General features: G+C 39.8%; 3 protein-coding genes and 2 pseudogenes across 13 annotated transcripts; 4 read left to right on the forward strand and 1 right to left on the reverse strand.

Annotated features, from left to right (window-relative positions):
- The first annotated feature begins 354 nt into the window (after positions 1–354).
- RHOBTB1 (Rho related BTB domain containing 1) lies at positions 355–142,298 on the forward strand. Of its 7 annotated transcripts, none has more exons than XM_068547485.1 (12): positions 355–469; positions 22,825–22,926; positions 75,249–75,299; positions 103,857–104,058; positions 104,569–104,672; positions 121,117–121,302; positions 123,878–124,857; positions 126,565–126,683; positions 133,543–133,693; positions 136,840–136,928; positions 139,601–139,706; positions 140,249–142,298. In XM_068547485.1, the coding sequence occupies exons 4-12, from the start codon at positions 103,867–103,869 to the stop codon at positions 140,416–140,418; spliced, it is 2,097 nt and encodes a 698-aa protein (XP_068403586.1). In that variant the 5' UTR covers positions 355–469; positions 22,825–22,926; positions 75,249–75,299; positions 103,857–103,866; the 3' UTR covers positions 140,419–142,298. The 7 variants fall into 7 exon arrangements, 6 of the variants coding, with proteins under 6 accessions (XP_068403586.1, XP_068403588.1, XP_068403585.1 ...); XR_011074464.1 differs by lacking the exons at positions 355–469; positions 22,825–22,926 and adding an exon at positions 72,923–73,167 and having other exon boundaries at positions 140,249–141,415; positions 141,857–142,298; XM_068547484.1 differs by lacking the exons at positions 355–469; positions 22,825–22,926 and adding an exon at positions 72,366–72,448.
- A 53,612-nt stretch (positions 142,299–195,910) lies between these two features.
- On the forward strand, positions 195,911–204,844 carry LOC137767657 (ferritin light chain pseudogene; annotated as a pseudogene).
- A 6,737-nt stretch (positions 204,845–211,581) lies between these two features.
- Positions 211,582–228,257, reverse strand: CDK1 (cyclin dependent kinase 1). 2 transcript variants are annotated; one of them, XM_068547489.1, is made up of 8 exons: positions 228,158–228,257; positions 226,018–226,079; positions 223,519–223,675; positions 222,591–222,714; positions 220,388–220,558; positions 219,039–219,202; positions 218,787–218,928; positions 211,582–216,045 (listed from the first exon to the last, which is right to left on the reverse strand). In XM_068547489.1, the coding sequence occupies exons 2-8, from the start codon at positions 226,052–226,054 to the stop codon at positions 215,947–215,949; spliced, it is 894 nt and encodes a 297-aa protein (XP_068403590.1). In that variant the 5' UTR covers positions 226,055–226,079; positions 228,158–228,257; the 3' UTR covers positions 211,582–215,946. The 2 variants fall into 2 exon arrangements, with proteins under 2 accessions (XP_068403590.1, XP_068403591.1); XM_068547490.1 differs by having other exon boundaries at positions 228,144–228,257.
- Positions 228,258–267,017: 38,760 nt separating this feature from the next.
- ANK3 (ankyrin 3) lies at positions 267,018–953,383 on the forward strand. Of its 4 annotated transcripts, XM_068547493.1 has the most exons (45): positions 267,018–267,113; positions 388,278–388,316; positions 718,646–718,747; positions 719,224–719,322; positions 719,531–719,629; positions 727,117–727,215; positions 732,318–732,503; positions 734,378–734,476; positions 762,367–762,465; positions 782,226–782,324; positions 787,339–787,536; positions 789,391–789,489; positions 792,018–792,116; positions 794,763–794,861; positions 797,883–798,080; positions 799,514–799,612; positions 799,900–799,998; positions 806,007–806,204; positions 810,719–810,817; positions 818,112–818,210; positions 818,298–818,396; positions 818,948–819,043; positions 823,137–823,209; positions 823,371–823,433; positions 837,060–837,113; positions 844,425–844,548; positions 849,683–849,785; positions 868,969–869,075; positions 874,033–874,257; positions 876,958–877,112; positions 891,667–891,878; positions 893,452–893,659; positions 894,717–894,813; positions 895,423–895,651; positions 896,275–896,400; positions 897,170–897,292; positions 898,835–898,916; positions 911,581–911,655; positions 915,128–915,259; positions 916,171–916,314; positions 919,003–919,311; positions 919,591–919,681; positions 922,147–922,525; positions 934,537–934,627; positions 953,193–953,383. In XM_068547493.1, the coding sequence occupies exons 1-44, from the start codon at positions 267,057–267,059 to the stop codon at positions 934,603–934,605; spliced, it is 5,640 nt and encodes a 1,879-aa protein (XP_068403594.1). In that variant the 5' UTR covers positions 267,018–267,056; the 3' UTR covers positions 934,606–934,627; positions 953,193–953,383. The 4 variants fall into 4 exon arrangements, with proteins under 4 accessions (XP_068403594.1, XP_068403595.1, XP_068403593.1 ...); XM_068547494.1 differs by lacking the exon at positions 837,060–837,113; XM_068547492.1 differs by lacking the exons at positions 267,018–267,113; positions 388,278–388,316; positions 837,060–837,113; positions 919,003–919,311 and adding exons at positions 610,032–610,145; positions 897,731–897,757; positions 903,149–910,951.
- LOC137767578 (SWI/SNF-related matrix-associated actin-dependent regulator of chromatin subfamily D member 2-like) lies at positions 736,387–737,672 on the forward strand (annotated as a pseudogene).
- Positions 953,384–1,057,436: the final 104,053 nt, after the last annotated feature.

The following is a 1,057,436-nucleotide window of genomic DNA, read 5'->3' on the forward strand; positions in this document are numbered from 1 at the left end:
CCTGCACCCCTGAAAGGGAGGTGACCTGGTTACCTTACACTGACCTCCTGACAGCTGCCCGCTGCACCGAGAGCGCACGGGGCCGCACAGGGTGCTTGCTTCCAGAATACTGTGGGTGCTTTCTGCACCTGCCTACCAACTGTCCCCCAACACACACACACTCGCGCAGGCGGGGGCCTGAGGGATTAGAGGGATAGAGTCACGTCAGTCACAAGAGATTAGAATCTGGGCTGGACGTGTCCACGCCGGGGTCTTCAGAAAGTAAGCACAGCATCTGCGGCTCCTGGTGTCCGGCCCTCAGGTGACGCGAGATTGATTTTTCTTGGTTCCTTAGCTCTGAAAGCCCCCGGCTGTAAAACGTTTGGGTCCAGAAGGAAACTTTGATCCAGAGAGGCTTTCCTTGCCCCGCTCTCTAACACCTTCTGGTGTCTGGAAGAGGGGTAGACTGGAGGATTCTGAAGAGTTCGAGGTGGGTGTTGAAGGAAGCTTAGTTTTTAAAACGTGTGAGTTTTCAAAAGAAGAAAACACAGACTCTCTTAGTTTGAAATAGGTTTTATTTTTCAATATACGTGTATGCGTTTTCACAGTAACTGGTGCTATCGTTAGATAGTGAGCCCAGAGGGTATGGATGGCATCATTAGATTTGAAAACTAAGTTCACTGTATAGTTTTAGAAAAATTAACTGCTTCCTTATGTGCCTTTTTATGGGCTGTATTACTGGGATGCATCTTTGTTGGGAATCCTGTCGTATCACCTTGGTGTCTTGTGAGGTTTCCTCTGGTGCTGGCCACCTGACCCGCGACAGAGCCCAATATATTCCCTTTTATATTTCAGGGTACAAGCCCATTTCCCAGGCCTCTAGCCTTGGTCTCTAGTGAGAAAAAAAGGGATCAGAAATGTGCTCTTGGCAAGTTTGGGAGCACGGAGGAACGGCGCAGATTTTTTTTTTTTCCTCATTAAAGTTTTCACGTATTGGCAATTTAGAACCCAAAGCATTGTTTACCACCTATCAGATGCACAGGGAAGTGTAAGGATTAACTAATAAAAGACCTGCAAAATGCTTCCTGAATATAAAATTCCATAAATACGCTAAATAGTAATAATCCACCCATTGTTAAATTTATGTAGCGGCTTCTGCCATGCATACAAGATGATTTAGAATGCATGTTTCCTGTCAATTAAACAATGAGTCTGGAATAAAATAATGAGCTCAATTCTCATCTTATGAAACTTTGAAATAAAATGTCTCCCATAAGGCACCATTGGCAGGGAATCATAAAGAAAGCAGCATTTCAAAAAGCTATATATATGGAATGGCATTTACCTTATGGCTAGGGGAAAAGGGACCCAGTGAACTTTGAAACTGAGAAATATTCAGCCCTGGTTCAAGTGTGCCTGAACCATAACTATTCCCTTACGTTTTGGATAAGTCAACAGGGAGGGCAAGCAGGTTTTGTGGGATGGCCTTATAGCTGTCCGCTAAAATCCATGAAATACGCCTCTTGGTATTTGAAGGCTGAAGTTCAATCTGTGGTTTTGTTCATAAACAAAGAAGAAAAGCTTCATAGTTGCCTGGATAAATTATTCATTCTTCCAATGTCATGGGCTTGGTTTTTAAGCATCCTTAACACCAGCAATCATTTTAATATTCTGCAGATAATTGAATTAGTTTGTTCCCAGTGGATTGAGTGACATATTAACATAACATTGTTCTCTTTGCATGTATTTAATAATGAAGTGTATCATTCTTCTGTTTACCAGTCTCCTAGAGTAAAACCTGTTTCTTATATGCTAATTTTAAGTATAAATATTGCTATGGATGGTCTTTTCGGTCTTACAAAGACAACTCTAGATTCCCCACTAGCAGATTAAGGGGTGAGCGAAACCATGAAGCTGAGGATGCTTTTCCTTGATACCTTCCCACTTCCAGTGGCCTCTTCTTCTCATTTCCTTTACTCAGCCTCTCAGACGGATAGCTGCTAAACAGACACCAGCCCAGTATTCCAGAACTTCCCCTCTGCCACCTCTCTTCCTTTATCTGCTCCACCTATTTTCCAACAGCTGGCTATGAGTGAAAGCGCACTAGGTGAAAAATCAAGAGAGTCTGCATTTATCAGGCGGCTGTGATATACCTACCAGGCACTGTGCGACATTATCTCATTAAATCCCGTTAGTGATCTGAGGCAGTAGATGTCATCTGTGTTTCACACAAGAGGAAACTGAAGCTCAGGACCAAGGCACCTAGGCACTTCCTGATGCACTGTGATCCCTAAGAGAGGTTCGCCTTCTGGACTGAAGCATGCAAGAGTTCTCCCATTAACTAACTCGCCCCTTGATAAGTCCCTTAAACTCTCTGGGCCTCTGAGTCCCTTACTGTAGTCTTGGATTAAATTATCTCTCAGAGACGGGAGGGACTGTTCCAGGATTTTGGCTGCCAAGCACATAAGCTGCTCCTCCAAGGGGACTCCTGACTATGCTCTCCCCTGCCCTGCCCTTTCCTCCAACCCCTTTCCCTCGTTTATCTTTTTTCTTCCTTTAGGTCCAAGAAAATATCATCTACCCCACAAGGCTTTTCCCCGTCATTGCTCAGCCTTCTGTTATTCTCTATCTCATCCTTCGTGATCCTTCAGACCACTGATTACAAACAGTGGTTATTTTATTTATGTGTCAGTTTACATGTGGTGGTTGTTTTATTTTGTTTGTTTGTTTATTTTTGGCTGCGTTGGGTCTTCATTGCTGCATGCGGGCTTTCTCTAGTTGCGGCGAGCGGGGGCTACTCTTCATTGCGGTTGTTTTTATCTTACCACCCCCATCACTCCCCGACGAGATCATAAGCAGCATGAGGCCAAGAGCTCTTTTTGTCTGTTTTCATTATTTTATTTTCGGGGTCTAGCACTGTGACACATGGCTGGTGATCAATAAGTATATGTATATTGAATGAATAACTGTCTCTTAGAAAGGACATGTGCTGATGGCCAATATACTGTCCCTTCCTTGGATAACCTAAATGAGCTATCATCTATCTTATGCTGCTAGAGTAAGTCCAAATTATGAATGGGGACCCAAGGATAGTGATGGAGACAGCGGGGCTACCCTTGGACACCAGGACAAATGGACGGAGGCACATGGTCCAACCCCCATATTCTACAGCAGAGAAAACAACCTCAGGATGATAACAGACACTTGAGATTAGAAGACACTTCAGGAACCATCCAATGGTCTAAACCATTGTTTTGTTGACAAGGAGACGAAAGCTTAGAAAAACACAGAACCGAAAGTATAGAACCTATGCCTTCCAACTTCCAGACCAGCACTCTTTTCACCAAGAATCAAAAATCTCGGGGACCGCCCAGTCAGCAGGGGTAGGGAGTGGTGCACAATGCTGCTTTCTTTCAGAAATTCCAAAGATCCTTAGGTTTCCCAGACCAATCCTGGGTAGCAGCATTGGTACACAGCAGAGCACCTTACTTCATATAATCTTATTTTTAAATTTTGTATGGCCTCTATAAACTTCAGTGACTCATTTACTATTTTAATGATCCATCAGGTAGCCTTTTAATACCTATCATTACTTTACCAAGTCAAACACTTGGGAGCTCCGAATGGGAAATCTACAGTGCTGAGCATTTAACAATAGTGTGATAGATTCCAGATACATTTAAAAGATGATTGATATTTTGAACTCGAAATAATGATGGCTTGTTTTTAAGGACAAAAATAACTTTTCACCTCTAACGTAGAGAGCAATCCTTGCTAGAGTATTACATCCCATAAAAAAACAGTCCTTAAACTTTACAGGTCATAAAAATCATCCAAAAGGCTTTTTAAAAACCCAGATAGCTTGGAGCCATTCTGAATTAATAGGTCTGAGATTGGACCCAGACAGCTGCATTTTTAACAGATACCTTCCGTGATTTCTCAGTCGAATGGGCAGAAGATCTCACTTTGAGGTCCAATAATAATTTGGGTATGTTTTGAACTTTCCCAGATTCCTTCTAAGAGGACTTTTTAAACAAAAAATCGATGTGTTTGAATCCAGCAAGTAGAAGAGACGATCAAAATTAGTTTATTAGGTATTATGGACATCCATTTCCTTATAGTAAAAGCCATATATGTATCATGATTTAGCTACTAGGTTTGATATTGGCCCCAAATCAAGAATGTTCCCAAAAATGCTGAATTGGGCGATTGGGATTGACCTGTATACACTGATGTGTATAAAACTGATGACTAATAAGAACCTGCAGTATAAAAAAACAAATAAACAAAAAAACAACTAATACTAAACTTTCTTTGGGTTATTTGTATGGAAATATATTAATATAAATGTTTCAGACATTACATGAAATTTCTAAAAATCTTAAAAAAAAAAAAAAAGAATGTTCCAAAATGTTTCTGTTGGACCACAAAAATGAATCAGTAATTAGCAATAAAAGTTGAGGGTTAAGTTTGGTGGAGAAGTAATGAAGCCCCATGCCCTCTAGATGATTATATTCCATACAGTTGAGAAATAAGATTAATATCCACGAAACATTCAAGGACAGCGTTGCAGATCGGGTACAGGAGGCTCGGTTAAATTTGAATTTAAAACACACAACAAGTTATGTTTTAGTATAGGCATATCCCATATAATATTTTTATTTGCTAAATCTGGCCACCTTGCTCGAGAAACATTAGCATTTAATGTCATTAGTTTCCAGAACTGTGTGACTGTGTGTGCCTGTGTGTGTGGTGGTTAAGCTTTAAAAAACTGACAAAAGCTCTGGACATGCTCCTGAGAAAAATGTCCAATGGCACTTTCCAACAGAACTCTCATACGATTCCATGGAGTCCAGGCTGCCAAAGCTCTTGAGGACACCAGGGTCACCAGTCAGCAGAGGCCAGCTGTTCAAGTATTTACTCTGGGCTGGGGAGGCCTGGAAGATGGCTTGGATCAGTGGAATTTGAACAGGGCCTTTAAGAGCAGTAGAATTTAAGCTGGATTGTGGGCTTAAGGGGCTTCTGAAGCTTTAAGAGGAAGCAGGTTCCCATAGGGTTTGAGGGTATTTAGAGAAATTAGCTTGGACAGGTTAAAAAAAAAAAAGTCCAGATCATGGACAGCCTTGGATTCTAAAGGGTTTAGGCAGCCTATGTTGGGAAATAGAGTGACCTCATCCGTGGGTCAATTAGGGGAGAAAACATGATCAAACAAAGGGAGATGGTGTGGGGAGACTGCAGGGACCCTGGGCTCCGGGATCAACGGGCTTGGTATAAGCTCCTCCGTTAACAAGCTGGGAGGCCTTCAACATGTGGGCAACTTCTGTGAGCCGCCATCTCTTGAGCTGGGAATTGGGAATAATAATAAAGGCTACTAACAGGGCTGTTGTGAGGATAAAGTGAAGTTGTAGAGTGACTGGCACAGTGCATGATACTGCGTAAATATTCAATCAACGGTACTTGGAACTATGATACGCTACTGCAGCCACTCCTCCTCTTGTTATTGAAGTAGGATTAGCCTCTGAGCAGCCTGCAAGAACGGTTCCGGGAGAGTGAAAGACGAGGAAAATGACTGCTTGATCTAGATTTGAACAAAGCTTTAAAATGTCCCTTTTCCAAGTTGAAATTTCATTATCAAAAATCAGTGAGGGCAGAAACAAGTTAGTAAAATCATGTTTGTACTTTTGACTGAGAATTTTTTTTACCATTTTTTTTAAATCGAAGTATAGTTACTTTACAATGTTGTGTCAGTTTCAGGGGTATAGCAAAGTGATTCAGATATTTTATGTATATATATATATATATATATATATATATTTTTTTTTTTTTTTAAATATTCTTTTCCATCATAGGTTATTACAAGATATTGAATATAGTTCCCTGTGCTATACAGTAGGTCCTTGTCTATCTATTTTATATACAGTAGTGTGTAAATGTTAATCCCAAACTCCTAATTTATCTCCTCTCCTCCCCGCTATCCCTTTTGGTAACCATAAATTCGTTTTCTATTTGACTGAGAATTTTAAAATAAATACATTCAAACTCTTCATTACTTCTCCTAAGGGAGGGTGTATTACAGATAACCCAAATAATTTACTCTGATCCAAAGTCAAATAACCTTTTTTTTTTTTTAAACCTGTTACTCTTAATAGCAGCTTTTGCTGTCTTACTTGTTTTGTTTTGGCTAGTATTTAAATTAATTTGCACACAGTGAGCTCAGACTAATCATTCAGAATGTTGTTCCCCAAAGCCTTTTAAGCAGCAAGGCAGATGAGTTTATCAGATAGAACTCACAAAACCACCTCCCTTCACAGAGCTAACTGGTAACGGTGGAGGTGGTATCGTTGGAGGCTCTGGAGTCAGGCTTCTTAGGTACCAAACCCTGCTGGCTCCTCCCACTAGCTCTGTGACGAGGCAGGTCATTTTGCTTCTTTAAACCTCAGTTTCTCCCTATCTGTACACCAGAAGTAGTCACAGCCTTTACCTCGAAGGCGATGAGCATGGTGGTCTCACACAGTACCTGGCACACTTTAACTGTCACAGAGAACTCTGTGACCTCAGTCTTGTCTTCATCTCACCAGTACATTATTTCTTTAACATATTTATAAACAGTTTAATTCAGGAAAACAGCTAATAATGTGGGAGATACTTACAATCTTCAGTCACATCTTAATTTATTGATTTACACAGCCAGGGCTGTGTAGGGCATTTTCCAAGCCACAGAGTATGGTGTCCTTATTTCAAAGAATTTTTAACCCCAATTTTCATTACGTGTTCCTTTCTCCTCCTCATCCATCTTCAACTTTTATAGCATGATTGGTGGCTTGCTAAAGAGCTTTGGGTTTCAAGCTGTACATGAAAGCATCTGGGCCCTAGAATTTACTTGGCTCATAAACCTGTTACGGAACAATACAAGATCGGTTTAAGGTACATGATGGTTACATGTACAGCAGTTATATTTTATTTGGCCTGTGCTGAACACCTTGAGGGCATCTCCCACAGTGCCTTCAAGATGGTAGACTCAACTATTTATCGAGTGAATTTCATGTATAATAAAATACATGGCACTCTTTTTCTGAAAATACCTTTCCCTCACATTAGGAAATCTAACTTTTTAAAAAAAAGAAAACGAAAACAAGGAAAAGATATCTAACCTTCACACAGATCATTAGTCTGATATTTCTAGACTGAAGCACTAAACATGAATTTGAAAAGTGAATTTGGAGAACGACCATTCCTATTTTCTAGAAGAGAGATGGATTATAACAAGCCTGTATCTCCATGAGGGTCTTTGCATTAGCTGGCCTCTCTCTGGAATGCTCTTCCCTCCAATCTTGCTCGGCTCAGCTAAGGTTACACCTCCTCAGAGAGGTCTTCCCTGACCATCCAATCTCATTCATTTTCTATTACATTACTTTGTTTTATTCATTACAGTACATTACCATCCACTTATTTCACATTGTTTTTTCATTGCCTTCCCTCATCCCCACTGGACCAGGAGTACCCTGAGGTCAGAGGTCAAGTCTATATGTTTCGGCTGTTTTCCGAGTAACTATTACAGTGCTAGGTGCTTAGTAGGTAGTCAGTAAATATTTTGTCACTTAGTTGAGTGTCAGAAGACCAAGATCTGGTCTTCCAGGGTTATTCCACTGCAAAGGAGTAATTTTTAATCTTTTGGGCCTAATTCACCTTTCAGAATTGGATTAAAATGAAACTCCTCCATAATAAAAATTTATATGCACAAACTTTTGCATATAATTTGAGAGTCCATGGACCTCAGGCCAGGAATACCAGCTCTAAAAGTGTATGTATAAATATTGAGAAAACTTAACTGAAATATTGAGCTAAATATCACAAAAAATTTTAATTACTATGAACACCAGTGTCCTAATGTTCATTTATGGTAATGAATTATGTGTTGCCTTGGGAAAATTCTGCAACCCTCCAAAGGGGAAAAAAAAAGCTGTCTATAAATGTTGTATATTTTATTTATATACTGGAAAGGAGTTAAAGCTTATAGAGAAAGGCTAATAAAAATACATACTGTAGAGCAATACAAAATATATTTCAAATAGGTAGGAAAAAAATGAGTCACAGGAAGAAAAAATAAGGCTAGAAATGTAAGATAGGGCCAGGAGAGACAGTCATACTCAAAACTTTTTTTTTTCCCCCCCCTAGGGTGAAATGTGACAAGAGGTGCACTAGAGTCATAGGAATGGGGCTGTTCTCCCTTATCTGCTACCAAGACTGGCTGATTCAGGACAGTCCTCGCTATTTTCTTGCCTCAGTCTCCTAATCGATCCAATTCAGGGCTGGGTTTAATGGCTCTGTTGTCAATCTTTTTCTTTTTTTTTTTAATTTTTTAATTTAATTTTATTTATTTTTTTATACAGCAGGTTCTTATTAGTCATCCATTTTATACACATCAGTGTATACATGTCAATCCCAATGTCCCAACTCATCACACCACCACCACCCCCCCCCCCACCACTTCCCCCCTTGGTGTCCATACGTTTGTTCTCTGCATGTGTGTCTCAATTTCTGCCCTGCAAACCAGTTCATCTGTACCACCTTTATAGGTTCCACATACATGTGTTAATATATGATATTTGTTTTTCTCTTTCTGACTTACTTCACTCTGTATGACAGTCTCTACATCTATCCACGTCTCAACAAATGACCCAATTTCGTTCCTTTTCATGGCTGAGTAATATTCCACTCTATATATGTACCACATCTTCTTTATCCATTCGTCTGTCGATGGGCATTTAGGTTGCTTCCATGACCTGGCTATTGTAAATAGTGCTGTAATGAACATTGGGGTGCATGTGTCTTTTTGAATTATGGTTTTCTCTGGGTATATGCCCAGTAGTGGGATTGCTGGATCATACAGTAATTCTATTTTTAGTTTTTTAAGGAACCTCCATACTGTTCTCCATAGTGGCTGCATCAATTTACATTCCCACCAACAGTGCAAGAGGGTTCCCTTTTCTCCACACCCTCTCCAGCATTTGTTGTTTGTAGATTTTCTGATGATGCCCATTCTAACCATACTCAAAACTTATGCCATGAAATTCAATACTCTTGCTAGAAGACAGTAACAAATTTTATTCTCAGTGTTTTAGCAGCCAATGCAAAGGAGAAAAAAGTAATCAGTTATGCCTTGCAGAGGGTCATATTTTATATATACATATATATGATTATATGTATATGTATTTAACAGCACACTGCTGCTTGAAAGAAGGAAGCTTGAGTGCAGGAATAAGGAATAGAGATTACGTTTCCAGTGTTTGTTTTTGGTAAGTGCCCTCATACCTGAGCCTGAAATAACCTATAGTAAAATGTTCAAAAAGAACGAGCACTGTGAATGTTTATAATCAAGATTTGATGGCTCTCTGTAATTTTTGTGAGCAGCAGGTCTGGCAGAAAGAGGCTTTGTTTGGCCAGTAAGACCCTCCTAGAACTCAAGGGTGGACGGATGGGGGGAACAGACAAGGGAGACAAAGGTTTTTCTCCATTTTCTTACACCCCCATCAGTCCTGCAGCATTCCACCCCTCCTGCTGGTGCACACAAGTTAAATACAACAACTGGAGCTTTCATGCTCCCCTTTAAGGGGTGTGCACCTAGGACGCTAACGTAAGTTCTTCCAGCTAACCTTAGTTTCCTTGAATAGCAGTCCATCTGGGACTTCTATGCCTTCTCTTCGAGAGAGCAAATACAATAACTAGCTCCTCAGAACATTATGTGGATTTGTGGCATTCTCTGAGGGGCTATAAATGGATCACACTGACAGCTTTATTTGTCATTCTTAAATGGAATGTGTTTTTCCCCCTTTGTGTTAAATCGAAATCAGATGGCATTTCTTATTTCAATGTGGAATGTTTTTACTCTCATAATTGCAAAAGTACATTCACAACTGATACTGTTCTAACTGACAAAATTTGTGTTTCATTATTGGTGGGGGGGTCCTGTATTTGGAATGTAACTGAGGGAAGACAACTTAGGCAACATTTTCGTTTTGCCTATTTATTGAGATCCTGATACAGTTGATAGAATTCTGTCACCATATGGAAGCAGAGACAATTATAGTGCATGTAATACATGGATTTTAGAAGCAAGGATATAAAAAGGTATGCCCAGCAGAATAGCCACTATCCAGAGACATCAACGTTTTTGAAATCTCGTCTCTCCTTTGCCTCCCCAGCTCGTCTCTGGTCCTATTCTTCTCTTCTCTTCCTGCCCTTACAATGGCTCTGGTTCAATATATGCAGTGACAAAAATGGCAGGAGTAGGGTTAGAAAGTACTACCTTCATATCTTAGTATATTTTTATGTGCTAAAACCACTTGCTTTTCAGCCCAGATAAAATTTTCCCTTAAAAAATCCGTATCATTCCCATCCACCCATTGCTGAATCTGGGTGCGAAAGGAAGCCCTCCTACTTTGATTTCTTAAATCCATCAAAAGCCTTCGGTGCTCTTGTTACTAATCTCAATACTGTGTTTATCTTTAGAATTTTTAAACACTGGGCTATGGGTACATTTTTCTTGCTGAATTTATATCGGGGTTTATTTTCATGTTCATTTCATACAGTCATGTTTTCAATAAAGCTGCCTTTAGTGAGTACCTACTATGTGCCAGACACTGTTAGGATGCAATGAATTGCATCAGGTATTCTCTGCCCTCATTTGGCCTACAGGCTGGTGGGGAAGACAAACAGTAAAAGAATCACCCAAGTAGGTTTGAAATTGCAGCTGTTCTAAATGCTACAAAGGAGAGACACAAGATTCTAGAAAATGAGATCTATATGATGTACAGATAAGGAGTATAGGCAGAAGGCATGATGTATGGGACAGCCAAAATGTAAGGAAAGCAGAAGAGAGCAGGGGCAACGTGAGAGACAAGGAAAGCCAAGTGGCCGAAGGACAGGGAACAAGATAAACAACGTGAATCTGAGGACGTAATCAGGAGCCGTCACCATGAAAGGCTTCTGAGCCATAGCAAAGCCCATCCCTTTAACCTAGCACCAATAAAAAGGTTGGTTTGGGGGGGGCGTTTTTGAGAGGGAGGATTATAGTCAGTCACATCATCAATTGTGTATTTCAAAAAAGTATTTCTGGCTACAATGCAGAGTATTGGTTGGCCGGGGGCAAAAGTTATGTAGACCAACTGAACGTTTTGAGCAGAGAGATACTGGTAGCTTGACTTAGGGGAGGAAGGATGAATTCTAAGGGGTCAGTGGATTCCAGAGACGTGCAGGAGGTGAAATGGACAGGTCGCCTTCTGCAATATTTATGCAGAGCCCACAAGGAAGTGTCAGGGAACACTGGCAGAAGAGCAAGTCTGTGAAGACAAGTTTGTAAGTTCAGTGTTGGACATGCTGTGTTTCAGACGGCTTGCAGTCATCATAGGGCAGAGCAAGCAGACATGAGATTACGGCTGTGGAGCTAGTCAGAAAGCTCTGGGATCCGAACCAGAGATAGAAACTTGTGATTCAACTTCACATTCACTGGTCTGGATATGATCGACAGGATCCACAGATGGAGATGACGCCACAGAAAGGGTATAAAGTTAGTCATGGGAGAGAATGCTACCACCAAAGCCTTGAGGAATTCAAATCCATTGTGGCCATGTAGTGAAGGAAGAGCCTGTTGAGGGTGAGAGGGGGAGCACCAAGAGAAAGAAGGAAACCCAGGAGACTGCTGGCTCGTGGAGCAAGGAAACAAGGATTTCCTTTTGAGAATGTGGGAGTGGTCAGTTGCCTTCAATGTGGAAAACTGACAAAGGAGACATTTGTTTTGAATTAAAATAATGAGAAATTGGAGCTTCATTCAAGACGGCGGAGTAGAAGGACATGCTCTCATTCCCTCTTGCGAGAACACCGGAATCACACCTAGCTGCTAAACAATCATCGACAGGAAGACACTGAACTCACCAAAAAAGATATCCCACATGCAAAGACAAAAGAGAAGCTGCAATGAGATGGTAGGAGGGGCGCTATCACAATAAAATCATATCCCATAACTGCTAGGTGGGTGACTCACAAACTGGAGAACACTTATACCACAGAAGCCCACCCACTGGAGTGAAGTTTCTGAGCCCCACGTCAGGTTCCCAACCTGGGGGTCTGGCAACGGGAGGAGGAATTCCTAGAGAATCAGACTTTGAAGGCTAGCGGAATTTGATTGCAGGACTTCACCAGGCCTGGGGGAAACAGAGACTCCACTCTTAGAGGACACACACAAAGTAGTGTGCGCATGGGGAGCCAGGGGAAGGAGCAGTGACCCCAGAGGAGACTGAACCAGACCTACCTGCTAGTGTTGGAGGGTCTCCTGCAGAGGCGGGGGGCAGCTGTGGCTCACCAAGGGACAAGGACACTGGCAGCAGAAGTTCTGGGAAGTACTCCTTGGCATGAGCCCTCCCAGAGTCCACCATTAGCCCCACCAAAGAGCCCAGGTAGGCTCCAGTGTTGGGTTGCCTCAGGCCAAACAACCAACAGGGAGGGAACCCAGCCCCACCCATCTGCAGTCAAGTGGATTAAAGTTCTACTGAGCTGTGCCCACCAGAGCAACAGCAAGCTCTACCCACCACCAGTCCCTCCCATCAGGAAACTTCCACAAACCTCTTAGATAGACTCATCCACCAGAGGGCAGACAGCAGAGGCAAGAAGAACTAGAATCCAGCAGCCTGTGGAACAAAAACCACATTCACAGAAAGATAAAAAAGAAGAAAAGGCAGAGGGCTATGTACCAGATGAAGGAACAAGATAAAACCCCAGAAAAACATCTAAATGAAATGGAGATAGGCAATCTTCCAGAAAAAGAATTCAGAATAATGACAGGGAAGATGATCCAGGACCTCGGAAAAAGAATGGAGGCAAAGACTGAGAAGATGCAAGAAACGTTTAACAAAGATCTAGAAGAATTAAAGAACAAACAAACAGAGATGAACAATACAATAACTGAAATGAAAACTACACTAGAAGGAATCAATAGCAGAATAACTGAGGCAGAAGAACGGATAAGTGACCTGGAAGACAGAATGGTGGAATTCACTGCTGCACAACAGAATAAAGAAAAAAGAATGAAAAGAAATGAAGACAGCCTAAGAGACCTCTGGGACAACATTAAACGCAACAACATTCGCATTATAGGCGTCCTAGAAGGAGAAGAGAGAGAGAAAGGACCCAAGAAAATATTTGAAGAGATTATAGTCTAAAACTTCCCTAACATGGGAAAGGAAATAGCCACCCAAGTCCAGGAAGTGCAGAGAGTCCCATACAGGATAAACCCAAGGAGAAACACGCTGAGACACACAGTAATCAAATTGGCAAAAATTACAGACAAAGAAAAATTATGGAAAGCAGCAAGGGAAAAACGACAAATAACATACAATGGAACCCCCAGGTTAACAGCTGATTTCTCAGCAGAAACTCTACAAGCCAGAAGGGAGTGGCATGATATACTTAAAGTGATGAAAGGGAAGAACCTACAACCAAGATTACTCTACCCAGAAAGGATCTCATTCAGATTCGATGCAGAAATCAAAACCTTTACAGACAAGCAAAAGCTAAGAGAATTCAGCACCACCAAACCAGCTCTACAACAAATGCTAAAGGAACTTCTCTAAGTGGGAAACACAAAAGAAAAGGGCCTACAAAAACAAACCCAAAACAATTAAGAAAATGGTCATAGGAACATACATATCGATAATTACCTTAAACGTGAATGGATTAAATGCTCCAACCAAAACACACAGGCTTGCTGAATGGATACAAAAACAAGACCCATATATATGCTGTCTACAAGAGAACCACTTCAGACCTAGGGACACATACAGACTGAAAGTGAGGGGATGGAAAAAGATATTCCATGCAAATGGAAATCAAAACAAAGCTGGAGTAGCTATACTCATATCAGATAAAATAGACTTTAAAATAAAGAATGTTACAAGAGACAAGGAAGGACACTACGTAACAATCAAGGGATCAATCCAAGAAGAAAATCTAACAATTATAAATATATATGCACCCAACATAGGAGCACCTCAATACATAAGGCAACGGCTAACAGCTCTAAAAGAGGAAATCGACAGTAACACAATAATAGTGGGGACTTGAACACCTCACTTACACCAATGGACAGATCATCCAAACAGAAAATTAATAAGGAAACACAAGCTTTAAATGACACAATAGACCAGATAGAATTGATATTTATAGGACATTCCATCCAAAAACAGCAGATTACACTTTCTTCTCAAGTGCGCACAGAACATTCTCCAGGATAGATCACATCTTGGATCACAAATCAAGCCTCAGTAAATTTAAGAAAATTGAAATCATATCAAGCATCTTTTCTGACCACAACACTATGAGATTAGAAATCAATTACAGGGAAAAAATGTAAAAAACACAAACACATGGAGGCTAAACAATACGTTACTAAATAACCAAGCGATCACGGAAGAAATCAAAGAGGAAATCAAAAAATACATAGAGACAAATGACAATGAAAACACGATGATCCCAAACCTATGGGATGCAGCAAAAGCAGTTCTAAGAGGGAAGTTTATAGCTATACGAGCCTACCTCAAGAAACAAGAAAAATCTCAAGTAAACAATCTAACGTTACACCTAAAACAACTAGAGAAAGAAGAACAAACAAAACCCAAAGTTAGCAGAAGGAAAGAAATCGCAAAGATCAGAGCAGAAATAAATGAAATAGAAACAAAGAAAACAACAACAAAGATCAATAAAACTAAAAGCAGGTTCTTTGAGAAGATAAACAAAATTGATAAACCATTAGCCAGACTCATCAAGAAAAAGAGGGAGAGGACTCAAATCACTAAAATTAGAAATGAAAAAGGAGAAGTTACAACAGACACCACAGAAATACAAAACATCCTAAGAGGCTACTACAAGCATCTCTATGCCAATAAAATGGACAACCTGGAAGAAATGGACAAATTCTTAGACAGGTATAACCTTCCAAGACTGAACCAGGAAGAAATAGAAAATATGAACAGACCAATCACAAGGAATGAAATTGAAACTGTGATTAAAAATCTTCCAACAAACAGACGTCCAGGACCAGATGGCTCCACAGGTGAATACTATCAAACATTTAGAGAAGAGCTAACACCCATCCTTCTCAAACTCTTCCAAAAAATTGCAGAGGAAGGAACACTCCCAAACTCATTCTATGAGGACACCATCACCCTGATACCAAAACCATACAAAGATATTACAAAAAAAGAGAATTACAGACCAATATCACTGATGAAGATAGATGCAAAAATCCTCAACAAAATACTAGCAAACAGAATCCAACAACACATTAAAAGGATCATACACCATGATCAGGTGGGGTTTATCCCAGGGATGCAAGGATTCTTCAGTATACGCAAATCAATCAATGTGATACACCATGTTAAACTGAAGATAAAAACCATATGATCATCTCAATAGATGCAGAAAAAGCTTTTGACAAAATTTAACACCGATTTATGATAAAAACCCTCCAGAAAGTGGGCACAGAGAGAACCTACTTCAACATAATAAAGGCCATATATGACAAACCCACAGCAAACATCATTCTCAATGGTGAAAAACTGAAAGCCTTTCCTCTAAGATGAGTAACAAGACAAGGTTGCCCACTCTCGCCACTGTTATTCAACATAGCTTTGGAAGTCCTAGCCACGGCAATCAGAGAAGAAAAAGAAATAAAAGGAACACAAATTGGAAAAGAAGTAAAACTGTCACTGTTTGCAGATGACATGACACTATACATAGAGAATCCTAAAGATGCCACCAGAAAACTACTAGAGCTAATCAATGAACTTGGTAAAGTTGCAGGATACAAAATTAATGCACAGAAATCTCTTGCATTCCTATACACTAATGATGAAAAATCTGAAACAGAAATTAAGGAAACACTCCCATTTATCATTGCAACAAAAAGAATAAAATACCTAGGAATAAACCTACCTCAGGAGACAAAAGACCTGTATGCAGAAAACTATAAGACACTGATGAAAGAAATTAAAGATGATACCAACAGATGGAGAGATATACCATGTTCTTGGATTGGAAGAATCAAGATTGTGAAAACGACTATACTACCCAAAGCAATCTACAGATTCAATGCAATCCCTATCAAATTACCAGTGGCAATTTTTACAGAACTAGAACAAAGAATCTTAAAATTTGTATGGAGACACAAAAGACCCCGAATAGCCAAAGCAGTCTTGAGGGAAAAAAACGGAGCTGGAGGAATCAGGCTCCCTGACTTCAGACTATACTACAAAGCTACAGTAATCAAAACAATATGGTACTGGCACAAAAACAGAAATATAGATCAAAAGAACAGGATAGAAAGCCCAGAGATAAACCCACACACCTATGGTCAACTAATCTATGACAAAGGAGGCAAAGATATACAATGGAGAAAAGACAGTCTCTTCAATAAGTGGTGCTGGGAAAACTGGACAGCTACATGGAAAAGAATGAAATTAGAACACTCCCTAACACCATACACAAAAATAAACTCAAAATGGATTCAAGACCTAAATGTAAGACCGGACACCATAAAACTCTCAGAGGAAAACATAGGAAGAAGACTCTTTGACTTAAATCACAGCAAGATCTTTTCTGATCCACCTCCTAGGGTAATGGAAATAAAAACAAAAATAAACAACTGGGACCTAATGAAACTTAAAAGCTTTTGCAAAGCAAAGGAAACTACAAACAAGACGAAAAGACAACTGTTAGAATGGGAAAAAATATTTGCAAACGAATCAATGGACAAAGGATTAATCTCCAAAATATATAAACAGCTCATGCAGCTCAATATTAAAAAAACAAACAACCCAATCAAAAAATGGGCAGAAGACCTAAATAGACATTTCTCCAAAGAAAACATACAGATGGCCAAGAGGCACATGAAAAGCTGGACAACATCACTAATTATTAGAGAAATGCAAATCAAAACTACAATGAGCTATCACCTCACACCAATTAGAATGGGCATCATCAGAAAATCTAGAAACAACAAATGCTGGAGAGGGTGTGGAGAAAAGGGAACCCTCTTGGACTGTTGGTGGGAATGTAAATTGATACAGCCACTATGGAGAACAGTATGGAGGTTCCTTAAAGAACTAAAAATAGAATTACCATATGACCCAGGAATCCCACTACTGGGCATATACCCAGAGAAAACCATAATTCAAAAAGACACATGCGGGCTTCTCTGGTGGCGCGGTGGTTGAGAATCTGCCTGCCAATGCAGGGCACACGGGTTCGAGCCCTGGTCTGGGAAGATCCCACATGCCGCAGAGCAACTGGGCCCGTGAGCCACAATTACTGAGCCTGCACGTCTGGAGCCTGTGCTTCGCAACAAGAGAGGCCACGATAATGAGAGGCCCGTGCACCGCGATGAAGAGTGGCCCCCACTTGCTGCAACTAGAGAAAGCCCTCGCACAGAAATGAAGACCCAACACAGCCATAAATAAATAAATAAATAAATAAAATTAAAAAAAAAAAAAAAAGACACATGCACCCCAATGTTCAATGCAGCACTATTTACAATAGCCAGGTCATGCAAGCAACCTAAATGCCCATCAACAGACAAATGGATAAAGAAGAGGTGGTACATATATACAATGGAATATTACTCAGCCATAAAAAGGAACGAAATTGGGTCATTTGTAGAGACATGGATGGACCTAGAGACTGTCATACAGATCGAATTAAATCAGAAAGAGAAAAACAAATATCGTATATTAACGCATATATGTGGAACCTAGAAAATGGTACAGATGAACCAGTTTGCAGAGCAGAAAGTGAGACACAGAAGTAGAGAAAAAACGTATGGACACCAACGGGGGAAAGCGGTAGGGAGTAGGGGTGGTGGTGGGATGAATTGGGAGATTGCGATTGACATGTATACACTGATGTGTATAAAATGGATGACTAAAAAGAAGAAAATAAAAAATAAAGAGAAATTACTAAATGATATGTCTGGGAAACAGACCTGTAACTGGTTCTGAATGTGGTCATGCGTGTTTGAGACTATTTCACATGTTCATATTTTACACATATGTTAAGAAGATGCTCGGGAGCAGGTGTGATAGGGAGGAAAGCCATTCTGACATGTTGGCAACCACGAGAGCGAGTGGAACTGGGTGGAATCTGTGCACAGAACAGTCTGAGGTTCTGGGGATGTGAAGCAGAGAGAAAATCTGACCCTGACACCAGGGAATTCTATGAGCTGCCTGTTCACCCGCCCGATGGTGCTCTTGTGAGCAGGGTAAATAAACCGAATGTTCATGAAGCAGTGTTGACTCACCTCACCCACTTGCTAGCATTGCTGTGGTGGGAGAGGAGGCCATGGGCTGAGACACTGCAGAGTACATTCTCCACAACTTCTGTGGCATGAGCTGCAGCCTCAACTTCCCTCCCTGCCCCTGGGCAACACCAACGTGTGAGCCCACCCAGAGGGAAAGGAGTGGAAGGCTGTATCTCAGCACAGTGAGCACCGTGGTAAGGCAGAGGTCAGACTGAAGTGGTGTGAGCTGCAGACGGAAGGTAAGGAAAGAAAGACGAGCATCGGAAATTATTTACAGCAGTGCGGCTATAAAGGGGAAGAGAGAGATTGGAGGCCAACTGGAGAGAGATGAGTGGATGAGTCACCACTTATTCATTCAAGAAATAGGAAACTATCTTATATTCGTCGGGCAACAGGACAGGGACCAGGAAGACATTTTCTATCCCTAATGGGAGATCGGATGTAAACAATTACTTGATTTTTATAAATTGATCAAACACATTTGTTAAAATAATGAAGAGAGAAAAGTAACACTTCTACCTCTATTTGGGTTTTTTTTTTTCTAAAATGGTGTCCGTAACCCTATGTTCAGAGCTTTTCATGGTGCCATTTGACTTTAAAAAATCATCTTATCGCCTATTATTTATATGGTACCCACAATATTCAAGCATAAAGTATTACACCAGGGCAGTTAGAAATGTGAATAAAGCAGGGTTTCCCTAGCTAGATTATAAGCTTTCTGAGAGCTCTTCACGATGCTGTATTTACAGCTATCAAAAATAAAGCCACAACTGCCACTTTTAAAAGAATGAAATTAGAACACTCCCTAACACCATACACAAAAATAAACTTGAAATGGATTAAAGACCTAAGTGTAAGTCCAGACACTATAAAACTCTTAGAGGAAAACACAGGCAGAACACTCTATGACATAAATCACAGCAAGATCCTTTTTGACCCACCTCCTAGGGAAATGGAAATAAAAACAAAAATAAACAAATGGAACCTAATGAAACTTAAAAGCTTTTGCACAGCAAAGGAAACCATAAAACAAGATGAAAAGATAATCCTCAGAATGGGAAAAGATATTTGCAAACGAAGCAACTGACAAAGGATTAATCTCCAAAATTTACAAGCAGCTCATGCAGCTCAATGCCAAAAAAACAAACAACCCAATCCAAAAATGGGCAGAAGACCTAAATAGACATTTCTCCAAAGAAGATATACAGATTGCCAACAAACACATGAAAGGATGCTCAACATCACTAATTAGAGAAATGTAAATCAAAACTATAATAAGGTATCACCTCACACAGGTCAGAATGGCCATCATCAAAAAATCTACAAACAGTAAATGCTGGAGAAGGTGTGGAGAAAGGGAACCCTCTTGCACTGTTGGTGGGAATGTAAATTGATACAGCCACTATGGAGGTTCCTTAAAAAACTAAAAATAGAACTACCATACAACCCAGCAATCGCACTACTGGGCATATACCCTGAGAAAACCATAATTCAAAAAGAGTCATGTACCACAATGTTCATTGCAGCTCTATTTACAATAGCCTGGACATGGAATCAACCTAAGTTGTCCATCGACAGATGAATGGATAAAGAATATGTGGCACATATATACAATGGAATATTAGCCATAAAAAGAAACGAAATTGAGTTATTTGTAGTGAGGTGGATGGACCTAGAGTCTGTCATACAGAGTGAAGTAAGTCAGAAAGAGAAAAACAAATACCCTATGCTAACACATATATATCTAAAAATCTAAAAAAAAAAAAAAAATGGTTCTGAAGAACCTAGGGGCAGGACAGGAATAAAGACGCAGACGTAGAGAATGGACATGAGGACATAGGGAGGCAGAAGGGTAAGCTGGGACAAAGTGAGAGAGTGGCATGGACATATATACACTACCAAATGTAAAACAGATAGCTAGTAGGAAGCAGCCGCATAGCACAGGGAGATCAGCTCGGTGCTCTGTGACCACCTAGAGGGGTGGGATAGGGGAGGGTGGGAGGGAGAAGCAAGAGGGAGGAGATATGGGGATATAGGTATACGTATAGATGATTCACTTTGTTATACAACAGAAACTAACACACCATTGTAAAGCAATTATACTCCAATAAAGATGTTAAAAAAATAATAATAATCTAATGGAAGATGAAGACCCTCCGTGAAGTGATAGGGAAAGAGAAAATAGGACTTCACATGATGGTGACTGTTGAGGATTTAAATTGACATGTCCATATTAAATTACTACTAAGCATAAGGTAATATAAATTTCCTTAGCAGTGAAAAGACCAAAACCAATTTCGATTTGAAAAAATAATTCAGATGACAGAAATATAGAATTGTATAATACAATCTGATACTTAATAAACATTGTAATTGCTCTATAAAATAAATAAATAAATAAAGCCAGAGCACTATAAATGTGATTCTTGTAGTGAGGGTACAGTTAAGGATCCTTGGATTTGTAGAGGAGGGTACAATGGATTCTACACAAGAATTCAGGAAGATCCCTGAAAGAGGTGGTATTTGAACTGGTTGTTAAGAGAGGAGCATTTCATAAGCAGAAAGCTAGTAACCAAAGTCATGGAGGCAGGAAACAGCTTTTGGGGAGGGGGGCACAGAGAGGGGAAATGGCTTAGTAGGACTAGAAAGGTTCTGTGAAAAGTGGTAAATGTATTGATCTCAGCTATCGGCAAGTTCTGCTGAGAAGGTTTAGACTTGATCCTACAGGGACTGGAGAGCTGTTTGAAGTTTTCAAGCAAGTGGGGAAGCATGAGGTTTAGGAAGAAAACTAGGATCCATCCTAGTTCACAGAAATCTGCGAAATGATGGCGACTGGAAGCAGGGGTACATGAGATTGGAGCCCACCGCCTGGATGGGAGATGGTGGAGGCTGGGTGAGTTTTTGATCACCAACGGCCTTGGACATGTAAAAGGGAAGTGAAGTTTGTGCGCCAAGTGGCCATAGTCAGGCGGGTATGTTTTGCGTGGAGGTGCGGTGATGACACCAAGGGTTCAAGCCACAGAGGGTGACAATGCCACTGACGTTAGGCACAAAAATGAAGAGCAAATTCAGGAGACGATGGGGATGAGAATTCAGCCTGGAGAAGCACCAAAAAAGACAATTTAAGGTGGGAGTGTGAATGAAATTGCTGCCAAGTGGAGAGCCTTCAGGAAGGTCCACATTTAAGGGGAAGAAGAAGAAGAGCCAAAAGAGGAAAATTAAGAGGTGTTTCCTGTAAGATTGGAAGTGAGGTTTCAAGGAAGTCAGGAAAACATGTGGATTTCAAGGAAGAGCTCCATGCTGTGGTTTGTTTCGTTTACAGTATAATCATGCGGTTGTATCTTTTCCCTTTCTCATCCTTTCCCTTTGGAATGGCCTCACAAAATGGGCTGTGCGGAGGTCAGTACTGTATCACGTCTGCGTTCATTATCTTTGCAGCTCTACCACCTGTTCATTCATGAACAGCGACTGGCCTAGAGTCATGAGCAATCAGTGACTTCCTTCAGAAACTATCCTCACTGCTGACAACATGACTTAAGGAGCTCCTTGTGTGTTTGTTAGGAAGGCACAGCAAGGGAGGAGAGCTGGATGATTTGTTAACTGGCAGTGAGGTGGGCTTACATTTAGGATTTCCCTAATTCAAGCTTCAGGTTTGTCTCTAGGAGTAATACAATTTTCATAGCAGTAATAACTACCTCCAAGCAAAAGTACTCTTTTGCCCTTCCATTTTCATGGTAGGTAGTCAGCTCTACTCTTGTCAAATGGGATAGCTCATTTTATCTCAGTGTCCCTGTATCACGTTTTACATGTAAGAATTTTCTATGAATTTCGTATCAAGAGGATAAAATACTTGGCTTCTTTGGGGGAAGTGATGTATTTTCTCCCTTCTAATAATAGGAGATTAAAAAGAAATTATGTTTTCCTTTTTCCTAAATTACCAAGAAATTCAAATCCAAATTGTAACTTCAATCATCTCAAGTGTTGACCAACGTAGGTAGTATATACACTTCTTCCTTTTTTACTCTCAACCCTATTTTCTTATTTTTATTCATATTTCTTCATTTTTCTTTTTGAAAGCCACCTCAAATCCTTGTGATAGAGTCAGAGCAGAAATAAGTGAAACCGTTTTACTGTTAACTAAATGTCCTTCTACACATTGTCTCATCTGCTCATCAGAGTGGCCCATCGAATAGCTGGCATGAGTACTCCCACAAGAGAGACGAAGGAACTGAGCCTGGGTGGAGTTAAGGACCTTCACTTCACCCAGACAAATACCAAATGGGATGTGGACGGCCCCCGGTCTCCTTTCTTTAATGGCGGTAGTCATTTCAGCCTTTCTTGCTCAAACTTTTGTGGGCACCGAGTTGATCTGTAAATAGCAAATGGTTGGCTGGGATAGCCCTCGTTCAGACGGGAAACAAGCACTGACGTAACAAACTATTATTCCTTGTAAAGTTTTCTTCTTGATGATAAAACATTCCATGCTTGTATCTCCTACCCAGGTTTTATAACTACCCAGAAGCACATGAAAAAGGCCTCTTTCAGCAAGTATTCTTGATTAAGTCATGAAAATGGAATTGAAGCTCATTCTTCCCCATCATGTGGTAAGTAACTACTACTATGGGTAGTTCTAATCCTCGTACAATATTCAAAAAGAAATGGAAATACTTCTTGTGGGAACATGGCATAACTTCCAGTATCTAGATCTGTCTTCAGAATGTTTCATAAAAGAGGGGAATTTCAATTTTTTAGTTCAGTTGTGGTTTTTATCAGTGCTACATATGTTTTACATGGTTTAGAATTTTAGTCATTTTGATCTACTCATATGTAGACCTACGTACGAGTTTTGATCATTAAATTAACATAATTCTTCTATTCACTTTATAAACACTTCTGAGATTCCTTAGCGAGTGGCATCTGTGCAGAAAACTGACATGTGGACGCTGAAAAGTCATGGCCACACGTAAGAAAGATTTCCAAATGCCAGATTGCTGTGCAGTGGCACTTCTCTTCATCCCAGATGCCCTAGCTTGGAGCATCCACCCCTTTGGGCCTGGACACTGACTGTCTTTAATTGGAAAAACTTATTATCACTTTGCAAGTGATTAGAACTGAGTCATCTGAAGCGAGCGAAATTGGCTTTTGAGGAAAGGGCTATATTATTGAGTTCTCACCAGTGCATTGTGCCTAAAGGACTTAAAATGATTTGAAACAGGTTCACTCTCCTCTGTCCACACTCAGAAAATCATTTATTTTCACTCTTCGTTGTATTTTATTTTTCTTTATAGGTTCTAATGCATATTGAAAAGAAAAATTCTCTCTATATGTAGAGATGTGAATATTGCAAAATTACATTTTATTCTAATGAATTAGGGATGTGGGCATATTTGAATTTGTGGGAAGGATGATTTATAGATAACTGTTAAACAAATGTGGCTTTATTACTTTAAACTACATATAGCAACTTCAACAAAACATTATAAAACAGAAATCCTTAAGGAGACCTGTTATAATAAATCATATGAACATTTTGTTATTAGCATATAGATTGGGTGTATGTAGGAGCTTGTAAAGTGCCTGAGGTTCACTGAAAATAGCTTATTCTGTGTCTAAAAGTGTACATAAGACTGGAAATAAATGTTTAAAACACCATATGTTATCTACCTATAAATAAAATGTTTGCAAAAGAAAGGTAAACGTCAGCCCAGCTCATGATCAAATTATCAAAAGATTTTAAATTTACTGAAGTCCTAAATTAATGAGATACTACCATGTGTGCATAAATAATCTAAAGAATAAAATTTGCTGATCCTTCTCTCATATGGGTATTTGTGCTAATGAATCAGGATCCTATTTACACGATTAGTCCCCAAAGTAATTGCTTATTTGAAGAAGTTCTGTCTTATGGGCTTTCAGTTAATTAAATCCATTTGCATTTTATGCACACATTTTAAATTCTCAAGTCCCGTTTTCCATAAGCCAGATTCAAATATGTTCATGTGATAATACCTCTCATTAAGGCATTAGTCTTTCATTTTTAAAGGAACTTTCAGAATAGCCATATGCATAAAATGTTTATTAATGAAATCCAATCAATATTTTAGAGAAGTCAACCAATTAAATGTTTTCTTACTTTAAATTTTCCTATTTGTAATGGTGATTGCCATGCTGAATATACCTTCAATTTCTAATTTTTCGGTTAGTTTCATTTATTCAGTTTTTTTTTTCCTGCTTTCGTTCTGCATGGCAGTTTTTAACTTCTAATAATGCCATGGGATTATAAGCATCCCTTTCCTAAAGAGTAGCTTTTTCAAAGTATGTGCATATTAACTGACTGATCTTGCCAACCCAACTGGGAGATCACTAAAGTATGGAGAAAAACTTTTCTAATACTGAAGAACAAAGTATAGTCATTCACAAAGTTAGGTACGTTTTAAAAGGCATAGTTTGCTTAAGATTTTCAGATATTTGAGAAGTTGGGAATTAAAGTACACAAGTGATAAAAAAAAAATTGTAAATGCCTTCATTAGATCCAAACTATAGTAATCTCGCGGTGCTACCCTAGCTTGGAACCTTGAAAAAGCTACTGAAGTTAGGAGAGGAGAAGCAGAAGAAGGACAGGCGAGATGAAGGGAGGGACCAGGAAGAGCCACAGGACGCACACAGTGGACCCAGGGTCTAAAATTAAAGAACGTGGCAAGGTCAGATGCTGGGAAAGGCACAAAGGGGCACAATATGGAAAGCAGATTTGAAATCCCGGTTTTATTTGTTTGTTTGTTTTTGGCCACGCCTCACGGTTTGTGGGATCTTAGTTCCCCAAAGAGGGGTCAAACCCATGTCCTCACAATCCCTCAGCAGTGAAAGCGCAGAGTCCTAACCGCTGGACTGCCAGGGAATTCCTAAAATCCTGGTGTTAAATCTTGCCTCAGTGACCTATTTCTAGGTGCTTATTAGATGTTTATCTAGTTTACTGTTTATCTAGGTTTATTAATTCCTCTTTGCAAAGAAGACGTAAAATGCAGAATCTGGATATAGGTTCCAATTCCAGCCTAAGATTATATCTGAATAAAAAAATGGGTAGAAATATTGTCGAAAAAAGGAAGAAAGAAATGATATCCTACAATCAGAATATGACAGTTATTTTGTCCTGTTTAGCAGTATTGGTCAATAATGTAATTTTGTTGTCATCTTAACATGGGATTATACTATAGGTATTAAAAGGAAAATAATTTTTGATACCCTGAAAAACTTATACACTTTACAATAAAATAAACAAATTTCATTCAATTAAATCTTACTGATTCATTTAAGCAATGATCTATGTTAAGTTTAATACCAATAGTCTCCTCAGAAGATAACATTTCCTTTGTAGCTGGAACTGCCCTAAGGAAGGACTTCTTCTCATTTAGAGAAAGTAGGAATAAAGCACTTGTATTACCATTTGTATAGATTTTTAGCACTGAATAAAATATTAGTGTTTAGTGTAATATTGATTCTCAATGTAATACTCCTCCATAATGGCATGCGAATTGGTTAGAATTAAATCAGACAGATTCAAAAACCCTGAGAACAGACCATCTAACACTTGTAATTTTTTTTCATTAGTTTTCAGAATTCCAATTAAAATGGAATTAATCTGTCAAATAAAAGACCATGATACAATAGAAATTCTGTGTACTATGTCTTGTGCACCCTCTCTTCCTTCCCACTGCTCCACCCCATGATGAAATATAAGAGTGAAGAGGGTGGGAAAGAGGGCACTCCTTCACGTATGAGTTTCAACCATGGAATAACAGCGTTCAAGAGGCAGGTGATCTATGTGCATTCCATCTCTGTAATTTACTAACTGTGAGACCTCAGGCATTTACTTCACCCTCCTGGAGCCACAGTTTCCTCAACAGTAATATTACTAATCTAATAATGCTGACCTCCCTCGAGTTGTTGAGGAAGTAAAACAGAGGTTCTCTCTCAACTGGGAGCGATTTTGCCCTCCCAGGAGACGTTTGGCAATGTCTGGAGATAGTTTGGGCTGTGACAACTGGAGGGGGTGGGTGCGCCACTGGCAGCTGGGGAGTAGAGGCCAGGGATGTTTCAGTTCTTCTTAAGATGCACAGGACAACCCTCCCCACTCCAAAAAGTCATCCAGCCCAAAAGGTCGGTAGTACCAAGACTGAGAAAGCCCGGAGCAAAGTGAAGTGGTGTACGCAATGAGCACAGTGTGTGACACACAACAGGCCCACAGTAAATGTTAGTATAGCTACATTGTTATTGTTGTCATTATTTATTTGAGAAGGAACTCCAAGTAACCTGCCTGGTATCAGGACTGAATAAGCAATTCGGGAAGCCCATCCCAGCACAGTCAGTCGTGCCTGTCAGCTACGTCATCTACTTGGGGTGGCCAATTTTTAGGGACAGACTGACCCACTTAATACTTGACTAGTGTAGCAGGCTCATAAATAGGATCATACCAAAGTTCAAGGGCTATCATTTAATTTTTACCTTCTTAGAAATTCGAAGGAAATAGGAAAGACAAATAATAACTTACAGTAACAGGTGACTTTTACTTTTTAACTTCTGCTGTTAGGAATGGTTCAGGAGTCTCCTGACGATCATTTACTTTATAAAATAAACTGATGTGTGGACAAATGGCTAGGAAATATGGTCTTCTGATTAATATAAGATCCTGATTAACTGTTTATATGGTACATGAACATTATCAATTTCAAAACCAGTTGAATGCAACCATATAGCTTTAGCTTTGAGGGCGGGGGAACTCTTGCTTAATGCAAGATTATTTAGGTCAAAAAGACTTGAGTTTGAATTTCAGCTTTATAACCATCAAGCTGTGTGACTTTGAATAATTTGCCTAACTTCTCTGAGCTCAGTTTCCTCATCTGTTTAATAGGCATAAAACTACCTCATAGTATTGTTGAGGGAATTAAATAAGACATCCAGCATTTGACATATATTAGCAGTGAATAAATGGTAGCAGTTATTATTTTCATTATTATTATTTCTTCTGGGAACCTTGCATTGCTTTGCATGGCCATCAGTTCTCATTCTAAAGAATGATAACTATGATATATAGGTACTTTTTTTAATTAACAGAGGAAGCTCAAATTATTTCCATTACCTCAATAAACAAAATCTTAGACTTGCTTCAATAAAACTGATTTAAGATGAAAAAAGAAAACATACATATTATACATGGAATTTTCCAGTGAGAATATTTTTAAGGAAACAGTGGATTTCCTAAATTAAAGAACAAATGATGTGCACATCTTTCTCTCATATTTTAATACAGTTGATAATCTACTTTTTAATTAGCCACCTAATTATAATTCAATAGAAATTTCCCTAGGTGAATGTAGTAACCTACTTCAGAGAGAGAAGTGGTGATGTGAGTAGGTGATCCTACTGTGAATTTTGACACTTTTTCAGGTCCAATTTGTTCCAAACCCAAACCACCCAGGAGAAATGGGGAGAGCTCTGCTGCATAACCTAATAATTCAGACTGCCAGGAAGGGTGACTATAAGCTGAATTCACCTTTCGTCAGTATTTTCATTTCTCCATTTCTCTGTTCCCTGAAGGAGACTCAACTATTTTTCTTCTTCCCATCATTCGTATGTTTTAAATTTGAAAATAAAAACACAATTAATCCAAATTATGGCTTCCTTCATTTTTCTTGCTGGTTTGCATTCTCCTTAACTCTTCAAGTTTCCACAGCTTCCAACTGAAAGGTCTTGATTTCTTTTGTTTTTTTCTTTTTTTGGGTTTCCAGGACCAAAAGGTACTTGAGGAGACAATTTCAACATCATAACCGGCATCTGTTTGATTCCACAACCCAGACCCTGTGTTAAGGAAGGATATTTTTTTTTAATCTATTCCTTAGCAATAGATATTCAAAGTTCCCAAGCCTTAAAATTTTATCATTGGTTATTCATCAACTTAGTTTAAAATGTTTTCAGACTTAACATTTGGTGCTGAGGAAATGGATTGCTTTATTGAACTCTCTCTTCCAACCAGTTTTAGCTTTGTGTAGTTACAACTTCAGGGTCTTTGCATATAACTCTGAACTATTGTCTCCCAATTCCTGGCTCATATTCATTAAATTTATGCAGAGAGGAGAGCTGAACTTTTCATTTTAATTATCTCCTTGCTTCCACCCTTGCACCCTACCGTCTATTTTCTTTTCTTTTCTTTTCTTTCTTAATTTTTATTTTATATTGGAGCGGAGCTGATTAACAGTGTTGTGTTAGTTTCAGGTGTACTGCAAAGTGATTGAGTTATACATATACATGTATCTATTCTTTTTCAAATTCTTTTCCCATTTAGGTTATTACAGAATATTGAGCAGCGTTCCCTGTGCTATACAGTAGGCCCTTGTTGGTTATCTATTTTTTAAGTATAGCAGTCTGTACATGCCAATCCCAAACTCCCAATCTGTCAATAAAGTATAAGTCAGGTCATTTTGTTCCCTGACTCAAAACTCTCCAGTGGTTCCCTGTTACAATCAGAGTAAAAGCTAGAGCCTAACAATGGTCCTCAGGCCATCTATGTTTCAGCCCACCCTGACCACTCTCTCCTCCTGCCCCCATCCCCACACTTACTCCACTCTAATCACTACAGCTCGATACAGTTCTGCCAGCACAGCAGGCATGTTCCTGCCTCAGGGCCCTTGCACATGCTATGTCCCATGTGGGACACTCTTCCCAGGGAATCCACATGAACTGCTCTCTTATCTCCTTCAAGTCTTCCCTCAAATGTCAACTTCTCAGTAAGATCTTCACTGACCACCCTTCTAAAAATGCAACCCCTTCCCACCAATCCCTGTTTTCCTCCCCTGATGTGTTTCTCACCATGATAATTGCCACCATCTGATAAATTATATAACTGACTCATTTATTGCTCATTTATTTATTGTCTGTCTCCCTCCACTAGAATGTAAGCTCTATGCGGGCAGTGATTTTGGTTAGTTTTGGCTGGTATCAGGCACTTGATATTAGTTAACTTGAACCGAAGTAGAACTGTTGCCTTACTGACCTTATTTTGTTTCCCTCAAAGCCTTAATTTTGCCTCCCTGGTTTTTTATTCTGGTGCTCTGCCCTTATGATAGTTCCTTTAGGAAAACTTCAATGCCCCTAACCCCGAGTTGGATTTAGGAAATGGAAGAAACGGTTTCACTGTGTTTCCTTTTGATCTCTGATAAGCTTCAACTGGGATAAGTATGCATTTTAGCCATGTTACTTTTCCTATTAGACAAGGAGACTGTTATCAGCAAAAGGGTAAATTGACTGGGATAGATTAGATTCCTAATCAGAACAGTCCTGGGTGAATCCTGATGCAAAAAAGAGATACTGATGAAAATGCCAAGTGCTAAAAATAGTTAAATGAAAGAAGATGTGAGGGTTATTTTCCTTTGGACCTAGGTAGACTTTTTCTAGCACACACATTCCTAGCATAAATATTAGAGCCTTAAACCTGATTCGAGCAAATACATACCTCCTGATGACAAGAAAGCCATAAATATAGTTCATGACCAAAGATTAGTCGCTGTGTATCATTGCCGATGACACACGATACATAGGGGAGATTTGGCAATATTTCAGATTTCTCCAGTCAGCCATTTGTCATTTCATAGTGGAAGATGAGGAGGTATTTCTGTATTAACGGCCGCTATAAAAAGGAGGTGAGTGAAGAAATGCCTGATGTGTTTTATCATTGAGAGTCAAAGTGACACTTGACAATGTTAAAAATGTGCTGAATGGATTACAGGTTTTGTACAAACAAGCTGCTCTTCTAAATAATAAGATTCCATTAAAAAAGAAGAAGAAAAGGTAGAAGAGTGAGGGAAATATGTTTTATATTGCTTAGTTCTCCCTTGTGCCCTTGAACGACATTTCTGAACTTGAGCTGAGAAACAGGAGCTTGATTTATCTCTCAAGCCTGTAACGTTTTGAGCAGCATGATATCCTTGAAACCCTGCTGCTTCAGGCCACGCTGCTGAAGCACAGAACGTTTGCATCTCAGATGAGTTCGATGCAATAAGCAGAGACCCGACGTACCCCCCCGCTAATTTAATATTGCTTCCCGATTTCAGTCCATAATTTAGAATAAACCAAGCCACAGAGCATGTTCATCACTTCCACCTGATTGAAAAATTCACACCGATGTCCCCTTCGTAACTGCTATGTCTATGCAAGTGAAAGACCTAAGACCCTTCGGGAAAGAACTTTAAAAATGGGATTGGGGATGTGAACAGCCAAGAACTTTGTCTCAGAAATGTTGGGACTGAAAAGTTTCTAACATAACCAGTAACTTCTGCAATGCTCTGCAGAATTCCAAAGACACCAATAAAAATTAAATAAAAAGCCTCAGCTTGGTTATGTGTATACTTCGATAGGCAAAGAGATATATTTAAGGCAGAGGGTGTTGAATCTGAATTAGTACAAATATTATTAATTTAATGTTCATACTGTATTTTATGGTTTATAGACTGCTTAGCAATAATTTCATATATTTTCCCTCACAGCACCACTGTAAAATATATCAGCAGTTTTTTTCCCCCATTTTATAGATGAGGCAACCTTTAATAAGTGATCTATTTCTTTCCTGTGCATACTGGTTAACTGGTAAATGATTAATTTATGTCTACATGAACTTCACCGTGCAGAGTATTTATTTTAGTGTGAGTTGGTATATATTTTACCCTCCAAGCATTACAGTATCCAGTTATATACGCATGTTTTAAAGGCAGTAAAGCAGCCACCAGTAGTTAAGCAACATTAAGTCAGAGACTTTAAATCCACAGTAAATTCTGCATTAGGGAATTTAAATCAACCATCCCCCTTTCTCCCCTCTCTGGTCCGTGTGGGTCATAAATGCTCCTTCTACAAAATGACCACGTGGCACCTGTCCAGTGACAGCGAAAAGATATGCTGAGATTTTCAGAGTTTAAAATCTTAACTGTAAAATAAAGAACCTAAAGGCTTATAACTACACCTGGCAAGAGTGGAAGAGCAAGCAGATCTGATCAGTGACTTCTGCCCACGGAATAACTGTGACTGTGTGCCTTCTATCTGGCTCTCTTCCTTCTGCCTTCTTTATTTTTCTGCCTTCATTTCTTCCTTTCCTCCTCTTTATCAATTTTTTCCATCAGTGCGATGACGGTTGTGGCTGCTTGTACGGAGAAGAAACTCATCACACCTAAGTGATATATTAAAGGTTTAATAGAAAGGGAAACATCTCTGGCAACACTATCGTTTGCATTATTTCTCCGTAATGCACTCTACTATGCTATCCCTGTAACTGCCCCCTCAACGTGTGCAGCACTTACAGTCCAAGGTTCTCAAAAAGCTTCCTAAGCACTGACTCAGCTAGACCCCTCTACTATCATTTCGCCGTGCTTATCTTATAATTTAGAGGACAAAGCACCACAAAGTTCAGTCATTTGATCGTAAGTCAAAAATTAATTAATTAGAAATGTGCTTTCTTCTCATGATAATTTATAGTATGTAATTCTCTCTCACTTATTGATCTCAGGACTCTCATATTTAGCCAATAAAGCTAAGAGTCTAAAAAATTCCTTGCAGAGGGTCCCTGCCCTAATTTCACATGCAAAAGTTTCTGATAAAGTGTAACTACTGGCATGTTAGCTGTCAAAGGCAGATGGATGATTCACAACACATTGTGTGTGCTGGGTATTTAAACTCTTCCCAGAAATTGTCTCTTTCAAAATTAAAATGTATTTTTTTTTATAAATTTATTTATTTTATTTATTTGTTTTTGGCTGTGCTCGGTCTTCGCTGCTGTGTGTGGGCTTTCTCTAGTTGCGGCGAGCGGGGGCTACTCTTTGTTGCAGTGCATGGGCTTCTCATTGCGGTGGCTTCTCACTGCGGAGCACGGGCTCTAGGCGCACGGGCTTCAGTAGTTGCGGCACGCAGGCTCAGTAGTTGTGGCGCACGGGCTTAGCTGCTCCGTGGCATGTGGGATCTTCCCGGACCAGGGCTCGAACCCGTGTCCCCTGCATTGGCAGGCAGATTCTCAACCACTGCTCCACCACGGAAGCCCCTAAAATGTATTTTTGAAACTAAGAGAGCACCTGAAGATTCAGGAAGTGCTATGATATTAATTTTATGCAAGTATTTTTATTATTAAAAATGTACCTACTGAAATATAAACTCCATTACATCAGATCTACCAGTAAGACAATGTATTATGAAGTAATATTTTTTAATTTGTGTCATTCGTTATGGAATCTATTGTACAGTACCTATTTAATCAAGGCATAGAAGTTTTGAAAATGAATTTTTTTAAAAAAAACAGGAGCATTACTACAGAGGAATGTCATTGAAATATAATCCCCATGCTACTTGCTTAGAGATCAGTTACAAAAGGAATCAGCACCTCAGTGTGCAGGTTTCTAACTCAGACTTAGATATAGTTGACCTTTAAATGGACACTGTGGATTACTTTCATATAATGAAGACAGAGACAGAAATTAGGAGGGTTTAGCCATCTTACTCTGCTATAAAAATGGAAAAAATACACACATAATTAAAAGAAACATTTCAAAATATGGGAGCAATATACGGAGTATACAAATTTCAACCTTCTAAAAATCCCTCCAACTGATAAAATACCCAAATGAAATGCCATTATACCTTCCCTCATATACTGCAGTTCCAATACCTAATACCACAAGGCTTTTTCCAGTCCAAGACTTTTTATTTTTTATTTATTTATTTATTTATTTATTTATTTATTTATTTATTTTTGGCTGCGTTGGGTCTTCGTTGCTGTGCGCGGGCTTTCTCTAGTTGCGGTGAGTGGAGGCTACTCTTTGTTGCAGTGCGTGGGCTTCTCATTGCGGTGGCTTCTCTTGTTGTGGAGCACGGGCTCTGGGCACACAGGCTTCAGTAGTTGTGGCACGTGGGCTCAGTACTTGTGGCTCGTGGGCTCTAGAGCTCAGGCTCAGTAGTTGTGGCGCACGGGCTTAGCTGCTCCGCGGCATGTGGGATCTTCCCTGACCAGGGCTCGAACCCGTGTCCCCTGCATTGGCAGGCGGATTCTGACCCACTGTGCCACCAGGGAAGCCTCCAAGACTTTTTCGACAGCAGTTATTCTTCCCATTTACATTTATTTGACCCATATTGCCGCTTCTAAATTGGACGTATCATTTTCCTTTGAGAACTGCATGTCCTTACACAGCCTTGCAGGAGAACCGTGAATTTACGCCACTTTCTGGTTCAACAATGGACTAAATGGGCAGAGAGCCAGGGAAGACTCCCTTACGCTTGCTCATCTCCACCACTCCTCACAGAACATGAGACACGAATGTGCGCCCCATTATTGTCAATGTTGAACTGGGCTGGATTCCCAGGTTCTCAGTCTTGTAACCCCAGGACCCACTATTATGGTATTTCTGTTTTCACTGATTGTCATCCTTTTATATAATTCTGTTAGCTTCTGTGAAAAAGAACCATTTCGAGGAAGGATTCTTATATGGAAAAACTGAAAAATAATGTTCATGCTGAGTAAAAACACTGTGTTCCTTTTCAAAAAGAGAACTTACCAAGTATTCATGATTTTTCGGAAGTGCTTTTGGAGAAGTTGCTGAAACTTAATCTTGGTTCCAGATAAAGTCAGCCCAGCATTTATACACTTATTACCTAGCATTTCCATGCAAACTAATAAATGGTATTTCAGCCTAAAATTTCAGCTTTAGTGTACACTGAACTTAAAAACTCTTACAAGGAAACATTCTTGTCCATCAGAAGTTGGTACTGAAAAAGGAAATTCAAAGCAGCAAATATGGGCAGGGCCTTTCCAGCACCAATAGGGCAAGAAGATCCCGGCCCAAGAACATGGGTCTCTAGACCATGTGGCAAATGTATCCCTAGAGAGAGAAAAATTCATTAGGTTTCCATGGCTTTGAATCACCAGCCATTTACACCTTCCAACTTATTCCCCTGGTTCTGAACTCAGATTCACTTGGTAACCAGTTCATTGATTATAATTCTTCTTCACATATATTTATATCTACATCTATATCTGTACCTACAGGGAGAAAATACAGCAGTCAATATAACTCATTAGCTTGATAGATATATTTCTTACTGTAAAGTAATATATTGACATTCTGCTGTAAAAAGCTTTTTAATTAATGTGAGTATTGTCAATGACCTCATTTTAAAGTCATGTAACTCTTGGCCACACATACAGAGGTAGAAGTTCCACTTCTGGAACTTGAGGCTAGAGGGAGACAGACACTTCTCATCTCATATATTTGCTTATAAAATACAGCCACTCCCATACATACTATCACAATGCCTTCCCCACCCCACAGGAAAGGGAACTAATGCTTGTAAGAAATGACAGCGAGTCTAACGCTGTCCTTAGAGAAATAAAGTTCCTCGTGCAGGTTCACCCAGCCAGTAGGTAATAGAGGTGAGAATAAAACTCGGGTCTGGGACTTCCCTGGTGGTGCAGTGGTTAAGAATCCGCCTGCCAATGTAGGGGACACGGGTTCGAGCCCTGGTCTGAAAAGATGCCGCGGGGCAACTAAGCCCATGCGCCACAACTACTGAGCCTGCACTCTAGAGCCTGTGAGCCACAACTACTGAGCCTGTGTGCCACAACTACTGAAGCCCACACTCCTAGGGCCCGTGCTCCACAAGAGAAGCCACCGCAATGAGAAGCACGCGCATCGCAACGAAGAGTAGCCCCCGCTCGCCGCAACTAGAGAAAGCCCGCGCACAGCAATGAAGACCCAACACAGCCAAAAAAAAAACAAAAAAAAAAAAACAACTCGGGTCTGACAGATGTCCTTTCAACTAAACTTATGTCTTTACTTACCTTCTACTACTAGCAACAAGTTCCCTGTCTGCTGGAGAATGAACACTGGTCCTATGGGCTATTTCTTCTAAACAACTCTAAACCCAGATCCCACCCAAGAAGTGGGTGTTCTGTAAGTCAGGGGTCCCCAGCCCCCGGGCCATGGACCGGTACTGGCCTGTTAGGAACCAGGCCGCACAGCAGGAAGTGAGCAGTGGGTGAGCGAGCGAAGCTTCATCTGTATTCACAGCCTCTCCCCATCGCTCGCATTACCACCTGAGCTCCGCCTCCTGTCAGATCAGCGGCGGCATTAGAATCTCATAGGAGCGCGAACCCTACCGTGAACTGCGCATGCGAGGGATCTAGGTTGCGCGCTCCTTATGAGAATCTAATGCCTGATGATCTGAGGTGGAGCTGAGGCGGTGACACTAGCACTGGGGAGCGGCTGCAAATACAGATTATCATTAGCAGAGAGGTTTGACTGCACAGAGACCGTAATAAATCAATTGCTTGAAGACTCATATCAACACCCTATCAGTGAGTGGCAAGAGGCAATTAAGCAGCATCTGGTGGCAGGCTTTATAGTGGCAAGTGAGATGATGTACTTCAATTGTACAGCTGCATCTGGTGGCAGGCTTTAAGTCAGAATCTGACACTTATTTTAGTCTGCCCATTATTTTATTTACCACTTCCGTCTGCGCCTTTTCCCTGCAATGAGCATTGTCTCAGCCACAGTTATGGTGAGCCAACAAGCTAACCCTAGCCAAAACGAATAAAAAGCAAACGTCGCTGGGGAGCTTCTTTGTAAAGGGGGAAAGACCCAATGATGAGACAGCAGAAGACTCTAGGACTGCCAACAAAAAGAAAGCTGCATTTAAAAGAAAATACCAAGTTTCCTACTTAAATTACGGGTTCACTGCAACAGGTGATTCACATTCTCCAAGCCTGCTTTATATAATATGTGGTGACCGGCTACCCAAGGAAGCCATGAAACCTTCAAAACTGCTTCTCCACATGGAGACCAAGCACCCTGCGTTAAACGACAAGCCTTTGGAGTTTTTCAAAAGAAAAAAATGTGAACACAAAGAACAGAAGCAATTATTGAAGGCCACCACTTCATCAAATGTGTCTGCACTGAGAGCATCATTCTTAGTGGCTAACCGCATTGCTAAAGCTGAGAAGCCCTTTACTATTTGTGAATAGTTGATCCTGCCTGCTGCTAAGGACACTTGTCATGAACTTTCAGGAGAGGCTGCAGTTCAAAAGGCGGCACGTGTTCATCTTTCGGCTAGCACCATAACTAGACAAATTGATGCAACAGCAGCAGAGGATATTGAGACACAATTGTTAGAGAGGATTAATGAGTCACCGTGGTACGCAATCCAGGTTGATGAGTCTACCGATGTTGACAACAAGGCAACAATGCTTCATTTTGTGTGATGTATTTTTCAGAAGGATGTGCACAAGGATATGTTATGTGCACTTTTGTTGCCAACCAACACCACAGCTGTAGAACTATTCAAGTCTTTGAATGATTACATATCAGGAAAACCGAACTGGTCATTTTGTGTAGGTATATGCACCGAGAGAGCGGCTGCCGTGACTGGAGGGCTTTCTGGTTTCATTACTTGGGTCAAAGAGGTCGCTTCTGAATGTGAGTCTACGCACTGTGTCATCCATAGAGAAATGCTGGCTAGCCGAAAAATGTCGCCTGAACTTAACGTTTTGGAGGATGTGATTAAAATTATCAACCACGTTATAAAGTACACGCCCTTAACTCACGTCTGTTCGCGCAGCTCTGTGAGGAGACGGACGCAGAGCACACATGTCCTCTCTTATACACAAGAGTGAGATGGCTTTCTAAAGGTAGATCACTGGCCAGTGTTTTTGAGTTACGAGAGCTGCTCCAGAGATTTCTTTTAGAAAAACAGTCACCACTGGCAGCACATTTCAGTGACACAGAATGGGTCACAAAACTTGCTTATACTTGTGTGACATATTCAACCTGCTCAGTGAACTCAATCTGTCACTTCAGGGGAGAACGACAACTGTGTTCAAGTCCGCAGATAAAGTCGCTGAATTCAAAGCCAAACTGGAACTATGAGGGTGATGAGTGAATGTTGGGATTTTTGACACGTTTGAAACATTAGCAGAGATTTTGAAAGAGACTGAGCCAGGTCCTTCTTTCTCCCAGCTGGTACATGATCACCTATCTCAACTTTCAAAAGAGTCTGAGCATTACTTCCCAACCACAAAAGACCCCTGAACTGGGAAGGAATGGATCCGCGACCCATTTGTGAATAAGCCAGGTGAATCGACTTTGTCCGTGCTAGACGAAGATCAACTGCTTGAGATCGCAAATGACGGTGGCCTTAAAAGTTTGTCTGAGACAACTTCAGATCTCTACACGTTCTGGATTAAAGTCAAGGCAGGATTTCCTGAGATGGCCACAAAAGCACTGAAAAGCCTGCTTCCACTTCCAACATCCTATCTCCGTGAAGCAGGGTTTTCTGCAGTGACAGCGACCAAAACGAGATTACAGAGTAGACTGGACATAATAAGCAACACACGTCGGGTGTCACTGTCTCCCGTCACCGCCAGGCGAGACCATCTAGTTGCAGGAGAACAAGCTCAGGGCTCCCACTGATTCTGCATTAGGGTGAGTTGTATAATTATTTCATTATATATTACAATGTAATAATAACAAAGTGTACAATAAATGCAATTCACTTGAATCATCCAGAAACCATCCCCCCACCCCAGTCCATGGAAAAATTGTCTTCCACACAACCAGTCCCTGGCGCCAAAAAGCTTGGGGACCACTGCTGTAAGTGGTACTCTTATCTCCGTGGACGTTTGGAGAAACCCTGTCTGATCATTCACCTGTATGTATATTTTGGAATCTGATTTTTTTTTTAATTTATTTATTTATTTATTTTTGGCTGCGTTGGGTCTTCATTGGTGTGCGCAGGCTTTCTCTAGTTGCGGCGAGCGGGGGGGCTACTCTTCTTTGCGGTGAGCGGGCTTCTCGTTGCAGTGGCTTCTCTTGTTGCAGAGCACAGGCTCTAGGTGCGCGGGCTTCAGTAGTTGTGACACATGGGCTCAGTAGTTGTGGTGCACGGGCTTAGTTGCTCCGTGGCATGTGGGATATTCCCAGACCAGGGATCGAACCTGTGTCCCCTGCATTGGCAGGTGGATTCTTAACCACTGTGCCACCAGGGAAGTCCCTGGAATCTGATTTTAAACTGAACACTATGAACACAACGACATGTGTTCGTAGTGAACTTAAGAATTTATTGTACACTCCTTATCAGGGAATTGGAAAAGCAAAGAGAAACAATAGTTATTATACCAAGCAGTTTCATAGCTGTCTTTCACTGTCTATTCATATCTCATTATTTGGTCTGGCTATAGAATTAGTTATGAGCCCAATTCCAGTGATCACATTTTGTTAATTGATCACATTTGTTTGCTTCCAAGTATACATCTATATTATTTACCTAAAACTAATCCAAAAAAAAGGTCTTAAATCTGTTTAATTGGAGCTGGTAGGAGTGAGGGTACTACTAACTAATTATAAGCTTAGTGATGCACAGATAAAATATTCTGGATTTTGACCATGCATGTTAGGTATTAGGAGTCTTATAGTCAGCCCTCTGTATCCGCAGGTTCCGAATCCACAGACCCTGCATCCCCAGATGATTCAATCAACCGCATATCGAAAATATTCAGGAAAAAAGAATTCCAGAAAGTTCCAAAAAACAAAACTGGTATTTGCCATGCCAGCAACTATTTTCATAACATCTACATTGTACTTACAACTATTTACACAGCATTTACACTGTATTACGTATTATAAGTAATCTAGAGATGATTTAAAGTACACAGGAGGATGGGCAGAGGTTATATGCAAGTACTATACCATTTTATATAAAGCACTTGAGCATTCCTGGATTTTGGTATCTGTGGGGTCCTGGAATCAATCCCCTTGCTAATACTGAGGGGCGACTGTATTTCATGTTATGGAGATAGACGTAAAATTTTGGAGATTATTTTTTCATCTTAGAAAATAATAGGTATCAAATGCCATTTATTAAATCATTCTGATTTAATTTAATGAGGTCATCTTTCCATCTTCCAATAATTTTGCCTAAACTAGTTCAAATATTAGAAAATTTTCTTTAAAAAAAAGATCATCACCAAAGACTGAAATTGTATAACCTAAACAGGAACTCATTTCAGTGTTTACCATACCTCCCCCCCACTTTGAATAAATTCTTCCTAATATGTAACTCACTTCTCTCCCAAAATGTCCTCTGCAAGCAATGTAATACTAAATCATCTTCCTTCATCTGGATTTTTCATCCTTTTAATGCTTGGCTTGAATCTGTATTCTTTTCGCATTCTCCCAGGCCTCGGGTTTCCTCCAGGCCAGTATTTCTATTAAGAAATTAGTTTCCTCTGTGTTACTGACAGCATCATTTCAGTTGCCAGGGTTGTTTCTTTTGAATAGAAGACCCAAAGGGTGCTGCCCTCCTCACTGTATTTATAGTTCCAGTGTTTCTATGATACAACCCCCAAATAATTCTTTCAGTATTCCTTCAGAAATGAGGCACTCATTAAATACAAAAACAAACAAAGAGGGCTATCTTCAAAAAGAGGTCTAAGCTTCAAGAAGAGGGTGAACACTTTTCTTTCCTGGATGCTATTTTGAATGGAGACAGGAAGATGAACCAAATGACCTCTTGATGATCCCCCAGCCCTAGGATTTCGTGATAATCTTACCTTCCAGCACCTCATTTTCTCCAAACACTAAAATCTGCCCTAAGATATGAGAGTGTTTAACTGATGAAAACCTTTTAATGGAGGAAAGATTCTGCCTGTTTTCTTGGAAGTAACTTCTTTAACAATTGCTCACATTTATATTCAAGGCAGCCCATCTCTAATCATTAAATCCAAAGAAAGTCATAAAAGAAAAATTAGCAGACATACTATGTAACGATATGCAATTTATTTCTTGACTTTTCCCTTTGTTGCTCTTCATTAGAAACATTTACTCCTACAGGTGTGGTTAAAGGATTCATGGACTCTACTCTGTTAAACCTAAAAATCGTCCTTGCTTTCTACACCACGATGACTGTTAAACAGGAGAGCTTTGTGAACACCAGTGGACATTTTACTTCCAAGGCTGCCTTCTGAGCAGGGTTTCCATAGAGCAGGTTACATCTGACAAGGCTGTTTGGGGAAGATGAACAGCAGTTAGATTAAGCAATCCTTGAGGCTGCCGTTCAATCCACTGGTTTTGCGCACTAAGCCAGTGATGGTACTTGGAAGCACAATTAGGTTACTAGTTCTCATTACTTTGTAATCAGCTATTTGCGAACCAGCAGAAAACTTTAAAAATAATTCCTATAGGGGCTTCCCTGGTGGCGCAGTGGTTGAGAATCCGCCTGCCGATGCAGGGGACACAGGTTCGAGCCCTGGTCTGGGAAGATCCCACGTGCCGCGGAGCGACTGGGCCCGTGAGCCACAGCTACTGAGCCTGCGCGTCTGGAGCCCGTGCTCCGCAACAAGAGAGGCCGCGACGGTGAGAGGCCCGTGCACCGCGATGAAGAGTGGCCCCCGCTCGCCGCAACTGGAGAAGGCCCTCGCACGGAAACGAAGACCCAACACAGCCAAAAATTAATTAATTAACTAATCAATTTAAAAAATATAGTAATTCCTACAAATGAAAAGTGAAAAACAGATCTCTTACATATCAGATGGATGACCTGCTTGACTCTAGATTCAGGTGCTACTGATATTATTTATTACATTATTACTACTAATAGTGAGGACGGTAGGACTGCTCCAGAAAAACTCTCTACGCTGAGCTACTCTCTGGCGCGGCTTTACAGATTTTTATTGACTTGTGACAACAGTTCTTTGAAGTTTTGCCAAAATAAAAGTGGTGAGTTACTCATATACTCTGGGATCTTTTTTCAGATACTGACTTTGTGTGCCCATGAATAGTTTTACAATGAGTTGTTCAGCGTTCGGCTCATTATTTTTTGTTGTTGTTTGGTCCAACTGCAGTTTGGATGATATAGAATGAACAGAGAAAACCACAGCATGAATCTTGAACTGTAAAAGCCCTATTTGCATTGTGACACAAATATAAATGTAAGGCAAGCAGAAAAAAACACTAAGTAAGCTCTTTTCTGAGCTTAGTATTGTTAGAAAATATTTAACTCTTATGTTGTTTGGCATGTCCTGTCGGTGCAAAAAAGAATTATGGTAGGGTCAAAAATGATTATGAACTTTTACGGTAAACTATTTTTATGAAAATTTTACCAGTTTCTCAGGTAAATGTGCAGCACTGAATTTAATTACCAAGATCCATGAAATATAAAATTAATATTCAATACAGGTCTGAATTGTATTAATCAGCATATATTTTATATAAGACAGTAAAAGAAAAAGATATATGTTATCATTAATATTCCTGTCCCTTGAATAAACACACGTCTTGTGGATGGAATCGGGGGTTTATACACTTAAAGAAGGTAGCATTTAGTTGTGTCTACCACTCACATCACCTAAGCCCCACTGTATCTGAAACTGGGAAGCATTTTCTATGCAATGAGCCTGACTGAACCAACAAAACCTATTTTTTTTAATTACAGCACTGAGAGAAAGGTTGATATTAATTATAATAGGCAAAGGATCACTGATCACAATGACATTCTTCTAAATGACAGACCACCATCCATAGCCTTGAATGAGCCCTCTGCCAGACAACACCTGAGACCACACTGAAATGCAGTTTCCAGGTGATGGTTTTACCCAGTTGGCCTTATACGTATCAATCAAGCAGCTGCCTCAGTTTGCCAGTTCTCTCCTTGCTGACATCAGAACTGAGATGGTTAAAAAATGTTTGAAGGCCTGTAGCCTGCTCTCTAGGCTTTCATCTTGGGATGGCAGGAGGGATTATAAGGTCTCTATTATTCCATTTCCACAACTCCTAAGACTGCAGCTTAAAAGTGACCCAAAAAGCTACATCCGTGTCACTGTGTAATAAATGGTTAGTTGTTTACTAACTAAAGAACTAACAACTCTCAAGGTTGAGGGGGACCTTAAAGGTCATGAATGACTATCCTATACTCTTCTGATGACTGAAGTGATGTTCAAACACCACTGACTATAGGAATCTCTTGGCCTCCCAACTTCAGACTGTTCTAGTGGACAGAAAGTCCTTAAATCAAACTATGATGTGTCTCTCTGTAAATTCCCCTTACTGGTCCTAGATGTAACCTTTAGCACTAATGAAATGTTTACTTCCCCTTTGATATCATGACAAGCTCCTTTCCAATACCTCCTCATTCTCTTGGGTTTCCTTCCTTCAAAGTCCTTGTCACTTTCCTCTGCACGTGCTCCAATTTTTTGAAACATTTTGCAGAGGTGGAGTATAATCTGACCTGCACAGGATGAAACACACTTAGCAATAGCTTTATCCTAAGCACTGTCTTTCTGTAAACACGGAACTGCTTTTGTGGCAACTATATCCAAGTGACACTTTAAATTCCTAAGTGCTACTCAAATATCTAAGCCAAGTCACCCCATCCTGTATCTGCGTACTTGGCTTTTTGTCTTTCTGTTCTGGTCCCCTATAACGGACTTCACATTTATTTCCATTAATGTCACCTCATCAAATTTGTTCCATCCTACCAACTTCAATTTTTTTTTTTCCACTTGGAATGAGGAGTATATTCTAATTCTGTCATCTCACTAAGTGAAATCTTAACGTGTGTCATTGGCAAATCTGACTAGCATACTTTCTATTTACTATAATACCTGGTTTTTTAAAGTGTTGACAATACTGAGACCAGGGGCCTCACCATCTGACTGTCCTCCCAGACAGACACTGATCATTTCACTGTTATCCTCTGCGTGGGGCTTATTCAACAAGTTGCCAACACCCTTGACTTCTCGCTCCTACCTCCTCCTCTTAGCCACAAGGATGCTGTGTGCCGCCTTGGCACACATCCTGTAGAAATCCAGGGGCACTGAATTACCCCCACTGGTTAGTCCAGTCACCCCTTCAGAGAAGGAAAGGATGCTTATCTACATGATCTCTTCCTTGGTAAAGCTTTGGGAGCGCAGCTGGGGGCCTCACCACACTGACTGCAGGCTCAGTGATACGTAGGTTTTGAGAAACCGCCGCTCTCCCCCTTTCGAAAATCAGGTCCCCGTGTGCTGGTCCTTCGCTGTGTCTACCTCTCCTGCTTCCCACAGTTCCTCAAGGATGGTCAGCAGTGGTTCAGCAGGTTTCACTTGCAGCACGGACCTCAGCTCACACAATGTCCCTAGAACCTACCACCGTGTCTAGAACTTCAGAGGCGTCCTGCTCTTTTTAAGAATCTAAGCACTCAAGATTTGGTATTTTGACCTAAATGGGAAGGAAATCCAAAAAAGAGGGGATATATGTATATGCATAGCTGATTTATTTTGCTGTACAGCAGAAACTAACACAACATTGTAAAGCGAAAATTAATTTTAAAAAATTCTGGAATTTTGGTTGTTAGATTCATGCTTTAAAACTCTGCAATAACTGTATATATAACTGTCTGAAGATAAAATTCATTTTACACTACATTAGAATTTTGAATTGGACAAAGCAACACTCCCACACCTGACCACGTGCCACACCTACTGAATGCCCTTCTGAGTTCTCTTCTTGTGCTTGTAAATGGCATTTCCCAGGTTTCCAGAAAGATGATTTCTGGAAATTCATCTGGAAACATTTGGGGCACTAGTTTTCCTGCTGGGGCTAAGATGGAGCCAAATTTGAATTGTTTGCTGGGAGGGAGAGCAAAGGGCGGGGGCATTAAAGGACACAAGAGGAAGGTGAAGTCGGGGTCTGGAGGAGGAGAAAGGGATGGAGGTTTCCAGTTTGGTCCCTTGAAGCCTCACCCTTCTGTGCCCCACACAGCTGGAGTCCCTCTGTTCTCTCTTTTTTTTTCCTCTAGGGACAAATTCTCTTAGGACCTGGCCCCTCTTCTACTAGTACAATCTAACCTGCACCTCTCCCTTCATCAACCCCTTAAGGGAAATTTAAGCCAGAAGGAAGAGAGAATTTCAGGAGAAACTGCTTCTAAAAACAAGTAGATGATGATGACCAAACCTCAGATTTCAGTAAAGCCCTGGCCATTGAGATTATGCAAAAGAATTATAGGAATGCTAACATCATCTCTTTGCCCCAAGATTGCAATCATTTCTAAGGGATGGAAAAAAAAAAAATGGGACAAAGTTCCCACCAAGCAGAATCCTTGAAAGCATCTAGAAGTAGGCATCCTCTTACATTCTCTTTCTTCATCTTCTCTTCCCTCTTAGCAACAGTAGTCTATCATTTCCATTCCAAAGACACAAAGAAAAGAGAAATCTTACAAATCTGTTCTCTTTCTCATCTACCCATGTTACCATCCCCTCTAAGCTGCAGGTCCATCTTTTATGGGAACAACGTGTTCCTTGAACTTAACGAGCAGACAAAGAAAAACATGTGTATCCTGAGGGTTTTTTGTTTTTTAAACTGGTCTCAGATCATTTGGGGGTTTTCCTTTATATCTGCTATTCCCTTGTCTGCACAACTCTTCACCTGGCTTTTCCCAAGGCCGATTCATACCATTCAAGCCTCCCATCAAGAGTCACTCCCTAAGGAGTTCCCTGGTGTTCTAGCGGCTAAGACTCCACGCTCCTACTGCAGGGTACCCGGGTTCGATCCTGGTCAGGGAACTAAATCCCGCATGCCGCAACTAAGATCCCACATGCCACAACTAAGACCCGGCGCGTTCAAATAAAAAAATAAATATTAAAAAAAAAAAAGTCACTCCCTTCTCAGAGGACTGACTTCCTTAACCAGCACGTCTGAAACTACGACACCACGTTGGCTCCCTCTCCTCTTACCTTGCTTCATTTTTCTTAAAAGCACGATTGCTGCCTAGAATTAAAGACATGCTCTATTTGTTTGCTGTCTTTCTCCCCTACTAGAATGTCAGCCCTCTAAGAACAAGGATGTGACCTTCTTCATACCAGAGTCCCAGTGCCTGAAACACTGCTGCTACATGGAAGTTTCTCAGTAAACATGTGCTTAATGAATGAAGCAATAAATGGATTATTTAAAGCAGAGATGCAGAGACACTGGAAAGGTCATATAAAAACCACCACAGCAGAATGATGTGCAGCTACATGGCAGAAATTGTTTGTTTTAAAGTAACTTTTGTTTTATTTGTTTAGATGATAATATAATCAGAATTGCTCTGACCATCTGAAAACCACTTCATAGACAAGTTAAAAATGTGAAGAGGTAAAATTTTAAAGAAATTACTCATAATCCTACTACCGAAAAAAATGACGTTAAGAGCTTTAGGGTATGTTTAGAGTTTTTGCAAGCTCCTCAATCTTTTCAAGGCATTTTTCCTTTTGAAATTTATATGCTATAGAATTCTTCTAATCTGTTCCCTGAACTTTTAAAAATCTGTTCTCATAAATTTACCATACTTCTCTGATATTTTTCAGAACTTCTTTCCCCATCACAGTTTTTAAAACTCTATTTTTATCGTTCTTTAAGATTCCTGTTACTTCCACCTGCTCAACCAGCTCTCCCTTATGAGTCAGAATTTGATTTTTTTGAACTATCAGTTCCTCCATACATTTCCTCTAATTTTTGGACAATGAAATTGCCAAGAAGGTAGGTCAATGACCTATCTGATGTCCTGAGTTTAGCTGAAAATGAATTCCAGGATAGCTGGTTAGAGACCACCATCGATACCATATGTCATAAAATACTTGTCTCATTTAGTCTTCAGACTTTATTCTACCATTAAGGATATACCATAAGAATGAAGGCAATGGAAAAATGCTCAAAAGAGACTTCCTAAGAAATCTATATTCATTCATTCAACACTTAATTACTGGGGACCTGTTTGAAGCCCTTGAGATACCAAAATGAAAGCAAAGAATATACTACTTGGGAAAAGCACACCAATAATTCTTCTACAAATATTTATTGAACACCTACTATGTGCCAGGCACTATGCTAGGCATATAAGCAGGGAGGAATCATAATATCAATGATCAGACACACCTGGATTTAAATCTCAATTACATTCTAGCTTATAACTTGCTGAATAATTTACTTTATCTAGAAACTAAGAATAACAACACATACTTAAAGGACTACTGTTAGGCTTGAGAAGTTAAATCATCCAAGGTACTGGTGATATAAAGATGAGCAAAATAAATTCCCTTTTCTCAAGATGCTTGAAGTCTAGTAGATAATATACATAAAAACTAAGCATTTCGATAATACTTATTGAATAAAATCAAATCTAATACAGGACAAAATGTGATACTATAATACTAATTACCTTTTCTACTGAATGGTAAGTTTCTTTGCACACCTAGAACCCCTAATATAGTATCTTTTGAGTAATGGAATACTCAACAAATGTTAAACGGATGAACAAGTAGATATTTTATAAGTGACTCTTCCACAATATCACCCTAAAGTCATGAAATTTTCTCTTAAGGCAGAATATTTACTTTCAGAAACCTCACTTTAGTATTAATTATTTAAATTCTCCTTTAAGATTTAGAAATGAAGCAGATTAATTTCTGCCTCTACAGTAGGATTACAGTAGATACTGTCCCTAATTTTTCAAGTTTTATATAAAGAAGGGTGAAGGCCCCGAGGGTATTTTAAGTTGTATCTCCCATGTAAAAATCACAAGTTGATTTCTGCTCTTCACTTCAAATTCTTTTGTCTAGAAATAAGTAACAATTTGGCAACTGCGGAAATGTTTGCATATTTTCCTCGGTACAAAATGACTTTATAACGAAAGACTGAAGGAGCCGGGGTTTCTGGTTTTTGGAGCACTGAAAGCTAAAAGTATAAACAGTGACTAACACGTTAGTCATAACAAGCAGCTGTTCCTTAACAGGACAAGAAATAACATGTTTAAAATTCTGCAGGAAAGTCAGGATAGAATGAAGAACTTTTTATCAGCTGAGAGTGACTCTAAATTAGGTGACCCTAGAAAAGCATGTGATGTAAAGATTTCTTAGGATGATACAGCCATCCTTGAAGTAATTTTAATTAGCTTTTCATTATGCTTTCCTTAATAAAAGTTAGGGAGACAAGATGACTTCCCAAGGTCTTAAATTTCTAGTAGAAGCATGAGAGACTTTGCTTATTTTCCATGTGCCCCCTAGAGGGCAGCGGTGGCCCAAAACACAGGAGAGGATTTTCTGTCAGTCTCATCCTCTGGTGACAACCTCCACTCCAGTCCCTTTAGCATCTCTCACTGGTCTGCCTTCTGCAAGCAAGCTGGCAGTGCTATATTTATTTCTGAGTGCCTAACTAGTAAAATCATTAAATACTAGAAAAGAACGTTGCATGGAGTATATTTTTACAGAGACTGGAAGGAAAGAACATTATATGATGATCGTTATTTTACGTTTGTGTATATCACTTCACACACACACATACCCTAGTTGGTCCTTTTTATGCATGTTCATGCATTCTGGAGTAGAGAATGGTGTTAAACATTTGGGGGGAAAAATAAGATGGGTCAAGACAAAGAAATCAAAGTTTTTTTCCTTTAGTTGGCTTGAAACAATCCATAGTTATTACTGAATGCCTATTCATTCATTCATTCACTCAGGAGTTACCTACGTGTAAGAACCATCATATTAGATGCTACACTTGGTAACTGTGAAATAAAGCAACTACAGCAGAGAGCTTATAAATAAGAAAGCGATGCTAAATCACATGATACAGAGAAAGATGACACAGGAGTGTACCCGACTAGCAGCAATGTGCCATAAAAATCTTCGCTCCTCTAACACACGGTGCGGATTTCTTTTGGAGGCCCAGGGGTCTGAAATCCTTGCCCAGTCCAACAGAGCACAAAACTTTCTATTTAAAAGGTGATGACGAAACACAGGAAGCTTCCTAAATGGGAAGGGAGAGCCTGAGTGTGCGCTTTTCTAATGCTGAGGTTTTCTTTTTTAGTTAATATTGCTTGTTTAAATATTTTATTCTGCTCATAGATATTTTTATGCAAAGGGTGCAACTTTCAAAAGAGACTTTTTGCAAGGTTGCCCTAAAAGCCTCTTATCATGCTTGTGGAATTTATCTTCCGGGATCTTTTTTATTGTATTCGGATTATTTGCTGATTAAACTTCTTTATTCACTTTCATTTTATGAAATTGGGAGCAAGATGCAAACCTCAAGTCTGTGAAGAAAAAGATTAACGATGTCAGAATTATAATTCAGTCAATATTTGCTGAGCCATTTGGGTTTTTTGTATGAGCAGAGGGTAATGAAAACGGTCTACCTGTACGCCAATGAGTGGCTCTGAGGACATTCCTGCCATAACTTTGGGTCAAACCAAATGACATGGTTTGTGTGATTGCTTGTTTATGCAGACTGCTTTGGCTGGAAGTTACACATATTTGCAATACTTCCTGGGGGACTTCTGCCATCACATCTGAATCCATGGTGTGCACTACAATCGAAGACTTTGAGACATTAGAAAATGGACTTCCAGTCCTAACGATACGGCAGATGGTCTAACTAACCATTTATGATGGTCCAACTCTAGGTTAGGAATGACATATTTGTTTAAGTACATTGAAACCTGTGGATAGCTTAAGTGATATTGCTTTGAAGAGGGCAAGTAGCAGAATCATAGCGTTGTCAGTTATGTACAGGTTATGTTTAGGAATCCAGGACCAAGGACCAACCCAGCAAGGGGACAAAATTGTTACAACTGGACAAGAAACCATAGCATTTTTAAAATTATTTCTATTTGGCCAAAACTGACTAAGCCAAATTTTATTTCCAGGGCTGCAGTAAATAACCTTAAATCTTTATCAAAGGACGGGTGAGTGTCTAAGTACTTGTCAAGTGTAAAACTTCTTTAGAAGAAAACAGAAAATGAGGACTGTGTGAGAAAGACTTAAACATTTACTTTAGACATTTTATGAGGGGAAAAAAAAAACACTATATAATTTGCTTCTTCCTGAAGATGTGGAAATTTCCCCTAAAAGGTAAAAAAAAAATTGTTTGTAGGAAGAGTAGGTATAAGAGCTAATTTGCCCTCCTGACTTTATTTTGCATTTGTAGTTTGAGATGAGCCTATAAAACGGCTACTCTTAGACATCAATCATTTCTCTCTCCACTACCATCTCTGAGTGCTATATTTAAAAGGAAAATAGAACCATTGTGTGTATTTTGATGTATTATCTGTTGTAGAAAAGTGTCTCTTTTCCTGTTCAGAAGGGTTATATTGGAGGTCAGAGATAGCCAGATGATTTTAATGTCGCTTTCAACAAAAACTACAGATCACTAACTGCAAATAATTCATCGGCAGACATTTTCTACCATGTGGCTCATTTTGAAAGTTTCTGCTCATGACAGTCCTACCACTGGATCTCAGGTGCAGAAAAATGACCAGTTCCTTTAAAAATATTATAAACAATCACTACATTTAATAGCACTGCAATAACATATTAATAGAATAACCTATCTTACTTTTATAGCTTTTTTTTTTAAAGCTTAAATTTATAGCTTTATTAAAAGCACTTCCACATATGGCAACTCATGTAAACTTCACGCTGATCCTAGGTGGGTGTAGTTAAATCCATTCCAGAAATTTCTAAGAAGTAGAGAACTTAGGGGACTTTCCCAAGGTCGCACAGCTAGGAAATGGCTGAGCTCATTCTCGGGTAAGGTCTCCCCACTTTGAGTCTAGATCTAAGTGACATTCTAGTGAGTCTGTATTTACAATCATTGCATTCATTTTATCATACAAGGCAGCCTACTTATAGCTGATGTAACGTAGTGCTATTATCATGTGGCAGGCAGCAGACTCAAAGCACAGGTCTCCTTTATAGAGAGAAGGAAGCAGAGCCCCAGCAAGTCTAAACGCATCCAGAATCACACAGCTAGTGAGCCGTGGAGCCAGGGACACCCAGGTAAGTCCAACTCCAAAGCCACACTGTCTGCCAGAAAAGCACTTTCTTTCCAGGGCGGCTATCATTCTAGACCGGGCTTTCACACTCCCCTAGTTGTTCTATTCTAAAACTGTCCGCGGTTCTGTGCTGACTTCTGCCTCGATGTTGTACATTTTCATTGAATCCGAGGTTTTCAACATGTTCCAAATGATGTTGGTGTGGGCCCTCTGTTTAAAGTGTAACTTGCAAGGCATGGCACCTCCCAAACATCAACAGAGGGCCAACTGAAGTAATCCCGGAAGCCTAGCCCTCTAAAAGTGACAGCCACCCCTCCCGTTCCTGTGGTTAGCTGACGGGTTAGAAGAAAAGGAGGGTCTGAGTAAAGCACACTTGACTCTGTTCTGAGTACAGAACAGAGTTAGTGACTCTCCCCTACCCACAAACCCAACCCCAAGTCACGAAAGATAAGGAAGAGCTGTAGAAAGAAGTTTGAAAAAGACTCCACAAGCCTGCTCTCACCACTTTGGCCGTGATGGGGACAGCATCTTCCTGAAGCAGTAATAACAAGTTCAAGGGTATTAGAGGTGGTAAGCAATACAGCAGGCCAGTGGGGGGACGGGGGGTAGCTAAGCTTCCAGCACTGCCCGGAAGGCCACAGAAAATGCAGTCCCACTGTAGTCATTACAAGTGCTTCATGACTTGGGCTGTGATTGCCCGTAAATAAGAACGTGTCGGATGGATGGTGGGGACATGGTCCAAAAGGAATATCATTTAAAACTCTCTCATGAATATTTCCAGTTTAAATATTTGGTCCAACTGAATAGTTCAAACTCTCAGATACTATGAATATGACTTTCGGAAAAAGCAGTCATTTATTTGATACAACGTGCTATGTTGCAAACACAGATCATTAAATTTCCCATTCTCTAAGGGGGTACTTTGTTCCTGTGGGCAGCTTATTTACAACTGGCAAAACCACATGCCTGACTGTGGACGTCAGACTCTTGTTGGATTACTTAGATAAACATACTATTTGATTAAATTCACCAGCGTAATCAATAGGGGTTCTGGCTGTCTCATTAATTACATTCTATGGAAATTCTATGGATGCATCATTTAGTTAGATTTTTCACTTAGTACTTATCAGAGTATAGGAAATGTCATCATAGTTTCTTTGCACATAGTAATGAAATCACTGGTACATTACCAAGATTAAATCATGAAAGAATATCTGCCCTTCTGTTCTCCTTCCTGCTAAAATTATTCAAGCTTCTTACAGCAGCACCACCTGTGATAGGCGGGACATGCAGACTTTCAAAGCTTTCCACAACACTTACCAATCTCCATGTCAGAAAAAATTAGTATTTCCAGTCTACTATTTATCATTATGGCATTTTAGACCCTAATAGCTAATTCTTAAGAACATTAATAACACCTACCTTTATTTAGTGTCCAATATGTGCAGTGAATGTGTTACATGCTCCACTTACATGATCTTACTTAATCTTCAGAGGAACACATTGAGGTTTCTGTCCACTATACAGATGTAGAAACTGAGGCACCAGTCACATAGATGGTAAAGGACAGAGCCAGGACTGAAATCCAGATGTGACTCATACCATCTAATCCAACCCACTTATTTCACAGATCCAGCAACAAGCCCGGGAGGTAACCTGTCTTTCCAAAGGGCACACAGCTGGAGAGTGGCATACAAAACTAGGATTCAGGCTTCCATCTGTTGCCTTTATTGCCATGAGCCATCACTAAAGACCTGAGCTACTCAACTTTTAATTTTGTTTCATTTCTATTTCAGCACAGAGCAGCCAGGCTCAGAGACATGTCAGCAATATCCATTAGCACTGCTGCCTGTGATGTGTAGAGCAATCACATTTTTAATGGACTCTGTCTGAGTCCTTCCTTGCCTGCATAGCTCTTAAAGAGGTCTGGAGTTAATTTATTGCTCACTTGGAGTCAGCACTTGGCATAGTTCCTCCAATGGTAGAGTTGGATTTCTGTGGATTTTGCTTTCTCCCATACCCCTGGAAACTTTTCCCAGAGAACGTCACACTGTAGCTCCCTGTTCAAGGACCAAGAACTGTGACTGCTTCATAAAGAGCCTTCTACTCTGAACAGCACAGATGTGGCCATGGCTTTTCCTTGCATTAAATAACTCGGATGGAAATTTTTATCATGAATGAGCGTTGAATTTTATCAATTGTTTTATCTGCATCTATTGAGATCATGTGGTTTTCTATTCTACTAATGTGGTGATTTACATTATTGATTTCCTTAATAGTAAACCAACCTTGCATTCTTGATCACTTGGTCTTGATGTATCATCCTTTGTTCAGTTGCTGGATTTTCTAATATTTTGTTCGGGACATATGGCTCTATGCTCCTGACATCCTTGTCAGGGTTTCTCGTATTACGCTGGCCTCACCTTGGTCCGAGTGGTGGTCACATAGGTATTTGCATACATTAAAAGTCACTGAACTTAAGATGTTAGACATTTTACTGTGTGTAAATTGCACTTCATTTAAGTACAATTTAAAAAAATCGTTCACATGGCTTTACCTTGTCCTCAAGCCAAACTGATGGGAATGGCCTTCAAGGCTTCTGTCTGCTTGGACAGCTGGGTAACCACTGTTCCTGTATCTTACACTGTGGCCACGGAAGACTTTGCTTAGTTACTCTAACCATCACATTATTTCACGCTCTCAGAACTTTGCTACTGCTCTTCCTTTGGCACAGAATGACTCCCCCATACCACTCTTTCTCCACCTGGGAGAATTCCTTTCATCTTTCAAGGCTTAACACAAATGCCGTTCCTTCTAGGACATTTCCTGGAAGATGCTGACACCACCCCCCACCCCCCAGCCCAGCCACTGGCAGATGAGTCGATCCCTTCTCCGTGCTGCCATTGCACTAGGCACACAGCGTTCTAGCACACAAAACAGACACTGTGTGTGAATGTTTCTGTCTCCTCTGTTAGGCTAAATGATTTTCTGAGTCTCCTTCTCCTCTTTGGGTATCTGGGGCCCAACAGCACGCAACAGGAGGACTTGGAAACACTGAAAGAATGAATGCTTCCTCCAATACAAAGCTGGGGGAAGGGAAAGAGTATAATATGGTAAAGTTGTTACTACTTTATAAAACCAATAAACAAACAGATGAATGTCTCCTCCAAAACAATTTTGGGAGGAGGGGAAAAGATCTGGTATAATTATGTCTATGTACTGTTGCATTAAAAATTAACTCAAGGGACTTCCCTGGCGGTCCAGTGGTTAAGACTCTGTGCTTCCGCTGCAGGGGGCCCAGGGTTGAATCCCTGATCAGGGAGCTAAGGTCCCACATGCCGTGCAGCGCAGCCAAAAAAAAAAAAAAATTAACTCAAAACTTGGAGGCTTAACACAACAACTATTTCACTTATTTGCTCCCCATTCTGCAGCTTAGGTGGGGCTCTGCAGGGGTACCTGCTCCACATGGCATCGTTTTGGGGTGCCTCAGCTGGGGCTGGAGGAGCCACTTCCAACACAGCTTCATTCAGCTGGCTGGCAAGGTGGTGCTGGTTGTCAGCTGGGAGCTCAGCTGAGGTTGTCTTCTAGGGCCTGCCTATTTATGGATACATGGGGCCTCTCCACGTGGCTAGGCTAGGCTTTTTAAGAACGGCAGTCCCAGCGCAGTCCAACTTCTTACATTGTAAGTAGTTTCCTACAAAGTCTGCAAGCAGAAGCTGCCAGGCCTTCTTAAGGCTTAGGCCCAGAAGTTCAACCACACTCTACCGGCTAATGCAGATCCCAGGGCCAGCCTTCCACGAGGGACCTCCCCCAGGCAGAAATATTGAGAGGCGGGGTCCACTGGGGACCACCAAAGTAACATGCTACCACAGTGAGGACATCACCATATAAACTGTAAAAATGAAGTCATTTTTACTTCAAACTCCTACTCTTTCCTCTCCGTTGATGGTTGATATTTTGTGAGATGTTTTTGAAAAAAAATTTAGAAGTTCATATCTACACAATCGTTTAATTCCAAGTTTTGCCTTATAGCTCCAGTTATGCTTACTCATCAGATAAAAAGAAAAAATTTAGCTCCTCCAACCTGTGCAATATCAAGGTCCCAAACCCTTTAAAAACTAAAACCTTTTGGGTTTCCTTTGCAAGAGACCAGCTCAGAAATGTTGATTTCTAAAGGAAATGAGAGTTTAGCAATTTTATACTGGACAAATCTTCAGAAAGTTTACAATCACATTAGTGTTCTTTACAGCACACTGTGCTCAAAATTCAGTGTTTTCAGGCTTCGACTGTATGCTTATAAAAATGGTATCAAGTTCCCTGTGATTTCCTCATTTAGAGGTGCTTGACTTTCCCACCTCCCTAAATTTGGCATTAGCCTTCTTGTGCCCTGTACTCAGTCTTTTAACCACATGTTCTGAGGACCCAATTACTGACTTTGTAATCCGATTAACGGTGGGGTCTGTGTCTGTCCTGGCAGAGAAAATACACTCACAAGTGATGTCTGCTCCCAGTAAGTCCTTCCACTTTGCAGAGGTACTGTATAGTGGTTATGAATTTGGGTTTGATCTAGACTTAGAATTTTAATCCTTGAACTGCCCTTTCTAGGGATATGATCTTGCACAAATGACTTAGCTCTCTATACCTCAGCTTTCCCATCTGTACAGTGGAGAGACTAGTACCTCAGAGGGCTGCCATGAGGATTACATGATTTGATAAAGCTTGCCAAGCACTGAATAGAGTGTGTCAGGCACGGAGAAAACATTCAGTACGTGTTGTTGTTGTTATTATTATTACCAGTGGCCAAACTGTTGAGAATACTCTTTCAGTTTTTCAGAAATAGATTACTAAGTTTGTGGTTATCCTAAAACCTTGGGTTCCACCCCCTTACTTATTCTGTGGCCTTGCTCTTTAGCATTCTCATTATCAACTAGCATTTGATTCAGGATGGTTTTGAGGATGGGAGAAGGAGGGAAGGTGAACTGACTTCTAAGGCTTAGTGGCGGTTACACCACGGCACCAAATTGTTTGGGAACAGTTGTAGTCACTCCGAAGAGGATTACCAGCCTATTAACAGATGAGGTCCACATGACAGTATTTCAGTGTGTTCACCGATAAAAATTAATGGCTAAAAATGGTTATGAATTTAATAACATGTTTAAACAAAAAATACCTCATCTACCATGATAGTACATACTAATTTTCAAAGTAGTGACATTCTTTTTTAAAACAACAAACAAGCTTGGTGTACACATGGCTTTTTGTTTCCTTTGCAATCAAACGCTGGACCCTTTTGAGTATCTATCATTAACAGGTTATAGATGACAAATTTAGACTGAGAATGCTTTCCAGTACTGGGTCTGCTGCTACCATGCTACCTTAACTACTTACAGTATTTTATAATCAGCATTGCTGATTATATACTGAACTGGCATTTTAAATGAATATATTTGTGCTGTGTAATGATGGCTGGCAGTTATCTGTGGTTTGGAGTAACCCAGGACAGTTACTCCTTGAATAACTGACCACAATGACCCACATGTCCGCCCAATCAGGGAGGACCCTCCGTGCTGTTTGGAACGACTGATCCGTGCGGTACCCTGCTGTGGTATTATTAACGTTGATGTTCACAAAGTGTGTTTGAGGAACACTGTGGATTGTTGATAGGTATTCTAAGACCACAAAGAAGGGATCCTGGTCAAATAAGCACGGGCAGCTCAACACAGACTATTTCGCACTGAGAAATGCACAATTAACTTTCACCTATAAATGCCCTGAGAAGTCTTGTAGTAAGAAAAATAACTTTGCTTAAGAGGAGGATAAAATGTAAAGTATTTCTCCAACTGACTTTACCGTTTGTAAAGAAGGACTTTTCCCCTTCATTAACAGAGTTTCACCCAGCGCTGGTCCAACAGAATTAACTTTGGGAAATGCTACTTGACTATTTTATCTCCTTCTGTTGTTTATTAGTAAATTCACTACTAGATAATTCCAAAAATTCTTCGGTCTACTTTCCTTCAATTCAGTTTTGCTCCCCTCTCCTCACCCTTTCTGACCCACTAAATTGCCAGATTTAGCAAATGAAAATACAGGATCCCCAGTTAGATCTGAATTTCAGAAAAACAATGAATAACTTTTTTAATGTATGTCCCAAACACTGCATGGGACAGCTGAATGTAATTGGGGGTCCTGTATTTTATCTAGCAACCCTGACCCCAAGCCGAATGAGAGCCATCAGTAATTAATGAAACTGTCAGCTTAATTTAGTAACAAGTACATAGAAAGAATTCATTCAATGTTTGTTGAATATGTTTTTTGAGTCTTTCATAATAACAAAAGTGTGAAGCACTTTTTGAGATCACTAAGTCTTTGGTCTCTTTATCATAATTTCAACATGAAAAGTGTATTCACTCTGGACTGCCATGAACTCTGGTACTCCAGTCTGAACACTTTCATTTTAGAGATGAGGAAACTGGGCCCTGAGAGAAGTGACTTAACTTGCCCAAGGAAATTCTCCCACAAGGAGTTGATAACGGCCAGTCTTGAGTTCTCGTTACCTAACTCTCCAGCCAATGGTCTGAACCCCCAACCGGGCTGTCTTCATTGTTGTACACTGTATTTGGTAGAGCCAGAAAATACCAATTAAAAAAAAAAGGTGACGAACGGGTTAACAGATGTTCTGAATAATAGAGTTAGCTAAGTTTACCATTTTAATTGATAAAATCACAATAAAATTGAATACATTAAAATACATTTAAAGCTTAAATTATACAGAACATAACTTAAATTTTTATCACGCTTAAGGCACATGAGTATGTCCCAGTATCCCAGTCCCCCATTTTTGTATAGTATGCAAGAGTACAAATTTAAAGAGAATTCCAGGTATCTTTCGGGTGCCTAAGTGTTTCTATTCGTAAACTATTGTTCAGGATATGTACACTTTTTTCCCATCCATTCGCCACCTCAAACGTGTTACTGGGAAGAAACATCAAGCCCAGCAATAATCAAACAGTATGAAAGTCATGCTTATAAGAACAACAGTTGTGATGGGTTCCTTTCCATAGAAAGCGGAAGAACTATTTACACGCACAGATGGTATATCATCTTTACTATTAAAAAGAGATATTATTTGGACTGAGGTATCGAAAACATGCTGCACCATGCCCAACACATAGTGGATGCTACCTAAATATTAACTAGTATAATTACAGATTAAAAAGTCAGGTGGGGGCTTCCCTGGGGTCGCAGTGGTTAAGAATCCTCCTGCCAATGCAGGGGATACGAGTTCGAGCCCTGGTCCAGGAAGATCCCACATGCCGCGGAGCAGCTAAGCCCATGCACCACAACTACTGAGCCTGTGCTCTAGAGCCCACAAGCCACAACTACTGAGCCCACGTACCACAACTACTGAAGCCTGTGCGCCTAGAGCCCGTGCTCTGCAACAAGAGAAGCTACTGCAATGAGAAGCCTGTGCACCGCAACAAAGAGTAGCTCCCGCCCGCTGCAGCTAGAGAAAGCCCGCGTGCAGCAACAAAGATCCAACACAGCCATAAATAAATTAATTAATTAAATTTTTTTAAAAAGTCAGGTGGCCATGGATTCAACTAGAGTTTATCATACTAAGTGAAGTAAGTCAGAAAGAGAAAGACAAGTACCATATGATATCACTCATATGTGAAATCTAAAATATGACACAAATGAACCTATCTATGAAACAGAAGTAGAATCAGGGACATAGAGAATAGACATAGACTGGGGGTTGCCAAGGGGGAGAGGGGTGGGGGAGGGATGGATTGGGAGTTTGAGATTAGCAGATGCTAACTATTATATATAGGATGGATAAACAACAAGGTCCAACTGTATAGCACAGGGAACTATATTCATTATCCTGTGATAAACCATAACGGAAAAGAATATGAAAAAGAATATATATATATGTATAACTGATTTACTTGCTGTACAGCAATAATTAATACAACACTGTAATTTAACTGTACTTCAATAAAAATAAATTAAAATAATTATCAATATCTCAAAAAGAAAGTCAGGTAGTGATCATGGTATTTATTACTATTATTCATGCACACTAGTACCTTACCTGTTTATTATACTTTACTCTTTGCAGAATATTTTCATGATCTCAAAGTGCCCTTTCATGGATGATCAATGTAATGTTGGCAGTGGTTACAGTGGAGCAAATAAAGCCATAAAGGATAGTTTTCCATTAAAACTGCAGCTCTGTCTTAAGTCACATAGGTGGCCTTGTATATATGAGTAACTAGAAGAAATTATAACTAAGGAAACTTGTGAAGGTCTTATCATTCACCTTTATTATAAACCATTTACTTTGGGCTTTCTCGCCCACAGAGACACGACACTTTCACCAAAACTCCAGGCTCCTCTAAAGTTGATCTGTGATGGGAAGTGAGATTTTGTCCCTGGCCCCAGGTGTTATCGGCTTATGTTTACAAGCTAAAGGACTAGACTCCTGCAATGTTGATCACGACGTGTTTAACTGCTTATATCACTCACATGTGATTCAGTTAACTACTTGTTCATAAAGCGGGAAGTTTACCAAGTAGTAAATCAGAGGTCCTGTGAAATATTAAGATAAATATAATATTTACAGAGCTAAGGAGCGATTGCAGTTGTGTGCACGAGACATGGTCTTGACTCCAGAGCAAGGAGTCAGGTCCTCAGCGCTTTTAGACAAGGAACCATGATGAAAGCAGAAGTGATGACAATTTAGAAAAAGCCTCACAATTCAGCTTTTTTCTAGGGACTGACTGGTAGGCCTCCTTCCAGGTCATTGGTGTTTCTAAAAAAATCTGTATTCCTTTTAAGGTGGTATCTATACATAAATTAGTGTACTATGCACTCAATTACTTCAGAATATTTACTTCCATGTGGCCAGAAGATCAGGGTTAGAATTCTGGGTTAGACAGAATTCAGGTTCCTCGTCTGCTAACACACAGCAAGTCACTTACCCTCTAGTAAACTTCATTTCCCCATCTCTCGAATTTTGAGATAATAATGCTCAAGGTTGTCATGAAGATTAAGTGACATGTATATTAGAGATGCTTGGTAAGCAGAAAAATGTGATATGAATATAGGTGGAATTAGTTTTCTGAAATAAGCTGTGTGTGTGTGTGTGTAGTCCATTTATTTTTCTAGTTTCTGCATGTAGTTTAGCTCACTTCTAGGGAAATGCAGCAACTACAAGTCCCTGGCAGAGAAAAACCTCAAATCTCAAAAACTAAAACTTCTACCTTATGGATAGAATTTGGCATAGGCTATTCTGTATAAATTCTGTATAACACAGTCAGCATTTGGGGCTGAGTTGTGGGAATGATATAGTTCCTATAAGACTGATCTTTGCTACTCCCAAATCCAAGGATACCCTGTGCTGTACAAGAGTTTTAAATGGCTTCAGGATGAGTCATTTTACACTTACCAGTGTGTATAAAGCTTCACATTTTACAAGACATTTTCCACAAACATTATTTCATTTAGTCTTAACAACTTTTTAGAAAGTTATTATTCTCATCTTCATCTTACATATGGAAATTTGAAATGCAATGGATGAAGGAACCAGCACAGAATTACATGACTAGTTAGTGGGATGGCCAAAACACAATTCCATTTTCCTACTCTTTCCACTACTCTTTGCTCCCTTTAATGTGTTTCCGTTTGGGGTTTTTCATTTGTTTTGTTGTTTTTTGTTTTTTAACTTATGTCATGAAGAGAAATACAGTTTTGTATTTTTTGTATGAAACAGCTGGTCGGGCAAGATAGCCTTAAACATGCTATGACACATAAATCTTGTCATTTATTTGTAATTAGGTAAAGTTGAAGCCTACTCTAACACCTTTTGTAATATTAGGAACATAGCTTATTTTGAACAAATGTCCCTTTCAAATGCAGATTTTTTTCCCAGTACAGAACCCCATTTTTACTTTTTTTTAAAAAGCAAAGATAATGTGCATTAGACTACTGTGTTTTTCTTCTTTCTAGAGGTGTGACATACCGGGGTTACGATTAGCAACGCCATACTAAACAAACCCAGACAGAGGCCCATAAAAGCTGTTTGCTACCTCCTCTTACACATGCTGAACTAGACCAGTGGAACACCACCTTGGTAAGAGAGATTCTGACAGGGAGATGAATGTAGTTAGAATTGCCCAGCCCGCAAAACCACATATTTACCAAACTTGCCCCACCGTAACAGAAAACCTAATGAAGGGATCCATGCAGAAAGGATTTTATGCAAACCTGCACAAATACATTTAACATGCTATAATCAAAGGATACCTTTTTGTCTATTTCCAACACATGGCCTATATCCACTGGTGCCCAGTAATACAGGAACTCGAATGTAAAAAGCATTTTCACCTTCATAGAACTGACACCTAAAAAGCACACTATATTTAACGCTTCTATCTTTAAATGGGTAACCAAGGAAATGCCAAGACTGGATCCACCAGATTACCCTGAGTGTTCTCCTATAAAAATACATATATTTTTTCAATCATACTTTCAAAAAAAAATAGCTTCTCCTAGAAGCCGCATCAAGGACTAGTTAATTTACACTTGTAGCTTTTAGGTAAAGGATAATCTCCTTCAGTTGATTCCCACAGGCAAGACTAGCTCGGATTTCCCCAGAAAATAGGAACTTCAGAGACCACAAGGGCTGGTTTGAGTAACACCTGAGATAAATTTCTCAAGTAGTCAAAACCCCACACAGCTGGGCTCCTGGGGCTAAAGGGTCTTCACTCTACCCAAGTGAAAGCGATTTGGGCAAAGCCTGCCTGTGGTATTTGGGACAGAAAGGGTTCGTGATGGTACGTAATTCCATGTGGCTATAATGACACGAGAGCTGGCGAGGGGGCCCCAGACGCAATGCTCGACGGGCCCCAGAGCAGTCCGACATCTGGGCGAAGCACCTACCCCGGCAGAAGTACTTAAAGATCCTGAATACAAGAAAGAGTTTCAGGAGACACAGAGGGCCCCGGCGGATCAGGTCATTTTCTTTTAGATCCCGCAATACTTTGCATTAATCTAGAGCCCCGAACAGGGGCTGTCTTACCTTCTTCCTGCCACCGTTCGCTGGAGCCGCAGACAGCCCCTCCTGCCAGCTAGGTCCAGACAGACGCCACTGCCTGCAGGTGGGAGCCAGAGCCCCGGTCCTCCCGGGCAGCCAGCGTGCAAGACGATTTGTACGGGACGAGGAGGTCGCCCCTCAGGCAATGCTTAAGTCCGGTGCCCACGGGCCTCACTCTGTTCTCTGGTCCAGAAGCATTTCTTCAAAAGCCAGAAAACCCAAAAACATGAGACAGCATGCCACTCACTAGGTTTCCAGCCACCATCTCTTTAGAGTACCGCAAAGCTGTTGGCTGTTCCACATTAACACCAGGAATCTGCTCCAATAGCTGTTTTTCAACATCGTTCTACCAAACACGTCTCTCCTTAAAACACGGGCACGTCTTCAAACGCCGGTAGTGCTTGTCCGTGAAATTTCTCCGTAACACCTGGAACTCGCCACCCAGGATAACGTCCTCTCAACAGCCAAGTACAGCGTCCTACCGGGCATGCAAGGAGAAGGAGACAGACGAAGCAAGGCCGGCCGCACTCAGGCTTCTGCTGCAGGCGTAGCTGCGTCGAGCACGCCCACACGTCGCCGGAAGAGGCGTCTGCGGCTGCGCGGAGACCAGACTTCCGCTACTTGCGCTGCGGCCACGTGCGGGCCGGGCTTTGCATATTGGTTACCGACAGCTGAAAACCAAGTTCATTAAATAATCCTGAAAGACCCTCTCTATAGGAGTTTTATGTAAACACTTGAGAATACTTAATGTAAATACCTGAGAATATTCTCTATAAAACGGATGGCAATAGAAGTGTTGAACGATAGTGACTGAACTGAAAACGGAGTTATCTTAAGGTAGCATTTAATTTGCAATTTGCAAATTCTGTGATCCCAGAATATTTTTTATGTTTATTTTTTATTTTTTTTTCTTATTAGTCATCCATTTTATACACATCAGTGTATATGTATACATATACAATCCCAATCTTCCAATTCATCACACCATCACCGCCACCCCCTGCCGCTTTCCCCCATATGTTTTTTCTCTACTTCTGTGTCACCATTTCTTCTAGGCAAACCAGTTCATCTGTACCATTTTCTAGGTTCCACATATATGTGTTAATCTACGATATTTGTTTTTCTCTTTCTGACTTACTTCACTCTGTATGACAGTCTCTAGATCCAACCACGTCTCTACGAATGACCTAATTTCTTTCCTTTTTATGGCTGAGTAATATTCCATGTATATATGTACCACCTCTTCTTTATCCATTCATCTGTCGATGAGCATTTAGGCTGCTTCCATGACCTGGCTATTGGAAATAGTGCTGCAATGAACATTGGGGTGCATGTGTCTTTTTGAATTACGGTTTTCTCTGGGTATATGCCCAGTAGTGGGATTGCTGGGTCATATGGTAATTCTATTTTTAGTTCTTTAAGGAACCTCCATACTGTTCTCCATAGTGGCTGTATCAATTTACATCACCACCAACAGTGCAAGAGGGTTCCCTTTTCTCCACACCCTCTCCAGCATTTGTTGTTTGTAGATTTTCTGATGATGCCCATTCTAACTGGTGTGAGGTGATACCTCATTGTAGTTTTGATTTGCATTTCTCTGATAATTAGTGATGTTGAGCAGCTTTTCATGTGCTTCTTGGCCATCTGTATGTCTTCTTTGGAGGAATGTCGATTTCGGTCTTCTGCCCATTTTTGGATTGGGTTGTTTGTTTTTTTGATATTGAGCTGCATGAGCTGTTTATATATTTTGGAGACTAATCCTTTGATGATTCATTTGCAAATATTTTCTCCCATTCTAGGGTTGTCTTTGCATCTTCTTTATGGTTTCCTTTGCTGTGCAAAAGCTTTGAAGTTTCATTAGGTCCCATTTGTTTATTTTTGTTTTTATTTCCATTACTCTAGAAGGTGGATCAAAAAATATCTTGCCGTGGTTTATGTCAAAGAGAGTTCTTCCTATGTTTTCCTCTAAGAGTTTTATAGTGCCCGGTCTTACATTTAGGTCTCTAATCCATTTTGAGTTTATTTTTGTGTATGGTGTTAGGGAGTATTCTAATTTCATTCTTTTACATGTAGCTGTCCAGTTTTCCCAGCACCACTTATTGAAGACACTGTCTTTTCTCCATTGTATATCCTTGCATCCTTTGTCATGGATTAGTTGACCATAGGGGCGTGGGTTTATCTCTGGGCTTTCTATCCTGTTCCATTGATCTATATTTCTGTTTTGGTGCCAGTACCATATTGTCTTGATTACTGTAGCTTTGTAGTATAGTCTGAAGTCAGGGAGTCTGATTCCTCCAGCTCCGTTTTTTTCCCTCAAGACTGCTTTGGCTATTCGGGGTCTTTTGTGTCTCCATACAAATTTTAAGACTTTTTGTTCTAGTTCTGTAAAAAATGCCATTGGTAATTTGATAGGGATTGCATTGAATCTGTAGATTGCTTTGGGTAGTATCATTTTCACAATATTGATTCTTCCAATCCAAGAACATGGTATATCTCTCCATCTGTTGGTATCATCTTTAACTTCTTTCATCAGTGTCTTATAGTTTTCTGCATACAGGTCTTCTGTCTCCCTAGGTAGGTTTATTCCTAGGTATTTTATTCTTTTTGTTGCAATGGTAAATGGGAGTGTTTCCATAATTTCTCTTTCAGATTTTTCATCACTAGTGTAGAGGAATGCAAGGGATTTCAGTACATTAATTTTGTATCCTGCAACATTACCAAATTCATTGATTAGCTCTAGTAGTTTTCTGGTGGCATCTTTAGGATTCTCTATGTATAGTATCATGTCATCTGCAAACAGTGACAGTTTTACTTCTTCTTTTCCAATTTGTATTCCTTTTATTTCTTTTTCTTCTCTGATTGCCATGGCTAGGACTTCCAAAACTATGTTGAATAAGAGTGGTGAGAGTGGACATCCTTGTCTTGTTCCTGATCTTAGAGGAAATGCTTTCACTTTTTCACCATTGAGAATGATGTTTGCTGTGGGTTTGTTGTATATGGCCTTTATTATGTTGAAGTACGTTCCCTCTATTCCCACTTTCTGGAGAGGTTTTATCATAAATGGGTGTTGGATTTTGTCAAAAGCTTTCTCTGTATCTATTGAGATGATCATATGGTTTTTCTCCTTCAATTTGTTAATATGGTGGATCACATTGATTGATTTGTGTATATTGAAGAATCCTGCATCTCTGGGATAAATCCCATTTGATCATGGTGTATGATCCTTTTAATGTTTTGTTGGATTCTGTTTGCTAGTATTTTGTTGAGGATTTTTGCATCTATATTCATCAGTGATACTGGTCTGTAATTTTCTTTTTTTGTAGTATCTTTGTCTGGTTTTGGTATCAGGGTGATGGTGGCCTCATAGAATGAGTTTGGGAGTGTTCCTTCCTCTGCAATTTTTTGGAAGAGTTTGAGAAGGATGGGTGTTAGCTCTTCTCTAAATGTTTGATAGAATTCACCTGTGAAGCCATCTGGTCCTGGACTTTTGTTTGTTGGAAGATTTTTAATCACAGTTTCAATTTCATTCCTTGTGATTGGTCTGTTCATATTTTCTATTTCTTCCTGGTTCAGTCTTGGAAGGTTATACCTTTCTAAGAATTTGTCCATTTCTTCCAGGTTGTCCATTTTATTGGCATAGTGTTGCTTGTAGTAGCCTCTTAGGATGCTTTGTGTTTCTGTGGTGTCTATTGTAACTTCTCCTTTTTCATTTCTAATTTTATTGATTTGAGTCCTCTCCCACTTTTTCTTGATGAGTCTGGCTAATGGTTTATCAATTTTGTTTATCTTCTCAAAGAACCTGCTTTTAGTTTTATTGATCTTTGCTGTTGTTTTCTTTGTTTCTATTTCATTTAGTTCTGCTCTGATCTTTATGATTTCTTTCCTTCTGCTAACTTTGGGTTTTGTTTGTTCTTCTTTCTCTAGTTGTTTTAGGTGTAACGTTAGATTGTTTACTTGAGATTTCTCTTGTTTCTTGAGGTAGGCTCATATAGCTATAAACTTCCCTCTTAGAACTGCTTTTGCTGCATCCCATAGGTTTTGGATCATCGTGTTTTCATTGTCATTTGTCTCTAGGTGTTTTTTTATTTCCTCTGATTTCTTTAGTGATCTCTTAGTTATTTAGTAACGTATTGTTTAGCCTCCATGTGTTTGTGTATTTTACGTTTTGTTCCCTGTAATTGATTTCTAATCTCATAGTGTTGTGGTCAGAAGAGATGCTTGATATGATTTCAATTTTCTTAAATTTACTGAGGCTTGATTTGTGACCCAAGATGTGATCTATCCTGGAGAATGTTCCGTGCGCACTTGAGAAGAAAGTGTAATCTGCTGTTTTTGGATGGAATGTCCTATAAATATCAATTAAATCTATCTGGTCTATTGTGTCATTTAAAGCTTGTGTTTCCTTATTAATTTTCTGTTTGGATGATCTGTCCATTGGTGTAAGTGAGGTGTTCAAGTCCCCACTATTATTGTGTTACTGTCGATTTCCTCTTTTAGAGCTGTTAGCCGTTGCCTTATGTATTGAGGTGCTCCTATGTTGGGTGCATATATATTTATAATTGTTATATCTTCTTCTTGGATTGATCCCTGGATCATTATGTAGTGTCCTTCCTTGTCTCTTGTAACATTCTTTATTTTAAAGTCTATTTTATCTGATATGAGTATTGCTACTCCAGCTTTCTTTTGATTTCCATTTGCATGGAATATCTTTTACCATCCCCTCACTTTCAGTCTGTATATGTCCCTAGGTCTGAAGTGGTTCTCTTGTAGACAGCATATATATGGGTCTTGCTTTTGTATCCATTCAGCAAGCCTCTGTCTTTTGGTTGGAGCATTTAATCCATTCACATTTAAGGTAATTATCGATATGTATGTTCCTATTACCATTTTCTTAATTGTTTTCGGTTTGTTTTTTTAGGTCCTTTTCTTCTCTTGTGTTTTCCCACTTAGAGAAGTTCCTTTAGCATTTGTTGTAGAGCTGGTTTGGTGGTATTGAATTCTCTTAGCTTTTGCTTGTCTGTAAAGGTTTTGATTTCTGCATCGAATCTGAATGAGATCCTTTCTGGGTAGAGTAATCTTGGTTGTAGGTTCTTCCCTTTCATCACTTTAAGTATATCATACCACTCCCTTCTGGCTTGTAGAGTTTCTGCTGAGAAATCAGCTCTTAACCTTATGGGAGTTCCCTTGTATGTTATTTGTCGTTTTTCCCTTGCTGCTTTCCATAATTTTTCTTTGTCTGTAATTTTTGCCAATTTGATTACTGTGTGTCTCGGCGTGTTTCTCCTTGGGTTTATCCTGTATGGGACTCTCTGCACGTCCTGGACTTGGGTGGCTATTTCCTTTCCCATGTTAGGGAAGTTTTTTATTATAATCTCTTCAAATATTTTCTTGGGTCCTTTCTCTCTCTCTTCTCCTTCTGGGACGCCTATAATGCGAATGTTGTTGCATTTAATGTTGTCCCAGAGGTCTCTTAGGCTGTCTTCATTTCTTTTCATTCTTTTTTCTTTATTCTGTTCCGCAGCAGTGAATTCCACCATTCTGTCTTCCAGGTCACTTATCCGTTCTTCTGCCTCAGTTATTCTGCTATTGATTCCTTCTAGCATATTTTCATTTCAGTTACTGTATTGTTCATCTCTGTTTGTTTGTTCTTTAATTCTTCTAAATCTTTGTTAAACATTTCTTGCATCTTCTCCATCTTTGCCTCCATTCTTTTTCTGAGGTCCTAGATCATCTTCACTATCATTATTCTGAATTCTTTTTCTGGAAGATTGCCTATCTCCACTTCATTTAGTTGTTTTTCTGGGGTTTTATCTTGTTCCTTCATCAGGTACATAGCCCTCCACCTTTTCATCTTGTCTATCTTTCTGTAAATGTGTTTTTTGTTCCACAGGCTGCAGGATTGTAGTTCTTCTTGCTGCTGTCCAGGATATATTTTTGAAGGAAAAAAAAAAATCTCAAAACTCAGTAGTTAAAAAAATCCAATTACAAAGTAGGCCAAAGAGATGAACAGATATTTCAGCAAAAAGAGACATGGGACATGAGATGTTCAACATCATTAGTCATTAGGGAACTCCAGATTAAAACCACAATGACTTGTCCCTACAAAGCTACTGAACAATTGAAAACAAATTTTTTTTAATACTGATAATACCAAATTCTGGTGAGAACTTGGAGAAACTAGATTTCTCATACATTACTGGGAATGTAAAATGGTACAGCCACTCTGGAACATAGTTTGACAGTTTCTTAGCATATGACCCAGCAATGGCATTCTTGGGCATTCATCCCAAAGAAATAAAAAACTTAAGTTCACACAAATACCTACAATACAATGTTTACAGAAGTATTATTCTTTTTTTTCATTTTATTACTGCAATAAATTTATTTAAATATGAAACATGACATCTCTACTCAGAATAGAAAACCAGCATCACTATAACACATAGACAGTAACTCTTATATTTTATATGTATGTACTTACATGTACAATTTTTTTTCACACACACACACTGTATTTTATTTTTACAAGAGATAAATAGACTGACATCAAGCATTGTAAATGGATGACCACAACAAAAGCAACAATGATTGCATTTACCAAACACGAAACACACTCATACTATGTCATAATATTGACATTCAGTCCAGTAATCCTCCACTGTAACAGCTCCTTTACTTTGCAATGAAAATTGATTTGTATATTCTTTGCCTCTGAGTCCTTGTGGGATTTTTTTTTTTTTAATTCAAACAGAAAGTCACAAAAATTATAATCAACCTCATCAGTTCACTCAGTCCCATGTAATTAATATTTTTTTATCTTGATCTTTTGTTAGCACTTTTATGAGTTCATCAGTTTTTCATTAGAGTTCTGAAAATGCTTATTCATTCAGTTCAGCAGTACAGTTACCAGAAACCTGTACTTGTCAGTCTTTTCCATGAATTCCTTGAAGATGAAACCCTTTTATAGGAACATATTTGCAAAAGCATCAGAGTACACCCAGAACTGTCTGTAAATGATAAAACACTTAAAAATGACCACGGTTAAAGATTTGATGAAAGTTCATAATAATGCAATTGACAAGGAAATTTAGTTATTTCTGAGATATACATTTTAAAGTAATAACTAGAATTATGACTTATAACATTATACCAGAACATATAAGATTTTTAGAAATTTCATGTAATGTCTGAAACATTTATATTAACATATTTCCATACAAATAACCCAATGAAAGTTTAGTATTAGTTGTTTTGTTTGTTTTTTTATACTGCAGGTTCTTATTAGTCATCAATTTTATACACATCAGTGTATACATGTCAATCCCAATCGCCCAATTCAGCACACCACCATCCCCACCCCACCGCAGTTTTCCCCCCTTGGTGTCCATATGTCTGTTCTCTACATCTGTGTCTCAACTTCTCCCCTGCAAACCGGCTCATCTGTACCATTTTTCTAGGTTCCACATACATGCATTAATATACGATATTTATTTTTCTCTTTCTGACTTACTTCACTCTATATGACAGTCTCTAGGTCCGTCCACGTCTCAACAAATGACTCAATTTCGTTCCTTTTTATGGCTGAGTAATATTCCATTGTATATATGTACCACGAAGAAGTATTATTCTTAATGGCAAAATACTGGAAGCCACTCAAAAGTCCCTCAATGGGAAAACGGATGAACAAATTCTGGTATATCCATCCAATAGAAATTTACTTATCAATAAAAAGAAATGAACTACTGATATATGCAACACCCTGGATAAACCTCAAGAGCATTCTGACTAGTAAAAAAAATTTTTCATTCAATCTCAAAACATTACATACTATATGCTCTTACTAACATAAGCCTCAAAATGTCAAAATTCTAGAGATGGAGAAAAGATTAATGGTTGGTGGGGGGATGGAAATACCAAGATTTAGCATGAAGGAGTTCTTTTATGATGATGAAACTGTTCTGTATCTTGATTGTGAGAATTTTTTTTTAATCCTGTGACTTCGGTAAATAATTACCATAAAAGGTAGTCAAAAGTTTTTACCCCACTTTTGTGCAGTACAATCCTGAGTGTTTAAATACACAGTGTTGGTTTAATTAAGCTTAAGTACCAAATTTTTCTTTTATTTTTGGCTGCGTTGGGTCTTTGTTGCTGCGCTTGGGCTTTCTCTAGTTGCGGCGAGCGGGGCTACTCTTCATTGCAGTGTGCAGGCTTCTCATTGCGGTGGCTTCTCTTGTTGTGGAGCACGGGCTCTAGACGCATGGCTTCAGTAGTTGCAGCACACGGGCTCAGTAGTTGTGGTGCACAGGCTTCAGTAGTTGCAGCACGTAGGCTCAGTAGTTGTGGCTCTTGGGCTCTAGAGCGCAGGCTCTGTAGTTGTGGCGCACGGGCTTAGTTGCTCCGTGGCGTGGGGGATCTTCCCGGACCAGGGATCGAACCCGTGTCCCCTGCAGTGGCAGGCAGATTATTAACGGCTGCACCACCAGGGAAGTCCCACCAGTTTTTATATTTATTAAAAGTGAATGGTATTGATTTTATTAGCAAGCCACAATTTTAGTATACACATGTGGATTATTTTGTGGTAATAACAAGAACAGGGCAATAACAAGATTCATGACAGTGCTTCAGAGGATTATTTGCTATTGTTCTTTTCCTTTCCTGTTTGCAAAGTATAGTCTGTACTCATTTTGTCCAACTTTTCTAGAATCCTGAGTTTCATGTGTAAAATTTGGGGGCTACATAGCACCATTGTGGCAACCTCTTTCTCAGATCACTGCCCTGGTTAGGAAGGACTTCCTAAAACCATGACCTTTCCTCTGCCACACCTGAATTATTGTTTACACCAATTTATTTTCCTGGACATTCTTCCGGTCATTTTCCCTCAGATGCAGGCCATCCAACTGGGTGATTCCATAATGATTGTTAATTCTTTGCCCCCTGGAGAAGAAGCATCCTTTGGAAGGCCTATCTGAGCCTTGGTGCCCCCTAGGAGTGGAGGGCAACGTCTGAACAGTTGCCTACCAACTGGGGTCTTTGTATAGGTGTCCTTCTGGTCCTACGACCTACCTGCTGCTTAAACAAGGCATTTAATTCCTTTTAATTTAAAACTGAGGAAAGAAATTGAGAAGAGGCAGGATGTCAGAAAGCCAATTAGCGGTAAAATAAGGCCTTAGCACAGGCTGACCCAGGTGCAAATGCAACTGTCAAACTCTCAGGAAACTGCCTCTGTGTGCCTCAGTTTTCTCATCTATAAAATGGTTATGTGAACAATGGCATCTACCTCATCCGCTGTTGTGAGGCTTAATTGAGACAATGTGTTTGAAATCTCCTAGCCTAACCCATTGCCTGCCACATGTGAAGGCCATAATACACGTTGATTCCTATTTCTTTTGAAGTTTTACACTATTTCTTAGCCCCTCAGGGCAGTTTGAAGAGAAATGGCTTGCAAGAAAGAGAACTGATTGCTAGGAGTGAACAGGGTTAATTAACTTTTCCCAAGAAAGAAATGTGTTCCTGAAAAAAAATGTATAATATATTGATTAAACCTTTCAAAATGGAGTCACTTTTAAATAGACTAAGCAAAGTCTGTTTTGTGCCAAGCAAATGATCACCCCCTCATGTATCTGTGTTGAAGTTCTCAGAGTAGATGCCCGTACTTGACTTTTCATTATCCTCTCCTCTGGGTATCAAAGATTAGGGACTAATCATTCCATTCCCAACAGACAGTTCAGTGAGGATGGCTTAAACAAAGCAGGTTGCCCTTAATAACTTTCCTTGTAAAAACACTGAATTTCACTATATTCTTGGGTCTCTGGGAAATTCAGAGAGCACCAGGCAAGACTTGGTCTCCAAAGGGAATATAAACTAGTGAGGAAGAGTAGGAATATCCAATGTAGTAAAACTCATCTGGGGAGCCTAGGAAGGGAGAGCATCTGGGAATCTGAAGATGGTTTCTTGGAAGAAACTGAGGGACAGAAGGGTATGTTTCCATGTATAATTTTTTCTAATGTTCTGTTTCTTGAGGGGTAACACAAAGAGACAGCCTTTGCAATAGAATGTGGGTCCCTCTTTCCCAGCCCTGCAAACCTTCAGGAACCCATTAGCTGAGAACTCCTTGAGGACTAAGGACACATTGTTGCCATCTTTGTATCCCCAGCCCTTAGTACACAGCCTCCTCGGTGAAGGTTTATTAAATGAACAAGCCCCTTAAGGTAGCTGAACACATCAATACCTTTATCTCCTAATTGCCTCTTTATAATAAGCTGGGAATAAGGAGGTTTAAAACAGTAATTTTAATAGGCTGACTGAAAGCACGTTGAGGGCCGGCACCAGGTTGGTTGTGTTCGCTGTCACCTCCTTAGAGCTTGACAGGGTACCTGACACACTGTATGTAGACACTAAATAAGTACCTTTTACGTGCGTGCATGAAAACTGCCCCTGGTCCTGTCCTCAAAGCTCAAAGTCGGGGCTTCCCTGGTGGCGCAGTGGTTGAGAATCTGCCTGCCGATGCAGGGGACACGGGTTCGAGCCCTGGTCTGGGAAGATCCCACATGCCGCGGAGCAACTAGGCCCGTGAGCCACAACGACTGAGCCTGCGCGTCTGGAGCCCGTGCTCCGCAACAAGAGAGGCCGCGACAGTGAGAGGCCCGCGCACCGCGATGAAGAGTGGCCCCCGCTTGCCGCAACTGGAGAAAGCCCTCGCACAGAAACGAAGACCCAACACAGCCAAAAATAAATAAATAAATAAATAATAATTTAAAAAAAAAAAAAAAGCTCAAAGTCGGCCTGGAAGAGTAAGAAAGAGTTCACGAGGAAGGGTGGACTGTCGTGGGCATCCAAGAATTCTGACAACCCACGAGCGGCCAGAAGTCAATTTCACTTCCTCACTCAGCCATTTGTAGGCGGTTGTAAATCGCCTACTTACTCGGGTCGGGGGGATGCGGGGGCAGCCCGTGTGACCTTACCGCCCCCTGCGGGGACCCCCACGAGCCAAGTCACAGAGGAAGCTAACCCAGAGCGGGGAGCCGGCCAACACGTGCAGCGCCCAGGGGAGGAGGAGGCTGGGCTAACGCAGCCCTTAGTCAGCAGCTGGGCTCGGTTTTGAAACAAAAGCCCATGTCCTCCCTCGGAGTCCGCGGCCGGTCAGCTCCTGGGGGGAAGAAAACCATGCTGCCCAGCCGGTTAGTGGCCCAACTTACTTTTCCGGAGCCTGGGACAAAGGGCCAGCAGTTGTAAGGGAATGGGTGGAGTGCTGGGGACAGAGGATAGGGTGGGGTGGAGTGGCGCGGGGGCCTGCCCCTCCCCGCCCGGCCGCTAGCGAGCGGGGCTGGGGTCCGCCAGGCACTGCGCACGCCAGCCCCCGGGCAGTCTGCCTCCGAGCCCGGGGACCCCGGGTCCGCGTCAAGCGGAGGCACCTTTGCAACCCGCGCCCCAGCGCACAGACACACCAGGCCCAGGTTTCATGAATGAAATCCAACCGTGTGGCTATAAATAGCCGCGAAGGCTGCTAACGTCACGGAGCGAGCGGCGGCCGCCAAGGCGGCGGAGCGGGGTGCCGAGCGCTCTATTCCTTCCGGCCGGCCAGCCAGCCTGAGAGCCGGGTGGGGGCGGGAGGAAAAGGGGAGGGCTGGGGGGCGGCGGCGGAAAGGGGCGAGCCCCTCCGGCCCGGCACCGGGAAGAGCGGCCGCGGCGCCGGGCGAGCCCGGGAGGCGAGGCAGTGCCATGCTGCCTTTGTGCAAAGTTGGGCGGCGGGCGGCGCGCCGCGCGCAGGGGCCCCGCACACCCGCGACCGCGCGCAGCCGTGGCTGCTGCTGAGTGGCGGGGGCCAGCGCCCCCCTCGCCCCCCCCGCTCCCCCAGCCCTTGAAGGCGGAGAGAGCTGGCGTCTCGCTCGGCTTCAGGGTAGGTTCTGTGTCGTGAGTGCGCTATGCTGTGAAACTTCTTCTCCGAGCGGCCGCCGCGGAGCCCCGCTCCACCCGCCCCGGCCCCGGCGGGTGGCCTGTGGGAGCCCCGGGCCGCGCGCCACGCGGCGGGCAGCGTCCCGAGCGAGAGTCGTGGCACCGAGCTGCTCTGGGAGCCGCCCTCGCCTCTCTCGCGAGGCCGGGAGCCCCGCCATCAGAGGCAAGCAGAAGAGATTCCTAGGAGCGCCCGTCCAGCCGCACCCCTAACTTGGGGCTGAGAAAATGCACAACAGGCACCCTTAGCAGGCGGGCTGCGCCGGGACGGCGCGGGGGCGGGGGGCCGCGCAGACCAGAGGCTCTTTTCCTTGGAAGGACGGTGGTGGGGAGGGGGATACCCGAGCCCCTTGGGCGCTTGCACGCCCCCCGACCGGTCAGCCCGGAGTTCGGCGCTCCCCACCACCAGCCGGTCGGTGTCCACGGAGTCTGTTGTGAGTTGCTGTGACAACAGTAGGAGCTGCCATGAGGGGCTGGCAAAACACCTTACCTTGTCCCTGCGCGCTCAGCTTTCGGGGAGAAAAACGGGGGGTGGGGATGTGCAGACAGGGAATCCAACCCCTACGACAGAAGACGAAGTGGAAGGAAGGCCCAACTGTGTAAAAATGGACCACCCGATCCTACTGTTCGCTCTGCCGTTTCTACCCTCAGCAGTATCAAACATCTCAACTGAGGTGCACTGTCAATATTTAGACTTGGACAAGCCAGAAAGTTAGAGGGGAGCGCCAGGCGCAGGGTTCTGACTTGGTTTTGCACGTCAGCACACGAGCTGTGCCTTTCGAGCTGGCTGCACACGTTTGCTGGGGTTGGGGGCGGGGAAAGGCACGAAGATCGGTATATACACAAAGGCACCCAGACCTAGGAAGACCTAGGAAGTTAAGACCAGAGGAGTCGCCTTGACTTTGAACTTCCCCCAACCCGTGCTGTTCGCGCAGCTCTGTTGAACCCCAGCCAGACGCTCAGCTTGAGGTTTCACTAGTTTGGGGCTCCCCACCACCAACCGGGGCAGTGCTGCATGTTCTACACCGTACTGTGGGTCCTCTCTAAGCTGCAGAAGTATGTTATCAGTAGTTTTCATCTCTGTATAACTGTGCTCTCACTATCAGCAGATATAAATAGCCAATAGGCTGTGTGTGTTTGATTTCAGCAAACGCTAGGCTTTTCTAAACATACAGATAAGTTTGTTTAAAAACACTCTTCAGAAATTTGGAATTATATTTCATTTCCGGTAACTTTGTAGATGCCCAAGAGGGTCACTGATTGCTAGAAAAGAAACACAAGCTCTTTTCAATGTAAATAATGTCTACACACCGCTCCGCAGGTGAAGTGGGCAGCAAATTATTATTCAACTGAGTTTCCTCTGAGATGCCTGGATTGTATTTGGACGTATTCGTGGGAAGGGGATTTAACTTGTTCATCCCAGCGTGGAAGACTTGGAAAACTCAGTCGGAAGCAATGAAATCATAGTACTCTTAGCTTGCCCCGTTGATTGTTGTTTTGAGAGGAGCGTAAATTTAAGTACATAGGGGTTATGTGTGATCAAAGAGGTGGAAATAGAAACATAGGTAGCTCGAGGTCACTGGCACAACAGCGTAACTTATTAACTATACAAATGTAATCAAATAGGAAAAACCAGAACCATTTGGACTTTCACTTATGATAATATGGTCAAAAAAATGCTATTTTGGAGGAATAGCATGTCCACTTCGTTGATTTCCGTATTGTTAAATGCCTGTAAGGTTTTCCTTGTTCCTATTCCTGAGTTTGTGGTTAAGTGCTTTTCTCTGTATCATCCCCAAAGGCTCAGAAACAGACTTTCAGAAATGCTGCAAAAAGTTAACCTAGCTATTTCAGGATGTATATGACCCCAAGAAACGCCATTTTAACACTGACACTTGGCAAAAGTAAAGCAGATTCTGCCCTTTGGGGGGGAAAAAAGGAAAACAATGTATGTTAAAAATGTCAGTGGCTCCCCATGTGCTCCTAGCAAGCAGCAGGATTTATAAAGTATTTCTCTCTTTTGTGTAGGTAAGTCCAGCTGTGAGCGGGGTGTTCTGTTCTTCACTTCCAGCAAGCCAGGTCAGTGTTCTTTGAGCAAACCCATGACCATAAATTGCTGACATCCTGTGTCTAATTCTGAGCATGCATTTCAGAACAAGTTTCTTAGTCATTTGTCTTAAAACGGTTTGTCTTTGTCATGTTTTTATTGACTCAATTATGAATATCACAATTTCAGTGATTATTAAAATTATTCTAGTTACCCTGTGAGCAAAATGGTACTAAAATGGGCCTTGAATCAGTCTTATATAAAGTCTTTATAAGACTTTTCATTTTCACTTTGGGGGGAATCCAAGTGGTGCCAAAATAGCTGAAGATACTGGGGATTTGGGTGCTTGATAACTAAGATTTTACATCTATGCTAATCTTAGCGCTCTAAAGCTGAAAGAAAATTGATACAATAATACCTGACATTTTTGAGCATGAACCAAAGTTCAGGTAACGTGCCGCATTCTTTATACTATGTTCTCAATCTGCATCAAAAAAAACCCTGTTAGGTGTAACTGCTCCCTTGGTCACCAAAGGACAGGTGAGGAATTGAAAGTTCAGAGAGGTTAGGTAATAGGTTCAATTCCTGCTTCGCTAGTAAATGGAAGAAATAATATTTTTTTTCAAGTGCTGTCTTACTCCAAAACCTAAATTCTCTAATTGGAAAAATCTTATCTCCAGTAGAGAAACTGGGACCACGAAAGGTTAAGCGACTTGCCTAAGATAACTTGGTAATTACAGCTTATGTAGTAACATTCAGTGGCACAGCTGTTACAAAAGAATAAATTCCATTCTCTTAAGTATTGTAAAACAGCAAAATATTAAGTATTCATATGTACTTTCTGGCATGGCCCTGTCAAAAATTTAAGAAAGTTTTTTACCATGGGGTCTCTGGTTTTAAGGATCTCACAAACAGATTTAAAAGACAAGATATTAAACATTCATGTAGTAAAAGTGAGAAAATAAATCAAGATCATACATGCCAGAAGTTTGAACTGAGGGTCAATGGTACATTTACGAGAAGTTCAGCATTTTCCACCCTGTGGGACTACTTTGCAATTCCATGTATGCATGGAAAAAAATTTCCAAGCACATTTTTGTCAGGATAGATAATAAAAGGGTGAGAGATTGAAGAAAGACAGAATGTAGAATTTCAAACCAAGAGGGAGACATGCATTCATTTAGAACTGCTAAATTACAGTATCTCAAACTCAAGGTGTTATTGCTTCAAAAGCATTGAAACAAAATTGTGAGCTGTCTGAATCTTCACAGCATCAACGAGAAGGCATTACAATTTGGCATACTGGATTCCTTCTGAAACCTCAGTTTGTCTGATATGTGCCACGTAGATAGATTTGGATACCTAATAGTTAAATACCAACTAAAGTCCTGAAAATGGCCAGTATTTAAAGATTAAGCAGGACATTTTCAGTTTTTGCCGGGGTTGACAACCGTCTCCTTCCCCCCTTTCATACTCCCCTCCTACTTTTTGTAGAATAATTTGTAACAGTTGTTAATCCTTCTCAGAGAGTATTATATAAAGGGATAATAAAAAATAAAATGGGGAATAAATTACTAGAGAAAGCTTTACTATATCATCTTTTTTAATGTACTGAAAAACCCCAACTCAAGCTAATAACCCTAAAAGCTTAATTAGTTAAGGGATACTTTTAAGCATGTAAGGGGTTGTTATAAGCTGTCCTATTACACCTTTGTCCTGTAAAAGTTGTTATATAGTGTATCATTACAAAATAGATCATAAGAGCACTGTTAGACTGGGAAGATCCCATTACAGGTTAAGGCCTCATTATCAACTGATATTTGCTTAGCTATGACAATGGTATGTCGTAAATTATCCATATAACAACTATAAACCTATAATTACTTAAAGAGTAAAATTATACTCTGAATCATATAATGTTAGCACCAAAAGAAGCTTCAGAATGAGCATGGTATCTCTAGTAGTAAGTTAATTAGCAATCATTTGTTTGCTTTTTTGAACTTCAGAGGCTTTGGTTAATACGCTTGACTTATCTTAAAACATGCCTGGAAATATTTGACACTTTACTATGTTTTTTTGCTCAGGAAATTTACCTGTAGAAAACAGGAATTTTTTCTTTAACCTTTCTATTGGTCTTCCTTTTAGAAAACAGGCAGTTCAACCTCATTATGTGAAGGCTAGGGTTCAAAGAGTACAGGCGATTTGAATCCGGTTCTTGTGTTCATCTTCTTTTGTTCACCCAGTCTTCCCACCAACCTGGCAACACCAAAACAAAATTTGGACAGGGAAGGAAAAATAAGTCACAAAAATTGTGGTGCATGTAGAAAGGGGGAGGGGGTGGGAGAGTGTTTGAGTGCTGGGGGAGGGGATGGGGAAAGGGAGAGCTTTGGCAGGAAGGGCAAGAAGCAGTCACTCAAACGGATGGGATGTGTATGGATTGATTATTGATATGTCAGCATCAAAATTGTTTGTTTTTTTTGGTGGGGCTTATAAACAAAGTAAGGTCACCTCCTCCTAGAATCTTTTGTTCTTTGTGCGCATTGGGCAGAAACTGGGAAATAGGCAAAATAAAAAAAGCCACTAAAATGAAATGTGGGTCTGACAGGCACTCTTTCCAGATGTCCCAGGACACTCCTGTCTTCAGACACTCCCTCCAGCTGTCCTGTCAAATACATCAACATTTCTCTTATAAGGTTTTATCCGCTAAAGGTGAATTAGAAGATTTTACAAAGAAAGAAAGAGATAGATGCCAGTAGGTCCAGAAGAAGCATGATTACATTTCTCCACTCTGCACCTGAGTTTGTTATTGCATAGACACAGATTAATGGCAAGTTCCCAGTGCTAATGAGGTACAGTCTCAGTCTCCATCCCTCCGTGGAGAAATTTCCTTTGAATTGTTACCCAGTGGTAGTCCAGACCCCTAATGACCACTGGAATAACAATAACCAGTACTTAGTATGCTCCTACTAGATGCCAGACACTTGACTGCATTACAGCTAATATTCATTATTAATTCCAATTTTACAGAAGCCTAAGGGAAACTCAGATATGTTAAGTCAGAGAACTAATTGGAGGTAGGGCTTGGATTTGTACCCAGATCTGTCTAAGAACTTGAATATATATTTGTTTTAAATATATCCTGGGGGGAAAAAACACTTTAAAAACATTAAATTCCAGGTTATTCTTGCAGATGGTAGAGTACAGGAGTTAAGTAATTATTCTTGTAGGGTTTTTTGAATTTTGTTTTTTTTGTTGTTGTTTTTTTTTTGTTTTATATTTGGTAACTTGAACCACACAGCAGTCTTGTCTGGACAGACTTGTTAACTCTTCAGGTCATTTCTAATATATTTTGATGGAAGTCACAGTTGTTAAGCAGTTGAGTCAAGGAGGGTTGAATCATGGACCCGGAAAGGTTCTTAAGGATACTTAATCCAACCTCATGTAGGTGAAAGAAATCTGCCACCCAGAGAAGCAATGTAACTCACCACTCTTACAGTTTATAAGTGGCACAGCTGGAACTGAATCCAGGTTTCCAATGCCCAGCCCAGGGCTCAATTCTATTACATAACACTGCCTGAAACGTGCCAAGTCTTCTGAAGCCTCCAACTTAGCCCAAATTACAGCTATCAAGTTTGAAACACATCTGAAATCTAATATACATCCAGAAATGGGTGATAAGAGGATTCCAGCAATGTAAAGATAAGGTGGGTACTAGGAGAAGCCTCACTTATCTTCACTGACACCAATATAGACCAGTCTTGCCTTGTATTCTAAACATAACAGCTCCATACTCTTGATCCCTTCCAAGCTGTCTTTGTTGAGATACCTGTTTTCATCAAGTATGGAGCTTTTTAATTTTGTCTGTGGAGTTCTGGCTTTTTATTAACTATGTGATGTGGGTGACATACTTCTTTGAACCTTATTTTGCTCGTCTGTAAAATGCTAACAGTATCACCTCTGTCAGAGGATTATGCGGATGCTATGAAATCACACATGTAAAACAGATAGTAGGTGCTCATTAAGGGTGAGTTCTCTTCCTAGCCTTGCTAAAGTATCTTAAGGGAAGATGTTATAACACATAAGGGCATTCATGTCATTTTGCTGCTAAATGTTCTTCAGTCATTTGAAGTCTGATATTGCAAGGGATGATTATAGTGACCTTTTTTCTTGGGTGAAAATGGGCCCAGTTGTGTCTCAGTACCAGTGGCGTGGGCACACCTGGGTACAATTACATTTGTCTTCTTCATGCTCTAGGGTTGCCAGGGTTTACTTGAATTATTTTATTGCTTCGGTTTCTGCCTCAGACTAATACCAAGCTCCTCTTGAAGATTTGTGGCTCTCATTTCCTTCCAGACACTGTTTTAAGTATCTAACGTGTTTTCCACATAGACCTTTGCATCTCAAAGCATCCGCTATGTTTTCAGCCAAATAACTAAGAAATATTTCCAGAGAATAGTTTTGCCAGTAAAATATTTTTGCTTTCAATTTCAAAACATGTGAGAGTTTCCTCCCATCATTTCAATTAACTCTAGTATTGAATCTTTCCTGTGCATTGGCCCTGTCTTTTCTCTTTGCCCTGGGTTGCTGACTGCTTTATTGATTGGGAAAAACATAAGCACTACAATTTCCCCCTTTCACCCGCAGCACTTGATAGCTACCCTGACCTAAATTACATCTCTGGGAAGTGTTTCATCACACTCCTCTCTCCAGCTGCCACGCTTTGTCATGTGGCACTTGCTGCCCTGCTTTGGGTTTTAGGAACCAAGCCTTTGGCAATGTGTCCTATTCATCCTATACATGCAGGAAAGCTACTGATACGATTATTTTCTTACTTGTACTTTTCCCCCCTTTTTGACATTAATAATCCAAGTGGCCTAGAATAGCCTTTATTTTCCTAGTGGCTCAGTTTTCCTTTTCAGTATTTGACAAATGTGACAAATGGCAAGATGTATGTCCTTTTCTTCAGGCTTAGGTGTAGCAATTAGTTGTTTTCCCCAGTGCTATGGCTCAGCTGGTGCGAGATGCTTACAGATCACCACCTGCTAGACTGTTACTAGTCTCAAATCGGTTATATAAGTTTCAGTTCATACTAAGAAGTTTATTTTTAAAGCAGTGCTTCTCAAACTTTAATGTACATACACATCACCTGGGCATCTCGATAAAAAGCAGATTGTGATTCAGAAGTTCTAGGATGAGACCTGAGATGATGTGTTTCCCAGGGACTCCTCACTGATGCCGGTGCCACTGGTCTGAGGACCACATTTTGAGTAGTGAAATATACTATACTCTCTAAAGTATAGTCATTACTCTATCTTATGCTGAAACTCATGCCTTGGAGGCTGTAAGGCTCCCATCTTATTTTGTTTGCTTCTTTCTTAAATTATAATAGAGAGTCATGGAATCTTATGAAAGTCATGAAAGGGATATGCTGGTAAATCAACCAGCACTCTGGGGAAAAAAGGAATGCATTTATGTGCATACATAAGTTGATTATAAATTTTACTGACAAAGGATGTGTGTAGCATACAATTTATAAATAAAAACAAAATAAAGAATACTCTTTGTTGTGAACTCCATCTAGCTAATTGGGTCTCACAAAACACTTGTTGGTTTTTGAGAACTCACCTATGGTACAACTGATGAGTGTAATTCCCATATAAACGTTGGCTGATATTTTCCCTTATGTTAATGAGTAAGATAAAAGTGAAATAACAAAGACATATGTCAGAATTGTACGCATTCAGCAAAGATATGAATGACTTCTTTGCTGAACCAGATAATAGCTTTTAAATACTATAAAGATATTTCCTGAAATGTACTATTCATAATGTAACAGCTAAACATATTACACACTTTTAAGCTTAATCTGCATTATTAACACTTTAAAATCATTTTCTTAAGTCAAGACAATCAACAGAACAATAAAGCAAGCCCTGATGTGAAGCGGTTGCCAATTTCACTGGTATAAATACTCCCATCATGGCCAATTTGAAGCCACCATTGTGACTGAGCTGGAGTTGGAAAGAGAGGGTACAGTAGCACACCGTTATCTAGCATTTCCACCATACAGATAAAATTTGCATAAATAACCTCAAAATATAGATAACAATAAAATAAATACAAAGGGTGAGTTCTGAGTATTTAGTACCTTTGTTTTTAGTATACTTTATTTAATTGAAACTTTATCTACTTTAATTTTCAATACTGACCCTATTTTAACAGGCTTGCAAAAGTCCTGAAAACTTAACAGTTGGTTCGTGGGCTAGTAGAGGCTGGCTCCGGCACACCACTGGATATGGACCGTCTGGTCCCAGTGATTCTCAACCTTTGCTATACACTGGAATACCCCCCAGGAATTTATAACCTACGGTTTTAGTAAATTCATGTTAGAGCCCAGGAATCTGAATTTTTAAAACATTTTTATTGAACTGTATCTTATTTAAAGAAAAATACACAAATCATAAGTATATAACTTAAAGAATTATCACAAACTGACCACACACCTTCACCTAATCTAACCAACACCTAAATATAGAAACAGAACATCACCAGCACCCAGAATCCCTTCTTAAGCCCCTATTCAATCACTACCCAATCGAGGCAACCACTGCCTTGACTTCTAATACCAGGAATTAGTTTTGCCTGGTTGTGAACTTTTATATAAATGCAATCTCTTTTGTGTCTGGCCTCTTCCCCTCAATATTATGTTTGGAAGATTCATTATAATGTATGCAGCAGTAGTTCATCCACTGTTTTTTAAAGAAACTCTTCAATTTTATCTTTTTTAAAATTTTTATTTTATTTATTTATTTGGCTGCACCAGGTCTTAGTTGCGGCACGTGGGATCTTTGTTGCGGCATGCGGGCTCTTAGTTGCGGCATGCATGTGGGATCTAGTTCCCCGTCCAGGGATCGAACCCGGGCCCCTGCATTGGAAACGTGGAGTCTTACCCACTGGACCGGCAGGGAAGTCCCAGTTCATCCATTTTTAGTGCTGTATAATATTACATTGTGTGAACAGGCCTCAATTTATTATTTCTATATCCATCATACTGTCGATGGTTTGTTTCCAGTTGTTGGCTATTACGAATAGTGCTACCAAGGACATTCTTGTGCAGGCAGCAGTATTTGAAACAAAACAAATTCCCCCAGTGATTCGAATGAGCAGCTGATTTCTTGACTGCCTTCTCTATAATTTCCCCTCCTGTCTTTTATTTCTCATATGATGTGACCAAAGCTATTGCTTCTTTCGTGTGAATGTACTTTTAACACCTTAAGCCACGAAGCTGTGTGCTTCCATTCATTACAGCATGTTCTCCTGGCTCTTTTCAATTTAGGTTCACCAACACCCCCTTTCATCAAGACATCTGCTCTTGTGCACTCTAAATAGGGATGAGATTTGGCCTCACATCAATAGCATGGAGGAATATTAGACATGGTGGAGATGGAGCCAAGGCTAAATTTGGCAGCCGATTGTTAAGGCTCCTGGAAAGAGGCTTCAAGGAAGGGAAATTGTTTCCCTTTGTGTGTATCAAACAAAAATCAACAGCAAACCTTTGGAATATTTCCGATTCTAAATTTTTAAAAAATTGATTTGTTTGAAGTAGACCAGGGACTCTCTTCTGACACGAGAACTGACATCTCTCAAAGTCTCATGACTTGATCTGGAAAGAGTACAGAAGGCGGTGTTCCCGTGGGCTTGTTCTACACCTAGTGTGCAGCCGGTGTAGCCTTGCTGCATTGTTCTAGGCTGAGTGGCTGTGTAATTTGTGTCTTTGGGCCTATTGAGATATTAGTTCCTTTGATAGAAGTCAAGGGAGCTGAATGACCAGGAGCTCCAAGATGATGTTGTTGATGGAGTAGGATGGGTGCTCAGAATGGAAAGAAAGGCGCCAACAGCAGCAAGGCTGTTTCCTGCCATATGAAAGGCACGTCACTTACAGCTTTCATGATATGCAGAGAAAAAGTGAAGAATAGACACTAATTCCACATAATGAAGAAAGAATGTATTCCCACACACATAAATATCAGAGTCCCTGGTTTTCCTACCTCCCCACCCTCACTTTTTTGTAAAATGTCTTTGTTATAAAATAACACATGTTCATTATAGAAAAGATGGAATATGTATGTAGGTAAGAAAAAAAGAAAAATTAAATCAGTTATAATCCCAGTTGGCATTAATATTTTAATGTATCTCTATCCCAAATATTTTTGTGTATATTTAGGTACATAAATTTTTTTAGGTATGTGATTTTTAAGGAATGGTGTTACTCATGAACCTCTAACGAAAACAATAAATGTACTCCTATAACATATTTTTAACTGCTGTATACTCTCCCATTATATGGACACTTTTTAAAAATCCCTCCCCTGTGGTTGGATTTCTAAAATTGTTTCCAATATTTTGTTTCCACAGTAATATGATGAACACTCCTTTAATGGAATCTTTTTGTAATCCTCAATATTTTTTTAGGAGTAAAGTCTTATAATTGGATGAAAGTTATGGACACTTTAAAGTCTTTTGAGTGCCAGTGGCACTCCAAAATAATGATACCATCTTCCACTCCCACAAACAGTGCCTCATCCTGCTTTTAAATAATGTACAATCTTTCATGTAATAATTCCTACCTAGAGTTGGAGGGTATAAGAACATGGCCTGAAAATACTAGCTAGAATCCACACATTGCTGGCAGCCAATAACCTCGAATAAAATAAGAGATTTTTAAGGTTTTTGTCCACCAGCATTTTTGCGTTTATGGTCTAACGTTGCTAAGAAATCCTGGGGGGGCAGGTGGGGGGGGGGAATGGTTTTCTTCATTTGCCTGAATGAGAGCATAAGCTAATCCTAACCGACATGTTACAATCTCATAAATGATTAAATGCAATTGTTTGATTGTCATCATATCTGAAGGTTTCACAGCAGGGGGTCTTTCTGGTGCTACAGACGCTAACCCAAGTGACATCTTTAGAGGATACTTGGAATGAACAATTTATGACAGAGGACTATAGAGACTTCTCTATACAAGGACGGATTTTTAAGGGCATCTAGTCTGCAGACTTGATATGAGCTTTCTCAAACGAGCGCTTTGACATCTCTTTAAAGACTTGACCAATATTTTAATTATCAATTCTTGACAAAGCTTCCTGATCCAGCCCTTAGCTAAGGCTCACCCACATGAGGACTACAGGCCCTCCAAAAACAATGTGTAGTGTCCTTTGTTGCTTTATATATATTTTAGACTTTAAAAAAGGATATTGAAGTATAACATGCATAGAGAAATGTGTCTAGATCACAAGTGTACAGTTTGATGAATTTTTGCAAACGGAACATACGTCTGTAACCAACACCTAGATCAAGAACCCCACTTCTGGTCACCACCCCACTGCATCCTCAGTATGTCTGAACCGCTTCAAATTTTATGTCCTGGGTAAGTCACTCATTTACAGAATTTGATTTTTGACTGAACCCTTCCGTAATATGAGCTAGCTGCAGTCAGCTTTGATCGAACTATCTCCCTTATAACTGAGAATATGTAGAATCTGCCTTTCCAAGTAAAGATTATAACATTAAATTCATGCACTGAGTGTGCAACAATATTTATGTGTTTGTGATTTGCAGGTATACAAATACACAACAGGCATACAAACGAATTTGGAACTTTTTTTCTTAATGAATACAAAGCTGATTGTACTACATTTATCAAACTTAAAAAAATCTTAACTACAATTGATTGCCACAGAATAGTTCATGGGCTAAGTTCCCAACAATTTCTTAAAATTGCTCATTTTCGTTACCATAAGTATTCCCTTTAAACACTCAAAATTTAAAAGCCAAGAATTTTTCATCTCTTTGAGATAGAATCGTATATTAAGTATCCTGGTTGTCCACAGCTGTCTCTTTTGGCTCAATTGCTATGTCTGATATTCAGCAAGATATCATTTAGGTTCCTATGTTCTTTTTAGTTGAGAGGTTGAGTCAGAAAAAAACAGGTTTAATAGGCTCACTATGGTTTTTAAATACATGGTTTTGAAAAACAATTTAGGTATCATCAAAACTCATTTTTTATTATTACTGGAGTGTACCAGTGTACTCTTAGTAGAATTAACAATCAAGGGTTATGCTTATGTACTCATTACTTTTTTAGAAATAGTTTTCCCATTATAGAAGTAATACATCTAAGAATATTATTCAGCCAATAAAAAGGAATGAAATACTAATACATGCTACAACATGGATGAACTTGAAAACATTATGCTAAGTAGAAGAAGACAGACACAAAAGGCCATCTCATGTATGGTTCCATGTGTAAGAAATGTCCAGAGTAGGAAAATCCATAGCAACAGAAAGTAAAGTAATGGTTTCCAGAGCTGGAGGGAGGAGGGAATGAGAATGTCTGCTAATGGGCACAAGGTTTCTTTTAGGGATGATGAAAATGTTCTAGAATTAGATAGTGGGAATAGGTGTACAACTTGGTGAATATAATTTTTTAAAAAAACCCCTGAATTGCACACTTTAAAAGGGTGAGTTTTATGGCATGTGAATTTTATCTCAGTTTACCAAAAAGAGGTAATATATTTTCACTGTAGAGAATTTGGAAACTACAGGAAAGTAGAAAACTGGCAACAAGTTACAGCCCCATGATCCGGCTACAATCACTGGCATCTGTTTAGTGTACTTCCTTCCAATTTATTTTCCATGTATTGTTGCAGGAGGGGGAGACTGGTATCGTTGCCCTTTAGATGGCAAGGGCACAATTTATTAAATTTTAAGTATTCACTTATCAAAACCCACCCATCTCTTCCCCTCCAAACAAAGGGCGGGTCCCCAAGGAATATCCATTCGTTGGCTGAGGGGAATGCACGTGAGAGAGGCAGAGAGCAACGGCCAGCCCCGTGAGAGGGGATGAAGCAACACCTGATGGGAAAAGCTCTAGGGTCCCGAGAGGCAAAAAGACAGGTTTGAGCAGTTGCCATGGAGGCAGAACTCTTCAGGGAAACATCCCAAAGAGACTTTTTAGAAGTTGCGCTGCAAGGTGCCTGATACATTATGTGAACCACATCTCTCTATTCTTCAATACCTGTATTGTTTTCAAGGCTTTCTAAAAGTCACATTTTTGTCCCTCTTAGATGTGTCACAGTGGTAAGGTGGTACTTAGAGGGAGAGAACAAGGAGGCTTGATTTTATTCGAGTTACACGTATTCATTTTATGTAGTTTTCGTCAACTATGTTTCAGATGACTCTCCTGCACTTTCCCCTCCGTAGTGATACATTAGCACTTCTCTCAGTTACGGCAAACTCAATGTAAACATAATTTTAAATAATGATAATCTTAACAGATCAGACTTACTGAATGTTCTCTTGATGGCTGGCATAGTGATTAAAATATTTTACAAGCATTATCTAATTTCATCTTCACAACAACCGTTGAGGGAAGTCATTATCCCCAGTTTACAGATAAGCAAATAGAGGCTTAGAAAGATTAAGTAATTTGCCCAAGATCACATACCAAGTACCTTAAATAATTATCCCCCGACTTATCATAGACAGGTGATTTGCAATTTTTCCTTATTCTTAATAAAGATGTGATAAATATATTTGCTTTTAAAACATTTTCCATTTATAAAGTTATTTCCTTAGATGGGTATTTTTCAAATTTCCAAGTGGTTGAGTTTCTTGGTTGCTGTCATAAAACCTTTCCTCTTAACTTTTTCATTTATTTCTTTGTGGCTAGAGAATTTGGTTGCTATAACTTATGTTCTGAAGGATATTTGTCTTTATGATCAGTCCATATATAGGCAACTTTTATAAATGTGCCAAGAACACTTGAAAAGAAAGCACTCTCTTATAGATTTTTTTTAAAATGTGGGTTATCTATTAACTTAATCCCACTTTTTATGCTATTCAAGCCATCCGTTTGTTGTATTTCATTTTTGCTTTCTTCATCTGATGGCGATTCTGATTATTCATCTCGTGTCAGTTATTTGCATTAACTTCTCTTTTATAAAATTTGTCTTCCTTTTTATTACATGCCTTTTAATCTATGAAGGGTCATTATTACTGCTATGCTTCTACTATGAATTGCCCTTTTTTACCTTCTAATTATCTTTTACAGATAATTTTTCTATATAAATTTGAAACCAAAGGCTAAGTAACTGTAGGCTGGTCTTATATTCTCAACTGGTTTTGGTTTCCACAGTTCTTTGAAACTGAAATGCCCATTTTTCTCATTTTTAATGATCTCTGGGTGTTTTGGCAAGTATCTTTTTTTTTTTTTAAAGGTTTTTTTTTTTTTAATTATTAGCACCTTTAATTATTATTTATTTTATTTTATTTTATTTTGGCTGTGTTGGGTCTTCGTTTCTGTGCGAGGGCTTCCTCCAGTTGTGGCAAGCGGGGGCCACTCTTCACTGCGGTGCGCGGGCCTCTCACCATCGCGGCCTCCCCTGCTGCGGAGCACAGGCTCCAGACGCGCAGGCCCAGCAGTTGTGGCTCACGGGGCCAGTTGCTCCGCGACACGTGGGATCCTCCCAGACCAGGGCTCGAACCCGTGTCCCCTGCATTAGCAGGCAGATTCCCAACCACTGCACCACCAGGGAAGCCCTGGCAAGTATCTTTGAGCAGTTTAATTCCTTAAAGACATTTGAGTTTCTGCCCCCTGAGTCTTTTTTTTTTTTTTTTTAAGTAATGCAGATGACTTTTTTTTTTTTGGTCTGCGTTGGGTCTTAGTTGCGGTACGCGGGATCTTTCATTGCAGCGTGCAGTCTTCTCTCTAGTTGTGGCATGTGGGTTTTCTCTCTCTAGTTGAGGCACGCGGGCTCAGTAGTTGTGGCGCGTGGGCTTAGTTGTCCCGCGGCATGTGGCATGTGGGATCTTAGTTCCCCGACCAGGGATCGAACCCACGTCCCCTGCATCGGAAGGCGGATTCTTTACCACTAGACCACCAGGGAAGTCCCACCCCCTGAGTCTTTAATATCCAAAAATAACTTTATGTTGCCTGACAATATTGCCTGACAATATTGGTTGTCACACCAATATTAATTTGACCTGATTCACAAATTTATTACATCCTTTTTCTTTGAAAGCTCTGTGGTTTCTTTTGCATTAAAATAATGTATTGGTGAAGTATATGGTCATCTGTATTACTATTTCTTGATAGAAATGTTTTCGCCATTAGTTTTAGAAGATGTTTTGCTAAGATACTTACAGGATTATTATACAACTATTTTTTGCTGAAAAATGTATAGCTTTGGAGTCTTCTTATCTTCTTCTCCTTCTTTTTCTCCCCACTACATCCTCCTTTTAGTACTGGGAAAAATTTGTTCTATGAAATCACATTTTGCAACCTTATTTCTTCAAGAGCCCTACTATCTATGGGATTGCTTTTCAACAGTTAGCCTCTTACCTGATATCTTCCATTACATCATTTTCAGATGGCCTGCCTTCTATATTTAGAGTTTCTCATGTTTGGCCTCTACCTCACGAATTCATTTTACTAAATTTTCAAGGCTGCTATTGACTGTTGCCAGTATGGTTTTGAATTTGGCTGACTCATATTCCATTTATACATGGCCTTTACTTACCATGTTCTGTTGCCTACTTACAGCCTCATCTGCTGTTAGTATACCTGCATTATCTTCTTTTGCGTGATCAAGTATATGGATAGGATTTTTTTTCTTATGTTTCTTAGAGCATATCTACTTCAGTAGAAGAATTTTCTCTATGTCTTTAGCTAATTGCTTGTACTTTTCTTTTTTTAATTAATTTTAATTGGAGTATAGTTGATTTACAATGTTGTGTTAGTTTCTGCTGAATAGAAAAGTGAATCAGTTATCCACATACATATATTGACTCTTTTTTTTTTTTTTTTTGGCTGCATTGGGTCTTCTTTGCTGTGCGCAGCCTTTCTCTATTTGCAGTGCCTGGGCTTCTCATTGCAGTGGCTTCTCTTGTTGTGGAGCACAGGTTCTAGGCGCACGGGCTTCAGTTGTTGCAGCATGTGGGCTCAGTAGCTGTGGCTCGCGGGCTCTAGAGCGCAGGCTCAGAAGTTGTGGCACACGGGCTTAGTTGCTCCGCAGCATGTGGGATCTTCCCGGACCAGGGATCGAACCCGTGTCCCCTGCGTTGGCAGGCAGATTCTTAACCACTGCGCCACCAGGGAAGCCCCTCCACTCTTTTTTAGATTCTTTTCCCATATAGGTCCTTACGGAGTACTGAGTAGAGTTCCCTGTGCTATACAGTACGTTCTTATTAGTTATCTATTTTGTATATAGTAGTGTGTATATGTCAATCCCAATCCCCCAATTTGTCCTTCCCCCCACTTTCCCCTTTGGTAACCATAAGTTTATTTTCTACATCTGTGACTCTATTTCTGTTTCTGTAAATAGGTTCATTTGTACCATTTTTTTAGATTCCACATATAAGCAATATCATATGATATTTGTCTTTCTCTGTTTGACTTACTTCATTCAGTATGAGAATCTCTAGGTCCATCCGTGTTGCTAGAAATGTCATTATTTCATTCTTTTCTATGGCTGAGTAGTATTCTGTTGTGTATATGTACCACATCTTCTTTATCTATTCCTCCATTGATGGACATTTAGGTTGCTTCCATGTCCTGGCTATTGTAAATAGTGCTGCAGTGAACATTGGGGTGCATGTATTTTTTTGTGTCCGGGCTTTTAATAGACCATATGTTGAATGGTCACTGTTTAGTCCATCCATATAAAAAAGGATTTATGCTGGCCAAGGATTGAAGTATATTTACATTCCAAATGCTTGGAATCACCTTAGGCTTTCAGGGACCAAGGCAGGGCTCTGTAGAGATCCAGGAACCCACCCGGTCCCCAGCGGACAAGCAAAGCTACTCAGTTTGGGTTGAGAGAACTTAGGAGGGTGAGATAAGGACTAACGTGAGGAGTGTCACCACGGAGGATATACCGACGTCCAGCCTTGTACCCCCTCAGCCCACTCCCTCTGGCGTCAACATCACAAGCTCAGTCACTTCTGTTTGCAGTGTCAAAGCTGAAACAGCCTGGTGGAGCAGGCCGAAGGAAGCAAAAACCAGTCTCCCCCATGCGCGGTGCTGTCTGCCCGGCCCAGCCTCAGGAAGGGGCAATGACGGCAGCCTGCCGGTTTCATAATGGCTCTGCAGAGGCTCCACAATCTCCTCTTTCCACCCTGTCCCGGTGGGTCCAGCTCGCATCACTCCAGATCACAGGCATCTGTGGCAAAGAGCCTCCTGCTTCCCTCCAGGCCAACTCTTTTCCCTGTGGAAAAGAGTGACCTTCTCATTTGGCTCCATGGAAGTGAATCGGGCGGAGATCTTTTCAGTTTCTGGTGAATGGATACTTCTTATTCTTAGTTTCTGGTACTGTTTTGGAGTCCGCTATCTGTACAGAATGAGGTTAATTTTAGTGAGACATGGGTAGAGGGGGGATCCAAGGCATCTGTGCTTTCATGGCTAACTTGCCTTAAGTCCAGCTAATTGCCTTTTGTGATGTGGTTCTTTTAGGCATAGACTGAACTCTGTCTTCCAGACTCACGTTCATATCAGTTATGAATCTTTCTCCCTATGTAGTGGATACACATGCCTCCCTTTTCCTCTTCTTTTTCAGCCAAGCAGTGAATAGAGTTGGGAATCCCTTGCATTAGGATGTCAAAGTCTAAAAGTGGATGAGAACTTTATACGTCCCTTATACATAAATATTATCAAGATTCATAAATTGGCTATAGGCACTAGAGCACAGTGAAAGACCACAATCCTTTATTTTTCTAAATCAGATCCAGCCCGAAGCCACTCTTATCTGCCTATATCGGGGCTCCTCCCTGCCCCCTGCCTTCCCGTTTGGTGGAGGGGCCTGGACCTTGGTCCGTGGTGGTTCCCATGGTTACTGATGCTCTTCCTGCTGGGGGAGCCATGGCTGGTGCACTGCCATCTGTCAGAGACAGCTCTCACGATGGGCCACACAGATGTCCCTCAACGTGTTCCTCTGCAGGCTTGGCAACATGCCGCAGCTTTCGAGGCCATGGGCTTAATGATCAGTCACCAGAGACAGCCAAGTGCCAGGTCTCTGCCAGCCCCAGGTGGAAGGTTTCCTAAGGAAGGTGGAATGACTGTGCTTGTGTATGCAACTGAACAGATATTTACGGCAAGCCACATACGGCCAAGGCACCATGAAAAGATCTGAGGATTTAAAGGTGAATAACAGTCTCTGTTGTCAAAAGTGCATAATCTTGATGAGGTGGAAATGAGATACATATAAGCCTAACTGTGAATATTACAAAACAAGAATTTGATAAATACCCTAGGAGACAGGATAAAGGGAGAACGTGCTAAGTGCATCTCGTTCCAAAATGAACTTGAATCTGTCTGCTTTGCTCCATCTCTGCTGATCACCCTGGTCCCAGCCGCCACCCTTTTCCTCCTGGAGAACTTAGGAGCTTCCTAGCTGGACCTGGGCCACCGCTCAGAATCCCCCCCACATGCTCTCCACACGGCAGTCTCGGTGAAACCAATGATCCTTTAAAAAAAACAAATCAGAACCTGTTACTTCTCTGCTGAAAATGCCTCAGTGGCTTCTCACTTCATTGCGAATAACATCCAAACTCCTGACCGTGGCCTAAAAGGCCGTGTATGACCTGGCCCCTGCCTGCCTTGCAGCCCTCTCTTGCCCCAGTTCCCTACACTTGAGCTTTTCCCACCTGCTTCATTCCCATCTCGTGACGGGGCCAGCACCACCCCTGGCCTGTCTGCTGCTGTCTACCCGTAGGCCTGGCACTCACTAAGTGCAGCCTCTATTTCTGTTAACTATGACAGCCCGAGTCCTAAGAACTATTTCAGCGGATGGACCAGGGGCACGAGAAAGGGCATTTGAGTAGAAATAATGGCATAATCAACATCAAAGGCGAGGTTACATGGCATGTTTGTAGGCATGTAGCACACACTTTACTTATGGTGGTTTTGAAACCTACCCTGGAATTTGTATGCACCTTTTAAGCTGTTTGCGATTTGTTGTTTATTTTTTCACTGAGACAGCATTTATTAGGGGCAGTGGATAGATAGAAGAAGAAGTCTATTTCTAATCCTGGCCCACCTTCCCCACTGACACTGAGTTTTAAAAAATGAAGGAACGTGATCTGGTGTAGGTCTTTACAGGGCTCTGCTGAGAATGAGTGAATGTTTCTAAATGTGTCTCTGTATTATCTGTATTCCTGGACTTCTCTGCAGTGCTCTTTCTGTTACTTAATCTCTTTTTTGTTTTGATCACAACTTTCAATTGAAAAAATATTGTTGCTTTGAATGATGAAAGGCAGTTTTATCCTGGAGATATATTTCGGTGAAGTTTTGATTTAGGAAAGCCCAGCCCAGCCCAGCCCTGACTGTCTCTTTTCCCAGGTCTGGACCCATTCTCCATTCCAGCTGAGATGTTTATATAATGCATAAGGCAGCTCCTGCCTGACTAGGAGTGGTGATTAAGAGCTCAGGATAATGAAATCTGCACAGTTGAAACTTGGCTGTTGGCTATAGTTATTATGCAACTCTTAACATTTCCCTTTTGTTCCTGCCAATAATATAAAATTCTCAGTTTTTCTTTCAAAGTTAACTCTTCAGAGACGCTGAAATTTGTTCCACTAGTATTTTTAATGACCAAGTTAAATTATTTCTTAAAGTTCAGAGTATATGCTTTTCTAAAGGACAAGAAAGTTTAGTGGCTGTGCAATAGCCCTGTTCAAACCGTTAATAACAGCTGAATGGAGCTTAAAGTACAAAGGCCCCTCTATGGACCTTAGATTTCTGTCTTTAAGCAGACTGCTCACCCGGTCTTGACTGCAGTAGCAAATATAACAAAAGATACGGAAAAAGTGACAGTAAGAGGCGGCATATTCCGAGAGTGGTGTGATGCGGAGGAACTAGGAGATGCTTAGTGAGGCATCTTAGACAAGTGATAAATCTTCCCTTGCTCACCCTCTCTAATATCTGAATTTCTAGTGTTAGAAGAGATTTGCACCCTTACCTGAATTCAAATAGTGGCCCTATCCTAATGTGCACCTGCCTGGAACAAGCAGGAACATCTAGAGTTTTATAAACCACGGTGCCTCTGAATTATTCAGTTATGGAGACAAGACTCTGATGGTCACCTAGCTGTCGTGTGATTGAGGAAGCGAACGTGCCTGAGACGTCCTGAGAACCTGTTTCTTAAGAGAAGAACAGGACAGCACAAAGGCCATCATCTCAAGGACGGAAGGTGGGTGTGGGGGACCACCACAGGAAGGAAAATGCTTTGAAAAGGAGCCTAGGGCAGCTAGGGTCATGTTAGACTCCATCACTGTTTTGCCCATGGTTTGCCCACGAGTATATTAGGGACCCATGACAGAGCTTTATAAAAGAGGGGCATTGTATGCTCATATATTCCAAGCACTTCCGTATATAGTAGTACCCCAGAAACAGCTAATGATTCATTCAGTGCACAAGACGGGCACTTTGAAGTTACAGCCACAGGGAAAAGAATTAAAAGGTCACAGACCACCATTCAGTGATTTGCTAATATAAGAAAAAATGAGTGTGAGAGAGAGGAAGAGAAAGAGAGTATTTATGTTTTCGATTGCTTCTCCTAAAACCGTTTATTGGTACAGAGGAGCAAGTAATTTAGTCTGTGGGGAGGTGGGGCAATTAGGAAAGCTTTTTAGACGAGGTATTATCTGAATAACATTTTAGGGAATGAATAGAATTCACCAGGCGGATGAAGAATTGTGGAGGTACACACAGCGTTTAGAATTTTTTTTTTATTGGCCACGCCGTGCAGCACGTGGGATCTTAGCTCCCCGACCAGGGATGGAACGCGCGCCCCCTGCATGGGGACTGCGGAGTCTTAATCCCTGGACCGCCAGGGAAGTCCCCAATGTTTAGAATTTGAAAGCCATTTTGTGTGGCTAAAGCAAGCTGTGTTAGTTTCCTGCTGCTGCTGTAACAAGTTACCCAAAGTTAAATGTCTTAAACCAACAGATTTATTATCTTATAGTTCTGGAGGTCAGAAGTCTGAAACGGGTCTCACTGGGGTAAAAATCAAGGTGTTGGCAGGCTGTGTTCCTGCTGGAGGCCCCAGGGGAGAATCTGCTTTCCTACCTGTCCCAGCTCCCAGAGGTTACCTGCATTTCTTGGTTTAGGGCCCTTCCCTCTATCTTCAAAGTCGTGTCCTTTATTTCTCTCCGACTCTGACCTTCTGCCTCCTTCTTCCACATGTAAAGGACTCTTGTGATTACACTGGGCCTACTCAGATAATCTGGGATAATCTCTTTATAGTAAAGTCAGCTGGCTAGCAACCTCAATCCCATTTGCTACCTAATTCCCGCATGCCATGTAACAGAACATATGCACAGGTCCCAGAGATTAGAACATGGACATCTTTGAGGGACCATTATTTTGCCTACTGCACGATGCAGTACAAGAAGTTGAGGGTGACAGTGTAGATAAGAGTTGGCATGATTCATCAACCCTAGGTAGAAAGGATCATCCAAGAGGGGCCTATAATCTGATATGGAAATGTATATATTTTTTAATGGAGGAGTCGAGGTTCTGGAGATTTTCCTAAAGAATAATGTGTATGTTTCAGTTAGCTATCGCTGTGTAACAAACCACCCCGAAACTTGGTGGCTTAAAGCAACAGTTTATTATTTCTTATGATTCTGTAGGTTGGCTAGGTGATTCCTCAGCTGGTTTCAGCCGGTTCACTCATAAAACAACTTTCAGCTGGAGGGTTGACCGCCCTAGAAGATTCAAGATGGCCTCACATTATGTGGCATTTGGTGATGGCCATCGGCCGGACTGCCTCGGTTTTCCTCACTGAATCCTCATCTTCTGCTGGGTGGGCCTCAGATGATGGCCTTGACGTCGCTCCAGTAGCATGAAGGTGGAGCTGCAGGGCCTGTGGAGGCCTTCATTCCGGAACTCACATAGCGTCACATTCACCACATTCTTTTGGGTTGGGCCAGGAAGTCACTCACATTCAAGAGGAAGGGAAATAGATTCCATCTCCTGATGGGAGTTGCTGCCGTGGCCATATTTCACCCAGCACAGGCTGTAAAGATAGGATTTTTTGCTCTTAGAGTAGGATTTTGAAATTGGAGATTTCAGAGGTAAAATGTTTCTGAAGGACAGCAATATCCAGCACACGGCCAAAAGGTACGAATGGCTCCAGGACAGTGTGGTGAATGTCACTGGCACTGAAGAGGCGAAAAAGCTCTGAGGCTTGGGTGTGGGGTGCATCATCCTGTGGACGCAGCAAGAAGACTGAGTTGGTGGTGGATGTGGAGGAGTGACGTGAAGTCCAGTAGATGGCAGTAATAATGGCGGGGGCAGATATGGGATAACCAAGCCGATGGGGTAACCTGAGAGCTAGAAGATCAGGACCACGCTGTTCTAAGCCAGCCTTGTGGAGGGCGCTGGTACCCAGAGTGGTGGCCTCCCTGCACCACCTCACCAAGTCCTTCACTTCCCAACCTCCCCAATATCTTGTTCACTTACCAGTTTTTTTTTCTTTAATTGAAGTATAGCTGATTTACACTGCTGTGTTAGTTTCAGGTATACAGCACAGTGATTCAGTTATGCATACATATATGTTCTTTTTCAGATTCTCTTCCATTATAGGTTATTACAAGATACTGAATATAGTTCCCTGTGCTATACACTAGGACCTTGTTGTTTCTTTTATATACAGTAGTGTGTATCTGTTAATCCCAAACTCCTAATTTATCCCTCCCCCTCCCTTTCTCCTTTGGTAACCATAAGTTTGTTTTCTATGTCTGTGAGTCTGTTTCTGTTTCGTAAATAAGTTCATTTGTAACATTTTTTTAGATTCTGCATATAAATGATATCATATGAAATTTGTCTTTCTCTGACTTCACTTAGTAAGATAATCTCTAGGTCCATCCATGTTGCTGCAAATGGCATTATTTCATTCATTTTTTATGGCTTAGTAATATTCCATTGTATATATATATACCACATCTTCTTTATCCATTCCTCTGTTAGTAGACACTTAGGTTGCTCCCATGTCTTGGCTATTGTAAATAGTGCTGCTATGAACACTGGGATGCATGTATCTTTTCAAATTACAGTTTTCATCTTTTCGAGATATATGCCCAGAATAGGGATTGCTGGATCATATGGTAACTCTCTTTTTAGTTTTTTAAGGAACCTCCATACTGCTCTCCCTAGTGGCTGCACCAATTTACATTCCCACCAACAGTGTAGGAGGGTTCCCTTTTCTTCACACCTTCTCCAGCATTTATTGTTTGTAGACTTTTTGATGATGGCCACTCTGACCAGTGTGAGGTGATACCTCATTATAGTTTTGATTTGCATTTTTCTAATAATTAGTGATGTTGAGCATCTTTTCATGTGCCTGTTGGCCATCTGTATGTCTTCTTTAGAGAAATGTCTGTTTAGGTCTTCTGCCCATTTTTTGATTGGGTTGTTTGTTTTTTTTGATATTGAGTTGTATGAGCTGTTTGTATATTTTGGAAATTAGTCCCTTGTCAGTTGCATCGTTTGCAAATATTTTCTCCCATTCCGTAGGTTGTCTTTCTGTTTTGTTTATGGTTTCCATTGCTGTGCAAAAGCTTTTAAGTTAGTTTAGGTCCCTTTTGTTTATTTTTGCTTTTATTTCTTTTGCCTTGGGAAACTGACCTAAGAAAACATTGCTACGATTTATGTCAGAGAATGTTTTGCCTATGTTCTCTTCTAGGAGTTTTATGGTGTCATGTCTTATATTTAAGTCTTTAAGCCGTTTTGAGTTTATTTTTGTGTACCATGTGAGGGAGTGTTCTAACTTCATTGATTTACATGCGGCTCTCCAGCTTTCCCAACACCACTTGTCAAAGAGACTGTCTTTTCTCCATTGTATATTCTTGCCTGCGTTGTCATAGATTAACTGAGCATAAGTGTGTGGGTTTATTTTTGGGCTCTCTATTCTGTTCCATTGATCCATATGTCTGGTTTTGTGCCAATACCATGCTGCTTTGATTCTGAACTCTGAGAAGGTTATGCCTCCAGCTTCGTTCTTTTTCCTCAGGATTGTTTTGGCAATTCTGGGTCTTTTGTGACTCCATATAAATTTTAGGATTATTTGTTCTATTTCTGTGAAAAATTTGATATGGATTGCATTATATTTGTAGACTGCTTTGGGTAGTATGGCCATTTTAACAATATTAATTCTGCCAACTACCATATGACCCAGCAATCCCACTACTGGGCGTATACTCTGAGAAAACCATAATTCAAAAGGACACATGTACCCCAGTGTTCACTGCAGCACTATTTACAAGAGCCAGGACATGGAAACTACCTAAATGTCCAACAACAGTTGAATGGCTAAAGAAGGTGTGATACATATACACAATGGAATATTACTCATCTGTAAAAGGGAACAAAATTGGGTCATTTGTAGAGCTGTGGATGGACCCAGAGTCTGTCATACAGAATGAAGTAAGCCAGAAAGAGAAAAACAAATATCGTATATTAACACGTACATGTGAAATCTAGAAAAATGGTACAGGTGAACCTATTTGCAGGGTAGGAATAGAGACGTAGATGTACAGAACGGACATGTGGACACAAGGAGGGAAGGCGAGGGTGGGATGAGTTGGGAGATTAGGATTGACATATATACACTACCATGCGTAAAATAGCTAGTGGGAACATGCTATAAAGCACAGGAAGCTCAGCTTGGTGCTCCGTGATGAACTAGATGGGTGGGATGGGAGGTGGGGAAGGAGGTGCAAGAGGGAGGGGATATAGCTATGTATATAGCTGATTCATTTCATTGTACCGAAGAAACTAACATCACATTGTAAAGCAATTATACTCCAATAAAAAAATGAAGCTAAAAAAATATATATATATTAATTCTTCCAATCCAAGAGCATGGAATATCTTTCCATTTCTTTCAGTCATCTTCAATTTCTTTTATCAATGTTTTATAGTTCTCAGTATATAAGTCTTTCACCTCCTTGGTCAGGTTTATTCCTAGGTATCTTTTTTTTGGACATGATTTTAAAAGGGATTTTTTTTTTTTTTTTTTTTTTACTTTCTGATATTTCATTGTTAGTGTAAAGAAATGCAACAGATTTCTGTATGTTAATCTTGTATCCTGCTGCCTTGCTGAATTCGTTTAGCAGTTCTCATAGTTTTTGTGTGGAGTCTTTAGGGTTTTCATATAGAATACCATGTTATCTGCATGTAAAGACAATTTTACATCTTCCCTTCCAATTTGGACACATTTCTTTTTTTTTTTTTTTCTCTGATTGCTGTAGCTTGGACTTCCAATACTATGTTAAATAAAAGTGGTGAGACTGGGCATCCTTGTCTTGTTGCAGATTTTAGTGGGAAGGTTTTCAGCTTTTCACTGTTGAGTATTATGTTGACTGTGGGTTTGTCATAAATAGCTTTTATTATGTTGAGATATGTTCCCTCTATACACACTTTGCTGAGAGTTTTTATCATGAATGGATGTAGAATTTTATCAGATGCTTTTTCTGCATCTGTTGAGATGGTCATGTGGTTTTTGTCTTTTCTGTTGTTGATATGCCATATCACATGGATTTTACGTATGTTGAACCAGCCTTGTGACCCTAGGATGAATCCAGCTTGATCATGGTGTATGATCCTTTTTATGTGTGGTTGGGTTCAATTTGCTAATATTTTGTTGATGATTTTTGCATCTATATTCATCAAGGATATTGGCCTATAATTTTTTTGGTAGTGTCTTTGGTTTTGGTATCAGGGCGATGGTGGCTTCATAGAATGACTTTGGGAGTGTTCCCTCCTCTTCAGTTTTTTGGAAGAGTTTGAGAAGGATTGGTATAAGTTCTCCTTTATATGTTTGGTAGAATTCTTCAGTGAAGCCATCCCATCCTGGACTTTTGTTTGCAAGGAATTTTTTCTTTTATTACAGACTCTATTTCATTTTTAGTGGTTGGTCTGTTCAGATTATTTACATCTTCTTGATTCAGTTTTGGTGAGCTGTATGTTTCTATAAACTTGTCAGTTTCTTCTAGGTTCTCCAATTTGTTGGCATAGTATTCTCTTATGGTTTTTTTTTTAATTTCTGCAGTATCAGATATTATTTCCCTTCTTTCATTTCTTATTTTTATCACTTACTTGTTTTTAAATAAACTTCTGACTTCCAGAGAGTGTACAAGTAGATTTTTCAGGTAGCATTTTAACTATCAGCATCCATGTCCTGAAGATTCAGTGAAAGTAAGAAATAAAGTTCAAGTCGGTTTTGAGTGAGACGATTACAGAGCTGCCACAGTATCAGGTTACCAGTATCAGTTCTGCCTAGCTATTCTTTCCCTTTTATACCTTCCTTGTCTCCTCAGATATGGATCTAAAGGCAAAAGGGTATCTTCATAGATCAGCAGGATTTATGGTGGTGAAATTTATTAACAGTGTTAAAGGAATATTTATTACTCTCTTTCCGGGTAAATAAAAATCAGAAACCAGAGTCATTATCCAGATGGTCGTAAGCGCTCATTCAACCATAAGAGTGCTAGATATGGATAAATTTGAGCCCATAACAAGCAAAGGAGGATACAATTGCATATCTTTATAATTAGACTATAATATAATGTTTATTTGTTTATGTGTAACAGATGAATAATTGGTTTACAGTACAAGGATAGCATGAGTTTACATCCTTGGCTGTGACTTCATACTCTTAAAGTACTTTTTAGACTACCACTAAGTAAATTTCTACCCAAAAGGAAAGATTTGGAGCCTCGCATTTTGGTAACCCAGCAGACTCTTCCTGGAAGTGCCCCATGAAGAGTGCATGATCCAGGCTATGAGAATTTAATTCTGCCTGCCTTTCACTTCCCTTATATGCTGTCCCCTTTGCACAAAGTTCAGCACCTTTGGCAGTCACTTCCGTTTTGCGCAGATTGCTAGAGATTAGAGGACCAACGGATGTTATTCTCACCTTTGATACAGAAATTCTTTTCAAGACTGTGCATGAGATGTGTCTATAAATAAGTAAAGTGATGATATTTTTGTAATCATGGCCTTAATATAAAACCAGAAGGGCTTTTATCCCCCTCAAAGTCATCTTCTGTAAAAGCTACACAGCTATTCCACCTGAGCTGCCACTATTCAAATTATGTGGGGGACTCCTCTTTGGGGGGATGCTATCAGAGTAAGTTTGCAAGCCAACAAGAAAACCAATGTTACGGTTTTTGTGTCATGTCTGAATTTTTACTAAATCCAAACATTCTCCCAAATTTTATGGATTGGTTCTCTTTGACTTTTATCTATCTAAAAAATAAAATAAAATTCACTCAAAAGTATAAAGTTTGAATGTCACTTAGGACATTCAAAATAATAGACCTCAGGTTCCAGAGTTGTGAGACTCCAAACGGAACCTGTTTTTTCCTGATATAGGCTACCCCGTGGTAATATCACCAGAATCTTGTCAAAGACTGTTGTGAAGTGCTACCACTTTTGTTCTAGAATCTAGACGTGCCCCATAAAAATATTTTTAACCTACCTTTCCAACTCTATTATCCTTCAGTTAACTGTGAGCTCCTCTCTCCCCCTCCCCACCCAGAACTTTCTCTGCCTTCTTTGCATCAGGTCAGCTGTGCTCCATCTTGTATTTATGTGCTTCAATTTTCAATGAATTACCCTTTAATTGCTCTACTAAAATGTATCCTTTTTATAGATCTTTGTGATTATTAAGTTTATGATTTTTGCATCTAATCCTGGTCTTCCACCTGACTCAATTTTGTTGTCTTCTAAAAGTATTCATTTCAGCATGATGATTATAATTTTGAAGCCATCGGTGTGTCAGGTACGGCACTGGGGACTGAAAACATCAGTTCACCTAATCCTGACCACATCAGGAGATGGGTACGAATATTGCCACTTAACAGATGAGGAAGCTAGGGCTCAGACAGTGCAGCTGGCTTGCCTAAAGCCAAATAAATGACGAGAAAGCAGGGAGACCAGGATTCAAACTCTCATCCATCCAAGGCAGGGTTTCCCAACCTCGCGCTATGGTATTTGGGGCCAGATAATTCTTTGTTGTGGGAGCTGCCCTGTACATTGTAGTATGTTTAGCAGCATGTCTGGACTCTGCCTACCTGAAGCCAGTAGCCCTTCCCCACACCCCACTGTGACAACCGAAAATGCCTCCAGACGTTGCCAAATGCCTCCAGACATTGCCAAATGTTCTAGAATTGAAGAACCACCGATCTAATGCCAAAGTAATGCTTTTGCCACATTATACTATTAAATCGAGAACTAATACAATCATAGAATTTTAAGGCTGGATTTTAAAGAGGTTGATTTTTGGAATCACCACACCTGGCTAATCACCAGAATTGGAGATATTTAAAGACTCTTTTCCCACCCAAGACCTTCAAAATCAGCATTTACCAGGTGGGGGACAGGTATCTATTTTAAGCCTCGTCACGGGTGTAGGATCAGAACTTAACCTCACCACACATCTGTTCCTTGAATCACTCCACTCCATTCCTGCCAGATAGTTCTCCAGCCTCGGGTTTAACACCTCCTGTGATGGTGTTATCCATGTTCAGATGGTCCTAACTGTGCAAAAGCATTCACCTTTAACATTCTTCTTCTGTCTCTCCCTCTATACCCTTAATCTCATGTTATCTAAATTATCATTTTTCTTAAGTCAATTGAATTAAACATGTATTGAGGGACTTCCCTGGTGGCACAGTGGTTAACAATCCGCCTGCCAATGCAGGGGACAAGGGTTCGATCCCTGGTCCGGGAAGATCCCACATGCCGCGGAGCAACTAAGCCCGTGCGCCACAACTACTGAGCCTGCGCTCTAGAACCCGCGAGCCACAACTACTGAGCCCGCATGCCACAGCTACTGAAGCCCGCGTGCCTAGAGCCCGTGCTCCGCAACAAGAGAAGCCACCGCAATGAGAAGCCTGCGCACCGCAAGGAAGAGTAGCCCCCCTTCGCTGCAACTAGAGAAAGCCTGCGTGCAGCAACAAAGACCCAACGCAGCCAAAAATAAATAAATAAATTTATTAAAAAAAGAATTTTTTTAAACATGTTTTGATTCCCAATTATGTATTAGGCCCTACTCTGAGCTTTTTTTTTTTTTTTTTAACCATGTCTGTTAAGACCATTATGGACTCTTTTTAAGAAAATGACCATCCAGCAGTTTTCTCAGTATAACAATAGACTTCCTCAGAAGAGCAATCATAATACATTAAAATCTTAGAATCTTGCATGGTTGGCCACCCATCCAGCTGCTACCGCCCATCCAGCTGCTACCGGGAAGCAGTCCGCTCTGCAACTTGTGGGGTTCCTGTTTTGGGGAAGCAGAGCTGCCAGCAGCTTTCCTCTGCCTCTTCACCCCTCACCCAGTAACCCTCTTTTAACCTTTTTTGATGGTTTCAGGAAGATTCCAAAGTAGCTCCTCATTCTGGTAAAATCATTCTCTACCACATGCTCCAGATTTCTTCTCTGCAAACACAGAGAGGAAGGGAATTTTTTTCAAAATCTTTCTTTATAGTGCTCCTCTTAAGAATATCTTTTAATGAATTTGATTAATAAAAATTAATGAATGAATATAAGTATAAATTAATTTTAATAATGTATCAAGGGACTTCCCTGTTGGTGCAGTGGTTAAGAATCCGCCTGCCAATGCAGGGGACACAGGTTCAATCCCTGGTCCGGGAAGATCCCACATGCCATGGAGCAGCTAAGCCTGTCCGCCACAACTACTGAGCCTGCGCTCTAGAGCCTGTGAGCCACAACTACCGAGCCTCTGCTCTAGAGCCCGTGCACCACAACTACTGAGCCCACACGCCTAGAGCCTGTGCTCCGCAACAAGAGAAGCCACTGCAATGAGAAGCCTGCGCACCGCAACGAAAAGCAACCCCACTCGCCACAACTAGAGAAAGCCAGCGCACAGCAACGAAGACCCAACTCAGCCAAAATAAATAATTAAAATAATAATAATAATGATGTATCCAATTTCACACTTACAGTTCACTCTTCTTTAAAGTCAACTAGTCCCTTTCTGCTCACACTTTGGATTCTCCCCTAAGTCACCAGGATAGTTTAGAACCTATAGGAAATTGCTTTTTAGTGAGATCTTGGATCACTGGAAGATTGTAACGGACACTCATATTGCAAAGGCTGCTTATGCCCGAATGTGTAAGGTTAAACCTGCAGGTGCCCCGTCTCTTTAGCGGGTCAACATGAGTAGCTAGTGAGCTAGAAATGTGTGCCAGCAGCCCCGACTTGCCTGGACGGAGCTCCAGTAGGCAGGTTGTGTTTAGAGAAAACCAAGGAGAAAATAACATGTTAACCGGAATCAACCGTTTGGGGTCAAAATAACAATCCGGTGTTTTTGTACTTGTGTGAGATATAAAAAGAAAAGTTGAGTTTCAGTTTGGCTTAGTAGGAACTTCCACACTTCTGGCTTCTGCCTGGGTACCTCCAAAGAAGTGCCTGGACCAAGGGAAAACCGCCTGGCCCCCTCCCATCTGTGACTGCTCTGGAAAGCACCAGTGTCTTGAATGCGGTGTCTGCTCTCTTCTTCTAGAGTGTTATAAATGGACACTGACATGGACTACGAAAGACCCAACGTGGAAACCATCAAGTGCGTGGTCGTGGGAGACAACGCCGTGGGGAAGACGCGCTTGATCTGCGCCAGGGCGTGTAATACGACGCTGACGCAGTACCAGCTGCTGGCCACTCACGTACCCACGGTGTGGGCCATTGACCAGTACCGGGTCTGCCAGGAGGTAAGACAGACGGCGTTTCTTTAGAATCCTAAGGGTACGTCATTGCTGTTGCCAGTCTGATTTTTATTTGTTTATTTTTTTGGACTTCTATTTACTTGATTTCTTTTTTTTATTGAAGTCTAGTTGCTTTACAAGGTTGTTTCTGCTGTACAGCAGAGTGATTCAGGTATACCTATGTATACATTCTTTTGTATTCTTTTCCATTACGGTTTACCCCAGGCTATTGAATACAGCCAGTCTGATTTTTAAAAAGCGGGGGAAGGGGTTAACTTGGATGTTCGAGACAAAACTCACCTGTTCAGTGTCACAAGAGAAAACAAAAGCAGAAGGCCGACTTGGAGTATGGCTATGGTATCCTGAGAGAGGGCTTTTGAGGCACGTGGTTCCAGGAACAGAATTAGGACTTAGCTAAGTCCTGTTAGATAGAAGGAGAAGACTCAATGCACGTGCGTCTTGGGGGCTCTGAGGGGGAGCCTCTGACTGACGGCCTGGGTTCTCTCTCTCCTGCAGGTCTTGGAGCGTTCCCGGGATGTCGTTGATGAAGTGAGCGTTTCTCTCAGGCTTTGGGATACTTTTGGCGATCATCACAAAGACAGGCGTTTTGCCTATGGCAGGTAAACCAAGACTAGTGCAGTTCAGTTCAACTTCAGTACAATTTCCTTTCCTAAACCCATCTCTGCTTCGTAAATCAACAAAAACCACATAATATGGCCTTGAGATGTGTTGGGTTCTGCACTGTGTCTAAGAAAAGACAAGACAAAAAAAAACCCAAAAAGAACAACCCAAAACAGCACTGTTTCCTGATGTCAAGAAAAGCGCTCTGCGTGGCCACTTGGTTCCTCCCAGGAAGTACTTTATTTAAAACAACCAGTGCTAGTTAAACTGGACGTTTGCTGGACGCGGATTCTGTTGTGCTCTCCAACCTTGGGCTGCTTTCATTGTTGTCTTCCTGAATGATACTTAATTTACCTTCTCTTAGAATGTTTTAAGTTTTTTTAGCACTTGGCCACCCCACTTCTGAAGGTCTCTTTGATCTTTTTGTGACCATACTGCAGTCTGAAGTTACTTGCTTTGGGCTTTGTTGTCTGAAAAGTCTATTATTTTTGTTTGAAGGTCATTTTTAAAAAAGAAAGAAAAATATCTCTGAAGTCCTTCACAAAGGCACATTTCCAAAATGAACTGAAGCATTAATGTCTGCTTTTCATTTAAAAAAAAAAAGGAGGAGGAGGAAAAATCCAGTAAAGGGAAGATAAATCTAGGACATTAATATGAGTGGGAACAAGGTCAAAGTATCGTAAAATATTTAGCAACTTCTCTTTGTCACCATAACTCCAAAGGAGTCTCTGGGACTCCAGCTGTCTTAAAGTCCCTCTCAGTGAATCTGTTATAACTATCAAAATCCAGATAAGGAGGAGATTTCCTTACTCCTTAATAGTAAATGAAGACATTTCCTTTTAAGTTTAGAATTTAGGTCTCTGTTAACATCAAACATCATGCTACCTCACAGGATTGGATTAGATACTCCAAACGAGTTACTCCTTTGTATTGAGATAAGCTTTTCTGAAAGGACCTCTCTTTTCTTCAAGCCAGTAGCCCTCTTAAGCCTCTGAACCTCTATTGGCATTTATCCAAGTGGTCTAAAATACTGAATAAACTGCTGAAAGGGTTTGCCCTAGTCCTGAGAAGTCCTTCACACACTGAAAGAATCTGCAATTTAGGCCAGTTTGTTCAAGGGGGTCTCAGAAAGAGGCATGTAGAAGTAAAACTGTGATTTTAATGTCCCCTTGAACAACGAGAACTGTTGAACTTAATATCCAGCATTACAGATATGTTTCTTCTTGAGTTTCCTGGTTTTTTGGGTTTTTTTTTTTTCCCTTTCCATGATGTTCTTGATTCTTATCTTAGTTGCCATTTGGGTTTTTTTCTGTTGTCTCATTATTACACACGCACGAAAATAATAATCAGTGAACCTGCTTGTAAGTACCATGCAGTCAGATTTTGTAATACCTGTGGTTTTAAGGAAGCATAATAAAATGATGCCTGGAAGCAAAGTAAGCACAACACAATAGATTTCAAAGGACTGTTTGTACCCCAACTTCTAAAAAGGTGTGGTGAATAAAGATGAGCTTACTGAGATATTGGGTTTAGCTTCTACATGCTGTCTCAACAGCTCAGTGGTTTATTGCCACTTGAAATTTATGTACTTGGGATGATGAATTTTAACTTGGCTCCACCATGTGAAACTTGTTTTGTGGTAGTAGAAAGGCTACTTCATTGTCATGTGAGGTTCCTGCTTAGGGTTGATTTAATGGCACAATGACCTTCATAGATCTGATACTGACAGGCATCTACACTGGGCCTCATCCAGCTTCTTGATGTATGTCATGCCTGTGCTTGGTCCCTCCCAACAGAAATAAGCTGGTCTCTCATGTGACTCTATCAGTTCAAAGTGCAGTGTTCTGTTCCCTTGTCTGTAGTGTTTGGCTCTGTCAACTGTAGCCATCCCCCACCCCTTTGGTGGAAACAGGACGCGCTTTCCAAGCCAAGTCTGACTCCCTGAGCAACAAAGAGGGGCTCAGGAAGCCCTCCTGTGTTTCTGACCGAGCTCTCTGTGGGCCTCACTTTATGTGCATGTCTGGCCTTGCATTTCCTCTGTCTTTTCTGATTCTCTGCAGCCTCCAGGCTTCCTGCCACAGACCCCACCACTGGTAAAGAACAAAAACCAGGGCTGTTCTGTCTCGGATTCCAGCCTCTGTCTATAAATGCTAAATATGTCAGACCGCATTGCTATAGCACCAAAAAGTTACATTGTATGGAAAAGTCTGGTAGTAGTAGAAGTTTCTTTTACTCAGAATAGGGCTCCAACCACTGGATCTCATTGCTATGCGAGAGCTGTTTAATTTCTGTGTAACTTCCATTTTTAGCTCCCTATCATTCGTTACGGAGAAAAATCATAATTACAGTTTCTGACAGTCAGTTTGGTTTACAAACCTGTTTTTTCACTGATTTTTTTACTATACTTGGTATGAATTACAAGTCAGCGAGATGTGATATATTCCTGAGACTTGGAAATGTATTTGGAACCTTTTTAAAATAATTCATTTGATTCTTATGGTGACAGTGAGAGAAACCAGATTCATACCAAGATGCCTTAGACCTCACCTTCAGTTTCCTCGGCTTCTTAGCACCAAGCTAGTTAACAAGTTACCCCCTCAAACCTTCTTTGGCATAGGCACGTTCTAGTTTGCAGAATGGGCCAGGGTGGTGTCAGTCTGCTGACTTGAATTTGCAATTTTCCTCATGTGGTATAACTACAACCAGAATGTCAAAGCTCTTGTTATAATTTAAAGGTAATTATTCAACCCATTTTTTTAGCCAACTAGATGAATAGCTCCAATTCATCAAAGCCCTACAGTGTGTCAATCAAAAATATTAGGTGCTTTGCCAACACTAGTTTAGTTAATCCTTCCAGGAACCCTAGGAGGCAGAGATTATCTCCATGCCGCAGTTGAGTAGAGAGTTGAGTTCTTTTACTACCATAACCTGCCCGATAGTGAGTTTCAAAAATAGATTCAAACCCAGCTCTGCCTGACTCCTGGCTCCCACTCCTTCCATTGTGACAAGCTACCTTGACCTCCTATTAAACAGAATGCAACTGAAACCACCACCCCACATTGATGAGCTGGGTATCCATTTGCTCTTCCATATTTGTGTGGTGGCTTAGAATGAGACGAGATCTCAAAGAGTCATCTGGTCAACCCCTTTTCTCCAGGAAGGGAGATCATCCATCCGAGACAAAGTAGTGATAGGAGTCCTTCTGTTCGATGGACATGAAAGGTAGCAGAGTAGCATTAGCATCCTAACACTTACCTAACACATTTGAAATACTTCAAACCCTCTTTTGTCTGGAGCAAATGACTCCAACTTTTAGTAGCCTTTCTTCTTCCTACCACCTACTTTCTATCCATTTTCGCATGAACTTTTGAAGCTCTTTTCTGGATCTTTTAAAATGTCAAGAACAAAACTGTACATAGTAGCCGTGACTGAGATCCGCTGCTCTTTTCTGGCAAGAAAAACAAAATAGCTTCTTTTTAAAGGGATATCACTCAAGAGTTTTCCCCTAGAACTATTAAAAGAAGGAAGTGTATACACTTAGGTACCTGGCTCTGAACATGTAGGCAAGTAGGATGGGCTCTGCCTTCAACAGAATACCTGGGCCCCTCTGCCGCCATCCTACAGTCACACCACACATAAATAATTACCCATTTTATTGTTCACTTTCCTTGAAAAGCTTCACCATTGCTGTGTCTCGGGGTCACGTAACCTTCAAACACATAAAGCCTATGGGGCTGGAGGTGGTGATAAGAGCAGCTACAATTTAATCAGGGCTCCCCATGAGCCAGGCCTGTGCTCACGGCTCTACATATCTTGTCGCCACATCATTCTTGTGGTGACCCTGTAAACTAGGCTCATTTCACAGTTGAGCAAGCATGCACAGAAAGGGGCCAAGGTCAGATGGCTAGGAGAGAGTGGTACTGAACTTTTCCTGGTAGTTCTTTCTGGCTCCAAAGCCTGCTTCTTCCCTTCCCCCCAGGCTTTTGTGGCTGATGATGATGATTGATGGCCAACTTACTTTACATTTATTCTCAGTCCAGTCTAATTCTTACACTATTCTGTGTGGACATGGAAGACCAGCGTTCACCATCTATCACCAGCTCTAACTAATATTCCATTGTTCCTCTTAAGTTCTTTAATACGTAGCAAATGACTTAATTCTCTATATGCATCCGTGAGTGACTAAACATGAGTCCTTTCATTTCCAGTAAAAATGTTACAACCAAGCGAACATCCATGAGTGAGTAAACATGAGTCCTTTCATTTCCAGTAAAAATGTTACAACCAAGCGAACTTTCTGAGAGTGAGTGGGATGCTTGGGTACTCTCTATGGCATGTTTTCTCCCCCCAGTTTTACGTAAGCATGCAGAATCACTGTATTTCCCCTTACACCAAAGAGTTTCTAGGCATATTTTCAGTACAGTTGGAACTCTTATTATATAGATTACTCTTACACACTGATTTTTCTCAAGTGTTTTTACGTCCAACGAGAAGTACACTACATGTTTTAAATGATAACATCAATCAGAGCCATGGTTTCTGTGTATCTGTTTAGATAAGACAGCTCTAGTTTCACGTTGAAGGCACATGTAATCAGATACAGCATGAATACATCTCATCTTGAATGCTTGGTTGAGGCCCTTTAAAAAATTCAGGACTGTGGGTGACCAGTGTTTATGTCTTTGTCTGGGATTGGCTGAACTTGTGGTTAATGGCATGGGAAAAAAAGCAAGAAACAACTAATGTGCCTCGATAAAGTATTTTGAAGTAGTTCTCGTCCGTGGCACTTTCTAAACGCTTGGCCAGAACTAACATTCTGATGATGATTTTGGGATGGCAAACAGCCTATCAGACAGAGAAACATATCAGGTGGAAGTGGACCAGGGCCAGGATGAGGGTGAGGCAAGTAAGGCACTCACCTTGGGTGTAAAATGTAAATAATAATAATTTTTAAAAGATAGGATCACTGTTAACTGATCTTTTCTTTCTGTCTCAGGCTCAGCATGGCAAATGTTACTGGCCCTGACCTTATTTAAAATTTTGGTATTTTGCTCATCATGGATTTTTTTTTTTTTTTTTTTACCTTAATTTTGATTTTTGAAAAACTAGTGTTCATCTGGATTACTGAGGTTTTGGGCACCTCTTTAAATTTTGCACCTGAGGCCAGTGCTGCACGCAAGTCCTGGCCCTGAAGGTGGACTTTATAAATGGATAACAAAGCAGCAAAGGGAGGAAAGTTCCCAATGCGGGTACTTTATGGAAAAGTCAGCCAAACCACACTTCTAAATGTGTGGTCCAGAGGGATCTAGGAAAATTACTGCAGCTTGTTTCCTAAAGATATTTAGTCCTGCTGTGGCATAAAGGACTAAGACTTGCCCAAGTTATAGAAAACAGTAGAAAGACATTAGAAGAGCAGCTGGTTGGACCAAGGGGCACGAATAGTTGTTCCCTAAGAGGTTCGACTAAAACTGCTAGTTCTCATACTTGATTATGCCGAAGCTGCTGGTTATCTGACGTCAGAGATCTGGGGAGAGGTGAATCAGCATGTTTTAGCCAGTACCTAGATGATCAGAAAGCAGCTAGTCCTCAGGCCACGCTTTGGTAAACACTGTCACGGAAACATCACAGTACTCTTTACTGAACCTCAGCCAAACGGGAAGAATCTCATGAAGACTGGAGAGAGCTTCTGAGTAAGGGAAACCAGGGAACAAAGAGCACGTATTGTGTGTGAATCCCTTGCTGTAAAATTCTAGAAAATGCAGTGTAATCTATACTGACAGAAAGGAGAACACTCACTGCCTGGGAAAGAGGATGGGAGGGAAGGAGGAATTACCAAGGGACACAAGGACACTTTCAGGATGATGGAAATATTTGTTTTATCGATTGGGATGACAGTATGGAGAGTGTATACCTATGTCAAAGCTAATCACATTGAGCACTTTAAGTATACAAAGTTTAGTGTATTTCAATTGTAGCTCAATAATTTTTTAAATAAAATATTTTTATGGGCAGTCTAAGTAGTCTATGATACGTGAGGAAATTTTCATGGCTGACAATATATGTTTTGATTATTTATAGAACTTAAACTTAGTTCTCATTGAAAATATCAATAAAAATCATTTGTATGAACTTAGGGGCGAAAAAAATAAGACGAGATCCTTAATAGCTGAACATGGGAAATGAAATGGTTCTGGCATCTCAAAGCTAATGATGGGACACTATCAAATTGTCCCCAAATCATGCTGGATCCCTTTTCCCAGAGACAGAGAGCCCTCAGCTGTGTGGATCATAATTCACCCAAGTGACCTGTGTCTTTGGCTGTGGTTCTGTTTGTATCTTTTTCTGAGAAGATACATCTGAGCAGGTACTTTGGCTGTGGTTCTGTTTGTATCTTTTTCTGAGAAGATACATCTGAGCAGGTACCCTGTGATAACTGAATAAAGGACACCACATTCCTGAAAGTTTTCCATTTCTCCATCAAATAGTAACAATTTTGTCTTTCGTAGTTGGTTCTTTCTGAAACTAGAGAATGGTGCGAGGCCAAGAGAAAAAGGAGGGAGGCATAGTAAGCCACACCACCCCAAACCTCCCCCTTTTTTGCCAAATTTTTGAATTTATAAATTGGGGCGGGGTTGGGGGGGAAATGCCTTGTTTGAATGAGTATTCTTAAACAGAATTACATGTATTAACACTAATGTTTTTCCAACTATAGTTTGTTTCTCCTCTGGGTATCATTTCCAAGATCTTTACAAGAATCATTTAAAAAAATAATTATATACTTATGGTAATCCATTTACCCATAGATGAGGGCATTAAGTAAAACAGTTGAAAGTGGATTATTACTGCTTTGTGCTAATCCAAAACAGAAATATGTTAGACTAAATGCATACAAGTAATTAAAAATTTTTAATGTACTGGAAATTTATGGATTCTGTACTAAAGTACTCAAGCATAGGATTGCAGTGATGCCAGATCACCTGGCACAGAGAAAATATGCCTGTGCCGTGCTCTGTGTCACCCTCAGACTACTGTCCTCCGCTGTCCTTCCTGCTCTGAACTGGTACATCTTGTATTGTAACCAGAAGACACAATATCAGGAGAGCTGGGATTCCTGTGCCCAACCCAGCCCTGTTCCCGGGATGAAATTGTCCTTGGGAAGCAGCAGTGCCCAATGAGACGGGAACAGGGCTTGGTTGATGACTGGGGTCAGTCATGTTCCAGGACCCGGAAGGATGCTGGCTGCTGCCCAAACACTGGTCACATGACTGGGAAAGACGGTCCATTATGGTTGAGCCCAGAAAAGCATTTGTGGACCCAAAAGATGCCGCAGACATATGAATAATGAGGCCACTGAGATGGGTAAGGAGAATAAGGAACATATATACTGTTCAATAAATTAACATCGTGTGTTCTGCCTTCTTTTTACCTTTTTGCTGTTACTACTTAATAACTGCAAGCTTGGCAAGTTGGGTCAAATACAGCTAAGTTTGTTGACTTTTCATCCTTGGACAAAGAGAAAACATCAGTTTGTGATGTTTCTATACTGGAATCATCTGATGAAGAAATATATATTTCAGCCCGTACAGTTTTCCCTTATAAATTATTAGGTGGTAAGAAGAAAGAGACGGCTGGGTAATTCTGCAGTGTCCTCAGAGGATAATTCTATTACCATCTTTCAGCAATTGCATATCAATGAGCTAGTCAGCCAAAAGGGAAAGATCTCTTGATGAGAATGTCCTGCCATTCTTATTAGCTGCAATATACAAGATATGTCTTTGGTGACTTTTGAACCCATAATCGTATTTGTCTGACAATAATTGGTACCATATGGTTTACAGACCACTTTCACAGATATTTTCTTAGTGAATCTTAACAATAATCGTATCAATAACTTTCAATTTTGACCATTTATTAGATTTCCAAAATTATTCCACTACTTTGTTCTCTCCCCAGAACTCCTCTGCCTCCCAGCCTAGAAAATATAGTTAGAAGGACAAAGTACTGAATTACCAAAAGATAAAACAAATAAGCAAAAATCTCTTTTAAACTTATCACCTTGGTTATCTTTCTATTTTAGCATTTTTTGGGTGGGGCGGGAGAGTTGGCGTGTTTTTTTAAAAAACAAGATGGTCTGTGAAATAGAGGGTGTTATCTTAAGCCTTAATTCTGTGAAACTAACCCAGAATTAATCCTGAAAGTAACCTGCCCATTTCTTTATATTTCCTTTGCTTCTGGATACAATCTAATTCCTAGAAGAGATCATTAATCCATTTTTATTCTGGCATTATGAAAGTATCCAATTAGATGGATAAATAGATTTTTAAGATAAATTCAAATAATTTAAAGATATATATTTAGTGGATAATCTCTGCTATATACCAGAGATATTATATAGCTATCTTTCAGCCATAATTGTCTGAAGAAATGTAATAGCTCACCTATCATTTTTTCATTAAAACTTTAAGCATATCCCCTAACTGACTTATTTTAGGCCTAAATTTATTTCTTTTCGATTTTGAGTCTGCAGACATATTTGCATCTACATCCTGCAATATCTATAGGGCCATTTTATTTGATAAACAGTCATTGAGGGCCTCTTTTGTTACAAACACTGTGTTGTGCACAATGGGAGAGAAACTAGTAGGAACAGAACTAAATCCCTAAAAATGAAACTCAAGAGTAATGGGGAAAGACAGCAACATAAAGAGTTACAATTCAGTGTTAAAATGCTGAGCTAAAGATGTCAGTGCCAGGAACAGGGAAGAAAGAATTGCTCTGAGCAAAAATTCCAGCATCATTCTTGACTCCTTTTGGTCATATCTGACACCTGCTCCATCAGCAGACCCCGGTGGCTCTAGCTTTCACGTGTATAAAGAATGCAGCCACTTCTCACCACCTGCACCACTCCCAGGCCGAAGTCACCACCATATCCCTCTGGATTATTATTTTTTAACTGGCCTCTCCTTCTGTCTTATCCCTCCTGACAACCCACGCCCCACCACCATTTAGTCAGTTCTCATGATGGCAGTGGGGTGATCCTGTTAACACATAAATTAAATCATTCTGCTCAAAAACCCCTAATCGTCTACCAGTTGACTCTGAGTAAGAGCCAGACACCCATTAGGCCCTCCGTACCTCAGCCCAGCATTGCCTCTCTGAGCTCAGCTCCTGCTGTTTTCCCCCTCGCCCTCAGGAAAACACCCCAGGAATGCTCCTGCCTCAGGACCTTTGCACTAGCCGTTCCCTCTTCCACAGTGTTCTGCCCGCCGATATCAACATGTCAGCTCCTTCACTTCCTTCGGGTCTCTCCTGAAATGTCACCTTCTCAGTACGGCCCTCCACGGCCACCTCATTTCAGCAGCAGCTTCTGCTCCCCAACATTTCTGTCCCCCTTCCCCACTATATTTCCTCCTTAGCGCTTGTCACCACCTAGCATACTAAACAGTTTACCTATTTTTCTTGCTTATTGTCTCTGTTCTCCAGTTGAATATAAGCATGACGAGGGTAAGCACAATGAGGAGGGTGATTTGTGTCTTTAACTTGTTAAAGTCACAAATGTCTGGAAGAGCGCCTGGCACATAGTAGGTTATCAGTTAATATTTCTGGGAGAAATGATTGAATGATTGCTTATTGATACCGGATAAGTGACTTGGCAAGTCCTTGGACCTTTATTGATTCACAGAGGATTGGGGAGAGGCCTGGGTAAAAGTGGTGGGATGATCTTGCTGGTTCACACCGTTTCGTTTCAGAAGAGTCAGGGAGGTTAATCCCGGAGCCCTCCCAGCTGGCCGTCTAGCTGACATGTGGGCATTGTTACACGTGCAGCTAGGCTTGCTCTTAGGAGAAAACAGTGCAGGAAGGCAGTTCCTCAGTCATGTAGCTTCAGGGCAAGCCGAAGAGAAGTGAGGATGAGGTGGAGTTTAGGCAGAGAATTTATTACCACAATTTCACTTTCTCCTGTTAAGGAAGCCTTCTCTGTATCAGTGTTTCCTGCTTTCATTGATCAGGAGTTAAATGAGATTGTTTAAGCTATTTCTTTTAATTAATTACTTGTGCTTCACCCAATTTCACATGCACTCAGCTTTTTCTTTTTCTTTTTTTTTTTTTTTTTTAGATTTTTTTTTAAAGGAATTCCTTTATTTTTTTTTTTATTATTTATTTATTTTTAGCTGTGTTGGGTCTTCGTTTCTATGCAAGGGCTTTCTCTAGTTGCGGCAAGCGGGGGCCACTCTTCATCACGGTGCGCGGGCCTCTCTCTATCGCGGCCTCTGTTGTTGCGGAGCACAGGCTCCAGACGCGCAGAGCTCAGTAGTTGTGGCTCACGGGCCTAGTTGCTCCGCGGCATGTGGGATCTTCCTAGAGCAGGGCTCGAACCCGCGTGCCCTGCATTGGCAAGCTGACGCTCAACCACTGCGCCACCAGGGAAGCCCCACTCAGCTTTTTCTGATGATTGTGTGAGGTTTAAGAATACAGTCTCTGACTTATAATAGTCCTATTTACAATTTTTCTACTTTACGATGGTGCAAAAGTGATACACATTCGGTAGCAAACATACTTTGAATTTTGATCTTTTCCCAGGCTAGCGATATGTGGTACTATACGCTCTCATGCTGCTGCGCATTGGCAGGGAGCCATGCTCCCAGTCAGCCATGCAGTCACCAGGGTAAACAACTGATACGTTTACAACCACTCTGTACCCAGACAGCCATTCTGCACATTCAGTACAGTATTCAATACGTTACATGAGATATGTAATACTTTATTACAAAATAGGCTTGTTGTTAGATGTTGCCCAGCTGTATGCTAATGTAAGTGTTCTGAGCACATTTAGGGTAGGCGAGACTAAGCTATGATGTTTGGCAAGTTAAGTATATCAAATGCATTTTTTATTTATGATATTTTCAGTGTAGATGGGTTTATCGGGACATAACCCCATTATAAGTCAGAGAAGATTTGTACACTAAAGGGAGCATAGATAGAAAAATGGGATATCAAGTTAAAAAAATAGCTGGCTTCCATCAGATGGTAACCCACAGCCTTCTATATGGTCAGGCCATCGCCTTCTGTGATATTTGCACTATGATGGCAGAACCAACCGTCTTTAAGACTTGAGTATTATCTATTTTAGGATTTGGTGGCATTGGTGGGATGTTGAGATGGCTTCCCTGTACTTGAGAGTGTGCATCGCTTGGTCCCATTTTTGGAGGGTGGGGGAAGACTGGTTTAAAATGTTGCTTCCTACTAAACATGCAGTTATGGGCTTGGAAGAAACAGTTACGCATGCTAATCACTCCCAAATCTGGATATATTTCAGGGTGTTTTCACAGTTTTCCCCACATAACATCTGTACTTAAGAAGCCTCACTGCTATTGGTAAAGTATTGACTTGATTTCTCTGCTCACATCCAGGGCACTGCATGGTACTGCCCTGCTCTCCCTAGACCCCCTGCCAGGCACTCCCCTACAGGCGTCTCCATCTTCCATGAGTATGAGCTTACACAGCCATTCATCTCGAGGTGGTTATGTTCACCATCACTGACAACTCCCTCCGCATCTCATACACACCGGGCTGCTCCCCTACTAAAATTTTCCAAAGCCACGTGTTACACATTCCTTTTCTCTGCCATGCTCCCAGCTGTTTTGTGCTGTTTTGATCTGTCTGTTTGCACAGTGCTGTCAGATTATATGCATGAAAGGTGTATTGCTGACATGAATGGTTTTGAAAACGTTTCTGTAGAGGCTACCTCGGTTATCAGTGGGGAGAAGGAGGTCAGGGACTCCTATTTGAATCTTTGCCAGAAGAGGACTTGTGTACATTGACAAAGAAACCCATTGAAATGTGATCATGATCTCTACCAATATATAAAGGATATGGTAGTCTCTACTAAAGAAATAATAATAGGCAGTAGTGACATAGAAAGGCTTAAAAGTATATGTTAAAAAGGAGATACTTCCAAGCAAGACTCAGGTAAATAGAATTGGTAGCTTACTCTTGGTTACCAAGTATTCATCAGCAAGAGACCCAACCAAAGTTGGCACACTGGAGAAGGGCCCTTGGATGTCCTGCTCACAGCTATCTGGAGGACTGGATGGGATCCACTATCCTTCATATTGCCCACATTGGCCTGGTCTTACTTAGATAAGGGATAACTTAGCAATTATTTTTTTCACCTAAGCAGATAAGAAAACCCAGGGCCCATGGCTCCTTAGCTGGACAATGATGGCAAAGTAGAAAAGGGAAGACAAACTAAAAACGACGGAAAGCATTTTTGTGATAGGAAAGAACATAGAAAATTTATTGCTAACAGCAAATTTTTGATATTGATTATCTACCCTTTTCAGTCACTTCTGCAAAGGATAAACTTAGCTTCTGTTTGCTTCCCTGATCTTTTCCCACCAAGTTTGCTAATTTGACTGTAGATATTATAAAGACAGGCCATGAAAACGTGTGGCATTTAATGTTTAAAGTCTAGCTTGAAAAAGAAAAAAAAAATGTATATATACACATATTATTACCTTAAAAGGAAAATCCGCCATGTATTTAATTTCAATCTATTTTTTAAAGACTTCACATAAAAAAACTTCACTCTACGCCCGTAGCCGTATATAATAAAGAGTGTAATGAATAAAGTACACTTTTTAAAAAGTCTATCCCGGGCCAAGATATGTGGGTATGATGCACTATTTTCAGATTTTGTTTTCTTTAATCCTCCAACAAAGATTGGTCCCAACTTTGCATGCACGCCTTATGTTATCCAAATATCTCTGCCAATCTTTCACATGCTATCTTTGGCCAGTGTTCTCCTTGAAAGATAGCTGAAAAAATATGCTTTTCTGTTTGTTTAATATCTGAAGAAGAACTGCTACAACTGAGGTTGGCTTTATCAGCTCAAGAATTTTGGGGATGACCAGGTCTCTCTCTGGTCCCACCCTCCTCCATGAAACTAGAGATCTGCAATTGTTTCAACACATAGATTTACTTTGGATTGTTTTTCACTTGTCTAATCAAAACATTATTTCACGGGCATTATTTGATGTGTCAGTACCCTAGTGAAACTTTTATATTGATATTTTCCCCTTAGAAACAATAAATCACATTTTTCTCCAAAAAATAAACATTCATAGGCAGCAACATTCTAAAATCCTGTGTAATCCTGGCTTTCTTTAATAATGCCACTTAGCCCAGTCCAAAAAAAAAAAAAAAAAATCCAAACCTTTCCTACCCTTCTCAATATTCAAGTCCTGGAGTTTCGAGTTTTGTCTCCTATGTGCTTTGCCTCTGCATTCTCGAATTCTCGTGCTTTCTACTCCAAATAGCTGTAGGACTCCATTTAAATCCCATCAGATTCTTTTTACAGCTGAAATAGGAGCCCTGAGGTCATTTCTAGGCCAACCCCGCTGCCTAATCTGTGAGAATGTCCTCATCACACCTCCCCCTCCCAATTATTTTTAAACTCAACTCTTCAAAGTAAAAAAGTGTAACAGAGCCCATAGAAGCAGAAATGCTAGAACTTGCCTTTTTCTTTTTATCTTTCACAGGAATGGCATTTTTAAACACCAGCTTGTGTCAGACATTGAGCAGTCTCTCCCCAGGAATGAATGTTTTGATGAAAAGTTATTTAGTATCTCTAGCTCCTTGGAATTCTGCCTAAAGCTGGAGATATTCTTAGCTGCAGGTCTTGTGCCTTCTTTGACCAGATAGAAAAATGGCTCAAAATCTAGAGGGAATAAATGGCATTCTCAAAATAGCTACTTGCTTATATAGGTGTTTATATCGTAGAGGATCCTGAGGTGTTGAGAATTAGGAATTAGAAAAGAACGCTGGGATGAGAAGGAATATGTCAAAGCAGCGTCTTTCTATAGCTCTATCCCTACAGCCATTGATTCTCAGGCTTTTGCTTAAAACCAGGTTTAGAACACTACACTCGTATGGCAGGCCTCTGTACATAATGTTTCTTAACTTGAATTTGTATTTAAATCAACAAGGGTTAAAGACATTTAAGCAGGTTGGTAGATAAAATATGATCTAATTTTTAAACTACTTTTAATGTAAAATCATGGGGACAGATTCTCATAGCATCTAAACGTGCATTTCAAAAAAAGGAAAAAGAATCACTTTATTCCAAGGATGCAAATAGAATTTTGACTCAAGTTATTTTCGCTTCAGAGGTAACGTTGCTCTCAGTACAGCCTCTTCTCTTTTTAACTATCATCCTTTTGAGGCAAAATATTTACAGAGCATTGAATTATTTTTCTAGCTTTCCAACAGCATTTCATGCACTGAGATATTGATGTGACATAGTTAGAAGTTGGGCCCTCGGGACCTGTATTGTGCAATGGCATTGTGCTGCTATCATCAGGAGATGCCATTTTTTCCAGCCCCCAAGGTCCTGTCTGTACTTGTTTACAGGTCATCTGGATAGAAACTAGTATAGGTTCAGTGGCATGAGTGTTATCACGGTAACCTTGGCAACAGAGCCAGCTCTGATTTCAAAACCTCACATGCTGTATCATAAAATTAGATAACAGAATTGACATTTTGCTACATGTCTGTCATAGAAATTAAACTCTGAGAATGATTTTCTTTATAGCCATGTGCCTTAATATGGAAATAGAAGGCACCAATTAGAAAAAATTTTATACATGTATCAATATGTACTGTTCCACATTTAGGTGGTGGATACATTTTCTCAATTCTTTCCCTATGATTTTAAACCTGAGATACTGCCATATTATTCTCACTGTGCAGAATTCTTGGCAGCTTTATTTTATGATCAGGCTGAAGCTTACAGCAGAGCTGCATCAGACATCCTATATAAATAGGATTATGAATAATAGAAAACTCAGCTCCTAAAAAATGTAAAATTCAAAGCGTTCTTGACTTTACTGGATACCATTATTTATGCTGATTAGAAGTAAGACCGTGCACAGAATATTCTGCTAACTAAATCAGAATCCCAAAGACAAGACATGCTTCCCTTTCATTTATATAGTTATGCATATTTTTACACACATTATATTTTCCAGTACCCAAGAATCTTTTATAAGATCTTTATTTCAAGGGCATTTTAAACATGCAGATTAATACACTCATCTGCTTTGAGTCCTAAGGTCCTCTTTTATAATTTGTAAATATTTTAATGTCAGGACTTCCCCCTCTATTTGTTGTGGTCTGGTGCAGTTTTTCTTGGATATAAATTTAAAGACTCAACTTGTGAATTACATTTAATGTAAGCACCCTGCAGTTTGCTGCATTGCAAATGATTATTTTTAGAAATTTTATGGTTGCCTGGATATATTTGTTTGTCCTCATTGATATGTAGGGAGAGAAGCTCATTAATGATTTAAAAAGATGGTGTTTTGATTCATCGATTTGATTCTTCTCATTATATAAACAATAAAGGCAATAAATTAACATCTAATAAAATTGTAAGTTTATTTCTGTATGTAGCTGCAAAACAGTCTTGAATCCTTGGTTATAACTTTTTCTATTCTTTATATTCTTCTGCCTCCATGTTTTCAAAGTCATCATTCTGCATATTTGAACCTAGAAAGATGGTTTATAATTCTTATTAAAGATACCTTTTAGCAGCTATCTGTCAAACACCATAATTGACAACTGTTTTGTAAAACAGTTCTTTGGCTCCTAGAATGATAAGTTATTATATAAAACATGGAAGATCCTTATGTCACAATTGACTATTAAACAATTTTCCTTTTTTCCATATACCTGCTCTGTGTCATATATCACATTTGAGAAATCTGCTTCCAACATTTTCTCATCCATCTTGTTGGCCGTCTGACTAACTCTGGCTCGTTTTATATTAAATACTACCTTCTTGCCTTATACCTAGCAAAAAGTCGAAATTCCTGCAAATTCAGGACTTTTTCTTTTCAGAAAAAGATAAGTGGTTGTGCTCTCTCCATGTGTGCTTAAGGGAGAAGAAGGGCAGAAATCCTTCTGTGTATTTGCCGACCCTGTACAGCAAATACCTGTTACATTTTTTTGTAATGTTTAAACTGTTTGCTTTATCTCATTGAGTCATCATCACCTTTCTGTTTACAGTGGTAAATGGTATTATTTTCTTTTATCTTGAAACTATTTCTTGTGATGAACAGAAATAGTTCAGCATGTGGTGGTTCCAGACCTGAGTCTAGTTTGGGTAACCATCTGTACTGTAAAATAACATCGTTGGAAACCTTTCAATGCATAGGCCTGCAGTGCAACATGGAAATGCACTCAGGCTGTGTGGGGGCTGGAATGTGGAGGCTTACGGGGCTGTTTGCATGACACCAAGATGTATTTTAATATCTGGTTTGTTTTTTTTTTTTTAACTGTGACATGATATGGCATTAGATGGATGGGGGAGGGGAGGAACCATAATGATAAAAGAGAAAATGAAAGTTAAAAGGCAATACAGCTTCTTTTGTGATTTCCTTTTAGGTCCGATGTTGTGGTCCTCTGTTTTTCGATCGCTAATCCCAATTCCCTAAATCATGTGAAAACCATGTGGTATCAAGAAATCAAGCACTTTTGCCCTCGCACACCTGTTGTTCTAGTTGGCTGCCAGCTAGATCTCCGCTATGCTGATCTTGAGGCTGTTAATAGAGCCAGACGCCCTTTAGCAAGGTAAGCCGAGGGACTCAAGTGTTTCACTGTGCCGGCCAAATTAAAATTTAGAGGTAGCAGATGTCTCTGTAGCCTTGGGTTCTGTTCTTCAGTGGCTCTGGGGCCCCATCAATCAGCCATAGGCTTTAGGTTTGCTTGTTAATCATGAGGAGGGGGTGTGTGCCCCTGACCCCTCTCGTGCTCACCATCACCTCTTAGGCAGGAACCCGTTTTTGTAAAATGGTTGACCAGCGATTGAAGTGAATTCTCTAATTATGATACGGAGTGTATAAAAGTGCTTTGAACTTTGTAAAATATTAAACAAAATGTTAGCTACTCATAATGATGTCTTTCTGGAAATTATATTATAGTAAAGTTAACTGACATTCAGAGCCATCAGCCATAATTCTTGCCCCCAGGAACATCAGGTTCATGCACACACATATATCCAGGTGTTTTTAATCTTCTCATTTTCCTCCATCCAACCTCTGAGAGTATTTCATTCCCAAGTTGGCAGTGTCCAGTTTTTAAAAATTATATAGACCTGTGGTTGCAAAACTGCAACACTGCTTTTTAAATGGCTCTAGTGGTGATATGTTTAGAGCGTCACACGTTTAAAATACAACTTGAAGGAGAATTTGTTTCAGTCTGTATAAAATGTGGATACCAATCTTGGTGGCGGGGACGTGGAATAAGACTTTTTCAAAAAGCTGCGCTCCTTCAACATTCTCTTTTAAAAAATAATTTTATATGTTTTATGCTTAACTCCATTTTTTGCTGGTGAGCATAGCTTTTCCCAAAATGTTGACATTAATACCTTCCTTCCAGGTAGGTACTTGCCTTAATAGGGTTGTTAGAAAATTTTATACAGATACAAGTTTTTATGCTCTCACAGCAAAAGCAAATGGTACTTTGTTGAGATAATTTCTGATGTTCTAGGTATGTCTTGGATGAATGTTCTGAAAACAATTCATGTTCCTTCTATTCTTAAATGCGTGGACTTGGAATTGAATATCATAAGCCGCGTAGAGGGAAAGAGGACTCCTGGCAAATGAGAGATTAGCCCCTGGCCTCGGAACTTTCTGTTTCAAAGGTTAGGATAGTCGGGCCTCACACCGTGGATGTGCGGAGGCCTGGAGGAGAGTTACAGAGCTCCAGGGGACCGTCCTTTCCATAGACAGTTCTGAGATCTCATGAAGGAAGTGGTACCTGAGCTAAGCCTTAAAGAGATTCATCAGTTAGTGATGAAGTTAACCCTTCTTCCTTTCTGCACTTCCCTTCCGCCTTTACAACAAGCTGCAGTTTTCCCTCTTTTCCATCTAGGTCCTCAAATCCAAATTCTACCCAGTATTCTTATTGCCCTAAGGCCGGTGCCTGTCACACACATCACCCTTGGTCTTGTAAGCCAAATATTTATTTAGGAAGATCCTCTCCTAAGAGTGTGTCTCAGAATCAAGGATGTGTGTGTGAAGAGTATAACGACAGATCCCATCTTGCCTACATTCTGGAATCCATCTGTGTCTTGACCACGGTTATGCCGTAATCACAGCACTATTCTGCCAGGACTGCTTCGAAACATTTGGCTTCCTGGGGTTTGATTAGACTGTAAACGGGCCTTGTGTGCCAGTCTAAAGGGTGTAGACTTTATTCCATGGGCTCTGTGGAACCAGAGGAAATTTTTTTAAAAGAACTGCGCCTAAGTCGTACTTGTATTGTGTGAGGAATTTTCGTGCAGCAGTGAGGACGGAGAGCGAAAATGTGGAGAAGCTGAAGATGGATGAGTTAAGAGGCTTATGTACTAGTCCAGGCAAAAGATGATGAGGGCCTGACTGAAGAGTGTGGAAGGAAAGGGAAGCGGTGAGATGTGAAAGAAGGCTCACAAACCTAATAGAGGAGACTTAATGAGCTGTTGGACATGGACCATTTAGGCTAGAACCAGGGAGTTCTAGACTCTCATTGCTTAGGAAAGGTCTCTCAGCAACTTGCAAATGTGACCTTAGGCAAACCCTTTAAACTCTCTGCCTCAGTTTCTAGAAAATGTAGAACAAATATAACACCCATAGAGTTACTGTGAGGCTCAAGTGAGAAAATGAATATGGATTGATTTTTAAGGTATAAAGCAAAACGTAAGCATAAGGGGATAATGATGAAAATGATGCTGATGATGGTGGCAATGATGATAATAGCTAACATTTATCAGGCACTTACTGTGGAACAGGTACTATGCTGGGCAAATATCTCATTTAAACCTTCCAATCGTCCTTTAAGATGCAAGTACTCACTGTTATTCTTCCTATTTTAGAGATGGGAAAACCAAGGCTTAAAGAGGTTAAGTAACTTGCCCAGGATCACATGGCTAGCAAATGGCTGATACTTGAGTTATTGTTGTTACTACCAGAAGCATTTTTTTTTTCCTACCGCCATGAGTCCTTTATATTTGCAAGTCTTAAGGTTGGTAGATTTTTTTCAAGAGTCTGGTTAAAAGCCTGAATAGGATTTTAAATGTATAATCCATTTAGGTGCTTAGATAGGCCCTGGTTACTATTTTCTTTCCTGAAATAAGACTGATTCTAATTTTTAAAATATTCTACTTCAGGCCCATAAAGAGAGGGGATATTTTGCCCCCAGAAAAAGGCCGAGAGGTTGCAAAGGAACTGGGCATACCCTACTACGAAACAAGCGTATTTGACCAGTTTGGAATCAAGGATGTGTTTGACAATGCAATCCGAGCCGCCCTCATTTCCCGCCGGCACCTGCAGTTCTGGAAATCCCACCTAAAGAAAGTCCAGAAACCTTTACTTCAGGCACCATTCCTACCTCCAAAAGCCCCTCCACCGGTCATCAAAGTTCCAGAATGTCCCTCCACAGGGACGAACGAAGCTGCCTGTTTACTGGACAGTCCTCTGTGTGCCGACGTCCTGTTCATCCTCCAGGACCGGGAGCGGGTCTTTGCACACCGAATTTACCTCGCTACCTCCTCTTCCAAATTTTATGATCTCTTTTTAATGGAATGTGAAGAAACCCCCCACTGGAGCGAAGGAGCTTGTGAGCAAGAGAAGCAGAGCAGGGATTTCCAGGGGCGGCCCCTGAGTCTTGACCCGGACGAGGAAAGGGAGGAGGGCACCCCGAGGACATCTCAGGCCGGTCAGTGGGCGTCCTCAAGCCAGAACCTGTCCCAACAGGAGACCCCGGGGCTGGAAGCCGAGGGCTCAGCGGCGGAGACACCGACGCTGTCGGGCTGGAGTAAGGGCTTCGTTGGCATGCACAAGGAAATGCAGGTCAACCCCGTTTCAAAGCGGGTGGGCCCCATGACTGTGGTCAGGATGGACCCCTCTGTCCAGCCAGGCCCTTTCCGGACCCTACTCCAGTTTCTCTATACAGGGCAACTGGATGAAAAGGAAAAGGATCTGGTGGGCCTGGCTCAGATTGCGGAGGTCCTAGAGATGTTTGATTTGCGGATGATGGTGGAAAACATCATGAACAAGGAAGCCTTCATGAACCAGGAGATCACGAAAGCGTTTCACGTCCGGAAAGCCAATCGCATAAAAGAGTGTCTCAGCAAGGGGACCTTCTCAGGTGAGTGGGTCCAATGGCAAAGTCATCGATACCTCTGCTTGCCTTTTATCAAACATTAGCCAAACCCGAGGAGGGGAAGGGTAACCGTCGCTAGCATACCTGAGTACTCTTCCCCTACGTACCTGAGTTACATGTAGTTTACTTATTTCATTCTCACAGACTTGAGGGTTAAATGTGATGAGCTCCGTTTTGCAGATGGGGAAACTGAGGGATAGAGAGGTGAGGTAACTGGCCCATGGTTATACAGGTAGTAAATGATTGAGCCAGGATTTGAATGCAAGCTGCCCCCTAAAGCCCCATGCTGTCACAGTGCTTCTCAAGGGTAGGTCGAGCTACCCCTGAGCCTCAGCCAGTCATTTTGATGCTCATAATTGCCCTTCGGCATTCCTTCCCTGATCAAGTCTGTTTTGACCCTGCAGCACATACCCATGACAAAAATCAGTGACCTTTGTTCCCGAGGCCACTGAAATCCTTGAGGCCATTTCGGTGACCCTCTGCATTCCCATCTGGAAAGCCTCATCTGTCTCTAATCCCTCTCCTTTCACTTCTCACCCTCCTTTACCCTGCTCATCTGTGTCCTTCTTGCCCCTTCGTTGTCTTTGATAACTCTGCCGAGGGCTGCCCACAGCGCCCTTATGTAATTGCTTAAGCACCCTGGTGGCCTGTATCCAAGATGGATGACTGGCCCATGCTTGTCCTACCTTACAGGCTTGTGCTATTTTTGTTCTGTAATTGTCCTTTCTGTGTATGTTTCATTGTAAAAATTTGACTTCCTGACTTCTATTTATAGGGATACGTCTATTTTTCTCTTTATCTTTCATAATGCCTGTCATAGTAATACACATGTAATAGGTGGTAGCTGAATCTGCTCATTAATTTTGAAGCTTTGAGTAATATTTACTCCAAACATTGACCATCATGGTACAGAAGCAGTCTTGAAAGTTAATGAAATGTTACAAACCCCACAGTAAAGTAAACAATAGACCTTAAGTGAAAGTGATGAAATCTCCCTTTCCTTACTACAGAGGTATATTAACCAAATACAGTGTGGGAGCTTTAATTGGATTCTGTATAAAAAAAAAAAAACAAACTATAAAATACAATTGGGGGTGATTAGAAAAATTTGAATATGAACTAGATAATGGATGATATTAGAGAATTATTCCTAATTTTCTTAAGAATAATAATGGTATGGTTATCTAGGAGAATGTTCTTATTTTTAGAAAATTCTTTATTAATAAAGTAGTTAGGGGTGAAGTATCATGCTGTTAAAAAAATGTCTACATAAATATAAAATATATATATAAATATATGTAGAGCTAAGGCAAACATGACAAAATATTAAGCATGTGAAAAGCAAGTTGTCGTTGTACCATTCTTTCCACTGTTCTCTATGTTTGAAATTTTTCATAATAAGGATGAAAAAATATTCCTCTCCTTTACGCTACTTTATGGTTCAGAGAATTTGTGTTGTGACCCTGTGTGTAATTTTAACTGCTTACCCCTTAATCCTCGGAGGACGCGGTGAGAATTGGCTGTGCCCAAGGCGGGGGGTCGGGGGGTGCCGGGGAGGATGGGGAGGGGTGGACACAACAGCAGTGATTGAAGGTATGGAGGAGAGAAGACGAGAGGTGTAGGCTGAGGCGCGTGGGTGGAAGTCTCTCGGGGAGGTTGCCTCACGCTTGTACTTCCTCCATCCTTGGGCAGATGTGACATTTAAGTTGGACGATGGAGCCATCAGTGCCCACAAACCGCTGCTGATCTGCAGCTGCAAGTGGATGGCTGCCATGTTCGGGGGGTCGTTCGTCGAAAGCGCCAACAGTGAGGTAGGTGCCTTCCGAAAAGCCCAAGCGGCATCTTCATGAATGTGCGTGTGTATTTATATTAGAAAGTGTTTAACTGGCCAGAGGACTTCGATTCTTTAACTGCTAACTTGGAATAGGTTTGTTTGTTTGTTTTGTAATTTTTCTTTTTTTTTTGGCCACACTGCCGGGCACGCAGAACTTCCCTGACCAGAGATCAAACGTGGTCCCCTGCGGTGGAAGAGTGGAGTCCTAACCACTGGACCGCCAGGGAAATCCGAAATAGTTTTTTAGGCAGTGCTTCAGTGTCAGGTCCCCATCTTCTTAATTCTGCAGTTATGAGGAGCTGTTGTCTGTCGTTCACTTGCTCTGTGTGAGCCCCTATGTGCTCCTGTATCCTTCCATCCTCACGGCTCTCCTTCTGCCTGAAAACACGCTCAGCTATATTTTTTAACAAATGTCACCATGCAAGGTACTCTCAAAATCACATCCAAGCTGGGCAGACTCTCTTCCAGAAGGTGGAGACTGAAAAGTGTCTTTAGTCACTTAGGTCCTGGGCTCAGCTCTGCTAGTAACAGACGGGGGAATCTTAAAAAGCCACCTCCTTGTGCCTCGGTCTCCTTATCCGCAAGACGGGGGATGCACTAGGTCACGCTCGAGGTGCCTAGAGCTGCAACTCTCCCTGAGGCTCTGCCCTGATCTGTCTCAACTCTAGGGTTTGTCAACTCTAGGGGAACTAGTAATGGAGCAAAGAGTGACTCCTCTGAAAGGCCTCTTGGAGTGCTTGTTACATCTAGTAGAAGCCACTGGGTAACCTGTCAAACGCTGGCCCTGTCTCCAAAAGAGGGATATGCTTACAGCAGAGCACGCAGTATCTTGGAGACCCTGTATCTCCACCTTTTTACAAACTGTTGGAAAAGACAGAAAAATTCCCTTCAGGCGTTTCTAACTTTAGTCTAGAGGTAGGCATTTTTTTTGTCGAGTTTTACAGGTATTTCTTAACCATCTTTTTTAAGAAAAAAAAAAACATGGGGACACAAGCTTATTGTCCTAAGAGGCTTGTTATGCTTATCTCAGCATCCCTCCAAACTTTTAACAGAAATAACAGAAAACAATAGCTAACTTTTCCAAGGGGGGGGGGCCCTCACACCAGAAATCCGAGCACTCCCTTTGTGACCCAGATGCCTGCATTTGCATCCCCAAGTAGGGAAACAGAATCCTAGAATCACAAGCCAGGATAGCCAGCTGTCACTAGGCCACCCTCCTGCTTCCAGAAAAAACTACAGCTGCTCCTAAACCGACCCCCAGCCAAAGACTGTCTGCTGTTGGGGGAAAAGATGTTAGAGTTATCCTGATGACCTCTTCTGGTGTCTGCCAGCCTTTGTAAACCAGGAGGTCCTTACCTGTAGCTAAAAGAAGTCTTTCCTGGGCCATCAAAGGTGTTTGCGAGCATCGTTACTGAGACGACAACAGCTGGTAGAGGCCGCCCAGCGAAGAAAGGGCTGTGAGGCTCAGATCCCCAACTCCCCTACGTAAAAAGCTGAGTGGCCTCGGGCAAGTGACCACCTTGCTGAGCTCCAGCTTCCCCATCTGGAAAACACGATCGTAACCCGTAATGTGGTTGTGAGGTGTGAGAGTTGGTACTTGCAGAGTATCTCGTAAGCGCTAAATGCAAAATGACCTCAGTCCTATTTGGATGCCGGTAGCATTGATGATATTCCTTCCCTCTCACTTCCAAGAAAATTGGGGGAAGCCACCAATTCATAAAACCTCATCCAGGGTCTTCCCTGGTGGCGCAGTGGTTGAGAATCTGCCTGCCAACGCAGGGGACACGGGTTCGAGCCCTGGTCTGGGAGGATCCCACGTGCCGCGGAGCAGCTGGGCCCGTGAGCCACAACTACTGAGCCTGCGCGTCTGGAGCCTGTGCTCCGCAACAAGGGAGGCCGCGATAGTGAGAGGCCCGCGCACCGCGATGAAGACTGGCCCCCGCTTGCCGCAACTAGAGAAACCCCTCTCACAGAAACGAAGACCCAGCACAGCCATAAATAAATTAATTAATTAATTAAAAAAAAAAAAAAAAAAACACCTCATCCAACTGGCACGTCGCCGACTTAGTAATCTCCTGAGATAAAGAGTCCAGAGGCTCGCTTCCCTTCTCTCTCCTGCTCGCTGAAGTGTGTGCCGAGGGTGCCGCAGACAGCCTGCTTTCACACAGCGGACAGAAGTTGATCGAGGTCAGGAGCCCACTGTCCCACAAAGGGACACTGTCGGAGCTGACCTCACAAATGCTAATCCCCTTTATCCCTTCCCAGAATGGACTGTAATTGTCTCCAGATTAAAATGTGCGGGAGAGGTGACCAAAACAAAAACTTGGCAGCGACGTGAACCGCACGTGTACGCGGCGTCACAGCCTCTCGCAGGGACCGCACCTGTTTAGCTTCACCCTGCCCCCCACCCCCTAAGGACTAGGTCACTCACCATTGAGAACTGCAGCTGAGCCTGATAGGGAAGTAGAGATTCAACCCAGCTCAAGACACAAAGGCCATGGAACCAAGCAACCGAAGGTCTGTGCCGGGGCACCTCGTATACAAAGAATGGCATGAGCTGTGGATACGTCCAGCCTTTCCTGCCCTTTCTCCTGATTTCCAGGGTAGACTGTAATTTACGTAGTTATGAACTCTAGTCTCAGCTTGACCTTGGGCAAGAGGCTGACCCTCTTTAGACTTATGTCTTCATCTCTAAAATGGGGACCACAAGAGAACCTTTTTCAAAGGGCAGGTAAGGCATGAGGATACGCATGTAAAGCATCAGATTTGGTGCCTAGAACATGCAAAGGCTCAAGGAGTGTCAGTGACTATTATCCTGGAGGATTCTTGTCAAACTGTTGCCATGAGGAGCTCAAGATCTTTGCCCCCCAAAAGCCTTCAGGTAACGAGCCCCCAGTTCCCTTCCTAAACTAGCAAAGTGTAGTAGAGATGGTTATGGGGGTAAGAATAGGCTTTTGGTTAAAGGCTCAATAAATGCTTAATGGTTAATGTAGGCACGTATTCACATGGGCCTTTTCTTTCTAGGCCACCTTTTAACTCTTTGTCTTCTGAAAATCCGACATCCTCCACAAAATCCAGCCTCTTTTTTTTTTTTTTTTGCATTAATGGAATTCACATGCATATCCAGAAAGGAATAAAATATGCCCACTGATGTTCCTTTAACTTTTTTTGTCATTTAATATTTAAGAAGACACTGTATTTTACTTCTGTTTTTCTCATTACTTTTAATGTAGCAGTAAGCATAATTTTCTCCCCAGAGGTACTCAGCAAGTGGTTCATTAAAAATGCATGCCCGGCTTGTAGGAAGCAATGCTCTGGATCTAGAATACTTTCTCATTCTCTATGAGACCATCTCTAATTATAAGCCTGATAGTCTGAGCTGATCTTCGCAATTAAAATTTTAAACCAACTAAACTGGAATATGGGTCACTGTTTAGGGTAGCATTATATTCTTATATTTTTTAAAGCTACATTCAGCAGGTAGGGCACAACATTTTTAATTCCATTTCTTTTATTTCTATTATTTTTTAAAGTTCTATACAAACGGTCGCTCTGTTGCTATTCAGTTCATTATAAATGTTGAAATCACAGAAACAGCCTTTTAAAGAGAATCAGCAGTGAGGGGGAAAAAATGCGTGTTCTGAAAGTGTTTTAGTTTTTTCTCATTTGCTGGTTACTTCTGAGGGTCCCTAACATTATTTGCCAAAAAGAGCCATTGCTTTAAATAAAAAATGTTAGTGTTATATTAAGCAAGAAGGAAACAGTAGGTCATGGGTGATTACAAATGTTAGAATGCTCCGAAGACAGTGGAAGCGTTGGGCCAGGGCTGCTTGCTGGAATCCACTGTCATCTCCGGCTGCCAGAAACAATTTCTTTTCATTTAGGATGTCCATTTTGCCATTACTTAGAACACACTCTTAGCAAAAATTGCTAAAGTCACCTGGGTATCTTCAAAATCCATAATCTCAGTGAAGAAAAGCTTTAGTTGTCATCTATTCCAAACCTCTCCCATGTCACGGATGAGGAGACTGAGGCTTAGAGAGGGTGAATGATTTGTCAAAGGTCACACAACATTTTAGCAACACGTCTCTGGGTCTGCCCCAGCCTCTTGCCCTGTCCTCCAAGCCATTATTTTCAGAAACAGCAGACATCCCCATCCCTGAGAGAACAGGTGCTCGTAGGAAGCTCTGGGACTTTTTTATATTTATAATCACTAACACTTTAGAGCACTTAGCACTTTGTAAAATGTATATAGTTTTACTATCACGATGGCCCAAATTTTAAAGTTTCACAAGTTAATTAACCTTCAGTTATCTAAAAAGTGTACTAATCCAAGCACCATTCTAGAGAAGTGAAATTTTGCCATATGTCATTTGCCATATTTGCCATAAATAAATTCATGTCTGTATAAGATAAACGCATGTGTACATAAACATATATACACACAAATATAACCAGTGTTAGATTCACTGGAATAGCAATTACAATACAATAGCTTCTTTATTTTAAAATGATATCAGTAATGGTTTCTACTTGCCAGGTTTTATTTATTGTAGAGGTTGTGCTAGAAACTTGAAATGATCACACTTGTCAAGTCATTGATGGTAGTAACCCATGCAGCTTATTAATAGAATCATAATTGTTTTCGCTCTGTCTCAGAGGGGAGGGGGTAATTTTCTTAATATTTCTAGGAATTTTTCTGGGCCCTCCCTTTGATACACTTAGGGAAACTCTAACTGTCTGAAAGGATATTCCCTCTCTGAAGTGGCTGGTGTCTATGCAGGAAAATTATATAGATGGTTGCTATAACTTAAACAGTTCTGCAGCCACACCACTAGAAGACTGCAATGGCCCCGAGGCCCTTGTAGATTGTGGAGGCATTTTATGTGTGTGTGTGGGTGTGTGTGTGTGTGTGTATATATATATGTATATATATATATACACACACACACACACACACAAATATATGGAGAGAGATTAGATATATAGTATAGATGTAATCATATATAATATACAGATATAATCATATGTAATTCATAAATATAATCATATATAGATATATATTTTTCTATGCTGTATAGAGAGGTTTATTAAGTACCAGAATTAAGAAGTCTATGACTCGGGGCTTCCCTGGTGGCGCAGTGGTTGAGAATCTGCCTGCCAATGCAGGGGACACGGGTTCGAGCCCTGGTCTGGGAAGATCCCACATGCCGCGGAGCAACTGGGCCCGTGAGCCACAACTACTGAGCCTGCGCTCTAGAGCCTGTGCTCCGCAACACGAGAGGCCGCGATAGTGAGAGGCCTGTGCACCACGATGAAGAGTGGCCCCCGCTTGCCGCAACTAGAGAAAGCCCTCGCACAGAAACGAAGACCCAACACAGCCAAAAATAAATATTAAAAAAATAAATAAATAAATAAATAAATAAATAGCACAATACAACGGATACAGTCAGCCCTTTGTATCCACGTGTTTCATATCCATCGATTTAACCAACTGCAGATGGCTGACTGTATAAGGTAGAAAAAGAAAAAAAAAAAGTCTATGACTGTTCATCCTTTTGAACTTAGAAATCTAATTCTAAAAAACTGTTAGTGAAATAAGGTGCTGTCATGTAGCTTTCTTCCTTACCATGAAGGGTTTCCAGTCCTGCCCAGCAGTTCTGAACATAGACTTTAGAATCATATTTCCTGGACTCAAATATCAGCCCCAACCTCCTAGCTCTGTGACCCTGGACACCGGACTTAACCTCCCTGAACCTCCATTCCTTTATCTGTAAGATGGCAAAAATAATAGTCTCTTCCTCCTAGGGAGGATATAAGGATCAAAATAGATAGTGCATGTGGGAAGCTTATTAGCACAGTACTTTGTGCATAGGAGGCCTTCTCTTAGGTTAATTCTTATCATCATACCAAATAGCAAGCCCTAGTGGCACCATTCCGTGTTATGCCAGGGTACATCTCGTAGAGTTCGAAACCTAAAGTGAAGAATACCTGCTATAACGTGTATATCCCTGTTGATCCAGGCCCAGCCATTCAGAACTCTACTTCCCAGGCAGTCCCTGGCTCCCCAGCAAACTCTAGCATGTAGGAATATGGGCAACAACTACGGGTACTCAGGAGGGAGATTCGGGGGATCCTCCAGGGAACAATTCCCCACACCCAGCCATTCCCCTAGATGTCCCAAGCACAGGTTTCTCTGGATTCCCTGCATCTGCTGATACCTGATACTGTTCCAGTAGTTCTATATCTATGCCATAGGAAAAATACAGTGTGTGTGTCATGCTAACATATACCTTTTAATTTTTTTTTATTGACGTATAGTTGATTCCATGCTAGCATTTAGTGAAAGAAGGCTGGAATCAAGCCAGTCACTGTGGCAACTAGGGGGGCTGCTCGTCCTCCGTTTTGACATCGTAGAGGGCTGGGCTCTGTCACGTGTCAGCAACAGTGCAGTCTGCAGCTCCCCGCCCCCCACACCTGTCATGTTGCTAGGAGATCTCTTTCCCCACAACAGAGTATTATAAGGTACTTGCCAAGGAGGGCCTATAATGTCATCATACATTTACAGCCCATTTGTCTGATTTATAAGCCCAAACAGCCATTTAAAACTTCCAAATCAGGCTTTGTCAGGCAGCCCCACTCTTTTGTCATCTACAAATCAAACGGTTATGTTTAAAGCCATAAATAGTAAATGACTTCTCTGCACAGCCTCAAAGCAAGGTGTCCCAGACTCACTAACAGTGAATCACACAGTGGGGATATTTACAAGCAGTAGAGCCTGAAAATGTGCCCACTGCATTCTTCAGCAGAACTTACCTTTTCAAATAACATTTCAGGTATATCTCCCGAACATAAACAAGATGTCAATGCAGGCAGTACTGGATTATCTTTATACCAAGCAGTTGTCACCTAACTTGGACCTGGACCCACTGGAACTAATTGCCTTGGCAAACAGATTTTGCCTGCCACACTTGGTTGCACTTGCAGGTAAGGCTGATGACTCAGGGCCATGTGGTGTCTGACTGTCATATTTATCAAAATCGCATTTAAGTAAAAATAAGATTTCCAGGGAATAAAAATTAATTTTTTATCACCCAATATAGGACTGTCTGGTACAGGGTGATATGAACTGATCAAATGTATCAGACAGCCCAATTCAATTCAGCAACTATTTTTTAAGCACCTACTTTGTAGTAGGTCCTGCTGATGCACGTTTAAAGCTGAGTAATGCATGGCCCCTGCGCCCAAGGCCCATGCTCTATGCCCTCTGCCTCATTTGTGGGTGGACCACAGAATAGGAAATAAAGCTGTTGTGTCCATTTATCCCCATAATGTGTGTTCAGACACAGTGTCTAAGAACGAGGCAGGGGGCTTCCCTGGTGGCACAGTGGTTAAGAATCCGCCTGCCAATGCAGGGGACACGGGTTCGATCCCTGGTCCGGGAAGATCCCACATGCCGCAGAGCAACTAAGCCTGAGTGCCGCAACTACTGAGCCTGCGTGCTGCAACTACTGAAGCCCACACGCCTAGAGCCCGTGCTCCACAACAAGAGAAGCCACCACAGTGAGAAACCCGTGCACTGCAACGAAGAGTAGCCCCTGCTCGCCGCAACTAGAGAAAGCCCACACACAGCAACGAAGACCCAACGCAGCCACGAAAAAAAAGAAAAGAAAAGAAAGAAAGAGGCAGTAGGAGGCAGTGGTTAAGAACATAGGCTACAGATCCAGATTGCCTGGGTTCAAATCCTGGCTCCACTATTTACTGGCTGATTTCCTACTTGATTTAACTGCTCTGTGTCTCAGCTTTCTCTCTCTTTAAAATGGGGATCATAATATTCTACTACAGAATTATGAAGATTAAATGAGTTAAGAGATTATATATATATAAAGAGAGAGGGAGTCCTTAGGAACAGTGTCTGGCACCTAGTAAGCGTTATGTAAGTGGTTTTCTTAAAGCTATTTTAGAAAATGTTCTGACATTGTCAAGATCATTTTGGGAAAAAGAGAAAAAGGGAGACTTGGTTTAACTTCACAGAATCTTATGTATCATTTCTAGATTTGCTCAGTTGGTAAGCCAAAGCAGGTCAAAATAAGATATACGCTTTCGAATAATTTTTTTCTTGAATTTAAACCTTGTGCTTCATTCACCAAAGGTGTCAATTAGCAATAAGGGTGTTTATGGCTACATTTAGTTGACTCCTATTAACCATGAAAGCAGAATAGTGCCTGCTTTGCTCACTGGCTTATCCACTGCACGCAGAAAAGTGCCTGAGCATATGTGGTTCTCAGTAAAGATCTGTTGCAACATTAAATGAAAGTGAATGTATGAACAAACCAACCAGTCATATCTGCCCTTGACTTTCTGCCAGTGTCTTTAGAGAAAAGATTTATTTCTCTGTATTCCAGGTTTCTACTACACTCAACCAACTGGAGATCCAAGTTTTCTCCTTACCTCCCTTCTTCACCAGTTGGATAACAAGAGATGGTTGAAGTATTGCTATTCATTTTTTTAAACGGTTTTTAACCAATATACCTGAAGTCATAGATTCAAATGAGTATTGCTGCTTTTTAAATACTAACTCTAGGAGGCTGCAATGGGCAATTCTTTTTTTCAGAAGTAAGAGTCCCAAGCCATTTGACTCTCCAGTTTTTATAAGTATTTGTCCTTTGAAAATAAATTGAATTTTTTTAAATAGTCAAAAGTAATTCGGAGGCAAATCTGTTGAACAAGGTTTGCGATCAATCTTGAAGTAGTGCCATTTTTGCTTAAATATTAAGTGTGGTGATGCAAACATGGGACTGATTTCTCCATGAAAGAAACTGACCCAAAGAAACCTTCTTGTGTGAACTATAGACTTCTATGTATGTTTACTTTTCTTATTAAATGCTGTTATTAACCGTTATGATTATTTAGTGAATAGCTTCCTAAGGTGATTCCTTTAATCCTTTATATAGTGTTTGGTGTGTAGTATAGAGCGTTTAGACCAGAGTGTTTAAAAATCAGTTTCTGGGGTGAAAATGCCTTGCAAGGCAAAGTGTTAAATGAATATCAAGAAATATTGCAGTTCCCTAAAATTTATAACCCAGTGACTCCTCTGCGAGATTTAGTTCCAAATAGTTCTTTGTTTGTCAGTCGAGCTGAGGAAGCTTGTGTCAAGAAACCATCCCAATCTTGATACCCTGTGGACCAGATGGGGGCGTACTGACTAACAAGCAAGTATGTATCGATAGAACCAGAGCAGAAAGTAAGCATGATTTGGACCATATACTAGAAGAACAGATGCAGTGCTAGAGATGAAAAAAGAATACATCAGCCTCAAGAAGCCAGAAATGCTGGGCCAAGACTGTACCCACACGTCAGTGCCAGAGGCGGGCAACAGCCTAACAGAGGCAAGAGACAGCTCAGTCTCAGAACCACAGTTTGAATTCATCTTAGAAGCCTGGAACACAGCTTCGAAGCAGAAATGACTCTCCCATCTAGACTTGTCTGACTTCTGGCTGAAGTCCCCCCCCAGCCTTTGGAATCTGAGAGGTTGAACATGTCCCTTGTCTGCTGCTGACGAGACACACGTACACATTCACAATTTTAATTCCCCATTTGGACTCATTCCGGTTACTCAGTCTCTCCACGGTCAGAGAGTACTGAGAATTGGAGGGATGTGAACGGGGAAACTGTCAAGCAGGAAGATATGACGGAGTCTAGAGGATTCTAGGCAGGTACTGGCCTGTCCAGAGCAGCACGCTCCAATAGAACTGTCTGCAGTGATGGAAACTTTCTGTGTCCGCATTGGCCGATACACATGAAATGCGGCTTGCGTGGCTGAGGACCTGAGTTTTTTACTTTGCTTACTTTTAATTATTAATTGAAGTTTAATAGTCTCAGGTGGCCAGTAGTTACCATATTGGACAGAGAAGGTCTGGAGGACTCTGGCTATTTCAGAAGGCTAACAAGTATCCCTGGAGCCGCTGGTGCCCTGGCTGGAGACCAGGGCTCCCCGTACCGAAAGGCCACACATCAGAGCGGGCTCTAGATTCAGTTCACGTGGAGCTGTGAGCCAGACTTCCTCCCCTCTTGGCTGGTCCCGGACCACAGCTTCCAGGCACTAACTTTCTCCTGCCCCCTCTCCTCCCCAGAGCAGCACGCTGTTCAGGAGCTGACCAAGGCCGCCACGAGTGGCGTGGGCATTGATGCGGAAGTGCTCTCTTATTTGGAACTGGCCCAGGTTTGTAGCAATTTGCCTTTCACCTTTTCAGTGTGTTCAACCAGTTCGTGTAACGCTGATGAAACATTCCACTGTTGCATCTGTCTAAATAAAGATGTCACCACCGAGTCACAGAGGCCCCCCACTGTGTGCAACGAGAAGATCTGAGAGTTTTACGTTTCATGCACCGTTCACCCTGCTGGGCTTTGTTTGAAAAAAAAACAACAAGGACCCCACCCACACACCAGCCCCCTTGTGCCCCCCCCACTCCCCCTGCCCTGAGGCACCAGCTTCACATGTGGGAGAACAACTCAGGGCATGGGAGGAGAAGGCATTCTCTCTCCTTTTTTGAATTCTCAAACACGGATTGGCCGAGATCAGACAGTTTCTAGAATTTCGTGAAGCCCAGTGATGGATGCCTCACGTCTCACTGCAGCTCTCCTGGGTTTTTTTTTTTACATCAGTACTTGTTACTATTGACGCTGTGATTCCATAATCCCCATACACACTTGCCCTCTTCCTCTATAGAGGGTCTGAGATCCAGCCTCGCCTTTGTCACTACATAACTTACTTAAGGCACAAAGCTAAGCTCTGCCTCAGTTTCCTCATCTGTAGGAAATAAGGATGGTAATTCACACCCTGTCAACCTTACAGATTATTTTGAGAATCAGGTGGGAGAGAATGTTCCAGAAAGAGCACCGAAGAGAGGAAGCCCTCTCATAATACAAGGCACGTATGCAGAGTTATCTAGTCCCTGGCCTAGACTTACGGGCAATGAGTTTACACTCTGAAGGAACTAAGAATAAACTCTTTCGTTTTTTTCTGTGGCCTATTAGGTTTGGCTTTCTCCATTCCCTTTCTCAGGGCAGTGGTTTACTGAGTCTTAGGTCAGGCAGTTTCAATCGAGATTTCTCAGAAGGGAAAACGGTGGATCAGGACTTCACAGCAACCTGGTCATTCTCACTTAACATGCAGCAAGGATTTGTTATTTTCTCCCCCTGGACCAGGCACCACCCTAGACAAGAGGGCATGGAGATACAAACATGGTAGATTCTCTCTGCCCTTGGGGCCATCCTAGGCCACTGAGGGAAACAGACACAAGCACAAATTATTAGAATCCAATGTGAAAAACAACCTCATAGAGGTTACAGTTAAAACTGAGAACAGACATCAGTCACAAGTAAAATCAGCAAGCCCCCATCAACACTGACTGTCCAAATTTGGAATTTGGGGGTGTTTTGAAACAGGCCTGGAGGACAGCTTATGACTTGTGCCCTCTCCAGTAAGTATTCCTCCTCGAGAACAATCAAATGACCCAGAACTTCATATAGGGCCAGCCCACTTGAGGTAGTGATTTACAGTTGTGTCTGTCTGTTTGCTTTGTGTTCCCACCCCGTGCCCTCCCCCGACCCCGCCCACACATACACCCTGCAAAGAAATAATATGATTCCTGCTAAGCTCTGACAAGCCTTGGCAGGAAGAGTTTGGGACAGAGTCTCCCACATCTTAGCTCATTTGTTAGACCCTAACCCGAGGGGTAAGTACTTAACAGTCAGCCTGGGGACAGGAGGGACCCTGATCGGTTGCACTTTCCAGTTTCCGGGGTGTAAATACCCCTACCTGGCCAACGTTAACGACTTGAAGTCACCGAGCTCAGAGTACAGAAGGGGCGCCCCCAGGGACACTCCTGAGCAGGTACAAGCCAAGCCCAGTACAGCACTGCTCTGCTCTGACTTTCAGAAGGAAATCCATTATCAAGAGACGTGGGAAGCACCTGCTATAATTGTCTGTCATGTTGGGCTTGTGATCTGCAGAGAGTTTCTTGAGTTAGTTTCCGAGGACGTTGGCTTTTCTCTTGGCCTCTGTTCAGGGCATTGACGGGGGCCCTGGAGGAAGTGCACTGTAGGTTTCAGGGGTTCACCTGCTGAGAGAAACTTCAGGAGCAACAGACAACAGAATGGATGTCTGAAAGGGGCCTGGACAGAAAGAGTGAGGGATGGGGGCATCTGCCAAACTTGGGGAGGGAACGGGAAGTAGACTGTGGATTTTTGAGCATCGGGTGTTTTGCAGTCACAGCTTCCTCAGCTGCCACCGTCCTGAGCATCTGCTCAGAAAGGAGAGGGTGGATCGAGTGTCTGGATCCCTCCCTCCCCGCCCGCACTGCCTGCTCTCCTTATGTAACCAAAGGACAGGTACAGGACAGTCACCCACGCTGCAGTGCTCCTGCACTGGTCTTTCATGCTCCTCTTTCAGATCTCTGGCCCCAGCCAGCTGAGCTTTGACATGCAACACGGAGGATTCTGTTGCCGAGGCTTCCTTAAACAGAGACGACATCGCTGCTTTCTGCTGTGGGCTGGTGCCTTCCAGAGGCCACGGCCACTTATCATTAGAGGGCAGGTGGAAGGGGAGAGGAGGAGGGCAAGGCGTACTTTAGACTCCTGACCTGATACAGTGATCATTTTTAGCGCACATATCCCAGTGGGGGTGGGGGGGAGGGTAGGAGTGTGCCAAACGCTTACACGTGGCTGGCGTCGGAACCATGGCCAAAGTCAAAACCCTGTAGTCAGAACAAGAGGTTTCCGAATTAGTCCTCTGGGCCCTTTATTTCTTTGACCCGTACCGTGGCTTTTTATTTCTTTGTAGCCCCACTTTAGAAAACAGAGTCTGACCCCCTTTTGGTCACTTCCCTGCAGTTTCACAATGCCCACCAGCTGGCCGCCTGGTGTTTGCACCACATCTGCACCAACTACAACAGCGTTTGTTCCAAGTTCCGCAAGGAAATCAAATCGAAATCTGCAGGTGAGGCCGTGCGGTCCCCATCTGTCCATTTCTCATCACCTGTGACTGAAGGGTTCACCTTCACTGCCCTCGACAAGGAACACGGGCAGCCCCCAGCTCACGGAGAATTCCTTGTACGGTGGTCACAGATTCATGTGACGTGACCCAAGGAATTGGAGGTTGGAAATTGTCTCTGGAGAACTTCACGGCCGGGGGCGGGATCTGGGCGGAGGGGGGCATCAGGATGCCCTGCTGTGGAGCGGGCAGAGATTGTTGGCTCGCCCTTGTCCGGGGAGGTAGGCTTGGGAGCGAGCTTACGCTCTGCAATGAAGGGATCCTGGGTTCAGGCTCTCTGTGTCCAGCTGTGTGATTTTAGGCAAGTGATTCTACCTCTCAAAACTTTGGTGTCACAGCCTGCCGCTGGCCCTACTCATAGTCTCTGCCCATTGGGTTGTTAAGATGAGCACACGATAGTCCTATATGAGAAGCCTAAGCACAGAACCTAGCACACAGAAGCCATAAATGAAGAGCAGGTATCATCATCTGCATTTTTCCTTCCCCAGACAACCAGGAATACTTTGAGCGGCACCGCTGGCCCCCCGTGTGGTACCTGAAGGAAGAAGACCACTACCAGCGAGTGAAAAGGGAAAGAGAGAAGGAAGATATTGCACTAAATAAACATCACTCGAGACGAAAGTGGTGCTTCTGGAATTCATCTCCAGCGGTCGCCTGAGGCAGAAGAGAAAAAAAAAAAAAATCAGAAATCTGACACACCACTTTTAAAAGCACTACTGTAAAATTGGTCTTACTATTAGAGATAAGGTGTAGTTCAGGCGTCAGGCACTCATCTTCCTCCACCTTCATGCATTTATCTTTGTTGGGATCAAAGCACAAGCTCACCATCCATGAGCCTGGACAAAAAGGGAAGTTGACGCTCACTGCATTCCTTAAACTTGTATATTTTTTGTTAGAAGGCTTAATAAACTTTAGTCCGTTATCTCATTTCTTTTTATACAAAGGAAAACAAATCCAGCTTTCAGGTTTCGAATTCCAGATTGGAAAATATTTTTATATGGTCTCTTGTAAATGAAAATACTGTGTATTACTTTATTTTACAGGCCACACATTAACCATGAAGTCGCCCTGTGATTCTCTTTGCCCATGTGACCACCAAGCATTATTACTTAGAGGGTTATCCTTTTGTCGTGAAGTAAAGGGTTGGAATGAAATTCCCCAAAGTGCAAGTTAGGGAGTGTCTCATCTTTGTTCTGCCGAATAGCATCGGTATAATTACAAAGTCAACTCCAAGAACGTGTAATATTTACAATATTTGCCATGTAAGTGCTAGTAATTATATGGTTATATGTGCCATGTAAAATATAGTGATATCACATCTTCTGTTGTGTAAAACATCTAGATTTAAGAGGATAATCTTTATAATCATTAGAAGGGCTTAATAAATCCCAGCATTATCCAGGGCAAACTCTCTGGTGGACCTGAATACAGAAGGTACCGTAAGAGCATTGGTGTTCGGATTGCTGTATTAGGATGTACATCTCTCAGTGTTCCTTGATCTTGCCATGTTTCTGCATGCAGATTCTCCGCTGACTTGAATCGAGATGGGCAAGGGAAAGGGTCCCCGGACTCTTTCCCAACGTCTGCAGGCTTGTCACACCTCCCCACTGGAAACAGGCTTCCTCAGGTCTCTCACCTGCGGCCAACTTCACTTTGTAAGACCCATATTTTTAACTCTTCCCAGGGAAAATTCACGTTGCTGCAGAAGTAGACCAAGGCAGACCACCCACCCCTGCTGAAATTCAGCGGGGCCTGTGAAGGCATGAAGCTGGAGGCTGGGTCGTCTAGGGTCACTGCATTCTCCAACGCAGACGGGAATTCTACTCCAAGAGTCTAGGAAATGGTGCTATTGTGAGTTAGTGCTGACCCTTTGTCATTCTGAGTTTTCAGTGTTAAAATAGAAAGTATTGAGCAGGGGAGTTTTGAGAGGCCGTCAGTCACTGCTTCTCTGTAAATTAAAATGTTACAGCACTCACGCAGAGCATTTTAAGGCCACACTTCCATACCTGTCATGGGATGTTGTATGGTGGAGGCTGGGGCTTTTTCTATCAGGAAGTCAATTTACTGATGCTAAAAGCTGTTGATTTTTTTTCTAGCTTTCTGAAGTTGGAAAAGAGACAGTTGAATCCAAACTCCAATGTTGACAGCCAAATATATTTGAAAATCTATCCAGATTACAGATGGACATTTATTACTGGCAGTGGATACACACCACATTTGAAAGCTGGGAGAGGCCCAGCAATAAAGAGGCTCCTTTACCACCCTCTCATGACAAAGGAGGGGGCAGTAGAGTAGGGAAGGATGGCATGATTGTAAATGCATCTACTTTAGTTTTGGGTCAGTAGGTTGTAAGTCATTAATGGAAGGAGAAAGGAGACAGAATGAGAGGAAGAATCGGCATATATCCCATCATAAAATGGTAGAAGTTGAGTTTTCAATGAGTAGTCAGAATTGAATTTATACAACCAAAGCTCCCATGTGATTGTAATCTTGCCAAAATGTAATGGACATATAAATGAACCTGGGTATAAGCAATAATATCCACTAGTGTTTGTTATCAGCTGCTGTAACCAAGTGGCTGGTTCATTTGGTTGACGCTGATTATGGCCTTTTAACCATGGTGGTTTGTTTTGTGTTTTTTATTTCACGAAAAGCCAGTAAAATCGTTTAGCTATAAAATGCTTCCAGTTTTTCTTTAAGGACTACCGTCATTATCATGTGTGTAATTTTCATTGCTTTTTGAAAAAACTATCAAAACTTTAAAGGTGCTGGGTCATGGGGGCTGTGTGTCCTCTAGGAACCAGGCAGCTTGAATGACCGTCGTCTTTGTCTTCAGTATTGCCAGCAGAGTGCAATGCCATGATGTAAATGAGGGGTCTGGATCTTTGCTCTTGGCTAATATGGTTATGTCATTAGATGTGGTACAGTTCTGGAAAAAACAAAGATGATGTCTTTACCCTAGTGGACTTCTTATAATCAGATTTTGGGGGATTCTACCAGCAATTAAGTCAAAGTTTGCATTGGTGGACTCATGAAGATCAGTCTTTTCTTCAGAAGCAGATCTGAGAAAAGCCTTTGGAAAAATCTGTTAAAAATTTCTGGACTTCTAGGTAGTGTAATATTTGCCCAAGCTCAGAAGGAAGAAGGGTCTCCAATGAGGTCACAAAGGGGGATTTTCTGAGTGGCAAATTCCCTATGACTCCATGGAAAGGAGTTGACAACTGTAAAAAATAACCACAGGAAAAAGACAGTCAGTTTCCAATACATTTACACACCTTTTGAAGGTGGGTGGTCCAGATCAGACACCTTTTACATAACGCATACCAGTGGGGTCTTACATATAGAAAGTCTTGGTCTGAATCTCTCCTATGGCAATGCCTGGCAAACCATCAAGGATTTCAACAACCCTATATCAGCGTTATAGGAACCACAAATTCTACTGGTTTAGAGGTAACTCAAGTATTTTCATTATAGACATTCAAAAGCAGGAATTCTATGCTTCTAAGATTTTTTTTCACACTTGCTTCCATTGTATGGTATATCAGTTGTCAAAATTCAGTTTTTCATCACTGTGACGTTGGCTAAGTAGAATAAATTCTACTAGTGAGAGGAAAAAACAAAGTGAATTCTGAATTTGGAAACTTAACGAGTGCAGCATTTCTGAAATGAATGCTTTTCTGCAAGCTAAAGATTTACCAGACTTTTTCTTATGGAAATATATGTGGTATTTCTTTTTTTTTTTTTTTTTTTTTAAAGATTTATTTATTGATTGATTACTATGTTGGGTCTTCGTTTCTGTGCGAGGGCTTTCTCTAGTTGCGGCAAGCGGGGGCCACTCTTCATCGCGGTGCGCGGGCCTCTCGCTATCGCGGCCTCTCTTGTTGCGGAGCACGGGCTCCAGACGCGCAGGCTCAGTAGCTGTGGCTCACGGGCCTAGCCGCTCCGCGGCATGTGGGATCTTCCCAGACCAGGACTCGAACCCGTGTCCCCTCCATTGGCAGGCAGACTCTGAACCACTGCGCCACCAGGGAAGCCCTGTGGTATTTCTTTAATTGAATGCCCTAATTGGATGCCAGTGGGCAAATAGCAATAATTCCTCTTTTCTAGAAGAATGTGACTATTGCATAAAAGATGTAGAGTTCAAAGTTAGCCAGGGAGAATGTGTTTGTGTTCTGTGTGTGTGTGTATGTGTGTAAGTAATCAAGAAACAACACAAGGAAGAAAAAAAAAAAAAGGCTAAACACAATTTTAAAAAATAAAGAGGGGGCCTTCCCTGGTGGCGCAGTGGTTGAGAATCTGCCTGCCAATGCAGGGGACACGGGTTCGAGCCCTGGTCTGGGAAGATCCCACATGCTGCGGAGCAACTGGGCCCGTGAGCCACAACTACTGAGCCTGCGCGTCTGGAGCCTGTGCTCCGCAACAAGAGAGGCCACGATGGTGAGAGGCCCGCGCACCGCGATGAAGAGTGGCCCCCGCCTGCCGCAACTAGAGAAAGCCCTCGCACAGAAACGAAGACCCAACACAGCCATAAAGAAAAATTTTAAAAATTAAAAAAATAATAAATAAAGAAGGAGAAGGGGCACTGACCAGAGCCACTGAAGTTGAATTAAGCACTGTGAGCCTTGGATGCACCTCTTTTCTTCCAAAGTGCTAATTTATGAGATTATTCCATATCTCATGACTTAATTTTCAGATGAAGACTCTGCTCTCTTAAATTTCCAATCAGGAGGCAGGTGATGTATGCACCATTGAAAGGCACTGGCGTGGCAACACTGCTGACCTCCTGTCAAAGGAGAAGCCATGCTCTTCCCTTTGGCTGCATTTGAAAATCTCACCCTGTGCTGCTAGTGCCTTTAAGTTGGGTATTTTTACTTAAGCCATTTAGATGCGGGATTTTTCACTGGTTCATGTGCAGGTGCCTCATCAGTTAGACATTTACAGACTATAGTCTACAAAATATGGAAATAATTTGGGAGCAGATAACTCTTGGGTGGAAACAAGTCAATCACACAGTTGCACATCCACAGACGTGAAAGTGTTAGAAACAACAGTAGGAGACATGAAGTGACTTGCCAGCAACTCCCTCCTGTTGCTCACCAGTTCTCCAGGAACAGAACATGTTAGTGACACGCATTTCCAGAATGTAGATGAAATGGGTGATTCCCAAATGTGGCCCCATGGAAGGAGTACTTAAATTCTTTGAGTCTGAATACATTCTCAATCCCAAAGACAAGAATGGTTAGATGTAGCAGGCAATCAGTAAGAAAAGAACTTGATTCATATCTCTCTGCTTGGATGCCAACCAAAGTTTGGGCTTTTTTTTGTTTGTTTCCTCCCAATCTGATAAAAAATAAACATCCTTTTGATTTGATGATTCATGGTAGTCCCAACTGGAGGGATAATACCCATGGAATGTTAAGTTTAACTGGTGTGGGAAAAGATACACAACCTCTCCAAGCTTTAGTCGTCTTAAAAAAAAATGGAAACAACTTTTCACTGAGTTTTTAGTGCAGATAAAGTGAGATGATTTACGTAAAGCACTTGGAACAGTGCCTGACACATAGTTATCACTCAGTAAATAAACCTGTGCACTCAGCATGTGAAATACCCAGGCAAGAAATCCAGGAGAGAGGACAACTCTGAACATTACAAAATGGAACAGTATTGTCTTTTCCTGCATTTCTCTGAAGCCGTGTGCCAGCCTTGCTGCTTAGTGCTTCATGACAGTGATTAAAGAGTTAGAAAATAAGAGCTATGGAAAGAGAAAAGGCAAGTGGTAGGAGGATGGAGGAGAGTACAGCTCTTTCCAAGAAGACACTGCCCCTCACTGTTCCTCCCTTCTCTCCATGGAATAAGGGCTGGACCACCCTAAAGTGAAACTTGGCTGAGCCAAGTTTGAGATGACATCTCAAAAGCCCCTTGAATACTAAGATTACTGATTTTCTGCCTTTAAAAAAACCCCCAGAGATAAAGAACCTTTCCCCCCCAAACCATCAAACAGCTCGGTGTTTTTAAGCACAAGCCACCTGTTCTCCTTGCTTGCCCCTGCAATAAACCTTTCCAAAAAAATAAATAAATCCCTAGAGAGCTTGTGCATATGCATTGAAGGTTGCCTTCTAATTTTATTTCACATATGATGTCTAAAGAAAAAGTAACCTACCAGTACAAATTCTACAGCTTTTTCAAAGAGTCTCTTGAATTCTGTGAATCATACCAACATGAATATAAAACTTAGTTTTCCATTCTAGGTGGTGAACCACAGAGCAACACTACCTAATTCATGAGATGGAGGGTGTTCAGACCACTGTGATTTCTCCCCCAGCCTCACGCCCATTGGGATGCTGGGACCTCATGACCACCACCAATATATGTTTCAATTTATGTATTGGAGAGAATTCTTTAAAAGTAAGTAGTCATAGTAAATGGCCAAACATTTGAAATTTCCAACTCTTAGAGAAATGGGCTTACCAATCTTTTAAAAAATAATAATAATAAGGTGGACTCTCTCCCCAGCAAATTCTGTACTGCTGGTACCCTTGCACCCATTCTGCTGACATTTGCATAGGTAGCCAGGGTGGTGAGGCCTTGGGAGGCTAAGATGCACTTTCACATGCTCTTCCAGTCTTATTCCAATATTTCCTCACAGTGCCCAACCCGATGGATTGATGTTCCAAGTTTGGCACCAATCTATCAGAGTCCAGGACACAGATATGAGAACCATGATAATAATATTTAACAGTTTTTAGTACATATTGTGGCCAAACAATAAGTGCTTTACAAGCAATTACCTCATTTAATTCTCACAACACTGTCTTATGGGGAAGGTAATGGGTTCCCCAGAAGCCAACCCTGAGACAGAGAGTCACAGGCGAGTGATTTATTTAGGAAGTGCCCTTAGGTGAGACCAACATGGGAGGGGGAAGGAAGCAGGAAGGTAAGAAGCCAAGCAGGGGCACAGTTTCAGACAATTCCACTCTCAGCCTGGTCTTAAGGTGTGCCCTGCAGTATAAACTACACCTCGGAGTTGGCTTTCCTATTCTTGCACAGATAGTCAAAGGCTAAGTGCTCTGGGCAGGGGAGGGGGTTAGTGTAAACTTCTGAGCATTTTAGGCCTGTGTTGGCGAGTTGAAAAAAGTGGCTCCAACCATACAGAAGAATAAATTCAAAATGGCTTAAAGACTTAAACATAAGATATGACATCACGGGCTTCCCTGGTGGCGCAGTGGTTGAGAATCTGCCTGCTAATGCAGGGAACATGGGTTCGAGCCCTGGTCTGGGAAGATCCCACATGCCGCGGAGCAACTAGGCCCGTGAGCCACAACTACTGAGCCTGCGCGTCTGGAGCCTGTGCTCCGCAACGAGAGAGGCCGCGATAGTGAGAGGCCCGCGCACCGCGATGAAGACTGGCCCCCACTTGCCGCAACTAGAGAAAGCCCTCGCACAGAAAGACCCAACACAGCCAAAAATAAATAAATAAATAAAAATAAACAAACGTGGGGTTAAAAAAACATAAATAAATAAAATACAACTTCTAAAAAAAAAAAAAGATATGACATCATAAAACTCCTAGAAGAGAACATAGGCAAAATATTCTCTGACATAAATCGTACCAAGGTTTTCTTAGATCAGTCTCCCAAGGCAATAGAAATAAAAACAAAAATAAACAAATGGGACCTAATCAAACTTACAAGCTTTTGCACAGCAAAGGAAACCATAAACAAAACGAAAAGACAACCCAAAGAATGGGAGAAAATATTTGCAAATGATGCAAACAACAAGGGCTTAATTTCCAAATTTACAAACAGCTCATACAACTCAACAACAAAAAACAAACAACCCTATCCAAAAATGGGCAGAAGACCTAAATAGACATTACGCCAAAGAAGACATACAGATGGCCAACAGGCACATGAAAAGATGCTCAACATCACTAATTATTAGAGAAATGCAAATCAAAACTACAATGAGGTATCGCCTCGCACCAGCCAGAATGGCCATCATTTAAAAGTCTACAAAAAACAAATGCTGGGGAGAGTGTGGAGAAAAGGGAACCCTCCTACACTGTTGGTGGGAATGTAAGTTGGTGCAGCCACTGTGGAAAACAGTATGGAGGTTCCTCAGAAAACAAAAAGTAGAATTACATATGATCCAGCAATCCCACTCCTGGGCATATATCCGGACAAAACTGTAATTCAAAAAGATACATGCACCCCAAAGACGCAGACCTACTAGAGAATGGAGTTGAGGACATGGGGAGGGGAAAGGGTAAGCTGGGACGAAGTGAGAGAGTGGCATGGACATATATACACTACCAAATGTAAAATAGATAGCTGGTGGGAAGCAGCCGCACAGCACAGGGAGATCAGCTCGGTGCTTTGTGACCACCTAGAGGGGTGGGATAGGGAGGGTGGGAGGGAGACGCAAGAGGGAGGAGATATGGGGATATATGTATATGTATAGCTGATTCACTTTGTTATACAGCAGAAACTAACACACCATTGTAAAGCAATTATACTCCAATAAAAATGTTTAAAAAAATAACTACATAAAAAAAAAATTAGTGGGAAAGTAGCATGCTTGCACCACATAGAGTGAGACTGGTATTCAGTTACCTCTGTTGCGCCAGTTTGTGTTGCAGTTTACCAACTCAGTATAGCCGTGCATTTAAAATTCCTTTTTAGGACTTGTGGATTTTATTTTTATTAAGAATATAGATATAAAGTCCTGTAGCTTACAGCTAGGCCCTGAAATATCTCTTTAGGATCTGTTAGGAATAAGATTGATATTGTATTGTGTGTAACCTGCACAATGTGGAAAGCTGATATACCTGTGCAAAATCTTTGCCTCTGTGCTGTCAGTGTGATGTGCTTTCTGCATGGTTATATACTACTAGTGATTTTATCAAAACTTCTAAAATTTAAATTATAGGGTAAAGGATCTGTAAGAGGCTGCATAAATGTTAGTTGGCATGTAAAGACAATTGTAGAAGTTGAAGACATGATTGCTATGTTTCAATGTTTATTCCCACTCAACACATTGCCTTCTAAGCTTTCTTTTTTCTTCAAAGCATGATCTTAAAGATATGTTTAAGTTAATGGATGTAATGCAGGGTTCCTACACTGTACTGGCGCATGTTGGTGGCCCTCTGTGCCCTAGATGTATGCACACAGGGTGCAAGTAAAAAGCTACAGAGTGAAAAAAAAAAAAAAAAAGATACATGCATCCCAATGTTCCCAGCAGCACTATTCACAATAAGCAAGGTATGGAAGCAACCTAAAGTGTCCATCAGCAGAGGAATGGATAAAGATGTGGTACATATATACAACAGAATATTCCTCAGCCAACAGAAAGAGTGAAATAATGCCATTTGCAGCAACATGGACGCAACTAGAGATTATCGTTAAGTGAAGTAAGTCAGAAAGAGAAAGACAAATATCATATGATATCATTTATATGTGGAATCTAAAATATGACACAAATGAACTTATCTATGAAACAGAAACAGAATCACGGACATAGAGAACAGACTGGTGGTTGCCAAGGGGGAGGGGGTTGGGGGAGGGATGGAGTGGGAGATTGGGGTGAGCAGATGCAAGCTATTATGTATATATAAACAACAAGGTCCTACTGTCTAGCCGATGGAACTATATTCAACATATATAACTGAATCACTTTGCTGTACAGCAGAAATTAACACAACATTGGAAATCAACTATACTTCAATTTTTTAAAATGAGTTATAAAACAGAAAAAGAAAAAGAAAATGGCTCCAGTAGCATGTAGGAAATCCTCTGAGGTGAGTCATGGGTGTAGGCTGTTAAAGGTAAGCAGAAGAACACAAAAGCCGGGGAGGGACACCCAGAAATGTGAAAAGGACTTAACGGTGTCAGGTTACTCTGGCCACTAACCTCTATCTTGAAATTCTGAAAAACAACCTGGACTATTTGATGGGGCACACTGATGGAAGTCTTGTGTGCTGACAAAACATTGCATCCTCTTTTGCTTCCTGTCAAAAAGCTTCAGAAATCAACTTGAAGAGCATCAGAAGAGAAATTCATCTTGGATTAACTTTTCAAAATTACCGAATCTCAAACATAATCACCCTTCCCCAAAATGTACCCAAGACCTTATTGGAAACGGCATCATTGAATTTCCCCTAGATTGTGCAAAACAAATTTAATAACGATTTAGTTGAACCTCAACAAATTTCTGCCACACAGCATTTTCTAGATTTACAGCAATTTCGGAAAAAAGCCCAGGATGGCAATTCTGATTCTCCCTCAACACACCCACCATCTCCCTACACACACCAGAATCAGTCCAGAGGAAATGATCAAAGTCTAAAGATTTTAAGTCTTTTAATATTTTTATTTCAATACCAACTGCTTGATTTCCACGGCATTCACTTCCTGATTTTTACTGAGCTAACCATAGGACCTAAAGTCAAGTTGCTGCTCAGAGCCTACACAGTGGATTCTAGACCTAACTCCTCATTTTAGGAAGTTAACAGAGTATTCCTCCAACTGCCCAAACGCTAAGCAATGCTGCCAGCTGCAGCCATAGGGCAATGCCTCCCCTTGGATCATTTTTCTGTTTATTCAGACAATTCTGTGGGAAGAGAACGGTTTTATCGCTCCATATATCTTCTTGCAACTTGCTGAGGGAGGCTGGGAGGAGTAAATATCTGAGCTCTTCCCAATGGGGTATCTTTTTGTTTTCAGAGTTGGGGTTGTTTCTGATTGATGGATATATTGGTAATAAGGGTGAATGATGTCTCTGTGTGTGATGATCATCTTTGTTGAAACTAACTCTTTCCAAAAATGGTGTTCACAAACGTATGTATGGATACAAGGGGGAAAGAGGTTCGTGGGATGAATTGGGAGATTGGGATTGACACATATACACTATTGATACTATGTATAAAATAGATAACTATTGAGAACCTACTGTATAGCACAGGGAACTCAACTCAATGCTCTGTGGTGACCTAAATGTTTAAGGAAATCCAAGAAAGAGGGGATATATGTATATGAGGATGTATCCCAAAAAGAGGGCATATATGTATAAGAGGGGATATATTCCTGATTCACTTTGCTGTACAGTAGAAACTAACACAACATTGTAAAGAAACTATACTCCCATAAAAACCATAAAAAACAAGAAAACAAAACACAAAAAATAAACACAACGAAAATGGCATTCATCTCTCATTTTCAACAGGGACGTTCTTCTCGACGTATGTATGCCCTAAAACAGAAATGATTGCCTTCATAACCAGTTAGGATATATCTCCCTTATCTTAAAAACACTTGGTATGAGTGAGGCCCTCAGATGACAGCCATGAAAACATGCTTCTATTGAGAGCATATTGGACCCAAAATCCACCCAGCAAGTTAGGGCCTTCCAGGTTCAAGATCATTCCATATCTCATTTCTCCTAAGACAGACCCCACCCATTCCCAGCAAAGTCTGTTAACAGGGACCCTTGGATCCTCAAGTCTGAAGCCATGCATTATAGCTATCACGTTCCCATCCCACCCTCTCCCTCGCCCCAAGCCTGACCCTGCTTCTAGGCCTGATCCTGTAGAAATCCCATTTGACCAACATCATACCACATCCAAATAGATGACGCAAATAAAGGTCTGGATGCTTGTGGCAGGATAGGTGAAAAAGGTCCACTTTCCAAATCCTACAGAGGTTCATACTGAACACCTTTATAACCCAAAATCTCTGACATCAGAACTGACTTTCTCATCTACCATATTTTGCCAAGAGGTAGCTTCATTTCATTCAGTCTTAGAAATGTCTTCTACTGGTGTGGTGCAAATCATCCACGCCTTATCTTGGGAAGCCTCATGATTATATGTTGATTTAGTCCTCCTTCTACTTTGCCAAAGGGTTGATCTGAAGCTTATCACAAATCAATTCAATTCACCTAGGACTTTCTGAACTTCTACTATGTACCAAAAATAGTATGAGACTCAGTCTATGACCCGGGTGAGCACATAAAATCTGGTTGGACACACCCAAATAATAACAACAATAAGAATAAACATGCCAAAATTATACTCAGTAATGCATGATTATGTTGTGAGTTCCTCTGAAGCATGATCTAGGCTCCAGGGCAAAGAGTGTTGGGATAGCTTAACATATCATGTGTCTGACATGACTGGGAGAATGAGCTGGTAGTATAATTGTCAAGTTTTATTCATTCTACAAATATTTATTGCACAGATACCTGCCTAATACGTGCAGCCACTTTTCTAAGTACCAATGCCCCTATCATTATGGAGTTTACATTCCATTGTGGGAGGCATGCAATGAAAGCAAACCAATATGTATTTTTATCAGATAATTGCTATGCAGGAAAAAGGAAGAGGATAGAAAATAATCAAGAAGACCATTTCAGACAAAGGTGGTGAGGGAAGTCCTCTCCAAGGAGGTATTACTGGAGAAGAGACCCAAATTAAATGAGTCAGAAATTCAGAGATGCCATAGCAGGGCCAGCTTTTCTCTAATTCCCAATGTTTGGGCCTTAGCCAAGAATTGGAGGTCAGGGGTTACTAAATGGCTAGGGGTTGGAATCATCTACAAGTGTCTACACTCACATATATGGTGGTTAATGCTGGTTCTTGGAGGAGACCTCAGTGGGGCTGTTGACTACAACACCTCTATAGGGTCTCTCCATCTGGTTTCTCTGTACGGGCTTGTTTGGGCTTTCTTATAGAATGGCAGCTGGGTTCTAAGAATGAGTGTACCCAGAGAAAGAAGTAGAAATACATGGCATATTTTTGATCCAGTGTCAGGACTCACATGGTGTCACTTCTATGATACTCTATTGCTTGAGGCAGTCAAAAAGGTCCACCAAGTTCAAGGGGAAAGGACACAGACTTTACCACTCAATGGGAGGAGTGGTAACTTGTAAGAAGAACATGTGGAATGGGAGATATTGTTGCTGTCTTCTGCCCCGATAACTTAGAGTTCACTGGTTTTCCAGAGCTGGCTTTTGATTGGAGGAGAGAGAAAAAGGAGATGGAGAGACATGAAGAATACCCTATGCCCAAAGGGAGAAAAGGAGAGCCCGAGGTGGAGTCAGGGCTCAGAGCAAGGAAGAAAAGCTCTGCCACTGCTTGCTTTATTATCTGACATCTTCTTTTGCTTGAAAAGCTACTGCCTGGACCATTCTCTGTACTTCCTTGCCTGATTCCTGCATTAACCCACGTTCACTTAACTGACAGGAACTCCACCCACTTCACCCAAGCTTCTGGTCATCAAGATGGTTACCTCCCCCAAAACAGAGTTGCCATATGATCCAGCAATCCCACTCCTGGGCATATACCCAGAGAAAACTAGAAAAGATACATGCACCCCTGTGTTCACAGCAACACTATTTACAATAGCCAAGACATGGAGACAACCGAAATATCCATCAACAGAGGAGTGGATAAAGAAGATGTGGTATATATGTGTGTGTGTGTGTGTGTGTGTGTGTGTGTGTGTGTGTGTGTGTGTGTGTGTGTGTGTGTGTGTGTGTGTGTGTGTATATAATGGAATATTACTCAGCCATCAAAAAGAATGAAATAATGCCATGTGCAGCAACATGGATGGACCTAGAGATTATCATACTAAGTGAAGTAAGTCAGAAAGAGGAAGACAAATACCATATGATATCACTTATATGTGGAATCTAAAATACGATACAAATCAATGTATCTATGAAACAAAAACAGACTGAGACATAGAGAACAGACTTGTGGTTGCCAAGGGGGAGGAGAGGTGGGGGAGGGAAGGATTGGGAGTTTGGGATTAGCAGAGGCAAACTATTATATACAGGATGGATAAACAACAAGGTCACACTGTATAGCACATGGAATTATATTCAATACTCTGTGGCAAACCATAATGGAAAAGAATATAAAAAAGAATATAGATATATACATCTGTGTATAACTAACTCACTTTGCTGTGCAGAAGAAATGAACACAACATTGTAAATCAACTATACTTCAACAAAATTAAAAAAAAAAAAAAAGATGGTTACCTCCCCAAGAGGGGCAGCTACTGTATTTCAGCAGCTTCAACTGTCTGAAAATTATTCACCTGGAGGCCCAGCTATTTTCCTATTGGATCTCCCACGAAAGACACAACCTCTTTAAAGGCTATGTCCTCTCATTATCCTCACACAAACTCTTCAGAGAGGGTCTGACCTTCTTGAGCTAACGGCCTTTTGTTCACTAAAAGTTCAAAGAACAAATATTTCTTCACAAACAACAATAGCAGCAACAATATGCTTTTCAGTGGAGGAACCAGACAGCCCAAAAGTCAATTCAGACTACTGAGGGGACGGTGCCAGGATATCTGTGTTTTGAAAGCATTCCGGGTGATTCTAATGTGCATGGAGGTTGAGTAGCTCTGTCCATCTGATGTGTCCTGACTCCCTTCCTGACCCTGCTTCCCCTGCCTACCGTGCTTCAGCCAAACAGGGCTGCTTCTTCTTTTTTTTAAATTAAATTTTATTGGAGTGTAGTTGATTTACAATGTTGTGCTACTTATACATGTATATATATCCACTCTTTTTAAAACTCTTTTCCCATGTAGGTCATTACAGAATATTGAGTAGAGTTCCCTGTGCTATACAGCAGGTTCTTATTAGTTGCCTATTTTATCTATAGTCAAACACATCTTTTCTTTCTTTTTTTTTTTGGCGGGGGGCAGGCTATCCTGATCTTACCCTGACCAGGGATCGAACCCAGGTCCCCTGCAGTTGAAGCGTGGAGTCTTAACCACTGGATTACCAGGGAAGTCCCAAACAGGTCTTCTTGACGAGCTTTTACTAGGCTGTGTCCTTGTCCTGTGATTTTTTTTTTTTAATTTTATTTATTTATTTATTTTTATTTATTTATGGCTGTGTTGGGTCTTCATTTCTGTGCGAGGCCTTTCTCTAGTTGCAGCAAGCGGGGGCCACTCTTCATCGCGGTGCACGGGCCTCTCACTATCGCGGCCTCTCTTGTTGCGGAGCACAGGCTCCAGACGCGCAGGCTCAGTAGTTGTGGCTCACGGGCCTAGTTGTTCCGCGGCATGTGGGATCTTCCCGGACCAGGGCTCGAACCCGCGTCCCCTGCATCGGCAGGCAGATTCTCAACCACTGCACCACCAGGGAAGCCCCTGTCCTGTGATCTTTGTACATGCTGTTCCCTCAGCCATCAGATGCTCTTTCCCCAGTTATCTGCTCGACTCACTCCTCAATTCAAGCACCTGCGCCAGAACCATAAAGCTTCAAGAAGCACCCCCTCTTGCTCCTTGGATGTCCCACCATATAAACCTCACTGAGTTTCCATCCATTTGTATAACCATCTTCAAGGAGGCCCAAGAGGCTCATGTGATAACTAGAAGAAACCATCTCAGCTTAGGGTTGAAGAGAATTCAGCCTGGAAGTTCTGTAATTACACACATCACGGCTCGCTTGTCGATTTTACCGTCAGTGCAATGAAGCAGCAACCCTGTCTCCCACACGCCTGAGAAGAGCGCTGATGATTTCTAGGTAAACTCGTGGTTCTACCTTCAAACCAGCCCTCTGGCCTGGCTGCAACCCCAGCTGCTCTCCGGCTTCCCCCTCCCTCCGGGTCTAAGGAGGCTGAACGCAGGTGCAGAAGGAGTGGAGGGTGAAGAAATGACCAGCAGGGAGACCAGCTAGGAAGCCCTGGTATAGCAATGAGGGCCAGAGGACAGGCATGTTGGGGAGGAAAAAGTCCCCCTTCCCCCAGGGTACCCTTTCCAAAAACAGACATCCTGTTTCTTTCTATCAAAATCACCAACTCATTATGTATTCTTGGGCATCTGGCACTCTAAAGCTCCAGCTGTTCTGCCCTTGGCTTTCACAAAGTTCAACAGGAACTGATATTCAGACCATGCAAGGTGGATGGACACATGGCAGATTATGTCTAAGACAGGTGTCGGAAACGGTATTCATCCAATAGGTTTCCTGGTGCCACCCAACTGCCAGACTTGCAAATACCTCGAGCCCAAGCTCTTCGTAAGAGTCTAATTGTTATTTTCATCACCACAGGCACAACCATCTTAGACGGGAACCCTCAGCCTCCTGTCCGTGGTTCGGCAGAGTTTTCACAGCCCTCTCCATGGTGGAGGATTCCTGGAGCAAAAGTCCCAGAGCATCTCTGTACCCCTGTGGCTCCTCCCCACAGAGCGCAGAGGATGGGATGTCTCAGTCCGTCTCCCTTGCCTCCAGGAAGTGCAGAAAGGGAAAGGACCCTTTCTATTCCCTGCCCCAACGGAGAGAACATCTGGGTCCTCAGGACTTCAAGAGGCTGCCTGGGGACCGCCATTCTCTCAAGGACCTTCCTTTCTCTGCCAGCAACGGATGCTGTGAGCAGGCTCCCCCCCTGCTGAAGCCCACTGGGTAAGAGTGCCCGGAGCCCCCTGTGCCACCCAGCGCTCCCCACAGACAGGGACGAAGGCTTGGGCTTGAGAAGCAGCAGGAAGCCCTCGCTTGGTCTCCAGTCCAACTTCACCAGGAAACCCTGAAATTCAGGATTATTGCATACTTGACACCATGTAGCTAACAATGATCGCCTTCCGGGTGCTTATATCTTTCCTCTAGTGGTTAGAACCTGCAGATAGGAAGAGATGACTAAATGGCCCCCCAGGCACACAACTACCTTTTCTTCTTTCCACTCATTAAGAGTCCACACTGTCCTCACAACAATTTATAGTGCTCTGCAATACATCTTCCTATTTGTTTTACAGATGGGAAACCAGACCCAGAGAGGCGGGATAATTCACCAAGTTTCCGCACTTAGTACCAGAGCAGGGATTTTAACTCGCTTCAGTACCTCATTTGCACACTTCGTTTGTTTGTTTACTTATTTACTTTTTTAATCAGAGTTAGACAAATTTATTCTAAAGTTCTTAGAGACAGATAACAATAGCCACGCGCTATAGGCTGAATATTTGTGTCCCACACCCAAATTCATATGTTGAAACCTGCCCTCCAGTGTGATGGTACTAGGAAGTAGGGCATTTGGGAGGTGATTAGGTCATGAGGGTAGAGCACTCGTGAGTGAGATTAGTGCCCTTGTAAAAGGGACCTCAGAGAGTTCCCTCCCTCCTTCTGCCATGCAAGGACACAGAGAAAAGACAGCCATCTATGAACCAGGTAGTGGGCTCTCACCAGACACAGAATCTGCTGGTGCCTTATTCTTGGACTTCCCAGCCTGCAGAACTGTGAGAAATAAATGTCTGTTGTTTATAAGTCACCCAGTCTATGATTTTTGTTCTAGCAGCCCAAACGACTAAAACACCATAAAAGCTCTAAAAACAAGGAGAAAAAAATAGGAGACGGACAGCCCTATTTGATATGAAAATGTCTAAGGAGGCTTTACCATGAACACAGTTAATGCCAGCACAAGAACAGACATAAAAATAGAATACAATAGAAAGTCTAGAAATAAACACCTGCAGAGTATATTTAGCCTATGATTAAAGTTGTACTTCACAGGACTGGGGAAGATATGGAATTTTTAATACATGGTGTTGGGACACCTGGATAGCCATTTGCAAAGAAAAAATGAAACACATCCATACTTCCACATCATTTTTAACTTTAGAGATCTCAATGTAAAAATAAAACAAATGTAACTAGAGCGAACTAATACAAAACTGTGGGTGAATTTCCTGAGAGTGGGATGACATTTATGAGTCTGATTCAAATCTTTAGGAAATAAAAGAAACAACCGATAGTGTCAACTATATAAAATCAAAATCCTATCCTGAGAGCCAGAGAATGTAAGTGACGTCGCCCAGGCCACAGGGCGTTAGTGTAAGCTCCTGAGGGTAAGGCCAGGTTCTCTGACCTCACTCTTGGGTACTTCCATATGCTGTCCCCCGTGACTTTCTCCTACTGCCCATAACCCTCCTGTTCTCTTCTTGAGGCCACGTCTGCAAACTGTCTCTCACACCTACAAAGCCCTCTTATCACTATGTGCACAGAACCCAGCGTTAGGTTCCAGGAGCCTTTGAATGAAATGTGCATCTCCTTTCCACCTCACTAGTTGGCTAAAGTTTTAACCTCTGATGGGATTCTGAAGTCATCCAAAGTTCACCAGAGTTGTAATCTGCAGCTATAGGTAACAGATGAGCCCCGAGTCTGGCAGACATGGGCTCTGCAGTTGCATCTTTGTTCTCTGGAGAGGTAGGAGGCCAGCTGGACACAGTATTTCTCCGGTAACCCCTGTTTAGGAGACACTTCATTGGGAGAGGTAACAGTGACACAGAAAACCTATTCCCTTCCCTCAAGTGTCTTGGCAGTAATTTTGGAAATTAGGAGGATGGAAGGGACCGGTGAGGTCATGTAAACCAAATGCTAGCTAGTCTTTAAGGAGGCCATCAGTGTGAACCCAGTAGGCAATCCTAGTAATCAATGCTGGTGTGTACAGCACAGAATGCGCTAGAGTTCAGAGAAGGACTAGATCAGAGGCAGAGGGAATGAGGTTCCACATGCAGAGACAGATGGCTAGTGAGAGTCTTACACAGGTTTCATTCATGATTTATCCCCAGCCCTAGCCATAAGCCCTCAGCCTTCTTCCTGTAAACAGCCTTGCTGTTCTAACCCATCTTGCTCATAGCAGGCTCTGTAGCCTGGGTTGTCACTTTGGGTGAGGACTCTGAAACGTTTCAGACCTCCCCTCACCCCGGTCTCTTCCCACTACAGCCCCCTTAGTTCTTTTGCCCTTTCTATCTTCTTTGCCTGTGTCTGATATCATTCTCTCTTAGGCCAGGCTGAGAAGAAAGCTCCTCTGCTCTCTGGAGAAACGCAGTATCCAACCTTGGCAGCAGGCATGCAAGGTGCCGAGGAAGACTTAGGAAGAAAGGATGAGGTAGGAGGGCAGGGTTAGCAGAGCCCAAGGGAAAGTCCAGCCACAGCCCAGTGGCACTGGGTGATGGTCACTGGGAACACATGGTTCATACAGATGACCAAGAAGCACATGAAAAGATGCTCAACATCTCTAATTATTAGAGAAATGCAAATCAAAACTACAATGAGGTTATCACCTTACACTGGTCAGAATGGCCATCATCAAAAAGTCTACAAATAATAAATGCTGGAGAGGGTGTGGAGAAAAGGGAACCCTCCTACACTGTTGGTAGGAATGTAAATTGGTGCAGTCACTATGGAAAACAGCATGGAGGTTCCGTTAAAAAACTAAAAATAGAGTTGCCATATGATCCTGCAATCCCACTCCTGGGCATATATCCAGAAAACTATAATTTGAAAAGATACATGTACCCCTATGTTCATAGCAGCAGTATTTACAATAGCCAAGACATGGAAGCAACCTAAAGTGTCCATCAATAGAGGAACGGATAATGAAGATGTGGCACATATACACAATGGAATATTACTCAGCCATCAAAAAGAAGGAAATAATGCCATTTGTGGCAACATGGATGGACCTAGAGATTATCATACTAAGTGAAGTAAGCCAGACAGAGAAAGACAAATATCATACGATATCACTTATATGTGAAATATAGAAAAATAATACAAATGAACGGACTTAAAACAGAAACAAACTCACAGATATAGAAGATAAACATGATTACTAAAGGGGAAAGGTTCAGGGAGGGATAAACTAGGAGTTTGGGATTAGCAGATACAAACTACTATATATAAAACAGATAAACAACAAAGTCCTACTGTATAGAACAGGGAACTACTATATTCAATACCTGTAATAAACCATAACAGAAAAGAATATGAAAAACTCTCTCTATATATATATATATTATATATATGCATATATAATATATATAATATATATAACACTGAATCAATTTGCTGTACAGCAGAAACTAACACAACATTGTAAAGCAACTATACTCCAATTAAACAAATATAACACATGGTTCAGAGCTACTTAGGCACCTCACTCTGCTACTTAGTTGCTGTCTTGGATTGTGGTGTGGCTTTCTGAACCTGCTCTGCTACAGGCAGAAGGAAGATACAGTCTTATCCCTTGGATTCACTGCTTCACTTCTTAGGACATCATTCCCATTGAGAAGCAGATTTGATGGCTCTGACTCTTCTGGAAGGGCTATTAAAGGCTATGCTCCCTAACTAAACTTCCCAAAGCAAAGATGCATGGTGACTTCCAAACCTGTCTCATCAAGAGAATCACCCAGGGAACTTTAGATAATTACATTTTTCCAGGCTCCGTACCTTATCTACCAAATCAGAATCTCTGGAGAAAGGAGCAGCACAGGATTCTACTTTTTTTAAGGCCTGCCATTAAATTCTGATGATCGGCCATTTTGCAGAAGCAGCTAAATTTAAACTGAGATTGAAGGGTGATGATCTAGAGACCCCATGAGGGAAATATTAGCACACGTAGGAAGGTCTCTCCTGAAATGGTGTGTGTTCCGATTGTGCCCAGAGCCAGGAAAACACTGTGCCGTGGGGATGAGAAAGAAGTAAAGAGGGCATGCCACCCCCCAGCCTGCCCCAGAACTTCAGACTGGTCCCCCGTGGAAAAGGGTGCCACTTGCAGAAACCCAGTGGCTGCTCTCACAATGCATTCTGTTCACAAGAAGCAGGGGCTCTGAATGACAAAGAGAAACAATGAAAACTTCCTTCCAGGGGTGTGCTGGGGCTGACCTGCACCTGTTAATGTCTCAGGAATTCCGCAAGCCAGCTGACAACAAGTTGGTAGCTTGCAATCAGCCATGGTGGAAGTATTTATACCACAGAAAGTGAAAAATACTATAAATCAGAAACCTTCTTTCTTTCTGGAGAACCCGTGACTAAACATTTACTAGCACCCTCCTGCCTTCTTCCCGTTCTTTGGGACTACAGTGCATTTGGTACATAAAGCATTTGGCAATCAGCTGCATAGACGGAGTCGTGATGGGCATGAGAGGCCCTCCTCTAGCAACTCACAGGCAGATGACATCAACAAGCAGGATGATTCAAAAGAGCACAGGAAAGGCATATACCCAGAGAAAGCCATAATTCGAAAGGATGCATGCACCCCAGTGTTCATTGTAGCACTATATACAACAGCCAGGACATGGAAGCAACCTAAATGTTCACTGACACAGGAATGGATAAAGAAGATGTGGTACATCAGAAAGAGAAAAACAAATACCGTATGCTAACACGTATATATGGAATCTAAAAAAAAAAAAAAAGGTTCTGAAGAACCTAGGGGCAGGACAGGAATAAAGACGCAGACGTAGAGAATGGACTTGAGGACACGGGGAGGGGGAAGGGTAAGCTGGGACGAAGTGAAAGAGTGGCATGGACATATATACACTACCAAATGTAAAACAGATAGCTAGTGGGAAGCAGCCGCATAGCACAGGGAGATCAGCTTGGTGTTTTGTGACCACCTAGAGGGGTGGGATAGGGAGGGTGGGAGGGAGACGCAAGAGGGAGGAGATATGGGGATATATGTATACGTATAGCTGACTCACTTTGTTATGCAGCAGCAACTAACACAACAATGTAAAGCAATTATACACCAATAAAGATGTTAAAAAAAAAAAGATGTGTTACATATACACAATGGAATATTACTCAGCCATCAAAAGGAACGAAATAGTGCCATTTGCAGAGATGTGGATGGACCTAGAGACTGTCATACAGAGTGAAGTCAGAAAGAGAAAAACAAATATCACTTATAGTATACAGTATAGTATCACTTATATGTGGAATCTAGAAAAATGGTACAGATGAACTTATTGGCAAAGCAGAAACAGAGTCACAGATGCAGAGAACAACCTTATGGTTACCAAGGGGGGAAGGGGGGCGTGGGACAAATTGGGAGATTGGGATTGACATATATACACTAGTATGTATAAAATAGATAACTAATGAGAACCTATTGTTTAGCACAGGGAACTCTACTCAATGCTCTGTGGTGACCTAAATGGAAAGGAAATCTAAAAAAAGAGGAGATATATATATATATACATATAGCTGATTCACTTTTTTGTACAGCAGAAACTAACACAACATAGGAAAGCAACTATACTCCAATAAAAATTTTTAAAAATTTTTAAAAATGAAAAGGAAGAAATAAATTAAAATAAATAAAAATTGCCTTGGAAAGTTAAAAAAAAAAAAAACCATAGGAGAACTGATTTGAGCATATACAAAACACCTGGGGACTCCAGCAATAACCCGGAAGGCTTCTGCAGGTGGAACACACTTTTCAAGTGTGGACTTAGAGGCTATTGTCGCCTTCTTTAAACCCACAAGTGAGGGACTTGGAGGTTACAGTAGAAACTCCTTCTCCAGACTTCCTAACAGATCTGTGTGTGGCCTCTCCTTAAACAATCCTGAACACAGACCCCACTGCTCTCTGTATTGGTCCATTCCATCTATGGGCAGCTCTAGTTGCTAGAAAGCTCTTTCCCACACGAAGCCGAAGTTTGCTCCTCTGTCATTTCCCCCATGAACCCATTTGGTCACTGGCATCTCCCAGAGCTGCTTCCAGGAGAAGCCATACAGAGAGGCTCCCCAGTTTCTACGGAGGGAGCAGGCCCCCTGCCCGTACAAGAGCGCCTTCATCACACTCACTCCTGGGGCTCCTCCCCTTGCCCATCATCCCATAGGGGAGGGGCTTTGCCCAAGTTTGTTTGCACTCTTGAATGTTCTGTCTCCAACAAAACAGCACTCTCGCCAAACCATGTTTCTCTCTCCTGCCGTTTAGTGTGATTTCCATTATTCATGAACTCTTCCAGTAGTCTTAATGCCAAAAGCTTTGCTGCCAGAGGGGCCGAATTGCTTTTGTGGAGTGGTTTGCACACGATATATAAGATCTTCTCATTTATTTATGTGCAAGGAGCCTACCCTGGGCTGAGCATCAAGCTGGGTCAGGCAGTGCAGGGCACTGGGTTTCTGGGCCACATTGCCTTGGAAACCACGGGGCTTTGAGATGAAGCCTAAGGGGGGGGGGGGCGGCATCCATAGCAAATGGAGACCTCTTCCCTAAGGGGCTCCCCCAGCCCTCCCCCGCACTGGGTAATGAGACTCCAAAGGCTACTGCCAAATTCCACTCTGGCCAGCTCCCAGCTGCAGAAATAGTCAAGCAGTATTAGTAAACATGGATTCCAGGGAGGGCGTTTAGCCTTCTGAATGAGCGTGCCACGCTGGGCTCTATTTACTCTGAAAGAAATCATGGCGCGATGGGAAGAGGATGGGCTTTGCAATCAGACACACTGGAGTTCAAACACCAGCCCTGCCGCCAGAGAACGGACCCATCTCTCCCAGTCTCTGTTTCCTCATTTGTAAACCGGGTCAGTATGCAAATTAAATGCTAAAAACCACAGGAGCACCTATAGCAGGGCTTGGCCTATAGAAATGCCCAACAATGGTAGTGCCCTCTGATTACCAAGAGCTTCTTACCAACCTCATCTGAGCACTGACATGGGTTTTCTTCACTTACTTAGCAAAGTAAACTGCTGCTGAATCTTTTTAGCCCTTGTGGTAGGTAAAATAATGTTTCTCTCCCCAAAATATCCATGTTCCAGTCCCTGGAACCTATGAATGCTACCTAACACGGCAAAGGAGATTTTACAGACGTGATTAAGTTAAGGATTGTGAGATGAAGAGGACGTTATCCTGGATGATCCAGGTGAGCCCAGTGTAATCACCAGGGTCCTTATAGGGGAAAGTCGAAGGTAGGGAAGTGAGAGAGAAGGACAGGTTAAAACCGAAGCAAAGGGAGAGATGCAAGGGAGGTTTGCAGATGCTAGGCTGCTGGCTTTGAGGCTTGAAGAAGGGGGTCATGAACCAAGGAAGCCTCTAGAAAATGGAAAAGGCAAAGAAATGAATTCTCTCCTAGAGCCTGCTGAAGGCACTTTGCTGTGCGGATACCTTGATTTGGGCCTGGTGAAACTCATTTCAGACTTCTGACCTCCAGAATTGTAACATAGTAAATTCGTGTTGTCTTAAACCACTAAATCGTGGTAATCCATTAGTTACCGCAGCAATGGGAAAGGAATACAGCCCCTAATCCCTCTCCACCCTGGAAGACCTGCCAATCCCCTCCTCACATCGTGGAGCAGCCCTGGAATCCTACAGCTTGGCTCTGGCCCTACCCCAGCCGTGCCTGGATGAAGGAGAGAAGAAGTCAAGTCTGACTTGGGACAGAACGACCCCAACAATAGGTAACATTAATTGGTTGCTTCTAAGTACGTGACAAGTATTAATTCATTTAATCCTCACCACACATCTATAAGGCAGGTACTTTATATCCCCCTCTTACAGACGGGAAGCTGAGGCACAGAGATGTTAAGTGATATATCCAACGCCCAGACCACTGGTAAGGGACAGGATGCAGATTTGAACTCAAGAAGTCTTTCTTCAGAGTCCAAGCTCTAAACCACTTCTCTGCGCAGCCAAAGTCCCCACCCCCGAGAGGGACGAGCTGGAAGCACCATCTCAGGTTCTCCCCTTCCAGAGATTCACCCCATCGGCATGACCTGAGATTGAAAACAGCATTTTTCCCCTCCCTCTAGAGGTTGAAGAGTGGTTGGAGAGAGGATGGAAGCCAGTCTACCAACCCCATTTCTGAAATGCAATCACAGGCAGAATCCAGAAAGCTTTCCACGGTGCTTAGAAAAGACTGGTCCAGATAGAGTGCCCCCTCTCACACAAATCTCCCCCCTCCCACACTAGGCTCTGCCTTATGCTGAGCCCCAGAAAAAGGCTCCAGTCACCTCCCAGCTGGCCTGGCCAGTATGGGGGCTCCATGGGACAGGGCACCCGTTGCCCTCCGGGTGGTCCTGACACGGGGATCAGGTGAGAGAAGAGTGCAACGGCGTGACTGATGGGTTCTTAGAGAGTTAATATCTGAAGTGTGTTCAGAACGTTGCCTAGCCCACAGTACGGCTATGCGAGCATTTGTTTACTGTACTGAGTTTCTTTTCCTGGACAGAAGGGTGCCAAGGGGCATGTCATGTAAGGCAGTGCTTCTCAAGCTTTCATGTGCACCCACATCACCTGGGGAGCTTCTTAACAATGCAGACTCTGATTTAGAAGGTCTGAGATGGAGTCAAAGATTCTGTGTTTCTAACAAGGTAATGCAGATCCAGCTGGGCCGTGGATCGGACTTTGAGTATGGACGGTGGAAAGCACAGATAACATTACCAAGAAGCCAACCTCATTATGAGAAGAGGCCCTGAGGGTCCAGTGTGTACCCTGACCGCAGCTCTAAGTCTGGCCTTTCAAACCTTTCTCCCTGTCTGGGCAAGTGGCTCTGGGAGGGAGGCGTCCCTCAGTCTGGCCAGGATGGTGGCAGCGGGCCATTTCCACTGAAGACCTGGCCATGTCTCAAGCACAAAGGAGGCACTTAGCCAGGAGGTCAAGGAAGGAATTGACCAGTAAAAGCTTAAACCCTCAAAGCTTCCCCATCCCCTACAAGGCAAACACTAAGCTCCCTAAGATTCACACCCGTGTCAACAAGACTCAAAACCCTGACCTCCTTTTCACCACATAGCTTCCCAAATATGACTGGCTGTGACCAGATGGCCTCCCACTTGATGAAACAATGTCTCCTGTCACTCGGAAGTCCCAACAGCTTGCAAGCTCAGACAGTGAGGTGAACTGCACCCCTCTGGGCCGCTCAGAGCTCGTGGTTTGCCCCCTCTGCCTTCCAAGCCCTCACTTCTCAAAGTGTGGTCCGTGGACCGACAGCATAGGTACCACCTGGGAGCTTGTTAGATATGCAGACCCTCGGACCCCACCCAGAGTGACTGGATCAGAAGTCACGTTTTAACCAGATCCCTGGGGAGGGATTTGTATGCCTGTGAAAGTCAGAGCGGCACTGGCCTAAGCCACTTCCATTTCTGCGTCTGCCTCATGGTTCACGCTCAGCCCCAATCTCAACTTCCCTCTCCCGAGCAGGTCAGCCTGACCCGCGAGCCACGTATAAATTTAGCCTCGTCTCCCGCTCTCCTCGGTTACCTCTCCTTTCAGAAGCTCCCAGTCCCCTCCTCATCTTCCTCTATCAGGGCCAATTCTGAAAACCTGCCGCCTTCTTTAGTCCCAGAATGTGTCAATAGCCCTCATTTGAGAACCCTTGCAATGATTTTTCTTCTTTCTAAATAAGAAATTATTTGCCTGCAGGTTTTAAGCTGTGGCCAGTCAAGCCGCTCTGCACAGGCACATGGCTGTGCTATGTTTGCCACTCTGGCCTCTGAGGCCATCTGTGCGCCTGCAGAAGGAGTCAGCCCCGGCGGGACAGAGGGAAGGCCACCACTTGGGGCCAGTTCTGTGTAGACTTCTCGTCCTAATGGCACCTTGGACTGCAACAGGGAAAACGGCAAAACTGCAAGCAGCTGCCATGCCTCATGTGGCACCAGCCAGGCTGACCCCGGTCGTCCCGGGGCGGGTGGGGTTATTCCAGGGAGTCGCTTTTAGAAATGAAACAGCAGAGGGTTCTTTGAAGGCGCTCAAGGCCTGAGGATAAATTTCGAATTTACCCTTGGTGTAATGAATGATCCTGTTCCCCTTTTTATTCGCCGTGAAAACAGCCTTCACAACTCTTCATGAAGGCTTCTTAGATTGTGTTTTATTTTTTTAACCCAGGCCATCAATTTCTCGCAGAACATAAAAATACATGTAGAAAATTGGTAATATAAATGCAGACACTTTTATCAAAGAAAATAAAAACTAGTTCACCAAGCAGAGATGATCACAGATCATATGTGGGTCTGTTTCCTTCCTACCTCAGTCCTGTATGTCTAATATATACACACAATTATGTTTTATGCCCTTACATACATATGCACCAAGATATAGAACATCCTTTATAAAATGGGAATGATGCCATAGAGTTTTATACACTGCTCTTTAACTGAACATAAGTATGTACTATCTCATGTCATTAAACTTTCTTTGAAAACATAATTGTTCACATCGTGAAGTTCTGTCATGTGGTTCTGGTCATAATGTATCTATCCACGCCTCTAATGTTGACTATTTCTTTTATTTTGGTTTTTTGGCTATTTTTAATTTTTGATACCTTTACCACGTGGTTTAATAAAAAGTGACTTAAATCTTTCATTTATTTACCAAACGTTTATTGAGCACCTACTCAATGCCAGGTGCCCTGCCAAATGGTAAGGATGTAAAAATGAAGTACTGAGGGACTCACAGTCTTGCAAAGAGACAGGCAGATAAGCAAATGCACAGACTGTAGTAATACCTGTAATAAAGGGAAGTACAGGGTAGGAAATGAAACTCCTGGTCACAGACAGCAGGATTCCCCAGAGAGTCCTTAGTGTGGAGGATAATTTCAGAGAGTACTGAGTAATGCATCCCCTCCAAGATAAAAATCACTGTCACTTACGTATATGTCCTGTCTTCTGCCACCTCTGTGTTTATGGTGGCAGTATATTTTCATGACCTTTTCCATTTCTCTCTCATTTTCAACATCAGCACAAAGCTTCTCAAATCTCTAGAGGCACCAAGAGTCCTCTGCAGTTCCCCGTCCCACGTAACCACATTTTTTCCAATAGAAACCAGTGCCAGGATGACAAGGATAGGATCTATCACCCTGGAGAGCAAGATCCACAAAGGCTAGGTGGGTGGCCCGAGTTCCTGCCACAAGGGCAGGTTCAGAGTAGGACTCCAGATCCAGCTGCCAGCACATTCTAACCATCCGTTATGGGTTGAATTGTGTCCCTCCCAAAAGATGTTGAGGTCCTAACCCCAGTACCAGTGAATGTGATCTGATTTGGCAATGGGGTGTTTGCAGATGATCGAGTTAAGATGAGGTCATTAGAGTGAGACAATCCAATATAACTGGTGTCCTTCTAGAAGGAGGAAATTTGGACAGAGACAGACACATACAGAAAGAATGCCATGTGAAGATGAGAACAGAGATGGGGAGCATGCATCTACAAGTCAAGGAACACCAAAGATTGCCAGCAAACCACCAGAAGCTAGGAGAGAGGGATGGTACGTATTCTCTCTCAGAGCCTTCAGAACAAACCAAACCTGCCAACACCCCGATTTCAGACTTCTAGCCTCCAGAAAATAAATTTTTTTAAGCCACTCCATTTGTAGCGCTTTGTTACATACAGCAGCCTTAGCAAACTGATGTCATCACATGACCCCAAGTTGATATCAATCAACTGGACAATTCATATAACGCTGAACCTCTTAGCTAGACTAATTCTAAAGTGCACTCAGTTTTGCGAATCACGGATTTTAGAATCAAGCATACTGTACATCATATCTTTAATAAGGAAACACATAGCAAGAAAGAAGGCGAGGTAATAGCAGTCCCAAATTCTTAATGAGAATCACAGTTTGCCATCACAGTTTGAAGATGGACATGTGCAGAAAGGAAACTCTAGGTAAAACTTTGCTCCAAATCCCAAAGTTCTTGTCTAATGAGCCACATTCATTACATGTGAGGTACTAGAACTTTTGTCCCTCCAGCCTGAGTCCTAAAAGCTCTGTGAAGGTAGGGACCCTTGCTTCTTATAATATCCTCGGTGCCTAGTAGGTTTGACCCTCAACATTTGCTCAAGAAGTATAATTTTGAATAAATGAATGAACAGCCTCTTTATTTCTTTTTAAACTCACAAGCTATTCTTAGCCATTTTAGATCACTAGTATCCAGATTCGGTTGTGTACCCCTAATACATGTGTATTCATTATAAACATATGCAACACTATATGATCAAATACACAGAAACAGAAACATCCAAAAGATAAAATGAAAAAAATAAACATAATTAGAGGTTCTATTAAACTCTCCTAAAGCTCTAGTGGACGTTCTTATGCACCCCAAAGCATACTCAACCACCACCAGCGCTGCAGATTTTACCACTTAATGACAAGAAGAGCAAGAAAACGGAGATCCAAGGCAACTGAAGGCTTCTCCCTCAGACCCAGATAAGCAACCCCTGCTCCGACACCCCCTTCCTACTCATTTGGCTTTGGTAGGAAGGGGCAGAGTCAAAGGAGGGAAATGCCTCTGGTTGAAGAGTAGAAGGTCATAGGTACCTCTCCAGATCACACCCACGAAAAACGTAAATAGTATGATCAAGTGATTTGTTAAAAAGATTTAGCATAGGACCTCCCAGAGCTGTTAATATGCTAACACGCTTCGGAAAGCCCCAGGAGGCTGGAGCCTGGTTCCCCTGGAAGAGATTGAGAACCCTACAAACTGGGAATATGGGGTTATATGATTCAGTTTGTCTAAACTATTCAGAAAAAGCGTTTTTCTTTTTGCCTACCATCCCTCTGAGTGCTTTCTCCCAACATTTTTGATCATGGAACTCTTTTCTTCAGTGACTCCTTATTAACATTTTGAGAGAAATTAGTTTGAGACTGAGGTAACCAGAGAAATCAGTTATCTAAAAGTATTAAACTTCATTAGAAACATTCAATTTTTAATTCAAATATAACTAAGCTTTTTTTCACTTAAGTTGGGAGTAAATTACTGTCTTCTAACAAATTCTCAGAAACTTAATAAATTTGTCATCAATTGAATTTAGGTTCACATCTTTAAGCCCTAAATACATAATGGACATAAATAAATAAATAAATGCAAGCAAAAACATTTAGCTCTGCTCACAATGAAAGAAACACACATTAAAAGATGGCTATTATTAAATTAGAAAGAAGAAAGAGAAAGACAAAATGCTAGTGAGTATAATGAATGTGCTGGTTTGATACACTGTAGCGTTTTATTTCAATGGAACAGCCCTTTTGAAAAGTAATTTAACAATAAATATTCAGAGCCAGGAAAATGTCCTATACCATTTTACCCATTAATCCCTTTTCTTAGAGATAATTGAAAGTCTGGAACCAGTACAAGAGATGAAGGAGGGGCACTTTATACATTCACTGCATTTTTTTAATGGAAAAAAAACCTAAATGTTTCATCCTACAGAAAACAGTGAATTTTGGCATATCTCCTAGAAGGAATATCATGTAACCACTGAAATTTTAAATTAAAATGTGGAATATGTAGCAACATAAGAAAAAACTTATTTTACAATAAGGAAAAAACGAACAGGATACAAAATTGCATAACAATACGAAAACCATATGTCCACAAAAGATTATAAAAAGATGAGTTCTTGTAGCAGGCTGGTAAGATCACAAGCGAATTTTTTTGTTGTTATTTTTCTAAAACTTTGTAATGTTATTGCATTACTTTTACCTTTTAAAAATATTTTTAAGAACATAAAATCAATTTGCTGCTATATACATTTTTAAACCCAAATGAATTTCTCATACAGTACAAAGCACATTTTTCAAACATTCTCCCACTCATCTGTAGACGCATTAAAATTCTACTAAATTTTCAATGATACAAATTATCTTTCAACTTGAAAGGTGTGTGAAGGCCCTTAGATAAATAGAACCATTTCTGGTGCCCAACATGATTATTTTAAGTAATTTTACAAAATCTATTCCGTTCTTGCTGCACCTGGTAATTAAGTTCAAACATCCTGAAGAAGGCAGCCTCATCTCCCCGAGGCCCAGAAAGAATTTCAATTGCCATTTAAAGCTTCCAATTAGTTCACAACATAAAATTACAATTCACTTTTGATATTTTTTCCCCCTGGGTTTTTTTCTTTTACCGTTTTTGTAACCCATATTGTAATTATGCCTGCTCAATCTGACGCAAAACAGCCTCTCTTTTCATGCTAGGCTTATAAAAGACAACCTGGCTAGTTCGTCACTGTCCTGGTTAAACATACCTTTTCCTGGGAATTCCCTGGCGGTCCAGTCGTTAGGACTCCGAGCTTTCACTGCCGAAGGCGCGGCTTCGATCCCTGGTCCGGGAACTAAGATCCCGCAAGCCACCGCCAAAAAAACAAAATCAAAAACACCCGTTCCTGTAGACAAAGGTTCACTCCAAGCTTCTGGGAAAGGCTCTCCCAGAGACTGAAGACCTCCAGACTGAGGCCTCACCCACGCCCCTTGTCAGCTGACCTTTGAAACGCCATCACTCTCAGGTGGTGGGATTTGCAGGTGTTATCTCTAATAACCCTGTTCCATTTCTCTAACCTGGTTTCCAGAATGGCCCCCATTGTAATTCAGGAGCTGAAGATAACAATTGAATGTTACCTTCCCACCAATCAACTGGGAAGTAAGTAGCCATGCCAGTTACTGGCAGGGTAATTTACTGAGATACTTATTTCTGTTTGGTTTTCCGGTGACCTTCCCTCTTCCTATTTTAAGCAGACATCCGGACCCTTCACAACTCCTTGCCTCAGGATTGTCCCCTCTCCTCCCCCCCCACCCCCACCACCGCTCCAGCTCCACCCAGAGATCTGAGGTTAGCTGAAGTCAGTTTTTTTGTTTGTTTTATTTATTTATTTATTTATTTATTTATTTACTTACTTACTTACTTACTTATGGCTGTGTTGGGTCTTCGTTTCTGTGAGAGGGGTTTCTCTAGTTGCGGCAAGCGGGGGCCACTCTTCATCGCGGTGCGCGGGTCTCTCACTATCGCGGCCTCTCTTATTGCGGAGCACAGGCTCCAGACGCGCAGGCTCAGTAGTCGTGGCTCACGGGCCCAGTTGCTCCGCGGCATGTGGGATCTCCCCAGACCAGGGCTCGAACCCGTGTCCCCTGCATTGGCAGGCAGATTCTCAACCTCTGCACCACCAGGGAAGCCCTGAAGTCAGTTTTTTTGAAATACTTAACTCATTAGAGAGATTATACAAAGAGTCCTTGAGAGAGACAGGAGAAAATAGATTTTGAGAGCAGTGAGAGTGAGGGGAAAGATGGCCTGCTGTCACTCACAGCTCTCCTCACCTCCATCTCCCACCCACCCCTCTCAATCCTGGAGAGGAGAAGTGTATCTGGGAGACTAAGCCCGGGGAATAGTGCGAAGCAATAGAATGGTGGGCAGTTCTTCCCCGAGGCAAGAGGCGCCCCTGTCCTGGGCCCCGTGGTTTAGAGGATTCCATTTAATCACAAACACACACACACATAACTATGTTTATATTCATGAAAGAACGTGCTAAAAATCCGCTCTTGTGCATAACAACTTTTAGGTCCCAGGGAAATACTTCTCCCCATCTCTTGTTCTATTTCCTCAAACCAACTGCATTTGAATGCCATGAAATTCTGTACGTTGTCCCACTGACAATGTCAGAGATGGGGACTGCTTGGAAATGTAGGGGGGATTTGAAAGAAGGAATACTTTAGGTAAGAGAAAAGACAAATGAATTCATTTGTCAAATCCTTTCAATTGGCATGAATGCAGTAAGTCTAGCAAATGAAATATTAATTCCCAGGAGTGCCAAGGATTCTTTTTTCTTCCGCTTCTTCATGTCCCAATTTATCGTTACAGAGCAAGTCAACAATTAGAGCGGTGTTTGCAATATCTGCACATGGTAGCTGAGAAACATTTCACAGTATTAAAGAAATCATATTAAAGTATTTTACACATGGGTCTAGATTATTACACACACAAGTGGATCCTGATTTAATTCAGTGGCAACTAGAAGAACAATGAACACTAGAATCGTGAGTGGTGTTTTTTAAATTTAATAAGATTAAATTAAAATTTCAAAATTAATTTAAAACTTAAGCTATATTATATATCTTTGATTTATTATTTTTAATATTAATTAACTATAATATGTATTTTTATTTTATTTTAATAGATAATGTTAAAATATTAAAAGCTAAATAACTTTGAAAACATACAAATATTGTTATTTTTAAAAAATTTACATTTACCTTAATTCTATATTTTTTGATGAAAATATGTTCAAATTTCATTTTTTAATTTATTCAATCATTACTGTCAGCAGAATATAAGTTATGTGAAAACCTTGATAATAAAATAGTGATTTTTGCTGATATAAATAAAAGGAAAATAAAGCTATGGAATAAGTACATAATTTGTGGTGTATGTGTGTGTGTGTTTGTGTATGTTTATTTTATTACTTATCTGATCATCACCAGCCCACTAACAGAATGCCCCATTATGCTCAGTAAAAATTTAATTCCTTTGTCATTGGGTATTTGACAGTGTTCAATCATATAAAACCCACTGTTTTATGCATTTTGATTCTGTCATAATGAAAGTGTATTTGTCATAGTAGAAGGACAGAATATCTCATTAACCACCTTGGTACCTTGATTTATAACTTCATCATTTTTAGATGTATGGCATGACCTTGATCTGTGCCCTTGCCACAGCAGCTCTGCTGTCAGTGGAGGCTCTGCTTCCCAACCCACTGGCTTCCAACACAAGCCAGAGCTGAGTCTCTTTGGTTCTGACTGGGTCATGTGACCCTGAACCCCTGAACCATTCTCTCCAACCAATTAAATGCACTGTAGCATAGGCCAGCCTTGAAAGACCTGCCCTTGTAGAGTCTGGAATGGACCCAGCTCCACTTGAATGTCATAAAGTGAGTGTGATAAAGAAGGGTGGTTCCCAGAGGCAGATCAAGTTTTGTGAGTTATAACATTTTTTCAACTGGGGGGCGGGGGGAGCTTTCTAAGAAAAAGACAGAAATTACAAACTCAAAACTTCAAAATTAGATATTGAAAGAAAATATTTCAAAGAAGAAAAAACAAACCCCAAATCCCCCAAAACAAAAGAATGTCACCATTATCACAAAATACTCCCTAGAATATTTCTATTAACTGTTGGGTTTTTTCCTACAGTTTTTGGCTGAATACTCTTCAGTCACTTCTTCATACAACAATCACTTCAAAATATCATTTTTTAAAGGAGAATAGAAAGATAATTCAGTCCTTCTTCTGCTATGGTTGAATAACATTTTTTTAAATCACCGATAACTTTAAAATGTACTTTCAACTTCGTATTGTATTGGTAATTTTCTGTGTATTTTATGCCAAATTATTATTACATTATTATCATTGCCAAATTTGGGACTTTTTTCACATTTCTCCTATGAAGGAGCTGGATGATTTCAAGATATTTCAATTTTTCTTCACAAAATTTGACTCATCTTAAATACTCTTCAAATTGACGACACTCATTAACCAGTTTGCTGACCCCTTGTCATATCAGATCAGTCACCGCAGTGGGCAGTAGTGAGTATTCCTGGAAGTCAGGAGTCACATTAGGATGCCAGCAAACACTGAACTATAATCGAGTGACTATGAACCACATAAATTTATCCATTGAAACACAAACTCAACTTCCCCTTAACTGGATGCCAGCAAACACTGAACTATAATCGAGTGACTATGAACCACATAAATTTATCCATTGAGACACAAACTCAACTTCCCCTTAACTGGACTCAAAAATATGCCTTCAGCCCTTCTAATACTTTAAACACAAGGGGAAGTGTGAATGAGGAAGGTCAGGATGGAAAGATATAGTCGTGCCAATGAGAAGCTTGGAGGCTTAGGCTTCGGGAGCTTCACTGTATACCCACCTCTGGTGGTTCCCCAAGGAAAATTCTGAAGCTATTTCCTGAAGAAGGGGGAATGGATTCTGGCAGGCCAAAATAGTAGCTGTTCATTACAGTCATGTTGGCTTTTATTCCTTCCACCACTAAGTCCATTTTTTTTCCCATGAATAAATACACCTTCTACAAAAGATTTTTGCTGCCCTCAATTAAAATGACACTTTGTTTTTTGCTTTTGCTTTTCTCTCCCTAGAATATCCTGTACCCCGTCTTTATTTGACCTAGTCATTCCCATCTTACAAGGCCCAGCCCAAGGGCTGTCTTTTTTTACCTCTGATCTCCCTATCCCAGAAGTGTTCTATGGTCAAACAGATTTGGGAGAAGTTGCATGACTTCTCTCTTTCTCTCTCTCTCTTTTTTTTTTTATTTCTCACAATTGAATTTTATTATTTTCTTTTTCTAAAAACTTGAAGTATAGTTGATTTACAATGTTGTGTTAGTTTCAGGTGTACAGCAAAGTGATTCAGATATGTATATATATATATTCTTTTTCAGATTCTTTTCCCTTATAGCTTATTACAAAGTATTGAGTATAGTTCCCTGTGCTGTATAGTAGGTCCTTGTTGGTTATCTATTTTATATATAGTAGTATGTATATGTTAATCCCAAAATCCTAATTTATCTCTCTTCCCTCCCATCCCCTTTGGTAACCAAGGGGGGATTGGTTACCAAGGGGACATTGTTTTCTATGTCCCTGAGTCTATTTCTGTTTTGTAAATAAGTTCATTTGTATCATTTTTTTCAGATTCCACATATAAGTGATATCATATGGCATTTGCCTTTCTCTGACTTACTTCACTTAGTATGATAATCTCCAGGTCCATCCATGTTGCTGCAAATGGCATTATTTTCTTCTTTTTTGTGGCTGAGTAATATTCCATTGTATGTATGTACCACATCTTCTTTATTCCTCTTTCAATATGCCTGTGAGCACTTTGGGGCTTGAGAAGTTCTGCTCGACAAGAATAATCATTACTGAGAGCTTACTCTATACCAGGCTGTTCTAATTGCTGTACATGTCTTATCTTATTTAACCCTCACTACTTACTCTACAGAATACATTGATTTTACTGATGAGGAAACTCTAGGGTTAAATAATTTGACCAAAATTGCACTATAGATAAGAGAAAGATCCTGGTTTTCAGTTCAGACACTCTTAGCCATTTTACTATACTGCTCATTTACTTTTGTTTAAGCCAGGGCTTCCTAACAAATTTAATCAACAGGCCCCCTTTCTGCACAACCCTTATTAATTCACCCATAAAAATAGGCTACACCCCATGCACTTCAGTTGCACCACTCCTGGGCCCTATCCCCTCTGCCTCCTAGCAGAGACATTTGTGTATCTTTATCTCCTCCAGTAGGTCGTGAACACCTCTAAAGGGACCTTCATTTTAGTTATTTTATCCCCCAAGTCTCTCACAGTATCTGACACACAGTAGGTATTCAATAAATATTTGTGGACTTAATACATATTGATAGCATTTAAAATTTTCCCAACCTGTATTTAATTTCAAAAAGAAGAAAGTAAATCCAATAAATTAAATGCTAGAAAACGGAAACTGAAGATTTTATACAACTTTTCCAAATCCTTTCATATTGCTCCACTTCTGCTGTTTACCAAGTGAATAAGGAAATTAAAAAGCAGCGGCAGGCTGTTTAAATAGTCAGACAAATTCAATTTGGAATCAACACAAAGATATATTATTTCTGAAGGCCCTTAACTGAAAAGGAATGGAAAATATATTAAATAAAACTCAGAATCAATCGTAGCCTGATATCTGCAGCTTTGAAAGAGGAAATGCACAACAGCATTCTTAATAATGTCTAATAATTCTCATAGCATAGGGACACAAAAAATATTCATTCTGAATGACAACATCTCAATTCAGGTTCTTGTCCTTCAACCTGGAATAAACAAGGAGTACCCTCTGAATGTCCTATTTTTAAGAGCGACAAATGCAGAAAGGATTTTAATTTCAGAAGATTCAAGTTCCAATCATGAGTCATCTTCTCCATTTCAATCACAATTCTGGTACACTTTTTATTGGCTAAAATGAATATTTCTTACTGCAGGGGAAAAAGAATAGAATCTAAGCAAATTGGCACACTCACTGTCGAAAACTTAATCCAAACACGTTTTGCTACCAACATAAATAAGCCTCACCCAATTTTGCAGTGTCTTTCAAGACAACAAAATGGCTTATCTTAAAACTCCCTTAACCATATTATGAATATATCGCATATCACAAATCCATATTACATTATTTTGATTCCAATAAGCCAGTCCAAATATTTAATGTAGACAGTTCTGAAGAGCGAAATTCTCTGCAGGTAGCAACATGTTGACCAGAGCTGCCTGCCAGGTACGATCCCAGCTGTGAAACCAAATCCGACCCTCCACGTGACCTCCAGAATGTTCTTGCCCCTGCCTTGCTTTTAGCCATTCAGTGGCTCTCCAGTACCTTCAGAAGAAAGGGTAGACCAGCAAGACCCTCCAAGACCTGAATTCTTCTTTGCTCTTTAGCCTTATTTATCACCACTGTCCCCATACAGAACCACTTCAAGTTTCCTGCACCTGCCTTTTTATTCCATACCTCCGTGGGTTTGCTCAAAATGCAAAATACCTCCCAATTCTCACCCTCCTTCCTCCCTCCTCTGACCCTTCCTGCCTCTTCAACCTAAAACCCTACCTTTCAAAACAATACGTAGCCATGCAATTCCACTCCCAGGTATGCACACATGAATGTTCATAGCAGCTTTATTCATAATAGCGAAAAAGTGAAAACAACCCAATTGTCCATCAACTGATAAATAGATAAACGAAATGGGGTATATCCATACAATGGAATATTATTTGGTACTAAAAAGGAATGAAGTAGTAACACATGCTGTGACATGGATGAATCTTGAAAACATTATGCTAAGTGAAAGAAACCAGATACAAAGGACCACATATTGTATGATTCCATTTACGCTAAATGTCCAGAATAGGCAAATCTATAGAGACAGAAAGTATATTAGTGGCTGCCTAGGGATGGAGGGGTTGGGGGAAATGGAAAGTGATTGCTAATGCACACAGAGTTACTTTGGTGGGGGGGTAACGAAAATGTTCTAAAATTGATGGTGGTGATGGTTGCACAACTCTATGAACATACTAAAAGCCACTGAATTGTGTTCTTCAAATGAGTGAATTATATGGTATATGAATTATCTATCAATAGCTGTTATTAAAACAATGCTCAGGGGCTTCCCTGCTGGTGCAGTGGTTGGGAATCCACCCGCCAATGCAGGGGACACGGGTTCGATCCCTGGTCCGGGAAGATCCCACATGCCGCGGAGCAACTAAGCCTGTGCGCCACAACTACTGAGCCTGCGCTCTAGAGCCCGCGAGCCACAACTACTGAGCCCGCATGCTGCAACTACTGAAGCCCGCGCGCCTAGAGCCCATGCTCCACAACAAGAGAAGCCACCACAATGAGAAACCTGTGCACCGCAATGAAGAGTAGCCCCTGCTCGTCGCAACTAGAGAAAGCCCGTGCACAGCAATGAAGACCCAACACAGCCAAAAGAAAAAAAAAAGGGTACATACATATGAACACTAAGACCTTACTAATTTTGATTATCCAATGAAGACTGGAATGGTCCAGTCTGAAACTGACCTATGAATTTTCTCTGAGGGTATATCTTGCCAAGCAAAATAACAGCATAAACAAAACTTGTAGGAGTTTGTTTAACCTACTTAGCAGGAAAGAAAAAAAATTAAGGGCTTTATTTCTTATAGGCAAACTATACTGATTAAAATGAATCTCCAGTTATTTAAAATACTTCCAATAAGACCCCCTGAAGCATTTTATCGGTACCTGGTGCTGACTTCAGTGACAAGGTACTGAACTCTGAGTCAACCTTTCACTAGTTCACTGGTGGTGCAGAAAATTAACCCACTTTTATATACAGAGTTATATTAATCACACACATATACTGAAGTACAATTAATCGTGTACATACTGTACATACATATAAGCTAAATCTTTAATCTGCTAATAATATAATAATGCTTTTGATAAGTATATCTAATTCTAAAATATTCATACTCAGAAAATTAGAAAAAATATTAAATTTTTCATAATCCCAACCACCCAAAGGCTAACATTTAACATTTTAGTATTTTTCCTTATCGTCTTCTTTCTATGCATATTTTTGCATAATTTTAATCATAAAGTAAATCACGTTTGCACATTGCTTCCCACTTAAAATTATAACTTAAATTTTTTAATGGCTGCTTAATACTGCATTTTGCGTATGCACCCTAATTTATATAACTTGTTCCCTATTATTGGACATTTAAGTTATATCCTATTTTTCAGATTTATGAATAATACTGCAATTATCTTTCAGTTAACAACATTTTTCATAGTTCAACTTATGTCCTCAGAATAAATTCCCCAAAATAGAATTACATTGTTAGCATCTTCATCTGTATTTACCAAAGTTCCACGAAGGTTGGATTGATTTCTCTTCCTACCAGCTGTGGAGGTTCACCAATCCATCCTCAGTCAAGGTTTTTTTCTTCTGGATTGTTCGCATTTGTGATGTGTAGGGCTGGCTGCAGACAATCTGTAGGAGTCAGAGAAGTGTAAAATAGATAGCTAGTGGGAACCTGGGGTATAGCACGGGGAGCTCAGCTCGGTGCTCTGTGATGACCTAGATAGGTGGGATTGGTGGGGGGGTGGGAAGGAGGTCCAAGAGGGAGGGGATATATGTATATGTATAGCTGATTCATTTCGTTGTACAGCAGAAACTAACACAACATTGTAAAGCAATTATACTCCAATAAAAAAAAAATGTCCTTGGTGCCACACCATTTGCTTTTCACTCCTGTTCATGCAGCCACCTCGATCCACCTCTGTCTTGCCTTCCCGTGTCCCTTTCCCCTTCAGCGCTATAGTCCCTCTGCCTCACCACATGAATCCCTACTGGGCCTGTGTGCTCTAGTGAGGAGTTAATTGTTGGAGACACATTTTGGAAGAAATAGATAAAAGGGAAGGTATGCTCATCTTAGAGAGGACTTGCATCTGCAGTATTCCTGGGAGCTACAAGGCTGATGGAAGGCCTGAGGGGTAGCAGGGAACTTCCGCGGGCCCTTGAATCTCACTATGTATTGATAGAAGCCTGCTGGTCTGTTTTGAAGGAATTGTTTTGGAGGAAAAAAAAAAAAAGAACTGCTTTCATTTCAATGACCTTTATTTATTTGTCCTGGTTGTAAAAGTAATATATGCTCCCTATTAAAAATCTGGAAAATACTATCTCCAAAAGAATTAAGAAAGAAACCAAATCACCGGGATTGCATCACCAGCTCAGGGCGTTTACTTGGAAGCCTCTGTACCCTCAGCTGGAGCTCCCGTGGCATCTGTAGCCCACGGGAGAAGCTGGGTCCTGCCTGGTCCTTTATGATCAGCTCCCAGAAATTTGTACGCAACCAGGTTACCAGAGTTGGCACTAGAAAAGGCAGTTTTATCTCGTGTAAGCTCAGAGGGCTTTTGGAAGCCCAGACTTGTAGTTCCACCCCCTCATCACTTAGAGGGTACCACGCTTCCTGTCTGTGTTTTGAATCCAGTGGCATTTCCTGGAATTCAACTGGCTTCCTCTCTCTCTTCGTCTCTCTCTAAAAATATCTTGACTGAGGATGGATTGGTGAACCTCCACAGCTGGTAGGAAGAGAAATCAATCCAACCTTCATGGAAGTGAACAGTTTAGAAACCTAGGCTCTCCAGAATGGGAGCTCAGTTATTAGCATAAATATCTTTATACTGCTTCCCATGAGTGTAATTATCAAGTACCTTCTGTATTGCTTCTGGTTTGTAGTACTTCGTGTCAGACATTTGACTCAGGTCAAGTTTCTGACCTTTTCCTTTCTTCTTTTTTTTAAAAATTTTTATTGGACTATAGTTGATTTACAATGTTGTATTAGTTTCTGCTGTACAGCAAAGTGAATCAGTTATACATATACATATATCCACTCTTTTATAGATTCTTTTCCCATATAGGTCATTACAGAGTATTGAGAAGAGTTCCCTGTGCTATACACTAGGTCCTTTTAGTTATCTATTTTATATACAATAGTGTGTATATGTCAGTCCTAATCTCTCTGACTTTTTCTTATATAACTTAGTTTTCCTTGGACTCAAACAGCTTTCAAACTAATTTGTCCTTGGGACACAGTACGGTGCAGTGGTTGTGTGAGTGTGAGTGTGAGTCTTATGACAGCACGCTGTGTGAGCACTGCAATGGTGAAATAGGCACTTTGGTACATAGCTGGTGGGGATGGTAAAGGATCCAGGTCTCTTGGAAGGTAATTTGGCACTAGGTATCAAAATTACAAGTGCATATAGCCTTCAATTCAGTAATCCCATTTCTGGGAATGTATCCCACAGATAGACCTGCACACATAGGAAATGAATGTGAGCTTGATCCTTATTGTAGCATTTATATTATTATTATGTTATTTACTATAATTATATATTATAGTATAATGGTATAATTGTATATTACAATATAATAATATAAGTATATATTATACTCTATATTCTATTGATATTATTGATATTTATTGTAGCATTTATATTATTATTATTTTGTTATAATCATACATGATAATGGTATATTATATTATGGTATGTTATATATAAGTGTATATTATTCTATTCTATATTATTATTATTACTATAGCAAAAGATTTAGAAACAACCAAAATATCCATCAGTAAAAGATGGATGGTTAAATAATTACAGAACATCAGCATAATGGAATACTATATAGATGTTTAAAAATTGAGAAAGTGGGAGTTCCCTGGTGGTCTAGTGGTTGGGATACGGCGCTTTCACTGCCATGACCTGGGCTCAGTCCCTGGTCGAGGAACTGAGATCTTGCAAGCTGCATGGCACGGCCAAAAAAAACCAAAAACAAACAAACAAAAAAGTATGAAAGCCCTCTATGTACTGATATGGTAGATATTTAATGCTATATACAGAAGATACATAATTCATATTATATGAAAGTGAATAGATTTTTTATAATATGTGATCTATACTATATATTCATGATGTATAATACCAGATATATGTGAGTACCATATATATATATATATATGTATATATACTGAGAAAGGCAGTTTGGAGAGAGGTTAAGAGCACAGACTCTGCAGCCAGACTACCTAAGTCAGAAGCCTGCCCCACCTCTTCCCATCTGTGTGATCTTGGGCAAGTCACTTAACCTCTCTGTGTCTTGATATAACATCTATAAAATGGAGATAATAATAGCACTTATCTCATAGGGTTGATGAGAGTATTAAGTGAGTTAATATGCATCAAATGCTTAGAACTGGGTCTGCCACACAGCAGAGAAGAACCATATAAGGGTTAGTTACTTTTATAGTCCATGAAGTGAAAAGAGCAAAGTTTGGAGGTGTATAATATGCTACGTTTTGTGTAAGAAATGGGAGAAAATAAGAACCCTTATTTGCATTTGCTTTTCTTTGCACAGAACAGCATTAGAAAAATACTTACAGGAGGAGGGGGTGTGGTGCCAGACATAGATAGGAGAAACTTTTTAAGTGCATATCTTTGAATGTCCATTCAACTTTTTGAGCCACATGGATTTAATGCCTTTTCAAAAATATATATATATTGTTAGTTTTTTTGAAAAAGAAGTATGAACCTCAAATTTATGAGAGTCTGACTCTACCACTCACTAGCTCCAAAGCCTGGCACAAAATTACAAAATTTATGACTTCTCCGAGGCTGACATTTCTTTCTGCATAAAAATCATATCCACCAGTAATTGAGATGCACCAGTAACATGTCTGGTGCAGGGCGGGCCCATGGCACGTGCTCAGGAAGGGTTAAAGGCCCCTGATTCCGCTTGCTCTTCGCTTCACTTTCCTCCAGGTGCCCCCAAAGACACTGATTCTCCTCCTCCAGCTGCTGGCGTTCCAGAATCTGAGACCAGATTACCTGGGGATGGAAGAGGAAGGCCAGACTCTGGGATGAAATCAGAGCAGGGTTCAAATCCCAGCTAAGTGGATTATTACCAACAGCATGGACGTGAGCAAGTGGCCTCGGTTTCCTCATTTGTAAAATGAAGACAACGACAATGTCTCCATCTTGTAGGGTGATTGTGAGAACTAAACATGATGTCTGTGAAGCGTCCAGCTTAGCACAGAGGAGGCGCTGTGTCCGTGGAAGTGACTGTGACGCGGAGGGCAGGACGGGCTGGGAGAGACGGGGAATGGCGTTTATTCCCGGCTCCTGCTTTTCCAGGGTTGTCAGTGCCTTAACTGCTGAAGGCCGGGTACTAAGCCTTGCCCTCTTCAGCCTCCTGGGGGAGAGAGAGCGTCTGGGTTAAGAGGACACGTTATCATTCTCAATATGCAAACGAGGCAGATGAGGCCCCAGCTCTCAAAGCATCTACACTCCTGTGGACCATAAACAAGCAAGCACAGAGAATTAGCATCATGTTTGTGGGCTGCTGCCTGAGTGAGATAGCTATGAAGGTAAATTGGAGAGCTCCAGTCGTTGGTTTAGGGTTTGACTATGCTTTTTTCAGATGGAAGATGTCCTAGTCTCCAGTTTTTTGAAAGATTGAGGACTTCAGACATGATATTCATCTAAGGAGAAGGAGGGGAGACGTCAAAATAGGAGGCAGTTTAAATCCTGTTTCCACCATTCACCTGGGCCTGTTCTCTCAGTTGATGGAGTAGCATTTGGGCTGGAAGGTAGCTAATTCTCCAGGTCCTGACACCAGGATCCCGCGGCTCGATTTGGCATCAACCATAGTATCTATGTGATGTCATTGCATAATATGATTTTTATGTCTTTGCAGACTTTATTGTTTTACTTTTCCTCTTGCTGAGAGCCATGTGCAGCTGTAAGTGTCATGGAGTCAGGTTTTTACTATCCTGAACGTGAAAGGCCACATTTTTGGCAAGATGTGGATAAGCAAAACCCCATGTGTGTCTATAAAACTAAATAGTAATTCCAAAGTATCTCTTAGTATGAGCCCGGGATGTTACCCAGGTTTTAAAATATATAATTTAAAATCCATGATCCTCTTGAGAAAAAATTCAGGAAAGTAAAATAAATCTTCTCTTTTATATACACATGCCTCAGGGAAAACAGAATTTTATGTAAATAGCTGCAGGTGGTGACGTAACAGTATTACAATAGCCCCTATAAATTTTTGGAGTTTTCCAAGTGTGCTCTGAACAAAGGCTCTGAGTCTTTGCAAATTCTGTTCCTTCTCCCTGCCCTTCCTCCCTACTTGTACCTAATTCCCCTGAAAATTTTCAAATTTTCTTTGTTACAACCGAGACAACCCTTTTTCTGGGAAGAGATCTTCCTGTGCTCTCCCCAAAAGTGGGTTAGTTGCCCCTCCTCTGCGCTCCCTCAGCAACCTGAGTCTTTAGCAAATGATTTAAATAATCTTTACCACACTGTTTAAATAAAGTTCTTTTTTTGCCCTTGACTTCATAGGCACAGAATTGGTTGAAAAATAATCCTTGGTTTGTAATGCATTATCATTGCTGGCCTATGCTTGGCCCTGTTTTATAGTAAGTGTTTTATTTTCTCTCTGTATTTATTTGTGACCATATTGCCCAGTAGAAATACAATGGAAGACACATATGTAGTTTTAAATTTTCTAGTAGACCCATTTAAAAAAGTATAAAGTAACGTATGGAATTAATTTTAACAATATATTTTATTTAACCCAATATAGCCAAAAGATTATTACTTCAATAAATAATCAATATAAACATTATTAATGAGATATTTACATTCATTTTTTTCCATATGAAGCCTTCAAAATCTGGTACATATTTTACATTTAGAGCATATATTAATTGGGTCTAGTCACATTTCAGATGATCAGTAGTCTCATGTGGGGGCTTCCCTGGTGGCGCAGTGGTTGGGAATCTGCCTGCTAATGCAGGGGACACGGGTTCGAGCCCCGGTCTGGGAAGATCCCACATGCCGCGGAGCAACTGAGCCCGTGAGCCACAACTACTGAGCCTGCGCGTCTGGAGCCTGTGCTCCGCAACAGGAGAGGCCGCGATAGTGAGAGGTCCGCGCACCGCGATGAAGAGTGGCCCCCGCTCGCCGCAACTGGAGAAAGCCCTCGCACAGAAACGAAGACCCAACACAGCCAAAAATAAAAAATATATATATAAAAAAAATAAAATTAAAATTAAATAAAATATACCTTTAAAAAAAAATAGTCTTATGTGGCCAGTGGCTACCATACTCAACAGCACAGATTTATAATATAGCCAAACTCCATGCACACATGACCAAAAACAAGAACTAAAATACTACCAATAACTTATGTCTACCTATAGATGCTTCCCTCTTCCTGCTTCTTGCCATCTGCTCTGTTGGCCCAACTAGAGGTCAAGTTCATGGAGGACAGAAGATGTATATTACATAGATGTTTATGTTTCATTATCTTCTCAAAGTGTGGTCCCTAGACGCTGGGAGTCCCTGAGACACTTTTATTTCAAAGTGTTTTTTATAATAATATTAAGCTGTCGTTTGCCTTTTTCATAGGCTGACATTTGCACAAATCACGAAAGCAATGGTGTGTAAAACCGCGGGCACCTTACCACAAATCAAGGTAGTAGCCCCATACAGTACTGGTAGTCATTGTAATCATCAATGCCACGCACTTTTGGTTTTTTTAAAAAAGAAAGTTGCACTTAAAAAGTCCTTGATTAAGCATTAAAATGTATTAATTTTATTAAATCTTGACCCTTGAATGCTCATCTTTTTAATATTCTGCGTGATAAATGGGGACACACATAAAGCACTTCTGCTGCACATCGACGTGCAAGTGTTGTCCCAGAAAAGCATTTGTGCCATTGTTTGAGCTGTGAGCTGAGCTAGTGGCTTTTTTCCTGTAACACTGTTTTTATTTGAAAGAACAACTGACAGACAAACCATGATTATTCAGAGTTGGGAATTTAGTGGACATTTTCTCAAAATAAACAAAGTAAACCTGTCACTTCAAAGAAAACAACTCACAATATTTATTGACAATAATAAAAATTTGATCTTTCAAGTGAAGACTCAAATTTTGGAAAATTTATATCTACCACTGTGAATTTCACAGCTTCTCAACGTCTAAACACTTTTCCGGAGAAGTTGGTGGTGATATTAACAAATGTGAAAAATGTTTTGGTTGTTATGTAAAGAAGTGGCAACATTTGGAAGATATGTATAGCTCAGGGAGCCAATATTTTCCAAATGACCAGTGTATAATGTTAACAAAATCACGCATGGGTAAAAGATCCACTCAAAGTGCAGGATAAAACAGTGGATTTTAACGTAAGAGAGAACAAAATGTTCATTGATGTGGTTTCAGATTTTATACTGCAACTAACCTTTAGGAAGTTATACTTATTGAGTTTTGGTATAGTATCGAAGATTATCCACAATCATTTGAAAACGCTACCAAGATATCCCTCCCTTTCCCAAATGTGTACGTATTTTTTTTCTTTTCCTTCATATACTTTAAGCAAAAAACATATTGCAACAGATTGAATCCATATTGCAAGCAGATATGAGGATTCAGCTGCTCTCTATTAAGCCAGAAATGAAAGAGGTTTGCAAAAATGTAAAACAATGACATTCTATTCACTTTTGTTTGGGAAAATATAGTTATTTTTCATAAAACATATATTATTCATGTTTCTATGTAACAAGTTCAGTATTGTTATTTTTTATTTTTTTTTTAATAAGTTTATTTATTTATTTATGGCTGCACTGGGTCTTCGTTGCTGCCCGTGGGCTTTCTCTAGTTGCAGAGAGCGGGGGCTACTCTTCGTTGGAGTGTGCGGGCTTCTCATTGCGGTGGCTTCTCTTGTTACGGAGCACGGGCTCTAGGCACGTGGGCTCAGTAGTTGTGGCTCGCGGGCTCTAGAGTACAGGCTAGGTAGTTGTGGCACACGGGCTTAGTTGTTCTGCGGCATGTGGGATCCTCCCGGACCAGGGCTCAAACCCGTGTCCCCTGCATTGGCAGGTGGATTCTTAAGCACTGTGCCACCAGGGAAGCCCTGTTATTTTTAAATAAATTAATAAGTTAAAAATTTTTAATTTCTGTTTTAATTTCTAATACAGTAAGTACTGATAAATATAACTAAAATAAACAAAAGCTCTGAGACCCTCAATAATTTTTAAGAGAGTAAAGTATTTCTGAGATGAGACCAGAAGTTTAAGAACCACTAGTCCAGCACATTTCCTATTTTATTCTATCCTATTCTATTCTATTCCATTCTATTCTAATTTTGCTTACACATTGTATTTTGCTTACATATTATATTTTACTTGTATATTATATTTTGCTTACATATTATTTGTATTAATATATATTTTATAGCTTTCATAATATTTTACTATTATCTTAAAAAGTGATCAAAGTCAACATCACCAGTGATGGGACAAATCAACATCATGTGCTTCCCATATAATGTACTGAGATAGACACAACATCTTTTCTATGGTATTCCTAACAAAATTGTACATCCTGAATCTAATTGTAAAATAACTTCAGATAAACCCAAACACTGACATCTACCAAATATTTTACTTGTACTTTTAAAAAATGTCAATATATGAAAAAAATACAGGACTTCCCTGGCGGCACAGTGGTTAAGAATCCGCCTGGCACACTGCAACGAAGAGTAGCCCCCGCTCGCTGCAACTAGAGAAAGCCCGCGTGCAGCAACGAAGACCTAACACAGCCAGAAATAAATAAAAGTAAATAAATTAAAAAAAATAAAAAATTAAAATTAAAAAAAAAATACAAACAGGGACTTCCCTGGTGGCCCAGTGGTAAAGAATTCGCCTTCCAACGCAGGGGATGAGGGCTCGATCCCTGGTCAAGAAACTAAGATCCCACATGCCACGGGGCAACTAAGCCCGCGTGCCACAACTACTGAGCTCGCGTGCCTCAACGAGAGAGCCTGTGTGCCGCAAACTACAGAACCCACGCGCTCCGGAACCCACGCGCCACAACTAGAGAGAAGCCTGCGTGCCACAATGAACAGCCAGTGTGCCACAACAAAAGATCCCACTTGCCTCAGCGAAGATCCCGAGTGTTGCAACTAAGACCCGATGCAGTCAAAAAATAAAGAAAATAAAAATAAATACTAAAAAAGAAGGTAATTAGACAATATTATTTTTTTAAATACAAATAAAAACAAAGCAAAACCAAGAAATGGTTTCAGTTTAAACTAGCCTAAAAAGATATGACAATGGAATGCCACCTATCATCTGGGGGTTTCTTTTACTATAAAAATAATATTGGGCTTCCCTGGTGGCACAGTGGTTAAGAATCTGCCTGCCAATGCAGGGGACATGGGTTCGAGCCCTGTTCCGGGAAGATCCCACATGCTTCAGAGCAACTAAGCCCGTGCGCCACAACTACTGAGCCTGCGCTCTAGAGCCCGCGAGCCACAACTACTGAGCCCTCATGCCACAACTACTGAAGTCTGCATGCCTAGAGCCCATGCTCTGCAACAAAAGAAGCCACTGCAATGAGAAGCCCGCACACCCCAACGAAGAGCAGCCCCCCGCTCGCCACAACTAGAGAAAGCCCGCGTGCAGCAATGAAGACCCAATGCAGCCATAAATAAATGATAATAAATATTAAAAAATAATATTAATGGCAATTGGAAAAACTTGAATAAAGTCTGTAGATTAGAAAATAATAGTCAATGTTAATTTCTTGATCTGGATCATTGTACAGCGGTTATGTCAGAGAATGTTCTTGTTTTTAGGAAATACACCGTGAATAGGGGAGAGGTAACATTTCTGTTATTGACTCGGATGTGTCAGAAAACAATATGAGAGAGAGGGGGTCAGAGAGAAAAGAGCGAACGTGGTAAAATAATATTTGGAATTTTGGAAAAGGAAGTTCAGAAATTCCTTGCATTATTAGTGCAATTTTTCTGTTAGTCCGAAATTATGTCAAAATAAGGAGTTAAAAGGGAGAAAGTTTACTCAACAAATACACGAGTGAATCTTTTTCTAGATACTCCACTGTTTTCAGCTTCTGGATTTAGATGTAAGAAGGATTAAACGGAGGAAAACGAAAAGTCTCTTACAGACATAGAGAACAGACTTGTGGGTTGCCAAGGGGGAGGGGAGGTGGGGGAGGAATGGACTGGGAGTTTGAGATTAGCAGATGCAAACTATTACATATAGGATGGATAAACAACAAGGTCCTACTGTATAGCACAGGGAACTATCGATATATTCACTATCCTGTGATAAGCCATAATGGAAAATAAAATGAAAATGAATATGTATGAGTCACTTTGCTGTATAGCAGAAATTAACACAACATTGCAAATCAATTATACTTCAATAAATTTTTTTTAAAAACAAAAAACAAAACCAAAAAGTCTCTTAAGGTTATTATTATATCCTTACATCGCTTTAACAATATGTGCTACAAGTGCCTCCAAAATTTACCTCCCCCTGTCATTTTTCTTAAAAGGGCCTTTAAACCCCAGAAATTGAGGCTTTCATTACATGCACTGCAAATTATTTTGTTCCTACTTTGATGTGGCAGGAAAGAGGATCGTTTGCCAGTCTCTAAGGCAACATGAAGAGGAAAGAGTAATTAGAGAATTACTCTGGGAAGAATTTAGAAAGGCGCCTGCATCCCGTCTTAGCTTTGGCCATCAGGAATTAGGACAGCCGGCAGGGAAAGCTTAACCTCAGCCGCTCTCAGTTCCAGGAGGCTCTGGACCGCAGGGCCAGTGGGTGGGACGCCGGATCCGTGAATCTTCGTTCCACTCCTCTGGTCTGAAAAGTGCATCGCCTGTGGCTTCACCGCTTTGAGGGTGAAAAAGGAGCCTGGGGCATCTAGGATTGGCTGAAAACGTGTGTGGTTAGGAGTCTAGCCCTGCGGATAATTAGAAGCAGATCCCGGAGTGAGGGAAGGTTTTGTTTTGTTTTTGTTTTTTTCTTTTTAAAACAACACGCCCTCCGTCTTTTCTTAACAATTCAATTCTGCATAGGTCGCCTCGCCCGCCTCCCTCTACCGGCCCCGAGGAGGATCGTCACAGCCGGAGGAGCCATTGTTTTGACCGTGGCTTCCTTGTTCTGACAAGGGTCGTGAGCATTGGCTTCTTGTTTTAAGAGCCAGAGCCTTATTAGTTAAATTAGTTACTCCACCCTGGGCTAAGGACGTTTAAATTTAGAGAGGTTAACGAAATCTCCCGAGGGCACAGCAAATTATAGGGCTAACCCAGGACAGGCACACTAGTCAACAGACCCCGGTCCTGAGCCCTTCCTAGGAAAACTTGAAGAGGGACCCACTGGCACACACGGAGAATCCCCAAAGCCATACTTAGAAGAAAATACAAAGCCCTTATCTTCTTATCACTCAGGGCCTGCAAGCCCTGCACACCCCGCCCAACTTCCCTTCTAACCTTCTCCCAAGCTCTATGGGCTTCCACCACCTGCTTTATTTTTACGGTATAGCCAGCAGTACTCTGGCATTAGACTGTGCATCCGTGTATCTGTTCATCGTCTGTCTTCCACTATACAATATAAGCTCCACGAAGGCTGCTTTTTCTTTCTTGCTCTCTCCTCAACACCGATCGCCTGATAACGTGTATTAGATTCCCATGACTGACCTAACAAATCGCCACAAACCTGGTGGCTTAAAACAAAGGAAAATTATTCTTTTACATTTCTGGAGGCGAGAAGTCTGAAATCAGTTTCACTGAGCCAGGATCAAGGTGTTAGCAAAGGCCACACTCCCTCCAGGGGCTGTAGGGGAGAATCGGTTCTTTGCTTCTTGCCGTTTCTGGTGGCTGCTGGCAATTCTTAGCTTGCGGCTGTATCACTCCAGTCTTCAAGGCCACCTTCAAATCTCTCTGCCTTTCTCATAAGGATACTTGCGATGGTGTTCACGGCCCACCCAGATAATCCAGGCTAGTCTCTTTGCAAATCAGGAAATTGAGTTTCCTGAAGATTAAGTGACTGCCCATGGTCAGACGGGTAGGAGTCTCGTAGACACAGGTTTGAATCCAGGCAGTCTGACTCCAGGGCCCCTCCACTACCCTGTACAGGAGTCTGATGGGCACTTGCGCCTTTATGGTTCTTGCTTTATAGATGAGCCCAACTATCTATCCTTTACTAAGTCCATTTCTAGACACCACAGGGATACAAGGAGGTCAAGGATCCCGCCTTATCCCGCAGGATGTAGCCATTTATGTGGAAAGAAAAGGCATAAAGTTGGATAGTGGTTACCCTTGTGTGGTAAAGTGACTAAAAGAGCATGAAGGGGCTTCTGGGAGCCTGTAATGTCATTTCTTGACCTAGTGCTGGTTACAGTAGCGTGTGAAACAATTTGGAAAAATTCATCACTATACACTTGTGATTTATGCGCTTTTCTTTGTGTATATTTTGAAAAAGGCATAAAATTAAGGCATAAAGTCAGGATTCTGGGAAATGCAGGGGCTTCGAGAGAGGCCATAAGGCAGTCTCTCCCACAGCACTGGATGTCTAGGCCATTCCCTAGCTTTCTGACTAACTGCCTGACTAATAAAGGGCTGTGAAGTAGGAGGTGAGGGAGTGGAATTTTTTCCAGGGGCTTTCCTATCAAAATTCCCAAGGTCAGCCCACCTCAGACTCAAGTTTGGCTGTAAAGCAGAGTTAAACAGACATTTTAAGTAACATTTAAAATGTTGCCAATAAGGATTAACTCCCCCCCAAAGAAATCTACTGTCACGTAAATTTGGAAAATCCTAGGCTAAACAAATTTTGATCCCTTTCTTTGCTGCAGGACTTGTCAGAGCCTTTAATATATTAACATGACCTCTAAGTCTCCAAAAGGGAGATATATGTTGCATTTTTTTCCCCAAACTTATTTTACTATGGAATACTTTGTTTTCTTAACATTTTCAGGATTAATGTTCTAAGGAACAAATCTTGGGAAGTGCTATTGTAGAATCCTAATTTATAGATCCAATTCACCCAAAAATAATGGAGACCGAAAGTCATCTTTCAAAGCATTCCTTGAGGCCTTTCTAGGTTACTCACACTGTCCCTCAACAAGCCCTAAGAGCTGGTTCAAATGACTAAATAAAATATCCCATAACCTAAATGTCTGGATAAATGATGGGGCCGGGGGGGCACAGAGGACAACTGGGGAGCAGGGGAAGGTTAGGGTGCAAGTAGAAAAAATTACAATGACTTGAGTTCCAGATTATCCTGAAAAGTCGTTAGGAGTGGTCTGGTTGAACAAAATGTTTATTTACTATGAGGATGCAGGGCTTTCTCCCACAGCCAAAGAGTGGACTCTGGGACTCAAGGACAAGTTGGAACCGGACACCTGGATGCCACCAAGGCTCCCTCTCTGTCCTAAGTGCCCCCTTCATCCTTCAGTCTCTCAGTAGACCTATGTTTTTGCTTCTTGGCTGGCAAGATGGAAAAGATCACCCAAAAGATGGTTGTTCCATCTTTTGGAACAAGGATCCATCCTGTGTACAGCTGCTTTGTAAAAGCACTTTCTCACCTTCTATGTACGTAAAGAAATATGATTTTTTTTTGTTTTGATGACTTGGGAACTTTCAGTTCTTCAGAATCATGATCCAGAACAGTGGCTCTCCTCCCCTGACCTGTAGATGTGTCCTGTGGAAGGGACGCTGCAGACCGCACTAGCCATTTCTGAAAATCATTTCACCCAAGTGACATGAGAGGAGCTTGCATTTTTTAAAGAATGATTTGTTTCTTTCCCCTAAAATCTGAGTCCATGGAGGGAAATTTGGTTAATTAACAATATTTGTTTTGGGAAACTGGTTGTTTAAAGCTTCACTGGGCAAGATTTCAGTTGTTTTCTGCTATTACAGCCTCCATATTTAATGCCGTCGTTTTGGAAATGGATTGACTTCAGAAGTATTTTTCTCTTGCTTTGGAGATTTTGCACATTGGCCCAAATGGGTTTTTAATTTCCATTTTAATTTATACAGTATAAATATGATGTTGGACTTCTTTGGAGTTAACAGTTTCACTGTGCAGATGTTTCTTGAAAGCCTTTTCAATTCATAGTGTTGGTTAAAAAACGGAATTTTTTTTTTTTATTAGCCTGGCTGCCTGCCAGGGGTAGGTGGGGAAACTGTTCCATTTTGCATAAAACTGTAAGATTTTCTTTCCTTGTTCTTTCCCCACCCCCAGCCAGCTACATGATTATTAGGATTAAAGATGCCATAGTGACATCTTGTGGTCAGCTGCCAGAGACACAGCAAACAGTAGTCATGGTGAGATGACAGAAGTGATCTGTTCATTCTCCCACAAGTATTTCTTGATTTACTTTATTTGCTTTTTATTTACCAGTTGGCTCAAATCACTCTAGATTTCCAGGTTGTTTTGCTTTACGGAAAATATTGAACTTTACCCCCATAGGAAGGATAAACATGCTGTGTTCTGGAAGGGGAAAGAAGGACATAACTCTTACTTCTGGCTTTTTGTTGGACCCCCTCATGAAAACAATGTTGCACAAGTTACTCAGTAATAACTCTGAAAAATACCCAAATCTTTTCCCTAAAAGGGGACAGGAAAGAGTGATTCTAAATAAGCTCTCATTCTTTATTCTAATTCTCAGCTTTCAGAAACTAACAGGCAGTTTGTTTACTTCACTCATTCAGTATTTAGATGAAAAGGTATAAATAATAACCCTCCAATCTTTATTTCCTCTCCCTAACTAGTGTCAATGGAGATAAAAACCTGCTTGCATAATTCTTGACTTTTAAAAGAAAAATGTAGCAAATATCATGCAGAAATTAAAAAATATATGCTTACCTGAAATTTTGTAAAACGTAGAAGCTATGATGTAATGTTAAAAGAGCAAAACACCAAGTTATATATCAGTTGAGGTCCTATATACATATCAGTGTGAAGATCAACATGGGTGTAGAAGTCTACACAAGTGTGGATGTAAATGTCAATATCAAGGTCCATGTGGAGGAGGGCATAGATGCAGAAACAAGCCCAGAAAAAAACATATATACTAACAAACATTTTCTGTTTCATAGCATTATAACTAATATTTACTTTCTTATGCTGTTCTCGATTACCTATTTTTTTCTTGACTGAACATATATTAAAATCATAATCAGGAAAAATACTTGGCACTCTTTTTTTAAGGATCAATGTTCTGTTTGTTTATATGTAAAATATCTCCATTTCAGGATGACACAGAAACATGAAAAAAATTCCTGCAAAGTGAGACGCATAGCAATGCACTGAGATGAGGGAACCGGAGTGAATCATAGACCAAGATCAAAGTCACTCAGGGAGAGCTAAAATGCTTGGCATTCCAGAAACCTAAAGGTCTGTCCTGTCTCTTAGGTGCCTTCCCTGTGGAGCTGAGGATACGGGGTCTCTCTGGTGTATGGGGCCACTCTCTGCAGGAGAGGTGTGCCAAGGCCTCCAGAGAAACTGTGAAATAGTTCAAGTTTGTCTTTGGTGCAAAATGTGCATCTCTTTTTTTCAGTACCTGATGTATACCAGGTGCTTTGCTAGAATCTTGACATATATTAGTACTAAGATTGACAATTCTCCAAGGTATCTATAAAAGTGAGAAAAGTGAGAGTTGGAGAAATTAAGTGCCCTGAATCACACAGCTGGTCGCACTGGGATTTGAACTCAGTCTCAATGGGCTCTAAAGCCCCTGCTCTTTTCACTACACCTGCCTCTCACCGCCCTTTTCAGCAGATGAAATACTTTACACACACTTTTAGTGTCTCAGATCTCCAGAATCATAAAAGCAAATTCCTTTAGAAGCCATTGAAATATATCCTGAGAAGAGCCCCTGGCAGGTGCCCCTTAAATTCCACTGTTATGGTGAACACCTTTATCCACATGCTCCTCATGTTTCCATAGGAGAACAGGTTTTCTTCTCCACTCCCCCCAAAAAAGAGTGGTAAATCCTTCTGGTGGCCTCTCTTCCTCATCACTCACTCGACCCCCTAGGGAGAGTAGTGTGATATCTCAGTGGTGATACTTGTGAGAGTCTAACATCCTTTGGATCACATGAGCCAAAGGGCAGGACCCCTGACTGTAAAGGTAACACATACAGCCATCAGTCCCCTCTTCGTTAACCAATGTGTTATACAAAACCAATAAAATATTAACTTTTCACATTAAATAAGTTAATTCTAAAGTTTAGTTGGAAAAATAAACAGGCAGAAGTAGTCGAGAAAATTCTGAAAAAGAATAATTACCAGATTTTTTCCAAACCAGAAATCAAAGCATATTATAAAGCTATAGTGATTAAAAATGTATAGTGCTGATACATGAATAGACCAAGAGATCAATGAAAGAGAATAAAAAGTCCATAAATACACCTAAGAGCACGTGGAAATTTAGTATGTGATAAATTTAATATAGCTTAAAGAACAGTATCTCAAATCCATGGAGAAAAGATACGTTATTCAATTAAAGGCTTTAGGACAACTGGACGGCCATCTAAAATAAAGTTGGATCCCATACCTCACAACTTCACCAGGAAAAATTCCGAGTTGTACAAAAATTTAAATGTAAAAAAGAATAGCATATGACAAGTGACATAAGAACCATGGGAGAATTATTTAATAATCTCAGAGTGCAGAATATCTTTGCATTTATGACACATACGAAACACAGAAGTCACAACATTCTGCAGAAAAAATCAAAGACAAATGACAAAACTGGAAGGAAAAAATATTTGTAATAGACACCATGCTAATTTTTCTAAATATATAAAGAATTCCTAAAAATCAACAAGGAACAAACCAATGGCCCAATTAAAAACTAGGCAAATGATTTGCAGCAACATGGATGGACCTAGGGATTATCATACTAAGTGATGTAAGTCAGAAAGAGAAAGACAAATATATCACTTATATGTGAAATCTAAAAAAATGATACAAATGAACTGATTTACAAAACAGAAATCGACTCACAGACATAGAAAACAAACGTAAAGTTACCAAAGGGGAAAGTGGGGAGGGATAAATTAGGACTTTGGGATTAACAGATACACACTACTATATACAAAATAGATAAACAACAAGGACCTACTGTATATTCAATATCTTATAGTAACCTATAATGGAAAAGAATCTGAAAAAGAATGTGTATATATATATATATATATATATACACACACACACACACGTATGTATAACTGGATCAGTTTGCTGTACACCAGAAACTAACGCAACATTGTAAATCAACTATACGTCAATATAAGTAAATACATAAATAAATTTTAAAATAGGCAAATGATATGAACCAACTCTTCCCAGCACAGAAAAGACAGAAGGTTCTTAAAACATCTGAAAAGGGGTTCAACGTCACTCACAGTTGGAGACATGTACTTTACAACTATCAGGGAAGGTCGTTTTGCACCCGGCCCGTTGGCAGACATGAGACTTTGGTAGGAGACTGTGCTGGTGAGGCTGTGAGGAAAGAGGCCTGTTCCTACACTGCTGGCAGAAGTGGAAATTAGAACAGCCCCTGTGAAGGGCAGTCTGTGAATGCCCATATCCTTTGACACAGCCATTCCGCTCCCAGGAATTTATAGAACAAAAGATGCTCCCGTATGCAAAATGACTTAGGTACACAGTCATTCGTTGCAGCAATGTTTAAACAGCAAAAAGCTGAAAACATCAACCGAATATTGGTTAAGTAAGTTATAATACACCCACCTAAAAGGCTACCATGCAGCTATAAAAGAAGAAAAGGATGACATTCTTTATGGGTGGATATAGATCATCTCCATGAGATATTCTTAAGGTAAAATTCAGGGCTTAAAAGTGCACAGACTGTGCTATCCTCTTGTGTTACAAATCAAAAAGGAATGCACTGAATACACATGTCTGCTGATGTTTACATCATCTCTCACGTGAAGAAGTGCTAACCGTGTTTAGTTAAATAGCCAGAAAGAATGACCTCTGAACGTGTCTCGACTCACTCAACACGCTGAGACCTTCGTGATGCTCAGGGCTATGCTCTCCGCCCGAAGGTCAGGGACGACTAATAGCAGAGGCGTGAACGGTACCCTCAGGGAGGCCCGAGCACTCCCTACCGTGTCCTCCCCAGAATGGGGGGGGGGGGGGTCTTTTCAAACCACGTGGACACTTTTTTCGTAATTAATTGATACAAATCTGACATTCTCGTCAACAACATATTTACATTCGTTTTAAGATAAAAATAATGATTTATTTTTCCCCAAGGAAGATACACCATATGGGGTGCATGTGTAGGTCTCAGAATACTCACAGATACATGGTGGCCCTCACCCAGTTTCGGCAGCAAGAGAGAATCGCTTGGGATCCATGCTCAGATCTTTACCCAACTTTTTATGCTTGACCTTTCCTCCCGAATTCCAAATAATAACAAAAATAACTGAGATTTGTTGCACGCCAGGCATTTTGATTCAGTGCTCACGGCCGTCCTAGGATGTGAAGATTATTATTATCCTCATTTTAAAAACACGGAAGCTGGACTTCCCTGGTAGAGCAGTGGTTAAGAATCTGCCTGCCAATGCAGGGGACACGGGTTTGAGCCCTGGTCCGAGAAGATCCCACATGCTGCAGAGCAACTAAGCAGCTAAGCCCGTGCGCCACAACTACTGAGCCTGCGCTCTAGAGCCCACAAACCACAACTACTGAGCCCGCATGCCACAACTACTGAAGCCCGTGCACCTAGAGCCTGTGCTCCGCAACAAGAGAAGCCACCACGATGAGAAGCCCGTTGCACCGCAACGAAGAGTAGCCCCCACTCGCCACAACTAGAGAAAGCCCACAGGCAGCAGCAGAGACCCAACGCAGGCAAAAATAAAAAATTAAAATTGAAAAGTAAATAATTAAATAAAAAATAAAAACGCGGGAGCTGAGGCTCAGAGGGTTAAATGCTTGCCCAGCATCACACAAGCTAAGAAGGAGAAAGGCTGAAGTTCCACCACAGATGGACTGGATGCGAAAGTTATTTCTCTTTATCTGTATCAAGCAACTTTCAATTCTCTCTGCACTGTTCTTTTTTTTTTTTTTTAAATTTATTTTTGGCTGTGTTGGGTCTTCGTTGCAGTGCGTGGGCTTCTCAATGTGGTGGCTTCTCTTGTTGCGGAGCATGGGCTCTAGGCGCACGGGCTTCAGTCGTTGTGGCACGTGGGCTCAGTAGTTGTGGCTTGCAGGCTGTAGAGCGCAGGCTCAGTAGTTGTGGTGCACAGGCTTAGCTGCTCCGCGGCATGTGGGATCTTCCCGGACCAGGGCTCGAACCCGTGTCCCCTGCATTGGCAGGCAGATTCTCAACCACTGCGCCACCAGGGAAGCCCTCTGCACTGTTCTTTAACGTCTTCTTTATTTGGTTCTCTTTCTAGTGCTCCTCCTTGACATATTAAACCTAATACATTCCTCTGGCTTCAATGTCTACAAATTCTAGTGGTTCTCAATCCGAGCTGCACATTGGACTCTCTTGGAGAGATTTTAAAACATACCCACCAGAACTCACCCCCAGATACTTTGTTTTCATTGGTCTGGGATGGGATCTAGGAATCAGTGTTTCCAACCCCTTCCTCCACTCCATGTGTGTTTTATTCAACTTTGCACCCCCCGTGCCTTGTAGACACTCACTAAATATTTGTTAAATGAATGAATGAATGGATGATGAATGAATGAAAGAAGGAAGGAAGGAAAGAACGAATGAACGAACGAACTTCAGGGTAAGGTAGGAGCCAAAATTGTTTTTGACAATAAAGCAAGAGCAGTTTTGAAAGCCCTAGGCTAGGTCATAAATGCAGAGTCATTTTGATCTCCTTCTGGGACGCTGGAGAAGAAGGAAGCTGCATCCCTGTAACTCGCTCCATTTCCACACAATGGAAAATTATAAATAGCAGCCCTGAATCACATGAGGGTTATGTAATATAAGGTTCACAGAACAGGCTGCCTTTATCACTCAGGCTTAAGTTGCACTGAAATGGAAACTCAGCTGATGCTCTGGCATTTGCCCAGACCATCTATTTCCATTGCCCAGGTTTGAGGCCGGTTGCCAGGGCCTTTCTTGATAAAGAATTCCTGCTGTCTTTCCAGATAACAAGTAGGCAATTTCAGCAGAAGAATTATTTTTATTTGCAAAGATAAGACCAGAGTTTCCCCTGATCAAGTGAAAAGGCCGTGTATATCAGCTTTCCAGACACCTGGGAACACTAGATCATAGCCTCCAATGAGAAGGTAGATATGCCACACTCGTGTGTACAGTTCCGGAGAGGTCACCCCTGCTTGTTCCCGTAGAGATTTGCTGATCATCTGAAATCCTTTGGTGAGACACTCAAATCCACTGTGTGCCATTTAGAACGGGTTTGTCATCCTCTATAAAATGATAAGGTACCTGGCCTGCCTAGGAAAGGGATCCCTGAGCTACCTCTGAATACACAATTGATTCTCACTGGTTGATAAAGGGGGACTTTGGAATAAATGTTTCCACGAGCCAAAGGGTAAGGATGTGGTGGCAGAGATGGGTACCCACATTCTCCTTTCCTTCTTCAACGCCCAACTAGCCCTCATTTCCCATCCTGGCTTGCAGTTAGGCATGGCCATGTGACCGTGTCTTAGCTGATGGAATGTGACAAGTGAGGTGTGCCGTGTCCACACCTGGCCAGGCACATTGCTCCATGTTTTTATCTACCTTCTGGATGGCTGGTACGGAGATGCCTGCTAGGGCGATTCTGGAAGTCATGGGATGAAGATGCTAGAGCATCGCCCGTCTGGGTCCCTGAATGGCTGCCTATAGGAGAGTCATCCTGTCATCCTTTTCATTACCCAGTGCTCTCATCAGAGCAATACACTTCTTGGGAATTCCCTGGTGGTCCAGTGGTTAGGACTTGATGCCTCCACTGCAGGGGGCACAAGTTCAATCCCTGGTTGGGGAACTAAGATCCCACAAGCCACGCAGCGTAGCCAAAAAAAATAAAATAAACTTCTCTTGTGTTTGTGCCATTTTACACTATAGGCAGTGAGCCTTCCCTATCTAATTATAGATGTCATGAATATGTCATTACGCTTTAGCATCAAGGACAGGAATCCCTCATTTGCTTTGGAAGAAAAGATCCCACAAAATGGCTTGCTCAAAACGATTTTGCCAGACTGCCTTTGCCCCCAGGTGGCCCTGGGAGTTGATAAGCTCAGAATTCTTGTCTGAAACCAGGTGGGGGTGTTTGCAGGGATCATCTGGCTTACCTCTAACGTGGATGAGCAATTTTTCCAAATTTCATCTCAAAACACAGACTCCATGCAAGGACTTTAGCAAAGGCCTGAACTGGAAGAAAGGGATACTTCAAGTAAAATTCACATTACACAACAGATGGGTCTCTGGAACAGCTGATCAAAATTGAAATTTTTACCAAACTGATCATATGTCAAGAAAATAAAAAAGAATCTTTTAAGACCTTTCTGCAATTTAAATAATCACAATCCACATTCCCCACCTAAGTACTTTTTGAAATATCATAGACTAGTAATTCTTTTAGTGAAACACAGCCTATATTTTTCAGAAGCTGTAATGATTTCCACGATATCACTGAAGCGAGAGCGGAGGTGGAGTGGAGGAAGAAGAAAATAGAACACTTAGATGAAAGTGAAAAATAATCCTCAGCCCGGAAATCCACTATGGTACAGCAGAAAGGATTTCTGGGCAAGAAAGTAGGCAAAGAGTGTTCGATGCCCAGACACTGGGTAAATGAGTAGAACTCATTGGTGAAGTTGGTAGAATGCTCTAGAATTCCATTCCAGAGATAGAATGATAATGATAGATGATGCTTGCTTGGCATCTATTGCCAAATGTAAATGTCTGGCAATAGAAGAGAGGGGAACTCGGACCCCAACCGATTCCCTTCCAACTCCAGATGAGGGGCAAGGAGTGAAGGCGGTTGATAAAGCACGGTGCTTACTTGGGAAAATAGGTGAAAAGTCACTCTGCAGAAGAGCTCCAACATCGAATAAACATAAAACAAATTCTCCGAGTATGAGGGGAAAAAGTATGCTCTTAAAATTCAGGATCCTGGCAGGAAGGAAGGGATTACTGAGCTAAGAAGAAATCTATCCTTCCTCTGTCTGTGTAAAAGAGAAGATTTGGCACAGACTGTAGGACCTCACTCAAACTTTACTGCTCTAGAAACTTTGTATAGTCTCTCCTCAGCCATCAGGCCAAATCTGAACCCAGTGACTTTGGAAAGCTTCCCAAATGAGCCTTTCAGCAGAGTTTTATATACTGTTGAGAAAGGAGAGGCAGTGTAGCTGTGGCTGTAGAGCAGGGAAACCCAAATTCTTGATTGCCCGCCCCATCGATAAAACACTGTTGAGCACATGACACATGTGTAGTTATGGATTCAGAAAGTATATATGTGCACTACTGCATGTAACACTAACATATTATACATCATGGAAAACATATTCCCAATAAAAGAAATGTTACAAGGATACATCAAAATATTTTCTTTTTGCACCCTATGTGGGTTGTCTTGTACATGTTAGACTCCACCACCTTCAATCTTGGTCCTGGAACAGAGCCCTTATCTTCACAGGAGTGACTACGGTATGAAAGAGAGATGAAAAACAACTCTTGGCCTGTGCTCTAGCTAAGCGATACTTTTACAGAGCTGTACTCCAGTTGTGTAGATCATGTGTTATCTAATAATGCTGCACTCAAGTCTGTTGCCCAAGTAACCAAGAGTCATGTGGAAATGGAACTCCTTAAGGGGCTAACTCATGTTTCATTTCTAGGGCTAGCAGGGTGCCCTAGGCCACCGAGGACACGCTGGGTCCTCAGTGATGCTTGTTGAATTCAAACATGATCGAGTAAATGACTGAACAGTCGAACGAATGCATGACAAACATTTTTAAGCTACAGGAGAAACACAAGGCGTAATTAAGGCGTAATTCTCACTTGTCAATGAAAATTCTCCATTGCTGGAGGAATGCACATCTTCTGCCTGGCCTACAGTCTGGAATTCCCAGGACCAGAAATCAGCTAAAGTTCTTTCCAATTTCTCATCAGGAGCTTTTCTTCAAAGGCCTTTGAGGTCTAAGTGGGTACCACAGAGGCCAGAAGAAGACCAAGTAAGGCAACAGTGAGGAGTGATGGAAACTGGCTAAATGAAGGATGACGCAGAGGGCCTGATGAGGGTGATCATATTTGCCTCTGTTAGGCCAAGTGTTTTCTTCTCTGGGTGTCTAATGGTTTTGTGACTCATCTCATCAACTACATTGTAAACCTAAACAGGTCTGGGAACATAGGTGTTTCTTCTTTCTTCTGTCCCCACCACGGTCTGGTGGAATGAGAACTAGACTTGGAATCCAAACCTACAAGTCTTCTACCCAACTAGCTAGATGGCCTTAGACAAGACTCTTAACCTCTGTGATCCTCAGTTTCTTTATCCAGCCAATAAGAATAGTATTACCTCACTCAACGGGCTGTTCAAAAGAGGAAAGAAGACTTTTGCAAACTGTGGTACTGTATACAAATGTAAGGAATTACTACTATAATTAGAGAATAAATACATGTTGAAACGCCTTGAACTGAATAGAGAGGTGATGCAATTCTTTACACTAGGCAAAAAAATCAATGTGCCTCTATTTAAGACTCCTTTTAAAAATAACACATACGGAGAATATATATATACACATAGAAAAAAATTTAAATATACATATATATATAGAGAGAGCAAGCTAATGCATACATCAACACATCACATTATTGTCACCAATGAATTGGAAATATCGAATGCTTGTGATTTTATGGTAAATAAACAAGCATGGATTCATGTTTTTCCATTTTACAGTTTAAAATATATGTTAATTGGGGCTTACCTGGTGGTGCAGTGGTTGAGAGTCTGCCTGCCAATGCAGGGGACGCGGGTTAGAGCCCTGGTCTGGGAAGATCCCACATGCCGCGGAGCAACTAGGCCCGTGAGCCACAACTACTGAGCCTGCGCGTCTGGAGCCTGTGCTCCGCAACAAGAGAGGCCACGATAGTGAGAGGCCCGCGCACCGCGATGAAGAGTGGCCCCCACTTGCCGCAATTAGAGAAAGGCCTCGCACAGAAACGAAGACCCAACACAGCCATAAATAAATAAATAAATAAAATTTTTAAAAATATATATGTTAATCGTATATGTGTTTTATTGGGACATGCAATATACCCATTATAAAATATTGTATCCTAAACACCATAATGGTTATCACTGGAATATTTCTGCTAGTAGAATTACTCTTAAATTTTTTCTTCTTTGTGCTTTTCTCTATTTTCCAAATTTTCTTTAATAAACACATCACACAACTTTTTTTCTGATTCTGAAGTATTTAAAAAGAAAAAAAATCACCCTTTTATACCTGACTTACATCTGTCTTGGACTGGTGGGTGACCACAGACTTTTGTAAGAAAATTTACAAACCATAAGGAGGGAATTCCCTGGCAGTCCAGTGGTTATGACACCACGCTTCCACTGCAGGGGGCCCGGGTTCAATCCCTGGTCAGGGAACTAAGATCCCACAAGCCGTGCAGATCAGCCCCACCCCCCCCCAAAAAAAAAGATAAGGAAAAAATTATCAAAGTGACACAGTTCATTCATAGGAAAGATCTAATTAAATAAAACCTGATTTTAAAATTCTTCATCAAATATTTCCTAGATCTGTGCTTTAAAAAAAATCTGTCTGTATGTGCTATTTTGGGGTAAAAACAGAGAGGTATAACAATATACATTCATATTTACTTGCATAAAGAAAATATCAGGGGGGGAATGAGAGGTGGGAACCCAGAAGATGAGAACAAGAAAGAAGCAGGACTTTGTGTACTTTTCGTTACACTGTTTGAATTTTTAAAATATCATGTGCAAGTAACAACTAGCCTAAAATGCACGTGTTATAAGAGCTCCTGACCTTTGTTCTGGGCAGTCAGGCCTCATAGTGGGTCTGTGCTACAGGCTGCCGTCACCAGTGGAGAGACGGATGTGCGGGCCTGAGCTGCGTGCAGGCGCCAGGCTGGTCCAGGGCCCCCTCTCCTCAGCCTGCTGTGTAGTCGTGCTTAAGATTTATCTGCTTCCTGTGGCAGCGCGAGGCCCCAGCTGCACACTGCCTATGTTCTCTGCTCCAACCCAGCATGGCTCTTGGTTGCCAGTTGGTCACATTGAACATAGCTGGCTATGTCTCAGGGACTCACCCTGTTCAATACACTTTCCAAGCCAGGCTCAGTACAAATTTAAAAAAAAACACAAACAAAAACACGTTCCCATTATAGGCTTGCGTTCAGCTGAGTGTGAGATACAGTTGGGCTAGAAAAGCCTGGGAGGTGCCCCCAGTGAGGCCAGGCCCCCTCCATGCTCCCAGGTAGGAAGGATCTGCAGCAAATAGAGCCTTAGACTTCCTCTCGGGAGTCCGTTTACTCTAACGGGAAATGCTGACATAGGGTTCCGGACTAGCCAACTGCAAGCTGCCTTCTACACATGCTCTGTCGAGGGGATGTGGGTTGCAGAATTTTGTCAATACAGGTAGGCTGGTCACATCTGGTGGCCCTCATCTGATCAGCAATGTTCCGTGAAACTCAGGGAAACATTAAAACTTTGTGAAAACTACATTAAAATTAGAAACGTCTGTCCATGAGAACACACTATTGAAAAAAATGGCAAGACAAGACAAGGAATGGGAGAAGGTATTTACCACACGTATAACCAACAAAGAATTAGTATGTAGAACATAAGTAACTCCTATAAATCAGTAAGAACTAAACAATCAAAAAACAGGCAAACAAGCAGTACGCTCCGTGGTCCCATGGATCTCTCTTGCTGCAACGGCGTTTGGAGGCCACAGACCCAGGGATGCCCCTCGCCCCAGCCTCCGACCACCCTCCAACGTTTTTCCCAGTCGCAACCCTCAGAATCAGCAGTTCAGGATCCTCGGCCTCGGGACCAGCCAACACCCTTTTTTGAGCTTAACTCCTTATTACCAACCAACCGTGAGCTCCCAGATTGGTCAGAATGATTCCACCGAGGTGGAGGCCATTGTCCACCGCCTGGTCAACCTGCATCTGCGGACCTCCTACACCTACCTCTCTCAGGGCTTCTATTTCCACCACAAGGATGTGGCTCTGGAAGACATGGGCCACTTTTTCCGCAAATCGGCCAACGAGAAGCGGGAAGGCTCCCAGTGTCTCTTGAAAATGCAAAACCAGCGCAGTGGCTGCGCCCTCTTCCAGACGCGCAGAAGGAGCCCCAAGATGAGTGGGGTAAAACCCAGGACGCTATGGAAGCCGCCATGCTCGTGGAGAAGAACCTGAGCCAGGCCATTTTGGACCTGCATGCCCTGGCTTGTGCCGACGCAGACTCCCACCCGTGTGACTTCCAGGAGAGCCCGCGTCCTAGACGAGCAGGTGAAACTCATCAAGAACATGGGCGACCACCTGACCAACCACCGCAGGCTGGGCTGGGCGATTATCTCTTCGAAAGGCTCACCCTCAAGTACCAGTAGGAGCCGACCAAAGCCCAGCGACCTCTGAGGAGCCCGCCGGTGTTAGGGCTTCTGCCTGAAGCCCTTCTCTGCAGCCAGTAGGCAGCTTTTTAACCACCCTGGAGCCCTCGCCCAAGCCTTGGACCAAGTGGAAACAATAAAGCTTTTTTGCAGGAAAAAAAAAAAAAAAGGCAAACAATTTTATACCTCTTAGGTAGTTAGAGGTGGAATGGCTCGGTCATACTTTGTGGTATATTTCCCTTTTTAAGGAACCAACAAATTTTTCTGAAAAATGGTTGCTAGTATGCAGAAACGCAATATATTTTTCATACTGATATTATATTCTGTAGTCTTGTAAAACTCATTTATTAGTTCTAGCTTTTTTTGTAGATTCCATAGGATTATCTATGTTGATGATCACGTTGTATGCAAATAAAGACAGTTTTATTTCTAAAAGGCAAGCAAGCAATTTACCAAAGGAAAACCTGGACGGTCAATAATATACAGAAAGACCCTCAGTCTCAAGGAAAGAAAACTAAAACTTCAGTGAAATATTGTTTCGGACTAATTAGATTAGCAAAATTGTAAAAGTCTGACAATCTTTTTTATTTATTTATTTATTTATGGCTGTGTTGGGTCTTCGTTGCTGCGCGTGGACTTTCTCTAGTTGCAGTGAGCAGGGGCTACTCTTCGTAGCGGTGCGCAGGCTTCTCATCGCCGGTGGCTTCTCCTGTTTCAGAGCATGGGCTCCAGGCACGCAGGCTTCTGTAGTTGTGGCACACGGGCTCAGTAGTTGTGGCTCACGAGCTCTAGAGCGCAGGCTTCAGTAGTTATGGCGCACGGGCTTAGTTGCTCTGTGACATGTGGGATCTTCCCGGACCAGGGCTCCAACCTGTGTCCCCCTGCATTGGCAGGTGGATTCTTAACCACTGTGTCACCAGGGAAGCCCTGACAATTCTTAATATTGGTTATTAAAACAATGGGAACACATACACTGTTGCTAGAAGCATAAGTAGGTGTACCCACTTTGGACAGCAATTTGGAGTTGAAGATATGCACAACCTATATATTAGGATGTAACTGGAAAAGAAAATCCATTTCAGGTCTTGAAACAGAAGGAATTTAATCAAAGGAATTGGTGACCTGTGGATTGAAAGAGCTGAGAAGTCAAACAGCAAACAGTGAGGCGACCAGGGACCAGCCATTTCAGGAACTCACTCCCATCTCAGTCTACTGAGACAAAAGACTGAGGCTACAGAAGACCAGGAGTTAGTTGGGGTCTCTGGGCAGAAGCTAGAACCAGGGTGGACCTGTGGGATGGGAGCCGGAGGTGCAGAAGCGACATCATCTGAGCAAGAGGCAGATACACACTCTGACTTCTCTTCTCTCTCCTGCCAGCACCTCCCATTGGTCAGGTCCCTGAGATACAGAACAGAGCAGGGGAAGGACACGGAATGGGTCTGCACACCCCACAAAAAAAAGCCCTTGTACACGAGCAGATGGAGACATATATAATAAAACTTATAGCAGCACTGTTCATAACAGCAAAACAGGAGAAACAAGTGTCTATTAATAGAAGAAGAGACAAATAAATTAGAATCATACAATGGAATGCTGTAGTAAAAGCAAATGAACTATAGCTACATTTATCAACATGGATGAATCTCACAAAGCCAAACAAAATAAATAAATGTCAGAATCTTTAATATTTATATAAAGCATAAAAGCATGCAATATGATGATGATGATGAAGATAGACAGATATGTTGTAAAAGTATAAAGAAAAGTTGAAAAAGTGTAAGGAAATACATCTTTTTGAAAAAGAAAGGGAGATGTGGACAGAAAGAGATATGCTGTGGGTTTCAAATGTAATAATAATGACACTGGGTAACGGGTGCACGGGGCCGCTGTATATTGCTATTGATAGTTACCTTAAGTTTACAAAGGGGCCTGGAGAAGTGTGAGTCTGAGTGGTTTTTCTAAATGGCAGGAAGAGACTCCATTATCTTTGATTGGAGGCAGAGCTTGATGCCATTTGGCGAATGCAGACTGGCCCGAGAAACCCCTTCCAGCTCTCTCTCCCTTGGGCCCAATCCAATTAGGCAAGCAACCCTCGACCCCGCGAGCTCTAGCCATGCGTTTTGGTCCCATCCCAGTGGCATCCTCCTGACTGTCCTGCAGATATCGTGGGTAGGAGCTACGCTCCCAGTAAGTCTTCAGTGTTAGCTTCTCAGGCCCCTCCGGCTGGCGCTGGTTCCGTGTCTCACCATGGCAGGAAACACGTTTCAGAGCTCTTCAAGGGTCCCTGTGAACCGCTCCCCGCCACTAGACTTGGGTTAGTTAGACGATAGCATTCCCAACGTAGCCCAGCTCTCCAAAGATCACCCTCCCCCAAATCTCTCTTCTCTACTCTAAGCTTTTTCACTTTGCTTTTTTTTTTTTTTTTTGGCTAAAGGATCTAAGCAGCGCCAGCTTCACGGGCATGTGACCTGTGCAGTCACACGGGCCTCCACACTTGGAAGGGCCTCCGGCCTGGTTTAAAGCTCTGTTGTTGCTGTCTGGAATTTAATACTTTCACTTTGCACTGGGCCCTGGAAATGGTGTAGCTTTATCCTGGGCCTAAGACTTGTGGGACAGGTTCTTAGAGCCATTTCCTTGTAAATCTGCATATCAGGTATGGAATTCTGATAACTGCTCTGACAGCTACCTTACTGGCCGAAGTCAAAAGAGGCAGGAACATCCCATTACAATTATTTACTTGCTTATAATCTGTCTTCCCAACAAGGGGTTGTAAAGTCCACGAAGACAAGACGAGTTGAATGCTGTCCTCACGACCTAGTTATTTGGCTCATAAAACGTTTTCAATAAATACTCATTGGAAGAACAAACATTTACAGAATCATTAAACCCGTGCTTGTCCCAGAATTGTTTCCTAACAATAGTTTATATGAAAATCATATACCGGATTTTAGACAGAGGATATATTCTTGAAGAATGTGCATAACTCAATACTGATTTTTCCACAGAAGTTAATGGGAGATGCTTCCTCAAAATCCACAACTATGGTACATTTTTGCTTTCATGCTGCTTTTTATTTTCTCAAGATTACCACTAACATTTCACAGGGTCCTCGCTCTAAAATGTGCCACGGGAACTGTTTGTTTGGCCTTCAAACAAACAGTAAATTAAAGCCAATCTGAAGTTCATTAAAAGCCAATCTGAAGTTCATGACATTAGAGCCAATCTGAAGTTCATTCCAAAATGCCAAATTTTCAGCCTATTTTTCGGCCCTAGCATTGTCACCCCCATTTAATGAGTGCTCAGGTGAGATTGCCTCAGAAGGTAAAAATATTTCAAATTATAAAACAATCGATGTGAAAATAAGGAGAGTCAGGACTTTCCTGGCGGTCCAGGGGTTAAGACTCTGCGCTTCCAAGGCAGGGGGCGCGGGTTCGATCCCTGGTCGGGAAACTAGGATCCCACATGCCCAAAGGTCATGGCCAAAAAAAAAAAGAAAAGTAAGGATATTCATCACCACAGGCACCTGCAGGAGCTCTAATTCAGGGAAGCCACAGCCTGGCTGACACAATGCTGACAAAGGGTCTGCAGGTATGTTTTCCCTGTCAAAAGTGCCAGTTGGCAATGGCATACACCAGTTTTACAGTTCTCTTGGCTTGCCAACTTTCAAATGAACTTTCAAAAACGGGTGGTATTTCCATTACTTCAGATTCTATACGTGATCTTACACATACACTTATACTGACATTTGCATAATTAAATTCACACAAAGGCCACCATACTGTGTGTCACGAGGTCACCTGTGTTTCAGTGTGTCCATAAACACACTGCTTTACACTAAACAGACGAGCCTATGGATGGTGAAGCAGCAAAGCAGCAGCGGCTCTGCAGCACCAGATGACCTGACGTGGTTTTGGCAGCAAAATCAAACACAGGGATACTTCTTAAATGCAATTTGCTCCACATGGCAAATGATGGAAGAAGTGAAATATCTGACTAATACCTAATATTTAATTCCTAGACAAAACATTTCAGTGCAAATAGGGAAGTGCTTTATTTACTCTGATCCAAGTCAAAGGTAGCTGGATAATTAGTTTTCTTTAAACAACATTCAGCTTTGCTGACATCTCATTTTCCAAAAGCAGCTGTTAGCCAAATATAGTATTGTTTATTCACTCCCTGGAAGGCTGTTTTTAAAAAGAGCTTCTTCTGGTAAAAATATTGCATCACATAATTGGAGATAACAGGAAAAGTAGGAGTTGATGTTTGTATTTAAATAAACATCTGCTCAAAAGTCCAGTTTTCTGTTTGTGAATAACTGCTTTATTTTGTGCCATCAGGCACACTGAATGATTGCTGTTTATTCCTTGCTTTTTCAGCCATGCTAGGAAATATTCCAAACATGGTAACACATGAGATAGTTCTCTTGAAAAGGGATAAAAGAGATAAAGCTGAGTTCTTTGCCTTTGTCCTTTATTATACATACGCCAGCTATTCCAGTGCCAGAGACCATATGAATATGTAATATTAACATCACAATGTTTATTACATGATACATACTTAAATTGCAGTTGGACAGTTTCCTTTTTTGGTTTTTTTTTTTTTAGAATGTGACTATTTAAAAATACCTGTAACATCTGAGTTAAACCCCCGATTACACTCTGAAGGGAAGTAGAGAATGAAAATCGCTATTTTGCTCTTGCAAAGAACACGCTCAGTACCTCTCACTTACAATGTGCTTGGCTTGCATGTGCTACTTGCCTTGTTGGCTATTTCACTTTTAATTTCTAGCAACTGAAAATCTACGCAAAGTTCTCTGATCTGACTTCTATTTTCTCCTCACTGATTACTTGGGTTCTCTCCCGTCTGCCCGTTTTATCCTTAAAATACATAATTTCTTTCTTGAAGCCATTATTGACTCCCAGCTTCACTGTCAGAGGCAATCGAAAACAGAGTAGAAGTCTCTTTAAATTGGAAGTCAGAAAACCTAGGTTCTGTTTCTCACTCTGTTGCTGAAATCTGTAGGTTCCTCCCTGGGAAAATAAGGATTGAACTGAACAATGTCCAAGATCCCATTCAATTCTAAAATTTTATTTCGCTAACTTGGAAATGAGGTTTGCTGCAAGTGGGTGGGTCACAGAGTGAATGCCAAAATTTGGGGGGAGGGAGGTGAGATGTTGGCTCTTTAAGGTTATCCAAGCCACTAGAACCTTCTGTTGGCATGGGTAACTGAGAGCTCTGAACATATAAATAACATTGCATTTGTCATCCAGTCCGTGTGGCTTCAGATTGATGTTGACTGGTCTAAAATGTTTTGTGCTCACCGGGGAAATTGCAATCTTTTTATGTTCTGAACCATTTTCCGTTAGTGCCTATGCATGAGAAGTAATTCAAACAAGAAGCCAAAAAGCATTTCTAAAACTATGTTCAAATTCTAGCAAGAAGATTTAAGATGGAGCAAATGTTCTGCTCCCCACTTGGATCTTTGAAGCAGTGAATGCAGTTCATGAAGAATAGATTTGTATTTTCTTGCACATAAATATGCCTGTCATGATACCAGAACCATTAAGACAAATGGCTATGGTCGGTTGGGAAATGTATCTTTTCTGTCCATATTATAAAGTATGTTTTATGGTATAATTATTCTTGTGGTTTTATAGTTAAGGATATTTTTATAGTATAGGAAGCTTCTGTCTATTGAAATAGCATAGGCCACTTAATTATTACAAAGCTCTTTACAAATACAAAAAACTACTAATACTCATTAGGAAACAAATTCTCCCCAAACGTTCTGCTTTTGTTATTGCATTATTTCCTTAACAGAAAAGTATAGCATGGTTTTGAAATCCTATCTCAAGGAAAGGCATGACTGCCCATAGAAATAAATGCTGCAGATTTCTACTCCTGACTGGTAAAGAGTAGGTACACGTATGTAAGCATTCCTCAAAAGTTTGTAGGTTCTTTGAAAGGTCAATAGGAATACATCTATATCAGTACCATTCTACACAACCAATACTAGAAGTTGCAGTGAAAACAATAATTATGAGAAATAAAGTGCTTTTAAAGGAAGATATTTAACTAGGTAAGGATTTATAACTATGAGGGTGCTTAAAATTGGGGGTTCCTTTAGGATTATTTATCCAAGTGTTATCTTGGTATTGACAACTGTGGCTCTTTGGGGTTGAAATGACAGAACCCCAACTCAAACAAGATTAAGCAAAAAAGAATAAACAACCCACCACTCCTACACCCACAAGGGATAGTGGGTAGCTCCAAATGCTAAGGCAGCCCCGCCGGAACCAGGGACACCAAACTCCTGAGAATCTTTCTCTATTCATCACTTTCTTGGCTCAGCCAGTTCGGCAGAATGCGGGAGATGCCTCAGGCTTCCAGCCATGTCATCCCAGTTTGGCACAATCAGCAGAAAGACGACTTCATTCTCTCGAGGTTTCCGTAGCAAAAAGGACCCTCATGGGCCTTGTTCAGATCGTTTGCCCACCCCTGGACCAATTACTGCTGCTGGGTTACGGTTTATTTGTTTGTTTGTTTATAAAGGTCAGGTTATGGTTTACTGCACTGATCCATTCTGGGTCATCCGTATGAACAAGGAGCCAGAATTAAGGAGCGCAAGAGGACCACGTGCAATGTGATAAAAGGAGACAGTGCTACCTAAAATGGGACAGGAAAATGAACTGGACTGCAAACTCTCTCACCTTGGTCCTTTCAGCCTTGAGGCAGAGGTCTCAGGAGCTTCGGTGCTAATGAGGGGCTTGCAGGCCCGTGAGGGCTGGTTTGCACACCCCTGAGCTGGGTGCTCCTTGGCACCTGGGCTGCGCTGGCTTTAGTAGTTGCCTGCCTTCTTCAGGTTCTTTCTTCTTAAGCTTTAGAAACTAAACACACGTTCACTTTATCGGTTTATTGTGGGAAACAACATGATGCCATGGGAAGAGAACAATGTGAAGCCAGAGAGCCCCCAGATCCTTGCTCCAGCGTTTACTAGCCTTGAGACCTTCGGCAAATTACTTATGCTCAACGCATCTTAGTGTCACCATCTGTAAGGTAATGTTGCCCACTCCCTTACAAGGTTGCTGGGAAAGACAGGGAATGTATGTAAAGCACAGTAGCTGCTCACTATAGATGTTCAGTTGTTATTGAAGGGGAGGCGCCATAACCTTTGAGCAACCTTAAAGGGCTGGGATCGTGTCTAATGCTTGAGGTTCTAGACCAAGGGCTGTGAGGATGAAAGAACAAGACATGGCCCCAGCCCTCACTGGACTTAGAATTTAGTAAGGGAGAAAGTAAAAGTGCCAGAAGAGGTAATATAAGAAAAAAGTGCTGAGACTTCAAAGGAGAAAGGAATTACCGTGTGCCAGGAACCTTACCCATATTCCCCATCTAGGGCACCTTGTGTTGCCATTTAACAGATTTAAGCACCAATTACTGTGGCAGAAAAATAGCTCTGACTGCTCAATTTTTGTAATGTATTGAAAAAAGAATATTTAGGGCATTCTGACAAGACATGTACTATATATAATACATGCATGATGCCTGGCAGCCCTATCTACATCCCTCACAACAATCCTACAATCCTATGTATTTATATAAATAAATCCCATTTATTATCTCCATTGTGCAATTGAGGAAATAGATTCAGAGATGTTGAGTGACTTATCCAAGGCTACAGACAGAATTGGCAGAACTGGGAACCAAGCTCCAATATGGCTCTAAAACTGGAATCTTTACATTACACCGTTCACTTTTCTCAATTCTCAATGACAATGGAAGATTTAGGTTCGAATTCCAGTTCAACCTCTAAATGTATGCCTGGCTCTAGGTCAGTTTCTCCTTCTGCACTTCTGTGCTTCCTCTACAAATAAGCTGACCAAATAGCTAGGTTTCTGTTCAGTTCTCTAGAGTTCTGAGAGCTACCCAGGCAGTGATTCTCAAAGTGTGGCCCCTGGACCATCAGAATCATCACCTGGGAACTTGTTAAGAAAGTATATTCGTGGCTATGCAGGATGTACTGAATCACACTCTGGGGACGGTCCAGAAATCTCTTAACAAGCTCTCCAGGAGACCCTAATTCAGCATTCTAAGGAATGCTGGTATCGTGATACCTTTTTTCCTCCTCAACAAGTCTATGACTCTCAATGCATCTCTTCTGAAGCTTTTAAGGCATCTTAGAAACTTGATATTTACATGACAGCATGGGACTAAAAACGTCTAGTCTTGCTTCCAAATACTTCACTCCTTTCTCCAAAGGGTCTAAAGCTACAATCCCTGTCAGTACCATTAATATCCCACCTGAGCCTTCTACTAGATGCTATTTTTAGGTCGGAAGTACCTCCCTCTTCAGGGACTTTCACCCTTTATCCCTCCATCCCTCACTTTCCCTATAATCATTCAATACTCTATCCATCTTGTCCCAGACTTATTTAAACAATGTCCACTACTCTCTTAACTCCATAGCCCACAAACATCTCTAATTGTCTCTACTTTGTCCACAAAATGCAAAATGATCCTAGGGTCCTATGGAACCTCACTGACTTCAGTTTGAATATGGCAACGATTTAAAAGGGGTGGAACTGAAGTTGACCTATTATGAACTACAGTTTGCTAAAGGCACTAAAGTGGAAGTGTATTCCACCTAGTAGAACTTTCAAGTCTCCTTAAGTACTTTAAAAATTATTTTTTACTAATTAAAAATTATTTTAGTATGTTAATCCAAGTCCCCAAAAGACCTTTTATTAACTCTAAAACACTATCATTTTTTTTCAAACATTTAATTCACATATGCCATGTCCACATATAAATTAGTAAGATTTTACTACAAATTACGTATTAACTTCTTTGCACCATTACTGCCTATATATTTTAACTTTAACAGCAACAACAACAAAAAACCCTTCTCTAAAGCTTACGGACAAAGAGAAGATAGAGAAATTGTCACAGTATATGGAAGTCTTCTATTGGTGATGATATATACAACCCTCTCCCCTCACTAAAGAGTACAGCCTGAAACAGAAATAGAACAAGTTAAAGGTAATGCAAGATGACATGAAGTTTTAAGACAACTAAAACTAAATGTCGGTCCAAAGTTGTTAAACTCACCACCAACTGGTGGTAACTGGCTACATCAGAATCATCTTGGGGAAATTTTGAAAAGAGACAAATTTTCAACTTCAGAATTGTTCAGGGTAGGACCAGAATTAGTCTCAGGTGTTTCTAGCACACAACAAATAGAAGAACTATTGGCTCAGGGAAAAGATCCACTTTAAAATGAATCAGAAGCACCACAGCACAAGCCAATGTAAAAACATGCATGAGATGAGGACCCAATTCAGTAGCTCTTCACGCAGTCACTGAAGCTGCCGTAAACACTTTACACGGGACTACACAGATAGCTGGAGCAGGACAGAAAGGAGGTCACTCATTACAGCGACTGTTGGCAGTGTTCTACCGTCTCATTTCCCTGGTCCACTAAGTAGGTTCTCAGTTGATGAATTACTGACTTTTCAAACAATTAGACGGCAAGGAACAATACCAGTGAGGATGTGTGCTGCTGCTACCAAGTCCACAAGGCCCCAAACATTGGTGACACCAGTGCATCTATATATTATTGAAACAAAAATACCAAGAAATAATTATATAAGACACACCGATAATTTCGGGGGGGAGGGCGGGGGGAAGGGTATCATTGATTAATGCTGATCCTGAACCGCTAAAGGGCTGCAATGCACAATTTGAAAAGTAGACTCACTTCAATACTTCACTTCACAGGTAAGAGAACACAATTCTGTAGATACACCATTTCACCATCTCAATTAAATCTTTGGTGTGACCTTTCATTTAACAAATTCCCGCCATGAAATCTCTCCACAGTATGACCTCAAATGACTTCCAAGCTCTGCATTCCCTTACTGCAGGCTGGCTTCCGCCAAAGGACCTAGAACAAGGCCACCAAACGTCTCACCTTATAAGCCCTGTCACCAAAGAAAGTGACCTATCCTTTCTCCTCAAGTGCAAAAATTCTAAGACAACAAGATTAGGCAGATCACCCATTACATATTCAGTCAACTGGATCAGTCACACAAGAATGCCCATTCTAGCCATAAGTAACCAGGAGGAAAAATAGAGTATATGGGCAGACAATGGATAGATGTACACTAAAAATGATAAAACTATTTTTAGAGACATTTCTCTTGGCTATAACAAATAAATTAGCCTGCTTACAGGTAAAAATCACAATGAGCAGCATTATTAATTAAACAATTCCCAAAGCTAGTGATTTTAGCTAAATAATTTTACATTAGAACCTTCTAAGAAGGCTGCTAATAAACTAAACTATGTCAAAATTTACAAACCGAGTTTTAAAGTCAGGCTTGAAAGCCAAGATAAGCAACTCCTTGTATAGTTATTACCTCTGACCAAGGCACAAGAATTCACTCAGACAAATAACTTTCGTAACCTACCTAAAAATAGGATAGCTCATAAATTTTCTAAACTGTTCTCCCCTGCTGTGGACAGCCCTTAATCTCTGACTGTAAAACTTAGCAAACTTTGGCATACGCTAATGTTAGTTTTATAAGTTTACTAAAAACCTCTCTAAATTTAAGCATCAGTTCTCAAATCTGGATAGTTTTCTCATCTGAATGCCTAAACATTTAGGTCACGAATTGAAATACCAGTAGAAAAATATTCATCTTTAGGCAGGTTGTAGAATTACCACATGGCAAGAAACTGACAAGATAATTTAAACATTCAGAACATAAAAATACTTCAAAGCATTATGAATTTTCAACCAGGCACACTTTCCTAAAGTTTAGTATTTCCAACTACAGGAAAAGCAGACTGCTGTAGGATTTTAGATGATTTAAGCTAACTCAAATTTTTCCCAATTCCTGACATCAATACTAGATTTATATAGTTTTATTATAGTAACAAATAGTTGTTACGGTGGGATCTACAAACATATACAGAATTATTATATTTAAATTCATATAGAACAGTATTTACATTTTTAAGTTACACTTTTGAAATCAGAAGATGAGGCACAGCTTAAGTTTTACAACAAAGAAAAGAAAAATACACAAGACAAAAACAGTTAACAGTAAAAATACAGCTATCTGTTCTCGACACAACACATGGAAACTCTGTCAGAAAGCTACATCTTCTTAATTTGATTGTCCAAATCATTAAAGTATGGATGATTCAGTGCCACTTTGCCAGAAATTCGTTTGGCAGGATCATAGACTAACATTTTCTGTGGGAGGAAAAAGATTTTTTAAAAGGTTATTTAAGAAATAAACCATTTAAAAAAATCTCCAAAAAGCCTTACTTTTCTACCAATAAGCCATAAGCTAATAATTTTAATGAAAAACTACTAAATGAACATTTCTGTCAGTTTAATACCAAAACACATAAATGTCCTACTTCACCCCCTAGCTCTAAATAATCTATTCCTTAAATCAGAGATATCTTGATAACCTCTTTTTGCTATAAATTATGGTTTAAGACACAAGCATTCAGATAGCTTTAAAACCAAGGCATAAATTTAAGAAAGATTATCTAGTTAATTATATTTACTTTGAGAATTAAATGGCCCTCTGAGTTATTTACAGCATTCCTTAAGTGGTGGCAATTAACTATAGAGGTGTCTAATGTAGTTTCCAGCAAGTTCCAAATAAAAACAAAACCAGACTGCAATGTGTTATAAACATAGTTTAAATGAGTCACTAAATGAATTATGGTCAGACAACCTAGTATTGAAGTTTATTTACACATTAACAGAAAAGGCCGAATAAAGTTAAAATTTATCTTAACGAAATATTATTAATCTTAAAGAAAACTAAATCAATAAGCAGACCCAGAGATACTTTTACTATCTAGTTACCATTTGAGCTCTCATTATATAGCTAGCACTCTATTAAGTGCTTTGTACGTTTCATGTTACTTAATCCTCACAAAAAAAGGTAGGAATTAGTTCCACTTTACAAATAAGAACTTTGAGGCTCAAAGAGGTTATGGAACCTGCCCAAGTTCATAGAGTTTAAGAGTGATAAAGCTGAAACTTGAAACCAAGACCGACTTATGATTTACAGCAGTGACTGTCAACTTGGTGAGACTTTGCCCCTCAGGGGACATCTGGCAATGTGTGGAGACATCTGGGGTTGTCACAACTGGGGGGGGGCATGTGTTAATGGCACCTATGGGACAGAGGGCTGGGATGCTGCTAAATAGCTTACAATGTACAGGACAGCCTCCAGCAGCGAAGAAGGAGCCAGGCCAAGATGTCAACACTGGCTACACCAAGGAACCATGATTGACAGTACGATTTTCATTTCGTTAACTAAAGTGAAATTCTTCATGTTCAAGAATCATGGAAGTTAAAAAGACAGACTGGGCCAGGAATATAGAAGGCCTTTTATATCTTATCATCAATATTAATGTACAAAATATCTGAGTGGCAGTAAAGGATCTTGGACTGCACTTGTAAGCATTTGGGAACTCTAAGCTGAATTTGGTGGCATGATTTATAAATTGTGAAGGGGCCCAAAGATCAGTTAGAACATGTGTATGATGATATAGCAGTAGATTTTTTCCTTTGTTTAGTAACCTGTCAAAATCCTTTTTTTTTTTTGCAATCACAGTACCTGAGATTCATAAAAACTAGTCCCTTCTAAAATCCCAGTATTGGACTTCCCTGGTGGTGCAGTGGCTAAGAATCTGCCTGCCAATGCAGGGGACACGGGTTCGAGCCCACATGCCGCGGAGCAACTAAGCCCATGCCCCACAACTACTGAGCCTGCGCTCTAGAGCCTGCGAGCCACAACTACTGAGCCTGCGCGCCACAGCTACTGAAGCCCGTGCGCCTAGAGCCCATGCTCTGCAACAACAGAAGCCATGACAATGAGAAGCCCGCGCACCGCAATGAAAAGTAGCTCCCGCTCACTGCAACTAGAGAAAGCCCACGTGCAGCAACGAAGACCCAATGTAGCCAAATAATAAATAAAAATAAATTAAAAAATAAATTTAAAAAGAAAAGAAAAGAAAAGAAAATCTCAGTATTTAAATAATGTTCTAAAACAAATTTCCTGAGGCAGGTCTAGGACAATTTTTTATCCTAACACATTTTTTTTTTGTCTTGTTTTTAAAGAACACAACTGTTTAGTTGGGAACAGCAACGTTACAGACGGAAAAGGTTTTAAGAACTACATTCGTCCTTCTGCTAACCGGTCTGATGTGGAAACGAGGCAAAGTGAGAAATGGGAATTCATGCAGTAAAGACTTTAAAAACTAAAACGACTGTGTCTAAACTAAAAAGCAGTAAATACTGAGACAAAAAAGCTGGAGAGGAAGGGCACTCCAAGTCCGCAACTTAAAGGTTTATTAACCTCATCCTCTCCTTCAGAGTATCTACAGCTACCTATCAGATTAAAAACAAGTGAACAAGGGCTTCCCTGGTGGTGCAGTGGTTAAGAATCCGCCTGCCAATGCAGAGGACACGGGTTCGAGCCCTGGTCTGGGAAGATCCCACATGCCGCGGAGCAACTAAGCCCGTGCGCCACAACTACTGAGGCTGAGCTCTAGAGCTTGCGAGCCACAACTACTGAAGCCCGTGCGCCTAGGGCCCGTGCTCTGCAACAAGAGAAGCCACCGCAATGAGAAGCCCGCGCACCGCAACAAAGAGTAGCCCCCACTCGCCGCAACTAAAGAAAGCCTACGCGCAGCAACGAAGACCAAATGCAGCCAAAAAAATAAATAAATTTATATTAAAAAAAAAGTGAACAAATGCCAAATCCTCCTCTCAAAACCACTAGTGTTTTGCGTATCTAAAATGGAGCTAGTAATGTGCTCGCTTCGGCAATAAACATAACAGACATGATAGTTATGTGCCTGGCTCAGTATACGGTGGTTTTCTTCCTATTTCCTATGTGAAAGAAAGAATTAAGTACATTCAGAATCATGCACAGTGTTAAAGTCAATATAAAGGGCATTCCTTACCGAGAGCAGATCCAAGCCATTCTCATCCAAGTTTTTGACATGGGATGCTAAGCTTCCTGGTTTCCACTTGGGAAATGTATTCTTATAGTCCTGTAAAGATTCCACTTCTGGCCACACTTCATTATTGGGAGTACCCAAAGCTCTAAAAAGCCACAGCAAAACAAAAACTTATGGTGAAAGTATAAACATAACTCTTGCTATATACATGTTAATTTAAAAGTTCTTAATAGCTCAAGTATAAAACAAAAATACCTGAAAATTCTGAAGAGTTGATCAATTTCTGAATCCCCATGGAAAAGTGGTTTCTTAGTTGCTAATTCAGCAAATATGGTACCTATACTCCAAATGTCAACTGGAGTTGAGTAGCGAGCTGACCCCAGCAATACTTCTGGAGATCTATACCAGAGTGTTACTACCTATTACAAAGAAAATATCTTACTTGGAATAAATGTGGCATGTTAAATTACCTAAATGTAAACATTTCTATTTCATTAGGACTGTCCTTCAGAATGCTGCTTGATTGCCTCTGATAATAGTGTTTAAAAGTCAATTAACTATACACAATACTAAATGTTAGATAAATAATGAAGTCTTTCTAAGCTATATTCATTAGGGGGGAAAAGAAAAAAGCACACCAAGTCTTTTCAAATCATTAAAATGCGAGGATCAAAATAGTCAAGATAGCCTTCACTTACAAAAAAAAAAAAAAAAAGCCCAGTGATAATGGATTTGGGGTTGACACTGTACAAGTGCATGTACCGATTACATGCTGAAATCACAACTAAGTCAAACAACAGTTTATTAGTGGTCTAGCACCAATCTACTACTTTAGCATATCTAATTTATCACACTGGAGGTCAGTGGCATATGTTTAAGCCAATGGAAACCAAATAATCTTTATTTATAGAGCCATGGGAAAAATGATAAAAAGGAATAATTAAAAGAAGCCGAAACATCTGACCAGATCAGCACTGTCATTAAGTTTTGATCTGGAGGAAGTCTTTGGGCAGAAGGGTAGACAAATCCACGGAAGACAAGGTTTCCCAATAATCCTTAACTATGTGAGTCAACATTCCCTTTCCCTCCAGAAATAGCAAACAAAATGCCAAGTCATCAATATAACACAGACAAAACTTGGTTATATTTAGAAGCTTCTAAATGCATCTGAAATAGTAGCACTTAAGCAACAAAACCTGTCTTTTAACCAATCTTATTGTTTCAAGAGAGGATCCAATCAAGAGACAGAAATCTCATGGTAATTTGAACAGGGAAAGTTTACTGTAAAGGATTAGTAACTACAACAGAGGATTGGAAGATTCAGAGATTGACTAGTAAGAATAATGACTCCTTCCTGTAATGCCTCTCCAGCACCCTCTACTGTCAAAGAGTAACATCACAGCAACTGGCAAAAGAAAAATACTCAAAAGGTTCCAGATACATTTTCACATAGCAGGCAATGAAGGATGACTTTGGAGCAGAGAGGCAATAAACCGATACTGGCACAGAGTGGAAATCTTTCTGATTGACTATTTCTTTCTTGACTTAAAGAATATAGAAAACAATCCAGCAATCACACTTAACAAAAGCACCAAAAACCATACCTCATGTGTATATACTCTAATAGGTATTCCAAAAGCTCTGGCAAGGCCAAAATCTGCCAGTTTAATTGTTCCTTTATCATCAATCAATAGATTTTGAGGTTTTAAGTCTCTGTGTAGAACTCTTCTAGAGTGACAAAACACAATCCCTTGTAGGATTTGGTACAAATAACTCTGGAAGAAGGAACCATAAGTTAGAAACTTAACCATACCATTTAACGATTTTATAAATAATCTTGGTGGCTTTCTTTCAAAGACATAAGAGATTATAATGCGGAGAAATAAACAATTTACCAAAAAGTTCTCAGACCATTTGAGACTAACAGGAAGTATTTGGGGATGGGAAGCCCATTTATATAAGGTATCATGTTTGTATACCTATGACAAAGATATTCACCTTATGGGCACGTCTTTATGAACTCACTTATTCTTCTTTTACTTATTTTGGTCCCTAATTCTTAAGTCATAAGTTAGTTTTCTATATAGAAATTTTCTTAAACTTTTGTTTTATATAATTATAGCAACTCTATTTCTACCTTGAATAAGGTTAGTCTTTTCCATTTCAGTCTTTTATCTTTACATATTCATTTCCTCTTTGGAGACATTGGTCACAGACTCCAAAAGAAACAACAAAGAGAATATTATGACTGTGTATTTAAAGAGATACAATTATCGCAAAATGCTGTTTGGTAAGTTCAGAGAAGTGTTTTAATAAGATACTTGTTGCCAAGACAATGTAATTGGCGTTTGAAGCAACATGGATATTACAGAAATAGAAAATATACATAGTTACAGTATTGACTTATAAAGTTCAAAATTATAAAATACATAAAATCAATCAGTTGGAACAACTGGCTAGCCATTTGGAAAAAAATTAAGAACCCTCGTTCTTACACCAAAATAAACCTTTGATCTATCTAGAATTTAAGACAAAAGTAGGGGGTGGGGGTTATCTACTAGAACTACTAGAAACATTGTCATGTATTGTTCTAATACATGTGATCTTTGAGTGAGGAAGACTTAAATAAGACATAAAAAATCTCAAAGTCCAAAAGTCATGCACAAGATTGTTAAATTATAAAAATTACTAACGGTGTACTCCATTAACAAATCAAAAGACAAAAAAAAGGAATAAAAGAACTATTATCAACATGTTACAGATAAGAGGCTCTTAGAAACCAGTGAAAAAATATCCTAACAGAATCATCAGTGAAGAATATGTATAGGCTGTTTATAAAATGTCTAAGAAATGAAAAAATGTTAAATGACATGCAAAATGATATTAGTCTTTTTCACATAATAGATTATTATCAAAAAGATTGATAAAAACAAGTTTCGACAGTGAGGTATTAAAAGAAAATACACACCATGATGTTTAAGAGTAAATTGCTCTAATTTTTTAGAGGGCAAATGGCACTCTCTATCAAGATTTTAAGTGTAAATAAACATCTTCAACCCATTGATTCCACCTGTGAGAATCCATCCTATAAGGATGTATACGAAGATATAAAGATATTCACTGCAGCACTGATCATAAGGGCATGAATCACCAAGCTGGAAAACAATTTCAATGTCCACCAGTGTGGAACTGGTTTACATAACTGTATCAAAAATTAGGAAGACATCTTGAACAAAACGGAATTGAAGGAAAAATCATAGTGGGGATTTCCCTACAAGGTGATATTACAAGGAATACTCATTACAGTTACGTTATGATATAGATGGGTGTCAAAAATAAATAATGTTTCTGAGTAAAAAAAAAAAAAAAAAAATTAGAAAGACAGGTAGACCTATGGTCGAATAATGTTTTACGTAGAAAAATGGAAAGTAATGCATATATATATATATATATATAAAATCCCATTTTAATAAAAACAGTATATGTATATACACATACAAAGTTGACATATGAGTATCTCTAAGATTACTAATAAAACAATGGCTACACAGGGAGATCAGTTCCGTGCTTTGTGACCACCTAGAAGGGTAGGATAGGGAGAGTGGGAGGGAGACGCAAGAGGGAGGGGATATACAGCAGAAACTAACACAGCAATGTAAAGCAATTATACTCCAGTAAAGATATTAAAAAAAAAAAAAAAAAAAGAATGCCTACCTCTGAGGAGAGGTTTGGTAGAGATGGTGTAAGGATAATTACACTTTACATTCACAGTGGAAAAATACTAATAAAATTAGGCAAGATTCTTACCTTAACAAGTGAAGGATCCATGAACTGACCAGGAGGGATAGAATCCAAGTATTTCTTGAGATCCATGGAAAGGAATTCAAAGATGAGATATAACCTGGAATCCTGCATAAGCACATCTTGAAGACTGAAGAATAAAATAATTATATGAAAATTTAAAACTCTAACATTTTTGACCTATACATTTCACAGTTGCTGTTACATAAAGCAGGGCCATAAGAAATCTTACTATCCTGCTTTGGGAAAGAAGAGGGGGTAGCTTCCCTAGTGGTGAAAACCGTAGCACTAAACTAGAATTTGAGAAAGGAACCTCAGGGCAGCAATTGAAAATTAAGTCATATTATATTAGGCGCTAAGTGGCAAGCGGCTTCTACTCCAGAAGAATGTTTCTAGGTTGACTGCTTGTTGCTCAGAGCTTGTCTTTCCATTTCCATTGAGGTAAATAGAAACAAACCTTAGAGCAGTATCTGACCTTACTAGTTGCTCACTATCTCTCGCCCCAGAAAAATGCAGTTAAATCCTAATTTGGAAAGATGCCAGTCCAAATACTTAGAAAGGAAAGCTTTTATCTTCATCTGACCTATCTAAGTGTCTCAGGTCTCTGATTAAGGAGTCTTTAAGCATCAGAGCTCTCAGAGTGGGAGCAGTGTCAAAGCTCTGTGAAAAGGACTTCCTTTTCTCCCTTGACCAGTTTACCCTGATTTTCCAGCCCCCACTACTAATCTTTATCACCAAGCTCCTCTAACTCTGTTCCTGCTTTACCAGCCTCTTTTTTTCTATGCCCAGCATTCTCAATGAACAAAAATAGTAAGGTTCTAGTCAGCTCAGCAAGGTTAGACCAGAAATTAAGCAAATATAAAAGTTTCCACAATGAAATTCACATTTGAAATAGTATGCGGAAAATGATTCAAATTCAGATATTACACCATACCTGACTATATTTGGATGACGAAGTTCTTTTAATAGAGATATTTCCCGAATTGCAGTGCTAGGAACTCCTTCCTCTTCACTTTCTAGTCTGATTTTCTTCATGGCTACCACTTGACCTGTAGTTTTGTGTCTACCCTTATACACAACTCCATAGGTACCTGAAATAGACAAAGTGTCTGCTATGTGACAACCTCCACAAACTAAAAAAGATGTTAAAAATGACTGAATCCCATAAGGTGTCACATGATAGAAATGCCTGCTGTGGCCAGATAGGAAGCATCTTAGTCATAATTATACCCTCATCACTTCCAAAACAACACTGAAGGTAACTAAAACCTATCATGTCTGTAGTTTAGAGAATTCATATAGTCATCACAGGTTTCCCATACATTTAAATTACCAGTAATTTTCCAGCACATTTTAGAGAAGAAGGATCGTTTGCAGATTGGAATGTATCTCCTGTCAAATATCCTACCTGGCAACAAGGTAGGCATAAAATACAGTGTAAAGATTTGGGCTCAGGAAATATTACTAACAGGAGTCACTGTGACACTTTCAGAAAACTTCATATAGAGTGCTTCATACACTTCAAATATATAGTCAACAATCCTCATCTAGAAAAGAATGAGGATAAAATACTTTATTAAATATTTGATCTATTCAAGCTCATATCATCTACTATATAGCAGAAAGCCTCACGTCCATTTGGAAGTTGAGGACACTGATTCTGATATATGGGCTTCAGATAATGAGCAACAATGTCAATATTGACATTGACAGGGATCCTGGAGTGGATCCCACTCAGGAAGACCAGTCATTTGCATAATATAGTCAAAGAAACTGTTAATGGTAAATTCAGAACTTTTTTTTTTAAGTATGCTTACCTCTCCCTCAAGTGTACAACATTCACCTGGTCCTAAAATTTACTCATAACAACCACTGATTAACTTATAGCAAACACTAGATATGCATTTAAAAAAATATATTTATTTATTTGGTTGCACTCTTAGTTTTAGCTTGCTGTTTCCTTAGTTGTGGCACGCAGGATCCTTAGTTGTGGCTTGAAAACTCTCAGTTGAGGCATGCATGTGTGATCTAGTTCCCTGACCAGGGATCAAACCCGGGCCCCCCACATTGGGAGCGCAGAGTCTTCACCACTGTGCCACCAGTTAAGTTCCTTGATATGTACTGAATTGAGTTTTAGACATCAGAAGTGCTCTATGTCTCTCTTCTGACTCTTTTTGAACCATATCACTTCTCAATGAACTACTGGAATAGAGCTCTAGTTAAACAGAGCACAGTGATTCCACTGGTTAATTACCAAAAATTATTTGTGACATACAAGGTATGCGCTCTGAAATGAACTAAGCATTATAAAATTTTAAAATGTTCGATATGGACAAGTTATGGAGACTGAACGGTAAAGAGAAAAACCTTTGATCAAGAAATGTTTACAGAGTGCCTACTAAATGCCAGCTAAGGTTCCACATCATGGATATAGCTATGTTCTCTACAATCTAAAAAGACATTTCCTTAAGGCAGGAAGGAGTTCCAAGACTAATGTAACAACACTCAGATTTTTGTTATTCAGAAGAAACCAGAGAACAACTTTGTAATAATTGAAATAAGAAAAGTCTGGATATGTTTAAGAAATGAATTGGGCTGTCAAAAGCTCAATGTCAAAGGGGAAAAGTCAGGGGGACAATTCTAAATCAGAAGACATTAAGGAGACATTTATCCACCAAATGAAATGCATGACCCTGACTAGAACTTCAGAGTATATATGCAGAAGTATTTAGAAGTAAAGCACATAATTCCACTGCCCTAACACCCTTCCCAACACACCTACAAGATATCAATAGTGTTTTCAAAATACAAATATTGCTTTAAGCATTTAGTATTAGAAGGATGTAAGATTATTGGAAGGGGGCTGTTGGGGAGACATGTCAGAATAATTTCAATTCTCTTGAAATGTGAACATTTTTGTGTTTTATTATGTAGAGAACATATGTATTAATGCACTAATATACTGTTAGATGTACCTGAAAGACTGGATTTTTAAAAATTAATTAGTTAATTTATTTTTTTATTTTTGGCTGCGTTGGGTCTTCGTTGCTGCGCACAGGCTTCCTCTCTAGTTGGGGCGAGCAGGGGCTACTCTTCGTTGCAGTGCGTGGGCTTCTCATTGCGGTGGCTTCTCTTGTTGCAGAGCACGGGCTCTAGGCGCACAGGCTTCAGTAGTTGTGGCTCGCGGGCTCTAGAGCGCAGGCTCAGTAGTTGTGGCGCATGGGCTTAGTTGCTCCGCGGCATGTGGGATCTTCCCGGACCAGGGCTCGAACCCGTGTCCCCTGCATTGGCAGGCAGATTCTCAACCACTGTGCCACCAGGGAAGTCCCAAAGATTGGATTTTAATGAATATTTACATGTCTTCATGTCAAGGATGTTACAGCGTCATTAAATCATTTTTTAAAAATCCTTTTATATTATTAAAACCACTCACCTTCTCCAATTTTCTCTATTTTGGTATAGTCTTCCATAGTTAATCAATGGGTATGGAAGATCCTAAAATGAGAGGAAAAGCTGATTTGATTACGTGTCACTAACTCAAAGCGTGCTTTTACGTTATTAATGAGATACTATAAGAAAAGCATTTCCCACAGTGCCTAGTGCCGTATTAATTTTCCATGAATATTAGCTATTATATTAAAACAATAGTTAGAAGGGAAAGAACTCAAAGACTCTCCCACCCTTCTTAGCTTCTGAAACATTGGAAATATTTGTATATCCTATACCAGTGTAACATTTAGCCTCTTCCAAATTAACCCTCAAATTCACACATGGATTTACCTATTCTTCCCAAACAAATCCCAGATGTTCTTTTTATGTAACACTTCTAAGGAACACCAGTGTGTGCCGGAGTTATACCCAAATATTTTAACAAGGTTATTTGACTGAATTTGTACGGCTTTATATTTTTATGAAGATAATTAAAAAAAAAATTTTTTTTTAAAGACATGAGTAAGGAGCTAAAATGTGGTCACACTGCTCACGCATTAGCGAAAGTATACATGTTTCAACTTGCTCTAGTGACAGTTTTAATCTTTCTCCTGTTGTCAGCAGTCACGTAACACAAACATGACAAAAAGTTTCAAGGTACTTTTTGTAAGGTAGGAAAGATCACTAAGCACTCTAAAAGAAAAAGTGCAATTCCACACAGAAAATCTAATTATACCCCACACAAATGTCAAGAACAAAGTGAAAAACCATATACTTGAATCACAAAGAATGGTAAAAAAAAAAAAAAAAGAGCTGAAATGACAACCAGATACTCAAGACTTCTTAAGTCTTGGCTGGTAAGTTTGCAATGAAACAATAGCTGCAGCAGCCCAAAGCATCATTTTATAATACATCACCGATGAAACTATATATAAAGGTCACTGAGCCTGAAGTTATATTGACCCTTAAGTTATATTTCTCACATTCTTCTTCAAAAGCATTCCAGAAATAAGTAGAGATAAATATTTTTTGAATGAACAAAGTTGCACTACCCCGGCCATCTTAAAAATGCTTAAATTTTACAAATGACAGTGGACGATTAGGACAATTATCTGTTCTTCAATATCCAGATGTAATACGCCTAAAGCACGATGAAATTGCTGAGCTCACTTTAAACAAATAACTGAAAACCAACCCAATTCCAAAGCTTACTCTTCCACCCTTTCCTGGTTGTAACTATTTTAAATAAAGGATGCGGCCTCAGCATACCGTTTGAATGCCCCCTGTACTACCCGTGGCAGGATGTGAAATACCAGCGGCTTAATCCACCCAGAGACCTCCAGGTCTTCAGAGAAAGCAAGACGTGCACATGGGTAACTTCAGTATTAAATAAAAATTGATTAAAGGATTTAAAAACACACGTTTCTAACTGTCGGCATGTCTTAGATTTCCACTTTTTGCCAATTCCATAGAATGTAACCACCACAAAGCATAAAACAAAAACGACGACGACAACAACAACAACAAAAAATTCAAGTTATCTAGTGTTCTATGCCTTGGCTAAGTGTTCTTAAAAGCTCTAGAAGGTCTAGGGTCATGGGCACAGAGGCAAGCCTGAGAAGGCCCACAAGGTAGTTCATCCGATCGGTTTTCCGGGACAGCCTGTGATTAGGAACTGGCCGCGGGTACCTGGCCCAGGTGCGGTCTTGCTTTCCACCCCCGGAGGCGAGGGCAGGACGCACCGCGGACGGGCGGGAGCTGCAGGGCCGAGGGCCGAGCCTGGCACTCCGCAAGCGCTCGGCGTCGTCCAACCAAGGCACGGATTTGGCTTCAGTCAGGACCCGAAAGCCTCCTCAGCCACCCGCGTGACCCCAGACTGCAACACCAAGGCCAGGGCAACCCCAGCCCTGCCGGAGTAACCCCGCCGGGGCTGGGCTCCCACAAGCCTCCCGCTAGAGCCGGCAGGCGTCGCTCCCACGCCCAGGCTCCGGACCCCAGGTGAAGGCCCGGCCTGGCCGCACGCAGACCCCAGCCGCCTAATTATCACCCGGTTCCGGGATACTCCCCCTCCGAGGCCCGCGAGTCGACGCCGGCCCTGCCGAGTCGACGCCCCATAGGCATGACCCTGACCCCGGCAACTCTACCCGGCTTATTATCCCCCGGCGAAAGCGGCGGCGGCTACCACGTCAGCGGCGCTCTCCCCTGACTTCCAAACGCCAGCTTTGAAGAGAAGTGCGAGCAGTTTCAAACTCACCGCGCTAAAGCGTCCTGGATCCACCAATCAGGTAGCCCGTAGACTTTCAAAGGAGCCAATCAGGGCCCAGCTTCCCTGAGGCTGGGCTTCCCTGGTGGCTAGAGCGCGAAAGGCGGAGGAAACGGCGGCTGGAGAAAAAGCAGGAGGGCGGGCACCCACTGACTCTGAGCGCAAGCGCCGTCTTTCATTCCAAGAGAGCGTCGTCTTACTGTTTCTAGTCATCAGAAACCTGCTGTTCGCTCTGGGTTGTTTTTTTTCCCTCCCAATATTGGCACAATTAAAATTTATTGTACTCAAATAGCTCATCACAAAAGCGATACTACATGTAATCCAAATCCCATTACTTTCACTTCTAATACTTAAAGCTAGTGTATATTTATGTTTTTCTAAATTAATGATTCTCAGGCTGGGCCAAAGGAGCACATTTCGGTTACCTTAAGAAGGAGATAACAGAAAGCTAGGACAGATGTCCTCAATAATGTAAAGAAAAATTTCCTATATATATAGATATAGGACTTAGATACCTTTTTTTACATTACACACATACATATATGGCTGTGCTATGTTTTTACCTCACTTTTTTAATTTAAATTTTTAACCTATTTAACATTTTATTTAAAAATTAAAAACAAAATTTTTCCTTTTTAAAATTTTAAAATATTCTCACATCAGAATTTGAAATGTTCTTTACAACACAAAAATTTGCACTTCTGCGGGGGAAGAAAAAGAGATCTAAATTACACTTTAAATAATCCAGTATCTCCAAATTCTTTCGTTGCCCTCCACTGTATCCTAAAGAGAGAATTACTGCACTTGAACATCATTGTGAAGTCTTTAAGAAAATAAAAAAGTAAAATAGAACTGGGGATAATAAGAGTCTTTGCACTGACTCTAAGGGACCTAGAACAAAGATTGATTACCGTGAGACTCTCCTCTGCTAGTCTAGGATATTATTTTTAACTAATTTTAACAAATAAATATATATATAGCTTCCTCTCTGGGAGGCCTAAGCAAGGGATTCAATTTATATCATCTAAAAACAGCTAGTAATTCATTACATACATTTTACATTCAACATAAAGAAGACCACAAGCTTCCATAGCTCTGATGCTAGATTTTTATTTAAATTTAACTCAGGGGGAATTTCCTGGCCATCCAGTGGTTAGGACTCTGCACTTTCACTATGGTGGACCTGGGTTCAATTCCTGCTCGGGGTACTAAGGTCCTGCAAGCCCCGTGGCAAAGCCAAAAAAAAAATTTAGCTCCTTTATCTCTCTTTTTTTGTGTGTGTGACTTGTCTTTTTTTGTTTGTTTTTTGTTTTGGCCGTCTTTCTTTTTAAAGTTTCAGGGTTATTGTAAATTCAGGCTATCATCTTAGCAAATACAGTTTATTGTACATTGGGCCAACTTCTATTCAGTGTCACAAAAAATAAGTCAGATACTTTTCCTGCTCTAGGTGTTGGGGGTGGGAGAACACAACCATTACTTATAATTTGCTTCTGGCACTGAGGTTGTACGTTCTGCTATAAGCCGATATGAAAACACAGAGCAGGAAATTACTAATTCAAGCAGAGGATGTGACATTTGAAGGAACACTGGAGAAGGAATTGTGGTGTGGGCCTTCCACGCAGAGGAAGTTGCATGAGTAAAGCACTGAAGTCTGCCCAAGTAATTCAGGGTGCCTGCATCAGAGGGTGTAGGGCTCTTTATGTGATAAACAGGGAAGGGAATTTGGAGTCAGAATCTTGAAGAGCCCTGAATACTGTTCTAAGGGGCTGCTCAGGAGACCTACAGCCTTGGCACAATATTTTAGACCAATTCTGGAAGTGGCGTGGAAAAAAACTAAAGAGGAGAGGATGGAAAGGCATGTGCTCCCCTAAGTTCCATATTTATATTTTGGCAACCTCCATTTAGAAGGGGGGAAGAAAAAGATCCATTGGCACTGCACCTAAGTTTTGTTTTGTTTTGAGATATAAGTGTTACTGTGAACTGAATTATGTTTCTCTCCACTACCCCTTCTCTCCCATCCATATGTTGCAGCCTCTGGCTCAGTGTGATGTTATTTAGAGATGGCGCCTTGGGGAAGAAATTAGGTTCCAATAAGACCTTGAGGGTGGAGCCCTCACTGTGGGATTAGTGTTCTTCTAAGAAGAGACACCAAAGAGCTTGGTCCCTCTATTTCCTCCATGGGGGGACACTGCTAGAACGAGGCACTATCTGCAAGCCAGGAAGACAGCTCTCCCCAGATTCCGACCATGCCAACACCTCCATCCAGCCTCCAGAACTGTGTGAAATAAATTTCTGTTTATCCCACCCGACCTATGGCCTTTTGTTATGGCAGCCTGAGCTAAGACAAGTATTTTTTCCGATAAAAAAGTTTGAGGAACGTGCTTTTAAATACATAAAATACCCTGGAAGGAGATGCAACAAACTAATAACAATGCGCCTGTGTGGAGTGGAATAGTGCCTGGGGCACAGAGATGGGAGGGAGGCTTTGGTAGCTTTTGAATTTTGAACCATATGAGTGTATGGTTCAAAACTCAAAAGCTAGTCACCTTAGTCCAAAAATGAATGAAAGAGTAAATGGATGAATGTATGAAGGAATGCACGCATGAATGAATCTTGCCAAGGCCTCTTTTGCTACTGGATAAAATTCATAGAAGTTTCTTCAAAAAACGTATCCAAAAGGAAAAGACTGTTCCTTTACATTAATTCAGAAAGTAAAACAGTGGAAAAAAGCATGACACATAGTTTCAAAACCTTTTAATCACAACTGAAAACAGTGAACTCTCATGGCTGTTCCTCAGTTAGACATTTCTCTGATTACAAAATAATGGGTTTTTTTTATAAATGTTTCAAACAATTCCATAATAAAAGTGTGTCACATACCATAGAGAACGAAGTAAGAAAGAGAAAAACAAATATCGCATATTAACGCATACATGTGGAACCTAGAAAAATGGTACAGATGAACCGGTTTGCAGGGCAGAAACAGAGACACAGATGCAGAGAACAAACGTACGGACACCAAGGGGGGAAAGTGGCGGGGGGGGGGGGGGGTGGGGGGCGGGTGGTGGTGGGATGAACTGGGAGATTGGGATTGACATCTATACACTAGTATGTATAAAATGGAAAACTAATAAGAACCTGCCGTATAAAAAAATAAATTAAATTAAAAGAAAATAAGTGTGTCACATACAATCTCCGTGCCTCCACCCTCATTTCCTCAACAAAAGACAGAGGGATCACTGCTAACATTTTGGTACTTTATTTTTAAAACTTTTTTATTTTTAAAAATTTCCCTCACCTATTTCACTCATCCTCCTACCCCCCTCCCCTCTGGCAACCACCTGCTTGTTCTCTGTATTTATGACTCTTTCTGCTTTGTTATATGTGTCCATTTGTTTTTTAGATTTTACATATAACTGAAATCGTACAGTGTTTTTCTTTCTCTGTCTGACTTATTTCACTTAGCATAATACCCTCTAGGTCCATCCAAGTTGTCGCAAATGGCAAGATTTTATTTCTTATGGCTAATATTCCACTGTACATATATACCACATCTTCTTTATCCATTCATTTCAAGATGGGCACTTAGGTTGCTTCCATATGTTGGCTATTTTGAATAATGCTGCAATGAACATAGGGGTGCATATATTTTTTTGAATTAGTGTTTTTGTTTTCTTTGGAAACATACCCAGGAGTGGAATTGCTGGATCATATGGTAGTTCTATTTTTAAATTTTTGAGGACCCTCCATAAATGTTTTCCTTAGTAACTGCCCCAATTTACATTCCTACCAACCGTGCAAGAGGGTCCCCTTTTCTCCACATCCTCACCAAGACGTGTTATTTGTTGTCATTTTGATAATATTCATTCTGATACCTCACTGTGGTTTTGATTTGCATTTCCCTGATGATTAGTGATGTTGAGCATCTTTTCATGTGCCTGTTGGCCATCTGCAGGTCTTCTTTGGAAAGATGTCTATTCAGGTCCTCTGCCCATTTTTCAATGGCATTGTTTTTTGTTTTGGGGGATTTTTAAATCAAGTTTCTTTCACATATGAGGTGTTTGTACTAATACTCTGAGTTTATGTCCTACAAACACAGCAATTATGGAAGATTCTAATTTACGTGATTCTAAATATTCTAGATCCCCAAAATTGTCTGATGCATTTATAATTATTCATGCTGTGTTACGAGTGTGTTCCTAATACAAGAAAAGTTCATTTTAGTGGACGTAATGATACACTACAGTATGGGAAACTCTCTCTTTCATTGCTTCTACCATATCCTTAAGAGAGATTTCTGCGCTGGAACATTATTCTTAACTCTTTAAGAAAATAAAAGGGGTTTCCCTGGTGGCGCAGTGGTTGAGAGACTGCCTGCCAATGCAGGGGATGCGGGTTCGAGCCCTGGTCTGGGAAGATCCCACATGCCCCGGAGCAACTGGGCCCGTGTGCCACAGCTACTGAGCCTGCGCGTCTGGAGCCTGTGCTCCGCAATAAGAAAAGAAAAAAAGGCCGCGACAGTGAGAGGCCCGTGCACCGCGATGAAGAGTGGCCCCCGCTCGCCGCAACTGGAGAAAGCCCTCGCACAGAAACGAAGACCCACCACAGGCAAAAATAAATAAATAAAATAAATAAAATTTAAAAAGAAAATAAAGGAGTGAAACAGAACTGAGGATAATGAGAGTCGTCTGGTAAGGTTTTCTCTTTGCACTGATGGGACATGTAGATATAACTTTACACATCTGATAACTGGAAGAATTTTCCACAGATTAGCTTTGCCCCTATTACCCACTACTCACTTATTTCCAGTTCAGGTAGCATCTCTTGCCCTATATCTTCATTTCCAGATGCCTGGAGAGTGAACAGAATGGATGGAAGGAGTTGTCCCGGAAGCTTTTCTTTTTTCTTTTTCTTTTTTTTTTTGTTTCATAGATATATGTTCTTTTCTTCTAGATTATTTATTTATTTACTTATTTATTTATTTATTTTTGGCTGTGTTGGGCCTTCGTTTCTGTGCGAGGGCTTTCTCCAGTTGCAGCAAGCGGGGGCCACTCTTCATCGCGGTGCGCAGGCCTATCACTATCGCGGCCCCTCTTGTTGCAGAGCACAGGCTCCAGACGCGCAGGCTCAGTAGTTGTGGCTCACGGGCCTAGTTGCTCCGGGGCATGTGGGATCTTCCCAGACCAGGGCTCGAACCCGTGTCCCCTGCATTGGCAGGCAGACTCTCAACCACTGCGCCACCAGGGAAGCCCCCGGAAGCTTTTCTTATATTAGGACTGCTGGGAGTAACTTGGAAGTGTTAGATACCACTCATCCTGAACTAAATATATCCTTAATTCAACGTCTCCTGAGCTGAATCTCAACAGTGTTCACGGTCCTGCCAGTGTCACAGGACAGGTGGAGAAGTGTGACTGCCTGGAAGTTGAAGTGGAAACAGCAGCCTTAACAAACTGTGTTCAAAATATCTTATTTTATACATTTTACAAAGACATGACCATGTGAACACCTCTCTCAGAGCCGTGGAAGGGGCCTGTGCAAAGACAGGATCCTGATATGTAAGTTTCATGAGATTCATGGTGAATTTAACTCTGAAATTGGCAGACAATTTCATACATATTTGGAGCCAAGAGAAATGATCAGGGCTGTTGTTTTAGCTGAATATCTGAGATACCTTTGATGGTGTTTTATGAATTCCTAATGTCCCTTAAATTTCACAATACTGCTTATGCCTAAGATAGGCCCTTCTGCCAGAGCTAAAAATTTATAGTGACAAGTAATCCTTTAAATAGTTATGTTTGAAAAGTCACCTCAATAAACCAGGGCAATGGATTAGGATTAGATCTTTAATCAGTTGGTTAAGGAATTAATGTAAAAGACCATTTTCTAATGGTGTCAAACAGATGAGGTTCTATTTTAACTCAATAAACTGTCATCTGGAATGATACAGGGCTGGGATTTCACATTATGAAATATTCTGCTTCAGGTGAAATGCTTTCTATAATTGCCAGATTCCAAATAGCGAAGTTACAGTTACCCCTTCTTACTGCTAAAATGATACGTAAACATTATTTACTCTATCTTTAAAAAACAAGACAGGCACTTCAGAGCCTTGTAGAACCCGAGGGCCTCCCCATGAACATCAGTTGTCTGGCTCTTGTCTGTGCATCGGTTTATACCTGATGTGAGAGTGAAGTACGACAGCAAATTAAACTCTATCGGCTCCACTCACCAAATATTTGTTTCTTCTGTTTGTCTGGAATTATTTGGTGGCTACTAAAGATACAAAGATGGATTAGATATCTGTTCTTATTGAGCTTGACAGGAGGGGTCGAGATAAGAAAAATGCACCAAATGATTATACTTCTTTTATGCTAATTAATTAAATACTTTCCTTAGGCTGGTACTTTGAGCCTAGTACTGAGGGAGTACAAGGTAAAGTGATTTACATTCGAATAAGGCAAAAAGAGAAAGATATTCACTGTTTCAATAACATTTGATAACTTTATGAAGGCCTTATTGTGTCCCAAGCACTAGCTTAAATAATGGGCATACAAACAAGAATCAAATGCAAGCCCCCAAACTTCAGACTCCAGATGGGGAAACATATAAAATGAAAAAGTTTCAAAGAGGAAAGTAGAGCGTTTTATTCAACAAGACAAAACAAAAACTTTTTCCTACCCCAGGAAACAGTTTTGATTTCTTCCACAGCCAATCCCAAACCAAACATCCAAAATGAAAAGTAGGAGGAAAGCCATTCAAGAGACACTGTCCTGACCAAGAGCCCTTCTGGAATGGCTGTGCCATCACAGTTAGAAGCTCAGGGTCCCAATGTCCATAGCAGTATTATTTACACAATAGGCAAGACACGGAAACAACCTAAATGTCCACCGATAGATGAATGGCTGGAGAAGATGTGGAATATACATACAATGGAACATTACTCAGTCATAAAAAGAGAATAAAATAATGCCATTTGCAGCAACATGGATGCACCTAGAGATTATCATACTAAGTAAGTGAAGACAACTTAGTATGTGAAGTTCACATACTAAGTAAAATGAAGACAACTATCATATGATATCACTCATAGGTGGAATCTAAAAAAAGATACAAATGAACTTATTTACAAGACAGAAATAGACTCACAGACATAGAAAACAAACTTATGGTTACCAACAGGGATAGCAGGGGTGGTGGTGGGGGAATAAATGAGGAGCTGGAGCTTAACATATACTGACTACTATATACAAAATAGGTAAGCAACAAGGACCTACAGTATAGCATAGGGAACTATACTCAATATCTTGTAATAATCTATACTGGAAAAGAATCTGAAAAATAAAAGATATGTATATGTATAACTGAATCACTTTGTTGTACATTTGAAACTAACACAACTTTGTAAATTAACTATACTTCTATTAAAAAAAAAAAGCTCAGGGTCCAAAGGTCACCTGGGCTCAAATCCTTTTAAAACCTGACTCCTTCCCTTAACTTCTCTGTGGCTTTGGGCAAGTCACTTCAATTCTCTGTGTCTCATTTACTCAAATGATGAGAGTAATAGTACCCAGTTTTGAGCATGAAATGAGGTAATCCATGAAATGTCTAGTTAGATCAACGCCTCGCCCACAGTAAGGACTTCACACATAGGATTTTCCTTGATTGTATTGATCACTATCTCTCACAAAATTAGCTCTGGGGGTAGATACTGGAACAGAGACGAGTAAATTGTTATGGGGTCACAGGAGAGTTGGGAAAAAACAAAACTGGGGGAGGCAGATCAGGCTTCATTAAATGACGTGACCCTTGCATTGGGTTGGGAAGGAAAGCTGATGTCAGTTTAAATGGCAACTGAAGGGGAGACGCCTGCGGAGAACATCCAGGCATAGCATATGCAATAGACGGCATAGCGTCAGAGGTACCCAGCTTGCGTGAAATTGGTGAAGGGAGCTTGATGATGCTGAATAAAAGCACATTTGAAAAAGGTCTTGAAATATGAGCACAATTCTGGCAAATAGAAATGAAAGAAGGAAAGTTGGTGGGGTGAAGATGACTGTACGGGTGGCAAGGTAGGCAGAAAGGAAAATCGTAGGGCAGGCACGGAGAACACCCAGCAGTGAGATTTGGCTGGAAGGTGGGGTGTGACAGGAGGTAAAGGGATAGGAGAGGGGAAAGGAGAGCTGGATTTACATTGTGAAGACTTTTGGAAGTCACTGTGGGGAAGTTTACCAGCAGCACTTCCAACAGCTCAAAGGGAAGGAAGGACTGAAGGTTTTTTCATTCATTTGAGCAGGGGAGTGATAGGATCACATTTCCCCTTTAAACAGACTAATCTGGCAATATTTTTCACAGAGGATTAGTGTGGGAAGAGAGAGGAACAAGAATGTCAGTTAAAAGATAACTCGTTCCAGGAGTTCATCATATCTAAGGCTGGGACCAACTCTGTAAAGCTGAAATTTATAAATCTGTGTGTATGTGTGTGTGTATGTGTGTGTGTGTGTGTGTGTGTGTGTAATCTGGAAGCAATGCTGTAAGGATATTATGACTATGGTTCCACTAGAGGGTAGTAGAGACAAATTGGTAAAGTAGATGAAGCTGTTACCATCTCTACCTATTACAAGCCAAGTGTTTTTCTTCTTGTCTATATTTTGTAATGGTTGTAAGCTTAATTCAGTCATTCCATGGCTAAGAAAAATATGACAATTACATTTAGTAGGTTGTAGCTCTAGACAAGTTAGTAAATTCAAGGTACCCAATTTTTAGAAGGTGATATAGCTGGGTTAGCAAGACCAGAAAACTAGTTGGTATTTAGTTAGCCTCTTCACAATAACCAATATCTCATTATGACCTTGAAAAGAAACTCTTTTTTTAAAAACGTGAACCAAAAATATTACAACCAAGTCTTTTATTGATTATAGTAAAGGAAAAAGAAGGAAAAGGAGAAGAAGAGGAAGAAAAAGAAAGAGGAAGAGGAGAAAAGAAGAAGAAAAGAAAATTGGTAAAAGTTAATTCTGGTGTGTTCTCTTAGATAATTGAAGTTGGAAGAAGCATATTTTTAATATACTCATTTATAGATAATGTCTTAAAATATATATTGCTATGTTGTATATATTGCTATATTTTATACACATACACACATCCTTTTGGAAACTAATATAGCACTGAAGAGCTATAATACCCATACTTTTTTTTTTTTTTGTAAACTTAGTATTTCCTCCAACATTATTTTATCATAAGTAAAACTTTTTAAATGAATAAAAGTCATATATTTGAAAAAGCTTATTACAACATTTTCTATAATAACAAAAATTTAGAGCCAACCTAGAAGTCTAATAGGCAAATAGTTAACTAGGCGAATTATGATATTCCCCCCCTTAATCAAATACCACACACCCAAACACATACACTATGATTGCAAGTTTATAAAAGCATGAATTTATTGTAGAATGAAATAGACACAGAATTGTTCTCTTAGTGTGATGGGATGTGTGGTCATTTAAACACATTTCCATCCAACTAGTTTTATGGTGTTTTTACAATGACCACACACTAAAAGGGAATGTACTGCCACTAACATTTTACTTACAGTTTCAAGATATTGCCATTTAACTTACATTTTTCAAGGCTGCGCGGTGCAAAGATCACTATATATTAAACTTCTCATCACAATAACCCTCTTCAATGACCTTATCTTGTTTAAAAAAAAAAAAAAAAAGGAAGAAAGGTACGGAGGAAAGGAAGAAACTAAATTGAGACACCTAGAATGAATATGTCTACAATCAATACATCTCTGGAGTAAAATATAGTATTTGAAAAGATTTATAACTACCTTCCACAGCAGCTTAAGAAAAGGAATGCAAAGAAGCCAGCAGAGCAAACAGTAAGTTCAAATGAAATGAGTCGGTATTGCAGCAGTACTGTGTGTTACTAAATATCAAATAGGCACGTCCTAGTGTAGGAGTAGATGCTTCCGTAAACTTGTTCAGTCATGAAAATGTCTGTGTTGACCACCCTCTTCCATTGGTAAAAACATGATAAAACTCCAAAACTAAAAATAAACTCACCTTCATTTCAATGCCTTCTAAACACTTGCAAAGGCAATAATCATAGAATTTATAAGATAATAAAATGTTAAAGCTGTGGAGCCTTAGAGATCATCTTATGAGGAATGAAGAGAGTGTTAAGAAAATGAAGTTTTTACATTTCCCCTATTTTCAGAGCTCCACAGACTTATTTGTGTTGTTATTTAAGTTCCAGATAATAAGCAGTGTAACTTTGTTAGTAAGCAGGAAATAATGTAAACATGTATTAATATATGTATATGTGTGTATAGTAAAATAGATAAAATAAATCAGTTTAAATGTTTCGGTATGATAATAATAGCTACCTTTTATAACATTTAGTCTTATGCCATCAACTGTGCTAAGAACTTTACATGGTCTATGTTTAAAAATGCAACAGTCCTATTGGTGCAGATTCAGCTTCAAAGGAGGAAACTAAGATCTAGAGAGGGTAAATAATTTGTCCAGTGTCAGCTGACAAGAGGTAGAATGGAGCCTTGAACCCAGGATTTTCCGACTCCAAAGCCCAGCTTCTCCACTACCATGCAATCTTCCACTTATGTGTGATAAAATAAATATGACCCTCTAAGATGATAAATCATTGGAAATGTTATTAACACTAATTTTGGTAAATAGGAATTATACGTTTAGCCCTTATACTGCATATCTTAAGGATAATTTCATTCTCACTAGTGTCTCCTTAAAGAACAGTAGAAGTGTATCATTTTCTTTAATTAAGAATGTTATTAAACAAGGTTGAATCATAGGTTAATAGTAGAGTATTTAAAATAGTTGTTCATTATTCTTGGAACACCACAATGATTAGCTTCAGATGAAAGGGATGAAAAAATTCAGAACTTATTCTCAAATAGCTGTCAGTCCAGCTTTTCTCTCATTACTAGAATTTTCCACTCAAGATATCTGGTTATTTTCACTGTTTTTGTGGGTGTAGGCTGGTGGTGCCTTAAGAACACAGAAGTGGATTAATGGTTTGTGACACACTTTCATTATTGGTGCATTTTTGACCACCTTTATTCATAAATTATTAATTTATAGTAATAATGCAATAAGCACCCATGAAACCATAACCCAACATCAAAACTGGGACCTTAACAATAGCTTACATGTGTGTGATCCTTTTTGTACCATCTCATTCCACAATCACCCCAACCTCGGGTAACTGCTATCCTGAATCATCATTCCTTTGCTTGTATTTTTATCTTATCTGTACAGTCTTAAAGAGTGTGTGGGTATATGTTTCCCCTCAACTTTTTATTAAAAAAATTTTTAACCTACAAAAAAGTTGAGAGTAATAACAATAAAACCACTATGCCTTCACCTGGATTCACTGATTATCACCATTTTGCCAAATTTGTTTCATCTTATCTTCTCCCTCCCTTCACCCCTACCTCCCTCCCTTCTTAGACTATGTAACTGAGCCCAGGAAATGTCAAGGGGAGGAGTGGGGAAGCACCGGTCAAGACTTGTTGGTCTGGGGACTTCCCTGGTGGTCCAGTGGTTAAGACTCTGCGCTTCCACTGCAGGGGCACAGGTTCAATCCCTGTTTGGGGAACTAGGATCCCGCATGCCAAAAAAAAAAGACTTGTTGGTCTGCAGTTGTTTTCCCTGCCCTTCACCTACACAGCTTCCCCGTGCTGCCCTCTGGTCCAGCAATTTCTGCCGGTCTCCTAGTGACTTCCAGTTGTTTAGTTTAAGATGACAAGAATGCAAACTATGTGGGCCTGGAGGCAGAGACTGGTTATCTCTGGACCCACAGGAACTGGACAGGGTTAGCACATTGTAATTGTCCAATAAATAATTCTGTAGTGAAATAGTGATAAATGAGATGAGGGTGGGACAGCAATGGTATTTACATATTGATGACAAACACATATTGGCTATTTAACAATATCGAAGATAGAAGGTAAGGGTATATAAAGAATTTGAAAAAAAAGGTAAGTTCATGGGGTTATTTTACAGAAGTAAAAATTATTTGGTTTGTTATTCATACAGATAGAAAAGTCAGACAAGAAGCATTTATTTGCTGTACGTACATAAGTTTATATGACCTCTATGAGGCGTTCAGTATTTTTGGCAAAACTTTGCCTTTTGAAACTGTTTTAGAAGACACATCTTTCAAAAATAAATGAAATAAAATAAAAAAATAAAAGACACATCTTTCTCAAGACCAGCCTCTCTTGTGGTTTTCCTCTTACCACTGGTTTCTGCTTCCCAGTCTCCTTCACTGGCTGATTTCCTTTCTCTCCATCATGATTGCTAAGATTCCACCCTGGGCGTTCACTTCTCACTCTATTCTCTTTCCTTGCATAGACCGTATCATTGAATCCCAAGGTGATAGCTACCATCTATAGAATGGTGATGACTAAATGCTTATTTCCAATCCTCACCTCTCTTTTGAGCCCCAGGGTTACTCCTACTGGACATCTCCACCTGGATTTCCCACTGGCATCTTAACCTCTAGTATCTTCCCCAACCAAATATAGTCTCTCCATTTCACCCACTCCCGAAGTTGCAATGGTCCATTGTCCTCCCCAGCCACACCTAATTTGATATGTCCATTCTACCTTTTCTTTTCTTTCCATTCCTACTGCTACTCCTGTAGTTTATGTCATCATCACTTCTTGGTTACCGCTTCAATAACTGCCTACCTGGTTGTCCTCGCTCCAGAGTCTCCTCAATCTCTACAGCCATGTTAGTACTTTCTTTAAAATTATTCAGTAGCTCTCCATCACAGAGATAATAGAGCCTAAACCGATTAGCATGGCTTTCTCCTTTCTTTACAGTACAATTCCAGTCTATCTAACCTATCACATCTCCTTTTAGCCCTGACGCTTCATTCTGTGCTACATCCAGTAGCTTCAAACAACTTGTGATTCTTCAGTCACATCATGTTGCATTCTCTCTATCTGGAATGACTATCTGCTTTATCTCTACTTTGTTGAGTGAAAGCGTCTGCAATTTTCTGGCTAAGAGGAAGAGAAAGGCCTCACTTTTAGCTGGTAGTAAAGGAATGAATTCAATAATTTCAAGAGAAATTGAAGGTCAGCCAGAACACGAGAGGCAGCAGCCTTATAGAGTGGAAAGCAAAACAAGGAGAGGAAACAGAACTGTTAGCTAAAGTTTCATTGTCCTTTATCAGGTTCTGGTTTACCTTGGCTGTGGGATCATCATTTTACGGTAATTATACCATAACGAGAAAACCTACGTGCAAATAAAATAAATAGTCATTAGGGATCTTGGCCTAGTAAGCATTCCTTGGAAGAAAGTCAGGGGATGATTTTGGGAGGGGTCTGTGCTATAAAGAAAGAAGGAAGTCATGGAGGGGAGGGAAATGTTTATGTATTTACAGGATTAACTTGAGCCTGTGCTTGGGAGAGCTTCCTGGTACCATACACCTGTGTTTTCCCCACTGTTTTTGCCAGTCAGTGTAAACGAATAAAGCATGTGGTTATAAATGTCTCTCATAGTCTATTCACCTGTTTCTGTTTGGAAGGAAACCCTAGAAATCAAGAAGCTAGACTAGAGAAATGGTGGACACTTGCTGTCTCCCAAAGGTTTGCAACAATTTCGGCAGTTTGGTCATTGGCTTGCCCTTCTGGTCCTGCCATTACTAAACGAGGAAGGGGTGGAGGGGTGTAGAGGGCAGAGTCAAATTTATCCAAACCTATCCTGGGGATTAGAGCAAGGAGACAATCTATAATGAACTTGTTAAATAAATGATATCTCCCCAAATTGTAATCCTAAACTATTAAGAAAAAAGAAGCCTAGGAGGGAAGGGTGGGGAAAAGAGATAGTTTCTTATGTATCAAAATGGTATCATCTCCAATATACAGCTAAATAAAAAAAAAATAAGATGCAGAACATGAGTATACTATGCTAGCTTTTGGGTAAGAAATGGGAAAAATAAGAATATACGTGGAGCATTTGTTAATATTTGCATAACAATGCTATAAACTTACATAATAACCTAATAAAAATGGTTTTCTATGATGGGAGAAATTAGGAAATAAGATGGTGAGTGTTAGCAAGGTATCTTAATTATGATTTTTTATATTGTTGTGATATTTGAAATATGCAAATGTTTTATCTACTGAAAAAAAAGATGATAAAAGTAAGTTTATGGAACTTATGGTTACCAGTGGGGAAGAGGGGGAGAGGGATAGACTGGAAGTTTGGGATTGACATGTACCCACTGCTATATTTAAAATAGATAACCAACAAGGACCTATTGTAACAAAAATAAATTGAAAAATTATAAAAAACATAAAATAAAATAAAAGAGAAAAAACGGTATAATAAAGCACTCACAATTTGGTTCCAGCAAAAAAAAAAAAAAAGATCAAATGCGGAACACAATTTTGCTTCTGCCTTCTGCCCGCCTCTGTACTTGTCATTATATTTAAGAATTTCCTCATTAAAAAAAAAAAAATCTAAGTTTAACTGTTGATGAGTTTTTGCTACCTTCTAGAAAGAAATCAGAAAGAAATGATCAGATGATTATCAGACAATTGACAGGGAGAGATAGAGAGGGAGAGATGTTCATTACAGTGTCGATTCTAATAGAAGAAAAAGAACTCTGACAGGCAATCGACTAAACACAATAGTATGCAATTATGTAATGAATACAGGGAGCTATAAATTATGATATAAATGCATTATTGAGAGTAATAGTGGGAAAATATGATACCAAATAGTATGTGTAGTATGATCTCTCTCTATGGAAACAAAAAATTGTGGAACAATATACACCAAAGTGTTCATTTGAGAATACCGGTGACTTATGTTTAATCTTTGTTTTCTAATGTGGTTAAGTAATGAGTTAATTTTTTATGTATTAAAGAGGGGGGAGAGATAAATTAGGAATTTGGGATTAACATATACACACTACCATATGTAAAATAGGTAAACAACAAGGGCATACTGTATAGCACAGGGAACTCTACTCAGTATCTTGTAATAACCAATAATGGAAAAGAATCTGAAAAAGAATAGATACATACATATGTATAACTGAATCACTTTGCTGTACACTAACAAAATATTATAGATTAACTATACTTCAATTTAAATAAATAAAGTTGACAAATAAAAACATTTTATTATGTATTAAATAAATAAAAGTTTAAAAAATACCACCTCTCACTGTCCCTCTCTCTACTCATTAAGTAGGACATTCTTCCATATTTTGTGCTATTAAAGAAGTGGCAGTAGAAACACTGACATTTACTGGGTGTTCCCCAAGTCCCAGGCATTGCTGTAAGTGCTTTATAAGGATTATATAAGTTAATAATCAAAACATCATTATAAGGTTCTGAAATATGAGTTATTATATTTACATTCTACAGGTAAGGATCCTGAGGCTTAGTGAGGGTTAAGTCCCTAGCCCAAGTCACATTGATAATAATCAGTGGTGAGGGTCTTGAACTTAGTCTGACTCTAGAGCTTATGACCTCATCATTTTGCTATTACATTATATACCTTTGTTGGGCTCTTATCTCACTTTGTTATAACCGTACAATCTTGGCTCCCCAAGATTTCTTTTACCTTTCCGTCCCTACAAAGCAGCTCAGCGCCAGGCTTTTAACACACAACTAAGTGTTTGTTGGATGAATGAATGAATTGGTTTTCAGCCAGAGTAGAAGTTGTTCAGCTTAGCACGTCTCTGGGTATTACAGAGTGTGGTGGTTCCTAATCATATTGGTTGGTTGCCTCTCAGGAATATCTATCTATCCAGACACATCACTGTGAATTCCATGTTTCTGATAGTCATGCATTCCTGTACTGTGTAGCTGAGGAGTAATTTTTTCATTCTATCAATAAGCCTGTCAAGGAAAATTGATAAAACATGTACTGGGTACCTAGTATGTAACAGGCTTGGTCCTGAGCACCAGATGTACAAAGATAATAAAAAAGTCTGCTGTCAGAGAAAGACAAACATCATATGATATCTCTTATATGTGGAATCTTAAAACGTGATACAAATGAACTTATTTATAAAACAGAAATAGACTCACAGACATAGAAAACAAACTTATGGTTATCAAAGGAGGGGGAGGAGGGGGGATAAATTAGGAGTTTGGGATTAACATATACACACTGCCATATATAAAATAGGTAAACAATAAGGACCTACTGTATAGCACAGGGAACTATAGTCAATATCCTGTAATAACTTATAATGAAAAGAATCTGAAAAAGAATATATATATATATATCTGAATCACTTTGCTGTACACTTGAAAATAACACAACTTTGTAAATTAACTATACTTAAACAAAAAAAACTCAGTTGTAATAAACTCATAGGCAGAGGCAGAAGGTGGGGGAGGGGTTTCCCCAGTCATCACAACTTTACAATAGAGAGGAAAGCACACAAAACCAGAGAGCCCAGAGGAAGAACAGCTCCCTCCAACTGGGAGTGGAGCATCCCGGAAGGCTTCCCAGAGGAGGTGGCACTGACTGAGCTGAGTTTTACAGGATGAGTGGGAATGAGGCTAACAGTAAGGAGTGGATGGGCAATACTTTTAACAGGAGCTTGATGTTAAGGCAAGCCCTTTTACAATTTTGAGAAAAGACTTCTCCGACAAGAGTCCTAATAATTTATATGTGGATGTGTCCATTAAAGTAGGAGAGTGGAGATTTAGAAATTGCATGCAAGGAGGAGTGTATGTGTGCGTGTGTGTGCACAGGCGAGCCTGTGTGATTGTGCAAGATCAGGGTGAAAGGAAGTTACATTTAGGAGAAAACTAGATCTTGTTTCAGATCACATCTCCATTTTCTGACATTCTCAACAGTAACTGCAGTAATTGGGACTAGGCCAGTCTCCTGTATGTTGGCTTGGGCACATGAATTCCTTTCTCTGATTCCAGTAGCCTGAGGCAGTCAGAGTGATTTCCTCATTATTACTCGTAACTCAGTGACCAGGAAGAAATTAACAAGCTTCAAAGTATGTCAACTTTTTATCCAGAGAGAATTTTAACCCTTATGATTTTATCAGCCTAAATAAATAAATAACCAAATATATTCATGGCATTTCTTCCTTCTAACTCTAAAAACTTTTTTAAAGACTAGGAAAGTAAGCGGGCTCATACTTCATGGTCTCCAGAAGCCCAGAGGCCAAAGCAAAATTTCTCCAGGTACTTCAATAGGTAACTAGGTGGGGACCCAGGAAATATGTCCTGAAGGAAGACTGAGCTTATATAGTCAAATCACCCAATTAAAAAAAAAAAAAATGACAACTGCTTTAATTTCAACTTATATATTGAAAACTGTACCCCAGATTTCTTCATCTCAACCACTTTGCTTGTGAAGTGGAGGAAGAAGTAGAGGAATTAATTAGAAGTTAATTAAAATCCAGGCAGTTTAATTAAGGGGTTAAAAAACAATTAAGACAAACTTAGAAATGTTACCCAGCTCTACTTAGAAGAGCAGTAAAAATCAACAAAGTCATCCAATAAACCTATATTTCACCTGCAAACTTTTACATCACTACCTAATTAAGTGGACCAAAAAAACGGGGGGCGGGTGGGGGGAAGGGATTATGTTTGAGCATGAACAATTTGTGGGAGAGATACCAGAGATGAGTAAAATCAGATTTTTGTTTCTTCTGTACCTTTAGTGAATTGTATTCAAAGCTCTCTTAACTGAACATCTTGTGGCTTTGGGTGATTCTGGACAGGAAGTAGATAGATGTTTATGTTGAATACACGGTGCATTCTTGGAACACATTAAGTGCAAAATACTAGCCTCTTGGATCTCACACCATGCAAGGTCGTGGAGAAGTTCATTAAAAGGCTTTTTAAATAATGACTAGGTTTTACTTTTTATATATATACATTTATTTATTTTATTTATTTTTGGCTGTGTTGGGTCTTCATTGCTGCGCATGGGCTTTCTCTAGTTGCGGGGAATGGGGGCTGCTCTTCGTTGCGGTGCGCGGGCGTCTTATTGCGTTGGCTTCTCTTGTTGTAGAGCACGGGCTCTACGCACTTGGGCTTCAGTAGTCTTGGCGCACCGGCTCAGTAGTTGTGGCTCGCGGGCTCTAGAGCTCAGGCTCAGTAGTTGTGGCGCACGGGCTTAGTTGCTCTGCGGCACGTGGGATCTTTCTGGACCAGGGCTCGAACTCGTGTCCCTGCACTGGCAGGCGGACTCTTAACCACCGCGCCACCAGGGAATCCCCGACTAGGTTTTACTTTTGCTAAATGATGAAACGGTACTGGTGATTCAGGGTCGGTATAATTTGTGTTTGATGTTCAGAGTGGTTGGTTAAATAGTACGTTTCCCATCCCAAGGCTATATGTATCCTTGGGTACCACCCCTTGCAAGGCTGGAATTGCTGACGTGAAGACAGCCATTACCCCCATACCGGGAAAGAGCTGGGAGAAGGTGATTGGATTTTAGGGCACCAAGATCCTCTAGACAGAGAAGATGGGGTTTGTCTATCTGACCTGTTTACTTGATTTTCTCTTCTTTGAGTCCAGCCATCAAGTCTTCATCCAGTCAACAGATCACTACCCCCAGTTCTCCCAGTCATTTACAGCTGTTCTCACTTTGACTCAGTAGGAATACTCAAAGGTACAATTTTGCTGCCTGCAAACATGAGGTTTTCACTGGGAAAGACTGATACCTAATATATGACTGAAGTGGAGGCTGTCAGGGCACCTTACCCAAGAGCAGGGTTTACTGACCTCAGCCCTATTGACGTTTGGAGCCAGATAATTCTTGCGGAGGGCAGTCCTGTGCATTAGATGCCAGTAGAAACCTTGCCGGTTGTGACAATTAAAACTGTCTCCAGACATGGCCAAATATGCCCGGGGGAACAAATAGCTCCCAGTGGAGAGCCAGTGCCCTAGACCCATGTCCCAATAGGTGTAAAGAGGAATTTCTGCTCCCTGGTAAGTTTGAAGAGTCTTATCTCTTACCTCTTGACCTAAGAGAAAGGCATCCTCTCCTACCACACTTCACACCCACCACCCCCCATGTAAGCCAAACTCAAGCCAGCCTCCAACAGGAGGCTCCTAAATCGTTTCTTCACCAGTTTGACAAATCTCTGCTGATGTCACCTGGTAAGTTGTCAGTTTCTCTTGTAATGATTTTTTAAAATACACCTTTATTGGAGAATAATTGCTTTACAATGTTGTGTTAGTTTCTGCTGTACAACAAAGTGAATCAGCTCTATGCATACATATATCCCCATATCCCCTCCCTCTTGAGCTCCCTCCCATCCGCCCTATCCCACCCCTCTAGGTGGTCACAAAGCACCGAGCTGATCTCCCTGTGCTATGCGGCTGCTTCCCACTAGCTATCTATTTTACATTTGGTAGTGTATATATGTGTCAATGCTACTCTCTCACTACGTCCCAGCCTCCCCTTCCCCCACCGTGTCCTCAAGTCCATTCTCAACGTGTGCATCTTTATTCCTGCCCTACCACTAAATTCATCAGTACCATTTTTCTGGATTCTATATATATGTGTTAGCATACGGTATTTGTTTTTCTCTTTCTGACTTACTTCACTCTGCATGACAGACTCTAGGTCCATCCACCTCACTACAAATAACTCAATTTCGTTCCTTTTTATGGCAGAGTAATATTCCATTGTATATATGTGCCACATCTTCTTTATCCATTCGTCTGTTGATGGACACTTAGGTTGCTTCCATGTCCTGGCTATTGTAAATAGAGCTGTGATGATGAACATTGTGGTACATGTATCTTTTTGAATTATGGTTTTCTCTCTTGTAATGATTTTGCTGCTGGAACTCCATCTTCCTTTCCTTGCTCTTTTGTTAAAGATAGAACTTTTTTTTTTTTTTTTCAGGTCTCTGGGTTACTGGGATGCAAGATTTTTTCTTACATATTCCATGTTTCCCTGTCATATTGGTTGAAATGGTTCCCTTTGCTGTCACCCAAAACCACACTCCAGAATCTTTCTGAATTCTCTCCACTCTATTAGCCACGTGATTCCGTACTTTGTCAATTGCTTCTGTCTCCTCAGTCATAGTATAGGGTCAGAGCTCTCCATCCCAACACACCAGAGAAGAAAACCCTTAGGTATAATCATTTTCATGGTCATTCTCAACTTGGGAAGCAAACCTTGCTCTCTCGCTCTTTTCTCCTGCTCACCCACCACCTTCACCCAGAGAGGTCTGGCGTTGACTTAAGGAAGTGGTTCTCACACTTGAGCTGACATCAGCAGGGCTTGTTGAATCAGATTGCTGGGCCCCAACCTCAGACTTTGGATCTGGTCTGGGGTGAGGCAGCAGAGGAAAAAGCCCTCTCGGTGAATCTAATTGGGTAGGGTGCCACTTAGTGCAGAATCACTGGTTAATTTTCCCTTTTTCCCCCAAAGATCAGTATTTCTTGACAAGTTCCATTATCACCGGCAATGCCAGCTGAGCTGGTAAAGAGCTATGAGAAAGCTTGCAGACCTCAGGGCACAAAGGAGGTGGGCTCAAACAAAAATACACAGCACTTATACTTAAAATGGATAACCAACAAGGACCTACTGTATAGCACAGGGAACTCTGCTCAGTGTTATGTAACAACCTAAATGGGAAAAGAATTTGAAAAAGAATAGATACATGTATATGTATAACCGAATCACCTTGCTGTACACCTGAAACTAACATGACATTGTTAATCAACTATACTCCAACATAAAATAAAAAGTTAAAAAAAAAGAGTTGCAAACCTTCAGTTATATAATAAATAAGCCACGAGGATGTAATATACAGCATAAGGAATATGGTCAATAATATTGTAATAACTTCATACAGTAAGTCCCCTACATACGAACGAGTTCCGTTCTGAGAGCGCATTTGTAAGACCAATTTGTTCGAAAGTCCAACAAAGTTAGCCTAGGTACCCAACTAACACAATCGGCTATATAGTACTGTACTGTAATAGGTTTATAATACATTCACATCTTTGAAAGTTTGCAACTTGAAGGTTCATATGCAGGGGACTTACTGTATGGGGACAGATGGTTACTAGACTTACCATGGTGATCATTTCATAATGGATGACAATGTCAAATACTATGTAGTACACCTGAAACTAACATAATGTTGTACAACAAATGTATTTCAATTAAAAAAAATATATTATATATAAAAAATACACAGCACTACAACACATACATACTTTAATTACTCCACCCTCAGGTGGATTTCTAGCTTCACTGGCCTTTAGGAGGAGTCGTTTTGCCATATTCCTTCCATGAAAAAGAACATTTGCTAACTTTGAAACGTATGGATATTTATTAAGTAATTACATTCAGAAATAGGGGAGAGAGCAGGGGGCTTGGAATGGGAACACGTGGGCTCTAGTCTGGGCAAGGTGCCTCATGGCATTTTGCAAAATTCATTCTTGTCATCTATAAGGTGAAGGACCTAGGTGTCTTCTCAGGGGGCCTTGCAGTGCTATGATTCTGGAAGCACTTCCTTAAGAAGGAAGCTGTTAGGATCCTGTTGAGTTGGAACACACTCAGCTTGACGTGCCAAGGGGTCTGCCTGGTCTCCCTTGCTAGGCACAAATGCATCTGCAGCATCACTCAAAAAAAAAAGAAATGAGGCCATTCATGGCATATTTTAACATACTCATTGTGGTAGGCTGAATAATGGCCCCTCAAAATGTCCAGATCCTAATTCCTGGAGCCTGTGAATGTTACATGGTAATGGGAACTTGGCAGGTATGATTAAGTTAAAGGAATCTGAGATGGGGAGGATAGCTTAGATTATCTGGGTGGGCCCTAAAAATGTAATTACAAGTGTCCTTGTAAGAGGGAGTCGGAGAGAAATGTGATGACAGAAGAGGAGAAGGCCATGTGGTGACAGAAGCAGAGGGAGAAAAGACGATGTGATATGAGGACATGAACCAAGGAATCAGGCAAGCCTCTAGAAGCTGAAAAACACAAGGAACAGATTTTCCCCTAGAGCCTCCACTTGATAATTGTCACTTCCACCCTGCTCACACCTTGTTTTTCGCCCCATAAGACTCATTTCAAACATCTGCCCTCCAGAACTGTAAGAGAAAAAATATATCCTTTTTTTTTTTTTTTTTGGCCACGACCAGGGATCGAACCTGTGCCCCTGCAGTGGAAACACAGAGTCTTAACCACTGGACCGCCAGGGAAGTCCCGTATGTGTGCTGTTTTAAGTCATCTAGTTTGTGGTAATTTGTTATAGCAGCCAACGAAGACTAATACACTAAGCTTAGATCAGCATGACATTCTCCCGATTCCTAAAGTGGAACCTTTTGACAGGCTGGCTACAAGAGGTAAATTGGATGCATGACAGATGGGCCCCTTGTTCCAATGAATCTCATTGCCTGCCCTTCAACATTAGAACCGCATTTCTCTAGATCTTAGAGTTTCATGGTTATTTACTCAAACTGCAATGTCTCTAACAGGCACTCTGCCTTAGTAGCTAGCGGGTTTAGCACAAGTATTTGGTATATTGTGGGTGCTTCGTAAATGATACTGGTTGACTTCCACCTGTGCACAAGGCACCATGAGAACAAGATCTATAGTTGGGGAAGGTGGGAGGGAAATGTCTGGAAAGATACAGAGTGTCTGTCCAACCCTACTTCCTCAGTTCCCTGCGTTCCTTCCAAGTGCATCCTAGAACCAAATACGCATCATTTCACCAAGGGCCTGGAAAAGACATTTTTATTGCTATTGTAGGGGAAGCGCCACGATCACTCATTCCTGATTCCACCATTCGTACTTTTTAGTTGTACTGATCCACCAATACCTCCCATGAAATCATAGAAAATTTATATTGGTCTCTGTCCCTGGCTCCTGACACAGAGTTCCTGAAACCCTTGTAATTTCCTGGGTGTTGGGAGTGTCTTTTGTTTTAATGAGACAGCTCTGGGTGGTTTCCTGGATGAGGCCTGGTTACAGGAAAGACCAAGTCATGATGAGAAGCTTGGGATTCTCAGTCCTGGTTCCCATTCTCCTGAGAAGGGAAAAGGGATGAAGATGAATTGATCATGACTACATGATAAAGCCTCCATCAAATCCCCAAAGTACAGGGTTCGAAGAGCTTCCAGGCTGGCAAACACATGTCTCCTGGGAAGGTGATGTACCCCAGTCCCACAGGGACGGAAGCTCCTGCGCTTCGGACCCTCCTAGACCTCGCCGTATGCACCTCTTCATTTTGCTGTTCATCTGTATCTTTTATCATATCATTCATAACCTGGTAAACACAGGTGTTTCCCTGAGGTCTGTGAGCCACTCTACCAAATCAATTGAATCTAAGGACCAGGTTGTGGGAACCTCTAATTTGTAGCCAAATAGGATGGAAGTTGTAGGTAACCTGGGGACCTACTACTTGCAATTGGCATCTGAAGTGGGGAGCAATTTTCTGGGACTGAACCCTTAACCTGTGGGATCTGACACTATCTCCAGGCAGACTGTGTTAGAATTGAGTTAAATTGTAAGACACTTAGCTGAGGTCATGAAGAATTACTTGTGGTGTGGGGAAAAACCCTACTCTCACCTTTCACCTCCAAATACAGCCTGTGTTCACAACCTTCTTGGACCTTCTTTGGCCTAATTGTTTCTGGCAGCTGACAATCCTTTCCCCAGGCTCTCACCAGGAGTCCATGGTGATGATAATGACCATGAAAGCACTAATACCTGTTTATGGGAGCATCCTATGTGACAGGTACTTTACACACAGTATCTCTAATTACTCCAGTAATGATGCAATGTACATATTATAATATCTTCTAATAGATACATAAGTTAACTGAGGCTCAGAGAGGCGAACTATTATAACCCAGACCATACAGGTGATCAGTGATGAAGCCGAGATTCAAACCAAGGTCTGCCTGATGCCAAAGTCTTTCCATTTTGTGACATGTCTGTGACCATAAGAAAATGTACCCCAAATGTTTAGCATGGTGTTTGGCATATGATAAATTCTTGATTAATGTTAGCTTTTATTATTGTCATTATATGTCTGTGTCTATGACTGTAGCTGCCAGCCCAAGTAAAATGGAGGGCAGTCACCCTACAGCCAGGGTGGCCTAGCGCCCAGCAGATGGAAAGGGCCTCTTTGGCCTTTCCATAACCCATATACCTGGAGAGCTTCAAAGCCACAGAGATGCTCTTCTGCTTCCACATCTCCCTCCTTCCACATATCCCACTGTTTCTAGAAATGAGAAAATAAAGGAGCTACAGCCAAAAGGAGAATGAGTGGGGAAATGTACACATAGAGAGGCCCGCTTAGATTGAGCCCCTCTTCACCTGGTATCCTGCTAAATTGATTCCCTCTCTGCCTCCCTTTAAATGTCCTCAGGTAGGCCTCTGTGCCTGCACTGACACTATCCCAGAAACCTCCACATCCTCACCTTCAACCTCACACATACTGCTGAGAAGCAGAGGAGCTGAGGAGCAGCGGGATTTAGGAAGAAAGTGAGAGAACCCCCTTTTAAGAACAAATATCTCTTCTCATTTTCTTCTTCCATCTTGGTACTGGAACACTTCAACGTTGGTATAACTCAAAAAGAAGATATTTTCATGTGAAGAGACATAACATTTGAATTGGGACAAAATGTTCTCATTGTGATGCAGGAAAACAGGTCCCTGAGAGATCTGAGCAGGTAAGACAAGCATGTGGCACACATGATTCCTTTTTCCCATCTCTGACCTGTGGCAGGCATCACCAGTCGATCACAGCACTCTTCTCTACTGAACCCAGACCAATCAATTACAGATGACACTTTAAAGGACACTTATTTGGCATGCTTGGAATATGACACAGCTTTGAAGATAGGCAACTCTGTGAACTCTTCCCAGGTTGTGAATTCACTTATCAATTTCTGAATTCTATCCATCTATTAAAGCCCAGTCCTATCCTATCCACTCTAGGGAAACTTCCCTAAGCATACTGATGTTGGTCATCCCTAAATTCCTCTCCTTTGTTACTGATACATCCTGGGGGAAAATCCAGATTTTGTGGGGACTGAAACTTGACAACAGTGTTGTAATACTTTCTACAGAGAAACTGGAAAGATAATTCAAGTTTTCCTTTAGGTTGATCTGAATTTGTTTAGAAAAGTTTATTTTGATTTTGCACTAATTATTATTATTATTTTTTAAAATTTGTTTTATTTATTTATTTTTGGCTGTGTTGGGTCTTCGTTGCTGCACGCGGGCTTTTCTCTAGTTGCGGCGAGCGGGGGCTACTCTTCATTGCAGGGCGCGGGTTTCTCTTGTTGCCAAGCCCAGGCTCTAGGCATGCGGGCTTCAGTAGTTGTGGCACGTGGGCTCAGTAGTTGTGGCTTGCGGGTTCAGTAGTTGTGGCTCACGGGCTTAGTTGCTCCGCGGCATGTGGGATCATCCCGGACCAGGGCTCGAACCCGTGTCCCCTGCATTGGCAGGCGGATTCTTAACTACTGCGCCAGCAGGGAAGCCCTCGCACTAATTATTGATAATATCATGTAAGTTTTCAGGACGTTCTTTACTTTGAGAAAACCACTAGCAATTTTCTTTCATATATGCGTGCTAAGATTTCAGAGCATTTCAAATTTCCTGTGCAGCGTCTAACTGAAAATAGCCTAATTGACGACACTCAGTGACAAGGTTGTCTTCAGTGTCTTCATATCATCATGTTCTCTAGGAAGGATGCATCTAAATATCTAAAAGTATTGCAGCTGACCCATCACATCCTGGCAGAGGAAACGGGGCAGATGCCTTGGAGCATCATGTTAGGAACGTTCCTTCCTGAGCTCTATGGTCTAGAACCAGGTATATATACTCCAAGCCTCATGCTCTCTCTCCTATCTGTTAAGAGAGCTCAGAATGCACTGAGTATTTTAAAAATACCCTTAGGATTCATTCCTCTCACTATAGTTACTAAAATATCTGTGAGAATTCAAAAATATATCTTTGCATTAATGGATGAATGAATGGAAAAGTGAGTAAATGAAGAATACAAGTCCAAACATCTCCAAATATTCTGTTTGCTCTTTTTTCTATATTTTCTATATATATATTTATATATATTTTTTCTATATATTTTCTATATACATATATATTTTCTCTATATATATATTTCTATGTATGTATTTTCTCTCTATATTTTTTCTATATTTCTATATTATCTTTTTTCTATATTTCTTATACTATTGATGGAAATGTGGCTTATTTAACTGAATTACAGGCTTATCTTTTCAGCTGCTGAGATTAAAATCTTGGTGAAACCACACAATGTTAGCATTGGAAGCTATACTAAAGATCACCTAGTTCAATACCTTTTTGTTTTTAATGAATAAAGAAACTGAAGCTGAAAAAGTTATAAAGTTATCTTCCAGGGCCTCAGAGTAGCTCTTCTAAATCCTGACCCCACCTCTTACCACAACTATACTCTTTTTTATTTTTTTATTTTTTTAAATTTTTTTATTTTATTTTTTTTAAAATACTAATTGTAAAGTCTGCAGTGGGTATATAGGTGTTCAACTTTTTTCCAGATTTTATGTTTTTGGTTTTTTTTTTTTTTAATTTTTTTTTAAAATTTATTATTTATTTATTATTTTAATTTTTTTTTTGGCTGTGTTGGGTCTTCGTTTCTGCGCGAGGGCTTTCTCCAGTTGCGGCGAGTGGGGGCCGCTCTTCATCGCGGTGCGCGGGCCTCTCACTATCGTGACCTCTCTTGTTGCGGAGCACAGGCTCCAGACGCTCAGGCTCAGCAGTTGTGGCTCACGGGCCCAGTTGCTCCGCGGCATGTGGGATCTTCCCAGACCAGGGCTCGAACCCGTGTCCCCTGCATTGGCAGGCAGATTCTCAACCACTGCGCCACCAGGGAAGCCCCCTCTTTTTTATTTTTTTATGTATTTTTTTTGGCTGCACTGCACAGCATGTGGGATTTCAGTTCCCCAACCAGGGATCAAACCCATGTCCCCTGCATTGGAAGTGCAGAGTCTTAACCACTGGACCACCAGGGAAGTCCCTATACTCTTTAAAATTGTAAAATAAATGCTTACCTTTTACCGGGCTCCAAATTCAGAATCCTTTCACTTACCTTAAAATCAATCACTTGCATAGTTCTTCCCCTTCCTTGCTTTTTATTTATTCAACGTATGTGTGTTTAACATAATGGGAATGTAAAGAAACATGGTCCCTACTCTTAAAGAACTTACAGTCTCGTTAAGATAAAAAACATATAACTTAATTCATGGCAGGGCATAATTACAGGAAAAATCCTGTTGATTTCCCCTGAATTCAGTGTGAAACGAAACTTGTTTCCTGTTGAGACCATATTTTTTTTTTTTCATTTTTAATGAGACCTTTGAAGAATGGCTTTCTTTTTTTTTTTTTTTTTAAGACCACTTGACTGTTACTGAAATGAATAGCCCAGTTTGCTTTTGTGTGTTTTTTTTTTTAAGAAATTCACGTTCTTTTATTTATTTATTTATGACTGTGTTGAGTCTTCGTCTCTGTGCGAGGGCTTTCTCCAGCTGCGGCAAGCGGGGACCACTCTTCATCGCGGTGCGCGGGCCTCTCACTATCGTGGCCTCTCTTGTTGCGGAGCACAGGCTCCAGACGCGCAGGCTCAGTAGTTGTGGCTCACGGGCCCAGTTGCTCCGCGGCATGTGGGATCTTCCCAGACCAGGGCTCGAACCCGTGTCCCCTGCATTGGCAGGCAGATTCCCAACCACTGCGCCACCAGGGAAGCCCTGAAAAATGGCTTTCTAAGAGTTAAATCATTTCAGCAAGGCTGCTTATCTAAACAATCGAATTTTAGCCACATCAGGATGGGGCTGTCGTTTTCAAGGGTATTATTCTTTAAATGGAACGTATCATCTTCTTTGGTCATTGAACTAACTGGCCAAACATAGTTGGTATATTTTGTTTTTCTCTGCTTATGTCCTTGGGGTTATAAGTTAGCGATGTGAATGGAACAACACAAACCAAATACTTCCCCAGCCAACTGCTATGATGTGTCTCATGGGAAATAGCCTCAGCCAGTCCTGGGAAGTGGTTAAAGTGTGATGAAGAGCATGAGATTTTTGTTAACAAGCATTCACTCAGCAGAAGTTGATAAATATCTCTGGAGTCTTTAATACATGCCAAGCACTATTGAATACTCTGATGATGTAGTGGTGAATAGGAAAGAACGATATCCCTGCTTCTATGGAGCTTACATTCTGGTAGGACAGACAGGCAATGAACAATAGCCTGGAAAATTCACACAGTAATGAGTTATGCAGAGAAGAAAATGGTTGATGAGAAGGCATAGACTGAGAATCAGGGAAGACTTCTGGGGGAAAATGACCTTGAGGTTAAGACAAGAAGGAGGCAACTGGGGAAGACCTGGAGGAAGGGCAGGGAAGATGCTTCAGGCAGAGGAAGCCTTGTGTGCAGAGACCATAAGGGCAGAAGGATCTGGGTATGTTCTCAGCCTAGAACTTAGGCTGCTGTGGCTGGGACCTGCAGGAGAGAAGTAATAGGGCAGAGGGTGAGGTCAGACAGGCAGGCAGGGGGCAGACCCCGTCAGGCTTTGCAGGCAGGATCAGGAGTTTGGTTTTAACTCCAAAGGCAGTAGAAGCCACTGGAGGGTTTTAAGCAGGGCAGTCATGTGATCTGATTTACATTTTTTGTTTTTGGCCGGGCCATTAGGCTTTCAGGATCTTAGTTCCCGACCAGGGATCACACTCAGGCCCACGGCAGCAGTAAAAGCGCCGAGTCCTAACCACTGGGCTGCCAGGGAACTCCCTAATATACATTTTTAAAAGAACATTCTTGGGACTTCCCTGGTGGCGCAGTGGTTAAGAATCTGCCTGCCAATACAGGGAACATGGGTTCGAGCCCTGGTCCGGGAAGATCCCACATGCCGCGGAGCAACTAAGCCCGTGTGCCACAACTACTGAGCCCGAGTGCCACAACTACTGAAGCCTACGTTCCTAGATCCCGTGCTCTGCAACAAGAGAAGCCACCGCAATGAGAAGCCCACACACTGCAACGAAGAGTAGCCCCCGCTCGCCGCAACTAGAGAAAGCCTGCGCGCGGCAACGAAGACCCAATGCAGCCAAAAATCAATAAAGTAAATAAATTAAAAAAAAAAAAGAACATTCTTGATGTAGTGAGAAGAGTGAAATATAGGGAGGAGAGAGGGCAGCAAGGAGACCGGTTAGGCATGAAGGGCAGTATTCTAGGTGAGAGAATGCAGTCTCCGGGCAAGAGTGGGCCTTTTGCATAGACAGACCAGGCTACTTTACTCAAGAGACAGGAGAAGCCGGTCAAGTCAGCTAGCTAAACTCTAATTTCCCCATCCATAAAAAGCAGAAAATAATACTCATCTTGGAGATTTGTACTGGGGATTAAATGAGATAAAACAGAGCATGTACTACGTGACAACCCACAAAACAAAAGGCTAGGGTGCAGGCAATCTCCAACAGGAGTCAGCAAACTCTGGCTCCTCTGGCCATCACTTGTTTTATTGAACATTGCCATGACCATGTGTGAGGTATGGTTGCTTTCATGGTACAACAGTGAAGTTGGGTAGTTGTAACACAAACTGTATGGCCTGCAAAAACCTAAAATACTCTCTGGCCCTTTACAGAAAAAGTTGGCTGACCCCTGACCTAGATTGGAATGAAGAATAAGAGGAATATAAGAGAGACGTACTAAATCTATACACCTAGGAGGCAGTGCATTCGGAGAAATGGTAGTGGCATGTCATGGGCTATATTTTTCAAGTGCTCTGCAAAAGAGAAGGCCCTGGCTGTAAAGAGGTGATTAATAAAGGGACACATTTGAAATGAACTTCAAATGTCATTGTCACATAAACCAACCAATATTACCATGTAACATTTACAAAATGCCTCTATATTTCCATTCTATTCATCAATAATTTTATTAAAATAATCCACTATGGATTTATAAATTCAGTGTGAGACAGGATAAGCAATAGAAAAGATATATGTCAATAAATTGCAAGAACCATAAATAAAACACAGAGTTCAGCCAGGCAGTCAACAAATGTGACTTTAGCATTAAGTACATGCGAGGTCCAGTGCAGGGTGCTGGAATACACAGTGATAGACATGGCAGTCGCCATTTTTGTTTTCGTGGGATTTTGAATTTAATTTTTCCGTTCACACTGTATGTGAGTGTCTTTGTGTGAATAAAGGAAGATCCTCTCTTCCTTCTGCAAGACATGTCATCTCCATCTGTAGGAAAGCTTAAAACACACTGATTTGCTTAGGGCTATCTGCAAAAAATTTAAGATAAATGTTCAACTCTAGTGTAATGTGATGTGAATGGTGCTTGGGTATGGCACCCTTTTGCAGTAAACTTGCTTAATTACATGTGCAGTCGCCAGAGGTATGTGTTCAGAGGAGAAAGGGATGATGATATTATAAAGAAGGGACAGTACTGAGCTGAAGACTGTGAATATTGTTTTTCTAGTTACCGATTTTTGTCAGTGATCCCTACTTACGGTTGTATCAGTATCATGAGTGTCCACAAGAATTTCATATGTTCTCTGAAACTTACAAGATGAAATTTAAGCAAGTTATATACTGCACTTGAAAGAGTGGAAAAGAGGAAGAGTATGGCAAAATAAAATGATCAGTTATAGGATGTCCAAGTGACTAGAAACATTTGGTACTCCCTGAAGGTGGAGCCAGTTTGGGAGTAGTGTTGGGGAGTTGTGTTGGTGTTCTCATTTATAAAACAATTTTTATTTTACATTAGAGTATAGTTGATTTACAGTGTCTTGGTGTTTCCATTTTCATTGAATTTAATTTATTTATTTACTTCCTGGTTTGAATTTTAAAACTCAGATTTGAAGTTCAAGGCTTTATATCCCAGAGTGGTGTGCAATTAGAATCCCTAGGTGCAGAAGGCCACTAGAAACAGCTTTATAAAGCACAAAGCCTGAAATAGGCAATTCTACGGGAGCTGGGAGCAACGTGTTCATGGAGTAGGTCAGGAAGGTTCGTCATTATTTTTTCCCTTTGTTCAGAACAAAAATGAAAACATATATGAATTAAGAGAGCCTGGTTTTGGCTCAGCAGAATCTGAATGGAGGAGAGTAAAAGAAGCAAGAGGGAGCAAAAAGGAGTTTGTGGAAAGGAAGAAAATACTTTAATTGAACATCAGTTCCTTTTTATTCTCCCAACTCTCGTTTTCAAGGTGTCACTTTCTTTTATTCCTTTCCTCCTGTGTCCTAGATGCCATGCCAATGAATGAAACAAAGTCCCTCCTTCCTTTTCTTTCCTGAGCACCCTCAACGAGAATCAATACCATTCATTTCACTGGGAATTCCGGAAAGGGTAATGAGGAAAGTTTGCTTTTCCTTATTAATATGCGGCTGAAAGTCACCAATTTATTTCCAATTGCTAATTAATTTTGCTTCATGTTAACTTTTTATATGTATTTTTGGGAATTGATATTACTATTATTTACATTACTATCACTTTGTTTTTGAAATCACAGACCGAACTAAGTAAGAGAAATTGATGAAAAGTTATTAGAATCAAAATGTGGAGATAGGGGCTTTCCCTGGTGGTCCAGTGGTTAAGACTCTGTGCTTCCAAAGCAGGGGGTATGGGTTTGATCCCTGGTTGGGGAACTAAGATCCCACATGCTGTGTGGCACGTCAAAAGATTTAAAAAAAAAAGTGTGGACATAAAGTAGACTGAACCCTATCAATCTTTTCTCTTCTGTAACTCTACTATGAAGTTTATTATTATTATAAAGTTATTATGATGATGAGGTTTATTAGTCCCATTTCATAAACTACTTTGTGACTGTTTTTTTTTCTTTTACAAAGTAAAGAGGTTTATTCTCTAAATTTTGAATATATAAAGTTGTAGCCCTGAAGATTAATGCAACATATAGTTTTAAAATATGAAAATTAAATGTGATTTTAAAAATCTCACTTGTAGAGAAATATACCCAAAAGAAATAGGTAAGTATAATATAAATAGTGATCTATGATTAGGGTATATTTTCCCATAGACATTTTAATTTTTTTATTGAAGTATAGTTGATTTACAATATTGTGTTAGTTTCAGGTGTAGAGCAAACTGATTCTGTTATACATATATATTAATATGTATATATTTTCAGATTTTCCACTATAGGTTATTATAAGATATCGAATATTGTCCCCTGTGTTATACAGTAAATCCTTGTTGCTTATCTATTTTATATATAGTAATGTGTAGCTGTTAATCCCATACTCCTAATTTATCCCTCCTCCCCTCCCTTTCCCCATTGGTAACCATAAGTTTGTTTTATATGTCTTTGAGTCTGTTTCTGTTTTGTAAATAGATTAATTTGGATTATTTTTTAGATTCCACATGTAAGTGATATCATGTAATATTTATCTTTGTCCGACTTCACTTAGTATGATAATCTTTAGGACCATCCATGTTGCTGCAAATGGCAATATTCCATTCTTTTTAATGGATGAATAATGTCCCATTGTATATATAACACACCTCTTTATCTATTCATCTGCTGAAGGACACAAGTTGATTGCATGTCTTGGCTATTGTGAATAATGCTGCTATGAACCCTGGGGTGCATGTATCTCTTTGAATTAGAGTTTTTGTCTTTTCTGGATATATGCCCAGGAGGGATTGTTGGATCATGTGGATGATTGTGTTTTTAAAATCAATAATGAGTTATCTTAAATTTGTTGAGTCAACAATATTTCTCATTCTATGGGGGAATAGCAGAAAAATCTCTATTTCCTTTCAAACGTTTAAGGAATTAAGAAATGGAAATTGATATTAAAATAAATTACTTAACCATTTTCTACCTGGGATTGCAAAACTTAATAAATAAACATTATACTCTTTTTCCAGTTGACTCTGATAAAAATATTGCTAAGCCATGATCTTTATTGTGTATTTAGAAGTATGAGTTTCTACCCAGTTGAGACCATAAATGCGGGAGGGAAAACGAAAAGCCACAAGAGAGAAAACATTTTGGTTCAACTTTGTGCTTGGTGAGCTGTTTTCCCTCATAAAATTTACAAATTAAGGGACATATTTCTATGTATGATCACATTTCCCATGGGTGGTGGTAACCAAATATACATAGATACTCCTTCTATTTGAGAAATGCTTTTCTATTACTTGCTTATTTTATGAAACAAACACACATTTGCTAACCATAATCTCCTGAACTTTAAAAACATTTTCTCACAGGATAAAAATTTCTGTATTAACTCTTACTTCCTTGTTGACTGGAGATTTCTTGGACACCATCAAGCAGAAACGTCTCTCTTGCTAACAGTCAGGTGGGAAATTCCTACTGTTTAAATGTAATCATAAGTTAGAGACTAATTATAGTAGGAATTACTCTGGAAGGAATAGAGTGTCCGATTGAAGCTGTGGAGAAATGTCATCAAGTGTACAGGCAGAGTGAGGAAAAAAAGAGGAAAGTTCATATCGTCTTCCTTCTACTGGTGGTTCTTGAGCTAACAGTAGGTGGTTTAAGGATAGGGCATTAAATAATATTGAATCATAGAATGAGTTATTACCTTTTCAGTTCTTTTTCACTCCTTTGGTTAACATTAAGGAGAAAGTTCACATCTAGTGGCAGTTTTCACGTCCCCTTAATACTTGCTAAGGCTCCTTTATAACAAAGAGAGAGGGCCTCAGCGGAATACAGAATAAAATAAGAAATTGACAATATTTTGTTTTCATCATATTGTTTAGTGCAAGGGAAAGTGATTTTCCATTAGGATAAGAAGAGAAAGTTTCTTTTAAAAATAAATTTGTTTAGGTACAAAGTTAATTTAAATAAAAATATTAAGTAATGAAAGTGATGCACAAATATGACAAATGTTGTGAAGTGACAACATAGTATGTTTGGAACATACTATTAGAGTCCTCTAAATAGAGATTAAATCATCTTCACCCAGACTTCTTCCATTCTTCTTTTTTTTCTTCCCTTCTTTCTCTCTCCCCCAATGTTCTTTTCTACCTTCATTCAACAAGATGTATTGAGCCAGTATATAATGTGTCTGATATTGTACTGCTCACAGCAAACCCAGAAATACAAAGGTTAGTACCTCATTATCTTTGTTTTGTTGAGAGCTCAGTCTCACTAGAGACACAGTTATGCAAACAGTTATTATACAGTGAGAAATCTGGTGTGTGTGCAAGGTATCCAGAAGAGGGATAGCCATGTGTGGAGCAAGGGGAGGTATCGGGTTTCAACCTTGGAAAGCAGTCCTATGAAATACAGTCCAAGTTCATAAATATATCCTTAATTTCTTCAGCAAACCTCTATAGAACCAGATATTGCATTAGATACCGGGGATTTGGACATGAAAAAAGTACAGTTGAAGCTTCAAGAAGCTTATGATTACAAGGGGGAAAGACAAGGAAAGCAATGGTTATAGAGGTCTATATCCCTTAGAGGACTTCCCTGGTGGTCCAGTGGTTAAGACTCTGTACTTCCACAGGTTTGAGCCCTGGTCAGGGAAGTTCTGCATGCTGCACGGTCCGGCCAAAAAGAAAAAAAAAAAAAAAAAAAAAAAAGGAAGGACACAGGTCTATATCCCTTAACTGAAACCCTTGGAGGCAGATGTGTTTCACAATTCTGAATTTTTAGAATGTTGATATGGTGCACAAAATGTATATTACATAATACCCATAAAAGGGTCTGGGGCAGGTACCCCATAACAAAACCATATTCATCCACGCTAAATGGAATAAAGACTATAAAAAGCCCCACGTCAGTTCAGTGGAGGTTGTTGGTGTTTGTAACGTTAAGATTTCTGAACTGCAACAAGTGTGGACCTATTTTTCACAATAACTGGAGGTATGTTGCTTTGGAGGAACATTGAAAGGGCAATGAACCACACTTTAATAGAAACGAGGTCAGGGAGGTCTTCCTTAAAGATGTATTTTCTGAACGGATTCTTGCTGGATGAATAGGCGTTAACTGGGCAGAGACGATGGAGGAGACAGAGGATTGGAGGATGGAGAGAAGGGTTTTCTAGGCTGTAGGGACAGCCTGTAAAAAGGCAATGGACTTGGGGTTTGGGGGGAACTGCAAGTAATTCGGAATGGCTGTGTGTGTGGTGTGCTGAGACAGAGATGAGGAAGGGAGTGGAGATGGAAATGCTGATGGAGAAATGGCTGAGATCAGGTGGCACCAGCGGACAGGGACCCTTGCTAAATCTAATCTTAGCCTGAAGGATAAAGAGAGCTTTAAATGATTTTCAAATCATTTGTGTAGTCATGTGAACAGATTTGAAATTATAGGACAATCATAATATTGGATGACGGAGCTGCTGCACTGCACAGAACTGAGGCAAATGTAGTTGTCTGGGTGAGAGAATGAAAATTGGCATGGTTTGGCACATAGTAATTGCTCAATAAATCGTGGCAATTAGAAGGGCAAAAGCAGGGATGTAGTGGGGATGGCTAGGAAGGGACAATTTAGAGATACTGTAAAGAATTATTTGGGACTCAGTACCTGACGGGACTTGCGGGAGGCTGGGGGCAGAGTCTCCTCCCCTCCAAGATCTCCACGCCTCCTCTTTTGGCTTCAAGGTCTGTGTTGCTTGGTGTTCCATTTTTTCGGCTGTACGGCATGTGGGATCTTAGTTCCCCTGACTAGGGATGGAACCCGCGCCCCCTGCAGTGGAAGCGTGGAGTCATAACCACTGGACCACCAGGGAAGTCCCATTGGTGTTCTATTTTGGACATGATGAAATATGGGTTTGGGGCTCAGGGAGATTGTTTATGTTGGATTTGGGAGTTGTTATGTGATAGCTGCAGCTTTCATGTGGGTGAGATCACAGAGAGACAGTGCGTGGTACGAGAAGGAAGACTGAGGTCAAAAGTCTGGAAAATACGTAAGGGGAAGGGAAAGGAACTGTCAACCGTGTTAAGTACCCTCGAAAGATTAACTGAGATAAGGTCTGGAAATACCCTTGATGGACATGGCAAATAGGAGGTCAACAGTGATCTGAGAAGACCAGCCTCAGGAGCTGAGCAGGGGCAGATGCTGGTGACTCTGAATAAAGGGGTGTGCAAGTGAGGAAGCAGGGACACAGCGCTGGCTGCTGTCCTTTTAAGACACTTGGCTGTGGAGGGAGGGACACAGAGAAGGACAAAATTAGAAGCAGTCATGGGCTGTATGGCAAGGTTTTGGGGAGGAGAGATGCTCCTACTCTCCCAGTAGTCAGCTTTTTCGGATGTGTTGCAGCCGGCCTCTGGAGGAGACGTGTCTTTAACCTGAACACAAGTGTTTCTCAGAAACAGACGGCTGCATAAACAGACTGGACTGGAATAGCTCCGCAGGAATGCACGTTGTTTCTGGGCTCGTGTCCCAGGCGCTGCTTCTTGTGCTAACTTCCTGTAGAGGTCTTGCTCCTTCCTCTCTCTATTGTCTACCTGGTTAGCTGCTTGCCGCTTGTGTAAGATGGCTCTTGGGGCTGTGTAGGTGCCAGGGAGCTGGCTTGTAGAATACCTGTGTGCGTGCTGGATTCCTCAAGGTGACGCTCTTCCCAAGCCGTCCCCACTCGTTCTTGTAGCCTATATTCTCTGCATCACACGTTTGATAATTTAGTTCGATCAGTTCCTATGAGTGGCTGAGGGGATAATGCACCAGGCTAGAAGGCACAGGGGAGCTAGAAGAAGACAGGGCATTTGCCTTCACGGACCTTATAATCCAAGTCGTGGGACTGTCTTCCAAAAAATGGTTAACAGTGGCTCTTAAACTTTGGGGGGACCTATAGATCTTTTTGAAAAGTTGATGAAATTATATACCTTGTTTCCATGAAAGAGCACACAGAATTTTTTTTTTTTTTTTTTTGCCACGTGGCCTGTGGGATCTCAGTTCCCCCACCAGGGATGGAACCTGCATCCCCCGCATGGGGAGTTTGGAGTCTTAACCACTGGACCGCCAGGGAAGTCCAGCATGCAGAATTTAACATAAACTTTCAGGGGGTTTGTGGACTTGCTAAATTCTGAAGTGGTTTTTAAAATTCAACTTAAGCGTGCCCAGACAGTAGAGTCATTTGTGCTCCATTAGTGTGTGACCTGGGCTAAAAGAACGTTTCTGAGCCTCCATTTCCAGATTGTGCTGCCTGTCTCACAAGGATTTTGTGAGGACTAAATGAGATATTATGAATAAGGGGCTGAGCAGAGAGCCCAACACAGAGCCGATGCCAGTAAATGTTGTTTCAGCTTTAAGTGTGTTATGGAGGAAGTGAGCTAGGTGTTCAGCCCCGACCACAGCTAACTCACTGCTCTCTGGTGAAGGAGTTACTCCAGGATTTTGTTGTCACTAGTTGGTGAAAACGTTGTCGTCAGTCTCCCATGTTTCAGTCGTTCCCTAGCTATCTGTAGAAATTTTGCTTTATCTCAGCCCCATCTAAACGATTACTATCTTTATTTATATAATGCTGTTAAACTTGCAGGTACTTGCTTAAAAAGAAAACTTTGGATCCCGACCATCAGTAGAAAACGGCTTTCAGTTGCCCTACATCGAAAGTAACAGTAGCAGTAAACAATGAAAATTTAACGGTGCTATAGATTCTAGTTAGAGAGCAGTGCTTACCTAGGGCTTTGAGCCTGTGGCCTGCTCTCTTTGATAAATAGGGAGTTTAGCCAGTGTTTGACAGAGAATACTTTCTTCTTGTTGTAATCAGAAGAACTGAGAGAGCATTGAAAAGGGAATAACTTTTTCTCCAATGGGATTGGCTGTCATGTAACGCCCGGACCCTTTTCCGTGCACCGACTAAACGCATCTCCCCTGACTCCAGCGAGGGGTTCTCCTTTGGGAGACGTTCTGTGAGGGGCAGTTACCTCGCTCGGCACCCCGGCTGAATAATAAGTTCCGGGAGAGCAGCGTCCTGAATCCAACCGTCCCCGAGGACAGGAGCTCCTAGAAGCAAGGACACGCAGAGGTCCTGCCCCCTGTTTCCTTGATGGATGAGGCTCAGTGTCTACTTCACACCCTCGCACCTCACACTGCTCCAGAGTTTTATATTTTCATTGGACAGGTAGCTGAGGCCACCTAGGTGCTGCTGGGACCTCGGTGGGGTGAAAGGGAGGCTATGGACATTGTTTTGAAGCTGTCTGCCTGGCAAGCACTGCGTCTACATGGATTGCAGGCTGTAGATGAATAATAATAAAAGCGCGAAAGCAAAATTGCCTAAAGATTTTATTCACTTAGCGCTTGAATAAGCACCAATTAAGCAAATCATCAGAGCTTATTGTTATTAGCAGTATTAGTATTTTGTTATTATAATGGAACGCTCTTCAGCAGCCCGCAGGAAACAGGACCTGCCCTCCCTCCCTCCCCGGAGCTCCCTCCGCCCCCCGCTCCCCAGGTGAGGCGCCCCCCAACTCCGCCCCCCCCCCCCCGCCCCCTCCGCCCGGCCGCCGCTCCGACCCCCAGCGCCGCCCGACTGGGCATGCTCGCCGGGGCCGGGCGGCCAGCGGGGAGCGGGCCCGGCCGCCCCGCGCCTCCACCTGAGCGGGGCCCGCCCCCCGCGCACCGGCCCCGGGCGGGCACCTGGCTGGCGCTGCGGACACGGCAGGGGGAGGAGACGCCGCGCGGGGCGGGCGTCGCGGGGCCGCGCTCGGCGTTCCTGAGCCGCCGCCGAACTTTTCTCCGAGAGGTCTCACGTTTGGGGGCCGGAGGAGCGGGGCGGGGAGGGGAGAGCGGAGTTTCTGGAAGGAGCCGCCGCCGCTCCACAACATGGCCTCCTCCGCCTCCTCGTCTCCGGCCGGCGCCGAGAGCGCCCCTCCTGCGCAGGTGAGCGCCGCGCCGCCCCCCTACCTGTGGCTTCCTGCGCGGCGGGGGCGCGCGGGGGGCCCGGGGCGGGGGGCCCGGGAGCCGGAGGGGCGGGCGCGCGCGGGGGCGCCGCCGGGAGCCCTGCTCTCCTGGGGGTGCCGGGCGGAGCCGGCGAGGCGAGCGGAGGGGACCGGGTCCCTGCGGCCGCTGGGGGTCCGGCTGCGCCCGAGGGCGCGGGACCGAAGTTGCGGCCGCGGGCAGAGGCGGGAGCTCGCAGTCCGTCCCGGCGCGCGCGCGAGCGAGCATCCCGGGGAAGGAGGGAGGGAGGGCCCGAACCTGCGGGGCTCCCGCTGGGAAACATTTGTCCAGAGGAAAAGCGCGGCCCGGGGCTCGGGACGCCCTCGCCTCGGTCCCCCGTCTTTGGGCTTCTGTGTCCTCGGCTCGCCCCTCCGACTCCGTGCCAGGCTGAACCGTCCGCAGGACACGAGCGAAGTCGGCTGCCCACGTTGGCAGGGAGGAAGGAAATCACCTGGTTCTGAAAGTTACCTTCAGAGTTAGGCTTTTTTTTTTTTTTCGCCTCCCTTTCTTTTCTGAAGGTGAGTCGAGATACTTCATTTAACCCAGTGAGAATACAAAATCTACTTTGAAGATTGGGACATAGAAAAAGTGCAGGCCAGTGCAGATATAGAGTGCAGTGCTAAGGGGTGGCTTGCGGTGCGTTTACCTTCTCCCCTGATCTTTGAGAGCCTTGCCTTGGCGCGCAAGTAAAACACCCTCGAAGTAAAAAGTGGATGCGTGATGTGCAAAACGCAGCTTCAAGATAGGTCTCCTTCCTCCCGCCCTACACCCCTGAGCAGATTGCCACCTTTAAGCCCAGAGGCGTTTAGTAGCAATTTTGCAGCTGCCACTGTGTGTGTGTGTGTGTGTGTGTGTGTAATAGAGGGTAATTGGTGTAAAACACGCGCGTATGTTTGCATGTGCATAGAAGGTCTACGGAAGGAGGACTTAAACCGTAGTTGTCCTTGGGAGGGGAGCTGGGGGACGGGTGGGAGGGAGACTCAGTTTCACACACCTTTTGGGACTTTTTTTTTTCTTTTTTAAAACCATGTGCATATATTACCTATTTAAGGAAAAAAGAGAAATATTACCGTTCCCAAAACCGATCATAGCCTTGAAAGCAGTAGTTTACCTAGTTTCAAGTTACGTGGAATTGCCCTTGAAACACACAAATCTCCTAACCCCTATCATATCTTTCCTTCAGTTGTCATCTCTAAAAATCCTTAGGGAATCAAGGGGAGGTCTTCAAAAGAAGACTTTTAAGTCTTGACAGAAGCTATTGGTGGTTTTTATTGCTACTTCGATTCTGAGTTTTAATTTTGCTTTTTTTGAGAGCAAGTGTGGCTTGTCTGATTTTGGAAGAGGTGGCTTTCTGGTAAAAGCACAGCCAGGAGACGTGCTAGGGTGATACCAGAACTTTTTCCGGGAGAGTAGCCCATCACAAGAAGGTTCTAGTAGGAAAACCAGAGGGAGACAGTCTCAGAGCGGACATGGATTGCTGGCAGAGCAGTTTAGGCATCTTTCTAATCTGCTGACCTGGGCTCAAATGGATGCATCTTTAAGGAAGCAAATTTTCAATATTGAAAGTGAATGTAAAGTTAAAACCACAGCTCTGAGACAAAAACTGACTGAAATCGAGCAATCCACTGAATATCTTCAATCCAGCTACTCATATCTAGAGGGCCGATTTCTCTTAGTTCTCAAATCCGTGGAGGATGAATAAGTGAGTTGTGAATCTGGACCGTAGTTAGATGGTTATTTATGATGAACCATTTAGCCAGTTCTCACTGTTCTTTTTGATAAAGCATAAATAAATATCACTTTCATAATCTGTACAGTGATGTGTGAGGCTTCATAGCAGGAAATGTGGCTCAGTGTCCTTCAGACAATATAAAGACCAATGGTGTGTTTTGAAATCCAAAGAGACACTGTGGATTCTGAATTTGTTTGCATTTTTGTGGCAGTGGTTACATTAGGGCTGTCGTTTTCCTTTATTCAGTACCTCTGTTTTTTCCCCCCTTTACAGTGTTAATGCATTGAGCAAGTGAGTCTGCCTAATTCTAGAATAATATTTCGGTAATTGAAAATAATATAATTGTTCTGGACTCTCAGTGGCTGTTCTTAGGTTAATTTCCAAGTAGTAACATCTATATTTAAAAGTTATCCATTATTTTATGCACAAAATGTTTGTATATTTTTATAGAATGTGTTACTGTTGTTATAGGAAATCATTATAATCCAAATTGGTGGTCATGTGAAATTCTAGCTTATATAAATGGCATTTTTACTTTTTTGAATAAATACCTGAAATTGGTGAGACCAGGTACCTGACACCTTTACTTGAGAATGGTTCTGAGTTAATGAATTGTAAGTGGAATGTTTAGCCTTGCTACAATGTCTCCAAACTTATTAAAGTCTACGCTTCTGAAAAGATCAAGGTTATTCATGATGTAATCAGATCTGAAGTAACCTTTCCCTGTCTGTATTGACTGGGTTGTTGTTCACATAACTCTACCCTTGGGTCTTGCAAATGTAAATGCAGTGAGATGTTGGGTTAATGTTAAGGTACCTGGAACAGTAGGGCCATTTAACTGCGATTTTTCATTTTCATCCCATGTCAATATGTGAAAACAGCTTAAAAATTTTTTAATTGCCTTCTATATATAATTTTAAAAGTTATTTTGATATTGTGTGCTTTCTATTAGCCATGTTTTTAAGTACTAGAGGCACAGCTGTGGTTATAGATTGAACGTTCTATCAAAGTTAGGTGCAGTATCTGTTTGAGTATCTTTTTCCTGATTGGACCCTAAAGGATGTGATAAATCTTCAAAATCTATACTCACGGTTGAAATACACCTTGGACACTTGTCCCTTTGTGTTTGATACAGGGGGCAAACTGTATCTTCCAATGGATTTGTCTGTTCCAAAGGACATAGGTTTTTCCTGGAACCAATCAGGTTCCTGTTTGACCATGGGAGTGAGATAAACGGCACCAAAATAGAACCAATTCTTTGATGTTTTATGGAAATTACTCCTGAATTTCCTCTCTTGGGATGGTCCTGTATGGATTAATTAGTAAGTGTCTTATGTTGGGTGAGAAGAAAGCAAACACACTTAACATGAAAGTTATATGTGTTCAGAACTGAGTAGAAGTGGTATTTTTCTTAGAAGAAACTGTCTTTAGTACTTGACAATTTATATTAATAAATAAAGATTAAGTGAACTAGTGTTTGGAGTTAGAGCTTTAAAATACGAAATAAGTTATTTTGGTATTTCTTTCATCAGGTGATGCTCAGTTGCTGCCATTTTTCAGATAATATTAAGAAAAGGGAAATACTGAAAAATTGGCCTGAAGATACATTTTGTTTTCTGGGCAGGGAGGGCATGAATATTTGGACTTGGTCTGGTAGAGGAAAGGGGCAGAATGGAAGTTAATTTAAATGCCAGTGTAGGCTAAAGAACTGTGTGTGGCTGATTTGGCAGGCTGTTTTCCAAAGTGTTTTAAAGGTAACTATGGTGATTCATTAGTAGCTATTTTGTCCCTCCAGCATGGAACTGCATTTCTGTGCTGTGTAGCTCCTCTGGGTAATGCCATGACTTAATGCCAAGGATCTGCTTACAGGTGTGGGGCTTCTCTTGTCTCTCTTTTTTTCACATCATGACATTTTATATGGAATCTGGCAAAAAGACGCTCTGCCACTGCAGCTTTGCCCTTTAGCATCAAACACAGGGCTGGACACACAGTAGGCCTTCAATTCATGTTTGATGATCGGATAAATATTGAGAAGGATCTGGCATTCAGATTTAGGAGCAGCATTAATTATATGAACAATACTTTGCACTCCTGTCATGTGAAAGGAACTCCCAGGTACACAGAGTCTTGGTTTGTACTGTCAAGAAGTTCATAATCCAGGTGACTTTGAGTTTACATAGGACAAGACTCACAGAGAGCCAGCATCAGAAAATTTTCCATGTCTAGATCTTTGGTATCATTTATTCAGGTGCCTCATATTTAGTTTGGCCTTTAGTGTATAATCAAGAAGGGAAGAAAATGTAGATAAAGGTACCTAAGAATTTAAGGAGAGGTGCATCAGGAAATAGACTTATACTTCCTAATTTCCTCCCTGAAAAGTGCCACAGAATGGAAATGTGTACCAAAAGGCATGGAGAACTGTCTGAAAAAGCAATCTGATTTATTCTTGTTTATGGTGACCTCATATTCACAGTGTGGGTAGACCATAATTTATTTCCTAATTTCCCTATTAATAAATGTTTGCCTTGTTTCTAGTTTTTTGGCCCCTACAGACAGTGCTGCAAGTAAATATCCTTATATGTTAAAAGAAAAAGTTCAGAATTTAATTGGATGGAGAGGACATATGCATCTTTACTAATAACAGCCATGATTTCTTGTGCCTCTCATAGTAGACGCTATGTACTTCAAAAGAAACTGTAGGGTAGAAATCATTACTCCTCCTTGTTTTATACACGAGGAAACTGAGCTTCAGGAAGGCTGTGCAAGTTATGGTTGGTAAGGGCTGAAACTGGATTGGAACCCCTGTCTGCTTGAGAAATGGACAGAGCAATGGTGGTGAAATCAGGAGGCCAGGAATGGAGTCCCCATCCCCCAAGTAACAGTAGCACCGGATCCGCAGAATCTTATCATCTCCTGGGCTTCAGTTTCTCCACTGGGAAAAGGAGAGAGTTGGAATAAACTATTTCTAGGGTTTGTTCCAGCTAAAATAGTCTATGATTAAAAAAAAAAATTAAACTCTAAAAGAGAGGTAGAGATAATTAGTAATAAAGTGATACAGAAGCATTTCCCCCACTCATATTTTGGCATTCCTAATGTTAAGATACTTTTCCAAATGTTGAGAACTCTTTCAAGTTCATTTTGTATTGTTTATTTTAAGTGGTTTATTTTCTCCAGAAAATCTGATTTTAAAGAAATTTTGCTTTTTGCAATTCATGATGTCTTAGAGCATCAGGAATTTATTAGTTGCAAGGAGAAATAGCAAGAGGACATCTCAGTGAGTCTGGGCTGGTGATTGAACATTCACCAAAGGCAAGGGATTTGAATGGGAGTCAAAGTGGGACACTTCACTTAGTAGGTGGAGAGCAGGGGGACAACTGCTTGGCCTCTTTGGGTCCTTTAGGTTTTCTTTCTTTCCTCCTCCCCTTCCCCCTCCCCTCTTTCCTCTTTCCCCTCCCCTCCTCCCCTTCTTCTTTCTTAAATTTGAGATATGATCAGTGATATGCTGGTAAACGGGCTCTCAAAGAACAAAACAAAACAAAACCCAAAAGCCCTGATTTATAGCATTTGCCTGTTTCTGTAGGGAAAATACGACTTTTGGTGACTAATTCCAGTGTGTATTTGGGGGTCTTAGGGTTTCCCCCATATTAAGCAAGCAATGCTCTGACACCAGCAGGGTGCCCTGTCATTCAACTCAATTCTGACACTGTCTACCCAGAGATAGCGTGAGATCCCACAGGTTAAGGGCCTAGTTCCACGAGTCTGCCCCCCACACCACCTGCCCAACTTCAGATGCAAGTCACGAGCCCAGCTTATCCCCTGTGCTTCTGTCCAGTTGGTTATAGATTAGAGGTTCCAATGACCCCTTCCTGGGTTTGATTAATTTGCTAGAGCAGCTCACAGAAGTCAGAGAAACACCTTACTTACTAGATTACGGGTTTATTATGAAAGGGTATAACTCAGCAATAGCCAGATGGAAGAGGTGCATAAGGCAAAGTCTGTGGAAAGGGCTCGGAGCTTCCATGTCTTCTTGGAGCACATCACTCTCCCTCTGTCTCCCCAGGGAAGCTCCATCTCCCTCCTGGAAGCTCTGCTGAGCCCCTCCTTTTGGGTTTTTATGGAGGCCTCATTACATAGGCATGACTGATTAAATCCTTGCCCATTGGCGACTGATTCAATTTCCAGTCCCTCTCCCCTCCCTAGAGGTTGAGGGGGTGCGTGGGGACTTTCAGTCCCAACCCTGCACGTGGTTGGCTCTACTGGCAACCAGCCTCCCTTCCTTAGGAGCTTTCCAAAAGCTCATTAACATAACAAGACACCTTTACTGCTCTCCTCACTTAGGAAATCCCAAGGGTTTTAGGAACTCTGTGCCAGGAATGGGTTGAAGACCAAATATATATTTCTTATTATAAATAACAGTATCACAGAATACTTCCATCGTGGTTGATTTCAACCTGACAGTGAGAGGTGAACGTGGAGTTGGAAAGAGATGTACAGAGTTGGCTGTCTTGAAAGCTGGTATTAGCTAGTTCCAGCACACCACTTATTTTTTTTTTTTTTATAAATTTATGTATTTATTTATATTTTATTTTTGGCTGCGTTGGGTCTTCGTTGCTGTGCACGGGCTTTCTCTAGTTGTGGCGAGCGGGGGCTACTCTTTGTTGCAGTGTGTGGGCTTCTCATTGCGGTGGCTTCTCTTGTTGCGGAGCATGGGCTCTAGGCACGTGGGCTTCAGTAGTTGTGGCACGCGGGCTCAGTAGTTATGGCTCGCGGGCTCTAGAGCACAGGCTCAGTAGTTGTGGCCCACGGGCTTAGTTGCTCCGCGGCATGTGGGATCTTCCCGGACCAGGGCTCAAACCCGTGTCCCCTGCACTGGCAGGCGGATTCTTAACCACTGCGCCACCAGGGAATTCCAACACTGAATTTTTTTAGTTGAATCAGTAATCTGTTATCCAAAATATATTTGGCACTTAAGAGATATCAGGCAAACATGGGGAAGCCTGGGTAAATAAGAACCAGTTTTTACTCTCCAGAATGTCATAGTTTAGTAGGCTGTTTAAATGAACTTTAAGTAAAGAAAGGGCTCTTATACTGAGAATGGTTGATCAGGTCTCTTTTTCCACTGGCACAAAATAAATACCAAGTAGATCCCGAGATATCTGGATTAGAAATAAGAACCGGATGGACCTAGAGATTGTCATACTGAGCGAAGTAAGTCAGCGAAAGACAAATATCATATGATATTGCTTATATGTGGAATCTAAAACAAGGGTACAAATGAACTTATTTACAAAACAGAAATAGAGTCACAGATATAGAAAACAAACTTATGGTTACCAGGGGGGAATAGGTAGGGGGGAAGGATAAATTGGGAGATTGGGATTGACATATACACAGTACTATATATAAAATAGATAACTAATAAGAACCTACTGTATAGCACAGGGAACTCCACTCAGTACTCTGTAATGATCTACATGGGACAAGAATCTAAAAAAGAGTGGATACATGTACATGTATAACTGATTCACTTTGCTGCACAGCAGAAACTAACACAACATTGTAAATCAACTGTGCTCCAATAAAAATTAATTTAAAAAAATGAGTGAACTGAGGTCTGTAACTGGATTATTAGATGTTAGAAGGGTGGAACTGGGATTTTTAAGGTTCTATTTCTTTGGAGGTCAAGTTAAGCATAACAGATTTTTCTTCCCTTTGTGTATATGTTGGTGTGTGTGCAAGTTTATGAATCACCTTTATTGAGGTATAATTTATATACAATAAAACTCACCAGATTTAAGTGTCAATTCTCCCACTCTTACAAACATTATGCCCCATCACGACGGAATATTTATTTTCTTAAGAAGTTCACTTGGGTTCTTTCCCCATTAAACTCCCTTCAACCCTCCGGGCAAGCACTGTTTTGATTTCTTTCACCATAGATTTGCTTTACCTATGTGTTTTCTTCTGTGCCTGGCTTCTTTCCCTTAGCATAATGTTTCTGATATTTATCCATGATGTTGTAGGTATTAGTATCATTATTATTAATAATAATTAGTAGATTATTCCTCTTTGTTGCTGAGTAATAACTCGTACGAATATACCACGAATTGCTCACCCATTCCTCAGATGTTGGATTGTTTTCCGCTTTGGCTGCTATGAATACAGCTGCTATGTGTGTTTTTGGATAGATCTTTCTGTTGACATAGGTATTCCCCTACCCACATCTTTTTCGTGTGTGTAGGAGATTAAATACCAGGAGTAGGACTGTAGAATCAAAAGGCAGTGAATGCTTAACTGTACAAGAAAAAGACATCTCTAGAGAATGAATGATATCAGATCAGAATGGGGGAAAAGGGGAAAATACACAGGAGAACTGTTCCTTTGGCAGGTACTGAATCTGAGAATTTTGAAACTATGATTTATGATTTAACTATGGACAAAAGGTGAATATTGAAAGAATTGATGTCAGTAAGATTTTACAAGCTTGTAAAAGAAAGTACAGTTAAAAAGAAGTCTTTTATAAAACAGCTGTATTGAGATATAATTTATATACATAAAATTCACTCATTTAAAGCGTACAATGCAATGACTTTTAGTATACTTACAGAGCTGGAAAACCATCACCACAACCCAATTTTAGAACATGTCTATTACTCTCAAGTAAGTGCTCATTTAGTCAGAAACCATGGTTTTGGAGTTAGGAAGACCTGCGTTTTAGTCTGAGTTTTAACTAGTTAGCAACTGTGTGACCTCGGTAAACTGAATCTCAGTTTCCAAACCTTTGAAAATAGAGATGAGGATACTTCCTTTACAATTTTTTTTTTTTACAATATTTTTATAAGGATGATAAATAAAACACATAAAGCACTTGGTATGTAATAAATACTAAATAAATGTTAGGATTTATTGTTGAACTGTGTTTGCATCTTTGTAATTTCTTTGGCATTTGGTTCATATCTTTATAGCTCCTATGGTAGTCTGGCCTCTGCTAAAGGTATCTTTGAACATGTCTTTTAAGAGGAAATGAAGTGGAGTGGAAAGAGGAAGCTTGGAGTTGAGAATAACCTGTTGGGGTTTTCTCACTCTCTTGCCAATTAATTCCCATTTAATTGCTCTGTTGGGTAAATCACTTAACTGTGTTTGCTTATATGTGGAACTAGAGTAATAACATCCACCTTGTAAGGATTGTTCTAAGTGTTTGGGGAGATATACATGATACGCTGATACAGTAGGTGCTCAATAAATAGGAGCTGTTAGGTTGTGATATCAGAAGCTACCAACTTTGAGGTAATTACATCTTGGAATAAAATGTATGTACAAAATTTAAGGCATAGATGGAAAATTAGCTCATGTACTATGTGTATATTTGCTTACAAATTTTTATATTTTACTACTAGTAGAGTGCCAGGTATATAGTCCTTAATAAAATATTTGATTAAGTAAATAAAGAAGAAAAAGTATTTTCCGCATTCTGTTTCAGTCTCCCTCAGTGTTTCGGTATCCAGGACAGAGTTTCATTTTTCCATGCTTCAGCTTTATTCACTTACCTCCTTTCATTTGGCAGAGGTGTGTGGGGGGGGGGAGGAGCAGTGCAGGATGATTAGAAATTATCATAAGAACAAAACTTACAACAATAATTGCTTACATCTGTAGACAACTATTTCTATCCCTTAAAGTACTTACATGTTATTTAAAACATTTGTGTCTCCCAACAACCACAGCAGGGAATGGGAGTAAATAGTCTAATTTTAGTGAAAAGAAAAACAAGGCTCAGAGGTAGACTTGTTCGTGGTCCTTATGAAGCTAGTAAGTGGCAAAGCCGAGGGAGGGCAGGGGACAGTAAAGAGGAAACCTTGTGTGTGGCTGGTGGGAGCATAGTCTCAGGCAGCTGTCTGCAAAGCAGTCTGGCATTACTTAAGCAGATTAACTGTTAGTTACTCTGTGACCCAGCAACTCCATTCCCACAGACGGACACTGGAATGTGTGCCATAGGTCCCCAAGAGGACGTGAGCAAGGTTATTCGCTGCTGTGTTATTAGTAGTGGAGGGGGGTAGGAGGTAATTGGGTGACCATTGCTGGGAGAGGGAGAGGGAGAGGGAGAGGGAGAGGGAGAGGAAGAGGTAGAATGACGGGTGCACATCGTGGAGTTGTCTGCAACCATTAGAAGTAATAGATTAGCTAAACAGAACCATCATGAATGGATCTGAAGAATCTAGTGCTTGGTGAACAGTGTAAGAGTGTGAGATATTTATCATTCATGGGAATTAAAAATTCATAAGTTCAGCATAGTAGACTTCTTGTAAGAACGCTTACAGAAAGGGCTCATTAAACACGTTAGCATGCTGCCTTTGGGGCCCAGTGCGTGGGAATGGGCTAAGGAGATAAAAAGGAATAAATAAGTGAAGAAAATAATGATAGTGTGCCATGAACCAGGAAGTATGGCTGATTCAGCCCTCTGAATGGTGAAGTTAAAAACAACACATTGTTACGTAATATCATTTGAATACCTATTACACGATCAACTCTGTTACCATCAGGCTTAATTAAAGATATCTTGTTATCGTTATAAATGGGACGAATGTTCCAAGGGAAATAAAATTTGGACTGGTATCTAAAGTCTCAAGTGAAGTTTTGCACAGAGAGCAACGTCTTTTTCTTTTTAAAGGTTTACAATATTGTACTCTTGAGTTGGTATAATTTAAAAATTAACCTCTTTTTTTAAAAAAAATATTTATTTATTTATTTATTTATTTATTTATTTTTGGCTGTGTTGGGTCTTCGTTTCTGTGCAAGGGCTTTCTCTAGTTGCGGCAAGCGGGGGCCACGCTTCATTGCGGTGCGCGGGCCTTTCACTGTCGCGGCCTCTCTCATTGCGGGGCACAGGCTCCAGACACGCAGGCTCAGTAGTTGTGGCTCACGGGCCTAGTTGCTCCGCGGCATGTGGGATCTTCCCAGACCAGGGCTCGAACCCGTGTCCCCTGCATTGGCAGGCAGATTCTCAACCACTGCGCCACTAGGGAAGCCCTCACCTCCTTTTTAATTTTGTGTTTTGGATGACAGAGGCTGATGTGTCATATAGTACTATCAGTTTTTACAGAATTTGAACGTCATATAGTACTAAATATTTAACTCTAAAATGATATCCAAACTATCCTTATCGTTCTTCATGGATTCAGAAAGTGTGCGATATCCTATTATATCTAGAAATAGTTGTCTGCATGTATATTATTATCCTTAAAGGATCTGAATGTGTGTGTGTGGTTTTTTGTTGTTGTTGTTGGTTTTTTTTTTTTCAGATATATCCTCTTCTATTGTAATATTTGTTTTCCAAGTTAACTTTGAAGTATAGTAGATTACTTTTTTTTTTTTTTGGCTTAAAACAATGCAGATTTATTAGGGTGCAGTTATGGAGGTCACAAGTCCAAAATGGGTTAGCAAGACTTTGTTCCTTCCGTAGGCTCTATGGAAGAATTCTTATCTTTATCTTTTCCAGCTTCTAGAGCCTGTCTGTGTTTCTTGGCTCTTAGCTCCGCATCACTCTGACTTCTGCTTTGATCAACATTTTGAATAGATTGCTTTCTTTTCTTTTTTTTAAATTGGGGTATAGTTGCTTTACAATGTTGTGTTAGTTTCTGCTGTACAGCGAAGTGAATCAGCTCTATGTATACATATATTCCCTCTTTTTTGGATTTCCTTTCCATTTAGGTCACCGCAGAGCACTGAGTAGAGTTCCCTGTGCTATACAGTAGGTCCTCATTAGTTATCTATTGTATACATAGTAGTGTATATATGTCAATCCCAATCTCCCAGTTCATCCCACCTCCCCTTCCCTCCTTGGTGTCCATGCATTTGTTCTTTATATCTTTGTCTCTGTTTCTGCTTTGCAAATAGGTTCATCTGTACCAGTTGTCTAGATTCCACATATGTGTTAATATATGATATTTGTTTTTCTCTTTCTGGCTTACTTCACTCTGTATGACAGTCTCTGCTCTTTAATTTACCTTTCCTTTCAACTCACTATTTGTGATCCTTCTGAAATGATAGCTGTGTAAAATGGTTATACTTATGTCTTGCACATATTGTACATTTTTGTAACAACAGCTCTCCTTCCAGTTGAAGAAAATCATAATGGTTAAAAATTCAACTCAAAATGATCAGTCTTTGAAAGTGTTTATCCATCACTACCATGGAGGTGTTGTATTCAGGAGGCAAACTCTGCTGGGACGATTGTAATGATAGGTGTAGGAGCTGGAGAGAAATTTATTACACTGTCAGCGATCCCAGTGCCCACCTGTTTGTGAGTGGTGTGCAGAGGAGAATTTCAGGCTTACCGGTGTTATGCAGAGGAAGGCCTAGCTCTTGTGTAAGAGTTTCATCTACAGTACCATGCAATAAAATGTTGACAACAAAGAAATAGTTTTAATGCTGTGTTTTATCTTTCTCAACAACTTAAATGAAATAGTAAGAAAAGGGAAGCATTGCAGTCTAGTGGAAGAGACACAAACTCAAAGTCAGAAGATACGTGAAAATAAGGTTCATAAGTGTGATTCTGGATTGATCTGCAATTCAGTTTCCTCATCTACAAAATGGGGATAATGATAATGCCTACTTTATCCATCTCAGAGCTGTAAGGATCAAATTGTATGATAAGGTAATTTATTTAATTCAACTTGCTTAGTGCTGTATAAATATATAGTTTTTAAAAAAATATTGTTTTTTTAAATGTACTGCTCTTTTTCAGTATGATAGCTTTTCCATTGAACTAATTTAGCATCTTGCCAAATATAAGTAATAGCGAATGATATTTCAGTGATGATTGGATACTTTAAAAGTTGATTTCTTAAGAGATTTGACATTTTTAGCATCTCTTTGAGGTTTTGGCAACTTTGAATCTTATTAAAGCATTAGGGGGACTTCCCCAGGGGGACTTCCCCGGTGGTCCAGTGGGTAATGCTCCGCTCTCCCAGTGCACGGGGCCTGGGTTCGATACCTGGTCGGGGAACTAGATCCCACGTGCATGCCACAACTAAGAGTTCGCATGAAGCAACTAAGAAGCCCGCGTGCCGCAACTAAAAGATCCTGCATGCTGCAACTAAGACCTGGCACAGCCAAAATTAAAAAAAAAAAAAAAAAGCATTAGCATGCCAGGAAGCTGTGCTATTTCACTTTACTGGGTCCAGTAGAGCAGGTATATAAGCAATAACTAAAATCTTCTTGTGACTCCATGCTGCATTTTGCAAAGTCTGGTTGGGTTTCAAAGCTGTTACTAGGTATAAAGTGGCACGGCTTAGATTGTGTGGATGTCTACTTAAGTCTCCATTGAATCTCTCAATATGTGGAACTGATCAGCCTGAAATTCTCCAGGTATTTGAAGAATCAGTGTAATGAATTGCTCTCTGAGTTGGGAAATTTTGGTTCAGTGTACTGTTGAGAATGTACATGCACTTGGTCAAATCACTTCTCTTCTACAGAGTATCCTACCTGCTTAAAAATTCTCTGTGCTCTGAGATCCAGACTGTGGTGAGGTGTCAGTCAAAACTAGTACATGCTGTTTTCCAGAACCTTCCAGTGAGCTAAGTCTAAGCTGTAAGTTTACTCAGAAATTGATGACGACTCTGGAAGGATGAGCAAAATACCTAATACACATTTACAGGGAATCCTGAAGAATCCTTTTATCTGTTTGTGATCTTTGCTTCAATTAGAAATCTGAGTCATTAATGAAACCTTTCTTCCCCTCTCAAGTAATGAGGTACAAATACTTTCAGTTCTGCCTGCTACATGACTTTTAAATCCAATCCTCTGTTCAGCTATGTGCCACTGCTTTGGTTCTGGCCCTCATCATCTTTCATCTAAGGCATTTGAACAGTTGCCTAAATTGTTTCCTTGCTTTCACACTGTCTTCTAATGGACAGCCGGCCTCCCCACTTATCTTTACAAAACACAGATATGATGTCATTCTCCTATTTAAAAACCTTTTATGGTTATCCATCATAAATAAGGTAAAGTCTAAACATCTTAGGGTTGCACAAAAGGTCTTGTATCATCTTGTCCCAGTACAACTTAACCACTCTTATCCTTCATTTTTTTCCTGAAACATCTGACTTTGTGACCATGCTATACTTATTTCTCCAACCTTTCCCCAAATGGACTGTGCCTTTGCATTTGTCCATGTCTTTGTACAAGTTTTCTCTCTGCTAATTTGTGCCATTCTCATTTTTCTCTTCCTGGAAAATCCCTACAAATCCTTCAATACCTAGCTCAAATGTCCCCTCTTCTAGGCAAACTTCCTACACTTCTGCAGATAGTGACACTCTGTCTTCTGTAGTGTTGTAGCACTTCATGTACATTTGGCAGTCGTGGCATTTACCACATTTTATTGGAACTATTTCTTTACCCATTCTTCTCTAACTAACTGAACAGTGGGCTCCTAGAGGGCGTATTTACCCTTTTTTCCCTCAATTTTCATGTCTGCCTTGCCCTGTCTAGGATCTAGCACATCTGATGCCGTGTTTATGGCTATTGAACAAAAAGAGACTCGTCAGTTGGACCATGTTTGCCAACATAGTCTCCTATAAGACAGTGTTGAGGTTACTTTGACATTCGAAAACCTTCTAAAGATATTCATATTTAAGTCGGATGTAGGTATATGGTAAGATTTTAGAAATGTGTCAGAAATCTGGCAAGAGTATGCATATATGATAATATCTAATAATATTTTTGTCTTTTGGAAGGTTTGACCTTGCACCCATTTCCTGCTAAATAGTGTAGTATTGGGATTTTATAGTAGCTGTGTGCCTTGGGCAAGTGAAACTCACTTCTCAGAGACTCTTTTCCTCATCTTTTAATGGAGGTGCAGATCTCATAGGGTTGTTGCGAGAATTAAATGAGATCCTCCGTGGAAAGCACTTAACGTAGTGCCTGACACATAAGCTACTATCTTTTGGGCATCTAACAATAATACTGAGTTTACTGTGTGTGTGTAATATCTGTGATAATATATACTAATAATATGTATTTCTATAGTTTATTATCCTAGTAAGGAAGGGATTCTTCTCATAAATTCTCTTTTGTAAAAGACCATTACATTCTTTTGCTTAAATTTCCTCTTCTCTCTTCCTCTTATGGTAAAATGGTGGGAAACTGTCCAAATTTTTTCTTTAAAGTGATTTTTAAAAAAAATTTATTTATTTATTTATTTATTTTTGGCTGCATTGGGTCTTTGTTGCTGCGCGTGGGCTTTCTCTAGTTGTGGCGAGTGGGAGCGACTCTTCGTTGCGGTGCGCGGGCTTCTCATTGCGGTGGCTCCTCTTGTTGCGGAGCACGGGCTCTAGGCACGCGGGCTTCAGTCGTTGTGGCACATGGGCTCAGTAGTTGTGGCTCACGGGCTCTAGAGCACAGGCTCAGTAGTTGTGGCGCACGGGTTAGTTGCTCCGCGGCATGTGGGATCTTCCCGGACCAGGGCTCGAACCCGTGTCCCTTGCATTGGCAGGCGGATTCTTAACCACTGCGCCACCAGGGAAACCCTAAAGTGATTTTTAAAAACAGGGATTATTGGGCTTCCCTGATGGCGCAGTGGTTGAGAATCCGCCTGCTAATGCAGGGGACACGGGTTCGAGCCCTGGTCTGGGAAGATCCCACATGCCGCGGAGCGACTAGGCCCGTGAGCCACAATTGCTGAGCCTGCGCGTCTGGAGCCTGTGCTCCGCAACAAGAGAGGCCCGCGCACCGCGATGAAGAGTGGCCCCCGCTTGCCGCAACTAGAGAAAGCCCTCGCACAGAAACGAAGACCAAACACAGCCATAAATAAATAATAAATAAATTTAAAAAAAAAAAAAAAAAACAGGGATTATTAACATAATCTGTTGATGATTAAAAAAAGCTAACCTCTGTCCTTCTTGCTTATGTTAGGTAGCAGCTAAAGTCTGTGAAGAGTCCAGAAATCTCACGTGTAAAGCAAAAGCATCGTTGTCTGCTTCTTATAACCCTCAATTCAATGCTATATTCTTTTAATTGGTTTGTAAAATTTATAATCTAGTAATGTAGCAAATGGAATCATAATTGAAGTCAGAAGAAAGATTAGGCGAAAATATTTATAGTAACATGACAAGATATTATATCCCCAGTATGCAAAGAGCTGTTAGACACTGTGAAGAAAATGACAAAGTACCAAAAGGAAAAATGGTCAACTGTATGAGTAGACCCTCATGGAAGATGAAAAGCAACTGGCCAGTAAACATGTGAAAGACATTAAATTCACAAGTCATAGGAGATTAAAATGACTAGTTTCTATTTGATAACATTTTATCTATTAGATTGGCCAAAAAAAAAAAAAAATCCTCTTTCAAGTGTTGATGATACGGTCTTTTCGAAATGTTGCTGATTTGAGTGTCAATTGTACAAGTTTTTTTTTGGGGGGGGGGAGCAACTTAGAAACAGTATTAAAATAGAACAAAAACATGCTTACTCTGCTCCAGCAACCCAGTTTTGGGAATCTCTGCTATAGAAGTTAAAGCATCAGTATGTAAGGACATATTTATAGGGATATGTATTACAACAATGTTTGTAAAGCAAAAACACTGGAAACAAACTAAATTTACCTTAATGGGACTGGTTGAATGTATTATGGTTTTCTGTTGTATGGAATATGATTAAGATAATTTAATAATGAGTTAGGACTACACATAGTAAACTGGAAGGATGTGCATTATTTCTTGTGAGTATAGTAGAATCCATTTTTGAAAACAAAAAGAAAAAGGACAGTCATAGATTTGTCTGAACATAGGTTGTTGATGGATTTGGTTACCTCAGGGGATGGAGTTTTGAGGGGAGGGGGGGAATCATTAGATTTTCTTTTTGCTTGATAAAATGAGCATGTATTTTGTAATAAAAAATTCAATAAAGCAAAACAAACTTAAGAAAAGAAAATTTTAAGAAATTTTAAGAAATTTAAATTTAAAATTTTAAGAATTTTGAAGAAATTTAAAAAGAAAAAGAAGAAAACCTTATTCCTTTGGCTATCTTCTACTTGCATAAATTTTTATACTCTCATTTATTGTACTTACAAATGTTTCTCATTCACATAGTCACAGAATTCCACTCTCTAAAATGTCTTGGTATCTCTACTTTTGGAAGTTTTCTCAGGGCTAATTAAGATTTTTTTGTTCCTGTGCACAGGCCTACTGTATAGACATTACACTTAACATTGAGCTGGAGCTATATAGAATTTTTGCTTGGATTTTGATAGCATAATCATGTTTTTAGAGGGTGGAATTAAGGATGCTTGTTTTCCTCGCTGTTTCATGCCCAAGATTGAGGTAGCTTTAGCCTCATCCTTTTTATTTCTGGGTAAGTAATGTCCTTGCCTCATTGACTCCTCCCATTTTTAATTATTGCTTTGCCTTTGATTAAAGTTTAAATTTTTTAAAATAACATTTTGTTTCTAATTATAAGAGCAAATGTTGTTCATTCCTGAAAAACCAGAAGCGTAGTCTAGTAAACAGCAACAAACCCACCTCCCTTTGCTCCAAAGCAAAAAATCATGCAAATCTCACTCATTTGATGTCAGTTTCTCAATCGCTTGGTAACTTTCTTTCAAACTATTCATTGAAAATCTTTTCTGTAGAATAGTAATGAAGATGAAGGGTATTAAGTGTCAGACTGTGTTGTAAGGAATAATGATGCTACTTGAAAATGTTTTCTGTTGGTTTTTTTTTGATGATTAATTATGCACAGGTGCGGAATAACACCGCAGAGAGGTCTATGAAAGTGAAAGTAATGTATTACATGTATGAGTCCTAGGAGAGTGGGGCATGGCATGACACGCAGAGGGACATAAGGAAGCAGTTCCAAGCGGTCAGATTGGAACTGCAAGCCAGATTTGGATTATGCAAGCCAAAGGCATGAAGGGATTTCATTGGTGTGTTTGAATGTCACTAGGTCACAGTTAAGGGTGGGCACGAAGGGCAACTGGTTGTGGCAGGGACCAGCGTTATCACACTGGTGTGCCTGTCACCTGGGTGGGTTATTCATGGCCTATTTGTGAGGATGGTGAGGGATCAGGAAAACACGCAGTTTTCAAAATTTGCAATACACGGACATAGCTGAATTTCCTTCCGCTCATTGACTTGTATCTTCGTTTTCTTACCTGGAAAATAGGCTTAATAAGTAGTACCGTAGAGTTGTTGCAGGCAGTAAATTGTAAAGCTCAGTGCTTGGTTCATAGTTCTTTTTACTGCTGTGTTTAAAAGTTTCATGCATATTGCTCATTGCTTTTATTGCATAAGTAATGCCTGTTCGATATAGAGACATCAGTCACTATGCTTCTGAACCTTTTTTTATAACATGGCACGTTGGGGTCAAAGGATGAGGCTGCTTCCAGATGCAGGTGGCGCTATGGGGCTGCGGCCATACTAGGCTCTTTCATTGCCGTAAAGACTGAGGGATCAGTAACTCCTCACCTCCAGGACGCATGGAGGCCTTATAATGTTGCCAGAAGTGGAACACGCGCAAAGGGTGCAGACGTTTTTATGTCCCTTTTCTTTTTTTAGTGCAGCCACATCTTCCTTCAGCTGATGGGTTATACCAATTTATATCTCACCAAAGTATACAAGAAGGCCTACTTCCTGACCTTCCCACAAGACAGTATTATCACTTTCTTCTTTACCTTTGCCAGTGTGATTGGTGAAAACTGACCTCACATTGTTTTATTTTGTGATCATAAATTTTTGGTCAATGTAACAGTAAAACATGGAACGCCAGCTTTTAAGAAAGATGCTTAAGGGATCTTAGTGTGGAAGCTCTAATACCTGACAGCGTTGTAAGTCCCTGGCTGGATAAGAAGCTGTGGTTGGTCTCTGCTATTTATAATTGTCTGGGAGCTCAGCTACTACCATTACATTGCTACACCTGATACTTCTGGTCACCGTTGTGTAATCTGTTATTAAATTATGATTCAACATAATAATAAAATGTTCATTCTGAAAATTTTTCCCTTTAGTGTTGACAAATGTGAAATTGTGAGAGACTGTGGAGAAAAATCCATGACTTGAGTAGAAGTTTGAGACTTACTTCCCTGGCTAGGGATCCACAAAATTGTCGTTACTAAGTTTGAAATTTTCTTCCTTAGCAGTATTTAATCACATAATTTACTTTGGCAATACAAAGTTTGTTCCTTCAAATGCTTCTTCTGTTTATGAGATTCTATACTTAAATTGTAGCTTTCACTTTTTTCACACTTTTTTTCATTTCCCCTTAAGAGACGGCAAGAAAATTAGTAAAGAAGTTAAATTCAGTATTTAAAATGACATTTTCTAACTTTCTTAGGTTTTGGTGTTAAAATAAAATTTTAATGGGATGTAGTATTAATGATTCTTGATAAAGATTGTTTTCATGGCATATTCATGTTTTGTAAGAGGTGCACCAAAAACTTGAATACATGAATACGTATTATATGTAACAGTAGTGTATGATTCTTCGGAGGAAAATGTGACATTTCTAACTCACCATTCAAGATAAATTACCTAATGTTGGAGGTAGATTTATTTTAATTTGTACATACACTTTTCTGGTATTTCTTGTACTAGGAACAGTCTTTTGTTAAGGACTAAAGCCAAGCTAATTTGGTCAACATGGTCCTCAGATTTCATTCTTGTGATCTTCAAATTGGAACCTTAATGTCTTTTGGCCAAAAGCCATTGCAAAGCTTTGGATTAAAAAGAAAGAAACAAAGAAAGAAACATCGTGAAAACGAATATCATAATATCCATGTTACGGCAGAGTTGCAAATATACAGACCTACCATTTAAGAATAAATTTTGTAAATTGTCGATATACCTCTTTAATTGTAGTACCTAAAATAACTTTTATGCTGGCTTTAGAAAGAACAGAAAGTCCTCAGAATTTATCCTCGTGCCATGACCCAAACGTACTCCTTGTCTCTGTGCTTTTGTTCAAATCATTCTCTTTGTATATTCCACCAAACTTATCTACCTGGGAAAGGTCTCTTGTACTCTACGCCCATCCTTTGAATATGACCTCTATATTAAGAGACTTTATTTTCTAAAGCAGTTTTAGGTTTACAGAAAAATTAAGTAGAAAGTAAAGAGATCTCCCATATACCACCCTCTCCCCCAACCTCACACAGTTTCCCCTGTTATTAACATCTTGCATTTGCATGGTACATTTGTTACCATTGATGAGTAAATATTGATACATTATTATCAACTAAAACCCATAGTTTACATTAGTCTTCACTTTTTATGTTGTACAGTTCTATGGGTTTTGACAATTGTATAATGTCTGTATCCTCCATTGCCGTATCATACAAAAAATCCCCTGTGCACCACTTATTTATCTTTCTCCCCTCCCCCAACCCCTGGCAACCACTGAGCTTTTTAGTGTCTATAGTTTTACCTTTTCCAGAATGTCATATAGTTGGAATCATACAGTACGGAGCCTTTTCAAACTGGCTTCTTTCATTTAGTAATATACATTTAAAGTTCCTCCATATATTTTTGTGGCTTGATCGCTCATTTCTTTTTAGTGCTGAATAATATTCCATTGTATGGATGCACCATGGTTTATTTATCTCTTCACCCACTGAAGAACAAACACCTTGGCTGCTTCCAAGTTTTGACAATTATAAATAAAGCTGCTGTAAACATTCATGTGTAGGTTTTGTGTAGACATAGTTTGTAACTTATTTAAGTAAATACCAAGGAGCACAATTGTTGGATTATATGGTAAGACTATATGTAGCTTTGTAAGAAGCTCCTAACGGTCTTCCAGAATGGTTGTATCATTTTGCGTTCCCACCAGCAGCGTATGAGAGTTGCTGTTGCACCACATCCTTGTCAGCACTTGGTGTTGTCAGTGTTTGGATTTTTAGCTATTTTAATACATGTGTAATCGTTTCTCATTGTTGTTTTATCTGACAGTTCCCTAATGGCATATGATGCTGATCATCATTTTATATGCTTCTTTTCCATTTGTATATCTTCTTTGGTGAAGGGCCTGTTCAGATCATTCACCCACTTTTTGATTGTTTGTTTTCTTTCTTTTTTTTTTTTAATTTTTAAAAAACTTTATTTATTTATTTATGGCTACGTTGGGTCTTCGTTGCGGTGCGCGGGCTTCTCATCGCGGTGGCTTCTCTTGTCATGGAGCACGGGCTCTAGGCACGCGGGCTTCAGTAGTTGCAGCACTCAGGCTCATTAGTTGTGGCTCGCGGGCTCTAGAGTGCAGGCTCAGTAGTTGTGGAGCACGGGCTTAGTCGCTCCGCGGCATGTGGGATCTTCCTGGACCAGGGCTCGAACCCGGGTCCCCTGCACTGACAGGCGGATTCTTAACCACTGTGCCACCAGGGAAGTCCTGTTTTCTTACTTTTTAGTTTTAGGAGTTCTTTGGGTAATTTGGGTAGAAGTCCTTTATCAGATGTGTGCTTTGCAAACATTTTCTCCAAGTCTGTGGTTTGTCCTTTCATTCTTTTAACACCGTTTTCACAGACCAGAAGTTTTTAATTTTAATGGAATCCAACTTAAATTTTTCTTTCATGGATCGTGCCTTTAGTGTTATATCTAACACTCGTTGCCAAACCCAGTATCACTTAAATTTTCTCCTATGTTATCTCCTAGAGGTTTTAAAGTTTTATGTTTTACAATTAGGTCTGTGATCCATTTCGAGTTAATTTTTTGTGAAAGGTGTAAGGTCTGTGTCTAGATTCATGTTTTTGCATGTGGATGTCCAGTATTCCAGCATCATTTGTTGAAAAAGACTATCCTTTCTCCATTAAATCACTTTTCCTCACTATATCCACAGTATGGATATATTTGTGTGGGTCTATTTCTGGGCTCTCTATTCTGTTCTACTGATCTATTTGTATTTTGTTTTCTTTCTTTCCTTCTTTTTTTTAAACCAATACCATACTGTCTTGATTACTGTAGTTTTATAGTAAGTCTTCATGTTGAATAGTATCAGTCCACTGACTGATACTGTGTTGGTTATTTGGGGTATTTTGCCTCTCCATATGAACCTTGCTGGGATTATGATTGAGATTGTGTTGAATCTCTTGATCAAGTTGCAGAATTGACTTCTTAATAATAATAAGTCTTCTTGTCATGAACATGAAATATCTCTCCGTTTATTTAGATCATCTTTAATCTCTTTCATCAGAGTTTTGCTGTTTCTTTGTATATATCTTGTACATATTTTGTTAGGTTTATACCTAAATTGTCTCTCCATCCTTCCTTTCTTCCTCCCTCCCTCCCTCTCACTCTTTCTTTCTGGTGCTAATGTGTAAGTGGTGTTGTATAGGCATACCTCAGAGATATTGTGGGTTCAGTTCCAGACCACCAGAATAAAGCAAATATTGCAATAAAGCAGGTCACACAAAGCTTTTGGTTTCCCAATGCATACAAAAGTTATGTTTACACTATATTGTAGTCTGTTTCTTTTCCTTTTCTTTTTTTTTTTGGCCGCACCATGTGGATTGGGGGATCTTAGTTCCCTGACCTGGGATCAAACCCCAGGCCCACCGCAGTGAAAGCACCAAGTTCTAACCACTGGACTGCCAGGGAATTCCCTATGTAGTCAGTTAAGTGTGCAATAGCACTATGTCTAAAAAACAACGTACTTACCTTAATTAAAAAATACTTTATTGCTAAAAAATGCTAACCATCATCTGAGCTTTCAGTGAGTTGTAGTCTTTTTGCAATAGTAACATCAAAGATCACTGATCACAGATCACCATAACAAATATAATAATAATGAAAAAGTTTGAAATATTGCAAGAATTACCAAAATGTGACTCAGAGACATGAAGTGAGCAAATGCTGTTGGAAAAATGGCACTGATAGACTTGCTGGACACAGGGTTGCCACAAACTTTCATTTTGTAAAAAACACAATTATCTGCAAAGCACAACAAAGTGAAATGCAATAAAATGAGGTCTGCCTATGTTTTTAATTTCAAAGTCCAGTTGTTCACTGCTGGTATATAGGAAAGCAATTGACTTTTGTTTAATTACCTTGTATCCTGCATCCTTACTATAATTGCTTATTACTTCCAGGAGGTTTTTGTTTGTTTATTTGTTTTTTGGTTGATTCTATGTTCTTTGGCATTTTCTACATAACAGTTCATGTCATCTGTGTAGAACGACAGTATCTATGATTTCCAGTACAGTGTTGAATAAGAGTGGTGAGAGGGGGTACCCTTGCCTTGCTTCTGACCTTAAGGGGAAAATAGCATTAAGAATGATGTTAACTGTAGGTTTTTTGTAGATGTTTTAAAATCAAGTTTAGGAAGTTCCCTCTATTCTTAGTTTGCTGAGAGTTTTTTTATCATGAATGAGTGTTGGCTATTGTCAGATATTTTTTCTGCATCTCTTGATAAGATCATATAATTTTTCTTCTTTAGCTTGTTGATGTGCTGGATTCCATTAATCGATTTTGAAATGTTGAACCAGCCTTGAATACATGGAATAAATCTCACTTGGTTGAGATGTATAATTATTTTTATGCATTGTTGAACTTGATTTGTTAATATTTTGTTGAGGGTTTTTGTATCTATGTTCATGAGAAATACTGATTTGTAGTTTTCCTTTTTTGTAATTTCTTTGTTTGGTTTTGGTATTGGGGTAATGCTGGCCTCATAGAATGAGTTAAGAAAGATAGAAGTTAAGGCCCTCTGCTTATATTTTCTGGAATAGATTTTAGAAAATTGGTATCATTTCTTTCTCAAATGTTTTGTAGATGTCAGTAAAAAAATTCTGAAAGGTTATTAATATTTCTGTTTATGAAGGTTATTAATTATTGATTCAATTTCTTTGATAGTTATAGGCCGATTCAGATGACTTATATCTTCCAGTGTGAGTTTTGATAGATTTCAAGGTATCTATCTTTTAAGAAATTGATCCATTTCATCTAGGTTATCAAATTTGTAGGCATAGAACTATTCATAATACGCTTTTATTACCCTTTTGATGTCCATAGATTATGTAGTGATGGCTCCTCTTTCATTTATGATATTAGTAACTTGTGTCTTATCTTTCTTTTATTGGTTAGCATGGCTAGAGCTTTATCAATTCTATTGGTCTTTTCAGAGACACAGCTTTTGGTTTGTTGATTTTTCTCTATTGATATCCTGTTTTCAATTGCATTGATTTTTGCTCTTTTATTATTTCTTTTCTTCTGCTTGTTTTAGACTTATATTGATGATATAGCTCTCGTTTCTTGAGGTGGAAGCTTAGATTATTGATTTTAGATCTTCTTTTTTAATATATGCATTCAATACTATAAAATTCTACTGCATCACATAAATTTTGATATGTTGCATTTTCATTTTTATTTCATTCAATATATTTTAAATTTCTCTTGAGATTTCTTCTTTGATTCATGTGTTATTTAAGAGTATGTTGAGATTTTTCAGTTATCTTTCTGTTACTGATTTCTAGTTTAATTCCATTCTGGTCTGAGAGCATACTTTGTGTGACTTCTATCATCTAAATTTGTTAGGGTGTCTTATGGCTCAAAGTGTGTTAGATTTTGGTGAATGTTCCATGTGAGCTTGAAAAGAATGTGTATTTTGCTGTTGTTGGATGAAGCATTCTGTAAATAGCAAAACTAGATCCAGCTGTTTAATGGTACTGTTTAGTTCAACTGTGTCCTTACTGATTGTTTGCCTGCTGGATCTGTCAATTACTGATAAAAGAGTGTTGAATAATAGTGGATTCATCTACTTTTCCGTGTAGGTCTAGCAGGTTTTGCTTCACATATTTTGACATTCTGTTGTTAGGCACATACACATTAATGATTGTTATGCCTTTTTAATCATTACGTAATGCTCCTCTTTATCCCCAATATTTGTCCTTGCTTTGAAGTTAGCTTTTTCTGACATTAATATTGCTACACCAGCTTTCTTTTGATTTGTGTTAGCATGATAGATATATCTTTCTCCATCCTTCTACTTTTAATCTGTGTGTGTCTTTATATTTAAAGTGGGATTCTTGTAGACAAAATATAGTTGGCTCTTCTTTTTTTAGTGCATACTGACAGTCTGTCTTTTAATTTGTGTATTGAGACCGTTCATGTTTAAAGTGATATTTAAATAGCTGGGTTAATAGCTAACATATTTTTAAATATTTTCTATCTGTTGCCCTGTTCTTTGTTTCTTTTTTGTTTTCCACTGATTTTTTTTCCTTCTCTCTTTTTTTTAATTAGGAAAATAACTTTATTATCTTTGAAATGTTCCAATATTCAATGGAAAAACCATGATAGTATAATTCACAAATTATAGAAAAATGACTTTCTACCTTTTTCACAGAAATCTCCCCCCTAAATCAGACAGAGCTCCATGATGGCTGATATGGGGCAGGAAGGAGAGTCAGAGAATACAGCAGGTGGAACTATGCCTCTCTGAGCAGCTTTTCCTGAACATTTAAAGCCCAGGCTGAGTCCCAGAGACCTGAGACCCCTGTGAGGGAGGCTCAGCCCACACACATCTGTGACATACTGAGGCAGGCCTCTGTCTCAAAGGCCAGATGCCTGCAGAAGGCCTGCAGCATGGCACTGGTGGCCGGCAGGATGTGATCAAGGCAGCTTTGTGAGAATGAGAGCAGGAGGCAGGCCTGCAACTCCAGTCCTTTTCGCTAAAACACTGCCAGAAAAGAGGCTGTGGACACTGGCTAAATGGTGCTTTAGGTTTAGAAATTTCCCCTTTTACTCAGCTTTCAAAGGCTATTTTATCAAATAGCTATTTAAAAAAAATTTTTTTTTAATGTGGACCATTTTTAAAGCCTTTATTGAATTTGTTACAATATTGCTTCTGTTTTATGTTTTGGTTTTTTGGCCCTGAGGATCTTAGCTCCCTGACCAGGGATCAAACCTGCACCCCTTGCATTGGAAGGGAAAGTCTTAACCACTGGACTGCCAGGGAAGTCCCTCAAATAGCTATTTTTTAAAACACCAGAAAATGAACATTTGGTTCTGTTTCAGCTGTAATTGCCTTCTCTGGTTTTAATTGAGCATATTATATGATGATTTCCATTTTCTCTCTTCTCTTAATGTATAATTTACGCTACTTTAAAAGTCTGTTTAATAACTGCTATAGAGTTTGTAATATCAGTTTACAACTAATCCAAGTCCACTTTCAAATAAATATACCATCTACTACACAAGTAATGCAAGAAATTTACAATAAAGAATTCCCTATTTTTCCCTCTCATCTCTTATAACATTGTAGTCATTAATATCACTTATCCATAAGCTATAATCACTGAACATGTTGTTGCTATTATTATTGAACAAGAGTTGTTATTGAACAAACTCTTATCTGTTAGATAAGTTAAGAATAAAAAAAGTAAAAGATTTTATTTTTCCTTAATTTATTCCTTCTCTGACACTTTTCCTGTCTTAATGAAGATCCAAGCTTCTGAGTTACATACCTTTCTTCTCTCTGAAGAACTTCTTTTAACATTTCTTAACAAGGCAGGTCTACTGGCAACAAATTCTCTTAATATTTGTTTGTCTGAGAAAGTCTTTGTTCCTCATTCTTATTGAGGAATAATTTCATTATATACAAATTTTAGGTTGGTAGGTTTTTTCTTTTAGGACTTTAAGTATTTCATGCCACTCTCTTCTTGCTTGCATGGTTTCTGAAGAGAAATTGATGTAATTCTTATCCTTTGTTCTTCTTTAGGTAAAGTGTGTCCTCTGGCTTCTGTCAAGATTTTTCTCTTTATCTTTGATTTTCTGCAGTTTGAATATGCTATATCTAGAGTAGATTTTTTTGTATTTATCACACTTGGTATTCTATGAGGTTCTTGGATCTGTGGGTTGGTGTCTGTCATTAATTTTTGAAAACTCTCAGCCATTATTTCTTCAAATATGTCTTGTCCTTTCTTCTCCTTATGGCATTACCATTATGCATATGTTACACCTCTTCTAATTGTCCCACAGTTTTTGAATATTTTGTTCCATTGTTTTTCATTCTTTTATTTTTCCTTGCATTTCAATTGAGGAAGTTTCTACTGACATCTTTAAATGCACTGAGTCTTTCCTTCTCCATGTCCAGTCTACTGAGGAACACATCAAAGGCATTTTTCATTTCTGTTACAGTGTTTTTGATTTCTAACACTTACTTTTGATCCTTTCTGAGAGTTTCCATCTCTCTTTACATATTACCCATCCATTCTTGGATGCTATTCACTTTTCCTATTAGAGTCCTTTGTACACTCATCAGTTTGAAATTCCTGGCCTAATAATTCCAACATCTCTATCATATCTGAGTCTGGTACTGACACTTGCTCTGTGTCTTCAAACTGTGTTTTTTGCCTTTTTGTATTCCTGGTAATGTTTTTTTATAGCTGGATACGATGTATCAGATAAAAGGAACTTATTAAATAAGACTTTAGTGTTTGGTTTTGTGTTTATCTTGCTGGAAATTAGGCTGTGTTTACTATTTGCTGTATCATGGGTTACAGTTTCCTCTAGTGTCGTTGTATGTGTCTCCTCTGTTGTCTCTGGGTTACCCTAGAGACTCTTTTTTTTTAAAACATCTTTATTGGAGTATAATTGCTTTACAATGGTGTGTTAGTTTCTGATGTATACCAAAGTGAATCAGCTATATGTATACATATATCTCCATATCCCCTCCCTCTTGCGTCTCCCTCCCACCCTCCCTATCCTACCCCTCTAGGTGGTCGCAAAGCACCGAGCTGATCTCCCTGTGTGATGCAGCTGCTTCCCAGTAGCTATGTATTTTACATTTGGTAGTGTATATATGTTAATGCTACTCTCTCACTTCATCCCAGCTTACCCTTCCCCCTCCCCATGTCCTGAAGTCCATTCTCCACATCTGTGTCTTTATTCCTGTCCTGCCCCTAGGTTCATCAGAACCTTTTTTTTTTTTTTTTTAGATTCCATATATATGTGTTAACATACGGTATTTGTTTTTCTTTTTCTGACTTACTTCACTTCGTATGACAGACTCTAGGTCCATCCACCTCACTACAAATAACTCAATTTCGTTTCTTTTTATGGCTGAGTGATATTCCATTGTATATATGTGCCACATCTTCTTTATCCATTCATCTGTCGATGGACACTTAGGTTGCTTCCAGGTCCTGGCTATTGTAAATAGTGCTGCAATGAACATTGGGGTGCATGTGTCTTTTTGAATTATGGTTTTCTCTGGGTATATGCCCAGTAGTGGGATTGCTGGGTCATATGGTAGTTCTATTTTTAGTTTCCCATACTGTTCTCCATAGTGGCTGTGTCAATTTACATTCCCACCAACAGTGCAAGAGGGTTCCCTTTTCTCCATACCCTCTCCAGCATTTATTGTTTGTAGATTTTTTGATGATGGCCATTCTGACCAGTGTGAGGTGATACCTCATTATAGTTTTGATTTGCATTTCTCTAATGATTAGTGATGTTAAGCATCCTTTCATGTGTTTGTTGGCCATCTGTATATCTTCTTTGGAGGAATGTCTATTTAGGTCTGCCCATTTCTGGATTGGGTTGTTTGCTTTTTTGATATTGAGCTGCATGAGCTGTTTGCATATTTTGGAGATTAATCCTTTGTCAGTTGCTTTGTTTGCAAATATTTTCTCCCATTCTGAGGGTTGTCTTTTCGTCTTGTTTATGGTTTCCTTTGCTGTGCAAAAGCTTTTAAGTTTCATTAGGTTTTTTAAGTTTATTTTTAAGTTTATTTTTGTTTTTCTTTCCATTTCTCTAGGAGGTGGGTCAAAAAGGATTTGCTGTGATTTTTGTCAAAGTGTGTTCTTCCTATGTTTTCCTCTAAGAGTTTTATAATGTCCAGCCTTACATTTAGGTCTTTAATCCATTTTGAGTTTATTTTTGTGTATGGTGTTAGGAAGTGTTCTAATTTCATTCTTTTCCATGTAGCTGTCCAGTTTTCTGAGCACCACTTATTGAAGAGGCTGTCTTTTCTCCATCATATATTCTTGCCTCCTTTATCAAAGATAAGGTGACCATATGTGCGTGGGTTTATCTCTGGGCTTTCTATCCTGTTCCATTGATCTATATTTCTGTTTCTGTGCCAGTACCATACTGTCTTGATTACTGTAGCTTTGTTGTATAGTCTGAAGTCCGGGAGCCTGATTCCTCCAGCTCCGTTTTTCTTTCCCAACACTGCTTTGGCTATTCGGGGTCTTTTGTGTTTCCATACAAATTGTGAAATTTTTTGTTCTAGTTCCGTGAAAAATGCCATTGGTAGTTTGAGAGGCGTTGCATTGAATCTGTAGATTGCTTTGGGTAGTATAGTCATTTTCACAATGTTGATTCTTTGAATCCAAGAACATGGTATATCTCTCCATCTGTTTTTATCATCTTTAATTTCTTTCATCAGTGTCTTATAGTTTTCTGTATACAGGTCTTTTGTTTCCTGAGGTAGGTTTATTCGTAGGTATTTTATTCTTTTTGTTGCAATGGTAAATGGGAGTGTTTCCTTAATTTCTCTTTCAAATTTTTCATCATTAGTGTATAGGAATGCAAGAGATTTCTGTGCATTAATTTTGTATCCTGCTACTTTACCAAATTCATTGATTAGCTCTAGTAGTTTTCTGGTAGCATCTTTAGGATTCTCTATGTATAGTATCATGTCATCTGCAAACAGTGACAGTTTTACTTCTTCTTTTCTGATTTGGATTCCTTTTATTTCTTTTTCTTCTCTGATTGCTGTGGCTAAAACTTCCAGAACTATGTTGAATAATAGCAGTGAGAGTGGGCAGTGTTACCTTGTTCCTGATCTTAGAGGAAATGGTTTCAGTTTTTCACCATTGAGAACAATGTTGGCTGTGGGTTCGTCATATATGGCTTTTATTATGTTGAGGTAAGTTCCCTCTATGCCTACTTTCTGGAGAGTTTTTATCATAAATTCGTGTTGAATTTTGTCAAAAGCTTTTTCTGCATCTATTGAGATGATCGTATGGTTTTTCTTCTTCAATTTGTTAATATGGTGTATCACATTGATTTGCATATACTGAAGAATGCTTGCAATCCTGGGATAAACCCCACTTGATCATGGTGTATGATCCTTTTAATGTGCTCTTGGATTCTGTTTGCTAGTATTTTGTTGAGAATTTTTGCATCTATGTTCATCAGTGATATTGGGCTGTAGTTTTCTTTCTTTGTGACATCTTTGTCTGGTTTTGGTGTCAGGGTGATGGTGGCCTTTTGAGTGAGTTTAGGAGTGTTTCTCCGTCTGCTATATTTTGGAAGAGTTTGAGAAGGATAGGTGTTAGTTCTTCTCTAAATGTCTGATAGAATTCACCTGTGAAGCCATCTGGTCCTGGGCTTTTGTTTGTTGGAACATTTTAAATCACAGTTTCAATTTCAGTGCTTGTGATTGGTCTGTTTATATTGTCTCTTTCTTCGTGGTTCAGTCTCAGAATGTTGTGCTCTTCTAAGAATTTGTCCATTTCTTCCAGGTTGTCCATTTTATTGGCATATAGTTGCTTGCAGTAATCGCTCATGATCCTTTGTCTTTCTGCAGTGTCAGTTGTTAGTTCTCCTTTTTCAGTTCTAATTCTGTTGATTAGAGTCTTTTTTTTTCTTGATGAGAGAGACTTTTTCTTTAAAAGGGTCTGAAACTTGCAGTCAGCTGTAATCTCCTGTTATTGTACAGGAGCCAGATTGATTAGGTTTCAGTCTTTTAGTGAGGCTGTTTTCCTGGCTGTGACCTTCAAAGTGTTTCTCATCCTTTCTTTTCCCAGTTAGGTGATACTGGAAATCTAGGGTGTGCTGGAATTGGGTATTTCCTTTCCCCCAGGTAGGTTAGACTCTGGTAAAACCTAAGTCAGTTAGGCTCTGGCAAATTAGTTTCCCTCGAGGGCAGACTTTTGTTAAGGACAATAGAGAGCTTTGGGTGTATTTCAGAATGACTACTTTTCCCCCTCTCCCTGCCAGAAACATGAGGGGATTTTTCTTCAGTTTACCTCGAGAACCTGGTGGGGCTCCTGGAGGTGAAACTAATGAAAGCGTGGGAGACCTTTAAGACTGGGACCCTTGAAGTTTTAAACTCTGACTCCTGTTTGCACTGAGCCTCCAGCTATTGTTAATCAATTGATTTCTACTTGTACTGCCTCTAGAGTTGGCTTCTGTTCACAGTAAGCTGTGATTCTCTGTATTTGCCTGTATCTGCAGTTTTGGGAGTGTTGACCTGCCCTGTAACCTCAATTCTCTGATGGATCTAAGAAGAGTGATTGATTTTTCTTCCACCCTTTTTCTTGTTATGAGGGCCAGAATGATGACCTTCAAGCTCTTTCCATGTTGGGCCATTAACTGGAAATCCCCACATTGTTTTTGATGATTGTTTCACATGTTGGAACTCTTGCAAGATAGAAAAATATTTTAAAAATTCGAAATGAGTAAGTGGTACATGGATATGGCAAAAATCATGAAGGGTAACAGTTTGTGTCCTCAGCAGAGTAGTTGGCATATATTAACAACTTAATAAAGATTTGAATTGAATCAAAACAGTCAGACAGTAAATGCTTTTTCTTTAATCGTTCTTGAATAAATGTTGTTTGAGCTTATCTTTGAGAAGTTTTAGAGTGGTTCCTGATACAAGTAACAGATGATATTGAAAGTAAATAAGCTCTCCAATACATGTTTACTGGGCGTAGGATCTGTCTTTGGTTGGGGCAGTGGGTGTGGTCCATAACAAACTGCCTTAATGCATTAAGACTGAGAATGGTAGGACTGAACAGAGGAACCAAGCTACCATGATTACTTTGGGTTAGTGTGTTCTTAGCATGACCAATTTTTCAGATGAGGAAGACTTAGTTTGAAGAGTGATCTCTGACTCGTTAAGTATAAAATTGACTCTTTTCAATAGAGTTTATGTTATCTGTGAATGAAATCTTCACTCAGCAGCTGGGAGTACCTCATTATTGACAGATGGATCTTAGGGAATGGTTTAAATGTTTAAAAGTATTTTATTCTGCTCATGTGACCTGACCCAGCTCCATAACTGAGGTGTGAATCTGACTATTCTTTGCCTAGATTAGGTACACTAGAAGGTAAAAGTAAGCATCTCATTTGGAGCCATTTGATAAGGGTCCCAGGATTGTGGTTATCTCATTCAGCTTCACCCTTCCTCTGTGTACAGAATTTGGGTTATTATTGATACTTTGCTAACAGATGATTTTAATTTTAGTACAGGGTTCCTCAAGTGATTGTCTTGTGTGCTGTTTTCCTGGCCTATCTTGGGTTCCTTGAATGTAGCTTTTCCTGTTGTGTGTGTTTTCCAAGGAAAGAAAAGTATTATCTAGATATTTAAATTCTTGACTTCAATTGACATGGGTGATTTTTAAAAATAGCTCATTGAAATTTGTTACATTTCCTTCCCTCTCCACTTTTTTTTTTTGAATGATAGACATTTATTGAGAGTCTTCCCTGTGCCAGCTGTGGTTTTAACATCATTAGTTGTATTAACTCATCTGATTTTTACAACATTGCTATGGGATAAGTATAATTACTGATCCCATTTTATGGATGAGGGAATTGAAGATTAGAGAGATCAGAGCAATGGATTAAGGTCACAGAGATTAAGAGGCAGAGCTCAATGTTAGTCCCAGGCAGTCTGGCTCTGATGCCAGAGCCTATGATTTTTTGTTATATCCACGTACTACCTTATTTACATGAGTATTATTTTTTAAATCAACTCAAATGTTACAAATATAAATTAATTTTTTGAGAAAGGAAACATCCTATTATGTGGCATTTCTGAAATAGAAAATAAACATAAAGATCATGATGAAAATAAAACAATGTTACAGAATTCTAGGTAGATACCAAGGCTTGCTCTAGGCTTTGATCCAAGAACTGTTTTCTGCTTTTTTAAGGCAAGATTAGCACTTGTTGAAGTGTTAAAGTCTCCAAACTAAACTAAGTTTCCCCTTGATGTAATGAGAAGGATCCAGAGACTATTGAAAAGGGGGTCATTTTCTCCCTAAGGGATTCTGTATTTATAAGTTCCTTTCCTTCTGTTTCACTGTCTTTGGGGAAACTACTCACCTGTTAAATTCACTCATAAAATGAAGCCGTGTATTGTCCGTCACACATAAGAAGCCTCTAGTACAATGGAGGGGCATGTATGCACACTAAGACTATTTAGTAAATGGTAGTTACAATTTAGACATTCTGTTATGCATAGGGACTGAATTTTAAAAATAATTTTGTTGGGATTTAGTTTTAGATTAACCCACCCAAAGGTCCTCATTGTTTCTCCCCCTTGGATGCCACATTTTTCATCCATATACACAACGCATATTCCTACCTCCCCAGACAAGAAAAAAACAACAGACCTTAAATGCCCCTATTTTTTTTTTAAACTTGCGTGTTCTTAAATTATTTGACGCTACTCTTCACTGCCCAGAGTTAACGGAGCAAAGGGGAAAAGCGGCATATAAGGTTCGATGTGTATAAATAAGGTGTGGACTCCATGGGAGCTGATCATTTAAGACTCATTCGTGCTGATGTTTACATCTTTTTGATCATTAACATATATTCATTGTGGAAATGTGGAAAGTACAGAAAGTATAGGCAAAGTAAAACTAATCCTGGAGCTCAGAAGTGACCATGGCTAAACGGACCACAGGCTTTCCTGGCGGGGTAACGTGCTCTTGTTTTTTCATCTTTTTCACTACACATTCACTCAGCTGCTTCATCCCTGCAGGCTCTCTCCCACCAGGGTTATCTCTTAGTAACTATGGGATTGTGAGCAAATTACTCATGTCTCCATACTGTAGCTTCCTCATCTGTAAAATGGAGATAACAGTGTGTCTCACAGTGTCATTGTGAGGATTAATTGAGCAGATGCATAGAAAGCATTAAGAATAGTGTCTGCTAAACAACAAAGTCCTACTGTATAGCGCAGGGAACTGTATTCAATATCCTATGATAAACGATAATGGAAAAGAATATATAAAAAAGAATGTATATATATGTATGACTGAATCGTTTTGCTGTACAGCAGAAATGAACACAACATTGTAAATGAACTATATTTCAATTAAAAAATATGGTAAAGAATAGTGTCTCTTCCTGAGACCCAGGAAGTTCTAAATCAGTGCTGGCTGTCATTAGAATTGCGCTCCTACCAAGAAAGATGGCATACCTACCTACCCGGTGGTGTGAGCTCGTGCCATTGTCTCTGACTGCAAAGTCCAGCTCTTGCCCCATCTCTAGCTTTTGACATTCTACTCATTCTTCAGAGCTTATCTCAAATGCAGTCTCCTCTGTGAGGTTCTGTTTTGGCCAACCCTTCCCATAGGTTTTGTTTTTCCCACCTTAAGTGTTGTACCTCTGGCATTCTGAAGACATGGAATGCATTGAATTACAATCCCCTTTCTATGTAGGTAGGCTGGATTGTCCGGTGTAGTAGCAGCAAAGGAGCTTCTAAGATAGATGGAAACTAGACTATAGGTTATTGGATTTCTAGATATGGCCAAGGTTTGGGTATCTTAGCAAAGTTAGAGCTAAATATGATAAAACTTCTGGGCTGGAGTTTATGACTCATAAAGAAAATACCAATACCAAAACATAAAAATTCCTAGGGTTTTTTTAAACTCATAATATGCACAGAAATTATTGTGTCATTTATTTGAATATTTTTAAATTGGCATTTTCAGTTTGATAGTCACATCTAAGTTTATCAGAATTGTGCTTTAAGTTTCAGGAAAACTTTCTAGGCTGGCCCAAGTCAGGGTGTCTGCGGTTCTGTCACATTCTAGTAATCATTGTAGCACTTTGGTTCCATGATTTTGTTTTATTTATTTTTAAAAATTTTTTGGCTGCCCCGTGAGGCATGCGGGATCTTAGTTGCCTGACCAGGGATTGAACCGTGCCCCTTGCAGTGGAAGCGCGGATTCTTAACCACTGGACTGCCAGGGAAGTCCTGACTCCATGATTTTAGACTTAAGTCAGTTAAGCAAGTTCAGAATTGAGCTTTTAATTTTACATACCTGCCCCATACTGTGTATGTATTAACTTAGGTCAGCAATCTCTTAAGTCAACTGAAATGTAAAGACCTGGGTTTTAAGGTGAATGGTTAACACATCCTCTTGTAAATGTAGGGTTTCATATTGACCTTTGAGGATTCAGTTTTCAAATGTGAAATAATTTAATGTAACTTGCTAATAATTTTATATTAGGGGGGCTTCCCTGGTGGCGCAGTGGTTGAGAATTTGCCTGCCAATACCGGGGACACGGGTTCGAGCCCTGGTCTGGGAAGATCCCACATGCCGTGGAGCAACTGGGCCCGTGAGCCACAACTACTGAGCCTGCGTGTCTGGAGCTTGTGCTCCGCAACAAGAGAGGCCCTGATAGTGAGAGGCCCGTGCACCGCAATGAAGAGTAGCCCCCGCTCGCCGCAACCAGAGGAAACCCTCGCACAGAAACGAAGACCCAACACAGCTAAAAATAAATAAATAAATAAATTTATTTAAAAAAAAAATTTTTATATTAGAACCTTTGTAATCTGAAATTTGATTTTACATGATTCAAATTATTCATAATAGTAATTCTGACTAGAACATTAGGGTGTTTTTTATTTTGGCAAAAGGGGCATTACATTAAATATTAATTGTGAACTCCTGGAACTTATTGTGAAGAAATACATATGTGAACATATTTATATATTATTATTAGCTGTGAAACATATACAAGTGTCTATATATGAACACATACATTCACACTCAAGAATATTTATTGCTGTAAGTATTGCCTTTGTTTATATCTCCCCAGTATCACAACAGTTTATATTTTCTTTGGTTTCAAACATAGAGTCAAAGTATGTTCAAAATATTTCAGTGAGTATCAAGTACACATTAGTTTGCAGACCTGAGTTTATTGTGCTCCAAGCATTTATTATGTGTTCTACAAGGTGTTTGATTTGATTTTGTTAATTAAGTCTAGTAAACCTGAACAATTTGTCTCCCATAAACAATGGCAGTAATTGTGGCAATCATGGGAACAAACAAGTCCTAGGAAAAAAATGCACTTATTATCCACGAACACCTAAAGTTTTATTAAGCCAGTAATATCCTTATATCCATATTACACTCTAAAATATGAGGGAGAGTAAAGCAGCGTTCCCACATTTGCAGAGTTGAAACATAAGAACCTCTAGTAGAAAGCAGAACTGGGAAGGTACTAAGAGATTGGCCATCATTGTGCTGCATGCCAGCACTGGTGACAGCTCTGCCCTGAGATTGATGTGCTTGTACAGGGGCTGCTTGCTCCATGGGTGCGTTGGTGTTCTTTGTACTTTCCTATTTTGTGGGGGAAATGCACGTCTACCCGCTGTCCCACCTCCCAAATTAAAATGAATTTGAAATCTGAGTGGCACAATCACTATCTGATGCATCTGGATTCCTTCTTCTTTCATTCATACTCATTTCACCGAATGACCTTTATATTTCCTTTTTGCAGAGTTTCTTTGTTGGAAGAGGTCAGGAGGACAACATTATTAAAATTCTTTAGATCTCTCTCAGTTCACCATAATCTATCGCTTTTTCTGAGTTTCAGGATAAAGGCCTTTTACTCTAAAAGCTCTGTGTTTTGGATGCTTGTTTCTTGTGTAATTACACTAAACTTCTTTCAGAATTTAGGCGTATGTTGATTGCTGCTCATTATGCAGGCTAAGTAGTCAATCAGCATTGATTAACATGCATTCTAGAGCTGAGGTTTTTTTATTTCAACTAGTATTACATTGAGATAGTGTAAAAAGGGAAACAAAGCGAATGCTGATGTGAAATAAAATGGTAAAAATACTATACTTGACATTTACCTCTCACGACTTTAAAATTTCTTGGAGGCTTAACAGCATATTTTTTGTTTTGATTCCACCTCCATATTAGGCTTATGCTTATTTGGCTAGTCACTGTTAACTTTTGGAAAAGGAGGAAGGTGTAGGGGTTCAGAGCACGGGCCCTGGAATCAGACTCTGGGGTTGAAGTCAGGCTCTGCCATGTGTTAGTTTTGTGACTTTGAGCAAGTACAGTTGACCCTTGAACTACACGGGTTTGCATGGGTCCACTTATATGCAAATTTTTTTCAGTAGTAAATATTACAGTAGTACATCCCTGGTTGGTTGAACCCAAGGATGCAGAACCTTGGATACAGAAGAACTGTGTATATGGAGGGCCGACTAAATTATACGTGGAGTTTCAACTGTGAGGAGAGTTGGTGCCCTTAGCCCTAGTATTACTCAAGGATCAACTGTACTTAACTCTCCTAATCCTCAATAAAATGGAGATAATAGTATTCCAGCTTTTACCATTATTGTTATTATTTTAAACTTTTACAATATCCTTCATTTCCTTGGGATCCACTGGCCTACAGATTAAATTCCGAAACCAAAGCTGCCTTGGAGTTTTGCTTGAACCTCACAAGAGGTCACATGAGAAATGTCAACCTTTAATAGTGAAGGAACAATCAGATATTAAAAATAATGTCTGGACTTCCCTGGTGGCACAGTGGTTAAGAATCTGCCTGCCAATGCAGGGGACACGGGTTCGAGCCCTGGTCCGGGAAGATCCCACATGCCGTGGAGCAGCTAAGCCCGTGTGCCACAGCTACTGAGCCTGCACTCTAGAGCCCGTGAGCCACAACTACTGAGCCTGCTTGCCACAACTACTGAAGCCCGCACGCCTAGAGCCCATGCTCTGCAACTGCAACAAGAGAAGCCACCTCAATGAGAAGCCTGTACACCGCAACGAAGAGTAGCCCCCGCTCGTCGCAACTAGAGAAAGCCCGCGCGCAGCAACGAAGACCCAATGCAGCCAAAAATAAATAAATAAATAAATATATAAAACAATATGTCTGTTTTACAGTTGTATGGAGTTAATGAACATAAATGTTTGGAAAATTATTGGCACTTCAGGGTTTTTTATTATTCAGCCCCAGAGTACTTTATGCATGCTGTCATTTTGTATAACTTAGAAGGCATGTTTAAAATGTTTTCTGCATATAACTGATTTCCAGCTTACCTCCTTCTTTTCCTCCCTACCTCCCCATTTCAATTTGAAGTTGTTTTACTCTGGGAGGTAGCCGTACCTAACATACTCTTTAAGACCCGTCCGTTCTAACTATTATATTCCTGTGAGTAGGGAGTGCAGATGATCTTGAAACCATATTCTCCTTTTCCCCCAATCTTTCTTTTAATCTGTTGATAAATGTATCTGGTGATAGGGGAATAATTGTGTTTTTCTTACTAGACTTTGCTTGACGCTATTTTAAAGGCTACTCTCTGTCCTGTTCCCGTGGGTCAATTTCAGGGTGTCCATGTACATAAAAATGAGGCAGAATAATAGAATGAACTCCCATTTACCTATCACTCAACCTTAACAAGTACAGACACAGGGCTAATCTGGTTTCATCTATACCCCAGCCATTTATTTTGAAGCAAATTAAGGCATCAGAACTTTTCAGCCCCACATATTTTTCCCTTGTGTCTCTGAGATAAGAATTAAAAAAAAAAGAAAGAATGACATATTGCCATCTGCAGCAACATGGATGCACCTAGAGACGGTCATCCCATCACTTGGGATGCGCAAACTACTGTTTTAAAATCACTCGGCATAGTCCCTTTCTGTAGAGTTAGGCCTCCAGCTGGCCACACCTTTAAGTTCACTTGTTTCATTTTATTTTTCATTTTTAGGAATTCCTGCATTAAAATTTAATTTAATTTTATAATTATGTAAATTACCTTCTTTCTACTCTGTTCCTTCCCTTCTCCTTTAATTAAATTTTAAATTTTGTGGTTTAAGCTTTTTCATTTTTTTAACATAACTGGCCATTTTTGGTATATATATGTGTGTGTGTATATATGTGTGTGTGTATATGTGTGTATATATATGTGTGTGTATATGTGTGTGTATATATGTATATGTGTATATATATGTGTGTGTATGTGTATATATGTGTGTGTATATATATGTGTGTGTATGTGTGTGTGTATGTGTGTGTATATGTGTGTATGTGTGTGTGTATATCTGTGTGTATGTGTATATGTGTGTGTATGTATATGTGTGTGTATATCTGTGTGTGTGTATGTGTATGTGTGTGTGTATATGTGTGTGTATGTGTATATCTATGTGTATGTGTGTATGTGTGTATGTGTGTGTATATATGTGTGTATATGTGTGTGTGTATATATGTGTGTGTATATGTGTGTGTGTATGTATATATATGCAGCCTGTTTTCTTAGATAAATAGTAACATACTGTACACACTTCCCCTATCTTGCTTTTTGAGTTAACAATATATCCCTGAGATTACTTCTGTGAGGATCTCCGTTGTGAGAATGTGAGAATGTACTATACTTTTATTTGGTTTGCTATCTCTTGATGAACATTTGTATTGTTCCCAGTGTTTTCCTATTATAAATAGTCCTGCCATGAATTTCCTTGTCTTCTCATTTTTTTTTTTTGACCAATGTATATATCATTTCATATTTTTGCTACCGTGTCTTTGAAATAAATGTCTAAAACAAAATTGATGGGTCAAAGGACACATGAATATATAATTTTGCTGAATATTGCCTAATCCCCCCTCTTTTTTAAAAAAATATTTATTTATTTGGCTGCATTGGGTCTTGGCTGTGGCACGCGGGCTCTTTGTCAAGGTGCATGGGCTTGTCTGTAGTTTCGGCACGTGGGTTTAGATGCCCTGCGGCATGTGAGATCCTAGTTCTCTGACCAGGGATCGAACCTGCGTCCCCTGCATTGGAAGGTGGATTCTTAACCACTGGACCACCAAGGAAGTCCCCCTAAGTCCCTTTCGTAGAGGCTGTATTATTTTGCATTTTCACCAACATGTGAGGATGACCACTTTCTCACAGCCTCAGCTACAGAGTATGTCATCAAATATTATTTTTACCTATTTAATGGGTTAAAGAATCACATGTCTGTATAGTTTTAATTTTCATTTAAAAATATTGAGGGTTTTTTTCTTATATGATTAAGAGCCATTTCACTTGTTTTTCAGTCAGCTGTTTATTTTTCTAGCCCATATTGTATATCATTGTTAGTCCTTTGTCCCTCTATTTTTAGGAAACTATATATATGTGTGTGTGAGATTCCCATCGTTTATGGTAAAAGTGGTAAATTCTTTCTTCATTTTGCCATTTTACTTTTCTTGTGATTTTTCTTGCCATTTGGTTTTTATTTTTCTTTTTAGTAATCAAATTTATCTCTTTGTCTCATTGTTTTTAGGGTTTGGGTCATAGTTAGAAAAGTTTTCTCCACTCCTTGGCTATAGAGGAATTCAGTTTTCTTCTAGTATTATATGGTTTCGTTATTTTTTTTTTGCATTTAAATTTCTGATCCATTTGGAATGTATCTTGGTGTATGGTATAAGGAATGGATTCAATTTTATATTTTTTCTATTTATTAAAATGTTCTACCCCCATGAGAATCTGTCTTTATTAAATATTAGATTTGCATTCATAATTGGAAGTAATTCTGGATTTCATATTTTGCTGGATTAATCTGCCTAGTCATATGTCAGTACCAGCCTTCTCTAATATGAGAGACTTTATAATATGTTTTAATATCTGTGTTAGCTAGCCACCTCAACTTCATCTTCTTTTGCAGGATTTTCCTGGCTTTGTTGTATCTTTGCTCTTTCAAACAAACCTCAATATTGACTTGTCTAATTCTAATAGTTTTTAAAACAGTATTTCTATTCACATTCTTTTAAATTAATAAATTAACTTAGAACTGACATATTTGTGATGTTGAATCTCTCTAACCAAGGCGTGTTTTTCCATTTCCACTTCAAGTTTACTTTCGTGAGTTTCAGGTGTGTTTTATATTATTTTCTTATTTAAGTTTTAGTTTTTTTAAATTGGGCAATTTAAATTGGACACTTTCAATTAGACAATTTAAAGTGAACATTTATTCATTCATAAGATCTCATGAAACTTACTATATCAAGCAGAAAAACTAAGGATTATTGCTTTAGATTATTGAGTTTTCTCTATATGGGAATTATTTATGTCAATGATATTATCTACAGTAGATCTTTTGTATTCGTATTTAGTCTCTTTACTTCAAGTCATTTTTAATGCATTTGTCTTTAGGAATCAGAAAGCTGTACACCCTAATCTAGTAAAAGAAGAAGAACAACAATAAAAACAAAAAACAAAGGCTGACTGGGAGAGGGAATGGGTATGGGAAAAAGAGAGAACTGTACAGAAACCTAGGCTGTGGATGGTGTCTGCATTTAAGTACAACATTAATATGGACTTCTAAGCCTGTGGTCTTTGTATCCCCTAAAAGAATTTTGGAAAACTATTTGCCTTTTTGCACATTTTTTAGTTGACATCTAACATTTTCACCATAAATGTAAACTGTTGCAAATGATGTGATTTCCCGTTTATGGTAACCATTGTCACTTAAAAATGATACCATTATGTCATTCTTTTAAATGTAGCCAATGAAATTGAAATAACACAGCAATTTTAAGGCCTCTGGTCATCCATTAAAAAAATATAAACAAGATCTTTAACAGTTAACTTTTACATTATACCTTTTTCTTCTTCTTTTCTTTTTTTTTAAATTTACTTATTTATTTATTTTTGGCTGTGCTGGGTCTTCGTTTCTGTGCGAGGGCTTTCTCTAGTTGCGGCAAGCGGGGGCCACTCTTCATCGCGGTGCGCGGGCCTCTCACTGTCGCGGCCTCTCTTGTTGCGGAGCACAGGCTCCAGACGCGCAGGCTCAGTAGTTGTGGCTCACGGGCCTAGTTGCTCCGCGGCATGTGGGATCTTCCCAGACCAGGGTTCGAACCCGTGTCCCCTGCATTAGCAGGCACATTCTCAACCACTGCGCCACCAGGGAAGCCCTACCTTTTTTTTCTTAAATGTGTATTTCCTTCCCCTTCCTGCACAGAATTACATTGTAATGAAATATACTTTTCTGCTAAATTGTTTTTTTAAGTTGATCATTGTATCATACTTCTTGACAATAAAATTGTATATACATTTAAAATAATTATTTAAGAGGAGAGTGGCCAAAATGGTGGAGCAGGAAGACCCTGAGCTCACGTCCTCCCATGGGCATTCCAAAATTACAACTATTTACAGAGCAGCTATTCATGAGGAGGACTGGAAGACTAGCAGAAAAGATCTTCTACAATTAAAGATGTAAAGAAGGAACCACAACGAGATGGGTAGGAGGTATGGAGACACAGTATAGTCAGGACCCATACCCACAGGTCGGTGACCCACAAACAGGACCATAATTATAATTGCAGAGGTTCTCCCGAAGAAGCAAGTGGTCTGAGCCCCACATCGGGCTCCCCAGGTCCTGCACCAGGAGGACAGGCCCCAGGAATGGTTGGCGTCTTTCAGGAGAGCAGAGTACTGTGGGAAATAGAGACTCTTACTACACAGTTACAGTCATCAGAACAGTATGGTGCTGGCACAAGAACAGAGACATAGATCAATGGAACAGGATAGAGAGCCTGGAAATGAACCCACCCCTGCATGGGCAATTAATGTATGTCAAAGAAGGCAAGAGTATACAATGGGGAAAAGACAGCCTCTTCATTAAATGGTGTTGGGAAAACTGGACGACTACAGGTAAAAGAGTCAAACTGGACTACTCTTTCACATCATGCACAAAATAAATTCATAATGGATTAAAGACTCAGATGTTAGGCCTGAAACCATAACACTTCTAGAAGAAAACGTAGGCAGTATGCTCTCTGACATCTGTCTTAGTAATATTTTTTTTGGATATGTCTCCTCAGGCAAGGGAAACAAAAGCAAAAATAAACAAGTAGGACTACATCAAGCTAAAAAGCCTTTGCACACAAAGGAAGCTATCAACAAAACTAAAAGGCCACCTATTGAATGAGAGAAGACACTTGTGAATGATATATCCAATAAGGGATTAATATTTAAAATACACAAAACACTCCTACAACTCAATATCAAAAAAAAATGATTAAAAAATGGGCAGAGGACCTGAATAGACATGTTTCTAAAGAAGACATACAGATGGCCAACAGACACATGAAAAGATGCTCAACATCACTAATCATCAGGGAGATGATGCGAATCAAAACCGCAGTGAGCTGTCACCTCACACCTGCCAGAATGGCTGTTATGAAAAAGACCACAAGTAACCGGTGTTGGTGACGGTGTGGGGAAAAGGGAACTCATGTACCGTGTTTGTGGGGATGCACGTTGGCCACTGTGGAAAACTATGGAGGTTCTTCAATAAAGTAAAAATACAACTACCATATGATCCAGCAGTTCCACTCCTGGCTGTTTATTCGAAGAAATCAAAAATACTAATTAGAAGAGTTAAACACTAATTAGAACATATGCACCCCTATGTTCATTGCAGCATTATTTACAGTAGCCAAGATATGGAAGCAACCTAAGTGCCCATCGATAAATGAATGGATAAAGAAGATGTGGTGTATATCTATATATATTTGTATATATCTATATCCATATCTATCTATCTGTCTACCTACCTACCTACCTACTTGTCTACACACACACACACACACACACACACACACACACACACACACACACACAATGGAATATTACTCAGCCATAAAAAAGAATGAAATCTTGCCATTTGCAACAACATGGATAGACCTAGAGGGTTTTATGCTAAGTGAAATAAGTCAGACGAAGAAAGGCAAATACTGTGTGATTTCACTTATATGTGGAATCTAAAAAACAAATGAACAAGCATGACCAAATGGAAACAGTCATAGATACAGAGAACAAAAGATGGTTGCCGGGGGGAGGGGGTTAGGGGGAGTAGAGAAAGTGGTGAGCAAGATTAAGAGGTATAAACTTCCAGTTGCAAAATAAATGAGTCACAGGTATGAAATGTACAGTGTGGGGAATAGGGTCAATAACTATGTAATGTCTTTGTGCCATATGGTAACTAGACTTACTGTGGTGATCATTTCGAAATGCATAGAAATATGGAATCACTATATTGTGTAACAGGAACTAACATAGTGTTGTAGGTCAATTATACTTCAAAACCAACCAACCAACCAACCAGCCAACCAACCAACTAACCAACCAGTCAACCAACCAACCATCTCAAAGAAAAAGAGCAGATTTGTGGTTATCAGAGGTAAGGGATAGTGGGAGGGGGAATTGGATGAAGGTGGTTAAAAGGTACAAATTCCAGTTATAACATAAATAAGTACTAGGGATTTAATGTACAACATGATAAATATAATTAACACTGCTGCATGTTATATAGGAAAGTTGTTAAACGAGTAAATCCTAAGGGATCTTATCACAAGAAAAAAATTCTTTTTCTGTTTCTTTAATTTTGTATCTATATGAGATGATGGAGGTTCACTGAACTTATTGTAATAATCATGTCATGATGTATGTAAATCAAATCATTATGCTGTACACCTTAAACTTACACAGTGCTGTATGTCAATAAAACTGGAAAACTTATACAGTGCTGTATGTCAGTAAAACTGGAAGAATACAAACCAAATAAAGTAATTATTTAAAAATTTTCTGTGATTATAACTCTTTAAGCACTAAGAAATTTTTTATTGGATTAAGTTACCATTATAATTATTCACATTATAAAATTTATTCAATCAGCACAAATGTACTCTCACACATTGCTAGTGGAAATGCAAAATGGTACAGCCACTTTGGAAGACAGTTTGGTGTTTCCTATGAGACTAAACATACTGTTAACATGTGATCCATCAGTTGGGGTCCTCAGTATTTACCTAAAGGACTTGAAAACTTACATCCATGCAAAAACTTGCACGTGGCTGTTTATAGCAGTTTTATTCATAGTTGCCAAAACTTGGAAGCAATGAAGATGTCTTCAGTAGGTGAATGGATAAACTGTGACACATCCAGACAATGGAATATTATTCAGTGCTAAAAAGAAATGAGCTATCAAGCCACCAGAAGACATGGAGGAATTTTAAATGCATATTACTTAGTGAAATAAACCAATAAACCAATCTGAAAAGGCTGTGTACTCTGTGATTCCAACTATATGACATTCTGGAAAAGGCAAGACTGTGGAGACAGGAAAAGATCAGTGGTAGCCAGGGTTTGGGGGAGGAGCAAGGGATGAATAAGCACAGCACAGGGGGTTTTTAGGGCAATGAAAACAGACTGTGTGATACTGTGATAGATGCTTATCATCATACATTTCTTCAAACTGTAGAACGTACAACACCAGAGTGAACCCTAATGTAAGCTATGGACTATGGACAATTATGATGTATGCATGTAGATTCATCATTTGTAATAAATGCTGAGATGTTGATAATGGGGGAGGCTATGTATGTGAGGGGTAGGGGGTATATGGAAATCCTTGTATTTTCTTCAGAATTTTGCTGTGAACCTAAAACAGCTCAAAAAATTAAAGTCTCAAAAAACCTAACACCACACATTGTGTTTTTAATTCTGTTGAATACTGTTTATGTGGATCTTAAATAATGTTGTTCACCTAACTTTGGTCAGTCTACTTGAAGACGACTTGAATTTAGCTAATTATGAGGAATAGAAATCTCATCTGCACATTCCTTAGAGCTGAGGATATGTATTCCTAATACCCCATCTTATTGGGCTTAAAAGATAGGAGTGAGCTCTTTTCCTGGTGGGAATGAGTTTGTGGTACAGGTATGGGAGTGTGTGCATGCATGTGTTTGGCGGAAAACATCTCAGAACCACTGCCTTAAATTATTCATTCTTAAATATTTCAGAAACCTCACCTGGGCTCTTGAGAAAAAGAGGACAGGAGATGACGGCCTAGGGTTAGGGGTTGAAATGCAGTACTATATTTGGTGTTGGTGTGTTAGCAAAGCAATCTATCTTAGACACGCAACAGACACAATTGACATTTTCTGCTGAAAGGTCAAAGAGCCTGACCTACATTTGGTTGGGAAAAATGGTCATCTTATTTCACCCTTTTTCTTTGGCTGCATCTCGCAGCTTGCGGGATCTTAGTTCCCCGACCAGGGATTGAACCTGTAACCCCTGCGATGGAAGTGCGGAGTCCTAACCACTGGACCACCAGGGAAGTCCCTCATTTCACCTTTTGTGAACAGCAGACGCACCCGTCTGTGGGGCAGATCATTCTTTAAGAATTTGCTTTTGATCTGCTGGTAATTTAAGTAAGTGAACAGTAGCATGTTCCCTGTATGCCTGGTACAATTCTAAGAATTTTTACATTGATCCTTTCATTTAATTCTTATAATAACCTTGTAGAGTTCATACTGGTTTTTCCTCTCCATAGGGAATGGAGGCATGATGTGATTAAGTAATTTGCCCAAGGTCACGCACACGTGAGTGGTAGAGCAAGGATTTTTGTTTGTTTGTTTTTAATATTTATTTATTTATTTGGCTGCGCCGGGTCTTAGTTGTGGCATGCATGTGGGATCTAGCTCCCTGACCAGGTATCGAACCCGGGCCCCCTGCACTGGGAGCACAGGGTCTTAACCACTGGACCGCCAGGGAAGTCCCTAGAGCAAGGATTAAACACAGACTGTTCAACACCCCTCTCCCACCAGTCTCTATTCTTAACCATTGTATTATGCTGCCTTGGGGTGTTTGAATAAAACCTCAACGAGCCATTGCACAGTGGATTTGCTGTGGATAAATAGATTCTCTCAGTTGGCGGGAGCTCCCAGACCAGTATTCCTATCTCAGTGAGCAGCCTTTTTTCCTTACCAGGAGTGCTAGTCTAAATATTTTTTTCTATATGTATCAAGAAATGTAAAAGATTGGGAGACTCTGCCATAGAGCTCTGTAGGAGAGCTTTGATCTGAAGGATCTTTGGGCAGGTGCCATAAGTAGACTATACACCCACTAAAAAGAAAGATAAATACATAAATCAATTTGTTGAATGAAGTTATTAATATTGTTTATCTGAATGGTGAAGCAATCTGTATGATTTAATCCAGGAGTTATAAAGTAGTGGCCTGTGGCTAGATTTAGCCTAGAAAACTCTATAAACAAACTACTGGGATAGCCCAGCATAATTATTTAAACAAAATTAGAATTTGCTTTCCTTTTCATGGGGTAAGAACACCCCCACTAACAGTCTGTACTGCTGCTGTATACCTAGAAGCTTTATACGTTTACGTTTCCCTGTCTGGCTTCTGGAGGCTTTTGGGTGTGCAGCTCTTATTAAATTAATCAAAAAAGTGGTAGGTCTGGGACTTCCCTGGCGGTCCAGTGGTTAAGACTCCCCGCTTCCACTGCAGGGGGCATGGGTTCGATCCCCAGGGAACTAAGATCCCACATGCCTCGCAGTGCTGCCAAAAAAAAAAAAAAAAAAAAAAGGTGGTAGGTCATGCATGGTTGGTAGGCTGTGTTAATTATCTTTTGGTTATTTTCACCAGAGGTTTGGTGGGTGTGGGAGGCATCAGCCCTGGACTTAACCAACAGGTAGATTAAAAACTCGCCTCAGAACCAGCCACTTAGCACCAACACAACAATGAAATCCTCATTCCTTTCTTCCTCTTTTTGAAAAATGGTTTGGAAAAAATTTACTTCATATTTCATAAAAAATATCAAAGTAGTTTTAGAAAACTACATTGTTATATAAATAAGTGCTCAATAAGTTGTGTTGTTTTCTATAATTATTATTGGTAAAATCAGAGCTACTTTGGATTTCCTTAAGCCGATATCGCAGTATTATTTTTAATTTGAATTATGTATTTTGAGAGGCAGGGATACTATAAATCTTGCACTGGAGAAGTGACTGTCTTTCTTGGGAAGGTGGTTTCTGTAAAAGGGTATCCAACCTGTAAAATCACTTCATAGTACAAGTTTGTATAATGTACCTGCCTTAATTATTATGATGCGTTGTGAATATTTAGTATATCACACTACCCTATTTTCCTTTAAAAAATATCTTCTTAAGCTTTTCTAACATATAAATTTAAAGTGAATATGATAATGATCATCGTGAATCTACCAATCAGCTTTATGAGATCATGCATTTCTTTTGCCACATTTGCTCCAGATATTTCTTTAAAAATAAACTATGTTAATATGGTTAATCCCTATTATTTACCCTATTCTAATCTGATTTCTTTTTCTTTGCATGCCCAGAATTAGTGTATCTTAAAGTTGGTATTTGCTATTCTCAAGCATGTTTTCATACCAGTATGGCATGTGTGCATCTATAAAGAATGTATAGTATTGTTTCAAACTTCATATAAATGGTTTCATGTTCTACATATAATTCTGCACTTTTTGTTTGCTCAACATCATGATTTTGAGATTTATTCATATTTTATACATGGCTCTAGTTCATTCATTTTTAACTACTGTAAATGATTTTATTTTATAAATATACTTTTATATAGGCATCCATTCTCTGTTGATAAACATTTCTTTTTTTAAAAATTAATTTTTATTGGAGTATAGTTGCTTTACAATGTTGTGTTAGTTTCTGCTGTACAGCAAAGTGAATCAGCTATACGTATACATATATCCCCTCTTTTTTGGATTTCCTTCCCATTTAGGTCACCACAGAACCTTGAGTAGAGTTCCCTGTGCTACACAGTAGGTTTTCATTAGTTATCTATTTTATACATAGTATCAATAGTGTATATATGTGAATCCCAATCTCCCAATTCATCCCACTCCCTCCTTTTCCCCTTTGGTATCCATACGTTTGATCTCTGCATGTGTTTCTATTTATATTTTGCAAATAAGATCATCTATACCATTCTTCTAGATTCCACATAGATGCATTAATACATGATATTTGTTTTTCTCTTTCTGACTTACTTCACTCTGTATGACAGTCTCTAGGTCCATCCACGTCTCTATAAATGACCCAATTTCGTTCCTTTTAATTATTATTATTTTGGCTGCACCAAGTGGTATGTGGAATCTTAGTTCCCCAACCAGGGATTGAACCCGCACCCCTTGCAGTGGAAGCGCGGAGTCTTAACCACTGGACCACCAGGGAATTCCGATAAACATTTCATTTGTTTTTCTTTTTCTGCCAATTAATTAGAAACTGAGAGTTAGCATAGTGTAGAGGCTAAAAGCAGGGACTCAGGAAGTCTTTTCTGGTTCAAATACTTGTCACATCATTAACATAATTAACAAACTCACTAATAGGTAAAAGTGGGTCCTGCATGGATCTATAAGGAGGTGGTGTCACGAACAAAGCATACTGATTAATCCAATGTTGTGTACACGAGGTCCAAAATTGAAATTAAAAGTAAACAGGTGATAATAATAATGCCTAACTCATGGAGTTGTAATGAGGATTAAATGGTTAGTATTTATCAACAAACAGAGTAGTGCCTGGCACATAGTAAGTACTACGTAGATATTTGTTATGTAAAAATATAAAATAATTCACAGCAATGAAAGGTCTTGAAAAAAATCTCTCCTTGGGTACTTGAGATCGAGTTTTTCTAGGATATATAACTAGGAGTAGGTAGAATTGCTGAGTCTGAGAGTATACACATCTGTTTGTTTTAAAACCATTGAGAGGTTTATTTTCCCCAAACTTTATTGAAGTATGGTTGGCAAAAAAAATAGTACACATTTAAGGTGTAGAATGTGGTATTTTAATGGGTATACACACTTTAGCTTTACAAGATGTTGCCAGACTGCTCTCCAGAGTATTGGTACTAATTAAGTTTTCTGTCCCCACGTCCCCCCCACCCCCGCCATCACCCGAGTGTATATGAGAGATGACACTTCTCCATATTCCTTCACCACTTGAAATGATAAGGTTTTTAAGTTTTTGTCATTTTTTGTTTGTGAAATGAATGTCCTTGTGGTTTAATTTGCAACATTTCCCTGATTTCAAATGAGATTGAACTACTTTTATATGTTTAAATTGGCCATTTTAGTTTCCTCTTTTATAAAGTGCCTAATTATGTTCTTGACTCTTTTTTCCCCCCTTTGAAGTTTCTTTGTGTTTTGCTCCTTGATTTCTTGGCCATCTATAAAAAGTTTTTCTTAAGACATTTGAGTCTTTAATCCATCAGGAATTGACTTTTAGGGAATTCCCTGGCAGACTCTGCGCTTTCACTGCCAGGGGTGCGGGTTCAATCCCTAGTAGGGGAACTAAGATCCAGCAGGCTGTGTGGGAATGCAGAAGGTTTGGCTTACATTTGTACAAGATGTGCCCCCTCCTTTCCTCCTGTGTAGCACAGCCAAAAAAAAAAAGAAGGAATTCATTTTTGTTTATAGAGTAAAATTGGGATTCAATTATATATATGTATATAATTGAATCCCAACTTTTATATATACATATTTTTTTCCCATTATGTATTCTTGTTTGTTCTTTCCTCATTTATTTTAATTCTGCTTTGGTCACAAATCGCGTTTCTATGTATATGTATTTGCGTCTGTTTTTGGCCTTTCTATATGGTTTTAGTGGCCTGTTTGTCCCTGTTTTAATACCACATTGTCTTAAATTCTATGATTTTAGAAATAGACTTGTTATGTAGGGCAAACTCTCCTCATTTAAAATTACCTTAGCTATTCGTGGTCTTTTACAAAATTCGATATCAGTTTGTCAATTTTCGTGAAAAATTCTATTTTGATATTTATTAATATTGTTTTGAATTTATAGATTAATTTTGGGGAGAATTGATAATGCTATTTATTAGATTGTCTCATTCATGAGAAAATATTTACTTAGGACTTTTTTGCTCTATTTATATTAAAATTAATCTACAATTTTCTTTGTTCTGCGTGTTAAAAATTCTGATTACATATTACTTTCCATTCTTACATGTTTGGAGCAGATGTGGTTAATTGGTGGGTTTATGTCTTCACTAGAAGTCCTCTGTTCTTTCTTTACATTTTCTCCTTCACAGATGTGATTGGCTTTCAGGATTCCATCTATCACCTCTGTGTCAGTGAACCTGCAGTCTCTCTTCATAGTTTATCTAGTACTGCTCTTAATTCTCTAGATCATCATTCTGGGCTTATTTTCCATTCCCATTTTCCATTCTGAATAACATTGTTCATTCTACAATGTATTATCAATGCTTTTTAGGCTAGCCGAAGTTTTGCCAGGCTTCTCTTTATTAGTGTTGGTCATTTCTACATAATAAACCTGTGGCAGATCTTTAGCAAATGCAATAACTTAAGACTGACTATACTTTAAAGCCTCTTAGACTGAAGTCGGTACAGTGACAACGTCTTTTATCAAGGGGAGTGAAAGCAATTTGACATCAATTATTGTTGACCACTTTGCCTCTATGTTGATGTTTGAGAGTGTGTTTGGCTCTTATGAATCATGAACAGATTAGACTTTCGGACCCATCTCTGAATTTCTTTTCTTTTCTTTTTTTTTTTTTTTGGCCGCACTGTGCTGCATGTGTGGGATGTTAGTTCCCCAACCAGGGATCGAACCCATGCCTCCTGCATTGGGAGCACAGAGTCTTAACCACTGGACCACCAGGGAAGTCCCTCTGAATTTCTGCATAAAGGAAGAATACAAACAAGATACTCAAGACTGTGATTCTTTCATCCATTCCTCAAAATGATCGAACTTCCTCTGTGCTCTTTTTAAGGCAGCTGTGTTTTATCTAAGTGGGTGGAGCAGCTGCCTTTCTCCATAAGAGCTTTGAGCAATATTGCCAAGAAAAATATAAATGATGTAAAACCCACTCTCTCAGTCTGGAATGTTAACAAGCATTTTCTAATAATTGAAGGAGGGGCACTAAAAACATGCCACATCTTTAACATCTTAAGCTTTTTATTCTGGCAATACCCTGTCCAGGAGAATGACAGTATAATAATGAGGATGAGTATTAATCAACATTAAGGGCTATCATATCTGTCAAAGTGCTGCCCCTTCTTTTCTAAGATCATGATCATTAGTTCTCTCTTTATTTAATGTGTTAATACTTTTCTTGCTACCTCCAAGACTGCGCATGTATGTTAACCCCACACAGTGACTTGATACATTGTTCTATGGTTAGTGTTGACTAAACAAACACACAAACAAAAATAACTGAGGACACCTAACTTGAAAATATTCTTAGAGAATTAGGGTGTTTCCATGAATTTTATTTATTTTTTAATTTTTAAATTATTTTGTTTTATTTAAAAAAAATTTTTATTGGAGTATAGTTGATTTACAATGTTGTGTTAGCTTCAGGTGTACAACAAAGTGAATCAGTTATACATGTACATATAACCACTCTTTTTTAGATTCCTTTCCCGTATAGGTCATTACAGAGTATTGAGTAGAGTTCCCTGTGCTCTACAGCAGGTTCTCATTAGTTATCTATTTTATATATAGTAATGTGTATATGTCAATCCCAATCTCCCAATTTATCCCTCCTCCCCCTCCTTCCCCCTTGGAAACCATAAGTTTGTTTTCTACATCTGTGACTCTATTTCTGTTTTGTCAATAAGTTCATTTGTACCATTTTTTAAGAGTAAGTTTACTGGAATTAAGTATATCATGCCCCTCCCCTTTTTTGTAATTAAAAGAAATGCCTCTGTAAATTGTATAGACAAGGCACATTGACACGGGGAATTGAAGACCTGGTCTGTGGTTCTGGCTTGGCTGCTTACTTTTATTTTCTGAGCCTCAATTTGTTAATTTGGAAAGTGAGGATGTTGCTTATGGTAACTAGAGGAAGAAATGAGTGTAAAGGAGCTTAGAAAAGTGGAAAGGGAGAGCAGTCTGGTGATTTTGCCCTTTATAAATTCAAAGCAGACTTCTCACAGCTTTCTGGCTTTTAAGGTGAAGTTGGGAAAAGGCAAGCTCTGTTTCTGAAAGGAAACCCCACTTGTAAAATATCTTCACAGTGAAATTCAAGAACATGTTTCTAGTTCATCTTCTTTTTGGGGGATGAGGACAGGGTGCTGTACTGTGTCACGTGGTGAGAGTGCTGTGGCTGCAGTTAGCCCCCCGGGAATTAGCAAGTTTGATGGTGTTGGTTTGGCTTCTCTTACTACTCTATTCCTGCCACAAAGGCCTCTGCTTGGTCAAAGCTGATGACTGTCCCAGATACGGCTGGATTGTTTTAACACGTACTGAGCACTTTCTGAAGGCCCCAAATTCTCATTTTTATTTTTTTATTATTATTTTTTTTAATTTTTATTTTTGGCCATGCCGCACGGCACGCGAGATCTATTTCCCCGACCGGGGATGGAACACGTGCCCCCTGCAGTGGAAGCATGGAGTCTTAACCACTGGACCACCAGGGAAGGCCCTCATTTGTCGCTTTTTAAAATGTTAACAATGAACTTCCTAAGTAGATATTATGATCACCATTTAACTGAGGTTAAAAAAAAAAAAAAAAAAGAGCCCTACAGAGGTGTTCCTTACTTAAAATCCATGTGTCTTAAGTGGCAGAATCAGGATTAGAGCCCAGGATATCTGATGCAAAGTTGCATGTGCTTTCCACTGGAAGACATTTTGAGTTGGCCTTAATAATACGGGCTTCTAGAATCTGACTCCACAACCTTGACCTTGGGCAAGTTATTTAACCTTTCTAAGTCTCTGTTTTCTCATCAAGAACAGGGAGATGCTAAGACTTTTCAGGGCAGTTTCTGGGCGCCTGTCCTCCTTTCTCCCCCCTTTCCCTCTCGCTCCCATCATCATTCCTGAGGTCTGAATATGTGCCAGCCAGCCTGCTCTGCCCTGGGACACAGTGCTGCACAAGGCAGCCCTTCGCCCTGCCGTCATGGACTTTACAGTTTAGTGGGGATCCTTAGTATATGGTGGTATAGGCAATTAGGGTGGGCCTAGGAGGCGCCCCTGAAACAGGGTGGGGGGAGCTGGATAGGCAGGGAAGGCTTCCTGGTGGCTGAGATTGAAGGATGATTAGGATTTAGCCAGGTGAGGAGGAGAGAGAAGAATGTTCCAGGAAGGGAAAATGATATTTGCAAAAAGTAGGAGATGGGAGAGCTCGTGGTGTTTTTCCAGGGACCGAAAGTTCAGCCGGTGCACATGTGGGGAGTGGTGAGAGTTGAGAGGAGACGGTAGCAAGGGCATCCCACGAAGGGCCCTGTTAAGGGTTTGGGACTTGGTTCTTTTTTTTTTTTTAATTTTTATTGGAGTATAGTTGCTTTACATGGGACTTGGTTCTGAGGGCAGTGGAACGCCACGGCAGGAGTTTAAGGACATTGCCAAATGGTAAGATTTGTACTCTGGTTACTGTCTGGAAAAATAGATACAAGGAGGTCAAGAATGGAGGTCAGTTTTCAGGCAAGAGATGGTTGAGCCCCAAATGGGAACAGAGGAAGCAAGAATAGGAAGAAGTAAATATCAATAGATATTTAGTTTGTAGAGCAGCAGGCTTGGGTGTGGAAAGTGGAGGAGAGGGAGAAGTTGAGCCTGGGTGCCAGGTTTTTGACTTGGTCAACTGCCGAGTGGGAGGTGGCGTGTTTCCTTGAGTTAGAGAATGCCAGGGCGGGGGAAGAATAGTATTACTTCCTCCGAGACCAAACACTTGCTGTGTGCCAGGTGCTGTTCCAAGTTCTTTACATTTACCACATTGTCAAATTCTCACCTTGCCTCTAGGAGGTGGACACGTCTGTTGATTCCCATTTTATATGTGAGGAAACTAAGGCATGGAGAGATGAGCAGTCTGCCCCAGAACACATGGCCAGAAGGTGGTGGAGCCAGAATTCAAACCAGGCAGTGAGGCTGGGCATCCAGGCTCTTAAGCACTGCGCCCTGCTGTGTCTCACCAATGGAGAAGATGAGCTCCATTTTGGTCGTGCTGAGTTGGAGGCACCATCAAGACATCTAAACCCAGTGGTTTGGAGTTTAGGAAAAAAAAATTTAGGACACGACATAGATTTGGGAAACACATGATGTAGCTGGTAATTGAACTGTGAAGGGAAGTGGAGATAGAGTGAAAAGAGGAGGAGAAGGCCTCTGGGGACACCAGTATTGTAGTCGTTCCCAGAAGACTGAGGTTAGGCAAGACTACAGAGGTAGGAACAAAACCAGGAGAGTATGGGCTAGACATTCAGTAAATCTTCTTGGGGGTAACTTGTCTTAGCAGGACTCCATTCCCCCTTCTGCCCTCCCTTCGTGACCTGGGGCCACTGGGCTGTGCTAGCACTCACCCCTCCCTGGCCCTCAAGACAACCCATCTTCTACTGTGGTGTGTCCCTTCTACTCAGGTTCCAGTTACACACTGCTGGATTATTTCATCTCTCAGACCACGTTCTTTGCCTGCCTGTCCCATGCATCATTTTGTGTATTTTACTAGCATGCATGCAGTCTGTGGCACTTACTCAGTTCCTTTCTCTCCCTGGTCATATAATCCAAAGACCTGTGTTTTAACTCTGTATCAGGCTGGGGACCCTGTATTTCCCTACCCTACACATTCTCCTTACCCACCATCTGCCCTGTTTCCCCAAATCCTCTCTGCTCTGTGATCTCCACCCTTGCTTTCCAGTTCAATCTGGTTTCTGTGATCAGCCACCCAACCTTTTAAAACCCAGTCTGAAGACTCCTTTCATTAACCAACTTCCCTGTCTGAGTCCCAACATTGAATTGGGCCTATGGTTGGCTTGCTCCTTTATTTTCTTCTTTGGGCCCTCAGAGCATTATTGGGAAAAAAAATCATATAACTGCATTGCATTGATTCAATCTCCAAAAAAAAACCTTTTTATATTTCCGAAACTTTGCAGTCCTAATCATGTATTTAATTTTGTCCTAATATTCAATAATTCATAAATGAATAATTTACACAAAGATTGAATAAAGCAGAATAAAATAATGTTTGCTAGTAGTAGCCTAATAGCATTATTCATGATAGCTTTTGTAGATTTTATTTCATAATGTTATTAAATTCTAGTAAATAAGGCATTTTATAAATTAAACATTTAAAAAAATATATTTTAATTTCAAGAAGAAGAAAGCTATATTCAGTGTTTAAACTAGATAATAAGATAAATCTTGCATTTTGCTTAAATATAGACTCTTAACGTATAGTTATGCATTGTGGTTCTAAGGCTGCCCCAGACTTTCTTATTTTTATTCTTCTGACTCAGTGTTTTGAAATTTTGCCTTCTAAATTGTTTCTTAAGTAATCATCTGTTTTCCCATGTGAAAACCAATATAACCGTCAGCATGAGATATCCTGTTTTACTAAGCTGACAATTTAATTCTCACAAAAGCCTTATAATTTATTTTCTTGTTGGATTCTGCAACCTGAATGTACTTTAAAATACCATTTCCTGGGGGTTTTTGACATATTGAAACTAACTCTTAGAGCTCTGATTATTGCCTTCATGTTCATGGAGAGTTAGAAAATTATTCTAAAGTTATCTTTCCTTTTTCTCAGCTTGTGTCTTACATCATTTGTTCTCCGTCTATGAGGATAAAACCACCAGCTTACAGATAACTGCCTCATTTCCATCTCTTCCCTAACTTAGCGTGGCGAAGCACTGTCTGTTAAGTAGGGCAGTCTGAGTGGATTTGGGCCGCTGGGATGGAATTGCGCTTCTGTGACAAAGGACCAGTGGAAGTCTAGCAGAGCCTGGCATTTGGAAGGAGTACTGTGCTGCATCATGTAAGGGAAAGCTAGTAGTGTTCGGTGTCTTTTTTTTTTTTTTTTTTGTAGTAAGGAAAGGATTAGTTTGGGATTTGGTCTCTAGGTGAGGTTGTAAGAAACAGCTTGGAATTTGAGAGTCTCTGGAGGCCAAATTTCATGCTTGATTGGAAAAGCTGATGCTTTCATCAGTCATAAATAATTTTAAATCTTCCATAACCATTTCCAAATCTAAGGCATTCAGATATTCCAAATACACTTGTTTCTTTGAAAACTGGAATAGCAATGTTGCAACTTTGTAAGCTGCTTATTTGAGTAGAAAAACTAAATGAAATATTTAAAATCAGTTTAAAAAAATTATATAACTGCAGCCTCCAAACCGAAGATTTTCTTTGTTTGGAAATTTTAAACATTTAAATGGCACAATGTATACTAATGTCTTTGGACAGTAACATGTACTGATTCAAATCTAGAAGTAAAGTGGTATGTTTTTACTGCCATATAACTACAAATATGTCATTCCTCCTTTTCTTAGCTCATCTTCCACCTGAATGCCTTACTAAGTGTGTTATCTAATTATATTGGAGTCAATTCTTGGAAAGAACAAGATACTTAGAACGTTGCTGCTGTTTCTTTGATATAATTTGTTTAGGAGTATTGCTGATCTGTTTTCTCTGGACTATAACATTATCATTACACTCAAGGGCACCAGGTCTCCGCCAAGCCTTTGCACTGGGAACCTGTCCTCAGCCATGAGCAAGCATCGTAAAGACATCGCTTAACCCTCAGACACTTTTGATGGATAAGGAATCACTGTGCTTATATTCTTTCATCATTGTTAGGTGCCTTTCATTCTCAACATTTTGTACCCTCTCTAGTTTTCCTTTTTCAACATGCCATTGGAGGAATCATAATCATTAATGATTCTATAAGTATACTGTAGCCTGAGATTTGGAATTTGTTTATGTTAATGTTTTGTGATTGGTAAATATTTTTACTCTAGAAATGCAGAGATAGATTCTTCAACAAATCGATGACTTGCTGGTATGTGTCATGAACACATGTTACTGGAAGTGTGTATAATAGATGTTAATTTATAATTCTATTAGCATATACCTGTAATGATTTAAAGAAAATGGAGAATAATAAGATTGTATATTCAAGTGATGGTCTAAGTCATATTTGAAATTTTAACAAGCTTAGGAACACCCTTTTAAGCTAATTTCAATTAGTTTTGTTCCATTTATTGATAAAAGGTAAAACATTTTCACATTACTTTCAAGAATCATCTGCTGTTAGTAATTTAAATTTTTCATTTTAAAATTACAACACCAACTATTTTGCTTTGTTATAGCATTTTTAATTTATTTTATTGACTGTTTTATGATGTTCTATATCAAAGTTAAATAAGCCTTATCTTTTGTGGTAGTCATAATTTTTATAATTTCTAGTGTACAGATGAGATGTACAAAAAAGGAATGTTTTTGTTTTTGAGGTGGACCTGTGTTTAGATAAAAAACATGTGCAGTTTGATTTTTAGGTTACTGTAGATTCTGCCTCCCCCTGCAAGGTATCTCAATACTTCAGCTTCTTTGTTAGCTATGTTCATGGGGGACTGTGGCCCCAAAGGCATAGAGGAATGTGATAGCAAATTGACTTCTTACCATCTTTTGGGACTAGAGTTCCATCTGAGATCTGAAGAAAGCTATGGACCCTCTCTTGAGAAAAATGCACGTATTTATAAACACAAAATATAGTATATATTTCCAGGCATTTTATGAACTCTGGTTTAAGGAATCTAGAAAAATGGTGCAGATGAACCTATTTGCAAAGCACAAATAGAGACACACATAGAGAACAAACGTATGGACACCAAGGGGGGAAAGGGGGGGGTGGGATGAATTGGGAGACTGGGATTGACATATATACACCACTGTGTATAAAATAGATAACTAATGAGAACCCGCTGTATAGCACAGGGAACTGTACTCAATGCTCTGTGGTGACTTAAATGAGAAGGAAATCCAAAAAAAAGGGGCTATATGTATGTATACATACAGCTGATTCACTTCGCTGTACAGCAGAAACTAACACAACATTGTAAAGCAACTATACCCTTGTATAGTTGTATAGTTCCTGTCTAGTTTCAGAAATTAAGTACCCAAATTTAGCGTATGTTGTTTAGTATATGTATTTCCCATTTCTACAGAACTGCTTTGTATTCATTTGAAAAATATTTATTATCAGTTTTGTGCATGTTATAGAGTTTAAGTGTTGAGAAGAAGCCAGGAATTCTCAGGGAAACAACAATCAATACTGTCTGCTGCACAAATTTAGAGAAGGACAAATTGTGTGGCCTGGAACGTTCTTAGGTACATTGGGTTGAATTAGGCTTAAGAAGATTGGGAAGGCAGGTGGAAGAAATGGGTCATGCCCGCCTGGCTGCAGATTTAGTGATGACCTCAAACTTGAGAATCCTTGTATCTTCAAAGAGAGATAGCTAGATCTTTTCAGGATGCATGTGTAGACTAAAGAAGTGTTTTTCAAACTTGTGTAATGTAATGATTCCTTTTAAAAGAAAAAATAATTATTGTGGCCTGTTAGTATTGACTTAAACTTTTAAAATTTCATGTTACTTAAACATGTAAAAGCACAAAACTTGGCTTGAACACTTTATGCTTGTAACTCTCGTGCAACTGTAAAACCCCAAACCATTTTACACGTCCCATACAAACAGAACGACGCAGACAACGGTAATGATACGTTGCTGCATATAAATTGCCACTTCCAATGCAGCTGTGGTTCTGGCCACTAGCCATTATGGCCTGGGTTCTTTTGAGTTCAACATGCCCATGCTACTAGGACTCATATGTATGATTTATGCTTTTGCTCTTTTTTTTTTTATATCAGCTCACAAATCCTTTTGTTCTTTTTTTACTTTTAAATCAGCTCACAAATATTTGAAATATTACTACCTGATGTCAACTTGATTGTGAACATAAAATGGGCATAGCATTGAGTTACAAGACAGTTATCCAGATGATTCAGAAGGTAGTTGTATAATTTTTTAGAGATTATACTTGGTATGGTAATAGACGTCAAAGCAGTGGTTACTTCTAAGGGGGAGATTGCTTGGAAAGGGGGACAAGAGAAATTTCTGGGGGTGATAAAAACTTTTTATATCTCGATTTGGGTATTTTCATGGATGCTCACATTTATCAAGACTCATCAAATTACACACTTTAATTCACTATATGTAAATTTTACCTTAATAAGGAAAAAAATTGTAATTGGAATAAAGATACAATTTAAAGATATTTTACAAGAATTCTCACATTTTGAGAATAGGTCCATGGATTTCAGTTTCACTCCTCCCCACAATCAAGGAGGACATTCCAGGCTATTGAACAACATTTGTAACTATATGTGACTTTGTCCCAAACCCATGTGCTGTTTCTTACTAGGTGAACTGAACTTGACCATGAATGAGCAGTGAAGACTGCGCCCCGAGTAGAAAGACTAAGCAGTGTGACTTACGCCACCAAGTCCCTTGTGCCATCTTGATTCCAACTCAGCCTTCTAATTCTCGAATATTCCTGTGAATATTCCTCGTTTCATCTTTGTAGCCACATGAGAGAAGAGAGAGGAAGGAGCATAACCTGAACAACGCAGAGGGAAAGAGATTGAAGAGAACAGCTGTCAAAAGGAGATTAGAGTTTATTCGATGCTTGTGTCCTCAAAATCTTTATTTTCACAGTGAACACTTGTGGGAGAAGTCAAAATTTAAAGTTTTCTGAGGAGAGGTCAAATTTAAAGGTAGACCCCTAATCCTGAGAGTTATTTCCTGTTTTATGATTTTTCAGCTTGTTGAGGTAAGGGGATGGGACCTTACAGTGTCTGAGGAGTGTCTTTCTTCTTTATGCCTATTAAAAATAACTTTTTTAGCAAAACATGTTTGTAGCAGCAATTTAAAAAAATCAACAATTATTTCTTCATCCTATCACATAAACTCCTTGAAGTTTTCCAGGTTTCAGATAGGTGGACATCATCTACGTGCAAACATGATTGTTGCCAAACTTAAATGATAGAGATATGTATTAGTCTTTTGTTGAGTAAAAAAATTACACCAGAACTTAGTAGCTTCAAACAATAAATATTTATCATCTCATGCAGTTTCTGTGGTTTAGACGTCCAGGAACATCTTCGCTAGATGATTCTGGCTCATGGTCCCTCATGAGATTGCTGCCAAGATGTTAGCTGGGACTGCGGTTTTCTGCAGACTTGACTGGGGATGGTTCACTGACATGCCTGGCAAGTTAGTGCAGGTCGTTGGCAGAAGGCTGCACTTCCTCACCATGCTGACTTTATAGGTGCTTGAGCATCCCCACAACGTGGACTTCTCCGCTGGGCTGCTTGAGTGTCCTCACAATATGGCAGCTGGCTTCCCCCGCAGTGAGTGATTCAAGAGAGAGTGAAGACGGCAACTACGGTGTCTTTTATGATTTGACCTCACAAGGCACGTTCCTTCATTTTCACTGTATCCTTGGCTGGACTGGATACTGGGTTATATTGGTGAGCAAGAGGCACATAGATACACATTCCTGGCCTTGCAACTTACAGCCCACCCAGGGGAGCATGTACACATGTACCTCTTGAAGTTCAATGACAAAAAAGAATATTGGTTAAGGCAAAAAGTGCTGTGACAAAGACAAATGGTACCGTGTTAGAGTGTAACCAGGATGACCCACTTAGAGGGGGGATGCCAGGGAAGACCTCTGAGAGGAAGTGGCCTTGAAGGTGAAACCAGGTGGGTAAGAGCCAGTCACGAGAAGGACTGGGAGGGGAAAGGAAAAAGCCTGTGCAAAGGCCCCAAGGAAGGAAAGCATTTGGCCTCTTGTAGGAATTGAGAGAGGCCAGTGTGACTGAGAGAAATGTAGCAGAAAAGAGGAGGGAGAGGCGGGCTGGAGCCTGGTCATGCAGGGCCTGGTGGGTCATAAGGAGTTGGATTTTAGCACACATGCCATGGTGTATTCCCATTTAGGTTTAGCTGCATGTAACGGAACCCCTCCTCCTGAAAGAGTGGTTTATGCAAGAGAAAAGTTTATCCTTTCTGTCTCTTATGAAAGGAGTCTTATGATAGAAAATCCAGGGTAATCTGAGACCCAGGCTCCCACTGATTCATTTATTTATTCAGCTATTTTTGGCCTCATTCTTCTATTGCATGGCTTCCATCCTGAAGGTTGCATTATGGCCTAATATAGCTGCTGCAGCTCCAGGCATTACATCCTTGTTCCTTGCTATAGAGCAGAAGAAAGAAAGTCAAAAGAGCAAAACGGGGACCCCCTCCCAGCCAGTTTCCTGAAACAGCATCCCTAGAAATCCCACACAACACTCTGACTTAGAGCCAATTGGCCAGAATGTATTCACATGACCTTCCTCAGTTGTAAGAGAGAATGAAAACTTTTATTTTGGGTGAAGATCACCCAACTAAATATCATTTCCCTGTTACTTAGGGGAAGGGGAAAGTGGATGTTGGAGCAGACAACCAACAGTTTACACCACCAATGGAAACCCACTAAAGCAACATGATGCTTTATAAGAGATAACTCTAGCTCCTGGTGGAAAATAGCTTATGCGAGGGAAAGAGTGAAAGCAGGGTGTCCCGTGAGGAGCCTGATGGAGTAGCTCAGAAGCGAAAGAGTGGACCTGGACTAAGTGAGTGGCAGTGGTGACAGGAGTGGGTGGATCTCGGCTGTACGTTGGAGTTCAAATCTACGGGTCTTGATAACAAGGGAGGTGTGAGGGAGGGGGAGGAATCAAGAATGAAATCTAGGTTTCCTGTTTGAGCAGCTCTGAGGATGGTGACGCCATTTATGGAAATAAGGAAAACCAGCCAGGGAGCGAGCCTGGAGGGAAAATTAGGAGGTTGGTGTTGAGTTTGTTAGGGTTGAGATATCTACGGAAGGTGTTGAGTAAGCAGTTGACGATAATATTTCAGGAATTCAGAAAGGAGGTCAGAGTCTGTCCATTGTGTTTGTAGCCATAGAGATGTTTAAAATCACCCAGAGGAAGATCATAGAGAGGGAAGGCAAGGGAGCGGGGCCACGACTCACCTCCAAGGGAGGCTGACATTTAGAGGTTGGATGGGGAAGGGAGTGAGAAGGAGTGGCCAAGGAAAACTGGGGGCTGTATTGTCATGGAAACCTGGAAAGGCAGGGCTTCAAGATGGAGCATTTCAATTGTCCAAGGCTGCTCAGAGGCTGAGTTAGATACGGCAGGAAAAGGATCCATCAGACCTGGCAACTTGGAGGTCATTGGTGTCCTTGACAAGAAGGTTTCAGTGCAGTGGTGAGGATGGAAGCCCAGTGGAAATGGGTTCAAGTGTGAGTGGGGACCCAACAGCACCCAAATGCTGGTATATGGACTTTAAGTCTCTGAAAAATGGAGAGTTCATCACCACAGGAAAATGAAAACCCTCAGTAGGTCATTGGGAGGGGCAGGATGGAGCCCATAAGATGGGTTTAAGCTACTGCCTGCCAGAAAGCAGCCGAGGAATAGCTTTTGGAACAAAAGAACGGTTTTCACCTTCTCTGCTCACGGTTGGCGGGGGTGGATATGGCTGTGAGGAAGCTGTTCCAGTGAAGTGTCCTTTGCTGCTTGTAGCTCACAAGTACCATCAGTTCAACCAGGGCCTGAAAGGAGAAAATCCTGCTGGACACGTGTGTGGCGACACCACAAGCCTGCTCATTTTTTTAAAAAATTTATTTATTAAAATAATTATTATATATTTATGGCTGCGTTGGGTGTTCGTTGCTGTGCACGGGCTTTCTCTAGTTGCAGTGAACGGGGGCTACTCTTCGACGTGGTGCATGGACTTCTCATTGCGGTGGCTTCTCTTGTCGCGGAGGACGGGCTCTAGGCACACAGGCTTCAGTAGTAGTTGTGGCTCCCGGGCTCTAGAGCACAGGCTCAGTAGTTGTGGCGCATGGGCTCAGTTGCTCCGCGGCATGTGGGATCTTCCGGGACCAGGGCCCGAACCCGTGTCCCCTGCGTTGGCAGGGGGATTCTTAACCACTGCACCACCAGGGAAGTCCCAAGCCTGCTCATAGACCCCGTCTCAAGACCAGGAGATCATAGGCGAAAAACTGCTGGCCCTCAGAGCTACAGCCACTTCATTTCTTGTGTCTGAAGAGTTTTTTTAAAAAAAAGAGTCTTGGACAAAGATTTCTTGATGACAGTGAGCTGAGCCTGGCTGATGTGCACTTGCTTGAGACTGTTTTTCTGCAGTGATAAGAGAAGCTCCCCAGTGTCCTTTCCACATTTCTGCTGTCCAGCAGGAGTGAAAAATATCCCTATGATTGAGAAGTTCCTGGCACCTGGCAGCAAGAAGAGCCCAGCCTCTGATGCCAGTGATGTGAAAATGGTCCACCAGATCTTTATGTTGTAAAGCTGGTACTTATCTTTATCTGTGAGTTGGTCGGCCTCTGTGCGTGGCTGTGTCCCTTAAGTACTGTAATCACTGCCACACTGCAGTGGTCCCCAGACCTATGAATAGTTACTTCCTAAGTAGTTCTTACATTTCAGGGGCACCTTCTATACTCAGAATCTAAATTGTGTCATGAGTAATTGGGTGAGAAGGGAGGTCAGACTTTAAATCCTCTAATCTGGTGAGTTATTTCTGGCTCCTCTGGATAGTTCCTGCAGTGGAGGAGAGTGAGCTCTTATGTTCCCCGAGCTTCCCCCTTCTCCCTCTTCTTAGGAAGTGAAATAGTGTTAATTGGAACAGGCCAAGGAACAGGATTGCTCATAGGCAGTGGTCTTCAAAGTGTAATCAATCCCCAGACCAACAGCATCAAAGCCACCTGGGAATTTGCTACATAGGTAATTCTTTCACTCTAACCCAGACCTGCTGTATCCAAGGTGTGTGGTGGTAGTGGGGTGGTTCCTAGCAGGCTGTGGTTTAACAGACTCTCCGGGTGGCTCTGTTGCAAGCTGAACATTGAGAAGCACTGTCTTAACCGAAAAGGGGAGAGACTCAGGGCCATTCCAGAATAGGCGAAATGAATATCAGTTGCTGGGAGCAGGGCTGACTATGTTGCATGGCAATACAGGCTCCAGACCCACTCTCTGGGGCCCTGGAGACGTCCCCAGTCTGCTCCTGTGCTCGGTAGAAAGGAAAGAAGGGAAAGAGAGGGAGTCATGGTGGGAGTATGAATCGGAGTGGTAGAAACACAGACAGCTTGAGTAAGATGCGTCAGGTTACAAGGAAAAGAGAAAAATGACAGGGTTGTAAAGTATAAAAATATACATTAAAGATGTTTCCAGAAGATGGCCCACCATCCTATATCTAAGACTTTGATGTGTCTTTAGAGATGAGATATTTAATTTTTTAAAAAAAATATTTATTTAGTTATCTTTGTCTGCAATGGGTCATCTTTGCTGCGCGCGGGCTTTCTCTACTTGCGGTTAGCGGGGCTTACTCTTCTTTGCGGTGCGTGGGCTTTTCATTGCGGTGGCTTCTCGTTGCAGAGCACGGGCTGCATGGGCTTCAGTAGTTGTGGCACGAAGGCTCAGTAGTTGTGGCACATGGGCTCAGTTGCTCCACGGCATGTGGGATCTTCCCAGACCAGGGCTCGAACCCGTGTCCCCTGCATTGGCAGGTGGATTCCTAACCACTGCACCACCAGGAAGCTCCGAGACATTTAATTTTTATGAATTTTAAAATTTCATTTCACTGGTTTGGTTTCCTTTTTTAATACTCAAAAATGGTAAGAATTGTTCTGTTCTGCAAAAATTGCTTTGAACATGTTAATTTATTTAACTCAACAACATCTGTAACACATTTTTGCTTTTATTTGAAGTTGAGAACATTCTTGTTTGACTATGAGGAGGGGACCTTTCTACATCCTTGTAGGAGGAAAGGGGACTCCCTTTCCATCTCTAACATCTGGTTCTCCTCCCGCCCCTCGTCTATGATGGATGATTAACCACCAGCCTGTCCTATTTCCATGGGTGTGACTGGGTCTGAATCCCTCTCCACCTATGTAAGGACATGTAACAAAGGAAGCTGTAGCTGCTGCTGCTTCTTTGGCAGGAAGGAGGAGAGGGGATAGATTACCTCACAGCATTTTCAAAGTGTACAGGCAAGGAAATTAGCTCTCTAAAGATGTCAGTAATTTGTCAAAGAAAATATAAATTGGCAAATGGAAATTTAAAATTTTTAATTTTATTTTATTATTTTATTTAAGTATAGTTGATTCACAATGTTGTGTTAATTTCTTCTATACAGTAGTGACTCAGTTATGCATATAGATGTATTATTTTTCATATTCTTTTCCATTATGGTTTATCACAGGATATTGAATAAAGTTCCCTGTGCTATACAGTGTGACCTTGTTGTTTATCCATCCTATGTATATTAGTTTGCCTCTGCTAATCCCAAACTCCCATTCCTTCCCTCTCCTACCCCTGCTTTCCCTTCGCAACCACAAGTCTGTTCTCTATGTCTGTGAGTTTGTTGTTGTTTTGTAGATATGTTGATTTGTATCATATTTTAGATTTCACATATAAGTGATATCTAATGGTATTTGTCTTTTGTCTGACTTACTTCGCTTAGTATGATAATCTCTACGTCCATCCATGTTGCTGCACATGGCATTATTTCATTCTTTTTGATTTATATATAATATTCCATTATATATATATATATATATATATATATATACACCACATCTTCTTTATCCAGTCATCTGTTGATGTGGAAATTAAAAGATTTTAAAAAGTGAACTTTGATTTTACACCCAGAAATCAAATCCATAGCTAACAGCATAAGTGAAGAACACGAGTTCTTAAAAAATATGCATAAGTAAACTTGTTTTCTGGTTAAAATAACACAGCACTTGTACATTTCCATGACTTTAGTATGAGAAGTGTTGTTGCATCATCACTTTGCCGCCTTTGATTTGCTGAGTATAACTCGTGTTAAGAGCACATGCATCACTTTCCTGTGCCACACAGATGGTTCAATTTCTTTTTGACCTTTTTCCTCATTAAAATTTTTATCCAGGAAGAAAATTAAGAAGAAATTGGGGTAGGTTTGCCAGCTTTAGCAAATAAAAATAGAGGGTGCCTAGTTAAATTTGAAATCAGATAAATAATGAATAGGTTTTGTTTTTCTTTTTAGTAGAAGTATGTCCCATGTAATATTTGGAACATATTTAGGTTAAAAATTTATTTATTCTTATCTGAGATTTAAGTTTAACAAGCTGTCTCGTATTTTATATATCAACCCTAAGTTCCTAGTAACTCTAGAATTATGTCTCTAAGCATTATAGTCATTGCAAACTGCCTGGGCTATTAATTTAAAAAGTTTCTTGAATTACTTATAGCCTTAGCTAAGATTGGCTGTGGGCTATGTACAGTTTTAAGCACCCACTATTTTCACTCCTCAAGAAATCGGGTTAGACTGCAGGGAATGAGAGTGATAGACTTATAGGGATCATCCCGAAGACATTCTACATTTTTTACAAAATAACTTTTGAGTAGGTAATGCATACACACTTCTTTCTTCCTCTCTCTTAGGTTTTCTAAGTTTATAATAAGTGACCCACTGGTGTATATTTTTTTGTTGTGATGAAATATACATAACTTAAAATTTGCATCCTAACTCCTTTAAGTGTACAGTTTAGAGGCATTAAGTACATTGACATTAATGGGCAACTACTAGCACCATCTACCTCCAGAACTTTTTCATATTGCAAAACTGAATCTCCATCCCTATTAAACATTAACTCCTCATTCCCCCCTCTATACAGCCCCTGGCAAACACCGTTTTATTTTCTCTCTGTATGAATTTGACTGCTCTAGGTGTTTCTACCTTTCGGCTCTTGTGAATAATGCTATGAACATGGGTGTACAAATATCTCTTTGAGGCCCTACTTTTAATTCTTTTGGGTGTATACCCAGAAGGGAAATTGCTGGATCATATGGTACTCCTGGGATTCCTTTTTTTGAGGCACTGCTGTAGTGTTTTCTGTAGCACCTGTGGCATTTTACGTTCTCACCAGTGGTGCACGAGGGTTCCGGCTCCTCCACATCCTCAAGGACACTTGTCACTTTCTGGGTTGTTTTGATTGTAGCCATCCTAATGAAGGTGAGGTGAACACCTCTTATTTTGTTCAGTGTTCATCAGACAGGACAATGAGTGTGTTTTAGGTTCTCGCAAGATGCTTTTTGAATAGAGTTGCATTTTGGTGTTTTTGTTGTTGCGTGCTGTCTCCAGTAGTTAAAAAAGAGAAAACAGTACTACCTCTTTACATTTCTTTAAATACTAATAAACTTAAAGCATAAGTTCTTACAGTGTCTTATAGCCTCTAACAGTCCTCAGAGAAGATTTCTTCTCATTTCATTGATGAGGAGACAGAAGCTTGGTGCCCGTAGGTACCTTTGCATAGAGAAAACCTGAGCACGTGATTGGTCTGGGAGAGCGACTGAGTCATTCGAATCCACATTCTTACTCTTTCCATCTGGATAGGAACACCTTCTGTGTTCCTATTTTATAACAGGTTCCCGTAACATTTATCATTGATTCTGTGGTTGTCTTAAGGTTTACTCTTTTTTAAGTGAATTGTATATTAGATATAAAAACAGTTGAAATTCCTCCCATTTTACTCTTCTTACATTCTGTTAATCAACATTTGGCATCTGTGGACTTAAAAATATTTCAACTTGATTTCAAAATTCATTATTACTTTGTGATTAAATTGAGCGTTATCATATAATGCCTTTTGGAAATATTTTATAGGTACCTTATTCAACTAAGGTCATTATTAGAATTTTGAGTTTTATGCTTTTAAATGGATCCTGGAGTCAGCGATTTTTTAGATTTTGGGTCGTCTGAATTAATGAGCGTTGTGCTAACCATTTTGGCCTGCAGTGGTTTCTTTTAAGCTAATTTATTCTGGTTCCTGTCTGTGCTTTGAGACTTTAAATGGCTAACTTTGCATGAAACAAGCTTACACCAGGACCATCTGGTGTATCAAGGTGACCGATTCTCAACTTACTTAATTAAGTGTTTCTTGAATGTTCTCTGCTATATGGGTAGGCACATATTTACCTTTATCTGGATATCTTGGATTGCATCTTAGATTTAAGATAAGGTCATTGCTTCTCAGTTTTCGGCTCCTTGTTTCACAGAATGTGATGACAATGGTCATTTCAGGCAAATTATAATATCATGCCATGATAAAACCTCTTTTGTACTTTGTCCTAACTTGCCAGTATTAGTACAAGAAATGTGACCCTGAACTCGTCTCGTTTATGAATCCCCAATACCGAGGTTTGGAATTCTTGGAAGTGCTGGGTTGGATTTTAGGCTGAGTTAGCGTCAGGGTTTGTGCAGCCGCATGTGTCCTGTTCAGCCTTCTCCCTGACAGCGCCCGTGGGAAGCTGCGTGGGTAGCTGAGTGTTAGATCGCATCTATGTTCCCAGCATGGCTGTTTGTTTGGCCTTGGGAGCCAGCAGAGCACAACGCGGGAAAAGCACTTACAGTAAAAGGTGGTTTTGAGTTAGCCCCTTTGTCTTTCTTCATTTCCTGAAATTAAATAGAACCATCTGCCCTCTTTTAACTACCTCACTGCTTCCTGTTGCGAGGATAAATAAGATATTATTTGCAAAGACTTTTTGTAAATTCAAAAGCCCTATACACAAGTAATTTTTATGTATTAATTTGGAGAAATGGGTTAATATGCCACCTGCCTAAGATGAGAGAATTAAAATAATTTACATTAAGTGGTGTTTTTATGATTTCAAAGTGTTTTACACGTAGGCCTCATTTGAACATTTTAACACTGTTGTGAAGTAGGAAGAGATGCTGATATTACCAGACCTATTCTGGGAATAAGGAAACTGAGGGTGTTGGTACCCTAGCTGACATGCCAGCATCAGGAGACTCGGGGTTAAGACCCCAGGGCTTTTCTCCAGCCCTGGGTCACTGTCACCACCTCTGCTTTCCCGTAATGCTCCTGGATAGGTGTAAGAAAGTCATCATTTGGTGGTTTTGTATTATTTGCTTTTAGCCGAGCCCTTGTAACATTGGTAAAGGTAGAGCTGCTTGGGTTGAAGCAAGAGACAAGGGACTCAGGGACCTGTAGCTCTAAACCTGGAACCATTTCAGTGCACTCTGTCCCTGCTTTGTCTCTGCTTTCTCCCTATGACCATTCTAGGAAAATAAGTAGCCAGTGGCCTTTCCATATATGATGCTTGTAGTAGCTTCTTGAATCAGAAATTTAAACTTCCTAGTGACCAAGAATACATATCAGGAAGGGCTCAGTGGCAGCAGTCTGTTGGGGCGCAGGGGAGGAATGTGGGCTATTTGCATGGCAAACACTATTTTTACGTGGATTGGCCATTTATTGGGGGGTAACGTGGTGGGAGGAGTTTCTGGAAGGAGCAGGGGTACGGGAAGGCTTGGAATTACCATTGCCTCTTATATTATTTAACTTGACTTGTTTCCCCAAATAGATTGTTCTTCAGCACTTTTCAAGGTCCTTACGTAAGGCTTATTTGTATATCTCACGAGGTCCTACAAGGTGTTCTGCAAATATCCGAGTGACCAAATGAATAAAACATAGGAGGAAAGTCCTGGAATAGTTTAATAGTTTATCTTAAAGACTAATTTTGTAGTAGACTTTACTCCAAATTTTTTGAGCACCAGTTATATGCTAGATACTGTTCTAGAGACTCAGGATAATATAGTGAACAAAACAGGTTCCTATCCTCTTGGAACTTGCGTTTATGTTTTAGTTTAGAACATACAGATACAAACATCAGGAAGGAATTAATTGATAAAGATGTTTATTTTGATTACAACTTGCTTGAGGAAACTGTCAGTATGTTTTATATATTTGCCTTAATGGATGACTTAGGTCCTTGTTAAAAAGTGATGATAATAATGAATGTGTATGTAAATATATGTATGTGTATTTACCAGTAAATTAGATTGTTAGGGATTGGTTCTAGGGATCATACAGCTTTTAGTTTTTCAATTTACTCCAGAATTTTATGGCAGAGAGACTGATAAAGGATTCATTGTGTTCCATGAGCTCCATGTTATCCACTTATCGCTTAGTGCATAAGAAGTGTATTAATCAGATATGAATTAAGCACACACTAATTTAACTTTAAATCTCAGTGTATCAGTGGGACAGTTGAAAACATTTCTGTGTTCCCTTTTATAGCAGGGCAATCGCACAATTAAAATTGGCAAGCACGTCACCTGTTTTCTTAATCCTTTTTTCTTCATTTTTCTCAAAATACAAAAGATCAATAAAAAAAGGAGATAAAGAGTGTGTTCACAAATTTTCTGATTTGTTTATAATTCATATTATTTTAGGACGTGTTCTAATGGATTTCCTCTAAAAGTTTCACTGGATTTATTTAAGATAACATCTTAAGCCTTGGTTCCTACTCCTGACAGCCTGTGTGGTATAGCAGTTTAGAGCTAAGTCTGGGGGCCGGTTCAAATCCCAGTCTGGCTTTTTTTGAGGGATAAAAGTGCACATTGATGTTAGAGTCAGCTCAAAAAATTGAATTTAGAGAAAGCAATAATGCTTTTGTAGCCCGACTGAGCCAGATGGAAGGCGATGGTGCCAAGGGGCTCCCAGCGGGTGGCAGAGCATCATTCGTATAGACCTGGTTTGGGGATGCCTCTTCCTGCAGCTATACCTGGAAACAGACTATTTGCCATTCATCTGTGAAATGACTGCTCGGCTCTTGTAAGTCTGCAAGGTTGCAAACAGTGAGCAGGTCCTTAGGGTGCTGGGAGTTCAGAATCCAAAGTTAAGAGACAATGGGAAGAGATAAAAAAGGATAAAAGTTAGTAAAATCTCCCTGGAATTGACTGGTATCTATAAACAAAGGTATAGAATAGACAGCTGCAAACAATGAAGTTTTTATAAGTTAAGGAAAAAGAAAGAAACTAGAGGGGCAAATGAGTAGAACCTTATAATCTGTATCTCTGGGCATGGTGCCTTTTAGAAACTGAAGAGACTCCCTAAAGAGTATTATCTTGGTAAAAGAAAAAGGAATGCCTAGAAATTATAGTAGTTTTATTTCTGGCTCTTGTTCTTTCATTTTCTGAGAAGCTGTTTCTTGTTTTATTATTAAGGATTTAGAAGTTTACATATACTATTTCAGTAATATTTGCGTATATATTTTTATGTTATTTTGATAGTTGAACATAAAACTAACCGAGACACTGATTACAGTTTCATTTTAGATAGTCTTTCAGAAAAAATCATCTTCCCTTTTTCTGCCCAACCTCCATCTCTATTACTTCTCCCTTCATAGTCCTTTACATTGCCACCAGAGTCATCTTTCTGATTATTTCACTTTCTTGCTCAGAAACTTTTCTTGGTGGTCCTCTATTTTCTATAGAACTAAGCCTGAACTCCTCGGTATACTTTCCAACTTGGTTGGTGGGGTGTGGTGTGGTATGTGTGTATGTGTGTGGTTTATTTATTTATTATTTTAAGATATTTGTTGATTTGTTTTTATTTTGGTTGTGCCAGGTCTTAGTTGCAGCATGCATGCTGGATCTAGTTCCCTGACCAGGGATCCAGTCTGGGCCCCCTGCATTGGGAGCACAGAGTCTTACCCACTGGACAACCAGGGAAGTCTTCCTTTGTGTGTGTGTGTGTGTGTGTGTGTGTGTGTGTGTGTGTGTGGTGTATTTTTCTTTATTTATTTTTTAAATTTTTAAACTTAATTTTATTTTTTTTTTATACAGCTGGTTCTTATTAGTCATCAATTTTATACACATCAGTGTATACATGTCAATCCCAATTGCCCAATTCATCCCACCACCACCACTACCCCTGCCACTTTCCCCCCTTGGTGTCCATACGTTTGTTCTCTACATCTGTGTCTCAACTCTGCCCTGCAAACCGGTTCATCTGTACCATTTTTCTAGATTCCACATATATGCATTAATATACGATATTTGTTTTTCTCTTTCTGACTTACTTCACTCTGTATGACAGTCTCTAGATCCATCCACGTCTCAACAAATGACCCAATTTCGTTCCTTTTTATGGCTGAGTAGTATTCCATTTTATATATGTACCACATCTTTTTTTTTTTTTTAAACATCTTTATTGAAGTATAATTGCCTTACAATGGTGTGTTAGCTTCTGCTTTATAACAAAGTGAATCAGTTATACACATACAATATGTTCCCATATCTCTTCCCTCTTGCATCTCCCTCCCTCCCACCCTCCCCATCCCACCCCTCTAGGTGGTCACAAAGCACCGAGCTGATCTCCCTGTGCTATGCGGCTGCTTCCCACTAGTTATCTATTTTACATTTGGTAGTGTATATATGTCCATGACACTCTCTTACCCTGTCACATCTCACCCCACCCCCTCCTCATATCCTCAAGTCCATTCTCTAGTAGGTCTGTGTCTTTATTCCCGTCTTGCCACTAGGTTCTTCATGGCCTTTTTTTTTTTTTCCTTAGATTCCGTATATATGTGTTAGCATACTGTATTTGTTTTTCTCTTTCTGACTTACTTCACTCTGTATGACAGACTCTAACTCCATCCACCTCATTACAAATACCTCCATTTCATTTCTTTTTATGGCTGAGTAATATTCCATTGTATATATGTGCCACATCTTCTTTATCCATTCATCTGTCGATGGACATTTAGGTTGCTTCCATGTCCTGGCTATTGTAAATAGAGCTGCAATGAACATTTTGGTACATGACTCTTTTTGACCTATGGTTTTCTCAGGGTATATGCCCAGTAGTGGGATTGCTGGGTCGTATGGTAGTTCTATTTGTAGTTTTTTAAGGAACCTCCATACTGTTCTCCATAGTGGCTGTATCAGTTTACATTCCCACCAACAGTGCAAGAGGGTTCCCTTTTCTACACACCCTCTCCAGCATTTGTTGTTTGTAGATTTTCTGATGATGCCCATTCTAGCTGGTGTGAGGTGATAACTCATTGGAGTTTTGATTTGCATTTCTCTAATAATTAGTGATGTTGAGCAGCTTTTCATGTGCTTCTTGGCCATCTGTATGTCTTCTTTGGAGAAATGTCTGTTTAGGTCTTCTGCCCATTTTTGGATTGGGTTGTTTGTTTTTTTGATATAGAGCTGCATGAGCTGTTTATAAAGTTTGGAAATTAATCCTTTGTCCGTTGATTCGTTTGCAAATATTTTCTCCTATTCTGAGGGTTGTCTTTTCGTCTTGTTTATGGTTTCCTTTGATGTGCAAAAGCTTTTAAGTTTCATTAGGTCCCATTTGTTTATTTTTGTTTTTATTTCCATTACTCTAGGAGGTGGATCAAAAAAGATCTTGCTGTGATTTATGTCAAAGAGTGTTCTTACTATGTTTTCCTCTAAGAGTTTTATAGTGCCCGGTCTTACATTTAGGTCTCGAATCCATTTTGAGTTTATTTTTGTGTATGGTGTTAGGGAGTGTTCTAATTTCATTCTTTTACATGTAGCTGTCCAGTTTTCCCAGCACCACTTATTGAAGAGACTGTCTTTTCTCCATTTTATATCCTTGCCTCCTTTGTCATAGATTAGTTGACCATAGGTGCGTGGGTTTATCTCTGGGCTTTCTATCTTGTTTCATTGATCTATGTTTCTCTTTTTGTGCCAGTACCATATTGTCATGATTACTGTAGCTTTGAGGTATAGTCTGAAGTCAGGGAGTCTGATTCCTCCAGCTCCGTTTTTTTCCCTCAAGACTGCTTTGGCTATTCGGGGTCTTTTGTGTCTCCATACAAATTTTGAGATGATTTGTTCTAGTTCTGTAAAAAATGCCATTGGTAATTTGATAGGGATTGCATTGAATCTGTAGATTGCTTTGGGTAATATAGTCATTTTCACAATATTGATTCTTCCAATCCAAGAACATGGTATATCTCTCCATCTGTTGGTATCATCTTTAATTTCTTTCATCAGTGTCTTATAGTTTTCTGCATTGAGGTCTTTTGTTTCCCTAGGTAGGTTTATTCGTAGGTATTTTATTCTTTTTGTTGCAATGGTAAATGGGAGTGTTTCCATAATTTCTCTTTCAGATTTTTCATCAGTAGTGTATAGGAATGCAAGAGATTTCTGTGCACTAATTTTGTATCCTGCAACTTTACCAAATTCATTGATTAGCTCTAGTAGTTTTCTGGTGGCATTTTTAGGATTCTCTATGTATAGTATCATGTCATCTGCAAACAGTGACAGTTTTACTTCTTCTTTTCCAATTTGTATTCCTTTTATTTCTTTTTCTTCTCTGATTGACGTGGCTAGGACTTCTGAAACTATGTTGAATAATAGTGGTGAGAGTGGACATCCTTGTCTTGTTCCTGATCTTAGAGGAAATGCTTTCAGTTTTTCACCATTGAGAATGATGTTTGCTGTGGGTTTGTCATATATGGCCTTTATGATGTTGAGGTAGGTTCCCTCTATGCCCACTTTCTGGAGAGTTTTTATCATAAATGGGTGTTGAATTTTGTCAGAAGGTTTTTCTGCATCTATTGAGATGATCATATGGTTTTTATTCTTCAATTTGTTAATATGGTGTATCACATTGATTGATTTGCGTATATTGAAGAATCCTTGCATCCCTGGGATAAATCCCACTTGATCATGGTATATGATCCTTTTAATGTGTTGTTGCATTCTGTTTGCTAGTATTTTGTTGAGGATTTTTACGTCTATCTTCATCAGTGGTATTGGTCTGTAATTTTCTTTTTTTGTAGTATCTTTGTCTGGTTTTCGTATCAGGGTGATGGTGTCCTCATAGAATGAGTTTGGGAGTGTTCCTTCCTCTGCAGTTTTTTGGAAGAGTTTGAGAAGGATGGGTGTTAGCTCTTCTCTAAGTGTTTGATAGAATTCACCTGTGAAGCCATCTGGTCCTGGACTTTTGTTTGTTGGAAGATTTTTAATCACAGTTTCAATTTCATTACTTGTGATTGGTCTGTTCATATTTTCTATTTCTTCCTGGTTCAGTCTTGGAAGGTTATACCTTTCTAAGAATTTGTCCATTTCTTCCAGGTTGTCCATATTATTGGCATAGAGTTGCTTGTAGTAGTCTCTTAGGATGCTTTGTATTTCTGCAGTGTCTGTTGTAACTTCTCCTTTTTCGTTTCTAATTTTATTGATTTGAGTCCTCTCCCTCTTTTTCTTGATGAGTCTGGCTAATAATGGTTTATCAATTTTGTTTGTCTTCTCAAAGAACCAGCTTTTAGTTTTATTGATCTTTGCTATTGTTTTCTTTGTTTCTATTTCATTTATTTCTGCTCTGATCTTTATGATTTCTATCCTTCTGCTAACTTTGGGTTTTGTTTGTTCTTCTTTCTCTAGTTCTTTTAGCTGTAACGTTAGATTGTTTACTTGAGATTTTTCTTGTTTCTTGAGGTAGGCTTGTATAGCTATAAACTTCCCTCTTAGAACTGCTTTTGCTGCATCCCATAGGTTTTGGATCGTCGTGTTTTCATTGTCATTTGTCTCTAGGTATTTTTTTGATTTCCTCTTTGATTTCTTCAGTGATCTCTTGGTTATTTAGTAACATATTGTTTAGTCTCCATGTGTTTGTGGTTTTTTACGTTTTTTTCCTTGTAATTCATTTCTAATCTCATAGCATTGTGGTCAGAAAAGCTGCTTGATATGATTTCAATTTTTTTAAATTTACTGAGGCTTGATTTGTTACCCAAGATGTGATCTATCCTGGAGAATGTTCCGTGCGCACTTGAGAAGAAAGTGTAATCTGCTGTTTCTGGATGGAATGTCCTATAAATATCAATTAAATCTATCTGGTCTACTGCGTCATTTAAAACTTCTGTTTCCTTATTTATTTTCATTTTGGATGATCTGTCCATTGGTGTAAGTGAGGTGTTAGAAGTCCCCCACTATTATTGTGTTACTGTCGATTTCCTCTTTTATAGCTGTTAGCAGTTGCCTTATGTATTGAGGTGCTCCTGTGTTTGGTGCATATATATTTATAATTGTTATATCTTCTTCTTGGTTGATCCCCTGATCATTATGTAGTGTCCTTCCTTGTCTCTTGTAACATTCTTCATTTTAAAGTCTATTTTATCTGATATGAGTATAGCTACTCCAGCTTTCTTTTGATTTCCATTTGCATGGAATGTCTTTTTCCATCCCCTCACTTTCAGTCTGTATGTGTCCCTAGGTCTGAAGTGGGTCTCTTGTAGACAGCATATATATGGATCTTGTTTTTGTATCCATTCAGCAAGCCTGTGTCTTTTGGTTGGAGCATTTAATCCATTCGCGTTTAAGGTAATTATCGATATGTATGTTCCTATGACCATTTTCTTAATTGTTTTGGGTTTGTTTTTGTAGATCCTTTTCTTCTCTTGTGTTTCCCACTTAGAGAAGTTCCTTTAGCATTTGTTGTAGAGCTGGTTTGGTAATGCTGAATTCTCTTAGCCTTTGCTTGTCTGTAAAGCTTTTGATTTCTCCATTGAATCTGAATGAGATCCTTGCCGGGTAGAGTAATCTTGGTTGTAGGTTCTTCCCTTTCATCACTTTAAGTATATCATGCCACTCCCTTCTGGCTTGTAGAGTTTCTGCTGAGAAATCAGCTGTTAACCTTATGCGAGTTCCCTTGTATGTTATTTTTTGTTTTTCCCTTGCTGCTTTCCATAATTTTTCTTTGTCTTTAATTTTTACCAATTTGATTACTATGTGTCTCGGCGTGTTTCTCCTTGGGTTTATCCTGTATGTGACTTGCTGCATTTCCTGGACTTGGGTGCCTATTTCCTTTCCCATGTTAGGGAAGTTTTTGACTATAATCTCTTCAAATATTTTCTTGGGTCCTTTCTCTCTCTCTTCTCCTTCTGGGACCCCTATAATGCAAACGTTGTTGTGTTTAATGTTGTCCCAGAGGTCTCTTAGGCTGTCTTCATTTCTTTTCATTCTTTTTTCTTTATTCTGTTGTGCAGCAGTGAATTCCACCATTCTGTCTTCCAGGTCACTTATCCGTTCTTCTGCCTCAGTTATTCTGCTATTGATTCCTTCTAGTGTAGTTTTCATTTCAGTTATTGTATTGTTCGTTTCTGTTTGTTTGTTCTTTAATTCTTTTAGGTCTTTGTTAAACATTTGTTTCATCTTCTCGATCTTTGCCTCTGTTGTTTTTCCGAGGTCCTGGATCATCTTCACTATCATTATTGTGAATTCTTTTTCTGGAAGGTTGCCTATCTCCACTTCATTTAGTTGTTTTTCTGGGGTTTTATCGTGTTCCGTCATCTGGTACATAGCTCTCTCCCTTTTCATCTTGTCTGTCTTTCTGTGAATGTGGTCTTTGTTCCACAGGCTGCAGGATTATACTTCTTTCTTCTGCTGTCTGCTCTCTGGTGGATGAGGCTATCTAAGAGGCTTGATGGGAGGGAGTGTTGGTGGGTAGAGCTGACTGTTGCTCTGGTGGGCAGAGCTCAGTAAATCTTTAATCCACTTGACTGTTGATGGGAGGGGCTGGGTTCCCTCCCTGTTGGTTGTTTGGCCTGAGGTAACCCAACACTGGAGCCTACCTGGGCTCTTTGGTGGGGCTAATGACAGGCTCTGGGAGGGCTCATGCCAAGGAGTACTTCCCAGAACTTCTGCAGTGTCCTTGTCTCCACGGTGAGCCACAGCCACCCCCCCCGCCCCGCCTCTGCAGGAGACCCTCCAACACTAGCAGCTAGGTCTGGTTCAGTCTCCCCTGGCGTCACTGCTCCTTCCCCTGGGTCCTGATGCGTACACTACTTTGTGTGTGCCCTCCAAGAGTGGAGTCTCTGTTTCCCCAACTTCTGTCAAAGTCCTGCAATCAAATCCAAGTAGCCTTCAAAGTCTGATTCTCTAGGAATTCCTCCTCCCGTTGCTGGACCCCCAGGTTGGGAAGCCTGACATGGGGCTCAGAACCTTCACTCCAGTGGGTGGACTTCTGTGGTATAAGTGTTCGCCAGTCTGTGAGTCACCCACCCAGCAGTTATGGTATTTGATTTTACTGTGATTGTGCCCCTGCTACCATCTCATGTGGCTTCTCCTTTGTCTTTGGATGTGGGGTATCTTTTTTGGTGAGTTCCAGTGTCTTCCTGTCGATGATTGTCCAGCAGCTATTTGTGATTCTGGTGTTCTTGCAAGAGGGAGTGAGAGCACGTCCTTCTACTCTGCCATTTTGGTTCCTCTTGAGGGACCCCTATAATTCTAATGTTGGTGTTTAATGTTGTCCCAGAGGTCTCCGAGACTGTTCTCAATACTTTTCATTCTTTTTTCTTTATTCTGCTCTGCGGTAGTTATTTCCTGTATTGTATCTTCCAGGTCACTTATCCGTTCTTCTGCCTCCATTATTCTTCTCTTGATTCCTTCTAGAGAATTTTTAATTTCATTTCAATTTTTAATTTCAATGATGTTGTTCATCATTGTTTGTTTGCTCTTTAGTTCTTCTAGGCCCTTATTAAATGTTTCTTGTATTTTCTCCATCCTATTTCTAAGATTTTGGATCATCTTTACTATCATTACTCTGAGTTCTTTTTCAGGTAGACTTCCTATTTCCTCTTCATTTGTTTGGTCTGGTGGCTTTTTACCTTTCTCCTTTATCTGCTCCATATTTCTCTGTCTTTTCATTTTGCTTAACTTAGTGTGTTTGGGGTCTCCTTTTCATAGGCTGCAGGTTTGTAGTTTCCGTTGTTTTTGGTGTCTGCCCCCAGTGGGTATGGTTGGTTCGGTGGGTTTTGTAGGTTTCCTGGTGGAGGGGACTGGTGCCTGTGTTCTGGTGGTTGAGGCTGGATCTTGTCTTTGTGGTGGGCAGGGCCGTGTACGGTGGTGTGTTTTGGGTTGTCTGTGAACTTGGTATGATTTTAGGCCGCCTCTCTGCTAATGGGTGGGGCTGTGTTCCTGTCTTGATAGTTGTTTGGCATGGGGTGTCCAGCCCTGGAGCTTGCTGGCCATTGGGTGGAGCTGGGTCTTAGCGTTGAGACGGAGATCTCTGGGGGAGTTCTCGCCGTTTGATATTACATGGGGCCAGGAGGTCTCTGGTGGACCAATGTCCTGAACTCGGCTCTCCCGCCTCAGAGGCTCAGGCCTGACACCGGCCGGAGCACCAAGACCCTGCCAGCCACACGGCTTCTCTAGGAGATGGTCCTTTGGAGGTTTTAGGAACAGTTGGCCATTGCACTTCATAGGACCAGCTGCGTGTTAAGTAGGACCTGCCAGCAGCAGAGAATCTTCTACTAGGTGTGGCCCAGGGGTTAGAAACTTCGGGAGCTTCCTGTATAAAATTTGAAATTTGCCAAATACATGGAGGACATGGAGAGATGGAAGAAGGAGGCAGCCAATCCAGATGGGTAGGAGACAGGTTTGACAACATGCAAGGGAATCTACGAGGCTTGTCTTGGGTGCCACAAACCAAGAAGATCTTGGCATCCACCCGCCAGAATCTCAGCAGTTTATAGAGGCCTTTAGGGAGTTCAGTTGTGTATCCCATCCAGATGGTCTCAGCAACACCTTACCACCTGAAGACTGCATCCTTGAACCACAAGATGCATATTTAATAAAAAGGCACAGTTATCGTAGCAGGAAAAGACTGGTAAATGATGTACAATGCAAACAGTAAGCCAAAGAAAGTTGGAGTGGCTGTAGACTTGAAAACAAGAAGTAGTGTTAGCCGTTAGGAGGAATATCTCATAATGACTAAATGGTTGGTACAATAGGCAGGTGTAACAGTTTTAAGTGTATGTGTATCTAATAATAGAGTTTCAAAATATATGAAGTCAGAAATGACAGGACTGAAGGGAGAAATAGATACATCATAGTTGGAAACACATCTCTAGTAACTGATATAACCAGACCAAAAAAATCAGTAAGGATATAGAAGATCCAAACAACATTCAAAGCCATCTTAATCTAATTGATATTTGTGGAACACAGTATCCAACAACTGTGGAATACTCATTATTTTCAAGTGCATATAGAATCTTCCCCAAGTAGACCATATACTGGACTATAAAACTTGTTTCAGTAGATTTCAAAAGATTGAAAACTTACAGAATATGTTCTCTGACCACAGTGGAGTTAAATTAAAAATCAACAATAATGAGACATCTAAGAAGACCCCAAATATCTGGAGATTACGTGCCTCGCTGCAAAATATTCATGAGTCAAGAAATCGAAAAAGAAAATTGGAAATATTTTGAATTAAACAATAAAAAACAACATATCAGAATTAGAAAAAAATTTATGCTAGATGGAGCCCTAGTAGTCCTTAGAGGGAAAGTTATAGCTTTAAATGTTTATGTTAGGAAAGAGAAAGAAAGGTCTAAAATGCTTGATCTAAGCTCATACCTTCATACCTTAGGAAACTGTTTAGCAGTTGTAACAGTCAGAAGGATAGGCTGCACTCTGGTAACAAAGAACCCCAAGATCTCACTGGCTTTATCCACCAAAGTTTATTTTTTGCTCCTGCTTTCTGTCCAATGGGAATTGGATTTTTGCTCCTTCTAGACACTCAGGTTCCCTGGCTGATGGGCTCTTCAGCTGCACATGTGCTCCTGTGCAGCAAAGGAGGGAAGAAGTATCAGATCATGAACTGTCCCTCAAAGCTTCCACCTGGAGGTGACACATTTCACTGGGTAAAACAAGTCCTATGGCCACACCTAACTTCAAAGAGAAAAGGGAGATGCAATCCTATTGTAAACCTAGAAGGAAGAGAAATGGAATATTTGTGAACAACTCAGGAAATCTCACATGGAAGATGACAGATAAAACATAAAACAGCATGAAAACATATGAACGAGAGTTGCTCAGGCTGAAGCTCGGATGGTGTGGCTAGAAACCCTCCCTGAAGGCACCCTCAGGGGTCTCCTAGGGCTCTGTAGCTTATAGCTGGAAAACCTCTGCTTCAAAGAAAATCACTAGCCTAACAATCCGGAGGACTAGTTTTAGGGTTCAAAGGTATGCACCAAAAACGTATTGAGCTGAATTGATTTCACAATAGATACTGTCAATTTTGAAGCAATTCATTGACTTTGTTGAATTTTTATATTACTTTTTATCCTTGGTATTTCATTATTATTTTATTAATGTATAATATTAATATATTGTTATCTATGCTTTAATAGGTTAGATGATTACTATGGTAAAATAAGTACACTGTTAAAAGGTAGAGACTGCACTTTTTCCAGTTTTATTGATGTATAATAGGTATACAAAATGCACATAATTAACATATATAATTTGGTGAGTTTGGACATATGTAAACATGTGTTACTGTGACTACAATCCAGGTAGTAAACATATCCATCAACTTCAAAAGTTTCTTTGTGTCTTTTGTTGTTTTTTTGTTTTTGCCCTCCCTCCCTCCCTCCCTCCCTCCCTCCCTCCCTTCCTCCCTCCCTTCCTCCCTCCCTCCCTCCCTTCCTCCCTCCCTTCCTCCCTCCCTTCCTTCCCTTTTTTCCTGATAAGAACACCTAACATGAGATATAAAAATTAACAAATTCCGAACTGTGCAATATCTTCTTGTGAACTACAGGCTATAGGCAGTATGTTGTACAGCAGATCTCTGGAACTTACTCCTCTTGTGTAACTGTAACTTTGCATTTTAAAATCTATGTGTTAGAGGTTGGTGGTGATATGGGTGGTATTTGGCATATGGCAGGGTTCATCAATGCCCAAATCCTGGCTTGCTCTATGTTCTCCCTTCTTGTGGAGTTCCTGGGACAGCATAGGCCAGGAAAATGGCAATCTGAGAAGCGAAATGCCATCTCTTAATAACCAGGAGGCTGTGTTGGAGTGGCTTGAATCTGTGTCTTGGGACCAGTGAAGTCAAGTGGTTCTGCATAGAAAGTTAGCCAGGAATGTCCAGTTCCCAAGAAGAACACTGAGTCCCATCATGCACTCTGATGCACAGAACCAAGAAAAGAGACATGAGAGGATGGGTTTATACCTTCTTAAGGTACACTGACCTGGCCCGGTAGGCTGATTGCCCTGGGCTTTGGCCAATTAGATTAGCAAATTCTCCTGGGCTGGAGGACGTGGGAACAGGCAGAGCTTGGAGATAGGTGGATCAGAGTGTATCTAATGTGGAAAGAGGGGCAGAAGTGGTACGTCTCCCAGCAAGATTTTAAGGAGCTTTTCCCCAAAGGCAAACTATTTGTTTCTTTCTTTTAAATTTCTAAAATCTGTTTTCAGTTAAAGGGGAAAGGTTTTCCTTTATTCTATGATATATAATAGGCTTGACATATTTTTATCCTCTAATTTGTTATTTTTATCATTTATCATTATCCCGTAATTTGTTTATCATTATGAGCAGTAGTAAAGACAATTTTTCCTCCCTTTTAAGAGTCTACACAGTATATGCTATAAAACTTCATCACAACAGTTTTTTTACTATTTTTAGGCAGTATGAATACAAAAATTTATTAAAATTGAGATTTTTAAAGTAACATCTAAGTATTTATATTATGTTTAAACTTTATATGACATTTGTCAGATATTTTACTGTCCCAGTTCATAGTCAATGGTGTTGTCCAGAGATATGTAACTAAAAAAAACTTTCAAAGAAAATTTAAGGAGCAGCCAGTAGATGGCAGTGTGGCATCGCACTTGAAATGAAGCTCGGCAAAAGACGTATTTCAGCTGCCATTTGGCACCATTGAGGCAAAATGACTTCATATTTCACTTAGAAAGCTACATTTTAATCAACAACCAAATAGCTTTTAAGTGAGTTCCGAGCAAGCAATTTCTTCCTTGCTTACAATCTGTATTTGCATGATTTTAGGCGCAGTAGCTTTGCCTACGAGATAGCCAGCATCCTGCGGTTAGGAATAACATGCTATGACTTTTCTCCTTTTCACAATGCTCAGTGCAGTGCAAGGCACATAATTGCTCACCTACTTGATCGTGAGCGTTTTAGCTCAAAAACGATTCCAATGTTTTATTTATTTATTTATTTATTTATCTGGTCACACTGTGAGGCACGTGGAATCTTAGTTTCCCGACCAGATATCGAACCTGCGCAGTGGAAGTGTGGAATCTTAACCACTGGACTGCCAGGGGAACCCCCTGTTATTATGCTTTCTATTCAAAGTATAGTCCTGTAAATTCCGATATGGTCTGTAAAGACACACACATGCGGGCAACACACACAAATGTAGCTCTGTGACCATGCTGCGTGATAGAATTTTATGTTAGAAACTTTAACATATAAGCCTTCCTTGTTCTGCTTCTACCCCATCTCTCCTCTGCTTTCAGCCAAACTTAATACGAGTGCTGGCTGCCTGCCCTTGTCTACACTTCTTGCCAACCACTGACTGCCGTACATCCACTTGCATTTGTCTTTTGCTCTCGTCCCGCTACCAAACTGCTCTTGCTGAGGTTTCCGGTATCTCCCCGTTGCTAAATCCAGGGGACACACTGCAAGCCTCATCTTCCTTGCTCTCTGTGACTTCCCATACTTGGTCCCTGTGCTTACCACCATTCTACATTTTCCTAAATATTCTTTTCTAGCAGCAGCTGCTCAGCGTTCATGAAATTCCTTCTCTTCTCCTGTCTGAGCTAAATGTGTAAGTCCCTCAGGTCAGAGTCATCTCTGACACCTTCCTCTCAGGTCCCCCAGCGTGCCACCAGCTTCTGTCCATCACGGTGGCTCCGCCCAGCCACGCCCCCCTTTGCACCTAGGTCTCTTAACTGGTTCTCTAATGTCCAGACTCACTTTCCGCCAATCCCGTCTCTGCATCTCTCCAGAGAGAGCTTTTCAAAAGCAACCTCACTTCTGTTAGTGAGACCACTCCCAAAGCTCTCCATTGCCCCGAAGAACGACTGTCAAATCCTTACCGCTGCAGTGTCTATTCTAGCCGACCTACATTTTTAGCTAAAGCCTGCGCCCTTCTCCTCCACTCCGGGCGCTCCAGACGCAGTAGCTGGTCTTTCCATTTCCAGGAACGCCCTCTGCCACCTGCCTGCAGAGCTTGCAGCAGTTCTCTCTGCCTGGTTCTCTTTCAGGGGCCCCAGCCCTATCCCAGTTTAAATGTCTCCTCAAGAACTCCTTCCCTATCCCTCACAGACCACCTCAGGGCCTCCTCCTGTGACAAGTTCTCATTTCATTTGGCTTTTATTTCAGAGCCTTCATCACAATTCCAGTTAAATAAAATTTTATCTTGTCATATGTTCCTTCCTAGACTGCAAGCTGTTACTAGCTGGTTCTCTGTTGTATCCTCCCTCTTAGCAAAATTCCTGGAACAGACCAGGCTGGTATAAACGTAGGATAAGCTGCATTTAATAAATACCTCAGGAATTTTAGAACATTTTATTCTCAATTTCTAAAGCTTAGCTTTTCATTGTTTTTTGTTGTTGTTGTTTAATTTTATTTATTTTTCATTTTTATTTTTGGCTGTGTTGGGTCTTTGTTGCTGCACGCGGCCTTTCTCTAGTTGCGTTGAGCGGGGGCTACTCTTTGTTGTGGTGTGCGGGCTTCTCATTGTGGTGGCTTCACTTGTTGTGGAGCATGGGTTCTAGGCATGCACGCTTCAGTAGTTGTGGCACGCGGGCTCTAGAGTGCAGGCTCGGTAGTTGTGGAGCACGGGCCCAGCTGCTCCGCGGCGTGTGGGGTCTTCCTGGGCCAGGGCTCGAACCCGTGTCCCCTGCATTGGCAGGCAGATTCTTAACCACTGCGCCACCAGGGAAGCCCAGCTTTCCATTGTTATAGATTATGTATCAATTTATTAGACCAATAATTTTTTTAAAAAATAAATTTATTTATTTATTTATTTTTGGCTGTGTTGGGTCTTCGTTTCTGTGTGAGGGCTTTCTCCAGTTGCGGCGAGCTGGGGCCACTCTTCATCGCGGTGCGCAGGCCTATCACTGTCGCGGCCTCTCCCGTTGCGGAGCACAGGCTCCAGACGCGCAGGCTCAGTAGTTGTGGCTCACGGGCTTAAGTTGCTCCGCGGCATGTGGGATCTTCCCAGACCAGGGCTCGAACCCGTGTCCCCTGCATTGGCAGGCGGATTCTTAACCACTGCACCACCAGGGAAGCCCTAGACCAATAACTTTGTTAAGAATATAGTTACTAGAAATTTATTCAAAATTATTCATGTCAAATTGAACTTTTTAGAACCAAGTGTACTTTTTAAGAAGTAGCTTAGTTTTTATATTTATTAAAAGGTGATAATTTTTATGGAATATGTACCACAAACTTTTATTTTCTTTTGGCTTTTTTGGTAGTAGCTGGTAACTATGGACAATGTCAATTAGATGACAAAAGAGAATTTCAAATGCTGGGCATCCAGAAAAAAAAGAAAGAAAACCTCATTAGGAGAAGTTTATTGTTTTGTTTTATTTAAGTTAGGATATATGAGAATTATATACATCCTAGCCCACATTTCCAGACATATTCTAAAATTAAATGAAAAAGGCATTAAGATATTTGTATAAAGGCCCCATCATTTTTAAAGTAACATTTAGTCCTAATCAATTAGTCCTTTTAGATGGACAATTACTTCTAAAAATATACCTAACTTTTAATGTCTAAATTTGAACACCAGAGAAGAGCAGCAATGACTCATCATTTTATTTTAAACTGAATGTATCTAGTTCAGCCCTCAATCTGAGAGCATTCTTCCTTCTCACTCAACATCCTTGGATAGCTTTTCTTATTGATTTTAGAATCATCTGTCTGCATAATAAGTATTGAATACCTCCCTGCTACCGTACACACAGTTATACTTTTCTGTAAGGTACACTATCTCCTTCATTATCAAATGTAGAAGAAAAGGAAGGGGATGCATGAAGAGGATCAGTGTGTACCTGGAGGATAATTATTTGCCAAGAATAGTGTAACCAGTCCCATAAACCAAGCTGCAGTGATTAAGAACTCTATTCTGATGGTGATTAGCTTAATCTCTTTGCTACATTTTTTTTTCCATATTAGACAAATATAGTGCTTTTAAAGAGAGTTGTTCCTTCATTTGGTTCAGAGAATAATTTAAAACATTCTGCTTCCTATTAGAGGCATATTTATTTACTTAGAAATCTGTATAACGTGAAGGAAAAAATATTCATGGCTTTATAATGGAAGTTAAGAAATCTTGTTTCATGCTACATGAAAGCATTTTAACAAATGAGTAGAGATATATTTTAAATGCTGAAATAACATTTGGGACAATCTACCTTGTTCTTATTGTTGTTGTTTTTTGGTTTTGGGGTATAGCGTGTTCTCCTTATGTTTAATGCTGTTGTGTATATCTTAGAGGTGGTTTATTTTTTCTGGGATCTTTTATCAAGAGAATAGCCATGCCGTCTTATATGACGAGCCCACAGCTAACATCATACTCAATGATGAAGAGCTGAAAGCATTTCCTCTAAGATCAGGAACAAGATAAGGATGCCCACTCTCAGCACTTTTATTCAACATAGTGTTTGAAGTCCTAGCCACAGCAATCAGACAAGGAAAAGCAATAAAAGGAATCCAAGTTGGAAAGGAAGAAGTAAAACTGTTACTATTTGCAGATGACATAATCCTATATATAGAAAACTCTAAAGATACCAGCAAAAAACTAATAGAACTAATAAATGAATTTAGTAAAGTTTTAGCATATAAAATTAATATACAGAAGTCTGTTGTGTTTCTATACATTAACAATGAACTATCAGAAAGAGAAAGTAAGAAAACAACCCGTTTACAATCACATCAAGAAGAATAAGATACCTAGCAATAAATATAACGAAGGAAGTAAAAAAACCTGTACTTGGAAAATTATATGATATTGATGAAATAAATTGAAGACAACACAAACAAATGGAAAGATTTTCTGTGTTCATGGATTACAAGAATTAATATTGTTAAAGTGAACATAATACCCAAGGCAGTTACCGATTCAATGTAATCCCTATCAAAAACCAATGGCATTTTTCATAGAACTAGAAAAAATAATTCTAAATTTTTTATGGAAATACAAAAGACCCTGAGTAGCCAAAGCAACCTCGAGAAAGAAGAACAAAGCTGGAGGTATCATGAGCCCTGTTTTCAAACTATACTACAAAGTTTTAGTCATCAAAACAGTATGCTACTGGCACAAAAACAGACACATAGATCAATGGACCAGAATAGAGAGCCCAGAAATGAACTCATACTTATATGGTCAATTAATTTACAACAAAGGAGGTAAGAAAACCAATGGGGAAAAGATGGCCTCTTCAATAAATGGTGTTGGAAAAATTGGAAAGCTACATGCAAAAGAATCAAGTTGGTGGACTACTTTCTCACACCATATACAAAAATAAACTCAAAATGGATTAAATACTTAAATATAAGACCTGAAACCATAAAGCTCCTAGAAGAAAGCATAGACAGTACTACACTCTTTGACATTAGTCTTAGCAATATTTTTTTGGATATGTCTCCTCAGACAAAGAAAACAAAAGCAAAAATAAACAAGTGAGACTATATCAAACTAAAAAGCTCTTGTACTGCAAAGGAAACTATTAGCAAGATGAAAAGGTCACCTATTGAATGGGAGAAGATATTTGCAAATGACATATCTGATAAGAGGTTAATTTCCAAAATATACAAAGAACTCATACAACTCAACATTTAACAAACAAACAAACAAGCAACTCAATTGAAAAATGGGTAGATGACCCAAATAGACATTTTTCCAAAGAAGACATACAGATGACCAATAGGCAGATGAAAATATGCTCAGCGTTACTAATTATCAGGAAAATGCAAATCAAAACCACAATGAGTTATCACCTCACATCTGTCAGAATGGCTATTATCAAAAAGACAATAAATATCAAGTGTTGGCAAGGATGTGGAGAAAAGGGAATCCTCATGTACTGTTACTAGGAATGTATTGATAATTTGGTGCAGCCATTATGGAAAATAATGGAGGTTCCTGAAAAATTAGAAATAAAACTATCATATGATCTAGCAGTTCCACTTCTGGGCATTTTCTAAAGAAAACAAAAGCACTAATTCAGGAAGATTTATGCACCCTGATGTTCATTGTAGTGTTGTTTACAATAGCCAAGATAATGGAAGCAACTTAAATGTCCATTGATAGATGATTAAAGAAGGTGTGTGTGTGTGTGTGTGTGTGTGTGTGTGTGTGTGGGTGTGTGTGTGTGGGGGTGGTGTGTGTGTATGTGCACACATACATGATGGAATATTCCTCAGCCATACAAAAGAATGAAATCTTGCCATTTGCAAGAACATGGATGGACCTAGAGGGTATTATGCTAAATGAACTGAGAGAAAAAGACAAATACCATATGATTTCACTTATATGTGGAATTTAAGAAAACAAAACAAATGAACAAACAGAATACAACAGAAACAGAGATACAGAGAACAAAGAGGTGGTTGCCAGTGGTCGCTAGAGGGGAGGAATGTGGGGGGATGAGTGAAATAGGTGAGAAAGGTTAAGAGGTACAAACTTTCAGTTACAAAATAAATGAGTCACAGTGATGAAATGTACAGCATGGGGAATATAGTCAATAATATTGTAATATCTTTGTGTGGTGACAGATGGTAACTAGACTTATTGTGGTGATCATTTTGTAATGTATAGAAATATTGAATCATTATGTTGGATACTTGGGACCAACAGAGTGTTGCAAGTCAAACTTCAAAAAAAAAAAAAATCCACTGCCAGTGTGATGGGCATAGACAAAACCAAGAAAAGGGAAATCATCTTACATTCATTACTCTTTTCTCAAAAGAAAAATACAGATAAGCAAAACAGAAGTTAGTTGAATTCTTCTTTTGCATTATTTTGTTTTATTTTGTATTAGGGTTCTGTGGTTTCCTGTGGCGGAAACCACACTCAAATTAGTTTAGGCTAATTTCCCTTTACCCTGAGACTCCAATTACACATATGCTAGACTACTTGATATGGTTCTACTGGTCACTGATGCTCTGTTCAATTTTTCAGTGTTTTTCCATCTGTGCTTTATTTTGGATAGTTTCCAGTTCTAACTTTATATTAATTTGTCTTTTCTTCTGCAATGTCTAATTTGCTGTCAGTCTCATCTAGCATATTTTTGACTCCAGAAGTCCTCCAGCATATTTTGTATAAATTCATCTGTATAAATTCCATCTGGCCTTTATGTATTTTTCCATTTCTCTGTTTTGGTTATCTTTTCCCTTATGTCCTTGACAATATTAATAACATTTATAATAGCTTTGTTAACATTTTTGTCTGCTAATTCTGTCATCTCTGTTATTTCTGGGTCTGTTTCTATTGACTGATTTTTTTTTTCCTGGTAATGGGTCATATTTTTCTGCTTCTTTGCATGCCTGCTAATTTTTGATTAGATACCAGACATCAAGGATTTCACAGTGTTAAGTGTTGGATTTTGCTGTATTCCTTTAAAAATGGTTGATCCATTTGTTCTGTCATGCAGTTAAATAGCTTGCAGGTCAGTTTAATCTTTTGAGGCTGTTGTTAACCTTTGTTAGGGTGGGTCCAGAGTAGCCTTTCTTCTTGGGCTAATTTAGCCCCACCTACTAAGGTGTTATCCTCTTGAGGACTCTTCCCAATGCTCCATGTATTACATGGTCTCTCCACTCTGGCTGGTAGGGGCATGAGCTATTTCCAGCCCTGTGTAAGTTCTAGGAATTTTTTAACCTATTGGTTCATTTCTCTACCTCATGAAATTACACCCCATACATGTACAGATCTGTAGTCATTAATGATTTAGTGAACCTCTTCGCACATCTCCAGAGCCTTCTGTGCAGCTCCTTCCTCTCTTGTAATTCGTCTCAAATTCTAGCTGTCTGTTTTCTCCACCTAGTAAGTCTGCTGTGCTATGTTTGAGATCTCTCTTCCTGTCCTGTGGCCCAAAAGTACCCCCAGAGAATGTGTTGGAGCAATTGTAGGGCTGAACTCACTTTCCCCCTTCACTAGGGGATCATATTTCAGCACTGCTTATTTTCCAATATCTGAAAAACATTTTTTCACATATTTTGTCCAGTTTATGAGCAGAAAGGAAATTTCTATAGGAGTTAATCCTATAAGGGTGGAAGCAGAAATTTAAAAATTTTAGGATATTAACCCTGTTTTCGGTTTTCTACCATTTCAAAGAAGACTGTGTTAAACATCCTTGAATATGAACCTTTGCTTTTTTACATCCAGTTATGTCTTTGTGATATATTTCTTGAAGTGGGGTTATTGGGTTGAAAGATTTGAGAGTGTTAACACCCTACAAATGTATTGCTAGGTACTCTCTGGAAAGATTGCACCGATTTTCCATTGGCATGGTATGAGAGCGCTCATTTTGCCACAGCCTTAACAGCACAACCTATTTTATTCTTCGAAGGAGCACATATTGAATGCAATTACAGTGTGGCGTCTATCGCCAGGAAGTACAGCCTCTTTCCCCAGAGGGCTCATAGGTGAGTGATGGAGAGAGATGGTAAACCCATTACCAGAGTATGACAGATTTTGGAAGGAGAGAACAAACTCTGCCTAAGAAAACTTCACATGTTTTCATTAAATATTTGAGGATAAGCAGTTTGTAATAAGGTCACAGAGAGAAGAAAAATGTTAGAAGTGTTAATAGGACATTTAAGGTGGCTGAAGTATGAACAGCATAGCATAGTCACTGAACAGTTTTGCTGGTACCAAGGGTGTGTTTGGAGTGTGAATGTAGTAGGAAATAAAGTAGAATTTGGAGGCAGAAAGCAGATAGTGAAGGGCTCTGTATGGCCTTGAGCTAGTGAAACACACACACCAATCTTATCATTTCATGGGTGTACTGGAATCCTTATAGGTAGTCATATTCAACTTGTTACCATTGGCTTTGTTTTTCTTACTCCTTATAGAGGTTGCCAAAGTCTTTTTGTACCATGAGCCCTATTTCATCTGAGAGTTAACACCAGCATCTAAATACTGCAGCGACCCTTTTTTTGTTTCTTTAGAGAACAGGTTGAGGCATTCTCTGCTCTTGTCAGTTCAATAGGCTTGATTCTTTCTTGTTTTCTAAACAGCATACAACGCGCTCTGTGCAGGCATGACCGTTTCTGGAGCTGTTCTGCCTGCCATCCTTGAGCTGAGCATACAATCTGCTCTTTATCCTGCATGCACGTTCTCTCTGGGCCAGTTCTTACTAACTCAGTCTCATCGTCACTGTCTGCCTCATTAGAACAAAGACAAACCATTGGTATTTTGTCCTATAAAACAAATGTACTTTAAGCAAAGTTTAGCCATCGCACAAAAAGGAGGCCGTGGAAAACTGTCAACAACAGAGTTGCCCTGGGACTTTGGAGACAGGCCTAGTTTCCAGCCTGCTGAGCGACTAATAGATTGTATGATCTTGGTCGAGTCACTTAGCTCTTTGGGCCTCTTCTTCTTGATTAATGAAATGACTTTTTTTTTTTTAAACATCTTTATTGAAGTATAATTGCCTTACAATGGTGTGTTAGCTTCTGCTTTATAACAGAGTCAGTTATACATATACAATATGTTCCCATTTCTCTTCCCTCTTGCATCTCCCTCCCTCCCACCCTCCCCATCCCACCCCTCTAGGTGGTCACAAAGCACCGAGCTGATCTCCCTGTGCTATGCGGCTGCTTCCCACTAGTTATCTATTTTACATTTGGTAGTGTATATATGTCCATGACACTCTCTTACCCTGTCACATCTCACCCCACCCCCTCCCCATATCCTCAAGTCCATTCTCTAGTAGGTCTGTGTCTTTATTCCCGTCTTGCCACTAGGTTCTTCATGGCCTTTTTTTTTTTTTCCTTAGATTCCGTATATATGTGTTAGCATACTGTATTTGTTTTTCTCTTTCTGACTTACTTCACTCTGTATGACAGACTCTAACTCCATCCACCTCATTACAAATACCTCCATTTCATTTCTTTTTATGGCTGAGTAATATTCCATTGTATATATGTGCCACATCTTCTTTATCCATTCATCTGTCGATGGACATTTAGGTTGCTTCCATGTCCTGGCTATTGTAAATAGAGCTGCAATGAACATTTTGGTACATGACTCTTTTTGACCTATGGTTTTCTCAGGGTATATGCCCAGTAGTGGGATTGCTGGGTCGTATGGTAGTTCTATTTTTAGTTTTTTAAGGAACCTCCATACTGTTCTCCATAGTGGCTGTATCAATTTACATTCCCACCAACAGTGCAAGAGTGTTCCCTTTCCTCCACACCCTCTCCAGCATTTATTGTTTCTAGATTTTTTGATGATGGCCATTCTGACCGGTGTGAGATGATATCTCATTGTAGTTTTGATTTGCATTTCTCTAATGATTAATGATGTTGAGCATTCTTTCATGTGTCTGTAGGCCATCTGTATATCTTCTTTGGAGAAATGTCTATTTAGGTCTTCTGCCCATTTTTGGATTGGGCTGTTCGTTTTTTTGTTATTGAGCTGCATGAGCTGCTTGTAAATCTTGGAGATTAATCCTTTGTCAGTTGCTTCATTGGCAAATATTTTCTCCCATTCTGAGGGTTGTCTTTTGGTCTTGTTTATGGTTTCCTTTGCTGTGCAAAAGCTTTTAAGTTTCATTAGGTCCCATTTGTTTATTTGTGTTCTTATTTCCATTTCTCTGGGAGCTGGGTCTAAAAGAATCTTGCTGTGATGTATGTCATAGAGTGTTCTGCCTATGTTTTCCTCTAAGAGTTTGATAGTGTCTGGCCTTACACTTAGGTCTTTAATCCATTTTGAGTTTATTTTTGTGCATGGTGTCAGGGAGTGTTCTAATTTCATACTTTTACATGTACCTGTCCAATTTTCCCAGCACCACTTATTGAAGAGGCTGTCTTTTCTCCACTGTATATGCTTGCCTCCTTTATCAAAGATAAGGTGACCATATGTGTGTGGGTTTATCTCTGGGCTTTCTATCCTGTTCCATTGATCTATATTTCTGTTTTTGTGCCAGTACCAAACTGTCTTGATTACTGAAGCTTTGTAATATAGTCTGAAGTCAGGGAGCCTGATTCCCCCAGCTCCATTTTTCGTTCTCAAGATTGCTTTGGCTATTCGGGGTCTTTTGTGTTTCCATACAAATTGTGAAATTTTTTGTTCTAGTTCTGTGAAAAATGCCAGTGGTAGTTTGATAGGGATTGCATTGAATCTGTAGATTGCTTTGGGTAGTAGAGTCATTTTCACAATGTTGATTCTTCCAATCCAGGAACATGGTATATCTCTCCATCTATTTGTATGATCTTTAATTTCTTTCATCAGTGTCTTATAATTTTCTGCATACAGGTCTTTTGTCTCCTTAGGTAGGTTTATTCCTAGATATTTTATTCTTTTTGTTGCAATGGTAAACGGGAGTGTTTTCTTAATTTCACTTTCAGATTTTTCGTCATTAGTGTATAGAAATGCAAGAGATTTCTGTGCATTAATTTTGTATCCTGCTACTTTACCAAATTCATTGATTAGCTCTAGGAGTTTTCTGGTAGCATCTTTAGGATTCTCTATGTATAGTATCATGTCATCTGCAAATAGTGACAGCTTTACTTCTTCTTTTCCAATTTGGATTCCTTTTATTTCTTTGTCTTCTCTGATTACTGTGGCTAACACTTCCAAAACTATGTTGAATAATAGTGGTGAGAGTGGGCAACCTTGTCTTGTTCCTGATCTTAGTGGAAATGGTTTCAGTTTTTCACCATTGAGGACAACGTTGGCTGTGGGTTTGTCATATATGGCCTTTATTATGTTGAGGAAAGTTCCCTCTATGCCTACTTTCTGCAGGGCTTTTATCATAAATGGGTGTTGAATTTTGTCGAAAGCTTTCTCTGCATCTATTGAGATGATCATATGGTTTTTCTCCTTCAATTTGTTAATATGGTGTATCACATTGATTGATTTGCATATGTTGAAGAATCCTTGCATTCCTGGGATAAACCCCACTTGATCCTGGTGTATGATCCTTTTAATGTGCTGTTGGATTCTGTTTGCTAGTATTTTGTTGAGGATTTTTGCATCTATGTTCATCAGTGATATTGGCCTGTAGTTTTCTTTCTTTGTGACATCTTTGTCTGGTTTTGGTATCAGGGTGATGGTGGCCTCGTAGAATGAGTTTGGGAGTGTTCCTCCCTCTGCAATATTTTGGAAGAGTTTGAGAAGGATAGGTGTTAGCTCTTCTCTAAATGTTTGATAGAATTCGCCTGTGAAGCCATCTGGTCCTGGGCTTTTGTTTGTTGGAAGGTTTTTAATCACAGTTTCAATTTCAGTGCTTGTGATTGGTCTGTTTATATTTTCTATTTCTTCCTGGTTCAGTCTCGGCAGTTTGTGCATTTCTAAGAATCTGTCCATTTCTTCCAGGTTGTCCATTTTATTGGCATAGAGTTGCTTGTAGTAATCTCTCATGATCTTTTGTATTTCTGCAGTGTCAGTGGTTACTTCTCCTTTTTCATTTCTAATTCTATTGATTTGAGTCTTCTCCCTTTTTCTCTTGATGAGTCTGGCTAATGGTTTATCAATTTTGTTTATCTTCTCAAAGAACCAGCTTTTAGTTTCATTGATTTTTGCTATTGTTTCCTTCATTTCTTTTTCATTTATTTCTGACCTAATCTTTATGATTTCTTTCCTTCTGCTGGCTTTGGGTTTTTTTTGTTCTTCTTTCTCTAATTGCTTTAGGTGCAAGGTTAGGTTGTTTATTCGAGATGTTTCCTGTTTCTTGAGGTAGGCTTGTATTGCTATAAACTTCCCTCTTAGCACTGCTTTTGCTGCGTCCCATAGGTTTTGGGTCGTCGTGTCTCCATTGTCATTTGTTTCTAGGTATTTTTTGATTTCCCCTTTGATTTCTTCAGTGATCACTTCGTTATTAAGTAGTGTATTGTGTAGCCTCCATGTGTTTGTATTTTTTACAGATCTTTTCCTGTAATTGATATCTAGTCTCATAGCGTTGTGGTCGGAAAAGATACTTGATACGATTTCAATTTTCTTAAATTTACCAAGGCTTGATTTGTGACCCAAGATATGATCTATCCTGGAGAATGTTCCATGAGCACTTGAGAAAAATGTGTATTCTGTTGTTTTTGGGTGGAATGTCCTATAAATATCAATTAAGTCCATCTTGTTTAATGTATCATTTAAAGCTTGTGTTTCCTTATTTATTTTCATTTTGGATGATCTGTCCATTGGTGAAAGTGGGGTGTTAAAGTCCCCTACTATGATTGTGTTGCTGTCGATTTCCCCTTTTATGGCTGTTAGTATTTGCCTTATGTATTGAGGTGCTCCTATGTTGGGTGCATAAATATTTACAATTGTTATACCTTCCTCTTGGATCGATCCCTTGATCATTATATAGTGTCCTTCTTTGTCTCTTGTAATAGTCTTTATTTTAAAGTCTATTTTGTCTGATATGAGAATTGCTACTCCAGCTTTCTTTTGATTTCTATTTGCATGGAATATCTTTTTCCATCCCCTCACTTTCAGTCTGTATGTGTCTCTAGGTCTGAAGTGGGTCTCTTGTAGACAGCATATATATGGGTCTTGTTTTTGTATCCATTCAGCCAGCCTTTGTCTTTTGGTGGGAGCATTTAATCCATTTACATTCAAGGTAATTATTGATATGTATGTTCCTATTCCCATTTTCTTAAATGTTTTGGGTTTGTTATTGTAGGTGTTTTCCTTCTCTTGTGTTTCTTGCCTAGAGAAGTTCCTTTAGCATTTGCTGTAAAGCTGGTTTGGTGGTGCTGAACTCTCTCAGCTTTTGCTTGTCTGTAAAGGTTTTAATTTCTCCATCACATCTGAATGAGATCCTTGCTGGGTAGAGTAATCTTGGTTGTAGGTTTTTCTCCTTCATCACTTTAAGTATATCCTGCCACTCCCTTCTGGCTTGCAGAGTTTCTGCTGAAAGATCAGATGTTAACCTTATGGGGATTCCCTTGTGTGTTATTTGTTGTTTTTCCCTTGCTGCCTTTAATATGTTTTCCTTATATTTAATTTTTGACAGTTTGATTAATATGTGTCTTGGCATGTTTCTCCTTGGGTTTATCCTGTATGGGACTCTCTGTGCTTCCAGGACTTGATTAACTATTTCCTTTCCCATATTAGGGAAGTTTTCAACTATAATCTCTTCAAATATTTTCTCAGTCCCTTTCTTTTTCTCTTCTTCTTCTGGGACCCCTATAATTCGAATGTTGGTGCGTTTAATGTTGTCCCAGAGGTCTCTGAGACTGTCCTCAGTTCTTTTCATTCTTTTTTCTTTATCCTGCTCTGCAGTAGTTATTTCCACCATTTTATCTTCCAGGTCACTTATCCTTTCTTCTCCCTCAGTTATTCTGCTATTGATCCCATCTAGAGTATTTTAAATTTCATTTATTGTGTTTTTCATCATTGCTTGGTTCCTCTTTAGTTCTTCTACGTCCTTGTTAAATGTTTCTTGCATTTTGTCTATTCTATTTCCAAGATTTTGGATCATCCTTACTATCATTATTCTGAATTCTTTTTCAGGTAGACTACCTATTTCCTCTTCATTTGTTAAGTCTGGTGTGTTTTGACCCTGCTCCTTCATCTGCTGTGTGTTTCTCTGTCTTCTCATTTTGCTTATCTTACTGTGTTTGGGGTCTCCTTTTCACAGGCTGCAGGTTCGTAGTTCCCGTTGTTTTTGGTATCTGTCCCCAGTGGCTAAGGTTGGTTCAGTGGGTTGTGTAGGCTTCCTGGTGTAGGGAAGTAGTGCCTGAGCTCTGGTGGATGAGGCTGGATCTTGTCTTTCTGGTGGGCACGTCCACGTCTGGTGGTGTATTTTGGGGTGTCTGTGGCCTTATTATGATTTTAGGCAGCCTCTCTGCTAATGGTTGGGGCTGTGTTCCTGTCTTGCTAGTTGTTTGGCATAGGGTGTTCAGCACTGTAGCTTGCTGGTCATTGAGTGATGCTGGGTCTTGATGTTGAGATGGAGATCTCTGAGAGATTTTTGCCGTTTGGTATTACGTGGAGCTGGGAGGTCTCTTGTGGACCAGTGTCCTGAAGTTGGCTCTCCCACCTCAGAGGTACGGCCCTGATGCCTGGCTGGAGCACCAAGAGCCTTTCGTCCACACGGCTCAGAGTAAAAGGGAGAAAAAATAGAAAGAAAGAAAGAAAGAGGCTATAATATAGTGAAGTAAAATAAAGCTATTATAAAGCAAAGCTATACAGGCAAAATCTCACCCAGAAGCATATACATATACACTCACAAAAAAAGGAAAAGGGGAAAAATTAATATATCCTGCTCCCAAAGTCCACCTCCTGAATTTGGGATGATTCGTTGTCTATTCAGGTATTCAACAGATGCAGGCACATCAAGATGTTTGTGGAGTTTTAATCCGCTGCTTCTGAGGCTGCTGGGAGAGATTTCCCCTTCTCTTCTCTGTTCGCACAGCTCCTGGGGATCAGCTTTGGATTTGGACCCGCCTCTGCGTGTAGGTCGCCTGAGGGCGTCTGTTCCCCGCCCAGACAGGACGGGGTTAAAGGCGCAGCTGCTTCGGGGGCTCTGGCTCACCCAGGCCGCGGGGAGGGAGGGGTACAGAGGAGGCGGGGCGAGCCTGTGGCGTCAGAGACCGGCATGACGTTGCACCAGCCTGAGGCGCGCAGTGCGTTCTCCTGGGGAAGTTGTCCCTGGATCACGGGACCCTGGCGGTGGCGGGCTGCACAGGCTCCCGGGAGGGGCGGTGTGGAGAGTGACCTGTGCTCGCACACAGGATTTTTGGAGGCGGCAGCAGCAGCCCCAGCGTCTCACGCCCGTCTCTGGGGTCCGCGCTGATAGCCGCGGCTCGCGCCAGTCTCTGGAGTTCGTTTAGGCGGCGCTCTGAATCCCCTCTCCTCGCGCACCAGGAAACAAAGAGGGAAGAAAAAGTCTCTTGCCTCTTCGGCAGCTGCAGACTTTTTCCCGGACTCCCTCCCGGCTAGCTGTGGTGCGCTAACCCCTTCAGGCTGTGTTCACGCCGCCAACCCCAGTCCTCTCCCTGTGATCCTACCGAAGCCAGAGCCTCAGCTCCCAGCCCCGCCCGCCCCGGCCGGTGAGCAGACGAGCCTCTCGGGCTGGTGGGTGCTGCTCGGCGCCGAGCCTCCGTGCGGGAATCTCTCCGCTTTGCCCTCCGCACCCCTGTGGCTGCGCTCTCCTCCGTGGCTCCGAAGCTTCCCCCCTCTGCCACCCGCAGTCTCTGCCCGCGAAGGGGCTTCCTAGTGTGTGGAAATCTTTCCTCCTTCACAGCTCCCTCCCACTGGTGCAGGTGCCGTCCCTATTCTTTTGTCTCTGTTATTTCTTTTTTCTTTTGCCCTACCCAAGTACTGGGGGAGTTTCTTGCCTTTTGGGAGGTCTGACGTTTTCTGCCAGCGTTCAGTCGGTGTTCTGTAGGAGCAGTTCCACGTGTAGATGTATTTCTACTGTATCTGTGGGAAGGAAGGTGATCTCCGCGTCTTACTCTTCCGCCATCTTCTCTCCTAGCCCTGAAATGACTTTTACATTCTCTTCTAGTCCTAAGCTTTGAATGTATAAACAAGGGTTAAAAAAAGTTTAAAAGGCTTTTAAAGGAATCAAAACCAAATTCCTTCATTTTGGGTATAGAAATTAAATTTGTGTTTTATACTGAAAGCAACATTTAGCTATATTCTGTAATGATCCAAGTTTCCAGATGACAAAAGACCTTTAATAAACACAATTCTAATTTTTTAATTAATTATCTGCTCACCATGATGTGTCAACTTAATATCTGAACAAAATAGATTGGGTTACTTTTCATTTATCTTAGATGCATAGCAGGTATTTAAACTTAAGATGTTTCACTAGGAATATAGTTAAAGTTCTTAAACAGGTGTCAAATACTTCCTTAAGAGACCTCCAATTACAAGGGTTAAAATCAGAATAGCTGTCCTGGTTGTAAACATTTGTGACTTCTTTCCATTTCTACTCCTGCCATAATTCTAAGGCTTTTACTTGTCTTACAATGTGAGATGAGAAAAAAAAGGCTCTCTGTGTATTATAATTTTTCTTTAAAGTACTGTTAATCTGGTACTTCAGTTATTTTTGGCTTAAATAGGCTTTTTTGTGCTATTTTGGGCATAAACTATAATAATTTTTTATTAACTAAGAACATTTTGAGTTCTATTACAGATTATGCTTGAGTTTTGGGCAAATGCCTCATGGTAATTCAGGGACTGCTTGTGTAGAGAGCATATTTAGAATGTCCTATGAATGATTTGGAACCACTGGTATGAAATCAGTTAGAAACTGATATGGTGTTCAGAAACTTTTGATGAGGTTAGGTCCACCAGTCCTTAAAAGAGGGGTCCTAGATTGTTATATTACTAGCTGTGCTATCCACTTTCACAGATTTTTCTCATAGGTATGTTTGCTGTTTTTACAGTTTTAATGTGATTTGTGCTGGGACTCTAGTTACTGGAGGTTATTCAAATTACAAGGAAAGCAGATGCAGAATCTGAGGAAGTCTCTGAAAGACCACCCTACAGATAGGTGGACAGAATTTAGGTGTAACCACCATTTTGAATGATGAGAGGTCTTTCCACCAAGACTGTATCTGGAGGTGTGGAGTAGAGTGGAGAGTTGGGGAAACTGCAGTGTGCCTGAGGTGTAACCCCTAGGTTAATAAGGTATTAGAAATGCCTGAGCTCCCAAGATTGTGAGAAAACTTTACTATTTAAACAATCAAATTTCTTACTAGCTGATTTGTCTACTCAGGGTATAAATCATAAAGTTGGTTTTTGGGAGAATTTTGGAATACTTGGCTGACAATCTTGTTCTATTTCCCCCTTCTTTCTGAATTATCATGTGCCTTCAGAAATTTCAGCCCAACCAAACAAAACCCAAACAGAAATAGCAGGCGAAAAACTTCCAAAGTAATTCAAAGATTCTAAATTATTCTGTAGTTGTAAAGCTTTTTATAGCTTGTTATACAGAATGAGTGAATAGATTGCAGCTAACCACTCCCCATTCAAGTAGTTATAATTGAACCCAGTGCAGACTGTATTATAATTGAGATATATATCTTTTTTTTTAGATTCAAGTGCTAGAGTTTATTCAAGTTTCTTTAGACTCCTGTCCTATTTCTTTGCCCATCTTATGTTAAATTATGTTCTCCTTTGTATTTGACCCTATGGCAGGAGACGTTGGCAAAATTTGTTAGGCAAAAACAACAGCCGACATCAGTGGAAAGCGTAGGCATTTAAACTCAACTGAAAATGAACATTTGAAACTTAGAAAAAAAATAGAGAGAATTAGATTTGAGCAGTTCAGGTGGTGTGGATTTTTAGGATAGTGGTCTGCCGATGATTCTTTTTACTATGTTGTATGTTTGTAAATATCACCCAGAAAATCAAACACCTTCACCCATCCCCACCCCAGCTCAGTTCCTTTTTCCTTGTTCAGTTTCACTGGATTGGCCAGCTAAAATTTAAAGCAACAAGACATGACCATGTTTTGGATTGTATCCGAATCTGTGCGTTTGTTTAGATTTGCTTAAATGTTTATGCCCGTTATATAAGTTTACGTGCTTTGAAATTCTGTAGTCCCTGGTGTTACCTTTGCACTGATGTGTTTTTGTTTTTGTTTTTATTTTTAACTGATTATATAATGATTCATTGTGTTTGCTTTAAAAAAAGAAACCCAACAATCTATTGTTAGAAATACATTATTCCTAGCCATAGGATAGCACTTAAAAATAACCTTAAAGGAGCCTTTATGACTTACATTTTTTTTCAACCTACTGGAGTAAATTTTTAGCATTTGTTTAATGTGCAGCTACTGCATGAAATAAAATGTCCTAAGCTTTGCTGTATTTTGTTCTTTCGCTAGTCATGCTAATGATTATTTTTAAAGGGTATTTGAATGTGTCGTTTTGCATATCTGTTAAAACTTGATTTAATCTAGGTAGAAATCCCATTTTATTTTTTTGTTTTTGTTATTAAACCCAATGTGAGTAGCATTAAACTTCCAAACATGATTTTATTAGAATTTTTAAAATTTGGGCTCACTGTAGAATCTATGAACACTATTCTCTCTGGAAATACTAGAGATGATAACTGCAAAATAAACTATTAAAAATTCCCAGAGCTTTGATTTTACATAATAAAAACTATCAAAGCAGCATTGCATAACCTTAAACTAAAATATACTGCCTTAAGCATTATGCTTTTCTAATTTTTATTTTCCCTTCCTTTTGTTAATACTCAAGTTTTAAAAAAACAAACGTTTTGAACTCGAACTCTACTGAACTGTGGTATAGAATTTTAAATACTATATGTAAGTGTTATCTTATAAATAAATTAGAAGAGATTGAAGACATAGTTGAAGGGCCAGAGTCTTGCTGGCTGTAGGAACAATTTGGCTTTCATCTAAATGAATGTGTAGTGTATGAATTACAAAATGATATAACACTAAGTTTAAATGGTGTTTTTAAAAAGAAAGCATACCTTATTTGCACTGAATGTCTAATTTGGTAGATACAGAGTTTCAAAGTGGGGGCAGTTGGTAGTGGGAAACTGGTTGTGGGGAAGACGAATATGGCAAAAGGTTGGCTTGACCCTCTCCAAGGATCTGCTCCATCCTTATGTCTGAAACTAGACCCATGGCCAATGCTAGACTCTAAAGCACGTGATGGTAGCTGGGCACCTAGGCGTTACCCCTTAGTCCATTTAAGCAGTTTTGAAATGTACACTTTAGTTTTCTATAGCTTTATTAAAGCTAATTAAACACAAAGATAAACAATTAGTCTTATAATCACCAAATATTAACAGGATTTATCTCTGGATGATAGGATTAGAGGTAATTGTTATTTTCTCTAAAGTTTTCTATTTTTTCCAAAATTTCTGCAATGACTCTGTATTAGTTTTACCACAGAAAAGGTAGTTACTTCAAAACGTATTTATTTAGATGTATATTCTTCCCTATGTTCTTTCATTATCACACAGGTATTATTAGTCTAAACTACAATTTAGTTTAATTTTATAATTTTGATATACATGGTGATTTTACAGTTTTTATGTATAAGTTTTTTTTAGTTTTGCTTGTTTTTTTATGTATAATTTTGATGCATATTTTAAAAGAAGAGCCTCTGTTTGGATTTGTATAAGTTTTGTAGTAATGGGCACCAATTAATGAAATAGTATTAACAGTATGTTGAAGGAAATTTATGACTGCAGACTGAGAAAATATTTAATGGGCAAATCAGTACAAAACAGAGCCCTGATTCTTGTCTACCCCTTCCTGTTACCCCAAACCTGTTTACTCCTTCGTATGTTCTGTAGTAGAAGATGGTGTCATCAGTCACCCAGTTGTTTGTGTCAGAAACTTGGGAGTCAAAATTGACTCCCTCTCACCCTGTCTCCTAAATCCATTAGCAAATCCCGCCTTCTGTCCCTCCAAAATATATCTCATCCATGTCCACTTCTTGCTGTTGCCATCACCACTGCCATAGGACAAGCCATACCATCATCTCTAACCCGGAGAGCATCACAGCCTTCTCTCTGGTCTCCCTATCCAGCCCATTGTGAACGGTCATAAAAACATGTGCCTCCACCGGTAAGACCCATTATACTAGTAACAACATTTATATTCTTACCAGGGCCTCACTATTGTCCTGCCCCCCTTTTGGTTTTCATATTGTTTATTCTGTCCCCATTGTGTGCTCTTCAGTCCCACTGACCTCTGTGCTGTTTTGTCAACACATTAAACTCTTTCCTACGTCAAGTTCTTCTGATGGCTTTCCCCTCTACTTCACCGTCCTTCCCTCCACCTGGCTGGCTCCTTCTCATCTTGGAAGTCTCACTTCACAGTCCCTTCTTCCTTCCTTTGGGAGGGCTGACTACAAACAGACCTACACTAGCCCATCTCTTCCCCCAAATCCTTTCTCATAGCTTAGCTCTGATTATTTCCTCTGTGGCACTTTCATAATCCTTAGTCATCTTTGTTTACTTATTGATTTCCTGATGTTTTCTGCTAGACCATAAGCTTTATGAGTGTCGGGATCTACCTCTGTCTTGTTCTTTGCTCTAACACTAACAACTGGCAGCATAGTAGGTGCTCAATAAATAATTGTAGGTCACAATTTTTTGTAATGTGCATGGATTTTTATATGGATCTTTATAATTGAGTCCAACCTTTTACAATAAAAATATAAAGAGAAACATTTTAGTTCTTTTTTCTTTAGCCGAGATGATAAATTTAATCTTTTCCCTGAGAGCTCGTATATATCTAGCACATTTTGTGGCAAATTGGTATTGACGAGGAGGCAGATAAGACACTGACACTCAGATTAAGTGACTTGTGCACATTTATTTGCTGGTAGATGATAGAATAGGAATCTTAGAGGTTTTCATGTCCTTTAAATATAGCATTCTTTTTGAAAAAGAGAACCCGGGGCTTTTAGAGGTTAAGTGATCAAGGTTATGCAGCTGGAACTCTTTAAAAGAATAGGAACTAGGAAAAGAATAAGATGTAAACAAAGTGCTCTTGAGTTGCTTCTAGGGCTCACTTTGCATTATATAGCATGTGAGACTTATGCAGCTGAGAAAATATATCCATTTGTGTAAAAAATTATGATTCTGTGCTTTAAAATATGAATTACATATTTTCAGATTTAATAGTACATTGATATGAATCCTTTAAATACCATAGGCATTAGGGTTTTTTTCTTTCCAGAACATACTTCAATTATGCCTTTTATATCTTCTAGCTGATATGTCTTTGAACACTGATATTGTTTGTTAAATATATAGAGGCATCCATAATATTTGTAATAAATGTTACATGAGCTTTTTGGTTTCCAGACGTCACCTCTTTAACTCTCTGTTGCTATGGGTTTTCATTAGTATTCAGTGGAGCCTGGGTTGCCATAGAAAATGTGTAGTTGTAGAGGAGTTACCATGGCAACAGTCCGCCATTATGTATTTTTCAATATCAGCTAGCTGGAGATGGTAGTGAATCTGAAGGATATTTGTTTAGGGAGTCCAATAATAAAAAATAAAACAAACAGAATATTTCAATATCTTAGTTATCTCCAACAGATACTTTAAATATGATGCTAGTTACCCTACCCTTTATTCAAATAAATTAAATAAAAATGAAAGCTGTTTTAAAGGCTAATTTTTAGCCATTTAGCTTGATTTCTGGAGATGATAAAAATTTAAATTGGCTTAAATGTTTAACACACACATAAACTCCCATGTAATAAAGCTACTGTCAAATAAGCATAAGGTTTTGTTTTAATTTTGTTTTAATCGGCTCCTGGCTCCTTCACGACCTTGAACAATAGGTGCTCAGGTACATGTGAAAAAACAGAAGAGGAAGAGTAGCTTTTGTCTTTGAAGTGGAGCTCAGAAATAAAGAAAGGAAATCACCTGGTGACTCAGTGCTCAGTGTAGCTTTTCAAAAGAAAGAAAAAAGCAGAGAAACTGTTTTCAGTAGAATGGCAAATCCCTTGGTTGAAGAGAAGTTTTAAGCATACTATTTAAAACATACTATTTAAACATACTGTTTAAAACATACTGTTGGAAAGGTTTTGACATAGCCAACCCTTTAGCAATCATTTTGAAATCCTTCACATATTAGAAACGTTAGGCATGTTATGTTAGTTGTCTTCAATTTACCTTCCTTATTTTTACCTTGATAGAGTGACACCCGTTATTTTGTCGCAGGGGCAAGTAAAAAGAAATGTAATAACAATTCAGCAAATTAGATCTATGTATATTAAGAGATTTTGAAAAGATGAGTGAACTTCAAGTTTTGCAATCTGGCTTAAAGATTTTTTTTTTTTTGGTTCTTAATTGTTGCTGTGATCTGAATGTTTGTGTCCCCTCCAAATTCATATGTTGAAACCGAATGCCCAATGTTATGGTGTTAGGACATGGTACCTTTGGGAGGCGATTAGGTCCCTTATAAAAGAGACCCCAGAAAGCTCCCTTGCCTCTTCTATCATGTGATGACATAGTGAAAAGATGGCCATCTGTGAACCGGGAATTGGGTCCTCACTAGACACCCAATCTGCCGGTGCCATGAGCTTGACTTCCCAGCCTCCAGAACTGTGAGAGAGAGGTGTCTTTTGTTTATAAGCCCCCCAGTCTATAGTATTCTGTTATAGCAGCCCGGATGGAGTAAGACAGTTGCCAAGCCTTTCTCTGAAGTTGTGGGAAGATATGACATTGGGGCTTCTTGTTTTTGTATTCTTGAAGCCATGTACTATTGGAGCTTTCCGACGTTCTTCCCTGGAAACTTTTTCTTATGGGACACGTGAAGATAGCTGCTTCTACAGCAGAGTAGAGACTCCGCACAGAATCATGGGTCATAATTCAGTATTTCGGAGAATCAATAAAATGTATGAATTGCTCCTGGATAAATGTGGGGCAGCTGAGAGAAAAATGTAAGCCCAGACAGTGTTTTACCAGGTGTAGCTTGCATAGAGGAAGTAGGTAGAGTTTCATAGAAAACATTTAAAAAGCTGATCTAATCGTGGTGTTATTGTATCGAGGAACCCTTTTGCAAAGAGTAGCTTCAAGTAAAGTTGAGAGTAAAATACTCTGAATTGCCAAGCTATGGAGTTCTCAAACAATGATGTTCATCTATAACTGACACATAGTCCTGACAGTTTTACAGATGAGGGAATTAGTAGCTTAATGGATATTATCAATCTAGGATGGGCGTATTGAGTTTAGGAAAAGAATAAAATTAAACATTTGGCATTTAGTGAATGAAAGGTTTATTGTTGAGAATGCATTCAAAATATTATTGTGTGCATTCATTTTCTTTGCCACAGGATATCTTGAGCAGTGGGTAACAGAATGCCGTGGTTAAAAGCACAGACTTTGGAGTTAGACTGCCTGAATATGATTTCTGGCTTGATCAGTTACTGGCTCTGTGATATTGGACAAGTTAATTAACCTCTCTGGGCCTCAGTTTCCTTATTCATGCAATGGAGATAGTAACAGTAACTGTGTTATAGGTTGTTATGATGGTTAAATAGATTTACACTTGTGAAGTACTTGTAACAGAATGTGCTATTTAGGTGTATGTTAATTAAAATGGAAAAAAGTAGGAAGGTTGGGGCTCAGAGTCACCAAGCTGATGACAGCTGATCAGAGGGCGAACTTCAGACCGAATCAAAGATTAATTGATGTCAAAGTAGTCGGATAAACAATACCATAAATAATGAGCTTGTTTCATTATTTTTAGATTTAAAATTACATGCAAGACATTGATATAACATTAGTAGCCTTTTACACTGTATACCAAAGTTCCATTTGCTAGCAAGCCCACTGAAGCTCAACAAGAGTTCATTAACCTTGATCTTTATGATCTTCAGTCCCTGTAGAGAGGTTTCTGGCTTCAGAATACAGGCACCTTTTCTTTCTTTTAATGGCAGAAGATAATGAAGTCAAATAGAATTTGTTATCATCATATACTACCCTCCTGTATGTACCATTTTTTTCCCCTTGATGGAATACTTAACAGAAAAGTTAAACAGAAGATAAATATAATTCTTTCTAGAAGTTGCAGTTTGATTTGGTAAATAATTTCTTGCTATAGTTAAATTCCTTTTATTGTAATGGATCAAGGTGGTTTATTTAAATCAGATATCATAGCTAATCCACAGCCCTGATCAGACTCCTGGTTTCTTGTCTGGTGTGGCCCTGGACTGAACTATTTTCTATCTCTCATTCACTGCTTTCAAGCTTTTCTGTCATCAGTCCTTCGCCTTTCCCCCTAAATTTGGTGAATATAAAGGCTCTGATCTCCTCTGTCCTATCCTTTCCAGATTTTCAGTTTCCCTCATCCAATCTCATGGCCCTACTTTTGCCTCTATGTGGATATCTTGAAAAACTGCCCTGTCACCATCCTGGTCTGTTTTTAGTCGGCTCTCAGTCTAACTGTACGCTAGTGTTTACACTTGAGTACCCTGCTCTAAACTTCAAATAGACATGCCATCCCCAATCCTTTGTCCCTCTTAACTCTGTCCAACTCTACCTCTTAATCCTATTCCTACTGTCTGTTAAAACCAGTGGCTCCCCTTACCTTTGCAGTTCTGTCAGGGCGTCAGCATCTCCCAGGCACCAAGGGTCAGTATTTGGAAGATCTGTGAAGTCAGTATAATTAACAATAGACATGCCAAAGCTTTACTTCAAGGAACTTTGATCAACTGACTGTGAGTAGAATTTCCAAGGCCCCTCAATTTGGATGGGGAGAAATTACTTCATTTCAGTAATCTCTAAGTCAAAATTTAGCTTCTCCTTTTATGCTGAATATAGGTAAGAAACCACAGTAATGTTAATAGTACCCGTGACTTTGTCACCAATAGTAGTTATGAATATTTTCAGATTATATTAAATTTGTTGAGGCTATCTTGATATATCTTTTATATTTATAACTTCTTCAAAATTATAGTCGTTATTAGACCGGCCACTAGATTGTACAATTTAATGCATTAATAATGAAGCACCTTTATAATTTTATCCTGAATTTGTTTTTAAAAACATTTCGATAGCTGTATTTCACTGTGTTTGGTTTCCTTTTCATACTATTTTATTTTATGCCTTTATATGCATTATTTTGAGAAGTGCTACAGAGGCTTTACCCGTCTGCCAAATGGGTCTATGGTCCAAAATAGGTGAAGAACCCCTGCTTTCCTGTAACATGTGCTCATATAAAATTTGAAAGCCATTGTAAGCTTTGAATGGTACTGCATGTTTATTTTTCATTGAGTGTTTTAAAAATACCTTCTTAGGTCTCAGGCATTATTTTAACCAGTACTTTTTCTTAGTTTTTAGAACCAAAATGCCATTATTTTATAAGAACCATGGATTCTTTTGAACAGTTTTTAATATAGCAAAATAAAGATTAAGGAATAGGTTAATTTATTCACACTGCTGTGTGTGTGTGTGTTACTTTCTAGTGTGATTGCAAATAACAAAGAACTGAGCAAGCTTGCCAGCAGTTTATCAAACAGGATTAGATTGAAGATATTAATAAAGTGGAAAAGGGGAGCCAGGAAGCGAAGGGCAGGATGAGCCAGGTATAATCGGAGACCTGACTGAGCTCATTCCCCTTAGCAGCTGCTTATATATAAATTGGGTACTTTGGAACATAAAGTGATTTTGATCATCTCTAGCCACATAGTAAAATGTTCTCAAGCTCTTTGGGTCATCCACGGATTTTAATTAGTTATACTTCTTACTCCTGATCTCATTATCTTGGAGGATTGTATACTTTCTAAAGAAAGAAATTAGCTAGGGAGAATGATTTCATTGAATTAAGTTTACTGCCTTGCAATTCAATTATCTATTACTTGATAACAAACCATCCCAAAGCACAGTGGCCTAAACGACACTGTGTTATTTATTATCTCTCATGGCTCCGAGGGTTTCTGGCCTGGGGTCCCTTGGGCGCTGGCTGGCATCTAGAGACCCCCCACTCTGCATGCTCAGGGTGCGTCTCTGCTCACGCTTCTGGTGCCTCTGTGCTTCTCTTGTGGCCCCCTCTCAGCAGAGTGGCCTGGACCATTTTTTTTTTTTAATAAATTTATTTATTTATTTATTTATTTTTGGCTGCGTTGGGTCTTCGTTGCTGCGCACGGGCTTTCTCTAGTTGCGGTGAGTGGGGGCTACTCTTCGTTGTGGTGCGCGGGCTTCTCATTGTTGTGGCTTCTCTTGTTGCGAAGCACGGGCTCTAGGTGCGCAGGCTTCAGTAGTTGCGGCACGTGGGCTCAGTAGTTGTGGCTCGCGGGCTCTAGAGCTCAGGCTCAGTAGTTGTGGCGCACGGGCTTAGTTGCTCTGCGGCATGTGGGATCTTCCCAGGCCAGGGCTCGAACCTGTCTCCCTTGCATTGGCAGGCAGATTCTTAACCACTGCGCCACCAGGGAAGCCCATGGACCATTTTTTATGGTGGGTCAGGTACCAAGAGGCAGGGAGCAGGGCCTCCCTCTCCTCTTAAAGGCCACGACCACAGTGGGCACAGCATCACTTATGCTGTGTTCCGTTGGCGAGGAAACATTCCATGGGGTGAAGGAACAGGCTCCAGCTCTCGACTGGGGCATCAGCACGTGTACACAGTGAAGGAAGGACCCGAAGGTACCCAAACTTCTTGTTTCCCCTGCTTCACCTTGCTTTCCTCTGCAGACTAGCTCTTCCTTCTGATTCCTCAATTTTTATTTATTAATAATTTAATCGGTTACTTTCTCCCAGATGAACTCTATTTAATTTTTAATAGCTACTCTGGTCTGTATCCATTTTTGTTTGTTTTTTCTCTGTAGCATCAGTGCCTCTTCAGTCCACCACTGTTTTTTAGGCTCTCGTAACTTTCCCCTGCGCTGTGATGGAGGCTTTTCCTATTGGTTATTTTAAAGTTTGGAAGTCTCCAAGATCACCCTCACTTCTGACACCAACTGCAAGTTTGGGCTCACAAGAGCACCCTCAGATTTGACAATCCGCTAGGAAGACTCCCAGAACTCTGAAAGCTGTTATACACACAGTTATGGTTTATTACAGCAAAAGGATGCAGCTTCAAATCAGCGAGGGGAAGGGGCACTTAGATCAAGGTCTAGAAGACTTCCACAAGCTTCCATCGTCCTCTCCCAGTGGAGTCACGCAGGCGGGATTTACATCTCCCAGTAAACTGCCAACCAAAGAACTCACTCCAGCCTCCGTGTCCAGAGTTTTCACTGAGGCTCGGTCACATAGACTTGGTTGGTCACACAGACATTATTTTTTATTTTTTTTGGATGCGTCGGGTCTTCGTTGTTGTGCACAGGCTTTCTCTAGTTGAAGCAAGTGAGGGCTACTCTTTGTTGCAGTGTGCGGGCTTCTCATTGCCGTGGCTTCTCTTGTTGCGGAGCATGGGCTCTAGGTGCGTGGGCTTCAGTACTTGCGGCACGTGGGCTCAGTAGTTGTGGCTTGTGGGGTCTAGAACCCAGGCTCAGTAGTTGTGGTGCACGGGCTTAGTTGCTCCACTGCATGTGGGATCTTCCCGGATCAAACCCATGTCCCCTGCATTGGCAGGCGGATTCTTAACCACTGCGCCACCAGGGAAGTCCCCACACAGACATTATTAACTTACTCTCCAGTCCCTCCTGAGATCAAGCTGATAGCACAGGGTCACAAGCACCCACCATAAATCACATTGTGAGTATAGCATATATGCTGTGGCTCCAGACACCAAGGTAAACAATGACATTGTTATCAGACAGGTATTCCAAGGGCTTAGAGGCCACAAGAGCAAATGCTAGACTTCTCTTCTGACAAAGTTAATCCTTTACTACAGACTTACTTTATCTCTTTCCCTTTCCATCCCATCTCACAACCTCTTGCCAGATCAGTCTTTCTAATGAGTAGTCTTAGTCATGCCACTGTCCTGCTCAACAACCTGTGAGGTCTTGTTGTAATTTTGTCCCTCTGCTCCAGGTTTTACAGGTGTTTTTGATTATAAATGTTCTCTTTTCTCGGCCCCATAAACCAGTAAAATATCAAAGTTATCCCAAAGTACTTAATTGTCCTATGTGTTTCTAACTGTTCTTTACTCTTGATGTCTTCTCAAACTCTGATGCACTTGCCCATTCAAAATCCTTGCAGGCTCGTCTGTACGCCCCACTATCATAAAGTCTTAATTGCTTAAAATAGATTTATTTGATTCCTCTATGGATCCCTTTCCTTGTACCTCTCCATGACACTTGCCTTTCGCTGAAGTTATTTTTGTACCTGTCTTATTCTCTTTATTAGACAGCATGCTCCTTCAGAGTGAGGATTGTGCCTTATTCCTCTTCATATTCCCTGTAGAGGCCAAGATAATGCCTGGAACCTGGAAGGAACAGAACAAGTGCAGAATTTAATTCCTATCTTTTGGAGAAGATCCAGCAAACAGTCAATGTCACAAGAACAGACCCCTTAAAATGGTGGCTTCTCTGTTGTGGCTTCACTTCAGTGCCAAATGAACGTTATAGATAATAGACCCTCTTAGGGTTGGTAGTGCGCTGGGGTAGTTAGGGAGTTTCTTTTGAGGATTTAGCTTTATTTTGAAGAACTGAATTCACATGAGCAGATAAACACAAGGAGCAAGCGTTGTGTTCCTCGGTCCGTCTGCAGCATTTGGTGCCATTGAGAGATCAGTGATTTGGGGAATCTATATTAAAGGATCTGAGTGGGTCTTGTTGGTCCCAGTGTGAAAAATAATCTTAGAGAATTCATTTAACTCCAGTTCTAGGTCTTTTTCTCTCTCCTGTGTTAAACCCTATCTCTTCCCCCTGCCAGGATTCCCATATGTGTTACACTGAGAGAGACAACTCTTTTAATGTATTCATTCCTGTAATGATTCAGCATGTATTTAATGAGCATGTATTTATCAGGCACTTTGTCAGGTGTTGGAGATACAGTGGTGAACAAGACAGAAATAGAAACAGAAACGCTTGTCCTGGTTTTCTCCATTAGAAAAGATTGTAAAACTCTTAAGGCACATTTTCTGTTGGTTTACTTAACCTCCAACTCATTAATTTCCTTATCATGCCTGTGAAACAGGAGAGCTAAATGGATAACATCTGCAGCAGATATGAGTTGAGCACTTTTACTATGTGCTAATAAGCACTCTACCACCATTACCTTATTTAATCCTCACGACCCTTTGGGTAGAAACCTAATCATCATTACATTATAGATGAGAAAACTGAGGCTGTGGTTCAGGTCTTGCCTCCCTAGACCTTGTACTTTTTACCACTGCGTGATAGATTACTACTAGACTCAGTAAGCCTTCCCATCTTTTGCTGTGGTTGACTTTGATCTTGCATTGTTATTCTCACTAGGTGATCTAACATAGTTCTTGCCTGTGTTAAAATTCACACTTGGAGTTGCCCCTACAGTATCAGCTGAAAGAAAGGATCAAATCCATTACCTGTTCAGGGCAGCCGTTCTTATCTTTGTTCTTTACTTTACAGAGCCTTATTATATTGCTTGGCTATCATCTTAGAAAAAAAGAGGAAGAGATGATATTAGACATGTTTTTTAACTAGCTACAAGTTGCTAACAATAATTGTGCCACTTGAAATTTTCTGGTAGTTCATTCTAAGTACATTAGTTGGTCTGAGTTCAACAAGTAAATTATGACTTTTATCAACAAGTGGGTTGACATTAAGCTTCTCAAACCTGCAACAAATCACATGACTCCCAGAAGGTCTGGAATGGTGGTTTGTCAGTGATAAATTGTTTCCCTGCTCTCTGATGCAAGAATATTATGAATGTTCACCATCTCAGTTTATTTATTCAAGTATATTTGAAATGATGTTTGGAGATCAGTGCATTCTGAGCTTTATGACAGGCTTATTTCCTGAAGGAGAGATAAATAAAATGTCAAATTCAGGACTAAACAATCTAGAATTTTAATTATCTAAATAAGTAAAGGAGCTAGTATTGCTTTTTACTGTACTAATGACTCTGTCCCCTAAAGGTCCTTAGAGGGCTTCATTCCAGGAGACGTTCCTCTTGAACATATCGGCTGGTGCGTTTGTGGATGTAAGGGAACACATTACATTGTGTTGCTTTGCACAGTTGCAGTTGCAGTGGAGAAATATTTGCCCAAATTGCTTTTCACTGATTTAACCAGTGTTATTTCAGTAGAATAGATTGAGGGCAGGTTAGTAGAATGGCTAAGAGTAGGGCTCTGAAAATTGGGTTTGAGTGTTGTGTAACTAGGCAATTTAATCTAAATGTCAGATTCTTCATCTGTAAAATGGGAACAATAATAATTCCTACCTCATATTGTTTAAAGAATTTAAACATGTTTTGTGCTGGGCATATATTAAATACCCACTAGCTCCAAAAGGCTAGTTGTTGTTTTATTTATTTTTATTGGAGAAAGTATGTTCTCTTTCTATTTATTAAAAAATTTTCCAGTTTAAGACAATAAGTGGTTTTTGGTGATTAGCATTATTAAATACAAAAAAGTCACTGCAAGGAAGAAAAAAGAGAAACAGCACAAATAATGGTCTCTTAACAGGGTGGTTTTCGAGATGTCATACTTGATTCTAGTGGTCAACATACAAGGGTTTTGAATTCATGCCTAATTCTTGGTAGCAAATGAAAATCTTTTGGAAACTACAAGGTATTGACATTCTGTGGACTATGGAGCCACCCCATCTGGGTTCAAATCTAAACTTATTTATTTACTGTTACTTATTTACTGTGTAACTTTGGGCAAGTGACTCTCTCAGTGCTTCAGTTTCCATGTATGTAAAAAGAGATAATAAAAGTACTGACCTTATAAGGTTGTTAGGTGAGGATCAAATGAGAAAGTATCTGTGAACCCTTTAGAACAGTACCTGGCACATAGTAAGTACTATATGAGAACTTATTCTTTTAGATTGTTGGTACAAACACAACTAAACTTGATTCCCAACTATAATGGATATGCATATTGAATCGTGGGTGGAATAATTCTGGATTATTGTAGACATTGACTGACTGGATATATACATAAGGAATATGTCAGATATGGAAAAATCATGAATTCAAGATCTCCTTGGAAGTAGGGTCATTATTTAAAAGAAGCCATTCATAAAATTGTACATAGTTATTGTAACTGATGTTGAACCTTTTTTACTTAACATTCATAGCAGCATAATAACCTCCACTCCTGCCTTTATAAACTCAGACATGATTTGACCTATATTTCCTTGCTTGTTGCTTTAAGAGATTATTCAGTCAAGGACGAAACAAGAATTGTGTAGGACAGTCTCAAAGTAATTACCATGGACTTAAGAATAGTCTTGTTGGAGAATGACTGCTGAGAGACTAACCCTAATTTCCTCTGTGGCTCTAATAGAAATTGTAAAAGTTTAGTAACTGTGGTTCTAGGGACTGTGAGAGTTTCAGGCAACAGGAAGAATTTTGGATTTGACAGCAGGAATCCTGGGTGCCAGTTCCATTGCTGCCACTCATTGAGCATACAGGTAATTCACTGTTCTCTTTGCTCCTCACTTTCCTCTTATAAATTAACAATGCGAGTGTCTACCCTGTTCTCACAGGATTGTTTTAGGGGCCCAATAATATAACGTGTGGAAGGCAGCTATACTCACTACTGTACCACAAGGTGGGCGGGAGGGATCAATAAGGAGTTTGGGAGTAACAGATACACACTACTGTATATAAAATAGATGAATAACGAGAACCTACTGTAGGGCACAGGGAACTCTGCTCAATACTCTGTAATAACCTCTCTGGGAAAAGAATCTGAAAAAGAGTAGATATGTATGTAACTGAATTACTTTGCTAAACACCTGAAACTAATACAACATTGTAGCTCAATTATACATCAATAAAAAAAGGTAATTAGAAAAAAACATGCAAGTTGAAAAAGTTAAAAAATATATATATAACGTGGAATCCCTGGGCACATAATTGTGCTTCCCATTTTTATTAATGTCAAGACAAGGATGAAGAATTAAGCATTTTTGTTTCCCTGTGGAACCATGGGTACATGGTTTGGGCTATGAGAAGAGAAAAGCAGCAGGGATATTTTCTATTTAAATTCTATTCTACTAAATTTAGTTGTAATTAATTTAATTCTATTTAATTTATTCTAATTCTGTTTAAACATATCACTTTCCCTCATAGCATATGATTTTGACCTATTTAGCAGTATGAGAACACAGGAGGGGGGAACTTGGATTGGGTTAAGGGAGAGGAGAGGGTCCTGGTGTAAAGCTGAAAAGGGTATGTGTGGATGTGTTTTGTCAAGCCTTTGGTGTTTTTTTTTTTTTAATTTTAATTAAATTTTTTTTTTTTTTTTACAGTAGGTCCTTGTTGGTTATCTACTTTAAATATAGCAGTGTGTACATGTCAGTCCCAAACTCCCAATCTGTCCCTTCTCCGTACCCTTCCCCCTGGTAACCATATGTTCATTCTCTAAGTCTGTGAGTCTGTTTCTGCTTTGTAGATAGGTTTATTTGTGTTATAGTTTAGATTCCACATATAAGCGATATCATAAGGTATTTGTCTTTCTCTGTCTGACTTCACTTAGTATGATAATCTTCAGGTCCATTTATGTTGCTGCAAATGGCATTATTTGATTCTTTCTTTATGGCTGAGTAATATTCCATTGTATATATGTACCACATCTTCTTTATCCATTCCTCTGTCGATGGACACTTAGGTTGCTTCCATGTCCTGGCTATTTGTCATCCAGATGAGGACTTAACAAGATTCTCAGACCTCCTCTGGGGGGAATAAGGGAAAAGATGGTAAGAACAGTATGTTTCGGAATCCGGAGAGGTTTGTGAGGGGAGGCATTGGGGATTCCTGTTAGGGAGAAGGGAGGAACCTGGCTGATAAAGGAGCTCTCCCAGGAAGGGGCAGAACTGACCCAGAGAAAGAGCATTGCCTGGATAATTACCTTCTAGAAAACACAAGGGTCAACTTTATTTGAAGGTTTTTAAAAACTGCAGGTTTCTTCTATCTGCAGTTTTTAATGCCCTGTCGATTTTTCAATAATTGCTGAAGTCAAACTATCCTAGAGCAGCACAGAAAGACATGTATTTATCTGGATCAGACCAATAGAAGGAAAACTTGCCTTTCCAAAATGCAGTGGGTCAGAGGGAGGGGAACAATTTGGGCCAGAGCTTGGGTGCTGGCCATGAACAGGAAAGCAGATGGGCCAAATCGTATTCATATTTGGCTTTTGCTCCAGCAGGTACCCTCAACCATAATGGGTCTACAAAGAAGGAGGAGAGGCTACTCTACTCTGGCTTGTTCCTTCTACCCTACTTTTTATCACCGTTTCCATCTCCTCTGCTAACTCCCAACCCTCTTTTTTCAAGAGTTTCTATTTTGCTTTAAAGTCCTACCCTTTTCTACCTCTAGTGTTTATGCCCTCAGTGGACCAAAGTTATAGAAGTTCTTTGTTCTTTCTGTCTAGGTGACGACTACGGAGGCTTCTCAGCCATGTCTCTGCATCTCCTACTAAATTCTCTTTCCCATACAAAATCGATAAATCTTGAAATATTTCTACAAATAATAATGGATGATCTACATTTCTTCAGATCAGCTGAGAAGTTAGCCATCATATATTACATTAGTTTCATACGATGTTTTATAAGGTCTAAATGAATTTATACGGCTAAGTTTGGGACAAAAGATATTGCTGAGTTGGAGACTTGACTGTACTACAGAGTGGTAGGATGGTTGTAATGGAAAATGAAAAGGCATTGAAATCAGACAACTTGGGTGTACATTCAGGCCCCACTATGACTTTGGGCAACTCCTGTTACCTCTTTAAAATTCAGTTTCCTCTGTGGGATGGAGACAAAAATATTCAATCTCAAAAAACTAAGCATAGAAAGATGCTTCTTCAGTATCATAAAGATTACCTGTTTTAAATCCATAGCCAACATCCAGCGCATCATATGAGACCCTAGAATTTTAATATTTTAATCAGTTAAAAGATACGGATATCGTTGTTCACTGTGACTTTTAAACATTGTTTGGGAAGTTTTGTTCTTTGTATCAAGGTATGACAGAGAGAGAGAGAATGGGAATGAAATGTGGGAAGAAAAGAGCATCCTAAGAATAACCGAAACGAAAAGTGGGTGGGGCCTATGTAAAGAAAAAACAGGGCAGGATAGCCAAGAAAATTTAGAAAAAGAAATTGGAGATATTTCTCCTACCAAATATTATGTGTTCTGTTAACTTTACACTGTGAGCACAAGAATTGACAGATGGATCAGAGGGAGAGAAGTAGCCCTGAATCTGGAGTCCAGCCATTTACTTCTTTTTTAAAAAATTTACTTATTTATTTTTGGCTGCATTGTGTCTTCGTTGCTGTGTGCGGGAGCTCTTTAGTTGCCGTGAGCAGGGCTACTCTTCGTTGTGGTGCACGGACTTCTCATTGTGGTGGCTTTTCTTGTTGTGGAGCACGAGCTCTAGGCATGCGGGCTTCAGTAGTTGTGGCACGTGGGCTCAGTAGTTATGGCACACGGGCTTAGTTGCTCCGTGGCATGTGGGATCTTCCCGGACCAGGGCTCGAACCCGTGTCCCCTGCATTGGCAGGCAGATTCTCAACCACTGCGTCACCAGGGAAGTCCCCGCCATTGACTTCTTGAGCACATGTGCTGTGCTACACACTGAAGTAAGTGCTTTCTGTAAATTATCTAGCTTAAACCGTACAAGAAAACTGTAAGATAGGTATTGTTATCCCCATTTTATTTTCAAGGAAAAATAAGATTTAGAGAAGTTAAAGAACACTTACCCTGTTGTCAAAACTGACCTTAGAGCTCAGATTGTACCTCAAAGCAACTGCTCTCAAAGTGAATCTTATACAAATGAACCATGAAGGAATGAGTGATTTTACCAGTGGTGTTGGGGAAAAGACTGAGAGAGGGGGTCATCAGAAATCACATAAGTACTCGCCTCACACCATACCAACAATAAATTCTACACAGATTGAAAAGAAGAGAGGCAAGGGTAAAAGGTAGTAGCAGAGTTGGAGGGCAAGTAAAAGAATATATAAGTAGCTATTTCATTGAAATTGGACTGGGGAAAAACTTTCTAAGCATAGAAACCATGGAAGAAACCACAAAAGAAATGATTGATATGCTTGATTATATAAAATTTCAACTTCCGTGCATCAAAACCATTATAAAGCAAACCTAAATGCAAAGAACAGACTAGGGAGGCAAATGAAAATATGTATACAATTATAATACACAAATGATTAATATCTTTATTGTATAATGAACTCTTACAAATCAATAAGAAAACTACAAATTTCCTAAGTAAAAATGGTCAAAGGCAATAACAGGAGAACTACCATAAATTTTAAAAATTACTCCGCAGTAATAATAAGAAAAACTAATTAAAATTAAAGGTAGATGTTATTTTCGCTATGAGATAAAAGTATTTTATGAAAATTTTAAGGTACATTTGAACATTTTGAGAAACAGGAACTGAGCTGCACTGTTCATTTTCCTTTTGGTGGGCAATCTATAGATTTTTGTCCTTTTGGTGGGCAAATTATAGACAAATGCCATGGGAAAAGTTTATGCCTTTTCTTCAGAAATTCCATTTTGGTGAGTTTCACTTAAGGAAATTAGCCATATCATGTTGAGATTTTTTTTTTTTTTTTTTAAGAAAGACTTTATTATTATTTATTTATTTATGGGTGTGTTGGGTCTTCGTTTCTGTGCGAGGGCTTTCTCTAGTTGCGGCAAGTGGGGGCCACTCTTCATCGCGGTGCGCGGGCCTCTCACTATCGCGGCCTCTCTTGTTGCGGAGCACAGGCCCCAGACGCGCAGGCTCAGTAGTTGTGGCTCACGGGCCCAGTTGCTCCGCGGCATGTGGGATCTTCCCAGACCAGGGCTACGAACCCCTGTCCCCTGCATTGGCAGGCAGATTCTCAACCACTGCGCCACCAGGGAAGCCCTGAGATTTTTATACAAGGATATTATTTCAATGTTAGATGTACTAGACAAAAAGAAAAGCAAGACGACTTAAATAATAAATATCAGAAAATATTTGAACGAATTTTGTGAATATGAGGATTTGGATGCATGATCTATTAAGACTGTGTTTTCAAAGACTATTATATATATAAATGATTTAATGTTAAGGGAAAAAGGCAAGATACACTGTATATGCAGTATAATTCTAAATCTCATTTAAAATACTGTGTGTATAACTTTATATATTGAAAGGGAACAAGAGAAGATGTTAATTTCCTTCTAAATGGTGGGGTTGTGATGGGTTTTTTCTTTTTTTATAAATTTATTTATTTATTTATTTATTTTTGGCTGTGTTGGGTCTTCGTTTCTGTGTGAGGGCTTTCTCTAGTTGCGGCAAGTGGGGGCCACTCTTAATCGCGGTGCGCGGGCCTCTCACTATCGCGGCCTCTCCCGTTGCGGAGCACAGGCTCCAGACGCGCAGGCTCAGTAGTTGTGGCTCACGGACCCAGTTGCTCCGCGGCATGTGGGCTCCTCCCAGACCAGGGCTCGAACCCGTGTCCCCTGCATTGGCAGGCAGAATCTCAACCACTGCGTCACCAGGGAAGCCCTTGATGGGTTTTTATTCTCCGCATTTTGCATATTTTCTACAATGAATGTATATAGCTTTCATATATAATTATAAAAAGTTATTGGGACTTCCCTGGTGGCACAGTAGTTAAGAATCCGCCTGCCAATGCAGGGGACACAGGTTCGAGCCCTGGTCTGGGAAGATCCCACATGCTGCGGAACAACTAAGCCCGTGCGCCACAACTACTGAGCCTGGCTCTAGAGCCCGCGAGCCACAGCTACTGAGCCCACACGTGACAACTACTGAAGCCCGTGCACCCTAGAGCCCGTGTGCCGCAACTACTGAGCCTACACGCTACAACTACTGAAGCCCGCGTGCTCTAGGGCCCGCATGCCACAACTACTGAGCCCGCGTGCTGCAACTACTGAAGCCCGCACGCCTAGAGCCCGTGTTCCACAACAAGAGAAGCCTCCGCAATGAGAGGCCCGTGCACCGCAACGAAGAGTAGCCCCTGCTCGCTGCAACTAGAGAAAGCCCGCGCACAGCAACGAAGACCCAACGCAGCCAAAAAAGAAAAAAGTTATTAACGTTATTGTTTTAGAAGATGTAAAGATTAAATTTAAAAATATGGCTAAGAATAAAGTAAGGTTTTAGTAATGTTAATTTTATTTTCCTTTAATGGAACCTTAGATAGAAACTTCAAATTTCAGATTTAATTATTTATGATTTGATAGTGGATTTTTAAAAACTGACAGATGAAATAATCTGTGTGGCATCAATTTGTATTGGTTTTGGTAGAGCTGAGTTAACTAATGCAAGCGTCGCTAGAACTGAAGGTCCAAAGCAGAATGTTCCTTTCTTCATATTCTACATACATAAGCTTTGATTCCTGTTGGAATAATTTGCATCTTGCACATATTGCTATATCCTAATAGGAAACAAGCTAAGAGCATTTTTTTTTTCCCTGATGGGATAAAGTTAGCATTTTGTAAAAGCAGAAAGTCAGCCATAACCTTCATCTTGGAGTACCTGTTCTCAAAGTGGGTCCTTAGTTTTCTCTTTCGAGGCTGTAATAATATTACAGGAGCCATGTCATCTCTTGCATATTCAGGCTTTTGGCTTTTACCTGCCTTGTCATTTCTGGCTCTTGGTAAACAATATTTGTGGTAATGAAGTTTGAGAACGAAAATGGATTTCTCATAATAGCTGTGGAGGGAAATGGTATGGAAAAATGTTTCACTGTGCCAGCATTTTCACACAGAGGAAAATTTTTTTGCCTTATCTTTACTATAACTGTTGAAGCTGTATCTCATGGGCATATTCATTTCAAGTTCAGGGTCATACTTTTTGTGCATTTGGCACAACTTCGTCTTTAAAAATTCTATTCAGATTATTGATGCCATTGATTGGGTGTGCATACTTCCGAGCTTTCCTTTATTGCGTAGTAATCTAAGCATTTCCTGCAGACTTCTTTCCCTGTAATCCATCATATTTCCTCTGTTTTTCTTTGTGTCCCCTTTTACGGCACCTCCTGTGTTTTTTTTTTTTTTTAACATCTTTATTGGAGTATAATTGCTGTGTTAGTATGTGCTGTATAACAAAGTGAATCAGATATACATATACATATATCCCCATATCTCCTCCCTCTTGCGTCTCCCTCCCTCCCTCCCTACCCCGCCCCTCTAGGTGGTCACAGAGCACCGAGCTGATCTCTCTGTGCTATGCGGCTGCTTCCCACTAGCTATCGATTTTACATTTGGTAGTGTATATATGTCCATGCCACTCTCTCACTTCGTCCCAGCTTACCCTTCCCCTACTTCCTATGTTTTTAAGTCCATTAATAACAAGCATTTGTAAACTACTGTCATGGTAAATATATGAAATTCTTTCATATTTGCTAAATGTTGATTTCTTTGTTTTTAGGATGACTATGGATCCTACTATTCACGAAGCTCTAGAAAGGTAAATTAACAGTGACTTCAACAAATCTATTATTTTTGGTTTCCTTTCTTTGTTGTAATTGTAAACATGGACTCAAATGAATTTTTTATATGAGATGCTACTTTTAACTAGTTTATTAGTTTTTTAAAATTAGAGAATAAGTTGAAAGCTTTTATAGTTTGCCTAGTGGGGTGACCTGGTCACCTGGACACGTGTTCATGATAGGATGGTACCTTGAGGGTGTCCACTGTGTTCCACACCTGGTCCTCAGCTGTGCAGTCTGAGGTTTGAGTTTATGGCACGTGAGAGTAGCCATGTCCCTTGGAGACGGATGCAGCGTCAATTTCTCCGTTTATGATGCCATGAGAGCCCAATGCTTGGCTTACCTCATTAGTACATTCCTTCTCTCCTGTTTGAAAAGCCTGCATGGGAGTCCAATTATGATCGGTCATTGTCTTCTAGATCTGGAATTAGAACAAGGAGAGCCAGTTTGAAGATTTTAATAGTGAAAGACTTTTTCGCCATGATAACCTGATGTGTCTGTCTAACCTTGAGGGGTGTTCTCCTCTGTGGGCCATGTGGGTTCCTTTTCCCCGTACAGTGATGAGTATAGGCACACCTTGTTTTATTGCACTGCACTTTATTGTGCTTTGCAGATGTTGCATTTTGTTTTTTCTTTTTGTTTGTTTTACAAAGTGAAGGTTTGGGGCAAGCCTGCATAAAGCAAGTCTGTCGGCGTCATTTTTCCAACAGTGTTTGCTCACTTTGTGTCTCTGTGTCACATTTCAGTAATTCTTACAATACTTCAAACTTTTTCGTGACTGTTATATTTGTTATGGTGATCTGTGATCAGTGATCTTTGATGTTACTATTGTAATTGTTTTGGGGCTCCATGAACCACGTCCATATAAGATGGCAGACTTAATAAATGTGTATGTTGACTGTTCCACTGACCGGCCTTCCCCCCTATTTCTCCCTTTCCTTGGGCCTACCTATTCCCTGAGACACAACAATATTGAAATTAGGCTAATTAATAAGTTTACAATGGCCTCTAAGTGTTCAAGTGAAAGGAAGGGTCGATATCTCTCACCTTAAAGGCCAAAAGCTAGGCTTCTTGCTCCAAGCAGCGTGAATGCAAAGGAAGAGTTCTTGAAGGAAATTAGAAGTGCTTCTCCAGGGAACATACAAATGATAAGAAAGTGAAACAGCCCTATTGCTGATATGGAGAAAGTTGTAGTGGTCTGGATAGAAGATCAAACCAGCCACAACATTCCCTTCAGCCAAAGCCTAATCCAGAGCAAGGTCCTAACTCCCTTCAATTCTGTGAAGGCTGAGAGAGATGAGAAAGCTGCAGAAGAAAAGTTTGAAGCTAGCAAAGGTTGGTTCATGAGATTTAAGGAAAGAAGTCATCTCCATAACATCAAAGTGCAAAGTGAAGCAGCAAGTGCTGATGTAGAAGCTGCAGCAAGTTATCCAGAAAATCTAGCTAAGATTTTGAAGGTGGCTACACTAAACAACAGATTTTCAATGCGGACACATCAGCCTTCTATTGGAAGAAGATGCCATTTAGGACTTTCATAACTTGAGAGGAGAAGTCAATGCCTGGCTTCACTTGAAAGCTTCAAAGGACAGGCTGACTCTTGTTAGGGGCTAATGCAGCTGGTGACTTGAAGTTGAAGCCAATGCTCATTTACCATTCTGAAAATTCTAGGGCCCTTACAAATTACGCTAAACCTACTCTGCCTGTGCTCTGTAAATGGAACAACAAAACCTGGATGACAGCACATCTGTTGACAACATGGTTTACTGAATATTTTAAGCCTACTCTTGAGACCTTCTGCTAGGAAAAAAAGATTCCTTTTAAATTATTACTGCTTATTGACAATGTACCTGGTCATCCAAGAGCTCTGATGGAGATGTACAATGAGATTAATGCTGTTTTCATGCCTGCCAACACAACATCCATTCTGCAGCCCATGGATCAAGCAGTAATTTCAACTCTCAGGTCTCATTATTTAAGAAACACATTTCATAAGACCATAGCTGCCATAGATAGTGATTCCTCTGATGGATCTGGAGAACGTAAACTGAAAAAAGTTTTATAAAGGATTCACCATTCTAGATGCCATTAAGAACATTCATGATTCATGGGAAGAGGTCAAAATATCAACATTAACAGGAGTTTGGAAGAAGTTGATTCCAACCCTCATGGATGACTTGGAGGGGTTCACAACTTCAGTGGAGAGAGTAACTACAGTTGGGGTGGAAATAGCACGAGAACTAGAATTAGAAGTGGAACCTGAAGATGTGACTGAATTGCTGCAATCTCCTGATAAAACTTGAATGGATGAGGAGTTGCTTCTTATGGAAGCAAAGAAACAAAGAAAGTGGTTTCTTGAAATGGAATCTATTGCTGTTGAAGATGCTGTGTGAAGATTGTTGAAATGACAGCAAAGGATTTAGAATATTACATAAACTTATTTGATAAAGCAGTGGCAGGGTTTGAGAGGATTGACTCCAATTTTGAAAGAAGTTCTGTGGGTAAAATGCTATCAAACCGCATTGGATGCTACAGAGAAATCTTTCATATAAGGAAGAGTCCAGTAATGCAGCAAACTTCATTGTTGTCTTACTTTAAGAAATTGCCACCTTCGGCAACTACCGCCCTGACCAGTCAGCAGCCGTCAATATCGAGGTAAGACCCTCCACCAGCTGAAAGATTACTGACTCACTGAAGGCACAGATGATGGTGAGCATGTTTTAGCAGTAAAGTATTTTTTAATTAAGGCATGTACATTGTTTTTTTAGACATAATAATATTGCACACAATAGACTACAGTGTAGTATAAACATAAATTTTATATATGTACTGGGAAACCAAAAATTTGGTGTGACTTGCTTTATTGCAGTATTTGCTTTATTGTGGTGGTCTGGAACCAAACCTACGCTATCTGGAACCAAACCTACAGTTTCTACCATTCATCTTTCCACATGCTCATAACTTCCACTGGTCTTTCTGCTTTTAGTCTGGGAGGTATTATGCTTTCCAACTGTCAGGCTAAGGCAACAGTTAAGACAGACTGCTTTTGAATGTCATCTCTACTTGACTCTGTGCTCTTGGACAAGGTACTGAATTGCTCTATGCTTCATTTTCCTCATTTGAAAATAGTAAGAGTACCTACCTCATAGGTTTGTTGTGAGATGAAACATTTAACTCAGTGACATAATAAGAGCTCAATAAATATCTCCAAACAATATAATTCATGTTATTATGGCTTAATGTTTGTTCTAAGGTGACTTCCACACACATATGTATAGATTTTATTAGGTTGAATGATGTGAAATTGCCATTTTGGTATGTCAAAAACACCAGCTATTTCATATGGCTAAACCCAATAATAACTTATGATTCCATTTCTTGTCTATAGAACCTTTAGTTATTTTGCTTACACATGTCACTACCCTAATTTAACATATAAGTGCACTTGAATTATCTTCCTTAACTCATGTTATTTTGTTGTTGGTCAATGAAATGGCAGAGTAATACCGACCTTGGAGGGTCATGAGCTACTCATAAGAATGATAATGTCGTCTGTGGAGATTTTTACATCGGTTCAGTAGGCATTTCTCATCATGTCACCGGCAGGGTCTCACCTCTGCAGGATGTTGCATTGTTGCTGGTCATTGTTATTTGTGTCACTAGTGATAAGCTGAAACCAGATTCATCTGAGTCCTACACTTAATTTCATCTTGCCCATGTTTCATATGTCTGACCTCTTGAAGAACTTTTGCACGTTTAGGGTATTTTCTTTTCCAGTAATTTTAGGGGACAAGAATATCACTATCTTCATTTTCTAAAGTTAAAAAAATTGAATCATATGTGAAATGGATCAAAAGCATAGCTCCCAGTTAGTGGCTCTGCAGAGAGCTGAACGGAGATCTTCAGAATTTCAAAGCTAAGGTAGGTTTTGATTGGTTTCATTTAAAACTCTCATTTTATGTAGTTAGATAAATAAAAATCTTAAAAGGTTGTCTGAGATAATGATAGTAGAATCAAAACAGGAATGGCTGTCTCCCAGCTTCCCCCATTTTTACTCTATTTCTAGGATTCTGTGGTTGCTCAAAAGATTTCTCTGCTTTAGAATCTTAAATCTAGCATAGTTAATAATTGATACCATTTGCAGAATGAACGAAACATGAATTTTACCAATACTCTGGCGAAGAACAAAAATATACGTTGTCACGTTTCATGATTGAAACATCTTTGTTGATCTTAAATCTTCTATGAGAATGAAACAACTACTCATGTGTGGATTTAGACCTTTCTTGTTCTGTTCTACTCATGTATTTGTGCACAGACTGACCTCCTTTATTTAGCCTTTAGTCATTTAAACAGCTTCTGGAATGAATGTGTGGTCATCCTACCTACCTTCTATAGCAGTCTTTTACGCGTGGTTTAAATGCTGTCTTTACTGAAGTCCTGGCTTTGTACCTGTGATGTCTGAAGACCTTAGGCAGCTGTTGGGAATGCCAGGCTGAAATGATTTCTCTAGAGGCTCCAACAGCATCAGGAATTCAGTTAGGCGAGTGATCAAAACTAACTGGGGCAAAAAGAGGCTCAGAGCTGATGCCTTTTATCCCCAAAGTGAAGGGTTTCTTCTGCTTTTTAGGGGGGATCTTGGCAGTATCTCTTCTGGCCTCTGTTTGGTTTGAGCATAAGCTTAACTGTCTTGGTGCTTTGGAACCTGACTGGTCTCTCAGCTGAGTCTGCCTTCTCTCTTGTCAATTTCAAAGAACATACCAGAAGCCAGAGATCTGAACTCTAAAGAGGCCCCTCACTGCTTTATACCCACTCCAGCCCCTTCCTTTCCAGGCACTTCATGTTCAACCCACTCGGCTAGCAAAATGGGGCCCCAGGAGGCAACATAGAATCCCTGTCATTTTTTTCAGAATCCCTGTTATCGAATCCTCTCACCCAGTTAAAATATTAAAGTCTTCCTGGGATTAGGCAATGAGGAGAAATGACTTCATGGTGCATAAATTGAAGGCGTGGCTTGGGTGAATTCTGAGTTTAATGAGATAAAAAGAGTATCAATAAAAATGAAAGGAAACCCATTTATTATGTCTGGTATTGGACTCTTCCCCCCCCCCCCCCCACTACTTTGATTATGTGTTTTTATAGAATGTGAATCAAATGGCAGCATTTAAGAGACCGAGGTCACTTTTTTTTTAAAAATTAATTTATTTTTATTTTTGGCTGTGTTGGGTCTTCGTTTCCGTGCGAGGGCTTTCTCTAGTTGTGGCAAGCGGGGGCCACTCTTCATCGCGGTGCGTGGGCCTCTCACTGTCGCGGCCTCTCTTGTTGCGGAGCACAGGCTCCAGATGCGCAGGCTCAGTAGCTGTGGCTCACGGGCCTAGTTGCTCCGCGGCACGTGGGATCTTCCCAGACCAGGGCTCGAACCCGTGTCCCCTGCATTGGCGGGCAGACTCTCAAGCACTGCGCCACCAGGGAAGCCCCCCGAGGTCACTTTTTAAATCTTGTCCGCCAAAGACTTGCCTAGGCAGGCCTTTGATTTAGATGTTTGTAGATGTGACTTGACATCTGCACATAGGTGTGCTGTCAGAACATGTGATTTAGTTAATAGAAAGGATGAAGTAAAGCATGAGCTTCTCTGATAGAATTCTTTTGTCTTTGACCTGAAGAATATGAGTAATCAGGAACGATGCTCCCTCGTGTTGGGCAAAGTCTGCCTCCTGGTGACACAACTCTAGGAACTGTCAGAATTGACTCATGCCCACCTTAAGGGTACGGGTCACAATGAATCTGACTAAAAATACCTGGATGATTGGTGGTGTTTGCGAAAGTGTGTTTTCCTTCTACGTTCGGAACAGATCAGAGCTGCCAGCATGCGGACGCCCCGCTGCCCTGAAGGTCTTTATGGGGAGAGACTGACTGACGTGAGGTTCAGATGTGAGAGAGCTCTGGCCACACCCGCTGTCACTTCCCTCAGTTCAGGACCGATCTGAAGGCTGAGATGTGTCTTTGCTCTTTGCTCCTTCAAGTGGGCCCTTCTTGAAGGTGTGTGGTCAGTAGGAAGAAAAGACTCCCATTTTCTCTTGGGAGTGTCAGTCCTGAAACATTTTGTCATGACATTCAAGGAAGATGTGTTTGCTTTGATTTCTGTTCTAAAGAGAATTCTATTGTTGGTCCTTTTAAAAATGTGTTAGGAATACATGTGTGTATGTGTGTGTGTGTGTGTGTGTGTGTGAGAGAGAGAGAGAGAGAATGTGATGGGGAGAGATAAGGGGGTATGTAGAGAATGAAAGGGGGATTTGGAAGATTAAAGAATCATAACTCTTACTCAGAATAGTTACAAATGTATATAATTTACCTGTATCAGAAATCATCTTATAAATGACAAGTCGTTAGTTAACTAACATCTAGTTATCACATACAAGTAACTTACGCAAGCTCAGAACCTATGAGCTTAGAATCCTGGCCCAGCAGACCGAAGAATCAATAACCAAAACGTGTTACTCTCATGCTCTCTCAAAATGGTCCTCCCTAGGATCTTTCTACACAATGAGAAAATCCAGTTTTTCAATTGACCCTCTGGTTTCCAGTACGCCACTTTAGAGCTGGTAAAGATTTCAAAAATGATGTCTGTTATCACAGTATTTTCTCCCAGATCTCTGATGCTGTCTATTTACTGTCTCCCTGAAAGTTCAGAGAATAATCTATTTTATTTTTTTCTGCATGTTTATTATGCTTTGCTCAAGTCAGTGGTGAGGCTGTCATATTTACCCTGTAAAAGGACTTAACATATGATGGTCACACTACTAGTTTGGATTGGTTACTAGATTCAAGAGTTTGGCAGTTGATAAAGTTCCATTTCTAAAAATACAATATTATAAAAAAATCTTTCCAAAAGGTCCCCATCCTTTTTTTTTTCATGCTTAGTAAACATTGTTTTATCTTAGTAAACATTTAACCTCTTCTTTTGTGAATTGTCTATCCTTGTCTTTGGGCATTATTGTTTTAGGGTATCAACGTTTCTCTCGTCAATTCATAGGAGCTTTTTATATATTAATATCCTTAGTCCTTTGACTCCATTTTAGTGGAAATATTTTTCTAGAGTTCCTTTGCCTTCTAATTCTCTTTATATTATGTTCAACTTGCAAAGTTTAATTTAAAAATTTAGTAAACATGTATTTTCCAACTATGTATAACTGTTAACTGTAGAATTGTTTTCAAATATGTTAATTTTTAGAAAACATGTTACGGCACAGTATTGGGTCATATTTTTGATCTGAAAATCAAAAGGTGGTAATTATGGCTGAAAAGGATGGTGAATGTGGCTGAAAAGGTAGGCTAGAGTCATGCTGGGGGCTTTGAATTCTCAGCTAAGGAGATCAATCTAGTATAGACCTGCTTCACATCAAATTGGATGCAATTGCGGATCACAATATAGTAAGGTATTGAATACGTTAATATTCTCTTTGGAACATTGGGGTAGATTCCAAGCTACCTGGACACTGTCTTATAATTTCACTCTTTTTTAAAACACTTATGGAAGTCCCTTTGTGGCAAACCTTCTTATGAATTAATCCATATCACATCTAAAGCCATGATCACATCTGAAAGGCTTACTATGTGAACTGAGTCTCTAGAACTCAGATTAGTACCCTGGAATTCTAAGGTAAATTCTCACCTTACAGCTCTCATCTTTATGATGCTTTCCGTGTGGTCCTAGCTTGGGGAATGGTACGGTTCCTGATCACCTTCTTCCAGAGGACAGGGTAGCCTACTGGTTCAAGTCTGGCAGATTAGTTCCTAGTTGGGAATTGTGAACAAGTTACCTGCCTGTTTATATTCCTCCATTTTCTCATTTCTAAAGGGGAATAATAACAGGTCCTTACCTCAGAGAGTTATTATGAAAATAAAATGAGAACTCACCATTCTCAAAAAAGTTCTTGGTGCATTACATGGATTTGCTAAGTGTTAAGTATCACCACCATCAACATGCAGATGCCGCTTCCTCCTTCCTTTTTCCTCAGTTGATGGCATTCTAAGCCCATCTTCCATGTGGTAGGTTTTAAGAGAATGGTGGTAATACCCAGAAAATTATGAGGACTTAACATTTTTAATAGTGTAGTAATGAAGCAGTAGGCAAGAAGTTGCTGACAGATCTGGGCAATGATGCTTTAAATGCCAATTTCAAAATGATCAAAGTTTCTTCCCATGGATGCTTCCCTGACCCACGTGACATACACCTCCACATCCATTTGTGATATTCTAAAAGTTGGACCAAAATAGATGAACAGGATTTGAGAATGTTAATCTCATTTTGGTCTTAATGATAAATGTTTATCAGTCTGTCTATGTATCTATCCACCTATCTAATGTGTATGTTATCACTATATATATATAGGTATCACTATATGTAATATATATGTATGTATGTATACATACGGTTGCATGCACACACACACGTATAGTCTGTATTTGTATAACATATATAGTGATGGAAGTTAGAGCTCTAAAAAGTCTTCATAATTCCAGATTCTTGCTGAGCCTCTTGCTAAGAACTGCTCTGCTAATTCATCCAGGGGGAGGACCTGGGGGGAGCCTCAGTGTGATAAATGCTATTTACTCCAAGCTATGATGGTGGGCTCCTTTCTTCACTGTGGACTGTAATGCATATCATCCACTGCTCAGCCTGCAATTCCAACTCAAAAGTGATTCTGTCTCAGGCCAGAAAGAAAACAGGACACATATGTGTTCTTTTTTTAAAAATTCTTTTCCATTATGGTTTATCCCAGGACATTGAATATAGTTCCCTGTGCTATACAGTAGGAACTTGTCGTCCATCATTTTATATGTAATAGTTGGCATCTACTAACCTCAAACTCCCCAGTCCACCGCTTCCTGACCCCCAATGTACTCATTCTTAGGTTCACGAAAGAGAAAAAGACTTCCTGATGTAGTTGATTGTAGTTTGTCTTTTGAACATATAACCAATCTGCTGATACTTAATGACTTCATATCGTGCAGTAGAAGAAAAGGAAACGAGCTAACATTTACTGAGTGGCCATTATGTGCTACATGCTGTTAACTCATTTGATTCTCTCATGAATCTGTTAGGCTGGTTTAATTACTCTTAACTGAGGCTCGAAGTAGTTGGTAAATAGGAGAGCTCTGATCTGAACCCCAGCTTAACTGATCCCCGAAATCGTGCTTTTTCCAGGGCTATGCTGTCCGCTGATATATTAGATTATGAATGAGGGAGACCAGGAAAATTGTTCCATTTTCTGTGTGTGACATTTCAAGTACTGGCCCTGGCTGGCCATGCGCAGGGAAGTCGGCAGGCGCTGCTGCTGACAGTATGAGCCGCGTGACGTGGGTTCCCCCTCCCACGTAAGCTCCCCCCTCTCTCTGTTCTCTCCAGCTGCTCCCAGGTTTGAGGGGGCACACAGCCTTGCTCTTCACACCTCACCTCGGCCTTCTGGCTTCTAACCTGCCCTCTCCCTCCCACCAAAGTTTTAACATTCACTAGATTAGCTTTGTAACTGGTAAAGCCATATTGGTGACAGCTATTTACTTCACTTATTTATTTCTACTCCGATCTAGTGTTTTGAATATCCAGCTATAATTTGAGGCATGTATCACCTCCTGAGAAAAGAGTCATCAGTTAAGATGTCAGCCTTGTCAGGATTCCTGAGCACTGTACTGATAGGTACTTGGAAATGATATAGTTAGAACATATGCTAAAACCTTCTGCCATGTAAATATGTTGCTCTTTACCGGAAAGTTTCCAGAATTCAATAGGCAGCCTTTTACAACGATTTAGGTATTCTGTGTTGGATTTGGCCTTTCTTATTAAGACTTTTTTAAATTAGAAAGGCAGGAAATGTGTAGATGAGCTTGAGAGTCTGAATGATGCAGACTCAAATTTTAGTCCCATCTCTCACTGCTTGAGTGCCCCCAGACAAGACACTTTACTTCTTCTTTTTTTTTTTTTTTAGATTTTTTTTTGATGTGGACCATTTTTAAAGTCTTTATTGAATTTGTTACAATATTGCTCCTGTTGTTTATGTTTTGGTTTTTTGGCCGCGAGACATGTAGGATCTTAGCTCCCCAACCAGGGATCGAACCCACACCCTCTGCGCTGGAAAGCGAAGTCTTAACCACTGGACTGCCAGGGAAGTCCCTCACTTTACTTCTTGGAGCTCTGGTTACCCATCTATAAATTAGATGTGATACCTACTTAATGGGACTGTTTATAACACCCAGTATGGTCCCTAGCACAGAGCTTTACTGAGAAAATATTAGTTCTTTGTGTCTTGGCCTGGAAGGCAATGCTTTTTTTTAAGTTCTTGCCTTCAGTGAACACATGTATATGTGGGAAAGACTGATTCAATAAGCCTTTCCTCTCCTAAAGACTGTATTTCCTTTGCAGTTCTGTATCTGTTCCATTTCAAATAAAGGTTTAAGCTCTCTCATTTCCCTGATACCTCTGCATGAAATAAGGCGTGAACTCAACATACAACAGCTTGTTGGGTGTATTCCATACATCTGTTCTGTGCAAGTGTTCTTCCTGCCGGATCCGGGGGGCAGGGAACCGAGAATCACATTTGCTAGTAGACTTAGCTATTGATGATTCAAGCACATTTATCATGACGTAGGTGATGCTTTTGAGATTGTGCAGGAAGCTGAAATGAGTAATGTGACAGTTCAAGGCTTATAGCCATGGGATAAAACACTTCTCAGCTGTGTAGCGGCAGTTTTCCATTTCAGATTCCTCTTCTCTCTTCTGTGATTCCGTGCTCCCTGCTACCGACTGGCCTTTCCCACCTGCCTGCCGTATTAAGTGAACTCAACAGTTTCTACAAATGATGTTAATATGCCTAAACAAAGGTTAACCGTTCATGAGTACATGCCTAGCAAGGTTTCACCTTAAATTAATCAGCTCTTAGACACTCTCTGGCATCTAAAATTTTTTTTTACTTTTAATTCAACAGATATATATATATATCTCCAAGGCATACTTTTTAATGAAAAAGTAAATATTTTTAATCACCAAATGAGGGAAGACTTTTCTCTTTATAGAAATATATGTTTAAAAAAGGATGATGTAATACTCTTGTTTTCTCTTCATACTGAATAAATCTTTCGCCTTTTACTAAAAAAAAAAAAAAGGATGATGTGTACTTTTTCTAAATCATCTCATGAGACCAATTAATTGGACTAATCAGAGCTTTTAAATTATTTTTAATTTTGTGCTGTTATCAGTGTTCCAAAGGAAAATGTTCCCCAGCACAATTTACAATTGTGTTTGCTTTTTGTCCTAATTCAACCATCGAAAATCTGAGATACATCATTTGTTAAAATCAGGAAATAATAGGGAACTGAAGAATGATTACTTTTTTTTTTTTTTTTGGCTGCACCGTGCGTCTTGTGGGATCTTAGCTCCCCGACCAGGGATCAAACTGGGGCCCTCGGCAGTGAAAGCGCGGAGTCCTAACCATTGGACCACCAGGGAATTCCTGAATGATTACCTTTTATTTTTTATGTTTCTTTTCTAGCTATCAGTGTTGCTGCCCATCAACAGCTAGCACTATATTTTCTGCTGGTTTAAAGTCTAATGATAAAGCTGCGTTTTTATTTTCCCAAGCACTTCGTTGTAGACAGAAATAAGCTGAAATAATGTTACCGTCTACTAATAATGTGGATCTCTGGAGATAATCAGTACCAGCATGACACCCCCTACAGCGTAACTCGAGGAAGCAGGAAGTGTTGCACAAAATGAGAAAGAGTATTTAGAAGTTGTATATGCTTCCTGTTACTTTATTTTATTGATTTCTTTTAGACCATCCTTATGAAATGGGCAGAGAAGCTCTTCTTGATATAACTTCATAGACAAATGGAAGCTCAATTTATATGACTTACACAAGTCCCATAATTGACCTTCCTGTAACTAGAGCCTGGACCTTGGTCCAGTGCTTTGTTTCACTATCCCACTATCCAACTCATTTAAGAGACCACATGCCACCATTCATGTCATTTCCCTGTGAGAAGCAGGCACGGCCTCTTCCTTGGTGGCCTGGACATTAAACATGAATGGATAGAATCCGTAACTAAGTATAGAGAAACTAACACCAGTTCACCAATGAACACGAACCATTCTCTGTGTGTCTCTGCTTTTCCCTTCTCTAAGAGCACCTGGGTCTGGGCTCATCACACCTTGTTTCTTCCTTTCGGAACCAAGATGGAGACAGACCGGTCTGTGCCTATCACTTGTGGTGATGCCAGTAAGTTTACTCATTATGTTTACCAGGCTCAAGCTTTTAAGATGAGTCTCTATGGAAATAAATTGCTCATTTTAGGGATTGTCTAGTGCTGTGATCAGACATAATCAAGGAAGGTGGAAGATTCTAAAAGAAAGTTATAATGATGTGTTTATTGGAAAACGAAGACAGCAAAACCTAAAATAAATCTTGTTCTGTTGTTCAATGGCAATCTTGGGAACAGCATAGAAAGTGAGCCATGACTAGTGGTGCTTATGGAGCAAAGGTCCACTGTCTACCTTCTAACTCTTGAACTTAGTAATTTAGTTTTGTGGAGCTTGGTTGTTTTGTTTCAGTGATGACACACACTTCCTATGGGTGTTGGGGCCTTTCCTTCCCAATATGGGAGTTGTCTGCTTAGAGCATTGGTGGTGAGGAATTATAGAGGGGCTCAAAGTATTATTAGAGAACTTCCTTCTAGGTCTTTGGCTCTAGAAACCCCAGGGGCAGTATTCTGTCTTCCTTTTTTTCTTTTGCTAATATAGGTAACCTTGAAAAATACACTGAGTAGTTAGTGTCTATTTCCATAGCTCTGGCATGGAAATTTCTTACAGGCTGGAGCGCTGCTTAGACTGGTTGCTAAGCAACCAAGAGGGGTTCACAAGCTTTGTCACAAGCCAGCAATCAAATGAGAGACAATGTTTTCTTTTGATTATTATTATTATTTTTTTGTCAGCTCTTGTTTTTGGTATTGTGTGTTTACATCCTTTGGGGAGTATTATTTATAGAAATGCCTTTTACAAAGACACTTTATTTGTTGAAGGCATTTTGGGTTGATCTTTTTAGATAAAAAGGTGACCAGTAGGTGTTGAAATTAGTCCTTGAAGCAGATGAAATTGTTTTATAAAACGTGGTGGAGTCACACATACTGCTTCAGCCACTCTTTTATTAAGAAAACATACAGGTAGCTTTCCATTCTGCTACTTCTGGTTTTTATTTATTGTGCACGTCTCTGACATAAACCAGTGGCTTTGAATCTGCGGTACCTCTAGCTCTTTTGTCTTTGAATGTCATCTCTGAATAGAAGATCATTTAAACCTTTGTAATCAGGACTTATTCTGACTTAATTTTTTGGAGCCATCTTTTATGTAAATTCTTTTTTTAATGTATTTATTTTATTTATTTATTTATTTTGGCTGTGTTGGGTCTTCATCGCTGAGTGTGGGCTTTCTCTAGTTGTGGTGAGCGGGGGCTACTCTTGGTTGTGGTGTGCGGGCGTCTCATTGCGGTGGCTTCTTTTGTTGTGGAGCATGGGCTCTAGGTGCACGGGCTTCAGTAGTTGCAGCACACGGGCTCAGTAGTTGTGGCTCGCGGGCTCTAGAGTGCAGGCTCAGTAGTTGTGGCACATGGGCTTAGTTGCTCCGTGGCATGTGGGATCTTCCTGGACCAGGGCTCAAACCCGTGTCTCCTGCATTGGCAGGCGGATTCTCAACCACTGCGCCACCAGGGAAGCCCATAAATCCTTCTTTTTAAAACATATTTGTATCCTTTTTTAAATTGAAGTTTAGTTGACTTACAGTATTATATTAGTTTCAGGTGTACAACAGTGATTTGATATTTTTATACATTATGAAATGATTACCACAGTAAGTCTAGAAGCCATTTGTCACCATTCAAAGTTATTACAGTATTATTGACTATATTCCTTATCATGTACATTACATCCCCATGACTTATTTATTCTAAAACAGGAAGTTTGTGCCTCTTAACCCCCTTCACCTATTTGCCCATTCCCCCATCCTCACCCCCATTGTAAATCCTTGACCTTTACAGATTTTGTCTTTCAAATACTAACGAGTCAGCTTTTAAACAAATGCTTGGGTAAATGCTTATAACTGATGTTTATATTTTTAATTATACATTGATGTTGATTCAGTGAGACTGAGGAGTGTGCCTCAGAATAGTAGTCTTACAGGTAGAGAAGAGGAGACTGAAATGATACAGATCTTCTGCCACTGTTCCAAGGGAGGAAATGGTGGATTGTAGAAGCTGCATATCAATGAGCATGATATTGATATCTGGCCAAATAGCAGCTTGGGTTATTGAACTAATAGCTGTGATGACACGAAGAACTGGCAATAATTAGGAGCCAAAATGAGTTCACTAGGAAAAACTCATGTGAAATTAAACCTGTTTTCTTTCTGATGATTTTACTATGCTGGTGATTCATGTAAATCTATAGCCACGGGATACGGATTTTAGTAACATGTTTGATGAAATTTCTTATGATAATCAACATTTCATTACTGCAATCCCTTGCTTTTATGCTTGAAAATAGCACTTAGCAATTTTTTTTTCTGCAGATGGCTATGTAAATTATTTGAAGAAATGAAACAGAACATTAAAACTGATATAAATGTTTTTGAAATTCAGAGATATAACATTTGCATATAAACATTTTCATTTGCATTTTCCCCTTGTAATTTAGCTTACTATGGGAAAAAATTGTTTTTTATTTTTTACATTCAGTATGGAGTGTTTTATTGCATGAGGCCACGCTCACATTTTAGGACAGAGCAATTCAAAGCATTTAGGATGAGCTTTACCACTCATGCCCTCCCAAAGCAAGTGGGGTTCTAGCTCAGGCCTTTGTCACTGCTGCGGTTTTGTGTATGAAGTGTCAGTGTATCAGTGACTATTGGAAAAAGGACCGATACCTTGTCTTAGTTCTTTGTAGAGGTGAACTATTTTTATAAATCAAACTGTAAAACAGTAGTTAGGAATGCTAATTTCTTTCATTTCTTCAACCCACAAGCATTTGCTGAGTGGTGCCCTTCGCTGGTTTGAAGATAGATGCTTTCTTGTTATATCTGAACTCTCAAACTGACCTTTTTTTAGGCTTTTCTGGCCAACTGATGAAGCCTATGAACCTCTTCTCGGAAAGAAGATTTTAAATACGTAAAATAAAATATATGAGAAGTTAGTTATGTTAGAATAGTTACCAAAGATTAAAAATTGTGATTAAGTAATAGATGTACTTACTAATGCATTAAGTAATAAAGTCTAGCAGAGTTTAATATCAGCTATATTTTTGAAATCATGATGAGTTTAAGCAATATCATGGGATACCTGCCTAACTATAGTGTGTGATAGGAAAGTAATTGTTATTTCTATTGGTGATAGTTGCAGGTACTGTTAATACGCTGTGGTTTGTATCATGCCTATATTTATAATGCAAGGAGATGCCAGATTTCAGTTAGATGTTCCTGAAAATAAAAATGTACTTTTCCCCATTCCTGAATCCATAGATCCATGATGGGGGGGCAGGGTGTCCATATACCCCAATTAAAAAAACCCTGTTTACATGTTCACCATTAATTGTATCACAAAAGTAGTTGTCTTAAAAACAAAGTAAAATATAATAGTAATACCTACTGCATAGCACAGAGAACTCTGCTCAATGTTATGTGGCAGCCTGGATGGGAGGGGAGTTTGGGGGAGAGTGGATACATGCATATGTATGGCTGAGTCCCTTTGCTGTGTGTCTGAAACTATCACAACATTGTTAATAGGCTATACTCCAATATAAAATAAAAAGTTAAAAAAAAAAAGAACTGTATTTACATATACGACAGTGATCACTTAGGGTCTTATCAGCCCTTGATTGTGGCTTACTTAACTTATTTTTTTTGAATAGATAATACATGAATATAAAACTTAAAGACACAAAAGGGAATATGTAGTGAAAAGTAAATCCTTTTTGCTTTCTTTTACCCCAGTCACCCCATTCCCCTTCTCATAGCAATGTGTTATATATATATATATGTAATAGATTCATCTTTTTTTTTTTTTTTTTTTCCTTTGGGAGCGTGGAGTCTTTTTTTTTTTTTTAATTTTATTTATTTATTTATTTATTTATGGCTGTGTTGGGTCTGCGTTTCTGTGCGAGGGCTTTCTCCAGTTGCGGCAAGCGGGGGCCACTCTTCATCGCGGTGCGCGGGCCTCTCACTGTCGCGGCCTCTCTTGTTGCGGAGCACAGGCTCCAGACGCGCAGGCTCAGTAGTTGTGGCTCACGGGCCCAGTTGCACCGTGGCATGTGGGATCTTCCCAGACCAGGGCTCGAACCCGTGTCCCCTGCATTGGCAGGCAGATTCTCAACCACTGCGCCGCCAGGGAAGCCCCTAGATTCATCTTTGAAGGGAGATTTTATGTATATACAGGTTCATGTACACACACTTACAGTCTTTTAAATACAGAAATGGTTGCATGCAACACACCTGTACTCCACCCTGAGCATATCAGTAAATACTATATCTTTGAGATTGTTCCATATAGAGTTGCCTTGTCTTTGTAAATAAACTTTTAATTTTAGAATAACGTTACACTGACTGAAAAGTTGCAAAGATAGTACCGCGTTCCCATATTCTTCCCACCCCATTTCTCCTAGTCCAAACATCTTACATGACTGGGGTACATACGTCATAACTAAGGAACTGGCACTGTTACTTTATTATTAACTAAATTCCACACTCTATTCAGATTTCACTCGTTTTCCCCTAATGTCCCCTTTTCTGTTTCAGGATCCATGTTATATTTAGTCATCATGTCTCTTAAAGCGTCCCCTAGCCTGTGATGGTTTCTCAGATTTTCCTTGTTTTTGACAACCTTGACAGCTCTCAGGAATGCTGGTTAGGTAGTTTTTGGAACGTCCTTCTGCTGAGTTTGTCTTGTGTTTTTCTCATGGTGAGACTGGAGTTACAGGCTTGGGGGAGCATGGCCGCAGAGGTGAGGAGCCTTTCTCATCACCAATATCAAGAGTACAGGCTATAGACATGGCTTATCAGTGGTGATACTAACCTTGGTCGCCTGAACAAGATAGTGTCTGCCAGGTTTTGCACTATAAAGTTACTTTTTCCTCCTTATCCGTACTCCACTTTTTGGAAACAAGTCCCTAAGTGCAGCCCACCCTCAAGTGGGCCGAAGTTCCAGTTTCTTGGGAGGAGGATGGCGTGTGTGTGTGTATGTTTAATGACTTTACAATAGTCCCTTGGACTTTACATGGCATGTAAAAGTCTATTTTTGGTTTTTATTCATTCTCTCCAGAATGAGAATTAGATCTAGAGTTCTAAAAGCTACCTCCAAAAATCTATCCTTTCCCTCCTTATGTATTTCTTATTTGGGGACACCTCTCTTTTATTGCCCAGAGACTGCTTTTTGTCTGACTGTTTATAATTTCCTAGTTTTTTTGGTCACGCTTGTACAGAGAGCTGAAATCAAAATAGACCATGTGCTACATTATTGGCTCTGTTGATATCCATAGATGATAATTGCCAAGCTACTTACCTGACAACAAATTACTTGCTGCAGGTGACCAAACAAGCAGTTCTTCATAGAGCCACATTTAAAAAATAAATAAATAAATTTATTTATTTATTTATTTATTTTTGGCCGTGCTGGGTCTTCATAGCTGCGTGGTCTTTCTCTAGCTGCAGCGAGCAGGGGCTACTTTTCGTTGCAGTGCGCGGTCTTCTCCCTGCGGTGGCCTCTCCCGTTGCAGAGCGTGTGCTTCAGGCACGTGGGCTTCAGTAGTTGTGGCACGTGCGCTTCAGTAGTTGGGGCGCACGGGCTTCAGTAGTTGTGGCACGCGGGCTCAGCAGCTGTGGCTCACGGGCTCCAGAGAGCAGGCTCAGCAGTTGTGGCGCACGGGCTCAGCTGCTGCGCGGCATGTGGGATCCTCCCGGACCAGGGCTCGAGCCCGTGTTCCCTGCATTGGCAGGTGGACTCCCAATCACTGCGCCGCCAGGGAAGCCTTAGAGCCACGTCTTTGAAATCACTAATATCTAGGGATGCTGCTCTCTTATGAAAGTTTATGTGTAACTTTGAAACATACAACTTCAGTAGGGACTCATATTTTGGGGCTCTTTATTCAGTTAGCAGTTATTTACTGAGCTGCCGTCACTGAGTGGTGAGTACACAAATCAGGTTGCCTGACGTAAGGCAGATCATGTTTCTAGTGGGAGATACAGACAATAAACACATTAAAAATTAATGGAAAAGATCACTTTAGAGAGTGATAAGTGCCTTAAAGACAATAACCAGGGTGAAGTGCTAGCACATTACTTGGTCCTGGTGGTTGCGTAGGGGCCACTTTGATTTTGTGGCCAGTGAAGTCCTCAGGAGAAGGCAGTTGAACTGAAACCTCACTGTGCAGGAGGACCAGACATTTAAAACCTGGAGTTGGGAGGGGCTTGATGAGTTCTAGAAATAAAAAGAAGGCCAGAGTGGGGTAAGTGAGGACAGAGTAGAAGAGAAGGGGCTGTAGAGGTAGACAGGGCTTCCCAGGCAGAGTTACCTTTTTGGGGAGGTCTCTGGATGGTTTTAAGCATAAGAGTGACAGGGTCGGATATCTGTGTTTTTAAAAGAACCTTCCAGTTGTTATGTGGAAAATGGGTTTTAGGGGAGAGAAGCAGAAGCAAGAATAGTATGAGTTAGGAGACCATTGTAAGAGTCCACGTGAGAGATGGATGGTGGCTTGGACGAGCAGTCAGATGGACAAAGTAGATAGATTGGGAAATATTGGGGGGATAGGACTGCCAGAATTTGTAGCTGAATTGGATTAAATTATTACAGCAGATGTGAATCAACAAGAAATATAAGATGATGATGCCATATAAACTGCCTCAAATACAGATCTTTTCCTGCAAGTCTAATGCTTTAAAAGAAGAGTGGTAATCAAAGATTCACATTAGTGCACCAGGCGCAAGTTAGGGAGCCATGCCCACTATAACTTAATTCACGCATCAGTAACAGAAGAGCAAACTTGCTTACCAAGTTAATGAGCTCTTCATTTTTATTATCTAATAACTCTGTCGTAACCACCAAGCCCACAACAACAGTAAGAGTTTGTCTTGAGGGGTTAATAACAAACTGGGGGAGTTAATCATCCCATTTACTTGATCATTACCCCTCAGGAAATTCTCATCTTAGTAATAGTATTTTTTGATGTAATGTTTACTGTGAATCGCTTTTATGTCATAATGATTGTAATGTTCAGCAGAGCAGAGCACGTTTCAATCATATATTGATGAATCATGGAGAAAATATTTCATTTTTGTAGCTATTACATGTAAAATGCCTTTTGATAAAGGGTTTTGCAAAGCTTTCTTTGCAAAAGAAATGAGTAACTAAATGTAGTCACAGTTTTGACATTTTGACTTTTGTATCAAAGGTAGCAATTCATTTTGTGAGGACTTGGGATTTAATATTATAATATTTGGTTTGTTTTAAATTTTCAAGGTATTTTTATTTTTGCTGTAAAGAAAACATTACTGTTAATGTAATAAATACCTCATTAGTCTCAGTTTAGTATTTTGGGGTAAAGTAGGCAAGATAAGGATGAGTTATTTTTGTATTCTAGAAATAAGGGTTTGCTAAGGAACTGATGAGGTAAAGAGAAGGGAAATATTTGCATTTTTAATAAACTTTTTAAAAAGTGAAGTATAGTTGATTTGCAACATTGTGTTAGTTTCAGGTGTATAGCAAAGTGATTCAGATATATATATATATTTTTAGATTATTTTCCATTATAGGTTATTACAAGATATTGAATACAGTTCCCTATGCTATACAGTAACTCCTTGTTGCTTATCTATTTCTTATATAGTAGTTTGTATCTGTTAATCCCATACTCCTAATTTAAACCTCGCCTCTCCCTTTTCCTTTTGGTAATCATAAGTTTGTTTTATATGTCTCTGAGTCTGTTTCTGTTTTGTAAATAAGTTCGTTTGTACTGTTTTTTACATTCCACATATAAGTGATATCATATAGTATTTGTCTTTCTCTGTGTGACCTATTTCACTTAGCATAATGCCCTTCAAGTCCATACATGTTGCTGCAATTGGAAAAATTTCATTCTTTTTTATGGCTGAATAGTATTCCATTGTATACACATACAACATCTTCCTTTTTTTAAAAAAATTTTTTATTTATTTATTTATTTATTTGTTTTTGGCTGTGTTGGGTCTTTGTTTCTGTGCGAGGGCTTTCTCTAGTTGCGGCAAGCGGGGGCCACTCTTCATCGCGGTGCGCGGGCCTTTCACTGTCGCGGCCTCTCTTGTTGCCGAGCACAGGCTCCAGACGCGCAGGCTCAGTAGTTGTGGCTCACGGGCCCAGTTGCTCCGCGGCATGTGGGATCTTCCCAGACCAGGGCTCGAACCCGTGTCCCCTGCATTGGCAGGCAGATTCTCAACCACTGTGCCACCAGGGAAGCCCTACAACATCTTCTTTATCCATTCATCTGTCGATGGACACTTAGGTTGCTTCCATGTCCTGGCTATTGTAAATAGTGCTGCCACGAACATTGGGGTGTTAATAAACTTTCAAAAAGTACTGCATAAGTAGATGGATGTCACTGAAATTAAACAGGTGGACGGTGGTGTTGTGCAAACTGTCTGTTGGTTCTTGTCTGTTTATTAGGGCAGGTGTAGCTGTACTTTAATTTGATAATACATAGTGAATTTATGTTACAGTGTACCAGATAGCCCTGTATCACTGGGTATATTTTATTGTTTTTGTTTTAAGAATAAGATGCTATAAGTTGAAATGGGTTTCCCTATGAAAATGTAAGTTAGTATCAAACAAGGAATTCTGTACAAGTTTATTACTTGGAATGTAATTAACTCTGTGTGTCAAATATTCTTTAGTATAATCTCACTGAAAGTTTTAGGAGTATTTTAGTGAGCAAAGTCCAGAAATAGGAAGTAAGCTTTGCGAACTACTTTAAAAATATATACTTTAAGAATTATGAAAATAAAGAAGAAATATTAAAATTGCTTCAGTTGGTATACCAAAAGAATGTTTTGGTATTTCATCTGGTTATCCTTTTTTTAAATTAATTTTTGGAGTGTAGTTGATTTACAATGTTGTGTTAGTTTCAGGTGTACAGCAAAGTGATTCAGTTATACGTATAAACATATCCACTCTTTTTTAGATTCTATTCCCATATAGGTCATTACAGAATACTGAGTAGAGTTCCCTGTGCTGTACAGCAGGTTCTTATTAGTTATCTATTTTATACACAGTAGTGTGTATATGTCAATCCCAACCCCTCAATTTATCCCCCTTGCCCCGTTCATCTGGTTATTCTTCAGAAAGAATCGTGGTTCTGATAGCCCAAGGCGATTCTATTCTCAAAGTGACACACAGTAAAAAAAAAAACCAAACCATACGTTGCCATTATGAATTATGTTGCTCCTTTTAAATCTACTTGAACAAAGAGGAAAGCTCTGGAGAAGGTGGTGTGGTAGGTATGAAGATGATCATGGAGCAATCTTTTCCGAAAGAATTTATATCTAGTTGTGGAGGGAGAGTCCTGCTTACGTTCACCTGAGCTCTTCGTGTCTGTGCCTGGAAGGGTGACTGCACCATGCCAGGAGAGCATGCAGTAGGCAGACTAAGTCCAGCCTTGAGAAATTCCATAAAATTTGGCATTTGGACTGACTTTTGAGGGAGCTGTAGAATTTCGGCAAGTGGAAATGACAGGGTGCAAGAGCTTTGAGGAAAGCGACGGAGGTGGGAAGTGACAGCACCTCTTCTGGCTCTGCTGTTATAGGCAGGGATTGTGTCTGTCACTTTCCTGGTCGCTGGTCAGCAGCTTACAAAGTGCCCTGAGCAGAGAGGCTGCTGAACAAATACAGTCGCGTGGATGTGCAGTGTATCTTTACACTGATGGTATACAGATTACTAATGTGTATTTGAATCAGTTAAACAAGGTAATATAATCACATAAACTATATTCACATTATGATGTCTTAGCAGTCTGTTCTATTCACTTCACATCTCATTTGCAATTCCTGATTTGATTGCTGCAAGGCAGAAGGGGAAATAACATCTTTGGTAGGAAAAAGAAGTCAAAAGAGTTTCTCTGGATAAGTGTTGAGAGATATCTCTGAGATGAGTTTTTGGTTTCTAGTCTCTTGGTCTGGAAGTCTGCAGAAGGATGGTTGTTTTAATGTTTCTATTTTCCAATATTGGGGGGCTCGCTTTAGTGGAGAGGAATACTAAGAATTTTAAATGAAGACATTTAAATGGCTGTATTTTTTTAATCAGAAAAATTCCACATTCAGAGTAAATCCTTTTGTATGACATGGAGTCAATTTTTAAAAAATGTATATAGTGTTTTTAAAAAATAATTTACTGGTGTAAAAAACTTGGTTTCTTATATATCTGATTTTTGTTTTGTGTTTCTAGTCTCCTGGTCTACTAGGAGTCTATACATGAACAGTTGATTTAATGCCTCTGTTTTCTTATATTTGGGGTTCACTTCAGTGGTAGAAATTCTAATCAGATTTTTTTTTTTAATTTTTAAATTTTATTTTATTTATTTTTTTATACAGCAGGTTCTGATTAATCATCAATTTTATACACATTTTTATTTTTATTATTTTTGTATTTATTTTTGACATTTGTATTGGCGTATAATTGCTTTATAATGGTGTGTTAGTTTCTGCTTTATAACAAAGTGAATCACTATACATATACATATATCCCCATATCTCCTCCGTCTTGCGTCTCCCTCCCACCCTCCCTATCCCACCCCTCTAGGTGGTCACAAAGCACAGAGCTGATCTCCCTGTGCTATGCGGCTGCTTCCCACTAGCTATCTATTTCACATTTGGTAGTATATATAACTACATGCCACTATCTCACTTCGTCCCAGCTTATCCTTCCCCCTCCCCGTGTCCTCAAGTCCATTCTCTACGTCTGTGTCTTTATTCCTGTCTTGCCCCTAGGTTCTTCAGAACCATTTTTCTGTTTTTTTTTAGGTTCCATATATATGTGTTAGCGTACGGTATTTGTTTTTCTCTTTCTGACTTACTTCACTCTGTATGACAGACTCTAGGTCCATCCACCTCACTACAGATAACTCAATTTCGTTTCATTTTATGGCTGAGTAATATTCCATTGTATATATGTGCCACATCTTCTTTATCCATTCATCTGTCGATGGACACTTAGGTTGCTTCCATGTCCTGGCGATTGTAAATAGAGGTGCAATGAACATTGTGGTACATGACTCTTTCTGAATTATGGTTTTCTCAGGGTATATGCCCAATAGTGGGATTGCTGGATCATATGGTAATTCTATTTTTAGTTTTTTAAGGAACCTCCATACTGTTCTCCATAGTGGCTGTATCAATTTACATTCCCACGAACAGTGCAAGAGGGTTCCCTTTTCTCCACACCCTCTCCAGCATTTATTGTTTGTAGACTTCTTGATGATGGCCATTCTGACTTGTGTGAGGTGATACCTCATTGTAGTTTTGATTTGCATTTCTCTAATGATTAGTGATGTTGAGCATCCTTTCATGTGTTTGCTGGCAATATGTATATCTTCTTTGGAGAAACGTCTGTTTAGGTCTTCTGCCCATTTTTGTATTGGGTTGTTTGTTTTTTTGATATTGAGCTGCATGAGCTGCTTGTATATTTTGGAGATTAATCCTTTGTCAGTTGCTTCATTTGCAAATATTTTCTCCCATTCTGAGGGTTGTCTTTTGTCTTGTTTATGGTTTCCTTTGCTGTGCAAAAGCTTTTAAGTTTCATTAGGTTCCATTTGTTTATTTTTGTTTTTATTTCCATTTCTCTAGGAGGTGGGTCAAAAAGGATCTTGCTGTGATTTATGTCATAGAGTGTTCTGCCTATGTTTTCCTCTAACAGTTTGATAATGTCTGTCCTTACATTTAGGTCTTTCATCATTTTGAGTTTATTTTTGTGTATGGCATTAGGGAGTGTTCTAATTTCATTCTTTTACATGTAGCTGTTCAGTTTTCCCAGCACCACTTATGGAAGAGGCTGTCTTTTCTCCACTGTATATTCTTGCCTCCTTTATCAAAAATAAGGTGACCATATGTGCATGGGTTTATCTCTGGGCCTTCTATCCTGTTCCATTGATCTATATTTCTGTTTTTGTGCCAGTACCATACTCTCTTGATTACTGTGGCTTTGTAGTATAGTCTGAAGTCAGGGAGCCTGATTCCTCCAGCTCCATTTTTCTTTCTCAAGATTGCTTTGGCTATTCGGGGTCTTTTGTGTTTCCATACAAATTGTGAAATTTTTTATTCTAGTTCTCTGAAAAATGCCATTGGTAGTTTGAGAGGCATTGCATTGAATCTGTAGATTGCTTTGGGTAGTATAGTCATTTTCACAATGTTGATTCTTCCAATCCAAGAACACGGTATATCTCTCCATCTGTTTGTATCGTCTTTAATTTCTTTCATCAGTGTCTTATAGTTTCTGCATACAGGTCTTTTGTCTCCTGAGGTAGATTTATTCCTAAGTATTTTATTCTTTTTGTTGCAGTGATAAATGGGAGTGTTTCCTTAATTTCTCTCTCAGATTTTTCATCATTAGTGTATAGGAATGCAAGAGATTTCTGTGCATTTATTTTGTATCTTACTACTTTACCAAATTCATTGATTAGCTCTAGTAGTTTTCTGGTAGCATCTTTAGGACTCTCTATGTATAGTATCATGTCATCTGCAAACAGTGACAGCCTTGCTTCCTCTTTTCCGATTTTGATTCCTTTTATTTCTTTTTCTTCTCTGATTACTGTGGCTAAAACTTCCAAAACTATGTTGAATAATAGTGGTGAGAGTGGACAGCCTTGTCTTGTTCCTGATCTTAGAGGAAATGGTTTCAGTTTTTCACCCTTGAGAATGATGTTGGCTGTGGGTTTGTCATATATGGCCTTTATTATGTTGAGGTAACTTCCCTCTATGCCTACTTTCTGGAGGGTTTTTTATCATAAATGGGTGTTGAAATTTGTTGAAAGCTTTTTCTGCATCTATTGAGATTATCGTATGGTTTTTCTCCTTCAGTTTCTTAATATGGTGTATCACATTGATTGATTTGCGTATATTGAAGAATCCTTGCAATCCTGGGATAAACCCCACTTGATCATGGTGTATGATCGTTTTAATGTGCTCTTGGATTCTGTTTGCTAGTATTTTGTTGAGGATTTTTTCATCTATGTTCATCAGTGATATTGGCCTGTAGTTTTCTTTCTTTGTGACATCTTTGTCTGGTTTTGGTGTCAGGGTGATGGTGGCCTTGTAGAATGAGTTTGGGAGTGTTCCTCCCTCTGCTATATTTTGGAAGAGTTTGAGAAGGATAGGTGTTTGCTCTTCTCTAAGTGTTTGATAGAATTCGCTTGTGAAGCCATCTGGTCCTGGGCTTTTGTTTGTTGGAAGATTTTTAATCACAGTTTCAATTTCAGTGCTTGTGATTGGTCTGTTTATGTTTTCTATTTCTTCCTTGTTCAGTCTCAGAAGGTTGTGCTTTTCTAAGAATTTGTCCATTTCTTCCAGGTTGTCCATTATATTGGCGTATAGTTGCTTGTAGTAATCTCTCATGATTCTTTGTATTTCTGCAGTGTCAGTTGTTACTTCTCCTTTTTCATTTCTAGTTTTGTTGATTTGAGTCTTCTATTTTTCTTGATGAGTCTGGCTAATGGTTTATCAATTTTGTTTATCTTCTCAAAGAACCAGCCTTTACTTTGATTGATCTTTGCTATTGTTTCCTTCATTTCTTTTTCATTTATTTCTGATCTGATCTTTATGATTTCTTTCCTTCTGCTAACTTTGGGGTTTTTTTCTTCTTCTTTCTCTAATTGCTTTAGGTGTAAGGTTAGGTTGTTTTTTTGAGATGCTTCTTGTTTCTTGAGGTAGGATTGTATTGCTATAAACTTCCCTCTTAGAATTGCTTTTGCTGCATCCCATAGGTTTTTGGTTGTTGTGTTTTCACTGTCATTTGTTTCTAGGTATTTTTTGATTTCCTCTTTGATTTCTTCAGTGATCTCTTGGTTATTAGGTAGTGTATTGTTTAGTGTCCATGTGTTTGTATTTTTTACAGATTTTTTCCCCTGTAATTGATATCTAGTCTCATAGCATTGTGGTCGGAAAAGATACTTGATACGATTTCAATTTTCTTAAATTTACCAAGGCTTGATTTGTGACCCAAGATATGATCTATCCTGGAGAATGTTCCATGAGCACTTGAGAAGAAAGTGTATTCTGTTGTTTTTGGATGGAATGTCCTATAAATATCAATTAAGTCCATCCTGTTTAATGTATCATTTAAAGCTTGTGTTTCCTTATTTATTTTCATTTTGGATGATCTGTCCATTGGTGAAAGTGGGGTGTTAAAGTCCCCTACTATGATTGTGTTACTGTCGATTTCCCCTTTTATGGCTGTTAGCATTTGCCTTATGTATTGAGGTGCTCCTATGTTGGGTGCATAAATATTTACAATTGTTATATCTTCTTCTTGGATTGATCCCTTGATCATTATGTAGTGTCCTTCTTTGTCTCTTGCAGTAGTCTTTATTTTAAAATCTATTTTGTCTGATATGAGAATTGCTATTCCAGCTTTCTTTTGATTTCCATTTGCATGGAATATCTTTTTCCATCCCCTCACTTTCAGTCTGTATGTGTCCCTAGGTCTGAAGTGGTCTCTTGTAGACAGCATATATACAGGTCTTGTTTTTGTATCCACTCAGCCAGTCTGTGTCTTTCGCTGGGAGCATTTAATCCATTTACATTTAAGGTAGTTATCGATATGTATGTTCCTATTACCATTTTCTTAATTGTTTTGGGTTTGTTAATGTAGGTCTTTTCCTTCTCTTTTGTTTCCTGCCTAGAGAAGTTCCTTCAGCATTTGTTGTAAAGCTGGTTTGGTGGTGCTGAATTCCCTTAGCTTTTGCTTGTCTGTAAAGGTTTTAATTTCTCCATCAAATCTGAATGAGATCCTTGCTGGGTAGAGTAATCTTGGTTGTAGGTTTTTCCATTTCATCACTTTCAGTATGTCCTGCCACTCCCTTCTGGCTTGCAGAGTTTCTGCTGAAAGATCAGCTCTTAACCTTATGGGGATTCCCTTGTATGTTATTTGTTATTTTTCTCTTGCTGCTTTTAATATTTTCCTTTGTGTTTAATTTTTGATAGTTTGATTAATATGTGTCTTGGTGTGTTTCTCCTTGGATTTATCCTGTATGGGACTCTCTGCGCTTCCTGACTTGATTAACTATTTCCATTCCCATATTAGGGAAGTTTTCAACTATAATCTCTTCAAATATTTTCTCAGAGCCTTTCTTTTTCTCTTTGTCTTCTGGGACCTCTATAATTCGAATGTTGGTGCGTTTAATGTTGTCCCAGAGGTCGTTGAGGCCGTCCTCAATACTTTTCATTCTTTTTTCTTTATTCTGCTCTGCAGTAGTTATTTCCAGTATTTTATCTTCCAGGTGACTTATCCATTCTTCTGCCTCAGTTATTCTGCTATTGATCCCTAATAGAGAATTTTAAATTTCATTTATTGTGTTGTTCACGATTGTTTGCTCTTTCGTTCTTCTAGGTCCTTGTTAAACGTTTCTTGAATTTTCTCCATTCTGTTTCCAAGATTTTGGATCATCTTTACTAAAACCAGTCTGAAATCTTTTTCAGGTAGACTGCCTATTTCCTCTTCATTTGTTTGGTCTGGTGGATTTTTACCTTGCTCCTTCATCTGCTGTGTGTTTCTCTGTCTTCTCATTTTGCTTAACTTAGTGTGTTTGGGGTCTCCTTTTCACAGGCTGCAGGTTTGTAGTTCCCGTTGATTTTGGTGTCTGCCCCCAGTGGCTAAGGTTGGTTCGGTGGGTTGTGTAGGCTTCCTGGTGGAGGAGACTGGCACCTGTGTTCTGGTGGGCAGGACCATGTCCGGTGGTATGTTTTGGGTTGTCTGTGAACTTGGTATGATTTTAGGCAGCCTCTCTGCTAATGGGTGGGGTTGTGTTCCTGTGTTGCTAGTTGTTTGGCATAGGGTGTCCAGCACTGTAGCTTGCTGGTTGTTGAGTGGAGCTTGGTCTTAGCATTGAGATGGAGATCTCTGGGAGAGCTTTTGCCGTTTGATATTACGTGGAGCTGGGAGGTCTCTGGTGGACCAATGTCCTGAACTCGGCTCTCCCACATCAGAGGCACAGGCCTGACACCCGGCTGGAGCACCAAGACCCGGTCAGCGACATGGCTCAGAAGAAAAGGGAGAAAAAAAGAAAGAAAGATAGAATGAAAAAATAAAATAAAGTTATTAAAATAAAAAATAATTATTAAAAATTAAAAGTAAATAAGAAAAGTAATAAAAAGAAAGAAGAAAGAAAGAAGAGAGAAACCAAACCAAAAAACAAATCCAGCAATGATAACAAGAGCTAAAAACTATACTAAAAAAAAAAAAAGTAACCGGACAGACAGAACCCTAGGACAAATGGTAAAAGCAAAGCTATACAGACAAAATCACACAAAGAAGCATACACATACACACTCACAGAAAGAGAAAAAGGAAAAAGAAAATATATCTATATATATAAAAAAAAAGGAGGAAGAGAGCAACCAAATAATAAACAAATGTACCAATGATAATAAACTTTAAATACTAAACTAAGATAAACATAAAACCAAAAACAAATTAGATGCAGAAAGCAAACCCCAAGTCTGCAGTTGCTCCCAAGTCCACCTCCTCAATTTGGGATGATTCGTTGTCTATCAGGTATTCCACAGATGCAGGTACATCAATTTGTTTGTGGAGCTTTAATCCGCTGCTTCTGAGGCTGCTGGGAGAGATTTCCCTTTCTCTTCTTCGTTCGCACAGCTCCAGGTGTTCAGCTTTGGATTTGGACCCGCCTCTGCGTGTAGGTCGCCTGAGGGCGTCTGTTCTTCGCTCAGACAGGACGGGGTTAAAGGAGCAGCTGCTTCGGGGGCTCTGGCTCACTCAGGCCGGGGGGAGGGAGGGGTACGGATGCGGGGCGAGCCTGCGGCGGCAGAGGCCGGCGTGACGTTCCACCAGCCTGAGGCGCGCCGTGCATTCTCCCGGGGAAGTTGTCCCTGGATCACGGGACCCTGGTGGTGGCGGGCTGCACAGGCTCCCGGGAGGGGCGGTGTGGAGAGTGACCTGTGCTCGCACACAGGCTTCTTGGTGGCGGCAGCAGCAGCCTTAGCGTCTCATGCCCGTCTCTGGGGCCCGCGCTGATCGCCGCGGCTCGCGCCCGTCTTTGGAGCTCGTTTAGGCGGCGCTCTGAATCCCCTCTCGTCGCGCGCCGCGAAACAAAGAGGCAAGAAAAAGTCTCTTGCCTCTTCGGCAGCTCCAGACCTTTTCCCGCACGCCCTCCCGGCTAGCCGTGGTGCGCTAACCCCTTCAGGCTGTGTTCACACCGCCAACCCCAGTCCTCTCCCTGCGATCCGACCTCTGAAACCCGAGCTTCAGCTCCCAGCCCCCGCCCGCCCCGGCGGGGGAGCAGACAAGCCTCTCGGGCTGGTGAGTGCTGGTCGGCACCGATCCTCTGTGGAGAATCTCTCTGCTTTGCCCTCCGCACCCCTGTGGCTGCGCTCTCCTCCGTGGCTCCGAAGCTTCCGCCCTCCGCCCCCCGCAGTCTCTGCCCACGAAAGGGCTTCCTAGTGTGTGGAAACCTTTCCTCCTTCACAGCTCCCTCCCACTGGTGCAGGTCCTGTCCCTATTCTTTTGTCTCTGTTGTTTCTTTTTTCTTTTGCCCTACCCAGGTACGTGTGGAGTTTCTTGCCTTTTGGCAAGTCTGAGATCTTCTGCCAGCGTTCAGTAGGTGTTCTGTAGGAGTTGTTCCACATGTAGATGTATTTCTGATGTATTTGCGGGGAGGAAGGTGATCTCCGCGTCTTACTCCTCCGCCATCTTGAAGGTCTCTAATGAAATTTTTAAAGAATACATTTAAGAAGCTTTATTTTTTTAGTCAGAAGAATTCCATGTTCAGTGTGAATCCTTTTTCGTATGAAATGGATCCTTTTTTTTTTTTTTTTTAGCTTAAATAGTCTTCTTAGAATGAACAGGTTTCAAAAAGTTTGTACTTTTGTGTATTGGATTCACTTCATGTAGAACCTGTTAAGTATTCTGCTGCCTTTATATTAATCCCATTAGAGCATCCAGTGGAAAAGTCTATGCGTACCTCTCAGCATTTTGTTCTAGAACCCTATCAGGCTTGGAGAATAGATAATCTGGAAAATTGTTTTTTGACACAATATAAAAATATGAGTTTGTTCAAACGGAGTCCATGGTAAGCTAATGACTATGAATGAGTGTAGATCTACTTCTGTGTTTGATGAGAACAAGCATATTTGACATAGAAAATATGGCTCTTGTAAATAATCATGACAATGGATTTTTGGGGGCAGATTTTAATTTCAGTGTTGGTATTTCATTATGTTGAGTGTTCAGCCATTTCACAGCTTGTTAAAGATCTATTTCAAGCATTTGTTTTTCCTTCTGAACAGTTTCCCAGCACCTAATTATTAAGAGAACACACAGTATGTAGAACAAATTCACATGTGCAGAACTGACAATCCCACAAGTGTTATATTCTTATTTGCACTATGGTCTTATTCATGTTGGGTAAAATCCATGCATTTCTCTAAATTTCTCTTCCTTTCCTCATGGAGCCTCTTAGCAGGGATGCAGTACGTGATATTGCAGGCATGCTGTCAGGAATATTAAAAAGGCTAATAAGAACCTCACACTGAAGAATTACATGGAAAGAAAAGATTCAGCAAGAACTGTCAATCTTTTTTTTCTGGTCTTTTAGGTTCTTTGACTTTCTTGTTGGCAAAATGTGGATCTCTTTCACCTGCCATTCTAAAAAACTCAGTCTTCCAAGGATTTGTTTGACAGGCCCTATGCTTAATATCAAGGTCTGAACATTTAGTTTCTTTCTCTAGAATGTTCCATTCCCTCAGATATCAGAGCTTTCAGTGGGTCCTTACCTTGTTGGAAGTAGTAACAGTTTAAGGGATGCCATTAAGCCAGAATCAGCCTGCGTTTGCTAATGATTACCAAAGGAACAATTACTATTCCCTGTAAGGTGATTGCAAGGAAACCAGAGAGCATGTATTTCTCAGGCAAAATCAAGGACTAACCCTGTAAGCTTCAAAGACCTCATCACAGTGAGGCTATTGCTGTGTCATCCTAGTCCAAACAAAAGTATACCTGGAATAAAAAGAGGCTTGCTATGAATATAAATTTTCTGCAGATAAAATACAGGCCACAAAATGGCAAAGATGTGTTAAAAGTTTTCTGTATGTGCATTGTACTTTTATAGATGTGTATCTATCAGAAGAGGCCTATATCCTTCTCCTTATAGGTAAAATGCAGAAAGTATGAGAGTGACTAGGTTAATAACATTGTTTTGCAAAATGGGTGATAATGAATGACTTTGAAACATAATTTTGAAAGAATGAGACTAAAAACATCAGGTACATGTGGCGATCCATTCTCTTGGAAGAAGTTAATAAAGTCTACAACTGAAACATGGACTTATTTTTAAAGAAGGCACCTTCTGGACCAGGCAGCATACACTGGATTAGTAAATGCTGCCAAGTCTGGTAGAAGTGAAAACAGTAGTCCAGGGATTAGCCTTAGATTGTGTGAGTCTTTCCGTGGCTACAGCCCCTGCTTTAACTCTCTTCAGATGGAAAGATTGAGGGGATTTTTTGGGAAGGAGACAGAAGGGTAGATAGAATTATATAGGTAAATGGACAGGTGAGAGAGAGAGGGAAAGAGAGAGAGAGAGAAAGAAAGAGAAAGAGAGAGAGAGGACAGATTATTTTAGATTATTTTCATGTTTCATATAAAAATTAAAATAGATAATTCCTTGATAAACTTGATTTATATAAATCCCCTCTATGGATTTTGGTCACTTACCTCATGCCAGGATATAGGGAAGAAAGCCTCAAAGGGACTATATCAACATGTGATTTATCCAAATTTGTATTTTAGAGTACGAGGGAAATTGATATTAGTTCCACGTCATTTACCTTTAATGTATAATGTAAAGCACTAAGTAAGTGCCTTCACTGTAATAGCTTTTGAGTCAAAGGTTACAGGCATTTCACTCACAGAAACCCATGAAAACAACTGCATTTTTTTCAGTGTCTAGGTTTTATGTCAGCAGAAAAATAAAGGGATTAAAACTCTAGTGAGGAAAATCAGCAGTTCACCATACTTCCCTTGAACAAGAGTATTTTTCTTAGAATACTTTCATCAAAATTGCCTCCAGTACATACTTAATTTTCTTGTAGTAAACCCACATTTGGCCAACCAGCCTTAAAGATCCTAAAGGAAATTAATAAACATTGTTTATACTTGTGGAACTATTGAGAATGGCCAGAAAGCAGTAGGAACCTGAAAAATTATAATTTTCGTATCATTTTCCTTTTCCTGATTATGGATTAAAGAATTTTCTTTGTGACATGAAAAAGATTTGGAGCTGTTGTTTGCCCTGTATATCTGCATTTTACACTTCTCTGGCACCCTCACGTACTTGATTCTCTTTCCAGTGAGTTCTTAGAGATCAAGGCAAGACATCCTGGGGAAAAAAATCTAGGAATAATCTTTTACATAAGGCAATAATTCATACATTTTGATTAAACATGTTTTTTTCACTTCCTAACCGCAAGATAAGCACAAAATGTTTTAAAAGGGTAGGGAAAGATTGTCATCAATTCCTTAGATGGGGTGGTACCTATAATGATGAGAGTTAATAAGGACATAAAACTCCTTAAGACTAATTGTTATGTTTACTTAAATATCAGTTATCTTTCTAGGCACTCCTGTAGCCATTGGCAACTCTAAAGATTTCTATGTGGTGTTGCTCTCAGCAAGGACCTAGGTGTCATCCATACAGGTTGATGAACAAAAATGCTAAGTAGCTTCCAAAGAGAGAGAAGCAAAGGGAAAAGAGGCCCTCATTTCCTTTCTGCCCCTTCTCTCCACCAGGATCTGTGCCTTTGGAAAGAAAGTCAGAGGGCATTTTCCCTGGGTTAGTTGTAGAATGCTATCTTCAGCCATAGCTTCGTAGAGCATTTAGCCAGTCAGCAGGCCAGAGAGCCTACCGGAACTGTTGGAAGGAATATGTGAGGGGAACACTCTCAAACTCTGGTCTGTCTTGAAGTAATTCAGTCCAAATTTTGAGTAGCTCAGCTACTCTGGTATTCACCGGACTCCCCTGCAGTCCCTCTGTGCCTTACTTTGCATGTTGACTGAATACGGTGTGCACTCAGGCACCATCATGCACACTCATCTTTGTGTTTACCCTGTAGTTCATAGCCCTATCAATTCTGTACTCTAAAATCATTTAGTATCTTGTTCTCGGTTGCAAACAACAAACTGATTCTGGCTAACTTGGGCAGAAAAATAATCTGCTGAAGCATATCTGACAGCTTGTAGAATTGAATGGAAGCCTGGACAGCAAAACTTGGAGTTATGGCAGAAGCCTGGGAATGTGGACAAGCTGAGTGAGACAGCCCGTCACGCCACAGAAAATGTTCTGGTTAGGACTTTACTAATGGAATTTGCATGATCATCGCCGGACACTAAGCCCTCTCATCACTTCTGTGAATAACCTGCTATGCCTCTATGCTTTGCATCTGTGGCACCCATGTGTCCTATGAGGCGTCTAGGATAACTGCTGGGTCTTCAGGAACTCTCAGTATGGTGTCATCAATGTCGTTAACCACTGTGATTTCCTGTAGGTTGGCAAGATGGTCAGAGTTCTTGCAGAATAAATGTTGGAACACGGCCAGAGTGTAGAGGTGATCCTGAGGCAAGACGCTGAAGGCGTTACAGCATCCTTGCTAGGTAAAGCAAACTGTGTCTGGTGTTTCTGTTTTTTAGGATTCAGCATTTGCACAGCCAGTGGTTGCCTAGTGGGTTTCAGGGGCTGAAACAGCTTGTTCTGGTGAGCAGACCATGACCGGCATGACAGGCAGAAGTCCCTTCCCCACCTGATTAAACATATGACAATAGACTGCTGTTCTTCAAGATCCATTTTCTTTCTGCACAAAGGAGGACTCACCATCCCTGCATGTCTCAGGTCTTTCATGCTGTCATTAATCCCTGCCCTTCCTTCAGGGATGTTATATTACTTTGATTACAATTTTGACCACAAGGAAACAAAGCTCAAAGGGCTTCCACTTGGCTGTTCCTACCGAGGTAACCCCTATCTCATGCTTCAGTGGGTTTTTTTTCTTAGGAATATCTCTAGCAACTCTGTACTCGAGAACTGAGGAACTAACCACAGCGTGGGTTTGAGGTGCCACTGGGCTTCATGGGAAGTAGATTGGGTCAAAACTTCACTTATAACTTGACCCCCAGAAACCTCCATCCTCACTGTTAGACTGCAGTGCTATATGCCCAGTAATTCCTAAGAGGCCTGGATATTTTCCTTCCCCCAGTGTCCATGTCTGCTAAACAGCCACAGAATCCTTTGAAGAAGGCTGGATAGAAGATTCATGAACTGTGTTTATGATGTTACTGAAGATATATAAAAGACACATATCTTTTGTTAATGTCATTCATCACTTTAAAGTTGACCTTAAAAATATAGTAAGATAGAAGCATTAAATCTGAAATACTCAATTCCCAATTATTGGTGTGAATGGACTGGCATTTCCATTTATCTTGGCCAGTCTTCTTTTCAGGTGGTTCTTGACATGAGATCTACCTTCACTGTAGCCTAGAAGAGGTTGGAAAGTATAGACGTAATTCTTACTTCCAAACAGGTTGGTGGCCGTAATCTTCTGGGGAGGTGGTGCTTTCCATTCTTAGCAAGTGAATAAGAAACCAGGAGTAAAGAAGATGGAAAACTACTACACTGTCCTATGATTAATTCTTTTGAGTTGCATCTGCACAATGTTGATTTATTATTTCTTTTGACTCATGATCAGCATACTCAAGCCTTAGATTTGAGATGCGGTATTTCATGTGGCTAATAACAGGGCCAGACAACCTGGCTATGAACACCAGTAGCCGAGTGACCTTAGACAAGTCATTTAATGTCTCTAACCCTGTTTTTTCATCTACATAATGGAGGAAATAGTACATGCCTTAGAGGCTTGTTATATGGATGTAATCGAATAATTGTAACATAGAGCAACCATTCAATAATATTAGCCAATATATATTTAAAAGCTTATACAATTTTTAATTATAGAAACAGAGAGTAAGTAATGCCAAATGTAAATGCTTTTAACTTCCATATTGGATTATCTGTGTTGCTGATTTCCTTAAGAGTTCGTTTATCTGGCATGTATTTCTTTAATACCTACTATGAGCAAGGCTCCATGCTGATTTTTACATGATGTGCTAACCTTGACCTCAGGTGGCTAGTTGGCCATTGTTATAGGACACAGAGTAGTGGGAAGCTTTGTTGGTAAAATGCTGGGCACATAAAAGTTGTTCCTTTTCTCCCCCCATCTGGGTTCCCTCCTATCCTGACTTCCTCAATGCACTAAGATTTAGCCTATGTAAAATCATCAAACACTATATTAGTATTATTTAATAGAAATATAATGTAAGCCACAAATGTCATATATATAATTTTAAATTTTCTAGTAACTACATAAAGAAGTAAAGTGAATGAGATGAAATTAACTTTAATAATATATTTTATTTAGTCTGCCATATCCAGAATAACACGATCTCAACATGTAATAAATACATAGAACTGTTGATGAGATATTTTAATCCCTTTTTTCATACTAAGTCTTTGGAGTTCAGTGTGTATTTTACATTTCACATCTATTCACACCACCTTTCAAGTACCTAATCTCTACATGTGTTGGCGAGTGGCAACTTATAGTGGACAGAGCAAGGCTAAACTGTGTTACTAGATTCTAAAACTTAGCCATGAATTCTTCAGTAAACAGCTTTGGACTATTCTCAGATCCTCACCTTGAAGGAGAAATACAGAAAGAGAAAGAATGAATTGAAGTTATGTAAAGTGCATTTTCAATATGTGCTTTTTATAAAGCTTATTCATGGTAAACGTGAAAAAAGAGTTTGTGGATCAAAGATCGTGTCGGCTATTTGCAGAAATACAAGTAGCAGTTAAGAATTGTTAGGCAAGATCTAAATTGTGGAAACTTAAAGGAAGGTTATATCTTTAGTTGTTATTGGTTGGGAAGAAAATCAACAGCTATTTAGTGATGTTGAAAGGAAGCTGGTTGAAATAGCAGTTTTAAAAAAATGAGTATGATAAATTACCCATAATAGTCAATGAGAAATTACAGTGTTTTTTCCTTTCTGATTGGGGGTACCACTGTCTTTTTTTCTTTATACTAGCTATATGGTCTATAGTGGAATGAAGTCAGATGTGTAGAGATTAAGGCACTCTCTTCTTTCGTGCCATCTGTTGCTAGAATTTTTTCATGCTTCATGCCACAGTCATCTGTGACTTGTCTTTCATATGGTTGATGACCCAAGTCAACGTGCCACCTGAAACTTTAAAAAAAGCCTCTATCAATAACTTAATTTATGATAAATCATGTACACCATGCTTATGTGATGACATTACATAGAGAAGAAGCATAAACATTTTATTTATTAGGCCTTTGTATTTTTGGATCACAATCAACAAGGATTTACATGAGATTAATATCATTATTTTGCCTGAATTTTTTATTAGAGAAAATTTCATATATATGCAAAATTAGAAGAGGATGCTGAAGCTTGATATAACCTTTAGTCAAACTTCAACAATTATTAACTTATGGCTAATTTCCTTTTCATCTATAGCTGTGTCCCCAGTTACCTCAAGGTATAATTCCAGAATCATAGGCAATTCATCAGTAATTTTAGTATCTTCAATAAAATACATTGCACCTAAAATTTAATAATTTTAATATCATCAGTCAATGTCCATATTTCCGCAGTTTCCTTTTTTAATATAGTAAGCTCGTTTGAATCAGGATATAGTATGTACCTGTTGCATTTGATTGATAGACTTCCTTCCCTTCTTTTTTTCCCATCTTGTAATATTGTTGAGAGAACTAGGTAATTTGTTCTGTAAGTTTCTTACAGTCTAGATTTTGCTGATTGCACCCCTGTGATGTTGCTTCTTATATGGCTCTATCCCCTGCGTTTTTTGTAAAATGATCATTAGATCGAAAGTTTTTGTTTTTTTTTTTACCAGATTCAGGTTTGTTTGTTTGTTTTGGTGAAAATATTTCCTAGATGCTGTTGTGTTCTTTTATGTGGAAGCACATAATCTGTGGCTATCTCTCTTTTCATAGTGTTAACATTTTTTAAAAAATTAATTTACTTATTTTGGCTGCATTGGTTCTTCATTGCTGTGCGCAGGCTTTCTCTAGTTGCAGTGAGCGGAGGCTACTCTTCGTGGTGGTGTGCGGGCTTCTTATTGCGGTGGCTTCTATTGTTGCAGAGCGTGGGCTCTAGGTGAGCGGGCTTCAGTAGTCATGGCACGTGGGCTCAGTAGTTGTGGCTTGAGGGCTCTAGAGCACAGGCTCAGTAGTCGTGGTGCATGGGCTTGTGGGATCTTCCCGGACCAGGGATCGAGCTCGTGTCCCCGGCATTGGCAGGTGGATTTTTAACCACTGCACCACCAGGGAAGTCCCCATGGTGTTAACGTTGATGGGCATGTTCATGTGTCAGCAGCCTGAACCATCCAGCCATTAGAAAGTTCTCCACTTTTCAACAAATAGTTTTAGCAACCACTCATGATCATTGCTTTGATCCATCATTTCACGAGGGATTGCATAATAGTGATATTCTAATTCTGTAATTTCTTTTTAATTTACTAGCTGGAATATTTCCACAGAGAAGAACATTGCTTTATCAACAATTTAGCTAATCTGAGGTGCAGTTTGTGGAGCAAAGACAGGATTCATATTTGATTCTTTTCCTTTATTTAGTAGTTTTCAGAATGAGTTGACCCCTAAAGTATCCTCCAAAGGTAAATAATGTTCTTTTTTAGTATTGGAATTCATGGATTTAAACATATTTGATGTATTTCAAACCATTCTATATATTACTCTTTTTGATGCCCCACTTCTGACTAGTGGAAGCCTCTTGAAGTTGGCTCTGAGTCCTTTTAACCTGCCTCCAGTGGACTTTGATAGCTTCTTTGCTTTCTGGAAAGCCAAGATATTCTAGGCTCATCTTACATTTCTCTGTCCCAGATCTTGAATCAGCCATTTCTCCAAGGAGTCCTGGTTTCTTTAAGTGAATAAATTGTATTTAGAGAACATACCTGGGCACCTCAGGTTTTAAGCTTAAGAAATTTTCAATCCGGAGCCTGTATTAGTTAGGAAAACTCCAGTGAAAGTAGCCCCAGTCTCAGTGGCTTAGTGAAATCCAAGTTTATCTTTGCCTCGTGCATTGGCAGGCAGTCCTCTAGGCAGTGATTTAAGGACCCCAAATCCTTTTATCCTGTAACTCCAACAATCTGTAGTGCCTCAGAATTGTCTTCTTTTAGCTGAGAAATGCAAAAAGGAAAAGTGGAGGCACCTACTTTTTAACTACTTTGGCCTGGAAGTGATACACATCATTTCTATTCTCATTCTATTAGTGAGAACTAGTCATATGGACCTGTCTCAAAGCAACATGGCAGTAAAGGTAGTCCCTGGCCGGGGAACCCTACACTGTGGCAGAGCACAGATCTTCATTGAATGTCAGGCTGTCTCTGCCAGAAACCAGCACTTTGCCATCGAAAATCATGGGCTCTACCCAACTTCCTCCAAAGAGACAATCCAAAGTCTCAGTCAGTTACTGCATCCAGCTGAAGTACAGGCACACCTCGTTTTATTGTGCTTTGCTTTATTGCGCTTCCCATATAATGCAGTTTTTTACAAATTGAAGGCTTGTGGCAATGGTGCATCAAGCAAGTCTGCTGGTACCATTTTCCCAGTAGCATTTGCTCACTTCATGTCTCTGTGTCACGTTTTGGTAATTCTTGCAGTATTTCAAACTTTTTCATTATTATTATATTTATTCTGGTGATCTGTGATCAGTGATCTTTGATGTTACTATTGTAATTGTTTTCGGCTGCCATGAACCACGCTCATATAAGACAGTGAACTTAATCGATAAATGTTGTATGTGTTCTGACTGTTCCACCAACCAGCTGTTCGCTCTCCTCAGTCGACCAAGAAAGGGCTCGTGTGCCCACAGTGCAGAAGGCCAAACTCTGACAGCAGGTGTTTGCAGCAAAGTAAGGGTTTATTTGCAGGGGGCCAAGCACGGAGAATGGGCAGCTCATGCTCAAAAGACCCGAACTCCCCCGATGGCTTTAAGCAAGGGTTTTTAAAGACAGTGTTGGGGAGAGAATTGTAGGATGTGTGATTAGCTCATGGATTTTCTTCTGATTGGTTGGTGGTGATCAGGAATGTCAGTTATCAACCTTCTGATTCCAGCCAGTCTGAGGTCTGTGTGTTTGTGGTCAGCAGGTAGGCACCATCCTACGCCTGGGTTGTGGTGGGGCCTGTCTTAGTTTCTACAGAGCAACTCAAAGATACGCATCACATTGTTATCTCTTTCCCTTCAGGAGGGGCTGGCAGGCCTGTGACTCTATTTTCCTAATCATTCATTGCTTGAGCCTGCTCTTCGGAACTCAGGGAAGGCCTTGGAGATTAAAGCCTTTTTTTTTTTTTCTATAAACAAGAAATAGGGGACCCAGAAGGGCTTTTGTACCCAGGAAGGCCCAGCAGGCTCTTGCTTTGTTTTAATCCCCCCTTTTCTTTGATACTCCTCAATCCTGAGGGGAACAGGGGCAGGACAAGAAAGGGAATAAAGTTTTGGATCCAAGATTAATCACACACTCAGTAAGGGAACTCTGTTTTAGGGGGACTCAGTTTCAGTAGGGCCCCCCCCCGCATTCCCTGAGACACAGCAATATTGAAATTAGACTAATTAATAAGCCTGTAGTGGCCTGTACATGTTCAAGTGAAAGGAAGAGTCAACTGAGGCTGCAAACTTCACTGCTGTCTTATTTTAAGAAATGACCGCAGCCCCCCACCCTTCAGCAACCACCACCCTGACCAATCAGCAGCCATCAACATCGGGGCAAGACCCTCCCCCCGCCAGCCAAAAGATTCTGACTCACTGAAGGCTCAGATGATGGCTGGTACTTTTTAGCAATGAAGTATTTTTCATTAAGGTAGGTACGCTGTTTTATTAGCCATAATGCTATTACACACTTAATAGACTACAGTATAGTGTAAATATAACTTTTAGATGCACCGGGAAACCAAAAAATGTGTGTGATTCACTCTATTGTGATACTCGCTTTATTGCAATGCTCTGGAACCGAACTGCAGTGTCTCTGAGGGATGTCTGTAGAGCATCTTCCCGCACCCCAAATCAATATATGGTGGAACATAGACAGGACAACCATAATAAACACTCCCATTTGGAAAAGATAGGAAGGATGTAGAGCACAGGTTGATGGCCTATAGAAATTTTGGAAACTCTTGTGTACACATTGTGAGGTCTTCCTGCACTGGCATTGGATGAAATTCCTTGATTAGACTTGAATTCTACTCTCAAATTGCTGCAAGCAATTTCTTGTCCACTACTTTCTATGGCTCTTTCCTCCACTTTCTGGAAGATTTGTCCTTATGCATTTTCATACCTATCCACATTTGAAGGTTATTGAAGACTATGCCATCCCTAGGAGCTATATGTTTTTTGCAGTCGGCTTCCTATTCTTGCGAGTTGGAAGGTAACTTCGGAGATGGAAAGGGTTGTTTTTTTTAAGGCTCAAACTCTGTTTTTTAAAAAAAAATGTTATTGAAGTATAGTTGATTTACAATGTTGTATTAGTTTCAGGTGTACAGCAAAGTGATTCAGATTATCTATCTATCTATCTAACATCTATCTATTCTTTTTCAGATTCTTTTCCCTTACCTAAGTCTTTTTTAAAAGAGGCTCTGATTTCTTTAGCATATAATTCTTTCAAAACCTTGGTAGGGTCATGATCTGTAGGTCGTTCCATGTGCCAGTAACCTCACCCAGATCTGTCAAGGTATGACTGTCCCATATTCTTGTCTTCGCTTCCTCGATTCTTTGGCTCTATCTCTCATTTGAAATTGGCGGTTGAGAGGCCACCTGTAATCGTCAGGAGAGGACCACATTCTTAATCTGATCTTCACCCCAAGGCTGAATCCCAGTGGGCCCTTGGCCTTGAAGCTTTTCTCAGTCTTCTGTCCTACTGTTTAGGGTCCTCAGCGTTTCTATCCTTGCACGTCCCCACATTTCTGGGATTTCTCTATCCCATTTTTTTTCTCATAAGTTTTACCTAAGCTCATCTCTTTCTTCCAAAACCTTGCTAGATGCTGCCAATAACAGCCAACATATGCAAAACATACAGTCGCAGCAAGCTCGCCGTCTGCCTTTCAAGTCACCACAGGTGGGACTTACCAAGTGTTCCGCCACCGTGCACACCGGGAATCGCCAGGTTTCCAGCCTCCAGCATCACTTTCCTTGCTGCCTGCTGCCTGACTGCCAATTTTAGATTTTTGTTATGGCAGCACCTTGCTTGAAGGTACTAATTTCTGTATGTGCTGGGGTAATGCTAGCTGCTGTAATAGAGACTGTCACCAAATTAGAGAATCTGGGAACTAAAAAAGGACTTCGGAGACCTTGTAGTACAACCACCTCCTCGTTTTAGGAATCAGGAACCAAGACAAGAAGCAGTGAGGCTTGCCCAGAGGCACGCAGTGCTCTGGAGCCATACACTTAGCAGCTGGACAGGGCCTTGGTGGTCCATCTTTGCCCCTTCAGCCCTTAGCGCAGCCTGGCGCCTGCTGCAGGCTTAATGGATATCTCCAGCTGAACTGGGAGCGTGTGCTCTGGCTCTATTACAGCGTCACTGAGGCTCAGACAGAAAGAGAGGAAGGAAGGAAAATTCAGGAAACAGAACTTCAACAAAAATACCTCAAGAAAGGTATAGGTTAGAAGACCTGAGTGCTTTTGTACATTTTCATGCTTTTAATCTCAATCACAATGCTAAAGACATTTTTTAAAAAATTTATTTATTTTATTATTTATTTTATTTTTGGCTGCGTTGGGTCTTCATTGGTGCGCGCGGGCTATTTTTCTCTAGTTGCGACGAGCGGGGGGCTCCTCTTCGTTGCGGTGTGCAGGCTTCTCATGGCAGCGGCTTCTCTTGTTGTGGAGCACGGGCTCTAGGCACACGGGCCTCAGTAGTTGTGGCACTTGGGCTCAGTAGTTGTGGCGTACGGGCTTAGTTGCTCCGCAGCATGTAGGATCTTCCCGGACCAGCGATCAAACCCGTGTCCCCTGCGTTGGTAGGCGGACTCTCAACCACTGCGCCACCAGGGAAGCCCGCTAAGGACATTTTGATGACATCATTTTGAGATAGCTGTTTTGATATAGTCTTAATAATAAGCCATTTAATATTTAGCTTAAAAACATTACCAAATAATTGACCCAATGTATGTCCCCTTAGCTCTAGTTTCCACTCTTCCTTTCACCATCTCTGACCTTCATTTTGGGTGGAGGGTTGGTCATACTTGGGGTGAGATGGGCCAAGGTTAAGGAAAGGGATGGTTTGGGGAAACAGAAACTACTATCGTTCTATTTTGATGCGGAATGGTAAGTGGCCTGCTGAGATTCCTGTATCAAAGCCCTCTCCCACACCATATCAAAATGTAAAGAGATAGGACTGCAGACTGTAGATGGCATGTCACTTTCTGTGTAGGGCAATGCCTGACGTGCCATAGGGCTCCACAGTTCTGTCGTTTGTTAATCCAGGTGGTATTTATGAAGCATCTGTTCTGTACCAGACCCTGTGCTGGCACTTAATATATATACACAATGTGATACAAGTGCTGTTCCAGGAGCTTACAGACAATGTAATTTATTAAATTTCAAAATCTTGTACTAGACCGTAATATTGGGCATAACATTTTCAAAGGTGATAAAAGTTTGCACAGACATAGATGTCACCCTCTTGAATACTCTATCTTCTCCCACGTAGGTAGAGAAGACAAACTTGGAGTCAGTTTTTTAAGGATTTTTTTTGCCGTTCAAGCCTGAAAAAGGCCTGCTCAGATAGGATAGGCCAGACTCCCTGTGGAGAGGTTGTGTCCACTTATTTGAGAGTATTTGCAGTTTTTGGATAAGCATATCTTTGGTTTTTAAGTCAAATTCGGTGTAGAAGTTGAATTTGTTTTTGTGGACATTTTTTTTACGAATGTGCTACAAGGGTTGATTAATAAAGAGTGTGTACTGAGGTTAATTGTTTGGAGTGCTTTCTTTATAACTTTGTAGGATGTTGTAGTGAATCATCCCAGAGAATAAATAAATTCTCATGCAGAATCATTCTATAAAGATTAATTACATCAAGCTAACCTTGTTTTATATGGAAACTTCCTTGTTCTTTTAAAAACTCTTTTATAGAGGGGGTTAGAAAGGAGCAGAATGTGAACATGTTTATTATTGCAATGTTGGGTTTGAGTTAACTAAAAATGGCACGCCAAAAAGTGGTTTGTGTATGCTGGTTGTCATCTGAATAGGACTATTTAGAAACTGATTTAGATATCAGTTGAGGTTTTCTCATCACTTATTCATTTCTCATTTTGATTTAAGAGTAGAGGCTATGTGTTTTCCAGTCCTCTGATTCTTACGCCTAGAAATAAATTCGTCTTCACTGGTTATCTCGATAAACTTGAGGACAGTCACAAAATTAAAATCCACAAAATAAGAAATAAAAGTGGTTAGTAGACATGAAGAGATTCAACTTTTCCATCAATTGAAGAAATGCAAATTAAAACCTAGCATAATAATATTTTTCTCTTGTCAATTTGACAAATATTACAAAAGATTGATGCTAACCTATGTTGGTGAAGGTGTAAGTAAACACACATCTTTATATGTGGTTGAGGAATGTTTTGATTGATAACAAATGATAAACTCTAGAGGAATGTCATTCTTCCTTATCCTCATGTGATTTTCTTTACTTTTTAATTTTTATTTTTTTATTGAAGTATAGTTGATTTACAGTGTTGTGTTAATTACTGCTGTATGGCAAAGTGATTCAGTTATACATATATATGTGTATATGTGTGTGTGTATATATATATTATATTCTTTTTTAAAATATTCTTTTCCATTATGGTTTATCATAGGATACTGAATATAGTTCTCTGTGCTATACAGTAGGACCTTGTTGTTTATCCCTTGTACATATAAAAGCTTACATCTGCTCACCCCAACCTCCCACTCCAGCCCTCCCCCAACCCCCTCCCCCTTGGTGACCACCAGTCTGTTCTCTATGTCCGTGATTCTGTTTCTGTTTCACAGATAGGTTCATTTGTGTCATCTTTTAGATTCCACATATAAGTAATATCATATGGCATTTGTCTTTCTCTTTCTGACTTACTTCTCTTAGTATGATAATCTCTAGTTGCATCCATGTTGCTGCAAATGGCATTATTTCTTTCTTTTTTATGGCTGAGTAGAATTCCATTGTATATGTGTACCACTGATGTGATTTTCTGAATAAAAATCTTACCATGTCTTAAACGTATAAACCATTTTAAATTAGAGGCACATTTATTGTGTCAAAAGCATCAATATTAAAAATAATCTAAGGACGATTGTAAAAGGATGGACATTGCCCTGGAATCCCTCACTCGAAGGGGAATCTGTGTTCTCACTTATTTGGTTGGAGGAATATAGGTCAAGGACCATGAGAGATCCAGAGTACTATGTGGCAATTGATATAAACTTATTTTAAAATTAAGGATATTACCTTAATTTTGTAATTCTTACTTCCACTTAATCTGAGGATTCATCATGACATGATGAGAACATCATTGGCTGGAGTCAATGATGGCTTTAATCCACCGTCGTCTTTGACCATGGGGCTAAATGAGGCAACATCCTGGTTTCACAGGTATGTGGGTAGAGGTGAGGCAGGAGGCTCTTCCAGCAGCTGTCATGACTTTCATTCCACAAACTCTCCACTTCCATAACCAATTCCTCTTTCATTGTAGTTTCTCCTTTATTTTTTAATTTCTGCTGCTAGAAAAATCCCTCAAGCTCATTCCTTCTCCTCTTCCTAAACAAATGATTTCAGGCAATTGTGCCAGCAATTATTAAGCAGAACAAAATAACAGGTAGGAGGTATGCAGAAATACTCATCACTAAATCATGATGGCTTGAGTCAAGGTAGTATTAACCTTAGTATAAAATTTTAAGATACTCTGAGATATGGCTTAAGATAAGGTTTTTTAAAATCTGATTTTTTTATTCCTTTAAATTCCTTTAAATTCCTTTTATTTTTGTAGGTGAAAGAATAAAGGTCTCAATATTACTAAGCTGGTTGGGATGTGGAGAGGTGAGAAGCTGCTATTTTGGGTGAACATTTGATGAAAAAGGGTGCCGGCAGAGCTGTGTCTGGCCCTGTTCTGCATGGCTTTTCTACAACAATAAAAGGAAGCCCAGCAGAACCACTGACTCCATGCATTTGGGTGTGGACCCAAACATAAGCATCCATAGTTCTTCATCATTTTAATATTAATGCTGCTGGAGATTATCTTTTACAAAGCAAGGGAATGTCTTTAGAATCTGTCACCATGGTTCTTTTAAAATCATTTAGCGTCTCTATTGTTATTAAGTAAAACACATGGATTTAGGGAAGATCAAAGCAATGACTCATCAGTCCATCACCTCACAAAAGGATGTATATCTGGCATCTAAATATCACCGAGCTTCAAAAGAGATGGTTAGCCTAGTGAAAGAAAATTACCCTGCTCAGAAAATCATACCGATGAAAATACAAAGGTTCAGGACAGACAATAAACAAAAAACAAAACCACCCCTTTACAGGCTATAACTCTTGAACATTCTGTCTCTCCCTGTTTTACTAATCCACTTTGATTATATCATTATATATTTAATGGACACATAGCTGAATAATGGGGAAAGAAAGAACATCCAGGACAAAACGGGAAAATCCTGCTCTGGATCTGCCCGAAGCCTTCCGATGCTTTGTCAAAAGTGGAACTACCATATCAAAACTGTCGTTTCACAGGTAATGTTGCTTAGAGCAAAGCTAGGTTTAAAAAAATTTTTTAACAATGTATTAATGAGTAGTACAGATGGCCACTGACTATGGCAGAAATCACAATATTTGAAATGGGTATTTGAAAATGGGCTGAAAATTGAGATTCAATTCATCATCTCATTCTGCTTCCCCTCGTGCCCACACCTACCTGAATTTGCAGTTGCTCTAAGCAGATGTACAGGTGTCACCATGTGTCATTGTTCACTATGAAGACTCAAGAAGACTGGAAGTTTGAGTACCTAGCCCATGTTTCTTCAGATGTTTTCACTCATATTAGATATAGCAAGACATTGTATAAAACATAATGGCTTTGGTACATACAATTACAGTATGATACTTTTCATATTCATTAGTGTAGGGATGGCCCAACATTCATACAAAACAGGGCGAGGTAAACACCAGAACCCCATAGTGAGGGTTCTGTGAGGTGCACCCAATGAACCCTAGTTATGTTTTTTAAAAATTTTATTTATTTATCTATTTTCAGTTTAAAGTACATGTATAGGGACTTCCCTAGTGGTCCACTGGGTAAGACTCTGTGCTTCCACTGCAGGGGACCCGGGTTCGATCCCTGGTCGGGGAACTAAGATCCTGCTTGCTGCACGGAGTGGCCAAAATAAATAAATAAATAAAATATCTTAAAAAAAAAAGTACATGCATAACTATTGAGGACACGTTTGCTTACTGCTGAATATTTTCTCAAACCTTGCTGTGGGTTCATTTCACTCTCTCTGAGAAATACTTGTATAGTGAAAAGAAAGCCCTTAGGAGGAAGAGTCAGTACAACTGCCTCTGCTCCCACTTCTGCTATTAACTGGCCTGGTGACCCCAGGGAAGACCTGTCAGGGCTGCAGGTGGCTCTGAAGATTCCCCTGTTTCCAGAAAAGAGCTAATCTGCCTGTAGTTTTGTCCTTATCATTACAAGTATTTGAAACATTAAGGACTAATGAATGGTATTAAGGTAATGCTATCAGTAAGATTTAGCAACTATCTAGCTTGCCAACTAGCCGTGTAACTTACAGTAAGTACATGATGTCCAGCCTTAAAAATAAAACTAGTCTATTCATATAGGCATTTCTGCTGAACTTAAATGGAAAGGTTTTTTTTAACTTTTAATTTGACCTACTTTAATTTCAGCCAAGAAATTAAATTCAGCGTATTTTCAAGCGAATTTTATTCAGAACATAGCTTAAAATTTTGTACTTCCTGATAATCCCATTCCTGTTATTTCTCCTATGGTAAGCCACTTTCGTTTTAAAAATAGATCTGTTCTACGAGACTTAACTTGGCCCTGGTGTTGTCCTCTTATGCGAGTTATTTAATTTAAAAATAGAACTGTCTCAGTAGATCTGTATCAACTAGTTGATGATCGTTTCTATCTGGAATAAACTCTAATTAGGCAGGCAGTTCTGTGGAGTCATGTTTGGGAACGTTACAATCCAGTTATATTTTCCTCCTTGGTGACCTGACAGAAGGCTTTTGTGTCCAAGTTGATGATTTCAGTGTATTTAACTTATAAGTTTTTTTCTTAGGCTAAATTTAAGTTCCTCAAGGGCTGGTGGAGTTTTATAATTTGGATGAAAAAGAGATTATCGTTGGAAAGTCGTTAACATTTAACATGTTTGTAACAAGTAATCACTACTAGACTCTTTTTAGATCAATCAAATGACTCTTTAACCGAGAGCAATTTTAATTAAAATGCATTTGTACATTTTGGGTGTATTAAATACAATCAGTGTTTCTGTGAATACGTATTTCTAGAGTATAAGGGTACGAAACACCATTAAACAATAATAAGGGATAATTTTTCTATTTATTGAGTTTAAGTTGTTTTAATTTTTCAACCTTTAAACAAAATTTGTTTGTCTGATTTTACAAAAAAAAGTCTTATATTGTTAGAAATTAACTTACTGTTGATTTTGTGATGTTTTAAGGCCTTAATTCTAACAAGAAACCTTTTGCCTTACAGACTTTTAGAGATGTAGTTATTTGTTCCTTCCAAAAAGTCTGGAACTTAAGTTACAGAAAATGAACGTAAAACGTGTTATATATCACATACTTTTATTATTAAATATTAAATATAGCTTAATACATTTTGTTACTTAAGTATATAATTTGATATATTTTATAATTAATTTTCAAAACTGGGCTCTCTATCAGACCTGATTATACAATATCACATCTTGAAGTATTGTTCAATCAGATTTATGAGTTCATCATCAGTAAGGATAATTCCTTCCTCAAATGATCTTTTGTAGGATTGGGCCATATGATCCTATCATTAAAAGTCCTGTTTTTTTCCCAACTAACCAGCAGAGAGCACTTTAGCTTGTAATATGAGCATTGTATATATAAGTGAATACAGTCAAGATGATGCTTTATCAAAGAAATGGGCAGACAGTCATCTTTACTCATAACCTCATTCTTTCCTGTCAATTCCAGTTTGTTTCATCAATTTCCTAAATTTTTCATTAATTTAAGCATACTTTCTTAGTTTAAAAAAGTTATTATAATGACATTTTCCCCAAACACATTCTTGCATTATTTACTTGGCCAGAAAATTTCATGTTAGTTGTGTTTTGTATATTTTATAATCTTAATCAGTTTGTAAATTTTTACATGAATGGACTAAATTTAGTCTCAATTTCTGTACACTTTTTTTTTTTTTTTTTAAATAGGCTCCTACTCTGTGGATACTCAGTAAATAGTTGTTGACTAAGACTTCCCTGGGGAGGTGATTCAACTCAGTAATTGTTTAGACACTAGGAATCAAAATGTCAGAATTCTACTCTAGATGGATACACTATCCTTGTTGCTTGACTAGTGAAGAATGCAGAGATTTAGATAGTCTGCCTTCAGTTCTCTTGCTTGCATCCTTTAGCTCGGTGGTCTGCAACCTTTTTGGCACCAGGTACCAGTTTCGTGGAAGACAATTTTTCCACGGACCGGGGCGGGGGGTGGGGGTGCGGGGGGGATGGTTGAGGCAGTAATGGAGTGATGGGGAGCAGCAGATGAAGCTTCGCTTGCTTGCGTGCGGCTCACCTCCTGCTGTGCGGCCTGGTTCCTAAGGGGTCCCCGGGGGTTGGGGACCCCTACTTTAGCTTACACAGAATTTGTATAAAGCACTTACCTCACCTTTGTCCCTCCAAAGGGCCGCAACTAACAAACCCAGGCTTATCCTATTGTAGTAAATGAAGGATCAAGACAGTAACTGTACAGCCAGTTCCCCTGATTTCCCTGTGTTTTGTACATGAGCAAGGGAAGAATCATAGAAGAAGTTGAAAGGTTTATTCTGCCACATCATGATTTTCTACTTTTCATTGCTTAACAAGAGGAATGTTGAGAAATAGAGCAGAAAGTAGGAACTGTGGGTAGGTGGCAGTTCCAAGTCAGCAGAAAAAGGTTCGATCCCTGAGGCCATTCAGACTTCTGGCCACACCAGACTTACTGAGATGTAAGTAATTAAATAATGTGGAACCTCACAGTGGAAAAGTGGCTCAAGCAGCTAACCCACAGTTGGTAAAATCCATATCGCTCTTTGCAGGGCCATTCACATCCCTGTTCCCGGCGTGCTGGGACATGGGGACCCATCTCAAGCTTCCCTCATTCTCAGCTCTTTCTGGGCGACTGACGGTTTGAGGTGTAAGGGATGGAATATTAATTGCATATAGACACAAACCCCTTTTGTATGATAGGTAAAGAATGGGGGATATTTTAGCATCAACATCTGTCCTTTTGGTTCAATATTTTAGCATCATTTCCTCAAACTAGAGCTAAATCCTCCCCCACACACCACTGAAAAGTAGCCCTTGGGACATATTTTCCCCTGTGATTTATATTAATTTTAAGCCACTTACTCCCAAATACTAAAAATGTTAATATTAATTTGAATCCAAGTTCGAGTGAGGAAGTAATATGATTTATTACTAGCTTCTGGGCCCCTAAGGATGGGCTGGCCCTGCTTTCCATTTTCTTCTCCCCTAGCCACTCGTCCCTGTCTCCCTACCCTGCACCTGTGTCTGCTATATGCTCAACGAGGTCCATCGCAATCTTAGCAGCTGCCCACGGAAGCTGGTAAAACCTGGTTCCTTCCTGAATCAGAATGTATCTGACGCTCTCCAAGAGAGCTTAAATGACACCTTCTGGTAGGAATCCAGCTATGTTTAAATGGATGGAAGGCCTGCGGAGGGAGTTTCCACCTAGGCGTGAAGCCCCCCAGATACTGAGAAAACATCCCGAAGCCTCGGGCTTGGGATGGCGTGCAGCGCGGCATGTGTAATGTGTAACCACGGCCAAGAAGCACAGAACGTTTGCTGTTAGTATTTCCTGAACATTCTGGAAGACTTCTAGTTGGTTGGTTGGTATATTCATGGGAGGAGACCAATGATTAGATGTGAACAGTGGCCAATTGGGGATGGGGCTTTCTGTAATTAGCCCTTCGTTAGGAATCTTCAGTGGAAGATTGGCAATTTGCCCATCTTTTGGCTTATCGCATAAAACAAGTAATCATGGAGAAGTGTAACCTGTGGTTTTTCTAGTAGTAGTAGGTCTCTTTTATTGTTTGAATCACTGAGTGTTTTTTAAGAACCAGTAACCCGATCTTTTATCACTCCGGGGACCCGCCTCCTCTGCTCTGCCCGATGCATTCAACACATGTGTTCTCCTGGGAGGCCCGGCAGTACCAGAGCAATTTACATTCGGCTTCCCAGCCTGCGAGGAGCAGCAAATCAGCCTCTGGGAAGGCTTCGGAGACTTGTCAGCAGTCTGTAGCTTATTTCTGTGTGTGTGAGGGGGTGTGTGTGTGTGTCTCTCTCTGTTTCTCTCTCTCAACATTTACAGGCTGGAATCACTGTGGAGGAATAAGCAACAGAGTCTTGTCAGGATTTTATCTCAGGGTAATGATTAGTTAAAAAATGAAAGGCAGAGATACTGATTTTCGTTAGAGGAAGAATTGACTGTTTGATGTAGAGAACCCCCAGTTTCTTCCTGAGGAAAGCTGAACAGGGCGACTGCAGCCCGCGGCTCTCTGACAGCAGCAGGGGCTGGGTTTCAGCAGCGGCTGCTGGCCTGGGGAGCACCCGTAAATGGACTTGGGGCGCAATGCTGTGACTCTTTGTCGTAGCTTTGGATGTGGGAATACCGGCGGTGATCTCCCGTCTTTTATAAACTCACCTGATTTAAAGGAAAGATGAGTGAAGAACCAAAGGAGAAAAATGCAAAACCTGCTCACAGGAAAAGGAAAGGGAAAAAGGTAAGAAATGAATAAGCAACATGTTCTCTTGTATTGTTCTCTGGCTCCGGGGAAGGGAGTAATCTTTAGGCTGGATTTTAAGAGATGGGATTTTAAGAAGCTGCTAGAATCAGAATGCTTTTGTTTTCCTGGTCTATTAATGGGTGTGTTCTGTGTTGGGGAAAAGCATCACAACTGAGGATACATTGCTAAAATATTTCAACAGTTAAATACAGTCATCTAGATTTCACTGAAGTGGTGTGTTTTTCATAGTGATATTCAGGATTATTAAGTAAACACATGTCCTAATTATGTGGGTGGGTGGGGTTTTTTCCCCTTTAAATTTTCCAGAATGCTTGTTAATCAACAGGGTACAATTACTAATGAATATTACTATGGTATAGATGTTTAGCTTTAACACATATTTTAAGCAAACTGAGGGAAACCTGTGGTTATACTTTAAAATTGCAGCAGGGAGGTGAACTCCATTTTAATTATTTATCAGCTTATGGCTGACAAATCTCAGATTTGTAGTCGACTCTGCAGTGGTACAGCCGTGTGCCTAATTTGTCCATTATAATTTATAAAATCAATTTTGTTTGACACATAAATTGAAGAATCTTTGAAATAGCAATAGGTGATTATTGTAAACCTGTAGATTCATTTTGGTTTTCTTGCATGTGTATATCTTGAAATGTTCTCCTAACTTTTTCATACATTTTGAAATGGGTGAAAGAGGTAATTCCCTAGGCCTGACATTTGCTTTTGATCCATTGTGGTTTATAAACTGGCTTCCATAGGGCGTGCCACCAGTGGAAAAGACAGTTGTATATCTGTAACAAAGAAAAACAAATCCTTAAAATAGGATTCTAGTTCATAGCTGTTTAAGGAGAATTTGGATGCTATTTTTTTAAATCCATACTCAAAATCTTCAGATGTTATATTTTAATCATTAGCACTGTTATATATAATTGTGATTCTTTAAATGCTTTCTTGACCCAGTGTAATGTATGCTCAGCCAGTGGACACATAGAGCATGGTTGGTTAGAGTAGAGAAGATAAAGATTTCAACTACTCATTGAATTGTCAGGCATTAAAATTTTTTTTCATAATCTCTTTATTATTTATGAAAAGGTTCATTCGAATACAGTGTTCTTAAAAGAGCTACTCTGTCAGCAGACTACCCTGAGGACGCGTTCATGAACATGCCAACATTCTAGGGCAGTGGTTCGACATCCTGCAGATGGGGAAGCTGTTCAGGCTGACTTGAAGTCAGCCCTGAGTCCTTGTGCATTGTCTCCGCGGGGACTGATGATTTTGCAAAGGTGCTCTTCTGATTTCCCAAGGGAGCAGGTCACAGCTGCCCAGCACATACAATTTGTTTAACGCGTGGCAGAGTGGTGCTGGTCTCCAGGAAAGGTGTCAGCTCTGCTCATGTTTATGAGATACGGCCTTAAGTGTCTGACAGGCCCCGCCATGACTCTGAACACAGGGTGTCAAGGGAAGCCAGACAGACATCATGAGGCCTGGCAGTGCAGCCCAGATTAAAGTGAGCAGTGGCTGGGTCCGTTGTAAATCATTGAGCTTTTATGTGGAATCCTTTAACATGGGCATTTTTTTTTTTTTCTCTCTTCCTTGAAATTTTTCCACCCATGTTCCATTTCTCTTCCTATCAGGTTATCCTACTCAGAGCACAATATCAAGTCAGTTGCTTTGAGCCCTTCCACACTCTGCCAGCTGCTGTCAGCTGCTGCCAGGGTCCTCTTTACGAAAACCTTCAGCCTCACACTCTGCCCCACGACCTTCCAATCTCCCTCCCACCTGCTCAGTGAAGTCCAAATTCCTTGACCGTGGAGCTTGAGGCCCTTCACAATCTAACCTGCACCCACATCCTGGGCTTTTTTCCCCTTCACCATTGACTCCATTCATATCTGATTCCATCCAAACTGGAGTTCCTACCAGTCCTTGAATGAATCCATTTCTTCTGATGCTTGTCAGAAGCATCAGAAGAAAAGCATGGAGAAAACATTATGCATGGAGAAAACATTTCTATGCCGGCCCCTTGATGAAATCCTACCCACCCTGGCAGGTCCAACCCAGATCTCACCCTCTTCTTGAAATCTGTCAATTCACCCTAGTTAGAAATCAGTCGGTCTTATGGACTGACACAGCACTGGGTCCTTTCAGGACAGCTGACACATTCTACTTCTTTTTCAAGTTATCATGTACCTGCTCTGTTCCCTTCATCACATTGAACCCACTGATATTTGCCTCACAAGGCACTCAGCATGCTTGTATGCAGTTGACACTTAATAAATGTCTCATTGAGCTGTCTCTACCATTTGCTGACCAGAGTTCACCAAGAATTTTCAGTGTGAGAGCAGATGCCTATCAGATAGGAGATATCTTTTAAATGAATAGGCCTTTTCTTCTCATATTTTCTGGATAAAGGATGCAACATTTTTTGTCCTTAAATAAACACACACGTGTGTGTGTGTCTGAGAGAGAGAATTCCATTTCCTCCTAAACCAAATATTTCTCAAGGTCTCTGGGTGTTTCAGATGACCTACACTGCAACACTGGTGGGTGTGGTCAAATGAAAGCCTTTCAGGTGGGAAATATATGGAACCTGCCAGATTTTTTGGCAGCAAGCTCCCCAAGTATTTAAAATTTTTTCTAGTTATTTATGGAGTTATTTTCATATAAAGCTTAGTGTGGAATCCTTTTCGTATAGGAATATATCTCAAAATGGCCTTAAAAATTATGTGTTTGTGTTGAGTGTTTTCAAAGCAGATTACATGCTTAGGGCATTTGGGTATAACGTCTCTCATGAGACATGTTTAATATTGGAGTCAGCAAGATAAATGTGATGGAATCATTGTATTATTCCTTTGTTAGCACATAATATTTTGGATTTTGCTCAGAGATGTAAGGATTGAAATTGATGTTAGGAAATGTTTTTTCTAGTAATTTCTGTATTTAGTTTTGGAATGTGAAGAGGATGTGTGTGTGTGTGTCTGTATGTTTCCCCATCCCATAGCTGTTTCTCTCTCTTTATGCTGGTTACAGGAGAAGCATTTACTGCAAGTCAGGGGACCTGAGTTCTAATCTAGTCCTGCTTCTAACTTAGTATCTTGTCTGGATAAAACAATCAAACTCTTTATTTATAAAATAGGGTTCATATACCTGGCATAGCTGTCATGGATATTATGAAAGTAAAATAAAAATAGTAAGACTGTATTTTCCAAAGAGGTTTTAAAATGATAACGTCTAAATTCAAAGTGGTTATCATTGTGGAATTTCAAACTTGCTGTAGAGTGGCTGATTCTATAGTAGAAATGACAAATGAGGACATATTGTCCCATCTGATATCATACTGCCAGAGATACTTAGTTTAACTAGCCACCAAAGAGTAAGTGTAAAAGTGGCATGTAATGATTTTATTTATTTACCATCTGCATTAGCCAGCTCAGGCTGCCATAACAAAATGCCATAGACTGGGTGGCTTAAGCAACAGAAATTTATTCTCTAACAGTTCTGGAGAGTGGAAGTCCGAGATCCAATGCCAGCATGATTGGGTTCTGGTGAGGGCTCTTCCTGGCTTGTAGATGGCTGCCTTCTTGCTCACATAGCCTTTCCTTGGTGTGTGCAAGTGAAGGTCTCTCCCTGCTTCTTCTTATAAGGCCACCACTCCTGTTGGATTAGGCCTCACCCTTATGACCTCATTTAAACTTAATTACCCCCTAAAAGCCCTGTCTCCAAATATAGTCACGTTGGAGATTAGGGCTTCAGCATGTGAATTAGGGGCATGGGGGAGATGCAATTCCAATCCATAGGAACATCCAAAGAAGGTTCCCAAGAAGTCTAGGTTCCCAACTTAAATATGCTTAATAAAAAATGTGACAGTGATTGAAGCTCTTTCAAGTAATTTAGTTATTCAGCAGATGCCATATGGTAGAAAGCCTGAGACTCATTACTGGACTGGAGCCAACTATAGTATACCAATCCCTGCAGAAAGTATAGGGTACCAAATAAAGGTGAGTTCAGGTTCCACTGGTGGCAGAAAGGAGGGAGTGGTGAATCCATTTGAGGATGAAATCAGGAAAAGATAGATAGAGGAAGGCATGCTTGAATTGATGTTTAAAAGATATCTTTTTTTCCAGTGTTCCCCACAGGGTCAGAGGCTTCCAGATAGAGAGTGTGGGATGAAAGAGAAAGATTTGAAGTAGCCGGGTATACTTAGGGATGTAAACATTAGTACAGTGATGTGTTTTAGCAAGATATGGGAATGGAGAAAAAGGCAAGGACCATCTCAAGGAATTTAAGCTAAAGACCTCTTTTTTTTTTTGTCCTGGTATTTAACAAAAGACTTTAAGCAGCTGAATTATCAAAGTAAGATTTGCTTCTTAGAAAAGCATCCCTAGTATTTGGTAGAAATGCTAGGTCTGTTTTTACACCGTCATTCCATCTAGTAGGAATATATGTCATTATGTCATATAGTTTCATTGCCAATGATTACTGTGGAATTGGTCCTTTGAGTGTTACATTCAGTGATTTTTTTTCAGTGTTAGATTGAAGAAAAATACTTATTTAGACCCTACTAGGTAATGAGTGCAATGAGTTTGCTTGTTTTCTAGGGTACTTCAGTAGACGGATTTTCATCATTTTAGTTCAGTTGCCTTTTTCATCTTCAGAATCCAAAATAACTTGCTCTATGTAAATTTGTTTTTATAGTTTTTTTTTTCTTCTGAGGGTGGACATCACAATGTTCTCTCTTTCTCTTTTCTGTCACATCCTTGCCTTATGTGTGACAGCTGTACTTGTTTCTTCTGTGATGTAGCTTAAATTATCTAAATGTGTACTCATTTTTTGAGGGACAGTCAAGGGAATGTTCATTTCTGATTTTCATTCAGTATTCCTAATGCTTCTGGATTTTCATTGTTAAATTTTTCTTTGATTCCAGGGTCTCTAATGAGGGTGCCTTCAATACCTGGTTCCCTCTTTAAAGTGATGGTGTGCTGTCATACCAAGAGCATATGGCAGTTGTGTTGACCTGTAATTTTTATTTGTGTATTTGGGCATTGTTCAATTGCTCACAACTGCTCTACAAGTAGATATCCCCTCGAAGTCTTTTATTGGTGATTGGCATGAACTATTTAAGTTATGGTTCACTGAGCATGATAATGTGTCCAATGCAGTGTAACTTCTGAGCGGCTAATGACACGCTCCCCCTCAAGTGGCTTTTATATCTTTTACCATTTCACTATATGCATCTACATCAAATGTTTTTTCTCTCAATCTTTTATAGTTAGAAATTTAAAAAAAAAATTTTTTTTTAAAGTTTTTTTTTTTTTTTGATGTGGACCATTTTTTTGAAGTCTTTATTGAATTTCTTACAATATTGCTTCTGCTTTATGTTTTGGTTTTCTTGGCCCCGAGGCTTGTGGGATCTTAGCTCCCTGACTAGAGATTGAACCTGCAGCCCCTGCATTGGAAGGCAAAGTCTTAACCACTGGACTGCCAGGGAAGTCCCAGAAATTTTTTAATGTTTTTTATTCTCTTTTTTTTTTTTTTTTTTTAAATTTGACAGGCCCAATTTTTTTTAAAAATTAATTAATTAATTAATTAATTTTTGGCTGTGTTGGGTCTTCGTTTCTGTGCGAGGGCTTTCTCTAGTTGCGGCAAGCGGGGGCCACTCTTCATCGCGGTGCGTGGGCCTCTCACTATCGCAGCCTCTCTTGTTGCGGAGCACAGGCTCCAGATGCGCAGGCTCAGTAGTTGTGGCTCACGGGCCTAGTTGCTCCGCGGCATGTGGGATCTTCCCAGACCAGGGCTCGAACCCGCGTCCCCTGCATTGGCAGGCAGACTCTCAACCACTGCACCACCAGGGAAGCCCCTTTTATTCTCTTAATAGTCTTCCTCTCAGTTGTTAATCCTTCTATCACAAATGCTATCAACTTTATAGTTGATAGGCACTTCCAATGTTTATGAAGCAGACATTTTGACTCTTCCGATAATACATTTGTAATGGTATTTTCTTGAACTTATTAGCATTGGAATTTGCTCCTTTTAGTGCACAGATTTCCATGTTATCTTTGTCCAAGGTTTTTGTGCATTTGGAACTTTCTTTTTGTAGGGAGAGATTGAATGGATTCAGAGAACCTGGGAAATAACTTCTTGATTTCAGAATTTCATGAAATAATAGACTTTCTTTATAATACCACCTTTAAAAAATCAACTGTAGTGAGGTAGGTTTACCTGGAGATTTTTTTTCAAACTTTTTGTTAAAGCTTGGTATAAATTTCTTTTATGTATAGCAGCAGCCTTGGGGCCTGGGCTTGGAGCATGGCTTTTAAAACAAGGGACTGATATTCCACAGGTTTGTAATCTCTTCCCCATAATTTCAAAATCCAAAACAAAAACCTAAAAATTTCTTCCTAACTTCTTTGGCGGCAAAATCTGACCTAACCTGAACTCATTTGGCAACAAAACCTGTACTGACCTTATGTGAAGCTATTTATAGTCTTTACTTATCCTCCTTAGCGTGAATATGCGTATGTTTTGCTGCAGAAGTAGAAATTCTTTGTTTATGGGGTTCTGTCCCACGATGCTGCTGGGGGTGTCCATAGTATTGATATATACCTTTCTGAAATCTGAAAAGTTCTGAATTCCAAAGTGTTTCTGGCTGCAAGGAGTCCAGATATGTAAATCTGTACAGACTTCTGAGCTGGGACTAGGAGTGAGCCAGTAGGACTAAAGGTTAGTTAGGAGTGAAGGGGAGGGGGCTTTTTTGTCCTTAATAAATTCCAGATGGAATGGAGCTCTGCAATGCCGGGCATTGTATCAAAGGTCCCTAATGCAGTTTTCAGTCTTGTAGGAAAAATTATTTCCAGGAGCATTGTAACAGATACTGGCTTGCTTGGTAATAAATCTGAACATTTGGACAGGGGGGTTTGAAGATGTTTATAAAGCCTGGTTTTCTTTTTCTTTCTTGCTTGCTTGCTTGCTTGTAGTGAATTGTGGCTTGTCAATTAGAAGGAAAAAGAAAAGGTCTTAATGTATTGTTTATATTGTTTAGGAAATTCTTAATTTTTTGTTGTTCATGACCATTTGATGAGGTCATAAAAAATAACTCCAGTATATATTTTCTGAAAGAAAAGAATCTAGACTTTGGGGAAAATATTGTTTGAATTGTTGTGCCTGCTCGCCAAGAAAATACTGTTAATCATATGAAGGATAATTAATTTCCCACAATGAGCACATAAAATGACTTTCTCTGGCATCCATCTTAAATAAAAATTCCCGCTTATTGGCATATTTTTTACACAACTGAATTTTTAAAGTTTTCATTCTATTTTTCCTCTCTGTCTCACATAATTGTAAATATAAAGCAACTTATTACATGGCTATGTTAATAGCTTAAAAGCTAGAAGTTTCTCTCAACTCCCTATTCCTCTATTAATTTTGTAACTCTCGTCTTTGGATTCCGTTGGTCCTTCCACCACCTGGGAAGTAGTAGGAACAAAGCAGATTTAAAACATACTGTCATAAGACATCTCTTCAGTATTTTAGAGATACCAGTGGGTATACTGGCTTTCACAGTATCGTTAAGAAAAATAAAACTCTAACTCATTTATGCAGTTTTAATGCTTGAGTAGAGTTTAGATTGGGAAACTCAATTTGTCTACAGAGACAGAACTTTCATCCTTCACTCCCAGCTCACTCATCTTTTTTTTTTTTTTTTTCACTCATCTTTTAATTACATGTTCCACAGCACATGAGAGATGTTGGTCTGGCATTTCTGCCATGTGTGTGTTTTAAAATACAGTATAATCATGCAAAGCTATTGAATAGATCTAGTTCTTCATTTTGGTTCTGTCTCAATATCATATCATTTATTCTTTCAACAAGTATTTTTTGAGCACTTACTATTGTAGTGCAAGGGATTCATCAGGGAACAAGACAGACAATAAACAGACAAAATGGATAACTAGCAACAAGTCAATAGAAAAATTCCACCTGAGGCTGCTATGCTGGAGGAAGATTCAGAGAAGGGACAACTCTTATAGCCAGGGTGGCAGAGAAGGTGACCCTGAGCCGTGAGCTCACCCACCACAGGGATTTGGTCAGCTGTGCAAAGATGACATTTTAGGCAGAAGGAACTGTTTGGGAAAAGGGCCCCTGTGGTGTTTGGGTTCCGAGGAAGGAACATCACTTTAATGGACTTTCCCGGTGGCCCTGAACTTTAAAGATCTCTACACACAGCTCTCAAATGTTTATTTTTGTTTGTTTGTTTTCCCTCCTGGAATTCAGTGAATGTTTTATGAGTTTTAAGGCTAAGGGATAATATTTTAGGGAGTCAGCTGGGGATTTGTGGTATCTGAGCAGTGTAGCACCCGGTGAACTTGTGAAAAGGATGAACTTTTATTCCGCTTTTCACTTTCCCTTCAGTGCTACCCGTTGTTAACGATTGTGACGTAACTACAATGAGGAACTTAAAATCTTCTTGCAGAAACCCACATCTCTTAAGCATCCAATTAGCAATTACTTTCCCCCTTGGTACACAGTCTACTTGATAAATCAGAAATACAAATACAGGCACACATCAGAAACTGAATTTAATAACCCTTGATATGATGTTTGTGTACAATAATTTTGCAAGTTGCATGTATGTAGCCTATGAAATATACATTGCCTTAGAATATAGGCTCTACGATATTATGTCATATTTACTGTCAGCATTTTGTGGGTACTTAGTGAAAACTTAAGCAATAATTGTAGCAAACCAAGCAAATTCCTGACACAAAGCTTCATCTCTAGATAATTTATCCGGGAACATTGTGTAATTTCTCTTTGTTATTTTCATGATACTGGCTTATTTAGCCTTTACATGCAGTGATTTCATCACTAGGTACTTTACCTTGGCATTTTACAGAAATGAAAAGTCTCTCTGGAGCATTAGCATGTTATCTTCAATGATGGTTTCACTGTTTTTCAATCTAGTTCACTTTAACATAGAAGGAACATTAAAGATACATACGGAAGTTGAACGATTATGGTCTGATTATTAATGAAAAAGATCTTGTGTGTAATTATAGGTAATTAAGTGAATCATGTAGTCAAGTAAATATTTATGAGTGACTTCAAAGTTTCTCTTTAAAAGCAAAAGCAACTGCAGTTATGATTTTATGGATTCCCACCCCACTGCCGCTGCAGAGATGTTTATCAGAAATTTAATGGATTGCCTCCTACTATACATGTGGGGTTATTTCACTCAATCTGTTGTTTTGGACAAATAGAGAAGCACAGGAAACAGCTTGGTTTCAGATATTCGAAGTTCCCTGTTCTCACCCATTACGCAGGGCTCCTCCTCCTCATCGGTTCTTTATGTCTTAAAATAAGAAAAAAATTTAGAGAGCATTTATGAAATTAGAATAGTAATGATAGGTTCCAGGATTCCTGCCTTTTTTAAAAAAAAGTTGCTAATAAGTCTTTTGATAAATTCAGTTATGTGAGTGTGCTTGAAATAGGTGCTAGCAACTTGCTTCAGCACATTCGTGCTTGAGAAGTTTTCACTGTCTTTCACAGAATTTTGTTATTTTAGGGGATCTCTAGAACAAAGCTCTAAAAATGAAGGTCCTCCATACTATTGAAGTATAAAAATTACGAAATATTTTAATTGCTTAAATTAATAAGTTTTCTCTCAGTAGTTTACCTGGTGAAAATGCTTTTAGCACTAATCCCTTACCTCTATGAAAGGTCTTTTGGGGTAAACTTTAGGCATTATGTTACAATACTTAATGTAATTTATAAACATGCCAATTGTAGTTTTCTCTTTAGAAAGTAGATATACTAATGTAGATGAATTAAACTAATGTGTCCACATGTGCCTTTTGTCTTCTACCTTTAAAGCTTTTCTGTAATCTTTAAAGTGGAGGTTCTCCTAAAAATATTATGATCATGGGCTTATTATGGTCCTAGTAAGATACTCTTCATGGTGAACTGGTGAGAGTAGAGAACAGAATCACATACACTTGAGTATGAATCTGTGTCCCACCATTTAATAGCTATTTAAAGTTAGTCAAATTACTTAAATCTTCCTTGTTTCCTAGTGTATAAAATAGGGATACTTCGCTTACCTAGAGGTTTAATGTGAGGATAGAAATAGTATATGTCAAGTGTTTGGTACAACTCTTGGCCGAAAGTAGGCATACAGCATGGAGTAGCTGTTGTAGTCGTTAGCGTTAAAAGCATTGCTAGTGGGCTTCCCTGGTGGCGCAGTGGTTGAGAATCTGCCTGCCAATGCAGGGGACACGGGTTCGAGCCCTGGTCTGGGAAGATCCCACATGCCGCGGAGCAACTAGGCCCGTGAGCCACAACTACTGAGCCTGCGCGTCTGGAGCCTGTGCTCCGCAACAGGAGAGGCCGCGATAGTGAGAGGCCCGCGCACCGCGATGAAGAGTGGCCCCCGCTTGCCGCAACTAGAGAAAGCCCTCGCACGGAAACGAAGACCCAACACGGCCATAAAATGAAAATAAATAAATAAATAAATAAGCAAATACGGTTAAGAAAAATATATTAAAAAAAAAAAGCATTGCTAGTATGAGATTAGTTTTGGTACTGCTTATTACCTATGAAGAAAATCAAAATTTGAGGGATATAATTATAGTTCATCATCTCCTTGAATCAGAATTTTTATGTCTAATTTTAATATGATGTGCTCTCCTTTCTCTTTACAAATCAGAATAGCTTGTTTTGTGATGGTAAAATTAATGTGTCATGTTGATTTCCTACCTCTTTAATAAGAAAATTAGAAATTTGTCTTCCAAACATAATGATCTTTTTAAAAAAGTATCTTTTGACTTGTTTTAGAAAATTACATATTTAGTCTATAGTGAAATTTTGATTTAGGAACAGATTTGTGGAACATACTGCCTTACAGTCATAAAAATGGGCAGAGATAGCTCATGAAATCTTTGTGTAATGTTAACTTCTGATGGTACATGTCAGATAGGATTTGGATTATTAACATTCGTATTATATTAACCTGGTAGTGTATATTTCACGCTTGTGTTTGTGCTGTAAAAATCCTCCCACCCTGTATTTTACTTAACCATTTAGGATGAGGGAACAGGGTGATATGGAAGAAAGAACAACACTTTGTGGATTTTCTTCTTGGCTCTGGTGTAACGGCAGCAAGAGGTAGTGGGGTGGAAGGAGCATGAGAGTCAAAGATATTTACATTGAAGACATTTAAGACAATTTATATGAAAATATAAACATGTTCAGTGAGTTTATCTATGTGACATTGAACTGAAACCTCCCCTTCTCTAATGTCTGAAATGTAACTGAACCAGATGATACCTATGATGCTTATGGGTTTTAAGACATTACTTTCTACCAAAGATACCGAATTCATATTTCCAAAGCAGTAGTGTGATAGGCGAGATGCAGGGCGGTGCTTGCTGTGTGTTTGCTGAAGGGAGGGAAAGGCCTGAGAGCCCCCCTCGCTGTAGTTCTTCTCTTCTAGTCAACATCTCTAATGTCATTTTGCCTCTAACAATATAGCCCCCTTATATCCTAATTTGTGTTCTAGTTTTCACGTTTTTAGGATTGAGGTGTGAAGAAAACAAGGAGCCATCGCCTAACCTTTCACCTCCCAAGTAGAATCCCAGTTGCCATTCCATTATTGTATTGAGCAACACCGCCACATGAAACATTCTGAATTTAAAGTCTGGCATCTAAAGCGGTTTTAGAAAGACCACCCTATTTGATGTCACAGTGCGTAGTCAGGCCCTTTAATTCTGAGCCTTTCATCGAAATCCACTCAGGGACAATTTGTGCATTGTTTACGTCTGGATCGTGGACAACTGGTCACTCCGACTTGTTTTGTTTGTTTGCTTGCTTTTTTTTTTTTTTTGCTGCAGTAAAATACTCATAGCATAAAACTTACCACTGCAGCCATTTAAAAGGGGGATTCCGTGGCATTCACTCCACTCACAATGTTGTGCGACCATCACCAGTATCTAGTTCCAGAACTTTTTCATCACCCCAAATGGACACCCCACACACATTAAGCTGTCGCTCTGTATTCCCTCTGTCCCCAGCTCCTGACAGCCACTGATCTGCTTTCTTTGTCTATGGCTTTATGCCTATTCTGTATATTTTATATGAGTGGTTCATATAATACGTGTCCTTTTGTGTCTGGCCTCTTTCACTGGGCATATTTTAAATGTTTATCCATGTTGTCACATGTATCAGTACTTTATTCCTTTTTTTAGTTGAATAATATTCCATTGTATGGAATTCCACATTTTGTCTATCCAGTCATCTGTGGATGGACATTTGGGTTGTTTGTATTTTTTGGCTATTGTGAATAGAGCTGCAGTGAACATTTGTGTACAGGTTTTTGTTTGAACGTCTGTTTCCAGTTCTTTTTTTTTTTTTTTTTGGCTGTGCCGTGTGGCTTGCGGGATCTCAGTTCCCCAACCAGGGATTGAACCCAGGTCCCGGCAGTGAAAGCTCTGTGTCCTAACCATTGGACTGCCAGGGAATTCCTGTTTCCAGTTCTTTAGGTTATGTTCCTAGGAGTGGAATTGCTTGGTCCTACAGTAATTCCATAAACATTATAAAGCTTATTGAAGAACTGTCAGAATGTTTTTATAGTTTGATTTCTATTGCATTCATATTTCTATATCTTATTATATATCCAGTCACATGATATATTATTCTTTTGGAGTTTGGGGGCTAAATTATAGTGAAAATATGTATATATTTATTATAGAGAGAGAGATAGTAGGAAGTTTGTGGAGAAAGACAGTGGCACTCACTGATCTACTGCAAATAGAGAGAAGAGCCCCTTCTGGGCTTTCAGCGAACGGCAGCAGGTGTATCCTGGAGCATCAGAGAAAAGTAAAATCATCATCCTGGGAACATTCCTGATGGGAACTTTTACTTGAAATATGAATTTTGAACAGTGGCAGAACTGAGAAACTTTGCCATTTGTGTTATATCCCTTAGCACAAGTCCCTGGCTGTCCCAGAACAGAGTGTGTGAAATGGAACCTGTTCTTTACATGAGGCCAGAAAAATAGATGGTGCGTTGAGCCACTTCTGGCTTCAGGTTTCCCCCAGAGAGAAGTGATTTAGAGGCTTAAAATATCAGATGACCTCTGTATTGCCTATGTTTATGGTTAACTGTAGAGCAAATAGTATATCATTCTCATTTCATAGTGTAGCTTCATTCATTCTCAGTTGTTTCTCTTTCAATATCTGGAAAGAGAGGCTGCCCCTGGGAATGTCCCAAAGAGGGTTCTGAACCAGGGGGGCTGTGACTGACAACTGTAGCCACAGTTTTGGTCAACTTTTTGGGGACAAAACCAGGTGAGCTGCACTGCTGAGAGTTTCCTCTAAGAGCTACTGAATGGTGATTGTAAGAGGAAGAAGGTTGATGTCAAAATAAGCAAGTATTACTTGCTTTGCTCTGTGGTAGACACTGCAAGAGAGAGAAAAGTATTGGAAAGGTATTTGCTTATGGGTCGCCTGATCTTTACAGAAGCAGCAGGAAAATTCCCAAGGTATTAGATTCCTAAATCTCTTCTAGGTAGGGCAGGTCCTTTGTTGTTTTTCTTTTCTTTTCTTTTCCTTTTCTTTTCCCTTTCCTCCCTCCCTCTTCCTTCCTTCCTTCCTTTTTATCTTTCTTTCGTGGCACTTAACCTCATGAAAATATGCAATTAGTTATTCTGCTGCCCACTGGGCAAAACTGGTGTTACCCTATAGGTCATGTTACAGTACTGAAGATTTAGAATTAACTATTCTGGAAAACCATTCAAAGCCTTATGGTCTTCCAGTGCAAAATACAATTTAACTTTCATACCTGAATGGTTTTTAAATGTTTCTTGCCTTAAATTTATTTATAGCTAGAGAATTTTTATAATTTCAGTTCTAAGAGGATATTTTACAATGAAATATGGCCTCCTTATCTAAGTTTTCTGAAAGCTTCTTGCTTTAAATTGATTTATAACTGGAAATTTTTATAATTTCTATTCTTACCATTTTTTTCTCTTTATTTCCTACCCTCTTCTGTAAGAATTTTGAACTCAGGTCCCACTTAATGATGGAAGAAAGACAAAACTGAAAAGTTAGAAATATTCCTCCTGAGAGAATCAACTTAGAAGCTATTTTGTATTTTAATTTCAAATAAAAATTTCCCCAGGTCTCTTCTAAGGTCTTATATGATACACGTATATTGATTCATGATTTTGATACGATGTTATAACATATAACTCAGAAAAGTGTGTAGTAATTATGAAAACTGTATGTAATTATAAAGATAGCACTATAAAGATAAATGGTAAACTGTGGTTGATTTTTATCAGGAAAATAAGTTTATTAGTAAACAGATGTAGGAGAAGATCCACATTGGAATGCACCTTGATACATATCATTGAAGATGTCAGGGTCTATTGGGTGGGTTTTAGATTTTTTTAATGAGATTCACAGTGGTTCTTGGCTTGTCTATGGACTTTAAAATGTCGTTTAATCCCTTGGACTTTGATTGAACTACGAAACCTTATGCCACTCTAGTTTCTGGCTTCATGGTCTTGAAACTGGTGGGCAATAAGTAGATACTGTTTGTAGAAAGGTCCTCCAGGAAAGGAAGGCTTAGGATTCAGCATGAGGGCTCTTGGATCCCAGGAAGAATCACCTGTGGTTACCTGCACTTCTGGTGAAACACTATACAGAGCTCCATGGGAGCTCCTGTCTCTGCTGTCAGGGACCTTATAATCTCATGGTGGACTTTAGAATTTTACTTAGAGAAAGAGCTCTAGGCGTTGTAGTTTGAAAAGGGTAATGCATGTAAAAAATAAAAGAATAACATAAGACCAATAAAGACACAGACCTAAGTATAGTTTGTGCTATGGTGTGTGACTTGCAATTGGTTTTCATCTGAAAAGGCTTTTCTGGAGAGAGCTTGTCTCGGTGTCAACCTCACATGATTACAGAGTCAAAGAAGTAATATAAATGAATAAGTTGTACTCAGTGTGGCCAGATTTAGTGATTATTCCAGAAAAGCTAGAATTTCTATGAGAAATCTCTTGATATTAAGATATTGAAGCTAATTAATAATTTTTAAAAGCCAAAACCATCATGCAAACTGATAATTAACCAGTCTCCTGGACTCCAAGTTTGTACCTCTGTTTTTAGCTGTGTTGTGAAGGGTTGGGTACTGTCTTCAGTTCTCTCTGAGTAGAACCTTAGAACTGAGGTCCTGTGTAGAGAATCTCTGTGGTAAATATTTATCTAATATAAATCTATCTTCCTTTATTTTATTGGTTAAAAAAATTTTTTTTTACTCTTTCGATTGTTCAGATGCTGATATCAGATTTTACCACACCCCCGCCCCAGACAATAATTAGAAAATTATCCTTAAGGCAATTAATAGATTATTTCAAGTGGTGGAAACAATAGAGAAGTTGCTGGAAGAACCTGGATGACCCTTGAGAAGCTCAGGAGCTTTAAATGGAGGCTGAAATTCCGGATTTCCAAATTAGTTTGTGTCAGGCAGAAATTTATTTTATTAAAAATGTATTGTAGGGCTTCCCTGGTGGCGCAGTGGTTGAGAATCCGCCTGCCAATGCAGGGCACACGGGTTCGAGCCCTGGTCTGGGGGGATCCCGCATGCCGTGGGGCGACTGGGCCCGTGAGCCACAATTACTGAGCCTGCGCGTCTGGAGTCTGTGCTCCGCAACAAGAGAGGCCGCGACAGTGAGAGGCCCGCGCACCGCGATGAAGAGTGGTCCCCGCTTGCCGCAACTGGAGAAAGCCCTCGCACAGAAACGAAGACCCAACACAGCCATAAGTAAATAAATAAACAAATACTTAAAAAAAAAATGTAAATCAACTATTTCAGAAAAATAAAAGGTAACATTTCTGAATCCCTGCCATGTATCAGGTATAGTCTATGAGATTTACACACTTGATCTCCTCTTCGTAAGTCCTACAGCAAACCGGTGAAGTGTTCTCTTCTGTTTCCCGAGTCATTATCCTCAACCTAAGAAAGTTGTCTGAGCTCACCCAGTGGGTGTGTGGCAGACCCAGGATTCCACCTATCCAACACCTGATTCCTTCCCTCCTGCCTTTTGCACTTTCCTGTTTCAAGGAAATTTACCATATAAGCAGTGTAGTTAAATTTCAGACATTGTAATTTATCAATTAATTGTTATTAACATGAAGTAAAGGAAGCAGAAATACCTTTCTTACATTTAGCAAAATAATTAAGTTCTTTATACTTTATTACTATATACAGCAAATTTCTAGGATCCTACAGCAAACTAGACTCATAAAACAGCACACGTATTTGGAGTTCATTACTGTACATGAACAGTAGTAGCAAGTACATCTGTTTTTGCTAAAGTGCCGTACCAAATTCACAAGGTGTCCAAGATTCTAAACAAAAACATATGTTTGTACTATGTCATTTCACATAAAACTTAAAGGCAGTGATGTTTATATGTATTGTTGTAATAAAAGCATTTTGTTGAAACCTAACATATGTATATTTTAGTTGCTTGTGAAAGCTCAGACTTGGATATTTAAAAAGTGTTACGTATTCAATCTTATTAAATACTTAGCGGAGAGCACAAAAATTAGCTTAGATTTTATAATTATAGGATAGAAAATGTATGAAGACTCCAATTTCTAACTGCAGATTAACAGGGAACGAATATGAATATCGTATTTCCTCAGTTCTAAGCGACAGAGTGTCTTACACATTTTAAAGTCTCTGAAATTGGGGTGCATCTTACCATTGATGAAGTCTTTGCTGTTGGCCAGGCATCAGCCATGATGTAATTGTCATTGCCTGCATTTACACCCGTGGTTGTTATTTTAGATGACATGACTGCTATGCCTCAAATTTTTAGTCAACAAACTATTTAAAGATCCTTTGAGTGAAGAATTTGCGGAAGGGGTGACAGTGGGTTAGGAGAAAATCCTGGAGACAGTGTGGAGCACCTTAAGAAATGCTGCATCAACTACCATCTTGATGGCACAGAGGTTGATCTTGGGTGTGAAAACGCATTGATGACTCAACCTCAGGCATTGATGATACTGAAGAGGAAGTCTCTGAATGTGCAGAAGTTTTAAGAATGCCTTAGCCAGTTTCTTTCACTTGTATCTTCCTGTTTTAGTATGTCTAAGGGTTACCTATGATGAGAAGTCTATGTATAAAGGAGTCAAAATAAATATTTTTAAAAAGAATACATTTGAAAATTTATGTGATAATGTACTGTCATCATTTGACAGTTTTTTCTTGCTTTATGTTACATTAAAATGGTGCGTCTCATAATCAGTGACATCTTAGATTGATGAAATCCAATAGTGAATAATTAACTTTTCAAGTTAAAATTCGAAGCTCAGAAATAGCTTGTATCTTTATGGCTAAAATTAGAAACTTAATGGTGTTAAGTTTCTGCTATATGCTATAATAATACTGTGTTGCTAAATTATAATTTTTAAAATGTTTAGTTCTGGAAGCTAATATTTTTCTTCAAGTTTAAACCAAAGTCAAAATACATATATGAACTGTACATATGTTCTTTTCAAGCTCTTTCACTTTACTTTGTAAATGGCAGCCCAGGGGTCTACACTGTGCATCAACTTAAACTTGTAAGACCAAATCAAATGTAAAAACATAATTAAATGACCTGGAAGTTAATTGGCTCTCACTTTAATTCCTTCTGTAAATACATTTTCATCAATAGTGGCCCTTTCTTTTTCTTTCAATCTAATTCTTACTTTTTAAAACATAATTATATTTTAATTTGGTATTGAATGTTTGGGCCATAAATTTTCATTTTCAAAGCATACTTTTAAAGTATTACAGTGCTAGATGTCCTTGAATATTCAGTTTCTAAATTCACATACTAAATATTGTTAAGCTGAAAATGCAAGCAAACAAAAAATCCAAACCAGACATTTTATTGTGTGATATATCGAAAAGAGAACCAATATCATGATATTGGTAGAATATGTGATTGAAGAAATAGGAAATTTTAAACTTTGTTTGTAGAAATTCTTGATAAAATTGCTATAAACCTTCTCTTAAACCCACAGCTGTACAGAAGTGATGTGACTTCACCTTTGAAGAGACACTGAACAATATTTGCAGTGCTGTGGTTGACATGTTAGGCAGAAATATTAAAAGGCATCATGTGCAGTACATAAGTAAAAAATAAAAGCAGAAACAAAAAACCTTGCCATTTTGTGAAAATGCCATAGTGTTATAAAGTGGAATTCACTTCTCTACAGCAATGACTTCTCCAAAGACAAATTAGCTGCCACAACATGCTATGTTTATGCTTTTCTGCTGGATATACAAGGTGGACACATGATGGTGGAGTTAAAATTCATTTATTTAAAACCTTTATATTCTTGTTTTTCAGTCTGCCATTTTGTTTTATGTTAATCTTTTAGAGAATGTACTTTATTGTGTTTTAAGAGTACAAGTAATATAATTTGTCCTAGAAATACCAGAAAATACACCCCCCCCCAAAATAGAAAGCTATATAAACATTTAAAAAATTCTACTTCATGTTTAGACTTCTTAGAAATTCTCATTCTTTCTAGACTGTTTAGAAAACTCTAAACACATGTATTTTGTCTTTCTTTTTATAAAAACGGCACATTAGCCTAAAATTCTTCAGAATATATTTATACCAAGTTAATGCCTCTTATTCTGTTGGTTTATAGGAAAGCAATCTGTTATAATTAAAAACACTTAAGGAAAAAAAAGCTGCTCTTGTATCTTACTGTAATCAAACCTGTTTATCCCTAGCACACAAGAATGTTTTTATAATATAAAATGTAAGTATGCAATATATAAATATATTCCACATTTGCATAATATATAAGTAAATAAATATGTGTATATGTATATATAATGTTTTATAACCCTGCAATTATTAAGTAAAAGGTTATGGTATGATTCACACATGATTTTGCTGTCATGATTTTTAGTTTTAATAACTTCCTTTTCATAAGATATGGCAGATTACTGGATAGTTCTTTATTGTAGTTTGAATAGTCCTAGCTCATGTCAACACAAAGTTTCTTTGTGAAAAGTGTAGTAGGTACTCTTGCTTATTTCTTTGAAGGCATTCCCTGTCTTCTACTACTGTCCTTGATAACAAACTTCTTACAGGTACCTGTGCAGACAGCCCAGAGAAGTAAGTCATCTAGTGACCCCATAAAGAAGTCACAATTTTCAGTCAACAATCCGGCAAGCATTAAAGCCATTTCACAGTATAGGTCTTTATCAAAATGCTTTTGAACGACACCTGTGTATGTATTGTTTTGGATCTTCTTTTTTATTTATATTCCCAAATGTTGTTTATGATACGGATATTCGGATTAGATGTAGAAAAAACCTCAGCGTGTAATTTCATTCCTCCTGATCTAATTAGAAATGTGATAGTCCTCAATAGAATCCAAGTTAAATGGCCAAATTGCCTAGAATTCTGGGCAGATTAATCTACTTTGTGCCTGGAATAAGGTTTAAATGAGTTTAAAATATATTGTAAGCATTAGTTCAGTTAATTATGTACCTTAGGGAGAACTATTAGGTGTTTTCCCTGATGGAGAAATAAGAGTTTTTGTCTTTGAATAGCACTTACATTAGTTGTAAGAGAAATGTTGTGTTATTATAACATTTACACTCTTTTTTTAAAAATTTTTATTATTTATTTTTTTTTGGCTGTGTTGGGTCTTCGTTTCTGTGTTGGGGGGCTTTCTCTAGTTGCGGCAAGCGGGGGCCACTCTTCATCGCGGTGCGCGGGCCTCTCACTATCGCGGCCTCTCTTGTTGCGGAGCACAGGCTCCAGACGCGCAGGCTCAGTAGTTGTGGCACACGGGCCTAGTTGCTCCGCGGCATGTGGGATCTTCCCAGACCAGGGCTCGAACCCGTGTCCCCTGGATTGGCAGGCAGCTTCTCAACCACTGCGCCACCAGGGAAGCCCCAACACTTACACTCGTAAAGAGCAAGAATAAAATGTTCAACCATAGGAACTTAAATAGTAAGAACAACATTTTAATGATATTCCAGAACATGATAACATTATTGAATCATAAGCCATAAGCCAATTATTAATTATTAATGTTTTAAACTATAGGTTTTGAAACCTATTTCAAAGTTGTTAAATCTTTTAGATTCATGGTGTGTAACATCTCTTGGAAAACCATGGTGTTTCTGTTTACACGTCATCACGATGGTGGGGTGTGTGTGTGTGTGTGTGTTTGGAATGAGCCCTTCTCTCTCGATATGTGTGGCAGTGCTTGATTAGCTTCGTTTCCTAAAGAACTGTATTGTCCTTATAGGTCAAGTATACTTATAGAAAAAGAGATCAGATTTCCCCGGGGGAGGCAGCAGGCTGTGGGTGGGTAGGCGGAGGTTGGGGGAGGGAGAGTTGGTTGAAGGTGGTCAAAAAGTACAGTTATAAGATAAATAAGTACTAGGAATGTAATGTACAACATGATGAATATAATTAACACTGCTGTGTGTAATATATGGAAGTTAAGAGAGTAAATCCTGAGTTCTCATCCCAAGAAAAAAATTTTTTTCTATTTCTTTAATTTTGTGTCTGTATGAGAAAATGGAGGTTCTGTAAACTTACTGTGATAATCATGTCATGATGGATGTAAGTTAAATCATTATGCTGTATATCTTATATGGTGCTGAATGTCAATTATATCTCAATAAGGCTGGAAGGAAAAAAAAAATTAAATTCCTCATGAAGGGCATTTTGGGGCAATAGAGATCACTGACTGCTTAAAAAAAACCTATTATTCTGAAGGACTGATAATAAAGACTGGTTTCCTATTTAATTTCTTTTGAAATTAGAATACCCATGAAAGTGCAGTTAGTGAATTTGACAATTATACTTCCTGTTATGCATATTATTTGTCTTTAGATGTGAAGTTGTGGATTAAGTGAAGAGAAGCTATAAATTCTGATGATAGAATGTCCTGAACTCCCTTAGCTTCAGTTTCCTCATCCTTAAAAATACGGATGATGTCTTGTCTGCCTCATGAGATTGTTTTAAGAATTAGATGAGACTGTGAATGTGAACGTATTCTGTGGGTCATCATTGTAGAACAGTAGTATAAATGTAAACCATAATAATCCTACCCTGTAGTATTTTAAGAATTAGCTACATATGAGAAATGGAGTGATAAAATATTACAATCAGTAGGAACTAGTACAATATGTTTACTTGAGTATATAAATGAAGGATGTTAATAAATCAAGACCTAGCCCTGGTTTTGAACCATCAGACTTAAAGTTTTGGGGGAAATATGTGAAAATGGGTTTGAGACTTGGGTTTAAGACTCATTGGTTATGTAACACAGGTGGTTTGAGATTTTCTGAAATTATGTATGTATGATTATTGGATATTGTGAATGTCCTATGTGAATATTTTCAAATATTTACTTCGGGGTGTTTTCCTCTTTGGGAGAAAATAATCAGAACCTGTCCATAGGGCAAATTGTGCTCATTATGTTGTTTCAAACTTGTCGTCTGTTCCCTGTGTGGTGCCTTGTAATTTTACCTAATTATTTCCTTTTCATATACTGTTTATTTTTCTTTAGAAATTAAATCAAACCTAGGGCTGTGATGTCGATCTGACCCCACCCTTCCCTATTGCCTGTGGTTCCTAAAACAGAGTTTTATAATAAATTTTAAAGTTTGAATAGATAAGATCCTGCCTCTTGCTCTTTCCTGTTCTTAAGCACATTATTCATCTACTTAATAGAGCAATTTCCTTCTCCCTTTTCCTCTAAATGCATATATTTTCTGGTTAACTGCAAAAGTTGTTCAAAAAAATTTCACTGAAGAAACTGGCAAGGAAGACGACAAAGAGAAGCAAGCATATGGATGAAGGGGGTCGAAAGGCACAAACTTCTAGTTAGAGATTAATAAGTCCTGGGGTTGTAATGCACAGTGTGGTGACTATAGCTAACATACTGTATTGTATATTTGAAAGTTGCTGAGAGAGTAGATCTTAAAAGTTCTCCTCACAGGAAAAAACTATTGTGTCTACATGTGGTGATGGATGTTAATTAGACTTGTGTTAATCATTTCCCAATACATACATAATATCAAATCATTACGTTGTACACCTAAAAGTAATACAATGTTATATGTCAATTATATCTCAATTTTTAAAAGGTATTAAAAAAATAAAACAAAAGGCAGTATTTGCATATACAGTGGTTAAAAGTATGTCTGGTTTCAAATCTAGGCTCTGGCATTTACCAGTTGTGTGACCCTGGAAAAATTACTTCCCCTCTTTGTCACTCAGTTTTATCTTCTGTAAAATGGGGTTAATATTATCTACTTTATATAGGAGTTAAAACATTACCTGGCACTGGAAGGCACTCTGTGAGAGAGAGTCTGCCAAATAAAGTGGCCTGATGTCTCCTTTCTTGATCTTTTCTTTTGATGTGATAATGTATTCTGCATGCTTTCCATTTTGTAATTACTGCCATCCCTGTTTGTGTGTGTTCTTCTTGCCTTGCAGAAATTAAGCTCAGTTGCTTGTTACAGGAGGGTCATGTGTCTGAAAGAAATGAAGGTTGTGCAGGAATAAAGGGGCAGTTGAATGGAACAGAATGTTAGTAATTGCTAAGTTATAGTGAGGACAGAATGTACTGGAATATGACAGTTTATCCTGAAGGTACACAAAGCTTCTTGGGTTCGCCTTACATTACTAAATGGGCAGTCATTTCTGTGGATCCTCTTCCATTCAGGGAGAAGCTCTAAACTAGAGAAACACAATTGCTTTCAGAAAGATAGAAACAGAATTAAGGATTGCAATAGTATTGCAATGTCACTAAAATTATGAATGTGGAGATACTTTGTAAATTATAAAGAGGCTATCAAGGTGTTAGTTATTCTATCTGTTGTATAATCTTTTGCCTTCTACCTGGCAGCCCTGCTTTCTGGAAGATTTAGCAGCTGATTTGCAGACCCTGTTACTCCTCAATCCCTCTGGGCTGAGGCCCCCTTATGGAAACTCATCACAACATCATCTTACCTTCTAAGTGGATAATGGCACAGATCTAGGATTGTGCCAGTTGTATAATTTTAATGATAAAGACTGAGGCGATATTGCTATTGTGCAATGTCGGTAATTTGATGAAATCTAAATATCATATACTCAGTTTTTAGTTTATAGTGCTCTCCCCCTGTGTCTGTCCTGATCTTTGACCTTGTGAGTTTGCTCTTAATACACAGTATCCTTTACTTTGACTTGATGAATGCAGTAGGCTAAATCTAGTGTTTCTTTCAGTCCCTTGGAAATCTTATGTGAATGTTTCTTGTCATCATATTTGCAGTCTTAAGGGCTTCTTGAATATTTGTTCTTCAGGTTTTATAACCAAGGTCTGTAATACTTGCTGGCACAAAATTGACCAGAAGCCCTAGTAACTATTTTTTCTTCTTTTGACTTAGAACCATAGAACTTCAGTTTTGCAAGTCCCTCAAAAAACATTTAGTTCAATAAAAGATTCTGGTACTCTCTCCAGAGACCCAGAGCTGGAACACAGGGTAACATTGCTATCCCTGGACAGATCATTTCTGAGACGGCTAGTTCTGTAATCTTACTTTTCTGTTCTTCTCTAGGACATTGGCCCCTTCCTTGTATCACTTTGTTTCTATCTCTTCTTTGCATCTGAGTTCCATCTGATGTTGCTGATTATCTTTCTAGCATCGGTACCTTTCCTTTACACTCTTGAGTGCCCCTCTTCCCACCCTAACACCATTAGTATCCCTCATGATACAAATTCTCCTATTCTCTGTATATTTTATACTTAATGATTATGGTTGTTTAATTTTTTAATGCATAGATCTTTGTAGGTAAATTAAGAGAATCTTCCTGGGAAGAATCAAGAAGGGACAATCTTAGCCAGAATAACATGGTGCTTTCTTCTAATTTCAAAACCATTTCTCTCTATGATGCTGAGTTCACTAGAAAATCAGATAACTCCACATCTACCACGGATTTCCTTGAGGATTTTAAATGAATTTGTGTTAAAATATTTTTTGTTGAGACCAAGCCGTATGGAAATTTGTACCCATCTGTCCTGAATATTTAGACTTCTTCAAATTTCCGAGGTTAAGCAGTACTATAGATTAACACAAACAAAATGATCAAGACAGCCTTATAAATAAGAAAAAAATGGCTAGAACATATTCATGTTATATTATTTCAGTTTAACGTGTGTTATTTTAGATTAAAATCTAAGTCTGTCATTTTAAAGTGAGTTGTCTAATAATACTTTCATATTTGTAACTGCCATTTAGAGATAACTTCAAGTTCAGTGCAAAGTCATTATTTTTTTAAAGGAAGAATTTGTTAACCTGTCAGCATTGAAGATATTAATGGTGATTAAACATGAGAGAAAAATGGGAAGCAGTATTTCAACTTAAGTCCTGAAGAAAGCAGGGCTGTGGCAAAGGTGGCAAATGACAGTGTTATATTCTTCGTTTATATGTATAGGGTTTAGGAATCATCTTTTCAGTACTCTTCTTTATCTCTCAGAAATTGGAATGATATCCTAATTTTAAATTCTCACTAAAATCAGATGGTTTATTGACTTAAAGGGTAATAGCTCTAGATAGGTTGAAATATTACAAGATTAATATTCTTTCATGCCAGCACACGTTGAGTCAGATCTTAGAATGAATATGGATATGGATATTTACTGATGCTTGCCCCATTCTCTGGGTTACCTTTGGGATATTGCCATTTATCCAATACAGTTTGCTTTCTCTAAATCTCTGGGCATCCCGAATGTAGATACACATATCTATACTTTGCACTGTAGCAGGTCACAGGGAGAGAAGTAGCCAAAACCTTTCCCCCAACCCCATCTTCCTTCCACTCAGGAGTTTATTGAGAGGATGGGTAGTTAAGCAACAAAAACAGCAAAGCAAGTAACATATAAAGCGAAATGGAGGCATACACTCTGTCCTGTAGAAGTTTAGAGGAGACAAGAGTTTAGTCTGAGTGGCTGGGAGAGTTCCATGCTGGAGCTGAGATTTGAACTGAAGCTTGAAGAATTTGACAGTTTTAATTAAGTACTTGGGAGAAAATAGAGGTTGTGAGAAAATGGAGTTTGTATTAAGAATTTAAAAATTGCTGAATTATTTGGAAATTTTAGATAAAATTTAATGAGATTTAAAAAAAATTTAAGAATAAGTACCACATGTATATGATGAAAATCTAAATGTATAAATAAACAGTGGTACAAACACAGTGACAAGGAAATCCCTCTCCAAGAGACAATCACTATTACCATTTTCCTTCCAGAAGAGACAGTTTATATACACTGAAATGTGTGTATGTGTGTGTCTGTCTATCAATTTGTCTCTCTTTTTTTCTGAACCTTTTTCCACACAAAGATACCTTGTTCTTTGCTGCAGCACATCTCTTTATGTGAAAGAGTATACTTTAAGTACTTTATCCACTCACCTACTGATGGATATTTTACTTAGTTTTAATCTTAATTTTTACAAGTACTGCTGCTGTAAATATCTTGTACATTTATCTTTGCACATATGTGTCAGTGTGTCTGTGGAATACATTCCCAGAAAGGTAATTCTGGGAGCAAAAGCTGGGTACATTGTCAATGTATAGATACTGCTGTATTTTCCTCCACAGACCATCTTCCATTTGGTCCCATATTTTCCTATCAGCAATATACGGTAGTTCCTGTTTCTCCACCGCCCCGTCCTCACAGAGTGTGGTCAGACTTTTTGATATTTGTCAACATGAAAAGTGAAAAACATATGTCACTGTAGTTAAATTTGCATTTCCTAGTTTCACAAGAATTTAAGCAATATAAATAGCATGTTTCCTCATAGACTGTTTAAAACAGGACATTTTTAAAAGATTTGTGGAGAATTTTTTACGAGAAGGATTACTCATTGGATCAAGTTTCAGTGATAGGAAAAAGCCATACTAAGGGTGAGCTGAATCATGTGGGGTATATAGGTTACAAATTACCTGTGCAGTTTTCTGGTTTCCACAGTTTAAACACCATTAAAATCAGCAAGAGGGAATGCAGTGCTTCAGACCTCAGCCTGGTGCTGGCTGGGGTCTCACTGCTGGGGTGAATGAGCCACTGCGTGAATGGGAATCTTAACCATTAGAAAGGCGAGGTCTCCAAGGTTGAAAAGACAAACCTCCTGCTTGGGTTTTATTCTCTAGTCATCTCATTATTTTCATTCTCTTCACCCAAAGACTAGTGAAGGAAGAATGAAGGAACATGCATTGTATCACCCTTGGTCTCCTGCAACCACAAATAATGTAATTTATAGATAAAATGGCTCTGGGTTTCTTTGTATGATTTTACCTCCTTCTTTAGATCCACACCTGCTATGAGGCATTTTGTAACTTAATAAAGCTGTAGCGTTTATCTTTTTAGTAAGACAACAAAACTGCTTACAAGGGAAAAATCCAGCCAATCCAAACATTCTTAGCATTTTTCACGTGGGCTGGTGTATTGAAGGCAATACTGTCCCCAAAGAAAATGACGATGAAGGTGAGATTTTAGGGTAAATTTCTGCTGTGGTTACTGTGACGTGGACCTCAGACACAGCAAAAGAACCACACAGTTGCCGGGGATGGGGACTCTTGTATTTTTTTCTAAGTACCATCAAATGAGTCCAAAATTCACAGGAAAGGGAGAAAAGAAATTAAAAAAAAAATTACAGCCAAACAGTTGGTAATGGGTGTGTGGTATTCACAAGTATGAGGGGAAGTGAGAGGGTGTTTCTTGGCACGACTGTCATTTTCCTAAAGAAACTACAAATGTGTTTACAAATGAAGAACACACTTGTCTATGGCAGCCCAGTCCCAAGGAAGTGGATCTCCGTTGCTCGCTCGCAAATGGAAAGGCCCCGCCAGGAGCTTTGCCTGCTGTGCCAGATGAAAGAATCCTTACAGACAGGCAAAACTGCGGTCACCTGTTTCTTTTCTTTCTTTTTTTAAGATAAATTTATTTATTTATTTATTTATTTTTGGTTACGTTGGGTCTTCGTTGCTGTGCACGGGCTTTCTCTAGTTGTGGCTAGTGGGGGCTACTCTTCGATGCGGTGCGCGAGCTTCTCATTGCGGTGGCTTCTATTGTTGCAGAGCACGGGCTCTAGGCGCGCAGGCTTCAGTAGTTGCGGCGCACAGTCTCAGTAGTTGTGGCGCTCGGGCTTAGTTGCTCCGCGGCATGTGGGATCTTCCCGGCCCAGGGCTCGAACCTGTGTCTCCTGCATTGGCAGGTGGATTCTTAACCCCTGTGCCACCAGGGAAGCCCCAGTCACCTGTTTCTGCAGAAAAGTCTCGGCTTTATTTTTACCCTGAGTACAGTGATCTCCCAATTTAGCCTTTTGGGGAAAGCTTGTCAGGATGCTATGACAACCCTATTTTTCATTCCCCAGAGGAGCTTCTCCTTTGCCAAAGCCATGTTCTAGCCTAGAGAGTAGTGCGACTTCCTCTCCAGCCTCACTTTTAGGAGTACTCTAGAGAGTATGGGTGTTATTCTTCAAGCTATTTATAGCAAAGGGAGTTAAATGAAAGCTGGGTGCTGTGTGGTGTGGAGATTATTTTTTGTACCTTCAGCACTTTCTAAAACTGCCGGCTTCTATGAGCAGGCTGTGAAATCACTAGGTTACTTTCTTTACAGGACTGTAGTGCAGTTAGAGAGAGAGAGAAAGAAAAATTTATATTCCCTCACATTTCTCGATCTGTGAGTTTGCTTACCGTTTCCATATAGTTGGACATTTTCTGAACAAGCATGGATTGAGTTTAGTATCTTTATTGGCTCACCGATTAGAAGCATGCTGCACACTTGTGAAAAAATGTTAACAATGTAGAAAACAACAAATCAGAAAATGAAAATCCCCCTTTAATCCCGGTCTAACAAAATTCTCTTCAGTGAAGAGTCTGGAGGAGACCCTGACATTTTTGTTTTGCATATTCTGATTACATGGATAAGTGCACACACGTATATGCTTATGTTTGAACCCAAGATAATATTATATATTCTTTTCTGAAGCTTTGGTTTTCTCCATTTGCCAATATATTTTGATCGTCATTGCATGCCAGTACATGTAGAATTACCTAATAGCTTTTTAATTATCTGACGTTCTGTTATGACTGTGCTATACTTTAGTAAACCAATTGCCTTTTGATGTATATTTATGTTATTCCCAATTTTTCACTATTAGAAGCTGCTGCAATATGTGTAAGAATGCATACTCATGCAAATACTTCTGTAATATGTTTGGAGTGAAATTTCAATATACACGTTAAAAAAACTGATGATTTTGAGCAAATTGGCACTGTCATGACAGGCTTTGCAAAGGTAGAGTTATTTTAGGAAACCAAGTAGAGACTAAAGCCAGTGGCTCCATTGGTGGTAGGGCCCAGTAAGTCTCCATTCAGGGTGCCATGATGCAGGACTCCGCCTAATCTCCTGAGTTTTCAGGGCATTCTCAGCTGTCCTTTGTGTACCTTTGTGAAGCTCCCACCATGGTGTCCCTTTGGCTCCCTGTCAGCACATCTCCGTCTCACCATCCCATGCTTTCTCTGAGCTGGCAGTGTTTAGGATTAATTTGGTAAATGGATTCCTAATATGCTTCCAGATGGAGCTAGGGTAGCAATTTAACCCAGTTGTAATAACCATGATTTAGAAAGATAAACCCATTTGTAATACTTTAAGACAAGAAGAGAGGAATTTATCTGAAGGATCTGCATGGATCTCATGGGACCTCAAAAGAGATTAGAACCATGGCAAGCCATGCAGAACTGAGGTCACTCCATCTCCCTAGGACCGGGTGGTTTCTCCTCTCTCCTTCTCTGTGCTCGTCTCCTTCATTCTTTGGATGATGCATGGTCTTGGCCCACCAACCAGAAACAAGTTACCCCAGGCCATCTTTACATCACTGCCTGGTTTAACCACTTCAAAAGATAACAGGAGTCCTGATTCCAAATTCCCAGGACCGACTATCTCACTGGTTGGCTTAGTCATGTGTTCACCCCTGGATCATCAGGGAACTGAGGTGAAGGATCATCAACATGCCCGGAGGATTCTTCTTACCATTCACTTCCTCCTTCTCGGGTGTTACCATTTCTCAGAGAGCACTTTCCCAACCACCCAAAATGTGCCCCTTGCCCATGACTTTCCCTCTCATGATTATGCCTTGTTATTTCATGACACTTGACCTTGAGTTACTTGTCTTGCTCCCATTAAAATGTTAGGTTCATGGCATAAGGAAAATATTCATTTTATTCATTGCCATAATCCTAGGGCCTAAAATAGTGCTTGGTTCTCAGTAGGCACTCAGTATATACATGTTGAATGAAGACACAGATGGACAGACCTAAAAGATGCTCCTGTATCTTGCAGAGGCTGTCCTATGGGTATTTTTAATGACCAGTGAAATTGTACATGTCAGCTTCTCTGGGAGTGCTTTTCTCCTTTATGTGTATTTGACTCTTTATCTTATTTGGAGAACCATATCTTTCACTACTTCCGGTTTTAAATAGGGCTTGCCAGCTTTAAATTGCTTACAGTTTTGTTAATTTAATTTTCACGGCAGACTTACCTGATAAGGAAGTCAGGTATCATTTTGTTAGGTGGAAGCATTAACTGGGGTGCTGGAAGATTTCGTACTTTGTTCAAAGCCAAAAACCTAGTAGATGATAGATCTCACTCTAGAACCCAGGCCTTCTGGTTCCTATGCTAGGGTTAATCTCAGTAATCTCTAGCTCCTAGGATTCATTGTCTGGAGTTAGGAAGGAACTTTTAGTTCAGACCCAAAGGTGCTATTTCTTAATAAAGTAAAGCAGCAAAGGATCATGTAAAAAAAAAAAAACAATGGTATTATAGCATATACCTTAAAATTCCTGTGGAATCATTTTTATATATATGAAATTTCTAATAATCAGAGCCGTATTTTCATAAATGTCTATTTTAATACTATGTCAATATAATTGCAACATTTCAGTTGTGAAGTGTTAACTTCATGTTTGTATTGATGGCCTGTTTTACGTTTCCCTTGGTTATGGATCTCTGAAGATACAATACCAGAGAACAGATACTATGACACTGGCATCCTTCTTCATTTAGCTTTTGCCACTACTCATTCACTTGTGTTAACAGAGAGGTGCTGCGTGTTGTGTAAAAGGAACTTCATGGATACCACTTGGGTTGGTTAAATGTGTAAAACCAAGAGTAAACACCAAATTGAATGCCAAATGTGTCTATTAGAAATTGTTTCTATGACTGTAATACAGAGATTATCATTTTAAATGTACTACTTTGTTTGAGAAGGTGTAAAAGTAGTTAAAATGGACAATCTTGATATGGGTCTCATGAGCAGTAAATGTATATTTACTACTTTCTGTATAGAAGGAGATAGTCCTTGCCTTTGGAAGTTTTAAATGTAGAAGGAAAGTTACATTCAAAAAATAACTGCAGGGCTTCCCTGGTGGCGCAGTGGTTGAGAATCTGCCGGCCAATGCAGGGGACACGGGTTCGAGCCCTGGTCTGGGAAGATCCCACATGCCGCGGAGCAACTAGGCCCGTGAGCCACAAATACTGAGCCTGCGTGTCTGGAGCCTGTGCTCCGCAATAAGAGAGGCCGCGATGATGAGAGGCCCACGCACCGCGATGAAGAGTGGCCCCCACTTGCCGCAACTAGAGAAAGCCCTCGCACAGAAACGAAGACCCAACACAGCCAAAAATAAATAAATAAATAAATAAATAAACCCAAAGTAAAATAAAAAACAAAAAACTGCATACATAATACTGTATGTTAAATGTATATGAACGTTCCTTCGTATCTGGCCCAGTGTCTAGTGGTTTCATAACATGTAGAAAAGACTGTGTAGGTGTTTGTTAAGTGACTAAGTGAGTGAATGACTGAGTAATTGAACAAACTTCCAAGCAGGGTGTTTACAGCAAAATTTTAAGAGACAATGCAGTGGCCAGAAGATGAGTATTCCAGGCATAGGGAATTCACATGAGTAACGATTTCCTCTTCCGAGGAAACAAAGGATAATGTATTAGGGCATAAAACCCGAGGGCAGATATTACTGTGAGGAGCTGGCTGTTAAGAATCATGTACCCTAAACTCTAGGACAGGTCCTGTGTAGAAGACTTTTCTTAAGTGGTAGACAGTAGGTGGTTTTTAATTGGAATTCTGTAAAGTAAATTTCCCTTATCTGTTATTCTTGTTCACCACTGATTCCTTTTCTTTGGCCTACTCAATTTCAATCATCATCCTGAAATATCTACTCTACTTCTAAAAACAGCTGTCAGAGGACATGTGACCCAACCCAAATATGAGGCCATGGTTGGTGGCCTCATGGTCAATGAGTAACACAAAAGTAAGTATAACCACATTTGCCCTGCTCAGAGTGAAATGGCATTTCTCTGAAAGTGGTTTTGATGTGCTCAGATTCCTTACTGTTATTTTTAAAAACAGTTTAGAATTTATTCATTTCGCTAATACGTTTTAAATTTATTCCTTCGTAAGAATGACTCATCATGAATCACACATTATGGGAGCATCTTAGTCATTGTATACAAATGAAATGGTAACATGAAAGAAAATGAAATGTCACCTTGTTTGTTCCATGATGTTAAGTGTGGCTTACAATTCAGGTTTTATTTGAGGATATATCATATGGCTAATGCAATTACAATTTTATATTTTTGAAAATCAAATATGAAAATGTTTATTTCTGTAACGTATGGAGCTCAATAATATTTATTCTATTTGATCAATAGTTTATTTTCATAATATAGAAAGTTGTAAGTACGCTTTATAAATTTCAAAAGCAAACTTCTTTTGGCAAATGAGTTGGAGTATTATCATGAATATAACACGTTATATATTAAGAGCAACTGATTAATCTGGTGGTTTATGTGGTAGAAATTTTACTCAGTGCCATCAGTTCTTCCATTTTCTGTGCATAAGATAGATACCCATGTGGCAGTTTGAGATTCTCAATTGAAGATGATCTTCATTGTTTTCTTTAAAAGTACTTTTATATCATAATCTTAAAATAATTAGTATGTTCAAGAGATACATGGAAAACCTGAAACTAGATTTGCATTACATTAAATTGCTGAATTGTTTAACACGTCACTTTTTAATTTTTTTCCCCAAGTCTTAACATCACAAGTTAAGAAGCTGACCGGCTATAACAATGCCATTTTGGAAATTAGGATAACTGTTTTCATTCTACAAAATGACAGTCCCCTCATGAAAACAAAACTCTTGTTTAGTTGAATGTGGAATTTAAAATCTTTTCCCTACATTTTCATTTCTTACAAGTCCTTCTACTGATAGGTGATTTTTGTGTGTGCCATTTTTTTTTCCTGTATGATTTTTCTTGAAGCTGAACGTCAACATTAGCATCTTCTGCCTCTTGCTGAAGCAGGCATTTAGGTTAATGCTTCTGCTGGCTTTGTTTCAGCCAACTGAAGAACTTTGCTTGTAATTATTGGGATTACTTTAATTTGGAAGAGTGCCGGTCCCTTTTTGTGGGCATGATTTATTCTTGCATAAATCAAATGAAAAGTTTTTATGGCCAGCAGACCTGTCTTCTTGGTTCTTTAATTCTCAGATGCACTCTTATTTCAAGAAGAAGGAACTGGAAGAAATGGGGCATGACTTATCATTAGAGATGATGCATTCTGTGTGGAAATCACCAGTTGACCTGCAATTAACTGGTTGCAAGCTTCTTGCTTACCTTTCCTTCCAATGGCAGAAGTGGCCATTTTTTGTTGTTTATAAAATTCATCTTTTTTTAAAATTTAATTTTTATTTTATATTGGAGTATAGTTGATTTATAATGTTATGTTAGTTTCAGGTGTACAGCAAAGTGACTCGTTTATACATATATCCGTTCTTTTTCAGATTCTTTTCCCATATAGGTTATTACAGAATATTGAGTAGAGTTCTCTGTGCTATACAGTAGGTCCTTGTTGATTATCTATTTTATACGTAGTAGTGTGTGTATGTTAATTGCATGAGAAGATCCCAGAAAAGGGAATTTTGTGCCTAAACTTGTTTTGAGTATGTTTCAGCGTATTCAGAAGAGAATGTCCCTTTCCTTGATCATGAAATGTTTTAGAAACTTACCTCTTACTAAGTTTTTAAATGAGGGAAATATTTTTATGTTTAGCTTGTAATTTGATTTGAAAGAATTTTTGAAGGGGGGAACAGAAGAGATGCAGGTGGTATTTGTCTCTTTTTGCTATTACATCATTGTAACAGTACACGGCTTTCTTAATTTTTCATGCATGCTTTTGAAATTTGTGCATTATTCTGCAAAACAAGCATTCTGGAGTTTAACAGAAGGGATGCAGATTATTACATCTTTAAAATAAGGTTGTTAAATTTTTCATCAGCAACTATGAAACGATCTGTGATTAGGAATTGGATAGAAGATAATTATATCTATTTTACTATGTTTAATAAGAGAGAAATAGTATGTGCATTCCTATAAAACGACATGATCAACTTAATAAAAGTAGTTTTTGGTCATTCCTAACAAGATCACAAACCCTTGGTAAAAATATTTGTAACCATATAGAATTATTTTGTGCTTTGTTGTGATTTCCAGTAGCTATCCCAAGATGAAAATAATTTGATTGTTATTGAAAGCTTGAATTTAAACAACAAATTGTTATTTCCAAAATAAATATTGTGATTGTTTTGGCTGGAGGTTTCAAACAGTTGCTTTGCCAATATCTAGAGCATTGTTTCTCAACCACTGTTTCATTATCCCCCCCAAGAAGCCTCTTTAGACATGTTTTCCTAATCGCCCCTCCCACGATGAAATTTTAACAGGATATACTGTATATCTTTTAACATACTGTATGTACAATATATCTGTGCTTTATATATAAAAATCATGTGTAATATCTAAAATTGTTTCACCCCTCCCTCAACCAGTGTTTTCCCTGTTGGGGGGGCATTATTGCCTCATTGAGAATGCAAGGTCCAGAGCAGACTCCGTTCATCCCTACCTGAGGTAAGATCAATATCAAGCCAAGAAGTTAAGGCCCCTTCTCTTTATTGCTAAGTAAAGTGAAGGATACATAATTTCCTTACATATAACATTAGGCTGCCTTGTCATGTCATTCCACTACAGAGAGCTAATCCGTATTTGCAAATTGTGATTCAAAGGGAAAAGAATGATGAGTCTCTTCAGATGAAGGGGCTTCCAGAGCCTTCTGAAGTAAAGAGAGTCTGTGCCCAGAGAGGACTAATTTGGCTGGACATCACTGAATCAGAAATTTCAGATGACCTTATTTCCTTCTACTGCTAATAAACTAGAGAAATGGAAAGTAAGGAATTTCCCAGGCAGGACTTGGCTCACATAGTGTATTAGTTTAATATCTGGGCTAAATCTAAAAGCCCACTGGCACTGAGTGATGATGAAACTGTGAACATCAGAGGCCAAAGGTTTTGTTGTTTTAAAAATGACAGATGCTGTGATTTCAGGTCACCAGCCTATAGTGACCATTCCTATGGTAATACTCAATGGTTTGATGAAAAGGAAAATGTGTCTCAAGGTAGCAGCAGCTCTGTAGACCTAGCTCCAGTGAGCACAGCTAGCCTCTGCAGTTGTGTGGATATTCACCTAGCTGCGACGAAATTGGGTTTGGTTTTGAGACTCTACGAAGGCCTAACAGTGGAGGCTGTTTGACACTGGTTGATCCTGCTGAGGTTCTTTTCTTGAGTCTGTTTCTGGCTGAAAGGCTAGGGAAATATTTTTGCATCCTACAGCCTTGGGACTTTTGTTACAAGCTGGTAGTTCACCAATTGCAGTAATAAGATACATGCATTTTCCCCATACTTGAAGACAGGAATTCGTCATTTTAACTGTTATAGCTGGCTTAGGGCTATGATTCCGGACTATAGTTTTCTCACATATACTAAGAGCTCTAATTTAGAAGTTTTTAATAATCACTCTCCGGTGGAACTTCCAGCTTCTGAGAAGTGGAAACTTTGTATATCCCCTAGAGGAAGTTTAGGTTGTTGCAAATTTAATGCCCTGACCTACTGTAATGAGATGTATTATTTTTCTTGAATGTGTCTATGTTTTATACACAGGACTCTTTAACCAATTTCAAGTAGTAAAAAAAAACAAACAAAAAAAATCTTGAAAGCTTCTTTGACTTGTTATTGCAGTTTAGAATCTCCATTTATCTATCATTGTATGGTTGACTCTTGACCTTTGCAAATGTAACAGTATAGTCCCAGCATTTCCCAAGTGATCCAGAGTAATCTGCAATTTTCCTGAGACATGGATGTATTTGGAGTTCTGGAAGGCTGGTGCACAGAAGCAGGTGACTTGGTGAGCTAGTCCATTTATCCACTCAGGGCCTTACCACCCATGGCACTGAAATTGTCCTGTATTCTTTGTTGCTTCCACGTGTGGAGAAAATTATATGCAGGAGGGGTCCATGAACTTGGGTATCCACAGATGTCTCTAGCTCTTCTGGTTGTACATAGCAGCATGCTATTGTAATTGTCATTACTATTTTGAAACATCAGAGCAGCGATTCTTACCACCAACTGCAGATTCTAACATGGCCCTCCTGAGAATCACTTCCATAGTGATAGAGTGTGTCATGAAACCTCAGGTGTGATGGGCAGAAAAAAAAAGTTGGAAAAAGAAACCCACGGGAATGAGGCTTGAAATATAACAATAGAAACAAAACCCCTTAATTTCTTATTAATTGTTTTCATATATCCAGTGTTACCAAATTACAAGAAATCTTGTTGATGTTTGAATGAATGATGGGATGATTTTTAGGTCTTTCTTGCAATTAGATAAATACAAGTCAAATGGTGTAAAGGGGCTTGAGAACAATCTATGTCCTTCTCCCTGCTTTTCTCCCCTACCAATTAATCTTTTTACATTATAAATTTACTTTTGGGGAAATTCCCTGTTGGTCCAGTGGTTATAGGACTCAGTGCTTTCACTGCCGGGGCCCAGGTTTGATCCCTGGTTGGGGAATTAAAATCCTGCATGCCGCAATGCAGGGCGGCGGTGGGGGGGGGGGGAGGAAAAAAATACTTACCTTTGGAATGTAAAACAACCATTTCCTAAACATAATTCAGCCGAGCTCATGACAAAAATAATATGCATTGCAAATAATGGGGTCAGAAATGAATTCAGTTTTACTCTGCACTTTACCCACCCCCCCCACCCCTGTCACCTCTCGCTCCCAGCTACTTTTTCCAATGTCACTGATGCTTCCTCCAGAACCCACAGAAATATCTTCCTCTTAACTCTGCCTCCTATCGTGCTACTAAGCCATAATATCCGCTAGCTTTATCTTTCGTTTCTGAGAAGCACTTACTGATAGTGTGGGAGTGCTTAAGTGGATTAGACAAGGCAAGCGCCTGGGCTGGGCTGCAGACAAGTCCCCGCCCTGGGGGAGAAATAGGCTCTCAGTGGCCGCTGGGAGCCACTGAGCACCTCATCTGCTGTGGCTCATAGCTTCCTCAACTGTAAAACGGTGGGCTTTTCCTGGATCGCAGAGATCTAGTCCAGCTCTACAGTTGTGAGTCTTAGTGAATTTGACCAGTCTTAGTGACTCCTTCGTTTACACAGCCAGGGACCCCTGTGTGACCCAGGCCTGGCGCTGTCTCCGTTTGGTCTCATAGTCCAGTCCAGATTGGGCAGCAAGGTTATCAGACAGGACGGGCAGGAGGTGTGCTGATGAGAGCAGTACTTCCCAGCCTTTAGCGTTCCAGGATCAATTTCACACACAAGAAACGTTGGAGGAACATCTTAAGAGATTAAATCGCATTCCTACATATTACACTTTTAAAAAAAAAAAATTTACTTATTATTTATTTATTTTATTTATTTTTGGCTGTGTCGGGTCTTGGTTGTGGCACGCGGGATCTTCGTTGAGGCGTGCAGGATCTTTCGTTGTGGCGCGCGGGCTTCTCTCTAGTTGTGGCGTGCGGGTTTTCTCTTCTCTAGTTGTGGCGTGCGGGTTTTCTCTTCTCTAGTTGAGGCGCGCAGGCTCCAGGGCGCGTGGGCTCTGTAGTTGCGGCATGCGGGCTCTAGTTGAGGCACGTGAGCTCAGTAGTTGTGACACGCGGGCTTAGTTGCCCTGCAGCATGTGGGATCTTAGTTCCCTGACCAGGGATAGTACCCGCGTCCCCTGCATTGGAAGGCGGATTCTTCACCACCGGACCACCAGGGAAGTCCCCATATTACGCTTTTTATTGTATGAATTTTCTGCTGGTTGAGAAAAACTGTTTGTAATCCTAACCCAGCTTTCTTACATACTCCTGAGGGCACCTGTTAAACATTTAGACCCACCTCTAATGAATTACGTTTATCAGGTGTACCCAGTTCAAATTGCACAGTGTAACCTGCATAGCTCAAAGTTCTGACTTGCATCTACACCCGTAAAATTTTGCATCTTTGATTAAAGCAAAAATTCTTATGTGTGGTGACCATATTTAGCAGCATGTTCGAAAAGGGCATGTTGCATCCTGGTTGAGAACCAGTGGGCTAGAGAAGTGGTTCTCAAAGTGCTTGGACCAACAGTAGCAGCAGCAGCAGGAATGTCACTTAGAACATGTTCTACCTGCAGCTTAGCAGCCCATCTCCCCGACTCTACCGAGTGAGAAGAAACTCTGCAGTTAGGGTGATGCAATTTGTGTTTTAACAAGCCCTCCAGGTCATTCTGATGGATGCTGAAGTTTGAGATCCGTTGTACAAAGAGAATTATTACCACACATATACTCAACCGAGAAACTTAACTAGTGGTGAGAAGCAGGCATGGGGCTGAGGCTGCCATAGGCAAATTCATCTCAGTAAAACATTTGGATTATCACAGTAGACTTTGGTTTTAGGAAGTGATTCTTAGACTCCGACTGTGTGTCATAGTCAGGCTTTTAAGCAATACACATTCCTGTGTTTCATCCTGGGTATTGTTGTTCAGTCTAGGATGGGGCCCAGGAACCTGTTGTAAATAAACTCTCCAGGTGGGTCCACAGCCAGTCTACGAATTGTTTGTGAATCAGTGATTCTAGCTAACCTGTGCTTCTGTGGGGGCACTAGCCTCACCTGGAGGGCTTCTGGAGACAGGTTCCTGGCTGTCTTTCTAGAGATATTTATGTTTACACGGGTATACATACATAAATGTTAACATACTGAACCTTCTTTTTATTTAAAATGCTAGCACTCACTGGTCTGTACCTTGTTTTTTTCGCCCAACTAATATATTGTGTGAATCTCTCCATTTTAGTACATGGAGGGCTCCCTGGCTGGTTCTTTTTGTGCAGCTGTGTAATACTCATCATCTGATTGCCCCATAATCTGTTTAAACAGCGTCCTCCTGATGGGCATAATTGAATTTCCAGTCATGGAGTCCACAAATAAACCAAAGAGCAAACACCCAAAGTCCAAAAACCATGTTGGAGCAAATTGCCTTATATTCTCCATTAGCTCTTGAAGAGATTGCTTTGTGGCCTTGTTCAATAATTATATTCTCATTGATTCTAAGTAAACAAGAACCACATTTAGTTTTGATCCGTGCAAAATATAATTTTTAAAAATTCCCTGACCTGACTTGAAAAAATTTAAAATTTCTGACCTGACTTGAATAATCCTTTGGTGAGGATTGAAATATTAAATGAAGAGTTCTAGTGGGTGAGGAAAGGTGGAAAGTAATAGTTAATGTGTATGCCTTGGGGGCCGGGCTTTCAACGAACATGGTCTCAAACTCAATCATTAAGAGGCAACGCTTTGGTGAATATCGTCATGTTTTTTCACAGAAGTAGCATCTGGCTCAGAGAAATTAAGGTTTACAGCTAGTAAATAGTGGGCTAAGGTATTAACTCACTTTTTACTGACTCAAACATCCTGTGCTTTCCCTCATGACTATCTTCAGTTTAGGGATGTGTGTAAGACCTCGGGGTTCAAATGACAGATCCAGCACTCCCAATCTGCATGGACCCTGCATCTTTCTTAGAAGGGCTCATTCTAGGCTAATGTCAGTGAGCCACCGAAGGCACAGAATTCAAGGAGGGGCTCACTCTTGGAGTCATGCACTTGTGCCCTATGCGCTTCATTCTCTTACCCTAGTCAGACCCTGTGCCTTAGTTTTCTTATCTATAAAATGGGGATGAAAACTGTACCTTTTTCATAGGGTTGGTTTTGGGTTTTTTTGTTGGTTTTTCTTGGTGAGAATTAAAGAAATTGAGGATTAACATAATTTACATACATAAAGTATTTATAATAGTACCTGGCCCACAGTAAGTCCTAGTTCAAGTTAATTATAATTACAGTTCAGTTTCTTGATTATTCACTTATATAGAACAGTCTTAATCCTGCTTAAAGAAGTGGAACTGTGGAAGCTAAAAAAAATTTTCAAACGAACAAAAGAATATTTTTATGGCTTTTTATGAGCTTTCTTTTATGATCTGACTTGAATAAGAAGATCCTTACATCTCCTTTTAGGTCATCATCTTCCAAAGATGCCCGCAGCAGAAGCCACTCTCTGGCCACTGAGGTTGGCTTCTATCTCAGGGATGGGGGGCTAGATGGCAGGGCTCTGGCAAAGGTTGTTCTGCCCCAAGGGGTCAGGCCAGGGGCAGGCTTCCTTGTGACTCAATTTTTATTTTCTTCCCCTTCGGAGCAGGAGGTGGGCTGCGGGGAATCCCATCTCCTATTTAATGTCAGCTTTGATACAGTTCCTTTTGAGAATTCCCTCCACCCCACACTTCCTCCCACTCATATCCCAAAATATTAAAGCCTGAGAAAGAAAGTGAATTCTGAGGCTTTTAAGTAACGACTTCAAAAATGTCTGTCATGTATCCTTATGCACTTGTCAATTGTTTAAAATGTAACAGAGCTGCTGTCTGTGTGTAGATGGTGATGGGGTCTAATAGCTATATTGTCACATCTGATATAGGCCAGTGCTTCATGGGAACCAGGGCGAGCTGATTCATGATTAAAAGCTGTTCAACGAATGGTTTTAAGGCATGTTTGTTTCTTTCCTTGAAGAATGAATGTGCCTTCAGATCACATGAGCATGTGTTTGAACTTTGCCGTTTTTGCTTTGGATAGGAGGGACGTGAGCTCAGCACTGTATATATATATATATATACACATACATAACCTGGAGTATGTGTGCACAGGAGCCCATATATCACCCATCTTAATTTTCAAAAATAAAGGATATTGATGAAGGCTCCATCAATTTGTGGGGATGGTGCGTGGAAGATCTGTTTATGACTGAGAATCTCTTCCACGCTGTGCATCTGGGAAGACAGTCCTTTGGCTCCTGACTGCACTCTTCTCACATCTATGACCAGGCATTTGAGAACATTCTGTGATCTGGTGTTCAGAGCCTTCCGAAAGCCTTTGCTGGAGAAGAACATACCCAGGCCTGACGACTGCATGCTGGGCCGGCCTCTCTGAGATTGTTTTTTTCCGTGCTTCACAGACATGTTTTCTTTCACCCTTGCTGTCTACCCCCCGTTTAGCTTGGGAGAGCAGCTGCTTCTGCATTCGCCTGTGAATGGGTCTTTGCCTGCCGTGGGTGGCATGATGCTCTCGTGAGCGTCCTCGGTGGGTTGGTAGATCACGGCATTCGTGGTATTGATGGACCTGTCTTATCTTTCACAGATGCCTCAGATGTGAAACTCAGGAAAATGTCCATATTGGGTTAGCATCTTGGCATGATTATAAATGTTAGTGGCAACCATCCCTGTTCTCCAGGCCTGGGTGTCCACACGATTTTAATCATTCAGTCCATTAGTAAAAAACCAGCCCATGCACTCAGTATATCGCAGTGATTCTCAAAGGGGATGTTTTTGTCTCCCTGGGGAACAATTGACAGTGTCTGGAGACATTTTGTTTACTACCATCAGGGAGGGGGATGTATTACTGACATCTAGTGGCTAGAGGCCAGGGCTGCTGCTAAACATGTTAATGCATAGGACATCCCCCCCAAACAAAGAATTGTGCAGCCTCAAATGTCAACAGTGCTGAGGTTGAGCAGCCCTGATACACAAGTTGAACCGTAGGAAACTGAGCACAATTTCTAATTATATGTATTAGGGTGACCCATATAAAATGCTGATGTCCCATCAATTTTTACTTACAAAAATGGTAGTTTCATACATTTCAACATAATGTGTGTAATCATAGATTGTGTGAATGAACTATTCTACTGATGAATTATTTACATTATAAAATTCACAAATAGGCTCTTTTAGAGTCTATGAAAATAAATGTATAGTTTTGATATTTTCTTCTTGTGTCCCTGTGCATCACTTTGCACATACCCGCCTTGGAAAGTACTGCTGTAGACTGTAGTTTAATCTGAAGTTTTGTCTGATGGCCATTGGTTTACTAGTGCTGTGCTGTGCTCTTTGGTATAGTTAGGGGTTCTTGGCGTGACTGGCTGCTGCTTGTAGGGTAGACCTGTAGGAATCTGGCTCTGATCTTGTTTTGCCACCTCAATCAGGGCAGCTCTCCCCTGCAAAGCTTAGATATCGAGCATCCATTTAGATTGCATTTAGAGACAGGGTGTAGCAGGCAAAAATTACACTTCGACAACCACTGCCCTGGGCAGTGAGTGACCTCCTGCGGTGAGGGACTATCTCCTTTCTCTGTGTCCTTAGTATGTAGCATGCAGGAGCAGCTCAACAAATGCTCTTTGGAATGAATTCCAGAGGACATTCTGCTTGGACTGAGGAGGACTTTTAATGCAAGAGAGGAGAGTCTTTTCTCTTCATAACATCTCCTTAAAAAAAAGTCTGACTTTCCCAAGGTTCTTATTCTTAGGGAGGTTTATATACTATTTTTACTTTGTTGGTTTATGAAGGGGTATTTATTAAGAACTGATTTGGGTGTGGGTGTTTCTGAACTTCTCTTTCTCTTTTGTATTCTTAACTTGTCTGCAATGAATATGGATTACTAAAAACAAAAGACCTCTCCCTGCTTATGGTGGCATGGGGTGCAATGATTTTGTGAAGCACGTTGAAGAAATTCAGTGTTTATCATCTTAGCACTCAAGCACTGGATAAATGTTAGACTTACCTAGAGAGCTTTTTAAAATGCAGATTCCTGATCTGGGGAAGGTTCCTAACATCAGTATTTTTTAAATGATCCTCAGGTGGTTCTAGCTTTCAGTCAGAGCTGAGAGCCCCTGATTTAGAAGTTAAATACATTTGTTTTCTGTGACTTTTTAAAAATATAATTCACTCTCTAGCACTTTATGTAAAAGGTCTTTAATATCTATATTTAAGTGGAAAACAACCACAAGATATGGATATATTATATGTATATACATACACATATATGAGATGGACACTTATGCATATATCTATATTCAGGCAAGAATTTATGGAGAGATATACCAAAATATTTAGTACTTATCCCTCGGGTGGGATTTGGAGCTTGGTGTGGAAAGGAGACTCACTAATTGTCTGGTTTGCATTTTCTCCCGAGAACGTATTTTTTAAAACACAAGAGCAAAACCTGGGCTTTCCTGGTGGCGCAGTAGTTAAGAATCTGCCTGTCAATGCAGGGGACACGGGTTTGATTCCTGGTCTGGGAAGATCCCACATGCCGCGGAGTATCTAAGCCCATGCGCCACAACTACTGAGCCTGCGCTCTAGACCCCGCGAGCCACAACTACTGAAGCCCGTGTGCCTAGAGCCCGTGCTCCGCAACAAGAGAAGCCACCGCAGTGAGAAGCCCGCGCACCGCAACGAAGAGTAGCCCCGCTCACCGGAACTAGAGAAAGCCCACGCGCAGCAACGAAGACCCAACGCAGCCAAAAAGAAAAAAAAAGACCAAAGCCAACAGATAACACCCTACCAATCTATATTCTTTATTTCTTCATATTAGTCTTTTTCTAAATACTCCACTGTAGGTCTCTCATTCCTTTCCCACTGCACTGACATAATTTCTTTGGAAATCTGTTGAAGAAAATATTAATTTTTCATTGGGGAAAGCTGGTTAGCTGTCTCCTAACAGCCTCCTTAGAAAGATTCTGATGTATTCTTAAAACAATGCCTTTTTTGTTTCAAATTCTTTATGGGTAAGCATATTATATGAAAGAGCTGTTTTATCACAATGGCCTAGAATAATCACTACTGACATTTTTATGAGTCACTGCAAAATTCAGAGAACGTGTGATGGAATGCACACTAAAAGGGACTCAAATGTACAGAATCAGGGTGTCAGGAATCTGTTACATATTATAGTTGCCTCAACTGAGATGGATTCTGTCTTTAAAGTTGCTGCTGATTTTACTGTTCCAATAACATTGATGCAATCATTCTGGGGAAGCCTACCTTATAGTCCTCTGAGAACTATCGATTAAATGCATCTATTGCATAGTGAGGAAACTGAGTTTCCAAAGCCCTTCTCATTTCCCTGTTACTCTATGTAGAAAGATGAGTATATATGATTTCACTGCCAGGAGTCAGTTAACGAAGGAAGGTTTACAAGTGAAAAAGTACCATTAGGATTGGGAATTCTTTCACGGATGACTTGTTGTTCCATATTGTCATGAGGGGGCAGTTTCTGACAAATGCTGTATAACCTGGGCTAGCTCAGATAGGTTATCCGTGCTCTTTAAGATTCCAAATATCCTTTCTTTACAATCTCTGAAGTGGCTTGATCAGTAGGGCCTGGTTTTCCTTGCTCCAGCACCAGGCAGCCTGGCCCAGCTCCTTTTTATACAAATCATGTTATGGAGGTCACGTCTGCGTAGAATAATGGAACAGTCATGAGCCTTCTGGAAGGGCTTCGTCATTTACAAGATGCCTTATCCCCTTTGCTCCCTGGGGAAACACAGATGATGGAGGCATCCTGTTCTCTCGTGTGGCACATGGGGCTCAAGGAAGTTAAACTGAGTGTCCAGATTCACAAAGTTGACACAAATAGAACCAAAACAAGTAGTAAACGGGGAAACATCCCTTTTTCTTGGCTCTGATAGCTGACAAAATCTAATACGTGTCCCCTCAAAAAGGTTCGCAACCACCAGCGGCAGAACCCATGTCTCGAATGTTGGCAAACAGTGCGGTTCTGTGCACACAGTAGGCTTTCAGAAAGCATTTAGCATCTCTTTCCAAAGATGCCTAATACTGAGTTCTTTTAACATCATGGTCTCTTTCTTTAAGAAGGCACCAGTCTCTTCAAGCCTTCTTGCTTCTGTTATTGAAGGAAGGTGTAGTGATCTTCCCTAGTGTCCCTGCAGTTCTTTCAATAAACAGTATTTGCCTGGATTTTCTGACTTGCTGAAGGACAACTGTGGTTATTAATGCTGGGAATGTGATTTGAAATTTTTACATGGTTTCTGGGAGTGAAAACGATAAAATCGTGTCTCTTTTCAAGACGGATCTTTTTATTTATAATACATCCTCTGAGATTTTTGCTCAAAATAGGAAGCTTCTGCTTACTTTTTAGACTTAACCAGTTCCTCCTGCAGTTTCCCTTAAAGAATTGTTCTTTGGGGTGAGGTTTCTAAAAAGAAATCAATGTCAAATGAAATTATTAGAGGGAAAATAAAGTGTCTAAATTATATGTTTTGGTGTTGAATATCACAATGATTTCAATAAATAAAAACTGACAAAGGACAATGTGTGCTTTATGATTGATTCAGCTTGTAGTGTCCAATTACATTGCAAAGCACCTCACTTTATGGTTTCAGTTCGTCACGTGAGCTGTAGGATCATGGACTGTTTATATTTTGGGGTGATTCTCCCCTTTAACCTTGAGAGTGTGCCCTCTCAAGAGTTTGAGATGAATAGAATTTCACTTGACCCCAGTCTCAGTTTTGTTTGTTTGTTTGCCTTGGTTAAACATAGGGCTTTACTCAGCCAGGAGCTTTTATGGTTTGTTCTCTTCTGTGGACCACTCTCTTCTTTGCCAGGCACCAAGGTGTGGCCCCTTCTAGTTTTTCTCCAACTTGCCTGATCATTAAAATTACCTGGAATACTTAAGATTCCCAAGACCTTTCCTTGGAGACAGGATGTTAGTTAGCCTAGGAGATTCTTGTCATAGAAGTTTGTAACCCCTTGGTTATACCACCATGCCTAGGGCAGGCAGTTGGTAGACCTAGAGATAACCAAGATGGTTATGGTGGGAGAAGGGAGGCCAGAAGGAAGTGGATGTTTTACTGCCTCGTGGACACAGAAGTTCCACAGCAACCCTCTAACTTAATACAAGAAAAGGCCAGGCCAAAGTTGTGTATACCTTTTGAACAGCCCAGTGTATGTTTATACATGTGGTTGCACATATACATGTTTGTTGTTATTAAATAGCTGCCATTTGTTAAGCCCTGGTAGGCCCTATGCACTGTCTCATTTAATGCTACAACAATTTTTTTTTAGTGGTGGTGACAAAAAGAGTACATGACCACATCTTTTACCATTAGAAAAATATATGTCTCTGAGAAATTACTTTTGATAAATGTTTTCATTCACAAAGGTCTTTTGCACAAATTTACGTACGTGTACACCAGGCAAAGTTGTCAAAGACTTTGCAATGGACAAAATAAAGGTGACCAGGTGTCTTTTCAATGGAATGTTAGGTGAAGTCTACTGTATTCTTTCTTCCAAGTTACTAATTCTCCAGAGGTGTGTATCTTTTGTTATCTTTAACATAGGTTGCAGAAAACTGATAGTAAGGCAAATAAATTTTGTCTTATGGAGACTCAGTTGACACTACCCATCTTCCTTGTGGAAGAGGCCAGTTTAGTATCTATTAATTCATTTCAGCATTCCAGATTGCTTATGTATGTATCTGCTCTTTGACCTGATTATAATATCGTATTGGTTCTTTCATTATTTGAATGACTTCTGTAAAATCTTTGAAACACATTCATTTTATATTCATGTAAGAATCATCATTTTAACCTCTAAAAAGCAATTTAGAGTGGAGGCTCAGGTAGGCCAAAGCCGGACAGTGGGCAAAAATCCAAAACCTGGGTCTAGGGTGGAAAGTAAAGTATCAGAGATTTAAACAAACAGCAGTTGTGGGACATAGGGCAGAGGAGCTGAAAAGTTTGAATCTAGCAAAGGGGCGAGACAGTAAGGAGCCCATGATCCAAGCAGAAATCTGACCAAACAGCATGCATTGCTTACAAAAAGTGCATCTTGATATAGAGCCTTAGCAGTCTCTTTGTGTCAGAGCCATTCTGTGGCCCCGTGTTAGCAGGAAGCAACCCCAGCGTGGGCATTTAAACTAAGCATAAAATTGGAAACACCTGGCCCAGTGAGGGAGCTAGTGGGTTGAGGCAGGCAGGGACTCCTGAAACCCACATCAGGACAATGGCCTTCAGCTGGGCTCAGCTGCAAGGACTTGCATTGATTTTTTAGCCATGTGGTTTACTTCAGAAAACTGCACACTTTCCCCAATTCCCCATGGAGCTGACCTTTTCTTAGCACCCTGATTAATCAAACTGTGTTCAAAGTGAAAAAAACTTCTCTGGCCAAACTATTTTTAGTCTCTTGATGGTAGCAATGTTACCTGGTCTTTTTTTTTTTTTTTCCCCCTGACTTTAAATTATTCCTGAAGTTATGTCTGCTGCCATTCTAATTTGGAAGCAAAGTAGGTATTTTGGTAGCGGTTCATTATCTGCTGCAATCAGGAAATGGTGATGTTTTGGAAGTAATTTAGGAAATAGTGGTGATTTGGTAATTACTTTTTGGGGTAGGACAATCTTCATATTAAGGCAGCCCTTCTCACAGCTTTGATCAATTACATTACAGAGGAAAAAAGTGATTCCAGATTCGGCCCTGCATGGCTTGCAAGAAACCGTGAATAATGGTTTAAATGTGAGATGTTGAAAGTGACTTGGGTGCTCTATTCCACACCATTTTCTAATGATGCAGCCACCATTTTACATTAATCTCTAATTTTAACTATGAGATCTTGCAAAGTTAACTCATCATGATTACAAGTGAACTGTAATCAGGCCTGTCATAAATTTGCTAATTATTTTTTGTGCTCAGGTTTTAACCTCTGCTCAGAACTTCAGGCTCTATTGAAACTCTAGGATGCTTAGTACAAGTATGCTTTTTTTCTGAGTCTTCTCTAATCAGAAACCTAAGTAGCTCATGGCTAATTAGGAGAGTACTTCTTTGCTTTGGACACGTTAGTTTTTTGCCTTGTATAATGTCTAATACATTCCTTTATATGCTGGAAGTCTCTGTACTAGATAGCTTAAAAAGTTATTTGCAATATGATACAACTCATTCTTAATATACTGTGACTTGACTCATAGAATCACTAGAACTCGAGATATAGACACACTGAAGGTCTCCTATAAAGAAGAAAAGTAACCCTTTTATAGCTGATACACAAAGAAAAGAAAATGATAAGAAGTCCCTGATTATTCACAGGCATGGTTTGCCCCTGAATAGATGAAACTTGGCTGTATTCATCAAAGGACCATAACTTTTTATTTTTGAAATAATGGATTTTGTAGAAAATAATGGCTGGTTTGCTGCTGAAACATAGTACTCATATGTATCGATATCATGAGTTGAGCTACTTTGTGAATCAAACTTTGAAAAAATATTTAAGACAAAATTGCAAACTGGAAAAAGAACTAAGACTTTTGGGTCAGGTATGAATTCAGAGAATTTGAAACATATAACTCTACATGTAATTGGTCTGTTAATATCTAAAAACGGTTTTTGATGTTTACTTTTGCCAAGGGGTCATATCATATAAATTTTCAGAAGGACAAGTTTTCTGGGTGTACAGCAGAGCTTGTGCCCTGAGGTACTATGTTAGCCTCTGTGCTGGGGCTTGCTATTCTTTCATATCTCACCCAGGGCACTGGGTCTGGGCCAAGGGCACCTCTCAGCTCCTTAGATATTGCAACCTTGCTTTTCTTTATTCTCCTTATGCCTTCAGCAAGGAGGGAGACGAAGGTAAGGTTTTCTGTGTTCTCCACCATCTGCAGGAAAGGCTTTTATGATGAAGGGGGGAAAAAAAACTTCATTTCCCAGCCCAGAGGCAGCAGAGAACATGGTAGAAAGAAGGCTGGGTAGTGAGCCAAGGGTGAGATGGGGAAGCCATCCAATGCTTCCAGCAACACTGGGGCTGGGCCCTTTTATCTTTCGGATCAGCTACGAATTATCAAAATGCCTACAGGCATTGGGGGCAGGTTTGCACATTGGCTTGGATAATTAAAAGCTGTTTCCAGCAACCAATTTGTATTCAAGCCATTGGTAGTCTTCAGGTGAAAATCGTCTTCCTGTCATTAAGGTTTATTCTAGGAAGCTGAAGAGAACGGTTTCACAGGCGATGAGACTAGGGGTTGGAGGGAGGGGAAAGGGGTAACCAAATACTGACTTGTCACTAGTAGTCTCCCAGGCCAGGCCGCTGTGTGCAGTGTATCCCAAACAGGCCCAATCAGAAGCCCCATTTGGGGTACACATTCTCAGGGCTCCCCCTGGAGGAGATTCAGATTCAGGGATTCTGTGGTAGGGATGGGAATCTGGATGTTTAACAAGCGCCCCAGGTGATCCTGATGATGGGGTGTGAGAAACCCTGCCTATTCCTAGGTATTTAAAGAACCCAGTTTGCAGCGGTCCCACCAGAGAGCACGGGCTCAGACGGAGTCCAGAGCAGCAGCGGTACGGCCCTGGTCCTCGTCACAACAAGCGTGTTATCTTCTGGGAAATTGGAGCTCGCTATTTTTCAAACCCTTTTGATATTGGCTCACACGAGCCATTTTATTTGAAGACAGAAGACGTAAGTGAATTTTACTAAATTATTTGATGACTGCACCAGAAGCTTCCGGCAATGTGAAATAAGTTCTCTCATGATTTCCTTCTTGCCCCAGGCTTTAGATTTAGGTTTGGCTCAGGCGACCTCTAGGATGGTGTGGTGCTGAGGTACTTTGGCTGCTCAGATTAATTAGGCAACGTTTATTAAGATTCAGTAGGTTCCATGACTTTGCCAGGCAAACAGATGATGCTCTTAGGCTTCACGAACCCCTTGAGACATAGTATTATTCTTATCCTTATGACGAGATGGGGATGGAGGCACAGAGAGGTGACCAACTTGCTTGAGGTTACACATTAGCCAGTGTGGTGATTCTCTGGTTCCCAAGCTTGGCTCTGAAGTGGTACCCTCTGCTGTGTGCTGGGGAGGGGGGGGGTCTCTGATGGTTGTTCCATGTGTACCCCCAGGACTTAATGGTTCTTTTTTACAGAATGCACTTCCCTCTCGTTTCTTGTTAAAAACTTTTTTTTTTTAATATTGTTCTATGCTTTACAACTTACAAAGTACTTTCAAATGTCAAGTTTTATGGGATTCCCCACAGCAATCCTGAGAGGCAAGTTGTATAAATGAGAAAAACGAGTCTTAAAAAAGGTATTGACTTGCCCAGAGTTGCAGTTACTCTTTTATTTTACTTGTCTTTTTAAAAAAATTGAATTAAGCTTTCTGAAGAGGTAATAAATGCCTATGGCGCAAAGTTCCGCCGGTACAAAGAGTACCGGTAAGAGTAAGCCGCCTGAGTATTGCTAACAGCCGTGGGGCCTTCCCCAGAGGCAGAACGAGGTCTGGAAGCAGCTCTGCTGACGCTAAGCTTGTGGTTTCCCCACTGCTCTGTAGCTCTCTTCCAGGGTAGCTTGCAGTAACCTTCTGTCTATAGTTTTCACTGCAAAGTTTGATTAATCAAGTGCCTAATGTTTTGAAAGACTGTAGCAACTTAGTCCTATAGATAAAATAAATGGGGTGCTTTAACAATCGTTTCTCACCATCTCGACCCATCCCTACCAGGCACCAACATGCCAGACGTGTACATTTAGCTGTCCCTGAAGGTGGTCACAAAGGAGAATTTTCTTCTAAAAAAAAAAAAGGGGGTGGTGGATAATGCAGTTCTTACACTGCTGTGACCTTTGCAGACCTTAGGAAAATGCAGGCAGTGGAAAGGGCTTTGGAATAGAGCTTCTCCAGGCTTTCAGTCTACCAGCTGGGCGTGATCTTGGGCAAATTACCTGATCCATTCTGATTCTCAGTCTCCTCATCTGTGACACTGGTAAGACTGTGAAGAGGAAATGAGATTTACCAGAATAGGTCCTGGTTCTCAATACCTGTCCCTTTAGTCATATGAGATTGTGTTAGAAGTAGTTTTTCTTCCTATTTCAGCACAAAATGCTTGATGTTTTTTCTTTTTCACAGCCATCCTTATAAACATTTGATTTAAGATAAAGCAGTGCTCTCTACATGTGCGTCTTTTTCAGTGTTGTGGAATTGAGTCCTTTGACTGTTGGATAGAGGTGACCTATCACAATGTCACCTCCTCTTTGGTCATCCTAAGAAGAACCCTCGTAATTTCCCCATTCTTTTTTTTTTTAATTAATTAATTTTTGGCTGTGTTGGGTCTTCTTTGCTGTGCGCGGGCTTTCTCTAGTTGCGGTGCGCAGGGGCTTACTCTTCGTTGCGGTGCGCGGGCTTCTCATTGCGGTGGCTTCTCTTGTTGCGGAGCACGGCCTCTAGGCATGCGGGCTTCAGTAGTTGTGGCTCACAGGCTAAGAGCGCAGGCTCAGTAGTTGTGGCGCACGGGCTTAGTTGCTCCGCGGCATGTGGGATCTTCCCGGACCAGGGCTCGAACCCGTGTCCCCTGCATTGGCAGGCGGATTCTTAACTACCGCGCCACCAGGGAAGTGCTCCCCATTTTCTTGATCATGGTTCCCTGATTATTACATTATCCTTGCCCTTGTGAATTTTGCCCTAAGCACCGATTAGCACATTTATTGACTTCTTTGCTTGATGTCATCTATCTCCACCATTAGAGTGTAAGCTCCCTTAAGGCAGAGGATATATTTACTTTATTCACTGGTGTTTATCCAGCACCAGCACAGTGCCTGGCCACATACTTGGTACCAAAGATACCAGTGGAATGAATCATTTTTACCAAAGTAATGAGACATTACTAGCTTTCAGTGTTTAACAATTGGTTTGCTTCCAGTTTTCTCTGCTTAGCTGCTTTCTTTGACATCTAACCCTAAGCAAGACAGAATATGTGGAAAGAGGAATGTCTCATGTCCCACTGCTATAGCCATGAATCCTGAAGCCATTTCCTTTGAGAATAGAACTTGGTGTTGGTAAGGGACAGTGATGGTTCTAAAATACCCTGCTGGTGGTGAACCACTGGGATACACACAGCCTCTTGTAAATCCCAGGCACTGATATTTTAATTATGACTTAAAATGACATCAAAGCACTTTATTAAAATGAACTCATGAAGCATTTTTTCTGGGCCTTCTCTATCACTGATTTATTTTGAAAAATTCTTTCTCTTCTTTGGGTGGGCTCCTATGTGAGCATGATGATCTGCTTTCTGGAATATCAATTCTTGTAAAATGTTTAATTTTACTTTCAATCCAAGCCAGACCAGACCCTACTTAATGAGCACAGGCTGGAACCACTGGGGAGTATTTATGGCCAATGCTTCCTGCAGTCACACTTTATTCCCCAAGTGATAAGAAAACTGGAAGGTGGCTGATAAGTTGATTTAATCATTTCTGCCCTTGTTTGGCCTATGATGTCAGCTGTTTTCTGGAAGTATTCATACCGGCATCATTCCACAATGTGTAGCGTAATACATTACCTTTTGTAGGCTCCTGGTCAGAATGTTCTGAATGAATAAATAGTATTGGTCTACTATTCTTTTTTTTTAATTAATTAATTAATTTGTTGCTGCATTCGTTGGGTCTTTGTTGCTGCGCATGGTCTAGTATTCTTATTTATCATTAAGCCTATTTAGCTTTAAGCTCAACATATTCACATTTATCCAATGGCAATTTTTTTTCCCTTTAGAAACTTAGCAGTCTTGTTATTTTCGAGCCTATAGAGAGATCAAGTTAGACTCATCAACCATGGGTGAAACTCCTGACAATCAATGTTGACATTTTAAATGAAATATCTGAGAGAAGCAGCTCATTAGATGCACCTTTCATTTATTTGCTGTGTTCTTACTAAGTATAATTTTTTTTTTTTTAAACTCTAATTCCACCTACTTGTGGGTTGTTTTTTATTTATTTATTTTATTTATGGCTGTGTTGGGTCTTCACTTCTCTGCGAGGGCTTTCTCCAGTTGTGGCAAGCGGGGGCCACTCCTCATCGTGGTGCGCAGGCCTCTCACTATCAAGTGATGCAGAGCACAGGCTCCAGACGTGCAGGCTCAGTAATTGTGGCTTACGGGCCCAGTTGCTCCGCGGCATGTGGGATCTTCCCAGACCAGGGCTCGAACCTGTGTCCCCCGCATTGGCAGGCAGACTCTCAACCACTGCGCCACCAGGGAAGCCCTAAGTACAATTTTGATTCAGTCAGGTTGACGTGGTTATAAGCAACTTGGAAACTGATCACAAGTCTAGTGAAAAGTTTCATCCTCCAGTGGCTCCATTTTCTTCTTTACTTGGAGAGCTTTTTAATGGGTGGTTTCAAAGAAGAAAGGACCTTGGAAGGGCAGTCACAGTATAAGGTTGTGATCTTACAACCTGCCACTGTGACAGTGAGGGAGTGAGGGAGTGTACCGAGGTCCTCATTTTGAGGGAGAGTACCAAGGTCCTCACTTTGTTTTGTGTTTTCTCTCTTCATTTCGGACTTGAAGGAAGAGAACCCACTCAAGAAAGCCCAAATAGGAAGGAACCTATTTTGGAGGCATTAAAAGAATGGAACTTGGGGAATCTCACTGCAAGAAGTAGCATTATTACTCTGAGGATCAGGAAAGTCATCCGGCAGCTACACTGTCTCTCTCCTTTTTGTCCGAGTTGTATGGTCTCCATCTCAGCTTTCCTCTGTTCATCCACTTTGTTGTCTTTTTTGGACACACTTTTCTTCTCTTTCACTTCCACGTGGTCCCACATAGCCTCTCATAACAGACATCTCCGCCTCCATTGGCTGGCTGACTTGGTCTCAGCATTTTAAGTTCAAATTTTAGTTGAAATTGGACTAGCATAGATCAGTTGTCTATCTTTTGTTCCAAACAACTCTGGGTAGGGTTTGGGGCATCTAGTACGAATATGACTGCCCAGGTGCATCCCTACAGGAGGGCCTGGGGTGGAGGCCAACTCTCTCTGAATTACACGAGAGCAAAGAGGCAAAGATCTGCATAGCTAGGTGAAGTTTCCTCTTTTAAAGTAGATTGGCCTCGGTCATTTGAATAATTTCTGGTCTTTGAAAGTTTATATTTGAATAAGGTGCTACAGATGACAGGCAGCGTTGTCATACAGCATCTTTCTTAATGCCCCAAACTTTGCTGTAAGTGCATATCCTTATCCTGATTTGGTAGATAAGGAAGTAGGTTCAGGTGTGTGAGGTGATGCTCTCAGGGCAATACCAATGTGGCTGGTAGACAGGGGATTCCAGTTCCCTGGTCATTGTACAGCTCCATCAGTGTCTCTAATCCAGACTTTGATTCATACACATGCAGTCAGTTGGGCAGATCACTAGGCACTGTTCTTTGTTATTTTAAAAAATGATGATGTACAAATTGATCTTGCAGCTAAAGGTAGGCAATTTTGAACAAAGAAATGTTAGAACTGGGGCTGATGACGCACCAGGTGAACCAGGCCCTGTTCATGGGCCAGTGAGCCCTTGTGATTGTTTAATGCCCAAACTGGACAGCTTATTACATTTGGAAAATCATTCCTGATTGAGAGTTTTTCCCCCCTTTTGGGACATTTCATTTTATCAACCAGCTGATTGATTGTATATACCACTTTTTAAGGCTATTCTAGTTCTGTAATAACTACTTGTTTCTTACTGCTGCCTCAGTTGGTATTATACATAAGAATGTCTGTTAAAAAAAAAAATGTTTCCCTTTTCATGAATGCTATACAGTGCTTTAAGAATATTATACAGATGGAGTTTCTAATTTTTCACAGTATGTAGAAGGCAAACAGTAAAGTACATTTAGTGAGAGATTGGTATGTTAACAATTCGAAGCCATTTGACTCTCAAATTCGGACCCATATTTCATTTTAAACCTTTCCCCTCCCCCTACTCAATACTAACCCCTATTCTAGCCAAACATCCCTTAACTTCCAAAGATTCATTCCCCTTTAGTTTTCACCTGCTTTGAGTTTTACTTCCTCAAGGAAGCCTCACTTGATTCCCTCTGCCAATCCAGAGTGGTCGCTTCGTGGTGTGAACTTTCATAGATGATGGCACTTATATCAGAACGAATAGGTAACCAAGTACAAAGGAGAATCTTGACCGTAGTTGGCCTTTTATGTTTAAATATCCCCAACTAGGTTTTCAGGTCTGTGAGAGCAATGGCCACGTCTTACCACCTTTGGGCCCACCGGAGCATCTCACGCCTAGGTGGGTCCTCATTCATCTATTGAGTGACATTGAGCACAACATGTGGGGCAGGTACTGTTTTACATTCTAGAAATGAGTTGTTCTAACTATTAACAATTTCATGAAGGAGGCAGGCACATAGTTGAGTGAGAAAACCACTAATAGAAATATGTACCTCTTGAAACAAATTCAGGTTTCTTTGTCAGTTGATTTCATTCCTTATCCCAAGAATTGAAACAAAGCTATTGTTTTTAACATTAAAATTGTCCATGATTAGACAATTCCTAAGAGCAGGTTATTAATGAAAATTAGTAAGCATGAATCATTTAAATGCTGAAAAATTGTTCCTCCTTATTGTTTCTATGTTTAGTTTACCTTAGGTGAATTCCCTGGATCTCCCCCAATTCAGACTACCGTGACTCTTTCCCAGCTGTTTCTGCAGTCTTAACTTTGTTTATTTTTTTGGAATAACCAAGTAGGGTTTTCTTATGCCTATCGTTTCTCTGTTCTGCATCAAAACCATAGCAGTCAGTAATATTGTTATGTAAAATTTTATTCCCTTAGCGATTTTTCCAGATTGTCAGAAATCTTTGAAAGAACCATCCTCCTGTTAAATTAAGAAGCCAAGAACGTCTACAGCCAGGAAATTATTGATAGCCTCCTAAGCCAACAGCAAAATTGTTTCTCTTACATTGCAATGAATAATTGATTTTTTTTTTTTCTTAAGTTTTTTCTCCTGTGGAAAGATCTTTTTGCTATTTCCTCTGTGAAAATAACCCCTGGCGTATATATCATGACACTTTCCCACTTGGTGGTAACTTTAACATTTAAATCCAGTAGGGTTTTTTCACTAATTAGATGAATATTTCCTTTCAAAATTCTTCAGTTAAAAAAAAAAAAGTACAAAGAATATTAGCATTGCTTGATACAGGGGCAAAAAGAGTTCGAGATATGAGTGAGTGTTGGTTTTCAATCACTGCATTAAGACACCTGACGCAAAATGACGCTATTCAATTCTGTTTTTATGTTTTTGTCTTGTTTTACATCCCTGTCTCTGGAGAGGTTAAGATGACCTTTTTCTACACAGGATAAGTAAGACCAGATTGATGTCTGCATGTTGTACTTGTTTTTTAATGGATGGACGGAAAAGGTAAATTCTCTGAAACCAGTGACATGTATCTGTGTCCAGGAAAGGCGATTTCCATGGGTGTCATCTGTAGTGAAGTTGGACCACCCTATGCTCTATATGGAGGGCTGCTAATGTTTCTAGAATGTAGATTACTCCAGGATGACTATTTGTTTTTGACTCAGTGGACCTAAGATTTGTTGACATTGGTGGCTGAGATGTATAAATGTTTCAGAAATTCTGTCACTACCAGGGATGTTTGAATTCCTCTTTAGAAAGGAAAATACTCTGTATACTACTCAACTTGCAAAATCCCCTACCGTTGAAAAAAAAAAAAAAAAGTGCTTCACCACTATCCTGCTGATGTTTGTGTAAAGGGTTGAAAGTGGTAGATAAAAAGCAGGAGGGCAGTCAGAGATTGGAAACTGGGTTCATCATCTCAATATTCTACAAGAGTTGAGGTTTGGTCTCTGGATGAATGTGCTTAAAAATAAGCTGTAGGCCATGTGCAATTATCTACAAATGCTTTGAAAGTAATATTCTGAGACATGAATTGCTATTTGCATAAAAATGACTCCTGTATTAAAGAATCTGTAAGGTGCATTAAGCACTTATTTTACCTCTCGCTGCTAATAGCTGTTATTATGCAGTACCAGAGTGGAACTTTATTAGCAGGACAAAGCACAAATATATCGGTGTTTTTTTTTGTTTTTTTGGGGGTTTTTTGGCGGGGTCACAAGGCTTGCAGGATCTTAGTTCCCCGACCAGGGATCGAACCCAGGTCCCCTGCAGTGGAAGTATGGAGTCCTAACCATTGGACCACCAGGGAATTCCCATTGGTGTTAATCCTCTACCACAACAATCACCTTTTAGAATCTTGTGGAATTCACACAAAACACAATGACTTTTGGAGCTGCTTTTTCTTTTCTTTAGTCTGACTGCTTGTCTTATCATATTCCCTCTGTAATTCTCCAATGACTAAAAATTAGAACCATAGTAACAAAGTGCCCATCACAGACATATTTCTCAGTGACCAGCATTCTCTTGCTAACAAATTCAGAGCAGAAAAGAGAAGAGACAAGAAAAAGTTTGGACAATGTTGATATCTATTTGAATTAAAATGGGTTGTAAATGAATATACATGCTTATTTTCTCTCCAGAGGGTTCAGGTAGTATCCAGAACAGTCAACATGTGTGGGAGAGAGATCTAAAATACAAATGTAAGAAAGAAGGTGATGAGACCTGATAAATGTTTTTATTCCTTCTAAAGAAAAATGCTCAGTAGACACATATGTCACATTATCCTTATAAAGAGGAGATGGTCAGTCATGCAGTTGGATGGAAGCAGTTGGTCCAAAGAATGTCTTGTGGTCTTAGGCCCCTCATTGCTACATTTCTAAATCTGTTATCTTATCTGTAAAATAGGTATTTTTTATCTTAAGAGGATGTTTACTGAAGTAAGTTGAGCTTACCTATATGAAAATGCTTACCATTGTACTTGGAACATGTTAGTAATCAATGACTATTAACTGAATCAGATTCTATGTCTGGCCTCAATGAGAAGGTGGTTAGTAGAGGGAAAAAACCCACATACATGTCAGAACATTCAAAGGAATATTTTGCCCTTCAAAGTCTTTGCTCTAGAACGTGCTATGCATATTCAAGAGATACTTACCTTGATGTATAGATGTCTGTGTACAGCTATGTTCATCTACCTATATATCATCTATCTACCTACCTGCTGATTTATCTCTGTGATAACCTTAATGAAGGCAAATGTTTTATAAGGGTGAATTTGATTTTTGAAAATGTTATCTGATACTAGGTAAAGGACCACTCCCCAGGTAATAGTTTTTAGTCAAAAATAAATGCTACCATAAAGTAATGAGACCATTGTCTTGTGGAACTCATATGTCTGAATATAGCTCCAAAAAAGGGTTCTAAAACTAGCTAGAGAAAAGCTACTGCAGTGGAGTAAGCCCATAGCTTCCATGTAGGGGATGCACTGAAAGACGCCATTGACTATAAAAGGCTCTATTAAGTATATTTATAATATTATATAATCTATATACTAGGTATTAATCCTAGGAATAATCCTTGAGGGAACTTTTGTGAGACCAGTCTAAGGACAAATAATGATTTGATACTTGCACACTTTGATCCACTGAAGCATTTTATTTCTATCAAGCACTTATTGTTAATAGTTTAATGGAATGATGTTCTCTATCTTACAGAAAACGGCTGTAAAACCACATTATTGTCATTGGGATGTTTTTTGAACTGGACAATTATAGGCTCTTCTTCAGTCTTTCAGTAACATGTCAGAATGAATCCCATGAGGCAAATAACTTGATGTCTTGACTTGGGAGTCTGTGAAATTGAAGTTGATGATAAAAATGTATCTTTATTCTAGCTTTGTCACTCCTGGCCATGTGGCTCCAAGTAAATTTCTTAATTTCTGTTTCTTCTTGATTGATAGAAAATGAGAACAATACTAGTTCTTGCCTCAAATAATTGTTTAAAAAAATAGTTTATATATATAAGATGCTTTGGTACTTGGCACATGAGAAGAACTCATAAGCTATTACTATAATTTTAGGTAGATCTAGATATGGTTCATTTTACATTTACTTTTTGCTATTTCTATGTCCCTGGGGCATCAGTGTTTGGGTATTTCCTATGCTTTGAGACAAAGAGGAATATTCATGCTAAAACATGCATTCTTAAATGTATAAGGGCAAAATTCTTTGGGATAGCAAACAGTGATGGTGTTCGCTGTTCTATTTATGGCTCTTTTAGCTGTGAGTTGCCTCGGAGATCATTGGCAAAGTCTCAGCAATAACTAGCACCATTTTATCCTATAAAGAAAAAGCTGCAACTGATCTACTGACAATCATTAGATACCTCTTAGGGAAACACCCTCAAGATCTTTTTGTTGCATAGAATCTAAGATTTCTATCTTCTGTTCTATTGGCACATCTTTCTAACACACTGTAGAAGAATTGTTTATCAACTCATCATAAAGGAAATAGTGACTCTGCTTCTGTATCCAATTAACTTGTACCTGTTAAAAGAATTCACAATTTATGGGTGGGGGAAGGGAACTTCTGTTTCCAAATGGTGTTATTAAAGGCCCCGAGGTTATATTTGTCTTTTCCTTTATCATATAATCTGCTTTACATCAAAGCTAATTAGTAGAGATGTGAAGAGATAATTGTGCCTTCATGATTAGAGAGTTTTAACCCTTTTGCTTTTCCTTTTGCAGGTAAGTGAACATGGCTTTGGGCACTGCTCCTTATACTTGCCGTCTGGCCTTTACTCATGTTGCCATTTTACGGACTAAAACTCAACAAGGCAGTTAAAAAGAAATATGCAGGTACTGTGGATACTATGGAAGTGTCTGTTCTAAGGGAGATGGTAAGTGTTTTCTATTTTAACCCTACCTGATGGTACCGAGGTGGGCAGCCTGACTCCTTTCCCCCTCCTCCCGGCAAAAGTGGCTTTATTGGTTTAGTAAGCATCTCTAGCTGGCATGGCTAAAGAAAGGAGATTCACTTTCAGGCCTGTTGGATATGCTTTTATGGAGGAGAGTTTTTACCAAAAGCCTGAAATCATTTGGCATTGTTGGTGTTTTAAGTACATCTGTGTCACAGTGCGATGTATTTCACATCTGGCTGGTTTGGAATGAAATGTATATCGTGATACTACAGTGATGTAATTGTCCACGAAATGGGTTTTGTAGCTCAGAGAAAAGAAATCCTAGGCTGAAAGAGCCCACCCGAAGTAAAACAATTCTAAATTAGTAGTTGCCTAAAGTCTAGAGTATTATTAGATCGTTTTTTTTTTAAATTCACAGTTCTAAATCAAAGAAGTATAATTGGAGTTTCCTTTTTAAATATTTGAGCACTGTATTTACTATACTCTTCAAATACTAGATCTATATTTACAAGGGAATTTTAAAGCATTTTAAGCTAAACAGGAATGTGAATTCCTATTCAATTCACTATTGAAAGGATGTACTGTCATTAAAAACTTTTAAAAGTATTAAGTAGCTTTTTAATATTACAGGACTGTTAGAGCTAAATCCTTTATATATTTCCATTGTCAATTCCCTTGGAATTAAAAGTATGGTGACATTTTTGCCTTTTGTTTGAAATTGGGAATTCAGTTTACTAGCTGGCCGTTTCTTTTAGTTGAGAATGATGATGATGAATTTTTCACTCTGGTTAATAATTAGATCCAGAAATGTTATATTTAAATATAAATACTTGGTGGGTTTTTTGTCGTTCTTTTCATTTATTATTGGAAAACATATTGCATAAAAGTGTTTTTTTGAAGTATGCATTAGTGTGTTTTCAGGTTGACATGCTTTGAAAATATCTGGATTCATTGGCTTCTTGTTGTAGCGTCATCTGGAATAAATGAATAGAAATATTGTCATTACCTTTAGAAATATTACTCTATAGAGGCTCAATGTTAGGAGTATTCCAAATGCTCACCTATTTCAACTTGACTTTTTTTCTAAGAATATGTTTAGATGCTATATATTTGAGAGTGATTCTTTTAACTCTTAATTGTTATGCTACTATGACACTTTAATCTTTGGGGGATGATTATTTTAATAGAAAACAAAATTCTCTCTCAAAGCACCAAGTTTTGTACACCTGACACTTTCAAACAGCCAATTTCTAAATGCTGGATGGATGTGTGTATAAATCTCATTTTATAAGTCATGTTCTTCAATGAAGTGTTATCATTCACATTTCACAAATAGGGGAGCTATGATTTATGAATGAATGTTATTCTCACTAATTTATTTGTAACGTGACTACTTTGACTGCTAATGATAAACATCCTTTAAAAAAGGACATAAAAATTGAACTTTCAAAATGAGGCCTTCAGAGCATTGGACATGAATTTCAGACCTGTGAAAACTTTAGTTGATCTTCTGGATTCTTAAATCTTGTATGTTGTAAGTCTTATTACTGGTTTATTCATCAGAAATAAAAACTCAGTCAACATTGTGATTTGACCCAATAAACATCATATTATCGCTTCCTAATACCACAGATTTCACTGGGGAACTCCTAGGCACATGAGTTTTCAATTCTGATTAGAAGCAGTCAGGTCTGCATCACTGAATTGCTGAAATCCAGAGCCTTGGATCTTGGGGAAATGAGGGTTCTTTAGAACCTTCTGAGAAGCTTAAATATCACTTAAAGTACTGAATTGTGTTTTACGTTTGGAGCATATGGTTTATACCATATCATCTCGTTAAGTCCTAGAAGATGCCCCAGCCATGTCTTTCTCTTTAAAAGAAGTTCACAAAGAGCCCAAGTTGTTAATCTTGGGTGAGCTTTCCAGAGCCTCTCTGGAATTGAGTGATTTTTATTTGCAATGTGTGTCATTTGCACAGTCCTTAAATGGTCCTGATGGCAAACAAGCTGCCTTCCTTACAGGAGCTGAATCATTTTGGTGGCTTTTATTGCAGGACAGTGCCTTCTTTTATTAAAATAATGCCATTGGATGGGGAAGGAAATAGTTGTATTTACGTATTTTTCTATGTCAGGGAGCATTCTTATGAGTTTCATTGTTGACATTTGAAAACATGCGGTAATCACCCAGTCCCTTTTCTGCTCTGCTGTGCTCTTCTGAGGAAATGGATTTGAGGGGGTTGCTATGAATAGGAATAGTTACTTAACTGCAAGAGGAAACGTGATCCAGGTGGCTGTAGAAGCACGGTGTTTTTGAGGGCTGGCTAGACAAGTCTGAACTTAACTCATGCAGTGAAACTCACCTTTTCACTGTGTGAACCGTGGTAGGTTACTTGATCTGTTTGGGATGATAATATTTTTTGTTGTTGGAAAATATACAGTTGAATTTCTATAAAATCAAAAGATTTTTTTCTGACTCCTTTAACTTATTTCAGAGTTTTCCTGTATAGATACTAGAAACGTTGCCCCCAACCACCCCAAAAAATTGGAAGATTGTGAATCGGTTGGCGTGTCCTAATTTTCTTCCCACTTCAGCTGTACCTCTGGACCCTGCCTCTGATAGATTTTGCATCATAAGTAACTGTACATATTACACATCAAATAGCTACCAGTAAGTTTAGAAATGTCAGTAAATATAAGGCTTAACTCACAATAGTGACAAGGAAGAATTTCAGTTGTATTTTCCTTGTAACTTTCCAAGAGGAATAGCTAATGCTTAATTTGAGCAATAGTTAGTTCTCATGAGTTAAATATTAATGACAAACTAATGGAAAATCTTAGTGGACAAAACAAGAAGAAATTAACATTGAACAAACTTAATAAAAATTAATTTTTTTAGTCTGTAGGTAAAATGTCAGCTCTTTCAAAAACATATTTTATATATCTACCTCATTTTCAAAGGTCAGGCATTTTTTTTTAAAACATTTTTATTGGAGTGTAATTGCTTTACAATGTTGTGTTAGTTTCTGCTGTATAACAAAGTGTATCAGCTATATGTATACATTTATCCCCATATCCCCTCCCTCTTGCATCTCCCTCCCACCCTCCCTATCCCATCCCTCTAGGTGGTCACAAAGCACTGAGCTGATCTCCTTGTGCTATGTAGTTGCTTCCCACTAGATAACTAGTTAACGTTTGGTTGTGTTTATATGTCACTGCTACTCTCTCACTTCGTTCCAGCTTACCCTTCCCACTCCCCGTGTCCTCAAGTCCGTTATCTACGTCTGCATCTTTATTCCTGTCCTGCCCCTAGGTTCATCAGAACCATGTTTTTTTTTTTTTTTGCAGATTCCATATATATGTGTTAACATACGGTATTTGTTTCTCTCTTTCTGACTTACTTCACTCTGTATGACAGACTCTAGTTCCATCCACCTCACTACAAATAACTCAATTTCATTTCTTTTCATGGCTGAGTAATATTCCATTGTATATATGTGCCACATCTTCTTTATCCATTCCTCTGTCAATGGACATTTAAGTTGCTTCCAAGTCCTGGCTATTGTAAATGGAGCTGCAGTGAACATTGCGGTACATGATTCTTTTTGAATTATGATTTTCTCAGGGTATATGCCCAGTAGTGGGATCGCTGGGTTGTATGGTAGTTCTATTTTTAATTTTTTAAGGAACCTCCATACTGTTCTCCATAGTGGCTGTATCAATTTACATTCCCACCAACAGTGCAAGAGGGTTCCCTTTTCTCCACACCCTCTCCAGCATTTATTGTTTGTTGATTTTTTGATGATGGCCATTCTGACTGGTGTGAGGTGATACCTCACTGTAGTTTTGATTTGCATTTCTCTAATGATTAGTGATGTTGAGCATCCTTTCATGCGTTTGTTGGCCATCTGTATATCTTCTTTGGAGAAATGTCTGTTTAGGTCTTTTGCCCATTTTTGGATTGGATTGTTTGTTTTTTTGATATTGAGCTGCATGAGCTGCTTGCATATTTTGGAGATTAATCCTTTGTCAGTTGCTTCATTTGCAAATATTTTCTCCCATTCTGAGGGTTGTCTTTTGTCTTGTTTATGGTTTCCTTTGCTGTGCAAAAGCTTTTAAGTTTCATTAGGTCCCATTTGTTTATTTTTTGTTTCTATTTCCATTTCTCTAGGAGATGGGTCAAAAAGGCTCTTGCTGTGATTAATGTCAGAGTGTTCTGCCTATGTTTTCCTCCAAGAGTTTTATAGTGTCTGGCCTTACATTTAGGTCTTTCATCCATTTTGAGTTTATTTTTGTGTATGGTGTTAGGAAGCGTTCTAATTTCATTCTTTTACATGTAGCTGTCCAGTTTTCCCAGCACCACTTATGGAAGAGGCTGTCTTTTCTCCATTGTATATTCTCGCCTCCTTTATCAAAGATAAGGTGACCATATGTGCGTGGGTTTATCTCTGGGCTTTCTATCCTGTTTCATTGATCTATATTTCTGTTTTTGTGTCAGTACCATACTGTCTTGATTACTGTAGCTTCGTAGTATAGTCTGAAGTCAGGGAGTCTGATTCCTCCAGCTCCGTTTTTCTTTCTCAAGATTGCTTTGGCTATTCGAGGTCTTTTGTGTTTCCATACAAATTGTGAAATTTTTGTTCTAGTTCTGTGAAAAATGCCCTTGGTGGTTTGATAGGGATTGCATTGAATCTGTAGATTGCTTTGGGTAGTATAGTCATTTTCACAATGTTGATTCTTCCAATCCAAGAACATGGTATATGTCTCCATCTGTTTGTATCATGTTTAATTTCTTTCATCAGTGTCTTATAGTTTTCTGCATACAGGTCTTTTGTCTCCTTAGGTAGGTTTATTCCTAAGTATTTGATTCTTTTTGTTGCAATGGTAAATGGGAGTGTTTCCTTAATTTCTCTTTCAGATTTTTCATCATTAGTGTATAGGAATGCAAGAGATTTCTGTGCATTAATTTTGTATCCTGCTACTCTACCAAATTCATTGATTAGCTCTAGTAGTCTTCTGGTAGCATCTTTAGGACTCTCTATGTATAGTATCATGTCATCTGCAAACAGTGACAACTTTACTTCTTCTTTTCTAATTTGGATTCCTTTTATTTCTTTTTCTTCTCTGATTGCTGTGGCTAAAACTTCCAAAACTGTGTTGAATAATAGCAATGAGAGTGGGCAACCTTGTCTTGTTCCTGATCTTAGTGGAAATGGTTTCAGTTTTTCACCATTGAGAATGATGTTGGCTGTGGGTTTGTCACATATGGCCTTTATTATCTTGAGGTAGGTTCCCTCTGTGCCTACTTTCTGGAGAGTTTTAATCATAAATGGTGGTTGAATTTTGTCAAAAGCTTTTTTTGCATCTATTGAGATGATCATATGGTTTTTCTCCTTCAGTTTGTTAATATGGTGTATCACATTGATTGATTTGCGTATATTGAAGAATCCTTGCATTCCTGGGATAAACCCCACTTGATCATGGTGTATGATCCTTTTAATGTGCTGTTGGATTCTGTTTGCTAGTATTTTGTTGAGGATTTTTGCATCTATGTTCATCAGTGATACTGGCCTGTAGTTTTCTTTCTTTGTGACATCTTTATCTGGATTTGGTATCAGGGTGATGGCGGCCTCCTAGAATGAGTTTGGGAGTGTTCCTCCCTCTGCAATATTTTGGAAGAGTTTGAGAAGGATAGGTGTGAGCTCTTCTCTAAATGTTTGATAGAATTTGCCTGTGAAGCCATCTGGTCCTGTGCCTTTGTTTGTTGGAAGATTTTTAATCATAGTCTCAATTTCAGTGCTTGTGATTGGTCTGTTTATATTTTCTGTTTCTTCCTGGTTCAGTCTCAGAAGGTTGTGCTTTTCTAAGAGTTAGTCCATTTCTTCCAGGTTGTCCATTTTATTGGCATATAGTTGCTTGTAGTAATCCCTCATGTTCTAGTCAAAATTCCTAGATAAAGCATTTTGTTATTTCAGTTGAGTTGAAGATATTCTGTAGTCATTTAAGAGAGCATTTGAAATGTGTCTTTTTTTTTTTAAAAAGACTGCTTTTCATTTCTGAACATTCCCTCTTATATGAAGAAATGTAATCTCCTTTGGCAGCACTATGGTTTGTAATATGGAAAGAAAGTGAGTTCCCTGTAATGTAGTTTGCATTCGACTAGGATGCAGATTAGAACGAGTCCTCAGTGTTGATACATTGACTCTGCCCTCTCCCCCGACCTCCTGTCTGCTCTCAGGCCCTGTCCTATCCACCCATTTCCTCCTTGGCTTACCTAAAGTCAGAAGCTCTTACAAACATATTGATTTGGGCTTGCAGATTCCCTTATTAGTAATGAATACTTTTGGATAGAGAAGCCACTTTGTTTTTTGATGATGTCCTTTTTTTTTTCCTACTTTTAAATGACCCAATGTAATGATTACATAATTAGGTTGAGACTGTAAAGTCCTGGAAGGCAGAATATTTATATGGTTTATTTGCATCTCTCAAGATAGTATTTTCAAATAGTAATATTTGTTTAATAAATGGGTAAAGTTACCACAATCATCTAATTGAGAAGTGCTATATTATGTATGTCTGTAACAGAGATCTCAAGGTGAGAACTTTAGTCCTTCAAGGAAAGTTGTTAGAACCCTCTAGAGCAATGATCCTCAAACTTTGGTGCTGTAGGAATCACCTGAGGTACTCGTTATAAAATGCAGCTTCTGAGATCTCTCTGATAGTGATTCTGATTGAATGGATACGGGGCTCAGGAGTCTATTTAGAACATTATTCCACTTGTTTCTCTGCTGGTAATCCTCTTACCACAGATGGAGAATCGCTGCTCTGGGGTCCTTTGTCTCAAAACCGTACTGTTTTTAATGCTGTTTTAGAGTGCCTGCACTTACTGTTAGGGTAGGACCTGAGAATTGGTAAGCAGTTCAATAGCTTTCAGAACCTTATCTCCCCCTGCTGTGTGTGTGTGTGTGTGTGTGTGTGTGTGTGTGTGTGTGTGTGTGTGCGCGCATACACACACACAGGGTATCTGGTATCCTCATGTTATCTGTGTTTCAGATATATTCCCAATTCCCTCCACAAATTGAAACTCCTGTTTCTTCATCATCCATAGCTAGGTGTCTCCAATAAAAACCAAGAGACTAATTTGAGGCGGGGTATGCCTGACTGGCGGGTGCTCCATGTGTTACCCCTTCCCAAAGTGCAGTTTACAAAACTCAGATGAGTAACTCTCGTGGTGAAAATTTAGCTAAGAAGACAGATTTGGAGGATAGGCGTGCAGGCAGAAATGATTGGGATCAAGGATCGTTCTTTTTGGAACTATTCCAATCATACCACCTAGGGAAGCAGGATCACCCATATCTATAATGCTATATTATTAGTAAGTAAACCAAACCAAGATGGTAGCTTTTGCTGGTCGATAATGTATACAACCATATATACAAATATGGAATCATGATGTTGTACACCTGAAACTACTACAAGGTTATACGTCAATTATATTTCAATTTAAGAAAGTAACAGATGCTGCAGCAACTCAGCTAATTGAGTCCAGCTCTCTGATTTTTGATGTGCCATGCTTGTTTTATAGTGGATAGCATTTAGTTAACCTAGATGTTTCTGTATTCTTTAAAGTCGGTAGGTATGAGGGTGGAAGGGATTGTGGGAATCCTGGCTGGAACAAGACTGTCCTTACGTTGATAATCAGTGAAGCTAAGTCATGGGGACATGGTGCTTAATTATACAGTTCTCTCTATGTTGCATGTGTTGGAGATATTTTTTAGTAAGACAGTAAATTAAAATAAGCTTAAAGCATCTCACTAAACTTGGTCCAGCTCTCCTTTTTGCTGTCTTGGAACTAGTCCCTCAGAAAAGGAGCGTTCTGTTACTCCCAGGGCCCAGCTCCTCTGCAGGCCAGGCTTACACACCGCAGAACTGAGCACAGGAGGGGAAGACGTACTAGCGTTAGGAGAACATTTTGTTTTAAGTAGACTTTATTAAGGCGGTGTTTTCCTCCCACATCTCTCACATTTTAATTTGACAGGAAAGGTCAAACCAAATCGATGTTTGGATGTTTGTTTCAGTCCTTGATTATGAGATTTCATGATGTCTCATGAATTGTTGATAGTTTTCAAAAGAGTTGAGCTTTTTAGTCTTCCTTTTGACTATTTATGAAAAAATATATTGTGTATATAACTAATAGTATAAATCATACATTTTATAGAAGAATGATAATTCCTAAGAGGTGCCCAAATGCTGCTGAATAGGACCTATCTAAATTTCTTTTTGGCGTGGCATATTATAAATAAGATACCTGTGAACTTTCGGAAATGACTGGTATGGCTTTTTATACATGACCTTTGCAAGAGAGACTGTATATTTTTGTCAAGTATCCAGGATGCTAATTAATCTTCATGAACATATCTAGGCTGCTAGACCCTGTGAGGGCAGGAACATGTCTTCATTTGTCTTTTCTCCCCTGAAGCATCTTGAGGACAATATCACAGGGACCTTGACTACGACAACATAAAGGGCACAGTGGTTAAAAGAGATGCCACTTTACCAGACTGTGATTAAGAAGATGATGGGCCTAGATTGTTTTAATCAATCACTTGATAGGACAAGCATGTATTCTTTGAAATCAATCATTTTCATTGGGTTAGTGTGAAGTAATTCTAATATCTTTATCCTTAACATGGCTGTGTTGATCTTTTTACAAATATATTTGTAATTGGCCACATTGAAATTTGGTATTTTTAATAACATACAATAATATCTAGTTCTTTGCATGGCAGTCTGCCTAGCAAAATCAGGCAAGTCAGTTAATGATGATGGAATGGCATAAAATGTTCAGTAAAAGAGTTAATGCAGGACTTCCCTGGCGGTCCAGTGGTTAAGGCTCCGTGCTTCTGCTGCAGGAGGCACAGGTTCAATCCTTGGTTAGTGAACTAAGATCCTGCATGCCTCATGGCATGGCCAAAAAAACAAAAAAAGTTAATGCATGCATTGCAAAACGTATTATTGTAAAATTAATCGTAAAAATAGGCTAACTTCAAATTTGCAGTTTTCTTCCAAAAGACTATTGTCTAAACAGTAATACACGCAGATTCAATATATTTAAAGAACTACGCATTACAAAGAAAGTGTTTCACAAATGAAAGTTTGTTTCCTTATGAAATTCTCTTGGACCTCAGGAGTGTGTGAAGAGCAATTATTGTAATCCCACATGGAAGGTGAACCACTGCCTATAGTTGAAGGAGAAAGAAGGGAGAAAAAGGTCTAAGAGTAGAGGTGGAAATGAGAGGCTTAGGGAAAAACTGGAAGAAAAAAGAGATGAGAAGCAACTTTGGAGGTAGAGGTTGTGGGTGGATTGTCAGGAATCTGACGATGATAATGGATGCTCCCACAAGGGGAAGACTCTAATGCAGATAAACCTGTAAAAATATTTTCTTTTACTGAGAGATGCTGGAATTTCTACTGTCTGAGATAGAGGAGTGAAATTGTATTGATTTGTAGTAACCATGTTTTATCTTGCTGAATTTTCTGTGCTTTGCATGGTACATCTTAATCCCTATATTATCATTTAGGACAATGCTTTCCCAACTGTGCATGAGAATCACTTAGGTAGTTTGTTAAAGCTGTGAAGGGGACCTGAGCATCTGATTTAAAATAGATGGCTGCAGTGCTAATCAACTGAAACTTTTTAGTAGGTGAATATTATCACACAAAATCCCAGGCAAAATCTCACTGTTCTTTATGAGCTCCTGGAGAGCCATGTATAGCAATACCAAAATGAAATAAGAACAAAAGCTTAATCATCATGTATACATTGAGTTCCCTTGTAGGATTTTGCTTTCTCCATTTTTGTGCTTACTTGTATCACAAACTCAGAGCACAGTCTGCACACCTGGCTTCCTAGGACTTCAGTGTGTATGTCATCTATTGTTGACTTTTGCAATTTGAGTATTTTTAAGTGTACCTGAGTAAGTACCAGGACAGCCATAATCTCTTGAGGATGCCATTGAGAGGGTTGATCTCAGGTGCACATTGATTACAAACCACTTGGGCCATTTTTTTTTTCAAAGCCTGTTTTGTATTCAAAAATAGAAACAAATTCTTCTTGCGACAAGTCCTTTCTCGGGGAGAACTGAACATGGGTGGTAGTCTGTCTAAATGTTGGTGAATTAGGAAGAGGAAAAGATGTGGTACCAATGGGTGAGAAAAAAAAAGACTCAGGCCCTGTCCCTCCATCTGCTTCTCAACCCCCTCCCAGCCAAGCACTTCAGCTTTACCCACCTTGTGTTTTTCTCCTTTGTAAGTTAGGATGATCTATTTTTTTTTTTCTGTTGGTCTCGAAAGATTGTGCAAGAAATACCGAATAGAAGTTCAACGTGTTTCTTATCTTGGAAGGAAGGTTCTCTCACCTGTAGAGTAATTAAAGTTGAATAAATTGAGCCATAATAATAAAAAGGAAAGCTAATGTTTATGTGGAAGGTTTCCTTGAAGTCATTTTGGAGAAAAGTGAGAGATTGTTTCCCCAGAGATAGAATGCTATGCAGGTTTCTAATTATGAAGAAATAATAATTGTAAAGAAATAGCAGGGACTTCCCTGGTGGCGCAGTGGTTAAGAATCCACCTGCCAATGCAGGGGACACGGGTTCGAGCCCTGGTCCGGGAAGATCCCACATGCCTCGGGGCAGCTAAGCCCGTGCACCACAACTACTGAGCCTGCGCTCCAGAGACTGCGAGCCACAACTCCTGAGCCCACGTGCCACAACTGCTGAAGCCTGCACGCCTAGAGGCTGTGCTCCACAACAAAGAAGAAGCCACCACAATGAGAAGCCTGCGCACTGTTCAAGGAAGAGTAGCTCCCACTTGCCGCAACTAGAGAAAGCCCGCGCGCAGCAACAAAGACCTGACACAGCCAAAAATAACTAACTAACTAAATTAATTAATTAATTAAAAAAAAGAAATAGCAGAATACAACTAATTTTGCCTTGCTTGCTTTAACAACGGTTTGTTGGAGTTTATCTTCAGTTACTTGGTAGCAACCAAATTGCTCAAAGCGTCGGAAAGGGTTTCATTCATGATTCTGCCATTAGAAATACAATAGCGTCTGTGGAGAGTTGGTTTAATACATGGAGAAGCAAAAGGAAATGTTTCTTAACATCCCAGTACTTGTTTGAATTGTAAGCACTACTTGGTATTGAGTTACTCGGGGCAGCTGTTGGGTTCAGTAGATGACTGGGGACTGGAGAGGACAGCAGTAAGAGTTCCATGGTTCCATGTTGAACCGTGGTGGTGTCACTACTGGTCCCTCTGCAAATACTAAATCATTCATCAGGAGAAGCAAAGACTCATTTTTGTGTGCATGCATGCATTCATTCATTCACTCAATATTGAGCTCCTTTATGTGCCAGTCACCATGCCCACCCTGGTCCTATAAATTAGGAGCAAGCAGTTTTGTTATTCTTGAAATCTGGGGACAGAAGGGGCGCCCAAGAAAAGAAAAAGAAAAATGAAACACGCACACACCAGGGATCTGTCCTTAATTCAGATTACATCAGCTATAAGAACACCTATTAAATGCCTTTTGGAATAGGGATTTGCAAAGACGAGTTAATTATTAAAGACAAGCCTCTGGAGTCTCCTAAAGAATTCATAACTAACGGTTGCCTCTCTGCTTGAGGCTTGCTGTCTTTTAATTCTTTGCCCCACTTCATGTTATAATTATATAATTGCAAATTTATTTATTTTTTCTTCTCTTCCTTCTACCCTTTATTCTGGAATTTGCGATAAGAGTACAGAAATTTCCTCTAAGTATTAATAATTACCTCCAGTGCTTTTCACAGTACTTCATAAAAAGGCAGCTGTCATGTCATTGTTTGGTCTTGAGTCAGACTGTTGCCCTTTGCTTTTTGCTGGAGCCCTTGTGCACAATGAACAGTTGAGCACTGCACTCAAATGGAGACTAGCTGTCATGAGTCATGGGTTCTGTATTATTTCAGTGAGAACTTAAGCAAGAGGTCAAATGGCAAATACTCTTAGAAGCATGGTTCTCAAACTGTGATATGTCTTCCAAGCATTTAGGGATCATCGTCATGCAGATTCTGATTTGGTATGTCTGGGTGGAGCCCAGGAATCTGCTTTTCAGCACACTCCCCGGTGATGCCAATGGTGCTGGTCTATGGACCACTCTTTCAGTAGTGAGGTTCTACAACCCTGACATAAGTCTTACCTTGAGGGGTCTTAGTATAGTTTTATAGGATATTGACCTAGAAGTGTCACTATTGCTTTATAAAGCTTTGGATGGAGCTGCTTAAAATTGCCCTGTCTATATAAGACAATTGCAACTTGCTGTTGATCTGAACATTTTGCTACTGTGTGGATATTGTAGGAGATAGTGGTCTCTCTCTTTTACAAAAGAATGGGGGTTTACAGGTTTATTTCCGCCTTCTGCTATTAATCTGAACTTTTGCAGAAGGCATGGTTAGATTTCTCAGTTTCTTTTAAAGGTAGAGTTATTATCTACGTTTGGAAATGTCTTTGCTAACCCCTATAGAATTCATCTGATTCTGTGGTGATGTTTTAGAATAATAAAGTCAGTTTGCATTAGGTATTATCTATATCTGTATCCATCTGCCATCAATTCTATGTTGTATATAATTTAAGTAGTAGTACTTAAAAACATCAAATCATGACATAAATTTGTCCTACATTTTAAAAAAAATTATGTGTTTATTTATTTATGGCTGTGTTGGGTCTTCGTTTCTGTGCGAGGGCTTTCTCTAGTTGCGGCAAGTGGGGGCCACTCTTCATCGCATTGCGCGGGCCTCTCACTATCACGGCCTCTCCCGTTGCGGAGCACAGGCTCCAGACGCGCAGGCTCAGTAATTGTGGCTCACGGGCCTAGTTGCTCCGCGGCATGTGGGATCTTCCCAGACCAGGGCTCGAACCCGTGTCCCCTGCATTGGCAGGCAGATTCTCAACCACTGCGCCACCACGGAAGCCCCAAAACAAATTTTTTTAATGCACTGGCCTTGAGTCCCCAGTGCTTGGGATATATCTATGATCAAGAAAAACGGCCCTGTCCTTTCAGAATTTATATTTTGGGGCATCAGTGATGAAACTCACTGCATCTTAGCGAAGCTAGTGATACTATTGGATATTTCAGCGCAGGTGCAAATTTATATTTTGGTTGGAAGTACTGTTATTCTAATTTATGTTGTTTGCCTCCTTTGGATTGTAGATTTCTTGATGATGGACTGTGGGCATTGTAGAAACTGTTATTTATAATAAAAATGCTGTAATTTTGCCTTCAATAAATTAATAAATCTGTTTGATCAGTATGAAAATAGAGTATATAGTATGCATTTTAGGTTGGAGTTTATTCATAGATATGAGCAAAAATTCCCCAGAGTATAATATTGAATCATACCACATAGGATCAGCTCTTTGATTTAAACAACTTAACAGCTTCCAGCATATGATGTATTAGTCTAATACATAAATAAAGGCTTTTGTAAGAATTCCTCCTTCCTTAACACTGGGTTTAAAAATACATTTTTTGGCAATAAAAAGGTTGAAGAACATGCTGCATGCTGCAAGGAGCCTTGAAAAACTAGGCTAAGGGAAAGAAGCCAGGCACAAAAGGCAAACGTATTATGTCATTTAGATGAAATATCTAGACTAGGGAAATGTATAGGGACAGAAAGTAGGTTCCTGGTTACCTAGGCGAGGAGGCAGGGACGGGAGCAGGTACTAATGGGTATGGGGTTTCTCTTGGGGGTGAAAATGTTCTAAAACTGTGGTGATGGTTGCACAGCTCTGAATACACTAAAACTATTGAATTGTACATTTTCAGTGGGTGAACTATATGCTACATGAGTTACGTGCCAATAAAACTGTTACAAAAATTGTTTCTTAAACATTTCCCCCCATCCTAAGAGCTCTTCATCTGCTGTGTGGTGCGTCTTCATCTTCCCTGGGTGACTGATTGATGCACGACCACAGGCGTCCACTCAAGGGTCCTTCCCCACTCACCTACCCACTCCTCCCCCACGGCATGTGCAAACTTGCCTGAGTGTTTATACTCTGAAGTGAAAGGGAACTTGGCCTCAGGGAGTTTCTTAAAGGGAATCACTTTTGGGAAACATTTTAATTAGCTGATAGGCACAGAAAATCCAGACGGTATCCATCTCACATAATGAAGTAACTTTCAAACTTGTTCCTAGTTCTTCTACCCTCTGCCACACCGCTTCTTTTCCTGTACTTGACTTTCTTTGGGTGTAGTAGAAGAAGCACTCAATAACTACATTCTATTCCTAGGTATAATTTTTCTCATCCCATAAGAAAAAAATTTTGATGAGATGCCCCGGGTTTTGAAAGGATAACCCAGGAACCAACAGGATCAGAATTATCTGAGTAACTTATTAAAAATGCAGAGCCCAAGTCCAATTTGCAGAGATTCTTGGGGGTTACCAAATATGCTTTCCGAGTCAAAATTTCTTTGCTGGCAACTGGAGATATGCATTTTGTGAAGTATTCCTTCTGTACTCTGATGATTTTTATCTGCACTAAAATTTGAAAATCAATTTACTAAAGATCTGGCCCACCTATGATGCTCAACTTTTGTTCATGTCTTTCCTGTTTCATTTGGTTTGTTCTTTCTGGGTATTAGGAAACTCCTTTGCTTTAGTGTTTGCTTCATGAAGAGTTAGGCCAAAATGGTTATCTGAGAGATTTGATTTTCTTTTGAAGACTGCTTCTAAAATGTTTTAGTTTTTTTCTTTAACTTATTTCCTTTCTACTTCCGTCTTTCTCTTTTTTAATACAGTATAATGGGTGACTCCAGGTGACAAACTAGGTATTCTGGGCATCCCAGGATGAATTAAATACAGTTGATTTTCTTCAAAAAACTTACAGTACAGATTTCTCATAACATAGTTTAGTTTTATCCCCCTCTAAAAAAAATTAGATCTTTAAGTTTCTTTTTTCTCTCCAAATGTTTTAGAATGAATAATATATATGCATTATTAAATCTGGAAAAAAGGATATGTGGCTTCTCATCTTAAAAATTTAGTATAAGTAGCAGGGAATTTTAACTTTAAAATTTTATTTTGTTTAGAAGACTATAATAATAAAAACTAGCATTTACCATGTAACTTTTAGAAGTTAAAAGCCTATTTTGAAAAGCATGTTTTAAAAATTGTATTACTGTGTTTGCTACAGAAAGTTGGAGATTTCTTTATGTTTGCATGAATAAGATCAATAAGAGAAGTTATTAGTTTCTTTCCATATATATTGTTGAAGAACATTTTCTTCTCAATCCCATGGCTTGGAGTCTTTAAGAAGAAAGTATTGACTGCAGATGGATTCCAGAATAGAATCAGAAAAGTCTGAAATTCAAATATGCTTATAAGATTCGATCGTACTCTTACTACTAATAACCATAAATTTTAATTGAGGCTTAATATTTAAAACTGATAAGCAACGCTTCTTCACTATTCTTTTTATTAGAGTGTGAGAATTAATTAATCTTCCTATTGCACACCTGGAGCATCAGCCTGTAAGATATTATATTCCATTCTTTTTGAGTTAAGTTTTCTTTTTCCATCTCTGAGTAGGTACCTTTCTTCAAGAGCCCCCTTCCTGTTTCACTGGTTTCCTTTCTCTTTTCTCCTTCATTTTACCAGCTCAATTCTACTTCTTCCTATATCCTCTCTTAATTATAACTTTGTGAATCCCTTCCCATTTTAGTATCTAAAAAGTTTTTAAATGTGCGACTTGAAATTTACAGTTGCTTCGGATGGAATATTCTCAATGGGCCAGTTATGCTCGTATTTTCCATGCCCTCCTGTGTTATCGTTACTCTTCCAGCAAACATAAGTCAAGAATGCTGGACACTGTTCTGAATGCTGGAGATACACCGTGAGTCAGAAAGCCACAGGCTCTGCCCCAACAGCTCACATAGCTAATTATAAATCAGTACAGCAAATGCACAGATTTATTACCAGGGAACGCTAGGTGGGGACACCTCACTCACCCTGGGAGAGCTGTGCTCACAGGTGATTTATCAGCATCTTCCCTATCCGCCTGTCTCCCTCCGTTTCCCCCAGAGATCTCGTGTCCTTCGTTGGTGTCCCTAAAAGCCCCTTAAGCAAGTCTGTCACAGAAGTGAGCATGTTGTTAACTCTTCCCCGGGGATAATCCCATCCACGTGACTGGGCTATAACTCCGAGACTCTCTGCCTGTTTGCACGGCTCCATCCACATCCGATGCGAAGGGCCAGAAATAGACTGCTCTTTGCTGCTCCATCAGTCAGCCTTGGTGAGACCTGGAGCTGTCCTAAAATTGGAGGTGTCATAAGCTGTGGGGAGCACTGGGTTCCTGAACAGGTGTAGCCATGGGAGAGACAGATTTCAGCTTCTGGGATGTTAGAACCTAAGGGAACTTCGGTGGCATGTAATAGAATCCAGTCATAGTACAGATGATGAAACTGGGACTCAAGCATTGAATGACTTGCCTGAATTTACGTAGTAGAAGTTACAGCCAGTATGATTACTTATATCTTCTACTTCTTCATTTATTCTGCTTCTTTGAAATTAATAGTTTATTATTTTTTTGGTGATTCTCATGGGTTCTATTACCAGATTTAATGATATCAATGATATAGTTAAGTCAGTTTCATCTTTACAAGTGTGAAAATATAGACACATGTGTATACATACATATATGTATAATTTCAAAATCATTATTTTACTCGATATAATGATAAGGGAAAAGTAACATTGGGGTCTTCTTAAATTCATTGTATAACCATGTAGTAATTTCTCAGAAGCTTAGCATAGAGTTAGAAATTGGAAATTCTCAATTCTGTGGCTCACTGTGATAGTTGGAAGTTGCTTGAATTTTATGTTTTTATTTGCACAATAGTAATATTGAATCTATCATCAGGGGAAAAGAAGTACTTCCAATGAATTAAACATTCCTGTCTTTCCTTTATGTGTGTTACCTAAGCCTTTATTTAATTCTCTCTGGTAATGAACAGCCTAGACTTCTTTTAAGAGAATAATATAATGAACCACTCTTACCTGTCACTCAGTTATCAATTCATTGCCACTCTAGGTTTGTTTGTCTCCTCCATCACACATGCTATTTATTTGTTTACTTGTTGCTGGAATTCTTTAAAGGAAACCCCAAACGTCCTATTATTTCATCCATAAATACTTTTGTATGTATCTCTAATAGATACAGACTTATAATATTTTTTTAAAAACCATTATTGCATATAAAAATAATCCTTTGAAATCACCTAACACCTGTCTACTCAAATTTGGCCATTTGGAAGAGCCAAGATTTGAATTGTGAATCCTCTAGGCTGGCTCCCCACCTTTTGTTAACTAACCTGATAAAAAACTTCACTTGCACTGTGTCCTTTGCTTTGTAAGCCTGGCCATCACACACATTGCCTGTAGTGGTTTCTCATTATTCTCTATCCTCCCCACTGACTTGTAGATTTCCTTGTGCTCTCGGTTCTCTGAATTTGCCCATATTAGATCTCTGAATGCCTCATAGATTTTTAATACCTCTCTACCTACCACCATTGGTGGTGGTAAATTTTAGCAATACTTTATTATTGCTTATTTGGGATGTTAGTTTAATAAGAAGAAAAGACATCTCTAAATGCATGCAGGTGGGTGAGGAGGTAAAAGTTCAGGGTCTTCGAGTTAGCTTTACTCTTTTTAACAGAATGAACTTGGGCAAGTTTCGTAGTCACTTTGAATTTCTATCTGTAAAATGTAGTCAGTCCTGGACATAATTTTGTCCCACTATATTTATCTTTTACAAGTGTAGCCTAGCCCTCTTTGGCCTAAACCCTGGCATAAATAATTACACATTCTCTCCTTGTCTTCTCCAAAGTTCTTGGTCATTGGAATAGACAGAGCTTGCAGAGTGTGCAGTTGACTTGGGTCCATGGTTAGAAGGTCTCCAGAACAGTTTCTGGGGGCTGGAGGGAGAGATCAACAGAAAAGCATATAAACTTGAAAAACTATTACTTCACTAAAAGCAGAAGCATAGCAGAATATAGTTTTATTTTCAAATTGCTGTGTCTTTGATATAAAAACAAAGAAAAAGAAAAAATGTCGGTTAACTTTTGTAAACATACAAAAAGAACTGAATGGAGTCCATTGGATCAAAGCTTTGTTGCATTCTTTCTCACCATGAAGAAAATCATCTATGAAGAAACATGAGTGTGAAAATAGGAGGAAATGGCAAGAAGTGGAAAAGGACGTACTATTTACCGACCTACACATTAGATAGTTATATATTTGGTGAAGATTACGTGGGATATGACATGTAAACTATTTTGCAAGTGTTAGGTATTTCCATTACTTTCAGAATTAACTTTTAACGATAGAGATGTTATAGGCAGAAATCACTTTGCTTACTGTGAACCCCGATTTTTTTTTCCTACCTTTCCCCCAGGAAAAATGACATTTTAGGGTGATTGAAAGGCTGGGCCCTGGAGTCAACCCGACCTTGTTTCAAATTCCAGCTCTGTCACTAACATTTCTCTCGGGATGAACAAAATTCATAACTTCACCAAATTTCATTTATTCATCTACAGAATAGAAAAATACTTCTTATAAATTGTTACAAGGATTAAACAAGATAATGGACCTAACAGGGGTTAGCACTGACACATACATGATAAGCCCTAGAAGGACGTAGCTTTCTCCTTGATAACTCAGAATTCAGGATAATCCTGTGATTCATTCCCTAATTTTTCTCAGTTCACAGATTTTTTTTCTGTTATATATGTGTTACATTGTGGGCTTTTTTTCCCCCTTGGGGTCAGTCCATTATCTTGAATAAAATTTTAAGTATTTTTATTTTTATTTCTCTTTAATAAATGAAACATCTTAGATGTTGATAGAGGGTAGTTGGGGTTATTTAGATTCAGCTTCTGAGAACACTTGGAAATCTGATGGAGATACTATTTTGAGATGGTTGGGGATTAGATGTAAAGGAAAGACTGGGAATACTTTTGGCCGCGGAATTAGGAGATCTGGGTTCTGACAGAAACCAATTCCCTGACCTCCCTTGCTAAATTTGTCTGGACACCTGTGTCCTCTGTTTGAAGGAGGGGTTTGGAATAGGTGATGGTGCAGACGCTTTGCATTTCAACATCGTATGAGTATCATTGGGCAGGTAGCACTTTGCCATTTGAGCCTCAGAGAGAGCAAGACAGGAGCAAGGCTTATGGGTGGGAGTTGGGAATTCGGGAACAACAGGAGATGACAGAAGGTATTACTTTTCAGAATGAAGGGAGCAATATGAGGAGTGGGAGGAAATAAGAGAATTAAAGAACAGAAAGAGGGAGCAGTGCCAGAACTTCAGTCTGACTTATTTTTTGAGCAATGCCAGGATTTCATAGCAACGTCCACTATTGCTTCTGGTAAATATACTTTTTTAAAGGGAATCTCTTTCAGTGAGTGTGTCCTATCAACCCCAATTCTCAGGAAACTCTAGATCTTTGCTACTTATTGGAGATAAAGACAGTATGTTTGGTGTTGGTGCTAGTTTGCAAGTGGAAGTACGACGTGATGGTTTTTGCTCTCAGGTTTAATAGATTCAAATGTCTGATTTGTGTTCGTAGCCAATAGGGACCATGGAATTTCACTCAAAAGCCAAGCAGCAGAATGTAAGGCATGATTTTGGCTAGAGGCCTTGATATTAGTCATGCTGACAGATATGCTGAAATCACCTGAAAAACATGTGCATAAGTTGCCTCGTGCCAGTCTTTCTGTAAAATTTCCAAATATCCCCATCATGACAACTTGGAGTTGGACATAGGCCTGTAGAAAGATCAGCATTTAGCAGTAAAGTACTCCTTGCTACACTTTGGCAAATAGTATCCTGCGTTGTTCAGGTTTACTCAGGTCTCTTTGAGCAACATTTAAAAGAAAGTTTCAGAGTTAGATGATTAACCAGGGAGATTGGATGGTTACTCAGGTAGAGTATCTCAGTGAGGTCATTAGCTTCTAGAATCTGGTGCTTAACTTGGGAGTCCAGAAGCATCAGTTGTCACCTCTTTCATTGACAGTCTATCTCAAGAAAACTGATCAAAAGAAACCAAATCTATAAGATGCTGATGTATAAACCAACATGATAGTTTATAGTGAGACATGAATGGAACCAAAACTATGCCAACTGTTTTTCTATCCGAAGGAAAACTCATCTGGAAAGGCCGTCGTTACCATAGTTTGCAAAGAGTTTGGGGAAATAGTCGAATGACTGTATCCTCAAGTTGTATTATCATCTGTAGTTCAGGGACAGAACTACCAAAAGTACCGAATATCCAAGTTGCTTGACCAGGGAGCGCCCCCCATCACCTTTCTCTCCCTTATTTCCATATCCATCACCTTCTTTGATTCCCTCTATCTTGTTTATCATTGTATTTCCAGCTTCTGACAAAGTGCTTATCACATATGTGCTAAATAAATGCTAGAATGAATGGTAGGGTATTCACATCTATTGACTTAAATTTTGTTGGAATTAAATAATAATCAGGCGGGGTTTTTTTTATTGAGCTTTTACATCCTCCTTTCTCTTATCTCTTCTCAATGCACTTGACTATTCCCAAATCTCTGGGCCACTCATTGGGTTACTTTGTAATCTTGTCCATTAGGAGTTAGTTCTTTCAAGTTTCATTCTCTCTCCCCGCCCCCACCGCTTCTAAACAGTCTGTCGGAATTCATCCGTTCCCATGACTTTAAATACCTTTAAAATAATGATGATTCCTACTTGCAAACCCAATAGGTCTTGGGCTCTCATGACCATTTCAAACTGAACATGACCAGACTGAACTCATCATGATCCCCCAAATCTGCCCTAGAATTCTCCTTCAGTAATGACTCAGATGCTCATGGCAGAACCTAGGAGTGTCTTTGACCCCTCTCTGTCTTTACTCATCTAATCATCACTGGTGTGGTGTGTCAGGGTTGAAAAGTAGTCACATTTCCTAAACAGTAGTTTTGTTTCTCCCAGGCTGTGCCCACCAACTTTTTGTATGTATTGCTAACCTCCAAATGTAATACATAGTTAGTATATATAATGTAGTAGAAGAAATCAAAGTCAAATAAGACCAAACCCTTTTCCTCAAGAAACTTACAAGAGACGAAAGACTTGTTCTACAAACGTTGAAAACAAGTCAGTGGATGGTAGGTAATAAAAGCATTGCAAAGTCCTGGAGGTTAATTTTGGCCGTATATTAGAAGGCTTCAGGAGATCATTATATGTGAACTAAGCCTTGAAGGGGCCTGATGTTTGATGAGCATTGTTGGCAAAGTCCCCTTATATGGCACCAGTCTATAAAAAGAGATACTTAAATGGGAATGTCTCTACCTCTTTGGGGCTATTCAGTTTTCTATTGTTGCCTTGTAATAAGGAAATATATTTCACTTGATGACTGAAAAATATTTAGCTGACGTATAATTTTGTGATTTGATCCTATGGTTTCTAAGACCCTCAAAACCCGGAAATGAAGCTGTCGGTACATGTCCTCAATACACGCTTTTGTTTAAGGAGGAAAAATCATTCAGTTCCCACGATCAGTTTTTATTATTTGAATTTCAATCACTTCCTAGTACAACCAATCACAGTTTTAGTTCAACTTGTTAAAAATTGGTGAATTAAATAAAATCTTGGAAATGGCTTTAGTTGCATGTGTCTATAGATATTTGGTTACTACAGGTAAGATAGTGTTTGGGAACAGCTGCATTTTCTAAAAATTATCAACAATATTGATGACAATAAAAACAACCAGCATTTTCATGAGCCAAGAACAGTATTATGTACTTTTCATGTGCTACCCTATTCAGACTTCCTAACCATCCTACGAGATAGGTATAATAATTCTTATTTTATAAATGAGGAAATTAAGTTCCAGAGAGGTTCTTCTGACCCTAACCCAGGCCTTCTGACCCTAAAGCCTGTGCTCTTAAACACTAACATGTTGACATTTCATTTTCTGTGATGTGTGTTAATGAAATATATTTATCAAATTTTGCTTTTTTTTTTAAACAAGAGTGGTTCCATCAATGACTATGATTAGCTCAGAAACATCATTTTCTCCTCTCACTTTCTTATACTTATGAGACTAACAAAATTATTTGTCAAGGTGAATTAAGGTATCAAAAACTTATATTCTGGTACGGTTTTCCCACATTCTCAAATGATGTGCTCATGTTGTTAAAAATTATCTGTATATATTTGAAAGAAGTACCACTGATTTCATCATCAATTGTTTTTAAGTATTGCTGTCAGATTTGAAATGTAGAGCTATCCTGGTAATTTCACATAGTCCCATTACTTACTCTTCATTCCGTTTGGTTTTTGTTTTTATCATTGTATAGAATCCTCTACCATATAACCCACTATAGAGCTACAGAATTTTTTTTTAGCATTACTGAAAATGTTTGACTCTTATGAAGAGAATCAAAGTATGGGAAATGGCTTTTTAAAAAGTTTTTAATTTGAACTTTTAGTAAGTCCATGAAAAGGACCCCATTTGGTCAGACTAATCACCTACCCGGATTCATTTGCTAAAAATGTTGATTGTTGGCTGTTTTACAGATGGACTCTTTGGAAAATCTGTCCTGAATGTTATGTCCCAGTAGAGAAACTGAAATTTTGGGGGATTAATGATGAATTCATTCTCCCCCATCCTTTTCCCCAAATGAAGATGGTCTATCTTTTCTCATTAAAAGAACATCTTATTTAGTGGATATTGGTAATTGACTTCTTACATAATTATCAAGTATGAATTTTACACTTTACAAGCTTACCTGCCTTCATATTATCCCAGGATGTCCTTCCTTTGGGATAGTTATAGATTCCATGAAATTGCTTCAACTTGTCTATTTGCAACCTCTTTTTAAATCTTACCGCTTGTGCACTATAGAAAGAATGGGGACATAAACTTCAAGTTCCCTAAATGGTTTTCAGAATGACGCTACCATCTTTTTTTGCTTACCTGTTTTCTCTGTCATTTTGACGTTTAATGTGGGAGTTTCCTGAGCTCTCTAAAAGCTCTCAACATATATGAATTTTTTTCAGATTGAAGCAACCAAACTGGAGCCAGTATTCAATCTTACTGCTCTGGTTGGTTGCAATAGCCCTGTAGTAGCACTTGATATTTTCTGCTATTTTTCATTCTCCGCTGTGTCTGTGTGTACTTAAATTTTGCTTTGCATTCACCTGCACTTTGTGTCCCAAGATCTCTTTTTTTTCCTTCAGAAGTTAAAACATAATTCAGGACCTAATAATATAGAAAAATGGTTTCTGTGACTGTTGGACTTATTTTCCTTGTTGCACTTTGCTGCTCATTCTGTATAATTCGGCAATTTGGCCTTGTAAGGTCTTATTCCAGGTCCAATGGAATATAAGTTTCTTTCCTTTTTTCACACAGAAATTGGCCATTCCCCTTATGCTTCTCATTTGTTGCCATACTTATTCCCTGCCAGTTAAATCCTGTAATTATGAAGTCTCCAGGGGAAAAGTTTATTTTTATTTTCAAAGACGGTAGCATCAAAGGCCCTCTGTTACTCACTCAATCCACACTTCCCATTCTTAAAATTAAAATGTGTATTTTAACTAGTAATTTTCTGTGACATGCAGAATTATGGTACTGCTTTATAAAGGGGGCTCACTTGGAGAGTAAAGTGACCTTTTTTGGTGAGTGTTCTAAAAGATTGCTTGCAGGCCTGATTTCCTTGAGTGTGCTACCTGTAGCAGTCTTGAAGCTGAAAGATGCTCATCAACAATCTTTCATATAAACTTAGGAGAAGAAATATTCTATCCATTCACGGTAGTAAGTTTTCAACTAGAGTTGGAAAACACGTAGTTGTTGGTTTTCTTTTTTTATTGAAGTGTAGTTGATTTACAATATTATATTAGCTTCAGGTGTACAGCATAGTAATTCAATATTTTTATAGGTTATACTCCACTTAAAGTTATAAAACATTGGCTCTATTCCCTGTGCTGTGCAATATATCTTTGTAGCTTATTTATTTTAATATATAGTAGTTTGTACCTCTTAAATCCCTGTCGCTATCTTGCCCCTCTGCCCGTCTTCTCCACTCATGTATCCACTAGTTTATTTTCTGTATCTGAGAGTCTGTTTGTGTTTTGTTATATTCATTTGTTGTATTTTTTTAGATTCCACATATAGCTGATATACAGTATTTGTCTTTCTCTGTCTGACTTACTTCACTTAGCATAATGCCCTCCAGGTTCATCCATGTTGTTGCAAAGAGCAAAATTTCATTCTTTGTTATGGCTGAGTAACATTGCAGTGTGTGTGTGTGTGTGTGTGTGTGTGTGTGTGTGTCTTTATCCATTTATCTGTTGATAGACACTTAGGTAACTTCCATATCTTGGCTACGATTGTTATTTTTCATTTTGTATTCATACTCTAATTTTTAAGTGAGGACCTCATTTTATAGATGAAAGAACTGAATCTCCAGAGATTCATTGACTGGGTCAGGTTGATACAGCCTGTAAATAACAGAGCCAGGATTCAGATCCAGACTTTTGCATATAAATGTAGTATTCTCACCGTTAAAGTAGAGCTATGATTTTGGAAATTGCCCCATTAACTTCATCAAGAGCATATGGTGAGTGTCTACATATAATTTTTGGTATTGCATAAGATAGTTTAAAATAGCAGAGTAACTACCCTTAGGAGATTGTAGTTTTATATAAAGTCCTTTGTTAGTTGGGGCAAAACTTTTTATTGTTTCTTGAACAAGAAGAAATCATTTAAAGAAGAATGTTATAATCAGCTATGCCTAGAGAAATTACATTACTGCTTATCCCCTAAATATACAATTTACGTTATCAAATCATGTGTGGGCTGTCATACATTTGGAATGTAGGTGGGTCTTAAAGTTACTGCTTTTGTTCCTTCAAGGCTACTACCTCCTTCCCTCTTCATCATGAAAACTATTCTGGAGAGCAAATTTAAAACTCTGCGTTCTTTTTCTTTCCTCCATTCAACTCCTTTTCAGAATGCTTAATTTCATTCTGAGATCCTCGTTACCAAATTCATAACAAACTTCTAAGTATCCTATTCCTTCTCTTAGCTTCTGGCCTCACAACTGAAGACAAAATATTAACACAACAACAACAAACTGTGAAGATACGGAGTCCTATTTTTTTTTTTTTTAATGAAAAATTTCCTTTTAGTTCTTGTCCTCTCTGCACATTGGTCAGAGATGATACGTTTGGGGTTATGAATGCTTACTTTTAAAGTGGCTCCTTTTAGGTTGAGCTGGAGTATCTCCTGGCATGCTGTGCTTCGGTGCTCCTTGGCTACTATGGAACTGGATTTTTTAAAAAGCAATTGCATGCCGTAAGGCCAAAGTAAATGTGTTGGCAAGATGGACAGATACATTGGTGTGATACGGTCAGTCTTTGAGGTGGGCTCTTTGCTTAGTCAGAATGCATCTGTGTATAATTGGGAGTGATGGCTTACTTTTTCTTTCTTTGATGAGAAAAAACATCATTTTAAACTTTATGACTGGGTTTTGTTTACAGAGCTAATAGACTACTTCAAAATTAAACTATATAGTCTCCTTGTGAAAAACAGTTTTTCAGATGCATTTGTTTGGGCCAGGAAAAATGTATAACATAGAAATATACTTTCTGTCTTGAATAGGTAAAATCTGAGTTCTATCAATTTTGAAATAGAATGAAAACATGTTTGTAGAGCTGATGTAACAAACAGAAGCCAAAATTTATGGACACAGTAAACGGGAAATGCATTTGTTGTCTACAGTTGGTTACCATAGTTACGGGGTGATTATTTTCAATTGGCTTTATATAAAATGGAGAGATGGTAACGGTTGTCTTGTCATGGTTTATCCCACATGTGTTTTTCCAGTAAGGATTATGGTTGGTAGATTGGGTTATCAGTGGGTCCGTTTGCCTTTATTTAAAAAGAAGCTGAGGTTTGTATTCAAGGTTTCTTTTTCATTCAGCATTAGTATATAGTGGTATATGTGTTTAAATATTTTTGAATGAGTCAATGCTGCCATCAAGTTTTATGAATTTTTAATTTGAATTTCTAATTGGATTTGAATGGTAGCTCCTGAGTGGCACATATTATTTCAGTAGGTAAGTCAATGAAGGTTTGGGGTTATTTAGTAAAATAATATTTAGATTATATATGTACATATGTATATATATGTGTGTGTATGTATATATATATATGATTTCTCATCTAGTTATAAAAACCTTGTAGAAAAAAATTTAAATGCAGAAAAATAAAAAGAAAGCAAAAATCTCCCATATTCCCCCTTTTAGAAATATAGCTACTAATCACATAGTAGTGTATATGTGCTAAAAAAGCATACACACACGAGTGTGCTTCTTTCAAAATGAGCATGGAATATTTTAAAATAGTGCAATTGCATGCATAATAATTAGATTTTAGGTTCACACTGGAAAACCCCCTAAAAGCCCACAGAGCCTCTCATTAAGTCATATTCTTTCTTAACCAAAAGAAAAATTCAGGGCTAAGTCCTCTGAAAGCCCATAATTGCTGGAGGCCAAAGTATGAACACAGATCCTGAAATTGTCCAGCCTTGCTATTCTACTGCACATCCCTGAAGGTTTTAATGTAAAGCTGGGCAACGTGTGTTGCATTTGATTACACCTGCTGCGCCTGTCACTGACCCTCCTGCTTTCAGAGAGAAGCAAAGCCATATTGAGTCTTGAGTCCCCTCTTTCTTATTTTTTATTTTTTAATTTTTAATTTTTTTGGGCTGCACCCTGTGGCTCGTAGGATCTTAGTTCCCTGACCAGGGATTGAACCAGGGTCCGCACAGTGAGAGTGCCAAGTCCTGATCACTGGACCTCCAGGGACTTCCCAGATCCCCTCTTTCTTGTTGGCTGCCTTTTCTTTGGAGTGACGTTAGCAGTCGAAAGGAAATTTGGCCCTCCTCTGTCATTAGAACACCCAAAAGATCTCTAACTCTGCATATGCTTGGGGGTCCAGGGGAGCGCTGTCTGCATAAAGAAGTCTGCACATTGCCCTCCTCTCTGGGTACGTATTCGCCTCCCTTTCCTGCATTCCCCAGACTTTTTGGAAAAACTCCTAAAGGACAGTGAATTGATAGCCGTCACAAACTGTAGCAAGCTTGAAATTCCATTGGGAACTTTGGAAAATTTTTCTCTTATTTTGGAAATTCATGTAAACTTGGCCTTCTACTTTATTTTTTTTAATTTTTATTGGAGTATATTTGATTTACCACGTTGTGTTAGTTCCTGCTGTACAGCAAAGCAATTCAATTATACATATACATATATCCACTCTTTCTTTAGATTTTTTTCCCATATAGGTCATTACACAGTATTGAGAAGAGTCCCCTGTACTATACTGGCCTTCTATTCTTTTTTTTTTTTTTTTTGAAGTTCATACTCTTCAATTTTTAAAAAATTTTACTGGAGTATAGTTGATTTACAATGTTGTGTTACTTTCTGGTGTACAGCAAAGTGATTCAGTTATACATAATACATATATTCATTCTTTTTCAGATTCTTTCCTCATATAGGTTATCACAGAATATTGAGTAGAGTTCCCTGTGCTATACAGTAGGTCCTTGTTGGTTGTCTATTGGCCTTCTGTTCTATCATAAGACAGCATTTGTTTTGATCGAAGGGTAATGGGTCAAGCCATTACCGCCCACTCCTCCCTAGGTTGTTAAAAGGCACTCCTGGAAGATGTCCACGGTTTTCCGTAGGTTTTCATCTTCCAACCTCCTCACCTCCAGCATGTGTCCATAAGGCTAAGAAGCCGCTGAAGTCATTTGTTCGGTGAAGCACATCACCCAGTGTTCCTACATGAACACGATGGAAGTTGGCGCCTTTCTCAAGGGCACCTTCACCCTCGCCTTATTGTTATTTTTGTCATAGGTTCACATTGGAGACGAGCATGATTGCCTCAGTGTTTTCTGAGTCATCTTAGTAAATAGAAAACCCTGAAGTTGTTATATTTGTGTATTTGAATATAGAATTATTATGTACACAAAGAATACTTAAGTTTCTGGAAATTTTGAAGGATTGGAAAGAAGATTTGCATCCTGTTTTTATTTTTAAAAAAATTTTTATTGACGTATAGTTGATTTACAATGTTGTGTTACTTCCTGGTCTGCAGCAAAGTGATTCAGTTATACATACATATACGTATTCTTCATAGTCTTTTCCATTATGATTTATTACAAGATATTGAATATAGTTCCCTGTGCTATACAGTAGGACCTTGTTGTTTATCTATTTTATATATAGTAGTTTTATATCCTGTTTTTTAAAATGAATAAATACAGGCTCTTAATGTAGTTATTTGTATAAATGTAGAAAATAGAAATATGAAGAGAAAATCAGTCACTCAGATAAAAATCACTTTTTTTAGACATTTCCTTCCAGAATTTTTTTCCACTCAAATATGAGTGTGAATATTTGTGGGTGAATGTAGACATGTCTGTGGGTATTTACAAACTTGGGATCATGTATTACATCCAATTTTGTATCCTGCTCTTTTTATTTGATATTGTGAGCATTTGTTGGTATCGTTAAGTATTCTTAAGTTGTCTTAAAAATATTCTCAGTTGTGCACTCTATTACTTGTACATTAGATAATACCTACCTTAATATGTGTGTGGGGATGGGGTGGGGACATCGTGGAAGGTAGGTTCTCGGTTTGGTAAATGGTTATTGCTGCTTTATCAGGGTTTTCAAGGTGCTCTCCAGAAGCTCCACAGGCACAGTGTGGAAGGGAAAATGCTCTCACCAGCAGTGAGTGCTGTGAGTGTGCAAATGTGGGGTAAATTAAAAACCTCAGTTTTTCTCGGTGATGCTGAGTTATTCGCTGACCACACACTTAGTGAGTTTCCACCATGTGCCAGGGAATGTATGTGCCTCAGGGAAAGAGCAAGACGTGGTTCCATCCTCGGGAATGTGCAGTCGTAGGAGTGAATCTCTGCTCAAAGTAGCAGTGCTGATCCTTAAGACGTGAGTGAGTATTTTAGGGGGAGAAATATTCATTGGTCTGATACGTTTGCAAAACGCTGCAGCTCTATCTCACTCTTACAGACTCACAGAGCTTCCTAAGTCTCGAAAAAGTCTTGCAGAAAAAAAAAATCAGTTTTATTAAATCAAGTATTTCCTGAATTTATCACCAAAATATTTACGCCAACACACTAGGATTCTCCCAAATTCTCCTAACAAATACCGTGAATTATTTAGCACCACAGAATTTTTATTGTTTGTGTATATTTACGAAAACTTTTAGGTTTAAATCTAGGTTGGAGGTGGGATTGTTACTGGAAAAATCAATGTGGTGATATAAATTACCAGTGGACACGTTCCCTGGTCTTGAGTTAGTCTCAAATAACAGCCTAAGGACATCAGTGCCAACACTTTATCCTGAGATTTCAGCACTGCTTCATAATTGTAAAGCAGATTGCAGTGGTGCTTAGCCATGTACGTCTGCTTACAGACAGTTCAATTAGTCTCTGCCTTGAACCCCTGAAGACCTCTCTTTCCAAGTCCATTATTTGACATCTGTCAGAACTTGACTTGAAATGCTAAATTAGAAGCTGCTTCATCTGGTAACATCTTGCCTCCTTCTCTAAAAGTTTTTCTATTAAATTTCTCTGAAATAAATTCTGAGAATGCAAGGGCTTTCTCTGATGACTCCTTATCGAATATTAGTAATATTTTTAATCTGCTCTGGTCTTGGCTCCTACTTGTAACTCTTGGGAACCTTTATTAACTGTACAGCAAGCATCCAGTATCCAGTGGTGGCATCATTAAATGAAAGCAGTTTTGACGGGTGTTGATAATTCACATTTCCATCTCAGCTGACTTATTATTTGGGGTCCGTAAGTGTTTTCTGGCACAGGCATACCTCAGAGACACTGTAGGTTTGGTTCCAGACCACCACAATAAAGCGAATTTCTCAGTAAAACTAGTCATGTGAATTTTGCTCAGTGCATTTAAAGTTATGTTTTCACCATACTGTAGTCTGTTTAGTGTGCAATAACATGATGTCTTAAACAACGTACATACCTTAATTAAAAATAATGCAAAAAAAAAAAAATAATAATAATGCTACTTCAATTAAAATACTATTGGAAAAAGGGTGCTTATAGACTTGCTTGATGCAATGTTGCCACAAACCTTCAATTTATAAGAAGTGCAGTAAAGCAAAGCACAATAAAATGAGGTACCCGTGTATACAGTATTTCTGAAATGTATCCTGTTGTCAGTCTATGGGGAAAAATGTATATTAAGGCATAGAAAGTATGGGAAAATTGGTAGTTTTTTATCCTATTGATGGGAGTTTTAAATTATCCTAACGTTGTTAGAAGGCAATTTGACAATTTTTTCAGTAGTTAAAATATCTATAATCTTTGAACAATTTAACTGCTAGGAATTTATCCAGTTAAAATCCTCATAAAAAGAAGCTCCCAAGATAATGTACAAGGATAGTCATTTCAGCTTTGTCTTCCTGTAAGGTATTAAATTAATGTCATTACATCCATGTAATTGAATACCAGGCAGCCATTAAAATGTATAAACATATCTGCATGAGAAGATCTCTAACGTGTAGTAATAAGTTGATAAAAGCAAAATGCCAAGAGGCTTATACAGAATGGTACCTCTTATTTAAAATGAACACTAACAAAAACTGTTAAACTTCTGTAACACAAACACACAAATACATACACATGTGTGTACATGTATGTATATAGGTTTTCTTCGCAAGGACTGTGCGCAAGAACTACTGGTTTTGTTTACTTTAGGCATAGGGGCTTACTAGCTTGTATTTTGCCTTTTATAATTTTTTGTATTTGAAATTCCTAACATTGCATTTATTACTTTTTTTTTTGTCAATGGGGTTATCTGTATGATGGTTTTTTTTCTAATATTAAATGAGATAACACATGTTAAAAAAAAAACAGCCTAGAGCAGTATTCCATTGATATTTCAATATGATTTTGAAAAAATCAGTGTTGTTCAGAAATAATAAGGGCCAGAGGAGGTGAAACATAATATACCATGGAGAGTCAGAGGAGTGGAAACCAGGGAAAAGATATGAAAAGGAAGATTTGTTTGGGAAATGTGGGAAAGAGTGGCTTTTTAAAAACTTTACCAACTACATTTTCTTCCCTTTTAAGTTTTATTCTCTCTGTCAATCTTACTGTTTTGCAGTTGTGTTTCTACCTTATTCTTCAGCTTCTTTAGCATTGAACTCCATCTCTGTGCTGTTATTTTCTCCTGCTCCCCATCCTTGGTCCTTGTGGCTTTTTGTTGTTCTCTTGTCAGGTTAGGGTTGCAGTGAAAAGCGGGGATTTGGGTGTTGGGACCAGGACGACCTTAGCATTGATCATGTACTTGCCACTGGCCAGACACACGGTTGATGTCTTCCCTCAGCCTAACCTCTGAACTTCTTTTTCCTTATTACATCAACTGGTTCTGATGTTGTCTAGCCTTGTAGGAGGAGACAGTGCTTGCTGGATTTTTTTTTTTTTCAAAAAATGGTTATGAAATTGCTTAAGCATGATACTTCATTGATATGATGGGAAAATGAAGTATTGCCTAGTAGAAGAAAATATTGACTTGCAAGAAACCATGGTGGTTTATTTATTGTCATGATTATCTAACTTAATTTACCAAACACAGCCCCCCTACTTGTAATCGTATAATTGAACAGCTGAGGCCTACACAGTTACCCAAACTGACTAATCCCTATCCAATTAAACAACAACATCGAGCTGTAAAATGCACATTTCCCTTGTGACACTGTGGGTTTCTCAAAGCTCAAAAGCATAATGTCCCGCTGTTACTGTGATTTTCTGACTTGACTAGTTGGTAAACCAAAGAAAATCCAAAGTACTTTGCACACCAATATGGAGGATTATTATAAATAGTTCCTTATCTATACGAGGAAGACAGCATTTAACTCTGATTCTGGTCTCCACTGGCTTTTCTGTATCACTGAGTCTAAAGTTAAGAGCTTGAGGAAAGAAATTACACACAAATAAATAGGTTATCATTGAATTCATCTGTGAGTATTCGATCTAGCCTCTAAAGCTCAATGCCTGTGATCCTGAGTTCTAACTATGTGTCACAGTTGATTTGGTGAGAGATTTGGTTACATTGGAACAGATTGATTTTCCAACATGGTAAATGAAAGGGTGTGACTTACTGATAATGTGTTGATAGCCGGATTTTAAATACTAACAAAAGTACACAACTGTAAAAAAAATAAAATAAAATAAAAGACTATGTTCAGTTCATGTTCAGTGTGAGTTCAAAGGGGTCTATAGGATGATGACCGCAAAGAAATACTGAAAAGAATATTGATCAAGACAATGCGGTCTTAGTATTTCATTTCAGCATTATCTTTTAATTAATGTATGGCATAGAATAACAAATAATAACTAACCTGTGTTTACTGAATCACATAAGGTATTATGATGAAGTGCTTTAGTTGCGGCATCTCATTTAGTCTCACCTTAATACTGGCTTTTCCATCAGCTCCATTTTAAAGGAAAGTTAACCTACCAAAGTTCACCCAGCTAGTAAGTGGCAGAGTTGGGATTTGAAACCAGTCTAGAATACCCTTATGGATGAACCGATAACCAGAGTAAACAGCAGGTTGGTTTGGAGACCGTTGGGAATGGAATAGGAAGAGAGTACTGATCTTCAAAATGTGATTTTGCAATTTTAGTTGAAATGTAGGTTTGTGGAATATCAGATAGTCATACTTAAATATGACTGTAGCCTAATTATAGCTGTTCCTTTGTCTTTCAGAAATATGCTGTACAAAAATCTGTTTTGCTTAATTCACCAATGAAAGTTTCCCTACAACTTATGGGCATTATATATTTTAAGTGTGAATGGTGTTGGATCACATAAATATGTAAAATTTATTTTTTTCCATTTTATCGATAAATACAATTGTTAAGTTTAACTTTGTATTAGTTACTAATTTCAACGTTGTGTGTATGTGAATTCAATTAGTTTATCTTTCTTTGATTTGCAACTCTGTTTATTAGTTTTCCCCAACTTTTGTATAGTCTAAGAATTCTATGGAATAAAATTATTTTTTGTCTTTTGCTTGTAAACTGGTTTCCTCTTCATTTAATTACATGTTCTTCTCTGCCATGAGGAAACAGTATGAATAGATAGTTTACATGATATACTGGGAATTATTTTTGGTTTAAAAAAATACAGTTTAACCAATTTTACTCTTAAATTATGAAAAACTTGAATATAAGATGTGTTTTAAGTGTTTCTTATAAATATTTAGGTGAAAAGTGTTCTCATGAAAGATGAACAATGCCAGGCTGTGACTAAATATACATTCGTTAATAATTTTGACATTTAAATGTAATAAACACAAAATTGTTTGGCAATTACTTTTGAAATCTTCTGTAAGTAATGCAGCCATACTTCTCCACAGATCTTGTGATGGTTCCCACATCCTGTTAAAAATGAATTCAGCATCAGGGTGATAAATGTTGGTGGAATAATCTTATCAAAATGAAATGAAACTTGGGCAGTGGCTACATAGGGGGAAGAAGAGTTAATATACATTAATGAAAGGCTTGAGTCGAAGCATAAGAAACGGCTCCACGGTGGTATTTGAGTTCGTTCTTTTCTCCTATGAAAGTCTGTTGTTTTTATGTCAAGTAACAGGGCTGCAATAACACATTAAATTGCCAAGTAATTGGCTTTTAGTCAGTTAATACATTTTTTATCTTGGATAAATTGCATATATTCCCTGAGCTTCATTAACCGTATCTTTTTCTTTTTAATAGCTTTGTTGAGATAGACGTTACATGATAATTCACCCATTTAAAGTCTAATACTCAGTGTTTTTTAGTTTATTCACTGTGGTATAATCATCAGTACTAACTCTAGAACATTTTCATCATCTGCCCCCCACAAAAAGAAGCCCCCTTCCTATTAACAGACATTGTCCATTACCCACCAATTCTCCTCCACCCCACCCCCTAGGCAACCACTGATTTAATTCCTGACTCTCTAGATTGGCCTCTTCTGGCCATTTCACATAAATGGAATCATATTTATACGGTCCTTTGTGACTGGCTTCTTTCACTTAGCATAATGTTTTCAAATTTCATCCATCTTGTAGCATGTATCAGTACTTCATCCTTTTAATGGCTGAATAAATATCGTCATAGGGATATGCTACATTTATTTGTTCATCAATTGATGGATGTTTGGCTTATTTCCACTTTTTGGAAAGACTATTGCTGTGAACTTTGATGTACAAGTTTTGTGTGGACCTATGTTCTCAATTATTTTGGGTATATACCTACGAGTAGAATGGCTAGGTCATATGGTAACTCTATATTTAACCTTTTGAGGGACTCCCAGACTGTTTTCCTTCCAAAGCAGCTGTACCGTGTATGAGGATTCTCATATCTTTACAATAGGAATAATAAAACTTTTTTCACCATTGTTGGGAAGATTAAACAAGACAACCTATGGTCAAGTGGTTAGGGTGGTGTGGGCACATAGTAAGGGCTCACTAAATGTTCCCTTCATTGGTTTGTCATCATTAGAAAGACCTCTTCTATCTTGAGCCAAAACCTGGAGCCACGGGAATCCCACTGAGGAGAAACAATGAATTGACTGCCTCTCCCAAAGCTAGCCCTTCAGATTCTGGAAGGTAGTTATGATGACCTCTTTATCCAAGGTTTGGCTTTAACAAGTTCAGCCTTATCCCTATTAGCTGTACCTTGTACATAAATAGACCCACATAGTCTTTCTTCTATAATTATGGAAGTGTTCAAGAGGAGCAAGGAGTGATCGGTGTGACCCTCAGTGTAATGAAGGGGCAAGAGCTCTTGTATAGAATCTACTCCCATCTCTGCCACTAACTATGAGTCATTGAACTGTTACTTCATGCATCTATAAAATAAGGACTCAGACAAGATGCTCTCTAGGTTGCTTCCAGCTCTAATATTTGAATTCTAATATAGCCAGAAAAGTAGCTTAACTTTATAAATATCTTGACTTTTCCCAGCGAAATACCTTAAGCCTTTCTCCTAAGTCATCGTCTTTTTTTTTTTTTTTTTTTTTCTGACTGAAAAGCTTTGTTCCCATTAGATCTTGCAATGCTGGGGAGCTTTTCATCAGGTTTTACTACTGAATTCCAAAAACTCAGAAATCATTTAAGAATAGATACCCCTGCCTCTTAATGCAAAGAAGTATCCTAGAATGTTCAGCCGAGGCGGCAGAAGCAGCCTAGCTTCTCCCTCTCCCTCTGAGCCTACGCCCTTGCTCATTTGAGTTTGGTTCAATTATGTTCCAAAATTCTCCTAGAGGAATGTCTTTCCTTTCTTCTGCACTCAGTTTCCTGCCTTATGGGCACAATAAATGAGGGCTGATCAGGAATATATCCCCTTTTGCTGGACATTGAATGAGTAGATATGGATTCATGTTATTCTAGGTAACTTGGAAACCATAAAGATTGCTCCACAATTTTGTGCAGGGTACATAGGAATTTTCATGGCCCAAATAGGGTCCAGCAATCTGGAGTTTCTTCCTTGTTAGACCCAAGGGAAATATTCCTCCAAATGCTTCCTGGAATTTGGTAACTCACTGGCAAAACTATACAGGTCTCAGCAGTAAATTAGATTTTCATGAGAAGTTCATCTATCATAGAAACAAGGTAAGAAAATAGAACCCTGTAACACCCTTTGCTTTGGAGAGCCTAACGGATGTAGGATGTGGCTCATTGATTTATAGATAAAGAATGAGCTGCAGAAAGTGAAGGAAATGTTCTTATAAGCATTACTTTTCAAATTTTTAGGGTATATATTTTGCATTTTTAAGTATCATGTGTATAGAATTAGTTCTACACATTGCAACCAAATTATAAGTGGCATTTGTGTTACAGTTTTGTTGTTGAATATCTGCCATGAGGCAAATGACATTGGGGCATACCAAGTCAAGTTAAGCTTAATATACTAAGTTTTTGAAGACTTAACTTAGTATATTTTGAATAAATTAGTATAATTATAACTTAGTATAATTATAATAATTTAGTATAACTTAATATACTAAATAACTTAGTATATTTTGAAATACAGCAAAAATGTTCCATCTTCATATGCTAAAGAAGAGAAACAGACACTTTGGCAAATAGTAGCTCCTCAGTACATTATGTCAGGATGTTCTCTGTATGTGCGTAACTTTTGGTTAGATAATGTTTAAGATATTTTAGTTGGAGAATACTCTTGTAAAGACCGCCTATCTCCCGTCCTCATAAAGCCAGGCTTTATGAGTCTTTTTTTTTAATTTTAATTTTATTGGAGTAGAGTTGATTTACAATGTTGTGTTAGTTTCAGGTGTACAGCAAAGGGATTCAGTTGTACATATACATATATGCACTCTTCTTCAGATTCTCTTCCCATATAGGTTATTAGAGAGGATTGAGTAGAGTTCCCTGTGCTACACAGCAGGTCCTTGTTGGTTATCTATTATGTATAGTAGTGTGTGTATGTTCACCCCAAGCTCCTGATTTATCCACCCCCCCACGTTTCCCCTTTGGTAACCATAAGTTTGTGTTCGAAATCTGTGAGTCTGTTTCTGTTTTGTAAATCTTTGACCAATTATGGCAGAAATGTTGAAATATTTAGGTTATTTCTTTGTCCACTATTATCTAGTTTACCAAAAAATTGTTTGTTACAAAAAGATTTGTTCATTTGAAGCACCACATTTTAAAGTGAGAAATGAACAAAAATGTTGTTTAAAAATGTAAAAACAGAAGGAAAAAAACCCCAGTGATCTCATAAGTAGAATGTTGCTTTCCTGAATAGGTAATTCATATTGTGCTCACTGCTTGATTAGCTCCATGATATAAGCTGCTCTAATGAATGGTGACAAAAGCACCAATTAGCACACCCAACCTCTGGCATTAGCATCTCCCAGTAGACTTGTAGGTGTTTCTTCCTTAATGTGTGTGCCTAGGGTCCCCAGAAGGGAGGTGGACTTTTAATACAGTGTGGAGATAAATTCTCCATGTTAAACAACCCTCATCTTCTCTGTGCTGCTGGACCTTTTCAGAGTCTTAGAGGAGTGCCTTTCTTGGCAAAGAAGAAAGAATCTTGAGTTCCTCAGCAGAGAATTAAAATGTCTTGTTGATGGAATGAAGCCATCGGTCCTCATGGAGCCCTGTATACATGTAGAGCTTCTCTCCTCCAGATAAATATACACTCTTCCTAGAGGAGGAGGAGTCGAGTCAATTTTATTATGTTTGTTCATTAAATTAGGCTAGAAAAAAATGAGAATGGAAAGTATTTGCAAAGAATATCAACCCTCTCAAATCTGGAAAATTCTTGCACATTTCATTCTCTAAAAAGCACGATTATTAAACTGTGACAGCTGAGAATGAAATGAAGCAGTTCTGCCATGTCAGACTTTCCTTAGCTTTGACAGGGTTGCTACCCTGGTTGATAAGGGAATTTCAATGTTTGTTAAGTTCGCTCTTGATTTTCTTATGGAAAGGATGGAGAAATGCCAGGAAGAGAGAGAATGGTAAATCGTTGAACGATCCTACCTAAAGATGACAGGGTTTATTAAAAACAAACAAACAAACAAACAAAAACATGCCACACGATTCTGTCTTAGGCCTTGACCAAGCCATTATTTTTGTCAGTGGCCAGGATAAAACGTAGGCAAAATGCTTCTGTAATGCACATCCCCTCAAATCTGGGAGGGCAGGAAATATATTGACTGACAAAAAGACGGTAACGATCTGGAAAAGTAGATCAAAGAGATGATTCTTCATAGGGATAAATGTAAGAGTCAAGAAAATCTATGGAACAAGTCCAGAAGAAATTCTTAGCTATTATACCTAAGGGAAAGAATACAGGACAGAAATTCTCAGTTTTGGTTATACACTAAAATCACATGTGTGGGTACCTGGGAGCTTTTAAAAAATGCCAATACCTGGGTACCACTCCAGCCAATTAAGTCAGAATCTCTGGGGGTGAGACCCAGGTATTGGTATGTTTAAAAATCTCCCCAGATGATTTTATTGTGCATCCATGCTAGAAAACTACTGATTTTCTTTTGTGGATAAATGCAATAAGGAAGTAACAGTAAGATGTCACTGTCTACCTCTTTACAAAAGCTAATTTTTTCTTAAATAATCAGACCACATTTAGGCTATTGTATGGAACCAGAGACGTACTCAGGAAGAACAAAGTGAAAATGGTGAAGTGATTGAAGGTCTTGTCTGAGAACTGTGTAGGAAATTGTGAATGCTTACATGGCTAGTATAAACGTAAGGCAGTAAACATTTTTAAAGAAGAGATCTCAGTATGCTTACCTTTATACTCAGGTTTATCAAGGAAAAGTTTCTGGGTTATTATTCTGGGGATGTTACAAAAAATATTAGGCTAGGTTGTCTACAAAGAATCAGAATATTACAGAGAATTTCTTGTTAGAAATAGGAGCCTAATTAAAACAAGTCATTTTGACAAGTCTGTGACAGTTTGGGGTTGTGCATGTGTATCAACCCTTCTGGTATTTTTTTGATTGTTTCAAAGATAATAATATATTCATAATTTCAGGTTTTAAATCAATCTTTAGGTAAGTCACCAAAGACTTCATTATGGTAGCAGAATAAAAGGTAATATAATCAGCTGTGAAATTTTTAAAAATTTTTGTTTATATTGTACTATAGTTGATTTACAATGTTGTATTAGTTTCAGGTGTACAGCAAAGTGATTCAGTTATACATATACATATATCCATTCTTTTTCAAATTCTTTTCCCATTTAGGTTATCACAGAATATTGAGCAGAGTTCCCTGTGCTATACAGTAGGTCCTTGTTGGTTATCTACTTTAAATATAGTAGTGTGTATATGTCAATATGTGTGTCTATGTTAACTCTGTCAACAGACTAGTCTAGAATATAGAACCCTGGCTTTCCAGTCATGGAAAAGCACTCATTACTACCAGTCCTTGACCAAATCTTCCCATTTACCACACCTTGTTTTAAATAGTGTAATAAATCTCTTCCTTCTTTAGTTTCCTTCTTGGAGCACAAATCTCACAACCCTAAGCATGTGCTTCCTCTGTTCTTCTTCTGGTTCCCTTGGGCACCCAAATTGCTGGGTGCTTCTTTCCCATCTGAGAAGCATTATGAAGAACCTCCCCTTTCTCTCCACTTTGAGGTAGGCAGGCAGCTGAGGCTGGCTTGCTGATGACAGAGCGGGGAATAGTGTGAGAAGAGGCTATTTTCACTTCAGTCCCTTGACTCTGTCAGAACTGAAATGTGTGAGTTTGTATTTGATTGCGTGATGTTTGACCTGGCCCAATCTGAGCTTGCGAGGGAGTCATGGCAAACACTTGAGCTGACATTGAGCCATCTGAAGACTTGTTACACTTGCCCTCTTGCTAACTGGTCCTCAAGTTACTGATTGACTTTTCCTGATGACAGTTTTGCTGTGATTTTTGATAGGATATTGTGGGCAGGGCATATACCTCGACTAGAAAGTCCACCCAAGTATGTCTTATGTGCCTTGAATTCACTTTCAGCCAGTGTCGTATTGAACCCATCCTGGCTGACAGGCTTTACTTTCCCTCATTTATTGGTGTATCTACAACATCAGCAGGAGAAATTCTCCATAACAGATGTCTGGACATTGCTACTCATTCTCAATCAATCTATGCATCGAAATGATCACTTTGGTCTGGTTATTTTATGCTGAGTCTACTGTAGTAACTGTGAAGCATTATTTAGTAACGTGTTATTTTAATTCTAACTTTAATTATTATTTGGCAGTGTAACGAAGTGGCACGGGAAGTATAGCAGTCATTAATTGTTGAAGTGCGAGAAAAGAGTTTCTCCCTCAGTCTCAGTGTCAGGGAAAGGATACTTGCTCCATGAGGGAGTGGGTCGGAAACGAGGGCCTTCCTTTGAATGAAATGTTAGCAGCCTGTGATAGGATGTAATGCTATGGAGAGGCTATGCGATAAAGGCCAGTGGGACCATCCAGGGTGCATTGGTGCACAATTAAAGCTGGCTGTGCAATGAAAGCTCTGGGACCTGTGCTCAGATCAGACCCCTGCCTGTACCCAGTCATCGACTGGAGGTCACAAATTATGGGCTTTGATATCTTTCTCTAGAAAGTGAGAGTATTTGATCTTAAATAATTCTAAAATCTCTTCTTCCTCAAAAACTGGTATTATATCTACAGTTATATGGTATGGTATTATATGTTGTAATTTTGGTATTATAATTATAAAACCATACCTCATTTGTGTATAGTATCAGAATTGTATCTTATATAAGATTTAGTAGTAATTCCGACGTTCATCCCTACTTTCAGACTTGCGGTTCTGCTTACATAGTCTTGTTGGTATCTTTACACAGAAATGATAAGAATAAAAAGAATTCTTAGGATTATGGGTAATAAGTACTATGAGGTACAGTTTTGGGGGGGGTGATACTTTCAAAATCAGGAGAACTAAGACATTTTCCCCTCAAGTTCTTAGAGAGTTCAAAATATTAGTGATGATATAAATTTAACATAAATACAGGTATAAAATGATACCAAATAGATAACCCAGGAGCGTGAAGTTTGAACACTGCCCTTCAGAAAGCCGTGGAAGCACCAGCCACGGAAGACAACGTGTCAGCTTTTTAAGGGATAATCAAGAGACATAAGAACAATGAAATGATCTGTCTGTTGGAGCTGCGCGATTTCTCCTGTGTCTTGAACAATAGGTCCGTACCCCACCCCTTGCAGATAACAATTTTAATTCTGGGAAAAGAAGAATTTGCATATTGATCATAGCCAGCTAGGACAACTGACAAAATAACCCAGATGGTGGTTGTGTTTTTTTTCTTTTTTTTGGTGGTGATGGTGATGTTGTTTTAAAGTAATTCTCTAAGACCATACATTTTCTAGATGGTATGGGTTTATTTATTCTCACATAGTACTTCCTGGCCGTTATCTTTCTGTGCCTTCACATTGCTTAGGTCAGTACCATGCAAAGTTGTATTTTCTCCCTGAGTTCCTAATGATTTTTGCTCTCTTAGATATTGCTTTTCTGGCTCCTTGAGTTTGCTGAATCATTGTCAATGTCTCTGGGAGACATGCTGTTATTTCCCAAAGGAGTCACTCCTGACAAGAAGTGATCACCGGCGTATTCGCAGCTTAGGTGTTTTTGCTGTTCGGCTTCTCTCTAGATAAATCACAGTTTTTGCAGAGCAAGTGTGCAGCTAGGCTCAGGACTAGGAGATGGCGTGGTGAACGTGCTCAAAGGAATTGGTGACAGGTTCTGCACGGGTTTTGTCTGCAGCCCTTGTTCCCGACATCAGGAGGAAGGTGTGCCATCTGCTTTTTTGAGCTGAGGTGTTGGTTCCCACTCTCAGTCTTGTGTCGCATGCTCTTGACGTGACTTTTGAAGCTGCTGCCACCGGAGCTCTTGTATATTTCAGCGACGTGCACAAGTTTGACAAAAAGCAATTGGACAGCATTTCTAACAGTGTGTGTAGCTTTCTAAAAGCAGTGGATTACTGGAGATGTCCTCACCTGGACAGTCTGTTGAAGAAATTCGGGGCGATTGGTCAGAGATCACTTGGGTTAATTAAGGCCACATTCCAAAAAGGGGCTGCATTTTACTTTCTGGGTGATAAAAGCTGTGAAAGCTTAAGAAAATAGTTTTCAACACCATCATGCATCATTAATTAAAGCTGACAAAAGAAGCAGTCAGAAGGAGAAAAGACCGAGAATAGTGCTTTAGCATTGAAAGCAGATGATTAAAATTGGATAGAGGACGTTCCCAAGCAAGTGCAAAAACAAGTAAGGCTTCAGGATCTGGAAAAGTCCACGGTGCCTCACACATCTCAGCCAGGTGTGTGATTCCGGTTGAAGTTTCTAGTTAGTACAGGACCCAGTGGTGGTTTCTCAGACCTGCCAGCTCTTAGGGAGGTTTGAAGTGAGGAATATGGTAAAAGAGGCAGATAGATGTGCTGCTTATTACAGATGATGTAGACAATTTTTAGATGAAGGAAAACTGAAAATACTGGCAAAAAGTTTTACTCTCAGACCAAGAGACCTATTAAATGTCGCAGGAATAGAATCTCATATTGTTGTTTCTATAGCACATCTATCTATTGAAGAGGGAGTAGATTTGTTCCTTGTAAACAGATTGTCCCAAGGTAACGCTGGGTACTTTTCAGTTTAGGTTCTTTGTGATACATGCTCCATCACTCATTTTGATGTACTGGATTTTGTGGTACTTTTTAGTTTGCTTTTTATTTCGTATAAAAAATCCCACCCATAAATAGAATAAAGATATCATCTACATATTTTTTTACCAGTAGCATTAAGGCCAATCCAATTCTCTTTGATAAAGGAGAATGCATATCCATAAACTCCTTGTGGTTTCTGGGGTATGAATAACAGGTTTCCTACTTTCCCTACATTATTTATAGACCCTAAACATGAGCCTGATTTTCTCATCTTCATGCAGGCAAAGCTCCCAGGAAATTATTGGGAGCCTTGTGTAACTCTGGGTCACGTTAATAACTTTGTTTGCTTCCGTTCCCTTAGACTACTCATTGCTATGTGGTGGATATTTTTACTTAAGCTTATTTTTTTTGTTTCCCTTTCATCTACTCAAAGTAATATTGCAAGTTGACACGGAAAAATAACCTTTCTGCTTTAATCTCCTCTTCTCCCAAAGGACAGAACCAGTGGTCTGTCTTTACCTCCCTTATGTTCTTGCTGAATTTTCTCAGTACCGCTGTTGTAACATACAGCCCTTGTTTGTAATGTCACAATCAGCTGGCATTTGTCTGTTTGTTTCTCTGTGTTGTGAACTCCTGTTTTGGGGGGATGGATGTCTTATCCATCACAGTGGCCCAAGCTATAGCAGATACAAGGTAGGACCCTAGGAAATGTTCAATTGTACCTTCCTTTAAGGGGAATTATGAACCACCCTTAGGGAATACACAACACCTGGGCTGCTAGCAAATTTCATTTCCTCAATTGACTTTGATGGCAACATGAGATCATTGAAAGGAGCTAGTTTCAAACAGAAGAACGTGACAGAAGAGACTATACTTCCATTTCTCAGCAATTTCCTTCCTTGCTTGTAGGATGCCAATTCCGAGAAGATGCTTTTTGCACAGAATAGCACGCTGGAATATTTTTGCAAGTGGGAAATAATAATAGCAGCCAGCAGTTTCTGTTCCTGCTCTGTGCTAGATACAGCTAAAGGTTCTTCCCATCCCTTACCTATTTTCATGCTTACAGTAACCCCATAAAAAAGAGAGTACATTCCTCAGTAAGTGAGAATTTGTAGAGAGAGGTTAATTAACTTCACCAAGACCACTTTGGAAATAGCACAACAGAGCCATGACTGAGCCTGTTTCCGATCCAGATCACATCTTCTCTTAACTCTATACTATACCTCCTCCCCCCCACACTTTACCACTGATTCGCTCTCAGAATCAGTTGGTTACTGGCAGTTTACACCAGACTAGGAACAGTGAGGATACAGAGATTCTCCAGGTGTGAAGGGAGAGTTGCTTCCTTTCATAATAATACAGAACCCAAAACCTTCAAGGAGATTCTTTTGAAGGAGACCGTGAGACCCTAACTCTCTCTCTCTCTGTCTCTCTCTCTCTCTCAGTTTCACCTTCCCCGTGAGACTCCTTCCCTTCGTGTTCCCCAGCCACCACCCTGCCCCAGGGAGACTGGCGATCTCTCTACCCTAGGACTTACGGGGTGATATGGGATGATCTCCTTCCTTGGCTCCATGAACATAGCAGAGACCACCGGAACTTGCTAAATGCCAAGGGAGAACAAAACTGTTATAAACACAACTTTAAACCCTATTAGCAATCCAGGCTACAAATGCCAGGCTTCTGTTTTACCTGACTTCACCTTCTCCCAGGACTGGCAGATCTTTTTCTTCTGCCCATTTCCTTGCATATCCATGTGTTACCATGGTGAGTCCTAATGGGTTTTCCCATCATGAGGACAAGTTTACTTACTTAGTGTACAGACAATGTTTGTTGCACATGTGAATCTGTAGGCCTTTTGTAATGGCTGTGCTCATCATTGCCGCCCCTTTCTGGTAGCCACAGTTGAGCTCTCGCTTTGCACGTGTTTAGCTACTTTCTACATGTAGGGTGCTATCACCCTCTGCTCAGGGGCCCCTTCTTATTTGTGACAAACCATGATTAAGGCCAAGGTAGAGAGGTCCTCCTTGTCTCTTATTTGAGGCTGTCTGACTGGTCCAGCTTCTTAAGAGAGTTGCTTCTTCCTCAAGTGATGGATGCCAGAAGTGGAAACCCACCAACGTCTGGCCTGTTGGCTAGAAGAGAAGTCCCAAATGGTGTCGATTAGTTGAAATTCTAGGCAGGAAAATTAGCACAAGACCCAGGCTCAGGATAGAGGGGAAGAGGAACCCTCTTGAGTGGTAGAGGGCAATCAGATAGTAGGTAAATGTTGGTCAACATTAGGAACCTGACAGCAGGAAGCAGAGACCGAGTTTTGGAAATGGGGGTGCAGGAGTCAGATGTCAATCCCTGAGTTGACTCTCAGAAGGCAAGACTTGAGTTTTGGAGAAACTTGGGTAGGAATCAAAGCGAGACCAGCAGCTAAGTCTGAATTAATGTTGGCCGATGAAGGTCAAAGGTGGTCCAAAACCTGCGACAGGGTCATCCTGTTGATGATCCCACTGCCTCAAATGTAGGAAGTCAGGATACATGGTGAGGAGACACACATGTAAACGAAATTACAATGTTCGGTTTCGGTCTCGTGTTGCCATATTGTTACCATATTGATCCCTGCTTAGTTTGGTTAGGCGAGCGGTGTTGGGAGACATCTGGAATATGGGAGAAATGCTGGAAAGGGTGTATTTCCTTCCTCTGTGCCATCAGGCTAGAAGGTAGGTAGTTTGGAGAAAAAATATTGATTAGCGTATAATTTTTTTTACTCAGGGTATCAACAGCCCTGTTATTTTTGTAATGCAAAGTGTAGAAACTAAAGGTCCATGGGTCTTTTTGGCTAGTGGCAGGAAATTAAGTGATTCACCCCAAGGAAGTGAATTACGATCTCCTGGGAAGGTGAGCTATTTTTGTGTATCCAAAAGGGGCACTGGTGGCCTGGCTCCTAACTGGATTTTTGGCCAGCTCTCACAGGCATGTTATTTCCCTGGTCAGAGGCAGGGAAGAAGAGTGTGCTTTCAGAAGGAACCCCTGGCAGGTATCCTCCACTGATTTGGGGATAATTGATTGAGGCTTTTTACTATAGGTGGACCTCCAAATTATGTGGCATGCATGACATTTTAAAAAGATGACATGCTGAGCCAAACCAGCTATGAAAACCAAGCATTCCCTGCCCGGGCCACTCGTAAGATAGATTCGCCTTGGACCAAAAAGGACTTGTTTGGATAGATTGAGGAGGGTACTGTTTAAGAATCTCATTGCAGATGTTTTCACCCATATTATCATCATGTCTCCCAAGAGGCGTGACTCTTAAAGGAAGTTTGAGTGGAAAGAGGATTGACACCATTAAGACCTAGGAAGGATTCATTTTCAGACCAGCAGCCAAGACTGAGTTGACATTGCCTGATGAAAGCAAAGAGGGGTGTCAGAGCTCAACCTGTTGATGGGATCATAGTGCCTCAAATGTAGGAAATTACGATATATAATGAGGAGACAGGTACATAATTAAAGTTATACAGAGTTAACTCTTCTATTAAAGTAATTTTTGAGTGTGATATGGACAAATGATTTCTATTTATAGGCAAAATAAATTTTAAACTGTGTTTATCAAGCAATAAAGATAATAGTTTTAAAGTGACCAGTTATAAACTATTTAAAAACTATAATGAAATAAAAGATGTTGGCACACTGAAGCCCTCTAGTGTATTAAATTTTGTGGCCTGGTCGAAATATTTTGTATATACTCTGAATAAAGCTTGTAACATCATCTCTGTTTAATTGAACAGCAGGGTAAAAAATTGAAAACTCTTCTTTATTAGTTATTAATAGTTACTAATAGTTGTTCCATAATGATTCTGTATTAATTAGGCATTTTTGAGTACTGGGCAACCCAAAAGAAAACAGACATAGGGTGAATGCTGAAACAAATGATATTATCTATAATGCTCAGTTTGAAATTTGGGAGGTAAATCAAAGCAACCTCATTATTCTCACTAATTAACCTTATATAGTGAGTAAATTTAGTAGTAAAATGAGATTTTCTAAAACTTTTCATACTTAAAAAACATCTTTTATCTGTTCTATGCAGTAAAGGTTTCTTAAGATTTTGAGAATGGTTACCTTGCTTTAAAAACATTTTAACAACAAACAAAACATGTTTGGACATACCACACTAAAGAATGGTACTTATTGCTACATATTATGATGGAGAAATGCAGTTTTCACAATAATTGACAACTTTTTCAAATTTAAGAATGTGTTCTTATTTTTCCCACTTGTTCAACTTGTTTTGAGTGATTTAAAAAAAAAAAACGGAGAAGAGAATGCTGTATAAGCTTTTACTGTCTTCACATGAGAATTTTCTTGGTAGTAGCTCATTCAATAAGTGATTCAGGCCCAAAAAGCTTATTTGTGAACTCCAACTACTTCAAGTAGGGAGAGAGATTGTTTTATCCTTGATTTTCAAGTAGAGGCAGGTTGAACAGAGGAACGTGTTGTGTCTGTAGTAAAATCATCATCCCAGGTTTCCTACTTCAGGCAGAGCCAAGGGTGGCCTATTTTCATCCTAGAGCTTTGAATGGGGCTTCTCTTTGGCAGGGGGCATCCTGTAAACTGACCTCCCTGGCCTTCTTCCCTGTTGGAAAGGAAGTGCTCTTCCTGTCCTTATCAATGTTGAGGTTACCATTTCATGGGGCTCTGAAGCCACGAGACACATGGCTGGGCTGGCACTAATGGAAACTGAAGGAAAAAGCCAGAGGGCAGTCTGTGGGTAGGAAAAGAGAAGGAAAAGTGTCACTCTAGATTGTACTTTCCTTCTGCTGACTTTCCGTGGATTGTGCTTTTTTCCTCCCCTCACTTTCCAGCATAGATAAAACAGTACATTTCCATGTCAGAGAAGACCGAGAACGATGTTATCGGAAGATGTGGTCCTTGAGAGCTCCTCCTCTGAAGCAGCATGACAGTTGAGTCGTTAGAATTCCAACCACGCGTATGATTATGTAGATGGAACAAAATGCAAAGGAAGCATTCAGCTCCTTGTGCATTGATATCCACCCTTTCAGAAGAGTGGTGGATAAAAATGATTTTTAAAAGACCTAATTTGCATATAACAAAGAAAACATGCCAGCTGTTTGATTCATTGTTAAACTTAAATGATGAGAAACCTATAAACCAGTCCTGTTCAGTCTGGCTGTAAAATTTATTTTGCACTTGTTTTCAGTGTCTGGTTACCCACAGTAAGCAGATTCTCATAAATCAGTGCTAATGGGAACATCCAGGATGATTGCTAATATTTAGACAAAAGATTTGAAAAATGAGGATGTCACAACTACTTCAGAAGTAATCACAACCCGGGAAATTCCCACTTAGCTATATTTTCTTTGGCTGTTTCTTGTTGGTTGGGTTCTAGTGTCACAAAAGATCCATCTTCAGTTGGAATAAAGGGGAAAACAAGGAAAAATGTCAAGCGGAGTTTAACTTTCTCAAACCTTTGTTAAACCATTCTTTTTCTTGTGTGTCTTCTAGATCCTCTCCAAATCCCAAGGTCATTTACTGTTTAGCTTTGAAGTCTCTAAGACACAGAGAATTTGATAGCTGCACACAGAGAGAGATAAACCTGAGACATATTTTAATTTCCTTTGAGAACAGAACACCATGAGAACAATTTAAATGACTGGAAAATGTATTTAATTAAACAAAGAGTTCTTAACTTGAAGGAATTGGAATGGATTATGGAAGTAGGTCATGGGATTTTATTTTCCAGAAAGCATCTGGGACAGAGCTGTGAAAGAGGGAGAGAGAATGCCTAGTTGGGCATTTTGCCAGGGTTGTGTACCTTCAAACTTCCCAACCAGTTTGCAGATTGCATATTATCCTTGATACTTTATACGAGAGTAAACTAGCTCAGAGGTTAAGCAAGCTACCCAAGTTTTCATAGCTAGGAAATGCTGGAGTGAAGATTCAAATTCAAGTCTTCATGCTTCTACAAGCTAAGTTCTTCAGCCACTCGCTGTGCTGCTTCCCCTAGAGATAATTTCCATATGTTTAGTTTTCTTTGAAGCAAACAACAAATTGGACTTGCAGAGTTTCTTTCAGCCCCCCTGCTGCTGTGTGAAACAGAGCAGACATCTTACCAACATGGTCAGCAGGTCCCTGGGTACCACAGGAAGTGTGTCCAGGATGGTCTGTGTCCAGGTGTATGTGACAACATCCTTCTCCAAAAGCTGTTAACACCTGAATTCTTTGAATTCAGCTTACATGAAACTTTCCGATAGTCACAAAACAATAAATCTTCCCAACAGAGCTATAAAAGGAGAAATTAAACGAGAAGACACATCCGAGTTCTATAGGCAGTGCAGTATTGGTGGTATAGTGGTGAGCATAGCTGCTTGCCAAATTCTACAGGCAACCTGTAGACAATTTAGATCAGAAGTATAGTCTTTGGAAACCTCATTGAAAAAATACAAAGCCTCATAATTGGATGAAGCTTGAATTTCTAGGCAGCTTTATAAAGTTCTGAAGGATTTAAGATGAGAAGATAGACTTTGTGGGCTGTGTTTGGCATTCATTTACTCCTTGGAGATGTTACGCAGGCTCCTTACAAGGGCTTGCCCCCTTCTTGAGACTTCTAAGACATTGCTGGCAAAAAGAATATCCTCTAAGGTCCGTCTTTGTTTCACCAGGTATAGAGTATCAAGGATACTAAAAGAGTATAGTAGGTGGTTTTTCAGTGATTTTTCCTTTTGAAAGATCCAGCAGAGAATACTGCCTGGGACTCTGGCCATGGCTTCACTCTTTTGGACTGGCTCTGCCGTTCCCGCATTTCTCTCTGCGAGGTCACCCTTCTGGTTAGCGCCTTTATCAGAATGCAGATGTCTGTAGGAGAGTCTCGTCCACGATGAGAAGAAACACTGGGCTCCTGATGTTACTTCCCATGCTCGTCACAGATCTCTTTGGAAGAGCAAGACAGCTGTTGCTCTTGACGGCGAGCCGCCATTCTGGATCCTGCCAGATCTTCCTCCCAGATCGACCATGCTCATTGCTGGGAGGACACCACGGTGGAAGGAACTGTTGGTGCTGAGGGTACCTGTAGCGATGGTGGTCACACTGAGATCAATGGGGGCACATTCCTGGCAGTGTGGAGGGCAGAGCAACAGTTCCTTGAGGTTTGTCCCTGGCAAAGGAAGTGGCTTAAAGTGTTCCCCAGCTGATCAAGCCACTCTGCTGGTTTGTACCATGCTCTCTTCTAGGGGATGGATGTCACCTCTTACCCCCCGGGATGATCAAGGTTTCTGTAAGTTTAAAAGTAACATTTTCAACGAGTTTGTAGGAATGTGGTATTCTGGGTTTATTTTTTTCCCCTGGAAGGCAGAACACTTCAGAGTTTACGGAGCAGGGCATGGAGTGTGCCTGACACCTGTGTGCTGGTGAGATTCCTCTCTGGTTTTAGATGTGACCTTGCTACAGGGCTTCCAGTGTCCTAGAAGATGGTAGAAACCCCTGGGATACACTTGTCAGATCCTTCAGTGATGGCAAAAATCACTCAGTTCCTTAAGTGACTTTTCTCTCTCGGGCCAGGCCAAAGGTTGGCTCCGCACACACCAGCAGACTGTGAATCATGAGAGCAAACAGCCCAGAGACGGCTGCCTCTGGAGCTGCCCAGAGGTCCAGCACTACCGTGAGGCCAACTCACCCTGCCCAGGAACCAGCAGCCTGCCCTGGTCTGGGTGCTCACACACACGATCATGGTACAGGCAATTGGGGCTCTAAGGAAAAGACAGATTAAAAAGCAGGATTCCGTATTCTCGGCGGGAAGTGAAGGTTACGTCTTGCTTTTTCCCATCCTGAGGCAGCCTCGTGCAGCTCCTGTTCTTGGAAAGGCAAGGCCGTGTGAAATACTAGATGGAACACCCGACCAACTGCCAAGAGACTTGGTTTCAGTTCCAGCCTCACCAAGTTCTAGACCAATGGTTTTAAACAGATAATTTCACCTCTCTGAAGCCTTCATTTAATGCTTATCTTTTTAGAGGTTTTAGGCATTTCCTAAAGCCGCCATAACAAATGACCACAAACTGGGTGGCTTAAACAGCAAAAATGGATTCTCTCACACTTCTGGAGGCAAGAGGTCCTCAATAAAAGTGGCAGCCAGGTTGGCTCCTTGTGGAGGTTCTGAGGGAGAATCCATTCGAATCCTCTCCCCCAGCTTCTGGTGGTGGTTGGCCCTCCTTGGTGCCCCTTGGCTCATAGTTACATCATTCTAATCTCTGCCTCCGTTGTCACATGGCCTTTCCCTCTGTGTATCTCCCTGTCTCTCCTTTTCTGTCTCTTACAAGGACATCAGATTCAAGGTCTGCCCTAATCCAGGATGATCTCTTCTTGAGCATCTTACCTTAATTACGTCTGCAAAGACCCTTATTCCAAATGAGGTTACCTTCTGAAAGTCCAAGTGGACATACTTGTGTTGTATTCAACCCACTACAGGCATGGTGCTCTCTGCTCAGCCTACTGCACAGGTCCATGTAAGGAAAACGTGCGCTAAGGCACATGCGTTTTGTGAAAGCTCAAGTGCTATGTCGTATCTTGTTCCTCTCCAACTTGGAGGCCTTTGTAAATTCCTCTTTTTATGGAAGAAAGCCTCTCGCTGTTCTTGTTCTCCATTTCTGTTATCATCTGATCCTAAGCTATCTTGCTGGGTTCATTTCCTGTTGTATTCCCTGAGGTATTTAGTCCAGCCCAAAGAGATGACTTGTATTTTGAATCATCATGTATTTTCATCCTCCTAGTTCTTCCCATGTATTCTTCCACCTTACCATGAGCTCTCTTTCCTCTCCTACTTATCTTTCAAGGCTGGGCTGATACCCCACTTTTGACCAACTGTTCTTCCCCTAGGTTGAAATTTTTCCAGGAGTGTGCTGGAACCGATCAGAGCTGAATGCTGATTGTTAAATATTCAGTGATACTTTTGGCAGCTTACAATTAGCCATGCAGGGAGTATTTACATCGTGGAAATGGGCAGTCTGTACAAATGAAAGCCCCTCCCTCCTTCCCTTTCTCCTTCCCTCCTTCCCTTCCTCCCTCCCTCCTTCTCTTTTTCCTTCTTTGTCTCTCTCCCTTTTTTTCTCCCAACACACCACTGAATTTTTCCCTCCTCTGCACCTCCATACCACTTTGTTTTTATCTCTATTTTAGCGTTTTAAACATTATATGCTATTCTTATTATGTAAATAGCCATCATTTCTGATAGAGTTCCTTGAGGCCAAAGGAGTATTCTTTGTTCTGTAGGGCTGTCTTGTATCCCATAGCACTTGCTATGGACTTACTGGTGTCCCTCCCACCTCCTAATCTGTATGTTGAAGTCTTAACCCCCAAGGTGGCTGTGTTTGGAGATAGGGGCTACAAGGAGGAACTAAGGTTAAATGAGGTCATATGCATGGGACCCTGATAATAATAGTATTAGTGTCCTTATAAGAAGAGATACCAGAGGGTGAGTTCGTTTTCTCTCTATATGAGGACACATCAAGAAGGCAGCCATCTATAAGCCAGGAAGAGAGCGCTCACCAGAAACCTAACTGGCTCACACCTTGATCTTGGACTTCTCAACCTCTATAGCTGTGAGAAATAAACGTCTGTTGTTGAAGAACCTGGTACACACAAAATGCTCAATATATTTATATGTTTGTTAAATTAAGTAGGATGAAGGTATGAAGAATAATAACATTTACAGAACCCTCTCTCTGTGACACCAACTCTCTACAGTACTATTACTAGACCCATTTGATAGGTGATAACTGAAACTTAAAAAGGTGAGTAGTTTGCCCAAGGTCACAAAGCTAGTAGTTGAGCCCATAGTCTGACTCCATAGCCAAAATTCTTTTTGTTTGTTTGTTTGTTTATGCTTTTAAATTTTATCGAAGTAGATTTACAGTGTTGTGTTAATTTCTGCTGTACAGCAAAGTGATTCAGATATACATATATATATTCTTTTTCATATTCTTTTCCATTATGTTTTCTCACAGGATATTGAATGTATTATAGTTCCCTGTGCTATACAGTAGGACCTTGTTATTTATCCATCCTAGATGTAATAGTTTGCATCTGCTAACCCCACACTCCCAATCTTCCCCCACCCCCCTCCCCCTTGGCAACCACAAGTCTGTACTCTATGAGTCAGTTGTTGTTTCATAGATATGTTCATTTGTGTTGTATTTTAGTTCCACTTATAAGTGGTATCATATACTATTTGTCTTTCTCTGTCTCACTTCACTTAGTATGATAATCTCTAGTTGTATCCATGTTGCTGCAAATGGCATTATTTCATTCTTTTTTATGGCTGAGTTAATATTCCATTGTGTATATATATGTATACACACACATACATACCACATCTTCCTTATCCATTCATCTGTTGGTGGACATTTTGGTTGTTTCCATGTCTTGGCTATTGTAAATGGGCTGCTATGAACAAGCCTAAATCCTTAAATACATTAAACTTTTCTTGAATAAGATGAAACATCCTATCCCAGACCTCCGCAGTAGAGTAGCCACTAGCTACATTGTGGCAATGGAGCCCTTGAAATGTGGCTAATCTGAATTGCGATGTGTAAGACACATACTGGATTTCAAAGATAGTGTGAAGAAAATGAATGTCAAATATTGAAATGGTAAAATAGTACTATTTTATATATATTGGGTTAAATAAAATATAGTAGCTTTTACCTTTTGATTGTGGCTACTAGAAAATTGAAAAAACACATGTGGCTCTGTTATGTCTCTATAGGAGCATAGACTACTGTTTCCTGGGACCTGGAACACCACTCTGACTGTTGCATTATATACCAGCCTTCATATGTCCAAAGAGATCTACCTTTCGTGTAGGGCTAAGACATGACAATTCAGAGACTCTTTCACACGTCCCTGGCTCCCTGTGAAATCTGCCTTTTGGCCATTTCACTGACCCTCTGAGACTAGGCATTCTGTTGTGGATAAAGGGATAAAGGTCAGTGCTTCAGTCAGATTGGCATCTTGTGAAAAGATCGGGCAACCAGGGAATCATGGAAGAAGGTTGGAGCCACTGGCCAAAATTTTATCTCTGAATAATCTGTGAATATCAGTTACAGTAGTTACCACTGAGCGTATGCTTGGTTGAGGGGAGCCACAGCTGAAAAGAAGATATTTCAAAGGAATTAGCAATCGATTCCTGGCTTCCTCTAGGGCAGGAAGCTGCTTCCAGTAAACACAGCATTGGCCATGCTAGGATACCACAGCTCTCCACAGCCAGCAGGTTGAGGTCATGGGGGTGAGTCTTCACTTCCAAACAGCTGAGTAGAGAAAATACACAAAGCAGGTGACTAAGGGTTAGCCGTTCTACCCCCACCAGGTTATCACAAGAGGCCCGTAGTAAGGGAAGAAGATGTGTGATTTGTATAAATAGGTCAAATCTTTTGGAAAACAGAAAATGGGGTACCAATAAATGTCAGTAAATGAATCATCAGCCTCCCTGCCTTTCTGTTTCTATGCCAGGGGAGCTCTCGTACACTCCAGTCGGAGTCAAAAGGAGAGAAAGTTGTGGGAGCCCTAGTCTTCCTGCCTTTCTAATGAAGAAATAAATTCCAGAAGTGTTATGGTGACATTTTATGTTTCTCCAGAGTGCCGTAGTGTCATGTAATAATTTCAGATTTTTTTTCAGTGCTCTAAGTTTCTCTGATTGTCAACCCCTAGAAGCATCATGAATCTCCCCAGTTTTGCAGACACAGAGCCTAGACGTTTGTGCCTAGGCTGTGGCGTTTATGGTGGTCTCTGAACAGTTGCAGAATGCTGCAGGATGTGTTTCCTGCCATTTCTTCTCTGGATTTCCCAGGTGCTTGGGACCGAGTCCTAGCTAAACTCCTGTGTTGGGAATGAACGGGCTTTGTAAGCAATGTCAGGGGGAATTTCCTCTGGCAGGGGGTGCCCGTCTGCTCCTCCTTCATTTACAGAGCACTGTGTTGACTTCAAGGGTCCCTCTATATATTAAGACCATTCCTCTAAAAAGAACAAAACCATAGAGCTTTACAGATGGTAAGGATTCTTAAAATCATCTAGTGTCACCCCCTAATTTTTAAAGGAAGTGACCCAGTGAGGTTAAATCATTTATACAGGGTCACATAATCTGGGTCTCCTGACTGCTAGCCCAGCCCTTTCCCCGCCATGGAAGGTCCTCACATTTCACCATGCACTCTCTAAGTCCTCATTTCATCCACAGGAATAAGCTGGATGGCGTGAGCCTAGTTTTTTTGTGGGTTTTTTTTGGAGGGGGCTGCGTTGGGTCTTCATTGCTGCACGCAGGATTTCTTTAGTTGGGGTGAGCAGGGGCTACTCTTCGTTGTGGTGTGCGGGCTTCTCACTGCGGTGGCTTTTCGTGTTGCGGAGCACCGGCTCTAGGCGCGTGGGCTTCAGTAGTTGTGGCACGTGGGCTCAGTAGTTGCGGCACGCAGGCTCAGTAGTTGTGGCTCGCGGGCTCTAGAGCTCAGGCTCAGTAGTTGTGGCGCACGGGCTTAGTTGCTCCGCAGCATGTGGGATCTTCCCAGACCAAGGCTCGAACCCGTGTCCCCTGCATTGGCAGGCGGATTCTTAACCACTGCGCCACCAGGGAAGCCCCATGAGCCTAGTTTTAAATCAAGGTCAGGACTAAGTGACTGTCACTTGGGGTCATTAAATGTAGAAATCTGTGACACAGGGAACACCTAGTCTCACGATGAATTGGGGATTCCGGCTGCATCTGTTTCGTAGTGGACATCATTTGTTTCAGTTCATATAGGTGACAAGTACTGAGGCGCTTTTACTGGAACAGCAAAGGTCCCTCTCCTTCTTGTTCAACAGGGGAAAATAGTGAATTTAGTATCCTTCCTGAAGTGTGTTTCCTTGGGGAAAATTACCCTCCTGAGCAGCAAGGGAAATGCTCCTACTTTTGCCTTTCTCCTGAACCATCACCATACTTCTCACCCCATTCAGTGATGATACTTTATCCCCACCCTCCCTTTGTCCTGATTCCCCCCTTGTCGCACACAGGCTGGGACATTTTCACAGTGCTTCAGAGTGAAATGCCTCATGTTCTTGGTGGTTTCTTCCTCCCTGCGGGGGGCCCTCTGGTCTTTCTTAAACACACGTCTCCTTTTCCCCGAAGTACGTGTGCACTGGCACCTGTGCTGTGGTTACGTGGCACTTGGCAAAGCGGGTGGTCCTGGGAAAGTGCCCGTTCTCACACTCCACTGATATTTCCTGTCACTTGTGGAATTTCTTTCCTGTTACCCTTGCTAACCCGTGAAGGTTCGTAATTTAAGCAGACACTTCTGGCTTCCGGAGCATTTCTCATACCCAAGACACAGACTGATCTTAGGATCAAACAGAACGAGTAAATGGCCAAGTAAATTAATCTCAAGTGGCACTCTACTTCCACATACCTCTTGGATGCCATATTATTTTTTCCAAAGGTATTTTCGTTGGGTGTGGTAGTTTGGCGTAAGGCTTAATTTGTCTGAATAATATCAAAATACCTTGCAGTATCCTGGTCTCTTTCCCATAGATACACCCCCAAATTAACCTTTGAAGTGGGAACTGCTTTTAAAACAACCAATGGCATTGCTATTTGAAAAAAAACAAAGCAAAACTGTATCAGGCTCAATAGCTTGCGCATGTTATTTGCCCTTGGCTGTATAGGAACGCTCGGAACAAACAAGGAGAGAGAGAAAGGGGAATAAAATACTTTGTTTTGTATGTCATTCTGGCTTTCCTTCAGAATTCAAATGTCTGAATGTTATTCTGAACCCAAAGAAGTTGCCAAAAAGTCTCTAAATCTCTAATCCAGCTCTAAAATGAAAACTCATACTAATTTATGCTAATTTTAGGAATTAAGAGATGAAGAGGATAGGGGGGCACGCCGAGCCTATCAGATGCTACCCAGAATTAATATTAATTGCTCCCATGTCAAGCTGCTTAAGCCTTGGAGATGAATGAGTTCCCAAGGCATCATGGAGCACGCCCTGAGATGCAGTTTTCTCAAACTCTGTTGGCCCTGGATGGGTGCATTTTGTTCTGATGGATGAGATATTTGCTTCGTGGGAGTGTTTTCCTTCACTGCAGGCAAGAAAAATTGCTGTTTAAAATATACCTCTCCATGACTGGGAAACACAAAACCCTTCATGGTTTTAAATTCCAAGTGGCTGGCCATTGTCAAAAGTACCAGGGCATCAAAGCACCCAGGCACTGGGTGTTGATAGCAGGCCAGAGATCGCCTCTGCTTTCCCTTCCTCCTTGTTCTTTGAACACATGGGTTATAATTTTAAAAACAGCATTAATGGAGACACATGTTGATGATAAATGTCAGAGGTTGCACTGGGCAGGGAGAAAACACACTAGCTCTCTGGATTTGCATGCTTTCCTTCATGGTCCATGATCATATGAGAGAGCCTTTGTCTACTGTCAGTGTCTGTTTTTTTGTCATTGATTGACGTGCTCATGACAGTCCTGGGAAACAAGATATAACCCTGCATCAGCTCCTTCAAAAAATCCTCTGATGAACCTGGATGGGCTGAAAAGCTGGAGAACTATGGCGCATTGTTTAGGTTACTATTCTGATTGGGAGTTATCCAGAAATTCTTGTTTGAAGCTCTTATTACAGTTACTTAGGAAATCTCGTTTGCCGATGGTATGGGAAACCTGCATTTGATAGTGAGATTTGTGAAACTAGGAATGGTATTTACATCTGAATTTCACTTCTCATTTTACAATAAGATGGAAGATGGAGGGGAATAGACTAGAGGTGGACTAACCCTGGACCCCTGAAATTTTCTTTTAAATCAGTGTTGTCAGCTTAATAAGTATTTATTGTGATCCCAGTGTGTGCCAGTAATCATGTTTTCTCTTTTTCCTAAACATGGAATTTCAAATGATTTTTTTCTTGTGACCTGGAACATTGCATTAATTTGTGCTTCAGAATTGCTTCAAAATCAAGTTTATTAAAGAATAAAATTGGCTCTCAGAACAGTGACTTTTTCTTGTTACTTGTACTTTTACAGCTATATAATTGTGATGCTAGCAGAAGGGATTCATTTTCAAAGTGATGGCAATGCAGAAAAGAATGTGTCAGAGATTTAATTTATCAGCATCAAGATTGTGCTGGATTCAACTGGAGGTGCTACAAAATTGTAACCAAAGCAACACAGAAAATTAGAAGGTCCTCCAGATACCACGTGGCCATCCATGACCTTTACGACCTATTCACATTTCAGTACTTAAGTATATGTTGAACATATTAAAGAACAAAAATAAGACTTTTTCTTAGCCATTTAAGAACTTAAAAAGAGAAGAACAACTGCTCTCTCTAGTGGCAAATTATGTATTAGCAACAAAATGAGATTGTGTTAAAATTCTAAACCCTGGACCAAAAAATAAAAAACCCTGTGTTTCAGATGAAACATGATTTATGGCTGAAATCAATAGAGATTGAAATATGGAAAAATGGGTGTGTGGAAAGCCTTCACTCTGTGTTTTTAAGTGTTAATAGCCACTCCCTGTCTAGTCTGTCTCTCCATTCCTTTATTAAGCCTTTACTTTCATAATACTAGCTTTTTTTTTTTTTTTTTTGAGAAGCAGTATGTCATGTGAATGGGTTTAAATGTAAAATCTTGGAGGTTGATTTGGAATTCTTTCACAATTTTTAACTTTAGTAACATTCAGTTTTGTTTTTTAGCTGGGGTTAAATATTTTAGTTCTGATACTATATCACTTTGCCAGAATTTCAGTACTAGTGATGCACAGTAAATGTATATAAGGTGGAGGTAGAAGCAATAAAGAAACCCGAAGAAGAAAATAAACAGTTCCATCTCATTCCTCAGAAACATCATTGTTGACATTTGAGGTAGATCTGTATCTTCTCTCATTTTTTTTAATGCAAAGCTAACATTTTCATGCTTAATATCAATGCCTAAGCAGCAATGGAGTGGCCCCCGGTGAAATGAAAGTGAGTTCAAGGGCTTAAGACACCTCAGAAAAATATATAGGGCTGTGTATGTTCTGGTCCGAGTACTTCTGAGATGCACGTGGGTCCCCAAGCACTGGCTGCCATCTTGCCTGGTACCTGCCAGGGGGTCAGATTTGTCTGCTGAAAGAATGAAGGAAGCAGTGCACAGCTGAGACAAGCTTTGAGGGGCGGGAAGAATGTGGAGTGGAGCAGGGCTTCGAGATGATACTAGACCAAGATCCACAGCGTGCTCTGATTGCCCCCAAGCCTCTGTTGGTGTCACAGTCCGGCACTCTCCTTGAGATGTCAAAGGCTTTTATTTTTAATCTACTCTTTAGTGCCATTCCCAGAAGGAATAATGTTTGAATTTGAAGTAAATTGGGTGAAAGGGAATGGGGATCCTGGAATCAAGATAAGGTTCGGAGTGAGCATTGAAAGATGTGATAGGGAAATTTTGGAAATTTGTGGTTTGTTAGTTTTGCAAGGCTTGTGCAGAATCTTTTTTCCCTTTCATCGTTGTCTCAGGGACCTAGTAAGGAATCGGATGCAGGGCAGAGAAAGCTAAGCATTTCATCTAGGTCATAAGACAAGAATGATCCATCCTTACCCACCTCCCCTGCATTCACGCATGCTCACACACACACACACACACACACAGAGAACACACACACTGCTGTGTTCTAATCAAGTCCTTTGTTTCCCCACCTCTATGCCTTTCCTTCAGTTGGACACTAGAGGGAAGTGTTGTAAACAGCAAATGAACACAAATAGATAAGAATTAATAGAGATCTTATTGTACTTACTATAAATATAAAACTATATGTATTTAATTTTATTATTTATTTACTTATGTTGGATATAAACATTTTCTAAACCTGAGTAAGTTATTTAAGCACGGAACAGATTTTTATAGGAATTCTTCTCATGCAATTGCTGTTGTGTATGTGTAGGACCTGCATACAGCATTTCTGAGAGGAAAATGCTAAATTTAGGAAGCAGAAATTAAGCTGAAGAAATTTTACTTATTAGCAAAAGATCCAAAGGAAAAAATATAGCTTTTGATAACGTGAATTAGAGGTTTCGTTGTATATTATATTAATTTACTACATAGTAAGAAAAGTAACCTTTTACTTAGATTTTTTTTTTTAACTACACTAGGATTTTAATCCTGGATTTTCAATTCTCACAAAATTATTTGTTCTCAGGCTATTTATAACAATTTTCTCCTCTCTATTATATCAGGCATGGAATGATATTTTGATTAATGGTTGTAAAAGTAGGAAAGCACATTAAAAAGCAAATCCAAACAACACAAGAGGAATGGTATTAAAACGAAAGTAGAAATCACCCACAATCCATGTTACTACCCAGACATGACCATGGTTAATGCTTTGGTGGATATCTTTCTACACATTTTCCTACCTTCTGTTTCTTCCCCTGTCCCTTTGCTGCCATCCTCCTGCCTATAAGCAGTAACCCTTGAATCAACATTGCTGGCTCAGACGTGTCTCCTGAGAGCCACTCGAAGGTCCCACAAGCTCGTCAAGCTCCTTGTCATTTGAAGATGGGTTTATGGAAAACCACCTCTTTTTAGTTTTCCATACACAGTGCCTCAAATGTCAGTTCCAGTCGTTGAGGTGATCTGTGGACTCATGCCCTGGACCTCCTCCATTTATTTAGGCTTTTGGATAAAACTGATGTACTTTCTGCCACATAAGTCTCTCCACATTGGAAACTCTCAAACTGCAGAGGAATCACCCAGGGAGCAATTTCTGTTACTCAGTCCTGGAGATCCTCAGCTGGTGGGTCTTCTGGTGAGCGTCTCAGGAATGCCTGCATCCCAGACTGCCCACATCCCCAGGGGATTGGGGACAGCTAGTCTCAAGCCTGTATTTTGAAACACTCCACATATCGCCAAGGACAAGCAGATGAACATTATTTCAGTCGTTATTCTCTCTTCCTCCCACGCTCACCCTGTTGTTTTTTTTTTGTTTTGTTTTGTTTTTGCATAAATTGTTGGAGCATCCAAGGTTGTGAATACCTACTAGCAGCTTGAGTGTTCTGTGTGACATGGACGGTTGCTGGGGGCACTCAGCGGGGAAGGACATATTGAAATGTACTTTGTACAGATCGAAAAACTCAGTGTACGGAATGTGTTAATTAACTAATTTTTTTTTTCCCCATGAAATGGAATTTGCTACAAATTGTTTAGGTTTTCACACAGGTTTTTCAGCTGCTAGAAGGAAGATGTCGAGGTGGGTGGGAATTTAGGAAAACCTTAAAGTACAATTGTGAATTGTCAGAGCTGCAGGGACTTCAGAGGTTACTGGAACCAATGTTCTTGTTTCATGGAGAAGGGGACTAAAGCCCAGAAAGGTGACATGTCTTGCCCAAGACTGCACAGCAAGTTATGGTCAGAGTCAGAGCCAGAACTTAGTTCTTCACCCTGAGTACCACCTCCTCTGTCTAGAGTTTGTTCTTACCTAGGACTGGAGGCGTCCCTGAGGCTCCCAAGGGTTTAATATTTAATACCCCCTGTGGTACCTGGTTCCAGTGTTTCCCAGTCCAAAGCAGAAGTTCCCAAACAAGGTCTATTGTGTGATATTTAAAGAACTTGTATGCCAATCTCTCCTGTAGGACTCTGTTTAATGTAGCATGTTTGATAAATAAAATTTTCCCTTCCCTAGCAGTTTGTAGAGGTAGCTACACTAAACCACCACATTGAATCTTATTTACAGTGGAGTTAGATAGAACCCATCGGGTGGCCAGGGTCTAAGAGTCAGGGCATATCAAAATTAGCCTTGAAAAGCTCTTAGTAACGTGTCATCAGTAATTTTAACAACACCAACGTATCCTCCAGCTTTGGAATAGATCTTTGTTTCTTTGGTTGAATTGGTTGGTTTGTGTTTGAGGATGGTGTTAGAAGACAAACAGTCATCTTAACACCAGAATCACAGGGGCTCCCATGTGCTGGAGATCCTGAGACCTTCTGAGGGCACAGCAGACTCTGCTCACCTGATTCGGGGCTTGGGGAACATATGCTCGTTCTGTGGAACGGCCAAAGGAACTTTCCATGCCTTTATAATTGTGGCTCGCTCACTCCCAGTAGCCAAGGACCACCTCACGAGCTCTTGGGGAAACAGAAGCAAAATGTGATGAGTGGAAAGATCCCACAGCTCTGATGCCTTTTCCCTTGTGGTGAATTACAGAGAGCAGAGCCCTTATTCTCTACCAGCTCCTTCCTTGCTGATGATTGCTGGCTGCTCAGGGACTATCTGGAGGAATTGTACTAGGCACAGACTCAGCCTTCTTCTCTTCGAATGCACTTTTCCCCCTTGATCTAATGACCAGTCAGACTGTTCGTTATGAGGTCATCAGTGGCTGAAGGTGGCTTATACCTTCAAGTTTGCCTGATTCCTCCCCGTCCTTGCATTGGAAACTAGGCTTTTTTACTGCTTTAACTCAAGAAATAGAGCACCAGAGGTTGGAATGTCTGGAACTAGGTAGATGCTGAAAGGGATACAGTAGAGGAGGGGGAAATTGCGGGAATAAATGTCAGTAGGAGCTTCATTTTCCCTTCTTTCAATGGAGACCTGGTAGCAGGCAGGGTTGCAGAGCTGTTATTTCAGGAAGCAGAGTCCTGGGTTGTTTTTTTTTTTTTTTTTTTGGTTTGTTTGTTTTTTGTTTTGTTGTTTGTTTTTTTTTTAAATTTATTTATTTATTTTTGGCTGTGTTGGGTCTTCGTTTCTGTGCGAGGGCTTTCTCTAGTTGCGGCAAGTGGGGGCCACTCTTCATCGCGGTGCGCGGGCCTCTCACTATCGCGGCCTCTCTTTTTGCGGAGCACAGGCTCCAGACGCGCAGGCTCAGCAATTGTGGCTCACGGGCCCAGTTGCTCTGCGGCTTGTGGGATCTTCCCAGACCAGGGCTCGAACCCGTGTCCCCTGCATTGGCAGGCAGATTCTCAACCACTGCGCCACCAGGGAAGCCCGAGTCCTGGGTTTTTGATGCCTGTCCTCCCACCCATCCCAGCCTCACTCCTCAGACCCACAGGCTTGTGTGCAGCTTTGGAGGAGAACAACCTGGTATATGGAAAGTTACTTGTAAGCTAGGTATGTTCGGAAGGCATTAGTCGATCTAGGAATTGGGAACAGAGAAGCGCGTGCAGTGATCCCATCCAGGGCTCAGAGTGAATGTCCCTTAGGGAGTGTCCAGCCCCCTCTCAGTTTTAGTAGACAACTCAGGTTCTCCATAGGGAAAAAGTAGTAAATAGTGCCTTTCTGTTGTATAATAATGGTCAACATTTTGATAGAAGCACAGAATCTTGGAGTTTGTAAGAACTTCAGTGCTAACTCACAGCAATGTGAGTCAAGGGAAAGAGAGGCATTCTGGAGACAAACATCAGTCAAATCTCACTTGCAGAGAGAGAAGTAGTCCCAGGTAAGATGCTTAATCCTTTTAAGTCTGTTTCTTCATCTGACAGGACAAGGAGGATGAAGAGATTGAACACAGAAGCTGTTATGAGTACTTGTTCTGGGTCAAGAGAGTAATACATTCATCTCTTTGTTCCACCATCTCCTTCTGCTTGAGTATTTCCAGGGACAAGGAATTCATGAATTCCTTGGATAGTCATTTGCATAACTGGGAAGCTTGAGTCTGTTCACTCATTCTTTTATTCAGTAATAGCAGTTGAACCCCTCCTCGGTGCCAGGCACTGTGCTTGAAGTCTAGCTTTTCTTTATATGGAATCCCGAGCTGATCTCCCTGGAACCTCTGTCCTCGGGCGCCCCTTCTGGTCTCTGCACCAATGCAACGTTCCAACATAGCAACCTTTGGCTGAGTACGAACAATCCTCATGTCTTTCATGCCTCTTTTCTTCAAAGAAATGTCTTCTGTGTTCGCCAGCCCCTTCACTCTCCTGTTCACCAGCAACTGGTTATATTTCAATTTTTTATTTTCCTTAAAATACGGCACCCAGAAATCCTGTCCCATCTGCTGTTGGGCTGATACTGAGTCTTCGTGGACTCTATTGATAACTTCCTCTGATTAGGTCTGTCTGCCTGGCATGATGCATCTGAAGACTGCATTTGCTTTCAACCAGTTTTACATAGTAATTGTTAATTTTTGATGTGTAAACATACGTCCAAACACACTCTGGAGTCAGTTGTAGCCCTGTGAAACAGAGCCTTTGTTACAAGGAACAGTGTTCCGGGTGGCAGGAAGGAACAGCATGTGCTAAGGGCGGAATCTCTGAGCACAGGGTGCTGATGAGAATGGTACACTCTGACCCCAGTCTTCATCTGACCGAATGAAGATAAGACGGACATTGTTTGATAACACACTTTCTGCAGTGCCAAGCTTAGGTCTATTCTTGTTCTGTGTCTGTTTAAATCCACCACAGGATTTGTGGATTAAGATAGATCGTATTGTTATGACAGCAGACACAGAAGCAATCAAAGGGGGAAAAAAAATAGATTGGACTTACCAGATTAAAAACTTACGTGCTTCAAGGGACACCATCAAGAAAGTGAAAGATCCACAGAGGGGGAGATATGTTTGCAAATCACTTGACAAGTAGTCTGTAGTATATTTACAAAGCTGTGTAGTCATCACCACCATCTAATTCCAGAACATCTTCACCACTCCAAAAAAAATCCCATGCCCATTAGCAGTCACCCCCGCTTCCTCCCTTCTTTCCTATGTCATATAAACGGAACCATACAGTACTTGTCCTTTTACATCTTGCTGGTTCATCCATGTTGTAACATGTATCAGTATTCTATTCCTTTTAATGGCTGAATAATATTCCATTGTATGAATAGATCACATTCTGCTCATCCATTCATTGGTTGATGGATGGTTCAGTTTTTCCACTTCTTGGCTATTATGAATAATTATGCTATGAACATTTGTGTACAAATTTTGGTGTGGAAGTATTTTTTTTTAATGTTATTTAAGTATAGTTGATTTACAGTGTTGTGTTAATTTCTTCTGTACAGCAAAGTGACTCAGTTAATCATATATATATTCTTTTTCATATTCTTTTCTATTATGGTTTATCACAGGATATTGAATATAGTTCCCTGTGCTATGCAGTAGGACCTAGTTGTTTATCCATCCTCTATATAATAGTTTACAGCTGCTAATCCCAATCTCCCAATCCTTCCCTCCCCCACCCCCCTCTCCCTTGGCAGCCACAAGTCTGTTCTTTATGTCTGTGAGTCTGTTTGTTTTGTAGATAGGTTCATTTGTGCCATATTTTAGATTCCACATATAACTGATATCATATGGTGTTTGTGTTTCTCTCTCTGACTTAACTTCACTTCATCTCTAGTTGCATCCATGTTGCTGCAAGTGGCGTTATTTCATTCTTTTTTATGGCTGAGTAGTAGTCCATTGTTTATATGTAACACATCTTCTTTATCCATTCATCTGTCGACGGACATTTAGGTTGCTTCCATGTCCTAGCTATTGTAAGTAGTGCTGCTATGAACATAAGGGTGCATGTATCTTTTGGAATTATAGTTTTGTCTGGATATATGCCCAGGAGTGGGATTGCTGGATCATATGGCAAGTCTATTTTTAGTTTTTGGAGGAACCTCCATACTGTTTTCCATATGTGGAAGTATGTTTTTAATTCCTTTGGGAATATACCTAGGGGTAGAATTTCTGGGCCATGTGGTAACTCTGTTAATTTTTTTTAGGAACTGCCAAATTGTTTTCCAAAGCACTGCACCATTTTACATTTCTACCAGCCATGTGTGATGGTTCCATTTTCTCCATATCCTGTCAACACTTGTTTTGTAAATCTTTTTAATTATAGCCAGCCTAGTCGGGGTGAAGTGGTATCTCATTGTGGTTCTGATTACATTTTCCTCAGCTAATTATGCTGAGCATCTTTAATATACTTATCTGCTATCTGTATGTATTCTTTGGAAAATTGTCCATTCAGATTCTTTGCTCATTTTAAAAATTGGGTTATTTATCTTTTAAGTATTGAGTTGTAAGAATTTTTTTTACATATTCTGGAACTTTTACCCGAGGAAGATTTTTGAGAAAGCCCTCTGTGGTGATTAGAACTCATCTAGAGAAAAGATTTTATAAGGAAAGAGAATGTGCTTGAAAGTAAGAAAAATTAATAGGGAGACAGAACCACACTTGTTTCTCAGGCATTAATTATGTTTTTTTTTGACAGACGGATTGTTATCTCTAATGTAAGACATTATTTACATCAAACCAACAGGAAAAGAAAATTTATATACAGACTTTCAAAAACAAACAGTCCAATAACCAACATGAAAGTCAAATATCAACCCATAATCCTATAATGTCTTATAATACCAGAAAACAATATATTAAAATCTTGGGCAAAACATTATGACCTCTGATGAAAAGCACTTTTTTTTTTTTTTCCACTATTTTAATAACCCTTTCATAGTTCTCGGGAATGAGGTTGGACCATAGGAATAGATGCAGTATTCAGGTGATCACAAGTATCTTTTCAGTAAGATTTAACAATTATAGCTCATTGCCTCATGAACTCCCTCAGTTACTTCTATTGGACATTTTCACAGAAACTTTACATGTAAAATCTTATTCAGAAGAAAAGTGAACATACTTAAAAGGAACTCCCATTCACATGAAACAAATTGTTACATTAATCAAAAATGGAACATCAGTGAGTTTTTAGTTATTCGGAGAGGGGTCAGTGAGAAATTCTGTAGTATAAAGTCCTTGTAGATATATAAATTCTGAAATCATTTGATTTGAGCTTCTACAAAAATGCATGTACAGTAGTAAATAACAAAAAGTCGAGTGCTCTGGGGAGGCATGGTTTTGTGGTATTCCTACTAAAGTTAATCTTTCAAGTCTAACTGTCTTCTCGAAATATGCCACAGGGGGGCAGTGCAGGAAAGCCATAGACTGGTAAAAAGTCTATTCAAAGTGAACATTCTGGTACACAAACAGGGCCTGCTAAAGAATGTGAGGCTCCCTACCTACAAAAGACTGTTTTCTGAACGTTGACTCCTAATTCAGTGATAAACTGGATTAGATTTTAAAAATAAAGCACAAGGTGGAAAATGAGTCACATTGCAAATTTTTTGGGTATTTTTTTAAAAACCCACAATTATTCTTGACATATGAGTTCATGTACAATATTCAACATGTGATTGGATTTACCTGCCACGTGCCAGTAACCCCATAGCACAGTAATTAGACTAGATTGCTTCCCAAATATTGCAAATGTGGGCTGAGATAGTCACACATATGAAAATAAACTTCAAAACTAGGTGTAAGCTCTTCCACATACCTGCGTATTGTGTTGAAATCAGGATGAATATCCACAAGTTAAGGTAAAGCCATGTAATTTAATCAGAAATAGGAGAGATCACAAAAGTATTTTTTGGTATTCCATAGAGATTTTGAATGTTTAACCAAAACCTTCCTTATTGTACATAGCTTTAAACGTATTTTTAAATCACTTGCTTGTCCACTCTATCTGCCTCACTTTTATGAAACATTTGACTTTTTTTTGAGTTAATGAACAATAAATGTAGCTGATACTTGCTGTGCATTTCTACAAAACCCGTTGGATACATGTCAAGTCTAGAAAGTTTTACCAGCTGGGACAATGCATAGTAAGAGAGACTGAGAATTACTCTGCAGCCCATGCCAATCCCAATCCTGCTGGCAGGATTCAACAAGGAAAGCAATATTTATCTGAGCTGCATTTGATGTGTGCTCAGGATGTGGAAACAGATCAAGAACCTGGATTGCTCTGGGGGATTGTATCAGTGATGTAGTAAGAATGTTTTTCTAAAACAGTCTGTAAGCATGATCAAGTAATTTCAGGCCTTTTTCCTGTTTCCTGATCCTATCTCTGCCCTGCACCTCCCTCCTTCCACCCCCCTCACTCCCCCACCCCCAGGTTACTTAAGGATCATTTCTGCTATTTACATTTCCCTTTTCAGTGTTCTTCCTCGTTTGTGTTTTTTAATGTTTATTTTTGTCTACAATTTCTAGCCATTTAGGCTGTGACTAGCACCTGAAATGGAGCATTTTTAAAAAAATTTATGATAGATTTTATTATTTTTTTTTAGAGCAGTTTTAGTTTCACAGCAAAATTGAGTGGAATGTAGAGATTTCCCACACACTGTCTGCCCCCAGATACACACAGCCTTCCAAGTGGGGTAATTTTTTTTAAAGAGCATTGGGATTTCAGCTGTCATTATCACACTGTCTCAAAGAAAGCTCCAACTCCATGGTCAACCATTGGCCGAAGCTGGAAAAAGAAGAGGATTTTTGATGCCGTGGCCTGAAGAAAGGCCCGGGGGCAAAATTTTCAACTTAATCATGAAACTGTAATAGTTCATTCTGTATGTGACTTTCTCAGAATGGTGGTGGAGCCACACTGGGGTAATTTCACTTGACAGGAACTTGCCGTACTCTCCTCATTACTGTGAGATCTTAGAATAATGCTGATCAACACTTTATTCCGACCTCATGCAGGGCCTCCTCCCAGGGTCCCACCTTAATATATAAGAACTGTTGTATTCGGTCTCATGCTTGTTCATCTTTTTCAAATGCAGCTCAAATGTTTTATAAGTTGTCCATTTTTATTATCTTGTCATCGTTTTTTAAGACGGGAGATGCCATATTCCTCTATGTCTAGTCACTTCCTGGGGTTAATAAGGAATAAAATGGATGTCTTTGAATGAAGAGTGCAATGAAGATGCTTAACTTTACAAGCGTTAGCAGGTGTACTGTTCTGAGTGCCACCAGGAATCAGAGCAGGACCTAGGAAGTCTTGGTTATAGGACATTAGATCCTGTCGGCCTAATGCCCTCAGAGAAGATCTTTGGGTCGACTTTCTCAAAGTTTATCCCCAAGAAAGTACAAAACACCTCGTAGGCTGTCTTATTTCTGGGCAGTCAGGACACTTCACTCTCAAGGCCCTCATATAAAACTAGAGAAAATCTGATTTGAGGAAAGAAAAATCAGTGTCATACGTAATAGTAATCACTGAATTATTTCTCCATTAGTGAAGATGGCAGCCCGGAGCCCTACACATTAGGCCTACTTGCTATGATGATAGTCATATCTACTTCGCAAATAGCCATCAGAACAGTGTTTATTGATCACCTCTTTAGACGTATTTTAAGCTTCTTTGAACGTTCTGAATTTTTCCTTCAATCCATGAATAGGTAGGATGGAGTATGACATAGAGACAGTTTGTGGTCCAGGTGGCTTGGAAAACAGGCTAAAGGCAGATGGGTAAGAATGAGTCAGAAGGGCAAAGACACAGGAAGTGAAGAATCATTGAGAAGCATGGTTGGACATGGGACATTTTTACGCCAGATATTGTTCTAGAATTTACATTTTAATGATCATAATGCTGTAACTTAGCATTTGTTATGTTCTAGGCCCTTTAATAAATCCCCTATAAGCATTAGCTCATTTAATACTTAAACCTATAAGGCACACATTTCTTTCCCTGTATTTATAGATGAGGATACTATGGCTCAGAGAGGTTGTTTCTTTAGCCTAAGGTCACCCAGCTAGGATGTAGTAGAGTTAGAATTCAATTCCAAATCTTTGATTCCAAACTTAAGATTTTGACTTATGAAAAATGTTTTTGAAACTCTATAAAACTGATTCTCCAGGAAATAAGGGAACAGGAGTTCATTTTTTTCCCTTCATTTCCCCCAAGCTGATTGACTATATTCTATTCTAATAAATTCTCTGGAAAAAACCATGTCTTCGTTCAGGCTGTTATAATGAAGTACCAGAGACTGGGCGACTTATAAACAAAAATGTATTTCTCATACTTGTGGAGGCTGGAAGCCTGATATCAGGGTGCCAGCAAGGTGTTGCATTTTGGGAAGGCCTGCCTTCCAGGTTTCAGCCTGCTGACTTCTCACTGTGTCCTTACGTGGCAGCAAGAGAACTCGCAAGCTCTCTGGCCCTTCTTACAAGGGCACTAATCCCATTCATGAGGACTCCACCCTCATGACCTAATTACCTCCCAAAGATCCCACCTCCAAATACCATCACGATGGTGTTTAGATTTCAATATATGAGTTTTAGGGGGACATAAGTATCCATTCCATAACAAAACAATAATAATACATGTAACTAGGATGACTATAGTCATGGATTGCCTGGGACAAACTCTGTTCATATCCGTTGCCTTGGTGTAATTATTGGGAGCAAACCCTTTCCCTTTCAGTAGTGTCCCAATTAGGAACAACAGATTACAAGGTCATCATATCTATAATCTCCACATTTCTGCCAGAGCAGATATGAGCAGAGAAAAGACCTGTCAACTGGGAGTCTGTGATCAGAGGGCTACCCATCTCTCTTGCTTTCCTGTGCACTACCTATCCAGGTACACTTCAGGCATCTTTAGAGGAATGACAGCTTTTGGTCTTTGGACTGTTTTGAGTCTAGATATTATACACTGCAGATCAGTAAATTCTGGCTGGTGTTCCCTTGCACTCCCTGTATCCAAACACCTCAATCTCCCTTCTTGATTTTCTTGGCAGTCGGCCTTCTGGAAGTGTCAAAACTTTCTGTCCAGACTTCCAAGGCTACGAGGCAGTGACCACTCCAGATCCAATCAAGGGATCTGCTAGTCAAATGTACTAGTCAGAAAAACTTTAAATAATGGCTCCTCTAATGAACATTATATTCTGATGGACGAGATAAGATGCTTAAGTAAAATTTCCAAAAATACCACATCATACGATGGTTGATCACTTGTCCATAAGCAATTCTGGAACCACATAGGATAAGCAGATCCTCTTATGCACCACAGTTAAGTAGGACTATCAGTTTCCAAACTTTGTTTTGCCCTTGAGAAAAAGAGGATGAGGATCAAAGTAATGTTTTTTGTTTTTTTTTTTTTTTTACTTTCACCTCATCCTATATTTTAACTCAAAAGTGATGAAATATTGAATAATGTATGCTATTAATAACATATTTGCATATGCTGCTCTGGTTTTTCAAAGAAATTTTGCACCTATTACCTTAGTTGATCCTCCAGCACTCCTGGGATTAAAGTAGGGCAGGAAATTTTATTTTTATAGAGGAAGCACCTGAGATGGGGAGAGGCTAAGTGACTTTCTGTCGCTTGCAAGTAAAGCTAAGGCCCAAACCGGGAACTCTCCTCCCAGACAAAGCCTCTTCCACCAAACCATAGAAAGCCTTGACTGTTCATTTCCATTTCATCTGCATGTTCACTGAAAAGCTTAAAAATCATGCTTGCTTTGGTTATATTCACTTCTTGTTGTTTTCCTCCAAAAATAAAATACTAATGTGTAAAGAATTTTCTAGAGAAAATGATGTCTACTCGGTTTGGAGTGGGCTACCCTTTTCTGTTTGGAGTGGTTGTACCTTTTTTCTCCCTTGTGTTTCCCTCCTATTCAACATCTCATTACATAAATTTTTCACCTCCTCTCTTATGTTCTCTAGCTTTTTAGAGAAGTAGGTACTCTGCTTGGAAAAAGAAAAAGAAAAAGAAAAATGCTTCTCAAGTTATGCTGTTTACAAGTGACTCAACAATTGTCAGTTAGTTGGATCTGATGGGCTACAGAGATTCAGGATCATAACTTCAAAACCACATGACTTCATATCTGAAGATGGGGCCCTGGGGCCTATAATCACATTAATATTTGGCAGTGGAATTACAGCCAGAATTTAATACTGAACTTTTGGGTTGCCAAATGCATTCATTGGTAATATTATTCAATAAAATACGTAGAAGTCTCAACATAAAGAGAAGTGCTTATTCCTGGGAATTGGATAGTAATTGAAATTGAATTGCCTTTCTCAAAACATGGAAGGCAAGTTAAGACATGTCTTCTTTCTATCAAACAGAGAAAACCTGCCTGTTAGAGTTTCTCCTTTGTGCATATTTGGTACAAGTTGATGCAGTTGTTAAAATGTCATAGCCCATTCTCTACCCGTGGAAACTAGGTTGGAAACCACCCAGCTCTTTTACTGAACTTATAAGGGAGAGGATCGTACTGATTTATCCAGGGAAACTGAACATGTCTCAGATTCAGGCTCTTTTGAAGTCTTAGGATGTGATTGCAACGCTGTTGGAGTTTCTGGAAACAAGTGAAACCATAGAACGCGTTTAGGGACTTAGTAGAGCATAGGTTCTTCTGTCTCGTTGCAGAAAGAATTCAGCAAGAGGCAGAGTAACAGGTAAGGAAAGAGTTTATTAGCATAGGACGCTTGTGAGATTTACAAGCAGGCAGGCAAGGGAGTGCCACCCCAAGAACTTAGTGGGTTACAGTTGTATAATCAAAGGAAGAATGGGGAGGGGGAGAAGACCACCTTCTTCCTCATTCTTGAGTAGACGTCACGCTTCCATCATCAGTTCCTCCTCCACATCAGGTGGGGGAGTTTTTTCTTGTCCCTACGTGGTCAAACTAGGACTATCATGGCAAAATGGAAATGAGCAAAAAGGCAGTTAACATATACTAAAATATTGTAAATCATCTCAGGTTTCAGTATAATGTCACCTTTTCCTTACACTTTTGTTTTTAGTGTGTGCAGAGGAACATGACCTAGGAATCATTAACTTACTGACCTCACTGGGCAGGATACGGGTCTCATGCCACCATTATTTTATTGTTTGGGGGCATGTCTCTTCCTTCTGTCGCATGGTTTTGTTGCGAAGCAAGCCTGCTTGGTTTTGTGGTTAAGCAAACCTGTTTTCTTGAGTGATCATTAACTTACAGGGGTCTCCCATATTCTTTTCTTTAAATAGGTCCCCAGTAGGGGATGATAAGTAATCTACTTATTAACTATTTAGTCAACTACTTTGTCCCTTTACTCTGTCCCTATCACAGGTGTCGCGGGGTGTTGCCAGTCAGTCTACGTTCAGGGTTGTGGGGTCACTCTTACACCTCTGGCACCCCTGGAAACGTCACAGGACAGCGATGAAGCCATTAAATCACTCGAAAATGAACTGTGCGGAGTTCATGAAAACTGCGGGGAGCAGCTTATTTGGGGGTGCTTTAGCTAACTGGCTTCTTACGGCCTGAGCCACTAGAGAAGTCACAGCACCCTGAAAAATGATGACTTGTGTCTGCAGAAGCTAACCGTATTTGAAAGGAGTGCCGAGCACAGAGTCTAGCAGTGGCTGCAAATTCTTAGCATCTGCTAGAACTGCACTCCTCATGCTTGGTAGTGTGTCAGACAGCCTCGTTGTTGGAACTTGGTTGTTTGATATGCTTGTTTAATTCAGTGATGGTCCAAACAGGCTTTGGAGGGACTTTATAAAACAGCCGCGAGTTCACCGCCTAGACTCACTGCATGAAAATGCAATTGAATTAGCCATTCCGAATTGGGTATTGGAGGAAATGAAGCCGTTGGGAGAAGCGGTGGAGCTGGTTACTGCTGCTGTGGGCTCTGACTTGGGTAAGACATAGCATGGCTGACTGCCTTCTGTGCTAGATGCTGGCTGCCTACATTTTTTTTTTTCAAAACAAGAGTTCCTGGATGAGTGGAGCCCTCGGATGCTCACTAGGAACCGTGTTGTCTAACTGCTGGTGTAGACGTGTTCCTTCCAGAAGGAACTTGGGTGGCGCTCACGTAGTCTGTGCACCCGCAGAAAATCTGGGTTCCCGTCTGGCTCTACATCGAAGCCACCAACTAACCTGATGACCTTGGGAAAGTCACTTGGCTTCTCTGAGCATGAAGATTGGATGCATGAGTATTTTTCCACCCTTTTTCTTTTTATGAACCCATGAACCCTTTTAAAGTCATGAAAATTTCATGCCCTTGCTGTGTTTTTAAAATCACAGAATGCCCATGGTGCCTCCAATCAAAACAGTATCGTATCGAATATGTTATTTTTGAAAGACGTTTCACAGACTTGATTCTGCTATGCCATTTCTTTCACTTCCCAAGTTTAAATTCGGGAGGTTTCTGAGGGCTCTGAAACCCTACATTCTACATCATGAGACCTACTGATACAAAAGTGCTTTTAAAAGGACCACCATGTGGTTTGTCTTATCTCTCTGGTTCATCGACAAACTCAGGAAAGCTCACTTCATTGTTCACTTTATTCTGGGTATGAACTTCCCATCAGAGGGTCAGAATGTGTCTGTCTCTCAATACATTTCAGGAGTTAATTTGTACCGGAAAGAAATGTTTACTACCATCTTCTTTGATAATCTCTGATTGCTTACTTGATTTAGATGTAACGTTTTGCTGACTTGGTTACCTGCATTGGATTGTTGGGTGTCAGTATTGTCCTGAGTCCGTGGGTTATTCTCAGAATTACCTTCATCAAATGTTCTGTTAGTTTTCCATATGGTAGCACATTCTTTATCGCTTATTTTGCTGGCCTGGTTGCGTAGAACATCAGAGCTGGGCAGGAACTCAGAGCATCAGATTCAACCCTCTAGCTTTCATAGAAGAGAAAACTGAGTCTCCAAGTTCACTACAGTTGAGCCTCTTTGAGTGTCAGTCATTTTGATTTTGCTCAAAACAAGGCCTCCCTCTTAATGTGGTTATACGATGCCTACAGTTTTTCATAGGATCTCTTGCCATCAGCTATTCTTTACTGGCTTCTATACTTCATAAATGTAGAACTTGGGTGACCTAATTAAGCATGCTGATTTCTGCTTTGCTAAAGCTTCTAAAGCTATAAATAAGTAATTGAGGGAAGATGCCTGATGGCCTTTCAGCTGAAATAATAATCTCTTGGATGGATAGTTTCATTCTTTTTTTTTTTTTTTTTTAACTTTATTCCTTCAATGGAATCTTTCTTTTTTAGTTTCATTCTTAAAAGAGCTAAAAGCACCTCTTACATATTAACACACTTACATTCAGCATCCTTGGGGAACTACAGAAACAATCTGTTGATCATCCAAGGGATTCAACAAAACTTTGATCAAGGCTTTGTTGAATGATGCACTATGTGTCCTGCCTATAAACTAAAATTTAAGTTATTGGGATTTAAAAACTTATAAGGCAAAATCCTGGCTTTTGACTCATGGTTATAATGAGATAGACCATTATGAGACAAGAAAGAGACCATCACGAGGCTTTGTAGAGGTCACTAAATTATGAAAAGTGGAAGATGGTAATTACAACTGGAGTTAGCGGCTAAATATGGGGCCACAGCAGCTGCAGGAGCAAGTGGGATGGAATGTAGACTTCTGCTAAAGCAAGGAGATGGGAGGAGAGAGAACTAGGATTATGATCGACAGTGAGGCATCAGTGATACAGCCAAAGTTTTATGGACCGCAGGAAGCAAGAATAGACCAAGGGAGAAGGTTAGAGAATGTGGTGGGCTGCAAAGGTAAAAATACAAATCAACTGAAGAGGAAGAAAATCAGTTTAAAATTGGTATACATTTGCATACCACCTCAAGCTTTTTCAAAGTATTTTTACTTCCCTATATAATCTCTAAGGTTGGTTTTTAGTCGAACGAGAATAGTCCACTGTTTTTTTTCCTCTTCACAGACTGAAAGATAGGGTGATTAGTACTCTACCCATTTTAGATGGGAAAACTAAGGCTTAGGGAAGATAAGGGGCTTTCTCGAGGTCATATGATTAGTAGTAAAGACTGAACAAACCTAATATCTCCTGATTTTCTGGAAACTCACATTCATTGTTCTACTTCCTCTTCTTCCTCTTTTGTTATCTCTGAGCCTATTTGAGGTGATGGCCAAGACCCGGTCCTTTCTGTGGCATTTGCTGACTTCCCTCAGTTCTTCTCTTGCATGCCAGAGAGGCCCCCCCCCTTAACTACATTCATCTTTCATGAGCTACTTGCTATATATATTTTAACCGAGGCAACAGCCTGCCTCAGGAACAAAAACTTAAATTCAGAGTATGACTCTCTCATTGGGATTGGCTGTTTATTTCAGCAAGGGCTTTGGCCAAGATGAAAGGCATGTGATGAAGAACAGTGTTGAACAAGCGTGGCTTCCAGAGGTGAAATGAAAGGCAGAACCTTTCCTACTTGCTAATAGCCATAGCTGCTGCAAGGAATCTGTTATTTAAACCCACAGGACTTGAAAATAGATGTGGGAGGGGAAACAATCACTGCATATTCCAATATGACTTCCCAATGCTTACTTTACAGTGTCACCAATAGCCTCCAAACTCCTTTGCCTGCCTGTGTTACTGTCCTCTGAACTCAAATCTGTCTTTCCAGCACTGCCAGAGATAGTGGTCTACAGCCTGGCTGTGTCGTTTACCTACAAACACCCTTTAGTAGCTCCTCATTGGCCTAAAGGAACAAGCCAGCGTCCTTAGCTGGATATACAAAGACCCCATCATTTGGCCTCCATGCAGCCTCCCAGCATCCCTTTTTGTCACTCACCTACTTTGAAATGTATCACCACATTGCTGGTATTTCCACAAGCTCCCTATGAAACAACACCTTCTCATATCTTTACTTCTTTTGTTCTGTCTACCTGGATAGCTTTCATCTCTCTTATTAACATGACTGACTGTTCCTCATCCTTCAAGATTCAGTTCTACCTCTTCTCAGAGCTCAGCCCTGAACTGTACCTCTTTCCCATCCCTAGTTGGCCTAAGAGCCCCTAGTTGGGAGTTATATACCTGTGAGTGTGTACTGTTCAGTAATTGAAATAATACACTGAATATCTGAAGTACTGATAATGTCTTTAAACTTCATTGCTTACCATGCACCATCACCGTGCTGATGTCTCTTTCCTCCCTGTAACTGCCTCATACTTGGCAAGAAGGAGGCAATCAGGAAAGCCTTGTGGAATAGAATCAATGAACCTATGAGAGAATTATCTAACTTTTCCTTTAATAAAACTCATTTTCAAAGTGATTCAGTGACTTTCTCAATGTTCACAACTAGGAAATGGGAGAGCTAACTGCTGTACCACACTGCACATCAAAATTCTGCTTGAATTTCTGCCTGCTGTGCCAAATTGTACGGACAAAATTTAAGTTTCCCAAGTACAGGAATGATAGCTTTTTTTCTCATTCCCTACAGCCCAGCATATTAATGTAGTAGATGCCCAATAGTGGTCATTGGGATTGACCTGAATTCTCTTCCTATACCCCTTTTGATTATTTTTATTCTAGAGATAGAGGCCATCTTTACCTTTGAATATATACTGTTATGTTCCAATAGTGAATAGTCACTATTTAAACTATGTTACAGCCAACAGACATTGAAAGAGGAATTGTTTTTTCCCCTAATATTAGTTTTCTAGATCCTTTTTTTGGTGACATTGTCATCTATCTCCCAGTGACTCTGAATATAATGAGGATGACTACATAATTGATCAAACTTTGAAGGATGAAAGGGAGTGCTATTAATAATTACATCAAGAGAACAGATGGGAATGGAACTTTCCTGGGCAAACCAGGATGTGTGGTCACCCTAAGTATAATGAAATCACCAAGAGGAGAGACTTAATACAAAGCTTTTGACCAAATCCTTAAATCACACTGTATTGTCTTCTGAGTTTCTCATGTTGTAGAAAAGCTCTGTTCTTCTAGCACGTATTCTCAAAATGTAAAATTCCTAGAAGAAATCGGAAATGGCCAAAGAAGTAATATGTACTTGCTGGTGTTAATATGCTTGTATGAACTTCAAACTTTATCGTTCTTGAAAACCACCATTGGAGGTAAATTTTATGAAAGGGTAGTAGGAGAGTTGTTTGTAGCCGGTGCTTTAGAACTGTAGTATTCCATAAGCCTTTCATGGGAATACTGCCGAATTTGGATCATCGTGTAAAATGTATACCGTGGGTCTTCATGTCTTTACTAGAATGCCTGCGGCATGGCATCCTCACTGACGGAATGGGTCATGAGAGGCGGGACCAACTTGCTCTGAGTTAAGAGAGAAAATGTTTGGCAACGTGAAGCCGCTGGCAAAGAGAAGGTGTTTTTCCTGGAAGATACAAGAACTGTGCTTTGATGGTACATAAGAGATACAGTCAAAGCAGCTGTCCTCCAATAGTCACTCAGCATGAAGGGTCTCCGTATGAAGACTGGGACAACCTCAGATGCTGTTATAGACACTGTGAGCCAGTGTGTCGCTATGGTTACTAAAAGTTCTGGTGAAAAAATACTAGAGTGTGCTGTGCAAACAGAAAGATTGGGAAGCGCTATTGCAGAGTAGGAATTTCATCTTGCTCTACCCCACATTGTATTCAGATTTTTTTTGTTGTTGTTGACTGAGAGGCAGCTGTGGACATGTTTCTTTTTCTCTTCTCTCTTTTTTAAACCAACTTTGTCAGTAATAAAGGAAAGGTCATGTGCAGATACTTGAGCTGGAAATAGACCACAAGTTTTTCAGACTCAAGTTTATCTTCTTTTGTTCTCCTCTTGCCCTACAAAGGTATTTAGGACATGTACCTTTGGAGAATTTCACTAGATTGGTTTTCATCTGGACTAATACTACGTCCCTAGAGGACTTGAGGAATTATTTAGGGGTGTTTTGATTGTCACAGTGACTGGAGTGATACCGTTGACATTAGTGCGTGGAGGTCAGGGGTAGTGATCATCTTTCACTACACACAATTGTCCTGCACAATAAAAATCGCCCTTCCCCAACGTCAGTGGTGCCCCGTTGTGAAATGCCTTGGAAAGCGTATACTGTTCTGATTTGGAGAGTATATATTCTGTTTTTCCTTATGTATGAGAGGTGAAACAAAGGCTTCAGGTTTTAAAGTCACTGAAAATCACTTCAGGGTAAGCTTTTTATATTCTGTTAGTCAGTGTGATTATTTGAGATTTTTTTTTTTTTAGTATTTGTGCAATATACCTACTGCCTATTTGCATTTTAAAAACTTCCCTTATTGCAACAGCTGTACAAAAGCCATTACAGATTAGGAGGGGAAAAAAAGAAATTATATTTATGAAGCAAATTAAGGAAAGGCGAAAGGAAAATGTTTTGCTCAAGCCTTGTGACTTAGAAATGAATAAAATAATCTGTTACTAAATTCAAATGGAAGTGAAATACAAAAGATAAGAATCTTATAAAAAGATGTTCTACCTCTTGCCCCCAGTCTTGGATTTTAAGCAGATATCTATGATTATTTCAAGTAACTTGGAGAGCATATAGGGTCTGGATCTCTTGGCAAATCACCCGAAGTTTAGAGCAGTCTTTCTCAATTAAAATTCATATTGCTAATCACAGGTGAAAACAGAATAATTTTGTAGGTAGGAGATGGTCAGCAGATAAGAAAAAGAGCGAGCAAGAAAGAGAAAGTTCCTTGTGGCTTTTTAGTAGCCAGGCTTCTGTGGCTCTAAACCATAGTCGAAAGTTTTCAAAGGGAGAATTGTTTGGAGGGGGGCAGGGGGGACTTTGGTAGAAGTTATTCAAAATGAAAAGCAAGACAAAGTCAACATTTAAAAAATATTCCAAGCAGTGATCAGAGCCTGAAAGTGGATGTCTTCTTCATCACCAAAACCCAACCTGTTTCCAAAACCCTGCTCCGTCATATCCACGATGAATTTTTGTCCAAGCCCTTCTATATTTTCATACTATCTAGTTCTAACAATCCGCTTTGGGATCTGGGCCCTCTAAACAAAAGCCACATTTCAACAAACTCTCCTTTTGGCCACCGGTGTGCCCCCCTAAATTAATTGATGCTTGTGGGTTTTAAATATAGAGCTGACTGATGCAACTTGATTACAACAACCAAGTTTTAATTTCGGCACAGGTGCTATGTTTACACTGTGAGAGTGAGGTTGGATTTTAACAATATATATTTTTAAAGTCTCTTGGGATGACTTGTGCCTGTTTATCATACTCCTTGAGTGTCTGCTCAGCATAAGCGACCGGGTTTCACTTAACTATCCCCTTCGAGTGAGGGCTTGAGGGGTGCTACCCAAGAGAAAGGTGAGGTCACAGGACCATGCCACGGTTGCATCTGCAGAGATTCCCACCCGCCGGTATAACTGCACTTCCTCTGTCAGGGCCCCTCCTTACTGAATTTTCCCTTGAGAAATCAAGACCTGATTGCTGTAATCCCAAAGGCCAGTAGGTGGCGCAAATGCCCCTCTTCGCTCTCCACCTGTGTCACTAAATCGCATGGAGTGCTGAGGTTTTAACCACGCCCCAACCCGCTTTGCCAGGCCCATATTATTAAAGAAGAGCCCCCCCCCCCCCATTTTAAAACTTGTGATAAAATATATAAAACATAAAATTTGCCATTGTAACCTTAAGTGTACAATTCGGTGACACTAATTATATTCACAATGTTGTAAAAGTAATCCCACTGTCTGTTTCTAAAACCCCTGCATTACTCCAAACATAAACTCTGTACCCATTAAGCAATAATTCCCTATTGCCCTGTCTCTCTAGCCCCGGGTAACCTCTAATCTTTCTATCTTCATGAATCTGCCTATTTTAGATATTTCATGTAAGTGAAATCATACTATGCTTATCTTTTTGAACATGGCTTATTTCTCTGACCATAATGTTTTCAAGGTTCATCCGTATTGTAGCACGAACCAGAATTTCATTCCTTTTTATAGCAGAATAGTATTCCATTGCATGTCTGTACCCCATTTTGTTTATCCATTTATCAGTTGATGGGCACTTGGATTGTTTCCACCTTTTGGCTATTGTGGATAATGCTGCAAGGAACATTTCACATACAAGCATCTGTTTGAATCCATGTTTTCACTTCTTTAGGAGTGAAATCCTAGTGGTGGAATTGCTGGGTCATATGGTAACTCTGTGTTTAACTTTTTGAGGAACCATCAAACTATAACCTTTTATTCCCTTTTGGGAAAGAGATCATCTCCTTCTCTCACCAAGTCTGGAGATGGCCAGGTACGTTATTAAAGCTTTCTACAGTTTTATTTATACCTCAGAATCTGTGCCTTATGTGTAAATAACTGCTCATTTAGAGGGGGGAAGGAATGTCAGATTCAGATAACAGTTCATTTTGATCCAGACTAATACACGGCACAATACTGTCCTGCAAAAGTTTTCCTCCTACATGCTTGCTTCACAGAACACCTGTTTCCTCTGTTCTGGGTGTTCACTGTATCCCTACAGTACGCTGACCAGCAATTGTACCGCTAGCTTGTACCATCCACACTCTGAAGAGGAAAGACAGTAGTAATAAGGCTGGGGTCATTTCCTCTCTTTTGATGCTTGTTCATAAAGTTTCTTCTCTCTCCGGTGCTTTTCATCTTGAGGACAGATGCTCTCTGTGTTCCAGGCTCCTAGAACATGGTGTTTTCACAGTAAAATGCTGGTGAATATACCAGTGATTTGTATAGCATTTTATTCCGCCTTCACATAGCCTCATGTGGACATTTAATACGTTGGGTGATAAAATATGCCTCTCTGGTGTTTAGAGAATCAACCCACTTTGGGCGCCTTTCCGAGTCTGCTCGCTAGGCCTTCCCTACGATGTCTGAACAGAGCTGCCCTGGTTCGACATTCTGCTCAATGGTGTCAAGGTGGACATGTTAGTCAGAGACGGTCCAGGTAAGATGCTCAGTTTTGGTGGAGAGACGCCGTTGACTGATTTCCTGCAGCTGAGGCTGAAATCCTAATGGCAAAGCAAGGATAATGGCTGTTAGAAGATACATGCTAAGATGTATAGAGAAAAGCAAGGCTCAGAGAGGGGAGATGTAACAGAATGACCTTCACAGAAGGACACTGGGGTTATTATGTTGTATTCTGATACTGTGATTTTCCTGAGGCCTACCTCATTGCGAAAGTAGGCAAAGCACCTTCCCAGAAGGTAGGGGTTCCTTCCAGAAGTCTGTCTTTAAAAGAGGCAGGTGGCTGAACCAAAAATCTGAAATCGGAAAGCAGGCTGTGGTAGGCAGAAGGGACTCTGTTTCCCCCTGCATGGAACAGACCAAGAGGGCACCTGCCATCTTGATGCAGACTCTGCTTCCGGTGGTCCCTTGTTTTCTGTGATGTCGTATTTGAGAAGTGAGACGAGCCCAAGAGAGAATGGCAGCTCGGTGACATAAGGACTAGGGTGCGTGGAGATTTCCTGCCCGTCCTGGAGGGCAGGTGTACTTTATATATGAAAGTTTCCCAGCAGACTCAGGAGCAGCCCAGGTCTGCGGACTCACAGTCTGTGCTCATTCCTTCCTACCAGGTCTCATGGCATTGGCTTCCTCCAGTTATAGACTGGTAGAGTTGGAGAAGGGGGCTTTTGGAATCATTTACAAATCCCTCTTCATTTCATAGATGGAGAGAATGGGTTACGTGCCATGCCCAAGTTCACATTTCAAGCTAATGACCCAGGTGAGCCTGAACTGAGATTTCCAAACTCCTGGCCCAGTACTTTTTCTATTAAATTCATCTCTTTTCAAAGGATGTGTTTTAGAGCTTGTGGGACATTGATAAATGTTTCCAAAACTTTACACTTAGTTTGAGAACACAGATGTTTATATTCAGTAGAAGATTGAATTCACACATTAGCTCTTTGAAATAATCAAATTGAGAATTTTAATTTTAATTTAAAATTAAATTACATAATAAATAATGAAATACAGTTTAATTCATCGTACTTTATTTATCAGATTAAAAACACTTAGGAGAGGATTCTTTTCCCCTGATAGAGATTATAAATACAGCTCTAACATTTTTACCTTTGAAAGACTTAATAAAAATGTGGCTTTAGAGCATGGGTTTTGATCGGTTTAAGAAGATGGAACGTTATGAAACTCAGGGTACTTAATACTTCTGAAAAGGTCACCCTACATAAAGAGCACTAAAATAATTTTTTCAGTTCTCTGAAAATTTCTATTTAGAGTTGCCGTGTAAAATACAGAACACCCAGTTATACTTGAATTTCAGTTAAAACATAATATTCTCCAGTATAAACATGTCCATGCATTATTTGGGACATACTTATACAAAATATTTATTTGTTGTCAGATTTAATTGGGAGTCCTGTAAGTTATTTGCTAAATTTGGCAACCCAGTTTTTATTATAGTTTTTGACAATATTACTGTACTTTTAGATTTTTAAATTGTATCTAGATCATCAGTAGTTTAGGTGCTAAGTACAAAATATATAAAATACAGGGCTTCCCTGGTGGCGCAGTGGTTAGGAATCCTCCTGCCAATGCAGCAGACACGGGTTCGAGCCCTGGTCCGGGAAGATCCCACATGCTGCGGAGCAACTAAGCCTGTGCGCCGCAACTAGTGAGTCTGTGCTCTAGAGCTCGCAAGCCACAACTACTGAAGCCAGAGAGCCACAACTACTGAAGCCAGAGAGCCACAACTACTGAAGCCCACGTGCCTAGAGCCCGTGCTCTGCAGCAAGAGAAGCCACCACAATGAGAAGCCCGTGAGCAGCAATGAAGACCCAATGCAGCCAAAAATAAGTAAATAAATTTATTTTTTTAAAAATGGATAAAATACATTTTTCCTTTAAGAAATTTAGAGCAGACCTAAACAGATCATGCTAATATTGCATTAAGTGCAGCTATGGGAGCAAAGAAAAAGGGTACCTGGCCAACCTAGTGGTTCAGGGAAGGCTTCCCCAGGAAATGATATCCGGGCTCAGGTTTAACAGATGAGGGAAAGTTAACCACAGGATGAGACGTAGAAAGAGTGGTCCAGGCAGAAGCAATGGGAAGAGTGAAAGCTAAGAGGTGTGAATCAGCGTGGTGTGTGTGTGTGTTGAGGATCTGGTGAGGGTCAAAGAGTGGACAGAGCTTTAAGTGTGGTCAGAATCATGCTTCAGACAGACTGCTCTACTGTGATCTGGAAGCTGCATTTCAGGAGGGTGGGGCTGGACGAAAGAAGGTCAGCTTGGAGGCTACTGTCATAATGCACCTTGCAAATGATGAGTCAGAACTAAGGCTGTGATCATTGAAGGAGAAGGAACAGACCACACAGACACTCCAGAAAGAAAATCACCAGTCCTTGCTTGTTTCTTAGATGTGGGCCTCACACATAGCAGGTGATAACTAGACAGGTGTTTTCACTTCAGGACAACAGGGTTGCAATGTGCTGTCAAAGTATCTACAAGTTTTACGAGACCCTTTCCACTGTAGTTAATAAATGCATGAGTTTTCTTTTGAGTGATTATCTTGATACACATACATGAATGCCTGTTTACCAGGCAGGTGAAAATGGTCTAAGGGTATTCAAGAAAAAGACACTGGTGCTCATTTTCTCAAAATTCCTTCCCCCAAAATTCTCTATAGGGAGTAGGATCTGATTTATTTCTGTTGATTTTGTTGTGGCATCATCCACCCGCCATATTGTCTGCCCAGTGCCCCCCCGCCCCGCCCCCTGCCCCATAGTACCAGCAAACTTTCCATGAAAACCACCGAAGTTCACGTAGGTTTTCATCACTCTTTCTGCAGGATGCTGACCACGTCATAGGTGGCACATCACCCTTTCACTTCCATCTTTTTTCTGGATCCATTGGAGCCACAACCTCCTGCAAACAATGCCTGCCCAGACATCTGCTTTTGAGTTCAAAACAATTATTCAAAACACCAACCCTATCCAGAAAGCTCGTGCTCCCAGGAAGCAGGCCTGTACTATTAAACTAGCTCGACAAACAGATCAACTTCTACAGGTGTTTTTATTCCATGTTTCAGACCCTGGCTGTGTCGATGACTTTTTCTGTAACCCTTGAGGCACTCAGTTTTCTCTACTGGCCCCGGGGAAGTTGCTCTCAAACCACCCAAATCTCAGCCTAGTGATTGATTTTTTCTTCAAGACACTTTCCAGAACCTTTATGTCTAACAGCTCTCTTCCAGGACCTACTTTTCCCCTGAATATGCATATTCTCCAAAGGCCTCTTCTAGGTCTCAGACTCCTTCTTGCCCGCTCACCTCTGTTCAGGGAATGACGTTGTTTTCAGTCTGCTGTGTGCTGCAAAATGTCCTACACAAATCTTCCTGCCTTCTCAAAAGATCTGCCCTACCTTGTCACTTCTCAAAGACATCCTTTCTGTAACTGCATCTACTTCCCTTCATAGTTACTCTGTCAGGGTCATTTTCTCTCAAAAAGTATCTTTAAGTCAACTTTATTATGGTGTAATTAACACACACACACACACACACACACACACGTTAAAATATCCCACTTTAAGCATTTAGTTTGGTGAGCTGTGACATATGGGACCCACACAACTGCCAGTGAAATCAAGATATACAATGTCGCTGCCCAATTACACTTTCGACAATGATAAAAAAATTCTATTCTGTGTTTTCCAATACAGTAGCCACTAGCCCTGAGTTGCTGTTGAGCATTTGAAGTGGGGATAGTGTGGCTGAGGAATTGAACTTTTAGTTAATTAAAATTTTAAATAAATTTAAATTTTAATGAATTTAATTTTTAAAAAAATTAATACATTTAAAATATGGCTATCTGATTGTGCAGCCCAGATAGAGAACTTTTCCATCACATCCAAATGTTCCTAATGCCCCTTTCCAGTCAATCCCCCATGCCTGTTCACTAAGCACCCCCGATACGGAATTTTCTTGCTTTAGAACTTAGAGTCATATATTGTTTGTCCTCTTTTATGTCCAGCTTTTACAAACAACTTTTTTGAGCTATAATTCACATACCACACAATGTACCCACTGAAAATGTACAATGCAGTGGTTTTTAGTGTATCCACAGATATGCGTGCATCTGGCTTCTTTCACTTAACATAATATTTTGTAAAATTTACCTGTGTAATGGCATGCAACAGTAGGTGGTCATTTTTATGTATTTTCTATTTTAAAAGAAAACCAAAATATAAATTATGATTACTGTAGCCCAAGCTACATGTGTGTCCAGTATTTTTTCCGAAATTTGTTTATTTTTTTACTGAAGTATAGTCAATTTACAATGTTGTGTTTAGTTTCTGCTGTATAGCAAGGTGATTGAGTTTTATATATATATATATTCTTCTTAAATCTTTTCCATTATGGTTTATCACAGGACATTGAATATAGTTCCCTGTGCTATACAGTAGGACCTTGTTGTTTATCCATTCTATACATAAAAGTTGACATCTGCTAACCCCAAACTCCCACTTCATCCCTCCCCCAACCCCCTCCCCCTTGGCAATCACCAGTCTGTTCTCTATGTCCGTGAGTCTGTTTGTTTCGCAGATAGGTTCATTTGTGTCATATTTTAGATTCTACATATAAGTGATATCATGTGCTATTTGTCTTTCTGACTTCACTTAGTATGATAATCTCAGTTGCATTCATGTTGCTGCAAATGACATTATTTCATTCTTTTTGATAGCTGAGTAATATTCCATTGTATATATGTACCACATCTTCTTTATCCATTCACCTGTCGATGGAGTATGTCCAGTATTTGAATGAGCAGGATTTGTGAATCAGAAACAACTCTATTCAATGCCCCTACTTGCCCAGTGAAATGTTTTCTGAGGTGCTATTTCCTTTGCTGCTTGGGTAAAATATTAGGACAAACTCCATGACTTTTTTGGGTCCCTCTCTGTCATAGGAATACTCACATTTAGGAAATTAATAGGTTCATTCGAATATAGTAATAATTTAAAACCTTGGAGCCTTGCTGGAAGCGAAAGCCCTTCCCTCCTTCCGGCTCCAGCCTGAGCGGAAGCCTGCAGCACGGATGGGAGTGGGGGGGTTTGGTTCCCTCCCCTCCCCCGCTCGCTGAGCCAGCTCATGGCCATTCTGGCGTTAGAGCACATGGAAGGAGAAGAGGCATTACCCCTGATGAGATCTGGCAGTGGTTCCCTCTGACTGTTTACGAGGAGTTTACAGGCTCTTCTCTTTGAAAAGCTTTGCAGATGATCAGGGCTGCCTCTGTTTGGAGTTTTTAGGGGGTCCGCTTTGAAAACGTTCAACCGCACTTCCCATGCCCCGGGCTGGGCTCTCATTTTGCCTTCCTTCTCCTCTGGGGCTACTGGAGGCCTGCAGCTTCTTCCGGGAGCCCTCTTGGCACTGGATTTTCAGTAGCTCTGGGCTGAGTCTTTTCATCCCCGTGGCCCACAACTAATCACAAGAAACACCTGGGCTCTGCTGCAGGTGGGACAGGGGATTGTGGGCAGCGGCCAGTGCAGCCTGGCTCTTTCCCTGCCTGCGTCCTCCATCCAAAGTCACAGCCGCTTGCATGGAGACTCACCCGGCCCCTGACGCTGCAGACTTGCAAGGCAATTCCTTGACTCTGCTCTCCCAGTCATTGGGGGTGGGTGGGTCGGGAAACTCAGAGCATAGTGACCTCTCCAAAGGATCCCCTCTAATCTTCAACTCTCTCTTCTCAGCCTTTCTAGTCTCTTACGGTCTAGAGGCGAGAAGTAAACCAGGACGTCAGAACTGGCTCTCAGACACTCCCTTTACAAATGCTGCTTAGGTCTCTAACACATGGTTGCCAGTGACTTTTTCTCCCGGCTGGGGGCATGTTGAAGCAGTCTCGTTCACCATCCTGTTGAACATACACAATTTTGATGCGTACGGTTTCTACCAGCATTATTACACCATCGGTCTTTCTGCAGTAGTCCGTTGCATGTGGGAGAGAAGGTATATTAACGTAAGCCCTACCCACCCTCCAAAACCCATTCCTTCACGGTGGCTTCCTTCCCTGATCTTCAAAGGCGATCTCCCTTGTTTCTACCACCTTTTCTTTTTGTAATTACTTATGAGGTCTTGTCTTTTACTGTAGTTATTTGTGCATATGGCTTGTGTTTGCTAAATTGCACTGAAGATCAATCTCTATTAAATAAATAACCTTGTACACTTCTGAGAAATACTTGAGGATTTATGGAGTCCCGTTATATTCTGGAGTCTACTCCACGTGAGGGTGGGAAATGCATTCAGTGGCTGAACACAAAGAAGCTACAGTTCAGTGTGTCCCTGCCCAGCAGGAGGTATGTTTGGGGACTTGCTGAGAATAGGATTATATCTACTCAGCAGAACACATCTCTTGTTGGCATGTTTTACATGATGAATATAAATGTTGCTAAGTTAAAATGACATGTTTTCTGTGTTGTGAGAATAATAGAAACCATCTTTTCTTTCTCAAAATACAAAGATTTTAAAAATTTGGGACAAAATAATAGTGCCTATATAAAGTCAATTTTTCCTTTGGTGCTCAATTTTCATTATGAATTATTAGCACTTGAGCATATCTTATTCCATTTATTAAATATTTATTAAATACTCTGTCATTCTGAATAAAACATTTCAACTCCTTTTTTTGGAAATAAAATTGCTTTTCTTCCATACTTTTGCAGAATCATGTACTTTATTTTATTTTGCAAGATCTCCTAGATTTCCCCAAAGTTAGTGTGATATTTGCTGGTGAACGATGTTGTTTTGGAATTCAAGTGATGGGTCTTACAGATTTTTATACTGTCTCTAAAGAAAAGGGGAGTTACTTAATAATGACCCTGGGAGCTAGATGAGAAGCTTGTCAATATAATAAAGATTTTTATCTATCATCTGTTCAAAACTTGTTCTCTGAGCTTAAGCTTAGGAACTTGGCGTGGAAGTATTCCAGATACAGACCTAAAGCAACATGGTAGCCACTACTTTCACGTATCATGAATTCATTACTTGTGTACTGTGTGGCGTAACTTCAGAAGACGGAATAGACTTCTTTTTTGAACTAGTATGCCTTCTAGTAAATTGGCTAAAATTAAGTTTTCATTCAAGGTCATAAAACTCTAGGGAGAAAGAAGTGGCTAGAATTGCCACAATCCCCTTTATAAAAGGGCTCAAGCTTGGTGTCATAGAAAGTGGTGATTATTTTGTACTTCGCCGTTCAGTTTTATAAACTCAGATTTTACAATTTCACAAATGGCAGAGGAAGACTATTAATGAGTTGACAATGGATGATCCATCCCTTTATTGATTCATTAATTCTTTCACATTGTATATTGAGCCTCTATTATGTACCAGACATTGTGCTAAGTGAGAAGGAAAAGACAGATGAGGTATGGAATCTGCCTTCAAGTGACTTGAGAGAGAGAGAAGATAGGCACGTTAAAATAATCATACTCCTAAATAGAAAGTTTCGATGTCATTAGAGAGACAAAACCAATCAGTTAAATATTTGTTACAAATCTTCTCTGTGGAGGTGCAATAATCAGCACTGGGGATACAATGGGGAAAATAAGAGACAGTATCAGCCCTCAGGGAGCTGGTATGGCTCAGTCTTCCCAATAGCTGGGTAATAATTGACGGTGAGAATTTTAAACGTTTGCATAGTTTATCTGCCTGGTGGCTACCAGCATCTCCCCAAATGCTTCCTAACTAGCAGTCAGTGAGGAATCCCCCTCTCTTGGTTCTTCTGTGGTGCTCAGAAGCCTTTGAGAGATTCAAAAGTACTAGTTTCTCTTCCAGAAAAACTCTAGGACCCATTATAAGTAGATGGTACACAGTTGAGATTCATTGCCCTGGCTCTCAGTCTATTTTTTGTTTTTAATCTCACACTTACATAGCACTTACTGGGATAAGTGCTTTACAAATACTAACTCATTTTATCTCCATAAAGACACTATGAGTAGTTTCTTCTGTATCCTCATTTCCACGTTTTAGAAATGTGGAAACAGGCACAGAGAGGTGAAGTCACATGTCTGAGGCCATTCTTCTAGTTAGTGGGAGCTAGCTCTGGGCTTCAAGCCCAGGAGCCTGGTTCTGGAATCTGGGGTCATCTCTAGTATGCTGTGGCTTCTACCCCCAACCCCAGTTTTGTTGAGATATAATTGGCATATAACTTTATATTAGTTTAAGGTGTACAAAGTGATGATTTGATGTCTGTATATATTGCAGGATGACTGCCACAATAAGTTATCATCGATCATCTCCTATACGGTTGACCCTTGAACAATGTGGGTGTTAGGGGCACTGACCCTCCCCAAAGTCAAAAATTAGCTTGTAACTTATAGTGAGCCTTCTGTGTCTGTGGTTTTGCATCTGCACATTCAACCAACCATGGATTGTGTAGTACTGTAGTACTTAATACTGAAAAAAAAAAAAAGATCCACATATAAGTGGACCCATGCAAAAACCCATGTTCAAGGGTCAAATGTAGTTACAATTGTTTTTTCCTGTGATGAAAACTTTTATGATCTACTCTCTGAACAGCTTCCGCGTCTTCATTCATATTCAGATGTCACAAGGTTGGTAAGACTTGCACACAGGTGCCTCACCCCCCAACTAGGGTCCAGCTCCATTCCAGTGTTCCCCGTGCCCACCCCTCCTGAGTATCAGAAGCAGGCCACCTCTAAACTGGTCCCTTCTCCCCAAGATGGCTCTGTTAGAAGTGCTGCTTTTTTAGTTGTTGTTGTTCTTATCTCATACACACAAAAGAGCCAGCAAGAAAACAGAATGTCTTTATCCTTAATAGCCCAACTTTATCTGGCAGAGAGGATTTTAACATTTCTCTGTTTAGGTTGCCCTGACCAGAAAGTACAGTTATTGCTAACCAATTGTATATTTCACATTGAAACATATTTACCTTCTGAACCCTAAACTTCGCATAACTTTTCTCCCAGTGAGAAAAGCAAAATAGTCTACGTAAGGAAATTCACAGACAGAGGGTGAGAACTGCTTTATCTTGTCTCTTCTGAACCCTGTGAATTGGCATAGCCTAACGGCTAAACAAACAACCCGAAATCTAATACAGTAAGGGTCTCTTTCTGGCCCACATCACAGTCCGGTGGGGCTTGGTGCAGGGGCTGTGCAGTTACTTGCAGAACAGCTTGGGATCCCATCACCCAGGCCCTTGGAGTCCATCAGTGGATCCTTGGTAGCTGATCAACAGCCACCAGAAGCGAGGGAGGGAGGAGGGCAAAGACGGTGTGGGAGGTTGTAAAGGGCCAGGCCTGGAGGTGCTGTATGTCACATCAATCTTCATCCGTTTCCATTCTCAGTCCCATGGCTTCACCCAGCTGCAAGGAGACAGGAAAGGTAGTCAAGATATGCACTCAGCAGGAAAATGGAAATTGTATGGACACCATCTAGGTGGTATCTGCTATACCAACCAAAGTTTGATAAACGCAAATATTCTCATTGGTTTTTTCCACCCTTCCTCCCTCCCTGCCTTCCTTCCAACAGACGTTTAATGAGACGCTCCTGTAAGTGTCAAGCCCTCTAAGCTCTATGGAATTACAACTTGAACAAAAACAGACATTGTCCCCTCCCCCCTCATTTGTGGAGCTAACAACCTGGTGTAAAGAATTCAGACATTAATGAAATAAGCACAAAAAGGAAACTTGCATCTCTGACTCGTGCTTTGAAGGGAGGTGATACTATAAAACCTACGAGGAAATGAGTTGGCTTGGTCAGGATATCAAGGATGTAGTATTTGAGCTGATACCTGAAGGATGAGGAGACATCATCTAGGTGAAGAGGGGAGGTAGGAGGGGTGATAGAGAGACTGGCAGAGGCCAGAGTGGCTGGACCAGGAGACCTAAGGGAGGTGGCAGAAGCTTCTGTCTTATGGATGATGGTGCCATTGTCTGAGCAAAGGAACGGTGGCAGACTTAGGGGAGGCACATCGTGTGCTTACTCTTGTATGTTAGTAGTTTGAGACATCCCAGGGAAGGTGTCAAATAGGCAGTTGAGTTTGGGGGTTGGGAGCTCAGAGGAGGGGTCTGGGCTGGGCGTCATCTAATGTAGGGGATAGCTGAAGCAGTGGGTGTGGACGAGATGGTCTTGAGTGGGAAGAGGGGAAGGCTCAGGATGGAAGGACTCTGATATTCCATGGGAAAGCAGGCTGGGTCTGCAAAGGGGACAGAGAAGGAGCCAAACTCCTTTACAAAAGCTACTTCCTAAACTTCAGTTTCAGTAGCTAACCAATGGAAAGTAAATCAGGCCAAAGCCTTTATATACTTATACTTAATCAGAAAAGAACTCAGTTTTGTTTTGTTTTGAACAAGTAGCACACAAATAGACTGATATTCTGGACAATGTGATATATGCAAGGATGTTTGTAGTAAATTCATTTCAGAAAGGAGCCACTAATACCAGCTGATGAGAAAGGTAAAAATAATACTGTCATTTTCTTTTGGTCGTCCTGGAACTGGAGAAAGTGCTATTTGGGTTGGTGAGAAGCTTCATGAACCAAACTTTCAAGCGATGCAAAATGAGACTGCATGGCTAGGGCAGTAAAGGGAGACTATTTTTAATTTTAATTTTTTTATTGAGGCGTAAGTGACATAACACTGTATTAGTCTCAGGTGTACAGGACCGTGATTTGATATTTGTATACATTGCGTAAACAATCACCGTAACAAGTCTAGTTACCATCCGACACTTCAGAAAAAATCCAACTAAAAGGAGAAATCAGCTGCAACCCTCACTGCAGCAGTAGCTATGTCTATCGTTTCAGGAAAGAGGAATTTGAACCCAGCTGGCAACTTGCAGCACAGATTTTATTTGGCCTTCTTACCTAGATATGTTGACATTGCTGCTTGCTTAACGAAGACTGGAGAGTTAGGCAGAAGCCACATAATAATAGCATAGCTCCGTGCGTGTTTGTTTTCTGAACCCCTTAACTGTTGTTAATTAGTTCACGTTCCCAGTGTTATTAGCTGATCTCAGAAGCACATCTGAGAAGGTGGAGTCTTTACCCAGAAGGCTCTGAGTTGGTATAAAAGCCTGGCTAGGGGAAGAAAGCAAAGAAAGAAAGAGAGGAAACCTCAGGTCCAGGAGGAATGCTTCAGCAAGAGGCTGCAGGGACCGGTGTGTCTGGTACATATCCACTGGGAGGAACTATCTCTTGAAATTGCATACTCTTTAAAGTTTGTAGACTGATGTGTTCACTCCTTTTCACTCGCTCTTCCAGTCATTCTTTGTTACAGTGAGAAAACTTGAGCAGTGTAGTTGACTGTTCAAGTATCATTGGCCACGTTCAACGGGTTTAAAGTGTTTCAGAGGAGAGGGAGTCCCTGACTCTATCGCCTTCCACAGTTTAATTCTAGAGAAGCTGGGAATAAAATGAGAAAACATCAGGTGGGGCCCATGCTGGAAAGTGAGCTGAACAGATGGTGGTGGCGGATGAGGGTTAGCCTCACAGACGTTATTGACCTTGGGCTGCACGCAGAGCAGTGTGGGAGATTCGGAGGATGGGCATGGGAAGGGAGCCTCCTGGTCCAGTCCTTCACCGAGCTAATAAAGTGGCAGATACAGGACAGATGTACCAGAAAAGGGCAAAGCAATTACAGAAACACAGGAAACAAGTGATTTTAAATGCACATTTGCAGTAGTTACCAAAAGTCTCCAGAATGTTCCGTGTGTGCTAGATAGTGGCTCTCTCATGCCCAGCCATGGGACATTGGGAAAGTAATTTAATTACTTTTAGCCTCAGTTTACACAATTTGTAAGACAGGAATCATAATACCTACCTTATAGAATTTGGGTATGGATTCATTAGATAGTTTATGTAAATCCTGGCACATAGTAGGTATTTCCTACATGTTGATGAAGGAATGAATGAATGGAGGAATGAAATGGTTAACAATGTGCCTGGCACATAGTAAATGCTCACTGAATAGATCTGTTATTGTTTTGATGGTATTACAATATTTTGTAAGCCATTTTAAAGAAGGCAGAAGATGGCTTTTCGCTTGTAACCTAATGCTTGGCTATATTCTTGCAGCTTTGCCCATTGATATGCTAAATAATTAAGAGATGGTTGGATAATTTGCACCTGCACAGTTCTGTAGAAGGGAATACATTACAAGTATCACTAGCGTTTTGCTGCCTCAGTTGCTTCAAGGTGTTTGGAGAGAGGCCAAATATCAAAGGATGTAGAGGCACCAGGCGCTTAAGGAAAAACTTGATTTTCAGTGGGATTTTGGGTACAAATAACATAGCTGGGCAACAAGAAGTAAGTGAAATCAAGCAGGTTGGAGAAATGGCCTGAGAGAAACTCAACCAACTTACTCACTCAAATATGGAGTGAGGGGTGGTAAGTGGGACTTCCATGTGTTTAAACAGAGCAGAAAACCTGAGGGGCTCTCAGTGCATTTTTGTGTGAAGGTTACCCTAGAAAATGCAGGAAAAATGATGCATTTCCATTGACAGTGCAACTGGTATAGATTTCCTAAATAAAAGGTCTGCTATGCTTGATTAGTTTGGTTGAGCAACATTAAGCAGCTTGTTTTCTTATTGTAATTTATCCAGGCCCTGAGGGGTAGTGGCAAAAATAATAAGAAAAAGGCAAGGTCATGAAAAAAACCAACATTTATTGAATATCCACTATAAAACTGGCACTATGCTAGTTACTTCATAAGCGTTTTCTAATTTAATTGTTATAATAATCCCATGCAGTAATAAGTAAAACACAGGTCAGTCTGGCTTTAAAATCAATCCTTTTATCTATACCCTCTGTAATGAGAAAACTTGAACTAGCCTAGGGATCAGCAAACTATAACTTATGGGCCAAATCTGGCCTCTGCCTATTTTTGTAAATAAAGTTTTATTGGAACACAGCCATGTCTTTTTATTTCAAAATTGTCCATGGCTGCTTTCATGCTACAAAAGCAGAGTTCAGTAGTGACTGTATGGTCTAAGATATTTCCTATCTGACCCTTTACAAAAATATTTGACATTCTCTAAACTACAACTTTTTTATTTACCGCCCTGACACTTTAAACAGGTCCTTTATGAGACAGTTTTTTCAGCTGTAAAACAGAATTAATGATGCCAGCCTTGTCTATCTTACAGGATTGTAAGAAAGTAACCTCTTGTATGTGAAAATTGTATGGAAACAAAAGTTGTCTACTGTGTAGCATCAGTTACTTTTTCTCCAACACGCTATTAAGACAATTTTCAAATATATAAAAAAGTTGAAACATTGTACAATGAACACCCATTTACCCACCATCTAGACTCAACAATTAACATTTTGCTGTATTTGTTTTATTACCTATATATCCATCTACCAATTTCCCTATCCACCCATCAATCCATCTTATTTTTTATTTATGCATTTCAAAGTAAGTTGTTGACATCAGTACAACGAACTGGAGATCAGTGTTTACTTTTTTTAGGTAAGATGTACACGCAGTGGAGTGCCGAAAATGCAAATGTACCATTTGATGAATTTTTACAAGTGAGCCTTGTTGAGACGTCAACCATCACTGTCACCCCAGAAAATTCCCTCATGCCCCTTCTCAGCCACTCCCAGAGGCAACTACTGTTCTGATCTTTTTCACTCAGCAGTATGTGTCGGAGACTCAATGTGGTGTTGTGATGTTGTGTATAACAGTAGTTTGTTGCTCTTTGTTGCTGAGGAATATTAACTTTATGAACGCACCATAGTTTATCCATTCACCTGTTGATGGACACCTGGGCTGTCTCCATTTTTAAGTTATTGTGAATAAATCTACTTTGAACATTCTTACACAGGTCTTGGGTGGACACGTGCTTTTTTGTCTCTTGTGTAAACATCTGGGAGTAGAGTTGTTAGGTCATAAGGTCAGAAACTGGGAAATCTTTGTTTCCAAAGTGGTTGTACAATTTCACACCCCTACTAACAATGTATTAGAGGTCTGGTTGTTGCACATTCTTGCCAACATTTGGTGGTGTCAGTCTTTTTAATTTTAGCCTTTCTGGTAGATGATAGTGGTATCTCATGGTGGATTTGATTTATTTCCCTGGTGACTAACAATGATGAGCAACGTTTTGTGGGTTGGACCTTTGTAAGTGTCTGGTGAAGTTGAATTCCTTTTAGTGTATAGTGTGAAGTGGGGGTAGAAGTTATTATTATCCATATGGGTACGCGGTTGTTTTACTCAGTTTGTTTAAAAGACATTGTTTCCCTGTTGAATTGCTTTGTGCCTTTATTATAAATAAATCAAAGGTATCAGTGCAGGTCTATTTCTGTTCCAATGATCTATTTGTCTCTCTTAACACCAGTACCATAATCTCTTGATCACTGTGGGTTTACAGTAAGTCTTACATTCAGGTAGTGTAAGTCTTCCAACTTTGTTTTAATTTTTTGAGATTACTTTAGATATTCTAAAGGTCCTTTACATTCTGATACAGATTTTTGAATAAGCCTGTCTATTTAAAAAAAAAACCTGGTGGAGTTGTGACTGGAATTTCATTGACTCTATAGATGTGAGGAAAATTGATATTTTAACAGTGTTGGGACTTGCAGTCCATGAATGGGGGATATCTCTATGTTTATTTAGATCTTTAATTTCTCTCAGCAATGATTTCAATGTAGTTTCAATGTGGAGGTCTTGCCTGTCTTTCATTAGATTTATTCCTAAGTATTTTATGGATTGTGGTGCTTTCAAAAGTGGGTTTCTTGGGACTTCCCTGGTGGTGCAGTGGTTAAGAATCCGCCTGCCAGTGTAGAGGACACAGGTTCGAGCCCTGGTCCGGGAAGATCCCACATGCCGCGGAGCAGCTAAGCCCGTGTGCCACAACTACTGAGCCTGTGCTCTAGAGCCCACAAGCCACAACTACTGAGCCCACGTGCCACAACTTCTGAGCCCACGTGCCACAACTACTGAAGTCCGTGCGCCTAGAACCTGTGCCCTGCAACAAGAGAAGCCACCGCAGTGAGAAGTCCGTGCACCACAACAAAGAGTAGCCCCCGCTCACTGCAACTAGAGAAAGCCTATGCACAGCAACCAAGACCCAATGCAGCCAAAAATAGATAAATAAATAAATTCATTTTTTTAAAAAAAAGTGGGTTTCTTTTTTTAAATTTCATTTTCCAGTTGTTTACAGCCAGTGTATGTGATTTTTGTGTATTGATCTTGTATTCTGAAGCCAAGCTAAATTCACTTATTGGTTTTAGAAGTTGTTTTGTAAATTCCTCAGCATTTTTCTATGTAAATAATCATGTCATCTGTGAAGAGTCAGGTTTACTCTTCCTTTCCAATCTTTAAGACTTTATTTCTTTTCTTTGCCTCATTCTTACACTGCTAAGATCTCCTGTATAATATTGAATAGAAGTGGTGAGAGTGGACAGACTTAACCTTGTTCTTACCCTTAGTAGGAAAGTATTCGATATATCACTATTATGTATAATAATAGCTTTTGTAGGTCTTTGATCGACTTTTATAAAAATCATACTGAGGAAATTTCCTTCTGTTTCTAACTTGATGAGGTTTGTTTTAATATCATAAGTGGTTGGAATTTTGTTTAAAGAATCATCTGCACCTGTTGAAATATCATATAGATTTTTTTCTTTTATTAGTTATTGTGATACATTTTCTTCCTTGATATTTTTTGACTTGTTAAATCAAGTTTGCATTCTTGGAATAAACCCCACTTCACTGCTAAATTCAATTTTGCTAATATTTTCTAAGGCATTTTTGCCTTTATCTTCATGAGAGAGATAATTCTGTATTATTTTTTGTTGTTAATTTCTTTGTTAGGTTTTGGTATTAAGGTTACGCTAGCCTGTAAAATGAGTTGAGTCTCTACCTCCACTATTTTCTCAAAGAGTTGGTATAATATTGATATTTCTTCCCTAAATGTTAGATGGAACTCACTAGGGAAACCATATGTGTGTGGAGTTTCCCTTGTGGGATGATTTTATGTGATTTCAGTTTCTTTACCAAAAAAAAAAAAAAAAAAGCCTCTTAAGATTTTCCTCTTCATCTTGTGTAAGTTTTTTTTTTAAATTTTATTGAAGTACAGTTGATTTGCAGTGTTGTATTAATTTCTGCTGTACAGCAAGGTGACTCAGTTATACATATATATATTATTTTCCATGATGGTTTATCACAGGATATTGAATATAGTTATGTGTGCTATACAGTAGGACCTTGTTGTTTATCCATCCTATATATACTAGTTTGCATCTGCTAATCCCAAGCTCCTAATCCTTCCCTCCCCTACCCGCCTCCACCCCCTTGGAAACCACAAGTCTATTCTCTAGGTCTGTGAGTCTGTTTCTGTTTCGTATATATATTCATTTGTGCCATGTTTTAGATTCCACATATAAGTGGTATAATATGGCATTTCTCTTTCTCTTTCTGACTTACTTCACTTCGTGTGATAGTCTCCATCCATGTTGCCGCAGATGGCATTATTTCATTCTTCTTATGGCTGAGTAGTATTGCATTGTGTATATATATGCCATATCGTCTTTATCCATTCATCTGTCGATGGACATTTAGGTTATTTCCATATCTTGGTTATTGTAAATAGTGCTGTTATGAACATAGAGGTGCATGTATCTTTTCGAATTATAGTTTTGTCTGGCATATGCGCAGGAGGGGAATTGCTGGATCATATGGCAGCTCTACTTTTAGTTTTTAATCTTGTGTACATTTTGATGAGTTGTATTTTTTTGAGAAATTTTTCCATTTCATCTAAAATTTCAATTTATTGGCATAAAGTCATTTATAATATTCTTATCTTTTTAATGTCTGTAGGCTTTGCAGTGATAATCCCTCTTTAGTTCTTAGTATTTGTCATTTGTATTCTCTGACTTTGAAGGCATCAGTTACGCTGTGTAGCAAACCACCTCAAAGTTAATGAGTTAAAATAGTAACCATTTATTTCACTGTGGGTAGGCCATTTGGGCTAGGATCAGCTAGGCAGTTCTTAGGGTCCAGCAGGTTCACGCAGGAGTCTTTGGACAGCTGCTTGTCAGTTAGGTGCCTCTGCTTCTGGGGCTTGGGTGGCTTTGGCTGGGGCAATGAGGGTGGCAGGCCCATGTGTCTCCTCATCGTTTAGGCTAACCCAGGCTTGCTGGCATGATGAGTCAGCAGTGTCTCTGGGGAGAATGGAAGTACGAAAGTCCTCTTAAGGTTTAGGTGTAGGACTGTCATTGCTCTTTTTCCACATTCTTTTGACCAAAGTAAGTCACAAGAACAACTCAGATTTATAAGGTGGAGAAACAGACCTACCACCAATTCCAAACAACTGTGAGTGTGGGGAGGGGAGAATTAACACCATTTTGGCAACCTTTCACGTATTCAGGTACATTATTATAGAACAACTGTTATCAATTCAGCAATTTTGTGTAAATACTCTGGTCTTACCAATATTGTGATACAACAGTCTTCCTGCATCTTTCTGGATTATACAGAGCATTAAGGTCTTTGGTGTCGCATCAAAAGCAACCCCATTTTTCCTATGAATACTCAGGAAGATTTTGATTGTTTACGGGTTTTTGTTTTATAAGTCAGTATATATTTTGGTTGTCTACACAGCCTCAAACCGTTAGAGATTCAAGCTGTTTTTTGGTCCATAATACGTTCGGAATTCAAAATCTGGCATTGGTAAAAATGATCATAGATGTGTTGACTTTGGGCTTAAGAAACAGTCTGGGTCTTAAATAATTCTCATCTGTGGGTAAATTATAAGTAAAAAGAAAGCATAGCTTTTTTTAGGTAGCATAGGTAATATATTTCTCTAGGTTTCTCAACATGTCAATAGAGAAATTCTTGGACGCAGAAAATAAAAGTCGAGTTGGGAATGGGATGATAGAATTAAACTGCATTTTTATCAGTCCCTAAAGTATACAGTTAAGCCTATCCATTAAGTGAAATTTGTTTTACCTTTCCAGAAATCTACCTCTAGAAATTTGTCCTAAGTTACCTATGGTTGTGTGAACTCATCTGGTGATGAGTAAGGCCACTTACAGCACTGTTTCTCTCATGGACAAATTAAAGGCAATCTAAATGTCTAATAAAAGGGGATTGATTTTTTTTTAAATATGGCATATTCATCACGTGGAATATTACACAACAATTTAAAAGTTATAGAAGAGTAATTATTGAGCTTCATGGATGTTTATTATATATAGTTGACATATACACTTAAAAGCAGATTTTGTTTCTACTTGTATGATTATGTTTTGGGTAGATAATTATATATAAATACATGTATGCAAAAAGAAAGGCTTGGAAGAATATACAAGAAAATTTTAATGGTGGTTATTTCTGAATGATGGCAATATGATTTTTTATAGTTTTATTGAGATATAATTGGCATATAACACTGTATGAGTTTTAGGTGTACAACATGATGATGGGATGTATGTGTATATAGCAAAATGATCACCACAGTAAGTTTAGATAGCGTCATCACCTCACATAGTTGCAAATTCTTTTTCTTGTGATGAGCATTTTTAAGATCTATTCTCTTAGCGACTTTCAAATATATGATACACTGTTATTAACGTTAGTTACCATGCTGTATATTAGATTTCCAGAACTTATCTGTCTTATAAATGGAAGTTTGTACCTTTTGACCACCTTCATCCATTTCACCCACCCTCCACCCACTACCTATGGCAACCACCAATCTGCTTTCTGTATCTATGAGTTTGATTTTTTTTTTTTTTAGATTCCACATATAAGTGCGATCATACAGTATTTGTCTTTCTCTGACTTATTTTACTTAGCGTAATACCCTCAAGATCTACCCATTGTTGTCACAAACGGCAGAATTTCCTTTTTAATGGCTGAATAATATTCCATTTGTGTGTGTGTGTGTGTGTGTGTAAGTATAAAATTTTCTTTATCCATTCATCTGTTGATAGACACTTAGGTTGTTTCCATGTCTTGACTATTGTAAATAATGCTGCAGTGAACGTGGGGGTGCAGATATCTTTCTGAGATAGTGATTTCGTTTCCTTCAGCTATATACCCAGAAGTAGAAGTGCTGGATCATATGGTAGTTCTATTTGTAGTTTTTTGAAGAACTTCCATACTGTTTTCTAATTTACATTCCGATCAACAGTGCACGAGGTTCCCCTTTTTCCACATCCTTGCCAACACTTGTTATATATACACAGAAGTAGAATTGTATTTTTGGTAGTAGCCATTCTAACAGGTGAAAAGCCATGATGGCAAAGTGGTTTTTATTTTCCTGTTTATAAATCCATGATATGAAATTTTTAGAATGAATATGTATGAAAGACATGGGAAAAGTAAATAAAAATTACTTTTTAAAAACCCCTACAGAGCCACAATTTCAGGATTATTTGTATTTTTTGTTGCTACTCTCTATGTGATAAGAGCTTTTGAGCTTTATAAAATCTACAGAACTGGGACTTCCCCGGTGGTCTAGTGGTTAGGATTTGGCGCTCTCAGTGCCACGGCCCAGGTGCAATCCCTGGTCCGGAAACTGAGATCCTGCAAGCGACGTGATACGGCAAAAGACTGGTTTTATTGCCACCCTAATAGAACATGGCATCATGAAATGCAGTAGTTCCTTTAGGATTTTTGTTTTGCTGTTAACAATTGCAAGAACTCATAAAGACTAGGGAAATTTTTCTCTAATAAGCATCATGTTTTTATTTTAAAACATCACCATTGTAAAAAAGTCTTGTAAAAGTTTGGGTTGGAAGCAGAATCAGCATTCTTATTTCTTTCTTATAACTTGAATAATTGTAGGGTCCAGAGTCTTTAAAAAGAATCTGTTGGCTAGAAAATGACTGTTAAAAGTAGACACAGGTATTGCTTCTGTGTTAAACTGCCAGGCATGACTCTGTGCTTTTCTTGCCAGTCTAATGGATAAGCTCCCTGACAGGGTAGCATACGTTACACATCTGTAGTACAGTGGTATTTATATTTAGTAAATTCCACCATTATCACTATTATCACTGGTGGAATATAGACTTTGGCCAAATTCTACTAGATTTTACCATGGCTACAAAACAAAACAAAACCCTGTATTGGAGGCTTTGATGTCTGTTTCATTGTCATTGAATAGACTGTTTAGGCCAGTTTCCATCTAAGACATGGTTAATATAGTGTGTCTTCTGTAATGAACAAGCACATTTTCAAGGGCGTGTTGAAACTTTCTGGGACCCAAATGAAATTTGATTGTGCTGGAGAGGATTTTTAAAAGTGGGGTAAAGTGTTGTGAAGTCACCACATCTGCAGAATAGTCAACACTTTAAAACGTTTGATTGATTTATTTTCTTGGGTTTGCTGCCAGAAGGAACAGAACGTGGCTGGGTGTGCAGAGTTGGGTGCACGGTTTCCTGGGGCGGGAGGAGGTCTTGGGGAGGATGGGGCGACACCCAGGAACCCGCAGCGCTCTGTGCCTGCAGCATCGACGTACAGGCAGCCTTTTCCGTGTCAACACCTGTTCATTAGGAACCGGACCAAGACTCCCAAAGAGCTCTCAGATGGCCCGAATTCTGTATCTCTGCCAATCCGCACTAGAATTTAATAACAACCTTGAGGTGAAATTTGGGCCTTTCCTCACTGCTAATCCCCAAAACCATCTCGCTTTCCCTTTCTCTGAATAACAGTTTAGTTTATGTGGGGAGGGAGGGAGGAGGCTGGGGGCAGAAGAAGGGGAGCAAACCGATCTTACATTTCTTAAAGGACAGTCCACTTTCCTTCAGAGCAGATAGAGTTTCTTGTAGGTCCGAGACCTAAGCTTGTTCTTTTCATAGCTTCCCCATCTGCAATTGCCAGATCATTGTTGGAAATTCGCACCGTTCATTAACTATTGACAAACCTCCAAGTTTCGTTCTTGTAATAAAATAATGCAAAAAGAAGCATGTAAGTCTGTAATCGTGATTCTGATATATTTTTTAAAAGGTTATGTGTTTTCTCTTTAATTTTGCACTAGGTTTAGCGCACTATTAGAAATATGGGAGATATTCCATAAATATTTGTTTATTCCCATGCCTTGCTCTGCAGAGGAACTGAAGTAATTTAGTAGGAAATACATAGACTATAATAGTAAGTGCCTAATAAAATAGAAGGCTTCAGAGCTTCTTCTGCCCTGCCCCACCCCAGGGGAGGAAACAGAACATAGTGAACCACGTGTCTGTCCTGTGCATTGCACAGAGAATAGCATGGCTGTGGACCTTTTGGAGGCTCACTCCAGGGCAGATGGCCATTGAATGGAATGGCAGATGGGATCAACTGTACTACTGCAAGTTGCTCTCACTCATTCTCACTCTCCTGAGTGCTTGTTAAGTTTGGGTGTCTTAAATACATGTGTAGGATTTTGCTACTTCAATAAAGGAGGTGCCCAATAAATATTCATAAATGAGGGAATTTACAAAGAAAGTTTGTGTGTATACAGTGTAGAAAATGCCCATAGCAACATGTCTTTCCATCACTCCAATGACAGTTACTATGTTCAAATGCAAAGGATAGATTTCCATGGGTATTACATAAATGCACACTCATTCACACCTGTGTGTACTTACATGTGTATATACACATAAACATTCTTCGCATCCAGTTTTGACCCTACTGTCTGTTCACCCTCTTTCTCAGAGACCCTCACCATGGTACGTCCCCAGCATTGTGAGACCCTAGAAGAGGAGACAGCCTCATTTTGTACAGCTGGCAAGCTGAGAATGGTATTTACATTTTAAAATGGTTAAAAACAAATCAAAAGAAGAATACTATTGGGTGACACATGAACATGACCTCAAGTTCCAATTTCAGTGTGCGCAAATAAAGTTTTATTGGATCCCAACCTTATTCGTTCATTTACCTACTGTCTCTGGCTGCTTTTGCACTATGGCAGGGAAGTCGAGCAGGTGTGACAGAGGCCAGCCGGACTGCAGAAACCCAAATACTTGCTATCTGGCCCTCTACAAAAAGGTTTGCTGATCCCTACCTTAGAAGATACAAAAAATGAGTAGGATGAAATCTACCTGGCTGAAGCCACACCTCACAATATTTGAGAAAATATTTCCCCAATTTGCCCTTTCTTTTAGGAGACATTAGAAAAGAATAAGAAAATTTTTGTCAACTTTTATCGTTTTCAAAAGGGCCTCATAACTTTTTTTCTTCCCAAACATAACTTTATGTCCCAGTAATTACTCTTGTGATTATATCCTGGCATGATATAATGGAAGGGCAAGTAAAAAGGTGCCAAGTGGTGGAACATATAACAGAAAGTTTAGTCTGATTTACAATTTGCCTTCAGAATCAACATGGAAGAGAAAACCTACCAAGACTTACCAAGTTTGTAGGAAAGAAGTTTACAGGAAAGAAGAGGGGGAATCACAAATAAATTTAGGGACCCTGAGTGTCTGTCTGTATTACAGTCTGCCCCGACTTGATAATGCCTTGTGTGTATGTGTACTGTTTTTGTCTTTTGTGATCATGTTGTTTCATAAACATTAGCTATTGGAACATACTGGTAAGAAGCACATACCGTTATTTCCATTCCAGAAGGAAGTGGCAGTAAACTCTGCATGTATCTCTTTCTATGGCAGTAAATCAGTGCCAGGTCCAAGAAAATGCAGGGTTTTTTGGGGTTTTTTTTTTTGCCATACACAAATCTCTGCATGGTGGATATGGTCCACAGTATGATAAAGAATTATTCCCTGAGTTTCAATGTGAATATTTGACTATTTAGTGTGATTTCCTCTGTGGCATCTGGCAGAGTGTTTAGTTCTTATCCTACCCGGGGCCGCTATAATATGACCTCGTGAATCAACTAATTAGATACTTCATTCTCTAAAACTAAGAGTCTTTGCTTTCTTTTGTGCACCACTCTCTCATATTTGGGGTCAGCAAATGGTCACTGAGTAGGCCAGAAGTTTCCTGCATCTTCAAATCCTACCTCCTTCTTCATACCTTTGCCTTTTTAGTTGTCTTTTAAAAGAAATGTGTTGAAAGTGAACTCATTGTCCTTGTATCTCAATCAGAATGCACCAGCAGAGGAAGCATACATAAGCCAATCATTGCATCCTACCGTAATGGTATTTCAGCATCACAGAATGTGTATGCCGGCAGAGAGACTGTAGAATTCCTTTCCATCCCTACAGATATGGAACCAGGGACTCAGGAAGGATGAGGGACTTCTCTAAGGTCTTACAGTTACTTGTAGCAAACTTGGGAGAAGAGCTATTTTGCCTTCCTTGTTTGTTTGCGTTATCTTCCTTTTGGGCCACCTTAAGTATGATTCTGATATAAACATTAAATGACAAGGATTCAGTGAAATGTCACAAGAATATCTTTTCCTAGAATATGTTCTGTTTGGCTATGAAACGGTGAGACTTGATTCCATAGATACGTAGGAAAATTACTTGGTGGATATATTACGTCAACTTTTTTGGAAGAGTTATTAAACTATAAGATAATAGAAGGTGACAGAAGCTATAATTATCCAGATAGTTTAGGAGAAAAGTAATACAAAAGCATATTTATTCTTTATCTTCAGTAATAAATATATTTGAACTGAGCCTATTACTTGAGAAACCATTCTCATTCATTATCAGCCACTGCAGTCAGTTTCTTGGTTGAGAGGGCTATTTGGGGGGGAATTGCTCCCCTAATAGAGTGGAAGACTCAACTCAACTGGCTCCTCACTCTCTTGCTTTATTTTCCCTAGAGAATCTAAAAATGGAAACAAGTAGAGAGTCCATGAACAACTGTTCCTCATCTTGACACGTTCATTCCAGCCATATGCTTTATTTTCTTCCTAACACTTGTGACTATCTGAAATTTTCTTCTTCGCTGATTTGTTGACTGGTTTACTCCCCTGTCCCATACTGCCAAGAATGGAAGCTGCAGAAAGGTGGCCTCATCCGTCTTATTCACCATTGTATCTCCAGCACCTATGACAGTGCCTGGGCTCTAAAACAGATTCCATATGACCTGCTCAAGCATGAACAGTTGGCCATGTTGACTAGAGTGTGAAGTGTTGAACTGTGGGCTTGTAAAGTCTATGGAGGGGGAAGAGAGTCTTCGTAACTGCCCTCGAAAGCATTGTTCTGCATGCTGACCTCTTGGGTCTTTATTAAACATCCCCACCCCTGCTTCCACAGTACCTGTACGTGTGTTGTAATTGTCGGTTTCCTTGTCTCTCTCTCTCTCTCCCATTGATGACTTGAGGGATAGGACCAAGTCCCATTCACCTATATGTCCCAGATGTTAAATGCAGTGACCAGCAGAGTGAGTGAGTGAGTCCGTGAGTACGCGCATGCTGCTTTTAGCACGAGTGCCTGAGAACATACTGTATCTTTGTGCTTTACCTTTTCACGTAGAAAGCATAATGACTGACTGCTAAGTGTCTTTTAATACTCGTTTGGAGAAATACCTGCCTTCAGGAAAGTACTTGCTTGCAAGTTGGCTCCTTTTGTTAAGATAAGCTCTTTATATAGACTGTCCCTGTCCAGTAGAAATGTAGTGTGAGCCACACATGTAATTTTAAATTTCAAATCACCACATTTAAAAAGCTTTTTAGGGACTTCCCTGGTGGCGCAGTGGTTAAGAATCCGCCTGCCAATGCAGGGGACATGGGTTTGATCCCTGGTCCGGGAAGATCCCACAGGCTGCGGAGCAACTAAGCCCGTGCACCACAACTATTGAGCCTGTGCCCTAGAGCCCGCATGCCGCAACTACTGAGCCTATGTGCTCCAACTACTGAAGCCCGCGCACCTAGAGCCCGTGCTCCATAACAAGAGAAGCCACCGCAATGAGAAGTCTGCGCACTGCATCGAAGAGTAACCTCTGCTCGCTGCAACTAGAGAAAGCCCGTGCGCAGCAACGAAGACCCAACGCAGCCAAAAATTAGTTAATTATTTTAAAACACCTTTTTAAAAAGTGAAGTTAATTTTAATATATTTTATTTAACTGAACATATCCAAATATTCTCACTTCAGCATGAATCAATATATAAAATTACTACTGAGATATTTTACAGTGCTTTTTTTCATACCGTCTTGAAATCCAGTGTGTATTTTATATCTCAGTGTGGGTCCTGAATTATCATCAGGAATACTTGATCTGTATTTTATTTCATAAAATTGAAAGTTGAAATAGTAGATTCACATATCCAAATTGTTCCAACACTTAAATTTATTCTAGTATCTGAGTTGAGAATGTTTTTAAATTTAAATTTCTTAATTAAATAAAATTTAGAAACTCAGTTCTGTAGTCACACTAGTACTATTTTACTGCCAATCACTAAATATGGCTGGTGGCTACTGTTTTGACCAGCCCAGATTGTAAACTCTTTCCTTTTTTAAAAATTTTATTGAAGTATAGTTGATTTATAACGTTGTGTTAATTTTTGCTATGCAGCATAGTGACTCAGTTATACATATATTCTTTTTCATATTCTTTTCCATTATGGTATATCACAAGATATTGACTATAGTTCCCTGTGCTATACAGTGGGACCTCCTTATTTATCCTGTACACATAATAGTGTAAACTCTTCTTAAATAAACCTTTTCTATATATCTTCCTTTATTTTCAAACACCCACCACCTTCTACCACTTCAGATCGCTGCATGTTGGCGTTCCTGAGTGGGTGTCTTTGTGGTCATCTGGTCCCACTTGCTCCTCCTATAGGACCAGGGGCGCAGAGAGGAAGTGGCTTGTCCAGTACGATTGTCCACAGCTCTCAGTGCCGGCTTTTCGCTCACTCCTCCACCAGGCACTGCCAGCTCCCTCCTTTGGGAGGGACAGAGTCCGGGGGCTGTGCCTGCAGGGGATCTCCCGTGCACAGCCGGGGATCCCCTTCTCTCTGCCGGCCAGTGGACCCCAGGGGAGCCGTCCCCGGCCGCCTACCCCTGCCGCCCATGGGAGGTGGCAGAGGCAGCTGGCAGCTTGGACCAGCTGGCTGGCTCCAGGCTGAGGTCATGCTGGTGAGTTGGACAGACAGCCTGCTCCAGGGACGGAGGGCAGACCGAGTGCGAAGACAGATGGAACCAAGGCCAGAACTCATTTATCCAAAGGTGCTCCTCCTACAAGGAGTGTGGAAAGGACCACCAATCCCTCAGTGTGATTTAGCCACCGCCTTTTTTCTTTTTTCACGTGTCTCATCTGAAAATGAAGAATCGTCTGTGACCATGAGTTAAGCATTTCCTAGGGTGCCTTTTTGTCATTTATAACCTTTGACAGGTTTAGTACTTGTTTTCTTCCTTGTTCCCCACGTTGTTCAGAACCCGCTCAAGATCTCTTGACATCGTCTTTATCTAGGGTGCCAAAATTAATGCAATGACAATGGATCCATTTTTCTTTCTGAAGGAAAAATATTTTGACTCTCTTATGGTGAGGCTGGTCTGCTTCTAAGAAAACTGAAGTGGGTGCAGCACGAAATAGTTCTCAGCCTATCAAAACATGCACTTTCCTCATTATCAAGAGCCGGGGGCAGGGTTGGGATAGCGCAGCCTCCCTGGTGACTGGAAGAATCGCTCTTTTTCATGTTTTTCCTGCTCGCATTTCCCATTCTTCTATATACTCCCCACCCTCCACTTCTCCACGTCACTGTCATATTTTTTTCAAAGTGCACTTTGAAACTATTGGAACTTCAGGATCACCAAGTGACAGTATCACCTCCACAGAAATCAAATGCATTGTTGTTTGTGTGTCAACTCAGCTCAGCCATGTGGAGACACAGTATAAAATGACAACCAAGAGTAGTTTAATTGGCTGAAGAATAGTCAAAGCTATTAATTGGCTGAAGCATAGTCAAAGCTTGTCTTGGAATCCTGGCAAGGTGTTTGCTGGAACTAAGGGGGAAAACAGTCCCCTGGCAGTGGTAAAACGTCTAGTGTATTGATTTGGTTTTATTTTTATTGGCATATTTAGTCACAGTGTTTTGATTCCTGGATTAGAATTTATTTGGGAGGGGTATAACCGTTACTCGAGATGCCAAACTGGAAAGTGATTTTTACTTTTTTGTGCTAGTTTTATGCATGGGCAAGAAGAATGCTCGATGAAACATGTCAGTGCTGGTAAGAAATCAGGAATTATTTTGAACAAGATGATGAGGAAACTTTTAATAGGAGGAATCACTTTTTGATATAACTTCTGTTATCAAAGGTACATGTCCGGGAAAGATCAGGACTCTTTGGTGGTGTGTGCCAGATTTCAAATGTCCAACCATGCTTATCCAACCTGCCTTCTGGAGGGACGTTGTGGGAGCTGAAAAGTTGGGGCTATAGGACCCTATTCCTTCCATTCAGCCAGGCAACTCCACTCTCAGGTTTATTCTCAATGCCTTTCCTGTAGGACTTAGTCAAGGAAAGATTTCTGCAGCTCATAAAAGTTTGAAAGAGCACTCTTTTACTTTATTTCGAAAGGCTGGTTTAGGAATTCTTGTACCTGGGATTTTTATAAAAGCAGAACAATTATTTTTCCCTTGAAAGGAGTGGCCTCAGAACTGTTGTTTGTTAACTTTCTGTAGCTCCAACATTCCATGCATGGGCCACCCCGTCCCATGCAAGTCCTGTTTCTTACACCCTCGTGGCCAATGTCAGGGAGCAGGACAGGAGAAGTTACCCAGTGGACCTTGTGTTACTGTTTCAGGTGGCATGTGCTCTAATGCTGTTTCTGCATCTCCTTCTTGTTGCTGTGAGAGACCTGCCACTCTGCTCAGACATACTCTTGTGCCAGCTGCACAGTTTTACTTTGAAGATTCATACTAATTTACTCATCACCCAGAAGACAACAATCTCTTGAGACTGAAGTGGAAAAGTTTTATAAAACTTCAGCCAAAGAATGAAGTTTTAAAAAGCTCTTTTCTTGTTTGTTTCAGCTATCGTAAGGGCTTGCTCTCTAGAATTATTGACAGAACTGTCAATTCAGTTTGGGAGGAATAAAAGCTAATATTTGTGACAATCTTGGGTAAATGCCTTTGCGTTGAGAATAAGTACACCAGGAGCATGAGAGTTACCTGCCAGGGTGTGTGCTGGGTAGGGAGAAGGTGACTAAGGTTTTAGTAATATTACCATCAAATCTAGGACTCACAGGGCTGCCCTCCTTGGCAGTGATGCTGTTTAAAGTTCGTCTAGTTTAGAAATGGCGGACAAAAGCCCATATTTTCTTTAAGGAAGAAAATCTAAACAAGCTATGTCTTAGAATTTATTTTTGGTGGGTTAATCACTTACCACAAAATCCAATGTAACAAAAAATTCATATTATGGTAGCATAAAAGTTGTGACAGATTCTCAACTTCTGAACATTTTGGGAAAGCAAGGAATTATTCCAGTTGAAAAATACCTGAGCCTGTTTTCCTAATTTCCAGCTATGCTTTTGCTGATAGAGATCAATGGGAAAGTATAGCTTTGCCAGCCTTAGATGGAGAAGGTCAAGGGTGCTTATAAATATATTTTAAAGTATCATTAGTGTCTATAAAGGAAGAAAAAAAAGAAGGTCCTGGAGCCAGTAGGAAATCAGCCAGTTTTTAAGCTGGCTGTCCACTTCAGCTTACTGAAAATAAGGAAAGGAAATTGTACAAATGTTCTTCACAAGTCCAGGATGATTTATATCAGGAGAAAGCATACAAAAGTTTTACTTTTTATTCTTTTCTCCGCCTCGCCTATTACTATTACAATAAAAATTCTTCTGATAAAAAATACTTATTTTTTATTATGAAGATCCAAATAGAGTTTATCACTTTTGGATCTGAGTCACATTTAGTCCCCCACTTTCCTCCCCCTCCCCCTTTTGTCAGATGTTGGTTTTGTAGGCAGTGGAGAACCTTTCCAGAATTCTTCCCTCGTGTAGATAGTTTCTGTGGGAAGGCAAGCGCATGAGCGTCATTGCACGCAGTAGGCCCTTGGGAATGTTGGACCAGAGTGGTTTTCATGTGGTTTGCAGTGAGGCCCGAGAGGCGCATGCAGTCCCCTTGTAGTGGAAGGTCATGGCCATGGTCCTCCTTTCCCTTCCATTTTCTATCACTGCCCAGCGGAAAATAAGACCCCCTACAAGGGAGGAAGAAGGAAGGTCCTTGATCTCCAAATCAGGCATACAGTGAGTAGTCGTTGGCAGGAATTCACACTTGGGGCCCTTAATGAAGCAGGTGGGCAGCAGCTCCAGAGACCCCCCAACCAAATCCTCACACAAAACCCCTGCACTTTGTGCTTCGGTCTCCACACATGTTAACCGTCAGTCCTGCAAAGTCAAATGCGCTGATCTCCAAAGTCAAGGACTTTGAGTGTTAGAAGCACACACACGAAATCTTTGCAATGAAGCATCACCTTTTTTTTTTCCTGCTCATTTTCTTGGTGAATTTAGGTTTTCTCACCAGGACCGAAAAGGTTTTAGGTCCAGTCTGACATTTCAGCCATTTCTCGCTAAAGCTGTGCGGGTACCATGTGTTTGTGCGTGTGAACGATTCCTGACTGAGTACATTTCTTCCAGGGCGTGTGTCCATCCTAGCAGAAGATAGCCCAGCAGGCCTTGAGCACTGCTGCTACTTTACTTCACGTCATGAATATTCAGAGGCTGCAGTCACTGAGGACTCAGGTGGCAAAAATAGTAAGGTGATGGAAGCACACCCTGACATGAACGCCAAGTCCACATTTCAGCGACTCAGAACCCCTGACTGCAGCACAGATTTCCCATTCTCTGACCCTCGGACCTCAGGAGAGGAGAGTCCTGGGGACTCCTCTGAATCAGGCATCTGTTCCATACACCAGCACGCTCACGGCTTGCTGTATGATGTGTTGTAATCAGCATGTTGTTTTTAAAAGACAACGGGCCCTTCTGTGCATTTAGGCTGATAGTTGAGCATAAAGGACACACTGTTGAGATGGGCAATGCATGCATTGTTTTCCCCATCATGCAGTCAGTATCTCCATAGCAAAATCGAGTGTCTTCTGTAAAATCTTATTTTATATATTTTGTCACCATCAGCAGTTACACTGAAGTAGGAACTGTTCCATTCTGTTATGGGTTAAATTCTGCTCTGTGCAGACCTAGTGGTGATGTATAAATTGCAGCCCTGTCTTTTTTTCGAAGGATTCTGAAATAGGTTTTCAGAATTAGTGCTGGATTTTTGCTCCTGCATGTGTGGTGACTCTTGATTTTTTCCCTTCCGAGAAGCCTCCTTTGCAGCATTCCCCCTTCCGAGGAATCACTTAGACACTTCCAGCTGGTGGCAGGGGATACAGCCATGATACAGCTTCCTCTGTCCCAGCTGTCTTTTTCACTACGCTAAATGCATTACGATGGCTGCACCCTCGTGTAAAGGTTCAGGTAGAGGGAGGTGTAGGATGAAGTCTGGAGACCGCCGTTGGGGTTTTTAAGGCTTCAGCTTCCCCAGCATCTTGGCATTTTGAATGTCTTCCTGCTTCGGGTCCAAGGTTTCTCTCCACTGATTGAAATGCTGCTGGAAGCCTGATTAAAGGTGCCTAAAGATATCACCTTCTACCAGGAAGCCCTGCGTGCTTGAGAGGATCCTTTTCAATGCATTATGGCTCATGCAGCCTCACAATTAAAGAAAAACAGGGATTTAGAAATCAATGCTGAAGAAGAGACTGAGAAAAAAAGGAAACACCGCAAACGGTCCCGGGATCGGAAGAAAAAGGTAGCTATGTATGCCAGCGCCTAGATCTTGCCTGGATTCTTTTTGTTTTAATCTCCTCTTGGCGTCTGTTAGAAGCATTCGGGGCTATTTTTACATGCTGTGTAGAGTGTAAATTGGGTGTGTAAGTTGGGTGTGTAAATTGGGAACAGATGATAGAAACCCTATGGTGGACGACCGGTGTAGGACGGGCAAAGGCAAGGGAAGATTTTACCCTGTGTGCGGCTGATTGCAGTGCCCATGCGGAAGGCTTGCACTTCACATGGGCATGGGCATGCTTCCATGACACTGAAAGGAGTTGCAAGGGAGTTAAAAGGAGTTTCTTTCCAGCCTGGTCAAGGTGAAATGCACTGCGGTGACTTAGGGTTGAGGGAGAGGCTGGAGAACCAGCCTTTTTACTTCTTACCGTTCTGTCTCGTGGAAAAGGAGCTTTTGTGCTAGAACTGTGTCACATGTGTGCATTTCTCAGGCAGATCTGTGACCTTAAAGATGTAGCAGAAAAGTCATTTCCTGCTTTGTTTTTTTTTTTGGTTGGTTTGTTTGTTTCTTCTTTCCTTCTGCCTCTCGTTTCTGTAAGGTACTTTTAGGTTGGTTGTGCAATGGAAATAAACTGCTGGAAATAACTTTCTTTTGTTAAATACAGCTAAAACCAGAGAGGTTGGTCTTTCTCTTCTGGCTGAGAGTGATTATCCTGAATGCAGGAATTCCCGTGACATGGCAGGGGCTTGCAGCCTTCAACACTGATTGCTTTAGATCAAAGCATGGGCATTGATCCTCCCCTATTGATGTTCTAATGCAAGGGAGCAAATAGGAGGACCATTCTAGGTCAGTTGTGTTTTATTACAGCCTGAGAGTACTTACTGTTTGGTGGCTGTGCCCTTAAATATGACTCCTAGAAAGCGACCGGGGGAGTGAGGCCCCAAAGCACTTTTCTTCCTTGACAATTAATAAAAATTGACTAAAACTCTGTGATCTGAATATGGAAGTCAGGTCATAAAACATTTTTATGTCTCTTTGTGAGAGTTCCCAAAGGAAAGATTATCTTAATTTGCTTTGAGCAGTGATGCCTGTGCTTTGCAAGTGACATGCAGATTTCATCCGCCACATGCACTTTTTTTTCAGGAGTGAGCATGAATATTTTCGGTGCCTTTGCCATTTTCTTCCAAGTGAGGATCTAGAGAAGAAGCCTCTCTGCCTTTTGTTACCTGGCAGACTTTCTGAGACTGAGTTTGGAGGGCTGCAGTGGTTCTGCTGCAAGATGTTAAATATAGATGGTTCCTGCTTCAGGATTCTTGTAAATAAACTTCTTGAACGTATTTTCATGGAAGTACAAGCTTAAGTTAGGAAATTCTCCGCAAGTGTATTTCAAAGCCTCGCACAGCAGAGCTGTTGTGAGATTGCCATGGTTTGCTAGGTTCTGGTCTAATTTTACTGAAGTTAGGTTTGTCTGTGGGTTGGTCACTGTAGTTTTGAGCCCTCTCTGCACATCTCCCCCCCCCCCGCCCCAACTCCATGGTAAACTAGCTTCTGAGAAACACGAGGACAGGAACATAAATCTGTATAAAGATACAGTTTCATCATGAATGTCGATACTGTACTAAAGAGTTATTAGCCAAGCCAGGCTTATGGACAGAAGTTTCCTGTGGGAGCAATGATAGGTCCAGTGCTTGTGCCTCGTCCCCTATTTGACTTGGAAGCAAAAGAGGGAAGGGGTGAGGCAAAGGGAGTTTCTGGGGTCACTGAGCTGAAGCAAATGCTTTGTGGACCAAAATGCTTTGTTATGAGTACAACAGAGTCTGTCCAATGTAAATCTCTTAGCAACCAGAAGGGAACATGGAGAAATATCAATATCGCTATTGTCAATGTGCAGGCAGATTTAAATGTTTTGTTCTCGGGGCACTCACAGAGGAGATCCAGAAAGGGGCTCGTGGATAACGCTTTCATTGCTGTTGTGCTTGTTAATTCATACCACAATATAGTGTGTATATTCCCTATCAAAGGTACCTGTATTACAGAAGCTTTAATATTCATAGTCAAATGATCGCATGGACTACTTCTAATTTGCAAAGTTAAGATTAAATGACTTTGAAGACACGATCTAGATCGCCTTCCAGTGACATAGCATATGTAACACTTACTCTCTGCAAAGTGAATTGTTTCAACTTTGAGTTTCTTTTTCCTACCTTTTCCTAAAATCCTAATTCAGGCTTCTGGGCTACTTTGTTCCATGTTGTCAGCCCCATGTCAATTGGAAAAGCTGCTTTTAAATATGTTGTGGGTTGCTATGGGAATCACCGCTCTTGCTCATATGCAGAAATAGCCTCTAGGATCTTCTAATTACATAAAGGAATAGTGGGCACTCTCATAAAATCACCAAACACAAAAGAAAAGCTTAAAAGAGTATCTAGTTTATAAAATAAGGAATTTGACTCATGGTACCCCTGCAATTCAGGTTTGAGGAAGCCGAAGATGAACCTTTCTTGATTATTTCTCTCACACAGAATCATACAGTATGGGACGTTACTAAGCATTATAATCGAATCATAATACACGTGTCAAATGAACATAGGATTCAGGTTTCATCAGTTTTTTTAAACCCAGTGAGTTGCACATTTGGATATTTTGAATATTGATAACCATGAATAAGTGAATAGCTGTCAAAAAGTAGGAAACGTCTAGGAATTTATAATTAGTTGAATTTTAATAATGATATATTTTCTTCTTGGCACCACAACTTTCGTGTCAAGAAAAAAGAAAATCTTCCTGTTTGTTAAAAGGAAATTCGTCTAGATAGATGAACCCTTAATCATTTTATCATCAAGTTTTCTGACTTTAAGCAAAAAAAAAAAGTTTCAATGAGTATCTAGTGTAAAAGTTCCTTACCCACACTTCCCATTGCTCTCCCCTGCTATATTTTCCCCTTCATTCTCCTTCTCTCCTGATGGGCTTAGTTTGGCAGCAAGTGGGAGGCATGACAAAGGTAGACAGCACGTTTGGGTGGGTCTGTATTGGATCCATGCCCTCACTAAGCAACTTGCAGGGAGGAACTCTGTATCTCCTGCACCCAGCAGGTCCCTGGCCCACAGGTGGTGGTCTGTAGGGGGTCCAAGCCACCATGAACCCACAAGGGTTAGAATCACAAACGCTCTTCAGCCCCATACTTCCTTGTTGCTCTTGGCTTCTGGTGCCATATTACCTACATGGTTTGCCGTCTCTCCACATAAGCTATGAAATACATTTCAATTTGAGGAGTATTAGGAGAATTGACCTTTATTTATTCAATATTTTTAATGTATGTTTGTATGTACTTAATACGTCCTGTCAAAAAAAAAAAAAAAGCAACAACTTTGAGGTGACCCATGAAAATTTATACTAAGAAAAGGAAACATTTATGGAATTCCCTTCTCTCTATATATGACTGACACAGGAATATACTAGGATAAAGTGGCAATTAATTTTATGATTAATATCCTTTCTGATTATTGGTGTCAAACTCATACAGCTATTCAGTGGCAAAGCAGGAGTGACTATTCACTGCTTCATTTTTGCATTCATGCATGCATTCAGTAAATATTTACTGAGTGATTTCTGGCATCAGGTATTGCATTCCCCATTGGAGACAAAGCTAAACAAGGCAGACTGGCCACTGTACGGTAGCTCCCTGCAGAGGAGGGAGGAAGAGAAGAGCACCATGAAACCCCCTACAAATAAGGAGCCACAGCAAGACCCCCAGTTCAACTCGAATGGGCTCACAGAAGGTTCTCAGCATAGCTGAACCTTGGAGGAGGAGTGAGTGAGATAGCCAAGGAGAAGGACAGGAATCCCAGGCCCACAGTTGTTCAAGTATGAGAGAACATTCAGGTGGGTGAGAAACAAACAGTATTTTGGAGAAAAGGGGACATGAGTATATGGCAGGAAAAATGGCTGGAAAAGTAGTCAGGGGCCAGATCACGAAAGTCTTTGTATGCCATCTTATGGGATTGGAAATTAACCTGCTCAAAGGAGAGAGGGACTTAAATCACCTTTGGTGGTGATGGTAGGGAGAGGAGACCGAAGAATTTTCTGAGTTTAGAACCATCCCTCAAGCATCAGTGTTGTAGACAGCAGCTGGGAGAGCCGTCAGGAAGCACCGATGGTGATGCAGGCATGAGAGATGCTGAGGGTCTGAACCAGGGCAGAGACGATGCCAATGGAGAAGCGGGTGTTGCATACGAGAGATATTTAGAGGAAGACTCAGTAGAACTTGGCAGTGGGTTGTGTGTAGGATGTGAGAGGGAGAGATCGGATTCTAGGGTAACTGCCAAGTTTCTGGCTTGAAGCGGAAGGCGAAGAATTAAATTTCCCAGATTCATTTCTTTTCTCCCAGGACATTTCTTGACCTCTTAAAAAATGCACCAGGTAGGGTGTTAAATTGCTTTTTTAGGTGGAGGCTCATTTAATCTTCACAACAACCCTGCGAAGAAAGTATTTCTATTATCCCCATTTTACAGATGAGAAAACTGAGGCATGAGCCTTTAAGCTGTTCCCTCAAAGTCTCCACACTAATTCATGATAGAACTGAGATTGCAGTTTGGGTAGCCTAACTCTCTAGCTTGTGTTCTTAACTACTACACTATACAGTGTATGTAGTTAATATTTTCACAGCTACACATTCAAAGTGGGCTTGAGTCAGAGAATCTTCTAAAAGATAAGCTATTTTCTAAACATCTGGAACCTTGAATAACAGGCTTTGTATCTCTAAGTAATCCAGTATCATAGTGAGTCTCTTTTTCTTACCCTCTGAAATAGATTTTAATGTTTTACCTTAGGAATTTCTTTTTTTTAATTTTGAAAAATAAAGTGAAAAATTACCAACAGCAGGATATCAAATCCTCAAAGACATGTTGCTATAATAACACAACAGTGTCTTAGGTGCTTGCTGTATACCAGGCAGTGTGCAAAGTGAGTCCCATGGATTATCCTATTTTTTTCTCACAACTTTTCTATGAGGCAGGCATTATTTTCATCCGCATTTTTCATAGCTAAAACCAAGGCTAAAAGAGACTAAATAACTTGCCTGAGGTCATATGGCTAGTAACTGGAGGACCTAGACTTAAACTTGGGTCATAGGACTTTGGAATCTGTCAGTCTGGGTTTATTGTAATGAAACTCTCTCCGTCTCTTTAAGAGTTAAAGCAACTGAAGGATTTGAGAACAGTTTTCGGGAGACCTGAACTATTGAGTGTGATCTCTTGCCACAGAAGCTCGGTGCTTCCTGACATTTTACAGGCTCTCCCATGCCTGGTTACCTAGGTACCTGTGGCACCCATGATGTGAGATGCCAGGCAGGGTGAGGCATTTACTGCAGCACCTGGACTTTGGGGAAGAGGATTGTATGGACCTTTCTGGGACAAAGGGAACCTAGTCTGTTTCCTGCTTTGCTAAGTCCATAGACTCCAGACATCTAGGGAGCCCGGTTTCTCTCTCAACATACTTGACACTCTGCACTGTAATTATGTGTTTACATGTGTGTCCTACCCGGGAAACTATGAGCTCCTTGAGGGCAGAGGTGGTATCATACTCACCTACTACCAAACTGAGGCTTGCAGAGTAGGTGGTTCAGTGAGAGGGTGGGGGGAAGGGAAGGGAGGGAGGGAGAAAGGTGGCTGGGTGGCTGGCAGGATGGATGGGTGGAGGAGAGGCAGTAAGTCTCATGCTTCGGAACAGGGACTGTAGAGTCAGACTGAGTTCAGGTGCTGGTGCTACCACTTAGCCGCTGTGTTCTTGGGGGATTTATTTAACCTTTCGATGCCTTAGTCTCTTCACCTGCAAAATGAAAACAATAATAGTATGTACTCAGCCACAGGGTTGTAATAAGATGTCAGTGAATTAGTATTGGAACAGTGCTTGGCACAAGGTAAGAGTCATAGAGTGGTAGTTGTTGTGTCTGTTCATAATGAAGAGACACATAAACAGAAGAATGAATGGACTGTTTCCAACCTGAGGCTTCAAGAAGGATTGTGCCAGCAAGTCAACTCACTGAAGCGGGGCAGGTAAGCTCCCTATAGGAGCACATCCGGCTGCTGCCCTGTCTTCACTCTTCCCCATTTGGAAAAGGATGGATGGAAGAAGGCTTAGCTCACTCATAGGAAAGGCTGTAAACCTTTGTCCTTTGGTGTGCCGGAGATTTAGGCGTCGGGAGGCAGTTCAGTAAGACTTGTCAGCCGATTGGTTCTCTGTACTCTGTTACTATCATGGTACATTTTTTTTCCTCAGTAAAGTCATCTGTTCGTTAAAAAAAAACAAAAAAACTTAATGTTATTAGATTAGAGCCAAAATAACTCATACCTTTATACTGAACATAGATCAGGAATGATTTTATAGCAGTGTATCGTAATGTGATTAATTATGGCTTCAAAATTATTGCTTATAACCTAGTACTACAAAATAAATGTATATAATACTCCTCCCCAATAAAGCCAAAAACTTAAAACACTGTCTTGCTCTTGATCAATTACCTTTATAACCAGTACAGGATCATGTTAGGGATAAATTCTACATTTATTAATGTCCAAATATGTTATTTTAAAGTTCTTTTTGTTAGTTTTGTCGCCAACATACTGCAGCAATTGGACTGTTTCTTCCTCACTCTCCAGGCCCTTGATCTTTTCTGTCTTTTAATTTTCCTTTGGCATGATGGTATATTATTGTGTGTATATGTGTGTTTTATTGAATTTCAGTATGGAAAAGTGTTACCTTTTCATACGTATGCTTGAGGAAAATGAGGATTTGGCAGAGTTTTAAGTTCTTTACAGTTATAAGAAAAGTTTGCATTAATCATATCACATTTTACCTGCATCCGTTCATTTAATACAAATGTATTGTGCACCTCCATTGTGCCTGTCACTGTACAGAGAACTGGCAAGATAAAGGATGGAAGCTGTAGGTCCATCTACTTGCTGTCTTTGGGATTCTGCTTGTATTACTCTACACAGGTTGGGGTGAAGACCTGAATTAGAAAATGAGTATTTTTTAGTGGGCCTCCAATGTGCTGAGTGCCTTTTGCATTCCTCATCTTATTTGAATTTATGTCAACACTATTCCATAATGTTATCCACATGTACAGAGGTATTAGCCTAAGCTTAAGTTTGTTATGTAACTTGCCTCAGTTACAGAAATAGCTGGGCTTAAGGCCAAGGTCTCTGTGGTTGTAAGTTCCTTGCTTCAGCTATCGGAACGTCTACAGAAGAGATTTTTTTAAGGGAGGTTCTTATTAATAGACATCTATGGTGAATTCTTACTTACTTATTTATTTATTTATTTATTTATTTATTTATTTATTTATTTATTTATTTATTTATTTATTTATTTATTTATTTATTTATTTATTTTTGGCTGTGTTGGGTCTTCGTTTCTGTGCAAGGGCTTTCTCCAGTTGCGGCAAGCGGGGGCCACTCTTCATCGCGGTGCGCGGGCCTCTCACTGTCGCGGCCCCTCTTGTTGTGGAGCACAGGCTTCAGACGCGCAGGCTCAGTAGTTGTGCCTCACGGGCCTAGTTGCTCCGCGGCATGTGGGATCTTCCCAGACCAGGGCTCGAACCCGTGTCCCCTGCCTTAGCAGGCAGATTCTCAGCCACTGCGCCACCAGGGAAGCCCCTATGGTGAATTCTTATGTCAAGAGAAGAGTTATCACCTTTGAAATGTTAAAAGTTAAGTTATTTAGTAATTGGGATTTTTATAAATTAATCATTTAAATTTAACTGCAAAGTCTAAATATTGTGTAAACCATGACACTTAAGTTAGTGTAATTCTACATTTAAAAGAATTTTTAAGGGAAATTCAGTCACTGAAAAAAAAAATAGAATCATTAGCTTATACCTATTGACTAATATATAGGTTAAATATTTAAAGAGAATGTCTAAATACAATGTTACACTGTCAGTTACACAATCCAAACTTTATTCTAGAGATATTTCTGTAGAAAGGTAACATTTGGAAAGAAGCAGTCTGCTCTAATTTTACCCAAATTGTTGTTTCTAGTTTGTACAAATGAAAAGCAGAAGAGTTGAAAGCAAAGCAATGGAAATCAAGCTTGAATGTTTTACATATAAATCACATTTTTCTGGCGCTTATCCCATTCACTCAAGATTATGCTTTCCTGGACCCAAAGTGGTGTCATGAACTAGAACAGTCTATCATTGCCAAATATAGGAGCTGCCTATAAAATGTGTAGATTTCAATTTAGATTTAGTTGGTTCCAGTGAATTATTTCTCAGTCATAGGTGGCCTTCCACTAATGAGTATCATATCACCAGTTCTGTTTGAATTTAGATGAAGCCCATGAGAATGGGTAGAGACTAATGTTCATATCTGCCAGCTCTGGGGCTTGCCTTTAGGCAGAACAAAAGGCAACTACCACCATCACCATATGAGAAGGATGTGCAGACTGCATGGAAAAGAACTGGGAGAGAGGAGTTGACTAGAGAGGGTTGGATGGAAAGAAGCCCAAGATTTTCTAGTGACTGGAAGTCAGTGACACGGAAACATTTATAATTTACATGTAGATGCCCAAGACCCTTGTGATGTTAATATAAACAGCATTATTTTATCCCAATGAAATATAATTTTGTAAGAACTCTAGACAGTGGAAGAGGTAAATGGTCAATTTTGTTTAGTAGAGGATTAAAAACAAATAAAGTAGGCAAGCAATAAGGAGAAAGATGTGGGGAGAGGGCTAAGTACTATGATTCATGGTTCTGGAAAGAATGTGCTTTGGGGCTAGATGTGAGTTCATATGGCAACCACTTCTGATTAGCTGTGTGGCCTTAAACTAAATTTCTTTGGGCTTCAGTATCCACCTTGGTCAAATGGGGCTATTAATCCTTTACTTGCATACATATCGTTAAGAGTAGAAATACCGTAAAGGCGTTTTGCCAAGTTCCTGGCATAAAGGGAGCCCTTACAAGGTCTCCTAGCTTCCCTTATAGTGTGGGCTCTCAAATGTAATCCAGTGACTGTAGCCAAGTAGGGGGCAGAGGAACTGAGGGGGAAAAAAAGGGAATGTTTTGAAGAAGTTTTACCCCCAGGAAGTACTCAAATTATTTGATGAATGAACTTTTACTCATAGACTTGTATCCTCAAACAGTCATTTGAGTCCTGCAGTTCAGCTCTTTGCAAACTTTTCTGTAGCCCTCAGGGAGTTGACATCTGTCATTTTGAGAAATCCTCCCAAAGACTCATATGTTAAATACATTTTCCATTCATTAACACTGTTATTAATTAGCTTCTCTCAGTAGTTAAATGATAGCCTAGGTAGATATTAAAGAAAGGTTAAGAACCACATGTACAGATAGAGGTATCAGATAATTCTTTTAGCAAATGAACTTTATTTTGCAGATTTGGGTATGAAGGTTGAAATATTTATAGAGGGAAAGTACTTAATTGGGCTGAATGAAACAATCTTCACTGGAGAGTTTATACATTATAATTAATGAGAAGAAACAAAATGTTACCTGTACAATATGTCTACAAGATACATATACTGTATTTCATTACCAAGTAAATTATCACCCCCTCTAGGGAGCATGGCCATTAAAGAGAGTTGCAGGGTAGTTGGGGACCGAAGGAAGAGTGGATAATCTGGCCAGTATAAAGTCATCACCTTTTATACCTGGTTTCAGAACCCAAAGTGGCCTGTGGACTGTCTTCCTTTACCAGCACATTCTCTTCTCCCTGCTTTCTCACACTGCCACTGGGAAGGGCCTTTACCGTTTTCAGTCAGACACAGCATGTTACCCTGCCTTGGACCAGAATGGCCCACTTCAGTATCTGCCACTTAGAATTACCTGTGTGTTTAAACTCTCTCCTTCACCCTAAACCAAATAGAAAAACCGAACCTGAAACCTGGACTTCTCTCCTAAGACATTTTTATTAAAGACTCTATGTGATTTTTTCACTTTCTGACGAGGACTGTATAGTGAGATACGCCACAGCAAAAGTATATGGAACATAATTTAGCCTTTCTTTCATTTATCGAGCTATAATTCATTGGGGAACTACCATGGGCCGGGCAGTCTATCAAGTGCTTTGAGTATCATGTTGAATCCTCATGCATGGGTGGTATTATCCTCATTCTTTGTATTAGGGGAGTTACACTCTGAAAGTTTCAGCAAGCCCAGGCTTGCACAATTAGCAAGTATAACGCTAGAGTTCAAACCCAGCTCAGCCTGATCACAATTTTCCCAGAATACTGAAATCAATCTTTCCTGGACTATGGAATGCCTTGCTGGGGTTTCTGCCCCCTAGAAAATTCCTAATAGGATGCTTCTTGTGATTTATCTCTTCCCCCACCAAAAGAAAAGTGCAAAATGGGGCATGGAGCATGGGAGGGTGGTAATATTGAAAGTGATAAATCAATTTACATAACTTCAAGCCACTTTCACTTCACACATTTACTTGAAATGCGCCCTACCTTAACAAAATCATCATCATGCTAATGGTACAATAAAGTAATGTAAATATAATTAATTCCCAAATGTTGGTATTTTCCAAGATAAACAGTGAAATCATTTTGTGTTGGCTAATTTCTTGGGTTTTGAAATGAGTATATTCCCACGTGTTTGCTGATGCCTTCCATTTCATGCTTATCATTTTTTAATAAGAAAACTGTGGAAGAAGCTGGTTTTAAATAACCCACTCAGGGCCTCAAAACAGATGAATTTTCAGAGCCTAGATTAAAAATTAAAATACAGTTTGTAGGATGGTAAGAAATTAACACCAACATCAAAAATCTACTTCAGCTGATGACATAGACAAAATGTTAGAATTTGAGTCACCATTGCTTTGCCAGATTCTTTTGTCATCATCAGCATAGAAAAGATCTCTTAGGCCTTATGAAGTGATACTCCTTTTTGTCCTTGACAATAAGAACAATGGGTAAAAAACTTTAATTTGGGGAGGGGAGTTGGTAGAAATTGGAGTCTCCAAAAATTTTATTAGTTAGAATAGATGATTTTAGGCTTTACTAGCCAGCCTCAGAGTGAATCAACAGGAAACTCGCTAGCAAAAGTTAGGTTCCAACAAGGTCCTACGGTATAGCACAGGGAACTCTGCTCAATGTTTTGTGGCAGCCTGGATGGGAGGGGAGTTTGGGGGAGAATGGATACATGTATATGTATGGCTGAGTCCCTTTGCTGTGCACCTGAAACTATCACAACATTGTTAATCGGCTATACTCCAGTATAAAATAAAAAGTTAGGTTCCATTTACAGTAAAATAATTGGTAGGTGCCAAAGGCTGTTATCTCTGTTAATACTTGCATGAACCCTCTGAGTTAGGTGGCTTTATTCTCATTTTGCAGATCAGGAGAATGAGGCTCAGACATTGAATTTATAAGTAACAGCAAAAAGGAGAGGCAGAACTTGAACCATGGCTGTCAGACTCGAAAGCCTTCCCCCACCCCTATTTCACTGTTCTGCCTACAGATTATTCACCGGTCATATAATCTTCTTGCATTTGGAGAAGTCTTTTACTTTCATTTTCCATTGTTTTATTTTCTAATCAGTTTCTAAATCATTTTTATGCCTCCCTGTCGCCAATGTTATCATTCATTTGTTTTATGTGATAAGTACTAGATAAGAAGTGCTTTTTAAATAATGATGCATGACTTAAGCTCTATGTTTTTACCTTCCAGTGTTACACGGGGGCTTTAAGTATTATTGCAAAGCACAGCAATTATGAATCAGGTACAAAGAGATCATAACTGACATTCACACCATGGATTTCCAATAGCCCGGGGAAGCAACATTTGTCCAAGCCATAACCTTGAACAGTGCATTTTGTTTTCTATTAGTAAATACTCAACATGTCCAGTCTCATAATTCCCAGCTACATTCCTGCTACCTGGCTGCTGAGAGGTGAAGGAGAGAGGATGTGCTGGAAGGTTCTGAGGTCACTGAACCCCGCACTGCCCACTGCTCCCTCCCTCTCCTGGGAAGACCTGCTGTCCCTGTGCGCAAGTGGCTTGGTCACGGCCGCCTAATTCAGCAACATCATGAGTATATTGACTTAGCTCTGTCAACACTCAAAATATATTTGCCCGCCCTTAAGTAACAGGAAGATAACCATATTGATGTTTAAAAATGCTGAATGCAATTAATTTCTTCCCTTTGAAGAATGGCCATTGTTAGCGATCCCCACTTTACTAGGCCTCTTCGGCTAGCGTCGTTCTTTGCCATCTAAAAATAAATGGTTTCGTTAGGCACATTTATTCCATCCACATTCATTCCAAATAGAATTAATGTATTAATCCTGGTAATTCAGGCATACGAAATCCACATATTCACTTGTCTTCATTAGTGTAGGATTAGTGACCCCAATCATCCTCATTTCCAGTCTGTGATTCGTTTCAAAAGGTTTTGATGGTGCCTTGTCTTAGCTGAAATTGGATCTTTGAGGGTGACCACGAATACATTGAAAATAGGTATTTTCCCTGGTGACTGTGTTATGACCTGGTTAACGTGAGCCCTGGTGGTGATTTTCTGCAGACATTTGGCGTGGTTAAGACAGCCGGGCTTTCTCGTGCTCCACTGTGTGTGGGTCCAGATCCTGGTCTTTTTCCGAGCTTTCCATGGAGGAGCCTTGTCTTCACTGGCTGGTTGTCATTTGATTTTACATAACATGTTTTAGTGGATTTTCTATGGGATAAGATTAAAATAATTATGTAGCCATCCATTTGGCATTTGATAAGCATGATCTTTTTACTTTCTGGTGGATTAGTTAGGATTTGGTTTGCAGTGTCAGGAAGGGAGAGTTCTTAGGTGCATTCGGCATTCTCGGCTTTGACCTGCTTTCCCAGAGCTTCATTTCAGCTTTAGTGGAACCTAAATTATTAATACGATCTGTGCCGTGTCTGCCTATAGCGCTTAATCCAGCCTCTTTTTTTTTTTTTTTTTTTAAGTGCTGCTGGGGATCTCTGAAATAATAGAAAAACTGATTTTCTGTGGAAAGAGCAAATGGTCTGGTTGTGAGTTGTGGAGTCACACAGGCTTGGATTTGAATCTCACCACTGTCACTTCTTTGCTGAGTAGTCTCAAGGCGGTTACTTAACCTCTCTGGGCCTCCGTGCCCTCTTCCTTAATAACACCTACTGCAAAGAGAGGTTATGAAGACAAAATTAAATTGATCATGAAGTATCTGGCACAGAGCAGTGATTCAACGAATGTCCATTCCTCCCACTTGCCCACTCCTTTCCTCTTTCCCTGGTCCACTTGGAAGAAAGGAGAGTCTTGTTCTATCCTGAGCATATTTAGTGAGAGTTGTCAGTTAAAATGGGGAACTTAAGTTTGCTGAAGTTAATTATAAAGCAGGGGGTAAAAAATAAAGAGTATATGTGTATGTAGAGAAAAAATAGATATTTATATAAAATGTAATAATAATTTTATATTTACATCTATATTATATATTCTCTTTATACGTATACATTTCATTCATATATATATATATATATATATATTCATTCCATAGGTAGACAGATTCCACAGAGGACAGTTAAACCCGGAGCCAGATTTCATTAGTTTCCATTAGGAAGAAATGTGGTTTGTGGCTAGAGCATTGAAGGTGGTCACTGAAGGTGGTGTGGGACACTGGAGTCCTTGGGAGGTGCAGGGCTTTCCCAAGATCACTCAGCACGGGGCACCCAACATCCAATGCAGGTGTCTCCGTCTGCTTGGTGGACTTTCCAGGCTGAGTGAGAATCCAGTCCTTTTCCCTGGGTCGGCCTTCATGGGTTTACCTTTGCCTTCCCATTAAAGGTCTCACACTAGCAGCTGCTCCTTGGCTCCTGGAGTGAAATCCACCTGGAGGAAAGCAGCCAGCGCAAGTTCAGTGTTAGCGACTCTCCTCTAAGTGTGTCAGAGCCTGTCTCTGATACACGTTTCCCAGGGACAAAGAAAGAGACGTAGGCAAATCACGGACAGACAGGGTGTCTTGCTAAATATTACTGTCCAATCGCAGAAGACTTCTTTGAGAGCCTTAGACAGTATTTAATACCAGTTGTGCCACTTTTACTCCCTGCTGTATTACTTGTCATCTCCTAGGACGTTCTGTGAGCCCTCTTACTTAGTTATTCTCACCGTGTAAATCATCGCTGTCCATTGTAAACACGACATTCCACGCAGGGAGGCCAAGGTCACCCTGAGGGCATTACTGTGACCTTTTTGAAATATATCTTCCCAATCTTTTTCTGTGTGTGGATGTACTTAGTGTCTTCTTTCCTCTTTCTTTCCCTTTTCTTCCTTTCCTTCTCTTGCCCTTTTCCCCCAAAATTAATAGAAATGAGGCAATAGCGGTGTCTCCTATTTTGTGACCTCATTTTTTCTCACTGAACAATACAATATGAACGTATGTTTCATGTCAATCAATGTATTTCTGTAAGGCTTTCAGTGGATCTATATAGGATCCTACTTAATGGATGTACCAAATTGTATCCAACTAATCTCTTTTTTTAATATATTGAGTTCGTTTCAATTTTTGTTATTATGAAAAATGGCACGAAGGACAGTGCAGCTTCATCTTTTCCTGAAGCCACAGTGTTCTCATTTTCGGCTCTTCTTGTTTCTGGTGGTTCCTTAGCCTCACATTCAGGGTTGTCCGTTCTCAAACCAGAGCCAGCATTTGCAACGTCGTTTTCCACAGATCCACTAGTTGAGCCTAGTTCTAGTTGGAATGACTCTACCTTTCCCCCTTCCCAGAGCTTGCTCCTACTTTCCCACCCCTGTTCTTCATGTCGCTCTGCCTGCAATATCTCCTTCCCCCCTTCCCCTTCCGACTGCTAGGGCTCATCTCGAATCCCACCTTCTTCCTGGGACACTGGTTCACCAGCTGGAAGTCATCTCTTTCCTCTTAACTATTACAACTCTTTGTACCTCTTAGGAAACTTAAGGTACTCTCTGTGGAATTACAGTCTTTCGTAAATGAATACCTCTCGATGAAAAGTCACAAGTCTTGATTTTGAATCTTGGCAAGGCCTGTAAGTTTGCAACTTCAGCTGCTTTTTCCTTGCATTTTATATCGAGGCCCGTGGCACAGTGCTATGGAGAGGCCTTCCCAGCTCCAAGCGTTCCCTCATGCTCCTGCTGGACTACAAATTCCTTGGATCCAGATCATTACTGATTGATAGCATGTCCTCCCCAGGCCCCCTTGGCTCTGTCCTGTTAAATGAATAAATGACAGTGACCACACACCTCTCTGCCCAGGGCTCGGTGCCCTTCCTCCAGCCTTCAGTCGAAAGTTTTCAGGCCCATGGCTCTTAACTGGCCAGAGAAGAGGCCATGTCACATTCACCTTGGGATAGTGTGACCAACCAACCTGTTTTGTCCAGGACCGAGGGGTTCCCCAGCGTGTAGGACTTTAAGTGCTGAAATTGGGACAGCCCTGCCCGTCTCCCCAAGGGTGTATTAGAATTGATAGAACATGGCTGGGGAGGGGGTGGGGGTCTAATAGTAGAGCAAGGGGGAAGTCCTCGGTGCCACCTGTCTCTAAAACCCTCTCAGCCTTGGGCTTCCCTGGTGGCGCAGTGGTTGAGAATCTGCCTGCTAATGCAGGGGACACGGGTTCGAGCCCTGGTCTGGGAGGATCCCACATGCCGCGGAGCAACTGGACCCGTGAGCCACAATTACTGAGCCTGCGCGTCTGGAGCCTGTGCTCCGCAACAAGAGAGGCCGCGATGGTGAGAGGCCCGCGCACCGCGATGAAGAGTGGTCCCCGCTTGCCACAACTAGAGAAAGCCCTCACACAGAAACGAAGACCCAACACAGCCATAAATAAATAAAAAATAAATAAATAAATTTTTAAAACCCTCTCAGCCTTGCTTCCTCTGAGGGTCTTGCCTTCCATCTATAATTATGACATCACTTTCTCCTCTGGGGTCACGTTCCCATTTTTAATTTCCAGTGTCTTCAGTGGGCATTATTTCTTCCTGAATTTTCTACCATCTCCCGATTGTCTAAGCACAGTGGACCATTCCACATGCTGTGCCAGAGCAAGTATAGGAAAGTACATAAAATTGAGCTTTGGGAAACAACTCGTGCTTTCATCATATAGTGTCTCATCTAGGACCCAGTTGCTTGTGCTTGGCTTTTCTCTCTCTGCCTCTTTAACACCCTGGATCGTGCGTTGCACTCACCTTCTTGTTCTGAGTGTTCCCAACTCTGACTTGCCAAAGCTGTCCCCTCCTTCCCCCCACCTGAGCCCAGGGAAGGACACCCCAACCGGCCAGCAGTCTCATCCCTGGAGAAGCCCTGGCCTGGTTGCCACTTGCCACCGTGTAATGGGGCATTGGACACGGACAGAAAGAACTTTACTACTTTTCAATTTAATTCCGGTTTAGAGTTTCACATCCTAGTCAGAGGGAAGCTACCATTGCTTTTTTTTTTTTTTTTTTAATTAATTAATTAATTTATGGCTGTGTTGGGTCTTCGTTTCTGTGCAAGGGCTTTCTCTAGCTGTGGCAAGCGGGGGCCACTCTTCATCGCGGTGCGCGGGCCTCTCGCTATCGCGGCCTCTCTTGTTGCGGAGCACAGGCTCCAGACGCGCAGGCTCAGTAATTGTGGCTCACGGGCCCAGTTGCTCCGCGGCATGTGGGATCTTCCCAGACCAGGGCTCGAACCCGTGTCCCCTGCATTGGCAGGCAGACTCTCAACCACTGCGCCACCAGGGAAGCCCCCCATTGCTTTTTTAGGAAATGTTTAGGTGGGGGCCGCTATGGATCGACATAACTAAAATGTTACATGTGTAGGAGAATCACATTTTACTCTGATCTACATGATTAAGATAACAAACGTGATTGTTTACAACAAGTCGAAGTACTGAGTTTAAAAATTCATTTATCATGCTTCCATTTTCATAGCAATCACGGAAATCATATATAATGGATTAGAAGTGACTTTTTTGGACTGTAGATTAAAATATATGATTCAATCACTTCATTAGAAGGAGTAGATGACTGATTTCATTTCATTTCAATTCAATGAAGAGCTACTGTAGAAATCTAAATTTGAACCTATGGGACTTACGTCAAGGGCACGTACATGGGCTTTGAAGGGCGCAGTAGTGTGGCAAGTCCCCGCAGAGTGTCCAGAGCTGTGGCGCGTTAGAGGTGAGAGGACCCTGTGAGGTCGCTGTGCTGCCCTCTGAAGAGCCCGCCTCTCCCCGACACAGTCTATGAACTGCCCGTCAGTCTCAGCGTATGAATCGCCTGGGAGTCCAGGCGTCCTGCCTCTAAACATAGCCCACACTGTTTCCGGACAGTTCTAAATGTTAGAATATACTCTCATTTTGAGACTAAATCTAGCACCCTGTTATGTCCACCCATCTGCCAGCTCTTTGCAGAGATGAAGAGAGTGGCGTGTTGGTGCTGCTTCTTCTCTCCCAGCTCAGTGTTCTTTGTTCCTTTAGCCGGTGCTCATGAGACAGTTGCAAGACCCCGTAATTCCCCATTTAGGAATTAAGTGGATTCATTAATTAAGGAATCCTAAGGATTCCCACTTAGGAATCATGTGGTACCCTGAATTGACATAGTAGTTGGCACGTGGATTGTCCAGCTCATGATACGTTGATATAGCACGGCCTCAGCTGTTGCCACTAATTTGTAAAAGGGGCCAAGGTCACAGTCGTTTTAGGGAGAAGACAGTTGAGAGACTGTTCAGTCCCTTTTCATGGGAACTCTGTTTCCGTTTCGCATATGGATTTTATCCTTCTTAACTTTCAGTCTGGCCTTCTGGTTGGCATTGAAATGCAGTGTATACATTTGGCTGATTTGTGAAGACGTTGGAACACTTATAAACAGTACCTAAAAATAGATTTATAAAGATGCAAAAGCTTTGTTCCTTCTAATACTTTATCTTCTTTATCTTCCATTGTAATATCTCCCATTACTTTATCCCTCAGACTTAGTAATCATTTTCTAAGTGATTATTAAGTACCAACCATATGTCGTGCACGGTTCTTTCTCTCCTTTTTTCTGCTTGGCTTCTGCCCTTCCATTTTGTTTTTTCTTATCTTCTTTATCATAAAAGCATTTACTAGAATGCACTAGAACAGATGGAAATACTTCATTATCGGTTGGATACCAGAGAGGAACAAATTGTGTAATGTGGTAAACTTTATCAAAGGTTGATTTTTCATATATTTCAGATTAACCAATTTAATCGGTAAACACTTGGCTTCTTAGAGACTAACATTTATGAACTGATTCCTTAGAAACTAAGGCATGTGGAATTATTCTGACCGAAAAATTAGCCACTAATAAGGGCATAAAAAGAATAAAATCCTGAAGTAATTTGTTATAGTCTGGTGACTGTGAGATATACATATTGTTTTGATTCAGAAACATTTCAGTTCAACAAATATGTATATGCCTTGGGAATACAAAGAGAAACAAGGCGTGCTTCCAGTTCTTTGGGAGCTCGTAGTTTCGTAAGGGAGACAAGTTTAAAAGACTTGAAATAGTCTCATAGTTGATATAGAAAATGTATAAAGTGAATGGAGGTCGTAGGAAGGGGCAGGTCTCTCAGGACAGAGGGCAGAGAGATGCAGCCGTTGAAGTGGCTCCTGAAGACTGAGAAGTGTGGGCAGATGACGTAGAGAGAGCACAGCTAGAAAAACTCTCAGAAGTAGGATGGATCAGACGTGATGGCTTAATTGGGGTGGAAAAGAAAGGAAGGAGCCAAGAAGGATGGGTTGGAGATGTCAGATGTGGGCATCTGAGAGGCTGTTACACCTTGTATTAAGAAAGGCATGCAGGGACTTCCCTGGTGGTCCAGTGGTTAGGACTCTGTGCTTTCACTGCTGAGGGCCCGGGTTCAGTCCCCTGGTCGGGGAACTAAGATTCCCGCAAGCTGTGTGGGAATGCAGAGGGTTTGGCTTACATTTATACAAGATGTGCCCCCTCCTTTCTTCCTGCTTTCCCTTATTCCTGTCACCTGTTACTATTTTTGCAAAGTAAAAAATGTTATTGTATGGGGACTTTTAACTTGGGTTTTCAGTATTAGCTCAGAGATATTGAAGTTCTGTACTTGGACCACCCGAGAGCAGAGAAATCCACTCAGCTGATCAATTAGAAACCTAGAGAATAATTACTGAATTATTTTGAGAAATGTTGAAGCCATTGCTTTTGGTCTAGGCTGTTATTCACTGGACATGATGAATTTAGAAATGCTAGTGAAAAGGCTTCTTAACTTTAGATTGTGACAGCCTTCATGGTGAGAACTGTGACGTTATATTTATGTTCACCCATATACTATAAGTATTTGTTATATTCACAATAAACTCTTTATAACCGTGACACGCTTTAATGTATCTTTCCATTTTGCGAACAATGTATTTATAGTGATTTTTTAAAAAGAAGTAGAAAAATCGAAGAAAATCGCCCACAATAAACTACACGATCAATCCATTTCTTTCACAAACATCTTTAAATGTTTAATTTTCAGAAGTTTAGAGAAATGAAAAAGAGAATATCTTGAAAAACAATTTAATAGGAGAACAGTTTTTTTCCAACAAATACGTTCATTAACAAAAATGGGTTTGATTTCACTTGAAAAGTAAGAGTGCTCTGAAAGTTTGCCAAACTGATTCTAGTAACATGCACTAGATTTAACTTTTCTGAAATGTGCTACTTTTACTGAAAGAATAGTTCAAGTTTGAAGCTGCATTTTTAAAGACTTCTGCAAAAAAAAAAAAAAATTAAGTGTGCTCGGCTGACCTTTTATAAACCACTTCTGGGAAACGTACATAGTATTCTGATGAAAAATGTTGCTTAAGTATTAAAGCCCAAATACCCGTAAGGAATGTCATTACCCCCAAATTCATGAGATTAATTTTTTCTAATTCTTGTGTGGTTGTGTTTGTGTCTGTTTGTATATCTGTATTTTTAAGTTCATTAGCTTGACAACTGCATATCAGTATTTGCAGTTATTAGTTCTAGCAGAAATGAACAGACATCTAATCTGAGTTTAGCTTAGTTGAGAGTCAACATAGATAAAATTAGAGAAAACAGTGCACAGTTTGTTTTTTTAAAGATAAAACGGATATCTATGGCTCAATGTAATAGATAGTTATGTTAAACAGGAAGTTCCCCTGGATAGAATGTTGCAAAATACATGATGGCCCTTGACAATTTAAAGGAGTCCTTTTATATTAGGATAATTGTGTCTTGATGTATCTGTCTTTGAGGTTCACTATCCAATTATCATAAATGAGGCACACACATAGTTTATGAAGAGAGGCCTTCCTAGCCTCAGTGTTTTGTGCTCTAGACCACAGCTGAGACATTTGCTTCAGATATGGCTGGGGAGTCCCAAGGTCCCTCATGTCGTAATGGGGAATGTGGCAGGAATGCCTAACCCAGAATTTTAGCTTGAACTTGCAATTTAATGTAACGCTTTTAATTGCATTCTCAGCGATATTTACTTTCATCATAACAGCAAACCGTTCATGGTAATGTCTTAGTAAATTGTGGCACCAAAGCAGAGACGTGTGGCACCAGGAATGCCTCGGCTTTTATGTGAACTTCCAGCAAAAGGCGTTCTTTCTGATTTGCCTTGCAATTATATGTCTGGAAAATTCTGAAAGGAACTCTGTGCATAGAATCTTATTGTTTTTTAATGTTTCCAGGAGAATTTTTTTAAATCGAGTTATAATTCACTTGAGTCAAATGCAGTGATGCTAAGTATATATTTACTCAGTTTTGACAAATGCATAGTTGTTTAAGCCATTCATCCAACAAGGTAAGTGTTACATTTCATCGCCTCTGAGAGTTCCTCGGTGCCATTTCTCTGTCAGCATACCTCATCCACTTGAAGCAGCCAGTGTTAGGATTTCCAGGACCATTGTTGATCAAAGATCAAAGAAGGATCTTTAAAATTATGTTTTCTTTTTAAGGAATATTTCCCCCTTAAGGAATCACCCAGAAGTACATGCATTGACCAAGAATAAGGATCAAAAACTTGGCCATATAGAATTTCAATGGATTGCTTCTAAAACACATGCAAGCATCCTAAGTGTTCAGTTGTTACTAGAAGAGGAGCAGGTCCATTTCCAGACTGTCAAAAAGATTTCAAGGCATTTTATTTCTCATTGCATTTTAAAATCTGGCTCTGTTTGAATTCCCAGTCTGGTAAAAATTGCCAGCAATGCTTTGTGATTGTTACCTTAACCTTGTGTGGTGTGTACACCCTTGTGTGGGGTGGGATAAATGATCCATCAATGGAAATTTAGTACGAATGATCGGTATATGTCATGGATGAAAGTGACAAGCTCAGTTAATGCCCCCCAAATGTAGAAAAGCAGTGTTTGCCTTGGTATCCTCTCAGCCTCTGTGGGGTAATAGGAGAATAAGTAAAATATTCTTCACATCTATTTCTTCTCCATGAGTATGTACCATTGCTTCAAAGGTGAGGCTTTATCATTTGGTTCTCATAGTGACCAGACAAAGAGTACTTCTGTTCTCTCCCCTGGGGTACGGGAAGGGGGAGAGAGAGAGAGAGGAGCATTCCATATTGCCCCTAGAGATTTTCTTTTCTCTCCTTTTAGCTAATGGGCTCTTCTTGATAAATAAATTTCAGGGACAGGTTTAGAATAGACTGAACAACGCAGAGAGAGGAAAGGTTCCAGGATGGAGGGCTACTTTTACTTCAGTATTGCAACCCATGGCATATAGAACGAAATTGCACTGCCATTGTAATTCTCTTTATTAAAATAGACAAGCATTAGACAAGCAATAAAATTTCCATCTGCATTCACAGCAGGCTCCCACCATCTGAAATACCCCCTTCTCTCTAAAACACCCAGGACTGAAACATTTTAGTATTGGAGACCAACAGAATTATAATATTTAATTTGTGGAAGCGGTGGATCTCCTCATCTGTTCTTTGGATTACTGCATCCGTTTCAAAGGGTGTCACTGAGGACATGGGAGTTGGGTCGAAAAGAATCTGCAGTGCAGCAGAGGGAAATGAATGGGCTCCCGGCTTGGTGATTGTGCTGTACTTCTGCTTGCATCACCTCACCAGCCTAATCACCTTGAGAAGGAAAACAAAAGGCATTTTGACACGGCGTGCTGATGGTCAGTCCAGAAGTGAAGCGCCCACGGTCATTTTAGCACATTTTTTGCCATTGCCTGAAGGACAAGGGCTTCTGATAATGGGAACTTGCCATTATTAAAAGCCTGGCAAAGTGAAAACCTCCTTCTTGGGCTACAGGAACAATTCACTATTATTCTTGCTAATTTCAAAGCCAAACCCTTGCTTGACACTTCAGGCCCAGAAAGCAGAGAGTCCTGAAAAGGTGGTTCAAAAGGTAATTGTAAATTTTAATCTTCTTTTTAGCAAACTGTTCCCTCACTTGGAGAATATTCTGTTTCAATTTTTTATAAAGGCAGCCTGATGAAAAATTTAAATACACTCTTTTAGGAGCAAGCCTCTGTCAGGTGTCACGCCAAGCTCCGCTTTGGTAGGAACGGTTACGTAAGGTGCTCTGTGCCATCTCTCTAAATAATAGACATCTCTCGTGAGTCCAAGGCTCTCATGCTGGCCTGTCTCTCCCTGAAGACTTCATGTTGATGGGCCTTCTGCCTTGGTTAACTTACATGTAATAGAACATTTTGATGTTACTCTGCTGGAATAGCATTGGCCAGGGTGGGGTTTGGGTTTGCGAGTATCCTTGTCCCAGAGGGTAAAATTCAATGTAACTGGTACAATCATGGAAATTTAGTAAGAATAAAAAAAGATGTCAGAGTAGGTTTGCCCACTGGCTGAAGTGATAGGGTACTGCAGTGCTTTGAGAGGGACGTCTAAGGACAGTGAACAGAGAAGCTGTGAAAAATCAAAGTTTTGGAATCTCAAAACGTGTATTGACTTGTTATTGAGAAAGGACTTTCACCTCCATTATCACATTTGATCCTTGTAATTCTGTGAAAAGGGTATTCTCATACTCAAGAAGTTCTGTTACTAGCTCAAGGTCTGTTAGCTACCAGGTTACTTTGAATCCTGAATGATTTTCTCCCTCCCTCCCTCCTTCCTTCTTTCCTCCTTTCAACATGTGAGAGCGTAAAATGTTCTCTTCTGAATATGGGCGTCCTGAGCCAGGCGTCCTTAGATTCCAGTGTTTCTCTTGAGAATAGTTTAAGCCTTGAGACACAGAAGTGGTATTTGAGCTCAAATTTAAAACGTAAATATTGTGTGTGTGTGTGTGTGTGTGTGTGTGTGTGTTTATCTCCTACGTGAGACTAAAACTGGAGATTCAGGGAGAGTTTTCTGCTTGGTGATAAAGCAATCCATCAGATTGTTTTCTATACCAGTTAAACCAGTTTACACTTCTGCCATGTGTTGACCTCACTACGTCCTCTCCAGCATTGAGTGTTAACTTTTTTTTTCCTTTGCCAACTTCATAGTTGACCATTGTTCATGTCATTATTGTTTCAGTTTGTGATACTTCATTATTCGTGCAAATGAATATTGTTTCATAGGTTTGCTAGCCATTTGCATTTCTCGTTTACAGGTTGCCTGCTCACATAACTCACGTTTCCTGCAGTTGTTCATTTTTACTTTTTATGTTAATTCCTGTCTTTCCGTTCAGAAGTAACTAGGAAGGCCAGTTCATGAGGTTCTACGATTACTGTGACATGCCATAAACATGTAGAGATTGAGTTGGTATCGACATAAAACATTGAAGCTGAGGTCTATTTTTAAAGAGCGAATACCCTGATCAAGGAACTAGAAATACAGAAACTCAGAAGGTACCGATTTTTGATATTTCAGATAGGATAAACAAGGCCAAGTTAGGACCATGGCATAACCTGCTATGAATAGCAGTTCCCAGAATTTGTTTAAGCCAAGTGAACAAACACATCTAGTTTGTTGTTTCCATATACTTTATAATATTAGAAAACCGAGATGATATCTCTTAAGTATGCACTCAGAGTACCGTTAGGATAGCTATTCATTTTCTCTCTGGCACCACAGAACTGAAAAATCTAGTACCTACTCTCTTCTTCTGCCAGAACAACAGCTTCAGGCGTGTGACAACTTCAGCATGTAACCACAGGAAAAGCAGTGAAGAAAGGTCTAACCCTGTCTAGATAGTATCCTAGATGCCTGGAGGAGATGTTAAAAGTGTTTCCTCTCCTGGCAAGGTCAATAGCACCAAGGTTAAAAGGGAGACAGAACAGTTGGGTTTTGATCAAGAATTATCAAGTACAGTGATTTAATACTTTAGTCCTAAAACATAAGTATCTTGCCCTTGGCAGCAGAGGGTCAACTGAGGTTTGATGTATCTTACAAAGATGAAGTAGGCATGAAGTTGTTCCAGTGACTGTTGTGTACGGTAATTTATTAGTAGTATTATTACCAATTATTATTATCACTGTCACTATCGCTGACACCATTGCAGTTGATCGCGGTGATTAGGAGTCAGATTCCCAGATCCTCTGTGTGTTACTCCTGTCTCCACTGCTTTAACTAGCTGTGTGGACTTGGATGTGTTCCTTAACCTCACAAAGTCTGTCTGCTCATCGATAAAATGAAGACAGCAGTAATCTCTGTCTTGAGGGGGTGGTTGGGAAAATTTCCTAAAATGGTCAACATAACCTTAGCATGACACTTGGAAGGGCTAAATAAATCTCTGATGCTTTCTTATTGTCCCAGTAAAGAACATACTTCAGATTAAATCTTGTTTGAGAATTTTATAGAGAAGCTTCTCATTATCAGGCAACAGGAGGTATTTCTTCAACATTAGGCAACCAAGAGAGAAATGCTCCTGACAAGTGAGAAACACTTGTAACCTCATTCGATATAATATAATTCGATCTTCCCCTCTCAGAGCAGATTGCCCTTTGTTGTTTTAGAGATTGCTTGAAAATCGTTCAGTGGAAATGATGCTAGATATTATCTATCAGGTTTTGATTAATAGAACTGAGAACGGAATTTGAGAGTGATCTTCAAAATATGTTCATCCATAACCTACTTCATAGGAATGTATCTACTGTTGGTTCTGCTTTGATTAATACCATTTTGCAACGTATGTATATTTTATACTGAATGATATTTCTGTGACTTGAAAAAACTAAGTCCTTTATAAAGAACATTTTGTTCACGCGGGAAGTTTTCCATTTTCCTCTTCTCTCCTTTCCTTCTATTTTCCCCTTTTTTTCAACAAACATTTTAGCACCTATTTGTCAGGCTCTGTGCAAGATTCTGGGAAACAGTGGTCAGTGCCTTACTCTCTTAGATTTTAAAGTCTATGTTTTTTCACACCTAGAAGTTTATTACACATCTTCTATTTCACACTCAAATGTGTGGTGATTTTTGGTTATTTGGTTATTTCTCAGAGAAACAGAGCCACAAAATAGCACCTGTTAGGATATTGTCTCTCATTCTTTGGGAATGTAGGAAACGTCTCTATGTTTAGGTTTCATTGTTTTTGTTGTTATTGTTTTCTTTAAAGTACGTGTTTCCTCTTATTTATTTATGATTGTATAAATTGTCCATATTAAAAATGATTGCCGTATTTTCCCATTACCTTGGGAAACAGTTTACTAGGACATACGATTTGTTATGACAACAGTCTGCGTATTCATTGTTTATTTTTCTAACAGATTATATACACGTTTATCATTAGTTCTTTCTTCTCCTGAGATGCCTCTTTACATCATGTCTAGATCCCTTGAGCAGCCTTGAACAATCTTACTTTTTGACCGTTCAGGTGACCAAGATACATGATAGTCTAGAGGCTGTTGTTTGCTTTTCTCTTAAAGTTAAAAAACAATCACTTTCTCTCATTTAACTCCAGTGGGCTGGTAGCACTTGGTTGTTAGCTTTAAAAAAGCAAACAAACAAAAAAAAACTGGCCTTATATTTTCATTTAAACATTTAATGTTTCTACCAGAAGAAGACAGGATATAGAAAGGACACTATACACATACATTCCTTTTGCCTGGTTGCACTGCCTTTTTCACTCTCACTTGTTTTATTAATGTATTTTACTGAAGTATAGTTGATTTCACTCTCACTTTTGATTCTTACATTATATTTACCCTTTGGTTCTATAATTCACGTTTGGGTTGTCTGTTTTGTTTTTGGTACTTTTTTTATATAAAGTTATTTATTTACTTTTGGCTGCGTTGGGTGTTCGTTGCTGCGCGTGGGCTTTCTCTAGTTGCGGTGAGCGGGGGCTACTCTTCTTTGCGGTGCGCGGGCTTCTCATTGCAGTGGCTTCTCTTGTTGTGGAGCACGGGCTCTAGGCACGCGGGCTTCAGTAGTTGCACACGGGCTCAGTAGTTGTGGCTCGCGGGCTCTAGAGCGCAGGCTCAGTAGTTGTGGTGCACGGGCTTAGTTGCTCCGCGGCATGTGGGATCTTCCCGGACCAGGGATCGAACCCATGTCCCCTGCATTGGCAGGCGGATTCTCAACCACTGCGCCACCAGGGAAGCCCTGTTTTTGGTACTTTTGACGTGGGTGCATCTTAAGGAAACCATAGTGCTTCAAATTCATTATCAGATAGTGTCAACATATTTTCTAATAAAAAAACATTCACATGCCCTTTTGCGCCTTGACACTTAGGAGGTTATGTCACCCTGTATTCCTAACCATGCCTCCTGATCTTGAAAGGGCCATATGTTGTGAACCTAAGAGAGCTGTTGCAGTGCATGTTCTGAACACTGCAGCCATCCTTCCTATATTGCCCTATCTTGGCCTCTATTCCACTAATATTCTTGCCTCCGTCTAGACACCATCTTGGTTGGAGGGGTGATGTATTGGTTAGGAATGCCTTCAGCTACAAATAGGTGTATCTCTGGCTACCAGTGGTATAAATAAAGAGGGGTTTCTTTTTCCCAGAAAACAAGCAATCTGAGGGTAGACAGCTGCTGGTGTAGTTCAGAGGTTTAATGATATTGGGCTTCACTCCTTGCTTCCCTAGCTCCCTGCCTCGAACCTGCATTGAGAGACAAAAAGAAGTGAAGGACTAGCTACTTCTGTACCTTTATCGGAAAAAGAAAATGCCTTTCCAGAAGCCCCTAGGCATTTCTATCTCACTGGCCATAACTACCTCTTCCAGTCCCCCTCTAGCTGCAAGGGAGGCTGGCAAAGGGAGTAGTTAGCCTTTCTACTATGGAGGTAGCAAACAAAGAGGGTGGGGCGAGTCATCCAATAAAAGACCAGAGAACAAGTCTACCACTGTCCAAGGTAACCCAACCCATGCAGCCTCCCAAGACCAGCCCTAATGTCCCTTGTGTGAAGACTTCAGTGAATTGCTCAAGCAGAGGGTTTCCCTGTGAACCTACTCGTCCTGCACTTGTCATCAGCTAGACAGAGCATGCTCCCTGAACAAGGACCACGTGACCATACACGGTGCCCAGTGAGGGCTGCTGGAAGAATGAATTAATGTGTAGGTGTACAGATCCCCTGGACGTTGCCCAAAGCCAGCTGCTGGAGGTAATCAGAGAGTGCTGAATGAGGAAATCTCCCTTCCACCTGACATGCCATCCTGGTCCAGGGGATATTCCCCTGATGAAATGCGAAACCACAACCCTGACCACTTGTATTCATTAAGGTGCTGTGGGGAGCTTTTTGCCAAAGCACTGCTGGCTCACGTGTGATAGAATTATTCTTGTTTGGGACAGTAGACTTTCTGCTTTCCTAGAATTTTTATACACAGGTTTAAGTAGTGATGGTCATTTAGTCTCTTGATGATACAGATTTGAACTCAGCATAGCAATCAGTGTACAGTTCTCCAAAATGACAAAATATACAAAATAGTCTACTCATAGGAAATATTCTTGGTTGTACCTGAATAGGCATATAATGTAAAATATAGTTTATACTTTCTGAATTTGTCCTAAGCAGATAATTAAACAAGTGTGCAAAGATATATGTGCAAAGTTCGGGGGATTTTTATAGCGGTGCTTTATAATAAAATTTGGAAACATTCCAACTCATCACTAGGATTTGGGTTAAGTAGATAATGGAACACTATGGGAGGATTAAAAATGATCATGTAGGTTATCCTAATAGCACAGAAATGTTGCTGGTTGTATCAAGTAGGCTATGCAGATGTGAGGCATGATCCCATATGCGTTTACAAAGCTGAGATTATGCATTTTCACCAAAAAAGGTAGACAATGACTGTCTCTAGGACGTGATATTTTTTTTACTTTATTTAACTTTTTCTGCATTGTTTAATTTTTAAAACAATGTGTGTGCATATGTTTTACAATCAGACAATATGATTTTCATAAATAATTTTCACAAAAATATACTTAAGTTTAAAAGTAGTATGAGGTACCATACGTGAAACTTCTACTGACTAGAACTAAACTAACAATAAACTCGAATGAACAGATCTTTTTATCTTTACTTTATGTTCACAAGAGTGGGAAACCAGAACAAAATGATCTGTAACCAGGAATATATTGTAAATAATGGTTTTCAGACTATGTCTTGGAATGTATCTCTTCCATTCCCCTCAATAACTTATTCTCCTACAATGAATAATATCCATGACTGTGAACTCCTGCAGGTCCCTTTCTTAATCAATAAAGTAGCTGAACTATATGAAACACAAGTGGACTAAGGCATTTATGAAACATTTTCAACATCAAGGGCTAAACAAAAAAGTATTTTCTGAAAAGTTTTTAATTGAACAAAAATTAAATTCACAATTCCATTCCCCCAACATTCCAATTGATAAACCATTCACCAGAAGTGGTTTAAAAATTCCTGTTTGGAATTTCGATATATCAGTATTACTAAAGACCACAAGTATAAGTGAAAACTTCCAAGAGCAGATCACTTATATTCTATTGTTTTGTTTTTTTCTATGTAGCATAATTATTAGTGGCAAGAACTCTGATTGACTCAAATGCGAAATGTGTTAGAAAAGATGAGGACACACATCTGCACTGTGGAATACTGAATAGCTTCCTTAGGTGGTTGAGAATGAAAAGAAGGCCCCAGAAGAAAGACTTCAAAAAACAGAATTGATCTAATGTCTTGATTCTAGACCCTGTTTGATATCACTCATCATCTTGTTGATATAAGCTTGCATACAAATGTAGAGTTTTCAGGCTAAAGACTAAAGTTTTAATGTTGTATTACTTAATAAAATAGATCCATCTGGACTTGTGTTTTTCATTAATAGTTTAAGCAGGTGTATTATTTTTTATTTTCATCCATCTTTCTTAGAAAGAAACTCTTACAAAGAATCCTTCTTTGTAATGTCAACTTCCTTTTTCTTTTATGAATAGATCATAGGTAGAAACCAAGAAAAATAATTCCGAGTTTCCATTTTTAGGTAAAGGTTTTGCAGTATTAGATTCAAAAGTTAAAAGTGATTTTTCATCCAAAATATCTTTTGCGTTCAATAAATCCAGTTACCTATTTCCTTAAATCTCCTGTCACTAGAAAGGAAGAGAGTATTGTAGGTAGTACCCTTCATTTGCTCCTTATGTGGTGAGAAATATTTCATGTCTACTTTATTAAAACAAAATGAAACAAATAATCACACTCCAAGTTTCTTGACTTTTTAAAAATTAATTATCTTTAATTTTTTGGCTGCGTTGGGTCTTCGTTGCTGCACACGGGCTTTCTCTAGTTGCAGCGAGCAGGGCCTACTCTTCGTTGAAGTGCGCGAGCTTCTCATTGCGGCGGCTTCTCTTGCTGTGGAGCATGGGCTCTTGGTGTGCAGGCTTCAGTAGTTGTGGCGCACGGGTTAGTTGCTCCGTGGCATGTGGGATCTTCCCGGACCAGGACTTGAACCCGTGTCCTCTGCTTTGGCAGGTGGATTCTTAACCACTGCGCCACCAGGGAAGTCCCCAAGTGTCTTGACTTTTTAGCTGAGTAGTCTTGTTCATTTGGCTCCCTGGAATAAAGCAAGTTTTATTAATAAAAACTAATAAATAAAATTAAAATTAATAAAATTTAAATAAAGTTAGATCTGCACTTAATTCCTTAAAGTCTTGGTCAAAACAGGTGAATACTGAAGGCTGAAGGTGCAGTTGTCACTTGCCCTTCCATTTGCGCGCACACACACACACACACACACACACACACACACACACGGAAACATGCTCATACCCAGTACCAAACGCGTTGAAATGTAAACCTGTGGTTAAAAACCATAACTATCAGAACTGTTGCTTGGATTCTGGGGGAAAAAAGGGTGTTTTAAAGTTTTTTCAGAGTCAGGTCATTTTTTTGTCCCTTTTTTATAGTTGAGAGGTATGGAGAGAATTAATGATACCAGACACTAGAAATCTTAGAAATGACTAGTAGAGCTGTGCTTAACCTTCTAAATTTGGTCAAAATTAGATTTCTTGGTGTTATGGTCATGAATTTTAAAGTTTCAGGTAGCATGTCTGAACTCTTTCAATTCAAACTGGCACGTGATTTAAATTAGCTTTTTTTTTTAAAAGGAATCTTCAAAGGGCCAATTGATAAGGACTTCGATTGAATTACTCTAAGGAAAGTGTAAAGCACACAAACGGAATAAATTTGGGGGTTAAGAATACATGTGACAGATGTTTCAAAGAACGTCAAACTGACATGATAGGGTGCTTTAATAAAATGTAGTAGCTCATTTGAATATGATTTGAAGAGATTATCTATTAGCTCTTCACTACCTTAAAGCTTGGTATATATTTGCAGAGAGAAATTATTCTAAGGACACTGTTCTGATCAGTACTTTCAATCAAGGTGGTACATAGGCTCAAGCTAGAGAGGGTGCCATTGAGGCCACTGATATCACTGAGTGTCAACCCAATTGTGAAAGCGAGGATACAGGTGCTTATATAAAGAGTATATAGTCAGAACAGTTTACTAACTGATATTAATCCTTGTTACCATTTATGTAGACACAGCAAGTAGTCAAACATCAGATATTCCCTGAGCACTTCCCTTGTGGCAGACACCTTTCTAAGTACCAGGGATACATCACTGACTGAGGCAGCCTGAGACCCTCCAAGGATAGAGCTTGTATCTAGTGGAGGGAGTTAATAAACATGTTAATAAACATGCAGACAAATAGGCCAGTAAGACAATTGCAGGTCCAAATACGTGCCACAAAGAAGGCAAATTTAACCTAGGTAGTGACTAGGAGAACTGCTTTATTTAGGATGGTCAGAGGAGGCCACTCAGAGGAAATGTCGCTTGAGTTCTGATCTGAGTTATTAAAAGGCCCTGGGGATGGATCATAGCTGAATGTCCTAAGCTCCAAAAGGTGGCCAAAGTTCCAAGAGTAAAGCATACAAAAGAAGAGTGGTAGAAAGTCTGGTTGAATTGAACCTTGATATGCCTGCTCTGTAGCCAACTGTAGCTCCATCAGCAAGACAGTCAGATATGTAAGTATGAATGACGGATGACAGTCAGGGGTCCAAACCTAAAATATGAGACAGTCATCTGTGAATGTGTTGGGTGATTTTAAACCAATGGAACTTGATGGAGGGGGTAACTAAAGAACAGAGGGTGACAGAGCACAGAGCTCTGGGGCATCTTAATATTTAGAAGAGGGGGAACCAAAAAAGAGGCTGAGAAGTACCACCCAGTGAGGTGGGAAGAAGACCAGGTAAGCCTGCCTGATTGTCTAGGGAGGAAAGTAATTTATGAAGGAGGGTGTTAAACAGAGTTGGCAACTGACTTTGTAAGGTGTAGGCTACTGGTGATCTTACTAAGGGAGTTCAAGAGAAGAGAAAAAAAGAAGTGAGAGGACCTTATATTGAGACATTTTATGGAGAAGGAGATGAGAGAAATGGGGTGGTAGATAGAGGAGAAGTGGGGCCATGGGAGAGGTTTGGTTGGTTTGGTTTTTAAGCTTGGGGAGGATGAGAAAAGCATGTCATTGATGGGAAGGAGATTGTAGAGGTGAAGAAACTGATGGTACAAAAGAGAGAGGGGATAATGGCAGGAGCTGAGTTCTCAAGTGAAGAGGAGCCCTGGATGATGTGAGGGAACCAGTGTCCACATGGAAGGGTTGGCCTGAGGAAAAAGCAGGGACACTTCTTCTGTTGCAGAGAGAAGGAAAGCAGAGGACCTAGAACAGATTCGGGAAGGTTGGTGGGATTGCTGGTCAGAAGATGACGTCGTGCTCATCCTATTGTGTCTGTTTTCTCCCTAAAGTGTGAGGCAGCAGGAAGCGGGGTGGGGGGGGGTGAAGGAGGTTTTGGAGAACGAAGAGAGAAGACTAGGGGTGAAATCATTGCTTTGTTTGGATGGGAAATCGTGTGCTAGGGAAGTTTTATAAGACCATCCGGCACTATGGAGTGTTCATTCACGATTTATGGCAACAAATTTGAAGTCAGTCCAGTCTGTGAGGTCAGATGATTTTGTCTGGAATTGTTCAAGTAGTCAGATCCAGGTGCAACTGGATTTGCTTACACATGTGCAGGGGAGTTTCCAGGAGGGTGTGGTTGAAATGCCCAGGGCATAGTGTATAAAGGGAGTGGTTGGCTAGTCATGCTAGGATGTGAAATATAAGCTAATAGGGAAGAAATTGAAGGTAAGACGGAGGTGTTGGATAGAGGAAAAGTGGAAAGGGCTGAATGGAGTGGAGTCCTAGAACCAAGAGACACAAGATGGTGACTGATGATTGAGAGGCTTACAGTGTGTATTTTGGAGGTGATGCAGCTGGAGGTTATAAGGTGCAGTGTATGGCCATGTGAGTGTACGGCTGAAATGGACTGAAGTAAAGGAGGTCAAGGACTTGAGAGATCAGAGCCTTGGGAATAGCCTTGTGAATGTTGAAGCTACTAAGAAATCTGCCAGGAGCAGTGACGGAGAAAAAGCTGTTGGGCCATAGGATGCTGTCATCAGTGGATGCATGCAACAGGGAAGGCTAATAGGTGATGGTTTAATGTTTCAGAGGATCTGTGTTTTTGAAGGAGGAGGGAGGAGAAATGGTTTGAAAGCTGCAAAAGAGAGCAAAAAGGATACCCACTCCCACTCCAGGCCCTGAATTGTGGGAGGTATGGAAGTAAAACAGACACATGAAAGGATGACAGACATATCTAAGGAAGCCAGCCCATTTCTGCTAGCGTAACAGGGCAAGGAGAAGATGCAGTGTGTGTCTGGGGTACCTGGACTTCTGATAGGGACCAAGGGGATGATGGATATTAGGTAGGGTGGGACTGCACCTAGAAATCTCTCAGAGGAAGGGTGTCACCCGACAGATTTCAGAGCACTTAGCTGGGGCCACCTCATAGCTGTTCCGTCCTCAAGCCACTGGACATGGTGGGTGGACAGAGACATCTTCAGAGGGCTGCTCTGTGAGGCAGCTTCCTGAGCCCGGGGTACCCAAGAGAGGAACCGGGACAGTAGTTTCCCTCAGGCCAGTAGATGCCATGCCTACATCTACCGTAGATGCTCATGCAGCCAGAGGAAATCTCTGGGCATCTCCTCTTTCCAGTGGCAGTGGGAGTACCACTGACTATTAAGTGTAGAGTGGAGCCAGTAGATAAATACATGCTAGGAAGTTGAGCGTGAGTGCTCAACTCCCAGATAATTTCAGAGATTTATAAATTATATGTGTATGAACTCAATGTATTTCCTGTGAACGTTGTGTTGTAACAGTGGAGGGTGTCAAATTCTCAGGGGAGTCCATGAAGACATTTCACACACAAGGTGGATAAACCAGAAGTCTAAGGAGGCTACCGTGCTCATCATCCTTGAGGCCATTTTTATTGGAAAAGTACATACTACTCGCTGCTCCTTCCCTGGCCTCCCACATCATCAGCCAAGGACATGTTTCATTCTTTCTTGTGAACTTTTTATGTATGTATTGCAATGACTAGACTGTAGGATCTTGGAAGGCAGGACTGTGCCTGAAATCATATCTTCATCTCCGTATCACACTGCCTGACAGGCACTCGGAAGTGTGTCATTTCTGTTCCTCCCTTGTCCTTTTTGGGAGGGCAGGAAAGCCAGCGTGAGAAGACAGGAAGGAGAAACGAAAGACGGGCGAGGACCCTTACTGGTCTCATTTTCCACTTTTGTCTGAAATGTAGAACTTTGTTTAAAGTGATCACAGGGCAAGATGGTACGGACTACATTTAGGCATGTGAAGAAAAGGAGCCAGGAGAAAGATGTTGGAAAGTGTCTTAAAATACAGCTTTCATGTGTGAACAAAGAAATATTATCCTATGACTGTGGAGGTGAAAGGGTACTTTAAGATTTTTGTGTGAGCATGGAGAAGATGGAGCCTATAGGGCGTTGTTCATCCAGCTTGTTTTTTTCTCCTCGATTAGAGACGTGTTTTCGGAACTGTCTTTGGCCTCAAATGCCTCGCAGAGAATAAATATGATAGAATTGTAGGCAAAGACCTTACCCCAAACCTAGGCTCCATTTGACAAAGTCTTCCTCTCTGAGGTCATGAGCAGTGATAACCCAAATAAGGACTAGTTAGGCCACGAAAGGCCCCTGATGAAACAGGCTGCTCAAGACAGTGGCAAAGCCAAACTTGAATAAAAAAATTTGATCATTGATTTTTGCCCCTTCACTGTCTTTGAGGGGAAAGCAAATACATTGACTTCTTGACCAGGTTTGTTTTTAATTAAACTTTTTGGAGAGAGTGGTTGTTTTTTGCTTATTTTTAAATAATTCTTGAAAATTACAATTCTTGAAAGCTGGGAAAAATACAGACTATATGAAGAAAAAAAGCAATCAGAAATAGTCTCAACACCCAGGATTAACTCTTATTAACATTGTAGCATATTACCTTCTAGTCTTTTTTTTGATGTCCTATATTTTTAAGTAGCTAAGTTATATTCTTTTTTTTTTTTTTTTAAAGAGCAGGTGATATACAAGCTGGCTTTTTTCTTTTTTTTTTTTTTTATTTAAACACTATTTTATTTATTTATGGCTGTGTTGGGTCTTCGTTTCTGTGCGAGGGCTTTCTCTAGTTGTGGCAAGTGGGGGCCACTCTTCATCGCGGTGCGCGGGGCATCTCATTATCGCGGCCTCTCCAGACGCGCAGGCTCAGTAGTTGTGGCTCACGGGCCTAGTTGCTCCGCTGCATGTGGGATCCTCCCAGACCAGGGCTCGAACCCATGTCCCCTGCATTAGCAGGCAGATTCTCAACCACTGCGCCACCAGGGAAGCCCCAGCTAAGTTATATTCTATAAATAGTCTCGATAAAATAAATTTGAAATCTGTTCTTAGATTAAGCCACAAAATATAAGATCTTATAGTCCTGAAATTAATTATGAAGATGATTGGATTCAGGGCTATTTCTTTTTTTCTGTTTATTTTTATTTTTACTTATTTTTTTTTTACTGAATTATAGTTGATTTACAACGTTGTGTTAGTTTCAGGTGTACAGCAAAGTGATTCAGTTACACATATAAGTACATATTCTTTTTCAGATTTTTTTCCGTTATAGGTTATTGTAAGATACTGAATATAGTTCCCTGTGCTATACAGTAGCAGTATTGTTTATCTATTTTGTATATAGTAGTGTGTATCTGTTAATCCCAAACTCCTAATTTATCCCTCCCAGATCTTCTTCTTTAGCAGAAATATTGAACATGGAATTCTCTCTTTATAGAATACAAAACTATCAATATCTAAAAATTAATACAAAAGGAATAGTATCTTTAATTTTAAAATCCATAAGCATATGATAAACTTGTATTACAATAAAAGTTTCCACTTTTTATACAACCACATTTTTTGGCGGGGGGGAACTTCCTTAAGATAGGATAAAAGCAAAGAATTAACATTAACAATTTCTATCACAGTCCTTTCTCTCAATCAGTATCTAAGCAAGAGCCAAGAAGAACTAGGGCAGGGAGCTATTTTTATGCTTCATGTTCTTTATTTCTTGGATTTTCAGGAAAAACTGATGGCAAAGAGTTTCCTGACTGCTGTTCTTAACTCTAGTTTATTTGCAAAGTGTTATTTTAAGGTAACATGGATTCTGGTTATTTTTTCATTAAGGATTTACCAATGTCAAATTCAGTTTTCTATTGAGTTTGAAGGTAGTGTCTGCCGTTTTTTGTAGTAATAAAAGCGGTTCACTCCCGAGAAGAGTTTTTCCAGCAAGTGAAGATGCATGCCATCTCTGGTCTTTAAAGAAACCTGTAATTCCGGGATAATCACTTAGTTATCTGAAAGGCTTGAAGCACTCTCACTTAAAAAATTCTCAGATCTTCTCTCACATTTATTCTAACAAATAGGCCTTCTCTCTTGGGGGAGTGGGAGAATGGCTTAAATCCTAATGCTTTATTTCCACCATCATTGAACAATTCACAATTCACAGAGTCTTCTGTGATCAGCTCTAGCTGATTGTAGAAGGTGGGATGGAACTGAAAACTGGGCTTTTCTTTAGATGTCGATAGAGGGTATACAGTACTCTGCAGGGGACAGCACAGTCCCCATGACATCATGGACTGCATGTGGGCACGGAGACGCCCCGACCAAGCACAGCCACTTCGTGCCTGGTCACGGGCTGCGCTGATGATGGCAACAATACAAGTGGCTCTCCTGGCCCTGCCTGCTGACAGCTACTGTTAACAGGCCGGGATCTCCCTGGAAAATCCTAAGAGACCATAAGTGCAAAGGTTCATGGGGGGAAATGGTAGGTTTCTGAGACAGTGTTTCTTTGAGAATCGGTCTTCATTCTAAAATTCGGCCGTGTGATCTTCGTATTCTTGGGGTGGTTGTTGAATGTTCCCGATCTCCCCTTCCCCCAGGACACTCAGGGGCCCATGCAAGGATTGGAATGAGGGATGGGGCCTGTCATACCCTGCCTGGGCTGCTCAACTGGGGCCACTGGGCCAAAGGTCTCAGTCACCCATAGCATCTTCCAAATAGACATAGTCTCAGTTTATATTAATCATCAAATTCAATAATGAAAGGAAGATTGTGTGGCCAGAAATCCTGTAGACTGTGAACAGTATGAGAATCCAGAAATATACTGGGCAAGGGTCATCAAGGTAATTTTTACAAAGAAGTTTATATTGAAATAAATAGATTTTTAATTAGATGATGTTCCAATCCTGGCTTATAACAGTGCATGCTGTAATAGTTACGGGGGACTCGTATGAACTAAAGGAACTTAGGATTTAAGATTCAGTTCTTATTTTTCATTCACTTATTCGTATTCTTTCTCTCTCTCTCTCCATCCCTTTGTGCCTCTTTTCCTTCCTCCTTCTACCAAGAGAACCCAGTTTGCTTTACTTAAGCTAAATAGGAGCCTCTTGCAGCTGCACTGCGCGTGTGTACCTACAGCCACATGGTGTTGATGCTGACTGTCTCTGAGACTTAGAAACATTAGTGGAATAGGAAAGTACCTATTGATCACCCCACCCTCTCTTCTTTTGGAAAGAGAAGGAATGAGGGAAAAACAAATGTTGAAAACATTGAAGGAGCAGTCCAAAGGTGCTGGGGTCCTTTCATAAGAATACCACAGGAAGAAGGTTCTCACCTATGCTCTTGGGGCTTCATTTTAATCAGTAAATGTCAGGCACCACGGTCTCCTGGGATCTACTTGCTCAGCTGTTCATCAACTTGAACTTCTAAGTTGTGCAGTTACTATGAAGTGAAACTGTCTGTATTTGTTTAGGTGTGGACTCTTTAGCCAGTTCACGAGTATCTGTGTTTGTGTAGGGGTGTGAGTGAGGTCCGAAGGCAGACCTTCAGCAAGGGCTTTATTATCAGAAGTGGGAAGGTTTTTTACTCAGGCTGTGTTTTTCAATTTGCTGCTTATTTTAATTGATAATTCGAATAGACATGAGAAATAAGTTGCCACTGCACACCTATATTTTAAATTTAAAGTAGGATTATTTTTCTTTCATTTTAAATGCAATTTCTGGATGTTTTCAGTGCATTGGCAGCTAAGCTTTTTGTCTTATAATCCTTGTTAGAAAGCAATTTTTAAAGTAATAAGGATGTACCTTTTCATTCGGATGCTTGCTAAGCCGTTCAGTGGAACCCTGCTGGCCTGAGCAGCTGTCGCCTGCCCATCTCTGACTGCCCCCGCCCCCCCCTCTAAGTTCCCTGTGACTCACCTTCATCTTTCAGGAGCCTGAATTGTAGGTAGCTGCCTCCTTTCCTTATCCTGCCATACAGTTTTCCCCTAAAATCTCAAAGCAATAAGATTCAAAATAAAAATTAACATCTTGACGGGGTCTGTAGATTTTGCATATTTTAGTTAGAGAACCTGGACCAAAAGATGCAAATGAGTGGTCTTTTGTTTCCTCTCTTCAAATAGGGAACTTCCCAAATGCTCCTGCCCTTGGATGGAGCAATCTATGTTAGCACTGAAGTGAATAATTCTATATTTGGCAGTTATATGTCAAAGCAAGTCTCATAAACGCAGCAGATGTACGTTCTGGGTGACTGCCATTACCATGCATCTGGGGAGTTATTTACTGGTTACTGGCAGATTTGGGGTTGGGGGATGGTGAAGGAGAGGGAGTGGAGGAGTTCCCTCCTCACAGTTTTATCTTCTGAGCAATTGTCCTCAAGGAAAAACCTTCTGAGTCTGAATCCCTAACTGAACCTCTTTCTATTTAAATGTCTGTGGTCCTGTTAATTGTAGGAAGCTTTTGGATTGGAGGTTTTCCCCTGAATTAAGAGAAGTAAGCCTGGCCTCTTTCACTGTTTACATTCTAATTGTTTTCTAAAAGGAAAGTGTTTCAGGAGGTACACTGGTGCTCTCTGAGTGGCATTGTTCGCTTTTGTGAAAGTCGACTTAGGGAATTGCTTATGTGAAACCGATAAAGCAGCTTAAGTAACTGGAGCTAAACTTTTCTCTCTGGAACACCATCAGGTCAATGGGCTGGGAAGCGTGGAAGGGCACAGGGAACTCAAAGGTGGGGCAGCTGCAGCAGCATTATCTTCTCCTACCTGGTGAGTGAGGGGCTATGGGAACCATAAAGGCCCCGAGGAACCCAGTTCAGTTTTTCCAGCACATGCATCCAGGGGCCCCATTTTGGTCACTGACCTAACGTTCTCACTGTAATGTTTCTCCTTTTCCGGTTGCTCCAACCTTCTCTTTTATCTCGGTAACAGTTCCATTTGTAGCTTTCCACAGCTGCTTTTCCTTGAGAGATTTGAGCTGGGGTTTAAGAGACTCTCTGGGTTAGATTTCTAAAGTCTCTTTCCTGGAGAAGTAGGATTGAGACGATTGGCCTGAGCAACCAAAGGGGCCTCCTTCATCTATGGAGACAAACCTGGAATAGCTTCTGCAAATTACTTCATATCTTCCTGTCTCCCCTCATTTGTAACTTGCCAAGAGTTAGAGGATCCCGTCTTGCTTGATCACCATATAGTAAAGATCTTTTCATCCTCTAAAGTTTTTTAATCACATTCCTTTAAAGCCATAGCACTTCTTTGGTTTTTTTTTTTGCTTCTGTTCCTTTAGGCTGCTCCCTCCCTATTTTATTCCCCCTCCCTCATACCCATTCAGTCTCTTCTGAAAGCCAGAACCTTTAGCTACCATCTGAGCTCATAATTAATTAGCCTACATTTGCTGGCTATTTACTGTGTACCTTACTATGCATATTATATTATCGATATTTGTCTTAATCTATGCACATTGTCTTATGTCCCCTACTAGATTGTAAATTCCTTAAGACAAGTCATTATCCGTCTTTGACTCTCCCTAGTATGGTGTCTTATACATAGTACATACTGCGTACTGAATAAACGTGGCCAGCGCTATGGTTTTCAATCGATTTGAAAAAAAATGTAAATGAGAGATATGTTAGTTATTAGGTGTGTACTCTGCACCACTGCGTGCTATTCCATTTGTTTCTAGGAAAATGCTTACTAACTGGATAGGGTTCTTTTTATCCCAGTCTCCTGCTGTTACCTTATCACATGTTCCTCTAAGTCTCAACTTACCTCTCAAAGATGTGACTTGTCTAGAGAGCCAGTGCTCATAAGCTTCTTTTCTTTTCATGAATATTTGTGTCAATTAGAAGGGAGAGCAGAGAGGGTGAGAATCTCTACTTTTTAACCTCATTCTAGCTCCTGTTCCAATGATTGCTACTGTTTTTTAATTTTCTCCTCTCTTTCATTGTGTTTAGAAAAAATAAGATTCATGCGGGCTTTTAGCAAATAAGCTGAGTTATTTGTATCCAAGGAACCTGAGTTATTTTGAGGCCATCTATATGTGAAGCATGGATTTATGTGAAGAAGAAGGATTAAGATTTTCAGATATTTTAGGGGTTTTTTTGGTGTTTTAAGAAGGGGGGGGCTTCCCTGGTGGCGCAGTGGTTAGGAATCTGCCTGCTAATGCAGGGGACACGGGTTCAAGCCCTGGTCTGGGAAGATCCCACATGCCGTGGAGCAACTGGGCCCGTGAGCCACAACTGCTGAGCCTGCGCGTCTGGAGCTTGTGCTGCGCAGGAAGAGAGGCCGCGATAGTGAGAGGCCCGCGCACCGCGATGAAGAGTGGTCCCCGCTTGCCACAACTAGAGAAAGCCCTCGCACAGAAACGAAGACCCAACATAGCCATAAATAAATTAATTAATTAATTAAAAAAAAAAAAAGAAGGGGGGATATGGGGGTGGATTTTAGACGCACTGAATATTTCATGGATTTACTTATTGAGCAGTTATCTTCCTTAGCATCAAACGGTTATCCCCAACTAATCTTTGTTTACTATTTTCATGAGAACTGAAGGACATTTCCTTCAGTTTTGAATTGCCTGCCAAAGCTATAACACACGAGGTCTTTGTACTTCTTTTCCAGTAGTCAATGACATCCAGCATTCAGACGATCTGCAGAGACATCTTGCAGAACAAGATCTTTTTCTGATTTCTCTGGTTGAATTCATGAGATCACAAGTTAAACGAAAGGTTGGAGTTCAAGTAGCAAATAAAAGGCCAAGTTGTAACACCAAACAGCTTGCACCAAAAATGTTCTGCATTTCTCTATTTAAAGCAACTACTTAAAAACAAAAAACAAAAAACAAAACTACTGCTCTGCTAAGTTGTGTTGATGTGTTCTTCTTTCTTTGTTTCTCTCATGAGCCTGTACTGTCACCACTTACTCAGTCCTGGAGCAAGCCTTCCTCAGAAACCAGTGCATGCCTGGGAGACCGAAATGGCAATAGAGGGCTGTAAATATGTGTGGGAGATATGCACATTGCATTAGCATCCTTTCTGTCTTTAGACGTTGTAGTCTAAGCTCTTTTAGCAGATAATGGATACATTCCTCTTCACTGACCATACAATTACTGAGAACCTGTCATGTGCATGTCATACTGTACCAGGCATTGTGGGCCTATGGTCTGTATGAAACAACTGTAAATTGATTGCTTGTATGGCTTATGAAATCACATTATTTTAGAGGAACGCCTTCTATAAAATAGAAATATAGTATCTCATGAGTTATAAAACTGCTACTACAGCTTACTGCTACTACTGTTGGCACCTACCAAGTGTAGGGGTCTTACATTCTGTTATGCATCCTTGAGGTATAATATCCCATTTAAACTTCTTAGCCCTCTGAAATGGGTATTTATCTCTGTTTAACAGCTGGGAAGCCTGAGGTTCACAGAGGTTAAATTACTTGTCCTGGGTCCCATGGCTCATGTGTTTCAGAGCTGGAGTTCAAACCTAAGCCTGTTTTACCCGTAAGCCTGTGTCCTTAGTCACTTCCTCCTACTTTCCCTGGAGGTTGTCAAGTGCCAAATATCCTGAAAGAGCCAGAAAGTTCCATCTAGTTCTGGGGTTTTCTTTCATGCAACAGGTAAGACAGGTACGTGAATAATTAAAACCCAAGGACCCAGGTTTCTGTACCACCCAGGCTCGCAATGGGCTAGCTGGGGTGACAGAGACTTAATACTCAACATGAATTTGCTTAGGGAAGAGCAGCAAGCAAGATGCAGGGGCCCCCTTTTGCCCTTCAAAGAATTTGTCATCCATCCTTGCTCTGTTGCTAATGCGGCTAGAAAGAATATGTAGGAAACAAAGCCATTTCCTGGCTGACACCTCCAGTGCAAGGGCAGCAAGCAAAGGAGAACATGGTGGTGGTGAGGGAACAGGGCTTACAAGTTCAAGGTCACACCTGAAATCTCAGAGCCTTTTTCACTTAGGCTAAAAATAATGGTCACACATTATTAAGTGTTTAAGGTGGTGGTTCTTCAAGCTTGTTCCCCAGGCCAGCAGGATAAGCATTAGCTTGTTGAAAATACAAATTCTCAGGCCCTACCCCACATCCACTAAACCAGAAACTCAGGGGGTGGGTCCCAGCAGTCTGTGTTTTTACAAGGAAATTCTGATGCACTGTAAATGTGACAACCGCTGGTTTAAGGTATACCTTTGTTCTTCATTGCAAATAGGTCTAATAAAGCAAGCAAAAGGGCCTGGTTTGTAATAGTATCAATTCACCTATCTGGAACTTAACCGTTCATTTATTCATTCACCATTTCTTGCCAAGGACTTTGACAGACGTCAATTTATTTCATCCTTATAATAATCCTGTGGGATGCTCTTCATCCCCGTTTTACAGTTGAGGAAACAGAAGTTTAGAGATATTAGGTGACTTGTCCAACAGCACACAGCCATCTTGGGATTTGAACCAAGTTTTTGGACATGCGCTCTGAGAATTAGACAAGGTACGGCATCCCAAGGAGTTCACAGTCAAGCAGGAAAATGGATACACAGCAAAACTTAGAAACCCCTACTACGTCTGTATGCTTTCATGGTAGTGAAATTAACCTTTTCAGCGTCCAGAGAGTTAACCAAGCGAAGGTTCCCTTAAAAATATCCACATAAACCCTCTCAAAAAGAGGTATCATAAAGAGATTAAACATGCAGTCTTTTTGTCTGTAGTTCATAATCATGGAACACTGTGTAAATAGTTAAATTTTAAATCCATGATGTTTTGAACACCTGCAAGTGTGCACACTCATTCAGTAAACATATATCTAGTGTGTTCAGTACTGCATTAGGTACTGGGTAGAAGCTAAAAAAAAAAATAACAATAATAATAGATGGTTTCAAGTCGCTTAAAAGATTCTTTGTATGAAATCATTAGAAAACAATAAAAGATAGAATATCAGGGCTTAAGTAATATGATGCAACAGTGGTTGAATAAAGGATGAGATCAGTGATGGTCGTTCAACCCACCAGTGTTTTACAGGAGAATAAGTCTATATAATCAGTACATTGAAGTTTGTTATTCTGGGCCTGGGGCAAAGAGGCATGAGGTATAGCTTACTCTAAGTGAGTGAGTGAGTGTGTGTGTGTGTGTGTGTGTGTGTGTGTGTGTGTATGTGTGGAGTGGAGGGGTATGGGGGAGGAAGGGAGAACGAGTGTGTGTGTGTTTATATGTATGCACAGATCTGCATATGTATACTTCCAATTTGTGAGAGTGGCTTTGTACAAGTAAAATCTCAACAGTAGTTGCTAAACTGCTCCCTGAAGAGATGGATGTAGTTGTACTTTCTTTAACAAAATATGATAACCTTAGTTTCTTCATGACTGGATGTTTATTATCAATACTCTTAAATCTCTACCAATTTAATAGTAAAATAATATTTTACTTGTTTATATTTAAAGATTTACAAGTTTAAGTAATTTTTCGTATGCTTATTTTGTCTTTAATACAATTTGCCTGTTATCTTTCATTGGAGGGTTTCCTTATTTGTAAGAATTCTTTGTACTACATGGATGGCAGCCCTTTGTTGTATGGGTTGCATATATTTCTTCCTCTTTGTCCTTTTTTTAACCTTAATTTTTTGTGTGTGCCATATATACATATTGCATTTTTACATACACAAGTGTACAAACTCTATTCTCTATGACTTTTGGATTTTGTTTCCACCTTGGAATTCCTTGCTGCAAAACTATTAAAAATACTCGCCCATGTTTTCAACTAGTTGTTCTATGGTTTTATTTTCTACACACTTTTTAAAGAAATCTAAATTTTATGTAGTATAAAGAGTGAGCGAGAGACCTAACTTCATTTTTTTCTTCTAATGACCAACCAGGTACTCTAGACCCAATCATCATATATAACTCACTGACTTCAAATGCCACCTCTATTGTATATTGAACTCTCAATTTTGCTTGAGTGATTTCATTATTTTTAAACCAGTTTTAAGAATTCCTGGCATCTTCCCCAGTTTAGTCTGTAGTCCTAGAATGGATTTCTAGTTAATAAAGGACCGCACTTGCTTCCTGTGAATACTGCCTCCAGTACACTTAATAGAAAAGGAGAGAGATATAAACACTATTAAAGGGTACGTGCATCAAGAATATAATAGTATAATAAATATAATAATAATAGGATTCATGATTTTTAATGATATATTCTCCAAGAATGTGAGACGCGTGAGATTATGGAACAACGCGTAGAGAAGAATAGATTCTCAATAAATTGAATGAATGAATTGGTAATTTGGTATTGTCATATTATGTCTGCTTTTCACTTTCTAAAGGCTTAACGTATTTCATCTAGACAAAGAAGCAGTACACCTAAATGGATATGGTTCAGCTACTTTGAATTTGATACAATGTGTCAAAAGCCGTAAAAGTTTTCATCGTCTTTAACCCAGTAAAACTTCTAAGGATCTCTCCAAAGGAAAAAAAATCAAAAAGGAAGGGGAAAATTGCATGTATAAAAATGCTCGTTATAGCACTCTTTATATCATAAATATCTTTTTTTTTTTTTAAACAGAAGCCTTTTTTTTTTTAAGTTTTTTTAAATTTTTATTTATTTATTTTTGGCTGTGTTGGGGTCTTCGTTTCCGTGCGAGGGCTTTCTCTAGTTGCGGCGAGCGGGGGCCCCTCTTCATCGCGGTGCGCGGGCCTCTCGCTATCGCGGCCTCTCTTGTTGCGGAGCACAGGCTCCAGACGCGCAGGCTCGGTAGTTGTGGCTCACGGGCCCAGTTGCTCCGCGGCATGTGGGATCTTCCCAGACCAGGGCTCGAACCTGTGTCCCCTGCGTTGGCAGGCAGGTTCTCAACCACTGCGCCACCAGGGAAGCCCCCCATAAATATCTTGATAGCAAGGAACCAAAATGGCCAATAAGATAAATTACTGAAAACAGTAATTAAAAAGCATAAATCAGGATATAGTATACCAACTATAAAAACCACTTATAGTGAAAGCCTAGAATGAGCAACAGCTAAATGATTAGTTGTGCTGGGAGTGATATTTTGGAGTTCGCTACCTACTTTTTTCCAAATGTTTATAATGCTAGCTTTTTGCTTCTATAGTAAAATGAATAGCACCATAAATCTAATTTAATGCTTGAATGAGGCACAGGCACATGTAATTGGGCATTGCTTTACAGTATTGACTGCTGATCCAACATTTTGAGCTTTATGCAGTGAGAAATGGGTAAAACAAAATGACATATGTAATCAGGGTAGATTGTTGAAGACCCACCTATACAAATGTCAAAAGTTCTGCCAGCCTTTTGAGGATAAGGAAGTCCAAAAGAGATGTATACTTTCTAACCTCTGTGCGCACACGCAACCCATTTATTTAAATCCCTTTCATCTGTCAGAGTTAATAAACATTTAATTTGAAATTACAAATCACACAGTACATTTGATTGCTTGCACTTAATCTGTAGATTCTTTGGTGGCTGTAAAATAAGAGGGAATGAACTACCTCCCACTGATTATCCATTTCTGAACTCTGTTTTCAAATTTGTATACACTTAGTAAGATCTCACTCTTGGTCAAATAGCGTCACTGTATATTTGTGATCTAAAACGTTTTAAAAGAGTTTTTAAGTTCTGTATTTTGTACCAATAGCAAATGTAGAAGATCTAAGATATTTTCTGGCGGGGGGGGGGTGCGTGGAATGATGACATTTTTAAGAGGCGCATTCTTTGTAATGGGCTGTATCCTTGAGAATACCATGGGGGTAGACCACTTTGACCTATTTCCTGTGTGTCTTTGCTTCGTTCCTCAAACTGTACCTGTTGAGCTCTTATCTCTATTCCTCACATCTCTCATCAAATCTAGATTCTCACAGAGCATCTTTGGCATCAGGACAAGCTCAATAGCTATATTTCAGTTTATTCTTCAGTTTTCTACTCCCATAGAAGAACCTTTCTTGATGACATTGGTCTTGGCTTCCATGGGGAATAATGAAGCCGTGGACATGATATCAGACACCTGAAATCAGTTCACAGATTGCTCTGAATGCTCTCTTTGCGCCTGTACAAAGAGTCACCTGTTGGAATTTGGATGTTGAAAACAGGTCATTTAAGTGGAAATGTCAGGGAAGGACAGGCAGGGTCTGCTTTTATGGAGTTGGTTTAAAACTAAGTGGTTATTAGGATGGAACTACTTCTTCTACTTCTGCCCCTTCACACATTCAACCATGAGCAGCCACTGCAAAAATAAGGGCTCAGGTCCATGGATTATCAGGACGGCATTTGCCCTAGAACAGTGGTTCTCAAAGTGTGGTCCCCGGACAGCAGCAACAACATCACCTGGGGACGTGTTAGAAATACAGATTCCCACTGAATCAGGAACTCTGGGGCAGGCTCAGCAGAGAGTGTTTCAACAAGCCCTCCAGGTAATTGTGATGGACACGCAAGTTTAACAACCATGACCATTACAAGAACAGAAACTTAACCCACAAGCACATTCTTACCACCATCGTCTTTACTTACGACTGCGTAATTCATAAGATCCAATGAGTTCAAACTTTAGGGGGTGGCACACATCTCCCTCCACCCTCAGTCCTCAGAGGAGCCATTTTCATCATTTTTGTTCTTAGATATATTAGCAGTGCTTCCCCTACTCTAAGATTTATTCTTCTTTATGTAAAAGTATTTATTGCTACCTTCATTGAGAACTAAGGATTTAGTTTACTTATACTCCCTTCCCTTTTCCCTGCCTCCTCTGAATTTTTTATCACGTACATTTTTTTTTTTTAATTTTTGGTTCTTCCAGAGATGACCTTTATAACTTTCAGTGATATACTTCAATTCTTAAGTCTTCACCGTTGAACTTAGTACTATGTAAAGTGAAGAAATTGGCATTCACTGCCCCACCTTCTCCTTTCCCCTTCCCTCTTTCCGATAATTTTAGGCCGTCGGCATTCCTATTTTATTGTGATAAATCACTTGATAATTAGTTTATACGTTGCTGCTGAAAATTGGAAATAGTGTTTGCAATAGAATGGTTATGTCAATATTATTGGCTGCAGAATGAAGGTCTTTGACTTAATGCCTCGTCCCCCTGGTGTGTGTCCTCCTGTGCTTGCCTGCTGCCTGGGTTTGGTCCACAGCCTTAGATTATTCCATGACAGCACATCCCAAAGTGTTTTCTGTAGGGGTGAAGCAAAACTGTGGCCAAGTGAGTTTGGGAAAAACCCAAGCAAACTTAAACCTACTACTGTAGGACTCTTCAGAGCCTACATTTCTAATAGGAACGCTAGGGCAGGCTCAGAGCCTCTTCATTTCTAATGAAAATTATGAATCTTCAAGAGAGGGATTGGCATATAGCATTTCTCACGTGGAACCCCTGTTTCACAGGCATCTCAAGAAATGAGTCTGATGTGCAACTCATGGTGGAAAGTGCTGCCCTCTGGAATTTGTGGGTCCTCCGATCCAGAAGACCTCCTTTCCACCTGGACTCTGCGTACTGCCTGTTGGGTCAGTGCTCAGATTTAGTGAACCATTGTTGACTGAGATCCTAGCTCTGACTTGTTGGACCAAGAAAGTACTTTTCTCCTCAGCTACCATAATAGCTTCTAAGAGCCACATGTGTATGATCTATGATGTAGTCAAGTACTGCCAGCACCATTTGGCCTCTGTCCAAATACTTGGCCACTGGTTTTCTTGTATCAGATACTATGACTGTGATTTGCATGCTTCCTAAAGGCTTGGTTTCTCTTGTTTGCCTCCAACTTCTCCTAGAGATAATGACCTTAACCAACCTCCTCCTCTGAAGAGATTTTCTTTCTGAAAAACAGAGCCACTTAACAATTAATGGACTCATTCAGTAATGAGAAAACCCCTGAAGTACATTTTCAATTCTTAGATTTCAATATCTGAATTCTTATCTACTTAAATAAAAAGGTCCTTTATGTTGGAAAACACTGTTTTGAAATATGACAATATAGGAGAACATTTCATTTCAGTCTGATTCATGCTTTATTCATGATTTATTCAAGAATAAATTAGACCATTCTTGAGGACATGGGCCTTGTCATATTGCAGAATCTAGGAGAGCACAGTAAATGGACACAGAGTAGATTTTAATAAAATTATTTATTAATCAATTTTACCAGAATGAAAGCTGCCTTCCTTTGCTCCTACAAATTCAGGGTTTTTTGTTTGTTTGTTTTTTCCCCTTTCTCATAAATGTATAATTTGTCAGTCAGAAGGAGCAGGTTTATATTTATCTTTCTGGAAAGTATCCCCAGCTGAGCCTCCTTCGAGCCACTTCGTTTCGTAAACCCGACCATCGTATCCTAGAACCTGACGTTCTCAAGCGAAACCCATGCCTCATGTGGATTAACCCAGTCATGGGATACTTAAAAATCAATCTAGATATTTTTAACCTAAAATTAGCACTTCCTATTTCCTTTGACTAAATTGAGTATTTTGCATAACCAATCATTCAGAAACCAATCACTCAGGGGCTCCTCTGTTTAAAGCACTATATGCCAAGCATAGAGCAGCCCACAAAGATGAACAAGACATTATCCTAACCCTGAAATGCCCACTCTTTAAGTGGGAACATTAGACATGCACAAATACATAAAATGCAAAGCAGAGGCATGCATGTAACAGGACCACAAACACAGTTTTTTTTGGAGATGGGGAATTCTCTGATCATACATAGGTTATTTTCATGGAACCTCTGATGTTATCCAATCATATCGACCGATGATGCATTCTAACTAGTAGATGCTGGGAAGAATATAAAGAAACATAAAACCTGGTTTGTGTTCTTGAAACACTTGCTCAGGAGACAAGCCACGAATGTAAAAATGTAGGCAACGATAGAAGAGGTAACCAATGTAAGCCAAGAGATATATGAGCTGTTACAAAGCAGAACATGATTAATCACAGATACGTAGATTTGCATTTCAAAAGCCCTCGCTCCTGGCTTCCATTGGTCTTTTACACTTTCTCAAGAAATGGGAATGTCCCAGATGCTTAATAATAGAAGTAATAACTATGTAGAGCTGAGCAGCCCATGTCAAAGTTGGAGAGAAAATAAAGGTCAGAACTCTCAGGAGCAGAGTTACTAAGGAAGTGGTTAGGCTTTGAGGGGTTTTGAGCAGATGCAAGAAAGGCTAAGAGGCAGACAGAATAGACTAATGATTTAGAGTTTCTGTTCTCAGTATTATTGCGTTTGAGTCCCAAGGTCTACTGCTTGGCTCATTTTGAAGCCTTGAGCAAGTTTCTTAATATCTCCTGGGCCTCAGTTTTCATATCAGTGAAATGGGAATGACTGCAGAATGTAGAGGGTCGTTGTGAGGATAAAAACTACCGCACAGGAAGTGCATAAATTAGGGTTTGCACAGACTAAGTGCTTAGTCACTGCTGGCTGCTCTGTGCTGCTTCCATTCTTACTATTACCTCTACAGTCTCCTCCCTGATCTGTAAAAAGGATAGTAATAGTAACTCCCCGTAGACTTTTTGGGTGAGAATGGGAGGAGAGAAGCATGTAAGATGCTTCGCCAGGGCTGCAGCTTACCATCATCCGACTTATGCTTTGCACGTCTCCAGAGGGAATCAGTCCCCTCGTGGTCATCATAGATACACGCAGTGATGAGTACATTTTCTTGAGGAAGGAGACCTTTCCAATATCTGCACGAAGTCGTCCTGTTGGTTAGCAGTGAGCGCACAGTCAGCTCTAGCTAGTGCTGGTGCTGCTACCACTGTTGCCACCTCTAGAGCCCCTCGTATTTTTCGCTCTACCTCTGCTCATGTTCCTCGCTTCCAAAAGCCTCAGCGCTGCCCTAGAAGGAGGAGGTTGTCTGGACAAGTCAGAAGAGCTACTCTGGTTTTGTTATTTCATTTAGTATTTGTAAAACTGTGCAGGCTAAATATTGTGTTTTGCATTTTATAAAAGAAGAAAATGTTTCCTTTCTTGCTGAAAAGCCCATGACCCCTAAGCAATAAAAAGATAGAGCTGGAATATAAACCCAGATCTGTCTGTTTTGTTTTGTTGTTTGGGTTTTTTTGTTTGTTTGTTTGTTTTAAAGTTTATTTGTTTGTTTGTTTGTTTATGGCTGTGTTGGGTCTTCGTTTTCTGTGCGAGGGCTTTCTCCAGTTGCGGCGAGCGGGGGCCACTCTTCATCGCGGTACGCGGGCCTCTCACTGTCGCGGCCTCTCTTGTTGCGGAGCACAAGCTCCAGACACGCAGGCTCAGTAGTTGTGGCTCACGGGCCCAGTTGCTCCACGGCATGTGGGATCTTCCCAGACCAGGGCTCGAACCCGTGTCCCCTGCATTAGCAGGCAGATTCTCAACCACTGCGCCACCAGGGAAGCCCTGTTTTGTTTTTTTACCCCATTAACACATACTGTTAATATCCAGATGAAATGCCCATCCTTGCTTTCAATGACAGGCAGAACTGACTCAAAGATCATGTGAGAGGATTATGGTCATATAACTGTGTGAATGTAGGGTCTTTCCTGGCGGCCTAGTGGTTAAGACTTCGCTTTCCAATGCAGGGGGTGTGGGTTCGATCCCTGGTTGGGGAGCTAAGATCCCGCATGCCTTGTGGCCAAAAAACCAGAACATAAAACAGAAGCAACATTGTAACAAATTCAGTAAAGACTTTAAAAATGGTCCACATCAAAAAAAAGTCTTAAAAAAAAAACAACTATGTGAATGTGAAAAGGTGACATATTTATTATCTAAGTGTGGCCGCCCAGGTATTCCCATTAACACAGGCAGGTAGAGGTCATAGGCTAGAGCCTCTCTTTTCCTGAGAGAGAAGTCGTGGGATGTGAAGAAGGCTCACTGATGTTTTATCTCTTTGCTAATATTTTCCTGTTATTCCACAGCCCAGAAATATTCTTGGCCTCTGAGTAGATTACATTTTCATAGCAACGTGGGGGATTGAACTCCCACAGATGTTAATGGAAGCCATATAGCTATGCAGCACTTTCAAAATGTACCACTTAATGTCTGAACCTTTTAATCACGCTAGAAAATTTTTTTTCTAGCAAATAAACACAAATCTATTTTTGTACTGACAAAGAAAAGAAACAAGCACACATTGATTCTGTTGCACTCTGCTCTTGGAGTATATTCTGATTCTCTCTTTGGAAAGTCACCAAACATCTGTGAAGCTTTCCCCCAGACTTGATGGCTTCCAGACTTAAATATGACTCCCATTTATTTGGAGACAAACAACCAAACAAACAAAACCCTCAAATTTTTCTACGTTAAACTTCTATGGGGAATTTTTTTTCTAGGAAGAGGCAGAGAACAAGCCTGTTTCATGGATTTATTTAGAAAATCCATGTAAAGAGTTTAACCAAAGGATAGGGAACGTTCAGTATGGTCTTCTCTACCTTGTAGACTCATCATAGTACACAAAGAAAACTGGAGTAGCAGTAGACCCCGTAAGGGTTGGGAATGCACCATTGTATTCCCATTGCTTGGCATGTGGTGACATATCATGGATGTGCCCAGATGCCATTGACATTACAGAACAACAATAACAAAAAGATTCTTTATGATATTCAACTTGAGAAATGAGTTTGTTTATTGCCCTTTTTTCCTTCAATACAAATTCTCTAAGTGTGGTCCCTGGACCAGTATCTCAGCAACATCTGGGAACTTGTTAGAAATGCACATTCTTAAGCCCTAATCCAAATTTACTGAATCCGTAACCTCTGAGACAGGGACCCAGTAATCTGTGTTTTAAACAAGCCCTCTAGGTGATTCTGGTGCACATGGACATTTGAGAACCATGGGTCTAAGTACTGGCTAAAGCGTTGAATTAGCCTGAGTTCTATTTGAGTGCCTCCTGGGTGGGTGGAGGTTTATTCTAGACTCTTCTCTGGTCATCTTACTAGTTAATCACGCTTGATTGTATTTGTCAGTCAGTGCTCTGTTTTGTGCTGTACTGAACTTCAGTGTGCAGAGAAGTGGAACCCAAGACTCAGGAAAAAAATCAGGAATGGAGAGAGAAACAAGGGACCAGGTACACGGATCTTAGTACACAGTTGAAAGAGTTCAGGCATCGGCCTTCTTCCTAATAGTTCACAGCAGCAGTTCAAGCATTTTTGAACTATGGAACTGAAATTACAGAATGGGGCAAGACAAAAAATGTCATCTGGAAAGTGAAGTATAAAAGCAGGTAACAGGTTAAATTCAGGGCTACTTTATTGACAGTTAGGTACAATCTGCTTTTAACTACTGTACCACTCCAGGAATATGTATTTCTGCTGTAGCCCTAACCATGGTGTATGGAGATTACTGGTTAATTTATGTCCATAACTCTGTGAAGGCAGGGAATACCATGCTTTATTCCTTTTTGGTATCCTTTAGTACATGACTCACACATATTAGGTGCTCAATGGGTATCTGTTGAACTGAAGCAAACACTTCTGGTTTGGGGAGAGCAGCTCGCTTGCCAAGAAGGATATCACTGAGCATGAAAGGGAAACAGCCAAAGAACACAAACTTGGGAAAAGCTTAAGAGATTGTGGGGTCCGAGGGGAAGCATGGCACTTAATAAGGAGAATATTCAGTGGGAGCCTGATAAGAGAAAATGCTGTGATTGGAAGTATGAGTCTGTGATTGCAAAAGGGAAGGAGATGGTAGGGAAACGTGATGTTTGGAGAAAAACAGAAAGCGCTGCGTATGAAGAGGGGAACTCAGATGATAGCATTTGACAAGAATAGAGCATTCAGACAACAGAATGGAGCGAGGTGGCAGTGGCAGAGAAAAGACGGGATGGAAGATATGAGAACACCGTGTGAGCAGTAGGAGAGAAGATGAAAAGCATGGAGGAGGGGGTGGGAATGAGAATTTTATCTGATCAGCTAGACTTAAGGACTTGAAAGTTCATTGTTGCCTTATTGTTTCATCAAAGTCCAAGTCACACAATTAAGCTGTCCACGCCCCGTAGCTGCCCCACCGTCTTCCCTGAGAGCCTCCGCTGGATATTTTGGTCCTTGGCAATGGAAATTGTTCCTCTTCAACTGGTTTTAGAGGCTTTCTCTGGATGACAAGCCACTGAGCAGCAATCGCTTTCTTCAGTCTTGTTAATCTGTCCCTGAAAACCAAGACGGAAGGGCCAGCGGGCTCCAGGGTCAGCGCTTCCGTCAGGAGCCGTCGCCCATCTGCCTGACTGCCTCTGATGGCAAAGTGGTCCAAGGAAGGATTCCTTCTCTTTGTTTCGGGGTTGGGTCCTTTTCTCACTGAACACCTGTCCCGTGCTTTGGGGATGCCCTCAGCCAATTCCAGGGCTTCAGTGGGCCCTGTGCTCCAGGGTCAAAAGTATCAGCTAATATCAGTAGATATGTCAGCTACTCATTTACAGTTGTCATCAGCTCAACACATGTTTCATTTTGTTTTTGATAGTTTGCTGTTACTTTTTTCCTTCAAATGCTCGTTAATTTTAGAAAATATAAGTAAGCAAAAAAAAAAAAAAAATTATGATTTCTCTAAATCCCACCAAACCAGAAATAACTGTCATCATCTCGGCATGGCACTTTCTGGTATGTGTATGTGTTTGCATCCTAGCAAAAGTGAACACATTCCTTCCGGAAAATGCATTGGTGGGAAAGTATATCAGTCCCATAGTTCGTATGCTCCATTGTGAGCTATCAATACTGTAGTTTATTGAATTGAAGGATACAGTATGAGAAAGTGAGACCCCAGGTTTTCATGTGTTCCCTCTCACTCTTGCATTTCAAAGTTTTCTCCTTCTCAAGTTCCTTCACGTCTCCCTGCAAATATGCTCAGTTCTCTTCCAATCTAAATTAAGCCTGGGTTGCCACCTAGAGGTAGCTGTGCAACTTTGGTCAAGTGTCTCAACCTCTCTGTGCTTTGTTCGCCTCATCTGTAAATTAGAGATAATAATAGAACCTACCGCATAGGATTTTTATAAGGATTAAATGAACTAAAAGTTACAAATTACTTAGAACACTGCTGAAGAAATAATGATCATGATCGTGTGGGTGGTGTTCTCCCATACCTGCTGGTTCCATGCAGGCTAGGTTTTGAATCAAGACTGATGGGTTCGTTAAAATTCTGATCACTCCATTCATAATTGCTCAGAATTCTAAGTTCCAAGAACTGTCTTCATTGCCTGCATTTATATAGCCTTGACTCTTTGCCTTTATTTGCTATTCTACAGCTGTTTGTAAAGTCTGGAATTTAGGTTCAACAACTTTCCTCATTCTCTCTGCTGAACGACAGGAATGGATCAGGTCTAACTTTTCTCCTTGGCAGGGGACAGAATTTTGTAGATTAATTACCTGGAAGAGAACAACATTCAGGTTAAGTGCTACCAAAACATCTTCCCTCCTCTATGCAGAAATTATTTGCTCTAATATATACATATAATATAGATATATGTATTGTGTATGTATTTTTTGTATATATAGATTCCTCCGAGAAAACATTGTTCCTCGAGAAAACAAAAACTCTTTTTTTTAAGCTGCCTAGAGGTTGGATAAAGTAAAGTAGACAAGTTTGTCCTTAAGACTCCTATTTGTAGCCTTCACTTCCCCCAATACCCACAACTCATGCTTGTTCCTGGTTCCCAGGGACCCCTACTACCAACTTGGAAAACATCCTGCACCCTGGAATGCACTCTTTTTCTTTAACAATTCTCAGACACACACACATACACACACATGCACACACGCTTGCTAAAGTCCCATTTTCTCAAAGTGGCATAAGTCTTCATAAAGGACTAATCCCTAGGACCTTATCTTTAATAAAAATCCAAGTGCCTCCTGGAAAGTGACATTAATTGTGGGAATTTAACCTCTGAGTATCTCATGAGAGCAATAGACTCCACCTTCCACCCCCAGATTACATTAACACCTAGTAGGCACATGCTTTTGGGGGGTTCGTGAATTTCCTGACGTTGGCCCATGGAATCCAAATTAATAAATAAAAACCTCGAGTTTAGATAATTATTTCTATACCCATAAAAGGCTAGCAAGGGAAACATTTTTCACTGAAGTACACTTTCAAATTTAACAAATCATAAAGATTATTTAATGTGGTCAAACTGTAAATATGTGAAGCCCTGTTCATTGTGTTGTGTTGGTAAAAATCTTTATTAGGTAACAAAGTACAAGATACTTGGTACCCAACATAACCAAGACTGCAAACATTGTGTAAGAGTTGTGAATACTAACAGAAATTTACCTAATTGTTGTCACCTGGGTTTTTTTAACCTTTTAAAAAAGTTTAGTGTTAATCTCCGCTCTCTTGAAATTCTAGTGAGCATTTAGCTAGGAAATGAAACAAAACATAGCTAAAATGTATTATGCGTCATTAGTGGATTATTGATGGAAATAAAGAAAAGAATGATATAATTAGAAATTAATCCAGGATTCAGAATAGCAGACTATATGTGCCTTGTTTCATCTTTTATGTAGGAAAGAAAATTAAAATCACTTTAAATATACTATGGAGATTTGGGGACTGCAGATATATATCCACGTGACCCATTTTAGACTTCTTTATCAGAATTAAAAGATTAAAGAGACTTTATAAAATCTGTAGTTGTATATACACACTTTAAATAGACCTTGCCAAATAAGCCTAAAATTTGCTCAGAGTTATAACATTTGAACAGTGCAATGTATTCTTATTTCTCTTTATCCTTTCAACGGATCCATTCTCTTTGTGTTGTAATCACTTTTCACAGCTCAGTGATTTCTCTGATACTATCTTAAAGCACCGTTTCTCCAAAGGGTCAAAATTAAACAGCATCCCAGAAACCCCAGAGGCAGCACACAGCCAACAAACGGCCTCAGGCTCATGGTTGCAGAAGGCAATTATCAAAATAGAACGATGCCGTTATTTAATATGGTTTAGAATTTAGAATCAGGTGCTTTTATTTATATATTTGGTTTTTGCCTCTTCTGAGTGTCTGCCTGTGTTCCTTCTTTTTCCCCCTCAGCAGCCCCTGCCAAGCAAATGTGGCAATAGTGACAGTTGCTACTTTAAGCAGCCTTGCCATTCCCTTCTGTTCCCCCTCCATGTGTCCCTCTAGCTGGGCCAACAATGAGGTGACCACAGGGAGGTACAACCAGCAGAAATTAGTAAATATCATTCTAAAGTTAGAAAATAACACACACTATATGCACTAGATAGATGCTTACATCAGAGCAGTGGAACCAGCATCTGCAGACACAGCCCTGAGAAATTCATGCTTGCATTAGGTGAATTCGTACTTGATTTAAGATTAGCTTCTAAAGGAAAATCACTGGGTATCATTTACTCTCCACATTGTATTAACATATTTTGCATGTAATTAAGCTGCATATGTCTTCAACAGGAGCTCTCTAGTCTTTCTGAATAAAACCATGAGTTGCTTCTTTATACTCTTCTCAATTTAGGAGCAGATCATTAAGGAAATGTGCCCATTTGCATGCACTTATAATAGCAGAGAGGGAGGAGTGTCTTAATTAGTTTTCATCATGAGGGGAATGGTAACTAGATGATGTGCATTTATGCTGAGCTTAGCACAATAGAAAATGGGCTTAGACTGCAACAAAAGAACTTGCCTTACCTACATGGATCAATTTCCTGATGTTGTGAGTTGTTCAAATGAGTTATTCAGAGACTAGATCTGTAGTTTATTTTTTAAAAAAAGGTAGTGACCCTGTCGTCGGGAGAGACGAGCCAATTCCTTTCTTCTTTTTTGATTTCCTATCTTTAAAATAGTTTCTCTGCAGAAGTGAACTGCATTTAATATTCATATCTGAAGGCAGTTAGGTCACTTCAGTTTTCATTGATTGCCACTTGTGATAAAATAGTATATTTTAATTTAGATTGTGAACTCCTATTTTTTAAATCTCCTGGAAGAATAAAATTGGTGTATTTATTAGCCTGTGGTAACTGAAGGACAGGCTAATGTATTTATCAAAAAGAATGACCTGTGTGGGTTCACAGTGGAAGAAAGATGAGTTGAAACTAGATTCTGAATCACAAGCAGGATTGATAGATGACCTGGATGGTAGCTATAGCAACCATCTTTTTTTTTTTTTTTTTTTAATGAGGTTGGTTTAACATCATGGTAGTTTCAAGGTTTTCCTCTACTTCTTTCTACTTTAATGACATCTTAACTTTTACGAAACATATAGAAGTAATCATTCTCATTTTTGTAAATATTGATTTAATGTCTGCAAGGTATTCCACAAGGATATATTTATTTATTTATTACTTATTTATTTATTTTGGCTGCGCCAGGTCTTAGTTGCAGCACACAAGATCTTCATTGTGGCCTGCGGGATCTTTCAGTTGTGGCATACGGACTCTTAGTTGTGGCATGTGGACTCTTAGTTGCGGCATGCATGCAGGGTCTAGTTCCCCGACCAGGGATCGAACCCGGACCCCCTGCATTGGGAGCACGGAGTCTTACCCACTGGACCTACCAGGGAAGTCCCTCCACCACAAGGATATAACCCTTCTATTTAACCACTACTTGCTTATTAAACATTGCTTCTACTTTTTCCTTATTTATAAATAATGTTGCCATGAACATTTACTGGTAAATCCTCATCCACGTGTAATATTATATCTTTAGCAATAACACTTTCAACTCCATCTTTGTCCCATGATCTAAAATTGACACCACCTTACAATTGATTTCAAGCCTACATAAGGCTATAGAAGAGATACGTGGTGTTAAAAATGTTGTTACCGAAAGTGGGGTCTGGCTGCTTGCCTCTTGAAAGCCAAAACTTGAGAGGCAAGGTTGGTGGAAAGGAAAGTCTGCTTTACTTCAGAGGCTGGCAACCGGGGGAGAGGGCAGACTCATGTCCAATGGTCAACTCCCCACTGACAATCAGTGGGCAAGAACTTTTAAACGGGAGTTTCAGGGGTGAATAGGTGGAGGGAAGGGGCCTTGTGCAGAAACAGCACAGCCAGCTCTGACAGCCATCTTGAAATTGGTCCTACGGTGGTCTGATCGCCGTCATCTTGATTGTTTTGAGTACAGTTAATCTTCAGTTCCAGGGTCGATTTGTTCCCTTTTTTTTTTTTAATTAATTAATTTATTTATTTATTTATTTTTGGCTGTGTTGGGTCTTCGTTTCTGTGCGAGGGCTTTCTCAAGTTGGGGCAAGCGGGGGCCACTCTTCATCGTGGTGTGTGGGCCTCTTACTATCGCGGCTTCTCTTGTTGCGGAGCACAGGCTCCAGATGCACAGGCTCAGTAGTTGCGGCTCACGGGCCTAGTTGTTACGCGGCATGTGGGATCTTCCCAGACCGGGGCTCGAACCCTTGTCCCCTGCGTTGGCAGGCAGATTCTCAACCACTGCGCCACCAGGGAAGCCCTGTTCCCATTTCTTTGAGGCCAGTTCTAGGAATTGTGGCAGCTTAGGTCATGGCTACACTTTGGTCATCATGTAGTTAACTTTTTCCACCTGCTGGGGGTTTCAGTATCAACAAGACAGCTCAAAGGATGTGCCTCAGAATATTATCTGTAGCCCTTGAGGAGGAACTAAAGGGTCCTTGATTTTGTTTAATGAGTAAACTATTATTATTTTGTCCTGTTTGACTGCTTTTCTTTGCTTCGGTGTTTCTCATTTCTCTAATTAAACTTATTCTTTGGATAAAGTTTTTCTACAGACAAGAGGCCAGCTGAGGACATGCCAGGGAAGGGACATAGGATCCTGCTCGGTTTCAATGTCATTGAGACTTTTATTTCTTGTTGTATTCACTTATATTGTTATATCAACTGTTCTCTCTCAGAAGTATCACCAGCTACATAGACGTCGGTTTTTTATCTTGGAAATATCTACTTTAAATGAATCAAGCCTAAATTTTAATAGACAAAACAAATTTGAAGATGATTGCACACCTTTTAGAAAGGATTCTTTTTAAAGAAAAGATTCACTCAAGAGTTCATTTAATTGGTACCAACCCAAATGTGTTTAAAATATAACTGAATTCAGTAAACTTTAGTGCACGTACACCTTTCTGAAAATAAACCGTTTGGGCTGTAAAGTAGTTTTTGCAAACCTGGCTGCAGATCCAGGTTACCCGAAGAATGTCTTAACGATACAATTTACTGGGACCACTAAATCAAAATACCTGAGGGGTGGTCCTGGAGAATTGGTATTTTTTAAATCCGATCATTTGATTCCGAAGATCAGCCAGATTGGAGAGCTGTAGAGCCAAGGGCATCTTGTAGCCTTTATCCTATGATGCTTTCTAGTTTTAGAAAGACATCAAACAAAAGGAAGGAGTCTTGGAAGAGCCAGGAAACTCTACGAGTTAAGGCATCACAGCCTTTAAGCCTCTATTTTATTTCTAAGAAATCCCACGGCACTCTCCCATATCCTGAGCCCTGTTCTTTTCTAGACCGTTAAAAGGGGCCGCGAGGGACTCTGGATCTAGAAGACTGTGTAATTCTTATGGACTATTTTGCTTCATTATAAGGAGAAGAAAAGATTAGTAGAATGTGGGAGTCATTACCCCAAAAAAGTTTTCGTGTAAGGCAGCATTCACCATCCCACTGTTCAAAATGTACACGTTAATATGTATGGTATCTATCTGCTTATAAACAACAAACAAACAAAAAAACAGAGCTTGGTATCCTACCTAAGAGAAACTTATTTGCCCCCTCCCTGTCTCAAAAGAGAGAGGAAGATCTCCTTGAATATTTATTTACTAAACTCACTGCATGTACTGACTATATGCAGCCCTAGGCACATGTTGAAGGATAGACCTAGCAGTGAGAGTGATCATGACTTGACATCTTACACTCCATTAATCCTACAACTAAATCAATTGATCTGGCTCCTCGCTTTTTCCCCTCCCCATTCCGTGAATATTTGTATGCAAGTGCCATGCTGAGATAAAAATAAATATATCCAGTCCCTGCCATGATGAAGCTTACTTTTTTTATCAATATTTTTTTATTGAAGTAGAGTTGATTTCCAATGTTGAGTTAATTTCTGCTGTACAGCAAAGTGATTCAGTTATACATATATATGCATTCTTTTTTTTATATTCTTCTCCATTATGGTTTGTCACTGAATATAGTTCTCTGTGCTGTACTGTAGGACCTTGTTGTTTATCCATTCCATATATAAAAGGCTACATCTGCTAATCCCAACGAAGCTTACTTTTTAATAAGGGAGAGAAGATAAGCAAGCCATCCACATCTACCTGTTCATATAAACAACTGAACAGCATCAGCAGAAGGGTCAGGGGGAGGGAGGTGGTCCTGGGATCCTCAGAGATCAGGTGGTACAGGTAAGAGACTGCTTCTGGGAGCCCTGTCTATGATTGAAAGGAGAGAAGGGGTGTGATATTAGAAACTGGAGGGGAAAATGATTTCTCAAGTCCAGGTACTTAGGGGAGGGGGGGAAAGCAAGGATGGATACCCACATAAGGATAGAGAAGGCTTTGGAAACAAAAGTGGGTAGATAAGGGCCAGGCTCCTGGTGGAAACTTTTCAAGACAATAATCAGAGCTTCACCATTGAACTTGAGTGTAACGACAGTATGGAAGCTTTTGCAGTGCAGCAAATGGACACCAGCTGTGGCTTTCTTAAGCAAAAGGTGACTTACTGAAAGCTATTGGAGCTCTCTGCTAGGAGGCGACTGGAGAACTCCGGCTTGGAAAACAGCAGAGAATCCAGAAAAGTTGATTGTGCATGCTACCTGTCCGGGGTGGGGAAAGTGAAAATGCGCTTCTCAGAGTTATTCGAAAGCATCTTACTCGTGTTTACGGTTCATTGCAGCAGGGGAAGAAAGCCCTGGAGGGTTATCCTGGCAATTAAATGCTCCATCCAGAAAATGACGTGTCATTTCCACCCACAACCCATTGGCCAAAATTAGTCATTTGTCTCCTCCCAACTGCAAAGAGAGGGTATCCCCCCACAAGCACAGAGAGAGAGGAAAGCCAGATAGAGGGGCACCTCCGGCGCCTCTGTGATGGGCAGGAGGCAAAGCCCAGGAAGCAGGAACGCCAGGAGCCTCGTCTTGGGTGGTCTTTTCTGGGTGCTTCTGTTGGGATGGATGAAGCCAAACAATACTCCAGACTCTGTCGTTGTCTGTGAGAGTCACATGTCAGGGAGGAAACGTCCGATCGGCCTCGCTGGGTTGCAGTGCTTCCCGTCTTACCTGGGTAGCCGGGCACATGATGGGCAGTGATGACGGGTAAAGGGTAAATTCAAAGGGAATCAAGGTGCAGCAGCCCAGGGTATGAATAGGGCGTGTTTGTTACACAGCAAAAATATCCAGCTCAATTGAGAGGCACCGAGAAGTTTCTCTTCTCAGTTTTCACTGAGTATTTATGGAGCATCTACTACGTGCTCTTCTGAGAACCATGGGTTAGAGCAGTGAGCACAGTAGACAAAGTCTTCCCTCTCGCTCAGCTTACCGTTTCAATGGTCAGATAATCGTGCTTGGTGGATTGGGTGCTGGTGCGAAGAATATTCTGGAATTGTAGGGGTAGGCAAAGATGATGTGGTCTAGGCAGCCAAAGTGAGAGCTCTCAAAACTAAATGGTTTTAAAAAGCTCAAGGGTCTTTGTGTTCCTCTTTCCCAGACGATTCCAAACTGACGCTGACTGGCCCTTATAAACGTTAGAACGTTTATATTATATTTATATACATTTATCTTAATAATGTTATAAACATTATATATAATTATAATATTTATATGATGTGAGAGGGAGAGACAGAACAACCTTTGCTTCGGTTCCTTCCAGCTCAAAAGTTCATTGAATTAATGAGGGTCCAATAAAGTAAAGTTGTCCTTGGGAAGCAGAGACCTGGCATGAGAGAACTTGAGCAACGTTATCGCCAGGGAGGAAACATTTCATCTTGGCAACAGAGGGCCCCATAGGTTACCTTGAGTGGAATTCTACACCCGGGAGCCAGGCGAACACGCTATGAGCGAACTCAGGAGGCCCGACCGCCACATCTGCTCACCCACGACCTGTACTCTGTATTCTGTCCCGGCCCAAATTGTCTGTCCTCCTCCCTAAGGCCATACACTTGATGTGGACACTAGATCCCTCTGCGCTTACCCACTCTAGGTCACCACTCCAGCCTTTCTGTCTCTTCTCTTTCTGTTACAGGTTTTCTCTCCTTTGTGGGTATTTCCCATTAGCATTCTCATGTGTCATGTCTCCTTTCATCAAAAAAAAACAAACAAACACTCTCTCTGTCCCCTGTCTGCCTCTCTCTGCTGCCTCACTCCTCGGTGCCCCTTTATGGTTAAAATCTCCTACAGAGTCGTCAGTCTTCGTCTGACTTGACCTGGCATTTCACACATTTGATCCCTTCCTTCGCTTGGAAACACTTTTCTTTGTTTCACTTCGAGGACTCTTTTCTCCTGGTTTTCTTCCTACCTTGCTAGTTATTGATACTTGTTCTCCTTCGCTTGTCTGGTCCTTCTCTCTAGCTTCTAAATCCTGGCATAGCCCCAAGCTCAGTCCTTCAATGACAGTCCTTTTCCATTTTCCCTTCTTCTCTGATCACCTCATCCAGTTTCATGGTTTTAAAAACCTGCCAATATATAGATAACTCCCAAATTTCTATTTCCGTTCACTCAGCTCTCTCACAATCCAGGCATATATATCCAACAGCCTACTCAGAATCTCCATCTGCATGTCGGGATAGACGTGTTGTTGCCCCGTCCTGCCTTCCATGCATTTGGGCCTGATTTCCAATTGCGAACACCTATGACTTTACGGAAGACTGTCTGCTAGGGTCCACGCACCCACGTATGGAGCTGAGTTAACTCTCTCTAGGAGTTCCCTTCAACCAATGGCTAGTGGGGGTTGATGGATAAATGTCCCAGCTCCCTTACCCGTAGGGGCCCCTATGCCCCTGCAGAGAGGTGTGTTCTGAGGTATGTTCTGTTTCCCAGAGAGACTGAGCTCCATTTACCCATGGTACCATCTGGCTTGGTAAGATACTCTATATGGAGTCCTTCTTACACCCACCTCATTTCTCCGGTCCCCTTTAGTGTTTCCTGGGATTCTCTCCCAAATAAACTATCAGTACTTGGACTCCACTACTTGTCTCAGGGTCTGCTTATGAAGAGACCTGTACTTAGGCAGATCTCAAGTGGGCATCCCCAACTCTTACCATGTCCAAGCTAAGCTCAGGATCTTCACCCCAAACCTGCTCTTCCCAAGGTCTTGCCTGTCTCAGGAAATGGGTAATTCTTCCAGTTACTGGTCAGAAACCTTGACACTTGTCTGTCTCTCACACCTCACACCCAATTAGCAGATGAACCTTCAGAATTCAAACACTTGCTTTTCTCCATAGGATTTCACGCTCTGGCATAGTATAATATTCAACATTTAAAGATTGTTTCTCTCCAGACAAGTAAATATAATTCCACGAGGAAAGAAATATTCATGTGTTTCGTTTACTGTTTTATATTCCGTGGCCATAAGAAGAGTCTGGAACACAGTGCACCCTCAAATATTTGCTGAATGTGTTGCATGGATGCTGAAAAAACTGATTCATGAGAAAATGCTTTGGGGATGAAAGGGTAAAAAGACACTACTTAGAATGCTTAAAGATGTTAAATGCAGCTTTTTTTTCTTTTTTTTCCAGAACAAACTTCTCTGTTTGTTATTGAAATATTTGTACAGTTAGAAAAAAAAACCCTCTGGGGATTACACTATAGGGTATGACCATGGTAAGATGCTATGTTATGAAGATGGTGAGATCAAATGACTAATGAATCATTTTTTAACAATTTTTATTGGAGTAGAGTTGACTGACAATGTTGTGTTAGTTTCAGGTGTACAGCAAAGTGAAGCAGTTATGCATAGACACAGATCCACTCTTTTCTAGTAACGAATCATTTTTAATAATGCAGCCTGTCTCCTCTTCCCTCCACCACCCAGTAGTTTATATGTTCATCGTTACAGGAACACACCTATTCGTGTAGGTATTTTGAGGAAAAATTTGCAGTTGCCGGGATCACTTTGAATAGGTGAATTACTCTCAGGGTCAGTAAATGAACCGGCATCATGACCCTTCTGATGAACAAAAGACGACCAAGGAGGTAGGGTGGCCTAGAGGTTAAGGCCCTGGGCTCTGAAGTTAGCCTGCTGATTTCTGTCCTAGCTTTGTGGCTCACTAGTGACATGACCACAGGCTAGGTTACGTGACCTCTTTAACTTCGGCGTATGCACTTGCATAATGGGGAAAAAAAATCCTCTGGGGATTACACTATAGGGTCTGACCACGGTAAGATGCTATGTTATGAAGATGGTGAGACACAGCAGTGCCTGTTTAATGAGGTTGTTGTGAGGATTAAGTGAGCTAATACATGCAGTATTCAGAGCAGAGTGCTTGGCACAGGGTAAGCCCTGAGTAAGTGTGAAATAAATACCCTTCTCTGGTTGGTTTCTGTATTTACCTGTCGCATGTCCCAGACGACACTGTAAGTTCCAAGGCATAAGCTGGGCTTTCTCGTAGCATCATTATTCTGTTTGTATAATGCTTTCCACAGTTTTTCATGCTTTGTACATTTCATGTTCAAAATAGCACCTCTGTAATCAGAAGAGTAGGTATAATTATCTTGATCTTACAAAGGAGTCACAGAAAGTTTTCCTATAATAGTATTTTCCTCATGGCTGCGGACATTGCAAAGGAGCTGGCTGCGAGGATTTTGTCACTGTACACATACCCACTAGAGATTCGGAGTCACTGCCACACGAAGCCACTCTTACCAATGGTGTGGAGAGGGGAAAGGGGAGGGATTGTGTCCCACAGCTGAAGTCCACCTTGTTGAGTGGCGTTTCACAGTTGTGTAAAATAAACAACAATAAACCTTTGCTGTCCACGCCCATGGCCCCCCCAAAACAGACAGCGAAGGCCACCTCGACAGGTTTTGCCACATCCTGGCTGTTCCCTTCGGATCTTTGTCACCACTGAGACTCCCCAGTGCTGTACACACAGTGACCTTCAGATGATTTAGCGCTTTGAGTACAAGCACGGGGAGGGCTGGAGTGGGAGCCTCTGTACTTTATCCAGCCGTGTGTTTCTCTGCTTAAAAGTCCCCAAAGTGGGCAGCAGGTCGGGGCAGAGTCGAGATGAAGTCATGCACATGGTTCCAGGCTACTCTGAGGGGACAGTCGTAGGTGGTAGTAGGGCCATTGTCACGAAGGTAGACACAGAGCCCGGCTCCTTGGCTACTGCAGAAAAGAAAGTGACCGGAAGCAGGGAGGAAGTCACTTGAAGGCATTTAAGGAAGGAGAGCCTGGCTTAGGAAGACATCGTAGGTGTGAAGAAGAAGCACTGAAGGCTGAGGGAAACTCATGTCCATTTCCTCCAGGAATTCTCTGCAGCACCAGTTTGAGAAACACTGGTCTAGGCTTGTGAGGGGGAAGCTGGAGTGAATGGGGAAGAGACTATAGAAGAGTTTTTAGGTTGTGAATAATCATCATCAGGTGATTGAATGAATAGGCGTGGTTTATGGACAAGACAGATTTAGAGCTCTCAGGCTACTCAATGTATACTTTTTTTTTTTTTTCAAAATCTGAACATAATGGCTTTTTGTAGCCAAATAGAGAAACATTTCTTCATAGCATAGCTGTTATCTCCAAAGACTTTGCCCATTAACTGGGTGGAATACATATACCCCCCCCCAAGGATGTAAGCTCCTTGGAAGCAAGACCTCATTCACTGTATAGCCCAGCATCGAGCATGGTTCCTGATGCCTGGTTAGTGATTGTCATACACATGATGAAAAGAAATGAATAAGTGGAAGTGCTTTAGAGCAAGCTGGAAGCTTACCCAAAATATATATTAAAGTACATATTAATATACAGTATAGAAGACATATTTCACTGTAACGGATTCTACAGTGCCATCCACTTGTTTTTCCGCAATCTGGCATTTTGGCATTGTTTGGTTTCCATTCCAATGATGGGAGGCTGTGTTGATATGCCTAACATATGTTAATATGTTAGAAATTAAAAGACCTAGTTCTAGTCCAAATTCAAGTCCACCCAGATCCTATCCAGCCACCTGATTTGGGGAAAGGTTGTTAAACTGAGCATTGGTTTCCTGGTCTATTAAAGGAGGATTATAGGACCTGCTCAGAGTACCTCATATCTCAAGTACTAGTGATGGTCAAATGAAATAATACATGTAACACAACCTTGGAAACTATAAACATCCTTTTGCAAGTACATAACTATTATAACAGTCTATGTATAGTGTTTTTAAAGTTTAATTTACTATGTAATCTGGCAATACTTTGAAGAAATCAGTAATTGTTTGTAATAAGAACACATTCCGCAGTGAATGAGCGAGAGTGGGAACCTTGATTGCCAAGTACCTGAGGCTCTGTGAGGCTGCCGTTGCTGATGAATGAAGTGTTCTTGAGAACTTGGTGCCATTAAATGGCTTTGTACTTAGGATCACACTGATCTTAAATGCCACGGGCACTTGGGGTAATTGTCAGGGTTTCTTAGGCTGAGGAAAGTTTTCTTCCAAAATTAGTATTTTGTAATTTTCTAAACCAGATATTTAAGCATCAGATCACTATTAGCATCAAGAGATAGTGTTTTGAAAAGGGGGCAGGGCAGGGAAGGGGCAACCTTCCCTGCCCTGCCCCCTGTCATGGGCAGTGTGCCCCTTTAATGCGCAAATCTGTATAATATATGGAGATGGAGAGATGGATGGATAGATAAACTACCTCTGCGATATGGATATTTATGATACAGGACTGTTTGTATTAGGTTTGGGTTTTTTTTCATGCTTGGTCTCTATTTTTATACAGACGTTTTTTGTTGAGGTGTATTTCACATGTAACATTATATTAGTTTTATGTGTACAATGTATGAGTTGATATTTACAAAATTATCACCGTAATAAGTTTAGCTAAAATCCATCACCATGTATAGCTACAGAATTTGTTTTTTCATGTGATGAGAACTTTTAAGATCTACCCTTCTAGCTGCTTTCTAATATACAATAGAGTATTATTAACTATAGTCGCCATGCTGTACGTTACATCCCCAGGACCTACGTATCTTAAAACTAGAAGTTTGTGCCTTTTGACTCCTTCACGCATTTTGCCCACCCAGTCCCCAGCTTCTGGAAACCACCAATCTGTTCTATCTGTGAGCTTGGGTTTGTTTATTTGGTTTTTTTAGATTCCACATAAAAGTGAGGTCATAGAACTATATTGTTTTTAATAGGATACTTTTAAAAGCATTTTCTCTTCCTTTTTATAAACATTAATCAGGTAATTACAACTAATATTTTTGAATACCTACTGTACATATATTAAATAACATCTTTGTATGTTACATATATTTGCATACATTAACTTATTTATTCCTTGTAAATGCCCTATGAAGTAAAACTATTATTATCCTCATTTTAAAAATAAGAAAACTGAGAAATAAAAGGCCGAGTAACTTGCTCAAGATTAAGAGCGAAGAAGGGGCAGAGCACATTTTAAAGCCAGGTAGTTGGCCCTTGAACTTACATACTGAACCATGACACTCACTGCCACTGTGTTTTTATGAGGACATCTAGTTTGCTAAGGAATCATAACTTTACTTAGATTTTCTTTTCCTGTTTCTGTTCCCGACAGTTAATAGTTTTCATAGGGTCAAGTACCAGGCTGCACTAGAGCCTGCGTTGATGGCAGCTTAGAAGAATCCGCAGGTTCATAACCATCTCCTCATGGCTCACCAAGCTCGGGGAATTCTCCAGTCCTCCCTGCCTCTCTCCATAGAAGCTGCGACATGGGAACCTTGGTTTCAGCAGTCTTTTGTTGCTGAGGGAGCCCTGGGTCTCTGGAAATCCTATCTTCTGTGCTGACTTGAGTAAACTAGAAAATCAAAAGCTTTTCTTTAACATTTCCATCAGAATTAGCCTCAACACATAGTTTGAAAGCTGGGGAGAGTTCATATATTCCTGAAATATAACCATCGGACCATTCTGAAGTATCACCTTTTAGCTCATAGTATCCATCGGTAAAATCATGTTGGAACACCTAAAACAAATACTTAACATGCTAGTTAGGGGGAGAATGATGGTAAATGGGGCCGACTCACTCTTAGTTCAGTAAAACCAGCCTGGGCCTTCTGTCAGCGTGCCCTGCACTCCTGCAGAAAATGTTATTCATCCAAGGAAAGTGAGGCTCATGTTTTCGGTCCTGATTGTGCTTTCACGGTTTCATATTCATGGGGCTGCTCCACAGAAATATGCTTATTCCTTTTCTGGTGAGTCACGTATTACTCATAAGACACATATTCCCAGGACTGTGTCCTCATTTACATTTCTTGCCTGACCCAGACTTGGCTCTATTTACATAACACGATTGAAAAATTGTTATTCGAAGGGTTAATTTGGTTCCCTTCTGTTGGGGTTACTGCTCTGCATATTCTCTCCAGTATAACACAATAATAAAGAGACCTTTCACAATTCACTTATAGAATGAGTAACAGTGACTTCTTATGGCGTTATGAAAATTAACAGGAAGATGAATGCACAATGCTTATTGCAGGGCCTGAAATATATCATAAATGTTCAATTACTATCACTAGCATTACATATTTCTGCTTATATTGATCACATTAACTGGGTATCATTTGATGAAAGCTATATAATTTAATTTTTTTAATTTTTATTTTTTATTGAAGTATAGTTGATTTACAGTGTTTCAGGTGTACAGCAAAGTGATTCAGATATATATATATATATATTCTTTTTCAGATTCTTATCCATTATAGGTTATTACAAGATATTGAATATAGGTTCCTGTGCTATACAGCAGGTTCTCGTTGTTTATCCATTTCATATACAGTAGTTAATCCCAAATTCCAAATTTATCCCTCCTCCCCATTCCCCTTTGGTAACCATAAGTTTGTTTTCTGTCTGTGAGTCTATTTCTGCTTTGGAAATAAGTTCATTTGTATCATTTTTTTTAGATTCCACATATAAGTGATATAATATAATATTTGTCTTTGATTTATTTCACTTTGTATGTTAATCTCTAGTTCCATCCATGTTGCTGCAAATGGCACTCTTTTATTTATTTTTTATGGCTAAGTAATATTCCATTGTATGTATACCACATCTTCTTTATCCATTCATCTGTCGATGGACATTTAGGTTGCTTCCATATCTTGGCTATTGTGAACAGTGCTGCTGTGAATATTGGGGTGCATGTATCTTTTCGAGTTAGTTTTCTCCAGATGTATGTCCATGAGTGGGATTGCTGGATCATATGATAACTCTACTTTCAGTTTTTTAAGGAAGCTCCATGCTGTTCTCCACAGTGACTGCACCAATTTATATTCCCACCAACAGTGTAGGAGGCACCCTCTCCAGTATTTATTATTTGTAGACTTTTTGATGATGGCCATTCTGACCGGTGTGAGGTAATACCTCAGTGTGGTTTTGATTTGCATTTCTCTAATAATTAGCAATGTTGAGCATCTTTTCATGTGCCTGTTGGCCATCTGTATGTCTTCTTTGGAGAAATGTCTATTTAGGTCGTCTGCCCATTTTTTGATTGGGTTGTTTGTTTTTTGATATTGAGTTGTATGAGCTGTTTGTACATTTTGGAAATTAATCCCTTGTCAGTCGCATCATTTACAAATGTTTCCTGCATTCCGTAGGTTGTCTTTCGTTTTGTTTATGGTTTCCTTTGCTGCACAAAAGCTTTTAAGTTTAATTAGGTCCCATTTGTTTATTTTTGTTTTTGTTTCCATTACTCTAGGAGACAGATCCAAAAAAGATATTGCTGCAATTTATGTCAAAGAGTGCCCTGCCTATGTTTTCCTCTAGGAGTTTTATAGTATCCAGTCTTATGTCTAAGGCTTTAATCCATTTTGAGTTTATTTTTGTATATGGTGTTAGAGAATGTTCTAATTTCATTCTTTTACATGTAGCTATTCAGTTTTCCCAGCACTTTTTGAAGAGACTGTCTTTTCTCCATTGTATATTCTTGCCTTCTTTGTCATAGACTAATTGACCATAAGCGTATGGGCTTATTTCTGGGCTTTCTGTCCTGTTCTATTGATCTATGTGTCTGTTTTTGTGCCAGTACCATACTGTTTTGATTACTGTAGCTTCATAGTGTAGTCTGAAGCTGTACTATACATAGTATAGTCTAACTATACTATAGTATAGTCAGGGAGCATGATTCCTCCAGCTCTGTTTTCTTTCTCAGTTGTTTTGGCTATTCAGGGTTTTGTGTTTCCGTACAAATTTAAAAATTTTTTGTTCCAGTTCTGTAAGAAATGCCGTTGTTAATTTGACAGGGATTGCATTGAATCTGTACATCGCCTTGGGGAGTATGGTCATTTTAACAATATTGATTCTTCCCATCCAAGAACATGGTATATCTTTCCATCTGTTTATGTGGTCTTCAACTTCTTTCATCAGTGTCTTACAGTTTTCAGAGTACAGGTCTTTTGCCTGCTTAGGTAGGTTTATTCCTAGGTATTTTATTCTTTTCGATGAGATGGCAAATGGGATTATTTCCTTAATTTCTCTTTCTGATGTTTCGTTGTTAGTGTATAGAAATGCAACAGATTTCTCTATATTAATTTTGTATTCTGCAACTTTACCAAATTCATTGATGAGCTCCAGTCGTTTTCTGGTGGTATCTTTAGGATTTTCTATGCATAGTATCATGTCATCTGCAAACATTGACAGTTTTACTTCTTCCTTTCCAATTTGGATTCCTTTTATTTGTTTTTCTTCTCTCATTGCTGTGGCTAGGACTTGCAAAACTATGTTGAATAAAAGTGGTAAGAGTGGGCATCCTTGTCTTGTTCCTGATCTTAGAGGAAATGCTTTTAGCTTTTCACCGTTGAATATGATATTAGCTGTGGGTTTGTCACATACGGCCTTTATTATGTTGAGTTTGGTCCCCTCTTTGCCCATTTTCTGGAGAGTTTTTATCATAAATGGATGTTGAATTTTATCAAAAGCATTTTTCTCCATCTATTGAGATGATCATTTGGTTTTTATTCTTCATTATGTTAATGTGGTATATCACATTGATTGATTTTCAGATGTTGAAAAATCCTTCCATCCCTGGGATAAATTCCACTTGATCATGATGTATGATCCTTTTAATGTATTGTTGGATTAGTTTGCCTTTATTTTGTTGAGGATTTTTGCATCTGTGTTCATCAGTGATATCATTTGATGCAATCTATGTAATTGAAAAATTTTGACTTTTTAATTTGATGCTCTCCAAGTATTCTTCTAATCAGACTCTCCACTGAAGTGACTGTTATTTATTCAAGCACTGAAGAATTATGTACTGACTATTAGGCACTGTTCTAGATATGAGGGATACTGTGTTAACCAACCAACTGTGTTAACCAACAGCCTCCTGTCCTGGAGAAGCTTAAACTCTAGCAGGGAGATAGACAATAAAGTAATAGAGATACATATTAATTCATATAGAGATAAGAGCCAATAAGAAAAGTAAGACAGAGTCAGGAGCTAGAGTAATGAGTGGGGAGGGCTGGAGATGCTATTTTTAGCTAAAATGTTTACCATAGTCATCTCTGAAAAGGTAACATCTGAGATGCTGTGATCAAAATTAGAAGTGATTTATAAACTTCGTACAGTGTCATCTGTTGAACTATTTATTCTTTGGTTCATTTGAAACTTCTTGCAGAACTATTTCTGTAAATATGGAACATGTCATGATAGCTGAGTTTAATGAGCATGGTTTGAAACAAGAGGAAGGAATATTTTATGGAGGTGCTGAGTTGCAGGGGGAGAGCCAAGGGCAAATTGAAGATTCAAGAAAATCAAGTGATTGGTGGTTAAAGAAGTTCAGGGGGAAATGAATGGCCCCAGAGGACAGGTGGAGAGATAAGCATAGGACAGCAGGAGAAAACTTATATATCCCAGCTTACCATTTCCTGCGGTAAAGATAACTAATGATACAGTGAAGTCAGCACTTTTCCCTTCTCTCTGCAAAGGACATTATCCACCTGAGTCAAGTGAAGCTCATTTTTTCAATCTTGACTCTGTTTTAGGGTATTATGTTCATGCAGTTTTTACAAGAAACGTGCTTATTCCTTTTCCTATGACTCACATATTACTCAAAAGTCACTGGCTTCCTGTAGCTTCGGAACTCCAAAATATCTGGAGGATATTTCTCCAATTGTGTGCTGAATCTAACAAAACCGCATCTCCTGCAATCCTCCCGGCCCTGCAGTGAGGGCCGTTTCCAAACTGGGCACGCTCGGTTCAGGTCTTGGGTACTGTGATAATTAAAAGAGGTGCAAAGGGGAATGGAACACGTTCCCTGGAGTTGAACCGCTACCAAGTCCAATGTTCCTGGCAAGAGCCCCGCCATGTGTGTTCTGTACCCTTGGGAGGATCCAGCTGCTCTCAGTTGGGCCTCGTTGATGGCTTTCAACCCCAGAGCTGCAAAGCCTACTGTCTACTGAGGCCAGGCCAAGGCACTGGAGCAAACTGCAGCGCAGTTGCGCAGCTGAAGGTCATAGCTTTGGCTCAACTGCAATTAGTCATTGCCACATGGAAATGAAGGGCTGGTTTTGCCAAAGCATCTGATTTTTTTTTTAATTAATTAATTAATTTATTTATGGCTGTGTTGGGTCTTCGTTTCTGTGCGTGGGCTTTCTCTAGTTGCGGCAAGCGGGGGCCACTCTTCATCGCGGTGCGCGGGCCTCTCACTATCGCGGCCTCTCTTGTTGCGGAGCACAGGCTCCAGACGCGCAGGCTCAGTAATTGTGGCTCACGGGCCCAGTTGCTCCGCGGCATGTGGGATCTTCCCAGACCAGGGCTCGAACCCGTGTCCCCTGCATTGGCAGGCGGATTCTCAACCACTGCGCCACCAGGGAAGGCCAGCATCTGATTTTTTAAGAAGAGGCAGATATCTGGCTTTTTATGAGAAATGTCTTTATTTTTGAATGTTGGCAATAATTAGAATATTTTTTTTAAATGTTAGGGCCTTAATGAGGTTTTTAATGAAGGAAAATGTGGAACCCACTAACAAGCAGTGTGACTTTGGGCAAGTCATTAATCCCGTAAGGGTTTCTTATGGGGGAAATTGGGTCCCGTTGTCTGTGAGGCTCCTTCGAGGTCTAAGATTCAGTTTGCCACTTGGAGATCACAATCAAATAGCTATGACCTGACAAGGTCAGGATGTAATGGGACTGTGCCCACCTTGCCTATACAGGCCCCCTTTATTGCAGGAACAAAGCATCCAACACTCCTACCTTTCTGGGCCACTAATAATATAGGGAGTAGATGCCTTCAACATTTGACAGACATTGAGGGCTTTCTCTGTGCCAAGCCCTGTGCCAGGCACCATCCTTTCAGCTTCCTCATGTGGATAAAGAGGTTTTTATTCTTTCCAACTCTGAAATGCAGGGCACTCAGCCCAATGCTGGGCTCAGAGTAAGGGCTCAGTAATTGTTACCAACCCTCTCCTGCTTCGCTGAGGCTGTCCCCATGGAGGATACTTCCAGAACTCACTCTGCTTGACTTTTCCCTTCAGCTAGGATATGCTCATCTTCTTTTAGCAATTGTAATAGCCCTCAAAAGGCAGTTCAAGCCTGTCCTCTTTCATTCCTGCGCACGATCTCTGAACTCTGGTTGTTCTCATTCTTTTACAAGTATTTATTGAGCATCTACTATATTCCTGGTCTTGTTCTATCAGTGAACAAGACAGACAAGGCCCTGCTTTCACAAACTAAAATTCTGTGGGGGTTGGGTGGGAAGGAAGAAACAAACTATGAACTAATAAATGAAAACTTTATCAAATAGTGCTACATAGAAAATAATGGTATCATGGTAGTTGTATTAGGGCTACTTTAGATTGAGTGGCCAGGAAAGGCCCATCTGAGGAAATGCTATTTATTCTTTGGCCTCATTGATAAGAAGGAACCAGAAGCCCTGGAAGATCTAGGAGAAAGGAGCATTCTAGGTAGAGAAAACAGCAAGTGCTAAGGCCCTGGGGCAGGAACAAAATTAACATTTGGAAGGATGTAAAAGCAGCCTGTGGGACTTCCCTGGTGGTGCAGTGGTTAAGAATCCGCCTGCCAATGGAGGGGATATGGGTTCGAGCCCTGGTCCGGGAAGATCCCACATGCCGTGGAGCAACTAAGCCCGTGCACCACAACTACTGAGCCTGCGCGCTACAACTACTGAAGCCCGCGTGCCTGGAGCCCGTGCTCCGCAACAAGAGAAGCCACCGCAATGAGAAGCCCGCGCACGGCAATGAAGAGTAGCCCCCCCCCGCTGCAACTAGAGAAAAGTCCACGCACAGCAACCAAGATGCAACGCAGCCAAATCAAAAAGAAAGAAGAAGAAACCTGTGCAGCCTCAGCATAAATTCGGGGTGGGTGGGGTGAGAGTGTAGAGATAATAAGTGATCTCAGAGAATTTGTTTAGATATAGATTGTTTTAAAATTATTTTATTGCAAATAAGCTTTCTTTTCCCTCAATTAGAGTCTAATTTCCTTAAAGAAGGGAAGAGGACTAAATCTATCTTTTTTTGGTCCTCTGTAGTACCCAGTTCCTTAGTTACTATTTAGTTACTTGACTGAATATGAAGAACTTATCCTTTAGTGTGGCAAAGGGGAGTTACCGTTCAGTGGGGTTCGATTTAGAAATATTCACTATGGGGTACATCTCATAGCCTAGGAGGTTTGCAGGGGGACATTCTTGTCCAGGTGCTGTTTCAGCAGTACCCAAGTGAGCACATATGATCTTCCCTTTCTTCCTAGTTTATCCATGTGCTGTTTTGACTGCATGTTGCTATGGAGCCAGTGGCCCGCAGACCTCCATCTGGTTTAGGAGATAAAGAAGCAGGGACCTTAACACAAGTCTTTGTATTTGAACAGCCACCACCGCAAGATGGCCTTTCTCCCCCGAGTCTGGCACTTTGAGGAAACGAGCAGGTCTTTGGCCTTCTCTGATAACTGACTGCTGCTTCCCGCCCCCCGCTACCCCCTCGTGCCCTGCTGCCTGGGAGAGATGAGAGATGGTCGGAATGTGGGCTGGAGTCATCAAGTGTTCTCACCCCTTAGAACACAGCACATGACAGGCGCCAGTCCTTTCTGCCCAGCAGCGGGCTGTCATGTGACTTGTTCCACTTGACCGTTTCAGTTCCAGACTTGGGGAAAAGGACAGTGCAGATAGGAGTGACGTGTGAAGATATTCAGTATTTAGTTCTCCCCCTTGTTGAATTTCTGGGGAAAATGTACTTTCAGTAAAAAGGAAATAGCTTTCATGGTTCTATCGTTTCTACACCTTTTAGACATTGGGAGTTGCTTGTATTAGAATCTGGGGCTCATCTTGATAGCTGCCCGATTGCAGGTCTGTTTGGGGAAGGCATCAGAGCTGCTGAGTCCAGACTTGCTTCTAAATAAGTCACGATGACTTACTAAATTGTTTCGGCTCCTAAGGGTAAGCTGGGATGAAGTGAGAGAGTAGCAATGACATATATACACTGCCAAATGTAAAATAGATAGCTAGTGGGAAGCAGCTGCATAGCACAGGGAGATCAGCTCAGTGCTTTGTGACCACCTAGAGGGTGGGATAGGGAGGGTGGGAGGGAGACGCAAGAGGGAGGAGATATGGGGATATATGTATAGGTATAGCTGATTCACATTGTTATACAGCAGAAACTAACACTCCATTGTAAAGCAATTTTACTCCAATAAAGATGTTAAAAAAAAATTGTTATGGCTCCTGAATTTATGTTGATAAGTGCATTTTTAGTTCCTCCTATTAAACTTTTATTTACTCTTGTCCTTAATCTGTCCAAATCATGCATAATTCTTTTTCTAAGGAATAGTTTTCTGGATTAATAGTTAGTGTTTTCTATTTATAAAAGACAACCAGGGACGTCCCTGCTGGTCCAGCAGTTAAGACTCCATGCATCCAGTGCAGGGGACATGGGTTCGATCCCTGGTCAGGGAACTATGATACCAAATGCTGTGCGGTGCATCCAAAAAAAAGAAAAAAGACAACCAGCTTTTGTCAAAGAATTATCCACATTTACTATATCTCATATAATATGTGTGTGGGTGTGTGTGTGTGTGTGTGTGTATTTGTAACAAAGGCAGTGTCTGGAGCAAGGATCTTAATTTCTTCATTTCACTTGTGGATGAAAATCTGTCAGCCGTAAGTCAGAATGAGAGCATTGCAATTAGAGCTGAAGAACCATTAGAAGAATCCTGGAAACCTAGGTCATTTTATATGCACACGCGCGTGCGCGTGCACATTTTAACTCTATGCCATAAGATATTTAAAGAAACTGTGTACACTGATTTCTGCATGATAAAACACAACTTAGAAAACTATATGCTTGGTTGATTTTGTTCACCTAAGTCCAGTTCCTCTCTTTCTTACCTTTGGTTTCTTCCTTTCTGATGGTTTAAATAGAGAGAAATTTTAAACGGTTGGTATATTTCTGCAGGTGTTTTTCCTTTACTCACAAGTGTTAAACAGAGTATGTTATTCCAGCCTTCTGGTTCACCTTCGGAAATGTGAATGGGTGTCACATTTTCTGGACACCCACCTAAGGTAATGTGTCAGTGTTGAGAATGCACAACTGTAAGTTGATCATCTCTAAAGGTGTTGTTCTTAAGCCAATCGGACCCCCAGATTTCATCACGCTTTCAGACTCCCAAGCCCTGATCATGCACAACCATAGAAACATAGTTTCATCTGAGAATATTTACGTTCAGTGGAGCCCCTTGGAGCTGGGGGGAGTGATCATTTCACAATCCATTCTGAATTTTGCATGCTTCGTTTTTATATATTCAAGAGCCTGTGAAATAATGAAGAGCTATCTTGCCATTCTGTTTCTTCAGGCTACACTGAACACAGCTTTGGTAGTCCAGAAATAACCTGTCTTTCTTCGTGCGATGTGGGCTCATAAAATTCAGTGTTCCCTCTTCATTAATGGAGGCACCTTTTATATAATGTTAGCAGTAAAGTGTGCAGGTATTCAGATCACACATATATGAAGTGCTGAAGACAACATAGGTTACCACGTGTCATTTGTTCTCTTGTATCTTTGTATGCATATGGCCTCATTTGCATACAGAGCCATTTGCAAAAGGAAGGAAGAAGAGAGAAGCTCTGTTGAGTCCATTTCATTTCTCCTGGAATACAAGATTTTAAGGGAGTGTGGTAGTGGGGCTTGGGGAGGAGGGAAATGTATGGATAAGAGTAGGAAGCTGTGCAAGTGGAGGAGTCCCAGACATCCAGTGCAAGTGTCCCAGACATCCAGTGCAAGAGGAATTTCTGGCTACTTTCTGTTGGGGATAAACCAGGCCTCCTGAGGGTTTGATGAATTGGTCATTTTCACCTTAGAATCGGTTGTTTTCGTAACAGTAACCTGTGAGATAGCTGTTGTGTGTTCCCGCCTAGATGACACTTCACTGGATTTTGGATGGTGAGGGCTTGGGGCCCTGGGAATGGAGAGGCAGGGGAGGGGCGTGTCTCCTTCCTGACCACTGGGCTTCTCTTCTCCACCCTCCCCCATGGGTCCCACAGGTGCCATCCCAAACCAGTCTCCTTCCAAAGTCAAGGGGCTCCTGTCCCATCTGAATCCCTAAACTTTTCTTTTATCCTTCATCTTGTGTGTTTCGCTGCTGATAAAGGAGAGTAGAATACGCCCTGATGAAGATATGAAAAATACTGAATATGGCCAATCCAGATTCCTCCGCTCTTTAAAAAGCTCCCTTGTAGATTAGATCATTTGCCCTCCTAGAAGCTCAATGAGCTGCTTTTTCCATGTGTTCCTGTGAACAGTGCCCGTGTCATGGTCTCAACTGGAAAGAAGGGGGAAAACAAGGAGAAGAGAAAACACACTTTGTTACTACAAGTTTTCAAGAGTCACATCAGTGATGTCAATACCGGCATCATTTTGTTTTCCTTTCAAAACACATTTTATGTTTTGTCTGAATATTGGACAGAGAAAATTACATAGGATCTAGGTCCTAATGCTCAATATTTTGTGTGTGACACACAAAGAGAGGATAGAGAGTATATTAATACTTCAAGTTATTGCATTAAAAGACAGTGATGTTTTCTGTCACATAAAGCTAGTGGGTGAATGCATCCTACTGGGGTTTTGTAGGGTTTCTGCTGTTTTTCAGCCTCAAAGACCAGACAGCATTCTAGGTATTCAGGACACTCCACTGCCTTTCAGAAAGGTGTCATAGGGACGCCATATGCCTCCCACGTGTTCCAACAGAACTTTATTTGTGAACACTGAAATTTGCATTGCATATGATTTCCACGTGTCACAGAATAGTGTTATTCTTCTAATTTACTTCCGCCATTTAACAATGTAAAAGCCAGATATAGTTCACGGGCAGCAAGAAACAGGGTCAGTTTGGGCCCTCAGGTCATAGTTCAGAGACCCCCTGACCTAGATACTAGCGACATCTCCGGACAAACCGACCTTCCCAATGAAAAGGCCGGGATGTGGGAGGCCCATGTCTAGCGTGGGCAGGATGGGGGAGGGGCAGCCCTCCAGGCATTTGCCTGCTGGGTCTTGAAAGGATTTGTGAAGCGGTGGGATTTCAGGAACGATTTCCGCACAGGCACAAAACCCCTCTTCCCCTTCTTTGGAATGGTGTCTGACCTTGGGGATTATCCCCGAAATCCACTGGCTCTGCGGATGCTACCGACCTCTGCCCAGTTCTGCTCTGCCGCCTCTCACCTTCCTGAAATGTCCGTTGGGAACACACAGAGGAGCACCTGATCGGGGGCGCGGTGACATGAAGACCCAGATAGCTCAGAGCACTCACAGGATGCAGGCAGGGCCGGAGAAGTGAGTGGAGGGTCTCACGCGGCATGAGCAGCTGGAAGGGAGGTGCGGCCTGCAGCATCCCCGCCCCCAGCCCTCCGCCGGCCCCGCCCCCACCCTCTGCTCGCTCGCAGAGAAAACGTCCCCGGCCAGTCCCAGCTGGGTGACTCACGATTCGGAGTGGCTTGGCGTGAGTGGACCCTGGATCCTTGGTTCCTAGAGGGGAGCCTGGATCGATGTAAAAGGCCGTAACTTCTAAGATGCTCTGTACTTTACAGATCCGTGTAGAAAAGTATCACCAGACTTTGCTTTAAGCCAGGGGCTCTTCCTTACACAGCCTGATGCAAGTATCTGCCCCTTCGTCTGAGCCTCCAAATGATGAATACCTGAACGATGCGGGTAACATTATTCCTCGTGAGCAGTATCGGTGCCCCTTAAAAAATCACAAGTTGAATCCCATTTTGTACATTAAATCACTCGGTAAAAACCCTACGTCTTGGTGCTTGTGGAAGGAATCCATCATGAATTCTAGGCACAGCAATAGCATCGATTCACAGTGTACCCGCATGGAACCCCTCGGCCTTCCATTTCTTTCTCTTTCAAATGATGCGTTTTGAGTAAATGAACTCCAAGGTTGTGTGATTAACTCTACTCTTTATCTTTTGTGAGAAAAATATTTTTAACGATTGGGTTTCCTTGAGGTAGTACGCAGTTGATTTCAGAAAACGATAGAAAATGTGACCATCATATCTCATTATGGAGCATTTAGTTTTTTCCATAGACCCACCAGCCTCCCAGTTCAGGCTCCACCAGTGTCCCACGTCAGCCCATGCTCACTGTTCGGGGAAGTTACCTTCTGTCTTTGCTTCTCCTTTTGCATCTACGGTACCTGTGAGATGATCAATGATCGCAGGGGAAACAAAATGTCCTGGCCAGGGGGTGGGTTGAAAGAGACAATTATGGGAATTATTACTCTTCTTATTTAGTGTAATTATAGAGTGTTTTTCTCTGAAGAGCTCCACAGAAAGGTTGAATCGGTTGGGATTATTTATCCCCAGGGATGAGAAGACCGGAGGGGGGGTGGGGGTGGGGGGGTAACTCAGTAGCAGTTTTGAGTATTTGGAAGATCATAACCAACTGTTCTGTCTTCTCACTGAAGATGGGAGATGAAGAAATGGGCAGAAGGGATCTCACTCAATTAGATGTGAGGAAGAATGCCTTGCCAGTGAGCGTGATTATCCCCCGAAGTGAGTTCCTTAGGGGAGGTCTGGGTAGATAGGAGTTTTGATGCCCGTCTGGAGCCGGAAGTCTTGCTCTCTGATTTCCGTTGTGAACGTGAGGGATGGCCTATAGGATCCCAGGGGCAGATCCCCAGACCTGCACTCCCAGGCCCCCAGCATTCTGATAAACCAGGCGTATTAACACAGACATCAAGGGTGTGTTAACACAGACATCAAGGGTGTGTTAACGCAAACATCAAGGGTGGCTTCGAAGAGGAGAGAAACACAACCAATGTCATTGGAAGGAAGCCTGCGGCTCCAGAGGAAAGAGCAGGGCTTGGGGATGCAACCTAGAGTTTGATAGAAGAATAGTTTGTCCTCCGTCGGGCAACACCCGGCCTGGGGAGGGTGAGGGACCTTTCCCCTTCCCGGCCCTGTCTCCCGCCCACCTCGGGTCTACAGCAGGAGGATCCGACCCGCGGTGTTCCAGGGCTTACTCTGGCTCTGCTTCCCTGTGTGTCAGTCCAGAGAGAGGCACAGAGCAAGTGAGGGTTTTCCTGGTTTTCTCTGCCAAAGCGTCGTTTCTAGCACACATCAGGTGCTCGCCTCCCATGGGGTGGCTGGACAAGGGATTGGATGTGGGAAGGGGGGGGGCGACAGAGGTGGGCAGTCGGCAGGCCCCCCCAGGCATTTCGCAGCAGTGCCTGACCCCTGACCCTCCCAAGCGGGTCATGCCCCTCTTGGGGGCCCTGAGCCCTTCTGGGATGACACACTCCCTTGGGAATCGCTAGCGCTATGGTCAGAAGCACAGGCTTTAGAACAGAGGCCCACCTCGAAAGGCCTTTGGGCAGCCAGGCCCCTGAAGTCAAGGAGTGAAGCAGACCGTGGTCAGACCGTAGGGAGTCCTGAGGGCAGAGGCGGGAAGCCATCACTCGACACGTAGAGACACGGCCCAACAGAAACGTGCGCCCAGACTTGCCAGATCCTTGCATTATTTATTTTTCTAAACAGGAACTCTAGATTTTGATATGAAACATCTCAATTTTTAAGTGTTGACAACTGAAAATATTTTTAAAACCACACTGAGGGCCAAGAAAACATGCATTTGCTATTTGCTGCCAGTATGTGACCTTCCCTTTAGAATCCTATAGAATTAGATGCAAATCCTGGCTACTTGCTAGCTGGCGTCCTTGGCAAGTTCCTTAACCTCTCTGAACTCTAGTGTCTCGCTCACGATTGTAGAGAGAAAGAGTGCTCTGCAGTGTCGTGATCTGTAAGAAAGTAACATAGTGCCTTGCCTGCAGAGTCCTTAATTACTATTAAATGATAATGACAATGATGGCCATGATTATATTATTATTAGATTAAACCATATGAAATTGCTGGTATGTACATGGATGCGACCTACAAAATTGGCAATTTCATGTGGTTATTAATTTTATAGAGTATAATTCGATTCTACTAATAATTATATTATCAAGATAAAAATCCTACCCTGTATATATACGTTATTATTATTTTATCATTATTATTAATATTAAGCTTACACACCCACTCCCTAAACACATACCAATGATCCCCCTTTTTTACTCTTTTTTTCCACAGTACCTATCCTGCTGCTCGAACTCAATAGCTTGTTTATTACGTTTATGACTTAAAGTCTGTCTGCCCCCACCCCTCCCCCCGCTGGTATATAAGCTTTATTAAGGCAGGGATTTTTTTTCTATTTTGCTCGTTGTCTTTCTCTGCCCACACCACCCCAGCACCTAGAGGAGTGTCTGACACGTAGTAGGCTCTTTATAAACAGGCAGGGAATGAATAGACTTACACCCTGGCCTTTGCAAACTTGAATTCAGTCCACCATGGAGGTTTTTTCCTTCAAGTCTGACTGGTTTGAGGGACGCATTGATTAGAACGATTCTAAGTAAAACATAAATGCATGTTCTTAGGATGATGGTTTTTTAGGGCTTTGACTCTTGAGCTCAAGGGTAAGACTAGGAAAAAGTTGCCTAAGTATTATGTGCCCCAAATCTGAAAATTCATTTATTTAAAAATTAAAAAAAAACCTAAATTGAAAAAAATTGACCAGAAGCATTCAATAAGTATTTTTTTCGTTTTCATTTTCTTTTTACTGGAGTATAGTTGATTTAAAATGGTGTGTTAGGTTCAGGTGTACAGCAGTATTTTTTTTTTCTGATGATACACACAAGCTTTGTAGAGTGCTATATTTTTAAAAAGATCATTGATTGTATTTGTCCTTAGACAGAAGGAAATTAATTACATTTGTAAGATAACTCTCCTTGGCAGTACAGTATGCTTTCACTGTGTGTGTTTGTGTGTATGTGTGTATACACTCATCCATATATTCAGTAGTGAAGCTAATGCAGCAAAAGAAATGAAAAGTTTAAAAAGCCCAATAGTAAAGGACAGGCCTGAGTGAATCCCAGAGGAGGAGAAAATGGTGGTATTGTCTTTAGAAGGAATGTCAGAGTAGCCTGCCTACAGAGGAAAGTGCTGATAAGCAGAGTGACAAAAGCTGGTTTCATGAGTGATTCCCAGCAGCCCGGGTACACTCCCAGCTGATTGCCCTGCTATTTTCGGTATCCCCATATCATGACTAAATACACGCAGCTTGCCTGGAAGCCACAGATATGGTAAGTCCGCGAGGAATGCTGGGAGGTACTAGATTGTTTGTAAGGACCAAGACATCGTCCATCCTCTCCTCCGCCCACCCTTCATTTCAATAGTTAAGAACATTCTGACCAGCTCCGACCCCCTTACTAGGAGGTAGGGGAAATCTTTACCTTTCCCAAGGCGGATATTTTTAGACGCGATGCTCTGTCCAAAGTGTTAACTAATTGAGTTATCAGGTTTCATACTTGGCCACAGAGAATGGCAGTGGAAGAGGGAGAGAGCTTCCCAGAACAAGTAAGCATATACGGTTTCCGAATGAAATGCATTTTCTTTACAGAAGTGCCGTTTTGGCCTGAATGGTTGTGTCTTTTACAAAATGTTTGTTGGCAGATAGGAAGGAAGCCTGGCTGTCTGCACTATGGGTTGCCTGAGTTCCATGTGTGTGGGACAATGGGCTGTCCTTTCTTTCTGTTTTGCTGGGATCTGGATTCTAGGTATGTTTTGCCTCTGATATAATTTGGAGTGTGCTCAGCTCAGGTCCGTCTTAAGAGGATGCTTATTGAAATGCAAAAAGCTGGTGGGTGATTCGGGGTGCAGGAAGGGCCTAGTGGACCCAAGAATGTAAGAAGGTTTAGATTGTCAGACTTTTCTCAAGAGAAATCTGAGAGCTTTGAAACTCAGCCTTTTCTGGTGTATTAATTACAAGGGGAAGGATGGTCTTTTACAGTTGAGGGAGAAACATTATGGAGTTAAAAATCTGTTTTTGAAACTCATGTAAATAGTAGATGGAGGATGTCATTTGGAGGTTGGAAATGTAATTTTATTGTTTTTTAATAGAATTGCACATAGGTATAAATAAGTCATCTCGTTTAATTTTAAAGAGTTAGCATAGTAAGCCGTTTCCCCTTACGGGATACTATATGGGAAAAGGGGGTTAATATTTGGTTTATGTTTATAAAGTTTTGACGTACTTGATTCTGAGGGATTCATAAAATTCTTTTTAGATTATGGAAGAGTTCAGGATTTCATGTGATCTCTTGTTTCTACCTGTGTCTTTTCAGTTAGTGCCAGTTTAACGGTGAGAATACACATGTACTATGAATAGAAGGGAGAAGTATTTGCTATTAATACAATATATTAAATCCTGAGCATAAGATGAGCATTTTGTATAAAGTACTCATAATGGCTAGAAGAAGAAATCATGAAAATGAGGACATTGGTGCTAGATCCAACCTCAGGTAGACAGACATGCTAATGGTTTTGAGAAAAGAACTGTCATTTCTTAGTGCTACAAAAAGCAATTCAGAGAAGTCTCTCACAACTTGGAACGTTACGTTAAATGGATTCAGTTTGAATCTTGGTATTCCTAAAGGTAGATTAATCTTTTAGCAAAGAGTATTCTTTTATGATCTTTATGGAATGTTGCTGTATTCCAGAGTAGACGTTTATGAGATTTTAGTTTGAGTGAGACTTTGCAAACATTCTGTGTGCCTCAGAAAGGCCTTTCTAGATTAAACACTGAGATTCAGAATAAAGATATAAATGTTGTTCATGCATTCCTGGCATCAATTGCAATTTACTAGTAATATAAGCATATTGGCAGGTGAGTCCTAAAAATCCTGTTATGTCGCTCTAAAAATAATCAACTCATCATATATTAACGCATATATGTGGAATCTAGAAAAATGGTACAGATGAACCAATTTGCAGGGCAGGAAGAGAGACACAGACATAGAGAATGGACGGGTGGACACAGAGGGGGAAGGGGAGGGTGGGATGAATTGGGAGATTAGGATTGACGTATATACACTACCACGTGTAAAATAGATAGCTAGTGGGAACCTGCTATATAGGAAAGGAGGCTCAGCTCGGTGCTTTGTGATGACCTAGATGGGTGGGATGGGCGGGGGGGAGTGAAGTCCAAGAGGGAGGGGTATATATGTATACATATAGGTGATTCACTTCGTTTGACAGCAGAAACTAACACAACACTGTAAAGCAATTATACTCCAATAAAAAAATTTTAAAAAATAATCAACTCACCCGTCAAAAATTATGAGCTATATTGAAGGTTGAATTTTCGATAAGCATTCTGTTCCATTAGTTGTGAAACTGAAAACTTTACATATAATCATAATGACATTTGCTGATTACCTAGTGAGCCTTGGCTTCGAGGAATACTAATTGCGAGGAAGTTTTGAGCCAATTGCAAATATAACACATCTTAAAGCATGTACCTGAAAAACTTTGGCCTTTTGTGAATGAATTAGTAAGTTAATTTAAAAAACAAAGATCTGAGATCTGAAAGGAAAAAATGAATAAAAGCAGACCATCTTTTTTTCTGCCTCATATCAGAATATATCAACTGAATGGTGAAAGCATTTGATCTCAGCCCATATGTGCAGCATTTTCTGTTTCGGTGGGCATGCTGGTGAAAACAACGTGTAATGAAATGACAGGCTGAATTTGAAATTATCCTGCCCTAAGCAGTGACTCTGGAAGGGTACTGACCTGATAGAGATCACACAGAAGTCCCGTCACAACAGAGTAGCATGTACTCTTGCTGGCCTGGGCTTAGTTGGACAGTGAACAAGAATGATTCATCTCCTGGTTTCATCTCTGACTTGAAGACTGAACAGTTCATCTGCATGAGCTGAACTATGGATCAAATCCTTGCAAAAAGGGTATAGTAGATAATTACATTTTTCCCAAATGATCATTAACACCTCTTGCTCCTTCTGTTTGGCTTGTAGTTTCTGTAGTACTGTTTAGAGATTTTCTACAACATTGCTTGGTCGTGTTTTGGGAGAAACTTCCAGTGATTTTACAGCTTCTTATTGTGAAACATTTGCAGCACAAAACTTTTAAAAATGTAGATATGTGTGTACATTTGCCAATTTTAGAAATTCTCATGGGTTGCTAATAATCAGGCCTTTATGGAAGAACTAATTTTGCCATAAATGATTGATGAAAAATTAACTCTTAAACTTGAACTCTTAAATAATGCTCATGCCAAAAAAAAAAATCTAGATTCTAATATTGAGCAAAGCTCAAGTTTAATACAATTTTATTGTACATTTTAGAGGCAGTTAATGATAAGATCTTTCAATAGCTGTGAATTATTTTTAAATCCTATAAAGGTACTTTATAGAAATTCTTGGTATTATTTTATTTTCTATCTTCCAACTTGGATGTGTTCTATTTCGTATATCTGGTTTTCAGTAATCCATTAATAAATACATATTTATCTATTAGGAGAATCCCTAACTTTGTTGTTGATGATTTTCACTTTAGGAATTTGGGGGCAAGTAGGAAAATGTATATAATCAAACTCAAAAATGGAATCACAAAACCTATCTTTTTACTGCTGAGACTATATAGTTTCTTATATCAAAATGAAAACTTTTAGTTATGTAGTAAGTATGATATTTACTTATCAACTAAATTTGTTTTCTTCTGTGTGATGATACAGAGATACTACTTCTCAGTTATAAATTTGGGCAATAACCAAGTTTAAGCAATATTTATTAAACAAAAGAATTTAAAATCTAACCGTCATGTCTTTTTAAACAGTCGTTCTCTTTATAATGTTAAGGCCTTTTTAGTCACAAAGCAAAATACATTTGCCAACTTTTTTATCCTAATGCAAATATTTATTTGTTATATTTTCTTTTTATTATGGTCCCCAGAATATACTGCAAAAGCTAGTAATAAAAATTAAACTACACCATCTAATTAGACTGTTGATAAATATATTATTCGATTATATAACAAATTTCAGAATATATCAGGGACACATCTACAATTACTAAGTAATCATTTTTAAGTATAAAAATCTATAAAGAATTTAACTTTCTTATTTTAGCAGCCCCTTTTTACTCTCCTATGAAATGAAGGTATAGATGTATGTAGATGTTCAAGATAGACACTTATTTCCAGAGAATAATACTGGGAAATTAATGCCATTTTTCTTTGGTCAAGTGGCAAGTGAGTGATGTGACCATTTAAGAAGTAGGAAAAATCAATAATGTTAAATCCTGCTTTGTAAAATCTGGGCATGCTTCAGTTTTCTTTAGTCTTGAATTCTTGATTATATTATGTTCTAACTCAGCATCATCCTGATATATTATTGATTTGCAAGGTTCTGTAATTCAATGTTTATTCTGTCGTATTTTGAAAGCACTAAGATCGAAAAGATAAATTATACTTTAAATAACACTGTAACTTTTTTTTTAAACACTGTAACTTTTTAAACAGACTGTTTTACTCATCTTTTGATCCCCAGAGTTCGGCACATATTAAATGCTCAATAAATAACTTGTTAGAATTTTGTAAACAATTCTTCATCTCTGAAGAGTGTAGCTTCTCATCAAAAGAATATTGAATTAAATTGAAAGTAAACTTGGGATTAGTTACATAGCTGAAAAGGAGCCAAAAAATTTTTCATAAATCAGATTTAAAATGTTTGGCCTTCTAGCCACCATTTAGTCTTATAATAAGGGCAATTTTCTTAGATATTTCAATATTTTAAACAGAAAAGTGTACTAGTTAACTTTCCATCTTAGTGACCAAAATGAGACTGTTTTTTCCAGTCCAGAAGTTTCCCAGAATACAGGATTGGTATCTAGAGCTGCGGTTACACGAGGACAAAGTTTCTGTAAAGAATTTTCCCACTGTCGTTCTGATATGGTGGCACCACTTGCAATAGGCTGTGTTGTTTCTCACGTGTCGCTTCCAAGAACGTTAAGTTGACATTCTGAGGACCGTATTATCCACTGAGAAAGTGTAGTAGCATCAAAGTATTTGGAGTATGTGGACAGTGGCCCCTTGGAAAGATCCTATCTAGGAAGAGGGGTGAAGTAAGGTAGCCGAAAGGCAATAAATAGGCAGCGATTAGAGTGATCCTGGTCTGTACTTTGTGAAAATAGCAGCACTGCATTTATTTAGGCTTTGCCTGCCTGCTCATTCATGGCTCTTGCCTATATCATCCTGTTAGGAGGTGGTAGTCCTTGGTACCATGAAGTAAGTCTTTGACAACTTAGCCGTAGACCAGCCATTCTCAAAGTGTGGCTCAGGAACCCCTGGGTGTCCCTGCACCCTTCCAGAAGAGCACCTGTGAGGTCCCTCCTTTTCTAACTACATTATCTCTTTGAGGCCAGATTTCCTTTGCATACTTTAACCAAAACAACACATGGCCAAAGATTGAATGCTGAAGTAGATATAAGAATCTGTCTTCTATTATCAGACATTAGAGAGATTTGCAAAACTGCAAAACACTACCAGTCTTCTCACCTTATGGTTTGTTTTGGAAAGTCTAGGTACTTTTCATGAGGTATATATTTTATGTTACCAGGTAAGAAATGTGTCCTTTTAAAATAAAATTAGTAAACATTTGTTTCTCAGTTTTATCTTCTAATATGGTCAGTAGTATAAGTTATAACCCTATTAGTCAAAAGCTCTTTGACTCAATAATATTTAAGATATTAAATATTATTAATATCTTGATATTAATTATTAATATGATTGAGGGATTCTCAATAATATTTAAGAGTGGAAAGGGACCCAGAGACAAACAAGTTTGAGAAGCACTATGTAGGCAGAAGGCACTGTGGACGTTCTCTGGCCTGGTTTGTATGCTTAGCTTAGTTGCTGAAGCATTGATCAAATCAGGTCAATTTATGAGTTTAGGTCCTTTGTAACCAGTTATGTTCACTTGGCTCTCATGGTCATAGCCACGGCCAAGCAAGCTAAAAACTTAACTTTAAAAAAATTTCTAAATGATAATTGTGGATGACATTAATTGAGGGCCATCTGTGTGCCAGGCTATTTCTAACTGCTTTGCATATATTATCTCCCTTAATCTTATCGACAGCCCTACAAGTTAAATTTTATCGCTATTTTCATTTTATAGATGAGGAAACTGAGCTACAGTGTGTTTAAGTATCTCATCCAGTGTCACACAGTTTGTAAATTGTAGAGCCAGATTCAGAACTGAGGCATTTTGGCTCCAGAGTCTGAATTCAGAAATCATCAAAATATATTGAATTGCTGATAGGAAGGGATGAATTAGGTTAGATCTCACTCCAAACACTTAAAAAACATGTATGACATGCTATCCCTGACTTAGTACCTTTATCTTCTACATGAAGGGCAGCTCCTTAAACATGAGCCATCCTTCCCAGGATCCATGTAGTATGTCTTAGCTGTTAGATTATAATATAACTGGACATTTCAAAGTCTCCTACCATGTTGTAACTACTTATGACTATACATTCCATTGGGTACTTAACTTTGGAATAAAGTCTATTCTTACATGTTTCACTTTATATAGTAAAAAAAAAAAAAAACAAAACCCTTTTTTGTCTTTACCATGTGTTTTCATTGTACTTTTAAAAAGATCTTTGGGACATCGGGGCACCACTTGCTTTCTCTCTCTCTTCCCTTTTATTGCATTCAGTGTAAAGATGTTACGTCTTTTAATTACAAATCTTGTCCTGGAAAAATGTAAATGTCACTTGAAGAATATTTAAGAATCCCAAATCTATCTATCTAGCCAGCTAGCTAGCTTTGACTTCACTAGTGACTTAACCTTATTTTTAAATTTTATTCATTCATATAAGAACTTAGTTAGCTGTATCCTCACCAAGAGCTCCTAAGACCCCTTTGTTGATCATAGACTCAAGTAGAAATGAAAAGTTAAAATGGAAAAGGGCAATAACATTTCAGTATATTGGTTTTAAAAAGAATCAGTATAAAATATCCTCCCTGAAAAGATCCTGAAAAAAGGCAGATAGTTTCATATACCAGCCAGGTTCCAGCTGCACCAGCTGGCACGCAACATTTTAGGATGCTAAATTCAAGAACCCTTCCTCTCGCTAGCTAACGCCTCCTCTCCCTCTGGTACTGTGGGCCTCATCCTTCCATTCCTCTGGGCTTTCAACCCCAGGCCTCTAATTATCTGACCAGGAAGCAAAGTCCAGCATATTGTGATTTCCTGGCTGATCCCCTCCATATAAAGTACATTTATGCACTGGAAGAAAATAGTTATGTTTGCAACATTGTCTATCCACACTAAAAACCAAGCTATTTATTTCCTGATCTCAAAAAACCAAAAAAACAAAAAACTGTTGGGAAAATGTTCATCTCCTCGGTAAATACTTTCTCTTTTCTCCTGATACCTAGACCAATATTAGCTTATCACTGTTTTCGGTTGCTATATTTAAAATGTGAATAGTTCCCTGGATTAAATATTTTAGGACTTGTGCCAATACCTCCTACATAATAAGGATCCTTAGGTATGAAGCCCTGACGTCCTCGCTCTGATTCATAACATACCAAATAAATGGAAAAATCCCAAACGTTTGATGTATTTTATATAATCCACCACGTGTGATGCCAGAAGTAACTGCTCTGTGTTTCCTAAATGGTAAGCAGCGATATCTTAGTATTACAAGGTGCGTTGCTAAGGGACTCTGCAATTTGTCGTCATCGTTGTTTAGCCAAGGTGTGCAACAACCTGGTATTTGCTTTGTAAATAAAGGTGCCCACAGACTCGCAGGTTTTAACTGCATAATACTATACCACTGGGTCATAGAGCAGCTTCATCTGACGTCTAAAGAGACAAAGTTGTCTGTTGTTTTTAGCCCTCTTTGTCTGTGAGGCGTGGGGTCACCCTAGTGAGATGCATTGTTGTAACCATAGCATCCTCAGGATGGCTGTGTAGGAGGAGTTGCAGTGTGGATGGGAGGTTGGGGATGGAGAGGTTGGACCAGGTGACCTTGGAAATCCCATTCATCTGAGGAGTCTGGCAGGAAAATCTTCGGCCAAGTCTTTTTCCCTAGTTCAAACCATAACATTGTGCACGAATTCATTCTTGCTCTTGAACCATGAGGTAGTGGGGAGAACATTAAATCCAGAAATCTTAAATTCTATTTTCAGCAATTTTCTAACTAATTAAGCAAATCGTGCCTGCTTTTGCTTCAGTTTCCTCTTTATACAGTAGAGACGATATGGTGACCTCTACCTAATGCACAAAAACAAGATGTGTGCAAAAAATAGCAGCAACAGAAATGTACCTTTTTTGTTGTTATTGTTAATACAAAGCAAAGCTGTTTCTTAAGACTAAGATTTAATCATCCATATATTAAATCTTTGCTTACCAGTGTACTAGTTCAGGGCTATGTGTCCTGAGATTTAGTAAATATTGTGGAGGTCAGTCAAGGGCACGTACATAAATGACACTCGTGCTGTAACACAATTGTAAACGAAGGCGCAGTGAGGTACATGTCAACTGATCTTTCCCGGGGTGGCGCAGCCTTCTCGTGTAAGACGGCCACTTCCCAAAGTGAACAATGAAGTACAGATTATGCATCAAGTATTTTATAGGCAGCCTCACTCATGGGAGAGCAAAAACGAATTTCTTAAAAGACAAGTTCATATGGGAAATAATTGAGACAGATGAACTAGATCAAGCATAGCAAGAAAGGAGGAAGGGATGACTGATAATAAGAAATTTTAAGACCCCGAGTGGCTCTGTACTTTTTGTTCAGCACTCACTTTCTGCCTAACAGATGGAAAAAGGCATTTGGTCATACGTTTTCGAGAGCCTGACATCTACAAAATGGACACGTTACAAGCCAACAGGAACAGCTAACTATTTTATGCAATCTTCCATTGCATTCTTGTTTTAAGTCAGTGGGGAAAATAATTCCCTGAAATAAGATGATTAAAATTTCCAAAAGGACTAAATCTTCCTCATAGTAATGTTCCATCTTTGTGAATGAATATAGAAAAAAAAGAAAATTCTCCAGGGCTGTTCTATATTCTGAATTGCTGACCACTGAGAGAGCTGCGGATAGACTTGTTTTTTTCCAAACAACGTGTTACCGTTTCTCTAGTGCTTCTTTGTCCCAAGGAATAACCGGAAACATGTCTAAACATAGCAGAGATATCAAACAAGCCTGGTAATGAATATACCTGCAAAACAGACTTTGCAGACATTATTTCTCCATCTGTGGCTATTTCCCAGGCTTACTTATTTATTTGGATCTTTATTGTTTCAGAATAACCAAAGATTAAATATTTTATGAATCTTAAGGTAACATATCCCTGTGGTATACCTTCACTCTGAGGTGAGTCAAGACTGATTCACCCTGTCCTAAAATGTCCTTGAGTGGAATGAAGAGTTCATTTGGTTTGCGTTTAAAACTTCAGAAATATTTTGGATAAACAGCTACACCTCGTTCCACAACTTGTGTGAAGTATTCTGGCTACAATAGAACTTTCATTAACACTTTTCCATTTGTGTTCACTGGGGAAATAAACCATTTATTTACCATGAGCTGTTAAGAGTGCTTTCACATCATTTAGTATCAGGGAGCTTTTAGGGGAAGTGGGGACTCACCTGTCATTTAGTCAAATCATTCTACTCTATCAATTTCCTAACATTATTTATGGTTTCTACCTAACACATAATAGTGTTAGGACATAGTCTGTGTCTACAGCACACTAGGAGAACTTTCAGCTTTTACTGTGTGAGGAAATTTATTTAAATGAAAGTTTTAAGTCCAAATGATTTGAAATTCTGCTCCAAGCTAGTACAAATCAGGACAAAAGATTACTGTATTGCCCTCATGTTATTAAGACATAGAAAACTCTCCTCCCCTGAAACATATGGTTTTATATCCCTTGGGAGGCAGGTGAAACTGGCTCTTTAAATCCTACTTTGTATTCTCAGAAAGTTTCAGACAAACTCCAATAAATCCTGTTCTGCAACTGAATAGAATCAACCTTACATTGAGAACTATTGGAAATACCCACTCGCCCACCACCGATAACTGACGTGCTTTTTTTTTTTCTATGAGAAACATCTTTCCTCTCTGTATTTATTTTTATTTCTAATCAGTCTCCAGGAGAATTTTTAGGGCTCTGAATTCTGGGTGAGAAAAGATATCATAAGGGGCCTGTATTCTGGGTCTTCTTCTTGATGTAAACCAGATCGTAATAGACAGACTTGATGAGAGTGGATTTATCGGCATGGCAAGGTAAATCTGTAAAAAGAAAAAAGAAAACACTGCCTTTATAAAAACAAAAGCCTGCCAGCACTGTATTTATTTTTTTAAAGGATTCCCATTCCCCTCTATGTAAAGATAAAGGTAGGAATGCTGTTTTGCCTTTCAGTTTCAGAGGAGCTACTGTGTGCAGACGACCTGGCAGGTTTGAAATGTACAACAGCAGGGGCTTCCCTGGCAGAGGTCCCAGTGAAAAGATGCTTACCATGCCTGACATGTGTTAGGGCACAGTGACCTCATTTTCAGGGATGAACTGACGTTACTTCCAAGCAAAACCCCTACAAACAAAGGCAGCCTTGTAGCAATCGGAAGGAATCTGTGGAGGCAGCCCCTTGCACTTGGGGTGGTTCTGATAGTGGTGATTACAAATGTAGATGGCCTTTAGGAGCGTTTTCCTTACTGGGTAAGCCCCCAGCCCCTTGTATTCCTTCTCTTCCCGCTTTATAGATGGAAAATGCTGGTTTATTTCCAATAACTAGGTAGCAGTTAAATAACAAAGAAAGAAAACTTTTTTTAATTTTTTTTTGGCTGTGTGGCATGCAGGATCTTAGTTCCCTAACCAGGGATCGAACCCGTGCCCCCTGAAGTGGAAGCACAGAGCCCTAACCACTGGACCGCCAGCAAATTCCCAAAAAAAGAATGAAATCTTAATAACCACAGGTCTTCCCTAAATAAAAGGTTTCAAGTTTTTCCAAATACTTGCCATGCAAAAGACACACACATAATTTCCCTTTGTTTATTATCTCTATACCCCACCTCCAAACACACACCGAAAACGGATCTATTTGCTGACATAATACCCCTTTGGGGGGAAAAAAAGGAAAAACCAGTCTCCCCAAAGTCTGAGGTTTTTATTGACAGGAGGCAGACTGTTGCATGAAAGTCACAGTTGTTTTAAGTTGCGCAATTGGTCGCATTCTTTTGAAACTGGTCAGAAATTAGATCACTGTGTAAAATACCTATGAAATATCGGCGCATAATATCATACTCTAAAGTCACTGGAAACTTTGAACGGGTACTATCTGAATGGTTGTCATCCAGGGTATAAGCAGTGATTCTGCTCTAATCTAGTGAGAAAAAAATCCATCCCTTGTCACTCTCTCCCCACCTCATGTGCTTGGAAGCACCATGGCCCCATATCTGATCTCAAAGCCTGAAACACAGAAGAATGTGACCCTCAAGTCACTTGATTTGTTTCCAGTGAACATGGTTTTATTCCAGGTAAACACACTGGGTTTGGATTTTGAGAAGTTCCACAAAGCAGCTCCACGTCTATTCCAAAACTGTAATTGACACTGAAATCACTAATTAAGGAGCAATGCCATAGAGGATTTGGGGTTCTTGATAAGCAGGCCCCGACACTGTGTAAGTCTCCTTCCTGATTGAGAGGAATTTGCAAATCTGTATTACTTTATCCATCAAAAATTACTGCTAATGCTGCCAAGAAAAGCTTCTTAGCTTTCATTTCTGCCTGTAAAAGTTTGCTTTAAAAAGGGGGACCACAGAAGAGTAAGAAAAAAGGGACGAGAGGCAAATATGAAAGCCAAAATTTACAAATTCAGCGTTGAGAATTTAATCTTTTACATGAAATTAAAAGTTGGTCAGCAGACCTTCAAAAGGCCTCTCATAGCACTCCCTTCTTTTCCGTTCTATCTGCTGTCCCCTCCCCCAAATCTCCAAATCAATAGAGCCATATTTTTACAACAACCTAATTCAGTGGTGCCCGCCTCCATTTGTGTATTAGAATCACTTGAGTTGTGTTTATCAAAATGTCCCATCTCAGACAGTTGAATCTCTGGTTGGGACCTAAGTGGTTTGACTGTTTCTTTTTAATCTTCCCCTGGAGATCCTTGAAGCATGGTGGATTGACAACCATTGACCTACAGATCTTTTTGTCTTCATTTCCCCCACCACACTCTAATCTGCCATCTTGTTGGGCTAAAATATAGATTTAATGACTCCTTTTCACTCTCTAAAACGCTCATTGTCTCCTGGTATCTTTAGGGTGAAGTTAAATCAGATTTATCTGCCATTCCAAACCTTCTGTGAACCTTTCCTTGGCTATTCTCCCCAGGGGACTGTCCTTTTCAGTAGAGATTGTCTAGTCACCATTCTTTCAACCATTCCGTTTCTGAATCTCTGGCCACTGATCCCTCCTTCTTGTCTCCACTGACTAAGTCCCCTGTTGAAGTCCTGCCGCCTCCTCTTACCTCTTTTCCCACCTATATCCAGGATGCAGAAATGCTTTTCTCAGGGAGCTTCTACGGGCTTTATCATCTGCTGCAGGTTCTTCTATGAATTCTCATTCCACGTGCTGCCTCCAGATCATTGAAAGCCATAACTGCATCCTTAAGGTAGAGGCCGAGTAGACATGACTCCTTAACTGCTGGGTATTGAACCCTTTATTGCGTATGAACTCTTAATCCTGGTGATGCAATAAATGACGGAACATCCACTTTGAAGATGTGTTTTAATAGTAAAGATATTTATGACTTCAAGACCCAGACTTGTGGATTTCACTTTCAGCACAACCTCCCAGTGAGGTAAACCATGTGGATTTAAGAAAACAGATTGATTGATTTTCTGGGTATGTCTGCATAAATACACTGGTACTGCCATTCACATTTATATTAGTACATCCAATATGAGAATTTTGGAAAATTGTGCTCTTCCTGGGCCATATTTTCTGATGTGTGACCAGAAACCAGGCAATGTGGTCTGTTGGATCTGGTCACCTAGATAAGAGATTATTACTTATGGAGATTTTTATTGGAAGAAGCTTTTTTAGAGGTGTCTTAGAATCTTCTTGAGAAGTAGAAAGCATGGTCAAATAGAAGGCCTTTTATTTTTTAAGATAAAATATTCTTTTTATTTTGGGGAAGCAGATGTCAGTTTTAAATTTTTTTATTGCAGTGTAGTTGATTTACAACGTTCTGTTAGCTTCTGCTATACAGCAAAGTGAATCAGTTACACATATACATATATCCATTCTTTTTTAGATTCTTTTCCCATATAGGCCATTACAGAGTATCGAGTAGAGTTCCCTGTGCTCTACAGCAGGTCCTTATTAGTATCTAATTTATATATAATAGTGTGTATATGTCAATCCCAATCTCCCAATTTATCCCGCCCCCAACCCTTTCACCTTTGGTAGCCGTAAGTTTGTTTAGAAGGCCTTTTTATATAGCAGTAGTTCTTGGGTTAATTTTTTAAAATGGTTAGCAGCCAGGAATCATAAAGTTATTCATATTTGTTAAACATTAGATTTTTATCTTAAGCCCCGTAAATGTATCAATACATCCATTTGCCAAATGTGGGAGGTGAAGATGAGGACTCTTCTCTGAGCGCAGAGCCGCTGACTGGAGGGCAAGCCGTCCTCCCACGACTCCCCACACTTTTTCTGCGAGTCTCAGGTTCGCCGTCTTTAAAGGAAAGCTAGAAACTAACGTAATCTGACTTTAGAGTTTTTCCGAATTTTTCTGATTTGTATTTTCATCCTTTCCAGTCATGTCATCTATATCTGACTCAGCAGCGACATTTTTAGGAACATCTTTCTAATGAGAGTCTTTCCAAAGCATTTAATTTCGTTTTCATAAAAATACTCTTTCTCTATATACTGTTTCACAGCTTAAATAATACCTAATTAAGTTGCATGATGATAACATCCTGAACAACTGACATAAACATGGTAGAGGGAAAAAAACACAATTGACTACTTCTAGGAGCAGGTGGGTGTGGGAAAGGTCTCCTGTGTTTGGGCATCGGTCCTGTTGGACAGAAGGAATGGCGAGCGAGGGAGGGTGGTTAAAAGAACAGTTCCCACGCTCTAGCTGTACTTCCCTGAATGTGACATCACACAGACCTGAATTTGAATTCTCGTTCCAGTGCTATGTGGCTGTGGAAGATTATACAGCTTCTTGACCTTCTATCTTCTCATTGAAAGCACAGAAATATCAAATGTTGAGGATCGTGAAATAAGTTCACCCATGAGCAGAGTCTAGCCGAGTGCCTGCCTGCCTCTCCTGTGACTCTAAATAAATGTTGCTGCCATTTCTTTCCTTCTTTTCTTAGTGAATCTAAGTTCCTTTTTGCCCTTTGATATCAGTCTGGAACATTTAGCCAAGGAGGGCATTAGATACCAGGGGTTAAGGCCAGAGCTCTAAAACCAGGTGGACATGAGTTCTAATCCTGGCTCTGCCAGTTTCTAGAAGAATGCCCTTTGGAAAAGTTGCCTAACCTCACTTTTCTAATCTGTAAAATGTGGGTGATAATGGCACAGACTTCACAGACCACTGAGAATAAATATGTGGCAATCAGTGAACATGCCTTGTGTGCTATAAGTGCCCAGTGATTGTTAGTTACGTTACCATATTATTAGATACAGGACGCTTAAATGCCTTAAGTGTCCATTAGGCCAACAGAATGCAGACTTTACCTGCGTATTCTTTCTTTTTTTAAAATAGTTCATTTTATTGAAGTATAGTTGATTTACAATGTTGTGTTAGTCTCTGGTATACAGCAAATCTATTCAGATCTCATATTCTTTTCCATTATGGTTTATCACAGGATACTGAATATAGTTCCCTGTGCTGTACAGTAGGACCTTGCTGTTTATCCATCCTATATATAATAGTTTGTGTCTGCTAATCCCAAACTCCCACTCCTTCCCTCCCCTACCTCCCACCCCCTTGGCAACCACAAGTCTGATCTTTGTGTCTGTGAGTCTGTTTCTGTTTCATAGATAAGTTCATTTGTGTCATAGTTTAGATTCCACATATAAGTGATATCATACGGTATTTGTCTTTCTCTTTCTGACTTTACCTGCAGATTCTCTCTGACAGTTACGCCTAAAACAAAAACGTTGCTCCATTGGTGATCCCAGCAGGCATATTACAAATCAGGCCATGTGCCCAACGTGAATGAAGAAACCAGAATAAACTCAGACCCACTCCTTCATCTTCTCTTCAATTTTGGAGGAACTTCTAATTCTGTCACTAGACTCTTTCTTTGGTGAAATGAAGGGGGAGCAAGAGACTAGAGAGGATACGAAATAGACTTTTTTTGTTCCCAATTAAGTCAGTGTAGGTTTTTGTTTCTCAAGGAACAGTTCGAGCACTGGACTCTGCAGGAGATGAGCATGTCTTCATTTAGCGTTTCCTGCGCGTCTGTCACGCAGAACTCGGCTCTGAGCAGGACGTGGACTTAGCCTAAAAGAGAATAGAGTTCATCTTGTGGCGACAGCTGGCATCTAAGCTGAACCAAGTGCTTTAGGAGTCTGGAGAAAGAAGGGGCATGTCTGGTGTTTATCAGGGAGAATAGCAAAGATGCAGTGACATTGGAGCTGGATCTAGGGTAGAGTGGATGAATCTCTTGGTGGGGGAGGGGAGCGGGGGGTGGCGGTGAGCATGACCGCTGAAGGGATGTCGTGGGTGATGTCACAGTGCCGGGGAATTATGGGGCCTGTTGAGAAATCATAAGCCTTTGTGGGATGGTCAGCTGTCTAGATTGCCTTCAATATCAGTATTTGTGTTTTAATTCAGGCTGGAAGTGTTGGGGGCAGGTTTTTTTGTTTTTTATTTTTATAGAATGAGCTCGTGGATTATTACATAGGCATATGGGAGTCCACGGTTTTTTTTTTCGTTTTTTGTTTTTTTTTTAATTTATGGCTGTGTTGGGTCTCTGTTTCTGTGCGAGGGCTTTCTCTAGTTGCGGCGAGCGGGGGCCACTCTTCATCGCGGTGCGCGGGCCTCTCACTATCGCGGCCTCTCTTGTTGCGGAGCACAGGCTCCAGACGCGCAGGCTCAGTAGTTGTGGCTCACGGGCCCAGCTGCTCCGCGGCATGTGGGATCTTCCCGGACCAGGGCTCGAACCCGTGTGTGTCCCCTGCACTGGCAGGCAGGTTCTCAACCACTGCGCCACCAGAGAAGCCCCCTGGGGGCAGGTTTTCAAGGGCCTTAGAGACTATGCCATAGGAATTGATTCCATGTTATGGTTTAAAAGCAGAAACATTTTTACAAATGAAGCATGTCATCAAACATTAATATGTAAACCAGATAAAAGTAGATGTACTTGGGCTGACACTGAAAATAGGCATATGGAACTCTGCTTACTTGGCCTTACTCTTTTTTTTTTCCTTTTTTTTTTTTTAATTTTTTATATATAGTTGATTTACAATGTTGTGTTAGTTTCAGGTGTACAGCAAAGTGATTCAGTTTTATATATACATATATTCATTCTTTTATATTTTATATTCATTCTTTTTCAGATTCTTTACCCATATAGGTTATTACAGAATATTGAGTAGAGTTCCCTGTGCAAAACAATAGGTCCTTGTTGATTATTTTATATATGGCAGTGTGTGTATGTTAATCCCAAGCTCCTAATTTATCCCTCCCACCCATGTTTCCCCTTTGGTAACCATAAATTTGTTTTTGAAATCTGTGAGTCTGTTTCTGTTTTGTAAGTAAGTTCATTTGTATCATTTTTTTTTTAGTTAGATTCTACATATGGATGATATCATATGATATTTGTCTTTCTCTCTGACTTCACATAGTATGATAATCTCTAGGTCCATCCATGTTGCTGCAAATGGCATTATCTCATTCTTTTTTATGGCTGAGTAATATTCCATTGTACATATGTAACACAGTATTTGTGGATATTTTCTTTATCCATTCATCTATTGATGGACATTTAGGTTGCTTCCATGTCCTGCCTATTGTAAATAGTGCTGCAGTGAACAATGGGGTGCATGTATTTTTTCAAAGTATGGTTTTCTCCAGGTATATGCTCAGGAGTGGGATTGCTGAATCATATGTTAGTGCTATACTCAGCTGTACTCTTGACCTCAGGATTCGTGAACCCTAGGGCTCCACAGAACCTCTGCTGTTGAGGAAAGAGCCTGGGCTTATTATCAAGCAGTTATGGGTTTCAGTTCTTGCTGCCTACTTATTAGCTGCATGACCTTGGGCAAGTCACTTACCTTTTAGGAAACTCAGTTTTTCACATTTGTAATGAAGATTCCTATCTTGATTGAATTGTTAAGAAATAAATAATAATAAAGCATGTATAATGATACAACATAATATATTTATAATGCTCAGTGAAGTCCCTGACCTGTAATAGACCCTTATTAATATGCAGCTATCATCCTTGTCATAAGTTTCTCAGAGCTCTCAGTGGCTCCTCACACATTCTTGAATAGTGTTCAGTGCTTCTGGAATATTCAGCTAGAGACAGCGAGCTGACTACTACCTCCTGGAGGTTTTTAGACGGATCTGGGCGTCACATGGCTAGGGCCCAAACTGGGCAAGTAGCAGGGTGAATTTAAAAAGAAAAAAAAGATTAAGTGTATTTCCAGCTGTAAAAAAAGTGAAGATGTTAGGATAATGATAAAAATAAGTCTTTTGAAGTATACTGTGAACTGGCACAAAGGTAAGGGATCTTTAGAGGTGAAAAATGACATGAAATCAAGGACCAGTTTTACTTGGCTGCATAGACACAGGACATGGGAGACCAAGGTGGACAGTCTAGTGAAAGCCTTCCAATAAGCTGGACCCCAAAGGGTGTAGCTCCCAATATAAAAGGTGGCCAGGAAATAAATCCACCACATAGAAGAATAGAGCAAAAACTTGCCTGTCTCAATTTGTTACCAGATAGAAAGACAAAAATCTCCCCTGAGAATTTGTAACCACAAGGAATCCCTCATATCCATACCAGTTTGAGATCTAAATTTATCTATTTTTGTTTTTGTCTTTAAAACAACAACAAAAAGCCCTCAAGGCAAGCATTTATTTCAGAAATAATCTTGGATTGATAGTGCCTCTAGGCAACTGACAGACACAATCTAAAATTCCTCTTTGGCAGATGGCACTGTTAACCTTAAAGTATTCCCAAAGATTAATTTCTAAGGAGTATGAGCTCACAATCAATCATCACAAACTACAGGAAGTGTAAATTGCTACCATCACTTTGGAAAACAATTTGTCATTAACTAGTTAAGTTGAATGAGTACATACCCAATGACCCAGCATTTATGATCCTAGGTATATACCTTAGTATCTTGCCCGTGTGTGCCAGGACTGGTGCCATAATGTTCATGGCAGCACCGTTCATAGTAGACTGAAACCAGGAACGGCACAGTTAACAACTCCACAGTGGATAGATTCTGTTATAATCACATAATGAAATCTTCTTGCAGCAGCAGTGATAAATCTACTGCAGTTACACATGTCAACAAGGATGGGTCTAACACAGCATTAGACAAAAGGAACATGTCACAGGAAGATATATAATGTATGATTCTACTTCTGGAGAGTGCTGAGATAGCCAATTACATCATATTTGGCTTATCAAGGTTTATGTAGATGTTGAAACTATAAAGAAAGTCATGAGAATGATTAACTAGAACAGAGGATGCCTTTGGAGAGCCAGTCAAGGAAGGGCTCATTGGAGGTCTACAAAGCTGCTTGTAACTTTGATTCTTGAGCTGACCAGGTATGTGGGTATTGCTTTTACGATTTTTCTTTAAACTGTTCATATATGTTTTATGCAGTCTTTTGTATGTATGATACACATTCTGACAAGCACTTTTTAAAAGGAAGATGGAAACTGTAAAAGCCCCCAGTGACAGAATATTTGATAGGATTCACGTGTGTAACTTTCTGGGAGGGTTTGAGGGGAAGAATGAAGAAGAAAGACGTAATTAAAGATTCACGCCTCTCAACACAAGAAAAAAAAAATTATAGCTATGTACAGTGATGGATGTTAACTAAACTTATTATGGTGATCATTCTCAATACATACAAAGATCAAGTCATTGTACACCTGAAACTAACATAATGTTATATGTCAGTTATACCTCAATTAAAATAGAAAAGATTGATACCAAAGTTGCATGCCTGAGGGGTTAGGATAATCTTGGGACCCTTAAATCGAAATAAGGAGATCAAGGGAGTTTATTACTCACATCTCTGCCAGGAGTACTTAGTTGCAGAGACAGAAATGTGTTCTCAGTAAATGTTTGTTGTTGCTATTGAGGTGAGGAAATTGTGAGACATGGAAATGGAAATGTTTTAGGATAGATACAGATGGGCACAATGTAGATATAGAGTGTTAGGCGTAAAAAGAATTGTGGAAGCCGTGATAGTGATAAAATCACTTTGGGAAGGAGCACAGGAAGGAAAGAAATGTGAGATCTGAAAATGGAAAAGGCCCATTTTTCAGTGATGGGTTGAGGCAGTGAAGAACACAAAGGTGTGAACAAAGAGTTGAGAGAAGCTAAAGGGAAGATGTTGAAGAAGGAGAAGGTGATTAGTACTGTCCAATGATTCAACATTCAGAGGAGAGAATTATGATTAAGTAATGGGATTTGATGATTGGAAGGTCATTGGTGATTGCATACAGAGACTTTATTGATTAGTGTGAGACGCCATATTGCTAGGGACTCAAAGGTGAGTTATCAATAGTATTAAGGATATAGAAGCAGTGAGACTAACCTAAACCAATCCTTCAAAACATTTGATATTCACAGAATGACTTTAAAATAAAATAATAATCATTTATTGAGTGCTTGCTATGCACTCACCCTGTTAATTACCCTACATGAACTAATTTCATTCTAATAGTAGATTAGTTTATCACCATTTGACAGCTGAGAAAACTGAAGCACACATATGTTAAGATACTTGCCACAGGTAGCAGTGCTAGTAAGTGGAGTTGTTGGGATACGGACCAATTAACCAGTCTACCACACTGAGAAATAGACATGCCTTGCAAAAGGTGCTAGGTAGAAGACTGGAAGGAAAGGGGCTTTTTGATTGTATGTGTGTAGTTTGTTTGTTTGTTTGCTTTAGGTTTAAGAAACACCTGAGTATATTGGTAGGCAGGGAACAGGACACCAGGAGAAAAAAAGAACCTGAAGCTTACAGGAAGGGTCTTCTTCCCTTCACATGGTTCCCAGATAGTTGGGAAGACGAGATATAGGAAAAGGACTGGAGAATTGGTAGATCAGGTATTAATAGGCCTCAGAGACTGCTCCCTGTTGTTTAGAGGCAGTGGAGCAAAGCTCTGTGATGTACTCACTGAGTCGCCAGTCTGCATTTCTTCTGGCGAGCTACTCTTACCCTGATCTTGAGCCTTGAACTCAACAAAGGGATTGTGCTGCAGCGGGGATGTACCTGAAGTATTGCCTAGATAGTTAATTCGATGGATGAATGAACAGACGGACGGATTGATTGATGGAAGATGAATGAACTAATTAACCAAGAGTTACTGGGCATAGACTATTGACCAAATATTTATTAAGCCCTTTCTTAAAGTAGCGATTAACAGCCTAGACTCTGGAGTCAGACTCTCTGAATGTACTCCCTGCCACTCACAAGCTGTGTGTCTCTGCAAAAGTCATTCATTCTATAGCTCGGTTTCCTCATCTATAAAATGGAGCTAGTAGTGCTTACTTGCATTCGTTTCTTAGGGCTTCCATAACAAGCCATCACAAACTAAGTGGCTTAAAACAATGAAATGTATCCTCAGAATTCCCTGGCAGTCCAGTGGTTAGGACTCGGCGCTTCCTCTGCTGTGGCCCAGGTTCAATTCCTGGTTAGGGAACTAAGATCCCGCAAGCTGCACCGGACACAGCAAATAAATAAATAAGGGACTTCCCTGGTGGTCCAGTGGTTAAGACTTCGCCTTCCAATGCAGTGGGTTCAGGTTCGATCCCTGGTCGGGGAGCTAAGATCCCACATGCCTTGCAGCCAAAAAACCAAAACATTAAACAGAAGCAATATTGTTGCAATATTGTAACAACTTCAATAAAGACTTTAAAAATGGTCCACATCAAAAAAATCTTTAAATAAATAAATAGATAATCAATCTTTCACAGTTCTGGAGGCCAGAGGTCCAGAATCAAGGTGTCCTCAGTGCCACACTCCCTCCAAAGGCTCTAGGGGATAATTCTTCCTTGTCTTTTCCAGTTTCTGGTGGCTCCTGGCGGTCCTTGTCTTGTGGCAACAATATTCCAGTCTCTTCCTCCATCTTAACATGGTTTCTCTTATGTGTCTATGTCTCCTCCTCTTTTTTTTTAATTGAGATATAATTGATATATAGCACTATATTAGTTTCAGGTGTACAACATAATGATTCTATATTTGTATATCTTCTCTTGTTATTAGGACATCAGTCATTGGATTTAGGGCCCATTCTAATCCAGTATGACCTCATCTTAAATAATTATATCTGTAAAGGTCCTATTTCCAAACAAGGTCATGTTCTGTAGTTCCAAGTAGACATGAATTTGGGGGGAGGGGCAGCATGATTCGACCCCACTATACTACTTCATGGAAATATTATAAGGACTAAGTTAATATAAGTACTTATACAGTTATTACATATTATATTAAGTGACTAATGATATAATCAAGTGCCAATAATATAATTAAGTTAATCTAAGTGCTTGTAATAGTATGTAGCACATAGTCAGAGGTATGAAGTATTAGTCATTCCTGAGGTTGGCACTCAAGAAATGCTTATTTTTTTCCAATCACTGCTTTTTGCTGAATAATACCAATATTCAGTACAGGTGAAAATTCTGAGTTAGTAGGTTAATTTATAATGATGTTTGATTCTATCCTTGAAAAACTTTCCTTGAAAAACACACAAGGTTCATATTTCTTTCCTGTCTAGTAAAATTACTAAGTAGACAAGACATCAAAGTGGCGAAAGACACTTTCATTTTCCAAGTTCTTCCTTCAGATTTTCATCATCTCGGGGGGGAAAAGAAATGATGACCAACTTACTCATATTCATTTTGTACCAACTAACTCCGTAGGCAATGGCCTCCTCAGTATGGCTTTCCATGTGACAGCGCTCAGCCTCTCATGGGACCTAATTTCCTTCCATAGTAATTTGTCTACAATTGGCTTTAAAGAGACATTGTTTGGATAGAATGTTCCAGATTAAAAACAGGCTGTAGCCTGTGTTAAGAGTAACCCCTAGTTACTTGACAGAATGATAGCTAAGAGATGCAACACTTTGGTATTAAGCCTACTACAAAATATTGCATATATTTTTAACATTAAGGAAATAAACAACAGTATATAGGTACTATAGGCAGAATCTGAAAAAAGAAAAAAATGAAGACGCCATTATTTATCCTGCCAATGAAGCAGCACAGTTTGGGAAAGTGTAAGGGTGAGATGAAGGCCAGTGAGTGTTCATTGGTACCACATCTGTTTTGTTCCCCACCATACAGCCAGATGTTGGCATGACTAGTTCAAAATTGACGTTCAACAAATATTTGTGGAAGGAAGACATGGCTGTGTGGCTTGCAGGTGGTTGAGACCAGAAGGAAGATCTTGGTTCTTTGTCTGCGGGCTGTAATAATTGCATTTCCTAAGTTGTCATGTTTCTTCAAGGCAGTCTTCATTTCCCTCCTCCTGCTTTTTCTTTGTATTTTCCTCTTACTCTCCCTAGACTTTTTCGTTGAAGTACAAGCAGTGGCTGATTATTATGTATTGGTGTATTGGACATGTGTGCACGTAACAGAGGGCCAGGAGAAATGAAGAAAATAAATCTTTGTCCTTTTTCTTCTTCCTAAAGTTCTCAGGTGATAAATTAGCTACCTCAGAGAATTATTTGATACCAGGGTTATTGGCTGAAATAGATATAGGGAGGGTATCCACCAGAGAATTCTTTATCATTAGAGCAGGTGTTCTTAAACCTAAATCTGTGAGCAGGCTTAGCAATCCTGAGCCGTATGAAACAGCGTGGAAATTGTGTTTGCATATGCATGTTTGATGTGTGTATGCAGGTTTGATGTTTGTGTGCAGATTTGTTGTGTGTATGCAGATTTGGTATGTGTATGCATATATGTGCAATTGTTGAAGGAAAGGAATGTATTCGTTAACTTTTGTTAGTCTCAAAAGAATCTGAGCTCCAAATAGGTAGGCAACCACTGAATTGGAAGATTTGGCTTATATCGTCTGTATTTTGTTTTGCTTTAGAATTTCTGGTAGGAAAATTCTGAGAAAATGTGGGAGAGAAATGACAGTATATAGCAACACCAAACCTTTTCAGATCTGGAATCAATTCAGGGGCTTTCCTTGAATTCTGACACCTCTTTTTGAACTTCTTTGGCTGCTGTTTTTGTGTACTCAAAGTCAGGGTTTGGGGTGCTTACTTAACTCGCAGTTATTATCTTTGGCCGTTGAAATTTCCAGGCAGACTAATGTCATTTGTTTCCAGAGCAGCATCAGAGCCCTTCTGGGCAAATTCCCTGATAAGTCACTGAGCTGGCACAAAGAAGATGGTATTTTATGGTACAATGACCCATCTTTGCATAGCTAATTTATTTCTAACTGAACTTACAAACCAAACAAAAACTAACCTTCTCCAAGTACCAAAGCTGTTTAAAGACTGAATTTTATTTTTCTTTACATTTCTGGAAACTTTGGTTTGTTCTTTGTCTGATTTGAACCAAGTCTGTTGTCTTCCTCTTACTTAACTCTCTGCCCTGATTAAATGATCTGCATGCTTGACTCAAATCCCAATTTTACTTTAGCAGCACCTACATGTGTTTCCAGATACCCAACTCATGGCTCAGTTTATGCTCTCTGCTGTTCAGCTTTGTATCATAGTAACTTAAGTAACCGCTGTTGTTGTTGTTAATAAAGCCTCCTGTATTGTTCCAGGAAATAATCAGTTATTTCCACATAATTTACTTATTTGTTGATTCGTTCATTCACAAAACATTTATAGGCACCTGCTGTGTGCCAGGGATGCTTCCAGCTGTAGAGGAAAGAGAAAGATGGATGTTATACATATAGTCACTGCCTTGTGCTAGGTCAAGGCATATGGCAATGCAGGCAAGCCAAAGATTTAAGACTTTTGAAACCTACAATCTTTCAGCAAATTGGTTTACCATTTATTTAGAGCAATGGTTCTCAACAGGGGAGGTTTTACCCTTCACCCCGGGAAACTTGGAGACATGAAGACATTTTTGGTTGTCACAAATAGGAGATTCTACCTGGTTGGTAGATGCTGGGAATACTGGTGAACATAGACACTGAGCAGGACTGTCCCCATATCAGAGAATTCTCTAGATCAAAATGCCAATAGTGCTGAGATTAAGAGGCCCTAATTTAGAAGAAGCAGTACTCCTTCAGAGAGAGTCATACTGCTGTACATGGGAAGGGTGGAGACCCTGCAGACAGTGCCCTTTTTCTTTGAGGTCTTGAGCAAGTCAACTCAGCTGAATTGACCCGCACCAGAACCAAAGATCCTTCTGAGGGATGGGATTTCCTTCATCTCAGGTACATTTCCAGGGTTGAATTAGTATTCCTCAAAGATTGGCATCTTGGTGGCTTTCCAGTTGCCTACCCCTTAAATCTGCCTCTGCTTGTTCTTAAAGGGCTTACAGTTTAGGGAGGAAGAAGGACAGGTATACCAGAGTCTATGATACTGGGTGATAAATACCAAGAGGGCTCAATGAAATCAGTGCCTTGGGAGCACTGAGCAATTAAGCCCTGCCTGGCGGTCTGGGAAGCCTTTACAGATGAGGTGGTAAGTAAATGGGAGTTTGAAGGACGTAGTTGGCAAATGGCTGAAAGAAGACACTTTCCCCTTTTAAGCCATACCCTGCATGATTGCATTTATAACCAGTGATGTTTTGGGCAGCCCTTTCAAGAAAATCTGCTCCTGTATTGTTTTACATGGAACAAGATTCCTTTACAAATTGTGCAGACTCAACTTTGCCGTCTTTCTTCTCATCACCTTCTTTCTATTAAAAATTTCATTAGTAGATGATTTCAGCTGCGTAATTGTAGGTATTAGAGTTTAGCAGTAGTTCAGAGTTGGATGCTTTCAGTGAATGAACTACAGACTTGGCTTTTGTTGTTTTAAAAATGTGTATGTATTTCTTTGTTTGAACCTGCTAATGCTTCTGATAAAGTTTTCTGCAGGCTGTGGATTTAGCTAGCTTGAAAATATGTGGAAAGTATGCTTCACAAACTGTGTAGACATGTATAAATGAATGCTTTTCAGATACAGTCTATGTTCCAACACATGGCTATGTCCTGCAGGAAAATTCAAGAGAACATCATTACCCACAAATTCCTGTTAAACTAGTGTGACATTAAATGTATTCGTGAAGCTATTAATTGAAAAGTTGGCTGACACTAAATGTATCTGTGAAGCTATTAATTGAAAAATTGGAGAGATACAAAAGAATGGAGTAGATGTTAAATTTCTTTTTTTTTTAATTATATGAGTTTCAGGTGTAGCCTTATAGTTCAGCATCTGTAAAATTAAATTTCTGATTAAAGAGAACAGTGAGGTTTATAATAATGTAACTACCAGAAAGTTACAGGATTTTTCTTAACTTTCATGAAATTGTATGTTGATTTAACATACCTACACATCATGGGAAATTTTCTCTTTCGGTTCAGAATCAGTTATGACATCACAGAAGGGGTAACTTTATACACTTGAAACTAACTTTGGAAGAATTTGTTCTTTTCCTGGTGACTTTATGAAGACCTTTTATTAGTGTTTTCACGTTAGAAATAAAATAGTTCAATTGAAAAAAATCTCAGTTTTACTTTCTTTTTAGTTTGGACAATAATTCTGGGTAGTTAGCAACATGCATATTAGTTTCCTTTTTTCATCAACACGTTTTTTCTTTTTTATTCAGTCGGATGCCAATGCAAGTTACTTAAGAGCAGCTCGAGCCGGACACTTAGAAAAGGCCCTTGACTACATAAAAAATGGAGTCGACATCAACATTTGCAATCAGGTTAGTTGTGGTGATTGTTGTTGTTATTTAAGTTTTTATTTTATTTTTTTTATTTTTTAACATCTTTATTGGAGTATAATTGCTTTACAATGGTTATTTAAGTCTTTAGATAAAATTTTAAAAATCCAGACTTTAAACTCCTTAAATCTTTCATTAGATATTACCAAGACTTTCTCGTTTTTGCCAGTGTTTTCTATTAAATGTCACCAGCTTGAATTATCAAGTTATTCTCTGCTTTGTTAGAGAAGCATTCAGAAATGTAGATATGTATCCTTTAATAACTAATTCCTAAAATTTAGTACGTAATGACATCAGAACAACCTATCTAATTGCCACGAGTACTTTTATTCCTAATTCAAGTTCCTACACTAAACACATACAAGTGGTTGTTGGTGGGAACTCTTCAGAGTTCTTGGTTGACTGTTTACTCTTCTGTTTTCAACGTGCTGACTAAAGCTTTCCCTTCACTTAATCAGAATGGGTTGAATGCTCTCCATCTTGCTTCCAAAGAAGGCCATGTAGAAGTTGTTTCTGAGCTGCTACAGAGAGAAGCCAACGTGGATGCAGCTACAAAGGTCAGTATCACACATTTCGTGCTTTTTATATCAATTGCCCAATTCAGTGAGAATTCAGCCCTCGATAAGAATTGGGGCACGCTTCTCATGAGATACCTGTCAGCCTTGTTCTCTTTGGGGAACTTATAGAGGGATTTGATATTTTGTAAAATGTTGAAAGTAGAGAGAAAGATGGGTGAGCTCATGTATCTTGCCTTTTGTTGTACAGAAAGGAAACACAGCGTTACATATAGCATCTTTGGCGGGGCAAGCAGAGGTGGTAAAGGTCTTGGTTACAAATGGAGCCAATGTCAATGCCCAATCCCAGGTAAGCCTACAGCTCTACTGCCAAGAAATGTTGTTATAATGATTCACAAACAATATTCTGGGTCAGGTGCTTGCTTGGTTTATGTATCTTCTAAGAATATAATACTTAAGAGCTATATCCCATGAATAGCCATATTATTCTGGATTATTCAGTTTCATATATATCCTCATTTGCAGTACTCTTTGTGTGAGATGTAAAGGTTTTTAAAAGTCATCCGTCTGTAAAACTGGTGTGTATGGCTAGTAATCATAGACACAGATGATTAGAGGACCTCTGTAATGCAGAGACTTATTCTGTTGTATGATGTTAGCTCAGATCCAGTCTCAGTATTTACTCACAGACAAAGAAAATGAGGAGGCCTATAAAAGAGGAAATGCCCTTAGAAGTTCAGAATATATCGGTGCTTTATCTAGTTAAAAACGGGAAGACACAAGTTAATTCCTGTTTACTAACTCAGGCATCATCGTTGTTCCCTGAAACAGATTAAAAAGAAAAAAACAAGCAGAAGAAACTTTAAAATCCCCAAAGTTTAAAATTTCCACATTGTTAGTAATGAATATACACTGATAATTCATTCAGAAGATCCTCCTACAGGCTCTCAGAATCTTCCATGAAGTTCTAAGGAAAATACCAATAGATTATCATTTGGCAGACTTTGAGTCTAAAAAAATTAAGTTCACTTTATTGTTCTAAAAATATAGGTCCTTATTATCCAAATTATTCATTACTATTCATGTCCCCACAGATGTGAGCCTGTGTAGAAGAGCAAACATCATCATAACGTACAAATATCCACTTAGGACCTGACCATTTTTAAAAAATTTTTTGAAGTATAGTTGATTTACAGTGTTGTGTTAATTTCTGCTGTGCAGCAAAGTGATTCAGTTATACATATATATATATATATATACATTCTTTTCCATTATGGTTTATCACAGGGTATTGAATATAGTTCCTTGTGCTCTACAGCTGGACCTTGTTGTCTATCCATCCTGTAGATACTAGTTTGCATCTGCTAATCCCAAACTCCCAGCCCGTCCCTCCCCCACCCCACCTCCCCGGCAACTACAAGTCTGTTCTCTATGTCTGTGAGTCTGTTTCGTAGATAGGTTCATTTGTGTCGTATTTTAGATTCCTCATATAAATGACATCATATGGTGTTTTTCTCTCTCTTTCTGACTTACTTCACTTAGTGTGATCATCTCTAAGGACCTGACCATTGCTAAAACTGGCCCCTACTCAAACATTCCTTCCAGCTGAAGGCTGACATCTATCCTGGTTCGTCAGTATCTACCCCAGGGTATTGGATTTTGAACCAATTGACTGTAGAACAAAGCTGCAAGTTTTGCAAAAGATGTAGGATTTCATGAAGTCAGGGAAAGTGATGCTGGAGGACTGCTGTGGGGTTGTGACTTTCTGGCAGTAGTTGCCCAGATTGTGTGAAGAATTTGGATGATTTCCTGACAGGTGTTTCAAACTCGAATGATTTGAAAATCAAAAGATTAAATGAAGAAAAAAAATTAGGTGAGGCCTTTGGTTCCCAAGTAGTTTTTGCAAAAGGACTATCTTTTTGCTTATGCTCTGAAAATAAAAAGTGAAGGATGTCAAGCCGTCATGTAATTTTGTTGGAAGAACATCATACATTTTCTCCCCCAAAATCATAGTTGGTTTAGTCTTCATTCACTCTGAGAACCTGTACATGAATGCAGTTGTAACCTACCTTTTGTTAAATCGTATAAAGTCATTTTCTACAATGTCTGGTTTTCTCTTTCAAGATGAAATCTCAATCTAACTTTTTTCATTATTTACTGCGGCCTTTTGAGCTCCACTTTAAATGCACTTGATTTCCTCAGTCTTTTCCAGTACTGATTATCTTTGGATAACAGGAGCCTCTTATATTTTATGGGTCCACAGAATTGTAGTGATTCTTTCCCTTGTTACTCCCACTGTAGCGATGAAAGCTCTGATGCCATTGAATAACAGTGTCGTGGAAAAGAAACGGCACTGTACTTCCAACCACATGATTTCTTGTATAATTGGTCTAACCTCTAGTTCCCTGTGGTTGGACATTTGTTACATGGTCTATGCCACCTGTGCTGATTCCCTTTGATAGCTCACTTACAGTAATAAAGCTTTTCCAGAAAGGAGTGATATAAAGTTGAATATTGAGAAGTATGGTACTTGAAGAGAAATACAGACCAGCTGACCACAAGAGGAGCATTATGGTTTTCAACCAATTATTTTTAAATGCCCCTGTAATTTTTTACTTAGAAAATAGCTAGTGTTAAGCTCTGAGATAGTGGGAAAACTCTTTAGTCCATTTTCATTTTCCTATTTTCCCCCCAAGGGAGGGAAAAATTAACCTTCCCTTCTTTTAAACAATATACATTTTCATGACTAATGTTCAGAGGAGGCATGGTTTTAAACCTTCTCTGCAATGTCTGGAAGAAGCTGTAGTCGAAATAAAATCCTAACCATATTTGATTTCAATGTATACACATCCTCTCCTGATGATGAAGTGTGGAAGGAGAACGTGGGCTTTGAAATTCCCTGTTCCTTGCAGCTGTGCCTGGAATACCCAGCCACCCACTTGACAGAAAACCTGCCCCCCTCTCCTCTGGACACCTGCCCCCAGAAGCCTTCTGAACCGCATCGTTCTGTGGACAGAATAAGTAATGAGATCACCATGCAGCAGAAAGGAGTTTCAAAGATAATTCCTGGTAGCAACTTTTCAAAAGGAACTTTAAAGAACAGCAAGCAATAATGCCATGAAATGCAATGAAATTCCATTTGGTGGCAGAACATAAAACATCCCAGGAATATTATTATTCAAGAAAGTGTATCCCTATCTAAGTGAAATTTTATCCTATAGACAATATTTAACAGCCAACAAGAAACAGCATAAAGAGAGACCCTCACCTTCCTTAAACATAAAAATTCTCCTTGAAAATAAAAGTGGCATGGGACAATATCAAGTTCTGATGAACTGAGGCTCTATAAACTAGGAATTTGTGGATATTCTTGTAATAATTCTTGTCATTGCCTTGATCTTAGGTCTTAATAAGTTAGTTAACTCTTTCTTATATTACTTAACATTCCAGGAATCATTTAGGCCTACCCTAAGAAAGAAATTGGGTTAGATAACTAAATTGTGATTTTAAAGAACTCTACTATGATTCCTAACTTCTTAACTCTACTAAGTTCCTGAATACTTTATACGAAATACAACAATGATTAACAGTGTTTGCTCTTGAAAAATCTCAAACTGCCATGTCAAATGACATCCCTCACGCTTTTCTCCTTCTCTGTCTTTATTCCATAATATAAGGTACCAACTATGTTTATAAAGAAGCAAAGTCTATTTCATATAATATTTTAACTATCAAAGTATTCTAAACTGACAGGTTTTCACAGTGGTTTTAACAAAGACAAGACCCTTTAATTAAACCAATGCTTCCTTTGTCTTTCTGGGTTTTTTAATGTTTCCTGTGGGGTGGGGGGGAGGTCAGGTCCTGATGAAGTCAGACAATGGGTGTGGTCCAGATAGAGCCTTTCTGACCTTTAAACTAATAGCACATCTCTGATGTAAACAACCTTCACAAAAATTAGTACCATATGTAAATCAGTACAAATATATCACCATGCCCTTAACATTTTAATTCATAACAGCACTTTATGATATACAAAGGCTTGGTTGGAGGAAACTAGGATGGATAAAATTTCATGGATGAAACTTAAGCCCTTATTTTATTTTATATATATTGTTTCATTTCATTTTTATTTTATTTTGTTTTATTTTAGTGGGTATTAGGTAGCATGCCTCAGTACTGTCTATAAAACTATAAGTCTGCAACTTTGCATACTTATGATAACACCACAATACTTATAATAACACCATAATCAGAGCAGAAGATACTGAAGATATTGGATAAAATCAGACGTCAAAAAGCATACTCAGTCTTGAGCCTTTTGAGAATTCAGTGTATTGTTGCTACAGAAAAGGAAATGTAAATTGGGCCACCCATATGTTCCTTTTTGGTCAGCTCTTTGTTTTGGAAATTTCCTAAGTTAGGAAATTAATATAAAACCAGTGATGTACTTTTTTCTCTTAGGAGAAAAATAACATTCTCTCTGAAATCTTACCATCTTCCCAATCCAGGTACTATTTCATGAAAAATCATTACAGCTCTAGGTCGTCCACACCGGATTACTTGTGCCTTAACCCTCTTTGCACTAGAGAGTAATGGTAATATTTTTCTTCACTCTTTCAAAAAGATGCTTATAATTATCTTCCTAGAACCATAACTAGTGTGTATGTGTTCTCACGCCTTGTTGATCCTTTCCCAATAAATGAAATTTTTATTAATTAGTGTTAGTTTCTATTGCTTTAATCCAAATAACTTCAGCAATTTGGAATTATATGAGGAACCCATAGAAGGCTAAAGAAGCTTTCAGAAAGCTTTGGAAACTAGGTAGTCAGAGTGAGAGAACCTAATCAGAAGCTAAAGGGTAAGGTTGCCCTTTGATACAGTCCCTACAGGCCATTCGAGGGTGGGGAGGGGAGATTTGGTAGAAAAGAGAATTGAGAAGGACGTAGAATAGACGTGGAAGAGCAAGCAGAGCCGTGCCGCACGTGTGTCCACCCTGTGGTTGAAGAAGGGCAGGCCAGTTTACTTCAAAGTCCAACCAAGACAAGTCCTACCTACACATCCGTGAAGATGTAGTTCCTCTAAAGAAGATAGAAACAATACTGCCAAAGGAAGGGACCAAAATAAACACACAAACACACACACTCAAATACCCAGTATAAAATTGAAATTTCCATTATGGAGGCCTCACCAAAAACATTTTGTCAATATGGTCAGCAGAAGTAGAATGAGACCATTCCATGCCATATACTGGATGATTCCATTTACATGAAATTTTTACTACAGACAAATCCATCGAGATGGAAGGCAGATGAGTGGTTGCCAGAGGACATGAGGAGGGGCAAATGAGGAATGAATACTAATGGTCCAGGGTTCCTTTTTGAGGTGATGGAATGTTCTGGAATTAGATGGTGGGGATGGTTGCCCAACTCTGTGAACAGACTTAAAAAAACCACTAAATTTTACACTTTGAAAGAGTGAGTTTTTTGGTGTGTGAATTATATATCCATAAAAATACATAAAAATGAAACAGTATGAAAGAATGTGACCAGTCAGAAAATGACCAGCTTTCAGATAATAGCGGTACAATGGCAAGCACTCAAAAAACAAGCGGAAAAGCTATTGTGGAAACTATTCACTACAGAGCCCCATCTTGCTGTGACCCGTGTCTATGTATTATTTCTGAGAAATTCCAGTTGTACACATTTTACTCTCTGCCATTGTGAAAAGGGCACACGGAGTGATCTAAAAGTTGTACTTCTTAAGAACCACTCTTTGGAAGCTCCAGGTCTGTAAGAACAGCAGCTCCTAAACCTCAGTGCCTAGTTTTGGGTTTCCTTCAGGGGTCATGAAATGTTTGGTTCTGGCAGGTTTCCTCCAGAACAGTGCAGGTACACTGGGCTAGAAACCAGGCATTTGTAGGTGAACCAGTGTTTCTTAGGTAACTTGAACTACAGTAGACCTCTGCCCTGAAGTTGAGAATCCACTGACATATATTATCTACTTGATATTTATGTCCGAGAGAATAACACCCATTTTGGAATTTTTCCTTAAGAACTTTACTCCTAAAATCTGAATCTTCCATCTGGAAATTTTGGGTGATGTGGAAAGATATATACTCAGTTCATAGAGTGATAAAAATCCACGCTGGTTTTCACCTTTCTTTTCTTTTTAATATTTTTCCTTTCTTTCGGTTAAGAGATGTTTAAATCAGCCAAGGATTAAACAATCTTTCATTTTGGTCAAGTAAGAAAATGAGAAAATAGCAGTATGATAAAGGGTAATCCTAAACAGCTTTCAGGTTCCTTCATAGCTCTGGGAAGAGTGACAGAGATGAAACCCACGCAGACACACACACACACACACACACACACACACACACACACATTGGGTTGCAGTTTTTCCATGTTTCGTGTTTAAAATTGATAAAATCTTGCATAACAGAACAAAGCAACAGTGAACTTAGTGATGTTACTAGGTAGATAATTTAAAAGGAAGAAGCTTGACTACTGTGTCATATTCTACTGCCTCTAATTTGGTGTCTCTAATCTTGAGCTTGGCAACCAAATAACCTAGTTTATTACATTTATGTGTAAAATAGAATAAGTAGAATAGAGGAACTCTCTGATGAATAAAGTATATATGCTATGGTAGATTTGTTATGTGATAATACTTTTATCAAGAATATTTTTAACATCCTAATTCTGAGGTATAAGCCAAAAAAGTAAGGTTACCAGAGGCTGAATTATGTTATTCATCATATAGTAATTAATACTTATAATAATTAACCTAAACCTTTTGAATCACAAAGTTTTGAGTAATATTTGGTAACATTTAATTTAGAATGTATTTACATTTATTCTTTGAGATTGCATAATGTAAACAACAAAATTTCCAGATCATTCAGTTAAATAGAACTGAATTCTGAAAATCTTATTCAAAGAGAATTTATTATAGTTTGAAAAATACCTGTTTTGGTGTATATATCTTACAATAAGTTTTTAAAAATATTACAGTATTTCATAGATGTGAAATACATTGTTTTAGAGAACAAACACATATATGCAACATATTTTTACTAAGAAGCTTAAGATGTATATATTCATTTGCTTCCGAGTTCCTTGGCAGTTGGGCACATTTCAGACAAAGATGCACAATAGAATATATAATATATGAATGTGTGTGTATGTATTCTGAACACGTCTTTGCAAAAAATGCAAGGAAGGAAACTGATAAAAAGTAGACTACTAATAGAATTCTACTTTAAAATTGAAGATATACCCTTTTCAAATTGGTGTTCTTTCCTTTGCTCTAAGTCACCCCATCTGTGGTAAGTTTGAAGCTGTATGAAATTAATATAAATTCTTTCCAAAGTAGGAGCTATTTCAGGTGTTTAATTTTATGTAAAAGTATTACATATTTTATTTAAGATAAATAATTATTGCTTGGGATAAAAAATGACTCATTGGGACAATGACCAAATGTATTTTTCTGCATATTCTGATGGCGTCTAGTAAAATCCTTTACTCATGGTAAACACTCAGTAAGTAGTTGATGGTTAAATGAATGTACATATTTATCTAAAGTGGATATATTGGTATGAATTATACTTAGACAAGTAGCAATGAACCACACTCAAACTATGAATTAGGAAGTATAATTGTGAATTATACATTCTGCTTAAATTATGGTGCTTAGGTTTTCTAATAAATATGAATATATTAAAGTATTATTAAAATTATTATGTGTGAGATTTCCTGGAATATATAATATCATCAGTACAGTGGAAAGGCAGATTTGCTTTAAAAAGCCACAAACCTTTTAATTCTTATTTTGCAGAATGGTTTCACACCATTGTATATGGCGGCCCAGGAGAACCACCTGGAAGTTGTCAAGTTTCTCCTTGACAATGGTGCAAGCCAGAGCCTGGCCACGGAGGTAAGACACTTTGGTTCTTTCCATGGGTAAGTTCACATGTTTATAGGGCATTTTATAAACCTGACGCTGTAAATTGAGAATTTGTCCCACTGGTATTTCATTGCAGTTGTATATTAATGTGTGGGCTCGCAAGTTTTTATGAAATATATTAGAAAACTCTATTCTTAGTCTTTCAAGAATCTTCCATTGCATAGATACCCTTTCTGCTCTTAAATGCCTGGCTCTACCCTATAACTGAGCTATTTATTTACTATTTACATATTTGCTTGAGAACACTTATCTGCTTCTTACAATTTTGCCTCAAAGGCAGCCACTGTTTTGAAATATTTATGTGATAAAATGTAAGTTTTAAATCTGGTTTTTTCCAAATTTAAGCTAGCATAATTATAATGATTGGATTTATATATTTCTAAAGTTAACTAATTAAACTCACACTTCTAAACAAAACTAGTACACATTTTTAAATACTAGATAAAAGTGGTATCTAAAAAAAAAAGTTTGCAGTCATGAATAGAGGAGTTATTTAAAAATAAAAAGTTATTTAAGTCACTGGTACTGTTTTAGGTAATACAGTTTATTTTTTAAACTAATCTGGATGGAAGATTGTGATCCCTTGTAAAGTGTATCACTAGAAATCTATTGGTAATAATAAAGGACCAATGTTTGAGTATTCTTTATTTTTAACAAAATAACGAATTAGAACAGATATAGGGTTATCCCTTTCATAATACCACTCCTCTGACTTTCATTCTGAAGTATTTCCTGAATGGCACAAGAAGGATGGCAATACAGGGACTGCATATAACCTCACCCAGTTTTTGAGATTCTGCCTTCAGGGGAAACCACTAAGTAAATGAAGAGGCAGTTCACACAAAAAGAAATACAAATGACCATAAATGTATGAAAATACCTCACCCTCCCTCATAGTCAAAGAAATATTAATTTATTAATCAGATAAAGAATGAGATCTAGTCTTTTGCGCATGGGATGAGGAAGAAATTCAAGGGGTAGAAAAAATTGGAACTTAACTACCGTATTGGTGAAGTTGACAATTGGTTGCAACACTTTTGCAGAAGCAGTAACTATCAAAATTAGTATTTATACACCTTTTTACATAGCAATTCCACTTCAAAGAATTTCTGTCACATATATTAGAAGATAATGCAAAAAAACTAGTTATTATATAAGAAGCTCAACAATATGATTAGTAATAACAATTTTTTAAAAACTAGGAGGGACAAATGGGGAAGTCATTGGATAAATACTGCTCTACTTAGACAGTAAAATGCTATTCTGCACTATTAACAAGGAGACAAGACTCTATGTACTGACACAGGAAAATGTCCATAGAGTATTGTTACCAATGGTTTATTCTGAAAATTAGGAGGGAGCCTTACTTTTCACTTCATACCCTTCAGTTCTCTTGGTGATTTTTATCTTGAGAATGTATTTTTAAACAATAATATCCTTAGAGCTTGGTAAGAAATAACAAAGGAACCAACATTTGTAGACGTCGAGCAGGTTCCATCCTCACACTGGGAGGAGGTAGCCTGAGTGAGTCCCTGAAGTACGACGAAACGCAGGTCTCATCATGCTTTGCAGGGAGAATGGGCAGCAGCGGTTGTTGTAGAAGAGAAAACCCATTCACATTTTTGGATGGAAAAACGAAATAATATGAATGTCCTGATGACAGCAATTCCGTAGTACTGTTTTCATCTGTGAGGGACAGGTAGTATTCTTTTTCAGGCTGCAATGGACAGAGCATCAAGTGTCTCTTCTTTAGAAGCGAATATAAGCCCAATTAACTGCTAATAGATTAGAGTTAACTTGTCAGCTAATTATCAGTAACTCACTGAGTTCTCCAATTTTTTTTAAGCTTTCAAGGCCCCAAAAGAGGCATTACAACCAAGTAAAAAGAAATATTATATGAGATCCTCAAACAACTAATTCAGTCTTTTAGCAAGAAGATAGGTAGGTAGGTAGGTAGGTGGGTAGATAGATAGATAGATAGATAGATAGATAGATAGATAATGTAGATAGATATGTAGATGATATGTAGATAGATATCTAGGTAGATAGGTAGACAGATATGTAGATGATAGATATGTAGATAGATAGATATGTAGATAGGTAGGTAGATAGATATGTAGATAGATAGATAGATATGTAGACAGATAGGTCGGTAGATAGATAGATATGTAGATGATAGATATGTAGATAGATATATAGGTGATAGATATGTAGATAGATATGTAGATAGGTAGATAGATAGATAATGCAGATAGATTTTTTTTTACTCCTTTATATTAATTTCAAAAGGTTTTTGGGGGGGTTTTTTGGGTAGCTTTAAAAAATAAATGAATGAATGTTCTAAGAACAAATCACATCCATGTCTTCATGAGGGTGCTAGTACGTCACTATATAAACAGCATCTATTTGATTATCTGGAGCTATTTGAAGCTTTGACTGAATTTTTATCTCTTCCTTTGGATTATTAGCACTAGAGACTAAAAAGAACAGCAAGAAATAAGATGTTTCATTCACACAATGTTCTAACTACGATTTGCAATAATACTGGTATCATTTATACAGAAGTCTGTATTTACAGAACGAACAGTAGTGGGCAATGAAAGGATTCCTTAGAAGGAAAAATTTTAATAGGATTTTTAATTTATTATATGATGTGATATTGCCAAGTTCCGTCAATACGTTTTTTCTTCCATACGTACCTTGTATATATGTATCAAGTCTTTGGCATGGTTGTGCTTTTTGAAACCTTTCCTGTGTTACTGTGTACTGCATTTATGTCTTTTGCGTTTATATCTTCCTTCTTTTCCACGTCTATCTTCCTTCTTTCGCTAATCAAAATTTTGAAGCATGAGGTAAATGTATTTGTTCACTTACATGGCACAAGTAATTATTAAGCACCTACTATGTGCCAGACACTCCACAAGGCAGTGAAGTTTCTCAAGGAGCTCCTATCACATTTCCTTTCGGCTTGTATTTTTCTCTTAAGAATAACTGTACAGAGCAAACCAAACCGTTTAAACTTGGTTTGGAAACAAAATCTAGAGCTGCTAATTTTAGCTGTTAACACCTTAGGGCTGGTGCTTTGTGTCTTTAATTGGTTTGTGCAGGAAGCACATTCTTGTCAGTGCTAGTGTCTCAGCCGCAGTTGATTTTCTGGTGCAAGGTAGTTTCCTTTACGTATAGGCCCTGTGGATTGAAAACTTCCTATCAGTGGAAATGGAGCCATTTCATGTTGCTGCAGAACAGAAGTGAGCTGTCATTTTTACCCCTTAGGTTTTGCTCAGGTTTTAAAAGTGAGGTGCAACGTTAACTCTTAATACACAATTTTCCTTTCACCATTCCATTTTTTTAAATGTATTTTTCTCTTTTTTTTTCAAAAGTAATGTATTAAATGAGAAAGTACAAAAAAAAAGCAAAAAGAAGAAAAAGCCATGGTTAATTTTCCCTAGAGATAACATTCTGTTTATTCATCCAGATTTTTTGTCCATGTTCACAATGCACACATTTATCTTAATGAAAATGAGATCATATATTTACATGGTTATGTAGATTCCTTTTCCCATAACATTAAATTACACTCTAAACTTTATGTCCCTAAGTGTAACCTGTGATATCATTTTGATGACGTCCAGGTTGTATCCAGCCTTTCTCTGTTGTCTTACATGTGGTTGCAGGGAATGTCCTTCTGGTTGGTTGCACTAATGCTCATCCTCTTCCTCATTTGGGTCTTCTTGGAAAAGTTGAAAGGAGCAAGTGGAACTTCAGCCAGATCTTGAGGCTTGGAGCATAGATAGAATTCGTGTATGCAGAACAAGGAGGAGGACATTTCAGGGTGCAGCAAATAGCCTGAGTTCAGATGCCAGGGTGGAGATAGTCCGCACGTCCACAGTTAGTAAGGAGAATGGAGATTTATACAAGATTTATACGAGAAGGGCCTGGGCAATACTGTCACTTAGGCGCTTGGGGCCAATATTTTACACATCCTTGAATATAAGTGTGCTGATTTGCATTCAGCCAAATAAGTGGTAGGAGTGGTAGGTGTTTTCCAGCAAGGAATACAATGGTGAAAGTGGTCTTTTAGGAAAACCCACAAGACATGAGTATGCAAGTAACTCTGTTTTTTCTTTCTGCCTTATAAGCACTCTTCCATTAGAGCAGCCCTTGATTTGTGCCACAGGGACTACAGATATAAAATATCATGACCCGAATAAAATAATAAGTAACTTACTTGCCAGTTGTCTAGTAAAAATAATTTTGAAATGTTCTTTTGAGTGTGTGATAATGAAAGCATTGCAGAATTAAAATTTGGGAGCCAGTCCTGGGATGTTCTGCTCTGTGCTATCTGTTCTACAGTCAGCAGATCATCCACAAATTAATTAACCACAGTGAAATCTGTAGCTGTCTTCTCTTTGTCAAGTCCGAGGGCCATACAGTGGGAAGACTCAATGTATAGATGTGTGTGTATGTCTGAATTGCCTTTAGTCACATTTTGTATGATCCCTTCTTTCATTGGTCAGAGAAGCCATGAGTCTTTTCATGTATATCTTTCTTAAAACAGCAGTGAGTATAGTTCATTAATTCACATATACTAATTGAGCACCAGATATACGCTAGGCCACAAGGTACAGTGATGAAGCAGACAGGATATGCTAGGCAACAAGGTACTGGATGAAACAGTTTTAAATTAGCAGTGGAAATGTTTACAGCTTATTTAAATGAACTCCTTTGAAAAATTTGCCTGGATTTAACCCGAGATATAATTGTTTTCGCTGAGATTATTTTATGGATACTGAAATTCTGCCATCTTTTTCTTCTTTAGGTAGGACTTTCGAAATTTACCCACTTTTTCCACAGAAAGAAATCCATAAACTTATTACAAATTTTAAAATTATTTCCTGCTTTGGTATATGTGTAGTTTTAAATTTCTTTCCACATATATGTCTACTTGAGTATGTCAGCTTTAATAACCCTGAACAAAAAATTGACACTTGGTCACTCAGTCACCTTCTTATTTGTTAATTAAGAAGAAAATATCCATAGGGACCAACCTTGACCCATCCATCTATTCGCAGGATGGCTTCACACCGTTGGCAGTAGCTTTGCAACAAGGTCACGATCAAGTAGTGTCACTCCTGCTAGAAAACGACACGAAAGGAAAAGTGCGTCTTCCAGCTCTTCACATCGCTGCCCGGAAAGATGACACGAAAGCTGCCGCCCTGCTGCTGCAGAATGACAACAATGCGGATGTGGAGTCGAAGGTGAGGACCTGGGAAACGAGCCCCTCGTGCAGCATCCTATGTTAGGCACCCAAATGTGAAGAATGCCTGGGCTCCCTTTGGAGCTTATGCCAAACACTTAACTGCGCCGAAAGGAATAAAATCAAGCGCCCAAGTCATCCAGCTGAAGGCACGTCCCCCGCCCTTGGCATCTAAAGCTGGGAGGGAACTGTGGGTGCTGCCCTATGTGTGCTAACAGGAGGCCACCTCAAAAGAAATCAATCGATACGTACCCAATAGTGTCCTTCCTTTGAACATATATTTTTAATGTAGTTAACACGTCAGCTCAAACATCAAGGTGAAAAATTACAAAATGCTAGCCACAGTGTGCACAAAATAAACCTTTGGTTGCTATCTAAGACGGTAGGCAATGCACTGAGTATTGATCAGCTGTGGAAGCCATGCCAGCAGCCAGGGTCCCAGCCAACAACTCCCATTGTCTAGACACTTTCAAGTCTCGGTGAAGGAAATGTGGCATTTGGAATAGGCCATCGTGTAGCCCTTCATTCAGTCTAGCTTTCTTTCTGTGCCTATTGTGCTTCCATCAGAGCTTTCATCCTCATCACTTAGCTGTCATGAGCTTTCTGCCATCCATTATCACCGACAGCAAACTAACCGTTCATTTTTTCCTCCTCTTTGCTTCCAAATGTGTTAACCTAGATGATGGTGAATAGAACAACAGAGGTATATATATGTATATACGTGTACATATGATCTATATCTGCATCATCATTTTCCCATTTCTTAGTGCTGCTACCTCATTTCTTTCCCTTCTTCTTTGCATTGCCTTCTGTAGGTTAGATACCTGCTTTATACCCCCACCCTCAAAGTAGCATGTGCCAGAGAAGATAGTAGTTTGATTACCAGGGCTTTCTGCAGCTGAACCTGGTGTTTGAAAGGAAGTATGAGGAAGCCTTGAAACTTAAGGGTGTTTCAATAGCGTTCCGTGACATGAAGCGTTTTGACACTTGAGAAACTTATCAGCTATACCTAAAGCTGCAGACAACCCTGTCATTCTACTCATCTAGGATTGGTTCTTTAGAGTTCTGCATGACACTTACCCTCAGTGGTGTCAGCAAGATGAAAGTTACCTCAGAAGGGGACCCATATGACCCACCCTTGACAAGAGTCAGTCAGATCGCTAGCATGGCTGAGAAGCTTGCTAACAATTTAGAAATGCATCTAGTTCCTATAAGGTTTAAATCTTTGGGGACTAAGTGAATCGCTGCATGTTTTAGCATTTTTTTAAGGAAGTAAAATGACCTTGGTATGAATAATCCAGAAAAATGTGTTATCGAGTAGGCATTTGCTAATAAAGAGACCAGCTTGTCGATTTCTTTATGAAATGCATTCACCATGATTCAAGACCAATTGTAATAGTACCTCTTCCCCCCAAATTGCTTTCATCATTAAAATTGGCTTTTACTGTTTGTTAATTTGACTCTATATTGAATATATAAAACAAGTTAAATTTTGACAGAGTTTCAATGGACAGTTCTATGAATAATAAAACAGTGGTACTAATCGAACTTTCTTTGAGCTATCAAGATATTTCTTGTCATCCCTATTTTAACTTTTGGAAACATTGGCTTCTGTGTAGTTCTGCTCCTGGATTACTAAAATGGCTCAGTCTCCACCCTTGGCTCCTTCCTGGCTATTCCTCTGCCTGTGAGTTTGGCATCTCTTTGAAATCCTATGAGCAATGGGCACTAACGGAAAGAAACCTAGTACAGAATGGAATGTGGACCACAGCATATTTTGCTTCCTCGTTTTTATCTGGGCAGGGTTATAGTATTAACATGTCAGACACGGGGCCGGCAGGAATCAGCTGAACGTCTGCTCTGTTTTCTTTCCAGAGTGGCTTCACTCCGCTCCACATAGCTGCTCACTATGGAAATATCAACGTAGCCACGTTGCTGTTAAACCGAGCGGCAGCCGTGGACTTCACTGCACGGGTAAGAGTGCTGCATGCAATCTGATGTGCGCTTCAAGCATTTGAAACGATTCTTAACCCTCCTTCCCCAGCATGAGGAGGAGGTCGAGACAGATGACCTCCAAGGGTCCTCCCAGTCAGTGGAAGCTGTGATGTCTACTTATCCTAGCGCGTTTTCTTGCTTGCATACAGGTGTGCCTATTTCCTAGGAGGAAAAGAAAACCAAGATCGGGGTTGGGAGTAGGGGTGGGTGATAAATATCTAAGTGAACATATAGAAAATGTGATTTAAATAATCATGACTGGAAACTACAAACTGTCCCCCAGGTTGTAATTTCTGAGACTGTAGAAATGGGTCGGATTGGCACTTCACAGTGCTCTAGAAGTCAGGGTCTTGATCTTCCAGGTGGGAATGAGTTGGAATGTCTGGATAAGGCCCAAACTTTAGAAGCCAAATAATAGAGGCCACCTTTTGCTCTTATCTTCTGTCTCCCTTAAACTTTCAGAATGAGTAACACGATTCTGTAACCTGAGTAAGCTCATAATCATAGGGAAAGGAATTACTGTGTCGTGTGTACTCCTAGACAGCAACTCAGACATGCAGAGTAAAATGGCCCTGAATGTAAACGCTGGTCTAGCTCTAGGCCTGATCGTCCGCAACAGCGTCATCAGAAGTAGAAACAAAGTAGGAAGCAGAATAGAGAAGTGGCTGGATGTGGGGACTCAGGATTCAGACGCCCTGGGTTCCAGTTTTGGATTTAACTTTTCTTTCTGTGTCCATCAGTTTCCTCATTGGTAAGATGACGTTAATATGGATTATGAAATTAAATAATAAATGGTGATAAAAAAACATAATATCGGCACTCCTGCACTGGGTCACTGAGAAATAGGAGTGAGCGTACCCAGAGTACCTAGCGCCGTGCCTGACACACCAGCACCAGCAGCGCTGTGATTCTGCACATAGCATTTGAAGTATTATTTTTGCTAAACACCTCACTTGTTAGGGGAGAAGTGGCAATAGACCCGATAGAGAGAACAATCATAATACTAGTACTAGCAGTAGTTGTGGCAGCAGTAAAAGTAATACCATCTTTGGGGCTTCCCTGGTGGTGCAGTGGTTGAGAATCTGCCTGCAGGGGACACGGGTTCGAGCCCTGGTCTGGGAAGTTCCCACATGCCGCGGAGCAACTAAGCCCGTGAGCCACAACTACTTAGCCTGCGTGTCTGGAGCCTGTGCTCCGCAACAAGAGAGACCGCAATAGTGAAAGGCCCGTGCACCGCGATGAAGAGTGGCCCCCGCTTGCCACAACTGGAGAAAACCCTCGCACAGAAACGAAGACCCAACACAGCCATAAATAAATAAATAAATAAAAATTTAAAAAAAAATGTAATACCATCTTTGAAGCAGATGCCAAGCTGAGCATTTTTATCTCATTTATTCTTATATCAAGAAAAGTGTTACTTATCCTTGTGTTACAGAAGGGGAAACCAAGGCTTAGAGATAAGAAATAGCTGGTCCAGATCACAGAGCTAGCAAATGAGAAAGGGCAAATTTCAGCCCCAAAGCTCTTCACCCCTCCAGTCTTCCGCCTCCCTCCGCGGATGTTAAGGGCTCATTTTTCTTTTCCTTCTTGTAATTCATTAGCTCTATAAAAATTAATACGAACTCAGAATGGGCTAATATAAAAGCTATTTCCAGGGACAGAGCGATGTCGGGCCGCGGCCCTGGGAGCTCCGCCTCTGCCAGCGGGACCCGGCACGCTGCCCGGACCGGCGCACAGGGGGCCCGGGCCGGCTAGAGGCATGGGGGACCCCGGGGCCCTGCGGCGCAGTACCAGAGGCCTGGCGGGTCACCAGGGAACCGGATGCCCATGGCTGGCTTGCAGGTGGGACCCCCTGCAGGCTCCCCATTTGGCACAGCTGCTCCACTTCGACCTGGCATGCCACCCACCATGATGGACCCATTCCGAAAACGCCTGCTTGTGCCCCAGGCCCAGCCCCCCTGATGCCTGCCCAGCGCCGGGGGTTAAAGAGGAGGAAGGTGGCAGATAAAGTTCTACCTCAGCGAATTCGGGAGCTTGTCCCAGAGCCTCAGGTGTACATGGATCTCTTGGCTTTTGAGCGGAAGCTGGACCAGACCATTGCTCGAAAGCGGATGGAGATCCAGGAGACCATCAAAAAGCCTCTGACGCAGAAACGAAAGCTGCGGATCTATATTTCTAATATGTTCGGTCCCAGCAAGGCAGAAGGTGATCGTGCAGGAACCGCAGGGACCCCCGGGGGGAAACCCCGCAGGGGACCAAGTGGCTTCCTGGGAACTCCGAGTAGAGGGAAACCTGCTGGATGATCCTAGGAAACAGAAGAGGAAGTTTTCTTCAGTCTTTAAGAGCCTCGTCATTGAGCTGGACAAGGAACTGTACGGGCCTGACAACCCCCTGGTGGAGTGGCACCGGATGCCCACCACCCAGGAGACAGATGGCTTCCAGGTGAAACGGCCTGGAGACCTCAACGTCAAGTGCACCCTCCTGCTCATGCTGGGTCATCAGAGCCTCCCCGGTACAAGTGGGACCCCCGACTGGCGAGGCTGCTGGGGGTGCGCACACAGACGAGGGCTGCCATCATGCAGGCCCTGTGGCTCTACGTCAGACACAACCAGCTGCAGGACGGCCACGAGCGGGAGTACATCAGCTGCAACCGGTACTTCCGCCAGATCTTCAGTTGTGGCCGCCTCCGTTTCTCTGAGATTCCCATGAAGCTAGCCGGGTTGCTGCAGCATCCAGACCCCATTGTCATCATGTCATTGGCGTGGACCCTAGCGACCGGAAGAAGACAGCCTGTTATGACATTGATGTGGAGGTGGATGACCCGCTCAGGGCCCAGAGGAGCAATTTTCTGGCCTCTACTACCAATCAGCAGGAGATCGCCTCCCTTGATGTCAAGATCCATGAGACCATTGAGTCCATCAACCAGCTGAAGACCCAGAGGGACTTCATGCTCAGTTTTAGCACTGACCCCCAGGACTTCATCCAGGAATGGCTCCGTTCCCAGCACCGGGACCTCAAGGTCATCACTGATGTGATTGGGAATCCTGAGGAGGAGAGACGAGCTGCTTCCTACCACCAGCCCTGGGCCCAGGAAGCAGTGGGGAGGCACATCTTTGCCAAGGTGCAGCAGCAAAGGCAGGACCTGGAACAGGTGCCGGGAATCCGCCTGACCTAACTGCTCAGGGACCCCTTCCTTTCTTCCCAGCCCTGGAAGGGGACCACCCTCTGGGGCACAGACATGAAGGATAAGGAGGGGGTGAGGGGTGTCTCCTGTCACCCTCTGCTCCCCAGCTTTAGTCTCATAAGTGTAGTGAGAGGATTCCTCGTTGCTTAGTCTCCAGAGCCTTACTACTTACACGTCGGCTTTAATTGGATTCACAGCAGAGGCCTCCTGTGCCCCCTGCAGGCAGGCCCAAGTAGGACCTGGGGGCTGTGCTTTGACATCGCAAAGACCCCTGGCTTTGCTTGTTTACAGACCCCCTTGGGGCGAGTGTCAGCGCTGGCTCTGGGAAGCTGGGCGAGGAAGAGGGGCACAGCTCACACTCTTCCTAGCCTTTCCAAACCAAAGTTCTTTGCTATTCCTACCAGCCCAGCCTTGCTGCTGCTTTTTTTTCCTTTGGGTATTTGCACTATTCGTGGAGCAGGTTTTTCTATGCAGGAGCCACTTTTTTTTGTACAGGAGTAAGCTGGGGTTTTTCAGGGAGCCCTACTTGGTGTCTCCTTCCTTATTTTCTTTTCTCAGTCTATGCAAGCGGCTCTGGCCGCCATCGTCTCCTGAGAGGCCAGAGGGCTGCAACCCCAGCTCTTGGGCCCAGGGGTAACGCCTCCTAGAGGGAGGGCACGCTAGTTCTCTGGCGAGGCCTGAGGCATGGGTGTGTGTGCTGGGGGAGGGCAGGGGAGCGGTGGGGAGGACTGTTGTTCCCCTTTGGAGCTTGGGAAGGAGAGTGGACCTAGGGCTTGGCAAGTGCCACTTCTGGCAGGTTTGGAAATTTCCAAATAAATCTTTGTTTATTGGTGGCAAAAAAAAAAAAAAAAAAAAAAAAAAAAAGCTATTTCCTATCCTGTTGTCATCAGCCTGCTAAAAAGCCTTTATCAGTTGAAATGAGGCAGCTCATGTCACTCCAGAGCCATGTTCTTATTGCACTAACAGCATCCTTGGGTTTCAGCAGCATGGCAGACCCGAGGCCTAGTGTGACATTTTGAAGGACAAAGTTAAGTACTTCTTTAAGTCATGTATAAACGGGGCACGCCGATGTGAAAACTGAAACTCGTGTCTGTAAGATGCATTCTTCTGGTTTTATATCTCTAACTCACAGAAAACCTCATTAAGTCACATCTTCTAATTAGGACATTTGGAAAATTCATGTCAGGGTAGTGTTTGAAGTTTTGCCTTTGTGCCATTGTTCAGAAATTTCCTGATGCTGCTGAAAATAAGAAGATTGGGGTAATGTTTAAGCAATTTAAGAGGACAAATTGCAGTATTTTCAGACTCCTTCAAGCAATTCCAAAGCATCCATTTACATTAAAACAATGACTATGGTAATTACAAATGATGCTAATTTATTGATTAAAGATCAGTGGACTCTATGGAAGATAAAAAAACACACACACACACAAAAAAAGGTTCTGAAGAACCTAGGGGCAGGACAGGAATAAAGACGCAGACGTAGAGAATGGATTTGAGAACACAGGGAGGGGAAAGGGTAAGCTGGGATGAAGTGAGAGGGTGGTATGCACATGTATACACTACCCAATGTAAAATAGCTAGCTAGTGGGAAGCAACTGCATAGCACAGGGAGATCAGCTCGGTGCTTTGTGACCACCTAGAGGGGTGGGATAGGGAGGGTGGGAGGGAGACGCAAGAGGGAGGAGATATGGGGATATATGTATACATATAGCTGATGCACTTCGTTATAAAGCAGAAACTAACACACCATTGTAAAGCAATTATACTCCAATAAAGATGTTTAAAAAAAAAAAAGTGTAGACCTCAGACCCACGTTGTTACGTTGTTAACCTTGTCTGAATTACCATATGTGATTTAAAAGTCACATTGTGCTTTTGTTTAAAATATGTTAAAATTCAGACTTTTTGCTGATTTGGAAAAGCATTTTCTCCAGACATTCCTAATTAACGAGGCCTCAGCATTCTGAACTGAATGCTGCAGTGGAATTTAATCATACTTACTAGGAGGCCTGTACTGTTGCTTACACCCTACAACACATGCTTCCCTCTGTAGTACGTGATGGATGGCTTGCAGTAGGATGTCTGAGCAGAACTGGTCTTCATGAAAAGCTTAATCGGAGGCAACTGCTAGTTGCCTCCAGAAACCCACTGTAGGTTGCAAATCTCCAGTAATTTTATTATGTAACAATCCAGCATTTAGCCTTTTGTATTACAGAGACCTCTCCCTTCCCAACTTGATGGGGTCCTTCTAGGTCAGAGTTCTCTCAGAGATGTAGCAGGTGAAAGTAAGATGCCCTAGAACACAGACGGAATCAGATTTTGCCTGGTCAAAACAATAAAGGAAGGATCATTAAGCCTCAGTTGCTAAGAACTAGCTGCAAATCATAACCATAAATCGTATGCTTCAGGAACTGGGTTGAGATAGAGGTATTGATTAGAAAGTTAGAGGTCAAGTTAAAAACTGACAGCAGCAACCTTTGTCTTAGGGGGGCTGTGATTTCTGCTTCCTGGCTGAGACAGATCATTGAAGAAAGGCGGATACAGTCTTGTAGTTCTTTGTGGGCTGAGGGCGTGACCTCAAGAATAGCTACCTGCTGGTGAACAGAGCTGGGGGTAGGAGTAGGGATGACCCTTCTGGAATCATTTCCTGCGTGTAGTGCATGTGCAGGTACAAGGCAGAGCCAAACGCGGTGTAAAGGGAGAACACAATAGAATGGATTGCTTTCTATGCTTCTTTGTAGTGCTAGCTAATTTAGGCAGCAAGAGAGCAGATCCTAGCCAGTGGTGAATGTATACCCCCGAGCAGCAGTGATGGTAACTGATTTATAGGATACTTACTTGTTCTATTAACACCTTTCCTTAGATTTTTATTATAATGTGGATTTTGATTTTTGTGTTGTAATTTTGCCATGTTTATGTATTGCATAAGATCTCCTGTCTGACATCTTAAATATTTCCTTTCGGATTATCCAGACCCGTTCAGCCTCAAGGGTCCACTTCAGGGAGTTAATAGAATAGCTGCTGAAGACTGCAGCGCAGTGTCAGCGTGCTTCATTCTCTGAATCGTGTCTGCTGAGATGGCCTTGACACCATCTGAATTTATGCGTGACCCTTGCTCTCTTAGCAAATCATCCTAGCTCTCTTGGGGAAGAGAATGTAGCTAAGACACACCAGAGCTGCCACTGAGTATCATTCCAGTAAGGAGCATTTATGCACTGGAGTAGGTAAAGGCCAAATTATATTATTGGATGCCTGCAAAATGCCTTTCATTGAAGAAGATAGATGAATGCTTTGCTGGCTAAGACGTTTTTTCATCCAATATAATGGACCACCTAACTTAATCTGCACTCTTGTCATTAACCTTTCTCTTGTAAATTATTATTTAACTTCCCATTTGGGGAAGATAATTGAATAAAATATCCTTCTATTGGTCTTGGTATGTAGTACTTTTTTGTTTTGATCTCTGAAAGGATTATGGATTTATGTGTTTGAGTGCTATACCTCATTTGTTTCCAAAAGGATTTCAGGAGGTTTACAGATTAAAATATACAAAGTAAGACATGTAAGGATGAAATAGAAAAAGTAAATGTTACCAAGCAACTGGAAAGAACCAGTGAATACAAATGGAGAATAAATTTAGGCTTTAAGGGCTTTGATACATATAGTAGAAAAGGAAGCACGGGTTATATAGTTTTTACTTTTTGACAAAGGAAATCTTAGTTATCTATAGAGACAGTTTTGTGTGTGTGTGAAATAATTCAAATGTGATTTTTATATCATGTGAATCATTCTATTAAGAGTGGTGAGTTTCCACAGACATAGAGAACAGACTTGTGGTTGCCAGGTGGGAGTGGGGGCAGGAGAGGGATGGATTGGGAGTTTGGGGTTAGCAGATGCAAACTATTACATTTAAAATGGAAAAACAACAAGGTCCTACCATATAGCACAGGGAACTATATATCCAATCTCCTGGGATAAACCATAATGGAAAAGAATATAAAAAAAGAGTGTATATATGTGTATAACTGAGTCACTTTGCTATATAGCAGAAATTAGCATAACATTGTAAATTAACTATACTTTAATGAAAAAAAAGAAAAAAGAGAACAGTTTCATAGTTGACAGTACCTTTAATAGCTACATTTCAAAAGGTTCAATTCCTACTACCCCATACTGCCTAAATCTCCATCTGTGAAGGCGCCTTGCCCAGGAAGGCTGAGACACTATGGCCCAGGTACTTAGCTGTGTGATGTTCTAATTGCGTGTGATAGAACTTGGCATGTGTGCCACAGGTCTGTGACTAGTTAACATGTCCAACTGGACTGCCTTTCTCAAATAGCAGTTGTTTTGAACAAAGCTTTAGCAGGGGCTCGGCAGCATTTGGAACTCAATTATGTCATAAGAAAGGCTACTTTATCTAAAGTTCTTAGATAAAGGCTACTTTATCTAAAGTTCTTTTTGTTAAAGTGAGAGCAGTGGTTTTAGGCAGTTGAACTCCTAAACCTGTTGATGGAAACATGCAAGTGTCAGATTTTACATTCTGCCCAAATAAGAGGTCGACATGGGGTCAGCACATGCATAAGCAAAACGACTCCGTGGATAAACATTATCTGGAGATTTCCTTTCTCAGTTAAATTCATTCTAGCAAATATTAAAGAACTTCCCCGGTAAGCTAGACCTGGAGGTTCAGGCTCAAGTAAGCCACTGACCTGATGCTACTAATTTGTTGAGGCCCCCATGTGCTCAACCATACCAAAAAGTCTCTCTCTCTTAATTCCCCAAAGCACAACTAAGTCTTGGCTATAGTGCCCAACAAGACTTCTCTAAAAACTTTGGGATTGATGAAGGGAGTTCAGAGCAGAAAGGCAGAGCTTATTACTCAGGCATATAAAGGAGTGAAATAGTGCCATTTGCAGAGACATGGATGGACCTAGAGATTGTCATACAGAGTGAAGTAAGTCAGAAAGAGAAAAGAAAATATCATATAATAATCACGTATATGTGGAATCTAGAAAAATGGTACAGATGAACTTATTTGCAAAGCAGAAATAGAGTCACAGACGTAGAGAAAAAACTTACGGTTACCGGGGGGAAAGGGGGGGGGAGGGATGAAATGGGTGATTGGGATTGACATATATACACTATTATGTATAAAATAGATAACTAATGAGAACCTACTGTATAGCACAGGGAACTCTACTGAGTGCTCTGTGGTGACCTAGATGGAAAGGAAATTTTAGAAAGAGTGGATATATGTATACGTGTAACTGATTCACTTTGCCGTACGGCAGAAACTAACACAACATTGTAAAGCAACTATATGCCAGTAAAAATTAATTTTTAAAGATGAGATTAAAAAAAAAAAAGGCAGAGCTGAAGGACCTGTTCTGGATAACCCTGTCCCCGAAGTCCATAGGCTATGACCCCTTCCTCAGGAAAGGGCTCCCTTGTGAGCCCCCTGAAGCCACTGTGTTGGAGAGTCTCTCTTACTTCCCTCAGCGAGAACCCCTTTTAGCAACACTACGTCTCTTCTGACCAGAGTCTAAGCCCCTTAACCTAGTCTCTGGTCCCGGAGAGAGGGGGAACCCCGTTTCCTCTACACCTGGGCTCTCTTAATTCAGTAGCCACTAACTACTGAGTACTAACTTTAATTTAGATTAAATGTAAACTTCTATGCCTCATTCCCCAGAACCACATTTCGGGTGCTCAATTTCCACGTGTGACTAGCAGCCATTGTATTAACACTGTACACGTAACATTTCCATCATCACAGAGAGTTCTTTCGAACAAAGCAGAGACACCATCAGTCTCAGGCCTCCTTCCCTTCAGTGTCATAATTATCTCTAAATGCAACTTTCCCCTCCAAGGAAAGTGATGCTTTAAGTAGAAGCAATTTTACTCCTAATAGACTTGCCCCTTTGGGCTCCAGAAGCGGATTGGTGCCTTTCCCATTATGTAAGCAGAGACCGCCATGACCACCAACAACAATAAAACTGAAATCTTCTTCCAAAGAGGACTAAAAATACTTCTGGCAACTTGAACATAGTAATTTCTCGCAAGTTCATGCCATGGAGAGTTCAGAAGTATCAGAAATTGAGGTAGGTCTCAAGAGAGGTCTCCAATTGCCAGAGATTATGCCACAGTCACTTCTGTGAGCCCTGTTTTTTAATCTGTGTAGAAGGTGCTTGTATCCTGTTCCTCAAAGACGCTTTCTCTGACCCCCTAAAATAGGTCGCTCCCCTCCTTGCCCCAGTGTGAGTGCTCATCGTGCCCTGTTCTTCCTCTCCCGTGGTTGGCCTTGAAACTTAATTCTGTGGGCGTGTTTGTCTTGCACACTGTGTTTATTACCTAAGCCCCTTGCAGCCTGAGATGCCTTATTCACCCTCTATCTCCAGCTCCTCACATGGGACATCTTTCCTCACCTGGTAAATATCCTCTTTCCAAATGCTCACCACATTCCTGCCTCTGTGATAATGACTTTAAGATGAACTTCATCTTTTCAATCCTCCAGTGAAGGACTCAGCCATGGAGAATGTGTCTCTTGCCATTTAGATTTTTTAAGAGAGGTAGGCATTTTATTTCAGAGAACCGTTCCTCACGGTACTGTGGGAAGGCAGGACCTGTATTTTTGCTGCCTGGCAGCCCTTGATCTGCCTCCATGAGTGGTACCTTTCACATCCTGATGGAGCTGCATTCCATGAAGCCAGAGGGTGATACCATGAAAGCATCCAGGACCTTGCCTGCCGCAGAATAAGTGCTCAGCAGATGCTCATTTTCTTCCTTTCTTCTGTAGGTAAAAATGTGTAGTAATCATGATATAAAATGGTCGTGATTTGAGTATTTAGTAAGTTCCAGCTTCTTTGTTAAGCATTGTGCGTGCATTAGCTGAACAGTCCTATTCAGGCTAAAGTAGAGGTGTCGTGAAATACACCTCACACACCCTGTGCTTCACCTACCCTGCAGGACTTTGAGTTCCTCAAGGGCAGACCTACGTGTGATTACACATTTTGGGATCCCTGGAGTGTAACCCAGTACCTAGCACTGGGAAGGACTCGATATATATTTGTTGAATTCAAGAGTGAGTCAACAAATAACTTCCAGGTCTCCTTATCCACTATTCCTGGGCACCCAGTACCTATTCAAACCTGCTTTCCTCAAGCCCCAGTCCTCTCCCTGGTCTCTCAGAATTTCAGGCTGAGCTTCACTTGGTGTTAGGGACCCACTTCCCAAACTGATGGGAGCTGCATTAAGGGGGATGGGAAATCCATAGGATTCTAATTGAGGGGTATAGGCAAGTGCACCAAACCCGAGTATTGAATGTCAGACACTGAGAGGCAAGTTGATTTGAGCAGCCGAGAGTCTTGTGATTCAGCAGTGTAGTGGACCTTGGAAGACACGCCTAGAACAAAGGGCCAGTCACCAAGGTCTGCTGCCAGGCTTTGTTCCGTTAAGGGTGTTTGAAGCAGAGCCTCCGTTCCTGAGCTGTCAAAGCCCAATCAAGGCCACCACCAGCCAGTGCTAGGAAGGACATCAGCCACTTGAACGTGGAGAAGAGGTGCACATCGCTTCAGCAGGAGGGTGACTTCTGTAATGTTTTTATAAGGGTCCAGGGCTTCTGGAGACGCTACTGTAGTTTGTGTGGCGATGCCATTAGCAAATACATTTAAAAAAAAATATTTTCCCTGCATTATACAATTTATTTTTTAAATAAAATACAATAAAGCAAAAGAAAGAAAAGAAAAACCGCCCATAAGAGTCCTATTTTGTTAACGTTTAGATGTCTGTCCTTATAAAGCCCAAACACACACACACACACACACACACACACACACATTCATTTTTATTGATATGTATTTTCAAATATAAAATAAATTATGTTTATCTCCTAGTATAGGTTCAACAGCATTAAAGACATTTTTAATGGGTTATGTAAACCTCCTTTGGAAGGAAAATGGAGATTTGGGAGCATTTAGCAAAGGAATGTGAGTTATGGAAAAGTCGCAGTGTGGCTACTGCAGTAACCATATTCTTGTTGCCATGGTGATATTAACATCTCAGGAAGAACAAAACCAGTATCAGCTTTATCATCCATAAAATGGGTCCAACAATAGTACCAAATGCATAGCATCATTCTGACCGCACGAAATAATCTATATAAATTGCTTAGCACATGGGCCAGGGTCCTAGCCATGATTGTGCTGGTGGTGGTGATTAATGCTTACATCTGGGAGGAGACCCATCAGTGTAAGACACATTCACCTGTCAAGCGTGACACATGTCAAGCAAGTGACATCATGTCAGCTCTCTAGAGTGCTTCTGGAGCTAGTCAGAAACGTTGCGTCCCAGAATGTTGGAGTTACAGTGTTTGCATCGTGTCTGTCAGCATGAGAAGGTCAGCCTTTACCAAATGATTAATATGACATTGTTTGAGACAGTAAGAACGCCAGTAAAAAAAAAAAAAAAATCATAGAAATTGGAAGGTACCTATTTCCCTTTGTTTCACTTTTCCTCTTTGAATATATGCCCTGCTTCCTGCAGTGCTGTAGAATTGTTGCTCTGAGAACATGTTTAAATGACCCGAATAAATCCTGTTTTGAAATTCTGTGAAATAAAGTTCTATTAAGGTAGGAGTTGGCAGTGCTCGCTCTATTCATTTGCACTTTAAAAGGGAATAATTCATTCGCTGTAGAATTTTCATTTCCTCCACTGCGCCCCTCCGCTGAACATTCGGACCATTGTTCACACTCCCTGTTGTCAGAAGGTGCACTTGGATGAGCTCAGATGCACCCTGGTCCCCTCCTGGGCAAAGTAGTTCTTTCATGAGAAAATCTTGCTCTTCTTCCTCTGGTGGTTTGAAGCATATACAGGAAGGGCAAAGGGGCACCTAGAGCGAAGCGTTTAGGACTTTGAAGAACCAAACGTTGCCAAGAGGTGAATTGGGGACACATGTGCGATCCTTTATTGGCTGTCTCACAAATCGAAGCAGTAGGTTCCAAGAAAACAAGTTCAGGTAGGAGATCAGCATGGACTATCATAGTTGAAAAAAAAATTGAAAAGCTAAGCTGTGATGGACATAAAAGGATTAGAGTCAGCTCCAGGAAGTGGAGACTGAGGCCCATTTGCACGTGTGAAATGAGGCTGGAGATGAATGGCGAGTCCAAGCCTGCGGGAAGGGACTCCCCGAACCCCTGGCTGGGCTGAGGGCACTGGCCTGGATCCTGCAGGTAGAAGGGAGTAATTGCAGTGTTTTTGGTTTGTTTGTTTGTTTTTGAGATAATTGGCATGATACATTGTGTAAGTTTGAGGTATACAGTGTGTTGGTTTGATACATTTGTATATTGCAATATGATTACTACAGTTTTTGTTAGCTAATAACTCTAACATATATAATTATCATTTCTTTTTTGGGGTGAGAACAGTTAAGATCTAGTCTCTTAGCAACTTTGAAGTTGATAATACAGTATTGTTGACTGTAATCACTATGCTGTACATTAGACCTCCACAACTTATTTATCTACTGTTTGCAAGTTTATACCCCTAAACGACATCTCCCCAACTCATCCACCACCCTGCAGCCCCTGGTCACCGCCATTCGACTCTCTGTTCTTACAGGTCTTTAAATGGAGAAGTGGAGTGATGGCTGGCATGTAATGGGGCAGGGCTGGGATGGCTAAACCCCCTTCAGTGCGTGGGATATCCACATGCCAGTGACAGTGTCCCAACCAGAATGCCAGCGGAGCCAGTGGTGCCCCCTGAGACAGCATTGCTGGATTGATCATCTCTTTACAGCCAAGAGATGGAGAGATGGGAACGTCCCCAGATGGGAAAGCAGGGCCCGGCAGTTCGTGCTCACTCTGGGACTTCTCTGCAGAGGGCATCAAGCTTCCCCCATGATGCACCCCCTCAGAGTTGGTTGGACTGGGAGACCCTGAGGGTCCTTTCCGCTCTTACTACTGAGGCTTTGAAATAGGAGGTGGAAAAAACTTATCCAAAATTCGAACTAATTTAGGAAATGGCTTTCATTTATTGCTACGCACTCTAGTAAGTTTCCTGTACATTATTTCATTTATTCATCACAGTCATCCCGTGAGATGTGGGCATGAGTTCCATCTTACACCAGGAAGCAAGGAGTTAAATAACTTAAACTGTGTGGCTTCAAGGTGGCAGAGCTTGAGCTAAGAACAGCAAAGTAAATAAGTCAAGTAAAATAAGACAATAAAAACAATCAAGTAAAATAAACTACATTCAGATTGTGTAGTTCACAATATTCTAACATCAGAGGGAGTGTGTACCGGGCTTTGGACCTAATCCAGGGTCATCCCAGGAAAACCAGAACTGCCGGTAGCCTCTCTTCGACCAGCTGGCTATTTGTTTGCTGCCTGCACCAGTTGCAAAATGAATTAAATACATTTTTTAAGATTTTAAAGGTGTTTTTTTTTTTTAACTTCCTACAAAATCCCATCACACATTTAAGGACGTTTTGATTGAAAGATTAGCAAACTTAAAAAAACTGACAAATGATCAAATTCATTCTAAAAGGTAATGCATTCATATTTCCACTACATTTTATTTATTATCTCTATCAGTTCTGCATTTTTGAATCCCTAATGATCATGCTTTGAAATGGACTCTTGATATTTAGAAACGTAATGGCTTTATGACAAAAAGGTATCGTGTACGTTTTCTGGTAAGAAATACAAGGCAGGCTTGTCCAAGGAGCACGTCCCTCTGAGTTTGAAAATGAAAAACCATTTTTTCATAGCCTCCAAGTCAGGGCCTTGCAGCCAGTTTTCCCTAGCTGGCCAGCATCTTCCTATTCCCCTGGACCTGGGATTCAGTGCTTCAGGGATGGGGCCTTGCAATCTGTGTTTTTTAAACAAGTTCCTCAGGTGATTCTTCTGATCGAGCATATTAGAAAACATTGACTGAGGCCGTGCTATGAAAATCTTTTCTTTATATAAATTGTCTAAAGTTGAGTCACAGAAATCGCGATAATTTTTTTTGCTTGTAAAAACTACCTTTATGTTTATAAGCCCATAATAATATAACCTTGAATTTACAGCATATTTACAGCTTACAGCAGCGGTCCCCAACCTTTTTGGCACCAGGGACTGGTTTCGTGGAAGAGAGTTTTTCCACGGACTGGGGGACGGGGGGGGGGGGGTATGGTTTCAGAATGATTCAAGAGCATTACATTTATTGTGCACTTTATTTCTATTATTATTACATCAGCTCCACCTCAGATCATCAGGCATCAGATCCCGGGGGCTGGGGACCCCTGGCTTACAGAATACTTTCATGTACGGTGCATCATTTGAGACCCACAAGAATAGATGGTTTTACAGATGAGAACTGAGATCCCAAGAAGTCCTTTGTCCCAGATCCTACTGAGGGTAAGACGGAAGAACAAGGATGTGAATCCAGACCTTCTAACTCATTTTTTGTGCCTCAGTGTGTGACCATCAGCCCCCAGCAGCAGTGCCAGATGGAAGCTGAGGCTGGGGTGTTGGCCCCTGGGTAGCTGTGGTCTTCCTGGTCCCTGGGGGAGTGCCATCTCCTTAGAACAAGTACACTGCACACAGATAAAGCCATTTGCCCTAGACTGGCTTTACTTCTTTCCAAACCATCTTTCTTTAGAAACTTCAAAGACATTATTTTCATTTTTGACATGTTTGAAACTTCAGCAAGGATCTAATTTATTGGAAGGCCAAATGAGGGTAGGATACTTGAGAAACTAACAGTTTCAAGTTCACCGACTTCTCCAAAGCCTGAAAGAATGATTTATCTTCTGGAGGGGAAAGAAAAGTATTCAACACAGAGATTAATTTAGTTTCAGATTTATTAGAAATGATATGAGTGTGGAAAATTTATAACTATAAACCGCCTTCATTTTTTTGTTTTTAAGAAATTTTACTAGTAGACTTAGAAAAAAAGATAGACTGTTATTAAAGTTACAGCATTCATTAGAAAGATTACAGGAAATCTAATATCATTAGATTAACTCATTTTAAATAATTAAACTTTTTTTAAATTTAATTTTTTTTTTTTTTATACAGCAGGTTCCTATTAGTTATCTATTTTATACATATCAGTGTATACATGTCAATCCCAATCTCCCAGTTCATCCCACCACCACCCGCCCCCTCCGCCACTTTCCCCCCTTGGTATCCATACGTTTGTTCTCTACATCTGTGTCTCTATTTCTGCCTTGCAAACCGGTTCGTCTGTACCGTTTTTCTAGGTTCCACATATATGCGTTAATATTACGATATTTGTTTTTCTCTTTCTGACTTACTTCACTCTGTATGACAGTCTCTAGGTCCATCCACGTCTCTACAAATGACAATAATTAAACATTTAAAAACAACTTTCCTCAATATATAGAATGCAGTTTACTACTTGGTAAATGAATTTTTAATGCCCCTTTTGGTTCCATTGCTATCTCTATTTATAAACACTTCCAGCTGGGAAGGGCTTTCTTTACTGTAACACAGAGAGCAGGCTTCTTTTGAATCAGCACTGATAGTGACATCTTTAAAGAAATATGAAAGCCATGAATTCTTATTTAAAGTGTCAGAATTGAACTAGCCACTCTTTAGATGATGAATATTTTTATAGCTTTGAGATACGCTGTTTCCTTTTGGTTGGAAATTGTCCGCAGGCAGCATTTTCAGTTAGGGACAGTGCTACTTGGGTTCGTTCAGAGCTAGAGCTGGTGTTTGCCCAAGCTGGAAGAGACTCACTATCTGGATATATTTGTCCTATTCGACCCACTGGAAAGAGCCAGAACAGCTTTTGGAATCACAGCTCAGGTTCAAATCCCAACTCTGGCAATTTCTAGCTCTGGGACCTGTAGCTCCTTTCAGCTTCATTTTGCTCCCCTGTGAATTTGAGTTAATAGCATCTATTTCATGGGTTGCTGTGGAGATTAAATGAGGTGATGTATGTCTCTTTGGGCCTGCACAAAGTAAGAGCCTAATAATTGGTAGAGACTTTGCTTTTTGTTTTTGTTTTTTCATTTTAATGAAGCAAAATTCATTCTCATGTAAAATGAAGAGTTGCTTGGTCTAAATCAGTAGTTATCACTTTTTTAGCAGAACTCTTTTTTTTTTCCTAAAAAATTATTACAAGATCAAAAGGTAGTTACTATTTCAATCCTCAATGGCTAACAATTTCTCATTGTTTATGGAATTATGGAAACCCTGAAATGTATACTGAAAAAAAATATTTTGGGAGCATATATTGAACCCCCATTGGGATGGCTACCAACCAAAAAAAAAAAAAAGAAAGGAGGAAAGAGGGGGAGAGAGAGAGGAAGGAAGGAAGGAAGAAAGAAAATAACAGTTGGCAAAGACATGGAGAAATTGGATCCCTTGTGCTCTGTGGGAAAGTAAAATGGTATTATAGCTGCTGTGGAAAAAAGTATAGAGGTTCCTCAAAAGGTTAGGTATAGAGTTACCATATGATCCAGCATTCCACTTCCGAGTATATATATATACAAAAGAATTGAAAGCAGAATCTCAAAGAAATATTTGTATACCCATGTTCATAGCAGCATTATTCACAATAGCCAAAATGTGGAAGCAACCAAAGTGTCCATTGACAGGTGAATGATTAAACTATATGTTGTGTGTACATATGTACAATGAAATATTATTCAGCCTTAAAAAGGTAGGAAATCCTGACATATGCTACAATGTGGACGAACCTAGGATGATAGCTGAGTGAAATAATCCAGTCACAAAAAGACGAACACTGTGTCATTCCATGTATATGAGGTAACTAGAGTAGCCAAGTTTAGAGAGATAGAAAGTAGAATGATGGTTGCCATGGCCTAGGGAAGAGAGGGATGGGGAGATATGTAATGAGTACAGAGTTTCAGTGTTGCAGGATGAAAAGAGTTCTGGAGGTTGGTTACACAACAGTATGAATATACTTAACACGACTTAACTGTACATTTAAAAGGGGTTAGAGATAGCAATTTCATGTTGTATGTATTTTACTACATTAATTTTTTTTCTTTTAAACCATATATTGGAGATGTAAAGATAGCTCCAAAACCCAATGAGCTGTAACATCCAGTGATGCAAAGGGAGAAGGGGAGTTTGTGATGGAGGGGAGAGGTCCAAGACCAGCTTCAGTCCCACTTTTCCTGCCCCCCTGGTGACAGCTGGGATTGTGTATATGACTGAGAGTGTGGGGAAGGAGGAGGAGGTGTGGAATATTTACTCTAAAGGTACTCTGTCTTCCCCCACTGCTAAATCACTTGGGGAACTGGAGGGAGACCTGGCAGTGCCTGATCTAAATTGTTGATGAGCCATCATCTGTTAATCCAAATAAAAGCCCCTGACAGTGTTAACAATACACAGCCTCATATTATCCTTGGAAGAAAATAAATCACTTGCGGTTTTCAGAGCAGAACAGAGCCAAACACTCAGAGCATGATTTCACAACAAACATCCAGTATCCAAGCATTTGCTGCTGCTTCCTGGGGAGCCCAGCAATGTGTGGCGTCTAATTGGATGGGGTTTGGTTGGTCTCTCTGGGAAGAGAGGGGGGCGTTGAGGAAATGTCAGTGACATCAGTATCTTCAGTGTCAGTCTCAGCAAGACCTATGTGGGCTTAATCTCCTTATGCAAAAAGCACAGAGACAGAAAAGTTGGTGTAGAATGAGCGAGCAGTTAAGAAAACTAGAGAAGAGAAAAAGACTTTGTCCAAAGAGGCTATTTCATTTCATTAGAGCTTGATGAAGTAAGAGGAAAATGGACTTTGACTAACAATGGTGGTCATCTTAATAATGATGGCTGAAGTATAAGGGAAGTTTCTGAGTGTATTTATACTTGTATTATTAATAATAGGCCATCTAAGATTGGATTTTGTTGTTGTTGTTAGAAAACCCCTACTTATGTGTCAGACTGTGAAGGCTGGGGTCTTTTCTTACCTTATATTCCATCATTTGAAATATTCCTGGGTATATCCTTGAAATCTCAAATCCTAATCATTGAAAGAATCATTTCTTTTCATGTGTTTTATGGATTTTTTTTTAAATTAAAAAGTTATTGAAGTATAGGTGATTTACAATGTTGTGTTAATTTCTTCTGTACAATAAAGTGACTCAGTTGAGCATATATATATATATATATAATTTTTCATACTCTTTTCCATTATGGTTATCACAGGATATTGAATATAGTTCCCTGTGCTATACAGTAGGACCTTGTTGTTTATCCATCCTATATAATAGTTTGCGTCTGCTAATCCCAAACTCCCATTCCTTTTCTCCCCTACCCCACTACCCCTTATTTTATGGATCTCTTAAGGCATTAAAAAGTCAGGCATTCTCATAAAAAGAAAGGAGGTACTGATACATACTACAACATGGATGAACCTTGAAAACATTATGATAAGTGAAAGAAGCCAGACACAAAAGGTCACATACTGTATGATTCCATTTGTATGAAGTGTTCAGAATAGGCAAATCCACAGAGACAGAAAGTAGATTAGTGGTTGCCAGGGGCTGGGGGGACAGAAAAATAGGAAGTGACTGCTTAATGGTTTGGGGTTTCTTTTGGTGATAGTTAAAAAATACAATTCAACTGAGTAAACTTGAAGATAGAATTGCCTTTATTCAACAACGATTCATGAATCGGCAGCATCCCATCTAGCAGAGAGAAAGGAACTCTGAGGAGCTATACAAAATAAAAGACTTTTATAGGCAGAATGGGAGTGGAAAAAGGATGTTTCTAGCAAAGAGTGGATTATTCCAGGCAAGGTCACCTTCCTCTGGGGGAAGGCCAGAGTCTGTCAGACAGATTGCCTCACTTGTGCTGACCAGGTAATTCCAGATTGACTGGTTCAAGGTCACGTTCCTGGGAGAGCTGAACTACAGTTAGGTTAGGTATCAAGTCTTGGTGGGGCTTAGCACATGGGATTCTGTTTGGGGCCTGTTGTTTCTTTTTTTTAACAGGATGATGAAAGAGTTCTAAATAGATACTGTGGTTGCACAACTTTGTGAATATACTAAAAAACCGCTGAATCGCACACTGTAAAATGGTCAATTTTATGATATGTGGCATATCTCAATAAACCTATTATAAAAATAAAGTATCCAAGAAGACTTGCAGTGGTCAGGGAGGAAGAAATTGTCCTCTACTGTTCTAGGTTCTTCTGGCTGGACTAAGAATTAAGTTGACATGAGGCAGATAAACAGGACAAAATCAAACAAAAGTTTAATAACATGTATACATGGAAGAGACCAGGAAAACTGAGATACTTGCCAAATGGCTGAAATTCTCACCTTAAATATCAACTTTTTTTTTTTTTTTTTCTTAAATATCATCTTAAGACAAAAGAGGAAGCTGGGAGTAGTGGTTTGGGACTTGAGAGGGGTGGCAGGCAATTCACGTGGAGATGAAAAAGCAAGCGTTTGGGAAACAAGTGTTTGCTGGGCCAGGCACAGAAAACAGGACCCAGAGTGGATTCTGATGTCTAGACCCTGCTGAGTCCCCACCACCACATCTAGCCCATCTTCTTTGCAGATATCTCTGGTGATAGCTCTATCCCAGGACCAGGCCCTCTATCTACCTTCTTTTAGGCAGTTAGGGGGAAGGTCAAAGGTTCTTCCTGAGTCTTCTGGGCCTTGATTGTTTGCAGCTTGAAATAATCTGCATGCCGAAGAGCCACATTTTGGGGTGGCAAATTCCATTCCCCTCCACATTGGAAAACCAAAAAAATTTACAGGAGAAAAGTGTTTTTATACTCTTAAGGAAATAGAGAACAGAACAGAAATTAAGTAGGAAACAGAAATTCAATTCCATATTTTTCTACATTGTATCAAACTCTATATTAAATATCATAATTCTGTATGATATTTAATTATATAAGTCTATATTAAATATATAAATCTATATTAAATATTATAATAATATCTATATTAAATATTATTTATCAAACATTTATTGAGTACCTGCCCTGTGCCTGGAGATAAGCAGATATGACCATGGAGAGGAAGGAAAAATAATTTTCCTCTACCCTCTTAGGTTTAGCTCTTGGGGTTCTGCAAATTAAATGGACAAAAGAGAGGTTAACAGGAGAAAGGTTTATATTTGCACACTGAGGCCTTCATAGAAAAGAAATGAAGACTCAAAGGGGCAGTTAAACCCTGGAGGCTTATATGCCATTTTAACAATGGGTGATAAATTTGTAGGAAAGGGACAGGAAAGGGGGTTTGAGCTTCTTCTAGGGGTGGTAAATTGTGGGAAGGTAAATATATGCAGGGCAGGGGAGTGGATGGAGGGGGCAGGGCGGGGGGGGGCAGGGCAGGGGAGTGGATGGCGGGGGGAGGGGGGAGGGCTAATGAGAGAAAAGCGTAGTTTAGTTAGTAAGCTTTGTTGTGCCGATTAAACTCAAGCCTTCTCCATTGATGAAGAGGCATCCTTCTCTTCCTGGCAAGAGAGAGGAGACACCTTTACTAAGGGGAATCTATGCCCTGTTTTTAGACAGAGAGCAGAACAGAGCTCTCAGAACAGTCCTTATGCCAAAGTGGCATATTTTGGGGTGGCCTGCACTGGTCTCCTTCAACTTCTCCTTTCAGAAGCTAAAAGACTTCTCAAAAGATACATCTCTATGGGGGGAGCAAGGATTCTGGCAAGCCTTGCTTAAATGTCTTTCTGGTGCTTTCTCTGTGAACCATTTGTTGATACCAATCATTCTCCTGTTGCTGCTTACACTAGGGATAGGGATGAAGTATAAGAGAACAGAACGAGAAAAAAACATGCAAATCTTAAAATGTGTGTGTTTTAAATGCAAATCATTAACGCACTGAAATCTTCATCTTCTGATATCTTGTTTTGCCACGTTGAATTTTTTTTAATCAGAGTAGTCATTTAGGGGTAAAAATTAGTACAAATGGGAAGAATTAGCAGAAGATACCAGATTCCCTCTCACCTTAACATTTGGTTATTTTAGAATTTGTCTTCAATTGAGACCATATCAAGGAACGAAACTAAAAGAGTCATCGTCACTTACTATGTAGAAGATTTTGCGTGATACCATCCACTTACTCTTTCACTTAGTGATAACCACCCCTGACATTTTTTAAGAAAAAGAAAGATGAGGGATTGGAACAGATCAGTAATCAACTGCCCTTTATATACTTAAATGGAATGAAAAGTCTGCTATTTATCACAGTACAGTAGCAAATGGCACTGAGTTCACTTTGGGGAGTTACAAAAGTGATCTTGCTTTGTTGATTATCTCAGAAGGGAACCTGGCTGGTTTTTCAGTGAGAATTGAGAGGGAAGAAATAGGCCGGCAATTCCACCATTTCCCAGCAGAGGTAGCTGTTTCTTCCAGGTCCCTGTTTTTCAAAGTATGGCACTCACGTGTTTTCATCACGTTCTGTCACATATCATGTTATGTACCACATGAATCGATCATGTTCTCTCAGCCACGGGCCTTCTGAGGTTTCACAGACTTAGCTGTGCTACGCCCACACTTCTGTAACACCTTAGCCTCCATCCTGAGAACTGCTGACTTTAGCACCTTCTTAGAGTTCACCAATTACTTCAGATCTGCATGTCTTTTCTACCCAAACTATTTCATAATGTCATTGTGAGATGCAGTCATTTCATCCATTTTAAATGTCTATATGGTAAACAATAAAGAATAGAAATAAGTGATACTTGTGGTGTTTGCTAATTGCCAAGCACCATTCTTAAGACTGTGTGCTAGTTAACTAATTTAATGCTCATGACGATTCTGTAGTATAGATATTATCATTAGCCTAATTTTGCAGATACAGAGAAATTAAATAAACTTGCCTAAGTTTATGCAGCTGGTGTGGAACAGGCCTGGGATTTGAACCTAAGCAGTCTGCCTCTAGAATATTAGCTCTCAACTCCTGCAGGACCTGACCACAATACACTCTATCAGTACACTGTGAGGTACTCCAGAAATGCTCTAATAGGAAGAATTGTTTATATGTTTGCACTACTTAGAAATGCAGAGGCAGCATGGTCTAGTCTAGTAAAGGAACCATGAACTTTGGAGTCAAATTTATGGCACCTTTGTGACTTTTGACAAGTTATTTTGATTTGTTTGAGTTTTACTCTCCTCATCTGTAACATAAAGAAAAAAAATAGATAGTACCCCTTATTAGGGTTGTTGCGTGGGTTAAATGAGATAAGAGATATGGAATACCTGTGAGTTTCCTTTCTCTTTTTCACATGAATTAATCTCATCTCTCCCCTTGGCAGTCCTGTGATGGAGGCACTGGAGGTATTATGTCCCTTATACAGATGAGAATATAAGTCCATAGAGGTGTGGTTTGATATATTTCACTATTTTGAGATAATTCCCTACCATGATCTCTTCAAATATTTCTTCTGCCCTATTTTCTCTCTTTTCCTTATGCATCTCCAATCGGCTATTTTATATCATCCCACAGCTCTTGGGTGCTCTGTTCTTTCTTTCCATTCTTTTTTTTTTTTCTTTGTGTTTCAGTTTGGATCATTCATACTTGGTGTATCTTTCAGTTCACTGATTCTCTCCTCAGCTGTGTGAAGTCTACTGCTGAGCCCATCAAAGGAATGCTTCATTTCTTTTTTTTTTTACTTTTACTTTATTTTTTTAATTTAATTTTTATTTTATTTTGGAGTATAGTTGATTGACAATATTGTGTTAGTTTCAGGTGTACAGCAAAGTGATTCAGTTATACATATATATATATATTCACACTTTTTCAGATTCTTTTCTTATATAGGTTATTACAGAATATTGAGTAGACTTCCCTGTGCTATGCAGTAGGTCCTTGTTGATTATCTATTTTATATATAGTAGTGTATATATGTTAATCCCAAACTCCTAATTTATCCCTCCCCCCAACCTTTTCCCTTTGGTAATCATAAGTTTGTTTTCTATGTCTGTGAGTCTGTTTCTGTTTTGTCAGTAAGTTCATTTGTATCAATTTTTTTAATTCCACTTATAACTGATATCATATGATACTTGTCTTTGTCTGACTTCACTTCCTGTGATAATCTCTAGGTCCATCCATGTTGCTGCAAGTGCATTATTTCATTTTTTATGGCTGAGTAATATTCCATTGTATATATGTACCACATATTCTTTATCCATTCCTCTGTTGACAGGCATTTAGGTTGGGAATGCTTCATTTCTGATAGTGTGGTTTTCTTATCACGTGTTTCCATTTGACCAAAACTCCCTAACTTTTGTAGCATGTAGTTCACCTGTTCTACTAGATAGAATGCAGACACTGAGAAAAATAGTATCCCTGCTCGGAAACGACATGTGTCTTCTCCTGTCAGGCTGTAAATGTGGAAGCCCAAGCCGGTTGAGTCCAGAGTCGAGCTGAGTTTACATTTTGTTTGCACCACAGGTTTCACGCTCCTCTAGACGGGGCTGCACCACCCTACGCTGTGGGTGAGGGCCAGCCGTCAGAGATTTTCCTTGGTTGGTGCGCTCCCCCCGCTCATCTCTGCCTGCATCCCTGTAGCACAGAGTCTCTATCTCACCAAGCTCCTGCCCGACCTCAGGAGCCGGCTACAGTTGCTTGTTACGTTAGACTGCGGCTGAGAGGTCTTTCATTCTGGATCCGCTTCAGTCTTAGGGAGCGTGCCTAGGCCTCAGATCTGGGTCTGTCTCGGCATTCCTGCCCTTTCTACCACGGCAGCCAACCTCTGCCTTGTATACGTGGTTGTGATCTCAGGTGGCCTCAGCCTGCAGCGGCTTGAAGCTGGACTTCAATCTGGCCAGAGATTGAAGTCAGGCCGCGGCAGTGAGAGTCTGAATCCTAGCCGCTAGATCACGAGGGCCAGTAGCCAGTGACAAGGCCCTGGCCCATCAGCTTTGTAGAAAGGAGTTTCCACAAAGAGACGGAAAGTAGTGAAACAAGTCAATTGGTTATTAGGAGGAAAAAGAGTACATGTGAAGAGACACACACGGACAGACTCAGAGAGAGAGTCGTGCCTTTGTGGTAGTTTGTATCACTTTTATGGGGCATTTCTGCCGGGTTTCCTCTGGCCAGTCATCTTGCTTTGCCTGGCTCTGAGTCTGTATTGGGTTTAACTCGGGGTCCTCCCCTGTGTGTGTGCGTGCGTCTCTTAGCCAAGATGGATTGTAGCCCAGAGGCCTGTGGGAAGGTTGACATCACCTACTATGATGTGCGCCCTCCCTTTTTGGCCCCCCAGAAGGCTTTCTGCACGTGTGTAGCTGGGAAGGTCTCCTTGACCTCGAGAGTGAGGAATATGTGGTCTCTTTTATCTGGGCATGGCTCAGGCTCTCCTCCCTCCTGCATTATGGTCATCTTGGAGTATCTATCCACAGGGGACAAACTCCAGCTGCGCAGCCTGGGGCCCATCTATCTCCTGTCTCAGTTGTAGATTTGAAGGTTCCTCATATATACTGCCAAACTGCATCCCAGAAAGCACGCACACATTTACGTTTCCCAAGCAGCTAATGAGGTTCTCCTAAACAAGCCTTTTTGCCTTTAACATCTTTGGACTCTTTTGATTTGTTGGGATTCCATAATTTTGTGGAATCGCTTGTATAATGGAAATGCAGCCGTGGACCTGGTGCCTAGTAGAGCATAAAAGATTTTTAGTGGTTAACTGAGGAATCTAAATAGAAATGTCCTGTGGACTGGTCCAAAGGTCCCACTTTGATTTTGACTTGTTCCTAATTGACAGAAGCAGTCACTACCTGATTCAGAAATACAAAAGTATGTGTTTCATTCAGAAGCTCCATTTGACAGAGATGGAAGCATAGTCTTTAGGCAAAGCCTTTATGATCCCTGACTAGAAATACCACACACACACACCCCACCCTGAGGATCTAGAAAACTTAATTCTGATGCTGATTCTGCCTCTAATTAGTTGTCTCTTAATATACAGATTATGATCAGTTCTATCCCTTAGTTGACTTATCAAATGGGATTAATGATATGTATCTTACTTCAGTAGATTGTTGTGAAGATAAAATGAAATTACATAAGTAATTTACAACACTTATTAAGTGCTATAGAAATAGAAAGTATTACTCTAGGAGGGGTCAGAGCAGTGTAGAAAAATGTGGGAGTTTGAATTTCAAGGCACCCTTTTGATATGTACACATCACCGTAAGATAGAGTCCATGAATATGGAAGAGAGCAAAATTAGAAATAGAGCTCTTCCTCTCACTAAAATTAGCCTACTTGTGATTAAGGTTAATTAAGTCCTTCTCCACCAGGCAAGGGCACATCTTTAAAGGGAAATAGCATGTCAGCCCTGACTCACGCTGTGGAGTGATAAGGTCTTTTTGTCATATCCCACTCTGAGCTCGGTAAGCTCTCCCGTTGCACTGTGTTTCCTATAGACCTAATCTGATGCTCTATCTGCTGTCTCAGGCCTAGAATTCATCCATAGTGCTGCTTGGCTCATTTACATACTTGCACTCAGACAACAGAGACAAGCAAGACCATCAGAAAGTTTCTTTCTGCCAGCTTTCATTCATACCCAAAATCATCCACCCCAAAGAGGGCCAAAGCATATACAGTACACAGCCTCTATAGTTTTAATTCCTCTTTTGTCACCTGTTACACACCGTTGAAACCGTCAGCCACAAGCTGATGATAGGTCTAGAGCAGAGATCAACCAACTACTGCCCGCAGGACAAATCCAGCCCACCAGCTGTTTTTGTAAATAAAGTTTTATTGGAACACAGACACTCCCGTTTCTGTGCATATCACGTGGGGCTGCTTTATCACTATAAAGGCAGCACTGACAAATTGCAATGAAGATGGTATGGCCTGCAAAGCCAGAAATACTTGATATCTGGAACTTTGCAGAAAAACTATGCCTACCACTTGGTCTAGAGCAATGATACTAGTCCTGTCCACTCCCCACCAGCATGACTAAAGCATATCTGTTTTACTCAGATCTCTTTCTCCTTCTTTGACTTAACGAACTAATTATTGTGGAACTGATTTATACTTTAGCACCTGAGAATAATGAGGTAAAGAGTTGTTCACATGGGAGAACATATAATGACTAAAAGCATTTAACTAGAAAAGCTTATAGAAAATACAAAAGAATGTGTTAAACAACTCTCCATGAGGATGCAACTACACAATAAATTCCCCAGTTTTTTCAATAAATATGTGGGCATGGAAAAAAGAAGGTGGAATAGGGCATCTCTGGAGATTTTAAAAGAGATTTAAGGGACATTTCAACCTAATGCAAGTTGTGGATATTCTAATCTGAACCACTGTACAGAGATAATTGGGGATAATGGGAGAATGTAAACATTGACAGATCTTGGCTTTTTGAAAGAATTATTTTTACTTAGATAAAGTTAATGATATTGTTATTACTTGTTTACAAATATCCTTATCTGTTAGAGATAATTAAGTTGCAGTAACTGGGGGTGAAATAATATGATGCCTAGGATTTTCTTTCTCCTCTTAAACTCCTTCAGGCAGAAAAATATAGCAGGGAGTATAGAAGAAATAATATTGGCAAAAGTTTGACAATTATTGAACCAGAGTGATGAGTACATGAAGCTCATTATGGCTTTCTCTCAAACTTTGTGTCTGTTTGAAAATTTTCATTTTAAAGCGTTTTTTCAAAATCATGAGTTTAAGAGTCATATTTTAATTTGAATCCTGGTTTTGCCAGCTGTTTCTGATCTGTAAAATGGTCATTGTGATTCAGATTGTATGTGACATTGTGAGGATTATGAAAACTAAATGAGATAGTAAAGAGTTTAACGCAGTGCAGCATAATTCACAGGAAATGAATCAATACCTGGTAGCTATTATATTGTATCTGCCATCACATGACAAGAATGTAACCCCTTATGAGCCTCATTCATTTATCGTGTAATTGACTTTTGTGAACTGCAGACCTTAAACCCATATTGTTGCTACACAAGAAGAAGGAGCCAAAATAGAGAATGTTTTCACTATGTGCACATATTTCCTTGACAGTCTGGAAATAATCACAGCACCTGTCAGATGAGTGGAGGAAAGGACTATGGTATCCAGGGGATCTTGATTGGAATGTCAGATTGTCCTGACAATATGTCTATTCCTCAACGGTAGTTTTAAAAAAAAAAAAAAAATCAACATAGTCATTTTTCTGTGAGATTGCTAATAAATGCCTGTGAACACTTTTTAGCCCACTGTGCATGGAAGCCCTGTGACCGTGTAGGGCACTGACAGACTTCCCAGTTTGAGTTCCTCTTGTCTTGACAACTTGTACTCAGACGACCCAGAGCAGGCTCTGAGTAACATGACACTCCTTTCAGTAAGTCTCAGCTGACTAATCAGCCACTTAGTCAACCATTCAGTAGCCAGTATGCATCACACACATTAACAGGAAAACATGTTGACTTAAATGTGCAGGGTGTTAGAACAAAAACTATCACCATCTCATCCACCAATGATGTCAATCAAATGAAATAAACTTGGACCCTACCCCACAGAGTGTGTCCCTTAAAATTCATCCCTTTTTGAGGTCTCCTTCTGAGTAAAATTACCATCAGATAGAGATGTTGGGAAGTATTCTGTTCACAATAGATATTTTTTAAAAAGGTAAGAAAAGTGTGAGGATGTGTTGGGGAAGGTTTAGGAAGCAATGTTTTGGTTAAACTCAAGATAACACTGTACTTTTTTTTCTGTTCTTCCACAGAATGACATCACTCCTTTACACGTTGCATCAAAACGAGGAAACGCCAATATGGTAAAACTATTGCTTGATCGAGGAGCTAAAATTGATGCCAAAACAAGGGTAAGAGTGCAACTTATGTACATGCTTACGCTTATTTTCAGGAAGCAGGAATACTTCTCCTAATACTTTTGTTGCTGGTTCAGCCCTGGCTTTATCTTTATTTCCTTTGTTGTAGTCTCTTAAAAAAATGACTGCTAAGTTGATTCTTCTTAAAATGGGATAAGGATCCATATTTATAAATCTTTAATACACGTTTAAATAGTACCTGGCTTTAATTATAGAAACTAAGACCTAAGTCCAGAGTTTTAGTTGAGTTAAAGTTTTAAGAAGTTAATCACTACTTGATATTGCAGGCAGAGCTGTTGGGCCAGTTTGATATTAAGACTGACAGTTATTCTATTTAAAAACAAATCTGTCCCCCTTTGCACATTGCTGGTGGGAATGTAAAATGGTGCAGCCACTATGGAAAACAGTAAGGAGGTTCCTCAAAAAAGTAAAAATAGAACTAGCATATGATCCAGCAATTCTACTTTGGGGTATATACCCCCAAAGAATTGAAAGCAGTATCTTGAAGCCATATTTGCACAACCAGTTTCATTGAAGCATTATTCACCGTAGCCAAGAGGTGGAAGCAACCCAAATATCCATCGACAGATAAATGGATAAAGAAAATGTGCCGTGTACATACAGTGGAATATCATTCAGCCTTATAAGAAAACCCTGTCATATCCCACAACATGAATGAGTCTTGAGGACATTAAGCTAAGTGACAGAAGCCAGACACAAAAGAACAAATACTGTATGATCCCACTTACAGGAGGTATCAAGAGTAGACAGTCATAGAAACAGAAGTAGAATGGTGGTTGCCTGAGGCTTGGGGGACAGGGAAATGGGGAGTTGTTGTTTAATGGGATAGAGTGTCAATACTGCAAGCTAAAAGTTCTGGAGATGTTACACAACAGTGTGAATACAGTTAACACCACTAAACTGTACACTTAAAAGTGGTTAAGAAAGTAAATTCTACAGTGTGTTTTTTTACCACAATTAAAAAAAAAATTTTTTTAAACACAGATCAGTCTAGCCAGGTGTTTGACATGTTGCTTGTTCTGTGTGATGCACTGTGGGTGGAGGGGAAAGCAGTGAAACTTAGAATCAAGTTGGAATCCCAGATGGTAAGCTTAGCTGGTTGACTTAGGTCGGCGATGTAACCTTCTGCATGTAATTTCTCTATCTGAAAATACAATCAATGGCCACCTTGAAGGGTTCTTGCAGTGATCAAGCTATTGTTTGTAAACTGTGTTGGCGTAAAGTAGACCAGAAATAATCTCACCCATTACTAGTAGAGGCGCACCTCAGAGATATCGCAGGTTCGGTTCTAGACCACTGCAATAAAGCGAATATTGAAAGTATGTGAGTCACAGGAATTTTTTGGTTTCCCAGTATATATAAAAGTTATGTTTATACTATAGTCTATTAAGTGTGCAATAGCATTACCTCTTTTAAAATGTACATACTTTAAATTTAAAAAATACTTTACTGCTTAGAAATGCTAACCATTATCTGAGCCTTTAGCAAGTCATAATCTTTTTGCAATAGTAACATAAAAATCACTGACCAGAGATCACCATAACAAATACAACAATAATGAAAAAGTTTGAAATGTTGTGAGAATTACCAAAATGTGACACAGAGACGCGAAGTGAGCAAAGGCTGTTGGAAAAATGGTGCCGATAGTCTTGCCTGATGCAGGGTTGCCACCAACCTTCAATTTGTAAAAAAAGCAATATCTGCGAAGAGCAATAAAATGAGGCGTGCCTGTATAACTCAGAGCTCCAGTTAACATTAAACTTCTAACCAGGGATTTTCTTTTTCAGCATTTCATGTAAGAGCAAAATGTGGTCTCATAAACGTCCTCTCCTCTAAGGGTTTCGGAGAGTTTTCCCTGTCCTGTAATTGTATCTCCCACAATCCTCTGGTTCCTCTTTCCAAGAATCCTGATCTCCATGTTTCTAAAACCGGCCCAGTAACCTGAACTTGATTCCCGTAGTTCCTGGATTCACTACTTTATTATTCCCTGCATGTATTCCCTCAATCCGTAAATTGAGTGCCCACTGTGGGCCAGACATAGCTGATTAACAGAGCAAGACGACAAGACACTTCCCCTACCCTCGTGAAGCCGATGGGTAGTTTGTCTGCTGTGTGCTCTGACCCAAAGACAGCCCAGCCATGAGTATTTAGCAGGAGACCCGGACTTCTTTTTCTTGGTAACTATTAAACCTGAAAACCATGTATGTAACGTAAAAGAAACAAGGTTCCTGGAGAGGAGGAATGAAGGAAGTTGAAGGTTGACCCCCTGCAAGACTGTCTGACTGGGGAAGTAAATGGAAGAGAGGTCTCATTGCATTGTCTTGGTATTATTTGCTAAGAAACCATCACCAGTATGCTAGAACTGTTGTTTTAAATGGCAGGGGTCTTCCACTGAGTACAGGGTGCTTAAAGTAGTTGTAACAATAAAAGTTAGAGAATCGTTGCTTATGCCACTTGGTTACCAAGAGAGCTAACGGGTCACTTGTGAATTGGGAGAATTTTTGTGAAGAGCAAAGGGGGGTACTGGAGCCAAGGCAAAAAGAGAAGCTTGAAGAGCTATACCTGGATATCCAGCTGGGGTTTAACTGAGTGTGTGGATTAGAAATGACCTTATTTCTCCCTCTTTTGATGCAATCATCAATCACCAGAACAGCAAAATTGCTTGTCAGTCATTTTTGCATCATTTATCAAACACTTACTTACTGTATTTGGTACAGTGGGAGGAGGGCAGGGTATAGGAGACTCAGGTCCCACCTTAAAGGGGCACATGGTGTCACAGGGGAGGGCCAGGTGAAAACATACAAACACTTCTGGATAAAAGCATCAGACATACGGAATACTGGACATAGGCGAATTCAGTATACACTTAGCTTCTATGCCCTTTTGCCTCCCTGTTCTGAAAGGCTGTCTTATTTTAAACAAGATGTAGACTTCTTTTTACCATCCATTCATTTTCAACGTGGCGTTACTTTTCTTCTGTGTTATATGAGTGCCATGTGGATGTGAAGGAGACTTGGAAAACCGAGAACAGAGAAGCCTGTCATTCTTCTATTGTTGTCCTGCAGGGGGTGTGGGGTGTCACTTGGGCACAGACTGAATTCCTGGCAGACCCTATGGAGGAAAGCATAGTACATACCCCAAATATGTCAGCTATTTTGTGTTCTCCCCATCAGAGCTTCCCTTCTCTCTTGCTGAAATGACTGAGTAGTGACTGGGTGTGTGGGTGAAAGGGGGAGAGCCATAAAATGTCAGAAAGCCCTGGGGACAAGCCTCAAAATGGAAAGCAAATTTTTTTATAAATACAAGTTCTAATGACTCAATCCAGTAGCTCTTTAGAAAATAAATATTGTTATCTACCCATCTACTTCCTGCCAGGTACTTCGTACTTTTGTAGCTACCTTGTTGCATCAACAGTCTGACCTGCTGCACACAAGTCCCCTTGGGTTTAGAGACAGGAAAACGAACCTGGGTTTCACCTCAGGGGCCAGCACACTCTAAGGGACCTCGCTGGCTTGCTCTGTTCCCTGTGCACGCCTTACCGACCTAATAAAGGATTCAGTTTAAAAGCAGACTCTTCTTAGTGCCCTTTCAGTCAGCGAAATAATCTTGAATTGTGGTCAGAGTAATTTAAGTAGGATCTGAGCAAGATCTGACCAGCTGGAAAAGCAGGATGAGAGTGAATTTTTTTTTGTTTTACCCTAGTGCCTGACCTCTAGTCTTAAGTGTGACTAGCAAGTGAGATCATGACCTGAGGAAAGTAGATCCTCCTGAGTCTTAGTTTCCATCTCAGTGCAGACAGTGGGTTCTTCCCAGTGATTTCCCAAGCTCTCCCAGCTGCTGGGGCACTGGATGCTGTAACTTTAAGAATAATTAGTTATAGTGAAAGTCAAGATGGTGATATATGTTGGGGCGATGTGACCAAGATGGCGAAGTAGGAGACCCCAGCCCCCATCACCCAGGAAGATCAACAATTAGACAGTGATCCACGATCAAAGAGAGCTCAGGAATCCACTTAAGAAACTCCAGCAACATAGTGGAGCAAAGAACCTGAGACTACTGCACAAAAAGGGAAGGAAGAAGGGCTTCATTTTGCCTGCGTCATCCCGTTGCCCAGGGCAGCACTGCTCAGGGCCAAGAGTGAACCTCCCCAACTAGAAGGAGTTCCCCTCACCAAGAAAGGGAGAGTGGGGTGAGCTGCCAGCTTCCCCAGCCTTTTGGGGCACTGAGCAAAGGACCCACTTGGGTTTCACCCCACCCAGAGACTGGCAAAGCTGAGATGAATAGAGATGGGGAGGAACAAGGAAAAAGAGCAAGGGCTACCAGCATCAGCCACGCAGCAGAAGTGATTGTGGTTCCCTGTGACCTGCTCTGCAGACCCCAGCACCTTTTGCCACCGAAGTAACTGATGGCCAGCACAGCGGCCGCAGACCCCCTGCAGATGTCACTGGTTTTTGCCCCACAGATGCTCACATTCGCAGACACCAGCCACCTGAGTCCCTCCCTGCTCTTTACCTCCCACTGGCCCCCTGGGGCCCAGGATCCCCACCAGCAGCCAGCCCAGGCCTCTGCAGCCACACAGTACAAGACGCCAGCCTAGACCCCTGTGGGTGACCCTCACTTCTGTGCGTGTGCTTGGGGCTGGCCCCTCCAGCTGTGCCCTTGCACACTGCCGGCCTGACCCTCATCACAGGCTTCTACTGCTGTAAGCACACCCGTGGCAAGATCCTGCAGCCACAGAAGGGCAGGCCAACTACCAAGGCCCTCGCAGCTGCTTGTGGACCTGAATTTGGCTCTGACTCTTGTCACTGGCCTCCACCACTCCGCACATGTGCCGCTAACCCCCCAGCTGTGCACCTGCATGCTCCCGACCAGACCCTCATGCCTCCACTGCCAGGCACTCCCCTGGGGAGACCCTGAAGCCACAGGAGTGTACATCAATAGCCAGGACCCCCATGGCTCTTCTGGACCAGACCTGGCCCTATCTCCTGTTACTGGCCTGCACCACCAGGTTCACCTACAATGGGCCCCTCCAACTGTGTACCTGCATGCCTCCAGCCTGACTCCCGATACCAGCCTCCACTGCAGTGCACCCGTGGTGTGATCTTGCAGCCACAGTAATGAATGCTGACATCCAAGGGCCCCCACGGCTGCCAGTGGGCCTGCAGTTAGCCCAGACCCTTGCAGCTGGCCCTTTCCCCCATCTCTATGTGTATGTCTTAAACAAGCACTTGGCACTACATAGGCACCTGCAGTTGGCCCCTGCAACCGAGTCTGTATACACCACCAACTCCAGCCACCACCAGTGCCTGCCCAGATCCCAAGCCACTGGACCTGTGGTGCCACTCAGGTCTCCAACAGCCCTTGCAGTCACTGTGGTCAATGCTGTGGACCCCAGTGGCCTGAGCGGATGAGACATCACCCCCACCGCCCAATCCTGCGTTTACACCCTGCACCAGTAGACCCAAGGTCAGAGCATGCTCCCACCTGCAGGTGAAGGTCTTTCCATACCAAAGTCAACCCATAAAGTCTGGAAGAGGTGACTGCTTCTTTAAATGCACCACATCGGTGCAAGGCTGCAAGGATCATAAAGGATCAGGGTAACATGACACCACCAAAGGAAGACAGTAAGCTTTCAGCAACTGAAAGAAGATATAAGAATTGCCCAGCAAAGGATTCAAAATAACTGTTCTTAAGATGCTCAGAGAGCTACAAGAAAACACAGGTAAACAATTTAACAAAATGAGGGGAAAAATACAAGAACAAAATGAGAAGTTCGATACAGAGATAGAAAACATAAAAAAACAACCAAACAGAAATTTTGGAGCTAAAGATTACAGTGACTGAAATGAAGAATTCAGTAGAGAGCTTCAACAGCAGACTGGACCAAGTAGAAGAAAGAACATCTGAAACTATCCAGTCAGAAGAACAAAAGAAAAAGGAATAAAAAGGAATGAAGAAGGGACTTCCCTGGTGGGCCAGTGGGTAAGACTCCACACTCCCAATGCAGGGAGCCTGGGTTCGATCCCTGTTTGGGGAACTAGACCCTGCATGCCGCAACTAAAGAGTCTGCATGCCACAACTAAAGATCCCACATGCTGCAATGAAGATCCCACATGCCACAACTAAGACCTGGCACAGCCTAAATAAATATTTTTTAAAAAAGGAATGAAAAAAAAAAAAAAAGGAATTAAGAAAACCTACAGGACTTACGGGACACTATTAAGTGAAAACAATCTACCCATCATGAGGGTCCCAGAAGAAGAGAGAGAATCACTGATGACTTAATCAGTAAATTAGATTGATGACACCACCCTCAAATCTGGGGAGTTATTGGGAGTCAGCAGGGGAGGAGACTAGACAAAGAAGGTGGTGCCCCTGAAATATAGGAATTGGAGGATTTTTTTAAATTATTAAAACACCCACTGGTTTTATGGGACAAAAAAAACACTAGAGCTTTACTGATTAACTGATAAAGCTTCAATATAGCATTTAAACTGCATTTCCAAAAGGTATTTTGGAACATTTCAATAAAGGTCAGCAATCCCACTTTTGGGTATATATCCAAAGGAAATGAAATCACTATCTTGAAGAGATATCTGCACTCCCATGTTCATTGCAACATTATTCACAATTGCCAAGACATGGAAACAACCTAAGAATCCATCAGTGACATCAATGGTCAATATATATGGAATGTTACTCAACCTTAAAAATAAAAGGAAATCCTGCCATTTGCAACAACATGGATGGGCCTTGAGAGCGTTATGCTGAGTGAAATAAGTCAGACAGAGAAGGACAGCTACTATGTGATATCACTTAGATGTGGAATCTGAAAACCTTGAACTCATAGAACAGAGAATGGCATGGTTGCCAGGGGCTGAGAGATGGGGGAAATAGGGAAATGTTGGTCAGACGATACAGAATGTCAGTTATAAGATGAATAAGTTCAAGGATCTAAGGTACATCATGGTGACTGAAGTTAACACTACTGTATTGTACCCGTAATGATACTGTATTGTACACTCGAACGTTGCTGTGAGAGCAGAGCTTTCATATTTTCACCATAACAACAACAATATAATTTATGAGGTAATAGTGGTGGCAGATGTGCCAAGATATATACACACGTCAAGGCAAATGCTTCAATCTGGTCTATATGCAGCATCCTAATTTGTTTCTTTATAGAAATGCTTTGCTAAGAATGACTACTTACGGTATCTGCTATTTCTTTCAATTTAACTCTCTCTGCAAAGCTAGCATGTGTATTTGTATCCTTTTTGAAGGAAGATACTTTGCAATGGGTGGTCTCTTGTCATTTTTATTCTCCTTTGCATCAATTCACAGCCAAATCAGAGGCTCAATATGGACCCTATATTAGAACCAGGTTAAGACTTTGTGACAACTTCTGAATTCTCCATCTCCTTTCACTGACTCTTCTCCATCCAATAATAAAGGCAGCTGTGCTTTTATTTAGTGCTTCAGAGAACATTCAGGAGTTCCAGGTAGAGTTCCTAATAATAATAGTCTGATTCCCAGAATGCTGCTCTAACCATTCCTCTTCCAGCTTCCAGCCTTTCTAGCAAGGTGCCACTGCCCACATCCCCATATAACCCCATTACTACAATATTACATCCAAAGCTACACCCTGACATTCAGCAGCACACGTCCATCTTAATATCTCTAGCACTTAGCACACTTCCTGGCACATACTAGATGTTTAATAAGTATTTGCTGAGTGTATAAATAAGACACACTTCTTAATGTTACATTTGCCAAAAGGTCTTACTTTATTTGACTTTATATTGGTCCTGTGATCATGTAATTTTGCTCCCTGAAGTTAATGGCATCCAATGGTTTTATAAGAATAAAGGTATGTGTGCATAGGTAGATAAAGTGTTTTCAGAGTATCTCAAATCTGTCAGTTGTTAAATTCTTACTGTTCTGGGAAGGTGTCAGGAGTCACTTAGATGTCCTGTAGTTTTAGCTTATCTTTTCCCAGAAGTGCAACTGGTTATATTTCTCAGGTTAAATATGAAGGAAAAATACATATTGGAATTGAGTTTTGCTTTTATTGTATTTGCAGAGTGTGATTGCCTTGGTTAAAAATAAATCCTTAAAGAAAATGTTAAATATTTCATAGTCATAAAATAATCTCTGTCAAAGAGAAAATTCTAATACAATACTTGCTGCTTGGAGTTCTAACATAGACACGTTGACAAGAGCATTTGAAATAATGCAGAAGACTCTGGGTTTCTACATTAGTCAAGACTAATTTGAAAATATTTCTTTATGTCATTCAAAAATATATTCATTTTTTATTTTTATATCATAAATATTAAAAGTTAATTGAAAGTATTTATTTGGATTCACAGAAGGACAAGGGCATCCTCCCCAAATTTTGCTGTAAAACTTAAATTGCTCTAAGAAAAATAAAGTCTTAATTAAAAAAAAAAAGAACGAACAAGTAACCATGAAATTCTCTTAGCTTCCAAACATGAAAATCTCTTTGAAGGAAAGAATGCTTTTGAGAGTTGCAAAGAGTTCTGAGAACATGACAGAAGCATCTTTTTTCTTCTCTTTCTCTCTTTCCTAATGATTTTACACCATGTTGGAACCCTCATTTGCCTTACCAAATTAGAGACCTGAAAGAATTGGGTAACTTTCGTGTGCCACTGAAGCCTGGCTCTCTTGAAGGATCTACAAAGCAGCCTCAGGACAGTTATTATTTTAGTTAACTGCTGTATGGTTCCAAGTGCTGGCGCTCAGAAAGTAATCTACTATTTCTCCTGTTTTCCCTGGGTGTATGTTGGTAATGTTCACATCCTATTTCTTTTAAATAACTCTATATCTATTAGGCACACAAGCACTCTACAGTTATCAACTATAAACGTCTTCCAATTACCCTCCTTCCTTAAAGGACAGATACAATAAATGTCATTACTGGTTTTTTTTAAATTGGGAATCTTAATTTGAATTTTTTTTTCCCCATGTAACATCTTCTAAGAACTGTATAAAAAGCAACTTTACATATTTAAAATTATATTTTATAATCAGTTATTCAGTTTCTGTTTACTGAAAATTCAAGAATTCTCTCATCTATATAGAAGGAATATTCCTAAAGTAGTGTATGATCAAAACAAACACAAACTCTGATGGTATAGTGTGTAGAAGCCACATATTCATGTTTTTTCTCAAATGTAAAGTTCTGGCTTTAAATAATGATAGAGTAGTTTGTACTGAACTGAGCCTCCTGCTGATAAAAATCATGAACTCTGGAAAAATATTTATTGTTTGTTTTTTTTTTTTAATTTTTGGCTGCATTGTGTCTTTGTTGCTGCGTGTGGGCTTTCTCTAGTTGTGGCGAGCGAGGGCTACTCTTCGTTGCGGTGCGCGGGCTTCTCATTGCGGTGGCTTCTCTTGCTGTGGAGCATGGGCTCTAGGCGTGCGGGCTTCAGTAGTTGTGGCGTGTGGGCTCAGTAGGTGTGGCTCATGGGCTCTAGAGCGCAGGCTCAGTAGTTGTGCCGCATGGGCTTAGTTGCTCCGCAGCATGTGGGATCTTCCTGGATCAGGGATCGAACCCGCGTCCCCTGCATTGGCAGGCAGGTTCTTTTTTTTTTTTATATAACATCTTTATTGGAGTATAATTGCTTTACAATGATGTGTTAGTTTCTGCTTTATAGCAAAGTGAATCAGTTATACATATACATATACCCCCCCCATATCTCCTCCCTCTTGCGTCTCCCTCCCACACTCCCTATCCCACCCCTCTAGGTGGTCACAGAGCACTGAGCTGATCTCCCTGTGCTGTGCAGCTGCTTCCCACTAGCTATCTATTTTACATTTGGTAGTGTATATATGTCCATGCCACTCTCTCACTTCATCCCAGCTTACCCTTCCCCCTCACCGTGTCCTCAAGTCCATTCTCTAGTAGGTCTGCGTCTTTATTCCCATCCTGCCCCTAGGTTCTTCATAACCTTTTTTTCTTTTTTTTTAGATTCCATATATATGTGTTAGCATACAGTATTTGTTTTTCTCTTTCTGACTTACTTCACTCTGTGTGACAGACTCTAGGTCCATCCACCTCACTACAAATAACTCAATTTCATTTCTTTTTATGGCTGAGTAATATTCCATTGTATATATGTGCCACATCTTCTTTATCCATTCATCCGTCGATGGACACTTAGGTTGCTTCCATGTCCTGGCTATTGTAAATAGAGCTGCAGTGACCATTGTGGTACATGACTCTTTCTGAATTATGGTTTTCTCAGGGTATAGGCCCAGTAGTGGGATTGCTGGGTCGTATGGTAGTTCTATTTGTAGTTTTTTAAGGAACCTCCATACTGTTCTCCATAGTGGCTGTATCAATTAACATTCCCACCAACAGTGCAAGAGGGTTCCCTTTTCTCCACACCCTCTCCAGCATTTATTGTTTGTAGATTTTTTTGATGGTGGCCATTCTGACTTGTGTGAGGTGATACCTCATTGTAGTTTTGATTTGCATTTCTCTAATGATTAATGATGTTGAGCATTCTTTCATGTGTTTGTTGGCAATCTGTATATCTTCTTTGGAGAAATGTCTATTTAGGTCTTCTGCCCATTTTTGGAATGGGTCATTTGTTTTTTTTGATATTGAGCTGCATGAGCTGCTTATAAATTTTGGAGATTAATCCTTTGTCAGTTGCTTCATTTGCAAATATTTTCTCCCATTCTGAGGGTTGTCTTTTTGTCTTGTTTATGGTTTCCTTTGCTGTACAAAAGCTTTTAAGTGTCATTAAGTCCCATTTGTTTATTTTTGTTTCTATTTCCATTTCTCTAGGAGGTGGGTCAAAAAGGATCTTGCTGTGATTTATGTCACAGAGTGTTCTGCCTATGTTTTATAGTGTCTGGCCCTACATTTAGGTCTTTAATCCATTTTGAGTTTATTTTTGTGTATGGTGTTAGGGAGTGTTCTAATTTCATTCTTTTACATGTAGCTGTCCAGTTTTCCCAGCACCACTTATTGAAGAGGCTGTCTTTTCTCCATTGTATATTCTTGCCTCCTTTATCAAAAATAAGGTGACCATATGTGTATGGGTTTATCTCTGGGCTTTCTGTCCTGTTGCATTGATCTATATTTCTGTTTTTGTGCCAGTACCATACTATCTTGATTACTGTACCTTTGTAGTATCGTCTGAAGTCTGGGAGCCTGGTTCCTCCAGCTTTGTTTTTCTTTCTCAAGATTGCTTTGGCTACTCGGGGTCTTTTGTGTTTCCATACAAATTGTGAAATTTTTTGTTCTAGTTCTGTGAAAAATGCCATTGGTAGTTTGACAGGTATTGCATTGAATCTGTAGATTGACAGGCAGATTCTTAACCACTGTGCCACCAGGGAAGTCCCTGGAAAAATATTTTTAAGAAACATGTTTGGAGACATTGAAAAGCATCGACAGCAGGAATAAATTGGAGTGAATTCAACTTTTGAAAGAACTAAATAACACAGGAGAAGATCTATATTTACATGGCAGCTCTAGTCAGTACAGCGTACTATGACAGCTCATGCAGAAAGTCAGTTTCATTGTCTTGAGGACAGAGGATCAAGTTTGGGGCTATAAGAGTGGCTGGACATTTAGGGGGGAAATCCCTGAAAGAAGGAAACCACAAAGGAGGGAAATCAACATACAACTCTCCACAATCCTTGGCTGACCCCTGAACTATGCATGTGCAGGGTAAAACTCCAAGGTGGTCAGAGGAAAATAACAGCTAAAAGACTGAAACCTGCGAAGAAACTTCAGCAGCTACCTGGTACACAGGAGACAGAATTACCACATCAGAGAGGCTTGGTAAACATCTTTGGCCCAGGACTAAAGGAATCACTCTGGGAATAAGGACAAAACTGAAACAGACCTATTGTTGAAAGCCTAAAAGCAAGTCCGCACAAGTTCCAGAGTTGCTATAACATACAATTCACAATACCCAGTATATAATTTAAAAATTATTATACATTAAACATGTTAAATAATCTGAAGGAAAAGACAGATATAATGGGTAAAGAAAAGAAGAATTTCGGGAGAAATAAGGAAACCTTTAAAAAATTTTAAGAAGAACCAGATAGAAATCCTACAATAGAAAAACACAATATCTGAATTTTTTTTAAATCATTGGATGGGATAAACAGCTGATTGAGTATAAAGAAAGAAACAATTGGTGAATTTGAAGATAAGTCATAAAAATCATCCAAACTGAAGAACAGAAAGCAAAAAGATTAAAAATCAAATTAACACCATATCAACAATCTGTGGAATAATAGCAAGCCAACTAAATACATACAATGGAGTCTAAGAGGCAGAGGAGAAAGAGAATGGGGTAGGAAAATATATATATATATATATATATATTTCCAAATTAAATCATAAACTGCAAACCCAGGAAACTTAGCACACCAAGGAGGATGAATACAAAGAAAACCACACAGAGGCACATCATACTGAAACTGGTGGATGTCAAAAATAGAAAAATTTTTAAGCAGCCAGAGGAAAAGATGCATTATAAATGGAAAAACAATGATGAAGATGTTATCTGACTTCTTGTCAGAAACACTGGGGTCAGAAGACAATGAAGTATCTTTAAGGTGCTGAATTAAAAATATCTGTTAACCTAGAATTTATATCCAGAACAAGTATATTTCCATAATAAAAGTAAAATAAAGACAGTTTCAGGTAAACAAAAGCTGAGATAACTTGTTACCATCAAACCCATACTAAAAGAAATACTGAAGGAAGTTCTTCATTCTGAAGGGAAATGATACTAGGTGGAAATGTGGATCTAAATAAAGTAGAGATGAGTAAGAAGTCATAAACAGATAAAAATTATTTTTATTTTCTTAAATTTTTAAAAAGTTGATTAAGTAATAGCTGTTATGAGGTTTATAATCCATGTAAAAGTTAAATATATATTTATAGCACAAAAGATGAAACTACTAATGTAAATGGAATTATTGCAGAATGCTCATGCATGAGAATAATATTGGTTCAATACATAATATATAAATACTGTAACTATATAATTAATAATATTATTTCGACTGTGATAAGTTAAGGATACATATTTTAATCTCTAGAACCACCACTAGAGAAAAAAAGGAAAGAAAAGAAAAAAGAGTTTAGTTAAAAAGCCAAAGGAAGAGATAGTCAATGATATATATGATGAATCAATCACTAGAATACTAAATAATACTCAGTTAACCCAAAAGAAGATAAGAAAGAAGGATCAAAAAACACAAAGAGCAGACTGGAGAAATACACAACAAATAGTATATGGGTGTGTTCTAGGCTCAGAGAGAAAGCTCTAGTTTTCTAAGGAGAAAGAACAGAAGGATTTTACCTTATTTTAGTTTAATTCAAAACATGCAGAATGTATGGCATGAAAGCAAGGAAGAGCATTAGAAAGAGATTTTTTTCTCTCCTATGTATAAATGGCAGAAATGAATTCTTGATCTTGAAAGGAGATTGCTTGGTAGAGTAGAAGAAATCCAGTCCCTCTGACGGAGGCAACCCTGAGTGTAAGTTCTAATGCGAACCATTAACTTGCCTGTGACCTTGGGTAGTTAACATTAATCCTGTGGAGCAGCCTTCTCATCTATAAATGGAACTTCTGATGCCTTTCTCATGAGTTGTTATAAAAATTCAGTAAGATCACAAATATAAAGTGCCTGTGACAGCAGAGGGGTTTCAAAAATGTTATCTCACTTTCTCTCAGGCCAAATCTACAATTACCGAACATACACAAAATGGGGACACAGTCAGAATTCTTAGAGAAAACTACAGATATGAGAATAGCTTTGCTATTGAACTGTAATTGGTGCCTTTTAATTGATCTCTGGCTATCATTATAACTCTCCTCTTATGAGCACTACCTGCCTTCTCTTTCATTGTTTTCAATCTTCCGTTAAATATCACATCCTGTTTTATATCCATGACATAGAAAAAAGTATATATCCACAGAGTTCTCTCTGCTTGATTTCCTTTTCCTTCTATTGAGTATGTTTTTTGCTTAAAAGGAAGAATAGAAAGGAACCTAGAGGATAGTAATCAAAATAAACTATGTTTCTTTCTGAAAGTATTTCCCAAGTCATGAATTTGTGTCATTTCAGCATTGGCTTTGAGCAAATTCAACCTGTTAAGGACATATTCTGGGTTCATTATTCCTAAGTGTGATGGTTTAATGTCCCGCTCCATGCTTTTCAGAAAAACCAGGCTCAGAAGAAAATCTTTTTGACCTTCAAGTGTGCAGGATTTTGCTCTTTGTGCAGAAGAGCCTTTTGTCCAGCCAATAAAGTGCAGTTCCCCACCTCACTAATAAGATTACTGTCACTGAAATGAAATATGAGATCTAGACTCACCAGTTTGTGTTGCTTCAGAATTCTGCCCAAGGGAATACTTGTTCATTATGTTAGCGCTTTAGAAATCAGGGGAATTGGAAAAAAAAAAAAATCACTAACCCCATGCAGTTTCATTTCCTTCCCATAATGTTACTATGGCAACTCCACATCCTCTCTCCTTCTCTCCTGTCCAACTGCATATGCTGCCTTTCTTGAGGCAGCCTCCCTTGAGCCTCAAGAATTGCCTTTGTCAAGCAGTTTTCAACTGGAGGTCAAAACTATATACTGTCCTATATGGTTGAAGAACTGTGTTTTAGTCTAGGACCCATTCAAAGTGACACTGTACATTAATTGTAAATTTCCAGGGATTGGGAGCAGCTAAGAATCCTTATTTTGTACTGGGAAAAGCATTCCTCTAATTTTAAGGAAAGGAGTTCTCTGCTATGTAAACCAGTTCACTACTGTGTTGCAAAACACAATATCCACAATAGCTTTTTTAAGCTTACAATGTTCTGAATTACAAAGAGGAAAAAATCTTAGAGCAAGTATTCTCATATTTCTCTTACTTTCGTATTCTTTTTTTATTGAAGTATAGTTGATTTCAGTGTTGTGTTAATTTCTGCTCTACAGCCAAGTGATTCAGTTATATATAATATATATATTCTATATATATATATATATTCTTTGTCACATTCTTTTCCATTATGGTTTATCACAGGATATTGAATATTGTTCCCTGTGCTATACAGTAGGACTTTGTTGTTTATTCATTCTATATATAATAGTTTGCAGCTGCTAATCTCAAACTCCCACTCCATCCTTCCCCCACCCCTCCTCCCCCTGGGCAACCACAAGTCTGTTCTCTATGTCTGTGAGTCTCTTTCTATCTCGTAGATAAGTTCCTTTGTATTGTATTTTAGATTCCACATATAAGTGATATCATATGGTATTTGTCTTTCTCTTTCTGACTTAACTTCACTTAGAATGATAGTCTCTAGTTCCATGCATGTTGCTGCAAATGGCATTATGTCGTTCTTTTTTTATGGTCTTACTTTCTTATTCTTAATGCTAAGAGGACTGAGTCGTATTCTTCAGTGTAATTCCAATTTATAAGTCACTTCTCTATTGAAAATTTTATTTTTCTGGGACAGTAAGATATTATAATAGCACTTCTGACACACAAAATCAGTCTAGTCTTAAACATAAAGGATAAGAAGGAAAGGAATTATTAAGCAACTAACTAGAAAACGTTTTTAAAAGACTAGCCCAAAAACCCATTCATTCACCCACTCATTCATTCATTCACTCAGTCATTTTTAGTAAGCAACTTTCACCAACATGACACTGAGTTACCGTCTCTGTGAGATTCAAGTATCCCTTTTAAGCTAGTAACTTTGTCGTCAGAAACAGACTCATTGGAATGATAATTCAAGCTCACAAAGACTAAAATACCAAGTAAAAAGTCCTAGGTTCCCCCAAAGAGGTTCAGATAAAATATGAGGGGAATCCTGATGGTGGAATGGTTATGTCTAGCTTTGGGAAAGTCTTCAAAGAAAAACTGTACTTTAAACGATAAGGATTTGGATCTTGGCGAAAGTAGAAAGGGAACGTCAAGGTACATGAAGTAGTGTGTGCAGAGCAGAGAAACTAGAACATGAGAGGCTTTCTCCAGGAACTGCGAAGAGTTTAATTGAGGTAGAACAGAAGGGAATTAGGGGAGAGTCAAGTGTCGCAGCAACTGACTGGACGGCTTTGAATGCTAACCTGAGGAATTTAGACTTGGCGGAGGAATGAATGACAGTTATGAAAGATCTTTTTGAACACAGGGGTATCATGATCAGAACAGTCCATCAGGAACATGAATGATAAGCCACACCTATTTCAAAGCCAGAGAAATTAGTTCAAAATTTAAATGTTTACTTCCCCCCACACACACACAAAATTGGTATTAAGTGATGTCAATGCCTGCTTTTTTTTTTTTTTTAACTGAACTGTGAATCACTACGTGGCAGATCCTTTTCCAGCTCCCCGTGGTTTAGCTGGTCGTGTCGGTCTTCGTGACTGTAGAGACTGTGGTGCTAATTAAAGATCTTACATTAACTCTAGGCACTAGTTTTCCACTGACCTGTGACTGTCCCGGCAGCCAGGCCGGCACTGTCTGTGAAGCCAGACAGTCGTGACATCTTGTACAGCTTCCTGCTGAAAGCGCTCTCTCCTGCCAGGCTTCTGGCTATTTGAAGAGCCACGCACCTTTGAAAAGTTTCAAAGCAAATTTGCAGAAGATCCAGAGGAGTCAGCCATTTGCAATCAATGTTTAAAATACTGCAAGTAAAACTACAATTTTTTTTTTTATTTTAAAGAATGTTTCGATTTATTATTTTAAACCTGAACCTGCATAAAATGATGGCTAGTTGCATTTAGCTCAAAGCATCCCCATGACATGAACTGGAGACAAGCCCAGGTCTGGACCTTTGCTCCTCACCATTGGGTCCAGAGGCCACAGCAATCAGCCACGGAACTTAATTTGCATCCACTGAGGCTGTGACAGTGACGCAGAGGGTTTTCTCAGGGTGATGGTGGGAAGGGGGGTGGTGATCATTTATGATGGGACTACAATTGAAAGAGCTATGCTTCAGGGAGTTCTTTGCAGTTGAGCAAGGATGATGAGGACTTTATCATTGAAATGAGGTGATAAAAGGAGCAGTGGCTAGAATGCAAAGCCCTTCACAGCTCTGACACTGCAGAAAAAAGTCACCTTTCCTGGCTGAGTCTCCAGATTCTATAAGTTTTTAATAAATAAACACCAGAGATCAGAGGTAGCAGCTGCAGAACGTAGATAAAAGAAGGCGCTGAGTGGCTGAAAGTTTGAGCAGAGGGGCTTTGTCTTAATAACTCCTCCCAAGGTATGCCTTATTTGTCCTGCAGTCAGCACTGGCCTCATTCTGAATTCAGCCCATGCAGCCTTGGATGAGTCATTTAACCTCTTTGAACCTCAGAGTCTTCATGTGCAAAAATAAGATCGTACCTTCCGTATAAGGGTAGTTGTGAGAATACAATGATCGAATGTTTTGGATTTGCTTCAAAACAATATAAGAAAGGAGAAGAGGTCAAGATATAGATGAATCAAGGTGGATCCTAAGGTGACATTTATTGATGCTGTCGACCAGGTACCTAGACGCTCATTACACTATACAGTCTACTTTAGTCTGAAATATGTTTGAAGTTTTTCATAACTAAAACTTTTTTAAAAAGATGAAGTCAGCAAAAATATATGTCTGTAAGGAGCAATGTACTTCAAAGGATTAAGGGGTTGAGATAGATTTTACTCTTAGATAGCCAAACACTTTGTTATTCAGTATGTAGGATTTTGCTTGGGGGAAGATCATTTTCAAAGATAAATGAGTTTTCAAAGATAAATAATTTTATGTCTCTGACCGTAGTTTGAAAATGCCTGTACATATTGTCACCCCTTATATCATAGAGTCTACTTATGAGAAAATGAGAGAATTAAAGTTGACCTTTTAGTTCATAAAAGGCAATCACATTCAGAGAATGTGAAGTTTTTTGTGTGTTGCAAGGTAGATGTGATTATTGCATTATTTCTCCTTCAGATATTTTCAGGTTTTACATTACTGGGAAGACGTTTGGCCTTCAGGGTATACTTTTAATTTATTCTCAGATTTTATTTTATTCTATTTTATTAAGAAAATGCTGTTTCCAACTTGAAAGACAGTTATATTGCTTAACTTTGCTTTAGAAGAGCAAATGTTTTAAATCAGCATAAAAGGTAGAATATTTAAACATGCTCAAAATATACAAACCAGCTCATGTCATATTTGCTATTCAAATCTCATTTTTCAAGGAATTTTAATTCTACTGAGATTTAGCTAGTAGTTTAGAAATAGGATTGTACCTTATTGATTATATATTAGGATAATTAGGCTTACTTTCAAGATCTGCTCACACAATCTAGAAAGTGATTTGAATACATTAAATCAACTTTTGATGTATTTTAAAATGTGACTATCCTTAGGGTAGGTATTAAGTGTCAACAGCAGGAATCTTCAAGTTGGGGAACACATAAGCCAGGGTGTGTGAAAACTTCTCCATATGATTTGGAACCACTTAGATAGTTTTAAGTGAATAGATTTCCACTTCCTCATCTCCCTGTTAATTCTCCTATCCCACCTATGTTTTAATACAATAGCCCGTCTCGCTAGCTAGTCCGAAGGAAAGGCCTGACTCTAACCCTAAGCCACAAGGCCCCAGGGTGCAAAACCTCTGAGGGGAAGGGGAGATGGAGAGGGGGAAAAGGGAAGAGTTGAAAATACTGGTGTCCTATTAAGAACTCAGGAGTCTGGTGATTAGATAAGCAATTCTCTGCATATCAAATGCTTAGAAATCCTATTGCAGCCAACAAAAAGGAAGGACCTAATGGTCCTTATGTCTTATGATGGGTCATTGGAAGAAATCTTTGATGAAAGTTTATTAAGTGATTTTTGGCATGTAATTCAGGAGTTTAGAGAATTAGCGGCACTACCAAAACAGAAGTCCAACTACTTATTTATGCAGACAAGATGTCTTAGCACTAGCATTTATAAAAACAAAAATTAGGGAAGTATTGATGCTGAACCCTGTCTCATCTTAGCAATAAATAATACTCATTAGCAGATCCATGAACTAGTTGTGAAAAAGATACATCTCATTCAGAGAGGAATTTTTAATAAATTGTTACTCTTGCTTAATAATCATAAAATATGTAATGTATTTTTGCTGTTTTGATCCATTGTGTTTGAATAATTATAATGCCAATCAGGAGATTTATTTTTGATACTTAAATAAAGCCTTATGTTCTCAGGAAATCTTTAAACCTTTTTAAAAAGTAAATTTATGTATTTTTGCAGCAGGGAAATATGATACCGTAATCAATAAAAAACACTCAAGCATAAAATTATATTACATGAAGATAAAATTATATGGGGGAAGTGGAATGGAAATAGACATGCAGGAGCAAAAAGGACCAATGTAAAATTTCTGTTACCAATTCCTATTTTAAAGATTTGTGTATTTTTTAAAATGGTGGCTATCAAATTACTTATAGTGTTTAGATTCCATTGGATAGTCGAAAGAGTAGTGGAACAGTTATATTTTTAAATGTCAGTTTTGTGTGGAATCACACACTTGGCAACTACTTAAACTTATGAAAAATTCTGCCCTCTAGTTGAAAGTATAAAATTGTTTTATGAGATACATGCGTAAATGTTTGAAGCTCGCTGGTCCACAGCACGTTGGATGCCGCGCCGAATCTTGACCGAATGCACTCATTTATAGAATTTCCCGTCAACTGTAATTGAAGATGTTGCCTTGTTTGGTAGGATGGGCTGACGCCACTGCACTGTGGAGCGAGGAGTGGCCATGAGCAGGTGGTGGAGATGCTGCTTGATAGAGCTGCCCCCATTCTCTCAAAAACCAAGGTAATTTCTCCCCAGGTGTTCGGTCATCACACTGTATTTAGCTTTGAATCCCCTGACCGGTTATTTCACCCAGCCTTTCAATCACATAGAAAATGCCGTAGTTTGAATTTAGCAATTAGCGTGGCTCTGTGCACCCAATCTTTGGTGACCCTCAAGATTAAGTTTGGGTTTATGAGGCCTTCAGATGCATGCCCTCTATCACCAGGTCATTTGCGTGTGTGTTGCTTTTGTTTTTATTCTGTTTTGTTTCAGGAACACTTACTGCTTGCTTTTATTCTATGAAATTTTCATAGCTCAGGAATGATTGCTTGTGAGGGAAAAAAAGACTGCAAGATCTACAGTCTAAAGTCTGGGTGCTGGTGCACTTACTCCAGCCCCTCAGTTTATTTCTGGAGAGTTCACAGACTATTAAAAAGGCCAAGATATCATTTAACTGAAAAAGACTGGAAACTTTGGAAAGACTATACCTTGCTTGGGCCTTTGGAAAAGTTGACATATCTGAAGGGAATACATGGTGATGGCCTGAAAAGAAATAATGTTTTACTAAGTGTCTTCTGGATTTTTAAATGGTAAAACCATTTGACAGTATTTGAAAGAGAGAATATTTGTAAATAAATTTTGGGACATATAAAAACTACCTCAGAGTCATTACTGTTTTTATAAATCAAACCAGTGATTTTTTTGAAGCTATGTTAAGCTTTATAAAGAGGCCTAATTTCTAAACATTAACAAAAAAAAACCCCAAAGGAACATATTACTCCTGTTTGTACTCTGGTCGGTGTTTACTCAACAACTCTAGTGAAGATGGACAGGGTCAAGTTGGTCTGAACAATTCCATCACTCATTTGAAATGCAGGGTTTAGATTGGTGAGCTGCTGGAGATATTATCCAACAGAATTAAGCAGCCACTATTTTTCATTGCACCTGATGACATCTTGGACTTTTGAGTGCTTCTCATCTGAACCATTCTATTTGTTGTTTTTCCTTTCACATAGTCTGTATCTATCTTCTCTCCATCCCACTGCTATCTTTGAGCTACATCATCTTCCTGAACCATCGTAATCACTTACTCGCTGGTCCCCCACTTCCTCACCTGCTCCTTTCCAATCCAGTTCCCATTTTGCAGTCAGAGTGGCCATATAAACTGTCAACCAAATCATGTCCACCTCCTGCCTAAAAAGCCTCCAAGTAATTCCCGTCGTTCTCTTTAAAATTAATTTTTATTTTATCAGAGCAGTACAGGCACAATTAAAAAGCAAATCATTGTCTCGTCATTCTTCTCCTAGTGTTCATCTCAGTCTCTGTTTGGCTTTTTTTCCTGAGAAATCTCCTTGACTTTTTTCTTTGATGCTTTTAATATGCAAGAACATTTTCTTGTCCTCTGAGAGCTTCTTTTCTTAAAGCATCCAGTTCTTGTTTTATGGATGCTATACATTCTGCTGCGTTTTGGAGAACATTCAAGGTGACATTTCTTTAAAATTCTTTCTGCCTCTCATCTGTCCCTAACTCCTCAGATTTCCTTTTTTCTCTTTGTTGGCTTTGGCTCTCTTTTTCATGATGGGGGTTGCCCACGAATGTCTGTACCTGACCGTGTCAAGCACTCACCTTTGAGTGGAAGCTCCGTGAGAGTGTGGGCAGGGCTTCTCTCAGGTGTATCAGGTGGTGGTGGGTTGGAGGGGTCCCTAACGTCAGGATAAATTGCCCTTTTCTCTGGAAGGTTCGGTTTTTTTGAGGGATGAGTCCTCTAACCTTTTGCCGAATACATTGAGTAAGAAAAAGGAAAAGGAGCTGTCATTCTCCTGGTCCTCTATGCATACCTTAATCATAACAATGATAACAACATTTACATAGTTGTTGTTACATTTACTACATACCAGGCTCTAAGCACTTTACATATATTAACCCAGTTACTCCCCACAACAACTCGATGAGGTACTGGTTCTACTATTATGCCCTTTTTATAGATGAGGAAACTGAGACCCAAAGAGAGAAAGTAACTTTTTCGAGATGTCTCAGCTAGTGGTAGACCAAGGATTTGAACCCAGGCAGTCTCACTCTAGAGATCATACTCTTAACACCTATGCTGTCCTTCCTTCTTCTGTGAACACCTGTTCTCAGTCCAGAGGCTAACCACTGCCCTCCACTCTGCCCCAGCCTCCACATCCAGAATCTCCAGAAATTTAAATTCCTGGTTTCCTGCAAGGTATGAGGGGGCAGTCATCTGGCTTTGCTGGGTTGGAAGGGCTTGGAGACCTGACCACTCCATAGGCAGCTAAACTAATCCTGCTTTTGGCCCCAAGCCTCATCTTTATCCTCCAAGGTACTATGTTTCCGTATTGTCTGCCTTTTGGGCATTTGAGAGGTAAATCCTTTGTCTTTATTTTACCCCGTGGTATACTGGAGCCTGTTGGGTACATCTCTTTCCAGTTCCATATTCAGTAACATCATGTCGATAGCTTGAAATCGGTCATAGCATAGAGGTCTTTACACCTTGGAAATTGGCAAATGCCCTGTCTCAGGGCTCTTCTTCAAAGAGCTATTGTGAAACATTTACCAGCACACCACGGATTATACCCCTCAACAGGCACTTAGGTGTCAGCCTTTTCCTCTCTGCTGGCTGAGGTAACACTTAAAATCTTTTCTCGTATTCCAAAGTTTATAGACATCACACATCTGTTTTTGTTTCCTTTGCCATGTTGTGTGAGTGTGTGGGTGTGCATGCCCTGTGGGTTTTACCTTTTCACTTCCGTTCATGTTTTTTAGTGGAGTTTGTGAAAGGATGGATAAACACGCATGTCACATCTACCATGTTTATCTGGAAGTTGCCCCGCCCACTGCACTGAGAACTCCTTACCAGAATCTGACCACCTCTCTGCCTCATCTCTCCTTCTGGTCCTTACCTTCTTCTAGCCAAGCAGCCTTCTTTCACTTCCTAGAATACACCAAGTCTGTTCCCATTTCCCATTCCCTCAGAGTGACCTCTCTCAGTCTGTCCCAGAGCTCTGCAGTCTTCACACATTTCTCAACTCAAATGTCGTCTTCTCAGAGAGGCCTTCTTAGTTTCTTTACCTGTTTGCTGTCTCTTTCTTCAGTGAAATGAAAACAAGAACTTTGTCTTATTCAGTGCAGTACCCCAAGGACCTAAATCAGCACCTGGCACATAGGAGACCTTCACCAAATATTTGTTGAGTGAATAGTAAGCGAATGAAGGCATTCTGAACTTTAAGACCGTCTGTCTAATTCTTCAAGACTTTCATCTTTCTGAGCTAAGAAAAACCATCACACTGGATCCATGTTTTTAGCTTGATGACAATGCCATACATAGTATGACCCCTCTCCACGTGGCAGATGATCTTTCCTTTCTTCTGGTCCTTCCCCAGTGACCTATAAGTTACCCACTCATATGTGGTTGTTTTGTGTATCATTCGAGAATTTCCTTCTTTTATTGACACAGCCTCCCATTTCTACTCTCCAGTAAGTCATTTGTTCTCTCACATTTTGTTTCCTTGTTTACTTCATGTTTTCCTCTAAGACTGTATCAAAACATAAAGCGGAGGAATGTTTTGGCAGGAAATAAACAAGTGCATATGCTTGTGGGTGTCAGTATCTCAAATGAGAAATGTTCCCCTCCTTTGTTGCACCTTAGTTTCTACTTTGGTTCAAAATGTTGGAGTGGAATTTTTTAGGCAGAAATATTCTACTTGACTGGCAGTGTGTGAAGGCTTTAAATTTACATAATTATTTATGGAGCTCTTTCTATATATACAAGGCTCTCTGCTGGGCAATATGGGGAAATTATAACCCATGAGCCTCCTGCTTTCAGGAGACAAAAATAGCTGAAATACATGACATGGTGAGTGAATGATGCCATGAGAGTGGCCAAAGGAAGGCTTGATTTTTTCCCCCTTGAACTCTTGTTTTATGTCATTCAGATAAATGAGGGGAATTTAACTTGGCCTGGAGGATTCAGAAATACCTAGTTCATTGGTGCATATTTAGTATATCATTATTTTCAAAGTTCAGTGATGGTGATTTTTTTGGAAACTGAATTTACCGTCACTTTTCCCTCCCACGTAGGTTAAACTAGGTTACAGTAATTACTAGAGCCTCTCTTGATAACTGGATTCTCTAGGAACTTCCCAGGCTCCAACACTTTGTCTCCATATTTAAAGGAAGCGTGCCTGGAAAGACTGATATCTTAATACGTTGTTTTTGCCTTCATTAGAAAATGTGTGTTGAATGCTAAATGTCACTCCAATCTTTTTAACGGTTTTAGTTACCTTTGACCCCTCTCATGCCTTCTCTCAGCTCTCTAAATGAATTTTTTATTTATCTGTATTGCATATGATGACCTGTCATTGAACCCAATTGATTTAAACTGAGGCAAGCATTAATTAGTTAATGAGTTCGTCACAGTCTTGCCTTTCCTCGCCATAGACACATGGGGGCACCAGATTGATGGAAAAGGGCAAAGTTTTCCTTTCTACATTGATGTGAGATGAAATGTGTTGTATTCAGATCTTTTTTCTAAAAATTGATCAATATAATATTCAATATCAAGCATTAATAACACAGGAGCACAAAATAAAAACCAGTCTAGTGAATACCATTCTGTTTCTGCCTTTATTTTATCCTTTTCAGTCTTTTGTTGTTATCAGTACTTTTTTTATTGAAGTATAGTTGATTTCCAATTTTCAGTCTTAAATATTAAGAATTCAAATTCACTGGAAGTGCAATCAATAGTGGACCTTAGTGCAATTCACACTATTTTTTTAAATCAGAAAAAGAAATTATCGTTGAAAATTTATTTTTGATTGATATAAGAAGTAGGAGGAATGGTTTGGAAAGTAGCTGCAGTTCAAAACAGTTGCCACAAAACCTTTTAAAAAGAGAAGGTATTTCCGTGTGCAAATCTAGGGTTTTCATCTGTTCACATTTGTACTGTATTTTGTGTTGGGCGTATTCACATTTGTAAAGGTAAAACAATAAACTCCGCTTGTCTTCTGTGTTCCAGAATGGATTGTCTCCACTGCACATGGCTACACAGGGGGATCATTTAAACTGCGTGCAACTTCTCCTCCAGCATAACGTGCCTGTGGACGACGTCACCAATGACTACCTGACTGCCCTGCACGTGGCGGCCCACTGTGGCCATTACAAGGTCGCCAAGGTTCTCTTGGACAAGAAAGCTAACCCCAACGCCAAAGCCCTGGTGAGTAGCTTAGCTCACAGGTCCAGCCTGTGTTGTCTTGCTGACCACATGCTACCCCTGCATGTAAAGGGGTTCCTTTTCAGGATGTGAAAATGGAAGGTCTAGTTAAGTAAAGTGTACTTCTTGTCAACCTTCAAATGGCCTTCTGGAAAATCTGTAAACCCTTCTATTTCCAACATAAGCAAGACTGGTGAGGCTAAATCATTAACTTCTTTATGGTCACACTCGTGATTCTCTTATGTAAATAAACCCAAAGACCGTACAAGTACAAAAGGACTGAGCTGGTCAACTTATCTTCTGGTAGGTAAAGTGATAACTGTGAATTAAAAGTTTTTTGTGAGATCTAAAAATACGAGGCAGAATGATCAGAAAACTTCATCTTAAACATGAAAGGTCTAGGAATTTGTGAGCAGAAATCCGACGTGAGGATGTTAAACATGTAAGGTAATGAAATATCACCTGTCATTGTTTCCTCAAGATGCGAATGAAAAATTTGGTCTAGTTTGTAGTCTTAACTCCTAGAATGGCATGCTGCTTTAACCTTGAGCTTTGCTATCTAGTGTGGTTTTCACAAGGAGATGGTGTTTGTTGTCTTTAGAAAAATAAATGGTCCCAAGTTAGTAAGCTGTTTAAATTTAGTTCAGAAGAAGCACTCATGTTTAGGAAAAAAATATGTCACCAAGTGCCAGGGAAAACGTGTGCGTTTACTAGCAATTTTGCGGTAAAGGCTGTCATCTTGTCAACCATTTTAGGAAGGGTCTCTGCTCCCTTGCGGCTCATATGGTCACCTCTGGCACTCTGTGGGCCCTGAGATTTGGAGTGGGCAGGAAAGGATGGGCAGAGAGGAGCCCTCCAGACCCCAGGCAGCTCCATCACCATCGTAATTCTAAATGCTTTTCCTGGAGCAGCATTTTAAGAGCTGTTGACTGGCTCAAGATATCAAACATAATCTTTGAATTCTGAGAAGGGAGGAAAAGAAATGAGCAGTCATGACTTATTTTTCCACACAAGAAAAAAAGCCTTACAACAGGGTGTGGGCTCTCATCCTCGTTTTCCTCTGACTGAAGATTTCACAACATTAGGAGGCTCTGGGGGTTGTAGACAGTCACCCCCGGATGGACTACGGCCTGGTAAATGGTCTCAAAACCTCCATAGAAGCACTCGCGGTGACTTTGACCTAAGCTTGTGTGCTGGGCCCTGATATTCTGTAGTTCTCTGTGGCGACAAAAATATGCTCCATGGTCTGTCTCACTTAGCGGGCAGTACAGTTTGGTAAGTAATTTGTTTACAAAGCAGGTTCTTTTATTAGATTAAACATTAAACCAAATGATCCAACTAATGTTGGGTTGTTTAACTTTCTGCTTCCTTGGAGTAAGCACCTACTTGAATCTTAAAACTTGGAAGAAATAAAAACATTTCAGAACAGGTCTTGAAGTTGTTTTTAAATGCAGCGGAGAACTCACAATGGGCAGTGGTGAAGTTTTGGCCGTGAGGACACATTTTGGCCGAGGTGTTTTTAGTCTGTGTTTGAAATGAGGTAGAGGAGGGACATATTCGGAAAATAAATTCCAAAGTAGTCTAAGAAGACGCATGACCATTTTGCCTTAACTACCAGGAGATTCTGACAAAAATTTGCTTCCTGTTCGTGATTAGCAGGGCACCTTGGGTTCCTGGGAGCAGGTAGACTACCTGTGCTTCCAGAAAAGAATCTGTATTCGGTTTAACCCCTCGTTGTTGCCGCTCATTTCCAAATCTTTACACAACGTCACTTTTGCAAAGATATTTTACCATACGCAGTGGGAGTAGATCTCAACGGAACGTAATCCAGTAGGTCTGTGTCTTTTTCCCTTGCAGAATGGCTTTACCCCTCTCCATATTGCCTGCAAGAAGAATCGAATTAAAGTAATGGAACTCCTTCTGAAACATGGTGCATCCATCCAAGCTGTAACCGAGGTGAGAAGAGGAGGATTTCTGGGGTTCCCCATGTACAGCCTCAGCAGGCAGAGGCCCAGTGCCCTCCCTGACGACCAGCTAGTTTTGCTGTGTGTGGTTGTCATACTACTTTCTGAACCCTTCACCCAAGGGGCTGCCATTCCTTAGGAGAGCAGACGAGAGTGGGAGGAGAGAGCAAATACATCACCATGACGAGAAGCATAACCCAAGCACATGTGTCATGCTCAAGGCGGGCGGGGGGACCGGGGCGGGGGGGGGGGGGGGCGGTGCTGTCACTCCAAGCGTAATTTACATGAAATCCATTCATGCACTGCTTCTCAAATCCTGCAATGCAGCGCTTAGGGGTGGTTTTGCCCGCCACGAGGCATTTGGCCACGTCTGGAAGTATTTCTAGTTGTCACAACTGGATGGTGCTACTGGCATCTAGTGGACAGAGGCCAGAGATGCTACTAAACATTCTACAGTGTACAGCCCAGCCTCCAACAACAAAGAATTATCTGGCTCAAAATGTCACGTGTGCCACGGTTGAGAACCCCTGCACAACATAACCTCTGCATACCGATGAAGTGAGGATTGCTCTCAGGAAAAACTCAGAATTAACGAAACACAGAGTTGCTGAAGTTAGTAAAAGGGTAGCTCTCGGTTTCTTTCAGACAAACTGACATAGAACTCAGAGAAGCGATTTATTGGGATCAGGGCTGAGCCTGCAACACGCAAACCAAGCCTGGCATCCACTTCCCTAGGCTGCACTCCCTTTTGTTCACTCCATATCGCTACACCCTCCATGCGTCACGGCCCTCCCTTTCCAGGCTAGTCCTGCATGTCTTTCAGGACCAGATCTGGGGCTGCCTTCTCCAGGGATCCTCCCCTAAACCTTGGCCTGGGCCAGGAGCTCCTCCTTGGGACCATCACCACATCCTGTGCATATTTCCGTCAAAGGTCTTGTCCAGCTGGCTTACTTATGACCGAGCCACTCCCCTCCACCCCGCCCCAAAACTGCAGGCTCCACCAAGGCAGGCCAGAGTCTTACTGGTCTTAATATACCCGCAACACAGTGGATGCCATAGTAGATCATTCAGTAAAGTTTTGTTGAATGCAGCCATGAAGACTCTAGGATTTGAAGCTAACGTAAACACTAAGGTCTAGTCCAGTCATTGTTGCTCTGCCTCAGTTTCTCATCTGCAAATGAAGTATTTGCCTTGATTTCTAACACTTACAACTTCGAAATACTAAATGATAGAAAATATTAATACCGATTCGCTGTTTTCTGAGTCTTCTGGCTTCCTGGCAGGCACCCAGTTATTTTCATTATAAAATAGTAAGTTTATTCTCAGTGCGCGGCAGCCCTTTTTAAAGATCAAAGCGGGCTCTGAAATAAAAGGTTTTTCACTGGCGTCTGAATAAGTGTCCAGAGATGCCAGCCTGTGATGAGACGCTTCCACTGCCAGCCCTGTACTCCCTTGGAAAGGCGGTGCAGACCATGTCCTAACAACTCCCCCTGCTGATGGGAAAAGGTGCCGAATTATAACAAAATTCTCCTTGCCCTTGTTTTCCTGAGTTCCCACTATTTGAAGTCTGGGCAACCAAAATTCTACCTCTTCTGTCTTCTATCTTACTTTCATTGTATAGAATTCCTTTAACATATTTTTTGACATTACTCAAATTTCTGTTGAAATTAGTTGTCTCCTTCTCTCTCAGCTTTTTCTAGCCATATTAAGTTTTTTTTTTCCAAATTATGATGTTCATGGTATAAGTGGGATTAAATTCTGAAAAATTGAAAATGAAATCATTTTATGCAAGAAGCACCAGTGGTTGGGGGGGGGTGTGTGTGTGAAGAGGACTTTGAAGCACACATGAAAATTAAGGTCTAGTCTAGTGACCATTGTTCTATTTGCCTTAATTATATCACCTTAATTTATAATATGCAGAAAGATAAAAATTTAAATGATTGGGACAGTTAATGCTGATCTGCTCATTTCTTAGAGGGATGGCTTTGTGTTCCTACCCTGCTCTTTCACGTGTAATATAATCAGTGATTCTGAGAGCATGGGAGTCCTTATTAAAAGGCCAGAATAGGATCTGAAATAAAAGTTGACTTTTTGCTATTGTGTATGTAATCACACAAGTGTCCCCCCTCCACACACAGACACACACACACACACACACACACACACACACAGTCATATGGATAAGGAAGGCTTAGTAGCAGAGGGGAAAAAACCTTCAAGGTATTTCTGTAAATATTTTTTATAGAGCTATATAAAATGTGTGAAATGAATCTTTCTTCTTTAATGGTTATGACATAGGCCTTTCATAATCACGGAACGTGCTTTAGAGAAATACTGAATATTGATACGTTTGCCTTATAGAATCTATGACGTAATGGTGATGTCTTGATGTTCTCTGATCTGATCAATAAATTGGTTATCTTAGCCTGGATGGATGGATGGCAGGTAGGCAGGCAGGCAGGCAGACAAACCCTTTTTAAAATAAGCCAACAAACTGACGTTTCCCTCTTTTTTCCCCAGTCGGGCCTTACCCCAATCCATGTTGCTGCCTTCATGGGGCATGTAAATATCGTGTCACAACTAATGCATCGTGGAGCCTCACCAAATACCACCAACGTGGTAAGTATCCTTTGAACAAAGTAGGTCGAATTGTGAGCATTTATGAAACTGGAAACGACTGCTCTCAATCTACTTATTTTTGTTATAGGTAAATTAATTCCCATTTAACTTGAGTACTTAAAAGGGCAGAATTTTGAAAATACCTGTGGTTTCCTTTTATTTCAAAGGCAAGATCCATTCGATCACTAGCTGGTCACAAATTGCTAAGACTTAGGGACTGTGTATATTACTACTGAATATTATGCTTTAAAAAATAAAGTTTTGTGGGCGGGGAGAGGTTTTTTTTTCAACAGAAGCATGTTGCATGCACGATGGACCTAGAGATTATCATACTAAGCAAAGTAAGTCAGAAAGAGAAAGAAAAATGCTGTATGACATCACTTATATGTGGAATCTAAAATGGGACACAAATGAACTTATCTACAAAACAGAAGCAGACTCACAGACATAGAGAACAGACTTGTGGTTGCCAAGGGGGAGGGGGTTGGGGGAGGAATGGATTGGGAGTTTGGGATAAGCAGATGCAAACTATTATATATAGGATGGATAAACAACAAGGCCCTACTGTATAGCACAGGGAACTATATTCAATATCCTGTGATAAACCATAATGGAAAAGAATATGAAAATGAATATATATATGTATAACTGAGTCACTTTGCTATATAGCAGAAATTAACACAACATTGTAAATCAACTATACTTGAATAAAATTTTTTTAAAAAATAAGTGTTGCATGTTGAGAAGGTGGTTCCAACACTCTCCTTATTGTGATTTCAAGTAACTTCAAAGTAATTTCTCTTCAGCGTGCTCGACAATGTTATCGCAAACCCATGGAACTCAGTTCATTATTGGATGTTGTTGTTTTCCCACACTAAGCATTGCTCTTCAGAACCACGAGACTCACTTCATAGTAAATGTCAGAGGAGTAACTTATCACCCTCGATCTGCATGTGGCCTTTGACATTGTTTTACAGAATTTTAAGTTTAGCAGCATAACAATCTTAGCACCCCAGACCACAAGCATAAGAACACTAGTTGGGCTCATGAGCACCAAAGAAATAAAAATAAAACGAGGAACATTCTGTCACAGAAAGGGCAAACCATATGGTCCTGCGTCCTCACCCTGAGGGTAGGCCCCCAGAAGGCTCTATGTCTTCCAGCAGCTTGAGTCAGACCAGCTCTCAGCTGAAATGCACTCTTCCCTGGTCCTAACGCCAGGAGAGAAGGTTTTCCTTTACAAAGGAAACACTGGGTAACATGGTCACCTACATCCTCAGCACCTTTCCAGGAAACACAGCAACAAGTTTCGTGTGAACTGTATCTCTGCATATCCTTCCATGGAGGTGGATGCCCTATAAAGCAAAGCAATATCTATACAAAGTAATTTAAAGGTGGGCATCGGGACTTCCCTGGTGGCGCAGTGGTTAAGAATCCACCTGCTAATGCAGGGGACATGGGTTCGAGCCCTGGTCCGGGAAGATCCCACATGCCGTGGAGCAACTAAGCCCGTGCGCCACAACTACTGAGCCTGCGCTCTAGAGCCCGCGAGCCACAACTACTGAAGCCCACGTGCCACAACTACTGAAGCCCACGTGCCACAACTACTGAAGCCCGTGCGCCTAGAGACCATGCTCTGCAACAAGACAAGCCACCGCAATGAGAAGCCCGTGCACCACAACGAAGAGTAGCCACTGCTCGCCGCAACTAGAGGAAGCCCACGTGCAGCAACGAAGACCCAATGTAGCCATAAATAAATAAATATATATAACTTTAAAAATAATAATAATAATAAAAAAAAAGGTGGGCATCACTTGCGTAGGGGAGAATATATTTGATTTTTATTACTTTTTACATTTCGATCCATATGTGTTTTCTATGTTGTTTTCCTTTTTTTTTTATTATTAAATAAACGAAGAGATCATCTGAATTAAAGTCCATTTGGTGAAAAGCAGCAGAGGCGGGGGATGTCCAGTGGCAAAGAAAATAACCCCTTGGGATAATGCCCAAAAGGATAATGACCTGTTGAGATAAAGCAGGAAATGCAAACCAAGGGCAAGCCAGGTGTGGCCCTTGGGTGTGTTTTGTGTTGCCTGTGCAGCATTTTTGGTTTTCTTTTGTTTTGAACTCTGATTTTTTGACCAACATTCTAGAAATATACACAAATACCCAGACTGCCGCTGTTTTTGAAAAATAGGAAGGTATGGCATGATGCAGCTGGCATCCCAGAGCGTTACTGAAGTAGCTTGCTGATGCCAGCTAGCAGCGCCTCCCTCGGCCAGGATAAGGCCTGGCCTGTCTCCAGGCGCACTCCGCATCTGCCCTCTTCACTCACCTACCCTCCTGCTTGGCTCCATAGCATTTACCTTTGAACCCCCAGTGAGGCTACATTGTAGATTATTGAGCATGCTTCTGATCCTGCCATGCTCTCTGGGCTTACACTGATGTCTTCCATCATGGACCAGGTTCCTGGGAAATTCTCGTGTATTTCATTTCCTATCTTTCCTATTTTCAATAAGGAAGTGCTTGGAACTACTTTTTATTTAAAAAAAAAAAACAAAACCCTCCATCATCAACTTTATGCAAAGAAAATAGGCCAGGCTTCTTTAGAGCTGCCGTTAAGTTACCTTGGCTCCTGTTCCCCAGAGAGGAGAAACAGCGCTGCACATGGCAGCTCGGTCCGGCCAGGCCGAAGTCGTGCGGTATCTGGTGCAAGACGGAGCTCAGGTAGAAGCTAAAGCTAAGGTATGTGCCGAGCGTGGAAGTGTTTGCTGCCGAGAGAAGAAATGATTTTAATAAAACCTTTAAACATAGGCGTGCTTTCTTCCAGGATCATTCTTTTAAAGTAATGAACCACCACCAGTGACAAAAGTCTCTACCCAAGGGATATTGAAAACATCCCTTCCCTGCATGTGTATCTACTCAATTATTTAACAAAATGAAATAGAACAAGAACTTTGTGCCCAAAAGAACTTTGTGTCCTTGGCACATTGCTCGTCCCTAATGGCTTAGGAAACAAACCTAGAATTGGCCCAGAGTTGTTTGCACTCTATGGAGAAGGGCTCATGCACAAAGCTTCTAAAACAAGCACAGTTTGGAAGCATAATTGAGTTCTTTTGGTTGACCTAGATGTCAGCTGTCAGAGCCACAAAAGGAAAAAGGGAGTTTGAACTTTTTCTCTGCAAGTTGTGAAACCATAAACCCTGAGACTTGGTCAGAGTTGTTCATGGGACATAGAATATAGAAGAACATCTGGGATGAGCTTGTTTGTTTGTTTGTTTATTTTTGGCCGCACCTCGCGGCATGTGGGATCTTAGTTCCCAGACCAGGGGTCGAACCCACGCTCCCTGCATTGGAAGGTGGAGCCTTAACCACTGGACAGCTGGGGAAGTCCAGGGGCTGAGTTGGAATGCATCATTCTCTGCCTGGCATTTACCCTCCAGAAGAAACTCACTATCTGTCACTATCTTGATGGTAGTTGGTCTGGTTATCAAAATGGCAGTTTAAAATTTCTTGTTTGTTTATGTATTGATGTTTAGCTTTTTTTAATGATTTTTTTTCAGTGCATGAATAAACTATAATTTATTTACCAATTTTTTTTTTTTAATGGCAGTTTAGGTCAAGAATCGTAAATAGATATGTAAATACCTCAACCATTTAATTTTAGCCCTTCCATATACAAATGTACATTTATTTGTCATTTAATTACATACTTTGTAGTTTCTAGTTTAGGGTTAAATGGAGAGAAAACTGAGGCACTTGCAAAGCAGTTTGAGTACAGGATATTTTTCAACTTTTATAATTTTCCCCCAGTCTATTCAGCTCTCCTACCCATATGTAGTTTGACCATAGTTGGTTTTTATCGACTTCTACCAAGGCTCTCCAAGGCTTTTAACTTAGTGTTCTTAAAGCCTTTCCTTTCGTACTCGTATTTTACCTGTTAACATATTATATAATTATATAATTATTGTAAATATAGTACAAACTAGAAAAGTACTAGTATAAACATACTAGTGTGGGAACAAACACAACTAGGTCTTTGTAAACATAGAATCCACAGGTGGGTACAAAGGTAGTGGTAACATTCTAGCCAGCAGACTATAAACCTTGAGTGTCTGGTGTATCGTGGTGCCAGCTGGTAGATTTTACAGAGGACCTAGAAACAAAGCTCAGCAAACTTTTTCTGTAAAGGGCCCGATCATAAATATTTTAGGCTTCACAGGATGCAGTCTTTGCCCACAGTCTCTCAACTCTGTTGTTACAGAGTGAAAACAGCAATAGAGAGTGCATGATTTAATACATCAGCAAATGGACATGACTGTGTTCCAATAAAACTTTATTTACAAACACAGGTGGCAGCTGGATTTGGCCCCTGGATTTTACTGTTCTGACCCCTGATCTAGAGGATGTTGGTTAATCAGTTAAGTAGATTGGTTAAGAGAGGCTGTACTCTAGCATTACAAGAAACCTCACATTTTTGAGTGTTGTTACATATGAAGCATTTCGTCTAGGAAATGGTTTCACCCACAAGCTGAAATTGACCATAAGATGTATAGTTATCTCATTAAAGAGATAGTACGTATCATTGTTAAGAGCCTGACTTCCATAGCCAGACTGCCTGGGTTCAAATCTTTGTCCATCATGTACTACCTGAGTAACACTGGGCAGGTTAACTAACATCTCTGTGCCACATTCCCTTTTCTAGTTTCCTCATATAGAAAATGGGAATAATGACAGTTGTAATAGATAGGATTGCTGTAATGATGAATGAATTAATGCAGGTAGAATGCTTGGGGCATGCCCATGTGCAGTTGATGTTTAGCGGTGGTGGAGGCAGTAGCAGAGTTGTATGAGATTTTTCTTTGGCAACTATCTCTTTCTATTTTCAGTATTTCTCTTCTTCCTTGTGGCATCTCCCCTAACTTCTCACACTTCCTACTAGTTACATAGACCCTCTTGCTTTGATCTTGACCGTCATCTTACTTCCCTTTGCAAAGCAGTGTCCTGTGCTCCAGCCTCTTCTCTCTACTTGCCCTACATAAAGTGTTTACCTGGACTTCTTCACATCCCGGTAGGGGATTTCTCTCCAGAAGGCATCTTTGGGCAAACAAGGAAAAGATACCCCTCCAACGTGGGGCTAAGGCCCTCAGGGTGCAGGACTTAGGAGTGCCTTGTGTCCTTGGGTGAACTGTAATAAGGTGCCTTCCACTCCAGGCAGATGCAGCCTGGATGAGAGCTCGGCAAGCAGAGGGTGGGCTGGCTGTCAGTCCCCATCAGCCCTCTTAGCTGGGAGCCTTCCTCAACCATCCTATACTGCCCCCTCCCCTCCTCCCACTTTTGACTGTGGGAAGGCAGCACCAATAAAATAATTCATTACATATGAGTACATGAGAACTGGTGGAGGTATAATATCCCTCCCAGGTATTTCCGTTTTCCCAGGATACATTCCGTTATCTCCCCCAAAAAGGAGTCATCAGAGGTTTAAAAATTGATAAAGTATAGCAGGAGGGAATGGGGATAATTTCTGGATAGAACTGCCTTTCACAATTCTCACGCTAATAGGTTACTCAAAGGGTATTTAAGGTGCTTCGATCTGCCATCCCCACCTTTCTGAAACTTAAAGAAGATAAATGAGGTTCTTTTTAGTATTGAATCAAAGAGTTGAATGTAGCCTCTGATACCAAACAGTGAAGTTTCCTGTATTTTTCGCAGTGGCACCATTGTTTTCTCAGCTCATCAGCCCTGCATTTTTACCTTGTCCTATAGGATGACCAAACCCCACTCCACATTTCTGCCCGATTGGGGAAAGCAGATATAGTACAGCAGCTGTTGCAGCAAGGAGCATCTCCAAATGCAGCCACGACTTCTGGGTACACCCCACTGCACCTTGCAGCCCGAGAGGGGCATGAGGACGTAGCCGCATTCCTTTTGGATCATGGCGCATCTTTATCCATAACAACAAAGGTATGAAAGCCAGCCTTAGACTGCTGCTGTGTCCCCCAAAAAACATTCTCTTTACAGTTTCCTATTACATGGTAATAGGTACAAAAGCTGTACAACAGCAGCTGTACTTGGATCCCAGGATTAACATGGCCAGCAGAGCCCTGGGGTGGGGCAGGGTGATTTGGTGTGTGTGTTATGTCTTACATTTCTCAGTACATTATCTTCTAATGAAACCTTATTGATGTCTGGAGTCAGATATTTCTTGCAAGTTATTTGATAGATTTAAAGGGTGCTTTAAAAACACAGCCACAGATTTCTCTTGCTGAGGCCAGGTATACAAACCACATTATCAAAGCTCAGTTGGTTAATGCTTTTATAATATTTTCAAAGCAGGAGGTGGCTTTTTCTTGGTTTGTTGTTGTTGCTGCTTTTTTTGTTGTTGTGGTTTTCTTTTCTGATTTATAGGTTTGTTTTTCTTTCATCTCAGCTCAGATGCCTTATAGTAATAACCCACCACACAGTTGCTTTTCAAGTGCAGAATGCAAAATATAGAGCTCATTTTTCTTTGATCCTACGTAAACTAGCAAGTGTGATAGCAAGACGAATTGGCCCATGGCATGTCTTAGAAAGCTAGAAATTGGTGTTACACCCTTTTTTAGATGTAGAGAAGAAGCATTAATGTGTAATCAATGCAGAAGATAATTACAGTGATTACAAATACTTGGAAAACTATCTGAACAAATGATGACTTTCTCAAAATTCACCCCCTGTGACTCTTCACGCTCTTCAGTAGACATGCAAGTTCCTGGATCTCATTTAACATGTGAAACAGAGGAATGGGTGATGGGGTTTTGAGTGTCCCAGCCCTTCCACCATACGAGCTGCCCACTGCCTCTAACTGGCTATCGTCCCATGGGGTCAAATATGTTGATGACCCTCTAATCCCTGCCTTGTGCGTGGGGCCCTAGCTGTGCATGGTGACTGACCGGTTGATACCCAGATCCCTGTAAGAGTTGGAAGCAAGAAGAAGGAGTTGCTCAACTCTCAGTATCCAAGTCTCGCCTATTTATTGAGATAGAACCCTGTGTTATTGTTCAGTTCAGTTCAGCTAAAGTGTGAGAATCTCTGACTCCTACCCCTAAGGACTGGGTCATACATACAGACGTGTGTATGCGTGTGGCAATAGAGAAAGGGGAAGAGAAAGGCTCCAATCTGATGATGTGGGAGGTTATGGGAGGTCCAGACTTGTCCTAGATTTTTCCAAGCCCTCCAAATCCAAATTGGGCCTGGACCCTATAACCTATTCTTCCCACAATGTGAAATCCCCAAATGGCCCTGGAATAAGCCCCAGATCCAGCTTTCCAACTTCATCCTTGTCAGATACCTGACTAGTCCCAGGATTAGTGTCTTTGTATCATTTCTATTATTCATTATTTTTCTGTTTATCTTTTCAGAAAGGATTTACTCCCCTTCATGTGGCAGCAAAATATGGGAAGCTTGAAGTAGCCAGTCTCCTGCTACAGAAAAGTGCATCTCCAGATGCTGCTGGGAAGGTATGGGGTCATCGGCCAACCTGTAACAGGCCACTCCCATGATAACAAAAAACAGGCACTTGCTAACATTCACCAACAGCCACCTAAGTTATAACTAATCCATATTTAAGTCTCATAGGATGAAGATCACTGCACAAATAGGAGGTGAAAGCTGGGGTCCAAGTGTTGTGGAAACTGGAATGTAAACTACACTGTGTGTTGTATCCAATCTAATCCCATCTCCTAAATCTAGGCCTCTGACGTTAAGGCACTTTGACACTGGTTGTTGTTTCTGCACGTGTTTTCAGAGCGGGCTAACTCCACTGCATGTAGCTGCACATTACGATAATCAGAAGGTGGCCCTTCTGCTTCTGGACCAAGGAGCCTCACCCCACGCGGCTGCAAAGGTACCTGTAACTTGACAGCATGAGGAGACTGAGGGGCAGTCTCTATATGTATATTTACTTTGGCTTCATCTGTATCACCCTCCTAGTTTAGGCATCACTTAAAGATCATGGAAATATAAGTGCCTGAGGAAATCTGTGTCTTCAGCTATTTAGTCAACTTCTGTGGTAGATGCTCAATAAATGTTTACTTGTCCATGGATATTCCTTGAAAATCCAGGACATCCTGGAGCCTGGGGAAAATCCAGGAAAAAAAGTTGAAGTCCTCTTTAGCCAGACTAAAAACATAAGAACAGCCAGAGGGAGTAAGAAAGTTCTCATTTGTCAAAGTTATAAAATATGTGTTACGTTTTCCTGGCCATAAAACATTGCCTTCAAGTGGTTGATGTGTGCTTAATAAAATAAATTGGGAGGTTTTGCTCATGTGTTGTTATTATTGCTAAGGAGAATCTTTATTCTTTTTTTTAAATTTATGTTATTGAAGTATAGTTGACTTACAATGTTGTGTTAATTTCTGCTGTACAGCAAAATGAATCAGTTATACAGATATATACATTCTTTTTCATATTCTTTTCCATTATGGTTCCTCACAGCATATAGAATATAGTTCCCTGTGCTATACAGTAGGAGAATCTTTATTCTTATTGTTAGGTCATTTTTGACCGGTAGATAACAGAGATTTCTCAGAAAAGAGATACTTAGAGTGCATGGCTTTCTTATGACTCTGGTATTCTGACTTGAGAAGCAAATCATAAAGAGTTTATTTAAAGATAGGTTAGCATAGTGCTGTTAGTTTAATGAGTTCGCTATTGTTGAGCAGGTAGCTATGATCAGAGAACGCTGGAATGATACAGAGCACAATTTAAATGCTATCCCATGCTTTTCCTAAATACTGTCGGTTGAAGGAACTTTTAGCATCCCTCTGGCTTTTTATATTTGTTTAGCTCTTCCATTTGGGGGCAGCTATAGTGTTCTCCTTTAAACTTAGTGTTTAGATCAAATCTCTTGTACACACAAATCAAAGAATTTGGGCTATTCTAAATTACTTTGCATACTTTCAGAGATAAAGTTTTCAGGTACTTTCTCCATTTAGAGAGTATGTGATCTTTGAAAGTTATTTCTCTTCAGAACCTTTTTCCCTGTATTTCTCAATCGTCTCCTGCCCCATCGTCTTCAGAATTGTACCCAGTGAAATGTACAATTCAAAATCAAGCCCCCAAACTTGCTTTTCATCTAAGAGCGGCTTTTTCCCATAATTTCTAGCCGTGACATTCTTTCTATCGTAAAGCCATCCCTTGACTTTTGAAAAAATTTATTAAAAAAAAAAAAAATGAATAGCAGCATTATTCACAATAGCCAAAGTGTAGAAGCAACCCAAGTGTCCATGGAAGCATGAATGGATAAACCAAATGTGGTCTATACATGCAATGGAATATTATTCAGTCTTAAGAAGGAAGGGAATTCTGACACATGCTACGACATGAATGAACCTCAGAGATACTATGCTGAATGAAATAAGCCAGGCATATCAAAGGACAAATACTGTATGATTTCATGTGGAGACACAATGTAGAATACTCGTTGCCAGGGGCTGAGGGAAGGAAAGAATGGGGAGTTAGTGTTGAATGGGTAGAGTTTCAGTTTAGAGATGGATGGTGGTAATGAACAGAGAACATTGTGAATGTACTTCATGCCATTGACTGTACACTTAAATGGTAAGTTTTATGTAATGTATATTTTACCACAAGTTTTAAAATGAGAAAAATTTACAATGAAATTTAATAGTTGTCCATTTCATTTGTTTATTTTCATATCCCTTTAAGCCTGGGCCACTTTTCTTATGTTATAAATACTCTCAGGTTCATGGCAGGCAACCAGTAAATAATTAATAAGTGAACTATTCACTCCTCACATGAGAGTAATAATTTTGTCATAACTAGTGCTAAGTAGTTTAGAATTGACAAAAGTCATAAATAAGTGAAACAAAATGAGTCCAATCCACCTTTTCATCCACAAATAACTCTGAAACAGGTCAATCGTTGATATATTTGTAGTTGATTTCCAGCTTCGTATTTGTCCAACAAGACTTCACGGTTCCCAATCTGCAAAACATCTTTGACAAAGAGTCGAAAAGCAGTTCTTTAACAGCCCTTTAGCCTTCAACATATCTTTTACAGTCAATTGAACACAGGCTTTTCTAAGAGGACATTCATTCTCATTCCCATAGTGCAGTTGCCTCCGTAAGAGTCTCTGTAATGCCATGTCTGACACATGTCCAACCATCCCCACTTTCTGAGGCCGTGGTCCTGGTCAGGAGCTTTTTCTAGACTTTGATCCTGCGCAAAGCCAGTTCTATCAGTTAGGATTTGGTTCACCTGGTAGAAAAAAGACCTAGCTACGGTGGATTAAACTGTTGAGGTTCTATTTTTTCTCTTGTCATAAACAGTCTGGAGGTAGGCAGGTGTTGTTGCTGGTTCAGTGTTTCCAGACTGTTAAAGAAAATTTCCTGTGATTTTTTGGGTCTTTCTTCCAGCTGTTGTCACTCAGGCTGCCAGGCAGTAAAGAAAGTCAGACACAATTAGCCCACAGGGGCAGCTCTTACTGTTCAGGCAGGCCCCCTTGGAGGGCCTGTCACATATAGGTAGGATGGGTTTTCATAGGGACTAAACTTTTTCAAACAAAATTAAATTTGTTTTGTCATTTTTTTCTGATTTCTTTAAACTGAATAGGACATCGCAAAAGAGGAACAGTGGGTTGGAAGAAGGTAGAAGAGTAATATTTGAAAAGCAGACTGATAAATGTGCCCTCATAACATGGTATAAAGTACCCTAATCACCAGTAGGGTGGATTGAGAAAACACAACATTAAAAAAAAAATAAAAAAGAAGAAGAAGAAAGAAAGTCAGACAGCAGGGCATTGCCAGAAGCTCCACCCAGCCATTTCTCCTTACATCTCATTGGCCACTTCTTTCTGCAGGGCAAGCTGGGAAATGTAGTTTTCAGCAGGGCACAACACCAGAGGTTCTTTTATTAAGGAAGGAAGGAGAATGGATATAGGGTAGGCAAATAGCCTTCTTTCCTCTAGGGAGGCTACAGCATTTCTGAATTCAGGTAGTGGTGAGAAAGGAGGGACAAAAACTCAACAGAGCTAAGCATGCGTATGGATATGACAGACAGCTGTGCCTTCCATGCTACCTCTTCCTTATTCACATCCTTGCTTCTTGGAGTACATGATGCTTTCTTGTTGCCCTTTCTTCCCTTTTGTAGAATTGTGGACATAGTTTCTTACCCACATGTGCCCTAGAAACACGATGTGACTTTAGCTAATGGAAGAGGAAGGAGGGTGCTGAAAAACTAGATGGGCTCCTCTAATCCATTTTAGCCAGATCTGTTTCCTGAGGCAGGACACTGTGCTGGAAAGAGGATTGGCTTGAGTTCAGGAATAACCTGGGCACAGGTTGTGGAAGGGTTAGTGAGCCTTAACTTACTATTTGTCAGATTTCTCTTTCATAAGCTGTGCAGTATATCTGTTGACATGGATAAGTAGATATTGTGAAGGTTTGGGGGAAAAATATAAAGTACAGTGTAAATATATTACTTTTAATAATTTAAAATTACATGTGCTCTTGTTTTTAATCTTGAAATGCAAAAGGACACATGGCATGCACTTTGTCCTCTACATCAAGAGGAAAAAAGTACTGATTGAGATTATTCTCTAGTTCAGTCTCTCACTATTTTATGTCTCTTCTGATAAATGTATCTGTCTCCTTTAGTATGGCAAGTAAGACTCCTTTAACTTTCTAGAAATTAGAAAGAAGTTAGGAAATTTGGAAAATTTTATTATAGGTCTCAAGATAAACTACTTGTTTATTATTTGAAATATTTCTTAAGTCTTTCTGAGATGAACTAGCCATTCTAAAATAATACCCTAAATTGTTTTTCCCTTGCTTTATAGTTTCCTTTGTATCTCAGGTAAGGAGCTCAGAATAAACCCCTCAGTAATAATGAGTAACTTGTCTGGAATTGGCATGCATTACAGAGATGTCAGAGCTTCTCTGTTTTTTAAGAATTAATGATTTCTTGGTGGAATTAAAAGTAATCAAGAGGATTGTCACATCTCAGAGGATATTGACTTACCTTTAGAGGTTGAGAAGTTATTGACTGATAAGATGCATGATTAGAAGCTGCGCTCTGACTTTATCTTGCCTTTACCACTCTAATTATCTCGTGTTAAGAGTCTTGACTAATCAGGTTTCCTACCACTGCTTTGTGAATTTTCCCTTTTTTTCAGGGGCGGGGATGGTAGTAAAACAGCTCACACCCTCCTGTCACTCACTGTAGAGTTGGGCTCAGTCCAAAGATCTGCATTTGGCTCTGAAGATGATCTCTTTAGGGTGTGTCTGAGCAGAGGGCCAAATGCTTCTGAGGTCAGCTGGGGTTTCCAGATGGCAATAGGTCAAAACTAAAAATAGGAGTATAAAATCTTCTACCCTGGCCCATCCTGTTCGGCAGAGGCTGGTTTCAGAGAGTCTGGAAGTGGCATTTCCACTTTCTTCAGTTTATATCAAACAACCTTAAATCTTCTAGAATCAATTATAGAAAGAATGTTTGTCAAGTGAGAAATGCTGTCACAGTAAGAACATACCACTGACATAAACATGAGGGTTAATTACAGTAGGCTGGTCGACCAGTAGCCCCCCACTGCCCTCTGAGTTGTTTCTGACCCATCCTTAGGGCTTGGAAAGATTGTGACTGATCTGTTGTCCAGATTTGGATCATATTCCCAAATATAAATCCTATTTGTATTTTATAAATTCTAATTATTCTTTTTTCTTTCTATTTTCTTTCTCTAAATCCTCTTGTCTATACCAAAAAAAAAAAATTCTAGTTTTTCATTGGCATTTTTTATGTAATTAGATTCAGGCCTATGTCAAAATGTAATTTTGCATTCCTCTTAAATGACTGTGAGTCAGGACAGGGTTCTCTAAGGCAGGGGACCTTTTTTCTTAGGACAGAGGACTCTGAGGGCTCCTGAGGCAGCTTATTAACAATTTGTCAACGGAATTTTGGTTCCTTCCACCTCTGAGCACCAGAGGTCAACCAAGAGAAGGATCCCAGGATGTTCTGAAAGCTCTAGTAAGCTTGACTCAAATCTAAGGATTTGCCAGTCATTGCCAGGCTCTAGAGATACAAAGACAAATGTGGCACAATACTTTCCCTTAACAAATTTGCATTTTAGTAGGAGGAGACAGATATATGAAGAAGAGTGCCACTAAACATCTCCGGGATTTTGATTGGAGTCAGCCAAGTGAGGGGCAGGTGTAAGAGTGGAAGGGGAGGTGAAACATTTCATGGGGGTGTGACCCTTGAGCTGAACCTTCCAATGAAAGATGCTGGTCCCAAGGGCATGTTGGAGAAAAGCATTCTTGGTAGAGTAAGGCAAGACAGAAACATGAGCCATATGTTGTTTGGGGACCAGTCTAGCTGAAGCATGACTGGAGTTTCATAAAAGAGGCAATCAGAATGGCAAATGGGAGTAGATTACAGTATCTTGACTACCATGAAAATTTAAAATTTCAACTTGTAAGCAATAGGCTAGTAAAGGGATTTTAAAAGTTGAATAATGGCTCTGAACCTGCCCTGGTGGTACCATTTGTTTGTTTCCTAGTTGGGTTTCCTCTCATTCCTGATATATATGGCAAGTAATTATTGAGCACCTACTAACAGAACTACCTGTGCTAGGGAGTGCTACCATCCGTTTGTAAAACCACTGGTACTCTGACTCTTTTGCATTAAACTCTCTATAGTACGTTTTCCCTATTTAGGAATGTGGGAGACATGAGGGCACTATGTTAATAGCACTTCTTGATTTCTCAGTGTTTGCTTACTTGCTAATGATTTTTTTAAACCGTCAAAGAAGATCACTAGAAAGGGAAGCATACTATTTGAAAATGCACTGCACACATTTTTATCTTGTGACTGGGCATGTGACCAAGTGATTTGTGTTGACAGAATGGTTATACACCACTGCACATCGCTGCCAAAAAGAACCAGATGGACATAGCGACAACTCTGCTGGAATATGGTGCTGATGCAAACGCAGTTACCCGGCAAGGAATTGCTTCTGTCCATCTTGCAGCTCAGGAAGGACATGTGGACATGGTGTCACTGCTCCTCAGCAGAAATGCTAATGTGAACTTGAGCAATAAGGTAACCTTTTCTTTTTTCCTCTGCAAAGCATACAGCGCAACAAAACCTCACCTTCAAAAAGACAACTAAGAAGTCATGAAAAATTCAGGTCAAATAGAAAGTGCAAAGTGTAGTATGCACAGAAGTATGTACCAAAATGTTATTTATCATAGGAAAAACTTGAAAAAAATCTGTTTAAACAATAAGAGAATGTTAAGTCAATAACTGCAAAGTCATACCGGTGAGTAACATAGAGCCATAAAAATGAGGTCCACAAAATTGTTCTAGTAATGTGAAGTTTTTGTTATAATGTAAAGTCAAAGGGCAACCAGAACATAGTAAATAAGAAGTTGTAGGTTGTAAATAAAAAGTTGTAGGTTGATCTGTGCCACAGACATTTGGGGGGGTACCTACTGCCTGTCCCAGTTTTAAGTCCTAGGTTACAAAAAGAAACTGGAAACAGGTCTGCCTTCAGAGAGTTCATTTTAATAACAGAAATTTAGAGTAGCTATCTTACTCCATAGATCAAAAGGTTAGTCTCTGTAGGTAAATTTGGCAGTGCCAGGGAACTTTTTAAGTCTCTGTTCCCAGAAGTCTTCAAACTCCCCTGACCTCACATTTGACAGCCCCATGGTTAGTGAAGAGCTTTGTGAAAGTCCAGCCCACAGTTACCCAGAGACACGTTAAGGAGGTCACTGTCTCCACTGTGCCTAGCAGAGAATTTGGGTTTACTGACCTGCTTATTAATACCTGAGTCTGAGATCTGCCCAAAGTACAAGACAGATGTTCCTTAGTCTTCAGATAAAAAAAAAAACTTGCAAGAGTGTCCCCAAATTCCCGATAATCCAAACTCCCTGTTATGTAGCTTCTCCTCTACAGGATGGTGATGGCACAGCTATGACGTTTCTCAGCCATAGCTCAGATATTGGAGTAGAGTTTCAAGATAGCAGTTTTATGGCAATGAATAATAAGTAGTTTAAATATTTTAATATATGTGGCCTGTGTTTTGTAATCACAGGGGCTTTGAATTTCCTGGGTATGAATCCTAAATCTGACTCCTACTTGACGTGTCACTTGATTGGACAAGTTATGTGACATCTCTGAGCCTCAGTTTCATTCTCTAATAAAGACAACAGTATTTACTTCCCAGAAATGTCAGGAAGATGAAATAACATTCAGCACCTTCTTCTAAGCAGAAAAAAGAATAGTTGTCTCAATTTTAGACTTTTCACAGTTTGGGGAAAAGGTTACTCTGCGCTAATCTGAATTCCCAAGGTGGTAATTTAACAAATTCTATAAACCAAAAGACATACGTAAGAGAATAGGAAATCCTTTTTTCAGTTTTAGTATCTTGAAAATCCTTTGTGATCATTGCAAACCAAACACAATTTTCATTTTTTTTCTCGTGTACTGATTTGCTTTTCTCATATCTTTCTTTTTAAACATTCCTTTGGAATGTATGCCTCAGCATTAACAGGAATCACGAAGCAATTTCAAATAGTCATGATAATCAGGATTTGTTTGAGCTGTTGAATTTCTAAGGTTCATATACTAATATGTAGACCAGCCTTATAATAGTTTGCTGCAAAATTCAACCTGTCTTAATGAGATGGAGGACGTGGCCTTCTCAAATTGAAGCACATTCTGGCATCCATTAGTGTTTATTTTCCTAGGAGCCCAGAATATTATATCTCATTAATTCTCCCAGAGACAATACAAACCTGAACAACTGGGTAACAGGTGACCATTTTCTATAGGTTTGACACCAAAGTATTGTGTAATAAACTTTTTTTTCCTTTAAATTCCTTTAGCTAACCAATGGCAATATACATATTTAGCCTTGAATTCACCTTAAAATCATTTTTAAAAGATTTAGGCTGAGAACACTTCAGAAAGAATTTCTCAGTGTCTACTTCGGTAGACTAGAGGGAGATTAGCCAAGGGAATTCTGAGGACCAAAAGACATAGTAAACCAAGGAAGCCTGGAAATGTCCAGCCACCTTCCTGAATAAACTCTACATAAGCAAATATATCACCAAGGAAATTCCCATTAGCACACTGTACTTAAGGAACTTTCAAGAACTTCACAGTGCCTAGAAATGGTCTAATAAGAAGGCATTTGTAAGTCTTTGCTTCCTTTCTCAGTAGTCATTTTCTGTATCAAGTATTAAATAAGTTCCAGTGTGAAAACAGAAAATCAGCAGAGCTCTGTTCAGTAAGGACTCTGACAGGTGTTCTGTCCATTTTTCCTAAGCTGCCAGAGTTTTAGACATCAGTTACTTTCCCTCCACCCCTTCCCCCCTCCCCATCCCACTTCCCCATTTCACACTAGACTTTATTTCCTTGCTAAACAATGAATGTTAAATGAAAGATTTAGCTTTCGTGAAAAGTATTATTGAACCAAACACTTCATTGTTTTCACTTATTTCTTTTCCTGCTATTCACCAGCAGTTCCCAGATTTTTAAGAAAAAGAGACCATGAACCTAAGTTCCTGCCTAAGTACTAGTGTTTGATCTGATGCAGTTTTGCTTTTGACGTTCCCACTTTCCCACACGAATTTTGCAGACCACAAGTAGCTATATTTACACAGCTAATAGAATACGAAGCAGAGCTGTTGCTATTCCAAGTTGGTGGTATTCTCTCTGTGCCCAATAAATGCCATTTTTAAAATGAGCCATGCTCAAAACCTTTATAAAAGGTTAATAGATAACTTCTGAACTCACACAGGGCTGTTTTAACCATCACATTTTGTTTTTTAAATCATGAAGGTAAAAATAATTTTTTCTTTATTTAAGTTATACTATTTTACCGAAAGATGCTTGCTTTTTCCTCTGACTCAGTCGATTAGTGGGTGGATTAAACGCTAGATACTCGACTGGTTATACAAGGATTAAAGGTACAATAGTTGCCTCAAGAAGCTCACAGTGGTTTGAGGAATACAGGGGAGAAAAGAGTTTAAATACAGGATTATGACGCTCTCGACACAAGTGAGCACGTAGGTGGTTCGCACATAAATAATAACAGTGAAGCCCTTTTCGAGACCAGGGGAGAGAGAGGGAAGCCCAGGAAAGCTGGAGGTGACTCCAGGCCAGAGGTAGAGTGGACAGCATGAATGTCCATGGGGGGGACGTGAGAAAGTAGGGCACCAGCCACAGTACATTCCCCCAGCTGTGCTGAGAACCACTCAGTAAAGTTCTTCAGAAGGTTTGGAAAGTCTCAAACTTAGAATAGGGGATTGTGACACTTTTACAAAATGTTACAGCTGCAAATATCTGTTGCCTCTAAAGTGGAACGTGGAACATTGTTCTATGATTATGTCACTGTTTGGGTGGTGCCAGTTTCGGCCCCAGGCTTATTTTTCTTGGATTTCAAGTGAAGGCACCAGTCCTCCTTTTCCTATTTCCTCTTTTATTCAGTTTGGGTGAGCTTCTTCCAAAAGTCTGTAAACAGTATTAGAAAGTCAAGAGTGAATGACTCTTCTTGAGTCCTGTCATTAGTTTGATGGAACAGCAACCCCTAAATAAATACTGTTCAGCATCTCGAGGGTTCTGTGCCCTTCCTGACGTGGCTTTTGGTTCACGCCTTTCCTCTGACAAATAGGACAGGTTGATGGCCTTGCTACACAGATGTGGAGCAGGAGAAAGAAGGCTGTTAGGACTCAAGACATTAACTTGTGTGCTCATAATGGATGAAAGAAAAGAATCTGGACACACTTACACCAGCTTACTTTCTCTTAAATGTTATTTATGAAAAATACAGCTACAGAGGATTTTTAAACCAGGGTGCAGTCTTAGTGATTCTTTTCTTGGCCATTGGGATAACCACATAGCCTGTCCATTCTGTGGTAGAGTCAATTTCAAGTATCCAGTCTCATTAAATGACCTGGAAATTTTCATGAGATAGCCTTCATATTACATTCTCATGAGACAGCCTTTATATTACATTTCACAGACCATTTTTCCTACCCAGAAGCAACATAAAGAAAATATTTGTCAGCCTTGGGTATTAATATTTAATGGAGAAAATGATATCATCATATGTCAGTATTCAACTTATAAACAGTTTTTATTTTAATGAATTTTTCTAAAGCTAGTAATGCATTGGTAGTGCGTTAGAACTCTTGCAGAATTTTGTAAAAAAATTAAAAGTCTCTATTTTAAAAAAGTGAACACTGAAGTACATGAGAGGAAAATGATATAATGTCTGGGATTTGCTTTAAAATTCTTCCGCAAAGCAAAGAACCAACAGGAAGTAGGGCTGGATGAAGCAAACATAGGAAAACCTTGATAATTGCTGCGTCTTTGATCAGTACACAAGGTTCAGCCCATTCCCTCCACTTCTGAGGATGATTGAAATTTTTCATTAAGCCTGCAGATAACCATGTTGTCACATGCTCGTATATAAACTTACTCTATAGATTTTTTTTAAACATAGAAATTGTAGACTTACTCTTCTTGAAGTCCGAAGTTGTTTCTCCAGCATGCCTGTGTGTCCTCCATCCCTCCTGTAAGATGACCACTTTCATCTTTTGCAGAGTGGCCTGACCCCACTCCATTTGGCTGCTCAAGAAGATAGAGTGAATGTGGCCGAAGTCCTAGTAAACCAGGGGGCACACGTGGACGTCCAGACAAAGGTACACAAAAAGATTGTGCCCATCCAGAGTGTCATTGTGACTCCTTGTATGGAACAAGTACAATTTTCCAGGGGGAAAAATAAATCTTCCATCATATCTTTTATACTCAGTATTTCAAACGTGTATCAGTACAAGGGACGCCAGTGTCTCTGGTTGTGGTGTCCCAGGTGCTTTTACCTTTACTGGCCTGAATACTTTATGTAGCTGCATATTGCTGCCTGCTGTGTTAATGCAATTTATTAATCCTTGTTACAACACACCTGCCCATCAAGGGCAGAGTGTGAAAGCTCGTACCTTTTTTAGTTTTTGTGACTGAGTTTTAAGAAATGCATACAGAAAAATTTGTCAGTAACTGATGACCTCTAACTTTGTTCAGGCATAGTCTATGGAAGAGGATACATTTTTATTCAACTACTACTCACTTGCTAAATTTCTTATGGTGTATATGATCGCTAGCAACTCCTTCCCTCTCTCAGCCAAAATAGTTATCTTTTCAGAAAGAAACTTCTGATTAATCTCATAGAATGCCACCATTTCAAACTCACATAAGACAAACGGATGTTTTGTGTCATCATCAAAGATAGGACTTCATATCAGTCTTTCTCTGAATATTTTCTTTCAGCGCTTAATTTTGTTACTCTTCATGTCAAACTTGTATCTACTTCAAAATGTAACTTTGTTTCTGTGTATCACATTTTTGACACAAAAATGAATACTTGTTAACTATTATACTGTGAATACAAACATTTTTGTGTATAATATAGATGGATTCTGAGGTGCGTGGACAGATATTGAGGATATTAATAACATAGAAGGGTCACCAGGAATTAGCCAGGTAAAAAGGTATTGCAGACATCAGAATCAGGCTGGATTTACGGGACGAGCCCAGGAAGCAGCCCTGAGCAGACTACACCCTTTGCAGGGTGTTCTGACTCTCTAGGGCTGTGGCTTCTCCACCCATACTGCATTCTATTAGAAAGAATCTGCCCAAAGGAGACGTGACCAGACAAGATCCTTTATGCTTTTTAAACTCTGTATTAAAATAGTGAAGCAAATATAATGGTCCCTGGCTGGGGTAGTCCTAGATAGAGCTGTGACCCAGGTAGCCTCCCTCACTCCCATTTCTGAAATGCCTCGTGCCCTTCAAGTCCCCATGGCCTCTTTGGTAGCCTAAATACCCAGTTCTCTCTATTCTGTTTCTTTCCAAATTTTTCATTCTAAAAGAACCCCTTAACCCTGAATGCCTTCCTAGGTAGCTGAATGTTTAACAAAGAAACCAGTAAAGGCGACAGTAGTGGCTGAATGGTTTCCTGTTACTTTCCATGAAAATACAAGCATTTTTCAATCTGAAAAGCTCAGACTGGATTTAGCTTAGATTCTTTACTGTGCTTGTACACTTTCATCAGAAAAGAAATCTTTACTTTAGAAATTTGCAACTTCACGGTAAATAGATTCACCCTGGGTTGTTTTATTGACACACACACATACACACACAGACTTATAAACATTTTATTTGGTTCCCTCTCCCTTTATAAATTAAAAATTTGAGAAGGCAATAACAGGGTTCTGTTTCTCAGTACTTTTTATCTCAACACATCCAACATATACACCACCAAAATTCAGTCAGGGATTAAGGCAGTGATTCTCAGGGGCAGGTTGGGAGGAGAAGAAATGGTGCCGTGAACCTTCTGTTCCAGATTTGCAAAAGCAACCCCACGGTTTAAGAGTATCGGGTCTCCACCAGGGTTTCCTCCTAACCCTGTCCAACTCAGGTCACAGTCTGTAATCATTTTTGTACTCAGTATAATATTTCTGAAGCATGTACCTTTTCCTGCCCTTTACAGGTGATGTAGTTCAGTAAGCATCTCTCTGTCTCTTAAAAAAAATTTTCTCTTCCTTTTTCTTCTCAGCAAAGAGAAGTGAGGCTATGATTGTCCCGTAGTTGAGTAGAGCAGGAGTGCAAAGAGATGGGTTGCTTGGATTTGCTTCCTAGCCTTGTAAATAAGGAGTTGATTATATCCCATGAGCTTCCAAATTCTTCCTGGTAAAGATGACATCCCCAAGCAGCCGACAGGTAGAACGTATGGTACCATTTGAGTCACTGGCTTCAATTTTAAAATAGTAATAATTAAATTATCAAGAGCTCTTTTCTCTCATGGGGAAGAGACCAGAACATCCTGGTAACAGCCTTGCAGCCTTCCCACTGGCCTGCTGACCCACCACATCTCCACCTCACTTTGTATTTGAAGTTCACCAAATCAGTTTAGACTAAATTGTGCGGCTGGCCACAGGGTTTAATGCTCAGAGTCGTACACCTGAAATGAAGCCACTTCTTTTGCTTTTTAAAAGGATAATCTCTGGAAGCATTTTATTTAGACCACCCCAAAACACACCAAAGCACTGATTCTCGGAGGTACTGATTAGCAAGTAAATAGTTCAGTTAGCTTTCTTTTAATGTGTGTAAAATCATGAAAAATGTTTATTTGATACATACTCATTTCACATTTGTTTCTAGAGCTCTCACTAGTTGTTAGATTCTTACCTGGGTGATATGTTCCTTGTCCTCACAGAATTCATAGTCTAGAGAGGGAGGCGCAACAATAAAAATGTAATAATAATAGCAAAATTTACTACTCATTTACTCTGTGTCAGATACTGTTCTAAGCATTTACCCTTATTAATTTGTTTAATCCTATGACTATCTTATAAGGTTGATAAAATTAGTATCCCTATTTTACAGAAATTGAGGCACAGAAAAGTAATTACTCATGTAAGGTAACATAGCTAGTTGGTCCAAAGCCTGATTTTGACCCCATGTATAAATAAATAAATGTAGAGATATTGACGTTAACTGAATTATTTACAAAGGTGGGAGTATAGAAGGGGTCTATAGCTGGTTCAGCATCACAGGAACATGAGAAAAAATTGGTGGCACGCCCCAAGATACTGCTAGATAATTAAGATGATCTCAGAGGGCCTTGATGTGCCAGGCTTAAGTTCTTAATCCTGTTTGTACTGGGAAGCCTTGACAGGTTGTAAACAGAAGATGATAAGATCAGATATCTGGTTTAGAAAGATCCTAGGAGACAATGCAAAGAACGAGTTGGTAAAAGAGTTTGGAGCAGGGGCCATTAGAAGGCTATTGCTGAGGTCCAGATGAAGAATAGAGAAGGCCTCAACTAAGGGGCAGATGGGATGTTGGTAAACAAGAGAGAAATTGAAGAAGTACTTAACAAGTACGAACAATAAGACTTGAGACCATGTGTATATAGGGACTAAGGAAAAGTGAGAAATTCAGGATGGATCTAAGGATGTGGCTCTGTAACCAGGTGGTCACAAGTCCCATTCAATGAGACAGGAAGTGAAGGAGAAGAAGCTGGTTGGAGAAAGAGCACCATGAGTTCTGTATTGGGTGTGTTGAGTCTTACATTACCTAGGGGCTATCTAGGTAGAGACAGCTAGTAAATGACTAAAGTTTTGGTCTGGGATACAGGAGGGGTGTCTGGACTAAAGGTACCGATTTGGACACGGTCAGAATAAATGTATCAGTTGAAGTTGTGAATGTGGACGTGATCGTTGAGGAACAGTGTGGAGGAAATCAAAGACAAAATCCCTAGGATCAACGATATTTTAAAGTGGATGGAGGAGGTGGAAGGAAGAAGGCCTGACTGAGGGCAGGAGGGAAATCGGGAAAGAATATGACATGGATGCCAAGTAACTGAAGACTGTCAAGGAGAGTATGTCACAGAAGAGAAAGCACTAAAACACGTGCACTGGAGTGGCACTGGGGTTATTAGAAGGCAGTTTCACTGGAGTAGTGGAGATGGTGAGATATGGGGAAAATGGAAGGGAATGGTGAATAAAAATCGGGTTTTTTTTCAAGAAGCTTTAAGAGAATATAGACCCAGGAAAGGAGAGAAATATTTGAAAGGAGTGATTATTGTTTCCAAGTTTGGAAGTATGGCAGTATGTTAGTAGGCTAAGAGGAAGGTGCCAGTAGAAAGAGAAATGGTCAAAGAAGTTATAAGGGGCGTCAGAAGTGGGATAGGCTGGGTTAGGGATGGAGATGACAATTGCCTTATTTTTCTTCTATCATTATGGAAATACTCTTTCATAATCTTTGACTCTTCTGTAGTACCTGAGAGGATCTTTGTTTTGTTTTCCATTTTAACCCCACACTAATTTTGGAGGTGAACAATAAAGTAAAAAAATCACAGGAGAAATTTTTTCAACTTTTTTTCCCTTTTTAGCGTGCTAAGACGTTCAACTGTAGCACCTTCAGGAAATGAGATACTGAGAGTTTATTTTCAGAGTTTGTTTTCTAAAGGAAAAATCTCTGTCTGTTACTAAATGCAACTTTTCAATCTCAGTCAGTTTTATTGAACTAAAATTATGAAAAAGCTATTTATAAAAATATCTTACAGCCTGCCATATTATTAAGTAATATTTAGAGTAACATGTGACAAGAGAAAGGTATTCCCGAAAACAATAGTATCAACATAAAAAATTTGAAAACAAAAATTTTAACTGAAATAAAATCAGGGAATAATTGTAGTTGTGAGTGGATGTGTTCACTGAGGAAGACTATGCCAAGTGCAAGGAAGGCCAAAGACAGACTCGAGAGAGCACAGGTTTAGGAGGTGAGGAAATAGTGTGGATTTCCTGCTCCCACTTTCTCAAACCATGTTGCATAGGGAGGCACTTAACTACTGCTCAGTAAGATCTCATGCTCAGGTACCACAGATCAGAAACACCAGCCTGAATATTCCATCTGTACCTGTTTGCTCTTCCTACACAAATACACCCTTTCAGTATTGCCTAAAGAAGATGACATAACTTCAGCTTGTAATGAGGGTATAAGTAGGCAACAGTGAAAAAAGGAAGTAAAGACTGCTCAGTTATCTGAACTATGACTGTTCCTTAGTTATTAAAGAAAAAAGAGTTGGTCTTTCCAAAATGTATTGCCACTAGTTGAAGGGAATTTCCCAAATCACATCTCTCCGGGCATGTTTGTGCAAGGTGCCGTTTACCATGGGAACTTTGTGACCCTCAATGAATGGAGGAGCCCCAGTTTTGGTTTCTCTGGATGAAAACTAAATCTTCCTGGCATGCATATGTATTTTTAATAAAATACTGTAGTATTTGTGGAGCAGCAAGAAGACCAATGTCTTAGAGCAGCGTGAACAAGGGAGAGACTCGTAGGAGATGAACTCAGAGATGTAACAGATGGGAGTTGGAGAGCAGGGTTCAGACCAACCATGTCCTAACAGTCCACTGTAATGACTTAGGGTTTTACTAGGAGTGACAGTGAAGCTATGAGGATGAGAAGAAACTGTACATTAAGGTACTTAGAATAATTCAATTTCTTTTAAAAATCTGATCAATACAGTAGCACAGTAGCCATTGGAAACTGTTGCATCATTGCTTAGATATGTTGACCAGAAACTTGAAGAGTTCCTTAATATTTAAAATTTTTAAATATCTTCTGTAATCTTTTGGCTTGGGATCAGTCCTCTGCCACTAACGCTGGGGATAATGTTACTTCAGTCAATTAAGCTAATTGTACTGAGAACTGGTAGGAGAAAACTGTTTTCATGCCTCCCTCCCTAAGCAGCATTCTGATTCCTAACACAGTATCGTGAGTTCCTCAGTACCAAGAAAGAACCCTGCAAAGCAGGCAGGTGAATTCTGGTCCCCAAAATGGGATACCCTTCATCGTGCATGAAGCAGCTTTAGGGGTCCTAAGTCAGACTCATATACATGTGGTTACGGTAAGCTTATCAGCAGGGTCTGGTCAGTGTGGCTGCACTTACAGTTCAGTTCATGGAATAGAATCTAACCAGAGTCAGTTCTTTAGGGCAGCACATCCCTGCTGAGGTGTCTTCACCTTCCACAATCAGCTGTGTTCCAGACGTCCCCTTTTCAAATTCAAATACACCCATTTGCTGGAGTGTCTTAGTTAGTTTAGGCTGCTATAACAAGAATACTATAGCCTGGACAAACCTTTATTTCTCAGAGTTCTGGAGGTTGGGAAGTCCAAGATTAAGGTGCTGGTAGCAGGTAGAAGAGAGAAGAGGCAGGCCGTCTCCTTTCTCTTCTTATAAGGGCACTAATCCCACTCATGAGGGCTCCACCCTCATGACCGAATTACCTGCCAAAGGTTCCATCTCTAAATACCATTACACTGGGATTAGGGTTTCAGCATACAACTTTTAGGGGATACAAACATTCAGTCTGTAGCACAGAGTCACCATAAAGACACATTAATGCCATCACATACGAGATGCAGACACTTGAAAACATGGACCCCTGACCCATGCCCATTTAGAAATATTATTAAAAGTCTGTGCTCTCCCTTTCAGTGATCTGGTGCTGCCAGTGTCATCATAAACAGAGATTGGCCATGGGCCCTGAAATTGTGTGGTGGAGTCTGTTACATTATGGCCATCTAGAAAACATATCTGGAATATCCTTTTTTAAAAAATAATTATCTAGAATATACATGTGTGTGTGTGTATGTATCTATATATACATACACATACATACACACATGATATATTTTTTAATAGATGGAATTTATAGCCCCTCAGAGGTCAGTGGATATTAATTGGAGAAGCAATCCATTGCTTTGTCTAAATGAGTGGTTTTCAAACTGTGGGGCTCTAGCTAGGTAGGCAGAAGACTTTAACTAGAGCATCTATTCCTAGATCAAGTTCGTACATCGCAGACCTCCTGAACTCACACCAGCCTCTCCTGCTTCAGTGTTTCTATCCTTCCTATCTCCGTCATACATTCTGATCATCATCTACTGCTTTCATGATCACTTAACCACTTCACATTTTTTAACCTCAATTTTATGCATTTAGAGAGTAGAGTGTTGAATAAATGCTAGTCCAAGTCTGTCCATTGAGCACGCTTCTGACCCTTTGCAAGAAGCCACTGGATCCTTCTGTCTAGACTGTCTGTTGTTCCATCTTTTCGTCCTATCTTGAAAAGTTGTTATGGGAATAAAATGAGCCGATGCTAGAGCGAGCACTTTGGGACATTTAGTAACTATTTCCATGTGAGGTGGTATTGTTATTTATACCTTAGATTAGCTCTGAGAATTATCAGTGACATTGGTTTTATATAGGGAAAAAGAACTCTTTCTGCTGCGTTAAGAAAGGTTAAATAACACTTTTGCTTCTATTTAGGATATCTGTTACTGAAAGTATACTTAGGATGTTTCTTTTTTTAAAAAAAAAAAAAAAAAAAATATATATATATATATATATATATATATATATAATTACAGATGGGCTACACACCGCTACATGTGGGCTGCCACTATGGAAACATCAAGATTGTTAACTTCCTGCTCCAGCATTCTGCAAAAGTGAATGCCAAAACAAAGGTAAACTCCTTTCTCCTTTGTATCTACCAAGTCATTGATCCTGTGTCCAAGGAAGTAAGAGTCTTTTCTTCCATCTACCTTCTACAGAATGGGTATACGCCGTTACACCAAGCAGCTCAACAGGGACACACGCATATAATCAACGTCTTGCTTCAGAACAATGCCTCCCCCAATGAACTCACTGTGGTAAGAGCAAAGGGCCAGCTAAGTGATGAGGGGGGAGCTGGGCCTGGGTGCTGGTGTCTTCTTACATTTTTTATCGGACAAGGTTGCTTTTTGACTTTCTATGTTTAGTAGGCATAAACAGAGCATTCAGTAGAATGAAGGGAAAAGGGCAATAACTCTTGTAACTTTTGTTAACTTTTTGTATTGTTGTGAGTTGTCTAGAGAGAGAGATGTGATTAATGTTTCCCACTTCAAAACTACAAACCCACTGCTACCCAGTAGGGAGTACGTACATAAGAAGAAGCACGTGTTTGTTTCCTTGATTACATAAAACATTAAAAGCCTCTCGGATTCCATGTGTAGCAGCCCAGACTCTACTGTATGAGTACAGACAGGTTAGGTGGGTTTTGTGCAAGGTATGTCTTTAATGAAACAGCGTTTTGGGTATGACAGTGGGAGAGGACTGGTGAGACACTCGCCTTACGTTTGTAAAGGCAAATGTGTGGAAACACACAGGCGCTGAGACACGTGGAATGACCTGTAATTCCTTGTCCACGTTTCCCTCTTCCCAGAATGGAAACACTGCCCTGGCCATTGCCCGGAGGCTTGGCTACATCTCAGTGGTGGACACCCTGAAGGTGGTAACTGAAGAGACTGTGACCACGACTGTGAGTAGTGGATGCCAGACCTTGTAACCCCGTTACCCCAGGAGCCAGTTCTCAGATTGTAGATTTTTCCAGGCTTTGGGGAGATGAACCTTTTTTCCTCCATTCAGAAACTAAGCACTGTATTTCCAAATGCTGTCACCTCCTTGATGGCAGTCAGCAAAGCAAAACTCTCATTTCTGATGGGAAGAAAAATTCAAAACACTAAAAATACTTTTTCAAAAGTTACACCTTTCAAAAAGCTACAGAGGTTTTAGTTCCATAGAAAGCTAAATGTATTTCTTTATTTTGATATAAAAAATTTTTTTAATGAGATGTTTTGACATCCTTCTTTGGCAATGCAAGAAAGATGAAAACTCTAAGTTGGTTCTTTAAAATATTTTAACTCACAAATGATAATGGGTACATTGTCATCATTATTGTAAAAATATGTTTGCCTTGTTAGAGAAACATTAGAGATAGGATCCAAATCAGTTTTTCCCACCACGCTCGCTTCTCTTCCATTCACCTACTGGAGTTTTCCTAGGAAAAACAATAGGATGTTGTATTCAAACTTAAAGTAAATCTTTACCAGGAGGCCTTATTGCATCACATATTTTCACAAGCTGCCAACCTCTAGGATAAATCACTTCTTTGGAACCCCGTCTGGTGCCTTTGAACCCCATCGGGATTTGGTAACTTTGGAATCAAGAGCAGATATTACCCCATGTCAGAGGTTTACTTGAGTTATTCCTGACTGCATGACTCAACACACAGGCCCGAGATTGAGTCGGTACAGTGTCAGTTTAGGACTCTGCAACACTTGGAATTATCAGCTGTGCTTCCTTTTCTCATATGCCACCTTCCAACACGAAGAAGGCAGAGTTCACGTCTGCAGTCTGGATATACAGTGCTTCGTACAAAACACCGTGGCTTGAAGGATTCTGTTGCTACCTGCCGGTTGCGTTGTTTGGCTGTGTACAGGTTTTAGAAACTAAAAATTCAGCCTACTGATCACAAAAGAGAAATGCTGTCATTTGCAAAAGAGAAAACAGTAGCTTTAATGGACTAGAGCAAGGGTTGTCAACCAGGGCACGTTTCTAACTTTAAGATATAGCTGGAATAGAAATAAATTCCTACATACTGCTTTCATATACCTCTTGAGTATTTCATCATCTTAAAATCTATCATTAAATTCTCGAGAAAAGAGTTTAAATAAATAATGTTTATTAACCTTAATTTTATAGATATGCCGTGTAACTCTCTTGGGAGTAGGAAAGGAGAGAAGGACAAGGTATTAAATAACAGCCAAGTGTCACCATGCTATAAAAGATTTGAAGTCACTGAAATAAATATGTGAAACTTCTGTTTCAATGTTAGAGAATTGAAGATGGTATAATAGTTCAAAATATAAATCTTATTTGATTAAATGTCAGTGATTTTCTCACCTGTTAGGGAAGTTCAAAATGTTTCTTTGATATCAAAAAGAGCTTTAGGAGAAAATAAAGTTACAGACAGGGAAAGTAAAGTTACAGCCTCAGGAAATGGACTGAGAGAAAAGGGTTTTAGGGCTCCGGTTCCTAGTGAAAGAATGTGCACGGGAGTCATGCCATTTCTCACTCAACATCATCAGCTGACTTGGTAGGTGATTTTCTGCCAGAGAGAAAAGACTACTCATGCTAACAGGAAGGTCCAGTTTGCCTGGTGAAGTAAATGAGGCTTCTGCCAAATGAAACGCTCACATTGACTAGAAAAGAGTCCATTGAAGTCCCTGAGACTTAGCCCAGCACTGTGGTATTTGAGACTTTATTTCAAGCTGAGACACCACCTTGTCAGCCCTGCCTTTGCAGTTGCCTGTCATCTAGCTCAGAGAGGACTGACGGGATTCAGGGTGGGGTGTGTGCCCTTAAACTAACTAAGCACAGTGCAGCCGCCCGCAGGTGGGTCTTTGTTCAGACCGTTATGGAAGCCCCAGCGACCATTGTCTCCTTAAGCAGGCATCAGCTCTTCAGCAGCCTTAAAAAGAATACTGCATCTTTGATAGGAGTGCCATGTTGGATATGGCAATTCTGAGAAAGATGCTTTAGTTAATGACATTACAGTCATGGCAGAGTAGGAAACTGAGTGGCTAGAAGCGGATATTCAAAAGATACGAATTAAGCTATTTAAATTGCGTTGTTTAAAATTCCCTCAGTAGCAACGAGCAGACTGCTTCTATCACTCAGATGCTGGTTTCTAACAGCATTCTCTAATGGAGGGAACCAGGGCTCCTTGGAGAAATGACAAAATCTACAACTGGGGCAGGAAATATACCAGATGAGCCTGGAACCTCTGGTAGTGCCAAAAAGTAAGGCCCTCCCTGTAAATAAATAAACACATACACAAGATGATGGGACGTGTTAAAGGGACACGGGAATCCACTGAAAGACTTCCCAATGGCCAAAGCCAGAACAATTTGAACAAAAGAAATAAAATAGTATTGGGGTATAGTGCAAAGTATAAAATATATATCCATGAGTTCATACTGATACGGATAAATGATTGAATAACTATGGAGGAAGAGGCAGATTTCTCAGGCAAAAGAATTCCAAATAATTTATGAAAATACTTTCCCCTCCAAGAGGTGGATCATGATTCCCCACTGCTCAAGCGTGTCTGAGTATAGTAAATTCCCTCGGAAGAAAACAGTGTGGAGAGCAGGGGAAATAGAGTACATTACAGTGGAGAAAGCTGACCAACACTGCTTCAGCCAGATGACCAAGTACAACATCAACCCTGGTAAATCATGTTGACAGTATATGCCCTTGATGTGATGTAATGAAAATGACATTTTACCACAGTGGTCCTTCTCCCCAAAACATATAACCCCAGTCTAACCAATGAGAAAAACATGAGACGAATCTCAATTAAGGGACATTCTACAAAATACCTGACCAGTTCACCCCAAAACTGTCAAGGTCATTAAAAACAAGGAAAGTCTGAGAAACTTAGCCATAGGAGCCTAAGGAGATTGACAGCGAACGATAACATGGTATCCTGGATGGGATGCTAGAACTGGAAAAGGATATTTGGCAAAAGCTAAGGAAATCTGAATAAAATATAGACTTTAATTAATAATAATAAATCAATATTGGTTCATGAATTGTGACAAAGGTACCATGCTAATATGTGTTAATCATAGGGAAAACTGGGTGAACACTCTCTACTATCCTCGTAATTTTTCTGTAAATCTAAAAGTGTTCTAATATAAAATATTTATTTTTTGAAAATGTTCAATTACAGTATTACATGCTGGAAAAAAATACAAAATAATGCTTTACTTCAACATGACTTGTACCATTAGTCTTCTATATGCTCAGATTAAAAGAGGACTCATTTTTAAACAAAAACATATTAAGTCATTAATATTTTCAAACAAGTAATACTGTCTGTTCTTTGGATGGATACAATCTATCTAGGCGAAAAGTCATCGAAGAGCAAGTAAAAGATTCAGTAAAGCCTTTGCTCTGTCATACTGTATACCATTCTTTAAAATTTTGTGGCAGTTAAAATTATCCTGCAAATGCATTACCTCTAAAATATTTTCTGCAAACACATGGTTGTAAAAGTTATATAATTTATTGGAGTCTCAATATTGTGATTTATTCTAGAAATTAAAACATACACATAGGAAGGGAAAACAAGAAGGGGCTGGCTTGGCACAAGCAATAAAGACATGCTTCTTGCCCATCATTTGGCTTATCTTCAGCTAAGACTTTTAGTGGAATGGGGTGGCAGATCCATGAAGACCATGAAGAAGTATAGCAATGAACTAAGGGAGGCAGTATCTCTCTCCTTTTTTTCCTTTGAAAAGCTTTATTGGGGACCTAAAGCTTTCAAGCTGGTGCGCTTTGCCACTAGAATTTTTTCACCTTGTATTCGTTCTCTGCCATGTATATGATGAGGAACTTAGTGCTACGAAGGCATAATTTTGATGTCATTTTGTATGAGGGGGCCTTCAAGATATTCAACACACAAATCCCACAGTAAACCAACAGATGAATTTAGGAAGAAATGAATAGTCTCAGTAAAATGTCCTGCCTGCTCATACTAAAATGACTGCTTTCTTTGTTACTAGACTGTCATAGAGAAGCACAAAATGAATGTTCCAGAAACGATGAATGAAGTTCTTGACATGTCTGATGATGAAGGTATGAAAACCTCCTTTGAGTTCGTAGTAACAAAGAGTGACTTTGTATTTTTTTCCTGAAGAAAATTCATTGCAAAATGTTTTTAGAAGCATTAATATGTTTCGTTGTAGTATCAAGAGTATGCATTTTTCACACTTACATTGTTCACTTAAATCATGCAGTTCGTAAAGCCAACGCCCCTGAAATGCTCAGTGATGGCGAATATATCTCAGATGTTGAAGAAGGTATTTGCGAATTTTTATTGTGATAAAATTTAACTACCAGCTTTATCTTCCATTTCTTATCTTTGAAATGTAACCCTTCCTTGAGTTACTAACTTTTCATTTTATCTTGCAATTATTAATTAATGTATCATTTAAACAACATGTATTTGGTATCACTGACTGTCTTCTTTTAGTCTCTTTGAATCCCCTCTCCTTGAACGCATTTTTCAATTTGAAAATGCAAGTGTTACTAACTATCTGGATTACTTTCTTACTATTTGTTTCTATTAAGCAGAAAAAATTGTTTTTATTGTTTACATTTGAAAATCTAGAAAGTAAAATCTGATTAATGTTCATATCTAAAATATTTTTTTTAATGAGAGAGGGTTTATAAGGGAAGGGATCAAATGCCCATTCTAAGATGTACTCTGAGCTTTGCAGTGAAAGCTACTTTTGAACTTGAACTCATAATGAAAACTCAACCCGAACAAAACTGCTTTCAAAATGTAAGTTTTCAATATTGATTTCATGAAAGAGACAAATTATAGATGATTGTAACTATTCTTCATGTGCTTAAAAGAAACTACTAGTTTTCTGCCTTACTTAAAAATCAGTGCGTATGACCAGGTCATGTTATGTAGTTATATTAATGAATGACATCCTCATTGTTCATTGGAAAACTAGCATTTTTACAGTAAAATATGATAAAGATGGCAAATTTTGGCCTTTTTACTGAAATAATGAAATGTTTACTTAGAGTAGAATTTATATTATATTTATGTTTCTTTCTGCATCATTTGACTCTCCCAAACAGTGTTCTGATTGCTTCTCCATTCTCCATCTCTCTTGTTGTATTTTTCTCTTGGATCAGTCTTCGTGCAGCTAGTCTTTCTCTGCCTCTGGGTTGTCTGTATTGTAATTACTGGTTCCTTCTTTGATTTGTCCAGATTTCATTGGAAACCTAAATAGTGGGAAAGCCTACCTGATCCAAAGTCACTTTAGCTTTTTCAGTTGCAATGACTGCCAAGTGTAAGTGCGTTGTAGCCAGGGATTGCCCGCCTAGGAGAGCTAATGTCTTGATGGTCATTTAGGGACCTGAAAGTACCTGTCTCATTGTTTGTAAATGTTTTGATAAATATTAAAGGCTTCTACTCATCATTTTTCTTTCTTTTTCTGTAAACCATCAACTATATGTTTACCTCTGTTTATCCCCCAGTGGATAATATTTGCATCATCGTTAGGACTCTACGAGTAATATGCCTTACTGTCATATTATATTTCGCTGCTTTCTTATGCAACATTTTCAGAGTAATTTCACCTGTGCAGAAGATAAAAGGAAAGTGATGTTCTCACAAAGATGCATACACTCACAAAATATGGTGTCAAATGAAATTATTATGAGATATAATGTGACAGTCACAGACCTAAAAATTTGCTAGTTTCTAACAAGATATCCCCAAATAGCTGCATTGATGAGAGGCCAAGTTTGAATGGACTATGTAACAACCTTATACATGTGGATAACTAATTTCCAAAAAGAAGACAATTTGAATCTCTTCATTTGAAGATATCTCATTTAGCTGTTTAACTAGAAATGACAATCATTTCCTTTAGATTGATCTCAGCTTGGGAATTTGAAATGAATAAGCAAATTTTCATTCTCATTTTATCCATCTTTCTTTAAACTCAGCCCTTGCTTTATGGATGTGTCCAGGGGCTGTTGGAATAAAATGGCTCTTGACTTCATAATGTTGTAGCAGTTAATGTTGAAAGGGAGTTGGTTAAAGGTCACTCAGCCTGAACAACCGTCACCCAGTGCTGGAATTACCTCTGTTACGAGATCCTATGCCCAAATGCGTCCATGATGGGAATTCCCTAATTCCCAGACTGCCTATTCCATGTGAACAACTCTGACTTTAAATATTCTTCATTTTAGGAAGCATCATTGTCACTGATTCAGGCCTTAACTCAGTGATTCAAACTGATCTCTTTGGCACTATTTACAACAAAAGCTGCCTCATTCACGGAACAATCCTTCTGATATTTAAAAATGCTTTTCGTATTTCTTCTCAGTGTTTCTTCCTCTGGGCATACTATTGGCACTTCCTTCCCCTGTTCCCGTACCATCATGGTCAATCTCCTATGTACATTTCATTGTGTCTGTATCCATCTCAAACTGAGGTGGCCAGAACCGAACACCACGTTCGAGGTATAGTCTGATCAAAGCAGAGTGTACAGGGCTATTGCTTTGTCCATAGATGATAAATACCAAAAATCTATGATTGAAGATGAAGATATTTCCAAGGTTATAATATATACCTAATTGACTCCTATTAATATTACTATCGGCTAATGTCCCTAAGTTTTGCTTTCATGAGGTCTGGTAAGCCACAGTAGCCCTTTATCACATATTTGTATCATTCTCTGCTGCATGAACTAGCATTTCTATTCTACTCCAAATCCCACAACAAATCATTTTGAAAGTTAAATTCTAAAAGGATCCCTACAACTTTAGTCTTGCCAGGGCTTTGCCACTGTAGGCTGATTTGGTGCTGCCTGTTTCATTAAGCCCTTATGGACGGAGGCAAATGTCTATTTCTGTGAAACCGCAGCATGTTGTGAATCTCCCTACATAAGAGCTAGTAAGTTCTTGAGGTATCCCAGGTGCTAAGAATATCAGCAGCTTTTAGAAGCAAATAAAAATAATAAGCAATATATGCTGCCGGTTTTTCTTAACAAAAGAAGAATCAGTTTGTAACATGGGAAAATGTAATTTTAATCCTAAATTATAAAAGTTGAGTGGAATATTAGGAGAAGAGTGCCAAAGGTAGTCTCTTTTCCTCCTCCTTTCTCTTTTCTTTTATCTTTGCTTTCTCCTTCTCTTCTCTCTTTGATCCACTATGAGAAATTAGTATAGGTAAAAAAACACTTAATTTCTCAAAAAAAATTTTCAGAAAAATAAGGCTAAAAATGTTATCAATTAATGGCCTAAGGGAACAATGGAGCCAAGTTACAGAGTAGAACAGAGGTTGAAGTGTCAGCACAGCAGAGCTACAGAGACAATTTTAAGCAGGTGATAAGCCTGCATGTTCTACAGGTAAGGGGTAAACAGAGCTCCTCAGAGGGCCAGACTGATTCACAAATACCTTAATGCTCTACTTTCTTCTTTCCCAGAAAATACGTGACACGCATATAAAATTAATATACATGCAAAATTATTGTTGATTCTAGTACCACTTAGAGTCTTATGTATTGCAATTCAGTTTGTAACTAAAAAGAAAGAAAAAATGAAATTGGGAGAGAGCAGGGGGAGGGAGGGAGGGAAGAAGGAGAAGGGAGAGAGAAAGGAGGGAGAGAGGGAGGAAGGAAAAAAGGAAAAAGAGAAGAAAATTGAGATTAAGATTCGAGTTGTCTTCTAATTTGAGTCTCCCTCCCAGGAGACTTCACCATTGGCTTTGGTTCAACGATGATTTTACATTGTAAATTCCTATAAAATGTATTTTGTCAATTAAAAAAAATGTATAATACTGTTATTTTAGCTTGCAGGATTCTAGTGGGTTGGGTTATAGTAATAGATTTAAAGAACTATAGATGGGACATAATGAGAACTGGAATTAAGCCATGGAAAGTAAAAACCCAAAAGGCAGCTCTGTGAAATAGGACTCCACTGAACAGGTTTGCGAAATAACTGGGTGACACAACCCTTGCTGGGAAGAATTATTTAATTCTTAGCTTCTTACGATTCTGATAGGACTATAGAAGCTCTTTCAGGATCAAATGTAGACACTAAATATTAAAAGAAAAAAGTAAGAGTCTAAGTACACTTAGATATAACTGTCAGTTAGGTATACCACAATCTACCAGATTGTGAAGTTTCCTATTAAAGGAAATCCAAAAATCTGGAAACCAGATTCCAATATCCATCAAGGAGCACAGAAGGGGTTAATGAAGCAGAATAAAGCTGTCTGACCCAGGAAAAAACTAATTATGTGTACTAAAATTGCTATCCATTGGTCCTTTGGAATTGAAGCAGTAGAAATCGAAAGGTTTGACATCAGGCTTGAGCCTCTCAGAATTTAAATTCTTAATCAAAATCTGTATATTTTCTTAAAGAGTGCGATTCTTACTTTATGTAGTGGGTCAAAATCTTTGGATACATTATTTATAAAAACTTATTTTAAAAATTCTAAAAAAATAAAAATAATTGTCAGTAGATATAGGTTTGAGATATAATAAATCACTAACGTTCCATCAGATATCATGAGAGAGTCAAGCTCACCTCAGCTTTGTACCCAAATCAGTGCCTAATGGAAGCCCCAGCAAAGTGAAATCCACAGATTTCAGAGAACTCAAAGGGCAGGTTAGTAACCTGTAGTCCAAGCTCTCCATTATACTGATGAGAAAGTAAAGCCCAAATAAATGTTGAGTGACTTACCCAACCAGGTTAGTGGCAGAGTGGGACAAGAAGACAGATGTGAAAGTCTGTGGAATTAGGTCATCTCTTTCATAGCTACTTGAACGTGACCTGTGTTCTTACATATAGAACCCAAGAATGAATTTTCTTTTATTGGGGGAAATGTCCTATAGGACCTCTTCTCACCGAATGCTTTGGACTATCCTGATCTCCTACTCATCGTAATAAATAAATCAGACTATTATGTTTTTAGCTTTACGGATCTGGAAAGAAGCCTTGGAGATTAGCTTGCCTCCAGGTCCTCCAAGGGAGTGGTGACTGTTATGCAGAAATTGTCCTTCACCTGAAATTTTATCATTTTACAAATACCTGTTCAATCCTAACATCCAGCCAGCCTTTTGCCTGATATCTCTCTGCTTACAATTGACCTTTCAAACAGACATTACATAGTTGCATGCTACTCTCGGCATAAAGTCAAAATGAAATACCAGACGCAGAGACCTAATCTTAGTCTCTGGTGTACCCCAGAGCCTAGTACAGGGCCTTGCACACAGCAGCTCTCCAATATGTGTTTGCACAGCTGCATCCAAGAGGAGGGAGACTGAAAGGAAAGGATAGTTTTACAGGTTTCTGAGAACAGGCAAGATGGAGAAAATTTGCTTGCCTTGCTCCCTTTTCCTGCCATTATACCCCTTCTCACTGAGACAGCCCTAGGCTACGTATTGACTCGATAAACAGCTTTCTAATGACTCTCCCAAGGGGCGTCTGCATCTCAAAGACTAGTTCGTGAATTTAAAAGAATTTCCAGCTAAAGAAAAAGACCTGCGGGCTGAGACAGAGGCCTTTATTCTAAAACAAAGTCCATCCTGTCTTAATTGGAATTATTTAGTGACCCTCATCCACACTGTCCACTTACCCAGCCACGTACTTTCCATTTAGAGTCTCCCAGATATCTCACCCTGCCCTAAACGTACCCCCCAAAACAGTGTCTCTTCCCACCCTTCTCCATCCCAGTAAATGGCTCCATCACCCAAGCCAAAATACGTGGTTCTTCACATTCTCCCTTATCCAGTCCATCAGCAAGTCATATCGATTCTGCTTCCAGAATACATCCCACCTCCCTCCGCTTCCCACTGCCACCACCCTAATCCTCCCCGCCGACATTCCACCCGTGGAACACGGCAGGGGCCTCTACGTGTCTCCATGTCTACGCTTCCCCCACAGACTCAGCCTTCTGCACAGCATTCTTAGCAATCTTCTAAAAATGGAAATCGGATCATGTTAGTCCATTCCCCAGTTTCAAACCCTCCGAGGCTCACAGCTACGTTTTCAAGATTCATCAAGTTGTTGCATATAATTGTAGCTCATCCATTTTCATTTCTATATAATATTCCATATGCCTGTATCATAATTAAGTTGTCCATTCTTTTTTTTTTTTTTTTTTATAGAATGTCAAAGTTGGATGTAACTTTTTTTTTTTAAGGTCAACTCTCTCGTTTTATGATTTTTATTTATTTATTTATGGCTGTGTTGGGTCTTCGTTTCTGTGCGAGGGCTTTCTCTAGTTGTGGCAAGCGCGGGCCTCTCACCATCGCGGCCTCTCTTGTTGCGGACCACAGGCTCCAGACGCGCAGGCTCAGTAATTGTGGCTCACGGGCCCAGTTGCTCCGCGGCATGTGGGATCCTCCCAGACCAGGGCTCGAACCCGTGTCCCCTGCATTGGCAGGCAGACTCTCAACCACTGCGCCACCAGGGAAGCCCCCAAGTTGTCCATTCTAATGTTGATGGAAATGTGGGTTGTTTCCAGTGTGGAGCTGCTGCAAACCTTATGTATGTTTCCTGGTACACATACATATGTGTACATTTCCACAGGGTATAGACCTAGGATGGTAGTTGTTGGGTTGTAGGTTATGCAAAGACAACAGAATTCATCCAAACCAGGTAGGGCTAAAGTAGGATTATAAAATTAGATAGGGAGGCTATTTTTTTAAAAAAACAGGAAAATAATATCATAAAGGAAGCGATTACCATGAGGAGGGAGGAGGAGGTGTGATGGGGATAGGAATGTGAGAGGCGGCTTCTGAGGTGCTGATGTCCTAGTTCTTAACCTCTGTGGTATTTATTTTACACCAATCTGTTAAAATATATGTTTACATGTTACGTACTCATCTGTGGGGTTGCTGTATTTAATGATAAAAGTAGCCCCCCCCCCCCGCTAAATAATACACATACAACCCCCAAAAGAGTACAGAGACAAAGCTAAAATAAAAACTTCCCAAGGCTTTATGATGCACTTAGAGTAAAAAAACTCAGGGCCCTTCCGTGGTCAGTGAGTCCTTTGTGATGTGGCCCCTGGTCACCTCTTTTCCATTCTCTCAATCACACTTTTTGATTTCTTCCTAATACTCATCTCAATATATTAGTCATTAATTTCAGAAGGCTGCAAACTTTTTCTGTAAAGGGCCAACGGTTAATATTTTCAAATTTTCAGGCCACGTGGTCTGTGTCCCAGCTACTCAACTCTGCCTTTGTAGCCAAAAGCAGCCAGAGACAATATCTAACTAAACAAATGGGCATGACTGGGGGGGCAATAAAACTTAATTTACAAAAATAGGCAGGAGACTGGATTTTGCCCAGACCACAGTTTGACACATTTTGATTAATTTTATTTTCTTTCAAAGTAGGCTTTTAGCTCCCTGGGAGCAGAGCTGTGTTTATCACTGTCATAGCACTTAGGACATAGACATAGAAGTCCTCATGTGGGGGTGGGGAGTGCATCCACACATTTACCTGGGTCTCTATCCCCCTCCCCCCAGGATTCCATATAGATGAACCCTCTCAACATCACAAACCAAGGGGCTTACCATGTATTGAGCCCTTTCTATGTGCTAGGCATTAAGCTCCATATATTTCATGCATTATGTCCTTTAACTCTCACAGTGACCCTCTAAGTTAGAGCCATTGGTATTCCCATTTTACAGATGTGGAAAATCAGTTCCAGCAAGGTTAACGACCTTGGTCAAGGTCACGCAAGTCAGTGCAGGGGCTGATACTCAAATCCCTGTCTCTAACCCCTAACCTCCATGGTGCCTGGTAATTTAGATAAGAGCCGCACAGCGATCAGATTATTGTAAGTTTTAAATGAGTTAATGTATAAAGTTTAGCCCAGACATCTCAGTGAACGTTAGTTACAAGGCACCTTATCTTGCTTAATTTTCCCAAAGTAGTTGAGAGCATTTTTGGTACTATCATTACTCCTAGTTTACATTTAGTCCTAATTCAAAGTCCTAATTTAAAGTTTTATTAATCCTCATTTTTACTAAGGAATCCAAGGCTCAAAGAGTTTAAGATATTTGTTCAGGTTCACAAGCCAAGGAAACTGGAATTTGAATTTAGTTTTTTTGACTTTCAATGAGATGCTGTAAGAGAACACATGAAAGTGACAAGGAAATTCACAAGAAGGGGAGGTGAGTGACAGCCTCAAGAAGGCTGAATTTTACGGAATAGACAGAATGTGGACAAGCAGAAGTTTGGGGGGGTGGGGAGAAGGGTGGGGACTGGAAAGAAGTGTTCCAAGTTCAAGGTCAAAGCATCAGAGACAGGAAGCAGAAGACCCCACGGAAGAGCTCGGCATGAGACAGGGGAGCCGGGCACTGGCCTTGGAGAGGACCCTCTGGCAGGGCATGGGGTGGAAGGGAAAACTCCAGGCACACTGACAATAAGAGGAAGAGGAGTGCCAGAGGATATGGAGAGAGAGTGGTGAACAATGGAGAGAGAAACCAGAAGAGTGAGTTCCAGAGGACGCCCTGGGAGAAACTTGCCTGGGAAGGTCCAGTCAGATGAGCACAGGCCATTTGGGAATCCCTGCTGACCTCAGCAACTACCACGTCCAGGACCTCGTGGATTCAGACCCAGAATAAGTAGGTCTCATGTAGTGTATGTTTTTCCCTCAAGAAGCTGTGACAGATGAGCAGCTGGAGCAGCCTGTGGCACGAATGGGAACAGGAACTGTTGAAGAGCTGTCAGGGAATCAGCATGTTTATTGACCAAGGTCAATAGGTGGTTTCTTAATTTGCCCAAAACAGGTTGTAATTTTGTTTTTTTAATAAATTTATTTATTTATTTATTTTTGGCTGCATTGGGTCTTCGTTGCTGCGCGTGGGCTTTTCTCTAGTTGCGGCGTGCGGGCTTCTCATTGCGGTGGCTTCTCTTGTTGTGGAGCACGGGCTCTGAGACACGTGGGCTTCCGTAGTTGTGACACACGGGCTCAGTTGTTGTGGTGCACGGGCTTCGTTGCTCCACGGCATGTGGGATCTTCCCGGACCAGGGCTCGAACCCGTGTCCCCTGCATCGGCAGGCGGATTCTCAACCACTGTGCCACCATGGAAGCCCAACAAGTTGTAATTTTGAATAAGATTCCCCCCCCACCCCCAATTCTTTTAGTCCCTGCCCATCTACCCAGAACGTCTGACCTGCTTCATGGGGAAGTGGGATCTCACCTGGCCACCCGTACCCCCGCCCCCGACACTGGCATTCTTACTACAGGGAAAGAAGAGAGTGGAGGGTGACACCACGGAACATCAGCACCGAAAATGATTGGCCGGGGGAAGGCAGGATGGTGGGCAGAGGGTCTGGAACAGGAGGGGTTAGAGAACCAGGGGAAGATGTTAACACGTGGGAAGGGGTGGTCCGAGCACCTGGGCCACAATCACACTGAGGATGAGAATTGACAGCAGGCCTGACCTGTCTTTACCTTGTATGTGCACACCCTGTGGGTGGAGGTAGGAGACAGAAGACAAACCAGTAACAGGTGCTTGTTGCCCTGCATGGTGAAAAGCAGTTTGGGTGGGGCTTCCCTGGTGGCGCAGTGGTTAAGAATCTGCCTGCCAGTGCAGGGGACGCGGGTTCGAGCCCTGGTGTGGGAAGATCCCACATGCCACGGAGCAACTAAGCCCGTGCACCGCAACTACTGAGCCTGCACTCTAGAGCCCGCCAGCCACAACTACTGAAGCCCACGTGCCTAGAGCCCGTGCTCTGTGACAAGAGAAGCCACCACAATGAGAAGCCTGTGCACCACAATGAAGAGTAGCCCCCGCTCGCCGCAACTAGAGAAAGCCCGCGCACAGCAACAAAGACCCAATGCAGCCCCCCAAAATAAATAAAAATTTAAAAAAAAAAAAGCACTTTGGGTGTAAGAGAAGGAAGAGGCCAGATCCTTGCGTACAACATGCACATGATGCTGGCACTGCTTTATACCTGGGGGGCAGTGAGCGTCTTCCTGTTTTGCACACACGGTCCTTATACACCCAAGTAATGAAGGGCCAAGACCAGTGAGCTCTGGATGTGGGGTTGAGTCTAGACGAATAGCTAAGAAAGACTGAACAGAAGGAACCAAAGGGCATGACACGGCCACTTTGAATTTAGCAACCTAATTTCTCTGTACATAAGAACCATTTTAGTGCCTGATTTCACAGGGCTAGTTTGTGGCTAGTAATTTATTCATTTTCTAGTCTTCTTTAAAAGGGACATAGGTTTTAGGTAATGAGAACAGTGCAAGTAACCTTTCCACCTGCATTCTGTCTCTCTTCTTCGGTGTCTGTTTCACCAAGTCAGTATAACATCTAATCTTACTTAGGTGACTGAGGGTAATTTCTGGATTAGGGTTAAGGAGTACTGACAAAAATGGGAAAAAATTACAGTGTCTGTCCCAACATTGTCTTTTTCTAGCTCTTCACAGGAAAGACACAGAATTCTTTTTCCTTTCTGGGATGGGTTTGTTTATTAACCCAACCAAGATCACAGGGGATGTTTTTCATTGCTACATCTGGAAAGGTTCCAACACTGAGTCATGCGTGCTTACTTTAGAAACTATATCTAGCCTGGATTAAGGAATAGTAAACTGCTATACAGTTTTTAAAAAGAGATACATCTAGCCACAAAGAACAGAATAATGTTTAAGAGGAAAGAGTCAAATTGACTTAGTACTCTTAAAAAAAAAAAAAAATCATCCTGAGCAGAAAAGAGTGATTTGTTCTGTGGGATAACGGCTACTTGTTCTTGTCGTTGCTTAAGAGATGTGAAAACTTTGCCATTTAAGCCTGATTCCTTTTTGACCACCTATGAAGCCAGGATCTTACTGGCACCTGGAGTTAGGGAAATAAAGAAAGAAGACAGTGGGTGGCCCTCCGGTGAGAGATACACGAATCCCTTAAAATGACACGCACTTCTTTTTTTTTGGGGGGTGCATTTTGGGTCTTCATTGCTGCGCATGAGCTCTCTCTAGTTGCAGCGAGTGGGGACTACTCTTTGTTGTGGTGTGCGGGCTTCTCATTGTGGTGGCCTCTCTTGTTGCAGAGCCCAGGCTCCAGTAGTTGTGCCCATGGGCTCAGTAGTTGTGGCGTGCAGACTCAGTAGTTGTGGTGCACGGGCTTCATTCCTCCGCGGCATGTGGGATCTTCCCGGACCAGGGCTTGAACCCGTGTCCCCTGCATCAGCAGGTGGATTCTGAACCACTGCGCTACCAGGGAAGCCCGACACGCACTTCTTAAGAACACCTATGTCACCCATTGCTCATCTAACCATTGTCTCAACTTACCCCATTGCTCTCACATGTTTTGAGAAGGAAAGCAAGACAACAGTATATTCCAGAACTTACTTTCTGTTTTAAAAGGACAACCACTGCTGCCAGGAGATGCTGGAAAACAAAGGGTTGAAGCGAAGGACCCAGCATCTGCTCCTTCCTGACGGAGGAGGCAGCTGGGGAGGGGAGGGGGCAGGAGAGAGAGCTCACTGCATTCTCTACCTTGGGCTTGGGCAGCCTCGCCCTGAGCCTCCTTCCATCCCGGAAGATAATGGAGTCCCAAGCATCCACTGGTCCTCCAGCCTGACCCAGAAGTGCCTGTGCCACACATGGGGACCTCGGGAAGTGGGTGGCACAGCCCCTCCACTGTCGACACAACATCTCCTTCCTTTTTTCAGCCTCTCAGAATGTGCACAGGAGTCCTTGCCAACTGCAAAACGAAAAGTGAAATGCATGAGCATCTGGAATCTAAGTAACTTTCCCCTTATTTATTGTGTGACTCTAGGTTAGAATTAGACTTTTAGAGCTGAAGTTTGGGAATTCCCTGGCTGTCCAGTGGTTAAGACTCCGTGCTTCCACTGCAGGGGGCATGGGTTCGATCCCTGGTCTGGGAACTAAGATCCCACAAGCCACGCGGTGCAACCAAAAGAAAGAAAAAAAAGAACTAAAGTTTGAGTGGATGAGCGTCCTCATACTACCATATGCCTCTTCCCTCCTACTCTTGCTTCCGTGCTCTTCTGACAATGCAAATATCGGAAGATTGAGGGAAAAGACATGAGCAAATAGAGTCATTTGGATTCTTCATGATGAAAACTTACTGTCTAAACATTAGGGGAGCTAGACATCTTATTATAAAGTTTTGAATTTATGGAAAAGATTTTCTCTTCAAAATTATCTGGATTTTTATGTTCCTTATTTGAATCTTCCAAAAAATAAAATAGGCTGAGTCTCATTTGCCTTTATTTGTCTCTAAAAGGGTTAATAAAACCATGGAGTTGCTGAGATGATGAAAAGAAATAATATACACATAAAGCACTTAGAACAGTGACCAGCGTACAGTAGATGCTCAAAAAATGGCAGTCCTTCTTTTTTCTTAATCAGATGGATACGACTATCTATGTATCCTGTTTCCTGCTCTAGGATTAGAATTAGGCCAGGACAGCACAAGAGGAAGAGAGAGAGCTTTGAGAGTTTCAGTCTTCAGTTTAAACAAAAACAGAAACAATGTGGGTCGACAAAGTCATTGCATTGTCACCCATTAATGGGTTTATGTTGCTTGTCACTCAGGATGGCAATTGTTAGTCTATAATCCAATTTCAAGGGCCCTAAAAATCTAACCCAACCAGCCCATTTCCTACAGGTCAGTTGCCTGTAACTTTAGTAAAGCCGGCTGCTCGCTGGTCTCCAGCATTCCCGTTCTGTCCCTCCGGGCTGCATCCTGTGGCCTGGGATGGCCAACTTCCCGTTTCCACCCCTCTCTCCCTGCCTGTACTCACACACTCTCCATTCAGCATCTGCCAGATCTGCAGTCCCACGTGCTGCCCTCTTCCTTTGTGCTCTTGTAATACTTTGTAACTTCTCACACACACTTTCTGTCCTGGTGGCAAGGTGGGGAAGCGCCTGGCAACCCGACTGCGTGGGTTCTAATCCAGGCTCCTCCGCTAACGAGATGTGTGAGTTTTGAAAAATAACTCTGAATCTGTTTCTTCATCTGTAAACTGGAAATAACAGTACCTGCTTCACAGGGTTGCAGATTAAGTGAAACGTGCATGTAAAGTGCTCAGTTAGCAAGCACAGCGTGTAGCACGTACAAAGCATGATCTCAGTAGGAACCAGCAGGAGTATCATGGTTTGTGTCCTGGTGTCAGCTTCTTTACTAGAGGCTAAATGCCTCAAAGGCAGCAGTTGGCTTTGCTCCTAACATAGGTCCTAGCCCAGCGCTCCACTGTCTAACCACTCAAAGTGGTTAGACAGTGGAGCAAGTCACCTGGGGGCTTGTTATCCATGCAGAATCTCAGGGCCTACCCTAGACCTACGGAATCAGCATCTGCATTTTCACAAGGTCCCCAGCTGATAAAATACATCCCTTGAAATTTGAGGAACACTGCACTCATTCCTTGAATTCACTTGCTGAGCTGATATTTTAATTATGCTCCTAATAGCCACTAGGAAAACAGACACTGAATTCTATAGAATCAGTGCTGCCATTAGATCACTGTCATTTGTAAGGATCCTTTAGACCAGTGGTTCTCAAAGTGTGGTCCCTGGACCAGCAGCATCGGATTCACTTGGGAACTTGTCAGAAATGCGAGTTTTCAGGTGATTCTATTGCATCCTCCAGGTTGAGAACCACGGCTTTAGAACCCTGGGAAGCTACCAGAAGTACCACATTAATATTGTGCACTCCCTTCTTCCTGCCTTGTTTCGTGTCATTTCTTCTCTTCCATGTCTTAAAGAGGCAAGTAAGGTCAAATATCGTACGTATCGTTTCCTCTTTGCCGGATACTTGCTGGTGCACATACACATCTTAATGTCTACCTGGCAGACTGACATTTGTCAAAATACCTTTTAGGGTGTATGGAACACACAGATGACTTATCTGCAGTCCCTGTATTTTGTTTTGTTTTGTTAATTTTATTCATTTTTTGAATAGGTGATAGACGCACATGGTATAAAATTCCCAAGGTACAAGAGTTTACGGTGAAAAGTAAGTCTCCCTCCTTCTTGCTCCAGTAATAGAGTTCCTTTCTCCAACAGCAGTCACTGACCTTTCATCTCACACATTTATTGAGCACCTAATATGTGCCAGGCATTGTTCTGGGCACTGGATATGGAACGAAAAGACAAAAACCCCTGCCTTCATGGAGCTGATATTTTGCTTACTGATTTCTTGTTGTATTTGTTCAATAGCATAGAGTTTGGCAGTAGGGCTCTGTAGTCAAACCAACTAATTTTGAATCCAATTTTCCCCATGTTCTAAGTAATCTTAGGTATTTATTCTACCACTGTGAACTGGGTTTTCTTTATCTCGAAATGGAGATAACAATTCTATTCTATAAGGTTGTTGTGAGAATTACATGAGATAATACTTATAAAGCACCAAACAGTGCCTAGAACATAGTAAATGCTCAATAAATATAGTTGTTGATTATAATGATGTGATCTCATTCTACTATTCTATAACGTAGACTAGAAATGGCTAAAGGATTTATTTTCCCAGTAGCTTACATTTCCTCTCTTTGCTATGTGATGATCAAAAAAACTTTTTTCAGAACAAGCACAGTAAATTTGTCTTCTCAATTCTGATCATTAATTGCTTCTCAGTAAGACTATTTACTGAGTTCTATGAAGTAATCAACTCATCAATCACTAGAGCATAGAGACTGTGTTCCTCTTTATTCTATTTAATCTAGCTTTTTTTGAAATCCCATGTAATTTGGAGATTTTCTACTATCATTTCATTTGGAGGTGTTTTGTACCATTATTTTCCGCTTCATAATGTTACAAAGTACATTCCTTGGGGAGATTCTGCATTTCACATCAGAGGGATTAAACACTTCTGAGCAAAGTTTCTGACAATATACTTTGATATAGTTACCTTAAGGAATATTCTTTGTGATTCTAGTCTCCAGCCAGATGGGAAAGCAACTTTCAACCGCTGGAAAAGCAACAGAAGTATTCCTCGGTAGTGGTCTTAAGATGGAAAAGAATAGAAGAAAATTACATGCAAAAAAAAAAAAGAAAGAAAGAGAAGAAAAGAACTCCTAGGGCATGAAAACGCTTAAATAATAAGCCAAGAACTGTTTCATTTATTCACCATGAAAAATCATTAGCGGGCATAATGAAGGATTGCAAGGAAGTTGGGTTAGGTATATTTCCCCATGTACTGATTCGGGACCAGTGAGTTGAATTCTGAAAGGGAATGAGGCACAGCTACGTGACCAACCGCAGTCCTGATAACCATTTACTATATTCTCTTTGTCTCCTTTGTCCCTGATTCTATTTGGTATTATTTCCTGGTAGACAGAGTGCATGAATCTTTGGAGGGTTGACTGTAGTCCAGGAAACCTGTTCTCTGAACCTCCTCATCATAGGACTGGGAGGCAGGGGTAGCTGCGAAATTGACGTGAAATGCCTCTTGGACAGCTTTTATTATTTGGGGAATGGTGAGATCAAGGTAGATTTGGGGTGTTTGGGTTTTTCTTTGAACATTTTCCAGCCTCTGGTATTTTATTGTCAGAAATGGATTAGCAGTAAGAACATCAGTGCTCATAATTTTGAAAGGCGTAAAGTCCCTTCCATATAGGTGAGGCCTCCTCTGGTGGCGCTTACCCGTGTGCTTCTCCCAGACTTTGTCTACACTAATCGTAGAACACACTGCAGAGCTCACTCTAATTGATTAGGGGTGCATTAGGCACTCTGTCTGTGACCATTTTGCCTTACCTTTGGACCTTGTCATTTTTCATTCCCCTCTGTTCCCACTACTTATTACCTCTGAGCTCAGTGGTTTAATTTATTATCATCGTCTCCTGTGGTTGTGTGAGTTAACAGGGCCTCAGCTGGGTTCTAGACAGCCTTCAGGAGTTTGCAGTCAGATGGTAGCTAAGGTGGGAGTCACATGGCCAGACGTTCAGTGTGACGTCATCGTTCGAGGGTCTGTCACCTCGGCCGGGATGGCTGGAACAGCTGAGAGCTGACTGGCATCTCTCTCCACATGGCTACCTTGACTTTCTTTACACCTTTACATGAGGTGGCCTCATGGTAGTCAAATTTCTTGCCTTGGGATTGACTTCCCCTTTGGAACAAGTACTCCAAAGAGACTCAGGCAGAAACTGCAAGGTATCCTTGAACTCAAAGTCCAAAGTCATGTAAAATCACTTCCCCTGTATTTTAGTGTTCAAACATTGAGCCAGTTCAGATTTAAACAAGGGCAGTACACAGGCATGGATACAAGGAGAGTTGGTTCATTGGATGGGGTAGAGAGGGCATTTTTAAACTCTAGCTACCACACCTCCTTTGCCAGAAAATAGTCAGATTTATCTTCAACACAACGGTTATGCCACTGCACCAAACGCTTCTAGGAAACACAAACCCACACGAGTGTTTAGTAAGTGAAAATTTGTGGGTTCTGGTAATACATATATTTTAACTAAATATATCTGATATTGTATGAGTGTTGTTCATTCATAGAAATATTACTTTTGTTATATTACAAATATAATTATTTGTACCTGTTGGTCAGAAGCTGTTACTAATCAAAATATTTTGGGATTATAGAATGGATTAGAGGCAGTTAACAAGATACTCAATATAGTTCATCTCATTCCTTTCTAATCTTTGGTATATTAGTGTGTCATACTATACAATAATTATAGAATATTTTGTTGATTGAAATGAGTTAGTTGTATTAATATTGCTCCTCCATTCATTCAATCAACAGGTATTTGTTGAGTATCTATGATGAACCTGGCCCTGTGTTAGGCCATGCAAAGCAGGGAGGCTTGGTGCTATGGTTGGATTTTGCCCCAAGCAGTATCAATAATAGCATTTTAAATGCTAACTGTATGAGTTCATGCATTCAGATGTTTGAACACTAAAGAAAGCTGTGAATTACTGAATACTACTAACAGTTAGTGCTGACTAAACCCTTTCTTTGTGCATTATTTCATTTAATCCCCCCAAGAGGTCTTAGGATAGAGGCAGAGTTGTTATCCCAGTTTGGTAGAGGTTGAAACTATGACTCAAAGTAAACAGTATCCCAGAGTTCACCTAATCAATAAGTGATGAAGCTTGAAGTTGAATCCAGGCACCACCTACTATGCAAAATTGCATTAAAATAAGACCATTGCCTTTACCTCTAAATTCCGTGCCTTGTAAGAAATGTTTTCATCATTCTAAAATGGTAAATGCATAATTACTTAATTACTATTACTTAATAGTCATAAGACTACTTTAATCTTTGGCCAAATGTATTGACAGCTCCCATCCCCATCCCAGCTCTGGGCTTCTTTTGGTTTCATAGAGACCATTTCTGAAGTCTAAGAAGGATATGTAGAAAAAAAATAGAAACTTAATTTTATTGAAATTTTACTGTTTACCAGTCATCAAGCTTGGCATGCCAAATGAATACGAAGTTGCTGTGGCATGTAGATGGGAAAAAAAGCAAAACCCCCAACCTCTTTAATAAAAGCAATCATGAATTCCAAAAATATTGATGGGGCACTTACAATATGGCAGGTCCAGGAAAATCTGGGCTCTTGTTTTGGGGTTCTCATCTCACTCTTCCATGGGAGGGACCAAGCAGGTGTTTTTCCTGCCAATACACTCTGATAAGGGAAGCCCACATGAGGGACACCGAACTTAGGATGGTGAGTGGAGGATGGGAGGAGTTCTAGAAAGAGTCCAAGATTGGAGAAACTACTCAGGAGAAGAAGAGGGGTAAAGATTCCATCAAGGGAGTACACCCTATGTAGTGGTTCAAAGTCTAAAGAGTTTCAGGAATTCTAGGGACTGAAAGAATTATATGTAACTGAAGGGCAGGATGGGTGTGTAGGAGTGGCCGGAGAGATGCTGGCCAAGAAGTCATGAGGAAGGAACCTTTCTTTGCAGGTCTTGTTAGGAAGCTTGAATGAGCAAGCACCATTGAATCAGGCTTTCCTAAGTAGTTTGGATTTTTTTTTTTTTTGCCATACCATGTGGCATGCGGGATCTTAGTTCCCCAACCAGGGATCAAACCCGTGCCCCCTGCAGTGGAAGCATGGAATCTTAACCACTGGACACCAGGGAAGTCCCAGTAGTTTGGATTTTAAGTGCGCTTGTGGAAAACAGATTAACGTTCAGACATTTTCTCCGTGTTACCCATGACTTCCCCTTCCATTCTTTACGGAGCTGGAAATGATTCTTTTTATTATGTTTATATTATTATTGGGGGGAATATTTTTCCATATGTACCAGGCATTGTAAATGGCTTCCCTTCTCTTTCTGGGTGTTTTCGGTGTTGATTATCGCCGGGCGGATCAAATTAAAGCACCAGGTGTCGTATCGTCTGAATATTAGATGAGTCATTATTTATGCATTGATCCAGGAACCACAAATCTGTACCCCACCTCCTCAGTTCTACAGATGCACATTTCTGTATATTTAGGTAACAGTCGAAGAGATAGATGCAATATATGCAAAAGTGCTGCAGACCACTTCCTTCAAGATAATGTCAAAACCCTTGACCCTTTCTAGCCTGACGCTCCAGCTCTTCTGAGAAAAAGCAATTGAAATTGCCTCTCCCGTGTACCCAGATGGAGGACGCAGAAGTCCGGCTAGCTTTTTCCCTCCACTGCCAACAAAAACAGGGTGGAACAGCTGGGAAGGGAGGCCAGGAGCCCCAGAGAGAGGGAAGCGGTGGAACAGCGCGGTGACAGAAGCGCCTCCTTGGCTGGCTGCAGCCCCTCGCAGCCAAGACCTCCCCAGCCAACCCAGGCCCCTCCGCCTCTCCCCCTCTCCAGGGACCCCCTCCAGGAGGGAGGACCAGTTAGTGACTTTGATCGTATCAAAGAGTTGAAAGAGCTTGTGCTGAAGTTAAAACAGAATATGCACTCCATTTTCCCGGCTTGTCTCACTTCTCCTTTCCGGCGGCTCTGGATCAAAAGCAGCGGTGATATGCTTGCTCTCCAGTGCTTCTCGGAGAGTTCTGAGGATCACGGCCGCTTCCCTCTGCCCCACAGTTTCCCAACCTCAACCCGAGGGCAGGTCCGCCCTCCCTTCCTCCCTCCCTCCCTCTCTTTTTTTTTCCCCTCCTTCCACCTGACAGGGACCGTAAATAACCCAGGCTCCTGGTGTTCCCAGCTGAGAACAAAGTTAAAGTTTGCCCGGAGCTCTCTGCCACTCCCTGCCTGGGCCACTTCTCTGTTTTCTTCTCCTGTTTTTCCTCTCTACCTGGGTTGGCCGTTTGTACCTTCAGGTTGGAGAAGAGTCGCCTCCTAATTAAATGCAGCGGCTCGCTCGCCGGCTCTCCCTAGATTTCAGGCTGCCTCGGCTACCCGGTTAGGCACCAGGCATCGGTATCAAATTACCGAAAGCCTACACTGGAGCAGTCCTCATATTTACATACAAATAACTCAGGGGCTTGCATTTATGTCACCATTCGGTCCTGCTAGAGGCTTGCCAGAGGAGTTTTTAATCCAATCAGAAGGAGTTTTAAAAGGATGTCTGCGGAGTGATCAAAAAGGATCTTGATCTCAATGAAATGTAGCCAGATTTGGGGTTTGGTTTTTTGTTTTTGTTTTTTATTTCATCTGAAATATTGAAAATCTTTGAACACTGATGGGCAGGAAAAGAGGTGTAATTCTTCAGTTGCTGGCGAGGAGACGAAGATGCTGAGAGGAACTTGGAGGAGGTGGTGAAGACAGTGGATCCAACCCAGGGATTGGTTTGTTTGGGCTGATTTGGAGGTAGAGTCTAAATCACTGCTTCAGGGATTCCTGGAAACATCAGGAAAACATTTGATCAGCCCAGCCTGGTGGAAATGGCTTTGCCACAGAGTAAGATCTTTCTTTAAGTCGTATTTGTTGTGTGCTGTTTTTGTTTTCTATGTAGTGAATGTGCAAATAACCCAGCTGTAAATAGTTACTTAAAATAATCTCTTGGTACCGGGTAGCCGGGTAGCTATGGAAAGTTGATCTGTTTGGTTTTTACACTTGCGAAAACGGTAGTTGATATTGGATTTTTAGACTTAATTGGTAGCTTAAAAGCTGAACTCTTGTGGTTTCCCAAGTTTAAATGAATGGAAATTATAAACAGGGCTGAATGAAGGACGGGAAAATAGAGCTGAAGTGGGTGAAATCTCTTACCTTTGAGAAAACATAGCATGTACTCCTTTGAAATCCTGCTTGGCCAGCGAAGCTTGTATCCAGTAGAACAAGAGTCATAAAAAGGAGATAGGGTTTGCCTGTTTGTGAAAGGAACTTTTCCACAGCCCGTGCTGCATTTTGAGAAGGATGGGAAATGTCCCAGAGGGCAAAAGGCATCTGGAAAACCTGCCCTGTCACCCCTGGAATGTGGCTTATTCCCGTGTGAGGTCATGTTATACGTGCGTAGCTAGTAAAAGTATTTTATGCAATTAACTCTTTGTATAGATGGTTCAAGAGCAATTTATATCATCCTTCTTTACAACTGCTGAAGCCCCCATTTGATCTCTATTGAAGGTAGAGCTGCTTTCCAAGCAGGGTTCAAGCCCTGGGGCAGCTAGACTGAGTTGTTAATTTGATAGATTTCGAAACAGTTCAAAATGGATGTGTTTCAAGGTTCCCCAGCTGAGCAGTTGTAGTTCAGATTAAATAACTTGCTAGTTTTTTACATATCCCCAAATTGAAATCCTGGGTGTGAGAAGAACATTTAAAATAAAGTCGGTTCCCTTCCCACATATAATTTGCAGAACTGTAATGAAGAGGTGCCTCTTACTTTGCAATCCAGGTCCATTCAGACAAGCTGCCCTCATCGTGGTTGGGCCAGGAAGACTCTAGCTGACAGAATAGATCAACCTTTCTAGTCAGCTGGGGCTTGAGGCAGGGAGGAAGGAGATACGGAAACAGTTTAAAATTGGTACCTAATGCCAGGAGCTCTTCCTGCTGCTTAAATTCACTATTTTTTTTTAAACATCTTTATTGGAATATAATTGCTTTACAATGGTGTGTTAGTTTCTGCTTTATAACAAAGTGAATCAGCTATACATATACATATATCCCCATATCTCCTCCCTCTTGCGTCTCCCTCCCACCCTCCCTATCCCACGCCTCTAGGTGGTCACAATAAATTCACTATTGAAATGATGAACTAACCACTACCTATACTTTTTCCTTCTAATGGCAGTTTCAAATATTATCCGGGGGGGGGGCGGTGGGGATGAGGGGAAATGAACATGAGAAAAATGGGTGATGGGCCAATGACCGGAGGAGCAGTTTTCTCCCCAACAGACACATTTTCAAAAGGGAAGCTTCTGATTTGGGCTTGCTTTGTGCATCCACAGGTGAAGATGCAATGACAGGCGACACGGACAAGTATCTTGGGCCACAAGACCTTAAGGAATTGGGCGATGATTCTCTGCCCGCAGAGGGCTACATGGGCTTTAGTCTGGGGGCCCGTTCTGCCAGGTATTTTATCGTTGCTCTTTTCTCACAGTTAATTTAAAACAACCATGATGTGTCATAAACCGAAATCATTTTCATTTTTCATATTATCCCCAAGTTTGCTCTTTGGATAAGGATGTGAATTTGGTGAAATGTACACATGCTCTGCTGTCTTCTTTTGTGGTTTTCAGTCCTTAATTTTATGCAATTGAATGTGTTAATCGTTTGTTCTTTTTTTCCCCACCTGGCAGTAGTGCTTCAAGCATAATAGCAAAAGAGCTCACTGGCAAAACGGGGAGAACCAATCTAGGTCACATGTTTTAAAATTAAGTTTTGTTCCATAGTGAAAGAAAGATCCTCTTTTCCAATAAGTAAGAAATATTGTGTTGATTGTTCACTATTCTCTCTTTGTGACTGAAAGAACAATTTATGATTGAGACTTAAAAGAGAGCATTCTTGGGAAAAAATTATGTATTGTTTATTGGAATTGTCTATCAACTGAGTATCTCTTTGAAAAGTATGCCATTAGTTTGTTTAGAAGGGACATGTTAAGAGTGAAACAGTGACTTAGCCAAAAGTCACAGGTAGAATGGTAGCAAATTCAGCTCTGAAAACTGAAGCTACAGCTTTTGTATGTGGAAAACTTTGGCTCCAGCCTGACACTGGTTGAAAGAAACAGAACCTTGTCCAGAATTTGGGGACTTCTTTTCCCTGGTTGGATTAACAGCATGTTTGCTGACAGTCAAGTTATTTTAAGCTAATAATTAAACCTTCTAAGCTAGCGCCCTGGGGACATTTTCCTATAGTTTAAGGATCTGTTGTTAAAAGTTTCATTGTCTAATAGTAAATGGTACTTCCCTCAAAGTTAACCTGGGAGTTTATTCTCAGTGTCCAGTTGATGTGGCCAGTTTAGACACTGAATTGATTTTTCTTTGAGTTAATCTTTTTTGGTTTCATAGAATTTGGAGCCTCATGTAACTTATTAGAATTTTGGCTTTATATATATATTTATAAAAGGCCTTAAAATCTTATTGTAGCAGGTGTCATTAATAAGAAGGGAAAAATAAGTTTTTAAAAACATGTCTTATTTCAGGTAATCACAGATAACAAGTTACAACTGAAAATATTGCAGACTCTTAAGGGACCTCAAGGGAAAAGTCTATTTAGAGATTTAAGAGCTTTTGTAATCCAATAACTAGCTGATTCTCTTACTCAGATAATATATAAAAGCTACATTTCATGACTCAATCATTTGTATATGGGGAATTGTAGCAGCTGACCTCCAGTGGGAGTTGAAACCAGTATATTGTCTCTTATATATTTTCCACAAGACATTTCTGAGGCTTTCATACTTCTAGTTTGGATTGCACCATTATTATTTGTTGCTATTATATGTAACTCATTTTTTTACATTGGCAACTGATGTTATGCTCAGAGGCAAATTAAAAAAATCTATAAAGCTGATATGTTTTTTAAAGTACTGTTAGACTATTACCAAGTATAATATTCTGAGTGTAACATTTAATAAGGAATACATTAAATGTGTAACTCATTCAACCATAACATTTTTTTTTCTTTTTTCCCTGTCTGATATTTTTGCTTTCTACTTCTTCTGTTTTTTCTAAAAATACTTAAAAATAGTCCCAAGATCAGGTAAGAAGATACGGCACCTTGACAGTGTTTCTCTGCCCTTCCTTGACTCATTTTCTCATCTTTATTTTCTTCAGCATTGTGCTGTGCTGTGCTGTGTTGCCATGTGCTTTTTCTTTTTTATTTCTCTGCTCAGCTTTAGAAAATCAGTTTTGTGATTTGAGAAAATAAGCAAGTAACTAAACATATGACAAGTAATGTTACTTATGCAAAGTTGACTGAATACGTGAGGAATTTATTTCCCTTAACAAAGTCGCATAGTGCATGAAATAACTGGAGAAATTGCACTGGGTTTGAAGGAAAAGTCTTGATTGGAAGGGCTGTTTGTTTGCTGGGTGCTGTTCTGAGTTGTGCTAGGTACTTTAGTATAACTTCAGAAATCTGAGGCATGTGTTTTTCTAACATTTCCTCTGTTTAACGCTTAGGGTATACTGATGGCTGCAAATAATATCGTTGACCTCAGTGAAAAACAATTTAATGCCTTCCAGACCCCCATGCAAATAATCTCTCATTTTAGTAGCTGAAAGTATCAATACTTCAATATATTAAGGATTCAGAGTGCAGCTTGATGCCTTTAATCGGCTCCACCTGCCTAATGTGAATTGGTCAGGAGTAGGAATTATGTCAAATGACTTTATGTAAAATGAGGACATCTTTAGACTTTTCCATTGGTAGCTCCCAATTCTAGGCTCTGTTCTTTCGCTGGCGCTCCTACGTAAGTTAAAAGAAAGAAAGGATGTTTTAAAAAAACAACACATCTTAGATATGTTGAAAAAGTAAAGTTAAAATGAATGTGTCATCATTAAAAAAAAACTTGTGTTTGTTCACATATACAATAAAACTGTTCTCACGTACCACCAATATTACCATATGCCGTGGGAACCAAAATGTAAAGAAATGAATACCTGATGCAGTGTGGAACTTCCTGTGCCTCTCAAATCACATCACTGGGGCAAAATGGGGTCTTGCTATAAGTACGTAGAAGTTGCACTATCTAATGGTCTAGCTGCCAGGCACATAGGATTATTTAAATTAAGATGAATTAAAATTAAATAAAATTAAATGCAGTTCTTCCGTCACACTAGCCGCACTTCAGGTGCTCAGTGTATTGGACAGTGCAGACTGAGTACGTGTCCATCATTCTGGTGGAAAAGAAAGTTCTGTTGGATAGCGTTGAGTTAGAAAGTAGAAAGAGAATTCCTGCTTTTAGGAAGCTTATATTGCATCTGAGAGAAGGGATGGGGCTAGAAACAGGAGTAACAAAAGTTTGTAACAAAAACAGGAAAAGAAAAGAGTGATGGGTCATATATGATTGGGCACTGGAGGCCCAACGGTGCAAGAGGTCAGAGTCACATGGCTTACTGGGTAAGCTCTATGCAGGGATAATGCTCTTTTTTTTTTTTGCTTCTATATCCATTTTCTGATATTGTGTCCCTCTCATAATAGTCACTTAGTAAGTATTTGCTGAATACACCAAATAATGACTCTGAAGAATGATGGTTATTTTGGAGAAAGTAAGGCTCTCATCCTAGAAGCATGTACCTAGCCATTTGTGTAGATACTTAGAATTATGCCTGTCATTTGGGGGCCTCTGTATCTTGATATAAAAATCCCCACTTTTGGATACTCTTTGGTATATCTAAAATATATCCATATATGCCTTTAATATAGGCAGTGGGGGAAGAAATCATTTTGTGCAAGCACAGAATCATTCCTTAGTTAACCTCTCCTTTGCTCTTTCCCCTGTCAAGCACAGACAAAGGCACGGCCAGGCTGAAGTCTGCCAGATTCTGCTGGTAAAGATTCGAGCAGCCACATTTAAATTCAGACAGTTTATTACTTCCTAGGCGGGGCTAACTTCCCGTGGCCCTTGTCCTCCACACCAGAAAGGATGATACCAAAACCAAAGGGGCTGTATGTCTACCACGCTAGCTGTGGGCTGCCCCATTGCTAAGGAGCCAATTCCAGAACGCTCTCTTCCAAGGAGGGCAGGGCAGGAAGCCTCAGACCTCTTTCAGAATGGGAGGCAATGAAAAGCTACCTCATGACAGCCTACCTGGTAGGGAGGCAAGTGGAAGATGGCCTCGGAGCGGCTTCTCACAAGCCTCCATCCTCTTTGTTCCTGAAGGATCACGAGGGTTCCGCCAAGGCTCAGATGAGCTGCCATTCCAGCCTGCCTGGATATATGCAGGGTTACCTGGGTCCCTGACTCTATTGGTCTCTTTTCTTTTAAATTGAGATATAATTGACATATAACATTATGTTAGTTTCAGCTATATAACATAATGATTCAATATACATATATATTGCAAAACTATCATCACAATAAGTCCAGTTAACATTCATCACCATGCATAATTACACATTTTTTTTTTTTATTATGATGAGAACTTTTAAGATTTACTCTCAGGAATTCCCTGGCGGTCCAGTGGTTGAGACTCCGCACTTCCACTGCAGGGGGCACGGGTTCGATCCCTGGTCGGGGAACTAAGATCCCACATGCTGCGTGGCACGGCCAAAAAAAAAAATCTCTCTTAGCAACTTTCAAACATACAAAACAGTATTATAAACGATGGTCAGCATGCTGTACATTAAATCCTCAGGACTTATAACTGGAAGTCATATAAAATAAAATGTGATTTGAGAAAATGAAAATAAGCAAGTAACTAAATGTGAAGTATTCACATTTTATAACTGAAAGTTTATACGTTTTGACCACCTTCACCCATTTTGCCCATCCCCCAAGCCCTCTTGGTATTTAGTTTCGAGGTCAAGGTGGTGACTGGCACTTCAGGACGTCAGGAGTCCTGCATTCTGGGAAGTTCAAAGGCTGTGTAGAGGATTTGAGAGGGGCTAGAAAGGAGAAGAGAAGAAGCAAAGAAAAAAAGCGTACAGTAAGGAAAGACAAGATAACCATACGTGGAATTTGAATTTTTCCAGGCCAGAAAGATGGCAAAGACGATAATGTAAGGTGTATTCATAACCCTCCTTCCTTCTTCATGTTTTCCATGAGAAGCAACTATAAACCAGAGCTCTCGATAGGTTAAATACACATCTAGTTCCCAAAGCCTTATTAACGGATACATTTACAGCACCGTAATTCCATTCAGTAGTGCGAGATAGACAAATAGGGACCAGAGAGGGAGGAGACTCTAAAAGAAGGTCTTAACCGAGAAAAATCTCTCTAGTTATCAAATTATCTGCAGTCATCTGGAGTCATGTTGGTTTGACTGTCATAGTGAAATATCCAAGTTTTCACACATTTCACCTTCTCAAAGATGGAACACCAACTCGCCTAATTTTAAACAAAACCTGATCATGAGGTGGTCTAAGCTTAAGAAATTTCCTAAAGTATAAGGGATTTTATTTTTGGTGATGTCTTTTCAAGAACGACTTTTCTTGATGTTTTTGGCCATCTTGCCTGTTCTTAAAGTTGCATGCATTAACGTTCTTTTATCCATCTCATCATCACCTCCCACTCTTGAATGGTTAACTGTAACAACAACAGCCTCCGCTCCTTCAGTTCGGATAGGTCTTACACCTTGAACAGAAGCTCCTTCGCGCGGGACAGCATGACGATCGAAGAACTCCTGGTGCCATCCAAAGAGCAGGTACGCGTTCTCTGTCAAATCTTCTTCCGTCGTTAAACTTTCATTTGTACGATGGAATCACGTTCTTTGTCGCATGACAAAAACTCTGTTTCTGCATGTTTGGTTTTGCATTTGTAAGTCTTCCTGTACTGCCAGTGAAAGAAAAAATCAATTGTACCATAAATCGAAATATCCCTCTCTTCTGCATATCAATCTCATCCCACAAAGAGGAACTTAGAAAAGTTCTAGGAAAGGCATGGATACCTTTCTCATTTCTTGGCCAAATCTTGCAGTTTTTAAAAAAGAGAGTTAAGGGAATTCCCTGGCAGTCCGGTGGTTAGGACTCCGCACTCTCACTGCTGAGGGCCCAGGTTCAATCCCTGGCCAGGGAACTAAGATCCCACAAGCCGTGCAGCGAGGCCAAAAATAAATAAATAAAATAAATAAATGCATAAATAAGTAAATAAAAGAGAGGTAATAATAATTGGTAGCTACAGTTGCTGACATTATCCAAATGAAGGTTAGGTTTTGCTCAACAAACTATGTATGCATGTTGGAATTTGCTGAAATTGTTTTTAGCAAGTTAAAGATTAGATTGGTCATGTTTTTGGTCCCTTAGCTTCAAAGCTGCCTGGGATGGGCCTTCTCAAGGCATGCCAGTATTTTGCTTTCTACTAGAACCTCTGCTAGCTTCATTTGGTGTTTATGCAATTTCTTCTTTCTGTTAACTGCGGTTGAATAGATACTGGTTTATTACAGGAAGTCTCAGTAACAGAGTCCTGCTGCGTAGGGGCTCAGGATGGGTCATTATTCTAGATACACACAATACCTGATGTTAAATGTGCACAGTCAGGAGCTGGTGATGGATGAAACTGGACCATAAAACTAATTTTGAAGGTGGCCTGTAATATTTAAACAATGTAAACGGTGAAGTTATGCTGGACTTATTGATTCACTACATAATGAAGGTAAATTGGGGCAGATGAATAAGTGACGGACACTTATCATCACCAAGTTAGAGGTTAAGCTGCGGGTCGTCACACCTTGAGGGTTCCCATCTGTCTGGAGATGCCGACTTCCAGACACACAGATGTACGTTGTACTTCACAAGGACCCACAATACATATTTTAATGCTTTATACTCTCTGGAACATTCTTAGCAAGCAGGTCTTACAGAGCTGACTGCAGTGACTCTTCAGTGTTTGGTCAAAAAAACACCCTTTGTAGAATGATTATAGGTACATGCCATGGTTTAAATGGGCGTTAGCACCAGAGAAAGCACTTATCTCAAATAATGAAGCTAAGTTCTTGGGTGTAAAGTGTTGCCCAGGTATTGGTTGAGATTTTCTGAAGAACTCTCTGCTTGGTTGGCTGTGGTCATTATCCTAGTTGGGTGATCGTGATCTCTTTATGTTCCCAGTTGAACTGAGATGTTAGTGGATATATTGCTAACACTTACAAGTGTAGAAATACGTGAAATTCTCTGTGCTCTAAGGGAACCCCACAAAACTTACAAAATTGCAAGTGAAAGGAGATTCCTTGAACATTTTGCTATTATGTGATGGAGTAGCAAATTGTCAGCTGACCCTAATTATGGTTTATATTTCTGAATATATACTTGTTTGGGGGGCAAGGGCCTGAAATGGAGGCCGCCACCACCATTATCACCGTGACCTCACCTCCACTGCCACCATCACCTGCACCGCCATCTCCACCACTTTTACCACCATAGTTACACAGCCACTCAATTTCTGCACATCAACCTTAAAGTAAAATATAAATGCTTGCAATGCTACAAGGCTACAAACAGGCTTCTGAGTGTTCTCACACCGTTACCTGTTAGCTACTGCCGAGACCTACTTACACAGGTAGAATGGCGGGGCAACATTTACTCAGAATGAAGGATCCGTGAAAAGAAATGAAGGCTAGAGAGAACGTTTGCGGTAAAGCTGATGTTCTTTTGTATAGTTTGTTCCTGCTCCAATTTCAAAGATACCTCTGTGGACACCGCAAACCCTCTGTAGGCCAGTCAGAAGAAAGGAGAGCTTAGGACACCTTGAAAGCTTTACAGATAAATCTTAAGTTGATAACTACAGAAGCAGGAAGCTGCTTTCTTTAATGGCCACAGAGAATCCGTGGTCTGACAGGCATTTCTCGTGGAACGAGCACGTTTAATGAGCACGTCACATGACTCCATGATAAATTCACCAGAGACTTGGGAAAAAAGATATGAATATCATAAAGACATTTTAGGGACAGTTGGGGGCATTTGAAAATGTACAAGCTATACTGTTAGGAAATTACTGTTCATTTTCCGAACAGTGATAATAGTATTGAAGCTCTACAGGGAGTATCCCTCTTCCAGGGGCAGGCATGCTGACGTTTTCAGGAGTGAAGTAATCTTTGTCAGCTATTTATTTTCAGATGGTTCAGCCAAAAGTATATGCATGGAGTGAGAGAAGAAAATCAAATATGGCCAAATGTTAATTGTTGAATCTAGGTTGAGTGTATATGAATATTCCTCATACAGCTTTTTCAACTTTTTTATTTTGTATAAAATTAAATTAAATTAAAATAAAATAAAAACTGGGAGGAAAGGGGAAAACAAATTCTGAAAGAGGTGTATTAACTTATTTCATCCCATGTCTCATTTATCATAGAAGAGAGAGAAAAGGCTAATTCCTCAAAAGAGAGGCTTTAAGAGGGAAGAGTCTAGTTACACGGGGCATGACTCATGAGAAGCATTTACTTCAGAAGTGCATTTAAACACTTTATGTTAGAATTAAGTGACAAAAAATTATTAGTTGATGTCTATCATGTCTCAAAATCCGCATGGATAAATTTCAAAACGGAGTTTGTCCGCAGTATTGATTTTGTCTGAAAGCATGCAAGAAATCTGAAATATTTAGAATTCCTAAATTTAGCAATGATATATGACTTACTGTCCAATTTAAAACTGCCTTGTCATTGCCCAGTTAAAGTTGCTTTGACAAGAAAAGGTGAAAAATGAATAAAAATTAACTTATCATTTTGTTTTTTTTTTAAAAAGAGTAGAGTTCACCCATACAAAGCATAGTTGCCTCTTTATTATTCTGCTGCTGATTAATCCGTTTGCACATTAACCACAGTTAAAGTACAGTTGAGATCCAGGGTGGTTAGGCCTGCCACCCCCATGTTCCTAAGAACCTGTGCTGGTTTGAAGGCCGGTGTGGAGGCCAGAGGTGTGGAGGCCAGAGCTGGGGAGTAAGGCTGAGAGAAGGAAGCCCATCCCCATTCCTTGCTGGGCCTTAGTCATGATTAGTCTGTAAACTACTTAATTCCCCCATGGATATCAAGAGTTGACTTGTTTGTACTGGGATATTGGATTATTCATGAACTCTGTTTTCCTTTACCTTCCCTTTACCTTGTAATCCAGAATCGCCTGTAGATATGCTTCTGAAAATGTGTATGTAAATAAATCATGTCTTGCATTTGTCAGAAGGTTTTATTCTTTAAGGCAGTAACACTCGGCCCCGATTGGTCCCCAGAATCACCCGGAGAACCTTTAAGGACATGACTGTTCAGTTCCTCCTTCCGGGGCCCTGGGGGGCCTTGTCGTGCGATTTTTAAATGTGCCCAGAGTTGAAAGCCCCTGATTCCTAGTGAGAGTTCTTAGTTGAGGGCACACACTGGAATCACCAAGTGGCTCTTTGGAGATGAAGATGTGTACCGAATTGGAGTCTCCCCGGCTGGGTTCTTGGGCACGTGTGTTTTTCAGAGTTCCACGGATGATACCTGGATGCACCTCTAGTTAGGAAGCACTGCCCGAAAGCAACTATGGCCGGGATCTTTTCGTATATTGGTCAGTCAACATCTAATGTATTTGTTTTATAAGCTGAGATTTGTGTGTGTCAGAATGTCTTAGAGTAACATCCGTTGCTCTAAGAAACATTCCTTTCCCAAAAGGAGGTAATAAGGAACAGGGTTTACTCGCAACTGAAGCCTGGTTGTCAAGGATGAGTATAATAGATAGGTTCTTTCATTTCTTCTGACACAACTATTGAAAGCAACTGGCTGGTATGGCTCTTGTAATTGCCGTGTTATGAATCCAGGTCAGCCAGTCCCCATGACATAAATGGAATACTGTTCATTAGATGCCATGGCATCAGGAGATAAGGTGGTGATGCTTGCGGTGATGGTGTTGAAAACAGCTCCTACTATGTGCCAGGCAGTATTCTAAGTGTTTTAGAATTAGTACCGAAGTTACATTGCACAAAAACCCCTATGAGATCATTTCTCTGCTCCATTAAAAAGATGAAGAAACTGAGGTACAGACAGCTGAAGTAACTCACCCCAGGGGACACAGCTGGTAAGTGGCAGAATCACTGGCCATATGGCTCTAGGTTGCCTCCTTTTTTAAAAAAATTTTATTGAAGTATAGTTGCTTTACAATGTTGTGTTAATGTCTTCTGTACAGCAGCGTGACTCAGTTATACATGTATATTTTCACACCACTCCACTCTCTATCTGCATCATTCAGTGTGAGAAGGGAACCAGCGGAGAACTTCACACTCTGCCCTCCAGGATCTCAGACTTGTTAGTATTCTTAACATGGGGCGGTGCCATCCTCTGTATCCCTTTTTTTAGCATGAAAGATTATATTTAGACACATGTTCTTCATTATGCTTGTTTCTAATTCTAAGTTCTTATTGAATGTGCTTTAAAAGGAACTGACAACAGTTACAGCTTATATTCAGCAGCAAGTTATGAAAATTATGGAGAAAATTATTATACTAAAAATTATGGCATAGAAGCCATCTTTAAAGGAATGGAAATAGTTGACCTTTACATAGATATGAAGTAGAAGGTGTAACAGTGCTCTAAAAATACTGTGCAGGCTACCCAGTTAATTACACTTCCCTTGAATGACCCCACAAGTCATTGGGATGTGTACTGTGGGCAGAAACATTTAATTCAGTATGATTTCTGGCAGTTATTCAAAGATGGGAGAAGAGCAGAAATCACTTAGGGACATGGGTTTTCACCTGCAGACACCCATCCCACTTTCTTTAGGTGGCAGTGACAGGATCTGATGCTCAAACCCCTACACCCACTCTTTTCTCAGTCAGTGTAGTTTAGAAGGGGCTGAATCCCTCCCTCTCCTCTTCCCCAAGGATGGGCCTCAAATCTGGCCATTCAGAGGATTCCTTGTCCTGGGTTATAGTGATTACATTGAGATGAAATATAAAATCTCAGCCAGTCTAATGCGATTTTGTCTAGCCTTCAGGGTTGCTAAGCTGTAAAGGTGATGTAAACCCAAAGCTCCTGGGGATGTACCATGAAGACGAAGAATTCCTACCATCTTTTGAGCCGTGGCTGGATGCAGCCACGCCTGAAGTTGCACCACCCGGACTTTCCCACTATATAAACCAGTACATTAATCTCAACCTGCCCCCACCCCTGGGGTGTCTTAAGCCAGTTTAATTTGGACTTCTGTCCTCACTAATATGCTTGCTCTTGGTGGTGGTCAAACCTGGCCTGAACAACCATCTACCAAGGGCAACGTAGAAAGTCTTCTAGAATCTCAAAGTACAGTTCAACCTTGAGATTCTGTTAGTTTATGCTTTCTCTCTAGGAATAAGTCTTATTTTAACCAAATAAAAAGAAAATGAGGGAACTCCCTGGCAGTCCAGTGGTTAGAACTCCACACTTCCACTGCTGGGCTCCCGGGTTTGATCCCTGGTCAGGGAACTAAGATCCTGCAAGCTGTGTGTCACAGCTCAAAAAAAAAAAAAGAATAAAGAAAAATAATATAAAAAAAAAAGAGCTGGGATTTAGTAGCCAGCAACCTGGGTGTTTCCTAGCAAAAATGTCTAGAAAGGCATTCTTTACCAGTTGATCACTAAGGAATGAGGATCTTCCATTGCCTTTCAGTTCTGTTGACGTACATGCCATGTGTCTACAAAAAGAGAGAAACGGGGCAGCGGCAGGGCCCTGCCCCTCTCTCGTTAGGTTGCTTTCATCTTGCAGACTTCCCTTTGCAGGACAGATTCGCCCACGTGGTTTGTGCCTAAGGGGACTAGTCGCGGGGCTTCCAATGGTGACCAGTTTGGAAGGTGTAACTAAACTAGTGTGTAAACTGTTGCACTGGCTGTTGGGTAACAGTGGAGATCATTCTGGAGCCAGTAGTGGAGGCCTCTTGATAGCCTCCGTGTACCTGGAAGCGGCTGTTACATCGTCCACCCCCTAACTCTTCACATTTATCTCCCAGTCTAGGATTCCAGATCCTTTGGGTTGGACTTGGTCTTTTGGCAGGCTAAGGATGATCTCATGTATATTTAGTTACATATTGTGCTGTGTACTAATACTTGGTATATTAGCAAGGAATGTGCAAATTGGAGAGTTCTTTGGGAGAAATTCATGTTTATTTTTTCAAGACCCGCCCTTTCCCATGATCTCAGTAATAGAAAAGGAGAAGAATGAACAACCCAAAAGGCTGGTTACGCTAATAATCCTTCCTCCCGTCCCTGCCCACCCCATTCCACCCCTGCCCGCCCCCTTCCCCCTCCATCGGCAGATTAACTTTCCCATTTCTTTCCTTGAAGCTGATTTCTAAAGGGCTCTCAGGAATGTGCATGGTGGCAGAAGGTCACCAGCCTGGGATTAAAGATTTTCTAGAGATAGTCCCTTGGAAGATAAGCACCTTTGACTAGTGACATTTAATATCCTGCTTTTTCCTCTTCAGGGTGCTTTGCCAGCATTACTTAAGTGATCCACTCAACACCTCTCACAGATTGGTCAGCAAGATTACAGATTTTTTTTTTTTTTTTTAAGGCAGAGAGGTTTGTCTTGTAACTTAAGGTAGTACAGTTCGTGTAGACGTCTTGAGCCGGATGTTGATGTGTTAATGCTCTCAGCTTCTATGCTGACCTTGAGTCACCTTCTCTTGTTGAAGTTAGTAGCTAAATTATCTTGAAACCAATCCGATTTGGAAATCTCCAGAACGCAACTTCATTTTGGTTTGTATTCTGGTCTCAAATAAGTCTTGGGGGTAATAAGAGTTGATTTCAAGAAAAGAAATACTTTAGGGAAAAAAAGACCTGCTTTAGTAAGCTCTTAATTTGTATTTTATTTTGCTGCTTGAATGAGGTTTTCTTTTATGGAATTTAAGGTATACATGATGTTTTGAAACATGTCTTCATTGTGAAATTATGTCCACGGTCAAGCTAATTAACACATCAGTCACCTCCCATAATTACCATTTTTGGGGGTGTAGTGAGAACACTTGAGATCTACTCTCTTAGCAAATTTCAAGTATATAATCCATTTTTATTCATTGCAGTCACATGCCGTGCATCAGGTTTCCAGAATTTCTTCATCTTATAACTGAAAGTTTGTCCCCTTTGAGCCACATCTCCTCTTTTCCTCCACCCCCCAGCCTATGGTAACCACCATTCTCTTCTCTGTTACTATGAATCAGACCTTTGCTTTCTTTTAAGATGGAATCCATTTCTTAAAAGAATATTCCCAGATAGTCGTGGTGGATGTCCAGACAGACCTACTGTCTGTTTCAGCAGCAGTTTGCCATTTCACTCAGTTATCTGCCATAGATCATAATAATTATAACACTCAGGGCAGCACCTGCCATACATTTTATCAAACGGCTCATCTCACTCTGTGCTTTCAGCCACCTTATGGACTAGGTATTATCAGTACCACTTCACAGACAAAGAGCCTGGGGCTGAGTGTTTTACTTGTCCATTGTCACATTAGGTGACATTCGGTGGTACAGCTGAGAATAAAACTTAGGTCTGATGGCTGCTTGAACCCATTCTGCTGCTGCCCTAGGCTGCAGTGCCACTCTCATAAGCAAAGTATGGCAGGCCTGAGTGAAGCATATTCAGCTGGAAGAGTCAGTGTTTAAACAAGTATTTTGTCATGGCCAAAAGGCCACTATTATTTGTTAATCCAGCAGGCTACCCCCTATAGTCTGATAAAACATATGCCATCCTAAAAAGCTATATACGGGGCCGCAGTGTTATATAAATTTAAGAAATAAATTCAATTATAAAACATCTGGGAGTATCAAGATTATTATTATTATCTGTGATTCTGTTTGCATAGCAATTTAGAATTTTCATATCACTTTCATATTACTTGGGTCATTCCATTCTTATGGTGAGTTGGGGCAGTTAACATTATCCACCCATTACTCACATGCAGAAATGAGGGTTTTTTCAGTGAGGTTTTTTGACTTGCCGGTCGCTGGGCTATGAAGTGATGCAGCCCACCTCAAACCCAATCATCTGTTCTCTGTCTAGGGGATCTGACACCCACGTGGGTGCCCCTGCCCTGGCCCTGTCCGATGTGTGGCCACAGGCTCAAGTTATCCTTGACAGGGATAACTACGAAAGCCACCGAGTGCTGGGTATCGACTTTGAGAAGCCTTTGCTCTCCTGGGCTCCCAGTCTGGTTACATCATCCAGCTGTTTCCCAACTAGATCGTGTTTACAGTTTTTCAGATGAGATGCACTTCATTCTCCGTGTGACCTGTTGCTGTGAGTTTTACCTGGGGCCGGTAGCATTAGCAATATCAAGACCACCCGTTCATCTGCAGGACCACCTTCTGCCAGGGGTAGCCAAGCGGACAGACAAGGACCTTAACTGGTGTCGTCCAGCACTGGAGGTTGACAGTCAGCAGCCTGGAGAATTAGCTGATACTGGAATTAACTGGATTTCTTTTTCTTTTCCTTGCAAGTACTTTCTTGCCTTCTACCTCTTTTCGTCTGTGCCTGGACATTTATTTCCAGTCCTGGGCATTTGGGTGTGTCCTCACTGGTGAGGCCAGTGTGTACTTGCTCTCCTCTTTTCTCTGATGAACAGGGCTAGCGAGAAGCTATTTTGGGAAAGTATGAACCTCTTGGAGACAGTGATATCATCATTAGTCAGGCTTTAGACTCTATTGAGTAATGTGCATTTTGATTTTAATAGTATCCTTGATATCACTTCCAAGATGAAAAATGATGTGCTTATTCATAATCATTTTTGACTTGGGAGTAAAAGGTCTTCTTAAGTCAGTGTGAACCTTTCCTTAACATAGTGTTCTACTAAAGCCACGCAGCACTGGGTATTGACTTCGTGTTGTCAAATTTTTCAAGTCTCTCTCTGAACTTCAGTTTCCTCGTTTGTAAAATGGTATAATATTATCTCCCAAGGCTACTCCGTCCTGAAGAGTCAAAGAACAAAGTAATGTAAAAGGCCTAGGATAGTCCCTGACATAGAGTTGACAGAGTAGGTTGCAGTATTGCTGTTAACATAGAAATTTAAATGTTTTTGAGTCAATAAGTAAGACTTAGGCATTTAGAAGTTACGTTCTTCTAACTGAGCGGGCTGTGTTGATTTCATATAGGCATCCTGTATATGTAACTGTAAAGGACCAGTGCTGGCCCTGGAATATACTTGTTTTTGCTCCGCTTTCTCCACAAATTATCAGGTTTTAACAAATGAGCTCACATAAATAAAAGTTCTTTGAAGAGTAGAAGCAACTGAAAAAAAAAAAAAAGAAAAATAGAAGCAATTATACATATGTCCGTTGAAAATCCTTTGAAAAGTAGAAACGACCACAGCATGCCAGCCCTGGCCTTGGTGCCAGATTTCTGGTGTACATTCTCACTTAATCTTCCTATCAACCAATCATCAATTTGAAAATGAGGAAACTGAGACTGAGAAAAGTTAAGAGACATTCTAAGGATCATAAAAGCAGTAAGTAATGTTGGGACATCTCCAAGGGGGCTTTTAATAAATAAAGAAAAAGAACAGTCAAAGGCAAAATACCTCCTTTATTCCTGATGGAGGCCAGGTTGAGGGCTGGCTGAGTGTCTGAGCCAAGTGGGCCTGGTAACTGAACCCCTGAAGTGAGCAGACCCCCTACCCAGTGGCCAGCATCAGCGACCCAGGGCAGGCAGCCCCCCTCACGGAGGTCTGTTTAGGGGAGCAGAGGGGGGATGTCTGCCCTCTGTGACCAAGCTCAGGCCCATGAGAGTGAAAACTGGATCTGAGCGGAGCCTTCCCAGCTACCTTTCCCAAATCTACCACTTAGATAAAGAAATCACATTTCCTGAATATAAAGGGACAGGGCGAGGCCCACAGTGACACAATTGAGTTGCCTTTCTAAAATGGAAAACTTAGGAGTGGGAAAGAAGTGCTCTCTATTCACAAATGGCAAAGGCAGTTTTCAAATCCAAGTCTGTGACTCAGCTCTAAAGCCAAGCTTTTCCATTAAGCCCTGGGAGCACCCCTACTTGCTGTGGGAAGTTTAAGAGCCATCTCGAGTTCATCTTTTTTAACCATCATCACACGTAGTGACCTGTTTATCATTTTAAATGTCTATTGGTTCAGTAACCAAACGGAAGAAGAGCTTTTCCTGGTACCACGATACCATGCACAATGACGTGTCAGAACATCTTGAAATTCATATTGTTGACTAAAATAAGTAAGCAGTTCAAACGGCACATTTCTGTTTTAAGTAAACATTCGTCTGTAGAAAAAAGTGTTCAGAGACAGGTAGCTTGCAAATGAAGTGACCACTTCATCTCTATAAAAATCATAGGCTCAGATGAAGTGCCTTATTTTTGTGTTTCAGTGGATGCATTGTAGGAAGAGCATTTTATTTGTCTGTATTTAGGTTATTAAAATTGCTAGGCCTGCCCATAAGCCTCTGCAAAACTCTATGGAAAGAAAGAAAACCTGGGACAAATATCGGGACACATGGCTCATTGTTTTGAACAAGTCTTTTAATTGATTATACATTTGCTCATTTGTGTTATGACAAAGTTCCTGTGAGTGACTTAGGAGGTGTGAGAGTCGGGGAGTTAGGAAGGAGTCAAAGGGATCCCCATGGGCTGGCACACCCCAGCCTCGATAAATATTACATGACGGCGGTCATACCTTTTTGTGGGATACAATTCATTGTTTCAATAATTAATGTCGCCAGTGCATGTTTCTAAGAGTACCAAAGGTAAATAATTTACTGTAATTACCAAAGAGGAGTGCTATAATTTATTTCTTAGAACTTGAAAAAAACACGGGTCTTTTGGAAAATAACCTTAGGGCTGCCCCAAATGGAGGAATTGTAGTTTGCTAAAAAATAAAGTAAGCAGCACCACCTACTTTATATTAAATATTTTGCCCCACTCTGAAGGTGGGTTGGTTGGGGTGTTTAAAAGTCAGTAAAATTGGTAAATGAGGCCAGACGAAAACCAACACCTAATCTTTGGTTAACCCATTAAGAATTTGGGAACTTTCTGAAGTGATCTGTTCATCTTCAGGGGTTAGGACCCTAGTTCTGTAAACGCTTATTAACACCATTGATCGCATACCCATCCACCAGATGTGTCCTCTCTCACTGAATGCACAGACGGCTGCTCCTCATTCATTTTTGCATTTTCCTAGGATCTAGGTAGGACGATGACTTATACACATAAGCGCTCTGCAAATTATTGTTCAATTTGATTTCAGGGCTATTTTTTTAATCTTTGTAATTCACAGTAATTTTTAAAATTCAAGTTTTCTTATTATGAACCTTACACACACAAATAAAAAGTCATCACCTATTTATTTATAACTTAGATGGAACCCTGTGGAGATTTTCCCCTCAGCTGGCCTAGATTTATACAACCTGTGAGCTATAGCTCAATCTAAAACTGTGACTAAGCTGATAGCAAGCAGGAAAGATCTTTTCGGAGTAACATCTTCAAGGAAAGGTCCAAGCAGCGTGGAAATGAATGTGTTAAAGTTGCTCCGACTGGATTAAGGGTCTCCTGGCCAGCGAGCATCTTCCCTTTGTCTCAGCGGGCCCCCAGCTGGCAGATGGGCTCACAATTTACTTTCAAATATCTTGGCCTGGCCATAGGATCTGGTGTTTAAAAGGAAAGAGGCACATGAAGATTTCCCCTGTCTGCAACACTCTGGGCAAAGAGTGTTTCTTTGCCGGGTGATCTTTGGCTGTTGCAACACGTTCAAATAAAGGTCCTTCTCCATTTGGGAAAAAAAAAAAAAAGTCATGTTCTTTTACAAGACATACTCAATAGGATTACAAAAAGAATCCCGTACGAAGCTTACGGGATGCCCTCTGCGTGGTTGAGGGCTTAGCATCTGTGATTTCCACTTAAGTAATAAGTCTGGGACATTTCACTGGAAAATCCCAGAGAAGACTCCCCATTTTCTGCCTCAAGGCTCTGTCCCTAACTGTCTGTCTGGGAGACCAGTAAAGGTAGAAGGCTGGGTCTGAACATTCATTACATAAACTTTCAATTAATCTCCATTTTCATTATGGTGCCTCTGACCTTCTAATCTTCTGCCTCTGGTCTCTATGCCTCTAGATTTCTGCCAAGGTTGATGGGGGGTGAGTTATTTGGCAACTGATAAATCAGTGAGGGGATTATGGAGATCGGATCACTTTTTAGAGAGACTTTCAACCAATCCTTGTTTTTCTGCTGATGTCTTCTCTTATTCTCTTTGCCTCTGTGTGTGTGTGTGTGTGTGAGTGTGAATTCTTGACTGTCATTTTACTGGGGTTTCAGTAGAAAGCAGATCTTTAGAAGGACAAAAATTGAGATTGATTTCGTTTTTGGTGTGTGAGCCAATATCTTTCATCAGATTTGGAACATCTTAGCCATTCTCTCTTCAAACATAGCCCCTACCTTATTCTCTTCTTCTACTTCCGAGAGTCCAATTACACACACGTTAAAACCTTTCACTGTGTTCTACGTCTCATACTATTTTCTGTATTTTCCATTCTTTAAAAAAGTCTACCCTTGACATATACTCACCACTATATTTAAAATGGATAACCAGCAAGGACCTACTGTAGAGCACAGAGAACTCTGCTCAGTATTCTGTAGCAACCTAAATGGGAAAAGAATTTGAAAAAGAATGGATATATGTATACGTATAACTGAATCACTTTGCCGTACACCTGAAACTATCACAACATTGTTAATCAACTATAGTCCAATATAAAATAAAAATTTTTTAAAATATACCCTTCATTTTGTATATTTTTCCATTAACACTTCCCATATATCAACCCTGTTTCCTATTGTGTTTAAGAACTGACATTATACTTAGAACTGAACAAAGGCCCATTTGATTTTCTTACGTATATTCCAGTCCTCTGTTGAATCATCCACCTTTTAATTTCTTTTCTCTATCTTTTTTCCTATTTTCTTAAACATACTGATCATAGTTATTATGATAACTATAATCAAAGTTCTTATTAACGTCCTTCAAAATGTAGGATGACTTGGGAGTCTATTTATAGTATCTGGGTTTGTTATTGTTGTTTTTTTTTTTTTTCTGTTTTTGTTCGTGTGCTCTGGCCATGCTTGGCAGTTTTTCATTGCATGCTGGACATGATGTATAAAAACAGGTTTGTAGACACGACACACCCAGTGATGATAATATTCCTTCAAAGAGGATTCACCATCCCTCTGCTAGGCAAAGAGTGGTGGCTGATTCTTCTCATCCAATCAAGATTTTGCTGAAATGAGGCAGGTTCGCAGCCCTGGTAAATCTCAGGCTACCGCTGGTCTGTCCCTGGCCCTTCAGGGTCCTTATTTGAAATTCTGGTATGATCTTTGGGTCCCCTCCCCTTCCAAGTCTCACACTCTAAATCTTTTTCTCATGAAACTGCCCAAAAGCTCTGTTATGCCTTTCAGAGATTTTCTAGTTAGTTTTTTAGCTTCCTGTTCTGCACAGCTCCAGAATTTATTTATTTATTTTAAAATTTATTTTATTTGTTTATTTATTTATTTTTCACCAATTTTGTTATTTCTCAACTTGTTTATAACGTTTTAGTTGCCGTTCATAGTTGTTTGGTATTTTTCCCTTTTTTTTTTTTTAATCAGTCATCAATTTTATACACATCAGTGTATACATGTCAATCCCAATCGCCCAATTCAGCACACCACCATCCCCACCCCACCGTGGTTTTCCCCCCTTGGTGTCCATACATTTGTTCTCTACATCTGTGTCTCAACTTCTGCCCTGCAAACCGCTTCATCTGTACCATTTTTCTAGGTTCCACATACATGTGTTAATATATGATATTTGTTTTTCTCTTTCTGACTTACTTCACTCTGTATGACAGTCTCTAGATCCATCCACGTCTCAACAAATGACTCAATTTCGTTCCTTTTTATGGCTGAGTAATATTCCATTGTATATATGTACCACAACTTCTTTATCCATTCGTCTGTCGATGGGCATTTAGGTTGCTTCCATGACCTGGCTATAGTAAATGGTGCTGCAATGAACATTGGGGTGCATGTGTCTTTCTGAATTACGGTTTTCTCTGGGTATATGCTCAGTAGTGGGATTGCTGGATCATATGGTAATTCTATTTTTAGTTTTTTAAGGAACCTCCCTATTGTTCTCCATAGTGGCTGTATCAATTTACATTCCCACCAACAGTGCAAGAGGGTTCCCTTTTCTCCACACCCTCTCCAGCATTTGTTGTTTGTAGATTTTCTGATGATGCCCATTCTAACTGGTGTGAGGTGATACCTCATTGTAGTTTTGATTTGCATTTCTCTAATAATTAGTGATGTTGAGCAGCTTTTCATGTGCTTCTTGGCCATCTGTATTTCTTCTTTGGAGAAATGTCTATTTAGGTCTTCTGCTCATTTTTGGATTGGGTTGTTTGTTTCTTTAATATTGAGCTGCATGAGTTGTTTATGTGTTTTGGAGATTAATCCTTTGTCCGTTGATTCGTTTGCAAATATTTTCTCCCATTCTGAGGGTTGTCTTTTCATCTTGTTTATGGTTTCCTTTGCTGTGCAAAAGCTTTGAAGTTTCATTAGGTCCCATTTGTTTATTTTTGTTTTTATTTCCATTACTCTAGGAGGTGGATCAAAAAAGATCTTGCTGTGATTTATGTCAAAGAGTGTTCTTTCTATGTTTTCCTCTAAGAGTTTTATAGTGTCCCATCTTACATTTAGGTCTCTAATCCATTTTGAGTTTATTTTTGTGTATGGTGTTAGGGAGTGTTCTAATTTCATTCTTTTACATGTAGCTGTCCAGTTTTCCCAGCACCACTTATTGAAGAGACTGTCTTTTCTCCATTGTATATCTTTGCCTCCTTTGTCATAGATTAGTTGACCATAGGTGCGTGGGTTAATTTCTGGGCTTTCTATCTTGTTCCATTGATCTATGTTTCTGTTTTTGTGCCAGTACCATATTGTCTTGATTACTGTAGCTTTGTAGTATAGTCTGAAGTCAGGGAGTCTGATTCCTCCAGCTCCGTTTTTTTCCCTCAAGACTGCTTTGGCTATTCGGGGTCTTTTGTGTCTCCATACAAATTTTAAGATGATTTGTTCTAGTTCCATAAAAAATACCATCGGTAATTTGATAGGGATTGCATTGAATCTGTAGATTGCTTTGGGTAGTAGAGTCATTTTCACAATATTGATTCTTCCAACGCAAGAACATGGTATATCTCTCCATCTGTTGGTATCATCTTTAATTTCTTTCATCAGTGTCTTATAGTTTTCTGCATATAGGTCTTTTGTCTCTCTAGGTAGGTTTATTCCTAGGTATTTTATTCTTTTTGTTGCAGTGGTAAATGGGAGTATCTCCATGATTTCTCTTTCAGATTTTTCATCATTAGTGTATAGGAATGCAAGAGATTTCTGTGCATTAATTTTGTATCCTGCAACTTTACCAAATTCATTGATTAGCTCTAGTAGTCTTCTGGTGGCATTTTTAGGATTCTCTATGTATAGTATCATGTCATCTGCAAACAGTGACAGTTTTACTTCTTCTTTTCCAATTTGTATTCCTTTTATTTCTTTTTCTTCTCTGATTGCCGAGGCTAGGACTTCCAAGACTATGCTGAATAATAGTGGTGAGAGTGGACATCCTTGTCTCGTTCCTGATCTTAGAGGAAATGCTTTCAGTTTTTCACCATTGAGAATGATGTTTGCTGTGGGTTTGTCATATATGGCCTTTATTATGTTGAAGTAGGTTCCCTCTATGCCCACTTTCTGGAGAGTTTTTATCATAAATGGGTGTTGAATTTTGTCAAAAGCTTTTTCTGCATCTATTGAGATGATCATATGGTTTTTCTTCTTCAATTTGTTAATATGGTGTATCATACTGATTGATTTGCGTATATTGAAGAATCCTTGCATCCCTGGGATAAATCCCACTTGATTGTGGTGTATGATCCTTTTAATGTGTTGTTGGATTCTGTTTGCTAGTATTTTGTTGAGGATTTTTACATCTATATTCATCAGTGATATTGGTCTGTAATTTTCTTTTTTTGTAGTATCTTTGTCTGGTTTTGGTATCAGGGTGATGGTGGCCTCATAGAATGAGTTTGGATGTGTTCCTTCCTCTGCAATTTTTTGGAAGAGTTTGAGAAGGATGGGTGTTAGCTTTTCTCTAAATGTTTGGTAGAATTCACCTGTGAAGCCATCTGGTCCTGGACTTTTGTTTGTTGGAAGATTTTTAATCACAGTTTCAATTTCATTCCTTGTGATTGGTCTGTTCATATTTTCTGTTTCTTCCTGGTTCAGTCTTGGAAGGTTATACCTTTCTAAGAATTTGTCCATTTCTTGCAGGTTGTCCATTTGATTGGCATAGAGTTGCTTGTAGTAGTCTCTTAGGATGCTTTGTATTTCTGCGGTGTCTGTTGTAACTTCTCCTTTTTCATTTCTAATTTTATTGATTTGAGTCCTCTCCCTCTTTTTCTTGATGAGTCTGGCTAATAATGGTTTATCAATTTTGTTTATCTTCTCAAAGAACCAGCTTTTAGTTTTATTGATCTTTGCTAATGTTTTCTTTGTTTCTATTTCATTTATTTCCGCTCTGATCTTTATGATTTCTTTCCTTCTGCTAGCTTTGGGTTTTGTTTGTTCTTGTTTCTCTAGTTCCTTTAGGTGTAAGGTTAGATTATTTACTTGAGATTTTTCTTGTTTCTTGATGTAGGCTTGTGTAGCTATAAACTTCCCTCTTAGAACTGCTTTTGCTGCATCCCATAGGTTTTGGATCATCGTATTTTCATTGTCATTTGTCTCTAGGTATTTTTTGATTTCCTCTTTGACTTCTTCAGTGACCTCTTGGTTATTTAGTAACGTATTGTTCAGCCTCCATGTGTTTGTGCTTTTCACGTCTTTTTCCCTGTAATTCATTTCTAATCTCATAGCATTGTGGTCAGAAAAGATGCTTGATATGATTTCAATTTTCTTAAATTTACTGAGGCTTGATTTGTGACCCAAGATGTGATCTATCCTGGAGAATGTTCTGTGCACACTTGAGAAGAAAGTGTAATCTGCTGTTTTTGGATGGAATGTCCTATAAATATCCATTAAATCTATCTGGTCTATTGTGTCATTTAAAGCTTCTGTTTCCTTATTTATTTTCATTTTGGATGATCTGTCCATTGGTGTAAGTGAGGTGTTAAAGTCCCCCACTATGACTGTGTTACTGTCAATTTCCTCTTTTATAGCTGTTAGCAGTTGCCTTATGTATTGAGGTGCTCCTGTGTTTGGTGCATATATATGTATAATTGTTATATCTTCTCCTTGGATTGATCCCTTGATCATTATGTAGTGTCCTTCCTTGTCTCTTATAACATTCTTTATTTTAAAGTCTATTTTATCTGATATGAGTATAGCCACTCCAGCTTTCTTGTCTATCTTTCTGTGAATGTGGTTTTACTTCCACAGGCTGCAGGATTGTAGTTTTTCTTGCTTCTGCTGTCTGCCCTCTGGTGGTTGAGCCTATCTAAGAGGCTTGATGGGAGGCTCTGGTGGTGGGTAGAGCTGACTGTTGCTGTGTGTTGATGTTATTAATGGGTGCTTTACCAGTGCTCATTGACTGATCAAACTGAAGACACCTGCTAGTGTTGGAGGGTCTCCTGCAGAGGCGGGAGCTGGCTGTGGCTCACTGCGGGGACAAGGACACTGGCAGCAGAAGTTCTGGGAAGTATTCCTTGGCGTGAGCCCTCCCAGAGTCCGCCATTTGCCCCACCAAAGAGCCTGTAGCCTTTTATTTATTTATTTATTTTAATTTTTGCCTGTGTTTGGTCTTTGTTGCTGCACTCAGGTTTTCTCTAGTTACAGCGAGCGGGGGCTACTCTTCGTTTCGGTGCCTGGGCTTCTCATTGTGGTGGCTTCTCTTGTTGTGGAGCGTGGGCTCTAGACGCATGGGCTTCAGTAGTTGTGGCTCGTGGGCTCAGTAGTTGTGGCTCGCGGGCTTAGTTGCTCCGTGGCATGTGGGATCTTCCCGGACCAGGGCTTGAACCCGTGTCCCCTGCACTGACAGGCAGATTCTTAACCACTGGGCCACCACGGAAGCCCCAGCCCCAGAATTTAGCAAATGTTCTGAACAGAAATCTGTAGCATGCTTGAGGCCACCCAAATCTCCACCAAAACTCCCTTGGTTTTTCTGTTCCCCAGCAGGTAGCCCCTGTAGGCACAAAACCCAAATTCTGTCTGCACTGGTAATTGACAAATGCCCCCAAGATAAAAATGGCAACAAAAAGCTCACCTCTTCCAGGTAACCACCTCTCCAAATATAGCTCCTCAGTTTTGCACCTCAGTTGTTCTCTGCTGCCCGCAGAGATGATTTCTACACTTACCTGTTTTGCTTAGCAAAGGACTAGGCTGCTGCTGGCTTCTCTACCCCACTTGGAAACAGAAGTCATCAAGCTTGAATTTTTTTATTTTTATTTTGAGATTCGGAAAAGAAATTTACAATTGTCAGATTAATTTAGAGATTGTTGAAGTACTTAAAATCATGGTTAGCATTACTTCTGTGATATTCCTTGTGCCATGCCAGTTACTCAAGATGGTTTCTTAAAAGACTGAAATAATACAGCGTATCAATAAACTTCATTTCTAATTCTTGAAACTTCAATGTATACCTGTGGAGGAATGTACAGTCAGGCCCATGGATGCAGAGGGCCAATGACATTAGTTATTTTATATAAGGTACCTGAGCATCTCCGGATTTTGGTATCCACAGGGATGGGTGGGTGGGGGGTGTCCTGGAACTGATCACCCGAGGATACTAAGGGACAACTGTAATAAAAATATATATATATGCTTATTTTGAATTTTAGACTATCTGGACTGTGGAGACATACAGGTGTATTTTGTACGTACAGAGAAACCACTGTCTTGGATGGGTTGTTGACACAATATATCGTTTTATTTTTCAGCATCTAACATTCACGAGAGAATTTGATTCAGATTCTCTTAGACATTACAGCTGGGCTGCAGACACCTTGGACAATGTCAATCTTGTCTCAAGTCCTGTTCATTCTGGGTAAGTAACCAAAAAGTCACTTTTCCTATTAAATTAACATTGCACTTACTATTTGCAGTTATAAATTCATATTGACAAGCTTCACATGTATGAGATATTGATCTTCTAAAGGACTTCATTAGTGACTATATGTCGCATATATTTGTAAATCATTAGTAAATATTTTTTCTAAACAAATCTGCATATCTATTTTTATTGGTAAAAGCACCATGTTAGAAAGGAAATTAATAAAAGTATTGGTGCATAACAATTTCCTGGCTATTCTGGCACTACTTTTAGATCTCTAATTTTCCTTTTCAATAAAAAAAATTTTAATATAGTCATTTCTCTTAATTTTACTTTATTCAAATGAAGTTTTTTTCTGAGTATCTGATTTTCCTGAAATAAAATTATAATGAAGTTGTATTAAATTAAAATTTTTTTTAAATAAATGAATTTTTAAAAAGAAAAGAAAAAGTGAATGTACCAACGTGTGTACCCTGGAAGTGCTATAGTAAAAACCACATCAAACAGGCTCCTTGTTGCTGCCCTGTTAGTCAGCAAAATTTGAGGCAGGCAGCTAAAAGGTGACCTGCTTCAACTGCTGAATTGATAATTATTGTATTTTTAGATATTGGATTCTTAGCCTATTATAGGTAATTAAACTTGGGATAATTGATTCACATACAAATGGAATCGAAATAATTCATTAAGATGATGAAAATTTCAAAGTATTTTCACCTCTGAAATTGACATTTAGGACATAAATTAGTGGTGATCCAGGACAAGTGCAGATTCAATTTATTTAATTCTGAATTAAATAAATTAACAATATTAACATTTGTGAAGTGCCTTATATATTTTATGAAGTATTTTTTGCTGCTTTCAATTACAATAAATTGTAATGGCTAACCTACCTAGTGCTTTTCATGTATCTGGCATTGTGCTAAATCTTTTACATGTATTATCTTATTTAATATTTATTTGAACCTTAAAATGACACTGAGATAGGCTTTACTCATTATCCCCATTTTACAGAGGACAAGTCCTAGACTCCGAGTAATGTTGCAGGTTAAAGTATTCTTACACAATTGTGGCTTGTAACACCACCATTGTGAAAAACAAGCCACTGCAATGTCATTTAAATGGAAATAATTCACATGAAAGTGCTTTATAAACTATAAACTACATGGTGGTCTTTGAATCATTAATATTGCATTTCTTTAATTCAGTTAGAAAAAGCTTTAATTATAGTAATATTACATTTTAAACTGCTTTAAATAGTTACACAATTTATAGTAGATGTATTTGGGTCTAAAGTTGCAAAAGCAAAAAACAGAGCAAAAAAAAAAAGTTGAGAAGGAAAATATAAACCACCCAGAATACATTCATTAAGTGGGCAAACATACTGAAGAGTTTTTTGAACCAAACTTGGTGAATTGCCACCATGTGACAAAAATCTAGAATCAGCACTTTGTATTCTACATAGGAAAGAAAAGCACTAGGGTTTAATTTAGTAAATTGAGAAGTTGAGGGATCACAGGATAATAAAATCAGAAATGAGCTTTCCCCTGCACTGAGGCAGTGTAGTATTTGAATATGCAACTAATCTCTCCTTCCCCTTGAATTCACTGAAGACAGTAGACTTTTGCAGGAAAGGAAAAGTAATGGCAGCTAGTTGGGCTTATTTGAAAAGGAAAATATACACTTGGTATACACTTGGAAATAGTTCACTAATGCCAGGTCTATGGTGTAGCTTATATATAGCCATTTAAGGCAAATCTTTTTCCAAGTTGTCCCACAAATGCCAAATGCCTTGGTTTCATTTTCTGATGGTTTTTATTTTTCCTTTGCTTATCATTGACATTTTCTGTTGCTTGCTTCTAATTATCTTACATTAATTTTTCCCATTTGCTTTCTAAATTATTTTGCAGCTATTCTTCTCCACTTCCTCAGTATGATTCAAGGTGATAACTGTGTCTTTTATGTGAACCATCCCTTTTTGTATTTTTAATTTATGTGAATTTTTCCCACAGTCAGATTGTGTCAATGTCTGTAGTGTATCAGCATTTGTCATCCTGCTGTTCCTAAAGCTAGAAACATTCGTGTGTTAGTTTTAGGATCATTTGTAGAATTCCTGCTTTAGTTTAAATATTAATAAGATACAATGAATATGATTAAATATCACCTTTTCGTTTGTTTCTGTAAGTTATATTGCATGAAATTTTATTTTGCATACAATATGTAAGGGATGAGTTAAGAAAACAAATCATTATATTTCATAATGCTATTGAATAATAGGACTCAATATCAGGCTTAAACACCTACTCCCATCTTTCCTCAGTCTTTTGGGTCTGTAAAATTGAAAACCATAGAACAATAAATAATCAGTAATGAGCACCAACTATGCACTAGTTGCTACACAGAACACAGACAAAGAGATTCTTCCAATTTTATAAAATCTTCTAAGCCATGGTTTTTCCATTTGGTTCTGATATTCTTTGTAGCTGGGGTATTTTTATATTGGCACTGGTAACCTTCTTACACTACCTTCACTTTATATATATATATATATATATACTTTATATATATAAAATATTTATATATGTATATATTTTTTCCATATTTTTTTTCAGTGTTAGTAACCAAGTCTGACCTAGGCAGTTTCTGAGCACACTTAACAAAATGGGTTTTTTCACTGGTTTATTCAATAAACATTTACTGTGTGCTTATTATGTATGGGAACTGTGCTCAGCTCTGTAGGTCAAGCAGTGAACAAGACAAACCTGATCTGAATTATTATCTGTATTAGTGAGACTCAGCTGTTTGTTGCCAGGGCAAACACAGCCCTCTCAGTGTAAACACTCCAGTGTTTATCTGTATCAATACTAATACAACTGCATTTTCAAACCCAGAGTTTATCTGGAATCATTTTTAATTCATTCTGTTACTCTTAGTCCCAAGCACAAGTTGATTTTTAACTACTGGACGCTGGGAAAGATCAGATTTTTGTGTTGGGCTTCCTTATAATATGCCACATTGTCTTTATTACTGAATAAAAGTAGTTGTTAAGTATGTATATGTCTAAAAAAGTATAGGCTCCCCAGAGCAGTTTCAAGTGACCCTTTTATCATTCAACACTGGAGACAATTCATCTGGACACTTGTACAAGTGAACAAGTATCTTTGTCTTTGACTAGGGAGGAGTGATTTTTGTTTTGTTTTGTTTTTTTTGAGAGACTCAGTCTCTTGTCCTCATACTTTGACTATCCTAGTGGTTCCGGTCTCTCAAAGTACGTATAATGATATCAAAAACATATGAAACCATTAATTAATCTAGAGGAAAACAGCTAAATCCAAAATGAGCAAAAGGGTGTGAAGTTGATTCCACCTCGCTGATGACCAGAGTTGGTTCTGAAAATCTGATAGGCTGAAAAGTGACCCCCATGCTCTTGCCTCTCTCCATGGGGATGGTGGGTCCATCTGCTTTGTTGAAGAGGTTACTGTTCCAAGGTCAAGAGGCATCACTCTTTAGGAAAGGGTCTCCAGCTAGGACTGCCAAGCAAGGTCTGAAATCTATTTGTAGGATGTTAGAACTGTTTTTTAGAAGAGTAAATAGTAGAGGATTTTGATGGATGGGATTATCCCCCTTCCCCCCTGCCCAAATACTGTAGGTATTCAAACAATTTTCTAAATATCAACATTTGGTGCTCTCCCACTAATAAGCGTATTTTCACATGTGAAAATTAGAATGCAAAAATACGTGTTTCTGTTCCCCAGTCTCTGACTTGCACTCTTCCGTATGTTGGGCTCATTGGTTTACATCCATCAGAGTGCTTTACAACCCGGTGACAGTGGTGGGAGGAGTCACGGAGGTCTTTTTTTCACGAACACATGATAGGAATCAAGATATTACCCAAATAAGTTTGGGGTTAGCAGATGCAAACTATTATACATGGGATGGATGAACAATAAGGTCCTACCTACTGTATAACACAGGGAACTATATTTAAGATCCTGTAATAAACCATAATGGAAAAGAATATGAAAAAGAATATATATATGTATAACTGAATCACTTTGCTATACAGCAGAAATTTACACAACATTGTAAATCAACTATACTTCAATAAAATTTTTTTAAAAAGATATTACCCAAATATGACACAGTTAATTCTTTACATCTTCATAGCTACATGCAGACAAATAATTTTTCCTCCCTAGCTTTAATATAACAGCCAATGACAGAATTGTATAACTTAGAGATATTTTCTAAAAAGTCTGTTCAATCATTTTTGTATTGCTGTACAGATACTCAAATGTAGGTTATTTTAAACAGTTTTTAAGCCAAATTGATATTGAAAAGATTAAACCCCTTTCCATCAAAATTGCCTTAGTAAAACTTTAGTCACCTTCTTCTTTTATTCTTATTTTCTGCTTCGTGAAAATAGTAAAAATTAGAGTGTTGGTATGATTAAAGATACATTCATTTTATGAGTTGTACATGTTTAAGACATACTGTGGAGTTTCATCTTACTTGTTGAGGGGGAGAGATTCCATAGGCGGCACATGGCTAAGACCATTGATAGGTAAAATGACCCTTGAATGTAAACTTAAACCACCCACAGGGACCGCATACAGTGGGTTTGTTTTTAAATGCAAGACAGTCGTTTAATAGCCAGTTTTTATCCCAACTTTGAAACAGGCACTCTTCCTTCATTTTGAGCATCTGACAGAGTGGTTGGCTTCTGTTCGGAGGCCATGCACCATCAAAAAATAAAGTGTCGCGTTTCACTTTTTGCTCAGTTCACAAGTCAAATGCATGTTTGATGTGACTCCACTGTATTTACTTCCAATGTATTCTTAAAGAGAGGGAATGATAGCTACCTTGTCTGTCACTTTAACATTCAGTTTCCAAACTCGCTGTGAAAACGGCTTCTGTCTCTCCTTGATTTGGCCTCTGATCTTCCCCCCTGCAGGTTTCTGGTTAGCTTTATGGTGGATGCAAGAGGCGGCTCCATGAGGGGAAGCCGGCACCACGGGATGAGAATCATCATTCCTCCTCGCAAGTGCACTGCCCCCACCCGTATCACCTGCCGTTTGGTAAAGAGACATAAACTGGCCAACCCACCCCCCATGGTGGAAGGAGAGGGATTAGCCAGTAGGCTGGTAGAAATGGGTCCTGCAGGGGCACAATTTTTAGGGTAAGTCATTTTGTCAGTTTTCATCTTGGCCCTCATACCACATCTTTGATTTTCTTTACCCTTGTCAACTCAAGTAGTTAAATCTGTTGAGTTGGACCATTTCAGTCGAGTACAGCATTCACGTAGTATCAGAGGTCACAAAGCTGTGTAATCCTCTGAAAAGCTGGTAGGCTGGTACTTCCTTAACTCAGTTTGCTGGCCAAAGGTTTTACTAACCGAGAAGCACGTTCTCTGCTCAGTGAGTGCACGGAACCCCAGCGGCCCCCGCGGAAGTCAAGGCACCACTCTTATATATCACACGTTGAATAAATGGCTATTTTGGGTACATGTCTTTTTAATGATAATTTTGGGGGGAACAATCCATTGCGATATGGTATTTTACAAAGGGAAAAAATGAATTTATTTTCTGAGGTGGCACTTGGGTGCAAATCAGGCAGGCTCTGTCGTGACGGACAGTTTGTTCACAGTTTCCCCTTCTCGTTTCTCTTCCTGCTGCACGGATGTTATTCAGTAAACTGCACCTTCCTACCAATCCTCCCCCTGTAAATGAGGGCGAGAGCTTGGTTAGCCGAATCCTGCAGCTTGGGCCTCAAGGAACAAAATTTATTGGGTAGGATCTTTATAGACAAGATACAGAATGTCTACAATTCTTTTTCCATTTTCAATTTTTTTCTGTCACACCCATGGTCTTATTCTTGTCTTAATTTTATTTTCGGTTTTTAATGCTTTCAGTTGATGTGTGTCACTGAAAGAAGAAAAAAAAATCATAGTGGCTTGACTTAATGCAGCACCGCTACCTATCTTGTGCTTTTCAAGCATGTGGAATTCACTGCAAGCATTCTGCTTTCATAACTTTGTGCTTCTGTAAACCTTTCTTTAATTTGAAATGTTTCAACTGATGATGATAGTTTTTAAGACAGACTGATAGTCTAATTTTAACCCAGTGTAAAAGAAGATATTTGCAGGCTTTGAATCAACATTTGCTGTAAATGATATATATGTGTATATATATATATACCTGTATATATATATATGTGTGTGGAGTTACATTTTTTAAAAAGTGCTTATGGGCTGTGAGATGGACAAGTCATCAATAAGTAAACTGATTTTGAAAAAATGTTGGGAATACAAGATATTTAAAGAAAATCAAATAGGCAGCAGGTAGCATATTCTACTAAAGTTATTAAATTGTTTTGTTCTGTTTAAGCTGAAATGTGTTGGTATTTGTCTGTCTGCTTATCTGTCTGATTGGTGTGTTTGCATTGGCAGTCTGCATGAAGAAACCTGTTATGAAAAGTTATGCTTGGCTTTCACCTTGGTCCCAGACCCTTGTTCATTTCTCCTCTCCAATACTGTTGAATGTCATACACAAAGCCACATTCCTGAAATATTTAGAGTGACAGTATCTGATGCATTAACCTGCAAAGATTGTATCTAGTTTTCAAAAAAAGAAAAATTTAATGTCTAATCACCAGGTGTGGTTAAAAACTAAGGTAAACATCTTAATAACTCTTGAAATTACTAACACTATTAGGAATAGTTGATTTTGTTTTTACCCACTGAAAAATAAAGGGATTATAAAAAAATTTTCAAACCCTTAATTTGAATTAATTATTTTGCCCAAAGTAAAATTTTCATATTTATCATCCCATTTTAAGTGAATGCTTTTGTAATAAATTAAATATTAATATGTTTTTATTTATGTCATTTGGTCATTACAACTACTATCCCTTTTTATGCCATTACCTATTTAAGCCTGTATCTTCTGTTACCACATGTACATAAACACATAGGCTAAGAGGTGAGGTTACATACAACCTCTGTAGGAGAATAATGATACTGTCTACTTAAATGTCATAAAATAAAGCTGCACAATCCAACTACATAAACTGTGTGTGATTGTGGTCTGCTTACTTCCATTCATCTTTTTTAGCATTTATCCTACTTCAAAATTTAACAAAATTATTCCTGTGCTTGATTGGCTATCTTCAATTTGCACACATTTTTTCACCTTCTTTTGCAAAAGGACACTGTCAAAAATTAATAGATCATTATATGACAATTTCAAACCAATAGTGCTTTTTCGGAAAGTTGAATTCCTATGCAGTCCTACGAGAGCTAGGAAATTACGCTGCCCATTTCACAACGTAAAAATCAAAGAAACTGTCTTGACTATACAGGCCATGAAAGTTATGAAAACTGACCGTTGGAAGGAGTGGATTGTTATATTGATTGTTTTCTTGCTAAGGGAAAAAAAATCAGTAATCTTTCAAAATAGGCAATTTACAGAATTTCTTTTTTAAAGAAATGACTGTGTCCTTTTAAATCATGAGCATTTTGTATAATACAATATACTATTGTGTTTTAAAAAATGGACCAACTTTCTTTCTTATGGTCTATTTTAATAACTTTCAATTCCTCGATTACTTACATGTGCTGAATATTTTCCCCCTATTAAATCAAATGCCTAACATATGATAGGCCCCCAAGAATTGTTTGTGAATGAATGAATGATGGCATGTTTTCAGGCTTCTAATATATTATTTAATTAGCAAATGATTCTGCAGCTTTGAAATCATTCCCAACCTTAGTGGCACCTCTGATTTTCAAATGAATACTGTCAATGAAACACTTTTAAAAGTATGAAAGTATAAACCTATTTCCTTTGATACCAAAATAATGTGGCTTTTTTTTTTCCAGCCCTGTCATCGTGGAAATCCCTCACTTTGGGTCTATGAGAGGAAAAGAGAGAGAACTCATTGTTCTTCGAAGTGAAAATGGTGAAACGTGGAAGGAGCATCAATTTGACAGTAAAAATGAAGATTTAACCGAATTACTTAATGGCATGGATGAAGGTAATTACGATGACTCCCTGTTTCTATGAATGTCTGCAGGAAGAAATCAAAGGAATGGCTAGACTAAAGGAAACAGTACTTGAATTTCACACGTTTGTATTTTAAACTGGGAATCCGGTTCCTCAGCATTTATTGTTTTCTGCGTCTAAGGCATGAAGTTCCATTTAATCTAACAAACTCCGCCCCCCCATATTAATGTATAAATCTTCTGATAATTCTCTGTCTTAAATCAACTGTATCAATCTTTCCAAAGCTTAAGAAAGTTTTCTAAGTCAAAAATGTGTAAGGAGGGAGTGAAATAATAATGGAAGGCACGCAAAGCATGCAGAGCATTTTAAGAAAATACGTTCACTTTTTATTTTTGGAATCATTATTTTCGTACCCTTTCTTTTATCTCAGTCTTCTCCCAGATTATTTCGGTATTCTTATGGATTTTTAATTTCTCCTGGGTTCTATCAGTTTTTTAAAAAAAATAGGTTTCAGGCTAATGATTGGAGTCTGTGGTGCTTCCAGTGTCTCATTCTTTGACCTGGTAAGACTGGCCTATAGCAAGCATGTCACTTTCTCATACACACCTTCTTCAGGCTGTCTGACCCTTAGAATCATAGCAGTTTTTCTTGGTAGACATTGGGAATAGACTTGTTTTGAGAGTGGGTACTTGGTGCAGTGTTTTCCTTTAAAAATGTAAAAAAAAAAGAAAAGAGAGAGAGAGAGAGAGAAAGCTCATCATAAAATAAAGCTGATTTTTATACACACTTGCTAATCACTACAAATCCAGCAACTGTTTTATATAACAGCTTTACTGGAGAAATTATTCTCATACCATAAAATTCACTTTCTTAGCATTTAGTTCACTGGCTTTTGGAATGCATCTAGCATAGTCTCTCCTGGTTGTGAAATGTGGACAAAGGAGCCAGACAGACTCGAGGGTGTTTGAGGGACGACCACGGACAAGCTCTTGGATCCCCGTGAGCCTCTGTTACTTCTATAAAATGGAGATTACCTTCCTCACTTCCTAGGGTTGCTGTTGAGAAGAAATAAAGTCATTACAGGAAGCGCTTTTCAAATATAGCCCTTGTTACAGACTAAGCCCTTGATAAATATCAGCTATTGTCACTATTATATTCATTCCATAGAAAAAACTGTCATGCCAAAGGTATTGTATAAGACGCAGCGAATCACAGCCAACCAAGAATTTAAAGATGTTTTTACATCAGGGTAGGGGGAACCTAATCATTGCTGAGAGTCTAGCATTCATGAGGCACTGATAAATGCCTCTATATTTGAAAATTTTAAATGAAAGCGTAGTACTGCAAAGTAGGTAGTTTTAATCCCACTTTATAGATGGGGGAACTGAAGTTCAAACAAGTCAAAAGGTTACCCCAACTCAGTAGCAGCACAGGGGCTGAAATCTAGTTCTATCTGTTCTCAAAAACTTTTAACTATCCCACTTACTTTAGCAATATGCGTCCTGTAGAGAAGAAAATAAACCTAAAGAAGAAAATTCCTACAAACCTAGATTTCAAGATCCAGAATAGTCATTTTAAATGTTATACATGTAATGAGTATACATTAAATGTTTATACATAATACTGACATTTATATCCTGTACCATTCACAACTTCAGATAATTTCTGATGGATGGGAACTTTCACTGGCAATTTAGATTTCTAATTGTTATTACCTTAATTTATTTTAGAGCATGAAATATAGGTTTTTTTATAAGGAAATTTATAAGAAAACATAATCAAAAGTTTTAAAATGAATAAATCCTAAGGGAAAGAACTGAATTAGCATTTTGAAAAGAGTAAAAGAATATGGATGATGGAGAATAAAAAATAGAATAAGATAAATGGGTTTTCCAGAGGATAGTTTTTTTTTCTGTTTTAAGGAAAATAAGGTATAAAGATATTTTCATGTATCCAGTATTTCTTAAATACTACTGTAGATTACTAGTTTTTTAATGCAGCATCCTCTCCACAAGGATTTCTTTTTTTTTTAACCAATAGCTACCTTGATATGGTAAGCAGCTGAGGGCAGAGAACGTGTCTTAATCACTTTTGAGTCACCAGTATCGGGCACAGTGCTGATTTAGACACTCACCCAATCCTGGAGAGTAGGCAAAGGAGGAACCTCATTATAATATATAGCTCTCGGGGGGTGGTGGTGGTGGGATGAATTGGGAGATTGGGATTGACATATATACACTAATATGTACAAAATAGATAACTAATAAGAACCTGCTGTATAAAAATAAGTGAATAAAATAAAATTCAAATTAAAAAAAATAATATATAGCTCTCTGGAAGAAAGCTCTTGTTAGTCTGTTTCTTCTCCCCCAAACTTCATTAATGTTAATCTCCTGGGGGAAAAACTTAAAGAGGAGCGTTTACTTTGGGGAAAGTTCTGAGAAAGTAACAATATTTTAGGAAGAATACTGAATATTCTAAGAGGGTGTTGTCCAATAGCACTTTCTGTGATGATGGAAATATTCCATACCTGTGTGATCCAGCAGTCATCACTAGTCACATGTGACCCTTGAGCACTTGAAATGTGACTAGTGCAAGTGAGGAAGGTAATTTTTAATTTCATATAATTAATTTCAAATAGTCACCTGTGGCCAGTGGCCACCTCATTAGACACTGCAGTTCTGACAAAAACACTGGATTCTAAGAATATGTTCTTCATTTATGAGCACAGATTAGAGTATCAGGCACAGGCAGATTTTTTTTTTTTTAATTTTAAGGTTTATTTATGGAATGGATTTCCATGATTTCATCCTGACATGTCTTCATTTTGTTTTTTAAATTTATTTATTTATTTATTTATTTTTTGGCTGCGTTGGGTCTTCGTTGCTGTGTGCGGGCTTTCTCTAGTTGCGGTGAGCAGGGGCTACTCTTTGTTGCGGTGTGCTGGCTTCTCATTGCAGTGGCTTCTCTTGTGGAGCACAGGCTCTAGGCGTGCGGGCTTCAGTAGTTGTGGCACGTGGGCTCAGTAGTTGTGGCTCGCAGGCTCTAGAGCGCAGGCTCGGTAGTTGTGGCACATGGGCTTAGTTGCTCCGCGGCATGTGGGATCTTCCCGGACCAGGGCTCGAACCCGTGTCCCCTGCATTGGCAGGCGGATTCTTAACCACTGCGCCACCAGGGAAGTCCCTTCATTTTGTTTTTAATAAGCCAATTTTCAAATAGGAAGTTAGTCCTATCTTTGCTTAGACAAATGACGCCCCAAACACTGCCACACTAGGGGCATCTGTCCGATGTTTTAAAGAAATGATGATATAGCCCTATCCTGGATTCTACATGTTATCTTGGAAACAGTGGACAGAGTTTCTTTGCTACATTTTTTAAGACCAGATAAAGTTTGGTTCCATTTTAGACAATTAAAAGGAAATGCAAATACTTCCAAGTTTAAAGAATCAAGCACTGGAGGCCACAAAAGGAAAACTGAGGACTAAATTTTCAAGGCACCGTCGTTTTCTTCATATATTAAATCTATAAAAGCAATAATAATGAAGGAACCAAGACACATTTTATAACTGAAGCTCAATTAATCAGATTTCATACCAAGCTCAAGCACTACTAACCACCACTCTTGTCCTGTCCCCAGAGAAACTTAGCTCTTATTGGAACATCCCTCCTCTAAAAACAGACAGGCAAAAATAAAAATCAGTCTGTCTCTAAAAATCCAACCCTTCTTTTTCCTTCAAGGTCCAACTAGTCAAACTTCTTGTGGGGAGAGAAGCATAAGCATGGTTTAGGAGGTTTCATGTTATTTCTACCCTCAACACTCTGTGCCCCTGGATAGCTGTTAATTAGCAAGATAAAAATAGTACATAAAATAAGCCAGTGACCAGATCACTCAAGACTTCCTTAAAGAAAAAGAGAAATAAATCATTCTACTATTATTTTATTTACCCTATCAATTTACCCAGTTCATAACAATTAAGCCTTATCTGTCATCTATGGCAAGTGACCCTTGATAATAGCTGTCTTATTATGAATGTCTCATTTTAACCCTCTTTTCCATAAGTGAACTCTGTATGTTACTTTGTAACTAATCTGTATTCTACTTTTATAACTAGCCCTGTTGCACCCTGTTCTCTGAAAATCTTAAAACCCAAGTGTTTAGAAAGCATCTTAGCCAGTATTTTGATCAGTGATTTTTTTACCGAACAACACAATTGTAAAGATTAGATTATGGTTCTATAGTATTTTAAAACTTGCAAAGCCTTTCCATGTGCACAATCAGATTGTAACTCCAGGGAAAGACAAGTCCAAGGAGGAGGATAGTTTGCCCAATGTGGTGTGGTCGTTAGGATCATGATCTGTGCATGTCACACAGACTGGAATTCCCATCCTGGCTCCACGGCTTACTAGCTGTGCGACTCCGAGAAAGCCCTCGATCTCTCTAAGCTCATAGAGGACTAATGGGAAATAGATGAGCTAATATGTGTAAACTTCTCAGCATGGTGTCTGACACATGAGAACCACTCTTAAAGTTAGCCATAGACACGGCTGCCATGTACAGTCGTGCAGGAGAGCGAGGGGGGGCAGAAATCTTGCCTCTTCCACTTCCCAAGTCATCTGCTCTGACACTGGCCTTCAGGACAAAGGGGCACCTTTATGTAAATTTTTCAAAGCTACTGTCTAGTTGCCCACAGGGCTGTGTCCACTCCACATGGACGCTTTTCCAGATCCCACAAGGACACCTCCAGGGCTAGTGGAATCCCTGGTCACAGTTGATGATGGTTACCCCATGACCACCACCCAGTCAGGAAATAGTAAGCAGACAGATCTAGACTTCCAAAATCTAGACTTCTGACTCCAAATCTAGTTGTTTTTCTACAATACTCCCTTGCCTCTGTATCTTCTCAAATGAAGGATGCCTAAGAAAGTGCTTTGTGTGGAACAAAAGGTGACATGACTGTCAACTGCTATTTAAATTTTCCATTATGAATCAAGGTACCCTCCTAGTTCTTGTATGACTCCAAAGGACATGGCGCATATTCAGGAAAAATTGTCACTGCAGAATAAGGTGGAATCAAGAGTTATTTGTGGCACTAGCAACCTCAGAGATAAAGGCATCAGTGGTTATGCTAATGAAGCAGGTGTGTTAGAGCAGCTCTATTGAAATAACAGGCTAGAATGACACAGAGGACAGTTGGTCTGGGTGTGAAGAACCTGCTGTTACCACTGAGGTATCATGTGTCAGGAGCAACTTTTCTCTTTGGCAGCAGACATAGATCTTGTTCTAGCACTTGTTCATTCATGTTTTCTCAGGAGAGAACTATATCGCAAAACAAAAAAATACTCAATCTGCTCCCCACAAAAGCATCATGTTTAAAATGCACCAAATTGAATCCACTTTGTAAGTTTAATTAAAACCTTACTTGAGTTAAACTCACAAAGTTCAATTCAACATGTTTAAAATTGTGCCTGCCGTGGGGGGTGGGAGGGACGGGGACGGGGGAGGGTTGGATTGGGAGTTTGGGATTAGCAGATACAAAAACTACTATATATAGAACAGATAAACAATGAGGTCCTACTGTATAGCACAGGGAACTATATTCAATATCCTATGATAAGCCATCATGGAAAAGAATATGATATTTACTAGTAGAAGAATCCTTCCTCCTTAGAGATCTTAAGAACTGCTCATAGAAGTAGTTGAGCACTGAAAAGTGAAATATGTAGTTTTACGTTGTACACAGCACCATCTGTTGGGGAAATCGATTAACAATTTTGAAAAATTCTGGAGGAAAAAGGAAAAATTGAATTTAACCAAATCAGGACTGTGGTTGGGGTGTAAGAAAAAAATAGAAAAAGCGAAAAAGCCCAAAACTATTAATTAAACCATAACAAGATGCTAATCTGCTTTCAGTCCACTGCCATAAAACTTATTTTAAGTGGATTCAGCAATGCCCACCACATGCATCAGTGGGCCAGAACAGTTCCCTCACCCCTACTAGTCAGGAAATGAAAATGGGACCAAAGCAGATGAGCATTAATAATGCCAAGTTTTATATATGTCTGTGTAACGTACTTCTTGCAATTACATGTCTTTATGAAACATTAGTGGGTCAAAAAATGACATGAGACACCCTGTCCCATGTGTCAGACAGAGTGGGGCTCTGTGCCCTCCAGGGACAGTGAAGGGGTCTGAGAGGCCGGGTGTTGGCTTCCGTCACCTTTAGTGTCGATGTGAATAGAGGCCGATGTGCCAGACACGGCAGGTCTAGGCCCCTTAGAGCTCAGTGCACTTCTGTGTTTGCTGCATAGGCCGGGTTACGGATTGATGGTGTTTAGCTTTAAGACATTATATACGATCCTGATTTTGAAGATAGGATTATATAAATTGTTTCTTGTCTGGATATAGTACCGATGGTTAAACGAAGGGTTGAAGAAAGTTTGTAAGGGGGCTAATTGCCTGCAAGCCTTTTCATTTGCACAAGTGGAAAAGTAAGCAGATGTGGAAGAACATTTTTCTGGAAAATAACAGGGAGAAGCAGATGCAAAGAATACAAGGCTTCTGCGATCATGGAGGAAAACCTTAGAATGAGTATTCCAGCATGGCCAAACACACCCTCTCTCACTTCTCTGTTTCCAGGAAGCCTTCCCTAAACCCCAGTCTAAGTTAGATCCGCTTGGTAAATACTTCTATCGCACCTGGCCTGTCTTCTTCTGTAACAAGCAACTTTGAACTTTGCTCTCTTCCTTAGTGGACTGTACAGTCCATGAGGGCAGGAATGGCTCTGACTGGTGACAGTCATTATGCCCAATGAATATAACAGCCCTTAGCAGTGTTGTCACTTCATCATAATTTGTTGAAGAAATGAAGAAATGAATGAGTTGTATCCAGGCATGTGCTGCCACTCTTGGCAATACATTTCCTCAATAATTCGGTGACCATACCCAAGAGAGGAAGCAACTTTCTAAAAGAACGGATGCCACAAACAAATGGGGAGAGGAGGTCTGGGAAGCAGGAGAAGGGCACGTAATGATTAGGAATTAGTTTTCTAAAAATAACTTTAAGATATCTGATTGTCAGCAATTATACGGATTGCTAAAACTGGAGGGAAAAACAAACAGGTATATCATTGTTTCCAGACATTCTGCGTCATTAGCACTCAATTATTTGTGCAAATCTGAATAACAAAGAAGGTCCCTATCTTGGGTAGTTAAAGATGTAAAATAATGCTGATCCAGACACACGTATAGCAGATGCCAGAATTCAATAAGAATATGAGTTAAATTACTAAAATTATGGGACCTTTCTGTACTGTCTTTGCAACTTTCCATGAATCTAATTATTTCAAAATAAAAATTGAAAAGTTTCCTACTGTGTTTATGTTGAGGAAGAAGGGCCAAGTATGTCATTTGAGGGTTTTTTTCTGTAACATCAAGGGTGGGCTTGTTCCAAAAGTTGCATATTTAGATGGAGCTGAACTTTAATTCCAAAGAAATGAATGTCTATAATTTTCTGAAATATTTCAGTGAATATATTACAACTGTTCTATTGTTCCACATATTCTACAGCCAGAGTTAAATATTATAAATTTATCTTTTATTTCCTTCATTTCCCCCAATTTATCTGATACTTAATCGTCTATGATTGGTGATATTTTCCCTTAAAAACTGAATGAAATTAAAATGATAGCAGTTCCGATTTATATACTTGTAGAGATGCGAAACAGAGACAGTGTGATTTAAAAAAAAAAAAAAATCCAACCTTAGATCTGCCACAGGCTGGCTCTATGGCTCTCCTCTATCTCCAAGATTGTATGACCTTGGAAAGAATACGTAACCTAAATTATTATGCCAACAGAACTGTGCTGGTGGTTTTGTATCATCTATTTGTCATATCTACCCCAGAGGTAACTTTTCTTATCCTGATCTTATAAACAAGTTACATAGGGCTCAGAGTTAAGGAACTCCTCCAAGATCCAAGCTCACTGGTTTGAGAACTGGATTTGAACCGAAGGTACCTGTCTACAAAGACTTTCCACAGACCCATACTAGCTAGCATGCCCTTTTGAATTCTGACATTCTAAGACTTCCATTTTTTCCCACCGCTCAGTATCAAATACTCCATTCGTAGAAGAGCAAGCTGAGAGAACATTCACATGACCAGAAATGAAACCCTAGATAAAGAAATCACCCTTTGTGAAAACTCGAGGTTGTATTCCTTCTATAGACTGTTCACACTCAAACCTGACCAGATCACAAACAGCCTTCAGAAAACAAATTCCATACAGGAAAGAGAGTCATGGCCCCACTGGACCAAGTTATCAAGACATTTCGTGCATGTAAGAGTGAGGCAGAACTAATCAGTGTGATCATCTGAATGCTTTTAAGAAAAACTCATTTTGTGGGAACATGATTTCAATCCTGTTATTTATGGTTCATTGTATTATGACCTTCACACCCATTCATATTTGCAAAGCATTTTATGATCCTTCTTGCTCTGTTGCAAAATCTGTTACAGAGAGTGCTGTCCCAACTTTTACAAATAAACTGAAGGAGTTACAAGGTACTTAAGAAATTTATCATTCATCAGCGAGGCAAGAATGCTGCAGAACAGCAGCTACCATTTCTTACGCAGCAGAAAGTCCCACTATCTTGAGAGCTTTCTGCTCCTGGAGTGGGCCAATAAGAAGTCATGTCACCTTTTGGACCAGGGTGTTTGCACATCTATCCATTACTCATCCATTTATCAACCACCACCCACGTGCCAGCTAGTCTGCAAAGACACTGTGTTAACTCTGGTGGTTGGACTCCATGTCTGTGTGATTTCATCCGTTCCCCCAACCTGGTCTTAGGTTCTAATCTCAGCTCTAAAGCAGACCAGCTAAGTCAGTTTGGGTAAGTCACTTAACCTCTCTGAATCTCAGACACTTACTTTACCAAAATGCTATGTGGGCAAAATAGTAATTGACCCTCCACAAAGTAGACATGCAGTAAGTGTAAATTTTAACCTTCTTCCTGGCCAAACCTATTTCAGAACTCATCTCTCTCTTTTCCCTGTGGTGTGTGTGTGTGTGTTTGTGTGTGTGTGTGTGAGAGAGAGAGAGAGGAAACTTTGCTAGTAACAAATTAAAAAGAGAGAAAGAGAGAGGGATCCAGGGTTCTTTCATAGTCTAGGCATTATGAATCACCCTGAAAGGTAAAAAGCTCTTAATATTTTTTTATGCCCTTGCCTCCTTTAATTCTATAGCTATGGAGTGGTTTAGTATATCCTTTTAAAAATAAAACTATTTTAAACTAGTAGATATTTATTGTTGCCCCATAAGCTCGTCTTCTCATATTGAAACATCCTTGAGTTGTTTTTCATGGGATCCTGTTGTCATATTTTTAATAATTTGGGTTCTGGATTTTTAAGGACAGATACAGGGTGAGAGTCTAGTACTAAGACCTCGCTTCTCAAATGTGTCAAGTCATAAAGTCACCTGAGTTGAGTATGGAAATTTCAGGTTCCACCCCTGGCCTACCAACTCAGAATCTCCATGAGAGAAGCCTAGGAATCTCTGCTTTTAATAGGTAGCGCTGGTGTTGCTTCTGACCTGGCCAGTCTGGGGCACACTCCTCTGGGAGCTAGGTTCTCTGTGGGTAGAAATATGATCCAGGCACCATGTTTGTGGTGCACATTATTTTGTTGAGTTTATCTCTGTATGTAAAGGGTGGGAACAAAGCACAGATTCTTGGTAATATATTCCTGCTTCTGTGGTCTAAGTAACAGACCATTTTAAACTCCGATTAAATTCAGTCCTGGACAGAACAGTGGCGTTGTTCATTTTTACATGATCAAACTTCATTCCTATTTGCCTGGAAATCTGACTTTTTTTTTTTTTTTAAAGGAACTTTTTTTTTTTTAATTTATTTATTTATTATTTATTTATTTATTTATTTATTTATTTATTTATTTATTTATTTATTTATTTATTTTGGCTGTGTTGGGTCTTCGTTTCTGTGCCAGGGCTTTCTCCAGTTGCGGCAAGCGGGGGCCACTCCTCATCGCGGTGCGCAGGCCTCTCACTATCGCGGCCTCTCTTGCTGTGGAGCACAGGCTCCAGACGCGCAGGCTCAGTAGTTGTGGCTCACGGGCCCAGTTGCTCTGCGGCATGTGGGATCTTCCCAGACCAGGGCTCGAACCCGTGTCTCCTGCATAGGCAGGCAGATTCTCAACCACTGCGCCACCAGGGAAGCCCCAAGAATAATCTTGAGTAAACTTAATACTCACAGGATACATGCTTGTTACATGCAGAGTTAGGAAATCTGTCTTGTTTGAAGGGTGTAATTTCATGGCAGAGTCCACGTAAACTGCTTGCACTATGCTTGCATAATCACATAATCACAGGTTTGCAGCTGATATTTTAAAAAGTATCTACTCAGCTGATGGTGATGAGTTGCACAGCAATTTAAACAAATTATCAGAACTTTTTCAGTTGCAGCATGAGTTATGAACTCCGGGAATTCAGACTTAAAATAAGCCAAATCATGGGAAAGGAAATATATCTGCTCTGTATGGAAAACTTTTATTCTCTATCAATTGCTGAACAGGTGAAAACTTCCCCAGAATATTTTCCTGAGCAAACTTTGATTTCTTCCTGTTTTTCTATACTAGCTTTTTTTTTTTTTTTTTTAATTCTTTACCTTTGTTTTTGTTTCCTTCACTAGAGACTCAGTATTTAGGTTTTGACAGAGCAGGGGGGAAGGAGATGGTTAGAAAACAAAAAGGACCAAGATTCCAGTTCCATTTTTGATCTGGGGTGAACCCTATTTCTCTCCTAGTTGACAATTAATTTGGTGGTGGTTAATCTGTAAAATGAGAAGATGTCTCTGATCCAATTACCTAACCATCCATTTTGCCATTCTGCACATTTCTGTGTGGACTACGCCACTATCTCAGCCCTGTGTCTAACAGAGGCGGCAAACGTGTTCGTAGTGGAGGGACGGTAGGCATGTGCTGTAGGTATCAGAGGAATGAAAAGAGGCTTCTGTGAGTAGCAAACAACAAAAGCAAAACCAACACCCCTCCTTGAAGTGTGGAAACCTCCCCTTTGTTTTGTAGCAACTAAAACCACCCCAGCTACGTAAACCCAAAGGTAATGCTATCTTATTTCCCACCCTATTCTCACCTCCAACTCCAGTTCCCAGTGTTAATAGCCTAGAAGGTTTTGTCTGCAAATTTCTCTTATAAAAACATACAAACAGGGACTTCCCTGGTGGTGCAGTGGTTAAGAATCCGCCTGCCAATGCTGGGGACACGGGTTTGAGCCCTGGTCCGGGAAGATCCCACATGCCGCGGAGCAACTAAGCCCGTGTGCCACAACTACTGAGCCTGCACTCTAGAGCCTGCGTGCCACAACTACTGAGCCCGCGTGCCACAACTACTGAAGCCTGCGTGCCTAGAGCCCGTGCTCCGCAACAAGAGAAGCCACGGCAATGAGAAGCCCTCGCACCGCAACAAAGAGTAGCCCCGGCTCGCCACAACTAGAGAAAGCCCATGCGCAGCAACGAAGACCCAACACAGCCTAAAATAAATAAAATAAATAAATTAAAAAATATATATACAAACATACAGATTACACTTTTCCTCTAAAAAGGATGAGAAGCCCGCACACCACAACGAAGAGTAGCCCCCGCTCGCCGCAACTAGAGAAAGCCTGTGTGCAGCAACGAAGACCCAACGCAGCCTAAAATAAATAAAATAACTAAGTTTAAAAATATATATATACAAATATACAGATTACACTTTTCCTCTAAAAAGGATCATACTATGCACGTTGCTCTGCCTCCTGCTTCCTTCCTGACTTTATACATGTCAATCACTACCTGCCTGGCTCCCTCCCTCCCTCCGAGCTCACCTCTCCTGTCACCTCCTCAGAGAGGTGTTTCCTGATCCTCCCCACCCCCACCCCCAGTCACATTCTATTTCCTCCCCTTGATTTATTTTTTTCTTCCTATGTGCTCAGTGGTGTGTGCCCTTCCCCCCTTCCCCCCATTAGAATGTAATCTCCCTGTGAGCGGTGACTTTAGTTTGCTCTCTGCTGTACCCCTGGTGACTAGACCAGTGCCTGCACATAGTGGGTCCTCAGTAAATACTTCGTAAATGGACGAATCTGAATCCTCCTCTTCACTCGCTGCAGGAGTGCTGAGAGTGTGGATGAACCGTGACTTATCTAACCAAGCCCTTACTGATGGGCATGCAGGCTCTTTCAAGCTTTAGTCATTACAAGCAATGCCGCTTTGCCTGTGCTTTTGTAAGAAAGACGTCAGAGAATGGGATTGCTGGGTCCAAGGGTAGATGCGTTTTCATTTTGAATAGAAGATGCCCAGTTACACTGTCAAAAGATTATTGCCATTCACACCCACCAGCAATGACTGAAAGCATCTGTTTTCCCCCAGTTTTCTCTCGACAAGATATTGGTCTTTAATCTTACCAGGAGGTGGGTGTAGCAGGAGATTGTATCTTGTTTGAATTGGTATTTCTACGTAAATTACCAAGTTTGAATATTTTAATATAAAGTTTATTGGCCGTTTTCTGTGAATCGCCTGTTTATAACATTTTGCTAGTTTCCATTGGCTTCTCTGTCATCTTCTTATCAACTTGTAGCTGCCATTGATATTGAGCATATTAGTTCTTAATTTGTCATGTGTGGCTATTACCTTTCCCAGTCTACCTTTTGTCATTCAAGTTTATTATTCTTGTCATAGAAAGCTTTACATTTTTATATAGTCAGAACTGACTTTTAGGCCTCTGGGTATCCAGTTTTGAGTAGGAAAGTTTCTCCTATTGAAGGCTGAAAGGTATTCTCTTGATTTTTTTTGATAATATTTTAATTTTTTAAGTAGTTAAGTCTCTTGTCCAGCTGGAATTTTTATTAATGTATGATAAGATATATAGTGATTTAGCTTTGTTCTTCCACATAGATGTTTGATTATGTCAACACTCTTTTAAATAAACCATCTTTCCCCCACTGAAGTTTAAATATGACTTTGATTTAAATATACTAAATACATAACACATACATAAAAGTAGATATATATGACTTACACATATACTATATATATATGTGTTTATGTATACACATATATAAAGTTGAATCTCTTTTTTAAAATTTATTTATTTTTGGCCACGTTGGGTCTTTGTTGCTGTGCGCGGGCGTTTCTCTAGTTGCGGTGAGCAGGGGCTACTCTTCGTTGCAGTGCACGTGCTTCTCGTTGCGGAGCAAGGGCTCTAGGCGCACGGGCTTCAGTAGTTGTGGTGCGTGAGTTCTAGAGCGCAGGCTCAGTAGTTGTGACGCACGGGCTTAGTTGCTTTGCTGCATGTGGGATCTTCCCGGACCAGGGCTCGAACCCATGTCCCCAGCATTGGCAGGCGCATTCTTAACCACTGCGCCACCAGAGAAGTCCTGATAAAGTTGAATCTATTTCTTGATTCTCTGTTTTTGTCCCCCTGACCTATTTGTCTATTATTATCTATTTCTTATATTCTTATATGTCTCTCTATGTCTGTTTTATTGTGTTACTTCTAGGTTAAGTTTTCAAATCTTATAAATTCCCCCTCACAAATCTACTTTTCCAAAATACTCTTGGTTACTCTCAAATATTATTGCATATGATTTTTTTAAATGGTTTATTTCAATTAAACCTACCAGAATTCTGCATAAAGCTGGGCTTTTGAAAGAAACCCATCTGGCTGCACCACGGGAGGTAGACTGGAGCAAGCGGAGGCGAGTGACAGGGAGATGGTTAAGGGGTGCTGTCGGTAATCTACGCAAGTCGAAACGGGGTCTGAACAAGGGGGTGGCAAGAGAGCAAGCCATTTCCAAGATAGAATCAACTGGACTTTGACCTTTGGATGCTAAGTATAAAGTCAGTCAGTCAAAGCTATTAGACTGGAGGACTGGGCAAAGTGTAAAATAAATCTACCAGAGTTAGGACTACAAGGCAAGAAGTAGGTTTGCAGGTGGACAGAAGGGAAGAAGATGTGTCCACCTGTAAATAGGTTGAGCTTGATGTATGAGGGCCATTGATGAGCAGACAGAAATTGGTGATGATGATACAAATCATTTGGGTAATTTTAAAATATTTTAAAGAGGTTTTCAAATAAAGTGCTAGAGCCTTTCACTCATACTGAAGTGCTTACTTTCTTTTTTTTTTTTTCCTTACTTTCTTATGAGGCCTTACTTTTTTCTGACTCATTCTTACTTTGGGCATCTTGAGGGCAGGTTATTGTAAATAAGCACAGAATTAAGGTATCCCTTCTTGAAGAGTAGAAATTTGTCCAAATGTAGTAAAATGCCCGTTTTTGAAAATGTTTATTCCTCTTCAGTAGAAATATTTTTCTACAAATACTGTGCATGAATAGCTTTATAATATTTTTGCAAAGCTTGGTATTATTTTAAGGTCACTGTAGTTTTCTCTTTATCATAAAACTGTTTATACTACTGAATCTACATAATTTTAACTATCAAAATTACACATCAGTTTGTCTCAAGGTATTGGGTAGATAGGCTTATTCTCATGGCTTTTTCATTCATTTTTCTTTTCAGAACTTGATAGCCCAGAAGAGTTAGGGAAAAAGCGTATCTGCAGGATTATCACTAAGGATTTCCCCCAGTATTTCGCAGTGGTTTCACGGATCAAGCAGGAAAGCAATCAGATTGGTCCTGAAGGTGGAATTCTGAGCAGCACCACTGTGCCCCTCGTCCAGGCTTCTTTCCCAGAGGGTGCTTTAACCAAAAGAATTCGAGTGGGCCTCCAGGTAATGTTCACAAAAAGTTGTTCTCCTTGGTACACGGAGAGAGCATGTGAGCATGTCCTGCTCTGAAAACTGTTGTCATGACTCAGCCTTATGATATATTGCTAATCGAAGCATTTGGGCCACTTTGGGAATCATTAACCTGTTTTAAATAAAAAGTATTACGTATAAAGTTAGCATACTGGCTCATAAAAAAAGGTATATATTATAGGGTTTTTCTGTTTAGATGTATCACTTGGTTTCTGATGAAAGATCATTTTTTTAACCATAGGTTATTGGTCTCAGTATGTGGAGCAACAAAGCACCACACAGCACATATACCATTAAAGAAACAAATTATATTTGATTTGGTTTATAATATGCCACATCATAAAAATCTATAATAGTGAAACTTGCAAGCTTTCAGATTTTAGTTCAAGTAAATCATAAATGCTGGGTTTTAACCAAACCAGTTGGAACTTGTTTTGGTTTGGAAAGCTGGCTGGAAATCTTGGCAAGAATGGTCTTTCTTCCATTTATTCATTTCTGTTAGAACTTAACCAGTACTTTTTTTTCTTATTGAATAAGGAAAATAACCTGAAATAACTTAATTTGTGTTGTTACTTAATATAGTAATTAATAGTTTAACTGAAAGTTCAGTAAACATTTGGAGCTAAAGATACCACCTTACGTTTCAGTAGTATGAAGTTCCCTTCAACTGTCTCCCACATTGAATATTCTACCAAATTGCAAAGAAATGAAAAGAATTGTTAGACTAGAATTGATATCCTTTGAAATCTTGTACGCCTTTTTGTTACTTAACTCTAGAAACCTCAATAAAAATTGAGGGTACAAGTTGCCTTTGTAATATTTTACTGAACGCCCTGCATAGATTTAAAATATACTGGACTCAATATTTGTTGTCCCTTGGATTAGACTGAGAGGTTTCTCTGCCATGAGATCTGACTCCCTGTCTCTTTCATGCAAGCCCATGCCGTCTGTGTTCTACTGGGGACATACTCTAGCTGTAGGTCCTGCTACAGTGTTAGGTTGTTTTTGTTTTTGGTTTATGCCTTCCTGAAATAGGGAGAAGGGATGAAAGAGAAAGACTTTTTTTTGCCCCATAAAATTTTTAATAAGATTTCTTTAAAATAACAAAATTTCTCGAAAGTTATGTTCTCTTCCATTTCCAAATGCCGATAAACATATTAAAATGTTAAACTTGACTCAATAAAATATCTAACATAAAAAAAGACTGACAATACCAAGTGTTGGCAAATACGTAGAACAACTAGGACACTCACACCTGCTGGTGAGATTAAAAACTGGTACCGCAACCAGCATTTTGGAAAACATTTTGGCAATTATGTCGTAATGGTGGTCATATGCGTACCAAATAGCAATGTGGCTCTTACATATATAACTACCAGAAACCCATACATGTGGCCATCAGAAGGCATACACAAGAATGTTAAAAGCAGAAGAAAGACATTTTTTTGGTTGTTGGTTTTGGATTTTTTCTCCTCAGTTAAAAAGTCAACTTTCTGATAAGAGAAAAATGTCCACTTTCATTTAAGGTCCTTTCTCTCGTCTCTAGGCCCAGCCTGTTCCAGATGAAACTGTGAGAAAGATTCTTGGAAACAAAGCAACATTTAGCCCAATTGTCACTGTGGAACCAAGAAGAAGGAAATTCCATAAGCCTATCACAATGACCATTCCAGTGCCCCCGGCCTCCGGAGAAGGTGTCTCCAATGGGTACAAGGGAGACACCACACCCAATCTGCGCCTTCTCTGTAGCATTACAGGTTTGGTTAAGTTGTTGCTGTTTTTGCTATTAATGCTCTAGCATTCGCAATGATTCTGTACAAAGATGGAAAATCTTTGAACATCCCTGCCAACATTATAAGAGTAGAAAAAAAAAAAGAATAAAACATTTTACTTGTCCATCACCTCATCTCTATTATCCCTGTAATTATTTCTTTAAGATGCTGATAGCATGACATTTTTCAGTGGCGTCATTTTTCCTGCTATTAAGTTTAGTGTTAATAGTAGTGCTTTTTTAAGGTGATTGAGGTATTATTGAATCTACTGGAGCATCTAGGTAATCTCTCGGTGACTGAGGTAACAGACCTAGCAACACCCTTTAGGCTATAGGAAATTGGATGGACTTTGGGGGAAACAGAGGCTCCCACAGAGCGCCAGGAGTAGGGAAGAGCCAAGTGAGTGTATGATTCTTCTCACCTACTCTATTCACAAGTGTAATCCAATAGACTAAATATGCAGGACTTAGGTGAACACATTTTGTGATAAGCACCCGGAATCCAGAGCTCATTCATCATTTGATTAACCTAACATGAGTTTATAACTTAAAGATAGGTTTTCCTGCTTGTTTGTTTTTTTCTGAAGAGTAACTTTAATGGCTGGTTCCCCTTTTAGCCTGGAAAATTAAATGATTCAGGAAGTATAAAATGACCTTCATCTTAACTTTCCTGATAGTTGTTGATTTTTTTAAAAAATAAAAGAATTATACTGTCTGAAACAACAAATCTTTGCACAGGTAAATTGTGGCTTAAAATGCATGGCTTAAACTTGTGTGCCCCAAGTTTAAGCCATTCATTAGTATCCAGACAAACAGAAAAGTAATTTTTTTCCTAACCTAATATTATCTTACAAGGAGGTCACTATAAGCTGGTAAAAGTATGAAAGGAGAGTAGAGAGGAGAACTATCTTTCGTACGTGTCATTAATGAAAGTGCTGAAGTTTTGCGAGTTACTGGCTATACAGAAAGAACAGGATGACGTTAAAAATTTCACAAGGAGCATCTCCCATAATAAAGTCACATATCTGGTGTTGTTCTCTCAGGGGGCACATCGCCTGCTCAGTGGGAAGACATCACAGGAACTACTCCTTTGACGTTTATAAAGGACTGTGTCTCTTTTACAACCAACGTTTCAGCCAGGTATGGAAACAAAAGGATTCCAAAAAGTACTAGGAATTATTTTTATTACCTTTTGGAAAGTAAAAATTGTTGTGCTCAATACCAGTATGATTGTTCTGTAAAATGCTGATGGTGAAGTTGGGCCTAGCTCAGACATTTTAAATTCACTTGGATGTCATTTTATCCGGTTCTCACAGGGAGCCATAAGGTGGTAAACTTGCTTCTTAGCAATTCATAAAAACAGATAGGATCTTCCTTTCTCTCCCATTTTCCCCCATAGAATTCTTGTTCCTTCCAATGGTGAAGTAATAAACTCTGAAGCAGGAGTAGAAAGGAAGGCTTATCATGGGTATGTGTAAGAGGGGAAAAAGAATTTTATGGAAAAGAAAATAGAGGAGAAAAATCCTTAGCATTTTCTTAGCAAAAGCATAACAAATAATAAATGTAGCGTTTCTGTATTTGATAAACAGAGTAAATATCTTTGCTGTTTGTTCAAATGAACAAGTTAATGTTTTGGTTTAGTTCCTTTATATACTCTTAATTGTTTTAATGGTGAATTTTTTTAAGATTTGGCTTTGAAATCTCCTTATTTTTTTACTTCTGATATTGTTTTGTTTGTGTCTCCCTCAGATTTTGGCTTGCAGACTGCCATCAAGTTTTAGAAACTGTGGGGTTAGCCACACAACTGTACAGAGAATTAATATGTGTCCCATATATGGCCAAGTTTGTCGTTTTTGCCAAAATGAATGATCCTGTAGAATCCTCTCTGCGATGTTTCTGCATGACAGATGATAAAGTGGACAAAACTTTAGAGCAGCAAGAGAATTTTGAGGAAGTTGCAAGAAGCAAAGATATTGAGGTACCTTGTTTTCAGCAAGTTCATTCAGTTACATTCTCCAGACATCGAGTTTTATTTTGAGGTCATAATACAGCATGTACTATAAATATCAAATACATTATTGATTTTAGTTTTTGTTTTAAAATGTGATACAGATTCACTCTCTAATTATTTTAAATGTCTTCGAGGTTATCTTAGTTGGTTAAAATGTAGTACCAATGAATCTAGGTCGTGGTCGCGATTTTCCTGTGGCTACTTGAGTTATTTTCATGTTCACTGTCCAGACACATCACCATGATTTTCCTTTTTCAATCACTGGATAAGTATCTAGGAGTCCAAAAAACTTTCAAACTCTATGGATAAGTGGTTGATATCAGGCACTTTCTCAAATATGTTTAAAGTTGGTAGAATAGAAACAAATCTATAATTCTGTCTTGTACATGTCCATGTTACAGTTTCCAATCGCAATTACTAATTGTGAACCAATAGAGCTATTTTTGTGGCAAATAGCACCATAGAAGTAATTTCCCAATTAGAAGACAAACGTGACATAGAAACATGTCGGTCTTTTAAGGTTATATGACTTAAAATCTCAGAATTCTTTCCATTTAACATTAAATTATGTATTTCTTTTACTCCAAAAGGTGCTGGAAGGAAAACCTATTTATGTTGATTGTTATGGAAACCTGGCCGCACTTACCAAAGGAGGACAGCAACTTGTTTTTAACTTTTATGCTTTCAAAGAAAATAGACTGCCATTTTCCATCAAGGTAAATCACCTTCAGGAGAGACTCTGTGGATTTTTCTTGTAAATGCTCTTAAAGAATAAAAAAGATTCTAATGATTTATTCAGTTGGAAATATCCCACCAAACTTAAATTCATAGGAACAAAGTCAGATTTTTGTCCTAGTTCTACCTGAGTGTACTTTTGAGCCAGGAAAGCTTTATAATTAGTAAAAATAGTCTCTACCTTTTAAACAGCTAAATGATCATTTATATTTAGGCAAATGTTTGTAAGACCAAGCAATCTAGAATAACAAAATGCATCATATCTGGAACGCTCAGTAATCAAATAATGAATGAAATCCAAATTGAATGTTCAAAGTTTCATCTTTATTTCTGGGGGAACCCAGGGACATTCTGGAGAGACCATCTTCCTCCTCAGAGAACCAAAGGACACAGGAGAATTGTTTTATTGTTATTACTGTTTGCTGCTGTTATGGTTGCTAAAACTGAGGCTTTGAAAAAAAGAAATTATTAGACAGGAAGAAAATACATATAACTCAGACTATACACTGGATTGTCAGGATGAGACCAGCAGACATAACATTCCTGTGTTTAGACTAGGAATTGGGCATTCTAAATCTTGCCAGGTTTAAATGTGACTATGTCGGCTGACATGTAATCGCTGTCACCTTTTCCCTTTACTTTTCCTGGTTCTCGAAGGGCTCCATAAAACAAACACGCTTAACTCTTGTGCAGATGGGAATCCTCAGAAAAGTCTCTTTCTATAACTGTCAACTTCCTAAATTCTTCTAGGTTAGAGACACCAGCCAAGAGCCCTGTGGTCGTCTGTCTTTTCTGAAAGAACCAAAGACAACAAAAGGACTGCCTCAAACAGCTGTTTGCAACTTAAACATCACTCTGCCCGCACATAAAAAGGTATCTTTTGATACTGGTTTATTTTAACTTGCTTTCCCTGGTCTTGAAGAAGTGGGCCCTTGGTATGCAATTAAGGAATGCTTTGTAACATGATTAAAGCTCTTGAAACTCCAGTTTTCTTAGTCTCTTTGTGTAGACTGACCAAGTCTTGTGACTGTGGTGTCAGATTCTTACAGTTTGTACGATGGAGTCCTCTGTTTATTGCTTCTGCTTTTACTGGTGGTTATAGATTTTGTCTGTTTTCCAATAATGTCACACGTTAATTTGCCATGGATGTACAGCTTTGATATTTTTTGTTGGCTTCTTTTGTTTTGCTTTGCTTTCTAAAGCAGCTTGCATTTTGTGCTCCCTACTCAGTCCTTTTCATATCCTGATATTCTTTTCCCTGCTGTCCATTATAATATTCCTTGTCTCTGCAATGCATCTTGGAACCAAAAGGAGACAGAGTCAGATCAAGATGATGAGGTAATATGAACACTTCTGCTTTTACTCTATCAGAGATAGAATAGAAATGGAATCTGTATAAAAGAAGTTGCAGAGGGCTGAAGTGTGGGAAATGTATTGTATTTTTGCAGATCTTAGCTTAAATGAGGTAAAGGATACATACTTTTTCTTAAAGAATAATTTACTCTTCCACATGTACAGAAGAGTACTTTAGTACAATCAGTAGAATTAAAATCCAGCTAATGACTTAAAAAGAGGAACTAAAGTTCTTTAAGCATTTGTTAAATGTGATAGATTGGCATGGATAAATATACATTTGTGCATATTTTCACCTAGTTTCCACTGTTGTAACTTTTAAATCAAAGATGATGATAATATATGACATTTTACATGTTTTATGTACTATAAAATATGCGCTCAGTGGCTACTGACAAATATTTGGTATTCTATTTAAAGAAAGTTATCTTGGCCATTTTTAAGAGTATAATTGTTCAATTAAGTTTTAAATAAATTTTTTCTTATAAGTTATCTCCTAGTATTTCTCCAAGTTATCAGGTCACTGGATTTTTAAAACTCACACCTCAGTAATAATAAATAGAAACAGTAGCCTTAAGACTCAGTAACATTACTTCAGTAAAACCATTAACCTCTTTTTAATCTCCTCGTCTACATTTTATGCCTATTAACATATAGAAACAGCAGCAGTAATCGTAATAATAAACTTTGTGTGCCTTTTTTCCTTGAATGTACTCACACGAGTGAGTGTACATCATGATATATGTGCTTTCAATACGAACAAATTTGGGAAAATTTACTGCTCAGCATCAGAAGTCTCTGTAATGCTTGTCTTTTATTTGTAGTTCCCTGTAGTCTGCTGTGTTGGTGCTCTTATATTTTGCTAAAGGATGGTTACTTGGCTAAGAATTGGGGTGGGGTTGTAGAATCACAGTAGGAAATTAGCATTTCCCTGAGGAAAATCCGTAAGAAGAAAAATAAGGATAAACAAGATATCAACATGCCATTCTACAGAATGTTTCAAAATGATGAAAATGTCACAAGGAAGTGGAACATAATCTTCCTCTTCTTTTTCTTTAACAGACCGAGAAAACGGATAGACGACAGAGCTTTGCATCGTTGGCTTTACGTAAGCGCTACAGCTACTTGACTGAGCCTGGAATGAGTGAGTTTCCTAACACACTAATCTATGTGGATTTTTATAAGAAGAGACATTTTTTCTATACTAACTGAATTTTGGGGTCATGTGAAAACCCAACGGCAGAAGAAAATCGCCTGCGGGAAAACTTTATCATGAGATCTAAGTAATATATTGTATATAGTTGGAGATGTGAGGTACAAACACCCCCAGATCGTGGCTTTAAAAGTTTTTTTAAGCCAGTAGCTATTTTTTTTTTAAATCAGAAACATCTATCACTTGAATTTGAAAACCTTGATTTCACTTTGGTAGTTAACTGTGTTAGGAGATAATGTTGTACCAAGGTTGCTTTAAATCCGTGCTCAAAAGAGAAAATATTTACTTTCATACACGTGGGACGGTATAAAGGATGATAAAGTAACTCTGGGCATCTCATTTTTCTTAATATAGGTAGGTCATTATATCTTAGTCCTGATTCCTTTTTGTCCCAGTTGGCAAGAATTATATTTTCCTACCTTCTTGAGGTAGCACTTGTTTACTGATTTCTATTTCCTCCCTCCCTCCCTCTCTCTCTCCCCTTCCCTCTGCTCTTTATTAAATATCAACTCTAAGGCTGGCCTTCCCTAGACGGGTTAAACCCTTTTCTTCTCTCAATGATTGTTTTGGTTCATTGTTAACTGGCTTGCAAGTATCAAGGCACAGATTCATTCAGTCATATTCGTTCATTCTCTCTGTCTCCCCTCCCCCCTCCCTGTGTTTCCCTCATCCTTATGGTTGTCACCTCTGGTGATCACTGCCTTCACGATAACCCTCTCCACCAACAGGAACTGAGAGCAGCACTGTGTTTGACTGATGTAGCATGGTGCCACTTGAGCCGTCAGAGGAGGATTTATACAAAAATTATTTTTAAATTAGTGAATCATTTCTAGCTGCTTCCCATTACTCACAGTTACTTGAGTTCAGGGAGGACTGGAAATTTACCAGTAAGAACCACAGCTCTGGTTTTTCCCATCTTTCTTTCCTGAATTCTTGTTTCTGTGGGCCAACATAGCATATTAAACGTGCAGCAGGAAACTACCCTACTACTTCGCTCCGGTGGTCTTAGCATAATCTTCTGCAGTCTAGCTCCTGGAGTACATACTAGGGAAGCCTTTTATATTCAGACACAAAATGGGGAGCGTAAGAGAAAGGAAACCCAACCACTCTCATGAATGTTCTTCCAGATCTCTTTTTTTCCTCTAGCATAAATGTCTAAATCTTTCCAAAACCATAAGAGCTGAAATTAACTCCCATTATGCTACAAAGCAGGGAAGGTATGTGTGTATGTACCTAGATGGTTTTTCAGTACAACAACTGAATCTCCTGGGTGGAAGTTTTCCTTGGGATACTCTTTTGCCCCACAGCTAAGGCTCTGATGGTGTAGATGCTTGGGACTCCCAGGCAATAGCCTTAAGCTTTGGACAGTCTCCATGGACCAGCTACTTGAGGTTGGGGTACCTCTGGGCAGGCAAGCTCCTATCCGATTTTGGTCCCTAAGGTATTTGGGGAATATATGAGTTGTAAGGTCAGGTGTGTGTGCTGAGTCAATTAAATTTTTCCCACCTCTGAAAGGGTTGCTACTTCTTGGTTAGCTTCAGTTAAGGTAAATGTAGTTTGTCTTCCTTGACTTTTGATAGAAGGAAGAGGGTACTTTTCTCTCTGTTTTACGAGAGGGAGCATAATGGTGGACAGAAGAATGGGAAGAACTAAGAAAGGACTAAAAGAAAAACTAAGGAAATGTTATGGCCCCTGAATTGGTGTTAGAACTCCAAGTGAAGGCAGCTTTTCCTACACTACCCTGTCCTTTCCAACGCCCCCCTCCAGAAAAAAGATTCTGCTGTAATTCAGTGCCTGACACCCAGAATTCACTTTGTTATAAAGGGTATCACAAAATATGTATCATTAAAGCATAAAATATGTAACTAATCAGTAAATTGGTTGCTTCGTGCAAAGTATAAAACCCTAGATGTGGTTCAGAAGACTGCTCTGCTTGGTGAAGCCAGACTTCAGTGGTAAAGGAGAGATGCTTTGCCAGTTTCTGGTAGTTATAAAAATAAGTTCTCTTGAGCCATTAAACTGAGCCCAAATCACTGAACTGAAGGAATCCCCAAACCTTCCATTTGCAGTGTGGTGTTTCCAAAATTAAGCCAATATTGAGAATTGTGACTAGGAGGCGTAATGAATGGGTGAGTTTTTTCCTTAGTTCTTCCACTTTTCTTTAGAATAATATGTAAGCCTAGAAAAGGATATGTTCTGAATGTTTGAATTTAAATGTACACCAGGAATGAAAATCTTCACCCTTGTGGGAATCGCTGTTAATCCAAGGACTGGATTGTAGCAATGGCATGAGCACAGCATGAAGAGTGTAAAGATGAAGCAGATTCTCATTTCCTCTTCGAGTTTCACTCTTTTATTCTGAACACCAGTGCTTTCTGGAAGCGAAACTGTACTCAACTTTGACATAGAACGTTAGCCCTTGGCAGGCATTCCGAACCTCTGTGACCAACTCAGTTTGTTTCCTAGAACTGTAGAAGTAGAGAGGACTCAGGATGTGCTTGCTCTCCCCCAGCGAGGGTGCTTACCTCATTCGTATGTTTCTTATCCCGTTGCCAGAAGAATGCTGGTACTAAATCCATCCTTCCTGGTGGTAGGTCTGCCTCATGGTTGCGCCAGTTTTCGGGGTATCCATGAGTCCCATGAATATTCTGGGAAGGCACCAGAATTGGTCTCTTTGCTATCGATAAAATATATACACAGATATATACTGTATCCTACTGTAGAGAGTTAAATACGGGGTGTTAAAAATATGACTGCTTTTAAGATTTCCCCCATGATACCTTTTGAGAATTAGAAGTAAATGGATTATGAAAAATATTTGAGATAAACTACGTGCTTTTATCCGTAACGAAGACAACACCAGACATGGATATATTCAGTTGCAGGTGGATTTTTCATATGCAGTATTAAATATTTTCCTAAAAAATCTCAGAAGGGGACTTCCCTGGCGGTCCTGTGGTTAAAAGACTCCACACTTCCACTTCAGGGGGCACAAGTTTGATCCCTGGTCAGGGAACTAAGATCCCACAAGTTGCGAGAGGCGGCCAAAAAAAAATCTCAAAAGGTACCAAGACTTCACATCTCATGGAAAAAGTGTACTCTTCTTTCTAAATACTCTTGTGAAAGTATTTTTAAAGTTTACACATTGTGCGTAATATGGCATAAAAATTGTATTACTTCTTTGGCTCGTTTGCCATGATATATCGCGCATGAGAAAATGTTTTCAGTTGCTTTGCTTGCTTATGGTAACCATGAACCATATTTCTGGTTTTTTTCCCCCTTTGTGTGTGCGTACACATGCATTCTAAAATCATTTCATATTACGTTTCTTTTTTCCTCACCAAAAGGAATATACTGCATGGAAAAGATAAATGCAAACATTCCTTTTCTTTGTTTTTTTTCTTTTAAAATTCTGACTCAGAAAATTTCTTGCTCTTATTGGCTTTTTACGGGTGTGAAGCATAACCGAATTGTGCATGGAAGATACAAATTTAAAATCCAGTGGCTTCACAGTTTGCACATCAGTTGCCTGTCACTTAAAAGTTATTTTGGATTCTGCATGAAATAGGCTTGAGTGGTTTTCTAAAATAAGAGTTTTAGACATTTAATGTATAGCTACGCACATTGATATGGTTCTAAGTAGGTGCAATCTGTATCACCAAGAGGTCCAAGGAGATGGAACATTAGAAATTACTAAAATGAGAGTTATATGGTTGCACGAAACAAACATGTACCTACCTATACGGGCAAAACAGAACGGCTACTGATATTTCAAAACCAGCACATAAGAAAGTCAATACGAAGTAAGGGAATAGTTTCTCCATTGTGGTTATTTTTCTCATCATTGTTTCCTTGTGGTTTTTTTTTTTTTTTTTTCATTGTTGGCCTATTTGGTTGCAACGTGCTTTTTCTGTCTTTTCATTTCACACTGCTCTGTGTTTTACTTAGTTTTATTTTTAACTTTGGATTACTTGTGTCTGTAGCAATTTTTTTTTCCTCTTAATTGTTCCTTTTGCCTCTTCCATTCTAAATCATGCAAACAATTGTACTTGCTTTTGTAATATTTCAAAGTTTACTGACCAATTTTTTTCTCTGGTCTCTCTGTTTCTCAACCATTTTTGTTGATTTTTGTGTTTGATTTCATTTTACAATTTAAGAAACAGTTGAACGGAGTGCAGGACCAACGAGATCCCTCCCCACCACTTACTCATACAAGCCATTCTTTTCTGCAAGAGCATACCAGTCCTGCACAGCAGCTCCGATGACAGTGCCCGGGCCGGCCACGTCAGGCTTCACTTCCTTATCAAGTTCCTCCTCTAATACGCCATCAGCTTCTCCATTAAAATCAATATGGTCTGTTTCGACTCCTTCTCCAATCAAATCCACGTTAGGCGCATCAACTACATCTTCGGTTAAATCCATTAGTGACGTGGCATCTCCAATTAGATCCTTTCGGACAATTTCTTCACCAATAAAAACAGTGGTGTCACAGTCTCCGTACAGTATCCAGGTTTCCTCTGGTACCCTGGTTAGAGCTCCCACAGTCACAGAGGCCTCGCCTTTAAAGGGGCTGGCATCCAATTCTACGTTTTCCTCTCGAACCTCCCCGGTGACTACAGCAGGATCTCTTTTGGAGAGGTCGTCCATTACCATGACACCCCCTGCTTCCCCCAAATCAAACATTAATATGTATTCCTCGAGTCTGCCATTTAAGTCAATTATCACATCCACAGCACCGCTAATATCTTCACCTTTAATGTCAGTGGTGTCTCCAGCTAAATCAACAGCTGATGTCATTTCATCAGCTAAAGTTACAATGGCCTCTTCTCTCTCATCACCCGTGAAACAGATGCCTGGACATGCAGAGGTAGCATTAGTCAACGGATCTATTTCCCCTCTGAAATATCCATCATCTTCAACTTTAATTAATGGATGCAAAGCCACTGCCACATTACAGGAAAAAATTGCTACAGCTACAAACTCTGTGAGCTCTGTGGTTAATGGAGCCACTGACACAGTTGAGAAAGTGTTCCCTACCACCGCAGCAATGCCATTTTCCCCACTCAGGTCATATGTTTCTCCAGCACCATCAGCTTTTCAGTCTCTAAGAACTCCTTCTGCAAGTGCACTCTATACATCCCTCGGGTCGTCAATAGCTGCAACTACCTCATCTGTAACTTCATCAATAACAGTGCCAGTATACTCTGTAGTCAATGTTTTGCCAGAACCAGCATTAAAGAAACTTCCAGACTCTAATTCACTTACAAAATCAGCAGCAGCCTTGCTGTCGCCCATTAAAACACTGACTACGGAGACACGTCCTCAGCCCCATTTCAATCGAACTTCATCTCCAGTTAAGTCATCTTTGTTCCTTGCACCATCTGCCCTTAAGCTGTCTACGCCATCTTCTCTATCTTCCAGTCAGGAGATACTAAAAGACGTGGCTGAAATGAAGGAGGACCTAATGCGGATGACTGCAATACTCCAAACAGATGTGCCTGAGGAGAAGCCATTCCAACCTGAACTCCCCAAAGAAGGGAGAATCGATGATGAAGAACCTTTCAAAATTGTCGAGAAAGTGAAGGAAGACTTAGTGAAAGTTAGTGAAATCCTTAAAAAGGATGTCTGTGTGGATAATAAGGGACCACCCAAATCACCAAAGAGTGACAAAGGACATTCTCCCGAAGACGACTGGATAGAATTCAGTTCAGAAGAAATCAGAGAGGCAAGACAACAGGCTACTGCGAGCCATTCTCCATCTCCGCCAGAGAGAGTGCAAGTCAAGGCAAAGGCTGCCTCCGAAAAGGATTATAACTTGACCCAAGTTATTGATTACCTAACAAATGATATTGGGAGTAGTTCACTGACAAACTTAAAGTACAAGTTTGAGGATGCCAAGAAGGATGGTGAAGAGAGACAGAAACGAATTTTAAAACCAGCAATTGCCCTGCAGGAACACAAACTCAAAATGCCTCCAGCCTCCATGAGGTCTTCCACCTCCGAGAAAGAGTTATGTAAGATGGCCGATTCCTTTTTTGGAACAGATACTATTTTAGAGTCTCCAGATGACTTTTCTCAACATGACCAAGATAAAAGTCCCTTGTCTGACAGTGGCTTTGAAACAAGAAGTGAGAAAACACCTTCAGCCCCACAAAGCGCTGAAAGCACTGGTCCCAAACCACTTTTTCATGAAGCCCCCATCCCTCCGGTCATTACAGAAACGAGAACTGAAGTGGTTCATGTTATCAGGAGCTATGAGCCCTCAGCTGGAGAGGTGCCCCCGTCCCAACCAGAGGAGCCCACGTCGCCCAAACCATCACCTACTTTCATGGAACTGGAACCAAAGCCCACCACTTCTAGTATTAAAGAAAAAGTCAAAGCGTTTCAAATGAAAACCAGTAGCGAAGAAGACGACCACGGTCACGTTCTGGGCAAAGGCATGCGTCTTAAAGAAGAGACTCACATAACCACAACCACCAGAATGGTTTATCATTCTCCACCAGGCAGTGAAGGCACCTCTGAGAGAATTGAAGAAACCATGTCAGTCCACGACATCATGAAGGCCTTTCAGTCCGGGCGAGACCCTTCCAAAGAGCTGGCAGGTCTGTTTGAACATAAGTCGGCAGTGTCCCCAGACGTTCACAAGTCTGCTGCTGAAACCTCAGCCCAGCACGCAGAGAAGGACAACCAAATGAAACCCAAACTGGAGCGTATAATAGAAGTCCACATCGAAAAAGGTAACCAAGCTGAGCCCACTGAAGTCATTATTAGAGAAACCAAAAAGCATCCAGAAAAGGAAATGTATGTATATCAGAAAGACTTATCCCGGGGAGATATTAACCTAAAAGATTTTCTGCCAGAAAAACACGATGCTTTTCCTTGTTCAGAGGAACAGGGTCAGCAAGAAGAAGAAGAACTCACTGCTGAAGAGTCGTTGCCTTCTTATCTGGAGTCTTCCAGAGTAAACACTCCCGTGTCCCAAGAAGAAGATAGTCGCCCTAGTTCTGCTCAACTCATATCTGATGACTCTTATAAAACACTGAAGCTTTTGAGTCAACACTCAATAGAATACCATGACGATGAGTTGTCAGAACTAAGAGGGGAATCTTACAGGTTTGCTGAGAAAATGCTTCTGTCAGAAAAGCTAGATGTGTCTCATTCTGATACCGAGGAATCAGTTACAGACCATGCAGGACCCCCTAGCTCAGAGTTACAGGGGTCTGATAAGCGGGCCAGAGAAAAAGTAGTCACTGCCCCCAAAAAAGAAATTCTCTCCAAAATCTATAAAGATGTGTCTGAAAATGGTGTAGGTAAAGTGTCTAAGGATGAGCATTTTGATAAAGTGACAGTGTTGCACTATTCTGGCGATGTTAGTAGTCCAAAACATGCCATGTGGATGCGCTTTACTGAGGACAGATTAGACAGAGGTAGAGAGAAGTTGATATACGAAGATAGGGTGGACAGGACCGTGAAGGAAGCTGAAGAAAAACTGACTGAAGTGTCACAGTTTTTTCGTGACAAAACCGAAAAGCTCAATGATGAACTGCAGTCCCCAGAGAAAAAGCCACACCCTAGGAATGGCAAAGAATACTCATCTCAAAGCTCTCCCAGTAGCAGCCCTGAGAAAGCACTGCTGACAGAACTGCTGGCAAACAGTGACGAGTGGGTCAAGGCGAGGCAGCGTGGCTGTGACAGACAAGGCTTCCCCAGAGCCGACGAGAAGGACGCAGTTAGTCTGCCCGGCAGCCCGGAGGTGGTTCCTTCCCAACAGACTGAGGATGGCAAGTCCACAGAGGAAGCCAAAGGAAGTCGTTCACAGAGCAAAGAATCTGAAGGGCCCCAGTCTGGGTTTCAGCTCAAACAATCTAAACTCAGTTCCATTAGATTAAAATTTGAACAAGGCGCGCAGGCCAAAAGTAAGGACGTTTCTCAAGAAGACAGAAAGCCAGAGGGCCAATCCAGAATCCCAGTTAAAAAAATCCAGGAGAGCAAGCTACCTGTCTACCAAGTGTTCGCTAGAGAGAAACAGCAGAAGGCCACAGACCCTTTGGATGAAAGTGTCCCTGTGCAAAAAGATCTTACGGTATTCAAAGCTAAAGATGATCATGCCCAGAGCAATGAAATGGTTGTAAATGATTCTGGCTCTGACGATGTGAAAAAACAGAGAACTGAAACGTCAAGTAAAGCGACGCCTGACTATTTTTCTGAGCAACAGGCTAAAGACTTGGCATGTCACGTAACCGCAGAATTCTCAACCAAGGGACCGTGGGACAAAAAGATCTTTAGAACGTGGGAAAGTTCTGGAGCCACGAACAATAAGTCGCAGAAAGAGAAACTTTCACATGTACTTGTTCATGATGTAAGAGAGAATCACGTTGGTCACCCTGAGAGTAAAACTGTTGATCAGAGGGATGAATTTTTGTCTGTGACTGAGAGAGAACACAAATTGTTAACAAATGGCTCTCTCTCAGAACTTAAGGAAATGACTGTAAAATCTCCCTCCAAAAAAGTCTTATATAGGGAATACGTTGTTAAAGACGGGGAACATCCAGGTGGATCTCTTGACCAACCTTCCAGGAGAAGTGAGAGCTTGGCAGTGTCGCACTCCCCAGTCAGGGCCGCGGAGGAAAGGAGGACGCCATCTTCTGACATTCCCGATGGTGTTTGCAAGCAGTCGACATTTCCAAAACGTGAACTATCACAAAAGTTATCCCAATCAAGTATGAGTACAGAGGCAGTTGAGACACAGCACTTCAATTCTATAGAAGATGAAAAAGTTACCTATTCAGAAATCAGCAAAGTTTCCAAACATCAGAGTTACGTAGGCTTATGCCCGCCTCTCGATGAAACCGAGCTCTCCCCGACCAAGTCTCCTGATTCTCTAGAGATTAGCCCAGGAAAGGAATCGCCCTCTAGTGATGTATTCGACCACAGTCCCATTGATGGATTGGAAAAAGTTGCACCACTGGCCCAGACGGAGGGAGGGAAAGAGATAAAAACTTTACCTGTTTATGTCAGTTTTGTACAGGTGGGGAAGCAGTACGAAAAGGAGATACAACAAGGAGGTGTAAAAAAAATCATAAGTCAGGAATGTAAGACGGTACAAGAGACCCGAGGGACCTTTTATACAACTAGACAGCAAAAGCAACCCCCTTCTCCCCAGGCTAGTCCAGAAGATGATACTCTAGAGCAGGTGTCCTTTCTAGACAGCTCTGGGAAAAGCCCTTTAACCCCAGAGACGCCCAGTTCAGAGGAAGTGAGTTATGAATTTACATCTAAGACACCAGACTCGCTTATAGCTTATATACCGGGCAAACCCAGCCCGATTCCCGAGGTTTCGGAGGAATCTGAGGAGGAGGAGCAGGCCAGGTCAGCCTCCTTCAAGCAGACTGCGGTGGAGGAGACGGCAGCCGTCGAGCACCAAACGCCTAACAATGTGAGCAAAGACTCTAACCAAAGACTCAGAACTAACAGGGTTGCCTACATTGAGTTTCCCCCTCCTCCACCGCTGGATGCAGACCAGATGGAGTCCGATAAGAAACATCCTTATCTCCCTGAAAGAGAGGTTGACATGATTGAAGTCAGTCTGCAAGACGAGCATGACAAGTACCGGCTGGCGGAGCCGGTCATCAGGGTGCAGCCACCTTCCCCAGTTCCTCCCGGGGCGGACGTTAGTGACTCCAGCGACGACGAGTCCCTCTATCAACCAGCCCCGGTCAAAAGATACACCTTCAAGTTAAAGGAGGTCGACGACGAACAGAAAGAAGTGACAAAATCCAAAGCCTCCACTGAAAAGGCTGCCACCCAGAAAGAATCAGAAATGAATGGATCTGGAAAAGATACTGAATTTGGCCTTGGCCTTGATTCACCTCAGAATGAAATTGCCCAGAATGGGAACAATGACCAGTCCATCACAGAGTGTTCCATTGCCACCACGGCAGAGTTTTCTCACGACACAGATGCCACAGAGATCGACTCTCTGGACGGCTACGACCTGCAAGACGAAGATGACGGCTTGACGGAGAGTGATTCTAAATTCCCAAGTCAAACCCTGGAGCTGAAGAAAGATGTCTGGAACACGGAGGGCATTCTGAAGCCAGCTGACCGCTCCTTTAGCCAAAGCAAGTTGGAAGTTATCGAGGAGGAGGAGGGAAGGGTGGGGCCAGATGAAGAGAAGCCATCTTCTAAAAGCTCTTCATCTGAAAAGACTCCCGCTAAGACTGATCAGAAGTCGGGGGCCCAGTTTTTCACACTAGAAGGCAGACATCCTGACAGATCAGTGTTTCCTGATACTTATTTCAGTTACAAAGTAGATGAAGAATTTGCCACTCCTTTTAAGACAGTAGCTACCAAAGGTCTAGATTTTGACCCCTGGTCTAATAACCGAGGGGACGATGACGTTTATGACAGTAAATCACGGGAAGATGAAACTAAGCCATTTGGTCTGGCTGTGGAAGACCGCTCTCCAGCAACCACCCCTGATACAACGCCAGCCCGAACGCCAACTGACGAAAGTACCCCTACTAGTGAGCCTAACCCCTTCCCATTTCATGAAGGAAAAATGTTTGAGATGACTCGCAGTGGTGCAATTGACATGAGCAAGAGGGATTTTGTTGAAGAGAGGCTCCAATTTTTCCAGATTGGTGAGCATACTTCTGAAGGGAAGTCAGGGGACCCGGGGGAAGGGGATAAAAGTACAGTCACTGCCATACCACAGCCACAGGCAGGGGACACCACTGTAGAAACCAATCTAGAGGGAAATGTAGCGGCACCTACAGTGGAACCTAACCCCAGCATCCCGACCAGCGGAGAGTGTCAGGAAAGCACATCCAGTAGTGGCTCCCAGGAGAAAGCAGCAGCGGCCACTAACACCTCTAAACTTGACCCCAAGCTGCGCACGCCTATAAAAATGGGAATTTCTGCGTCCACCATGACCTTGAAGAAAGAAGGCCCTGGAGAAGTGACAGATAAGATAGAAGCTGTGATGACCAGTGGTCAGGGATTAGAGAATGAACCTGTAACAGTGATTTCAAATACAGCCGATAGCCACATGGGCGTTAGGCCCCAAGAAAAACATGATTTTCAAAAAGATAACTTTAATAACAACAACAATTTGGATTCTTCCACTATACAGACAGATAACATTACAAGTCATGTAGTTCTGACAGAACATTCTGCACCCACTTGTACCACAGAGAAAGCTAATCCAGTGAAAAGCTCATCAGGAAAAAAGACAGGGGTACTGCAAGGACATTGTGTGAGAGATAAACAGAAAGTTCTTGGAGAGCAGCAAAAGACAAAGGAATCGATAGGGATTAGGCGAAAATCCAAACTTCCCATAAAGGCCACTTCACCAAAAGATCTCTTCCCACCAGATCATATGCCAAACATTCATGTGAGTAAAATGAAGCAGGTTAGTCAATCTGAGAAAATCAAAACCCTTACTGCTTCTTCACGTGTAGATGTAAAGTCCAGAATTCCAGTGAAGAATACACACAGGGACAACACAGGTTCAGTTAGAAAACCGTGTGCTACACAAAGGCAGGGGCAGCCAGAGAAAGGCAAGGCCAAGCAGCTTCCATCCAAGTTGCCAGTAAAGGTAAGATCCACCTGTGTCACCACCGTCACCACCACCACCACCACCACCACCACCACCACTACCACAGTTAAAGTTAGGAAAAGTCAGCTTAAGGAAGTATGTAAACACTCCATTGAATATTTTAAGGGAATTAGTGGTGAGACCTTAAAGCTTGTGGACCGCCTCTCTGAAGAAGACAAAAAGATGCAGTCCGAGTTGTCCGATGAGGAAGACAGTACCTCAAGAAACACGTCGTTGTCCGAGACTTCCCGGGGTGGCCAGCCTTCGGTTACAACGAAGTCTGCTAGAGATAAGAAAACAGAGGCAGCACCTTTAAAATCAAAGAGTGAAAAGGCCGGCAGTGAGAAATGGAGCAGTAGGAGGACTGGTGAGAATGAAGGCAGTCAGGTCTCTCGAGCACTCTTTGCTCACATCCTGGAGAACGAGCATAGTTTGTAAACACTTTCCAACTCGTAGACCCTAGTGCATGAACTGTTGTGATTGCCTGTGGAGTGACTTAACCGTAGTTTCTCATTCTGTCATTGTCATCTGTATGTGCTGTCTATATACTCTTCTTTCTTCCTTTTAACCCAGCGACACTGTAGACAGCTAGGGAAGCATGCTGAAGATATCGGTGTCATTCAAGATGAGCAACTTTTTTTTTTTTTCAGTGTGCTAATGGATATGATTCTGGCAAAGTAAAAAGCACAGATGTTGAAATGCCATCGTGGTGTTTTCACCAACACGATACTTCTGTAACTATCGTAAAGTAGCTAGCTTGTCAGCATGTTGAATTCCATTACATTGAGCATCCGTGTGGTCTGACATTTGGCCTGATGCAGGTGAAAATCAAGTGAGTCATGTGAAAAGACAAGTGTTCATGTAGGTGATTAGGACACATTTCAGTGTACAGTGTTAGCAGTAGTCTCTCTGTAAAATCTGAATACTGCTAAAAGCAATTTTCCAGTATTGTGTCTTTCTTGATGATTATTTTAATTAAGAAATTGTAAATCGTAGGTCCACAGAGTCCATGTGAACGGACAGATATCAGGATGGCAATAGTAGCCGATCACCTGGGACTTAGTTGGACAGGTAAGTGTGTATACACCTGAACGAAACAAATAGTTTCTTAATTTGTCTTTTTCACAAGCAGTTTATTATTAAAAAAAAAAAAAAGCAATGAGTAAAAAACATTTTTATCACTCGTAATTCTATCTACCCAGAGTTAATTATAGATAATACCTCGTATACTGTGTTTTTCAAAGCTTTTCTATGCATATACCCTAAAGAATAGAAATTTAAATCTTATTTTACCTTAAATTTAAGCACTTTCTTCACAATGCCATTTCTGGTAATATGGGCTAACCTTTTACCTAATAGCAAATTTATTTTGTGGCATATAGGAAAACGTAGCTAAGGCCTATGGTTTTTAAATAATCCAAAAATTTTAACTATGGTTTATGCCCTTAGATCAGCTCTCTTAGGCAATAGTTCAACTAATCCATGCCTAGGTTTCACAAATCTTAATCATTCATGAGTCATTGTCACAATTTTTATGATATACACATATTATTTGCATGCCTATTGACCTGATACTTTTAAGTGGACTCACTTTTCTGCTCAAAGATTTATGTAAAAGGAAATCTTATGTCGCTTTGATAATGGAAAACAAGGATCATGTTCAATAACTATATAAACAAGAAAACAAAGGATGACAGTTAAGCTTAAATTTTGAATTAAAATAAAAAAAATAGGATACAGGTGAATGAATCTATTCAATTTACAAAAATAGTGGAGCTCTGTGAAATGAATGAAACTTTGTATAATCAGTGTGTAGAAGAGGAATTTTTGGCTTGATTTCACTTCATTAAAGATGAAGGTAAGGCTCTGTGTCAACTGGACAATACTGCTGTGTAGTTTTGATGTTAACTGGACCCCCAAATCCTACTTCACATGAATCAGAGAAATTTTAAGTTTTATAGGTTGAGTGTATTCTTTTTTAACGCACAGCCAAAAAACAACAGTTAAATATAAATAAATGTTAATTATTGTCCTATTTAAATTCATCTTGCATACTATCAGCGACATACATTCTCTACTCAGGGAAACAATTATCTAGGCTATCAAAATGGAGAACATGAAACTAGATCATGGCACAAAAGGTCATTTCCATTTACTTCCTTCGCTCGCATGCCCTGAATCCCAGGCCTTCCCCCCCCCCCCCCCACCGCCCCCGACTCCACATATTAAGGCCTCCTCTCTCCTTCCGCCCAGCCCTGCCCTCAGGCACACTGCTACTGACCTGGCCTAGTGGAGCTCTGAAGAGACCGGGGGTCTGAATAATCCTTTGCAGACTGTTGAGAGTTAACAGTAATTCATTATGTTTAAATATTTTCAAACATAAAATTAATAATAGTATTATATTTTAACAGTGGACACTGTAATCTGAAAATATCCTGGAGCTAATGTTGATTTTGTGGTATTATTTACCCATAACTATTAGATTATTTTCTTTAAGTAAAACCAGTCCTTAGTTTGTCAGAGTAAACTCTTGGAGAATATGTGACATAAGCATAGCGAGACAAAGTCATAAAACTGTAAAATTCTTAGTGACAATTTGTCTTTGCTCTTCACTGAGTCTCCAGACAAAGGATATGGTTTGGTCATGAGGGCAGTAAGGATTATTGCCCTTAAAACACAAAGAGGGGGCTTCCCTGGTGGCGCAGTGGTTGAGAATCTGCCTGCTAATGCAGGGGACACAGGTTCGAGCCCTGGTCTGGGAAGATCCCACATGCCGCGGAGCAACTAGGCCCGTGAGCCACAACTACTGAGCCTGCGCGTCTGGAGCCTGTGCTCCGCAACAAGAGGCCACGATAGTGAGAGGCCCGTGCACCGCGATGAAGAGTGGCCCCCGCTTGCCGCAACTAGAGAAAGTCCTGGTACAGAAACGAAGACCCAACACAGCCAAAAATAAATAAATAAAAATAAATTTTTAAAAAAAACAAAAAACACAAAGAGATAAGGCACTTAAAAAAAATTAACTTTTCTAATTCAAATTATTATATGCTCGATAAAGATTATTAGGAAAATTAGCATTTAGAAGAATAAAATTTAAATCCATCCCTCAGAACCACTGTTAACAAGCAACTTAATGTACTTTGGTTTTTTTTTTTTTTAACAAAAAGCTTTTAAAATGTTATATACACAATGTAATTTTCTGCTTTTTTATTTACTTTCTGATCTTGGTTTTAATGGACAAATAACATCCAATAGCCATACTTTACAATGGTGTTTTGCTGTTGGTCACAATGCACTAGTGAGTCATGAAATCAATTCATGCTTTGTTTTTGTTTTTAAAAGGAAAAGAAAATGTCTGTCTATCACATATATTAAGGTTGTTTTGCTCCATGAAGACGTGGTTTCATTTATATAAGCACCATGATATACAACGTATTTCTAACTGTGGCCTGTGATCAGTTTGCCAGCCACTGCATTACATTAATTAACTCCTCTCCTTTTGTTCAACACATGCTTTGTTTTCAATTTTTCAGTAGTACAAGCCTACAGTGAGCATTCATGTATGTAAATAATTGTGTACAACCCTGTGTACTGTCACCATAGATTTCTAGGAGTGAAATCAGTTGGCCAAAGGATACAGACTTTTTTGAGCCTCTGAATATATTTTGCCAAACTGCTGGAAATGGTTCTTAAGCAGGATAGAATCGTCCAATTCCTTTTCCATGGATTTTTTTTTCCCGTTTCTTACTTTTTATAATCATTTAAGGTAATAAACACCTGACACATCTTTTTTAAATGTATAAAAAATAATACAGTGAAAAATAAGTCTCCTTCCCATTTTTTTTTTTTTTTTTCCTTCCCATCTTTGACTCCCAAGTTTAACTCTCCCAAGGCAACTACTCATATCATATGTATCCTTCCAAAGACACACTCTGCATTTACAAGATTGAGTGTATGGTTATATACACTTAGCTGGACAGAAAGCTTATCTCCCTTTTATTTTTCACACAAGTGACAGCATATCATAGACAATGATCTGGCTTGGAGTCATCATTTAACCTCCCAAGTGGCACTGATGAAACTTGAAGGCATATAGAATAGAGTATTATGTGAGTAAAAGATCTACTTCATGAAGGTTGCCGAGAGAAAACCCTACGGCTCCTCTTGTGGCATGTTCATGAATTGTATATCCCTACCTATCTTGTATAAAGTTTGCTCAAATTGCAGACAATAATTTGGCTGAGTTAAAAGAATCTAGCAACATCCTTTTTGAACAGAGCAAGAATCTTTATAAAATAATCTCCAAAGGGAATCTGATTATAACCAAGGAATTATCTTAGGAGAGATAAGTCACAGCCTGTGTATTATCAGTATTTTCCTGTGAAATCAAGTATATAAAGATTAATGCCCAAGGGCTGTACTTGGGTTTTACTATAAAATCCTTTCCTTTTTTTTTTGGGGGGGGGGCAGTTGAGCATTACTTTTATGAAATATATGTGATAAAAGTACAATATGAAACCTTAGTAACTCCTTTTCTTTTCTACAGAACTGGCAAGGGAACTGAATTTTTCAGTGGATGAAATCAATCAAATACGTGTGGAAAATCCAAATTCTTTAATTTCTCAAAGCTTCATGTTATTAAAAAAATGGGTTACCAGAGACGGAAAAAATGCTACAAGTATGCTGAAATTATATTACTTTAACTTGCAAAATTGCATATGTCTAATATTTCAGATAAGCCTACTGTTAATAAAATCACAGTGATCATAAAGTAATGGCAAGTCTTTTGAAGTTATACTTGTTTAATTTTGTGCTAATATTCTAAACTTCTGTCTTTAGGAAGCTTTTTAGGAAGCAAGTAGTAGGGGTTTTTTTGCATTTTGTCTATATTTGCATTTTTTGCATTTCTCTCTGTGACCATCAAAAATGAAAACATAATTCTAGCTGTTCAATCATGGGGCGGTAGTGGGAAACAATGTGAAGTTACTGCTATGGCCAGAAATGGATGTGCAGGGAGGTAAGAGAGAAAAGGATAGGATCAAATCATTTTATCCAGCCTGCTCTGTGATGGCAGAGAACTCTCCAGTGTTCTTGGGTTTTGTGTGGTTTAGGTGGCAGTAGGGAAGTGGTGCTATACTGTGACAAATGCCAACCCATAACGATGTGGAATCGGTTACTGGGGGTTTGCCTGGGTCAGCCTGACCTTAGTAAGTCATTAATGCTAAGCATCAACTATAAGGGTGACCTATTTTGACACTCTAACAGGAGAGGAATGTGTTTATTAGATCCCCTTATAACTAACAGAAGTCTAGCTGTCTTGAGGCCTATCTGCTCTGCGCCTTACAGAGATGGAACGAATGTTGCTGTCATCACACACAGCTTCACATAATGATTCTTAAGACCCTAACATATCTTCCCTGGAGCAGCGAGCTTTCTGAGCCCTCTGGATAGTGAATATTGCAGAGGTGCAGTGAGGAGGGACTAAGACGCTAGGAGGGTCAAGAGAGCCATGCCTTTGTGTGGATATTGTGATGACTTAGAAGAAAATAATTTAATTGGGTTTTCAACCTTTTTTTCCTCCTCTTTCAGCTGATGCCTTAACTGCGGTCTTGACAAAAATTAATCGAATAGATATAGTGACTCTGCTAGAAGGACCAATATTTGATTATGGAAATATTTCAGGCACCAGAAGTTTTGCAGATGAGAACAATGTCTTCCATGACCCTGTGGATGGTAACTGAATTTACTGTTCATATTTACTTAATCATTTGATAAAATTTGAAAGTGCAGTAGGACAAGGCAGTCACGTAAAACCAATTAAATTATGATTTGCTTGACTTAATTTCTCATTTTCACGGCATATTCTCTGCCAGAGTCTGCAAACAAACACTCTGATAGAACAAACTTGATAAATGTCTCTGTTTTATAAAATACAAATAATGAAGTATAAAGGCATAAGTTAACTGAAAGAGTTGGTATCTCAAATATTTTATATGACCAAATGGAAGAAAATTTAATATCTAGAGATATTAAATTATCTATGTTGCTTTTGTCATTTTTATATTAACCTAAAAAACTAGGGAACTCTTTTATTCCTATTTAGGTAAAACCAAATTGTGGGCTATTATACAAATTGTTAAGTAAAATGGTTAATTACTGTTTTGAGAACAAGTATTTAAGCACGTACTGAGAGAGACGAATGCGTCACTCAAACAGGTGTTTTAGTTATTTAGCATTATTTTAACTTCATATGCTGCCATTTTTTGTTTGGAAAAACACTACTTGACCCATCGTATATAAAAGGTAGCATAATTTCTAATTCAATGAGCATAGATGTCGCTAATAACATAATAATTCCTCTTTTACATTAGCTTAATTTATATGATAATATTGTCATTTTTCCTTCATTATGTAAATTGGGGCTTCTTTCAACAAAGTATTAAGAAAAGTATGACAAATATCTTACTATGTTTTTCAAGATGTTCATCTTCCTTCATAAATGGAAATTTATTCGTGTAATGAATTTTGAGTAAAAAAATGTTGATACTATGGAGGCAAGAAGAGGAGCTAGGGATATTTTTCTACTATTTCGATTTTTTTAAAATATGGTGATTTTTTTTCCATTTTTAAACAGCAAAGTTAGACCACCAATAATCAATAACTTATAATTCTGCATATGTGACAAAACATCTCAAATTCTTAGAAAGTTTCTGCTTACTAAAGTCAACAGAAAATTTAAAGTCAACAGAAAATTTAAATTTAAATTTAAATTTGTTATCCCCATAACATAAACATGTGGGTAATAATGTCAAAAGTGGTTTCTTTTTAAGCTTATAAATACCACAGAACCTGGAAAAAAGCTCTCTTCAAGGCCTTGTCTTATATGTGAGACCATATATTGATGACCAAACTCTCTGTGCACAAGATAAAGATAGACCAGTGTTATATCAAATTTTGGGTTTTTGCCAAGTTTATAGAATATTTTAATATTCTTTACTGGGAAGCTTTTTTAAGAAAAGTACTTTTAACAAACAAGATCATCAGAAAGCAAGGGAAGTATTCAATGGAATTGAAAGTTTCATTTAACATTTTAAAATCAGAGTTATCATTAAATAAATCCACAAGGGCTTTTTGTTGCTACCTCTTAATATTTTATATTCCCTGTTTTTAAAATTCTTAGGGAAATTTATGTTTATGAAGTAAATTTTACTTGTGCAGATTATAAACCTCATGTAGTCTTAGACAAATTTTCAACATTCTGGTTTATGGGTGACCATAACAGAAAAATGTTCACTTACCTATAGTAACTTGAATTTACAACCAAAGCTAAGTTGGTATTTATCTTGGACTGATGGAAAAATGAGGCTTTAGTTTTGTAGACCAATAAGTCAGAAAGTGTGCCTGGTTGCCTTTTTGTTCCGGTCTCTCCTCTTCGTTGAACTTTTGTGAAACTTCCTTTCCTCACCATGACCAGAACCATTGTTGACTTTTCTCTCTGCTGAAGGAGAAAAATAACTCCCTTAGTCCACGCAGCAAAGTTTAAAACAAGGGAATTTCTCCCTCCTTCCCCTTTGCGTAGGCTGGTTAGTAGACCTCTGTGTTTCATAGCATTGTCATGAATATTCAGAGGGCTCTCTGTAAATGGTTTTCCTCCTGTCTCCGTTGTGTATCATTTCTTTTTTCTCTTTATTTGATTCGTGCTTCTGAGTGGACCCCTACCACCAAGTTCACCAAGACTTCCATACGTACACAACCCTTTCATCTCTGTCACATTATGACACCTGAAGAGTTTACATGGAGTCTTTTCTACTTTATCTGCTTTTTAAATCCTTTTCCTAACATCTTTTTAGATTTTTTTCCCAGTGCTACTGGTCTAAAATCTAATGGTCATTTCTTTCCAAAGATTAAATTCATTTTTCTTTGCTGTAAATTTCATGTGAAGTAAGTTAAGAATTAAGAGTTGGGTAGCATCACTCTTATGTACAGTTCTTAAAATAAGTTATAAGTAATTAATTATAAAAATTGGTTTCTTGTGGCTTGCTGTATTCAGTCCACCACAATGTGGATTTTGCATGCCAAAAGTAGAAAGATATTAATTTGGCCATGCAATAAATGTATCTTACGTAATGACAGCTAACTTTATATTGGATTAAACTTGTGTATTTAAGTTACTGTATTAAAATTACCAAAATCGATAAACAATTTATATCTTAATTAACTAGTATTCTACTTTATTGTAGTTTGCACTAGTCTTTTTTTTCATTGTATTACATTTACTTGAACTACACCAATAAATTTATCAACATTATTCTGTAATTCATCACACATTTTCATACCTAATATAATTTAAGTCATTCCATGTGTTTTTGTTTGATGTGCTCTAATTCATTCCAGTCAGTCCAAATGTACTGTCTTCCATAGGTTATCCTTCCCTTCAAGTGGAACTGGAAACTCCCACAGGGTTGCACTACACACCACCCACCCCTTTCCAGCAAGATGATTATTTTAGTGATCTCTCTAGCATAGAATCTCCCCTTAGAACCCCCAGTAGACTGAGTGATGGGGTAGTGCCTTCCCAGGGGAACGTAGAGCATTCAGCAGATGGACCTCCAGTCGTAACTGCAGAAGACACGTCCTTGGAAGAGAGCAGACTTGAAGACTCAATGCCTTTGACAGAAATACCTGAAGCAGTGGATGTACATGAGAGCCAGTTGGAGAATGTATGTCTGAGTGAGTATCCTCAATACCTTGGAAGGATGGCTGGGGTCCCAAAAGATGTTAAACCAGCAGAGCCATTGGAACAGACTAGAAAAGTAGGAGTGAGCTCTGAGCAGCAAGAGAAAGGAAAATCTGGTCCTGATGAGGAGATGACGGAAGAAAAACTCAAATCTCTATTTGAGGATATTCAACTTGAAGAAGGAGTAGAGTCTGAGGAGATGACAGAAGAAAAAGTACAGGCTATTCTTAAACGTGTTCAGCAAGCAGAACTGGAAATGTCTTCAATTACAGGTTGGCAGAATGAGACATCAAGTGGAAACCTAGAGTCCCCTGCTCAAGCTCGAAGAATAACTGGTGGGTTACTAGATCGTCTGGATGACAGGTATGGCTCTGGGTCAGAAAAGGAAAGTGAAATGCAGGTTACATGTTAATAGTTTGTTTTCTTTCTTTATTTTTTGGCTGCACCATGCAGCTTGTGGGATCTTAGTTCCCTGGCCAGGGATCGAACCTGGGCCCTTGGCAGTGAAAGCATGGAGTCCTAATCGCTGGACCGCCAGGGAATTCCAGTAGTTTGTTTTAAATATATGCTTTTTAGCAATTACTGTTTTTCTAAATGACCATTCCAATTTCAGGATAATACATGCTTTAAAGGTCGGTTCATTCTGCTAATCTGGAGAGGGAAAGTTACATTGAACTCAAATATAATTCTTAAAACTACTGATAATTAGCTGAAATAAAATGCAAAAAGTTATACACATGCTAAAGATTAATACATTTTCTTTACTTTAGAAGGCTACTCTTTTCTACTTTATTACCTGTTGTATTATTCTTTTCACATAGCCAGAAATTAATGCTCATTTAAAATAATGTAATAAATAGAATTCTAAGTCTTTTAGAAATATAAGCATTTCTATTGTTTCCTGACTTCAAACATAAATGTGCTTATTATACAAAATTTTAAAATACAGATTTAAAAAATCAATACAATGCCATCATCTAGCAATAACCACCACTAAAATTTTGGTGAATTTCTTTTACATAGGTATTTTTAAATGTCTTGTCACAGAAAAATGCAGAGAAGCAAAAAAGTCATCTATCCTTATCATACTAAGAAAAACAACTAACACTTTATATATCCTTCCTTTTTTCTACATGAATATTTTATATAATTTGCAATCTGGCATATGTAATTCTTTACCCCCAAATAATATGGGCATGATAGAAATTTGTTTATAACCAAAATAATTCCCTAGTCATGAATCTGGTTCTTTTTACAGTGATCTTCCTCTAGAAGGGTAAGAGCTAGTGTCCTTCAGACACTGGTTCAAACCCCACCACCATTAGGTTTGCACTTTTCGACTTTAGATTAATTTCTAAGCTCTAAGAACGCCACTGTAATTGGCTTTAAAAATAAGAATACTACTACTTTCCTCATACAGGTTTATAGATTGAAAAAGAAAGCCTGTAGCATGCCTACCCAATGACTGGTACAAATAGTCTCTCAGTGATAGTTGGCATTATTTTATTTATGCACACATAAAATATATTTTACTTCAGTGGTAACTAGTGATAAACCTCAGTTCTTTTCATACAACTTATTTTATAACCATGTTTAATATTTTCATATTGCTGATAAGCTTCTTGCTCAATGAAAATTCCCAAAGAGGGAGGGACAACATTTGCAAAGAGGAGTTCACAAAACTCCTTTTGAAGAATGGGAGCATCAATGAATTCTATGTTCAGCCTACAGAATAGAGTATGGAGACAAGAAATAGTACTAATTTTGATGTCTAGGTTCAGATATAATCACATAATTTATAGTTGCATAACAGGAAATTAGATATAGCTAGGAGTTATAGTTATCGTACAGGGTCTTCACAGTATGCTGGGACTGTTTGTCCTTAAACATCCAGAATAGGATGTGCTATTAATATTTTTTGATAAAGGTGTTTAATCAGAATTTGGTTTATAAGAATACGCACATACATATACACAATATATATATTGTACATAGAAAACATTGCACTAGTTTTATTGCCTTCGGAATTCTACAGGTAATAAGCAAAGGTGCTAATAAAAACAATATACAAACTATAAAATAAAGTAAAAGTCTATATTGAAACTAGTAAAAATTAGAAACCAATTTAAAAGAAAGTAATGGAAGAGAAAGATTTTTAAGAGTCAAAAGGAAAACAGTCCTCACAGGTAGTAGAAGCAGCAGGTGAGCACCCACACCCTTATCACCAGAGAGAGTCAGCAGAGGTCAGGGGTGGAGAAAGATGAGAACCCAAGTAAGGTGCTCACGGTTCTTCCACGGTTGGAAAAGCATGACGGTAGGATTCACGATTGGAAACACATACAAAGACTGGAACGTAGGGTTCCTGAGGATGCCAGAGCTCTCATCACAGGAATTCATTTTGTTCTCTGTCAGTTTTTTCACTGGCAATAGAAAAGCATTTTGAGATCTCCTCCTCTTTTAGATTGGTGGGTCTGGAACTCTGGGTATGTCCGTGAACCTCTCAGGATTACTTTTTAAAAGATACAGAATCCAAGGAGCTGTATAAGTACAATTAAACAAAACAAAACAAACACAGTGACAGCATAGCCAGCCAGCTAGTTTGGGAGCTGGAGTGCAGAGGATGCTTGGAGCCTGTGTATCATCTCCTCACCCCATACCCACACCCATAACAGGCCCTCACAGTTTGAAATCTGATGACCAGATTTTGCATGCTTTTCTACTGTATGTCTTTAAAAGTAGTTAAAAACACAGCTGTTGAAAATTTAGAGCTTCTGAAGCCCATTTGCAGCCATATGTTACCATTCTAAATTTCCACATCTCTATTGCAGCCCTGACCAGTGTAGAGATTCCATTGCCTCGTATCTCAAAGGGGAACCTGGAAAATTTGAAGCAAATGGAAGCCATGCAGAAGTCACTCCAGAAGCAAAGACAAAATCTTACTTTTCAGAATCCCAAAATGATATAGGGAAACAGAGTGCAAAGGAAACTCTGAAGCCAAAAATACAAGGTTCTGGTCATGTTGATGAACCAGCATCATCACTAGCGGCATATCAGAAAGCTCTAGAAGAAACCAGCAAGTTTGTCATAGAAGAGCCTAAACCCTGTGTGCCTGTCAGTATGAAAAAGATGAGTAGGACTGCTCCTGCAGATGGCAAGCCAAGGCTTAACCTCCATGAAGAAGAAGGATCCAATGGGTCTGAGCAAAAGGTACGTCATCTAGTTTTCCACTGTGCCGTCATTTAAGCTGAAAGTACTGACGCTTCAATTCTTTTGATAATCTTGTAGCACTGGGCCCAGTGTTCGTTACTACTTCCTAATTATCAATGTGTGGTTGAAAATTGTAATACTAATAATGGGGGTAAAGAAAGTAATGAGTAAGATATATGCTATTTGTCATCCCTTCTTTCATTGGGTAGAAAGAAGGAATAAACATCTTCTTAGCCATTTTTCAGGAGGGAAAAGAATACAGGGATGTTAAGTAAGTAGCTTAAGGTCCAGTTTTAATTTTGTCTGGGATTTAGGTTTCCTCACTCCCAACCTAGTCTTCTTTCTTGAGGATGGAGGATAATTATCCTGACCCTTTCTGGTTCTTTTGCACAATTTAAAGAGTCGCTAGCATTGCCCCACCTAAGAGTTCTATCCTATAAGGTCTGTTGCCTGAAAGGGTGTTTTAAAAATTGAAGAAACACAGTTCCCAAGCCTAAAATGAGGTGGGTATACTACTGTTGGTTGACGGCATTTAGAAATGCAACATTAAAAGTATCATTTTAATTATTTTTATATCTAAGTTAGATAATTATCTTAATATTTGTTTTTAATAATTTAAAAAACCTTACTGTCACATAATTATTTGCTTGCTTTTTGTACTTATATGTTTTTGTGCTACCATCTAATAGATTTCATTATTCTTTGAGGGTAAACATTTTTAGATATTAAAAAATTTTTAATTGAAATTATGATTCATAGATGGATATAAGAAAATTAAGATCAGTTCTGTTTGCTATATTTCTGACTGCTTTTTGCTCTCTCAATTTTTGTGTCTTTTCATGAACTATGCAGTAGAAATAGACTGAGAGTTATACATCTTTGGAATAGTAGTACTTGAAGTTTTCCCTAAAACATCTAGTTTACTTAAGATCTTCTACAGTGTTTTGGGTAGAAAAAAAAAGAAACAAATCTTTTGTAAAATAATGAGCCCATGATTAATTTGAGGTTTAGAAAAATTTAGTAAACTCCTAATCACTCAGGAGCTAATTATCAGCTTATTAACTAATCATATTCTTTCCTTTTCCCTCCTGCAGGCTATTTTTTTGATCACTTTACTGCTTGTTAGGAGGGAAAGTGAGAGGAAATAAAATTCTCAGGACTTTCTTTCATTTCCTTCCTGACAAGTGTTGTTTTGAGTATTGCTTTCTGCCTTTTAGTTAACTCTTAGCATGTTTAAGCAATATGACTTTGGATGGAATGTTCCCTTTTAAAATGAGCCTGCAAAATGTAGGAGTAGTAACATAGTGATGTTTTAACTATGAAAATGTATTGTGCAAAAACCTATTAAAAATCGATAGGGAAGTTCTGAAATATGTAAGTAAGCATTTCGACGGTATACATGTGCCTACATATTGCCCATTGGGGAACCATGGAGAAGGCATAAAGAGGATTTGAAAAAGAAAGTCTTAACCCCGAATGGAAATGCAGCTGAATTCATCAGTAATGGAAAATACTTACTGTTAGAAAATGGTTTCGAGATTTCTTATAAATGAGTTTGTGCCTTTAGCATTGGTCACTGGTCCTACTCCAATGCATAAAGGCTTCAGGAGCATAGCAATTCATAGTGAAGTTAAAGCTTCTGGAACATAAGAGTCTGACCTCACAAGAAATTCGAAGATGTCCAGGATGTATTTTTTGTGGCTAGACCATAGTACAATAGTAATCAACTAGGTCGTCGGGTGTATGATCTCAGAAAACAGCCCCCTTTTTGTCCCCTGAAAAATCAGGTCAAAAGTCCGGGTGCGGCTCTTAAACGGATGACTGCCTGCTGTTACAAGGTAAAAATCCTGCTGCTTTCCACCTCTTTACATGCAGCAACCCATGGCAAGGAGTACTGAGAAAATTCCATTTGGTCTCCTAGTTACCCTCTGTGCCACTGCATAGAGAATTCTCTAAAAGGAATTCTGATCAAGATTCTACTACCATCTTCTCTCTGCCCTTCACCTTAAGACTGGCAGAGACTCCATGGAGAAAATGGAAACAAACATTAGCCAAATGGCCACTTTTTCTTTATGTGAGGGGCTGGTCTCAGATGATTCTTGATAGGATTATAATTGACATCTAGGTTTGCTGTTAGTGTTTGCATTAACATATGTTCTTCTGCTTTTAAATGTTTCAAGTGAAAAACCTTTCCCCAGTCTAAGATTCTGGGTATGGATAATTCAGATTGAATTTTCTCTTCTGCCTCATCTAATCTATTAATTGCTAAATGCTGATTAGTAATTCTTTTGCAATATGAATTCGTCTTACGTTTTTCTGCTTTTCTGAGCCATCGTAGGGCCTCCTTTCACAATATTGAGGTCATTCTAAGTGTCCTGAATTTATGGTCCTTTTCTAAAAAGATTTTAAAGTAATGGGGAATTTAGTAGCCAGTATCTTTGCAAGGAGTAAGAAACTTGAAAACTATCTCCTTTTGATACCATATTATTCAGTAGGGTATTTTGTTCAGATGAAATTTCCTACAAAGTTGAGGTTAATATTACTATAACATTTAAAAATATTTGGTAAGTTTACCTTTGGTGAAAAATGGCCTACTTTATTTGACTAACATTTCATTAATAATTTTTGCTAACACTTATACCTCCTGTAACAATTTTACTTATTATTTTCCTATTTTTACCAATTCTGCCATTGATTTTTCCAATGGATATTAACTACAATTTCTATCTCTGGGACTGTCAGATTTGGGGTAACTAGTACACTTAGAAAATAAAATACTAGAATTGTTTTCAGAACTCCACCACTAAAATTTAGAAATAAAATTATTCAGTGTATACTCTTGACCATGATATTTAAGTAGAAGCTGAAGATAATTTTCCCTTTGACTTATGAACTGTTTATCACTTGGTAGTTTTTCCTTATTCCTATCCTTATTGCCTAAAAAGTAATATTTTGTGTAATTACTGTATTCTTATCTGTACTATATTCTTGTCTGTGCAATGTTGTTTCTATTCTAATTTCATATTAGTTCTTTAAAATAAGACCTCAGGCTTTCAAATATTTTTACATTCCTTCATTCATTTGAATAAACTCCTACTGAGTTCCAATTATGTATTAGATATGAATTATGCTGATAAAAATCTCCTGGCAAATTATGCTGATATAAATTGTATACTTTTCGTAAAGTTCAAAATAGCTTTTGATAAAGTTGTCAAATCTGACCAAAATATCATAAAAATCAGAAATACTATGCCTCTTTCTGTAGATCAAGTGAAAGATGGCCTTTAACTGTAAGGTTATACATTCATGTCAAATGTATAATATTTATTTTTAAACTAGCTTTAAATCTATATTATTTCCCCAAACTAATAATTAGTAGCATGTATGTAGTTTCTGATGCCAAAGTCTCCATCATTGTTATTTTTAATAATTTACAATTTTATTATCTTGATCTTTACCTGCGTATATATACATATGCATTTACATATGCAGTGCATTTATATATACACATAAGTATATATATGCATATACATATGCAGGTAAAGATCAAGGTAATTAAATATATATATTATTTATGTATACTTTATATATATTTATATACACATATATACATACACATACAGAGTAATCTCATTTAGAATTCTGCTCAAAACTTTCTTCCACTTAAATTTTTTTTAAGATTTCCGCAAATATACATCATGATTTTACTTAAGTGCGGGGAACCAGCAAGTAAAAAATTCTTTCTTGATTTCCCGTCTCAGAATGTCTTTTATTTTAAATGTGATGGTAAAATTCTACTAAAAATGCATTTACTCAGGACTTGAAAGGCAGTGACAGTGATTCAAGCTCAGAGGAAGAACGGAGAGTCACTACCCGAGTTATTCGCCGGCGTTTGATTATAAAGGTATCCCGAAGCCGGATCAGTATGGGGCAGTGCTGTATTATTAGAACTTTTCTTGTGGTTTGGAAAATTCAGCATGCTTGGTAACTAAGTGGCTCTGTATGTTTCTTTGCATATTTGAAAACTTATAAAAACAACCACCGAAAGGAAAGACTCACGTTGCATGGTAGTGAGTATTCTGTCTAGGCTTGTGTTTGACATGTGGCAGTTGTAATTTTATCCGAGAATTCTTGGCATTTGTATACTGCTTTCCTTGGAAAAGTGTTCTATGTGTGAACAAAGATTCTACCTTGGTGAGAGAATAGTTCATATCAAATGAAATTGTTCAACTGAAACCCCAGAGGCTGTAATGAAGTATAAGGTAAGATAAAGACAAAAGAGAATGAAAGAATTAAAAGGCTCCCTTCTCAGTCTTAACAGTTTTTAAGTGAAAACAAGTTCTTCATTATCAATCAATGACTAAGGATTCAGTGTTATAGCCTGGCATGGATGTATATGACATAATGCAAACCAAGCAAAAACTTCTGAAATAGGTTTTTAACTTGACTGACATACAAAAAATCAGGCTGTTTTTTTTTTTAAGGCTGTATTTTTAAGTAGAGGAAGCAACTCTTACTGGAAGTGAAAAATGTAATTCTACCCTGTTACAGCACAGTTGAATACTATGAATAAATCTTGATTTCCCCCACGAAGGCCTTTTGAAGCACCGACCTTATGTATGGGAGGTCCTACAGACTGCTTCTCGCTGTCTGCTGCTTGTCTTCATTACTCTGCCTTTAGAGAGATCTTTCTTGATGTTAGAATAATTGAGTGCAGAGAACTAAGAAGCCATTTTCAATACACAGTCCTTTGAATGTGGTCCAAATAACTTGAGGCTCCTTGGTTGGTAGTTCTGAAGAGAAAGAAAGGAAAGGAAATATCTATTGAAAACCATTTATCAAACTTATCACCCATTTCCAAAGAGTCAGGACACCAAACCAGAGATGTAGGGAAGTTGGCTTAGGTATCCAAAACTTCTTAATCCTGCTGCTTGTACTTTTCTTGTAGATCAGATTTTCATCTTCATCTGAAGAGAAGAAAATCTGCCAAATCTGCTCTAGTATAGTTTTTCTAAGACTCTGGAAACATTAGAGAAGAAAATAAGTCCTTGTCTAAATCCTAAATTATCCACAAATCAACCTTAAGCTCAATAGGGGCCATGAAAAAAAGTATGAATCACTTTGAAAATTCCACATGGGCAATCCAAATTACTTACTGGTATCTAGCATTTTTGCAAGCATTTGGCCTGCTATTTATGAAGTCCTCATAATCAGTCACCTCCCACACATTTGTTGGGATTAGGGGGAAGAAATCCTTAATTTGGTTTTTCTGAACATGTTAAAGCCATACTCTGTTCAGGCTTTGCTAGTCCCATGATTAAAATATTACTTCTTGAAGACACTAAAGTGAACCATCTAGAAAAAGCACACCAGACATACTGTCTTGTAACTTGCTCTTTATGCTTAACATATGACATACTCATGTTGCATCAAATTCACCTCATTTCTTTATAATAGCTGCCCAGTATAGAAGTTGACTCCTCTACATATGACAGAAGAAAATAAACATAACCCTGCATAGACAGTGGGAGAAAGCATAGAGAAGTTTTACTCTGGGGAACACTAAAACAAAACGATAGAAACATCAACCCCCTCCCTAAGTCAGTGAGGGTTATTTCTTTTGGTCTCCTAGAATTCTACAACATGCATTAGCAAGTTAGCTTTTAAGTAATTTTGTTAGAAAGAGTTATTTATATATTTAAGCTTAACATATAATTATATATATTAACATTTTTATTAAGAGCTTAAGTTTAAAAGACTGAAATACACTGATGTTATAGGCTTCATAAAACAGAGGAGACTGTGTTCTCTTCAAATCTTCACTTCTTGAAGTCAGTGTGATTTTAGGGAGGTTGAGTGGAATCATCAGAGAATGGGTTTTATAAGTGGGGAGGGCATTGTATAAACAATGGAATCACTTAAACAAGCTTTGAGAAATGTCTTTCATACGTGACAGAGAAACCAAAAGCTAAAGGCTAGCTATAATTATAACTGGAAGCTATAGGTGTAAGAAAAAATCTTTGTAAATTACATACATAGAAATCTTTCTGGTTAATATTTTTCTGTTCAGATTTTGGGGGCAGTTGAAAAAGATCACATTTCTGTTGCCTTTTCTCTTTATTCCATATGTTGGTACCTTTTTAACGTAAAAGAGCTTGAGACTGCAGTACTACACGGTAAATGTGACATGGGATCCATCTCTGTCAAAACACATAAAATGAGAATGTTAGGACCTAAAGGAGTCATTGAGACTAAAATTACTTCTTTTCCTAGATGACAAAAACCAAGGATCGGAAGATGAACTGATTTACCCAAAACCACACAGCTGGGCGGGAACAGTTCTGAGACCAGAACCTAACCCCTGGTCCTCTAGAGAAGTGCCTTCTACCTGCGTTTTCCACAATACTGTATTCCTTCTCGTCCAGAACAAATTAAAAAGGAATAACTTTTCCTAACTAAATTAGGCACTTGGCCATTTAGACTTTTCCGGTGGCACATAGAAGAAGGCAGCATTGAGCTATCTTTCCTGGAAACTATTTGATGGGGCCAGAATGCTAGGAATTTGACCTACTTCATGGAGGCTGTTCAACCTTGGACTGAACCAGCCATAGTAATTCCCCTAGCACTTAGAATGCTAGAGCGGAAAACTATTTGGTGGTTGTTCCATCCTTCCCAGAGCTAGCTTTGGCCAGGAAGTGTCAATGAAAGCAGTAGATATAGTCAGGATTCCATGATCACAAGTCTAGGCAAATCTGTGTTCTTAGCCATTCAGTTAGTATAATAAATGGAGTGAAAGTAGAATTTTATGATTTTTCTCTTTAATTTCACATGTGGATTCATTCTTTTTTATGTTTTTATATTTTTACATTTAATATTTTGAAGTCCTTAAGAAATGAGTCAAGTTAACAAACTCTCCCATTTGTTTTGGGATTTTTAAATTTTATAAGCATATTCATTTATTTCTGTATAGTATGATAATATCACAGTGGTTTCAAATGCTTGGAAGCAGTTTAAATTGACCAGTCCCTACGAGCTTGTTTACATTATTTGCTTAGCAAATGCAGTGATTACAAAGGTAAAAACTTTAAACCGACTCAAACCATTGTGAAGTTTGATTAGATTCAAATAACTGAATTTTTACTATATAGTTCAACTATATTTTTATTTCTACTTTTGAGTTTTACTGACTTTCAAAATAAGGGTTTACATGTATGTTTCCCCCCATCAAACAACTCAAAAGTACAAAAAGTTCAATCTATCCATTCTACTTCCCATTGTTCACAGGCTTCAGATAACCACTGTTCTGGAACAATGGAACAAGGTAACCACTGTTCACAAGCTTCAGATCGTTTTATATACATATACCAATATGTATGTGTATATAGAATATACACGTGCTATATACATATACACATACATCCCCAGCAAGTGGGTTTCTCAGAATACATATTGCTTAGTAATTTGCTAAGTTTACCTATATAGTTTCTCTCATCTCATTTTTTTGAAAGTTCAAGTTTTAATGTGTGTACATCGAAGCAAACTGGTACATTTCATGTTGTTATTTTTTCATTTTATTCAAGAAGGAGAGAGGAATAAAAATTATAAAATGCAATGTTTCCAGCAGGGGTCCAAAGGAAAGTACAGTAGTCTTCACAAAGGTGGCCACCAGGAATGATACTGTGACACCATATGTGCTGTAATTTTCCTTTGAAATAGGAAAGAAAAAAAGTGCGGTCGGTGCTGCCAAAAATAATGCCATCACCAAAACTAGTGGGGAAATTTTATTTACTTGAAAGTACAAAGGTTTTCAAGAACCTTAGAAACTAACTAGAGATTATTTTCTCTCATTAAAGAGAGGCCCTAAAGACCTCTCCTTGGTAACACCTGATCTCCAATGTACCTGACAGAATTAAAGATGGATGAAATTTTTTTTTAATGTATTTTGTGACTCCTCACTAACTTTCCTATCTATCCAGTCAACTACTATCTAATCCACTCCCTCAGCTTAGTGAGCTTCTACATAATCATATATCTTATTTCGACCTTATGTAAAGCACTAGTTGACTATAGTTAGTGCCCATTTAAGACTAAGAGAAGTATCTTCACCTTTAATTATACATAAGCAGTATGAATTTTCAGTAGGAAAGCATGAAAATGCCCACGTACCACAGCAGATCTCAACAACCTATATGGCTTGTTATTTATAACTAGGGCTTTGCTTTTTTCTAAGGCTATTAATATAAATCAATGTACTTAAATGTATTTGCTATGCTTATAAATATACCTACTTCACATTTCAGAGACTGTCTGCAAATTAATTGTCATCTTTCCCCACCAAAGGGTCAATTTATAACATACGTAATAGTATGCTATTTTAATGGATTTTCCTGGGATCCTGGAATTGTCTTAACACTCAAAGAGCTAGACATGTGCAAGAGTTAGTTCAAACATATCTCACTTATACATGTTTAAACTATAGTGAAACTTTTCATGACCCTTTTTTTTTTGGCTTTTCTGCTGTCTTTAAGCCTTTACTTGTAAAATAAAATGAAATTTCTTTTTTCCAGATATATGAAATCAACCATAGGAAACATAAATAACACTCCCATAAGAACTTGTTGCAGATTTTAGTGCATTCAGGCAGGAGACCTCTACATTTTTCCAATTTCCTTCCCTTGCTTAACTGTGCTGATTGAAACTAATCATAAGCAAGGTTCAAGGTGAACCTTGAAGCAAGCATGAGCAGCAAGAAACATCGTGTTTTATTTTCATCTCACCTGTATACCACAGTGAGGTAAAATGAGTCAAATATCCCACCCATGACCTATGAGCCCACAATCTCTAAGAATACAAAGTCACTTTGTAGAAAGAAAAAAGAATAAAAACAGAATTTTGTTAGCAAAACAAGGTAGTGTTTCGGTCTCTACTCTGTTATTAAACCACGACCAGTTACTAAACCAGTTATTAAACCACTGTTTAATAACCACTGTTTAATAACCATTGTTATTAAACCAGTTGTTAAACCACAACTGCCTTTCTACTGGTTGTGACATAAAACAATCATAGAATTTTCTCACCATTGGCTGGCACTGACAAAATTAACAGAGCTACTACCTTTCCCATGACAATAACACTGAAAGGGTTAGAATCCTGGCTCTCCCAGAAATGCAGCTGTCTTCTTTGTGATCTGCCATTTTTCCTAAAAAACCTACAGGTGTACAATAACTACAGTACACAGTACTGTAGCACTGTACAGGTCACCTCTTCAACAAAAGAAGTATGACTAACAAGTCAGTAGGTCTCTAGAATGGGTCTGCACTTAAGATGTTTGTCCTTGTTCCCCAAAACTGTAAGGGAGACTGACCTAAAGTTGACACCAGTGAAGAAGGTAATGTGTTACAAATACAGCCCTATGTTTGCTCTCTGAGTGGTTTTTCTTATCATACAATCATAGAGCTAATAGACATTAAGGAGCCATCTAAATCTACTGACCTGCCTATTAGCAGGAAAATATGATGCCACCGTGGCAAGTTAAGAATTTATCCCATTTTTTTGTTAACTCACCAGAGGAAGATCCTTGACAGTTTCCCCTTCTAAATCAGATAGCAGTCACTAACTGAAAGGCTGTCGTCTTACATTCCTTTAGTAATTAATCAGTCATCACATAAGACTCATTCACTTGATAATATTCTGAAACTATGTACTTCATCAGACATTAATTATTCTCATTTACAACTTATGAAAGGCTCAGTCTGAAAAAAAGAAATAAGGTTTTCTCTGTACCCTGAACTTTTCTCATAGTATTTGAAAAAATATTGCCTTTAGTAAAGGAATTTTTAAATTTAACAAACTAACAAAGGGTGATTAACACCCCAACTAAGGTGCTACCTCAATTCAAATCAGACAAAAGGAAATCCACCAAAATGAGAGATTTCGTAGGACTAATGAAGAAACATTATTCAAAGTGAAATGATCTAATTAGAGCTCTAATCGTTAGCTAAATCTTTTTTCAACAAATGAAACCTTTTTGTTTGTCTGTCTATGTATAACTGTATTCTGTCATTACGTATTTTCAAATTCTTCCTTCTTGGAGTTTGTTGCTAACCATCATTCTTGTGCATACTTGAGGTTTAATGCTTTGAATGTCGTTGACTGCTTAATAACCATCCATGGAGTCAGCCTTTTCCCCTTGCCCTGGAATTGCAAGTAGAGTTTATACTTTCTTTTTCTAAAATTCCACAGAGCATGTGTGTGGTGTATGGAGTGATGTGGAGATCTATCCATCTAGTATGTTGCTAATCTCTATGCCACATCCTTTAGGGAGAGGAAGCAAAAAACATTCCTGGTGAATCTGTCACAGAAGAACAGTTTACTGATGAAGAAGGCAACCTCATCACCAGAAAAGTAATCATCACTGGGATTTCATGCTTCTCTTGGGGTTTAGATTTTCTACTGTTTGTTTGCTGTAGTGTCACCTCTTAAAATAGAAAACAGGAAAATCTCTCCTTTTCACTATTGCTTCCTACAGATCACTCGGAAAGTACTAAGACGAATTGTTATCCCACAAGAGAGAAAATATGATGACGTGGTAATGGAGAGGGACTGTCAAAAAGAAAGTAGAAAATAAAAGCTTTGTGAACTCTCTAGAATAGGCTGCTAACAGGCTGGCATCTGCAGTGTGGCAGCTTGAAGCATTTGCTGCTTTTGACATCTTGTGCATTTGATCAGGGTCAAAGAAAAAGATTTTCCTTCCTAACATTCTTTAACAGTATATATACTCTTACTATCTTCAGAGTTTTCACAGAGATCATTTCATTTACGGAGGTTGGAACATGCCGGTTCGAGCATGGGAGACAAAATTAAAAACCCTCTACCACCACCAAACCCCTCGGCCATGCCCCACCCCTGCCCAGTGCTTTACCTGCAGCCCAGTACCTAATTGGGACCCAGATAGAGAGCACTTGTTTCCAGCAAATGCACAGGGTTTAATTAAAAGTTAGAATGACAAAAAGCTCGTCTCAAAATCCTTACATCTAATCTATACATTTCCTCTTTCCAGTATATTCTACAGGGAAATATGAATTCCCCCATCTTAACCTGAGGAGGATTCTCCTCTCTGGGTTAATAACAGCCCATTTCCAATGTGCCAGTTAAAGAACTAAAGTCGTCACTGAGCAGTGTAACTCAGCAAATGAATCTCTAGCTCCCAGAGAAAACATCTCTGGTTATTTTTCATTTCTTTCCCTTTCTCAGACCTGTACCCTTTTCATTTAAGAAACAGAAACTTCAATAGCCTGTGTTTACATAAGAAAAAAGTATACTGAAAATTTCTCAGAAGGAGTAAATCAGAAAATTGGAAAGGCTACTGTGTTTTCCATTATAAATAGGGTAAAAGCTGAGTATTTGTGCAACCACTTTGCTCCCAGAGAAGTGTGTCCTTGGTGCTTGGTGAAGACAGGTCTTATTTTATGGAAAAGGGATGCCTGCTTGGTCTGGAGTAAGAGGACGGGCTTGGTAATTCCACAAATTAAAAGAGATAAAGTCTCTCGGCTCAACAGCATTTCCATGGTCTTTAGTTCATGATTAGTGCTTTACTGAGAAATCTCAGTCTCATTACAACAGATTATTTAACATTCTGCTGGCTTAAAAAGGCATAAATTATAACTTACTAATATTTTTATAATTGGGGTTTGAGTGCCTTGAGAGTTTTAGTGATGATTTCTTCTAGCTTCACAGGAGTTAGACAGGCTGTCCAGTTGTTTGATCACTAACCTACTGAATTATTGTGAAGTACAGTAACGTATCCCTTCTGACGGCGCTCCCTCGCTCGCCCTGATGCCGCTGAGCCGTGTGGTTGAGGCAAATAGATTATATTTGGGGACGTGAAGTGACAAAGCACTTGAAACTGTGTTTCGCTTATCCTAATCCAGCCTCAAGGGACCAGAATGGAAACTGCTTTTTAACGAAAACCCTTTCACCATGAAATCTTAACATGTACATTCCTTTTAAAGCAGGGAGAAGGTTATAAGATGAAGACGAAGAAAGAAATCCGGCACGTGGAAAAGAAGAGTCACTCATAAGAGTACATGGTCAGTCAAGGTGGTAAGTGTGCTCTTATCAACAACAGTAAGACGTAACTTCCTGTGAAACTTCTAATTTCACCAAATAAGTGATTCCATGCCCCCGCCACCCCCTTCCTCTCTTTTTCACTGCATTGCAGCTTTGAATATCCAACGAGCAGTTGGTGGTCATTTTCAGGTTCATGTACATGTCCATCTGCACACGAAAACTATGGCCTCTAGCTGACAGTCCATAAACCTTCTCTTCACAAATTAGGAATTTAAATATAAATGAGGGTTTCAGAACCAAATGTAAATTGTGATCCCTGAGTCTCCTCTTAAGAGCAGAGGCTCAATATGAAGTGCAGTAGCATTATTCACTCTAACAGAAAGACTATTTGGCAACAAACCGTTCATACAAATGTATTTGGAGATTCGCATTGACCACCTTTTCACCATTTTACCACAACAGCATCTAAGAATATAATTTTGGTTGAAATACAGTGGTTGCCAAGTTTAAACGAAATGAGCAAAATCCCTATATACTACTTCATATATTTTGTATAAACCAAAGCAAATTAAATAGGAGGTTAATGGCACTACTGTGTTTTCTAAGTTAAAATGTTTAGTGAGCTTTGTTTAAGGTTGTCTGAACTTTCCTTCATGGAGAAGGATATTTTCCTTTAACACTGTTTTCTGAACTTTGTGCTGTTTCTTTCTGTGTAGCTACAATTCAAAAGCCCATTTGGGGTGAAAAAGCAGATAGAGCTTTGAAAAGCTCTGTGTAAGTCTGTGAGATAAAGCAGGATGAGTCCTTTAGGGCCGCTCACCAACAGCTCTCCTAGCCCCAAGTAACAAAGAGCAAACAGATCCCAGTTTCCACTTCACTCACCTGCTGTTCCCCAGCTACCAGAATCCTGGTACTTGGAGTGCTGCTGTAAAGAACTGAGAAATCACGGAGTCTCACTGCCCCAAATTTTGTATGCAGGGTAACTGTAACTAAGGCCCAAAGAAATTCTTTTTTTTTTTTTTTTTTACGGGTTCTTAAAAGTAATTTATTTATTTATTTATTTTTTTACACACACACACACACACACACACACACACACACACTGTATTTTATTTTTACAAGAGATAGATAGACTGACACCAAGCATTGTACATGGATGACCACAACAAAAGCAACAATGATTGCAATTACCAAACATGAAACACACTCATACTATGTCATAATATTGACATTCAGTCCAGTAATCCTCCACTGTAACAGATCCTTTACTTTGCAGTGCAAAATTGATTTGTATATTCTTTGCCTCTGAGTCCTTGTGGGATTTTTTTTTTTTAATTCAGACAGAAAGTCACAAAAATTATACTCATCCTCATCAGTTCACTCAGTCCCATGTAATTAATTTTTTTTTCCATCTTGATCTTTTGTTAGCACTTTTATGAGTTCATCAGTTTTTCATTAGAGTTCTGAAAATGCTTATTCATTCAGTTCAGCAGTACAGTCAGTTACCAGAAACCTGTACTTGTCAGAGTCTTTTCCATGAATTTCTTGAAGATGAAACCCTTTTATAGGAACATATTTGCAAAAGCATCAGAGTACACCCAGAACTGTCTGTAAATGACAAAAGACTTAAAAATGACCACAGGTAAAGATTTGATGAAAGTTCATAATAATGCAGTTGACAAGAAAATTAGTTATTTCTGCGATATACATTTTAAAGTAATAACTAGGATTATTACTTATAACATTATACCAGAACATATAAGATTTTTAGAAATTTCATGTAATGTCTGAAACTTTTATATTAATATATTTCCATACATATTTCCATACAAATATAAGATTTTTAGAAATTTCATGTAATGTCTGAAACATTTATATTAACATATTTCCATACAAATACAAATATAAGATTTTTAGAAATTTCATGTAATGTCTGAAACATTTATATTAACATATTTCCATACAAATAACCCAATGAAAGTTTAGTATTAGTTGTTTTGTTTGTTTGTTTTTTTATACTGCAGGTTCTTATTAGGCATCAATTTTATACACATCAGTGTATACATGTCAATCCCAATCGCCCAATTCAGCACACCACCATCCCCAACCCACCGCAGTTTTCCCCCCTTGGTGTCCATATGTCCATTCTCTACATCTGTGTCTCAACTTCTGCCCTGCAAACTGGCTCATCTGTACCATTTTTCTAGGTTCCACATACATGCATTAATATACGATATTTGTTTTTCTCTTTCTGACTTACTTCACTCTGTATGACAGTCTCTAGATCCATCCACTTCTCAACAAATGACTCAATTTCGTTCCTTTTTATGGCTGAGTAATATTCCATTGTATATATGTACCACAACTTCTTTATCCATTCGTCTGTTGATGGGCATTTAGGTTGCTTCCATGACCTGGCTATTGTAAATAGTGCTGCAATGAACATTCGGGTGCATGTGTCTTTTTGAATGACGGTTTTCTCTGGGTATATGCCCAGTAGTGGGATTGCTGGGTCATATGGTAATTCTATTTTTAGTTTTTTAAGGAACCTCCATATTGTTCTCCATAGTGGCTGTATCAATTTACATTCCCACCAACAGTGCAAGAGGGTTCCCTTTTCTCCACACCCTCTCCAGCATTTGTTGTTTGTAGATTTTCTGATGATGCCCATTCTAACAGGAGTGAGGTGATACCTCATTGTAGTTTTGATTTGCATTTCTCTAATAATTAGTGATGTTGAGCATCTTTTCATGTGCTTCGTGGCCGTCTGTATGTCTTCTTTGGAGAAATGTCTATTTAGGTCTTCTGCCCATTTTTGGATTGGGGTGTTTGTTTCTTTAATATTGAGCTGAATGAGCTGTTTATATATTTTGGAGATTAATCCTTTGTCGGTTGATTCGTTTGCAAATATTTTCTCCCATTCTGAGGGTTGTCTTTTCGTCTTGTTTATGGTTTCCTTTGCTGTGCAAAAGCTTTGAAGTTTCATTAGGTCCCATTTGTTTATTTTTGTTTTTATTTCCATTACTCTAGGAGGTGGATCAAAAAAGATCTTGCTGTGATTTATGTCAAAGAGTGTTCTTCCTATGTTTTCCTCTAAGAGTTTTATAGTGTCCAGTCTTATATTTAGGTCTCTAATCCATTTTGAGTTTTTTTTTGTGTATGGTGCTAGGGAGTATTCTAATTTCATTCTTTTACATGTAGCTGTCCAGTTTACCCAGCACCACTTATTGAAGAGACTGTCTTTTCTCCATTGTATATCTTTGCCTCCTTTGTCATAGATTAGTTGACCATAGGTGCGTGGGTTAATCTCTGGGCTTTCTATCTTGTTCCATTGATCTATGTTTCTGTTTTTGTGCCAGTACCATATTGTCTTGATTACTGTAGCTTTGTAGTAGAGTCTGAAGTCAGGGAGTCTGATTCCTCCAGCTCCATTTTTTTGCCTCAAGACTGCTTTGGCTATTCGGGGTCTTTTGTGTCTCCATACAAATTTTAAGATGATTTGTTCTAGCTCCGTAAAAAATGCCATTGGTAATTTGATAGGGATTGCATTGAATCTGTAGATTGCTTTGGGTAGTGTAGTCATTATCACAATATTGATTCTTCCAATCCAAGAACATGGTATATCTCTCCATCTGTTGGTATCATCTTTAATTTCTTTCATCAGTGTCTTATAGTTTTCTGCATACAGGTCTTTTGTCTCCCTAGGTAGGTTTATTCCTAGGTATTTTATTCTTTTTGTTGCAATGGTAAATGGGAGTGTTTCCATAATTTCTCTTTCAGATTTTTCATTACTGTATAGGAATGCAAGAGATTTCTGTGCATTAATTTTGTATCCTGCAACTTTACCATATTCATTCATTAGCTCTAGCAGTTTTCTGGTGGCAGTTTTAGGATTCTCTATGTATAGTATCATGTCATCCGCAAACAGTGACAGTTTTACTTCTTCTTTTCCAATTTGTATTCCTTTTATTTCTTTTTCTTCTCTGACTGCCGTGGCTAGGACTTCCAGAACTATGTTGAATAATAGTGGTGAGAGTGGACATCCTTGTCTCGTTCCTGATCTTAGAGGAAATGCTTTCAGTTTTTCACCATTGAGAATGATGTTTGCTGTGGGTTTGTCATATATGGCCTTTATTATGTTGAGGTAGGTTCCCTCTATGCCCACTTTCTGGAGAGTTTTTATCAGAAATGGGTGTTGAATTTTGTCAAAAGCTTTTTCTGCATCTATTGAGATGATCATATGGTTTTTATTCTTCAGTTTGTTAATATGGTGTATCACATTGATTGATTTGCGTATATTGAAGAATCCTTGCATCCCTGGGATAAATCCCACTTGATCGTGGTGTATGATCCTTTTAATGTGTTGTTGGATTCTGTTTGCTAGTATTTTGTTGAGGATTTTTGCATCTATATTCATCAGTGATATTGGTCTGTAATTTTCTTTTTTTGTAGTGTCTTTGTCTGGTTTTGGTATCAGGGTGATGGTGGCCTCATAGAATGAGTTTGGGAGTGTTCCTTCCTCTGCAATTTTTTGGAAGAGTTTGAGAAGGATGGGTGTTAGCTCTTCTCTAAATGTTTGATAGAATTCACCTGTGAAGCCATCTGGTCCTGGACTTTTGTTTGTTGGAAGATTTTTAATCACAGTTTCAATTTCATTCCTTGTGATTGGTCTGTTCATATTTTCTGTTTCTTCCTGGTTTAGTCTTGGAAGGTTATACCTTTCTAAAAATGTGTCCATTTCTTCCAGGTTGTCCATTTTGTTGGCATAAAGTTGCTTGTAGTAGTCTCTTAGGATGCTTTGTATTTCTGCGGTGTCTGTTGTAACGTCTCCTTTTTCATTTCTGATTTTATTGATTTGAGTCCTCTCCCTCTTTTTCTTGATGAGTCTGGCTAATGGCTTATCAATTTTGTTTATCTTCTCAAAGAACCAACTTTTAGTTTTATTGATCTTTGCTATTGTTTTCTTTGTTTCTATTTCATTTATTTCTGCTCTGATCTTTATGATTTCTTTCCTTCTGCTAACTTTGGGTTTTGTTTGTTCTTCTTTCTCTAGTTTCTTTAGGTGTAAGGTTAGATTGTTTACTTGAGATTTTTCTTGTTTCTTGAGGTAGGCTTGTATAGCTATAAACTTCCCTCTTAGAACTGTTTTCGCTGCATCCCATAGGTTTTGGGTCGTCGTGTTTTCATTGTCATTTGTCTCTAGGTATTTTTTTTATTTCCTCTTTGATTTCTTCAGTGATCTCTTGGTTATTTAGTAACGTATTGTTTAGCCTCCATGTGTTTGTCTTTTTTACGTTTTTTTCCCTGTAATTCATTTCTAATCTCATAGCGTTGTGGTCAGAAAAGATGCTTGATATGATTTCAATTTTCTTAAATTTACTGAGGCTTGATTTGTGACCCAAGATGTGATCTATCCTGGAGAATGTTCCGTGCGCACTTGAGAAGAACGTGTAATCTGCTGTTTTTGGATGGAATGTCCTATATATATCAATTAAATCCATCTGGTCTGTTGTGTCATTTAAAGCTTCTGTTTCCTTATTTATTTTCATTTTGGATGATCTGTCCATTGGTGTAAGTGAGGTGTTAAAGTCCCCCACTATGATTGTGTTACTGTCAATTTCCTCTTTTATAGCTGTTAGCAGTTGCCTTACGTATTGAGGTGCTCCTCTGTTGGGTGCATATATATTTATAATTGTTATATCTTCTTCTTGGATTGATCCCTTGATCATTATGTAGTGTCCTTCCTTGTCTCTTGTAACATTCTTTATTTTAAAGTCTATTTTATCTGATATGAGTATAGCTACTCCAGCTTTCTTTTGATTTCCATTTGCATGGAATATCTTTTTCCATCCCCTCACTTTCAGTCTGTATGTGTCCCTAGGTCTAAAGTGGGTCTCTTGTAGACAGCATATATATGGGTCTTGTTTTTGTATCCATTCAGCCAGTCTATGTCTTTTGGTTGGGGCATTTAATCCATTCACGTTTAAGGTAATTATCGATATGTATGTTCCTATGACCATTTTCTTAATTGTTTTGGGTTTGTTTTTGTAGGTCCTTTTCTTCTCTTGTGTTTCCCACTTAGAGAAGTTCCTTTAGCATTTGTTGTAGAGCTGGTTTGGTGGTGCTGAATTCTCTTAGCTTTTGCTTGTCTGTAAAGCTTTTGATTTCTCCATCAAATCTAAATGAGATCCTTGCCGGGTAGAGTAATCTTGGTTGTAGGTTCTTCCCTTTCATCACTTTAAGTATATCATGCCACTCCCTTCTGGCTTGCAGAGTTTCTGCTGAGAAATCAGCTGTTAACCTTATGGGAGTTCCCTTGTATGTTATTTGTCATTTTTCCCTTGCTGCTTTCAATAATTTTTCTTTGTCTTTAATTTTTGCCACTTTGATTACTATGTGTCTCGGCGTGTTTCTCCTTGGGTTTATCCTGTATGGGACTCTCTGCGCTTCCTGGACTTGGGTGGCTATTTCCTTTCCCATGTTAGGGAAGATTTCGACTATAATCTCTTCAAATATTTTCTCTGGTCCTTTCTCTCTCTCTTCTCCTTCTGGGACCCCTATAATGCGAATGTTGTTGCGTTTAATGTTGTCCCAGAGGTCTCTTAGGCTGTCTTCATTTCTTTTCATTCTTTTTTCTTTAGTCTGTTCCGCAGCAGTGAATTCCACCATTCTGTCTTCCAGGTCACTTATCCGTTCTTCTGCCTCAGTTATTCTGCTATTGATTCCTTCTAGTGTAGTTTTCATTTCAGTTATTGTATTGGTCATCTCTGTTTGTTTGTTCTTTAATTCTTCTAGGTCTTTGTTAATCACTTCTTGCATCTTCTCAATCTTTGCCTCCATTCTTATTCTGAGGTCCTGGATCATCTTCACTATCATTATTCTGAATTCTTTTTCTGGAAGGTTGCCTATCTCCACTTCATTTAGTTGTTTTTCTGGGGTTTTTTCTTGTTCCTTCATCTGGTACATAGCCCTCTGCCTTTTCATCTTGTCTATCTTTCTGTAACTGTCCCAAAGAAATTCTTAATCCCTCCACCTCCAAAAACAACTTATTCTTTATTTATTCACTTAAAGATTTATTTCACTTCCTCTCTGTGACGCTTTCTGCCTAGGCACTGGGAAATCATCGGTAAACAACGCTAGGGAGGTACTGGCCCTCGCTGACCTTACATTTTGGAGATTTAACGGTAGTCAGTCACTTCAGTATTTAAGGCACTGAGAAGACTCCTAAGAACTGCAGAGTGCTCTGGAAATAACAGTGTTTGCTATCCATACTGTTCCAGTGTATCAGGTGTACTCTTCATTTAATTCTCTTGGATCGGTGCCTCTCTCATCCCCACTTAACAGGCCCCAAATTGCCCAAGGTCACCTAAATAAAAAGTGGCAGAAACAGGATACAAACCCTAACAGGCTGCCTCTGGAGCCCACACACTCAACCCTGTTAACTGGAGATTTGACCTGGTCTGAGGGTGACAGGGAAGGTTTCCTTAAGAAAATGATGCTTGAGCTTAGTTTTAAAGGATGAACAGGATTCATCTGGGTGAAGGGGAGGAAATTTGATGGTGTTTGGGGTAGCCTCCTAGGCACAGGCTCTAGCATTCTGCAAAGGCCAGAACTGGGAAGAAACAAGAAAGGAGAACAGGTCAGTGTAGCTTGCAGAAGGTTTTGTCATTGTGTCTGAAGAGGTAGGAAAAATCAGAATATCCGGGCCTCATAAGACTCTTTTCACTAAAAGTTTAGGTTCTCATCACACACTCTAGTTGCAGGGCACAGAAAGAATTGGAGGTGGCAATAATGGATAAGCAGAAAACCTATTAAACTACTGAAGATGCTGGCTTGGGCAGTAAGGATGGTAAGAGGTAGGCTGAATCGAGAGATAGCGACATGAATTGCTTTTTGTCAGATGACAAGGGTGAGAGATGAGGAAATTAAGGATGACATCAGTGTGGCAATATCTAGAATGAACCCACCCATTATGCGTGTCTTACAGCTGAATCTGGTAAAAGACATATACAAGATTTTTTTAAATTGAGGTGTAGATGATTTATAATATTAGTTTCAGATGTACAACACAGTGATTCAAAATTTTTATAGATTATACTCCATTTAAAGTTGTTATAAAATATTGGTTATATTTCCCTGTGCTATACAATATATCCTTGTAGCTTATTTTATACACAGTAGTTTGTACCTCTTAATCCCCTATGCCTGTCTTGCCCCTCCTGCCTTCCGTCTCCCCACTGGTTAACCACTGGTTTGTTCTCTATATCTGTGTCTATTTCTGTTTTGTTATATTCATTTGGGTATTTTTTAGATTCGACATATAAGTAATAACAGAGTATTTATCTTTCTCTGACTTCTTTCACTAAGCATAATACCCTCCAGGTCCATCCATGTTGTTGAAAATGGCAGAATTTCATTTTTTAATGGCTGGGTAATATTCCACTGTATATATGTACCACATCTTCTTTATCCACTCCTCTGTCCCATTTGCTTATTTTTGCTTTTGTTTCCTTCGCCTTAGGAGACAGATCCAAAAAGTATTGCTACAGTTTATGTCAAAGAGTATTCTATGTTTTCTTCTAGGACTTTTATGGTTCCTAGTCTTACTTTTAGGTCTTTAATCTATTTTTAGGCTTTTTTTTTTTTGTATGTTGTGAGAAAATGTTCTAATATTATTCTTTTACATGTAGCTGTCCAGTTTTACCAACATCATTTATTGAAGAGACTCTCTTTTCTCCATTGTATATTCTTGCCTGCTTTGTCATAGATTAACTGAGCATAAGTGTGTGGGTTTATTTCTGGGCTCTCTATTCTATTCCATTGATCCATGTGTCTGTTTTTGTGCCAGTTCCATACTGTTTCGATTACTGTAGCTTTGTAGTATAGTCTGGTCAGGGAGCATGATAACTCTAGCTCTGTTCTTCTTTCTCAAGACTGCTTTGGCTATACAGCAGATTAATAAAACACTAAGCATGATTTTGCAGTCTTAAATTGCTGTGTTTAAGCAATTCTGATAAATGAAATAAAACTAGAAGAGAGTTCAGTCAGCTTTTAGTATGCCCCTAAAAGTTCAGCAACTTGTTCAGTAATAGACTCAGACTCTGGGTGGGAGAGAATCAAAAAGGTTATGGACACCAGCTGAGCCATTTTTCTAGAGTAATATATACCTAATATCTATGAATAAATGACACCAAAAAATATATGACAGTGCTATGCTTCCAGGGTCCTTCAGAGTGAATTAATACAGAAATGACTAGGTCACTAAATGTACAAGAGACTTTAAAATGACAAATAACCCACCCTGTAAAGCAGTTGGCAGGGCCTTGGCTCACTTGCTACACCACTCAAAGGAGAGAGAAACTCACTAGGAGGATTCATATGAATGTGAAAATAGCTTCAGCATAAAGCAAACTTAATGTGTCAGATGGAAAGAACAGCGATTTGACTGCAAGCCTCATTTTACTCTCCAGGGTGGTATTTGCCTTTCATAAGTGAACTTAGGAAATGAGTCCAAGAAGACTGCCTGGAATTCCAGGACACTGAATGTGTGCTCTGGAAAAATCAATTTGCAAGTATATTGAAAGTTCTTATGGCCCTGCTGGCTTTTTTTTTTTTTTTTTTTTTTAAATAACAGAACAACTAAGCACATGGAATGTGGCCCAATTTCACTGAGTCTCAGATGGTGACATCAAAATTTTTATTCTGCATTTTATAACCAGTTGAATTTTGAGCTATCTGAACCCTACACCTGCTTTTCTCTAATACTGAGTCACAGCCATCCTATTTTTAATGTAAGGGAAAAGCTGATGGCTTAAAATAAGTATAAAATTTGTACGTAATATATAGTGATTTACAGTTTATAAAGTGCGTTTACATTTTTGTCTTATTTAATCCTTCACACAAGCCTCCAGGAAGAGGAGACCAATTTTGATTGCTACCTTTTACAGATGGGGATACTACGGCTCGGAGAGGTCATGTGACATTTCTTCTTTCAAACAGCTGTGACTGAAAGAACTAGGACTTGGCCTCAAGATTATTGACACTTCACCTAGTGTCCGGTTCCACTAAGCTGTCTTTCTAAAATTAGTTATGAATAATAATAATATTGAGTCATATTCTATCAAAGATTACTGTATGCCAGGTACTAGGTAAGATCATTACATACATTACCTCATATAGTCCCCAAAACTAATGCTATAATGTAAGTACTACTATCTCTTTTTTAATAAACAAGGAAACTGAAGTTTAGAAGAATTAAATGACTTACCCAAGGTCCTGTAGTTAATGAGCAAAAGAATAAAATTTTAACTTAACCAGAGCCTAGCTCTTAACTATTACTCATATTAATAGTTGAATAGTACTTGATGATTATCAGAAATCTAAAAGCAAATTTTGAATCAAATGTATGTACAAAGGCAAACTGTAGTAAATTTCTTCATACAATACACAGTGAAAATACTCAGTTTTTTGGTTTTGTTGTTTCTTTAAATAAAGCAAAACTTCATAGCCATAACCTTCAAAAATACCACTAGAGAGCTGATCAGTGAGGCTGTGACAACGGAGGTACCCCGGACACATGCTGGAAAAGACTGGAACAGCTGTTTTGTAAACTTCTTTTAGGGAAATGCTCAGCATCTCACAGCCACATGGAAGCCAAGAGCAGCAGCAACAGCACGAGGCTTGCCGGGGGAAACACTTTATCTGAGGCCAAAAAGTTGACTCATTTCATTCATGCCTTCAAAAAGGACTTGACCTTCCACCTGGTTTAGAGTGAAAAGGCTAGTAATAATATACAGTGGTGAATAAAACCTCCACGGCCCCTGCCCTTCTGCATCTCTCAGCCTGCAAGGGGGAAAGAGATGGAACATGAATTGTTTAAGGGCTGCAAATACGAAGTCCAAGATCCAATGGAAGAATAACACAGGAACATATTTAGACTTGGGGGCTGGGGAAAGTCCCTCGGAAGTCATGACATTTATGCTAAGACCTCATAGGTGGTGCCAACAATGTAAAGAACGGGGAGAAGGAGAAGAGGACTCCAGCAAAGAGTACAACGTGCGCAAGAGCCTTGAGGCGGGAAAAGGCCTAACACGTTTGAGGAAATGAAAGAAGATTAGTGTAACAGAGCCTGATGAGCTGGTGGGGGGTGAGGCAGGCCCATGATGAAGTGAGAAATGCATCATCATAGGCCAGAATATAGGATTTGGATTTCATTCTAAAAAAATGTGAAGCCTTTGAAAGATTTTAAGCAAGAGTCTGACCTGATGTTTTACTTATTTATTTTTTTAAGCACACCAGCTATGTAGAGACGGATTGGAGGGAAAACAAGAATAAACTGAAGGAGGTGAGCTAGGAGGTTATTGCTGTAGTCCAACTAAGCCACCATGGTGGCAAGGCTAGGACCTGGGCAGTAGTTTTAGGAAAGTCAACAGTATCTGATGGCTTGGGGTTAGGATGGAGAAGAAGGGTTGAGTCAAGGATGATGCCTTGACTCAAGGTTTCAAGGGTAAGCAGGTGGTGGTAGAAAAAGGAACAGGATGGGTTTTAAGAAGAATATCAAGCACTCAGGCTTTTGTCGATACACAAGTCTGGAGCTTTGAGGAAAGGTTGGGCTAGGCGTATAAAAATGTGCGTGTTATCACTAAAGAGGTGAATACTGAATATCAGAGAAAGGGAACACCAGAGAATAGGTGTGATTACCTAGGGAGAAAGTGAAAGTGAGCAAAGAAGGGGCTCAGGATCGAGCCCCAAAGAACAACATTTTGAAGAGGAATAGAGAGCTGTAAAAGGTTGCCTCTGACCTCTTCCCTCCTAGAGATCTCCAAGCTATTCTAGCTCCTCTAATCTATAATCATATTCAGCCTCGGCCCTCTAGTATATATTTAAAAAATTTTTTTCATAGCATATTCTTTTCTGAAGATATTTCTAATCTTACTTTTATTCCTTTATGCATTATAAATGTAGTTCTCTCATATTCTGTGTATAATAATTCTAAATTGGAACCCAATGCAGGACTGTTTCTGCTGGTTCTTGCTCATTTTTCCCCCTGTGTCCCTGGTCCTCTAGTATATTTGTTTGGTTTTACCCAAAATATTTTAATCCATGCAGTTTAGTATCAGTGGATGAAAAAAACTTTCCTGTAATGCAGATTAGCTGATAAGCTTTTGTAAATAACTGACCATGCACACTTAGAGCCCCTTTACTTCTTAGTTTGTGACACACACTGTGTAGATGGTCGGGGGAGTCCAGCGCTGAAGACATTATCCTGATATTACTCAGCCATTAAAAGAAGAATGAAATAATGCCATTTGCAGCAACATGGATGGACCTAGAGATCATCATATTAAGTGAAGTAAGCCAGACAGAGAAAGATAAATATATGATATCGCTTACATGTGAACTCTTAAAAAAAAAAAAAAAAGATACAAATGAACTTATTTCCAAGACAGAGACTCACAGACATAGAAAACAAGCATACGGTTACCAAAGGGGAAAGGGGGGTGGGGGAGGGACAAATTAGGAGGTTGGGATTGACATATACACACTACTATATATAAACTAGCCAACAAGGACCTACTGTATAGAACCGGGAACTATACTCAATATTTTGTAATAACCTATAAGGGAAGAGAATCTGAAGAAGAATATATATATATATATATATATAAATATATATATATATATATATATATTTATATATATATATATATATATATATAAAACTAAATCACTTTGCTGTACACCTGAATCTAACACAACATTGTTAATCAACTCTACTTCAATTAAAAAATATATATTAAAAAAAAAAAGACATTCTCCCCAGCTTCACCACTCACTTGAGGGCATATAAACTGTAGAGTCTAGTCCAAGAGGCAAACAAGATAGTAAGTAACACAAATCAAAATATAGAGCTATAATAAAAGATATAAACAAATCGCTAGGAGAATCCACTGGAAGATGTAGTAAACGCCAATGGAGGAGATCTTGCAAAGCTTCTTGAAGTGCATATTTGAACTGGCTTTTGAAGAAAGGGTAGGGTTTAAGACTGGGCAGTGTGATATGTGCTATGCTGAGGAGTTTGGCCTTTATCCCAGAGACAGTTAGGTACCACTGGAAGTGTTGTCGAAGGAGAATAATACAGTCAGATGGGATTTAGGTAACCCTAGGGGTAGGAGAGGGAGTTAGTGGTGAGGAGAGTTTGAACACGAGGACCTCAGTTATGAGACAGGATGAGGGCCTGATCCTGGGCAGAGACAAGAGGAAGGAGAGGGCAGATTTGAGGAACACTTTAGAAGTATAACAACCAGATTAATTCCATACAGGGAGTGAGGGTTGTGATCTTGTGTGTAATCACTAACAAAAATATAGAACCTAAGAAAAGGAAAACAAAATTAGGGACTGAAATAGGTCAATCTGTAGTGCCTTAAATATTTGTCAGTGATGAGGAAGAGAAATCTGGGCTAGCAATCTTAATGTGGTAAGTGGCCTGAGTGAACGTAAATCACACGCTTACTAGCTGTGTAAGCTTAGCCAGCTTATTTAACTTCTGTGCCTTAATTTCCTCGCCTCTATTAGGATAAGAGTAACATATCTCACAGAGTTGTTGTTAGAATTAAACGCATGAGTCCATGTAAATCACTTAACGGTGACTGGCAAGCCCACAGTAAGCACTCAGTAAATTCAGCTATTAGTAGTAGTGCTAAGAGGTGGGGGCAGGGAGATAAATCAGGAGCTTGGGGTGAACATATACACACCACTGTATATAAAATAGGTAAACAACAAGGACCTACTGCATAGCACAGGGAACTCTACTTAATAGCTTGTCATAACCTGTAATGGTAAAGAATCGGAAAAAGAATACATATGTATATATAACTGAATCACTGTGCTATACACGTGAAACTGACACAAGATTGTAAATCAACTCTACTTCAATTCTTTAAAAATGATATAGATTTTTAAAACAGAGAGAGGTGGGACAAGAGCCGAGACTAGCACCCGAAGAGCCTGGATTCAGGAGGCCAGTGGACAGAGCAGCGGCCGCCAGGTGCGCTAGGACACAACAGTGGGAGAGGTCGGGACAGCAGCACCACTGAAGTCCTCTGCATGTCACGTCGGTTTCTACTTCAGAACACTTTCAATTATTTCATATGACTCGTTTCTCACAGTAGCCCTGGGAAATCATTAAAATAGGTATTCTCATTCCTCTTTACTAAGGAGAGAGAGCAAAATCGCCGAGGCTATAGTTAATAAATGACAGTTTTGGCTTTTAATCTAGACCTCCTGATTCTGCTTCCAGGAAGTCAGAACTGTGGTCTGAATTGCTTCACGCCAGATTCAGGACCCTGCCCTCCAGAATATTTTCCAGAATTCATCTGAAGTAGATAATGTTTTTATGTAGTGTTTTTCATTTCTCTTTCCCTTTAAAAAAAATCCCTAATTAACCAAAAGCAGGGGTCTAGAGCCAGGTGGCTTGACTTCCAATTCTGGCTCGCCCATGTACTAAATGTGTCACCAGTATAACAGCTGTATGGCTCTATTTTCTTGTTTGTAAAATGGAAGAGATAGTACCTCACTGTTACTAGGATTAGATGAGCTCCACCTTAGAACAGTGCCTGGCACATCATAAACATTTAATAATAACAACAACATTATTAGTTGTACTACTAAGTTAACTATACAACTTTATTAGGGTTATATTTTTCTTCTATAGCCAACATGTACATCAGTACTTTACCAGTAATTACTTTTCTTTTTTTTAAAACCGGCCCTGTGACCTCAGATATTTTTTTAATCACAAGTCACTAGAAAAGAACAAACAAAAATTAAGTCCCACTTATTGGTATTAGTTGAAGAACGAATCTACACAAACTGGGAATTATTTTTAAATGGTGCAGTAGTTTATTATGATTACATAAAGTAGTTAGAATTAATGCTTAGGAAAAAATGTTTTTAGCCCCATGACTTCCTTAAGAAGAGAGAGAGAAAAGGAGAAGGAAAGGGAAGAGAGAGGGTGGGGTAGGAAGACAACTAGAATAACAAATTCTCTGTTCTCAGTGGGCTATAGGGAAGGCATATCAGAAAAGACTTTCCTTAGGGCGTTAAGAGAGCTAAGTCTTTAAAGATGAGTAAGGGTGAGCCTACAGGGACTTCCCTGGTGGTCCAGTGGCTATGACTCTGCGCTTCCAATGCAGGGGGACTGGGTCTGAGCCCTGGTCAGGGAAGTAGAGCCCACATGCTGCAACTAAAGATCCTGCATGCCACAACTAAGACCCAGTACTGCCAAATAAATAAATAAATATTTAAAAAAAAAAAAAAAAAAAGAGCCTGCAAAGGTGGATCTCACTAGGGAGAAGATAGACCACACTTTCAAGGAGATGGCATTTGAAACACACTTGAAGAGTAAAGAGAAGTTAGAGATAAATGAAGATGACAGCAGGGGATTACAGGTGGATATGAAATCATGGGCAAAGAAAAGGAAGTTGGAAACCAACGGGTTGATGACTGGCATGTAGTCTAGATCCTCTAGATCCTCCAAGTGTGGCCTGTGGGCTGGCCGTATCAGCATCACCTGGGAGTCTCGTTAGAAACGCAGAATCTCTGGGCTCACCCTGACTACTCGATCAGAATCCACATTTGAAGATCCCTGGGTGATACGTATGCACTTTAAGCTTTGCGAAGTGCTGCTCCAGAACATGTTACTGGCCCTTAATCTTGGCTGAACATCGGAATCATCTACAGAGGTCTTATGGTTTGTTTGTTTTTTTTTAAGTGTTTGATGCTGGGCACCACCCCTAGAAATTCTAAATAAACTGGTATGGGAAGTGGCCTGGACACTGGGGTTTTTTAAATCTCCCCAGATAATTCTAATGTGTACCCAAGTTTGAGAAACAGTGGAGACTGTCAAACAATGCTTTTCAGTGGAGAGTATGGGCATTAAGCATGAAAAGGTTTACTGGGATGAACTGCAGAGAGCTAAAGGTGTAAGGGGGTGTGTGTGTCTGTGTGTCTGTGTGTGTGGCTGTTGTTGTTGGGGGTTTTTTTAGCTAGCCACTAGGGGCTAAATACCACCAGTATGTGACCCTATAGAGGAAAGGTTGGTTTTAACCTAAATATATTCCTGACTTGAAAATGTGCTATGGAAAGTACAACATTCACCTGTGAAATATAACCTGAAATATAACCATGAGAATCCAATGAATAGCTGTTTTTCTGTATTTTAAATGTTTCTAAAATCAAAAAAATGTATAGTGAAATGACTAAATGGAACGATTGGTTTTCTGACTTGTTTTCCACTACATTTGGGTTTGAAAAGCATGAAAACCCAAGGACAGATAGATTCCTCAGTGCAAATGCTTCTATCTCAGATCCATGATCTAAACCCAGAAAGAGAAGATGACTCAAATTCTATTTCTGAAATGTCATCTTGATGGATCCTGCCCTTGCACCTTTCCATCAGATGGCGATCTCATCACAGTTTATACAGAGTGTCAATATTTTATAACAGGTCCACAGCCAGTCAGCCAAAGCGCTCATGCTTTTTGTGCAACACTGTACTTGGTATAGGCTTTTGTCCAGTGAATAACCTTCCTGCACCCCGTGTAGTTGGGGCCTACACACCGTGATTGCGTGACCCAGAACAAGAGAGCTTTATAAGGGGAAGTAACACCCAACTTTTTAAACTATCACCCACATTATACCTGAATATAAATGGGCATAAGTAATAGTTTTTTTTAATTATAGAAACATATCCACTATCTCTAGAAAGATAATGTTCGCTTGCATTGAGGTGATAAGAGAAAGACCTTGCTTCTTATTGCAAGATTAATTGGGAAGCTGGATTGGTCTTTGGAAGATGAAGCAAAACAAAAAAAGTTCAACTGGGCTGTAGTGATGACTGCACATCTATATACATTTACTAAAAATTATCAAGCTATATATAATAGATGAATGATATGGTATATAAATTATGTATCAGTTAAGCTGTAAAAAGTTGGGGGGAGGGTCAATTAGAAAAAAAATTGCTAAGAATTCTCCCTAAGAAAACAAAGTGAGATCACCGGGGTAACATTACCATAGGACCATCTGAGAAGCCTGGAAGATTAGGAATAGATGGTAAAAGCAGAGGTGAGAAAATCCTGATCTTCTTACTCTGATTTGCACATTCTCTGGGACATGGCCTGCCCAAATGAGTCACTTTCCTTCTCTGGAACCTCTGCAGAGTCATGGGAGTGGGGCAGGTGTTGAAATCACCCCAGAAGGAATTGATACTTTGATATTCTTGGCTCCAAGCTTTAGTGACCTGGGGCATGGAGGTCAGTGCCACTTTTAATACAGAAAAGGAAGGCAGAACCATGGTGGGGCAGACAGAGGAAGTGCTGTACTAACATGTTTACAGAAGCCAAGGTAGCCCGGGTGATCCATCTAAAGGGAAAGAAACTTGTCTGGGCTAAGTAAACAACCTCAAGGTCACTGAGAACACTTTTAGGCCCCAACAGAAGCAGAATTCTAAAGGTTCTCCTGGACCTGCAAAAATAGTCTGTTGCACGCATGTGAGTGAACAGGGTTGTTCCCCAAATTAATCTTGCCTGACTCGCCTTTTCTCTAGGGGCTATGTCTTGTTCTCGGGCAGGCATTCAGGTGTCACCCTTTCACACTGATCAGGAGGAAGGGACATACGAAGGAAGAACTTTGTTTTATGGAGGAGGAGTTCCTACCAAGAGCAGTACTGCACAAGAGTATGAAAACCTCTGACAAAAGGATGTTAATTTATTTTGACTTATTAAGACTGGCTCTAAAACACTGATAACTTTATGCAGGTATTATCCAGTAAGACAAGATGTTCTTAGTGGAGTCTCCATAAAAAAGCTCAAATAAAATTAATTTATCCTGTCATGACTGACATGAGGCAGGAGAAGGGAAGGTATTCTTTGCAATGGCAGGAGATAGTCTTTAATCTGAATTTGCGCATGGAAAAGCAATTTCATAGTAAATGAAGTAAGGACACTGTTCTCCCTTTTTGAAAGGCTGCATTTTGCAGGGTGAGAGGCTTATTATAAAACACAGAGGCATGACCGAGACGCTCCACCCTGACTCCGTACCCCTGGCCCAGTGTGCCCTTGAAGACCCCAGAGATTTTGATGGAAATCTCAGAGCACCTTTGTCAGCCTCCTTACTTCACAGATAAGACTGAGGCCCAGAGGTCTGCAAATGGCTTTCCCCAGTGCCTCAGTGAGTGACCTGAGCATCAGAGACTTCAGAACTAGAAGAGGGTCTTTCTGACTCAATCCCTGAAACCCCTAATATGGGAAACAATGTTCTGTGGAGGGGACAGGGTCACCCAGAGAAGTTCATTGCCTTCAAAGAGCTTTCTAGCACACTTCAGGGCTTTGTGCTCTGAGGCATCTAGCAAATCGCCTCAGTCAAAAGTGTGTTAAACCACCCCATTAGGAAGTCAAGGGCCCCCATTCTCTGAGGCTTTTCTGCTGAATGGCAAGGAAGATTTTGGCAAGTTCTTTAAAATAAATAAATAAATAAATAAATAAAAGGAAGGGGAAAAAAAAGCTAAACTCACCACCTATTGTTTCTCTATCCACAGGATCGTATTGTTTTTATTGCCAGTACTGAGAAATTCATGGAAGATAAGTCAGCAGGAAGTAAAAATTTACGGAGAAGGGTGTGTGTGTTTGCTGCTTCCACACATTAATGGCATGATTTTTTTTTTTTATGCAAAAAGAAAAAAAAGGAAAAGAAAACCACCCACATTTTAATTTAGCATGAGCCAATTTACAGAGCATGAAAATTCACTTTCATTCCCGGGATTGGCACGTGTGCAATTAGCAATGCAGTGTATATACGAGAAGCCATGCTGTTAACAGTTTATCTCAAGTAATTTGGTGTCATTTACAAAAGGAAGAAATTCCTGCCGCCAGAAGAGACAGAAGGAGATGGAATGATCAAATCACGGAGAAACACTAAAATTACTAAATCCACAACAGCTCGCCTTATTTTTCTTGGACCCAAACTGTCAGGGTATAAACACTATTTGTTTCTTTTTTAAAACATCTATAGTTTTGCTGTAAATAATAACACTGTATAAATTCTAACAGAAAAATGGAATAAATGTCAATAAGGCACTGCCTCTTAGAACACAGAGAATATTGCAGACGCATTTAACACAACGGGGGTCTCAAGTGACTTCACCCCAAAAGAAGGAGGAGGGGTTATGGGTAGGGGGATCTTCACCGATTCTTGTATATTAGCAATTATAATGTTTGTATACGCAAAACTGCTAGCTTGATTTTAAAAAAACAGATCTTTAAAATCTGCTGCAAATTTAAATAATTCCCAAAATGAGGAATTCTGTAGTTCTGTGAAAAAAATTTTTTTCTTCAGAATACTAATATTTTGATGCATGTGTATCACCTTATTTTGATTAAATCTTTTCCAATTTTGCAAACACTACAGTATACTGCAACACAGAAGATTTTATCTGTAAACACAAAGCCCTTCATCTAATATTTGTTGCTATTGCCAATTTTTCAATGAAATGACCTAAAAATGAAAAAAAAAATAACCTATACGGTAGTTGCTTTGGGGGAGGGGGGTGCTGGTAGTGCTTAAAAGGGTAATGCTTGCCGCTTTAGAGGTGGTCGGTGCTCATCAGAGGCCCCTGGCAGGGGTATTTTCAGTGGACTGCACAGAAATTCTTAGCTGGTAGAATGGCAGCACGCTGTAAACTTATTCCTGTATCGTGTACTGGCTGTAAGATGTAGACACCTTTCAGTAAGCCAATCATTTGTAACCATTCTAGCCATGTCATATTAGGTTAATAAGGCTGCTGTGTTTTAAAGGGCATTTTTATTTGGGTTTTGGTGAAATCCTTTAATTTGTTGATTATATTCATATAAAATCAGCATTTATTGACACATAGCTCTAATGACATATGTATGAGAAACCATACACTGGATGACCTAGTCGATTATTTAAGCATAAAATAAATTGTGTTAAACTCTTCACCTATCTGTGCTCTACAGTGTCCTTGTGTTCTCTGGCAAAAGGTAATTGTCTTAACTCCTTGTCACTTGGCCGCAGCCATCCTCCTCACCAGCCCGTTTCGTGCCTCTGCCTCTGTGGTCACTAAAGAGATAGTCCCCAACATTCAGTCCTGCCCTGCCAACTCCCAACTTAACACAAATTCTGTGCATTTCATTGAGAAGCCAGAAATTACAGATTGACTGACAAGTGATCTTTGCCCACAGCTGGTCTGAGCTGCCCCCCAAAACGTGGAGAATTGGGGCTGTAACAGCTGGCACGTACAGAAGTTGTAAAATAGCACTTCCAGGAACCATTCAGACAGCAGTTGTCTGTAGCCTATAAAGCAATCATTTTTAAATTGACATTCACTATCCGTGCTTGTAAGCTGGGAGATTTCACATAATAACCCAAATTTCTAACTTCTCTTGAAAAGCAGGATTTAGCAACCACAAGTCTCAATGCCAGAAGGCAACAACCTGCTGGGCCACACTGCCCCTGCCCGCTCCAGCCAGGCCTGGGGTCTCCAGGCACCACAGTCCCGTCCCCACCTCTCACACTGTGAGTGCCCTGACTGGCCTGTAGGTGCTGGAGTTTGTGATCAGACACTACATGATAAACTCAACAAGGCAGAGACCGTGTCTGTTTTAATTTTTATTCTAGCCCAGAGCCTGGCATATAGTAACGGTGGTAGGAGCAACTGTCATCACCATTGCTGCAAATGGAATGCTCACAGTATGCCAGACTATTCTAAGCATGTTGTGTTTATTAACTCAGTCCTCATAACAACTTTATGAAGTAGATACTGTCTTTGATAGTAATAGTCCCTGTATAAGTATTCAACGGGTGCTTAGAGCCATTCAGCAATGTCACAGATTTTCTGTCGTTTAGGATTATTGCCAAACGGGACGAGTTGTTCCCAGTCAGGTTTCAGTATCAATGCAGAACACATGTATGGGGAATCTGCTGTGCATAAAGAATGGGGCTAGACTGCATTTGCACGGCATCCCCAATAAAAAGATACTCATTTGGCGCCCTTAGCCCTGCATCAAAATCATCTTATGATGAGCAAACCAAGACCCCAGGAAGATTTTTTAAAATCCAGGTATCCTAACTTCCCATCTAAGTGTTACGAATTTCTGACTCACAGTCCTTGACAGAAAGGTATTTACCCTGAACTAGAAATTCAGTGAAGTGTACTTGTTTGGGTATTAAATGGTTGTTATGTTTACATACCTGAAAATTTGACTTTAGGGACACGTGATGGGCTAAACTTCAGGCCAAGCAAAAGTTCATAAATTTACTCAAAAAGAGAAGTATCCGAAGTAGGATAATCAAGATTTTATTTGCATATATATAGGTATATGTATATATTTATATATGTATGCATGGATTGAATGCGGGCATGCGTTATGTACAGTCTTCAGCCTGCTAGCTTATAAAAATGTATTTCAGCTTTCCTTGATTTACATTGCTGTTAAAAAAAAATGAACTGTGATTGACAGATTCCTGATATTTGCTGTGTTTTTCAATTTTATAATCCTACCAAATTCCTGAGTTTCTTAAATTTAAACGTATTATCATTATTGTATTGCCAAGTTATGGCACTATACTGTGCAGGGTTATTTCACCATTTCTAAGAAGGATCTACTTCACTGAACACATAAGCATCCAGCCTTCTATTAATAAATTCTGCCTTGGCATCCTGATATTCCACCATGTTCATTTTGGTACCATCCTGGGGTCCCATCAAGACATGTTTTTTTCCAGGGCAAATAAACAAACAGAAAAAAGTTGTCTGCTTGCCTTTATTATTATGAGCATCAAGTCACATCTGGCTACACGACAGGGATATGAGAGAAGCCCAGAAATATAAATCACAGGAATGATAACTCATCCTGTGAGTTTCTGAAGAAACCAGTGATCTTAAATGCTAACTTCCTATATGGGTGACTCTGGATGTTCTTGATTTGTTAAAGAGGCCCTGGCATATTAAAGGGTGTGTGATTTCCTGGTCACGTGGCGCTGCTTCTCTTTCACGAATTAATGATCAAACAGTCCATAAGTAAACATTTCCAACATTGGGATTCGAGGCCAAGTTTACAAGAGTTCTTTCAATAACAGAGACAAAAGGTTATCCGGCTAACCATGCACCAATACAAAATCAATCAATCAATAACAGAGTGCACTCCAACGAGCGTTCTTAGCAACAGGCCCAACAGCTTTCACTTTTTTCAACAGAATTAAATGCAGACAGTTCAACATAAGAGCAAAAAGAAATCTGCCATTATATCTGCTACACTCAATGACTGACGGCTATGAATAGTAACGACAACTAGGTGAACCTGCAGTGAAGACATTTTATTCCTTATGCCTTGGTGCTTCCTGCGTTGAGGAATAAACACCCTGAGGGCTGCATTTCCAACAGGACATCCTGAGACTCCTCACCAATTCCAAAGGAGTTCCCAAGCACAGCAGAGACGAATACCCTCAGGGGGTTCGAAAGGAGTGAGGAAACACTGGGCCACAGGAGGCACCCCAGAAGCAAGAACCATTAGGACTTTTTCTCCGGGACCACCTTAGAACATCTTGTTGACCTCCAGAAAAACAGGTGATCCCCCGGCCTGATTTCCCCCGCCAGCCTCAACTGCCACTTTTCTCCTGACGTCTCACTCAAGCAAGGGCGTAATTCTGAGAGCTGGGAAGGAATGATGATTTGCCAGCTTTTCAAAAGAGTTCCAGCACGTGAGGCACACCACCAGGCCCTCACACTACACTGCACGGCACTCTGAAGGGAGGGTCTTCGTTTTCTTCTCTGCTGTATCCACAACACCTAGAACGCTGCCTGACACCTCATAACATAGGTACTCAAAAAACATGCATTGAGTACATGAATGAATCAATCAACAAATGTCAAAGGGCAAGGAACAGTAAATGGGAAATGTTACTCTGGGCACCATCTTGGGCACCACTTTCTTTACAGGTTCAAGCAAGCTGTGAATCAAAAGAAAACACTGTTGTTGATTCTAATGACTTAACTCACCAAGGACTGACTTGTGTCACCGTCCTCCACTAGCCCTTTCCAGGTGCACAATCCCCTTGTTAGCCACAAAGTCTTAAGTAACTGGGTTTACCTCATAAGCAAACGGCACATCCGTCACACTGCTGAATTAGGCATCTCTCCCGTGGCCATGGGCTTCAGTCCTCATCCTCACCACTGACAGGCCACTGAGAAACCAGGCGAGAGAGTGGAGAACCCATCATGAACCCTCATCTCTATGAAAAAAGTCAGCTGAGCCTCCTCTCTTTCAGACATAATATCCAAAATTTTTAAAAAGTCTGACCACCTCAAGAGTTCCACCTCAGCGTTGCTAAGTGTTAGGCCCGTAAAGGACCAGAGGTCCAGAAATGACACCCTAGAAGCCCTTGGACCAAATCCAGCCTACAGCAACGTTTTGTTTGGACCACAAAGAGTTTGAAAAAAACGGAAGTTTTTAAAAAATCAGGAGACTGTAGATGAAAAGTGGATTTCAGCTTCTTTTTAAAATCTGAAGAAGTGACAATGCTGTTCCTGAAATGCCTTAGGACAACAAGCAGGTAGAGCAGAACCACACCCGCCTCCTTTGGACAAGCTGTGTTTTACTGTTCACCACCGTCCCTCCTGATCCTATAGCTTCTAAAACTCAATCTACTTTTTTCATTTCTATCCCCAGTCTCTGCTCTAATGGGAGGAAGGAGAAGAAGGCAAATTGATGAGAGCCTGTTATTCTTCCTTCTTTACGGCAAGCCAAACATCTACCTCATTTTCATCCTGCCTGTCTCAGGGCCAATAAGAAGATGGAATAAAAGAGTGAGTGACTGGGAAGAGGAAGATGAATCATGTGGTTCTCCAAATCCATCCATCCATCCATCTCATCCAACAACGTGTAGCCACTGCCTGCCACTTTTCAGGTACTCTCCTGGGGACAGGAATACATCAATTTCCTGCCCACTGCCTTCAACATGAGGAGGACATACACAGCTTCTGCGTGAAATCTAAATCTAGGGCTCCTCAGGAAAGGAAGCCCTGGAACGACTTGTGGAAACAAAACTCCTAGCAGCCCCTCGTCAGCAGTGCATGCCGGAGAACAGGGCAGGCCATGACGGATGGAGAGGAACGGCCCAAGCCACTCAGGGCAGCCCCTGCGCACACCTGCTCTTCACAATTCAGTGAGACTCAAGCCTGACAAAAGTATCAATTTCAGTAGAAAACTTCACAACATTTCAAAGGTATTTTTAAAACTCTACAAGAGAATACAAGCCATGTTGCTTCCAAAGATTCTAAATTTAGGTGAAAACAGTTGAAACTCTCAACTCACGTTCAGTGTTCTTCACCTTCCCTACGTCAAGTCCCCCCTAGTTCTGACGGCCTCACCAAGCCTCCGCTGCTGATGCCAACTCACCCTGGTAGCTCAGGTGAACTAAACGAGTACCCAGTGCTCAAGTCCACATCCTTGATGGTTCCTCTGGATGCCTTGCACTTCCAAGAACCAGGAGTGTGTTTTCCACAGCCCCAAGAGCAACGCTGGATGCATAGAGGGTATAATATCCTTCACAGCTTCACAGGCCTCACCACTTATCGTTCTTTATGGCTGTCTTGCCAGACCCCAGCAATGCTGCAATACACACTGATGCTCAGTCTGGGCACACGTCCCACCCTCTGGAAGTCAACGCTTGAGCGCAGTAAAGAGCAGCGCTAGAGCTGCCTCGCAGCCTGGCTCACAAACACTGCCATCGTGGTTGGCGCGCCTTGCCGGGTGGAGCTGGAAGCAAGTAAGTAATGAGTATCTAAGGAAAAGCCTGTGAAACTGTAACCCATTCAAGGCCATGTAGATAGTGTATTTTTCTTCATGCTCCCTTTCCTCTTACTTCAACACCAGAGTTGCTCCACAGAGGGACTGCTCCCTGGCCTGCAGTGAAGAGGAACCTCAGTCGACCCACAGTGGGCATGCAGTGTGAGCCAGTAATAAACCTTGCTAGTCAGCCACTGAGATTCTTCAGTCATTCGTTAGTATAGCATAACCCACGATTAATATACAAGTCAGGGAGAAGACACGAAGGGGTGGCAGGCACTGGGTAAGCCCATTCCCCTTCTAAGAGTCTGCCTTGCGGGAAGCCTACAAGCCCAGTTGTCAAGTTTTTTAAACGTTGGCAGTTAATTTGATTTTTTTTACCCAGTAATGTTGTGTGGATCAAACAAAACATGCCTGTGGGCCCCTGGTGTTCAACCTCAGCCACTGGCTCTTGGCCTTTGCAGAATGAACAGACGCCTGGATCGTGCTATGCACACCTACTGAGATGGGATTTTGAATTACACAGTCTGAAGCTGGGGTGCATAAGCAAATGTCTGAATTCCTGAGTCAGCTGATGGGTGACTCATCACCTCCACCTCAGTGCAGTGCGGTTGTTCTCTAAGCACCATTTCAATCGCTGAAACTCTCATTAAGTGTCTGAAGAAGTCACTTGACCTTTTTGCCTGCATTTTATTGCATTTTAGTGAAGAGTTGACCTTCACTCGTCCACCTGGGCCTGATGTGGCTCTGCCCACCTCTATAACCAAAGCCTCCCAGCCTGCCCTTCTCTCTCACTACACTCCAGACCAGTGATAAAGCATAGTCCATGGACTGGTCTTAATCTGAGGATTTTTTGTTGCCTGTTGCAATGAGATAAAAAACCTGATCCAGGGACTTCCCTGGTGGCGCAGGGGTTAAGAATCCACCTGCCAATGCAGGGGCATGGGTTTGAGCCCTGGTCCGGGAAGATCCCACATGCTGTGGAGCACCTAAGCCCGTGCACCACAACTACTGAGCCTGCGCTCTAGAGCCCGCGTGCCACGATTACTGAAGCCCGCGTGCCTAGAGCCTGTGCTCCGCAACAAGAGAAGCCACCGCAATGAGAAGCCCAAGCACCACGACGAAGAATAGCTCCCGCTCAACGCAACTAGAGAAAGCCTGTGCGCAGCAACGAAGACCCAACGCAGCCAAAAATAAATTAATTAAAAAAAAAAAAAAAAACCTGATCCAGATTTTAAAGCAACTATGTTACTAAGCATGTTCTTTATTTCAGTTAACTTTTTTTTTTAAATATAGTAAGCCTTTCTTGAGAAGGAAAGGGTGCACAGACTTACAATCTGGTGCAAGTTCCTTATCCTGTCGCAGACTGTTCCTTATCTTGTGCAGAGCTCCGCATAGCACAGTTGTAGCCATACTAGCTTCCTTTCTGTTCCTCAAATAATGCCAAGTTCCTCCTCATCTCATTCCTATTTGTACTTACCCTCTGCCAGGGGGACTCTCATCTCAATCTCCAAATGTCCCCTCCTCAGGCCTTCCCTGCACACCCTCTCCAAAGCAGCCTGACACCCACCCCCCAGAATTCTCTGTCACACCACTTTACTTATTCCCTTCATAGCATTTATCACTAGAATCATCCTTTTTGTTTATTTGTACACTCGTTTACTATCCTCCTTATTCATTGCTATATCCAAAGCCTCTAGCACAGGCCTGGTACTAGCAGGCACTCCGCATTTGTTGAACAAATGAATGAGGGGCAGAGGAAAGCACAGACAAGTGTATGGCTTAGGCCACATATCTGTGAACGCCAAGGAAAAGCAGCAACATCTTCAGTGACTCACTGTCAACCATCAAAGAGATGTCATTTTCCTGAGAGGGTTGCTGAGCTTCCACCCCCGGTGCAGACTTGCTGAGAAGAGCTTTAGAATTCAACTCCCCCCTCCACAGCCTCTTGCAAGAGCTTTGTTACTGACTGTCAGGTATCATTGTGGTGTTTTTCCATCTTGCACCGAGGCCACGTGATGGGAAGGTTGTTAAAATCATCTGGTATGTGTCACAGCAGAGCTTCAGATGACTGTTTGAATCACCCAAAGGCAGCCCAGCCCTCGCTAAACTGGTGCTTAGAAAATGAGCCATCTTTCTGGCTGAAACAAAAATCTTGCTGGTGAACTAGTAACAGAACAGAGAGACTAAGTGGCTAAAGTGTATAACGGCTGCGACTCTTCCTACCCTGAGGGGGCCAACCTGCAGCGGGAATCTAAATTCTCCTTTGGCTTCACAAGAGTCAAAAATCAGATGCTACAGGGCCTGGTGCAAGGCATTAAAGAGTAGTAGGGACTGTGGAAAACCTGAGAGCATGTGCCTCACTTAAAACCACAGTGGTCAGCTAGCTCTAACAAAATATTATAATGCAAGAATGCAAGCCCAGAAATTGTCAGCTCTCCTGATTTTTCAAGAGACACTGGAAATCTGTAAGAAGGGATGAAGGTGGGGTATGGATGTAGATGAGTATGGATATACATCAAATTCAAGTCAAATGCTATTTATTTAGTTCATACTATGTCCAAGTCACTGTCCTAGGCATGTATATACGTCCTAGACACAGCTGTTTATCAAAAGTAAAAAGGAATAAGAGCTGAGACTCATGGACTCGAAAAGCTTTAATCTTATCAGAAAACCAAGACATGCTCTTAAATAAATAGAAGATAAGACAATATGGGGAGCTCTGTGTATTAAATAAGTCTATGTGTATAAAGCACAAAACAGTCCTGACACATAGAAAATCCTACATGTGTTGGCTACCACTGTTGATTGTATTACAATCATGAACTCAGGATTACTCCTGACACAGTGAACTGGAGAAGGCCTAGCTGAGAGTCTTGCACATATTAGGTACTTAATAAACACTAGCTGAATGAATGAATGCTTGGTGAAAGAGCAGCATTTGAGTTGGGACTTGAGAAATAAGAAGGATCTTAACATTGTGAAGAAAGGAGGCCTAGGCAAAAGGAACAAAGAAGCTAGAAGGATAAAGGCATCCAGAAGCATGAACAAACTTTGTTCTGGCCAGAACTTCAGGAGAAAGAACAGGAGGCAAGGATGGAAAGAGCAACTCACTATGGACAGCCTTGAATGCTACTCAAGACACCAAGTGGATCACAGTAGACACTTGAACTCCATGTAAAGCCTGCTCTGCACAGCCTTCTAGATTGCATAAATGACTAGTCAGCCAAAAGTGAAACTAGTTTTCAAAAGCAGGCCCAAATTTTAGGTATTTAAAACAGAGAATAGAGTTTCATGTGCATACATGCTTTTACATAGTTTACATCATGCTGTACTAGTTATATGACCTTGGGCATTACACTTAACCTTTATATTTCTTCATCTGGGAAGCGGGGGTGATCGTTTTATCAACCACAAATGGTGGAAATGAGATCACCCACATGAAGCACTTCAAAAAGTCTCTGGCACAAAGTAAAATGCTCCATAAATGTTACCTACGTGTTATGATTTGTGCTGGTGTATTATATACAGAGAGGTAAAACAGAAGAAAATGCCTTACTTGGGCCTCTCTGGTTTGTGAGCAGTGGTGTTGATATGAGACCTGTGACACAATCTTTTATGCTCTAGGATGCTACCCACTGCTACAGAGGCCAGGGGATGTCCACTCAGGGACTTGTAATCCAGCCCTGCCCCACTGCCTACCAAGGCCTCAGGGCTCCAGCAGTGCCCTCGCTCCCACCCGTGCCCCTGGACAAATGGGCCTGCATGCCCAGCTCAGACGCCAAAAGGGAGCATCCTGCTAGAAACACCCCCTCTGTCCCCACCACGCAGCCCCACCCCTCTCTAAAGTTAGTCACTAACTCCTTCTCTAAAGAAGGAAGGTCCACTCTTGACACAATAGTCTCCAGTCTCATTCTTGTTTCTCCAAATCCACTTCCTCTGCACCACAAGAAAAGAGAAGTGTTTTTCTGTTGTTGTTCACAGAGGTGTAAAATGTGTGGCTATCTGGGGTGAGGAGTGAAGGCGGACTCATGGGAAACTTGTAACCAGACACGATTTTTTATGAGTTGGGCCCACAATTACACCAAAAGATTAAAATGAAAAGATTTTGATTCTTGGATGATTTGATCATCCAAAATAGTACTAAAGTTCACAGCTTACCAAGTCATAATCAGAGTGAACTCCCTGCAAAAATCAAATCAGATATTCAAATAGAGAGCTGCCTCTATTGTGTACAGACTGGGCAGGCGTCCACAATGGAAGCATGATGACTTCCAGGTGTGAGAGACAATGCCACACTAAGGATCCAGGATCACGGGCCCAAAGTCAGGGCCACAGTCAGGACTGGAGATGCACGTTCTCATGAGGACACTGGGAGGCTTTTGAAAGCAATAACCTAGAGGCCAAGCTGAGCTTGGCAACCGAGCAGTTGGGATAGAAGGTGAGTCAGGAAACCGGATTCAGGACTGTTGTCGAATGCCTTCCCTGTTGCCTGAGCCTATTTCTGTTACACCACCTTCAAATGTGGCAGCTTTCGATCCAGCGGCAGCTTAAAGGCACCACACGCTTCAGACACAAGTCCCTTGCAAAGTACAAAGCACCTCAGCAACACAGGTTGTTTTTAACGGTATTGCTAGTGAACACTGAATGGTGGCTGATTCATCAGAAATCACTCAGAGCCTATTTGCTTTTCACAAGTGCCTGTTCTATTATCTTGGCCCAGGGAGGAGGCATTCTTAATTTCAAGGCATTGTTGCTTTTATTTCTTTGCTACTGTGTAGCCAACAGGAACAAGAAAGCACTAGGCTCTAAAGACTTATTTTCTCCTGATTTCTCTAGCTTTCCAGGTATTGTACATTTTCCTTGTTTTTTTGCCTGTTTAAAAGCAGCAGAGTGATAAAATGTAAGTACTAGTTAAAGGGAACTTGTCCTTTTGTCATAAAATTCTCCTGCACAGCAGAGGAAACCATCAACAAAATGAAAAGACGACCTAAGGAAAAGAGTCATGTACCACAATGTTCACTGCAGCTCTGTTTACAATAGCCAGGACATGGAAGCAACCTAAGTGTCCATCGACAGATAAATGGATAAAGAAGATGTGGCACATATATACAATGGAATATTACTCAGCCATAAAAAGAAACGAAATTGAGTTATTTGCAGTGAGGTGGATGGACCTAGAGTCTGTCATACAGAGTGAAGTAAGTCAGAAAGAGAAAAACAAATACCGTACGCTAACACATATATATGGAATCTTAAAAAAAAAAAAAAAAAGGTCATGAAGAACCTAGGGGGGCAAGACAGGAATAAAGACACAGACCTACTACAGAATGGACTTGAGGATATGGGGAGGGGGAAGGGTAAGGTGGGACAAAGTGAGAGAGTGGCATGGACATATATACACTACCAAACGTAAAATAATTAGCTAGTGGGAAGCAGCCGCATAGCACAGGGAGATCAGCTTGGTGCTTTGTTACCACCTAGAGGGGTGGGATAGGGAGGGTGGGAGGGAGCGAGGGAGACGCAAGAGGGAAGAGACATATATGGGGATATATGTATATGTATAACTGATTCACTTTGTTATAAAGCAGAAACTAACACACCATTGTAAAGCAATTATACTCCAATAATGATGTTAAAAAAAAAAAAAAAAGACGACCTAAGGAATATCAGAAAATATTTGCAATTCATATATCTGATACAGGGTTAATATCCAAAATATATAAAGAAATCATGTAATTCAACAGCAAAAATACAATCCAATTTTAAAATGGTCAGAAGATCTGAACAGACATTTTTCCAAAGATGACATACAAACGGCCGATAGGTACATAAAAATGAGCTCAACATCACTACTTATCAGGGAAATGCAAATCAAAACCACAATGAGACATCACCTCACAACTGTTAGAATGGCTAATTAACAAAAAAACAAGAGCTAACAAGGGCTGGTGAGAATGTGGAGAAAAGGAAACCCTCATGCACTGTTGGTAGGACTGTAAATGGGTACAACCACTATGGACAACAGTATAGAGGTTCCTCAGAAAATTAAAAATAGAACTACCATATGATCCAGCAATCCCACTTCTGGGCATTTAACTGAAAAAAATGAAAACACTAACTCAAAAAGATATCTGTACTCATCTTCATTGCAGCATTGTTTATAATAGCCAAGATATGGAAATAACCTAAGTGTCCACTGATGGATGAATGGTGAAGAAAACATGGTATATATACAATGGAATATTATTCAGCCAGAAAAAAGAAGGAAATCCTGCCATTTGTGACAGCATGGATGGAGCCTGAAGGAAGGAGAAAGATAAATATCATATGATTTCAATTATATGTGAAATCTTTAAAAAGAAAGAAAAAACAAACTCATAAATAGAGAATAGACTGGCAGTTGACAGAGGTCGGGGGGGGAGCGGCATGGGCAAAATGGGTGAAGGGGGTCAAAAGGTACAAACTTCCAGATATAAAATAAGTCCTGGGGATGTAGTATACAGCATGGAGACTATAGTTAAACAATACTGTATGTATATTTGAAAGTTGCTAGAAGAATACATCTTAAAAAGTTCTTCTCACAAGAAAAAAAAATTTGTAACTATGTGTGGTGATGGATGTTTACTAGACTTATTGTGACCATTTTGCAATATATACAAATATTAAATCATTATGCTGTACACCTGAAACTAATGTAATGTTTTCTGTCAATTATATCTCCAAAAAAATTCTCCTGAAGACATCAAGCGAGAAGAGACAGAATGCAGAAGTGGTAGAGGCACAGGCTTCTCAGTGTGACAGACCTGGGTTCACATTCTCACTCTCTGTGATCTTGGGCAAATTATCTTTCCATATGTAGATGGGATACTAACCCCTCCTGGCAAGGGTGTTTGAGGATTTAAGATCGTGTATGTATAAGTCCTTGCCCAGTAATGGTAGCTATTATCATTTTAATCACAGCAAAATGCTGACCAGGAATTAAGTTACCAGGGCACTAAGAGAATCCAGCTGAACACTGTGCAGTCATAGCAAATGAGTCATTTTAAAGGTTCTTTGTGCTGTGGCAGGAGAGCAGCATGGTTGGGTAGGAATGAAAGGAAGCAGTACGTGCGGGGCAGGAAGTAAACGGATCGTGAGTCAAAAACATGCTCTATCTTTAAATGTGTCTCATTATAATTGCTCTGAAAACTGTACTAAAGACATATGTTTCACATTGTTCATGGAGAAAATGAATTGTTAAAAAAAAAGAGAGAGATCTTTCCATTCTTGACAGATAGAATTGAAAATGTCTACCTTTACCTCCTCCCCCGAAGAGGGGGGAAAAAAGAGAGAAATTTGCTTTTGTCTTAGAAAATGTATAATGATTAAGATACCTTGTTAATAAGCACATTTTCTTGACTTCTAAAATGAGTTCTACAGGCCAGTATTAAATCAGAGTTATGCTTATTGTCTGTATGCAGGGGGAAAAAAATGGTTTTAAGTACATTTGCATCCCTTTATTTGTCTAAAATCCTAAGCATCCTGTTGTCATGGAAATACATTCCCTGACCATCAAATATTAGGTGTGTTTGTATTCTATGCAAAGAGATTTCCAGTATTTTTCACACTTGCCAATCTCATACAGAAGAAAGCTGATTATTCAGGATTCAGATATAACACAAGCATCTGGCATGATTAATCCACTAGCTTGAACTGAAATAGAGTTGAAAGGAGGCATTGATAGCTATGGAATGACAAGAAGAAAGAGAAGGATAAAAAAAAAAAGAAAATCAAAGAGTGAGGGGGACTTAGGTAAGAACTGTCACAAAATAAGACTGCATTTTTTTTTTTTTTTAATTTTGGCCAAGCTGTGCTGCCTGTGGGATCTTAATTCCCCAACTAGGGATTGAACCCCGGCCACTGCAGCGAAAGCACCGAATCCTAACCACTAGACCACCAGGGGACTCCCTGCATATTTCTTCTCTGTACTTTTCTAATGCTGATAGGGAAAGGTTACCAGTCAGGGTTCTTAGTTGAAAACAAAGGAAATCCACCTGGCTAACTTGAGCAAAAAGGAGTTTACTGAAAGAATGTCAAGCAGCTCACAGAATCCAGGGAAAGGTTAGAGCTTTGGAAAACGAACACAAATCAAGGGAAGCTGGGAGGCTGGAACTGGAGCCAATGTCATGTCACAAGAGAAGCCTGCTTAGGGAGACCCTGCAACTTGTCAAGGACACTCAAAGCCACCACTGCTGGCGGTGGCTTGAACCCAAAACTGTCTTTGCTTCTTTGTGACACTCACTCCAGACACAAAGTCTTAGATGGGATGATCACATAGGCTGAGCTCAGGTGGTCCTAGTGCCCAGGAGTCAAAAGGAAACGGCCTTTTCAATTTCCACAATTGGCGTTTTCCACCTCCTACCAGCCTCATCAAACAGGAGGAGGCTTGGATATCGGGTAGTGCCCCCAAAACATAAAGGTTCCCCACAGAAGTATTCTTTTGTGTTTATGATTTATATACTGTACCTTCAGAAAACACTTAAAGAGGCTAACAATAAAAGGCACAGATTCAATGGATGTGTGGGGGGGAAAAAAAAAAAGGACAGGAATTTAGAAGCCATGGAAAAAGACCAGAAAGGCCACAGGAGATTGGGGCAGAGAGGTGCTAGAAGTAGAAATAAAAAAATGGTTTCTATTATTTCTGTTACTCTTCTCCCTTACATTCTTCCTATGTTTTTCTCTCTTCCTCCTCCTATGCAATTTCTTTCATTTTCAGTAGTGTGAAAAGGTATAAAAAGCCTCTCCCAATCCATAGGATTTCTAGAACTTGTTCTTCAGTTATCCTGGATTTGTTTGAGATTTAGACATAAAGAACTACTAGTATATGATGTTGAAATCTTGTCATGTTACTGGCCAAGGTTTTAAAAGAAAAATTCTCCGAATCTCTCCAAAAAATGAGTGACTGAGTTCAAGTGCTATGATGAGATGAGTCTAAGCTTGAGTCATCAAAAAAACCCATATTCTAGTCCAAGGTTTTGCCTCTTGGAGGTGAGATGACCACAGGAAACCACCTAACATCCATCTCAGTGATCAGAGCAGCTGCAGTGACAGAGACTATACACACGAAAGCTGGAGTGCTTCTGAACAACCCTATGGATTCGTTTATCCACTCATCCATCTATTTATTCACTGAGAACTTACTATATGATAATCATAGTGAATAAGACACAAAGGTTACTACCCTGAAGCTTATACATTAAAAGTGTATTTACAGTTTGGACAGAAACTCAAATGCCTTCCGTGGCCAGGAAGGCAACAGAAATTGTGAAGCAGCCATTTTTGTAACAGTGTTGTGGGATGGAGACTGGCTGTGTGCAAGTCCTACCCAAAGGCATTCAGTCTGAAATACAGAGAAATCTGTCGCATTTCTATACACTAACAATGAAAGATCAGAAAGAGATATTAAAGAAACAATCACATTTACCACCACATCCAAAAGAACAAAATACCTAGGAATAAACCTACCTAAGGAGGCAAAAGACCTGTACTTCGAAAACTATAAGACGGTGACGGAAGATATCAAAGATGACACAAACAGATGGAAAGATATACCATGTTCTTGGATTGGAAAAATCAATACTGTCAAAATTACTATACTACCCAGGGCAATCTACAGATACAATGCAATCCCTATCAAATTATCAATGGCATTTTTCACAGAACGAGAACAAAAAATTTTAAAATTTCTCTGTAAACATAAAAGACCCCAAATACCCAAAGCAATCCTGAGAAAGAAAAAGGGAGCTGGAGGAATCAGGCTCCCTGACTTCAGACTATACTACAAAGCTACAGCCATGAAAACAGTATGGTACTGGCACAAAAACAGAAATATAGATCAATGGAACAGGACAGAAAGCCCAGAAAAATAAACCCACGCACCTATGGTCACCTAATCTATGACAAAGGAGGCAAGAATATACAATGAAGAAAAGACAGTCTCTTCAACAAGTGGGGCTCGGAAAACTGGACAGCTACATGCAAAAGAATGAAATTAGAACATTCTCTAATACCATACACAAAAATAAACTCAAAATGGATTAAAGACCTATATGTAAGACCGGATACTATAAAACTCTTAGAGGGAAACATAGGCAGAACACTCTTTGACATAAATCACAGCAGTATCTTTTTGGATCCACCTCCTACAGCAATGAAAATAAAAACAAAAATAAACAAATGGAACCTAATTAAACTTAAAAGCTTTTGCACAGCAAAGGGAACCATAAACAAAACCAAAAGGCAACCCACAGAATGGGAGAAAATATTTGCAAATGATGCAACCGACAAGGGATTAATCTCCAAAATTTACAAACAACTCATGCGGCTGAATATCAAAACAAAAAACAAAAAACAACCCAATCAAAAAATGAGCAGAAGACCTAAATAGACATTTCTGCAAAGAAGACATACAGATGGCCAAGTGGCACATGAAAAGATGATCAACATCACTAATTATTAGAGAAATGCAAATCAAAACTACAATGAGGTATCACCTCACACCAGTTAGAATGGCCATCATGAAAAAGTCTACAAACAATAAATGCTGGTGAGGGTGTGGAGAGAAGGGAACCCTCCTACACTGTTGGTAGGAATGTAAATTGGTGCAGTCACTATGGAGAACAGTATGGAGGTTCCTTAAGAAACTAAAACTACAACTACTATGTGATCCAGCAATCCCACTCCTGGGCATATATCCGGAGAAAAACATGGTTCAAAAGGATACATGCACGCAATGTTCACTGCAGCGCTGTTTACAATAGCCAAGACATGGAAGCAACCTAAATGTCCGTTGACAGATGAATGGATAAAGATGTGGTACACACATATAATGGAAAAGAACTCAGTCATAAAAAAGAATGAAATAATGCCATCTGCAGCAACATGGATGGACATGGAGATTATCATATTAAGTGAAGTAAGACAGAGGAAAGACAAATATCATATGATATCGCTTATATGCAGACTCAAAAAAAATGATACAAATGAACTTATTTACAAAACAGAAACAGACACTCAGACTTAGAGACCAAATTTACGAACTTACGGTTACCAGCGGGGAAGGGTGGGAGGGAGGGATAGAATGGGAGTTTGGGACTGACATGTACACACTACTATATAAGATAGATAGTCAACAAGGACCTACTGTATAGCACAGGGAACTCTGCTCAATATTCTGTAATAACCTAAATGGGAAAAGAATTTGAAAAAGAATAGATACATGTATATGTATAACTGTAACACTTTGCTGTACACCTGAAACCAAACAAACAAAACACTGTTAATCAACTATACTCCAATATAAAATAAAAATTTAAAAAAATTCTTCTAAGGGCATCCCAGGAATGTTTACCATAATGATTATAAGGTTGGTATGGGTATCTCTAAGAAACCCAGCACTAAGAAAAGGGAATATTTGTAACTTTATTTTTACTTTATTTTAAGGAGTGCTATTGTCAATATAAATGTGCACAAGACACCTAAGTCCTCGAATTAGGCCTTCCAAAAGACACTTTTTCAGGACTCAGTGGTCAGTACATAATGTCATAATGATAAATTCTTTGGCCCCAAATACTTTTCATATGTTTTATCATTTGCCATTGAGAAGACTTCAAAATCATGATAAAATATTCAGGATCAAATAATATATCCATGTAACAATACAGCTTATATAAATATTGACTTGTATACAAATTACATTGTGGAGAATCAGGTGCAAATTTTCTGTGTACATTTTCTATCTTGATTTGACTTCTAGGTTGTTTTGAAATTGTTTTCAAAATGCATACAAGGATAACAGAAGAATGTTGCCTCATCCTGTGAGCACAGTTACTACAGAACCTACCAGAGATGTTTATTAAAGGTGACTCCAAAAAAAAAAAAAAAAAGGCATTCAGTCTGTTTATTTAAAAAAGAAGGCAGGACTTCCCTGGCAGTCCAGTGGTTAAGACTTCCCCTTCCAATGCAGGGGGTGCGGGTGCGATCCCTGGTCAGGGAGCTAAGGTCCCACATGCCTCGTGGCCAACAAAACCAAAACATTAAAAAAAAAAAAGTCATGACTATAAATAAATAAGCAAAATACAGGACACTGAATGCAATAAAGTATGTACATATTAATACAGAATTGAAAGTGATTTGTTCTGCCAAGCGTGGGGTGGTAAGGGTATTACAGAAAGTTTCCAAGAGAACATGATGCCTGAAGAGGGTTTTGAAAGACCAATAGAAGACTCCCAGGCAGATTAGTTGTGAGAAGGGCATCTCAGGCCAAGTTAATATCATGTGGAAAAGTATGCAGGACTGAAACATTCAGTGCATAATGGGATCCACAAGATGTTTGAGGTGATGGAAATCCAGAGGGAATCAAGAAAGAAATGAAGACCAGAGCCAGGCGCTAGGGACAATGAATGGAGGGCCTCTTGTGACCATCTATGGGCAAGTGGGAAACAACACAGGGGATTCAAACAGTGAACAGGGAGGATCTGGAAGGAGTCGGGTGGATAGATTTGAGAAGCATAAAACTGCAAGCAAAGAGAGCTAGGAGAAGGGATGGCAGCATCACAGATGAGAGATGAGGAGGCCCTAACTGAAGGGACCGTGAAGATAGATGCTAGATTGAAGGACTATCCAGGAAGCAGGGCAGAGAAATGCTAGTGGTTTAATAAATCTGTGCATTAACCTAGTGTGCTGCCATCGAAAGAGACCTCTGAGGACCAGGGAGGTAGAACGAGAACAAGGAGGCCACAGTGTCACAAAGGTCGACAGAGGAGACAATTTTAAACGGAAATGGATGTCAACAGATTAAAATGTTATGAAAAGGTTAAGTAAGTCAGGGGCAGAAACATTTTTGTAAAGGTTTGATGTTTGTAAGGCTTTTAGACATTTTGGTAAATGCAGTATAAGCAGTTTCAATAAATGTTAGGGGTCACCCCAAAACGGAGAAATAAATACATCTCAGAAAAGTAAGGCCATTGTGAAGAGCCTAGCCCCACAGCCCTGTACGGTAGATGCAGGAAGGGAGAGGTGAAAAGGCCTATCTGATGGCTCTTGGTTTACTACCCGAACACTCCTCCTCCTTCTAATGACAACATCTTGATTTTTCTTTGGAGAACTAATCCTCCATCTCCCAGAACCTACTTGGCTGAGGATGGACATTCCCTAAACTGTATGAACACATGACCCTAGCCTGGTCAATCAGAGGATTCCATTCCCTTGGCTACAGCAACTGATTCCGACATTAGCCCATAACACAAACTAGACCATGGAGACACAGTGCATTGCTGGTTTTTTGTGTATGTGGTCTTGTTTTTACATTTTTGGTTTGGTTTGATGTGAGTTGGGTGTGCTTGTTTATTTGCTTGTTTTAGAGTTTTGGGGCTCCTTTCTTCCGGAACTACTAAGCCTGTGGGATATATGCCTGGAGATGCTGGAGATCATCAAATGCAGAAAGCCTGCTTAGGAACAAGGCCAACACAAAGGAAAGGAGAACTGAGAGATGCAGAGAGGGGCAGGGGAGGAGACAGAGAGAGAAAGAGACTAGGTTCTAAAGTCATCATTTGATCACCTGAAGCCAACTATACTCACACACTTTTCAGTAAAATGAGCCAATAGAGCCTCTTTATTTTTATTTAATCCATTTAAGGTGGTTTTCTGTCTCTTCTAACCTAAAGAGCCCCATGGAGAGGCATTGGAAGCAAGCCAGTGCCAGTACAGCCTTGCCTGGGGCCAACTCTGATCACAGATCTCCAAGTAAGCTTCATCCGCCCCTCCATCAGCTCGTACTTCAGGGGCCTCATCATCCAACTCCTGCAGGGTTCATCGAGGAGCAGTTGTGAGGAAACTTGCAGAATTCTGCATCTTCGTCCTGAGTCTGGACCATACTATTACTGATGGAACAAGGTTTCTGGAACCCAGCACTGAACAAAGAGATATAGTACATTTCCTAGAATTCTTAGAGCCAGGACTCCTGACTGCTGCTATTCAGCAGGAACTCAAGGACCAGACCACCCTTCTCTGCCAAATAAGCCAATGCTGGAAATGCAATTACCCATAAGAAAGGGAATTCCAAACCCCTGCCACTCTGCATTTAAAATGGGTTATCAGGGCTCTTTTATCACAGCTGTACAAGCCATGCAGCGCTCAACTCCAAGGGCGGCAAACACTGTTCAACCTGTTCAACCTGCATAGCTATGCAAAGATCCTGGCAGATACTCACTAATGAGCTAATTGACATTGGCATCCTGGACTCAAGTACAGAAAGGCTTTGCACCTGTGTCAACTACAGAGCAGGCTGAGAATGAGAGAAGCCATTTGCAATAGCTCGGACAGCAAAAGCCCTTAGCATTTCAGTTTTTCAGAAATGAGCTGAGTTGCCTGTGTGAAACCATTTTGTCCTGGTCCTCTGAACTGAGTGTGGGGCAGGGTTCACTGTCAAGGTTAACTCAACAGTCCATCCCGGTCTGAGCCCCTGTACCATTCTCCTTCCCAAGGGGACTAAGTTAAGCAAACACCAAATAAAACAGCTGTTCCTCAAGAAGGCACCTAGATTTTTGGCAATAGTGTTATTGAGCCGATTTATATTAAAAACCAGGTAGATCTAATTTAAATGTGCAGCAGAGTCAGAGTTTGGAGCCTTTTTTAAACCCTCAGATTCCATGGTGCCCCTTTCTCTTCCAGATATGTGACACAGTAAAAACAGGTTCACACAGCTTGCTCATATGCAAGTTCGGAGAAGAATTGCCCAAAATCTTTCCAAGGCCTGATACTGAGTCTACCCTTCAAGATATGAACAGTGTGTCAATGAGGCCTGGACACAGGTCTTTGCTATAATCAAGCTCATGTGAGAAGTACAAAGATTGTCTCTATCTCCCCAAAGCAGAGTAGGGTCTCAAAGACCAAGTAATCAACCTAAACCTCAATTAGAGCAACACTGAGATAACAGTATTACGTGTTTTCTTTTTTCAACTCAGTAAAACTAAATATCCATCTTTCTTAAGTCTTCTGTAAAGCTGCAAAATATTAAAAAATAATCTTCTCCCTAACTGTAATTACCATAGGCGATCTACTTGCACTCACAGGTACAATTTGATTGGAGTTTTTGTTTGTTTGTTTTAAACCAGTGAGAATTTCTACTTGTAGCTAATGATCTCCTCACTTTACCTGCATTTTTTTCTAAGTAACAGAAACTTTCACCTTGGATGATCTACCTTTTAGAAGTCTGTGCATTTCCAAGGAGGCACTGTTCTAAAATGAGAACTGCATTTGCAGTTGGCACCGGCCCTTGTCTTCTTTCTGTCTCACTTACCATGACAGGCCCTCCCAGCCCAACATCAAATATTCTGCTAGTTTACATCTATGCAAATCAAACAGAAAAACCTTTGGTTCCCTTTAGCTTTTCAGAGATATGGATTATGGCTAGAAGGTCATAGCAAGAACAGTTACCATTTAGTAAGTAATGAACATGTGTTTTACAGATACTATCTCTAATCCTAGAATAACCCAGCAAGAGAGGTAACGTGAGCTTAATACCAAGAATTATTTGGTGTTACAGCTGGAAGAATCAATATTGTCAAAATGACTATATTACCCAAAGTAATCTACAGATTCAATGTAGTCCCTATTGAATTATCAACAGCATTTTTCACAGAATTAGAACAAAAAATTCTTACACTTTGTATGGAAACACAAAAGACCCCAAATAGCCAAAGCAATCTTGAGAAAGAAAAAGGGAGCTGCAAGAATCAGGCTCCCTGACTTCAGACTATACTACAAAGCTACAGTCATGAAAACAGTATGGTACTGGCACAAAAACAGAAATATAGATCAATGGAATAGGACAGAAAGCCCAGAAAAATAAACCCACGCACCTATGGTCACCTAATCTATGACAAAGGAGGCAAGAATATACAATGGAGAAAAGACAGTCTCTTCAGTAAGTGGTGCTCAGAAAACTGGACAGCTACATGTAAAGGAATGAAACTAGAACATTCCCTAACACCATACACAAAAATAAACTCAAAATGGATCAAGAGCCTAAAAGTAAGGCTGGACACTATAAAACTCTTAGAGGAAAATATAGGCAGAACACTATTTGACATAAATTGCAACAAATCTTCCTTGATCCACCCCCTAGAGTAATGAAAATAAAAATAAACAAATGGGACCTAATTAAACTTAAGTCTCTGCACAGCAAAGGAAACCATAAACAAAACCAAAAGACAACCCACAAAATGGGAGAAAATATTTGTAAATGAAGCCACTGACAAGGGATTAATCTCCAAAATATACAAACAGCACATGCAGCTCAATATCAACAAAACAAATAACCCAATCAAAAAATGGGCAGAAGATCTAAATAGACATTTCTCCAAAGAAGACATAGAGATGGCCAAAAAGCACATGAGGGGCTTCCCTGGTGGTGCAGTGGTTGAGAGTCTGCCTGCCGGTGCAGGGGACATGGGTTCGAGCCCTGGTCTGGGAGGATCCCACATACCGCGGAGCAACTGGGCCTGTGAGCCACAATTACTGAGCCTGTGCGTCTGGAGCCTGTGCTCCGCAACAAGAGAGGCCGCGATAATGAGGCCCGCGCACCGCGATGAGGAGTGGCCCCCACTTGCTGCAACTAGGGAGAGCCCTCGCACAGAAATGAAGACCCAACACAGCCATAAATAATAAATAAATAAATAAATAAAATTTTAAAAAAACAAAAACAACAACAAAAAAAACTATAAAAAAAAAAAAGCACATGAAAAGATGCTCAACATCACTAATTATCAGAGGAATGCACATCAAAACTACAATGGTTGGGGCTTCCCTGGTGGTGCAGTGGTTGAGAATCTGCCTGCCAATGCAGGGGACAGGGGTTCAAGCCCTGGTCTGGGAAGATCCCACGTGCTGCGGAGCAACTAGGCCCGTGAGCCACAATTACTGAGCCTGCGCGTCTGGAGCCTGTGCTCCGCAACAAGAGAGGCCGCGATAGTGAGAGGCCCGCGCACCGCGATGAAGAGTGGCCCCCGCTCGCCGCAGCTAGAGAAAGCCCCTGCACAGAAACGAAGACCCAACACAGGCAAAAATTAATTAATTAATTTTAAAAAAAATTTAAAAAACTACAATGGTGGTGGGGCTTCCCTGGTGGTGGGGCTTCCCTGGCGGTCTAGTGGTTAAGACTTCGCCTTCCAGTGCAGGGGGTGCGGGTTCGATTCCTGGTCAGGGAGTTAAGATCCCACATGCCTCGTGGCCAAAAGACAAAGAAAAAAATATAAAACAGAAGCAATATTGTAACAAATTCAGTAAAGACTGTAAAAATGGTCCACATCAAAAAAAAATCCTTAAAAAAACTACAGTCGTAGTTGTATCATTTCACACCAGTCAGAATGGCCATCATGAAAAAGTCTACAAACAATAAATGCTGCAGAGGGTGTGAAGAAAAGGGAACCCTCCTACACTATTAGCGGGAATGTAAATTGGTACAACCACTATGGAGAACAGTATAGAGTTGCCTTAAAAAACTAAAAATAGAACTACCACATGATCCAAAAATCCCACTCCTGGACATATATCCAGAGAAAACTGTAATTCAAAGAGATACATGCACTCCAATGTTCACTGCAGCACTATTTACAATAGCCAAGACATGGAAGCAACTAAATGTCCATCAACAGAGGAGTGGATAAAGATGTGGTACAGAGACTTCCCTGGTTGTCCAGTGGGTAAGACTCTACACCCCCAATGCAGGGGGCTTGGGTTCAATCCCTGGTCAGGGAACTAGATTCCATCTGCATGCCACAACTAAGAGTTCACATGCCGCAACTAAGAGTCTGCATGCCACAACTAAGAAGCCTGCATGCCTCAACTAAAGATCCCACATGCTGCAACAAAGATTCCACCTGCCGCAACTAAGACCCGGTGCAGCCTTAATAAATAAATATTGAAAAAAAAGAAAAAGAAGATGTGGTACATATATACAATGGAATATTATTACTCAGCCATAAAAAAGAATGAAATAATGCCATTTTCCATAACATGGATGGACCTAGAGATTATCATACTAAGTGAAGTAATTCAGACAGAGAAAGACAAATATCATACAATATCACTCATATGAGGAATCTAATTTTTTTCCCTAATATATGATAATTTTATTTTTCATTTTATTTATTTATTTATTAATGTTTTGGTTGTGTTGGGTCTTCATTGCTGCAGGCAGTCTTTTCTCTCTAGTTGTGGAGAGTGGGGGCTACTCTTTTTTTTTTCTTTTTTTAAATAAATTTATTTATTTGTTTTTGGCTACATTGGGTCTTCGTTGCTGCACGTGGGCTTTCTCTAGTTGCAGCAAGTGGGGGATACTCTTCGTTGTGGTGTCAGGGCTTCTCATTGTGGTGGCTTCTCTTGTTGCGGAGCACAGGCTCTAGGCATGTGGGCTTTGGTAGTTGCAGCACGAGGGCTCAGCAGTTGTGGTTTGCGGGCTCTAGGGTGCACAGGCTTCAGTAGCTGTGGCACGCAGGCTCAGTAGTTGTGGCTCGCAGGCTTAGCTGCTCCACGGCATGTGGGATCTTCCTGGACCAGGGATCGAACCCGTGTTCCCTGCATTGGCAGGCGGATTATTAACCACTGCGCCACCAGGGAAGTCCCCTAATTTTTTTAAATGATACAAATGAACTTATTTACAAAACAGAGACAGACTTACTGATATCAAAAACAAACTCATGGTTACCAAAGGGGAAATGTGGTGGGGGAAGGAATAAATCAGGAGCTTGGGATTAACATACACACACTACTATACATAAGATAGATAACTAACAAGGACCTACTGTATAGCACAGGGAACTCTACTCAATATTCTGTGATAACCTATATGAGAAAAGAACCTGAAAAAGAATGAATATATGTATATGTATAACTGAATCACTTTGCTGCACACCTGAGACTAACACAACATTGTAAATCAACTACACTCCAATAAAATTTAAAAGTAAATAAATAAAATACTATTATTAATCATTTTTACTGCGATCAAATTTATCTATATTTAAATAAATATAATAAAAATGGTGATTTTTGCTTATTCCACTGGCTTTTATTTTTTTATAAATTTATTTTATTTATTTTCTTTTTGGCTGCATTGGGTCTTCATTGCTGTGCGCGGGCTTTCTCTAGTTGCAGTGAGCAGGGGCTACTCTTCGTTGCAGTGCACAGGCTTCTCATTGCGGTGGCTTCTCTTGTTGTGGAGCATAGGCTCTACATGTGCGGGTTTCAGTAGTTGTGGCTCGCAGGCTCTAGAGCGCAGGCTCAGTAGTTGTGGCCCACGGGCTTAGTTGCTCCGCGGCATGTAGGGTCTTCCCGGACCAGGGCTCGAACCTGTGTCCCCTGCATTGGCAGGGGGATTCTTAACCACTGCGCCACCAGGGAAGCCCATTGCACTGACTTTAAAAAAAAATAAAGACACAGTTTTTATTACTGTTGTTAACATTTTATCTTGAGAATTTTTCTGGAAATAATTATAACAGCTATGCAATTTTCATCAAATAAATGAATCATTTACTGAAAAAAAAATTAAATTGAAGTTAAAACTTCAGCTGATTTTACAATCACACAAAAAACAAGGTCACAGTGAAATAATGAATCTTCTATTTCTAAAGAAAAATAAATTATAATATTATCAAACATATGCTTTTGAAAACCACAGAGAAATTATAATCTAAAAAGAGAGATTCACGGAACTGTAAAGAGTTGAACAGTTGGTGGTTGGGGGTTCATAAGCACTCTGAAGTCTTTTCTGTGTTTGTGCATAAGTGCAGTTGATGGGAGGAGAGGAAAGGGAGTTTATAATATCAGATTCTCAAAGCAGTATGTGACCCAAACAAGGATTAAGATTAATTGTAGTAAAGTATGAGAAAAACGTTTAAACCCTGTCAATCATTGGAAGCTCTGACTATTTCTGATTGCAGTCCAAAACAAGAGCTAGCAAAAATATAGGTACAAAATCTCTGAATGCCAACACTCAGCACAAAGGATCTTTCTGGAGCAATAAAAGAGCTGGCTCTGTCTGTGGCCCTTAGTAACATCCAGAGAGCCAATAATCCATCAGGTCATTGTCCCTCTCTATCCACCAACAAAGGAGCAAGCCCAAAATGTATAAGGGATTTGGTTTGTTTTTCTGAATACAGAGCCCTAGCTGTTCACAGCAGCTGGAGTCAGTCCAAGCAGCATGCTGGAAGAGGATGGGCTGTGTATTTCATTTTTATAGACCAAATGGCTTCTCAATAATTTATCATCTGTGTGATGGAGAAAAGCACCCATAAAATGTGACTGTAAATCTCCACCTTCTTCCAGGATCAAGGAAGGAGCTAAAGAAAGCTAAAATGGAAATGACAACACATTTTGTGAGCTAAAAATGTATGTTTTCCAAAATCAAATGCTGCCCCCATTTCTTGAACTCAACGTCCTTGAAAATGCCTAATTTGAAAAGTAGGGGAAATAGGGTTGGGAGTGAGTAGAAGAACTGAGCATATCTGGGCAGCCTATTGAGTGGAATCTTCCTGAGGTAGACTCTTTGATAAGAGTTCCCTATGAAATATTTTATCTGCTATATTCTGTTAATATGCAGAACTACATCACTGTAATATCATCATCAAGAAGGGTTTTCATAGATAAAGGAAAAAAATCATGCACACGAGGAGGAGGATGGAGCTCATATTACTAAGGATTATAAGAAATAAAACTCAAATAAAATAATTAAAGAGTTTTTTTAAAGAAATAAAATTTATCACTGAATGGATTTCACCACAATCTATTTCTGGGATTGCTCCCATTTACACATTTATGGCATTTTGCCCCTAAGAAGACATTTTCATTTTAAGATTTTTTTTTTCCCTTTTTCAGCAAAACCATGTGGTACTAGGTTCTCTCAGATGCATCCCTAGCAGTTTTAAAGGTTAGCAGAGCTTTGGCCTCTGAGCAGGCTCTATACTGCTCCCTGCAAATACAGGAGCTCATAAGAATACCAGACTGCACTGGACAACCAGGCTGGAGACTGACTCCCTTTTCTATCTTGTCAATGTCCCAACCAAGGCCAGTGAACACAGGAGGCTATTACATATTCATAGAACAGCCACAACAGCTACCATTTACATAGAGTTTACTGTGGTGCCAGGCACTATTCTCAGCATGTTACTTCTCAAAAACCCTATATAGTAGTTACTATTATTACCCCATTTTACAGATGAAGAAATTGAGACACGGGAAGCTTTAGTAACTTGACTAAGGCCATACAGTTAGTAAGTAGTGTAACTATGATCTAATTCTAATAACAATGCAATGGGGTACAGAGAATTTTCCCTACTTTTTGGACAAGGAATATAAGCGTCAAAGAGGTCAAGTGATTAACCCAAATTTACACAATTACTAAGCAGCAAAGTCAGAATCAAACACAGGCCAGTGAGTGCTATTTCCCCTTTTTGCAGGCCAAAAACACAGCTCCAGTAGCATTTAAATCCTTTACAAAACTTCTTGCTTTGGTTGTTTTTGATGGAGAGGAAACCAAAGACCATTCATTCAGACAGAACAAAAGGAATCTAGAAATAAAGCTCCCAGGAAGTAAAAATGTTCACTAGATATCTTGCTCTCCCCATACGTGAAAGATTAATACAGAAGACTAATGTGCCTGATTGCTTCAGATTTCACTGTCAAGAGTAAACAAGTCTGAAGACTTGCACACACTAATATCAAGAGCACAGAAAAGCAGTTGAAAGTACATATCAGTGTCCTGGCAAGAACAAAGGAATTTCAGCTTACTTCACTTAAAGTTAAAGGTGAGATATATTGGCTCTTTATTTCTAATAAATGAACTATTTACTTAGGCAGACATTGGAGTAGAACTTGCTTTCCAAATAACAATGTCATCTGTAAAAAATGCACTCATCCCTGCATAATAAGGACATTTGCACTGACTTCAAGTGTTTATAATCTTAGAAAGAAAACAAAAAGGGTTTTGGCAGAATAGTTTTTAGGCCTAAAGTCAGTTAAACCAGGGCTGAGACAAAGAATTTACCCTTGGCAATGTTTTGTAAAGCAGCCAAATTTTGCTGTCAGCACCTCCCCAGCTTACCTACCTTCCCTGCCTCCAGGTATGTTCCTAGGAGTGACGTAGTGTTCCAAGGATGTTCACCATCAAAACCACGCCATGACTACCAACACTGCCTCCCTGCAGAGTCTGATGTGGCTCTCTGTTTTTGTTCAGAAAAGATTCACTTTTCTCCCTTAAAGTAGAGAGAATGCTAGGACATGTTTTTGAGAGGGGAGAGGTGTGAACTGGAAAAGTGGAAGATATTGCTAAATATCTCCCCAATAACCATTTGCTCTCTCTGTATTTTTGTAATATAACTCCCCTGCCAGCTATAGATTACAGACCAGAGCATTCCTTCCACCTCACCATGGCCATGCGACTGAGCAAAGTACTGGCAGATAGGATATGAGCAGCAGTGATGTATGCAACTTCTTAAAACATCTTCACTTCTTAAGATGAGTCACTTGGTCTCCCTTCCATTTTCCCCTTCCATGGGTGCTGGTAAGCTAGTTTCAAATATATGGAAGGGGTTAAAACCCCAGGGAATGGAGGAACAACAAAATAGAAGGAACTTGGGTCTCTGGATGTCCTCAAGGAACAAAACTGCCTACAAACCCAGGACCATAGGCTTACCACTGTATCACAGAGAAAGAGAAAGAAATGTTATTCCTGATTGAGCCTCTGATATTTTGACTCTATAGTCAAACCAATATTCTAAGTGGTATGGGCAAGAAGAGAAAGTAAAAGAAGACCTCTTCAGAAGTGACATACTACACAGAGAGAGCTCCTCTGCCCAATTTTTTCACCTATTAAAATGAATAATAATACCTCTCTTTCAATGTTATTGCAAGGATTAAATTAAATAACGTATGTAATGCATTAAGTAGACATCTTAAGGTTCAAGCAATGATAGCTTTAACAAAAAATAGAATCTTCTCATTTGAAACACTGAATGTGCTTTCCTTCCCACATATCCAAATGCAAAATATCTTCATCAGAGGATTCTGGGAAGATGGCAGAGTAGGAAGCATCAGAAATCTGTCTCCCCACCTAGACAACAATTGTGCTGGCAGAATTTGTCTGATGTAACAATTCTGGAACTCTGGAGCCTATTGAAGACTTGCAATTTCAAGGGGAAGGCTTAAACTGTAAATCGTGGTAATTTTGGTCAATTTCAGCTGCTACCACAGTAGCAGCTACCCATGGCAGGGAGCCATGCACATGTTCCCAGAACAGCTTGCACACAGCTTTCAGGAGTCAGGGTGGACATAAAGGATCCTGGTCTCCAACTATCAGGGACCTGTGCTCTAAACACTGACTGCTGTTTCATATCACAGAAGAGGAGACAAAGAGGCAAGTGAGAATTGTTGTTGTACCTTTCTCCACTGCTGCAAGCCTCTCCCCCTCTAGATGAAATGACTGCCAGCAAATTTAAAGGGCTGGCACACTTTCCCTTCCCCTTCATTTTTTTTCTTTTTCCTCTTTTGGGAGGCAGACGTTAAAAACAAGGACATTCAAAAACAACAGCATATATAGGGAAAACTAGAAAGTGACTGCACATGCCCAGCAAAAGGTACAGGGTCAGAAAGACCTTCTTAAGTTTACACCTCAGACTGATCCTTGGCACAAAGAGAGCCTACAACAATCAAAACAACAAAAACAATAACAAAAACAGCAAGCTCTGGGGAAGAGGGAGAATTTGATTTTCAGAGTCACCACATTATTAGATTCAAATGTCCAGTTTTCCACAAAAAAAAACAAACCACACACACAAGGCATCCAAACAACAACAACAACAACAACAAAAACCAGGGAAGTATGGCCCATTCGAAGGAAAAATAAAAATCAACAGAAACTCTCCCTGAAAAAGACCTGACAACTGATCTACTAGACAAAGACTTTAAAAGAGCTGTCTTCAAGATGCTTAAACAGCTAAAGGAAGACATGGAGAAAGTCAAGAATGTGATGTAAATGAATGATGTAAATGATGAAAATGAATTAAATGGAAATATCAATAAAGAGAAAACCTACAATGAAATGAAAAAGAAATTCTGCAGTTGAAAAGTATGATAACTGAAATGAAAAAAAAAAACAACTAGAGGGATTCAAAGGCAGATCTGAGCAGTCAGAAGAAAGAATCAGTGAACTTGAAGATATAGCGATGGAAATGATCACAGAAACAAAAGGGTTTAAAGAAAAGCAAACAGAACCTAAAAGACCTTTTGGACACCACCAAAAAACTAACGTGTGTATTGTGGGAGAGCCAGAAGAAGAAGACAGAGCAAAAGGCAGAGAGAATATCTGAAAAAATAACAGCTGAAAACTTCCCAAATTTGATGAAATGAATGAATATAAACATCCAAGAGCTTAATGAACTCCAAATAAGATGAACTCAAAGAGACTCTCACTCAGACATATTATAACTGAACTTTGGAAAAACAAAGACAGAGAGAATCTTGAAATCAGCAAGAGAGAAGCAACCCATCACATACAAGGGATCCTCTATAAGATTATCAACAGATTTATTATCAGAAACTTTGGAGGCCAGGAGGCAGTGAGCTGATATATTCAAAGTGCTTAAAAAAAAAAAAGTCAACCAAGAATCCAATATCTGGCAAAACTGCCCTTCAAAAGTGAAGGAGAAATTAAGACTTTCACAGGTAAACAAAACTTGAGGGTGTTTGTTACCACCAGAGCTGCCCAGTAAGATATGCTCAAGGGACTCCTGCAAAGTAAAATGAAAGGACACTAGACAGTAACCTGAAGCAGTATGAAAAAATAAAGATCTCAACAAAGGTAAATACATGGGCAATTATAAAAGCTAATATTATTGTAACTTTGGTTTGTAACCCACATTTTGTTTTCTACATAATTTAAAAGATTAAAGCATTTAAAAGAATGACCAGTTTAGGGACTTTCCTGGTGGCGCAGTGGTTAAGAGACCACCTGCCAATGCACGGGACACGGGTTCAATACCTGGTCCAGGAAGATCCCACATGCCACAGAGCAACTAAGCCCATGTGCCACAACTACTGAGCCTGCATTCTAGAGCCCGTGACCCACAACTAATGAGCCCACGGGCCACAATTACTGAAGCCCATGTGCCTAGAGCCCATGCTCCGCAACAAGAGAAGCCACTGCAATGAGAAACCCGCACACTGCAATGAAGAGTAGCCCCTGCTCACCACAACTAGAGAAAGCCCACACGTAGCAACGAAGACCCAACACAGCCATAAATAAACAAATAAATAAATAAGTAAATTTATTTTTAAAAAAAGAATTACCGGGCTTCCCTGGTGGCGCAGTGGTTGAGAATCTGCCTGCCAATGCAGGGGACACGGGTTCGAGCCCTGGTCTGGGAAGATCCCACATGCCACGGAGCAACTGGGCCCGTGAGCCACAATTACTGAGCCTGCGCGTCTGGAGCCTGTGCTCCGCAACAAGAGAGGCCGCGATGGTGAAAGGCCCGCGCACCGCGATGAAGAGTGGTCCCCACTTGCCGCAACTAGAGAAAGCCCTCACACAGAAACGAAGACTCAACACAGTCATAAATAAATAAATAAAAGAACGTGAATTTCTTTAAAAAAAAAAAGCAAACTGGGCTATTCATTTCAGTAACAGTCAAGTGGTCTTAGTTTGCATTCAATTTCCAATCAGTTTCTCAATCTATTTCATCTGAAGTCTTCACATTACCCACTATAAAAATAAAAAAAAAAATACCTATTTATAAAAAAAAAAAAAAATTACCAGTTTATGTTTTGGGGCACACACATGTAAACATGTAATTCTGTGACATCAACAACTGAATGAGGTGGGGGTGAGAGCCGTAAAAGAACAGAGATTTTATATGTTATTAAAGTTAAGCTGGTTTAAATTCAAATTAGAGTGTTACAACATTAGGATGTTAAATGGAATCCCACAGTAACCACAAAGAAAATAACTAGAGAAATGGGAAAAGAATTTAACTACAATAATATCCCCATGATAACCACAAAGAAACTAACTAGAGAAATGGGAAAGGAATTTCACTACAAAAAAAACCAACTACAAAAAGAAGACAGTAATGAAGGAAATAAGGGACAAAAAAGCTATAAGGCAAATACAAAACAAAGTGACAGAAGTCTTTCTTTATGAGTAATTACGGTAAACGTAAATGGATTAAGCTCGCCTATGAAAAGACAGATTGGCAGAATGAATAAAAACATATAATCTAACTATATGCTGTCTACAAGAAACTTATATTACAGCCAAAGACTCAAATATATTGAAAGTGAAAACACAGAAAAAGATATTCCATGTAAACAGCAGAGAGAAAGAGTGGCTACACTAATATTAGACAAAACAGACTTTAAATCAAAACAGTTTACATGAGACAAAGGAGGACATTATATGTTATGAAAAGCTTCAATACAGCAAGAAGACATAACAATTATAAACATGTACACACCTAACAACAAACGATCAAATTATATGAAGCAAAACCTGACAGAATTAAAGGGAGAGACAGACCGTTCTACAATAATAGAGACTTCAACACTCCAATCTGAGCAATAAATAGAACAACCAGACAGAAGATAAATAAGGAAATAGATAACTTAAGACAAAAACCAACCTGATCTGACAGACATAGCACTCTACCCAACAACAACAGCATACATATTCTCAAGTGCACATGGAACATTTTTCCAGAAGAGTCTATACATTAGGCCACAAATTAAGTCTCAATAGATTTTAAAAGATAGCTATCATAAAAAGTGTAGTCTCTGACTACAACAGATGAAATTAGAATTCAGGAACAGAAGCAAATCTGGCCAATTTACAAATTTGTGGAAACTGAACAACACAAACAACCAATGGATCAAAGAAAAATATCAAAGGATATAAGAATATACTTAGAGACTAACGAAAACAAAAACAGAACATACCAAAACTTATATGATGCAGCAAAAGTAGTGCTAAAGAGGAAATTCATAGCTATAAAAGCTTACATTTCAAAAAGTTTTTGTTCAAATTAATAATCTCAAATTAATAATCTAACTTAAGAAACTAGAAAAAGAACAAACTAAAGCCAAAGGTAGTAGAAGGAAGGAAATAAAGATTAGAGCAGAGATAAATGAAACAGAGAATGAAATATACAGAAAATCATTGAGAATCAAAACTAGGTTCTTTGAAAAGATCAAGAAAAACGATAAACTTTTAGCCAGATGGACTAAGAAAAAGAGAAGACTCAAACGATTATAATCAGAAATGAAAGTGAGGACATTATAACCAATTCTTCAGAAATAAAAATGATAAGAAAGTGCTATGAACAACTGCATGCCAACAAATTTTATAACCCAGATGAAATGGACAAATTCCTGGAAACACAAACCTATCCAGACTAAATCACAAAGAAACAGAAAACCTGAATTGACCTATAACTAGTAAGGAGATTCAGTCAGTACTCAAAAATCTCCCAACAACAATAAAAAAGCCATGAACCTGATGGCTTCACACTGAATTCTACCAAATATTTAAAGAAGAACTAACACCAATCCTTCTCAAATTCCCAAAAAATTAAAAAAGAAAGAATACTCCTTAACTCATTCTATGAGACCAGCATTACTCTGATACCAAAAACACTACAAAAAATAATAAGTGCAAAAAATATAGACTAATATCTCTTATAAACACTGAGGCAAAAATCCTCAATAAAATACTGGCAAATAAAATTCAGCAGCATATTTAAGGGACTATGTACCATGATCAAGTGAGATGTATTCCCGGAATGCAAAGATGGTTCAACATACAAAACTCAATCAATGTAATACACCACATTAACGGAGTAGACGGAAAAACTAAATGATCGGGACTTCCCTGGTGACGCAATGGTAAAGAATCTGCCTGCCAATGCAGGGGACACGAGTTCAATCCCTGATCCAGGAAGATCCAACGTGTCGCAGAGCAACTAAGCCCATGTGTCACAACTGCTGAGCCTGCGCTCTAGAACCTGTGAGCCACAACTACTGAGCCCGCATGCCACAACTGCTGAAACCCATGCACACTAGAGCCCACGTGCTGCAACTACTGAGCCCACGTGCTGCTACTACTGAAGCCCACACACCTAAAGCCCATGCTCCACAACAAGAGAAGCCACCGCAATGAGAAGCCTGTGCACTGCAACAAAGAGTAGCCCCCACTCACCGCAACTAGAGAAAGCCCACATGCAGCAACAAAGACCCAACATAACATAAATAAATAAATTTGAAAAAAAACTACATGATCACCTCTACTGATGCAGAAAAAGCATTTGACAAAATTCAACACCATTTTACGATTAAAAACACTAAAAAAACTTATGGAGGAGACAAGATGGAGAAGTAGAAGAACTTGAGCTCACCTCCCCTCACAAAAACACCAAAATGAGAACTAATTGCTGAACAAACACCAACAAGAGACTGGAAACTACTGACAATAAAAAGATATTCTACATCCAAAGACAAAGAAGAAGCCACAACAAGATGGTATGAGGGGCGCTTTCGCAATATAATCAAACCCCATACCCTCCAGGTGGGCGACCCGCAAACTCGAAAATAATTATATCGCAGAGGTTCTCCCACAGGAGTGAGAGTTTTGAGCCCCATGTGAGGCTCCCCAGCCTGGATATCTGGCATCAGAAGGAGCTCCCAGAGCATTTGGCTTTGAAGACCAGCAGGGCTTGAGTGCAGGAGCTCTGCAGGACTGGGGAAATGAGGACTCCATTCTTGTAGGGTGCACACAGGTTTCACATGCACTGGAACCCAGGGCAAAGCAGTGATTCCATAGGAGCCTGGGCCAGAATGAGCTGCGTGTCTCCTGGGGAGGCAGGGGTCAGCTGTGGCTCACTGAGGGACAAGGACACTGGTGGCAGAGTCCTGAGGGAATATCCATTGGCATGAGCTCTCCTGGAGGTCGCCATCTTGGCATTGAGACCTGGCCCCACCCAGGAACCTACAGGCTCCAGTGTTAGTGATGCCTCAGGTGAAACAACCAACAGGGTGGGAACAGAGCCCCACTCATCGGCAGACAGACTGCCTAAAATCTTCCTGAGCCCACTCCTGCCTCAGCAAAATCACTCCTGAGCCCTCTAAGCACACTCCTTAACACGGCCCTTCCCTCCAGATGGGCAAGACACAGCTCCACCGACCAGTGGGCAGTCACCAGTCCCTCCCATCAGGAGGCCTGTGCAAGTCTCTGGACCAACCTCACCCACCAGGGAGCAGACACCAGAAGCAAGAGGAACTACAACCCTGCAGCCTGTGGAACAGAGACCACAAACACAGGAAGTTAGACAAAATAAGACAGCAGAGAAGTATGTTCCAGACAAAGGAACAAGATAAAACCTCAGAAGAATTAAGTGAAGTGGAGATAGGCAATCTGCATGAAAAAGAATTCAGAGTAATGACAGTAAAGATCATCCAAGATCTCAGAAAAAGAATGGAGGCACAGATCAAAAGATACAAGCAATGTTTAATAAAGAGCTAGAAGATTTAAAGAGCAAACAAACAGAGATGAACAATATAATAACTGACATGAAAAAATACACTAGAAGGAATCAACAGCAGGATAAATGAGGCAGAACAACTAAGTTAACTGGAAGACAGATTGGTGGAAATCACTGCCACGGAACAGAATAGAGAAAAAAGAATGAAGTGAGGACGGTCTAAGAGATTTCTGGGACAAAATTAAATGCACCAACATTCGCATTATAGGGATCCCAGAAGAAGAGAGAGAGAAAGGGCCTGAGAAAATATTTGAAGAAATAATAGCTGAAAACTTCCCTAACATGGGAAAGGAAACAGTCACCTAAGTCTAAGAAGCACAGAGAGCCCCATGCAGGATAAACCCAAGGAGGAACAGGCCAAGACACATGTTAATCAAATTGACAAAAATTAAGGACAAAGAGAAAATATTAAAAGCAACAAGGGAAAAACAACAAATAACATACAACAGAATCCCCATAACGTTATCAGCTGAATTTTCAGGAGAAACTCTTCAGACCAAAAGGGAGTGCCATGATATATTTAAAGTGATGAAAGGGGAAAAGCTACAACCAAGAGTACTCCACTGAGCAAGGCTCTCATTCAGATTCGACACAGAAATAAAAGCTTTACAGAGAAGCAAAAGCTAAGACAATTCGGCACCACCAAACCAGATTTACAACAAATGCTAAAGGAACTTCTCTAGGCAGAAAAAAATAAGTAGAACAAGTAGAAATAAGAAAATTACAAACGGGAAAGCTCACTGGTAAAGGCAAACATACAGTAAAGGAAGGAAATCACCTGAACACAATTATGATATCAAAACCAGCAATCTTGAGAAAAGGACAGTACAAACGCAGGATACTGGAAATGCATTTGAAATTAAGAGACCAGCAACTTAAAACAAGGTTGTATATAACAGACTGCTATATCAAAACCTCACGGGAACCGCAAACCGAAAATCTACAATAGAAACAAACAAAAAAGAAAAAACAATCCAAACACGATATTAAATATGGTCATCAAATCACAAGAGAAAAGGACAAAAGAGGAAGGAAAGAAAAAAGACCTAAAAAAACAAATTGAAAACAATTCACAAAATGGCAGTAAGAACATACATACCAATAATTACTTTGTAATGTAAACGGATTAATTGCTCCAACCAAAAGACATAGGCTCACTGAATGGATACAAAAACAAGACTCACATATACGCTGTCTACAAGAGACCCACTTCAGACCTAGGGACACATACAGACTGAAAGTGAGGGGATGGAAAAAGATATTCCATGCAAATGGAAATCAAAAGAAACCTGGAGTAGCAATATTCATATCAGACAAAATAGACTTTCAGATAAAAACTGTTACAAGAGACAAAGAAGGACACCACATAATGATCAAGGGATCAACCCAAGAAGAAGACATAACAATTGTAAATATGTATGCACCCCAAATAGAAGCACCTCAATATATAAGACAAATATTGACAGCCATAAAAGGAGAAATCAACAGTTAACACAATAATAGTGGGGGACATTAATACCCCACTTTTATCAATGGACAGATCATCCAGACAGAAAATCAATAAGGAAACACAGGCCTTAAATGACACATTAGACCAGATGGACGTAACTGATATTTACAAAACATTCCAACCCAAAGCAGCAGAATACTCTTTCCTCTCAAGTGCACATGGAAGATTCTCCAGGCTAGATCACATGCTGGGCCACAAAACAAGCCTTGGTAAATTTAAGAAAACTGAAATCATATCAAGCATCTTTTCCAACAACAATGCTATGAGATTAGAAATCAACTACAAAAAAAAAAAACAACCCACAAACATGTGTAGGCTAAACAATATGCCACTAAACAACCAATGGATCACTGAAGAAATCAAAGAGGAAATCAAAAATTACCTAGAGACAATTGACAATGAAAACATGATGATCCAAAACCTATGGGATGCAGCAAAAGCAGTTCTAAGAGGGAAGTTTATAGCAATACAATCTTACCTTAGGAACCAAGAAAGATCTCAAATAAACAACCTAACCACACACCTAAAGCAACTAGAGAAAGAAGAACAAACAAAACCCAATGTTAGTAGAAGGAAAGAAATCATAAAGATGAGAGCAGAAATTAAAGAAATAGAGACAAAGAAAACAACAGAAAAGATCAATGAAACTAAAAGCTGGTTCTCTGAAAAGATAAAATTGAGAAACCTTTAGCCAGACTCATCAAGAAAGAAAGGGAGAGGGCTCAAATCAATAAAATTAAATGAAAAATGAGAAGTTACAAATGACGCCACAGAAATGCAAAGGATCATAGGAGACTACTACAAGCAACTATATGCCAGTAAAATGGACAATCTAGAAGAAATGGACAAATTCTTTGAATGGTACAATCTTCCAAGACAACCAGGAAGAAATAGAAAAGACGAAGAGACCAATCACAAGTACTAAATTAAAAACATCGATTTAAAAATTTCCAACAAACAGAAGTCCAGGACCAGATGGCTTCAGAGGCGAATTCTATCAAACATTTAAAGAAGAGTTAACACCTATCCTTCTGAAACTATTCCAAAATATTGTAAAGGAAGGAACACTCCGAAACTCATTCCATGAGGCTACCATCACCCTGATACCAAAACCAGCCAAAGATACCAAAAAAAAAAGAGGAAAACTACTGGCAATACCACTGATGAACATAGACACAAAAATCATCAACAAAATACTAGCAAACCAAATCCAACAATACATTAAAAGGTTCATACACCATGATCAAGTGGGATTGATCCCAGAGCTGCAAGAATTCTTCAATATCCGCAAATCAATCAGTGTGATACACCACATTAACAAATTGAAGAATAAAAACCATATGATCATCTCAACAGATGCAGAAAAAACTTTTGACAAAATTCAACAACCGTTTATGATAAAAACTCTCCTGCAAGTGGGCATAGAGGGAACCTATCTCAACAAAATAAAGGCCATATATGACAAATCCACAGCTAATATCATACTCAATGGTGAAAAGCTGAAAACATTCCCTCTAAGATCAGAAACAAGACCAGGATGTCCACTCTTGCCACTTTCAACATAGTTTTGGAAGTCCTAGCCACGGCAATCAGAGAAGAAAAAGAAATAAAAGGAATCTGAATCGGAAAAGAAGAAGTGAAACTGTCACTGTTTGCAGATGACATGATACTATACATAGAAAATCCTAAAGATGCTACCACAAAACTACTAGAGCTCATCAATGAATTTGGTAAAGTTGCAGGATACAAAATTAATACACAGAAATCTCTTGCATGCCTATACACTAACAATGAAAGATCAGAAAGTGATATTAAGGAAATAATCCCAATTACCATGGTATCAAAAAGAATAAAATACCTAGGAATAAGCCTATCTAAGGAGGCAAAAGACCTGTACTTGGAAAACTATAAGATGCTGATGAAAGAAATCAAAGATGACACAAACAGATGGAAAGATATACCATATTCTTGGATTGGAAGAATCAATACTGTCAAAATTACTATACTGTCCAAGGCAATCTGCAGGTACAATGCAATCCCTATCAAATTATCAATGGCATTTTTCACAGAACGAGAACAAAAAATTTTAAAATTTCTCTGTAAACATAAAAGACCCTAAATAGCCAAAGCAATCCTGAGAAAGAAAAAGGGAGCTGGAGGAATCAGGCTCCCTGACTTCAGACCATACTACAAAGCTACAGCCATGAAAACAGTATGGTACTGGCACAAAAACAGAAATATAGATCAATGGAACAGAATAGAAAGCCCAGAAAAATAAACCCACGCACCTACGGTCACGTAATCTATGACAAAAGAGGCAAGAATATACAATGAAGAAAAGACAGTCTCGGGCTTCCCTGGTGGCGCAGTGGTTAAGAATCTGCCTGCCAATGCAGGGGACACGGGTTCGAGCCCTGGTCTGGGAAGATCCCACATGCCGCGGAGCAACTACGCCCGTGAGCCACAACTACTGAGCCTGTGTGTCTGGAGCCTGTGCCCCACAACAAGAGAGGCCGTGACAGTGAGAGGCCCACGCACCGCGATGAAGAGTGGCCCCCGCTCTCCGCAACTGGAGAAAGCCCTCGCACAGAAACGAAGACCCAACACAGCCAAAAAAATAAATAAAATTAATTAATTTAAAAAAAGACAGTCTCTTCAACAAGTGGTGCTGGGAAAACTGGACAGCTGCATGCAAAAGAATGAAATTAGGGGCTTCCCTGGTGGTGCGGTGGTTGGGAATCCGCCTGCTAATGCAGGGGACACGGGTTCGAGCCCTTTCCGGGAGGATCCCACATGCCGCAGAGCAGCTATGCCCGTGTGCCACAGCTGCTGAGCCTCTGCTCTAGAGCCCGCAAGCCACAGCTACTGAAGCCCACGTGCCATGGTTGCTGAGGCCTGAGCGCCTAGAGCCTGTGCTCTGCAACAAGAGAAGCCACCGCAATGAGAAGCCTGCGCATTGCAAGGAAGAGTGGTCCCCCCGCTCATCGCAACTGGAGAAAGCCCACGCAGCAATGAGGATCCAATGCAGCCAAAAAAAAAAAAAAAAAAAGAATGAATGAAATTAGAACATTGTCTAATACCATACACAAAAATAAACTCAAAATGGATTAAAGACCTATATGTAAGACCAGATACTATAAAACTCTTAGAGGGAAACATAGGCAGAACACTCTTTGACATAAATCGCAGCAGTATCTTTTTGGATCCACCTCCTAGAGCAATGAAAATAAAAACAAAAATAAACAAATGGATCCTAATTAAACTTAAAAGCTTTTGCACAGCAAAGGGAACCATAAACAAAACCAAAAGACAACCCACAGAATGGGAGAAAATATTTGCAAATGATGCGACCGACAAGGGATTAATCTCCAAAATTTACAAACAACTCATACGGCTGAATATCAAAACAAAAAACAAAAAACAACCCAATCAAAAAAATGAGCAGAAGACCTAAATAGACATTTCTGCAAAGAAGACATACAGATGGCCAAGCAGCACATGAAAAGATGCTCAACATCACTAATTATTAGAGAAACGCAAATCAAAACTACAATGAGGTATCACCTCACACCAGTTAGAATGGGCATCATCAGAAAATTTACAAACAACAAATGCTGAGAGGGTGTGGAGAAAAGGGAACCCTCTTGCACTGTTGGTGGGAATGTAAATTGATACAGCCACTATGGAGAACAGTATGGAGGTTCCTCAAAAAACTAAAAGTAGAACTACCATATGGTCCAGCAATCCCACTCCTGGGCATATATCTGGAGAAAACCATAATTCAAAAAGATACACGCTAAAGCTGCTGTGATTATTTCTGCACCAATCTTTTGGTGGTCATTTACCTGTGTCATACACATCAAATTAGAATTGTTGGGTCACAGGAAAAGCATTTTCATAGTATATTAGATCCTCTAAAAAGTTTTCCATAGGGGTTGTACCAATTTACACTCCCATAAGAATGTATGAAGGGAGCTCCAATTGCTCCACATCCTAAGACTTGATTTTACCAAGCATTTTAATTTGAACCTTTCTTTAGTATGTATGGTGGTATTTTATTAGGATTTTAATTGGCTAACAATGTTAAGCATGCTTTCATCTGTGTAAAATCTATGTTGATAGCTTTTTCCATGAGTTTTTACACACCTTTTTGTTGTTGTTCTTTTTCCCCAGTATTAATTAGTAGAAGTTCTTTTTATATTCTGATTTTGAGTCATATGCCAAAGATATGTAACACAAATATGTTCTTCCAGTCTATGCCTTATCTTTAAGTCTCTTAATGGCATCTTTTGATGAACAAAACATCTTAATTTTTAAGAAATCCAATTTCCAAATTATTTTATGGTTAGTTTTTTGTTCACTGTATAATGAAATCTTTGTATACCTCAACGTCATGGAATTATTTTTCTATATATTTTCTATATTCTATATTGTTTACTTGTCAATTGGCCTGGGATTATTTATATGCAGTTTAAATATAGTTTGAGTTAATGTTAAAAAATACACGCACCCCAATGTTCACTGCAGCACTAACAATAGCCAAGACATGGAAGCAACCTAAATGTCCATCGACAGATGAATGCATAAAGAGGGTGTGGTACATATATACAATGAAGTATTACTCAGCCATAAAAAGGAATGAAATAATGCCATTTTCAGCAACATAGATGGATCTAGAGATTATCATACTAAGTGAAGTAAGTCAGACAGAGAAAGACAAATATCATATGATATCACTTATACATGGAATCTTAAAAAATGATACAAATGAACTTATTTACAAACAGAAACTGACTCACAGACTTCGAAAACAAAGTTCTGGTTACCGATAGGGAAAGGTTGGGGGGAGTGATAAATCAGCAGATTGGGATTAACAGATACACACTACTATATATAAAATAGATAATCAACAAGGACCTACTGTATAGCACCAGGAGCTCTACTCAATATTCTGTAATAACCTATATGGGAAAAGAATCTGAAAAAGAATGGAGGGCTTCCCTGGTGGCGCAGTGGTTGAGAGTCCACCTGCCAATGCAGGGGACACGGGTTCGAGCCCTGGTCTGGGAAGATCCCACATGCTGTGGAGCAACTAGGCCCGTGAGCCACAGCTACTGAGCCTGCGCGTCTGGAGCCTGTGCTCCGCAACACGAGAGGCCGCGATAGTGAGAGGTCCACGCACCGCGATGAATAGTGGCCCCCGCTCTCCGCAACTAGAGAAAGCCCTCACACAGAAACGAAGACCCAACACAGCCATAAATAAATAAATAAATAAACTGGGAAAAAAAAGAACACATACCCAACTGTGTCAGTAAAAAAAAAAAAAAAAAAAAAAAAGAATGGATATATGTATAACTGAATCACTTTGTTGTACACCTGAACCTAACACAACACTGTAAACCAACTATACTCCAATATAAAATAAAAATCAAATTTTAAAAAACACTCAAGGATTTTCCTGGCAGTCCAGTGGTTAAGACTCCATGCTTCCACTGCAGGGGGCAAGGGTTTCATCCTTGCTCAGGGAATTAAGATCCTACATGCCATGTGATGTCGCCAAAAGTAAATAAATAAATAAATACAATCTTTTAAAAACACTCAAAAAATTAGGAATAGAAGGGAACTACCTCAACATAATAAAAACCATATTTGAAAAACCCAGAGCAAACATCAATGGGGAAAGACTGAAAACTTTTCCTCTACTATCAGTAAAAGACATTGATTGCCACTTTAGCCACTTCTATTCAACATAGTACTGGAAGTTCTAGGCAAAGCAATTAGGCAAGAAATAGAAATATAAGGCATCCAAATGGGAAAATAAGAAGTAAAATTATCTCTGCTCACAGATGACATAATCTTATATGTTAAAAAAATAAAAAACCTAAAGATTTTACAAAAAAATTCTTAGAACTAATAAATGAATTCAGCAAAGTAGGAGGAAATAAAGCCAACACATAAGTCAGCTTGCATTTCTTTACACTAACAATGAAAAATCTAAAAAGGAAATACAAAAATAATTCCACTTGAAATAGCATCAAAAAGAATAAAATACTTAGGAATTAACTCAACCAAAGACATGAAAAACTTGAACAGTGCAAACTACAAAACATTTCATTAAACAAGACAAAGATAAATGGAAATACATCACATGTTCATGTATTGCAAGACTTAATATTGTTAATATGTCAATAATAGCCAAAGCAATCTACAGATTCAATGCAATCCCTATCAAAATCTCAATTGTATTTTTAACAAAAATAGAAAAACCCATCCTAAAATTCGTAAGAATCTCAAGGGACTCCTAATGGCCAAAATAATCAAAAAAGAACAAGGCTTGATGACCCCTACTTCTGGATTTCAAAACTTACTACAAGGCTAAAGTAATCAAAACAGTGCGCACACACCAATGGAATAAAGAGCCCAGAAATAAACTCTTGCATATATGATTATATGTTTTTTGACAAGGATGTCAAGAGCATTCAATGGGGAAAGGACAATCTTTTCAACAAATGGGTGCTGAAAAACTTGATAGCCACATGACAAACAATGAAGCTGGTCCCTCAACCCAACAACATATATAAAAATTAACTCAAAATGAATCAAAGACCTAAATGTAAGACCTAAGACTATCAAACTCTTAGAATAAAACACAGGGGAAAAGCTTCATGACATTGGATGTAGCAATGATTTCTTGGATATGACACCAAAGGCACAGGCAACAAAAGGAAAAACAAACTGAACTTAAAAATTTTTAAATGTTATGCATCAAAAGACAATATGAACAGAGTATAAAGGCAACCCACAGAACAAGAGAATGTTTGCAAATTATATATCTGCTAAGGGATTAATTTCCAGAATATATAAAGAACTCCTAAAACTTAATAACAAAAACGATCCCATTTAAAAATGGTCAAAGGCCTTGAGTAGACATTTCTCCAAGGAAGATATAAAAAATGACCAATAAGCACATGAAAAGATGTTCAACATCACTAATCATTAGGGAAATTCAAATCAAAACTACAATAAGAAACCATCTCACCCTGTCAATATTTTTGGCTACTATCCAAAAACAAACAAAAACAAAATAACAAGTGTTGGGAATTCCCTGGTGGTCCAGTGGTTAGGAGTCCGCCCTTCCACTGCATGGGGCACAGGTTATATCCCTGGTCAGGAATCTAAGAGCCTGCATGCCACGTGGCACGGCCAAAAAATAAAATAAGTGTTGGTGAGGATGTGGAGAAATGGGACCCTTCTGCATTCTTGGTGGCAATATAAAACAGTACAGCCACTGTGGAAAACTGTATGAAGATTCCTCAAAAAGTTAAAAATAGAATTGTCATATGACCCAGCAATTCCACTTCCAGGTATATACCCAAAAGGACTGAAATCAGGGTCTCAAAGAGATATTGGTAGTCTCACATTCATAGCAGCGTTACTCACAATAGCTAAAATGTGGAAGCAACCCAAGTGTCCACTGAAGGATGAATGGATAAGCAAGATGTGATATAATACATACAATGGAATATTATTCAGCTTTAAAAATGAAGAAAATTCTGACACATGCTACAACATGGATGAACCTTGAGGACACTATGCTAAGTGCAATAAACCAGTCACAAACAGACAAATACTGCCATACTGCACGATTCCACTTATGAGATACATAAATTAGTCAAAATCATACGACAGAAAGTAGAATGGTGGCTGTCAAGGGCAGGAGAGCGGGAGGAATGGGGAGTTATTATTTATGGATATATGGGTACACAACACATTATGAATGTACTTAATACCACTGAACTGTACACTTTAAAAATGGTTAAGACAGTAAATTTTATGTTATGCGTACTTTATCACAATAAAAAATTGGGGGGAAAAAAAACACCTTCATCATCCACCTTTTCTCTTAATTCTCACTGTATTGCTTAAATCTGGCCAGAGGTAAGCAACAGACTATCCACAAGCTGAATCCAGGCAGGAGACATTTTTTTTTAAAATTAGTCACCAATATAAAATCCAGGAGTCTCCAGATATCATTTTCCACTTAGGAAAACCAGGATTCTTTGGAGAAACAGACAATTCCAAGTTTGGGCAAGAAATTTTAAAAGATGAGCTGGAACATCTTTTCATATAAGATAGGAAAGAAGTTACCAAAGACTACTGAAAGTAGTATCAGATGACTCAGGAGAAACTTGAAGAAGTTCAGACAGATAATGTGCAATGATTTTATCATCAACAAGAAGAACTGCAATGGATTAAAAAACCATCAAACATACTTAAATTTATGAGTCCATAATCATAATAAAAACAATTAATTGATAACCATGGAAGACGCTTGGGAACCAACTCATTATTTTGAAAATGTATAAGGGAAAGATTCAAACATTCATCCTGAACAAAGTATACTGTTAAATAACCAAATAATGGATGAGAATACTCTTTATAGAAGTATCCTAGCTAATAAGAGATTTACAAACACAAACACACTCTACATATACGCATATATATAACAATATAACAGAAAATCACTATTTTGCAACCTCTGAAAAACTAGTTGAACCAGATATTCAATATGAATGGCTGCTAAAATTATAGAGAGACAATCGTATTATATGTCTTCTGGCATATGGAAGAAGACAACACTTATTTTAGTAGGTCTGCCCAAAACTTTGAGCTTAAATCTGATCAAGCTTCTATATCCGACTACAAGTTTACAAAAAATAAAGAAGATGAAAATATTAAATGATATTTCAGGAATGCAGTCAGAAAATCCAGACTCCGGATTTATAGGACAAACATCCCAGTTTCTTTAACAAATAAATTTCAAGAAGAAAATGCAAGATAACCATAGAGAATTATCTCCTAACACTCAACAGCATTGGGATAAAGTACAGACTTTAAGCAACAGGGAGACATATATAGTCAAGCTTAGGTTTCCTCACCTGTAAAATGGTAATTTATCTCATAGGGTTGTTATGATTATTTACATAATGAACATAAAACACTTAGCTCATTGCCTAACTTATGGTACATGCACATTTTTATTATCTTCATCATTAGAAAATATGTGCTACACAGATGATTAAATGAATGACTGGAATTAATCTGCTAAAAATATTGAATGTGAACCATTCTTAGAAGATCACGCTGGTCATGTCATTTACTAAATATTTATTGTGCACTGGAGCTGGTGTAGGAGATACGAAAATGAATCAAATGTGACCTCCACCCTTGTACTTTGGCCTTTTCAAAAAGAAATCGTCCATGTCTTATCCCAAGGAATACAACTAATGAGGGTGTCAAGGCCCACTGACAGTCTGACGGGAAGAACTTTTAGTAAAGCGGGCCATCAGATGTTTGTTCTTTCATACAGAACCTGACTGAGGGGTGGGTAATGCTCACTGTCATGACAGTTTACCCTGCATCACTGAATCATTTCAGAATTACTAACATTCTTACAGACATTGGCTACTCTTGTTACTCCCACTTGTTCCCCTTTTCTATCCACAAGGTTTCCTTTCACTCCATATACTTCCTGAGGAGCAAAAGCCTAGGACATATTCATCTGTATGTCTTGGATGAGAAAGAGAATAAACAAACAAGCTTGCCAGAATGTTAAGAGAACAAATACGTCCTCATTAGAGAAGAGACAACTGACCTACTTAAAAGTTGAGATACAAATGACTAATGCAGTACAGACAGTTCCCACCTTACAAACACTCTGCTTACAAATGACCCAGACACACGCTACTTCCCTTCCCCAGCCCCAACCCAGCAAGCTGCTATTGTCATGGAAACCACTAGGGGCAGGAATGGGGGAAGAAAACTGAAGGTTTTAGAAAATCAGGGGGTCCAAAATAAAACGGAAGAAACTGAGAAAAGAACAGCTTGTCTTCCCAAGCATGAACTCTGTATTACTGCCTGATTTTAGAATTAGGAGGGCCATGATTAGCAAGCAGGACTTTTGAAAAAGACAACTACTTCTAACGGGAGCTTTGGCAATAATCTCTTTCGGGCTAACTTTTCAATAATGATATGATTCTTAACATCAGCATTTTAATGAGAGACAGAAAGGTGCTCTGACTTCGTCAGCCATGACGGGTAGTCAGCATTCTAGGCACTGCATCCTCAGCAAGACACATTAACTGGTAAGTACAATTCACAGCCACCACGTGTACGAAACCCTAGCCACCATTTGCATCCATCTCTAAGATGGATGACGTACGCCCGAGACAGTCAGTAGCAAAGCCTGAGTCCTGGAGGAAGGCCAACTGAAGTAGGAGAGAGGGAGGCCAACACTCAAAGAGAAGCTGATTTGAAAGATGGACAATGAAATAGAGACGGGGTCGGGGGGGGGGATTCTGATGAAGTCATTTGAGCTCCTAGAAGTTATGTACTTCCTAGTTATATAAGCCAGTCTCCTTGTGTTTAATATACTCTGAATTGTTGGGGGGGGGGGGTTTGTCCCTTATAAACAAGAGCCCTAATACAGCTTCAGTCTCCGACCCACTCGCAGATGTATTTGCTGATTGTCTTCTCCCTGATCACTCAGCATAGTTCCACCTGGTTTCCTTGAGTTTTGACCACTCTGCCCCAAGGCTTTGTCCCAAGGGCAACTCCAGGAGTGACACTGGCCAGTGTCTCCGGATTAGTTTCTCTCTCTGGAGTTGGCCTATGAGGGGTAAATGCAGCACCCCTTCGAGGTGCAGCACCCCTTACTAGTTGTGTAACTGGGCCTCATTTTCCTTCCGTGTTGCTGGATACACCTTGAACAGTACTAAATATGGTTCCAAATATTTTTTAGTAGCTTTTGAAAATAGCAGAGATACACTGTGAAGGTCACAAAAGCTGGGTTGCAAATATTTGCATTGGTAGAATAAGTGAAGTTGAACAGTGGAATATTTTGTGTAACCAGTGAGCATTTGTTTGTTTCATTTCAGGTTTTTAGTTAAGATTTTTGCCCATTTTATTTCAATTGGCATTTTCTAGAAATTGCATGATCTTCTAGGATCCTTCCAATTTTTTTTACGTTTTATTACAAGATGGAAAAAACTATATTTAAAAAAAGACCTTGTTTAATTCTACCTTTCTAAAACAAGTATTTCCTTCCAGTTTGTATCTAATGTATTCATATTTTTCCACAGGTGAAATCACAGTGATATAACTTTGTCTTTCTGTTTTTTCACTTATATTAATAAAAAGTTTTTTTCCATGCCTGATCTTCATAAATATTAATATAATTTAATAGGTAAGTATGTAATATAACTATACACATAAATTTAATTTAATAATTCTGTTCCTTCCAGTAGATATATAACTTACATGATACACCTAATTTATATTCTCCAGTTGTTGGACATTTTTTTCCCAAATATATTATGAATAGTGCTACAATGAAAAGTGGGATTTCTGGGTCAAAAATCTATGAACAGCTCTTGCTGTGTTTTATGTAAAATAACCCAAAGAATTTTCCTGAGTTACCCCACCATCAGCAAGTGTGGGCATATGTGTATGGACGTTTCCTTATAATACAGGAAATCCTCTCTTCGGTATTATCTTATTTTTCTTTTCTTATGTAACATGTATAGCATGTTACCGCTTAGTGGACACCATATAAATTAAAATCTGAATTTCAGAAAGAGAATAATTAAGACCAAAGAAAGGAGACAAAAATAAAACCTTGTAAATATGTAGATTTTCTATTTCTAAATCTCTTGAAAATTAATATTATTAACCTACACTATTTATAATTCCTTTCCCTCTTTTAGACACCATAACTTATAGAGGAGAATGTAATTTTGCATGGACATGCTACCCTACCAATAAGGACTCTGGTTTCACAGAGTATTAAAACAAGGATGCAAATTTGTCATTTTATACTATTCCAAAAATGGGGGGTGTACTTTATAAAAGACAAAACTGTAACAGAAAATGAACATCAGAGAGATTTTCTTTGAGAGGTTTTACTGAGTTACAAAGAAGAGGGATTCAAAAATTTATGAACCATTATTATCTAAAAATATCCCATGTGTTTCTGACGCTTGATGCACTACCTTCTCTCTTCCAAGGTTTGACCCTTGTACCCAAGCTGTAAAACTCCAGGGTGCGTTACTGCGGAAGCAGCTAACAGGCTGAGGAGGGCTATGTGGCCCTTGACGTGGGCTCTGGAACCATCTTTAACTTTGGAATTCTGCCAAGAATAAGAAACAGCTCTGGGCTAGACTTAGGACAATGAAGAGTAAAATGACAGACACGTTAAACAGTTGTGGTCAGACTGCAGAGACTAGCAGTCCTAAAATAGACTGGATGCAAACTTGAGAGACGGTTTCCAACTCCTTGCTTCCTTATCAGAGAAATGTACGTAGACTTCATAAAAGTAATGGAAAGGTGTCCCATACCTAGTGATATAATGATCATATTCTAAATGCCATACTCTATAAACTCTTGGATTTAAACTATTCACCCACAGGTTTTTCTTGTTAAGTATATAAAACAGCCAAAAAAAAAAAAAAAGGCAGGTTAAAAAAACCAAAACTATTTCTAGTTCAAATTATTCTACACCATAGGTTATGGAGAGGTAATATATGTGAAGGGCTGAGTGCATTCAACCCGCCATTCATTCAGCAAATTTTTATTGAGCACCTATTAGGAGTTAGAAATTCAGTGGTGAATAAAGATAAGTGAGGTCCTTGCCCTCTCTGGGAACATACCCTTTCAGAAGTGGAACAAGACGGGACAGACTAATAAACAGAATTAAATTAAACTAATATATATAATGAATGTAATAATAGAAAATTACATTAAGTCCCTGAAGAAACACACAAGGAACTGAGACGGAGAATGACAAACTTGAGGAGGTGGGGAGACTCTAAACAAGAAATGGTTCTTTGAACTTATGGTTACCAAGGGGGAAACGGGTGGGGGAGGGATAAATTGGGAGACTGGGATTGACATATATACACAGTACTATATATAAAACTGAAAACTAATAAGAACCTACTGTATAGCACAGGGAACTCTACTCAGTACCCTGTAATGCCCTATATGGGGAAAGAATCTAAAAACAGAGTGGATATATGTATATGTATAACTGACTCACTTTGCTGTACACCTAAAACTAACACAACATTGTAAATCAACTATACTCCAATAAAAATTAATTTTAAAAAAAAGAAAGAAACAGCTCTTTGCACTTTGCAGCATCTATCATTTTAAAGATCTGTACCAGTCCCTCCCTTCTTCCTCTAGCCTCTGCCAGTCTAGAGCTGCCACAATGTCCTGCTGGGGCTCAGGGCAGGCCGCTCCAAAATATGCTACAATGGCAGAGTGATTATTTTGAATTGAAGTTACTTAAGAAACAGCCAATGCCAGAGGGACACTCTGACCCTCCTTTCTGTCTCCCTGAAAGCTGGAAATAAATCTGTCATGTGAAAGGCACACTCCCTGCATCTGGAGGTAGAAGGACACTCTTATCGCCAGAGCTGGGGAATTGCGGCCCAGAAGCCTGTATAAACAAACCTTGTTACTTCTTGAATTTTCCACCCAAAGTCTAAACTCTGTTTAGATTCTTCACTAATTGAGCACTCAAAGCCTAAGTTTCTTTGTCCCCTCAATTCTTCACAAATTCATTGTTTCTTTGCCTAAAAAACATAAAAGCTGCCTCTCTGGCCACTTCCTGGGTCTTATTTCTATGAGGCCTCTATGCTCACAAATTAAAATGTTTCTTTTTCTCCTGTTAATCTGTCTGTGTCAATCTATGAGTCCAGTTTACTAGTCCAGCCAGAAGCACTGGAGAGGAGTAGAGGGAGACACTTCCCCTCCCTACGTGCACAAACACAGTCACACATACTCACTCCTCTTTTCTGATGACCCCAAGACTTGGCTCAAGATTATGAGGTTAGAAACCCCTGCTTCAAAAAAAAAAAAAGGTGCTGAAGAACCTAGGGGCAGGACAGGAATAAAGACGCAGGTGTAGAGAATGGACTTGAGGACATGGGGAGGGGGAAGGGTAAGCTGGGACGAAGTGAGAGAGTAGCATTGACATATATACACTACCAAATGTAAAATAGATAGCTAGTGGGAAGCAGCTGCATGGCACAGGGAGATCAGTTCAGTGCTTTGCGACCACCTAGAGGGGTGGGATAGGGAGGATGGGAGGGAGACGCAAGAGGGAGGGGATATGGCAATATACGTATGCATATAGCTGATTCACTTTGTTATAAAGCAGAAACTAACACACCAATGTAAAGAAATTATACTCCAATAAAGATATTAAAAATAAATAAATAAAAATTAAAAAATAAAGAAACGCACGCCATAGGCATTGCTAGCAGCCCCAAATGAGACTTGGTTATTGGAACTGCAGCTTGACACTTTTTTCCAATCACCATGTTCATCTCTCATAACATAGTAACCAAAAAACTACTGCACAAACACCATTTGAAAGAAGGAATAGCTGACTCTAAACACAGAGAGAGAAAAACTTAAGGGTAAGAAAGTAGTATCAGCACTCACGTGTGTTTAAGCCAAAGCACTTTCTCCAGCACCGCTGTTTTCGTTGATATTTTCCTCCAAGGAAAGTCAGTATCCACGTTCGCTATCAACATGGACAGTGCAGAACTGGCTCTCCTCAAACAGTCTAACTCCAGTTCTCAATACAGTCCTCACCAATTTAAAAGAAAGTAGATAAATGCTATCTTGGAACTTGCATCCCGAGGCAGCTTTCTGCAAGTCCCTGAGGAGAGATGCAGAAATCCCAGCAGCGGGGATCACGCCAGCAAAACACCTCTCACCTGGGATTGCAGGGTGAGGAAGAGGGGCAAGTTCCCGATTGTGCTGCCCACGCACTCCCACCTGTGTGCTTAATTATCGCGTGGGGGCACGCATACATTGATTGCCGTTTCTTTGTCCCCTCAGGGGGGCATGTGGGATCCTAGTTCCCGGACCAGGGATTGAACCCACACCCCCCTGCACTGGAACCACGGAATCCTAACCACCGGACCTCCAGGGAAGTTCAGGCCTTCTTGTCTTCAGTGAAGACCAAGAGTCATGTTCTAGTTCTATAGCTCTGCCCCAAGGCACAGGTCCTAATTTTTTTATTTTGGCAAAACTTCAAATACAGTTAAGTCAGGGAAAAGAGCTCAAAAATGCCATAGCACCTTGTTGGATCTTGCTGGCCACAGCTTAAAGAGATACCACATGAGGCCTCCTTAACTGGACTCACTTGAGATCATTTAACCTTAAAGAAGAAGCAAATGAATAACAAGTTTTGTTTTTGTTTTTAAGTAATATGCAGTCATCAAGAAAGAACTGCAGTTGAAGTTGATCATATTAATTACCTGGAGTGCTGGTTAAAAGTAAGATTCACCCAGACCCCTTGAGTTCTTATATGGTCTGATAAATCCGTTGACATAAAGGTACAAAAACGGTGTCTTAATTCAAAGAAATAAACACCAAAGTGTGATGTTTGGGGCTTTAGCACATAGTTAGGAGAGGTCTTAGTGGCAGCCTCTGCCCTCACACCTAGACAGGTCTTTTATTCAATCTATGTTAAGGTTAGCACTGCTGGTTGACAGTGTTAATTATGCAGCTGCCACTGACATAACATTTATTGATCATTTGTAGGCTATGTGTAGAATGGACAATCAGAGAGAGAGGGAGAGAGATCCTGGGTCAGTTTACAGACAGTAGAAAGACCAAAAATTTAATTTTGTATCAGTGGGATAAAAATGTAATTAAAAAGATTTTTTAAATGCATTATTCCCAAGCAAAGCAGCCAGAGGATCTGCTGCTTGTGTCTCAGGTGGGTGTTGAAGAGCCCATGGTATGATGCTCATTTCCTGCATGCTAGGCAAATGGCAGGAGGACTGCCTTCCCACTGCCTTTTAACAGGCAAAGCTGCTAGAAATTCCTGAATCTGGCAGGCAATGTACATCCATGAGAAAGGTGGAGGGGCACTGAGGGAGAAATAAGCACTTCCTACATGCTGATGATAATAATAGTGATAATATACTATAATGAGCCAACATCTGAGAAGATTAAATAAATGTATTTGTATTTATGGTTAACTCTAGTTCCTAACTGACTTGTAGCTCTCATATCAAGAGCCATGCAGTTTCTTTCTCATGTAGAGATTTTTACCTCTCTGTCATTAAAGTTGAGCAATGAGGATTACTCGTATAAGCAAAGCCCCTGCAGACAAGAAGATGAAGGAGAAATCCTGCCCCAATCAGCACCTGGAAATCATGGTTAGGCAGGGTTAGGGAGAAGAGGGGAAGTAAGCTGTCTGACACATGAACTGACTTTGATGAACAGGGCAGAGCATTATTACATAGGTTTGAATAAAAGACCAAAATCAGAGGAGTTTTGGACCCACTCTCCCCGTTTGGAATCCTGGAATGAGGCATCTATGCAAGGAACTCTGCCAGCCGCTGGTGAGGGGTTAGGGTGAATGGGCTGGGCAAACGGAAGAGAGGCAGTGCTCTCTGCTCCCTATGGTCTGTGCATGGTGTGCACAGGAAGTTCCCGTGTGCCCTGGTGAGGGTCTGGAGAGAGGCTGGAAGGACTGTGAGACTGGCAGAGGCCTGGGGTTGGGAAAAGACCTTCAATGACAGGCGGCAATGTCAAGTTACCAACAGACAGCAGTGGATACCATTGTTCACCAAAAGGTCAAATGGAACTAGTTTTCCTGCAATGGATGTCACTACAGACTAGACCACCCACCCCATGGCAAGACAAGTTAAGACAGATAACATATAAACTTCCTCTGTCACCAGGAGACCTCATAAGCTTTTCCCCTACACAGAGAAAGCCATCTGTGAGATAATAGAAAAATTATATATTGGTTTCTGCCCCCAGTTCCTGGCACAGAGCTCCCCAAACCCTTGTAATTTCCTAAGCGATAAGAACACTAGGAACATCTTCTGTTCTAACTGGTCTCTGACCCCAGCTCCTGACACAGGGCTCCTAAATCCCTTGGAATTTTCAGGGTGATAGCAGTGTCTTTTCTTCTAATGAGGTGACTCTAAGTGGGTCCCTGAATGGAGGCTGGTCACCAGAAAGACCAAGCCATTATGAGAAGCTTGGAATTTTCAGTCCCAACTCCCACTCTCCAAGGGGGAGAGAGGCTGGAAATGGAGTTAATGATTGATCATGCCTGCAAGATGAAGCCTCCATAAAAATCTCAAAAGTATGGAGTTCAGAGAGTTTCCGTGTTGGTGAACACATGAAGGTGCTGGGAGAGTAGCAGGCTAGACAGGGCATGGAAGCTCTGAGCCCTTCCCACACACCTTGCCTTAGGCGTGCATCTCTCCCATCTGGATGTTCACCTGTATCCTTCATCATATCCTTTTACAATAAACTGGTTAGCAGTAAGTAAACTCTTTTCCTGGTTCCTGTGAGCCACTCTTGCAAATTAATCGAACCAAAAAAAGGAGTCACAGGAACCTCTGATTTATAGCCGATGTGTCAGAAGCACAGGTGACAACCTGGACTTGCAACTGGCATCTAAAGTAAGGTGAGCACAGTCTTGTGGGACTGAGCCCTTAACCTGTAGGATCTGATGCTATCTCCAGGTAGATGATGATAGAATTGTAGGACACCCATATGATGTTGCAGAAAATTGCTTGCTGGGGGAAAATCCACATACATCTGTTGTCAGAAGTGTCGTGAGAGTAGGGACTTCCCTGTGGCACAGTGGGTAAGACTCTGCGCTCCCAATGCAGGGGCCCAGGTTCAGTCCCTGGTCCGGGAACTAGATCCCACATGCATGCCGCAACTAAGAGTTCACGTGTCACAACTATGAAGCTGGCGAACCGAAACTAAGGAGTCCACCTGCTGCAACTACGACCTGATGCAACCAAGTAAGTACATAAATATTAAAAAAAAGAAGTGTCATGAGAATAAAAGAGATACTACATAGGAGGAAGACTGAGGTTTTCTTTACACCATCTTTGGGGGAAAAGATAAGGGCAGGGGCCAACTGCCCCATTATGAAGATAGACTTTTGACTGACAATATTTCCTTGGTAGTCTTTTAAAACCAGAAGGTAACATGGTTTCTCCCCCCGCCACCCCAAGAGCAGGCCTCTGTTATCTAGCAAGGGGTTATAAGAGATCTCTTATAGGACGTAAAAAAGCTCCATTTTCTTTGCACATCTGGTAGAATGTATATATTTGCTACCTTGGTGTTGTAGCTAACATTTGAGTGTTACTACACGCCTGGTACTGTGCAAAGTGTTTCATTTTATTTTTTTTTCGAATTTTATTTATTTTTTATACAGCAGGTTATTATCTATTTTATACATATTAGTGTATACATGTCAATCAAAATCTCCCAATTCATCACACCACCACCACCCCCCACCCCGCCACTTCCCCTTTGGTGTCCATATGTTTGTTCTCTATATCTGTGTCTCTATTTCTGCCCTGCAAACCGGTTCATCTGTACCATTTTTCTAGGTTCCACATATGTGCATTAATATACGATATTTGTTTTTCTCTTTCTGACTTACTTCACTCTGTATGACAATCTCTAGATCCATCCACATCTCTACAAATGACCCAATTTCGTTCCTTTTTATGGCTGAGTAATATTCCATTGTATATATGTACCACATCTTCTCTATCCATTTGTCTGTCGATGGGCATTTAGGTTGCTTCCATGACCTGGCTATTGTAAACAGTGCTGCAATGAACATTGAGACGCATGTGTCTTTGTTTTTTTGTTTTTGTTTTTTTTTTTGGCTACATTGGGTCTTTGTTGCTGTGCGCAGGCTTTCTCTGGTTGCAGTGAGCGGGGCTACTCTTTGTTGCGGTGCATGGGCTTCTCATTGCGGTGCCTTCTCTCATTGCGGAGCACGGGCTCTAGGCACGTGGGCTTCAGTAGTTGCGGCACGTGGGCTCAGTAGTTGTGGCTCGTGGGCTCTAGAGCGCAGGCTCAGTAGTTGTGGCACACAGGTTTAGTTGCTCTGCGGCATGGGGGATCTTCCTGGACCAGGGCTGAAACCCATGTCACCTGCATTGGCAGGTAGATTCTTAACCACTGCGCCACCAGGGAACTCCCTCTAATTTGTTTTGTTTTGTTTTTACTTATTTATTTATTTATTTTTGGCCACATTGGGTCTTCGTTGCTGCACTGGGGCTTTCAGCAAGTGGGGGCTACTCTTCGTTGCAGTGCACAGGCTTCTCATTGCGGTGGCTTCTCTTGTTGCAGAGCACGGGCTCTAGGAATGCACGCTTCACTAGTTGTGGCTCACAGGCTCTAGAGCCCAGGCTCAGTAGTTGTGGCGCACGGGCTTAGTTGCTCCGCAGCACGTGGGATCTTCCCGGACCAGGGCTCGAACCTGTGTCCCCTGCAATGGCAGGTGGGTTCTTAACCACTGCGCCACCAGGGAGGCCTCATGTATCTTTTTGAATTATGGTTTTCTCTGGGTATATGCCCAGTAGTGGGATTGCTGGGTCATATGGTAATTCTATTTTTAGTTTTTTAAGGAACCTCCATATTGTTCTCCATAGTGGCTGTATCAATTTACATTCCCACCAACAGTGCAAGACAGTTCCCTTTTCTCCACACCCTCTCCAGCATTTGTTGTTTGTAGATTTTCTGATGATGCCCATTCTAACTGGTGTGAGGTGATTCCTCACTGTAGTTTTGATTTGCATTTCTCTAATAATTAGTGATGTTGCGCAGCTTTTCATGTGCTTCTCGGCCATCTGTATGTCTTCTTTGGAGAAATATCTATTTAGGTCTTCTGCTCATTTTTTGATTGGGTTATTTGTTTTTTTTGATATTGAGCTGCATGAGCTGTTTATATATTTTGGAGATTAATCCTTTGTCCGTTGATTCGTTTGCAAATATTTTCACCCATTCTGAGGGTTGTCTTTTCGTTGCTTATAGTTTCCTTTGCTGTGCAAAAGCTTTTAAGTTTCATTAGATCCCATTTGTTTATTTTTGTTTTTATTTCCATTACTCTAGGAGGTGAATCAAAAAAGATCTTGCTGTGATTTACGTCAAAGAGTGTTCTTCTTATGTTTTCCTCTAAGAGTTTTATAGTGTCTGGTATTACATTTGGGTCTCTAACCCATTTTAGGTTTATTTTTGTGTATGCTGTTAGGGAGTGCTCTGATTTCATTCTTTTACATGTAGCTGTCCAGTTTTCCCAGCACCACTTATTGAAAAGATTGTCTTTTCTCCATTGTATATCCTTGCCTTCTTTGTCATAGATTAGTTGACCATAGATGCGTGGGTTTATCTCTGGACTTTCTATCCTGTTCCATTGATCTGTATTTCTGTTTTTGTGCCAGTGTCATATTGTCTTGATGACTGTAGCTTTGCAGTATAGTTTGAAAACAGGGAGTCTGATTCTTCCAGTTCCATTTTTTTCCCTCAAGACTGCTTGGGCTATTCAGGGTCTTTTGTGTCTCCATACAAATTTTAAGATTTTTTGTTCTAGTTCTACAAAAAATGCCACTGGTAATTTGATAGGCATTGCATTGAATCTGTAGATTGCTTTGGGTAGTACAGTCATTTTCACAATATTGATTCTTCCAATCCAAGAACATGGTATATCTCTCCATCTGTTTGTGTCATCTTTGATTTCTTTCATCAGCATCTTACAGTTTTCTGAGTACAGGTCTTTTACCTCCTTAGGGAGGTTTATTCCTAGGTATTTTATTCTTTTTGTTGCAGTGGTGAATGTGATTGTTTCCTTAATTTCTCTTTCTGATCTTTCATTGTTAGTGTATAGGAATGCAAGAGATTTCTGTGCATTAATTTTGTATTCTGCAACTTTACCAAATTCATTGATTAGCTCTAGTAATTCTCTGGTGGAATCTTTAGGATTCTCTATGTATAGTATGATGTCAACTGCAAACAGTGATAGTTTTACTTCTTCTTTTCCAATTTGGATTCCTTTTATTTCTTTTTCTTCTGTGATAGCCATGGCTACGACTTCCAAAACTATGCTGAATAATAGTGGTGAGAGTGGACATCCTTGTCTTGTTCCTGATCTTAGAGGAGATGCTTTCAGTTTTTCACCGTTGAGAATGATGTTGGCTGTGGGTTTGTCATATATGGCCTTTATTATGTTGAGGAAAGTTCCCTCTATGCCTACATTCTGGAAGGTTTTTATCATAAATGGGTGTTGAATTTTGTCAAAAGCTTTTTCTGCATCTATTGCGATGATCATATGGTTTTTATTCTTCAATTTGTTAATATGTTGTATCACATTGATTGATTTGCATATATTGAAGAATCCTTGCATCCCTGGGATAAATCCCACTTGATCCTGGTGTACGACCCTTTTAATGTGCTGTTGGATTCTGTGTGCTAATATTTTGTTGAGGATTTTTGCATCTGTGTTCATCAGTGATATTGACCTGTAATTTTCTTTTTTTGTAGTATCTTTGTCTGATTTTGGTATCAGGGTGATGGTGGCCTCATAGAATGAGTTTGGGAATGTTCCTTCTTGGTTCAGTCTTGGAAGGTTGTACCTTTCTAAAAATTTGTCCATATTTTCTAGGTTGTCCATTTTATTGGCGTAGAGTTGCTCATAGTAGTCTCTTGTGATCCTTTGTATTTCTGTGGTGTCCGTTGTAACTTCTTTTTCATTTCTAATTTTATTGATTTGAGTCCTATCCCTCTTTTTCTTGATGAGTCTGGTTAAAGTTTTATCAATTTTGTTTATCTTCTCAAAGAACCAGCTCATAGTTTTATTGATCTTTGCTATCATTTTCTTTGTTTCTATTTCATTTATTTCTGCTCTGATCTTTATGATTTCTTTCCTTCTACTAACTTTGTGTTCTGTTTGTTCTTCTTTCTCGAGTTCCTTTGGGTGTAAGGTTAGATTGTTTAAGATTTTTCTTGTTTCTTGAGGTAGCCTTGTATTGCTATAAACTTCTCTTTTAGGACTGCTTTTGCTGCATCCCATAGGTTTTGGATTGTCATGTTTTCATTGTCATTTGTCTCTAGGTATTTTTTGATTTCCTCTTTGATTTCTTCAGTGATCTCTTGGTTATTTAGTAATGTATTGTTTAGCCTCCATGTGTTTGTGTTTTTTACATTTTATTCCCTGTAATTCATTTCTAATCTCTATAGCATTGTGGTCAGAAAAAATGCTTGATTATGATTTCAATTTTCTTAAATTTACTGAGGCTTGATTTGTGACCCAAGATGTGATCTATCCTGGAGAATGTTCCATGTGCACTTGAGAAGAAAGTATAATCTGCTGTTTTTGGATGGAATGTCCTATAAATATCAATTAAATCTATCTGGTCTATGAACGGGTTTGCAGGGCAGAAATAGAGACACAGATGTAGAGTACAAACGTATGGACACCAAGGGGGGAAAGTGGCAGGGGTGGTGGTGGTGTGATGAATTGGGAGACTGGGATTGACATATATACACTAATATGTATAAAATGGATAACTAATAAGAGCCTGCTGTATAAAAAAATAAATAAAATAAAAATCAAAAGAAAATTTATCTGGTCTATTGTGTCATTTAAAGCTTGTGTTTTTTAATAATTTTCTGTCTGGATGATCTGTCCATTGGTGTAAGTGAGGTGTTAAAGTCTCCCACTATTATTGTGTTACTGTCGATTTCCTCTTTTATAGCTGTTAGCAGTTGCCTTATGCATTGAGGTGCTCCTGTGTTGGGTGCATATGTATTTATAATTGTTATATCTTCTTCTTGGATTGATCCCTTGATCATTATGTAGTGTCCTTCCTTGTCTCTTGTAACATTCTTTATTTTAAAGTCTATTTTATCTGATATGAGTATTGCTGCTCCAGCTTTCTTTTCATTTCCATTTGCATGGAATATCTTTTTCCATCCCCTCACTTTCAGTCTGTGTGTGTCCCTAGGTCTGAAGTGGGTCTCTTGTAGACAGCATATATGTGGGTCTTGTTTTTGTATCCATTCAGCGAGCCTGTGTCTTTTGGTTGGAGCATTTAATCCATGTACATTTAAGGTAATTATCGATATGTATGTTCCTTTTACCATTTTCTTAATTGTTATGGGTCTGTTTTTGTAGGTCCTTTTCTTCTCTTGTGTTTCCCACTTAGAGAAGTGCCTTTAGCATTTGTTGTAGAGTTGGTTTGGTGGTGCTGAATTCTCTTAATTTTTGCTTGTCTGTAATGCTTTTGATTTCTCCATCAAATCTGAATGGATCCTTGCCGGGTAGAGTAATCTTGGTTGGAGGTTCTTCCCTTTCATCACTTTAAATATATTGTGCCACTCCCTTCTGGCTTGTAGAGTTTCTGCTGAGAAATCAGCTGTTAACCTTATGGGAATTCCCTTGTCTGTTATTTGTCATTTTTCCCTTGTTGCTTTCAATAATTTTTCTTTGTCTTTAATTTTTGTCAATTTGATTACTATGTGTCTCGGCGTGTTTCTCTTTTATCCAGCCAGGTTTATCCTGCCTGGGACTCTCTGCACTTCCTGGACTTGGGTGGCTATTTCCTTTCCCATGTTAGGGAAGTTTTCGACTATAATCTCTTCAAATATTTTCTCGGGTTCTTTCTCTCTCTCTTCTCCTTCTGGGACCCCTATAATGTGAATGTTGTTGCTTTTAATGTTGTCCCAGAGGTCTCTTAGGCTGTCTTCATTTCTTTTCATTCTTATTTCTTTATTCTGTTCCACGGCAGTGAATTCCACCATTCTGTCTTCCAGGTCACTTATCCATTCTTCTGCCTCAGTTATTCTGCTATTGATTCTTTCTAGTGTATTTTTCATTTCAGTTATTGTATTGTTCATCTCTGTTTGTTTGTTCTTTAATTCTTCTAGGCCTTTGTTAAACATTTCTTGTATCTTCTCGATCTTTGCCTCCACGCTTTTTCCGAGTCCTGGATCATCTTCACTATCATTATTCTGAATCCTTTTTCTGGAAGGTTGCCTATCTCCACTTCATGTAGTTGTTTTTCTGGGGTTTTATCTTGTTCCTTCATCTGGTACAAAGTCCTCTGACTTTTCATTTTGTCTATCTTTCTGTGAATGTGGTTTTCCTTCCACAGGCTGCAGAAGAGTAGTTCTTCTTGCTTCTGCTGCCTGCCCTCCAAAGTGTTTTAAACCTTATTTTACTTAATCCTTACTGTGAAGTAAGTACTATTATTATCCCCCTTTTACAGTTGAAGAAATAGAGGCATAAAAAGATTAAGTAACTTTCTCAAAGTCAGTGATGGGGTGAGGATTTGAATTCAAGTACTCAGATGCAGAACCCATACTCTTAAGCCCTCTACTGTATGTTCTCAAAAACCTTCCTTTTATATATTATATATGTCAAAGCGCTTCCTACATAGGTCTCTATTTACTTGCCCTAGAATGATTTTGAAACTATATTGTTTGATGTGAAAAGGATGCTACCAGGAAATCTGGAGAGTGTGAACCTATTTTCACGAATTATGTGTGCATTTTTAAACACAGAGAATTATCTGGAATGATGTTCACCAAAAGATTTAGAATTGTTGACCCTGGATTGTAGGATTTGGAGTGATTTTTAAATTTTTCTTTGTTCTTTCTAATTAAAGTTTAATTAAAAACTTTATAAGATTATGAATTCACTCTGTAAGTAGAGAAATACAGTGTATTAATCAGGAGAGAACTGGCTTCACTACAATAACAAATCCCCAAATCTCAGTGGTTTAGCACATGCTATTTTATTTCTTTTCTGCTGGAGATCTGGCAGCTCTACAGGGAAGCTTCCTTTTGAATGGTAACTCAGCAATCAAGTCTACTTCTATCTTAGAGTTCCAGGTCACAGAGGTAGGGGATGAAAGAGAATGAGGAATTTACACCTGCTGTTAAATGCCTCCATCGGCCCAGAACCGGTTACATTGCCCCACCTAAACTGCAAGGGGTGGGAAGTGCCCCACAAGGAGAGAACTGGACATAGCAAATGCAATTAACCTCTATGATAATGTGATTTCCACTTTGAAGACCATAAAAAAAGAGCATGGCCTCTAGAACACAGGCTGCCTGAGTTCATATCCCAGCTTAGACACTTACTGACTATATGACTTTGAGCAAGTTATTCAACTTCATTGTGCCTCAGTTTCCTCTCCTGTCCAATGAGGATAACAAGGTTTCTGTGCAGATTAGGTGAGATTATACACTGATAAGCACAAAAAGTGTTCACAAAATGACCATGATAACCTATCCTTGTGCGCCTGCCCATCTGCAATGTGATTTTTCCACTCTTCCTATAAAAAGGTAGAGTTTATCTCCCAGCCCTTGGATCTGGGTTGTACCTGTGACTTGCTTTGACCAATAGAATATGGTAGAAGTGATGCTGGGACTTTTAAGCCTAGAACTTAACCAGCCTTGTGGCTTCTGCTCTCACCACTTGGAATTCTTCCCTGAAACTCCCATGTGAAGAAGCCCGGTCTAGCCTACTAGAGGATGAAGGTCAATGGAGAAGACACAAGCTGTCCCAGTTGAGGCCCCCTTACACCAACCAGCTAACAGCTACCACCAAGTGCCACACATACGAAAGGGGACAACTTAGGCCATTAGCGCGGCCAGATAATTTGCAGCCACATGCATGACCACAGGCAAGAAAAGCAGAAAAGCCAGCCAGATGAGATGAGCCCAAATTGCTAACTCACAGAATGGTGAGTAAATAAAATGGTTGTTGTTTTAAGTCACTAAGTGTAGCACAGCATCTGTCTCAGCTTCATCATACTAAGCACAGTGTCTGGCACCTAATAAGTACTTAATAAATGGCAAGTGGTGTTATCATTATTATCTTCATCTAATTTAAAGCTCATAATATTTATATAAGGCAGCCAGAGCAGGGATTTCTAATCTCATTTCATAGATGAGGAAATGAAGGCCCAGAGATGGTAAATGGTTTGTCCAATATCACAAGAGTCCCTAAGGAGTCAACTGAGCATTTAAGATTTGACCTTGTGAATCCTTCTCCAGTGCACAACTATTTTCCCCAAATAAATCCGATCATGCACAGGAGCAAGGGATGACAGTGGAATATTTGCTCCTACAGTTTTCAAATTACCAACTTCCCACCAAAGTGCACAATCAGCCTCCCAGTGCCCAAGTCTTTCCTGCTGATAACCTTCAGTACCTGCGGATTCAGGCTGAACATGTCAACTTGAGAAAAAGTAATTTTTTTTAATGACAAAGAAAATAGTTTCCTTGGAGGAGACTTGAAAAAGATGACCTTCTCTGTGACATCAGAAATGAGACTAGAGGGGTATCCACGTGCCTGATTCAGCAGTGACCAAAATTTTCTCAGAATGATTCCCACCACCTTTTAGTGATAGACCTCCACTGACCTGTCAATCACAGGTATTTACAAGTTCCCAAATCTACCAGTTCCCCACCAACTCCTGCAGGCATTTTTTGGTCATGAATGTATCTCAGTTATTTTCAAAGTTTCTTGCTCTTTTACATGTAAAGGATGAGTTCTATCCCCTTGAGCCAACAGAGATCTATTTCTTCTGCATGTAAACACTTCTAATCCTTCTACCTCCCTGAAGTAGAACTGCAAACATAACTAATGCATCTCTTTCCTTCATTCCCTCATGAACAATTCATCAGCAAGTCCTGTTTGCCCTTGCCTTCAAACTCTACCCTAAGTACAAACACATCTCACCATCTCTACTGTGACAGCCCCTCGTCTCTCACTTGAACTATAACTGGCCTCTCTGCCTCCACTGCCTATAATAATACTGTCCAACAGAACTTTCTGCAGTCCTGGAAACATTCCATATCTACATTGTCCAATATGGTTGCCATTAGCCACATGTAGCTATTTGAAATTTGTCTGGTGCAACTGAGGAATTAAATTTTAGCTAATTTTAATTAATTTAAACTTGAGAAGCCGTATGACACTAGGGGTTACCACATTGGACAGCACAGATGAATAACACTAGTAGAATCACACAATTTATCTGCTTGAAATCTTCCACTGCAATTAAATAAAATACAAATTCCCTGTCTGGCCCACAAGGTCCCTCATGGCCTGGGCCCTGCCTGCCTTCTCTCCCTAGTTCAATACACTCCAGCCACAAGTCAAATCCAGCGAGTGTCTCAAATCCATCAGGTTCACTCTCTATGGCATTTGCTGATCCTTCTTCCATGGATCCTTACATAATCAACACCTTCTTCTCATTCAGGTTTCTGCTCAAATTTCACCTCTGCAGAGAGCCTTCTTTAGCCAGCATCCCTAAAATCTATCCTAAATCCTATCACATTTAACACATTGTAAAGAAACATTTATAACATTTACCATAAACTGAAACTATTTGTTTCCAAGTATTTGTTTTTAAGTTTGACTGTGTCCTCCATCAGAAAAAAAAGGCCACTAAATTCAGGAACTTGGTTCATTTATCACTATCTAGTGTCCTGAATGATCCCTTGGGGTGACAGCCCAGTGGCAGTGACAGTGGTACAGTGTTTCTTTGAATAGGAGAGTATTACATGTTTTTTCTATGTCTGAACAATTATCAAGCACAGGCAACATATCTTAAAAGGGAACGAACTAAGCCCTGTCTGATGGGCTTAGAATTACTCTGGGAAGGTGTGAGAGCTGCAAAACTCATTTAGCCTTTCTTTCTCTTTGTCCATAAGATTCTGACTGTTTCTTCTTACCGGTGACAAAAGAAATAACCGCTGGTGAGAATGAAATGATGGAGGGTCTTTGAAATTCTCTCATCTCTCTGAACACACTGAATGTGAATGAAAGATCTCAGGAAAATTCGTCACAAAGCTTTTTGCTCACTGACCAGCCTTTGGGAGGAATTGTGGATTAACCACTGCCTGAGTTAAGGGTTAAAGTCCATAAAAACTAACAGAGCTTTCAAGGCAAGCCCAGGCTGCCGGTAATGAGGAGCTGCTGAGACTTGAATCTGCATTTCAGCACTAACTCACCTTGAAGCTCTCTGATTCCCTGAAAGATCTTTCATGAGGACACCCATACTTACTAAACCTTTCTTGGCCTAACCCAGACTGAAGGTGAAACCAAAAAGCCTAGGGATTTAGCATTTTAATCATGTTCTTTCATGTGTTAGTACCTTTAAGGTAGACTCACAAAGAGTGGCCATGAAGTAGTTAAACAGCAAAATCCCTGACTTCTGTAGTCAGTGAGAAATGTTTGAGTGTCATAGGGTCAGGACTTCTGCGTGGAAAGGGAGACATTTCAAGGCAAAGATTCATCGTTCATTCATTTCCTTCAATAAACATTTAGGAAGCTCCTGTCATGTGCCAGTAACTCAGGAGAGGTATGGGGAAACAGACAAATACAGTGTAGCCTATGGTTTTTGACCTGGGACAATTCCCCACCACCTTTCTGATAACAGACAAACCCTTCCCCAGAACCACAGGGTTGGCCAACCACAGGGCTCTATGGCCAAATTATCCATCTTGTGGAGGAACAATGTCTGCAGTGGGAGTGAAGGAAGCCAGCACAGAGACTGAAGCAAAGGGGGGGAGGAAAGGGGAGGAGGAGGGAGAGGGAGACCACTGGGCATTGTTTGCTGCCGGTCATGCCAAACATCGGTACTGCCCCTGCTCTTTTAAAATCACATGATCTTGGGATTTCCCTGGTGGTCCAGTGGGTAAGACTCTGCACTCCCAGTGCAGAGGGTCCAGGTTTGATGCCTCGTCAGGGAACTAGATCCAGCATGCATGCTGCAACTAAAGATCTCATGTGCCGCAACTAAGACCAAGTGCAGCCAAAATAAATAAATAAATAAATAATTTTAAAAAATTTTTTTAAATCACATGATCTTGAGGCAATAAATCTTGCCCTCCTCCCACACACACTTTTCCTTTTCTCTTACACTGATTTTAGCCACCTGCAACTGAGAGAATTTAGATGAAATCAGAGAATATGAGGTCAATTTAGTAGAGGAGCAATCATATGCATAAATAACTGCAAAAACGTAACGTAGGCATAAATACAATATACAGTCACAGCACTAAAGAGTGAATGATCAACTCTGCTTGGATGGTTCCTAGCCCATCAGCCAGAGCTTGGTTTATTCTTTTTTAGGGCATTCAGTAAATGCTAAGTCACAGAAAAAAACAGCAGTTGCCCTCTTACTCAAGCTAGGCTTTGTGACACCGGAGTTAAGTCTAGCAGAGCCTAAATCTGCCAAGCCAAGGATCTGCAGAAGATGCAAATGGGATAGTATCAATACTAGAAAAAAACTAGACCTATGGTTCAACAGATGTGGTCTACTTGGTGTGGTAAATTAGAGACACACACACATTCTTTCCTACTCATCCTAGTGAGAGGTGGGGTCTAATTCCCCTCGCATGGACTGGCCTTCATGACTTGTCTAATCAATAAAATGCAACAGAAATGATGTTCTGGGGCTCTTAGGTCATAAATGGTTGTCGTTTTTATGCCACTAAGTTTTGAGATGATTTGTTATGTAGCAACAGATAATCAAAACACTTCCCATAGGAGGAGAGTGAGTTTCATGTTGAGAGATAAAACTAGAAAAATTGGCAGATCCTGGAGGGCCACGTAAAGAGCTTGGATTTTATCTAATGAGTCTTGAGGGACCATTAAATACTTGCACTCTTGAACAATCATTCGGACAGTGTTATGGAGACTGGATTAGAAGGGAACCAATCTAGAACGAGAGTTACCAGTTACAGATAACTGCAGTAATCTAGGCAAGAGATGCTGAGGACCTGCCCTGAGACAGTAACAATGGGGACTGAGGGGAAAGAGCAGTGACAGGACATGACGTGTGGGCAGAAACAGGATGCCTAGTTACTCATTAGATGAGAAACATAAGGGAGTAAGGCAAACAACAAGGCTTAGATGACTGAAACGGCCATTAACCAACTTAGAAATTATGGAAGGATGAAATGATTTGGTGGCAGTGACTAAGAGTTCAGTTTTTGAAACAATGAACTTGAGGAAATCTGAATGGAGATATCTACTAGGCACTGAGCTCACAACTGCAATTAAATAATTACTTATATAATGTTTTGTTTAGCATCTGCCTTTCTCAGCTAGATTTTGAACAGAGCTTATGTTTCTTACTGATCACTAAATACCCAGCACTGACTGACCGTGTGTCTAGAACACAGCCAGCTTTCAAGTAATATGCATTGAATTAATGAATAAGTGAAGTGAAGTCCAGCAGGGGATCTAACCACCATGGTTCTCAACTTTAACGAAATACTGAACTCATCTGGATAGCTTTCAAAGCCACTGATGCCTGGGTTACCCCCTCTCCTTCCCCGTTGTTCTGATTAAATTGGTTTTGGCTGCAGCCTTGGCATTAAGAATTTTGAGAATCCCCAGCTGATTCTGATGAACAGTAAATACTGGATGTATAACTCTGGGCATAATCTACATATAAACAGCTATGACTTTAAAGTTGTTCCTATTCCAACAAAAAGCTAAGGTGGACTATAAAACTCTTCCTAATATAAAATTACTTCCCACCGGTTCTGTCCACAAAACATAGAGCAGAGGAGCAAAAATAAGAGCCCTTACCAGGAATCCAGGAGCCAGTAGCAAGCATTTTGCCATGGGCCCATTAAAGGAACTTAACCTCCTTAAATTTCAAAACTACACAGAATTATACAGTAGCTAACAGAAATAGCGTTAGCCAGACTCATAGAAACCACAGAAATCTGGTTTGGGGCTTCAAACAACACCATTAAAGAAAATGAAATAGAATTCACAGACTGGGAGAAAATATTTGCAAAACTATATCTGGTAAGGGGCTTGTATACAGAAAACATAAAGAAATCTTATAACTCAATATTAAGAAGACAAATAACCGAATTTAAAAGTAGGCAAACAGTTTCAACTACCTTCTGTATGATAATGACTCCTTTCATCTGTATCTCCAGCCCAGATCACTCTTTTGAGCCTCGTATGTCCACCCTTGCAGGACACCTCCAGTAGGATAGCCTGTGGGACAAAAAAACTTATAGATCCCAAATTAATTATGGGTCCCCATCAAATTGTCCAACTCATAATCTTGAGAGTTATCTTCTGTCTCTTCTCCTCTCTATCTCCTATATCCAATCAATCACTGAGTCCTACCTCAGTTACGCTCAGAATGATCCACAATGCCACCCCTCTATCTGCTTCTATGCAAAAGTTCATCTTCTGTTCTTGCTTTTCACCTGGCTAACTTCTACCGGTCGACCTTCAAGGTTCAGGCATCATGTCTTCATGAAAGCCTTCCTTGATGTTCCCACTCCTACCCCACAAAGCTGGGGAGGTGTCCCTTCTCTGTGTTTCTTGATTCAATATGTTACCCTTTATAGCATTGTTCATACCCTTATAATAGCTTGTTGTTGTTTTTTTTAATTGGTCTCCTTCACTAGATTAAAAACTACCTGAAGACAGAGATTTGTTTTATTCATTGTGGGCCTCTATTACACGTAGCACCACAAGCCTGGCATATAGTCATTGCTGAACTCAATTTCAAGGAAGACTGGAAATAAAGCCCATATTAGTTATATGTGAGAGCTCACATATAAAAGTCTTCCCAAAGTGTGTTCCACGGAATGGTACTTCCTTGGAGGTGGGAGGAAATACGGTTCTGTGGTCAAATAAGTTTGAGAAACAGAACATACTATATCTTCCTCTTAAAGATTCTTGAAGATTCCCAGTGTTTTCTAGCATATCAAATACTGTGAGAAATCCTTCAATACAGAAGTCCTTTTACATTTTCCATCCAGCTCCCCAAGCATATTGAGTATGGGGTCATTTGTTAATATCCTGTAGAGTTGGTGGTCTGCAGATTTCTTTTACAATGCCATACCAGTTCATCTCACCCTTCTTTTGCAGGAACTGCTCCCCTACCCCTAGATTGGGACAAGCAACCTTCTTCTGTAAAGGGTCAGAGAATAAATATTTTAGACTTTTCTGGCCATATACGTCCCTATCACATATTCTTCTTTTTTTGCTATTTTTTTCTCAGTTCTTTACAAATGAGAAAAACATTCTTTGCTCAATGGTCTGTGTGCTAGAGGGCCATAGTTGCCAACATCTGTCCTGGATCTACATGGTTATCATATGGATTACCACTCCCTTAGCCACAATACTTGGTCTCGAGGTGGGTATATAACCCAAGTTGTGACAAGCAGAATGTTTTCCATAGGAAATTAGAATATGACTAAGAAATATCTGATTGCTTTTTTAAAATGAAGAGAGGGAACCTAAGAATAAGTAGCAATAACTGTGTCCTGCCATGTGGCCTGAAAATGGAAGACCGGACCTTGATGAGCAGTAAGAATGAAGCAACTAAGAAGGAGATATTAACAGAGGATAGGGGATTTCCTGGGTGTTCTACAGTACCAGTGTTTGTGTCCAGTCTTTCCTGTGCTTCACTGTATTGCTGCCCTTGGATACAATGAATATCTCTCTCCCACACCATCCTCAAAATAAATTCTGTTCTTTTATTTAAAATAGGTAGAGGTGGTTTCTGTCATATGCAACCAAGAGATCTAATAAATTCACTTTGAGAAATTAGAAAAAGAAAATACGGAACAGATTTCAACAGACATTTCTCCAAAGAAGAACATGCAAATAGTCAATAAACACAAAAAGATGCTCAACATCATTAGTGATTAAGGAAACACAAATCAAAACTGCAATGCGATACCACTTCACAAATGCTAGGATGGCTAAAATTAAAAAAAAAAAATAACAAGTGTGGGCAAAATTGTTGAGAAATTAGAGCCATCATATATTGCTAGCAGCAATGTAAAATGGTACAAGCCACTTTTGAAAACAGATTCACAAAATGTTAAACGTACAGTTTCTATATGACTCAGCAATTCCATTCCTAGGTATCAACACAAGAGAAATGAATGTTCCATACAAAGACTTGTACTTAAATTTGTTCACAGCAGCATTATTCATAATAGCTAAAAAGTGAAAACAATCCAAATGTCTATCATCTGGTGAATGGATAAACAAAATGTAGTATATATCTACACACTAAAACACCATTCAGAGAAAGAAGAACAAAAAAACCCCAAAGCTAGCAGAAGGAAAGAAATCATAAAGATCAGATCAGAAATAAATGAAAAAGAAAAGAAGGAGACAATAGCAAAGATCAATAAAACTAAAAGCTGGTTCTTTCAGAAGATAAACAAAATTGATAAACCATTAGCCAGACTCATCAAGAGAAAAAGGGAGAAGACTCAAATCAATAGAATTAGAAATGAAAAAGAAGTAACCACTGACACTGCAGAAATACAAATGATCATAAGAGATTACTACAAGCAACTCTATGCCAATAAAATGGACAACCTGGAAGAAATGGACAAATTCTTAGAAATGCACAACCTGCCGAGACTGAACCAGGAAGAAATAGAAAACACGAACAGACCAATCACAAGCACTGAAATTGAAACTGTGATTAAAAATCTTCCAACAAACAAAAGTCCAGGACCAGATGGCTTCACAGGCAAACTCTATCAAACGTTTAGAAAAGAGCTAACACCTATCCTTCTCAAACTCTTCCAAAATATTGCAGAGGGAGGAACACTCCCAAACTCATTCTACGAGGCCACCATCACCCTGATACCAAAACCAGACAAAGATGTCACAAAGAAAGAAAACTACAGGCCAATATCACTGATGAACATAGATGCAAAAATCCTCAACAAAATACTAGCAAACAGAATCCAACAGCACATTAAAAGAATTATACACCATGATCAAGTGGGGTTTATTCCAGGAATGCAAGGATTCTTCAATATACGCAAATCAATCAACGTGATACATCATATTAACAAATTGAAGGAGAAAAACCATATGATCATCTCAACAGATGCAGAGAAAGCTTTTGACAAAATTCAACACCCATTTATGATAAAAGCCCTGCAGAAAGTAGGCATAGAGGGAACTTTCCTCAACATAATAAAGGCCATATATGACAAACGCACAGCCAACGTTGTCCTCAATGGTGAAAAACTGAAACCATTTCCACTAAGATCAGGAACAAGACAAGGTTGCCCACTCTCACCACTATTATTCAACATAGTTTTGGAAGTGTTAGCCACAGCAATCAGAGAAGAAAAAGAAATAAAAGGAATCCAAATCGGAAAAGAAGAAGTAAAGCTGTCACTGTTTGCAGATGACATGATACTATACAGAGAGAATCCTAAAGATGCTACCAGAAAACTACTAGAGCTAATCAATGAATTTGGTAAAGTAGCAGGATACAAAATTAATGCACAGAAATCTCTTGCATTCCTATACACTAATGATGAAAAATCTCAAAGTGAAATTAAGAAAACACTCCCGTTTACCACTGCAACAAAAAGAATAAAATATCTAGGAATAAACCTACCTAAGGAGGCAAAAGACCTGTATGCAGAAAATTATAAGACACTGATGAAAGAAATTAAAGATGATACAAATAGATGGAGAGATATACCATGTTCTTGGATTGGAAGAATCAACATTGTGAAAATGACTATACTACCCAAAGCAATCTACAGATTCAGTGCAATCCCTATCAAACTACCACTGGCATTTTTCACAGAACTAGAACAAAAAATTTCACAATTTGTATGGAAACACAAAAGACCCCGAATAGCCAAAGCAATCTTGAGAACGAAAAATGGAGCTGGAGGAATCAGGCTCCCTGACTTCAGACTATATTACAAAGCTACAGTAATCAAGACAGTTTGGTACTGGCACAAAAACCGAAACATAGATCAATGGAACAGGATAGAAAGCCCAGAGATAAACCCACGCACATATGGTCACCTTATCTTTGATAAAGGAGGCAAGCATATACAGTGGAGAAAAGACAGCCTCTTCAATAAGTGGTGCTGGAAAAACTGGACAGGTACATGTAAAAGTATGAAATTAGAACACTCCCTAACACCATACACAAAAATAAACTCAAAATGGATTAAAGACCTAAATGTAAGGCCAGACACTATAAAACTCTTAGAGGAAAACATAGGCAGAACACTCTATGACATACATCACAGCAAGATCCTTTTTGACCCAACTCCTAGAGAAATGGAAATAAAAACACAAATAAACAAATGGGACCTAATGAAACTTAAAAGCTTTTGCACAGCAAAGGAAACCATAAACAAGACCAAAAGACAACCCTCAGAATGGGAGAAAATATTTGCAAATGAAGCAACTGACAAAGGATTAATCTCCAAGATTCACAAGCAGCCCAAGCAGCTCAATAACAAAAAAACAAACAACCCAATCCAAAAATGGGCAGAAGACCTAAATAGACAATTCTCCAAAGAAGATATACAGATTGACAACAGACACATGAAAGAATGCTCAACATCATTAATCATTAGAGAAATGCAAATCAAAACTACAATGAGATATCATCTCACACCGGTCAGAATGGCCATCATCAAAAAATCTAGAAACAATAAATGCTGGAGAGGGTGTGGAGAAAAGGGAACGCTCTTGCACTGTTGGTGGGAATGTAAATTGATACAGCCACTATGGAGAACAGTATGGAGGTTCCTTAAAAAACTAAAAATAGAACTACCATACAACCCAGCAATCCCACTGGGCATATACCCTGAGAAAACCATAATTCAAAAAGAGTCATGTACCAAAATGTTCATTGCAGCTCTATTTACAATAGCCAGGACATGGAAGCAACCTAAGTGTCCATCATCGGATGAATGGATAAAGAAGATGTGGCACATATATACAATGGAATATTACTCAGCCATAAAAAGAAATGAAATGGAGGTATTTGTAGTGAGGTAGATGGAGTTAGAGTCTGTCATACAGAGTGAAGTAAGTCAGAAAGAGAAAAACAAATACCACATGCTAACACATATATATGGAATCTAAGGAAAAAAAAAAAGTCATGAAGAACCTAGTGGCAAGACGGGAATAAAGACACAGACCTACTAGAGAATGGACTTGAGGATATGGGGAGGGGGAGGCGTAAGATGTGACAGGGTGAGAGAGTGGCATGGACATATATACACTACCAAATGTAAAATAGATAGCTAGTGGGAAGCAGCCGCATAGCACAGGGAGATCAGCTTGGTCCTTTGTGACCACCTAGAGGGGTGGGATAGGGAGGGTACGAGGGAGGGAGAGGCAAGAGGGAAGAGATATGGGAACATATGTATATGTATAACTGATTCACTTTGCTATAAAGCAGAAGTTAACACACCATTGTAAAGCAATTATACTCCATTAAAGATGTTAAAAAAAATAAAAATAAAAAATAAAACACCATTCAGCAATAAAAAGGAAAAAGTAGCTTTTTAGGGCAGTGAAAATTCTCTGTATGATATTATAATGATGGATATATGTCAGTATACATTTGTCCAAACCCATAGAATGTACAGCACCAAAAGTGAACCTATAAGGTAAACTATGGACTCTGGGTGATTATGCGTCAATGTAGGTCCATCCTTGGTAACAACGTACCATTCTGGTGAGTAATGTTGATAATGGGGGGAGGCTAGGCATGTATGGGGGCGAGACGTATATGGGAAAACTCTATCTTCCTCTCGGTTATGTTGTGAACCTAAAACTTCTCTAAAAAATAAAATCTTTTAAAAAATACACTGTTGGGACTTCCCTGGTGGCGCAGTGGTTAAGAATCCACCTGCCAATGCAGGGGACACAGGTTTGAGCCCTGGTCCAGGAAGATCCCACATGCTGTGGAGCAACTAAGCCCGTGCGCCACAACTACTGAGCCCGCATGCCACAACTACTGAAGCCTGCGCACCTAGAGTCTGCGCTCCGCAACAAGAGAAGCCACCACAATGAGAAGCCCGTGCACCACAACGAAGAGTAGCCCCAGCTTGCCACAACTAGAGAAAGCCTGCACACAGCAATAAAGACCCAATGCAGCCAAAAATAAATAAATAAATTTATTTAAAAAAAAAAGACAGCAGTCAAAAAAAATACACTGTTGATAAATTAGAAATTTGAGATTACTATACTGACATTACTATATATAAAATAAACAACAGGGACCAACTGTATAGCACAAGGAACCAAGGAACTGTATTCAATATCTTGTAATAACTTATAATGGAAAAGAATCTTAAAAAGAGTATATATATATGTATACACACACATACATATATATATAACTGAATCACTTTGCTGTACACCTGAAACTAAGACATTATAAATTAACTATACTTCAATTTTTTTAATGGTTAAAAAAGAAAAAAATATATATTGTTGATTAAGAGCAGATACAGAATAATGCATTCTATATGTTTCCATTTTTATTAAGTTCAGAAACTGGCTGAACTAATCCATGGTATTATTAAGGATATTGGTTTCTTGTAAGGAAGGGGTAAAGCTGGGAATGGTACATGAAGGGGCTTTTAGGATCCTCGTAATGTTCTATTTCTTGATGTGGACTTCATAGAAGTGTTCACTTAAACATTTTTTATTGTGCTTAAAATATGTGCACTTTTCTGTATGTAAGTTATACTTCACAATAAAAATGCATTTTTAAAAGGAAAAAAAGGAGCAAAGTACTGATACATGCTACAATATAGATGAACCTTAAAAACATTATACTAAGTGAAAGAAGTCATACATAAAACACCACACATTATTTAATTCCATTTATATGAAATATTTTGAAAAGGCAAATCTTTGGAGGCAGAAAGTAAATTAGTGGTTACCTAGGCCTGGGGATGGAAATGGGAGTGCTTGCAAATAGGCATGAAATTTCTGTTTGGAGTAATGGAAATGTTCTAAAATTAGACTGTGGTGATAGTTGCACAACTCTGAGAATATACTTTTTAAAAAATTACACGCTTTAAATGGGAGAATTTTATGGCATGTTAATTATAATCTCAATAAAGTTGTGAAAAATACAGATGAAATGGACAAATTCCTTGAAAAAGACAACTTACCAACTCTAATACATAAAATTGTTACTATACGCAGATGACGTGACACTATATATAGAAAACCCTAAGGACTCCACACAAAAACTACCAGATCTAATAAATGAATTCAGCAAAGTAGCAGGATACGAGACTAACATCCAAAATCGGTTGCATTTCTTTACACTAACAATGAAATATCAGAAAGGGAATATAAAGAAATAATACCTTTTAAAATAGCATCCCAGGGACTTCCCTGGTGGTCCAGTGGCTAAGGCTCCACGCTCCCAATGGAGGTGGCCCGGGTTCGATCCCTGGTCAGGGAACTAGATCCCATATGCCACAATTAAGAGTTCACATGCCGCAACTAAAATATCCCGCATGCTGCAACTAACGATCCCGCACGTGGCAATGAAGATCCTGCACACAGCAGTGAAGATCCCTCATGCCGCAGCTAAGACCCAATGCAGCCAAATAAATAAATAAATATTTTAAAAATAATATTCTTCTTAAATAAATAATAAAAATAAAATAGCACCCCACAAAAATAAAATACCTATGAATAAACCTGACCAAGGAGGTGAAAGACTTATATGTTGAGAACTATAAAACATTTTATTAATTAAAGAGGAAATTAAAGATGATTCAAAGAAATGGAAAGATATCCCATGCTCTTGGAGTGGAAGAATTAATCTTGTTAAAATGGCCATACTAACCAAAGCAATCTACAGATTTAATGTGATCCTTATCAAAATACCCATGAAATTTTTCAAAAAACTAGAACAAATAATCCAAAAATTTATATGGAACCATAAACGATCCAGAATTGCCAAAGCAATCCAGAGGAAAAGAAACAAAGCAGGAGGCATAACTCTCCCAGACTTCAGACAATACTACAAAGCTACAGTAATCAAAACAATGTGGTATTGGTACAAAAACAGACATACAGATCAATGGAACAGAATAGAGAGCCCAGAAATAAACCCACACACCTACAGTCAATTACCTTCTTCTTACAGGAGGTAAGAATATAAAATGGGAAAGAGTCTCTTCAGCAAGTGGTGCGGGGAAAATTGGACAGCTGCATGTAAGTCAATAAAGTTAAAACATACCCTCACACCATGTAAAAAAATAAACTCAAAATGGCTTAAACACTTAATCATAAGACATGACACCATAAAACTCCTAGAAGAAACCATAGGCAAAACATTTTCTGACATAAATTGTACCAATGTTTTCTTAGGTCAGTCTCCCAAGGCAATATAGAAGTAAAAATGAAAATAAACAAATGGGACGTAATCAAACTTACAAGCTTTTGCACAGCAAAGGAAACCATAAAAAAATGAAAAGACAACCTATAGAATGGGAGAAAATATTTGCAAATGATGCTACAGACAAGGGCTTAATCTCCAAAATATACAAACAGCTCATGCAATTCAACAACAAAAAAACAAACAACCCAATGGAAAAATGGGCAGAAGACCTTAACAGACATTTCTCCAAAGAAGACATACAGATAGCCAGTAGGCACATGAAAAGATGCTCAATATCAGTAATTATTAGAGAAATGCAAATCAAAACTATAATGAGGTACCACCTCACACCAGTCAGAATGGCCATCATTAAAAAGTCTATAAATAACAAATGCTGGAGAGGGTGTGGAGAAAAGGGAACCCTGCTACACTGTTGGTGGGAATGTAAATTGGTGTAGCCACTATGGAAAACAGTATGGAGGTACCTCAGAAAACTAAAAATAGAATTGCCATATGATCCAGCAATCCGGGTGCATACCCAGACAAAACTATAATTCAAAAAGATACATGCACCCCTACGCTCACGGCAGCACTATTCACAATAGCCAAAACATGGAGACAACCTAAACGTCCATCAACAGGTGAATGGATAAAGAAGATGTGATACATATATACAACAGAATACTACTCAGTCTTAAAAAAAAAAAAAAGAACGAAATAATGGCATTTGCGGCAACACAGATGCAACTAGAGATTATCATAGTATGTGAAGTAAGTCAGAAAGAGAAAGACAAGAGAAAGACAAATACCATATGATATCTCTTATATGTGCAATCTAAAATATGGGACAAATGAACCTATCTACAAAACAGAAACAGACTCACAAACATAGAGAACAGACTTGTGGTTGCCAACGGGGAGTGGGGTGAGCGAGGGATGAACTGGGAGTTCGGGGTTAGCAGATGTAAACTATTATATACAGCATGGATAAACGACAAGGTCCTACTGTATAGCACAGGGAACTATATTCAATATCCTGTGACAAACCATAATGGAAAAGAATATATATAAAAAAAGGAATATCTATATGTGTATCACTGAGTCACTTTCCAGCAGAGATGGCACAACACTGTAAATCAACTATACTTAAATAAAATAAATAAATAAAAATCTAAAAAAAAGAAGAAATAGAAAATCTGAATGAAATTAAATATCAATGACATACATCCTTAAGTAAAAACCTTCCCGCAAAGAAAACTTCAAAACAGCTTGTGGTAAATTCTTCAGAACACTTTTAAGGAAAAAAATAAAACCAATCTTACAAAAAAACAAACAAAAATAAACTCGCCCAGAGACTAGAGAAGAGGAATATTCTCCAACTCATTTTATAAGATTAGCATAACCTTGGAGTTTCATCCTATCACTGGATTACTGAGAGTTTATGAAGAATTGTTAAATTTTATCAAAAATATTTTTCTGCCTCTGTTGAGATGATTATATGGGTTTTCTCCTTTATGTAAAAAGGATAATATATTATGACCAAGTGGAATTTATGCCAGGAATGTAATCTTGGAACAAGCATAAAAAGCACAAATTATAAAAGACTTAAATTAGACCACTAAAATTAAAGAATTTCTGTAGAAAAAAGAAATAACAATTGTGGCAAGGATATAGAGAAAAGGGAACCTTCGTGCACTGTTGGTGGGAATGTAAACTGGTGCAGCCACTATGGAAAACAGTATGGAGGTTCCTCAGAAAATTAAAAGTGACCAGGATATGGATCCACATGATCCAGCCTCTCAGTATTTATTCAAAGAAAATGAAAACACTAACTAGAAAAGACATCTGCACTCTCATGTTCACTGCAGCATTATTTACAATAGCCAAGATACAGAAACAACCCAGGCATCCGTCAATGGAAGAACGGATAAAGAAAATCTTGCCATTTGTGACAACATGGATGGACCTTGAGGGCATTATGCTAAGTTAAATAAGTCAGACAGAGAAAGACAAATACTGTATCATCTCACTTATATGTGGAATCTAAATTTTAAAAAATAAAAAAGTTTTAAAAAACACCAAGCTTATACATCTAGATACAGAAAACTGACTGGTGGCTGCCAGAGGTGGTGGTTAGGGAGGGGGGCAAAATGGGTGAAGGGGGTCAAAAGGTACAAACTTCCAGTTATAAAAAAAATAAGTCATAGGAATGTATGTAAGTCCTGCTTTATGTTTTACAGCGGCTATAGTTAGTAACACTGTACTGTATATTTGAAAGTTGCTAAGAGAGTAGATCTTAAAAGTGTTCTTTCACAAGAAAAGAAACTGTAACCATGTATGTTAATGGATATTAACTAGATTTACTGTGGTGCTCGTTTTGCAACATATAAAAATATCCTATCATTATGCTGTACACCTGAAACTAACATAATGTTATATGTCAATTATAGCTCAATTAAAAAAAAAAAAGAACTAAAAAAGATGAAAAACAAACAATGAAAAGATGTACTATGGGGAAAAAAACTAACCCTAATAAAAACCAGTGTACCTACATTAATAGCAAACATATAAATTAAAAAATTTTTAAAGATCTCTAGAAATAGTTACGATGTAATGACAAAAGGTTCAATTAATTAGGAAGATACAATAATCTCAATACTGTATGCATGACATTATGAAATATATAAAGCAAGAAATGTACAAAGCAAGAACTGACCATACTACAAAAGTATAAAGACACCATTAAGTTGAGTAATTTTAACCTGGCAATACTACCTCACCCAGTGATCAAGGTTAACATCACCAGTGATAAATCATGCTGATATCATATACCCCTGGTATGATGTGATGAGAAGGGCACTTCACCTTTGCGACCTTCCTCATCAAACCCATAATTCCAATCTATGAGAAAAACATCAGACAATCCGAAAAACATCAGACAATCCGACAATTGAAGGACAGTCTACAAAATATCTGATTAGTATTCCTCAAAACTGTCAGTCATCCAAAACACAGAAAGACTAAGAAATTGTCACAGAACAGAGGGTACCAGGAGACAGGATGACTAAATGCAACTGGGTATCCTGAATGGAATTCTGAAACAGAAAAAAAGACATTAGTGGAAAAATGATTGAAATCTGAATGATTCTGGAGTTTAGTTAATTGTAATGTATCAATGTTGGTTTGCCAGTTGTGACAAACGCACCATGGCAATGTGAGATGTCAGTGTTAGGGGAACCTGGGTGAGAGATATACAGGGACTCTCTGTACTAGCTGTACAACTTTTCTGTAAATCTACAGCCATTCTAAAATTGAAAATTTTTATTTTAATTTCTGTTCATCAAAAGATACCATTTAAAAAAAAAAGATACCATTAAGGGAAGGAAAAGACAAAACACTGACTGGGAGAAAATATCTGCAATAAGTACATCTAATAAAGAACTGAATTCTTTAAAAATATATATATACCTACCATATAGACATATATAAAACACATATATGTGTCTATATATAAAAAACATCCAGTGGTATACCATGGGCAGGGCAGTGGAAAAGTCTGCCCTGGCTACAGACAATAAAATGGTATATTGTCTGTGGAGAATGTAAAAGCAATAATTAAACTGACTAAAAGTCAGTCTACACATTATTACCATGCACTGGAAATTCCAAACAATGTCATAATAAAATACTCATCTAGAGAAAACATCTTTTGTGGGTGTAAGTTCTGAACTTAAAGTATGATCCAAAGACCTGGAGTAACCTAAGATCCTTTCAGAGAGTCTATGGGGTAAACATATTGTCATAATAATATAAAACATCATTTGCTTTCTCACTGTGTTAAGTATGTGCACTGATGGTCCAGAAACAATGGTGAGTAAAACTGCTCACCCGTCAGCATGAGTCAGGGCAGTGGCACAGATTGTACCGGTACACTGTATTCTTCACCACTACACACAATTAACAACAATAACAGAAACCTAGCCTTACTGAAAAATATCCCTAATAAAACAGTAAACATTTTACTAAATCTCAACCCTTGAGCACCCATATTTTTTGTGTAATGAAATGGAAAATAAAGCATTTCTGCTATCTCAAGGGAAAGCACTTTAGTGATTATTTGAATTGTGAGCTGATTTATCCATTTTTCATTCATTTTTTATTATTCATTTTTCATTTTTTTCATTTTTTAATGAAAACACCATTTTGACTTGAAAAAACAACTGAAAGACTATAGTTATTCAGACCTGGTTATTCAGCAGGCATTTTCTCGTAAATGAACAAAGTGAGCCGGCATTTCAGGGAAAACAATTTAAATATTTGCTACCTAAAATTTGAGCTTTCAAACCAAAACTGAATGTTGGAAACACTGTGAGCTTGAAAGCTTCTGTGCATTTACACACTCATCTGATAAGATCAGTGGTGATATTAACAAATATAATGTTTTTGCTATTATAAAACTAAATGTGTCAAAAAAACAAACCTTAACGTGTGAACATTTAGAAAAGTTGCATTAACCCTGGGAAGTAATATTTTCCAAATCACCAACGCATAATGCTACAAAGTCATGCATGAGTAAAAAGATTTATTCAGAATGTAAGGAAGACCAACAGATTTTAACATAACAGAGTATGAAAAGTTCATTTATGTGGTTTCAGAACACATTACAAATAACCTGTAAGAAGCTACTTCCTTTGTCAAGTTTTGGTATAGTATCAAAGAAGAATACCAACACTATTTTTAAAGTGTATTAAAATGCCCTCCTTTCTAACTACATATTTGTGTAAGGCCAGATTCTTTTCATATACTTCAACTAAAACAACATATTGCAACAGATTGGATTCAGAAGCATCTATGAGACTCCAGCTGCATAAATGTAAAATGATGTCACTCTCATCATTAAATTTTCCTTTGTTTTGGAAAATTAATTATTTTTATAAATGTTTATTATGTATGTTAATATTCAGTGAATTGATTATGTAATTTTAAGATGGAAATTTGCTTTTAAAATAATTATTTAAATTTTTTCTGTTTTAATTTCTAATAAGGTAAATATCAACAGATATAACTCACATAAACAAAAGCAAAGAGCTCAAAAATTTGTAAGAGTGCAATGAAGTCCTGAGGCTAAAAAGTCTGAGCACTGCTGTTCTAAACAACTGCTGCTATTATTGTTGAATTTTAGTAATACATTTAAGGATCAAATTAGCACATCTTTATTACTTTCTCTGTAACAAGCATTTATTCTATGTGGAAGTTCATTCAAAGAACTTCACTTCTACAGTTAGCTCACTACACACAGACTCAGCTACATGCATCCATTTCAGAGAGTAAATTCTCAATTCAGAATCATTCAAGCTTACTTCATGCATAGTTCTTATCTCCACCCCTGTAGTACTACACATTCCTACTTTCAAACAGTGGATTCAAAATAAAATGATAGAAGAGTGATCATAAAGACAAACAGAACTCAAGTTACTTCAATTCTGTAATTCTATGTGACCATGTGGAGCTTTTGTTTGTTTAAAATTTAAAACCAGGGCTCCCCTGGTGGCGCAGTGGTTGAGAATCTGCCTGCCAATGCAGGGGACACGGGTTCGAGCCCTGGTCTGGGAAGATCCCACATGCCGCGGAGCAACTAGGCCCGTGAGCCACAACTACTGAGCCTGCGCGTCTGGAGCCTGTGCTCCGCAACAAGAAAAGAAAAAAAGGCCGCGATAGTGAGAGGCCCGTGCACTGCGATGAAGAGTGGCCCCCGCTCGCCGCAACTAGAGAAAGCCCTCGCACAGAAACGAAGACCCAACACAGCCATAAATAAATAAATAAATAAATAAATAAATAAATAAATAAATAAATAAATAAATAAATAAATAAATAAATAAATAAATAAATAAATAAATAAATAAATAAATTAAAAAAAGCCCCCCCCCCCAAAAAAATTTAAAACCATGAAATAGTGTGAACTGTTCAGTGTAAAGTTTTTAAGAGTGAATTTTAGTTCATTTGTGAAATATTTTGCTGAATTTTAATAATATCTATAAAACTGAAATGTATTCTTTTTTAACTGTTCATTGTTTTTAACCTAAAGAACAAATCAAGAAAATAATTATTTTTATGAATTATTTCATTATTATTGTTGAAAATAATTTTGTCATAGAGAGGAGAGGGACATTAACAAATGATCCTCTTGGGGTGTCATACACCCTTGGTAATCACTGTTACCTCACTGAATGATGAGATATTAGATATTTTCCTTCCAAGTTCATCGTCAAAGAGCTTGTTTTTTAAGGATGTCCATTGAACCTTTATTCATATGCCCTCTTTTGTGTCTGATTTTTATTCCACTAAAAATTATAACTGTGAGATTCATCTATGTTGTTGGATACACCAGTAGTTCAATTTCTTCAATCTTCTAATCTGGTGTCATTTTTCACAACCCTGATCATGTCAACTCTTAAGTGAATCCCTCTCAACTCCTTATGCCATTAGATGCTCCTTTTCTGGTCTCACAGCATTTTGTAGGTATATAACTCAACTAGATCACTTATCATATTGAAGTTAGTCTATCATCTCTTTTAAGCTGGAGAGCTGGGTTACCCAACTCCTAGCCCAGGACCTGACACATAATAGGATCTTATTTATATTAGTCAGGTTTCTCCATCGAAGCAGAACCAATAGGAATATAGCTATATCTATTTATATCTGTATCTATAGCTGTATTTATATACGTACATACATACACCCACACTCACACACACACACCTATATAGCTGGAGACAGGAAAGCTGATGGTGGAGTCCAGAAGCCTAAGAAGGACCAAGACACACATAGCTCTAAACCAAATGCCAACAGGCTTAAAACCCAGGAAGAGCCCATGTTTCAATTTAAGTCCAAAGACAGGAAAGAATGGATATACTACCTTGAAAGCCCTCAGGCAGGAGGAGTTCCCTCTTACTCAGTTCTATTTGGGCCTTCAACTGATAGAATGAGGTCCACCCACATTAGAGACAGTAATCTGCTTTACTCAGTCTACCATTCAACTGTTAAAGTCATGCACAAACACCCTCACAGAAACACCCAAATAATGTTTAACCAAACACCTGGGCACCCTGTGGCCCAATCAAGTTGACACATAAAACTAACTATCATATTAATTAATGTTTGCCTGTCTGTGTTGGTCTTTGCCATCAATATTTCAGAAGACTAGACATGTAAAGATCATATTTATAAAGCAGAATAAAATAGGGCTAATGATGGGTATACAGGATTCAAGTTTCACTTCATCCAGGAGATAACTGTTTACCTGAGCAGTAAGGGATGAGTAAGATTGTGACAGGAGGAGACTTGTATAGTGGGGGCAGGATCTTACAGACAGAGGAAGCAGCTTCAACCCAGAAGGCTCTTTCCCAGTTTGCGTTCAGATCACATTTGTAAAGCGAAGTCTTCGGCTAAAGAAGGTTCCTGAGACTGGTACTCAGATAACTAAAAACACAAGGTGCTACCCAACCTGGGGGACATCCAAAAAATTTTCTAGTGCTAGAACATCCATTGTTGTTATCCCCAAGGATCAGTCTTGGCTCTGAATTAGTTACCATGGAGACCATCTAAATCATGGTTTTCCTTAGTGATGTCGAAGAAAACCCAGACAGAATACCTTTTCAGAAAACATTCTAATATATGGCTTTACACCAATAGATGACTAGGTCCTCTGCAGAAAACAAAAGCAATGGTGTTTATGCAAGAACGTGGAGGCCAGGTTTATGGCCTCCACATTTATGGTTTATGTCACTATTTATGGTTTATGTCACTTTTCTGATTTCTAAGTAAAACATGTTTATTTTAGAAATTTTGAAAAAAAAATAAAAACACAAAAGGGAAACTTAAAATTACCCGTAGTCATTTTTCTCCTTTTACGGTGGGAAAGAGTATAAAGTAAAACATGCAAGCCTTTTCCTCCTCGCCTCCAATCTCAACAACCCCTTCCCTGAGACAACCACCTTTATCGATTTGGTCCTCATTGGCCCTGCCAATTTCTCTCTTGCTTATTCATTTATTGATTCAGCAAATATCTACAGAGTGGGCATCTTGGGCCAAGCACTATTCTAAACATACCCGTTTCACTGGTATTTAAATCTGATAAGATCTCTGTTCCCATGGGTTACACTGCAGTCAGAGAAGACCCACAATAAAACAGTAAACAAATGGAAAAATAGAAAAATACTAGCTAGTAATAAATGTTATACAGAAAAAAAGATGGCAATATTATACCTGAGATTAAACTGTGAAGATAAAATCAGCCCAGTGAAGACTGAGGGAAGATATTGCAAGTACAGAGAAGAGTAGGGGAAAAAAACCCCAAACAAACCCTTAAACGAATACAGAAAGAAGGCCAGTGTGGCTCTTATAGCATGGTGAGAGGGAGAGAGTTAGGAGATGCCGTTGAAGCCATGAGCCTGGGACACATCGTGGAGGGCTTTGGGGGAGAAGGATGTCAAAAGAATTTGGCCTTAAAGAGCAAGACGATGCTGAAGGGTTTTAACAGGGGAGTGATACACTCTGATCTGTATGTTCTAAATTTTTACTCCGGCTTCACCGTGGAGAATACTAAGAGCAAAGATTCCCAATATGAGGTCAAGAGGTCCAGAGACACTCCCAAGAAGTCTACAGATACAATTCAGGGGGTTCGTTACCTTGAATGGGAGAAAATTACCTGGCCCAGCCACTTAAAGAAGTAAAAATCTCAAAATGGCTCTATTTTGTCTATCCTCCAATTTCTCTTTTTGAACTATCCTTTCTGGTTTCGGAGTGCCATAGTGGCAGGATTCCCAACCTCATAGGCAGGTTCTTCCTTTGCTGGTTTTCCCCTTAAAATAGTGTTTAAATCTAAACCCTGCTGGAGGCCCACTAACTTAAAAGGCTCAGATTCAAAGACAAACCCCGCCCTAGGTAAAGTGACCAGATTGACAGTGACTTTGGGGGTCAGGGTAAGAAGAGTCCCCACAACTTGGACCCAGCACATCCACAGTCTACTGCAACACACCCCAGAGTCTGGTTCCCTGCGGCCAACTGCAAAAGGGAAGCAGATATTAAAAATACCTTATATTAAGGCAGGAAAATGGGGCATGGAAAGCACATTTGTAGAGTAAGAAGAAATCAAATGCTTCTTGAAACTGTTTGCTTAGAAGTACTGTATTTCCCAAACATGGGCACTAGTTAAATATACAACTCCCTGTGCTCTACCCCAGACATATTGACTCAGAGTACCTAAGGGCTGGGCCCAAAAATCACCTCCAGTGATTATAATGATCAGCCAGTTTGGAAAACACTATAAATATTTGTGGGGAATAATCTAGAATACCCACGGAACACGATGCTTAGCAGGTCTGGACTGAGAAACCACAATCTTACTCCTTTACCCCTCACACGTGGTTTCTGGCTTAAATAATTATCGGCATTTTCACTGACAGATTATTAGAAGGGTGACTAGCATATTAATAAACTAAACAATTTATATTCAATAAAACCATTGAGATTACTGACATTGAAAAAGAGAATGACTTAATTTATCTTCCATTGTAGCCTTCAAGATGTGAAATTATTTCTTTTCATGCTGCCAGAACAAGTGGACTCCGTTTAGTGTGGCCGAGGACCATACAATTTATTAAATGACACTTGGAAGCCCTCACAAAAGTGATTAATATATGTGCACTCAGAGTTCTGAGCACAGTCATTTTTCAGATAGTCTATTTGTTTCTACATTCAGAGAACCAACCTGCGTGTGGGTGAGCTTTGCAGGAGAAAGGTCTGTTTTTCAGAAGAATCCCAGAATATTAGAGAATTAGATTTGGTGATCTCATCCAGCCTCATGGCTTTAAATGCTGTCTATACATTGCTAGCTCCAAATTCGTATCTCTAGCCCTGACCTCTCCCTAAACCTCAGATTCTTATACCCAACTGTTTATCTACACTTTAATAATGCATCTAAAACTTTACAAGACTAAAACTGAACTTTTGATCTTCCCCGCATCCCTCATCCTTTTCCATCTCAGTTGATAACAACTTTTTTCCACTAGTTCAGTCATCCTTGATTCTTGTTTCTCTCTCACTCCACATCCAAATCCATTAACCAGTCCTTTCTAATCTCCCTTAATAACATATCCAGAACCCACCACTTCTCATTACCTTCACTGTAACCATCCCAAGCCACCATCAGTTCTCTCCTCGGGAAGTACAGGAGCCTTCTAACTGATCCCCTTTGCTTCTACATTTGCCCCCTTCCAACTACTTATTAAACAGCAGCTGAAGGGTTCTTGTTTGTTTGTTTTATTTTTCATTATGGAAAGTTTTCAACAAATGCAAAAGAAGGGAGAACAGCATAATGAAACCCCGCACCTACTTATCACTCAGCTTCAACAGGTTTCAATGCACGGCCATTCTTGTTCCATCTTTGTCACCATCCATTTTCTCTCCACCACACTGGAACGCTCATTCAACCCCTCCAGTGCCATCCTATCTTATTCAAAACAAAATCCAAAATCCTCTCGGTGGCATTCAAGGGTTCTCAGTCTCCCTCACCTCTCTACCCTCACCTGTCACATTATCTCCCAGCTACCTCTCAAACACATCAGAATGTTCCCGTCTTGGAGCCTCTGCATTTGTTTCCTCTGCCTGGAAGGCACGCTCCCCCACCCCCATCCCCCAAGATATTCCCCCTGGCAAGCATGTTCCCTGTCTCCCTCAGGTCTTTACAGAGTTTCCTACAGCCTGGTTTCGCTGATTACCTACATATGGCAAGAACGAAGTAATCAGCCCTTTGAGTTTTCTACAGACTGGCTGCTGAGTCATAGTTTTAAAGGTCCGCACTGCTCGCCCCTCAGCTCGTCATCCATCTGTAACTAGGTGGATGGGAACTTCCATCTAGTGACTTCTACCTGATGAGATACAAGTGTCCTTTGTAAAAAGGTACTCTTGGGCTTCCCTGGTGGCGCAGTGGTTGAGAGTCTGCCTGCCAATGCAGGGGACACGGGTTCGAGCCCTGGTCTGGGAAGATCCCACATGCCGTGGAGCAACTGGGCCCGTGAGCCACAGCTACTGAGCCTGCGCGTCTGGAGGCTGTGCTCCGCAACAAGAGAGGCCGTGATAGTGAGAGGCCCGCGCACCGCGATGAAGAGTGGCCCCCACTTGCCGCAACTAGAGAAAGCGCTCGCGAAGAAACGAAGACCCAGCACAGCCAAAAATAAATAATAAATAAATTAAAAAAAAAAAAAAAAAAAAAAAGAAAGGCACTCTCATCCTTCCCCTGGGCTGACTGATACGCTCCCCATCGCACTTAGACCAACTGGTGATCAACGTATATACTTACTTAAAGAACGACTGCATCCAATCCTTCCTGAAGGTCAAAGCAACTCACCTGTCGGCCACAATAAGAACTCTGAATTTTATTCTTAGTGCTGCACTACAACATGGTAAGAGTTCAAGAAATGCTCTTTGTTATTAAAGTTGATTTTCACAAATGAGAATTGGTGGTAAATATACTTAATGACACTGAAATGTACGCTTTAAAGTGGTTAGAAAGGTAAGTTTTATGCCATGTGTATTTTCCCACAATAAAAAAAATAAAATACAAATTGAAAAAAAAAAAAATATATATATATATACATACATACACAAATTGGGCTCTTCAAGCAGCCAGAACCAGGCATGTAAACTTCACTGGGCCCGGAGGCTTCCACTGCCCCGGCCCCAAATCCCACCTGCACCTCAGAGATCCAGGTGGGCAGAGTCAGCGGCCTGAGGCCAGCCACGTCCCTCTCTGCACGGCCTCAAGGGATGTGCCTGGACTTTTGAGTATGAGCCCTGCGTGTTTATTTACTTGTACACACATGCATTCATGTATTGACTCACCATTTCTGACCCAGTACCCAGGAGAAAGCAGCAGCAGCTCGGCTATGGGACACTGGAATCCGCAGGCGCAAAGCCTTCCTTGCCGGCGTCCTCTCGGTTGCGGTGCCTTCTGGGAGAGGTCTTCCCGCTTAGCACTGCGCCTGCGCGGCTCTCTGCCCTGCCTCACTGGTATCACTGCCCCTCCGGCGGGATCCAGAGGACGCCTCTTGTAATCTTGCTCTGGCGTGGGCCTCTGACTCTTTTCTTATATTGCCTAGGCCTCCTAATTTAGGCCCCAGGGCATCGAGGCCAGCCCCATCTTTCTACATCATCCAAACCCCATTCCTTGATAAAGGCCCTTCCCTTACATCACCTTAGCCTCGCCTTGGACTCCCTGGCTGCTTTCATAAAGGATTCTTAACATTTTTTAAGAGCTTTGGATGTGGCAAGCATGGCGATAAGTGATTTACATGCACTGTCTCATTAAATTTGTAACAGAATTTTAACTAATAAATTAGAAAGCATCTACACTGGGACTTCCCTGGTGGCAGTGGTTAAGAATCCCCCTGCCAATGCAGGGGACACGGGTTCGAGCCCTGGTCCGGGAAGATTCCCACGTGCCGCGGAGCAACTAAGCCCGTGCACCACAACTACTGAGCCTGCACTCTAGAGCCCGCGAGCCACAACTACTGAAGCCTGCACGCCTAGAGCCCGTGCTCTGCAACAAGAGAAGCCACTGCAATGAGAAGCCCGCGCGCACTGCGACGAAGAGTAGCCCCTGATCGCCGCAACTAGAGAAAAGCCCACGCGCAGCAACTAAGACCCAACGCAACCAAATAAATAAATAAATAAATTTTTAACTGATTTCAAAGGGAGCGTTCATGGTAATCAGAGCTCAGGTTTCTGGAATACTAACAGTGGTCTTAGAAAAAAGAAAGAGAGATGGAGAGGGAGGGAGGGAAGGAAAGAAGGAAGGACGTTCATTAGAGCTAATATTTTTATAAAATGTGTATGATGAGAGGATGTCAACAAATCGTATAAGTATTATCATAATGTTATTTTGACAAAATGATGAAATGTGTTGTGGACTGGGGTACACAGCACAGAATATATAACTCCTTGAACAAGTGCACCTGAAGGATACTCAGCAGATGGGGATTGGTTAACACTGAATACTTCCTATGTGCTCCTCACCAGACTAAATGCTTTACCTGCTTTAATCCCATTTAATCCTCCCTGAGACCCTGTGGGTTTGTTATTATTCTTTCTCTGTTTTACAAATTAGGAAGCTGAGGCACACATAAGTTAAATAACTTCCGCAGTCACACGGCTAGTAATCAATAGAGATGGGACTTGAACTCTAACAAATTCCTATCAGTGCACTTAACTCCCATGCATACTGCCTCAACAGTAACCCAACTGGAGCACTACATCTTTATACACTATCAATTTTTATTAATAATTTGGATACAGGAATTTCCTGGCGGTCCAGTGGATAGGACTCCAAGCTCTCACTGCTGAGGGCTGGGATTCAATCCCTGGTCAGGGAACTAAGATTCCACAAGCTGTGCAGTGCAGCCAAAAAAAAAAAAATTTTTTTTTGGATAAAGGTATAGATGGTGTACTGATCAAATTTAAGCATAATCTAAAGCAGGGAGGAGGAGCTAAAGTTTTAGAAAGGTCAGCGTCAGAATTCAAAGTTATTTCAACAGATTTTTTTGGTGCTAGAAGAGATAACAGCCGACATTTGCAGTTTAATGCAGGGTTTCTCAACCTCGGTGCTTTTAACATTTGGAACTGGATAACTGTTTGTTGCGAGGATCTGTCCTGCGCACTATAAGATGTGTAGCACCATCCCTGGCCTCTACCCACTACATGCTAGTAAGAGCCTCCAGCTGTGACAACCAAAAATGTCTCCAAACACTGCCAGTGTAACTGAGCAGGACCCTATGAGACCTTCCCAGAGTACCCCAACCCATGTCCTCCGACTGCCTTTTGTCTGTAGAAAAACTTTAGTCAAAGAATAAATTTAATCAGAGAAGTGAGAAAATGCAGAAAGAAAGGAAAACAGTCAAACAAGACAAAATAATAAAACTTTAACCATTAAACAAAGTCAAAGACCTTTAGTTTTTCCTCAAGGGCTGTAGATAATATTCTGAGCCATGTTTTTTGGGCTGTTTTGCAGATACTAAAAGCCCCACCAGCTGGAAGAAGTTAACTGTATGCTGCCCACAAGCACGTGGACCCCAGACCAGTTGGAACCAGAAAGTTGGTGATGCTGACTCCCAATTACCCCACCACCAACCAATCAGAAGAACGTCCCCGAGCTGATCACGCCCTGCTCCTTGAACACTACAAGACTCCTCACTACCCCCTCCAGGGTGGACCACACAGTTTTGAGGGCATTATCCTCCTGTGGCCCCCTTTGCCTGGCAAAGCAATAAAGCTATTTCTTCCTACTTCACCCAAAACTCTGGCTCCGAGATTTAATCCGGCACAGGTGTACAGAGGTCAGATTTCGGCAACACCAGGAGTCACCTGGGAGGCAAAAATCACCCCTGGTTAAGAACCACTGATTTCGTCTTTTGCCACATATTGTTTTGATTTAATTTTCATAATTCTGGTAAGAGGTAAGTAGAGTTGAAATTGAAACCAAAGTTATCCGATTCTGCGTGCCATGTTCTCATCAAGATGAGATTAATGAGAGATGAATGTAAACTCCTGCACTTAGAGCCAAACAACAACAAAAACATAAGCCCATGATGGGAGAATTATGAGAGTTAGCACCTGTGGAAGAAAACGTATATAAAGTTGAGTTAGGACTAAATAATTCTAGCCAACATTTGTCAAAGGCTAACACCTTTTCAGATTCTGCTATGTGCTATGCACACAAGCTCATTTAATCCTCACAAGCAGCCCCATGAGACACATAATATTATTATCCCTATTTTGGAGTGCGAGGACATTGGAGTTTAAAGACAGCATAGCATAGTGGTAGAGGTAAAGTGACAATGCCATGATTTGAATTCAAGTAGTCCGACTCTAGAGTCAATGCTCTTAGTTACTAAATAATACTTCTCACACACACATACATAAAGGAATCATCACTGTAATGTGGCTTGGAGAAAAATACTAGAGTATATTTGTTACCAAACCAAACTAGGTCCACTCATCTGTGCACAGTAAAGCCAACCTTGGGCTTCTCTGGTGGCGCAGTGGTTGAGAATCTGCCTGCCAATGCAGGGGACACGGGTTCAAGCCCTGGTCTGGGAAGATCCCACAGGCGGCAGAGCAAGTAAGCCCGTGTGCCACAACTACTGAGCCTGTGCCATAGGGCCCACGAGCCACTACTGAGCCCACGTGCCACAACTACTGAGGCCCGCGTGCCTAGAGCCCGTGCTCCGCAGCAAGAGAAGCCCCCGCTCGCCACAACTAGAGAAAGCCCGGGTGCAGCAACAAAGACCCAATGCACCAAAAATTAATTAATTAATTAATTAACTTTAAAAAAAAAGAAATGGGGGACATGGCAAGGCTTTTGTGCCCAGGAGGGCCGCACAGGGTGCCGCTCAGTTTCAATCCCCCCTTTCTTTGATACTCCTCAGTCCCAGGTGTGGGACCAGAAAGGGAACAGCGTTTTGGATAGAGAGGTTAATCATGAACTTGGCAGAGGAACTCAGTTTGAGGGGCACTTGGTTTTGAAACCGCACAACTCAGATGGGACTTGAACCCACAGGCTGGGACCCGAACCCAGCCAAAACCCAGACTGGGACTTGAACCCACTGTCTTTTAATTATAATCACACACCTGGTCTCAGGACCTACTGAAGTTCAGGTTCTTTATGTCTCAGCACAGAAGGAATTCAGTGAGAGACAAAGCTATAGGTAAGAACCGGATTTATTTAGAGAGATACAGATTTAGAGAGATACAGATTCCATAGACAGAATGTGGTCCGTCTCAAAAGGCGAGAGTGGCCCCAGGACATGGGGTCATCTTGGAAAGTGAGAGTGGCCATGGGAGAAACACACTCTCCAGGCAGAGTGTGGGCCATCTCAGAAGGCAAGAGGCCCTGAAATATGGGGTGGTTAGTTTTTATGGGCTGGGTAATTTCATAGGCTAATGAGTGGGAGAATTATTCCAACTATTTCGGGAAAAGTGAGGGAATTTCCAGGAATTGGACCACTGCCTACGTCTACTTTTTGGCCTTTTATGGTTGCCCTCAGAACTGTCGTGGCACCTGTGGGTGAGTCATTTAGCTATTGTATTACAATGAGCGTATAATGAGGCTCAAGGTCCACTGGAAGTTGAATCTCCCACTATCTTGGACCTAGTTGATTCTAACCAGTTTATGTCGTGTCCTCAACAGCTAAGTCATTCTTTCAAAGGTGGTGCCCTGCCCCCTTCCCTCCTGTTTCAGTTTCATATTAATAGGTGTCCAAAACAAGAGAGGTTACAGACCTCTTCTGCTCTGATGGTTAAGATGCACATAATACACAGATGTCAGCTGGAATTGCACAGGTTCTTAAGAACCCGATCAGATTGGAGTCCACATCTCAAGGAAGGTCAAAGGAGAGTTCTATAGATTCCACAGTCTCCAGGCTCCTATTGTGCACAAAGTATTTGTATTTTGCACTATATCAACCCAGATGAGGAACTGTGTCCCTTTCTTAAGTTCACAAATCATACAATCTGACCCAAAGCTTTCCAGGATACAGTAAAATTTACGGAGATCTGTAACAGAGTAAGCATGGTAGCAGATCCTATAATCACATATGAGACATTTCTGTACTGAAATCCCTTCAGGCAGGAAAACATTAGGACTTTCCCCCGGGGTAAGCTTCTTCTCTCTGCTCTCCTCCTCATCCTGTCCTTTCTAAACTACAAATAATCCTTCTTTACTATGGAGAGCAATCTGCTCCTCCCAAAGTGCAAGGGCCTTTTATTTTTCAAGTAGAAAGTTTAAAGTCTTTGTTACATTCGGAATTTCTTCTTTGCTCTTCTTCAGTGGCTAGACCAGTAGTTCTCAACCAAGGGCAATTTTGTCCCCAGGGAACATTTGTAGACAATTTTGTTTGTCACAACTGGGGGAGGGAGGTGTTGTATTACTGGCATCTAGTTCTTAAAGGCCAGGGATTCTGCTATACTACGTGTGGAGCACAGGACAGTCTCCCACAGCAGAGGATTATCTGATTTAAAATGTTAATAGTTCCAAGACTGAGGAGCTCTGGGCCACTAAGGAACAGAAGCTTCTCCAAAAGAAATGCAAAGATGGTAGTGAAAGAACTTAAAACTGTACCAAATGAGAAATGGCTGGAGGAACCATAACTGTTTAACATGCAAAAAGGGAGAACTTGGGGGAATTAAAAAATAAAATTTATTTTTGAGTAGGCTCCAATAAATAGTCATTCCAGGGAATGTTGTGGGGATTGGAATTATGAATATATCACAGTGAAATAAAAACAAAACCTACGTAACTCAATCTCCTATATCCATTTGATATCTTTTCTTCTACTGCCCCATTCCTTCCCAAATTACAGAAATATGAAGAAAACTGTCTTTATAAATTTGTTACTGTAAGGAAATACTGTACTGATATTGCCAACATCATATGTTTCATTATTTTTTTTTGCCTCTGGGGAATAGGGAATTCAAGGAAGGCCCTTAAAATTTTTAATTAGTACTTTTCTGGACAAAAGAAATATATTCCTAAGTGGTGAGCCATTCCAGAGAACCTTTAAAAGAAAAATTTATTTTAAAATTGACAAACTTTGGGGGAAAGAGAAAGAAAAGAAAAAATAACGTGTTCACGGTGAACAAGCTGAAAAATCAAAGGATTAAAGGTAATTCTCCAGGTGATATATAAATGTCTCCAAATAAATTCAAATGCATGTTTGATTCTACCTCATTCTTTCTGACAAACATGTAGACATTAATACATGCACATCAATGATATAAGATTGAACTCCAGCCCATAATTTTTCTGGAGTGGAGGTGAGTTGGTGACCTGCCAGCCTCCCCTTTTTTTCCAATGTATGTTTTCAGTGCTACTTGTAGGGGACGTGGAAATACCCTTTGCCATTCTGTCAGTTTAACTGTAACACTTGTATTGAAAATGAGAATTTATTCCATGCAATTGGTTTATTAAGAAATTATTGAGCATAATGCAAAATTTGAATTTATGTGCAATTTCGTCTGTGAAAACATTAGGCGAATGTAGGAAACTGCAGCCAGCTGAACTGTATTCTGACATTACCAGTTTACACCAAGGCCATCCTTCTCATGAACTATTCCTGGCCAATGGCTGAGTGCAGCAGGGATCTAAGGCAGGCCCACTCCTAGGAGATGGGGAATCATCTGACATGTCACCTTGGCTCAGAAATTCACTTTGCTGAAAATTTCTTAAAATTGCACTGAGGTCTAAGACTTTTCCTACCCCACCTCCTTTCTCTTCTCCACAGTGCCACTGCTTGCACTGCAGTCTGGCAGCTCTCCTAGCCTCCTCTGGCTCTCTTCCCCTTTTCCCTCAAGTATTTTCCCCAGTAAATCTTTTGGTCATTTTATCCCATCTTCACAGTTATTTGTCAGAGTACCAAACCTAACACAAGAATAAATGGGGCTATAGATTTAAAAAAAAATCGGCCATGTAATAATTGTTGAAGGTAGGTGATGGATCTGTCTGACCATCCACTATACTCTCAAATGAATAGGAAGTCCATTATACAGTCTATTTTGAATCTGTGGTAAAACTTCCACAGTGAAAAGTGCAAAATGGAAGGAAGGAAGGGAGGGATGGAGGGAGGGACGGAGGAAGGAAGGAAAGAAAAGAATAACAAACCTGGATGAGATGGTCATTCAGGCTCAGCAGACCCTGCGTTGTGATCACTGGTTCATCATATGAGAACATGCATTTTAAAAACTAATGAACTGTGAAGGCTTCCTTTTTGTATATGTGGCCTTGAACAATACCCATTAGCAATCAACCCTCATTTCTCCCTTCCCCAAGTCCTTGGAAGCCACTAATTTACTGTCTCTATAGATCTCTCTATTCTGGACATTTCATGAAAACGGAGTCATACAATATGCATTTTATGTCTGGCTTCTTTCACTCAGCATAAAGTTTTCAAGGTTCATGTATGTTGTAGCATGTCATTCCTTCTAATGGCTGAATGATATTCATTGTGTGAGTATATCACATTAATTTATCCATTTATCAGTTCATAGACATTTGGGTTATTTCAACATTTTGACCATTGTGAATAATGTTGCTACGAACATTTGCATCCACATTTCTGTATGAACATATATTTTCAGTCCTTTTGGGTGTACGCCTAGGAGTGGAATTGCAGGGAGATACCACAGCTTGCACCTTTCTTGGAAATATATGCTGTAATATTTTAAATTAAATACGGTTGATTCTTGTTATTCATGGTAACTATGGTCTATACTGTCTCTGCAAATGCTGAAAAATCAGCTGTTGGGGCTCAGAGCAGATCACCCCAAGATACGGCCCAATAGTATATTGATCATTTTGATTTAAAGTTACTTGAGAAACAGCCGGTGGAAAAAAATTGATATAGAAAAACATTCTGACCCCACTCTTTCTCCCTGAAAGCAGGAAATAAATCTCCCATGTGAAATTATCCTTCCTATAACAGGAGGATAGATAGTATCCTTATCACCAGAGTTAGGGAATTCAAGACTAAGAAAGATGTATAAACAAACTTTGTTACTTCTTCATTAGTCTGCTACCCTAAGCACAAGAACCTTTATTAAATCTTCACAAATAATTGTCTAAAAATGATATATAGACAGCCTGCTTTGGTCAGTTCAGGGCTCCCATTTCTATGAGCTCTCCCATTTTTTTTTTTTTTTCCTGTTGATCTGTCTTGTGCCAATTTAATTATTAAATCAGTCAGAAGAACTCAAGGGAGGTAGGAGGGAAATTTCCCTGTCCCCGACATAGCAAATAAGCAAACATTGAATTAGGAGTCATTGCTTCACAAGGTTAGGTTCCTGTGAATTTCTGGTCACAATTTTTCATCAAACTATCAATACATAAGCTTGCTCTATGTGTGTTTCTTTTTAAAGACACCTCATTTAATGAACAATATACAATTGTTCATTCACTGACACTGAACTCATGGCCAACACCAGTATACATAACATGCCTGCAGGCACCAAATCTAACACACTAGGCGGCACAGCTTTCTTATACACTTGAGGGCCATTTTAAAGTAGTGAAACCATCAACAAAAACCACAAAAATGCAAAACACGAAGCACTAAACAGACCACAAAAAGGACACTTTTTAAGGCAGTGCTGCCTTCTTCTGCCTCAGCTGGGAATATGGGTATCAAGTGACTCAAGTTGTTTGACACTGTGCATGCCTTCCAGTGACCAAAAAAGCACCCTGTGTATTGATCTGGGAATTACAAATAAATTTTAGGGAGTAGACAAATTCATAAGCATGGTCAATTGTATTTTAAACGTACAGAAAAATATTGAGCAGCCTGGCATGCAGGATCTACCCTTGTCAAATCTTAACATTTTCTTACATTTACATCTAATCCTTTCTATACTTTTTTTTTAAGGCAATAAAATATTACAGACACAGTTGAAGCCCTCTGTTATTTTCTCTCCCTTCCTAGAGGCAACCACTCTCCTGAATTTGGTCTTTATCATTATATATACCTTTTGTATATTTACTACTTATACTTACTACATATGTTAAGTATTTACAAATGGTCATTGTTTTGCCTACTTTTGAATTGTATGTAAATCGTATCATATGTACTATGTCTCTGCTACTTGTTTTGTTTCCCCTTAACATGTTTTGGAGAATTATCCATGTTGATACATATTGTCCTAGAGAATTTAGTTTTCTTGCTGTATAGAATACGTTCATTTTCTTTCCTGCTGATGAACATTTATATATTCTTATGTTTTGCTCTTTCACAAAGAGGTCTTTGCTCTTTGCAAAGATTCTGTTAATGTCTCCTTGTGTTTGCATGCAATTGTTTTATAGAATGTATATTAAGGAATGGAACTGGTGGATTATAAGAAAAGTGCATTTTCAACTTGATTGGTTATTACCAAATTTTTCTCCTTTTTATGCTTCTGTCAGCAATGAATGAGAGAGTTCTCACTGCCTCATGTTCTCCCCAACGCTTGCTATTGTTAGATTTAAATTTTGTTGCCAATTTGAAGGTTATGCAAGGGTATCTCACTGTAATATTATTTTGGATTTCACTTATTACTGGTGAGATTGAGCATTTTGTCCTTTGTTTATTGGCAATTTGGTTTTGTACTTCTATTGAATTGTCCGATCAATAGCTTTTGCCTTTTTTTTTCTTAATGGATTGTTTGTCTTTTTTCTTATCCACTTATAGGAGTTGTTTCTATATTCTGATACTAATCCTTTGCATATGAGATGCAGATATCTTATCTGCTATATGTAGTCTTTCAGGGATGGAGGCTGACAGGGGCGCTGCCATCTTGAATTTGGGTTCTTTATGGTAGACCTGGAGGTCATCATTACAGTTAGTCATAAAGGAAAAAAACATGAAAGCTTGTGCTTGAAATTTTTAATTCGCCATGTGTGGTGGTGGCATATATCACTTTCACTTATATTCCACTTCAGGAACATTGTCATATACCTACACCTAACTGCAAGGGAAGTTGGGAGATATGAACAACTTTGGTGAATAGTTAGCAGTCTAATAGCATTTAACTTTCTTTCTTTCTTTCTTTCTTTTTTTTTTATGTACTACCCTTGTCTGGTTTTAGTATCAGGCTTATAATCCTCATAAAATAGTTGTGGGTTATTTCCTTGTTTTTCTATTTTCTGGAACACTTTGTATAAGACAGGGCTTATTTGTTCTTTGATTGGTAGCATTTTCTTATAAACCTTTCAGACGACAGGGGAGAGTTTTCTGGGGGGAACATTTTAAACTTCTGACTCAATTTGTTCAATGTTTACATTCAGGTTTTCTATTTGTTCTTGGCAAGCTATTTTTTTCCTACAAAAATGTACCTTTTGTCTAAATTTTTTATTTCTTGCCATAAAATTGCTTATAGGTACTTGCCCCTTATCTTTTTTCCCTTGCTGAATCTTACTATCTGTTCCTCTGTTATTTTGCTGCTTTAGCAGCATCCCACATGTTTGATGGGTATATTTTAAGTTATCATTTTTATAATGTCTTAATTTTTACATTTAATTCACTTCTTACCCACAATTATTTAGAAAGTATTTTAAATTTCTAAATATACATATTATTTTAGTCATATTTTATTAATAATTCTCATTTAATTGCATTATGATCAGAAAACTTGCTACTGATTCTTTGGAGAAGCAAGAGATCGTGGCTGTTAAGAGTATATGCCCTTGGACTTCCCTGGTGGCGCAGTGGTTGAGAATCCGCCTGCTAATGCAGGGGACACAGGTTCGATCCCTGGTCCGGGAAGATCCTACATGCCGTGGAGTAACTAAGCCTGTGTGCCACAACTACTGAAACCTGCGCGCCTAGAGCCTGTGCGCCGCAACAAGAGAAGCCACCAGCACACGCACTGCAATGAAGAGTAGCCCTTGCTCGCCGCAACTAGAGAAAGCCCGGGCAGCAAAGAAGACCCAACGCAGCCAAAAATGAATTAAAAAAAAAAAAGAATGACAGCTAACATAGATGTAGAAGAAAGGACAGAACTAGACAATAACCATTTTGGAACCCTTAAAGAAATGACTCTTTGAACCTAGGTCATCCATGAATGTTGAAACCATTAGGTCAAGTGATGATGGGAGACAGGATGACAACGCACCCATTGCCAAAATACCACCCCACCAACTATTTGCTGGGAAAAAAAGATAAACCATAGCATTGCAATGGTGGAACCTGAGTGTCATCTCTTTAACTCAGTTATTAATCTTAGCATCCATTTTTAGTCAACAATCAGACATTATGTGCTTCCTAATGTATTGTGATGTGAAGCACATAGACTCACGTATGAAGTATTCGTGCTAAAAATATTTAACCTGAATCTAAACAAGCCTTAAACCTAAATTCTGGTTTACAGGATATACAAAGGGCAGAGAAAAAAGTTAAAACAACATCTAAAGAAAAAATTGGGCAAATCTAGAAGTGGGATATTCTACAAATATCTTCAGTATTTTAATGACACGAAAAAGTGATGGGAGGCCTTTATTAAGATAAAAGAGACTAAAGAGACAGAAAAGCCCCAAGTGCAATGCAATGTGTGATCTTTGATTAAATCTTAATTTGAATAAGCCAGCAGTAAATGACATGCTGGAGACAACTGGGAATTTTTTTTTTTTTTTTTTTTTTTTTTTACACACACACACACTGTATTTTATTTTTACAAGAGATAAATAGACTGACACCAAACATTGTACATGGATGACTACAACAAAAGCAACAATGATTGCAATTACCAAACATGAAACACACTCATTTTGATATCGATACAGTATTACATGATATTAAGGGAATCGCAGTTAATTTTATTAAGGATAATAATTGATTTGTGGTTATGTAGGAAAATTATTTGGAGTGAAGCATTATGATGTCTCTGTTTTACTTTAGGATAAACACCTCCTCCTTAGAAAGAGAAAGATAACAGTTCTGATGTATTTCCTACAGGATAAGCTATTTTTCTTTTCTACTCAGGATGCTCTGCCCTACCTTCTCCATGTAACTGTTAAAATTGATGTCCATGTATATGTGCACATTTGCACATACATGGTCACCAACACCAATATTAAACATTTTTAATGGTGGCACATTGGCTGTTATAAATATATAAAGTACACATAAAGCTGGAAAGATTCATACATATCATGGAGAAGAGGTTGGAAATCGAACTGTTAATGGTTGTTAAAGGGGACTTAACTATAAGGGCTCTATGTCTTTTTGAAAAAAGGAAAATACTAGAAGAAATATGACCAAATGGCAAAACTTATCAATTCAGGGTGCTTAGAACGTGTACTTGCACCTATCTTTTAAAATTTTCTCTCTGAAAAAAAAAAAAGTGCATATCTGCTGACTACATTAGTTTGAACAGCAGTCCAATTTATCAGTTGATGAGTTCAGGCAATTTTCTTTATTTCTTTTTAGCCTGAGTTTCCTCATCTTTAACATGGGGATAATAATAATACCTACTCCAGTAGGGTTATTGTGAGGGTTAAACAAGTTAATACGTGTGAAGCACTGAAGCATTTAGCCAGCGCCTGGCACAGAGTAAGCGCCTAATAAATATGAGATATTATGTGTTGAGACTTGCTTTGAGACCTAGTTCATTGTCAGTTTTGGTAAATTGTGTGCCTGAATAGAATGTCTGTTCTATTAATGTCAGGTGCAGGTGTATGCACACACACACACACATTTGATCAAGGTTGTTAATTGTGTTCAAATCTTCCACATTCTTTTTAATTTTTCATTTGCTTAATCTTACAACAGAGAGATGTGCTATGATCACATACAATGATTGTGGATTTGTCAATTTATATTTATAATTCTGTTAATTTTTAATACACGTATATGAGGCTATATTACTAGGTGCATAAACACTTTGTTAAATTTTCCTTGCTATTTGTTTCTTTAGTTATTAGGTGTCTGCTTTCTGTTATAGTTTATACTGCTTATAGCGCTTTTGATTTCTTTGAGGGGCTTATTTTAATATGGCTTCCTCAGTTCTGGTAAGTTTTTGTATAATATACCTTTTTTCATTCTTTTAATTTTTTTAAGTCCTTAGTTTTAATGTCTTATTTAAAAAAGGCTGAATTTTTCTTTCTTTTTTTTCAATCTGATTATTGCTGTTTTTATAGGTAGGGTCAATTACAGTTATCATGCTTTCTCATATGCTTGCATAAATTTCTCTAATTTTTGTGTTCATGTGTGTGATTTCTATTCATTCTGATTTTCTCTGTTCTCTTTTCTCCTTTTATTTTTTTAAACTTCCTAGTGGATTGATCAGCATTTGCTGTTCTCTTTTATTCCCCTTGACTGATTTGGAAGTTAAAAATTCCATTTTTATTCCTTTAATGGTTTACTTTAAATTTTTAACATGCATTATTCAACTTAACAAAAACATGTCATTATCTCTACTCTCCTATTAAACATAAAGTTTTTAGAACACCTTAACTCTAATTCCTCTCTACTAATTTGTTGTTGTTTTCCAGTATTTTAGTTCTCCCTAAAATAGTAATTATTATTATTGTTGGTTTTTTAACTCCCATTATTCATCATTATTATTATTATATATTTATGTAGATAGTATTTATTTAAATTTAACCACTTCCTTCCAGGTTTCTTTGCTCATGGTTCTTTCTTGTATCTTGTTCCTTCCAGTAGAACATCTAGAAATTCTTTCAGCTGGACTTTGTTAGTGGTATTGTATTTGTCTTCAAGTGTCTTTAATTGAGTCTTATTGTTAAATAGTTGTATAGCTGTGCATAGAATCATAGCACAGTTATTTTCTCTTAGCATTTTGATGTTATTATTGTACTGTCTTCTGGCTTTTATTGTTGCTATTAAGAAATCTGTTGATGGGAATTCCCTGGTGGTCCAGTGGTTAGGATTTGGTGCTTTCACTGCAGGGGCGTGGGTTTGATCCCTGGTCAGGGAACTAAGATCCCGCAAGCTGTGCAGCATGGCCTAAAAAACAGAAAAGAAAAGAACCCAGAAATATGTTGACACTCTAATTTTAGGTAGCTGTCCTTTATAGGTAATCCCCGTTTTCTTTTTTCTCTCTGGTTTTACATAAGATTGTTTTTATTTTTTTTGCACTTGGTCTCCAGAATTTTTACTAGTATATGTGTGAATGTCTCTTGATATAGCTTTATTTTTTATTTATCCTATGCCATTATCATTTTACCTCCTGAATATGACCATTCATATTTTCTAACAATTACGGAAAGTTCTCAGCTATTATCACTTTGAATATTGCATCTCCATCCTAAATATCTATAATATGTATGCTAGACCTTGTCATTCTATCCTCTAAGTCTCCTATCTGCTCTTATAACTCTGTATGTCTCTATGCTGCATTCTAATTTCTTCAGATTTATTTTCTACTTTGCTAATTCTCTCTTCAGCTATGTCAATCTGCTAAATAATTTAACTCCTTGAGGGTTTTAAAAGTTAATCACTTAATAAAATAAAAAACTGATCAGGTGGAAGTTCAGGTGTTTATAATTGAAAAACGACAATGCTAACAGAGTAAAAACAGTGACCAGATAACACCCCTCCATCTAGGTGTTTGGAACAAGACAGAAAGAAGGACACTCTGCAGCCATAAGAATAATTAAACATAGTACCCTTGACTAATGTGAGTGACTACTGCTTCTTTGCCAGTTATAACTCCAGCCATGCTTTAATACTCCTGCTTTTTACATAAAACTTACCAAGATATTCAATCACCACATTTCCTCCGCTTCTCAACAACATCTGATCCAGAACCAACACCTGCTTTCTTAAACCCTGCTTAGTTCACCCAGTTCAAGTAATATAGCCCTCCAACAACTGCTCTGGTGTACATTCTCCTTTGCTATAGCAAGCTAGATGAAGCTAGTTTTTTTTGACTGCAGGTGTGTTCCTAGTCTTTGGTTAATGGGTTTTACCATGCTATGTTTTTAAGTTCTAAATGTTCTATTTAATAATTTAGTGATTCTGATTGTGTTTTTTTCTGTCTTATGCTTTCTATTCCTTCCTTTATGGCTCTAGTTATTTTAAACATACTTAATTTTATCCAATCCAACTCTATCCAACACTGGTCTTAATTAAAGTTCTAGGGATAGTGATACCATCCTGTTGTTTATTGTTTGCTAATTTTGTTCAAGGTTGATTATTTCTCTGTGTGTTTTATAATTTTCAGTCGTAATCCCATCTTCATTTTGAGACTGCTTCCAGAGTAAATTTGTATTTGTTTCTGCCAGGTGCACTAGGGATATTACCATCCCTATGCCAACTATTTTTTGTCAGTTTATTTTTTTGGTTGGATTTTACACAGAGTACAAACACCCTTTTAAAGTATGTTTGATGAGATTTGACAAATGTATACATTTGTGGAACCATCACCACAGTCAAGATATAGAACACTTCCATCACCCAAAGAGTTCCCATGCCAGCCCAACTTTTAAGATATTATATCATTTTGGGGATTTCTGGACCATGTAGCTAGTATGGGGTATATATGTGAAGCCCTTAACACCATGAGGGTTGGGTCTAGATTGTAACTTTTCCAAAGAGATTTTCTTTTAAACTCTGAACCCAGTTTAAGGAAAACAATCTTCCTTGTTATCTTCCTGTTTGCTGGTAGGAAGACCTTCCTCTCCAATCCAACCTTTCAGTGTGGTGTAGCTCTTTGACAGTCTGGTATTTTGTAGATATCTTAGATACATCTTCCTGCCTTATATGGCCCCAAGGCCTCAAAGTCCTGTCCCTGATGGGCATTAAACTCAAATGTCATGGTTAGGAAGACTCACAATTCTACTGCTCCTATTTCAGCTACCAGGTTACTGCTCTGGTTTATAGTACGCTGCCCCTTCCCTTTTTGATTCATACATTTTATTGAAGTATAACATACATATAGAAAAGCACACAGATTATAAATACATAGCTCAATATCTTTTCACAAGTGAACATACCTATGTAACATGTACCCAGACAAAGAAAAAGAACATTACTAGAAATCTCCTAATATCCTTTCCAAACACTATTTCCTCCCAAGAAGAATCATTATTCTGACTTCTAGCATCATAGATTAGTTTTGCCTGCCTTGGAACTTTATATAAATGCAATCATACAGCATACATTCTTTTGAATCTGGCTTCCTTTGCTTATCATTGTATTTGTGAGGCTCACTCATATTGTTTCTTGTAGTTGTAGT

Source organism: Eschrichtius robustus, chromosome 7, assembly GCF_028021215.1.
Source record: "Eschrichtius robustus isolate mEscRob2 chromosome 7, mEscRob2.pri, whole genome shotgun sequence".
NCBI classification, from domain to species: Eukaryota; Metazoa; Chordata; class Mammalia; order Artiodactyla; family Eschrichtiidae; genus Eschrichtius; species Eschrichtius robustus.

Coding starts and splice junctions, on each gene's coding strand:
- RHOBTB1 (XM_068547485.1), top strand. CDS start 103,867: ATGGACACTGACATGGACTACGAAAGACCCAACGTGGAAACCATCAAG. Junction 121,303..123,877: donor GCCAGACGCCCTTTAGCAAG/GTAAGCCGAGGG, acceptor ATTCTACTTCAG/GCCCATAAAGAGAGGGGATA. Junction 139,707..140,248: donor AATCAAATCGAAATCTGCAG/GTGAGGCCGTGC, acceptor TTCCTTCCCCAG/ACAACCAGGAATACTTTGAG.
- CDK1 (XM_068547489.1), bottom strand. CDS start 226,054: ATGGAAGACTATACCAAAATAGAGAAAATTGGAGAAG. Junction 219,203..220,387: donor TTAGAGTATATACACATGAG/GTATGGTTTTTG, acceptor TCTTTGTAATAG/GTAGTAACACTCTGGTATAG. Junction 216,046..218,786: donor ATGGCTTGGATCTGCTCTCG/GTAAGGAATGCC, acceptor TTCCTCCCACAG/AAAATGTTAGTCTATGATCC.
- ANK3 (XM_068547492.1), top strand. CDS start 610,032: ATGGCTCATGCAGCCTCACAATTAAAGAAAAACAGGGATTTAGAAATC. Junction 810,818..818,111: donor ACGTGGACGTCCAGACAAAG/GTACACAAAAAG, acceptor ATATAATTACAG/ATGGGCTACACACCGCTACA. Junction 869,076..874,032: donor TCAAGTCCTGTTCATTCTGG/GTAAGTAACCAA, acceptor TCCCCCCTGCAG/GTTTCTGGTTAGCTTTATGG.